Below are 876,329 nucleotides of genomic sequence, written 5' to 3' on the forward strand. Positions count from 1 at the left end.
CGGCAATCACGCCGAGTATGGGTACCGGCATGTGGGGCAGGGTGGGGGTTCGGCCATCCTCCTGATTGGTGGGGGATCGGGTTACTGGTGTGTGGGATGCGGATTACTGCCAGGGGCAGAGTGCTGCCTACTCACCCTGGCCGCCCGAAGGAGGTCATGCAGTTTTTTCCAGCACTACTGACCCGTCCGGACGGTGTTGCCCACGGCCTCGGTCACCTGCGCCCAGGCACAGCGAACAGCAGCAGCTGACAGCCTCCTTCCCGGGCCGAGGTACAAGGTCATCCACCACTCCTCCTCCGAATCCAAGAGGGTCTCCAGCTTGACATCGGTAAACCTCGGGGCTGCTCTTCTCGCTGCCAACTTGATGGCTGGGGTGGTGTGTGTGGTGAGTGAAGTGTGAATATTCGGCTGTAGCTTGTCAGCCTTTGAGTGTGAATCGAGAAACCGGTGAACCATTTCTCATTAGAATTGATTGTGTTCCACGTGGCTATGGTGCCAGCCCCTTAGCAATAGCGGAATCAGTCCAGGTGTGGCGCCAGTTTTTCAGCACTCGGAGGAAACCCATGCAGTCACGGAGAGAATGTGCAGACTCCGCACTGTCAGTGACCCAAGGCGAAAATCGAACCTGGGACCCTGGCACTGTGAAGCAACAATATAGCAGTAGTTCTTTTGCTGTTCAGCATGAGTCATAGTGTCATTGCTGGGCATAAGGAGGCCATTTTGCTCATCAAATCCATGCTTTCTGCTGAGCTATCCAGTCAATCCCATTCCCCCACTCTATCCCTGTGGCCCTGCAGCTTTATTACCTGCAAGGGTCTAAACAATTTATTTCTGAAATCAATTGTCTTCGCTTCCACAACCCTCTTGGGTAGTAAGGTCATCCAACCCCTGTCCGCCCCTCTTTCACGGCTTCATTCGCAGCCAGATGTCCCTGGAGAGGGAGCATGCGGTGTCCATGAGCACACTCGAGGCCTTCCTTGCTCGGTGGGCACCGCAGTGATTGGATTGCTTTATCGATCCCAGTTTTCACATTTGACTTCATTTTTAAAGTTTCCAATCCTCTTTGTTCTTTTCGGGCCATTTGTATTTTAGGAGCGGTCCCTTTTAATTTATCCCTCAGTTAATTTCTGTTCTTCCAATTAGTTGATCAGCCCTAAAATACATCGTGGGTAGCAAGTCCAGGCCATTACTACTTCTTCCTCATTTCTACCCACTATCACTTGCCCGAAACCTAAAATCTGTCTTCTTTAGTTCTTGTATCAGCAGCTAATGGGAACAATTTTTTTTGTCCACCTTATCTAAACCTGACATAATCTTGTCCACGTCTCCAAAGATAATTTTTTGCTTACGCACCTGTAGAGCACCTTGGGAGATGATTTTCTCCACTAAGACTGCCATAATAGCAAGATACTATTGTTGTTTATGCCAGAATTTCCCCAAATCATGTGCCATTTAAAAATGTTTTTGCTCTGATAGTAAATTAAAACATAGTCTCCTCTGAATGGTTGCAATGTAAACAAAACTATAATTAGATTTACTTGCGGAACAAAAACTATTGGGACTGCAGCTCAGACCTCGTGTCTGCAGCTGCCAATACAGAGCCTAAGAAAGCACAAAGGAGAATACAAACAGAGGAAGTTATGTTGCAATTGTACAGAGCCTTGGTCAGCAGCTGCTGAAGTCAGTACTCTGTTCAGTTTTGGGCACTGCACCTCAGGAAGGATATAAGGGCCTTGGAACAGGTTCCGTACTGATTCACTAGAATGATACCAGGACTTAAATTATGAGAAGAGGAGGGATAAATTTGCCTTGTGGTCTCTTAAATTTCGAAGATTGAGGAGTGATCTAATTAAAATATTTAAAATGATTTGTTAAGGTCAATACTGAGATGCTGGTGGTGGATTCCAGGCCAGCGATGGAGAGGGAGCACAATCTTAAACTTGGAGCCAGGCCATTCCTGAGTGAAATCAGGTGGCACTTTTTCAGCCAAAACATAACTGAAACCTGGAATTTTCCCCCAGAATGGTTTTTTAACATGGTCATTTAAAATCTTTTTTAAAAATTAATTTTATGGGATGTGGGCATCGCTGGTTAGGCCAGCATTTATTACCCACCCCTAGTTGCCTTTCAGTGAATGGTGGCCTTCTTGAATCACTGCAGTCCCTGAGGTGCAGATGCAGCCACAGTGCTGTTAGGGAGGGAGTTCCATTACACTCCTGACTTGTGCCTTGTAGATGGTGAACAGGCTGGGGGGGGGGAGTCAGGAGGTGAGCTACTCACCTGAGGATTCCTAGCTTTTGTCCTGCTCTGACAGTCACAGTATTAATATGGCTATTCGAGTTCAGCTTCTGATCAATAGTAACACCCAGGATGATAATTGTGGGGGATTCAGTGATGGTAATGCCATTGAATATCAATGTAGCAATGGTATTACCATTGGACGTTGATGCCAGATCAACTGGCTTCTCTTGGGTAAAAGTACAAAGAGATATGGCTCAATGGGAGTTGATGTATAGATCAGCCATGATTCGACTGAACAGTAGGACATCTGGAGTGATGCATAAGTTGTAATGTTCCACTTGCATTTTTTAACCCTCAAAATGATGCATTAAATTGATTGTCTTTTGTAACACCATCATTCCCAGCCAGAATGGAAATATATAAAGCTTTGGTTAGGCCACAGCTAGAATATTGCGTCCAGTTCTGGTCTCGACTCTTCAGGAAGAATCTGAGGGTCCGTGAGAGGATGAAGAGGAGATCTACCAAATTGATTCCAGGAAGAAGGGATTTTAGCCACATGGTTAGGCTGTAGCCACTGGTGTTTTTCTCCTTTGAGCAAACCCAACCTAAAACCCCAACCTATCGAGGCTGGTTTAGCACAGTGAGCTAAATAGCTGGCTTGTAATGCAGAACAATGACACCAGCGCGGGTTCAATTCCCGTACCAGCCTCACCGAACAGGCGCCGGAATGTGGCGACTAGGGGCTTTTCAAAGTAACTTCATTGAAGCCTACTTGTGTCAATAAGCTATTATTAGTATGAAAAGATTGACATAATTTGCATTCATTTGACATCAATTGCACTCATTTGATATTAATTGCTATCAAGAGCACTCATTTGATATCATTTAACATACATTGCACTCAAAACCAACCATTTAGCTATCAATTAACATCACAGGTACCATAGGTACCTGACATTAGGGCGGCATGGTAGCATAATGGTTTAGCATTGTCACTTCACAGCTCCAGAGTCCCAGGTTTGATTCCAGGCTTGGGTCACTGTCTGTGTGGAGTCTGCACGTTCTCCCTGTGTGTGCGTGGGTTTCCTCCGGGTGCTCCAGTTTCCTCTCACAGTCCAAAGATGTGCAGGTTAGGTGGATTGGCCATGCTAAATTGTCCTTAGTGCCCAAAAGGGTTGAGTGAGGTTGTTGGGTTGCGGGGATGGGGTGGAGGTGTGACCTTATGTGGGGTGCTCTTTCCAAGTGTGGCGCAGATTCAATGGGCCAAATGGCCTCCTTCTGCACTGTGAATTGTATGATTCTATTATCAATGTCTTCAATTATCCCAAACGACATCACTCAAACATTTGCGATTGGCAACATCTCCTCAACATTCGGCCATCAAAAATGATCATAGAATTCATTTTCCACTTACCTGAATTTTGAGAGCTTACAACCTATGACTCATGCAGCACAATCCTGCCCACGCCCCATCAACCCACACCCTCCCCCAGCCAGGCCCAACCAACCCCCTTCCCCCAGATTGCAGCAGTTTTCTCCAGTTGACCCCACCAGAGCAATTTTCTTTCACCCAGCTCAATCTTTCAAAATTCAAACTTTACAGGTGGGGTGAGCCAACAAAAGGCAGTATCAGGTCATATGACCAAAAGCTTGCCAAAGGGACTAAAAATTCAGGGAAAATCACAGAACCCGCCAGACTGCAGAAGGTCTCTTCTACCTACCCCACCCACCTTCTCTCTCTCTCTCTCGCTCTCTCCCTTCCTCTGTCATATGCTCTCCTCCCTTCCCACCATTTCCCTTACTCCCGTCCCCTTTATTCCCCTCCCCCTTTCCCACATTCCCCTCTCCTTTATTACCCTCCCCTTCCACCCGACCCCTCCCACTTCCACACACCTTTCCCTTTTCCCCATCCACTATCCCTTTCCCCTCCCCCTCCTCCTTCCCCTTTTGCCCACCCCCTGCCACCCCATCAACAGAAAATTTCCTTTTACAGGACTGGCTGGAAACTAGAAGTTACAATATCTGGGGTGTCCCTGTACAGATTTGAAATTGGCACAGGGAGCAGGACCGTTGCAACAAGTATTGGGAACGTGGGAGTGAGGGAGAGTTCAGGATGCCTGGAGAGAGTTCAGGTGGCCAAGAGAGATTGTGGGAGGCTCCAAAGCCTGGAAGATTGACAAGGCCCCAAGATCTAGACACTGGAGAGAGGGGAGCGTTGGGAGAGAATTTGCAAGGAGACGGGTAAGAAGTTTGGAGGGAGGGATGGGGCGATGCATGAGGGAGGGGTGGAGAGGTTAGAGAGAAAGCTGGAGAGGAAAGAGGGAAGAGGATAGAGTTTGGAGGGTGCAGGGAGAGAAAGGGAGATGTGGAGACTGGGGAAGGCAGGGGGGAGTGTGGAGACTGGAGAGGGGAAGACTGGAGGGAGAGAGGAGGAGAGTGAAGACTGAAAGAAGGGAGGGGGAAAACTTAGAGACTGGAGAGACAGAGTGTGGTAGTCACCACTGTAGTATATACTGCATCCGAGGGTATTACGGTAAGGCCCCTGTACGACAGGTACGGGGGTAGATCCCTGCCTGCTGGCTCCGCCCAGTAGGCGGAGTATAAATGTGTGGGCTCTCCGAGCTGCAGCCATTTCGGCAGCAGCTGCAGTAAGCTCCACATCTCTGCATAATAAAGCCTCGATTACTCTCTGATGTACCATCAATTCGACTCAAGACACAATTAGGATCCGAACTGTGGCTTTAATCAGCTAGTTGTTAGCCCGGTGGTCGACTACAGAGAATGGCCGACCGCCGAGAACTCTGGGTACTTATCTGAGGCGGGGCCTACATGCCTCTCGACCAATTGGAGAGCAGTCACATGACTAGTCCCAACCAATCGGACGAGAGGCACATGACCAGCCAGAGCCAATGGGAAGCCAGTGCTCTGCACCAATGGCAGTGCTCATATCCATACCACCACATTCACCCCTTGTGGAGAAAGAAGGCGGGGCGGGGTGTAAGTGGGAGAGAGAGAGGGGGGGTCCGAGGACTGGTGGTATGAGCAGCGATCATCGATAAAGATGGGCTGCCCACTGGCTCGTGGCAAAACAATACTACTACTACTACTAACAACAGAGTAACACAAAATGTCCAAAAAAAGTCCCATGGACACATCAGATGGACACGATCAGCCTGTCGGGTGCCCGTGGTGTTCTGGAGGACCTTCGCTGTGGAGCCGGTGACGTCGGGCTGATGGTCGTCCTTGCCTCCGGGAGCGTCGGTCGTAGATGTGTCTCCGTACCCCGGGCCGGTGCTGGAGACGCTGTAATCGGGGAAGAGGGGGGATGTGCGCTGGGTCGTGGGGGCGCGGGGGGGCGCTGGGGGGAATTGGGGTTGGGGGGGAGGTGTTGATGTAGGGGGAGAAGGCCGCACGCCGGCGGGTGCCAGGTCCCGAAGCGAGACCGTATCCTGCCGACCATCGGGATACTCCACGTATACATACTGCGGGTTGGCGTGGAGTAACTGGACTCGCTCAACCAACGGGTCGGACTTGTGCACCCGCACATGCTTCCGGAGAAAGATGGGTCCGGGGGCGGCCAGCCAGGTCGGGAGAGGGGATCCTGAGGATGACTTCCTGGGGAAAACAAGAAGACGTTCATGAGGTGTTTGATTGGTGGTAGTACAGAGGAGAGACCGGATTGAATGGAGGGCGTCGGGGATGACCTCTTGCCAACGGGGAACAGGGAGATCTCTGGACCGTAGGGCCAGCAGGATGGTCTTCCAAATGGTGCCATTCTCCCGCTCGACCTGACCGTTACCCCGGGGGTTATAACTGGTCATCCTGCTAGAGGCTATGCCCCTGCTGAGCAGGAATTGACGCAGTTCTTCGCTCATAAAGGAGGACCCCCGGTCGCTGTGGATGTACGCGGGGTAACCGAACAGGGAGAAGATAGATAGGAGGGCCTTTATGACGGTTGTCGTGGTCATGTTGGGACAGGGAATGGTGAAAGGGAAGCGGGAGTATTCGTCGATAACACTCAAGAAATAAGTGTTACGGTTGGTGGAGGGGAGGGGACCCTTGAAGTCTATACTGAGATGTTCAAAGGGGCGGGATGCCTTGATCAGATGCGCTCGTTCAGGGCGGTAGAAGTGCGGTTTGCACTCGGCGCAGACGTGGCAGTCCCTGGTGACTGTCCTGACTTCCTCGACGGAGTAGGGCAGGTTGCGGGTCTTAATAAAATGGTACAAACGGGTGACCCCTGGATGGCAGAGGTCCATGTGGAGGGTCAATCTGCGCACTGGTGCAGGTACCGCGGGATAGGGCATCGGAAGGCTCGTTGAGCTTCCCAGGACGATACAAGATATCGTAGTTGTACGTGGACAACTCGATCCGCCACCGCAAGATCTTGTCGTTCTTGATCTTGCCCCTCTGTGCATTGTCGAACATGAAAGCTACTGACCATTGGTCTGTGAGGAGTGTAAACCTCCTGCCGGCCAGATAGTGCCTCCAATATCGCACGGCTTTGACTATGGCCTGTGCCTCCTTTTCCACCGAGGAATGGCGGATTTCGGAAGCGTGGAGGGTTCGTGAAAAGAAGGCCACGGGTCTGCCCGCTTGGTTCAGGGTGGCCGCCAGAGCTACGTCAGACGCGTCGCTCTCGACCTGGAATGGGAGGGACTCGTCGATAGCACGCATCGTGGCCTTTGCGATATCCGTTTTGATGCGGCTAAAGGCCTGGCACGCCTCCATCGACAAGGGAAAGGAGGTGGACTGGATGAGGGGGCAGGCTTTGTCTGCGTAGTTGGGGACCCACTGGGCATAGTATGAGAAGAAGCCCAGGCAGCATTTGAGGGATTTGAGGGAGTTGGGGAGAGGGAGTTCCATCAGGGGGCGCATGCGTTCGGGATCGGGGCCTATCACTCCATTACGCACTACGTAGCTGAGGATGGCTAGACGGTCAGTGCTAAACACGCACTTATCCTTATTGTAAGTTAAATTAAGGAGTTTTGCGGTTCGGAGGAATTTTTGGAGGTTGATGTCGTGGTACTGTTGGTCGTGGCCGCAGATGGTGACGTTACCGAGATACGGAAAGGTGGCCCGTAAACCGTGCTTGTCGACCATTCGGTCCATCTCCCGTTGGAAGACCGAGACTCCATTTGTGACACCGAATGGAACCCTGAGGAACCCTGGTGAGCTGGTGGTAGGCGGACTTAAGGTCCACCATGGAGAAGACTTTGTACTTTGCGATCCTGTTAACCAGGTCGGAAATACGGGAGGGAGGATACGCGCCCAGCTACGTAAACCTGTTGATGGTCTGACTGTAATCGATGACCATCTGGTTTTTCTCCCCAGTCCGAACTACCAGCACTTGGGCTCGCCAGGGACTGTTGCTGGCTTCGATCACTCCTTCCTTAAGGAGCCTCTGGACCTCGGACCCGATGAAGGTCCGGTCCTGGGCACTGTAGCGTCTGCTCTGAGTGGCGACAGGTTTACAATCTGGGGTGAGATTAGCAAACAAGGAAGGGGGGTCCACTTTGAGGGACGCGAGGCTGCAAACAGTAAGAGGAGGGATAGGGTCGCCGAATTGAAAGGTCAAGCTCTGCAGGTTGCACTGGAAGTCCAGGCCCAGAAGTGCCGGAGCGCATAGGCGGGGAGAATGAGGAGTTTGAAGTTTTTGAAAACCCTCCCCTGGACCGTGAGGTCCGCTATGCAGCACCCGGTGATTTGGACGGAGTGCGAACCTGAGGCCAATTCAATTTTATGTTTAACTGGATGGATGGGGAGCGCGCAGCGTCTTACCATGTTGGGGTGGACGAAACTTTCCGTGCTCCCGGAGTCCAGCAGGCACCTTGTTTTGTGTCCGTTGAGCTGAACCGTTGTCGTAGTCTTGGCGAGCGTGCGTGGTCGCGACATGTCGAGTTTGATGGAAGCCAGTCGTGGTCAGAGTTCCAGATCATCCTCATTAGCAGAGTAATCGCTTGCAGAGCCTTCCGTGTTGGTCCAAGATGGCGGCGCCCAGGACCCGCACGTGGAGCTGGGGCCCCAAAATGGTGGCGCCCATGGTCTGCACATGGTGTCCGGGACCCAAGATAGGACCCCCGTGGGAGCCTCGTGGCGGCTGGGGGCAGTGTCAGCGGCGTCTGCGGGCCGGTCGGGGCGGCTGGGAGCGAGGGTCGGGAGGACCGTGGGGCCGTTGCGGGGGCTGGGAGGTGGGCTGGAGAGGTCGGTGCGTGGCACGGGGCCCTGGGGGGATCCGGGGGGGGGGGATCCGCGGTCGCAGCGCGCAACAGCAGCGACCGACTTGGTCTGGCAGCCCACCGCGTAGTGGCCCTTCTTCCCGCAGCTCTTACACAGAGCGGAGCGGGCCGGGCAGCGCAGGCGGGGGTGCTTTGAGAGGCCACAGAAATAGCAACGGGGCCCCGCTAGTTTGGCGGAGTGACCCGCGGCACAGGCTTGGGGGGGGGTCGGAGCGACCCGCAGCGCAGGCTTGGGGGGGGTCGGGGTCCACGGAGGACGGGGGTGGCGCGTGCCATAACGTCCAGGGGGTTGCTACGCGGCCGGGGGCGTATGCGCGTGCGTTCAGGTCAGCAACCTCCAGGGAGGTTGCAAGGGTCCGTGCCTCAGCTAGGCTGAGGGCGTTCTTCTCCAGCAATCGTTGGCGGATAGAAGGGGACGGCATGCCAGCAACGTAAGCGTCTCTGATTAAAAGTTCCATGTGCTCAGTCGCCGAAACTTGGAGACATGCGCACGTTCTCCCTAGAGCTGCGAGGGCCTGGTAAAACTCGTCGAGGGACTCACCAGGGAACTGTTGTCTAGTCGTCAGGAGATGCCGTGCGTATACTTCATTGACCGGCCGGAGAAAGTGTCCTTTGAGAATCTCCATGGCCGCATCAAAGTCGCCTTCGTCCTCGATCATTGCGTAGACCAATGTGCCCATGCATGAGTGGAGGATGTGGAGTTCCTGCTCCTTGGTGGGCTTGCTGGCTGCAGTCGTCAGGTAGCTATTAAAACATGCCTGCCAGTGTTTAAAGATTGCAGACGCATTTGCAGCATGCGGGCTGGTGCGGAGGCAGTCAGGCTTGATGCGAAGCTCCATTCCAAACTTCTAGCAGATTAAATTGATGTACCATCAATTCGACTCAAGACACAATTAGGATCCGAACTGTTGCTTTAATCAGCTAGTTGTTTGCCCGTTGGTCGACTACAGAGAATGGCCGACCGCCAAGAACTCTGGGTACTTATACCCCGCCTCGGAGGCGGGGCCTACGTGTCTCTCGCCCAATTGGAGAGCAGTCACATGACTAGTCCCAACCAATCGGACGAGAGGCACATGACCAGGCAGAGCCAATGGAAAGCCAGTGCTCTGCACCAATGGCAGTGCTCATATCCATACCACCACACTCTCTACTCTCGTCTCGTCGTAATTGATAGTGCATCACATAGGTGGGAATGTTTAGACCCTGAGGCTTGAGGGTCAGAGGCAGGAAAGTTTAGGCTCAGAGACTGGTGAGACGGGAGCAGGAGAGTATAACTCCTGAGACTGGAGGGACAGAGCTGCGAGAGTTTAACTGAGACAGGAGGGACAGAGGTGGGAAAGTTTAGACTCTGAGCGAGGAGAGACAGAGGCAGGAGAGTATAATCCCTGAGACTGGAGGGAGAGAGGTGGTAGAGTTTAGCCTCTGTGCTAGGAGAGACAGAGGCAGGAGAGTATAACCCCTGAGACTGGAGGGACAGAGGTGGGAGAGTTTAGCCTCTGTGCTAGGAGAGACAGAGGCAGGAGAGTATAACTCCTGAGACTGGAGGGAGAGAGGTGGGTGGGACCCTGGAGCTGTGAAGCAACTGTGCTTACCACTGTGCTATTTGTCGAACGGACTCACCTTGTAAAATCACCAGAAGGAATCATTCTATTATGAATTGATGAAGAAAGCACATATGAAACTTAACATGGAAAACGACAGGGCCATCAAATTTGGAAAAACTGTGGGCTTGCAATTTACACAGTCTAGGCACGATTGCATTGCGTTAATGAATCCTAATTTTTTTTGTAAAGAAATTAAGGAAGTACTGTTAGCATCAGAGAACAGGAGCCTACAAAACGAAAAGTTGGTTGTATTAAAGTTGCATCGGCAATTTGCCCATCTGCCGTCCCAAAGATTAAAAATTTTGCTTGTGATGCGGGCGTAAGAGATGAAGAATACACCAAACCTATAGAACAGATAAGGAATAGATGTGATATATGTAAGAAATATAGAAGAACACCATTGCAACCCATAGCGAGTATGCTTTTAGTGACAGATTTTAATAAGGTTCTGGCTTAAGGTGTGGGATAAAGAAAAGAACATTTTCACTTTACATTTGGTGGACTTGGCGACAAGGTCAGTCAACGATTATACAAAGTAAAGAAAATAACTGTGGAACAGACAATGGAAAAATGGATAGGGACCACACTGGGGCCACTAGCAAAGTTCCTCACTGATAATTGGGAGGAATCTGCTCAAGATAAATTTTGGGATATATATGAGAACATGATCATAATAGTTGTGAATGCAACTGCAGAAAGTCCATTTAACAATGAGGTGTGCAAGACAAGTCACGCTGTGGTATATGAAGTGCTTCATAAAGTTTTGGCAGATATACCAAATTGTAAATTAACTTCAGCTTCAGCATGGGTCGTCGATGCAAAGAATTTGTGACAGATTGTTGGGGACTACCATCCATATCAGTTAGTTTTCTACCTTTCACTTCATATACCACTGCATGTGGGCAGAAGAGCATTCTTTAAAGAAGCAATCTCAGAAAGAATTTGGAGAGCTTTGAGGCACAATGAACAGCCATTGGAAACTAGTTTCAACAGGGAAACATGGCATACCATAAAAGAATATAGAACAGTACAGCACAGAACAGGCCCTTCGGCCCTCGATGTTGTGCCGAGCAATGATCACCCTACTCAAACCCACGTATCCACCTTATACCCGTAACCCAACAACCCCCCCTTAACCTTACTTTTTTTTAGGACACTACGGGCAATTTAGCATGGCCAATCCACCTAACCCCGCACATCTTTGGACTGTGGGAGGAAACCGGAGCACCCGGAGGAAACCCACGCACACACGGGGAGGACGTGCAGACTCCGCACAGACAGTGACCCAGCCGGGAATCGAACCTGGGACCCTGGAGCTGTGAAGCATTTATGCTAACCACCATGCTACCGTGCTGCCCCTAAGAGAAGGATTGAACGAGTGGAAAGGTCCAGGAAAGGTTATAGGTTATTTATGGTAAAACGATCATTTAGCAGTATGGAAACCAGACTGTTCGGGTACACTTGTCAAGATTGGTGTGGTGCACAGATTACAAGTTTGCAGAGTCAAAAGGAATTATTGAACATGCTGAGGAACCAGGGGCAGGATTCTCTGTCCAGCAACACCGGAATTGCAAAATGCGATTCGGTAGAAAATCGCACGAGGCGAAAATCATGGCCGGCGCCAGGTGCCTGACAGAATGCCATGCTCCGGTGCCTCAACAGCCACGTTAATGCATTCTACTCCACACGTACTGTAAACGCCCTTGGCATATCATTTAAAGGCCTGACCAGATATTCTCCGGGGCCTCCACGATGCTCCGCCTCTGCAAGAAGGAATTACCAACGGTGGGTTTCACTTGTGGTTTGAAAAATCGGGAAATAGATGAAGTGGCTGCTGAGGGAGAGAGAGGAGGGAGGAAATGTTCCCAGAGGGGTGACCATGGGCTGCCAGTCTTGCTGTTGGCATAGCTGGCTGGAGGGGGGTGGGTTTGACATCTGCCAGGGGGTGTAGCGGGGGCTGATGGCGGGGTGAATAGGGGATGAGTCGTTGGGTTGGGGTGATCCCCGAGGACCGGGGTGTGCAGGAATCGACCGCCACTGCCGTAGCTTGCAAGGCAGCCATCTTGCTGCACACCCCACTGACTGCCCACCATGGCCTGTGGTGCACAGAGTAACACCAGCTGTATGGGTGCGCCCACTCCGACCCTCGCACTCCACACCCCCCTCCACCCCATAAACCCAGCCCCCCCCCCCCACAACTGGGCGCCACCCGGCGGCGCCCACAGTAGTGTCCACAGGATAGCACCGGATGGGGGCTGTGGAGCGTACCACTGGCATAGGTAGGGCCAGCCACTTGTATCCCTGCCAGCAGGGATGGGTGCCTGCTAGCAGGGATGGGTGACGGGGCCGAGGGTACTGTGCGGAGGGCAGAGTGCCAGGGGGTACGGCCAGGGGTGGGTTTGGGGATGGGGGAGGAGGCGGGGGGGAGGGGGACATGTGGGGGCAGGGGCTGCAGTGTAACCCTGTAACAATGTGTAACCTTGGTTGGGCACGGGGGTATGTACCATGCTAACATATCTGCCTATCAACCCCCACCGCAGACAATGGACTTCGGAATCCAATCAGGAATAGTGGCCTTCACCCTGGCCGGCGCAGCCCTGGGAATGCACTCAGGCTGTCTGAACAGGAGCTGTTCGGGGACGACCCTGCAGCAGTAAAGCCTGCCGCAGAAGAACAGAGGCCAGCCAGTGAGGATGGAGAGCCGACCGCCCAACAGGCTGAGGGGGAGATGGGAAGAAGGCAACACATTAGACCTTTTGTGTACCGACAGCGCCTGTCAATCGAGGACCTGCCGGACCTGGCATGCCGTCGAAGACTCCGGTTGCGCTCCGGGGAACACTGCAACATAATTGCTGGATCATGGCGCACCTGACATCGCGGGGATATGGGGGAGGACACCTGCTCCTGGTGACCGTCAAGGTGACAGTCACCCTGAATCTTTATGCCACAGGGTCCTTCCAGGCAAGTCGGGACCTGTCCGGAATCTTGCAGACTCAGTGCACCCGTGCCTTCATGGAGGCCGATGTGCCCAGTCGGCATAATACATCAGCCTGAATATGGACCGAGCCCACCAGGATGACCGGGCAGTGGGGTTCATCACCATTGCCGGGATGCCCCAGGTCGAGGGGGTGATTGACGATTTGGTGCCTGGACCGCTCTGGAGGGGCCATACAATATAGTGCGAGAAGTGTGTCCCACACCGTGGTGGACTGCTGCGTACACCACACCATCGCTCAGCAAAAGGGCGACGTGCTGGAGAAGGGGGTTGAATGTCAGGCCTCGTCCGAGGAGGAGGGTACGGGGGAGGGTCAGAATGGGCAAGGCATGGCGCCCAGGCAGGCACAGACGGTTGCACAAAATGTGCACCAGGGCTGGCGAGCATGGGACGCTCCATTTGCCTCCAGGTTCACTGACTAGGGAGCCTGGCTGACGACACGAACATCCCAACCCACCCCCACACACACACTACCCCTTGGCCCCGGCTGACCACCCTCCCATGAGTACCCTCCCTGCATGACCCTCCCTGCACCATCTGCCCTGCCCCCTCAACACCACCACCACCCCCGGCAACCCCGTCTGCAATTCCTACCTGCCTCACTATGGGGTCCTGGGTTGGCAGTAACAGTGGGTCTGGTCCATGGGATAGAGACTGATGATGACCCGCTCTGCAATGAGTTTGGTGCTAAGCTTCATTTGACAATAACTGATTCCTGCCCACGGTACCTCCTCCAGCACCCCCTCCTCCGCCACAAGGTCCCACCGAACCCTTGATGTGGTGGAGTAGGGGACGGAGTGTGGGTGGTGGAGAGGGGGGGGGGGGGTTCGATGCAGGGGGAGGGGTGGGGCAGGGTACCGGGGCGATGTGCGGTGTTCAGTCTCAGAGCCCCAGCCACCTCCAACGGCTGCCCATCTCTCCCCCCCCCCACCAGTGCCCATTCTGCACCCAGCTCAGCCCATCCCTCACACCCATCTGACTGAGCACCAAGGCAGATTGAATCGTTTGTGCACAGGCGTTAAAAGTGAAAAGCTTCAAGTCTGTGCCCTAGCCCCTAACGCTGTCCTATGTGTTGCACTCGTGCCATTTTAACTGGTGTCTACCTTGCCGGCCTTATGGGCTGTAATGCTGTATCTAGGTGGATCCCCAGGCAATACATCAGGGATTGAGGCAGCCTGCTGAGAATTCCACCCTGTGGCATGGGTCCCGTTTGGCGGCCGTCCTTTGGGGTGACCGGACCTGGATGGGCCCAGCAGTTGCTTGGGTGCCCCAAGTGGCGTGGTGTTACCCTATTCCGCCCACTGCCCATCGGATGCACCAGGGACAGCAGGGGGGAGGGTGGAGGGAGTCCAAGGCGCTGTGATGTTCCGGCACCTCCTCTGCAGGAGTTACCGGCACGGGCCCCATAACCTCCTCCTCCCTCAGGGTGCCTGATGGTCCCTGGGCTACTCCATGGGGTTGGGGTGTGGTCAGAGCAAACTCCTGGGGCTCACCCGCCACCTGACGCTGCCAGTCCTGGAGGCCCGCTCTCGTCTCAACCAGGATGCTCCATGCTCATGGCTATAGAGCACAGGGAGCGGGCCACCTCCCTCTGGAACTGTGCCACATTACTCAGTGACAGTACCACGTCTCTCCGGGACTGGCTCAGATGAGCGAGCATCCGGGCAATGCTGCCGACACCCTCAGTCATAACCAAGTTCTGGAGCACTGCTGCAATGTCCATGTGGCCCTGGTACAAAGCTGCCTGGACAGGGCAGCCCTGTCCTGTGCCTTGGCCATTGCCAACACAGATTGCCCCAGACCTTGGACATTTTGGCACATGGCCAATAACTTTACCCCAAAGGCCTCCACTGCGGATGCCACCCTTGCGGTGTTGGCCTCAGTGGCACACATTGTCAGCATCACCTCCTGCCCCTGCAGGCGGTTGGACTCCTTTAACTGCACCTGCAGGCACTGGATGCTCGCTGACAGCCCCTCATGTAGTCCCTGGCTCTGCGACTGCTTCTCTATTATCGATGGGATCATCCTTTCCAGAAGCTCGAGACCCATCTGGACGGCAGCTGGGTCATCCTCCGACTGTCCGCCCCCTCGGGGGTTCCTAACTCCTTCTGATGTACCGCAGCACGTGTATGGTGCACACCAGGTCGTGCCCCAGGAGCCTCTTCACTAACATGCCCAACCGAGTTGAGTGTCTCGGGGATGGTGAAGGGTGTTGGAGACAGCTGATATGGAAAGTCAATGTCATCCCCGGACTGGTGCTCAGGGGTGTCTCGGGCTTGCGTTTGGGAGCTCTCTTCGCTATCTGGTGCATCCTTGTCGCTGGAATCTGTTTGTGGTTGGGTTGGGGACACCAGAAGGGCCCACCTCATCACCAGGCGATCCTGCAACACACAAGACATGAGTTGGGCGGTGGTGGTGGTGGTGGTGGGGGGGGGGAGGTGGCCTGGTCATAACGGCCAGTATGGACTTGATGGAACCATCGATTCACCAGACACGTGTTTCCGATGTGAATCTAGGCTTTAATCGACTTACTTCAGAGCCAGCCTGTTACCTGTCGATGAACTCGTAGTGACCCAGGCTGACTCTGGACACGGATACTTATACAGCTGCACTAGGGGGAGGAGTCACGGGCGGAACCAAGGGTGGAGCCCAGTACAAGTTCCTAAGTGCTCCCAGCGCTACTCCCCCTAGTGGTAGGATGGCGCTACTGCGCTTACAATAAGTATATTAGTATATATACATTCATATATTACATTCACCACATTCACCCCCTGCAAAAAAATCAAGTCCGGCCAGGGTGGTGGTCGAGTCTATAACGTCAGTCTGTCCGGCGGTCGGATTGTCCGCTGAGACCTGCGGAGCACTGGGGTTGCAGCCTCTTGCGGTGGCTGGAAGGGTGTAGTGTGTTGGGGTATGATGGCGGACTCCAGGGAGGGTTGTATTCGAGCTTCATACTCTCCTGGTTCGACCGGGGACTGGGGGCGCTGGGGGCTGGCCGGCGCGGTTGCGCGGGACTGGTGGAGCGAGCTCGTGGGCTCAGGAGCGCAAGGAGGCGGCAGCATGGGGTGTAGGGTGAGAGATCCTTCAGTGGGGGCAGAGGGGGCGCTGGATCTGGCGGGTGCCAGATCCCGGAGGGATACAGTGTCCTGATGGCCGTCAGGGAACTTGGCGAATGCGTACTGGGGGTTGCAGTGGAGCAGGCGCACTTTCTCAACAAGGGGGTCGGTTTTATGCCCCCTGACGTGTTTCCTCAGGAGTACGGGTCCCGCCGTCCTCAGCCATGCCGGAAGTGAGACCCCCGTGGTAGTGCCCCTGGAAAAAATGAAGAGCCTCTCGTGACGGGTCTCGTTGGTCGCCGTACACAAGAGGGACCTAATAGCGTGGAGCACGTCTGGGAGGACGTCCTGCCACTGGGAGACTTGGAGCTTTCTAGACCGGAGGGTCAGTAGGACAGTCTTCCAGACCGTCGCGTTCTCCCTTTCCACCTGCCCGTTCCCCCTGGGGTTGTAGCTGGTAGTCCTGCTCGAGGCAATACCCTTTTAGAGCAGGCAGTGACGCAGCTCGTCGCTCATGAAGGACGAACCCCGGTCACTGTGTATGTAGCTGGGGAAACCAAACAGGGGGAAGATGCTATGCAGGGCCCTAATGACTGTGTGGGAGGTCATGTCGGGGCACGGGATAGCGAATGGAAAGCGGGAGAACTCATCTACGACGTTTAAGAAGTAAATGTTCTTGTTAGTTGAGGGGAGTGGCCCTTTGAAATCAATCGCGAGGCATTCAAAGGGCCTAGAAGCCTTGACCAGGTGGGCCCTGTCTGGTCTATAGAAGTGCGGTTTGCACTCCGCACAGATCGGGCAGTCCCTGGTGACCGCTTTTACCTCCTCGTTGGAGAAAGGCAGGTTTCGGGCCCTGTTGTAGTGGGCGAGCCGGGTGACCCCCGGGTGGCAGAGGTCATTGTGGATACTTTTTAATCAGTTGATCTGCGCGCTGGCTCATGTCCCGCGGGATAGGTCATCCGGAGGCTCTTTGAGCTTCCCGGGTCGATATTTGATATCGTAATTGTAGGTGGAGAGTTCGATCCTGCACCTCATAATTTTATAGTTTTTTATTTTGCCCCTTTGCGAGTTGTCGAACATGAAGGCAACCGATCTTTGGTCGGTGATGAGGTAGTGCCTCCAGTGACGGATAGCCTCCACAATGGCTTGTGCTTCTTTCTCGACTGAGGAGTGTCGGAGTTCTGAAGCGGAGTGGGTACGGGAGAAAAATGCAACGGGTCTCCTGCCTGATTTAACGTGGCTGCAAGAGCTACCTCTGAGGCGTCGCTCTCTAGCTGAAATGGGGTGGATTCATCCACCGCCCGCATGGCCGCTTTGGCGATGTCCTCCTTGATGCCGTCGAAGGCCTGGCGTGCCTCGGCTGACAGGGGAAATCGTGTGGCCTTAAAGAGTGGGCGGGCTTTGTCCGCATATTGAGGGACCCACCGGGCGTAGTAAGAAAATCCCAAGCACCGTTTGAGGGCCTTGGGACAATGAGGGGGAGGGAGTTCTAAGAGGGGGCGCATACGGTTTTGGAAATTTATAAGGAGTTGATGGATTGGGAGGGAGGCCCGAGAGGGGTAGTAAATCATAAGTGGGAGGAAAAGTTGGGGGAGGGAGGTAGAGGTAGAGGAGTTGCAGAGCGGGAGGCGGAATGGTGTGGTGTGGTGTGGTGTGGCAGCACGGTAGCATAGTCATTAGCACAAATGCTTCACAGCTCCAGGGTCCCAGGTTCGATTCCCGGCTGGGTCACTGTCTGTGTGGAGTCTGCACGTTCTCCCAGTGTGTGCGTGGGTTTCCTCCGGGTGCTCCGGTTTCCTCCCGCAGTCCAAAGATGTGCAGGCTAGGTGGATTGGCCATGATAAATTGCCCTTAGTGTCCAAAATTGCCCTTGTGTTGGTTGAGTGGGGTTACTGGGTTATGGGGATCGGGTGGTGTGGGCTTGGGTGGATGCTCTTTCCAAGAGCCGGTGCAGACTCGATGGGTCAAATGGCCTCCTTCTGCACTGTAAATTCTATGTAAATGAAGCTGGTTTGATTATTTGCAGCCCTCTTGGCTTGTTTTGTTTTATGGTTGTGTTTGAGGTGTAAATATATATAAATGCCTCAATAAAATATTTTTCAAAAAAAAAAGAAATATGGTACAGACTAGGAATGTGACAAGGAGCAGAAGCCCATATGATCAAGAGGTCGTAGTAGCTTCCAACAAATTAGATAATAAATGAATAAAAGATGCAAAACACCAAGAACTCCAAAGGTGGAAAGAATACTCAGAGTACGAATTCTATCTGAAAGATGGATATGCAAAGAAAAGGTGCTTCCTGATGGAACTTATTCGACCAAAACTAGGCTGGTGGCACGAGGTTTCGAAGAAAACTTGAGTGACCATGTGTAAGGGTAGATTAATCAATGGCAGTCAAGATTATTTTGGCCCAGTTAGCCACAAATGCTTGGGAATGCAAGTCAATAGATAGTAAAGCTGCTTCTTTCCAGAGACATCGGCTTTTTTGTGAGGGCCATGAAGAATCCAGCACGAGTTGAAGGATAGAAAGAAATAACATTTATTTCAATAACATATATATATATATATATACAGCAGCAGCAGAAAATCCCTTGCTGCTCACTCCTCTATAGCTGGTTCCAAACTGGGCAGCTTTATTTCTGCAGGGAATCTGCTGATGATTTCTCCGTCCCCCCTCATTGGGGAAGCTCATACTCCCAAAGTGTTGTGGGATTTCCATTAGTCCCCAGCTAGCGATAAGCAGGCAGGTTATAACATCCCTCCCCACTGTGGTAAACCACTGTTGCACCTATATTAGGTGATGTATGGTAGGACCTGTACTACAGGTACGTCGGTAGTCCCTGCCTGCTGGCCCCGCCCAGTAGGCGGAGTATAAATGTGTGTGTCCTCCATGCTCAGCCATTTTGACTAGGGGCTTTTCACAGTAACTTCATTTGAAGCCTACTTGTGACAATAAGCGATTTTCATTTCATTTCACCAGCTGCGTGGGAGGCGACACATCTTAGAGCAATAAAGCCTCAGTTGTATCCAACTCTCGTCTTTGTGCAATTGATCGTGCATCAATTTATTGCTCTAAGATTTTCAAAAGATGGACCTCCGTATCAAGCCGGATTGCCTGCAGCTGGATCCCCAATCAAGCGACGCCAGAAGGGACGTCCAGCACTGGCTAGCTTGTTTCGAGGCATACATAAACTCGGCGCCAAGCCCTGTCTCGGAGGCTCAGAAAATACAGATACTGTACTCAAGGTTGAGCTCCAACGTCTTTCCGCTGATCCAGGATGCGCCAAACTACGCCGAAGCCATGACGCATCTCAAAGAAAATTACGCTCAGAAGAGAAATATGCTCTTCGCCAGGCACGTACTCGCCACTCGCTCTCAACTCCCTGGTGAATCTATAGAAGACTTCTAGCGGGCCCTAATCCCACTCGTCCGGGGCTGTGACTGTCAGGCCGTTAAGGCCACGGAACATTCAAACCTCCTTATGCGGGACGCTTTTGTTACGGGGTTTGGGTCGGACCTCATATGCCAGCGACTGTTAGAAGGGGCCACGCTCGATCTCGCAGAGACAAAGAAGCTAGCGCTCTCTATCACGGTCGCCTTGCACAACATTCAGGCCTACACCCCAGCTGCACGGCCCAACCCTCCTATTCATTGTGGACCCCACAGATGACCACCCCAGCTGGGGCCTTACCCAGCCAATATGCCTGCGCCACGCGCCAGGCAGCGAACCCCGGGGGTCCCCAATGTTACTTTTGTGGTCAGCAGAAACACCCCCGCCAACGGTGCCCGGCCCGCACTGCCCTTTGTAAGGCTTGCTAAGAAGGCGCACTTCGCTGTGAAGTGCCAGGCCCGTGCAGTCGCCGCTATTGCCCCCCCCCCCTCTCGTTTATGGACAATGGGCACCGCCATCTTCACCTTCCCAGACCACGTGCGGCCATTGGGCGCCGCCATCTTCTCTCCCTCAGACCACGCGCGGCCAGTGGGTGCCACCATCTTCTCCCCCTCAGACCAAGTGCGGCTAGTGGGCGCCGCCATCCTCTCCTAGTCAGACCACGTGCGGCCAGTGGGCGCCGCCATCTTCTTCCCCTCAGACCAAGGGCCAGTGGGCGCAGCCATCTTCGCCTCCGCACAATACGTCCGGCCCATGGGCGCCGCCATCTTGTTCAACCCCCACCACGTGTGGCCCATGGGCGCCGCCATTTTATTCTCCTCAAGATCTTCAGGCACCTTGTCTTCCCCACGGCACAGCATTCCAGGGCCTGTGCCCCCGGGCTCCCCATCATCCGACACCAGCAACGACCAACCACGACTCGCCTCAGTGACCATCGACCAGTCTCGTCCACACATCCTGGCCACCGTATCGACCGGCGTGAAAATCAACGGACACGTGACCTCTTGCCTCCTGGTCTCCGGGAGCACCGAAAGCTTCATCCACCCGGATACGGTAAGGCGCTGCTCCCTCGTGGTACACCCCGCCAACCAAAGAATCTCCCTGGCGCCCGGATCCCATTCCGTGGCGATCCGGGGGTACTGTACGGTCACACACACGGTCCAGGGCGTAGAATTCAGCGGCTTCCCCCTCTACGTCCTCCCTAACCTCTGCGCAGCCCTACTACTCGGCCTGGACTTCCAGTGCAACCTCCAGAGCCTAACCCTGAAATTCGGCGGGCCCCTACCACCCCTTACTGTATGCGGCCTCGCGACCCTAAAGGTTGATCCGCCTTCCCTCTTTGCAAATCTAACCCCGGATTGCAAACCCGTCGCCACCAGGAGCAGACGGTACAGCACCCAGGACAGGACCTTCATCAGGTCCGAGGTCCAGCAGCTGCTTTGGGAAGGCATCATCGAGGCCAGCAACAGCCCCTGGAGAGCCCAAGTGGTAGTAGTTAAAACTGGGGAGAAACACAGAATGGTCGTGGACTACAGCCAGACCATCAAATGGTACAAGCAGCTCGATGCGTACCCCCTCCCACGCATATCTGATATCGTCAATCAGATTGCAAAGTACCGGGTCTCCTCAACGGTAGACCTCAAATCCGTCTACCACCAGCTCCCCATTCGTAAATCGGACCGTCCATACACTGCCTTCGAGGCAGATGGTCGCCTCTATCACTTCCTCAGGGTTCCTTTCGGCGTCACCAACAGGGTTTCGGTCTTCCAACGGGAGATGGACCGAATGGTCGACCGGTACGGTTTGCGGGCCACTTTTCCGTACCTAGACAACGTCACCATCTGCGGCCATGATTAGCAGGACCACGATGCCAACCTTGCCAAATTTCTCCACACCGCCACTCTCCTAAACCTCACCGACAACAAGGAGAAGTGCGTGTTTGGCACAACCCACTTAGCCATCCTCGGTTATGTGGTCCAGAACGGAGTTCTGGAGCCTGATCCCGACCGCATGCGCCCCCTCATGGAGCTCCCCCTCCCCCACTGCCCCAAGGCCCTCAAACACTGCCTGGGGTTCTTTTCATACTACGCCCAGTGGGTCCCAAACTATGCGGACAAGGCCCGCCCACTCATACAGTTCAACCCATTTTCCCCTGACGGCCGAGGCACAACAGGCCTTCACCCATATCAGAGCCGATATCGCCAAGGCCGGGATGCACGCAGTAGACGAGACACTGCCCTTTCAAGTAGAGAGCGACGCATCAGACATCGCCCTAGCCGCCATCCTCAATCAGGCAGGCAGATCCGTGGCACTCTTTTCCCGCACCCTTCATGGCTCAGAAATTCGGCACTCATCCTTCGAAAAAGAGGCCCAAGCGATCGTTGAAGCTGTGCGGCTTTGGATGCATTACCTGGCCGTCAGGAGATTCACTCTCCTCACTGACCAACGGCTGGTTGCCTTCATGTTCAATAACACACAGCGGGATGTAGAGTAGGGGGGAAGAATAGGCGGGTCTATTTGCGAGAGAGGAACTGTTATTTGCATTAAGCTTTTGTAAATGGTATTTGCACACTAATGTATATTGTTACTGTTTACAATGCCAAAAAATACCTCAATAAAATTGTCTGTTAAAAAAAAAAGCACACAGCGGGGCAAGTTCAAAAATGATAAGATCTTGAGGTGGAGGATCGTGCTCTCCACCTACAATTACGAGATTTTGTATCGCCCCGGCAAGCTCAACGAGCCCCCAGAAGCCCTATCCCGAGGTACATGTGCCAGTGCACAAGTAGACCGACTCCGGGCCCTGCACGACAGCCTGGGAGTCACATGGTTGTACCATTTTATAAAGGCCCGCAATCTGCCCTACTCCGTCGAGGAAGTACAGACAATCACCAGGGACTGCCGGCTGTGCGGAGTGCAAGCCGCACTTCTACCGGCCGGACTGTGCGCGCCTGGTGAAGGCCTCCCGCCCCTTTGAGCGCTTCAGCATGGATTTCAAAGGGCCCCTCCCCCCCACCTACCGTTACATGTACTTTCTCAGTGTGGTCGATGAGTACTCCAGATTCCCCTTCCTCATCCCGTGACCCGACATGACGTCTGCCACCGTCATCAAAGCCCTCAACACAATCTTCGCTCTGTTCGGCTTCCCCGCCTACATCCACAGTGACAGGGGATCCTCATTCATGAGTGATGAGCTACGTCAGTTCCTGCTCAGCAGGGGTATCACCTCCAGCAGATCAACAAGCTATAATCCCCGGGGAAACGGACAGGTAGAGAGGAACGGGACGGTATGGAGGGCCGTCCAACTAGCCCTATGGCCCTCCCGGCCTCCCACTGGCAGGAGGACCTCCCTGATGCACTACACTCCATTCGGTCAGTACTGTGCACCGCCACTAACAACACACCCCATGAATGTCTTTTTGCCTTCCCCAGGAAGTCCACATCCGGGGTGTCGCTCCCGACTTGGCTCACAGCTCCCGGACCCGTCCTGCTCCGTAGGCACGTCTGACTCCACAAAGCGGACCCGTTGGTGGAGAGGGTGCAATTGCTCCATGCCAACCCCCAGTATGCCTATGTGGCGTACCCCGACGGCCGCCAGGATACTGTCTCCCTCAGGGACCTGGCACCAGCAGGTTCCACACACACACACCCCTCCGGCCCGGTGCCACCCTCCCCTCCCCCGGCGCTCCCAGCAGGCACCCCCCCAGGACCATCTGCCCTCTCCCTGCCCATGCCCGAGGATGAAGAGGATTTCAGCACGCTCCCGGAGTCACTGAAGATCAGACCAGCATCGGCATCCCCACCACCACTGCATCGCTCCCAGCAGCACGTCAAGGCCCCGGACCGGTTAAACCTCTAACTGGTCCACTGGCTTTCAAAAGACATTTTTGTTCTCTCCAATATTGTAAATGTATAACTCATTTGTTGTATATAGTTCTCCACTACCCCCGCCGGACTCAATTTTAACAGGGGGTGAATGTGGTGAACCACTGTTGCACCTATATTAGGTGATGTATGTTAGGACCTGTACTACAGGTACGTCGGTAGTCCCTGCCTGCTGGCCCCGCCCAGTAGGCGGAGTATAAATGTGTGTTTCCTCCATGCTGCAGCCATTTCGCCAGCTGCGGTGGGAGTCTACACATCTTAGAGCAATAAAGCCTCAGTTGTATCCAACTCTTGTCTTTGTGCAATTGATCGTGCATCACCCCCAAAGTCCAAGGAATCCACCAAAGACCGGCGAAGGAGGGCGTCGGACTCGTTTTGCCGCAGGCCGGACACCATTTGCACGAGCCACTGGATGGGACGGTGTGTAACGAGACGGAGAACGGCGCTTCTGTGATGAACAGCGTAACCGTTGTACATCCACGGCCTGTGGGCCTGAGGACTCCCCCTCTGAGACGTCCTGTGTCTCTATCTCGGAGTCGGAGTCCACTGGGTCCGTCATCTCGGTGTCTCTATCTCCACGCGGTTCTGCAACGACCTGCGCAGGCATTGAGTGCGGCACCAGAGGAAGATTGTGAGGAATACTCTCCACTGTGTCTGTTCTCTGTGGCTGTAGAAATGAGCTCCGGGGGCGGGGAATCTTTGGAAGAGATGGTCTTCTGGACTGAACGTGGTCTACATGCTTGCGCTGGAGACGACCCTGGGTTTGCACCTGGTAAGAGAAAGGGCCCGTTTGGCGAAAGATAACGCCAGGGACCCACTGGGCACCTCCAGCAAAATTTTGAATGAACACTGGGTCACCGAGCGCAAACTGCCAAATCGGCGCCGATGCCGAGAAAAACAATGTCCCTGTCGTTCTTGTGTGCGGCGTACTTTTGCGCCAATGTCCGGGAAAACCATTGGAGCTACCCCAGTCACTGCATGTGGAGTGGTCCTATATGAAAACAAAAAACAAGCCAGTCTCGTGTCCATAGACCTGGAAGACTGCTTCTTCAGGCCTCGTTTGAATGTCTGCACTGCGCGCTCCACCAACCCGGAAGCCGGGTGGTATGGAACGGTGCGGATAGGGCATATGCCTTTCATCTTCATGAACCTCGCAAACTCCTCACTTGTGAACGGAGTGCCGTTGTCCGTGACCAGCACCTCGGGGAGGCCATGCGTACTGAAAGACAAACGCATCTTCTCCATTGTTGCGCAGGCCGTTGTGCCTACCATCTTATGCATCTCTAACCATTCAGACTGGGTTTCGATTAATTGAAGGAACATGGATCCTTGAAAAGGGCCGGCGAAATCTGCATTTAAGCGCGCCCAAGGCTGCCCTGGCCATTCCCAGTGATTTAGGGGTGCAGCCGGCGGAAGCTTCTGATGCTCCTGACAAATGGAGCAGTTTTGGGCCACCTTCTCAATGTCGGTGTCAAGGCCTGGCCACCAGGCAAACTCCGGGCCAACATTTTCATTTTGGTCACACCTGGATGCCCATTGTGCAAGTCCCTTTGTATCAGCTCCAATCCTTCTTCCGGGTCAATCACACGCGTCCCCCACAAGAGGATACCGTCTTCCACGCTAAATTCTGATAGCTTAGAGGAAAATGCCCACAACTCGCCTGGGAGCTGTCTATGCTGTCCACCATACAGGACTATGTCACGAACCTTTGACAGGACTGGCTCTGCCTGGGTCCACTCATGGATCTCTGATGCCGTGACAGGCAAGGAGTCCATAAAATTTAGGGTTGCAACCATCTCACCGGTCGTGGGGGTTGACATGGGGCCGGTCGATAAAGGCAATCGACTCAGTGCGTCAGCATTCGCTATCTGGGTTCCTGGTTTGTGCTACAGAGAATACTCGTAGGCAGCGAGTAACAAAGCCCGGCACTGGATCCGCGCGGAAGCAATGGGCGGTGTTGGCTTATCCTCTCGGAAAAGTCCCAGCAGAGGCTTATGATCAGTCACGATAGTGAAGTGGTGGCCATACACATACTGATGGAAGAGTTTCACCGCAAAGACCACCGCCAGGCCCTCCTCGATCTGCGCGTACATCTTTTCCGCTGCTGTCAATGTGTGGGAGGCGAAAGCTATCGGCCGCTCGGCCCCTTTCTCCATCTTGTGGGACAAGACCGTCCCAGTACCACATGGGGATGCATCACACGTGATGAGCAAAGGCTTTCCAGGATCATAGTGTGTTAATAACCCAGACGCCGACAATTGTTGTTTTACCTGCCGTAAAGCGGTTTCTTGTGGCTAACCCCAAACCCAGGTGTGATGCTTCTTCAGCAGAAGGTGCAACGGGGCCAGCGTAGTTGCCAGATTGGGGAAGAACTTCCCATAATAGTTTACGAGGCCGGGAAAAGAACGAAGATGCAAAGTGTCAGTCGGGGCAGCCCGTTGAATTGCGCCCACCTTCTCTGCGACGGGGTGCAAACCTTCGCAGTCCACCCGATAACCCAGGTAGACTACTTCCTTCGCCTGAAAGACGCAGTTCGTGCGACGTAAACAGACTCCAGCCTCTGAAAAGGGTCGAAGGAAGGGCAGCACGGTGGCGCAGTGAGTAGCACTGCTGCCTCACGGCGCCGAGGTCCCAGGTTCGATCCCGGCTCTGGGTCACTGTCCGTGTGGACTTTGCACATTCTCCCCGTGTTTGCGTGGGTTTCGCCCCCACAACCCAAAAAGGTGCAAGCTAGGTGGATTGGCCACTCTAAATTGCCCCTTAATTGGAAAAATGATTGGGTACACTAAATTTATAAAAAAAAAAGGGTCGAAGGACAGCCTCCAAATTTTCCAAATGTTCCTGCTCCGACGTCCCTGTAATCAAAATGTGTTTAAGTAGACAGCGACACGCGGTAAACCTCTCAAGATGCCCTCCATGATGTGTTGAAAAATAGTGCAGGCAGAGGATACCCCAAAGGGCAACCGTGTATATTCATACAGGCCCCGGTGTGTATTAATGGTTACATATGGCCGGGTGGCAGGGTCCAGCTCCAACTGTAGGTAGGCGTGACTCATATCTAATTTCATGAACGAGAGTCCGCCTGCAAGCTTCACGAGGCATTGGATATTGGTTGAGCCGGGAAGCCATATTCATTGTAAGTTTATAGGCACTGCACAAGCGAACTGTGGTATCTGGCTTCATTGCAGGTACAATTGCTGCTGCCCCGTCAGCGAAACGGACGGGCCTGATAATACCCAAGGTCTCCAAACGAGTGAGCTCCCCTTCTACTCTCGAGCAAGGAGTAAGGCACCGGGCGCGCATGGAAATAGCGCGGCATGGCTCCTGGTTCGACTTGGATATGGACTATGGCCCCTTTCTTTTTCCCCAAACCGGGCTGGAATACATCTGGGTACCGTCCTAGCACCTCAGTCAACCCTCCAGAACCTGTTTGGAGGATGTGCCGCCACTGCAGCCGCAAATGGGCGCAACCAGTCCCAACCAAACAGGCTGAGCCCGTGGCCACGCACCACGATAAGTGGGAAACGCCCCTCTTGACATCCATAAACAACAGGGGTCATTGTAATTCCTGCAATGTCCAATGGGTCCCCTGTGTAGATAGCCAACCTGGCCTGTGTGTCGGTTAATGTAAGAGTCTGTATACCCTGCTTGATGCGGCTGAATGTCCTCTGGACGATCACGGAGACCGCAGCGCCAGTGTCCAACTCCATCTCAAGTGGGTGACCATTGACCCGTACTGTCACCTTTTTGGGGAGCTGCCACACAATGCAACTGCAGGCAGTCATCCTCCGTATCCACGTCCTTGGGAGTAGTCGCTGCAGGTTCATCCAAATGGAAGGTACTGCACCTGGGCTGGCCCCAGTTTCTGTCGGAACGACGGCGCCTCTGGTGCCCCCAGGACCAGCGTCCGTGACGGGGTCAGCGTCCACAAGTCCGACACGGACATGGCTCCTCATCCATTGGTTCTGGAGAAGGCTCCCTTCGGGGAGGAATGTCCGACGGTCACTGGCATCGATCCAGACGTCGCCTCGTCCAAGGTACCGCAGGGGTGCAGTGAGACGCTTTTGGACGGAAGGGGTTGCGCCTCAAGGCGTGCACCTCCATTCCTTGTGGCTCCTGCACTCCCCATTCTGTGCTCTCTTGGGACAATACTATTTGAATGGCCTGTTGAAAAGTCAATATTGGCTCAGGTAACAACTGTCTCTTGGTGGCCACATTGTTAATACCGCAAACCAAATGGTCACGTAGCATTTCTGACAAAGTCTGACCATAGTCACAGTACTCCGCAATCTTGCGTAGCCTGGATAGAAATTCTGCAAGAGATTCTCCTGTGGTCCTCTCAGCGGTATTAAACCGGTAACGCTGGACAATTGTGGACGGGGTTAGGCTAAAATGTTGCCCCACTAAGTTCACAAGTTAATCAAATGCCTTGGTGTCCGGCGCATCTAGGTACATGAGGCTCCTAATCATCCCAAACAAGCGGGCCGCAGGCGGTGAGCAAAATGACTGCCTGGCGTTCATTTTCAGTGATGTTGTTTGCCCGGAAATAGTAACGCATCCATTGTGCGTACTGGTTCCGACTTTCCAGCGCAGCATCAAAAACATCCAAACGTCCATACAGAGGCATGGTGTCACAGAAAAACATCTTCCAACCTGTATCCAACAAAAATCCAGGGAGGTGGCTTCAGCAGCCATGCCCCCATCCTATCTCCATAACCCTACCTAACCTTTTTGACACTGTGGTGAATGTGATTCACACCGGATTATAACCTGTATATACGTGTGTCTATATTGTAAGTATATTGTAAATGCAGTTGCACTATCTGACCTCCAGGGGGAGTAGCTCTGGGAATGCTTGAGAGTTGTACGGGGCTCCTCCCTTGGCTCTGCCCAGGAATCCTCCCCCGGGAGCTGCTGTACAAAGATCAGTGCCACAGGGTCTGCCGGCCAGTTCACCGAAAGTTCAACGGCTAACAGACTGGCTCTGTTGTAAGTATATTAAAACCGCTATTCTAATCCTACAAGCACGTGTCCGTAGAATTGTTGGTTCCAACAGACACTTAGGGGAAATTTAGCATGACTAATCCATTGAACTTTCACATCTTCGGATTGTGGGTGGAAACCGGAACACTTGGAGGAAACCCAAGCAGACATAGGGAGAACATGCAAACTTCACACAGTTGGATTGGATTGGATTGGATTTGTTTATTGTCACATGTACCGAGGTACAGTGAAAAGTATTTTTCTGCAAGCAGCTCAACAGTTCACCCAAGTCTGGAATTGAACCTGTGTTCCTATGGCATTGTGAGGTAGCAGTGCAAACCACTATGCCATCCTAAATATTGTTCTTTGACATGGGAAACTAAAAAGGTATAAAGGGTGGGAACAAGTATGTTGGTAGCAGAGGCACTTACCTCGTGGAGGTTGTAGATCTGCCATTTTATACATCCAGGATTCTGACTGAAATGTCAAATGGAACGGGGTATTTGGGGACAGTACCTATAGTGTGCCACATAGACAATAAGTCCCTTTGGGTGAATGTCCACTCTTTAAAATGTGTAAATGAAAAGAGACTATGATTGACATAGCGAGCCAAAAACAAATGCTAGAGAACAGGGAGATTCACAAGATCAAGTGGGCAGATAGCAGTTACCAATTATCTGACTGGTTGATCAAAAGGGGGGTTTGCTCGAAGAAGTTATTAGAAATTATTAAAGAGAGGTCTCTTCTCCAATAAGGAAGAGATATGTGAGTGGAAAAACAAGGAATAGGGTTCATTTATTGCAGAAAAAATATATATACATTTGTGTTGTAGTGTATTATATTTTAGGTCAAAATTAATCGTTTTCTTTCTTTAGGGGGGGTGGGGGAATCGTTTAAGAAAGAGTTAATGTTCCCTTGCTTTAAGTTAGAATTGGGATTTTAATTGTTTACTAGATTACATTTATTGTTTAATAGATTGCACCAACATATAAAGGGGTACAGGTGGCACTGTTTTGTTGTGGAGAAATAATCACTACTAACGCAATAAACTTGGAGTCAAAGAAGTCAAGTCTTGCTTCCGGGTTCTTATTATAGATTTACCATTGGAGCTTAACAAGAATGGTGAAAGGCTTGAGGTGAAGTTCCAAGTGATAGTGTAAAAAAGCTTTGGAGGTCCAAGAAGGCAAATCCAAAAGAAGATTAATTCGACAACAAAATAAAGTTTGCAATGCTTTTTACAGTCCCAAGGTCCCAATCAGAACTATTGCTCTCACCAGTCCCTCCACAGGCTGGCTTTAATGAACATAGAACATACAGTGCAGAAGGAGGCCATTTGGCTCATCGAGTCTGCATCAACCCACTTAAGCCCTCACTTCCACCCTATCCCCGTAACCCAATAACCCTTCCTAACCTTTTTGGTCACTTTATCGTGGCCAATCCACCTAACCTGCGCGTCTTTGGACTGAATTTAAGAGCCCCAGCTGATGGGTCTCCACCCACTAGCAGGGGAGCTTGTATTCCACCAGTCCCACAGGGAAATCAATTGGGGTGTCCCTGTGGGTCTCGTGAGGGTTATTACATTCTTCCCCCACCAAAGTCCGAAGGTCCCCTGTCGCCGTTGTTGAAGGGATTTCCTTTGCAATTTTGCATGTGGCTGTGGCTGGGTTGTGGAGCATGCATTATGTCAGGGAGCGCCTTTTTCGAGTCAAATGCCGAGGAGGCCCCGTCAGAGGTCCATCTCTGACCGCAATGTCCTCTGATTGTACATATCAGATGCTGAGTCATCTACACCCTGCTGGCCTGGGCACAGGTCCCCGGCGAGGAGTGCATCTTGGTTCAAGGATGGCAGACTGGGGCGGGGGGTGGGGCAAAGGACCGATTCATCGGGCATGGTACTCTTTGGGCAGGGTCCCTGCCTGTAAGCTGGTCCACGTTGTTTCACACAATTCCTTCTCCAGTCTTTACCATGTAGGAGATTGGCCCCATTTTCTCCACTAAGGTTCCTGGAATCCACTGGTTGCAGTCCCCGAAATTTTGAATGTGGACTACATCCACGGGTTTAAAATCTCTGTCACGCGTTCAATGATGGTGATACCTCTTCTGCAGGTTCTGCTTCTTTTCCACCTCCCCACCAAGGTTCAAGAACGTAAAACTTAGGCGGGTCCGGAGGTGTCGGCCCATCGACATCTCTACCAGCATGCACCTACCTGGTTGTAGCATGTGCCGTAGTCTGGTAAGTAAATAGGAACCGTACCAGATCTGTGTCAACTGACTCTGCAGTCTGTATTTTCTTGTCACGTTTAAATGTCTGGACTGTCCATTCGGGAGGCCATTTGAAGATGGCGGATATGGGGTGGTTCGGATGTGTTTCAGCCCATTAGTGTGCATAAATCCTTGAAATTCCTCACTGGTAAAGGGTGTCCCATTGTCAGTGACAAGGACCTCTGGAACCCCATAGATGCTGACCTTTTCACGGTGGTAGGGTGGCAGAGTACTGCAGTGGTTAGCACTGCTGCCTTATGGAGCTGAGGACCCAGGTTCAATCCCGGCCCCAGGCCACTGGTCGTGTGGAGTTTGCACATTCTCCCCATGTTTGCTTGGGTCTCACCCCCACAACCCAAAGATGTGCCAGCTAGGTGGATTGAGCACAATAAATTGTTCCCTAATTGGGAAAAAAAGAATTGGGTCCTCTAAATTTATTTAAAAAAAACATCTTCATGGTGGCTCGTGAAGTGGTGGAAAACATCTGGTGCACCTCTATCCATTTTGATTGGATGTCGATCAGAAGCAGAAACATTAACCTCAAGAGGGGCCCGGCAAAGTCCGAGTTCAAACGCACTCAGGGGCATCCCAGCCACTCCTGATGGAGGCAGCTTCTGGTGTTCCTGGCAATCTGCACATTATTGCACCATTCACTTGATATCACAGTCGAGCTCTGGACACCATACATAACTTCTAGCGAGCATCATCATCTTTGAAAACCCCGGACTTCCGGTGGCGGCAATGCGGAGCTAAGCCGCACATTCGGCAGCTCCCGCTGGAAACGGACTTTGGGGCTCTTTTCAGGGCCCCCAACGGAACTTTATCGGCAAATCCCGACGTGGGAAGAGGACAGGAGTCGACCCCTACGGTCCTATGGTCCGGACCAGGAGTGGGGTAAGGAGAAAAACGGAGAAAGCACCCCTGTAAAAGCGGGGGAAGAAGGACAAATTGGCGGCTGGCGGAGGCCCGGAGGACTGGAGGCAGTGGGCGCAGGAGCAGCAGGCGACTCTGCTGCGCTGCTTCCAGGAGCTTAAGGTGGAGTCGTTGAAGGTAACCACCAGAGAGCTGATGGAGGCTCAGACAGCCCAGGGGGCCGTGATCCGGGAGCTGCAGAAGCAGGCCTCCGAAAGGGAGGATGAGGCCGTGGCCGTCGCTGGGAAGGTGGAGATGCACGAGGCGCTCCATAAAAGATGGCAGGAGCGGTTCGAGGAGCTGGACAACAGGTCGAGGTGGAAGAATTTGCGGATCCTGGGCCTCACGGAGGGGCTGGAGGGGTCAGACCTGGCGGCCTATGTGGTTGTTATGTTAAACTCGCTGATGGGGACTGGGTCCTTCCAGGGGCCCCTGGAGTTAGAGGGGGCCCACCGAATTCTGGCTAGGAGGCCTGTGGTGATATGAGTTGCATAGCTGTCTGCCATTGGTGCAGAACACCGGCTTACCATTGGCCCTGGTCGGTCATGTGCCTCTCAACCGATTGGTTGAGACCAGTCATGTGACAGCTCTCCGATTGGTCGAGAGGCTGAGTTAACCACGCCTCTATATCGAGGTATAAATAGTCGGAACACCCGGCGGTCGTCCATTTTATTGTAGACAACCGCAGGGCTAAGTTCTAGCTTATTAAAGCCTAACTTTTGTATAGCAACTCGTCTCTCGTGCAATTGATGGCTCATCAAGGCCCAAGCCGAACGAGCCGCCGCGGGCGGTGTTGGTGCGGTTTCATCGGTTCGTGGATCGTGAGTGTGTGCTCCGGTGGGCCAAGAAAGAGCGGAGCAGCAAGTGGGAGAACACGGAGGTGCAGACCTTCCAGGACTGGAGTGCGGAGGTGGCGAAGCGGAGGGCCGGGTTTAACCGGACGAAGGCGGTGCTCCACAGACGGAGTGTGAAGTTCGGCATGTTGCAGCCGGCGCATCTGTGGGTCACCTATAAGGATCGGCACATTTATTTTGAGTCCCCGGAGGAGGCGTGGGCCTTTGTGCAGGCCGAGAAATTGGACTCAAACTGAGGGTCTAAGATGGAGGATGCTGTATAATACTGTACTTGTATTTGCTTGGTTTAATGTAAGATGTGGGTTGGCCTTAGGGTGGGTGGGGTGATGTCGATATGTCTTTTCTGTATGAGTTTTTCTGTATGAGTCTGGTGGACGGGTTCGGACAGGGGGTAAACGGGGAGTTCGGGGAGCTGATGGAGGGGACTGACAATGGGAGTTGCCCTAGAGGAGGCGGGGCTGGGCAGGGTGAAAGCGTGGGCTTTTTTCGGGTTTCCCGCGCTGGCAGATGGTGGGGGGGGGAGTCGGGGCTGAGAAGCGTGGGTCGTTGCTGGCTGTTTTCTTTTCCCGCGCAAGAGCGGGGGTGGGAGGAGGACCCGTTGACGGGCACGATGGAGGAGGGGTAGTCCCACGCGGGGTGGAGTCGGAGGTAGGATGGGAGTCGCCGGGGTCAGCAGAAGTTAGCTGGCTCATGGGAGTGCTATGGAGGGAGGGGCGCGGCTAGGAGGGGTCCTAGCCTGGGGGGGGGGGGTACCAGATTGCTGCTGAAACAGTCAGGAAGGAGCTGGAGGATGCAGGGGGTTCTGGAGGGGGGGAGTTGCCACCGTGGGGAACTGGCAGCGGGGGACGCTGGCCGGTGGTGGGCAAGGGATTGTGGGAGTAGGGGGGGGAGGAGATCCTGGTGGGGAAGAAGGTGTCGTTTGAGGCGTTAAATGTGGTGGCTGACAGTAGCGGGAGATATGTGATGGTGAGTGGTAAGCTGCAGGGGGAGCGGGTGGTGTTGGTGAATGTTTACGCCCCAAATTGGGACGATGCAGGGTTTATGCGGCGTATGTTGGGCCGCATTCCGGACCTGGACGTGGGGGGCCTGATCATGGGGGGGACTTCAACACGGTACTGGATCCCCCATTGGATCGATCCAAGTCCCGGATGGGTAGGAGGCCGGCGGCGGCTAAGGTGTTGAGGGGATTTATGGACCAGATGGGGGGGGTGGATCCCTGGAGGTTTGCGAGGCCAAGGGCCAGGGAGTACTCATTTTTCTCCCACGTATATAAGGCCTATTCGAAGATTGATTTCTTTGTCCTGAGCAGGGGGCTGGTTTCGAGGGTGGAGGATGTGGAATACTCCGCCATTGCCATTTCAGATCATGCCCCGCACTGGGTGGACCTCGGGCTGGGGGAAGGGAGGGACCAATGTCCGCTCTGGCGCTTGGAGGTGGGGCTGCTGGCAGACGAGGAGGTGACCGACAGGGTTCGGGGGTGTATCGAGAGGTACCTTGAGGCCAACGACAATGGGGAGGTCTGAGTGGGGACGGTCTGGGAGGCATTGAAGGCGGTGACTAGAGGGGAATTGATCTCCATCCAAACCCATAGGGAGAGGGGGGAGCAGAGGGAGAGGGAGAGACTGATAGGGGAGATGGATAGGAGATATGCGGAGGCTCCGGAGGAGGGATTGCTGGGGGAGCGGCGTAGCCTTCAGGCCAGGTTCGACCTATTGACTACCAGAAAGGCGGAAGCTCAGTGGAGGAAACCACAGGGGGCAGTGTATGAGTATGGGGAGAAGGTGAGCAGGATGCTGGCACACCAGCTCCGAAAGCGGGACGCGGCCAGGGAGATTGGGGGAGTGACGGATAAAGCTGGGAAGGTGGTGCGGAGGGGGGTAGATGTTAATGGGGTCTTCAGGGACTTCTATGGTGAACTGTACCGGTCGGAACCCCTGGTGGAGGGTGGTGGAATGGGGTGCTTCTTGGACAAGCTGCGATTCCCGAGTGTGGAGGAGGAGCAGGTGGAAGGACTGGGGGTGCCGATCGAGCTGGAGGAGGTGGTTAAAGGGATAGGGAGCATGCAGTCGGGGAAGGCGCCGGGGCCGGATGGGTTTCCAGCGGAATTTTATAAAAGGTATGTGGACCTGCTGGGCCCCCTGTTCGTCCGGACCTTTAACGAGGCAAGGGAGGGGGGGGGGCTTTGCCCCCAACTATGTCACGGGTGCTGATTTCCTTGATCCTGAAGCGGGACAAGGACCCTCTGCAGTGCGGGTCATATAGGCCGATTTCGCTGCTAAATGCCGACGCAAAGCTGCTGGCAAAGATCTTAGCCACAAGAATAGAGGATTGCGTGTCCGGGGTCATACATGAGGACCAGACGGGGTTTGTGAAGGGAAGGCAGTTGAATACGAACGTGCGAAGGCTCCTCAAGGTTATTATGATGCAGGCTGTGGAAGGGGAGGCGGAGATAGTGGTGGCATTGGATGCGGAGAAGGCCTTTGATAGGGTTGAGTGGGAGTATCTGTGGGGGGTGTTGGAGAGGTTTGGGTTTGGGGAGGGGTTTATCCGTTGGGTGAGGCTGCTCTATGAGGCCCCGATGGCGAGTGTAGCCACAAATAGGAGGAGGTCGGAGTACTTTCGGCTGTACCGGGGGACGAGACAGGGGTGCCCCCTGTCCCCCTTGCTCTTCGCGTTGGCGATTGAGCCCCTGGCCATGGCGTTGAGGGAGTCAGGGAACTGGAGGGGCCTGGTGCGGGGTGGGGAGGAGCATCAAGTGACGCTTTATGCGGACGACCTGTTGCTGTATGTGGCGGACCCGGTGGGGGGGATGCCGGAGGTGATGAGGATTCTTAGTGAATTTGGGGGTTTCTCTGGGTGTAAGTTGAACCTGGGCAAGAGTGAGTTGTTTGTGGTGCATCCGGGGGATCAGGAGGAGGGGATTGGTAGGCTCCCACTGAAGCAGGCAGGGAAGAGCTTCAGGTACCTAGGTGTCCAGGTGGCTGGGAGTTGGGGGGCCCTGCACAAGCTCAACCTCAAAAGGTTGGTGGAGCAGATGGAGGAGGAGTTTAAGAGGTGGGATATGTTACCACTGTCACTGGCGGGGAGGGTGCAGTCCGTTAAGATGACGGTGTTCCCGAGGTTTTTGTTCCTGTTCCAGTGCCTCCCCATCCTTACCCCGAAGGCCTTTTTTAGGAGGGTCAACAGGAGTATCACGGGATTTGTGTGGGCGCATGGGACTCCGAGGGTGAGAAGAATGTTCCTGGAACGGGGCAGGGATAGGGGGGGCTGGCGTTGCCCAACCTCTGTGGGTACTATTGGGCTGCCAACGCAGCGATGGTGCGTAAGTGGGTAATGGACGAGGAAGGGGCAGCATGGAAGAGGATGGAGGTGGTGTCATGTGTGGGCACGAGCCTGGAGGCGCTGGTAACGGTGCCGTTGCCGCTCCCTCCAACGAGGTATACCACGAGCCCGGTGGTGGCGGCTACCCTCAAAATTTGGAGGCAATGGAGACGGCATAGGGGAGAAGTGGGGGGCTCCATGGAGGCCCCGTTACGGGGGAACCATCAGTTTGTCCCAAGGAGCATTGATGGCGGATTTCTGGGCTGGCATAGGGTAGGGGTTAGGAGGTTGAGGGACCTGTTTGTGGAGGGGAGGTTCGCGAGCTTGGGGGAGTTAGAGGGGAAGTTTGGGCTCCCCCGGGGAACATGTTTAGGTACATGCAGGTGAGGGCGTTTGCCAAGCAACAGGTGGAGGGGTTCCCCTTGCTGCCCCCACGTGGGGTGCGGGACAGGGTGCTCTCGGGGGTGTGGGTTGGAGGAGGGAGGTTTTCGGACATATACCGGGTGATGCAGGAGGTGGACGAGGCCTCGGTGGAGGAACTGAAGGGTAAATGGGAAGAGGAGCTGGGTGAGGAGATTGAGGAGGGGACGTGGGCGGATGCCCTGGAGAGAGTGAATTCCTCCTCTTCCTGTGCGAGGCTTAGCCTCATGCAGTTCAAGGTGCTGCATAGGGCCCACATGACTGGGACGAGGATGAGTAGGTTTTTCGAAGGCGAAGACAGGTGTGCTAGGTGCTTGGGGAGCCCAGCGAACCACGCCCATATGTTTTGGGCATGCCCAGCGCTGGGGGAGTTTTGGAAGGTGGTAGCAAGGACGGTGTTGACGGTGGTGGGATCCAGGGTCAAGCCAGGCTGGGGACTCGCAATATTTGGGGTTGCAGTGGAGCCGGGAGTGCAGGAGGCGATAGAGGCCGGGGTTCTGGCCTTTACGTCCCTAGTAGCCCGGCGGAGGATCTTGCTCCAATGGAAGGATGCGAGGCCCCCAAGCGTGGAGGCCTGGATCAATGATATGCCGGGGTTCATTAAATTGGAGAAGGTGAAATTTACCCTGAGGGGATCAGTACAAGTGTTCTTTAGGCGGTGGCTGCCTTTCCTGGACTTCCTGGCGGAACGGTAGTGAAATAGGCCGGCAGCAGCAGCAACCCGGGGGGGGGGGGGGGGGGGGGGTCTGGTTCGGTGGGAGGGAGAACTGTGTATATGGGTTTGTGGGATGTGGCGGGTGTTATTTCTTTCCCTTTTGTTGTTTGGGTGTTCTTTTGTTTTTTCTTTTGTTTGTAGTTGCGTTTGAAGATGGGTGGGTGTTGTTCTTGGGTTGTTACCGCGTTAGTTTTGTTAATATAGTTGTGATGTTTATATTTTGTAAACATTTCAATAAAAATTATTTTTAAAAAAAAATCTTTGAAAACCCCTTGTGTCCGCATCTTCATCTTAGAAAACCCCTGGTGTCTGCTATATAAGTCCCGCAAGATGGTTCGAAGACTTGACCATGGGATAACCACATGGGCTCCCCACAGGATGGTGCCATTCACCTTGCTGAGCTCTTGCTGTTTGGTCATGCAGGCCCGCAGTTCCTCTGGGAGCTTCCCTTTAATCGGCGATGCAGGACGAGGTGACGTAGTTTTGCCAATGTAGGGTTCTTTTGAGTCCACATACGGATTTGTGAGTCGGTGACAGGTAATGTGTCCATAAGGTTTAATGCCAAAATGATTTTGTCCACTACTGATGGAGGGGGTTGGGGGGGGGGGGGGGGGGGGGGGGGTGCTTACAGACAGCGGGAGTCGGCTAAGGGGACCAGTGTGCGCAATCTGTGTGCCTGGACGATATTCTAATGTGCATTCATATGCTTCTAGCAGCAAAGCCCACCATTGGATCCAGGGCAAAGCTATCAGCAGGATCATTTTATCCTCCTTGAACATGTAAGGGCTGATGCTCTGTGATTACTGTAAAATGACACCCATAGACATGCGGATGAAATTTCTTAACCGCAAAAATCACAGCCAATCCTTTCTTTTCAATCTGTGCAAAGCAGCTCTCCGTGTTGGCCAGAGTTCTGGCTGTGTAGGCTACCGGCCTTTTGTTTCCATTGTACCACCGATGGGGCAACACTACCCCAATGCCATTTGAGAGGCATCAGATATGAGGCTTTGGCAAGTCGTAATCTATCTACAGTTTTGAAGATAGCAGTGGCACTTCACCCTCATTAATGCTTACACTTGCAATGCTTTCCACGCCCATTTCCTTTTTAGAAGTGCGTGCAGAGGCACCAACACAGGAGCCAAAGAGAAAATGCTGGAAAATCTCAGCAGGTCTGGCATCATCTGTAGGGAGAGAAAAGAGCTAACGTTTCGAGTCCAGATGACCCTTTGTCAAAGCTTTTTTACATTGGATCAGGGTGCACTTTCCATTATTGTTGGCAAGCCCTAGGAATGACCTCAGCTCTGTCGCATTCTCAGGTTTCGGGGCTCCTGAGATGGCTCGGACCCTTCTTCTACCGGGGGCAACCTGCCCTTATTGACGCGGTATCCCAAATATGTGACCTCTTTCACCTGGAAGATACACTTGCCCCTTCTCAGGCAGAAAACTGTCAGAGAACCTCTTCTCGGTTGCCCAGGTGATCCTTCTCAGTGGCTCCTGTAATAAGTAGGGGTGGCACGATAACACATTGGTTAGCACTGTCGTTTCACAGCCCAAGGAACCTGGGTTTGATTCCCAGCTTGGGTCACAGCCTGTGTGGAGTCTGCACATTCTCCTTGTGTCTGCGTGGGTTTCCTCCGGGAGCTCTGGTTTCCTCCCACAGTCCAAAGATGTGCAGATTAGGTGGATTGGCCATGCTAAATTGCCCTTAGTATCCAAAAAAGTTTGGTTGGGGTTACTGGGTTACGGGGATAGGGTGGAGGCATGGGTTTAAGTAGGGTGCTCTTTCCAACTGCTGGTGCAGACTCAATAGGCAAATGGCCTCCTTCTGCACTGTAAATTGTATGATCTATGTACATCATCCAGATAGACGGTCACCCTGGAGATATGCGTGGCTCATGTCCAGCTTTGTGAATGATTGGTCCCCCCAGCTAACATCACGTTTAGGTCCTCTACATGTGACATGGGATACCTGTCCAAGCGGGAGGCCCTATTGACTGTAATTTTGTAATCGCCACACAGGCGAACTGACTCGTCTGGCTTCAGCATTGGGACTACTGGCACTTATCACTCTGCGAACTGAACCGGGCGTATGCTGCCCAAGTTCTCCAGCCAGCTCAGTTCGGCATTTACCTTTGTCAGCTGGGCTTATGGGACCAGACGGATCCAAAAACAGTTGGGCTGCACCTCTGCGTCAAGGTAAATTTTAGCTGTGGCCCCCTTTCTTTCCCAGGCTATCCTGGAAAACATCTGGGTACTTTCTGAGGACTTCGTACAAACTGCCAGTATCCATTTGTAAGATTTGTTGCCAGTCCAGGTGGAGTCTTTGTAACTAAACATGGCTTAGGAGGTTGGGTCCAGGCCTTTGCACCACCACCAGTGGTAGCTGGTCCGACCGCTATCCGAGGGTAACTGGAGTCACTGTGCTGTCAATGATGGTCAATGATCCCCTGGTGTATGTTGCCAGCTGGGCCTTGGCATCTTTCAAGCACAGGTGCTGGATCACCAAACGGAGCTCATGGAACATCTGTTGTCTAACAATTCAAACAGCAGCCCCCATATCGAATTGCATGTCCAAGGGATGACTGTTAACTTGGAACAATTGTTCTTATTGGGCTACTTTGGGGGTTGTGATGCAGTTTAACTGCATGGTGTCATCTTCCTCACCCTGGCTTGGGCGATGCGTACGCTGTCGATTCTGGTGGCCTCGACCACCACGTTTCCTGCGACCTCAAGTGTGGCACAGTTGTGGTACTCCTCGCTGAGTTCTGGGGAGGTCTCCCGTCAGGCTGTGACAGCCCTTGGCCAACATCTCAGGGAGAGATGGGCCAAAATCACAGTGCTCAGCTAAATAGGAAAGGCGCATCAGAATTTTGTTACCGATCCCCAGGGGTTCACCCAGCCACATTGAAGCAGTATCTCTGCATGATTACTGGCAGCTTAGGGTCATAATGATTCACAACAGGTTCTACTAGTTCACTAACAAAAAGAGAAAATAGTGGACAATCTGAGCAGGTCTGGCAGCATCTGTGGAGAGAAAAGGGAGCTAACGTTTTGAGTCTGGATGACTCTTTGTCAAAGCTAGAAAGAACTGGAAACGGGGTCAGATTTATACTGTAGTGGGGGGAGGGGGTGGTGTAGAGTGGGGGGGGGGGGGGCTTTTCTTGGTGCCACACTTGGGCAATGCTGGCCATGCTGTTAAGGGCAGTCACTCTCACCTCACCACTGGAGTTCAGCTCTTTTGTCCATGTTTGAACCAAGGCTGAGCATCAGTGAGCAGGTTATTGTTAAGTGAGTGCTGATTGATAGCACTGTTGATTAACCCTTCATCACTGCATTTGGTGGCAGCATTTGACTGAATATTGCATCAAGGAGCCCTAGCTAAACTGGAGTCAATGGGAATCAGGGCAAAACTCTCCGCTGGTTGGAGTCATACCTGGCACAAAGGAAGATGGTTGCGGTGGTTGAAATGAAATGAAAATTGCTTATTGTCACGAGTAGGCTTCAATGAAGTTACTGTGAAAAGCCCCTAGTTGCCACATTCCAGCGCCTGTTTGGGGAGGCTGGTACACGGGTCAATCATGTCAGCTCCAGGACATCACTGCAGGAGTTCCTTGGGGTATTGTCTAAGGCCCAACCATCTTCAGCTGCTCTCATCAATGATCTCCCTTCCACCAGAAGGTCAGAAGTGGGATGTTTGCAGATGACTGCACAACATTTAGCACCATTAGCGACTCCTCAGATAATGAAGCAGTCCATGTCCAGCAAGACCTGGACAATATCCAGGTTTGGGCAGACAAGTGGCAAGTTATATGCGCTCCACACAAGTGCCAGGCAATGGCCATCTCCTACTAGAGAGGATCTAACCACCTCCCATGACATTCAATGGCATTACCATCACTGAATCCCCCACAATAAACATCCACCTCGGTGACCTTCCTTTCCGCCGGGCCGCCGACCACATCCAGTACCCTCTGCTCGGGCATGATGAGGGGCCGCAAGTCTGGAGGTCCCATTCCGGTCTTCTGCCGTTCCCGGCGGCCTTCTCCTGGGGGGCTGGGGGGGGGGGGGGCAAACACAAACAAAGACACTGTTAGACATTCCGACACATGCAGTCCAGGGGCTGGGTAGATGATGGCATCGTGGCAGGGTGGGGGTTCGCCCGTCCCCTGGGGGTAGGGGTCGGGTTACGGATGTGTGGGGGGGGGGGGAACGGGGTTAGTGCCAGGGGCACAGCACTGCCTACTCACCCTGAGGACATCGTTAAGTTTCTTCTGGCACTGCTGGCCAGTCCGGGTGACGTTGCCCACGGCGCTGACCACTTCTGCCACCTACGCCCAGGTACGGCGAATGGCGGTGCCTGAACTAACCATATTAATACGTGGCTACCAGAGCAGGTCATAGGCTAGGAATCCTATGGCAAGTAATTCACCTCCTGACCCCCCCAAAAGTTGGATTACAGGGGAATATCTCCAACTTTAGGTATTCATCTGAAATTCTCTGTTTTACTTAGTTATTATTACTTGTCATAAGAATGTTGCTTCAAGAAATGTTTGGCTGCTCATGTTCTGCAGTGATGTCAGAGTGTGGGTGGAGCTGAGCTCTGGTTCTGCTTTTTAGTTTCACTTTGAGAAAAGCTTGGGTGTGGCTGTGTCTTTTTGGTTTATTTTTCAGTGTGTTGGAGCTGAAGCCAGCCAAAGCAGCTGCACTGTTGAGCTCACTGCCATGAAAGACTATCTCTAGATCATTTGGTGAATTCAGAATTATAAATGTTCTCAGTCGTGAATGTAAACCCTGATGTGCTTCTGTTTAAAGGTTTGTTAAGTCTTCTGGGTGTTAAAAGGACAGCATAAAGATTACTTAGTGTTGTATTCTTTGGGGGGTGTATTTGATTTACTGGTTGCTAAGATGTTCACTGTTTGTTTTAGAAAGGTTAACTTGAGTTCATAGAATAAATATTGTTTTGCTGTTTTAAAAAATACTTGTCCATTCCTGAAGTACCACACTTGTAGAGTGGGCCCTATGCTCCCCATACCAAATCTATTAAAAGTTGTGGGTCAGTTGAACTCCATGATACACTTTGGGGTTCTCTAAGCCCTGGCCTGTAACATACTTAGACATTTCAAAACACAATTGTCTTGCAAAATTCAGTGTTTGAGGCAAATTATAAAGGTGATTGTTAATTCTCTTTTATTTTGACATAGTATAAAAAATATAATGATTGGAATAGTTAGATTGATATAAAGAAGATTTTTTCAAAGAACAAGGACAATTATATTGTTGTATTGTCCCAATTTGATTGAGGAAATATATTTTAATGGTAGAAGGTCTTGTGGCACAGTGGTAGTGTCCCTACTTCTGGCCAGAAGCTCCAGGTAAAGACCCACTTCAGGACTTGATGGCCATGGAAGATGCATTCACAATGTGGCCAGGTTGATTATCAGTCTGTAAATCCTTCAAATACACCTGATGGTAGGCAATAAGAGTGAGAAAGTCTCTGGGTCAGCCATTTTGCAGAAGGTACTGACAAACTACTGCAGTATTTTGCTAAGCATAATCATGGACCAATCCAATGGAAGTCCATGATTGCAAACATCATCTTAGGGTATGGTACCTGAAGAGGAGGATGTTCTTGGATATGCATACATGAGTACCCAAAGTGCCACATCACCCACTACTGCACTACAATCTGTGTATTGAACTAACAATGTGTCAGTCTGTGACACATGATGTGATCTGACAAATACATCTGATGTAACTCCAGCAATTGAGTTTAAAAGCGTGATATTTCAAACTTCTGGGAACCACAGCACACAACACTCCTACGTTATAGTGTTCAGACAATGATTGCCTTTTTAAAAATTACTTTGTTTTTCCCAGCCTAATATTGTGAATCACCTTATATCACAGAATTGTTACAGCACAGAAGGTGACCATTTGGCCAGTTGGCTGCACCGATTTTCCGAATCAGCAATTCATTTAGCCATTCTTCTGCCTTCTTCCCATAATCCTACATATTCTTCCTTTGCGTCTAAGTGTTCTTTTGAATGCTTTGATTGAACTTGCCCAGCACATTCTCAGGCATACATTCCAAACCTGAACAGCCCGCTGTGTGATCATTTAAAAAAAAATTGCTTTTGCTTCATTGGCCAATTATTTTACTTCAGTGCCATCTTGTTTTCTATCCATTGTTAGGCTACCCCAACGTTTGTTCGGATACCAGACGAGAAACTCAAACAAGTTTTCCATTTGTAAAACTGTGAGGAAAGGATACTTCATCTAGGAATAATGACTCTGACCAATACATATCTTTTATGTTAAAACAAACTTTAATTTAACACAGAATTAACCACTTTAACGTTGTGGTCATATGCCTAGGGGCTATTTCATAGTTGGAAGGTCTGCGACCTCCAACCAGCAGACGGTGGTGCAGACATACCATGCGGTTTCTAGACAAGGTCATGTGACCTGTGACTCTGATATAAAGGGAGACACATCAGGCCGTCTTCAGAAGAAGATTGAGAGGGAAATCAGACATACATATGAATGGTCAGTGCTAGGTGCAAGCTACAGAGGAGTAGTTAGCAGACTCCATGATAATGTGCTTTGTATCAGATTACCACATCTTCCCACACGAGACTCAATAAAAGATTCTGGTTTGGATTAGTCAAAGTGCTTGGTGAGTTCCTTTGTACAAAGGACCGAACACAACAAACGTCAAAGAAATAGCTTTACAATTGTTCGGAAGTTCTGAGAAAAACAAGTTTCAAAGAGGAGCTGAAGGAAATTAATATTGGTAAAGAAATGTTTTTTGGGAAATAAGTGGTATTGAAGGTGGATAAATCTCCAGGGCTTGTTAATCTTCATCTCAGAGTGCTTAAGGGAGTGGCCCTAGAAATAGAAGATCCATTGATGGTCATTTTCCAAAATTCTTTGGCCTCTGGAATGGTTTCTACAGATTGGAGGATAGCTAATAGAACCCCACTATTCAAAAAGGGAGGTAGAGAGAAAACAGAAAACTGAACTATAGATCAGTGAGCCTAACGTCAGCAGTATGGAAGTTGCTAGAGTCCATTAACAAGGATTTCATAGCACAGCATTTGGAAAGTAGAAATATAATCAGACAAAGACAGCATGGATTTATGAAAGGGAAATCATGCTTGACAAATCTACTGGAATTTTTTTAAAGATGTAACTAGTAGAGCTGACCATGTTTGTTATATGTTTGTTATTTACTGGACAGAAGAAGGTTATTCCGGCCATCATGTCCACACCAACTCCCAAAAGAGCAACCTAGCTAGTCCCATTCCCCAGCCCTATCTCCGTAACACTCTAAATTCATCACTTTCAAATATATATCCAGCTCTCTTTTGAAAGCTCCTATGGAATCCACCTCCACCACTCTCCCAGGCAGCGCATTACAAAACCCAAGAAGTCTCTGAGTAAAGCTATTTCTCCGCATCTCACTCCAAACTCTCTTGCTGACCATCTTAAAATTGTGATGCCCTAGTCACTGACATACCAAATATGGAAACATAATATCCTTGTACATCCTGTCAAAATTGTTCATAATTTTGAACACGCCAATAAGGTTGCCTTTTAATCTTCTCTGTTCCAAGGAGAACAAGCCCAATTTCTCCAATTTTTCCTTGTATCTAAAATTCCTCATTCACGTTATCATTCGGGTAAATCTTCTCTCCAGGGCTTTAACATTCTTAGTTCAATAAGGTGCCCAGAACTCAACACAATATGGCAAATGTGATCTGACCACATTTTTTGTCGAGGAGCAGTATCATTTTCTTGCTTTTATACTCTATGCCTCTATTTATAAACCCAAGAATGCTATAAGCGTTCTTTTTTTGAAAATATTTTTATTCTCCTCCATTTTCACATTTTCTCCAAACTTTACACCCAACAATAAACAATAATCAGTAACGAGTGCAATGTCAATCCCCATATCAATAACAATCCCATCTTCATAGCAAACACACCGTCGCAAAAAAAAACCCCCTTAACAGACCCCGAACCCCCCCCGGGTTACTGCTGAGATTGACCCCCCTCTGACCCTCTGCCAGAAAATCGAGAAAGGGCTGCCACCGCCGGAAGAACCCTTGTACCGACCCCCTCAGGGCAAACTTAACATTCTCCAGCCTGATGAACCCGGCCATGTCATTGATCCAGGCCTCCGGGCTTGGGGGCTTCGCGTCCCTCCACTGTAAGAGAATCCTACGCTGGGCTACTAAAGACGCAAAGGCCAGGGTACCGGCCTCTTTCGCCTCCTGCACTCCCGGCTCCGATGCTACCCCAAAGATCGCAAGCCCCCAGCCCGGCTCCACCCTGGAACCGACCACCTTGGACAAAGTCCCCACTACCCCCTTCCAAAACCCCTCCAACACCGGGCATGCCCAGAACATGTGGGTGTGGTTCACCGGGCCTCCCGAACACCTCCCACACCTGTCCTCAACCCCAAAGAACCGGCTCATCCTGGCCCCAGTCATGTGCGCCCTATGCAGCACATTCAGCTGAATTAAGCTGAGCCGTGCGCAAGAAGAGGACGAGTTCACCCTCCCCAGGGCGTCCGCCCACGTCCCATCGTTGATCTCCTCCCCTAGCTCCTCCTCCCACTTCGCTTTCAGCTCTTCCACCGAGGACTCCTCCTCTTCCTGCATCATTTGATAAATTGCCGAGATCCTACCCTCACCGACCCACGTCCCCGAGAGCACCCTATCCTGCACCCCCCAGGAGGCAGTAGCGGGAACTCCGCCACCTGCCGCTTAACAAACGCCCTAATCTGCATATACCTGAAAGCATTCCCAGGGGGGAGGCCCCACTTCCCCTCCAACTCCTCCAAAGTCGCAAACTTCCTATCGAGGAAAAGGTCCCCCATCCGCCTGATGTCTGCCCTATGCCAACTCAAAAACCCACCATCTATTCTCCCTGGTGCAAACTGGTGACTGCCCCGTATCGGGGCCCACACTGAGGCCTTCACTTCCCCCTTATACCGCCTCCACTGCCCCCAAATTTTGAGGGACGCCACCACTACCGGACTCGTAGAGTACCTTTCCCAGGGGAGTGGGAGCGGGGCCGTCACCAATGCCTCCAAACTTGTACGCACACAGGACGCCACCTCCAACCTCTTCCATGCGGCACCCTCCACCTCCATCACCCACCTACGAATCATTGCCACGTTCACAGCCCAGAAATACCCACACAAGTTGGGCAACGCCAAGCCGCCTACCGCCCTTCCTCACTCCAGGAATACCCTCCTAACTCTCGGGGTCTTCCGCGCTCACACGAACCCCAGAATACCCTTATTAACCCTCTTAAAAAAAGCCTTCGGAATCAATATGGGGAGGCACTGGAAAAGAAACAAAAACCTCGGGAGCACCGTCATCTTAACTGACTGGACCCTACCTGCCAAAGAGAGTGGCAGCGCGCCCCACCTCCTGAACTCCTCCTCCATCTGTTCCACCAGCCTCGAAAAGTTTAGCCTGTGCAGGGCCCCCCAGCTCCTAGCTATCTGGATCCCAAGATATCTAAAGCTCCTCTCCGCCCTCTTCAACGGGAGCTCCCTATCTCCCTCTCCTGGTCCCCCAGGTGCAGCACAAAGAGCTCACTCTTCCCCACGTTGAGCATATAGCCCGAAAAATCCCCAAACTCCCCAAGTATCCTCAACACCTCTGGCATTCCCCCCCGCCGGATCCGCGACGTACAACAGTAAATCATCTGCATACAGGGACAACCGGTGCCCCCCCCCCGCACAATCCCCCTCCAGTTCTTCGAATTGAGACTTTCCCCCGGGAAAGCCGAAAGTCCTCCGACCTCCTCCCATTCTTCACCACACACGCTACCGGGGAGCTATACAGCAACCTCACCCAGCTGATGAATCCCTCACCAAACCCAAACCTCCTCAGCACTTCCCACAGATAGCTCCACTCCACCCTGCCAAAAGCTTTCTCCGCATCCATCGATGCTACTATTTCCGCCTCCCCAGCCGCCAATGCCATCATCATAACATTAAGAAGCCGCCATACATTGACATTCAGCTGCCTCCCCTTCACAAACCCCGTTTGGTTCTCATGGATAACCATCGGGACCACATCTTCCACCCTCCTGGACAGTACCTTAGCCAACAACTTTGCACCACATTGAGGAGCGAAATCGGCCTGTAAGACCCACACTGGAGGGGGTCCTTATCCCGCTTCAGGATCAGTGAGATTATTGCTCTAGACATCGTCACCTCATTCAGGGTCCTCACAAGCAGTGGGCCCAGCTGATCTGAAAACTTCTTATAGAACTCCACCGGGAACCCGTCAGGTCCCGGTGCTTTCCCTGTCTGCATGCTCCCCAGCGCCTCCATCAGCTCCTCCAACTCGATTGGGGCCCCCAGACCCTCCACCCGCTTATCCTCTACTCTTGGGAACTCCAGCTTATCCAGAAAGCGGTCCATCCCGCCCACCTCCCTAGGTGGCACCGCCCGGTACAGCCCCTCGTAAAAGGATCTGAACACCCCATTAATGTCCCTGCGACTCCGCACCAAGTTCCCTCCTGCGTCTGTGACTCCCCCTATCTCTCTCGGTGCCTCCCGCTTCCGGAGCTGGTGGCCCAGCATCCGACTTGCCTTCTCCCCATACTCGTATACCGCCCCTTGCGCCCTCCTCCACTGCGCCTCCGCCTTCCGGGTGGTCAGTATATCAAACTCTGCTTGGAGACTGCGACGCTTCCTCAAAAGCCCCTCCTCCGGGACATCCGCATACCTCCTGTCCACCCTTACCATTTCTTCCACCAGCCTCTCCCTCTCAACACTCTCCCCCCTCTCCCTGTGCGCCAGAATGGATATCAGCTCCCCTCTAACCACTGCCTTCAGCGCTTCCCAAACTATCCCAACTTGCACCTCCCCATTATCGTTGGCTTCCAAATACCCCTCTATACCCCTACGGACCCGCCCACATACTTCCTCCTCTGCCAGAAGCCCCACATCTACCTCCACAGCAGGCGCTGATCCTTCCCCTCCCCCAGCTCCAGGTCTACCGAATGCGGAGCATGGTCAGATATGACTATCGCCGAATACTCCGCCCCCACAACTCTCGGGATTAGCGCCCTGCTGAGAACAAAAAAGTCAATCCGGGAATAAGCCTTGTGGACATGGGAGAACTCCCTACCCCCCAGCTTCAAAAACCTCCAAGGGTCTACCCCTCCCATCTGATCCATGAACCCCCTCAGCACCAAGGCCGCCACCGGGCTCTTGCCCGTCCTAGACTTCGAACGATCCAGAGCTGGATCCAACACAGTATTAAAGTCCCCTCCCAAGATCAAACCCCCCGTCTCCAGGTCCGGGATCCGGCTCAACATTCGCCGCATGAAGCCCGCATCGTCCCAGATGGGGTCGTACACATTGACCAGAACCACCCGCTCCCCTTGAAGTCTACCACTCACCATTACGTATCTACCTGCACTGTCTGCCACCACACTCGACGCAACAAACAACAAGAGCCCTTGCCAACTAAGATCGCCACCCCTCGATTCTTCGCATCTAGCCCCGAGTGAAACACCTGCCCCACCCAGCCTCTTCTCAGCCTCACCTGATCCGCCACCTTAAGGTGCGTCTCCTGGAGCATAGCCACGTCTGCTCCCAGCCCCTTCAGGTGCGCCAAGACCCGGGACCGCTTCACCGGTCCATTCAGCCCTCTCACGTTCCATCTGACCAGCTGAATCTGGGGGGTCTTCCCCCTCCCTCTGCGCCGGTCAGCCATAGCTCTCCCTCGGCTCACCACGTGCCCACAGAACCCCCCAGGCCTGTTCACCACGGTGGCAGACCCCCCCAACCTCCCCCTTCACCAGCCGTTCCCCTACGGCCCCTGCAGCAGCAACCCGGTACCCCCCTACTCCCCCCCCCCCCGAGCTAGGGCCCCCCTAGCTGCGTAACCCCTTCCATTGTACTTCCGTAAGTCAGCCGATTTCTGCTGACCCTGGCTGCTCCCGCCATCCCGACGACCTCCCCCAAAGCAACACAACCGCCATTAACCCCTCCCAGTGCTGGCCCCGCCCACTACTCCTCCAGCGCGCTTCCATCCCAAACCCCGCCCCCCCCGATCCAACACGCGAGAAAAAGACGGGCACATGACCCAGTGGGACCGCGAACAGCTCCCCAACCCTCCACCAGTGAAAAAACAAAAAAGCAACCACATAAAAGCGAAAAAGCAGAACAGCAAAAAGGCAACAACAAACACAGCCAATAAAAATGAAAGGATACCAAGGAGGACAGAGCCTCCAGACTATGTACATCATTCCCCAGCCCCCCAGTCCTCAGATCGAGACCAACTTCTCTGCCTGGACAAAAGCCCAGGCCTCCTCTGCAGAATCAAAGTAGAGCTGGCGGGCCTTGTAAGTGACCCAGAGGCGAGCCGGTTGTAGCAGGCCAAACTTCATCCCCTTCCTGTGAAGCACTCCCTTCGCCCGATTGAAACCAGCCCTTCTCTTCGCCACCTCCGCGCTCCAGTCCTGATAGATCCTGATCTCTGCGTTCTCCCACCTGCTGCTCCTTTCCTTCTTCGCCCATCTCAGCACGCACTCACCGTCAACGAAGCGGTGAAAGCGGACCAGCACCGCCCTAGGCGGCTCGTTCGGCCTGGGCTTCCTCAACAGCACTCAATGGGCCCCCTCCAACTCCAAGGGTCCTTGGAACAACCCCGTGCCCATTAACGAGTTCAGCATCACAACCACATTAGGCCCCCAAATCCGAACCTTCCAGTCCCTCCGGGAGGCCCAAAATCCGCAGGTTCTTCCGACGGGAGCGGTTCTCCATCTCCTCCATCCTGGCCAGCCATTTCTTGTGAAGCGCCTCGTGCGACTCCACCTTCACTGCCAGGCCCAGGAGTTCGTCCTCGCTCTCCGAGGCCTTTTGCCGTAGCTCTCGGATCTCCGCACCCTGGGCCGTCTGAGTCGCCATGAGCTTGTCCAGCGAGGCCTTAAATGGTTCCAGAATCTCAGCCTTCAGCTCTCTGAAGTAGCGATGGAGCATCTCCTGCTGTTCCTGCTGCCACGCTGCCGTTTCCCCGCCCGCTGCCATTTTGTTTTCCTGCCTCGCACCTTTCTCTGCTCCAAAGCCGATTTTTTGACCGCTCCGCTCCTGGTCCAGTCCATCCACCGGCAAATAAGCACAGTGGATGTGTTCCCACCCGGGGAAAAGTCCAACCAGCACCGCTGCGGGCCCTTAAAAGAGCCCAAAAGACCAAAAATAGCGGGAGCTACCGAACGTGCGGCTTAGCTCCGCATCACCACAACCGGAAGTCCTTCCAACTTAATATTAAATCGTATTATATTATGATCGCTACTTTCCAATGGCTTCCCCACTCTGACGTTCTCCACTTGCCATGCCCCATTTTCTCAGACCAGGTCCAGCAGAGCTTGCTCCCTTGCAGAACTGGAAATGTAGTGTTCCAGAACGTTCTCCTGCACACACTGCAGGAAGTTCTCCCCTTCCGTGCCCCACACTCAACCCATTTCCCAGTCTACCTTCGGGGAATTGAAATCAGGGCCGGCTCAAGGCACTGGCAACTCGGGCAGTCGCCCGGGGCGCCATGTGCTAGGGGGCGCCAGACTCTGGTCCCGCGCATGCGCAGTTGGACCGGTGCCAACCACGCATGCGCGGTGGCCGCCCTCCCCCAGGGCGGCCCCCCCAGTCCGCCCCCTCGGTCCGCCCCCCACTCGGTCCGCTCCCCCTCGGGTCCGCCCCCCCCCGCCCTCCTCTATTTCCGATTGGCAGTCAGTGACTATTGGGGTACCTTAGGGATCTGAGCTAGGAGCCCAACTGTTCACATTATATATTAATGATTTGGACGAAGGAACTAAATGTATTATCTCTAAATTTGTAAATGATGCAAATTTGGGTGGGAGGGTGAGCTGTGAGGATGATGCAGAGATGCTTCAGTGGGATCTTGACGGGCTGAGTGAGTGGGCATATGCATGGCAGATGCAGTATAATGTGGATAAATGTGAGTTTATCACCTTAGTGGCAAAAATAAGAAATCGGATTATTCTTTGAATGGGTGTACATTCAGAGAGGTGGATACTCAGCAAGATCTTGGGGTCCTCGTGCATCAGTCACTGAAAGTAAGCATGCAGGTACGGCAGGCCATATGTTGGCTTTCATTGCGAGAGGATTTGAGTATAGGAATTGGGATGTTTTATTGCAATTGTATAGGGAATTTGTGAGGTCACACCTGCAGTTTTGATGTCCTTATCTGAGGAAGGATGTACTTGCGATGGAGGGAGTGCAGCAAAGGTTTACCAAGCTGATTCCTAGGATGGCTGGACTGCCATATGAGGAGAAACTAAGTCAGTTAGGATTATATTCACTGGAGTTTAGAAAAGTGGGATACAATCTCATAGAAACTTATAAAATTCTAACAGGATTATAACAAGGTAGATTCAGAAAGGATGTTCCCTATCGTGGGGGAGTCCAGAACTAGGCGCCATAGCTTGAGGATAAGGGGTAAACATTTTAGGACTGAGGTGAGGAGAAATTTGTTCACCCAGAGCATGGTGAATCTGTGGAGTTCACTACCACAGAAAGGAGTTCAAGCCAAAATGTTGTGCAATTTCATGAAGGAATTAGATATAGCTCTTGGGGTTAAAGGAATCAAGGGATATCGGGGGAAGGTGGGATCACGGTGTTAATAATGATGATCAGCCATGATCATAATGAATGGCGGAGCAGGCTCTAAGGGCCAAAGAGCCTCCCCTGCTTCTATTTCTATGTATATTCTCAAACAAAAGGATAAAAACTTGAACGTAATATCTACCCTTGCCACTAATTCCAATTAAACAATACAATACAGTTCAAATGCCACTTATAAATAAAGTTATCAAATCACGTCATTTACTTAGTTGTGCAGAGACATTTGGAGAGTTCCTTTCAAGAGCAGATCCAGTACACGTCTGTCTTGTCTTACAGCAGACTGAAAAACTTACAGACAGACCTTTGTCCTCCCATTAATTACATCATCTGTAGCCCACTAAATTCCATGATGTGCTTAGCTAGGATTAAATACAATCCCTCATAAATTATTGATACTCCAGGGAATCTCCAGCAATAATAATAATATCCCATCAGCCCTTTATCTGCAACCAAGTAAGCGGTTAGAATCTTAGTGGTGGATTTTTGTTTGGAATAATGAGGAGCCAGTCCAGTCATTGCATAAACAATTAATAAAGAATATTTCTTAAAGTAAAACAAAAGCACATCACTCTTTTACAGCTCTTTAATTACAGCTTTTGCAGAAATACTGACTGTATGCATTTTAAACCAGGGTTTTTAATAACATTACTGTCACAAATATGATATAATAAATATCATTTTTTCTATTCATCATACTTTCACAAGTGAGAACAGTTTCTCCCAATCTACTTTGTCCAACCCCTCAAGACATTGAAACAGAAAATGCTGAAAAAGCTCAGCAGGTCTGGCAGGATCTGTGGCAGGAGAAACAGGGTTCATATTTTGAGTCCATATAACTCTTCAGAATTAAAGAGAGAGAGAATGTGATGGATTTTATACTGTTGAATAGAGGTTGTGCAGATGGAGCAAAATAGTAGGTCAGGGATCGGTGGGAGTTCAGGAGAGATTTGACAAAAGTGTTGTGGACATAAGCAAAGGGAATGTTGATGGTAGTGTTAAAAGACTACAGAAGGTGCTGACAGTGCCATTAAGGTAAGATAGCGAAAGGTGTTAATAGCAGAACAAAGGTCAGTGTGTGAAAGCAAACTCTAAGAACAAGTTACTGGTGGGGCTTTGGGGGAGGGGGCTGGGGAACTTATTTTTTTAAATATCAAAATGGAGGAAAAGATCTTAAATTGTTGAACTCAGTGTTAAGTCCAGAAGGCTGTAAAATGCCTAATCAATGTTAATAACTCCACTGGTTTTATCTGTGAGAGTGTATCAAAACCCCCAATGGTAAATTGATACATTTTGCTCTTAATGGTGTATTTTTGTTTGGAATAATGAGTAGCTAGTCCAGTCATTGCGTAACCAATTAATAAAGAATATTTCTTAAAGTAAAACAAAAAACACATGACAAAGACTAATATACACCATGACACTTATGTATATGAATACTAAACACACCGTTTAATCTGAAATTACCTCTTGTTCCCAAAATATACCCACATTCCCTGAACTCACTCGAGGCACCCTCTTTCACAAGCAACATCCAATTTTAGTAACTATAGGTCAAATCTAATTAATAGTTACCACACAATACCACTTAGGTGACCACGTCTGGGAAAACATCTCTTCCTGGTTCAGCGAAGGCACAAAGCTTTGTCTTTCAGAGGAGTATATCTGGAATCTGCCAGGGCTCCAAATGTTAGATGGAACAGGCCTCCATGGTTCAGATCGCATATGAAACTGTGTTTCTGGATGTTAAATGGAGAACTCGCCTCCTTCCCAATGAGGGTGCTAGCTATTATATTGTTCAATCTTTTTGATATGCTACTCTGTGGATTCTGCTGTCTCAAATTCCATGTCTTTAGAAGTTATCATTTGTATAGTCTCACTGATCTTGGGTAAACAATGTTTCTGGTATGGCCATTCACACCTGATTGATTGATTTGATTTTATTGTCACATGTACCGAAGTACAGTGAAAAAAATTTTTCTGCAGCCGAGGGAACGTACACAGTACGTACTTAGTAGACAAAAGAATAGTCAGCAGAGAACATTGACAAATGGTACATCGACAAACAGTGATTGGTTACAGTGCAGACAAGTGCGGGGCCAAACAAAGCAAATATATGAGCAAGAGCAGCAAAAGACATCGTGAATAGTGTTCTTCCAGGGAATAGATCAGTCCGAGGGGGAGTTGTTGATGAGTCTTGTAGCTGTATGGAAGAAGCTGTTCCTATGTCTGGATGTGCGTGTCTTCAGACTTCTGTCCCTTCTGCCTGATAGAAAGATCTGGAAGAAGGCAATGTCTGGATGGGAGGGGTCTCTGATAATGCTGTCTGCTTTCCTGAGAGAGCGGGAGGTGTATACAGAATCAATGTGGGGGTGGCAAGGTTGTGTGATGTGTTGGGCCGAGTTCACCACACTCTGCAGTTTCTTGCGATCTTGGACCGAGCAGTTGCCATATCAGGCTATGATACAGCCGGATAGGATGCTCTCTATCATACATCTGTAGAAGTTTGTGAGAGTTGATGCAGACATGCCAAATTTCTTTAGCTTCCGTAGGAAGTAGAGACGTTGGGCTTTCTTGACAGTTGCATCAACGTGAGTGGACCAGGACAGACTGTTGGTGATGGTGACCCGCAGGAACTCAAAACTATCGACCATCTCCATTTCGGAGCCATTAATGCAGATGGGAGTGTGTGTCATGCTACGCTTCCTGAAGTTGATGACCAGTTTCTTGGTCTTTCCAACATTTAGAGAGAGGTTGTTTTCGGTACAACATACAACTGAGTGATTTATCTCCCTCCTGTAGTCTGATTCGTCGTTGTTTGAGATACGGCCCACCACAGTCGTATCATCCGCAAACTTATAGATTGAGTTGGAGTTAAATTTTGCCACAGTCATGTGTCTATAGTGAATACAGTAGAGGACTGAGCACACATCCTTGCAGGGCTCCGGTGTTGAGGACTATTTTGGAGGAGGTGCCGTTGCCTATCCTGACAGATTGCGGTCTGTTGGTGAGGAAGTCGAGGATCCAGCTGCACAGGGAGGGATCAAGTCCAAGATTGCAGACATCTCAATGTTTCCAGACTCCTGCTCATCTTGTTACTGGGCAAATCGCACCTCAGTATTCCTCTCGGTGCCTGCTTCTGTTGTTACTTTTCTGTTACTTTATTTTCATCTCAAGTTCATTGCGAATCACATTACATTTCCACATGCCTGACATCAGAATATGAGGTTCCTCCAGTTTACATTGGGCTCAGTTGGAACATTGCAGCAGGTCGCATTGTGAGCAGCGTATACAATAGACTCAATTGAAGGAGCTGAAAGTGAATAACTGCTTCAACTAAAATAAGTGTTTGGGGACTTGGGTGGTGAAGATGGAGGAAGCAAACTGCAGGTGTTACACTTTTTGTGCGCCATGGGAAAGGAATGACGAGTTAGGGGTAATAGAGGAGTGAACCAGTGTCTACGGAATGCTCATAATGGGTGAGAGGGAAACATGTAGCATCATGTTGCAGTTGGCGGAAATGATGGAGGATGATCCTTTGAATGTGGATGCTAGTGGGGTGCAAAGTGTGGACAAGGGGGACTCTATCATCGTTCTGAGAGGGGGGTAGGAGGTGAGGATAGAGGTGCAGAAGGTAGGTTGGACACTGTGAACCACAGTAAAGGGCAAACCCAGGCTCAGGAAAAAGGCAATTCAGAAGCGCCATTTTGGTAGATAGCATCATTGGAACAGATGTGACAGATGAGGATGAGCTGGGAAAATGGGATGGTTTCCTTACAGGAAGCAGGGTATGACAGGCTATAGTCAAGGTATCTGGTGTTGGTGGGCTTGCGTTCCCTTTTGATATTCTTGTTAAGATCTTTAGGATCCATGTTTATGCAAATATCACCATTCTTTTTCTTTACTTAAACCATGGAGTCGATCGAGTCTTCTATTTTTCTGATTACCTTTAACTTTGTCATTCTGTCTAGCTCCTTTTTGAGGCGATCCCGAAGTGATGCAGGTATCTCCATGGTGCCTGCATCACAGATTTTGCACCCTCTTCAAGTTGTATCTTGTAGGTGAATGGAAGTGTACCAAAACCTGTGAACGCATCACTGAACTTGTAGATATAAGGCAGGATGATGAGTGGCTTGAGTGGGAGCTTGCAGGTGGTGCCCATGTATCTACTGCCTTTGACCTTCTAGATGGAAGAAGTTATGTGTTTGGACGGTGCTGTCGAAGGAGCCTTAGCAAATTGCTGCAATACATCTTGTCAATGGTGCAGACTGCTGCCATTGTGCATCGGTGGTGAGTGAAAGTGCATTGCAGTGGATGGGGTGCCAATCAAACCGTCTCTTTTGGCCCGTATAAGGATTCTTCCTGCTTATTTCCTTATGTCCCCTTTCCTTATTTTTGCTGTTATCATTTTGATCCATGGATGCTTAATGGACATATGTCTTTAAATCAAGCAGGAGAGAGACAGAGGTATTCAAAGTTGCTACTAGCTTTGGATAGCAAGATCTAGAATTTTCGGCACCCAAGAAATAGGGTGAGAATTGTTTCGATTGATTGGCTGGTGGCCAATGAATTGGCCAAAATGATGTATTCTGCCCGGTAACAGGTGATAATTGGGTCCTGCCCGAGTGGAATGATTTTCAGAGCCCCAATGAGCTCAGTTTGAATCCTGGACGCTCAGGGGAAAGGACTTTCTCTCTCCCTTCAGAAAACCTGTGAGTTGTTGTATCTCAGAAACTGCAGAAACCTGAATGAATCTACAGTGAAGCCATTACAGGCTGAAAACAGAGACCTGGATCTAAAAGCTCACTTTGAAAGAAGGACTGCTGAAAGACAACTATCTGAAAAAAAGGCTAAGTGTTCAGATCACATTTACAGAAGACAGGAGAGTCCACAGAGCAGTTCATCAGTGCTTTAAAGTTAAATGCTAAAACCTGTAATTTTTCTGCGGTGGAATCTCCCATGATTCAGAGCCAGATTGTGTTTGGTGTGAATGAAAATAAGCTGAGGGAATGGTTGCTGAGGGAATCGGAGCTATCTTTGGATCAAACAGTTAAGATTTATCAAGCTTTTAGCCTGATTTAGCAGCACAGCATTCGGAATTGTTTCTCAGTAATCATTGTTTGGTGGTTAACCAGAGAAGGACACAATGTGAGATTGCTTAAAGTTCTCATGAGCATCAGGAGAAATGGGCTGAAGCTCAACAAGCAAAAATGCCAATTTTGAGTAATTGAGGTCACATTCTTCGGTGACAAGTTCTCATCGCATGGCATTGAGCCTGACAAGGATGAAATCCAAGCAATTCGTAACATGCCAAAACCACACAACAAGAAAGCCATCTTAAGAGTGACGGGTATGATCAATTTTATAGGAAAATTAATTCCATACCTGTCAGCAAAAACACATCTACGTGATCTCCTGCAAAAGACAACGGATTTCACTTGGACTGAGCGACTTGAGCAAGAGTGGAAGAAGCTCAAGGCTTCACTAACCACCACCCCAGTTCTCACATTTTTTGACCCAAGTAGATTAAAGTGTCAATAGACGCATCCAAAGATGGTCTGGGAGCAGTTCTGCAACCACAACTTGGTGGTGAGATTACTGAGGATATAGATCTGTATGTGAATCTTATTTCCACACTACTACCAGTACCATATGCGAAACTATGTGAGATCCAAGAAGAGACCAGGAAAGATCAAACTCTTCAAGAGGTGATGAGGAACATCAACTCACACTGGCCCTGGAGTTCTACAATACAAGATCTGAGTTCAGCATCATTAATGGAGTGGTACTTCGTTTGAACAGAAGCAACATACCGCAATCTCTTCACAAGGCTATCCTAAAGAGGATACATGAAGGACATCTTGGGATCGAAAAATGTAAATGGAGAGCTTGTGACTCTGTTTAGTGGCCAGGTATAAACCAGGATATTGAAAGGATGGTCAGTTGTTGTGACACATGCCAAACACATTGTTGCAAGCAGACAGGAAAACCTGTGCAAATATCAGATTTATCTACGGCACCATGGCAGAAAGTAGCTGTTGATCTATTTTACCCATGAGGGAAAGATTATTTAATGATCATACATTCTTTTAAAAACTATCCTGAAATTGCTCTACTGTCAAGCATAATGGCAAGAAGTGTAATACTGCATACCAAGTCAATTTTTGCCCAACACGGAATTCTGCAAGTCGTTGTGAGTGACAACGGTCCTTGTTTTAGTTGGAAAGAGTGGCAACACTTCGCAGTCACATATGATTTCAATCATGTCACGTCAAGTCCGTTGTACCCACAAGGTAATGGAAAAGCTGAAAAAGGTGAACATATCGTTAAGCAATTGTTGAAGAAAGCAATGTACAGCCAATCTGATCCCTATCTAGCATTATTGAGCTACAGAGCATCACCATTGTCATATGGTAGATCGCCAGCAGAGTTACTCATGAATAGAAGGTTGCATACCACACTTCCATACTTGGCAAAGGAGGAGAATGCAGTGGTACTGCAGAAAAAGCAAAAGATTAAAGAGAAACAAAATCAGTTATATGAGTGTCTGGAACTTTACCACCTCAGTGTAGTGATGACATTGTGAGAGTGGAAGATTCAGGCAATTGGTCGAAAAACAGCATTATACTTGAAGTAGTAGCACCTTGTTCCTACAATGTACAGACAGAGGATGGGTTGGTTTTAATAAGAAATTGTCGCACACTCTTGAAAACCGGAGAAGACTTTCACAACAACTTGATGGATGACGAAACTACATCAGAATCAACCCAAACTGCAGTGTCAGATAGTTCAGCAGTTCCTGAGCATGAGAATGTCATAGAGAACATCAAATCTACAAGTTCTTAGCAACAAGGTCAAACTTTGAGAAGATCAACCAGTCAGAAGAAAACCTGATTGACTCAATTTGTTGATTTGGACATACTATGCTTGCAGTTCTTATATATATGTATATTTGCTAAACGGGTTTTTAAAAATAAATGCTGTTCATAGGCTCATGATGTCACATGGAAGTATTCTGATGATAATGTATTCATTTATTCTTTCAAAGAAGAGGATGTGGTGATATTATGGTTGTGTTGTAATTCACTGACTGACCACTAGGAGTTTCATTAGTATATAAGTGAATGTTAGAGTCAGGTGACCTCAGACTGGCTAGAGGAAGTCGGAGAGGTTGCTTATGCATGATTTTACTGTTTTTCATCTGTTGACTTGTATATAGTTTACCCACAGTGAATGTTAGTAAATCATTTATAGCTTTGACTACAAGTTTCTTGCAATAAATCAGGCCATCCGACAAGAATATTACAGCAGCTATGTCCAGTTCAGTCAATAGTGGTGTTCCGGAGACATTCTTGGTGAGCACACTGAAGTTCCCCACCCAGAGTATATTACAGACCTTGCTAGCCTCAGTGCTTTTCAACCTGGAGGAATACTGATTCATCTACTGAGGGGAGGGGATTGTGTTTGTAGGGGTTAACCAGGAGAAGGTTCCCTTGCCCATGTCTGACCTGATGCCATGAGACTAAAGACCATCATCCAGAGATGATGTTGAGGGCTCCCAGGGAAACTGTATACTGCTGTGTTGCCACATCTGGTGGTTCTGCCTTGTCAGTGGGGCAGAACATACCCGGGGGTGGTGATGTCTGGGACATTTTAAGTATTATTTCATCGGTATGACTACATGACTATTTGTGGGATAACTGTCCCAATTTTGGCACATGCCCCCAGATATCAGAGAGGATATCACATGTAAGTATTCTGATGATAAAGGTTGATAGGACAGGGTGTGCTGTTTGTTTTGTTTGTTGTCATTTCCGGTGCCTTGATTAATGTTTGGTGGTCTATTTGGTTTAATTCAATTTGGACATTGTAGCGGCTTGATACAATTGGCTTGCTTGGACATTTCAGAGGGCAGTCAGCCAGACTGCTGTGGGTTTGGATTCACATGTAGGCCAGACCAGGTAAGGTTGGCAGACATGACTGAACTAGATGGATTTTAAAAAAAATAATCGGCAATGATTTAGTGGTCAACATTAATTTAAAAGATATAGGAGAAGAATTAGGCCATTTTGGATTTTGATTTGTTTTATTGTCACTTGGACTGCATACAGTCCAGACAGATTATTCCATACATGAAAAAAAACATACAACATACAGAAATATACAATGTAAATACAGAGACACAGGCATCGGGTGATGCAGAGTGTACTATTCAGGAGAGAAGATGTGTGATCAGATCAGATCATAAGATAGTCATTCAGGAGTATGGTAACAGTGGAGAAGAAGCTGTTTTTGAACCTCTTAGTGCGTGTGCTCATACTTCTGTATCTCCTGCCCGATGGAAGAAGTTGGAAGCGTGAATAACCTGGGTGGGAGGGGTCTTTGATTATGCTGCCCACTTTCCCAAGGCAACGGGAGGTGTAGACAGAGTCAATGGATGGGAGGTGGGTTTGTGTGATGGCCTAGGCTCTGTTCACGACTCTCCATAGTTTCTTATAGTCTTGGGCCGAGCAGTTGCCATACCAGGCCTTGATGCATCCTTGATAGGATGTTTTCTATGGTGCATCTGTAAAAATGTGGACATGTGGGCTGGTTTAGCTCACAAGGCTAAATTGCTGGCTTTTAAAGCAGACCAAGCAGGCCAGCGGCACGGTTCGATTCCCGTACCAGCCTCCCCGGACAGGCACCGGAATGTGGCGACTAGGGGCTTTTCACAGTAACTTCAGTGAAGCCTACTCGTGACAATAAGCGATTTTCATTTTCATTTCATTTTTCATGTTGAATTGCCTTAGTTTCTTGAGACAGTATAGGTACTGTTGTGCTTTCTTGGTCATCGCGTCAATATGGGTGGACCAGGACAGATTGTTGATGATGTGCGCACCGAGGAATTTAAAGCTGTCAACCATTTCCAGCTCAGCACCACTCCACTAGGTTCTCTATCTCCCTCCTGTAGTCTGACTCATCGTTGTTTGAGATCCGACCCACTACGGTTGTGTCATCAGCAAACTTGTAGATGGAGTTGAAGCCAAATTTTGCCACAGTCGTGTATGTATAGGGAGTGTAGTAGGGGGCTAAATACGCAGCCTTGGGGGAATCCAGTATTGAATTGTGGTCTATGGGTCAGGAAATTGACGATCCAGTTGCAGAGGGAAGAGCCAAGTCCTAGGTTTTGGAGGTTTGATGAGCTTGGCTGAGATTATGGTGTTGAAGGCAGAGCTATAGTCAATGAATAGGAGTCTGACGTAGGAGTCCTTGTTGTCGAGATGCTCCAGGGATGAGTGTGAGGCCAGGGAGATGGCGTCTGCAGTGGACCGGTTGTGGCGGTTTGCGAATTGCAGGGGATCAGGCATTTTGGGAGTACGGAGTTGATGTGCCTCAAGACAAACCTCTTGAAGCATTTCATAATGATCGATGTCAAGACCACTGGATGGTAGACTTGAGGCATGAGGCCTGGTTCTTCTTTGACACCAGTATCATGGTGGTCTTCGTGAAGTAGGTGGGAGCCTCGGAACGGAGTATGGAGAGGTTGAAGATATCCGCCAGTTGGTCTGTGCAGGATCTGAGTGCACGACCAAGGACCCCGTCAGGACCCATCGCTTTCCGAGGGTTCACTTTCAAGAAGGCCGATCTGACTTCGGAAGCTGGGACGGTAGGTATGGGTGTGTCCGAATCTGCTGGGGCAGTTGACAACGGTTCAATGGTTTCCTACTCAAACCGAGCACAGAATGCATTGAGTTCATCGGGGAGGGGTGTGTAACTGCCCAAGATTCTATTCAGCTTTGCTTTGTTGTTTAAGCCTTGCCACAACCGACGAGAGTCTGTGATGTTAGTCTGTGACTCTAGCTTTTTAAAAAAAATAAACATTTTATGGAGGTATTTTTGCTATAGTATCAACAAAATAAACAATATACATGAAACCATAAACATAGCGCAAAAGCCGTTTACTTTTTGTACAGGTCCCACCCTCAGTACCCCCCCCCCCCCCCCCCTCCTCTAACCTAAACTACAACCCCCCCCAGTCTGCTGACGATTAATTTTCCGCAAAGAAGTTGACAAACGCTTGCCACCTCCGGGTGAACCCCAACAGTGAACATCTCAAGACGAACTTAATTTTCTCCAAACAAAGAAAGCTAGCCATGTCCGTTAGCCAGGTCTCCGACTTTGGGAGCTTTGAGTCCCTCCATGCCAATAGTATCCGTCTCTGGGCTACCAGGAAAGCAAACGCCAGAACATCTGCCTCTTTCTCCTCCTGGATTCCCGGATCTTCCGACACCCCAAAAATCACCACCACTTGATTCAGCGCCACCCTTGTTTTTAAAACCTTGGACATGACATCCGCAAACCCCTGCCAAAATCCCCCAAGCTTTGGACATGTCCAAACACGTGGACATGGTTTGCTGGTCCTCCCGCGCATCTTTGTGCACCTGTCCTCCACCCCAAAGAATCTGCTCATCCGGGCCACTGTGATTTGAGCCCGGTGAACAACCTTAAATTGTATCAGGCTGAGCCTGGCACATGTTGCAGACGCATTGACTCTACTCAACCCGTCTGCCCATAGATCATCCTCTATCTCACCTCCCAGCTCCTCCTCCCACTTGCGCTTTAGCTCCTCGGTCTGCGTCTCCTTCGACCCCATAAGCTCCTTATAGATGTCTGAAACGCTACCCTCCCCTACCCACCCTCTGGAAATTACCCTGTCCTGAATCCCTCAGCGGTAGGAGCGGGAAGGTTGATACCTGTTTACGAAGGAAGTGACTATCTTTTTTTAATAAATAGTTTTAGCCGAATTTTCCAGTTTTAACAATATAACAATTAGGTATACCAAAGAATGAGACGTTTCCTGTATACAATTTTTGACGTGTCTCTTTCATTGGCCCTTCCCTTGCTCTCCCTACACCCCCCCCCCCCCATTGGTAGTCAGGCTCTATCTTGGCCTCTTCTTTTGCCCTGGGTGTTGTATTGCATTCTATCTTTCTCCTTGTGGCTGTTGCTGTTGTCCCTGTGACTTTGCTGGGGTGGGGGGGGGGGGGGCTCTCTGCCCCTCCCTTGCACTTTTTCCGTGTCCTTTCCGGATACTTCACTGGGTTCCTTCCTTGGACAACCTTGTTCATCCATTTTGTCTACCCTCATTGCTGCCCCTCCCTAATCACTATTGGCTTCAAACAGGTTTTGAAACAGGCTGATTAATAGCCCCATGCTTTGCCCCATCCGACCCTTCGATGGCATAGTGAATCATCTCTAGGTGAAGAGAGCCTGCAGCCAGCCAGTCTGCAGCTGTGGGTGGTGCTGCTGATCACCAGTCGAGCAGGATTCTCCGGCGACAACTAGAGAAGCAAAAGCAAGCGCATTGGCCCCCTTACCCATGTGAAGTTCTGGCTGGTCCGAAACCCCGAAGGCAATCACTCTTGGGACAGCTCCACCCTCACAACTTTCGACATTGCATGAGAAGGCTGTCCAGAACCCGTCAAGTCTGAGGCAAGCCCAGAATATGTGGGCGTGGTTGGCCTGGCTTCCCTGGCACCGTTCACATTTATCCTCCACATCCGGAAAGAACCTGTTCATTCGGGTTCTAGTTAGGTGTGCTCTTTGCACCACTTTAAACTGCATGAGGCTCAGCCTTGCGCAGGAGGAGGTGGAGTTGGCCCTACTTAGTGCCTCGCTCCAGAGTCCTCTCTATCTTCTTCACGTTTCCGTCTTGTTCCGTCTAACTTTGTTCTTGCCCTTTCTAGCAGTCGTCTGTAAATGTCCCCACAATTCCCCTTACAATCATAGAATTTGCAGTGCAGAAGGTTGCCATTCGGCCCATCAAGTCTGCACCGGCTCTTGGAAAGAGCACCCTAATTAAGCCCATGCCTCCACCCTATCTCCGTAACCCAGTAACCTGACCTAACCTTTTGGATACTAAGGGGCAAATTAGCACGGCCAATCCACGTAACCTGCACACCTTTGTACCGTGGGAGGAAACCCACACAGACACGAGGAGAAAATGTAAACCCCACACAGACAGTCACCTGAGACCGGAATTGAACCTGGGACCTTGGAGCGGTGAGGCAGTGGTGCTAACCACTGTGCCACCATGCTGCCCCATACTGTCCATGACCAGCAGTTCCTCCAGCAATCTGTCTCTCGGCGAACCTAGTGTACCTCGTCGTCTCCTTGCGGAGAATGTTTTTGATTTGTAGGAGATGGAGCTCTTGTCTGTTCGGTAGTTCCATTCTTTCAGTTAGCTAATCTGGGGTTACAAATCTGTCCCCCGTGTAAATGTCCCTGACTGCTGGCGTCCCCCTGTCCTGTCTCCACTTCTTAAAGGTGGCGTCTAGCATGGCTGGCAGGAATTTGTGGTTGCCGCAATCCGGGGAGGGGGGGGCCATGGAAGGCATCTCGGTGAAACCGAAAAGTTGTCTAATTTGGCTCGCTGTTCTCAATGTGGCTACCTCTATTGGGCTGGATGTGTATTTTGCCAGGGTATATGGGAGCACTGCCATGGTTAGGGCTCGGAGGGTCATTCCCTTGCAGGGCTCCTCCAGCCTCACCCATTCCGTATTTGTTTCTCTTATCCATCCCCTCACTCTCTCTGCTGTGGCTGCCTATTGGTAGTATTGCAGGTTTGGAAGGGCCAGGCCACCCATGTTTCTTCTCCTCTGCAGTGCAGTCTTGGGGATTCTGGGGTTCTTTCCTCTGGGCCCACACAAATGCCACGATCATTGTCTATCCCTTGGAAATAGGCCTTGGGGATGAAAATCGGTATGTATCTGACCAGGAAGAGGAACCTTGACAGTGCCTTCATCTTGATCGTCTACACTCTCCCCATCAAGTAAAGTGGGAGTGCATCCCATCTCTGTAGGTCCTTTTAACTTCCTCCGCCAGATTAGTCAGATTCCACTTGTGGATCCATGTCCAGTAATGGGCTATCTGGATCCCCAGGTAGCGGAATATGCTTTGGGCTCGTTTGAATGGTAGACCACTCCAGCACTGACCTTGCCCCGTTGGGGTTCACCGGGAATTTCTCATTCTTGCCCGAGTTGAGTCTCTGGCCTGAGAAGGCCCCAGAATCTTTCTGGAGCTCCATAATTAGGTTCAGGCCATTCTACAGATCCAGATGTAGAGCAGCATGTCTTCCACATAGAGTAAAACTCTGTGCTCTCTGCCTCCTCCTCAGATGCCCTTCCAGCGTATCGTCTCTCACAGAGCGATCACAGGGGTTTGATTGCCAAGGCAAACAGAAGTGGGAACAGCGGGCATCCCTGCCTGGTGCCGCTGTGCAGCTGGAAGTATTCAGAGCTGGTGGTGTTCCTCCGCATGCTCGCCTTGGGGGCGTTGTACAGGAGTTTCACCTGCGAGGTGAACCCGCCCCTTGCCCAAACCGCTCCAGTACCTCTATGAGGTACTTCCATTCGACTCTGTCGAACGCCTTTTCTGGGGACGATCACCTCTGGTATTCCATCCCCGGATAGGGTCAGTGTCACATTCAGCAGCTGCCTGATGTTCGCAATTAGCGGTCTACCCTTGACAAAGCCCATCTGGTCCTCTGCGACCACATCTGGTATGCACTTCTCTTATCTCTTAGCCAGGACGTTCGCGTGTATTTTCGCATTTACGTTGAGCAGCAAAATGGGTCTGTATGATCTGGATTCCATCAGGTCTTTTTTTTCCTTGGTTATCAGCGATATCATAGCCTGTGTGAGCACTGGAGACAGGGTGCCTCTCACTATCAAATCTGCAAACATTTCCCGTAGGTCCGGGGCCAGGATTGGTGCACATTTTTTATAGAAGTCCGCAGGCAACCCATTGGTTCCCAGCGCCTTCCCCGCCTACCTGGAGCTGATGTTCTCCATGACCTCTTCCAGTTCTATTGGTGTTTCCAGCTTTTTCCATCTATCGTTCCCCGAGGAACCATTTCATCTGGGCACTTTGTCCAGGGAGCACCCAACATGGCGCCAACTGTGTCACGTGGGTGCGCCCCTGCACTCCGGGGTTTCCCTTTGTCTGGGGCCGCTCTAAAGTGGCTGCTTGCGGCGCCATTTTGTATCCTCAACCTACCCTCTATCTGCCAAAACCGTGGGTGGCACGAGCTCCAGGGTGTCAGGTTCCATTCCGGCTTGGGTCACTGTCTGTGCGGCGTCTGCACGTGCTGCATGGATTTCCTCTGGGTGCTCCGGTCTCCTCTCACAGTCCAAAGATGTGCAGGTTAAGTGGATTGGCCATGAAAAATTGCCCTTAGTGTCCAAAAAAGATTAGGTGGGTTTACGGGGATAGGGTGGAAGTGTGGGCTTAGGTAGGGTGCTCTTTCCAAGGGCTGGTGCAGATTCGATGGGCCTAATGGCCTCCTTTTGCACTGTAAATTCAATGATTCTATGAATCAGAGATCCTTCCCTTTCTTCTCTTCGTGTTCCCTGTGTTCCTTCTCCTCCATCCCCCCTACTACCACCTCCTCCCCATCCCCCCCCTTTATGTTCCCCTTTCCTGTCCGAGTCCTCCCCCCCCCCCCCCAAGCCAGGCGCTCCCTCCCTCCCTGGAGTTGCGCCGCGGCCCCCCCCTTAATATCATACTTCCTGCGCTAGCTTTCCCCACCAGTGTGGTGGCCCCCCTCCCCGAGCTGGTCGACGCCTTCTCCAGTTCGAGGATTGTCTTCCCCTGCGCCTTCACCTTCTGCTGCAGTCCATCATTCACCGTTTGCATGGCAACCAGCGTCTGCGTTACTTGCTACCTGGATTTCCACCTTTATTGCCTCTCTCATCGCGGCCAGTTCCTTCATAAAGAATGTCTTCCATCCATCTTCAGGTAGTGTGGCGCCTTGGGGGGGGGGGGGGGGGGGGCGGGTCATCAGTCTCCCTCTTTTTGGGGTGGTTGGGGCCCCTTCGCTTCGTGGATCCACTGTCTCGTCCGCCTGCTCTTTGTGGCTTTTCCTTTCGACCTCTCGAGCTCCCATTTGCTGGCATGCTGGTTCTGTTCCTTCCCTTTCTTAATTGGGGCTGAATTTTCAGGCTAAATTTGTGTTAAAAATGCTGATTTTGCTATGTTCTGGAGGAGAGCCATCTGATGTGCATGTGCTCAGCATATCACCGTCACCAGAAGTTTCCTATTTGTGACTCTAGCTTCGTCTGGATTCTCTTGGCAACCTTGATGATTTTGCGGAGGTTGTACCTGATTTCTCATATAGGTCAGGATCGCCAGTCTTGAACGTCTCAGGCGTGGCCTTCAGTAGGGAGTGAATCTTCCCATTAAACCATGGTTTCCAGTTGTATGTATGTACTACCTTTTTTGGCACGCAGTCTTCTTCACACTTGTTGATGAAGCCTATGATGGTGGCGGCATACTCGTTTAGGTTGGTTGCTTAGTTCTTGAATATGGACCAGTTCACTGATTCCAAGCAGTCATGTAGGAGTTGAGAAAATGCTGGAAAATCTTAAGACGGTCTGGCAGCATTTGACAAAGAGTCATCGGATTTGAAATGTTAGCTCTTTTCTCTCCCTACAGATGCTGCCAGACCTGCTGAGATTTTCCAGCATTTTCTTTCATTTCAGATTCCAGCATCCGCAGATATTTGCTTTTATTTTAGTCATGTAAGTTCTTCTGTTGCCTCGGACCAGCAGTGCACAACCTTCTTAACTGGATTCTCCGGTTTAAGTTTCTGCTTGTATGCCGGGAAAAGGAGCACCATATTATGGTTTGATTTTGTGAAGTGCAGTCGGGGTTGGATCGGTAGGCACCCTTAATGTTTTTGGAGCAGTGGTCGAGAATGTTGGGGCCTCTGTTGGGACAGGAGATGTGTTGGTGGAATTGTGGCAGTACGCTCTTATGGTTGGCTTGGTTGAAGTCCCCGGCCATGATGAACAAGTCTTGTATTCTGTTTCACTGTTATTTATGGCAGTATACAATTCGCCCAGCACCTTCTTCACTTCCGCCTGGTGTGGGATTTGGCCCATCGAGTCTGCTCCAACATTTGATCACAGCTGATATATTCCTCATCCCCATTCTCCTGTTTCATATTAATCAAGAAATCCCCTTATTGATCATGAACATGATATTTGTGCTTGGGGTGTTGTTACAGTCTAAGAGCTGGATGGTGAAATCAGCCAGAGTAGTTATTTCTTAGAAAACATGAACTAGGAGCACGAGGAGGCAATTTAACCTCTGGAGCCTGCTCCACTGTTCAATACGATAATGGCTGATCTCATTGTGGCTTTAACGCCACCGTCCTGTCTGTTCTCCAGAACTCTTCAACCCATGACCAATTAAAAACATGTCTAGCTCCTCCGTACATTTACTCACTGTCCCGGCAAATTCCACAGATTCACAGCCCTTTGTGAGTAGTTTAGACTATCTAATACCAGATTTATTAATTGAATTGAAATTCCACCAGCCTCCCTGGTGGGATTTAAACCCGTGCACCCAGAGCACTAACCTGGACCTCGATTATGAATCCAGTGATATTATCCCATGCAACCAACTCGCTACATCGATATAACGACAAATGTTTCTCACTCAGGGTGCGGACCCCCGCCCGCGGTTTCCCACTCAGGGTGCGGACCCCCGCCCGCGGTTTCCCACTCAGGCTGCGGACCCCCGCCCGCGGTTTCCCACTCAGGCTGCGGACCCCCGCCCGCGGTTTCTCACTCAGGCTGCGGACCCCCGCCGCGGTTTCCCACTCAGGGTGCGGACCCCCGCCCGCGGTTTCCCACTCAGGCTGCGGACCCCCGCCCGCGGTTTCTCACTCAGGCTGCGGACCCCCGCCCGCGGTTTCACACTCAGGGTGCAGACCCCCGCCCGCGGTTTCACACTCAGGGTGCGGGACAGCTGTGTGGATCCCCGCTCCGCTGTTTTGCCGCCGTTGGTTTTCAAAGGGAGAAAGTTCGCCGCGAGCTCCAGCACGCGAGCGCCGGTGGACCATTGTTACGTCAGCTCGGACCCCTCAGGCGCGCGTGCGTACAGGGCCGCTGCGTGAGTTGGGTTAAGAGGGCGGACGGGGACGGGCCTGTTGCCATAGAGGGGACGTCGAGCTTCGTCACTCGTTGGTGCGATGCGTGCCCTGGTTTATTTATAATTCGTTTTAAGGGCGAATTACGGAGTTGAAGGGAAAACGTTTTTTTATGGGAGGGATTGCATAAATTTTGTGTGAGGGGGCGTTGCTCCGGCTGGAGTTGCTTCAAGAGGAGTGAGGAATCTGGAAGGAGTGAGGATTAAAAAGGCCTGGATCAGGGCGAAGTGCTCGCTCCTTGACCGAGAATCACCAGAGGGCTGGCGGATAAAAACAAAGGGCACCCGCGAATCCTCCTCTTCCCTTTGAGGCTGCAGGAGGTGGACAGTGTGATCGGAAGTTCAGGCAGGTGGTGGAGAAGGAGGCTATCGAGTGTAACTTTGGGAGAAGCCTCCCGGCCCTGACGAGACATGGAGCCTGAATGCAGCTTGGACTATTTCTCGGAGCAAGTGGCGCAAAGGGATGTGAGTCGACGGCTACAGGTCGGCCAGGAGCTGATCGATTACTTGGGCGATCCCAGGAGGTCCCCGGACGTGGATCACGACCCAAAACGGGCGCTGGACGGTATCGTGGGCGAGCTAACGGGATGGGTGAACTCCAGCAACTTCAAGGTAAGAGAAGGCGGAGCCCAGTAACTGCTGAAGCGATCCCTTGTAACCTCGCCGAGTGCTATCATCTGGTCACACCCTCGCCTCCCTCTCATTTTCATGTTGGGCTGGATGACCCTACATCCTTTCTGCCTTTAATGAGCTGCCGAGGGACTAGGCTTGTTTTGTGGCTGTGGGTGGGACCTCGTCTGGGAGCTGCTGTGATTGTCTGATTCATTACCCGCAAGGGTACATTTCGGGAATGACTGCGAATAGCAGGCAGATATTTCCAGAAGCCGGTGGGCAGGTTGCACGGGCTCTGGAGATTCACCGGGGCCTGTGGGCATCACTTTTGATGAATTTGGGACGCTGAAATGGGGTGGTGGTGGTGCAAGATTTTTGTTGATTCATTGCAACATTTGAGTTGGCGAGTTGCAACGTCCCCGAGTTCCTGCAGTATCCAGTAACGTGCAAAATGTTGCGTGGCTTTTGGGATGGTAGAATCTACAAATGTTTGTTTCTCCAGTTGATAGATATATCTTGTGATCTGCAAAGTGTTGTCCTGGCGGAGCGTCAATACTCGATTCTAATTTCATTCCATTACAATGAGGCGTTTTTATTTTAATTCTTGGGAAATGCTAAAATATGTATCTTGGTGAGTTTGCATTTTTTACTCTGGTGTGTGTGGATGAAACATGGTATTGGCAGCTTCAGTGACTGGTCATTACAAATTAAGAGGTTGTTGACTGCCGTGGGATTTTTTTGGCCGGGTAATTGAGTTCATAACAGTGACAGTCTGGGCGATTGAAAATTATGTCTTTGGGCTCCAAATTTAGAGCCGAGGGAGCAGCTAAATCGTAGTTTTCTTTTTTGAAAATCTTTTTATTGGCTTTCCTCATATGCTAAAGCGTAGTTGAGGTCACCTCCGCATTAGCAGTCTCCGACATAACTTTTTTTGAAATGTCACGTTATTTGTTAACGACCTGCTCAAAACAAGTGTTTTATGTTCGACTATTAAATTAACTTTAGAAAACGTCATTTAAAAAAATATTCACCAGAGAAGTAAAAGTCTTCCTTAAAAACTGGTTCTGCAAATTGCTTCTCTTAATGAAAAGTCTTAATATGTACAGTGCATATTTGTATTTGCCATACGTGAATGTGTTAATAAAACATATTTTTGATCATAGCCAGTGGATGGCAGGGGTGGGGGTATCGGGAATGTTGCTGGGGGGGGGGGGGGGGGGGTTGTTCTGCTGACGTGGGAGGGATTTGAAATGGGCATTGGAAAGGAGGTCGATGGTGGAGGCAGCCAAAAGGCGGGCCAAGGATGGCGCGACGCACGGGCCGGGGGCCGGCACGAGAAAGGCTATGGCTGACCGGGGTGGGGGGTTATGCCCCCCATGATCACCTGGAATGTCAGGGGACTGAATGGGCCGGTTAAGAGGGCGCGGGTGTTCGCGCACTTGCGGGCTCTGAGGGCGGACATTATGTTGCAGGAGACACACACCTGAAAGTGTCTGACCAGACTAGGCTCAGGAAGGGCTGGATTAGCCAGGTCTTCCACTCGGACTTGGACTCGAAGTCCAAGGGGGTGGCAATCATGATCAACAAGTGGGTACAATTTGAGGCAGAGGGCATAGCCGCAGACAGGGGGGGGGGGGGGGCAGACACCTGATGGTATGGGGCAGACTGGAGGGGAGAAGAGTGGTGCTGGTGAATATATATGCCCCGAACTGGGATGACGTGGACTTTATTAAAAGAGTGCTGGGGAAGATCCTGGACTCTCGTAGGCTAATAATGGGGGGGGGGGGACGGGACTTTAACATGGTCCTTGATCCGGCTCTGGGTCGGTCGTGTCCCATAACGGGTAGACTCCCAGCAATGGCAAGGGAGCTGAAAGGGTTTATGGAGCAAATGGGGGCAGTGGACCCCTGGAGAGCCAGACAGCCGACAGGAAGGGGCTACTCGTTTTACTCGCACGTCCATAAAGTATATTCTAGGATATACTTCTTTGTACTAAGCAGGGATTGTATAGGGGAGGTAAAGAACACGGAATATTCGCAATCACTATCTCGGACCATGCCCCTCACTGGGTAGACCTGCAGATTGGGGGGGGGGCGAACTACCAACGCCCGCGATGGAGGCTAGACGTGGGTCTGCTGTCGGAGGAGGGGATCTGTGAGAGCCTTCGGAGGTGTATGCAAAATGTACTTGCAGGTGAATGATACGGGGGAGGTCTCAGCGGCAACCCTGTGGGAGTCGCTAAAGGCAGTAGTGCGGGGGGAGTTGATCTCAATTGGGGCCCACAGCGCCAAGGCAGACAGGGCAGAGATGGATAGATTGGTCAGGGAAATGGGTCGGATAGATGAGGAGCACGCAGAGTCCCCGGGGGAGGTTTTACTCAGGGAGAGGCAGAGACTACAGGCGGAACTGGGGGCGCTATCGATGAGTAGGGCCGTGGAACAGGTCAGGAAGGCGAGGGGCGTGGTGTATGAGCATGGGGAAAAGGCTAGCAGACTGTTAGCACAGCAACTCAGGAAGAGGGAGGTGGCCAGGGAAATAAGTAGAGTGATGGATGGGGAAGGGCACAGAGTGGAGGACCCGGCAGGATTGAATAAGGTATTCCAGGACTTCTATCGCAAGCTGTATACTTCGGAGCCGCCGGAAGAACCGGAGGAGATGAAAAAGTTTCTGGACGGGTTAACATTCCCAACAGTAGGTGGGGGGCGAGTGGATGAGCTGGGGGCCCCGATTAGAGTGGAGGAGGTATTGGGGGGCCTAAAGGCCATGTAGTCGGGGAAAGGCCCGGGGCCGGATGGATACCCAGTAGAGTTTTATTGGAAGTTCTCTGAGTTGGTGGGCCCGGTCTTGGCAAGGGTCTTCAATGAGGCAAGGGACAGAGGGACCCTGCCGCCGACGATGTCGCAAGCCACTATATCACTGATTTTGAAGCGGGGTAAAGACCCGGAGGCGTGCGGGTCCTACAGGCCAATCTCCCTGATTAATGTTGATGCCAAGCTCCTGGCAAAGGTACTGGCGGTTAGAATTGAGGACTGCATACCGGAGGTGATTGGGGAGGACCAAACTGGGTTCGTGAAAGGGAGGCAGCTGGCGGCCAACTTGAGAAGATTACTTAATGTGATAATGATGCCCCCGGCGGGCAGGGAGGTGGAGGTAGTGGTGGCGATGGACGCCGAGAAGGCCTTTGACCGGGTGGAGTGGGACTATCTATGGGAGGTGCTCGGATGGTTTGGGTTCGGGGAGGGACTGGTGAATGGGATCAAATTATTATATCAGGCACCAAAGGCCAGCGCCAGGACAAACAGAGAAGTGTCAGAGTACTTTAGGCTGTATCGTGGGACCAGACAGGGCTGCCCGCTCTCCCCGCTGCTGTTTGCACTGGCCATAGAGCTGCTGGCGATTGCGCCGAGAGCCGCAGAGGGATGGAAGGGGATGGTGAGGGGCGGGGTAGAACATAGGGTCTCTCTTTATGCGGACGACCTGCTCCTGTACATGTCGGACCCAGTGGCCAGGATGGGAAGTATACTGGGAATGTTGAGGAAGTTCGGCCAGTTCTCAGGATACAAATTGAATATGGCCAAGAGTGAAATGTTTGTGGTACAGACAAGGGGCCAGGAGAACAGATTGAGAGGGTTACCATTTAGGTTGGTTGAGGAAAATTTCCGGTACTTGGGAATCCAGGTGGCGCAAGACTGGGGCAGGCTGCACAAATTAAATTTGGCCAGGGTGGTGGAGCAAATGAAGGGAGAGTTTCGGAGATGGGATGCACTCCCGCTGTCACTGGCAGGGAGGGTGCAGACTGTAAAGATGACAATCCTCCCTAGATTCCTGTTTATTTTTCAGTGCCTCCCGTTCTTTACCCCTCAGTCCTTCTTCAAAAGGGTTAACAAGATGATCATTAGCTTTGTTTGGGCGGGAAAATCCCCGCGGGTGAAGAAGGCAATGCTGGAGAGGAGCCGCAATGAGGGAGGGCTGGCTTTGCCGAGTCTGACTAATTATTACTGGGCAGCCAACATCGCTATGATAAGGAAGTGGATGGTGGGTACGGGGTCTATCTGGGAGCGGGTGGAGGCGGCAACGTGCAGGGGCTCCAGCTTGGCAGCCCTGGTCACGGCTCCTCTACCACTGCCGCCGGCCAGGTACTCCACCAGCCCGGTAGTGGTGGTGACCCTGCGGATATGGGGCCAGTGGAGGAGGCATGTAGGGGAGATGGGGGCGTCGGTCTGGGCGCCAATCTGCGACAACCATCGGTTTGCCCCCGGGAGTATGGATGGGGGTTTCGAGCATGGCGGCGGGTGGGGGTGGGGAGGGTGGGCGATGTGTTCCTGGAAGGGAGCTTTGCGAGTTTGAGGAGCTTGGAGGAGAAATTTGGTCTGGTAAGGGGAAATGATTTTAGGTACCTACAGTTGCGGGACTTTGTCCGTAGACAGGTCCTATCCTTCCCACGCCTCCCGCCATTGGGGACCCAAGACAGAATAGTCTCTAGGGTGGGGGGAAGAAGGGGAGGGTAGAGTCTCTGATATTTATAAAGTGCTCATGAAGGAGGAAGGATCCCAGACGGAGGAGCTGAAACTCAAATGGGAGGAGGAGCTAGGTGGGGAAATGGAGGACGGGCTGTGGGCTGAAGCCCTTAGTAGGGTAAATTCGACCGCAACATGTGCCAGGCTCGGCCTGATTCAATTTAAAGTCGTTCACGGGCCCACATGACGGTGGCTCGGATGAGCAAATTCTTTGGGGTAGAGGACAAATACGCTAGGTGCGCAGGAGGACCAGCGAACCACGTACACATGTTTTGGGCATGCCCGATGCTTAGGGTTACTGGGAGGGATTTGCGGGGATCATGTCCCGGGTGCTAAAAACAAGGGTGGCGATGGGTCCAGGGGTGGCAATTTTTGGGGTTTCGGAAGACCCGGGAGTCCAGGGTGAGAAAGAGGCTGATGTTTTGGCCTTTGCTTCCCTGATAGCCCGGCAACGAATACTATTGGCATGGAGGGACTCAAAGCCCCCAAAGACTGAGTTGTGGCTTCCGGACATGTCGAGTTTCCTGGGAATGGAAAAAAATTAAGTTCGCTTTGAGGGGATCTGTAAAGGGTTTGCCCGAAGGTAGCAACCATTCATTGACTTCTTTGCTGGAGAGTGAACGTTAGCAGGGGGAGGGGAGGGAGCGGGGGGGAGGGGGGTGTTAGAGTAGAGTACAGTACAGTAGAGTAGAGTAGGAGGGATAAATTGGTGGGTAGTACCAGTGGGAGAGGAGCGGGCTTGTGCAGTAGATTATGTCTGAAGTATTGAATGTACGTGGATGTTTGCACATTTTTGCCTTTTTTGCTTTCTTTCTGTTGATGTCTGTAACTGTTTACAATGCCAAAAACTACCTCAATAAAATTGTTTGTATAAAAAAAAGCTAAAAAAAATAAAACATATTTTTGAACGAGTCAGTGTAACAGATTTTTAATGATTTTTCAATTGATTATTTAAATCTGAAAATCCTGATACTATGTTGACAGTTTTGCAGAGGTTATTCATGAAGGCCCACCTTCGTCTTGAGGTGTGATTCTCCGGTTAAATCACCACCAGTCACCTTACCCCCTCCAAGGGGAAAGCACTATGGTCATCTGGGACTATGGCGACTTTACCGTACCTTTATAACATTGTGAGAATTGAAGTGAAACTGTCTAAATTTGTGAGCCTTTAAATTGTGGTGTTATTATAAAGATCTGTACATCTTGTTTTACTTTGGTTTTAAAAAAATCATTTGCCACTGTAGTGCATTTCAGAATGCACTACTGTCTACAATTCGTGACAAAGCAATAATTTTAATGTGTCATGACGTCGGGGAACTTGTGGGAAATGGGCAAATTCCTTATAGGGAATAAAAGATTCTAATGACCAAAAGTGATCTATAATGACTGGTTGAGCTCACTCGGCTAAATCGCTGGCTTTTAAAGCAGGCCAGCAGCACGGTTCGATTCCCGTACCAGCCTCCCCGGATAGGCACCGGAATGTGGCGACTAGGGGCTTTTCACAGTAACTTCATTGAAGCCTACTCGTGACAATAAGCAATTTTCATTTAATTTAATTTCATGAGATGCTTTCGCTTTCCCATTCTTCCCCGAGGAAGATTTGGATTGGAGGGCGAGAAACAAAAGGAGAAAACGTTTGAGGGAATGGGGAAAAAACATATCCGAATGGAAAAAACCCTTTATTCAAGAAGCTTAGTAAAATTAAATAATGGTTATTTGTTGTAATGAATGTGAGAAATGGTGACCAAGGCCACTGATTTATTACTGAATCAAATTCCATTTGATTGTGTTTTGAGTGCAGAATTGTTACTCATGTTTTAGGATTCACATGCTATGATTCTGCTCACTTTTTCTGTTGAAACTGCATAACTTGTGATCAAGGCTAAATGTCAACCTATGCCCCAAAGTGTTTATTCTTAAGAGTAACTTGAGAAGTCTTGGTTCAAATCTTCTCATCAAGGGTTGGAGCCCTGTTTTTGACGCTGATTTAAAAAAAAAACTTTCCATCTCCCTTACCCACAATTTTTTTTCCTGCCCCGTCTTCTGATGGAGAGTCCTGCTGGACTGTCACAACAGAAAACCTCGGAGGGAGTAGCCATATTCTATTCAATAATAGGTGAATGTGTGGATGAGATAAGAGGGTAGAGTGACATGAGATAAGAGACTAGGGTGGTGAGGTTGGGTCGGGGGACAGGAGAATATTCTGGTTGGGAGCCTCAGGGGATAGTCACAGGGTCGGGGTGGAGGGGGTCGGCCAATCGTCTAGTTACCCAGGAGTTCCACTTCAGTTTTTTGTCTACCCAATTTTCTGGATAACTATCCAGGGAAGTAGGTTTTTTAAAAAAATAATTTTTTTTCAAGTTTTTCAACAACAAATTTTCTCCCCACAGTTAAAGTAGACAAGGTGTGGTTCTACACCGAAACAAGAAAAGAACTACCCCCCCCCCCAACAGAATAATAATAATAACAAACAATACAAGAAAGAAGAAAATAACAAGCCCACCGTCGCAAAAACAAACCCCGTTAACCAGCACCGTACCTCCCCCCCAGGTTGCTGCTGAGACTGACCACCCTCTACCCCTTCGCCAGGAAATCAAGGCTGCCACCGCCGAAAGAACCCCTGTACCGACCCCCTCAGGAAAAACGTAACCTTTTCCAGCTTGATAAACCCAGCCATGTCGTTGATCCAGGCATCCGAACTTGGGGGCCATGTGTCCCTCCACTGTAACAGAATCCTGCGTCGGGCTACTAGAGATGCAAAGGCCAGAATGCCGGCCTCTCTCGCCTCCTGCACTCCCGGCTCCGAAGCTACCCCAAAAATCGCGAGCCCCCAGCCCAGCCTGACCTAGACCCGACCACTTCAGACAAAGTCCCCGCCACCCACTTCCAAAACCCCTCCAAGGCCGGACATGCCCAAAACATATGGGTGTGGTTCGCTGGGCCTCCCGAACACCTCCTGCACCTGTCTTCCCCTCCAAAGAACCGGCTCATCCTTGCCCCTGTCATGTGCGCCCTATGCAGCACCTTCAGCTGAATTAAGCTGAGCCGTGCGCAAGAAGAGGACGAGTTCACCCTCTCCAGGGCATCCGACCACGTTCCATCCTCTATCTCTTCCCCAAGATCTTCCTCCCACTTCGCTTTGAGCTCCTCTACTGAGGCCTCCTCCTCCTCCTGCATCAACTGATAAATTGCCGAGATCTTCCCCTCACTGACCCACGTCCCCGAGAGCACCCTATCCTGCACTCCCCTTGGTGGCAGCCGTGGAAACTCCGCCACCTGCCACTTAACAAATGCCCTGATCTGCATTACCTGAAAGCGTTTCCAGGGGGGAGGTTCCACTTCCCCTCCAGCTCCTCCAGAGTCGCGAACTTCCCATCAAGGAAAAGGTCCCCAATCTGTCTGATGCCTGCCCTGTGCCAACTCCCAAATCCACCATCCATTCTCCCCGGTGCAAAACAGTGATTGCCCCGTATCGTGGCCCAAACTGAGGCCTTCACTGCCCCCAGATTTTGAGGGATGCCACCACTACCGGACTCGTCGAGTACTTTGCTGGGGGGAGTGGATTTGGGGCCGTCACCAAAGCCTCCAGACTCGTACTCACACAGGATGCCACCTCCAATCTCTTCCATGCATCACCCTCCCCCTCCGTCACCCACCTGCGAATCATTGCCACATTCGCCGCCCAGTAATACCCACACAGGTTGGGCAACGCCAAACCTCCTACCTCCCTTCTTTGCTCCAAGAATACCCTCCTTACTCTCGGGGCCTTCCGCGCCCACATGAACCCGAGAATAGACTTATTCACCCTTTTGAAAAAAGCCTTTGGGATCAATATGGGGAGGCACTGGAAAAGAAACAAAAACCTCGGGAGCACCATCATCTTAATCGAGTCACAGTGGTGACATTGTAATTCCAGCCAGTTTTGTGTTGCTGCAAATGTTATCTGTACGTGTCAGACTAAATTGTGAAGAGGAGCTGGAAGCGTTCCTGTGAAATGAAAAAACATTGGCGACTTTTATCACAAGAATCATCCATTAACAAAGTTGTTCGGGGAGGGCAGATTGAAGCCAAAGTTGAAGTGATTGATTTCGAGGAGACTCGGGTGGTGAGATAATTTGCATATAGCTTTGGATCCAAAAAGCAGAGAGGTAAGCCATTGGCCCTTGAGTCTACTAGCCTCCCCCAAAGAAGAGCTGTTCAGCTTAATCCCACTTACCAGACCTTGGTCCATCAAGTTTGTACCACTTGAAATGCTGTTTCTATGCAACAAGGATTTCTACATATGCCAACCGTTCACTCAGTGAGTCTCGGACGCCCACCATGCTCTCTGGCTGAAAGAGCTTTTCTCTTCAACTGCCCTCTGTCAATTATTTAAATCTGTGCCTTCAGTTATTCATCTGTCTGCACAGGGAAATGGACCTTTACTCACCTCTACCAAATTTCCCCTCGACCTCCTTTCCCAAACAAAACAACCCAATCTTTTCTCATAGCTCAAATTTTCCAGTCCTGGTAGCATCCTTGCAAATTCCCTCTTCACCCTCTAGTGTGATCATGTCCTTCTTGTAATGTGATGAACAGAACCAGATGCAACACTTCAGCTGTGGTCATACATAGAAGCAGGAGGAGGCCATTTGGTCCTTTGAACCTGCTTAGCCATTCATTATGATCATGCCTGATCATCAAGCTGAATACGGTAGCCTTGTGGATAGCACAATTGCTTCACAGCTCCAGGGTCCCAGGTTTGATACAGGCTTGGGTCACTGTCTGTGTCGAGTCTGCACATCCTCCCCGTGTGTGCGTGGGTTTCCTCCGGGTGCTCCGTTTCCTCCCACAGTCCAAAGATGTGCAGGTTAGGTGGATTGGCCATGATAAATTGCCCTTAGTGTCCAAAATTGCCCTTAGTGTTGGGTGGGGTTACTGGGTTATGGGGATAAGGTGGAGGTGTTGACCGTGGGTAGGGTGCTCTTTCCAAGAGCTGGTGCAGACTCGATGGGCCGAATGGCCTCCTTCTGCACTGTAAATTCTATGATCTCACCCCCACCCAGATCCCTTTAGCCACAAGAGCTATCTAATTGCTTCTTGAAATTCATGTGTTGGCCTCAACCACTTTCGTGGTAGTAAATTCCACAGATTCACCACTCTCTGGGTGAAGAAATTTCTCCTCGCCTCAGTCCTAAAAGGTTCACCCTTTATTATCAAACTATTACCCCGAGTTCTCGACTTCCCCACCATTGGGAACACCCTGAATCTACCCTGTCTAATCCTGTTAGAATTTTATAAGTTTAAAAAAGTATATTTTATTTAGGCATTTGTATAAGCAACAGATAAGAGCAGAAGTAAAATTGTACAAAATAATAAATAACCAACACCCTTATCCCCCCCCCCCCCCCCCCCCCCACCCCTCCGCTCTGCTGACATCTCAATCCTCCTTAAAGAAGTCAATGAACGGCTCCCACCTCAAAACAAACCCATCGACTGGACCCCCCATCCCCCCCACTTCTGTTTAATAACTCCCATCTGGGCTTCCTCCTAGTTCATCAGCTCCTTGTAGACCTTAGTCACCTTCTCCTCTTTTCCACACCCCCCCCCCGCCTTCAACAACACCTTATCCTGCAGCCCCATGGGTGGCAACCCTGGAAAAAAAGGCACTTCTCTCCTCGCGAAATCCTGGACCTACAAGCACCTAAAGCCATTACCCATGGGCAGCTTATATTCCACCTCCAGGTCCTCTAATTTTGCGAAGCTGCCCTCTATGAACAGGTGCCCAAATTGCTCAATTCCTTGCTGCTGCCACCCCGAAGCCACTGGTCCACCGGTGCAAACCTATGATTATCACAGGTCGGTGCCCACACCGAGGCACCCTCCAGTCTCAAATGCTGCCTCCACTTCCCTCATGCCCTAGGGGCCCACATCACCACTGGTCTTATATGGAGAACCTGGCCGGTGAGAACTGCAGCGGCGCTCGCAACAATGCCGTTAACTTCGATTCCCGACACAAAGCTGTAACCATCCCCCTTCCCCCACTTCCCATTTCCTGACCATTAGTGATATTAGCTGGCCGGTAGTCATTCATTATGTTCAGCAGCGCCAACCCCTCCCCCTCCCCCATTCCAAAGAAACCCTCTTCGCGGGCCTCCCCCTCCCACACAAACCCCAAGATCAATGCATTAACCATCTTAAAAAATGACTTCGGGACAAGGATCGGAAGGTTTTGAAATATAAACAGGAACCTTGGCAGCACCGTCGTCTTGACTGTCCGCACTTGCCCTGCCAATGACAGTGGCAGCACGTCCCACTTCTTAAAATCCCTCTTCATCTAAACCACTAGCCTAGTCAAGTTTAACTTGTGTAACTGTGCCCAGCCCTGTGTCACCTGGACGTATGAGTATCTGAAGCTCATCCCCACCAACTTAAACGGCAGCTCCTCCAACCTTCTCTCCTTGCCTCTAGTCTCAATCGGGAACACTTTGCCCTTTCCCATGTTCAACTTCTACCCAGAGAACCAACCAAAGTCTTCCAAAATTCCCATAATGCTGCCAATGGGTCCAACATATATAACAGCAGATTGTCTGCATACAACAAAACCTTGTGCTTGACGCCCCCCTGCACAATTCCTTTCCAATCTCTCAACGCTCTAAGTGCTATAGCTAATGGCTCTATAGCCAAGGCAAAAAACAATGGGGAGAGAGGGCACCCCTGCCTTGTCCTAAGTTGCAACCCAAAATATCCCAAACTCACCTGGTTCATCTGCACACTTGCGATCGGTGCCTGGTACAGCAACTGGACCAAGTCCACAAATCCCTGCCCAAATCCAAACTGACCCAGCACCTCCCACAGATATTCCCACTCCTCCTGGTCAAAAGCCTTCTCTGCGTCCATCGCCACTTCCACTTCCTGCCCCTCTGGGGGCATCATAATGAAGTTAAGCATCCTCCTCCCATTTGCCGATAACTGTCTCCCTTTCACAACTCCAGTTTGGTCCTCACCTGTCACCCACGGGACAAAGTCCTCAATTCGCGAAGCAAACAAATTAGCATCCACATTCAGCAACAATATTAGATGGTTCGATCCACACTGCTCTGGATCCTTATCTTTTTTCAGTATCGGGGAGATGGATGCTTGCAATAATGTACGGGGGAGTTGCACCCTCTCCCTGGCCTCATTGTATGCCCCCACCAGCAAAGGGCTCAGGTCCTCCCCGAAACGATTTATAAAACTCTGCTGGGAATCTTTGCCTCGTTAATAGCCTGGTTTCCTCCACCCAGTGCCTCGTTGGGACATTTGGAGAAGGCTAAGTACACCATTACAGGGTCAGTAGAAGGGTTCTACCCAAGATGGCAGCCATTCATTTCCTTGTTTAAGGAGTTTGTTTTGGGATTATGTTAATATGTCATTTTGCTTGTTAGTCTTTTATTGTGTAATTCTGGTTAATTGTTTTGTATAGTTTTGGTTATTATGAAATTTAAAAAAAAATCTGACTCTTGGTCAGAGTCAGAATCATTGTTGAAATGTCATATGTTGTGAGGCAGGGAGGTCAATGATTGGTTAATGCAGGTCAACTATTCTGTAAGAGTCAATGATTCGATGAGAGCAGAGTGTTTTGCTGCCACTTTTATTTTTATCTGTCTTCAGGGCGGCACATTGGTGCAGCGGTTAGCACTACTATGGCGCCAAGGACCCGGGTTTGATCCCGGCCCCGGGCCACTGTCTGTGTGGAGTTTGTACATTATCCTCGTGTCTGCATGGGTCTCTCACCCTGTTATAGGCCAGGGTTTAGAAAACACCAAAGTATTTTAAGGAGTTCACCTGACCTATAACTGTTTATTGATTTTGGTTAAGATGAAATGAAAATGAAATGTGAATGAAATGAAATGAAAAAATGAAAATCGCTTATTGTCACGAGTAGGCTTCCATGAAGTTACTGTGAAAAGATGAGCACAAGAGTCTGCCTTTTCAGGTGTTATTCAACAGAGTTCATCGGCGCTTTTAATCAAAAAACAAGCTTTATTCTACGAATTTCATTAACATTTGTATAAACGCACACAGTAAGAATTATTATCAACTACAAACATAAAGATAAGACCCCACATAGCTACAGTAATCTATGTATAACTCTTAATGAATCCTCCATTCCAATTCAATAACAAAATCCAAGTAAAACCAGAAACCCCTTTTGAAAGCCAGCACACGGCATTCTTACTGGTATAAGACTGTTATTGACAGCAGATTCAAACAGCAGATTGGAATTCCTTCCTCTCTTAAGTTACCAATTTAGCAGTCTGGAAACAGCTTTTAAAATGAGGTATTATTGAGGTATTTTCTTTGGCATTTTAACAGCAACAGAATCAACAATATAAATATAAATAACAAGACAAGTATATACATAGTGGAAATTCCACGACCTTCTCCCGTAGGTCTTGCCATTACTTACCACCCCTAACCTACGCTACCCCCCCCCCCCCCCCCCCCCCCCCCCGAATGGTTGCCAATTTTCTCCAGGCAGAGGAAGCCTGCTATGTCTGAAAGCCAGGTCTCCGATTTTGGGCGCTTTGAGTCGAGTCCCTCCACGCCAGCAATATACGCATCCGAACTACCAGGGAAGCAAAGGCCAGAACGTCTGCCTCCTTCTCTTCTGGGATTCCCGGGTCCTGCGATACCCCAAAAATCGCCATCTGCGGACTCATTACCACTCTTGTATTCAATACCGTGGACATAATAAGAACATAAGAACGAGGAGCAGGGGTAGGCCATCTGGCCCCTCAAGCCTGCTCCGCCATTCAATTAGATCATGGCTGATCTTTTGTGGACTCAGCTCCACTTTCCGGCCCGAACACCATACCCCTTAGGCCTTTTCTCATTAGAACGGAGAAGGATGAGGGGCGACTTGATAGAGGTTTATAAGATGATCAGGGGAATAGATAGAGTAGACAGTCAGAGACTTTTTCCCCGGGTGGAACAAACCATTACAAGGGGACATAAATTAAGGTAAATGGTGGAAGATATAGGGGGGATGTCAGAGGTAGGTTCTTTACCCAGAGAGTAGTGGGGGCATGGAATGCACTGCCTGTGGAAGTAGTTGAGTTGGAAACATTAGGGACCTTCAAGCGGCTATTGGATAGGTACATGGATTATGGTAGAATAATGGAGTGTAGATTAATTTGTTCTTAAGAGCAGCACGGTAGCACTGTGGATTGCACAATTGCTTCACAGCTCCAGGGTCCCAGGTCGATTCCTGGCTTGGGTCACTGTCTGTGCGGAGTTTGCACATCCTCCCCGTGTGTGCATGGATTTCCTCCGGGTGCAGGTTAGATGGATTGGCCATGATAAATTGTCCTTAGTGTTGGGTGGGGTTACTGGGTTATGGGGTTAGGGTGGAGGTGTTGACCTCGGGTAGGGTGCTCTTTCCAAGAGCCGGTGCAGACTCGATGTGCCGAGTGGCCTCCTTTTGCACTGTAAATTCTATGATAATCTATGGTGTCGGGGCAAACCCCTGCCAAAATCCCCTCAGTTTTGGACATGTCCAGAACATGTGGACATGGTTCGCTGCTCCCCCCCCCCCCCCCCGCACATCTGTGCTTCACCCCAAAGAATTTACTCATCCGGGCCACTGTCACGTGAGCCCGGTGAACAACCTTAAATTGGATCGGGCTGAGCCTGGCACATGTTGCGGTAGCATTGACCCTAATGCGTCTGCCCAAAGCCCCCCCCCCCCCCCCCCCCCCCCCCCCCCCCCCAAGCTCCTCCTCCCACTTTCGTGTCAGCTCCTTGGTCTGCGTCTCCTCCAAACCCATAAGCTCTCTATATATGTCCGAGACGCTCCCTTCCTCTAGAGACCACCCTGTCCTGGATCCCCCTTAATGGGAAGGCTGGTACCTGCCTCTGCAAAAAGTCCCGTACCTGTAAATACCAGAGTTCATTTCCTCCAGCCAGTGCAAACTTCTCCTCCAGGGCTCTCATACTCGGGAAGCTACTTTCCAAGAACAAGTCCCCCATCCTCTCTATCCCCGCTCTCCGCCAAATACGGAACCCCCCATCCACCCTCCCTGGGGCAAACCTATGATTGTCGCAGATTGGGGACCACACCGATGCCCCCTCTGCTCCCACATGCCACCTCTACTGCCCCCAGACTTTCAGGGCCGCCACCACCACCGGACTGGTGGAGCACCGGACCGTCAGGATCGGCAGGGGCGCCGTCACCAGTGCCCCTAAACTTGTGCCCTTGCACAAAGCCGCCTCCACGCGCACCCATGCCAGCTCCCCCTCCACCAGCCACCTCCTAACCATGGCTATGTTAACCGCCCAGTAGTAATTACTGAAATTCGGCAGCACCAGTCCACCATCTCCCTGATTCCACTTGAGCATTGCCCTCTTCACCCGTGGGGGCTTGCCCCCCCCCCCCCCCAACAAAGCCCACAATAATCTTATTAATCCTCTTAAGAAAGGACCGCGGGATGAAGATGGGGAGGCACTGGAAAACGAGAGACACTTCTTTCAACCTGTACAGTTCAAACCAGTCCAAACTCAAAGCAAAAGTAAAACCCACAGAGCCACAGCCTAGCTCCACCCACACAATGACATCACCTGAAGCCATGTGATAAGACAAAAACATTTCTTAAAGGGACACTCGCATGACAAAACCCACAACCCAAAGATATTGCCCCTTAATTGGAAAATTTTAAAAAGAAAATCTTTTATTTGTCTTTGCAGCATTATATGAAGTGAAAGCAGACCGTGAGAGTGTTCCCAGAATTTTGGCAAAAGTTTGAAAAATGATGATTGAAAGAAATTAGCGGGGTAGTCTGGTGTGGGCATCTACAGAAGGTGAACAGAAGAATTCTTCATCCAGATGCATGTGTGCGCAATATTGTTGTATTGTACTCAGTTAAGTGTCTGATGTACTGAGCAACTTGTGCCTTAAACTATCACCTCTTGGCATTAATATTATGTGCTCTAACACAACTTAATCTATCCCATTAAAGGTGAATAAAACTATTAAGCGCGATTTAATGATAAGTTTCTAAGTGAGCGAGCTTCCTGACAGTCGACCTGGCAAGGCCGTCACCGGTATCAAATGTTAATTAGTCCCCTTAACAAGACCCCACAGGCTTCACGCCACAAATGACTGTCCCGTCAGCTGATTCACCGGGACCACGCTCGCCAACCCCCCTCTGCTAACGAAGGGGAGCAGCATTTAAACTGATCCCACAGAGGTAAGCCCACACAGCATGCTACCAAGGTGACCGGCTCCAAGATTTGGGGATGCCTGACTGTTGGATGCAGTGGTGTCACAACGGGATACCTTGTTTCCCCGAAGGGCTCGGCAGGTAATCCACAGGGCAGTCAGTGCCGCCTGGGAGTAAGGCAGCGGCCGTCAGCGCGAGGAGCATCACCTGGAGGACCACCACACAGTACTGTAAAAAGCTGTTACCTCCACCGGGCCACACGGGTGAGTTGGCAAAGGCCTCGGCACCACCTGCCACCCCTCCCGACAACCATGTGCCTGCCACCGCCCAGCACAGTGCTGCGCCCCACCCACCCATACCCAGTTGTGGTCCTCACCCATGCAACGCAAGCATTGCGTGGCACTGATGCCAACTACGCATCTTGGATTCCTCCTCCTCCATGTGCTGCCAAGCCCGCAATGAAATAGCACAGGTGCTGCACCATGCCCTTGATGAGGCGGAGCCTCCTGCGGCACACGCTGTCTGTCATCTATTTGAACGACCAGTAATGCCTGTGCACTATGGGCCGTCGCCAGCCTCCCTCTCTGGGTCCCTCGTGTTTGTCCCTGTCAGTTCCTTTATTTTCCCCTTTCTTTTATGTTGCTATTACATTTTGATGAAGATTACTGGACCTGTTGCTTTAAGGCAAAGCAGTCTTGAATTAAATCAACAGATTCCAGAGGCTGTGCTGTTTTAGGCTGGTGATTGTCAATTGGCTGACATCAATGCTGACTCGATTTGATTGACTTGCCTGTTGGCCAATGGGTGAGCCAAAGAGGCTGCGTTCTGCCTGGGAACAGGCGATGATTGATTGGATGTTTTATCTCCTGACGTGTTTTTCAGTGCAAAATTTGCTTTTCGTTTCACCTTGGATTCTGAAGCCTGGGTGAAGGAGCTCTAACTTTCTCTCATGAAAGATCTGATGAATTCTCTTTAGAAATCGAGTGTAAGAGTTCTTCTCTATCACTCAAGCAAGTCTGGGCAGGGTTCTCTTGGAATTGCAAAGGCTTGAAGTCAAATCACGGCTGGAAGCCAGGTTTGATGTGAGAAAAAGGATCTCCAAGTAAGAAACAGGCCTGAAAGTGATCCTTAGAGTTGACGGCCCAGTTTAATAAAGGCTAACGTCTCTCCAGAGGAAATCCTTCTGCTTGTTTGTTTTTGCAAGAAGACCATCACTGTACACCAGTGGCTTTGATCAATCAGCGTGCTGAGAGGAAAACCTGTTGCAAAGAACTCGTAATCGAAAGCAAGGACTTTTCACCTTTATTATTTTACCCCTTTCCACTCCGTGTGTGTGTCTGTCTTGTGTGTGTGGGTGTGTGGCCAGAACTCTGGCCTGTGGAGCACATAGTAGCTCAGAGTGTCGTAACATCACTGAAATCACACTTGGATAATGATCTCAATCATCTAGGTCGAGCCTCAAAGGTGCTTCTTGTGTGGCTGTTGAGCTTAAATATTAGAACCAGCACTGGAGTGCTGAACTTGGTGCATTTGAGTGCTATGGTGAGAGTTTGGTGATGAGGGAGTATAAGGGTTCATTTTTACCTAAAGTCTAGTATTTCTTTTGTTTAGTTAATTCACTTAAAAGTTGCTGTTTGGTTTAGAATTTTGAATCGGCTTTAAACAAGGTTCTACTTGTAGGTATTTGCAGCTGGAGCTTGTTTTTTTTTTTTTTTGAAGTTTTTTATTTAACACAAATTTGTAACAGTTACAAAGCGAAAAATGGCCCTGTGCAAAGAGCCTTAACATAGTGAAAACGAACAGTGGGAAAGAATAAACATGTTAATAAATGTTGAAACCAAAAATCCTTCCATACGGCACTTTCCCTGCCAGCTCTGTTTACCCATGCCACACGTGTTCCACTACACTAAGCTAACGTGGCCCTAACCCTCTTCTCCCTCCCCCCCCCCCCCCCCCCCCCCCCCCCCGCCTGGTCTCCCCTACTCCCCCAGGCCTGGCCTGCCAGGTCAGCCCTGCGCTTGGCCCTAGCCCGCCCCGCCCCCCTTCCGATCTCCCTGGTGCCCCCTGACCTACGCTAGTCACACTGACCCCTGCCCTTGGCGCCTACCTGTCTCCCGTCCCAGCGCTCAGGCCCTCCCCCCACCCACCAGGGACCCATTAACCTAATTGTATCCCACCGAGCCCTTTCAAGTCCCGTGACTAGCCCCTAGCCCATCCCCCCATCAGAGGCCCCGATCTCGCACCAGAAGGTACCAAGCACAGCCCCCCCCCCATTGCGATCCCCCCAAAGGACCCTAAACAGTGCGCCCTCCAACCCCCACTCTCTGTCCAGGCTGAAAACAATCTTAGATAAAACATTACAGTACAGGATAGTTTAACAAACCGCCGCCACACAAAATGTCTGAAAGCCCCGAGTCCTTTAGTTCCAGTCCAGCTTCTTTTTCTTAGTAAAAGTCCTAGTCAGAGCAACTTTAAGTTAACAGGCCGCTGTCACTGTACAGCACTGAAAGAACTCAGTGCCCATTAGTTCAAGTCCAGCTTCTTGTCTTTAATAAAGGTCCAAACCTGTTCTGGTGTCTCAAAGTAGTAGTGGAGTTCCTCAAACGTAACCCAAAGCTTTGCAGGATATAGCATTCCAAACCTCACCTCCTTTTTGTAGAGGGCTGCCTTTACCTTGATGAATCCTGCACGCCTCTTGGCCAGCTCCGGTCCCAAGTCCTGGTAAATGCGCACCTCGCAGTTCTCCCATCTGCTGCTCCCCTCCGCCTTGGCCCATCGCAGCACACGTTCCCTGTCAGCAAGCCGGTGAAAGCGGACCACCAAGGCCCTCGGTCGGTCGCCCATCCTGGGCTTCCTTGCGGGGGCTCTATGTGCCCCATCCAACTCCAGGGGTCGAGGGAAGGCCTCCGGTCCCATCAGCGCCTCAAGCATACCCGTCACGTATGCGCCCACATCCGACCCCTCGCAGCCCTCGGGGAGGCCAACGATTCTTAAATTCTGCCTCCTGGCTCTGTTCCCCAGCTCTTCAAGCTGCTCCTGCATCCTTCTCTGACGGGCGTTCAGCTCCTCCACCTCGTGCTCCAGCTCCGTTACCGTGCCCTCCTGACTGGAGAGCTTCGCCTCGACCTCCCTGAGCGCCTTCCCTTGGGCCGCCTGTGTCTCGACCATTCGGTCCATCACTGCTCTCATCGGGTCCAGCGTGTCCCTCCTCAGCTCGGCGAAGCAGTTCTTGAAAAACTCCATCTGCTCCTCCCTTGGCCAGTGAGCCTCCGCTCCTCGGTCCCCGCCGTCCGCCATGCTTGGCCGCCCGGCCTGGGTTCCCCGCTGCTCCCGCTTCGATCCTTGCCGCTCCACTCGACCGCTTCTGGTCCAGCCGCCCATACCCCGGGAAGAAAGCCTCTTCCCTGTCGTCTCCTCGACCGATTCAGGCTGCCCGGTACCTAAAAAGTCCGTAAACAAAGGTCCGTTTGCCCATCTCGGGCGGGAGCGATCCGACCTGCGACCTGCCTCCTCGAGGGCGCCACCGGAAGTCACCGCAGCTGGAGCTTGTTAATTGGTTAATTGGATTAGGCCAGTTTTCAGAGGCTAGATTCACAGTATAAAAAGGATCCAGCTACAGTGCAGACTTTGTTTGCACTGATTGCTGAACTTGGTGCATTTGAGTGCTATAGTGAGAGTTTGGTGACTGAGGGAGTTAGGTGAGGAGGGAGCAAGGTGCTCCTTTCATTTCATTTCCGCAAAGAGCGAGACGGGAGCCAGGAGTTTACAGAGTGCAGCTGACTGGAAGCAGAGTCGGAGGGCGGAGGTTCAGTTGGTCTACAGGGCAGCTATATTCTGTAAAGTAAGAGGAGATGGAGGCTAGGGCAGTTGCATGCTCCTCCTGTAGGATGTGGGTGGTGAGGGATACCACCCGTGTCCCCGCTGACTATACCTGCGGGAAGTGCCCCCAACTCCAGCTCCTCGGAGACCGTGTTAGGGAACTGGAGCTGGATGAACTTCGGATCATCCGGGAGGCAGATGGGGTTATCGAGAAGAGTTACAGGGAGGTAGCCACACCCAAGGTACTGGACAAGAGTAGTTGGGTTACAGACAGGGGAAAGGAAACAAACAAGCAGACAGTGCAGGGATCCCTCGTGGCCGTTCCCCTTCAAAACAAGTGTACCGTTTTGGATGCTGTTGAGGGGGGTGACCTACTGGGGGAAGGCCCTAGCGGCCAGGTCTCTGGCAATGAGTCTGGCTCTGGGGCTCAGAAGGGAAGGAGGAGAATAGAAAAGCAATAGTAATAGGAGATTCAATGGTTAGGGGAATAGATAGGAGATTCTGTGGTCGCGAGCGAGATCCTGCAAGGTATGTTGCCTCCTGGGTGCCAGGGCCAGGGATGTCTCGGATCGTGTCTTCAGGATCCTAAAGGGGGAGGGTGAGCAGCCAGAAGTCGTGGTGCACATTGGTGCCAACGACGTAGGTAGGAAAAGGGGTGTGGAGGTAATAAACAAGTTTAGGAAGTTAGGCTGGAAGTTAAAGGCCAGGCTAGACAGAGTTGTCATCTCTGGTTTGTTGCCGGTGCCACGTGATAGCGAGGCTAGGAATAGGGAGACAGTGCAGTTGAACACGTGGCTGCAGGAATGGTGTAGGAGGGAGGGCTTCAGGTATTTGGATAATTGGAGCGCATTCTGGGGAAGGTGGGACCTGTACAAGCAGGACGGGTTGCATCTGAACCAGAGGGGCACCAATATCCTGGGAGGGAGGTTTTCTAGTAGTCTTCGGGAGGGTTTAAACTAATTTGGCAGGGAAATGGGACTAAAGCAACTAAGGAAGCCGATATTCAGGATGCCAAAGTGTGTAGTGACGCAGTGGGGAAGGTAACACTGACACAGGAGAGTGCTTGCAGGCAAGGGGATGGGTTGAAGTGTGTATACTTCAATGCAAGAAACATCAGGATTATGGTGGGTGAACTTAAGGCATTGATCGGTACTTGGGACTACGATGTGGTGGCCATCACGGAAACTTGGATAGAAGAGCGGCAGAAATGTTTGTTGGAGGTCCCTGGTTATAGATGTTTCAATAAAATTAGGGAGGGTGGTAAAAGAGGTGGGGGGTTGCATTGTTAATTAGAGATAGTATAACAGCTGCAGAAAGGCAGTTCGAGGAGGATCTGCCTACTCGGGTAGTATGGGTTGAAGTCAGAAATAGGAAAGGAGCAGTCACCTTGTTGGGAGATTTTTATAGGCCCCCCAATAGCCGCAGAGATGTGGAGGAACAGATTGGGAAACAGATTTTGGAAAGGTGCAGAAGTCACAGGGTAGTAGTCATGGGTGACTTCAACTTCCCAAACATTGAGTGGAAACTCTTTTTAGATCAAATAGTTTGGATGGGGTGTTGTTTGTGCAGTGTGTCCAGGAAGCTTTTCTAACACAATATGTAGATTGTCCGACCAGAGGGGAGGCCATATTGGATTTGGTACTTGGTAATGAACCAGGGCAGGTGATAGATTTGTTAGTGGGGGAGCATTTTGGAGGTAGTGACCACAATTCTGTGACTTTCACTTTAGTAATCGAGAGGGATAGGTGCGTGCAACAGGGCAAGGTTTACAATTGGGGGAAGGGTAAATACAATGCTGTCAGACAGGGGTTGAAGTGCATAAGTTGGGAACATAGGCTGTCAGGGAAGGACACAAGTGAAATGTGGAACTTGTTCAAGGAACATGTACTGCATGTCTTTGATATGTATGTCCCTGTCAGGCAGGGAAGAGATGGTCGAGTGAGGGAACCATGGTTGACCAGAGAGGTTGAATGTCTTGTTAAGAGGAAGAAGGAGACTTGTGTAAGGCTGAGGAAACGAGGTTCAGACAGGGTGCTGGAGGGATACAAGATAGCCAGGACGGAACTGAAGAAAGGGATTAGGAGAGCTAAGAGAGGGCATGAAAAATCTTTGGCGGGTAGGATCAAGGAAAACCCCAAGACCTTTTACACATATGTGAGAAATATGAGAATAACTAGAGCGAGGGTAGGTCCGATCAAGGACAGTAGCGGGAGATTGTGTATTGAGTCTAAAGAGATCGGAGAGATCTTGAACGAGTACTTTTCTTCAGTATTTACAAACGAGAGGGGCCATATTGTTGGCGAGGACATTGTGAAACAGACTGGTAAGCTTGAGGAGATACTTGTTAGGAAGGAAGATGTGTTGGGCGTTTTGAAAAACCTGAGGATGTTAAGAGGGCGCGGGTGTTCCAGCACTTGCGGGCTCTGAGGGCGGACGTAAAGAACACGGAATACTCGGCAATTACTACCTCAGACCATGCCCCGCACTGGGTAGACCTGCAGATAGGGGGAGCGAGCTACCAACGCCTGCAATGGAGGCTAGACGTGGGTCTGCAGTCGGAGGAGGGGATCTGTGAGAGGCTTCGGAGGTGTATGCAAAATTACTTGCAGGTGAATGACACGGGGGAGGTCTCAGCGTCGACCCTGTGGGAGGCGCTAAAGGCAGTAGTGCGGGGGGAGCTAATTTCAATTGGGGCCCACAGAGCCAAGGCAGACAGGGCAGAGATGGATAGATTGGTCAGGGAAATGGGTCGGATAGATGAAGAGCACGCGGAGTGCCCGGGGGAGGTTTTGCTCAGGGAGAGGCAGAGACTACAGGCGGAACTGGGGGCACTATCCACGAGTAGAGCCGTGGAACAGCTTAGGAAGGCGAGGGGAGCGGTGTACGAGCATGGGGAAAAGGCTAGCAGACTGTTAGCGCAGCAACTCAGGAGGAGGGAGGCGGCCAGGGAAATAGGTAGAGTGAGGGATGGGGAGGGGCGCAAAGTGGAGGACCCGGCAGGATTGAATAAGGTATTCCGGGACTTCTATCGCAAGCTGTATACTTCGGAGCCGCCGGAAGAACCGGAGGAGATGAAAAGGTTTCTGGATGGGTTAACCTTCCCAACAGTAGGTGGGGGGCGAGTGGATGAGCTGGGGGCCCCGATTAGAGTGGAGGAGGTATTGGGGGGCCTAAAGGCCATGCAGTCGGGGAAAGCCCCGGATGGCTGGTAGAGTTCTATAGGAAGTTTTCTGAGCTGGTGGGCCCAGTCTTGGCGAGGGTTTTCAATGAGGCAAGGGACAGAGGGACCCTGCCGCCGACAATGTCGCAAGCCACTATATCACTGATATTGAAGCGGGGTAAAGACCCGGAGGCGTGCGGGTCCTACAGGCCAATCTCCCTGATTAATGTTGACGCCAAGCTCCTGGCAAAGGTACTGGCGGTTAGAATTGAGGACTGCGTACCGGAGGTGATTGGGGAGGACCAAACTGGGTTCGTGAAAGGTAGGCAGCTGGCGGCCAACCTGAGAAGATTACTTAATGTGATAATGATGCCCCCGGCGGGTAGGGAGGTGGAGGTAGTGGTGGCAATGGATGCTGAGAAGGCCTTTGACCGGGTGGAGTGAGACTATCTATGGGAGGTGCTCGGACGGTTTGGGTTCGGGGAGGGATTGGTGGATTGGATCAAATTATTATATCAGGCCCCGAGGGCCAGCGTCAGGACGAACAGAGAAGTGTCGGAGTACTTTAGGTTGTACCGAGGGACCAGACAGGGCTGCCCGCTCTCCCCGCTGCTGTTTGCGCTGGCCATAGAGCCGCTGGCGATTGCACTGAGAGACGCAGAGGGCTGGAAGGGGATGGTAAGGGGCGGGGTAGAATATAGGGTCTCTCTTTACGCAGACGACCTGCTCCTGTACGTGTTGGACCCAGTGGCCGGGATGGGAAGTATACTGGGAATGCTGAGGAAGTTCGGCCAGTTCTCGGGATACAAATTAAATACAGCCAAGAGTGAAATGTTTGTGGTACAGGCAAGGGGCCAGGAGAACAGATTGAGAGGGCTACCGTTTAGGCTGGTTGAGGAAAATTTCCGGTATTTGGGAATCCAGGTGGCACGAGACTGGGGCAGGCTGTACAAGTTAAATTTGGCCAGGGTGGTGGAGCAAATGAAGGGAGAGTTTCGGAGATGGGATGCACTCCCGCTGTCGCTGGCAGGGAGGGTGCAGACTGTAAAGATGACAATCCTCCCTGGATTTCTGTTTGTTTTTCAGTGCATCCCGATCTTTGTTCCACAGTCCTTCTTCAAAAGAGCTAACAGGATGATCATTAGCTTTGTGTGGGCGGGAAAATCCCCACGGGTGAAGAAGGCAATGTTGGAGAGGAACCGCAGTGAGGGAGGGCTGGCTTTGCCGAGTCTGATTAATTATTACTGGGCAGCCAACATCGCTATGATAAGGAAGTGGATGGTGGGTACGGGGTCTATCTGGGAGCGGGTGGAGGCGGCTTCGTGCAGGGGCTCCAGCTTGGCAGCCCTGGTCACGACTCCTCTCCCGCTGCCGCCGGCCAAGTACTCCACCAGCCCGGTAGTGGTGGCGACCCTGCGGATATGGGGCCAGTGGAGGAGGCATGTAGGGGAGACGGAGGCGTCGGTTTGGGCGCCAATCTGCGACAACCATCGGTTTGCCCCCGGGAGTATGGATGGGGGGGGGGTTTCGAGTATGGCGGCGGGCGGGGGTGGGAAGGGTGGGCGATATGTTCCTGGAAGGGAGCTTTGCGAGTTTGAGGAGCTTGGAGGAGAAATTTGGTCTGGTAAGGGGAAATGATTTTAGGTACCTACAGTTGCGGGACTTTGTTCGTAGACAGGTCCCATCTTTCCCACGCCACCCGCCAATGGGGATCCTAGACAGAATAGTCTCTAGGGGGGAAGAAGGGGAGGGTAGAGTCTCGGGTATTTATAAGGTGCTCATGAGGGAGGAAGGGTCCCAGACAGAGGAACTGAAACTTAAATGGGAGGAGGAGCTAGGCGGGGAAATGGAGGACGGGCTGTGGGCAGAGGCCCTGAGTAGGGTAAATTCGACCGCGACATGTGCTAGGCTCGGGCTGATTCAATTTAAGGTCGTCCACCGGGCCCATATGACGATGGCTCGGATGAGCAAATTCTTTGGGATAGAGGACAAATGCGCTAGGTGAGCGGGAGGACCAGCGAACCACGTTCACATGTTTTGGGCATGCCCTAAGCTGAGGGGGTACTGGGAGGGATTTGCGGGGATCATGTCCCGGGTGCTAAAAACAAGGGTGGTGATGAGTCCAGGGGTGGCAATTTTTGGGGTTTCGGAAGACCCGGGAGTCCAGGGGGAGAAAGAGGCCGATGTTTTGGCCTTTGCTTCCCTGATAGCCCGGCGACGAATACTATTGGCATGGAGGGACTCAAAGCCCCCGAAGACTGAGTTGTGGCTTGCGGACATGTCGAGTTTCCTGGGTATGGAAAAAATTAAGTTCGCCTTGAGGGGATCTGTACAGGGGTTCGCCCGGAGGTGGCAACCATTTATTGACTTCTTTGCGGGTGAGTGAGCGTCAGCAGGGGGTGGGTGGGGGGGGGCGGGGTTAGAGTAGAGTAGGAGGGAAAAATGGCGGGTAGTACCAGTGGCAGAGGAGAGGGCTTGTGCAGTATGTTACGATTGAAGTATTGAAAGTACATGGATGTTTGCACATTTTTGCCTTTTTTGCTTTCTTTCTGTTGATGTCTGTAACTGTTTACAAAGCCAAAAACTACCTCAATAAAATTGTTTATTAAAGAAAAACCTGAGGATAGACAAGTCCCCCGGGCCTGACGGGATATATCCAAGGATTCTATGGGAAGCAAGAAATGAAATTGCAGAGCCATTGGCAATGATCTTTTCGTCCTCACTGTCAACAGGGGTGGTACCAGGGGATTGGAGAGTGGCGAATGTCGTGCCCCTGTTCAAAAAAGGGAATAGGGATAACCCTGGGAATTGCAGGCCAGTTAGTCTTACTTCGGTGGTAGGCAAAGTAATGGAAAGGGTACTGAGGGATAGGATTTCTGAGCATCTGGAAAGATACTGCTTGATTAGGGATAGTCAGCACGGATTTGTGAGGGGTAGGTCTTGCCTTACAGGTCTTATTAACTTCTTTGAGGAGGTGACCAAGCAGGTGGATGAAGGTAAAGCAGTGGATGTAGTGTACATGGATTTTAGTAGGGCATTTGATAAGGTTCCCCACGGTAGGCTTATGCAGAAAGTAAGGAGGCATGGGATAGTGGGAAATGTGGCCAGTTAGATAACAAACTGGCTACCCGATAGAAGTCAGAGAGTGGTGGTGGATGGCAAATATTCAGCCTGGAGCCCAGTTACCAATGGCGTATCGTAGGGATCAGTTCTGGGTCTTCTGCTGTTTGTGATTTTCATTAATGATTTGGATGAGGGAGTTGAAGGGTGGGTCAGTAAATTTGCAGATGATACAACGATTGGTGGAGTTGTGGATAGTGAGGAGGACTGTTGTCAGCTGCAAAGAGACATAAATAGGATGCAGAGCTGGGCTGAGAAGTGGCAGATGGAGTTTAACCCTGACCAGTGTGAGGTTGTTCATTTTGGAAGGACAAATATGAATGCGAAATACAGGGTTAACGGTAGGGTTCTTGGCAATATGGAGGAGCAGAGAGATCTTTGAAAGTTGCCACTCAAGTGGATAGAGCTGTGAAGAAGGCCTATGGTGTGCTAGCGTTCATTAGCAGAGGGATTGAATTTAAGAGCCGTGAGGTGATGATGCAGCTGTACAAAACCTTGGTAAGGCCACATTTGGAGTACTGTGTGCAGTTCTGCTCACCTCATTTTAGGAAGGATGTGGAAGCCTTGGAAAAGGTGCAAATGAGATTTACCAGGATGTTGCCTGGAATGGAGAGTAGGTCTGACGAGGAAAGGTTGAGGGTGCTAGGCCTTTTCTCATTAGAACGGAGAAGGATGAGGGGCGACTTGATAGAGGTTTATAAGATGATCAGGGGAATAGATAGACAGTGAGAAACGTTTTCCCCGGGTGGAACAAACCATTACAAGGGGACATAAATTTAAGGTAAATGGTGGAAGATATGGGGGGATGTCAGAGGTAGGTTCTTTACCCAGAGAGTAGTGGGGGCATGGAATGCACTGCCTGTGGAAGAAGTAGTTGAGTCGGAAACATTAGGGACCTTCAAGCGGCTATTGGATAGGCACATGGATTATGGTAGAATAATGGAGTGTAGATTAATTTGTTCTTAAGGGCAGCACGGTAGCACTGTGGATTGCACAATTGCTTCACAGCTCCAGGGTCCCAGGTTTGATTCTGGCTTGGGTCCCTGTCTGTGTGGAATCTGTACATCCTCCCCGTGTGTGCGTGGGTTTCCTCCGGGTGCTCCGGTTTCCTCCCGCAGTCCAAAGATGTGCAGGTTGGGTGGATTGGCCATGATAAACTGCCCTTAGTGTCCAAAATTCTATGATCTATGATTAACCTTGGACAAAAGTTCGGCACAACGCCGTGTGCCGAAGGGCCTGTTCTGTGCTGTATTTCTCTATGTTCTCTGTGTTCTATTTATTGTGTTGCTCTCTCATGTCTCCTGATCTTGTGCAATAAAATTAATTTTGTCAGTTCTTTGGTTAATGTGCTTTAAAGTTAACATCAAAAGCTCCAAAAGTGTACGATGTGGATTGGAAAAAGACCCCTTTTGTTCCGGAAGCAGAATCTCCTAATTGCCATTTATTAAACTGTGTGTGAAGTTAATCTGCACAAAACTGCTCATTGTTTGGTATTAATCTGGAAATTTGGGAAACCCACGCACACACGGGGAGGACGTGCAGACTCCGCACAGACAGTGACCTGTTCGATTCCCGGCTGGGTCACTGTCTGTGCGGAGTCTGCATGTCCTCCCTGTGTGTGCGTGGGTTTCCTCCGGGTGCTCCGGTTTCCTCCCACAGTCCAAAGATGTGCGGGTTAGGTGGATTGGCCATGCTAAATTGCCCGTAGTGTCCCAAAAAGTAAGGTTAAGGGGGGGGTTGTTGGGTTACGGGTATAGGGTGGATATGTGGGTTTGAGTAGGGTGATCATTGCTCGGCACAACATCGAGGGCCGAAGGGCCTGTTCTGTGCTGTACTGTTCTATGAAATCTCTAATACAATTGTACACCCATGAAATACAGAAAACTTTAGTATGGTCGAAATATCTTAATTTTCTTTCTAAATGCATTTTGCGACCTCAGGAGGTCTTCAAGTGCTTCAGAGCCAGTGACTTGCTTTTTGTAAAGTGTAATACTTTGTAATGTAGGGCAACATGGCAACCCACTTGTGCAGGGTCATGCCTACAAACAGTAATGACTTGATCCATTAAGCAATGACAATTGAGGATATAATTGGCTTAAACATCTGGGGAACTGTCATGCTAATTTTTAAGTAACATCATCATGTCTTGCACTGCATCTGAGGGGACAGCCAATGTCTGGTTTTAATATTGCCAGAACCAATATGTTTGAGATCAACGGTTGAACTGAATAGGGGGTTAATATTTTTAACAATTATCAGGATTATTTCTCTATATTTCAAAGGGAGGCTGTTTGCCTTTCTAGTGAAACAGCTTCTTAATTAAGGTTTTAAGAAACTGTCAATACAAGTGTTTTGACATTTTTGATATGAGACATTAACTCTGTTTCTCTGACCACTGGTGGTGCCAGACTTGCCAAGTTTATCCAACATTTTATGATGCATTGCAAATTGGTTCATGTTTTTCAATGTGGAATCAGTTATTGACAGAAATTATGCTTAAGTGTGAGACACAAATGTGCTTTTGTTTGTTTTAGTTGCAATTCGATGCAGCTAATAATAATAATGTTTATTGTCACAAGTAGGCTTACATTAACAGTACAATGAAGTTACTGTGAGGTGCCTGTTCTGGTTCACAAAGGGAGATTCAGAATGTCCAATTCACCTAACAGCACGTCTTTCAGGTCTTGTGGGAGGAAACCGGAGCACCTGGAGGAAACCCTCGCAGATACAGGGAGAATGTGCAGACTCCCCACAGATGGTGACCCAAGCGGGAATTGAACCTGGGACCCAGACGCTTTGAAACAACAGTGCTAATGACTGTGCTACCATGCCGTCCCTAATGCTCATCCACCCATAACCTCCAGTTTAGATCTCCTCAGCCAGCCTTCCATCCCTGTGCCACAGTAGCCCTAACCTAGGCACTTGATCGCCCATGATTGGTCGCCTTTTGAGTTGTTCAATTCCATGGACGACCTTAATTTGGTTCAATTTGTAGCTCTATGATTACAGGCAAAGCATCAATGGCAATATCTTCACTTCCCTCACATTCACCGATGCCTCCCCCGATTCCCTCCTAGTTCCCCAGAAGCATTTTATGCTTTTATTTTATTTTTGCAACACCAACCCAAAGTTTGCTGGAGTGGGGCATCTCTTGGTATTGCCTCTGTATGGCTTACTCATACACCTCTTAGCTCAAAATGTTTGCCCACAAAGTTACTAAAAATATGGCAGATGCGTTGTGGCTGGTGGGGAATAGGATCAACGTGATTTAAGGATTGACAAATAAATTGAAGGATAAGAATGAAGGTGAATTTGTGTGTAATTCAATATCAAAGCAACCATAGAATTAGGAATGGAGATGGAAAGAATTTGAATTCCGAAGGAGAAAAATAAAAACCTTTTCCTTTAAAGACTTTCACATTAAAAAAAAATGAGAGTACCCAATTCATTTTTTCCAATTAAGGGGCAATTTAGCATGGTCAATCCACTTACCTTGCACATCCTTGGGTTGTGGGGGCGAAACTCACACAAACACAGGGAGAATTTGCAAATTCCACATAGACCGTGACCCAGAGCCGGGATCGAACCTGGGACCTCGGTGCCGTGAGACTGCAGAGCTACCACTACGCCACCGTGCTGTCCCAGACTTCCACAATTTGCTACATGAAGGAATGTGTCATGGATAATTATCACATCTTTGAAAGGGTGCAATACTATTAATTACCAGTCTTCGCATTTATTCACCTGTTTACTAGGCAATTAATATATATATATATGATTATGAAACTGACTAGGCGATGCAGAGTCAGATAATGTTTACAAAAAGCCAAAGATGCGGTAAACCACCCAGCCACTTGGGGCTGATCTCTTCTTTAACAAACTTGCTGATTTGCACATTAGTAATGGTGTGTTGTTTTCACCATTATTCCTTTGGGCAAATTCCAGCCCATCATCTGCAGATGTATCAGCTTTTGCATGTATTTTAACCATTCCCATCTGTATCTTTGCCACTTCTTCCAGCTCCATAAACTGTGATGATCGGTGCTTGTCTAGCACCCGATCTTGGATGTGCTGCAGCTTTTTCCACTGGGAAAACTGAAGCTTTCATCCTGGCGCAAATTCTGCTGCTGAAACCTTCCATGCCATTGCCACCCCAGTCCTGACCAGTCTCCCATTCTCCACTCTTCAACCTCAGGATATTCAAAGTTCAGCAGTGTATAGTCTATCAAACACAGAGTGCCAATCACCAGTTACCTTGATTCTTGCTGACTTGCGTTGGGTCTTAATCTGCCAGTGGATCAAAATTAATATTTTCATCTGTGTGTTCAATGCCTTGATTGCCTTCCTCTATTTATAAAATTTACTGTGGCCCTGCAGTCCCTCAACTCTTGGTATCTGTGTCCTGGCCTCACAGTCATGTCTCCACCTGCTTAAACTCTACATTCTCAAATTTATTCTGTCAACTCTTCTACTTCCTTCCCATATTGAATCTTTTTTAAGACCCTCCTTTGGACTCGCTTCCTCAATCAAGCTTTTAGTCCCAACCCCTATTATTTTGCACGTTGACTTAGCATCCATTATTTTTCATGTTAGTTTAGCGTCCATTTGTTCAATTCATTACACCTATCAGAGATGTTCTACTGTACTTGAAAGCAATATAAAGAGAGTAGGTCTGATCATGCACAATCTGTCTCTACTGTAATCAACGCACACACAGTTATTTTTTGGTCTTGCACATCTGTTTCCAGTGGGGGAAACACAAGCCTTGACGGATATAACACAGGAAATTGTATTGCCTTACTGGTACTGAAAGAACCACAGGACAGCTTAGCATGGGCGCAGATTATGCTGCAGATCATCCACCACATCTCCAGTTGCGTTGACTTGGGCGCAGATTATGCTGCAGATCATCCACCACATCTCCAGTTGCGTTGACTTGTCCAGTCACCTGGAACATAATGTGCCAGATAGTGATTACATTCTACTCCTTTCAGTAACCCTATCAATATCGTGCCATGTAGACATTTTAGATTTGAATGACAATTAACCTTTTTACTAACAGTCAATTTTTTAATAGTTTCTCCTAAAGTTCCTCAAAGTGAATTGTCAGTTTTGGTTTAATTTATCTGAAAAAAGTAATATTCTAAACTCACAAAACAAATTTACAAACTGTTTCTTGTGTGTACACCTCAGCAATTCCCTCACACACATCCATATCTGAAATGTACAATCTTAATCAATAAACAGGTAGACCTGTGGAGGTTTGGACGGCCAAGAGCGAAGGAGTTTTCTTTTTTCTCCCATGATCACAGGGTGTACTCCTGGATTGATTTTTTTTTTTCCATTTTGAACAGGACTTCATTGGCGGGGTGGTGGAGGCCGAGTACTCGGCGATTGTTGTGTCGAACCATGCCCCACACAGGGTGGATGTGCGGATGAGCAAGGAGGCGGGTTAGCATCCGCAATGGAGATTGGATGTAGGACTGTTAGCAGATGAGGGGGTGTGCAGGCGTGTGAGGGAGGCCATTCAGAACTATTTGGAGATTAATGATATGGGGGAAGTTTTGGCAGCAACGGTATGGGAAATGCTGAAGGCAGTGGTTAGGGGGAGCTAATTTTGATACGGGCTCATAGGGAGAAGGTGGAGGGGGTAGAAATGGATAGGCTGGTTAGGGAGATGCTCCAGGTGGACAGAAGGTACTCTGAAGCCCCGGAAGCTGGACTGTTGAAGGAGCGGCAGAAGCTACAGATGGAGTTTGGTCTGTAAACCACAGGGAAGGTGGTGGAGCAGTTGAGGAAGGCGAGGGGGGCTGTATACGAGTATGGGGAGAAGGCCAGTCGGATGCTAGCACACCAGCTAATGAAAAGGGAGGTGGCCAGGGAGATAGGCAGAGTGAAGGACAGAGGGGGGAAAATAGCAAATTACTGCGGATGCTGGAATCTGAAATGACAGAGGGGCAAACACGGTCTTGGACCCAGTGGGGGTGAATGGGGTGTTCAAGGAGTTTTATAGTCAGCTGTATGAATCAGAACCCTCACCTGGGGTGGATGGAATGAGGCAGTTTAGGGAACTGTTGGAGTTTCCGAAGGTGGAGGAAGGGTTGGTGGAGTGGTTGGGAGCCCCGATCGGGATTGTAGAAGTAGTAGAGGGATTGGAGGCCATGCTTCCGGGGCTTCAGAGTACCTTCTGTCCACCTGGAGCATCTCCCTAACCAGCCTATCCATTTCTACCCCCTCCACCTGTTCAAAATGGAAAAAAAAAAATCAATCCAGGAGTACACCCTGTGATCATGGGAGAAAAAAGAAAACTCCTTCGCTCTTGGCCGTCCAAACCTCCACAGGTCTACCTGTTTATTGATTAAGATTGTACATTTCAGATATGGATGTGTGTGAGGGAATTGCTGAGGTGTACACACAAGAAACAGTTTGTAAATTTGTTTTGTGAGTTTAGAATATTACTTTTTTCAGATAAATTAAACCAAAACTGACAATCCAGAGACGGATTTTCCTGGCGTGGAAAGACTCGAAGCCCCCAAAATCAGGGGTTTGGTTAGTGAACTGGCTGGGTTTCTTAGACTTGAGAAAATTAAGTTCGACATGAGAGAATCAACGTTGGGGTTCGTTTGGAGGTGGCAGCCATTTATCGACTTCGGAGAAAACGAAACTGTCAGCAGATACAATTCAGTTGGGCTATTTTTTGTTTAGATTAGGCGGGAACAGTGGGAGATGGAGGGATGTGTTACGCACTGAACCATCTTTCTATTTGTATTTGTATCTTTTATTGTTTTAAAGCCATAAATGCCTTAATAAAAAGATTTTAAAAAAAACTTGGCAGTACTGAGACAAATATCTAACTGTCTGAAGTCTTGTCCACTTCTGCCCTGACCCCTTCCAAAACACTGATATAAGGCCCCATTGTCGTCACGTTTTTTCACCCCACCAGATTCCCCATTCAAAATATTGTTCTCTGCCACCCCCCCAACCCCCACTTCTGTCATCCCAGCCTCTACGCAAACACACAAAAGAGAGGCACACACAGAGAACATAGAACATACAGTGGAGAAGGAGGCTATTTGGCCCATCGAGTTTGCATGGACCCATTTAAACCCTCACTTCCACTCTATCCCCATAACCCAATAACCCCATCTAACCTTTTTGGACCCTAAGGGCAATTTAGCATGGCCAATCCACCTAACCTGCACGGCTTTGGACTGTGGGAGGAAACCGGAGCACCCGGAGGAAACCCACGCAGACACTGGGAGAACGTACAGACTCTGCACAGATAGTGACCCAGCATGGAATTGAACCTGTGAACCTTACGCTGTGAAGCCACAGTGCTAGCCACGTGTGCTACTGTGCTGCCCAAAGGGAGGGGTAAAAATAATAGGAATTAAAATGAAATGGAAAATGAGCGTCCTTGCTTCGGATGTTGACGTTGTTGCAGCAGTAGGCTGTCCTTCCAGGACGCGGAGTGATTGAAACCAGTGGTTGGATTGCTAACGAGGAACTTCTGGCAGAGCATTCAGTCAGAACTCCCTAGCTGCAGGATTCCCTCACAGCCTTAGGCCTGTGTAATTCTCATTTGGTTCCAATTCCACAAGAATGACCAACAGCCTTTCTGCGACAAGAACAGAGTTTCCCACACAAGGTTTGAGAAAGGTTTTTAAACTACTAACCCTGCTTTCAGCTGGTGGCTTGTCTGGAGTTTCTTAAGATTTTCTTTGTCTCCCCTCAAACCCAGTTCTCAGCTTGGGGTTTTACTCTTACTTCGTTTTCAGTCTCACTAGACTGTCCTCCAGCTTTACTGAGGCAAAAGTGAGTCTACAACCAGATGTTTTAAAGAGATTTTGTCCTTTCAGGGAGCACGTTCTTCAGCTCTTGAGTTCAAAATGAAACTAAAACAGTCTCGCAGAAGAAGAAACATTTCAGAGAGAACTTGACCAATCATCACACTCCATTGATAAAGCCCCGCAATTCCAAGTAGTCGACTGGCCGACAGACAAGTCCATCAAGATGTATCAGCACTCGGGTCAAACCAAACAGCACATCCTGCTGGAGATTTTCTGTAAAAGTTGAAGTCCATTTTAAAGGTGGACATAAATTTTAGTCAGTGCACAAAAGTTGAAATAGCAGAAAAACAGAAATTAAAAGGTAAAACAAGAGGCAGACGGGCATTAATGGGAGGATCCTTACAAATGCCCGACAAACTCCTTCCAGGTAAAGCAGTGATTTCCTTGCACTTCCTTCAATTTAGCCCACTGCTCGCAATGTGGTCTCTTCTATATATTTTTTATTCATTCAAGGGATGTGGGGGGGTTGGCAGTATGTATTGCCAATCCTGATTTGCTCTTGAGAGGGTGATGGTAAGCTGCCTTTTTGTACCACTGCAGTCCCTGCGATGTACCTACACCCACCGTGCTGTTACCGAGGGAGATCCAGGATTTTGGCCCAGTGACAGCAAAGGAACAGTGATACACTTCCAAGCCAGTATGATGAGTGGCTTGCAAGTGAACTTCCAGCTGGTGATGCTCCTATGTGTCTGCTGCCTTTGTCCTTTTAGATGGTGGTGGTCCTGGGTTTAGAAGATGCAATCTATGGAGATTAAATGCAGTCTGGGTGACTGTTTTGTGGAACACCTTCACTTAATCCACAAGCAAATAATCTTTATTGTCACAAGTAGTCTTACATTAACACTCAAAGTTGCTGTGAAAAGTCCCTAGTCGCCACATTCCGGCGCCTGTTCGGGTACACAAAGGGAGGATTCAGAATTCTCAACTGGTACAGGAATTGAACCCGCGCTGTTGGCTTTGTTCTGCATCACAAGCCAGCTGTCTAGCCCACTGAGCTAAACCAGCCCGTGCATGACACCAACTGCCTGTCGCTTGCCATTTTGATTTACCATCTTGCACTCATGCCCACATTTCTGTCCTCATCCTTCAACAGTGTTTCGGTGAAGCTCAATGCAAACTGAAGGAACAACACCTAGGGCGGGATTCTCCGACCCCCCCCCGCCCCCGGCCCCCCTGCCACGTCGGTGAATCGCCGGGTGGCAGTCTGAATCCCGCCCCCTCTGGCTGCCGACTTCTCCGGCGCTGGAGATTTGGCGGGGGCGGGAATCGCGCCATGCTGGTCGGCGGCCAATCACAGTGCCCCTCCCCCCCCCCGGCGATTCTCCGGCCCGCGATGGACCGAAGTCCCGCCCGTTCTATGCAGGTCCCGTTGGAGTAGATCCCTTACTGGCGGGACCTGGCGGCGTGGGCAGGCTCTGAGGTCTTGTTGGGGGGGTGGGGGGGGGGGGGGGTGCGGGGCGATTTGGCCCTGGGGGATGCGCCAATGGGGGCCTGGGCCACGATCGGGGCCCACCAATCCACGGGTGGGCCTGTGATGTGGGGGCACCCCTTGCGCATGCACAGGGATGACGTCAGCAGCCGCTGACGCTCCCGCGTATGCGTGGACCCGCGCCGGCCGGCGGAGTCCCTTCGGCCCCGGCTGGTGAGGCGCCAAAGGCCTTCCATGCCGGCCGGCGGGCGCAAACCACTCTGGCCTAGCCCCTGAAGGTGCGGAGGATTCCGCTCCTTTGGGGCGGCCCGACGCTGGAGTGGTTCCGGGAAATCTGAAGGACAACAAATTGTTACCAAAAATAGAAATATTGAACATGTCTATTCAAACAAACAGCATCTAATGTATGTTCATCAAATGATGATGCAAGATTTTTGATTAAGAAAGGAACAATTTGTTTGGACAAAAAGATGTACTCTGGAATTTGAAAAAAGAATCAAAAGTATTTGAGTCTGAAAAGTGGAAAATAGAAATACACCTACAGTTGAGCAAGATAACAAACAATTTGACTGTGAAATTAACTTGGGCATTCTTGAAAGTCAATGATCGTCTTTGTTCAAATCTGCATTCAATGATGTTGTGCTTGCTCAGGACAATTTTGTTGTCCACATGCAGACAATAAAAATGAACATGCTGCCAATTCCTATTCCGATCCATCCTGATCGTCATCCCAAGGCCTTCTTCACCAAAGTAAATAAATTAATTATGGCGTTTGAGTGGGCGGGGAAAAAAAACCCAGAATCCGCAAAAGCATCTTCGAAAGAAGGAGGTGTATGGGGAACTTGACGTTGCCACACATTATCGCTGGGCAGCAAAAGCAGAAAGGATGGTTGTGGATGAGTGAGCCAGAGCTGAATGGATGCGGATGGAGGAGACTTTGTGTCTCGGGATATCCCTCTGAGCACGGCCCCACTACCATTTCCCTCAACCAAATACTCAAGAAACCCAGTGGTAGGAGCCACGCTAAGGACCTGTAAGCAGCTCAGGCACCATTTCAATCTTGGTGTATTGTCCAATGCGGTCTCCAACGGCATAAATTCATCCCAGCAAAAATAGACGCCTCTTTCAAAATGTGGAGACCCAGGATAAGGAGGCACTAACAGTACGGGACCTGTATGTAGATGGTAGAGTTGTGGCCTTGGGGAGCTAACAAAAAGCTCCAACTCTTGAAAGGGAACAAACTTTGATATCTACAATTGAGGAATTTCCTCCGCAAGGAGATGGCAACATTAACCCAGCTACCCGGGCATGCCCTAATAGACAGACTGTTGTCAACGTACGAATTGGGGGACTGTGGCCGAGACAATGTTGAGAGGAGTAAGGGATGAGACGAGACACTGGAAAAATTGGAGGAGGAGCTGGACATGAAGATAGGGGAAGGACTCTGGATTGAAGCACAGCATAGGGCGAACTGCAGCTCCTCATGCACAGGGCTGCGCCTAATGCATCTAACGGTAATACACAGGGTGCATTTCGAACATAGAAAATACAGCACAGAACAGGCCCTTCAGCCCACTATGTTGTGCCGAACTTTTGTCCTGGATTAAGAACAAATTAATCTACACCCCATCATTCTACTGTAATCCATGTACCTATCCAATAGCCGCTTGAAGGTCCCGAATGTTTCCGACTCAACTACTACTTCCACAGGCTGTGCATTCCATGCCCCCACTACTCTCTGGGTAAAGAACCTACCTCTAACATCACCCCTATATCTTCCACCATTCACCCAGGAGCAGGTACTTCCCGGAGATAGAGGACCAATGTGAACGATGTTGTGGAGGCCAGGCCAACCACACCCACATGTTCTGATCCTGCCCCAAACTTGTGGGGTACTGGATAGCCTTTTTCGAATCCATATCCAGGGTTGTAAGGGTGGGGCAATGTCTGCTAGTGGTGGTTTTCGGGGTGTCGCAACAGCCAGAACTCTTTATGGGAAGAGGGGCAGACGCCCTAGCCTTTTCCTCCCTGATTGCCCACCGGAGACTTGTACTCAGCTGGAGATCAGCAATGCCACTCTGGGCCATGGATTGGCTGTCCGGCTGAGCAGAATTCTTGAAATTGGAGAAAATAAAATTTGGCATCAGGGGAATGGAAGAATACTTCCACAATACATGGAGGCAATCCTGTTTGTGACCAGCAATTAAGAGGATGCGATTTGGGGGGGGGGGGGGGGGGGGGGGGGGGAAGCGAACTGGATGGAGGGAAAGGAGGAGGAGGGGAAAAATATTTGAGGGGGGGGGGGGGGGGCGATGAATGGAGAAGGGGGCATCACCCAGAATACCGAGGAATCAAACAGCGGTTGAAGGAAAGGGTAAACCTATTTGTGCTGCTATGGTGATCACACCTCTAGTATGTTTTAATACAATGGGGTAGCCTGTAAATAGTTTATGGTAGAGCTGTAACTGACCTTTTGGATTCTACTGTTAATATGACTTTACTGTTAATACTGTTGTCTTCCTGTTAACGTTTCATCTTTTCTCTTTTTGTTATAAATGCAAAAAAAACATGTTGTCCACATACTGCAGTTCATGCCAGTTTATTTTTAATTTGTGATACATTTTCTTTATTTTTACACTAATTTAAGTACAACTGGACAAAAGTTTCAATACTGTCGCAAATTTACACGAGCTTCCACAAGTATCGGAGGTGCTCAATTCCAGCTTGTGTCCAAGTCCCAAATTTTGCTTGTTACATAAGAACATAAGAACTAGGAGCAGGAGTAGGCCATCTGGCCCCTCGAGCCTGCTCCGCCATTCAATGAGATCATGGCTGATCTTTTGTGGACTCAGCTCCACTTTCCGGCCCGAACACCATAACCCTTAATCCCTTTATTCTTCAAAAAACTATCTATCATTACCTTAAAAACATGTAATGAAGGAGCCTCAACTGCTTCACTGGGCAAGGAATTCCATAGATTCACAACCCTTTGGGTGAAGAAGTTCCTCCTAAACTCAGTCCTAAATCTACTTCCCCTTATTTTGAGGCGATGTCCCCTAGTTCTGCTTTCACCCGCCAGTGGAAACAACCTGCCCGCATCTATCCTATCTATTCCCTTCATAATTTTAAATGTTTCTATAAGATCCCCCCTCATCCTTCTAAATTCCAACGAGTACAGTCCCAGTCTACTCAATCTCTCCTCATAATCCAACCCCTTCAACTCTGGGATTAACCTAGTGAATCTCCTCTGCACACCCTCCAGTGCCAGTATGTCCTTTCTCAAGTAAGGAGACCAAAACTGAACACAATACTCCAGGTGTGACCTCACTAACACCTTATACAATTGCAACATAACCTCCCTAGTCTTAAACTCCATCCCTCTAGCAATGAAGGACAAAATTCCATTTGCCTTCTTAATCACCTGTAAACCAACTTTCTGTGACTCATGCACTAGCACACCCAGGTCTCTCTGCACAGCGGCATGCGTTAATATTTTATCGTTTAAATAATAATCCCGTTTGCTGTTATTCCTACCAAAATGGATAACCTCACATTTGTCAACATTGTATTCCATCTGCCAGACCCTAGCCCATTCACTTAACCTATCCAAATCCCTCTGCAGACTTCCAGTATCCTCTGCACTTTTCGCTTTACCACTCATCTTAGTGTCATCTGCAAACTTGGACACATTGCCCTTGGTCCCTTGGTTACAATGCACCGTATTTTGTTCTGGCTCTGAGAGGTCAGCACAGAGTAGTCACAATATCTTAGCAACTCACAGTCTTCAAGGGAGATCAAACAATGTTATCTTGCAGATCAGAAGGTTGATTTGAAATGCTGCCTTTTATTAAGCAACATGCATAGCCAACAATATGTGCTTTGGGGTGGATCAGTTTATTTCAGTTGATTGCATAGTGTAAGGCTGTATGATATTGTGGAATTGTTGCATAAATTATAGGCAGGTTTATCTCGAGCTCTAGTCAAATAGATTATTTTGTGTCTCAGGTGACATGCTATTGCTGGAAATTGAGTTCTTTGTATTTTAGACACTGGTGCCTATTTCAAATGTAAGAGTCAGATGTAAATTTCCCTTTACTGTGCCTCAATGGTTCGCTTCATCCCCAACCTCAAAAAGACCACATTTTACTGGGTCAATGTACTGGTGTCAAATTAGGGACACTTGCATGCTGCCGGTTTGAGTTCACTTGGTACTAAATAGCGTGCGTGTGAACTAAGTCCAGCCAATTGACACATAATTTGACCCTATAATTTAATTTAATAAGGCTTAATTTGAATTTGGATTCTAGAAGTTAAACACAATTGGTTAATGATGTGCAGCATGAAACTGAAATGAGGGAGAGAAAGAACGTCTGAAACTAATGTTGACTTGGATCTTTGTGAAATAATCGTTCAAGTACAATGCGGTCTTCTTTCACTACTGGTGGAATAACGGAGCAAATTAAATGGAAAACACAAACTTTTCTTGAGGAATTTAGAGTTGAAAATTAATTTAATATTATTTTTATGTTGACTGGCTTGAAGCCACCTTGCTGATAAAAGCTTACGTAATAATCTTTATTATTGTCACAAGTAGACTTACATTAACACTGCAGTGAAGTTACTGTGAAAATCCCCTACTCGCCACACTCCGGCGCCTCTTCGGATTCACAGAGGGAAAATTCAGAATGTCCAAATTACCTAACAGCACGTCTTTCAGGACTTGTGGGAGGAAACCAGAGCACCTGGAGGAAACACACGCAGACATGGGGAGAACATGCAGACTCCGCACAGACACTGACCCAAACCTGGGAACCTGGTGCTGTGAAGCAACAGTGCTAACCACTGTGCTACCGTACTGTCCATATTTGCATCAGTTCACTTGATAAGTAAAATGTAAAGTGCAATGTAATAAATTTCATTGCTTTGTTACAAAGAAAAAAGTCTTGGAGCCTTCAACATTTTCTTTTGTAATTCCAGGTTACATTGCTTGCATTGGATGTTATAGGAGCACTTGTGGATCGCATTAAAGATCGTTTTAAGCCCCATTTTGGAACAGGTGAGTAAATTTGTCGCTGGACTTTCCAGTTGTGTTTTTTTTTTCTGAAACATCCCAAGAGAGTTGGTCATGCCAATAAGTCAGCCATTGAGAATGTTGATGAAGGATTTTATTTACCATTGGCACCAAGTGTCTTTTTTCTTAAATTGATTTGTTTTTGAGAGTTGACCAGTGCTGGTCATGCAATTCTTCAACCATCCTGAATTACTCTGAAAAGGCAGCCGACGAGTTATTGCTGTCTTTGTGATTGACGATTGTGCACTGAGAATGGTGTTTTGTTGGAAATTCCAGGTTTCTGCTAAATTGTGTGATGTGCTGTAGAAGAGGTGATCATTTCCGCATAATGTTACTTCTCTCTACTTTCTTGGTGGCCGAGGCCATTGTGCTGGAAGGTACTGAGGTAGTAAAGTTGGGGAGTTATAGAATCATAGAACGGTTACAACACAAAATGAGGTCATTCATCCTTGTTAGTTCCTGCCTTTTTTCCTTTGTTCTGCAATTTAAAAAAAAAGAGCATTAGGTAGTTACTAAATTATCTTATGAACAGATGGAATCTGCCGCACAGCAGCTCAGTCTGTGCATTGAAGGCCTTGTCCACTCTGTGTATAAAAAAAAATAAAATAAAAAAATATTTCTTTCACTTTGGTTATTTCGCCAATTATCTCCTAAATTGGTGTCCTCGGGTTCTCGCCCTTCTGCCATAGGGAACAGTTTCTCATCTGAGACCCATCGTAATTTTGAACACCATAGCAAATCTCCACTCAACCGACTCTACTTTAAAGAGCACAGTAAGAAGTCTTACAACACCAGTTTAAAGTCCAACAGGTTTGTTTCAAACACCAGCTTTCGGAGCACTGCTCCTTCAGGATGTTGTACGACTTCTTACTGTGCTCACCCCAGTCCAACGTGGCATCTCCACATCATTCTTTAAAGAGAACAGTCCGACTTCTCCAATTTATCCACGTATGTGAAGTTATCCCTGCTGTGACCATTCTCATGAAACTTTCCTGCACTCTGCAATGCTTTCACATCCTTCCTAAAGTGTGCTGCCCAGAATCGCGCACACTTGTCCAGTTGAGGCTGAATCAGTGTTTTATACAGGTGGTCATAACTGTTAGATTTTGGACTCTGTCCCTATTTATAAAACCTGTGCATGCTTTATTAACCACTTTCTCTGCCACCGTCAAAGATTTGTGCACTTGTAACCAACCACCTGTTCCCCTTAGAATTTCACTGATTTTTATATTAGCTCTCATTTTTCAATTGAACCACTTCCCAATTTTCTACAGTAAATCTGCCACCTGGTTACCCTTGACCACACTATCTTGTCGTCTTAGGTTTACCACTATCTTTCTTGCAGTTCATAATACTTTGTGGTTTTGTGTTATCTGGGAATTCTGAATACAAAGAAAAGCAGTGGCCCCAACACCCACCCCTGGGGAATTCCACGATAAACCTTGCTCCAGTCCAAAAAACGAGCATTCTTCATGGCTCGTTCTTATGCTATATCTATGCTACTTTTGTCCCTTTTGTTCCACAGGCTCTAACTTTGCTGTGTAACGGTCAAGAGGGGGTTAATTTGAACTCTAATTTCTCCTCTCGTGACCCATCTGCAAGCAGAAAGGTTAATTGATTTGTTGGTCCTCCGTATAAGTGCTGGCGTATTTCCCAATCCCTCGGCTTTGGTGTGATCCATTTCCTATTACTAAGCCGACAGCAAGGTATGATGAGCTCAATGGCTCAATTGCAAATATTCAAAACGTGGGAGGAGGGTCGCAACATTGCCTTCTTCGGCATATAGTAAAGGAGGGATAGAGAAAAAGATTTGAAATGCAGAGACCACTGAGAAAAGAAATGTTGTTTCACTTGGGTTCCAGAGTCCAGAAACAAAGTCCAATAAGGTATTCCTTTACAGAAGTCTCTGAGATGAAAACTGATGCTGGTTAATTTACTTTTCCACTGGTATTGACTTTGCATGATTAAATAGGCATGCAGGGATGATTCATTTTGTAGGTGATGATACAGGTTTTCCAGCAGAAGCAGTATAGATGAGCCAAGTGTTCAACCTGTGCCACAGCTCCTTGTCTGTGATGCTGCTATTTGATTGTAAAATGGCAAACTAACTTTGTCGTACAGAAAGGCACCAGAATCCAGATGTCCATGTCACAAATGATTCCCACCTCTTCACAAAGTCTTTGATAAGCAATGTGGATCTCTCGTCTGGGTTCCTGAGATTGTTGAATGCCTGACCCATTAAGAATTGAAAGGAAGTGTAATGAACTCCAATTGGCTTTATTGGTTGGCCAATTGGAGTATGAGCTCCCTCAATGATAGCTCATTGAGGGGGCCCATATAATCACCTGTGTAGGCTTTGTGAGCAGTCTTAAGTTTACTGGACTGCTAGCAGCACTTTTTGTAGCTGCTCCTGTAATATCGTTATTGTAAATAAATATTGGTGTGGTGACGGAACTCCTGCCTCCCGTGGATTACTACAGGAAGGTTGTGGGACCCTTTGTCTTAGCAAATGAGTTGACTCCCGCTGTCCAGCTTGGGTGATGAAATGCAGATGGCCTTTGTATAGCTCTCTTTGAATGTGTCATTGGTGGCTTTTCCGTGATAATGAGATGCAAGTTCTTCCGATACTACCAAGCATTGAGGGTCAGAGACCGACAAAGATTGAGCCATTTTAGGTCTTTGTCCAATTTTAATTTTTTAGAGCCAGCAAGTAGCATATTTCATCACATTATATAAGAGAAATATACAGGATAAGGTATTAGTCCCTCACAGCTGATAAGCCTGTTATGTGGAACTTTATTAGATACCTTTTAGAAAGTGCTGTACATCACGTGATCCCCATTCGCCCAATTGATTCTTTCAGTTACCTCATCCAAAAACTGAACCCATTTGCCCAAAAACAAATCAATGCTGGCTTTCCTTAATTAGTCCACATTTGTGCCAGTGACTCTCATTTTGTTTGGGTTATTGTTGCTGAAAGTTTTTGCCCCATCAAGGCTAAACTAACTGGCTTATAATGATGGGTTATCCCTTTGCACCCTTTTTGGAATAAGGGTGTAACACTTGCAATCCTGCAATGCTTTGGCACACTGTTGTATCTAAGGAGGATTGGAAAGTGATGGCCATGCATTAACATTTTTACTATCTCCCTCAATGTTATCAGATGCATCTCACCTAGTCCGTTAACATATGAATGAAAAATGAAATGAATGAAAATCGCTTATTGTCACGAGTAGGCTTCAATGAAGTTACTGTGAAAAGCCCCTAGTCGCCACATTCCGGCGCCTGTTCGGGGAGGCTGTTACGGGAATTGAACCGTGCTGCTGGCCTGCCTTGGTCTGCTTTCAAAGCCAGCGATTTAGCCCAGTGTGCTAAACAGCCCCTTTTATATCAACTTTTATTTCCCTACCGTTCCACCAGGAAGTCCAGGAAAGGCTGCCACTGCCTAAAGAACCCTTGTACTGATCCCCTCAGGGCAAATTTCACCTTCTCCAATTTAATGAACCCCGCCATATCATTGATCCAGGCCTCCACGCTTGGGGGCCTCGCATCCTTCCATTGGAGCAAGATCCTCCGCCGGGCTACTAGGGACGCAAAGGCCCGAACACCGGCCTCTTTCGCCTCCTGCACTCCCGGCTCCACTGCAACCCCAAATATTGCGGGTCCCCAGCCTGGCTTGACCCTGGATCCCACCACCCTCGACACCGTCCTTGCTACCCCCTTCCAAAACTCCCACAGCACTGGGCACGCCCAAAACATATGGGCGTGGTTCCCGAGCACCTAGCACACCTGTCTTCGCCCTCGAAAAACCTACTCATCCTCGTCCCAGTCATGTGGGCCCTATGCAGCACCTTGAACTGTATGAGGCTAAACCTCGCATAGGGAGAGGAGGAATTCACTCTCTCCAGGGCATCCGCCCAAGTCCCCTCCTCAATCTCCTCACCCAGCTCCTCTTCCCATTTACCCGTCAGTTCCTCCACCGAGGCCTCGTCTACCTCCTGCATTACCCGGTATGTGTCCGAAATCCTCCTTCCTCCAACCCACACCCCCGAGAGCACCCTGTCCCGCACTCCACGTGGGGGCAGCAAGGGGAACCCCTCCACCTACCGCCTGGCAAATGCCCTCACCTGCATGTACCTAAACATGTTCCCCGGGGGGAGCCCAGACTTCCCCTCTAACTCCCCCAAGCTCGCGAACCTCCCCTCCACAAACAGGTCCCTCAACCTCCTAACCCCTACCCTGTGCTAGCCCAGAAATCCGCCATCAATGCTCCCTGGGACAAACCGATGGTTCCCCCGTATCGGGGCCTCCATCGAGCACCCCACTTCTCCCCTATGCCGTCTCCATTGCCCCAAAATCTTGAGGGTAGCCGCCACCACCGGGCTCGTGGTATACCTCGTTGGAGGGAGCGGCAACGGCACCGTTACCAGCGTCTCCAGGCTCGTGCCCACACAGGACGCCACCTCCATCCTCTTCCATGCTGCCCCTTCCCCGTACATTACCCACTTACGCACCATCGCTGCGTTGGCAGCCCAATAGTACCCACAGAGGTTGGGCAACGCCAGCCCCTCCCTATCCCTGCCTCGTTCCAGGAACACTCTTCTCACCCTCGGAGTCCCATGCGCCCACACAAATCCCGTAATACTCCTGTTGTCCCTCCTAAAAAAGGCCTTCGGGATAAGGATGGGGAGGCACTGGAACAGGAACAAAAACCTCGGGAGCACCGTCATCTTAACGGGCTGCACCCTCCCCGCCAGTGACAGCGGTAACATATCCCACCTCTTGAACTCCTCCCCCATCTGCTCCATCAACCTTGTGAGGTTGAGCTTGTGCAGGGCCCCCCAACTCCCAGCCACCTGGACTCTTGTACCTGAAGCTCTTCCCTGCCTGCTTCAGTGGGAGCCTACCAATCCCCTCCTCCTGATCCCCCGGGTGCACCACGAACAACTCGCTCTTGCCCAGGTTCAGCTTATACCCAGAGAAGCCCCCGAATTCACTAAGAATCCTCATCACCTCCGGCACCCCCCCCCCCCCCCCCCCCCCCCAACCGGGTCCGCCACATACAGCAACAGGTCGTCCGCATAAATCGACACTCGATGCTCCTCCCCACCCCAGGCCCCTCCAGTTCCCTGACTCCCTCAACGCCATGGCCAGGGACTCAATCGCCAACGCGAAGAGCAAGGGGGACAGGGGACACCCCTGTCTCGTCCCCCGGTACAGCCGAAAGTACTCCGACCTCCTCCTATTCATGGCAACACTCGCCATCGGGGCCTCATAGAGCAACCTCACCCAACGGATAATCCCCTGATAAACTTCTCGATGGGAGAAGTGCAAACTCCACACAGTCACCCGAGGTTGCAATCAAGCCCGGGTCCCTGGAGTTGTCAGACAACGGTGCTAACCACTGTCCACGGTGCCGCCCCAAAGTCAGCGCAAGCTATACATATTATTGATTGGTAAGTCGAAGGGCCAGCTTGGACTGGTTCCCCTCCATGTCACTTACCACCCTGACTTGAAAATATATCGCCGTTCCTTCACTGTCATTGGGGCATCATCCTGGAACTCCCTCCCTAACAGTATAGTGGGTGTACCTATACCTCGAGGATTGCAGCGGTTCAAGAAGGCAACACACCACCATCTTCCGAAGAGCATCTAGGGATGGGCAATAAATGCTGGCCTAACCAGCCACTCACATCCCGTCAATTAATTAAAAAAAAATAATAAGGAACAAGAAGGATAAGCTGCTCACTGAAGTGGAGGGTATGGCAGTGAGTACTTTGCTTTGGTCTTTACCAAATTAGAAGATGGTGACAATGGCCCAATTGAAAATATGGGCGTTGAGCAACTGGGCAGTATAGTGATAGATAAAGAAGAAGTGCTAAAAAGGCTGGCAGCACTCCAGGTAGAGAAGTCACCAGGTGCGGATGCATCCCAGATTACTGAGAGAGGCAAGGAAGCATTTTGTGGAGCTGTTGACAGAAATTTTCCAAGATTGTCTGAACACAGAATTACTCTTGGGGGACTGGAGGATTGCAAATGTGATGCCATTGTTTAAGAGAGGGACAAAGTATAATGTGGGAAACTACAGACCTGTCAGCTTGACATCAAGAGTGGGTAAACTGATGGAGGCCATAATACGGGAAGAGCTAAATATACACGGAGAGAAAAATAAGTTAATACTAGACAGTCAACATGGCTTTGTCAAGGGCAGGTCATGTCTGACAAATTTAATTGATGAGGGACGACATCAAGGCTGAAACAAAGACAATAGTCAAAATGACGGAGGCGCTATCCGCCATGCAAATGACTCTCAGCAGTATGGGAAAGCGGCTGGAAGTCCAGGGGAGCTGGTAAAAGCATCAGCGGACCAGAGAGATCGAATCATCGCCCTGGATGAAGAAATCAAGAGGTTGGTGGCGACCCAGGGGAGCCTGAAAGGGAAGGTCGAGCGAGGATCAAGAAAATTGGTCAAGGCGGCAGATCATCAGAGTAGTGGGCCTGCTAGAGGGGATTAAGGACAGGGACCTGACTGACTACGTGGCACAAATGCTGCTCAACCGATTGGGGAGGGACTGCTTCCCCAAGCCACCGGAGATCGACAGGGCCCGGAGGTCGCTCCAACCAAAAGCCAAGGTGGGGGTGCAGCCGTGAGCAGTAATAGCGAAGCTGCTGAAGTTCCAGGATCGGGAAAGAATCCTTCGCTGGGTCAGACAGACGAAGGCATGCAACTGGGAGGGTCATAAAATCAGAGACTACCAAGACAGCAGAGTTTAATCAGACAAAGTCGGCCCTAGATAAAAATAAAATTGGATTCTGGATGCTGTTCCCAGCTAGGCTCTGGGAAACATACCAGGGCAAGGAATATTATTTTACTGCTGTCATGAGAATGTCGCTTTAAGAAATGTTTGGCTGCTCATATTACTGCAGTGAGTGTGGGTGGAGCTGGGCTGTCTGCCAGCTTTTTACTTTCGTTTTGCTGCAGGGTGTGTTTTAGTTTTGTTCTCGGTGTTGGAGCTGAAGCCAGGCAGAGCAGGTGTACTATTGATCTCTCTGCCATGAAAATACTATCTCTTGATCATTTAGTGATATCAGAATTATAAATGTGCTCAGTCGTCAATGTAAACCTAATGTGCTTCTGTTAAAAGGTGTGTCTTGGGTCTTCTGGATGTTGTTTGGGAAGTTATTAAGGATTATTTAGTGTTGTATTCTATGGGGGTTGTATTTGAAATGATGGTTGCTAAGATGTTCACTGTACGTTTTAAAAAGGTTAACTTGAGTTCATAGAATAAACATTGTTTTGCTTTAAAAAAATACTTTTCCATTTCTGCTGTACCACACCTGTAGAGTGGGCTGTGTGCTCCCCATACCACGATCTAGTAAAAGCTGTGGGTCAGGAGAACTCCATGATACACTTTGGGGTTCTCTAAACCCTGGCCCATAACATTGCCCCTGCAGAGGCAGTCGTGTTCGTCCTTAAGAAAGGTTTGGACAGACAGCAAGAGAGGCAGCAGTGAGGAAGGCACATAGAAGGCAGAGGAAATCAATGGACAATTTTGCACGGGACTGCATCGCCCTGCTATGAACAGGGGAACCAGCTTATAGAAAGGAGCAAGTGAGTGTGGGAGAGGATGAGGAAGAGATAGTAGTGACACCAGCAGAGCCGTGATGTGGAGATGCTAGCGTTGGACTGGGGTGAGCACAGTAAGAAGTCTTACAACACCAGGTTAAAGTCCAACATGTTTGTTTCAAAAACTAGTGCTCCGAAAGCTAGTGTTTTAAACAAACATGTTGGACTTTAACCTGGTGTTGTAAGACTTCTTACCAGCAGAGCGACATAGGAGGGGGTCAGATTGACCCTGGGAGGGGGAGCCACCACACTCTGGGGAAGCTAGTTGGAGGAGAGGGAGGGGAGAGCTAGTGGCAGGAGAGGGGGGGGGGGGGAGCTAGTGGCAGGAAGGCCGTGTACAGGATCCACTGACGGACAGATCCAACCCCAAAATGGGGAAAACGGCAGGCTTGACCAGAGAATTGGAAATGTTTATGGAGCAGATGGGAGCAGTGGACTCAGCGGTTCATGCACCCAGGTGAGAAGGAATTCTTGTTTTTCTTGCCAGTACAGAGTCGACACCCACATCGATTTCTTTGTAGTGGGGAAATTGGTGCTTCCAGAAATAGTCAGAGGGGATACTCCATGTTAGTAATCTCCAGCCAAGTTCCACGTTACATGGGTGTGAGGTTGGATGCGGCCCTCTTGGCTGACAAGGTCTTCTGCCTGAAAACATCACTGGTCATAGGCGCGTATGTTACTAACAATCTGAATGGGGAAGTCCTGTCTTCAACGTTCTGGAAGGCACCGAAGACTGTGATTAGAGGAGAAACTATCGTCCATAAGGCATGCAGGGACACGGAAGACCTCCATTCTAGAAGTCGACAGATGATACTCTTGGGGCCCCAACTGTAGAACTTTAGCGGAGAGGAAAAAGCTACAAATGAACTTTAACCGTCTATCCACCAGGAAAGCAGTGCACCAACTCCGCCAGTCATGGGGGACCTTCTATGAACACGGAGACAAGGCCAGCCACCACTAGCTCACCAGCTGAGAAAGCAGGCAGCCACGAGAGAAATAGCACAGTTAAAGAATAGCAGAGGCGGACTGGCAGCCAAACCAAAAAAGGTCAACAAAACTTTTGAGGCCTTCTAATGGGGGATGTACACCTCCGAGCCCCTGACGGGGAGTCGGGGATTAAATAATTCCACTATGGACTGAATATGGCAGTCATTGGGGATGATAGACTGAGTGGTCTGGAAACGCCACCAGGAATGGGCGAGGTCATGGACAGCACTAACTTCATGCAGGTTCCTGGCGGACTTCTACAAAGAATTTGCGACGGCACTGGGGGAGATGTTCTCAGACTCGCTTGCGAGGGGTGCCCTGCCTCCAATGTTAATGCAAGCCACCATATCGCTGATACCCAAAAAGGACCAAGACCCAATGGAATGTGGAACACACTGATCCATTTCAGGTAGACAGCTAACTGCAAACATCAGACGACTGCTGAGCGTGATAATGACCCCACCTGGGAAGCCAGCACCACAAAAGCTCAACAAAACTATTGAGGCCTTCTAACGGGGGTTGCACGCCTCTGAGCCCCCGGCAGAAAAGGCCTTTGACGGAATCAAGTGGAAGGACCTCATTGAGCTCAGGACAGGGCTCACCTCATGGGTGAAACTCCTATGCAACACCCCCATGGCAAGCTTATGGACTGATGCCACCAGCTCTGAACACATCCAACTGCACAGAAGCACAAGGCCCGCTGTCGCCACTCTTATTCGCCCTGGCGATCGCCCTTAGAGCAGCGAGCTTAAAGGGAACCTCCACGCGCAGTGGGTTTGGAGCAAAGCACTGAGCAGGACCAACTCCACCTCCCCATGCAGCTGAAAGTAGTGCACAGAGCACACCTGATAAGAACGTGAATGGGCAGGTTATTCCTGGAGGTGGAGGACATACGTTAACGGTGACAGGGAGGCCTAGCCAACCACGCCCAACAGTGCCAGGGAGGCCTAGCCAACCACGCCCACATGTTCTGGGTTCCCCCAGACTTGAAGGGTTTTGGATAGCCTTCTTCAAGGCCATGTCCAAGATTGTGGGGGTGAGGGTGGAGCTGTGCCCAAGAGTGGCAGTCTTCCAGGTATCGGACCAGCCAGAAATATTCATTGGGAAGAGGGCTGACGCCCTTGCCATTGCTTCCCTCCATCACCGGTCAGAGAATCCTGCTTGGCTGGCAGTCAGCAGCACCACCCACAGCTGCAAACTGGCTGACAGATATATCGGAATTTCTCCACGTGGAGAAGATCAAGTTCGCTATCAGAGGGTCTGAGGATGGCTTCCACAAATCGTGGAAAGAAAGCTGGATACACGTTTCAAAAGGATTAATTTAGAGGGCTACGTAGATGGGGCTGGAGATTAGGACTAGCTGGGTAGCTCTTTTGGCAGCCATGGGGACACGATGGGCTGAGTGGCCTCCTGTGCTGTAAATAAAAATAACAAAACAAAATCACATAAGAGATGATGCGAATCGCGACGATGAGCAGCTGGTCTCCTTGCTTTGCGCTCATTTATGGTAAATGATATTTCAAATAAAAAGATAAATTACACTGAAAGAATTGATACAACAAAGATGTGTCTTAAACAACTACAAGCACCCCATCAATCCCTGCAGTCATGGCATCACGTGTAGTTCCAAGGAATTCCCTCCATGAACCTGCATGCCCCTCTGCTTCACGCCTCTTAATAAAGTCCCATGATGTCTGCTTGTTTGATCTAACTTTTCATCAAATGTTTTAACTTCTTGTCAAATTTTTGTTTGATAATGCTCCAGTGCAGAACCTTGAAAGGGTATACCATGTTGAATCCACGACATAGAGGTTGCTGTTGCTGCTGCTTATTCCCCCACCCCACACCAGAAGTATGTATGTTCGGAGAGTTGTTTCGAATGCTCTCAAAATAAGCACCTCAATCAGATTACCTCTTAATCCTGTGTACTCCAGGGAATACAAGCTAAGTTTATGCAAGCTGTCCTCCTGTTTTAACTCTTATAACCCTGATATAGTTTTGGTAAAACAAAATTGCACTCCTTCCAAATTAAGGAAACCTTTCTTGTGGCGTGGTGCCCAAAATACTGTATTCAAGTTGGGAGTCTGATGCAAAATTCTGTAGAACTGAACCATAAGATATAGGACAGTAAGAAGTCTGACAACACCAGGTTAAAGTCCAACATGTTTGTTTCAAACACTAGCTTTCGGAGCACCGCTCCTTCCTCAGGTGAATGAAGAGGTATGTTCCAGAAACGTGTATATATAGACTCGCCATGGACTACTCTCCAAAATCAGTTGCATTCTTGGACACACTCGTCTGCATCAAGGACGGTCACCTCAGCACTTTGCTTTACCGCAAGCCCACGGATAACCTCACGATGCTCCACTTCTCCAGCTTCCACCCTAAATACATTAAATTCAGTTTCCCGCAGATCCGACCAAGGAGCACATCCACCAACTCAACAGACTGATCAAGACCTTGGATCCAGACCTTCAGAGCACCCTACGTGCTCTCATCACACGTACTCTCCCACATTGGAGATCTCTACTGCCTCCCGAAAATAAACAAGGCCAACACACCAGGCCGTCCTATCGTTTCAGGCAATGGGATCCTGTGTGAGAACCTCTCTGGCTACATCGAGGGCATCTTGAAACCCATCGTACAAAGTACGCCCAGCTTCTGTCACGACACGACGGACTTCCTACAGAAACTCAGCACCCATGGACCAATTGAGCCAGGAACATTCCTCGGCACAATGGACGTCTTAGCACTCTACACCAGCATCCCCCATGACGACGGCATTGCTGCAACAGCCTCAGTACTCAACACCGACAACTACCAATCTCCAGATGCAATTCTGCAACTCATCCGTTTCATTCTGGATCACAACGTCTTCACCTTCGACAACAAGTCCTTCATCCAGATGCACGGAACAGCCATGGGGACCAAATTCGCACTTCATTACGACAACATCTTCATGCACAAGTTTGAACAAGACCTCCTCACCGCACAGGACCTTCAACCGACATTATACATCAGATACATCGATGACATTTTTTTCCTTTAGACCCACGGCAAAGTATCACTGAAATGACTACACAATGACATCAATAAGTTCCATCCCACCATCAGACTCACCATGGACTACTCCAAAATAAGTTGCATTCTTGGATACACTCATCTCCATCAAGGACGGTCACCTCAGCACTTCGCTTTACCGCAAGCCCACAGATAACCTCATGATGCTCCACTTCTCCAGCTTCCACCCTAAACACATTAAAGAAGCCATCCCCTATGGACAAGCCCTCTGTATACACAGGATCTGCTCAGACGAGGAGTAGCGTAACAGACATCTACAGATGCTGAAAGATGCCCTTGTACGAACGGGATATGGCGTTCGACTCATCGATCGACAGTTCCAACGTGCCACAGCAAAAAACCACACCAACCTCCTCCGAAGACAAACACTGGACACAACCGACAAAGTACCCTTCGTCGTCCAGTACTTTCCCAGAGCGGAGAAACTACGACATCTTCTTCGCAGCCTTCAACACATCATCGATGAAGATGAACATCTTGCCAAGGCCATCCCCACACCCCCACTACTTGCCTACAAACAACCTCGCAACCTCAAACAAATCATTGTTGGCAGCAAACTACCCAACCTTCAGAACAGCGACCACGACACCACACAACTCTGCCATGGCAATCTCTGCAAGACGTGCCAGATCATCGACATGGATACCACCAATACACGTGAGAACACCACCCACCAGGTACGCGGTACATACTCGTGCAACTCAGCCAACGTTGTCTACCTCCTATGCTGCAGGAAAGGATGTGCCGAAGCGTGGTACATTGGCGAGACCATGCAGACGCTGCGACAACGAATGAACGGGCATCGCGCGACAATCACCAGGCAGGAATGTTCCCTTCCAGTCGGGGAATACTTCAGCAGTCAAGGGCATTCAGCATCTGATCTCCAGGTAAGCGTTCTCCAAGGCGGCCTTCAGGACGCGCAACAACGCAGAATCGGCAAGCAGAAACTTATAGCCAAGTTCTGCATACATGAGTGCGGCCTCAACCGGGACCTGGGATTCCTGTTGCATTACATTCAACCCCCACCATCTGGCCTGGGTTTGCGAAATCCTACCAACTGTCCTGCCTTGAGACAATTCACACCTCTTTAACCTGGGGTTACCCCTATCTCTGGATCTGTAAAGACTTAATTACGTGCCAATGCTTGCATTCTAAGCATTGTCTGGATTCTTTGAATTTGTCTATATATATGTTTCTGGAATATACCTCTTCATTCACCTGAGAAAGGAGCAGTGCTCCGAAAGCTAGTGTTTGAAACAAACCTGTTGGACTTTAGCTGGTGTTGTAAGACTTCTTACTGTGCTCATCCCAGTCCAACGCCGGCATCTCCACATCATAAGATATAGAAGCAGGATTATGCCATTCAACCCATCGAGTCTGCTCCACCATTCGATCATGGCTGATATGTTCCTCATGCCCATTCTCCTGCCTTCTCCCCTGATCCCCTTATTACAAAACCTATCTATCTCTGTTTTAAGAACACTCAGTGATTTGGCCTCCACAGCCTTCTGCGCCAAAGAGTTCCACAGATTCACCACCCTCTGGCTGAAGAAATTCCTCCTCACATCAGTTTTAAAGGCTAGTCCCTTCAGTCTGAGGCTGTGATCTCGGGTTCTCGTCTCTCCTACTCGTGGAAACATTCTGTAAGTTTCATTTGAGATCCCCCCCCTCATCCTCCTGAACTCGATCGGGTACAGACCCACAGTCCTCAACCGCTCCTTGTATGACAAACCCTTCATTCCCAGGACCATTATTTCAAACCTCCTCTGGACCCCCTCCAAGGCACAGATCCTTCCTTAGATACAGGGCTCAGAATTGCTCACAATATTCCAGATGGAGTCCGACTAGATCCTTGTACAGCCTCACCAGTACATCCTTGCTCTTGTATTCTAGCCCTCTCAAAATGAATGCTAACTGCCAATGAACCTGCATGTTAACCGTGAAAGAATCCTGAACCAGAACTCGTTATTAAGTCCCTCTGTGCTTCAGATCTACGAAGCCTTTCCCCATTTAGAATATAGTCTATGCGTCTATATTTCCTACTGATGTGCATAACCTCACACTTTTCCACATTGTATTTCATCTGCCACTTCGTTGCCCACTCTCCTCGCCTGTCCAAGTCCTCTGCAGCCTCCCTGCTTCCTCCACACTACCTGTCACTCTGAAGAGACCGAGCTACAGAACGCTGTGGAGGCCGAGTCACTTGAGTGTCTTTAAGACAGAGATGGATAGATTCTTGATTAATAAGGGGATCAGATGTTACGGAAGAAGGCAGGAGAATGGGGACAAGAAACCTATCCGGAAGAAGGCAGGAGAATGGGGACAAGAAACCTATCAGCCATGATCGAATGGCAGAGCAGATTTGATGGCATAATTCTGCTCCTATATCTTATGGCTTTACTATTAACATGGCAGCGGTGCCCTCAGTTCCTTCTTCCAGACCGCTAATATACGTTGTGAATACTTGTGGTCCCAACACTGATCCCTGTGGAACACCATTAGTCATTGGCTGCCATCCTGAAAAAGACTATATTTTATCCCCACTCTCTGCTTTCTGCCGGTCAGCCAATCCTCTCTCCATGCTCCTAACGTCATGGGTTCTTAACATATTTAGCAATCTCCTGTACGACACCTTGCCAAAGGCCTTCTGGAAACCAAAATCGATCACTTCCACTGGCTTTCCTTTCTCTAACTTCCTTGTTACCTCAAAGAATTCTGACAGATTTGTTGGGCATAACCTCCCCTATTTTACCATGCACTTCCAAGTACTCCGCAATCTCATTTTTAATAATGGACCCTAAAATCTTACCAACATTCAAAGTCAGGCTAACTGGCCTATAATTTACGACTTCTGCCTCCTTCCCTTCTTAAACAGGGGTGTTGCATTCGCCATTTTCAAGTCCTCTGGGCCCCTCCCTGAATACAGTGATTCCTGAAAGATCACCACCAATGCCTCCATAATCTCCTTCAGAACCCTGGGGTGTTGTCCATCTGGTCTGGGTTATTTATCCACCTTCAGGATTTTCTATTACTTGTTCTTGAAAGTTTACAAACTCTCCTGAGCCCTTGGCCCCTTTAACTAGTTTAAAGTTCTCATCATTCACCTGCGTGCCTACCTTCTCCTTTAATTTCGATTTTCTAATTTTTCCATGCAACTGAACCCTTCCCCCATTATTTAATTGAAAACCCTATCTGTAGCCTAGTTACGAGATTTGACAGGACTTTGGTCCCAGCATGATTTAGGTGAAGACTGTCCCATCAGTCCCTCCTTCCCCAGTACTGGTGCCACTGCCACATGAATTCAAACCCATTTCTCCGACACCAACCTTTTGAGTCATGCATTTACATCTTTAATCTTATTGACCCTGCACCAATTAGCTTGTGGCTCAGGTAGTAATCTGGAGATGATTAGCTATTTGGTTCTGCTTTTTAAATTAGCTCTGAGCTTCTCATTCTTTCAGCAGAACCTCTATCCTTGTTCTATCTATGTCTCACAGCTTCCTGCACTTTGCTCTTCATCAAATTTCTTTTTTCTATACATCCTCCCGTTTTAGTTTTTTTCTGTACTTAGGTGCTCTTCTGCGGTTTCTAGCTTACCCCATTCTGAAAATATATAATTCCTAGACCTTGCACTTTCCCCATGTTGACCTTGAGCTCCCCACTCATTTAATATATCACTGTACTGTTGCAACTTTCTGCTTCCATCTACCTTATTTATGATGGTACTTCATGTCATCAGAAAACTTGAAGATATGAACAAAGAAAAGTATGGCTTTCTGCTTCTTTGTTAAGGCGTGCATAATAAAGTTGAATTGTGGGATGTTGAGCTCCAACGGTATCTCTGTAATAAGAATCAGAAAGCGTTCCCTTCCGGTGGTGGGAATCTGCTGAGCAATCGCTTGAAAAGTCATGAAGCAAACAAAACCACCACCCTCCCACCACCACCCTGAAACAGAAAGCACCCAAAGAAATGCCTGCAAACCAGCAAAGGGGTTGAAAGGACAACAGAAACAGGAAGAGCCAGGAGACGAAGGCCAAGGTCACTGAAGAGCGAGGCAGAGCAGGACCTGGCGGATCAGGAGGAGTCACCGATGCAACTGCTGGCCCTCTCCCCGATAGGGCAGTGGATGGAACTCCTGCTGTGAGAACTCCTAAACGTAGGGACTCCATTAAGGAGGACCTCATAGGAACGGGGGCAGCAGGGGCAGCAGGGTAGCATGGTGGTTAGCATAAATGCTTCACAGCTCCAGGGTCCCAGGTTCGATTCCCGGCTGGGTCACTGTCTGTGTGGAGTCTGCACGTCCTCCCCCTGTGTGCGTGGGTTTCCTCCGGGTGCTCCGGTTTCCTCCCACAGTCCAAAGATGTGCGGGTTAGGTGGATTGGCCATGCTAAATTGCCCGTAGTGTCCTAATAAATGTAAGGTTAAGGGGGGGGGGGGGGGGGGGTTGTTGGGTTACGGGTATAGGGTGGATATGTGGGTTTGAGTAGGGTGATCATGGCTCGGCACAACATTGAGGGCCGAAGGGCCTGTTCTGTGCTGTATTGTTCTATGTTCTATGTTCTAACGGTGAAGTTGCTGGTAGCAGACGCCTTGGAATCCTTCAAGGAGATGCGGGAGAGGATGGAATGGCGACTGGAGATGCAGGAGGGGAAGGTGTGGGAGTCAGAGAAGGTGACCACAGACCACAGTGATTGGTTCATTCACTTGAAACAGAGGTGGTGAGGTTGGTTGCAGCTCAGGGAGCACCCAAAGGGAAGATGAAAGACCAGGAAAACCGGTCTCATCACCAGATGGGGAGTAGGTTGATTTGATCTTAGTTTCAGACTAGTTCGGCACAACATCGTGGGCCAAAGAGCCTGTACTGTGCTGTACAGTTCTATGTTGTATGAAACTTTGGATTGTTGGGCTGCCAGACAGCACAAAGGGTAGAAAACGAATGGACTACAGATGTTAGGATAACTGGTCGGGGGAAGAAAAAGTCCCCAAGCCCCTGGAAGTGGCCAGGGCCCACAGGTTGCTCTGGCAGAGGCCTGAGGCATGGGAACTTCAAGGGAAATTTAACCCCCAGCTCCACCGATTCCAGGACCAGGACTGGATCTTGAACTGGGCAAGGAACACGCGATCCTGCAAGTACGAAGGGCACACTATCTGCATTCATCAAGACATCGGAGCTGACCTGGCCAAGCACCGGGCCGAGTTCAGTGTAGCCAACACAGCTCTACTCCGCATCAAGGTACCCAGCAAGACTTTGGGTATCCTATAAAAATAGGGAACACTATCAGTTGAGGAGGCATTTTAGGGTGGACGGGAAGTCGGTGCTTATGCCATTGTTGGAGAATCATGAGTTTTAGTTGGGGGAATGGATAGTGTATACAGGCGGTGGAGGGAAGTGGGGCTGCTCAAGATGAGGGATCTGTATTTGGATGAAGGGTTGGCCAGTCTGGTGGAGTTAAGAGAGAGGGTAGAGCTGCCGAGGAGGAGTGAGTTCAGGTATCTGCAGGTTAGGGACTTTGCGGGAAACGTCTGGAGGGGGTTCCCTAGGTTGCCGGGCTACACCCTGCTGGAGCGACTGCTGCTCCCGGATGTGGAAGGGGAGGGAAGAATTGGGGATATATACAAGTGGCTATGGGAGCAGGAAGGCGAGATGGGTGATGAAGATCAAGGAGAAATGGGAAGCGGAGTTGGGACGGGAGATCAATTGGGGAGCATGGAGTGAGGCACTGCGTAGGGTAAAAGGGACCGCCTTATGAAAATGAAATGAAATGAAACTCGCTTATTGTCACAAGTAGGCTTCAAATGAAGTTACTGTGAAAAACCCCTAGACACCACATTCCGGCGTCTGTTCGGGGAGGCTGGTACGAGAATTGAACCGTGCTGCTGGACTGCCTTGGTCTGCTTTAAAAGCCAGCTCTTTAGCCCTGTGCTAAACCAGCCCCTATGTGCAAGGATGAGCCTGATGCAGTTGAAGGTGGTGCAAAGGGTGCATATGACTCGGGCGAGAATGAGTGGGTTCTTTCAGGGGGGTAGCAGATGAGTGTGAGAGGTGTGGGTGGGGGCCAGCGAATTATGCGCACCTGTTTTGGGGTTGCAAAATATAAGCAAGGTTCTATGCGGGAGTGTTCGCGGTCTTAGCCAGGATAGTGGAGGAGAAGGTGGACCCGGATCCTTTGGTGGCGATATTTGGGGTCTCCGAGAAGTTGGAGCTCATGGAGAGGAGGAAGGCCAATGTCTTGGCCTTCGCTTCTCTGATTGCACGGCGCCAAATTTTGCTGGAGTGGCGGTCGGCATCGCCACCGAGGGTAGCAGCTTGGTTGGGTGACCTGCACGACTTCCTGCGATTTAGAGAAGATTAAGTATGAGTTAAGGAGCTCTTCAGGATAGAGTTTGAGGAAAGGTGGGGCATGTTTGTGACTGTGGTTGAGGGGCTGTTCTTCACGAGGGGGGGGGGTGAAAAAGGGGAAAAATCTATGCAGACTGTATAGTTGATTGTTGGGGAGCATGTTTCCCGGGGTGTTTGGTCGCTGTAATCTGTTTTGATAGATGTTTGTAATAAAATATATTTTATTACAAAAAACAGGGACCGCTATTTCTCCGCGCCCGGAAAGGCAGATTTCTCCAAGGGCTGGGAAAACAGCTACAGTAATGGATGCACATGGACCAATGACAGTTCCTTCATTTACTAACAACGGCATGCCTTGGGGGTGGGCACAGGGAAGGGAGGAGGTGGAGGGGCTCTAGTGGATCGATCGAGAACTAGGTGGTGGGAGGGGAGGGTAGAATGCCAATTACAACAGGTTGCACATGGAAGCAGCTGGAACAAAAAAGTCAGCGGTGCCATCTTTGATGGCCCCTAAACAAAAGGAAACCCCAGAGTACAGGGGCACATCCACATGGTGAGTATGTCTACACCTGCTGGAGGGGGAGGGAGGGGGTGGTGGCGGGGAGACACAGAAAGACCCCAACAGCACAGTCACCTGGAACCTTGGGGGACTTAACGGCCCGGCGAAATGATCCAGAGTGTTTGCCCACCCGAAAAGCCTGAGTGCTGACATAGCCTTCCTCCAAGAGACGCACCTGAGGGCGAAGGACCGACTGAGGGTAAGAAAAAATTGGATGGGACAGATTTGCCAAGCGTGCTATGGCACAAGGGCCATACTATTTCGTACGAGGACAACGGGGGGATGGTATGGAACGGTCAGCAGTGTCCTGGAAAGGGCACCAGTGTTACTTGTGAATACATATGCCCTGAACTGGAATAATGCAGCATAGTGGGAAAATTGGTGCTTCCAGGGGTAGTAGGGGCGAAATACTCCGAGGTGAGTGAAATGGCTATCACTGAGAAGAAGGATCTGAAGAAACTGAAAATGGATGGATCACCAGGGCCAGATGGACTACACCCCAGGGTTCTGAAGGAAACAGCTGAGGCGTTGTTGATGGTGGTGATCTTTCAAGAATCACTGGAGACAGGAACGATCCCAGAGGACTGGAAAAGTGCTAATGGTAACACCCCTGTTTAAGATGGGAGTGGGGCAGAAGAGTTTAGCCTGACTTTGGTTGTTGGAAAGATTTGGGTCCATTATTAAAGATGCGATTGCGGAGTACTTGGAAGTGCATGATAAAATAGGACTGAATCAGCATGGCTTCCTCAAGGGGAAGTCATGTCTGACAAATCTGTTCGAATTCTTTCAGGAGGTAACAAGGAAGTTAGACAAACAAAAACCAGTGGACGTGATCTACTTAGATTTACAGAAGGCCTTTGACAAGGTGCCACATAGGAGTGTTGCTCGTTGTGTTCTCTCTTTAATTGGCTCTGTTTATGGCGGTTAATATGATCGCCTTCCTTAATTCTAATTACGTTTGCTCAGGAGTCGCCAGGTATCTTTCGATACTGCCACAAGGTTCAAAACCGAAGACTGATCAAAGACTCGATGCACCAGTTAGTAAGTTCGAAATCAATGCTCATTTATTTACACACACCGTCAATTATACTCATGCACAAACTCTACCAACTAAACTATCACTACTACTAAAGCCTATACTTAGCTTTGGGCGCCCACTCAGTCAGAGGAACAATGGACGTTGTCCAGTTCTGAGGCTGCTGGGGTCGAACTGGTACGGAATAGTAGCTAGGAGCGTCTATCTCGTAGCGTGCGTTGACTTTGGACTTGCGTGTTCTGGTGCAGCTGCTAGGCAGGCCTCTCGTCGCTGAGAGCCAAGGCCAAGAAGAACGATTCTCTCTTGGGGGTTTCTTCTTATACCCAAAGGGGGCTTCGGGCACTTTTGGGTGGTCCTTGAACCTGGTCCCAATTAATTGGACCATATCCTGATCATTGGTATTGATTTCCCCCAATAAAGGGGTGGCTGCCCTGATTGCTGGGCGGGCCCTAGGTGGCCGTTGGCCTGCTTTGTTCTAGTCTCCTCTGGCGCCGGGGTGTCTGCTTTAGTATCGTTTACCTAAATGTTTCTCTTTTGTCCCTGGAGATGGCTCATTAGTATGGTAATGGCTTTGCAGTATCGGTCTTGTCTGGGAGCTACAGCTCCAATCAACAGACAAACCTTGCACCTGCGTGCTTTCTTAGCATTGTCCATTTTTCCCTTCATTCTTTGCAAAGTGTCCATTTTGTAATCGGGACGTGGCCATCCCAGGTGGCTACAGGAGGCTGTTAAATAAATTAAGAGCCCTAGGTGTTGGGGTCTGATCCTGGCATAGATAGTGGATTGGCTGACTGTTAGAAGGCAGAGAGTGGGGATAAAGGGGCTTTTTTCTGGATGGCAGCTGGTGACGAGTGGTGTGCCTCAGGGGTCGGGGTTGGGACGGCAACTCGAGTCCTAGTTCAAGATTTTCTTCAGGTTAATGTGCAGGTTCAGTCAGCAGTTAGGGAGGCAAATGCAATGTCAGCATTCATATCGCGAGGTCTGGAATACAAGACCAGGCATGTACTTCTGAGGCTGTATAAGGCTCTGGTCAGACTCCATTTGGAGTATTGTGAGCAGTTTCGGGCCCCGTATCTAAAAGGATGTGCTGGCCTTGGAACATGTCCAGAGAAGGTTCACAAGAATGACCCCTGAAAAGAAGAGCTTGTCATATGAGGAGTTGTTGAGGACTCTGGGTCTGCACTCGTTGGAGTTTAGAGGGATGAGGGGGGATCTTATTGAAACTTAAAGGATACGGAGAGGCCGAAATAGAGTGGATATGGAGAGGATGTTTCCACTAGTAGGAAAAAATAGAACCCGAGGGCACAGCCTCAGACCGAAGGGATGATTGTTTAAAACTGAGATGAGGAGGACTTTCTTCAGCCAGAGGGTGGTGTATCTGTGGAACTCTTTGCTGCAGAAGGCTGTGGAGGCCAAATCACTGAGCATCTTTAAGACTGGGATTGATAGGTTTTTGATCAATAAGGGGACCAGGGGATCAAGGTTTATGGGGAGAAGGCAGGAGAATGGGGATGAGAAACATATCAGCCATGATTGAATGGCAGAGCAGACTCGATGGACCGAGTGGCCTAATTCTGCTCTTATGGTCAGAAGTGTTGGAGAACGCATGTTTTAGTGAGAGAGAGGAACTGAAGGAAATGGCTATTAGTCTGGTGTTGTAACCTTCCCGGATACAATTGGTTGCCCCATGGCGTGTTATTGGGCCAATCAACTAATTAGAAGAACTAAAAGGGGGTTGCTCCGACAAAGAACAACTGGAGCACAGCCCAAAAAAGAACCAAGAGGGTTACTCATAGAACATAGAACATTAGGGGTTGAAAGGACAACAGAAACAGGAAGAGCCAGGAGACGAAGGCCAAGGTCACTGAAGAGCGAGGCAGAGCAGGACCTGGCGGATCAGGAGGAGTCACCGATGCAACTGCTGGCCCTCTCCCCGATAGGGCAGTGGATGGAACTCCTGCTGTGAGAACTCCTAAACGTAGGGACTCCATTAAGGAGGACCTCATAGGAACGGGGGCAGCAGGGGCAGCAGGGTAGCATGGTGGTTAGCATAAATGCTTCACAGCTCCAGGGTCCCAGGTTCGATTCCCGGCTGGGTCACTGTCTGTGTGGAGTCTGCACGTCCTCCCCCTGTGTGCGTGGGTTTCCTCCGGGTGCTCCGGTTTCCTCCCACAGTCCAAAGATGTGCGGGTTAGGTGGATTGGCCATGCCCGTAGTGTCCTAATAAATGTAAGGTTAAGGGGGGGGGGGGGGGGGGGGTTGTTGGGTTACGGGTATAGGGTGGATATGTGGGTTTGAGTAGGGTGATCATGGCTCGGCACAACATTGAGGGCCGAAGGGCCTGTTCTGTGCTGTATTGTTCTATGTTCTATGTTCTAACGGTGAAGTTGCTGGTAGCAGACGCCTTGGAATCCTTCAAGGAGATGCGGGAGAGGATGGAATGGCGACTGGAGATGCAGGAGGGGAAGGTGTGGGAGTCAGAGAAGGTGACCACAGACCACAGTGATTGGTTCATTCACTTGAAACAGAGGTGGTGAGGTTGGTTGCAGCTCAGGGAGCACCCAAAGGGAAGATGAAAGACCAGGAAAACCGGTCTCATCACCAGATGGGGAGTAGGTTGATTTGATCTTAGTTTCAGACTAGTTCGGCACAACATCGTGGGCCAAAGAGCCTGTACTGTGCTGTACAGTTCTATGTTGTATGAAACTTTGGATTGTTGGGCTGCCAGACAGCACAAAGGGTAGAAAACGAATGGACTACAGATGTTAGGATAACTGGTCGGGGGAAGAAAAAGTCCCCAAGCCCCTGGAAGTGGCCAGGGCCCACAGGTTGCTCTGGCAGAGGCCTGAGGCATGGGAACTTCAAGGGAAATTTAACCCCCAGCTCCACCGATTCCAGGACCAGGACTGGATCTTGAACTGGGCAAGGAACACGCGATCCTGCAAGTACGAAGGGCACACTATCTGCATTCATCAAGACATCGGAGCTGACCTGGCCAAGCACCGGGCCGAGTTCAGTGTAGCCAACACAGCTCTACTCCGCATCAAGGTACCCAGCAAGACTTTGGGTATCCTATAAAAATAGGGAACACTATCAGTTGAGGAGGCATTTTAGGGTGGACGGGAAGTCGGTGCTTATGCCATTGTTGGAGAATCATGAGTTTTAGTTGGGGGAATGGATAGTGTATACAGGCGGTGGAGGGAAGTGGGGCTGCTCAAGATGAGGGATCTGTATTTGGATGAAGGGTTGGCCAGTCTGGTGGAGTTAAGAGAGAGGGTAGAGCTGCCGAGGAGGAGTGAGTTCAGGTATCTGCAGGTTAGGGACTTTGCGGGAAACGTCTGGAGGGGGTTCCCTAGGTTGCCGGGCTACACCCTGCTGGAGCGACTGCTGCTCCCGGATGTGGAAGGGGAGGGAAGAATTGGGGATATATACAAGTGGCTATGGGAGCAGGAAGGCGAGATGGGTGATGAAGATCAAGGAGAAATGGGAAGCGGAGTTGGGACGGGAGATCAATTGGGGAGCATGGAGTGAGGCACTGCGTAGGGTAAAAGGGACCGCCTTATGAAAATGAAATGAAATGAAACTCGCTTATTGTCACAAGTAGGCTTCAAATGAAGTTACTGTGAAAAACCCCTAGACACCACATTCCGGCGTCTGTTCGGGGAGGCTGGTACGAGAATTGAACCGTGCTGCTGGACTGCCTTGGTCTGCTTTAAAAGCCAGCTCTTTAGCCCTGTGCTAAACCAGCCCCTATGTGCAAGGATGAGCCTGATGCAGTTGAAGGTGGTGCAAAGGGTGCATATGACTCGGGCGAGAATGAGTGGGTTCTTTCAGGGGGGTAGCAGATGAGTGTGAGAGGTGTGGGTGGGGGCCAGCGAATTATGCGCACCTGTTTTGGGGTTGCAAAATATAAGCAAGGTTCTATGCGGGAGTGTTCGCGGTCTTAGCCAGGATAGTGGAGGAGAAGGTGGACCCGGATCCTTTGGTGGCGATATTTGGGGTCTCCGAGAAGTTGGAGCTCATGGAGAGGAGGAAGGCCAATGTCTTGGCCTTCGCTTCTCTGATTGCACGGCGCCAAATTTTGCTGGAGTGGCGGTCGGCATCGCCACCGAGGGTAGCAGCTTGGTTGGGTGACCTGCACGACTTCCTGCGATTTAGAGAAGATTAAGTATGAGTTAAGGAGCTCTTCAGGATAGAGTTTGAGGAAAGGTGGGGCATGTTTGTGACTGTGGTTGAGGGGCTGTTCTTCACGAGGGGGGGGGGGTGAAAAAGGGGAAAAATCTATGCAGACTGTATAGTTGATTGTTGGGGAGCATGTTTCCCGGGGTGTTTGGTCGCTGTAATCTGTTTTGATAGATGTTTGTAATAAAATATATTTTATTACAAAAAACAGGGACCGCTATTTCTCCGCGCCCGGAAAGGCAGATTTCTCCAAGGGCTGGGAAAACAGCTACAGTAATGGATGCACATGGACCAATGACAGTTCCTTCATTTACTAACAACGGCATGCCTTGGGGGTGGGCACAGGGAAGGGAGGAGGTGGAGGGGCTCTAGTGGATCGATCGAGAACTAGGTGGTGGGAGGGGAGGGTAGAATGCCAATTACAACAGGTTGCACATGGAAGCAGCTGGAACAAAAAAGTCAGCGGTGCCATCTTTGATGGCCCCTAAACAAAAGGAAACCCCAGAGTACAGGGGCACATCCACATGGTGAGTATGTCTACACCTGCTGGAGGGGGAGGGAGGGGGTGGTGGCGGGGAGACACAGAAAGACCCCAACAGCACAGTCACCTGGAACCTTGGGGGACTTAACGGCCCGGCGAAATGATCCAGAGTGTTTGCCCACCCGAAAAGCCTGAGTGCTGACATAGCCTTCCTCCAAGAGACGCACCTGAGGGCGAAGGACCGACTGAGGGTAAGAAAAAATTGGATGGGACAGATTTGCCAAGCGTGCTATGGCACAAGGGCCATACTATTTCGTACGAGGACAACGGGGGGATGGTATGGAACGGTCAGCAGTGTCCTGGAAAGGGCACCAGTGTTACTTGTGAATACATATGCCCTGAACTGGAATAATGCAGCATAGTGGGAAAATTGGTGCTTCCAGGGGTAGTAGGGGCGAAATACTCCGAGGTGAGTGAAATGGCTATCACTGAGAAGAAGGATCTGAAGAAACTGAAAATGGATGGATCACCAGGGCCAGATGGACTACACCCCAGGGTTCTGAAGGAAACAGCTGAGGCGTTGTTGATGGTGGTGATCTTTCAAGAATCACTGGAGACAGGAACGATCCCAGAGGACTGGAAAAGTGCTAATGGTAACACCCCTGTTTAAGATGGGAGTGGGGCAGAAGAGTTTAGCCTGACTTTGGTTGTTGGAAAGATTTGGGTCCATTATTAAAGATGCGATTGCGGAGTACTTGGAAGTGCATGATAAAATAGGACTGAATCAGCATGGCTTCCTCAAGGGGAAGTCATGTCTGACAAATCTGTTCGAATTCTTTCAGGAGGTAACAAGGAAGTTAGACAAACAAAAACCAGTGGACGTGATCTACTTAGATTTACAGAAGGCCTTTGACAAGGTGCCACATAGGAGTGTTGCTCGTTGTGTTCTCTCTTTAATTGGCTCTGTTTATGGCGGTTAATATGATCGCCTTCCTTAATTCTAATTACGTTTGCTCAGGAGTCGCCAGGTATCTTTCGATACTGCCACAAGGTTCAAAACCGAAGACTGATCAAAGACTCGATGCACCAGTTAGTAAGTTCGAAATCAATGCTCATTTATTTACACACACCGTCAATTATACTCATGCACAAACTCTACCAACTAAACTATCACTACTACTAAAGCCTATACTTAGCTTTGGGCGCCCACTCAGTCAGAGGAACAATGGACGTTGTCCAGTTCTGAGGCTGCTGGGGTCGAACTGGTACGGAATAGTAGCTAGGAGCGTCTATCTCGTAGCGTGCGTTGACTTTGGACTTGCGTGTTCTGGTGCAGCTGCTAGGCAGGCCTCTCGTCGCTGAGAGCCAAGGCCAAGAAGAACGATTCTCTCTTGGGGGTTTCTTCTTATACCCAAAGGGGGCTTCGGGCACTTTTGGGTGGTCCTTGAACCTGGTCCCAATTAATTGGACCATATCCTGATCATTGGTATTGATTTCCCCCAATAAAGGGGTGGCTGCCCTGATTGCTGGGCGGGCCCTAGGTGGCCGTTGGCCTGCTTTGTTCTAGTCTCCTCTGGCGCCGGGGTGTCTGCTTTAGTATCGTTTACCTAAATGTTTCTCTTTTGTCCCTGGAGATGGCTCATTAGTATGGTAATGGCTTTGCAGTATCGGTCTTGTCTGGGAGCTACAGCTCCAATCAACAGACAAACCTTGCACCTGCGTGCTTTCTTAGCATTGTCCATTTTTCCCTTCATTCTTTGCAAAGTGTCCATTTTGTAATCGGGACGTGGCCATCCCAGGTGGCTACAGGAGGCTGTTAAATAAATTAAGAGCCCTAGGTGTTGGGGTCTGATCCTGGCATAGATAGTGGATTGGCTGACTGTTAGAAGGCAGAGAGTGGGGATAAAGGGGCTTTTTTCTGGATGGCAGCTGGTGACGAGTGGTGTGCCTCAGGGGTCGGGGTTGGGACGGCAACTCGAGTCCTAGTTCAAGATTTTCTTCAGGTTAATGTGCAGGTTCAGTCAGCAGTTAGGGAGGCAAATGCAATGTCAGCATTCATATCGCGAGGTCTGGAATACAAGACCAGGCATGTACTTCTGAGGCTGTATAAGGCTCTGGTCAGACTCCATTTGGAGTATTGTGAGCAGTTTCGGGCCCCGTATCTAAAAGGATGTGCTGGCCTTGGAACATGTCCAGAGAAGGTTCACAAGAATGACCCCTGAAAAGAAGAGCTTGTCATATGAGGAGTTGTTGAGGACTCTGGGTCTGCACTCGTTGGAGTTTAGAGGGATGAGGGGGGATCTTATTGAAACTTAAAGGATACGGAGAGGCCGAAATAGAGTGGATATGGAGAGGATGTTTCCACTAGTAGGAAAAAATAGAACCCGAGGGCACAGCCTCAGACCGAAGGGATGATTGTTTAAAACTGAGATGAGGAGGACTTTCTTCAGCCAGAGGGTGGTGTATCTGTGGAACTCTTTGCTGCAGAAGGCTGTGGAGGCCAAATCACTGAGCATCTTTAAGACTGGGATTGATAGGTTTTTGATCAATAAGGGGACCAGGGGATCAAGGTTTATGGGGAGAAGGCAGGAGAATGGGGATGAGAAACATATCAGCCATGATTGAATGGCAGAGCAGACTCGATGGACCGAGTGGCCTAATTCTGCTCTTATGGTCAGAAGTGTTGGAGAACGCATGTTTTAGTGAGAGAGAGGAACTGAAGGAAATGGCTATTAGTCTGGTGTTGTAACCTTCCCGGATACAATTGGTTGCCCCATGGCGTGTTATTGGGCCAATCAACTAATTAGAAGAACTAAAAGGGGGTTGCTCCGACAAAGAACAACTGGAGCACAGCCCAAAAAAGAACCAAGAGGGTTACTCATAGAACATAGAACATTATAGCGCAGTACGGGCCCTTCGGCCCTCGATGTTGCGCCGACCCGTGAAACCATCTGAAGCCTATCTGACCTACACTATTCCATTTTCATCCATATGTCTATCCAGTGACCACTTAAATGCCCTTAAAGTTGGCGAGTCTACTACTGTTGCAGGCAGGGCGTTCCACACCCCTACTACTCTCTGAGTAAAGAAACTGCCTCTGACATCTGTCCTATATCTACCACCCCTCAATTTAAAGTTATGTCCCCTCGTGTTGGTGATCACCATCCGAGGAACGAGATTCTTACTGTCCACCCTATCTAACCCTCTGACTATCTTATATGTCTCTATTAAGTCATCTCTCAGCCTTCTCCTCTCTAACGAAAACAACCTCAAATCCCTGAGCCTTTCCTCGTAAGACCTTCCCTCCATACCAGGCAACATCCTAGTAAATCTCTGAACCCTTTCCGAAGCTTCCACATCCTTCCTATAATGTGGTGACCAGAACTGCACGCAGTACTCCAGGAGCGGACGCACCAGAGTTATGTACAGCTGCAGCATGACCTTGTGGTTCCGAAACTCAATCCCCCTGCTGATAAAGGCTAGCACACCATATGCCTTCTTAACAGCCCTATTAACCTGGGTGGCAACTTTCAGGGATTTATGTACCTGGATGCCGAGATCTCTCTGTTCATCTACACTACCAAGAATCTTGCCATTTGCCCAGTACTCTGCATTCCTGTTACTTCTTCCAAAGTGAACCACCTCACACTTTTCCGCATTAAACTCCATCTGCCACCTCTCAGCCCAGCTCTGCAGCTTATCTATGTCCCTCTGTATCCTATAACATCCTTCAGCACTATCCACAACTCCATCGACCTTCGTGTCATCTGCAAATTTACTAACTCATCCTTCTACACCCTCTTCCAGGTCATTTATAAAAATGACAAACAGCAGTGGCCCCAAAACAGATCCTTGCAGTAACTGAACTCCAGGATGAACATTTGCCATCAACCACCACCCTCTGTCTTCTTTCAGCTAGACAATTACTGATCCAAACCGCTAAATCACCTTCAATCCCATACTTCCTTATTTTCTGCAATAGCCTACCATGGGAAACCTTATCAAATGCCTTACTGAAATCCATATACACCACATCAACCGCTTTACCCTTATCCACCTGTTTGGTCACCTTCTCAAAAAACTCAATAAGGTTTGTGAGGCATGACCTACCCTTCACAAAACCGTGTTGACTATCGCTAATCAACTTGTTCTTTTCAAGATGATTATAAACCCTATCTCTTATAACCTTTTCCAACATTTTACCCACAACCGAAGTGAGGCTCACAGGTCTATAATTGCCAGGGTTGTCTCTACTCCCCTTCTTGAACAAGGGGACAACATTTGCTATCCTCCAGTCTTCCGGCACTATTCCTGTCGACAAAGACGACATAAAGATCAAGGACAAAGGCTCTGCAATCTCCTCCCTGGCTTCCCAGAGAATCCTAGGATAAATCCCATCTGGCCCAGGGGACTTATCTATTTTTACATTTTTCAAAATTGCTAACACCTCCTCCTTGTGAACCCCAATTCCATCTAGCCTGGTCGACTGAACCTGAGTATTCTCCTCGACAACATTGTCTTTCTCCAGTGTAAACACTGACGAAAAATATCCATTTAACGCTTCCCCTATCTCCTCTGATTCCACACACAACTTTCCACTACTATCCTTGATTGGCCCTAATCTTACTCGAGTCATTCTTTTGTTCCTGATATACCTATAGAAAGCCTTAGGGTTTTCCTTGATCCTATCCGCCAACGACTTTTCATGTCCTCTCCTCGCTCTTCTTAACTCTCCCTTTAGGTCCTTCCTGGCTAACTTGTAACCCTCAAGTGCCCTAACTGAGCCTTCATGTCTCATCCTAACATAAGCCTTCTTCTTCCTCTTAACAAGTGCTTCAACTTCCTTAGTAAACCACGGCTCCCTTGCTCGACAACTTCCTCCCTGCCTGACAGGTACATACTTATCAAGGACACGCAGTAGCTGTTCCTTGAAAAAGCTCCACATTTCGATTGTACCCATCCCCTGCAGTTTCCTTCCCCATCCTATACATCCTAAATCTTGCCGAATAGCATCATAATTGTCTTTCCCCAGCTATAATTCTTGCCTTGCGGTATATACCTATCCCTGCCCATTGCTAAAGTAAATATAGCCGAATTGTGATCACATCTTGCATCTTGCAAGATTGCATCTTGGGGAATATAGCTCCCCTGAGAGGGGGGAAGCAATCATTGAGTTCTCCCTGATGAGGGGCACGGCAATTGTTAACCTTTCAGCTGTATAAATCGAGCCTGCCAGTGTGGTACCGGCTAGAGGGAGAGCCAGTAGAGAACTATTAGTGCTGAGTAAATATTGTAAATAAAAATTACTTTCTGTTTGAACTCGTGCTGGACTCTTTTTGACCCTCACAGAATCGGGAAACAGTGTTGCCGAAATTGATGGGATTGTAGGCTGATAAATCCCCAGGGTCTGATAATCTACATTACAGAGTACTTAAGGAAATGGCCCAAAAAATAGTGGATGCATTAGTGGTCATCTTCCAAGATTCTATAGACTCTGGAACAGTTCTTACAGATTGGAGGGTAGCTAATATAACTCGACTATTTTAAAAAGGGTGGTCGAGAGAAAACAGTAATTTATAGTCCAGTCAGCCTGAAGTCATTAGTGGGGAAAATTCTCGAGTCCATTACAAAAGATTTAAAAGCAGAGCACTTGGAAAACAGTGGCAGAATCAGCATGGATTTACAAAATGGAAATCATGCTTGACAAATCTATTGGAATTCTTCGAGGATGTAACTTACAGAGTTGACTGGGTGGAGCCAGTGGATGTGGGTTCTTTGGGCTTTCGGAAGTCTTTGGACAAGGTCCCACATAAGGAGTTAGTGTGTAGAATTGAAATGCATGGGATTGGGGGTAGTGTATTGAGATGAATAGAAATTTGCGGAGAAAGTGCAAACTTCATACACCCGAAGCCGGCATTGAACCCGGGACCCTGGAGCTGTGAGGCAGCAGTGCTAACTACCGTGCCGCCCCATAAAGGGAGTGCAGCAAAGGTTTATTTTATAACCTGCCTGGATCCTATTGGCTGGGGGCAATTGATTACCCACATGGTATTTGAGGAATATGAGCTCCCCCAATGAGGAGGGGTAGAGCAATCATAGCAGCACAGCTGTATAAATAGAGCTGGCTAGAGAGGGAACCAGAAGTGAACTACTGGCCCTGTGTACATATTGTTGTCAATAAAGTTACTTTCTGCTTGACTCTACAAACTTGTGCTGGATTTTTCATTGCCTTCACAAAGTTTACCAGACTGATTCCTGGGATGGCGGACTGACATACGAGGAAAGATTGAGTCAGTTTGGATCATATTCACTGGAGTTAAGAAGAATGAGGGGGAATCTCTGAGAAACCTCTAAAATTCTAACAGGGCTAGATAGGGTAGATGCAGGAGGAATGTTCCTTGTTTTTGATGTTTTTGCTTTCAAACAGACCTATTCATTATTTTGCCATTCATACTCGCCTGGAAAAATAGTTTCTTTACATACAATAACAATTGCCATTCTCTTTTCCTTTTGCTCCATGACATTTGTCATTTAATCTCCGCTACCCTATCCCAGACCTTGCCTTTTGTTCTTCCTTTCAATGGCATAAAAACCTATCACATTTCCTTTGGCCCTTTGGGCAGCACGGTAGCGCAAATGGATAGCACTGTGGCTTCACAGCGGCAGGGTCCCAGGTTTGATTCCCCGCTGGGTCACTGTCTGTGCGGAGTCTGCACATTCTCCCCATGTCTGTGTGGGTTTCCTCCGGGTGCTCCGGTTTCCTCCCACAATCCAAAGACGTGCAGGTTAGGTGGATTGGCCATGATAAATTGCCCTTAGTGACCAAAAAGGTTAGATAGGGTTATTGGGTTATGGGGATAGTGTGGAAGTGAGGGCTTAAGTGCAGACTCGATGGGCCAAATGGCCTCCTTCTGCACTGTATGTTCTATGTTCTGAAGAAGAATCGTATTGGGTTCAAAACATTAACTGTGTTTCTCTCTCCACAGTTGCTGCCAGAACTGCTGAATATTTTTAGCACTTTGTTTTTATTTCAGATTTCCAACATTTGCAGTATTTTGCTTTTATTAACAAATAATACAATTTCTATTACAAATTTGTGTCGTTTGCATGTGATTTAGCCTTAATGTCAGTTTAAAAATAGCAAGGTATTGAAAAGTTAAAGGAAATCTGAATAGCAGTAAAATCATTCAGACAGAAAATGGAAAGAGACGTTGAATTAAATGTCTAAAGCACCAGTGAAAATGCCAGAAAAGGCATTTAGTAAAAACTTCTTCAATCACTGTAAATCAAGTAAGAAGTCTTACAACACCAGGTTAAAGTCCAACAGGTTTGTTTCAAACACGAGCTTTCGGAGCACGGCTCCTTCTTCAGGTGAATCTGTCTATATGCGCGATCTTCCTGGAGATCCTCTCCACTTTGAGCCGGCAGTTTGCGGTGTCAATGGTAGCCATGATGTGGAGATGCCGGCGTTGGACTGGGGTGAGCACAGTAAGAAGTCTTACAACACCAGGTTAAAGTCCAACAGGTTTGTTTCAAACACGAGCTTTCGGAGCACGGCTCCTTCTTCAGGTGAATGAAGAAGGAGCCGTGCTCCGAAAGCTCGTGTTTGAAACAAACCTGTTGGACTTTAACCTGGTGTTGTAAGACTTCTTACTGTGCTCACCCCAGTCCAACGCCGGCATCTCCACATCATGACTGTAAATCAATGCCTTGATGTTACTCTTATTGTGGTTAAAAAGCCCACAAAAACTCTCAGCAGTGTCGCCCTAACCACCCTGGCCAATACTTGGAAGAACTGAGCACCATTTCAACAACTATCAATACTTTTAACAGTTAATTGCAAAAGCTTCAACTTTTTTGCTGTTTATCAGTTGAAATTGTGGGCCTTTAAAATCTCAAATTCTTGGATGTTTACCATCAGTTGTGAAAGCACAAACCGAAACGAGAATAGAAATGCAGTATTGGTAACTTCTGCAAAGATTGTTTACTAATGCATACTTTTATTTTCTCCAGTGGTGCCAGCACTTGTAGATCGTTTAGGTGATACCAAAGATCAAGTCAGAGAACAAACACAGAATCTTATTCTCCGAATAATGGATCAGGCTGTGTCACCCCAGGTATGTTAGTTTTTTGGGGTTTCCAACTGCAGTCATATGACTTTTGTCATCTATAACCAGTTGTTCTTTAAACATTGGTGTATTATCTTTGTTTTCAAGTTCCTGACCTGTTTTTATCTTTAGGTTATTAATAGCATAGATTTATTGTCGCCATTCAGTCTCTTGTCTGTAAGAATTGATGAATACTTTTTTTCTTCCATCGTCAAGCAGTCTATTGCTGTACAGTGAGACGTTCAGAGGTTGCATATGTCTTATCCATCTAACTAGTTGCTTATTCACTCGTACACAAATACACTGAGAAGCTTGAGGACCTTTGAACACTTGACAGAATATGGCAGTTCATGCTGGCAAGAGTGTGTGCAGATTTTCTTCACTGTCCTCTGTGAGGATTCTGCGCTGAGCGAGTTGTGCAGGAATCTCACTGGAAGTTGAGCCTTTTCAACAGTTGCAGATAAGTGACAAGTTTCCTGTCTAATCAGAGTCAAGTTTGAACTCTGTAGTTGTTGGACCAAGAACTTGTAATACAACTATGCCCTGTTTTGAAGTACTCCACAGTTTCTAGGCACATGAAGGCATAGCGACCATGATGGAACAATTTAAAATTGGGCATAAAGAAGGGGCGAGAATTGGAGAAGTCCAAAGGTTTGGACAGCTGTGGGACTGAAGGAGGTAACAGAAGTAGGGAGAGGGTGAGGTTGTGGAGTGACTTCAAAACAAGGGTCAGAAATTTAAAATTGAGGCACCGACCATAGAACATAGAACTGTACAGCACAGTACAGGCTTTTCGGCCCACAATGTTGTGCCCAACTAGTCTGAAACTAAGATCAAATCAACCTACTCCCAATCATTCTAGTGCACTCCATATGCCTATCCAATAACCGCTTCAAAGTTCCTAATGTGTCCAACTCCACTACCAAAGCTGGGAGTGTGTTCCACACCCCAACCACTTTCTGAGTAAAGAACCTATCTCTGACATCCCTCCTATATCTTCCACCATGAACCTTCTAGCTATGCCCCCTTGTAACAGCTACATCCACCCGAAGAAAAAGTCACTGAACGTCCACTCTATCTATCCCTCTCATCATCTTATACACCTCAATTAAGTCACCTCTCATTCTCCTTCGCTCCAATGAGAAAAGCCCTAGCTCCCTCAACCTTTCCTCATAAAACCTGCCCTCCAATCGAGGCAGCATCCTGGTAAATCTCCTTTGCACCCTTTCCAATGCTTCCACATCTTTCCGATAATGAGGTGACCAGAACTGCACACAATACTCCAAATGTGGTCTAACCAAGGTCTTGTACAGTTGCAGCATAACCTCACGGCCTCTTAAACTCAATCCCCCTGTTAATAAATGCTAACACACTATAGCTGTCTTCACGGCTCTATCCACTTGGGTGGCAACTTTCAGAGATCTATGGCCATGAACTCCGAGATCTCTCTGCTCCTCCACATTCTTCAGAACCCTGCCGTTAACCCTGTAATCCGCATTCAAATTTGTCCTACCAAAATGAATCGCCTTACACTTATCAGGGTTAAACTCCATCTGCTGCTTTTCAGCCCAGCTCTGCATCCTATCAATGTCTCTTTGCAGCCTACAAGAGCCGTCCACATTATCCACTACTACATCAACCTGGGTGTCATCAGAAAATTTACTAACCCAACCTTCAACTCCATCATCCAAGTCATTGGTAAAAATCACAAATAGCAGAGGACCCAGCGCTGATCTCTGTGGTACACCGCTGGTGACTGGGCTCCAGGATGAAAATTTACCATCTACCACCAGTCTCTGTCTTCTCTGTGATAGCCAATTACTGATCCAATCGGCCAAATTTCCCTCTATGCCATGCCTCCTTACTTTCTGCATGAGTTGACCATAAGGCACCTTGTCAAACGTCTCCTATATCTTCAGAAGCCATGCACACGTTCCCACTACTGTACTTGACCGGCCCTAACTTCACCGTGGTCATTCTTTTATTCCTCACATAAGTGTAAAAAGCCTTGGGGTTTTCCTTGATCCTACCCGCCAAGGACTTCTCATGCCCTCTCCTAGCTCTCCTGAGTCCTTTCTTGAGCTCCTTCCTAGCTATCTTGTATCCCTTAAGTGCCCTAACTGAACCTTGTTTTCACATCCTTACATAAGCCCTCCTCTTCCTCTTGACAAGACATTCAACCTCTTTTGTAAACCATAGTTCCCTCAATCGACCATTTCCTCCCTGCATGATAGGGACAAACATATCAAGAACACGCAGTATTTTCTCCTTGAACAAGCTCCACATCTCAATTGTGCCTGTCCCATACAGTTCCTGTTTCCATCTTGTGCTCCCCAATTCTTGCCTAATCACATCGTAATTACCCTTCCCTCAGTTATAAACCTTGCCCTGCCGTATGTTCCTATCCTTCTGCATTGCTATAGTGAAAGTCACCGAATTGTGGTCACTATCTCCAAAGTGCTGTCCCACAACCAAATCTAACACTTGGCCCGGTTCATTACCCAGTACCAAATCCAATGTAGCCCCGCCTCTTGTCGGTCTAGCCGCATATTGTGTGAGGAAACCCTCCTGCACACACTGGATAAAAACAGCCCCATCCAAACTATTCAAATTATAGTGGTTCCAATCAATATTTGGAAAGTTAAAGTCACCCATGACAACTACCCTGTGACTATCGCACCTATCCAAAATCTGCATTGCAATCTTTTCCTCCACATCTCTGTTACTGTTTGGGGGCCTATATAAAACTCCTAACAAAGTGACCACTTCTTTCCTATTTCTAACTTCAGCCCACACTACCTCAGTGGACAGACCCTCCTCAAACTGCCTTTCTGCAGCTATTATGCTATCCCTGATTAACAATGCTACTCCTCCACCTCTTTTACCACCTTCCCTAATCTTACTGAAACATCTAAACCCCGGAACCTCCAACAACCATTCCTGCCCCTGTTCTATCCACGTCTCTGTAATGGCCACAACATCATTGTTTCAGGTATCAATCCATGCTGCAAGCTCACCAACCTTATTCCTGATGCTCCTTGCATTGAAGTAGACACACTTCAAACCACCTGCAGGTCCACTCTTGTGACCTTGGTACCTTCCTCAGTACTACACTACCCTCAACCTCCTGAACTCCAGCAACGCTATCTCGTGGACTCCAAATCAGTTTCCCGTCCCCCTGCCAAATTAGTTTAAACTCCCCAAAAGAGCTGTCGCAAATTTCCCTCTCAGAATATTGGTGCCCATCTGGTTCAGGTGTAACCCGCCCTGTTTGTACAGGTCCCACCTTCCCCAGAATGTGCTCCAATATCCAAGTAACTGAAACCTTCCCTTCTACACCATGCATGTAGCCACGTGTTTAACTGCACCCTCTCCCTGTTCCTCACCTCGCTAGCACGTGGCACTGGTTGTTGGTCAATGTTGCCAATGTTGGTCAGTGATCACAGATGTGATGGATGAACAGAACATGGTGTGAGTTTGGCAGCAGAATATTGCAAAGAATGAGAGATGGTGTTATTGAAACATAAAAGATTCTGCATGGACTGATATGAGGAAGATGTTTCCACTTGTGGGGGAGACTAGAACTAGGGGGATACAGTTCAAGAATAAGATGTTTACTGTGTAAGACAGGAGAATGTTTTTCTCTCGGAGGGTTGTTAATTTGTAACATTCTCTTCCCCAGAAAGCAGTGGAGGCTGGGTCTTTGAATTTCTTGAAGGCAGAATTGGACAGATTTTTGATTGATAAGTGAGTCCAGGGTTTTTGGTGGAGGTAGGAAGCTGGAGTTCAGACCACAGGCCAATCAATAAGTTTATGCCTGAATGGCAGAGCACGCTCAAAAGGCTGAATTGCTTATTGCTGCTCCTCATTCCTATACTCCTATAAGCTCAGGTTTGTTGGGGAGAAGGCCAGTCAGGAAATTATTGGAGTAGTGTCAGACGTAACCAAGGCAAGCATGAGGGTCTGAGCAGCGGATGAGCTGAGGCAGGTTTGACAGTTAAACAGACCATTCTGGGGACACAGATGGTCAAAGGTCACACAACAAACTTTGGCAAGTCGGATGTATGTATGAAATCAGAAGAGTCTGTTTAACGAGTTGATGTCAACGTTGTGATCTGCTTTGACATAATGACAAGCTCAGAAATGAAGCCTTAAACTGTTGGTATATATTAACTTTTTTTGAAGTGTTAATAAGTTTACCCATCAGAAGATAGGGGCACACATGAGTTTTTTTTTTCATTTCACAACAATAGCATCATTATTATCTCCCCACCCAATTCCAGCTCATCTTATCATAAAATCTGATATTGGTAGGAAAGGTAAACTGATTGTAAAGAGGCTGGTGCTGAAATCGGACACTAATATTTGATAGCAAAGTACTGTGGATGCAGGAAATGTGAAATAAAACTAGAAAATGATGGAAATGCAGATCTAACTGCATAATTTTAACTTTTCAGGTCGATGACCCTCTGTCCAAACTGAAATTGCTCAGATGTAACATATTTTAAGTAACCCAGGGAAAGGCAGTGAGGGGAGGCCTGAAAGAGGTTGGAAGGCAGGAGCGATTAAATGACAAAATGGAAGGTGGTGCAAAGCAAAAGGAGAGGATAATGGACCAAATGTGTCAAGAGGAGGCATAAATGTGAGAAGTGGACGATTGACTGTCATCCTCAAAGAAACAACTGGGGATGGGGTTTATGATGTGGAATTGTAGAACTCATTGAGCTCATGAACTGTAAAGTTGGGACTTTGGTGATGGCCACGAAGGAGTAGGTAGCACATTTGGTGGCTCCCGCTCTGGTCGGACCTTTAGACCTTTTCCCCGATTTTTTTTTCTTGGATTCTACTTGAAAAATAGATAGTGGACGCGACTGTAAGGAGGAGTCCCACACCATTGTATGGATAGGCAGACCAGGAGTGCTCGCAAAGGAAGAAATAGGTGAACAGAGAAGGCCTGGGTTGAAGCTGCAGCGGGAAAAATCATGGCGGACGACCGGAGTCCTGGCTCGACGACCCAGCGGTCGACGGAGCAGTTGACGAAGTTTATTCAAGAGGGCTTCGCCAAGCAGAAACATGAATGCATGGACCCGATTAAGGAATCGATTGCTCGGCTGGAACAGGGATTGGATGCTCAAGAACGGGTGATCCAGAAAGTGGAGAAGGCACTGACCGAGCAGGAGGAACACAAAACAGCAATGGAGGTGGAGGTGGGGCTGCTGAGAGACCAGCAGAAAAGGCTCCAGGAGAAGGTGGAGGATCTAGAGAATGGGTCCTGCCGGCAGAACGTGAGGATCGTTGGTCTCCCGGAGGGGTCCGAAGGAGTGGATGCAGGGGCATGTATAACGGGTATGCTCGAGAAGCTAATGGGGGATGGGACGTTCACCCGACCTTTGGAGGTGGGCAGGGTGCACAGAGCACTAGCGAAGAAACCGCACGTAGGTGACCCCACCCCCCGAGGGCGATAGTGGTGAGATCGCAGAGTTACCTGGATAAGGAGCGTATTCTACGGTGTGCCAAACAGACACGGAGCTGTAAGTTGGAGAACAGTATCCTACGCATTTACCAAAACCTGAGCGCGGACGTAGTCAGGAGAAGAACGGGACTCAACCAAGTGAAGACCCTTTTCAAGAAGAAGGTGAAGTTTGGACTGCTGTATCCGGCCCGTCTTTGGGTCACCTGAGGAACAACACTTCTATTTTGAGTCGCCCGAGGAAGTGATGGACTTCGCCAGAAGGAAAGAGCTGGCAGGGGACTGAGGTGTTTGAATCTTGCTGCAGTGTTCACGTTAAAAATGTTTTTGTTTTTGCACTATATTTGTAATGCCTTCTGTATCGAACCTATAGCTGCTGCGTATTTTTGTAAGTTAAAGTTTGCATTTCTACTGGTGGGGGATGGAGGTGTGAATTTGCGATGTGGGGTTTTTCTTTCCTTTTTGTTTCTTTCAGTTAACTAGGCGGGGAATGTTTTCTCTTGAATATGTGTGTCCGAGCACGTGGGGGGCAATAGGTGGGAAAATGTTTGACGCCATGGGCGGGGGCTACCAAGCTAGCTGGGCGGGCTGGTTCATGGAAGCACAGTGGAGGTTGAGCAGGTATTGTGCTTGTTGAAGGGGGCTATTTTTGCTGGGCTGTTATTGGGGGGGGGGAAGGAGGAATTGCTCTGCTGATGGGGGAGGGACTGTTGCTGGGGGACAAAAGGGAAGTCTGGGACGGAGGCTGCCTGGGGGCAGGCCTGTGGGTGAGCGGGGCACGGGCTGGAGACTGGCCTAAGAAAGGTGATGGCTGATCGGCGGAGGTTGGGGGGGGGGCGAGAAACCCCCCGACCAGACTTATCACGTGGAACATTAGAGGGCTAAATGGGCCTGTTAAGAGGGCATGCGTGTTCACGCATTTGAGGGGATTGAAGGCGGAGGTGGCAATGTTACATCTTGGGGTAATCGATCAAACTAGACTAAGGAAGGGATGGGTCGGACAGGTATTTCCTTCGGGTCTGGACTCTAAGACTAGAGGGATCACGATCCTGATTAATAAGCGAGTGTCATTCGAGGCGGGAAGAATAGTTGCCGATGTGGGAGGTTGGTACATCATGGTTAGTAGGAAGCTGGAAGGGTTGCCGGTGGTACTCTTGAATGTTTCTGCGCCAAACTGGGATGATGGGAGGTTTATAAAGAGGATGTTGGGGAAGATCCTGGACCTCGACTCGCATAAGCTGGTCATTTGGGGGGGGGGGGGGGGGGGGGGGGGGGGGGTGGTGGAGGGGGTGGATTTCAACAGTCTTAGGACAGGCAGCGTGCCAGCAATGCAAAGGAGCTAAAGAGGTTTATGGAGCAGATGAGAGGAGTGGACCCATGAAGGTTTGGGTGGTCGAGAGTGAAGGAGTTCTCTTTCTACTCCCACGTACATAATGTGTACTCCTGGATCGACTTTTTCATCTTGAACAGGGCTTTACTGATGGGGGGTAGTCGACACTGAGTATTCAGCGATCAAGGTCTCGGAGCATGCCCTGCACTGGGTGGACTTGCAGGTGAGCAAGGAGTGTGGCCAGCGTCTGCATTGGAGATTGGATGTTGGACTGTTGGCGGATGAGGAGGTGTGAGGGTGGGTGAGGAAATGCATCCAGAATTATCTGGAAGTTAATGACACGGGCGAAGTCTCAGCAGCAATGGTCTGGGAGGCGCTGAAGGTGGTGGTTCGGGGGTGCTGATTTTGATACAGGCCCACAGGGAGAAGATGGATAGAGAAGAGGTGGATCGATTGATAGGGGAAATACTTCAGGTCGACAGGAGACTCCAAAGGCAGGGATTTAAGGGAACGACGGAGGCTACAAGCAGAGTTTGGCTTGCTAACTACAGGGAAGGCAGTGGAACAGCTGAGGAAGGCGATGGGGACGATATGAGTATGGAGAGAAGGCCAGCAGAATGCTTGCGCAGCAGCTCAGAAAGAGGGAGGCAGCCAGGGAGATTTGGAAAGTGAAGGACCGAGACGGGAACTTGGTTGGTGATTCAGCAGGGGTTAACCGGACGTTCAAGGAGTTTTATAGCAGGCTATACGAGATGGAACCCCCAGCTGGGCCGGAAGGGATGAGGCAATTCTTAGGGGGCGGGGTGAGGTTCCCGAAGGTGGACGAAGGGCTGGTGGAAGGGCTGGGGGCCCTGATTGGGATTGAAGAAATAGCAGAAGGGCTGAAGGCCATGCAGTCGGGTAAAGCCCCGGGACCGGACGGGTACCCAGTGGAGTTTTATAAAAAGTTTTCTGGGATGCTGGGGTCGCTGTTGATGAGGCCATTTAATGAGGCACGGGAGGGAGGGGTGCTTCCCCCGACAATGTCACAGGCCACGATCTCGCTGATCTTGAAGCGGCAGAAGGTCCCGGAGCTATGCAGATCCTACAGACGGATCACCTTATTAAACGTTGACGCCAAACTGTTGGCCAAAATCGTGTCCTCTAGGATCGAAGACTGCATTCCGGATGTGATTGAGGAGGACCAGACGGAATTTGTTAAGGGCAGGCAGTTGGCGGCCAACGTTAGAAGACTGTTGAATGTGATCATGATGTCCCCAGAGGGTAGGGACGTAGCGGTAATGGTTGCAATGGACGCAGAGAAGGCCTTTGATCAGGTGGAATGGACCGATCTGTGGGAGGTGCTGGGGCGGTTTGGATTTGGACGGGTTTCATCGACTGCTGTATCAGGCGCCTGTGGCAAGTGTACAGACGAATATGTTGACATTGGGTATTTTAGGTTGCACCGGGGGATGAGGCAAGGATGCCCCCTCTCCCCACTGCTGTTTGTGCTGGCCATAGAGCCGTCGGCAATCGTGCTGAAAGCCTTGGGCTGGTTCAGGTAGGGGTGGAGCACTGAGTCTCACTCTACGCAGGTGACCTGCTCCTATATGTTTCTGACCCACTAGAGGGGATGGGAGAAATTATGAGGATTCTGGGGGAATTCGGCCGGTTTTCGGGTTATAAATTGTACATGGGGAAAAGTGAGATGTTCGCGATCCAGGCAAGGGGGCAAGAGAGGCGACTGGGGGAGTTGCCGTTTAGAGTGGTAGGGGGAAGCTTTCGGTATCTAGGCATCTAGGTGGCACAGGAATGGGAAGGGCTACATAAGCTAAATTTGACGAGACTGTTGGACCAAATGAAGGAAGATTTCCGATGGTGGGACATGCTCCCGCTATCACTGGCTGGGAGGGTACAGTCAGTGAAAATGACGGTCCTCCCGAGATTCCTGTTTGTTTTTCAGTGTCTCCCCATTTTTACTCGACGTGCCTTTTTTTAAACGGGTAAACAAGGTGATCTCTGGCTTTGAATGGGCGGGCAAGACGCCGTCAGTAAAAAAAGGGGATGCTGGAGCATAGCCAAGGGAGGGCGGGTTGGCACTGCCGAATTTTAGCAATTACTGTTGGGCGGCAAACAGCCATGATTAGGAAGTGGGTGGGGGTGATCGGTGTGGGAGAGAGTAGAGGCGGCATCATGTAAGGGCACGAGTTTGGGGAATTGGTAACGGCGCCTCTGCCGTTCCTGCCAGCACGGTACTCCACCAGCCCTGTGGTGGTAGTGGCCCTGAAAGTCTGGGGGCAATGGAGGAAACATGTGGGAGCAGAGGGAGCATCTGTTTTGGTCTCCAATCTGCAATAATCATTGGTTTGCCCCTGGGAGGCTGAATGGACGGTTTCGGAGATGGCAAGGAGCAGGGGTCGAGAGGATGGGAGATCTGTTCATAGAGGGGAGCTTTCCAAGCCTGAGGGAGTTGGAGGAGAAATTCGAATTGACTGGAGGGAATGAGTTTGGGTACCTGCGGGTGCAGGACTTCCTACGCAGGCAGGTCTCAACCTTCCCACTCCTATCACCAAGGGGAATACAGGATAGGGTAGTTTCCAGAGTATGGGTGGGAGAGGGGAGAGTTTCGGACATCTATAAAGAACTCGTGGGGTGAGAGGAAAGGCAGACCGAGGAGCTGAAACACAAATGGGAAGAGTAGTTAGGAGGAGAGATCTAGGATGGCCTCTGGGCGCATGCGTTGTGTCGAGTTAACTTGATACAATTTAAGGTCGTTCACCGGGCACACATGACAGCGGCCCTGATGAGCAGGTTCCTTCGGATAGAAGACAGGTGTGCAAGGTGTGCGGGAGGACCAGCAAACAATGTTCATATGTTCTGGGCATGCCCGAAGCTTCAGGGATTCTGGCAGGGGTTTGCGGATGTCATGTCCAAGGTATTAAAAACAAGTGTGGCACCGAGTCCCGAGTTGGCGATTTTCGGAGTGTCGGAAGATCCGGGAATCCAGGAGGAGGAAGAGGCAGACGTTCTGGCCTTTGCCTCCCTGTTAGACCGGAGACGGATACTATTAGCTTGGAGGGACTCAAAGCCCCCGAAGTCAGAGACCTGGCTTACTGACATGGCTGGCTTTCTCTGTCTGGAAAAAAAATCAAGTTTGCCCTGAGAGGGTTAATGTCAGGGTTCGTCCAGAGGTAGCAGCTGTTCATTGACATCTTTAGAGAAAATTAATCGTCAGCAGAGAAGGGGGCTGGGGGAGGGGGGGGGGGGGGGGGGTGTTAGTTTAGTTTAGTGTATAAGAAAGGTGGGACCTGTGAGGGAGGAAGATGGCCTTTGCATTATGTTTATATTTGTATGTACACTATTTCTTCTGTTATTCTTACAAAATCACAAATACCTCAATGAAACGTTTACATTAAAAAAAACTGTACAAGTTTCTGGTTGAAAGGTAAGGTACTGTTGCTTGCATTCATTGAGATTTATTGTCTTATGACCAGATGAGAAAGTGTTAACTGGCTCCCGTCTATTCAACCGCCTCGGTTGATCACAACAAAGGTTTAAGTTTCCTTTTCACAAGGATATGCCATTTCCAAGTCCAAAAGTATTTCACTATTTATGTCATGAGCAATATGGAGCCAATGAAACAAGATTTTCTTAGATCAAAGAAAGAACAAATTTCTGCTCTCTTCTTCTTTCCTCCCCCCCTCCAACCCAACACGTACAAATAGGTTAAAGGAATATACAGTTAATTGCCTGTTGATTTTCCATTAGGTATAGATTTTAAACATTGCAGCCGATTGAGATTGGCTGGTTTTTAGATGTGGTCATATGTAGATGATGTTGCTATTATTTGAGTTCTCACTGCGCTAGAGGGTTTCTTCTCAAACCGGGTGGCAAACACTTTTTCCGAAAGGGAGAGATGGAGGGAGTGCAGTTTTTTTCTCTACTGAAGTCTTTGATGCTCAGTGTCCCTTGCAATAATTTTGCAGTTGCCTGTTCTACTTCGCCCACTGTATGTTTTCAAGGGAGTTTTGGGTGGGTCTCTCTGTGCCACTCATTGTTTCGATATCCGGAACTTTGCCTTTTAACGTTTCTTCTTTAGATGGTTTTTTTTTCTTCTTTTTTTAAAATTTAGAATACCCAATTCCATTTTTTCCAATTAAGGGGCAATTAAGCGTGGCCAATTCACTTATCCTGCACATCTTTGGGTTGTGGGGCCAAAAACCACGGAAACACGGGGAGAATGTGCACACACTCCTCACGGACAGTGACCCGGAGAGGGATCGGACCTGGGACCTCGGCGCCGTGAGGCAGCAGCACTAACCCACTGCGCCACTGTGCTGCCCTGATGGTGACGAGTTTTGATGGGATAGGAAATGTTCCTCTCTTCACATTCCCTTGAATGTCTTGTTTTCTTTCTCACCTTTGCTTTGGAAGGGGTCTTCCATTTTAAGTAGCTTGTTTGGTATGGGGACATAGTGGTTAGCACTGCTGCCTCACAGCTCCAGACTCAAAAACAGCTTCTTCACTGCTGTAACCAGACTCCTAAACGACCCTCTTATGGACTAACCTTGGTAGCACTATTCCCCTGTACGCTTCACCTGGTGCCGGTGTTATGTAATTACATTGTGTATCTTGTGTTACCCTATTATGAATTTTATTTATTTCCTTTTCTTTTAATGATCTGTTGAGCTGCTCGCAGAAAAATACTTTTCGCTGTACCTCGGTACACGTGACAATAAACAAAATCTAAATCCAAATTCAGAAGTCCTATTTTCAAAACTAAAGGACCATGGCTGTGTGGTAATTGCAATTACAGTAAAGTTCAGAGTGTGAATCATGCAGACAATTACAATGGCTGGTGACCAGATGCTTGAGGTCATGCTCATGGACTGAATGGAGATGTTCTGCCAAGTGTGACATTTGAGGTTTCTCAGAATTTAATGATTTGGGACTGATCTTTAATTCAAGGTAAAATGAAGGGAGTCATGTGACACTTCTTCAAGCCTAGGTGGGTTGGTTATTAGAGATTAAATGAAATAAAATGAAAATCGCTTATTGTCACGAGTAGGCTTCAATGAAGTTACTGTGAAAAGCCCCTAGTCGCCACATTCCGGCGCTCGTCCGGGGAGGCTGGTACGGGAATCGAACCGTGCTGCTGGTCTGCTTTAAAAGCCAGCGATTTAGCCCAGTGAGCTAAACCAGGAGGCCCAGATTGTTTTACTAGGTGAAGGTGCAATGTGGTTACACCACAATGACAGCAGCCTGTGTACGAGTAATGGACGGACTGTCCGTCTCCAAACTCCCGGAAAAGTGATGTGAATGTTGGGTTGTAAGCATTTATGTTTTAGAATGTCTATTTTAATTCCAAGATGATGAATAATTGGGCTCTGAAGTATACCTAATCAGCATTTCTCCCTGGATATAAGGCCCATGTGATGTTGCCATGGAAATGGCCTTGGAAAGAGGAAGGATTTCTCAGACATCCCTGAAAACGCAGACACAGTTCAACTACCTGGGTCCGAGGCTGAGAGAGATCAACGAGAATCTGAAAATCTTAATAGTTCACTGCACTGTCATGCGCGTGGAATCTCGAGTAACAACAAAAACACAATTCTGAGTAATTAAAGGGATCTTAGAAGATTAACCTAGTTTGTGCTTGAGGGAGGATCTCCATGAATAATCTTGTTGTGAAGGACAGTTCTGGAGTCTCCATTGCAGGCTGAGAAAGTCATCCCTTGGGAGTTAAGAATCACTTTAGACTGATTTTGAGGGAATTGTATACCTGCTTAAATGACAGTGTAATTATATCTATGAAATGTAATGTCTTGGGCATGCTAAAAATAACAAAATGAGTATTCTATTCTGTGGTTGATGTATAAGTTGCGTACTAAGTATTTAGTAAATATTGTTTTTAGTGTTTTGTTACAGTAAACATCAGGGTGGCACAGTGGGTAGCACTGATACGGCAGCAGGGACATGGGTTCATTAGTGCTCTTTCCAAGGGCCGGTGCACGCTCGCTGGGCCGAATGACCTCCTGCACTGTAGTGATTCTGTGAAAACATGATACCTTTTCATGTTAGTCTTACAGCTATTAACAGGAAGTTTTGATTTACTTTTCAAAGTTACGATATCTAGAGATCCAGAACAAAACTGATCACTCTGAGTTTGCTCGCTCCAATGTTGTGAAGATTGTATTGTGAAAAACTAATATTTGATGTGGCTTTTGTATGATATTACAACAAACCTTTTTTTCAGTATGTTTGGGAACGATTATCTTCAGGGTTTAAACACAAGAACTTTCGGACACGTGAAGGAGTCTGCCTGTGCCTGATCACTACACTGAACATGTAAGTCAGAAGTACTTGTTTCACTATTGTGACTTGTTAATGTAACATGTTTGAATTCATTCGACCATTTTACCGTGCAAAATGATTCGCAGTCTACTTCTGGAATAAATATTAAGTTACATGTTAGCAAAAACAATTTTCTTGTAGAGCTCTTTGCCCATTAAAAATGGAGTACCTGATTATGCTTGCTTTCGAGTAGGCTTATTCCAGGCCTAATTTTTCAATGGTAAGTATGATTAAAATCATGTTTCAGTGCCATCCTGATTTTTGAGCGTTTGAAGCAAGTGGTAAATGTTGGACTTTGTGTTTACTTTGTCAATAAATATAGTAACCCATCTGTGACGAAGTAATTTATGGTGAATTTTCCCTGCATTGTCCATATTCAGTGTGCTGACTATCACATTGCAAAATTTTAATTTCTTTCCGCTCTTTACTTCCCTTCATAATTCAGAATTCAAAGTTACTCACAGGAAGAGGCCCTTCAGCTCATCATGCCTGCACCGGCCATCAAGCACCGATTGATTCTAATCCCATTTTTCAGCACTTGGTCAATAGCCTTGTATGCTATAGTGTTTTGAGCGATTATCTGAATCCTGCGTACATGTTATAGTATTTCTGTTTCTGCCACCCTTTCAGGCAGTGAGGTCTAGAATCTCACCGCCCTCTGAGTGAAGACGTTTTTTCTCAAATCCCCTTTAAATCTATGCCCCTGGTTATTGCCTTCTCTTCCAAGGGGAAAGGTTTTTTCCTATCTATGTCCGTCATAATTTTGTGCACTTCAATCGAGTCTCTCCTCCCAGCCTAACCAGCTTCTCTTCATAGCTGAAACGCTCCAGTCTAGGCAACATACTGGTGAATCTTCTCTGCATCCTCTCCACTGCAATCACATCCTTCCTGTAGTGTGACGACCAGAACTGCACAATCTACTCTAGCTGTGGCCTAATGAGTGTTTTATACAGTTCTATCATTACCCCCCTGCTTTTGCATTCTATGCCTCGGCTAAGAAAGGTAAGTATCCATATGCCTTCTTTACCACCTTTTCTACCACTCCCGCTGCCTTCAGGGATCTAGTCACAAAACAATCTTTGACCATCACCGTCTGCTTCCTGCCACTGAGCCAATTTTGGATCCAATTTGTCAAAATGCCCTGGATTCCATTGGCTCTTCCCAACTTGATCAGCCTCCCATGAGGCATCTAGTCAATAACTAAAGTCCATGGAGACAACACCAACTGCACTACTTGCATCTACACGCCTAGTGATATCCTTGAAAATTTTGGTTACATTTGTTAGATATGATCTCCCCCTCAGAATGCAACGCTGAATATCCTTGATTAATCCTTGTCTGTCAAAGTGGAGATTAATTCTGTCCCTCAGAATGTTTTCCAAGAATTTCACTATCACTGATGTTAGACTGGCCTGTAGTTACCTGGTTTTTATTTCCCATCTTGAATAATGGTACCATATTAGCTGTCCTCCTGTCCTTTGGCACCTCTCCTGTAGCTAAAATGGATTTGAAAATGACTGTCCGAGTGCCTGCAATCTCCTCCCTTGCCTCACACAGCAGCCGGGGTACATGTCATCTAGGTCGGGGGATTTATCTACTTTTAAGCCTACTAGAACCTCAAACACCTAGTTTCCTCCTCCCTGATTTCTATACCTATAATCATCCTTCCCAATAGTGAACACAGATGCCTAACTCTTTCCCTGGTTACCCTCTTTGCCTCAATATTCTCATAAAACACCTTGGGATTTTCATTTATTTTGCCCACCATTGTTTTTTCATGCCCTCTTTTTTCTTCTAATTTCCTTTTTGAGCAAGTCCCTGCACTTTCTATGTTCCACTAAGTTTTGAGCTCTAGGGCATCCACCGTTTTGAGCCTGCTGTACTGTATCTACCATAAACCTCCCTTGACATCCAGGGCTCTCCGTACATTTTTGGTCCCACCCTTTACCTTTTTGGGAACATATTATGCACTCTCTGCTTCCTTTTTGAATGACTCCCACTGCTCTGATGTGTATTTTCCTGCAAGTAGCTGCTCCCAGTCCACTTTGGCCAGATTTTGTCTTCTCATATTAAAATCCATTATTTTCAGTCTGTCCTTGTCTTTGTCCATAACTACCCTAAACCTTATTGCGTTATGGTCACTAACACCAAAATGTTCTCCCACTGACAAGTTTTTAAAAATAAGTTTAGTTTAAATTGAGAAATTTTGAGGAATATGTAAGAAGTTCATAATTACTGATGAAAATTCAAGTTTCTTTTAAATGAGTATGCTTAAAATACTTTTGGTTAAAATGCACGTCAGTTTTACCTACTTGGATTGTGTAGCAGAATCCATCATAAAATGGATTGGAGCAGAGGTAATGTGCTATGTGTAATTTTTGTTCTTAATATTGCAATGCAATTAAGTCAACTAAATCTTTTTATTGCAGTTATGGGCCACAACCATTAACATTAAGCAAAATAGTACCACACATATGCAACCTATTCGGGGATCCAAATAGCCAGGTATGTTTATGATTTCTCAAGAGTTCACCATACCAAACAAAACTGGATACGGTGACACAAATCGGCAATATAATAAAGTGTAATTCATTTGTAACAATTTCCGATACACCTTTTGTGACACCCTCTACAAGATGATTTGCTTGTAACTGCACTTTTATGCTGACACCAATCTTGTGTTAAAAATAGTGCTCTGTTTTGTGCATCAAGAATGTGAAATTGAATTAGGTATTGATAATACACTATTGGACGTTATATGTTTGTACCATGCAGGTGAGATGTGGTAACTTGGTATTATATACACTGAAATTATGGCACAATAATGGCGCCATTAATTCTAAATTTATATCCTCAACCAATAATTAAAGTGTACCAAAGCCAACTGCTCAAAGATATTTTGCTAATGATCATGTTTCTTCAAATGGATTTATTTCATGGAGTAAGTATGGAATAGTCTAGTCTAATGCAAATTGACATACAATTTAGGAAAGCTCAGCAATTTGGTCTGTTTTGCATTCTGCATTGAATATCGTATGATACTGACCATGAAAGATGGGAAAATTTATTTTGCATGAAATGCATTTGTTATACTGTATGTGTCACTGTGGTGATGTGCAGCTTGAAAGTCAACCCAATTTTATCACTCCACTATTGGTAGCTGTGCTTTGAGCTTTCAAGGCCCTCAGCCACTGGTGGGAAAACTGTGGCTCATCAGGGTTCTGGATGCGACCCACGAAACATTTTATTCACTGTCGTCCACATGCAGGGTTGCTACATTCTGATGATTCTGTTCTGATGATTTTTTTCCTACCACCATGATTGATGTAATGCGCAGCTTAAAACAAGGGCCAGTGACGTGTCTGCTGATTGCACACACATTGACTGTGAAAGTTGTGCATTCTGCGTCCAAAAATGTAAATATTTCTTTTGGTTTTAACATTTGAAATTGATAGTTACATCAATATATAAATGATTAAGCATTTTCTATAATTCATAAATTTGTATATTAAATGTATGTAAACTTATTCATTGGTTAATGGTCAGTGAACAAGTCTAATTTCAATCTTGTGGCCCACTGAGATGAAGAAGGGCTACTAATATGGCTCACTCAATAGCTTTGGTTGCCTATCACTGCCCTGAGCTCTTGTCATTCCCTCCCTGTGCAGCACTTCCCATATCGTGGCAGCTACCTCTCCCAAGGGGCTACCGTCTATGAGGAAGTCCAGCGCTGAGTCGATTTTCCAGTGCTGCCTCCTTCATGCTGCGCCGACATGCCTTTGACAGTAGGACCGTTGGAAGTCAACAGGGGTCCTGGTTTATTAAGCTATTGCGTTGACCACCTTCCACACATCATCTACTATAGTGAAACCTGGACTGTAGATCAATGCCATGTTAAGATCCTTGAGAGCTTCCATCAGCAGTGCTCGAGTCAAATCCTGGGATCAAATGGGAGGACCACTGGTCCAACAGTTGCATCCTCCATGAACCTATATCTACCAGCACTGATCCCACCTTTTGGGGAACTAACTTTGATGGACGATCCATTGCATCAGGATGTCTGGAACCACTTCCCTCGGCTGGTTCTCTTCTCCTAGCTCTCTGTTGGCAAATGCTCTAGGGGTGGCCAGAGGAAAAGGTAAGGAGATGTTCAAGGCTGCTGTGAAGCATGGAAGTATTAATACCACTGATTAGTAGGAGAAGGGTGTGGACATCTCGACTTGACTCCACCTGGTCCATCAAGGCACAAGTTTTCATAGCGAGAGGATTTTAGTATAGGAATAAGGATGTTTTACTACATTATGGTGTTGGTGAGACCACACGCGAGCATTATTTGCATTTTGGTGTCCTTTATCTAAGGAAGGATGTTCTAGCTATAGAGGGAGTGCAGCGAAGGTTTACCATGTTTATTCCTGCATTGGTGATAATGACATATGGAGAGAGACCAAGTCGGTTAAGGATTATATTCATTGGAGTTTAGAAGAGTGCGAGGGGTTCTCATAGAAACTTACAAAATTCTAACAGGATTAGACAGGGTAGATTCAGAAAGAATGTTACTGATGGTAGGGCAGTCCAGACTTGGGGGTCATAGTTTGAGAATAAGGGTTAAATCTTTTAGGACTGAGCTGAGGAGAACTTTCTTCACGCAGAGTGGTGAATCTGTGGAATGCACTATCACAAAAAGTTTTTGAGGCCACAATGTTGTGTAATTTCAAGAAGGAATTAGATATAGCTCTTGAGGCTAAAGTGATATGGGGGAGGGCGTGATTAGGGTATTGAACCTTATGATCAGTCATGATCAGAATGAGTGGCGGAGCAGCTTGGAAGGGCTGAATAGCCGAATGACCTCCTATTTTCTATGTATGTTTCTAAGCCGTTTCAATGCTCAGCGACTTTAGAGCAAGGCAGAACGGTTATGGTAGAGAAAGGAGAGGAAAGCCTTGTGGCAGAGAAAGGCGAGGGAAACCAATCAGGTGCTGTGAATTCTACTCCCTCATGCAACAGCGTGCCCCCACTGCAGAAGAAATTATGGATACAGGCTCTTGAGTCATCTGAAGACTCAACAAGGCTGACGAATGTCACCCTCTGTTTCCAGGGTCTCTTGATGCCGCCACCAACCTTGTGGCCTGGACACCGGGAGAATTCCCTGTTCTCCTCTGAAATTGTGGTCTATTACCTCCACTTGATCATGAGACTTCTGTTTAATGCCCAAAGTGCTGCAATGAAGCGTCAACCTCGGTAGTGTGCTCAATCCGCAGACTTGACTTGAGGCAGAAGATGGGATATTATGGGCTAGTTAGTCTGACTTCGGCCATTGGTAAGATTTTAGACTCTATTATTAAAGATGAGATCACTGAGTAGTTGGAAGTGCATGATTAAATAGGACTGAGTCAGCACAGCTTTGCCAAGTGGATGTCATGTCTGACAAATCTGTTACAGTTCTTTGAGGAAGTTAGACAAAGGAGCACCAGTGGATGTGATTTATTTAGAATTCCAGAAGGTCTTTGACAAGGTGCCTCGGAGGCTGTTAAATAAGTTAAAAGCCCATGGTGTTAAGGGTAAGATCCTGGCATGGATAGAGGATTGGCTGACTGGCAGAAGGCAGAGAGTGGGGATAAAGGGGTCTTTTTCAGGATGGCAACCGGTGACCAGTGGTGTGCCTCAGGGGTCTGTGCTGGGACTACAACTTTTCACAATATACATTAATGATCTAGAAGAAGAAACTGAAGGCACTGTTGCTAAGTTGGCAGATGATACAAAGCTCTGTAGAGGGGCAGGTAGTATTGAGGAAGAAGGCGGAAAAACAGTCCAAAGATGTGCGGGTTAGGTGGATTGGCCATGCTAAATTGCCCGTAGTGTCCTAAAAAGTAAGGTTAAGGGGGGGTTGTTGGGTTACGGGTATAGGGTGGATACGTGGGTTTGAGTAGGGTGATCATTGCTCGGCACAACATCGAGGGCCAAAGGGCCTGTTCTGTGCTGTACTGTTCTATGTTCTAAGGCAGGCTGCAGAAGGACTTGGACAGGTTTGCCGTGTGTGCAAAGAAGTGGCAGATGGAATACAATGTGGAAAAGTGTGAGGTTTTGAACTTTGGAAGGAGAAATGGGGGCATAGACTCTTTTCTAAATGGGAAGATGCTAAGGAAATCAGAATCACAAAGGGACTTGGGAGTCCTTGTTCACGATTCTCTTAAGGCTAATGTGCAGGTCAAGTCTGCAGTTAGGAACGCAAATGCAGGTTTAGCATTCATTGAGAGGGCTCAAATACAAGACCAGGGATGTACTTCTGAGGCTGTATAAGACTCTGGTCAGACCCCATTTGGAGTACTGTGAGCAGTTTTGGGCCCCGCATCTAAGGAAGGATATGCTGGCCTTGGAAAGGGTCCAGAGGAGGTTCACAGGAATGATCCCTGGAATGAAAAGCTTGTCGTATGATGAATGATTGAGGACTCTGGGTCTGTACTCGTTGGTGTTTGGAAGAATAAGTGGGGACCTTATTGAAACTTACAGGATACTATGAGGCCTGGATAGAGTGGATGTGGAGAAGATGTTTCCACTGCAGGAAAAACTAGAAGCAGAGACACCATCTCAACCTAAAGGGATGATCCTTTAAAACCGAGATAAGGAGGAATTTCTTCAGCCAGAGGGTGGTGAATCTGTGGAGCTCCTTGTCGCAGTAGGCTGTGGAGGCCAAATCTCTTGAGTGTTTTGAAGACAGAGATAGGTTTTTGGTAGACAGAAAACAGAGTAGAAATTAATGTGTCTTTTTCAAATTGGCAGGCAGTGACCAGTGGGGTACCACTGGACCGGTGCTTGGACCCCAGCTATTCACAATATATATTATTGATTTTAGATGAGGGAACAAAATGTAATACCTCCAGATTTGTAGACGGCACCCAAGTTTTTTTTTCTCATGGCATTGTACTGCATCTCCTGAGCACTTTGCATATAGCAGCTGGCTTTCATGACCTCACTATAGCTCTTCTTTGTAGGTATGTCCTGACATTGAGTATTAGTTCGCTTTTCAGCTCACCAACATTACTATATAACCTATTTTGTTCTTTGCAAATGGTTGCATTTGGAACAGCGAATGCTTTGTCATTTAAAAAAAAAAAAAAAATCTGGCCTGAACCAAGGAGGACTGGGGCCAGTTGCCGCATTGTCATTGTACTCCAGTATAAATATCACAACTTAAATGAGTGTGCTGGTAACTTGCTTGGTATTTATTGTTCAAAGTATGCCACTGTGTAGTTTAATGAGTCATATTGCATTCATGTCTGATCACTGACCGCCTTTTCAATTCATCCTACCTCTTTCACCTCAACCCACCCTCACCATGCTGCCATTCCTCTTGGTTGAACATAAAATAATGGATTTCCATTGCATCTCCACAGGTCAGGGATACAGCCATGAATGCTATGGTGGAAATTTATCGTCATGTTGGGGAGAAAGTGCGAGCTGACCTCAACAAAAAGGGAGTCCCGCAGGCACGGTAAATTATTTGAATGAATTAATGATGATCAGTCATTTTAGACTACAAATTGTGCAGGTTGAACACATTTGAAAACTTCAGTTTATGAGTGTGGTAGTCTGTGTAGAGGTATTACGGTACCTAGTAATGCTGGAACACCATTGGTAGATAATGTATGCTTTCCATTGGTCGAACCTGTATGGTAGCTCCGCCCTGCAAGGCGGGTATAAGAGCCCATGCCGCCCCAGCAGCTTCCTTTCTGTACCTGAGCTGCTGGGGGAAACATCTAGCTTATTAAAACCTTCAGTTGTCCTACAACCTCGCTTTAGTAGTCATTGATTGTGCATCAATGTGCTTCAATGATATTTACTGAAGCTGTTCTGTAATATATTGCCCTATAAGTTGTGACAATTTCAAGCTCTGAAACTTAAATGTTTCATCAGTTAATCAGTCGCTGCATATATATTTAAAAATAATGCAAAATGTTGACACCTGATTAAATTGCAATAATTCAAGTATTGAACTGACTTGTTGGAAATACATTAGGCATTATTATAATATATTGACCTTGTTTCTCAAGGTAGTTCAGATAAGTGCATAAATGATATGCTGTAAAGTTGAAGCCCATTGGCATCACAGTGTCCTAGGTTTTGAGCTGAAAAGATATTGATGATAGAAAAATACTGTGATGTCGTAAATAACTTTAACTGCATGCGTTTAAGGAAACCTATGACCTTAAAGTTACATGTAGTGCATTGAAGTAGATCAGTGTAGAAGGTTACCATTAAAACACAAATTGAGCAATTGTAAAATCGTTTCCAAAATTTCAACTGAAATGCTTCATGGTCGTATCTTAGAATCATAGAATTATACAACGCAGGAGGTTGTTTGGCTCATCATGTCTGCACCAGCTCTTGTGAAGAGTAATCCAGTTAGTATTACTTCCCCAGTCTCCCAAAATCCTTGCAATTTCTTCTCCTTCAAATATTTATCCAATTCTCTTTCTGCAAATAAGACATGCATTTTGTGGTATGATTCTTTGACATAACCAGCAGACTACCTGATGAAAGACAAGTAATTTAGCTGAATTACACTAGGAATTCAATCTGTGTACCTTTTTTGCACATGTAATAATGAGCCTTTCCCTCATTCTCAGGAAATTTATGGAATCAGCGAATGGCTACAGCACAAAAGATGGCCATGTTTCTGCTGGCTCTAAGTAAAATCTAGTCCCACTCCCTTGCGCTTTGCCTTGAAGCCTTGCAAATTTTCTCTGGTCAGGTGCTTAACGCTTTCAAATGAAAATTTGCTAATTGAATCTGTCTCCACCATAGTTGCAGAGAATGCATTCCAGTCCTAAACACCTGGTGTAATAATAATTTTCTTCATGTCACTCTTTTTGCTTCAGATTGATGCTTTTTGGTTCTTGACCCTCTAGCCAATGGGATCAGTTTCTACCTGCTCTGCCTAAATACTTTGAACCCTCTATCAAATGGCCTTTTCTGATTCTCCAGATTATTTACTTAACTGAAGTCCTTCATTGTTGTAACCATTAATGTGAATTTCTCTGCCCCTTCTCCAAGTATAGTACACAGAATTGGACACACCATTCCAGTAAGCCTACTTGTGACAATAAAAATTATTATAGTTGAGGCTGCACCAGTGTTTTATAAATGTTCGACATGCTTCCTTTTTTTTAAACCACTTTCTCAACCCTTATCTTCAACAATTTGTGTGCATGTATTTATTCCCAGGTGTCTCTGGACCTGCACCACCTTTAGAATTTTATCCTTTATTTTAAATTGCCTTTCCTCAGCCATTCTATAAAAATGTATCACATCACTAGACCTCTCTGCCCTAAATTGCATATGCTTACTGGATTCACTCACTTTGCTTCTTTACCTTCAATTTGTTGATGGTTACACAAGATCCTTCTGAACCACAAAGTGAAGCGTACTGCAAAATTACATGTTCCACTAATTTCTCATTCTAAAGCTGGTTTAAAAAATCTGTTCAATTCATTTGCGATATCACAAGGATTGTCTGCAGACAAAAAGGGGTAATTTCTCTTTTTAAATGTGCAACCTAACATTTTCTGCATGCACTTGCATGCATCTCGGGTTATATGTCCGAAAACAATTATGCAGTTTGCCTCAAGTCCCATCTTTTGCATTGATTTTCCATTTTGCCTTGATTTATAGTTTATCAAATTTGTCTTGCTGCTCTGCATTAAATACAATTGGTCTTTTCTTTATTATTGCTTTCATTATCACCGATTGAAGTGCAAGTGAATTCTGATTCATAATTAATGGCCAGCAGCGAAGGGGTTCCATTCATACTTTTCATGGAATAATTCAACTGTTGTGGTATATTACAGAGAATGGTACAGGTGATAGATATTTTGGGCCAATTAGCAAGACAGTCTTTTTTCCCTCTTGCCTCTCCATTACTGCCCTGCGAAGCTATTGTGGTCTTGACCTTGAGCAATGGTTAAACGTGATAATTTCATATTGGCATTAAAATTTGCATATTTTAACGCTAGTCCCAACCATTGCAACATAGTTTTCAATGGAATAATGTTGAACCAATTGATTTCATAATTAGAATGGTGCACCATGTCATGTGTGATGCATTAGAAGAAGAAAGTAGAAACTGAAGAAACATATGAAAAATCAGGGGAAAATGCATTTGAAATATTCTGTACTTAATAAGCTTTATCTTATATTTTTCAACCTGGTGCATTTGTGATTGGCAAGAGACTGGGGGCGCAATGTAATGGGAGAAGCACTAAGTGCGGTAGTGGGTGTGATTTGCCGGCTGCTTCTCGACAGCCAAACCGACGAGACTGCGGCAGGTATTTAACATCAATTAGGATTGGAAATGATCCCCCATGGGCTTCACGGCGGAAATGGCTGTCCTGCCAACTGATTCATCTGGACTACGCTGCCAGCTCCTCGCTAACCAGGGGGAGTAGCACATAAACCGCTCCCTCTAAACACAGTCCACGACAGCACACAGCCGTGGTATCACGGAGACTTGCTCCATGTTTCGGAGACACTGACCTAACCATGCTGTTGCACGCCATGGAGTTGAGACGGGACATCCTGTTCCCCCGAGGGGGTCGGAGGATCAGCCGCAGGGCCACTTGTGCCGCCTAAGAGGCAGTGGCAGCAGCTGCCAGTTTGGGCAGCGTGACCAGGAGAACTGCTGTCCAATGTTGGATGGAGACCAATGACCTCCACGGGTAAGTTTAAAAAAAATATAAAAATTTAGAGTATCCAAGTATTTCTTTTTCCAATTCAGGAGCAATTTAGCTTGGCCAATCCACCTAACCTGCACATCTTTGGGTTGTGGGGGTGAAACCCACACAGACACGGGGAGAATTTGCGAACTCAACACCGACAGTGACCCACGGCTGGGATTCGAACCCGGATCCTCAGTACCGTATTTCCAGTGCTAACCACTGTGCCACATGCTGCCCTCGCCGCACAGGTAAGTTGACACTGGTCCCCTGGCATTGGTCCCGCCACCCCTTCTCCCCCCCAGCATGATCCCGCGCCCACACCCTGGCTCCCACCAGCACAACCCACCCATGTACAGCAGTGGTGACCACACATGTCGCCCGCCATAGATACCCCTTGATGAATAACGCTTACGGCTCACAATGCCCTCTCTTTGTCCCTGTAGGGAAAGTTGGCACATAATAGGCGGGAAAGGGTCCAAATGGGTGGTGGGGTGACCGACATCAGCGACCTCACCACCTGGAAAGGGTCCTGGAGGTTGTGAGGATGCCCGAGGATAGAGAGGTCACCGACAACAAAGTTGGCCTGCGCTACGGAGATGGGGATCCACTGCCCCTTTACTCAGGGTAGCCCGATAGCACAGTGATTAGCACAGATGCTTCACCGCTCCAGGGCCCCAGGCTTGATTCCCAGCTTGGGTCACTGTCTGTGCCGAGTTTTCACTTTCTCCGTGTCCGGGTGGGTTTCCTCTCGGTGTTCCGGTTTCCTCCCACAGTCAAAAGATGTGCAGGTTAGGTGGATTGGCCAAATTGTCCAAAAAAGTTTAGCTGGGGCTACTGGGTTACGGAGATGGGGTGGAGGTGTGTTTTTAGGTAGGATGCTCTTTTCGAGGGCTGGTGCAGACTCGATGAGCCAAATGGTCTCCTTCTGCACTGTAAATTCTATAATTCAATAATTCTATGATGACATGTTCCAGTGAGTTGTGCATATCACAAAAAATGGTCCTTCCTGTCCTTTGTCTCGCAAAACCGCCATCAGTTGGATCCGGGCCACGAAGCGGGAGACCCTCTGAGGCGTGTACTGCTGTGCACCACCAGAGTGGCCCAGGCATCAGAGCTGCATTTTGAGAAGTCTGATGTGCCATTCAATTACAGCATGAATGGACCATATTGTAACGGGTCTCTGGCCTCCGTACTGGTGTCATCAGCCAGGACCTCAGCAGGTACCCTTATTCCCCCAAGAGCTAACCCATCATCCTGCAGTGGTCCTCAAAGACGCTGGGGGCCTTTGAATGTGCCAGGATGTAGGTGTCATGCACGCTTCCTGGAAAGTGTGCACACATGTAAGTTCTGAAGGCAGTGGTCGCACACATGTTGAACATTCAATAAGTGGAACTCCTTCCTGTTTCCCCGGTGTATGCACCAGTTACTCCCTGGACCTGGGGCATCCCGACGAGGATGGAGAATCCTGCTGCCTGGGCGTCTCGATTGGCTTGGTCCACCTCCAAGTTTATATAATCAGCTATCTGGGTAAACCGGCATCAGTGACTTTGTGGGTGCATTTGTGGGCTGTAGTTTGGGATATGCCGCACAAGTCCTGAGCCCTGGAATGAACCCATATCAGGGTTGCGGTAACTGTTACGGCCACCAGGAGTGGGTATTCTCCTCCTCCACAGGGTGCCAAGTCCACAAGGATGTGTAGCCTCGAGCCTGTGTTCACGCTGCTGTCACCGCCTTTTCCGGCATCTGGCCGCCTGGACTGCTGCCAGCACCGCAAGGGTTGCCGCTGCGGGGTCTACAATGCCATCCATCTTGTGATATCTGTAAGGAGTTTGAGACGAGAAGAGACCGGCAATCCATTATGGCTTCCACTCCAGGACCTTCAGACCCCCAAACCCTCCCCCACCCTTGTGTATTCCATCTTCCCTCTGTTCTGACTTCTGGGTGAGTGTGCTTAACACTCAATTTGGCTCTGTTTCTGTTCTAAGCTCTGGAGTCGCCAGGTGCCGTTAAGACACCGCCACAAGCTTCAAGGTGAAGTTCAAAGCAATAAAACCGTACACCAATTAGTAAGTCCAAACAACTGAGTTTATTATAATACAATTATAATAACTACCCATGCACACGCTAAAAGGATTAAACTTATTCCTACCGCTAAATAATTAATACTTATCTCGAAGGAACTGCTGGGTCAGGGAACAAGGCCTCTTGCTCTGCTCTGGTCTGCAGACTTCAGGTTGGTATCAATTAAAAAGGGGTCAGGAGTGCCTATCTCTGGTAGCGGTCGTTGGGAGGCACTTACTTGTTGGTGGCTGCTGTCCGAAGGCTGGATCAGGAGACTGAACCATGTGTGGGACCTGCCGTTTATAGGTCCCAGGGGATCCGCGCCCCTTTGGGCGGACTCCTTTACCTGCTTGGAATCGATTGGGTCTCTTCCCAATCGATTATGTTTGAACCCCCCAATCATGGGGCAGTTCCTCGGTCACTGGGGCGGTTCTTGGGACTTATTGTTTTGGGCTTCTCTGGCGCCGAAGGGTCTGGCCTTCCATTGAATTTATCGATCTGTGTTTAACTTGTTTCCATTGTGTCTGGGGATCGCCCGGTATCGCCTCATTAGTATGTCAACTGGTTTCTTTTCACAGTGCTGTCTGGTTTCTGCAACAGTCAAAATTGGTTTCTGCAGTCATCCCAATATACAATCGCTTTGCAAGCTGCTTGCTTTACAACATGTCCATTTTCCCTGCATTCCTTGCAATCTTCCATTTTGTGTTGGGCAGTGGCCACCCCAGGTGGCTACACCTCGAGATGATATCCAATGAGCCGGTTGTTCTGGGTGACCCCACCCTGCACATGCACCCCTGACCACCGCAGGAGCCCTTGGACTCCAGACCCTTGCCGAGAACATTAGGGAGACCGTGCTCAGATATCCCCTACCATCTACATACTCAGCCTCTTGCTGAGGGGTAATCCCTGGTAGGGAAGCCCAGCTCCTGAGTGTTTGGCTGTTGGCTGTTGTCTCTGTGGGGCTGACGCCTCCAGGGTTCAGACAAAGTGACTGGTCTCACAGTTTGATTGGAATGCTCGGTAATAAAACTTGTCCTTGACTTGGCACCTCTACCTACAAAAAGCCACTTGAGAGCTGTGCAGTGCTTACATAACTAACAATGCCAATTCATTATGAGCAATACGTTTTAGCTGTGCAGCCAGACACTGCTCACAGCCAGAGGGAGTTACAGTGACCATCAGTATATACCCATGCACAGGGCACTGTCCTGGAAGTGTTTAGTGGGACAGACAGGGAGCCGCTATAGTTATCTTTGTTATGGACCTCCATCAGTGGCGTGCAGAGGTCTGGTGATGCCCGGGGCAAATCTTGATTGTATGCCCCAAAGCCCCACGTAAATATTTCATTAAATATCACCAAAAAACCTATAGAAAACGTAGTTGCACCCGTTCTAGAGCTATTCACTGACCTCTTTATCTTTAGAACATAGAACGATACAGCGCAGTACAGGCCCTTCGGCCCTCGATGTTGCACCGACATGGAAAAAAACTAAAGGCCATCTAACCTACACTATGCCCTTATCATCCATATGCTTACCCAATAAACTTTTAAATGCCCTCAATGTTGGCGAGTTCACTACTGTTGCAGGTAGGGCATTCCACGGCCTCACCACTCTTTGCGTAAAAAACCCACCTCTGACCTCTGTCCTATATCTATTACCCCTCAATTTAAGGCTATGTCCCCTCGTGCTAGCCACCTCCATCCGCGGGAGAAGGCTCTCGCTGTCCACCCTATCTAACCCTCTGATCATTTTGTATGCCTCTATTAAGTCACCTCTTAACCTTCTTCTCTCTAACGAAAACAACCTCAAGTCCATCAGCCTTTCCTCATAAGATTTTCCCTCCATACCAGGCAACATCCTGGTAAATCTCCTCTGCACCCGTTCCAAAGCTTCCACGTCCTTCCTATAATGAGGCGACCAGAACTGTGCGCAATACTCCAAATGCGGCCGTACTAGAGTTTTGTACAACTGCAACATGACCTCATGGCTCCGGAACTCAATCCCTCTACCAATAAAGGCCAACACACCATAGGCCTTCTTCACAACCCTATCAACCTGGGTGGCAACTTTCAGGGATCTATGTACATGGACACCGAGATCCCTCTGCTCATCCACACTACCAAGAATTTTACCATTAGCCAAATATTCCGCATTCCTATTTTTCTTTCCAAAGTGAATCACCTCATACTTCTCCACATTAAACTCCATTTGCCACCTCTCAGCCCAGCTCTGCAGCTTATCTATGTCCCTCTGTAACCTGCAACATCCTTCCGCACTGTCTACAACTCCACCGACTTTAGTGTCATCTGCAAATTTACTCACCCATCCTTCTGCGCCCTCCTCTAGGTCATTTATAAAAATGACAAACAGCAACGGCCCCAGAACAGATCCTTGTGGTACGCCACTCGTAACTGAACTCCATTCTGAACATTTCCCATCAACTACCACTCTCTGTCTTCTTTCAACTAGCCAATTTCTGATCCACATCTCTAAATCACCCTCAATCCCCAGCCTCCGTATTTTCTGCAATAGCCGACCGTGGGGAACCTTATCAAACGCTTTACTGAAATCCATATACACCACATCAACTGCTCTACCCTCGTCTACCTGTTCAGTCACCTTCTCAAAGAACTCGATAAGGTTTGTGAGGCATGACCTACCCTTCACAAAACCATGCTGACTATCCCTAATCATATTATTCCTATCTAGATGATTATAAATCGTATCTTTTATAATCCTCTCCAAGACTTTACCCACCACAGACGTTAGGCTCACCGGCCTATAGTTACCGGGGTTATCTCTACTCCCCTTCTTGAACAAAGGGACCACATTTGCTATCCTCCAGTCCTCTGGCACTATTCCTGTAGCCAATGATGACCTAAAAATCAAAGCCAAAGGCTCAGCAATCTCTTCCCTGGCTTCCCAGAGAATCCTAGGATAAATCCCATCAGGCCCCGGGGACTTATCTATTTTCACCTTGTCCAGAATTGCCAACACTTCTTCCCTATGCACCTCAATGCCATCTATTCTAATAGCCTGGGTCTCAGCATTCTCCTCCACAATATTATCTTTTTCCTGAGTGAATACTGACGAAAAGTATTCATTTAGTATCTCGCTTATCTCCTCAGCCTCCACACACAACTTCCCACCACTGTCCTTGACTGGCCCTACTCTTACCCTAGTCATTCTTTTATTCCTGACATACCTATAGAAAGCTTTTGGGTTTTCCTTGATCCTACCTGCCAAAGACTTCTCATGTCCCCTCCTTACTCGTCTTAGCTCTCTCTTTAGATCCTTCCTCGCTTCCTTGTAACTATCAAGTGTCCCAACTGAAACTTCACGCCTCATCTTCACATAGGCCTCCTTCTTCCTCTTAACAAGAGATTCCACTTCTTTGGTAAACCACGGTTCCCTCGCTCGACCCCTTCCTCCCTGCCTGACTGGTACGTACTTATCAAGAACATGCAATAGCTGTTCCTTGAACAAGCTCCACATATCCAGTGTGCCCAACCCTTGCAGCCTACTTCTCCAACCTACACATCCTAAGTCATGTCTAATGGCATCATAATTGCCCTTCCCCCAGCTATAACTCTTGCCCTGCGGGGTATACTTATCCCTTTCCATCACTAACGTAAAGGTCACCAAATTGTGGTCACTGTTTCCAAGTGCTCACCTACCTCCAGATCTAACACCTGGCCTGGTTCATTACCCAAAACCAAATCCAATGTGGCCTCGCCTCTTGTTGGCCTGTCAGCATATTGTGTCAGGAAACCCTCCTGCACACATTGTACAAAGACCGACCCATCTAATGTACTCGAACTATATCTTTTCCAGTCAATATTTGGAAAGTTAAAGTCTCCCATAACAACTACCCTGTTACTTTCGCTCTTTTCCAGAATCATCTTCGCCATCCTTTCCTCTACATCCCTAGAACTATTAGGTGGCCTATAGAAAACTCCCAACAGGGTGACCTCTCCTTTCCTGTTTCTAACCTCAGCCCATACTACCTCAGAAGAAGAGTCCCCATCTAGCATCCTTTCCGCCACCGTAATACTGTCCTTGACTAGCAGCGCCACACCTCCCCCTCTTTTGCCCCCTTCTCTGAGCTTACTAAAACACCTAAACCCCGGAACCTGCAACAACCATTCCTGTCCCTGCTCTATCCATGTCTCTGAAATGGCCACAACATCGAAGTCCCAGGTACCAACCCATGCTGCCAGTTCCCCTACCTTATTTCGTATACTCCTGGCATTGAAGTAGACACACTTCAAACCACCTACCTGAACACTGGCACCCTCCTGCGAAGTCAAATCTGTGCTCCTGACCTCTATACTCTCAATCTCCCGTACCCCAAAACTACAATCCAGGTTCCCATGCCCCTGCTGAATTAGTTTAAACCCCCCTAAAGAGCACTAACAAATCTCCCCCCCAGGATATTGGTGCCCCTCAGGTTCAGATGTAGACCATCCTGTCTATAGAGGTCCCACCTTCCCCAGAAAGAGCCCCAGTTATCCAGAAATCTGAATCCCTCCTGCCTGCACCATCCCTGTAGCCACGTGTTTAATTGCTCTCTCTCCCTATTCCTCATCTCACTATCACGTGGCACGGGCAACAACCCAGAGATAACAACTCTGTTTGTTCTCGCTCTGAGCTTCCATCCTAGCTCCCTAAAGGCCTGCCTGACATCCTTGTCTCCTTTCCTACCTATGTCGTTAGTGCCAATGTGGACTACGACTTGGGGCTGCCCCCCCTCCCCCTTAAGGACCCGGAAAACACGATCCGAGACATCACGTACCCTTGCACCTGGGAGGCAACATACCAAACGTGAGTCTCTCTCGCTCCCACAAAATCTCCTATCTGTGCCCCTGACTATTGAGTCCCCAATTACTAATGTTCTACTCCTTTCCCCCCTTCCCTTCTGAGCAACAGGGACAGACTCCGTGCCAGAGGCCCGTACCCCATGGCTTACCCCTGGTAAGTCGTCCCCCCCACAAGTATCCAAAACGGTATACTTGTTACTCAGGGGAACGACCGCAGGGGGTCCCTGCACTGACTGCTTCTTCCCAGTCCCTCTTACAGTTACCCATCTATCTCCAGTCTTTGGTGTAACTACTTCCCTGAAGCTCCTATCTATGACCCCTTCTGCCTCCCGAATGATCCGAAGTTCATCCAGCTCAAGCTCCAGGTCCCTAACACGGTTTTTGAGGAGCTGGAGTTGGGTGCACTTCCCACAGATGAAATCAGCAGGGACACTGACGGTGTCCCTCACCTCAAACATTCTGCAGGAGGAGCATTGTACTGCCTTCCCTGACATCACCTCTAGATTTAAAAAAAAACAAGAAGAAGAAAAAGAAACGAAGAGCTTACCTGATATTCCCTCAAACCCTGCTCCCGGTGAAAGGTAAGCAAATTTAAAGGCACTCACTCACCTTCACGACAGGCCCCAAGCTGCCTCTAGGTCATCTCTAAGGTATAGGACGGCTGCCTGAGGTTAAATTGCGCTGTAAGAGTTAGTCAATTTCCCCTTAGCGCTGGGATTCTAGGGATATTGTTCTCTTCTTCAGTCATTTTGCTTTGCAGCAATGGGTGAGATGTTATGTCTCGAAAGTTGTGCCTCCCTCCTCTGCAACCCCCATGGAGAAGGATAAGAGCAGCAAAGTCATGGAAATACTGTTATGACCCTTGTGGAAACAAACTACAAACAACCCAACTAAGACCAATATACAAGACTTCACTTTTATATTAGCAATCACACCAAAATCAACGTAAATTAAACATGAATTAACAGGAAAATTGCAATAATATGACCGATAAATTACACATAGCAGATACAAAGACATATCTCACACATTTCTCAGTCAGCCCATTCAGCACGTATCGCATTCATTTCAGCCACAATATCCTTCAAAACGTTGAACTTCTTCAAATCAAATTCCATCTTCATTTCTCTAAAGCTTTAGCACCAAGTCTCATCAAACACCGGCATTACTTCACCCAATTTCCACAAATATAATTTTCACAGTCGACACATTTCCAGATCCCTTCTTCTTCACAAAACCCTGGTCATGTGGGGCCTGTTTGTGCACTATGCCAGTGCATAAAGGGTCCCCAAATCCAGATATAAAGCTCTGTTCAAGATCCGAGCTCCAGCAGCTTGCAGTCAAGTAGAACATAGAACATAGACCAATACAGCACAGAACAGGCCCTTCAGCCCTCGATGTTGTGCCGAGCAATGATCACCCTACTCAAACCCACGTATCCACCCTATACCCGTAACCCAACAACCCCACCCCCCCTAACCTTACTTTTTAGGACACTACGGGCAATTTAGCATGGCCAATCCACCTAACCCGCACATCTTTGGACTGTGGGAGGAAACCAGAGCACCCAGAGGAAACCCACGCACACACGGGGAGGACGTGCAGACTCCGCACAGACAGTGACCCAGCCGGGAACCGAACCTGGGACCCTGGAGCTGTGAAGCATTTATGCTAACCACCATGCTACCGTGCTGCCCCTGTCTCTGAGAATCTCCCATTTATAGGACCCTGGGCTTTAAGTATAAAGGGTAAGAGGGCAAAAGTTAAGAGGCCATGATGAATCTTCATAAAATACTGGTTCTGTCCCAAATGGGTGCCCCTGGCCCAAATGTCAAATTCTGGGCACTGACAGTTTAGTAAGTTGACAACTATAGAGAGGGTGCTGAGAAGAGTTTAAAAATGGATCAAAAGATAAAGATTAAGAATAAATAAAACTCACCCATGGTGGCATTGATTTCCGTTGATTCGGGAGAATTCGCGCCCTTTTTGTTCACGCTCCAGCCGCCGAGTGCAAAGCCGCCTCTTCACCAGCGGCGACCGCGGTGCGCAGCCGGGCTCCGGCCAACCGCAGTGCGCAGGCGGGCTCCAGCCGACCGCGGTGCGCAGGCGGGCTCCGGCCGACCGCGGTGCGCAGGCGCGCTCTGGCCGACCGCGGTGCGCGCTCCGTTCTCTTCACGCTGCTGCCCCCATCCAATTGATGCCCGGGGCCAGCGCACCGTCGGTCCCCCCCTCTGCACGCCACTGACCTCCATGATTTTCGGGTTGGCCTCTGGGACCTCCAGGCACTGAGCCCTCTTCCACCCCTCCCGTCTTTCCAGCACTGGGACGGCAGCTCCAGTGCCCCTGGGCTGCATGTCGAAAACTAACACGGCTATTCGCCTCCTCCGATCCCCTCGGCAGCCATTGTGCTTGGTTCCCATTTAAAAAAAGGAGTGTTAATTGGAGCCCGCGTGATCCTTCACCGGAGAACTAGTTAGATCCCGGGAGACTATTAGATAGGGCTGCCATCTCGTTAAGGGAGATTGCCCTTGATTGGTAGTTATCGGTTTCTCTCCACGTTTGGGCAGGATATACAACCTACCAACGGGTACGGGCCGATTTAGATCGCAAACCGCTCGTCGGGGTTCCCAATTTGGGCCCCTCCTGGGATGTAGCCGGCTAGCAAAATGCCCTTAAGTACGGATCCGCGCTGGGAGCAATGCGGCAATTAGATCGTGCCCTGGGATAAAGTGGTGGTGATGTGTTATTTTGAATAGCTTCTGGAGTATAAATGCTCAACAATTTATTGACTTAAGTGCATTCTGCTAACTTCCCCACATGTGAGGCAAGATTTGTCCATTATATCCTGACCTTAGTATTCTTTTTTAAAAAAAACCAAAAGCTATTGCTAACCTCCTCATCTTCCTGACAAATCAGAAATGTGTCTTTTTTGAGAATTTCAGTAGAGTTGGTGATTTACAACACTTGGTGGCAGTGCACTGCTTAATTTGACAAAATGTGACGTAACGAGCTTGATTTTGGTTCTTTTCAGTGATTTTCCTTGAGTGGTTATCTTTTTGCTCTTTTAGTTCCATTCTCTTCTGAATATATGTTTTTATTTCGATTTGCATAAGATTCCTCACATCCTTGTGCTTTGAAAGTCTAAACCTTGGAATTTGTTTATTTGCTCTTGCCATTGCCTCTGCGAGCTATGATGCATCCCTGATATGTTCGTCGGGCAAGAGTAAATTGGTCAAAATATGAAATAAAAATAAAAAAACATTTCTTGAGTGACTGTATGGTTGTTTAGTTATTTATTATGATTTAAATGTTCCCTAGCAAGCAAAAAGGTCAACGAGGATTTGTATGTAATAAATGCTGTAAAGAATTATTGAAAAATGGCTGCTTCAGTGATTTTTAAAAAATAATAATATATGGAGGATTGCAGTGAAATTATCTCAACATGTTCACTTGTACAAATGATATTTCAATTGCATTTCATCTTAAAATGTCCAAAGCAGAACATGGCCTATTGTTTTTTGTAAACAATGTGCAAAGCAGCTGTTTGTTTCACTATTTTCAGCGTTCTACTAAATATTGGGAGTTATTCTGTATATGTAATAATGTCAGTTGAATTGTTTTTAGATTACAAACACTGTTTGGAAAGTTTGATGAAGTGCAGAAGTCTGGGAACATGATTTTGAGTTTCAGCCATGGTAAGTAAATGGAATGCAAGCGCTAATTCTTTGTAGGTTTCATTTTTGTTCGATTATGGTATAATTGTGTCAAAATTGAGCGCATTTTTTTTTAATGTGTCAATTTAGTGCAATTATGCAGAAATTCTGTACCTCTATGCAGTTTTGGATATGCGACCATCTTTCTTTATATCTAAACAACACTGCTGGGATTTTAAAAACAACATTTTGATGAACTTTGCGATGTAGAAAAAAGTTAATCGATCCTTTGTGGAGTTACTCTAGTTTTACACTGCTTGATGCACGACACGTCAACATAAACAAACTGATTTGCAAGTGAGCAGTATTTTCATTTCCTTGCCAGTGGTAGTTTGTATTTTTTAAATAGTATTTTTTAAATAGTATCGTGTTTGGAATATTTCTAAATTCTTCACGCTACTGATTACTTTTGAAATCCAATGATTGTTTTCGAAGCAAAGCATAAAATTAAATTTGAAGTATAATATTTGTATCGCAGCCAGTTAAACTTAAAATTAATGGACCACATTGTAGAAGAAAATAGAGGAGTTCAATTACGCTATGCATCGGTCAAAATGGTAACAAAAATGTGTGGCAGTAGAAAATAAGCATGTAGCTGGGTTTGTGTTGTTTAATGTGTGACCGTGAGAATTGAAGATTAAAGATAATATTGTTCCATTGTGACTGAAATTGTGGGGAAGTTTTTCCAAAAGATGTTATGATTTTATTATGCTAACATTTATTTGCAACACAAGGATTTGGAGATTTGGACCAGATTTCTGTTTGGTCCACTTAGAGGTCAAGATATGCCCGCAGTTTATTTGGAAAGTGCAATTTCTGCAGCCTGTTGAAATGTCATCTGAGGCAGTCTTTCTAGATCAAGGACGACTTGTTTCCTCTCTGGTTCAATGGGTTCTGAGATGGCTAATAAGTCCAATGTGCAATCAATGGTTTGTACCCCAGGCGAGGCAATTTGTGTTTCGAGGGGAAGGTCGATGAGCTGTTTCAAGGTTCATACGCCATCTCCGATTCCTCAACTTCACCTCTGTGTTCTTGACAAATCCATGGTCACTCACAAGAGTTGGCAAGCATGTTTTGACTCTCCAGGGATGATTTGAGGACATTCGTAAAGCATTTCTGCTGTTCTCTTGGAGTCTTCTGCTACATCCAAATTTGAATAAAGAAAGTATTATAGGACAAAAACAGAAAATACTGGACAATCTCATCAGGTCTGACCATATCTGTGGAGAGAAAAGGGAGCTAACATTTTGAGTCTCAGTCACTCTTGGTCAAAGCTTACTTGCAACATATAAGAATTGTTTTGGGAGTCTGATGTTGGGCAGAGCTGGTTTTCAGTGCTGAGCACCTCAATGCTGGGCATGTTGACTTTGGAAAGGATGCTGCTGATGAAACAGCTTCCTGGCAACCAAATTTGGAGCATCCTATGAAGGCACCATTTCTAGTACTTGTCTAGTGCTTAGAGGTGCCTGTCGGTTGTATAGGAGCTTGGGGATCACTGCTGTCTGGTAAATCATGACCTTAGTCTTGGTTTGAGATCCTGGTTCTCAAATACTGTTTCACAGTTGGCTGAAAGCTGAATTGGTACATTGGTGGCGGTGATGAATTTTGTTGTCTGCGCCTGCCTTCATCAGGGTGAGGCTTCCAAGATGTGGAAAATGACCCATGTTTTCCAGGATCTCATTGCATTGGTGGTGGAATAGATTGAACAATTTCCCATTGACTGTCACCACATGTGCGGTAATTGCTGCAAAATGCAATAGTAGTGTAATTCAAGGTTCAAAGCAATGTCATTTTATCCTGTCATTGCCAGACAGGTGGGCATGCTTCAACACTCAGTGCTGCTGTGATTGAACAGTATGACCGAGTGTCATGACTCTGCCTGGAGACAGTTGCAGACAGTATTCAAACAGCCTGAATTGGTATGACTCTCTCCCATTTAAGAAGTATAGAATGGCAGTTTAGATAATCAAGTGTGAATAGTTTATGGAGGAGCAGAACAGCGCTTAGACGATTGGAAAGGTCCCTGAAATATACATATGTTAATGTATAGTCAAGGAAGTTGATGGGGCAGACAGCTCAATACATAATCCAATAACAACAAATAAAGCATAATCCAATAACAACAAAGATTTAATTGCCCAGAATCTGAGAAGCAAGACAGGCAATTAACATTAGCCGTCTCAGAAAGAAGAAAGTTAGGTTCCAGCCACCCAGCCAGAAGGCCAAGTTTACAGCAGACCAGGTTCTCAATCTTAAACCAAGGCAGTGCATAAAACCTTTTTTTAACAGCAATTTTAAAATATCTGCGGGACCAGGGAAAGACTGTTCCCAGATCGAATATCATCCCTGTATCATGTTGTAAGTATAGCTGGTTATTCAATGTGGCTGTTGTTTGGGGAACAGGGGAAGTAGTTTCAGGTATTGTAAGCATATTTGGTAACAAGGGTACGTTCTATATAAATTGTGTTCAGTCATTCATACATAATTGCGAGAGAGTAGACTTTCCCTGTTTGTGTGAATTTGTCTTTTCTTTACTAAGAGGTCTTTAATAATTGTTACCGGACCATTAATGGGGTTTCACTTGTCTTCTCACACCAAAACAAAATGATACACCATCACAAACCAGTGTTACAAGTTGGGATACCCTTGAAGATAACAGCAGTGTGCTTCATGGCACCAAGGAAGGTGCAAACAATACTTTTTTAAAAAGGTACTATGGTAGAATGTAGTTAGCTTTCTGAAGATCCTCTACTATCTAGTGTCCTGAAATTGTAATTAAAGGTGTCTTTGGCTGGCACTTTATCCTCAAATTAGTGAATTGGGTCCCAACTTGGAATTGATGAAATTTCTCCAATTCAGAATGGAAGACCGAAAGGGGAGACCACATTTTTAAGGCCGAAACATTCAATTAAATAAGAAATGTAAAATGAGAAGTTCAAACTCCCAATGGCCTTTCTGTCTCAGTGGTGCGAATGTAGCATGAAGTTAGGGGGGAATTTTCCAATCAGCAAACCATTTGGCGAGAAGGTGCCAAGGCTCTGGTTGTGTGGGGGCATGTGGGGTGAGGGAACACTTAGTTGAAGAAGACTGAATTGCAGGGTTCGATTAATAGAATGGTTTCAGCACAGAAAGAAGCCATTCAACCCAGCAAGTCTGTGCCAGAAGGAGTTTGTCATCACACTACTACCCTTTTCCTATAGTTGCAAGTGTAAGATTTAGAAAGACCTGGGATTGTATGTGCACAAATCATTGAAAGCGCAGGGCAGATTCAGAAAGTGGTTTGGGAGGTATGAGGAATCTTGGGCCTCAGATATAGAGACATAAAATGAAAAAACAAGGGAATTATGATAAATATTTAACAAATGGTGGTATGGCCTAAATTAGAGTGTCCAATTCTGGGCAGCGCAGTTTGGAAAAGATGAGAAGACTTCAGAAAGCATGCATAAAAGATTTATGAGCATGATCCATGATTTACTTGATCCACCTTATTCTCCAGAACAAGATCCAGCAATACCTCCTCCCTTGTTGGGCTGGAAATGTACTGGTAAAGAAAATTTGCTTGAACACGGAAACTCCTCTTTCTGTTGTGTTTTAATTCTCCTCATGGTGCAAAGTCCTCGATTAATAACCCTCCAGAGTTTTTGCACCTTTTCGTAATATCCCTGCAAATTTTTCTCGTTCTTTCACATTAACGTATTGAATGCACCCAGTAGTCTGATGGCACCTCTACTGTTTAACTCGAACTTTATATAGATTTTGTTTGGAATTTCTCCAGGATATCCACTAACTCCAGCACTCAAATATTCTCCTTTTTACTGATGCTTTGGATATTTGGTATGTAGCCATGTTTGCTGTGAGTTAAGTCACTGTTTTCACCACAACACTGATGTCTATGTGTCTACTTGTATCTGTAGCTCACCAACCTTATTTACCATGCCAATATGCCGTGGTTCGAACCACATATTTTTATAAATGTTTTTTATTCAGTTTTCATGTTTTATATTGAACAAATTACAAATTGTTAGAGAGAGAAAAAAAAACACGCAAAAATTAACATATATATTTACAGGTGAGCATCTTCGTAGTAATAACTGTGGCCTCCCCCTCTTTGCCGGCATACATATTTTACATTCCCCAACATGTTTATTGGCATTTATTTAGTTTGGTTTTGGGCCTTAGCTTGCCATCAAACCCCCGTAACGAGCCCGTAGCCCCCCCCCCCCCGCCTCCCTGCCGGCTACCTTCCCCCGACTATTCTTCCTCTTGTACGTTGGCCACAAACAGGTCCCGGAACAATTGCATGAATGGCTCCCACGTTCTGTGGAAGCCGTCGTCCGACCCTCGGATGGCGAATTTGATTTTCTCCATTTGGGGAGAATCCGAGAGGTCGGACAGCCAGTCTGCAGCTCTGGGCGTTGCTGCTGACCGCCGGCCAAACAGGATTCTACGGCGGGCGATCAGGGAGGCAAAGGCAAGGGCGTCCGCCCTCCTCCCCAGGAATAGATCTGGCTGGTCTGAAACCCCGAAGACCGCCACTATCGGGCATGGCTCCACCCTCACCCCCACCACTTTGGACATAGCCTCGAAGAAGGCTGTCCAGTACTCCACAAGTCTGGGGCAAGACCAGAACATGTGGGCGTGGTTGGCCGGGCCTCTTTGGCACCGCTCACATCTGTCCTCCACCTCCGGGAAGAACCTACTCATACGGTTTCTCGTTAAGTGGGCTCTATGTACCACTTTTAGTTGCGTCAGGCTGAGCCTTGCGCACGTGGAGGTGGAGTTGACCCTATGCAGTGCTTCGCTCCAGAGTCCCCACCCTATCTCCATCCCCAGGTCGTCCTCCCATTTCCTTCTTGTTGCGTCCAGTACGGTGTCGTCCTTATCTACCAGTCGGCCATACATGTCACTACAGTTCCCTTTCTCTAGGATACTTGCGTCCAGTAGGTCTTCCAGTAGTGTCTGTCGTGGCGGTTGTGGGTACGTCATTGTCTCCTTTCGTAGGAGGTTTTTGAGCTGCAGGTACCGTAGCTCGTTCCCCCCAGCTAGCTGAAATTTCTCTGTCAGTTCGTCCAGTGTTGCGACCCTGTCGTCCGTGTATAGGTCCCTGACTGTCAGTGTCCCCCCGTCCTGTCTCCACCTTTTGAAGGTGGCGTCAGTCAGTGCTGGTTTGAACCTATGGTTGTTGCAGATGGGAGCCTTGTCCGACATTTTGTTCAGGCCAAATTGCTGCCGCAGTTGGTTCCAGGACTGGAGGGTGGCTGTCACCACTGGGCTGCTGGAGTGTTTTTTGGGTGGGGATGGGAGTGCTGCCGTGGCGAGGGCCCGGAGGGAGGTCCCCATGCAGGAGGCCTCCTCCGTACGCACCCACTCGGCTTCTGGCTCCTGGATCAATCCCCTTACTCGCTCGGCTGTTGCCGCCCAGTGGTAGAATTGTAGATTCGGGAGGGCTAGCCCCCCCCTGGATTTTGTTTTCTGTAGGACCTTCTTTGGGATCCTAGCATTTTTACCCCCCCATACGAACGCCATGATAAGTTTGTCCAGCGCTATGAAGAAGGCCTTGGGGATGTAGATCGGAATGGATATAAACAGGAAGAGGAACCTGGGCAATACGTTCATTTTGATCGTCTGGACTCTTCCTGCGAGGGAGAGTGGGAGTGTGTTCCATCTTTGCAGGTCCTTTTTTACTTCCTCCGCCAGGCTGGTGAGGTTCCATTTGTGGATCCCTTTCCAGTCATGGGCTATTTGGATCCCCAGGTAGCGGAATTTATGTCGGGCTTGTTTGAACGGCAGCCCCTTTAGTGCCCCCCCCTTGCTGGTGTACTGGGAAGATCTCGCTTTTGCTCATGTTGAGTTTGTAGCCCGAGAAGGCTCCAAACTCTTTCAGGAGCGCGATGATTCCGTCCATGCTGCTTTGTGGGTCCGAGATGTAGAGGAGCAGATCGTCTGCATAGAGTGAGACTCTGTGCTCTCTGCCTCCCCTTCGGATCCCCCTCCAATTTTTTGCTGCCCTGAGCGCAATTGCCAGCGGTTCGATTGCTAGTGCGAACAGCAGTGGGGACAGTGGGCATCCTTGTCTGGTGCCCCTGTGCAGCTGGAAGTATTGGGAGTTGGTATTGTTGGTCCGTACACTCGCCATGGGGGCGTTGTATAGGAGTTTTACCCACGCGGTGAACCCTGTTCCAAGCCCGAACCGCTCCAGTACCTCTATGAGGTATTTCCATTCGACTCTGTCGAAGGCCTTTTCTGCGTCCAGGGAGACGATCACCTCTTGTGTTCTCTCCCCGGAGGGGGTCATTATCACGTTCAGCAGGCGCCTGATGTTCGAGGTGAGCTGTCTACCTTTGACGAAGCCCGTCTGGTCCTCTGTGACCACCTCAGGTACACAGTCTTCTAGCCTTTTGGCTAGGATTTTGGCCAGTATTTTGGCGTCTGCGTTCAGCAGAGATATGGGTCTGTATGACCCACATTCCGTTGGGTCTTTGCCTTTCTTAGGTATCAGCGAGATTGAGGCCTGTGCTAACGTGGGTGGCAGTGTACCCCTAGCTAGCGAGTCTGTGAACATCTCCCGCAGGTGCGGGGCCAGCGCTGTCGCAAATTTTTTGTAGAAGTCCGCCGGGAATCCGTACGGTCCCGGCGCCTTCCCCGTCTGCATGGAGCTGATACTGTCCATGATCTCTCCCATGCTAGTGGTGCTTCCAGGTCCCGTTTCCTTCCCTCTCCCACGACTGGTATGACCAGTCCATCAAGGAACCGGTTCATCCCAGCCTTCCCCGTTGGGGGCTCTGAGGTGTACAGCTCTTGGTAGAAGGCCTTGAAGGTTTTGTTAATCCTCTCTGGTTCTGTTTCCAACATGCCTCTGGTACCCCTGATTTGCCCAATTTCTCTGGTGGCTGCCTGCTTTCTCAGCTGGTGTGCCAACAGGCGGCTGGCTTTGTCTCCGTGTTCGTACAGGGCCCCGCGTGCCTGGCGGAGTTGGTGTACTGCTTTCCTGGTGGAGAGCAGGTCAAAGTTCCTTTGTAGTTCTTTTCTCTCCGCCAGGAGCTCTACGGTTGGGGCCTCGGAGTATTTACGGTCTACCTCCAGTATGGAGTCGACCAGCTTCTGCCCAGCCACCCTTTCCTCCCTATCTCTTTGCGCTTTGAAGGCAATGATTTCCCCTCTTATTACGGCCTTAAGCGCTTCCCAGAACGTGGAGGATGATACCTCCCCGTTTTGGTTGTTCTCCGTGTACTCCGCTATGGCCCGCGCTATCCTTTCGCTGAAGGCCTTGTCACCTAGTAAGGCACCGTCCAACCTCCATGTGGGGCGCTGGGCCCTTCCCGTCTCCAGCCGCACGTCCATGTAGTGTGGGGCGTGGTCTGATATCACAATTGCGGAGTATTCCACCTTGTCTATCCCTGGAAGCACCGTTTTCCCCACCACAAAGAAGTCAATTCTGGAGAACACGTTGTGTACTGGGGAGAAGAAGGAGAATTCTTTCTCCCCCGGGTGGGCGAACCTCCAGGGGTCCACAGCTCCCATCTGCTCCATAAAGTGACCGAGTTCCCTTGCCATGTTTGAGGTTTTCCCCGTTTTGGGGTTTGATCTGTCCGTCTTTGGGTCCTGTACACAGTTGAAGTCCCCCCCCATGATTAGTCGATGCGTCGCTATGTCCGGGATTTCTGCCATGGTCTTTTGGATGAAGCTCGTGTCGTCCCAGTTGGGCGCGTACACGTTGACTAGGACTACCGGCGCCCCATCCAGGGCCCCGCTGACCATGACATATCGCCCCCCTGGGTCTGTAACCGTCTTTGTCGCCCTAAACATTGTCCTCTTGCCGATCAGTATCGCCACCCCCCTGGCCCTTGTCCCATAGCAGGAATGGTAGGTTTGTCCCACCCAGCCCTTTCTTACCCGCAGTTGGTCCTGCTCCCTCAGATGCGTCTCTTGGAGGAAGACTATGTCGGCCCTCATATTTCTGAGGTGGGTGAGGACTCTGGATCTCTTCACTGGGCCGTTAAGTCCCCTTACGTTCCAGGTGATTATCCTGGTGGGGGGCTTCTGCCCCCTCGTTCCTGTGGGATTAACCATGTTTGTCTGGTGGACGAGCCCCTGCCCTCCGGGGTTTCCCTTTGTTAGGGGGCCGTCCAGGATGGCCGCTACCACTGCTCTCCCCATGCGTTCGGGTCTCTGCGCTCCGGGGTTTCCCCTTGTCTTGGGGGCACCCGCCATGGCCGTCCACTGTGTGTCCGCCACGCGGGTAGTCCCCTGCACTCTGGGGGGCCCCTTTGCCCACAGACCGTACTGGGTGGGTGCTTGCAGCGGTTCCTTGTTCCGAGCCCTTGGTTGTGGTACTTTGTAGCCCTGTTCCTTTTCTGGCCTCGTTTGTCCCTTTGACCCTACCTTTCCCCTCCCTGTGTGCCCCCCCGGTCTCTCCCTCTACCCTCCTCCCCTGTATACCCCTCCTTTGCTCCTCTATACCCTATTCCTGTCCCCGTTTGCTCTTCCGACTTTGGTGGGTGATCTCCCCCCTCCCCTGCCTGGCGCCTTCCCCCCCTGTTGGGGGTGCGCAGCGGCCCTGCTTTGTTGCGTGCCCCCGGTGCTAGCTTTCCTGCTATTACGGTGGCTCCCCTCTCGGAGGTTGTTGTCTCGCTTCTCCTCTACCTGGCCTCTACGTTTTTCTGCCTGCTCTTCCCCCATCCTACCCATTGGCGTGTCGTTGCTCCTTGCCAGGGGCCTCTCGTCCCTACCCCCCCCTGCTGTTCTTCCAGCCCGTGCTCCTCGACGAATCTATTCGCCTCAGCAGGGGCTGTAAAGAAATATTCCTTGTTTTGGTATGTGACCCAGAGCTTCGCTGGGTACAGCATACCAAAACGCACTTTGTTCCTGTAGAGAGCCGCTTTCGCTCTGTTAAACTCAGCCCGTTTCTTAGATATATCCACTCCAAGGTCTTCATATATTCGGATGGTGTGCCCGTCCCATTTGCTGGCTCTATTTTCCTTGGCCCAGCGCAGGATTGCCTCCCTATCCCGGTACCGGTGCAGTTTGGCTATGACTGCTCTCGGTTGATCCCCTTCCTTGGGCTTCGGGCGCAGCGACCGATGTGCTCTGTCCAGATCCGGTGGGGTGGGGAAAGCTTTCCTGCCCACTAAGTTGCCCAGCATTGCAGCCTCGTATTTTGTGGGGTTTCTACCCTCGGTCCCATATGGCAGGCCCACTATCCTAACATTTTGCCTTCTCAAGCTGTTTTCTTGGTCGTCTACCCTGCCCTTCAGGCTCCCCTGCGTTGCGCCCAGACTCGCCACTTCCCTTTCTAGGGCCGTGACCCGGTCGCTCATGTCTGTCGCTGCTTTCTCTAGCTCCTTAATGGTTGCCTCATGGGCTTCCAGTTTCCCCCTTGAGCTTCCAGTTTCTTCCCTTGAGCTTCCACTTTCTCCTCCAATCTGGTCAGAGCCTGCTGCACCCCTGACATGGCCCTGGCCACTGCTGCCTGTGCTGCGGCCTCTGCGTCTGCTTTCAACTCTGCCTTGATTGCCTGCAGCTGCTCCCTCACCACCTCAGTAAAGGCTTCCTTCCAATTCACGCCCCCCTCTAACCCCAGGGGAGAGGGCACCTGTCTGTCCGGCTCTTTTTGATGCGGCGGTACATCCGTCCCGCTGCTTCGTGTGCTAATCCGCTCGCGTGAGCTGGCTTGCCTTTTGTCCCGCCTGCTTTTGGTGCCCCCTTTCCCTTGGCTCCCTTCTGGCGTTTTTTTCTCCCCCTTCCCTTTCATCTTTTCTTCTCCCCTTGTTTTTCTGTTCCCCCTTTTTCGATGCCCGATTTTTATTTTATTTATTTGTTTATTAATTATTTTCTCCCACCTCCTTTTATGCAACTCCCCTCAGGTGGGCTTGCTTTGATGGGAGTGGGTGTAGAGAAAGAGAAAATAATATATATATTCCTCCCCCTTTCTCTTTAACAGTGTTCTTTTTTTAAAATAAAAGTCCTCTTTTTTTTTTTCTCCCCCCCCTCACTTTTCCCCTACCTCTCTCACGCAGGAGAGAGAGTGAGAGGAGTCTGTCCAGTCCTTTGTTCTTGCCACGTGGTGGCTGCTGCCGGGTTTTTTTTGGGGGGGGGGGGGGTGTGTGTGTGTATGTGGAGACTCCGCTCCGGGCCTGCTGGGGGGGGGGGGGGGGAGACGCCGCTCCGGGCCTGTTTGGGGGGGGGGGGGGGAGACTCCGCTCCGGCCCTTTGGGGGGGGGGGATGTAGACGCCGCTCCGCTCTGCCACCGCCCGGGCCTCTCCTGCCGCTGCTCCTGCTGCCGCCGCCGCCTGGGCCCCTCCCGCCGCTGCTGCTGCCGCCGCTTGGGCCTCTCCCGCTGCCGCCGCTTGGGCCTCTCCCGCCGCCGCCGAGGATCCCTCGGTGACCGGTTTGTTTTGTTGGGGGGGGGGGTGTGCGCGTCCTTTCCCTTCCCTTCCCTGTTCTCCACCGCTACGGGAGCCCCTCACCTCGGTTCGAACCACATATAAAAAAAAATCATCAACCTGTTGCAGTGGCTGTTGCGGCAGCTGGAGGAGTTGGGGTCAACGTGGGAGGATCTCGGGTTGTGGTGAGACAGGCTAAATGGTCGAGAACCCCCGCCATGACAGGTCGGTGCCCACGCAACAGATGCCATTACGGCGCCATGTTGATGGGCACCCACTCTGGGCCGTGGCTGCTGTTGGGGGGGGGGGGGTGTGGCTGGTGGCCCTGGCAGGAGGGAAAGGTGACGGGAGCGGAGGCACCAACGTGGTGGGGGGCATGCGTGGCTGTGGCGAGCGCTGCCAACCGGGGCGACCATGTAGCCCAGGGGTGGGCAAACTTTTCCGTGCAAGGGCCACATTCAGAAATTCACAATTCACAAAGGGCCGCATAGTATATTAAGTAAAATAATTACTTCACCCGGTTATGATTCTGGGCGCCTCATATAGAACATAGAACAGTACAGCACAGAACAGGCCCTTCGGCCCTCGACATTGTGCCGAGCAATGATCACCCTACTCAAGTCAACGTATCCACCCTATACCAGTAAGTAACCCAACAGCCCCCCCCATTAACCTTAAAAAAAAAATTAAAAAAAAAAAAAAAAAATTAAAAAAAAAAAATTTTTTTTTTTTTTTTTTAATGACTTGGTGGGCCGCAGAAATACCTTTGGCGGGCCGCATGCGGCCCGCGGGCCGTAGTTTGCCCACCCCTGATGTAGCCCATGGCACCTGCTCATGGACGGGTGTATACGCCATGATGACATTTTGTGTCCTCTCACCCCATAATGTTTGGGCAATACCCTGCGATGTTGACTGCTGTGGCTGGGCCACTGCCCTACATGCATCCCTGAGCATCTGAGCGCATGCGGCTTGGAGAGGAGGAGGAGGGACAAGATGAGGGGGAGCCACAGGGAAACTATGATGATGAGGAGGAAGGGGAGGAGGAGGTGTTGCCACGGAGGCGCCTGATGCAGTCTCGTGCGTACCGATGCTGCATGTCCTTCCAGGAACCTCCGAACTGGGCATGCAGGAGGAGACTGCGGATGAGCCGGTAAACAGTCACCCATATCTGCCACACGATGGCACACCTGGCACCATATGGACTGGGGTACGACACCCTTCCCGGTGGCCGTCAAGGTGACGGTCGCCCTGAATGTCTATGCAACAGGGTGGTTCCAGTCACCGAGTGGGGAGCTGTCCGGTATCTCGCAGGCATCGATGCAAAGGTGCATCCGTGCCGTCACTGACGCCCTGTATGCCCTTGCGGACCAGCACATACCGCGCCCACCAGGTTGCCCGGGCAGTGGGGTTCGCTGTCGTCGCCAGGATACCCATGGTTCAGGGGGTAATCAAAGGGGTGCATGTCACCCTGTGGCCACCAGCGGACAATAGGCCCGTGTGCATGAATCTTTCATTCTGGCGCAACCATTCACACCCGGCTGCAGGGCTGAGTTGATAGTCTCTGCGATGGTGGAGGGTCTAGGAGATAGCAGTGACGAAAGTCTATGTCATCATCGGACCCTAACTCCTATGGCGTGTTGTGCTGTGTGTTGGATTCCTGTGTGCCCGTCTCCTGTGTCATTGTGTGCTGCGTGTCCGTCCCCTGCGTGTCCGTCCCCTGTGTCGTTGTGTCGTGGCTCGTCTCGGGCGCAAAGGCTGTTGAGACGACTGCCCTCCCGGTCAGTGCTTGCGTCTCTGGGGGAGCGCCAGCCCTGGCACTGGCTGGGAAGCGCAGCTCCATCCTCGTTTGAATTGACTGCTCCTGCAATCATTGTCTCACTGCGACCATTCCACTCACCATTCCTCTCGTCGGTTGTGGCAAGGTTTAAACAACATATCGGGCTACAAAGCAAAGCCGAGTAGAACCTCTGGCAGCAGTGCACCCCTCTCCGGTGAACAATGCATTCCATGCTTGTTTCGAGCAGGGAACCAACAAACCGTTTTCAACTGCCCCAGCAGCCTCAGACACACTGATATCTACTGTCACAGTTTCCAAAGTCACATCAGCCGTCTTGAAAGTAAACCCTCGGAAAGTAATGGGTCCTGATGGAGTTTCCAGTCATGCACTCATATTCTGCGTGGATCAACTGGCGGACATATTCGCGGACATCTTCAACCTCTACATACTCCATTCCAAGTGTTATACTCACAAGACTTGAGCCGGAGTTGTGGTACAATCGGACAAAACTTTATTCAGTCTTCAATGATACAAACTGGTATCACTTCTCTTCAATGCTGACACTTTCACAATTTTTATTATTCCTTTCAGAGGCAGGGCTGTGAGAGTGTCAGTTTATTACAGGAATTGGTTCTAATTTGTCGCAGTGGGACATTACCCCCTTTGATTGGGTTTATCTCCCATTGATTGGGTTTATGTCTTAATCACATACAACCTATTGTGTTTTCTGCGATGTCTGTTACTGAGTAACTAAACTCGTGTTCTTTTCACATATACTTTAACTTAGTTCCACAACATCTGCTGCTGACCGCAGCAGTTGAACACATTAATAACCATCTACTCCTACAATAATAACTATCTACTCCAACACGAGGTTCCTACTTGCTTAAAGAAGACCACCATTATATTGGTTCCAAAGAAGAACCAGGCAATGTGCATCAATGTCTACCGTCTGGTGGCCTTGACATCTATCATTATGAAGTGCTTTGAGACATTGATCAGGAGACACATCTACTCCATACCCCAGAATTCCTTGATCCACTGCAATTCGTATGCTGCCACAACTGGTCCACAGCAGACACCACCTCCCTACACTCAGCCCTGGAGCACTCTCGACAACAAGGACTCCTACGTCAGACCCCTATTCATTGAGTACAAATCTGCCTTCAGCACCACAATCCCAGCCAAGCTCATATCAAAACTCCAAGATTTGGCTCCTCCCTCTGCAACTGGATCCTCCACGTCCTGACCCGTAAACCAGAATCAGTAAGGATAAACAACAATTGCACAATAGTCCTCAATACCGGGCCCCGCAAACTCCCACTATACTCCTTATGCAAACTTTACTGCGTGGCAAAATTTGGCTTCAACTCATCTACGAGTTTGCTGATTACACGCCTGTAGAGGTTCGGATCTCGAACAACAACGAGTCAGACTACAGGAGGGAGATAGGAAACTAGTGGCGTGGTGTAATGACAACAATGCCTCCCTCAATGTCAGCAAAATTAAGGAGCTGGTCGTTGACTTCCGGAAGCAATGTATTGTATACACCCATGTCTGCATCAATGGTGCCAAGGTGGAGATGGCTGACAGCTTCAAATTCCTAGGTGTATACATCACCAACCTTCTGTCCTGGTCCATCCATGTCCACTCTCTGACGAAGAAAGCACAACTGCATCTATTCTTCCTCAGGAAACTCGGCAAATCCACATTGATCTTTTTACAGATGCACCATAGAAAGCATCCTATTTGGCTGTATCACAGCTTAGTAGGAGCAACTGCTCGGTCGAAGACTGTAAGAAACTACAGAGAGTCGTGAACATAGCGCAGCCCATCATGTGCAAATGCCTCCCATCCATTGACTCTGTCTACACCTCCCACTGCCTTGGGAAAACAGGCAGCATAAATCAAAGACCTCTCCCATCCGGGTTATTCTCTCTTCCAACTCCTTGATTTGATTTCTTGTCATGTGTACTGAAATACAGTGAAAGTATTGTTTTGCGTACAGTCCAGACAGATCGTTCTATACATGAAAAAACATAGGACATACGATAAATACACAATGTAAATACATAATCACAGTCATCAGGTGAAGCATGCAGAATGTAGTGCTGCTAAGTAGAGAAGATGTGTGGAGAGATCAGTTCCGTCCATATGAGGGTCATTCAGGAGTCTGGAAATTGCAGGGAAGAAGCTGTAAATGTGTATTCTCAGACTTTTGTAAGCCCTGCCCAAAGGAAGAAGTTGGAAGAGAGAATAATCCGGTGGGAGGGGTCTTTGATTATGCTGCCCATTTTCCCAAGGCACAGGGAGGTGTAGACAGAGTGAATGGACAGGAGGTGGGTTTGCATGATGGACTGGGCTGTGTTCTTGGCTCTCTTACGGTCTTGGACCGAACAGTTGCCATACCAGGCTGTGATGCAGCCAGATAGGATGCTTCCTATGGTGCATTTGTAAAAGTTGCTAAGAATCAATGTGAACATGCTGGATTTCCTTAGTTGCCTGTGGAAGTATAGATGCTGTTGTGCTTTCTTGGCTATCGCGTCGACGTGGGTGGACTAGGACAGATTATTGGTGATGAGCACACCTAAGAATTTGAAGCTATCAACCATCTCCACCTCTGCACCATTGATGCAGATAGGGGCATGTATGATACTGTTTCCTGAAGTCAATTATCAGCTCCTTAGTTTTGCTGACATTGAGGGATTGTTGTCATTGCACCCCTCCACTCGGTTCTCCATCTCCCTCTGTACCATGACTCATCGTTGTTCGAGATCCGACCCACCATGGTCGTGTCATTAGCAAACTTGAAGATGGCGTTGGAGCCAAATTTTGCCACACAGTCATGTGCGTATTGGGAGTACAGTAGGGGGCTAAGACGCAGCCTTGCGGGCCCCAGGATTGAGGACTATCGTGGAGGAGGTGTTGTTTATCCTTACTGATTGTGGTCTATGGGTCAGGAAGTCAAGAATCCAGTTGCAGAGGGAACAGGCAAGTCCTAGCTTTTGGGAGTTTTGATATGAGCTTCGCTGGGCGTGGCATTTTTCAAATTAGAAAGTCTATTAAAGCATCAACCTACAATGACTACTTCTCTTCCACTCGAGCAGTTTTTTGTTTGCTTTAAAGTACATGTTGCCCATCAATATAATTCGCAGAACTTCTGATATTGCCAATTCTGGCTTCCAACTGTTGACAATTTTACAGTTGTTTTGAATTTTTAATTTGTAAAAGATATTGCCAACCGTTGGAAGATGTTTTGCCCTTCAACCTTTGGCACTCTTGGGAATTGGAAATATTTGAGATGTTATTTTGAAAATCTTAGACTTTATTTTCTCAAGGGAAGCCTGGAATAAACAGAAAATTATAGCTGTGTTAGTAAGATAACACAGCCCTTTGTGCTGATTTGAATTCATTTTGTTTCTTTGATTCCTCTGTTCTTGTTCAGCTGTCATTAGTGATGAAGCCTGGATGTTGACTGCTTTGTAATTTTCCATGACAAAAGGCTCATTGCACCTGCGTCTCCAGTCGACTTGTGTCGCTGTCTCGAATAGGACCATTCTATGTAAAATGTGATGTTGCTTCCCCTTACACTGAAGTCTTTGATGGTATTGTTTTCACGTGCTGCTTTTGTAGCTTTATGAAATGAAAGGCTCAAACATTGTCTGATTCAGAGCATCAATTAACATGTTTTGGGGGAAATCTACATATATACAAATTCAGCTTAAATACAAAATATTTAATATTGAGATAAGCTCTGATTTTTTTGGCCCACGTGACCGCTGTCTGATTAGATTGAGCATCTGGAGGGAATACAGATATTCTGATTACTGAGCATGTGTCTTGTGTTGTTGTGGTTCACTTTAAGAGTCTCTGCTCAAAGCCTGTGACCAAATTTATGTGCATTATTTTGATGCACAGTAGGTGGTGCTCTGTGTGCTTGTGTGAAGCCATTTTTCAGAAAGGTAGTAAATCTTCATGCCTGTGCCAAGTGGGTCATCTGGAGCCAATGTAATTTCAGGTATTTGTTTTACAATGACCAGAGACTTTTACATCAAACCCTGCAAGCAGCGAGACTTTTATTCTGAACTCATCCAACAGCTGTTGGCTATTACAGTGCGAAGCTGCAATCTGACTAGGTCACACAGTGTTTTGCTTATCTTTGTGGTGCGTTGAAGATAACGGCACAAGTACCTACAGTTACTCAATCGGTTCAGGATCAGATTGAATACTTCATTCTGCAAGTATCAGCCTTTGTAGAAACATGGCCATGGGTGATGGTGAGTGCCAACAACAAATATAGCTAGAGCATGTAGAGTTGCAATATTTCTAGATGTATTTCGGAGACAAAGCCTGTGCTATCACAATTTTTGCTTCGGAAAATTTGTTAGATACAAGAGGAGGGGGGAAAGCTGGTGGTATTTTATTGCATTTTTCTTAATTAAATGATTTCCCTTGGAATACAGCAATCAACAAAGCTATTTAGAATGTGTGTGCAGTACTTCCAATTATTTGTTGGCAGTGTACATGTTGAAATCCTCTGATCTGCATTGGATGCGTTATGTTTTCTTGTCTGTTCGTCTGAGGGATTCACGGTTGCAGAAGTTATGGATTTTTCTTGATAAATTTAAAACCAAATAACCTTAATTGCCGTGAGTGATGATTTGACCTTGTTGAAATTTATAAAATCAAAAATTTTAAACAAGTATCAAAATTGTTTGTGGAATTTATTTTCTTTGCAACTGAAAAGCCTAATAAATAGACTGATTGTGGTTTTCATTGTGCAGTGAATTGATATTTTGGTCAAATGGGCCTATTTGTCTGCTGAGAACAATGACATTTGCAGAAAGGTTTTCATGGCCAAAATGCTGAAAGTTAATGTTTGAAATGTTACTCAAAACATTGATTTAAAAATAAATGTACTAATTGCCATTTAATTCTGATATTTCTGCGAACGCTTTGAACAACACGCAATACTCCTGTATCTTGTCATTACTGATATAGGCCACTTAGAGCTGAAGGGCACCGGCTTAGATATGTGTTGCCATTTCCTATGTTCTCCCAGAACTGAGTTTGTAGAATTTGCAGTTCTAAATTATGGCTATGGGTCCCGAGAGGGGCCATACATTTTGTGAAAAATCATAATTGATGTCAGGGGAAAAATGCACATTTCGGAGGGTGAGAAAGCTTTTTGAAATGATGCCAGGAATAATTTGTAGCATTGGTGTGCGGTTGAAGTGTATATTAGTATATAGCCATAAGAAACAGATGGCTTGTTTGAGCTGAAGAACATTTAGCTCTTGAATTATTTTGAATATTGTTTTTTTGTTGCCACTGTTTTTTTTCAAATGTTGTTAGGTATGCATAGTTGAACATTTTTGTTATAACTATTTTTCCAACCAAATCTATTAAACAGGGGGAGCAAAGATTAAATGATAACAAGGGAGCAAAGATTAAATGATAAGGTCAAGGCTGATGAAAGAGCATGATACTATTGTGTCTATTTACACTTTTGGTGTTAAATTCAAGTGCTTTCACCTGTCTTTTAAGTGGTAACTTGGCAATGCAAAATAAGATTAGCTAGAAGTAAGTAAATTTTCCAGAGGTCTGGAATTTTATTTACAATAAATTTGTTTATTTATTAATTTATATATTGCTCAGAAGATAGTATAACAGTAGAAGTACACAATGTTCCAGTTATCGATTTGATCTGTGTCCTTCACAACAAATTACATAGTGCGAATTTATGCATTCCAGATTTCTGCCACTTGTCCAAAGACCATAATTTTTTTAATGAATTAACTGGGGTAAGTGGTGTTTTGGAGAGGTAATAATATTTCATTATACTAACTGCTATGGGAGATATATTCTTCTACACCCAGTACCATTTGTGTATCAGTGTACTCTAGGGTTGCCAAGACAAGAAAGTAAATTCCTAGTGATCGTTGCGCTGGTTGTCAACATCCTGGGAATTGCCATTGACCATAAACTACTGGATTAGCTACATAAATGGCTACAACAGCAGGCAAGTGGCTCACCTCCTGCTTTTCCCAAAGGTCTCCACTATTTATAAATTACAAATCAGAGACATGATGGAATACTGCATCGATGGGTGCAAATGAAATGGCGTTCAAGAAATTCTGCACCATCCAGGGCAAAGCGATTTGCTTGATTGCCAGCTGAACCATCACAGCAAACATCCATAATAGTGTACATCACAGGATGGGCTGCAACAAGATTGCTTTGACTTGAGATTCCTCAAACCAGTAACCTCTACCGCCAAACATTTTGATGGCAGAAATGCATGAGAACACCATTATGTCCAAGTTTCTCTGCAGGTCACTCACCATCCTGACTTGGACATATATCACCATTCCTTTATTGCAGCTGGGTCAAAATCACTGAACTCCTCAAGCAAAATAAAGAGTTAACGATTTGAGCTTGCTCGGCGCTCCCATCAGAAATAGAGAGAGGGAGAATGTGTTAGATCTTAAACTCTCGTACCCTGATTCCTGTAAGGACTCCACCCTATTCTCCCAGTTTCTCCATCTCCATCGCATCTGTTCTAATGTCACCTTCTAAAGTGGTGCTTCTGACGTGTCTTTTTTCATTAACTGAGGTTCCTTCCACCTGTGATTGACAGGGTATTCAATTGATTTCGACCAAATTAAAAGTGCAAGTGAAACGCTGCTTAAACTGAAAGGGGTGAAGGCATTTCTGCCCTCACCCCTTCCTCTCCCTCCGAGAACCATGATTGGTTCCCCCTTGTCCTGACTTTTCACCCAACCAACCTCAGCATTCAAAGGATCATTCTCCATCATTGCCACTATCTCCAGCATGATGCTATCACAAAACACATCTTCCCCTCCCCATCCCGTCAGTATTCCGCAATGATCACAACCTCTGTGACACTCTGGTCCACTCGTCGATCATGCCACTCCTCATCCCCTTCCCAAGGCACCTTCCCTTGAATAGTAGAAGGTGCAACAGTTGCCCCATTAGCTCCTCCTTCCCTACCATTCAAGGCCCCAAACACTCCTTTCAGATTAAGCAGCGTTTCACTAGCCCTTTTAATTTGATCGGTTGTATTCGCTGCTCTCAATGTGGTAGTCTATACATTCGGGAGACTAAACCCAGACTGGATGATCACTTTGCAGATCACTTTCGCTTAGTTCGCAAGTATGACCCCAATCTTCCCGTTGCTTACCATTTTAACTCAGCACCTTGTTCTTGGGCCCACATTTACATCCTTGGCCTGCTGGAGTGCTTCAGGGAAGCCCAGCACAAACTGGTGAGCAACATCTCATCTACCAGTTAGGCACAATACAACTTCTTAAGATATAGAAGCAGAATTAGGCCATTTGCCCATCAAATCTGCTCCTCCGTTTGATCATGGCTGATCTCATCCTCGTCTTAACTCCACTGTCCTGCCTGTTCTGGATTGGATTGGATTTGCTTATTGTCATGTGTACTGAGGTACAGTGAAAAGTATTTTTCTGCGAGGAGCTCAACAGATCATTAAGTACATGGGAAGAAAAGGGCATAAAAGAAAATACATAATACGGCAGCACAAGGTATACAATGTAACTTCATAAGCACCTGCATTGGATGAAGCATACAGGGTGTCGTGTTAATGAGGTCAGTCCATAAGAGGGTCATTTAGGAGTCTGGTAAGGACTCATAACCCTTCTCATAACCCTTCAACCCATTCCCAATTTAAAATTTGTCTAACTCTTTAAATTTACTCACTGCCCCAGCATCTACTGCACTTCGGGGTTGCGAATGCCACAGATTCACAACCGTCTGAGGGAAGTAGTTCCTCCTCAACTCCGTTTTAAATTTGCTACCTCATATCCTACCTAATACCCTTCATTCTGGAATGCCTCACAAGAGGAAGCACCGTTCCACGTCTACTTTATCCACATCATGTTACCATCTAGTTAACCTAAATTTTATCCCCCTCATTCTTCTAAACCCTTAGTATATAGGCCTAAACTGTTCAATCTCTCATATGACAAACCTCATGTCTGAAATCAGCCGAGTGAACCTCCTCTGAACTGCCTCTAATGCCACTACATCTTTCCTCAAATAAGGGGGCCAAAGCTGCGCAATACTCCAAGTGTGGTCTCACCAATGTCTTGTATAGTTGCAACAGCATTTAATAATAATAATAGCTTATTGTCACACGTCGGCTTCAATTAAGTTACTGTGAAAAGCCCCCAGTCGCCACATTCCAGCGCCTGTTCGGGGAGGCCGGTACGGGAATTGAACCCGCGCCTCTGGCATTGTCCTGCATTACAAGCCAGCTGCTTAGCCCTCCGTGTTAAACCAGTCCATTTACAGCCCTTGGGACTCAACATTGAGCTGAACAACTTTAGATTATGACCTTTCGCCTCCATCTTAACCCCCTTTTTGAAAAAATATCCAATACATGAATTGCCTGACACCCCACCACCCCCTCCAACACCAGGATACCTGACCGTTGTTATTTAAAGTTGATTCATCTTGTTGCAATTTCTCACAACTACAGTTTAATATCTAACACATTCTCCCTCTTTAATTATGTTGAGGAACTGAACGAGCTCAAAAAGTTAACTTTGCTCTCTCTACAGATGCTGAGTTTTTCCAGCAGCCTCCGTTCTTGTCACTGAACTCCTTACCTGACTTGTGGGAGCGCAGAGTTTCAATTTGGCTAACCACTACTTTTTCAAGGACAATGAGCACTGATGCTTCATAGCGCCAGGGTCCCAGGTTCGATTCCTGGCTTGGACCACTGTCTGTGCAGAGTCTGCATGTTCTCCCCGTGTCTGCGTGGGTTTCCTCCGGTTTCTCGGGTTTCCTCCCACAAGCCCCAAAGACGTGCTTGTTAGGTGTATTGGGCATTCTGAATTCTCCCTTCATGTACCCGAATAGGCACTGGAGTGTGGCGACTAGGAGATTTTCACAGTGACTTCATTGCAGTGTTAATGTAAGCCTACTTCTGACACTAATAAAGTTAATTATTATTAAATGTGATCTTGCCATCAACGCCCACATCTCAAGAACGAATGGAAAAATATAGCCCTCAAAAGTTAAGATCGTGCATGAGGCAACCTGTACAACTTAAAAAGAATACCTATTTTCCTCCCACTCTCCCATTTAAACTGAGCAGTCAGTTATGATTTTAAAAAGTATTGTGAAGTGATTATGTCGATGAAATGGATTAGCCTTTCAAATTGGTGCAAAATACTTGTGAAATTTGGAGTAGATCACTTTGAACCTTTCAAAGAATTATGCACAGGGAAGCACGGTGGCGCAGAGGATAGCACTGCTGCCTCACGCCGCCGAGGTCCCAGGTTTGATCCCGGCCCTGGGTCACTGTCCGTGTGGAGTTTGGACATTCTCCCCATGTTTGGGTTGTGGGGTTTTGCCCCCACAACCCAAAGATGTGCAGGGTAGGTGGATTGGCCACACTAAATTGCCCCTTAATTGGAAAAAATGAATTGGGCACTCTAAATTTATAAAAAAAAGAAATATGCACTTTTGTAGTGCATTTAATGTAATACATCATATGAAGACACTTCATGTTGACGAGAGTGACATTTTTTGAATGATCAGGAGTAGTGACCGAATACTACTGAAAAAAATCCCTTTTGAAGAAGAAGTAAAGAGATCAAACAGTTTTGAATAAATCTAGGTTTGAGGTCAGAGTCGTTTGCAATGGGTTTTAAATTTATTGAGTTGAGAGAGATGGAAGCCAGAGGATAAGGCAGAGGATAGCCCAAAATAAATTGGTTAATTTTTGTTACTCTTATGTTGTGTGCCTTTATTCCTGTGACTGGTTTATTGCTATAACTTTTTGAGACTAAAATATACTATTAATTATGTGCTGTTGTCCATCATTGAGGAGAGAACATAAAACTTTGATTTGCTATCAGTGCTATTTTAGGTAATCTAACTGACCACTTCCTGTGGATTCACTCTTGACTTGAAGCGATCAAAATGGCAGTGTGAACTTCATGAAACATTAAGCTAAACGTGATCAAGCAAGAGCATTATAGTTTTCTCAGCGTTGGTTGATGTGACTATTTTAGGTTGTGTGCCAGAGTTCCAAAAATAATATGGTTTGTCATGTGAGAGTGCCTTTAAGAATTGGATGTTTAAGAAATGTACCTTTAAGAAATGAGCTGATCATATTACTGAAGTGATGTCACGGGGGTGGGGGAGCTGAGCTCACTTCTGCTTTTTGGGAGTTGTAGTTTCAGTTTGAGGAAAGCGGGTGTGGCTGTGAGCTGCATTGTTGGTGATCTCTGCCATGAAGGACTATCTCTTAATCCTTTGGTGAAATCGGAATTGTAAAAAGGTCTCAGTATTGAATATAAATCTAATGTGCTTCTGTTTGAAGGATTTGTCAAGTCTTTTTGATGTGTAAAGGAACAGTTTGCAGGATTGGGTAGTGTTGTATTATTTTCAGGGTTATCTTTGAAGTAAGGGGTGTTAAGAGATCCAATGTTTATTTAAAAGGTTAATTTGAGTTCATGGAATAAACATTGTTTTGTTTTTAAAGCCATGTGTCCATAATTGTAATACTACACCTGGGGAACAAGCCGTGTGCTTCAAAAGCAACAATCCATTAAAGGTGGGGGTTGGTTGAACCCCATGATACATTTTGGGGTTCTGAAAACACCTCTCCCATAATAGGTTTGAAAATATGTTCTTTTAGCAAACTTGCTAAATGCTTTCAACCCTACAAATTGGTGGATTTGTTGCAAATAATCTTGTTTTTTTTTCTTTTCAACTCATTTGTCACTACATCCAAAGGCTCATCTTTCTTTGGAGATGTAGATTATGTTTGAGACATAAGGAGCTGGATTCTCCGCCGGCGGGATGCTCCGTTTTGCTTTGGTTTATTGGCAATGTAAACTTTTTCTGTATGTTTACTCTCACCTGATTAAATTTCTGTTTTATAAATCACAATTTCTCATATGAATTTAATCTAAATGATTTTTGAAGAATAATGTTCTTCTTAAGTGCATAAGAAAGACTCAATTTCTTGGTAGGGTAGAAACATTGTCATGTGAGAGTACCTTTAAGAAATAGGTGTTTATAAATGGGTGTGTATATAAGTATCTGTGGTGAGAATACCTTTAAGAAATGGGTGTTTATTACAGCAGTGATGTCAAAGAGTGGGTGGAGCTGGGCTGTTGTCAGCTTTTTAATTTCGTTTTGGGCTGTTTGCTGCAGGGTGTGTTTTTGTTTCGATATGCAAAGCTGGATAGCTGCAGTCACAGCCAAAAGGTGTATTAGAATCTCCCCATCTGTAATCTAAAGACTGTAAATCAATCCTTTGGGGATTTAAATCTAATAACTGCTCGCAGTAGTGACTTTAACCTGATGTGCTTCTGTTTAAAGGTTTTTTTAAGTCTTCTGGATGTTAAAAGGACACCTTACGGATTACTTAGTGTTGTATTCTTTGGGGTTTTTATTTGAATTAATGGTTGCTAAGATGTTCACTATGTTTTTAAAAAGGTTAACTTGAGTTCATAGAATAAACATTGTTTTGCTTTTAAAAAATACTTATCTATTTCTGCTGTACCACACCTGTAGAGTGGGCCGTGTGCTCCCCATAACACAATCTATTAAAAGTTGTGGGTCAGGTGAACTCCATGATACACTTTGGGGTTCTCTAAACCCTGGCCCATAACAATATGCTATGCAGATGAGTTTTTTTGTGTGTCTTGGAATCTTCTCATGACTTATGGAAATTCTTGTAGACAGTCTCCTGGGATGCATCCCTGTTTACCATGTTAGTGACCTCTCAAAAAATTTAACCAGTCAGACATGATCTTCCCTTCACAAATCCATGCTGATAAACGTACACTTGTACAAGTCCTTAACCACTGTTCTTGATAGATTTCAGCCACTGGGATAGTCAGCACGGATTTGTGAGGGGTAAGTCTTGCCTCACAAGTTGATTTCATTCTTTGAGGAGGTAACTAAGTACATAGATGAAGGTAGAGCAGTTGATGTTGTATCCATTGATTTTAGTAAGGTGTTTGATAAGTTGCCCCATGGTCGGCTCATGCAGAAAGTAAGGAGGCATGGCACAGAGGGAAATTAGGCCGATTGGATCAGTAACTGGCTATCACATATGAAGGTAGAGCAGTTGATGTTGTATCCATTGATTTTAGTAAGGTGTTTGATAAGTTGCCCCATGGTCGGCTCATGCAGAAAGTAAGGAGGCATGGCACAGAGGGAAATTAGGCCGATTGGATCAGTAACTGGCTATCACATATGAAGGTAGAGCAGTTGATGTTGTATCCATTGATTTTAGTAAGGTGTTTGATAAGTTGCCCCATGGTCGGCTCATGCAGAAAGTAAGGAGGCATGGCACAGAGGGAAATTAGGCCGATTGGATCAGTAACTGGCTATCACATAGAAGACAGAGGCTGGTGGTAGATGGTAAATTTTCATCCTGGAGCCCAGTCACTAGTGGTGTACCACAGAGACCAGTGCTGGGTCCTCTGCTATTTGTGATTTTTTTATTAATGACTTGGATGATGGAGTTGAACGTTGTGTTAGTAAATTTGCTGATGACACCAAGATTGGTGGAGTAGTGGATAATGTGGAGGGCTGTTGTAGGCTGCAAAGAGACATTGGTAGGATGCAGAGCTGGGCTGAAAAGTGGCAGATGGAGTTTAACTCTGATAAGTGTGAGGTGATTCATTTTGGTAGGACAAATTTGAATGCAGATTACAGGGTTAACAGCAGGGTTCTGAAGAATGTGGAGGAGCAGAGAGATCTCGGAGTTCATGCCCATAGATCTCTGAAAGTTGCTGCCCAAGTGGATAGAGCTGTGAAGAAAGCCAATAGTGTGTTTGTATTTATTGACAGGGGGATTGAGTTCAAGAGCCGTGAGTTATGCTGCAACTGTACAAGACCTTGGTTAGACCACATTTGGAGTATTGTGTGGAGTTCTGGTCACCTCATTATAGGAAGGATGTGGAAGCATTGGAAAGGGTGCAAAGGAGATTTACCAGGATGCTGCCTGGATTGGAGAGTAGGTTTTATGAGGAAAGGTTGAGGGAGCTAGGGATTTTCTCACTGGAGCGAAGGAGGATGAGAGGTGACTTAATTGAGGTGTATGAGAGGGATAGATAGAGTGGATGTTCAGCGACTTTTTCCTCGGGTGGATGTAGAACAACGTGCAAGGGGGCACAACTATAAGGTTCATGGTGGAAGATATAGGAGGGATGTCAGAGGTAGGTTCTTTACTCAGACATTGGTTGGGGTGTGAATGCACTCCCAGCTATGGTCATGGAGTCGGACACTTTAGGAACTTTGAAGTGGTTATTGGATAGGCATATGGAGTGCACTAGAATGATTGGGAGTCGGTTGATTTGGTCTTGGTTTCAGACTAGTTGGGCACAACATCGTGGGCCGAAAGGCCTGTACTGTGCTATACAGTTCTATGTTCTAGGTTCGAGAGTAGGTGCAGGCTTCTTGCCAGTATGGATTGGTAAAGGGGATGAGTATTCGACTATCATGCTGCTTATTTTGGGTAGATCCAGTTACTGCAATTGTAATGCTGAATCACCTAATATCACACACACAAGATGTGAACTTCCTAGTTTGCGTGCTCTGTAAACACACGAATGAGATGTTAACAAAACTAGTCATATTACAGAATATGAAGAAAAGATAACTTATTTTTCTTTCTCCTACTTCTGCGAAGAGTGTGAGCAAACACCGTTTTACTGAGTTGCTAATTATGAAATGGATGCGTGGGTTTATTGGGAGAGAAACTGAACACATTGTTTATATTCTGAATATAAAAATGTGAAAGATTTGTGCTTCATTAGTTATCACCAGGGGTATTTGTGTTCCTTTCAGTAATGTGGGTGTACGTAAACCAACGGACTGCAGTGGTTCAAGAAGGTGGCTCCATCTTCTCTGGGCAATTGGGGTGAGCAATAAAGGCTGACCCCGTTCACTGTAATTTTGTGTGTGACTGAAAGTCTTATCTGCTTCTGATTTTTCACTAATCAGAAAAGTCAACAATTTTTCCCCGTAAGTTTTTATTGTTACTCTTTTTAAATTAATTTTTATTTTATTCATTTACGGGATGTGGGTGTCACTGGCTAGGCCAACATTTATTGTCCATCCCAGTTGCCTTGTTTTAGCACTGTGGCAATGAAATTAGTAGGCTAAAGATGGACACTTGATCTTAAAATTATTGCAACAAAGTATGTTCAGCATTAGAACAAAGAACAAAGAAAAATTACAGCATAGGAACAGGCCCTTCGGCCCTCCAAGCCTGCGCCGATCCAGATCCTCTATCTAAAGCTGTCACCTATTTTCTAAGGATCTGTATCCCTCTGCTCCCTGCCCATTCATGTATCTGTCTGGATACATCTTAAATGACGCTATTGTGCCTGCCCCTACCACCTGCGCCGGCAATGCATTCCAGGCACCCACCACCTTCTGCGTAAAGAAATTTCCATGCATATCTCCCTTAAACTTTTCCCCTCTCACCTTGAACTCATGACCCCTAGTAATTGAGTCCCTCACTCTGGGGGGAAAAAAGCTTCTTGCTATCCACCCTGTCTATACCTCTCATGATTTTGTACACCTCAATGTGGTCCCCCCTCAACCTCTGTCTTTCTAATGAAAATAATCCTAATCTACTCAACCTCTCTTCATAGCTAGCGCCCTCCATACCAGGCAACATCCTGGTGAACCTCTTCTGCACCTTCTCCAAAGCATCCACATCCTTTTGGTAATGTGGCGACCAGAACTGTACGCAGTATTCCAAATGTGGCCGAACCGAAGTCTCATACAACTGTAACATGACCTGCCAACTCTTGCACTCAATACCCCTTCCGATGAAGGACAGTATGCCGTATGCCTTCTTGACCACTCTATCGACCTGCGCAGCCAACGCCAGGGTACAATGGACCTGAACACCCAGATCTCTCTGTACATCAATTTTCCCCAGGGCTTTTTCATTTACCTTATAGTTCGCTCTTGAATTGGATCTTCCAAAATGCATCACCTTGCATTTGCCCGGATTGAACTCCATCTGCCATTTCTTCGCCCAACTCTCCAAGCTATCTATATTCTGCTGTATTCTTTGACAGTCCCCTTCACTATCTGTTACTCCACCAATCTTAGTGTCATCTGCAAACTTCCAATCAGATCACTTATATCTTCCTCCAGATCATTTATGTAAATCACAAACAACAGTGGTCCCAGCACTGATCCCTGTGAAACACCACTGGTCACAGTTCTCCATTTTGAGAAACTCCCTTCCACTACTACTCTCTGTCTCCTGTTGCCCAGCCAGTTCTTTATCCATCTAGCTAGTACACCTTGGACCCCATGAGACTTCATTTTCTCCGTCAGCCTACAATGGTGAACCTTATCAAATGCCTTACGGAATTCCATGTATATGACATCTACAGCCCTTCCCTCATCAATCAACTTTGTCACTTCCTCAAAGAATTCTATTAAGTTGGTAAGACATGACCTTTCCTATGACTGTTGCCTATCACTGATAAGCCAATTTTCTTCCAAATGGGAATAGATCCTATCCCTCAGTATCTTCTCCAGCAACTTCCCGACCACTGACATCAGGCTCACCGGTCTATAATTACCTGGATTATCCCTGCTACCCTTCTTAAACAAGGGGACAACATTAGCAATTCTCCAGTCCTCTGGTACCTCACCTGTGTTCAAGGATGCTGCAAAGATATCTGTTAAGGCCCCAGCTATTTCCTCTCTCACTTCCCTCAGTAACCAGGGATAGATCCCATCCAGATCTGGGGACTTGTCCACCTTAATGCCTTTTAGAATACCCAGCACATCCTCCCTCCTTATGCTGACTTGACCGAGAGTAATCAAACATCTATCCCTAACCTCAACATCCGTCATGTCCAGCTTTATGTTCATTTTCTGATCAGCGGCAAATTAGGTTTGAATCCGAAGTGTTGGTGATATAATTGGGGAGATCTATAAGCTTGAAGGTGAGCTATTATCAACTGTGTATTTCTCTCATAATCTTCAATGCTGACCTTAACACTTAATCTTGAAACACAGGATTTTAAAAACATTACTAAAATAGATGCAAGTGTAGGAAGGAATATTGATAATTGTTTGCAATTTGGTTGCCTTTAAGACTCCTATTGATACAGATTATTCCTATTTTGAAGGTTAAACAATCTCTTGCTTAAAGATTAAGGGCATTCAGTTTATGGCCTTGCACAGCACTACTGTTAGTTGACTGTTGCAACAAATTTCTTTATGGCTGTTTGACCTTTAACATTCACTGTGTTGTATTCAATGACAATTACAGCATTAGCCAGTCAGAATTGGAAAACGTCCTCTTTTTAATCACGGAACAAATATGTTGTGATTTGCAATACCTTTTCCAGTTTACTGTTGGCATTTAGCACCATCTTGATTTTCTTTAAGTCCTTTGGGACAGCTGCAACACTGATGCCTACCCCTAAGTGTGGAAAATTGTCCAGTTTTGATCCTGTCCACAAAAGACAGGTCCTGTCCACAAAATATAGGACACATCTAATCCAGCCGATTACTGCCCCAACTCGATGATTAGCCAAGTGAGGGGAGTTGTAATTGACAATGATATCAAGTGGCACTTAGTCACAATATCTTGCTCACTGATGCACAATTTGGGTTTCTCCAGGGCCACTTTACTTTAGGTCTTAATACAGCCATCGTCCAAATAATGGCGAAAGAGCTATAATCCAGAGGTGAGTTAAAAGTTGACATCAAAGCAGCATTTGACAGAGTATGGCATCAAGGAGCGCTTGTAAAATTGAAGTCAGTGGGGGGAAGGGGAGAGTCTCCACTAGTTGGAGTTATACTTCGCACAAAGGAAGTTGATAAGGAAGCTGGTTATTGTTGCTGGCGATCCATGGTCTCAGATCCAGAACACTACTTCAGAAATTTCTTAGAATAGTGTTCTAGTCCCCGTCATCTACAACTATTTCATCAATGAGCTTCTCTCCATCACATGGTCAGAAATGGCAATATAATAATCTTTTTATTAGCATCACAAGTAGACTTATATTAACACTGCAGTGAAGTTACTGTGAGAATCCTCGAGTCATCACACTAATTGGATTAATTTAACTCGCCAGTTGTGAAACTCTGAATATGGCTATCATGAAACTGAGGGAGAATTGAGAATGTCCAATTCATCTAACAAGCATGACTTTCGGGACTTGTGGGAGTTAACTGGAGCACCCGGAGGAAACCCATGCAGAACACAAGGAGAACGTGCAGAGTATGCACAGACAATGACCCAAGCTGGGAATCGAAGCTGGGTCCCTGGCGCTATGAAGCAACAGTGCTAACCACTGTGCTACATTCATGGGTTACATGGTGTTCAGTACCATTTGCAATCCTCAGATACTGAAGTCCTAATTGTTCGCATGTAGCAATACCTGGACAACATTCAGGCTTGACTGATAAATGGCAAATAACATTTGCACCACGCAAGTGCTTGGCAATGACCATTTCCATCCAGGGAGTATTTGGGCCCACCCCCACCCCATCCATGATTTCAGTAGCATTACTGTTCCTGAGTACCCCGTCATCAAGTCCTGGGGCCGATTACAACTGAGCAGAAACTGAACTGGCTCAGTTATATAGGAAGTATATTTAAATAAAATGCCTAGTGAAATTATTTTTTCATCATCTGTACTTATTTGGCTGGCCACCTGAAAGCTTACAAACATTGATTTCAAAACCTTAGTTTTCTCGATTCATTTTCACCAGCTATTTGACTTCAAATAGTCATTTTTAAAAATCCTGTTGCCATTTGAAAAGCAAATGACTGCCCGATCTTGCGTGATATTTTTACGAGGCACAAAAAAACCCTTGAATTTCTCATGTGCCATCCAGAAACAAGAGCCACACAACATGAAATACAGCCTTGGATAACCAAAGAATATTTTTGGTTTGATGACCAACTGCTGAGCAGGCATTCCAGTGAGTACTAGGGGTACGGTTCCTGTACCGGCCTCCCCGAACAGACGCTGGAATGTGGCGACTAGGGGCTTTTCACAGTAACTTCATTTGAAGCCTACCTGTGACAAGCTATAATATTATTATTATTATTATTATTATTACATTGTGCAGAGACCTGTGGAGGTTGCATATATGAACCAGGAGGAGAAAGAACTTGTATTTAATAATATGAAACCATTGCTTCTCTTGCATACAGATATTCTATATTTGGCAGAAATGTTGTGCTTAAATACTTAAAGCTAGATCTGTAAATAACTGAACCAGCTGATGATGAGCAAAGTTAGGTAGTGAGGCAGAAACCCAAGTGTCAAAAGTTTGTGAAGATAGTGAAAGGAGTCTGATTGCTGGACAGTGTAGAGGCGAACATCTCATAATCTGAATCAGCATGGTGGCGCAGTGGTTAGCATTGCTCACGGCGCCAAGGACCTGGGTTTGATCCCGGCCCCGGGTCACTGTCTGTGTGGAGTTGCACATTTTCCCCATGTCTGCGTGGGTCTCACCCCCACAGCCCAAACATATGTGCAGGGTAGGTCAATTGGCCCTGCTTAATTGCTCCTTAATTGGAAAAAAAGAATTGGGTGCTCTAAATTTATTGGAAAAAAAAACAATTTTGGTTAAAAACCACCTTGTGTCCCAAGGTGCTACACAGGTGCATTCTGAAGGAAAATTTGAGATAAGGAAATATTAGGGTATAACTTCAAAAGCTTCAGTTTTAAGGAGTGTATTAAAAGAGGAAAGATGGGAAGTTCAAGATATGTAGGAATGAAGCTTTGGGTCTCAGCTGAAGGCATGATCAGCTGTGATGGAATAATTAAAATTAGAGATTCTTAAGAGGACAAAATTAGAACATGTATCTCAGAGGGTTGCAAGGTTTGAAGAATTTACAGAGAGGTATGAGGTTATGAAAGAATTCAAGAACAAGGACAATTTTACAATTGAAGTGATGCTGAAACAGGAACCAATATAGGTGAGTACAGAATTGATGAGTGAACAGGAATTATAGAATCATAGAATCTACAGTGCAGAAGGAGGCCATTCAACCCATCGCGTCTGCACCAGTCCTTGGAAAGAGCACCCTACTTAAGCCCACACCTCCACCCCATCCCCGCAACCCAGTAACCCCACCTAACCTTCTTGGACACGAAGGACAATTTAGCATGGTCAATCCACCTAACCTGCACGTCTTTGGACTGTGGGAAGAAACCGGAGCACCCGGAGGAAACCCACGCAGACACTGGGAGAGCGTGCAGACTCCGTCCGGACAGACAGTAATCTAAGCTGGGAATCGAACCCGAGCCCCTGGCGCTGTGAACATAGAACATACAGTGCAGAAAGAAGCCCATCAAGTCTGCACCGACCCACTTCAGCTCTCACTTCCACCCATACCCGTAATCCAATAACCCCTCCCAAGAGCACTAAGGGCAATTTATCATGGCCATCCACCTAACCTGCACGTCTTTGGACCGTGGGATGAAACCGGAGCACCCGGAGGAAACCCATACAGACACGGGGAGAACGTGCAGACTCCGCACAGACAGTGACCCAGCGGGGAATCGAACGTGGGACCCTGGCACTGTGAAGCCACAGTGCTATCCACTTGTGCTACCGTGCTGTCCACATGAAGCAACGGTGTTAACCACTGTGCTACTGTGCCACCCTTGCTGTGAGTTGGGATCTGGGCAGTTAAAGTTTAGATGACCTGAAGTTTATGAATGGTAGAATATTGGAGGATAGTCAGGAGTGGTTTGAAATTTAAAGGTAACAAAGGCATGGGTGAGGGCAGCAGATAAGTGGAGTTGGTTGAAGGTATGGATGTAGCAATAGGTGTCGATGTTGTTACAGTATTCGGACCAGACCGCAATTTATATTTGAAAACCTGACGAGACCCTAACAATTTTTCAATTTGAAAACTGTGAGGAAAGGATACTTCACTCCAGGAATGATTTCATTGACAACTAGGGATCTTTGATATTATCGGCAACGTTATTATTAGCACAGGATTAACCCCATTATCAGCCAAGCAAAACACAGGTTTTCAATTAACAGTTTAAAAACTCCGTACAAAAATTATAGCTCTTTAAGCTTACTTTCCCATCTACTTCTAGACTTTCAATTAAGCAAAACCCACGCGCCCAGGTCAAAAGCCACTTTATCATACAGTTAACACTTGGTGGCTTTCGGATTTATTGCCAATGTCTTTGGAAGAGAAGCTTTCCGAGATCAGTCTGAGAAACACCCCTCCTTTCCTCCGAATCCAGAGCAGAACTCTGAAAAACTAAAAACAACAGATACAGGGCAGTGTTGAAAATAACTCAAAACCTGACCCAGACCCTCCCATGAGTGGCATTACTGCTTGCAGAGCTGTTAACCCCTTAATCACAGACATGTAACCTGGATACCTTAGCCAAGTTATTTTCGTAACATGACTGCAGTAGACAGACAGTCCAATATATACATAACATTTTTTTTACATTCCTCACACCCCAACTCTTTAAAAAAAAATGAACCAGCAAAATGTAAAGTGGGCTTCATTTTTCCAAAAGCTTCTCAACTGTAAACGCCACCCGTTCTCTATTAAATGCATATAATTATATTTGGGTATGCAAATTTAAAAATGAGCAACGTCCATTTCAGTCTTCTCCAAATTTGAACGGCCATCCTTCTGCAATCCCCCTTTCTCTTCCTGCTACGTGTACAATTTTCAATTCAAATGGTTGTGCTCAGGAAACTCCATCGAAATAGTCTTGCTATTTTTAAACTTCTCCAAATACTTCAATGACGTATGGTCAGAATAAACAATTGTCTTGGATGAATTATTAGCAGCATGTATGTCAAAATGTTGTAACGCCAATACAAAACTCGATATCTCCTTCTCGATGGTCAAATATTTCTTTGGATGATTATTTAGTTTTTTTGGGGAAAAATAGCCAACAGGCCTTAATATCCTGTCATCGTCTTCTTGTGACAGTACAGCACCAACACCCATATGACTCCATGAACTGCCCCCTTAAATTGATTGGCATATTTCAGTGTCGCCAAAACTAGTGCAGTGATTGATACAGTTTTCAGATTGTCAAATACCATCCTGATGTGCAATGGAATTTCTTGTGCTTTTTCAGCAGTTCGATTAGTGGTGCAACCACACGGCTGAAGCGTGGCATGAATTTCCAGGAGAAACCACTCATGCCCAGGAATCTCAGAATTTTTCTTCTTGTTGATGGCATTAGGAACTCCCCAATACCTTTTTGTTTTCACATTCCGTGGTACCATCTGTCCAATAGTATGGCCTCAGAATGTGACTTGGACTTTTGCAAATTCACTTTTAGCCAAGTATACCACTGAGTCAGCCTCCTGCAGTCGATCGAACAATTCCTTTAAATGTTCCAAATGTCCTTTCCACATTTGACAGAATGCCAGCAGATTATGGACACTGCACAATTGAGTCCAGAAATGACCTTGTTGGTTAATCTTTCTAATGTTGAAATGAAAGTCGCTTATTGTCACCAGTAGGCTTCAATTAAGTTATTGTGAAAAGCCCCTAGGTGCCTGTTCGGGGAGGCTGGTACGGGATTCCTGGTGCATTCTTCATTCCAATGGTCATAACTTTAAACTGATACAAATCATTTGGCGTTACAAAAACAAAATTTTCTTCGCCTTTTCTGATAAAGGTACCTGCCAGTATCCCTTAAGTAAGTAAAATTTGCTTGTCCCACCTTTTCAATACCTCATCCAAACGAGGAACAGGATACAAATCTGATTTTCATAACTGCATTGACTTTTCTATAGTCTACACGATCATTGCATTCCATCTGGTTTTGGTACCATCACAGTAGGTGAGCTCCATTCGCAACAACTTAATTCAATGATATAATTCTTAAGCAAGCTTTCAACCTCTTTTTGCACTTGTGCCAACCTTAGTGGACTGAGTCTACAGGGATGTGGCTTAATTGGGATAGAATTTCCTACATTTACATCATGTATAATTATTTCTGTATTTCCTAGTTTATTCACGCAAATAGTTCTCTGTGACTATAATAACTGTTTCAGGTCACTTTGATTTTCCTCCGGAAGGTAACTCAGTATTTTATCCCAATTAACAACGCACAACGCACACATCCTCCTTCTTTCCTTCTCTATCAAAATACCTTTTGAAAATATCAACATGACACTGAGTTTTCCTTCTATCTGGCATTCTTAACAACTAATTCACCTCACTGAATTTCCTTTTTGATTTGATATGGTCCACAAAATCTTGCTTTCATGGTTCACCTGCCACTGGTAGTTATACTCATACTTTTTTCCCACGAACAAAACTATAAATTTTTGATTTCTTATGCGTCTCGTTTTTCATTACATGCTGTGAAAATGTTAACTGCTGTGTAGCCAACTCACCAGCCCTAGTTTACCCCTCTTTACCTCACCCTAACACATTTGTAACCTCCACACGCTCATTCACCAATTTCTCCATAATTATTTTATGGTCCTCTTACTGCTTTAGCACACTGGGCTAAATTGCTGGCTTTTAAAGCAGACCAAGGCAGGCTAGCAGCACGGTTCAATTCCCGTTCCAGCCTCCCCGAACAGGTGCCGGAATGTGGCGACTAGGGGCTTTTCATAGTAACTTCATTGAAGCCTACTCGTGACAATAAGCCATTTTCATTTCATTTCATTTCATTTCAATCATGACCAAAAGTCAATTCGAATGGACTAAATTTAGTTGATTCATGAGGTGAATTACGCAAATAGTGAAAATGGAATACCTTTATCCCAATCCTCTGCATAATCCTGACTACAGGCCCTCAATATGGGCGCGATTCTCTGGGCACATTGTGCTCGAGCTAGAGCACAGCATGGCCGGTAGATCCCGGGGAGGGACCTCCCTCGAGGCGTCAGTATCGTAATTCCGCCCAAAAGGGGCGGGACCAAACAGCACTCACTGAAGTAGGTCTTAACCTACTTCAGGCCCACCTTCCTGGTATCTACTGGCCTCCCCAGCCACGCGCCAGAGCCTCCTGGGCTATTGGATGGTCAATGCAGGGTAGCCCTTTGGCCCTCGCCCTGGAGTGTGGGCACCTTGGGACTGCCAAGCTGGCTGGGGCACTGCCTGGGTGCCAGGGTGGCAATGCAAGGGTGCCTGGGTGCCACTGCCAAATGTCAAGGACAAAGGGGCGGGCCATACCCATGAAAGGAGGTTGGAGGGGGATTCGAAGAGTGTGGATGTGCAGGGCAGGTAAATAAGATTCTCTTGGAGGTTGGGGGGCTGCTGGTAGGGGGTTGCTGTCAAGGGTTTTGGGGATGGGGGGTGGGGGGGATATAAATAAATCTTGAAAGTTTGGTACCACCTTTCTAATGCTCCCTGCAATTCTGGATGATACACAGTGGATTTCGGTAGCTTTTCTCTTAAGCTAGGGGCAGCACGGTAGCATGGTGGTTAGCATAAATGCTTCACAGCTCCAGGGTCCCAGGTTCGGTTCCCGGCTGGGTCACTGTCTGTGCGGAGTCTGCACGTCCTCCCCGTGTGTGCGTGGGTTTCCTCCGGGTGCTCCGGTTTCCTCCCACAGTCCAAAGATGTGCGGGTTAGGTGGATTGGCCATGATAAATTGCCCGTAGTGTCCTTAAAAGTAAGGTTAAGGGGGGGTTGTTGGGTTACAGGTATAGGATGGATACGTGGGTTTGAGTAGGGTGATCATTGCTCGGCACAACATCGAGGGCCGAAGGGCCTGTTCTATGCTGTACTGTTCTATGTTCTATGTTCTATCCGTAACTTCCCTGAATAACTTGAATGTAACATTGTATCCCTGATCTAATTGGATTTATTTTGGCAGCCCGTAAATGTAAAACAAAATTAGTTAACTCCTCTGAAACCCTCTTAGCTGTAATATTTTGTAATGGAATAACTCTGGAAATTTTGTAGACACATCTGTTACGGTCAACAAGTACTGATTCTCACTTTTCGTTTTATGTAGCGTTCCCATGCAACCAATGAGGACTCTCGTAAAAGGTTCCTCAAATGCAGGAATGGGTATTAAGGGTACTAATTTGATTATCGCTTGCGATTTTCCTGTTACCTGATGTGTGACATGTAAGGCAAAATCCAACTACATCCTAATGCAGTCCAGGCCAATAAAAATGTTTTTGTATTTTCATTTGAGTTTTCTTTACTCCTAAGTGACCCCTATTGGAACCTCATGCGCTACCTGCAAAACCTCCTTTCTATAACCCACCGGTAACACCACTTGGGGAACATCTGCCCATTTTTCATCTGCCTGAATCTGTAAAGGTCTCCACTTCCTCATTAAAACATAATTTCTCAAGAAAAATACTCCGATACATGTTCAGATTCTACTTCTGTGTATGTGATCTGCTGCAACTGCTTTATTTCTGAATCCTTCTGTTCTATTCTACCGACTTTCCTGAGCTAAAGATTATCTGCTTCATCCTCCACCTGCTCTTGTTCTTTTTCAACCACCTAGCCAAAGATTGTTCCTAATAATTAAACCTCAGCCTCTGTATCTTTACTTCTTGATTTCTCCTCCTCCTGCCACAAGTGTGGCTTGTGATTTTGTTACCATACAATCTGGAAACAGCCCAGGGTATGCTTCTTGCAACACCTCAGTTATTTGACTTTCCACTGACTTTTCAACTGCAGTACGCATCACTCCCACCCGTGATCCAGCTATATCATTACCCAAGATAAACAGCACCCCTGAAAATGTTAATTTCTTGATTACTCCGACCACCACTTCTCACCTGACTCTCTAATCTTACTGTACAGTGTGGCACACTACTCCTTTCACCGCCAATTCCACACATTATCACTTTTTCTGGCAATGCTCCTTCTGAACTACGTGGGGCAGCACGGTAGCATGGTGGTTAGCATCAATGCTTCACAGCTCCAGAGTCCCAGGTTCGATTCCTGTCTGTGTGGAGTCACTGGTCACTGTCTGTGTGGAGTTCTGCACGTCCTCCCCGTGTGTGCGTGGGTTTCCTCCGGGTGCTCCGGTTTCCTCCCACAGTCCAAAGATGTGCGGGTTAGGTGGATTGGCCAGGCTAAAATTGCTCATAGTGTCCTAAAAAATAAGGTTAATGGGGGTTGTTGGGTTACTGGTATAGGGTGGATACGTGGGCTTGAGCAGGGTGATCATTGCTCGGCACAACATCGAGGGCCGAAGGGCCTGTTCTGTGCTGTACTGTTCTAATTCTAATTCTAATTCTAATTCTAATCTCCTTATCTCTCACCATTAAAGATGGACTTGCTCCTATATCCCTTAATATCTTAACCTCCTTACCTACATGTGTCCAACTTTATTACAATGAAAACATCCACGTTTTCTTATCTCTCTTCCATTATCATACGTTTCCTTTTTTTTAAACTGAGTATCTCCTGAATATCTCCAACTAGACCTCCTTTGCCGTGCCCACCTGTGGATTTCTCATTTCCCCAGTTTCCTATCCTTCACACACTGAAATTGATATTGAAAATCAAACCTTGATTTATAAACTAATTCAAAATCATCTGCTATCTAGCAGTTTTAACCCTTTGCTCTTCCACATGATTTATCATTACTGCAGGAAGTCAATCTTTAATTTTCTCCAAAATAACCATTTCCTTAAGAGCTCCATATGTTTAGTCTGTTTTTAATGCTTTATCCACCTATCGAAACTGTTTTGTTTCATTCTTTCAAATTCTATATATGTCTGACCTGACTCTTTACTTGGATTTCGAAACATCTGCCTGTTGGCTTGTGGCACTATTTTATATGGACTTAGAATGCCTTTTTTCACCTCATCATAATCCCTATTGCTAGGTCCGGTTGGGTTTCTTGTCAATGTTGACCACCCAAATGATCACAAATCATTTGCAGCAAGAAGGAGGTCTTTTAGTCCATTGAATCCATGCCGGCTCTCTCTGGAGAAATCCAATCAGTCCCACTCTCCTGCTTGGTCCTCGTAGTCCCGTAAGTTTATTTTCTTCAAGTGACCACCTAATTTTCTTTTGAAATCGTTGATTATTTTGCATACACCATTTTCGTGGGTGACCAGAACTGGATGCAATACTCTCCTTCCCGGAACTCAAACAGAGTTTCTTTTAGGTTTAGCATAACGTCTCTGGTTTTGTACTCAATGCCTTGATTTTTGAAACAAGTTTTGAAACGTGTTTGAAACAAACCTGTTGGACTTTAACCTGGTGTTGTAAGACTTCTTACTGTGCTCACCCCAGTCCAATGCCGGCATCTCCACATCTTGATTTTTGAAGCCCAAGGTCCCACATGCTTTGTCCTGCTAACTTCAAAGATCCCCGGATACATTAGTTCTTGCACGATTTACTGAATTGTGCCATTAGTCTATATTGCCGTTCCCTATTTCTTCTGCCAAATGCGTCAGCTCCCACTCCTCTATATTAAATTCCATCTGTCGTAAAGTACATGGCTGCTAGACTGGGTCTGTGACTGGTCGTCAGGAACTAACAAAAAAGAAAAACATACTCAACCTCCTCCTCACCGACCTGTCTGTTGTAGATGCATCTGCCCATGAGAGTATCGGTAGGAGTAACCACCGATCAGTGCTTGTGGTGATGTTCTGTCCTCGTATATTGAGGATGTCCTCCATCGTGCTGCACTGTCAACCTGCTAACTGGGATAGATTTCAGACATTTAGACTTGTTCAAGTCTGGGCAACCATGAGGCACAATGGGCCATTAATAGCAGCAGAATTGTACACGGCCACAATTTGTAACCTCCTAGCTCAGCATCTCCTCCACTCTACCCTATTTGGAGGTCAATCAAATACCCAAGTAAACTGAATCAAATAAACTGAGGGACAAATTAAAGGGGCAGCCCTTAAGGGGTATTTTTTATTGAATTCAAATTCCATCATCTGTCATGGTAGGATTGGAACCCAGGTCCCCAGAACATTATCCTAGTTCAGTGGATCACCAGTCCAACGATTGGTATGCCACTGCATTTGGTTCAACGAAGAGTGCAGGAGGGCATGCGAGGAGAAGCACCAAGCTTACCTTAAAATGAGGTGAAGCTGCAACACAGCACTACTTGCATGCCAAGCAGCAAACTGCATAAGCACGGAGCTAAGTGATCCCACAACCAACCGATCAGATTTAAGCTCTGCAGCCCTGTCACATCCAGCAGTGGATAGTTCAACAGCTTCCTGGAGGAGGAGGCTCCACAAATATCCTCATCCTCAATTATGGACGAACCCAGCACATCAGTGCAAAAGATCAGGCTGAAGCATTTGCAACAATCTTCAGCCAGAAGTGCCAAGTGGATGATTCATCTTTGCTGTCTGCAGGCACAACTTGCCAAGCTGATCTGGTACAGTTGCAACATGCATGCACCCGGCAATGTGGAAAATTGCCCAGGTGTGTCCTGTGCACAGGACAAATCAACACTGCCAATTCAACACTGCCAATTACTGCCCCATAAGTCTGCTATTGATCAACAGTAAAGTGTTGGAAGGGGACATCAGCAATGCTATCAAATGGCACTTACTTTGCAGTAACCTGCTCACTGATGATCTATTTGGGTTTTGTCAGGATCACCCCGCTCCTGACCTCATTACAGTCTTGGTTCAAACATGGACAGAAGAACTGAACTCCAGAGGTGAGGGGAGAGTGACTGCCCTTGATATCAAGGCCACATTTGACTGGATAGCATCAAGGACCCTACAGTCCCTGCAGACTCTACAGATGCTTCATCAATGACCTATCTTCCATCTTGGGTCAAAAGTGGAAATGTTTGCTGATGATTGCACAATGGTCAACACCATTCGTTACTCCGGTACTGAAGTAGTTCATAGATTCGTGACATTTACAGCACAGAAAGGGACCCTTCAGGTCATCATGTCTGTGCTGTGCTGGTCATCAAACATCTATAAATTGTAATTCCATTTTCCAGTGCTTGGTCTATTGCCTGGTATGCAATGGCGTTGGAAGTACTCAACTAAATACTGCTTTAATGTTTGAGAGTTCCTTCCTCTACCTCCCTTACAGGCAGTGATTTCTAGATTCCCACCACCCTCTGGGTTATGAGCTTTTCCTCAAATCCTCTCCAAATCTCAATTTTCTCAAATTTGTGCTCCTGGGAGTTGATCCTTCTACGAAGGGGAAACGTTTCTTCCTATCTGCCCTATTTACACCCCTCAATTTTGTACAGCTCAATTACGCCGCCCTTCCCTCCCAACCTTCTCTGCTCTACATCCCAGACCTTATGCAATCACATCCTTCCTTTAATGTAGCGACCAGAACTGCACAGAATACTCCAGTTGTGGCCTAATGAGTGTTTTATACAGCTCCATCATAACCTCCTTGCTCTTGCATTCCACGTCTCAGCTAACAAAGGCAAGTATCCCATAAATCATTTTAACCACCTTATCTACCTGTCCTGCTGTCTTCAGGGATCTTGTCCAAATGCTGCAATACCTGCACAATATCAAGGCTTGGACTGACAAGTGGCAAATAAAACTTGCACCACACAAGTGCGGGGCGATGACCATCCCCAAAAGGAGAATCTAACCATTAAATCAAGAAAAGCTCAATCAGTAATGCATAATACATAAGAAGCAAAAGGATAACTAAGGATACAGTAGGGCTAATTAGAGCCTAAACTGGGTGTGGGAGCACAAGATCGAGTAAGGTTCTTAAATTGATGCTTGGCATCTGTTTTCACGGAAGAGAGGGATTAAGTAGACATTGTAATTGAGACGGAGTGTGAAATATTAGATGGGATAGACATTGAGGGAGGAAATATTATGGTGTTCAGTCTTTGACTCTGGATATTTTCTAAAAATATACTTTGCATATAATTTGAACAAGCACATTCCAAAACATTTCAACTCAAACATTATGAAAAGTTAAGTAAAATTTAGCTCTTCTTCATACAGCCTGTTCCATTCTGAGGTGACTCCATACAATTGCAATACACGTGGCATTCACTATATACATTTTCCTGTCAAACATACAACCCAAAAGGTTCGACACAGTTTCCAAACCTCTGTGTACTATGGCTGCAAGACCTTAAGCAATGGCCTTTCCTCACTGCTCCTTCATGGTAGATGCCTAAGCTTTAGTGCATCCTTCAGCATGTAGTCCTGGACCTTGGAATAGGCCTGTCCGTAACATTCAGTTGTGGGTGACGCTTGGAACTGGAAGACTAATCCATTTTGGGCCTCCAGCAGACGTTTGTTTCTGGCTGGGTCCCATAGAACACAGTCATGGAGCTGCTTGGGATGAACTTCAACGCAAGTCACTATCTTTTTCCAGACGTTCTTTGCAAAGACATGTCCCAGAAGGAGGGTGAGCTTGTTTGCCTCATTGCCAGAACTTCCATTCTGCCCAATAATTATCTATCATCACAGTTGTTCATGTTTCCTGTTGGGAACACTATTTCAAATCAGTTAACATGGTTTTACTTGAATTGTATCTGACAAATGCATTAACTTTTAATGGAGCTCAGTAGTAACAGTTATTGGATAATAAGCTCAGGTGCACTTCGCTCAGTCAAATTTTGCAACCGTTTTCGAATTTTCAATTCCAGATTTTTAGTTGAATTTAAATTTCACCAGCTGCCATGGTGGGATATGAACCTATGACCCCAGAGCATCAGTCTGGGCACATAGACCTGCGATAATAGATAGGTATCATCTGTGCATACACTGTCGAGATAATGGGCATCAGATAGTCATCATACATTTGACTATGTGAGAAGGAAGAGAGATTTCTGTTCCATATGGCACCGTACAAAGTCAGCATCACTGGTGATGTAGAACTCCCTCACTATTGGTAGCTTAGATGATGTCCCCAAATCTTGCAATGGGGTTTGAACTCATGACCATCTGACGTGGAGGCAAGAGTGCAATCATAGTGCTAAATTGCTAACATAATTGGAAACGGAGGGAGGCGCGGGACCAGCGCCCGCTCTGGCGCCTGGATGTGGGGCTGCTGGCTGATGAGGAGGTGTGTAGGAGGGTCCGGGACGTATTGAGGGGTATCTTGATACCAACGACACGGGGGAGGTCCGGGTGGGGATGGTCTGGGAGGCTCTGAAAGCAGTGATCCGGGGGGAGCTGATCTCCATCCGGGCCCATAGGGAAAGGAGGGAGAGGAAGGAGAGGGAGAGACTGGTGGGGGAGCTCCTGGATGTGGACAGGAGATACGCGGAGGCACCGGAGGAGGGGTTGCTGGGGGAACGGCATAGTTTGCAGGCCAAATTTGACTTGTTGACCACCAGAAAGGTGGAGACACAGTGCAGGAGGTCGCAGGGCATGGTATATGAGTATGGGGAGAAGGCGAGCAGGATGTTGGCGCATCAGCTCCGCAGGCGAGATGCGGCTAGGGAAATTGGTGGAGTGACGGATAGGGGTGGGAATGTAGTGCAGAAGGGGACAGAAGTAAATGGGGTCTGTAGGGACTTCTACGAGGAACTGTACCGGTCAGAACCTCCGATGGGGAGAGGGGGAATGGAGAGCTTCATGAACAGGCTATGGTTCCCAAGGGTTCAAGAGGAGCTAGTAGAGGGGCTGGGGGCGCCGATAGAGTTGGAGGAGCTAGTCAGGGGGATTGGACAAATGCAGTCAGGTAAGGCGCTGGGGCCGGACGGGTTCCCGGTGGAATTTTATAAAAAGTATGCGGATCTGGTATGCCACCTGTTGGTGCGAGCCTTCAATGAGGCATGGGAGGGGGGGGCTTTGCCCCCGACGATGTCGCGGGCACTGATCACTCTGATCCTGAAGCGGGATAAGGACCCCTTGCAGTGTGGATCATACAGGCCTATCTCGCTCCTCAATGTTGACGCTAAGTTGCTGGTGAAGATCCTGGCCACCAGGATAGAGGACTGTGTGCCAGGGGTGATACACGAGAATCAGACAGGATTTGTCAAGGGACGACAGCTCAACACGAATGTGCGGAGACTGCTAAATGTTATTATGATGCCGGCAGTGGAGGGGGAGGCGGAGATAGTGGTGGCGCTGGATGCCGAGAAAGCGTTTGATAGAGTTGAGTGGGGGTACCTGTGGGAGGTGCTGGAGCGGTTCGGATTCGGGGAGGGATTCATCAAATGGGTGAGGCTGCTCTACGCGGCTCCGATGGCAAGTGTAGTTACCAATGGAAGGAGATCGGAGTACTTTAGGCTCTACTGTGGGACCAGGCAGGGGTGCCCCCTGTCCCCCTTGCTCTTTGCACTGGCGATTGAACCTTTGGCTATGGCGTTGAGGGAGTCAGGGAGATGGAGGAACATCGTGTATCGCTGTATGTGGACGACCTGCTGTTGTATGTGGCGGATCCAGAAGGGGGAATGCCGGGGGTGATGGAGCTGTTAGCGGAATTTGGGGGCTTCTCGGGCTATAAGTTAAATTTAGGCAAGAGTGAGGTATTTGTAGTACACCCGGGTGATCAGGAGGAGGGAATTGGGAGACTCCCATTTAAGAGGGCAGTGAAGAGTTTCAGATACCTGGGGGTGCAGGTGGCCAGGAGTTGGGGGACTCTCCATAAGCTTAATTTTACCAGGCTGGTGGAACAGATGGAGGAGGAATTTAAAAGGTGGGACATGGTGCCGCTATCGTTGGCGGGTAGAGTGCAGTCCGTCAAAATGAGTTCTCCCGAGGTTCTTGTTCCTTTTTCTGTGTTTGCCCATCTTTATCCCCAGGGCCTTTTTTAGAAGGGTGACTAGCAGCATCATGAGCTTTGTTTAGGCGCATGGGACCCCGAGGGTGAAGAGGGTCTTCTTGGAGCGGGGTAGAGATGGGGGGGGGGGCTGGCGTTACCCAATCTCTCGGGGTATTATTGGGCGGCCAATGTGTCGATGGTGCGCAAGTGGGTGATGGAGGGGGAGGGGGCAGCATGGAAACGGATGGAGAGGGCGCCCTGTGGAGATACAAGCCTGGGGGCCCTGGTAACGGCGCCGTGGCCGCTCCCTCCTACGAGGTATACCATGAGTCCGGTGGTGGCAGCTACCCTCAAGATTTGGGGGCAGTGGAGGCGACATAGGGGAGAAGTGGGGGGCTCAATGGAGGCTCCGTTAAGGGGGAACCATAGGTTCGTCCCGGGGAACATTGATGGGGGATTTCAGGGTTGGCACAGAGCGGGCATCAGACAGCTGAGGGACCTGTTTATTGATGGGAGGTTTGCGAGCCTGGGGGAGATGGAGGAGAAATTTGGGCTCCCCCCGGGGAACATGTTCAGGTATCTGCAGGTAAAGGCATTTGCTAGGCGGCAAGTGGAGGGATTCCCTTCACTTCCCACGAGGGGGGTGAGTGACAGGGTGCTTTCGGTGGTCTGGGTCGGAGAGGGGAAGATATCTGATATCTATAAGGTTATGCAGGAGGCGGAGGAGGCGTCAGTAGAGGAGCTGAAAGCTAAGTGGGAGGGGGAACTGGGGGAACAGATCGAAGACGGAACATGGGCTGATGCCCTGGAGAGGGTTAATTCTTCCTCCTCGTGTGCGCGGTTTAGCCTCATCAAATTCAAGGTGCTGCACCGGGCCCACATGACTGGGACGAGGATGAGTAGGTTCTTTGGGGGTGAAGACAGGTGTGTCAGGTGCTCGGGGAGTCCAGCGAACCATGCCCATATGTTCTGGGCATGCCCGGCACTGGAGGAGTTCTGGAAGGGGGTGACGAGGACGGTGTCAAGGGTGGTGGGATCCAGGGTCAAGCCAGGATGGGGACTCGCGATTTTTGGGGTTGGGGTGGAGCCGGGAGTGCAGGAGGCGAAAGAGGCCGATGTGCTGGCCTTTGCGTCCCTAGTAGCCCGGCGGAGGATCTTGCTACAATGGAAGGATGCGAGGCCCCCAAGCGTGGAGACCTGGATCAATGACATGGCGGGTTTCATTAAGCTAGAGAAGGTCAAATTCGCCCTGAGAGGGTACAAGGGTTCTTTAGGCGGTGGCAACCTTTTCTCGACTTTCTGGCTCAACGATAGGGTACGGGGACAGTAGCAGCAGCAACCCGGGGGGGAGGGGGGGGAAGGGGGAGGGAAAAGGTGAGAGGGGGGGGGAGGGAAAAGGTGAGAGGGGGGGGAGGGAAAAGGTGAGAGGGGGGGGAGGGAAAAGGTGAGAGGGGGGGGAGGGAAAAGGGGAGGGGGGGGGGGAAAAGGTGAGAGGGGGGGGAGGGAAAAGGTGAGGGGGGGGGAGGGAAAAGGTGAGGGGGGGGAAGGAAAAGGTGAGGGAGGGGGAGGGAAAAGGTGAGAGGGGGGGAGGGAAAAGGTGAGAGGGGGGGAGGGAAAAGGTGAGAGGGGGGGAGGGAAAGGTGAGGGGGGGGGAGGGAAAAGGTGAGGGGGGGAGGGAAAAGGTGAGGGGGGGAGGGAAAAGGTGAGGGGGGAGGGAAAAGGTGAGGGGGGGGAGGGAAAAGGTGAGGGGGGGAGGGAAAAGGTGAGGGGGGGAGGGAAAAGGTGAGGGGGGGGAGGGAAAAGGTGAGGGGGGGAGGGAAAAGGTGAGAGGGGGGGAGGGAAAAGGTGAGGGGGGGGGGCGGACGATGACTATGTTTGTTTATTTAATTTAAATTTATTTTTAAGTTCTTTTTTGTTCATTGGGGTTGGGGGGGGGTGGGGGATGGGATACATGCGTCGATACGGTCTGGGGGTGTTACAGTTATTATGGGTTATTTTGTTGCATTTCATTGTTTGTCGTTATGTTTTACATTTTCTGTAAAAAAATTCCAATAAAAATTATATTAAAAAAAAAATAATTGGAAACGGAAATGTTTTGTGTGGTTTGCTTCATCTCCGTAATAAGTCGCTCCAATTTCAAAAGCTGCTTGTTTATAAAGCTGTTTATATTGCTGAGTTAAAAATTGCATTTCTTCTGTTCCAGCATGTCATAGTGTGAATGGTGCAAAATGTGAACTTTTTTTCTCGAGCTGATTCTGTGGGTGTGGTGTCATTTTTTCTCAACAGCCCGACACAGCTAATTTTTTTTAGGACAGTTTGAATCAACTTAACCAAGGATATTGGAAAGGGAGGTCGGAGGATCCAGCCGTTATGAGACATGCTGTGGCAAACAACATTGGGAACAGTTGGCAAGGGATCCTATTTTGAGAGTACTAGCAACTAGGAACTAAATTAAAGAACAGGGCCGGGATTTTCCCCTACCCGGCCGGGTGGGGGGGTCCTGGCATGTTGGAGTGGCGTGAACCACTCCGGCGACGGGCTGCCCCAAAGATGCGGAAGTCTCCACACCTTTAGGGGCCAAGCCCTCACATTAAGGGGCTAGGCCCGCGCCGGAGTGGTTCCTGCTCCGCCAGCTGGCGTGAATAGCCTTTGGCTCCACGCCAGCCGGGGCTGAAAGGACTTCGCCGGCCGGCGTAAGTCCGCGCATGTGCCAGAGCGGCAGCGGCTGCTGACATCATCCCGGCGCATGCGCAGGGGAGGGAGTCTCTTCCGCCTCCGCCGTGGTGAAGACCATGGCGAAGGTGGAAGGAAAAGAGTGCCCCCACGGCACAGACCCGCCCGCCGATCGGTGGGCCAACGTGGGGGCACCCCCTGGGGTCAGATCGCCCCGCGCCCCCCCCAGGACTCCAGCGCCCGCCCGCGCCGCCAATCCCGCCGGTCAGGTAGGTGTTTTGATTCCCGCCGGCGGGAGAGGCTTGACAGCGGCGGAACTTCGGCCCATTGTGGGCCGGAGAATCGCTGGGGGGGGGGGCGGCGCGATTCCCGCCCCCGCCGAATCTCTGTTGGCGGAGAATTCGGGACATGACGGGGGCGGGATTGACGCCGGCCCCGCGCGATTCTCCGACCCGGCGCCTTCAAGGATTATAACCTTTTAAAATTACTATCCATGTCATGTGCAAATCAGCAGAGGGCCAAGCAGATTGGGGATGTGAACATGTGACTGGTGTGAGAAAGAATAGATTTCATGGAAAGCAGTAGATGATTAGGATGGACTCCATCTGAACTGGGCTGGAGCAAGTTCTGAGCAGGAAGGGTAAATAGATTGGTGATATAAACATTAAACTAGTAAAAGGAGATGGTAGAGCTCAGTTCAAACAGGTAGTATTAACAATAGTTCATTGTCAGACTACCCTTGATTTGAGGAAGCCATCTTCTCGGGGTCGTGAGTTTCTGTCTCGGCTTTTAATATGACAGACCAATTCTTGACCTACATATGTTTGGGTACATGGGCAGGTTATTCCATGCAGTAGTGCATGGTGGAATTTGCTTCCTTTTCTTTCCTTCTCTGCCACCTCTCTGCCTCATTATTAAGACAGTGTGATGCAGCTTGATGAATACGTTGTCGCAGTTCCAATCAATCTGCAGAAAGCTGTTGCCAGCCATTAATGTAAAAGCTGCTGCACTTCAACGAGCGCTTTGGTGTGCCATTGAAGCATTTTCTTTGTCCTCTCCTGGAACACTGGCCATTCATTGTGAGTTAAAAAAACAGTCCGGTGGAGGAGATGCTTTTCGGACATGAGGACCAGGTCATTGAAGTTTTCTTTTCAGAGGTTTTGGCTGAGTGCTTGTGGAACTAGCTTCGAGAAGTCCAGCATTTTGTTTCCTATAGTTTTTTATGTTCCCATATTTAATTGTCCTTTTTTAAAATAATAATCTTTAATGTCACAAGTAGACTTGCATTAATACCGCAATGAAGTTACTGTGAAAAGCACCGAGTGGCCACATTCTGGCACCAGTTCGGGTACATGGAGGAAGAATTCAGAATGTCAAAATTACCTAACAGCATGTCTTTCGGGACTTGTGGGAGGAAACCGGAGTACCCAGAGGAAACCCACGCAGACACTGGGAGAACGTGCAGACTCCACGCAGATAATGATCCAAGCTGAGAATCGAACCTGGGACAGTGGCGCTGTGAAGCAACAGTGCTAACCACTATGTTACCGTGCTGCCCTCTCCCATTGAATCCAGAGGATACAGCGGAAGCATTACTTAAGAAATTTCTCTAACACTCTGATGCACCATTGATACGAAGTCTGTATCACTGCAGTACATGCATTGGTGACTGCAACTGCTCCATATATTAGGTCTTTTGTTGACTTGCAGAGGCCTTTGTTCTCAGACACTTGTTTCTGAGTATATAGAAGGCTGAGGGGGGACATAAGAACATAAGAACATAAGAACTAGGAGCAGGAGTAGGCCATCTGGCCCCTCGAGCCTGCTCCGCCATTCAATGAGATCATGGCTGATCTTTTGTGGACTCAGCTCCACTTTCCGGCCCGAACACCATAACCCTTAATCCCTTTATTCTTCAAAAAACTATCTATCTTTACCTTAAAAACATGTAATGAAGGAGCCTCAACTGCTTCACTGGGCAAGGAATTCCATAGATTCACAACCCTTTGGGTGAAGAAGTTCCTCCTAAACTCAGTTCTAAATCTACTTCCCCTTATTTTGAGGCTATGCCCCCTAGTTCTGCTGTCACCCGCCAGTGGAAACAACCTGCCCGCATCTATCCTATCTATTCCCTTCATAATTTTAAATGTTTCTATAAGATCCCCCCTCATCCTTCTAAATTCCAACGAGTACAGTCCCAGTCTACTCAACCTCTCCTCATAATCCAACCCCTTCAGCTCTGGGATTAACCTAGTGAATCTCCTCTGCACACCCTCCAGCGCCAGTACGTCCTTTCTCAAGTAAGGAGACCAAAACTGAACACAATACTCCAGGTGTGGCCGCACTAACACCTTATACAATTGCAACATAACCTCCCTAGTCTTAAACTCCATCCCTCTAGCAATGAAGGACAAAATTCCATTTGCCTTCTTAATCACCTGTTGCACTTGTAAACCAACCTTCTGTGACTCATGCACTAGCACACCCAAGTCTCTCTGAACAGCGGCATGCTTTAATATTTTATCGTTTAAATAATAATCCCGTTTGCTGTTATTCCTACCAAAATGGATAACCTCACAGCTGAGGTTCTGTTGGATCCCCCATTGAAGATTGTCTTTTGAGACGGATGCTGCCAAGGCATGGGAAGTGTTCAAAAAATTTATGGGTCTCACTTCTATATGTATGGGAGGTGGAATATTTGGCTGAACATGTGAGTTGATAAATACATTTTGTTTTGACAGCATTTAAGGACAGGCCAATGTTCTTGTATGCAGAATTGATGAGATCGGGGGTGGCTTGCAAACCTGATCCGTGTGGGCAATGACATTGTAATCTTCGGCAAACTATCAATCATGTCTATCTATGGTGGTCTGTTTAATTCTTCGACAAATAGAAGTCACGAGCTTGAACGATTGTTCCATTTGGATCAGCTTTTCCCAAACTATTTCAGCAACTGAATCCCAAGAGTACTGACTGAACCCCTGAGAAACATTTTTACGATGATGAAGAGTTCATAGAATCACTACACTGCAGAAGGAGGCCATTCAGCCCATCGAGTCTGCATCAACCCGATGAGAGAGCACTCTACTTGGGCTCACTCGGCTCTATCCCCGTAACCCCACCTAACCGTTGGACACACAAAAAAAGGGACCATGGTGTAATTTAGCACCGCCAATCCACCTAACCCTGCACATCGTGGACTGTGGGAGGAAGCCGGAGCACGCGGAGGAAACCCAAGCAGACACTGGGATAAAGTGCAAACTCCATACACAGTTGCCTAAAGTCAGAATCGAACCCAGGCTCCTGGTGCTGTGAGACAGCAGTGCTAACCTGTGCCACCGTGCCGCCACAAAAATTAATTGTTTTCGCACATTAGGTACAAACATACAAAAATCTGATTTGTACAAGCCTTTTCAATTTTTTTATATGTATCTGTTTATTATAAAATACTTTAGTCTGATCTTTTTGTCATTTCAAATTTTTCTTTTTTAAACCCCTATTTGTATTATTTACATTTGACTTGTAACAATGTTGTTACATTAGCGTTTAAACATAGGAGATGCAAGAACAAAGGATCCATTGAAAATGTACCTTGCCCCTCGCCTGAGGTGTGGTGATCCTCCAGTTAAATCCCCACCAGTCAGCTCTCCCCCTCAAAGATGAAAGCAGCCTATTATCATTTGGGACTATGGCATCTTTACCGTTACAGTACAAAACATGATGCAAACTAGGAGTTAACGTACTTTGTTGTAAATAACTGGAGAACATTTATACAGATTTGGGGATGAATTGCTTGAGGCTGCCGGTGATCGGGTGCCCAGCTGCCCTGTTTACTATTTAAAACATACCAGGGACTTGCCTGCAGTTGCCCAGATATGTCTTTCTTCTTGTTTTGGGCATCCTTCCTGGGCTTTCCTCCACTCTTCAGTGCCCTTTTGGTCCCTCTGCCCTGTTTTCCCTGTGTTTTGGGTTGCGTCTTCCCCTCCCTTAATCCTTGATCCCTTTCTCCCTCTCCTACACCCCTCTCTTCTTTTCCTCCTTTTCCTCCTTTGTCTGTTTCATCGAACTGTACAGCACAGTACAGGCCCTTCGGCCCCCGATGTTGTGCCCAACTAGTCTGAAACTAAGATCAAATCAACCTACTCCCAATCATTCTAGTGCACTCCATATTCCTATCCAATAACCGCTTGAAAGTTCCTAAAGTGACCGACTCCATTACCATAGTTGGGAGTGCCATCCTCTGAGTAAAGAACCTACCTCTGACATCCATCCTATATCTTCCACCATGAACCTTCTAGCTATGCCCCCTTGTAACAGCTACATCCACCCGAAGAAAAAGTCACTGAACGTCCACTCAATCTATCCCTCTCATCCTCCTTCGCTCCAATGCGAAAAGCCCTCGCTCCCTCAACCTTTCCTCATAAGACCTATCCTGCAAACCAGGCAGCATCCTGGTAAATCTCCTTTGCACCCTTTCCAATGCTTCTTCATCCTTCCTATAATGAGGTGACCAGAACTGCACACAATACTATAAATGTGGCCTGACCAAGGTCTTGTACAGTTGCAGCATAACCTGACGGCCTCTTAAACCCAATCCCCCTGTTAATAAATGCTAACACACTATACCAGTCTGTTCCCCCCCTTATTGGTTGCTGGTTATGAAGAGGGCCTCGAATACGATGGTGAATTCTTTCCATGTATTGTGGAAGCCCTCTTCTGATCCTCTGGTGAATTTATTTTTTCCAATTTGAGGAAGTCGGCTACGTTGGACAGCCTTCGATGGTGCTGCTGCAGCCGAGCAAGAACCTTCAGCGGGCAATCAGGGAGGCAAAGTCGGGCTGTACGGTGGCCTAGTGGTTAGCACAACCGCCTCACGGCGCTGAGGTCCCAGGTTCGATCCCGGCTCTGGGTCACTGTCCGTGTGGAGTTTGCACAGTCTCCGCGTGTCTGCGTGGGTTTCGCCCCCACAACCCAAAAATGTGCAGAGTAGGTGGATTGGCCACGCTAAATTGCCCCTTAATTGGAAAAAATAATTGGGTAATCTAAATTTTAAAAAAAAGAAAAAAAAAGGGAGGCAAAGTCTAGGGTGTCTGCCGCTCTCTCCGTAAAGAGCTCTGATATCCTGTTCTGATATTCCACAGACTGCCACTTTTCCGCCATTTTTGGGCACGGCTCACCCTCAACGCCCACAACCTTTGACATGGCCGTGGAAAAAGGTGATCCAGTATCCAACAAGTCTGGGACAGGACCAGAACATGTGGGTGTGGTTGGCCGGGCCTCTCTGGCACCGTTCACATTTGCCCTCCACCTTCGGGAAGACCCCGCTCATGTATACTCTGGTCAAGTGCCCCCTGTGTATCACTTTTAGCTGCATTGGGCTCAGTTCTGCACTTGAGGTGGTGGATTTTGCCCTATACAGTGCCCTCCCCTATTTCCATGCCTAGTACCCCCCCTTCCATGCCTAGCACCCCTCCATTTTTCCCTTGCCTATGGTGACCTCATTTCCTCCAGCAGTCATCCATACATACCGATGCAGTTACCGTCCCCTAGTTCGCCTGCCATTAGACGTCTGTCCAGTATGTAGTGTCCTGGTCGTTCGGGGAACATTGCTGTCTCCTTGCGGAGGATGTTCCTCAATTGCATGTATCGCACATCATTCCCTTTTGGGAGCTTTAGCTTGTCCGTCAGTTTCCCCAGTGTCACTGTCCTGTCTTCTATGTATTGGCCCCCTACCGTCAGCATCCCCTCCTCCTGTGTCCAACATTTGAAAGAGGCGTCCCATGTCGCCGGGGTGAATTTATGCTTCTTGCAGATGGGGGCCATGGCGGCCATTACTACTAGTCCATAGTGTTGTCTCAGTTGGTTCCACGCTCTGATTGTGGCTACCACCACTGGGTTTTCTGAGTATTTGGCTGGGATGAATGGGAGTGCGGCCGTGGCCAGCGCTCGGGGGTCCCTGGGCTGCAGCTTTCCTCCATTTTTACCCAATCTTCTCCCCAGTCTTTGGCCCAGCCTCGGACTCTCTCTGCGGTGGCTGCCCAGTGGTAGAGCGGGAAGTTTAGGAAGTCTCATCCTCTCATGTTTCTCCTTTGTCGGATGATTTTGTAGATCTTAAGATTCTTACCCCCACCCTCCCCAACACACACACACAAACGCAATGATTGATGGTGAAGAAGGCCGTGGGGATGAAGATCGGAGGTGCAGGAGGGATCTGAACAGAAAGATGAACCTGGACAGTATGTTGATTTTGATCATCTGTACTTTTCACGCCAGGGTGCATCCCACCTCTGCAGGTGTCTCTTTACCTCCTCCACAGGTTCGACAGGTTCCATTTGTGGCTCCCTGTCCAGTCGTGGGCTATTTGGGTCTCCAGGAATCGGAATTTGGATTGGGCCAACTTGAATAGCATTTTCCCCAGCTCTGGCCCTCCACCCCCACGTGCGCATGGGGGATATGTCGCTTTTGCTCAGATTTGAGTTTGTAGCCAGAGAAGGTTCCAAATTCCCTCAGGAGATCCATTGTTCCTCTCATGCTGGTTCGGTGGTTTGAGACATAATTGAGCACTCTGCCTCCCCTCTGGATGCCTCTCCACCCCTTCGTCGATCAGCAAGGGATAGACAGTGACTCGATTGCTAGGGCAAAGAGCAGCAGGGATAAGGGCATCTTTGCTTCATGTCCCGGTGCAACAAAAGGTACCCAGAGCTGGTGGCATTCCTCCATACACTCGTCATGGGAGCGCTGTAGAGTAGTTTCACACATGAGGTGAATCCTGACCCAGGCCCAAACCCAAACCGTTCTAGTACCTCCATGAGGTACTTCCATTCAACTCTGTTGAAGGCCTTCTCTGCATAAAGGGAGATGATAACTTCTGGTATCTTTTTCTTGGACGGGGTCATGATCATGTTCAGTAGGCTTCTGATGTTGCCTGCTCTTGAAAAGGCCCGTCTGATCTTCCGTGACTCCTCCGGCTTGCAACTCTCCAGTCACTTTTCCAGGGTCTTCGTCAGGACTTTGGCGTCAGTGTTTAGGAATGAGATGGGTCTGTACGATCCGCACTCCATCATTTTAAAGAATCAGCGATATTGAGTACTGTGCCAGCACGGGCGGCAAGCCCCTCTCGATAGAGAGTCATTAAACATTTCCCACAGTTGTGCGGCCACTGCTGGCACCAATTTCTTTACAGAAGTCCATCGGGAATTCGTCCAGACCCCGTGCCTCCCTGATTGCATGGAGTTGATGCCCTCCATGACCTCCCCCAGTGCTAGTGGTGCTTCCAATCCCTGTTTTTTTTGTCCTCCCCTAGGACTGGCATGTCCAGTTCATTGAGGAACTGTTTCACCTTTGAGTCCCCCTCCGGGGATTCGGAGATGTACAGCCCCTGGTCATAGGTCGTGAATGCCTCATTGATCTTGTCGGGGGCTATGGCTAGTCCACTGTTCTTATTTTTCACCTGTGCTATTTCTCTCATGGCTGCCTATTTTGTCAGCTAGTGAGCCAGCAAGTGGCTGGCGTTGTTTGTCCCCATGTTTATACAGTAGCAGGTCCCCTGTGGCTGGAGGGCTGGACAATTCCATTTGCAGTTTCTTCATCTCGGCAAGTAGTTCCACGATCAGGGCTTTTTGTAACTTTTAATGGGAAGAGTACTGGTGCAAAGCTGGATTCTCAAATCGGACATGGGTGCACACACTCAGCTCCTCTCTCTCTCTCTCTCTCTCTCTCTGCAGTAGAAGGTGTATCTTGTTGCTTGTTCTTTCAGTTGCTTCCCTCCAGAAAGTTGGTTCTCAGAGGGCAGCAATGTCAATTTGAGGGCAGCACGGTGGTGCATTGGGTTAGCCCTGCTGCCTCACGTCGCCGAGGTCCCAGGTTCGATCCCGGCTCTGGGTCACTGTCCGTGTGGAGTTTGCACATTCTCCCCATGTTTGTGTGGGTTTCGCCCCCACAACCCAAAGATGTGCAGGGTAGGGGGATCGGCCACGCTAAATTGTCCCTTAATTGGAAAAAATGAATTGTGTACTCTAAAATAAAAAAATGGCAATGCCAATTTGGAGTCCTGATGCTTCATGTGATATGATTACGTTTCTGATTTCTGGGTAATCACTTTTGAGATTATCCACAAGTGTCTTAATATTTCAAGTTCCAAAATGTAGACTTTTTTTGCCCAGGAAGCTGGTGAAACCCCTAGATCTGATTCCCCAGCCAGGAACCAAAATTGGGACAGCCCATTTTAAGGGCTCCTTTTCTGGGCCCTTCCTCATTTGGTGAGAGCAGAGGCTATCCTGAAGACGACTTCTCAGTTACTGATGCTGCTGGCCAAGGATGCCTCTGTCTCAACACAGGTGTTCAGCGACCTTCAGATATCTGTTGCTTCTGTGCAGATTCTTGAGTAGGGACTCCCATCTTCAGAGCCCTGTTGCTGTTGCCTAATCTCGCAATTTTGACTTGACAAGAAACCTGTGCATTACTTTGCATAATGTGGAGATTTTGAAACACTTAGCCACATGTTCTTGACAGGTTGGTGATCAGATTTCAGTGACATGTCAAACCATGACTGGGACCTTGCTGCTGCAATCATCTTCTTTTCACCTTTGCAGCTGGTGAGATTTACAGTTTTCTTTTATCTGTTCTGAAATTGAGGACTGTTTTGGACCACACTTGGTCTGGAACCTCCCCCGACCGTACCACCATGAGTGGCCTTACCAGGAGCAAGAAGCTCCCAAACACATTGCTCAAAGGATCGTTGGAGCACACATGCTTCTCCATCACATCAAGGTGGCGCTCCATTGAGAAGTATTAATAATTCACCAGGTTAATAATAGTTCACAAACAAAGGGGAAGAGAGTAGTCAGAAATTGTGTTTTTGGCGCCACAGTTAAAGGAGAAACGAAATAATATTAAGTAATTGAACCAGGATAGAGAACCAAATGTACGAGTAAAGCGTTCGGCAAAAAGAGAAAGTTTAACAAAAAGTTAAGATGTGTGACCCAAATTAATATTTTTTACATTAACACATGGTGTATAGAGAAAAAATTGAATGAATTTCATGCGCATTTAATTTATTTGATTCTGCCAGACACACGTTCAACTTGGAAGAAATGGCATGGTAGCTGTAACAAAGACATGGGGCGGGATTCTCCGACCCCCCCCTGCTGGGTTGGAAAATCGCCGGGGGCTGGCGTCAATCCCGCCGTGTCCAGAATTCTCCGCCACCAGAGATTCGGCAGGGGCGGGAATCACACCGCGCCGATTGCCCCCCCCCCCCCCCCCCCCCCCCCCCCCCCCCCCCGGCGATTCTCCGGCCCGCGATGGGCCGAAGTCCCGCCACTGTCAACCCTCTCCCGCCAGCGTGGATCAAACCACCTACCTTACCGGCGGGATCAGGCTGCGCGGGTGGGCTCCGGGGTCCTGTGGGGGGGGTGCAGGGCGATCTGGCCCCGGGGAGTGCCCCCACGGTGGCCTGGCCCGCGATCGGGGCCCACCGATCGGCGGGCGGGCCTGTGCCGTGGGGGCACTCTTTTCCTTCCACCTCCCCTGCACATGCGCGGGGATGACGTCAGCAGCCGCTGACGCTCCGGCGCATACGCGGATTTACGCCGGCTGGTGAAGTCCTTTTGGCCCCGGCTGGCGGGGCGCCAAAGGCTGTCCACGGCAGTCGGCGGAGCGCCAACCACTCCGGCGCGGGCCTAGCCCCTCAAGGTGAGGGCTTGGCCCCCCGCACCTTTGGGGCGGCCTGACGCCGGAGTGGTTCACGCCGGGACCACCCGCCCCACCGGGTAGGGGAGAATCCCGGCCATGGTTGCAGGACAGTCAGGCCTGGATAGTAAATATGCCAGATTCTAAGGTCCAAATGGCCTATATTTCTTTGGCTACTGGAATGAGAGCGAAAATGGTAGAGATCAAGGAGCAGCCTTTGTGATTAAGGATGTAATCACTTCAATAATAAGTGAGGCTATAAGAAGAGGTAAGCAGGCAATGGAAGCTTGATGAGTAGAAATCAGAAATAGTGAACTATTTGAGATGAGTGGAAGATGTGCACGGGCCCCCGGTGGCAGCTGTGAAGTGACCGATTGTATAAATGCAAATATGAGACAAGCATGTATTTACCGGCAGAATGATTTTATTGGTGGAGATGGAAGATTCTTAAACATCCCTCTTGGGTTCAGACACCGCAAACTTTGGACACAGTTTCACTTATCTGGAAAACCTGAATTAAATAAGCAATACAAATTTTGCAGCAGTTGCAGAGGACCATAGCTGTTCCTGCCTTTGAGAGGTGACTAGTGGTGATTTTAACTTGAGGCCAACACACCTCTGGGGAGGGGCAAGGTTGAGAAAACAGGGCCTTCATGAATGACCTCAGCAGGTACAGGAATTGAACCCGTGCTGTTGGCATCGCTCCAGATCATGAACCAGCCTTCCAGCCAGCTGAGCTAACCGACTTCCTAACTCCCTTTTTTCATTCACTGAGCAATAGTATATACTTACAACACCAGTTGCTTAGCCAGACGGTAGCACAAGTGGATAGCACAGTGGCTTCACAGTGCCAGGGTCCCAGACTCGATTCCCCGCTGGGTCACTGTCTGTGCGGAGTCTGCACGTTCTCTCCCTATCTGCGTGGGTTTCTTCCGGGTGCTCCGGTTTCCTCCCACAGTCCAAAGACGTGCAAGTTAGGTGGATTGGCCATGATAAATTGCCCTTAGTGCCCTTAGGCGGGGGTTATTGGATTACGGGGATAAGGTGCAAGTAAGGGCTGAAGTGGGTCAGTGCAGACTCGATGGGCCGAATGGCCTCCTTCTGCACTGTACTTTCTATTTATATCTATGTGTAGACCCGCACACATGCGTTTGTTCCTGGCTAATTGGATCTGTTGAATGAATTACTTCACACGACTTCCCAAGTTATGTTGCCCTGGCGACATCAACAAAGGCCTTTACGGCTGTTACCCCTTTCTGATCCCAGTTCCTTGAATTGGGTCATCCAATTGGGTTTCCGTGCCTTATCAATCCCACCATGGCTATGCATGTGGTAATTTCCCACTCTGTCGGATGGGAAGTATCTCCACCTGCATATCAGCAATGGATGTAATACCTTGATGTGGCATCTTTAGAAACATATTCAGAGAAGCCGTTGTTTATAAGAGTTGCTGTGCACGAGATGTCTGGCGGTGTAACTAATTTAGGCTCCCATCGCAATGACATGTCCTTGTGTGTGTGCATGTCTTTGTTTCAATGTGGGCCCCAGTCATGATGTCTTCTGAGTGCCTCTCTTCTTCCTGATATCCTCTGCACTCCATGTTCCTACCGAGCAAGCTCCAGATGCCGCTCCCCACCACAACTGGTTACGTTTTACATACAAACAGAAATACAAGAAGTATCAAGATGCCGGACACATTTAACTTCTTGATCGATTGGGACTAGCACGTGTCAGGAAAATAGACAATTTCTTTTCTGCAGTTCTAGAAACCAAAAGAGGGTAACACGGTACAAGGTTGATCAGTGAGCCAGATTTAATTATCAGACTAATTTGGTCTGCACATTTATCTAATAGCAATCATAATATGATCAAGTTCAGTGCAAACATAAGACAGCTACAGAGATGCTACATTTAGGCAATGCTGACTTCTAACAACTTCAGAGAGAGAGTATCTGCAGTTTTGGTCTCCTAGTTTGAGGAAGGACCTCCCTTGCTATTGAGAATGTCCAGCGAAGGTTCACCAGACTAATTTCTAGGGTGGCAGGACTGACATGAAGAAAGACTGCATCGACTGGGCTTGTACTCACTGGAGTTTAGAGAATGATGGGGGATATCATAGAAACATATAAAATCCTGATGGGACTGGACAGGCTAAATACGGGAACGGGGACGCCCAGAACTGGGGGTCACAGCCTAAGTATAAGGGGTAAGCCATTCAGGACTGAGATGAGGAAGAACTCTCAGAGTGAACTTGTGGAATTCTCTACCGTCAGAAAGCTGTTCATAGAATCATAGAATCCCTATAGTGCAGATGGTGGCCATTCAGCCCATTGAGTCTGCACCGACCCTCTGAAGGTGCACCTGACCTAGGGTCAGGTCCCCACCCTATCCAAACCAACCTTTTGTCACTAAGGGAAATTTAGCATGACCAATCCACCTAACCCACACATCTTTGGACTGTGCGAGGAAACCGGTGCACCCGGAGGAAACCCACACAGACACAGCGAGAACGTGCAAACTCCACACAGTTCCCCACGATCGGAATAGAATCTGAGTCCCTGGCGTTGTGAGGCAGCAGTGCTAACTACTGTGACAAGTAGGTGAGAAAATTGCAGATGCCCTAACTAATGTTCAAAGGCTCTCTCGAATGATTAGGGAATCATTCTTTTTAGATTGGAAAATTGTGCATGTCACAATGCTATTTCAAAAAGGTTAAAGGCAAAACTGGGATGAAGACCAGTTAGCCGAACATTTGTTGGGAATTTTGCTGGCGATTATAACTAAGGTTAGGGTGACTGAACATGTGGAAATTTTCAGCTAAAAGAGAGGGTCAGCATGGATTTGCAAAGGGGAGGTTATGCCTGTCACATGGGATTGATGTTCTTGCTATCGAAGGAGTGCAGTGAAGGTTTACCAGGATGATTTCTGGATGGCTGGACTGTCATATGAGGAGAGGCTAAATCGGTTAGCATTATATTTATTGGAGTTTAGAAGAGTGAGAAGGGATCTCATGGGAAACTTAGAAAATTCTAACAGGATTAGACAGGATAGATTCAGAAAAAATGTTCCCAATGGTGGGGTCGTCCAGAACTAGGGATCATAGTTTGAGGTTAAGGGCTAAACCATTTAGGGGTCAAATGGCCTCCTTTTGCTTCTATTTTCTATGTTTCTATGTTTTCTTGAAGGGGTGACTAATATAGTGGACAGAGGAATGACTGTGCATGTTAGGCGAAAGTTTAAAGTCCATGGAATTGAAGGCTAATTATTAACCTGGTTAGGAAATTGAGTGTCAGGGTTCAGAATAGGGCAATGAACATCTACTCTAATAGGCAGGATTTAACTTGTGAAGTCCCAGAAAGATCTGTATTGGGGCCTCAACCTTTCACTGTACTTATCAGTAAAAAACACATATCCAGAATTGTTATTGACACACATAGATAGCATTATACAATGTAAATGGAGTCAATAAACATACAATGAGCTATTGATAGATTAAGTGGAAGGGAAACCTCAACGTTATCTCCTGAAGCCATCTTGCATCTGCAATTCCAAGTTGCATTCACATTTTCATGACCAACCTTATGTCTGTAACTGTTTGAATCAATTGAACTCTTTTCTAATCTCAAAGTCAGATCATGAGCTCTAAAATTTTGTTGTCATTTTATAAAACTGTTGGGTATTAAATTATGTAACTATGTTGGCAGATATTGTTGTCTGAAGGCATTAATAATTACGGTTACAAAGGCAATTCTGAAACATGCAATTACTGAGCTGATTGGGCAGCACGGTAGCACAAGTGGATAGCACTGTAGCTTCACAGCGCCAGGGTCGCAGGTTCGATTCCCCGCAGGGTCACTGTCTGTGCGGAGTCTGCACATTCTCCCCGTGTCTGCGTGGGTTTCCTCCAGGTGCTCTGGTTTTCACGGTAGCATGGTGGTTAGCATCAATGCTTCACAGCTCCAGGGTCCCAGGTTCGAGTCCCGGCTGGGTCACTGTCTGTGTGGAGTCTGCACGTCCTCCCCGTGTGTGCGTGGGTTTCCTCCGGGTGCTCCGGTTTCCTCCCACAGTCCAAAGATGTGCGGGTTAGGTGGATTGGCCACGCTAAATTGCCCGTAGTGTAAGGTTAATGGGGGGATTGTCGGGTATACGGGTTACGTGGGTTTAAGTAGGGTGATCATTGCTCGGCACAACATCGAGGGCCGAAGGGCCTGTTCTGTGCTGTACTGTTCTATGGAATTTCTATGGAGTCCAAAGACCTGCAGGTTAGTTGGATTGGCCATGATAAATTGCCCTCGGTTCCAAAAAGGTTAGATGGGGTTATTGGGTTATGAAGATATGGTGGAAGTGAGGGCTTAAGTGGGTCCGTGCAGACTCGATGGGCCGAATGGCCTCCTTCTACACTGTACGCTCTATGAATCTATGGATTTAAAAAAACTTGACATTAAGCTGCACGTCTGAGGTCACTGTCAATGAGATTTATATGTGAATAGATTCATTAGCTAGTTGCCAAGTTAACATTGTGAGGGCCCTCCCTATTGATTCCCTTATTTCCTATTTCTTTTATTTTTATCTTTTTGGTCCATGGATCTTTAATGGAGACATATCTTTAAGCAGACAAAGTGAGGAACTTAATAAGGTGCCAAATAGTACATTGTGCTATGGAGTTTTAGATTTTGAACAGAAGAACCAAGACTTTATGGCACCTGAGAGATTGGAGTGATTCAGTTTGAGTGGTTGGTTGGTGTCAAAGAATTGGCCAGAGTCAGTATCCTGCCCAGCAGAAAGGTTCTGGACTCCGAAAGGGGATGCTGTATTTCTCTTTCTCTTGCTCTCTCTCTGTCTCTGTCTCTCTCTCCTCTCTCTTTCTTTCTCCCCCTCCCTCAAAAAAAAGGGACTGGTTTAGCTCACTGGGCTAATTCGCTGGCTTTTAAAGCAGGCCAGCAGCATGGGTCGATTCCCGTACCAGCCTCCCCGGATAGGTGCCGGAATGTGGCGACTAGGGGCTTTTCACAGTAACTTCATTGAAGCCCACTCGTGACAATATGCGATTTTCATTTCATTTTCATTTTCTCTCTCTTTTTTTCTTTCTTTTCTCTCTCACTTCTTTCTCTTTTCTCTCTCTCTCTTTTCTCTCTTTGCTCTGCTCTGCTGCCAGATGTCAATAGGCAGAAGTCTCTCGACTCTTATAAGTCTGCAGTGAGATCCATTGCAGGCTGAAGGGAAAGGTATCATCCAACTGTCTGTCTAGACTGAATAAAAAATGTAATTGGAAGACGTCCATCTGAAACAAAGACTCATATCCTTTAACTTTTAGGATTTTTTTTGTTATACCTCTCTCCCCTATGAGTTTGTTTTTCTTGTGTGTGTGTGTGTGAGTAGAATATGTGGTGAATTAAAGAAGGGTGGGGGGTTAGAAAATAGATAGTCGGTCATCAGTTGTATTTGTTGTCTATATACTACAGAATACCTACAGTGCAGAAGGAGGCCATTCGGCCCATCGAGTCTGCACCGACCCTCTTCACCTCGGCCCACTTCCCCACCCTATGTCAGTAACCTCATAACCCCATTTAACCTGCACATCTTTGGACTGTGGGAGGAAACCGGACCACCCAAGCCTCTAGTCGCCACATTCCGGCACCTGTCCGGGGAGGCTGGTACGGGAAACCCAAACAGGCACTTGGAGAATATGCAAGCTCCATACAACCACTCGAGGTCGGAATCAAACCCAGGTCTCTGCCGCTGTGAGGCAGTCACTGTGCCGCCTTAATAATAAGTAACAGAAAGATGCATAATGCTAATTTGTCAGGTCTTGAAGGGTGCAATTTACCAGATTTGGATGCTTCATGCAGTCCTAGGACCACAAGTTGGCCAACTCTGTGTTGCATCTTGAAAATGATCTTTTTCTTAAATTCTCTGCCTGAAGGCAGGTCTGATACACAGCACTATGAAAGCTAATTTCAACTTTGTTGCGACTCCGGGTCAAGTGGGACTGGAATAGTCTGTCCAGGGTGTCATAACATCTTCAACGATTAAGTATATATTTTATTTAGTATATTTTAAATTTGTAATTAGTTCAGCTTTGCTTATAGTTTCTGGAGTTATTGATTAAGCTTGTGTAAGCTCATTCTTTTGTCCTTTGGAATGCCAGAGTCTTGAATTTCTTATTTGGTGGATATTTTGTTACCAGGGTAGGTCTATCTTGCACATTGGTAGCTATATTTGGAGAAAAGCTAGATAAAATATTGCTTTCCTTTTTCTCAGAGAAACTTGTACATCCAAGTATTACACTTGGGCATCTGGCTACCATTGTTTATTGTTACGATCCCAGCTTGGTAGATTGTAATTTTTATTTTTTGTTTAAGAGATGTGGATGAACAGAATCGCAGGACTGCTGATTGACTTTTAACAAAAGTATGACATTATTAAACAGAAAAACATTAATGCACTATTTCACAAATATATAAAGATTTATAAGGATAGCAAACTTTATCTTGTACTCTAACATTCTCAATAATTACACGGTCCATGTAAACCAATAGGTGAAATCTGATCAGACACGCCACACTTTGAACTCAAGTGACAGATGCCACCCAACCTGTGGATTTCTCATCAAATCCCGCCCCTTCCCAGATGCTTGTCACACTGAGGCAACTGGTCTCATCGGAACCCTTGGCTTTCACTCGAGGGTTTCCAAACTCCACTCTCAAAGAACACGCTTGGAATCTTTCCCCAGACAATGCTTTCTGTTGGATGCTTTCATCGAGAGTTCACCTCCAAGATTCCAAACTCCTTTCACTATTCTCTGCCTTGGATTGCCACATGCAGGCTTCCATACAATCTCTCAATTACCCAGTTATGCTAATAGAACACAACTGCTTCATGGGCTATATTAAAGTGTCACCAAACTTGGTGATTACTTCAGTTGTCTGGCTTCTTCCAGCTTGTCAACATTTCCAGGTCTGCACCTCACAGCTCTCTCTTTAACTGGGCGCCTCTCTCTAGCATTTCTCTTTAACTTCAATGAACAGTACCATATTCAGATTTCAGTTTTTTGTGCCTTTGACTTCAGTCATCCTGGCATTAACTTTTTCACCCTCTGCTTTCTGGGGCTTTCTTTTCTTTACTTTCTGAGACTCGCTGTCTGTCCCTTACTTTATTTTCTTGCCTGTAAAAAAAACATCTTGCTTCGGAGTTACCTGGTTCCATACTGAACTCAAATGCTAATGTTTTTCAGTGTGATCTCTGGTTGCTAAGCAATTGCTTATTTTCAGCCTGGAATTATTTTTATGTTGTAAACCCTTAATTACAATGCAGGCAAAGTTTAAAGTGAAACTAAAAGCCACAGACTGGTAGACACCTGTGTTTAACATGAAGCTTAACATGTAGCTAAATAAACCATTTTTTAGTACAGAAATACAGAAACACAAATTAAACCTAATTAAATGTATTACCCACAAACAATGACAAATTATTTAAGCTGTCTCTATTTCCTCATGATGTGGAGATGCCGGCGTTGGACTGGGGTGAGCACAGTAAGAAGTCTTACAACACCAGGTTAAAGTCCAACAGGTTTGTTTCAAACACGAGCTTTCGGAGCACGGCTCCTTCTTCAGGTCTCCTCCTGAAGAAGGAGCCGTGCTCCGAAAGCTCGTGTTTGAAACAAACCTGTTGGACTTTAACCTGGTGTTGTAAGACTTCTTACTCTATTTCCTCACACCATTAACTTCCTTAAACTTTAGTTACTTGCATTCACACACTTGCTCTTCAGGAAGCTTTAGGATGCTTTTGCACAGATTTTTCATGGTATGTTTGTCTCAAAAAAGATCCTTCGCCGGGCAACCAGAGGCAAAAGACAATGACGTTGGCTCTCCTCCATCAGCTCCGGCATCTCTGATGACCCGAATGTCGCCACAATAGAGTCCAGCCCAACCTCCTCCCTCACAATCTTTGTTAGTGTCGCGAACACATCCGCCCAGTTTTTCTCTATGGAGGATATGCTCAATGTGAAGATAGGACTTGGTCTCCACAAAGACTGTGCAGTGGTCATTCCTATCAATGCTGTCATGGGCAGATGCAGCTGCAGCAGTAGATTGGTGAGGATGGGGTCAAGTCAGTTTTCTCTTCACCACCTGCTGTAGACCGAGTCCAGCAGCTCTATCCTTTAGGACTCGGCCAGCTCAGTCAGCAGTGGTGCTACCGAGCCACACTTGCTGATGATATTGAAGCCTCCCACCCAGAGTACATTCTGCGGCCATGCAATCCCAGTGTTTCTTTCAAGTGGAGTTCCAACATTGCATAGTACTGATTAATGAGCTGGGGGGGGAGGGGCTGAGGGTAGAAGTGCAAGGTTAACCTGCAGAAGGTTTCCTTGCCCATATTTGACCTGATGCCATGAGACATGATGGAGTCCAGAGTCAATGTTGAGAACACGTGGGGCAACTACCTCTTGATTGCATACCACTGTGCCACCACCTCTGGTGGGTCTGTCCTGTTTGTGGCTCAGCACATACTGAAGGATGGTGATGATGGTATCTGGGACATTCTAAGATATGATTCCGTGAGTAAGCTGTTGCTTGAATAGCCTGCTGGATAGCTTTCCAAATTTTGGCACAATCTTCCAGATGTTCACAGGGCTGGGCATGTTGTTCTCGTTTCCAGTGTCTTAGTCGTGCTGAGTGGTCAGTCCGGTTTCATTCCTTTTATTAGACTTTACAGCAGTTTCATTGAACTGAGTGCTTACTCGACCATTTTTGCCTGTATTTATGTGCCAACCACATTACTGTGGATCTGGAGTCGCATGTGGACCAGACGAGGTAAGGACAGCGGGTTCAACAGAATCCCAGAATCTTGCAGTGTAGAAGGAGACCATTTGGCCCATCAAGTTTGCACTGAAAGAGCCACACTTCTCACTCATGCTCCGTTACCTCTGGTCCCTCGAGGATTATTCTTGCAGCACTGCCCACCTACCCTCCATCCTTGTTGCCCCATGGCAACATCATCCAAAAGCACAGCGTAAGCTTTCACATGTAAACTGACAACACCCAACTTCACCTCACCACCATCCCTCTCAACTCCTCCATGACTAAATTATCAGAATGCTGGATTCTCTGATTCTGGGGCTATGTCCCCACGCCAGCGTGGGAATGGTGGTGTTTTACACCAGAAACAATGGGGCGAAATAGCCACCGATTCTCTCTTTTGCTGGGGGCTAGCAGGACGGCAGCGTAGAGCACCCGGCTCTAGCTGCCATTATGCCCCGGAGATTTGCAGGGTCCGTGGCCCCGCATCCGCACGGCGGCGGCCTGCAGCAGGTGTGCCGTGCAACATGGTGCCGGCCGCTCACGGAATGGGCCCGCGAAATAGTCCCCCCTTCGGCCGTTTTGCGCGTCCCGGACCACCCCCCACAGTGCACCCAGCCCCCCCCGAATAATATCCCCCCATGCCCACGGATGGGCCCTCTCCGGACTGTGGCAGCGCTGGGCTGAGTCCGCAGCCGCAACGCCGGGTTCCCAACGGGTGAGCATCGTGAAAGTGGCGCCGCCCCCAATTTGGTCAGGAACTCGGATTCTTGGCCGGTCGCCGAACGCAATTTCGGCGTCAGCGACCGGAGAATCCAGACCCTTATCTAACATTCAGGACTGAATCAGCCGGAATTCCCTTCAATTAAATATCGGTAAGACTGCAGCCTTTCTGTCCAAATTTCTTCCCTAGTTACTGACTCCATCCCTCTCTCTGACAACACTGTTTGTAATATTGGTGTTACATTTGACCCCCGAGATGACCTTCCAATCACCTACTCGCATCTCGCGAAGATCTCCTATTTCCACCTCCTTAACATGATCCAACTTTGCCCATGTCTCAGCTCGCCTGCTGATGAAATCCTTGTTCATACCTTTATCTCTAGAATTAACTATTACCAATCCTTGCTGGTTTCCCATGTTCAGTCCTCCATAAACTTGAGACCATCCAAAACTCTGCTGCCTGTGCGTTTAACTCGCAGCACTCATAGTCCACCATCACCCCTGTGTTTGCTGACCTTCATTATCTCCCAGTCAAGCAACATCTTGATTTTAAAATTCTATCCTTTTCTCAAATTCTTCCATGACCTCTCGTGCCTCCCTGAAATCTTCCCCCGCCTCTCAACTCTCTTGGATATCTGCATCTGCACGCATTTGAAACACTTTAACAGAGACATTTCTAAGTGCCATTTTGGGTGAATTTGGCAGGGTGTTTCTCGCCGGCTTTTTAAGTGAGATCCACGCACTATTTACCCACACTTAAGTCATTTTTGTGGGCCTTTGGTAGTTGCTCCTCAGTCTGGCCGACACTTAGAATTTTTTTTCAGCATTGGGGAGCTGACATTTGAAAAGAATGCCTTGATCTCTAAGTGAACTTGAGGGTCCCTCACAACCCCCAACCATGTGCATTGTCACTCTCTGCATACATGCGGATACCCCACTATGTCGCTGAGGGCCCCTGTTTTCAGGCTCTTTTCCTGATTTGATTTGATTTGATTTATTGCCACATGTACTGAAGTACAGTGAAAAGTATTTTTCTGCAGCCGAGGGAATGTACACAGTACGTACACAGTAGACAACAAGAATAATCAACAGCGTACATTGATAAATAATACATCGACAATCAATGATTGGTTACAGTACGGAACAAAATGAAATGATATGAAAATCGCTTATTGTCACAAGTAGGCTTCAAATGAAGTTACTGTGAAAAGCCCCTAGTTGCCACATTCCGGCGCCTGTTCGGGAAGGCTGGTATGGGAATTGAACCGTGCTGCTTGCCTGCCTTGGTCTGCTTTCAAAGTCAGCGATTTAGTCCTGTACTAAACCAGTTCAAGGGGCCGAACAAAGCAAATACATGAGCAAGAGCAGCAAGGGACGTTGTAAATAGTGTTGTTACAGGGAACAGATCAGTCTGAGGGGGAGTCGTTGAGTCTTGTAGCTGTGGGGAAGAAGCTGTTCCTATGTCTGGATTGTCATAATATACATCTATGTATATAATGGAGTGCAGACAGGCAGTGATTGACACACAGGATGACCAGTAAGCACACAGAACAGAGCAACCAATTACCAGACAGGACACAATCACTATAAAGCCAGAGGGCACCAGTTCTCGCGCTCTCTCGGGACCAAGCCTCTGAGACAGTCAGAGCTCATGAGCTGCCAGTGCAAACACCATGTGGTAGCTAGTAAGTCTGGTCAGGCTAGTGTCAGGTCTCCATTCAAGTCAGCATAGTGTCAACTCACAGTTGAACATGTATAATAGTTTAGATGTTAAATAAAATCATGTTGCATCTCATCAAGTGTTGGAAGTCTCTCTCGCTGCACTGCATCAAGTGCAGTCCACATCGACACAGCCAGCCCAACACATCATGGATGTGCAGGTCCAGATTTCTGTACCTTCTGCCTGATGGAAGGGTCTGGAAGAAGGCAATGCCTGGGTGGTAGGGGTCTGTGATAATGCTGACTGCCTTCCTGAGGTAGTGGGAGATGTATACAGAATCAATGTGAGGGTTGTGTGATGTGTTGGGCAGAGTTCACCACACTCTGCAGTTTCTTGCGATCTTGGACCGAGCATTTGCCATTCCAAACTGTGATGCAGCCGGACAGGATGCTGTCTATTGCACATCTGTAGAAGTTTGTGAGAGTTGACGCAGACATGCCAAATTTCTTTAGCTTCCATAGGAAGTAGAGACGTTGTTTGGGCTTTCTTGACTGTTGCATCAACGTGAGTGGACCAGGACAGACTATTGGTGATGGTGACCCCATGGAACTTAAAGCTATTGACCATGACCCCAGTGGGGTCTACATTGGACTGGGACATCTCTCCGTGTGCTATTACTCCTGGTCCACATTTGTTTGAGCTAGTACTAAATGATGCCCTGGTGAGGTTTGAGGTATGGGCATTAGTTACGGTGCGCTGGGATAATCCGGCACAGACATATTTAAATGTGCCTCATGGCAGATTTAAATGATATATCTTGCTCTCGCTCTCTCGTGAGATTCCGTTAGATCTTGCGAGGCATTCTGAGTGTTGCAAATCTCACTAGAGACCTCGTGCAAGATTTAATGGCTTTATCGTGTCACGGAATCGGGTTCAATCACGGCCATCGTGTTCTGGCCTCTTGAGCCAACTGATTTCAGTGGCTCTGCCTGTCAAGACTGGAAGCTCTGGAATCCCCATCCTGCCCCTCTCTGTTCTGCTAATTTGCTTTCCTTCTTCCAGATCCTTATAATCTACCTCTTTGACCAGGCTGTTGGTCATCTGACCTAATGTCTCTTTATGTGGCTCTGTTTCATAGCATGTTTATTAAACCCCCTGCAAAGTGTCTTCGGATGCTTTCCTACATTAAATGTGCTTTGGAAGGGCGCCATATGCAGGGCGGCCGCAGTGCGAAGAGCTCCCGCCGGTGGCCACGAGTCACGGCGATTTCGTTTTAACGCACCCCCCCGACTATCGTCGGCCTCTGGGGCTGTCGCGAGCAGCCAGTGGGGCCGGTTTAAAAACCGCTGAAGAACCCCGTGCGGGTGTGGGGCGGCGGAGGCTGAGGCGCTGGGTCCACCGCGGCGACGGGGCCAGAGTAGCGGGGGCGGAGCTACGAGGAGGCTGAGGTGGCAGGCCCGAGTCCAGGGCACGATGTAAGTGAGGTGTCCCACATCGGATGGCTCCCACCTAGGAAGAAAGAAGGATGAAGCCTGGTCCCAGGGGAGCTTTGGATGAATGCAGAGGAGAAAGAAAGAAAGAAAATTTGAATATTTAAGGAAGCTTGGTGAAGTTTTTTTTTCTCTTCCCCTTTTTAAAAAAAAAAAGAATAATTCAGATTGATGAAGGACAGAAGGGTGGAAGGGGAGAGAGGAGAAGAGAAATAAAGTAAAAAAACAATAAGTCGCTAAAGGATGCGAAAAGCAGCGTTGAAGAAAGGAGGAAACGCGGGGTCGCCGCTGAAGGAGAAGACGAATAAAAGTGGTGACAGGATGGCGTAAGCCGAACTGCAAAGCGGGGCCGCACCATTTACGGTGGAGAAGATGACCGAGGTGAAAAACAGTTGGCAAGGCACATGGAGGCCTTGAGAAAGGAGACGGTGGTTGCATTGAAGTCACTGGTGGAGGAGGCAATCGCCCCGGTGGAGGTGGCGGTGGCAAAGGCATTGGCCAAGGTGAGAGAGCAGGGCGAGAAGATGAAGGAAGTGGAGGAAACCGTGTCACGACACAGACACCAGGTCACCTCGATGGGGGATGAGCTGCGGAGGGTTGTGGAGGCTAACAGAGGACTCCGAGCAAAGCTTGAGGGCGTGGAAAACCGCTCAAGGCGGCACAATTTGAGAATTATGGGCTTGCCCGAAGGGACAGGGGGCCCAAGGCCAACACAATACTTTGCTAAGAAGTAGGCGGAGCTGATGGGGGGTGGGGGGTGAGAACCCCTCCCGGTACGAGCTAGACCGAGCCCATCGGTCATTAAAGCCGAAGCCCAAAGTGAACGAGCCGCCAAGGGCAGTAATTATCTGCTTCCATAAGTTTTGCATGAAGGAGAAGGTATTAAACTGGGCGAAGCAGAAGTGGGAGGTGCTATGGGATGGTACTGCGTCCGGGTCTACCAGGACTTGACGGTGGAGTTGGCAAAAAGACGAGCGGTGTTTGGGCGAGTGAAGGCGACATTGTACAAGAAGGGGGTGCGATTTGGTATGGTGTACCCAGCGAAGTTGAGGGTAAGAATAACGGCAAAGACTTTTATTTTGAGACAGCGGATGCGCAGCTGAGGCGTTCGTGAAGGCAGAAGGCTTGGGACTGACATGAAGAGCGGAACTGGAAGAGAGACTGTGGACTGTTTTTGAACAGCCGGAAAATGTATAAATGTTATAACTTTCTTTTTACGGATTTGTATTGTAATTTACTTCTCTTTGCATTGTTATAGAGTTCAAGTTAATGGTGGGTTGATTGGCGTTCTGTATTGCGACGGTTAAATGTAATGTTAGTGAATTGTAGGGGTTGGATTGTTGGGTCTGTTTTGTTTCTTTCTCTGGGACTGGGTGGAAGGGGATGATATGTCTTGGCGGGGGGAGCCACCCGCACTAGCTAGTTAAAGTCAGCTAGTGAACGAAGGTGAGGGGAGAGGAGGGCTGCGGATGTTGGAGCCTGGATAGCAGGCTTCAATGGGCCTACGAGGCGAGCGAGAGGGGGGGAAGGGATGGATGTTGGGGGATGTTGTTTCAGGGGAAATGTAGGGGGGGTTCTCGGGAGGGGGGGTAAGGGGTTCGATGTTAACAATGGACAGGGGCGGGTCAGGCTTATGGGGCAGGGCCTGGGGATGTGATGATGGTCGATAAGAAAGGTGGAGGGGTGAGAGACCCCCAGTAAGGATAGTCACGTGGAACGTGAGAGGGCTAGGAGGTCCGGTCAAGGATGCTTGTGCATCTTAAAAGACTGAAAACCGATGTGGCAATGCTGCAGGAGACTTGAGGGTGAAGGACCAGATGAGACTTAAAAAGGGCTGGGTTAGCCAAGTGTTTCACTCTGGATTTGATGGAAGGGCTCGAGGGATAGCGGTGTTGGTCAGCAAAAGGGTACGCTTCCAGATGGAGAAGGTGGTGGCAGATCAGGGGGTAGATATGTGATTGTGGCAGGGGCGCTGGAGGGGAGATTAATGGCGGTGGTAAGTGTATACGGTCCCAATTGGGACGATGTGGGATTCGCAAGAAAGGTGTATGGGGCCATTCCGACTTGGACACACACGAGCTGATTGTGGGGGGGGACTGCAACTTGGTGCAGGAGCCAATCAGGGGGAGCGAAGGTGCTGGCTGGGCTAATGGTGGAAATGGGAGGGGTGGACCCTTGGCGGTTCCTGCACCCAGGGAGATGGGAGTACTCGTTTTTCCAGCAGTCCATAAGGTATACTCGCGGATCGACTTTTTTGTGGTGGGAAAGGCTTTGCTGGCTGGAGTCAAGGGGTCGGAATACTCTGCAATTGCTGTGTCAGATCATGCTCCACATTGGGTGGATATGGTGCTGAAGAAGGGGGTAGCGCAGAGGCCGGGGTGGAAACTGGATGTGGGGCTTTTGGGGAACCAAGTATTCTGTGAGAAAATTGAAAAGGTAATTAAGGAATATGTAGATTCAACTGTACGGGTGAGGTGTCGAAGGCAGTCTTCTGGGAGGCTCTAAAGGCGGTGGTGAGGGGTTGAAGTAATTTCGTTCAAGGCCAGGGTGGACAAAGAGGAGAGGTTGGAGCGGCAGAGGGTAATAGATGAGAAGTTGGAGGTAGATTAGAGTTATGCAGAGGATGGGGACCCAGCGATGCTGGAAAAGAGGAAGAAACTACAGGCGAGCTTCGACCGACTATCCACCAGGAAGGCGGTGCGCCAACTGAGATGAGCAAGGGGTGCAGTTTATGAACATGGAGATAAGGATATGTTAGCAGGTCAGCTCCGGAGGGAGGCAGTGGCAAGAGAAATTCTTCAGGTAAGGGATAGGGCCGGGAAGTTGGTGGTGGCTCCGGAGCTGATTAACAAGATTTTTGAGGAATTTTATGAGAGGTTGTACTGGTCCGAGGCACCCGGGGGAGACCGTGAGATGCTGGAATTTCTAGATGGGTTGGAGTACCCGAGGCTAGGGGAGGGGTACAGGGCTACATTAGAGGGAGCAATACTGGAGCAGGAGATAAAAGATGCGATTGGGAGGATGCAGTCGGGGAAGGTGGCGGCCGGTTGGGTTTCCGGTGAAATATTATAAAAAAATTTAAGGATATGTTGGGGATGTTTGAAGAGGCGATAGGGAAGGGAGTGCTGCCGCAAGCCTTGGGACAGGCATCGATTTCAATGTTGCTTAAAAATGATAAGGATACGATGGAGTGTGGGTCGTATAGGCCCATATCACTTCTGAATGTGGACGCAAAGGTATTGGCGAAGGTACTGGCGGGTAGGCTGGAGGGGTGCCTCCCGAAGATGATAGGTGAGGATCAGACAGGGTTTGTGAAAGGGAGGCAGCTGTTTTCGAATATTAGGAGGGTTTTGAACGTCGTTATGGCACCGGCAGAAGGGAAGGAAACCAAGGTGGTTGTGGCATTGGATACCGAGAAGGCGTTTGATCGGGTAGAATGGGGGTACCTGATGGCAGTGCTGGAGCGGTTTGCGATTGGACCAAGATTTGTGAACTGGGTAAAGTTATTATATAAGGAGCCGAAGGCGAATGACCGCACGAACAATATCAATTTGAGATACTTCTCTCTCCGCCGTGGGACAAGGCAGGGATGTCGTATGTCCCCCCTGCTGTTTGCGCTTGCGATTGAGCCATTGGCCATCGCATTAAGAAGTTCGGGAGCATGGAAAGGAATAGTGCGGGGCGGGGGGGGGGGGGGGGGGGGGGGGGGGATAGGGCATTGGGTGTCGTTGTATGCCGACGACTTGCTGCTGTATGTGTCGGAACCGAGTGCGCCGTTAGGAGGAATATTGGAGTTACTGCGGGTATTTGGGTCTTTCTCGGGGTACAAGCTGAACTTGGACAAGAGTGAGTAGTTTGTGATGTCTCGGCCGGGGGTGGCGGCAAGGGTGGGGGGGCTGCCATTCCGTCGGGCAGGGACCCACTTTAGGTATTTGGGGGTGCAGGTTGCCCGGGAGTGGGGAAAGCTTTTTTCAGGGAGATTGAGGGAAGGATTACCTCGTTCATATGGGGAGGGAAGGTGGCCAGAGTGAGGAAGGTGCTGCTACAGAGGGGAAGATCTCCACCGTGGGACAAGGCAGGGATGTCCTATGTCCCCCCTGCGGTTTGCACTTATGAGTGAGCCGTTGGCCATCGCATTAAGAAGTTCGGGAGCATGGAGAGGAATAGTGCCCGGGTCCCCGGGAAGTCATATTCGGGGTGTCGGACCAGCCAGGGTTGGAAACGGGTGCGGAGGCCGATATCATAGCCTTCGCCTCGTTGACCATGTGCCCTGGCGTGGCGGGGGGACCTGTTTGAATACTTGACCCTTGAGAAGGTTAAGTTCAAACTAAGGGGAAGCTCGGAGGGGTTCTACAAGTCATAGGCACTATTTATTATGCACTTTCAAGAACTGGATAACATTGAACATTAGTTGGGGGGGGGGGATGGGTGGGTGGGTTGGGGGGAGGGGGGCTATGCATGTTAAAGATGGCTTTTTGTCATTTGTTTATGTTAACATGCGGGCTGATGTTTGGGGGTTGGTGGGAGGATGGGGTCGTTGTTATTGTTATGGGGTTTGATACATTTGTTGTTGATTATTGTTTGTCATTGGGGGGTGTAAACACGGGAGAAAAATTGTGGAAAAGGAGAATAAAAAAATATATATTTTTTAACTGTGCTTTGGAAGGATGCATTGTTGTGGCATTACTGCGTTGATCAAGGAGAAACTGATCGGACGCAAGACAACACTGCTTGGCCTCACCCAGTTCATTGACATTCATTAATTAAACTCTGCTTCAACAGCACTGAACCCAAAGCACATGCTTGCATAGTTAAGTCAGCACAGCTGTGCTCTTGGCCAATAAATAATTTTATTTTCGAAGGCACAGACAACAATATTGTACTTTGTATCATGCTATATTCATTAGCTGGTTAAAATCAAAAGCTGTTTCCAGCTTAATGTAAAAAAATGAAAGCTGCCCCACTAATGAAAACTGTTTTATTATTGATTATTTGAGTAACATGAGCTGTGTAAGTCAAGGAGACTAAAGGAAATGGTAGAAAACCATACAGATTCTGTACTTGAAATAAGATATAGCATTCAAATCAGCTGAGCAGGTTGAATCTAGTAGAATCTGCAATAAAGAATAGCATGTGTATGAGAATAGGATTTATATGCATGAGGAATTTTCACCTCCTATCTGGCACTGGCTGTGTAGGATGATGTCATCTTTTAGCTGATTGGCTGCTGAGCACCTAGTGAAGGGAGAAAGGGTAAAGATGCCGGAATAAGCCTCTGTTGTATTCATGGCGAGTATTTTGAGATGGGGACCTGAATTGATTGTTGTTGAAAATTGACTTAACTTGGTCATGTGACCTATTGGGAGCTCCTTGCATGAGAGGAATTGACAGCATTTTTTAAAAAAAGGAATGAGACGGCTGATTTGCAAGAGGATCTGTGCCTGTAAGTTGCAGAATCTGGGTGGAAAAGGCAGAGAGCTAGTGACACAAAGTGGGAGGGTGCGTAGGCTGGAGCACAGACAAAAGCAGCAGAAACAAGGATTTGCTTCACAAATACATTTTGGCATTTAAAATTGAATTTGAAATGTCAATAGAATAGACTGGCATGCAGATTTATTCCAGTTTAGGTTGAAGTGCTTGGTATAAGGGATGTCAAAGGCTAGATTAATGCTACTTTGCCAGGGTGGGTATATTCTTTTCCATTTTCACTTTACTGTCACAATTATCATGGAGAATGGTGATCATAATAGTAATGGAGATTTGTATTTGTTTTTCTTTAACAAGAACTGGAAATAATAACTGATTATTCAAAATTTACTGTAGCTTGAATGTTTTTTGTGCATTTTTTTTAAAGACAAAAGCTTTGATGATGAGGAGTCTGTGGATGGAAACAGACCATCAGCCAGTTCTACATTTAAGGTTTCTACGAAGAAAATGGGAAGTGCAAGCATGGGTGGCAAAAGATCAGCCTCTGCACCCGGATCTAAATCAGGTAATGTGTGACTGATTATTTTTAAAAATCTCATTTAATAATGTGGTTTATCTTCCAGATACAGATTGAATTAGTATGATTACTGAATGGGTAGTTTATATTAAGGCAAATAATCACCTGTTCATCTTATTTTTCTGAAAATTTGTCTCTATTTGATATAGTCAAATAACTAGAGATTACTTTCCCATGGACAGATGTTTGGAAATATTCATTTTTTGGCTCGCTTGTAGCCATGTGTTGAGAAACTGTTCAGTTTACTAACCAGTAGCAAATTTTCTGAACCTTCAGATGTGTTGGCTGCTAAACTGTACTACTTGTACTAAATAAATGAGTATACAATATTAGCTAAAAGAGGAAAAAAGATGCAGGGGCATTATTTGTTTAAAATACTGCCCTTTTATTTCAATGTATATTTTCCTGTTGTTTCTTATGATCCTTGAGTAGTGTTTCCCCCTGTACCAGGCCACATCAATGATTTCAATTCCAGAGAGCATCTTTGTGTGTCTTGAGCGTTTGCACGGTTGGGAATATTACGCTTAACTCCAAACTGTGTGCCCTACCCACTGGAGGCCACTACGCTACAAGTTGGAAAATTTGCATTGTGCCCAGGGTTAGTTGATATCTGGGTGGTTTCATGACAAGGCAAGTGGACCTCGGCTTTAAAGTGACCAGAGAGCCACTTTGGAACCAGTCCACCTTGGTAAAGCATGATTCACTGTACTCATTTGTATGGTTTCCTTGGTCACCAAATCCATGTCCTTCAGCTGATGTGAAGTTTCAGCACTCTTAGTTGCAATGGTGCTGGACAGATATGCTGTCTGTAATGGTCATGATTGAATGTTTTAAGGGGTAGGGGTGTCTTCACCTCGGTTGAAAAATTGCTGTAATTTTGTAAAACAGGTAAATTTCAACGGAGCGCATAATTATCTTCTTGAAAACTGGTCCCCAATCCTGTCCACATCTTGTTCTATCTCTTAAATCAATGCAAGTATGCAAAGTTATTTTCAGTGCCCATTTATGTTGCTGTTATGTTGGTGGAGTTAATGTGTGTGTGTGTGTGTGTGTATAAATATGTATATATATTCACAGATGGATGGATATAAAATAGAAAATGCAGGTGCAGAACATTGTTTTTCATTGTAACTTTCACTGTACAACTCGGATACTTTTTAATGACTACAGAGCTGAATGTGATCACTTTTGACGGAAAATATGCACCATGCTTCCATTTTATTAACTTTTCAAACTAAATTTTAAAAAATTCATTTACGGCTGTGGGCATCGCTGGTTAGGCCAGCGTTTATTGCCTATCCCTAGTTGCCTTTTAGAAGGTGGTGGTAGGTTGCCTTCTTGAACCGCTGCAATGCTTGAGATGGAGGTACACCCACTGTGCTGTTAGGGAGGGAATTCCAGGATGTTGCCCCAGCGACAGTGAAAGAACGGCGATATATTTCTCAAAATCAGGATGGCGAGGGTAACCTCCAGGTGGTGGAGTTCCCAGGTATCTGCTGCTCTTGCCCTTCTAGACGGTAGTAGTCATGGGTTTAGAAGGTGCAGTCTAAGGAACTTTGGTGAGTTACTGCAGTGCATCTTGTAGATGGTGCACACGGCTGCCACTGTTCATTGGTGGTGGAGGGTTTCAATGTTTGTGGAAGGGGGAGCAATCAAGTGGGCTGTGTGACTGTTGATTCACATCATTGTTCACAGTAGCTCTCCGCTACAAATTATTTTGGGGCAGCATGGTAGCACAAGTGGATAGCACCGTGGCTTCAGAGTGCCAGGGTCCCAGGTTTGATTCTCCGCTGGGTCACTGTGAGGATTCTGCACGTTCTCCCCGTGTGTGCGTGGGTTTCCTCTGGGTGCTCCGGTTTCCTCCCACAGTCCAAAGACGTGCAGGTTAGGTGGATTGGATATGCTAAATTGCCCTTAGTGTTCAAAAAGGTTAGGAGGGGTTATTGGAGTACGAGGATAGGGTGGAAGTGAGGGCTCAATGTGGCTCGGTGCAGACTCGATGGGCCGAATGGCCACCTTCTGCACTGTATGTTCTATGTTCAGTGCAGGCCTACTTTATTGTATTTTTGTGACATCACGTGTTGCACTCTCGGCTGTTTTATTTTAAAATTTGGTCCATGCATGATTTCTCTGTTGAATATGATTGATTTATGGGTTTGATAATCAGCAGACATATCATTCCCGGGGGGAACTATTCCTACGACCTTAACCTATGCCTTTTCCTCGAAATTCCACCCAGTATCGGGTAAAGAGAGCTCTTTTTTTTTTCTGTGTCTTCAAGCAGGAGCTGCCCTGTGTGTGGCCACCACCAGAAGTCATTATGATTGATTTATATGATGGATGTGTTGGATGTCTTCCAATGCAGCAACAGTTTGAAATTCTGACTTCTCACTCAATTCTTGGGTTTAGCCTTTCTGAGCTGAGCTGCAGAATTTATTCATCTCTGCAATTTTCCACTTTGTACTGTATCTGATCTAAACTTTGCACATTTAATTTCATATCTTTCCTGTGACGCCACCTTGAAGCCATTGTGTTGAATTTTATTGCTTTATGTTATGTGCCAGGGTTTAGAGAACCCCAACGTGTATCATGGAGTTCTCCTGACCCACAATGTTTAATAGATTGTGGTATGGGGAGCACACGGCCCACTACAGGTGTGGTACAGAAGAAATGGAAAAGTAATTTTTAAAGCAAAACAATGTTTATTCCATGAACTCAAGTTAACCTTTTTAAAACATACAGTGAACATTTGAGCAACCATTAATTCAAATACAACCCCTAAAGACTACAACACTAAGTAGACCGTTAAGCTTTCCTTTTTAACATCCATATGACTTAAAAACAAAACCTTTAACAGAAGCACATCAGGTTAAAGTCATTACTGAAAACGTTTATAATTCTGAATTCACCAAATGATAAAGAGATAGTCTTTTCTTGGCAGAGAGAACAACAGTGTAGCTGCTGTGTCTGGCTTCAGCTCCAACACTGAAAACGAAACTAAAACACATCCTGTAGCAAACAGCCTAAAAAGAAAGTAAAAATCTGACAGACAGCCCAGCTCCACCCACTCTCTGACATCACTGCAGTAATAAACACCCATTTCTTCAAGGTGCTCTCACTACAGATACTTATATATATACCCATTTATCAACACCCATTTCTTAAAGGTACGCTCGCATGTCATTTAGCAAGATAAACACACTTGACCTAAGAATCCAGACATAATAAAGGAGGAAAGGGTAGACCGAGTAATTACAGATCTGCCAACCTAACCTTGGTGGTGGGCAAATTACTGGAACAGCTCAATATATTGTGATTTCAATTCATTACACTTTACTGTCCTTACAATTTGCTGTGGGTAAAATTGCTGCAGCATAACCAACAAGAAAGGAAGAAAGAAGTATATAGCAACATAACAATATATAGTTGTATAGCTACAGTGCTGTATCAAAACCACAGCCAAAGAGAATACAAAAAGAGAAGTAGAGAAACAAGAGTCTTGGGTCTTCATGCTCCCACCCCAGTAAAGGTACATCTGATAACTACGTCTAAATTGGTGATATGCCCATGTCCTTTAGTCCATCCTCTTAAAGGGTATTGATTGTGTATTGAGGAGACATATAGAAGCAAACTGCTAAATATATAGAAGGTAAAATCAAAGTGGAACAAAAGTATAATTGCCAGGACCCTCAGAAGCAAAAGAGGCCAGTTGACATCTATCAGCCTCAGAAACAGACAAGCCAGTTTCCAGCAAGCAGCCTGGAGAAGTTTTAAGTCTTGGAGCCAAGGCAGAGCAGAAACCTTTGTGAAGGAAGTTTAAATATCTTAGTTGGACCAGAAAAATATGTTTCCCAAACTTGATTATCAGCCTTGCATTGTGTGGTAATTATAAGCCAGATTTAACTTGTAGGTCTATTTAATTTGGATGATGTTTTGAGAGCAAGGGAAGTCTTAAAGTGTTTAGGGATTGTGAATGTATTTTGGAACAAGAGGTACGTTCCATAGAAACTGCATGTGATTAGTGCTTCATATATTTAAGTGTCTTAGAGTAGTATAGTCCTGTTCGTGTGTATTTGCCCTCCATTGAATAAATAGTTTTTAATAATTGTTACACTGTATATCAAGCCTTTCAGAACCACAGGACGCCCCAAAGCGCTTTGTAGCCAAAGAGTAGTCAGTGCCACTGTATCTTTTACCTCCATTGAAGTTCTGCGTTTGAAATCTCTGCTAGATTGTTGCATGAAATGCGAGAATAGGATTTGAACTTGTATACTTATGATTCAAAGGTCCTACCAACTGAGACGCAACTCACCGTTTGAGGGGATCAAGACAAAGTGGGAGGAGGGTATGGAGGAGTGGTTGTGGTGTGAGGTGCTCCGGAGGGTGAATGCCTCAACTTTGTGCACAAGATTGGGCTGATACAACTGAAGGTGGTGTATCACGCGCACCTCACAAAGGCGAGGATGAGCCGACTCTTTCGGAGGGTAGAGAATGTTTGTGAGCATTGCAGGAGGCCCTCCTGCAAACCATGTTCATATGTTTTGGTCCTGTCCCAAAGCTGGAAATGTATTGGAGAGAGAATTTCAGGGTAATTTTGACGATGGTACGTGAGACTTGACCCAGGCCCTCTGGAGGCCATAATATGGGTATTTCCTTTTGAGGAGATGTACGAGGCAAGTTTTTTTTTACACGGAGGGTATGGGTAACTGGAACTTGCTGCCGGAGGAGGTGGTGGAAGCAGGGACGATAGTGGCATTTAAGGGGCATCTTGACAAATACATGAATAGGATGGGAATAGAGGGATACGGACCCAGGAAGTGTAGAAGATTTTAGTTTAGATGGGCAGCATGGTCAGCACGGGCTTGGTGGGCCAAAGGGCCTGTTCCTGTGCTGTACTTTTTTTTGTTCTTTGTTCTTTGGACCGGCCGGGATTGGAAGCGGGTGCGGAGGCAGATGTTTTAGCCTTCGCCTCGCTGATCGCCCAAAGGCAGATCCTGTTGGGGTGGAGGTTAGTCTCTCCATCCTGTGCCCAGGCGTGGCGGGTTCTTGTTATGTTCTTGGCGTAGCATAAACTGCTTCCTTGATGTTCACTCTGACAAAGGAAGGTTCAGACGTGGAGATAACTTCAACACGTTTATTAAACTATTTACAATTCTCCTACTCCGATTCGCCTCTACTGTTAATCCTTCTATAGCTACTCAGACTGACGAACCAGTCTGCTACAATCCACGTGGTGGGTGTGATGTTGAATCAACCCTTTGTCTGTACTCACTGAGTGTCTCCACTGGAAAGAGGAAGATCATGTGTGCTGTGTCCTTTTATATGGGTTGGTGTAATGCCCCCCTGTGGTAGTGTCACCTCTGTGTGTATCGCGAATGCTCATTAGTCATGTCCTATCTTACTGACCTATTGGTTGAATGTCTGTGTGTCATGTCTCTGGTGCTCCCTCTAGTGTCTATCTAGTCTACATGTATTTACATTAACCCCTTGTGTATTTACAGTGATGCATATCACCACAGCGGGGGGATCTGTTGGGAGTTTTTAACACTCGAGAAGGTGAAGTTTGAGTTGAGGGGATGGATGGAAGGGATCTACAATTCATGGGCTTTGTTCATTATGCACTTTCAAGAATTGGGTTTGGACTGTCTTTGTTGTTGATGACTATATATGGGTGGATTCATGATTCCTTTTCTTTGATGTTTGTATCTAAAATGCTGGGGGCTGTTTGGGGGTTGGTGGGAGGAGGGGATTGTTAACCAGGGGTTTGACATTGTATTTGTTATCATTAATTGATTGTTTGTTGGTGGGTTTAAATTCGGATGAAAATGTGAAAAAGGAGGAGAATAAAAATATTTTTAAAAAACTGAGCCGCAACTGACAGCTAATATATTTCTATCTCAATGTTATGATCCCCACTGAGACTGATAACTTCAAACGTTTTTTCTTTTTTCATTCGCACCACGTAAGTCCCAGGCAATGACCATCTCTTATAATAAAGGATCTAATCATCGCACCTTGGCATTCAATGGCATTACCGTTGCTGAATCCCCCATAATGAACATCCTGGGGATTGCCATTGATCAGAAATTTAACTGGACTAGCCATATTATTACTGAGGCTGCCAGGGCCACATCTACAAGGCACAAGTCAGGGGTGTAATTGAATACTCTCCACTTGCCTGGACGAGTGCAGCTCCAACAACACTCCAGAAGCTCAACACCATCCAGGACAAAGCCCACTTGATTGCTCCTCCTTCCACAAACATTCAAGCCCTCCACCACCTACTAACAGTAGCAGCCGCGTGTACCATCTACAAGTGCACTGCAGTAACTCACCAAGGTTCCTTCGGCAGCACCTTCCAAACCCACAACCACTATCATCTAGAAGGATAAGAGTAGCAGATAGCTAGGAACCCCACCACCTGGAGATTCTCCTCCAAGTCACTCAGCACCCTGACTTGGAAATATATTTCTGTTTGTTCACTGTCGCTGGGGAAAAATCCTGGAACTCCATCCCTAACTGCACAGTAGGTGTACCTACATGTCAGACTGCAGCGATTCAAGAAGATAACTCAATACCACCTTCCAAAGGGCATCTAGGGATGGCCAATAAATGTTGGCCTAACCAGCGATGCCATCCCATAAATGAATGAGGAATTATTTATTTTATGGGATCCCGGTTTCTCTGGCTAGGCCTGTGCGAAGGTGATGCTGAGCTGCTTTCTTGAACTGCTGCAGTCCATGTAGTGTAGGTATGTCCACTGTGCTGTTGGAGAGGGAGCTCCAGGATTTTGACCCAGTGGCAGTGAAGGAATGACAATATATTTTTAAGTCAGATTGGTGAATGATTTGGAGGGGAACTTCCAGGTGGTGCTGTTTCCATGGATCTGCTTCACTTGTCCTTCTAGATGACGGTGGTTGTGAGTTTGGAAGATGCTGTCTAAGGAGCCTTGGTGAGTTCACACAGTGCATCTTGTAGATGGTACACACGGCTGCCACTGTGTGTCAGTGGTGGAGGGAGTGTATGTTTGTGAAAGGCATACCGATCAAGTGGGCTGCTGTACTCAATGGTGTCATGGATCTTGAGCTGCACTCATCCAGACAACTGGGGAGTATTCCATCGCACTCCTGACTTTTCCCTTGTGGTGGACAGGCTTTGAGGAGTCTGGAGGTGAGTTACTCACCACAGGATTCATAGCCTCTGACCTGCTTTTATAGCCATAGTATTTAGTTTATATAAATTTTGACTACCCAATTGTTTTTTCCAATTAAGGGGCAATTTACCGTGGCCAATCCACCTAACCTGCACATCTTTGGGTTGTGGGGGTGAGACCCACATAGACACAGGGAGAATGTGCAAACTCCACATGGACAGTGACCCTGCACCGGGATTCGAACCCAGGTCTCAGCGCCGTAGTCCCAGTGCTAACCACTGCGCCACATGCCGCCTTTGTAGCCATAGTATTAATATGGCTAGTCCAGTTCAGTTTGTGATCAGTGGTAACCCCCAGGATGTTGATAGTGGGGGAATCAGTGATGGTAATGCTATTGTATGTCAAGGCATGATGGTTTGTTTCTATCTTATTGAAGATGGTCATTGCCATGCACTTGTGTGGTACTAATGTTACTTGCCACTTGGCAGCCTAAGCCTGGATGTTGTCTGGGTCTTGCTGCATTTGCACGTGGGCTTCAGTGTCTGAGTCGCGAAGGGTGTTGAACAGGGTGTCATGATCAACGAACATCCCCACATCTGACCTTGTGTTGTAAGGAAGGGCATTGATGAAGCACCTGAAGATGGTTAGGCCCTGAGGAACTCTTACAGTAATGTCCCAGGACTGAGATGACTGACCACCAACCACCACAAACATCTTCCTTTGTGCTTGGTGTGACTCCAACCAGTGGAGAGTTTTCTCCATGATTCCCATTGATTCCAGTTTTGCGAGGGCTTTGTCATGCCATACTGAATCAAATGCTGCCTTGATGTCGAGGGAATCTCCCACCCCTGGAGTTCAGCTCTTTCATCAATGTTTGAATCTAGGCTGTAATGTGGTCAGGAGCTGATGACCCTGGCGGAACGGAAACTTGAGTGTCAGTGTAAAGGTTATTGCTAAGTAAGTGCCATTGATAGCACTATCGTTGACCCCTTCCATTACTTTAGTGATGATTGCGAGTAGACTGATGGGGCGGTAATTGGCTGGATTTCTCCGGCTTCCTCAAGCCATTCCTGGGCAATTTTCCACATTGCCGTTTTTTTGCCGTTGCCATGTTCTGAGCGGTCGCAAAAATCACGTCTCTTGTCGAGGAACTTCGGTTTAGGCCTTTCAACCCCACAAAATGGGCACCAAAAGGACGAAAGGTTCCCCAAACTAAGCCCCCGCACATTACGGTGCCAGCTAAAATGCTGATGAACCAGCAATTTAGCTGTAAGGCAGTAAAAGCAAGGAGGGAGAGATCTCAACCTCTGGGCAGGAAAGCCCGTGTGCAGCATAGAACTGGCCATGGCTGACCCCAAGGAATCGTCAGCGCAGACCCAGGCAATGATGCTCAGGGTAGCGATGAAGGGAAACCTCTTGGCAGCAGTGGGGTCAGCAGAAGAGACCGCGATGGCCTACCATGAAGGAAGCCCACCATGAATAGGCAAAATGGAGCTGGAGACCCAAAAAACAACGGCGTGGAACCTAGAAAAAGCCACCATGGACCAGGGAGACCGAATCGCAGTGCTCAAAGCTGAGATAACGAGGCAGGTCAAGTCTCAGAAGGTTCTATAAGAAAAGGTTGTTGACCAAGAAAACCGGTCCCGCCGGCAGAACCAGTAGATTATAGGGCTGTCAGTGGGCATGGAGGGGAGGAACCTTACAGAGTATGTAGCAGCGATGCTCGGAAAGCAAAACTCCTGGCAGCGGTCTGCGACTGGGAAACCACCACAGGCAATAATAGTGAGGCTCCATAGGTTCCAGGAAAAACAGCAGCTCCTGAGGTGGGCAAAAAGCATGTGGGCCTGTAAGTGGGAAGGACACATCATCTGCTTGTAGCAAGATATTGGAGCAGATGTGGCCAAACGCAGAGCAGAATTTAATAGCACCAAATCTGCACTGTTCGAGAGCATGGTGATGTTTGGTATGATCTGCCCCACTGGACGATGGAACATTTCTTCCACTCCCCGGAGGAGGCTGACAAGTTTGTTCGGAAGAACTAATGCTAGAAGCATCAGCAAAGGAAATGTAGACATTAAAGATCCAGAGGCGACAGGGGTAACCATTCTTGGGGGGCTTGGTTGGGGGAGGGGGAGGAGGGGGGAGGGGAGGGGAGAATCAGACTGGGTTGTAAAAATTAAAACTGTATCATTAGAGGGAGTTGCTACACTGGTGAACAAGCTGATGTATAAAAGTAAAAAAGAAGGGGGAGACTGCAACGCACCTCCCGGGAGGGGCAAAGGGGGAACAATAACCCACGGGCGATAGGTAAGGGAAAGTGGGGTAGGGAAGGAGTTGGAGACAGAGGAGGAATGGGGAAAAGGGAAAGGGCAATCACAGGGTTAGAGGGGGCCGGGAAGGGAGAAGAGTAGGGTGCTGGTTGCAGCAGGTCACATGTGGAGATGGCGGGAAAAAGGAAGGATTCGGTAACCATCTTAAATGGCCCAAGAACAAGGGTAGGCTGGACATGCAGGACCATGTCCATGGTGAGTATGGTTGACTGCACAGGAAGGGAGGGACCGAACCCCTCAACCATGATGGTCACCTGTAACATGAGGGGCCTTAATGGGCCGGTGAAAGGATCCAGAGTCTTCGTTCATCTCAAAAGCGGGAGAGTAGATGTAGCCTTCCTGCAAGAGACGCACTTGAGAGTGAGGGACCAACTGAGAGTAAGGAATTGCTCTGGAAGAAAAATGTTTCAGATGTCGTTCGACACGAGGGAAAGGGAGGTGGCCATACTAGTTCACAAAAAAAGTAGGGTTCACAGTGGCGAACACTGACGGACCCAGGGGGATGATTCATAATCGTCAGCAGGACCCTGGAAGGGCCCCCTGGTAGTTCTGGTAAATATATAGGCCCCGACTGGAATGACGCAGAGTTCATCAAGAAAACTATGGCTGAAATCCTTGACTTAGACCCCACCAACTCATCATGGTGGGGGTGGGGGGAGAACTTTACCTCTGTGCAAGACCATAGAACATAGAAAAATACAGCACAGAATAGGTCCTTCGGCCCACGATGTTGTGCCGAACCTTTGTCCTAGATTAATCAAAAGATTATCATAGAATTTACAGTGCAGAAGGAGGCCATTCGGCCCATCGAGTCTGCACCAGCTCTTGGAAAGAGCACCCTACCCAAGGTCAACACCTCCACCCTATCCCCATAACCCAGTAACCCCACCCAACACTAAGGGCAATTTTGGACACATAGGGCAATTTATCATGGCCAATCCACCTAACCTGCACATCTTTGGACTGTGGGAGGAAACAGGAGCACCCGGAGGAAACCCACACACACACGGGGAGGATGTGCAGACTCCACACAGACAGTGACCCAAGCCGGAATTGAACCCGGGACCCTGGAGCTGTGAAGCAATTGTGCTATCCCCAATGCTACCGTGCTGCCCAGAAGAAGGACAGATCCAACCCTAGGATGGGGTCCATAGCAGGATGACATGGGAGTTAAACAAACACCTTTATTGAGCAAATGGGATGGTGGGTAGGTTAAATGACCTGAGGGAGAGAAGGAGTTTGCCTTCTCGCACATGCACAAGGCCTAATTATGTATAGACTTCATAGTAGGGAAAACGTTTTTTCCAGGGATAGTCTGAGCCAATTACTCGGTGATGGTGATCTTCGACCACGCTTGACTGGAAGCTGGAGACGGGACGGACCCAGCGCTCCCCATGGAGGCTGGATGTGGCGCGATTCGCTGACTAGGCTTTCTGTGACAGAATATCACAATCCATCGACGGTTATGTAACCTTCAACCAGAATGGCGAGGTCTCGCCCTCCATGTTCTGGGAGGCACTGAAGGCGGCAATCGGGGAGAAATAATAGCCCATAGGGATATATCCACTTAAGGGTAGGAAGGAGAGGCTGCAGCTGATCAACTCCATATTGAGGTGGATCGGCGGTACTCCACCGCCCCAACCGTAGAATTACTGGTGGAGAGGTTAAAAACTACAAATGGTGTTCAACCTGCTCTCCATAGGGAAATCAGTCTATCAGTTCTGCTGGTCACGGGGGTCCTTTTGCGAACATGCAAACAAGGCCAGCTGCCTGCTGGCACACCAACTAAATAAACAGGCTGCCTCAGGGGAAATAGCACAGGTAAAGGACGAGAACGGAAACTTGGTTGTGGCCCTGAACAAGATTAATGGGGCCTTCACAAACTTCTACTGGGAGCTGTACACCTCCAAGCCCTGGGAGGGGGTCTCTGAGATGAAACCATTTCCTCTCAACCGACTGGATATATCAGTTGTGGGGGACAACTGAGTTCCCAAATAGTTTGCGGCATGTCTTCATTGACTCACTGTCGAGGGTGGGTTCATTTCACTCATGAACACTGGCACCAAAGTCCTGGTGAAAGCTCTGGCGAGACGACTGGAGAGTTGCTTGCCAGAAGTGATCGCGGCAGATCAGACCAGGGTTGTCAAGGGCATACAGCTAAGTGAACATCAGACGCCTACTGAAAATAATTATGACCCAACCTGAGGAGAGGACCGGAAGTGGTCGTCTCCCTGTACACTGAGAAAGCCTTCAATCGAGTAGAATGGAGGTACCTCATGGAGGTGCTTGAAAGGTTTGGGTTCGGAGCAGGGTTCACCTCGTGGGTTCACCTCGTACAGTGCTCCTATAGCGGTCGTGTGGACAAATGCCACTAGCTGAGTATTTACGGCTGCACTGAGGCACGAAGCATGATGTCCCTGTCCCTACTGCTGATCATACTGGCAATTGAGCCACTAGCCATCATTCTTAGATAAGCGATGGGGTGGACGGGCATTCGGAGAGGGGGCAGGGAGCACCGAGTTTCACGCTATGTGTGTCAAACCCCCTGGCTACCATGGGTAAGATGACGGAACTCGTGAGGGAGTTTGGAGCCTTCTCGGATTACAAATGCAACCTGGGTAAAAGCAAAATCTTCACGATGAGCCTCCAAGGGACAGTATCAGAGCCGGAGGTGTTACCATTTAAACTGACCCGGACCAAATTCAAGAACTTGTGGATACAGATAGCTCACAACTGGACGAGGCTCCATAAATTGAACCTGTCCAGCCTGGTGGAGGAGGTGAAGCGGGACCTGCAAAGATGGGACTCACTCCCACTATCCCTGACAGGAAGGATGCAGATGATAAACAATAACATACTGCCGACTCCTCTTTTTATTCATAACACTCCTGATCTTTGTCCCCAAATCATTCTTCACCAAGGTTGATAAGCCAATCATGCCTTTGTCTGGGCGGTAAAGAATCCTAGGGTATGGAAAGCCATCCTGCAATGAGGATGACTCATGGGACACACACACTCCTACGACCTTGATAAGCCAATCATGCCTTTGTCTGGGCGGTAAAGAATCCTAGGGTATGGAAAGCCATCCTGCAATGAGGATGACTCATAGGACACACACACTCCTACAACCTTGAGGAAACTATCAGCGAAGGTCCAACTCCCGAAAGGCTGCAGCTGCAGGACTTTCTCCATAAACAGACCAAAAGGTTCCCCCACTTCCCTGGCCACCCCCAACTGGATAGGATGCTAGCACTGGACTGGCTAAGTGACTAGAAGTGACGTATAAAGATGTCTTTTGGAAGAGGTTGGGACCCCACTGGGGAGCTAGGCATGGGGATAGGGGGAGCACTCCGAATCGAGGCGCTGCTCAGGATCAACTCCCAACGCCTCATGTGCAAGGCTGAGCTTAATGTTACTCAAAGTAGTGCACAGAGTGCTCCTAACCAAGACACGTTTGAGTGGATTCTTCCAGGAGGTGGAGGACAGGCGTGAGTGGTGTCAGGGAGGCCTGGCCAACCACACCCACATGTTCTGGTGCTGCCCCAGACTCAGTGAATTCTGGACCCCTGTCTTGCCTCCCTGATCACCGGGCGGAGACTTCTGCTTGGATGGAGGTCGGCAGCACCGCCCAGTGCCTCAGACTGGCTTTCCGACCTCGCCGAGTTCTTGATTGTTCCCCTTTTTCCATGTTCTGTATTTTATGGTTAGATTGTTGTGATGTTTCTCTCTGTTACTCTGATACCATGTTTTTCATCAATGTAAATAATGAAATGCCAATAAAATCACTTTTTAAAAATAAAAATCCACATTGCCGGGTAGATCCTGTGTTGTAGCTGTACTAGAAGCGACATGTTCTGGAGCACAAGTATTATTGCCAGAATATTGTCAGAGCCCATAGCTTTTGCAATATCCAGTGCCTTCAGCCATTTCTTGACACCACGTGGAGTGAATCAAATTGGCTGAAGACTGGCATCTGTGATGCTGGGAATCTCTGGAGGAGACCGAGATAGCTCATCCAATCAACACTTCTGGTTGAAGATCGTTGCGAATGCTTCAGTGTTATCTTTTGCACAGATGTGCTGGGCTTCTCCATCATTGAGGATGGGCATAGGGCTGCCTCCTGTGAGTTGTTTAATTGTTCACTACTATTCACGACGGACGTGGTGGGGCTGCAGAGCTTAGATCTGATTCTTTGGTTCTGGGATCGCTTGGCTCAGTATTGTTTGCTTATGTTGTTCGGCATGCAAGTAGTCCTGTGCTGTAGCTTCACCAAATTCACACCTCATTTTTCGGTATGCCTGATATTGCTCCTAACATGTTCTCCTGCACTTGATTGAATCAGGTTTGGTCCCCTGGCTTGGTGGTAATGGTAGAGTGGGGGTTATGCTGGGCCATGACGTTACTGCTTGTGGCTGAGCACAATTTTGCTGATGCTGATGGCCCACAGTGCTTCATGAATGCCCAGTCTCGAGTTGCTAGATCTGTTCTGCATCTATCCTGTTCAGCATGATGGTAGTGCCACACACACACGATGGACAGTATCCTCAATGTGGAGACTTCATCTCCACAAGGACTGTGATGTGGTCACTCCTACCCACACTGTCATTGTCAGATCATCTGCGGCAAGCAGGTTGGTGAGAATGAGATCTACTACTCTTTTCCCTCTTGTTGGTTCCATCACCATCTGTCACAGACCTAGTCTAGCAGTTATGTCCTTTAGGGCTCGGTCTGTGACGGTACTATCGAGCCACTCTTTGGTGATGGACATTGAAGTCTCCTATGCAGAGTACATTCTGCACCCTTGCCACCCTCGGTGCTTACTCTAAGTGGTGTTCAACATGGAGGAGTACTGATTCATCAGTTGACAGTGGACGGCACATGGCAATAAGCAGGAGATTTCCCTGCCTGGGTTTGACCTGAAGCCATGAGACTTCCTGGGGTCCAGAATCGATGATGAAGACTCCCTGGCAACTCCCTCCTGATGTATACCACTGTACCGGTGGGAGAGGAAATACCCAGGGTTGATGATGTTGAGTGGTGTCAGATGTTATCTGTAAGGTATGAAAGGAATCCCCATGATTCCAACCAAAAGAAAATGACTGAAGATTATATTGAATTTTAAAAGTTTTATTGCAATGAAAAAAATGAAAACTGCTTATTGTCACGAGTAGGCTTCAAATGAAGTTACTGTGAAAAGCCCCTAGTCGCCACGTTCCGGCGCCTGTTCGGGGAGGCTGGTACGGGAAGAGGCACCGGAATGTGGCGACTAGGGGCTTTTCAGAAAGCTTGTAACAAAGCAACTAAAATCAGCATAACTCAAATATCAATTAACAGCAGAAAAAATAAATTTTGCTTCAAACAGTTGAAAAAACTGAGATAAACGTCACATAGTTACAAACACTCAGATTACCGATATGTAATCTTTGCTACGTGCAGGAATTCTCACTTCCCATCCGATTGTTTTGTTTTGTGTCTTGAGTCACATTCACCAAGTGTGTCACTTGGGTGTGATAGTAATGATGACACAGAATCCCTGGATACTTGCTTCTCCGTTCCTTTTAAAAGGTTTGGTGGGCCATGGGGTCATTTCAGGAGCAGCAAAGGACATTGCCTAATCCAGAATTACACGCTCTTCCTGTCTTCAGTGTTCTATCCTTTCCAGCTGTATAAAGCACACGGTAACACAGTCTCTACTGTATTCTCTGAGACCTGCTTCAACACCATGATCTGAAGATTGCCACACAAAAAATTAATCCATCTGGAGAGAGCATGGCTCATTTTCTCTCTCCACAAATTCCTCGTCGTCTGAATTGCCAAACAGGAAAAATAGGCTCAACCCCCCCAACTCGCGTACTGCAATTAGCTTATTATTTTCCTGTTGCTTTTTAGCTGTTCAACCCATGGCCACCCAGGTCACATGGGCATTTCTTTGAACCTAAAGATGTTATAATCTGGAAAATAATAGTCCCTCTTTCAAAATACTATGTGGTACGTTTTATTTAGAAAGAGGCATTGCACAAAAGAGGAAAGGGGCTTTTCCCAGCACATGGTCATCACATGAAATGGAATCAGAATAGTACAAATGAAGCAAGTTTGCATTCTTCCTATCCTGCTTTCATCTTTTGACTCGTGACTCCTTTTTTATGAAATGAACAATTTCCCATGTTGATCTGTGACTTGGCATTGTGGAATGAGGATGCTGATATTCAAAATGGATGCAAATTGCTTGTTATGTAATGTCCATGCCATATCTTTTTTACTATAAGATGAGAATTAATTGAGTACCAATGTCATTAGTCCCTGAAAACTAGGATGATGTCAGCCAGGCTTCATGATTTGTGCGTCCTCAGATGACTCAGCAAGCCAATGCTGGATCCACAGCTGTTTGGGTGGAGGATAAAGTTTGACCCGAGGAAAGGTGATTCTTGAGCTTTCATTGCTTCTCTGCAATGCAGTTCATGCAGTCTGTTTCCGACTGCGCTGTAGTTTGTTGTATGAGGAATCACCACATGGTACAGTTTGCGGCAAGTTCTTCCTATGCATTGGAACATATACACCGAACATACAAATTAGGAGCAGGAGGAAGCCACTTGGCCTTGAACCTACTTCACCATTCAATAAGGTCATGGCCAATGTGATTACGACCTCAACCAACCTTAATTTAATATTCCCACCTACCTCCGATCATCCTTCACCCTCTTGCTAATAAAGAAACTTATCTGCCTCTGCCTTTTTAATATTCCAAGACGCTGTTTCCATCACCTTTTGAATGGGCAGCATGGCAGCATAGTGGTTAGCACAGTTGTTTCACAGCTCCGGGGTCCCAGGTCCCACTGTCTGCGCGGAGTCTGCACGTTCTCCCCGTGTCTGCGTGGGTTTCCTCCAGGTGCTCTGGTTTCCTCCTACAGTCCAGAGATGTGCAGGTTAGGTGGCTTGGCCATGCTAAATTGCCCTTAGTGTTCAAAAGGATTGGGTGGGGGTGTGGGCTTGGGTAGAGTGCTCTTTCCAAGGGCCAGTGCAGACACGATGGGCCGAATGGCTCCTTCTGCACTGTAAATTCTATGAAATTTTCTGAAATACAATGTCAAAGACTCAGAACTCTCACAAAAAACGTTCTCCTCATCTCTGCCCTAAATGGGCAACTCCTTATTTTTAAACTGGGACTCTTCACTCTTGATTCTTCCAGAAGATAAAACATCTTTCCACATTTATCCTGTCAAGACCCTCGGGATTTTGTGTGTTTCAGTCAAGTCACCTCTTACTGTTCTGGACTCCAGCAGATACAAGCCTAGTCTGTCCAACCTTTCCTCATAAGAAAACCCTCTCATTTCAGGAATTAAACCAGCACACCTTCTCTAAACTGCTTCCAAAGCTTGATACCCTTCCTGAAGTAAAGAGACCAATACTGTACACTGTATTTCAGGTGTGGTCTCACCGATGTCTTTTCAATTGAAGCCTACTTTCTACTTTTGTATTCAATTTCTCATGCAATAAACAATGACATTCTATTAACTTAACTAATTACTTGCTCTACCTGTCGACAAAGTTTTTGGATTCGTATACCAGGACACCCAGAGCTCTCTGCGCCTTCAAGCTCTGCTTATCTCTCACCATTTAGATAATGCGCTTTATATTCTTCCTGCCAAAATGGGCAATTTCACATTTTCCCACATTATACTTCATTTGCCAGACCGTTACCCACTCACTTCACCTATCTATACCCTTTTGTAACCTCCTTGTGTCCTTTTCAAATCTTACTTTCCTACCTGTGTTTGTATCATCAGCAAATTTAGAAACTATATTTTCGTCCCATTTATTCAAATCTTCTATATAAATTGTAAAACATTGAGGCCCACCACTGATCCCTGTGGCAAGTCTCTTGTTGCATACTGCCAACCAGAAAATTATCAATTTCTGACTACTATGCTGTCTGTGGGGGGGGGGGGGGGGGTCAACTAACTTATTGGAGCAAGAGACAAATGCAAGAGCTTCACACAATTGAATTTCATTCACAAATCTTAATACATTGAACCTATACTGAACTACTAATCAATTTCCTCCCTATTCATGTACCCATCCAGATGCCTCTTAAATGTTGCTAATGCGCCTGCTTCCTCCACATCCTCTTGCAGCGCGTCCCAGGCACCCATCACTCTCTGCGTAAAAAACTTACCCCGTACATCTTCCTTAAACTTTCCCCCTCTCACCGTGAACCTGTGTCCCCTTGTAATTGACATTTCCACCTTTGGAAAAACCCTCTGATACACCCTGTGTATGCCTCTCATAATTTTATAGACCTTTTACCAGGTCTCCCCTCTGTCTCCATCTTTTGAGTGAAAACGATCCTAGTTTATTCAACCTCTCCTCATAGCCAACATCCTGGTGAACCTTCTTTGCACTCTCTCCAAAACTTCCATGTCCTTCTGATAATGCGGTGAAGAACTGCACGCAATACTCCAAATCCAGCCTAACCAAGGTTTTATATGGCTGCAACATGATTTCCCAATTCCTGTACTCAATGCCCTGTCTGATGAAGGGAAGCATGCCATATCACTTCTTAATCACCGTGGCCATTTGTGTTGCCACTTTTAGGGAATTGTGGACCTGCACACCCAGATCCCCCTCTATATTAATGTTCCTAAGGGTTCTACCATTTACAGTATAATTCAGATCTACATTTGATCCTCCAAAATCCATCACCTCGCATTTGTCCGGATTAAACTCCATCTGCCATTTCTGTGCCCAAGACTCCAATCTATCTATATTTTATATCCTCTGGCAATCCTCAACACTATCAGCCAATCTTTGTGTTATCTGTAAAGCTACTAATCAGACCACCCACATTCAGTTCCCCAACGTCCACAGGACATGTTATTTCTTCAGAGATCCAATTCACAAAACCATGTTGACTCAGTCTGGTTACCTTGATTTACTGTTGTGCCCTTCGATAACGTCTTTAATAATGGCTTCCAACGTTTTCCCATGACAGATGTTAGACTAACTAGCCTGAAGTTTCCTGCTTTGTCTCCCTCCCTTTTTATCCTGAAAGCATTCTATGACACTGTTTTCAATTTGTCCCCATGCTCTTCAGAGTCGTCAAACTTTTTTTCAGTAGGCTTTGAGATTGGATGCCACCCTGAAGTTGTGAAAAGAAGATTTTCTTCAGAAGCTGATTACTTGACATGAAGATTTAGTGTCCAAACCAATGGAACTGATTTTGCATGATCATGGCTGCAATGCAGGCAGAATTAGTTTTGGTGAGGATGTATCCTGCAGAGGCACTGCTCGGGGAAATTCTTGAGCACAAGGAGATGTCTTTCCTTGGTGATGCAATTCCTACTGCCATGTAGAAGATGGTGACAACAACAGCGTTTAAACTAAAGTGTATGTCTCCTTATGGAGATCAGTATGTCACAGACCTGGATGTGCAATTTTTGTAAGACTGCGATGTCGCATCTGATTCTATCCTGAATCTCCTCTTTGATGGTGACATTTTGAAAAAGGTAACTGCTGAGATCTGGGACGTATTCAACAACTTCTGAAGTCTCACCATCAATAACAAGCTGGGGAGATAGGTGCTTTTCTGGGGGGAGGGCTGGTGCATGACTTTGGTCATGCTGGTGTTGAGTTTGAGATCAGAGTTGTAGAGGGTGAGTGTGGTCTGAATATCGCTTACAATGTGGCCCATATCTGCACAGTTTTCGGCATTTTGCAAGTTGGGGATATGCTGAAGTGTGATATCAGTATTGACTCTCAGCCTGTTGAGTTTGAAAGGGCTCCTGTCAAAATCAATCATGATCCTTTGTGGAAGTCAATCACAAATGAGTTCTGTGAGCAACCTGCAGTGAATTGCGCCACCTCTCTTCAGCCTTACTTGATGCTCGTCTGTAAATTAAAGGGCTTGATTTTTGATCCATTGCCATGGATGGTTTCTATTATACCAGGAGTCACAGAATAGTTGAAAAAAAATTGCTGGACATCCAAGGCTCGGGAAGCTTTTCTAAAAGGCTTTGTTATAGATGGAGTCAAAGGCCTTTGACAGATTAATGAAGGCCATGCAGAGCACTTCACGTTTTTCCAGACACTGTTCCTGGATTGGTTGACTGGCGATGATTGTATCTGTGGCTGGAAGCCACATTGAGTTTGCTGACGGGTAGAAGGCAGTGCAGGAGGAAATGTGTGAGAATCTTACAGTGAACAGAAAGGATGAGCCTCTATAGTGCCTGCAAATAACCTTCTTGAAAAGTAAAACAATAATGGCATTGTAAGGATCCTTCTGTTAATCCATCCCTGTCTGTCCCTTATTTATTCTTCTAAATTTCTGCTATTAATTGTCCACTGGAAGCTACTTAGTTTGAATTGCCGGATTCAACTTTTAACCAGTGCAAAATTCCTACTGTGCAATTTAATCTCTGATTGATTTGAATTACTGGACAATTAATGGGACCTATGCCTTTAGAACAAAGAACAAAGAAAATTACAGCACAGGAACAGGCCCTTTGGCCCTCCCAGCCTGCGCCGATCCAGATCCTTTATCTAAACCTGTCTTTAAGATGGACTACACCTTTAATTTCAGTGACTGATGAACTGAAGATTCATCTATGACCTCAGGCATGGCACATTGCAAAGAGCTGTTTAATTTCGGATCAAAGGGCGGCATGGTGGTGCAGTGGTTAGCACTGCTGCCTCACGGCGCTGAGGACCCAAGTTCAATCCTGGCCCCGGGTCACTGCCCATGTGGAGTTTGCAAATTTTCTTCGAGTCTGAGTGGGTCTCACCCCCACAACCCAAAGATGTGTAGGATAGGTAGATTGACCACACTAAATTGCCCCTTAATTGGGGAAAAAAAGAATTGGGTACTATAAATTTATTAAAAGTCAATAAATACATTTTGGATCAGGACTGTGCAGGTCCAACTCCACCTCATGCGCAAGGCTAAGCCTCATGCAGTTGAAAGTGGTGCTCGGAGCACACCTGACAAGTACCCAAATGAGCGGGGGTGGGGATGGGGCAACAACAAAAGGGAGAGGAAGGGAAGAGGAGGCCACTTCCCACATGTAAGTAGTGGACAATTACCCATTGTTCATTGAAGGGCTCAGGAAAGGACCCTGAAACAATGAATGTGGGTGGGGAGGGGGGGGGGGGGCGGCGCAGGAGAAGGGGGATCGGCACAAATAAAAATGACATGTACGTTCTAATCAGCGCAATTATCCTTCTTCTATGGTGTATAATATGTAAAAACTTCAATAAAAACATTTCAAAAAACTAAATTTTGGATCAGCAGATTCAAGGGAGACCAGTGATGACGCACCTTGGTGGACTTGGCAGTCAGTTAATGGACTGCTTTGAATTACCGGGCCTTATGAAAGGTGCCTGCCGACTGTTCGGGGTTTTCTCTGGAATGTTCCTTCCTTGTGTGACTTAGAACATAGAACAGTACAGCACAGAACAGGCCCTTCGGCCCTCAATGTTGTGCCGAGCCATGATCACCCTACTCAAACCCACATATCAACCCTATACCCGTAACCCAACAGCCCCCCCCCCCTTTAACCTTACATTTATTAGGACACTACGGGCAATTTAGCATGGCCAATCCACCTAACCCGCACATCTTTGGACTGTGGGAGGAAACCGGAGCACCCGGAGGAAACCCACGCACACAGGGGGAGGACGTGCAGACTCCACACAGACAGTGACCCAGCCGGGAATCGAACCTGGGACCCTGGAGCTGTGAAGCATTTATGCTAACCACCATGCTACCCTGCTGCCCCGTGTGTTGCTTTTACTTTCATTTTGGTCAGAAGCTGGAGATTCACAGCCCTGATCTCTCTTTCTCATCGAATGGATTCTGTCTGAAGGTTTAACCTCTCTTCACGGCAAGACTGAATTGCAAGGAAATCCAGTCCAAAACCTTGTGTGGGGAACTCTGTTCTTTTCTCAGTGAGGCTGTTGGTCATTATAGTGGAGTTGGAAACAAGTAAGAAATAAACGGCTGAGGCGGATCGTTTGAGTGAGGCCCAGATTAATAAAAGATGTGACCCACCAGAGGGAATTCTACAGCTTGCGAGTTCTGACGGAATGTTACTGCCAGAAGATCCTCGTTAGCAATCCAGCTGGTGGCTTTCATGGTAGAAAGAGGGAAATAGTAGATTAGTTGGACGTTAGTTTGTTACAATTACTGCACGTTTCAATGCTATTTCTGTTATAAATACACAGTGTGTCTAACTTAAAAATCTGGTGCCCTTAAGTCATTTGTGCAGTCAAGATCCAAAGATCTCAGAAATTATACACAAATTATCACCAAGGAGAAGGTTTTGGGCAAACTGAAAGTTCTGAAGTGGATAAATCGTCTGGGTCGGATGGACTACGCCCCAAGGTTCTAAAGGAGATAACTGAGGAGATTGTGGAGGGATGTGGTGATCTTTCAGGAATCACTGAAGACAGGAACGATCCCAGAGGACTGGAAAATGGCTAATGTAACTCCCCTGTTTAAGAAGGGAAGGAGGCAGAAGACGGGAAATTGTAGGCCGGTTAGCCTGACTTCAGTCATTGGTAAGATTTTAGAGTCCGTTATTAAAGATGAAATTGTGGAGAACTTGGAAATGCAAGCTAGAATAGGACTGAGTAAGCATGGCTTGGTCAAGGGGAGGTCGTGTCTGGCAATTCTGTTAGAATTCTTTGAAGGAGGTAACAAGGAAGTTAGACAAAGGAGAACCAGTGGGATTGATCTGTTTAGATTTACAGAACACCTTTCACAAGGTGCCATGTAGAAGGCTGTTAAATAAGTTAAGAGCCCATGATGATAAGGGTACGATCCTGGGATGGATAGTGGATTGGCTGACTGGCAGAGGCTGAGAGTGGGGATAAAAGGGTCTTTTTCAGGATGGCAGCTGGTCACCCGTGGTGTGCCTCAAGGGTCGGTGTTGGGACCACAACTTTTCACAATATATATTCATGATCTGTAAGAAGGAACTGAGAGCACTGTTGCTAAGTTTGCAGATGACACAAAGATATGTAGAGGGACAGGTTGTATTGAGGAAGCAGGGGTCTGTAGAAGAATTTGGACAGGCTAGGAGCATGGGCCAAAATATGGCAGACAGAATACAATGTGGAAAAGTGTGAGGTTATGCACTTTGGTGGGAAGAATGGAAGCATAGACTATCTTCTAAATGGGAAAGGCATGGGAAAGCAGAAGTATAAAGGGACTTGGAAGTCCTAGTTCAAGATTCTCTTGCGTGCAGGTTCAGCCAGCAGTTAGGAAGACAAATGTGATGTTAGCATTCACGCCGAGAGGGCTAGAATGCAAGAGCAGGACTGTACTTCTGAAGCTGCATGAGGTTTTGGTCAGACCCCATTTGGAGTGTTGTGAGCAGTTTTGGGGCCCATATTTAAGGAAGGATGTGCTGGCCTTGGAATGGATCCGGAGGAGGTTCACAAGAACGGATGCTTGAAATGAAGAGCTTGTCATATGAGGATTGGTTGAGAGCTCTGTGTCTGTACTCGTTGGAGTTTAGAAGAATGAGGGGGCATCTTATTGAAACTCACAGGATACTGAGAGGCTTAGATAGAGTGGACGTGGAGAGAATGTTGCCACTAGTAGGAAAAACTAGAACCCGAGGGCACAGCCTCAGACTGAAGGGACGATCCTTTAAAACTAAGATGAGGAGGAATTTCTTCAGCCAGAGGGTGGTGAATCTGTGGAACTCTTTGGCGCAGAAGGCTGTGGATGCCAAATCACTGAGTGTCTTTAAGACCGAGATAGATGGGGAGAAGGCAGGAGAATGGGGATGAGAAACATATCAGCCATGATTGAATGACAGATCAGATTCGCTGGGCAAAATGACCTAATTCTGCTCCTGTGTCTTATGCTCTTATGGTCTTATTCACTTGTATTGGGACTCCTGGGCCGTGAGGCTGGAATTGACCGTGTACTAGCCCAGTGTGTCGTAACAACATTGTGGACGTTGGGAGGTAGTAGCCCTTTCCAGGTTTCGTTATAAGTTAGTTAGACGGCACCATTTGATCACAAACTTACTTGATCACTTTAGGATCACTTTTGGCTCATGTATATCGGCTGGATGTGGTCCACTTTCTGCTCTGGTATTAAATTGATTTCCAGTTTCCTGCAGAAACGAGAAAGACTGTGATTTATCTGGTGCCTTACACGATCACGTAGAATGCAAGAAATATAAGATATAGAGATAGGAGAAGGCCATTTTGTCTCTTGAGCCGACATCATTATTCAATAAGAGTATGGGAATAAGACCTGCCTGTGGTCTCAAGTCCAATTGCCTGCCTTTTCTCTATAACCTTTGGCTCCTTTGTATCTTAAAAGCAGGCCCTGCTCTACCTTAACTTTACAGATTATCTATTATGACTAGAGATGAGAAACCTAGACCGTACTGCTCAGAATAAGCTTTACTATTGGTTGTAAATCTTATATTATGGGCCAGGGTTTAGAGAACCCCAAAGTGTATCATGAGTTCACCTGACCCAGAACTTTTAATACATTTTGGTTATGGGGAGCACAAGGGCCCACTCTACAGGTGTGATGGAATAGAGATCTAAAGCACTTTTAAAACAAAACAATGTTTATTAAATGAATCCAGTTAACATTTTATAAACACACCATAAACATCTTAGCAACTATCAACTCAAATACCCCCCCCCAAGAATACAGTACTCTATAAGTAACCCTTAATCTTTCCCAGCAACACTATAAGACAAATACCCTCTTTAACAAAAACAGCAGATTTAAATTCACTTTTAAATTAGCAAGTGATTTGAAGACATTCTTTTCATGCAGAGAGAGATCAAAATTACACCTTGTTTGGCGGGATGCAGCTCCAATTCTGAAAACGAAACCAAACACACACCGTAGCTGCCAGCTCAAAAATGAAAGTAAAAACAGACAGCTCAGCTCCACGCACACTCTGATGTCACTGCTGCTATTGATAAACACCCATTTCTTAAAGGTACATCCACTACAGCTATTTGATAAATACCCATTTATTAAAGATACTCTCACATGACACTTACTTTACCTGATATTTGAAAGATAAATGAGAAAATACACACAAAGCGGTTTTCCTGTTGCATTGCCTTTTAAGATTGTTCTCAAAGCGTGACTGGTCTGCAGAGTGAGCACCGGCTTGCTCCCCTCTCCTCCTCACTCTGTTTTAAATCTCTCTGCCTCCACTCACTCTTCGCTCCTTTTATAAGTCCTTTTATAAGTCTCCTTTGCTTTGCTCTCTCTTGTTCTTCCAGTTGTTGGAAGCCATTTGGCTCAGTCCCAGGACATTGCTGCAGAAGTTCTGTTGTACCTTTAAAACCTCTGATACACTCGACCAGTTTACTTACTCAAAATTTTACCCAGGGGTCTTCATTTACGAGATGAACAAAGAGTTCACAGTTTAACGCAATTTTATTCACAATTCTATTACTCAAGAAAATATGACTCAAACTCACATCTGAGCTTTGGGCTTTATTGATACTTAGTAAAAGTGGCTGGCAGGCTACGATCACTCGATGTTGACGTCTTTTCTGGGTTTGAAACCCAGGGCTCTTCTTGCGATGGTTGTGCCTGAGCAACTCCCAGCTTCTCTCTCAAGATCAGTTTGATGCTGCTTTCTTAAACTTGCAAGCTTGGATTGAGTTATACGTATATGCCCACCACTGGCCATTGTTTGAGCCAGACCCCAACTTGTTAATGAGAAGGACAGGATACTCCTGTTTATCGATGGTTCAATCAAGACCCATTGTCCTCTGAAACTCCCTTTGTCTGACCAGCCATCAGCTCCTTATGGAGTCCGATGGCTTCTTTTGTCTGTCCTTCGTCCTGCTGCAAAGTTGATCACTTGTGTCTGGAGGTTTGTTACATATTCATAGACTTGAGTGGGTAACCAAAGACCATATCGCGATAACAGGTTTATGCTTTGACTTGAGAACTTTTGCAGCCAGTATAGATTCCAGCCAGGGTTTCATGAGGCAGCCTCTGTTCCTGGTCCATGTGCATCCCTCAGCCAGACTTCGGTACCACAGTTGGTACTCAAACTTGGAAGTAGTAAGGGGAGTGATCTCAGGTCAACTTTCCCATGTGGAATGCGTCTCCTATGTTATATGGAAAACCAGTGATATGTGGCAAAATCTAGGACACTTCACATGCAGGATGAAGATGTGTGTAGGAAGTGTCTCCAGTGGGGTGGCACGATGGCACAATGGTTAGCACTACTGCCTTGCCGCTGAGGACCTGGGTTCGATCCCAACCCTGGGTCACTGTCTGTGTGGAGTTTGCACGTTTTCCCCATGTCTGCGTGGATCTGACCCGCACAACCCCAAAAATGAGCAGGGTCGGTTAATTGGCCGTGTTAATTATCCCCATTATTTGTGAAAAAAGAGAATTGGATACTCTAAATTTATTTTTAAAAAATGAAGTGTCTCAAGCCGCAGCCGCTGTAAATCCGTATATCGGAGCTGGAGCAGCGGCTGAAATCACTCTGGAGCATCTGTGAGGCTGAGAGTTTCATGGATAGTATTCATTGGAGGGGTGGTCACACCCCAGGCTAAATCTGCACAAGCAGAAAGGGAATGGGTGATTGGTAGGCATGTAGTACAGGACTCGCCTCGGGCCATACCCCTCTCAAGCAGATGTGCTGCTTTGCATAGTATTGGAGGATGCATTGAAGGCCAAATCAGTGACATCACTGGTGGCACAACCGCACAGACAGGGAGGAAAGAGGGGTAGGGCTATATTGGTGGGGTATTCAATTGTACAGGGAACAGATGGGCCTTTCTCTGGCCACAAAAATGATTTCACGATGGTATGCTGCCTTCTGGTCCAAAGGTCCAGAATGTCACAGAGCGGCTGTAGAACATGTTGGATGGGGAGGGTGAAGAACCAGTTCTGGTACCCATTGGTACCAATGACATTGGTGTAAATAAAAGGGATGAAGTCCTGAAAGCTGAATTGGAGGCCAAATCACTGAGTGTCTTTAAGACAGAGATAGATAAGTTTTTGATTAATAAGGAGATCAGGGGTTATTATTATTATTGGGAAAGGCTGGAGAATGGGGATGAGAAAAATATCAGCCATGATTAAATGGCAGAGCAGACTCGATGGGCAAGGTGGCGTAATTCTCTGTCTTATGGCCACACGCTGGCAAGAGCGACAATAGGAGGATAGGTGGGATGAATGCTTCACTAGAGGGTTGGTGTAGGAGTATGAGATTCAGATTCCTGAGGCATTGGGACAGTTTCTGGGGAAGGTGGGACCTGTAAATGCTGCTCCTATTATCCCAACTCTATCCTTGCTAATATACTATCCCCAACACTAAGGACTCTTTAAGTAGTCTTTTTTTACAGTAGCTTCGCGAATAATTTATGGAAATCCAAGTGTATTACTTCTGTTGGTTCCCCTTCATCTGTCCTGGCCATTATCGCCTCAAAAAATTTGAATAAGTTGGTCAGGCATGAATTCCCTTTCCTGAAGTCATGCTGACTCTGCATAATTATATTATGTATTTCTAAATGCTTTGCTATTACATCCTTTATCTAACATTTTCCCAATGACCGATGTTAAGCCTATCGTTACCTGCTTTTTTGTTTTGTCTCCCTGCTTTCCTTGTGTAAGGGTGTTGCAATGGCAGTTTTCCAATCCTCTGGGACTTTTCCAAAATTTAAGGATTCTTAGAGGATTACTACCAGTACATCCACTATCTCTGTAGTTCCCTCCTTTAATATGCTGGTGTGCAATACAGCAGGTAGGACTTAACGACCTTTAGCCCCATGACTTTCCCTAGTACTTTTTCTCAAGTGATAGTTATTGTATTCATTTTCCCTCGCACCCTTTTATTCCTTGATTGTTTGGTATTTTGTGAATTATGATTCTTGCCTTCTACTGTGAAGTAGTTATTAATATTTATTTATTTAGGGCAGCACGGTGGCACAGTGGTTAGCATTGCTGCCTATGGCGCTGAGGACCTGGGTTCGAATCCCGGCTCTGGGTCACTGTCTGTGTGGAGTTTGCACGTTCTCCCCGTGTTTGCGTGGGTTTCACCCCCACAACCCAAAGAAGTGCAGGTTAGGTGGATTGGCCACGCTAAATTGCCCCTTAATTGGAAAAAATAATTGGGTACTCTAAATTTAAAAAAAAAATAAAAAATAAAAATATTTATTTATTTAATATGCTAAGTGTTTATTTAACTCCTGTCCAATTTCCTGGTTCCCCTTTATTATTTTCCCAGTCTGATCCTCTGAGTCCTATGTTCACTTCGGCCTCTCTTCCTCTTTATACGTTGGAAGAAGCTCTTACGTCTGTTTTTCTATTACTAGCTAGTTTACTCTCAATAAAGAGGGTAATTTTTTTTGGTCATCTTTTGTCTTTTATTTTAAAATTCCAATCCTTTGTCTCACCACTATTCTATGCCACCTTGTCCATTTTTTCTTTTAGTTTAATACTATCCTTCACTTCCTTGGTTAACCATGGTTGATTTATTCTCTTCCTAGAACCCTTCTTTCTCACTGGAATAGATCTTTGTTATGAGTTATGAACTATTTTTGTAAACATCTGGCATTGCTGATCCACCGTCTTTTCTGCTAAACTCTTTGCCCAATCCACTCCAGCCGACTGTCCTCATTCCTTTGGGATTACTCGTTTTTAAGTTTAGCACAGTTGTTTCTGACCCATGTTTCTCACTCTAAGCAGAGTACTGAACTCTACCATGTTATGGACACTGTTTCCTAGGGGATCTCTTACTCTGAGATTATTTATTAAACCTGCTGCATTACACATTACCAGATCCAAAACAGCCCGACCCCTTGTTGCATCCATAATGCGTTGTTCTAGGAAACTGTCGCGAGTAAACTTATAAATTCTTTCTCATGCCGACCTCTGCCAATTTGATTTTCCAAATCCACAGGAAGATGAAAATCACCCTTGATTAATGTACAGCTTTTTGTTATGCCCTCATTATCTCCTGATTTATTCTTCGTCCAACAGTATAGATACTGTTAGGGGGCCTATAAATGTCTCCCACCATTGTCGTTTTCCCCTTGTTATTTCCTAACTCCACCTATATGGACTCTACATCTTCCGATTCAAGATCATTTCTTGCTGTTGTACATATTCCATCTCATAATAATAAAGCGACCCTACCACCCTTTCCTTGATGCCTGGCCTTAGAAAACTCACATCCTTGAATGTTTAGTTTCCAGTTTTGATCTCCGTGTAACCACATTTCTATAATGGCTATAAGAGTTTATTTTTTAATTTCATTTTTTTGGGATGTGGGTTTTGCTGGCTAGACCAGCATTTGTTGCCCATCCATAATTCACAAGAAGGTGGTGATGATCTCTCTTCTTTAAACGCTGCAGTCCATGTAGTGTCAGAACAGCCACTGAGCTATTAGGGAGGGCGTTGCAGGATTTTGACCCAAAGAAAGTGAAGGAACGTCGATTTATTTCCAAGTCAGGATGGTGAGTGACTTGGGGTGGGGGGGCAACTGCCAAGTGGTGGTGTTCCCATGTATCTGCTGCTATTGTCCTTCTAGATGGTAGTGGTCGTGGGTTTGGAAGGTACTGCCGAAGGAGCCTTGGTGAGATCCTACAGCACATCTTGTATATCAGCACACTGCTGCGACTATGCGTCGGTGGTGGAGGGAGTGAATGTATGTGCAAAGAGTGCTGATCAAGTGGGCTGCTTTGTCGTGAACAATGTTGAGCTTGAATGTATTCATCCTGGCTATTGGAGTTTATTCCATCGCACTCCTGATTTGTACCTTGTTGGTATTGGACGGGATCTGGGGAGTCTGGGGGGGGGGGGGGGGGGGAATTACTTGCTGCAGGATTCCTAGCCTCTGACCTGCTCTTGTCACCACAGTATTATTATGACTCATCCAGAGGGGCAGCACGGTAGCATTGTGGATAGCACAATCGCTTCACAGCTCCAGGGTCCCAGGTTCGATTCCGGCTTGGGTCACTGTCTGTGCGGAGTCTGCACATCCTCCCCGTGTGTGCGTGGGGTTCCTCCGGGTGCTCCAGTTTCCTCCCACAGTCCAAAGATGTGCATGTTAGGTGGATTGGCCATGATAAATTGCCCTTAGTGTCCAAAATTGCCCTTAGTGTTGGGTGGGGTTACTGGGTTATGGGGATAGGGTGGAGGTGTTGACCTTGGGTAGGGTGCTCTTTCCAAGAGCCGGTGCAGACTTGATGGGCCGAATGGCCTCCTTCTGCACTGTAAATTCTATGAAGTTCAGTTTGTGATCAAAGGTAATCCCCAGGATGTTGATAGTGGGAGATTCAGTGATGGTAATGCTACTGAATGTCAAGGAGAGATTTTTTTTATTCTCTCACTGGAGATGGCCAATGCCTGGCACTTGTGTAGCATGAATGTCCAGCCCAAACCTGGATATTGTCTGGGTCTTGTGGAATTTAGACATGGACTGCTTCAGTATCTGAGAAGTTGCGAATAGTACTGAACATTGTGCAATCATCAACAAAATTTCCCACATCTGACCTTGTGTTGGAAGAAAGATCATTGATGAAGCAGCTGAAGATGGTTGAGCACAGGACATGACCCTGAGGAACTCCTGCAATGATGTCCTGGGACTGAGATGACTGACCTCCAACAACCACAACCATCTTCCTTCAGGTACGACTCCAACCAATGGAGAATTTCTCACCCTGATTCTATTGACTCCAGTTTTGTTGGGGCTCTTTGATGCCATACTCGATCAAATGCTGCCAAGATGTTAAGGCAGTCACTCTCAATTCACCTCTGTAGTTCAGCTCTTTTGTCCATGTTTTAACCAAGGGTGTAATGAAGTCAGTAGCTGAGTGACCCTTGTGGAACCCAAATTGAGCATCAATGAGCAGGTTACCACTTGATAGCACTGTTGATGACCCCTGTTACTGACGATTTGAGAGTAGGTCAGATTTGTCCTGCTTCGTCTATACAGGACAAGCGTGGGTAATTTCCAACATTGCTGGGTAGATGCCAGTGTTGTAGCTATACTTGAACAGCTTGGCTCGCGCACGACAAGTTCTGGAGCACAGGTTTTCAGTGCTATTGCTCAACTATTGTCAGGGCCATAGCCTTTGCAGTAAACTGTTTCTATCATGTGAGTTGAATTGAATTGGCTGAAGACTGACACCTGTGATGCTGGGGATCGTTGGAGGAGACCGAGATTGACCATCCACTCAGCAAATGCCTTGTCTTCTGCACAGATGTTCTCTGAGGATGGGGATGGGGATTCCCGGGGATGAGCTTTCTCCTCCAGTGAGTTGTTTAATCATCCATCACCATTCATGACGAAAGTGGCAGGACTGCAGAATTTAGATCTGATGTGTTAGTTGTGTGATCGCTTAGCGCTGTCTATTACTTGCTTATGTTGTTTGGCATGCAAGTAGTCTTGTGTTGTAGCTTCATGAGGTTGACACCTCATTTTTCGGTATGCCTGGTGCTGCTCCCGGCATTCCCTCCTGCACTCTTCATTGAACCAGGGTTGATCCGCTGTATTGGTGGTAATTGTATCAACACTATGATCAGGAGTTAATCATAGAATTTACAGTGCAGAAGGAGGCCATTCGGCCAATTGAAAGAGCACCCTACCAAAGGTCAACACCTCCACCGTATCCCCATAACCCAGTAACCCCACCCAACACTAAGGGCAATTTTGAACACTAAGGGCAATTTATCATGGCCAATCCACCTAACCTGCACATCTTTGGACTGTGGGAGGAAACCGGAGCACACGGAGGAAACCCACGCACACACGGGGAGAATGTGCAGACTCCACACAGACAGTGACCCAGCGGGGAATCGAACCTGGGACCCTGGAGCTGTGAAGCAATTGTGCTATCCACAAGGCTACCATGCTGCCCAAAATCTCCTCTTCCAAAATAGCCCCGCAAACCGCCGACACCACTACCCCCTTCTCTAGTCCCCCTGTCGTCAGCACCTCCTCCAACAATGTGGAAGCCGGCTCTACCGGCAAGCTCTGTATCTCCTTTCTGAAGTCTCGAACCTGCATGTATCTAAATATTTCCCCCTGCTCCAGCCCATACTTCGTTCCTAGCTCCTTCAATCCTGCAAACCAACCCCCAAGAAACAAATCTTTTAGTGTCCTAATTCCTTTCTCCTCCCATCTCCAAAAATTTTCATCCCACTTCCCTGGCTCAAATCTATGGTTCCTCCGAATTGGCATTTCCCTTGACCCTGCCTCCAACCCGAAGTGCTGGCGAAACTGCCTCCAAATTCTCAACGAGGCTATTACAACCGGACTCCGAGTATTCCCCCAGGGCTGTTGGGAGCGGCGCTGTTGCTAGTGCCTTCAATCCCGGCCCCCTACACAAACTCTCCTCCATTCTGACCCACTGGGAGTCAACCCTTCTGAACCAGCTCTGCACCTTCTCCACATTCACCACCCAGTGGTAATATATCCGTTTCAGAAGACCCAAACCCCCTGCCTGCCTTCCTCTCTGTAGTAGCACCTTTCTAACTCTGGCCACCTTCCCTCCCCATATGAACGAGATCATCATCCCTTCAATCTCTCTAATAAATGTCTTTGGCAGGAAAATCGGCAGGCATTGGAAACTAAACAGAAATCGCGGCCCGTCAGTGACAGAGAAAGAGTCCAGAGTCAATGTTGAGGACTCCCAGGGAGACTCCCTCCTACATATCACTGTGCCACCGCCACCTCTGCTGGGTCTGTCTTGCTGGTGGCACAATACATGCGCAAGGATTATGATAGTGGTGTCTGGGACATTACCTGTAAGATTATGCGAGTATGGCAATGTCGTGCTGTTGGATGAATAATCTGTGAGACTGCTCTCCCAATTTTGGCACAAGCTCCCAGATGTTAGTAAGGAAGACATTGCAAGGTCGACAGGGCTGCGTTTGCTGTTGTCGTTTCCGGTGTCTAGGTCAATGCCGGGAGGTCCTTCCGGTTGCTTACCTTCTTTATTGATTTTGTAGCTGTTTGATACAACTATGGTTTGGTAGACTATTACAGAGGGCATTTAAGAGTCAACCACATTGCTGAGGATCTGGACTCGCAGGTAGGCCAGACCAGGTGAGGACTGCAGGTTTCATTCCCAAAAGGACATTAGTGAACCTGCTGGGTTTTTTTTATCAACCGTGTTTTCAGGGTCATCATCAGACATCTTAAATTCCAGATATTTATTGGATTCAATTTCCACCACATGCCGTGGCGGGATTCGAACCTGGGTTCCTGGAACATTAGTCCAGTGGCAATACCACTACACCATTGCCTCCCCGTTAACCATACTCATTAACCTCAATTTATGCTATTAATTCATTTTATTTTGTGCCTATTACTTTGTGCATTGAAGTAAAGATCATTGATTTTGCCTTTTTACTGTATTTTCCCTTTTTAACTCTTTACTGCTGTGCTTTTTTTGTGTTTTTATGCTCTGTCCCTTCCTGTCATGGTCTCGGTATCATTCCCTAAATAGCTGCTTTGCAATGCTGCCATATCATTGCCCTTTGTAAGCCTATGTATCACCTCTGCAGAACCATTCTTCCTTCTATTTAGTTGAAAGCCCTCTCTACTTCCCTAGTTGCAGTTTGCAAGAAAACCGGACCCAGCACAGTTCAGGTGTAGGCTGTCCCAATGATATAGCCTCTACTTTCCCCATCACCGACACCGGTGTCCCACAAGCTGAAACCCATTTCTCCCAGAACAGTCTTTGAGCCATGTATTTATCTCTCTAATTTTATGTACCGTATGCCAATTTGCACATTGCTCAGGTAATAATCCAGAGATTATAACCTTGAAGGTTCTGTTGTTTAATGTAGTGCCGGGGTCCTTATGCAGAGCCTCTTTCCTCCTTCTTCCTATGTTGTTAGTACCTACATAGAGCATGACAATGGGATCCTCCCCCTTCACTGTAAGCTCCTCTCCAGCTTGGAGCAGATGTCCTGAAGCCTGGCACCAGGGCAGGCAACACAGTTGACTGGACTCTTGCTCATTGCTACAGAGATCAGTGTCAACCCCCCTCACTATACTGTCCTCTACTACCACCACATTCTCATGTGCTTTCCTGACTTGAATGACTTCCTGTACCACAGTGCCATGGTCAGTCAGCTCATCCACCCTGCATCCTCCACTCTCATCCATACAAGCTGAGAGAATCTCAAACCTGTTGAACAATTGCAGTGGTTGACACTCTGCATTCTTGTTCTCTGGGTTTCCTTACTTGCTTCAGTTGCAGTCACACACCCCTGTCCCTGACCACTTTCCAAAAGAGGAGATCCTATCCTAAGGAGTGTGTCTGCCTCCTGAAACAAATCATCTCACTATCTCCCTCCCTGGTGTGTTGCAGTGTCTACAGCTCAACCTCCAGCTCAGGGACTCTGCCAAAGTTCCTCAAGCCACAAAAATTTACTGGAGATGTGGTTGCCCTGGATCACAGTGTTATCCAGGAGCTCCCACATGCTGCAGCCTTGATACATGACTTGTCATGCCATCCTTAATGTGTTTTAAATAATTACTTAACTAAATTGTTTACTTATTTATGGTGCTTTTTATATACTTTGTTAAATAACCAGCATGTTGTACACTATTTTAAACTAGGGAAAGAGTACAACCTACACACGTAACAGATTCTCACCAAACAACTAACTTGTTTTCCTGTTATCGAAACTTCAAGCTTGTACTCTGGTTTACTCTGTTTACTTCTCTTACGCTATTTTGTTTTGGACTACTTGTGTCTAACTTTCCCTCATTCCAAACAGAAAATTTCCTTACACTGAGCACTTACTCGCCAATCAAATTACCAGTTTCATATGGTTGTTGTCTTTTTGTTACCCCATTGGGCTGATTTAGCACAGTGGGCCAAACAGCTGGCTTGTAAAGCAGAACAAGTCCAGCAGCGCGAGTTGAATTCCTCTACTAGCCTCCCCGACAGACGCTGGAATGTGGCGACTCGGAGCTTTTCACAGTAACTTCATTTGAAGCCTACTTGTGACAATGTGATTTTCATTTCATTCATTTCACAGCTGCATCACAGCAACCAAAATACTCACCAAATAACTTTCTCTTCTCTTGTAGCAGGGCAAGACTACTTTCTGAAGGGTGAAAAAGTTAGAAAGCAGAAAGGAAAAGAGCATTGCTTTTCCCTCTGCACGAATCACCAAATTCCCTCTGTAATCCAAATTCCCACATATACTCACTGGGATGTGTCTCACCCAGGATGAAGCCTCTCCCACTGCTGGTGCACCACTTATTGATTGTAGATGTTGGTGTCTTCAGTGTACATGTGAAAACTAATGGTGTATTTAGGATGATGTCACCAAGGGATAGTTTGTGAGATTAGTGCTAAATCAGAAGATTAGACAAATTTTAAGAACTTGAAAAGAATGATTTAAAAAGAAAACAAATGGGGAGATACTGGAGTCTGAGAGAAAGCTAACTACAAATGTAAAAACCGATAGTAAGAAATCGTACAAGTATTTAAAGGGATAATGAGTAACTAAAGCATATGTTGGTCTCTTAGAGTATGAGATTGGGGAATTAAGTATGGAAAACAAGGAAATGGCAGAAGCAACCATTGAACAAGTAGTTTCTGCCTGCCTTCACTGCAGAAGACTTGATGAACTTCCAAAAGATACTTGAAAGTAAGTGAAAAGGAAAGAGTGAGGGACTTGAAACGATCACCAAAAGCAGAGAAAACCATTGACCTAAAGGCTGACAAGTCCCCAGGACATGGTGGCCTGCATCCTAGGGTTTAAAAAGAAGTGGTTGTAGAGATATGGAGGCGGAGGTTATAATCTCCCAAAATTCCTTTGGTTCTGGAAAAGTCCCAGCTGATTGGAAAATAGCAAATTTATTCAAGAAAAGAAAGAGACAGAAAGCTTAACACCTATCCTGGGAAAACTGCTAGAATTCATCATTAAGGAGGTTACAGCAGATACTTAGAAAATCATAATAGGATCAGAAAGAGTCAACATGGTTTTGTGAAAGGGATATCGTGTTTTACAAATCGATGGAGTTTTTTTTGAGTTAAAGGTGGATAAAGGGGAACCTGTAGATGTGATGTACTTGGATTTCCAAAAGGCATTGATAAGGTGTCTAAGCTTACAATACAAAATAAGAGCTCATGGTGAAGGGAGTAAGATATTAGCATGGATATTGTTGACAAGTTGCAACTCGTAGAATGCCACAGGGATCAGTATTGGGGTCTCAGGTTTGACAACCAAATAAATGACTTGGATGATAGTTGCTAAATTTGCTGATGATACCAAGTGAGGTCGGAAAGTAACTTGCTAAAAGGAGGTAATGCGCCTAAAGTGATATAGATAGGTAAAGTGAGTAGGCACAAATTTAGAAAATGGACTGTCACGTAATAAATTGTGAACTTCTCCACTTTGACAGGAGGAATAGAAAGTCAATATACTATTAAAATGGAGAGACGTTTAATGGTGCATGGTGCAAAGGGATCTGGTTGGCCTGGTACATTTAATCACAAAAAGTTACTATTCAGCTCCAGCATTTGATTAAGAAGGCAGGTGAAATGTTGTAATCTACTTCAAATGGAATGGAATAAAAGGAGGAGGGCGGTTTTACAGCACCTGAACAGGCATTGTTGAGGCCACATTTGAATTACTGAGAGCAGTTTTAGTCAGTTTTTTGAAAAGGATGTAATTGCTTTAGAAGCAGTTCAGAGAAGTTTACTCAAATACAGGGTGGACATGCAAACGCCTTAAGGTCACTGTGGAAAGGTTGATGAGGTCATGAACACATTGGCCTTGCAGGTTTTTCTGCATTTAGGCCTTTCCTTAGACTCCATGGTCCCACCTCCTGATGTGTGCCATCAATGTATCGGTCAGAGGGAGGTGAGGCACCTTGACCTCCCTCCAGGGGAACCCTCTCTAAGCCCTCAGCCTCCCATCAGATTTCCATCTTCCCTCCTCCTCCACCCCTTTGCAAAGCTTTTCTGCCCCTCGGCCTTCTATCACATCCGTTCTCTCCCCCCAAACCCTTTGCAAAGTCTTCATGCCCCTATGCCCCTGATGTGATTCCAATGAACAGCTTACTTAACTAGCATTCATGAGATGGCAGTGAACGCAACATTCGTCAGCAGGATATCCGACTTGCCATTAACCTGCATCAGGAGAATTACAAAATATTTTTAAGTGGGAGGGTTCCTGATTTTTTTCTCCACTGCTGGCAAACTCTCTGCACCTGCACGCTACAAAACCTGTCACAGGCAGGGTGGGAAAATTCCACCAAAAATATCAATTTAATACCTCAGGAGGCTCATGTGCAAACTCCTTAAAGATCCTTATTTGGCCCTACCTCTTCTCTTATTGCTCTCTTATTATTTATATGCCATTAGAAAACTTTCTTATTCCCTCTCTCTCTACTTTTTCAGTTCCTCTCTGAACTTTAAATATTCAGCCTTGTTCCCACTTGTGTTGGCAATCTGACATGTCATATGACCCGTTTTCTGCTTTATCTTGCCAGATATTTCATCATCCAGAGAGCTCTGACTTTATTGTCCTATCTTTTCTCGTCATGGGATTGTACCTCGGCTGCACCCAAGGTTGCTCTTTAAAGGCAACCCTTCTTCTTTCGTAATAGTTTGATCTGCAAATCGTTGATTCCAGTTTACCTGGGGAGATGTGTCCTCAACCATAGAACATAGAACAGTACAGCACAGAACAGGCCCTTCGGCCCTCGATGTTGTGCCGAGCCATGATCACCCTACTCAAACCCACGTATCCACCCTATACCCGTAACCCCCCACCCCTTAACCTTACTTTTAGGACACTACGGGCAATTTAGCATGGCCAATCCACCTAACCCGCACATCTTTGGACTGTGGGAGGAAACCGGAGCACCCGGAGGAAACCCACGAACACACGGGGAGGACGTGCAGACTCCGCACAGACAGTGACCCAGCCGGGAATCGAACCTGGGACCCTGGAGCTGTGAAGCATTTATGCTAACCACCATGCTACCGTGCTGCCCCAACCAGTGAAATTGGTCCTCATCCAAAGTATTTATTCTCGATTGTCCTTTCCTATCGCTAATCTATGCCTATGATAGCTCCAGGCACGGACTGAAAACATTTTTCCTGAACAGACTTGAGAAACACCCCGTTGCTCTTTAAACTATTGCTAACTCAGTCCCTGAACATCATTGATCTATAATTCTTGTACCTCTGTATTTTCCCTGTAAATTTGCTTTACTATGTCCTTCCCACTTGATGACTTACAGAATGTAGCTGGTAGTATAATGGCAGCTCTATCGTTTCATAACTCTAACCAAATAGATTCTGTCCAAATTGTGAGACACCAAGGATCTATTGAGAGTGAGTAGCTTGGAATAATTTATTTCTCCACTTCTGGTAACTTCCTGGATTATTCAAGGGTCCCCAAACCATGACGTACGCCATGATTTTTGTTCTAGGGTAGGGGAGGAAGCAGGGCCTGAGGCTACCTTGGCCAAAATGGGGATCGAGCCTCATAATGTTGCCATTATTCTGAAACGCGCACTCCCTGTCTACCCACCTGGGCTCCCAATTTCTCCACTACCTTTTCTTTACCAATGTGAATAGGACTAAAGACAACACATTTGAATTTTTGTGGGTATAACTAGCAGGGTGTTTAAGGGAGAACCAGTGGACTTAATCAATGTGGATTTTGAGATGACATTTGATCAGGTGCCATACCATGGCACTTGTAACTGGGAGAGTTTAGATGGGAAGAAATCAGTGGGGCAGGAACAGGTTGAAGCAAGGGAGGACGAGAGAAGCCCTTCCTTGATGTTTGCCTCCATTTCTGGGGATAGGTTATCAATGAATATTCACTACAAGCCAACAGACACCCACAGCTATCTCGAATACGCTTCCTCACCCTCCACATCCTTCATGGACTGTATTACATTTTCCAGTTTCTTTTTCTTCTGCCAATCTTTCAAACTACTGGTGCTTCCCATATTTCTTCCATTTTCCTCAATCAACAGTTATCTCTGTTGCCAACCCCCCTTCCATGGTCGATTCCTATGGCGTCTTTCTGTACAAGCTCAACACTTGCCCTTATACCTCTTCCTATTCTTGCCATCCATGGCCCAAAACACTACCAAGTGTAACAGCAATTTATTTAAATTATTTTCAATTTACTATTCTGTATTCATAGCTTATGATATGGTCTCCTGTGCACTAGGGAGACCAAACATAACCTGAGTTACCACTTTGTTGTGCATCATCACCTTTTATTTTCATTCTCCACCGTTCCCCCTCTTTGACCTGTTTGTCTTGTCCAGCTACCATGTTTCAATGAAGCGCAACACAAGCTAAAGGAGAAAAGCACCTCAACTTTTGAATGGGCCCCCTGCAGCCTTCTAGATTCAACAATTACGCATAACATCTGCCTCAATTTTGTTTTTTACTTAGTTTTTGCAAGTTTTTTTGTTGCTTCTGACTTAATTCTTTTGATTTGCATTTGGGTGGCTGCCATCCAGTCATTCAGAGTCCTCTGGACAGCTCTTCTGTTTCTTTACTTATCCCATTATAATTGCATTTAACTTTCGTGCCATGAAACATTTTGTCATTTAATTTTCCGTGTCCTCACCTACCATAGACCTTTCCTTTTAATCAAAGAAAGAAGCATTTTGTCAAATCTTTTGGTCTGGGCAATCTCAAGAACACCAGTCTAAAGTCAAACAACAAATGAGAAGAGAGTCCTGATTAGTTGGCAAGTGAACTCTGGTAGAGATGTTGCCATAGAGAATGTACCAGTTGAAGGTAACTGACAATTAACTGCAAAACATTGTTTGAAATTTAAATGAGGCAGCTTGACTCTAAAGCATTACCCTGAGGAATGAACAGTGAATGGTTGTCTCTTATTTTGTTTAGCTGAAACAATGCAAGCCTGACAATTGTGTGTACTGGAAGTTACATATATTAATACACAGGGCCCTGTTCTTTGTAGACAGAAAGAACATGTTGGTATGACAACCTGGACTAGAGCGCAGTTAATTCCAACCCCACGTGCCTCATCACAACACAAGTGAAGTAACCAATAATTTTTATGAAAATACCCAATGTCTTTGGCCCTTGGCTGCCCAATAATCACAGTCACCAGGTTTGTAAATATAAACACGATTACTGTTTATTTATATCAAGAACCAACGTATGCAGTGAATACAACTGGTTAACAAGCTAACACCTAATACCCACTTCAACTTGCCTCCACCCTCTATACAGATACACACAGGTGAGACAAAGAGAGGGATGGAAAGGAGTAAAAATCATAAGTGGAGGGAAGAAAGAGTCTTTGTTCCAGGTGATGGTTTTGGCACACTTTTCCTCACAGCAAGTTTGCAGATTACAGTCTTTAGTTTACAGCCTGTCAAGGTCTTCTTTGCAGATTCATTCAATAGGGTTTTCTGTAGTTTAGAAATGCATTACTCTCAGATTTTCCTGGAGAGGCCCCTTGTTTCACATCAGACTTTGCTTTCAGTTCGTGGTTTGTCATCAGACCTATGTTGTCACAGGCCCCCACAGGCTTTCTAGAGAAAGCCCTCACAGCGGCCTTTCTGGATCATTTTGGAGCGAGTTCTCTGAATCCCTTCACAGTGTTGCCAGAACCTAAACTGAAACCAAATTCAAACCCTGAATCTCCGGAAAAACTTCCCAGTAAAATAGGATCCAATTACCAACTGTTACCGGCAAGAGCACAGCCTTGTGGGCTAATCCAATGCCCTCCATTCAATCAACCAGCCAATCAATCAAACCGAATCCCAATACATCACTCAGTCACTGTTGGCGGCCAGTCTGCAACACTAGCTTAAACCAGTGCAGCCGTCTGGATTCTTCCTGCTTGAATTAAAGATACAGGCTTCATGCCTCAAAGTGAAATGTCCATTTATCATCCATGGCTCGAAAATGTAATGACAAAAACAATGAACGTTAAATAAGAGAATAAACAGGGACCCTTACAATGTATACACATTTCACCTGTTTTAGAATTATACTGGTCTAATGAATTTCATTTGCACCATAGATTACAGTGAACTATAGTAAGAATATTGTTCCACAGAATTTGTTCCTGGGGAAGGAAAGAGACACGTCATATATTCCCATGTGCACTGTATAATGGACCTGTATGTTCAAGATAGCTGACTTCCCAAGCAATCATAAGTAAGAAAATGCAAATACTTACACGAGTCTATTTCATATTTCCTACAAATATATTCAATTCATACATAAACATAATTAATAAAAACATTTTGTCTCTTTGAGCAGATCAGATGGCTTGAATTTTATTTAGCTTTCCCCAACTTTTTTCTAACCTGTTCGATTAAAACCAATTCCCTCTGATCTTGCAGTGCAAGATCTTAATCTTACTTTTTATATGTAATGTTGTAAATATCTAATTCAATGGTGCATGTGTCTTAGAATGTACCTTTTAATTTCAGAACTCTGTATGGAGTTTGCATATTCTCTCCTTGTTTGAGTGGGGTTCACCCCCACAACCTAAAGATGTGCAGGGTAGGTGGATTGGCTATGCTAAATTGCCTATTAATTGGAAAAAATGAATTGGGTACTCTAAATGTATATTAAAGAAGGCCTCTACTCCCCTGGACGACCCCCATGAGTTTGTGGGGACCAGTGCTGAGAGGTGCTTGCCCGAGGTCTCTGAGGCGAAGGAGATGAATCGCAAAGCCTTGGGTACCTTGGGAATCTGCACATTAGAGTGAGGCTTACTGCCTCGCTCTAATATGCAGATTTTCCAAAACGTGATCCTGCCCATGGTAGGCAGTATTTACATCACAACTTCTCGCGAGATCATGTTGGATCTCGTGAGGAATGGTGAGCCAGGTAGATCCCGGGAGCGGGGTCTCCTGGCTTTTATCGGCCACGCTGCATTGCACGAGCTGCTTTTCCAGCGCAGCGTGGCCATTGGATTGTGCCCTATGATTCTATGTTTGTTGTGTTTAAGTTCTATATGTGAAATAACGTTTGTATTTTTGTTTAAAATGTGGAAGTAGTATGAACATCGTCAGATTCTTATCTTTTTTTTCTCCCAGTGATATTTGTTTCCATTTGTTGCTTCCGAAATGATTACCAATTAACAACACTCAACCACAATTGCAAATCATTATGGTCTACTTGACCTTCATGTACTTTGAGTAATCTGAAGAGAGCTCATGTACTTTAAGAAATCCCTGTGTCACTTTAACAAACATTTTACCTTTAGATTTACAGAGTAGGGTAGAGTTTAGAATAGTTGCAACATATCTGAGAGACATGTATATATTTTTTAATTGTTTGTCACGAGATGTGGGCATCATTGGCCAGGCCGGCAATTATTCCCTATCCCTAATTGTCCTTGGGAAGGTGGAGATGAGCTACCTCCTTGAATTGCTGTAGTCCATGTGGTGTACATAGCCTACCTTGCTGTTAAGCAGGGAGCTCCAAGTCTTTGACCCAGCGACAGTAAAAGAACAGCGATATAGTTCCAAGTCAAGATGGTGTGTGGCTTGGAGAGGAGCTTGCAGGTGGTGGTGTTCCCATACGTCTGTTTCCAGTTTCTTTCTATGTGTCTGAATCCTGGCTTTGGATGTTGCTGCCCAAAGAGCCTTGGTCTGTTCCTGCATCTTATAGATGGTAAACACTGCTGCTTTGTCCTGGATGATGTCAAGAATCTTGAGTCTAGTTGGAGTTGCATTCATCCAGTCAAGTGGAGACTATTCCATCACACTCCTGACTTGTGCCTTGTAGGTGATGGACAGGCTTTGGGGAGACAGGAGGTGAATTACTCACCACAGAATTCCCTGCCTCTGACCTGCTGTTGAAGCCACAGTATTTAATTTGCTGGTCCAGTTCAGTTTCTGGTCAATAGTAATCGCCAGAATGTTGGTAGTGTTACTATAGTAAACATCCATCTGATAGAGGGAGAAGCTGGGGCGAGTCTGTCTTCAACATGTAAACTCCATGAAACATAAGTACAAACGACATTACCCTTCCACATAGTTCTTCTCCCCGCTCTCTCTCCCCCACCCCGGTGGAATCTGGTTCTTATTTATGTTCCCTAACCATTTCTCAATCAGTATCAAATGCTCTTAATCACAACGAGAGCATGCACTCAATTGTCACAGCATTTGCAACATTAACAGATAGAGATTCATAATAATGTAACACTGTTGCAATCCCCATGGGGCTCTGAAAACCAAAATGACCAAATTTCCCAGAATTCCAGAGCATTTCCTTCAAGGACAAAGTTGATCCTCCACAGGCAGCAGCTTCCAATAAACAGGATTTCACCTTTGCAACCTTGTACGTAATGGCGCAATTACCATGATTTCTTTCTGGAACCCTCTGAGATCTCAACTCTCTCTATTCTTGTGTGCCACGTAGCTTCCCTATTTTTAATTTTCTTCCCATTGGTGCTGCTTCCCGGTCAAAGGTCACCAGGTCACCAAGACCAATATTTCTTATTAACCAAAAATTATAATTGGCCCCTTTACAAGTGATGTAAACTCTTAAACGTCCTTTTCAAACATTTCCAAAAGGTAATTGTAGATTCGCCAAACATTTTGAAGTAATTACAAACGTGGCTTATTCTTAGTGTTTCCAGGTCAAAGACCATCACAGCATGTATGGCATCTCAATTATGTTACAAAAGTGCATCAATTGTGTTGAGTATTGATGTACCATCAATGAACACAAGACGAGTAATGAACAAAACTGAGGCTTTAATAAGGTAAACAGAAAGCCTCAGAAACCAGAGGTCAGCTACCTTTATATAGAGCCCGAGGGGAGGCGGAGCCATCAGGCAGTGGTTTACCACGTACATGTAGTACAGTAACAGTTTACCACAATACAGACAATATACCAACAGTGGTTTACCACATTTGCCCCCTGTTCTAAAAAAAAAAGAGTCCAGCGGGGGTGAAGTGAACTTAAAAGGTCAAGTCTGTCGGGGGCCTTGACCTTCCGCCGTGATCGCCTCAGTCCCGGCTGTGGTGTGGGCACTGGTGTCGAGACCTGCGTGTCCGGGAGCGTGTTGTCCTCTTCTTCACCCAGTAGTGGAGGGAGTGTAGGGGTGGTGGTGATGGTCGCCGGTGGGCCTGCGGGTGCCGAATCTTGAAGTAACTGGGTAGAAGTGGAGGGAGACGGTGTAGGGTCGGGGGTGGTGATGATGGTCGCTGGGGAACCTGCAGGTGCCAAATCCCGGAGGAAGTCTGTGTCTTGCCGCCCGGCATGATGTGCCACGTAGGCATATTGTGTATTGGCATGGAGGAGCAGGACCTTCTCGACGAGGGGACCCGATTCATGACTCCTCCCATGCTTTCAGAGGAGTACGGGCCCTGGGACTGTCAGCCAGGGCGGGAGTGAGACCCCAGAGGTAGACTTCCTAGGGAAGGCAAACATACATTTGTGAGGGGTCTCATTGGTGGCAGTGCACAGGAGCGACCAGATGGAGTGGAGTGCATCGGGGAGGACCTGCCAGCAGGAGACTGGGAGACGTCTAGACCATAGAGCCACAAGGACGGCCTTCCAGACCGTCTAATTCTCCCTCTCCACCTGTCCGTTGCCCTGGGGGTTGTAGCTGGTCGTCCTGCTTGAGGCGATACCCTTGCTAAGCAGGAACTGACACAACTCGTTGCTCATGAAGGAGGAATCCCGATCGCTATGGATGTAGGTGGGGAACCCGAACAAGGTGAAGCAACTATGCAGGGCCTTGATGACGGTGGCAGAGGTCATGTCAGGGCATGGGATGGCAAAGGGGAAACTTGAGTACTCATCAACAACATTGAGGAAGTACACGTTACAGTCAGTGGAGGGGTGGGGCCCTTGAAGTCGATGCTGAGGCACTCAAAGGGGCGGGAGGCCTTTACCAGGTGCGCTCTGTCTGGCCGATAGAAGTGCAGTTTTCACATCCGCGCAGACCTGGCAGTCCCTGGTCACGGTCCTGACCTCCTCAATGGAGTAAGGTAAGTTGCGAGCCTTGATAAAATGAAAAAAAACGGGTGACAGAGGTTATTGTGGAGGGCCTGAAGTTGGTCTACTTGTGCGTTGGCACATGTACTGCGGGAAAGGGCATCTGAGCCTCATTGAGCTTCCCAGGTTGGTACAAGATATCGTAGTTGTAGGTGGAGAGTTCAATCCTCCACCCCAGGATCTTATCGTTCTTGATCTTGCCCCGCTGTGTATTATTAAGCATGAAGGCAACCGACTGTTGGTCAGTGAGGAGAGTGAATCGCCTGCCAGCCAGGTAATGCCTCCAATGTCGCACAGCTTCTACAATGGCTTGGGCTTCCTTTTTGACGGAAGAGTGTCAAATTCCCGAGGCATGGAGGGTACGGGAGAAGAAAGCCACGGGCTGCCCGCCTGGTTGAGGGTAGCAGCCAGAGCAAAGTCCGACGCATCGCTCTCATCCTGGAACGGAATGGACTCGTCCACAGCGTGCATCGTAGCTTTGGCAATATCTGCCTTGGTGCAGTTGAAGGCCAGGCGGGCTTCAGCTGTCAGGGGAAAAATGGTGGATTTAATGAGTGGACGGGCCTTGTCTGCATAATTGGGGACCCACTGGGCATAGTAAGAGAAGAACCCCAGGCATCTCTTCAGGGCCTTGGGGTAGTGGAAGTTCCAGGAGGGGGTGCATGTGGTCGGGGTCGGGCCCTGGGACTCCACAACGTAGGCAAGGATGGCTAGGCAGGTTGTGCGGAAAACGCATTTCTCCTTATTGTATGTGAGGTTAAGGAACTTAGTGGTGTGGAGGAAATGGCAGAGATTTTCGTCATGGTCCTGCTGGTCATGGCTGCAGATGGTGACATTATTTAGGTACGGGAATGTGGCCCACAGCCAGTACTGGTCAACCATTCGGTCCATTTCTCGCTGGAAGACCGAGATCCCATTGGTGACGCCGAAGGGAACCCTGAGGAAGTGGTAGAGGCGGCCATCTGCCTCGAAGGCAGTGGATTGGCGATCCTCCGGACGGATAAGGAGCTGGTGGTACGTGGACTTCAAGTCAACTCGATAATGTGCAATCTGATTGACCATGTCAGATATGCGGGGAGAGGGTACGCATAGAGCTCCGTGTACCGGTTGATGGTCTGACTGTAGTCGATGACCATCCGGTGCTTCTCCCCAGTCTTGACAACCACCACTTAGGCTCTCCAGGGGCTGGTACTAGCCTTAATGATCCCCTCTCGTAGGAGTCGCTGGATCTCCGACCTGATAAAGGCCCTGACCCGGGCACTGTATCGTCTGCTCCTACTGGCAACGAGCTTACAGTCCGGGGTGATGTTAGCGAAGAGTGAGGGTGGGGCGACCTTAAGGGTCGCGAGGCTACAGGTGGTGAGGGGGCAGGGGTCCACCAAACTTTAAGGTAAGGCTTTGGAGGTGGCACTGGAAGTCGAGCCCCAGTAGAAGGGCAGCGCAGAGATGGGGCAGGATGTAGAGCTTAAAGTTAGTGTACTCTACGCCTTGTACCGAAAGGGTCGTGACACAGTACCCCCGGATTTCTACGGAATGTGATCCGGAAGCCAGGGAGATTTTCTGGGTCATGGGTAAAATTGGGAGGGAGCAGCGCCTTACCGTATCTGGGTGGATAAAGCTGTCTGTGCTTCCAGATTCAAAGAGGCAGGCCATCTTGTGCCCATTGATTTGGACAGTCATCGTGGATTTCGTGAGGTGATGAGGTCGAGACTGGTCGAGTGTGATAGAGGCAAGCTTCGGAAGGTGATGGGTGGACCAGTCACAGGTAGCGGTGGCCAGCGTATGACCGGGTGAGCAGGGCTCCCGGGAGGATGCGGAGTGGTCCCAAGGTGGCGGCCCCTATTGGTCGTGTGTGGCGGGTGGCATCGAAGGCGGTGTCAAAGATGGATGTGAAATCAAAGATGGCGGCCCCTGGCAGACTTTGGCCAAGTGGCCCTTCCTCCCCCACCTGTTGCAAATCGCGTTCCGTGCAGGGCAACGTTGTCTGGGATGCTTACCCTGGCTGCAAAAGTAGCACTTCGGGCTTCCGACGTTGGCGGGCTGCTGCGCGGCACAAGCTTGCGCCGCACTCGGGTCGGATGATGGCGGCATCCACGAGGGTGCTGCGTGGTCGGAGGTATAGGCCTCCATGTTCTGGAAAGCCACTTCCAGCGAGTTTGAGAGCTGCACTGTCTCTGGGAGGCCGAGTGTACCCCCTTCTTGCAAGCACGGCGGATGTAATTCAATTTAATGCCTGCGACATAGGCATCCCTGATCAGCAGCTCCGTGTGTTGGACAGCCGATACCGCCTGGCAAGCACAGTTCATGTCGAGTACCCGCAAGGCACACAGGAATTCAGCTTGTGATTCACCGGGGCGTTGTTGCTTCGTGGCAAGGAGGTGCCGAGCATACACCTCGTTTACTGACTTTACATACTGTCCCTTCAGCAGCATCATTGCCTCCGTATACGAAGTAGTGTCTCTGATAAGAAGGAAAATTTGTGGGCTCACCCGTGCGTTGAATATTTGCTGCTTTTGGAGGTCGGTGACGTCTTCGGTAGTGGATCCGAGGTAAGCTTCGAAGCAGCTTAGCCAGTGCTCGAATGTCGCAGTGGCGTCGGTTGCTTGTGCGTCCAACTCCAGGCGATCGGGCTTGAGTGATCAATTCATCTTAAAAGTTTAGCTTATTAAATTGGTGTGCCATCAATGAACACAAGACGAGTAGTGAACAAAACTGAGGCTTTAATAAACTAAACAGAAAGCCTCCTGGCCTGTGATCCCGAACTGGGGCAGGGCCGGAGGTCAGCCACCTTTATACTGAGTCCGAGGGGAGGCTGAGCCATCAGGCAGTGGTTTACCATGATACATGTAGCACAGTAACAGTTTACCACAATACATATAATATACTAACAGTGGTTTACCACAACTATACTGACCTAAATCCAATTTGCAAATTGACCAGGAAACTGAACTATTGAGGGAGAGGAACTAATTTGAATTTGCTGATGCAACCTTGCTCTATATAGTGATAAAAATGAGGTGCAAAGACTATCTGTGTAACCTACCTCTGACTTTCTCTGACAATATTGATTTATTATGCTTATACAAGATATTGGACTTGTTGGGTTGCAATCTTGCAAAAATTAACATGTTCATTTGAACTAGATACATTATTGCAGGTTCAATTATGTCTCATACTTTACTTTCTCAGAGTTGGATTTGCGAAAAAGATTTAGTTCAAAACTGATATGTTTGCATGGGGATTGAATATAAGAAAGTATTTGTCACGTTATAAAAAGCATTTTTAATTACCAAGTTATGACTAACCATCTAAATGTAATGTACTCTGCAGATAGCTTTCTGACATAATGATTCTACTAAGGTCAAAAATGTTAGTTCTTTGAGGTTGGTTGCTGTGAAATAATGAAAAATTATTTTTAAATGATTCAGGGGCATCAAAAGACGGAGCACTGGATGAAGATGATTTCACAAGGGCATTTAACGATGTGCCTACTGTACAGGTATCTGTATTGATATTATTGGATGCCTAATAGAAAACCTTAATCATATAGATAACCAGATTTAGAACATATATTTGTGTTTGTAAAGTAGAGGTTCTTTACCTAAATGTAGAAGACATGCCTAGAGTCGGAATATTTTATGAGATCAAAATTGGCTCGAATTGGATTCATAAATTTTTTTCATTGTAAAGATGCATGTGATGCGTTTGATGGCCCAATTGAAATACGTTCTTTTATCCCAGTTGAGCTAGCTAGAGCTTGATTACAGTAATTGTTTGTTCTAAATGAAATTTTGTATCCTTGGACAATCAAGTTGCGTCGCCAAATTAAGTGTTAAATGCTGTTGCATTTGATAATCTGATCTTTGTTCCGCAGGTAACTGACCACTTTTCTTTATTTTGCTGAGCATAGTTATGTTCTCATTAAGGGGAATACAGCTTTTAAAAAACCCTTGCCAGTTCTAGCCCTCTGCACCTATGCCCCCTCATACATTCCATGTCAATTCCTATCCCTCTCACCATGGATCCATACACTTATAGTCACCTCCTGTCCCCTGCACACTCCACTCTCATACCACTCCATGCCACCTCCATAGCCGCTCACCCAGTATCCACCATAGCAGACATCCGAAGCCATGTGATAATTAAAAAAATGAAATTCTAATGATCTAATATAGCTCTCACTCATACTTGATAGTGAAAGTAGCTCCCATTCATAGATCCCGTTTAAAGCTTTTGAATCTCAAGTGGTATATCTCTTATTAAAGCAAACAAACTTCTATTCCGACAACATCAAAGCTTAATCCTTTTATGGACTCATTAAACTGTCAATTATACTTTGAACTCAGGACACCATGCTGAGATAACCGTACTTCTGAAACTCAGCAAAGCATTTCTGGCCACTATGACAATGACATATTAATAATCCTTGTGGAAATGTCAACAAAGGAATTACCCGACCAAATGCTGCTGCTATTTTCCACCATGCAGCAGATGGTTGTCCAAGCAGTCCATGAGATGGTTTTTTTAAGCATTCAGTGACAGCAGGAGCCTGTTTTCTTCACAAGTTTCCAGGGTGGGGTATTCAGTAAACTTCATATCATACATTTTTATACAGATGTTATCTGTTCTTCAAGTGTTTTTATATCTACTTTTATCATTTGTGACTCTCGTACTGCACGTGGAGGCCTTTGAAACAGCCAAAATGGAATCAGCACTAAGTTCAGATATCCCTGCTAAGTTCAAGTTTCGCTGTCCTATCAATCCTGCTGAGCCCCTTTTCTCTACTGGCAAGAATTGGATCTGTCAGAAATTGGGAGAGGATTTCCGCATACAGTTCCTGCTCGTCATTTTTATTAGTCCATGAATCTTCCCCAGTCTGAAAATTTAGCCTGTTGGAAAATTCTGAAGACATTAACACATTTTTCCTTGGCGTAACGTTTCTAAATTCAGCAATCAAACTTGTACATAGAATGAACAGGGGTTTGGATAACAGTGGCTAGAAATGTTCCACATATATACAAGTTGTGTATGAAGCTTTGATATTGGTCTCTGTTGACTTTATTGATTTGGATGAGGAGTGAATTCTATCCTTCAAACTTTGATTTAAGCATCAACAGCTCACGTGTTACTCCTGGTATAATAAGTTTTGCGGACTGAATGATGCGGGCCACAAAATTAATGGGTCATTTGTGTTTTCATCTGTATTGGCCAACCATTAAAATTGAATATCTGTGCTCCTTTCAGGATCCAAGCTTGCTGTAGAAGCCCTCACACAATTTGTGTTGAACTGAACTAAGAATATCCAGAGCAATGGAATGTTCTGGAACAATATTTTGATGTTCATTAAATTCTGTGGCTTCTTGTGGAAAGTAATCCTGCAAATGATGAAAATCTGATGTAAATACTAGTAATATAGATGGGATTAGAATAGGTGGCTATTTCTTTCCAGTCAATGCAGGTGCAATAGGTTATGGCACATAAGCTATTCAACTGTAGAAAGCACAAAAGAAACCCCAAAATACTTGAAAATCAAGTTGTGAAGAGGAGAGGGAGGGAGGGGCTTAAAACAACACAATCACTAGGAAACATAAAGTACTGGTAAAATTATAAGAACTAAAGGGTGACAAGTCCCTTGAACATGATGACCTGCATCCTCGGGTCTTAAAAGAAGTGGTTGCAGAGGTTGTAGGCTCCTTGGTATATTCGTAAGTATGGAAACCAAAACACAGCACTCGTGTGATCTCACCAAAGCCCTGTACAATAATAGCAAAACTTCTTGATTTGTGTGCTCCAATCGCTTTGCAACAATGGTCAACATTTGCCTTCCGAATTGCTTGCCGTACCTGCATGCTAACTTTCTGTTTTCCTTGTATAAGAAGTCACCCACCCAATCCAAAGCACCTCTAAACATCAGCATTTGACAAGTTTGGCCCCTTTATCCTAAATCTTTGCTTCATGTCTGTTGACCAATCACCTATCCATGCCAAATTATTACCCACTATTTCAAGAGCCCTTATTTTGCTGAAGAACCTTTTTGTGTGGCAGTTTATCAAACGCCTTTCAAAAAAATCAAGTTCACTGTAATTCTGGTTCCTCTTTATCTAGCTGGTTACATCCTCAAAAGACTCCAATAAATTTGTCAAACACAATTTGCCTTTCTTAAAACCAGTTTCACTTTATCTGATCATACTATGATTTTCTAATTGTAATGTTAAGATTTCCTTTATAATAGATTCTAGCGTATTCCAACAATTCCGGTTAGGTTAGCTGACCTGTAATTCCCTGTTTTTTTTCTTTCAATCCCTCCTTTCTTGAATAAGAGTGTTACATTTACTAACTTTAATCTGATGGCGACTATTCTAGACTCTAAGGACTCTGGAAAATCATAGCCAATGCATTCACTTTTGCTACATCTCTTTGAGAACCCCAGGATGTACCTGGCGGCACTGTAGCACAGTAGGTAGCACTGTTGTTTCACAGCCCCAGGTTCGATTCCCGGCTTGGGTTACTGTCTGTGGAGCCTGCACGTTCTCCCTGTGTCTGCGTGGGTTTCCTCCGGGCGCTCAGGTTTCCTCCCACAAGTCCCGAAAGACATTGCTGTTAGGTCATTTGGATATTCTGAATTCTTCCTGTGTACCCGAACAGGCGCCGGAATGTGGCAACTGGGGGCTTTTCACAGTAACTTCATTGCAGTGTAAGCCTACATGTGACAATAAAGATTATTATAAATTATTATTATAACTATAAGGTTCTGGGAATATATTGGATTTTAGTCCATTGAGTTTCTCAACTATTTCTGATTTGTTGTTAATTGCCTTGATATTGTCACTTTTATTAGGTCTTGGGTGTAGCAACAGGAACTCCAGGCGACCATCAATAGATAACAGCAACCAAGTTTATTTAGAGGCAAAAACTATTTACAGGTAGTATACAGGAACATTATAGTATCAGCCAACACCTCCAACACTTCTCCCAGTCTGCACCTGTTCTGCAGGTTTTATAGGCCCCCAGCCTGCTTTAATCACGTGTGCTTTGCCTTGATCGGTCGGAGAGTAACATGGCCTCCAAGGTTTGCACAGGGCTCAGTTGGGGTGGCCACCTGACCCCCTACGTTTGCCGCAGCACCAGTTTAACCTCCATTTTTTATTTCTAACTTGTGTTTTCTACTGTGAATGCAGAAACTAAATCTTTGTTCAATGTCTCTGCCACTCCCTTATTCCTTGTGATAATTTCTCCAGTTTCTGCCTCTAAGGGACCAACATTTACTTCAGCTACTCACTTCCTTTTTATATACTTCAAATCTATTTTTATATTCCTGACTGGTTTACTCTCATCATTCTTTCCCCTTTCATCAAATTTCTGGTGGCCTGTTGCTGTTTTCTAAAAGTGCTCCCAATCCTCAGACTTAGTACCATCCTTGGCAATGTTGTAAGCCTCTTTTTTTAATCTAATGCTATTTTTAACTTCCCCAGTATGCCACTGATGGATCGTTCTTCCTAAGTTTTTGTTTTGTGATGGAATAACAGAATTTACAGAGCAGAAGGAGGCCATTTGGCCCTTCGAGTCTGCACCGGCTCTTGGAAAGAGCACCCTACAGCCTACACCTCCACCCTATCTACCCTCCACCCTAGGGCAGCATGGTCGCATTGTGGATAGCACAATCGCTTCACAGCTCCAGGGTCCCAGGTTCGATTCCAGCTTGGGTCACTGTCTGTGCGGAGTCTGCACATCCTCCCCGTGTGTGCGTGGGTTTCCTCCGGGTGCTCCGGTTTCCTCCCACAGTCCAAAGATGTGCAGGTTAGGTGGATTGGCCATGATAAATTGCCCTACGTGTCCAAAATTGCCCTTAGTTTTGGGTGGGGTTACTGGGTTATGGGGATAGGGGGAGGTATTGACCTTGGGTAGGGTGCTCTTTCCAAGAGCCGGTGCAGACTTGATGGGCCGAATGGCCTCCTTCTGCACTGTAAATTCTATAATTCTATCCCCGTAACCCTACCTAACCTTTTTGGACACTTAAGGGCAATTTAGCATGACCAATGCACCTAACCTGCACATCTTTGGACTATGGGAGGAAACCAGAGCACCCGGAGGAAACCCACGCAGACATGGGGAAAACGTGCAGACTCTGCACAGACATTGACCCAAGCAGGGTCTGTAGTTGTGAAGCATCCGTGCTGACCATTGTGCTACCGTGCCATCCACTTAACTTGAACATTTTGAATTGTCCCTTTAAATGCTTCCCCTGTTTATTTACTGCCATACCTTGTCATCTATTTACCCCACTAACCATATAGAAGATATTGACCCTTTAAATGCTTCCCCTGTTTATTTACTGCCATACCTTGTCATCTATTCACCCCACTAACCTTAGCCAACTCTCCCCTCATTACCTTTAAGCTTAAGGTTAAGAATTCTGGTTGTGTTTTCATTCATTTTTACGGGATGTGGGCTTTGCTGGCTGCCTACGTTTGTTGCCCATTGCTCTGGAGAAGGTGGTGGTGAGCCGCTACAGTCCATGTGACATAGGTATACCCACTGTTCTATTAGGGAGGGAGTCCCAGAATTTTGACCCAGTGACAATGAAGGAACAGCAATATATTGTCAAGTCAGGATGGTGAGGGAATTGATGGATAGTGGTCATGGGTTTGGAAGGTCCTGCATATGGAGTCTTCGTGAGTTCCTGCAGTGCGTTTTGTAGATGGTTCATAGGACTGCTGCAATGCGTCAGTGGTGGAGGGAGTGAATGTTTGTGGAAGGGGTGCCAATCAAACCGGCTGCTTTGTCCTAGATGGTGTTGAGATTCTCGAGTGTTGTTGGATCTGAACTCATCCAGGTAAGTGGAGAGTATTCCATCACACTCCTTACTTGTGCCTTATAAATGATGCACAAGCTTTTGGGGAGTTGGGTGGCGAGTTACTCACTGTATGATTCCTGGCCTCTGACCTGCTCTTGCAGCCACAGTATTTATATGGCTAGTCCAGTTAAGTTTCTGCTCAATTGTAATCCTCCAGGATGTTGATTGTAGGGTTTATTGATGGTAGTGCCAGTGAATAGCAAGGGGTGATGTTTTGATTCTCTCTTCTTGGAGATGGTCATTGCCTGACACTGTTGTGGCACGATTGTTACTTGCTACTTGTCAGCCCAAGCCTGGATATTGTCTGGGTCTTTTTGAATTTGCACATGGACTGCTTCAGTGTCTGAGGAGTTGCGAATTGTGCTGGACATTGTGCAATCATCAGCGAAAGTCCCCACATCTGACCTTGTGTTGCTTGGAAGGTCATTGATGAACCAGCTGAAGACAGTTAGGCTGAGAGCACTACCTTGAGGAACTACTGCAGTGATGTCCAGAGACTGAGAAGACTGATCTCCAACAACCATAACCAACTTTGTGCTGGATATGATTCCAACCAGTGGAGAGTTTTCCCCCGATTCCCATTGACTTCAGTTTTGTGAGGGCTCCTTTATGCCATTCTTAAAGAAGGGAACTTGTGTGTAGATGCAGAGGCTGTGGGAAAGGTTTTAAATGAATATTTTGTCTCCGTGTTTACAAAGGAAATAGATGGTGCAGATATAGTAATCCAGGAGGAATACGGAGATATTGGATGGGATAATCATAAAGACAGAAGGGTTGAAATCCTTGAGAGTTGATAAGTCTCCAGGCCCAGATGTATTGTTTCTGAGGCTACTGAAAGAAGTCAGGGAGGAGATAGCAGATGCACTGAGGATGACTTTCCAATCCTCATTAGATGCAAGGGAAGTACCGGAGGACTGAGAGAAATGCAAACGTTGTTCCATTGTTTAAAAAGGAATTGAACGGAATGCCAAACAATTGTAATCCGGGATAGTCAGCATGGAGTTCCCTCAGAAATTTGATTGAATTCTTTGAGGAAGTGACAAGAAGGGTTGATGAAGCTAGTGCAGTGGATGTTGTGTAAATGGATTTTTAGCAAGGTGTTTGACAAGGTGCCACGTGAAATGAAATGAAATGAAAATGAATGAAATGAAATGAAAATCGCTTATTGTCACGAGTAGGCTTCAATGAAGTTACTGTGAAAAGCCCCTAGTTGCCACAGCCTGTCCGGGGAGGCTGGCACGTGGCAGATTGGTCAAAAAAGTAAAAACCCATGCAATACAGGAAAATGTAGCAAACTGAATAAAAAGTTGGCTTAGTAACAGGAAACAAAGTGTAATGATCAATGGCTGCCCTTGCAAAGAGAAAGTTGTTTCAAGTTGTGTTACACAGGGCTCGGTGTTGGGGCTCTTACTGTCGATTTGGACATGAACATGGGGGGCATGATTGGGAAATTTGCAGGTGACACAAAGATTGGCTGAGTGGTGGACAGTGTAAAGGATAGCTATAGTATCCAAAGTGATATAGATGGATTGGTGGAGTGGGCGATGAAGTGACGGATGGAATTTAAGTACATAGATCCCTAAAGGCAAAATTTCAAGTTGTCAAGGTTGTAAATAAAGTGTATGAATGCTCTCCTTCATTTGCAGAGGCGTAGAATATAAAGTAGGGATATCATTTTGGAATAATTGTATAAAACACTGGTGAGGCCGCACCTAGAGTATTGTATGCAGCTCTGGTCACCACATTACAGGAAGGATGTAATTTCTCTGGAGAGAGTGCAGAAGAGGATTACCAGAATGTTGCGGGGCTAGAAAAGTATAACTATGGGTCAACGGAGTGCTTCAAGTTGCAGTGGGGGTTGTTCATGATGCTATTTGGGGAACTATTCTTCTCGGGGAGCGTGGGGAGGGGATAAAAGGGGACAAATTCTACAAACTGCGCTGTGATTGTACGGAGTCTGTATTTTATATTTTGCTGTTGTTACATGTATTTAGAATAAAATACCTTTTTTTAAAAAGAAAGTGTGGCTATGAGATTGGATGGGTTGGGATTATTTTCCTTGGAATAAAGAAGGCTGAGGGGTTACTTATTAGAGGTATACAAAATTATGAATATAAGAGATAGAATGGACAGGATATAATTGTTTCCCTTGGTGGAGAGTTTTAGAAGCAGAGACACCGATTCAAGATCAGTGGCAGAAGGTAAAGAGCAGACATGAGGAAGAACGTAGTCTGGAATTTGCTGCACGAGTTGGTAATGGAGACAGAGATCCTAACCTCCTGGGGGATCAGCACCTTCAGTGCAGTAAACTACAGGCTAATAGACCAGGTGCAGGAAGTTGGGATTAGCAGGTGTCCCCTGCGGTCATCTCCCTGCAAAACAGATATACTGATTTGGATACTGTTGAGGGAGGTGGCTCACCAGGGGAAGGCAGCAGCAGCCAGGTTCATTGCACCGTGGCTGGCTCTGCTGCGCAGGAGGGCAGGAAGAAGAATGGTAGGGCTATAGTGATAGGGGACTCAATCGTAAGGGGAATAAACAGGCGGTTCTGCGGACGCAATTGAGACTCCAGGATGGTATGTTGCCTCCCTGGTGCAAGAGTCAAGGATGTCTCGGAGCGGCTGCAGGACGTTCCCGGGGGGGGGGGGGGGGGGGGGGGGGTTGAACAGCCAACTGTCGTGGTGCACATGGGCACCAGCGATATAGGTGAAAAACGGGATTAAGTCCTACAAGCTGAATTCAGGGAGTTAGGAGTTAAACTAAAAAAGTAGGACCTCAAAGGTAGTAATCTCAGGATTACTACCAGTGCCACGAGCTAGTCAGAGTAGGAATGTCAGGATAGATGTGTGGCTCGAGAGATGGTGCAATAGGGAGAGATTCAAATTCCTGGGGCATTGGAACTGGTTCTGGGGGAGGTGGGACCAGTACAAACCGGACGGTCTGCACCTGGGCAGGACTGGAACCAATGCCCTGGGGGGGGGAGGGGGGGGGTGTTTGCTAGAGCTATTGGGGAGGGTTTGAACCAATGTGGCAAGGGGATGGGATCCAATGTAGGAAGTCGGAGGGAAGTAAAACGGGGCCAGAAACAAAAAGCAGTCAGGGGAAAGTGTAAGGCAGGGTACAGTGAATTAAGAGAGTGTGAAAAGGGAGGTAGCCAATGCAGGATTGAGGGTGTTGTATCTAAATGCGCGCAGTATACGGAACAAGACAAATGAGCTTGTTGCGCACATTGAAATTGGCTGCTACTATGTTGTGGGCATCACAGGGACGTGGCTGCAAGGGGATCAGGGCTGGGATCTAAATATCCAAGGATATATGCCCTATCGAAAGGGCAGGCAGATGGGAAAAGGGGGAGGGGTTGCATTGTTAGTAAGGAATGAAGTTAAATCAATAGCAAGGAACGACATAGAACCAGAAGGCATTGAATCTCTGTGGGTAGAGTTGAGGAATCGCAAAGGTAAAAACATCCTGATGGGACTTATGTACAGGCCCTCTAGCAGTAGTCCGGATGTGGGGCAGAAAATAAATCAGGAGATAGAAAAGGCATGTAAAAAAGGCAATATTACAATAATCATGGGGGACTTCAATATGCAGGTGGACTGGGAAAATCAGGTTGGCAGTGGATCCCAAGAAAGGAATTTGTGGAATGTCTATGAGATGGTTTTTTTGGAGCAGCTTGTAACAGAGCCTACGAGGGAACAGGCAATTCTGGATTTGGTGATGTGTAATGAGGCAGACTTGATTAGGGAACGTAAGGTGAAGGAACCCTTCAGGAGCAGTGACCACAATGATAGAATGTACCCTGCAGTTTGAGAGGGAGAGGCTGCAATCAGATGTAACAGTATTACAGTTAAATAAGGGTAACTACAAAGACATGAGGGAGCTGGCCAGAGTTGATTGGAGAAGGAGCCTAGCAGGGAAGACAGTGGAACAGCAATGGCAGGAGTTTTTGGGGATTATTAGGGAGGCGCAACAGAAATTCATCCCAAGAAGGAGGAAACATGCTCAGGGGAGGACCAGGCATCCATGGCTGACGTGGGATGTCAAGGCCAGCATAAAGGCTAAGGAAAAAGCATACAAAGTGGCGAGGATTAGTGGGAAACCAGAGGATTGGGAAGCCTTTAAAAGCAAGCAGAGGACAACTAAAAAAGCAATAAGGGGGGAGAAGATGAAGTATGAGTGCAAGCTAGCTAGTAATATAAAGGAAGACAGGAAGAGATTTTTTCAATATATAAAATAAGAGAGAGGCAAAAATAGATATTGGACCACCAGAAAATGTGACTGGAGAAGTAATAATAGGAAACAAAGAAATTGCAGACGAACTGAATAGTTACTTTGCATCAGTCTTCACGGTGGAAGACACCAGTGGGATGCCAGAGCTCAAAGGAGTACCAGGGGGCAGAGGTGAGTGCAGTGACCATTACTAAGGAGAAGGTTCTGGGGAAACTGAAAGGTCTGAAGGTAGATCAGTCACCTGGACCGGATGGACTACACCCCAGGGTCCTAAAAGAGATAGCTGAGGAAATTGTGGAAGCATTAGTGATGATCTTTCCGGAATCACTGGAGGCAGGAGGGGTCCTAGTGGACTGGAAGGTGGCTAATGTAACACCACTGTTTATGTAGAGGTACAAGCCTGGGTGCCATGGTAACGGCACCGTTGCCGCTCTCCCCCAAGAGGGTTACCACGAGCCCGGTGGTGGCGGCGACCCTAAGAATCTGGGGACAGTGGAGACGGCATCGGGGGGAAACAGGGGGCTCGATGGAGGCTCCACTGGGTAGCAACCATCGGTTCATCCCGGGGAACACGGATGGGGGATTCGGGGGATGGCAAAGGGCGGGCATCAGCAAATTGAGGGACCTGTTTATTGGCGGGAGGTTTGCGGGCCTGGGGGAACTGGAAGATAAATTTGGCCTTCCCCAGGGGAACATGTTCAGATACCTGCAGGTAAAGGCGTTTGCTAGGCGACAGGTAGAGGGATTCCCTTTGCTGCCCTCGCAGGGGGCGATGGACAGAGTGCTTTCGGGGGTGTGGGTAGGAGAGGGGAAGGTGTCTGACATCTATAAGGTAATGCAGGAGGTGGAGGAGTCGTCAGTGGAGGAGCTGAAGGCTAAATGGGAGGAGGAACTCGGGGAGCAGATAGAGGACGGGACTTGGGCGGAGGCCTTGGAGAGAGTCAACTCTTCCTCCTCATGTGCGAGGCTTAGTCTCATCCAATTTAAGGTGCTGCACCGGGCCCATATGTCCGGGACTAGGATGAGTAGGTTCTTCGGGGGTGAGGACAGGTGCACCAGACGTTCGGGGAGTCCTGCGAACCACGCCCATATGTTCTGGGCATGCCCAGCACTGGAAGAATTCTGGAAGGGGGTGGCGGGGACGGTGTCGAGGGTGGTTGGATCCAGGGTCAAACCAGGGTGGGGACTCGCGATTTTTGGGGTTGGGGTGGAGCCGGGAGTGCAGGAGGCGAAAGAGGCCGGTGTCCTGGCCTTTGCGTCCCTAGTAGCCCGTCGAAGGATTCTGTTACAATGGAAGGATGCAAGGCCCCCAAGCGTGGAGACCTGGATCAGTGACATGGCGGGATTTATAAAATTGGAAAAAGTCAAATTTGCCCTGAGAGGATCAATACAAGGGTTCTATAAACGATGGCAGCCTTTTCTGGACTTCCTGGCTCAGAGATAGGTAACTGGGTCAATAGCAGCAGCAACCCGGGGGGGGGGGGGGGGGGGGGGGGGGGTGCATTATTGTAGTGTTTATTCTGTAACTTTATAGTGTGTTAATTTGCGTTGTTGTTAAAATGCTGGGTTTTTCATGGGGATGGGGCGAATGTATATGATTGTTAATATTATTGTTATTTTCGGTATTTTACTAAGGTGCGTTATTGTTGTATAAAATCTAAATTTCTCAATAAAAATTATTTAAAAAAAAAAAAAAAAAAATGTAACACCACTGTTTAAGAAGGGAGGGAGTCAGAAGACGGGAAATAATAGGCCGGTTAGCCTGACTTCGGTCATTGGTAAGATTTTAGAGTCTGTTATTAAAGATGAAATCACGAAGCACTTGGAAGTGCATGGTAAATAGGACTGAGTCAGCACGTCTTTGTCAAAGGGAGGTCGTGTCTAACAAATCTGTTACAGTTCTTTCAGGAGGTAACAAGCAAAGTTAAACAAAGGGGAATCAGTGGACGTGGTTTATTTAGATTTCCAGAAGGTGCCGCATGGGAGACTGTTAACTAAGGTAAAAGCCCATGGTGTTAAGGTTAAGATCCTGCAATGGATAGAGGATTGACTGACTGGCAGAAGGCAAAGATTGGGAATAAAGGAGTCTTGTTCAGGATGGCAGCCAGTGACTAGTGGTGTGCCTCAGGGGTCTGTGCTGGGACCACAACTTTTCCCAATATACATTAATGATCTGGAAGAAGGAACTGAAGGCACCGTTGCTAAGTTTGCAGATGATACAAAGCTCTGAAGAGGGACAGGTAGTATTGAGGAAGCAAGGGGGCCGCAGAAGGACTTGGACAAGCTAGGAGAGTGGGCAATGAAGTGGCAAATGAAATACAATGTGGAAAAGTGTGAGGTTATGCACTTTGGAAGGAGGAATCTAGGCACAGACAATTTTCTAAATGGGGAAATGCTTCGGAAAGCAGAAGCACAAAGGGACTTGGGAGTTTTTGTTCACGATTCTCTTAAGGTTAATGTGTAGGTTCAGTTGACAGTTGAGATGGCAAATGCAATGTTAGCATTCATGTCAAGTCCGCTAGAATACAAGACCAGGGATGTACTTCTGAGGCTGTATAAGACTCTGGTCAGACCCCATTTGGAGTATTATGAGCAGTTTTCAGCCCTATATCTAAGGAAAGCTGGCCTTGAACAGGGTCCGGAGGAGGTTCACAAGAGTGATCCCTGTAATGAAGAATTTGTCGTATGAGGAACGTTTGAGGACTCTGGTTCTGTACTCGTTGGAGTTTAGAAGGATGAGAGGGGATCTTATTGAAACGTACAAGATACTGCGAGGCCTGGATAGAGTGGACGTGGAGAGGATGTTTCTATTTGTAGGAAAAACTAGAACCAGAGGACACCATCGCAGATTAAAGGGACGATCCTTTAAAACCGAGATGAGGAGGAATTTCTTCAGCCAGAGGGTGGCAAATCTGTGGAACTCTTTGCCGCAGAAGGCTGTGGAGGCAAAATCACTGAGTGTTTCTAAAATAGAGATAGATAGGTTCTTGATTAATAAGGGGATCAGGGGGTTATGGGGAGAAGGCAGGAGAATGGGGATGAGAAAATATCAGCCATGATTGAATGGCAGAGCAGACTCGATGGTCCAAGTAGCCTAAATCTGCTCCTATGTCTTATGGTCTAAATGACCTCCTTCTGTGCTGTAACTTTTTGATGGTTCAGTCAAATGCTGCCTTGATGTCAAGGGCAGTCACTCAACTCTGAAGTTAAGTTGTTTTATCCACGTTTGAACCAAGGCGGTAATGAGGTCAGGAACTGAGTGACCCTTGTGGAACCCAAACTGAGTGTCCCTGAGTAGGTCATTGCTAAGTGAGTGCCGCTTGGTAGCACTGTTGATGACCCCTTCTATCACTTTACTGATGATGGTAGACTTTTGGGTGGTAATTGGCCGGGTTGGTTTTGTCCTGCTTTTTTAAATATAAGTCATACCTGATCAATTTTCCACCTTGCTGGGTAGATGCCAGTGTTGTAGCTGTACTGGAATAGTTTGGCTGGGGTGAGGCATGTTGTGGAGCACAAATCTTCAGTCCTATTGCCGGAATATTGTCAGGACCCAGAGCTGTTGCAATATCCAGTGCCTTCAGCTGTTTCTTGATATTGCATGGGGTGAGTCGAATTGGCTGAAGACTGGCATCTTGTGATGCTGGGGACTCTGGAGGAGACAGAGTTGAATTATCCACTCGACACTTCTGGCTGAAGATTATTGCAGATGCTTCAGCCTCATCCATTGCAGTGATGTGTTGGTCTCCTCCATCATTAAGGATGGGGATATTTATGGAGCCTCCTCCTCCAGTGAGTTTTTAAATTATCCACCACCTTTCATGGCTGAATGTGGCAGGGCTGAAATGATGAGATCTGATCCGTTGGTTGTGGAATTGCTCAGCTCTGTGTTTTACTTGCTGCTTATGTTGTTTGGTATGCAAATAGTCATGTTTTATCACTTCACCAGGTTGACATGCCATTTTTAAGCATGCCTGGTGTGTTGTTCTTGGTATGCCCATCTGCACATATGGTAGTCAGTTGTTTGTAATCACTTTTTCCCCGAGTGATCTTTTACCATAAGATTAATCCTGCCTCATTCAACAATAATAGATGTAAATTAGCTTTTGTCCTAGTCAGTTCTATAATGCATTGCTCCCAGAAACTGTCATGAAAGCATTCTGCAAACTCATCTTCCAGACCACTGATAGAGTAGAAGATTAAAGTCACCCATGATTATTATTTAATTGCCATAATTTCTTGTTTCATGCCCTGTCCAACGGTATAACATTTGTTTGTGGGCTTACCAGAACTAGGAACAGGATTAGGCAATTCAGCCCCTCTCATCTGTTCCGCCTTTCAGTACGAGCATGGCTCAACTCATTTCGGTCTCAATCTACTTACCTGTCTGTTCTCCAAAACCCTTCAAGCCATTACTAATTAAAAATATGTCTATCTGCTCAAATTTACTCCATGTCCCAGCATCCACCACACTCTGGTGTAGTGAATTCCACTGATTGATGATCCCTTGAGAGAAGTGACTTCTCCTCATCTCAATTTACTCAGACCTCTTATTATAGATTGCCTCACAAGAGGAAACATCAACTCCATGTCTATTTTGCCAATATATATATATATATATTTATATACCTCAATTAGATGATCTTTCATTGGTCTAAACTTGAGAGAGAATATGCTTAAACTGCTCAATCTCTCTTCTTAAAAAAACTCCTCATCTCTGGAGTCAATCTCGTGAACCTCCTTTAAACTACATCTAATCCAACTGCATCCCTGCTGAACTAAGGGGACCAAAACTGTATACAATACTCTAGGTGCCCTCTCGCCAATGCCTTGTAAGTTGCACAGTAAGAAGTCTTACAACACCAGTTTAAGGTCCAACATGTTTCAAACACTAGCTTTCGGAGCACAGCTCCTTCCTCAGGTGAATCACTTGTAAGTTGCAGCAGAACTTTCCAACTTTCATATTCTATTCCTTTAGATATAAATGTCAAAATTCCATTTGCCTTCCTTATGACCTGCTCTACCTGCATACTAGTTTTCTGAGATTCATGCACAAGGACACACAGATCCCTTTGCACCGAAGCACTCTAAAGTTCCATTTTGTATATTTTTCCATGGATAACCTCACACTGATCCATGTCAACTCCTTCTGTGGAAATATAAGCCCCCTCACCTAACCTATCTATCTATTTTTAATTTCCTTATTGCAACTTACAGTTCCATTTATTTTAGTGTCATTTGCAAATTTGGCTATAGCTCCTTCTATCCCTGCATCCAAATCGTTAATATAGATTGTTAATTGTTGGGGCCCAAAGGCCAACCATGTGGCACCCCACTAGTTACATATTGCCAACTAGAAAAAGACCCATTTATCTCTACTCTCTGCCTTCTGTCGGTTAGCTAGTCTTCTATCCAAGCTAATAAATTATCCCTAACCCCATGTGATCTTAACCTTTTTTGCGGCCCGTTATCAAATGCCTTCTGGAAGTCCAGATGTACTACAATCTATAGAATCCGCATTATCCACTTGGCTGGCTACATCTTCGAAGAACTCTCGCAAATTAGTCAAATGTGATTTGCCCATCATAAAACCATGCTGACTCTGATGGATTGAATTTTGACTTTCCAAATGTTCTGTTTTACTTCTTTACTAATGGATTCTAACAATTTCCCAACAACAGATGTTAAACTAACTGGTTTATAGTTTCCTGCTTTCTGCCTTCCTCTTTGAATGTGGCGTTACATTAGCATTTTTCCACTCCGCTGGAACCCTTCCCGCATCCAGGGAATTTTGGAATATTATACCCAATGAATACATTATCTCTGCTGCCACTTCCTGTTAATCCCTCGGATGTATGCCATCAGGCTCTGGGAATTGTCTGCCTTCAATCCTTTATTTAGTAGTTTTACTTTCTATTACTGCTGCATTACCTGTTACTATTGGGATGGTACCAGTGTCGACCACCATGAAAATTGAGGCAAAATTTAGCTTCTCCACCATTTATAATATTTATTATTATTATTGTCACAAGTAGGTTTATATTAACACTGCAATGAAGTTACTCTGAATCTGTCCATTTCTCTGTTCCCCACTATTAACTCCCCGTCCCCAATCTCCTGGGGGGGGGGGGGGGGGGGGCAACATTCACTTTAGCTACTCTCTTCACTTTTATATAATTGTCTAAAAAAAGGATAGCAAAAGCTTCTATATTTTGCATCAGTTTTCTTTCTTAATTGACCTTTACACTTTTTCAATAACCCTTTGTTGATCTATGAAAGTTTTCCAATCTTCCATCCTGCCACTGGCTTTTGCAATATCGTGTGCCTTAGTTTTTGTCTTTCTTATCTTTAACTTCCTTGCTTAGTCATGGATATTTTTCTCCCTTCTTACATTTTTTCCCCCTCTCCGGAATATATTTTAGTTGGGAGGAATTGACTATCTCCTTAAACAACTACCACTACTCATCAACTGTCCTACCTTTTAGTCTTTCTGCCAGACCACGGGGACCAAATCTGTCCTCATGCCTATGTAATTACCTTTTTTAACTCCAGAACACACGTGTGGGATTCGTTTCTTGCCCTCAAACTGAATTTAAGATTCTATCATGCAATGATCACTCTTCCCTCGAGGATCCTTAACTGTGAGGTCATTGATTAATCACTTATTATACAATGCCAAATCCAGAATAACCTGTTCCCTGGTTGGTTCCAGACCAGACTGCTCCAAGGAACAATCTCTAATATAATCAATGAACTCTCCCTTGAGGCTACCCTTTCCAATTTGATAAATCCAGTCTATATGCATATTAAAATCATCCATAGTCATTGCCGTATCTTTCTTACACGCCACCAGTATTTCCTGGTTTATACTGTGCCCCACTGCGGAAGTACTGTTTGAGGGACCTATAGATTATTCCCATGAGGGACTTACTTTCCTTACAATTATATTTCTCCCCAGACTGATTCCACGTCTTGATTTCCAGTGCCAAAAATCATTTCTCACTACAGCACTGATCCTTTCCTTTACTAGCAAAGCCACACCACCTCCTTTTCTTCTCTGTCTATACTTCTGAAGTACTGAGTTCCCTTGGATATTCAGACCTGGTCTCCATGTAACCATGGCTCCGTAATTGCCCCAAATCATACCTCTTTGTCTCTATTTGCACTGTTAATTAATTGATTTTATTCTGATTGCATCATGCATTCAGATACAAAGCCTTTAAGTGTGATCTTTTATCAAATTCCCTGCTCATAATCCCTTAATACAATATGACGTTCACACGTTCTGTCCCTTTTGTTTTCTGATATTCGTCTCATCACTATTCTGCACTTCTTTAACTTTGATTTTCTGATTTTCCATGCTCTTTACCGTTAATCTGAAAGCAATTTAGAATAGGTAATTCAAATTAGCAGTTCCTTACCAAGCAATGAATTTACGTTTTTCCTGTGATCTCACTCTTTGCATTTTCCACTCTGTTTATGGTGGATGGTTCCTTCTCTGTGTACTGTTTCTCACTCTGGAGCTGCACTCCCTCCTCCTGCTGTTTTAACTGGCCAGTCCACCTCTCTCTGCTATTTCTCGCTCTGAAGCTGCTCCCGCTCCCTTCCGCTGTGTCCGTCACTCTCCGCACTGTTTATCAGTCTGAAGCTGTTCTCCCTTCCCCAGCTGTTTTAACACGCTGGATCCACCTCTCTCTTCTGTTTTTCAACCTGAAGCTGTTCTCCCTTCCTCCGCAGCTCCCTTCCCGCTGTTTCCACCTCTCTCTCACTGTTTCTCACTCTGATGCTACTCTCCATCCCCCGCTGTTTTAGCTTGCCCCTTCATATGTGTTGTTTCTTGCTTTGGAGCTGCTGCCCCTTCCCCCGCAGTTTTAACTTGCGGGGTTCGCCTCTCCCCACGCTATGCCTCGTTCTGTAGCCGCTCTCCCTTCCCCTGCTGTTTTAACTCGCTGGGTCTTCTTCTCTCTGCACTGTTTCTTACTCTGAAGCTGCTGTCCTTTCCCTCGCTGTGTAAACTTGCTGGGCCCACCTCTTTCTGCGCTGTTTCTCACTGTCACCAGTGTTTTCTGACTCTTGCTGTTCCTAACCTCCTCCCATACTGATTCTACTTTGTGACCCCCTGAATCAAGATCATTTCTCAGTTGTGTTCTTATTGCCATCCTTAACTATCAGAGCTACCTCCTTTTTCATTCTGCTTTCTCAATGTTGTTTTCAATGTTATTTCCCCACCGTGGCCCCTTTCTAACAGTATCTCTGTAATGGCAATTAGATCTAAATTTAGATCTTGTGTCACGACTTCATCTATTTTATTGCGGATGCTTTGCATATCATGTGAAGAGCCTTTAATTTTATCGTTCATTGCATGGGCCTTATTGACTGATGTCCATTCCTGTTCACTCCACTTGCCCTTCTACCCACATCACTATGCTGTTGTATCATTTTGATTTTTTTCTTTAGATTTCTAAAATTCCCTTCACCTGAACACCACCCCCTCCCACAGCCCCATCAGTTTTAAATCAAACAAGGCCCTAGGCATACAATTTGCCAGGTGACTGATCCCAGTCTGGTTGAAGTGGAGCCCATCCCAAAGGAACATCTCCCTTATTCCTGAGTAGTGTTGCAATGCACCATCAAAACTGCTTCTCACATCACTCTTAGAGCAAACAATTGGAGTTCTAACCATCTTCACCCATGGCGTCCAGCTTCTAGACAAGGAAGGGCTCTAAGCCAAAAGCCTTTTGAAAATAAGTGAAGGAAGTGTAAATGGGTTTCCCCGAGCCTGAATGATGAGTGATCTCTTCTTTAAAAAAAACAGTTTGGTATTGTCAGCCAATTGTTTTGATGCAAGATGATGTACTTTCTGTGAGACAGATATCTCAATAAAGATAAAATCGTCTCGTTAGTTATAACTCTTTGTCTTTCAGATTATTTCCAATAGAGAACTTGAAGAAACGCTGAACAAACTAAGAGAAATACTGTCTGATGATAAGCATGACTGGGACCAGCGAGCCAACGCTGTAAGTTGTGTCAATTTGTGTGTAGGATGACTTTTGTGCTGACATGCAGATATATTTTTTCCCCTGCACAAACTGTTGAAAGGGCAAGATGAAATTCTTGTTTGTGTTAAACTTGGAGTCTGGATATCATAACCTACTTCATCAGTGTAATTTTATTTTGTAATACTATTCATCTTAATGGTCTTTAGATCGCTTACAATTCACCATTAATCAAGCATGCTTTGCTTGTGAATTTAAATTCACTAAAATGTAATTTTATCTATTTTTAAAAAAGGATTGATGTCAGAACTGAGTGGGGCAATGGCATTTTTTCTTTTCGCCTCTCCAGGCTCTTTTAAATCTAACCAAAAATGATAGGATTCAACTTTCTGTTTACTACCTCCTTTTGTTAATGTTTTGAATTTCATTGGAAACTCTTGAAAAGTTGTTTCTGTGAATTTCCTACATCACCCAGTTTTCCACTACTAACTTTGTTGCCGCTTTGCTGGGAGTATTGTTCAAGTATTATTGTGCCAATTACCAACTTGTATTGCCTAAGGTGAATCTGCAAGCGATGGACAGGCTGTTTAGTTGTTACGGCTATTATAGTTGCATGTGGTGATAGCCTCACTTGATGTACACGCATGAGTATTTTTTTTATTCGTTAATGGGATGTGGGCATCACAGGCTGTGCCAGCATTTATTGCCCATCCCTGATTGCCCTTGAGGGGCAATTAAGAGTCAACCACATTGCTGTGGGTCTGGAGTCGCATGTAGGACCAGGTAAGGACGGCAGATCTCCTTCCCTAAAGGACATTAATGAACCAGATGGGTTTTCATGACAATTGACAATGGTTTCATGGTCACCATTAGACTTTTAATTCCAGATTTTTTTATTAATTCAATTTCGCAATCTGCAGTGGCGGGATTTTAACCTGGCTCTGGGTCACTCGTCCAGTGACAGTACCACTGTGCCACCGCCTCCCCGTATTTTTGAATAAATTTGCTTGACATTGATAAGAAAGCAGAACCCAGATTAATTGTTTGTCCCCATACTGACCCAGCAATTCAAAGGCCAATTGTAGCATCCCTCAGCACAATGGAAGTTATGATCAGCTAATTCAGCCAGACCAAGTATTAAATCTGATATCTTTCTGATCTGTTCAATTCGGCTACTTACTGTTAAACACACTTAATCATCAAGAGACCGAGTGCACCTGTATTTGAAAACTTTCCTTTTTTCTCCTAGCTGAAGAAGATTCGATCACTACTGATTGCTGGAGCTACAGAATATGACTGTTTTTTTCAACATTTAAGATTATTGGAAGGAGCTTTTAAATTGTCGGCTAAAGATCTTCGCTCGCAGGTTGTCAGGGAAGCTTGCATTACTGTAGCGTAAGTGTTGGAAGTATACTTTGACCTGTTTACTCTCTGAGAATCACAGAATTGTTATGGTGCAGAAAGAATTCAATTGGCCCATCGTGTCTGCACTAGCTCTCCGAATGAGCGAATCACCTGGTACCATTTCTCCCTACCTTGTCCCCGTGACCCTGCACATTCTTCATTTTCAGATTAGTCTTGTTCCGCTTTGAATGCTTCCATTGAACGTGCCTCCACCATGCTCTTGGGCAGTGCATTCCAACCCTAATCCCTGCATATAAAAGCTTATTCTCCCCTCACTTTTGCTTCTTACACTAATTTCTTTAAATCTGTGCCCTCTTGTTCTTGAACCTTGCAAGTGGTAACAGTTTGTTCCTTATCTTCTCTCATGATTTTGAATATCTCTATCAAATCTCCTTTCAACCTTCTTTTCTCTTCGGAAAACAATTCTACCTCATTGCTGGAATCAGCCTCATGAATCTTTTATGTACCCTCTCCAATGCCTTCATATTAGAGTCACAGACTCGTACATCTATGCCGACCATTAAATACCAATCTATACTATTCCCATTTACCACCTTTTGGTCCATAGCTGACTATGCCTTGGCGATTTAAGTGCTTGTCCAGATGCTTCAATGTTACAGGAGTGCCTGCTTCCACCACCCTCTCAGGCAGCGCGTTCCATCTTTCCACCACCCTCTGGGTAAAGAAAATGTTTCCTCAGATAAGCCACTTACTCCTCACCTTAAACCTATTCCCTCTGGTCCTAGACACCTCTGCCATGGGGAAAGGATTATTGCGATCTACCCTATCTGTGCCTTTCATAATTTTGTATACCTCTATCACAGCCCCCCTCAGCCTCCTCGGCTCCAGGGAAAACAAACCCAGCCTATCCAGTCTCTCCTCATAGCTGAAACTTTCCAAACTTGCAGCTCCTCTGATGAATCTCCTCTGCACCCCCTCCAGTGTAATCACGTCCTTCCAATGATGTGGCGATTAGAACTGCACACAATATTCATCTGTGGCCTAACCAATGTTTTATAAGGTTGTACCAAGATATCCCTACTCCTATATTCTCTGCCCTGGCTAATGAAATCAAACATTCCATGTGCCATCTTCACCACCCTATCTACCAGTGCTGTCACCTTCAGAGATCGGTGTACTTGTACAACAAGGCCCCCTTTGCTCCTCAGTACTCCCTAGGGACCTACCGTTCATTGTGTATATTTAACCCTTACTAGACCTTCCAAAATGCATCACCTCATGCTTATCAGGATTAAATTCCATCTGCCATTGCTCTGCCCAATTTGCCAGCTGATCAGTCTGTAGCTTTAGACTATACTCATCACAGTCAACAACACCACTTTTTGTTTCATCTGCATACTTTGGGCGCGATTCTCCGCTGCCCATGCGGCCTGGGAGAATCGCAGGAGGGCCCCCCGACATTTTTTACGCCCCCTGGCGACCCCCGCGATTTTCTCCCCCACCACGCTCGGAAAAATCGCAGCTCGCCGTTTTTCAAGGCGAACGGCGATTCTCCGAGCCCGATGGGCCGATCGGCCGGCCCTTCACGCCCGTTTCACGACGGCGGCAAACACACGTGGTCGCTGCATTCGTGAAATGGGCGCCAGATGCCCGTTTGGGGCATCTAGGGGCCCGACTGGGACGGGAGCACCACGACTGTGCTCGGGAGGGGACAGGCCCACGATCGGTGCCCACCGATCTTCGGGCCAGCGTGCAAAACGGACGCACTCTTTCCCCTCCACCGCCCAGCAAGATCAAGCCGCCACGTCTTGCCGGGCGGCTGAGGAGAAAGACGGCAACCGCGCATGCGCGGGTTCGTGCCGTCTGCATGATGAAGTCATCCGCGCATGCGCGGGTTGGAACCGGCAACCCGCGCATGCGCGGATGACTTCACTTTCTCGGCGTGATGAGGTTGCTGCCGAGAAAGACGGAGGCCCACTCCTCGCCCCCCGGGTGGGGGTGAATTAGGTGCGGGGAGCGGGCTCCGAGGCCGTCGTGAACCTCGGCCGAGTTCACGACGGCCTTCACGAATTCGGCCCCCTGCGGAGAATTCCGCCCGTAGTACCTTGTAGATTCATGTCCAAGTCGTTGATGTGTCTCATAAACAGCAAGGGACCGGCACCGGTGGTCACCGGCTTCTAATCACAAAAGCAATCCTCGACCATCACCCTTTGCCTCCTATTTGGATCTAATTTGCCAACTTGCCTTAGATCCCATGGGTTCTAACTTATAGGAGCAGCTTTCCACGTGAAAAGCTTTATTTTTTTTAAATTTAGAGTACCCAATTATTTTTCTCTCCAATTAAGGGGCAATTTAGCGTGTCAAACCACTTAACCTGCACATCTTTGGGTTGTGGGGGTGAAACGCACGCAGACATGGGGAGAATGTGCAAACTCCACACGGTGAAAAGCCTTATTGAAGTCCATGTAAACTGCGCTACCCTCATCAATATATTTAGTTACTTTCTTGTAAAACTCAATCAAATTAATTAAACAGGATCTCCCACCAACAAATCTGTGCTATCAATCCCTGCCTTTCTAAGCATTGATTAATCCCGTCCCTCAGAATGTTTTCCAATAATTTCCCTACCACTGGCGTTAGACTAGCTGGCCTGTAATTGTGGAGGGGGTGGTCCGGGAAGTGCGAGCAGGCCGAAGGGGGGGGGGGGGGACTATTTTTACGGTCCATGGGCTGAGTCCACCATGAAGCTCGTCACTTCCGCTGTAGGTCACCACCATGCTCATGCGCGGCCACGGACCCAACAATGCTCCGGGCCGTATCGGCAGTTAGAGTTGGGTGCTCTAAGTTGCCTGGCTGCTCGTCCCACCCCCAGAACAGGGAATCGGTGGGTGTTTTGCACCAGTTTCCTGGCATAAAACACCGTCATTTTCATGCCGGCGTGGGGACTTTTTGTCTCAAATGGAGAATCCAGCCCCATGTCTTTCGCCTTCGTGAATGCAGATAAAAAATATTCATTTATGACTTCGCCCATGTCTACTGGCTCCCTGCACAGATTGCCCCATGGTACCGAATACTTTTTTCCTGGTTATCATCTTGCTTTGAATATACATATGAAATGCCTTGCTGTGTTGCACAGTGGTTAGCACCGTTGCGTTACAATGCCAGCATCTGGGTTTGATTCCCGTCTTGGGTCACATCTGCGGGGTCTACATGTTCTCCCTGTGTCTGCGTGGATTTCCTCCTGAGTGCTCCGGTTTCCTCCCACAAGTCCTGAAAGACGTGCTTGCAGATGAATTGGACATTCTGAATTCTCCCTCTGTGTACCTGAATAGGCGCCGGAGTGTGGCAACTGGGAGATTTTCACAGTCACTTCATTGCAGTGTTGATGTAAGCCTACTTATGACAATACTAAGGATTATTATTCATCATATCTGCAAATGATATTTAGTGGCCCTTTTTCCCTTCTTAATTTCTTTTTTAAGCTCGCCCCTCCACACACTACACTCCTAAATGACCTCCCCCATTTTTAATGGTTCAAATCTACCATATGCTTCCTTTTTTGTTCTTTATCAAACCCTCAATATCCCTTGACGTCCAGGGTCCCCTGGACTTGCCATCCTTGCCCTTCACTTTGAGGAGCACATTGGCCCTGAACTCTCACTATTTCATTTTAAAAGACTCCCACTTTCTAAATGTAGATTTACCTACACGGAGCTACTCCCAGTCTATGTTTACCAGATGCTGTCAAATGATATTGAAATCGGTCTTCAACCAATTCAGACACTTGATTTCTGGACTATCCTTACCCCTTTCCATAATGACTTTGAAACTTGCAGAATTGTGGTCACTATCCCCAAATTGCCTGCCCATTGACACTGACCATTTGCCTGGCTTAATTTCCTCGGATTAGGTTTTGCTCTGCCCCGAGCCGAGTATGACTATCTACGTACTGGCAGTGTGGCGATGGAATATGGTGGATTTAAAGCTGGCTGTAGGAAACAGATGGTGATGACAGGCGGCTGCTTTAGTGACTGGAAGCCAGTGTCCAGTGGCGTAGCACAGGGATCTGTGCTGGGTCCCCTATTATTCAGCATTTATATAAATGACTTTGATGACTATGTGTGGGGTAGGATCAGTAGGTTTGCGGATGAGACAAAGATTGGCCGGGTGGTTAACTGTGAGGTTGAGAGTCTTGGGTTACAGGAAGATATAGACGGGATGGTCAAATGGGCAGAAAAGTGGCAGGTGTTAGACTTTGGAAGGGGCAATTTGGCGAGGAGATATTCAATGAATGGCACCACACTGGGAAGTCCTGAGGAAAAAAGAGACCGTGGCTTGGTGGCAGAAGGGCAGGTTAATGGCGTGGTGAAAAAGGCATACGGTATACTTGCCTTATCAATCGTGGCATAGATTACAAAAGCAAGGAAGTTATACAACATTGGTGAGGCCGCAGCTGGACTACCGTGTGCAATTCTGGTTGCCACATTATAGGAAGGATGCGATTGCACTGGAGCGGCTGCAGAGGTGTTTCACCAGGATGTTGCCCCGGAAGGAACATTAAAATTATGAAGAGAGGTTGGATAGCCTTTTGTTGTTTTTGCTTTAGCAGAGCAGGCTGAGGGCCGAATTGATCGAGGTGTACAAGATTATGAGGGGTATGAACTGGGTGGATAGGGATCAACTGTTCCCCTTAGTTGAAGAGTCGGTTCCAAGGGGCCACAAGTTCAAGATGGGGGGACGGCAGGTTCAGGGGGGATTTGAGGAAAAACCTTTTTATCCAGAGGATGGTGATGGTCTGGAATGCATTGCCTGGGAGGGTGGTAGAGGCGGGTTGCCTCATCCGTTAAAAAGTACCTGGATGAGCACTTGGCACGTCTTAATATTTGAGGTTATGGGCCAAGTGCTGGCATGGAATTACAAATGGCAGATCAGGTGCCTTTCATGCGGTGGTACAGACTCGATGGGCCGAAGGGCCTTTTCTGTACTGTATTTTTCTGCGGTTCTGTGATTCCAGTTAATATTGGCAAAGTTAAAATCCTCTATTGCTATTACACTCTCACCTCTGTGATTTTCCTACATATCATCTATCTCCCTGTGACTGTTGGGAGGCCTATAGCATAATCCCAGCAATGTGATCACCATTTTTTATTTCTAAGCTCCACCCATGTGGCCTCATTTGAAGAACCTTCTAAGATCTCCTCCCTCATGACTGCAGTGATGGTCTATTTTATCAATAATGAAATGTCCCCCCCCCATCCTCTCTTGCATCACCCCCCCCCCCCCCCCCCAATCATGCCTGAAGCTTCCATACCCTGAAATGTAGCCCTTCTTTGAGCCATGTCGCAGTGATTGTAACAATATCATATTTCAATGTGCTGATTAATGCTATAAGTTCATCTGTCTTACCAGACAGGCTCCTTGCATTAAATTGATGCAATTTAGCCTCCCAATCCTCCCTTGTGCTTTATTTTGCCCATGTCTTTTCTGCCTACAGGACTGCCCTAGTTCTCCATCTATATTTCATTGAACCTTGCGCTCCAACTGCCCATCTACTCTGTGTCTCATCCTTTTGCCACATTTGTTTAAAACCTTCCCAACAGCACGAGCAAACGTCCCAGCAAGAATATTGGACCAGTTCCGGTTAAGGTCCAACCCGTCCGCCTTGTTTCTATCTACCCCAGAAACTGTCTCAATGATTCAAAAATCTAAAGCCCTCCCTTCTACACCTTGCCTACATCTGACTTATCATCCTATTCCTATACTCAGTCGTATGTGGCACTGGAAGTAATCTACAGGTAACAGCCTTAGAAATCCTGCTCTTTAATCTACTACTTAACTCCCTAAATTCCTGTTGCAGAGCCTCATCCCTTTGTCTGCCCATGACATTGGTACCAACGTGCACCATGATCACTGGCTGCTCACCCTTCCCCATCAAAATGCCCTGCAACCTCTCTGAAACGTCCTTGACCATGGCACGGGAGAGGCAGCATACCATTTGAGAGTCTTGTTCGCGACCGCAGAAATGCCGGTTGGCTCTAAAACTCTCCCAGTCTTTTTCACCCCTGCTGTTCAGCAGAGCCAACCATGGTACGACAAACATGGTTGTTTCTGTTTGCCCCTGAGAGACCATACACCCCCCCCCCACAAAAAAAGTGTCCAATATGGTATATTTGTTTGAGAGGGGAATGATTAGACTAGACTCCTACCTACGCCTACTCTCTTCCTGGTTGTCACCCAACTCTTTTCCACCAGTGCAGCAGTTGCTCGCAAAACGTGCTATCCCCAATGTCCTTAGTGAGCTTATTCAACTGCAGCTCCAGTTGCACTAAGCAGTCATTCAGGTGCTGTAGCTGGGCACACTTTGGCACACATGGTCCCTGATTTCCCACATATTGCAGGAGGAGTATTGCACAGGGCTGAGCTCTCCTGCCATACCCTTGAATTGAGCTCTTTGTATCTCCCTTAAATTTAGAGTACTGGTTGTGCAGAGGACCTCCTCTACTTTAAAAACTAACTACTCCAAAACCAATGCCCTGAAAGAGTTAAAGGGAAGAAATAACCACCTCTGTGTTACTCACACTTCTCTTTCCCCACACTCAGTCTTAAAGCTTCACCTTATGCCTGTTTCACCTGACTCCCTGTTTTCACCGAACTCTAAAAGCACTCTTATTTAGCCAAGCAGCACTCACAGTTCCTTCAGAACTGGACGCAGTACCCCAGCTGAGGCGGAACTAATAACTTATACAAATTCAACATAACTTCATTACTCTTGTATCATCTGCCCCTATTAATGAAGTCCAGGAAATTGTATGTTTTATTAATTCTGAAAAACGTATGGCCAGTGGCTCTGCAATTTAAAAAAAATATATTTTTATTTAAGTAAGGATATAACATAACAATATACATACAAACAGTCAATCAGTAACAAAATAAGCAAAAGACAATTCTCCTGATTTGAGATTTTTTTCTCTATTTCCATTAAACCCTTTCCTTTTTCCCTTTATTTGCTGGCAACAAACCGATCTGTAAATAGAGACAAAACAGCTTCCACCTCATCCAGAATTTCCCATCTGAGTCCCAAAGGGCAAACTTAATTTTCTCAAGTTCAAGGAATTCTGTAACATCCTCCAACCATGTTGATATTTTTGATGGATCTTCTGACTTCCATTCACCTTTGGGCGATCAACGTGGAAAAGGCTACCACATCAGCCCCTTTCCCTTCTATTAGTGCTGGTACTCCCGACACTCCGAAAATTGCCTCAAGAGGTCCCGATAATACTTCCACCTCCACAATTTTTGATAATGTTTTAAATATCGAGATCCAAAACCCCACTAATCGTGGACGTGGCCAGAACATATGGATGTGCTTTGCTGGTCCTCGTTTACACCTTTCACATTTATCTTCTACCTCTGTGAAGAATCTGATAATTCTTCCCTGTGTCTTGTAGGTTCTATGTACTACCTTAAATTGTATTAAGCTCATCCTAGCACATGAAAATGTAGCATTGAACTTGTGTATTATTTCACTCCATAATTCCCATTCCAATTCCATATCCAACTCTTCCTCCCACTTTTGTTTTATTTCTTCAATTGGTGTTTTCTTTCTGTCCGTCTATAAATATTAGTAATTTTCCTATATTCCAACTCATCTGGCAAGAGCAATTCCCTTTTTGGTCCCTAATTGACCCTAATCAGCTTTTTACTTTTTATATGCTAAAGAAGACTTTGGGATTCCCTTTTAGATTAGCTATCAGACACCTTTTATGCTCCCCCTTCACTTCTGTTATTTGCTTTTTCTCCTCTCCCCTGAACCTTCTGTTTCAGCTTGGTTTTTAAAAGTGTTTTCTGCCTGCCACTTGTCATATGTATACTTTTTCATCTTTATCTTAATTTCTATCTCCTTTGTCATCCAGGGAGTTCCAGATTTGTTTGCCCGATCCTTTCCATTCGAGGGAATATACCTTAACTATGAACACATCTATTCTTTGAAGGTAGCTCATTGGTCAGCAACCATTTTTCCTGCCAACCTTTGACTGCCAATCTATTTGGCTCAGGTCCGTTTTGACCCGACTGAAGTAGGTTTCCCCCCAGTTAATTTTTCCCACTCTGGACTGTTAGAACATAGAACATAGAACAGTACAGCACAGAACAGGCCCTTCGGCCCTCGATGTTGTGCCGAGCAATGATCACCCTACTTAAACCCACGTAACCCATATACCCGTAACCCAACAATCCCCCCATTAACCTTACACTACGGGCAATTTAGCATGGCCAATCCACCTAACCCGCACATCTTTGGACTGTGGGAGGAAACCGGAGCACCCGGAGGAAACCCACGCACACACGGGGAGGACGTGCAGACTCCACACAGACAGTGACCCAGCCGGGAATCGAACCTGGGACCCTGGAGCTGTGAAGCATTGATGCTAACCACCATGCTACCGTGAGGCCCCTATATACTGTTCTTTTGTCCTTTTCCATAGTCGGCCTAATACAATGATTACTATCTCCTAAATGTTCTCCTGACACTTGGTGTACTTAACCCATCTCATTTCTAAGAACCAGGTCTAGTAGTACCACCCACCTCATTGGACCGGAATATTCTAGAAACTCTTCTGACCTGCCCTTTATACTACACTTTACACAGGCCTTCTTTTGTTTCTTGAATTCTAGCCTAATAGATTCTGTTTATGATCCCCCTGGGGACATCCTTTTTTATCCATTGTTCTCCTTTATCAATACCGCTACCCCTCTTTCTTGAACACCGTGAATCCAGGGATATTTAACACCCCCAATCCTTTGAGCCAGGTGTCTGTATAGTCATGTATAGTAACTCTGATTTAGAGTCTATTAACTTTTTAAAAATTCATTCATGGAATGTGGGCAGAGCCAGCGTTTATTATCCATCCCCAATTACCCTTGAATTTCAGAGGGCATTTGTCAACATTGCTGTGGATCTGGAGTCACATGGAGACCAGATCAGGTAGGGATAGCAAATTTCCTTCCCTAAAGGGCATTAGTGAGTCAGGTGAATTTTTATGACAATCAGCAATAGTTTCATGGTCATCATTAGATTTTTAATTCCAGATTTTTATTGAATTCAAATTTCACCATCTGCCGTGGTGGACCTCAAACTCGGGTTCCCAGAGCATTACCTTGGATTACTAGTCCAGTGACAATACCTCTTCACCACCACCTCCCTCCATTTATTCCCTACTCCAGTGCTATATGTCACCCCGAGTATTCTGCACCCCTTGTTAATTCTCTCTAATATTAATGTTAATTATCTCTAATATTATCTCCTGGCTTCTATACCCCTGCCGAGTTAGTTTAAACCCATCCCAATAGAATTAGCAAAACACCCTGCAAGGAACTCTGTCCCAGCACTGTTCAGGTGAAACCCGCATGGCATGTCTAGGTCCCATCTCTGTCAGGGCCAGTCCCAATGTCCCAAGAACCACTCGCTTTCCTGCACCGCATTTCCAGCCACACATTCATCTCTCTTATCCTTCTATTTCTGTACTTCACTTGCGTGTGTGGCACTGGGAGTAACTGAAGATTACAATCTTTGAGGTCCTGCTTGCTAATTTTCTACCTAGTCCCCTAAATTCAGACTGCAATATCACATTATTAATTCTACCTGCCTCATTGGTATTGATGTGGACCAAAACTACTGGTTGTTCACCCTTCCCCCTCATGGTGCTCGACATCAGCCAGTTACACCCTGGAACCTGGCATCAGGGAGGCAATACTCCTTCCTGGATTCACGCCTGCAGTTCTGAAGCACTAATCTATTTTCTAACTACCGAATATATTTTAAAATATTATTGAATTGTTACAGTAAGAATGTGCTACTGTGAAATTCTACTATGGGATTGTACTTTTATATAAAATTATTTCAGAAACATGCTCACAACTCCTTTCTGTTGAGCCTTTCTTTAGCATCCCAGAGTAACAAATGAAATTGTTTATATGAAGAAACATAAATGATTTCTGTGGCGATTAGAACCTGTATAGAAACATTGTCTTGAATGTAAGGCAACTATCAAAATATTGGCTAGGCTAATGGCATAATTTCCACCAACTCACCGCAGAGTAAAGTCTAATCAAGCAGAAGCACTCTTTCAATGATGTGACAAGTGTTAATGACTGTAGGCCTGTCGAGCATCATTACAATGTGGGGTTTCATTTCTTTGTGTTTTGAATTTTGGTGGGAGATTTTAAAAATGTCAGCCTTTTCTGTTTTCTGTCCAATTCATCTTTCTTCAACTCTTTTTCTTTACCTGATTTGACCTTTTTCTCCTTCCTGTTTATTTCTCAGTCCTGAAATTGAATTGATTAAGGAGATACCCTGTTGGTTGCTTTGTTTACTTCGGTCTCAGATGCCCTGTTTACTTTCTTGCATCATTATCAGAATACACTTTCCGCAACTCTGTAGGCAATTTGTTTTGAGCTGAAGGATGGGAGAACAAGTCTAACTCATGGTCGGTGCCGTCGCATGCCTGTTCATGCAAATTCTGGCCCACTGTAAAGATGTGATCTTTAAAGTAGGATAATGCTTACAGAACTCTTGTGCAATTGGCTACTTGGATGTTAAATTAGCTCTACCATTAGAAAGTAAAGTTGTGAAACATGAAAAATAGCTATGTCACAGAGAGAACTCCTTCAGTTACTGTAGAAAGATTAACTGAGAAGAATTGCTTTGTATACTGATTGTACTGAGGTACAAGACCTGGTGAGAAACATGAGGGAGACAAACAGAATTAAGCATCCAGACCAGTTAAGCAATTGGGTGAAGGATTGACAAATCACTGTTAGCGTAGATAAATCTACTATTTTGGGCAGGCAGCCAATCATGAGATTTTTAAAGGCCCATTAACCAAACTGTCTACAAATATACCACTCGCCCCACTATTGTGTAATGTCTGTAATGCAGCAGCAGCTATCAGTTGAATGGTGAAGATGGATGAATATGCTTGTGTTTTGCTTAATTAACTTGAAAATCATGACATTTTTGGTCGAACCCTTACTTAAAGTTCATTTTGGAGATAATTGTCTAATTCCTAATTTTATTTAAAAAATATTGCCCAAGTAGTATTTCTTAAAATTAACATTTAATTAATTTATAAAAGAACAATTTTTACTTCAAGGAATTGGCATTGTCATTCCAGTGGATAAATTAATTGCTATTAAGAAAGATTGTGGCTCTCCCTGTGCCTGCGTGGGTCTCACCTCCACAACCCAAAAAGATGTGCATGGTAGCTCAATTGGCTGCGCTAAATTTTCCCTTAATCGGAAAATAAATAATTGGGTACTCTAAATTTATTTTGAAAAGAGAAAGGTTGTGGCTAAAACCCAAATTTCCCAGAAATGGAACTACTTTTTAAAAAAAAAAACTTTTTATTGGCATTTCTCATATTTATAAACAATTGTATTTATACATCACATTTTTATTACCCGTGTTAATTTACTTTATTGTACAGAGAGGCTTATTTTGTCGTTCATTTAATTGACCCTATCTACATTTCGCCGCCCTCTGGATCGGTCTATAGTCCATGGTCGCCGCCCCCCCCCCCCGGCTTCAGCTGTGATTTGCTTCTATTTTCAGGGAAAGGGGGGGGGGGGGGGGTTTACCTTCCCCCCCACACACCCCCACCCCTGGGTTGCGCAGTCCTTTGGTTCCTCATCTATCTTGTTTTTTTTATTCTTAACTTGCCCCTGGTTGCTGGCCTCAAACAGGTTTTGGAACAGCCAGACAAACTGCCCCCAAGTATCCAGGAAGCCTTCCTCCGACCCTGGGGTGACAAAGAATGGAACTACTCTTAGGTTAAAAAAATTAGGTTACTTTTGTATATTGAAACTGTACAAGCCCAATTATTCCTTTTCTCAGCTAAATCTAGCAGCAAGGTATGTGTTTCTATTGGTCAAAGCCCATTTGTTGAAATTTTGTTACACAGGCACCTGTCAACACATCTAGGCAACAAGTTTGATCATAGTGCTGAAGCCATTGTGCCTACATTATTTAACCTCGTCCCAAACTGTGCAAAAGTGATGGCAACATCTGGAGTAGCAGCAATTAGGTGCATCATTCGTGTGAGTATACTGTTTTATATATATTCTCTTTGGACTTGTCTTAGTGATTATTTAGTCTTTTTTAAATCTTTGATTTGTTCATTCTCCACAGTCAAGGAGGAATTACTGAGGTGTGAGCAATACTGACCGAAAGTAGTCTCAACTTCAACATGTTAGCTTCTCTTACCTGCAGGAAGTATTTGAGATTCACTATTGACAGAATTTGCCATCAGTACAATACAATAAATCAGCCTTTGCTGTAAGGATCTTTACAAAGTGCCTATTGGATTGAAAAGCTTTTTCTTAGGTAGCAAAGAATACAGATCTGGATGACATGGACCTTCCTGCTGCAGAGCCAACATTTGATCAGTTGGAAATGCTGGTGGAATGTGTGGAATCCATGTTCCATTGAGAAAAGTTCCAATTGTGCCCAATCGTAGACTTATTTCTATAAAATAGGTTTGTGACCAGAAAAGGTGTTCATAAGTGCAAATGGAGTTCACACGATCAGTAGCATTATCTAATAATAATAATAATCTCTTATTGTCACAAGTAGGCTTCAATGAAGTTACTGTGAAAAGCCCCTAGTCGCCACTATTCGGGTAGGCCGGTACGGGAATTGAACCCGTGCTGCTAGCCTTGTTCTGCATTACAAGCCAGCTGTTTAGTCCACTGTGCTAAACCAGTCCCGACAGCTCTACATGTCTTGTGGCATAAAAAAGTAAGATATAGGACCAGGTGGAGGCCATAAAATCCCTCATAAAAGCCATTCAGTGATTGTGCAAGAACTCAGCTGCAGTTCTTCCTCATATGATTGTGTCCCTTGATTCCCTTCATGTCCAAAATCTATGGATCTCAGTCTTGAATATGCTCAGCGGTTGAGAATTCCATAGATTCACGACCCCCTGCCTGAATGAATGTACCCTTCTCCTAGTCCTATTTGGCCAATTCACTACCATCAGACTGTGATCCCCAATTTTGGTTCCTCACCCTCAGCCCTGTCAAGACCTTGAAGAATTTTATATGCTTCAACAAAGTCACCCCTCATTCCTCTAAACTCCAGAAAATATAGACCCATTCTACTCTATCTTTCCTCAGAGCACACCACACTCATCCTGGGATTAAATCCAGTAAATCTTTGTTGCGCACTCTGTATCCTAGGTACGGAGATCAACACTGTCTTTGGTGCTCCATGTGTGGTCTTACAAATGCCATATATAATTGCTGCAAGACTCACATATTCTTGCACTCTAACGCTCTTGCAATAAAGTCTAAAATACAGTTTGCCTTGCACCTACTTGTTTTTGTTTCTTTTGTATCGTCATATATATCTTGGGGAATATCTCTTAGGGAATATTGGAGAAATGTTGGATGGGTTAGCAGGTTGATGATCAATTTGTTGAACCAAGGGTAGTCTGTTTGTTGAACCAGGTGGCATCTATGAACTGAGCTTTCGCACACAAGTTGGCTCCCGCTTGGAGACTTGGTTTTTGGCACTTTTTGCCTGGCAAACGGGCGCAGTTTTCGGAAGGACGGTGCAGTAATTGAAGTTCATTGGTTTCTTCTCTGGTGTGGGATGTCTGCAGGTTACTCCATGATACCAAAGTCGAATAAAGGCCCCTCATCAGACCCAGAAGACCCTTGTGGCGAGTGGAAGTGAAAATGGCAGAGCCCTCCGTGTCGTCAATGCCCTTCCAATAGACAATGGAGAAGTTGGTGCAATTCCTTGCGGGGGAATCCCAGAAGCAAAGACTGGTGATGTTGGAGGATCTGTCCAAGGCGCTTTGAGGTTGGGGTGGCATCCATTTGTGTGACTTTGGATAGGGTCCAGCAGCAGTTGGAATCGCAGGGCATGATGATTCGGGAGGTGGAAGAGAGGGTGGGTCACAGACCACAGCGACCGGATTGCCTCTTTCGATGCAAAAGTGCCGTTGTTGGCAGAGGCCCAAAAGGTATTGAAGGCCAAGCTGGACGACCAGGAGAACTGGTCCGGGCGCCAGAATCTGAGGATTGTCAGGCTGCCGGAGGGCATTGAAGATGAGAAGGCCACAGAGTACGTGGCGACGATGTTCAGGAAGTTGGTGATGAAGGAGAGCCTTTGCGAACCCTCCCGAGATGGACCGGGCCCACCAGTCATTGCGACAAAAGCCCAGATCTGGGGATCCACCGTGGGCAATCATAGTCCGCCTTCATTGATATCTGATCAAAGAGTGAATTTTAAAATCGCCGAAGGCCACGCAAGAGAGTAGATGGGAGGGCCATACCATCCAAATTTATCAAGACATCGAGGCAGAACTGGCAAAATGACTCACTGGGTTCAACAAGGCCAAGGCGGCGCTCTATAAGAGTGAGATGCAGTTCAGAGTGGTGTACCGGTTCGGTCGTGGGTCAAGTTCAAGAACGGAGACCATTTTTCCATACACCAGAGGAGGCAAATGACTTAGTGAGGAAAAATTGACTGGGAGAGTACGGATTGTGATTGTTTATAGAGTTTTGAATTTTACATGTCCACATTCATGTCTCTCGCCTTTTTCTGTGTTTTTGTTATTTTCTTTTTTTGTTTTTTGTTTTTTCCTTTCCATGCTACTATAGGGTTGCTTGGGGTAGCTTGTTTAATTGAACGGGGTGGGGGGTGGCAGCGGATTATTTCTTCCCAGCATGTACGATATTTGATGAGGGATCGGGTATGAGGGATGTTTAATTTTTTTTTCCTGTCTGGTTATTGTTTCCTTAGTGGGGGTCACCCTGCTAACAGGTATGCTAGTTGAAGGGCGCGAAGTGGGGGAGAGGCCTGCAGCTGATTATCTTGATGAAGGGGAGGGGGCATTTTGTGGTTATCTGAAGTTCAATGAGTGGTGGGGTGGAGATGGGATAGGGTGGTCGGGTGGGGGGACGAGGGGGTGGGGGAGAGGGTAGAATTCTGGTCTCTTTGTTTATCTGTTCGTGTGAGGGTGGTTACGGTGGTCATTTTGGATGGACTTGGAATCTGTTTAGATTTGGGCCCAGTTGGATCTCCTCACAGGTGAGATATGGCTGATTCTAGGGGGATGTCCAGAGACCCCAGTTCGGATGATTACATGTAACGTGATGGGGTTCAACGGTCAAGTTAAAAGCATTCCAGGTATTTGCCCGTTTGCTGGCGGATGTATTATTTTTGCAGGAGACACATTTGAGTGTTAGGGATCTGACGAGGCTAAGGGAGGGATGAACAGGGCAAGTGTTTCAATCAAAGTTTGATGTGAGGGCAAGGGAATGGCAATGTTGATTAACAGGAGAAAGGCCTTTACGGCAGCCAGTCTTTTGACGTACACTGGTGGGCAATACGTGATATAATGAGTGGGGTGTTGGCGGGCACTCTGATGGATTTAGTGAACATATATGCACCAAATTGGGGTGACACTGGCTTTATTAAGAAGGCGGCCATCCCTGAGTTAGATTTGCACCAATTGATTGAGCGGAAATTTTAAGTTGTGCATTGGACAAAGGATGGATAGGTCAAGACCCAAGTCTTTTGTAACTTTGTGCATGGCAAAGGAGTTGGCAATGTTCATGGAGCATTTGCGCCGGGGGGGGAATTCGTCGAGGTTTAGATATCCGAAGAAGAGGAGTTTTCCTTCTTGCACGTGCACCGCGTCTACTCCCGAGTACAAATTTTGTGGTGGGGAAATCTTGGGAGTGGTGGCTACTCGGCGAATGTAATTTCAGACCATACCCCACATTATGTGGATATACGGCTGGAGGTTGGACGAGCCCAGTGGCCATGTGGGGGTTGGACACTGCATTACTTGCACATCAGGGGTTTTGTGAAAGGGTAGTCCCGACCATTAGGCACTATGTAGGTTTTAACAAGAATGGGGAGGTTTCACCTTCCACCTTCTGGGAAGCATTGAAGGCCGTGGTCAGGGGAGAGATAATTTTATACAAGGCCCATTGGATAAGGTTGGAAGAGCAAAAAGGCAGAGGTTGGTTGACTCCATTCTGGATTTGGACCAGCAATACTGCACGGCCCCACGTCGGACTTGGTAGCGAACAGAAAGAGGCTACAGATAGAGTTCAAGCTGGAATTGATGGGGAAGGCGGTGAGCCAACTTTGTTGCTTTCGATGGGCATTTAATGAGTACGGTGAGAAGGGCAGCCGGTTATTGGCTCACTAGTTGAGGCTGCAGGCGGTCGCATGGGAGATAGCACAGGTTAACGATGAGGGGGGAGGGCTGGTTACCTCTCCGGATAAGATTAATGGGATATTTGAAGCTTTCTACTGGTGGTTTTACAAATCTGTGCCTCCGGAGGATGATTTGGGAATGAAGCAGCTTTTGGGTAGATTGGACTTCCCGCTAGTGGAGAGCGAGAAGAAGGAGGGGTTAGAGGAGATTATGGGACCGTATTGGCTCTATGCAGTCGGGAAAGGCACCAGGGCCAGATGGCTTCCCAGTGGAATCCTACATTCAATGCGGCCTTATTGGTATTGGCTTATTTAGCCATGTCCCATTCCACCTCGATCCGCAGGTTTGTCACCTCTACCTTTTCTCTCCTGGCTCCTGCAGGTTTTACCATCCTTTCAGCCCTTTTGCTGGTTTGAGGGCATCTTTCATCTTTTGTGATGGTTCCGGAGGAGGGTGGGGGTGATTTTAGCTGGTTTAGGGACTGATTTTTGGGCTCAATGTCCCGAATTGCAAATTTCAAAAAGTAGAGCCACCATTCCTGCGTCAGCTCAGCATATCTCCGTCACCACACCAGAGGTCCTACAGCCTAGTTGGCGGCATTCTTATTGGGATGTTTAATGACTCTCTAACTGTCAGCCACATTGGCACAAGTGTCTCTCTCTTTCATCCCGAAGGAGGACAAAGATCCCGTGGACTGTGGGTATTATAGGCCGATCTCACTGTTGAATGGCGATGCAAAGGTATTAGCTCAGGTGCTGATCACGCCACTCGAGGGGAGGTGATCTTTGAGGACCAAGCAGGGTTTGGCAGTGGTCAGCGGTTGTCGGCCAACATCAGGAGACTTTTAAATGTGGTCCTGTCTCCCTCCGTAGGGAAGGTTTCAGAGGTAATCATCTCAATAGATGTAGAGAAGACATTTGATTGGGTTGTGGTGAATACACAAGGGGTTAATGTAAATACACTACAACTAAGTAAACACTAGAGGGAGCACCGGAGATGTCATGACATGCAGACATGCAGCTAATGAACACATAGAATAGGACACGACCAATGGGCAGTCAAGACACCCAGAGGTGACACTACCACAAGGGGGCATTACACGACCCACATATAAAAGGACAGGGAACACATGCTCTTTCTCTTTCCACAGGCGACACTTGAGAAGGACAGGGGCAGATCAGAAACATCACACCCACCACGTGGCTTAGAGCAGACTAGTTAGTCCGACTGAGTTACTATAGCAAGATTATCAGGAGAGTCAAACTCAAGTAGGAGAATTGTTAACTGTTCAATAAATGTGTTAAACCTATCTCCAAGTCTGAACTTTCCTTTGTTAGAGCATATATCAAGGAAGCAGCTTATGCTACATGAAGAAGCATAACACAACACTGGTGTTGAGGTATCTTTTCAAGACTTTAGGAGGATTTGGGTTTGGACCAACATTTATCTCCTGGGTGAGGCTGCTGACATGGCTAGTGTCAACGGAGTGAGTTTGGGGTACTTCCGATTATATACGGGCACAAGGCAGTGATGTCCGCTGACCCAGTTGTCTTTGGCACTGGTCATTGATCCATTGGCCATCGCGTTTAGATTGTCAGGTGGGTGGAGGGGTGTAGAGAGGGGGAGGGGTGTAGGGAGGGGGAAGGAGCAAGGGTGTCGCTTTACGCGGATGACCTGCTGCTGTACGTTTCAGATCACTCTCTAGTGTGGGAAGGATAATAGAGCTGTTGATGTAGTTTGGGTCCTTCTCAGGGTACAGGTTGAATATGAACAAGAGCGAGATCTTTGTGGTGAATCCCTTGGTGATGGAGGTTGATTTGGGAGGCTGCCGATTAGGCTGGCCAAGACGCGGTTTTAGGGATTCGGGTATCTCATGACTGGGCCTTGCTGCATAAATTGAACCTGGCCAGTCTGGTGGAGGGAATGAAGGGGGATTTGAAGAGGTCGGATGTTCTCCCATTGTTCTTGGTGATGAGAGTGCAAACAGTCAAAGTGAACATTCTGCCGAGGTTCTTATCGTGTTCCAGTGTCTCCTGGTCTTCCTCCCTAAATCACCTCCTACTTTTAAAAAGAAAATCAGCTTTTCTGTTCTGCCAACCAAAGTAGAGAACTTAACATCTTGTATCATTATGCTCCATCTGAACCTTTTTGCCCACTCATTTAAATTTTCTGTAGCCCCTTGCAATTTGAGTCCTTCTCACAGTGGGGAAGAGGCAGTGCAGTGATGTAGTGGTGTTGTCACCGGACTAGAAATTCAGAGACCCAGGTTTAAATACCACCATGGCAGCTGGGTGAAATTTGAATTCAGTAAAAATCTGAAATAAAATTTGAAGCAATTGCTCTTAAGGGGAAGTGGGAGGAGGAACTCGGCCTGGGGCTGGAGGGAGGGATGTGAGGTGAGATTTTGCATCTCCTTGTGCCATTCTTATTTGTGACTCCAGATCCACAGTTACATGGTCCAACAAGCCACTCAGTTCAAGGATGGCCCAGCCAGCACACGCACATCCCGTGAATGAATAAAACCTGTCGACCTGAAAATGACTTGTTTATTCCTACTCTCTATTTTAAACCAATCTTAAATCAATGTTACTCTTTTGTAAAGCTATTCATTTAATTGCGAGTGGACAGACTTGCATGTCACCAGCCTTGCGTGTCATCCATTGCCCTAAGGAAACATATTAAGGAGTTGGTGACAGATCAGACACACTATGGTTGTTGCCATGATCTCTGTCCCTCACTAATGCCACTGTTGCAAGACAGGGAGCCATATGGGTCAGATACAAGTCGACTTAGCTTTGTGCAGAATAACTAGCTATAACCCATTTGAAGTTTGTATAAGGTAGGCAGAACATTTCTTCAGGATGTGATGGCTTGGCTAGAGTCCAGAATATCCATGGCAGAACCTGGCATGATCGAGCAAGTTACATTTCAATATTCCAGTGATATCTAGAACTTTCCTTGGGTGTCAAATTTTCTTGCAGAACAAGATCATGAACTCTTAATTGTTGATTGTGTTGTTTTTCAGACTAGTGGTGATTTTGCGCAGTACTTCAGTCTTTCTCATTCAGTAAAAACAAAATCTTCATTGCATGTTACATATATATTGATTTTGGTAATATAACTTAATTTGTTCAGAAAATATACTAACTCATTTTTTTTCATGCAGCACACTCATGTTCCAAGGTTGATCCCCTTAATAACCAGCAATTGCACTTCAAAGTCAGTGGCTGTAAGGAGGTAAGATATTGAAATAAATGATTGAAATATTTTGTTTCCAGTGAAGATTGCAGGTTCTTCTGGATTGTATAGCTGATGGAAGCCCAGAAAAAAAACTGAAAGTAGCAACGTGTTTAATACCTGTTTTCAGTAAACTTTCAAATGTCAAAAATGATGCGGCATTTAACTGGGCCTTTAAGAGTCGAAAGCAAGGCGGGCAAAGGGATTTAGTTAGACTGGAATCTCTGTTCCTAGCTTCAGATTTAGCCAGCAGTGTGCCTGTGACAAAGTGGGCATCATACCATTGGTGGTGGGAACATATTTACCAACACGGTAGCACAATGGTTAGCAGAGTTGCTTCACAGCTCCAGGGTCCTAGGTTCGATTTCTGGCTTGGGTCACTGTCTGTGCGGAGTATGCACGTTCTCCCCGTGTCTGCGTGGGTTTCCTCCAGATGCTCCGGTTTCCTCCCACAGTCCAAAGACGTGCAGGTTAGGTGGATTGGCCATGATAAATTGCCCTTGGTGTACAAAAAGTTGGGGTACTGGGTTACAGGGATAGGGTGGCAGCGTGGGCTTAAGTAGGGTGCTCTTTCCAAGGGCTGATGCAGACTCGATGGGCCGAATGGCCTCCTTCTGCACTGTAAATTCAATGATTCTATGTACATGCCACGAAGAAATGGTGGGAACATATTTACCATGTACATACCACAAATAAGTCAGCAGCACATGGGCAACCCATATCTTCTGTTTCCAAACAGCTTAAAGGAGATGCACACCAGACAAGGTTATTCAATCTTTGGATCGTTGGTTCTTTCTTTGTCTAACTCGGGGGCACGGGGGAGGCCAGCAGGAGAAGCTGCTCAGTACTGAGCAGCAATGACGAAGGAACAGCAATAGAGATGATGATTGGTCCTCAAACGGTACAGCGGTTGGACTGGCCAGTGGGTGCTGGTAGCATCTGAGGACTTGGATGGAAGGCCAGCAAGACACTAGCATGTGTGGGGGCTGACGGGGAGAAGGTGTCCCAAGGAAGTCGGTTTCCATCCAATAAGAGGAGGGATTTGTCAATGCAAAGGTTTGGTTCTGTATGTCCAAGGGAGGTAGCAGTAGTACACATGACAATTTAACAATCAGGAAAGGGGCATCAAGCATGAAGCCAGGCAGGTCCTGCTGGAGGTGGATGCCTCAATGTCTGTGAGGGATGGTTAAAATATATCCATAGCAGATCAGAAAGATGGAAGGAGGCTGCAGGATGACAGCATGAAGGTCAAAGGTGATAGACGGAAAGTTGAGGGTCACTGACTCTTGGTCAAGGATGATGTTTGTTGGCTCCAGGATGATTGGCGGAAGGAGCGGGCAGATGGGAGGGTTAATTGAGATCGGAGGAAGGTCGCGGGTGGCAAAGGAGGGTCGCTATAGATGAGCTGCAGCGTTACTGTGAGTGCTAAGGTTTGAACTCGCAAACCAGGTTGTTTCGGGTGGAGACCACTGGGATGGGAGGAGTCCTGGGTGTGGTCCATGGAAGGGTCATGCATTCCCATTAGTCAAGTGAGCTGTTATGGGAATGAAGACCATATCAATGAACTCACACTTTGACCATGTGGCTTAAACCCATCGATGTTCACCTTCCTCTGTCACCCTTGAGGTTCCTCCCTACTCCCATGACACTTAGTAATTGGATGACTTGCATTTCTTGAACACAGCAGAGATCTTCGTTAAATGGACAAAATGTATGACATGTCTCACATCAAGAAGGAAAATTATCCTATTCAAGGTGGTCGTCACCTTTCAAATTAAACAAGATCTGGAATAAAATCCGAAAATGCCAGCAATACCTTGACTACAGGTCAGGCAGTGTCTTTGGAGAGAGAACTAGAATGAATGGGTGAAATCTAGCTGAGGTGTCTGAGATCTTGCTAGCTGGAGAGCAAGCATGAGATCCAGCCTACTTGTTTTCAGGAAGGCCTGCAAACCACAAACTAATCAGGCAGTGGCGAAGTCAGCGGCATGCCTTCACCTGCAAGCAAATGTTATGGGCCAGGGTTTAGAGAACCCCAAAGTGTATCATGGAGTTCATCTGACCCACAACTTTTAATAGATTGTGGTATGGGGAGCACACGGCCCACTCTACAGATGTAAAACAACAGAAATGGAAAAGTATTTTTTAAAGCAAACAATGCTATTGTATTAACTTAAGTTAACCTGTTTAAAACATACAGTTAACATCTTAGCAACCATCAATTCAAATACAACCCCAAAGAATACAACACTAAGTAATCCTTAAGCTGTCATTTTAACCTCCATAAGACTTTAAAAAGAACTTTTAACAGAAGCTTATCAGGTTAAAGTCACTACTGAGAGCAGTTATTAGTGTAAAATCACCAAAGGATCGATTTACAGTTTTTAGATTACAAAGAGAGAGACTAATACCCCTTCTGGCTGTGACTGCAGCTATCCAGCTCTGAAAACGAAACTAAAATGCACCCTGCTGCAAACAGCCTAAAACGAAAGTAAAAAGCTGACAGACATCCCAGCTCCACCCATACTCTGTAGGTAAAAGTCTTGCCTACTGAGAGCTGCTGGCAATTAGACTGGCACATCTTGAACTTCCGGTGGCGACCATGGAGGAGCATATTTGATAGCTCCCGACAGTGACGGACTTTTGGACCTTTTGCCCCCGTTTTTTCCCGGATTTTATGGGATTAATCGGTGAAGAGTGAGACGGTGAGAAGAAATTACCCCTCCGGTGTATGGAGAATTGGACCAGACGTGGCCTTGTGATAAGACAAAGTCCTATAAGGAAGACGTGAGCAGAGCCAGCAACGCTGGAAAGTATGGCGGAGAGCAAGGGCTGCGGGGAGACGTCACAGTGGTCGACGGGGCAGCTGGTGGAGTTTTTTGAAGATTGCTTCGCCAAGCTGAAGAAGGACACGCTGGACCCGATTAAGGCTTCGATTGATCAAGTTGTGCAGAATTAAGAGACCTACGGGAGAGCGATCCAGGAGGTGGAGAAAAAGGTGTCCGAGCACGAGGAATACATAACCGTGCTCGAGACCAAGGTGGAGATGATGAACGACCGCCTGAAAAGAATGCAGGAGAACCTGGAGAACAGGTCCAAGAGGCATAATAATAGAATTGTCGGCCTCCCTGAAGGCAGTGAGGGATCAGATGCGAGGACTTGTGTGACGGACATGTTGGAGAAGTTGATGGGGGCTGAGGCGTTCCCTCGGCCCCTAGAAGTGGATAGAGCGCACAGAACCCTCGCAAAGAAGCCCCAACCGAACGAGCCGCCGAGGACGATGGTGGTACACTTTCACCGATTCCTGGACAGGAGCACGTTCTGCGGTGGGCCAAGAAGGAACGGAGCAGCGAGTGGGAGAATTGTGAGCTGCGGATTTATCAGGACCTGGGCGTGGATCTGGCCAAGAGGCGAGCTGGGTTTAATCGGGCAAAAACGGCTCTCTAAGAAGGGGCTGAAGTTCGGGATGCTGTACCCAGCCCACCTGTGGGTCACACATGAGGAACGGGACTTCTACTTTGAAACACAAACCAAGTATGGACTTTTTTTAAAGAAAAGAGGCTGGAGGCGAATTAAAAGGCACTGAAACCTTGGAGAAGTACTGTGGCGGCGATTTGTTTCGCTGGGTTGTGTTGTGCTGGGTTGTATAAGTAGTGCAATGTGTAATAAGGGGCTGTTTGGATGGCTAAAGGTAATTTTGTCTTGCAGGGAGCTGGTTAGAGGGGGGGATGGGCTTTGGGGTTGGTTTTGTTTTTTGGGTGTTTTTTTTCCTGATGTTTGTTTAGTGGGGAATGTGATGCTTTTAGTATGTTTGTCCAAGTGGGGGGAAGAGGGAAGAGAACAATGGGGAGACAGACTGCTTGGTGCCTGGGCATGGGTCAGCTGAGTCTCGGAACTGCAGTGGGAGTGAGCAGGTGTTAAGCTGGAGCTTGACTTGGGGGGTTGGGTTTCTAGTGTTGTTGCTAGGGAGGGGGGGGGGGGGCTGCTTTGCTGACAGGGGAGGAACTGTTACTAAGGGACAAATGGGAGGTCGGGAACGGCAAATCCCCGAGGGGGCGCTCGAGGAGGTGGAGGGCTAGAGGCTGGCCTAAAAAGGGTGATGGCTAGTCGGCAGGTGGGGGGGGGGGGGGGGGGGGGGGGGGTACCAGGATGATTACATGGAACGTCAGAGGGCTGAATGGACCAGTCAAGAGGGCTTGCGTGTTTGTGCATTTGAGGGGGCTGAAGGCGGACGTGGCAATGTTAGAAGGGACACACCTAAAGGTTACAGACCAACCGAGATTGTCAGCCACGTATTCCACTCAGGGCTGTACTCAAAAGACCAGGGGGTAGCGATCTTGATCAACAAACGAGTGTCATTCGAGGGAGGGAAAATCGTGTCAGACAAGGGGGATAGGTACATAATGGTGAGTGGGAAGCTGGAGGGGGTGTGAGTGATACTCGTGAATTCGGAATTCGGACGATGTGGAATTTATGAGGCAGGTTTTAGGTAAGATACCAGACTTAAAGGCACATAACCTGATCATGGGAGGAGACTTTAACACAGTCATTGATCCGGAATTGCACCGGTCAAAATCCAGGACTGGGAAGAGGCCGGCTGCGGCAAAGGAATTGAAGAGGTTGATGGAACAGATGTGGGGGAGTAGACCCATGGAGGCTTGCACGGCCAAAGGCGAAGGAGTTTTCCTTTTTTCTCACATGTCCACAAGGTATACTCTCGCATCGATTTTTTTGTTCTGAATAGTTCTACCACCGGAGGTGGTGGATACTGAGTACTCGGCAATCGCAGTGTCGGATCATGCCCCGCATTGGGTGGATCTACGGGTTAGTGTGGAGAGAGGGCAACGCCCGCTGTGGAGACTGAATGTGGGGTCACTAGCGGACGAAGCAATCTGTGGGCGGGTTAACAAGTCCATCCAGAACTACCTGGAAACAAATGATACGGGGGAGGTCTCTGCAGCGATGGTTTGGGAAGCTCTGAAGGCAGTACTCAGAGGGGAATTAATCTCGATACAGGCCCACAGAGAAAAGGTGGATCGGGCTGAGAGGGATAGGGTAGCTGATGAGATACTCCAGGTGGACAGGAGATACTCGGAGCCCCAGGAGGTGGGGCTACTGAGGGAGCAGCAGAAGTTACAGGCGGAGTTTGGGCTGTTGACCACAGGGAAAGCTGTGGGATAGTTGAGGAAGGGGGCGATTTATGAGTACGGGGGAAAGGCAAGCAGAATGTTGGCGCACCAGCTCAGGAAAAGGGAAGCGGCCAGGGAGATAGGTAGAGTAAAGAGTAGAGGCTGGAATACTGTCCTGGGTCCAGTGGGGGTGAACGAGGTGTTTGAGGACTTCTACAGTAAATTATATGAGTCGGAACCCCCGGCTGGGATGGAGGGGATGAGGCAGTTTTTGGATCAGTTGAGGTTTCCGAGGGTAGATGAGGACCTGGTGTAAGGGCTGGGAGTCCCAGTTGGGTTTGGTGAGGGCTTTATTGACTGGGTGCGGTTGCTCTATCAGGCACCAGTAGTGAGTGTGCATACGAACCGGCTGAGGTCGGGGTACTTTAAACTATACTGAGGGACGAGGCAAGGGTATCCCCTCTCCCCGTTACTGTTTGTTCTGGCCATAGAGCCATGGTGTTAAGAGCCTCCAGGAACTAGAAAGGGTCTCGCTTTATACAGGTGACCTGCTCTTGCATATTTCAGACCCGTTGGACGGGATGGGGGAAGTAATGCGAATCCTGGAGGAATTTGGCAACTTTTCGGGGTATAAATTGAACATGGGGGAAAAGCGAGTTGTTCGCGATCCAGGCAAGAGGACAGGAGAAGAGACTGGGAAAGCTGCCGCTTCGAATGGCGCTTTCGGTATCTGGGAATCCAGGTGGCCCGGGAATGGGAGGCACTGCACAAGTTAAACCTATCCCGGCTGGTAGAACAAATGAAAGGGGACTTTAAGAGATGGGACATGCTCCCGCTGTCACAGGCGGGGAGGGTTCAGACCGTGAAAATGACGGTGGTCCTCCTCTGTTTGTCTTTCAGTGCCTCCCCATCTTCATCCCAAAGGCCTTTTTCAAGTGGGTGAATAAGGTTATTTTGCGCTTTGTGTGGGCGGGTAAAACCCCGCAGTGAAGAAAGTGTTGCTGGATTGCAGTCGGGGGGTGGGGGAGGAAGGGTGGGATGGCGCTGCCGAACTTTTGCAATTACTACTGGGTGGCTAATATAGCCATAATTAGGAAGTGGGTAGTGGGAGAGGGGTTGGTGTAGAAGCGGATGGAGGCGACATCATGCAAAGACACAGTTTGGGAGCACTGATAACGGCACCTCTTCCGTTCTCGTTGGCCCGATACTCCACAAGTCTGGTGGTGGCGGCTCTGAAAATCTGAGGGCAATGGAGGAGATATAAGAGAATGGAGGGAGCATCGGTTTGGACCCCAAATTATTATAATCATCGGTTTGTACCGGGTAGGCTAGATGGTGGGTTCCTGAGATGGCAAAGGGCAGGAATTAGAAGGATGAGGGATCTATTTATAGATGGGAGCTTTACCAGCTGGAAAGCCTTGGAGGATAAATTTGTATTGCCAGCAGCGAACGGGTTTAGGTATTTGCAGGTGCGAGACTTCCTGAGAAAACAGGTGCCGGCCTTTCCGCTGCTGCCGCCGGGGCATACAGGATCGAGTAGTGTCCAGTACTTGGGTGGGAGAGGGGAAGGTTTCAGATATTTACCAGGAGCTTTCGGAGGCAGAGGAAACTCTGGTGGAGGAGCTCAAGGGCAAGTGGAAGGACGAGCTAGGAGGAGAGATAGAGGCGGGTCTGTGGGTGGATGCCCTAAGCAGTGCAATACCTCCTCATCATGTGCCAGGCTTAGCCTGATACAATTTAAGATAGTCCACCGGGCACACATGACAGCGGCCCGGATGAGCTAGTTTTTCAGGGTAGAGGATAGGTGTGCAAGGTGCGCGGGAAGCCCAGCAAATCATGTCCATATGTTTTGGGCATGCCCGAAGCTTGGAAGGTTTTGGCAGTGTTTTGCTAAGGCAATGCCCACTGTGCTAAAAACACGGGTGGTGCCGAGTCCAGAGGTAGCGATCTTTGGAGTGTCGGAAGAGCCGGGAGTTCAGGGGCGAATGAGGATGATGTCTTGGCCTTTGCCTCCCTGGTAGCCCGGACTCGAAGCCCCCGAGTGTAGAGACCTGGGTTAGTGACATGGCTGGGTTTCTCAGTCTCAAGAAGATAAAGTTCGCCTTAAGAGGGTCAATGGTCGGGTTCACCCGGAGGTGGCAGCCTTTCGTCGACTTTCTCGGGGAAAATTAAAATGTGTGTTGGTGGGGGGGGGGGGGGGGGGGGGGGGGGTTTGCGATTGTTGTTTTATGGTTGGGGTGTGTGAAGATTGGGATGGGGGGAAATGTTTATTATACCATGTTGATGTCATTGTTAATGTTATTTTTATAACATTTTCAAATACCTTAATAAAAATATTTTTTAAAAAAGACTGGCACATCTTGTGCTCAGAAGTGTCATGGAGAAGGCAGTGACTGCTGCTGGAAAAATGCCGACCAGAATCACAGGATCTTTAAGTAACCCAAGCTACAGGTTACTAACATGGTGATAAGTATGTTCCTCAATAGATGGCGGGGCGAGAACATAAGAACATAAGAACTAGGAGCAGGAGTAGGCCATCTGGCCCCTCGAGCCTGCTCCGCCATTCAATTAGATCATGGCCTGATCTTTTGTGGACTCAGCTCCACTTTCCGGCCCGAACACCATAACCCTTAATCCCTTTATTCTTCAAAAAACTATCTATCTTTACCTTAAAAACATGTAATGAAGGAGCCTCAACTGCTTCACTGGGCAAGGAATTCCATAGATTCACAACCCTTTGGGTGAAGACGTTCCCTCCTAAACTCAGTCCTAAATCTACTTCCCCTTATTTGAGGCTATGCCCCCTAGTTCTGCTGTCACCCGCCAGTGGAAACAACCTGCCCGCATCTATCCTATCTATTCCCTTATAATTTTAAATGTTTCTATAAGATCCCCCCTCATCCTTCTAAATTCCAACGAGTACAGTCCCAGTCTATCAACCTCTCCTCATAATCCAACCCCTTCAGCTCTGGGATTAACCTAGGAATCTCCTCTGCACACCCTACAGTGCCAGTACGTCCTTTCTCAAGTAAGGAGACCAAAACTGAACACAATACTCCAGGTGTGGCCGCACTAACACCTTATACAATTGCAACATAACCTCCCTAGTCTTAAACTCCATCCCTCTAGCAATGAAGGACAAAATTCCATTTGCCTTCTTAATCACCTGTTGCACTTGTAAACCAACCTTCTGTGACTCATGCACTAGCACACCCAAGTCTCTCTGAACAGCGGCATGCTTTAATATTTTATCGTTTAAATAATAATCCCGTTTGCTGTTATTCCTACCAAAATGGATAACCTCACATTTGTCAACATTGTATTCCATCTGCCAGACCCGAGCCCATTCACTTAACCTATCCAAATCCCTCTGCAGACTTCCAGTATCCTCTGCACTTTTCGCTTTACCACTCATCTTAGTGTCATCTGCAAACTTGGACACATTGCCCTTGGCCCCCAACTCCAAATCATCTATGTAAATTGTGAACAATTGTGGGCCCAACACGGATCCCTGAGGGACACCACTAGCTACTGATTGCCAACCAGAGAAACACCCATTTATCCCAACTCTTTGCTTTCTATTAATTAACCAATCCTCTATCCATGCTACTACTTTACCCTTAATGCCATGCATCTTTATCTTATGCAGTGCATCTTTATCTTATGCAGGTTGAGAAGGTTGACCGTAAGTCTTCCCGCCCAGAACTTAATTCTGGCCTTGGTAAGGAGGCAGCTGGATTCCAGTGCACCACCATCCGGCCTAGTTACATGCCTTTCAAGCTTCCAAGCTCGCTACCAGCAAGAACACAAGATCCTTTCTGCCCAGCATTTCAATGATGACCTCTGAGAACTGATGAAAGGGTAGATAACCTGAGTCATAGAATCATAGAATTTACAGTGCAGAAGGAAGTCATTCGGCCCATCAAGTCTGCACCGGCCCTTGGAAAGAACACCCTACTTAAACCCACGCCTCCGCCCTATCCCAGTAACCCCATCTAACCTTTTGGACGCTAAGGGTAATTTTGTATGGCCAATCCACCTAACCTGCACATCTTTGGACTGTGGGAGGAAACCGGAGCACCCGGAGGAAACAACACACAGACATTTAGAGAACATGCAGACTTTGCACAGACCCTTTAACTCTTTCTCTCTCCTCAGTTGCCCCTTGACTTGCTATATATATATTTTTTAAGCATTTTCTGTTTTCATTTGTAGCCATTTTCATTGGTAGTGCATATTGAATTCACCCTTGTCGGAGAATGCTAATGCTAGTACTCAGTTTAACACAGATGTTTCATTTCTAAATTAGGGACAATCGGCAATTAATAAAGTAGACCCATATGAAGGATGAGTTTTCTTAAATTTTAACATGGAGGAGCAATAGGAAATGAATAAAATCTTGCATGAAAACTGTATTTTAGTTATTCGAAGTAAGATTTTCATGTAAAATAAGAATTTATTGCCTTACATTAGCCTTGTTTCACAAGCATGATCATCAATTTGCCATCTGAAACGAGACACAGCATGTGCAAAATCATATTATCCAATTCACACTGGGGAGATCATTATTCTGCCACCAATGAATGAAAATAAAACATAATGGATTTTATTACTATGGTAAATTTATTTTCCATATTGGAAAACATGTCAGAGATCTTCAGGAAGTAACTGAGGACACAGCACCTGAGAGGCCAACAGGGCAGAAAATTGTAACAGTACTACTTTCCGAATATAGCAAACGTTTGGACATTGTACTCAATTTCACCTTTTATTAAGGAAGCTGTAGTTTCTTGGCTGGAATTGAACTGCTGTTGGGTGTATGTGCGATCAGGAAGGAGTGTTCTTGACTTGTATAAACGTTTCATGTTTCTCAGAAAGGAGATTGAAGTTTATTTCTAATTTTGGTAGAACTGAAATATTCAGGGTTCAATTCAACTGAATGGGAAACAAGTCCCATAGAGAGCGCGTTTAGCCGCATGTTTCCTTGTATTGCAGCTAAATAAGGGTCCCCAGCGGAGAACATGCAGGTGAGATCTCTCGCAGCCCCGTTTTCAACACCGAGGATCACCGCTCACCCGAACCCCCCCCCCCCCGCCAATCAAAGATGAGAAAAAGCCAATCTCTGATTTTCAGCTAGCTCAAAACTGGCAATATATTACGGCCCTGTAAGATTTTATTTTTAATCTTGATCGTATGTGATCTATGCCTTCAATAATCTTTCATAACCAGAGCAAACTGCTGTTGAGCTGCAGTGCATAGTAATGACATCAACAGTTTTCTCTTTTTCCCACATGGTTTATCTGTTTGTTAGATTTATTGTTAGACCTAGTCCATATGGTTCAAGTAAAGCAAAAGGACAAAAACAGATTTCAGCTCAAGGCCACTGACAGAGACTGTTGGTGGGTTGTTGTTTGAGAAAATGTTGCTGGATAAACCCCACATGAGAATTTCAATCAATAACTAATAGACTAAGGGTGGAATTCTTCGGCCGTGCCCGCCCGAGGTCGATGCACCTTTTTAAATGGTCCACGACCCACCCGTGGCGATCTTGCGGTGGACGGGGCGGAAGAATCCAGCCCTAAGTCTCTAAGTAATAAGCTAATTTGGGGTTTTCCTTTGCTTCAAGTAACAGAAATCCTAAAATATTTTGCTGTTACCATGTGTGTGTGTTTAGCTAACATATGATAATCCAAGTGTCCAAGAGTAAATTATTTACATTATCTGAATCCATTCACTGAATTATGTCTTGTTAACTTCAAATGCCAATGTCAACTGAGAGTCTGAGCTCAACTTATAAAGTATTAATTTTGTTTCTACAAGATTGACTTTTCCATATTATTATTTGCAGACGCTGTTATGAATTTTTAGATTTGTTGTTGCAGGAATGGCAAACACATTCCTTGGAAAGGTAAGTTCATAAATAAAAAATTAAAAGAATGACAATCTGTTTATTCAAAAGGTTTGGGGTTGGACATGGATGAAAGTGATACTTGTTAACCCCATTTGAGTAAATTATTTTTTCAAAGCTCATTTTATCTTTTATTTGTAAACTTTTCATAATTATTATGAAGCATTACAGAACTGTTACATCATGGAGACCATATGTGTGCTAAATAATTGAAAAAAATGTTAAGTTGATATTTTTGCACCTCGAAATTGATAGTACAGCTACATATAGACCTTGTAGTGCTTACTTGTTAAAAATATTTTCCCTGGATGTAAACCTCACCAACAGGGTCAGCATTTATTTATCATGCATCCCTAATCGCCATTGAGAAGATGGTAGTGAGCCAGCATTTTGGATCTCTGAAACCCATGTTGTGAATGTACCACCCCCCCAATACTGTTGACAATGAAGGAACAGCAATTATTTCCATACCAAGATGGTACATAACTTGCAGACAGTGTGTTCCCTGGAGTCCTCCTCCTCATTGGTGGAAGTGGCAGGGTTAGGAGGTGCTGTAAAGGAGGCTTTGTTGCAATGCATCTTGTAGAAGGTACACTCCGCAGCCATGATGATGGAAATAAACGTTTAAGTTGATTGGTGGGATACCAATCAAGCAGGCTGCTTTGGTTCCAAATGGTGTTGAATTTGAGCATTTTTGGAATGGTACTTATTCAGTCCAGCAAAGAATATTTCATCACAGGGCAGCACGGTGGCACAGTGGGTAGCACTGCAGCCTCATGGTGCCAAGTCCCAGGTTCGATCCTGGCTCTTGGTCACTATCCGTGCACATTCTCCCTGTGTTTGCATGGGTTTTGCCCCCACAACCCAAAGATGTGCAGGGTAGCTGGATTGGCTACGCTAAATTGTCCCTTAATTGGAAAAATGAATTGGGTACACTAAATTTATTAAAAAAAAATATTCCATCACACTTTTGACATGATTTATCGGTGGCAGAAAGGCTTTTTCAGTCATGAGGAGGTGAATTACTCCTAGCAGAACACCCAGCCCCTGACCTGCTTTTGTAGCCATAATATCGAGGTGGCTGGTTCAGTTAAGCTTCTAGTCAGTGGGACCCCTAGGATATTGATGGTGAGAAATGCGACAATGTTAATACCATTGAATGTGTAGAGAGGTGGTTCGACTCTCTCTTCTTGGCAAAATGCATTATCTGGTACTCCTGTGGCTTCAATGTTACTTATTAGCCCAAAACTGATATGCTGTTAAAGTCCTCTTGCATGTGGGCTTGAACTGTTCTATTTTTTGAGAAGTTGCAAATGGAACTGAACACTGCAATAATCAGCAAACCTTCCCTTTTCTGTCCTTATAATGGACGGAAGGTGAAGATCGTTGGGCCTTTGCACACTGTCCAAAGGAATCTATATAGTAATGCCCTGGGGCTCAGTCGATGGGTCTTCAGCAACCACAGCCATCTTCCTCTGTGCTAGGTATGACACCAACCAGTGGAGAGCTTTCCTCTGATTCCATTCACTTCAATTTTATTAAGGCTGCTTGATGTCGAGGACAGTCACTCTCCCCTGACTTCCGAATTCTAACACTTTTGCTCATGTTCATAACTGGATCCTGGAAGCGATCCTGGCAAAATCCAAACAGCACCGATGAGCAGGTTAGAAAAAACATTGAACAATAGAAAATTTACAAACAGAGGTCATTTGGTTCACCTTGTTTGTGATGTCAAAAAGAGCCATCAAGCCTAATTCCAGCTCTTGGTCCATAATCCTGTAAATTATGGCTCTGCAAGTGGATATCCAAGTATTTTTAAATGCCTTGAGGATTCCTGCCGCTACCACTTTGTCAAAAAGTGATTTGATATGGAAGTGCCGCTTGATAACACTGTCAAGACTCCTTCAGTGACTTCGATGATGGGCTACGGGAGTGGCAATTGTGAATTGATTTTACTTGTCCTGCTTTTGTGGACAGGCATACCTGGGTAACTTTCTGCTTTTGCTAGGTAGATGCCTATGTTGTAATCATGCGAGGATAGCTTGGCTAAAAGCGCTTCTCGTTCTGGGGCACCAAATCTTCACTACAGGCTGGTTGTTGCCAGGCCCAAAGTTTTGCAGTGTCCGTGCACACAGCCATTTCCTGATATCATATGGAGTGAATCAAATTGGTTAAAGACTGGCTTCTATGATGGTGGGGACTTCATGAGTGGATGAAGATGGATCACCATAACACTTCTGGCCAAACTTGGTTGCAAAGGTTTCAACATTGTTCTTTTGCAGTGACGTGATGAACTCCGCCATCACTGAGGTTGAGGGTGTTTGTGAATCCTCTTCCTCCCATTGTTTAATTGTCCACCAAGATTCAGGGCAGGATGTGGCAAAAACTGTGGAGCTTTGTGGGTTATGGAATCACATCGCTCTGCCTGTAGCATTCTATGAGAATGAGAGAGAGAGATACTGGTTAGCATGCCTTCAGTCCTATCTTGTCGTTTCACCAAGTCTACACCTCATTTGAAGGTATGCCTTGCGCCCCTGGCTCTCCTCATTGAAAAAGTGTTATCTCGGGCGGCATGGTGGAACAGTGGTTAGCACTGCTGCCTCACGGCGTCGGGCCACTGTCCGTGTGGAGTTTGCACATTCTTCCTGTGCCTCACTCCCATAACCCAAAAATGTGCAGTGTAGGTGAATTGGCCACTCTATTGCTCCTTAATTGGAAAAAAGAATTGGGTGCACTAATTTAAAAAAAAGAATCCACGTACCTTGATGATAATGATAGTGAGGGAACTGCCAGGTCACAAAGTTAGAAATTATAATGGAGTGCAATTCTGCTGTTGATGGCCGGCTGTGCATTTCGTGGATGCTCAGTTTTGAGCTGCAAGATTTGGTCTGAAGATCACTCATTTAGCGTGGTCACAGTGCAGCACAGAATGATGGAAGGTGCTCTTCGTGCAAGAACAGGATTCATCCTCACCAGAACTGCAGTGATCATTCCTTCCAGGACTATTATAGGCAGCTGCATCTGCGACAGTTTGTTGAGGGTGAGGTTATGTAAATTTTTCACTTGACTTGGTTCTCTCTCCACCTTCTCCAAATCTGACAGCCACTGTTGGTAATGGGGCATTGAAGCCCCTGACTGAGAGTTCATTCTGTGCCCTGTTGGTGATGTACTGGCATTTGCAAACACATTTAAACAGAAGTCAAGATTGTGGCAATTTTATGTAACCCAATTGTACTTTGTATATAAGATTAATTGCAGATCATAGTTGTATCCTTGTAGTTGTATATAAAGTTCACCCTGAGTGAATTCCCAAACTAGACCTCTTTTGCAATTTTTATTACAAACAAAACATCATCTCACCTTTCTACCTTATAATATCACTGCTCCCTTATATTGTTTGCACCAATTTACTGAGGGATATAATCGGAAACTAGTCTAAGGTTCTACCACAGTTTGTAACAGTTGGTTAAAACCCAAAAGAAAAATATATATTTGGTAAAATTGAAAGCTAGAAGTTGAAAATTGTAAATATTTCCTTTGTATTTTTAGCAAGATGGCATCAATTTACACTTGGGTTCATGTTTTTAAAAACAATTCACAATCTTTCTGAAGAAATCAACGAATCTGGGTTAATGTATTGTGAACCCTCTGAACCTGAACCATGTTCAGATGCAGCCCATATTAGAAAACCACCTGTCTTGAAAGATTAATTTTTAGAGCGTCTCTTGAGCTCCCCATATCATCTGCATTCCCTCTCATCAAAGTCAATCTAATTCCATATCTTGGTTAGTGCTGTTTTTTGATGAGGCACCAGAAGATATGTGTGCTCATGGTCCATACTGTCTGGCTGTTTCCCTTGTTTCCTCTCTCGCTCTCTCTCTCTCCCTCCCACTCTCCCTCTCTCTCTCTCTTTCTGTCTCTCCTTTCTTTTTTTATCTTTCTCACCCTCCTTTTTTCTCTCCCTTTTCCTCTCTCTCTCTCACGTTCTCTCATTTTCTCTCTCTCTCAATTTCTCTTTCTCTCTCTCTTTCTCTCTCTCTCTCTATCTCACTCACTGAGTCACTTCACTCTTTCTTGATGGATGGTCGGGGATTGAAGAAAAGTAAAAGTTGCTATAATTTGTATGTACGCAGTGTTGGGAAACCAGTTGGCCACAGCAATTGGAATAGATCGATTTTTACTCTTGTGATCATTTGCATCCCTTGGACAAAATGTAGAGGTTTAAGATTAACAGATGCATTTTCTGTTTTTTGCTTAGGCATGTGACTGTCCTGGTGGAGACCATCAAGAAGGGCATTTCGGATGCTGATGCAGAAGCCAGACAGGAAGCAAGAAAGTATGGGACTAATACAGAGCTTTTCAAATTTTAAACAACATTAACTCTGCTCCAGATTAGCATTGACCTTTTATTGAATTAAAAGGCAACAGTTAAAATACGCCTGCCCTTGGAAAGAGCATCCTACTTAAGCCCACACCTCCACCCATTCCCCGTAACCTAGTAACCCCACCTAACCTATTGAACACTATGGGGCAATTTAGCATGGTCAATCCACCTAGCCTGCACATCTTTTGACTGTGGGAGGAAACTGAAGCACCTGGAGGAAACCTTCGCAGACAAGGGGAGAACATGGAAACTCCACACAGACATTCACCCGAGGCCGGAATTTAACCTGGATCCCTGGCCACCATGCCGCCGTGTAGATATGTAATGTACAGAAGAAAACATGAGCTGCAATTGTAACCTATACTTCTTACATCAATTTCAACCTACTTAATTGTGGTAACTTGACCACAAAAAGGTAGTCAGAGCACATTGTTATTAAAATTAAGAAATAAAGTTCTCTTTAATACATAAAAATAACTCCGCTTAAAATACACCATGGACTCAAACGGAAGCAGCTAGCTAAACATTTAAATAACTAACAGAATAGAATTAAATGTAACGACAGTTAAATACGAATATATATAGGTAGCAGCATCGACTAATGACATCATAGCACTGACTAATGACATCGGCAATGGATTTGAACAGGAAGATGCATAATAATAGAACTCTAACACATCTTCCACACCACCCTTCTTTAAATTTGAATCCCCTTCAAAGGCAGAAATGTAATGAAACTAATGCCTTAATAATACTTCAGTCTTTCAGGAGCTTTGCAACTATGCTGTGATCTTCACAATATCACTGGTAACTCCATCAACTCTGGTGATGTTAGACTTAGTTCAACTGAACTTGTGGGCGCAGGAGTAGGTTGAGTATCTGTGCATGAGTGCCCCTCTCCTGAAGTAGAGTCCACTGGAAGTCCTGGTACAACAGGAACCACTTCTTGTTGAACTTCTACAGCCTCATTTCCTTCTGTTGAGTTATCCTGCGAACAATTCTTCCATTGTCCAATTTCACAACCAAAGATACTGGACCACTTCAGTTAAGAATAATTCCAAGTAGTCAACGCTGGTTACTGCCAAAATTCCTGATATCAACTCAATCATTTGCATTAAAACATCTCTACTTAGCATGATAATCATGCCTCTCCTTCGACTTTTCTTGCCCCATCCCACTTTTGCTTTGATATCTGAATGTAGCAGATCCAAGTGAGACTTCGGTTTTCTACCTATCGATAATTCAGCTCGTGAGAGTCCCGTAGTTGTTTGTGATGTGATACAGTATTGAATTTTCCTGAGTCAGTCATGCTCTAGTAGAGTAGGCCCATTCCCTTTTACTTCTAGGAGCCATGCTCTTGTTTCCTGGCTGTTCTATGCAATGTCTGTTCTATGCAATGTCTATCTCTCGCGCTCCAAACAATGGCATGGTCTAGCCACTATGTCTGAAGGTTGATTCCTATCTGATATTTCTACACATCTTCTCCACAGTTCTATTCCATATGCTTCACCCGATGTTGATGCCTAAGCATTTACTTGTATTTATCATATGCCCTACGTTTTCATGCAGAACAATACTTTTCACTTTACCTTGGTACACGTGATAAATGTAAATAAGGGTTGGTTCCTGCTAGAAGATATTCTCACTGATTGCCGATACAGAAGCTCCTCTGTCCACTTCCTTCTTGATTTTCTGTCCATCGACCTCCACTGTGGCATAAATAGGCTCTGCATGCCCCTTACTCAACAGACCATAAGAAATAGGAACAGAAGTAGGCTGTCCGAGTCAATAGGATCATGGCTGATTCCTCATATCCACTTTCTTGCTTTCTTGCCCTTTCCCAGTAACCTTTGATTCCCTTACTGATCTAAAATCTATCTAGGCCTCAAATATACACAGGACTCTGCCTCCGCAGCTTTCTCTGGCAAGTTCCAAAGACTCGCAATCCTCTGAAGGAACAAAATGCTCCTCATATCAGTCTTAAATGAGTATCCCTCTGGTCTGAAACTCTCCCATGAGAGGAAACATCCCCTCAGCATTTCCCTCTCAGGCCTCTTAAGAATCCTATATGTTTTACCTCTCATTCTTCTAAATTTCAATGAGTAAAGTTCCAACATGTTTAACTGTTGCTCATAAGACAACCCCTCCATACTGGGGATCATCCTAGTGCAGCTTCTCTGAACTGCCTCCTATTAAATAATATATTTCCATAAATAAGGGGGTGCAAACTGCTCATAATTCTCTAGATGTGGTCTCACCAGTACCTTGTACAGTTTGAGCAAGACTTCCCTACTCTTGTACTCCAATCCCTTTGAAGGACCAACATTCCATTAGCCTTCTTGATTACCTCCTGCACCTGTGTGTTAGCTTTCTGTGTTTTGTACACGCGTACCCCCAGATCCTTTTGTGTTGCAGCTTTCTGCAATTTTTCTCCATTTAAGTAATCATCTCTCTTTTGTTCTCCCTCCAAAATGAACAACTTTACATTTTCCAACATTATACTCCATTTGCTAACTTTTTGCTGACTTAACCTATCGGTCTCTTTGCAAACTGTCTGTTTACCTCTTGCAGCTTGCCTCTCCACCTGCTACTCCACCTCATTGAACATGTCGTAATAGTGCTCCCCTGCCTGGCCTCAGCTTTCCAAGTGATGTGCCGTCGAATAAGGCTTCCTTGCATTTGAAGTTCCCTACTCAGTCTTCAGCTTTCACTTCACACCCTGGCACTTCTTCGCTAAACGCCCCTTCTTGTTGCACTAGTGAAAAACAGTGTCTATAAACTTAGAATGATTCACATAGTGCGATCCTCCACACACAAAATACTCCACTCTCTTTACCTTTTTACTTGCAGCTTATTTTTCTACTTGATGCAGTGCACCTGCTTGCATGCCGCCATTGGCCTTCTAAATATCTTTCGCATTTGGGCAGCCATTTCCATTCCCTGAGAAATACCTAGGGCCTTCTTAAAAGTAATTGTGGCTTCTCCCTGCAAACAAAGGTAGCTACGGACTCTCCCGTCGTCCGAAAATTACTTTAGAATTTGAACGTTGTACAGTTACTGAAAGCTTAGGATTGTGGTGATTCTGAACGAATGCAGCTAAATCCGTAAATGAAATGCCTCCCAGTTTCCATAGTGTAGCTACATTTCTCACTAGCTTGTTTAAGTCTTCGTGCCGCACACTGAGGATAATTGAGCGCTTCGCTCTTCTGCGAACCCATTAACCAAGAAACAGTGTTTCAACCTTTCCACATATCCAGTCCAGTTCTCATTCTGTTCCACAAACTCACAGATTGACCCTAACATAGCCATGGTGCTGCTGACTTGTGTTCCGTCGGTAAACTTAAAAGTTTGTGTTGAATGCGCTGAAATTCTAATTTTTAAAATTCTTTTAACCAAAAAAAATAACTAAAACATAAAATGTAGTTAAAGCGCATTATTAATGAAATAATAAATAAAGTTAATCTTCATGAATGTATAAAAATAACAAGTTTATGATATTCTGGACTCAAAAATGGGAGCAGCTAGCTCAGGGGTGGGCAAACTACGGCCCGCGGGCCGCATGCGGCCCGCCAAAGGTCTTTATGCGGCCCACCAAGATCAAGTCATAAAAAAAAAATATATACATTTTTTTTAAATTAAGGTTAATAGGGGGTGCTGTTGGGTTACTGGTATAGGGTGGATACGTTGACTTGAGTAGGGTGATCATTGCTCGGCACAACATGTGTTTCATGTGAAGTTTCTACTTTAAAATATTAATTACTAAAAATTAATTGCTTTTTTTTCTTTAAAAATGAGTTACTTTGTTTTTCAAATAAATGTGTTTCATGTAAAGTTTCTACTTTAAAATATTAATTAATAAAAATTAATTGCTTTTTTTTCCTTTAAAAACCTTTTATTTTGGCTATTTTAAATATTAATTATTTTACTCAATATACTATGCGGCCCTTTAAAATTGTGAATTTCTGAATGTGGCCCTTGCACAGAAAAGTTTGCCCACCCCTGAGCTAGCTAAACATCGAAATAACAGCACTTTATGATGACATCAGCAAGGGATTTAAATACAAAGATGCATAATAATAAGACTCTATAAAACTAATTAACTGAAATTCTGCCAATTGAAAACAGTAAATGTTATGTCAGAAGCTACAACAAAACTATTAACCCCTTACTAATTTAGATAATGCTGTTTAGTTCTCTTACTGGCAAAAAAAACTTGCACAAACAGTTCTAAATCCCACAAAACAGGCGACTTGAACTTTACTAATCAATACTGAGGTAGTTCATTTAATTCAGGCAGTAGTTGGGGTACTAAAATTAGCCACATTCCTGAGTTTGAGAGAAGAATATTCAGCCAGGATTTCATTATCCTGGGTGCCCTGCTTAAAGATACTAATGTTTGTTTTGTGGCTCTGCCAAGCTTTCTCACCATAAACAAACAAATTATTGACAATCGCCTTGACTTGTGCATCAAAATAGCAACTTTACTGAAGGACCACAGAGTTGCTAGTGCCTGTGTAGCCATACTTAAAAGAGAGTTAGCATCTTGAGAACAGGAGAAATGGAGGAAGAGGATGTATTAGTTTTTTTGCATGATTTTTCATTCCAGTTTTTAATTGTGATTAAACTAGAAATTGTAAATATTTACTTATTTACTCAACATTAGGAATTATTGTCTGGAGCAATGAATAATATGGGATTTGGATCTATTTATTTTATTACTTTTCTGTTGCTACATAGCTTGTTTTATATTTGAGGAATTCGTACGGTAGAGGCTAACTCATAACATGCGCACAGATGAGTATCTAATATTCCTTTAAAATACTAAAACTTGTGATGCTTAATTTTTTTGCATAGAACTTATTGGAGTCTTCGAAACCACTTTCCTGCAGAAGCTGATGCATTGTACAACTCCCTGGAGCCTTCCTATCAAAAAGGTTTTCAAGCACATCTGAAGAGTTCCACTAGCGCTGCATCACTCCCTCATTCGGATCGGTCCTCTTCCAGCTCACAAGAGAGCCTTAAGTATGAAGGGTTTATTTTTAAAGCTCTTACCTTGAAAGAAAATCACAGCATAACTCTCTAATTATATATAGACTGAAAGTTTTCTCCCAACAGCTTAAGTTATCTAAAGATTATGAGTAATGATTACAAATTGAGCATGTTGAGTCTGTGACTATGTTTTTCATTGCTTGCAAAGTGTGATCAGTAGAACTTTGACACTGGCTGACTCAAACTGTATTTTGTATGGAACTCCAGTAATGGGGAATAATTGTGACTTTGATCAGAACAAAAATCTGTCTTTGATAAACTCCATGTACATTGAGATTGTATCGGGATATTCTGACAATTCTAACTCCTTATTTACAGCACTACAAATTATAGGTCGTTCATACCAAGAATGCTGCTGGATAATAATCTTTATTTCTATCGTGATTGTGAATCCCTTTCTCCAGACCCTAAAGTTTACATTCAATTATTTATTTTATCAAACTGCACATTAACCTTTTGACCATCGATAAATTTGCTCTTTCAGGAATTTTGTAGCTCTGGAGGTTGATTGTATGCACATCTGCATTGCCTATTTTCACTCAATTTGTAAAAAATATGTCCAAGATTTCTCCTCTAATCTTCTTAACATGGACTTTTCATAGCCTGGCACTGTGAGGCTAACCACTGTGCCACCAATGACACTAAATTATTTTAGTTGGGGAGGGAGATGGTGGAATGAAAACAAAAAATGCTGGAAAAATATACCTAGTCTGGTAACATCTGTGGAGAAAAACAGAGCTAATGGGCGGGATTTACCGGCTGTTCAAGCCGGCGGGAAATTCCGGTCCCACGCTGGCACATGGGTTTCCTGGTGACGAGGGGTGCTGTCAGTGGGGAATCCCATTGACAATGGCGGGACCAGGCAATCCCACTGTGGGTCGCCTCCCCTGCCGAAAAACACGTGGCGAAGTGGTTGGTAAATTCCTCCCAATATTTCAGGTTGAGTGACCTTGCATCATTCAGCATTTTTGCTTTTATTTCCGATTTCTCAGCATCTGCCATGTTTTGGTTTTGTATTGAGGAAGATGGTGAGCTGATGGGTGGAATTTAGAAAAGTACTACATTTGGTGGAGGATAGGAAAGATGCATATCTGGGGAACTAGATGTACCCCAATGGGATAATGGTGTTTGGAAACACATTGTAGTAAGAATGGAAGGTTGTGTGATATTAACTGGGAGAATCCAGTGGGCAGGTTAGATAAAATGCTGAAGTGGTAAGTCGGCGAACGATGTGAGGGTAATTATAACTGAGGAGGCCCAATTTCTAAAAGTATTAAGAGATTTGGATAATTCACATTTATCCAAGTTCAATTTTCTTTTGCAAATACCCGTTCCTGACTAAAAACTACATTGCCATTCCTTTGCTGTCACTGGGTCAAAAACCTGGAACCCGCTTCCTAACAGCACAAAGGGTTTGCCCACCAAATGAACTTCAGTGGTTCAAGAAGGCAGCCCACCACTACCTTCAACGACAATTAGGGATGGGCAAGAAATGCTCGTCTTGCCAGTGACACAGGCACATCCAATAACCCCTTCAATCCAGGAATCAATCATTGTCTTCTCTGAGCATCTTTTAATTCAGTTTTATCCTTTTTTTAAATAAGGACACCAAGAGAACACACATTACTCCAGATTACGTCTCACCAAGACCCTGTGCAGCTACAGCTACACCTCCCTACATTTGCAATTAACACCAATACACCATATTCCTCCTACATAATGAGAGCTCTTAGTTTGTGTAGTAACCTTTGATGCAACACCTTAACAAATACCTTTTTGGGAATCCATCTATGCCAGGGGTGGGCAAACTTTTCCGTGCAAGGGCCACATTCAGAAATTCACAATTTTAAAGGGCCGCATAGTATATTAAGTAAAATAATTACTTCACCCGGTTATGATTCTGGGTGCCTCATATAGAACATAGAACAGTACAGCACAGAACAGGCCCTTCGGCCCTCGATGTTGTGCCGAGCAATTATCACCCTACTCAAGTCAACGTATCCACCCTATACCAGTAAGTAACCCAACAGCCCCCCCCCATTAACCTTAAAAAAATAATTAAAAATTAAAAAAAAAAAAAAATTTTAATTTTTTTTTTTAATGACTTGGTGGGCCGCATAAAGACCTTTGGCGGGCCGCATGCGGCCCGCGGGCCGTAGTTTGCCCACCCCTGATCTATGCCATAGCTGTAGATTCCCCTTATCTACTTTGCATTCTGTTGCCCTCCTTTTTCGAAAAGTCTTGTTATATTTGCAATTTTCCAATCAATGGGAACTTTTCAAGAATCTAACAAATTTTGGAAGATCACAACCAATGCACCTATCATCGTTTCAGCCATTTATTATAAGATTCTAGTTTGCAGGTCATCGGGTCCAGAGGAGTTGTCTAACTTCAATTCCTATATCTTTCCCAGTATCTTTTCCCAGGGATTGTGGTTGTTTTAACTTCCTCCCTCCCTTTTACCTCTTGATTTTCAAGTACTCTTGGGATTTTTTTTGTGTCTACTGCAGTGAAGACACATACAAAATAACTGTTCAACACTTTGGCCATTCCCTTCTTTCTATTTATTAATTAAAGTCTCAATTTCTAATGACCAACACTTAGTTACTCTTTTCTTTCAATATCCTTGTAGCAACGTTTATTTGTTTTTATATTTCTAGCTCATTAAAATGCTTTATTTTCTCCATTCTTTGTTGGTTTTTAAAACTTGTGCAACTTTCTGACTTTTAACTAATCTTTGCCGTATTGTACTCTATCTCTTTCAATTTGATACTATACTTAACTTCTTTAGTTAACCATGGATAGTACACCCTTCTCCTACAGTATTACTTGCCCAATGAAATATATCTTTGTAGAAAGTTATGATCTTCTTAAATGTCTACTGTTCTAACTTTTAACCTATTTTCCCAATTTACTTTAGGTAACTCGGGTAAATTCTACGCCAGCAGGATTCTCCGTTCTGCCGGCAGGTCACTCCTGTCCGCAGGTTTCCTGATGGCGTGGAGGTTACAGTGGGAAATCCCATTAGCCAGGCACTAGAATGGAGAATCCTGCCGCCAGCGATGGCGCGCCGCCAAGAAACCCGCAGCTGGGGAGGCGGAGAATTCACCCATCTGTCTTCGTATCTTTGTAATTGCCTTTATTTAATTTTAGTCTTAGACCTACATTTCTCGCCCTCAAACTGAATGTGAAATTCTAATCAGTCACAATCACTTGCTGGGAGGCTGTTTCTAAAAAATTAGCACATTGCCAGGTTTAGAATAACCTGCTCCCTGGTTGGCTCTCGAATTTATAACTCTCAGAAATCATCCTGAATACACTCTTCCGGGCTACATTTGCGAATCTGATTTATTCAGCCTATATAATGATTAAAATCATCCATGATTATTGTAATACCTTCCTTACAAGCTTCCATTATTTCTTTCTGTACACACTACCCATGTACAGAAAGAGTTCAAAAGGGGGTTTCTCCCACAGTTCAAAGATGTGCAGGTTAGGTGGATTGGCCATGCTAAATTACCCTGTAGGGTGGGGTTGCAGGAATAGGACGGGGTATTGGCCGAGGTAGGGGTGGTCTTTTGAAGGGTCAGTGCAGACTTTATGGGCCGAATGGCACTTTAGGGATTCTATGAAACAGCTAATGTTTCAGGTCTATAACCTTTCACCTGATGCTATGTCTGCCTTACTACAAATATTACTTTTAATACTGAGAGTACAGGAGCGTGCCCAATCTGACAAGTGACCGATGTACCAAATTTAACACATTCCAGCACAACCTCACTAGGAGAGAAATTGGAACAGGACGGCTTTGTTTCTTATCGCCATCTGAGGTGTATGTTTTTGTTGGTCATTTGTAATTAGTATCAGAGCAATTTGGCTGCTGTCCTATAAGTCCTGCATATTGCCAGTATTAGTGCTTGGTAAATATTAGTGTTGTACATTATTGAACTCTGGAGTTTTAATGCTGTGCTTTGTTAGACATTAGAGCAGTTTGGTTGCTCTATTGTAAGCACTGCATGTTGCCACTTCTAAAATTAATATTAGTGAATGTTAATGTTGTGCATTATTTGAGCTCTGGGGTGTTGATGCTTTGCCTTGCCTGTGCTCGAAGTGCTAGCATTGTGCTTCAGCAAGTTTCACATGTTTTCAGACAAGGCACATTCGTAATGATTGCGAGTTCAGATAATGCGCAGCAAAGACACACCATTCTGCAGCCTATCCAGGAATGATTTGATCAAATTACACAATCCACGTAGCGTGTTGGCCAGTTACACATTCCCCTCCTGACAGTGTCACTATATCAATTTTATTAACTTTGAACAGCCCCTCCAACTCGATCACAAACATCCCCCACCTTTCCTCAAACCCCCCCTGAAGCGCCCCATAACTCATACTTTATCTTCTCTAACCGCAGGAAGTCGTACAGGTCACCCACCCAAGCGGCTATCCCCGGTGGCGATGCCGACCACCACTCCAGCAAAATTCGTCGGCGTGCAATCAGAGAGGTGATGGCCGAGATATCGGCCTTCCTCCTCTCCAGGAGCTCCGACTTCTCTGAGACCCCAAATATTGCCATCAAAGGTCTGGATCCACCTCCTCCAGTCTCCTGGCTAAGACATCGAACACTCCCGACCAGAATCTTCCCAATTTATTGCAACCCCAAAACATGTGTGCGTGATTCGCTGGCCCCCACCCACACCTCTCACACTCATCTGCTACCCCCTGAAAGAACCCACTCATTCTCATCTGAGTCATGTGCATCCTGTGCACCACCTTGAACTCTATCAAGCTCATCCTTGCACATGAGGCGGTCCTGTTTACCCTACACAGTGCCTCACTCCATGCTCTCCAATTGATCTCCCCTCCCAACTCCGCTTCCCATTTCTCCTTGATCTTCACCACCTGCTCGCCTCCCTGCTCCCCCAGCCACTTGAATATATCCCCAATTCTTCCCTCCCCTTCCACATCCGGGAGCAGCAGTCACTCCAGCAGGGAGCATCCCGGCAACCTAGGGAATCCCCTCCAGACCTTTTGCGCAAAGTCCATAACCTGCAGATACCTGAACTCTCCCCCTCGGCAGCTCTACCCTCTCCCTTAGCTCCTCCAGACTGGTGAACCCTTCCTCCAAATACAGATCCCTCACCTTGACCAGCCCCACTTCCCTCCACCTCCTGTGTACACTATCCACCCCCCCTCCCCTCCCGGCTCAAACTCCTGATTCCCGCACAGCGGCGTTAGCACTGACATCCCTTCCACCCTAAAATGTCTCCTTAACTGATTCCATATCTTCACTGTGGACTGCGCCACCGGGCTCCTTGAATACCTACTTGGAGCCATTGGCAATACTGCCGTCACCATAGCCCTCAAACTAGACCGCTTACAAGATTCCTTCTCCATCCTAACCCACTCTACCCCATCTTCCCACCACCTTGTCCACATTTGTCGCCCAATAATAATGAAGCAAGTTTGACAACGCCAACCCCCCCTGCTGCCTCTGCCTCTGTAGCACAGTCCTGCCCATCCTCGGCACCTTCCCTGCCCATACAAAGTCAGAAATGATCGTGTCCACTTTTTTCCGAAAAAAGGCCTTTGGTATAAAGATTGGGAGAGCTTGAAAGAATAACAAGAACCTCAGCAGAGTTTTCATTTTCTACCACTTGGACCCTCCCTGCCAGCATTCAGTGCAGTGTATCCCACCTCTTAAGATCCTCCCTAGCCTCCTCCACCAGCTTTGTTAAGTTCCACTTATGGAGCCCTGTCCATTCCCTTGCTACCTGAATCCCCAAATACCTAAACCTATCCCTCGCTATTGTAAATGGCATCTCCCCTAAATTAGCCCGCTGTGCCAGCTCATTCATCGGGAATACCTCGCTTTTCCATACATTCATCAATTTTATTAACCTAACGTTGGGTTGATAAACATAACCGTAAATATTTAGGGAATGTTGGGCTCCTGTTTCCTTGAACTTAGAAGGTTGGCGTTGATCTGATCTAGGGGTGTAAATTCACAATAACAGAATCTTTACACTGCACAATGAGGCTATTCAGCCCATTGAGTCTGTACTGGATTGCTGAAGGATTATTTTACATAATCTCACTCCCCTGCCCCTGCCTATCCCTGTAACCTTGCACATACATTCTTTTCAGAAAGCAATCCAGTTCCCTTTTGAATACCTTGATCACAGCTGCCTGCATCATCCTCTCAGGAAGTTTGTTCCAGACTCCGACCAACCACTTTGTAAAAATGTTTTCTCCCACATAAAACTGCTTTTTATCCCTGAATCATTCTTTTGAATTACTTCTGTACTCTCTCAAATGCCTTCACATTCTTTACCCAGAACTGGATTTTCTCCTCCAGATGTGGCCTAACCAGCACCTTATGCAAGGTCTCCTTAGTCTTGTACTCGATGCCCCTTTTAATAAAGCCTGAGATACTGTAGGCTTCATTAACTGCTCACCCAACATGCCCTGCCATCTTCAATGACTTCTGCAAATATACACCAAGGTCCCTTTGTTCTTGCACCATCTGAAGAGTTTCTCTCTCTATTTTGTACTGTCTCTCCATATTCACCTTGCCAAAATGAATTGCCTCATTTTTCTGCATCGAATTTCATTTGCCATTTGTCTCCCCAATCCACTAACAAGTCCATGCCCTTTTGAAGTTCTAGACTATCCTCATCACAGTTGACATCATTTCCAATCTTCTTGTCATCTGCAAATTTTGAAATCATGTGCTGAATACCACAGTTTAGGTTATTAGTATATATCAGGAAATGCAAGGGTGCCAACACCAGGAACAAATGACTTCATTACAAACTTTCTTCTAGTGAAAACAACAATTTATCACTTTCCTTTCACTCAGCTAATTTCTTATCCAAATGCATACTTTCCTTTTTATTCTTCGAGCTAGAATTGTGCCCACAGGCCTGCTGTGTGACACTATCAAATGCCATTTGAAAATTCATATAGGCAACGGCATTACCCATATCAACCTTCTGTTAATTCTTCAAAAAATTCCAGCAAGTTAGTTAAACATGATTCTCTTCATGAATGCATTAGATAAAGGAGCAGAAGTAGACCATTCAGCCCATCAAATCGTCTGTCATTCAATGAGATCATGACTGATCTGATATGATAATCCTCAACTATATTTTCTTGCCTTCTCCCCATAATTCTTGATTCCCTTACTGAATAAAAATGTGTCATCTTGGCCTTGAACATAGTTAACAGCCCAGCTTCTGCAGCCCTCTTCAGCAAAGAATTGCACAGATTCACTGCCCTCTGAGTGAAGAAATTCCTCCTCATCTCTATCTTAGGGGCTTGAAGTTCTGTATATCTTTGCTGGAATGTGAATGGTATTTTGTGTTGAAATGGCAGTTGAACTTACTTGGTACCATTGTTTGAAAGCTTTGTCCTGAAAATTAGGTACAAAAGGCAACAACAGTTCATGAATATACATAGGCCAAGTAGCTGTCACTGTACATTTAAGTACCAATCTCCCTTTTTTCTCCTGAGATTCGTTTCTTTCAGCCACATCTGAATCAGAGCCAGATTCATCACTTCTCTTCAAGAACTTATCCATGGCAAACTGTGCTCAAACACACCACATTAAACAATAAATGTTCTCAAGCATCCACTTACAAGCACGATTTCAGCTCTTTGGCCATGCCGAGCAGAACACTACTGCTCCAAAAGTATATCCTCGCACCCCCCACCCACTAGCACAGTGTTACCAACCTTCAGCTGCCTTCTCAGATCTTCGGGCTTCTTTTGGGGTCTCTTCAACTACTGGGGCTTTTCCCGATCCACTTCACTAAGGTTTCCTCCTGGCAGCCTTTTCTCTAATTGGAGCCTTTTTTTTCCTTTCCTTAACATTTAATGGTTCTTGTTTCTTGCCTCTGTCATCTTCCCTAACTCAGAACTTCATATTTTTTGCTTCTCCCTGTCTTCTCTCCTGTTTTTCACCTTTTCCTGGGTTTTTTGCGCCCTTTTTGAGTTTTCTCTTTTTGCGCAGGCGCATGGGGCCTTCATCTTCAGCTCCGAGGTCAGCTGACCAACGTAAAGAATCCAAACTGCGCATGCGCGGGAGGCTCGAGGTTCTTCGGGACTTGCGAGACGCCGAGCTCAGCTGAAGACCAAGGTTAGTTTTAGTTTACAAAAGCAGACATGAATTAGTAGCTTTGAACCTTATTCGCAGCACACTTGGGCGATGTGCTGCAGCACGTTGGGAACCACTTTTCTGCACTATCTTCCTCACAGTTCACAAGTTTGGTATAATTTGCAAATTTTGAAATTGTTCCCTCTGCTCCCATTTCTAGGTCATTAATATACATCAAGAAAAAAAACACTGACTCCTGGGCAACTCCACTCCAAACCTTCCTCTCGCCTGAAAAATGCCAATTCACCACTACTGTTTCCTGTCCCTCAGCCAATTTTATATCCATGTTACTACTGCCCCTTTTGTTCCAGGAGCTCTAACCTTGCTCACAAACCCATGCATGCGTTCCTTAATTATCTTGCGCTTATCGATATGACGAGTGATTTTGTCCCAAAATATTATTTCTGGAAATTTGACTACCAGGAAATCAAAATGACTGGTCTGTAGTTGCTGGCTTTGTCTTTGTCATAATATACACCAGTATATCATGGTGCAGACACATACTGATGGACACACACAGGGACTAATCAACATGCACAAACATCGCAGCCAATCACCAGTTTGAATACACACACTATAAAGGCAGAGGGCACCACGGTTCCCGCTCATTATGGGTGCTGCTTCCGAGTGTAACAGAAACTCATCCAGCCCAGCACAGACTTGCAACACGTGCTGAGAGAGTCAACTGTTTCGGACAAGGCTTAGGTCTCTAGTTTAAGTTAGCATCATTTAGACCCACAGTCATCGTGTGTTAGTTAGTTAGAAGTAGTTAATAAAATTGAGTTGAACCTTCAACAGTGTTGGAAGTGTCTGTTCATCTCTCAAGTCTACACTAGCCAACACTTCATGATACCAGGAGTTGAGGGATGCTCGCACTTCTGAGACCTACCTTTCAGTGATCGGCCTTCCACCAGTCTCGCGCCATCCTACAGAATGGACTCCGCCCGTCGCCGCCTCTCCGTATTGCAGGGAATCTGGGCTCGAACTGGAAACTTTTCAAACAGCACTTCCAGCTGTACCTCGAAGCCAGGGACCTGGGAGCTGCCTCGGACGCACGGAAGATTGCTGTCTTCCTCTTCACAGTCGGTGACCACGCTCTGCACATTTACAACTCGCTCACCTTCGATGAGGGGGAGGACAAATCGAAGTTCAAGACCATAATTCTGAAGTTCGACAGCCACTGCACGGTCGAGGTCAACGAGAGCTTCGAGAGATACATGGTTCAACAGCGAATTCAGGGTAAGGACGAGCCTTTCCAGTCCTTGATTACCCACCTCCGCGTCCTTGCGCAGTCCTGCAACTACGGGTCCACCTCTGACTCCATGCTCCGTGACCAGATTGTTTTTGGTGTTCAATCTGAGCCACTGCGCCAGCAGCTGCTAAAAGTAAAGCAGCTCACTTTCTCCACAGACATTGAGACCTGTGTACTTCATGAACATGCCTCCACGTGCTACTCCTGCATCCAGGCTGCTGAAATGGCACGGCAAGCCCCTTACAAGGCAGAACGGGTCCAAATGATTAAATCTTTTCAGGCTCTGGATCTGAACGATGGTGGCCATTTTGCGTGCTTTTCGCGGAGTCCTGCGTTTACACGCAGCAAGCGTGCTGATGTCACGGACTGCTTCACGCAGGTGCGCGCTACGCTGAATCACCCCGCGATGCGTGGTGGTGCGACGAATGTCCCGACGCTCCAGCATGCGGCAACTGCGGCTCCGCCCACTTAAAGTGGCAATGTCCCACGAAGTCCCGACGCTGCCTGCAGTGTGGCAAACGAGGCCACTACGCTGCAATGTGCAGATCTTCCATGCCTGCTGTTTTTTCGAAGGGCCACCCGGCCCCACAGAGATGTCAGGGCTATCCAGCCTGCCATCAATGAACCTACTCGAGACCTTGATTCCGACTGTGCCTGCAATGACCCACAGGTCCCATTCCAAATCGGCGTCGTTACTACGAACAGGATGTCCCCCAAGCGTGGCACGTCCACAGCGTCAGCCAGGATGATGAGTGGTGTGCCATCCTTACGGTCAACCGGTCCCCTGTCAGGTTCCGCCTGGACACTGGCGCTTCTGCCGATCTCATTGCGTCGTCTGATTTTCGCAAGCTCTGCGTACAGCCTGCTGTCCTGCCATCTCCGCCAGCAGCTCTTGCCGCCTTGAGGTGACACATCGTGCTCACACAGTCATTCTCCCGTTCGAGATTGTTGCTGCCTCAAAAGCCTCCTTGCTTGGTGCGCTGGCATGCAAGCTGCTCCACTTAGTGCAGAGAGTACACTCTCTCTCTTCAAGCGATGTGTCTGCATCCTCTGACACAGACTTCAGGGTGCAACTCGACTCCATCATCCAGCAATACCATGATGTTTTCGAAGGCATGGGCACGGTCCCCTACCCGCACAAAATCTTACTCAAGCCCAACGCCACGCCTGTCGTTCACGCACCTCGCAGAGTCCCAGCGCCCCTCAGGGACCGCCTCAAGCAACAGCTCTAGGACCTCCAGGACCAAGGAGTAATTTCTAGGGTCACGGAACCCACAGACTGGGTAAGCTCCATGGTCTGCGTCAAGAAGCCGGTGAGCTGCGGATCTGTATTGATCCTAAAGATCTGAATCAGAATATCATGCGGGAGTACTACCCGATTCCGAAACGTGAGGAGCTCACGTCCGAGATGGCCCACAAACTATTCTCAAAACTGGATGCCTCGAAGGGTTTCTGGCAGATCCAACTAGATGAGTCCAGCAGGAAGCTGTGTACGTTCAACACACCCATTGGCAGGTTCTGCTACAACCTGATAACATTCGGCATCATCTCTGCATCCGAAGTTTTCCACCGGATCATGGAGCAGATGATGGAGGGGATCGATGGTGTCCGGGTATATGTCGACGACATTATTATCTGGTCAACCACCCCGCAGGAACACATTGCCCGCCTTCAGCGTGTTTTCAGGCACATCCACGAACACGGCCTTCGCCTCAATAGGGCCAAATGCTCCTTCAGCCAGTCGAGTATCAAGTTTCTGGGGGATTGCAGCAATCACGTCCATGAAGACGCCAGAGGACAAGAAAGTGGTCCTCCGGTCCCTGGGTATGGTGAACTTCCTGGGTATGGTGAGTTTTCCTCTCACACCACGGCCCTCAGAGACCTGATTCGCAAACCACAGATTTCCAATGGGTCCCTGCTCACGAGCGTGAATGGCAGGAGCTGAAGGCCAAGCTTTCAACGGCCTCATTGTTGGCTTTTTTCGACCCGACCAAAGAAACCAAAATCTCTACTGATGCCAGTCAGTCGGGATTGGTGCCGTGCTCCTGCAACGAGACGAGGCCTTGTCATAGGCCCCCGTTGCATATGCGTCGCGGGCGATAACTCCCACAGAGCAGCGCTATGCGCAAATTGAGAAAGAGTGTCTCGGCCTTCCCACTGGAGTCATGAAGTTCCACGACTACGTCTATGGATTTCCGCAGTTCACAGTTGAAACCGACCACCGCCCCCTTGTAAATATTATCAAAAAGGACTTGAATGACATGACGCCTCGCCTCCAGCGTATCCTACTCAAGTTGCGCAGGTACAACTTTCAACTGATCTATACCCTTGGCAAGGACCTTGCCGTTGCCGATACCCTCTCAAGGTCGATCACAATTCCGTGTGATCATGACGGCTTCATTTGCCAAATAGATGCTCACGTTCAGTTTGCAGCCTCCTATTTGCCAGCTACGGATACACGACTGATGCAAATTCGCCGCAAGACAGCGGCTGAACCACTTCTGCAGCGGGTGAAGCGCCTAATGTCAGACGGTTGGCTCAAGGGCCAATGCCCGCAATTTTACAACGTCCGCGATGACCTGGCGGTTGTCGACAGGGTGCTCCTGAAATTGGATTGCATCGTCGTCTCACAAAGCATGCGCCAGCTAGTGTTGGAGCAACTCCATGATGGCCATTTAGTAATCGAGAAGTGCCGCCGCAGGGCCAGAGAAGCCGTCTACTGGCCGGGCATCAATGATGACATCGCCAATGTGGTGCTCAACTGCTCTACCTGCCAGCGTTTTCAGCCCGCCCATCCACGGGAGACCCTGATGCGCAATGAGCTCGTCACATCGCCTTGGACCAAAGTGGGCATTGACTTGTTCCATGCATTGGGCAGGGACTACGTCATTATCATCGACTATTTCTCCAGTTACCGGAGGTCATCAGGCTGCACGATCTCACATCCGCGGCTGTGATCAGGGCTTGTAAGGAGACATTTGCCCAACATGGCATTCCGCTGACGGTCATGTCAGACAATGGCCCCTGTTTCGTGAGCCAGGAATGGGCCGGCTTCGCCCGACACTACAATTCGAGCACGTTACGTCCAGTCCCCTATACCCCCAATCCAATGGGAAGGCGAAAAAGGGGGTCCACATTGTTAAGCGGCTCCTCAGCAAGGCCGCCGACGCCGGCTCAGAGTTCCATCTTGCTTTGCTGGCCTATCGCTCTGCCCCACTCTCCACCGGCCTGTCGACTGCTCAGCTACTAATGAACCGCACCCTCAGAACGACGGTGCCATCAATTCTCGCTCCCAACCTCGATTATGTCCCCGTGCTCCACCGCATGCACATGTCTCAACTGCAGCAGAAAACGTCATACGACTCACGGGCTGCTGACTTTCCCGACATCCATCCACACGACAAGGTTTGCATCCACCTCCCGGATGGGGCTGGTCTGCGCCTGCTTTCATTCTAAGGCAGGTGGCCCCCCGCTCCTTCCTGGTCCGCTTACCGGATGAATCCATTCGGCGCCGCAACAGGCGTGCTCTTCGCCTGGTTCCAGGGTCGTCACGGGATCCTCCAACCAGCTCTGCTACTGATCCCAACATGGGCTGTACGGCGCTTCCGGTCACTCTGCCTGCCCCTGACAGTGCTGCAGCCCTCCCGGCTCCTGAGGCGCCAGCTGTTGCCCCACCCTTGAGGCGGTCACCAGGGTTCGTCGCCCACCTCAGAGACTGAACTTATGAACTCTACACATGTGGACTCTCTGAAATGTTTTTTTCCTATATCCTTTATTGTTGCATTCATTATCCAGTGATTTGTAAATAGATTCGTTGGTTGTTCCAGTTCATGGTAGTCATCTGCACCCGACACCTTCCTCTGTAAATAGTCTTGTTCCCTGTATGTAGCTTTGTACATATGTCTTCGCACCTCACACGTAGCTAGGTACATTCTCCGCACACCCACACTATTTATTAGCACATGCCTAGATCAACATTTTTTTATAAAAGGGGGGATGTCATAATATAGACCAGTATATCATGGTGCAGACACACACAGGGACCAATCAACATGCACAAACACCGCAGCCAATCACCAGTTGGAATACACACACTATAAAGGCAGAGGGCACCACGGTTCCCGCTCATTCAGGGTGCAGCCTCTGAGTGTAACAGGAACTCATTCAGCCCAGCACAGACTTGCAACACGTGCTGAGAGAGTCAACTGGTTCGGACAAGGCTTAGGTCTCTAGTTTAAGTTAGCATCATTTAGACCAGTGGTTCTCAACCGGGGTCCACATGGACCCTGGGGGTCCATGTAATATTACTGGGGGTCCACACAAAAAAAATACCGAATTGGGGGTCCACGGTGATATTTTAGTGGTCCATAGAGCAATTCTACTTCAGAACAATTGTTATTACTGAGAATTAAATTTTTACAGTAATCTACGCCATATTAAAATACTAAAAGTAGAAATATTCATGTAGCTATGAATTGATGAAGATTCAACTCAATTTTATTAACTACTTCTAACTAACTAACACACGATGACTGTGGGTCTAAATTTTAGACCAACAGTCATCGTGTGTTAGTTAGTTAGAAGTAGTTAATAAAATTGAGTTGAATCTTCATCAGTGTTGGAAGTGTCTGTTCATCTCTCAAGTCTACACTAGCCAACACTTCAGTCTTTGCATCCCTTTTTGAACAAGGTTCCCCACGGTAGGCTATTGCAGAAAATACAGAGGCATGGGATTCAGGGTGATTTAGCAGTTTGGATCAGAAATTGGCTAGCTGATGGAAGACAAAGAGTGGTGGTTGATGGGAAATGTTCAGACTGGAGTCCAGTTACTAGTGGTGTGCCACAAGGATCTGTTTTGGGTCCTTTGCTGTTTGTCATTTTTATAAATGACCTGGAGGAGGGCGTAGAAGGATGGGTGAGTAAATTTGCAGATGACACTAAAGTCGGTGGAGTTGTGGATAGTGCAGAAGGATGTTACAAGTTACAGAGGGACATAGATAAGCTGCAGAGCTGGGCTGACGGGTGGCAAATGGAGTTTAATGCAGAAAAGTGTGAGGTGATTCATTTTGGAAGGAATAACAGGAAGGCAGAGTACTGGGCTAATGGTAAGATTCTTGGTAGTGTGGACAAGCAGAGAGATCTCGGTGTCCATGTCCATAGATCCCTGAAAGTTGCCACCCAGGTTGAGAGGGTTGTTAAGAAGGCGTACGGTGTGTTAGCTTTTATTGGTAGGGGAATTGAGTTTCAGAGCCATGAGGTCATGTTGCAGTTGTACAAAACGCTGGTGCGGCCGCATTTGGAGTATTGTGTGCAGTTCTGGTCGCCACATTATAGGAAGGATGTGGAAGCATTGGAAAGGGTACAGAGGAGATTTACAAGAATGTTGCCTGGTATGGAGGGAAGATCATATGAGGAAAGGCTGAAGGACTTGAGGCTGTTTTCGTTAGAGGTTAAGAGGGGACTTAATTGAGGCATACAAGATGATCAGAGGATTAGATAGGGTGGACATCGAGAGCCTTTTTCCTTGGATGGTGATGTCCAGCACGAAGGGACATAGCTTTAAATTGAGGGGAGATAGATATAGGACAGGTGTCAGAGGTAGGTTCTTTACTCGGAGAGTAGTAAGGGTGTGGAATGCCCGGCCTGCAACAGTAGTGGACTCGCCAACACTAAATGCATTCGAATGGTCATTGGATAGGCATATGGACGATAAGGGAATAATGTAGATGGGCTTTAGAAGGGTTTCACAGGACGGTGCAACATCGTGGGCCGAAGGGCCTGTACTGCGCTGTAATGTTCTATGTTCTAAGGGTGTAACATTTGGAATTCTCCAGTCCTCTGGCATCACCCCTTCAATCTGAGGAAGGCTGGAAGATTGCCTATGCAATTTCCACTCCCACTTCCCTCCATTCCCATGTTGAGTTTTTGAGGGCAGGTCTTTGCAGGGGATCAGTGATGGTGAGTGTGCCTTTACCCAATCTTTAGGGGTCGACGGTGGGTATGGTCAGTGGGGACTGGAGGGATATAGGGTAGGTGTAGGCCACCATGCCAGCTGGACAGGCTAGTTAACAGCAGTGAAGTGGGGGTTGCAAGGACGAAGGCATTGGGGGGGGGGGGGGGGGGGGGGGGGCTGGGGTTGGTGGTTTATTGATTGAGCGAGGGGGGAATGAGGTTTTTGACATGGGTGTGGTTGGTGTGGCACAGTTGGGAAGTGATCGATGGCAGTGGACATCCAGGGGCAGACCTGGAGGATCGTGTGACAAGGGCCGGGGACTGGCTCAAAAAAGGATATGGCTGATTGGCAGGGGAAGGAGGCAGGGAGCCCCCGACCAGCCTGGTCACGTGGAACATGAGTGGGTTGAATGGGCGGGTTAAATAGTGGTGTGTGTTCACGCATTTGAGGAGTCTGAAGGCGGATGTGGCATTTTTGCAGGGGACTTGAAGTTGGGGGACCAGACGAGGCTGAGACAGGGATAGGCGGGCCAGGTGTTCCATTCGGGGCTGGATATGAAAATGAGGGGATGGAGGTATTGATTAATCAGTGGGTTGCGTTCCAGTTATTGTGGCCATTCGGGGGGGGGGGGGGGGCGGAGATATGTGATGGTTAGTGGAAAGTTGGAGGGGATACCCATGTTTCTGGTAAACATGGGAATTAGGATGGTGTGGATTTTATGTGGCTGGTGTTAGGGAAGATCCCGGACTTGGACTCACATCGGTTAATTATGGGGGGATGATGTTAAAATGGATCAAAGCTTGGACCGGTCAAGTCCAAGTCGTCGAGGGTGTTGGCAGTGGTGAAGGAGCTGAGGGGGTTTATGGAGCGCTGGCGGAGGTGGCCAACTCTGAGTATTCGCCGATTGTGTTTTCTGACCACGCACCGCACTGGATTTGCAGGTGGCTCCTGGGTGGGGGCGCCTAACGGCCACTGAAGACAGGAGGTGGGTTTTCTGGCAGATGAGGAGGTGTGTGAGTGGGTGAGGGTTGCTAGTGGGGCTATGTGGAGCTGATTTTTATCATTTTCTAACCATTTTGATCAGAAATATATCTATCTCTCTCTTTCTTGAAACCATTTAATGATTCAAACTCCACCACACTATGGGGCAGCGGGTTCGACAAATTTGCCGCCCTCTGTGAGAAGTAGTTCCTCCTCATCTCAGTTTTAAATCTATCGCCTCTCAATCTATGGCCGGGATTCTGCGATATCGCAGCCAAGTGTTGGCGCCGGCGTCAAAACCGGAATGAGTGACGCCGGCGTCAATGGGCCTCCAGGCCCAGTAATTATCCTGTCCTTCGGGGGCTAGAATGGCAGCGGAGTGCTATGCGCTGCTCCGGCGCCGAAAGTTGGCACTGCATGGCACATGCGCGTGGTTGCCGTCTCCACGCTGGCCCCCTCCCAATATGGCAGAGCCCGATAGGGGCCCAGTGCGGAGGAACATAGGCGCCCCCCCCCCCGGAATTAGCGCACCCACTGATCGGTGGCCCCCGATCGCGGGCCTCACCACCGTGGAGGCCCCCTCCCAGAGTCGGATCCGCCCATCCCGTCCCCTCACCAGGACGGCCCCTGCAGCCAGAACGCAGAGGTCCCGCCGGGTGGGACCATATGTAAACCACGTCGGCGGAACTCAGCCCGTCGAGCATGGAGAATCGCCTCGGGGGGCCATGACCAGCGCCGCGCGGGCCGATTCTCCGATCGCCAGAGAATCGGTGGCCCAGCGTTGGAGCGGAGTGGCAGGATTCTCGGGCCCCCCCGGCGAGTCTCCGAACTAGCGCAGGCTGGGAGAATCACGGCCCATATCTTTGACTTCTCGTTCTATATTTCCCCACAAGGGAGAACATTTGGTCTATGTTTATCAATCCCTTTTTAATATTTTATATACCTTGATCAGTTCCCCACTCATTCTTCAAAGCCCAAACTATTTAATCTCTCCTCATACAGGGCTGGTTTAGCTCACTGGGCTAAATCGCTGGCTTTTAAAGCAGGCCAGCAGCACGGTTCGATTCCCGTACCAGCCTCCCCGGACAGGCGCCTGAATGTGGCGACTAGGGGCTTTTCACAGTAACTTCATTGAAGCCTACTCGTGACGATAAGCGATTTTCATTTCATTTCATTTTTCATACATCAACCTTTTCATCCCCGGAATCAATCTGGTGAACCTTCTCAGAACTGCCTCCAATGCCACCACATCCTTCCTCAAATAAGGAGACCAAAACTGGACACAATACTCCAGATGTGGTCTCATCAACACCCTATACAATTGCAACAACACTTCCCTCTTATACTCCAGGCCTTTTGCAACAAACTCTAAAATTCCATTTGCCTTTATAACTACATGCTGTACCTGTATACCAACTTTTTGCGATACCTCTGCCCAGACACATTTTGAATCTGCTTTCCATTTAGATTATCTTTGGCTAAAATGAATAACCTCACAATTATCTACATTAAACTACATCTGCCAAATTTTGGCCGATTCTCCTCGCCCATCCAAATCCATCTGTAAACTCTTTATCTTGTTCTCACTGCTTGCTTTCCCACCTATTTTAGTATCATTGGTAAATTTTGTTATATTACACTCTGTCCCTGCTTGCAGATAATTTATATAGAGTGTAAACAGTTGAGGACCCAGGACTGACCCCTGCGGCACCCCACTAGTTACAGTTTGCCAGCCGGAGAAGAACCATTTATCCTGACACTCTGCTTTCTGTCAGTCAGCCCATCCTCAATCCAATGTGGTACTCAAGTGCCCTGCGATATCACCTTCTGATCACCTTCTGGATACCCTGACATTGCCTGCAATACTTTTCTTTGAAGGTGGCCCATTTTTCGGCCACCGTCTTTTCTGCCAACATTTGATTCCAGCTCACTTGACTCGGATGCATTTTTGTCCCATCGAAGGTGGCTTTACCCAAATTAATTATTTCTGTTCTGGGTTGTTCCTTGTCCTTTTCTTAGGCAACCAAAACCTTATGAAACAAGGATGACAGGCCCCTAAATGCTCTCCCACTCGTATTTGATCCACTTGGGTCAACTCATTCCCCAGAACCAGGTCCAACTGTGTTTGCCCTGTTTTGGACTGGAAACATACTGCTGCATGAAATTATCTTTTCAGGAACTCTCACCCCTCTTCTCCCTTTCCTTTATTTATATTCCAGTCTATATTTGAAAAATTAAAGTCCCCCATTATAATTACTCTATAATTCTTGCCTCTCTGTAATTTCTTGGTAAATTTGTGGTGTTCTATATACCATACCGATCAATGTTATTGAACCTTTTAAATTCCTTTCCCCCAGCCAGCGACATTCTGTCCTTGGTCCCTCAACATATCGCTCTCGCTCTCTCTCTCTCTCTCTCTCTTTCTCCACCCCCTCTCAAATTCTCTGACCTCATCCCTCTTGTGCTGTTTTCAAAGTGCTCTTGTATCTTTTCCATCACACGCTGGTTTTGAAGCAGTCTTGGACCTCTCTCCTCTCGTTTATTTTTAAAAACCTTTGGACCTCTCCTCTCTCCGTGCTGTTTTTGAAGCTCTCTTGGATCTCCTTCCCCTTGCACTGTTTTTGAAGCTCACTCGGACCTCTCTCCTTTCGTGCTGTTTTTGAAGCCCCCTCAGTCACGCTGCTTTTGAAGCGCTCTTGTGCTGTTTTTGAACAATCGGCCCTTTCATCTTTTGTGCTGTTTTTGAAGTTCTTTTGGAGCTCTTCCCCTCTCGCATGGTTTTTGAAATGACTATGGAATTCAGTGAGTCAATACAGAGACAATATTTCCAGTGCAGAGGGAATCCAGAAGAAAAAAGCATAATGTTGAAATTAGTGTCACTCAATTCAGGAGAGAAATCAAGAGACACCTTTTCATGTAAATGGTCATGGAAATCTGGAACACATTTCAAAAGATTATGGATGCTTAATTCATAGCTGTTTTCAAGATTCCAAGAAACAGGTTTTTGTTAGGTAAGGCCGTCAAGTTACATGGAAAGAAGGCAGATAAATGAGTTCAGATGCAGATCAGCCATGATTTGATTGAATGAGAGAGCATGTGTGAGGGGCTAACTGGACTACCATTTCTTTCAAAAGCCTGGAATTTAAATCGCCATTTTATGTCACAGCAAATGGAGGTGGATTTTATTTACAATCATGCAGTTTGTGCACATGTCAGCAGAGATATCCAGCGTACACTTGGATCAGTAGGACCTTAAATGTAGAAAGGTTTCTCTCCTTGCCATGTGAGGATTTGAAGGGACTTATTTTTTTCTATAAAGCTTCGGATGAAATTGCAATATCAATAATTTATTACCTGTATTTATTTAAATTTCATTGGCAAACTGCACTGGCTTCATTGTCGATAGGAAGGAAAACACATTTATAGAATTTATGGAAATTGAATCACTGTTTATTGCTATTTGGTGAGAGATTGCAGAGCTCTGAGATACAGGGGTATCTGGGTGCCTTTGTGCATGAATCACAAAAGGCTTGTATGCAGCAATTAATTAGGAAAGCGAATAAAATGAGGGCAGCATGGTCGCACAGTGGTTAGCACTGCTGCCTCATGGCACTGAGAATCTGGGTTCAATCCTGGCCCCGGGTCACTGTCCGTGTGGAGTTTGCACATTCTCCCCATGTCTGCATGGGTGTGACCCCCACAACCCAAAAGTTGTGCAGGGTAGGTGGATTTGCCGTGCTAAATTGCCCCTTAATTAGAAAAAAAAACAATTGGGTACTCTTTTTAAAAGAAAAAAGGAAGCTAATAAAATAATTTATTGCAAGAGGAATTGAATAGGGAGCAGGGAGGTTAAGCTTCAGTTGTATGAAGCAGTAGTGAGACCTGTTATGGGCCAGGGTTTAGCGAACCCCAAAGTCTATCCTGGAGTTCACCTGACACACACCTTTTAATCGATTGTGGTATGGGGAGCACACGGCCCACTCTACAGGTGTTGGCCAGCAGAAATGGAAAAGTATTTTTTAAAGCAAAACAATGTTTATTCTATGAACTCAAGTTAATCTTTTAAAACATACAGTGAACATCTTGGCAACCATTAATTCATATACAACCCCCAAAGACTACAACACTAAGTAAACCTTTAAGCTTTCCTTTTTAACATCCATACGACTTAAAAACAAAACCTTTATCAGAAGCACATCAGGTTAAAGTCACTACTGAAAACATTTATAATTCTGAATTCACCAAATGATTAAGAGATAGTCTTTTTATGGCAGAGAGAACAGCAGTACACCTGCTTGGTCTGGCTTCAGCTCCAACACTGAAAACAAAACTAAAACGCACCCTGCAGCAAACAGCCTAAAATGAAAGTAAAAAGCTGACAGACAGCCCAGCTCCACCCACTCTCTGACATCACTGCAGTAATAAACACCCATTTCTTAAAGGTACTCTCACATGACAGACCACATCTGGAATACTCTGTACAGTATTGGTCACCTTATTTACAGAAGGATGTAAAAATGCATTCGAAGCAGTTCAGAGAAGGTTTATCAGACTAATAACTGGAATGGCTGGATTGTCATATGAAGAAAGGTTAGACTAGACTAGGCTGGTTTTCAGCTGAAGTTTAGAAGAGAAAGAGACAGTTTGATTGAAGCCTTTAACATCCTGAGTGGTTTTGACCAGGTGGATGTGGAGAGGATGTTTCCTCTTGTGAGAGAATCTAGAACTGAGGGTCACTGTTTAAAAATAAGCTTTCGCCAATTTAAAGCCGAGATGCGGCAAAAAAATATTCTCTAAGGGCTGAGTCTTTAGAACTCTTCCTGAAAAGGCTGTGGAAAAAGAACCTTTGAATATTTTGCAGGCAAGGGTGGATAGATTTTTGATAGGCAAGGTGGTGGTAAGGTATCGGGGGTAGAGGGATGCAGATTTGAGGTTACTATCAGACTTATTAAATGGTGGCACAGGTTCGAGGGACTGAATGTCCTACTTCTCCTTATTTGTATGTTCTATTTAAAATGATGTTTTTCACAGGTATTTTCTGATTCATTTTATAGTTTAAAGAAATGTTTTTTATAAAAATTGAACACTGCCTAATTATTTAATTTTTCTTCTGTTGGTTTTGGTTACTGAAATTTGTTAAAACTGTCTATGTTGATAAATATGCTAACATTGCACTAAATCTTTGGCTTCTTTTCTCCTTATGCATGTGAGTAAAGTACTGGCTGGCTCGCAGTTCCTAGTTTGGCAGCACGGTAGCATTGTGGATAGCACAATGGCTTCACAGCACCAGGGTTCCAGGTTCGATTCCGGCTTGGATCACTGTCTGTGCGGAGTCTGCACATCCTCCCCGTGTGTGCGTGGGTTTCCTCCGCGTGCTCCGGTTTCCTCCCACAGTCCAAAGATGTGCAGGTCAGGTGGATTGGCCATGATAAATTGCCCTTAGTGTCCACAAATTGCCCTTAGTGTCCAAAATTGCTGTCAGTGTGTTGGGCGGGGTCACTGGGTTGTGGGGATAGGGTGGAGGTGTTGACCTTGGGTAGGGTGCTCTTTCCAAGAGCCGGTGCAGACTCGATGGGCCGAATGGCCTCCTTCTGCACTGTAAAGTCTTTGAAAAAGTGATCTATTTCCATCAATTTAAAAATGAACAAAATCTTCATGGTTAAATGCCTTGAAGCAGTAAAATATAGGCAAGAACATGTGAAGAGGACACTCAATGGAGCACATACCGCCTCCAAATTAACTGAACAATATTACATCCATCACAAGCACGATGGGCTGAAGGGCCTCTTTCCATCTATGCTTTAAAACACTTTGGCTCTCTGACAATTGTGCAGCTCTGCCTTGGGGCTTTTACCTGCTTAGTTGGTGCTCTGTAACTTCAAAGCAGAAAATAACTTTTTATTAAGAGCTCCCACCTCATGAAATGAAATGAAAATGAAAATCGCTTATTGTCACAAGTAGGCTTCAAATGAAGTTACTGTGAAAGGCCCCTTGACATTCCAGCGCCTGTTCGGGGAGGCTGGTACGGGAATTGAACCATGCTGCTGGCCTGCCTTGGTCTGCTTTAAAAGCCAATGCACATTCAATAACCTGCTCTGAAAACTGCGAACATCTTGACAGTTGTAATAAATTTCACCACAGAACCTGAGGCTGTCCACAACATGCTTAAACAAAAAGTCAGTTTTCCCTAACCCCCAATGTTAACAAATTCTCAAAAAAAAATTCTGGATCCAGACCTAAATACTTGCCAAAAGCTCTTCCTTGAGCCGTATCCTTCTGTGTACCAAGTTTGTTGGAATCTGCCCGATAGTTTTTGAGTAAGGCTGCCTGTCTGTCTGTCAACAATACAATGAATGAAAATATTACTTCCACCCTAACTAGCAGAGTTTAGGCCCTCAGTATTGAAGTTGTTCAGGAAGTTGTGGATGAGTCAGGGCACAAGCTGATGGAGAAGTAATGGTTGGACCTTTCATTCAAAAGTGACCTGAAGCGGTTTTGTTGCTGATATCCTACTCCCTGTGTTCCCTCTCCCCTTCCCCAACCAGGCTGTTAGAATTTAAATCCCGTTTCTCTCAATTTTGGCAAATTCCTGAAATCCCCTTCACTGCCAGACACTGCCCATCCTCAGTTTTCCGGAACCTCAGGACACCCAAATCGCAGGTTCGGCACCCTTTCTCATTGTGACATGTGCTTTGACCCAATATTCCCTTGTTGTTAAGTTCTGAAGGAGCGATCACACGGGAGCATAAGGGAAAATAACACAAGTTTAATGAGTATGTACATTCATTATACATCCATTCCCAAAGAGACTTCCATACATTGGCCCACACCGGGGTCAGGGTGTTTACATCCGAGTTGATCCCGCCTATTGAGGGAAGCCCTGCTCCTAGCGGGGAAGTTCATACTTTGAGGGTCACGGGGAACCTGATGGGTCTGGTCCCGGGACTCTTGTGCACGTTATAACACTCCCAAGAGACATTCCTCCCCAGTGACTTCCAAATCTCCCAAATTCCCCTCCTAATTATCTTTTGGACCTTCCACTCGACTAGTCCTGGAACCCTGGAATGTCTCCATCCCTCAAAATACCGTTCAACCCTCAGATCCCATCTCAGCATTGCCAGAATGCTGAAGAACACCAATTTGAGATTATTGGGGAGAAATGAACAGTGTCACACAATTCAATCCCTGAAAGTTGGAATTCTGAAATCTGCTGTAATCAAAATGGAATTTCATTTATTCAGCTTTGTGACAATCTAGCAACCATCACAAATCAGTGAAAACAATGGGTTAACAGAGGATAGCACAGTGATTAGCACTGTTGCTTCACAGCGCCAGGGGCGCAGGTTGGATTCTCGGCTTGGCTCACTATCTGTGCGAATTCTGCACGTTCTCCCCGTGTCTGTGTGGCCTTCTTCTGTGTGCTCCGGTTTCCTCCCACAAGTCCCAAAAGACGTGGATGTTCGGTGAATTGGACATTCTGAATTCTCTCTGTGTACCCGAACAGGCGCTGGAGTGTGGTGACTAGGGGTTTTTCACAGTAACTTCATTGCAGTGTTAATGTAAGCCTACTTGTGACAGTAATAAAGATTATAAGCCGAGAGTTTATGATGAAAAAATCATTTTATGCTAATATGTCAAAGATACAGGTCATAAGACATTGGTTAGCTAATGGAAATTATTGTAATTTTATTTTTCAAGGTGTTTAAGAGAATAATGTATTTTGAGGTGCAGGGGACATGAGGCAAACATTATTTTTTTGTGTTCCCTGTCTGGATTGATGTAAGCTATTTTTGTTTCTTTCCAGTCGTGCCTTTCCTGCTAAATGGTCAGTCGTCAGTGGAGGTGCATCAAGAGGTTAGTCTTGTGTTTAAAAATTCAGAAATAAATTTATTGAATGTAGATTGTGAACAGTGTTGAACCCCCAGCCTTATCATTTTTATTTGTGCATATTGTGCAATTTGATCTCTTACATCCTAGCTTGGAGAAGGGGACATTATTGTGTTAGCATAACTTAAATATTTGTTATGTTTGCTTTGTTGATCCACATAACTGTACTTCATTTGCCTCCTTCGGGATAGGGTGGAGGTGTGGGCTTAAATGGGGTGCTATTTCCAAAAGCCGATGTATACTCGATGGCCTCCTTCTGCACTGAAAATTCCATGATTCTATAGCACCATTAATTTACACCAGTGGCCTATTAAAGTAACTGGGGCGGGATTCTCCTCCAGCAATGCTGGATTCATGAAGCATGATCAGGCAAAGAAACGCCCGTCAGCCGAAAATAGAGGCCGGTGCCGGGAATGCTAGTCCGCTGCCTCAAATGCATTCTACATGGCACGTACAGCTTTGGCATATCAATAACTAGCCCAGCCCGGTATTCTCCAGACCTCCCTTCAATGCTCCACCTCCTCCACAAGGAATTCGGCTCACTTGTGGTATTGGGCGGGGGGGTGGGGGGCTGCTGTGGTGCAGGGATGTGGTGCGGAGGGCAGAGTGCCGGGGGTACGGCTGGAGGTGGGGCAGGCCCGCGCTACCGCGTAGCCCATTGGACCTGTTGGGCACCATGTGAATATATCTGCCTTTCAACCCCTACACACAATGCATAGAACATAGAACATAGAACATAGAACAGTACAGCACAGAACAGGCCCTTCGGCCCTCGATGTTGTGCCGAGCAATGATCAACCCACGTAACCCGTAACCCAACAATCCCCCCATTAACCTTACACTACGGGCAATTTAGCATGGCCAATCCACCTAACCTGCACATCTTTGGACTGTGGGAGGAAACCGGAGCACCCGGAGGAAACCCACGCACACACGGGGAGGACGTGCAGACTCCACACAGACAGTGACCCAGCCGGGAATCGAACCTGGGACCCTGGAGCTGTGAAGCATTGATGCTAACCACCATGCTACCGTGAGGCCCGGAATCTTTGAATCCAACCAGGAATGGTTGGCATCTGCCTTGCCACTGCAGCCCTGGGGGATGCATTGTGGCTGTACGAGCAGGGTCTGCTCTGGGATAGCCCTGCAGCAGCGGCGCTTGCCCCATAGAAACAGGAACCAGTTGGTGAGGATGGAAAGCCGGCTACCCAACAGGCACAGGAGGATGGGAAGGAGGTGCCGCATTGGGTCTCGTGTGTACTGGCAGTGCCTGTCCTTTGAGGACCTGCTGGAACAGGCGCATCGTCGAAAGCTCTGAATAGGGATCCGTATGGTCTTTGCCGGATCACGCTGTGCCTGGAACTATGAGGTTATGGGGGAGGACACCGACTCCCGGTGGCCGTCAAGGTGACAGTTGCCTGAACATTTTTGCAACCGGGTCCTTCAAGGTGTCTGGGATCTTGCCAACCTCGGTGCACAGGTGCATCCGCGTCATCACAGAGGCCCTGTATGCCCGCTCGGCACAATAAGTCAACTTCAATGTGGACCAAGCCCACCAGGTTTCCCTGGTCAGCGGGGTGCACCGCCAATGCCAGGATGCCCCAGGTACAGGGGGTGATCGATGGGTCACATGTCCCCCTACGAGCACTGGTGAATGAGGGATGGCCTTTACAAACCGAAAGGGGTTCCACTCCATGAACGCGCAGCTGGTGTGTGACATTATGCATGTCTGAGCCCGATATCCAGGCAGCGTGCCTGATGCCTTCATCCTGTACACGCAACGATTCCTGACACCTTTGACATGTGTCCCCCCTGGGTGAGGGGTAGGCCCTTGGGTGACAGGATGTAGGACCGCTCTGGAGGGGCCCATCAGTATTCCGCTAGGAGAATCTTTCACATCGTGGTGGCCTGCAGCGTCCTACACAACATCGAGCAGCTGAGGGGCGCCATGCTGGAGGAGGGGGATTAATGCAAGGCGTCGTCCGATGAGGATGCAGAGAAGGGCCAGGATGGGCAGGGCATGGGGCCCAGGCATCCGCAAAAGGTCAAACAACGTGTGCGCCATGGATGCCGCACGGGGGCTGATCTCATCGCTTCCTGGTTCACCGACTAGGGGGAACTGCCGACAACAGCTCAAATATACTCCCCACCCGCCACCCTCCCTCAGCTCCTGCGACCCCCCTGCGTGATTCCTACTGCCTTAGTACGGGATGCGGGCCCAGGGTTGCCAGTATCAGTGGGTCTGGTCCACGGGATGGAGGAGGATGAGCTCTGTGATGAGCTCTGGGACTCCACATCGTTCAACAACGTCTGTGACTCCTTCCCCCGATAGCAGTTTCCATCGTCCGAGTGGGGGGGGTACCAGGGCGGTGGAAAGCTCCACCGTCCGGGTGGGGGGTACCAGTGCGGGGGCACCCATCCACAGCAAGCCTAGCACACCCCAGCCCATCCCTCACACCCTTCTGACAGCACCGAGGCAGGCTGGAACGTTTGCGAACAGGGCTGGGATTCTCCCCTACCCGGTGGGGCGGGGGGTCCCAGCGTGTCGGAGTGGCGTGAACCACTCCGGCGTTGGGCCGTCCCAAAGGTGTGGAATTCTCCGCACCTTTAGGGGCCAAGCCCTCACATGAGGGGCTAGGCCCGCGCTGGAGTGGTTCCCACTCCGCCGGCTGGCGTGAACGGTCTTTGGCGCCACACCAGCCGGGGCCCAAAGGACTTTGCCAGCCGGCGTCAGTCCGCGCATGCGCCGGTGTGTCAGCGGCTGTTGACGTTATACCGCCGCATGCGCAGGGGAGGGGGTCTCTTCCGCCTCCGCCATGGTGAAGGCCATGGCAAGGGCGAAAGAAAAAGAGTGCCCCCACGGCACAGGCCCGCCCGCCGATCGGTAGGCCCCGTGGGGGCACCCCCGGGGTCAGATCGCCCCGGGCGCGGCAACCCCCCCCAGGCCCCCGGAGCCCGCCCGCGCCGCCAATCCTGCCGGTAAGAGAGGCGGTTTAAACCACGCCGGCTGGAGAGGCCTGTCAGTGGCGGGACTTCGGCCCATCGTGGGCCGGAGAATCGCCGCAGCAGGCCCGCCGACCGAAGCGGGGGGCCCGCCGTTCGGCGCGGCGCAATTCCCGCCCCCGCCGAATCTCTGGGTGGGGGGGGGATTGACGCCGGCCCCGGGCGATTCTCCGACCCCCCGGGAGGCCGGAGAATTCCTCCCCAGGTGTTAATTGAGCACAGATAAACAAAGGAGAAACATTTGTTGTAATGCTCAAGGGAAAGGTGTTGGATCAAGCTCCAAATACACATATAAATATAGCCCAAAAGTCTGAATGCAGTTTGTTATTCCTGGGCTCCCAAAACCTTCTCCAAATGGGCCTTCTCCAGAACACACATTCAGACAAATGCACAAGATTTAGCATGGACCAAATCCTGATGGACCACGTTATAAATTTCCCAATCAACATAATAATAATAATCGTTTATTGTCACAAGTAGGCTTCAATGAAGTTACTGTGAAAAGTCCCTAGTCACCACATTCCAGCGCCTGTTTGGGGAGGCCAGTATGGGAATTGAATCTGCGCTGCTTTCCTTGTTCTGCATTACAAGCCAGCTGTTTAGCCCACTGTGCTAATCCAGCCCCTCATATGTTGGCAAAACGCAGTGCTAAAATAATCACTGCAGGGTCTTTGCAAAAACTTGTATAGACTGTTTTACTCAGCTCATCTCGTGCAATGAGAAATCTACTATAGAAGAAATTAACTATTTTGTAAAAGTACATTTATGGGATAGGAGTGTCGCTAGCTTGGCCAACATTTATTGCCCGTCCCTAGTTGCTCTTGAGAAGGTGGGGGTGAGCTGCCTTCTTGAAACACTGCAGTTCTGAAGGGGTAGGTATACCCACAGTGCTGTTAAGGAGAAAATTCCAGAATTTTGACCCAGTGACAGTGAAGAAATGACGATCGATTCCAAGTCAAGATGGTAAGTGACTTGGAGGGGAACCTCCAGCTGGCGGTGTTCCCAGGTATCTGCAGCCCTTGTCCTTCTGGCTGCTGGTGGCCATGGGTTTGGAAGGTGTTGCGTAAGGAATCTTGATGAGTTCCTGCAGTGCATCTTCATAGAATTTACAGTGCAGAAGGAGGCCATTCAGCCCATCGAGTCTGCACCGGCTCTTGGAAAGAACACCCTTCCCAATATCAACAACTCCACCCTATCCCCATAACCCAGTAACCCCACCCAACACTAAGGGCAATTTTGGACACGTAGAGCAATTTATCATGGCCAATCCACCTAACCTGCACATCTTTGGACTGTGGGAGGAAACAGGAGCACCTGGAGGAAACCCACGGACACACGGGGAGGATGTGCAAACTCCGCACAGACAGTGACCCAAGCCGGAATCGAACCTGGCACCCTGGAGCTGTGAAGCGATTGTGCTATCCACAATGCTACCGTGCTGCCCCCCTATCTTGTAGATAGTACACACTACTGCCACTGTTGCTCTATGGTGGAGGAATTAAATGTTTGTGGAAGGGATAGTGGTCAAGCAAGCTGCTTTATCCTGGATGGTGTTGAGCTTCTGGAGTGTTGTTGCAGCCGTACTCATCTCGGCAAGTGGAGAGTATTGCATCACTCTCTTGACTTGTGTCTTGGAGGGGGTGGACAGGCTTTGGGGAATCAGAAGGTGAGTTACTCGTCACAGGATTCCTCGCCTCTGACTTGCTCTTGTAGCCACAGTATGTGACTAGTCCAGTTAAGTTTGTAGTCAATGGAGGGGGCAGCACAGTGGCGCAGTGGTTAGCATTGCTGCCTGACGGCACCGAAGTCCCAGGTTCGATCCCTGCCCTGGGTCACTGTCCATGTGGAGTTTGCACATTCTCCTCATGTTTGCATGGGTTTCGCCCCCACAACCCAAAGATGTGCAAGGTAGATGGATTGGCCATGCTAAATTGCCCCTTTAATAGGAAAAATGAATTGGGTACTCTAAATTTTTTTTAAAAGTTTTTAGTCAATAGTAACCCACAGGATGTTGATAGTAGAGGATTCAGCAAAGGTAATGCCATTGAACTTTAAGGGGCGAAGGTTCGATCCTCTCTTGTTGAAGATGGTCATTGCCTAGCACTTGTGTGGCACGAGTGTTACTTGCTGTGAGTCTGTAGATTGTGGGTCACTCGCAAGTCAATTTCTTGGCCAATGAATTGACATGCTATCAAGCTTATGGAACACTCTCATCACATTCACTGGCCATTTTCCAACGTGTTCTGTCCAAAACAAAATTGTAGGCTACAATACTCTACTGAAACAAACATAGGAACAGGAGTTGGCCATTCAGGCCTCCAGCCTGTGCTGGTCCTCGGTGAAAGTACGGCTAACCTGTAGTTTAGCTCCATCCCACCTGCCTTGGCATCATGTTTATTTTTACCCTTTTCAACATAAATCTTTTGATCTCTTACTTAAAATATTAATTGAGCTTAACACTTCTAACACTCTACATGAAGCATATTACCTACCTTCTTTTCTGAATGGCCTGGCTCTGATTTAAGATTAGCTTTTCTTTTTTTTAAAACATTTTATTAAGGTATTTGTAATTTTATAATAATAACAGTAACAACAACAGTAAACAATGCAAATCCAAATGTAAACATATTACATAAATCATCTCCACCCCTAACAAGTCCCTCCTACCTTAAACAGAAAATAACCTAACTTCTCCCGCCCCCACCCTCTCTAAATTTTTTGCCTCTGCTGACAGTTAATTTTCCCCGAAGAAGTCGACAAACGGCTGCCACCTCCAGGCGAACCCTAGTATTGACCCTCTTAGGGCGAACTTGATTTTCTCAAGACTGAGAAACCCAGCCATGTCGCTAACCCAGGTCTCCGATGTTGGGGGTTTTGAGTCCCTCCACACTAGCAGTATCCGTCTCCGGGCTACCAGGGAGGCAAAGGCCAAGACGTCAGCCTCTCTCGCCCTCTGGATGCCCGGATCTTCCGACACTCCAAAAATCGCCACCTCTGGACTCGGCACCACCTGTACTTTTAGTACCATGGACGTGACATCTGCAAAACCCTGCCAGAATCCCCTGAGCTTCGGGCATGCCCAAAACATATGTACATGATTTGCTGGCCCCCTCGCACTCTTGTCCGCTACCCCAAAAAAACTTGCTCATCCGGGCCACTGTCACGTGTGCCCGGTGAACTACCTTAAATTGTATCAGGCTGTGCCTGGCACATGATGAGGACGTATTGACTCTACTCAAGACATTTGCCCACAGACCTGCCTCTATCCCTCCCCCAAACTCATCTTCCCATTTGCCCTTTACCTCCTCTCTTAGAGTTACCTCCGACTCCATGAGTTCTTTATAGATATCCGATACCTTTCCCTCTCCCTCCCCCGTTCTAGAAACTACCCTGTCCTGTATCCCCCATGGCGGTAGGAGCGGAAAGGTCGAAACCTTCGCAAAAAGTCCTGTGCCTGCAGATACCTGAATCTGTTTCCTGCTGGGAATTAAAATTTCTCCTCTAAATCCTTCAAACAGGGGAAGCTCCCATCTATGAATAAATCCCCCATCCTCTCAATCACTGCTCTCTGCCACCTCCGAAACCCCCTCTTCCCCCCCCCCTCCCCCATCGAACCTTCCCGGTACAAACCGATGATTGTTACAAATTGGAGCCCAGACCAATGCTCCCTCCACTCATATGCTTCCTCCACTGCCCCCAGTCTTCTATCCTTGAGGCCAAGATTTTAGCCAACAGTTTAGCATCAACATTCAATCGGGAGATTTGCCTGTATGACCCGCATAACTCTGGGTCCTTCTCCCGCTTTAGGATCAGTGAGATCGTTGGGGAAAGGACACCCCGCTTCCTTGCCTCATTAAATGCCCTCACCAGCAGCGGGCCCAGCATTTCAGAAAACTTCTTGTAAAATTCCACTGGGTAGCCGTCCAGTCCTGGGGTCTTACCCAACTACATAGCCTCCAGCCCCTCTTCTATTTCAATCGGGGCTCTCAACCCTTCCTCCACTTTATGAGACTTCAACTCACCCAGGAACTGCCTCAACCCCAGCTGGGGGTTCCAACTCGTATAATCGGCTATTAAACTCCTTAAACACCCCATTCGCCCCTGCTGGGTCCAAGACCGTGTTCCCTCCTCTGTCCTGCACTCTTCCTATCTCCCTGGCCACCTCCCTTTTCCTCAGCTGGTGTGCAAGCATCCTGCTGGCCTTTTCTCCATACTTGTACATCGCCCCCCTCGCCTTACTCAATTGCTCCACTGCCTTCCCTGTAGATAACAGACCAAACGCCATCTGTAGCCTCTGCCGCTCCTTCAATAACCCTGCCTCCGGGACCTCCAAATATCTCCTGTCGACCTGGAGTATTTCCCCAACCAGCCTATCTATCTTTGCTCACTCCACCTTTTCCCTATGTGCCCGTATTGAGATTAGCTCCACCCTAACCACTGCCTTCAGCTCTTCCCAAATCGTTGCTGCCGAGACTTCCTCTGTGTCATTTATTTCCAGATAGTTCTGGATGGACTCCCTCATCCCCTAACAGCCCCACGCCCAATCTCCATTGCGGGCGCTGACCGCCCTCCTTGCTCACCCGTAAATCCACACAATGTGGGGCATGATCCGACACAACAATCGCCGAGTACTCAGTATCAGCCATTCCCGCCAGAAAAGCCCTGTTCAAAATAAAAAAATCGATCCGGGAGTACACTTTGTGCACATGGGAGAAAAAAGAAAACTCCTTCACTCTTGCCCATCCGAACCTCCATGGCACTACCCCCACCATCTGCTCCATGAACCCCTTTAGTTCCTTCGCCATGGCTGGCACCCTCTCTGTCCTTGACCTCGACCGGTCCAACCTTGGATTAATGACCGTATTAGTCTCCCCCCCCCCCCCCCCCCCCCAAACCCCCAACCCACCCACCCAATGATCAGCTTATGCAAAGCTAGGTCCGGGATCTTCCCTAACACCCGTCATGAATTCCACATCGTCCCAGTTTGGTGCGTATATATTCACAAGCACCACCGGCATCCCCTCCAGCTTCCCACTCACCATGATGTACCTAACACCCCCCCCCCCCCCCCCCCCCCCCCCCCCCGCGTCCACCACTATTGTCCCTGTCTCAAATGCCACCCGTTTGTTGATCAGGATCTCGACTCCCCTAGTCTTAGAGTCCAACCCCGAATGAAACACTTGGCCGACTCACCCGTTCCTCAATCTGGTCTGATCTATTGCCCTCAGGTGTGTCTCCTGCTGCAATGCCAAATCCGCCTACAATCCCTTCAAATGCACGAACATGTGAGCCCTCTTAACCGGCCCATTCAGCCCTCCAGCTCGCGTCCCTCGCCACCGTAGGCCCACCCTCGAGCATCCACCGTCCTACACACATATCAATCCCCAGTAAACACACAGAAGAAAAAAGACCCCTCCCCCACTGGAACAAAGTTAACTTACAGATCTGAGTAACGGCCCAAAAATTGTTACCGAAGGCACTGCATGTACAGTTCAAAACAAAAAGAACTTTTACAGAATTGATGCAGCAATACCCTCCCCCAAGGTTCAGTGTCCTCAAACACCTGCTAGCTTTTTATCTTTGACAAAATCTATCGCCTCATCCGAACATTCTAAGTAATGTTCTTGACCCTCATAGGTAACCCCAAGAGCGCTGGATATAACATTCCAAACTTCACCGCCTTCTTGAAGAGGGCCGATTTTACCCTATTAAATCCAGCTCATCTCTTTGGCCAGTTCCGCACCCAGGTCCTGGTAGATGCGCAACTCACAGTTTTCCCACTTGCAGCTCCATGTCTGCTTGGCCCACCGCAAAATCTGTTCCTTGTCCAGCAACTGATGCATTCACATCACCATCGCCCTCGGCACTTCATTCACTTGCAACTTCTTCGCAAGCGCTCTATGCGCTCAGTCCACTTGCAAGGGTCGAGTAAACCCCAACCCCCCATCAACTTTTCCAGCATACTTATCACATATGCTCTTCCATCCGATCCTACGCTGCCCTCCGGGAGGCCGCTGATTCTCAGGTTCTGTCTCCGTGACCTGTTCTCCAGGTCCTCCACCTTCTCATGCAGCCTTTTCTGGTGGCCCCTCATCAGCCCCACCTCCACCTCCAATGCAGTTAAAAATGGTCCTCGTGCTCGGCCACCTTCTTCTCCACCTTCTGGATTGCCAGTCCGTGGGCTTCCAGCCCCTGTTCCACCCGATAGATCTGGTCTAACTCTTCCTTTTGCTTGACAAAGCTCTCCTGAATGAACTCCACCAGCTGTACCGTTAACCACTGTGCCACCAAACCGGGATCATGCCCCTCCGCAATGCTTTCCCATGCTGCAGGTTCTGCACTCGCCGCCTTTTCTCGACTATTTCTTTTTATGCGACAACTTATGGTCCATTTCTCCATATACTGGTGGGGGATTTCTCCTCACTGTCTCACTCTTCACCAATTTCTCCAATAAAATCCCGAAAAATTCGGGTGAAAAGGTCCAAAAGGTCTGTCACGAGTGGGAGCTACCAAATAGGTGACTTCTCACTCCATGGCCGCCACCGTAAGTCAAGCTTAGGCTTTCTTGTTCTACATTCCCACACAAGCGAAAAATGTTTGTCTACATTTTAAAAATCGTGAAAACATCAATCGAAGCTCCCTTTAACCTTCTATATTCTGGAGAATTCAGTCCTCCTTTATATAATATCTCCTCACCATCTATTCCTTGGAACCCTGGCAACATTAGAACATAGAACATAGAACAGTACAGCACAGAACAGGCCCTTCGGCCCTCAATGTTGTGCCGAGCCATGATCACCCTACTCAAACCCACATATCCACCCTATACCCGTAGCCCAACAACAACCCCCCCCCCCCCCCCCCCCCCCTCCTTAACCTTACATTTATTAGGACACTACGGGCACTACGGGTGATCCATCCATTTTCAGTTTCTTCAGATCCTTCTTCTCAGTGATAGCCATTTCACTCACCTCGGAGTATTTCGCCCCTACTACCCCTGGAAGCACCAATTTTCCCACTATGCTGCATTATTCCAGTTCAGGGCATATGTATTCACAAGTAACACTGGTGCCCTTTCCAGGACACTGCTGACCGTTCCATACCATCCCCCCGTTGTCCTCGTACGAAATAGTATGGCCCTTGTGCCATAGCACGCTTGGCAAATCTGTCCCATCCAATTTTTTCTTACCCTCAGTCGGTCCTTCGCCCTCAGGTGCGTCTCTTGGAGGAAGGCTATGTCAGCACTCAGGCTTTTCGGGTGGGCAAACACTCTGGATCATTTCGCCGGGCCGTTAAGTCCCCCAAGGTTCCAGGTGACTGTGCTGTTGGGGTCTTTCTGTGTCTCCCCGCCACCACCCCCTCCCTCCAGCAGGTGTAGTCATACTCACCATGTGGATGTGCCCCTGTACTCTGGGGTTTCCTTTTGTTTAGGGGCCATCAAAGATGGCACCGCTGACTTTTTTGTTCCAGCTGCTTCCATGTGCAACCTGTTGTAATTGGCATTCTACCCTCCCCTCCCACCACCTAGTTCTCGATCGATCCACTAGAGCCCCTCCACCTCCTCCCTTCCCTGTGCCCACCCCCAAGGCATGCCGTTGTTAGTAAATGAAGGAACTGTCATTGGTCCATGTGCATCCATTACTGTAGCTGTTTTCCCAGCCCTTGGAGAAATCTGCCTTTCCGGGCGCGGAGAAATAGCCGTCCCTGTTTTTTGTAATAAAATATATTTTATTACAAACATCTATCAAAACAGATTACAGCGAACAAACACCCCGGGAAACATGCTCCCCAACAATCAACTATACAGTCTGCATAGATTTTTCCCCTTTTTCACCCCCCCCCCTCGTGAAGAACAGCCCCTCAACCACAGTCACAAACATGCCCCACCTTTCCTCAAACTCTATCCTGAAGAGCTCCTTAACTCATACTTAATCTTCTCTAAATCGCAGGAAGTCGTGCAGGTCACCCAACCAAGCTGCTACCCTCGGTGGCGATGCCGACCGCCACTCCAGCAAAATTTGGCGCCGTGCAATCAGAGAAGCGAAGGCCAAGACATTGGCCTTCCTCCTCTCCATGAGCTCCAACTTCTCGGAGACCCCAAATATCGCCACCAAAGGATCCGGGTCCACCTTCTCCTCCACTATCCTGGCTAAGACCGCGAACACTCCCGCATAGAACCTTGCTTATTTTTTGCAACCCCAAAACAGGTGCGCATAATTCGCTGGCCCCCACCCACACCTCTCACACTCATCTGCTACCCCCTGAAAGAACCCACTCATTCTCGCCCGAGTCATATGCACCCTTTGCACCACCTTCAACTGCATCAGGCTCATCCTTGCACATAGGGGCTGGTTTAGCACAGGGCTAAAGAGCTGGCTTTTAAAGCAGACCAAGGCAGTCCAGCAGCACGGTTCAATTCTCGTACCAGCCTCCCCGAACAGACGCCGGAATGTGGTGTCTAGGGGTTTTTCACAGTAACTTCATTTGAAGCCTACTTGTGACAATAAGCGAGTTTCATTTCATTTCATTTTCATAAGGCGGTCCCTTTTACCCTACGCAGTGCCTCACTCCATGCTCCCCAATTGATCTCCCGTCCCAACTCCGCTTCCCATTTCTCCTTGATCTTCATCACCCATCTCGCCTTCCTGCTCCCATAGCCACTTGTATATATCCCCAATTCTTCCCTCCCCTTCCACATCCGGAAGCAGCAGTCGCTCCAGCAGGGTGTAGCCCGGCAACCTAGGGAACCCCCTCCAGACGTTTCCCGCAAAGTCCCTAACCTGCAGATACCTGAACTCACTCCTCCTCGGCAGCTCTACCCTCTCTCTTAACTCCACCAGACTGGCCAACCCTTCATCCAAATACAGATCCCTCATCTTGAGCAGCCCCACTTCCCTCCACCGCCTGTATACACTATCCATTCCCCCAACTAAAACTCATGATTCTCCAACAATGGCATAAGCACCGACTTCCCGTCCACCCTAAAATGCCTCCTCAACTGATAGTGTTCCCTATTTTTATAGGATACCCAAAGTCTTACTGGGTACCTTGATGCGGAGTAGAGCTGTGTTGGCTACACTGAACTCGGCCCGGTGCTTGGCCAGGTCAGCTCCGATGTCTTGATGAATGCAGATAGTGTGCCCTTCGTACTTGCAGGATCGCGTGTTCCTTGCCCAGTTCAAGATCCAGTCCTGGTCCTGGAATCGGTGGAGCTGGGGGTTAAATTTCCCTTGAAGTTCCCATGCCTCAGGCCTCTGCCAGAGTAACCTGTGGGCCCTGGCCACTTCCAGGGGCTTGGGGACTTTTTCTTCCCCCGACCAGTTATCCTAACATCTGTAGTCCATTCGTTTTCTACCCTTTGTGCTGTCTGGCAGCCCAACAATCCAAAGTTTCATACAACATAGAACTGTACAGCACAGTACAGGCTCTTTGGCCCACGATGTTGTGCCGAACTAGTCTGAAACTAAGATCAAATCAACCTACTCCCCATCTGGTGATGAGACCGGTTTTCCTGGTCTTTCATCTTTCCTTTGGGTGCTCCCTGGGCTGCAACCAACCTCACCACCTCTGTTTCAAGTGAATGAACCAATCACTGTGGTCTGTGGTCACCTTCTCTAACTCCCACACCTTCCCCTCCTGCATCTCCAGTCGCCATTCCATCCTCTCCCGCATCTCCTTGAAGGATTCCAAGGCGTCTGCTACCAGCAACTTCACCGTTAGAACATAGAACATAGAACAATACAGCACAGAACAGGCCCTTCGGCCCTCAATGTTGTGCCGAGCCATGATCACCCTACTCAAACCCACATATCCACCCTATACCCGTAGCCCAACAACCCCCCCCCCCTTAACCTTACATTTATTAGGACACTACGGGCAATTTAGCATGGCCAATCCACCTAACCCGCACATCTTTGGACTGTGGGAGGAAACCGGAGCACCCGGAGGAAACCCACGCACACAGGGGGAGGACGTGCAGACTCCACACAGACAGTGACCCAGCCGGGAATCGAACCTGGGACCCTGGAGCTGTGAAGCATTTATGCTAACCACCATGCTACCCTGCTGCCCCATTCTGGTGAATCTCTGCTGCACACCTTCAAAGACCCATATAACCATATAGGGCTTAACGAAGGCTTTTGTGAAACTGCAGCAAAACATCACACAAAGACTTGTGGACCCCAAAATCTTTTTGGATCTCTATTGTCCTTGCTTCTAACTCATTTGGAAAGCAGCCTGAGTATCCTTTTTTACTCCAGAATGGGTGATCTCATCATAAGCTTTGCTGAAATCCATCTGCCAGAATTTCGGCCCCATAACCTATCAATGTCAATTTGTAATTTTTAGACCCCACCTATACTATGTACCATGTCACTTATTTTTATGTCAACATACTTGAATACATGGTTCTCTTGTGCTATCTAGATTATTAACAAATATAATGAATATTTAAGGCTCTGGCTCAGATCCTTGCAGGATTTCACTCGTCACCTCCGATCAATTGAAGTGCATATCCATTATCCTTAACCTGTCTTCTGCTGGCTAACTAAGTTCCTAACCAGGCCAGTAGATTCCCTTCAATTCCATGAACTTTAACTTCAGCTAACAGTCTATTATGTGAAATGTTATATAATGCCTTCTGGATGTCCACATGAACTACATCACAACATGTGCCATCTGCTGCTCAGTTACTGCCTCAAAAATTGAATTGTTTTTCAGATATGACCTATTCTTTGCAAATCTCTGTACAAGTTTCTTTGATCAGCTCAAAACCTCTCAAGTGCTCCATTACAATGTCCTTAATAATAGATCCCAATAACCCTTCCACAACAGATGTAGACGCATAGGCCTACAATTTCATATTTTTCTCTCACCTTACTTAAGGAGCTGTTTATTCCTTAGATTTGACAACAAGATCTATTACCGCACAATAAATTGCTCCACAATTGTTGATCGCTTTTTGGGTTGCATTTAGACTACATCTAAATGTAAATTTAAATGTCGTTGAAAAGGGTGGCACTGTGACACTGCTGCCTCACTGCACCAGGGACCCGGGTTTGATTCTCGCCTTGAATGACTGTGTGGAGTTTGTACTTTCTCCCTGTGTCTATTTGGGTTTCCTCTGGGTGTCGGGTTTCCTCCCACAGTCCAAAGACGTGCAGGTTCGGTGGGGTTATGGGGATAGGGCAGGGGAGTGGGCCGAGGTAGTGTGCTCTTTCAGAGGGTGGGGGCAGACTTGATGGGCCGAATAACCACCTTCTGCATTGTAGGAATTCTATGATACATCTGCTATTAAAATATCTTTCCGGGCGGCATGTGGCACAGTGGATAGCACTGGGACTGTGGTGCTGAGGACCGGGTTCGAATCCCGGCCCTGGGTCACTGTACATGTGGAGTTTGCACATTCTCCCCATGTGGGTGGGTTTCACCCCTACAATCCAAATATGTGCAGGTTAGGTAGATTGGCCATGCTACATTGCCCCTTAATTGGAGAACAAAATAATTGGGTACTCTAAATTTAAAAAAAAAATCCTTCCATAGCAGAACTATTTTTAAGAGAAAGATGGATCTGAAGTTGTTAAAGCAATACTAGTTGAAAAGATGTACTTCAACAGGAATATCTCTGAAAAGCAGGATTTAAGAGTCCACTCCTTCCTTAGCCAAAAAACTACAAAGTCCAGTTTTGTCTCAGCCGTTTACGTATTTGTGTCCAGCCAAGAGTGTTGCTAGCAAGGCTACGTCAATTGTTCATTCCAAGTTTCCCTGAAAGGACATAATGATTGGAGGACATTTTTCCTGAATAGCTACAGAATTTACAAAGGTGGTTAGGGAGGGAAGCCCAAGTTTTTGATCCATTGACAGTGATGCAACAGTTATGTTTGTCTAAGTCAGGTTGGTATGTGACTTGGAAAGGAGCATGAAGGTTGTGGTCTTCTAATGTGGTCTGCTGCTTAGATCCTTTTGTAGCACCCTAACCACTGACTTGGCTGAAATTATTTGACTCAGCACAGTACGGGCTCTTCAATGTAATTATTCTTCCCACTGCTGTGTAATATGGATTGTTGATTTTGTTTTTCAAATGGGCAGATGGCTATTCCTTTCTGATACAACTATTTAATTATAATTTGAGATCATTCCATTATATTATTATATTTCTGATTGATGTCTACCCTTGATAATTTTATTGTATGATGAATTGTATAATTTTTTTGAGTGCTTTGGAACCAGTATTGCAATTGAACTTTTAGTAACAGTAAATCTCAGAATGGTTCCTTTTCCTTGTTTGTTTCAGGCCCGAGCGCCAAGTCTACAGCTACTCCGGGTGGTTTGCAGCGTTCTAGAAGTGACATAGATGTGAATGCTGCTGCATCTGCAAAATCACGGCATACCACGGGACACACAACAGCGAGCCGCTTAACTGCATCTAACATCCCTGCAGGAGCCTATGCTTCACTTGGTAAGATTTATTCATACAAAGTTTTCTCCAAAGCTTTTTCTTTTTCCCACTGGTAGATAGAAACGTAGAACGCAAAGGTTTATGGCACAGGAGGCCATTTAGTGCATTCTGTCCGAGCCAGTCAAAACAGTCGAACAGCTATCTTGTCTCATCCCACAGTTCTTGGTCTGCAGTCCTATAGGTTCTGGCACCTCAAGTATGTATCCAAATGTGTCTCTGATGCGATGAGGATTTCTACCTCTACCTTTCAGGCAGTGAATTCCAGACCCCAGCTACCCTTTGGGTGAAACAATTACTTCTCAATTCTCTAATCTTTCTACCTAACTGTTCCGTTTGGTGCTGTTCGCCGTTCGGGTCATCGATCTTTCACCCTCCTGGTTCGCCTGCGTCTCTGCCTCGCCTCATGGGGCCGCTGGTCCGTTCGCCCGTTGCTCTTGCCCCTTTCCTTCGCTGCTGCTTCTAACTTCTCGCCGTCCCTCGATCTATTATTCGCAGGCATCCTCTTTTGTGCCTTTTGCGTTCAGGTGGGTTTTAGGAGGCTTTTTGGGCCAAAATCTCCAGTAAATTTACTGTATTGGGTCCAACTGGGAGGAGAGCCACCTGATGTGCGTCCGCTCAGCACATCGCCGCCACCGGAAGTGACTCATGTTAGCCACTATAACTGGGGGGTGAGAATATAGTGAATCGGAAACACGCTGCAACTATACAAAACTGTGGAATGCCTATGTCTCCTGTACTGTTTATTATTAAGAGGCGTATATTGACCTCGAAAAGAGATTCACCAGAATGTTACCAGTACTCCAAAGATAAAATTATGAGGCGAGATTACATAAATTAGGTTTATATTCCCAAGAATTTAGAAGGGGAAGGAGTGACCCGATTGATGTTTTTAGGATTTTGTGAATAATCGATATGGGTAGCTAGAGATAAACATTTGTTCCTGATAGGGAAATCCGGAGTAAAATCTTCATTTAAAAATCATAACTGGTTCATTCAGGAGAGAAATTTGGAAACATGTTTCTTTCATGTAACAGGTGGTAGAAGTGTGGAACTCTATCCCACAAAAAACAGTAGATGCCAACTCAATTTATACATCTGAGGCCAATGTGTTTGTGCTAGACAAAGCTATAAAAGGATATGGAACCAACACAAGTGGAGGGAATTAAGCAGAAAATCAGCTGATCTCATTGAATAGTGGAACAGACTTAAGGGGCTGATTGGCCTATGTATGTTCCTGTGCACAAATGTTTTTTAAAATCCTTTTTTTTTTTTGTTGTTGCTGTTTTTAATTTCTCCCCTTTCCTACTCCCGAGTGCCAGCAGAAAATCATGGGCTGGATTCTCCGTTTTTGGGATGTCCCCACACCGTCGTGAAAACTGTGGTCTTTTACGCCAGAAAAATTGGAGTCAAAAGGCCCTACACTCACAGCTTTGCAGGGGGCTAGCAGGCAGCTGTCGTGGAGCTCGCAGCTCCAGCTGTTGATATTGCCCCCCCCCCCGCACTTCCGGGTCAGTGGCTGCGCATGGCGGCGGCCTCCAGCAGCTGTGCCGTGCTCCATCGTGGACTCAGACCCTGGACTGCGGAAATAGTGCCCCCAATTGGCCGCTCGCCTGACCTGGACCGCCTGCACGAAGAAACCCCAGTCCCAACTGATGCCCTCCCTGCCCTCCGATCGGCTCTCCCCCGACTGTGACGGCCCCGGACTGATTCCGCAGCCGCCACATGGGTATCACAGACGGTGGGACCATGAGTGGTCCACGCCGTCGAGAATGCAGCCTGTCTTGGATGGAGAATAGCGGGGCGGGTGAATAATCGAGGTGGCCGCTTTTCAGGTGGCGGAGAATCGCGGAACTGGAGACGGGCCCGATTTCATGTGGGAAATTGGATTCTCCACCCCGTCGCCGAACACGATTTTGGCGTCCGGGTGCGGAGAATCCAGCCCCATATCGTATCCTGCTGCAACCTCCTGTGCTACCTACTAAGTATGAGAGAACAGCCTAGATTGCTCTGCCCACCATTTTCCTCCTTAGCTTTCTATGATACAACAGTACCTCACCCTTTTTGTACAGCTGATACAGTACATAGAAAATTACAGATCACACGTTTTGATATGGTTTTGGGGTTTCAGTGCATGATGACACATTGCCGTTTTTATTCTTTCTTCAAATTTTGCCAAGAGGGTGAAAAAGTTAATTTATGGCACCAACATAATAGGATGTAATGTAATTAAGAGTATTCAGGCAAAGAAGAACATATTACATTTTTTGAGAAGTTTGAGAAAGCCTGGGAAACATAACCTAATGGATGAATTTGTGAAAGTGTGCCATGATGGACTTGAGTTATCATTGATTTCCAGACTTAGAACCAGCATTAGTCGGCAGAAAAAGCTGAAAATCTATAATTAAAGTCGACTGATGTCATTCATTTAAGTCAAACGGATGAGTGGTGAGCTGCAGAAGTATTAGTACAGCTGATGGACTGTTCAACCTTAATGGTGGTGGGTTTTTTTCGCTGCTGTTTCCAGCTGGTGTACTCTTCCACTGGTGACATCTCGCAGTAGATCGCTACTGCAATATTGGTGGTTCCCACCAGCAGTGATTCTAGAAATGCATGATCCAAACGAGTGACAAGTTTCATTATGTCTCAAGCTTTGTTTCATCTTGTGGCAAGTAATGTACATGCTTCGAACAACACATATAGTCTCTTACTAATAACTTTGATATTCTTGCTTTCATAAAATGGTTACAGCGCAGAAGGATATCATTCAGCCCATCATGTCTGTGCTGATTGTCTGAGGGGCAATTCACTTAGTGCTACACGTCTGCCTTGTATCCATTACCTTGGAAATGTTTCCATTCTAAATAATGATCCAGTTGCCTTTTGAAAGCCTCAATTAATCCTGCCTTCACCACACTCTCAAGCAGTGCAACCAGATCCGAACCACTCGCTGTGCGGAAAGGTTTATCTTTGTGTTGCTTTTACTTCTTTTGGCAAATACCTTAAATCTGTCCGTCCTGGTTCTCAATCCTTCCACCATTGGGAACAATTTTCTCCCTATCTGCTCTGTCCAGACCCCCTCATAATGTTAAATCTCACATAGAACATAGAACATTACAGCGCAGTACGGGCCCTTCGGCCCTCGATGTTGCGCCGACCTGTGAAACCATCTGAAGCCTATCTGACCTACACTATTCCATTTTCATCCATATGTCTATCCAGTGACCACTTAAATGCCCTTAAAGTTGGCGAGTCTACTACTGTTGCAGGCAGGGCGTTCCACACCCCTACTACTCTCTGAGTAAAGAAACTGCCTCTGACATCTGTCCTATATCTACCACCCCTCAATTTAAAGCTATGTCCCCTCGTGTTGGTCATCACCATCCGAGGAAAAAGACTCTCACTGTCCACCCTATCTAACCCTCTGACTATCTTATATGTCTCTATTAAGTCACCTCTCAGCCTTCTCCTCTCTAACGAAAACAACCTCAAGTCCCTGAGCCTTTCCTCGTAAGACCTTCCCTCCATACCAGGCAACATCCTAGTAAATCACCTCTGAACCCTTTCCAAAGCTTCCACATCCTTCCTATAATGTGACCAGAACTGCACGCAGTACTCCAGGAGCGGCCGCACCAGAGTTATGTACAGCTGCAGCATGGCCTTGTGGCTCCGAAACTCAATCCCCCTACTGATAAAGGCTAGTACACCATATGCCTTCTTAACAGCCCTATTAACCTGGGTGGCAACTTTCAGGGATTTATGTACCTGGATGCCGAGATCTCTCTGTTCATCTACACTACCAAGAATCTTGCCATTAGCCCAGTACTCTGCATTCCTGTTACTCCTTCCAAAGTGAACACCTCACACTTTTCCGCATTAAACTCCATCTGCCACCTCTCAGCCCAGCTCTGCAGCTTATCTATGTCCCTCTGTATCCTATAACATCATTCAGCACTATCCACAACTCCACCGACCTTCGTGTCATCTGCAAATTTACTAACCCATCCTTCTACACCCTCTTCCAGGTCATTTATAAAAATGACAAACAGCAGTGGCCCCAAAACAGATCCTTGCGGTACACCACTAGTAACTGAACTCCAGGATGAACATTTGCCATCAACCACCACCCTCTGTCTTCTTTCAGCTAGCCAATTACTGATCCAAACCGCTAAATCACCTTCAATCCCATACTTCCTTATTTTCTGCAATACCCTACCGTGGGGAACCTAATCTCTTCTAAAACTTCTTATCTCCATGGAGAATAGTCCCAAAGCTTCAATATTTCTATGTAACTGAAGTTCCTCATCCCTGAAACCATTCTCTGAATCCTTTCTGCACTCTCTCTAATGCCAGAATGTGGTGCCAGAACTGGACAGAATATTTTGGTTGAAGCAAAATCATGTTTCTTAGTGGTTTACCGTAGCTTGCTTGCTTTCGCACTCTTGAAATGAAAAATGAATGAAAATCGCTTATTGTCACAAGTAGGCTTCAAATGAAGTTACTGTGAAAAGCCCCTAGTCGCCACATTCCAGTGCCTGTTCGGGGAGGCTGGTACGGGAATTGAACCGTGCTGCTGGCCTGCCTTGGTCTGCTTACAAAGCCAGCTCTTTAGCCCTGTGCTTTAACTGCACTCTAAACCTGTCCTGCCACCTTCACTGATTTATGCACATACCTGTTCCTTCACCCCCTTCAGAATTATACCCTTTATTTTATATTGTTTCTTCGGTGCTCTAACAAGCAATATGGATCACTTCATTGCTCTCTGAATTAAATTTTAACTGCCACTTGTCCACCCATTTCACCAACATCTGTCCTTTTGAAGTTCTGCCATATTTTTCATGGTTCACAATACTTCCAATGTTCGTACCATCTGCGGATTTTGAAATTGTGCCTTGTACACCAGCATTCATGACATTAATATTTGTCAGGATGAGCAGAGGTCCCTGGGGATTTCCACCATAAACCTTCCTGTCTGAAAAACAACGATTGACCAATATTCTTTGTTTCCTCTTACTCAGCTAATTTTTTATTCCTGTTGCTATTGTCCCTTATATTCCATGGGCATTAACTTTGCTCACAAGTCTACAAGTCTGTTTTGCGACACTATATAAAATTCCTTTTGGAAGTCCATGTACAGTACATCAAACAGTAAACAAACCCTCATCAACTCTCTCTGTTACCTCTTCAAAAAAAAAACACGCAAGGTAATTAAACATGATTTGCTCTTAACAAATCCACATTCGCTTGCTTAAATATGTTTTGAAATTTTAAAAAAAATAAACTTTTTATATGACTATAAATATTGTGCTGTTAGCTATCCTGTTTCTGAATGCCATAAGTTAATGTTTCACCTCTGGTAATTATTTATTGTACATGAAATATAACATCATAACTCTTTCCTGTTCTTTGCTTGCACTGTTACAAAGATGATGCATCTGACAAGGCAGATGGTAAGAAAATTGCCTACCTGTCTTCCTTTAAAACCCTGTTTTAGAGCTATAACTGACATGTTTTAAAACGCTTTTAGGTTTAAATGCTGGATTTAACATTATATATTGTCATGTCTCTTAATTGGAAATCTGAGGAGTAATCATTTATGTTAGCTTGCTCAAATGTGGAACGCATGGTCAAGTTGCTTTCTTGAAAATTGTCCCATTAGGAGACGTACCAACAAGCTGCTGTATGGTATAATACATTTGTTAAAAATTAGCAATTCAAAATTAACGACTTGCAATTTTCCTAGCGAACTTGTAAATTCCAAATTGTCTCGTACTTACTTTCAATTATTGTTTTCCATATTGCTTACATGTTCACCAATAACCCCTGAAGCAAAATGAAGGCGCATTCATAAATTCATCAAGTAATTGTCAAGAGCTATAATCATAATATTAACTTGTACTAAGATTGTGTACGTTGTCACTTTGGACAGTTTTGCTTTTTAGGAATTGCATCTGAAGATGGTAAGCGCCGAGAAATTGAATTCAGTTTGTTTTTAGTTGGAAAACTGACCACGAAGATATCAAATTATTATTTCTAAAAGAAAAATCATGAATGTCCTTTTAGAAAGGAAACTTGCTTCATTTACCTAGTCTAGCCTATATGCGATTCCAGGCCCACACCAGTGTAACCTAACATGTTACTCGGTTGTAACTAGCAGTTCTAACAAAATATGACTATCTTTGTGAGGTGGAGAGAGGGGAAGGGCATTCTTAGCGTTAAGGAGGTTTATGCATTTCCAAGCATTTTTAACATCACAATAATTTCTCAAATCTGTTACCAATTGAGTTATCGTGACCCAGATGACAAATTTAATTGAACTTGAGAGATTGTGAAAATAAACGTTCCTGAGAAAGCCTTGTGTTCAAAATAAACTTTCAAAGATTTAATCCTGTTTGGAATTATTCTGCTTCTGGATCAGTGGCTATGTGATCAGATAACTTCTGACCACAGTCATGAAGTTGTGCTTAGATAGGCATAGATGTTAAATTTTTAAGTTTCCTTTATTGGGAGCTTTGTGGCCCAATGCACAGCTGTTTCACACCTTTTGGCTCACGTGGTTTTTATTTCTGTTTTTTTATCTTAGTCCTTTTGAAATATTATATTTTTTTTACTAATCAGTTTTGCTTCCTAAATTAGATTTCACTTTAGATTCTCATTCTCTTTCTGTGTTCACATTCATAGTTTATAGATACATTGCCTTCTCTTGTTTTCAAGTTGCTACTGAAGTACAGTGGCAGAATTGTTCAAAGATTGTTCAAGGGGCTGGTTGGTGGGCAAATACGCAGTTTCTGCAAGTGGGGGCTGGCTAGGCCATGCTCTGTGGAAACACAGGTACTCAGACTTGTTCTCTGTCTCTCTAATTGCCACAAGATCTTGTTAGTTTCTTGTGTACACGCTATGTGGATGCTATGGTCACCCATCAACCAGTACTCCCAATTCTTCTGTGCTGTCCTTAAGAATAATGTCATTTGCTCTTATCTTTGCACTGCTTTTCTTTTCCTTAGTCTTGTCACCTTCCACATTAAATCACAATTTTCTCCTATCAACTTATTCCTCAGTCTATCCAAATCTTGTTCGCATTAGTTTGTTGTCTTCAAAAGAATGCAGTCTCAACCTTCTACTCTCCCTCACTGAACTTCACTTTATTTGTGTCCCTCTTCAATCAATTTCTAACCCACTTTATTAATTGATCTCCAACCGTTCATTCCATGTTTTTTAATATGATGAGCTAATGTTTGTGCAAAACTTGATCAAAATATTCTAATTCATGGCATTCCTCAGTTCCTTGGTCTTTTGAAAAGCTCCATTATATTTGTGCATTATCCAGTTAACATTCATTTTTAGTTTCCTGTGTTCACAAATACACCTTTTTAAAGTTTGTCTGTCATTCTTACACTCTTCTCATTTATAATTCTGATTTCAACCTCTACTATATCATGACCAATGGGTTTTAGATTATTCAGTACTATTTTGGTTCAGGTATGCATCCTTTAAAGGTTTGTGTGTTATTGTAAATAAATTGTTTTTGACCAGACTTTATATTTTTTGCACTTTTCCTTTTTTATGTGAATATTCTTCAAAAATTGTTGGAAAAAAAGTTAATTTATTCATGGAGCAACACATCAATTGTGTCAATAGTTTTCCTTTTCCAACTTATTTTTTCTCTTTCAAGGTCGCATTCGTAACAGGCAGCTACTCTCAGGAACGGCCACTGGTGCTAGTGATGCTCCTGATTCAAGAGGGCGAAGTCGTACGAAAGTGGTGTCTCAATCTCAACGTATGTATCTGACGCGTTGCCAAACAGTGTGATGGAACCTATCTCGTTTCATAAGTCAGGGCACAGCAAAGTGTTTATGTGCAGAAAGAATGCATTAGTGTTGAACTTGCCCTTTAAATATTGAATGATCTACTAAGTTTTGAACAACTGTTCTATGCCTCAGGTTTAACATCAACGGAAGATAACAAAGGTATATTTGCTGTTGTTTATATATGTTTGTTTTTCTTGTTTGCATGTTCTGATGATTTTATGTGAAGCTAAGTGTTGTATTAAGTTTGTCAAATTTCTTCCTTAAAGTAGTAGACAGCCATGAGCAGCAAATGTGTCTTAAATATATTGCTGTTATTTTTTAAGATTTACCATGAAACTTTGCAAATGTAAGGAAAGGAAAGCAACACTTGGCTCCTTTTATGCAGGGATTCACCATAAGAGGGTGGTGTTCCATTTCTACCCTTTTGGACATTTCATCTTTGTCTTACAGTATTGTTTTACATTTTACAATCTCAAGATAGCAATAAGGGGAAATGCCTGTTTATGAAGTATGTTTCTTATATGCTCAAAACATTTTCACAAGTAGCGCAGAACATTGAATTATTTATGGATTCTCCATAGTTAACGCTTCAAAAATGGCATTGAAATCTGTGAATGGCATATGACAACTAAGCCATTAAGTCAATTAGAGAGGACTAAAAATACTATTTTGCAAATAGTTGTTGTTTGTGTTAGAATCTTAAACGAAAAATACCCTTGTACAGAGCTATCATAACACTTGCAATATTACGTGTTTGGATTCGAGAGGTTTGTATGTCACAATAAACTTTTTTTTGTGGGTGATATAGTATAATGATACTCTGTGCTTTGTGTATATGACTTCATGCTAACTTCGCTGTTGTTAAGAGAGAAATGTTGAAAAGCTGGTTCCCAATAGAAAGGGAAAACAAAAAATGTCAAATTATCAATGTATTTGTTAGTATTTATAGATTTAATATAATAAAGCATCCCAAGGCACTTCACAGGAGGGTTATTAAGCAAAAATGTAACAGCAATCCACAATGTGATATTAGGGCAGAGCTTGGTTGAAGAGGGAGGTTTTAAGGAGTTGTGATGAATGTAGGAAATTATTATATACTATATTTTGTTGTAGTAGTATTATTAAAAACCCTGGTTCAAATACATACCTAGAGGGGGGTGTTTGCTAGAGCTGTTGGGTTTAAACTAATGTGGCAGGAGGATGGGAACCGATGCAGGAAGTTAGAAGGTAGTAAAACAGGGACAGAAGCAAAAGGAAGTAAGGGGAAAAGTGTAAGGCAGAGAAGCCATAGTCAAAAATCAAAAAGGGCGACAGTACAAGGTACAGTGACTGAGGGGAGCTCAGTGAATAGGTCCAGTAATAATAAAAGGATTAAGCTGGAAGTAAAATCATTAATGGTAAGCGACGCGGCAGGTTGTTACATGAAGATATGGGTTCAACAACAAGGAAAATTAGGAGTAAAGTTAAGAGGAAATATAACTTAGGAGAGGTTACTAATCGAGATGTTAAGATTCAAAACAGAGGTAAAAAAGCCAACATAAATGTACTTTACCTGAATGCTCGTAGTATTCGGAATAAAGTAAATGAGTTGATGGCGCAAATCATCGTGAATGACTATGATTTAGTGGCCATTACTGAAACATGGTTAAAAGATGGTCACGACTGGGAGTTAAATATCCGAGGGTATCAAACTATTCGAAAGGACAGAGTGGATGGTAAGGGAGGTGGTGTAGCTCTGTTATTTAAGGATGACATCCGGGCAATAGTAAAGGATGACATCGGTGCTATGGACGATAAAGTTGAATCCATTTGGGTGGAAATCAGGAATAGTAAGGCGAAAAAGTCACTGATAGGAGTAGTCTGTAGGCCACCAAATAGTAACATTATGGTGGGGCAGGCAATAAATAAAGAAATAACAGATGCATGTAGAAATGGTACAGCAGTTATCATGGGGGATTTTAATCTACATGTCGATTGGTTTAACTCGGTCGGTCAAGACAGCCTTGAGGAGGAGTTTATACAATGTATCCGCGATAGTTTCCTGGAACAGTATGTAATGGAAGCTACGAGGGAACAAGCGGTCCTGGATCTTGTTCTGTGTAATGAGACAGGATTGATTCATGATCTCATAGTTAGGGATCCTCTCGGAAGGAGCGATCACAATATGGTGGAATTTAAAATACAGATGGAGGGTGAGAAGGTAAAATCAAATACTAGTGTTTTGTGCTTAAACAAAGGAGATTACAATGGGATGAGAGAAGAGCTAGTTAAGGTAAACTGGGAACAAAGACTTTATGGAGGAACAGTGGAGAACCTTCCAAGCGATTTTTCACAGTGCTCATTAGACAAGTCTCCTGGCCCTGATGGAATGCATCCCAGAGTGTTAAAAGAGATGGCTCGGGAAATTGCAAATGCACTAGTGATAATTTACCAAAATTCACTAGACTCTGGGGTGGTCCCAGCGGATTGGAAATTAGCAAACGTGACACCACTGTTTAAAAAAGGAGGTAGGCAGAGAGCGGGTAATTATAGGCCAGTGAGCTTAACTTCGGTAGTAGGGAAGATGCTGGAATCTATCATCAAGGAAGAAATAGCGAGGCATCTGGATATAAATTGTCCCATTGGGCAGACGCAGCATGGTTTCATAAAGGGCAGGTCGTGTTTAACTAATTTAGTGGAATTTTTTGAGGACCAGTGCAGTAGATAACGGGGAGTCAATGGATGTGTTATATCTGGATTTCCAGAAAGCCTTTGACAAGGTGCCATACAAAAGGTTGCTGCATAAGATAAAGATGCATGGCATTAAGGGTAAAGTAGTAGCATGGATAGAGGATTGGTTAATTAATAGAAAGCAAAGAGTGGGGATTAATGGGTGTTTCTCTGGTTGGCAATCAGTAGCTAGTGGTGTCCCTCAGGGATCAGTGTTGGGCCCACAATTGTTCACAATTTACATAGATGATTTGGAGTTGGGGACCAAGGGCAATGTGTCCAAGTTTGCAGATGACACTAAGATGAGTGGTAAAGCGAAAAGTGCAGAGGATACTGGAAGTCTGCAGATGGATTTGGATAGGTTAAGTGAATGGGCTAGGGTCTGGCAGATGGAATACAATGTTGACAAATGTAAGGTTATCCATTTTGGTAGGAATAACAGCAAACGGGATTATTATTTAAATGATAAAATATTAAAGCATGCCGCTGTGCAGAGAGACTTGGGTGTGCTAGTGCATGAGTCGCAAAAAAATGGTTTACAGGTGCAACAGATGATTAAGAAGGCAAATGGAATTTTGTCCTTCATTGCTAGAGGAATGGAGTTTAAGACTAGGGAGGTTATGCAGCAATTGTATAAGGTGTTAGTGAGGCCACACCTGGAGTATTGTGTTCAGTTTTGGTCTCCTTACTTGAGAAAGGACGTACTGGCACTGGAGGGTACTCAGAGAAGATTCACTAGGTTAATCCCAGAGCTGAAGGGGTTGGATTACGAGGAGAGGTTGATTAGACTGGGACTGTACTCGTTGGAATTTAGAAGGATGAGGGGGGAACTTATAGAAACATATAAAATTATGAAGGAAATAGATAGGATAGAGGTGGGCAGGTTGTTTCCACTGGTGGGTGAAAACAGAACTTGGGGGCATAGCCTCAAAATAAGGGGAAGTAGATTTAGGACTGAGTTTAGGAGGAACTTCTTCACCCAAAGGGTTATGAATCTATGGAATTCCTTGCCCAGTGAAGCAGTAGAGGCTCCTTCATTGAATGTTTTTAAGATAAAGATAGATAGTTTTTTGAAGAATAAAGGGATTAAAGGTTATGGTGTTCAGGCCGGAAAGTGGAGCTGAGTCCACAAAAGATCAGCCATGATCTCATTGAATGGCGGAGCAGGCTCGAGGGGCCAGATGACCTACTCCTGCTCCTAGTTCTTATGTTCATACAGGCAGTATGGCTGCTAAAGCTGTGATTTAAAGCTCATCGAGGTGAGGTAATCATTTATGTTAACCATTTACTTGTTTACATGGCTAATATTGTTAATGTTCAGGAGGGATTGTTTAGTCTGAGCTAAGTAGGTCATGGGACATATTAGTTGGAGGGGACTGGAGAATACCTGATACCGTTTGCACTAGAGTGCTGAACTTGTGGCATTTGAGTGCGACAGTGAGAGTTTGGTGACTGAGGAAGTTAGGTGAGGAGGGAGTAAGGTGCTCCTGACATTTAATTTCCTATATTTATCAAAGAGCGTGAAGGGAGCTAGGAGTTTAGAGTACAGCTGACTGGAAGCAGAGGTCCAGTTGGTCTACAGGGCAGCTAATTCTGTAAAGTAAGAGGGGATGGAGGCTAGGGCAGTTGCATGCTCCTCCTGTAGGATGTGGGTGGTGAGGGAAACCACTGGTGTCCCCGCTGACTATACCTGCAGGAAGTGCACCCAGCTCCAGCTCCTCAGAGACCGTGTTAAGGTACTGGAGCTGGATGAACTTTGGATCATCCGGGAGGCAGAGGGGGTTATCGAGAAGAGTTACAGGGAGGTAGCCACACCAAAGGTACGGGACAAGAGTAGCTGGGTTACAGTCAGGGGAAAGAAAACTAACAGGCAGACAGTGCAGGGATCCCTCGTGGCCGTTCCCCTTCAAAACAAGTATACCGTTTTGGATGCTGTTGGAGGGGATGACCTACCCGGGGAAGGCCCCAGCGGCCAGGTCTCTGGCACTGAGTCTGGCTCTGGGGCTCAGAAGGGAAGGGGGGAGCATAGAACAGCAATAGTAATAGGAGATTCAATGGTTAGGGGAATAGATAGGAGATTCTGTAGTCACGAGCGAGACTCCCGAAAGGTATGTTGCCTCCCGGGTGCCAGGGCCAGGGATGTCTCGGATCGTGTCTTCAGGATCCTGAAGGGGGAGGGTGAGCAGCCAGAAGTCGTGGTGCACATTGGTACCAACAACGTAGGTAGGAAAAGGGGTGTGGAGGTAATAAACAAGTTTAGGAAGTTAGGCTGGAAGTTAAAGGCCAGGCTAGACAGAGTTGTCATCTCTGGTTTGTTGCCGGTGCCATGTAATAGCGAGGCTAGGAATAGGGAGAGAGTGCAGTTGAACACATGGCTGCAGGAATGGTGTAGGAGGGAGGGCTTCAGGTATTTGGATAATTGGAGCGCATTCTGGGGAAGGTGGGACCTGTACAAGCAGGACGGGTTGCATCTGAACCAGAGGGGCACCAATATCCTGGGGGGGGAGGTTTTCTAGTACTCTTCGGGAGGGTTTAAACTAATTTGGCAGGGGAATGGGAACCGAATTTGTAGTCCAGCAACTAAGGAAGCCGATATTCAGGACGCCGATATTCAGGACGCCAAAGCACGTAGTGATGCAGTGGGGAAGGTAGCACTGACAAAGGAGAGTACTTGCAGGCAAAGAGATGGGTTGAAGTGTGTATACTTTAATGCAAGAAGCATCTGGAATAAGGTGGGTGAACTTAAGGCATGGATCGGTACTTGGGACTACGATGTGGTGGCCATCACAGAAACTTGGATAGAAGAGGGGCAGAAATGGTTGTTGGAGGTCCCTGGTTATAGATGTTTCAACAAGATTAGGGAGGATGGTAAAAGAGGTGGGGGGGGGGGGGGTGGCATTGTTAATTAGAGATAGTATAACAGCTGCAGAAAGGCAGTTCGAGGGGGATCTGCCTACTGAGGTAATATGGGTTGAAGTCAGAAATAGGAAAGGAACAGTCACCTTGTTGGGAGTTTTCTATAGGCCCCCCAATAGCAGCAGAGATGTGGAGGAACAGATTGGGAAACAGATTTTGGAAAGGTGCAGAAGTCACAGGGTAGTAGTCATGGGTGACTTCAACTTCCCAAACATTGAGTGGAAACTCTTTCGATCACATAGTTTGGATGGGGTAGTGTTTGTGCAGTGTGTCCAGGAAGCTTTTCTAACACAGTATGTAGATTGTCCGACCAGAGGGGAGGCCATATTGGATTTAGTACTTGGTAATGAACCAGGGCAGGTGATAGATTTGTTAGTGGGGGAGCATTTTGGAGGTAGTGACCACAATTCTGTGACTTTCACTTTAGATATGGAGAGGGATAGGTGCGTGCAACAGGGCAAGGTTTATAATTGGGGGAAGGGTAAATGCAATGCTGTCAGACAAGAATTGAAGTGTAGAAGTTGGGAACATAGGCTGTCAGGGAAGGACACAAGTGAAATGTGGAACTTGTTCAAGGAACAGGTACTGCGTGTCTTTGATATGTATGTCCCTGTCAGGCAGGGAAGAGATGGTCGAGTGAGGGAACCATGGTTGACAAGAGAGGTTGAATGTCTTGTTAAGAGGAAGAAGGAGACTTATGTAAGGCTGAAGAAACAAGGCTCAGACATGGCATTGGAGGAATACAAGATAGCCAGGAGGGAACTGAAGAAAGGGATTAGGAGAGCTAAGAGAGGGCATGAAAAATCTTTGGCAGGTAGGATCAAGGAAAACCCCAAGGCCTTTTACACATATGTGAGAAATATGAGAATGACTAGAGCGAGGGTAGGTCCGATCAAGGACAGTAGCAGGAGATTGTGTATTGAGTCTGAAGAGATAGGAGAGGTCTTGAACGAGTACTTTTCTTCAGTATTTACAAATGAGAGGGGCCATATTGTTGGAGAGGACAGTGTGAAACAGACTGATAAGCTCGAGGAGATACTTGTCAGGAAGGAAGATGTGTTGCGCGTTTTGAAAAACTTGAGGATAGACAAGTCCCCCGGGCCTGACGGGATATATCCAAGGATTCTATGGGAAGCAAGAAATGAAATTGCAGAACCGTTGGCAATGATCTTTTCGTCCTCGCTGTCAACAGGGGTGGTACCAGAGGATTGGAGAGTGGTGAATGTCGTGCCCCTGTTTAAAAAAGGGAATAGGGATAACCCTGGGAATTACAGGCCAGTTAGTCTTTCTTCGGTGGTAGGCAAAGTAATGGAAAGGGTACTGAGGGATAGGATTTCTGAGCATCAGGAAAGGAACTGCTTGATTAGGGATAGTCAGCACGGATTTGTGAGGGGTAGGTCTTGCCTTACAAGTCTTATTGACTTCTTTGAGGAGGTGACCAAACATGTGGATGAAGGTAAAGCAGTGGATGTAGTGTACATGGATTTTAGTAAGGCATTTGGTAAGGTTCCCCATTGTAGGCTTGTGCAGAAAGTAAGGAGGCATGGGATAGTGGGACATTTGGCCAGTTGGATAACAAACTGGCTAACCGATAGAGGACAGAGAGTGGTGGCGGATGGCAAATATTCAACCTAGAGCCCAGTTATCAGTGGTGTACCGCAGGGATCAGTTCTGGGTCCTCTGCTGTTTGTGATTTTCATTAACGACTTGGATGAGGGAGTTGAAGGGTGGGTCAGTAAATTTGCAGATGATACGAAGATTGGTGGAGTTGTGGATAGTGAGGAGGGCTGTTGTCGGCTTCAAAGAGACATAGATAGAATGCAGAGCTGGGCTGAGAAGTGGCAGATGGAGTTTAACCCTGACAAGTGTGAGGTTGTCCATTTTGGAAAGACAAATATGAATGCGGAATACAGGGTTAACGGTAGGGTTCTTGGCAATGTGGAGGAGCAAAGAGATCTTGGGGTCTATGTTCATAGATCTTTGAAAGTTGCCACTCAAGTGGATAGAGCTGTGAAGAAGGCCTATGGTGCGCTAGCGTTCATTAGCAGAGGGATTGAATTTAAGAGCCGTGAGGTGATGATGCAGCTGTACAAAACCTTGGTCAGGCCACATTTGGAGTACTGTGTGCAGTTCTGGTCACCTCATTTTAGGAAGGATGTGGAAGCTTTGGAAAAGGTGCAAAGGAGATTTACCAGGATGTTGCCTGGAATGGAGAGTAGGTCATACGAGGAAAGGTTGAGGGTGCTAGGCCTTTTCTCATTAGAACGGAGAAGGATGAGGGGCGACTTGATAGAGGTTTATAAGATGATATGGGGAATAGATAGAGTAGACAGTCAGAGACTTTTTCCCCGGGTGGAACACACCATTACAAGAGGACATAAATTTAAGATAAATGGTGGAAGATATAGAGGGGATGTCAGAGGTAGGTTCTTTACCCAGAGAGTAGTGGGGGCATGGAATGCACTGCCTGTGGAAGTAGTTGAGTCGGAAACGTTAGGGACCTTCAAGCGGCTATTGGATAGGTACATGGATTAGAGTAGAATAATGGAGTGTAGGTTAACTTCTTAAGGGCAGCACGGTAGCATTGTGGATAGCACAATTACTTCACAGCCCCAGGGTCCCAAGTTCGATTTCGACTTGGGTCACTGTCTGTGTGGAGTCTGCACATCCTCCCCGTGACTGCGTGGGTTTCCTCCGGGTACTCCGGTTTCCTCCCACAGTCCAAAGATGTGCAGGTTGGGTGGATTGGCCATGAAAAATTGTCCAAAATGCTTTGATTAACCTAGGACAAAAGTTCGGCGCAACATCGTGGGCCGAAGGGCCTGTTCTGTGCTGTATTTCTCTATCTTGGGACACATATTATGTAATTAATGGGAGGAACTAGGCCTGTCTGTAGTTTTGCACTTGGCTATAGGATTTTAGTCTGACAAGACACAAGGATTTTCAGGTTGCTTCTGAAAGCGTCTCTCTCCAAAGGTCCGCACAGAGACGCAAGTAACCCTGATTGTCACTTTATTTATTATTGGCATTTGAACTGTATTGGATTGCTTAATTGGAATATATAGTGGTAGGTGTGCATAGGGAGTTAAAGTTTTCTTTTCTTTTATTTAACAATAATTTTAACTTTCATTGGAAAGCTAATACTGTGCTGTTAATATGATTGATTCTGTGTTTAAATTAAAGTTTGTTTTTACATAAAAGATGCATATTGGTCGATGTTATCACTGCAGTGATTTAGTCTTCTTCCCTCACAGTCTTGCAGATTGTTGAGATTCTCGTATGGGAGTCCTAACAGAGTGTTTTAAATGAGGATCGTGAGATAGCAAAGCGGTGAGGTTTACAGAGGGGGGATTACAGAACTTCGGGCCTTGACAGCTGAAAGCATTGTCACCAGAGGTGGAGCAATTAAAATCGGAGATGCACAGAAGGCTAGAAATAGATAAATGCAATTATTGCGGAGGGCTGTGGGGCTGAAGCAAATTTACAGAGATATGGAGGAGCAAGGCCATAAGGGAGTTGAAAACAATGATGGGAATCTTAAAATTCAAGGCATTACTTGACCAAAAGTCAATGTACGTCACTGGGGCGATGGATGAACGGGACGTGCGCAAATAGGGCACAGGCCTATAGTTTTTGATTGCCTCACCATCATTGAGGACAGCCTGTTGAAGGCCAGCAAGGAATGTGTTGGAATAGTCAAGCCTAGAGATAGCAAAAGCATGGATGATGATTGAATGATGAGTGAGTGTTGATACATCACTGCCATCCTTTATTTTGTGCTGTCTTTGATTGCATAATCTCGGCTGTTGTCACCTATGGGATCACTGATGGTGTCTGTAACCTAGGCTGAAGCATTATTGCATGGAATAAATCGAGGCCCCATCTGCCTGTTTAAGCCCATGTTAAAAATCCCATGGCAATATTCACAATAAAACTGGTAGTTCTCTTGAAGTGCATTGCGCCCTCAACCAGTTCTACAGAAAAATCCGATAATTATTTCATCACTGATTATAGGATGTTGCTGCTACAAGGTGGTTGCTGTGGTTATTGCATAAGTCACTGCACTGCAAATAGTCATTCATTGCGAGAGGTCCTGTGTAATTTTGAGAAAGAACCATACAAATGCAACTATTTGATTAGCTTTTGTCTAATTCTATATAGTTTAAGAGGAGGTAATTTGATTCCTATGGATGCAACTCTTAAGAATGATTTTACCCTTAGCCTGAGCCACTGAAACTGATGCTGATTCCACAACCTATACCATGGTTAAGCTTGGTTCACAGCACAAATCAGAGGTTAAAACGGTGTTTGCTTCTGTGGATTGGCACAAAACTAGGGCATGCAGCAGATATGACCATTGTAATTAGAGGTGTATTCGAACACTAATGTAGTGTTGGAAAATTGAATTTACAAAACCAAGCACATTAGACAAGGTGAGTGGAGAGTCAGGAGGGGATAGAAGCAGGGAATTAGATTAGTGTGACCCTTCAGAGCACCATATTTTATGTAATTTTACAATTCTTGGATAACAACTTAATATTTGATTGAAATGCATGAAAACTGAATTGTGCCACTTAACTCAGAAAATATTGCCTTCCATTTGTTCATATCTGATACTTATGGTAAGAGACCTAAATAGACACAAATTTCCTTGTTGAATTTCTAACTTGAGGTAGTTTTCCTTTACATTCTCTCTTCTCTTACCCAGCCTGATGCAGCTTTTCAGTTCTTTATCCATTATCTCATTGATTATGGCACTTTTAAGTGGCTATTCAATCGTGGTTTTTTTTAAATGAAGACTTTTGCCTCCACCACTCTCGGGAAGTAAGTTCCTGCCCCTTACTATCTTCTGAGTGAAAACATTTCTCAACTTCCCTCTAATCCTTCTGCCAATTACTTTAAAACTATGGTCTTTGGTTATTGTCCCTGGTTTTTGACCTGTCTGTTAAGGGAAATAGATCTTTCCTAACCACTTTTTCTGCAGGCCACTCATAATGTAATGCTCCTCTCCTTGCCTCTCTTCTGTTTCAAAACAAAATGACCCTAGCCTATTCATCTTTCTGAATAACTGAAATTCTCTATTCCTGGCACCTCCTGGTATGTAGCATTAGTGTCTTGTCTCTTCGTGATCATTTTGATATGAAAACTTTCACATGTTATAGCTGTCACACTACATTAAACTTAGAATCCATGAGCATGAATGTTGGAAAGCCATGTTGTGACAAACACCCAAAGTTTTGGAAAGTTATTCAAATGAATGACTCAGCAGATTTCTGTTCAAATTTGCAATTACTCAATTTTTGCTGCAAAGATTCATTCAAATCGGGCAGAAATTAACGCAGTTTCATAACCTTCAGTTGCATAATTTCAGAGTAAAAATATCTAGGGATACAATTTTTTTGGTTAGCTACCATCTCCATTACTCAATACTATATTTGTTAAACCACGAGTAAATACCTAGATTCTTTGCTTGCTACTTCAGCTGCTGACTACTACTTATATCTTTAATTTCTGAATAATTTAAAATCTTTTTTTTGGAATTTGCTCATGTGAGTGCTACAACCTCTAGCCTGTGTAGAAAGCACCTTGGAAAACATAGTTTGATCAGTTGCGATGATGGGGAGGGGGATAAGCATTGCAACATCAGTACACTGATTTTGTTTTGAAGCCATAAAGCTTACCATTTACTGACCATTTCTTCCTCCAGAATACATTTGAAAAAACTGCATTTCATTTAATTTTCTTTATCATGCATGAGTTCTGAGTGGGACTTTATTTGCATTGTTCAACTGGCATAGTTACAGACAACATTACCAGGTATTACGACCTCGGGCATACACTAATCATGTAAAAATCCACCTTTGAACTGTAAAGAAAAAAAACTGACTTCTCACATGACTCGTACAGTTTCATACTTTCTTTGTGTCCATTCAAAAGATGCATTCTGCATAGTCACATGCATGAACTTTAGTATTTTGGTATGCAGTTCTACTGTGCCTACATTTTGATCCATGCTTGTTTTCCTCATGGAGTAGCTGGAGGAAAACAATCCTTTAATTTACTTTTCACTGGCAAAACTAGTGTTATCTTATTCTCCATGTTTGCAAATACACACTGTGGTCGTGGGAATAATCTATTACTCTGAAATAACCTGAAAGTGCAAGAACTGACTAAACTAATTCCAAGTGTGTTTCACACATCTAAGCATGAAGGTGTCCTGAGGCCAGGATTGTGAAGTGGATGTTTGAACTGTTGTTTGAGTTGCCAGTCCATTTGTCATTGCTTGTTAGTTTTGTACCACCATGATCCTGATGTAATAAAATTCTCAGGGCGGAATTCTCCCAACCCACCTGTGGCGGGTTTAGTGGTGGGCACAGAGAATCTGGTGGGAGCCAAAAAGTAGGCGTAAAATTATGTTGCAATTCTCCCAATGGTGGGTCACCGTCTGGTTGGCAGGTGGCGCAAATGCCATTTGCATTCATTTGTAACAATTGCCTGCCTATGTCCTGTCAGGCTTTCCAATCTTGTGTCATGTCAGGGGCGAAATCACGTTGACGTCAAACCTGATTGCTAAAGAGTATGATAAACTAAAGAGGGCAGCACGGTAGCATTGTGGATAGCACAATCGCTTCACAGCTCCAGGGTCCCAGGTTCGATTCAGGCTTGGGTCACTGTCTGTGCGGAGTCTGCACATCCTCCCCGTGTGTGCCTGGGTTTCCTCCGGGTGCTCCGGTTTCCTCCCACAGTCCAAAGATGTGCAGGTTAGGTGGATTGGCCATGATAAATTGCCCTTAGTGTTCAAAATTGCCCTTAGTGTTGGGTGGGGTTACTGGGTTATGGGGATAGGGTGGAGGTGTTGACCTTGGGTAGGGTGCTCTTTCCAAGAGCCAGTGCAGACTCGATGGGCCGAATGGCCTCCTTCTGCACTGTAAATTCTATAAAATTCGATGAAACAAGGCGGTCCTCAGCTGGCCAGATACCTTGAGGTGAGTGCAACACTGCCACAGTGATGTGCTGCTCCTGATGCATTGTTAACCACTCTACAGGGGCACACCGGTTTCTGCCCTCCATCTCCATGCAGAGCTGGTCTTCAGGGGCAGCACCGTACTGCAGGCATGGCATCAGCTCGGTTCGGTATTGCGTCTGGGGTTGGGGAATATAGGGATCGCCCCCCCCCCCCCACACTTCCTGGTGACGCACAGCAGTGTCTATCTGTATTGCGCTGTGATGTGGGACTCATGCAACTAGCGCAATAAAGGTCCGAAGTTTGAACAAGAGTAGAGTGTGAGGGGAGGTGGGTGCGGTTCTGAAGGGAGTACGGGTGAGGGCTTACATTGGCTGGCAGAGGTGCAAGTAGGTGGATGGATGAATAATGGAAGTCAGAGGGAAGAGAGAGGGGAGGGAAGCTGGACTCCCAACAAGGCTGCATGAAAAGCTCACAAACAAGAGGGTCAAAAGAAAACGGCACTGCTTATTGGAAGGGGATGCATGGAAACTTCAGATATGATGGGTCGAAGTCCATGGGCACCCGCAGGTGATAGGCTCGAGCAGAGGATGGTGAAGTTGCTATCCTTTCCCCTCTGGGTTTCTGACATTCTACGCAGTCTGGTGAAGGCAGGTGGGCTGGACAGAGTGATATGCGTATGCTGGACTGGTATTTAAATACGGCACCGTGACCTTTGAATCTGTCAGCTAAGGGCAGGCGGACAAATCAGCTGCCGACCCGCCAGGAGAGATGGAGGGGAACTCACATATGCATAATTAATTAATTAGGTTCCGAGCAGTGATCGCCTGAGTCGCACATCACTGCATCTTGTCTCAAAGTGTGAGAATTCCGCCCTCTCTACGAATTATCATTCACATTTATTGGTTTTTTGGCTTTTATTTCTTGTCTTAAACTTTAAAAAAAAATTATTTTACTGTGTTCTGTCCATAAATGACTATCTGCAGGTTTCTATGTACCTTTACTGGAAATATGAGAAAATCTCATGTTTATTTATTATTTACTTAATTACAGTAGAATAGTGTGCAATGATGCTTGACTTAAAGTGTCACCTGTTCATGCCTCTTAGTTTTATCTGTGTTATGTGTGAGTCACGTTTTGATAGTTCTTCAGCATGCTGGTTTGACAGTTCTTTTGTCTTGTAATGAAATGAGCAAAGCTTTTTTTCCTCAATTTGTCATTTATATAAATCTACTTTGTTCCTTACCTTGTCATGGGCTTCCAAGCCATCAAACACAAAAATTAGTTTTTAAAATCCTAATCATGCCTTTACAATTGTTCAGGATCACAGTCAGCCAACCCAAATGGTGGTAAGATTCTCTGGATTTTAGTTGTGGTGTCTGTGGTATGCTTATCAGTTTCATGCATTTCTGCAGCTAGAAACGTGTGTATGTGTGTGCATTTCTTGTGTGTGCATTTATCTATATAATGTGTTTTTTATACATGTTTCTATCATATAAATATAGAAAATACTGCAAATCTGACGTGAGAACAAAGTGCATGAAAAAAAGTCAGTCCATCACCATCTTTTGGGTTGTGGGAGGGCAAATAAGTATAAAACATGCTTTTCAGATTTTGCAAAGCCGGAAGATAACCAAATTCCTTTATCAGGCTGAGTAAAACAAAGAGGGGAGGGCACTATAGCAGATTGAAACTAAAAATGAACTATGAAGTGACTATTGCCAATAATGTTACACAATTAGAATTTTGCGCACCTTCTTGCAAAATTTTTAAGGCCATTGTTGCGAGCATTCTATTTTGTTTTACTCCTCCATATCTTTGTTTGTTCCCTGGGAAATTGTTTACTGTGTTTCAGTAATCTTGGCCTCCTGTAACTTAGTTCAGGTGTATTGATGTGAATTTTAGTTAATCCATTACTTGAAGACCTTCTACTTCATTTATTTGAACCCTAATGTTAAGCTACAAGTATAAAGTGCATTGTGTTCATTTATTTTGTTGGTTATGAATCTTTTTTTCCCCATAATTTAAATGTTAAGGGTTGCTAACTCTGAAAGTGACATGGTGGACTGGATTCTCCAGTCTCATCCGAATGGAAAATTTGCCATTCCAGCCAAAACTCCATTCACTCTCAGCACTGTAAAACCTCAGTCGCGAACGAAGATGGAGAATTTCAGCCAATGTTTTTATTTCCAACAATCTATAATTTGCAAATGTCGTCTTTGTGTGGCTTTTACTAAGCAAAGCCTGATGCAGTGAAAGTTTGGGAGATTTTTGTATGCAATTACAAAGTTCCGTAAATGACCCAAGTATCTAGTTTTGACAGTCCTTACTTAACTGGCAGTACTGCAACTACACATTACTTGCACAACCAGGTTAGCTTTCCTTAAACTGCACATTTTCATTTGTTCTGCTCATGTCTTCAGCCACCTTATGTGTAATGGTGGCAATGTTAAAGAAACTCTTGAATCACAGCAAAGTATGATCATTTGGATGCATCAACTACATGAACAAACATGGTTCTAGTTACCCAAATGCCAAACACTGTGGTTGCAGGAAATCTGAAATAAAAGCAAAAATGCTGCAAATACTTAGCCGATCTGGACGCATCTGGGAGAAACAGAGTCTAAGTCTCAGGTCTTAACCTTCAGGTCATGACCTGAAATGTTAACTTTGTTTCTCTCTTCACAGATGCTGCCAGCCAGACCTGCTGAGTACACTTCTCAACTTCTCACTTTTTCTGTTTTCATTCAAATTACTTTCCTAAGCAGCACAGCTACTGACTGTTTTCTGCATATTTTTCTTCCAGCTGCCAGTCGCTCTGGTTCTCCTGGAAGAGTATTAAGTAGCACTGCACTTTCAACTGTGAGCATTGGATCTCAGCGGGTCATACCTACAGGAGTTCCAGGGCAGAAGCGCAGTAAAATACCCCGTAGCCAAGGATGCAGCAGAGAAGCAAGCCCATCTCGATTGACTTTAGGTAAGAAATTGTTACTCTTGTCTGTTCAGCCACTTCTGCCATATTCCAATTTTATGTCACCCCCTCCTCTTTCTTAACCACATGCCTCAGTGACATGTAAAAGCTTTTGACATATATGCTGATGGCAGTTGTCTTGTTTCTCCTTTTTGTATTAATTCTAGAAATGCCACTTTGCCATCTGTCTGTCAAAAATTAAGAACTGCTTCAGTTCAACCTGAGAAAATCACCCTTGAATTCAAGTCACTTTTTTTTGTCTAACGCGGCCTTTTCACATCAGCAAAAGGATTCAAATTGCAAGTGATAAGTAAAGGAGGTTGTGGGGAGGAGAGTAGTTGTACTGATCTGGTGATCAAATTAGTTCGCAAGGCAGTCCCACAATTTTGAGTTCAGATAATATTTTGAAATCGTGATGACTTATTGTTGTGATAGTATATGACTTTTTGATGTTTAATACACCTGCAGCACATTTAATTAAGTATCCTATGTAACTAGAATTATCGAACCAAATGTAGTCAATCATTGGGGTTGGTCAAAGCGGAATGTATTACACGGTAGCTCGATATGAATGTATTACACAGTAGCTCGATATGCATGAAGAGGACATTAGTAGCATTGTAATAGTTGCAAATTATAGCTTTTTGTTTATTGTATAACAAAAGCTTTAAGTACATAGAACATAGAACAGTACAGCACAGAACAGGCCCTTCGGCCCTCGATGTTGTGGCGAGCAATGATCACCCTACTCAAGTCAACGTATCCACCCTATACCAGTAACCCAACAACCCCTCCCCCCTCTCCCCCCTCTCCCCCCCTCCCCTCCCCCTCCCCCCCCCCCCCTCCCCTCTCCCCCCCCCGGGACCTGGGACCCTGGAGCTGTGAAGCATTTATGCTAACCACCATGCTACCGTGCTGCCCCACGGTACATTTGGTTCCAGTGGGAAAGTATGATTGACATCAACTGAATAGACTGAAGTCACTGTTCTAAGATATTTAAGGATTTGCATTCAAGGATGATTTACGAATGCCAAATCAAGGAGATCTAGGTATATCAAATCTTTTTTGTAATTCTAATATGTCTTTTGGATTTGAGATGGCAGAAATAGTCAAATTATCGCAATCCTTTCCCCCACTTAAAAAAAAATCTAGTGGTCAATATTGGACCCTTAGGAGTAATCATAACCATAATTTATCCTGCATACAGGTTTTCCATTCATTCGTCCTGTATTCCTTCACTGTAACTTTTATTCCTTGGTGACACTCTATTTTAATTACACACTTTAACATGGGTAAAGCCTCTCGCTAAAGTTGAGTTTCGTTACTTGTGCATTGGTGGGAGTTGTTGGCCTTGGACACAACAGATGGTGATTAGAATTCTTTATTCATTGAAAAATTGACTGAGTGGCTACCCAAGTGGCTTTCAAGATATTTGTTTGGAGGGGCTGGTGAAACGTAAACATTTTTAAGATTCAACAGTCACCTGCTAACTGGATTTCTGCTCTCTAATTTCAAAGTTTGATTTTTTATCTTTTCCTGACCTGAACATTTCACTTAAGTTGTTAGTGGGTGAACTTCTGGTGAACCTAACTTGGTATTAATTACTACTACTCTAGAGGATATGTGTCCTTATTTATGTTTTTCCTCAAATCAGTAGGATTCTTAAACATTGACAGCGGGATTCTCCATCAGCGGGATCCTCCGCTTGGCCGGCAGCGCACTCACGGCCGTGGATTTCCCAATGGCGTGGGGGTGACAGTGGGAAACCCCATTGGCCGGCTGCTAGGTCAGAGGATCCTGCTGTCAGCGGGGGCGCATCGCGCAAGAAAACGGGTGTGGCGGGACGGAGAATCCCGCTCCTGAATGTCAGGTATCTCCGAATGATTAAGTATGCGTCATGGCTAATATCTTAGCATGGCTGTATACTTAAATGATATTACTTAAAATAAAACCTTGAGACTTTGGTCGAGGGACTGAAATGCATCATATTTCCAAGCTCGGTGTACAGGTTGATCAGACATTATGTGTGTATATATTTAAATGCTCACTTTTATTTGTACCTTTTTCTGAATCCCTCTACATGATAATCCACACATTCCTGTATTATATGATTATACAAAAGTTAAACTGTAACCCTCTATCAGTTGAATTTTGATGACGTTCTCCCCTTGTCCCTTGCTAATAAGTCATTTTGTCCTCAGACTATCCAGTGGGCTCTAGGTTTACTACTCGATATTTCAAAGTAATTAATCCGAGAGTAACAACATACCCAAATGATTTTCCGAATGCTATTAATCTTGGTGAGAATTACGGCAAGAACATCATAGAATCCCTACAGTGCAGAAGGAGGACATTCGTCCCATCGAGTCTGCACTGACCCTCCGAAAGGGTACCCTACCTAGGCCCAATCCCCCACCCTATCCCCATAACCCCACCAAACCTTTCAACACTAAGGGGCAATTTAGCATGGCTAATACACCTAACCTGCACATTTTTAAATAATAGGGTAAATGGAGCATCCAATGATAATTCAAGCCCATGTTCTGTTTTTATTTGTTGAATGCCAGGGGACAAGGCCATCTAGAATGTGGCTAAAGCTATGAACTATGAATTTAAAGAAAATAACATTTTATTCTTAAATATGCCCAGAGTCCTGACCTGACCGGGTAATAATCCAACCATGCTCTAATTTTTTTTTTGTTCAGAAGAAGGTTGCAATTGTAGCTTAGTTTTTTTTTGAAGCTTGTGTCACTTTACCTTTTTTCTAAACTGAACATCAGTGAGCTAAATCGCTGGCTTTTAAAGCAGGCCAGCAGCACGGTTCGATTCCTGTACCAGCCTCCCCGGACAGGCGCCGGGATGTGGCGACTAGGGGCTTTTCACAGTAATTTCATTGAACCCTACTCGTGACAATAAGCAATTTTCATTTCATTTCATTTCATTTCAAATTCTGTGTTTTAACCTGGTCATTGTTTTCAGTTAGTAGGAGGTCAAATGTAATGAGTCATTAAATTAACTGTTGGTGGTTATTGCCCACTGCTTAAAAATGCAGGCCAAGAGTATATTAAAATGAACCATGAAGACATCATTTTACATTCATGCTTCATGTTTTTAAATCTTGAAGCTAAAATTTTGACAGTAGATATTTGATGATTGCGGGAAGAATATTTCAGCATCTTTATTTCAAATAATTGTGCTGCTCTATACCCCATTCTGATCGCTGCTAGTTCGAGGCAGCCGTATCCCTCGACCTAGTGTGAGTCAGGGCTGCAGCAGGGATGCCAGCCGTGAAAGCAGCAGGGACACCAGTCCTGTTCGGTCCTTTACTCCGCTTGGTAAGTAGGAGTCATTACTTAATGCATGGCTACCCATTTCTCTTCCATTGCCATCCAACTAGTGATTCTTTTTGCTGCACTGTCCTTTTCCATTTAGTATCTACATTAGAATATCCTCTTTTCATTCACTTCTAGTCATTTAACCTGCTACATTGAGCGTTTTAATTACTTTATGGCTGTGTATCAAGAAGTGTCATTGCGTTTGCCAATTGCTTTGGGGAATTAGTATCTGCTTGTTGAGATGCGCGTTAAATGTCTTCCAGCCAAGAATTTCTCCATTATTTGTATGTGATACTTTTGTCAGACAACTAACTGACAGTCTGACAGCCTCATCGGTTTAGCAGTCATCAAACTGAAAATCTGTGCAATTTTTAAAATATAGCATGCCAGTTTCCAATATTGAATGTTATAAAGTGGAAAATAGAGATCTGTATATAATGAGAAATTAACGCTGTTTAATTACATAAATCTGATCATCAAAGGCTTTAAAAATTGGAAAGATTGTGTATTTACATGTAACTAGCCAGTCTCTTGAGCAAAAACACTCGAGCAAAAACATTGCCATTCCTTCTCTATTCGTTAAAAATTGAAGTAGTTATTCTGCTTTGAAAGATTTTTTTAAGTGCTCATTGTGATCTGTTAATAAAAGCAACCATAAATCGATTATTACTACTGGTATTTGTTTCAGGCAATTGTTTTCATGAGTCGTCAGAATCAATTCCTGATGAACTTATTTGGAATACCAAACTAGCTCTTAATATTTGGAATGGATTTAATTCTGTCTTTATAGAACTGCTGAGTTAATTGAAACAAAATGGTAAATGGGCCTATTTTATTTGACATGGTAAATAAAGTCAATCAAAATAACTTTTCTCAGGAGGCCAGAATTTACTGTGACCATCAAATGAATAGTCCTGTCATTTGTTCAACTTGCTAATGTACATTTCTTGAGCATTTGTGCTGTAAGTTACAGTTTGAAATGGTGTGGCACCCTTGTAGGTCTGGAGACCTGGAGCCTGTGTGAACAGGGCAAGCAACATTGTATCCCCTTAACGAATGGGTTGGAGAACCATTGTAAGCAACACTGAGTCTGAACCAAGAGTGCAAGTTACAATAATTAATTCAGTCAGATCAGGTACAAAAGGTAAAATAAAGAGAAGGAAATAAAGAATTCAGAGAGACAAAAAGAGAGAAAGTAAAAGTTGAAGAGCTGGATTCTCCATTTCAGAGAATAAGTGCTGACGCCGGACTGAATCAGTGGTGGACTACGACCATGGAATTGGCACTGGCCCCATGCAATTCAAGATATTAATAGGCTGGCATCAGTGCCACGTGGAACGAGAGCACTTCCAGTGAAAAGCCGTGTCCGATTCGCTGGGGTAGGGATTGACATTCGAGAGGCTGATGAGCTACAACTGCAGCTGTCTTTAAGCACGCCACTCCCCGACACACTCATTCCAGCGAACAGGATGGCAACACGAAGAGCAGCACCGTGGTTCACAGATCCAGAGCTCGAGACCCTGCTAGATGCTGTGGAGGAGATGTGGGGCACCCTGTTCCTTGGGGTGGGAGGGAGGCTGCCACATGCCACTGTACATCTGGGCGCAGGTGACAAAGGCCATGAGCGCCACAGGCCCCACCACCAGGACCGGCCAGCAGTGTCGCAAGAAGCTGCATGACCTGTTCAGGAAGGCCAGGGTAGGTGGTCCCGGGAGAGGGCAGTCACCGAGGCGGTGATTGGCATTGGGGAACCAAATGAGCTTGCAGACTTGCGGTGTGCTTATGACACACCTGGCAAACCCCACACCACCCCCATATTACCCTCCCTCCCCAAGCCTCCACCGTAAAGGCTGTCTCCAACATCCTTCACCATCATCTTAGTGAAAAGGTTCTTGGGGAGCAATCTGGGGTGCACCTCAGACGTGCAGCGGTACATCAGGTGGAGGTCCGAACCCCCGAGGGGGGCGGGCGGTTGGAGGGCAACCTGACCCCAGGGACTAGCTGCCGTCCAAACGGGTTTTGGGCTTCTGGAAAGGGCAGTTCCATCGATGCTGGAGATGCAGACACAGAGTTGGAGGACTACATGAGGGGTTGTCAGCAACCATCCAGTGTCTGCAGGTGCAGTTGGAGGGGCAGGAAGCGGTGTCGACCATGCGTACCACCCAGGTCAACACCGCATGGGTGGCGTCCGAGGTGGAGACATTGTGGGCAAAGGTAGCGGCCATGGATCAAAATGTCCAAGGCCTGATGTACTTTGTGCAGGCGATGGTTGAGGCGCAGGGAAGGGCTGCCCTGTCACAGGCAGCTGTGTACTAGAGTCACCTGGACATTGCAACGGTGCTCCAGAGCTTGGCCCTTTCTCAGCCGGTCATAGCATTTCCCAGGAACTGGCCTGGGCCAGTCCCAGAGGGAGGTGGCCCAATCCCTGTGCTCCATGGGTATGGGCATTGAGATCCTGGTGGGCCTCTAGGACTGGCAGTGGCAGGGAGCCCCCGGAGCTTGTTCCGTGTCTGCAGCCCGTCCCAAGGGGTAGCCTGGGGGACATCAGGGAACCCGAGAGAGGAGGTGAAGGGGCCCTGCTGGTGACTCCCCCACAGGGGAGGTGCTGGAACATAGCAGCGCCTCGTACCCCCACACTTCCTGTCCCTGGTGCATCTGATGGGCAACGAACAGAACAGGGTGACACCACTTCACTGGGACGCCCAAGAGACTGACTGCCGGGCCCATCCAGGACCAACCATTCCAGAGGATGGCCGCCAAAGGAGACCCAGGTCACAGGCGAGAAGCGCAACAGGCTGCCTCCTGTCAGAAGAGTGTGAGGGCTGGGCTGGCTGGCTGGCTGCAGAGAGGGCGCTGGGGGAAGTGGAGTTGGAGATGGACGGCCGTTGGAGGAGGGCATGGGCTGGGAGTAACAGGTGTGGGGGGAAGGTGGGGGTAGTGTGTGAAGGTGGGACAGGATGTGCATGCTAACGTCAGCCAGGCCCCCTTGTCGGTGAACCTGGAGATGATGAGTGCCCCATGCACGCCGGCCCTGATGCACACGTTGTGCAGCCTTCTGTGCCTATCCCAGCCCCATGTCCTGGCCCTTCCCCGCATCCTCATCAGACGAGGCCTACCGTTCATCCCCCTCCTCCAGCATGTCGCCCCACTGCTGCGCGATGTTATGGAGGACGCCACAGGCCACCATGATGTGGGAGACTCTCATCTGGAAATACTGCTGGGACCCTCCAGAGCGGTCCAGGCACATGAACTGCATTTTCAGGACGCCAATGCACCGCTCAATCATGCCCCTGGTCGCTGTATGGGTGCTGTTGTTGCAGATCTCTGCATCGGTCTGTAGCCTCTGGATAGACGTCATCAGCCAGGAACGCAACGGATAACCCCTGTCACTCGGTAGCCAACCCCTTGGCCGGGGGAGCGCCTTGAAGGTGTCCGGAACTGTTGAGGCATCATGCACGCTGCCCGGGTAACGAGCGCAGATATACATGATCTGCAACTCATGGTCACACACTAGCTGCATGTTAATTGAGTGGGACCCCTTTCGGTTTGTGAAGGCTGGCCTGTCACGATCTGGTGCTTGTAGAGGGACATGTATTCCATCAATCACCCCCTGGACCCCGGGCATCCTTTGAAGCTGATATATTGTGCCAAGTGGACATATAAGGCCTCCGTGATGGTACGATGCACCTGTGCGTCAAAGTCTTTGAGATCCCAGACAGGTCTCCCCTCGGCGCCTGGAAGAACCCCGTGGCAAAGATGCTCAGGGCGGCTGTTACCTTTGAAGGCCACCGGGAGCGAGTGTCGCCCCCTCCCATACCTCTGCAGTTCCAGGTGTGCCATGATCCAGCAGATATGCCGTATGGCCCCTCTGCTCAGCCGGTGTCTTCAACGGTATACCTGGTCTGGTAGGTCTTTGAATGACAGGCCCGACACTAGGCTTAATGCTGTGTCACCTCCTCAGCGTATTGTGCGGTGATTCTCCATCCTCACCTGCTGGCTCCTGTTCTTCTAGGACAAGCTCCACTACTGCAGGGCCCTCCCCGAGCATCTCCTGCTTGTACAGCCTCAGTGCGTGCCCCAAGGCTGGGGCACCTAGGATGATGGCAACTATTCCTGGTTGGACTCTGAAATCCATTGTCTGCAGAGGGTGAAAGGCAGCCATGTTAGCATGGTGCGTACCCCCGTGCCGAGCCAGGTCCAGCCGACTGCATGGTGGCCCTGACCTGCACTGCAGTCTCTGCCCCCGCATATCTCTTTCTCTCTCTCTCTCCCACCCCCCGCCATTACCCTTGGCATTCTGCTCTCTGCACCGCACTCCTAGCCCCCTCGGTGGCTGGCACTACTCATGCCAGAGCTACCATGTGTGGCCCCCCCCCATCCGGTGCCCGGCCTCTCAGGGCTACCGTGTGCATTGCTCTTGGGTGGCCCGTGTGATGCCATGCCGCTGGATGGTGACTGGTTTGGGGGGGGGGAGCGGTTTGATGGGTGTTGGGTGGATCGCCCATACAACCGATGTCATTGTACGGAACCACGACTCACGGTGGCCGGTCAGTGGGGTGCGCAGCACAGTGGCTACCTTGCAAGCCACGGCAATGCCTGGACATCCCGGTCCTGTGTTTTCCCCGCCGCCATTGCCCATCCCTTGGAAACTACCCGCTACTGTCTCCAACCCTGGAAGATGCCACCATCCCCGGCCAGCCATACCACTGGCAGGACCGGCAGCCCACGGTTGCATGTCAGGGAACATGTCCTACCTCTGCTTTCTCCCTCAACAGTCAATCCTTTTTCACATTTTCTCCCAAATTTGCACCCACCAACAATAAACAATATAATGTCAATCCCCATATCAACAACAATTCCATCCTCCCACCAACCCCCAAACAACTGCCCGTGTGTTAACATAAACAGATAACAATAAGGAATCAGGAATCACCCATAGTCACCATTAACACATACAGTCCCCCTCCCCAACCTTCCCAGCCCCCAACCCCCCTAATGTTCGATGTAATCCAGTTCTTGAAAGTGCATAATGAATAACGCCCATGAATTGTAGAAGCTCTCCATCCTTCCCCTCAGTTCAAACTTAACCTTCTCAAGAGTCCAGATTTCTAGCAGGTCCCCCCTGCCACGTCGGGGCACAGTGTGGAGAGGTTGCTCTCCATCCCAACAGGATCCGCCTACGGGCGATCAATGAGGTGAAGGCTACAACACCTGTTTAGAGATTAGCCTAAAAACCTCCTTCCAGTAATCCTCCAGCTTTCGACAGGACCAAAACATATGAACGCGATTTGCGCCCCCCCCCCCCCCCCCCCCCCCCAACCACCACCACCACCACTACCACTCACACGCATCTTCTACCCCCTCAAAGAGCCGGCTCATCCTCGCTCTTTAAGGTGCGCTCTATACACCACCTTCAGCTGTATCAGCCCCAACCTTGTGCGCGAGATGGAGGCGTTCACTCTCTGGAGCACCTCACACCAGAACCCCTCCTCCATTCCCTCTCCCAACTCTTCCCCCCACTTTGCTTTGATCCCTTCCAGTGGTGCCTACTCCTCTTCCAAAATAACCCCGTAAACCGCCAATACTACCCCCTTCTCCAGTCCCCCTTCGTCAGCACCTCCTCCGGCAATTTGGAGGCTGGCTCCACCGGGAAGCTCTGGATTTCCTTTCTGGCAAAATCTCGAACCTAAACATGTATCTAAACATTTCCTCCTGCTCAAGCCCATATTTCGCTCCCAACTCCTTCAATCCTGCAAACTGACCCCCAGGAAACAAATCTTTTAATATCTTAAACACTCCTCCCATTTCCGAAAATTTCCGTCCCACTTCACTGGCTCAAATCTGTGGTTCCCCCGAATCGTCATTTCCCTTGACCCTGCCCCCAACCCAAAGGGTTGGCGAAACTGCCTCCAAATTCTCAATGAAGCTATTATTACCGGACTCAATGAGTATTTCCACGGGGCCATCGGAATTGACGCTGTTGCTAGCGCATTCAATCCCGACCCCCTACACAAACTCTCCATTCTGACCCACTGGGAATCAACCCCTCTGACCTAGCTCCGCACCTTCTCCACATTCGCCGCCCAGGTTTGTAAGACCCAAACCCCCTGCCTGCCTTCCCCTCTTTAGCAGCACCTTTCTAACTCTGGCCACCTTAGCCGCTGCGCTTGTTTCCCGAATTTTAAAACCACAAGTCATTTGAGGAATGCCGGACCGGGCATGCCACCGAAGACTCTGAGAGTGCGAAATATCCACCAGATCATGGCGCACCTGGCACCGCGGGGGAATGGTGGGGAGAGGGATGGGGGTGCAGGCGACACGCTCCGCTGTCCATCAAAGTGTCGGTCGCCACAGGGTCCTTCCAGGCGCGAGTGGGTACCTGTCTGGGACCTCTCAGACCTCGGTGCACAGGTGCATCCATGCTGTCATGGAGGCCCTATATGCCCAGTTGGCACAATACATCCACTTCAATATGGATCGATCCCATCAGGATGCCCGGCAGCGGGATTGCTGCAATTGACGGGATGCCCCGGGTCCAGGGAGTGATCGACGGGATACATGTCCTGTTACGAGCACCTGCAGGTGACAGGCCGCTCTACAAAAACTGAAAGGAGTTCCACTCAATGAACGTGCCGCTGCTATGTGACCATTAGATGCGCATTATGCATGTCTGCACCCGATACCCGGGCAGTGTGCACGACACCTTTATCCGCTGTGGTCGTGGCTAATGGCGCCTATCCGGAGGCCACAGTCTGACGCCATGACCCACTATAACAATGCCCATGCAGCGACCAGAGGTACGATCGAGTGGTGCTTCAGACTCCTGAAGATGCGGTTCAGGTGCCTGGAGCACTCCAGTATGACGCTAAGAGGGTCGCCCGCCTCGTGGCGGCCTGCAGTGTTCTCCAAAACATCGCACAGCAGAGGGGCAATGTGCTGGAGAAAGAGGATGAACACCAGTCTTCGTCTGATGAGGAGGATGCGGGGAGGGCGAAGTTGGGTAGGACGTGGGACCTAGGCAGGCACAGGATGTCTCACTGCGTGTGTGCCAGGGCCAAAGTGAACGGGAAGCTCTGATCGCCTTCAGGTTCACCGTCTAGTGGGAGAGAAAAATTGGCCAGAGACACAAACAATGCACCCCCCCCCCCCTTCTCCAGGCCACCCCCTCGCCTGCAACCCCCTCCGTGATACATACCTGCAGCACTACAGAGTGTGGGCCCTGGGTTGGCAGTAAAACCGGGTCTGGTCCATGTGGTGGAGAATGTTGACAACTCGCTCTGCGATGAACTCTGTTCTCCGCATGGTTTGACAACACTGGAGTCTTAGAATGGTGAATCCAGCCCCATAACTTATCTTTTTTTAAATAAAACGTGGAGGAACAGAGTCACAGGACCGCAAATTAGTTTTAGCAAGAAAAAAACATTTATTAAACATGAAAAAATTGGATTATAATACAAATCTCCTTTACTTCCCCTTTTAGTTGAACAAATGCAAGGAGTTTAAGATTAATACACCTTAAGCTACAATGGTCCCATTATCACAGTCCCATTTAAGCATACTGGCTGTGAACTATTACACACACTCTTCTTCGAACCTAATGTCTGTGATTTTTCCCTCAAAATGATTCTTGCACTGTGAGCCACCTTGTCTCACTGAACTCCAGTTTCCAGACGAGTGATTTCAAGTTCGCTTTCAAAAAGTAAATTTCAAATCTTCTCTTACATTTTGTGTTCCCTCCACTGCTTCCATCAAGGGTTTGCTTTCAGGTTTTACACCTCTCCCTTCAGGTTTCCTTTGTCCTTACAGGGTTTTACACAAACTCCGAGGTCCAGCCACCGATTTCCACATTTATTTGAAATAACCTTTCCCAAACTGTCATACTTTTGCACAATCCTTAGTACTACTGTAAATATCTTTCTGGCCTCTCGCAATCCAATGCCTTTTGAACTCTGTGACTTTACTGAACAATAATCTGTTCTGATTCCTGTTTCCTCTGTTCCACTCACTCCAGACTTCTTCACTTCTCTAGTTTCCTTAACTAGCTGGACTTTAGATTCCAGCATCTGTTTTCTTTGCCATTACTCCATAGTATGGCTTTTCTTCTGCAAAGGCTGGGAGTAATATTCCTCAGGCTTCTAAAACCCAACTGCTAAACTCAACTGATGCTAGCTGAGCTGTGAGAATTGCCTTCTCTCTCACTACCTATCTCCAACTGCAACCAAATTTGGTAAACTAAAACTTTAAAAGCTTCTCCACCTTATATGGCCCCAGTTGCTAAGCAACCGCTGCTAGTTTATTTACTCTGCATGCTGTAGCCCTCTAAGCACAACAGAATCACAGTTGTAATTGAAATCAACCCCACACATGCAAACACTTTTGTCCAACATAAATCTAATTGTAGGATTTACCCAAGCGCAGAAACATTAAATTAAACCCACTTAAACCTATACCTTATTTCTAATGCTTACTAATATAAATATAAATCCCTTAAAATTGCCCTTATTTTCTTTCCAAATTGATTTTAAAAAATCTCTGAGATTTAAAAGCTGAAGGAATGTGATTGCGCACTAGTAAAAGTTGAATTTCAGTGCCACAGAGGTTGCTTGGAAGCAATTAATAATGAATGGAGAAGTCCTAACGTTTTGTGGTACGTTTAGTCATTAACTACCACATAAGTAAGAAACTTCACATTGTTCAATGTATTTGATGATTAATGAGGGGGCATGTGCCACTTTTAGCATGCTCATCAGGGTCTTTTATCAGGGTCTTTTATCAGGGTCATTGCATCTTGGACATCAACTTCTAAATTGCTACATAAATAATGATGTACATTGCTGACCTCATTGATCATTTTTCCACAATAAATTCTATGTTAATCTGTTGCACCTTCGCGGTTATTCTTTTGAAGTTCCATCCTTCCAGCACTATTTCCTCATCATTTAAATAATTAGTGTGTGTTTTTTAATATTGGATCTTTTGGGCTGGAAGGGATTTAACCGGTGTCATTGCAATGTAGCATGGCTTGCAAAGCAGAAGTTTTGTTGATTCATTTTCCAGTACCATTTCCTTACGATTTAATTATTTTGTGTGACGTATTTTGATATTTTGATCTTTTGAGCCGGAAGGGACTTAACCTGTTTCATTGCATTATAGCATGCCTTGTGTAACTGATTTTTATTGGTGATATTTTGAGGGTGTTACACCCCAGCACTTAATAATTGAATGAATATTTGAGCAATGCAGAGCAGCACCGTTGCAGTAACTGGGCTACCTTAAGGTTAGATCAGGGGTGGGCAAACTACGGCCCGCGGGCCGCATGCGGCCCGACAAAGGTTTTTATGCGGCCCGCCAATGAGGTGCCCGGAATCATAACCGGCATTTTTGAAAAGCCGCCGGGGAAAAGCCGCTGAAGTAAATGCGCTTATTCAATAAGCGCATTTACTTCAGCGGCTTTTCAAAAATGCCGGTTATGATTCCGGGCACCTCATTGGCGGGCCGCATAAAAACGCGCGTAGAGGGGTGGATGAGTGGGGCTGTCTCATTGGTCGGTTTAGTTGGGTGTGCGACCAATAGGAGTCCAGGTTACAAACAATAAGCCTTATTATTGTTTGTAACCTGGACTCCTATTGGTCGCACACCCAACTAAACCGACCAATAAGGCAGCCCCACTCATCCACCCCACTACGCGTGTTTTTATCGTTGACTCGGCTAGGCTGTGCTTCTGTCAGAGTTAAGGATCAGCACAAGCAACTTGACACCTGATTTCAACAAACTGGTAAATGACTGCAGTCAGATGCATCATTCTCATTGACATTGTTCTGTTACTTATTGAGTTACTTTGTTTTTCAAATAAATGTGCTTTTTTTTCTTTAAAGACCTTTTATTTTGGCTATTTAAAATATTAATTATTTTACTTAATATACTATGCGGCCCTTTAAAATTGTGAATTTCTGAATGTGGCCCTTTCACGGAAAAGTTTGCCCACCCCTGGGTTAGATGGTCTGCCGGTTCAGTGGCTCTCAAAATCAAACTCATTTTTTGGTGTCATGTCTGTGGAATTATAGAAGCTGTAGCAATATAACAAGGTGGTACAATATTTGTACATAAATTCAATTGGCTTCGCAGAAAACAAGACTTATTTTAATAAATGACATTTTGCAGACAGCTTTTTTTTAATAACATTGAAAATGCTGATTTGTTTTTACGGCTCTGATTATACTTGTGAACAATTGTTCACAAATCTGATGCATTTTTACCTGCATATCAATTTTTTATAATACCATAAATCATTAACCAAATTAGTGGCCGATCAGCTGAGATTCATTGAACAGCAGAATAGGGAGGGCTTGTTGCTTAATAGTTGTCTTGTCTTTACATTAGCACAGGTGATTTCCAAGTTTAAAAAAAATGTTTATGTTTCAGCTTTGCATCTATTAAACAGCTTCAATTTTACATACTGAGATATGACAACTTTAAAGGAGATTAGTCAGAACATATTGTATTGGACCCAAAAGCAGTTAAAATTCCTTCATTGGAAGAAGGAAGGCAAAGTTTTTTTCTTGTTTCATGTCCTACTTTAATAACTGTGCATAGTGTTTTACATATTATCCTATTTGTTATATTACTGTGAATGAATAAGGTGGCGGTCTCGTAAAATCAGCTTCATTTTTCAGACTGAAAACATCCTCTGTGTACTTGCAAATTTATGGGAAATTGATTTTTATTACTTGAAAATTGTTCTCATCATTTTTGACCCACTTTGGAAGTGCACAGAAGGGTCTGACTTTTACACAATGCAACTGGTTTAATCTCTGACCGACTGCTCAGGGCACCCACACAGATTTAGAGGAACATAGCTTCCAAACATGCTCCCATTGATGTTATGAATATATCCTGGTAATTTGTTGGAAATTATTTTTGATATAGAAAAATAGCAAAAACTTCCAAACACCAAAAATTATTACAAATAATAACCAGAGTCTTCACTTGAGAACATGACACACATTTTCATAAAATGCATTAAATATATAATCTTAGTAGAATAAATGTGTTGGGTATTAGTTATTTGATTTAAATAGACTTCTAATATTGCCAAAAAGTTCAGCAAGCCTGGGGATTGGGGAAACTTTGAAATTCAGCAAAGGATCACAAAGAAATTTATCAAGAAAGAGAGAATAGGATATGCGTGTAAACTAGTTGTTACAGATTGTCAAAGCTTTAATAACTATGTAAAAAAGAAAGATTATAGCCAAGTGTAAATCTGGGTCCTTTGGTGGCAAAGCAGGAAAAATTAGAATGGGGGATAAGAAAATGACAGATACATTAAACAAATATTTTGTTAGCATTGTCATGGTAGAACACCTAAAAATGTTCCAGAAGTAATGGGGAATCAAGGGTCTGGTGAAAAAGCAAAACTCAATGATTATTCGTATTAATGGGAAAACATATTCAACATTGATGGGATCAAAAGCATCAAATCCCCTGGACTTGATAATCTACACCCTATTGTTTTAAAAGAGATTTTTACAGAGATGATGGATCCATTTTTTTTTTGATGTTTCAGAATTCTCCAGATTCTGGAATGGTGCCTGGGGTTAGGAAGGTAGCAAATAATGTGGAGGGGAAGGGAAATACGAGAGGAGATGTAAACCCAAGGGAAACAACAAGGTAATAGAGCATGATATCAATTTAGGTCATGATAACCAAAGTGTGACAGGAGGGGACATGTTTGCTATTTTTATCTAAAGCAAATTTTTAATTTCAAATTAACATTTTGCACTTAATGGAAGGCTTACCATTGTAATAGACAGGGTTCTGTCATCCTATACTTACAGCGTCCAGACATCACTCCAGATCAACTGGTGCTCTCTACACCTCAGACACATATTCAGCTACAGGTGAAAAATCGGGTAATAGCATGCCAACATTGTCTGTGTAAACCTTCCAACCTGGCATTTTTTGGTTGGCATATTCCTGAATCTGTAACCATAATGAACAATTTTATCATCCTTATTTTCTCATCAAAGTTAATTATATTTTTGAACATCTTATTTTCTTTACAGTGTAATTTAAATGAGAATAATGCTGCAGAGATTCTTGTACTCTTACGTTGCAAAAAAAAATCAGAAATTTTACCAAAATAACTTTCTTTCCATTATTTGCTTTCTATCTAGGCCTCGTTCACTCCTGCTTTAGCTATCTCTCCTTCATGGATGCACTTTGTCTCCCAAGTACCCCTCAATCCAGCCAACCTTGATTTCCCCCATTGCCTTCACAGTCATTCTGTCCCTTGTTCAGGAAGATGTTTTCCTTGGCTACAATTTGGCTTCACAGTCTCAGAATAAGAAAATAGCCTTGAGGACTGAGATGAAGATAAACGGCTTCAATCAAAGGATTGTAAATCTGAGGAATTAATTGCTGCAGGGATTATGGTTGCTCAGTCATTGATTATATTGAAGAAAGAGACTGATGCATTTTTGGATAGGATCATCTACCCTGCTCCTATTTTTGATATGTTTTTCCTCCGGCTTTTCTTTTTCGCTTGCCTTATTTCAGGACCATATGGTCCTGATGCGGATCTCGGGCATATCTCCTGTGTCTGACAATCCAGGGACTGGGAGAATTAGGTCATTGTCTTTTTAATGGCCCTTTTTGTGTGCATTCCAACCTGTCACAGTCTCCGTATCTGTGCACCTAACTCTCCCTTACTCCCAATAGAATGTACATATTGAGCACAAATTGAAGTCACTCCACTTAAGATAATTGGAATGAAAACAAAAGATAAAAATGTAGTTTTTGCAGAGGTTGCAAATGGAATTTTCTAATTTGCATCAGTGAATTCAAGATTTTAATGGGCAGAGTCAAAAACGAGCTAATTTTTCTGTATCTCCTTGTACAGATTTTTTTCCAAGCAAAACTCTGCAGCATAAATATCATTTAAAATAACACTGTTCTGTGTAAACTTATGGAAGAGGCAGAAACCTTTTTTTTCTGTCTGATGCCTTACTTACATTTATTTAGATCACAAGACATTATGCATGTGACGTTTTATTCTGTTTGAACAATTTTCAGTGATCCTAATGCAACATTTTCATTCCTGAAAGATTCAATAGAAATGTGGTATTTTATTGATAAACATTTAAAGTTACTTCTGTTTCTTACTGATTAAAATAGCAGGGTCCGATCGCTATGGGTTTAATCAGTCCAGTAGATTGTCTGCATCAGTGAGTGCCATGCGAGTTCTCAATACAGGATCTGATGTAGAGGAAGCTGTTGCAGATGCTTTGGTAAGTATAGTTAAATTATATGATCATTTATTTGCGATTAAATCACCTGTATTATGATAGTTTTTCTTTTGATGTTTACTGTTATGATGCATAATGTTCTGTCATTTGTTATGATAACCATGGAGACCAACAAACAAAAAGAATCAAATGTACCAAACAACCCCAACGAGGAAGTCAATGGATAAGATTTCACTTTTTACAGCTGACAATCAACCAAAATTAAGCATAAATTAGCAGGCAATATGCAGTCAATATAAACTATAAATTATACATTAATTATGAAACACAACAAAGATAGATTTCATGAATTTACTTAGCACATATGGCTCCAATTTCAGTCAAAGTCATTCAAAGCTCTGAATTTGCTTAGGTAGAGTTCCAATTACGTTTCTTCGAGCGCTGAACTATTAGTCTTCATCTGAGAGCAATTCCCAACCAACCTGAATTTTCACAGATATGGTTTTCACCCAAATGGTGCACTTTTGTGAAACTACTCCACTCTGCTCATCATGGGACGCAATCTACCGGCCGCATTATGCCCCAAAGGTGGCATGGTGCACACGACTGGTAGATGCCGGGAGATTCCTCCTTCCGGGATCTACCCGGCTATCCTTGCAAGATCAAATGCGATCTTGCGAGTCATCGTGATGTGAATCCTGCCCATTGTGGGCGAATTACGTTTTGGAAAATCTGCATATTAGAGTCAGACCGCTAGTCTTTCTCTAATGTGCACTCGTACGATCTCCCCAAGACGATGGGTCCTAACACCATGGACTTGGAGACCTCGGACAAGCATTGTTCAGTGCTAATCTCCACAGAAGGGGACCAGATGGAACAGCACTCAAGCTGGTCTCCCAGGGAATTTGAAGCCCCCAGGTGTTTGCCCTCTGCGTAGGTTGGCACCCTGGCACTGCTGGTGCCACATGGGCACCTTGGCACTGCTAACCTGACACCCTGGCGGTACCAGCCTGGCACTGCCAAGGTCCCAGGTGGCATTTTCCCTCGTTGCGAATCGGTCCCGGGGATACCCTGTGTGGGTGCTGGATGGGTCTGAGGACCTCCTTGCAGATTAGTTGGGGCTTTGCGGAGGTTCTGGGGTCGTGTCAAGGGGTTGAGAGATTGGGACGCCATTTCAAAATGGCATTCTGCCCTACTTCTGCACTGACTGGTTCCAGCGAGTGGAACTCCTCAGTGCAGAAAATGGAACTAAATGCAGCCTCATCGAGGTGTTCCCCGCTGAGGCACCGTATCTACCCAAATGGGCGTTCAATAGCGTGGTGTTTCTCAATGCTCTGGGCGCCAGGAAATACCTGACTAAACTCGCTGCGGGACATCTGTTCCCATTCCGGTAGATGCGGCCATGGTCTTGATGCCATGCATCTGTCGGAAATAATTGTGTACTGAATCTTCAGTAACAACCCTGTGCACTGTATGGCAGGTGCTGGACAATCAGGTCCTTTGAAACAACCAAAGCAATGACAATAACCTTGTTTTCCTGCTCCTATTGTATTTATTGTCTTTCAACTGTGTCACAATCACTTCTCCAGCACACCAGCTTCGTGGGTCCTGGTGGACAGAGCAGTTCATCTTTCCTTAGGGTCATGAAGGTCATTCTCCCATTTGATGCCAGTTGCTGCCCTGGCCAGACCCCCAAATTGTACAGTCCAGCATATACTAATTATCTTTCACAGACTGGAGACAGTTCAATTGGAAAATAATGGAAACAGCCTTCTTCACTGAACATCTAACACGAGTCTTATGCATTGCCCAATCCAAGCTGTGCTATTTATTGGCCTGAATCTATGATTGCTCCCTTGATTTTTGTTTACTCTCATCAGCAGAACTTAATACATCAAGATGCACTTCATGGTTACTCCCTTTGCTCCTCTTCCACAAAGTTTCAGTGTCCGATGGGCAATTCCCCTGCTCTCTGAGACTCTCTGTGAAAGGCTATGACTCAGCTAGAGTCAGGGACTTTGGACAGTTCCATGGTACCTACCTGAATGCTTATCTAGGAAATTAAAAATCTTTCACCTGGATAACTGTATCACTGACCCTCCAATCGTCCCAACCTGAACCCCTGACCACCCTTACCCGACTACCTCCAAACTATAACCCGAGTTTTCACGGATATGGTTTTCACCCAAATGGTGCACTTTTGTGAAACTACTCCACTCTGCTCGTCATGGGACGCAATCTACTGGCCGCATTATGCCCGAAAGGCATAAGCCCCAAACCAAAACCTGACTACCCCTTGACCTGACTATCTCCACCAATCCAACCCAAACCAAACTGCTTCTTACCTCACTACCTTCTACCTGACCTGGTCTGGTCCAACTACCCCAACCCGACTGTCATAATCACCCCATTTACTCATTCATGCACTCACCATGATGCAACTGGTGCTGTAAAAAGGGAACATGCCCTGTCTTACCGCAACCATACTCTGCTAGGAGGGAAACTGCACTATGGATATATTTGACAACAGGGATCGGAAAATCCAAGAAATGTGCAACAGTGCTGAATCGGGGGAATCTCCGAGCGCAATGGCGATCCACTCGTCATTTCTGATGCTGGGAGGATTTTGATCATTTTTTCAAACTGGAAATCATGAATCTTTTCCTGTGTGAATTCCTCTATATTTTTTGTGTTGCTGTTGACTTCCAACTTTGTCCTTGCAAGGCTGTTCTGTGAAGTTCTTGGTTACAGCACATCTTTTAACAGCTGTTAGTACAGAGCTTAGAAGTACAGAGCTAAGAGCCGAGGTTGCTGAATACACAGTAACCAATAGTGGAGCAATTGAAATTGGAATGAGACCAAAATCAGAGGAGCACAGATAGCTGGGAAGGTTGTGGAGCTGGAGGACTCTCTGGAAATGGAGAAGGATGAGGCTATGGAAGAACTTAAAACTCAAAATGATTTTGAAAGCAATGCATTTGCTTTACCAAAATCCAATATAGGCCAGTGAGCATGGGGTGAATGAGCAGAAGTTTGGGTGATCTCAAGATGATAAAAGGTAGAATGTAGGAGGCCAGCCAGCAATGCACTGGTACAGTCACGTCTTGAAATAATAAAGACATGTACATAGTTTTCAGCATCAGATCAGTTGAGACAAGCAGAGTCGTGCAATGTTATAGAGTTGGAAATTGTGGTGATGCGAGTAGGTATTTGGAAGCTCAACTCAGGGTTAAGTATGTCTGAGGCTGTGAATAGACCGATCAGCCTGAGGCAATTACCAGTGAATGGAATCTGTAACAGGGACGAGAGACTATGCCTTTATCTCAATATTTAATTGGAGGAAATTTCTGCTCGTTTAATACCAACTATGAGATGAGCAGTATTTAAGTTTGGAGACAAGTGAAGGAGTCAAAAGAGGTGGCAGTCAGCTAGATTAAAGCAAAATATTGCAGGGGCTTGAAATCTGAAATAAAAAATGGTTAATTCAGGATAAACTCAACAGTTCTGGCAGCATTCATGGTGGGAGAAACACAGCGAACGTTTTGAGTCCATTCACCCTTCTACAGAACTAAAAGGGATAGAAATGTGATCAATTCTGTATTTGCAGAAGGGGTGGGGAAGAATGGAAAGTCAGTGTTAGGTTGGAGAGATTGTCAAAGTTATCATGGAAATCAGACAAAGAGGCTATTAATGGTGCCGTTAAGGACAGAAGCGTGCTGACAATTACAAGGGTAGGACAGCAGAATGTGTTAATAGGGAAACAAAGGTCAGTGCCTCAGTGGGAGCAAAATTGAACAACTAGGGATGGTGGCCAAGTGGGAGAGTGGCGGGTTATTTTGGGACAAGCCAGGAGAACTGAATACTGAAAACCAAAAGGCGGAGTCAAGATGGAGGAGAAAGTTAACAAGCGAAAGTGTTAAACTCGGGGTTGAGTCCAAAGGCATGCCTAATCGGAAGATGGGTGTCGGATTCTCCGCCTTGCAACGCCGGAAACGCAAATCATGATCGTGTGGAGAGGTAGGCGTCCAGTCGAAATTGGGGTGCATGCAGGGCGCCAAACAGACCACTATGCCCTGGCTTCCTGCAGGCGGTGGGATCGGGGTGGGTCCTGGGATAAGTCTGAATGTTTTATGTGGGTAGCACAGTGGTTAGCACAATTGCTTCACAGCTGTAAGGTCACAGGTTCGATTCCTGACTTGGGTCACTGTCTATTCGAAATCTGCACGTTCTCCCTGTGTCTGCGTGGGTTTCCTCCGGGTGCTCCGGTTTCCCCCCACAATCCAAAGATGTGTGGGTTAGGTGGACTAACCATGCTAAATTGCCCTTAGTGTGCAAAAAAGGAAAATTGGGGTTACTGGGTTCAGAGGATAGGGTGGAGGGGCAGGCTTGAGTAGGGTGCTCTTTGTAAGGGCCAGTGCAGACTCGATGAGCCGAATGGCCTCCTTCTGCACTGTAAATTCTATGATTTGCATCCACTTAGTGAGCTGGGCTGGGCAGCCGAGTCCCCAGGCCCTCGTGATACCCCAGTCTTCTGGGCCTTGAATCACGTGGGCAAGGATCACAACTGGTATTTACCAGCGTGGCCCTGGCATGGTGACCTCTAGGTTGGCCAAGAGATAACTCCTGCCTTTCCCTCCCTTATCACTCCAGGCCAACTCCCCAAGACTCCCAAATGGGGATCTCCCGCCCCCGAGACAGATGAGGAGGCCCCCCGAGGCACCAGATGTGGAGGCCCCTCCCGAGACCCCAGATGGGAGGACGCCCGCCCCCCCCCGAGATCCAGATGCCGAGCGCCCCCCCACCGACCCCCAGATGGGGAGGCCCTCCAGCCGAGACCCCCAGATGGGGAGGCCCTCCAGCCGAGACCACCAGATGGGGAACCCCCCCCTGCCAAGACCCCCAGATCCCAGATGGGGAGGCCTCCCTGCCGAGACCCTGATAGGGAAGCCCTCCCCCACCAAGACCCCCAGATGAGGAGGCCCCCCTACCAAGACCCCCAGATGGGGAGGCCCCCTCCTCCCAGCCCCCCAAATGGGGAGCCCCCCCCTGCTGAGACACCTAGATGGGGAGGCCCCCCCCCCCCCCGCCGAGACCCCCAGATGGGGAGCCCCCCTCCCCGCCCGAGACCCCCAGATGGAAAGGGATAAGTATACCCCGCAGGGCAAGAGTTATAGCTGGGGGAAGGGCAATTATGATGCCATTAGACATGACTTAGGATGTGTTGGTTGGAGAAGTAGGCTGCAAGGGTTGGGCACACTGGATATGTGGAGCTTGTTCAAGGAACAGCTATTGCATGTTCTTGATAAGTACGTACCAGTCAGGCAGGGAGGAAGGGGTCGAGCGAGGGAACCGTGGTTTACCAAAGAAGTGGAATCTCTTGTTAAGAGGAAGAAGGAGGCCTATGTGAAGATGAGGCGTGAAGTTTCAGTTGGGGCGCTTGATATTTACAAGGAAGCGAGGAAGGATCTAAAGAGAGAGCTGAGACGAGCAAGGAGGGGACATGAGAAGTCTTTGGCAGGTAGGATCAAGGAAAACCCAAAAGCTTTCTATAGGTATGTCAGGAATAAAAGAATGACTAGGGTAAGAGTAGGGCCAGTCAAGGACAGTGGTGGGAAGTTGTGTGTGGAGGCTGAGGAGATAAGCGAGATACTAAATTAATACTTTTCGTCAGTATTCACTCAAGAAAAAGATAATATTGTGGAGGAGAATGCTGAGACCCAGGCTATTAGAATAGATGGCATTGAGGTGCGTAGGGAAGAAGTGTTGGCAATTCTGGACAAGGTGAAAATAGATAAGTCCCCGGGGCCGGATGGGATTTATCCTAGGATTCTCTGGGAAGCCAGGGAAGAGATTGCTGAGCCTTTGGCTTTGATTTTTAGGTCATCATTGGCTACAGGAATAGTGCCAGAGGACTGGAGGATAGCAAATGTGGTCCCTTTGTTCAAGAAGGGGAGTAGAGATAACCCCGGTAACTATAGGCCGGTGAGCCTAACGTCTGTGGTGGGTAAAGTCTTGGAGAGGATTATAAAAGATACGATTTATAATCATCTAGATACGAATAATATGATTAGGGACAGTCAGCATGGTTTTGTGAAGGGTAGGTCATGCCTCACAAACCTTATCGAGTTCTTTGAGAAGGTGACTGAACAGGTAGACGAGGGTAGAGCAGTTGATGTGGTGTATATGGATTTCAGTAAAGCGTTTGATAAGGTTCCCCACGGTCGTCTATTGCAGAAAATACGGAGGCTGGGGATTGAGGGTGATTTAGAGATGTGGATCAGAAATTGGCTAGTTGAAAGAAGACAGAGAGTGGTAGTTGATGGGAAATGTTCAGAATGGAGTTCAGTTACGAGTGGCGTACCACAAGGATCTGTTCTGGGGCCGTTGCTGTTTGTCATTTTTATAAATGACCTAGAGGAGGGCGCAGAAGGATGGGTGAGTAAATTTGCAGACGACACTAAAGTCGGTGGAGTTGTAGACAGTGCGGAAGGATGTTGCAGGTTACAGAGGGACATAGATAAGCTGCAGAGCTGGGCTGAGAGGTGGCAAATGGAGTTTAATGTGGAGAAGTGTGAGGTGATTCACTTTGGAAAGAATAATAGAAATGCGGAATATTTGGCTAATGGTAAAATTCTTGGTAGTGTGGATGAGCAGAGGGATCTCGGTGTCCATGTACATAGATCCCTGAAAGTTGCCACCCAGGTTGATAGGGTTGTGAAGAAGGCCTATGGTGTGTTGGCCTTTATTGGTAGAGGGATTGAGTTCCGGAGCCATGAGGTCATGTTGCAGTTGTACAAAACTCTAGTACGGCCGCATTTGGAGTATTGCGTACAGTTCTGGTCGCCTCATTATAGGAAGGACGTGGAAGCTTTGGAACGGGTGCAGAGGAGATTTACCAGGATGTTGCCTGGTATGGAGGGAAAATCTTATGAGGAAAGGCTGATGGACTTGAGGTTGTTTTCGTTAGAGAGAAGAAGGTTAAGAGGTGACTTAATAGAGGCATACAAAATGATCAGAGGGTTAGATAGGGTGGACAGCGAGAGCCTTCTCCCGCGGATGGAGGTGGCTAGCACGAGGGGACATAGCCTTAAATTGAGGGGTAATAGATATAGGACAGAGGTCAGAGGTGGGTTTTTTACGCAAAGAGTGGTGAGGCCGTGGAATGCCCTACCTGCAACAGTAGTGAACATGCCAACATTGAGGGCATTTAAAAATTTATTGGATAAGCATATGGATGATAAGGGCATAGTGTAGGTTAGATGGCCTTTAGATTTTTTCCATGTCGGTGCAACATCGAGGGCCGAAGGGCCTGTACTGTGCTGTATCGTTCTATGTTCTATGTTCTAGATGGGGAGCCCCCCTCCCCACCCGAGACCCCCAGATGGGGAACCCCCCTCCCCACCCGAGACCCCCAGATGGGGAGGCCTCCCCGTCCAAGAGACCCCCAGATGGAGCGACCCCATCCCCCATGACACTTCAGATGGGGGGCCCACCCCCCCCCCCCCCCCCCGCCGAGTCCCAAAATGGGGAGGCCCCTCCCCCCGAGACCCCTTAGATAGGGAGGCTCCCTAACTAAAGGGACCAACACCAGAGACCTCCTAACCGAAGGGAATCCTCCCGAGACTTCTAAGTAAAAGAACCTCCCCACAGACCCGCAAGAAAAGAGACCCCTGCCTGGAAGTTAAAGAGCAGTCCAGACAGCAGCAGTGAAATAAATGCACTGTTGTAACACTCAACTGCGCATACACCTGCTGGCTCTCACAGAGGAAGCCCACATGTCCATTTCTGGAAAGAGAAAAGCATTGACCTGTATTTAAACCCTTCAGATCGTTTAGCTGCAAGCCATTCATTAATTTCTCCTAGTGGGCTGTGATTGACGGCTTCTACAAACACAGATGTCAACCTTGCCCTATTCATCTTCATGGATCAGTAACTCTCAGTGATGTAATCACAATGTTTGCAAACATGTACCACATCAAAGAGAGTTAAGTACATTTCAATCACTCCTATTCACGCTTGAGGTCCCCTGACTGTAACGGTGCTGAGCTTGATGTTGACAGCACTTCATTCTATTTGAAGTGGTTGATGTTTGTAAACACAGTACTTCAGAGTTACTCATGTTTTTGAACGTGGCAGATATTGCAGAGAAACTGATAAAATGGGATGGAATCCTTACTGGGAACTGGTTGTGAAGAGCTGTAGTCGAGGTAGCTGTAGGAGTCTGTAGATTTACAATGAATATTGGTGGTCAGTCTATCGCAGAAATTGAGACAGAGATCAGGGAAGGGAAGTGTCGAAAATAGAACATGTGAAGATGAGAGAGGGGTGGAAATTGGAAGCAGAATCGATTTCCAGGTCCAGACAAGAGCCTGAAGCGGCACCCGATATATTCATAAGAATAATGGAGAAAGAGTTGTGGGAGTGGGTCTGAACAAGACTGGAACAACGAATATTCCACATTCCCCACAAAAAGATGGGCATAACTGGGGCTCATGCGAGTACCCACAGCCACACTTTTTATTTGCAGGAAATTAGACAAATTAAAGGAGAAATTGCTGAGTGAAAGAATGTGTTTAGTTTGGCGGAGGAGAGCAGTGGTGGACAAGGACTGTTCGGGCCACTGTTTAATGAAGAAGCATAGAACCCTCGGACCCTACTAGTGGGGGATGGTGTGGAGGGATTTGATGCCAATAGTGAAGAGGAGGTGGTTGGAGCCGGGAAACTGTAAATTGTTGATGTGACCTAGGGCATCGGAAGAATCACAAATGTAGTGGGAAGGGACTGAGCAAGGTGAGAGAGAAAAGAATCGAGATATGAAGAAATTAGTTCAGTGGGACAGAAGCAAGCTGATACAATGGGCCTACCTGGGCAGTCCTATTTGTGGATTTTGGGAAACGGGTAGAAGCGGGCTGTGCGGTGTTGCGGTCCATGAGGTTGTTAGCTATTACGGGAAGATCTCCAGAGGCGATGAGGTATTGAGTTTTAACTGCATGTCATTGGTGTACATGTGAAAATTGACACTTTTTCGATGATGTCACCAAGTATAGCATTTAATTGAGAAATAGAAAGGATTAGGGAAATTCAGTGGAATAAAAACAGAAAACGTTGGAAAACCTCAGATCAAAATTTGTGGAGCGAGAAACAGAGCTTAAAGTCAATGACATAGAAATATAGAAAAAGAGGCCATTAAGAACTTCAAGCCTGCTCTGCCATTTAATATAATCATGGTTAATCCTCTATCTCAACACCATTCCTCGTTCTCCCCATACCTTTAAAGTCTAGAAATCTATTTTGTCCTTAAATATACTCCAACCTTCTCTGGTAGAGAATTCCACAGTTTCATCCAGCTCTGAGTGAAGAAGTTTCTCATCTCAGTCCTAAAAGGACTACACTGAACCATGACTGTGACCCCTTGTTCTGTACAGCCCTTTCAGAATTTTCTATGTTCAGTTAGGTCCCCTCTCATTCTTCTAAATTCCAATGAATACAGATCCAGTCGACTCAATCTCTCTTTGTATGACAATCCTGCCATCCCAGGAATCAGTCTGGTGAGCCTTCACTGCACTCCCTCGATGTTTCAGGGTCATCGCTAGACTTAATTGCAGAATTTGCTTATTGAGTTCAAATTTCACCATCTGCCATGGTGGGACTCAAACGCAGGACTCACTGGATCACTAGTCCAGTGACAATACCACTATGCCACTGCCTCCCCTTGTTTTTCATTAGCGCTGCCATTGTGTCATTGACCTGAAAGGTTAACTCTGTTTCTCTTTCCACTGTTGCTGCATGATCTGTTGAGTATTTCCAGACTGTAGATGCAAATTCAGAGAAAAATGCGGAGGTCCAATAGCGGAATAAAGTTAATGGAGATAGGGTGAGTTTGTATTGTGCACCAATCAAGTGCTGTGCAAATTCAACAGTAGGTGTTGCAGATGTCCAGAAGCTATTTGAGTATAGATTATCAAAGGATGTGCTGATTGAGGTATTTCCATGGAAATGAAGATCAAAGAGCTGTACAGAAATAGTTGCAGAACAGAAAGAATGATGGCGAAGTTGGAAGTCATTGTAAGGTTGAGAAGCAGCAGACTTCAGTGCAGGTGTGTGAATCTCTGGCCAGGAATAGACTACTAAAACTAAAAATTGTTCAGGACAGGAGAGAGGTTAGTGTGAAAAGCACTAGTTCCTCCTCTCACCACCTGCCTGTAAACAGAAAGGTGGTATGATTTGTTTCCTTTGTTGTAAGCAGTGGCAGATTTCCCAACCCTTCATTTTTTGTGTGATCTAATTTTCTGTTAATAACTGCAACTCCCCCCCCCCCCCCCGATACCTTGAGAGGATGATTTCAACAGGTTAGTTTATTTGCACACCCTCAAAATGCATGAACGGTTCCAATGTTGCCTCATTTGCATTGTATTCAAGAGGGAGAGAGAAAAGAAGGATTTTCAGGGTAAAGACCACAGAGAAAATTATTGTTTCACATCGGTTCCAGAGCCCTGAATGAAAGTACAATGACGTATTCCTTTATGGAGGTTGGTGAGTTGACAACTGATACTGGATAATTCACTTTTCGGTGGTTCTAACTTCCCGCGATGAGATAGGTGTGCAGTGATAAATCACTTCCTTGTGGGCGATGGCACAGACTTTCCAGTAGAAGTAGAGCAGACGGGGCCAGATCCCCTCTCTGGGATGCTGCTCGTTAGCAGGTAAAATGGAAGACTGAGACTTTGCAATACTGCAACGCAATGATATTGGTTGCACAAACCAGAGTTCCCTGTCACATGACTCCCAATTCAGCACATTGTCTTTGAAAAGGGTGTGCACCCCGCATGGGTCCCCAATACTTTTGAATATCTCAACCATTAAGAATTGAAAGAAAGGTTGTGGAGCCCTTTGACTTATCAGATGAACAGACTCCTGTTGGCCAGCCTGGGTTATGAAAATGGAAATGGCTTTTGTATAGCTCTCTTTGAATTTGGTCTGTGTAGCCCACAATGGGTTTATTAGTAGTTCTAAAGGGATAATGAGATGTGAGTTTCTTCAATACTGGCAGGTAGATCCTTTTGTTCAGGTCACAGACATGTCTGTTTTTAGGTCTCAGCCTATTTAGATTTTTTTTAGAAAAAGCAATGAGCATATCTTTATATATTTTCTAAGAGAAATATAACGGGTGAAATGTTAGTCCCTCACAAAAGACAGTTAGAATCTGGAGTCCAGTCACAGGGTCAGCAGGAAATTGACATCCCACAGTTAGATCAGAGGTGGTACTGGCTTTGAAGCACCAGATCTGTAACCGATCACTGTTTGTCGATGTACTCTGTTGATTATTCTTTTTGTCTACTATGTACGTACTGTGTACGTTCCCCTCGGCCACAGAAAAATGCTTTTCACTGTACTTTGGTGCATGTGACAATAAATAAAATAAAATGAGATCAGACTGTAGCTGAGTCTTACAGTGTAGACCAGTGCAGAAGCATAGCTTGGCATCCAGTGAAATCCAGGAAGATTCAGAGCTCACAGAATAGGCATTATCAGTGTAATATTCTTGTTGGATGGCCTAATTTTTATTACAAGAACACTTGCAGCTAAAGCTTTTAACGATTTATTAACATTAACTGTGGGTCAACTATACACAAAACAACAGATGAATAACAGTTTTAACATGCACAAGCAACCTCTTACTCCAGCTTGCTAGTCAGTCTGAGGTAATCTAACATTCACTTATATACTAATTAGACTCTTAGTGGTCAGTCGGTGACTTACAACACAACCATGATATCACCATTTCAGGCAAAAGCAGTATAACCTAGCAATTAACTTGGGTTAAGAAAGGTAGCACAGTGGTTATCACTGCTGCTTCACAGTTCCAGGGACCTGGGTTCAATTCCGGCCTCGGGTGACTCTGTATGAAGTTTGCATGTTCTCCCCGTGTCTGTGTGGGTTTCCTCTGGGTGCTCCGGTTTCCTCCCACAGTCCAAAGATGTGCAGGTTAGGTGGATTGGCCATGCTTAATTGCCACTTAATGTCCAAAAGGTTAGGTGGGGTGACTGGGTTACGGGGATAGGGTGGAGGCATGGGCTAAAAAAAAAACTTGGGTTAAGGTGCACTCACTGTCACAGTCAGGAGATCTAAACAGTGGAAAACATGTGATTGTGGGAGAAATGACAGTGGATAGCCAAGGAAAGAGGTGCACTATGAGCAGCTCCCTCAGGAATTAACTGCCCCGGAGCTGTCTTCAAACTCCCACAGACACCTTCCTCTCTACTGTATCCAATAATTAAATGAATAACTGTGCATATGCCTCATTGCTGTTTTGTGGGCTTTTAGGTGGGCACTGCTTTGCAAAAGTTGAGTACATAACAACAGTCATTGCAGTTGAAAGGAGTATCTGAAAGATAATATGCTGGATTCTCCAAAAATGGGGCTATGTCCCCACGCCAGTGTAGGAACGCTGGCATTTCACTCTTGACTTTCTTTAAGATTCTCAAAACTGCAGGGGGCTGGCAGGGCCCCGGAGTGCTCCTCGCAGCTCTGGCTGCAGATACGAGGCCCCGTACTTTGTGTCAGGAGTCCGCGCATGCGCACGGTGGCGGCCTGCAGCGGCTGCGCGATGGCGGACTCGAGCCGCGGACCATCATCCAAAATCTAGGCCCCCCCCCCCCCCCCCGAGATCGCGCGTACCTGTGGATCCGTGCTGCCCGATCGCTCCCCTGGCCGTTCATAATCAATATTCCCCCCCCCCCCGCCAGGGGGGCCTGGACTGAGTCTTAAATTGAGCATTTTTTTAAGTTCTCCAATTTTCTCTCTTAGAACATAGAACGATACAGCGCAGTACAGGCCCTTCGGCCCTCAATGTTGCACCGACATGGAAAAAAAACTAAAGGCCATCTAACCTACACTATGCCCTTATCATCCATATGCTTATCCAATAAACTTTTAAATGCCCTCATGTCTTTATTGAAAGATTGACTTGTTAAGGTACAGATCTGGTGGCAGATTACCATCCTGTACTTGAGCAACTATTAACATTTCAATTTGACAATTTAAAAAAATTAATTCAGGGGATGAATGCATCACTGGCTGGCCTAGTATTTGTTGTCCATCCCTAATTACCCTTGAACTGAGTTTCAGGGGGCAATTCAGAATCAACCACATTGCTGGGAGCCTGGAGTCACATGTAGGCCAGACCAGGTAAAGATGGCAAATTTTCTTCCCTAACAGACATTAGTGAACCAAATTCTTTTTACGATAATTGACAATGGTTTCATAGTCATCATCAGACTTTCATTCCAGATTTTTATTGAATTCAAATTCAGTGAGTTTGGCAGGACACAAGATGCATAATTTGGCCACTGGTGGAAAGAAAATTGCTATGCGCAATCACTCATTTTTTTTATCTGCTTGTGGTTTCTTTGTCATGCTTCAGATCAGTAACTGAAATAATAAATACTAGCAAAATATCGTCTGACTGTTCTCAATTTTTCTTTCCAAAAATTGCTATCAGCTCCTAGGAGACATACGGAGTAAGGTAGAGATATTCTTCTTTCCAAGACTGTTTTTCCATGAAGGATTGTATGTTGTGCTGTAAGCAACAAGCTGCATTTCTCTAGAATTGAATTCAACAGCATTATGTAATGTCTTCATGAATATATGTAACATATTTGAGATCACGTAATAAGTCCCGATATAGATTTTAAACCTTAATTTAATTGTAACACAATCCTTTCACGATTAAATGGTAAACAAAAACACCAGTACAAGAGGTATTATTCAAGTAAACCTAGCACCCCACTGCAATCAATGTGAGCTAAAGCTGGGCATGAACCTAAAATGTCCGATATTTTCTATATTATTCAGCTGACTTGCTGTTTTCACCATGCAAGCGTTGGAGTCAATCCTGTACTCTGCCAATGGGATATACTATTGCAGTCTGTAAAAGAGACCAGTGTTTCTTGGCCGGTCAAATTCCATTGCCCAAAGCAGTTTGGAACACTTATTGCATTTATTGGCTGTGTATTCAATTACATTTTCTAATGCAATGCTGCAAGTTGACAGATCTTTCAAATCATTCTGCCTGCAGAAAGAAAATTCTGCAAAATTGTGTTGTGGAAGTAATTGATATTTTAAAACTCATAAATTGACAACCATTTGGAAATGCTTTCTATTTTGCATTAGGTGGAAGTGTCACATTTGCATCTGATTGGCTTCTATTGATGAAACGACAATAAATTAGAATTTGCCACTGAGGGAACTTAACAATGAACTAAGAACATATTCCTGCTGCTTTCTTCTGACTTAGAACTTGAGTTTTATGGGGAATAATTATTCTGCAAAATTCTTTCAGGAACATAAGTCACCTTTAATTGATCTCAGGATGTATGTATTTGTATCAGTTAGACTTTGTGACCTTTAAGGGTAAAGCTAGCCACAACACCATAACACCCATTGTATTGTTCTATGTGGTAGAAATTCCTGTTGTGAAACAGTATCTCACCCAGCATATGAAAATTGCTACTGTAGATAGAGTATAACTATTGTAGCAGGATTGAAAACATTTGTGAAATACAGTGGTGTAGAATTTGATTTATTGAAAGATTTGTTTTCAAAAAAAATCTTGTGTTCTACTTAGTCTAATTTCTGAAATAATGCACTAAAATATTTTTTTCTCAAAAATAGTGCATTGAATGCTGTCATTCCAGTGTTGTATCTTTTGATATAAGACTAATTTACAGGCATCTACTTTACTGAATACAATGAAATCTTTGTCACAAAGGGAAGCAAATCTAGACAACAAAGAACTAAATCATTATTGCTTTTAAAATCATGTTATTGCAAAGGGAAGAGTGAAATTCATTCTCAATCATTCATTTCTTCGTTGAAAATCTGATTGAAAAAAAACAAAGAGTGAAGGTGTATCATCAGTCCTGTTGCATTACAGAAAAAGCCAGCAAGGAGAAGGTATGAATCATACGGCATATATTCCGATGATGATGCCAACAGTGATGCATCCAGTGTCTGCTCTGAGCGTTCCTACAGTTCTCGAAATGGCAGCATCCCTACATATATGCGACAGACTGAAGATGTAGCTGAGGTCCTTAACCGCTGTGCAAGCACCAATTTTTCAGAAAGGAAGGAGGGCCTGCTGGGCTTACAGAGCTTACTGAAAAACCAACGGACATTAAGGTAGGGAGATAAATAATTTTACGTTGTGTTTTCAAGCTTTGTAGTATTATTCGTTAATCCATAATTATTCTCTTTTCAACAGTCGTGTTGAATTGAAAAGATTGTGTGAAATCTTCACGCGGATGTTTGCGGATCCTCATAGCAAGGTATGCTGGGGTACTTTTGCTTAAAATCTTTTTAAGTTAGCTTATCAATATCACTGTAATACATTGGAATTTGTTGTATTTTCTGCCAATTCTATTATTTGTAATGGAGTTGTGACTTTTGCAAATGTGATTTTAAAGATATCAGTTGTCAATTATCATTTAATATGCTTGAAGTAAAGTTTTATTGTGTGTGTTTATCCCTCCATTGAGGACATTACCATCCTCCAACTACATTGAGTGTCTTGGCTATTTAATACCATAATTCCATCTTCCATTCCACCATATCCATTTACAGAGAAATTCCAGCCAATATACCACATTCCTGTCAATGCCACCAATTAGTAAGTTTTCTTAACACTAGCAATTTACATTAAACATCTAAACATGGATCTTCAGGTTTAAATTTGTAATTACACATAAAAAGTATTTATGGAATCACAGGACTTGAACATTGCAAAATGTAACCAATTCACTTCTCCATTTTAAGGATAATGAGGTTTAAATGTTGCTGGAATCCACAATTTTAATTTTCATCAACATCAAGGCTGACTTTTAAGTACCAACTAATGTCAATTTCCACAACTTCAGATAATTTAGCAAGTACAATTACAAAAAAAATCACAAAACCAGAATGTTTTGATATAATTTGGGATGGCAATAATTTTTTGACTTGCACTCATCAAAATGTAATGAGTTTCCTAGTGTAATTGATTTTCCTAGCTTAAATCGACTACAGATTCTAAGTAATACATTTCATTTAACAAAGTAAATGGTATTCTTCACCTTTCATAGATATTTAAGGCAAGGAAATTAATTAAACTTTTCAATCTTATTAACCTCTCAAAATATTGTGTGGAGAACACCAACACAACCATCATAATTGAAACTAATCTAGATTTTTAACCAGCAATTACTTTACATCAGAAAGACAGTCTATTATGAGCTGATATAGTAATAAAGGTCAAATGTTATATTCCATTTGGAATGATCATTTCATGTCATTGCTGCATTCCAGTACCCTCTATATATTGCAGGATCAAACTAAGTTGACAAGGAAAATGACAAAATACATAGATCGTTTAAAAGATTTGAACTTATTGACATTGGGAATTTACCCACATCATCTTTCCATTCTGCGTTTCTTATCTGAGTTGCTACATTATTTCTTGGTTGTTAGCTTTGGCTCTGTGATAGTAATCTGATGTCTGAGTCAGAAGTCTCATTCCACACAATTCACATAATCCAGGCCAACAGAGTGCATTATTCAGGAAGCACTGCACTGTTGGCAGTGTCATCTTTTGCATGATTCATTAAATTTATATTCCATCCATCTATCTTCTTACTTTGATGCAAAAGATCCCATGAACAAATTGAAGAAGAGCAGGGGGTGGGACTCTCACTGGTGTCCTGGCTAATATTTATCTTGTCCTGCTAATATTTATCTCAACCTATATCACTAAAATTAAGACTAGCAGTCATTATCTCACTGCTGTTTCTGGAATGTTGCTATGTGGAATTTGGCTGTTTCCTACTTTACAACAGTGACTACAGTTTAAAAAGAGTTTCATTGGCTTTCAAGTGCTTTGGGACATTCCAAGGTCATGGAAGGTGCAATACAGTTTCTTGTTGGCAAGTGGACACTAACTGATTCTTTCTGCATTTAAAGAAGGTCATAATTTTTTAACAGTAAGAAGTCTTACAACACCGGGTTAAAGTCCAACATGTTTGTTTCAAACACTAGCTTTCGGAGCACTGCTCCTTCCTCAGGTGAATGAAGAGGTGTGTTCCAGAAACATATATATATATATATATATATACACACCTCTTCATTCACCTGAGGAAGGAGCAGTGCTCCGAAAGCTAGTGTTTGAAACAGACATTTTGGACTTTAACCTGGTGCTGTAAGACCTCTTACTGTGCACACCCCAGTCGAACGCTGGCATCTCCACATCATCATTTTTTACTGTCTAAGTTGATTCAACAGTTTTATTCCACATGATCGTTCAGTCAAAATTAGGTTTAACCAGTAACCCAATACCATACTATGTATTTCCCTGGCCTCTACCTTGTGAAATTCACACCTTGGCTGTCTCTCACATTTTTTTCAAATATTTTTAAATTTTTATTCAGAGTTTTTCCATTTTTACAAATAATGCAACAAACTGAACTGGTACAGTACAGCATAAATGCTTCTGCGTACATGAATATAGAAAAAGACAGGGGAGCATCAACAAGTTTATACAAGGAAGAACAGTGGGCAGATTCACTAGAGCAGGCATTTTCAAAGTGGGGTTCACGACCCGCGGATGTCGGGAGGCTCGCGGAGCCGTACATTGCGGCCTGCCCGATCGTGGGAATTCACACGCAGCAGCCGGCTTTTAACAATGCCGGCTGTGAACGTTGTGGGAGGGGGAGGGTGGGGGGGTGCACAAACCACGTTCATATGGTTTGATCCTGTCCAAAGCTGAAGGATTACTGGAAGGAGGAGTTTATAGTAATCTCTAAAGTAGTGCACGTGAAACTGGACTCGGGCCCTCGGGAACCCATATTCGGGGTGTCGGATCAGCCGGGGTTGGAAACGGGTGCGGGGGCAGATGTTGTAGCCTTCGCCTCGTTGATCGCCCGAAGGCGGATCCTGTTAGGGTGGCGATCAACCTCTCCACCCTGTGTCCTGGCATGGTGGGGAAGACCTGCTGGAAGTCTTGACGCTTGAAAAGGTCAAATTTTAACTGAAGGAAAGGAAGGAGGATTACTACAATTAATGGGCGTTATTCATTATGCACTTTCGAGAATTGGATCACATCAAACAATAGGCGGGGGGTGCTGGGAGGGTTGGGGAGGGTACTGTACGTGTTAATGGTGACTATGGGTGATTCCTGATTATTTTTTATCATTTGTTTATGTTAACATGAGGGCTTATATCTGGGGTTTGGTGGGAGGATGGGATCGTTGTTATTGATATGGGGATTGACATTACATTCGTTACTGATTATAGTTTATTGTTGGGTGTAAATTTGGGAGAAAATGTGAAAAAGGAAGAGAATAAGAATTTTTTTTTTTAAACAATGGTGACTGCGATCAGCTAAAATAATGCGTGCGCACTGCGCATGTGTGCCCGTTCATCAGTGCGCATGCGGCCCGGGAGTGTTGGGACCTGAACCCTGGCCGAATTTGGCGATCGCGGCATGCCGGCGGCTGACTGTGTGGTGATCACCGATGATGAACAAGGCTATGCTTCGATCTGTTTTGCATCCCTAAACATTACTCAAATGATCTGGAGATAGTATACATTCCTCATGGTTTAATCATGGACAGAACTAAACGTTTAGCAATGGATATAATGAAAGCCATGGGAAATCATAACATCGTCAAACTCTTGTGTATTGAAGGGTGGCTATAAGTTTTTTTTGCTGACCTTTTAGACTACATTAAAGCATTGAATCGAAACAGTGACCAGTCAATCCCAATGACGGTGGACTTTATCCGCTTGAAGAGTTACTGTAATGGTCAGTCAACAGGGGAGCTACTCAGAGTTTACAAACTGAGGTACGAAATCCAGGCTTTTCTCCTCGAGAAACTGTCCTCTCAGGCTGATTTGTTTCTTGATGAAACTTGGATGCTAGCTATGTCTTACCTTGCAGACATCTTTTCAATTTTAAATGAGTTGAACCTCAAATTGCAAGGGAAGGATGATGATTGCTTTCGGCACTGTGAAAAAAATCGCAGCTTTCCAAAATTAATTGAAAGTTTGGCAATTGCGAGTGCAAAGTCAAAATTACTACATGTTCCCCACACTGCTACGACACATCGAAGAAAACAGTATTAGTAAGGAAACTGTAAATGGACTGGCAAGTCTGACTCCAAATGAAGCTGACTGAACTTCTGCGCCTCAGCTTTGACAGCACATTAAAAACACGACACAAGTCAAGACACTGTCAGCATTCTGGAGTAGCGTCCCCAAGGAGTATCCAGAGCTCAGTAAAACAAGCATATTGTTGCTTTTGTCCTTCACAACGACCTACATGTGCAAGGTTGGACTTTCCGTCCTCACAAAGGTGGAAACGGCACAAAGGAACCGGCTGAATCCTGCACCCGATATGTGCTTGGCCCTCTCCTCCTGTGAACCTGATTGGAGTGTGATCGTGAGGACCAAGCATTAAGGTTAAGAGAAAATGATGGGTCGCGAATGTCGGTTGTCATGAGTCGCAAAGGTCGGCCGACGTGGGTCCCGAAGGTTGCCCGGTTGGTAAAAATGAGTCCCCGGAAAAAAAGTTTGAAAATCACTGAGCCACAGAATGGGGGAGAGAAGAATAAAGCCATGAAACCATGGTAATATGGCGCACAACAAGATTGTCGAGCAATATCTCGGATCCATCCAGAGATTCACCAAAGCCCCTACACCTCCATGATGTTGTCGTCCCAAAGACCGGGTAATGGGGAAACCTAAGACTCGGCAGGTGGCGAAGATCCATTGCATTTGGCCACCTCCAACCCTCTGCAGATGCAGTGTGCTTCACCGAACTCTAAACACCCAGCCTTCAAATTCAGATTGTGAACGCACGGCAGCCAGTCCTCAAATTCGGCCAGGAATCATCACCAACTCTCCTTGGGAGACAGGGCAGACAGATACTCTTTCTCTAGCCCCATCTCCTCGAATCAACCAAAATGTTCGATATATCATGCATCAGGATTTTCAAGGACTGAAGGTGAGCCCCCACCAAGGAGACTGTCCTATCGATGTACAAGATTCTCTTCTCCGCTTTATCCATTCTCAGTAGGATGTCTCCCAGGTCACCAATGTAAGCACCAATAGCCTGTGCCAGGGATCTGCGACCGTCATCCAGAACTTCACTCTCAATGGCAGCCATCATCTTGACACCAAACCACATCACCAAGGCAGAGTCCCACTCACCAACGAAACTGCCCTGTGACCTGGACCCCACCCTGGCCGCCTCCGAACGCCTCAATTAAACAAGGATTTTCTTGACGTAACATGGCTCCTCATCACCAAATTTAACCAGGATCTTCCAGAAACATAGCACAAATCATACACACCAGGATCAAATAATTATGGATTGTGCCTCAGGATTTAAAAAATTTTTTTTTAAATGAGTAGCGCCAGAGCTCATGAAAACGCAGATGCTCCTGAGCTTGCATCACATGACTCTCGCAAATAATTTTAAATGTGGCCTAGCAATATTTGTGTTGGTCATGTAATTTTCCCTCATTGAGGTAGTATAGATTCTAACATTGGGCATTCATCCTTCAGAGGAATATGCGCTGTAAAAGTGAGCTGCGAGGTACTGGTTGATGGGTGAGGAAACACTGAACCTGTTCAGTGGAGCTAATTTGTTCCTGATGTGAGTACTGTGCTCGTATAATTGACCAAAATTATTGGCTGGATAAAGTAATTTTTAATTCTATCTGAGAAACACGATCGGTTTATGAAGTCCTTATCTAAACCTTTTTGCACCAACTGTGCTATTTCTTTGAAATCTGTGGCACTAACCACCATGGATGCAGAAGAACAGATATTGCTGCTGATGTATTTTAGCCCATTCTTTCAGAAGACATAGCAACTCGCATTATTGAGAGCTTTCATCCTTTGCACCAAAGAAATATTTTTTAGCAATTGAGGTTGTGTATTTTGCATCAGTATGAACATTTGCATTACATACTGATAGCTCCTTCAGTTGTGGCCAATGTAGGAGATTCCTTTTCAGTCATTTTCACTGTTGGTCAGATTGTCAGCATTCGAGGATAATTCCCATTTCCGCACCGACTTGTTTTCTGAGGTCATTGACAATCCCATTTACAACCACTTTTATTCAAAAGGAGGATACCTTTATATTTGTAAGTTTGCTTAGCTGTAAGATTTATTGAGACATTGTCTTCATTCCAGTGGAATGTGTGAAGTTTGGTTTTCAAGGGCCTGCTTATCTATCCTTGGGTATTAAATCAGAGGAAACCAACTACATCCTTTGTGGAGTTGAAGTACACTATTTGAATCTGAATGAAACAAGGACATTCTTTACTGATATTATTACAAATGTTTTGCGACGGAGGGAGGCAATCCACAATTGGCCAGCAGCAGGATCTTCTAATCTCGCCTCTGTCAAAGGGCTTCACGTCTGGGAAACTCAGGGTGGTGGTTCACCATTGGTGGGACCAGAAAATCCCGCTGGCAAGAACTGCCGGAAAATTCCGGCCTTCATGTCTCGAAGATTGAGCATTTTATTTGGAATGGTAAATAACTGTGACGGTGATCTGGCAGATTATTGATGAATAATTATTTGGAACAGCTAAGCAGGACCAGCTTTATATAGTCCAGTTTCTTCCTCGGAACATTTGGTCTGGTCTCCAAGGGCTGTGACTGCAGCTGTCTTATCACATAATTGTCAATAAACTTATCCAGGAATGAACCCTGTTCTTTTCTCCCTTCCTTGCAAATTCCAAACAATTGCACCCACGAGAAAGATAATTACATGAGTGCTTTAAATATGCAGAGCTGAATTCTTATGTTCGTAGGAGTTTTAGGTTCTAATTTGTCTTTGATAGCTAAGCAGGCGACAATTAACTCTTGACATCTGGTGGGAGATCTTCAATGTATCTTTGTTATTGGTGACCTTGATTACAGATATTTGGTACTCACAAAATTATTATTTATTGGCAAAGGGCTGGTTGCGATCTTGACAGTATCTGAAGTCCCATCACAAGGATTAGACCTAAGATATAACCTAATTCTTGGAAAACAGGGCACCTTGTCTACAAGCCTAAGCATAGATGGCATCAGAAACCCTTCCAAATTTCCTTTTGCAGGATTCTTGAGGTACTCAATCCAAATATATGCTGTTTGTTGGTTCTGCCCCAACTATTCCATACAGCTGCAGACCCATTAAATGCTGAAGTGAGATTAGGAAGCGTAAAGCTTTTACAGGCCATAATGAAAGAGTACCAGTATAGATTTTTGGGTTTGTCTATGCATGGGGCATGTCCACTGACTTCAATAAGGCAACTGTTCATTTGGATACTAATGTCAGCAATATAACAGAACAAGAAGGTGAGAGCCGCCCAGAAATAGTAGACCCTATTCTCTCCTCATGCACAACTGTTCAATCGCTCAATTTGAAGAAATTCAAAATGGTCCCTCTTTTCAAGTCATCCAGCCAATCTGCATCAGATATTTGCTGGATCACTACTTGGTCACCTACAATTTCAGAAATGTTGAAGGTTTGTCAATAGGGAAAGAGCTACCAATGCAAGTTTTTTCCTTTGCAATCTTATTGTTGTCTCTACAATGTTCACAAAATGTCTATTTTTATTTGTCTGACGCAACTCACCTTGCCTTAAAAATTTTCATTGTTCAAGCAGCGCTTCATTTGACAGTGCCTACCTACTGTTATCTCTTAGTCTCTGTTTTAAGCAACCGCACATTCATAGAAACCCTACAGTGCAGAGGGAGGTCAATCGAGTCTGTGCTGACCCTCGAGCACCTTACCCAGGCCCACGCCCTACCCCATCCCAGTAACCCCACCTAACCGTTTGCATACTAAGGGGCAATTTGGCATGGTCAATCCACCTAACCTGCACATCTTTGGACTGTGGGAGGACGGAGCACCTGGTGGAAACCCAAGCAGACACTGGGAGAACGTGCAAAGTCGACAAAGTCTGTCACCCAAGCCTGGAATTATACCCGGGCCTCTGGCACTGTGAGGCAGCACTCTGCTGCTCATTTTTCCCTAATTCATTACCTTGCTTTATTCCTTCAACCTAACAGTCCAGTAGTTAAATTAAATACTGCCAATCACCTATGTATTCACTCCTTCAAACTTGCTTTCACACACAATTCCAGAGTCATGGTGTCCAAAACCGCCTTATTATTTTCAATTTATGACATAAACCCTTCCCTTCCAATTTCTGCACTAAAGCACATTATTTAGAAGCCTTCACACCAGCACTGCGCATCACTGGACCCAATATCTATAGTTTGCTTCCATCTTTACTGCATACATTCCCATCAGATCCCAAGAGGCCTCTTATATCTACAGCAACTCCTCGTTCAACGGTGTGCAGCATACTGCTAGATTGTCAACCGCCAAATCTAACCTTTCTAAGTGGATGAATGGTGGGATTTTTCCATTAAACCATGAGTTGGATGTCACCACTGACATCAGCTGGATCAATCGCTATTTCGTAGTTAATTTCTAACTATGCATTACCACAGTATTTTCTTATCGAATCATTTTTCCACTCATCTATTATCTATTTTTAGAAACGAAGTAAGAAATGGTACATTCAGAAAAATCGATAATGCATTTGCAAAGCTAATTATTTGCGTGACATGGTTTTGGCCTTCGGGTTCCATTCTAGGAGCAGTATGCACACAAATTTGTGAAAAGGTTGTGTTGCTCAAGCAGAAAAAATGTTGAGATGACCATGAACTGACCACATTCTGCATCAGGTAAAATGAAAAAAAGTTTGTTAAATGCAACCTTCTCTAAGCACTTGATATGTAGGATGATTTGGGATATATGGCACAGAAACAGACCATTCAGCCTATATAGCCCATGCCGGTGTTTATGTTCCATACTTACAAACATACGAATTAGGATCAGGAGTAGGCAACTCGCCCTCTTGAGCCTGCTCCGCCATTCAATAAAATTATGGCTGATCTGATTGTAACCTCAACCCCATATTCCTGCCTTTCACCGCCTTAGGAATCTATCTAGCTCTGTCTTAAAAAGAGAATTACAGAGACTTGTGAGAAACAATTTCTCCTCATCGCCACCTCAAATGAGCGACCTCTTAATTTTAAACAATGATCCTCAGTTCTAAATTATCCAACGAAGGAAACATCAGCTCCTCATCCACTCTGTCAATACCCCTCAGGATCTTAAAGGTTTCGATCAAGTTCTTTATTACTCTTGTAAACTCCAGTGGATACAAACCTAACCTATCCAACCTTTCATTATAAGACCATCTACTAATTTCTGGTATTAGTTTAGTAAACTTTCTTTGAACTACACCTTGCCTTAGTAAAAGGGGCCAGGACTGTACTATACTCCAGATGTGGACTCTCCAATGCACTGTACAACTAAAGCATAACTTTCCGTCTTTTGTAATCAATTACCCTCGCAATAAACAATAACATTCTATTAGCTTTGCTAATTACTTGCTGTACCTGTAAACTAGCCTTTTTGTGATTCACGTACAAACACATTATATTCCATTTGCCAGATTTTTGCCCTCTCACTTTATCTATGCCCCTTTGTAGTCTGCGGCCGTCCTCTTCACAATTCACTTGCCTATCTTTGTGTCATCAGCAAATTTAGCAACCATATCTTCTGTCTTTTCATTCAAATCATTTATATAAATTGTAAAAGGCTGAGGCCCCAGTATTGATCCCTGTGCCACACTACTCATCATATTCCAGCCAACCAGAAAAATATAAATTGATGCCAACTCTGTCTCCTGTTAGCTTGTCAATCTTCAATCCATGTCGATATGTTAGCCCCGACACCATAAGTTTTTATTTTCCACGATAAACTTTGATGTGGCACCTTATCAAATGCCTTCTGGAAATCTAAGTACATTACATCTACAGGCTCCCCTTTCCCCACAGCATACATAACTCCTTCAGAGAACTCCAATAAACTGGTTGAACTTGATTTCCCTTTCAGAAAACCATGTTGATTCTGCCTGATTGCCCTGAATTTACCGACGTGCCCTGCCCTAATATGTTCAATTGCTTCTACCATTTTCCCTACGATAGATGTTAGGCTAACTGGCCCTTAGTTTTTGGTTCTCTGTCTCTCTCCATTTTTGAATAAAGGAATTACATTTGTTAACCTCCAATCTAATGGAATCATCCCCGAATCGAGGGAATTTTAGAAAATTAAAACATTGCATCAACCATCTCATTAGCCAGTACTTAAAGACCTTAGGGTGAAGTCCATTTAGACCATGGAATTTGTTGTCCCCCAGACCCAACAATTTTTTTAATTCCACTTCTCTGGTGATTGTAATTTGCCTGAGTTCCTCCCTCCCTTGTATTTCCTGATTTCCAACTGCTTCTGGGATGGTACTTGTATCCTCTGTAGTGACGACTGATGCAAGATACCTGTTTTAATTCATCTGCCATAGCCCCGCTTTCCATTATCAGTTCCTCAGTTGCAATTTCTTGAGGACGAACTCTTGCTTTGTTAACTTCTCTTACTTAAGTATCACTGGAAACTCTTACAATTCCGTTGTTATGACACCCTGGGCTAGGGTGTGGTCAATTCCACTAGGGTGTGGTCAATTCCACCCCCCCTTGACCTGGAGTTGCAACACAATTGAATGAACCAATAATTCTTGGGAAAATACTCAAAGTCTTTGGCCCGTGGCTACCTAATTACTACAATCACCAGGTTTGTAAATTCAAACACGCTTAAGTTTACTTATAACAATAACTACAATTAAATATGCAGAAAATACAACAGGTTAACTATTATCTAATTCCTAACCCCCTGTCAAAATCTCAACTCCGAGTAAGACTCTAACACACGAGCAGTACCGTTAAATTGATAGTTTAATTTTTACTTGTGCACAAGGGGAGCGTGCCCAGACAAAGAATAGGCCAACAACTCCGTAAATCACCAGTAATTACAGCATATCTATATACTCGGGAAAACATAGAACAGTACAGCACAGAACAGGCCCTTCGGCCCTCAATGTTGTGCCGAGCATTGTCCGAAACCAAGATCAAGCTATCCCACTCCCTGTCATTCTGGTTGTGCTCCATATGCATAGAACAAACAAGTTCCATAGATTCACATGTAATGGTTCCTCTTTAATATAATTTTGCAGAGTTCACTATGTGTTCCACACTCCCCCCTTAATATTGTTACTTTCATCTGATTAGCTTATTGTCTGGTATTGGTTATCACGTCCCCATTGTGGTTAAACCTGAAGCTAAGAATACAGATGGCGTCAGTTGCTGCAGGATTATATTTGCGATATGTAGTACAACTACCAATGGTTTGTAAAGTAACCCTCGATAGTTCTTTTCTATATTTCCACATACCCCCGCCCACTTAAACATGCCCTACCCTCCACACCCACGCACAAGACAGACAAACATCAAGGAGAGAAGAGGGGTGTAACATAATAAGGAAAGTAAAAAAGATAAGAGCTTTTATTTCAGATGGTTGCCTTTAGCACACTAGGTTGAGATTTCTGCTTTCCAGTCTGCAATGGTTTTCACTGTAGATTCATTCAGGTCTCTGTAGTTTCAGAAATACAGCAGCTTTTCTGGAGAAAACGAGTGAGAGAGAGAGAGCAGAACCTTTCCCTGGAGTGGCCAGGATTCGAACTCTGCTTTCTTTAGGTCTCAGGAAATTATCCCACTCAGGCAGGATCCATTCACCACCTGTTAACAGGCAGAATACAGGACGCGATTCTCCGAAATGGTGACAAAGTCCCGAAGCCGGAGTGAAAACTGGAGTATTTCATTCCGGCTCCCAGCCCCCTATTCTCCCGCCCCCGAGGGGCTAGGAGCGGCGTTGCGTATTTTACGCACGCTGGACCTTGGCTCCGGGTAAAAAACGGCGCCGCGTAAATGAAGTCATCCGCGCATGCACGATTGCCGTCCTCCCCGAAGCCGCCCCGCAAGAAGATGCGGGGCGGCGGAGGAAAGGAGGTCCTCCTTTAGAGAGGTCGGCCCGCCGATCGGTTGCCCCCAATCGCGGGCCAGACCCCATCGGAGACCCCCCCCCCCCCAGGTGAAGGAAGGAACCCCCCTCTTTCCCCTCCCCCACAGGCCCCCCCCCCCCCCCCCCCCCCCCCCCCCCGCAGCGTTCCCGCACAGTCCCCGCCAAATGGCGGGGGTACTGGAGAATCGCCATTTTGAGTGTCTCGGGCGATTCTCCGGCTGGCGAGCGCAGAACTCGACGGGGCCGTTCTTGCCGGTTGGGAGAATAGCGGGACGGCGTTGGACCGGCGTCGCACGATAAAATGGAGCGGCTGGCGATTCTCCCAACCGGCGTGGCCTCGGAGAATCGCGCCCACAGCCTTTTGCCCAATTCTTGGCCACCAGCCAACCAATAGAACCGGGTCCCATCCCATCTTCTGGGTGCCACAAAGTCCGAGTTCTCCTGGTCGAAAACTAGCAGCACCATATACCATGTTGCAACTTCTTGAATTTTTCATTCTCTCTGCTACTAAAGATACATGTCCATTAAGCAACCATGGATCAAAAATGTTGACAAGAAGAATGAAATGGGTAAAGAGGAAACCAACAGGAAGGGTCCTTACACTGTCTTTCTGTGACTCACTAGCTTTCAATCGGACTCTAGTTTTTCCCTCCCTGCCAACCTTTTTGTCATTCTTTTATGTTCTTTATATTCTCTCCAATTTTCTAACCTGCCACTCGTCTTTGCACAAATATATACTTTTTCTTTCAGCTTAATGCTGTCTTTAACTTTTTTAGTTAACCGTAGATGAATTTTTCTTCCTAATTGAAATATGCCTATTCTGATATCCCTTTAAATATCTGCATCTGAAGCTCTTGTGATCCATCCCTCAAGCACATTTACCTGTTCCCCCTAGCTAGCTCCGCTATCAACAGCCTCATAATTCCCCTTTATTTATTTTTTTATAAATATTTTTTATTGGGTTTTTGAACAAAGTATATTTACCGTTATGTACACAGAATAATATATATATATATATATATATATATAGAGAGAGAGAGAGAAGAGCATACACAAACATACCATAAAAAGAACAAACATGAAATAAAAATAACTGGTAGGGTATTATGCACCAGCTCAACAGCAGCAACTCTGTCCAATGCAATTCCCCTTTATAATAAATATTCTGAAATATCCCTTTAAATTTCTGCTCCGAAAGCTCTAGTGTTCTATCCCTCAAGCACATTTTGAAAAATGTATTTAGAAATTTTTTTTAGCGTACCCTATTAGTTTTTTCTCCAATTAAGGGGCAATTTTAGCGCAGCCAATCCTGCTAACCTGCACATCTTTTGGGTTGTGGGGGTGAAACCACGTAGACATGGGGAGAATGTGTAAACTCCACATGGACAGTGACCCAGGGCCAGGATTCGAACCCAAGTCCTCAGTGCCGCAGTCCCAGTGCTAACCATTGTGCCACATTCCGCCCTCCCTCAAGCACATTTGGCTGTTCCCTCTAGCTATCTCCGCTTTCCCGTAACAGCCTCCCCGAACAGGCGCCGGAATGTGGCGACTAGGGGCTTTTCACAGTAACTTCATTTGAAGCCTACTTGTGACAATAAGCGATTTTCATTTCATAATTCCCCTTATTTACATTTAAATTACAAATTGTGTACACATGTTTCTCTCCCTCAAACTGAATGTACAATTCATCATGTTATGATTTCTGCTACCCAAGGGTGCCTTCATTATGAAATTATCAATTAATCCTATCTCGTTGCACAATACCATGTCTAGTATAGCCTGCCCTCTGACTCAAACTATCTGAAACATTCTATGAACTCCTCCTCTTGTTCATCTGATTTATCCAATCTATATGTAGATTAACATTTCCCATGAGTATCTCCGTACCTTTCTGACAAGCTCCCATTATCTCTTCCTCTTATTCTAATCTACTGCATTGTTACAATTAGGGGGCCTGTACACTCTCCTTGTGTGTACACAAGAGACTCCTTGCCTTTATCATTTCTCATCTCAACCCAAATTATTACTACGTTATGGTTTCCTGAACTCAGATGATCCCTCTCTAATGTGCTAATACCATCATTAATTAATAAAGCAACCCCTCCACCTTTTCTGAACCTCCTATCTTTCCTAAATGTCACATAGATTGAGACCTGAATGTCAGAGGCCATATTTCTATGTTGGCCATCAGATCGTACATATTCATTTCTATTTGTGCTCACAATCCATCTGTGTTTAAATACCAAGGGGGCGATTCTCCGCACTCACGATGGTGCGGAGAATAGCGGGGGTCGTAAATTTTTACGGCCACGCTAGTCTGACGCCCTCCCACTATTCTCCCACCCCCCACCCCTCCCGACATGAATCGCTGCCCACCGTTTTTTTACGGCGAGCAGCGATTCTCAGCTGGCCGAAGTCCAAGCCCTTTACGACCGTTTTTAGGAACGTCAAACACACCTGGTCTGACCGTTCGTAAAAACGGCCGTAAAGTTGCGATCTTGGGAACCATGGCACCGATTGGCACGGCAGTACCACAGCCGTGCCAAGGTTGCCATGGGCACGCGATCGGTGGGCACCGATCGCGGGCAGCGGGTACTTACCCCGCGCACTCTTTGTCCTTCCGCCGCCCCGCTGTATCCATTCGCGGGGCGGCTGAGGGGCATCCCGACCCGGCATGCGCGGGTTTCGCGCAAGTGCGCGATGACGTCATCCGCGCATGTGCGGGTTGGAGTCTTCCAATCCGCGCATGCGCGGCTGACGTCATGTGACGCGTCAGCCGTCACAAACTCTGGCAAGCGGGCTTAACGAAATTCGTTAAGCCCGCGATGCCGGAGTTCACGGCCGCGGCATGCTAGCCCCGACTGGGGACCAGAATCGGTTCCCGGTCGGGGGGGCGGAGGCTGGCGTCAAACCCGCCCGTTTTTGACGCCAGCCTCACGATTTCTCCAGGTTTCGGAGAATCACGCCCCAAGCCTTTAGTTTTGTGCTTTTATTATTTTTGTAGCATCTAGCCTTACCAACTGATTAACTCTTCGATTGCTATTCTTTCCCTGCCTGCCACTCTGTATACCATTTGCCACAATAGTATCCATCTCTCTTGCCTTACCTCTACTCTTTGGTATACCACATATTCTCAATTTAATCCCTTGCCCCCACTATTGAGTTTAAAACTCTTTATTTACTTAGTTACATGGCTCCCTAGAACATCAGCCCCAGCACTGTTCAGGTGTAGACCATCCAACAGTACAGATCCCACTTTCTTGAACCAGAATTCACTACTCCCACTTAGAACCATGCATTCATTTCTCTAATCTTATTTGTCCTGTGCCAATGTGCACATGGATTAGGTAATAATCCAGAAATTATTACTTTTGAGGTTGTGCTTCTTAATTTGGTGCCTAGCAGAACCTCCTTCCTCATCCTGCCAATGTTATCGATACCATGATCACTGAATCCTCCCCCTCCCAGTGGAGGGATAAACCAAAAATTGTCGACCTACAATCCTTCATTTCACTTATTTTCAAATATTATCAGAGAGCAAAATGAGGAGATAACAGCTAATCCAAGGCGATCAGTTGCTTTGGGAGTGACAGATAATGCTTCACCAGTTTATTGGATTTCTTTGAGGAGAAAACAGACTAGCAATTGGGCAAGAGATTGGATGTTATCGATCTCAATTTCAAGATGGCATTTGACACTGTCTCACAGGATGGCATATAGGCAAGAATCTGATTGGCAGTCAGTTACCAGAGGAATGCCACTCGCATCAGTGTTGATGTTACAGTGTATAATTTTTATAAATGAATTAGAGGAAGAAATTTGTGTTGAAGGGTTCAGACTTGCAGATAATACCAAATTGGCCACTGGAATTAATTATGAATATCAATGCGCACAAAGTTGACAACCCAGACGAGCTCCAATCTGCAGATGAAGGAATGACAGATGCATTTTAATGCAGGGATGTAGAAGATTGATTTGGATTATGTGCTTAATTGAAATAAACTTGAGTCAAGAAAGCAACTTCACTATTTTTGTGCAAAGAACTTTCAAGACCCTTCAGAAGTATTGTAAATCAAAATATATTGCTGAGCCACAAGCAGATGTTCGTGCATACAAGCTTAATCAAAGAGGTAATTTTTTTCAGTTGTGCTTTAAAGTACGATAGAGAGATGGAGAGGTTTAGGAAGCAAATCCAGAGCTTCAACTTCAGCAAGTGAAGGCACAGTCTCCAATTCTGGAGCAATTAAGATCTGGGTTCCTGAACAAGCCAGAATTAGAGGACTACAAATTATCTCAGAGGGCTAGTGGGCTGAAGGAGATTAAAGTTAGGGAGGGTTCAGGCTTGGGGGGATTTGAGAACAAGGATCAAAATTTTAAAGTTCAAGGCATTGTTTTACTGGGAGTGAATATTAGGGCAGTGAGCACAGGTGTGATAGATGAACGGTGTATGTTGTAAGGTTTTATTTAATTTTTTTTAATGTATTTTTAGCAAAGAATTGTTAAATTATAACAAGCACAATACACATTATCAACACTGAGAATAGATGCTACAAAATTCAATATTATAAAAACAGAACCAACCATATCAAGTCCACCCAGGAGAGAAACACCCTGTCCCCAACAATGAGAACTAATCCACCCCCCCCCCAATGGTGGTTAATTCTTTAAAATTAATGGCTGCCATCTCAGATAGAACCCGTCGACCGACCCCCATTGATGGTGTACTTGACCTCCTCCAGATGTAAAAATTCCATGAGGTTACCCAACTAGACTGAGGCACTGAGCGGAGCAGAAGATCTCCATCCCAGCAGATCTCGCCTCCGGACTATTAGCGAGGCAGAGAGGAGAACATCTGCCTTCACCTTCGTCTGCAACCCTGGCGAGTCCAATATCCCAAAAAAGGGCCACCGAAGGACAAGGCTCCAGATCAATATTAAGAATCGCTGACATGGTGTTAAAGAAGGAGACCCAAAAGCATGGCTTCTTGGGACACGACCTAAACATATGGGTGTAATTAGCCGGTCCCAAAGAACACCGCTCACACCTGTCTTCCACTCCCGAAAAGAAACCAATCATCCTAGCTTTAGTTAGGTGAGCCCTATGTACTACCTTGAGCTGAATTAGACTGAGTTTTGCACAGGAGGACCTGCAACGTGGAGTCCGCCCTGCAAAGGACCTCTCACGTCCCCATCTTAAATAGGGCCCCAGTTCTTCCTCCCGTTTTACTCACTCCTCATAAAGCAGGGCTACCTCCGTTGATGATATTTGCCCATAGATGCTGGAAATCCTCCCCCCACCAGACATGGCAAGTGATAGGATCCTACTCAATAAGGAGGGTTGCGGCGCCGAGGGGAATGTAGGAAAAGCTTTCCAGACAAAATCACATTCTTGGAGGTAACGGAACAAGTTTGCCCCTAAAGTTGAAACTCTGTCAATTCCACCTTCAAACTAGCAAACCGTCACTCCACAAATAGATGTTGAAAACTCTCCGGGCTCATCCCCTCCCCGTTCCATGACCTAAACAAACTCAAAAGTGCAAATAGGTGGTTACACAGATGGGGACCAGCAGTGAAATGGAACCAATTTCTAATGCTTCCTAAATTGCCTCCATGCTTTAAGAATGAACACCACCACTGGTTTGAGGAGTACTGCATGGGAGAGAAGGGGAGCAAGGTCATTGCTAACGCCCTTAGACTGGAGCCCCTACAAGAGCTTGCCTTCACCTGTCCCCACACGGGGCTCGGCTTCCCAAACCATCCCAGCACCTTCTCTGTGTTGGCCGCCCAATAGTAAACAAGCAAGTTGGGTAATGCCAGACCCGCTGACTGCTGGTCCTCTGAAGGAATGCTCTATGGACTCTTGGGGTTGTACACGCCCAAAAGGAAGAGGCCACTAACCTATTCCTAGGAAAAAAAGGTGAGAAAAATACGGTGACACTGAAGAAGAAATAAAAACCTTGGGCGAATATTCATTTTTATAGTCTGGATCCTGCCCTTCAAGGACAGAGGGAGATTATCCCACGTCTGCAAGTCAGACCTCACCTTGCTCACCAGACTAGTGTAGACCAATTTATGGAGCAATGGCCAATCACAGGCCATCTGGATACTCAGATAACAAAAGCTACCTCTGGCAAGACGTAAAGGTAGCACCCCCAGTTTGTGCCTCCCACCAGGGGTTAACCGGAAAATATGCACTCTAGCTACTGTTTGTATTCTAAAAAGGAGCCAATGTTGTACCCCCACCCCCAAAAGTTAACCGAACATTATTCACTCTTCTCCAGCTTCAATTTGTATCCCAAAAAAGGGGCCAAAGCTCCTAAGCAGCTTCATTATTTCATCCATAGAGGCGACCGGGTCCTTGATATACAGAGGCAGGCCATCGGCATACAAGGACATCTTGTGCAACGTTTACCGGAACTCCTCAGTGTAGCGAGAGATCAGGATGCCATTTAAAGATGGCATCCCGATTTCTGGAGCCCCCAAAGCGATCCTTGACCCTCCCAAGCCCCAACGCACTATGGCAGAGTACCTGGGCCCCCAACACCCGCGCAGGGCATCCCCAGCCCAATCACCACTGTGTACAAACACTAGCTTGGCATCTTGGCAGTGCAAGGCTGACACCCAAGTGGCACTGCCAGGGTGCCAAGATGACATCAGCAATGCCAAGGTACCACCCTGCACAAAAAGCATGCACCTAGGGGCCTCCAATCCCCTGGGAGGCCTCCCCGTATATGCCATTCCATCTGGACCCCGTTTGTTGTGAGACCAGTACTGAACGGCACTCATCCCAGGTGAAGGGAATAGATCCGAATGTCTCAGGTACCGCAAGAAACTGCATATTAAAGTGAGACTAGCTGTCTTGCTTTAATATGCAGATTTGCCACAATATGCAGGAGTTACATCACAACGTCTCGTGAGATCGCGTTAGCTCTCACGCGGTTTTGCAAGCTGGCTGGATCCTGGAAGTGGGGTTTCCCGGCTTCTGTTGGCCTCGCTGCGCCGCGGCGAACTGATTTTGGGGGGCAGCGTGGGCATTGGATAGCAGGGAAAACAAAGCCAGCATAGTATTCGAAGGCTATATTTGCTTTTAAGAATGGTATATTAAGATCTATACCAAGGGGTATAAGATCCAGCCAGATGATTGTAAAACTGTATTTGACCATATTGTAGTACTGGGTACAATTTCAATCATTCGATTTCAAAATATATTCTCACTTAATTGGAGTACAGAGAAGGACTACATGTTTGATTCTAGACTTTAAAGAAATTACATATGAGGAAAGATTGAGTTTTGCTGATTTTCTCTTAAAAAGACAACAAGAAGTTAGAAGTGTTTAAAATTATGAAATGTTTGAACAACTTCGATCCAGATTTTGATTTATTTGGATTTATATCATGTGTACCGGGCTACAGTGAAAAGTATTGTTCTGCGTACAAATAAACTTTCTTCCTGGTTTGTACTTAAGCACAAGGGATCATTCAAATAAAAGGGACAGCAAAATAAAACAGGAAATGCAGGAATTATTTGAATGAAAGAGATGTGAAGTATTTGAAATGGATTGCCAACATAGACAGGAGCCTGTGAAGAAATGAGATTCAATTATGTTTGAAATGCACCCAAGGGAATTCCATGGATCAGTGGGCACCCTGAACCTAATGTAGCCTGCTGGCTAGATCGCAACTACGTCCCTATCATTCCCTCGCTGTTGGAAAATTTCCGATTTCTCCAGTGTCATCCAAGATGCGTAAGAAATCCCAAACTGCTTTTTGCCACCACAATTTCCTCTGATTGCTGTCATCAAAACTTCTGTGAGGCTTTGACAAAGTCCCACGTGGAAGACTTATAATGAAGGCAAATGCACATGGGATACAGGGTAACTTGGTAAGGTGGATTCAAAATTGGCTTAACTGTAGGAGACAGAGGGTGATGACAAACAGCTGCTTTAGTGACTGGAAGCCAGTGGCATACCTCAGGCATCTGTGCTGGGTCCCCTATTGTTTGTCATTCATATAAACAACATAAATGAGTGGGGGGTAGGATCAGTGAGATTTGTGGATGACACAATGATTGACCGGGTGGTTAACAGTGAGGTTGAATGTCTTGGGTTACAGGAAGATATAGACGGGATGGTCAAATGGGCAGAAAAGTAGCAGATGGAATTGAATCCTGAAAAGTTTGAGGTGATACACTTTGGAAGGAGTAATTTGACAAGGAAGTATTCAATGACTGTCTTGACACTGGGAAGTTCCGAGAAACAAAGAGACCTTGGCATATTTGTCCATAGATCTCTGAAGGCAGAAGGGCAGGTTAATAGGTTGGTGAAAAAGGCATATGGGACACTTGCCTTTATCAATCGAGGCATAGATTACAAAAGCAGTTCTGTCATGTTGAGTTGTATAGAACTTTGGTGAGGCCACAGCTGGAGTACTGTGTGCAATTCTGGTCACCACATTATAGGAAGGATGTGATTGCACTGGAGGGGATGCAGAAGCAATTCGCCAGGATGTCGCCTTGGATGGAATATTTAAGTTATGAAGAGAGGTTGGATAGTTGGGTTGTTTTCGCTGGAGCAGAGATGAGGGGTGACCTGATTGAGGTGTATAAGATTATGAGGAGCATGGACATGATGGATAGGGAGCAGCTGTTCCCCTTAATTGACGGGTCAGTCATGAGGGGACATGTAGTAATCCACGGGAGGCAGGAGTTCCGTCACCACACCAATATTTATTTACAATAACGATATTACAGGAGCAGCTACAAACAGTGCTGCTAGCAGTCCAGTCAACTTAAGACTGCTCACAAAGCCTACACAGGTGATTATATGGGCCCCCTCAATGAGCTATCATTGAGGGAGCTCATACTCCAATTGGCCAACTAATAAAGCCAATTGGAGTTCATTACAGGACACAAGTTCAAGGTGAGGGGCAGAAGGTTTAGGGCGTGATTTGAGGAAAAATCTTTTTACCCAGAGTGTGATGACGGTCTGGAATGCACTGCCTGAGAGGGTGGTAGAGTCAGGTTACCTCATATCCTTTAAAAAATATCTGGATGAGCACTTGGCGCAAATCATCGTGGTAACAGAGGGGCTACGGTAAATATTGATCCTTTAGAGGATGAGAAGGGAGTTTTAATAATGGGAGATGAGGAACTGAACAGGTTTTTTAGGTCGGTCTTCACAGTGGAAGACACAAATAACATGCCAGTGACTGATAGAAATGATGCTATGACAGGTGAGGACCTTGAGAGGATTGTTATCACTAAGGAGGTAGTGATGGGCAAGCTAATGGGGCTAAAGGTAAACACGTCTCCTGGCCCTGATGGAATGCATCCCAGAGTGCTAAAAGAGATGGCTAGGGAAATTGCAGATGCACTAGTGATGATTAAGCAAAATTCACTAGACTCTGGGGTGGTCCTGGTGGATTGGAAATTAGCAAACATGACACCACTGTTTTAAAAAGGAGGTAGGCAGAGAGCGGGTAATTATAGGCCGGTGAGCTTAACTTCAGTAGTAGGGAAGGTGCTGGAATCTATCATCAAGGAAGAAATAGCGAGGCATCTGGATAGAAATGTTCCCATTGGGCAGACGCAGCATGGGTTCATAAAGGGCAGGTCGTGCCTAACTAATTTTAGTGGAATTGTTTGAGGACATTACCAGTACAGTGGATAACGGGGAGCCAATGGATGTGGTATATCTGTATTTCCAGAAAGCCTTTGACAAGGTGCCATACAAAAGGTTGCTGCATAAGATAAAGATGCATGGCATTAAGGGTAAAGTAGTAGCATGGATAGAGGATTGGTTAATTAATAGAAAGCAAAGAGTGGGGATTAATGGGTGTTTCTCTGGTTGGCAATCAGTAACTAGTGGTGTCCCTCGGGGATCCGTGTTGGGCCCACAATTGTTCACAATTTACATAGATGATTTGGAGTTGGGGGCCACGGGCAATGTGTCCAAGTTTGCAGATGACCCTAAGATGAGTGGTAAAGCGAAAAGTGCAGAGGATACTGGAAGTCTGCAGAGGGATTTGGATAGGTTAAGTGAATGGGCAAGGGTCTGGCAGATGGAATACAATGTTGACAAATGTGAGGTTATCCATTTTAGTAGGAATAACAGCAAACAGGATTATTATTTAAATGATAAAATATTAAAGCATGCTGCTGTGCAGTGAGACCTGGGTGTGCTGGTGCATGAGTCACAGAAAGTTGGTTTACAGGTGCAACAGGTGATTAAGAAGGCAAATGGAATTTTGTCCTTCATTGCTAGAGGGGTGGAGTTTAAGACTAGGGAGGTTATGCTGCAATTGTATAAGGTGTTAGTGAGGCCGCACCTGGAGTATTGTGTTCAGTTTTGGTCTCCTTACTTGAGAAAGGACGTACTGGCACTGAAGGGTGGCAGAGGAGATTCACTCGGTTAATCCCAGAGCTGAAGGGGTTGGATTACGAGGAGAGGTTGGATAGACTGGGACTGTACTCGTTGGAATTTAGAAGGATGAGGGGGGATCTTATAGAAACATATAAAATTATGAAGGGAATAGATAGGATAGATGTGGGCAGGTTGTTTCCACTGGCGGGTGAAAGCAGAACTAGAGGGCATAGCCTCAAAATAAGGGGAAGTCGATTTAGGACTGAGTTTAGAAGGAACTTCTTCACCCAAAGTGTTGTGAATCTATGGAATTCCTTGCCCAGTGAAGCAGTTGAGGCTCCTTCATTAACTGTTTTTAAGGTAAAGATAGATAGTTTTTTGAAGAATAAAGGGATTAAGGGTTATGATGTTCGGGCCGGAAAGAGGAGCTGAGTCCACAAAAGATCAGCCATGATCTCATTGAATGGTGGAGCAGGCTTGAGGGGTCAGATGGCCTACTCCTGCTCCTAGTTCTTATGTTCTTATAACATTCAATGCTATGGGCCAAGTGCTGGCAAATGGGATTTGGCAGATCAGGTATTTTTCATGCATCGGTACAGACTCAATGGGCCCCAAGGGCCTCTTCTGCACTATTTTCTGTGATTCGGTGAGGAGCCTTCAGTCTTTGTTCCAAAATTGAGATTGCCCATTCAACCGTTGAGGCCTTTTGCATTCTGCAGCCCATATCAGACCTTATTTCTATGATGAAGCTCACCACATGTTCCCTCAAGCTCCTTCCAACCCAGTATCTTAACACTCAACTTTCTCTTCCAATTTTCCTGTTCTCTGAAATGCTTGAATACATTTCCAATTAAATATGTGCCAACCTCTCCCATGGCATCCTGTTCAGGACTGTTTTCCACAGTTTCAAGTCACCTTTGACATCCCATGTGACTGCATGATTTGCTAATCATAAATCTCCAAAACTGTCAAATGCATTGACAATTCCATCACTTTCGTCCATAAACCACCTCTGTTACATCACTTGATCCAACCTTTATTTTGATTCACCTTTTCCCTACTGAAACCATCATCTACGCTTTGACCACCTTGAGAATGCTTTCTTCAATCTTACCACACCCAAACTTTCATAGATTTCTGTTAAGGGACAACCCAAGTCTTTGTTCCCCAAATAATACACGTCCAATTTTCTCATCCCAGCTTATTCCACTTGCTTCCTGTGCCTTGGAAATATCTTTCAAGACCCTCCACATGTTTACCCCATAAAAACTCAATACTGCTATTTGGTTTCCTTTTCCTCATGTACACAAGCCACAATATATACTTGCGTCATTAAAAACATTGTTAAAACTGCAGCCTGTCCGGAGTTTGCAAAGTCTTGAATTTCTAGAGTGTTAGTAGAGCAGGCATTACTTGCACCCAATTTCATACAAGCTGAAAGTTGGCTCCTGGTTAATAAATTGGTATGTTATGCTGTTTGTAAATAGTGGCATCTTTCTGTGATATACATGCAAGACCATAATATTTTTGCTGCAAAAAACTTCTCCAAAACATTCCCTATTGTCAGTAAGGACATTTTTACTCTGACAATTTTGATTGTCCTCTCCCAACTGTTTAACAGCAGTTTTTGTAAGTGGATCTTGTCCCTTGCAATCCAGAGCCTATATCTTTCCTAAACTTCATTCATGCAGAGCTACGTAGACTGGGAAAGCAAGTTATTTCATCTTGAGTAACCCATCAACTGGATTTGTTGTAGCTTTCCATTACACAACCAAGGTGTCTTCAAAATGGTGCCTGGTGAAATAGATTAGTGAATAGTTCCTGCACTAAAGGAACCTTATTATGCCTGTCATGCCCATTCTGGCTCTCGGTCAGAGAAACATGACTGTGCCGTTTTCATACCCTTTCCCCTCCGATAATTATCCAATTTCCTTTTGAAAGCCATGATTGAATTTGCCTCGACCAGTCTCTTCAGCAGTGCATTCCAAACCCTAACCACACGCTATGAAACACTTTTCCTCATGTTGCCTCTAGTTCTTCTGCCAATCACCTTAAATCAGTGCCCTCTGCTTCGGAACTCTTCCACCAATTGGAGCAGTTTCTCATATCCATTCTGTCCAGACCCCTCATGACTTTGAATACCTCTGTGGAATCTTCTCTTAAGCTTTTCAAAGGAGGAAAATCCCCCGTGTCTCCAATATAGACATGGAATTGAAGTCCCATATCCCTGGAACAATTCTCAAAAATCTTTTCTGCAATCTCTCTGACGTCTTCACATCCTTTCTGAAGCATGGTTCCCAGAATTGGGGACACTACTCCAGTGGAGAACAATAAATTATAATGTAAATTGTTTTACGGACTGAACCAATTATTTTAACTAAATATTAATGCAAAATATAAAATAGATCAATTATAAAAGTTATATTTATTTCTGTTGGTCACTTGTCATTTATTACAAGAGTTTGAGATTAAGTTTAAGAATCATTAATTTGATGACTAAATATCTCCTTCCAAACATCAAATTCTATCTCTTAACTACTCGATTTAAACACCATTTTTTTGAAAGCAATGTAGTAATGTCAAACTGTTTGAACACTTGGATATTGGACAGACTTACAGTGATGATGATCTGCCATTTGTGAATACATTAGAATTGAAACAAAGAAGCCCTGCTACTAAATAAATCAAGAAAATGAACCAGCCTGAAATTTTAAGTAAATGAAAGACAAACATTGTTGCTTTGGCTCTAAATCAAAAACGAATTAACTTTTGGCTTTATCTTGCATCTTCCACTTTGAATTGACTTTTTTAAAAATATACTCTGCATTGGTCTCGCCTGAGAGGTGAAAAATCCCTGACCAATATTAAGGAGTGTTCCAAAGGATCTGTAGTTACTTGTTGGTATTTATTCCTTCTTCTTCACCCACTCCCAACCACAATTTTCTGCTGTTCTACTTTCAGCAGACTCGTGCTTGCCATAATTTCCTGACAATCTTCCATTAAGTCACAAGAGCCAATTGGAGATGTGAGCTATCATCTGCAGTGTTATCCAACATTTGCAGTGTTTTCCATTGGGGATTACTTGCCAGTGTGAAATTATATTGATATTTTTGTTTCCTCCCCATCCTAGTCAAGAGACATTAAAGACATGAGAGTGGACCATAGTTATTCTGGCTCAGATTGGTTAACTTGTCCGAATGATAGAATGGATTTGTTTTCTTTTAAATAAATTTAGAGTACCCAATTATTTTTTTCAATTAAGGAGCAATTTAGTGTGGCCAATCCACTTAACCTGCACATCTTTGGTTTGTGGGGGTGAAACCCACGCAGACATGGGGAGAACCGTGCAAACTCCACATGGATAGTGACCCAGGGCAGGATTCAAAACCGGGTCCTCAGTACCACAGTCCCAGTGCTAACCACTGCACCACATGCCGCCCTTGCATTTGTAACCTTCCTGGGATATATGACTTCGTTGTGGCCCACAATGGTGTGCTGAGCTACTCAGTCACTGCAGAATTCGATGTGCACTTGATAAAATGGGAAGTTTTAGCATATGATGTCTTCCAGCTTGGCAAAACTCCATAGCTTTATTAAATGTAATTACTTTATAATTTCAGTTCATTGGATGTACAGATGTTTGTTTGAGACAAAAAAATTCCTCTCTTGAGGTATTAATTAGTCAGTGTTGTGCAGTATATAGAGTGTACTGGAATAAAGAAGCAAGTTTGATAATATATCCTTACTTTGAATAGGAATAACAAATTTACTCCGCTAGATTCGTTATTGATGTTTATGTGTGTGTCTCTATGGTGGGGTTGGGGTGTGTTGTGGAGAACATGAACTTTAAAGCTGATGCACTTTTTACCTAATGGATAGGGAGGGTCATGTGGGTGACAACGTGAACTCTCTGATGTCTTACTGACAATGCCCCTTGTTACTTCACTCAGTTTCTTTGTTACCATGTGGCTGTACAGCTGTAAAAATTGTAATATCTGTAGAATATCTCTTCCATCATACTAAACAACAAGAAAAATGACATTAGATAAGATAAAGAATTACAGGTTTAGAATAATTACTAAGTGACATAGTAGTTCACTCTGTGGACTTCTTTTACAATAGATTTGAATGTCAACAATAACACACAACAGTTTAATAGAAAGACGTGATTGAGCAATTTCAGTCGCTTTTTTCAATCCAACTTGATAGACTCGTATGCTGTTCCCATCACATTGGCCCACTTCATCTTGGACTATTTGAGCTGTAAAAATCCCCATATCATTCATCAATGCAGCTATGCACTTGGGCAATCACTATTAGATCTTTCCCGTTTTTGAGGAAAATGTGGAAAGATACGTTTTGTTCCACTGGTGTTTTATCCAGTGTTTTGATCAAGGCCAAAGTCCCCCAATACAGCTGAGCAATCAGTTGCTGAGGGTAATAATTCTGCCACTACTGGTGCCTTCCTAACAATACCTTGGCTAAAATTGGGAGCTTGTATATGCGTACATCACAGCATATTGTTGCTCTAATATGCTACACCATTTTAATCTGTTTCATTTTAAGTATAGATTTTGGTAGGGTAGATTCACTGAAGTGAAGTGAAAGTGGGACAAAAAGAGAGAAAATCAAACAACTTGCAATAATATAACACCTTTTAATATCAGAAATTGTTCAAAGATACTCCATGTATTGAATAAAAGGCTTCAGATCATATATCAGGATGAGTGACCAAAAGCTTGGGTCGAAAAAGTAGGCTTTAAGGCAGGGAGAGAGGCTGCTAGAGGGAGTCTGGGAGAGATATCCAGAGTATGGACATTTAGGTGGCTTAAAAGAAGAAAATACACAAGAGATAAGGGTCAGGGGAAATGGAATGTTGGATGGGGTTATAGCACCAGTCGAGGCTAACTGGGTAGGCACAAGGCCACTAAGGAATTTCAACACCAGCAAAGAGGATGTTTCTGTTAAGTACGATATGAATTGAATAGATCTTGCATCAATTTGCACATTTTAATATGATAAGAAAAATATTAAATATGCTTTCTTCCCCTTAGGTATTCTTATTGATGGCAACTAATTAGTCTGTTTATCTTTTTTTTTGCATGCAAACCCTTGTGTTGGAACTCTCAATAGAGAGTAAGTGTGTTCAGTATTTGTTGGAAGCCTAACCTTTGCATGATAGAAATTAACCTTTTGCACCCTACTGATCACAATTGTTGTTGTCTGAGGAGTTTGTGTGTTTTATTCAACATCTGTTGCTTAAATGTGAAGTACATTTTACTCTGAAATAGCGTGCACCGTGATCTACTAATGAACTGACATTGCTTGTCGGGTGTTTTACCTAAATTGTCTTTGTATTAGTATGCTTGGCACAGGATAAGAGCAGTTCCTTTTTGACTGGATATTAATATATGTTTGGATTGTATAAAATTGCACAAGAATCTTGAGGTCGAGAAAGGGTCAATCACTTGTTCCCCCCCCCCCCCCCCCCCCGCCCACCCAGCATGCTTCGACTTTGCGTGCATTGTCATACCAGTTGAGAGAAATTAGAAGTCATACCTTTTAAGTAGATTCTTCAGGGCTCCAGACGTTTTACAGTGGATGCACCTATTGTACATTTAACCTGGTTTATCTGAATTATTCTGCACTTACAGGTTGTTAGATATTGCCATGTGTTAAATTTCAAACTTTATAAAACAAGTACAGCAAATGTGACCAAAATCATTTTTCACGACCTTGTTGCAGGAAATAAATCTGTCACATACTAGACGTTACCTAACTAAGTAATTAATTCATAACTTTAGAATTTAATCAACCTTTATATTCATACAGTAAGAAATAAAATCAATGGTAAACCATCTGTAGTGTTTCGTTTAAAATCAGAAAGGAACTTACAAATAAAGATTTTTTTTTTTAATTGTTGGTATTAACAGATGAAAAGTGCTGAATTAAGCTACTGTATCTTCACCTGTGTAAGTACATACCCGATCGTTTTCAAGACCCACTGTGTTTCAGACGCAGAAATTATGTTGTATTAAACAAACCTACAATTGCTTTACAAAATTCAATGGTAAATATTTTGCATTGAAAGTACCTATACCCCTCATTTCCTTAATCCTTGAGTATGTTGGCTTTTTATATATTAAGTAGACTGAGGTCCTTGATAACTTAGATGTAATAGTTCAGTTCAATAAATCAGAATTTCCCTCTTTAAAAGTGAAAGCAAAGCAAGACTTAATTTTCTCATGGGTACATAAGTTGGCCATTTTAAAAACAGTTTGAGCTTTTAACACTTCTGATTATTGTACAATAATATGGCATTCATTTTCTAATTAAATAATTTTTAATAAAGCATCCTCCAGATAGTGCGACACCAGACAACAGTCTCGAAAGGCAAAGTCATGCTGGCATAGTTCTTTTGAAGGTGTTTCTGATGTTTGTGACATTGGGGTGAGATTCTTGTGATATTTCCTTTCTGCGGAATTAAAAAACCATCAGCACGGAGGACCCGGGTTCGATCCCGGCTCCGGGACACTGTCTGTGTGGAATTTGCACGTTCACCCTGTGTCTGCGTGGGCTTCACCCCCACAACCCAAAGATGCGCAGGATAGGTGGATTGGCCACACTAAATTGCCCCTTAATTGGAAAAAAGTAGAATTGGATACTCTTTTTAAAAAAAAAAAAATTTAAAGGAGTTAATGGGTCATTAGCAGTGATCCACTACATTGGTCTAATGACAGCTTTATCTACCAAAGGCTGCTGTGCAATTTTGCAATTCATCCATGGCAATCTTCTCCCTGTTTTACTGATTTAAAAAATTCTCATGTAAAGTTATGTGATGAATTGTTTTTTGTCCAGATAACTAAAAAAATCTCTCTGTGATAAGTATCTGGAATCAATGATTGCTTGAAATTCATTCTCCTTTCAGTTAATATTGAACCATAATTAATGTATCATCTCACTTGTGAGCCTTGAGGAACTTTACTGTCCAATACAATATTATGTGTTCAAAAAAAACATAGATTCAATGTCCACACCTGGCCAAAGCTATTAACATATTTTGTTTGTTTATTCTCGAACCTCAGACCATTTTAACAGTTCAAAGTTATCCCAAATCCTAAGACTATTGTTGAACTGTCAAGATTTAACAATGTTCGTTCTTATTTCTCTAAACTTTCTTCTTTTATGGACAGCAGTTCGCAGGAACCACCCAGACTGCACATTTTGTTTTTTAATTGAAAATATGATTATTCCCTTCAGGTAGATTTCCCCCCCTCAAATATTTAAAACAACAATTCCTGTCAGTTTGTCTTATTACTTCCCATTTTAGATGAGCAGGCATTTTGGGTTTACATTTCAAGACAAAAGTGCTAACAATTGCTTTTTTGGATGTACCTCTCGTATCTCCCCCAGTCAAGCTATCTGTCTCCGAAGGTAGCAATGGTCCTAAGCCTTGTACGACAAAATCCTAAATTCAATCAGTCATCACGCTGTGAACTTTGATGCCGATACTGTAGCTAAGGTGTCACATTCTCCAGATCATCAGATCTCCTGCTGCACCATCAACATCTATGTAGCCCAGAGAACCATGGGCCCCTGTTTAAAAGAAAAGAGAAACCAAGATATCACTGTGCCTCTTCTTAGAGCTCAAGGAGTTAATTTGTCAATTCATAAGGGCATAAAAAAATAGAAGCAGGGGCAAGTCATTTTGCCCGTCAAGCCTACTCTGTTATTCAATAAGATTGTGGCTAACCTGAACTCTATATTCCTGCTTGCTCTGCCATAACCCTTGACTCCCTGTAGATCTAGGGCACGATCTACCCGCTCGAATACAAATGGGTCAGTTAGGTAGCGAGAGAGGCCGAAATTGGGAACCATGCAAGGGGCCGATCGATTTCCGACTGAACCAACCCGCTTCCGTGAGAAACCAATAATCGCCAATTAAGACAAATTGACATCCTATTAACGGAAGGACCCTCTATCGAACGGCCTCCTGTGATCTAATCACCTCCCCAGTGAGCGGTTTCGCGGGTGGCCGTTTAATACACCTATTTAAAAACGCAATATTAGCGCAATGACCGCTGTGGGGATCCGAGGTGGTGAGTCGCCATCTTCAAAATCAGGCAGTCATCCCAGCGGGACCTTTGCCTCTGCCCCAGTGCTCATGGGGGGTGGGGGCACGCAATGTCGGGGTCCTCCTTCCGGAGAACGGTTCTGTCGGGGATATTTTGGGCTGTTATCGTTGGGGGGAGGGATCGACCCTGGGTTGGGGGGTAACGGGCTCAGCGTCCATGGGTCTTCCATGCCCTGCCCCCAAGATCATTTATACCCATAATGGGGTAGCTCCAGCTGCTGCCTGTCTCTCCCAGCAAACAGCCCTGTGACTGCCCCGCCCGTGGTAATATTGTGGAGGTCACTTTAACGGCTGCTGGTCACGCAGCTGAAGGCTATTGGTAATCAGGAATTGCCACTTCTAGTATTGTGAGCACCTCACAGCTCCAAAATGGATCCTCATGGATACGCATGCCATGACACAGGCGGTTGTTGCTGCCTCGCATCCCAATTAGGCTGTGAGGCCTGGACACATCCTGAACATGGGAGGCATCAACACCACAGAGCCAGCAGCCAACATTTGAACACCCAAGAGCAGGACCTCAGCACTGGGGACATCCCGGTGACCAGAGGGTGTGTGTCTGTGGAACCATCTCCGTCTAGGTCTTTTTTCCCCGCGGGTGTCTGGAGTACAGGGTCCGGGGCCATGGGGCCACTGCTGTAGCCCGGGGTACGTGTGCAGGTCATGTTCCTTTCAGATATTACATTATGGATGATATCGTAAATCCTGCCCTCACGGTGGCATTGGCAGGCCAGGCAGTCAGACACCGGAGAAGGTGGCGGCACCAGCATCGACAGAGGTTCGAGGCAGCGGCCCATGTGCAGGGCCCCACCCCACATTTGGAGAACCCGGACCCCATCAGGCCAGGGAGGGACCCTGAGGGGGAGGCTGGCGACGGCCTAAGGTGTACAGGCGACACTAGTTCTCTAAACAGATGACGGGCAAAATGTGCCGCAGGAGGCTCCACCTCAACAAGGAGACTGTGTGGTACCTGTGCCATGTCTTTGCGGGTTTGCACCACGTGGAGGAGGAGGTTACCCACTCCCAATGGCCATCAAGGTCACCGTAGCCCTGATCTTTTACGGCTCGGTATCATTCCAGGGCTCGAGCAGGGACCAGTGTGGCATGTCCCGACCAACAGCCCACAAGCGCATCCGTGAGGTCACGGATGACCTGTTTGCCTGGACAACCGACTACATGAACTTTGACCTGGACCAAGCCCTTCAAGATGTCTGGAAAGCAGGATCCTATGCCATCGCCAGGATGAACCAGGTCCAGGGGGTAATAGATGGCAAGCACGTGGCCTTGCACACACTGGGCCGTCCGGGAGTGACCTTTATCAAGAGGAAGGGGTTCCACTCCATGAATGTTCAGCTTGTACAACCACCATCTGAGGATCATGCATGTCTGTGCATGCTTCCCAGGGAATGTGCATGACCGCTACATCCTGGGGCAGTCTGAGCTCTCTGGCATCTTTGAGGGACACCCCTGGGTGACAGGTTGGCCCTTGGGGGATAAGGGGTACCCACTTAGGACCTAGCTAATAACGCCAGTACAGAGCCAGGAGACCTATGCGGAGACCCAATATAATGAGGCCCATGTGGCCACCTGGGGTGTCATCAAGCAGTGCATTGGACTGCTGAAAATGTGGTTCCGAAGCCTTGATCTCCCCCCTGGTGGTGAAGTGCACACCAGGGTCGCCAGGTTTGTGGTAGTCTGCTGTGCCCACCACAACCTGGTACAGAAGTAGGACAATGTGTTGGAGGAGGAGGAACATGTGGCCATCCCCAAGAAGGAGGAAGAGGAGCAGCCAGACCAGAAGGGGCTGGAAGACGAATATTCCCAGAATACAAGGAAGGCCCTCATCCTTGCCCACTTCACATAGGATGTCCGTTACCTCTCCCCTTCCCACACACGTGCCCCCCCCCCCCCCCCAAACCCGCTCCGCCACTCTCTCTTGCCCCTCTTCCCCGTCCCCTGCCGCAGGCCGCCCTGTTCCACCATCCCAGGGTCTGTCTTACATCACTACAGGGTGATGGGCCTCGGTCGGCACTGTCAGTGGGTCCATATACGGCAGAGGGATGATGACAGCCCGCTGTGAGCTGAGCTGTGATGCTCCTCAATCGGACTCCTGTGACTGCGCACTCACACCCATCACCTGCACGTGGTATACCTTGCGGGTAGGTGGCCAGGTCTAGTAGCAGGGACCGTGGGGGGATGGAGCTGGGTGAGGGCGAAGGGCAACTGGGGTAAGGGGGCGCAGTTGGTTCGCAGTGCACAATAACGTGACCGAGGCGTCACATGTCTCAGGTTTAACATGTTTTAATGTTGTTCAATCGTGACCCAACTACTGTCCCTTGCTCCTGATGGTGCCGTTGCCACCCGCCTCCAGTGCCTTTTTAGTGATCCTCTATCTGCTTATCCCTCCGTGCTCTATCGCTACATCTAGGTGTTTCCTCAGGATGTACATCAGAGGTGGGGGCAGCCTGCTGCTTCCCGCGTCCAGTGGTCTTTCATGTCCGTAGCGGGCGTCTTCTGGAGGGCCTTGGGCCAGAGGACTCCGCCCGACCTGGCAGTGGCACATGCCTTGCCCTGCCATCCTGTTCCGCTCTCTGACACCAAGGTGTCAGGGAGGGTGGATTCGGGAGAGCTGGTGACCATTGTCGTCTCCCTGGAGATAGGCTCCGGGTCAGCCTCCTGCACTCCCTACTCCCGATTGGTGCCCATTGGGGCCTGGAGGTCAGCTTGGGGCAGAGGAGCTGCTGGATTGAACTCTGGATGCCCCTGCGCCATCTGGCTCTGCCAGCTCTGGCGGCTCCCCAATGCTGGCACCAATGTAACTGAATTTAAAAAGTTATGTTCAAAATAAATCTTTGTAGCACTCTTGCAAATTTTAAAAGAATGCAGAACTACATCAGCGACACCAGAATATTCACCGGATTTAAAAAAAGACATGAAAAATAATTCCTGTGAATTGAGTCAGATTATTTCCCTTTCTCTTTCTTTATTCTGTCATATTTAATATATTTACTCTCAAACTAATTTACAATTCCTGGTGATTGCTACTTAATCCCATTTTGAAAAACAGTCAGGAGACGGGTCATTGCAATCAGTCTGCAAAGTTATCCATGGCCATAGAAGCTAGGACATGACTGGAGGACATTTTAACTCCAAGCTAAATCATACTGGACAAAAATGAGGTAGTTATTAAGAATAGCATCCATAGTCACCATACCTGCTGCAGACAACCAAACCATTTACCCTGATAAAGGAAAGAACAGGCTAAGTTGCTATTTTAAAATAATCTTTGGTCCATGAGTCTACTTTTAATTGCCATTTGGACAGATTTAATCCCAGTGCCTTCACCCTATACCCCTACAAAATCTAAAGTGGGTGTTTCACTTTGTAATTTCTTAATTACAAGTGGAGCAGGCTCGAGGGGCCCGATGGCCTACTCCTGCTCCTAGTTCTTATGTTCTTAATCTGGCCACGCAAAGCTACAGGTGGTTCTCACACTCTAAAGCAACCTTAAACTTTTTTATTTTATTTTATTTTTTTCTTTAAATTTAGAGTACCCAATTCGTTTTTTCCAATTAAGGAGCAATTTAGTGTGGCCAATCCACCTACTCTGCTCATCTTTTGAGTGTGGAGGCGAAACCCACGCAAACACGGGAGAATGTGCAAACTCCATGCGGACAGTGACCAAGGGCCGGGATCAAACCTGGGACTTCGGCGCTGTGAGGAAGCTGTGATATCCAGTACGCCACCGTGCTGCCCTAACCTTAAACATTCTAGCTAGTTGATCTGCATTGCTGTTCTCACTGGTCAAGGGATAATTTTGAAAGCAGATCTTGGATATGCAGTAACCAAATTAAGAAAACAGTGCTCTCTAAACATTCGGATTGACATAAAATCAGATCCCTTATCTTTGATTTAAACTGCATAAAGTAATCTCAGCTTTCAGCTGTAATTCAATTAAAACAAAGTCCTCTGTAAAGTTCAAATTGATCTACTACCATAAAGCATGGCGACTGTGACTGGTCATTCTTAAAAATTGATTTTTAATATTTTTATTCAAAAAAGGCATCTGTTTTTCAGTTATACATTTGCCTCTAACTTAAAATGTAAATCACAAAATTTTCCCCAATTCTGGGTGCATACTCTTAAATTGAGCTGGACATCCTCAACAACCAGATTGACACTTTCAGACACTTAAAATATTGCTCCCAGTAATGTGTATGAACTCATAAGCTGCCACGGTTTTCTGCGAGTCCAAGGAGCATTCAGTTCAAAACTAAAAGCATACTCAAACGTATCTTAAAAGTAGTGCATGTGTGTTTACATACACGCAGGTTGGAGTTCTGTTAAATATTTCTACATCAGCAAACTTCCAAACATTCATTCACACTTTCACTGCAGGTACATCCAGGGAATGTTAGATAATCCTCCATCAGTGTCTGCCATGTCATGACAACTCATACAAGTTTCATTACCATCTGCAACTTTCTTGTCTTCAGAAGGTTGTGGTTCTCCTGCACCCTGTATCGGTGATGCTCTTACTGAACAATGTCCACTATCTTGTGGATAAATTAGGTTGGAAGTTAAGGCATGTAACTTCTCTTTCTTTTGCTTTAGGTTTTCCTTCAGGTTCTGTATTCACTTTGAGGACCCCATTGAGGAGCTGATTAACTTGACGTTTTGATTCACATTTTAATTCAACCCTCCTACTCTTTCTCCATGACTTTAGATGTTCCCAATTTTCTGTATTTCCTCGCACCTTTAGCTTGAAGACGATCTGCTGATATGGCTAAAGTTGTAATTTCCTTGTTTTTTTTAACTCTAATTGCATTTCCTTTTTATTTAATATAGTTGTTCTCAATTTACCTGTTTTAGTCTATTTGGCTTATCAAGTTTCGATGCAATCGCTTATCAGCTTCTAATTATTCTTTTAGTTTATAATTTGTAGTCCTTCACAGGGAACAACCTCAGCTTTTGCATGTCCCTATTTTAAATGCTTCTCCTTGGGTAGTGTTTGAACAAACTCTCCTTGCTGTGTATATTATTTGTTCAGTCAAGGGTGCACACCCAAATAATTTGTCAATTTGTGTTGAATCTAGAACATAAATTCTGTGGGTTGAGTAAATCCTGAATATTTCAGGTTGAAATTTAGATAAGTTATTCACTCTTAGATATTTATTACATTTCAACTAATGGATAAATGGCACCATTTTTAAGGGCTTTGTTTTCTGACCACAGTGTTTTGCTTATTGAAGAACTGTATTCATAGGATCCCTATACTGCAGAAGGGCCCCACTCGGCCGGTCAAGTCTACACCAACCTTCTGAAAGAGCACCCCATCTAGGCTCACCCCCCCTCCCCCCCCCCCCCCCCCCCCCCCCCGGGGCCCTATCCCTGCAACCTCATCCAACCTGCACATCCTTGGATGCTAATGGGCAATTTTAGCATGGCCAATTCACCTAACCTGTGGGTCTTTGAACTGTGGGAGGAAACTCCCTCAGGCACTAGGGAATGTGCAAATTCTGTACAGTCACCCAAGGCCGGTATTAAACCTGGGTCCCTGGTACTGTAAGGCAGCAGTGCTAACCACTGTACTGCCGTATTGACAATGTAGGAAAGCGGAAGCTGTAGTTGGAACTCATCCAATGGCCTGTTTGTAATGTGTAATTTAATCCAAACTGGCACTATCCTATTGATGCTGGATATGTTGCTGAGCTCACTTAACACTCCCGAGTTCATACAAAGCACAATTCTGACACTCCCAAGTTCAAACAGTTTAACATGAGGCTTGAGGTATGACCTGAGGAACAAAATGTTCACTTGCATCTCAATTTCTTCTGTTGCAAAGATTGGGACTTCCAGTAGAAAAACTACCAATTCCCAGTTGGAATGATAAGTGAAATGGAGCTCCGCCCATCAGCCACTACAGAAGTGACAGTCCTATCTTCATTGTTGCAGTGCAGATATGGAAATTGAACTGCTTAATGGTTCTGTTGTCATCAATGAAAAGACACTACCAGATTTCTCAGTCAGCAGAGAAGGTGCACTCGCCACTGACTGCAATGTATGCTGCACACTTGTTCTTTTAATCTGGAGCCTTTGGACCTTCCAATGCCAGCTCCATTAGAACATAAGAATTAGGAACAGGAGTAGGCAATTCAGCCCTTCCAGCCTACTCTGCCATTCAGTACGATCATAGTTGATCTCATAGAATAGTAGAATCCCTACAGTGCAGACAGAAGCCATTTGGCACATCCAGTCTGCACCGACCTTCCAAAAGAGCACCCCACCCAAGCCCCATCCCCATAACCCCACCTAACCTTTGGACAATGCGAGGCAATTTAGCACAGCCAATCCAATTAACCTGCACAACTTTGGACTGTGGGAGGGAACTGGAGCACCCGGAGGGACCCACGCAGATACAGGAGGGAAGGCAAACTCCACACTGACAGTCACCTGTGTTGCACGTTTTACTTGAGTGTATTACGCGTTTATTGGAGTGTATTAACACGCCTCCGTTTAAAGGCCGTGTGCTTAACACTACTACAGCTGTGTGTGTGTATTTTCAGCTCGGAGTCGCCAGGTGCCGTATATAGACACCTCACAAGTATTTCAAGGTCAGGTTCAAAGTAATAAAACTATACACCGATTAGTAAGTTCAAACGATTGATATTTATTATACAAATATAATAAATACGCATGCATACGCTAAAGACTAATACCTATTTCTACTATTAAACGACTAAATACTTATCTAAGTAGGAACCAGCAAGGTCAGGGGACAAGGCCTTTGTTCCTTTCTGGGCTGCACCTTCTGTTCACTAATAGTCGAATAATATATAAGTAATGCCGGGTTCACGTAGCGAGCGTTGTTTTGGCACTTACTGAACGATGGCTGGTGCTCAACGGCTGGTGATAGAAGACAGGATCTGGAGTCGGAGTCAAAACAGCAGTCCAAGCCGGAGCACAAAAACAGCAACGGAGCCGGAGCACAACAGACCTGAGCCGGAGTCAACAGCAGTCCAAGCCGGAGCACAAAAACAGCAACGGAGTCGGAGCACAACAGACCTGAGCCGGAGTCAACAGACAGAACCATGTGCGGGGTCTACCTTTATAGGTCCCCCAATGTCCGTGCCTTTTCGGGGCGGGCCTTTACCTGCCATGTATCGATTGGGCCATTTCCCAATCGATATCTTACAAATCCCCCAATCTGAGGGTCTCTTCTCGATGGGTGGGGCGGTCTCTAGGGTCTTTTGTGATGGATACTTCTGGTGCCGTTTCGTCTGGGCGTCCACTCAAAGTATCTATTCAAACCCAAATGTTGCTATTGTGTGTGCCCAGATCTGGATCGCCTCATTACTATGCAAAGCGTTTTGCTATTTACACCTTTGGTTGAGATCTTTCACCTGGCCATAAACTAGTTTCGTTACGTGCAGAATGCTAATTAGTCTTTGCAGACTGCTTGTCCTGGCTAAAACTGTTTTCTCCCTACAGTCTTAGCAGTTCTCCATTTTGTTAGCCCAGTGTCCATCTTAGGTGGCTACACCTGAGGTTGGAATCAAACCTGGGTCACTGGTGCTGTGAGGCAGCAGAGCTAACCGTTGTGCCACCGTGTAGCCCATCTCATCCTCCACTTTCCTGCCTGTTCTCCATAACCCTTCAACTCATTATTAATTAAAGTATGCTGCAGCAGAAAGCAAGGATAAACAGATTTGGGAGACCAAGTGGCAAGTGTAATTGCAGTCCAGTCAACCCTTTTTATTTTGTCATGATCTGAAGGAATGCCACTTAAGATCTCTCTTCAGTTCATTGGCTTCAGCTGTTTTAAATGAAGTTGTCACCCACAGAACCGGACAGTGCCCTGCTCCTTATTCTCCATCCCCGACAGTGCCCGGCTCCTTACCATCCATCCCCGACAGTGCCCGGCTCCTTACCCTCCATCCCCGACAGTGCCCGGCTCCTTACCATCCATCCCCGACAGTGCCCGGCTCCTTACCATCCATCCCCGACAGTGCCCGGCTCCTTACCATCCATCCCCGACAGTGCCTGGCTCCTTACCATCCATCCCCGACAGTGCCAGGCTCCTTACCCTCCATCCCCGACAGTGCCCGGCTCCTTACCCTCCATCACCAACAGTGCCCGGCTCCTTACCATCCATCCCCGACAGTGCCTGGCTCCTTACTATCCATCCCCGACAGTGCCAGGCTCCTTACCCTCCATCCCCGACAGTGCCCGGCTCCTTACCATCCATCCCCGACAGTGCCCGGCTCCTTACCATCCATCCCCGACAGTGCCCGGCTCCTTACCCTTCATCCCCGACAGTGCCCGGCTCCTTACCCTCCATCACCGACAATGCCCGACTCCTTATCCTCCATCCCCGGCCTTGCCCGGCTCCTTACCCTTCATCTCCGGCCTTGCCCGGCTCCTTGCCCTCCATCCCAAATGGTGCCTGGCTCCTTATCCTCCATCCCCAATGGTCCCGGCCCCTTTTCCTCCATCTTCAACAGTGCCTTGCCTGCTCATTTATTGCCCATCACTAATTGCACTTGATATGATGGTGGTGTGCAGCCCTCTTAAACTGAAGTCCATATGGTGTCGGTACGCCCACAACATTTTTAGGAAAGCAATCCCAGCATTTTGAGCCTGTGACAACAAAAGAAAAACAATTTAGTTCCAGGTCAAGATCGTGTGTGACTTGGAGGGGAATTTGTAGGTGTTATTTTTCTCATGAATCTGGTGCTCTTATCCTTCTACTTGGTAGAGGTCGGGGGTTTGGAAGGTGCCGTCGAAGGAGCCTCAGTGAGTTGCTGCAATGCATCTTGTGGATGAGCACACTGCTGCTACTGTGCATCTCTGGTGAAGGGAGTGAATGTTTAATGTGGTGGATTGGGTGCCAATCAAGCAGCCCGCTTGCCCTGAATGGTGTCAAGCCTGTGTTGCTAGCTCTACACTCACACAGGCACTTGGAGAGGATTCCATCACACTCCTGACTTGAGCCTTTGGACGGTAGATAATTTTTGAGGAGTCAGGAAGTGAGCTACTCTCTGCAGAATTCCCAGCCTCTGACCTGCTCTTGTAACCACAGCTTTTACATGGCTGGTCCCGTCCAGTTTCTGGTCGGTGGTAACCCCCCAATATGTTAATAACGGGGGATTGAGCAGTGGTAATGCTATTGAATGTCAAGGAGAGACAATTAGATTCTCTCTTGGTGGAGATGGTCATTACCAAGCACTTGTGTGGTCTGATCTGCAGATGGTGGGGTGAAAAGTGAGGGCAAGAGGGTCCTGATCCTGCTTCTTGGAGGAGCTAAATTGCCCTTGGTGTCCAAAAAGGTTAGGTTGGGTGACAGGGATAGGGTGGAGGTGTGAGCTTAAGTAGGGTGGCTCTTTCCAAGAGCTAGTGCAGACTCGATGGGTCAAATGGCCTCCTTCTGCACTGTAAATTTTATGATTCTATGAAGACCCTCTTGGTGGGTTGGAGGCGTTGAGGGATTGGACATCCATAGTGAAGAGGAGGCGGCTAGTGCCGGGAAACCGGAAATTGTTGATGTGACATAGGACATCAGAGGAATCGTGAATGTAAGTGGGAAGGGACTGAGAATGAAGTCAAGATAGGAAGAAATGTGTTCAGTAGGGCAGCAACAGTCTGATACGATTGGCCAACCATGGTTGTGGTTGGAACCTGTGGAGGGAAGATCTCCAGAGGAGATGAGGTCCGTTACATGGTCCAGGGAGAGATAGCAGGAAATGGCTGAGAGCTGTTGCTCAACCTCTGAGGTAAAGTCAACAAACAGCAACAACAACACCACTCTTGTCAGCATGTTGATAACAAAGTCAGGGTTGGACTTGAGAGAACAGTGTGCAGCAAGTTCAGAAGGAAACAAGTTGGAGTGGGTAAGATGAGCAGAGATAGCCATGGATGTGCTGACACGTCTCAATGGAAAGTCTAGAGCAGGTATGAGATGAGAGGGGAGGGGTCCAGATACAGAGAAGACTGGAGGTGGGTGAAAGGATCCTTTAAACGGGGAGGGGACTTTGGCTTGAGGCTGAGCCCCTACCCTCTTACTGGTTCCCTCACCAGCTGCGGAAAATCCAGCGTAGCACCTGTGTCAAACTCGGTCAGTGGTGGTGCTACTAAGCCACTCTTGGTGATGACATTGAGATCCCCCACCCAGCATACATTCTGTGCCCTTACCAGCCTCATTGCTTCCTTCAAGTGGTATTCAACGTGGAGGAGTACTGGTTCATCTGCTAAGGTGGGGTGACGGTAGCAGCCATATTTGACCTGATGTCATGAGACTTCATGGGCTTCACTGAGCCACCACTTCTATTGGATCTATCCTATTGGTTGGACGGGCCATACCCAGAAATGGTGATGGTGGTGTCCCGAGTATGGTTCCATGAGTATGACTATATGACTACGGCTTTTTCTTGACTAGTCTGGGACAGTGCTCCCAATTTAGGCAACAAACACCCAGAGGTTCATAAGGATGGTCGTCAGGGTTGGGTGTGCCATTGTTTTTCCCAGTGTATAGGTCAGTGTTCATGGTCCGTTCGGTTCAATTCTTCGTTTTAGACTTTGCAGTAGTTTGATACCACTTCGTAATTGCTGGGACATTTTCGAGGGCATTTAAGACAGGCTCACAGCATCACATGTAGGCCAGATCAGGTAAGGACAACACCTTTCCTTCCCAAAAAGACATTGGTGAACCAGATGAGTTTCAATGATTATCGGCAATGGTTTCATGGTCAGCATTTGACCAGATTTTATGTTCCAGATTTATTAATTTAATTTAAATTCCACCAGCTACCATGATGGGATTTGAACCTATGTCCCCAGAACATTAGCCTGGGCCTCTGGATTACTCATCCACTGACATTACCATTATACTATTGCCTCCCATCTTTTTATTTATTTTAGTTTGTTTGAAAAGCATTATATTGAAGGCATTTGAAATATATACATAATTACAACGTCCAACCCATTTACCCCCTCTGGCTCCGAAACCAGAGTGCCCTTCTCATCCCTCACCCTTCCAATCTCTCTCGCCGCCAACTGCTTCCTCAACTGATGCGCAAGTATCCTACTTGCTTTCTCCCCATATTCATAAACCAATTCTCTGGCTCTACACAGTTGTCCCACTGCCTTTCCAGCGGACAGCAGCTCAAAGTTCATCTGGAGCCTCTGTCTCTCCTTTGGTAACGCTTCGGCGGGCGCCACCGAACATCTCCAGTCCACCCTCAGATGTCCTCCACCAATCTCAGCCTGCTCCACGGTATTCCTGTGCCCTCCAATCTTACCTTACGAATCCCCCTTACCACTGCTTTCAGCGCCTCCCACAGCGTGGAGGCAAAACCTCCCCTGTCATTTTCAGCTCCATGTAATTTCAGATGGCCACCTTCACCCTCTCACAGACCCCGTTATCTGACAGTAACCACAGATCCAACCTCTACTGCAGCTGCTGAGCCTCTCCCTGCACCACCCACAAATCCACCCAGTGCAGCACGTGGTCAGAGACCACAATTGGCAAATACTCTGATCCAGCCACCCCCCCCCCCCCCCCCCCCCCCCCCCCCCCGCATATATTCCAAAAATCCCAACAGGTGCGTTTCCTGAAGAAACACGACATCCGCCTTCAAACTCCTTCAGGGGCGGGATTCTCCCATACCCAGCGGGGCGAGCCATACCGGCGCCGAGGAGTGGCATGAACCACTCCGGCGTCGGGCTGCCCGGAAGATGCGGAATCCTCAGCACCTTCAGGGGCTAGGCCGGCACCTGCGGGGTTGGCGCCGCACCAACCGCCGCCGAAGGGCCTCAGTTGGCGCATGTATGGGAGTGCCAGCGTGTGCTGGCGTCATCTCAGCACATACGCAGGGGGGTTCTTCTTCGTGCCGGCCATGGCGGAGATTGACAGCAGCCGGCGCGGAGGGCAAGAGTGCCCCCATGGCACAGGCCCACCCCCGATCGCTGGCCAGGCCACCGTGGCGGCGCCCCCTGGGGCCAGATCCCCCATGCTCCCCACCGCCCGAGAACTCTGGAGGCCGCCCATAAAGCCAGGTACTGCCAGTACGAACCTGGTTTGATTTGCGGCGGTGGGACTGCCGAAAACGGGCGGCCGTTCAGCCCATCGTGGGTCAGAGAATCACCGGGGAGGCCGCTACCAGCGGGGGTGGGCCTGTGCCATGGGGGCACTCTTGCCCTCCGCGCCGGCTGCTGTCAATCTCCGCCATGGCCGGCATGGAGAAGAACCCACCTGCGTATGCGCTGGGATGACTCCAGCACATGCTGGCGCTCCCGTGCATGCGCCAACTCGCGCCGGCCGGCGGAGGCCCTTCGGCGCCGGTTGGTGCGGCGCCAACCCTGTTGGCGCAATTCCCACCCCCCGCCAAAACCCCGGCTCCGGAAAATGCAGCAGCCGGCATCGGGGCGGGACTCCCGCCGCCCCCCCCCCGCCCGGCGATTCTCCGACCCAGCAGGTCGTCGGAGAAAATCCCGCCCCAGATGTGCGAAAAAGCGAAAACTTTTGACCCCCTCACGATCAGCCATAACCTTCTTCAGCCAGCTTCTCCCGGTCCACGCCTCACTCACCCAGATGTCTGCCACTATCTCCTCATCACCAACTGCGGCACATCAACCCCACCCACTTCAGCATTCCCCCTCGCTCCCCCCACCCATAAACAAAGACAAAGAAAACCCAACCAACCCTCTCCTACACACTCCACAGGTAGACCTCTCACTTCCCTCCCGTTAACTATCCAACAAGATAGCATGGTGGTCCCCACTGAAGACCTCCGTCTAGCCCCCTTCCCCACAATAGGGGCTTTTCACAGTAACTTCATTGAAGCCTACTCGTGACAATAAGCGATTTTCATTTTCAATAGCCCTTCACCTGAAAATCCCCAAAACCAGTTGTTTTTAAAAACACACTCACCCACTCCACGTCTGTATTCATCAAATACAACAATTCGCCCATCAAGTAAACCCACATTTCCCATTTTAGCATCTCCAAAGTTGAGTGTCCTCACACACCTCCCAGTCCATGGTTTCTCATAAATTCACTCGCCTCCTCTGGCGTATCAAAAAACTCTTGAATCTGATGTGTGATCTACAGATGAGCAGGATCTCCAAACATCACCCCTTCCTTGCAGAGGGCAACCTTGATCGGATTATAACTGGCCTGCCACTTGGCCAACTCCACACCCAGGTCCCAATAGATCCTCAGCATGTTTCCTTCTGGGTTCACTTTTTTTGTTTGCTTTTCCCACTTCAATACCTTCTCTTTATAAAGAAAACGATGCAGCAGCACCGCTATCGCAATTGGCGGCTCCCCCGCCTTCAGCCTCCTCCTCAGCGCACTTTGTGTCCAATCCACCTTGAGAGGACAGTCAAAATCCCCTCCCCCACCAGGCAGCCCCACGATCTGGAAATTCTGCCTCCTGGAAAGGCTCTCGAGGTCCTCCATCTTCTCCCTCAACCTCTTATGGCTATCTGCCACAAACACCATCTCCGCCTCCAGTGAGGCCGGCCAGTCCTCATGCTCTCCCAACGACGACTCCACCTTCTGGAGTGCCAGGCCCTGCACATCCAACCTCTGCTCCACTCTCTCGATAGCTGCCCTAAGCGGCTCCACCACCTTTGCCAGGTCCTCTGAGGCCTCCCACCTCTGCTGCTGAAACTTTGCGTTCAAAAATTCCACATATTGCTCGGTAGACCACTGGGCGGACAACGATGCCCCAGCACCTCCGCCATCTTTTCCTGTGACGCACTTCAAATGATCTCTCATCCAGGCTGCTGCCTCTTACTTGTTACACTCCTCATCTGGTAAGCCATTAACCAGCCCCACCGATGGAGTACTTCAATTCCTCAGTGCTCATACACTTCACCCCAGCAAACACCCCCTAAATCAGATGGGAAAGATCTAAGAAATTCCACTTCGAGCGGGAGCTACCAAATGTGAAATCACTCACTCCATAGCCGCCACCAGAAGTCTTTTTATTTGTTTTAAGAAAGAATATATTTGTGCTCAATTCACCTTTCATTATACTGAAATCTGGAGATCCTGATATGAAGAACTGCATTCCTGTCTTTGCTGAATGAGCAGATTTATTTGGGAAGAATTTTATGGTCCCTTGCAGGTGGGAAGGGAGCATGGGACCGTAGATTTACCTGAGTGACCTTCTGCCACCTACCCCAGACCTGCCCACAACTTTACATAGGGTACCTGAGGCCTAAGCCCTCAGCCAAACTGAGGCTGGTGGGAGGTGTTTGGGGCAGCCCTCCAGATTACCAATCTTGGGCCTCGGGCAAGAAGGGGACAACCTCTTTCAAGTCCCTTTTCCACATTGGATATTCCCCTATAACCCCTAAGGTCTGCAGCCCCATGGATATAACCCTCCCCCAGTCTCTCCATCAAGATGCCTCTCCTCAGGCCCTCCCCTCTCTACGGGTCTCTCTTCCTTACCCTGCAATGACACCGCCCCCGCCAACCTTTAGCCTTGTCCTGGACTTCGGCGACTTAGAATCTGGGTTCTGCTTGTAGTCCCATCCTGGCCACTGCTGGGATTATGGACCTGCTGGCCAATTAGATTGGCTGACAGCTCTCTGAGGTGGGACCTCCACCAGAGTGAGGGATGGACGTGCCACCTCAAGCCAGTTAACCCTCCTTGGAACATTGATTGACTGTGGAGCTACTGTGATCAGCAGGGATGCATTCCCTGTCAACTCCTCACAAGGCAGTGCAGAAAACCCCACCTCTGAAAAATCCTCCCCTTGGTGAGTATATACTCATGATGATTATATGGCCTGAAAAGCTAATTTTATCCCTAAGTTATAACCAATAGACACCTATGTATCTTTACATTACTCTTAGCTGGAATTTATATTGATAAATATTCCCTAGTTTCATTTATGGACTGAATCTCTGTGACCTGACAATTTGTGTCTTTTGGAACATGTCCTAATTCCAAATAAGGATGAAACTAATGGATGTTTAAAGCATTTTGAACTGTTAACATCGTCAAGGAAGGAATATTTCTACCAAATCCACTGCCTGCACCTTGTTCAAATCTGAAAAAGATTATTTGATAACAGAACCTTATTACTTGACTCACTTCTTTCAACCATTGTCTACACCTTGCAGCAAGAATTTTACCCTGGTTAGAAACATTTCCTTAATGTCCTTAATGTTTTTCAGTATTATAGGCTAAGCTAATGGAAATGAAAGAAGATAAACTATCTGCTTGGTAGGAATGTCTTAATTGTTCTGAAACTTTTATCTCTCCCATTAAGTCCTTGCTTGTTCAGTTGTGAATTGTGAGTATGTAGTTTGGAGGTTGTGTTCAGATTTATAGTTCAAAATCTTTGCACGCAGCCTCCTGAGATGAAAAGTATTTTGTAGGATATATGGCACTGAAACAGGCCATCCTCTGCGGTCTATGTATCAAATGTATGATTTTACCAAACCTTCATTCATCCATTGAATCTCTCGTGTTTAGTTTGTTCTTAGCAAAATATATTTATCCTGTACTCTTGTTGAACAATGTTTTAACTGTTTTGTGTTGTTGTTCTACATTGTTGATGCCAGTATTGTTGTCCATTTTATTTTACTGACTTCTATTCTCAGATTCTCAATATCAGTTTTGTCCAATCTATTAACCTGGTTTTCATCATACCTAGGTCCTTCTCTGTTACTATGTTAGAGCAAATTATATTATGGTCATTAATTCCTAAATGTTCCCCAACTTTTATTTTTCTTATCCGCTCTGGTTCATTCCATATTACTAGATAGTGCATTTTACCTTGTTGTGTTTCCTGCATAGTGGATGAGAAAGGAATACTTTATGCATTCCAGGAATCCATTCTCTTATCCCCTTCACCTTCCTCTTCTGTTCAACTAATATCAGGGTAGTTTAAATTCCCCTTGATTATTCTTTTTTACTAAATTCCCTGATGTATCTGTGTATTTATTCCTCCACTCCCTTCCATTATTGGGTACCCTGGAGACTACATCTATTTGTGGGATCCTTTATTATCTTTTATCTCAGTCCATCTGGTTTCTACTTTTCTCTTGCTGATGAATGTGACCTTGTTTTTTCTAATGCCATTAAGTTATCCCTAATAAGTACAGCATCTAAATATATTGGGCGAGGTTCTCTGGTCTCCCGGCCACATGTTCTTGGCAGCGTGTTATTTGCTGCCAGCGGGATTCTATACTGCCGGCATTTTGCAATGGGATTTCCCATTGAAGCCATCACAAGCTACCAGGAAACCCGTGTGGAGAAGTGTGCTGCCAGAGAAAGAGAATGCCGACGATCAGAGAATTCCGTCCATTATGACTTGCGATTCTTAATTTCCGATCCTAATCTTTCAGTAGCCTCGTCTCAGTACTTCCTACTTTGTCAAGTTCCTACCAACACATGATTTCAGTTTTATAAGACACTGTGCATTGCTTGTACAGATGGTTTAACTCATTTTTGAAAAATGATTTATTATCACATTGTAAATGTGGTGATATGCATCACTGTAAATACACACGGGGTTAATGTAATTGCACGTAGACTAGATAGACACTAGAGGGAGCACCAGAGACATGACACACAGACATTCAACCAATAGGTCAGTAAGATAAGACACGACCAATGGGCATTCACGACACACATGGGTGACACTACCACAGGGGGGCATTACACCAACCCATATAAAAGGACACAGCACACATGATCTTCCTCTTTCCAGTGGAGACACTCAGTGAGTACACAGGGTTGATTTAAAACACATCACACCCACCACCTGGATTGTAGCAGACTGGTTCGTCAGTCTGAGTAGCTATAGCAGGACTAATGGGAGAGCCGAATCCAAGTAGGAGACTTGTTAACAGTTTAATAAATGTGTTAAAGCTATCTCCAAGTCTGAACCTTTCTTTGTCAGTGTGCACATCAAGGAAGCAGCTTATGCTACGTCAGGAGCATAACAAAATAGTAAATACCTAACAATTTCGTGAAAGAATAGGTGAAATTGAAAAACTCAAAAGAACAGGTAGATAATAGTTGGGCATGTAATGTGGTCGCACTAGCACTTTGTCAGATCTATTTGATGGAGCTGAAGTTCAAGTTTCTTCGGACTCTAGCCAGAACCTTTCCTTTTAGTCGACTGAGCTTATGTAAGTAAATGCAATTGAGATATTGAATTCCATGACAGTAGCATACATTGGCTTTGCAATGTTCTGCGTTACTGAATGTTGGATCATTGACAAACACTTAAGGTGGCATTTTGAGACTCCGCCGCGGTGTGTTCTGTAGTGGCGGGAGGCAGCTTGCCAGTGGCCAGCAGTGGGATCTTCTGGTCCTGCCATTGTCATCGGGATTTCCCTTTTGAATGCACCCCGTTTCACGACGGGGATGTGCCGTCAGTGGGACAGTGATATCCCACCAATGTGAATGGCCAGAAAATCCCGCCTTTATTCTCAGTAAACATTCCATCTTAACAATATGGAATGTGGTGGTTTGCGTAGAAAGGATGGTGAAAATCTGAGGACCATTAAGAAAAGGTATTTGCGATTCTTTTGGCCTTAAGGAACTCATGAAGATCCTGACGTTTTATGCTATGAACTTAATGCAGTGGTTGATACATTCTCAGACAAACCATGCATTGGTATTATGACTGTGATTTCTTTATGGTCCATTTTAATAGTTTATGGCGTGCACTGCTTTATATCTTGCACTATTCTTCTGTTTTCTGTTCGATTTACATTTCTTTCCACAGTGTTCATATTTTGAGTATGTTTAAAATTCTAGCAAATGCTCTCCCTGTTGGTGAATAATCAAAATTATTTTAAGCACAACCCAAGTATTTGGATCACCACTGACACAATATTGTATTGGTTCTGTGCTACTGCTATTATTCTGGTAGTAATCATAATTTAAGAAATTCATGCAGTTATTCGATCAACTGTGGGCCTTCTCAAATTTACAAAATAAATCCATACAGACAGCAGTGTGATCACACCTTGCTATTAAAATGTGCATTAAATATAAGCACATAGTTCATATTTATTCCTATATAGTAAAATTAGTGATTAAGTACAAAACTCTACCATGATTGTGCAGATTTGGGGGGAAATTGTTTGTATTTAGTGACAATTGTGCGAACTAATCAACCGGTGTAACAGATTTGTTATAAATGTTTTGCAAAATAATTCACTGACAGCCACGAAAAAGGTTGTACTTTCAGGCTTTTCCATGCAAGAACACACTGTCAAATCTTCTGTTGAGGTGGTGTTAAAATTTAGTGCATGTATAGTGTGATGTGCACTCCACAGACCCAAGTGGACAATAGTTGGGCATGTAATCCAACATAAGGAAGATTTATGCTTCCCAGGTGACTAACTTTCTATGTTACTCTGCAGCAATTGTGAGCTTTGCTTCTCTCATAATTCTAACAAGACATTGTACTAAGTTTTTAATTTGTCTAAACCAAGTTTAACAAGTTTCCAGATCCTCTGGCTTAGACAGTGAGATAAACAGACAATATAAATCCTAGGTTCTCTCCCTGGTCTATACAGAGTTGGATGAACTGGACAAGATTGATAGAATGTGATTAACTTCAGCACTACCAGGATAAGGAGTGGAAAGCAAAAACAGAAAACGCTTGAAAATCGAAGCAAGTCCGACAGCATCTGCAGAGAGAGAACAGTGCTCATGTTTTGAGCGTGGATGACGCTTAGTCAGCGCTAGAGAGGATCTCTCTAGGTCTAATGAAGAGTCATCCAGACTCAAAATGTTAGCTCTGTCCTCTCCCCATAGCTGCTGTTGGACCTGCTGAGATCTTCCAGCATTTACTGTTTTTGTTTCAGATTCCAGCATTCACAGTAATTGCCTTTTATATTAAGGAGTAGGAAGGACTGCTCCTGGATATTATCCAATGACCTCAGCTGGAAATATATGTGGGCTCTGGGCTGTGAAAAAATTGTGGCTACTTGGGAGAGACAGCTGTCAGAACCTGTGTCTGTGAGACCATGCTCTTTATAAGAGAGTGACAAAAACTAGAAAACCAGTTTTTTGCAATTGCAGTAAGCTGACTGGGTATTTTTTAAACTTGGTTTTGCACTGTGCTGTATTTATAATGAATAAACACAAAACCCATGCATGTGAAACTACCTTTTGGAAGTAGTGTCAGATCTGCATGGCTTTCATGCTAAAGTCAGGACTGCAACTCTCAAACCATTTCACATTGTAGTTATTTAATAGCACAAATAAAGGGCAATATTTCCAATTTAAACCAACTTACATTTGGAAACCATTTTCTGAGTATCAGGTAAAATTATAAAGCTTTCTAAATATTGCAGTTGCATGAAAATTTGAGGCTAAGAATCAAAAAAGTAATTTTATACATTATATAGTACAAATGCAAATTTGCCTCGTTTTCTGCTTGCCTGCAAAAATTGGCATTGATAAATTCATTAAAATTACTGCTAAAGTATAAGACTTGCTGCAAGATCATGATCCTTGATATGTCCATATTTTCAGGTTTTCAGTATGTTTTTGGAAACACTGGTTGACTTCATTCATGTCCATAAAGAAGATCTTCAAGACTGGTTGTTTGTTTTATTGACTCAACTATTGAAGAAAATGGGTGCTGATTTGCTTGGTTCTGTACAGGCAAAGGTACAGAAATCACTTGATGTTGCAAGGTCAGCATTATGTGGCAAATGTCACAGTTTTACTCTACATATAATTTATTTCTAAATAAAAATAGACTTATTTATAGTAAATATATGTATTTTCGGAGTTTGCCTTTATTTTCTATTCAACTCTAAAGTAGGAAAAAAATGCCTTTATACACTTTGTGCAGCTGTACATTCATGTTACAATTTAGGTGGTCAGATTGGGGTAAGAAGACGAGGAATTTAACATGAAGCAATGGAAGAATTAAATATTTATTGGACATTTTGGTCAAATGGTAAACACTCGAGTTATTGGAAATTAAACAACAAAAAAGTTGTGGCTTTGGTCATTAGTTTATTTTAGTGTAAATATAAGAGCTTAGTAAAGGCAGCAAATGCTGTTAAAAAGGCAGAAAGACATAAATCTAGAATTTATAGACTGTTTAATCGATTACTGGTAGTGGGGAAAGATAGCATTTAATGACAATCCAAGATTATTTATGTGATGTTCCACTGAAGCCTAAAGAAATGTTTTTCATGGATTTAGGACTGGTCATGCTTCATACTTCCATCTGGATTCTTAGGGAGCGATTCTCCGAGCCCCGTGCCAGGCCGGAGAATCGCCGCAACCGCGCCACGACGCCGGCGCGCGATTCTCCGAGGTGCGTAGAATCGGCACAACACCGGCTGCAGACCGCTGGAATCGGCGGGGCCACAGATTCTCTGGGCCAATGGCCACGCGGATACGACAGAGTCCTGCCGGCGCCGTTCACCCCTGGTCGCTGCCGGCAGGAACTCTGCACGAACGGTCGGGGGGGCGGTCTGTGGGGGGAGGGGGCTCCATCCCCGGGGTGGGGGCCTCCAATGGGGTCTGGCCCACCGATCAGCAGGCCAGCCCCCCCCCACCCAGTCTACTTTCCTGCACGGCCGGCCCCTGAACACTAATGCCATGTTGAGTTGGCGCAGAAGAAGTCCCCCACACATGCACAGGTTGGCGTGGCCCAACTGTGCATGCGCGAGTTGGCACGGTGCCCATTTGGCGCCGGGAAGGGAGGCTGGAGCAGTGTGAACCGCTCCAGCGCCATGCTGACCCCCTATGGGGGACAGAATCCGTCGTACTCGGGCCTGGTTCGCGCAGTCGTGAAACGTGACGGCGTTCACAATGGCGCAAACACTTGGGCTCCATTTGGGAGAATCGCCCCCTTAGAGTTTGTTGTTCAATCGTTATTGGAGGATATCTATTAGATTTGAACTACCTGGATTTTCAGACACTGTATTTTGATGAGCCAAGCCGCTCAGTTTTTAAAGAAGGTTTTGGAATTGATGGAAAATCACCTGGCTGTGAATTGGTGAATCAATGTGGAAAGCTCTATTTTAGGAGGGAATGTACATCCATTGGAGCTCCATAGGGAATTATACAAGTGTATTCAGAAGTAGTATAGGAAGTTTCCGATGTGACAATCCAAATTCCGTGGTGACACCAAATGAGGAAAATGATATACCCCATTTGCCTGGAATTCCTTACTTTTGAACTGCTGTGAGATTTTTCCCAGTTTACACTTTGATTCTCTTCCTTACTTTGTGCGGGTCACGATTCTTATGATTAGTGTGTATGTTTGCGCTTGTCATTTCTACTCTAGTGTGTACTAACTCAATCCAGTGACATCTACTGTCACCTTGGCTGCCTTCTAATCCCTGATGGGGCCTTGCATACAATTGAATAGAAAACATCACCTGATCACTCCATCTAATGGGCCTCTCAAAATGCTTAAAAGTCGTAGTGTCGTTAGGAGTTTACCACCATTGAATAGAAGTATTTATACAGGATGACAATTTGTTGGTTGTGTTTTAATAACATTTAAATAATTCTTTGGCTGGAATAGAATATCTAGCATTGGCTTAGAAATTCAGATATATGGAACGTCATTTTTGAATGCTAAATGGCTTCCAAAGTCTCCAATCTGATTGGTAGGAAGTCAATGAATTTCACAAGTCATTGTCCTGCCATTTTGATAAAGGCCAAATTATCAACATGCCTGTAAAAGCTAAAGCTAAATAGATGTCTGAGAGCCCCACTGTAAGAATGGCTTGCCAAGTCAGGCAACATTGTCAGCATTGTTCACACTCAGAAAAACAGCCATACCAAAAATAGATTTCGCTGAATGCAGAGCCAGCAGGCCTGATACCTTCAAACCCAATCTCTCAATTCCCTCAACCCAGTCTGCCCATCTTCTCGCAGGTTAATTTTAAGTTAAGTTTCACCAACAGCTCTGCACAATTCAATGGGCATGAGGCCTGAGCACCAATAGTATGTGTGATTTGGTGTCATAATGAAATGAAATGAAAATCGCTTATTGTGACAAGTAGGCTTCAAAGGAAGTTCCTGTGAAAAGCTCCTAGTCACCACATTCCGGCACCTGTTCGGGGAGGCTGGTACGGGAATTGAACCCGCGCTGCTGGCCTGCCTCGGTCTGCTTTAATAGCCAGCTATTTAGCCCTGTGCTTAACCAGCCCCATTCAGGCACAGGTACCGATGCACTTAAAATTAGACGGGTCCAAATTTTGAAGCTGGTGTTTCCTGGTTAGGAAATGCAAAACACAGTGCACTGTCTTTTCATTTCTAGGGCCTGTGTTTGGACTCAGCCTAGACTGTTGTCAATAGTCTTTGAGTGGAAGTTTCTTCTTTTGCGCACTCCCCTAATTTTCCTGTCAGTTAAAATAAATAATGAGGAAATTACAAGTTGATTAATTTGCAAACTCAAAACTCTGACCTTTGTCTCTGACATCTATAGCAGTGCTAAATAAATTTGACTCGAGCACTCTCAACTCGGGCTTCTGTTTCAAAATTAGCTTGAAATCATTTAAAATTGATACTCACACTTGGAAAATGTGAGCAGCTTGTTTGACAATTCAAAATGTCACTTTGCTGGAATTAAATCACAATGGATAAGAAGAAACATATCAGCTGTGCTTATTGCCAATATTTCAACATTCCAATCAGTAATATACCTGATCTTGTCTTGTATTGAACTAAAGTCCCCTGTATTTTTGATGGTTAAGAGTTATCAATTTGTCACTTGAATATTGCTGGAAACAGACATGTTGCTGAAGCTTTTCATCTTGCATCTTGCCAAATTTCAAATGCTCACAACAGATTATACCACATGAGAAAAGAGATGCTGATAGATTGTAAAATTGTCAGATTGGACAAGGCATTGCTATGGAAAAAAGCAATTGGGATCTCGAAGCTCCCATGCCTCTAAGCAATTAAAAGAAAGGCACAATGTTACAGTTACTGTCTGTGTGGAGTTTGCACGTTCTTCCCGTGTCTGTGGGTTTCCTCCGGGTGCTCCGGTTTCCTCCCACAGTCCAAAGACGTGCAGGTTAGGTGGATTGGCCATGCTAAATTGCCCTTTGTGACCAAAAAGGTTGGAGGTGGGGGTTGTTGGGTTACGGGGATAGGGTGGATGTGAGGGCTTAAGTGGGTCGGTGCAGGCTCGATAGGCTGGGTGGCCTCCTTCTGCACATAGAACTTTTTGTTTGCAGAGAATAGGTGCCTGTGCATGGATGTAGACTGTACTCAGCCACTGCACACTTGCAAAAATCTAAACAGAACATTTGTTGTTAGATGTGATTTTGCCACCTGCAGCATTTGCTAGACAATCTGGAGTATGCTAATAGCTGCACTAATAACCAATTTAAGACAATCAGTGAAGCTTGTAACATGGCTCATTTACACTTGCTAGAAGTGACACATATTCATATGCAGGGACCACATTCTGAAAACGAAAGGAATATGTTCAAGCTTACATCTTTATTGAATTACCCAGAAGATTAGGGAGCCTATAGTTTCCTGTTTCTTTCTCCATGGCAACATCTAAGCCAATCTAAGTCAACATGCCAACCAATTTCACAACTTTTCCCATATTGTAAATTGTGATCGTTTGAAGTTTGGCATTCTAACGTTTGTCCTGAAGGCAGCACGGTAGCACAGTGGTTAGCACTGCTGCCTCACGGCGCCCAAGACCCAGGTTCGATCCCGGCTGCGGGTCACTGTCCGTGTGGATTTTGCACATTCTCCCTGTGTCTGCGTGGATTTCACCCCAGAACTCAAAGATGAGCAGGTTACATGGATTGGCCATGCAAAATTTCCCCTCAATTTAAAAATAAATCTCTACTTTCAGCAACATGTAACTTATCAATTATCTTTAGTAATGATTTCAAATGGTAGCTCGGTCCCAGTACTCTGCCACTTACAGTGCAACAATTATCAGTTTACGGCTGCTTGACTGGTAGCACAATGGTACATTTTCACAATGAAAAGATTGGGAATTCCATAGGAATATTAAAATTCAACCTTTCATTGGAAAAATATAATGCAATTGAACTATTGTAGCCAAATGCTTGCAGTGCAGCCACAGGAGCTATCAATTCAATGGACCTCCCCAGAAAACACAAGATTATTTTAAGAAAATTGTTTCAGTATGGATTAACAATTAAGTTGGATAAATGTCAATGAGCTAACAGTGCTTTTAAAAATTAATTTGCAGGGAGTCTTTCCCTAACGACCTGCAGTTCAGTATTTTAATGAGATTCACTGTTGATCAGACACAGACTCCAAACTTGAAGGTTAGTTATTTATACATAGAGAATCAATATATTTAGCAACTGTAACCTTAGGACATGTTTTGATTGCTCTGTTGAAAAAGTACTTTTTAGTTTTTCTAGTGTTTTCTGCCTTTCATTTTAATGAACTTTCTCACCCTGACCACTAGCAAAGGGAATGTCACCCTTGGTTTTCAATGTTTTCTTTTACTGTCAATTTCTGACCTCCGACTGATCTTGACAAAGCAAATTGAAAAAAGATTCCTTATTTTGAGCCTTTTCACTCCCAAAATAAAGGATCTGTTTCTTTATCTATTTGTTAATTGTGCCACAATGAAATATCTTAAACCAATTCTGACACAAAATAATAACTGATGTATGTGGCTCCTGCGCTCTTTGAAAAAGTACTAAGACTTGCTTAATCCTGGCAGAGGAATGGGAACGAGGATGCAAAATTGGGAAGAAAAAACAAAGTACGCGGGGAGGAAGTGGTGTACTGGTAATGTAACTGAACTAGTAATCCAGAGGCTCAGGCAAATGCTCTGGGGACAAAAAGTTCAAATTCCATCAGGGCAGCTAGTAGAATTTAAAATCAATAAATCTGGAATTAAAAGTTAATGTCAACCATAAAAACCCTTCTGGTTTACAAATATCCTTAACTTAATCTGACCTACATAAGGATCCAGACCCACAGCAATGTGGCGGACTTAAATGCAGTCTCAAGTGGCCTAGCATTTTAATTCAGTTGTACCAAACCACTACAAAGTCAAAAAGGAACAAAACTGGACAGGCTACCCAGTATCAACCTCGACACTGCAAGCAACAACCACACACCCAACCCTGCAAAGTCTCCCTTATTAACATCTGGGGACTCGTGCCAAAATTGGGAGAACTGTGCCACAAACTAGTCGAGCAACAGTTTGACAGACTATTTACCAAATCGTACCTTACAGACAATGTCCCAGACACCACCACTATCCTGACCCACCGAACAGACCCACCAGAGGTGGCGACCAAGTTGTCTACAGTCAGGAGGGAGTTTCCCTCCAGACTCTGTTGACTCAGGTCCCATGACTCAGTCCCTCATGGCATCCTGGGCAAGGAAACCTCATGCTGATTACCATCTGCCATCCCCCTCAGCTGATAAATCAGTAATTCTCCATATTGAACACCAATTAGAAGAAGCACTGAGGGTGGTAAGAGCACAAAATGTCCTTCGGGGAGAGGAATTTCAATGTTCATCACCAAGGTGCCTCAGTGGTGCCACTGCTATTGAACTTGCTGTGTCCTAAATGACATAGCTGTTTGACTGGGCCTGTGGTCAATTTACCCTGTTTAATTGACTATCTGCTGCTTATGGCTAGGTAGGCTTGCCCACCTGCTTTCTGCATCTGGGAAACTATCCTAGGGTCAGGATGGTACAAGTAAAGAACTTACTATTATCCTTGATATGCTGCAAACCTCAATTTTAAGAGCCAAGTCCCTGGAAATGTTCTTTCCTTCTCACACATCGGCATGGTAGCACAGTGGTTAGCACTGTTGCTCAGCGCCAGGATCCCAGGTTCGATTCCCGCTTGGGTCACTGTCTGTGCGGGGTCCGCATGTTCTCCCTGTGTCTGCGTGGGTTTCCTCCAGGTGCTCCGGTTTCCTCCCACAAGTCCCGAAAGACATGCTGATAGATGAATTGCACATTCTGCATTCTCCCTCTGTGTATCCAAACAGGTGCCGGAATGAGGCGATTAGGGACTTTTCGCAGTAACTTCATTGCAGTGTTAATGTAAGCCTACTTGTGACAATAATAAAGATCATTATTATTACATCCTCCCTTTGCAGAAAAATGGTGAATTCGTGCAGTGCATTCTGCCTTAATGAATCATCTGCAGAGGAATGTGATTGTTGCACATTCGACACTTGATGCTAGGTGAACAAATCAGATTCCAATCATGAGTATAGATTTTAATTTCTACAGCTGAATCTGTTGACAAATAACAAATTTTTATTACATATAGCTATTAAGACATGTGGATCAATGACAGGTAATGGATTTGATGTATGGATTACCCATGATCTTATTGAATGGTGATTTAGGCTCATGGGGCTGAATGCACTGTTCCTAGTCCTCTGCACGAAACTAGAAATTAAGCTTGTACTTTGATTATAATTATTACTCAAGAAAATTTGCTTTTAAAAAAAGTCAAGACATCAGTAAGTGAATACAAATTCATCACTGCCTCAGGAAAGCAGAAGTTCCATGAACGTGGATAGAGTAGAAAAGGGAGAACTAACGATGATAAATTAAATGTCAGAACATCCTAGTTTTAGTCTTATAAGAATCCCTCCTGTTTATTCCCATTTTTCCCCTTTCTTTTATTTTTGCTATTACATTTTTGATCCATGGATGTTTAATGGACTTTAAAGTAAAGCAGCCTGCAAGAAACAGCCTTTAATCCAAACAAGCAGATTCCAGAAGTCTGTACTGTTTTAGACTGGTGATTGGAGATTGGCAGGCCCCAATGAGGTCTTGGTCTGATTGATGTGACTGGTGGCCAATTAATAAACCCAGAAGGCTGTGACCTGCCCAGTAGCAGGTGGTGATTGGTTTTTAATTTTATTCTGAAATATTTCACAGAGCCACACGTTTCCATTTAAGTTTCACTTTTAGTTTTGCTGTTTGGGTGGATGATTTCAACTAAATCCCAAAGAAGCCAGCTAAACTGGCTGGTTTTCATAAGGTCACTGGGGGCTAGTTTTCTCTGCAGTAAGTCTGGTTGCAATTTGCTCGAGATTGCAAAGGTTTGAAATCGAATCGCGAACTGAAGGCAACGTTTGATGTGAGACAGAGTGTCTCAGGAAAGAATAGGCCTGAATGTGAATCTTCGCGTTGAAGAGGTTTGATAAGACCTAAAGTCACTCTGCAGAAGGCCTGCTGCCTGTAAGTCCGTACTGAATTAATGACTCTGCCAAGAAGACCGTCATCAGCTGTAAATAAGAGGCTTTGATTAACCAGCATGATCATCTGAAGCAAGGAGTTTTATTTTTATCTTAATTCTCAATTGTGTTACCCCTTTCCACCCCTCTGTGTTTGTCTTGTGTTTTTGGGTAGATGGTGGGACAGTTAAAGGGGGTAGTAAGTTAGCTTGTCTGTTATCCAGCTGTAATTCTGAACATTTCATCTTTTTTCCAGTTATAAATAAACAGTGATTGTATTTCAACTTACAAACCTGGTGACTGGAATTACCTGGAGTCCAGGGCCAAAGGTTTTGGGAATTTTATATGAATTATTGGTTAATTCACTTGTGTTGTGACTCCAGAGCACCTGGGGCTAGAATTGATGATACACTTGCCTGGGGTGGCATACATATATTGGGGGCTCGTCTGGGATTTTTGGAACAGTAGACGTCAAAGTCTGGGTTACAGTATAAATTAAAAGAGTCACCAAGTAGTGATATAACAGGATGGCTCTGGAAGCTGCTAAGAATTTTCTTGGGGTGGAAGACCTATCTCTGGTTTATTTAAAAGAGCTTCACAAAGACAAGAATTGATAGATAAATTAGGAATAGAGGTACCAGCTAGATCTAGGAATGTGGAGATAATGGAAGCGAATGCTCAACATTTAAAGTTGAAAGAAATGCAAGAAGCACAGCCCGGTACAGGGCAACAATCAGTAGAATTAGCTTAATGAAACAAAATGGAGAGGCAGCAAAAAGAAATGGAGCTGCGGCAGAGAGAAAAAGAAATGGAGCTGAGGTAGAGAGAAAAATAAATGGAGCTGTGGCAGAGAGAAAAATAAATGGAGCTGCGGCAGAGAGAAAAATAAATGGAGCTGCGGCAGAGAGAAAATAAATGGAGCTGTGGCAGAGAGAAAAATAAATGGAGCTGCGGCAGAGAGAAAAATAAATAGCGCTGAGGTAGAGAGAAAAATAAATAGCGCTGAGATAGAGAGAAAAATAAATAGCGCTGAGGCAGAGAGAAAAATAAATAGCGCTGAGGTAGAGAGAAAAATAAATAGCGCTGAGGTAGAGAGAAAAATAAATAGCGCTGAGGTAGAGAGAAAAATAAATAGCGCTGAGGTAGAGAGAAAAATAAATAGCGCTGAGGTAGAGAGAAAAATAAATAGCGCTGAGGTAGAGAGAAAAATAAATAGCGCTGAGGTAGAGAGAAAAATAAATAGCGCTGAGGTAGAGAGAAAAATAAATAGCGCTGAGGTAGAGAGAAAAATAAATAGCGCTGAGGTAGAGAGAAAAATAAATAGCGCTGAGGTAGAGAGAAAAATAAATGGAGCTGCGGCAGAGAGAAAAATAAATAGCGCTGAGGTAGAGAGAAAAATAAATAGCGCTGAGGTAGAGAGAAAAATAAATAGCGCTGAGGCAGAGAGAAAAAGAAATGGAGCTGAGGCAGAGAGAAAAAGAAATGGAGCTGAGGCAGAGAGAAAAAGAAATGGAGCTGAGGCAGAGAGAAAAAGAAATGGAGCTGAGGCGGAGAGAAAAAGAAATGGAGCTGCGGCAGAGAGAAGAAGAAATGGAGCTGCGGCAGAGAGAAGAAGAAATGGAGCTGCGGCAGAGAGAAAAATAAATAAGAGAGGAAAGTGAAAAAGAAGGAGAGGAAAAAAGAAAGAGAAATGGAGGTAGAAATGCAGAACTTGGAATTCGCGAATGACGTCCAGTTTAAGGCACTAGAAATTAGTGGGGAACTGCCAAAAAGTAGAGGGTGCTTAATCCGAGAATGGAATTCAGTGAAGATATGTTTAAATTTATACCGGCCTTCCCACAATTCAATGTGAAGAAGGTAGAAACCGTTTTGGGGTTTTTGAAAAAATAATAATCTGAACGGAGTGGCCAAGAGAAAATTGGACATTACCCATTGAGGAGTAAATTGATGGAAGGGCACCAGATGTTTATGCTTCCCTGAGAGAGTGGCAGTCTAAGGATTATGACGTGGGAAGAAAGGCTATACTGGATGTACATGAATTGGTTCCTGAAGCATATAGGCAAAGGTTTCAGAATTTAAGGAGTCAGCCGTGACAGACTCATGCAGTATTTGAAAGTGTTAAATAGGTGAGTACGAGGATTGGGATTTGAAACTCTCTGAGGCTTTGAGAGAGGTCATTCTCTTAGAGGAATTTAAAAATTCCCTACCTTCTACAGTAAGAGCCTATGTAGAAGGCTAAAGGACAATGGCTGCTAGGCACGCAGCAATTATGGCTAACAAGTTAGGAGTGAATCCACAAATTTAAATATTTGTTCCATCACCCCCATAATTTTGAAAAGATAAGAAGTGGGACAGTGAAAGGAAGTAAGGTAGCCAATGTAAAGAATAAATAGCTGGAATGCTTCGAGATCTCCTCCTCAGGCTAGGAAGGAAGGTACTGAGGGTGGAGATGAGACTTGGAAGCCTAGGTGTTACCATTGTAACAAGGTCGGACACATACATTTAGCATGTTGTAAGTTTCAAGGCAAGCCCATGGGACTTGTGGGGTTCATAAGGAGGATTCTGAAAAGAGAACAAAAGTGGAGAGTACTACAGAGCAGAGTACTTTTTTGAATGGACTTAGAAGACCCGAGGTAAACACTGCTGTGGGAGCGGGCATGAGAAATGAAGTATATGAGAGATATGCCGAGTTTGTGTCCAAGGGGAAGGTCACTCCATTTTCATTAGCTGACAGAGCCAAACCCATAACTATCGTAAAGGGCACAGGTGCTACTCAAACCTTCATACGAGAGAAGGATTTGGTTTTCCTTTCAGAGAGCTCAATGAAAGCTGAAGTGTGAATGAATGGGATAGGTAGCGATTTTATCCAGTTCCATTGTATAAAATACAATTGGAGTGTGATTTAGTGTCAGGTCCAGTAGTCCTCGGAGTGGTTAAGGAATTCCCAGTGGAAGGAGTAGACTTACTATTGGGAAGAATTTAGCAGGAGTGAAGTTTGTAGCTACACCTGTTATTACAGAGAGTCCAAGGGAAGTGCTGCAGATAGCACGTGAGATGCAAACAGTAGGGCAGGTGAGAGTTAGGAAAATTCATTGGGCAGTAAGAAAGAAATGTTCAAAGACACTGATCATACATCAAGTGACAATGGTAGTGAATCTGATTGGGCTGATACTGATTAAATTATTTCTACGGGAATGATTCTTCACGATGTTTGCCAAAGATAAACTCGATCACCAGGGCGGGATTCTCCCGTAATCAGCGTGATCGCCAGAACCCGGCGGCAAAAACGGCGCAGATGACTCCGGCGTCGGGACCCCCCCAAACGGCGCAAATTCTCCGGCCGGAATGGGCTAGTAGTAGCGTGACGCCATTCTCGACGGCGTCGGACGCGTGGCGTCACAGCACAAAAGACGCCCCCCCCCCCCCCCCCACCGGAGACCCGACAAGATGGCTGCCCGCCGCGCAGCTCCGAGGTTCCAGGAACGCACCATCGAGGCGATCCTGGACGCAGTAGAGCAGAGGAGGGAGGCTGAGGGTTTCCCCGCACCTCAGCCGGCACCTGTGGAGGGAGGTGGCAGAGGCCATCAGCGCTGTGGCTGTGACACCAAGGACAGGCGCCCAGTGCCACAAGAAGGTGAATGACCTTGTCAGGGAAGCCAGGGTGAGTACCCCACCCCCCCCCGCACCCGATGTGCGGCACACCCGCAGGGTGCAACTAACCCTAACCCTAATGTGCTGTCAATATACGCACAACCGCTGGCCTGCATGTATAACACTGTTGCCCTTTATCCCTGCCACCCACCAACCCGCCCCCACAGGAGAAGCACGCACACAACTACAGGGAGCGTGAGAGGACTGGAGTGGGCACAGCTGATGAGAGACCACTCACCGTTCATGAGGCGATGGCCCTGGAACTGGACCCGAGGAGCGAGAGGTTGCCGATACAGAGGTCGCACCACCAAGTGAGACCCCCCCACGGCCCGTCCCCCTTCCCCTTCCCCCATATCCCCCCTCCACCCCCACATCCCCCCTCTATCCCCCCCCTCCCCTATATCCCCCAGATCCCCTTTCCCCCATATCCCTCCATCCCTATATCTCCCGATCAACGCGTGTGTGTCTAACCATGCATGCTGTATTGTGTAGTGCAGGACCAAATGTCGAGGCACCCGTCCCCGCAGATACCGTCCGCCCCCAGGGTGGCCACGAGACGGAGAGACCAAGCCCCTCCGGCATGCTACGCCCCCAGGACGCCCCTGCGTGGCCACGAGATAGGGAGAGACCCAGCCCCTCCGACCTGCGACGCCTCCAGGACGCCCACGAGACAGGGAGAGACCCGGCCCCTCTGGCATGCGACGCCCCCAGGACGCCTCAGGGTGGCCACGAGACAGGGACAGGGACAGGCCCGGAGCAACATGGAGACGACGCCCCCATCTCGCGCGAGTGTGGCGACGCAGGCGGGCGACACCCAGTGACGAGGGGAGCAGCCACATGCTCGCGTCGCAGCCGAGCCAGGACACCCCTACCCAGGACACCCCTGCCCGAGACACCGACACACGGGACACCGACACGCAGTGGACGGGTGGACAGGAGCCGCCACCCCAGGGGACCATGGATTCTGGGTCGGACGATGATCACGACACTATGCCACTGCTATCTCCAACAGCCTCCACCATCGCAGAGACACTAACTTCGGTTGTGCACTTAGCGATGAGTTTTCTGGTACACTCACTGGTGCGCACAACACAGCCGTACCGGTACAGCAGGTGGAGGTAGGAGCAACCGAGGTGCCGGGCGGTCGGAGGGCAGGTCGGCCCCAGCAACCAGCTGCCACCCAGACGGGTCCTGGATTCCTGGGGTTACCTCACCCACCCATAGACCCGATGCAGTCACGGAACCAGGGACGATCGAAGGGGGTGACGGCTGGCTTGCTGCAGATGCAGGTGGAGGTGTGCACCAGCATCCAGGAGCTGGGAGTGGTGCCGATCATGCGTTCCACCCAGGCCGAAACCGCAAGGGTGGCGTCCGCGGTGGAGGCAATTGCTGCGACAGTGTCAGACATGGGGAACAGTATGCAACTCCTGGGGCTTTCCGTGTAGGTGGCATCAGTGGCCCAGGATATGGCTGCCCTCTCACAGTGAGCCAGCGGCAGATCGCAGAGCCGCTCCACGCCATGGCCCAGTCTCAGCAGGCAGTGGCCCAGTCTCAGCATGCAGTGGCCCAGTCTCTGTAGGCCATCGCTGGGGGCATCGGCGCCATTGCCCAGGCGCTGGCCGGCTTCGCCCAGACACAGACATGGGTGGCCAACTCCCTGAGCTCCATGCCTGCAAACTTGCAGACCCGTGTCGATACCAGGGCGGGCCTCCAGGACTGGCAGCCAAGTGTTGGTGGGGCGTCGGATGGTCAGTCCGTTCGCACCCCTGACCCACGTAGAGGCCCGAGGTCCATCGGGCACCCCGCGGGAGGAGGATGTGCTGGGGCTCGTTCCGGTTCCCCCTGTAGGGGAGGCCCCGGAACACCGTGACACCTCGAACTCTCCCCCTTCCGTCCCAGGTGCATCTGATGGGCAATGGGCAGGACAGGCTGGCAGGTCGCCATCCCAGTCGCCCGAGCCGCAGCCTGGCCCATCTAGGCTGGGCCGCCCCAGGAAACGGCCGCCAAAGGGATCCCGGGTCACAGGGCAGGAATCACAGGAGTTCACCTCCAATTCTGCTGTACTGTCTGGGGAACCACCTAGACATAGTCAAAGGGCCCGTAAGGTCAAACAATTAGACACTGAGTAAGTTGGCACGGGTGCAGAGCATAGACAAGTTATAGGGGTTAAGGCACGTGTATGGACTGTTCACTTTCACACCTACAGAAGCTGCGTTTGTCCTCTGTCTGAAGCGTGCGGGGGGTGTCGTGTGCGTTGAGTGTGTGTGTGAAAGGTGGTATTACGCTGGCCCCAGGTGAGTGTAACTCCCCCTGGGTCGCCCTCACCAATCCCCCCGGGCAGAGGACGGGATCGTGCACTGCAGTGTCACGGCCGCATGCAGGGATGGTCCGGGTGGAGGGTGGTACTGTGGCCATGCGTCAGACATTGTCCAACGATGTAGAGCCCAGAGCACATCGTCCTCCATGGCCTGCAATTGACACATTCCACCGGCAACCGTGTGAGCCCGGCCCGTTGTGCCGCAGGTAGATGTGCAATGGAGGGGTGGTGTGCATGCGGGTGGGGGGGAGGGGTGGTTGGTGGGGGGGGGGGGGTGAGGGTGTTTGGGGGAGGGGGGTGAGGGTGTTGGTGGTGGGTGGGTGGGGGGGGTGAGGGTGTTGGTGGTGGGTGGGCGGGGGGGGTGAGGGTGGTCGGCTGGTGTCGTGGTGTGCGGTCTGTGCCCATACTCGGCGATTCCCACGGCCCCCCTAGTCAGTGAACCGTGCAGCCTCCCATCCATGTCCAGCCCATCTGTCCTGACCATTGCCCCCATCCTCCTCATCTGGGGAGGACTGCACCTCGTCCTGCTGCTCCTCCACTTCCCCCCTCCTCTGCCTGCGGCACATTGCCCCTCTGCTGGGCTATGCTGTGCAGGATGCAGCACACCACAACGATGCAGCCGACCCAATCTGGCAGGTACTGGTGGGCCCCTCCAAAGCGATCTATGCACATGAAACGCATTTTTAGCAGCCCAAAGGACCTCTCTATCACACTCCTGGTTGCTGCATGGGCATCGTTGTAGCCGCTCTCCGTGTCACTCTGTGGCCTCCTTATAGACGTCATCAGCCACGACCGCAACGGGTAACCCGCAATGTCAACCAGCAACCAGCCCCTCAGTTGGGGAGGGGTCCCTCGAACATGCTGGGGATGTAAGACTGCGCCAATGCGTATAAGTCATGTACCCTGCCCGGGTACCGGGCTCAGACGTGCAGAATCATCATGCGGTGGTCGCAGACCACATGAATGTTCATGGAATAGGTCCCCTTCCTATTAGTGAACACGGCCCTGTTATCTGCAGGTGGCCGAACGGCGACGTGCATCCCATCAGTCGTGCCCTGGACCATGGGATACCCGGCCACGGCAGCGAAGCCCGCTGCCCGGGCATCCTGGCTGGCCCAGTCCATAGGGAACTAGCTGTAGCGGTCTGAAATGGCATATAGGGCGTCTGTCACTGAACGGATGCACCGGTGCACCGATGTCTGTGAAAAGCCGGACAGGTCCCCACTCTGTGCCTGGAATGCCCCCGTGGCATAAAGATTCAGGACTACCGTAACCTTGACAGACACGGGGAGAGGGTGTCCCCCCCCAGTACCACGCAGTGCCAGGTGTTCCATCAGGTGGCGGATGTGTGCCACGGTTTCCCTGCTCATCCGGAGTCTCCTCCTGCATGCCTGGTCCGTGAGGTCCTGGTACGACGAGCGGGGCCGGTACACACGGGGCCTCCTCGGGCGTTTCCGTCGCCGTGGCGTCACCACCTCCTCCTCCTCGTGCTCCTCCTCCTCGTCCTGTCGGCCAGGCGGCCCTCCAGCCTGGGCAGCTGCAACCTGCCCCTCTGCAGCATGCTCCTCTGCGGCAGCCTCCGCCGCCTCCTTAGCACGCTCCTCCTCCTCCCCCAAAGCAACATGTAGAAGTGCCACACCGACTGCGGCCACGCCGTCACTTCTCCTGTGGCCACCCCACGCCATGACCTACCTCCACACTGTCCGGCGCCAACCATCAGCACTGGTTGACACCGTTATATAAGGTGATTTGATTTACACCAGCATGACCCATGGTCACGTCGGCGGGACTTCGGCCCATCCGGACGGGAGAATTTGGGCAGCCCCGGAGTCCATAGCGTCACGCATGTCCCCGCCATTCTCCAAGGCGGGCGGCGTAATTCACGCCTCAGTGACTTTCGGAGGGGTCGGAGAATTCGGAGGCCGGCGGGGGCGGGATCACGCCGCCCCCTGGCGATTCTCCGACCCGGCGGGAGGTCGGAGTATCCTGCCCCAGATTCTGAGAATTCTTAGATTAAAAGTGACCATAGGAAAGAGGAATCCAGATTTAATAGTGATGCTTGTGTTGAAGAGTCAGACGAGAGTTTTGAATTTTATCTTGGTTCTGAATATGAAGTAATGATAAACAGCTGTTAAAGAATTACCTGTCACTAACAGAATTTGAACAAAAGTAATTCATCCCAGGCTAGTAAAAGAGACGGCAAATCAGAAGAAGTGAAATGTTTTTTCCCATAATAATTTATTACAACCTTTTATAGTAAACCAATTGCCATTCACTTCAGGTGCAAATATTTCCCAGAGCATGTCTGCTTTGAAGGAAAATATGAATGATAGCATGGCACCAGTTATTCTGGACGAGGACAGCAAGGACTGTGAAGTCATACCAAGCGAACGGCTGGTTAACCCACATCCTTCTAAAGGTCCACAGTGCCTCTTCAAGGTTAAGTAAGCAATTAGCAAAGGAGATGAAATAATCTATAAACAATTCCTTTTGAAAACTAAGAGGAAGATGGATTGCCACCATATCTGTTAACAACAACCAGAAAGTTCATGGCGCCAATGATGTACCATCCTCTGATTCTGAAAGTAAGGAGGAACAATTGAAATCTACAAAGTATTGTTTCAGTCTGTGTTACCAAATGGGGATATGGACTGTGATTACAAAAACTCCCAATGAAGAGGTAAAAGTTGTCACACAAGGAATAATGGTGCATGTAAAGTCAGTCAAATCAAGAGTATTGAACCCTCAGCTGCACATATGGCTGAAGGTAGCCATCTGCTGAAAAAGAGAGAATGTAAAGTTGGAGTGGTTAAATTGTGCTTATTGGTTAAACATGAACCAAATATTTTCCTCAGCATTGACAATACTGCTTGTGGTCTCGTTGCCGGAGATCCTTGAAATTTAGTTAGATGTACATTGGATAATCAGAACAGACTTAACTTTTACTTAAGGCTGGCACAGTGGTTGCCTCACAGCTCCAGGGACCCGGGTTCAATTCCAATCTCTGGTGACTGTGTGGAGTTTGTACGTTCTCCGCGTGTCTATGTGAGTTTCTTCCAAGTGCTCCAGTTTCCTCCCACAGTGCAAAGATGTTCGGGTTACGTGGATTGGCCATGCTAAATTACCCTTTAATGTCCAAAGATATGCAGGTTAGGTTATGGGATTACTGGAATAGGTAGAGGTAGGCAGAGTGCCCATTCGAAGGACTGAATGGCCTCCTTCTGCACTGTAGGGATTCTATGATTATCTTTTGACCGTAATCCTTATTATTTTTACTCCTTTCTACCCCGATATGTTTGTCTATCTTGTGTGTGTTGGTAGAGGGTGGGACAGTTAAAGGGGTAGTAGGTTACATTCTGAATTCTCCCTTAATGTACCCGAACTGGCGGCGGAGTGTGGTGATGAGGGGATTTTCATTGCAGTGGCAAAAATTTCGGGAATTTTTATAAGAATTATTGGTTAATTCACTTGTGTTGTGACTCAGGGCACTTGTGTTGTGATAGGGCTGGAACTGACCATGCACTTGTCCAGGGTGGCATAACATTCTTATAACTAACTTTGAGTTCCCCATCATAGTTTCTGAATTCATGTTGATTAGTAATAATAGTTGCATATTCCTGCTTTTAATTTTGATTTTATCGTGGACATAAATCCATCATTTACAAAATGCTATCTGTTTCTGCCTGTGCTACAGGTGAAAGTTGCCATTTTGAAATACATCGAAACGTTGACTCTACAGATGGACCCTACAGATTTTGTAAATTCCAGTGAAACACGTCTGGCAGTATCACGGATCATTACATGGACAACTGAGCCAAAAAGCTCTGATGTTAGAAAGGTAACTATTATGACTGTTTTTGTATGTCATTTTGGCTTTGTACAGTTTTTTTGGCTTCTTGATCAGACAAAAATTGAGTTACTTCACCCTGAAAGATAAAAGTTCCATAATCTTTTATGTTTTGATTTACACTCACAGTATCTGTTTGTCACAAGCTTCAGTCACTGGACCAGAGTTTCCAGAAAAACTCTAGAAATGCCACGAAAAGCTCCAACTTAGCTTTCAACTTCCAACAGTCTATTGCCCTGTTTTATGGCAATAGTAACATGTTGGTCTCAATTAATCATATCTATTCTCTAAACTGTGTTTTTTTACTACTCTGAGAAGCTTCTGTGTTTTCATTTCCCCTCATGGTAATTCATGTTGTTCACATCGCTTCTCTTATCTCTCCAGATTTTCTGTGGGTTTGCAAGCAAATGTTTGTTGTCATCCATGTTTTTGTGGGATAATTGTTAACTATCAACCATAATAGCTGCCTCCCTTAAAGTATAAACTGGGACCTGATTCCGAAAGGAAGTGTTTTCAAATTCTTCCAAAGCACCAATCAAGCACCATTTCTTTTTCTCCAGCAAATTCCACAAAAGTCTTAATTCTGCCTCCGGTTTCTAAACTTTTGCCTGTAAGCTTTTGGAACAAAGCACAGCCATCTTAACCGTAACGTAATCTACAAACTCTATCTGAGAGGGTTGAATAAATTTCCAATATTTTCCCTACCAAAACACTCAGAATTGTCCAATTTTTTCTTCACCAGTGTAACTTTGTGGTGGAACCATCAATTCACCAGACACACGTTTCCGATGTGAATCTAGGCTTTAATCGACTTACTTCAGAGCCAGCCTGTTACCTGTCGATGAACTCGTAGTGAACTCAGGCTGACTCTGGACAAGGGTATTTATACAGCTGCACTAGGGGGAGGAGTCGTGGGCGGAGCTAAGGGTGGAGCCCAGTACAAGTTCCTGAGTGCTCCCCGCGCTACTCCCCCTAGTGGTAGGATAGCGCTACTGCGCTTACAAAGACAGTGTGAATTAACATATATATACACATCTATATACATTCACCACATTCACCCCCTGCAAAAAAATCAAGTCCGGCGGGGGTGGTGGTCTAGTCTATAAAGTCAGTCTGTCCGGTGGTCGAATTGTCCGCTGAGATCTGCGGAGCACCGGGGTTGCAGCCTCTTGCGGTGGCTGGATGGATGTAGTGTGCTGGGGTACGATGGCGGACTCCAGGGAGGGTTGTATCCGAGCTTCATACTCTCCTGGTTCGACTGGGGGCTGGCCGGCGCGGGGTCGCGGAACTGGTGGAGTGGGCTCGGGAGCGCAAGGGGCCGGCAGCATGGGGTGTAGAGTGAGAGGTCCTTCAGTGGGGATAGAGGGGGCGCTGGATCTGGCGGGTGCCAGATCCCGGAGGGATACTGTGTCCTGACGGCTGTCAGGGAACTCGACGAATGCGTACTGGGGGTTGGAGTGGAGCAGGTGCACCTTCTCAACAAGGGGGTCGGTTTTGTGCACCCTGACGTGTTTCCTCAGAAGTACGGGGCCCGGCGTCCACAGCCATGCTGGAAGTGAGACCCCCGTGGTAGTGCCCCTGGAAAAAAGGAAGAGCCTCTCGTGAGGGGTCTGGTTGGTCGCCGTGCACAAAAGGGACCTAATAGCGTGGAGCGCGTCTGGGAGGACTTCCTGTCACTGGGAGACTTGGAGCTTTCTAGACCGGAGGGTCAGTAGGACGGTCTTCCAGACCGTCGCATTCTCCCTTTCCACCTGCCCATTCCCCCTGGGGTTGTAGCTGGTAGTCCCGCTCGAGGCGATGCTCTTGTCGAGCAGGTACTGATGCAGCTCGTCGCTCATGAAGGACGAACCCCGGTCGCTGTATACGTAGCTGGGGAAGCCAAACAGGGTGAAGATGCTATGCAGGGCCCTAATGACTGTGTGGGAGGTCAGGTCGGGGCACGGGATAGCGAATGGGAAACGGGAGACCTCGTCTACGACGTTTAAGAAGTAAATGTTCTTGTGGCCTTTGAAATCAATCGCGAGGCGTACAAAGGGCCTAGAAGCCTTGACCAGGTGGGCCCTGTCTGGTCTATAGAAGTGCGGTTTGCACTCCGCACAGATCGGGCAGTCCCTGGTGACCGCTTTTACCTCCTCGTTGGAGAAAGGCAGGTTTCGGGCCCTGATGTAGTGGGCGAGCCGGGTGACTCCTGGGTGGCAGATGTCATTGTGGATGACTTTTAATCGGTCGACCTGCGCGCTGGCACATGGCCCGCGGAATAGGACATCCGGAGGCTCGTTGAGCTTCCCAGGTCGATATTTGATATCGTAATTGTAGGTGGAGAGTTCGATCCTCCACCTCAGAATTTTGGCGTTTTTTATTTTGCCCCTTTGCGAGTTGTCGAACATGAAGGCAACCGATTTTTGGTCGGTGATGAGGGTGAACCTCCTACCTCCGAGGTAGTGCCTCCAGTGACGTATAGCCTCCACAATGGCTTGTGCTTCTTTCTCGACCGAAGAGTGTCAGAGTTCTGAAGCGGAGAGGGTACGGGAGAAAATGCAACTGGTCTCCCTGCCTGATTTAACGTGGCTGCAAGAGCTACCTCTGAGGCGTCGCTCTCTACCTGAAATGGGGTGGATTCATCCACCGCCCACATGGCCGCTTTGGCGATGTCCTCCTTGATGCCGTCAAAGGCCTGGCGTGCCTCGGCTGACAGGGGAAATCGTGTGGTCCTAAAGAGTGGGCGGGCTTTGTCCTCATATTGAGGGACCTACTGGGCGTAGTAGGAAAAAAATCCCAAGCACCGTTTGAGGGCCTTGGGACAATGAGGGGGAGGGAGTTCCCTGCATACGGTTCAGGTTGGGGCCCAGGACTCTGTTTTCCACGACATAGCCGAGGATGGCTAGTCTGGATGTGCAGAAAACGCATTTCTCCTTGTTGTACGTGAGGTTCAGTTTCTGTGCTACCTGGAGAAAATGGTGGAGGTTGGCGTCGTGGTCCTGCTGGTCATAGCCGCAGATAGTGACATTGTCCAAGTACGGAAACGTGGCCCGCAGCCCGTACTGGTCCACCATTCGGTCCATTGCTCGTTGGAACACCGAGACCCCATTAGTAACGCCGAAAGGGACCCGGAGGAAATGGAAGAGGCGGCCATCGGCCTCGAATGCCATGTAGTGGCGGTCCTCTGGGCGGATTGGGACCTGGTGGTATGCAGACTTCAGATCCACCGTGGAAAAGAGCCGGTACTGGGCGATCTGATTTACTATGTCTGCAATCCTGGGGATGGGATACGCGTCGAGGAGCGTAAATCTATTTATCGTCTGACTGTAGTCGACCACCATTCGGAATTTTTCCTCGGTCTTAACGACCACCACCTGAGCTCTCCAGGGACTATTGCTGGCCTCTATAACCCCCTCACTGAGTAGCCTTCGGACCTCTGCTCTGACAAATACCCTATCCTGCAGGCTATACCACCTGTTACGAGTGGCTACGGGTTTACAGTCCTTCGTGAGATTGGCAAAGAGAGGAGGGGGGAGGGAATTCGCAGCGTAGCAAGGCTGCAGATAGTGAGTGGGGGCAGAGGCCCTCCGAAGCTGAGGGTGAGGCTCTTGAGGTTGCATTGGAAGTCTAGGCTTAATAAGAATGGCGCGCAGAGTTCGGGCAAAAGGTAGAGTTTGAATTTCGAGTAACTAGCGCCTCGGATTGTGAGTGTCGCGGCGGTGCGCCCCTGGATCTGGACCGAGTGGGAGCCTGAAGCGAGCGCGATAGTTTGCTGCGCGGGGAAAACGGGGAGTGAACAGCGTCTTACCAGGTCTGGATGTATGAAGCTCTCCGTGCTCCCGGAGTCGAAGAGGCATGGCGTTTTGTACCCGTTGATATGGACCTCTGCCATCGAGTTTCGTAGATTCATTGGTTGGGATTGGTCCAGGGTGACCGCGCTGAGTTGCGGGTAGTCGACGGCTCGATCAGCTGTGCTGGAGTGGCCCCGTGATGACTGCCCTCTGAGTTCATAGTCTAATTCGAATTCCTCCGCTGAGTTGTCCGAGCGCGGAGTTGCCGGTCGGGCCCGTGGATCGCACGTGGCGGGCGCCGAGGAAGATGGCGTCCAAGATGGCGGCCCCCATGAGTCGCACGTGGCCGTCCGCGTGTGGAGGTTTTCCAAGATGGCCACCCCCATGGATCACACGTGGCTGGAGGGGGCGGAATCGGGCATAGGCCGCAGCGTTTCGGGCCCTGCGGGGCTGCGAGTGAGGGGAGCGATTACTGCGAGTCGCTGGGGAGTTGGAAGCTTGGGCCCTTTTTGCGAGGCACACTCTAGCGTAATGCCCTTTTCGCCCGCAGCTGCTGCAGGTCGCGTTGCGGGCCGGGCAGTGCTGCCGCTGGTGCTGATTCTGGCCGCAGAAATGGCAGGCTGGAGCAGCATAGTGGCTGGCTGGAGCAGCATTGTGGCTGGCTGGGGGAGCATGGTGGCTGGCTGGGGCAGCATGGTGGCTGGGCGGCCGCGTAGCACAGGCCTGGGGGAGTCGCTGGTTGTGGGCCCATGATTGGGTCGCGGGGTCCGCGGGGAACGAATTAAGGCTGCGGAAGGAGACCTCCATCGTGGTAGCAGCTTCCACAGTGGTTTCTAAGTTCTGGGCCCCCTTTTCCAGCAGTCGTTGGCGCACATAGTTAGACCTGAGGCCCGCTACAAAAACATCGCGTACCGCCAATTCTCTGTGTTCAGCCGCGGTAACCGCTTGGTAATTACAGTCATTGGACAAATTATTAAGTTCTCTTAGGAATTCGGCAAGTGATTCCGTAGGCCGCTGACGGCGAGTCGTAAACACATGGCGAGCGTAAACTTCATTAATGAGCCTTTTATACATTTTTTTGAGAACTGCTAGCGCCGCAGTATATGAACTGGCCGAGTTTAGTTGCCGAGAGATTCTGTGGCTGACCCTCGTGTGCAGTAGACTTAGCTTCTGATCCTCTAGTTTCGGCTGTGCTCGCTTCGGCCAGGTAGGCCTTGAAGCACCGGATCCAGTGGGAGAAGATTTCATTAGCCTCTGCATTCTGCGGGTTGAGTTCCAGGCGTCCAGGCTTGAGGGCCGATTCCATAATCGATCTTTACTGTTCTTAAGTCGATTAAATTGATGGAACCATCAATTCACCAGACACGTGTTTCCGATGTGAATCTAGGCTTTAATCGACTTACTTCAGAGCCAGCCTGTTACCTGTCGATGAACTCGTAGTGAACTCAGGCTGACTCTGGACAAGGGTATTTATACAGCTGCACTAGGGGGAGGAGTCGTGGGCGGAGCCCAGTACAAGTTCCTGAGTGCTCCCAGCGCTACTCCCCCTAGTGGTAGGATAGCACTACTGCGCTTACAAAGACAGTGTGAATTAACATATATACATCTATATTACATTCACCACACTTTGTTGAATTGTTCTCAAATAAGACAGAATACATTTCAGCCCTTTCCTCACGAAATATAAAAATTCCTAAAATCACTAACTATTCCTTGCCAAATCAAAACCAGGAGTTAAATCTGACCAAAAATCTGCCTGCTACTTCCTGTCCGTATAATTGAGAATGCTTTGTTTCTTTTCTACAATATTACCATTCCCTTTGTCTTTTGTACAATGACATTATTGTCCTTTACCCTATCCCAGACCTTCTCTTTTGTGCTTCCTTCCTCTTTCCCATTTTTTCAACAACAAAAATCATCACATTTCTACCTTCAGTTTAAAAAATAAATATTAGTTCTGTTTCTCCCTCCGCCAGCCCTCTTGAATATTTCTAACACTTCCTATTTTTATATCAGATTTGCAGTATCTTTTTTTTATTTTCACAAATACACAGAATGTAGTCTGTTTTGGGACTTCAATGTCTGTCACTAAGAATTGCTCAGTAGCACCATTACTGACCGAGCTAGCCGAGTCCTGACGAATCTCTGCCAGATTGGGCCTGTGGGAGGAAAATCACCAAGAAAAGAAGACCTACTGGACCTCATCCTATCCAATCTACAGATGCATCTGTTCATGATGAGATTACTAGAAGTGACCACTGCACGGTCCTTGTGGAGTCAGAAATCTCGCCTTCACATTGAGGGCATTCTCCATTGAGTTCTGTGGTATAATGCCATGCTAAACTGGATAGATTCAGAATAGATCTAATAGTTCAAAACTGGGCATCCAGGAGGTACTGTGGATCTCCGCAGCGGCATAAATATATTCAACAACAATCTGTAATCCTCGTGGCCTGGCACAACCTACATCCTACCATTACTATCAAGCCAGGAGTCCAATTGTGATTCCATGAGGAGTGCAGGTGAGCATGCCAGGAACAGCACCAGGTATACATAAAAAAATGAAGTTCCAGTTTGTGAAGCTACAAAACAGGACTACATGCATGCTAAACAGCAGAAACAACATGCAATAGCGCAATGCAATCACGCAACCAGCTGATCGTCTAAAAGCTATGCAATCCTGTCACACCCAATCACAACCTGGTAGACAGTTGAATAACTAACCAGAGGAGGAGGCTTCTCAATCATCCCCATCTACGGTTTTGGACATAAGAACATAACATAAGAACTAGGAGCAGGAGTAGGCCATTTGGCCCCTCGAGCCTGCTCTGCCATTTAATAAGATCATGGCTGATCTTTTTGTGGATTCAGCTGCACTTACCTGTCTGCTCACCATAAACCTTAATTCCTTTACTGTTCAAAAATCTATCTTTCTCTGCCTTACAAACATTCAATGAGGTAGGCTCAACTGCTTGGGAGCGCAGCAAGACAGTACAAAGACTTGGCAAAGCCATTTGGTACCATATTCAGCTAAAAGTCTTGAATGGGTGATTTAGCTCAGTCTTCTGAGGTCCCCAGAATCAAAGAGTCTTCAGTCAATTCAATTCACACCAAGTGATATCAAGGAACAGCTGAAAGCACTGAATGCAGCAAGAACTATGGGCCCTGGCAAAAACCCCACTGTGATACTAATATCTTGTGCTCTCAGATTTAGCTGCACCTCTAGCCCAGTTGTTCCAGTACAGCTGCAACATTAGCATCTACCCAACAATTGGAACATTTCAAAGATATGTCCTGCGCACAAATCAATTCGAATCCAAACAATTGCCACTTCACCGGCCGACTTTCAATCATCAGCAAAGTGAGGGAAGGTATCGGTGGCAATGCCAGAGTAAACAGCACTTAGTCTGCAATAACCTGCTCAATGCTCAATTTGGGTTTGCTAGGATCACCCTGCTCCAGAGCTCATTCTAGCTTTGTTCCAAACATGGACAAAGAGTTAAATTCTAGAAGGGAGGCGAGAGTGATGGACCTTGGCATCAAGACAGCATTTGACTGAGTATGGCATGGAGGAACATACAGTGCAGAAGGAAGCCATTCGGCCCATCAAGTCCGCACCGACCCACTTAAGCCCTCACTTCCACCCTATCCCCATAACCCCTCCTAACCTTTTTGGTCACTAAGGGCAATTTATCATGGCCAATCCACCTAACCTACACGTCTTTGGACTGTGGGCGGAAACCGGAGCACCCGGAGGAAAGCCACACAGACACCGGGGATAATGTGCAGACTCCGCCAGTGACCCAAGCCGGGATTCGAACCTGGGACCCTGGAGCTGTGAAGCAACAGTGCTAACCCAATGTCCTGGCCTTCTCTTCCCTGGTAGCCAGGAGACGGATTTTGCTGGGATGGAGGGGCTCAACGCCTCCAAAGTCAGGCGTATGGGTTAGCGTCATGGCAGGGTTTCTCAGTCTGGAAAAAATTAAGTTGCCTTGAGAGGTTTAACCCAGGGGTTCGCCTAGAGGTGGCAGCCGTTCATCGACTTCTTTAAGGAAAATTGAATGCTAGCGGTAATTGGGGTGGGGGGGGGGGGGGTGGTGGAGGAAAAGAAGAATGGGGGTGGTGGAAAATGGGAGGCATAGGAACTTAATATACGGGTAATCAGGAGATTGGGGGGGGGGGGTGTAGTAGGGTATGTTATTATAATGTTGCTGCGTGTGTCAGCCCGCTCGGTTGTTTAAGAAGTGTTAAATTGTTAAAACTGAAAATTACAAATGCTTCAATAAAATATTTTCTTAAAAAAAGGAAAACTTTCCATTGGCAAGGGTTATCCCTAACACAAAATAAGATGCTTGGAGGCCAATCAGCCCCAGCATTTTGCTGCAGATGTTTCACAGGGTTGTGTCCTTAACCTAACCATCTTCATTTGCTGCATCGATGGCCTCCCTCCAACATAAGGTTCAGTATGATTCGCAGCTCATTAGATAATGAAACAGATCATGCCTGTGTATAGTAACACCTGGACAGCAATCCGGCTGGGTTGATAAGTGGTAAGCAATATTCATGCCAGGCAATGACCATCTACAACAACAGAGAATCTAACCATCTCCCCATGACTTTCAATGGTATTACCGTCACTGAAGCCCCATCGTTCCACTGACGAGAAATCCAACTAGACAAGCCACATAAATACTGTTACAAGTCAGAGGCTGAGATTGCTGCAGCTGGCAACTCATCTCCTGACTGTCCAAAGTCCCTCCATCATCTATAAAGCGCAAGTCAGGAGTGTGATAGAATATTTGCCTGTTTGTGTGCAGCTCCAATAACACACAGGAAGCTTGATACCATCTAGGACAATACAGCCCACTTGATTGGGACCTCATCCATTCATACGACCACTAATGCCTTAAACATTCCCTCCCTTCATCACAAGCACACTGTGACTGCATTGCGTACCATGTGCAAAATGCGCAGCAGCAACTCACCAAAGCTCCTTCTACTGACCTTCCAAATCCACAACCTCTCCCACCTTGAAAAACAAGGACAGCAGGTGCACAGGAACGGATTATCATACATCATATTGACTTGAAATTACATCACTGTTCCTTCACTGTCACTGGGTCAAAATGCTGGACTCCGTTCCTAACAGCACTGTGGGTGTAGCTTCACCACAAGAACTGCAGCAATTCAAGAAGACAACTCGCCACATCTTCTCAAGTGCAATTAAGAATGGGCAGTAACTCCCCATATTCGTACAGCACCTACTTGCTGCAGCTGGTCCACCACCTTGTCCATGGTCGTCAGATTAAACTGCATCTGCAATAGCTTCCTTCTAGCCAATAGCACCAGGGTAGGATCCTCCGCATATTTACTGTCCACCACCAACATTTCCTCCACCAGCCATTGGCCCTGCATCTTATATGCAATTATCTCCCCTCAGACCACTGCCTTCAACGCCTCCTAAAACACAGACGGCGAGACCTCCCAATTTTTATCAAACCCGACATACTTTGCTTTGTTTGGCCCCTTGTTCAGCACTGTAATCAATCACTGTTTGTTGATGTACCATTTGTCAATGTTCTCTGTTGATTATTCTTTTGTCTACTGTGTACGTTCCCTCGGCAGCAGAAAAATACTTTTCATGGTGCTTCAGTACATGTGGCAATAAATAAAATCAATCAATTATCAATTGCCCTCGTCACCTTTACACAGAACCCCATATCTGCCTAGCAGCCTGACATCTAATCTCCAGGCCAGCTGCAGTGACGGCCCCCTCTCCAGGTGCGGGGCATGATCTGAAATTACAATTGCAGATTTTCCCCTCCCCAAACCCCCGGTAACAGAGACTTCCCCATAATAAAGAAATCTATACGTGAATAGACCTTATCTGGAAGATATTAAGGGATATGTATCCCATAACAACTTTAGCTAACAAAAATAAATCAGTCTTAGTCGTAAGTTAGACAAGCATCAATCACTGTTTACGGAGGAGGGTTCCAAAATTCTACCACCATTTACATTTCACCCTGAAAGGCATACCTTTTAGTCTGTGCCCTCGAGTCCTAGATTTCCCAACTAACGGTAATAGTTTCTCCCAATCTAGCTGTCTGTTACCCGGCACAATTTTTTTTTTAATAAACATTTTATTGAGGTATTTTTTGGCATTATAACAACAACATAATAAACAATGTACATGAAACTATAAACATACTGCAATAGCCGTCTCCCTCCCTTACAGATCCCACCTTTATTAACCCCCTACTCTAAGCTAAACTAGCAAAGACTTCAGCAAAGAAGTCGACGAATGGACGAACGGTTGCCACCTCCGGGCAAACCCTGACAGTGACCCTCTCGAGGTGAACTTGATTTTCTCCAAACAGAGAAAGCTCGACATGCCTGATAGCCACGTCTCCGTCTTCGGGGGCTTTGAGTCCCTGCAAGCAAATAGTATCTGCTGTCTCCGGGCCACCAGGGAAGCAAAGGCCAGAACGTCTGCCTCTTTCTTCTCCTGGATTCCTGGGTCTTCCGACACCCCGAAAATCGCCTCCTCTGGACTCAGCGCCATCCTTGTTTTTAACACCGTGGACATTACATCTGCAAACCCCTGCCAAAATCCCATAAGCTTCAGACATGCCCAAAACATGTGGACATAGAACATTACAGCGCAGTACAGGCCCTTCAGCCCTCGATGTTGCGCCGACCTGTGAAACCACTCTAAAGCCCATCTACACTATTCCCTTATCATCCATATGTCTATCCAATGACCATTTGAATGCCCTTAGTGTTGGCGATTCCACTACTGTTAGAGGCAGGGCATTCCACACCCTTGCTACTCTCTGAGTAAAGAACCTACCTCTGACATCTGTCCTACATCTATCTCCCCTTAATTTAAAGCTATGTCCCCTCATGCTAGACATCACCATCCAAGGAAAAAGGCTCTCACTGTCCACCCTATCTAATCCTCTGATCACCTTGTATGCCTCAATTAAGTCACCTCTTAACCTTCTTCTCTCTAACGAAAACAGCCTCGAGTCCCTCAGCCTTCCCTCATAAGATCTTCCCTCCATACCAGGCAACATTCTGGTAAATCTCCTCTGCACCCTTTCCAATACTTCCACATCCTTCCTATAATGCGGCGACCAGAATTGCACGCAATACTCCAAATGCGGCCGAACCAGAATTTTGTACAGCTGCAACATGACCTCATGGCTCCAAAACTCAATCCCTCTACCAATAAAAGCTAACACACCGTACGCCTTCTTAACAACCCTCTCAACCTGGGTGGCAACTTTCAGGGATCTATGTACATGGACACCGAGATCTCTCTGCTCATCCACAATCTTACCAAGAATCTTACCATTAGCCCAGTACTCTGTCTTCCTGTTATTCTTCCAAAATGAATCACCTCACACTTTTAAAGTTTGCTGGTCTTCCCGCACATTTTGCACACCTGTCTTCCACCCCAAAGAATCTGCTCATCCGGGCCACTGTCATGTGAGCCCAGTGAACGACCTTAAATTGTATCAGGCTGAGTCTGGCACATGTTGGCACTCAACGCATCCGCCCATAGACTATCCTCTGGCTCTCCTCCCAGCTCCTCCTCCCACTTGCGCTTCAGCTCCTCGGCCTGCACTCCTCTGACCCCATAAGTTCCATGTAAATGTCTGAGACGCTCCCTTCTCCTACCCACCCTCTGGAAACTACCCTGTCCTGAATTCCCCTTAGCGGTAGGAGTGGGAATGTTGACACCTGTTCATGTAGGAAGTCCCGCACCTGCAGATACCTGACTTTGTTTTTCTCTCGCCAACCCAAACGTCTCCTCCAACGCCCTCATACTCGGAAAGCTCCCCTCTATAAACAAGTCCCACATCCTCTCAATCCCTGCTCTCCGGAACCCCCCATCCATACTTCCCGGGGCAAACCGGTGATTATTACAGATTGGGGACCAGACCGATGCTCCCTCTGCTCCCACATGTCTCCTCCATTGCCCCCAGACTCTCGGGGCCGCCACCACCACGGGGCTGGTGGAGTACCGTGCCGGCGGGAACGGCAGAGGCGCAGTTACCAACGCCCCCAAACTGGTGCCCTTGCATGAAGCCGCCTCCATATGCTCCCATGCCGACCCCTCCCCCACCAGCCACTTCCTGATCATGGTTATATTCACCGCCCAGTAATAGTTACTAAGATTTGGCAGCGCCAGCCTGCCCTCTCCCTGACTCCGCTCAAGCATTACATTCCTTACCCGTGGGGTCTTGCCCGCCCAAACAAAGCCAGAGATCACTTTGTTGACCTGTTTTAAAAAGGTCCATGGAATAAAGATGGGGAGACATTGAAACACAAACAGGAATCTCGGGAGGACCGTCATCTTCACCGTCTGTACCCTCCCAGCTAAAGATAACGGGAGTGCGTCTCATCTCCGAAAATGATCCTTCATTTTGTCTACTAGCCGGGCCAAATTTAATTTATGCAGCCGGTCCCATTCCCACGCCACTTGAATGCCTAGGTACCTAAAGCTTCCCCCTACTAATCTAAATGGCAGCTCCCCCAATCGCCTCGCCTGGACCACAAACATCTCACTTTTCCCCATATTTAGCTTATACCCCGAAAACCGGCCAAATTCCCCATGATCCTCATGATTTCTTCCATCCCCTCTAATGGGTCCGATACATACAGAAGCCGGTCGTCTGCATAGAGCGAGACTCTGTGCTCCACCCAACCGCGGACCAGCCCCTTGAGGCTCTCCGAGCAATTGCCAACGGCTCAATAGCCAGCGCGAGAAACAGTGGGGAGAGGGGGCATCCCTGTCTTGTTCCCCTGTACAGTCTAAAATAGTCCGATGTTGTCCTATTCGTCCATACACTTGCCACATGAGCCTGATACAGCAACCTGACCTAGTCAATAATGCCCCGCCCAAATCCGAACCGTCACAGTACCTCTGATAGATAATCCCATTCTACCTGATCAAAATCCTTTTCTGCATCCATTGCGAACACTACCTTCACCTCCCTACCTTCCGGGGCATCCTGATCACATTTAACAGCCATCTTACATTGGCCACCAACTGCCTACCTTTAACAAACTCCATCTGGTCCTCCCCAATAATGTCCGGAACACAATCTTCAATCCTGGAGGACAAAGCTTTGGCCAGCAGATTGGCATCCACATTCAACAGGGATATTGGCCTGTAGGACCCACACAGCTCCAAATTCTTGTCCCGCTTCAGAATCACCGGAATCGGTGCCTGTGACATCGTCGGGGGCAGCACCCCTCTTTCCTTTGCCTCATTAAACATCCTCATCGACACTGGGCCCAATTCCCAGAGAACATTTTATAAAACTCCACTGGATAGCCATCCAGCGCCGGGACTTTACCCGCCTGCAACCCGATCGGGCCCTAAGCCCTTCTACCAGCTCCCCGTCCACCTTTGGGAAAATCAGCGCCCCCAAGAAGTGTCTCATTCCCTCCGGCCCCGTAGGAGGTTCTAACCTATACAGCCTACCGTAGAAATCCCTAAACGCCTTATTCACACCTGCTGAATCTCCAACAAGGTGGCCATCTCCGTCATTTACTTTCCCTATCTCCCTGACTGCCTCCCTCTTACTAAGCTGCTGTGCAAGCATTCTGCTGGCCTACTCTCCATACTCATAGATCGCCCCCTTCGCCTTTCTTAGCTACTCCACCGCCCTCCCTGTAATTAACAAGCCGAACTCCGCCTGTAGTCTCCGCCGTTCCCTTAAAAGCCCTGCCTTTGGGGTCTCTGCATACCTCCTATCGATCTGTAGTATTTCCTTTACCAGTCGGTCCGTCTGCCCTGTCCTATGGGCCCGTATCAAGATCAGCTCCCCTCTGACCACCGCCTTCAGTACTTCCCATCGCTGCCGAAATTTCCCGTGCCGTTGACCTGCAGGTAGTTCTGAATGCATTTCCTCAGCCGCCGCTCGCACACCCCTTTGTCAGCCAAAAGTCCCACATCTAACCTCCAGTGCGGGCGCTTGTTACTGTCTTTACTAACCTGCAGGTCAACCCAGTGCGGAACGTGGTCTAAGATAGCGATCGTGGAGTACCCCGTGTCCACCACCCCTTCCAGTAAGGCCCTGCTCAAAATGAAGAAATCGATCCAGGAGTACACTTTATGCACATGTGAGTAGAAAGCGAACTCCTTCACCCTTGGCTGCCCAAATCTCCATGGATCCACCCTCCCTCCCCCCATCTGCTCCATGTACCCTCTTAGTTCCTTTGTCATTGCTGGCACCCTGCCCGTTTTTGAGTTTGACCAGTCCAAGCCAGGGTCAATAACTGTGTTGAAGTCCCCTCCCATGACCAACCTGTGCGAGTCCAGGTCCGGTATCTTCCCCAGCATCCTCCTTATAAACTCCACATCATCCCAATTTAGTGCATACACATTTACTAATACCACCTGCACCCCCTCCAGTTTCCCACTGACCATAATGTACCGATCTCCCACATCCAAAACTATTCTACCCGCCTCAAACACCACCCGCTTATTGATCAGGATCGCGACCCCTCTAGTCTTTGAATCCAGTCCCGAATGAAAGACCAGTACCAGGCACAAATTGACTGAGTATTTGAATAAGTGTGAGGTGATCAGGCAGAATCAATACTAATTTTTAAAGAGTAAATCTTCTGACGAATTTAACTGATGGTTGATCAAGGAGTACCTATTGATGGTATCTGTATGAACTTGATACTTTTGGTACGGTGTTGCACATGAGATCATTAACAAACATGAAATTGGTCCTAGCCTTGCAAGATGGGTTGAAATTAGTTGGGAAGCAGGGGACAGAGAGTGAGGTTAAAGGTGGTCGACTTCTTAATGGCAGGATGTGACCAGTGTTATTTCTCAGGGATGTATTATTCGAACTTCAGCTTTTCACCTGTATCATTCGCTGCTGCATTCAGGACAAAGAAGGTATTCAACATCTGAGAAAATCAGCATGACATAATGAAGAGCAAAATTCCTGTAGATATTGCAGGAAACGAAGAAGAAATTACTTCTCAACACACGTTGGAAACTACATTCACTTTCTGTAGTGGTAACATTGTCACACTTGCTTCAGCATGAGGCTAGTCCACTATAGGCATGGGATGTCTGTGTCAGCACAAGATCAGACAATATTTTTAGCAATGGAATGAATTGTATAAGATTATTCAGCAGTAGAAGCTCCTGATGATCAAATTATAATGAATAGAAGATTTTCTCATGAGATAGAGGTGTGGGCATCAAGCTAACAGACTCTACCAACACTCTGACAGTGTGATACACTATTGAGTCAAGCATTTGTCCTCCACAACAACACTATGGTCAACCAGCGATATACAATGCATCTCATTAGTGGGCTCAGTGGGACAAAGATACAAATTCTGCTCTTTGACAGCAAACACAACTGACTTCTGTGAAAAATCAAGAGACTTCAGATGCTTTGGCAGTAGATTCAAATTGTATGCCAAATTGTTTTTAAATCCATTTACGGGATGTGGGCGTTGCTGGTTAGGCCAGCATTTATTGCCCATCCTTAATTGCCTTCAGAAGATGGTGGTGAGTTGCCTTCTGGAACCGCTGCTATCCTTGAGGTGTACATACACCCACAGTGCTGTTAGGGAGGGAGTTTCAGGATTTTGCTCCAGCGACAGTGAAGGGACGGCAGTATATTTCCAAGTTGGGGTGGTGAGTGACTTGGAGGGGAACCTCCAGGTGGTGGGGTTCCCATGAATCTGCTACCCTTGTCCTTCTAGATGGTAATGGTTGGGATTGGAAGGAACCTTAGTGAGTTACTGCAGTGCATCTCGTAGATGGTACACAAGGCTGCCACTGTTCATTGGTGGTGAAGGGTTTGAATGTTTGTGGAAGGAGGAGCAATCAGGGGGGCTGCTTTGTCCTGGATGGTGTTGAGCTCCTTGAGTGTTGTTGGAGATGTACTCATCCATGCACTCATCCAAATAATTGGATTGGATTTGTTCATCCCATGTACCGAGGTATAGTGAAAAGTATTTTTCTGCGAGCAGCTCAACAGACCATTGCATGGAAAGAAAAGGGAATAAAAGAAAATACATGGGGCGGAATTCTCCTCTAACTGGCGGGATGGGCCATACCAGCGCCGAGGAGTGGCCTGAACCACTCAGGCATCGGCCCCCTGGAAGGTGTGGAATCCTCCGTACCTTCAGGGGCTAGGCCGACGGCGGCGGGCCTGGCGCTGTGCCAACCGGCGCCGAAGGGCCTCCACTGGCTGGCGCATGCACGGGACCGCCAGCGTGTGCTGGCGTCATCCCAGCACATGCACAGGGGGGTTCTCTGCGCCGGCCATGGCGGACTGGCTGGCATGGAGGGAAAGAGTGCCCCCACGGATTGGTGGGCCGCGATTGTGGGCCAGGCCACCGTGGGCCCCCCTGGACCCAGAACCCCCCCATTTCCTCCCCCCCCAGAACCCGGCAGGCCACCTGCAGAGCCAGGTCCCGCCGGTACGGACCTGGTGTATTTTACGCTGCCGGGATCTCCCGAAAACGGGCGGCCACTCGGTCCATCGCAGGCTGGAGAATTGCCGGGGGGGGCCGCTGCCAACGGCCCCCGACTGGCGTGGCACAATTCCCGCCCCTGCCGAAAAACCGACACCGGAGAATCGGGCGGCAGGGTGTGATTCATGCCACCCCCGGTGATTCTCCGGCCCGGCGGGGGGTCGGAGAATCCCGCCTATAATAGGAGAGTATTCCATTACACTCCTGATTTTGTGCCTTGCAGATGGTGGACAGGCGTTTGGGGGTTCAAGAGGTGAATTACTCACCATAGGATTCCTACCCTTTGACTTGCCCTAGTAGCCATATTATTACTTTCAGTTCAACGGTAATCCCCAGAATGTTGATTGTGGGGGACTCAGCGATGATAATGCCATTGAATGTCACGGGGCGATGGTTCAATCCTGTCTTGTAGGAGATGGTCATTGCCTGGCATTTGTGTGGAACAAATGTAACTTGCCACTTGTCAGCCCCAGCCTGGATATTGTCCAGTTCTTGCTGCATTTGGACATGGACTGCTTCATTTTCTGAGGAGTCATGAATAGTGCTGAACATTGTGCAGTGATCCGCAAACATCCCCACTTCTGACCTTACGATGGAATGGAAGTCATTGATGAAGCAGCTGAAGATGGTTGGGCCGAGGACACTACCCTGAGGAACTCCTGCAGTAGTGTCTTGGAGCTGAGATGATGTGACCTCCAACCACCACAACCATCTTTCTTTGTGCCTGATGTGACTCCAATCAGCGGAGAGTTTTCCCCCTAATTCTTATTGACTCCAGTTTAGTTCGGTCTCCTTGATGCCATACTCGGTTAAATGCAGCATTGATGTTAAGGGCAGTCACTCTCACCTCACCTCTGTCATTCAGCTCTTTGATCCATGTTTGAACCAAGGCTGTAATGTCAGGAACTGAGTGACTCTGGCGGAACCCAAACTGAGCCCCTGTGAGCAGGTTATTGCCGAGTAAGTGCCGCTTGATAGCACTGTTGATGACTCCTTCCATCACTTTGCTAATGCTGGAGAGTAGACTTATAGGACGGTAATTGACTGGGTTGGAGTTGTCCTGTTTCTTGTCTACAGGACACACCTGGGCAATTTTCCACATTGCCGGGTAGATCCAGTGTTGTCGCTATACTGGAACAGCTTGGCTCTGGGTGCGGCAAGTTCTGGAGCACAAGTCTTCAGTACTATTGCCAGAATGTTATCAGGGCCCATAGCCTTTGCAGTATCCAGTGCCTTCAGCCATTTCTTGATATCACGTGGAGTGAATCGTATTGGCTGAAGACTGACATGTGATCCTGGGGACCTCCGGAGGAGACCGAGATAGATCATCCATTCAGCACATGTGGCTGAAGATTATTGCAAATGCCTCAGCCTTGTCTTTTGCACATATGTGCTGTGCTCCTCCATCATTGAGGATTTGTGGAGCCTCCTCCAGTGAGTTGTCTAATCACTGCTGGATGTGGCAGGACTGCAGAGCTTAGATCTGTATGCATTTGTTGTGGAATCACTTAGCTCTGTCTATTAAGGGCTTTTCACAGTAACTTCATTGAAGCCTACTTGTGAAAATAAGCGATTATTATATTATTATTACTTGCTGCTTATGCTGTTTGGCACACAAGTAGTCCTGTGTTGTAGCTTCACCAGGTTAGCACCTCATTTTTCAGTATGCCTGATGTTGCTTCTGGCATGCTCTGCTGCACTCTTCATTGAACCAGGGCTGATCCTCTGGCTTGGCAGTAATGGTTGAGTGAGGGATATGCCAGGCCCTGAGGTTGCAGATTCTGGTTGAATACAATGGCTGCTGCTGATGGCCCACAATGCCTCATGAAAGCCCAGTCTGGAGTAGCGATGTCTATCCTATTTAACACGGTGGTAGTGCCACCCAACACGATGGAAGATATCCTCAATGTGAAGACGGGACTTTGTCTCCACATGGGACTACCCATACTGTCATGGACAGATGCATCTGCAGCAGACAGATTAGTGAGGATGATGTCGAGTATGTTTTTCCCTCTTGTTGGTTCCCTCTCCACCTGCTGCAGTCCCAGTCTGGCAAGTATATCCTTTAGGACCCAGCCAGCTCGTTTGCGATGGTACTACCAAGCCACTCTTGGTGATGGACATTGAAGTCCCCCAACCAGAGCATATTCTGCGCCCTTGCTACCCTCAGTGCTTGCTCCAACTGGTGTTCAACATGAAGGAATACTGATTCATCAGCTGATAGTGGCCGGTACATGATAATGAGCAGGAGGTTTCCTTACCGATGTTTAACCTGAAGCCACCAAACTTCACGGGGTCCAGAGTTGATATTGAGGACTCCCAGAGAAACTCCCTCCCAACTGTATACCACTGTGCCACCACCTCTGTTGCGTCTGTCCTGCCGGTGAGATAAGACATACACAATGGTGATAGGGCTATCTGGGACATTGTCTGTCTGTAAGGTATGATTCTGTGTGTATGACTACATCAGGCTGTTGCTTAACTAGTCCGTGCGACATCTCTCCCAACTTTGGCACAAGCCCCCAGATGTTAGTAAGGAGGGCTTTGCAAGGTCGACAGGGCTGGATTTGCCATTGTCGTTTCCGGTGCCTGGTTTGATACCGGGTGGTCCGTCCGGTTTCATTCTGTTTTTGTGTTTTCGTAGCGGTTGAATACAACTTGTTGAATACAAGTGACTTGCTAGGCCATTTCAGAGGGCATTTAAGAGTCAACCACATTGCTGTGGGTCAGGAGTCATATATAGGCCAGACCAGGTAAGAATGGCAGATTTCCTTCCCTCAAGAGCATCATGGGTTTTTACAACAATGGTTTTATGGTCATTATTAGACTTTTAATTCCAGATATTTTATTGAGTTTAAATTCCACCACCTGCCGTGGTGGGATTCTAACCCAGGTCCCCAGATCATTATCCTGAATCTCTGGATTACTAGTCCAGCGACAATACCACTATGCCACATCCTCCCCCAATTTCCAAAATCTCATCTTCCAACAGGTGCTGCAACAGTGTCTTTCTCATAATCTTCTTCAAGAAAGAGCCAAGCTATCTCTGGAAGGTCCTCTTGAATATAGTCACCATCTGCTGCAGTGCCTTCTGTCTCTCCATGGCCTATCTTCAAAAATAACTGAGAGATCGATAATCTCAGCCTGTTCCTGGGGTCTAGGAATTAGCCTCACCAGCTGCTGTTGATGGAAAAGTTGTCTTCTCACCTGATATTGAAAATTCTTCTATAAGAGGCATCCAGTTATCCTGATGTAGATCATCTTTTACCTTTTCTAAACTATCCAATTGTACACATACATCTCCATTCATTAAAGCTGTGCTTTAATTGTCTCAAACCATCTGTCGTTCTTGTAACAAAGGGTGGTGGTTATTTGATCGTTTACTTAGATTAATACCTTGCAATTTAATGTTTTATGGAATGATGAGCCAATATCTTAATGCGAGTTCTAGTGTCAATTTTGAAGTCCGTTTTAAAGCCTTTCTTTTCCACACCGAAGGCCTTGCTTATGACTCTTTTCTCCTCCAAGGAACTGTGTAATTTCATGGTTATTATTATTTTCAATTGCTCGAATTGTCTGTATTTTGTAGATGTTTTCTTGCCTCTTCCTTCATTGAGATTTCTTGACATAGAGAACTGTTTGAAGCATCCTGTCATTCCGCACTGGAAACTCTCTTGCAGGCAATCTTGCCTTCAGGACTACTTCATACTACCGCAAAGTAGGAACCTCACGATGGCTGCTGTGGAATTTTTCACAGTTTTGGCAGGCTTTTCAGTGGGTGTGGCTGCTGCACTTGAGCCTATCCAACCAACAGACTCATCCGAAGCTTCGGTATCTCAACAGCATGTAGCCCAAATTAGCTACCTAAGTTTGGCTTGCCTCGGGTATTGAACTGCTTGCTTTAAGTCTTAGGTCGTGTTTCATCTGTAGAAAATCTGGCAGCCTTTAGTCGCAGACTCTGACGACAATGTGGTCACGAATAATTTCATCTTTCAATGAACCATACCCCCAACAGTCGGCTAGCCTATACAGATTGATGAGAAACGATTCAATGGATTTCCCTGGTCTTTGTAATCTCTGATTGAAATTCACTAACATGACTATGAGGTGCCGTTTTGGGCGGAAATGTGCATCAAACACTTTTAGCACAAGTTCCAAAGTCCGCAGAGATCCCTTCTACCACCGTCTCTAAAGGACATTATCTTGTGCTTTTCTTTGGCATGCAAACCCAATGCTACTTTTGATGCCTTCAGAAGGATATTTTCCATAGCCTGCGACCTCTCTGGGCCTCGAGGTTTTTGATTGGCCACAGAAGGGGCACCAAATCACTATTGGATTGGTGTCATCACCATTGCTACCATGACTCCAACCACCTTAGTCCTCTCCCACCCCGCCCCTCTCCCATTGACTTTAATTTTGTGCTAATCACTGTGCTACACTATCACAGCCTTTGTGTTATATATGTGAGGTGGCCACCATTCACAACTGGATATGACAGGACTCCAGAAGTTTTATCTGTTGTGGCATGTAGGCCAGACCATGTAATAAAGGCAGATTTCCTTCTGTACAGGACATACTTGAACCAGAATGTTATTTTCAACAATCTGGTAATTTCAAGGTCACCATTACTTGGACTAGTTTTTTTTAATTCTTGATTTATTAAATAGAATTTATATTGCTCAGCTCTTGTGGTAAAATTTTAACTTGCGTCCCCAGAGCTGAGTTGATCCTAACACAGCAGCAGCACAAGAAATACCATGGATCCCATGTCTTTGTTACCTTTGTGGATAGCTTTTACTTGGTGGCGTGTGCCGGAGGACATCCATCTTGGCAACAGCTGCTAACCTTCTGCGGCACTACCCGACAGAGGAAGAGGAACAAGCACTGGAACTGCTTTCAGAAATGCAAGTTTAGGATTAAATTACTGGTCCAGTAACATTACCACTATTATGCTGCCATTCCCTTGGAATTATACAATACCTTTGATGACCTCATGAGGTCACATGGTGTAATGCAGTCAACAGTGCTTTTTAAATGGAGTCACTGTTGCAATGTAGGCGACATGGCAGCCAATTTCAGTGGCGTGCAGAGGTCTGGTGATGCCCGGGGCAAATCTTGATTGTATGCCCCAAAGACTCAAGTATAAGGCCTAATATACTGAGAAATATTATGAGAAAGGAAAATATTTTGAATATATAAACACAGATGAAACATGAAATAAACGCTTTATTCGATTTTAATATAAATCAATCAAATTTATTAAGTTCTTTTCCCCAAATGATACCTCCTGTCACAAAACACCTGAACTACTTCACTTTTTACATCAGCTGTGAGAAATTCTTTTTCAATGCTTATTAAAGCCAGGTTGGTCAGTCGCTCCTGTGACATAGAAGACCTATGATATGTTTTTATTAATTTCAGTTTTGAAAATGACCTTTCACAGCTTGCGACTGAAAATGCGATTGTAAGCAGTAATCTGTATGAAACACACAGCGTCGGAAAGACATCCCTCCCATACTGCAGTAAAGACTCCAGAGCATCTTTAGGATCAGGAGGAACTCTATTCCCTCCAGCTCGAAGGAGCATCACAAAATCAATAATTTTGTCATATAACTGAATTGCAACCACATCATTGTCATAATAATTTGCAAAGTCTGAACATTCCTTTTTTAATTTCTCTCTTTCTTGTTCATCTTCAATCACTACTGAATTCAAGTTCAGAAGAAAAGAAAATCGGTCACTGAGTCTTTGAAGACGGACACTGCGGTCTTCAATTTCAGTTTTTAATCTGTTCACAATCTCTACCATTACACTATTCATTTCTTCTTGTGCCGTCAGTCCACTATCTCTTGCTGACTATCCAGGCATTATTCTTCTTCTCCTTGTTCGTGCAATTGGTATTCCCCAATTTTCACAATATTCATTGGCTAAATCTATTGCATTGTGGATAATTTTGTCATTCTTCAAATTCAAGATATGAATAAGTCCTCTCAGATCACAAGAAGCTTCATGGAACCCCATTTTCGGATCCTGCAAACGTTTTGAGACTTTCTCCACTGATGATAAAACTGAGTACCAAAAATTTAATAAAGCTATAAACGGGAACTGTTGAATAGAGTTCAGTAGCGATCCTGCATCAGATTTAGTTTTCCTTGAAAATTCTCCTTCCAGCAGGCGTTGAAGGCTTGCAATAACGTTGTCACACTCTTCGTGGATTACTTGCACAGCATCATGGCTGGAACTCCATCTTGTGTCACACTGTCTTTTCACAGTCCGAGTGACAAATGATTTTAACACTTCCCAATGAGAAGTAGATGAAAAAAAAGTAAAGAGTTTTCCTAGAATGCCAAAAAATGTAACAACAACAGGTTGCACCTCACTTGCATGGACACAGGCCAAATTGAGGCTGTTCGCAGTTCACAAACACAGCTTTTGGGTTAACTTCAAGAATTTTTTGTTGAACACCTCCTCTCACTCCAGCCATAACTGCTGTGTTATCATATGCTTGACCACGACAGTCATTCATGGAAATTTTGTCGTCTTCCAATTTTTCCTGAATTTTATTTACCAGGCTGACTGCATCTTTCTTGTTGACTTGAAAAAAATACCAGAAATGTCTCCTTTATTTCTACTTTTCTGTTTTCATCAATATGAACGTAACGCAGAATTTCAGAAACCTGATCTTCATGGGCAACATCTGGAGTTGAATCCAGCATTATGCTAAAATATTTTGCGTCCTTAATTTCGGAAATTATATTTTTCTTGACAGTTTCACCAAGAAGATTGATTATTTCGTTTTGAATTCTGTTGGACAAGTAGGTGACACTTTTTGGTTTCTCTTTCCCTCTCTGCTAAGATGTCATCATATTTGGCCAAAAGTCTGATTGTTGCTAGAAAGTTTCCTGTATTTTCACTGACTGTCTCCCCTGGCTCTGATAACCCAGATATTCCTTCTCCTCGATGTCCACGATAGGCCAGATTCTGTTTTGCCAGAAAGGATATAACCTCGACAATCCGTTCAGTTATAGCTTTCCATCTTTTCTTTTCAGCAGACATTTGCTGTTGAAGTTCAGCATCTATCGTAGTTGAATGATGGAGTCGAACTACGAGGTTCAGGTATTCCCTCATGTGAGCTCTATGAGAAGGGCTTTTCTCATGGTCAGGTATTGTTGGATTTAATTTTCTCCAAGTGGAGAAACCGTCTTCCTTTCCAAAGTTTGACACAGACGACAAATGCTCCTTTGAAAACAAAAAGCAAACAAAACAGTAGCATGCTTTCCGATATGGAGAGTATAACAACCATTTTCTCTCCATAATTTCTCCGTTTGTGGAAACTTTATCAAACCACTGTTTGGAAAATGATCTCCCATCCTTCTCAGCATATGGACCACTTTTATTCTGATATCTTTCAGGGCCATGTTGTAATATTGTCATCTTCAAATGATCTGGAATCGGTTTCTTCAAACAGCCAAAATCGCTTCTTTGCAAAAATATGCTAAAATCTTCTTTATTTTCTTCACATGGATCATCATTCTGACAACGAGACTGAGGAGAGAGAGTATTATGTTCTGACCGAGCTGAATCCGTATCAGAAAAATCCTTCTCTGCACACACATCATCTTTTACTTCTCCAGGTTCTCCTACTTCTTCTTTACTTCTTTTTATCCATGCATCTAATGCCCCTCTTTGATGGGACTCTTCTTCGACTCCAGCACTTTTTTTTTTCCTGTTCTGTGCTCCACTCGGTTGTACACAAAATACTCGTAACATTTCATTTTCTATCTCAAAAACCGTAAGACGCATGAGAAAATGGGAAGAAAATGGTAAACAATCGGTCAGTTGCAGACGGATAAACCATATTTAATTTCTTTGTTCCTTCGTATCAAATTATTTCACACTGATTCTCCACTGATAATTTTGTGCAATTTATATCATAGACTTGCAAATTAGTGGTATCTGTATTCGAATATTAGCATGTTAAGGAATAAATGTCTCCTATTCCGAGATTAAATGCCATAGCAGTCCTCTGATCATCCAAGCTTCACTCTTACTACATCCCACGTAAATATTTCATTAAATATCACCAGAAAACCTATAAAAAACGTAGTTGCACCCGTTCTAGAGCTATTCACTGACCTGAGTAGGTAAAAGAACTAATCTAGATGCACAAAAAGCTGAAGAAAAGATGAGTAATGACTCGAAGAAACGCAGGAATGAACAGCCACGTCTGCTTGTTGCTTTTGATGGTTGCACCACGTACATCATGCGCATGCGTGTGGGGGGATGGGGAGAAGCACCATTTTCTCTAGACAGAAAGGGTACACCATGTTAAAGGAATAAAGGGCTAACAACTGCCTCTGCAGTGTGGTGAGCCTCCAAAAATTGATTTATCACTGCTGAAATTTTAAAATTACTATCTTATTTTCTTCTCTGGGGCAGCACGGTAGCCTAGTGGTTAGCACAACCGCCTCACGGAACTGAGGTCCCAGGTTCGATCCCGGCTCTGGGTCACTGTCTGTGTGGAGTTTGCACATTCTCCCCGTGTCTGCGTGGGTTTCGCCCCCACAACCCAAAAAATGTGCAGAGTAGGTGGAGAGGCCACGCTAAATTGCCCCTTAATTGAAAAAAATAATTGGGTACTCTAAATTCAAAAACAAATAAATAAATAAATTATTTCCTTCTCTGATTGGATGCCCCCATCCAATGGATGCCCGGGGCCAATGCACCGTCGCCCCCCCCCCCCCCCCCCCCCCCCCCTCTGCACGCCACTGGCCAATTTGCACACAGAAAGGACCCACAAACAGCAGTGGACTAAAGGACCTGATAATCTTTGTGTAGTGATGATGTTTGAGGGATCAATGTTAGCCAGAACACCAAGAGATCTCCTGGCAACTAAAAGCTCAGCGTCACGCTTATGGACTAAATAAAGGTGTTCTGCAAAGCAGAAGTTGCCCCTATTTAGAGAAGACCACATCATGAGCAGTGAATGCAAAATATCAAGTTGAAAACAATCGCTGTTTAACACTGATTTTAATTCTCGCCCTATACCAACTCTGACTTTTCCTCCCCTTCCATTTTCCCCTGCTTGGCGATAATATAGAACAAGAACATTAGAACATAGAACATACAGTGCAGAAGGAGGCCATTCGGCCCATCGAGTCTGCACCGACCCACTTAAGCCCTCACTTCCACCCTATCCCCGTAACCCAATAACCCCTCCTAACCTTTTTGGACATTGAGGGCAATTTAGCATGGCCAATCCACCTAACCTGCATGTCTTTGGACTGTGGGTGGAAACCGGAGCACCCGGAGGAAACCCACAAAGACACGGGGAGAATGTGCAGACTCCGCACAGACAGTGACCCAGCAGGGATTTAAACCTGGGGCCCTGGCACTGTGAAGCCACAGTGCTAGCCACTTGTGCTACCGTGCTGCCCATAACACTTTTGCATCTCTAAGCACTCCCAGTTCTGTAGAGCGGTCATTGACCTGAAACTTTAATTAGATTTTTATTTTGACAGATGTTGCCAAAACAGCTGGGTATTTCAGTATTTTTGGTTTTTCCTTTAGATCAGCAGACAGTTTGTATTTGGTGATGTTTGAACAATGAGCATTGTATAGGGTACTCTGGGGAATTTTGTGTTGTACTTTATATAGTCATTCAAAAGATGGCACCTGTAACAGTGCAGCCATATTTTAATGCTGCATTAAATGTCAGCCAGTAAGGAAAACAGACTGTTGAGAAAATCTTCAGGACCTAGGAAACTTATAAATGTCCTTGGCCTATCCTTTTAATGTTTATATTGAGGCAAGGCAAATTTTAACCTCTCCAACTTAATGAGCAACAGTTTACAAAGACAATCCTGAAAATGGCAAATCAAGAGTGTTTTTCCAGATGAAAGTTAAATTTAGTTAACTGGTTAAAATGTGAAAATGGTTGATGGCCATGGTACCTGATTTTTGAGTTCTCATGGCAGTTAAGTACTACTCCTTTCAGCAAAAATATATTGAATTAAGTATTAGTGATTGAATAATGTGGACATGGAGAAACACTGCAGATTATCTTATTGAAGTTATAGGTATAGTGATGGGTGGAACTAATTATTCCACTTGTTTGCTCTACTTTTAGGCAGCTCAAGCAGTTTTGATATGTCTATTCCAACTTAACACTCCAGAATTCAGCATGCTGCTTGGAGCTCTACCAAAAACATTCCAGGATGGAGCCACCAAACTTCTTCAAACCCACCTTCGGAGTTTAGCCAGCACTACCCAGGTATTTTGTATTGCAATTTATCAATTATTGTAACAATTATTGTAAATTCTGAGTTACCAAGCGTTGAACACCGGAGCATCAGGAGAGTCATGAACGGCAAGGTCAAAACTTGAATAATCTTAGCTTGTGCTATCATCTTACCTGCAACTTTAAGCACAGTTCTTTCTAACTGCCTGTGTGTATCCTAGATCATTTGTTAGGAATACACAAACAGAAATAGGCCATTCAGCTCTTTGAGCCTGTGCAGCCATTTAATGAGATTATAACTGGTCTGCGGCCTAACTCTATATACCTGCCTTTGGCCCACATCCCTCAATGTCTTTACTTAACACAAATTTGGGGCTGGATTCTCCGTTTTTGGGACTATGGCCCCACGCAGTTGTGAAAGCTTTGGTCTTTTACGGCAGGAAAACCGGCGTCAAAAGGCCACAGATTCACAGTCTAGCAGGAAGGCAGCTATCGTGGAGCTCACAGCTCCAGCTGCCGAAGCGCCCCCGTACTTCCGGGTCAGAGGCCGCACTGCGCACGGCAGCGGCCTCCAACGGCCGCGCCGTGCTCCATGGTGGACTCAGCCCGTGGACCTGGACCGCTGAAATAGTGCCCCGCATTGGCCACTCGCCCGACCCAGACCGCCCGCACACGTAGCCCCTAGTCCTGAATGAAGCCCGCCTGCCCTCCGATCAGCTCTCCCCCCGACTGTGGCGGCCCCGGACTGAGTCCGCAGCCACCACGCGAGGATCCCAAATGGCAGGACCAGATTAGAACCACGCTGTCAAGAATTTGGCTGGTTGGGGGCGGAGGATAGCAATGGCCTGAGGCACTGGATACTCGGCGCGGTGAACATCCCGAGTACACCGCTTTTCGGGGGGTGGAGAATAGCGGAGCCTGTGCCGGTCCTGATTTCGTGCAGGAAAACGGATTCTCCACCCCATCGCTAAACGCGAATTCGGCGTCGGGTGCAGAGAATCCAGCCCTTATCTCTCTCGGGTTTAAAATGAACAACTGATCTAGCTTCAACAGCTGTTTGAGGGTGAGAGTTCCAAACCTCTACCACCCTTTGAGGGAAGAAGTTCTTACTAACATCTCTCCTGACCGTCTAGCACTAATTGTTAGACTATGCACCCTAGTTTTAGAATGTCCAACCAGTGGAAAGAGTTTATATTTATCCACCCTGTCTTTCCCTGTTAATATGCTTTGATCAGATCAACCCATAACCTTCTAAATTTGAGCGAAAACAGGTCTCATTTTTGTAATCACTCCTCGTAATTTAATCCCTGTAATCCATGTATTATTTTGGTAAACCTACGTTACACTACCCCCCCTAAGGTGTGGTGCCCAGAACTGGTCACAGTATTACAGTGCTCCAAGTGGGGTCTACCAGGGTTTTGTATAGGTGCATGGTAGTACAGTGGTTAGCACTGTTGCTTCACAGTGCCAAGGTCCCGGGTTCAATTCCCGGCTCGGGTCACTGTCCGTGTGGAGTCTGCACGTTGTTCTTGTGTCTGCACGGGTTTCCTCCGGGTGTTCCGGTTTCCTCCCACAAGTCCCAAAAGACGTGCTGTTAGATGAATTAGACATCTGAATTCTCCATCAGTATACCCTAACAGGTGCAGGAATGTGGCGACTAGGGGCTTTTCACAGTAACTTCATTGCAGTGTTAATGTAAGCCCACTTGTGACAATAAAGATTATTATTATACGTTATATTTTTGTACCTTTATACTCCAATTCTCTTAATATAAAGGCTAGCATTCCATTAGCTTTTTTGACTATTTTCTGCACTTGTTCCTCCAAGTCTCCTTGAACATTCACTGTACCTAGCCTTTACCCATTCAGAGAATACTCTGCTCTATCCTTTTTCCCGCTTTCACCCTTCTTATGTGCAATTTTCCAATCCAGAGGTACAACTCCTGAATCTAGCAAACTCTGAAAGATTATAGGTAGGGCATTGCACCGTGTGCTCCCCTACTTCCTTTAACATCCTCTGTTGGAAACCGTCAGGTCCTGGAGATTTGTCACTCTTTAGTTCCATTAATTTCCTAGTTACTGATGCTGTACTTGCATTAATTGTGTTAAGTCCATGTCCTCTGCAAATCCCTAGATTTCTAAGCTGGAGCTGCAGGTGGGCTCACTTGAAGCATCCGCGATGCTGAGGGTGCCGTGTGTAGCACATTTAGCGAGGTGATCCATAGAAGGATCCATAGAATCCTGACAGTGCAGAAAGAGGCACCGATCCTCCAAAAGAGCACTCTACCTAGGCCCACTCTCTGCCCTATCCCTATAAACCCACGCATTGATCATGACCAAACCACTAACCTGCACTTCTTTGGACTGTGGGAAGAAACCGGAGCACCCGGAGGAAACCCACGCCGACACAGGGAGAACGTGACAATGTGAAGCTCTAACTATCCAAGAAGCAAGAACTAAGTGCTGAGGAAGGTATAATCTTGTGGGTATCCTGGGCAGTCGCTCTCCGCTCAGGGCAGAGCCCAATCTTAATGGAACTGCACAATGGCCATCCTGGAGTTTCCAAATGAAGATGCTCGCGAGGAACTACAGTAGATGGCCCAGGTTTGACACCAATACTGTGGACGTGGTATAACAATGTACTTTATGCCAAGAGAACCAGAAGCTCCTCCCTTCACCCACCCACCCACCCCCCTACACCCATGGGAGTGGCCAGGCAGTCCATGTGTGTGGGTATGTGTAGACTTCGTTGGCCTCTTTTAGGCATCTTAGTGGATGGTCATTCCAAATGAATGGAAGTATACCGTATGGCCTCTAAAATATCCCATGCCTCTGAAATTCGCCACTCCTCTGTCGAAAAGGAAGCACAAGCCATTGTGGAAGCTGTGCGACATTGGAGGCATTACCTAGCCAGTAGGAGATCGGTTGCCGTCATGTTTAACAATACACAGCGGGGCAAGATCAAGAAAGACAAGATCTTGAGGTGGAGGATCGAACTCTCCACCTATAACTACGACACCTTGTATTGGCCTGGGAAGCTCAATGAGCCTCCCAATGCCCTATCCCGCAGTACATGTGCCAGTGCACAAGTAGACCGAATTCGGGCCCTCCACAATGATCACTGTCACCTGGGGGTCACCCGGCTCCTCCATTTCATCAAGGCCCGCAACCTGCATTACTCTACCGAGGAGGTCAGGACCATGACCAGGCACTGCCAAGTCTGCGCGGAGTGCAAACCGCACTTCTATCGGCCAGACAGAGCTCACCTGGTGAAAGCCGCCCGCCCCTTTGAACGCCTCAGTATCGATTTCAAAGGGCCCCTCCCCTCCGCTGACCGTAACGTGTACTTCCTCAACATCGTTGACGAGTACTCCCGTTTTCCCTTTGCCATCCCATGCCCTGACATGACCTCTCCCACCATCATCAAGGCTGTGCACAGTCTCTTCACCTTGCTTGGTTTTCCCACCTATGTCCATAGTGATCGGGGCTCCTCTTTTATGAGTGATAAGCTGCGTCAGTTCCTGCTTAGCAAGGGCATCGCCTCAAGCAGGACGACCAGCTACAACCCCCGGGGAAACGGACAGGTGGAGAGGGAGAACACGACGGTCTGGAAGGCCGTCCTTCTGGTCCTATGGTCTAGAAGTCTCCCAGTCTCCTGCTGGCAGGAGGTCCTTCCCGATGCGCTCCACTCCATCCGGTCGCTCCTCTGCACTGCCACCAATGAGACCCCTCACGAACATATGTTTGCCTTCTCCAGGAAGTCCACCTCAGGGGTCTCGCTCCCGTCCCAGGTCCCGTCCTCCACCGGAAGCATGCGAGGAGCCATAAATCAGATCCCCTAGTCGAGGGGGTTCTGCTCCTCATTGCAAACCCACAGTATGCCTACATGGCACACCATGACGGCCGGCAGGACACAGTCTCCCTCAGAGACTTGGCACCTGCAGATTCCCCAGCGACTATCACCAACACGCCCACCCCTACACCATCTACCACCATCACCACCACTCAGCTGCCTCGGGACTTGGCACCGGCAGCCTCCCCAGTGACCATTACCACCACCCCCGCCTCTACACCGTCTCCCTCTCCGTCGGCTCATTGGGATGAAGAAGAAGAAGACGCCACGCTTCCGGAGTCGAAGGTCTCGACACCCGTGCCCACACCACAGCCGGGACTGAGGCGATCACGGTGGAAGGTTAAAGCTCCTGTCAAACTCAATCTGTAAGTCCACTTCACCCCCGCTGGACTACTTTTTTTTAAACAGGGGGTGAATGTGGTGAACCACGTTCCACTGTTACTCACTGTTGTATATATATATATTCACTGTTATTGCTTGTTCCATTGTTACTTACTGCTGTTACTTCTGTTGGCTCTGCCTGTGGCTCCACCACTTGGGCGTTGTATATAATTGGCTGATCTGTGGCCCTGCCCCCAGTGAGTGATCAGCAGCAGGCAGGCACACATCTCAGTGTATTAAAGCCACAATTTAGTTCTATAACTCGCTTTGTCTATTATTGTTGGTCCACCACCTATAAACTACTCCCATCAGTGTTTGCTTTCCCTTGTTATTCCTTACCTCCACCCATATGGATTCTACGGATGGGATTTAACAAAATGGAAACGAAGTCCCATAGTGAGTGTGTTAGCTGCGTGTTTCCCGGCGCTATTTGATCCCTCCTATTTCTGAACTTCTTATTCTAATACTGTATGTTTCTCACAGTCTTTTGTGTGACTTGTGACTTCTCCTCAATGCTAGTTACAATCTTGAACATAGTGGGCGGAATTCTCCGCTCCCGCGAAAAATCGGGAAGGCTGTCGTGAACTCGGCCGAGTTCACGACGGCCTTGGAGGCCGCTCCTCTCACCTTATTCATCCCCACTCAGGGGGCTAGGAGCGGCCCTCCGTAACTCTCAGCTGCCGGGCCTTGACGCTTGCGTCAAGGCGGCGCGCCGAGAATGACGCGGCCGGCGCGCCTAAGTGACGTCAGCCGCGCATGCGCAGGTTGGCCGGCTCCAACCCGCACATGCGCGGCTGACGTCACGACAGCTGACGGCTCAAACCCGCACATGTGCGGTTGCCATCTTCCCCTCCGCTGCCCCGCAAGACGTGGCGGCTTGATCTTGCGGGGCGGCGGAGGAGAAAGAGTGCATCCCTTTGAGACGCCGGCCCGACGGTCGGTGGGCACCGATCGCGGGCCAGTCCCCTCCCAAGCACGGCCGTGGTGCTCACTCCCCTCTCCTAATCATTTTATTGGTATTTTTTGCTTCAGATAAATTCAGAAATTGCTTTACTAAATGTTGATTGCATTTAACTTTTCTTTTAATAAAGCAGGGATCTGGCAACAGTTCTGTAACACGAAGCACACCACGTTCACCTGCAGGTTGGACCAGTCCCCTTACTTCACCAACCAACACATCTCAGAATACTCTACCACCAAGGTAATGTGAATGTAAGAGGCAAAACACTGTTAGTTATTGATAAATAAACTTGTAGACTTGCATTTAAGCATTGTTTCAAATATTTTTTCAGTTCCAGAAATAAGTTCTCATCAAGTATTTGGCCATTGATGCAGCTATATTTAATTAGAAGTATTGATTTAATTAGAAGTATCGATTTAATATATCACATCATAAATGGGTGCACTCGAATTTGTGCTATTTAGGAATCGCCTAAACATCTTCGTGTTGTTTTGTAACATTCCGAGAAACACCTTGGGACATTTTATTACATTAAAGGCACTATATAGAGGACCGGTTGTTGTTGTTGCAGATTTTAATGGGGAATGTAGGAGACCTGAACCTCTGACATTAGCAGGCTTGATAATGAACTCAGCTAACTTTTGATATTGACAAAGTCCATAGCTTCTACCTTGGGCATTTCTGATATTTCAAGCATTCAAGATAGAAATTGCAGCCTTCATATTACTATTACATTTAACGATAACAATTCGAAGGAGACTAAATGCAGCAGCGTAAACTGGCTCTCCTTGTATCTAACACTCGTTGCTAAAACTAGTATTCGCTGGTAAAACTAGTATCCAAGAAAAAGCCACTTGCTGTTTCTGTATGTGATGAGAATTTGTTTCATTCGTGCAGGAGCGGAATTAAAACTAGAGGCAACATGTGAGACAGCAGTGCAGAAAATTAAGTCTACCTTTAGCATTATTGAAGACAGTACAACACACGTGTAATAATTGATCAAGATAATGAGCATCTCTGGTTTGAAGGTAGATTAGAATCTTAGGAATTTTAAAATCTTTCTTTCCCACCCCCTCCCCCCAAGTTTAGTGTTACAATTTAGGACCTCTCCCAACACTTACAACTGATATTCACAATCAAAAAACAATTTCCACAGCAGACTAAGTGTTGCAATCCCTATCGAGATTGATCAGTTTTACAAAAAGATATTCAAATTCCCTATAACTAATTCCAACTATCACATAACATTACTTCAAATAAAAGAATTTTACTGAAACAAAGAAATTAAAAGCAACACAACTAAACATTACATAGCAGGCAACTAATATTCTAAAGTACAGAAAAGGTAGCATCCAATAACCTCACCTCATGCAGATACATCACAACACACTCTCAACAGGATTAAATTCTTTGTAGGTAACTATCCACTACCACTCCCATCTTCCCAATGGATTCGTTTCTCAGTTTCATCGAGTCACTGCGAATGCTGACCCTTGGTCTTTGAAGAATTCCCAAGCTGATTATCAGCAATAAAGTAGAATATGGTGATTTTTATTTTCCTCCTGGCATCACCAGGACAAATTATTAAGAGCCTTAAGATTGCCATGGTATGAGACTGTCCTCCCTCCCACGTTCTGCCTGACAGCTTGCCAACGTCTCATAGCCGCTTTCTCTCTACTGGCCATACCAACTGCAGTTTTTGTCTCTGATCTATCTATGTATCTCTCTCTCTCTCTCTCTCTCTCTTTTAAATAAATATTTGCAACTCATGGGCCCTACTTTTCCTTTAGTTATCCTCTTGCTTTTTGTATTTCTTAAAAAACCTTTGGGTTTTCCTTGATTTTACTTGCCAGTATTTTCTCTTACTCTTTGGCTTTCCTAAGTTTTTTTTAACCTCACTTCATCCCCAACTTCTTTATACTTCTCTAGGTTTTCTGAAGTATCGAGCCCTCGATATCTGCCCTGCGCTTTCCATGTTTTCTTTAAGCTTCTTGATATCTAAGGGTCTCCGTATATGTTAGCCCCTCTTCCATAGGCTGGGATTTTCCAACTCTCATCGCGTGACATGCTGCAAAGACTTCAACAAACCAGCCAAAAGTCCATTGACACATTTAAGGGCTGGATAATCCCAATGGCTACAGATCAAGTGCTGGAAAATGAGATTAAAATAGGGGTAGAACGGGGGGAAAAGAAAGAGAGAGAATTTTAATACGGCCTGGATCCTAAATTGGACCAGTCGTGCCCTCAGTCCCTGAAAGTTTTGGCCATGGCAAAGGAGATGCTGGGTTTTATGAAATGCATGGTGGGACAGAACCGTGGCAGTTTGGGAGGACAAGGGCAAAGAAGTTTTATTATTTTTCACACGTGCACCGGGGTCTACTCCTGGATTGATTTCTTTGTCTTGGATAAGGCACGTTGGCGGGGGTGGCTGAATCAGGCAGCGGTGGTGTCAGACCAGTTGGATGGACTTGCGGGTGACAGAGGGGGATGCCCAGCGGCCGCAGTGGAGGTTGGGTGTAGGGCTATTGGCGGATAAGGGGGTTTGTAAAAGGGTGAGGGTGGCCACCCGGAACTATGTGGAGCTGAATAAGGTGAGGGAGGTTTCCACCTCCATGCTGTGGGAGGTGTTGAAGGCGGCGGTAAGGGGGCAACTTATCTCGATTCAGGTGCATAGGGAGTGGATAGATTGGACTGAGAAGTTGAGGTTGGTGGAGGCCATTCTGAGGGTGGACCGGAGGTTATTGGTCTGAAATCTTCACTAAAACCCACCTCAGAAATTCCACAACGTTTCAATTTGAAGCATATGCATTCACTAGTACGGAAGGCGTCCCGTCCAACTTCCCACTCAATTACAAACCTACCCACTGAGTCAGTCACAATGCTCCCCACCTCAAAAGCCATTCTCTTATTGATCAACACCGCAACCCCCTCAGCTTCATATCTAAACCCCACATGGAATACTTGCTGCTCCCAGCTCTTCCTCAGCCTCGTCTGGTTCCCCCAACATCAGACGCATCTCCTGAAGAAACACAATGTCCGCATTCAAACCCCTTAAATGCACAAAAACAAGACTCGTCTGGTCCATGCCTCGCTCACCCTCTGGGCCCTCGCCAAGATGGTTTTTGCCATCTCCCCTGAACCAACCATGCCACACCAACTCCACCCACGTCAGCATTCCGCCCCCGCCATAACAAAAAAATGAAACCCAGCCATCCCAACTCCCCTCCACTTCACTCCTGTTAACTAGCCAACCAGCTAAAATGGTGACCCCCACCAACTTCTCTGCTCTGATTATTTGACAAGACCTCTGGATTATCCATCCAATAACATAACCACAACGTTACCGTACTCTTAAAAATTGCCCACCCACCAACTCTCCTTTGAATAGAGAGTTGAATAAGCTTGTTCTGCCATTCAATACAATCATGGCCGATCTTTGGCTTCAACTCCATTTTCCCACCCACCTCCTATATCCCTCAATTTCTTGAGAGACCAAATATCTTAGCCTTAAACGTATTCAATGGTGGAATATCCTCAACCCTGTTGAATTCCAAAGATTCACTGCCCTCTGAATGAATTATCTGAAAATGAAAAATGTGCAAGATTATACAGAAAAGGCAGAATAGTGGCACTTAGATGAGGTTCTCCTGCAGAGAGCTGGCACAGACACAATGAGTCAAATGGCATCCTTCTGTGCTGTAACCATTCGACAAAGCAATTTCTTCTGATCTCAATCCTAAACGATCAATTCCTTATTCTGAGGCTCTGTTGCCTTTTGTTCAAGATTCCCCAGCTGAGGAAACAACCTGGCAGGGTCTCCTTTGTTCAGCCCTTCAGAATCTTCCATGTATCAATGAGATAAGCTCTCATTCTTATAGTCCACAGGATAAAGGCTCAATTTTCTCAATCTCTCATCATAAGACATTTCAAAAACCAATCTAATAAACCTTTGCCAGACTGTCTCCAAGCCTCCTTAAATATAGAGATTAAAACTGCACAATATTCCAGGTGTGGTTTTCGTATTACCCTGTTCGATCCTTATTCTTATATTGATGTATCTTTGCAATAGATGTCAACATATAATTTGCCTTCTTAATTGTAAGCTGTTCCTGCATGCAAACCTTCAGCCAGTAAATCCCGCCCAATATCTTTTGAGAATCGAAGTATACCAAAACTATTGGTTCTGCTTTATCTACCCTACTGGTTACATCCTCAAAAATGACTACTAAATTTCTCTACCGTAAAACCGTGTTGACTTTGTCTGACTACTGTGATTTTCTACGTGTAATGAGGGTGTACAGAGAGAGGTTGAAAGAAAATGTATGAATATGATTTTGGTTTTCCTTAAATCTGAAGCAGATGCTACCAATCATTAGCACATACTGAAGCCAATGACATGATTCCAAAGATGGCTGTAGTCAACCACACCTTCTGCAGGTAGCCATTCTTCATGACATTAGCTAAATGGTGTAGGTCGGACGATACACCCATGAAGGAGAGAAGTGACAGCAGTACTGTCAAATCCGATCCTATCTGCAAATGTTATCCTCTGGTGCACAATGCAGCAGGCACATGCAGCAAGTTGAGGCTTGAACCCTGCTTAATGTTTTATTCTTTTAAATTAGAAATACTGGCTATTCTTAGTTCTTCGAGCTGTTCCCTCACTGAGATCCGTTCACTCACTAAAAGCGGGATAACTCTGCTAGCCTGCAATATATGTAGTCTTGTGTTTGAAAAAAAACTGCCCATTCCCTGTTCTAAGTACCTGAACCAAGGAAATGGGCTTAGAAAAGCAAACATATGAAGTGGATAATGTCAATTTGTGCCAAAATATATTTCTTTCTCAAGCATGGTTGTTCATGGGTATATTGGCTGTGATAGAACTGATGCCTCTAAGTTAGATGGTAAATTCAAGTCCCACTCCAGAAACTTGAGCACAAAATCAAAAGTGCATAAGTGGGAAATATTGCACAAAATTCTATCTTTCAGATGAATCATTAGGTCAAGGCCTCATCTGCCCTTTGGACATACAAGATCACATATGACACTATCTCGAAGAACAGTAGGGATGCTTTTTCCCCCCAGAGTCCTGGCCAATATTTATCCCTCAACCAGCATCACTGAAACAGATTATCTGGTCAATCCCACATTGCTATTTGTTGAAGCAATTTGGCTGCCGTGTTTCTGATGTTACACATTTGATCACACTTTGAAAGTGCTTCATTTGTTGTAAAACACTCTGGGGAATCGTGAGGTCGTAAAAAGGCATTATACAGTATAAATGCAGGTCCTTTTACTTTTGTTCCTTAGTAAAATAAAATAATTCACTCATTCCTATTTCTTAGGTTCTTCCTTTCGGACTCTCAAAATCTGCCATTTGTACGTTTTGGCCATCAGTTCTAATGTCACTTGTCCTACTCTCCTGCCGCTTCCCCTAGCCCAATAATTTTTTTCCCCTTTGTTTACTTATACAATTCCAATTTGAAGCTATCAACTGAATCTGCCACCACCAACCCTTCTTGAAATGTGTCTCAGACCACTAACCTCACAGACACAGATCACTTGTGTCCTCTGACCTTCTGCCAATGGGTACAGTTTCTCCCTATCCTGTCCTGACCCGATATAATTTTGAACATCTCTATGAAATCTATTCTCAACCTTCTCTAATCTATCCATGTAACTAAATTCTCTCATTCCTGGAACCATTCTCAGAAATCTCTTCAGCATCATCTTTAAGTGAGCCTTCCTAAAGTGCAGTTCCCAGAATAGGATACAGTATTCCAAATGTGGCCAAACCAGTATTTAATCAACCAAAACCTCTGCAGTAAAACTTTGACAATGCACACTTTTTGTTCGTGAACAGTGCATTTAACTATGACGCAGAGAACATGAATTCGGAAGAAATATACTGCTCTCTTCGAGGAATGACTGAAGCAATCCAGAACTTTAGTCTCCTTAGTCAAGAAGAAATGAATGAACCTTTGCGAAGGGATGCTGCAAAAGATGAGGATGGGGAACTGGTGAGTATTTTAAACATTTCTATGAAAGCTATTTCAGCTTAGTTGATGCCAATTGGAAGCCATGAAAAGAATATGTAAAGCTTGTTCCTTTTACTTGTTTCTCCCTTAAAATGGCTGTAAATATCATGATTCATTGGGGCATGAGGTCAATTCCCACCTGTCTATTAAGTTACTTGGGCTGTATCAGTTTCTAAAATACTACTGTTGGCATCAGCACTACCACTAAGGAGCAAAAAAATCATCCAGAGTTCTCACTCCTGAAATCCAACCAGTGACAAATGTGGACTTCAGGTGAGGTTAGCATCAGGCTTTTTTATAAAACTTTCCAAGTTGAAATAGCCTTGCTTGAATTTTCATTGCAGTAGTTTTTTTTACCACAGGCATCCAAATATGTATTGCTTTAGAATTGCTTTCCAGTACTTGTATAGTTTTGCTGGAAATAACATTTACAAGATAATGCGTGAGTGATCCCGAATCCTTCCAAAGTTCTATTTCCTACCCTTTGCTACAGGATGCTTAAATTGCTTTGCAACTTAACTTCATTAAAATATATTGCACATAATTTAGCTCTTAATTAGTCCTTTTAAATGCTGTTCATGTTTCTTTACAATACTTACGTAGTCGATCAGCAAATTGAATAATCACTGAAGTTCACTCTGTTTCAAAGCAATTTAAACTGTGGTCTGTGAGCCTAACAAGTTTTAAAACCCCATTATCCATCTGAGAAACACAAGTGAATTTTGATATTGTGCGCATTCCTGAAATAGTTTGCAAATTAGAAACATAGAACATAGAGTGCAGAAGGAGGCCATTCGGCCCATCGAGTCTGCAGCGACCCACTTAAGCCATCACTTCCACCCTATCCCCGTAACCCAATAACCCCTCCTAACCTTTTTTGGTCCCTAAGGCCAATTTATCATGGCCAATCCACCTAACCTGCACATCTTTGGACTGTGGGAGGAAACCGGAGTAAACCCACGCAGACACAGGGTTTGGAGATGGGGGAATATTTTTGAACTGCCTAAACTTGATTAATCTTAAGTCTAGAGTTGGGCTTACAAAATAATTCTTTTGCACATGTACCTTAATTTGTATGATTATGTAGCATGATGTGCAGTTAAGTAGCCTACTTAAACAATGGCTGATGGCCTTTGGTGAATATCATTCATGAATGATATGAATTGTAGATCCGCTGTTTTTGCTGGCAAGGTCTTCAAAGCTTATTTTCTTCAATAAGGAGCTGCTTGTAAATCTATTTACAATTGCAAAATAAGCCAGATTTAGCCCACAGCCTGGGGATTTGACAATCTCCAAACTAAATGAGAAGTACTGTATCTACATGACAATGAACATCATCTCGGTGAAGATGATATGATGCTACCACAAAGTGCATAGTGCCAAGCATTTTTCAAGTTTTTTATATAATCCAACAAAAACTATGGGTGCAATTTAATGGCCGTATTGCGCTTAAGATAGAGTCCGTCGAGGCTGCTAAAACAGGGGAGAGGCCAGAATAGAGAACCCCACCAGGCGCCAATCTGTTTGCGTTCGAACCAGCCCGCTCCCATTGGCAAAATCAAGATATCATCTGAGCATGGTGAGAAACCAATGATTTCCACTAAAGCCAAATCTCCATACAATTAACGGGAGCGATCCCCTATCTAACAACCTCCCATGATCTGCCGCCATTGGGGGGGAAGAGGGGGCAGTTGCAGAGCAGGGGGCATGGCCACACATGACCTGGGCTGGGCTGAGCTCAGGGGCGATGGGTTTCGCGGGTCCGTGATACCAGCCCATTGTGAACAACCGACGACCCATCACTCCCATTAACGTGGAGGCCTCCGGCCACGCGGCTGAATGCTATTATTAATTGGGAATTGTAGTTACATAGAACATAGAACAGTACAGCACAGAACAGGCCCTTCAGCCCTCGATGTTGTGCCGAGCCATGATCACCCTACTCAAACCCACGTATCCACCCTATACCCTTAACCCAACAAACCGCCCCCCAACCTTACTTTTTAGGACACTACGGGCAATTTAGCATGGCCAATCCACCTAACCCGCACATCTTTGGACTGTGGGAGGAAACCGGAGCACCCGGAGGAAACCCACGCACACACGGGGAGGACGTGCAGACTCCACACAGACAGTGACCCAGCCGGGAATCGAACCTGGGACCCTGGAGCTGTGAAGCATTTATGCTAACCACCATGCTACCGTGCTGCTTCACGTAACGCAGTTACGTGAGAGCTTCACATATCCCAAGTGGATCCCTGTGGATAGACTTGCCACATAGCATGTGGCAGTTATTGCATAGCATCTCAATCAAACCATGATGCCTGGGCACTGTGCCTGAACACTGCGGGAGGCAACACCATGGATACAATGACCAATATCTGAACAACTAGGGGTTGGCCCCCAACACTGGGGGCATTTGCATTACCAGAGGGTGGTTGAGTGCACCAGGGAGGGAACCAGCACCCGGTCCAAGTAACATTACATGCGTGTATATGGGGTACAGGGTCTGGGGTCCGGTGAGCAGGGGGCCCCGCTATGGCTGTGGGTAGGGCGGGCTGGAGGGAGGGTGCGGAACAATAGGAGGACTGGACGGTCCTGGAGTGGAAGACATCGCTGGTTGTCAGTCTCTCAACCTCTCTCAATTCCGTACAGATATCACACAGGATGGACGATATCTTGGACCCCACTGAAGTTGCCCTAGTGGTGCTGCTGGCAGACTGGGCAGCCAGACAATGGAGAAGGAGGTGGTAGCAGCGTCAACAGAGACTCGAGTCAGCGGCCCATGTATACCCCACACCCTGAGGACCCAGCTGCCCATCAGGCCAGGGAGGGATCCAGTGGTGGAAGCCCGTGACAGCTTAAGGTGTACAGGCGTCACTGGTCTTTCGAACAGATGATGAACAGTATGTGCTGCAGGAGGCTCTGCCTCAACAAGGAGACAGTGCAGCATCTGTGCCATGTCCTCGCAGATGTGGCACCATGTGGAGGAGGGGGACACTCCGTCCCGGTGGCCATCAAGGTCACCGCAGCCCTGAACATTTACGCTGCAGGATCATTCCAGGGCTCGAGTGGATACTTGTGACATCTCACAAGCTACAGCCCACAAGTGCATCTGTGAAGTCACGGATGGCTGTTTCCCCGGGCAGAGAGATAAAAACACTTTGGCATGGACCAAGCCCAACATGATGCCCGGGCAGCAGGATCCTCCGCCATCGGCAAATGCCCTCGGTCCAGGGATTAGTGGATGGCACGCATGTTGCCTTGCGCTCACTGGGCCGACTGAGAGTGCCGTATGTCAACAGGAAGGGGTTCCACTCCCTGAATACCCAGCTTGTGTGCATTCACCACATGAAGATCATGCATGCGTGCACACTTCCCACGGGGGTCAGGTGTCCGGTGCATATTCACTAAAGCGTGGGGTTGGACTCCGTGCAGCATGGCTGCGAGCAGAGTGCGATTGCCTGTGAAGAAGCGGTTTAAGTGCCTCTGTCACTTGTTGCAAGGGGCTGGCCTAGCGCAGTTCCGGCAAACCATGATTTGTGGCATGAATCCCTTGAGGCTCGTTACGTGAACCAATTAACAGTTTATCACGGTGATGGCCTCGTCGGGGAGCTCGCCAAAGTTCCCGCTCGCTACCAGACTGGGAAACCTTTTAGTTAAATCGCACCCTATATAAATACATGTTGGTATATCTTGTGTTTTGTTTTACTGGATATAACAAGGAATTATAATCAAGATACTTTTCTCTGCACCCAGTTGATCTCAGGCTTGAAGGCTGCTAAAAGTATTCAGTGGAGTCGATACAGAGAAGCTATTTCTTCTGTTGGGGAATCCAGCACAAGGGGCAGAATGTTAAAATTAGAACTAGAGCATTTAAGAGTGAAATCCAGTCACACTTTTTCAAGTTAAGACCAATGGATGTTTGGAACTCTCCCACCCATTAAAGTTGTGGATGTTGGGTCATTTCAAATTTTCCAGACTGAGATCCATGGATTTTTATTAATTTAGGGTATTGGGATCTTGAGCACAAATTAGTTAAATACAGCTGAAGTATAGATTAGAAATGATGTGATTGAATAAGCTTGAGGTGCTGAATGACCTCCTCATATATCTATGATTTCTTGATCGAGAAACTGAACACTTCATTACGTTCACTGCCTGTTCCAGCTCTTGAGACTTAATAGATAGTGCAAGTGCTCAACTTCTATCTGTTTGTAATTTACAGTAGTATCATGTTAAATTGCTATCTTGTGCTCCTCGCCAAATTCTACCTTTTGTTCAATTACACCAGTGCATTAATTATACTGGGTGGTCAAAAATAAGCTAAAACGCAAAAATGAAGTTACCATCTTCTCAAACTATGCAACAAAAGCCGTTTCCAAACACTGAATTATGGCACAAGTACATTGATAAGCTTATGTTCCTTGTTATATTGATTCTTCCCCTCAGAAGATTCAAGCATTTGAAATAAATTGCTCAATCCCAGTAACATTGAAAGATACCTAAATGCAGATGCATTCAACTATACCTCTAACCTAACGAATTAAATATAGCAACAAAATGTTATAGAACTAACTAAGTAATCCTAGAACAATGTGTTGTGGAACCAATGAGGGTTGAGAACAACCTATTCATGTCCAAAGCAAAAATCCTAATCTTAAACAAAGCCAATTGCATAGGCATGAGTTTACCAATGGCTAAAGTAAGTTGGGTAAATATACTGAAAGATATGGCACATTTCAAGAAATGATTCAACATTTTGAACAAAATTAGATTCTATTAAAAATGCAAGAAAGTTGCATCCATCACTTATGGAAATTAAGGATAGTATTAAATTAAAGCGAGGTGTGTTATGTTTCACAGAATATCGGTAAAGCTGGGGATTGAGAGAGTTTTAGGAACCAGAAACGGGTCTTTGAAAAGTTGAAGAAAGGGAAAAGCAGAATATGTCAGTAAACTAGACAAGAATATAAAAAGATTGTATGAACTTTAAAAACATATATGTAAAAAGGAGAGTAGCTGAAGTAAGCATTGGCCCCTTCAAGGTAGGACCAGGAGAAATTAACATGGGGAATGAAAAAATGGCCAAGGCATGGATCAAATATTTTTGTGTTACCTTCACAGTGGAAGACACAGATTGCACATCAGAAATAGACTGTAATCAAAGGGCTAATGAAAGTGAGGAAATTAAAGCAATTAATATCAGCAGAGGAAAGGCATTAGAGTTTCCTCTGGGTGCTCCGGTTTCCTCCCACATTCCAAAGATGTACAGGTTAGGTGGATTGGCCATGCTAAATTGCCCCTTAGTGTCCAAAAAGGTTAGGTGGGGTTACGGGGATAGGGTGGAGGTGTGGGGCTCAAGTGGGATCTTTCCAAGGGAAAGCAGACTTGATGGACCGAATGGCCTCCTTCAGCACTGTAAATTCTATGTTCTAATAACCTCAGCTCCTGACCTCATTACAACCTTGGACAAAACATGGACAAAAGAACCGTTCACCAGAGGTGAGCTGAGAATGACTGCCCTTGACATCAAGGTAGCATTTGACCAAGTATGGCATCAAGGAGCCCTAGCAAAGGTGGAATCCTTGGGAATCAGGAGGAAAATTCGTCACTGCTTAGAGTCCTTTTTTTTTAAATTTAGAGTACCCAATTCTTTTTTTTTCAATTAAGGAGCAATTTAGCGTGCCCAATCCACCTACCCTGGAGTGTTGAATTTGTGTGCATTAGAGTGCTACAGTGAGAGTTTGGTGACTGAGGGATATTAAGGGTTCAGTTTTATCTAAAGTCTAATCTTTTATTTAGTAAATTAACTTTAAAAGTTACTGTTTGGGTTAGAAGAAGGTGAGTTTTAAACCAGCTTTAAACAGAGTTCACTCAGACTCTACTTGCAGCTGCAGCTTGTTAATTAGTTAATTGGATTAAGCCAGTTTTCAAAGGCTAGCGTTAAGTGAGAAACTGCTGTGTGCTCTGCTTCACCGAGACATGGCTCACTCCAGCCACACCAGATTGTGCCATCCAACCGGAACGTTTTCCAATCCACCGAATGGACCGCACAAAGGCCTGTGGTGTCCCTAGCGTGCCATTGCTCCCCAGACCTAGAATACCTAATCGTGAAGTGTCACCCCGTCGACCTCTCACGTGAATTCACCTCTGTACTTATCACAGCAGTCTACCTCCCACCCCAGGTGGAAGTGAAGAAATCACTTGACAAACCACATTCCACCATCAAAACCAAGAAACAAATCACCCCGAAGCCCTGACAATTGTGGCTGGAGACTTCAACCAGGCCAACCTCAGGAAGGGCCTACCCAAACTCCATCAACATATCTCCTGCTCCACCAGAGGTGCAAACACCCTGGACCACTGCTACACGAGCATCAAAGGAGCCTACCTCTCCATTCCCTGACCACAAGTCGGTATTCCTACTTCCGGCTTACAAACAGCAACTCAAGCGTTATGAGCCAGTCAAGAAAACCGTGCAGTGCTGGCCCAAGGAATCTGAGGACATCCTCCGTGACTGCTTGGAGACTGTGGACTGGCTCATATTCAAGGCCGCGGCAGCTAACCTGGACGAGTACGCAACCACTGTCACAGACTTCATCAGTAAGTGTGTCAAGGACTGTGTACCAAAGAAGACAATACGGGTTTTCCCCAATCAGAAACCCTGGCTCAACCAAAGGGTTCACTCCCTGCTGAAGTTCCGGACAGAGGCGTTCAAGTCTGACGTACGGAAAGCCATCAGGGATGCAAAAAGACAATACCGCATCAAACTAGAGTCCCAGGCCAACAACAACAACACTAACCCACGACGACTATGGCAGAGCCTGCACAAGATCACAGGCTATAAAGCAAGGCCAGGGGGAATATCTGGGGCTGCAGCATCCCTACCCGATGATCTGAACAAGTTCTATGCCCGCTTTGAGCAGTCAGCCAATGTATCAGTGCCACCTGCCCCAACAGCACTGGATGCACCCATACCCACTATTACAGCCTCAGAGGTGAGAGCTGCCTTCTTGAAAGTGAATCCACGGAAAGTGACGGGCCCCCAACAAAGTCCCTGGGCGAGCACTCCGAGCCTGCGCCGACCAGCTGGCGCATGTATTCGCAGATATCTTCACCACTTCACTTCTCCGCTCTCAGGTCCCCATCTCCTTCAAGAAGACCACCATAATACCAGTGACATAATATACATCTATGTATGTAATGGAGTGCAGACAGGCAGTGATTGACACACAGGATGACCAGTAAGCACACAGAACAGAGCAGCCAATCACCAGACAGGACACTACTACTATAAAGCCATAGGGCACTAGGTTTCCCGCTCTCTCAGGACCCAGCCACTGAGACAGAGTTCGTGAGCTAGCCAGTGCAAACACCATGCGGTAGCTAGTAAGTCTGGTCAGGCGAGTACTAGGTCTCCAGTCAAGTCAATATAGTGTCAACCCACAGTTGAACATGTATAGTAGTTAAGACGTTAAATAAAATCGTGTTGCATCTTATCAAGTGTTAGAGCTCTGTCTCTCGCTACACTGCATCAAGTGCAGTCCACGTCGACCCAGCCTGCCTAACACATCAACCAGTACCAAAGAAGAACAAGGTAGCCTGTCTCAACGACGACTAACCGGTGGCCCTAACATCTGTTATCATGAAATGCTTCGAGCAGCTAGTCATGAAATGGATCACTACCAGCCTCCCAGACGGTCTCGATCCACTGCAGTTTGCCTATCACCGCAACCGATCCACAGCAGACACTATCTCACTGGCTCTGCAATCAACACTCGAACACCTCGACAACATGGACACCTATGTAAGACTGCTGTTGATAGACTACAGCTCTGCCTTCAACAACATTATCCCAACAAGACCAATAACCAAACTCCGCAATCTTGGACTTGACCCCTCCCTGTGCAGCTGGATCCTCGACTTCCTCACCAACAGACCGCAGTCTATCAGGATAGGCAACAGCACCTCCACAATAGTCTTCAACACCGGAGCCCCGCAAGGATGTGTGCTCAGTCCACTACTGTACTCCCTATACACACATGACTGTGTGGCAAGATTTAACTCCTACTCAATCTAGAAGTTTGGAGATGATACGACTGTAGTGGGTCGCATCTCAAACAATGACGAATCAGACTACAGGAGGGAGATAAATCACTTTGTTGCCTGGTGCACTGAAAACAACCTCTCTCTAAATGTTGGAAAGACCAAGGAACTGATCATCAACTTCAGGAAGCGCAGCACGACACACACTCCCGTCTGCATCAATGGCTCTGTAGTGGAGATGGTCGATAGCTTTATGTTCCTGGGGGTCTACGGAAGCTAAAGAAATTGGGCATGTCTGCATCGACTCTCTCAAACTTCTACAGATGTGTGATAATGTTGCCAATTTGCACTGGAGACGCCAGTAATGTTGCTCTTTTTAATGAGTGCAATACTATCCCACTAGCGTCACCAATAATGTTGCCAAATTAACTAGATATGGCAGTTATTAATGATAATATTGCTTTTCAGAGTCGCCAGGTATCAAATGATACCACAAGGATTTACCAGATATCGATCAAAGGACCACACAACCAGTTAGTCAGTTCAAGTTTAAAGATAGTTTATTTACACACGAGGATTACTTCGACATGCAACACAAAACACTACAAGTTAAACTACACTTAACAACTGCAATAACCTATACTTCAGGGCAACCGACTCTATGCAGATGGACACGGCCTTTGTCCGGATCTTGCGTGGCTGGGTGGAAGAAGTGGCTTGTTTCTGCTGGGCTCATCCGTCTGGTAGCAACCGTTGGTCTTGAACTTGTTTGTCTGGTCGTTCTGCTCCACTTGGGTTGGCATAGGCCAGATCCAAGAGAGACAGAAATCATGGCTGCATTATCTTTTAACTGGCTTGAGTTTTCCCTGCCCCTTTTGTGGGCAGTTTCTATCAATTAATTCCTCAGGGCTCCACCCTCTGATTGGTCACATCCAATTAGGGGCTGCCACATCACTTTTGGGGCGGGCATCGGTCACCAATCCTGGGAGGGCTCCGAGCAGGACCTCGGTGCAGCCTAGCCTGGAAGATGATACGATGGATCTGATGGTCCCATTGTTATTTTAATCGCCTTGAATGGCCCATTTGCAGGTGTGAATTCTTGCATACTTCTGGGCTGCCGTTTGCAAAGATACAAGATGAAGCTTGTCTATCCCAAACCTGGCCATAATTCCCATCATTCTTTGCAGGTGGCCATATTTCCCGGGATCCTTTGTAAGTGGCCATCCCAGATGGCTACAATAGAGAGCATCCTATCCTGCTGCATCACAGCCTGGTATGGCAACTGCTCGGTCCAAGATCACAACAAACTGCAGACTGTGGTGAACTCAGCCCAACGCATCACACAAACTTGCCACCCCCATATTGATTCTGTATACACCTCTCGCTGCCTCAAGAAGGCAGACAGCATTAACAGAAACCCCTCCCACCCAGGCATTGCCTTCTTCTAGACTCTTCCATCAAGCAGAAGATACAGATGTCTGAAGACTTGCAGATCCAGACATAGGAATAGCTTCTTCCCCACAGCTACAAGACTCCTCAACGACTCCACCTCCGATCTGTTCGCTGTAAGAACACTATTCACAACCCCTATGCTGCTCTTGCTCATGCATTTGCTTTGTTTGACCCCTTGTTCCGCACTGTAACTAATCACTGTTTTGTCGATGTACCATTTGTCAATGTTCTCTGTTGATTATTCTTGTGTCTACTATGTATGTACTGTGTACGTTCCTCGGCCGCCGAAAAATACTTTTCACTGTACTTCGGTACATGTGACAATAAATCAATCAATCAAAGACAGTATAAAAGTGAGCCATCTTAAAGTGGTGACTTTGTTTGCACTGACTTCTGAATTTGGGTGCATTTGAGTGCTATAGTGAGAATTTGGTGACTGAGGGAGTTTGTTAAGGAGGGAGCAAGGTGTTCCTTTCATTTCATTTCCTACATTTCCTCAAAGAGCGAGAAGGGAGCCAGGAGTTTACAGAGAGAGCAGCTGACTGGGAGTAGAGTCAGAGGGCGGAATTCCAGTTGGTTCACAGGGCAGCTACATTCTGTGAGGTAAGAGTTGTTTGTTTGGTTTTTTTGTTCTGTTTTTTGGGGGCAGCAAGTTATATTTGTATCATTTAGCAGAATCACTAATTTTAGAGGGTTCACTTGAGAGTAGCAGCAGTGTAATTTTTTTTTCAAGGGCATAACGGGCATTTAATCTTTTTTTTACTTTTAAATCTCTTTGGGAATTCAGATCGGAGGGGATGGAGGCTAGGACAGTTGCATGCTCCTCCTGTAGGATGTAGGTGGTGAGGGACACCACTGGTGTCCCCCCTGACTACAACCCGCTGCGGGAAGTGCACCCGACTCCAGCTCCTCAGAGACCGCGTTGGGGAACTGGAGCTGGATGAACTTCGGATCATCCGGGAGGCTGAGGGGGTGATAGAGAGGAGTTACATGGAGGTAGCCACTCCCAAGGTGCAGGACAAGAGTAGCTGGGTTACAGTCGGGAGAAGAAAAAGAAACAGGCAGACAGTGCAGGGATCCTCCGTGGCCATTCCCCTTCAAAACAAGTACACCGTTTGGATGCTGTTGGGGGGATTACCTACCAGGGGAAGGCCCTAGCGGCCAGGTCTCTGGCACTGAGCCTGGCTCTGTGGCTCAGAAGGGAAAGGGGAGAATAGAAAAGCAATAGTGATAGGAGACTCCATGGGAAGGGGAACGGATAGGAGATTCTGTGGTCGCGAATAAGACTCCCAGAAGGTATGTTGCTTCCCGGGTGCCAGGGGCAGGGATGTCTCAGATCGAGTTTACAGGATTCGTAAGTGGGAGGGGGAGCAACCAGAAGTCGTGGTACACACAGGCACCAACGACATAGTGAAGAAAAGGGATGAGGATCTAAAAAGTGATTTTAGGGAGTCAGGTTGGAAGCTAAAGAGCAGGACCAGCAGAGTAGTAATCTCGGGATTGCTACCAGTGCCATGTGCAAGTAAGGAACAGCGAGCGAGGGGAGCTGACACGTTGCTACAGGGATGGTGCGGGAGGGTAGGCTTCAGATATGTGGATCATTGGGATACCTTCTGGGGAACGTGGGACCTAAACATGAAGGACAGATTGCGCCTAAACTGAAGGGGCACCAATATCCTGGGTGGGAGGTTTGTTAGAGCTCTTCGGGAGGGTTTGAACTAGTTTGGCAGGGGGATGGGAATCCGAGCTATGGATCAGAGGATAGGTAGCTGTTGAATAGGCAGAAATAGTATGCAGCGGGTCTGAGAGGAAGGATAGACAGTTGCACGCAGTGGAATGGGTTAAAGTGTGTCTGTTTCAATGCAAGGAGTGTCAGGAATAAGGGAGATGAACTTAGAACATGGATAAGTACTTGGAACTTTGATGTTGTGGCCATTACGGAGACATGGATTTCACAGAGACAGGAATGGCTGTTCGATGTTCTGGGGTTTAGATATTTTAAGAAGAATAGGGAGGGAGGTAAAAGAGGAGGGGGAGTGACACTGTTAATTAGGGAGTGCATCACAGCTGCAGAAAAGGAGGTAGTTGAGGAGGGTTTGTCTACTGAGTCAGTATGGATGGAAGTCAGAAACAAGAAAGGAGAAGTCACTTTATTAGGAGTTTTCTATAAAACCCCCATTAGCAGCAGAGAGATAGAGGAACAGATTAGGTGGCAGATCTTGGAAAGGTGCAGAAGTAACAGAGTTGTTGTGATGGGTGATTTCAACTTCCCTAATATTGACTGGAACCTCCTTACTGCAAATGGTTTGGATGGAGCAGATTTTGCCAGGTGTGTACCGGAAGGATTCCTGACTCAAGATGTAGATAGGCCGACTACGGGGGAGGCCATATTGGATTTGCTGCTTGGTAACGAGCCAGGCCAGGTGTCAGATGTCTCGGTGGGAGACATTTCGGTGACGGTGACCACAACTCCTTGACCGTTACCATAGTCATGGAGAGGGATAGGAACAGACAGTATGGGAATGCATTTATTTGGGGGAGGGGAAATTATACTGCTATTAGACAGGAGCTGAGGAGCATAATGTGAGAACAGTTATTCTTGTGGAAATACACAACAGTAGTATGGGGGTTGTTTAAGGAGCACTTGCTGCGAGTGCTGGATAGTTTTGTCCCACTGAAATGAGGAAGGAATAGTGAAAGAGCCTTGGATGACGAGAGAATTGGAGCTTCTAGTCAAGAGGAAGAAGGAAGCTTACGTAAGGTTGAGGAAGCAAGGATCTGACATGGCTCTAGAGGGTTACAAGGTAGCCAGGAAGGAACTCAAAAATGGACTGAGAAGGGGGCAAGCCCTTGGGAAGGATTAGGAAAAACCCCAAGGCATTCTACACTTATGTGAGAAATAAGAGGATGATCAGAGTGAGAGTAGGGCCGATCAGGAATAATGGAGGGAACTTGTACCTCGAGTCTGAGGAGATAGGGGAGGCCTTAAATGAATATTTTGCTTCAGTATTCACAAGAGGGACCTGTTGCTCATGAGAACAGCGTGAACCAGGTTAATAGACTCAAACGGGTTGATATTAAGAAGGCGGATGTGCTGGAAATTTGAAAAACATCAGGATAGATAAGTCCCCTGATGGGGTATACCCAAGGTTACTACGGGAAGCGAGGGAGGAGATTGCTGCGCCGTTGGCGTTGATCTTTGCGTCTTCGCTCTCCACTGGAATAGTACCGGATGATTGGAGGGAAGTGAATGTTGTTCCCCTGTTCAAGAAAGGGAAATCCCTGGGAATTACAGACCAGTCAGTCTTGCGTCTGTGGTGAGCAAAATATTGGAAAGGATTCTGAGAGATAGGATTGATGATTATTTAGAAAAACCTAGTTTGTTTAAAAATAGTCAGCATAGCTTTGTGAGGGGCAGGCCATGCCTCATTGAAATCTTTGAGGATGTGACAAGACACATTGATGAAGGTTGGGCAGTGGATGTGGTGTATATGGATTTCAGTTAGGCATTTGATAAGGTTCCCCATGGTAGGCTCATTCAGAAAGTTAGGGGCATGGGATACAGGGAAGTCTGGCTGTCTTGATACAGAATTGGCTGGCCAAAAGAAGACAGTGAGTGGTAATGGATGGAAGGTATTCCCCCTGGAGGTCGGTGACCAGTGTCTCCCGCAGGGATCTTTTCTGGGACCTCTGCTCTTTGTGGTTTTTATAAATTGTATGGATGAGGAAGTGGAAGGGTGGGTTAGCAAGTTTGCCGATGACACAAAGGTTGGTGGAGTTGTAGATAGTGTTGAGGGCTGTTGCAGGTTACAAAGGACATTAACAGGGTGCAAAGCTGGGCTGAGAAGTGACAGAGATGGAGTTCAACCTAGATAAATGTGATTCATTTTGGAAGGTCAAATTTGAATGCTGAATACAGGGTAAAAGGCAGGATTCTTGGAAGTGTGCAGGAACAGAGGGATCTTGGGGTCCACGTACATAGATCCTCAAAGTTGCCACCCAGGTTGATAGGGTTGTTAAGAAGGCGTATGGTGTGTTGGCTTTCATTAACAGGGGGATTGTGTTTAAGAGCCGCGAGGTTTTGCTGCAGCTTTATAAAACCCTGGTTAGACCACACTTGGAATATTGTATCCAGTTCTGGTCGCCTCATTTATAGCAAGGATCTGGATGCTTTGGAGAGGATACAGAGGAGATTTACCAGGATGCTGCCTGGACTGGAGGGCATGTCTTATGAAGAAAGGTTGAGGGAGCTAGGGCTTTTCTCACTGGAGTGAAGAAGGGAGAGAGGTGACTTGATAAGAGGTGAACAAGGTGATGAGAGGCATGGATAGAGTGGAGAGCCAGAGACTTTTCCCCAGGGCGGAAATGGCTGTCACGAGGGGACATAATTTTAAGATGATTGGAAGAAGGTATAGGGGATATGTCAGAGGTCGGTTCTTTACACAGAGAGTGGTGGGTGCTTGGAATGCACTGCCAGAAGAGGTGGTGGAGTCAGAGTCATTAGGGACATTTAAGCGACTCTTGGACAGGCAAATGGACAGCAGTAAATTGAAGGGGTGTAGGTCAGGTTGATTTTAGATTTGGATAAATGGTCGGCAAAACTTTGTGGGCCGAAGGGCCTGTACTGTGCTGTACTGTTCTATTTCCTATGTTCTATCTTTGGGTTGTGGGGGTGAGACCCGTGCAGACACTGGGAGAATGTGCAATCTCCACACAGACAGTGACCTGGGGCTGGGATAGAACCGGGTCCTTGGCGTTGCGGGCAGCAGTGCAAACCACTGCACCACCATGCCTTCCTTTTGGATTCATAACTGGCACAGAGGAAGATAGGTGTGGTGGTTGGAGGTCAATCATCTCAGCTCCAGGTCAACACTACAGGAGTTCCTCAGGATAGTGTCCAAGGCCCAACCATTTTCAACTGTTTCATCAGTGACCCACCCTCCTTCCACCATGAGGTCAGACCATAAGGTCAGAAATGTGAATATTTGTTAATGGTTACACATTGTTCAGCAGCATTTGCTATTCCTGAGATTTTGAAGCAGCCCATATCTAAATGCAGCAAGACTTGGGATGACAAGTGGCAAGTAAAATTTGTGCCACACAAGTGCCCCTCTACATTCAATGGTATTACTGTCACTGAATCCCCCACAATCAACATCCTGGAGGTTACCATTGACCTGAAATAACTGGACTAGCCATATTAATACTGTGGCAACCAGGGCAGGTCAAAGCTAGGAATCCTGTGTGACTAACTCACCTCCTCCTGACTCCCCAAAGCCTGCCACCCTTCTACAAGGTGCAAGTCAAGAGTGTGATGGAGTACTCTCCTTTCCTGGATGAGTGCAGCTCCAAGAACACTCCAGAAGCTTGACAGCATCCAGGCCAAAGCAGCCTGCTAGATTGCAACCCCTTCCAAGACATTCACTCCCTTCACCACCAATGAACAGTGACAGAAGGGTATATCATCTACAAGTTACACTGCAGGAACTCACCAAGATTCTTTGGGCAGCACCTTCCAAATCCACGGCCACTACCATCTAGAAGGACAAGATCAGCAGATTCTTGGGAACGGCACCACCTGCAGGTTCCCCTCCAAGTCACTCGCCATCCTGACTTGGGAATATATCATCGTTCCATCACTGTAGCTGGGCCAAAATCCTGGCACTCTCTCCTAACAGCACAGTGGGTGTACCTGCACCGCAGGGACTGTGGCAGTTCAAGAAGCCAACTCGCCACCTTCTGAAGGGCAACTAATGGTGGGCAATAAATGCTGGCTTAGCCAGTGACAACTATATCCTGTAATTTTCTTTTTAAATTACAAAGACTGCCTGTGTCCACCTCTTTAACATTGTTCATCTCTGCCGTGCCTCAGCTTGTTTGCTACTGAAACCCTGTTCTTTGAAAGCAAATGCAGCTTGTATTGTAAAGAATCAGAGTATTCATTTTTATAATGTGAAAAATATAGGATCACGTTTTCTGTTTGAAATTGTAAATAAAGAACTCTGGATAGTATCTACATCACATGGAATGCAGCGGTTCAAGGCGGCAGCTCACCATCACCTTCTCAAAGGCAATTAGAGATGGGCAATTATTGGTGGTCTAGCAGCAATGCTCACATCCTGTAAATGAATTTGAAAAAACAGTGCCAGCGATATCTAAAGGAGATTGGCGCTGAGAGGTTGGCTCCTGAATGCGGTACCATAGAAAACACGGCAAATGACATGACTGATACAGTACTGCTCATTCAGCCACAAGGTCCTTAATAAAGCAGACTGTCAGCCTCCTAAAAATGCGATTCGATGTTTGGACCAGTCAGACAGGGTTCTCCAATACTCATTTTTTTTTTCATGTTTTTAGTAGAGATTTTACATAATAATCTTTATTGTCACAAGTAGGCTTACATTAACACTGCAATGAAGCTACCGTGAAAAGCCCCTAGTCGCCACATTCTAGCACCTGTTCTAGTACACAGAGGGAGAATTCAGAATGTCCAAATTATCTAACTTTTAAGTAGAACGTACAGACTCCACACAGACAGTGGCCCAAACCGGGAATCGAACCTGGGACCACTGGTGCTGTGAAGCAACAGTGTTAACCACTGTGCTATCGTACTGCCCAACACACAAGAGAATAAAAGAATGCAGGAAATCACAAGCAAATATAAAAGTAAAAAGCCAACACACAATTAGCTTAAATACTCAAACTAAACTAAACCCCTTAACAGCTGGCGGTGACTAAATCCTAAAACAGGAAATAAATGGTTGCTATCTTAAATGCAACCTCTCAATGACCCCCTGATGGTGAATTTGATTTTCTCCACGTTTAGGAATGGTATTAAGTCACCCAATCAAGCAGAGGCACTGGGCGGAGGGGGAAACCTCCAACCAAGCAATATTTTGCCTCCGGGCTTTCAGGGAGGCAAAGGCGACAACATCTGCCTCTACCCCAGATTGACTCACTGGTGAAGCAGACACCCCAAATATTGTGATGAGTGAACATGAGCCCAGATCCAAATGGAGTATCTCCGACATGGTGATAAGGAAGGAAGGTTACGAGCTTGGGACAGGACCAGAACATGTATGTGGTTAGCAGAGCCAGGAGCACAGCGTTCATACATATCTTCAACATTTAGGAAAAACCCACTTATCCTTGCCCTAGTCAGGTGGGTCCTGTGTAACACCTTCAACAGAATTAGGCTCAACCAAGCGCATGAGTACATGGAGTTGACCCTGTGAAGTGCCCTCCCTCCAAACCTCACTAATGAGTATAGGGCCCAGTTCACTTTCCCATTTCGACCTCACCCCACCTAGCGGGGAGGGATCCGGAAAATGTATATGGCCATATAGGCCATATGAAATAGACCCCGAGCCAGAGACACAAATCCTCTTCAACAGGAGGAAAGTGGCGCCAAAGGAAAGGAAGCAAAAGCCGTACAGTAGAAGTTGCAAACTTGAAAATAACGAAAAAGGCTTGAGATGGGTAGCTGAAATTTATCAGCTAACTCCCTAAAACTAGCAAACCTAGGTCCCCAAAACGCACCACGCCCTTCACCTTCCAAGATTTACGGTTGAGTCCAAACCAAAAGGCAGAAAAGGGTGATTATTACAATTAGGGGCTAGCGAAGATGGAGAAGGGAGCCTCGAGTGCTGTCTAAACCGTTTCCAAATCCTAAGAGAGGTAACCACCACTGGCTTTAAGGAAAATTTAGCGGGGGAAAAGGGCAATGGTGCTGTGACTATGGCAAGAAGAGTAGACGTGATGCAGGAGCAAGCCTCCATTTATCGGCAAATAGAATCAGGGTCACTGAACCACACAGAATTTTTTGGATGTTAGCAGCCCAGTAATAAAACAATAAATTGGGGAGGGCAAATCCCCCCCCCCCCCCCCCCCCCCCCCCCCCGGACTTTTGCCCACCCAATCAATTTGTTAACCTTGATAAAAACGGATTTGAGCAAAAAAATGGAGAGAACAAAAAACCTCGGCAGCGCGTTTATTTTAGTTGTTTTAATTCTACCTGTCAAAGATAGAACAAGGTTGTTCCACCTCTGTAAATTCATTTTAACACTGTTAGCAGGCTTGTGAATTCAACTTATGAAGTCAGGCTCACTTGTGGGTCACCTGGATTCCCAGATAACAAAAGCTTGTATTAGAGAGGCAGAAAGGTAATATCCCCAATTGTGTGCACCCAGCAGTGGAGTTAACCGGGAAACATTCACTCTTGCCCAAGTTCAGTTTATATCCAGAGTAGGAGTTAACGGTGTTAAGCAATTTCATTATGCAGTCGATGGAGGGAGTTGGGTATGTAATATACAGAAGTAGATCTTCCACCTTGAGAGATACCCCATGCTCCACCCCATCTCGACTGATACCCCTCCATTAACTAAAGGACCTCAACGCCATAGAGAGCGGCTCTCTCGCCAGGGTGAACAAGAGTAGAGAAAGTGGGAAACCCTGTGTAGCGCCCCTATTTAAGTGAAAATAATCATAGAGTATAAAGCGTTTGTATAAACAGAGGCTGTAGGGGAATTATATAACAGGCAATTCCAAGAAGCAAATTTATGACCAAATCCAAATCTCCCTTAAATACTCCTATTCCACTCAATCAGCACCCAGAGATACTATCACCTCCAGTTTGGGTACTGGGAGGGGGAAAGGATGACATGTAGCAGGTGACTTATATTGGCTGACAATTGTCAGTCCTTCACAAAGCCGGTCTGATCCTCCAGAATTATACTTGGGAGACGAGGCTCCAACCAGAGTGCCAGAACCATAGCAAGCAGCTTGATGTCTGCATTCAAAAGCGGGATAGGACTGTATGAACTACATTCTATCGGGTCCTTGTTCCTCATTAGGAGCAAGGAAATAGAGGCTTGAATAAGGGTCGGAGGTGGAGACCTCTGGGATAGGGAATCGGTGAATAGGTCCAATAACAAAGGTACAAGCTGTTCCAAGAACTTCTTGTGAAATTCAATCGGAAAGCCATCTGGCCCAGGGGCTTTATCAGACTGCATCAGCCCAATACATTTTAAACACTCGTCACAGTGTAACGAGGAGTCCAATTCACTGCTCTTATCCACCTTGCCAGTTGGGATGGGTAGATATCCAGAAAGTCATACATGGCAAATTTATCTGCAGGGGGTTCTAACCTATAAAGATGGCTTTTATTTTATAAATGTTTTTTATTGGGTTTTTGAACGAAGTATATTTACCGTTATGTACACAGAGAAGAGTACACACAAACATACCAAAAAATAAATCAAATAAAATAACTGGCAGGGTATTATGCACCAGCTCAACAGCAGCAACTGTACAATTGGCAATATTATTTTTAACACATAAGTAGGCTTTTGTTTGTGGAGGGGACTGGGGAGGAAGATAAACATACACATTTGGGTGCCAGAGAAACAATTACAGGGAGCAATACGCAAATGGGTCTGGTGTTGCTCTTGTCACTTGCTGGCGTTGCTATCAGTGTCCCTCCGTCCTGACCCCACTTTTTAAAGGAGGCGTCTGTCAGCGCTGGTGTGAACCTATGGTTGTTGCAGATGGGAGCTTTGTCCACATTTTGATCAGGCCAAATTGCTGCCATAGTTGGTTCCAGGACTGGAGGGTGATTATCACCACCGGGCTGCTGGAGTGTTTTTTGGGTGGGGATGGGAGTGCCGCCGTGGTGAGGGCCCAGAGGGAGGTTCCCATGCAGGAGGCCTCTTCCGCGTGCACCCACTCAGCTCTGGTTCCTTGATCCATCCCCTTATTCGCTCAGCCATCGGCGCCCAGTGGTAGAATTGCAGGTTTGGTAGGGCAACCCCCCCCCCCCCCCCCCCCCCCTCCCCCCGTGTTTCTTGTAGGTCCTTCTTTGGGATTCCCCCCCCCCCCATACAAACGCCATGATTAGTTTATCTAGTACTTTGAAAATGGCCTTGGGGCTGTAGTTCGGGATCTAAGTAGGAAGATCTAATGTGCCTCTGGTGTCCCTGATTTATGCAATTTCTCTGGTGGCTGCCTGCTTTCTCAGCTGATGTGCCAACAGGCAGCTGGCTTTGTCTCTGTGTTCGCGGAGGGTCCCATGTGCCTGGCGAAGTTGGTGCACTGCTTTCCTGGCGGAGAGCAGATCAAAGTTCCTTTGTAGCTCTTTCCTCTCCGCCAGGAGCTCTACGGTCGGTGCCTCGGAGTATTTACGGTCTACCTCCAATATGGAGTCAACCAGCTGCTGCCTAGCCGCCCTTTCCTCCCTATGTCTTTGCTCTTTGAAAGTGATCATTTCCCCTCTTGATATGGCCTTTAGCACTTCCCAGAGCATGGAGGGCGAGACCTCCCCATTCTGGTTGTTCTCCGTGTACTCTGCTATGGCTTGCGATATCTTTTCATTGAAGGCCTTGTCAGCTAGTAGGGCAATGTCCAACATCCATGATGGGCAATAAAAGGATTTAAAAGCCACATTGACCCGGGAGGCTAATGGGGAAGTTAATATAATTCATATCGTCCATTTGGGGGCATAAACGGTAACCATGACTACTGGGGTGTTCGACAGGGAGCCACTAACAATAACATATCGACTATTGGGGTCGACTATAATCTGAGAGGAGAAAAACTAAACTCTTGTATTAATTAAAATCGCTGTACCCCTGGCCCTGCTATCAAAACCAGAATGAAAAACCTGTCCAACCCACCCTTGCGCAACGTGGTGTGATCCCTGATACGTAAGTGGATTTCCTGCAAGAAAGCAACATCAAAGTTTAAACTCTTAAAATGGGCAAATGTCCTCGACCGTTTTGCTGGGCCATTCAAACCTCTGACATTCCATGTGACCAAACGAATTGGAGGTCTCCCTTATTCCCTTTCTACAGTGTCGACCATTTCAACCAAGAGAAATCTGACACTGAACAAAGGAAAATGAGCAGACTAACTCCCCCCTCTCCATCCCAAAAATGCCCACCCACTCAAAAGCAAATGAACCATGGCGAACAAAAATTTATTCTAAAACTAAAACCGACATACAGCAGAACCACACTAAATAAGCTCATTTTCTAAAACTATTGTGATGAGCTGCAGCGAACCCTCTAAAAACACCCCCATTAACTAACTCCCTGGTTAGCAGGGAGACCTCACCTGGAGAAGAATCATTTTTTAAAAAACCAATTATGCAATGCCCCACTAGCGACTAAATGTCGCGCCAAATAACAACATAAAAAACAGAATGGAAACAACGTATTAATGTAAAAAAAAACAAGTGTTAGAGAACGTCAAATCTAATCAAAAGCATTAAGAACACAATCAGGAACAAGAAAAAACAAGTCAGGCTCTCCAGTACTCACCGCAGAGGGTGTCCCTCATAATTGTTGCACAACCTGGAACTGCAAAGGGGAGGTGTGACACCACAAGAGACATGGAGGAGTTAGTAATCTCCTTAGATGAGGAGGACTTGGAACGGAATTAATCTAATAAGGGCGAGTGATCGGGGGGCCACATAAGGATGCCATTGCACAGGCACCATGTGGCAGATGTGCCCAATCCTCATAGCTACAAGATGTCCAGAGGAATAGGTGAATACAAGTTCTCCTGATTGATATTCTCTTAAAGCGTTGATACAGGGGACACAAAAACCCTCATTTGCAGCTTCAACATATCACAAAAGGTCATCAATCTCAAAATTGTAACAGAGGAAACATAAGTCACCTTCAACCCTACCAATGGGGTCATCTTTGGAAAACACAGTAGGCTAGGGAAACATGTGGCCGCTATGTAATTGGATAAGCACTCCACTAACGGACCTTCTTAAGCAGCTACACATAGTGCAGCTTTTCCATCATAGCATCAACAAGCCAGTGACCAAGGCATCCTTCAAGAGGCTGAAATGCTATTGCACACTTGATGGCACTCATGCCAGCATGGCAACAGATTTGCAAATTGGCGCCAACAGAAAAAATATTCATCAGTAGTTAGCACTTGATGTACTATCCATCCAGGCGCTAATTCTCAGGCATGAATAATGCAGAGGCCTCACTTTAATACTGAGCCGCAAGATGCCATCAGGCATCAGGACACATTTATATGTTACCTGACAGCATGCAATCAACACTGCAAGTTATGTTAGTGTTGTCCTCACAGGGAGTGGTTCAGCAGGACTATTATTTGATTATTAACGAACACTCATTCAGCGAAAACCTCCCAGGTCTTTGTCCTGCATTACCTTGGCATCTGGAAAAGACATAGTCCAGACAGTGATGACACAGCCAATGATGACAACTTCCTCTTTTCATAGATCCTGTTGAGTACTCGAGAGGTGCCAGAGCACCACTTTCACAACATTGCAGTCCTCGATATTGTCTATCTCACAGGGGCCACACCTTTTATCAACCCTCAGTCAATGAGTTTTTATAAAAACTAAACTTAACTTGGTGTTGAGAGTGGAGGTCGGGAATGTCAACCTGCGACAGACCTCTGAGCTTTTGCACATGCACAGACTGGCATTTTTGCATTAATTCGGCCCAGTGTGTTTTTGCATTTAGAAAAATAGTGTAAAAACCCAGGTTATATATCCAGGAGTGGGATGCCATGGAAGACTAGAGTTCAAGAGGGAACAGGGAGAGGTACTAAACAGGGAATAGGAGAAGCAAACAAGGAGAGATCCCAAAAGAAGAGTCTGAGAGAGGAGACAGGAAGAGTTTCCAGTTAAAAAGAGAGGAGAGGGAGAAAAAGGCTCAAAATAGGAAAAGAGCTGCAAGTGGCAAACTTTAAATGAAGAGCACATAAAAAGATCTCTGGTAATTGAAGTGGGCTCAGAAGAAGCCCTGGATATCCAAGAAGGCAACTATTCTATCTGTCCAATTCAGATACTTTCGACCAGTTCACTGACTCAAAGGTGTTAACTAGGTGTTTTTAGTAACAAAGGACAAACCCGAATATAAATTCAACAATCTTTATTAAACAAAGTTAGCCCATAAATTAAACTAAATATATGTAAATGAAAGGGAGGTGGCATAGTGGTATTGTCACTTGACTAGTAATCCAGTGACCCAGGTTCAAATCCCGCCACGGCATATGGTGGAATTTGAATTCAATAAAATGTCTGGAATTAAAAGGCTAACGATGACCATGAAACCATTAAGGAAATCTGCCATCCTTACCTGGTCTGGCCTACATGTGACTCCAGACCTACTGCAGCGTGGTTGACTCTTAACTGTCCTCTCAAGGGCAATTGGGGATGAGCAATAAATGCTGGCACATGCTGCGACATCCATGTCCCATGAACGAATAAATAGCACCCAATATTCGGTTATACTACCCGCAAAGATGGTCTGGTTGAAGAGTAGGTCTGATTCCTGAGTCCTTCTTGGCCGTCGTCATGAAGGTGGATCTCGCTGGCAGCTTCTTTCTTTGGTCAGTCTTCGGATGGTGTCGAGTCTTCGCTTTCGATATGCCCCAGGTGTCTATTTTTATCCCCTTTTCCTTCGCGCTCTTCTCTTGGCTTCCTGCCAATGAGGCCTCAGGAAGATATCTCAGCAGCCAATGGTCCGGTTAATGGCCCATTGACAGGACACCTGGGCCTGCCCCATGTGTGTCCATTTTTGATCATACGTTCTGCATGTACTCCTTGCCAAGTCAGATAACGATGGGAACTTGGGACGCCCAGGAGTCTTGCTCCATCTAGGCTGAGGACAATAGACCGGTGCATATCAATAGGGTGCGATGATCTCTTGATGGGCGATTAACAGGGCAGGTCCAGACATGCCCAGGCAGACTATCTGAGTTCTGTATATTCGAACTTGGCCAAGTCCAAATTCCCAGCAGGCCAGTTGCTGGAGCAGACTGTAGTTTAATTTAAAGTGCCCAATTCTTTAATTCAGGATTTCCAATTGTATTCGGAGTCAAAACTAGACCTGCTAGGTCACCACACAACTGAAGGTTGATGACCCCGTGCTGTGCGCCGTTGGGCAACAGTATTCCTTTGGAGCAGCAGTGTTATGCTTGGCGTGGCCGAAGAGCTGAAATTGTGCTTTTGAGTTGGTGTTTGAGTTCACACTCGGAAATACAGGGGGGGGGCGGAATGTCAGGAGACGGGATTGAAACCCTGAGAAGTGGACCAATTTTGATGCCGTCCAAGATGGAGAAACCTTTGGAGAAAATTCAAAGGTTTGACCTTTCCAGGTGAAAACTGGTATCACCTCATAAGAGAGACGGTTTCAGTGAGATTGGTTGACTCAGTGTTATTGATGTCTGGTGCATTGTTGAGGAATCCAATGTACTCTGCCTTGGCTGCATCTGTCATTTATTGCGCCGTGTGGATTGTTGGACCATCGTTTGTCAAGTCACATGTTTCTTATATTGACCCTGGATGTTAGAGTACAAGATAGATATTATAAATTGTTTTATATTTTCTGACCTTGTGTAGTAAAGTTTACATTTGTTTGTTCAAAACCCTGGTATCTGGTGGTTTTATTAACTGAGCAGGCTACGGAGATCTCAAACTTTGTTTACTTAAAAAAAAATGTTATTGGTCAGCCTCTAACCAAATCTTACCAAACCTTGGAGGTCTGGTCAAGGATCATAAAGAATATAGAGATGCAATGAATTCCGTAATGATTTGAGTACTGTGACCTTTGCAGAAAGATTCCGTAAAGCACTGCTAGGCAGATATTCAGTAGCCAAGTACGATCCTCACAGGTAAGTCGATGGCTTCATGAGGGTGAGCACACACCTCTGACTTCACACACACACACATGCACTCCCTTCTACCAGCCATTTCCAGCGTACGTAAGTCGAATCAATTTCCGTCATTTAGCATCATGCATGGGGAGAATGGGAACTAAGAAAGGAATAATGTTTAGCCTTAAACACAGAGACAAAAACATGCTGCTCGGAGGCATGGAAGGCTGTGGCACTTGACGAGGAATACTACTTTCCTAAAACTCTCATTATAAAATAAATGCCACTAAAAAGTACACTTTGGATAAAAGACTCTAATGTTGGTTGCAGCAAATACTTGTGACATCGATGGGGGGTGGGTTTCACTTGGTACCCTTGAATGAATGCAGTACTTTGCATTATATTCATTAACCACTCAATACCTGAGACTTAGAGATAGGTAAATGCAAAATATATTTACAATAGTGCAGATTTTATACACTGATTAGCCGTGCCAGCATTATGCATTCAAATCTACTTCATGTTTCCTACCTTACCACTGCATCTAGGTGCACCCCCTACATCTGTTAGGTGTGCTGAGTCTACCCCAGTAATGAATTAAGATGCTGTTTATGCACAATCTTTCATGAGATGGTGCCAAGTGATATTTAGTGCTGATGTTGAATCTGTTGGTCGTGTGTGACATCCCTATATGGCGAGGCAATGGCATAATAGTATTGTCACAGGACAGAGACCCAGGGTAACGCTCTCGGGACCCAGGTTCAAATCCTGCCACTGCAGATGGTGAAATTCGAAATCAATTAAAATCTGGAATTAAAAGTCTAATGATGACCATGAAACCATGGCCGATTGTTGTAAAACCCCATCTGGTTCACTAATTCCCTTTAGGGAAGGAAATCTGACTTCCTCATCTAGTTTGCCCTACATGTGACTCCAGATCCCAGCATGTGGTTGACTTTTAATTGCCCCCTCAAGGGCAATTAGGGATGGGTAATAACTGCTGGCTCACCCTGTGATTCCCTCTTACCATGAATGCATAAAAATAATTAAATCCCTGTGAGTTCTAACTCTTAGGCTGCCTGATGCCCTTACAAGAGTGTTAGTTGCACTGAATAGGTTTCACTTTGGCAAAGTACATCAGATCATTCATTATTTTTCTGCAGGGTAGTATTTTTCTGTTGGCCGCAGGTGCTGACTTCCCTAACGACCTCCTCCCAGGCCGATGTGGTCAGCTGGGAGAACCTCCTGCTGCCATCCCTCGGGAAGAGGACCACCCGCCTTTCCTGGGTGACCTGAAAGAGAATCCCAGGGGGGTCTTACTCAACCACAGAGAAGAAGGTTTGTGTGTTTGGCCACCATGGTGAAGCAGAAGCTTACACCACACTTTACCAGCATCACATGAATGGGCGACCCACACTTTACCAGCATTGAGTGAATGTCTGAGCAGGTGCCATTTAAACCTTACACCAGGACCTTCAACCCCATGAGGTTCGGTGGAGTGGACGAATCCCTGCTGTCCTGCCACACAATTCAACTAACTCCTCGATGCATAATTAATAGCTGAGAAGCCGAAAATCAGACAGACAAATCTGACTTGCCACCCAGTGGGCATCACACCCGACTTTCATGCCTGCCACTATACTTAATCTCTATAATGGAAGATCCCAGCCTGAGTGAGTGCCAGGAGGAGGTACGAACAAGCTGACACTATAAGTGAATATATATTCAAAACAAGTGATCCTTTATAGGACATGAAGAGAAAATATTGTGGGGAGAAAGGGGCAGGTATACTTTTTCTGTAATTCCTCAAACCATAGTTTTACTAATAACTTTTCCATCTCTGTACATTAGGCCACTGGTGGAATTATCGATATGCGAGGAGGTGGTGATGCCACCGACTTAGGACGAACTGCCCTGGACAATAAAACTTCACTGTTGAACACCATACCCCAACGCAGCAGCTCACGATCACGCGATTATAATCCTTACAATCACTCTGATAGCTCTGCTGTCAATAAATCAGCTTTAAAGGAAGCAATGTTTGATGATGATGCTGAACAGTTTCCTGACGGTAAGTAGCAAACATACTTCAGGGTTAAGTGCCTTAATTTGGGGTAGCACAGCATTCTCAGAAACTCATTATTTGGTGCTTTACTGTTACATAGTTCTGTCAGTATTTTTTAATTCCTGACAGGTCATTTAAACATTGACAACTTATTCTGAATATAATGGAAAAATGTTTCATATAAGTGCACAGAAGGCTGTGGTGCCAAAATCACTGAATATGTATAAGAAGGAAATAGATTTCTAGATTCAAAAGACACCAAGAGGTGTTGGGACAGCATGGCATTGCGATGCCATCCTCTATGTTTCTATCTTGACCCAGATTAAGCTTTTAGTCACCACTATACCTGATAATTTGGATAGGATATCTCAAAAACCAAGTTGACTTAAACACTGTACATTGTTCTACATAGGACCATATCTAAAAATCATTACACTGCTTAATAGCCCTGTCCTCTTACTTTTGTGGCCATCTCCAGCCTTATGCCACATTTTGACACAGTACACAGTCCTCGTACTGACGGCTTGAGATTTCTTCTCTCCACGCGGACACCATGTACTAAATTGTGGTTTTGTCACTCTAGAATATTGCTGTTTTTCTCTCAGAAAACTTATGAAAATCAGCATGAATCCGACTGCAAACAAACTTTCTCCCAGATTCATTAAGACCTTCTGTCTATAGTGCATATTCCAATCCCTTTTGTAATCTCCATGTAGATGGGCTATTACTAAAGCCTGGTGGATGTATTTTATTCAAAATATATATAAAAAGTTACAACACATAAACAATCCAAGGAAACAAGCTTCCCACCAAATAACTAAACAACTATACATTTTGTACAAATTTTCCCCCTTATTCAACCCCCCCCCCCCCCCCCCCCCCCCCCGAACAACTCCTCAGATATGGCCACAAACGTCTTCCACCTCACCTCAAAACCTTCCGCTGAACCCCATAACTCGTATTTGATCTTTTCCAGACGAATAAAATCATATAAGTCCCCCAGCCAGGCCGCTACCCCCGATGGAGTTGCTGACCACCATTCCAATAAAATTTGTCGCCGGGCGATTAGAGAGGCGAAGGCCACAACATCGGCCCTCCCCTCAGCTGCGGCTTCTCCGATATCCCAAATATCACCACCAAAGGGTCTGGCCTAACCGCCTCCCCCACTATCCTTGCTTGCACTGCAAACACACCCACCCAGAATCTCACCCAACTTTTCACAGCCCCAGGACGTATGTGCATGATTCGCTGGTCCCCACCCACACTTCTCACACTCATCTGCCACCCCCTGAACTCACTCATTCTTGCCCGAGTCATTTGTGCCCTATGTATGACTTTGAACTGCATCAGGCTCATCCTTGCTCACGAGGAGGTCGCACTTACCCTTCATACTGCCTCACTTCATACTCCCCAGTTTATCTCCCCTTCCAGCACCCTTCCCATTTTTCCGTAATCTTCACCACCCCCTCACCGTCCCTGTTCTCCCAGTCACCTGTATATGTCTCCGATCTTACCCTCCCCTTTCACACCAGGAACCAACAGTCGCTCCAGCAGGGTGTACCTCGGCAACCTTGGGAACGCCTTCCAGCACAATTGCAGTCAGATTCATGCCTCCATTCATGTCTCCAGCCTCACATCCATATAATGTGGAGCGTGGCCGGAGATAACTATCGCGGAGTAGTCTGTTCCCACGATCCCTGGAAGCACCGATTTCCCCACTGCAAAGAAGTCGATACGGGTGTATACCTTGTGTACCTGCGAAAAGAACGAGAACTCCTTTTCTCTTGGGTGCAAGAACCTCCATGAGTCCACTACCCCCATCTGTTCCATGACGGCTCCAAGCTCCCTAGCCATGCCAGACTTTTCCCCCGTTCTGGGGTTTGATCGGTCAGTCAGTGGGTCCAGTACGCAGTTAAAGTCACGCCCCCATAATCAGTCGGTATGTTTCAAGGTCGGGGATTTCTGCCATGGTCTTTATGAATTCTGTGTCGTCCCAGTTGGGAGCGTACACATTTACCAGTACGACCGGTGCCCCTTCCAGGGCACCACTGACCATGACAGACAGTCCCCCTGGGTCTAAGACTGTCTTGGTTTCTGTAAACCTCGTCCTTTTGTTAATGTTTTTTTGGTACCCAATCATTTTTTTTTCCAATTAAAGGGTCATTTAACATGGCCAATCCACCTACACTGCACATCTTTTGGGTTGTGGGGGCGAAACCCATGCAAACACGGGAAGAGTGTGCAAACTTCACACGGACAGTAACCCAGAGCCAGGATCAAACCTGGGACCTCGGTGCCGTGAGGCAGCAATGCTAACCACTACACCACCGTGCTGCCCTTCGTTTTGTCAATTAATATTGCCACCCCCCTCGCTCTCATCCCGTAGCATGAATGGTACGTCTGTCCCACCCAGCCCTTCCTTACTAGCAATCGGTCCTTCTCCCTCAGGTGCGTCTCTTGTCGGTAGATTTTAGGTTTCTTAGGTGGGCGAAGACTCTGGATCTTTTCACTGGGCCGTTGAGTCCCCTTACATTCCAGGTAACAATCCTGGTGGGGGGTTTCTGACTCCCTGGTCCTGCAGGATCACCCATACTTACCTGGTGGATGCGCCCCTGCTCTCCAGGCTTTCCCTTTCCTAAGGGGCCGTCCAAAATGGCTAGGGTCGCCGTTCTCACCATGGGGTCGGGCCCCAGCGGTCTGGGGTTTCCCTTTGTCCAGGGGGCACCAATGTGGCCAACAGCTGTGTGTACGCCATGTGGGTGCGCCCCTGCACTCTCCGGCTCCTCTCGCACTTTTTTTTTAAAAATCCTCCGGCTCCTCTCTCACTCCTTTAGAAAGAGCTGCCCCATGCACGTCTTCCCCCTACAGAGCTCCACCGGAAGTCAGTTTGATCCTTATTTTAACGCACTGGTGGATCACTCTGTGTACAAACTGGGCAGGATTCTCCGGTTTCCCAGTTGCATGTTCCTCGGCGGGAGAGGCGGCGCGCTGTTTGCTGGTGGCGTGAGATTCTCTGATCCCACCGCTCTCAATGACAATATCCATTGAAGCCAACCATGCCTCCGGGAAACTTGTGGGAGGGGTGTACTGCCGGTGGAACCAGCAAATGGCGCCAGCATGAACGGCCAGAGATTTTCGACCATCCTATCACTAGAATGGGAACCTTTTGAGATTTTTGAACTGTTTTGTTGATGCTTGTGGATTGGTCATTACTAATCTCTTCCAAGAGTGTGATGTACAGGAAGAGATTAAGATAATGAATAAAAAGTCGAAAAGAAAAATCTGGGGCGAAATTCTCCGACCCCCAACAGGATCGGAGAATCGCCTGGGGGCGCCTAAAATCCCGCCCCCACCGTGGCAGAGATTCTCCGCCACCTGGGAAGTGGCGGGGGCAGGAATCTCACCCTGCCGATCGGAGAGGCCCCTGCGGCAATTCTCGGCCCGGATGGGCCGAGGTCCCGCCGCTGGGAGGCCTCTCCCGCCGCCGAGGTTTAAACCACCTTTGGAATGGCGGGCACAGCGGCGCGAGCAGGCCCCTGGGGGGGCGGGGGCGATCGGACCCCGGGGGGTGCCCCCACGGTGGCCTGGCCCGCGATCAGGGCCTCCCGCTCAGGGGCCGGGCCAGTGCCCCGGGTGCACTATGTTCCTCCGCGACCGCCACGGCCTCCGCCATGGCGGAAGCGGAAGGGAACACCACATCGCGCATGCGCCAGCAGTGACGTCAGCGGCCAGCTCCCGCTGACGTCACTGCCAGCGCATGCGCCAACCGGCGAAAGCCTTTCGGCCAGCCCCGCTGCCGGGGGCGCCGGGTGTTTGTGCCAGTCTTCTGGTGCAAACCGCTCCGGCGCGGGGCTGGCCCCCAAAGGTGGGGAGAATTCCCCACCTTTGGGGAGGCGCGACCCCTGAGTGGTTGGCGCCACTCCCCTACTCCGGCACCCTCCGTCACGCCGGGTAGGGGAGAATGCCGCCCCTGATTCTGTTTCCCCTCTCCTGGTTCTGATCACCACACTGAGCATAGACTTTTCCTGGGTAGCTGTTCAGCTAAGAAAGTCGGAACATCTAAAGTCTCCTATTCAAATCAGAGTATCCAATGGTTCCCAATGCAGGGTGATTGTCAATTGAAAGTTTAAACTTTCTAGGCAATTGCCGTGCAGTCCTTGCATGGGATTTCCAGGACGACCCCCGGCACATCTTTGGGGTATCCCTGAGGTATGTTCCCTGGAGATTGGAAGTTCTGGGCCAATATTGATTCGTCCCTGAAATGTTTCTTCTTTAAAATGACAAACTAAAGACTTTTCAACCCTTTGCTTTCAGAAATGTTTTTATTAAATTAATTTTCTGTGCCTACATTTATTCCAAAGCAATGTTTTTGAAATATTATTGCAAGTATCCTGTGAAAGATGATGATGCAGATATTGGACTTGCTACTCAATGTCCTGCCATTGGAATAAGTGATTGTCAATGACTATTAACATCCATGAATCTGGAAGAACAGTTATAATAAATTGAGAGATTACATTCATAAATTGATTGTCTTGATGTTCCGGAAGATTGCTTGAAGTGTGTAGTTGTAGCCTGTATCAAGGTGACTAACGGAAATATTTTTCTACTGCTTCTATAGATTGATGAATGCTGAGGACACATTGAAAATAAATATTTAGAATAATAAATTAGTACTTCATTGGTTTGCCTTCATGAATGCCAGGAAAGATACTTTGTGTTGTACAATTACAGAAATCTAGTGCTGACCAGGTTCATTCCAAGGTCATAAGAATTAAAATTATGTCACCATATGAAAGTGCTATACCTGTATTTGATATGTTATGTTGACATGTTAGTACCACAAACATTGAATCGGGTAATACTTTGTTGACAAAACATTTTATCTAGCAGATGCAATTTTTTTAATGTGACAACAGCACAAGTTAATACAATTCTGCCCATACTTGGTGTTCTATGGAACTCCTGAACAGGATTGTTCAATGATCTTGCATTTCTGGAAGACGCTAGTGGCAGATACTTGCGCTTGCACCATTCTGAAAGACTGTATTCATGCCTCAGTGATTTTATTTTCATGGCCCTTTGTGCCTGCCCTATTATAGAATTGAAGGATTGCATAAAGTTAACTTGTTTCTAGTAGATTTCGGCATTTTTCTATATTATTGTAATCTTATTACCCCTATTGCATTTTCGCCTCAGTCTTAACAACAATCTATAAAATATGATAGCTGCTGTATAAGTCATCACTTGCAAAATAACTGTATGATTGGAACAAAGCATCTCCCCAAAAGTTTGAAAAATTATTAGTTCCATTGAACCATTTGTTTCCTTCTTTATAATTAGTCCAGATTAGTTGCAGCAAAGAGTAGTTAGCAAGGCTGATATGTGTCTTTCACTTTCTTGTACCATTTATAAAGCAGTGGTAAAACTAACTTGCACTTTCTCATGCTAGTGTTGTGGAAATCAAATGCTCAGTGCTACAAAGTGAAAGATGCAGATTCAAACTTGCCATTCCATTCACGTCTGAATCTGAGTTGCACTGAACTGATGAGCATCATATTCAATCTGATGCTTCTCTTCACTAATGTAACCCTTGTTTTTAGCCTAAACTTTCACATCAGAAATGACTGCTCCAGTTTTCATTATCATTGCAAATTGTCTCCAGCATAATAAATACTGGTTCATGCTGACATTTCCTAACATGCTTAAAAAGTTCTGCAAAAATGCTTTTAAAGCTCTGCAGTCGTGATAAAAGCTTTTTGTGATCTTTTGGTTAAAAAAGAAGTGGTGTAAGGATCCTATTGTTTAAATCCCGTTTGTTACCTGTTTTCCTTTCTTTTTTTTGCTATTACAATTTTTAACCATGGATGATTATTGGGCCTGTGACTTTAATGCAGGCTTTGCCTTTAATTCAAGCAGGAGAGATCAGTTATGATTCAGTTTGACTGGCAGCCAACACGCTATCTCAAAATGCTGAGCTTTGCGATAATCAGTGGTGATTGGTTCTGATTTCTCTGGAATGTTCTCTCTCCCAGTAACACTGGGTTGTTTTAGTTTTGCTTTCGATTCAGAGGCTGGAAGAAGCATTTCTGATTTTCTCTCTCAATAAGGATTGAGATTAAAACTTGGGCAGGAAGCTGGGTTTGATATGAGACAAAGGGCCTTTGAGTTGAAGATGCAATTTAATAAAAGCTAAAGTTTTTTTAAATTAATTTACAGGATGTAGGCGTTGCTGGTTAAGCCAGTATTTATTGCCCATCCAACTTGCCCTTCAGAAGGTGATGGTGAGTTGCCTTCTTGAACTGCTGCAGTCCTTGAGGTGTACATAAACCCACAGTACTGATAGGGAGGGAGTTCCAGGATTTTGCCCCAGCGACTTTGAGGAATGGCAATATATTTCCAAGTCAGGGTGGGGAGTGACCTGGAACCTCCAGATGGTGGAGTTCCCAGGTATCTGCTGTCTTGTCCGAGATGGTAATGGAAGAGGGCTTGGAAGGTGCTGCCTAAGGAACTTTGAGGTGTGTTCCTGCAGTGTATCATGTAGATGGTACATACGGTTGCCACTGTTCGTCGGTGGAGGGAGTGAATGTTTCTGGAAGGAGGAGCAATCAAGCGGGCTACTTTGTCATGGATGGTGTTGAGCTTCTCGAGCGTTGTTGAAGCTGCACTCATCCAGGCAAGTGGAGAGTATTCCATTACACTCCTGATTTGTGCCTTGTAGATGGTGGGGACAGGCTTTGGGGAGGTCAGGAAATGAGTTACTCATTGTAGAATTCCTAGCCTTTGACCTGCCTTGGTAGCCACAGTATTAATATGGCTAGTCCAGTTCAGTTTCCGATCAATGGTCATCCCCAGGATGTTGATTGTGGGGGATTCAGTGATGGTAATGCCATTGAATGTCACGGGACAATGGTTAGATCTTCTCCTGTAGGAGATGGTCATTGCCTGGTACTTGTGTGGCTCAAATATAACTTGCCACTTTTCAGCCCATTGTCTGGATCTTGCAAAATTTGGACACGGACTGCTTCGTTATCTGAGGAGTTGCAAGTGGTGCTGAACATTGTGCAGTCATCCACAAACATCCCCATTTTTGACCTTATGATGGAAGGGAGGCCATTGATGAAACAGTTGAAGATGGTTGGGCCTAGGACACTACCCTGGGGAACTCCTGCAGTGATGTCCTGGAGCTGAGATGATTGACCGCCAACTACCAGGTATGACTCCAACCAGTGGCAAGTTTTCCCCCGATTCCCATTGACTTCAGTTTAGCTAGCGCTCCTTGATGCCATACTTGGTCAAATGCTGCCTTGATGTCACGGGCAGTCACTCTCCCCTCACCTCTGGCATTCAGCTCTTATGTCCATGTTTGAACTAAACCTGTAATCAGGTCAGGAGCTGAGTGACCCTGCAAAACCCAAACTGAGTGTCTGTGAGCAGGTTATTGATGAGTAAGTGCCACTTGTAAGCACTGTTGATGACTCTTTCCATCACTTTGCTGATGATGGAGAGTAGACTGCTTGGGTGGTAATTGGCTGGGTTGGATTTGTCCTGTTTCTTGTGTACAGGACACACCTGGGCAATTTTCTACATTGGCAGGTAGATGCCAGTGTTGTAGCTATACTGGAACAGCTTGGCTAGTGGTGCAAAAAGTTCTGGAGCGCAGACTTCAGTACTATTGCCGGAATGTTGCCAGGGCCCGAAGCCTTTGCAGTAGCCGTTGCCTTCAGCCGTTTCCTGATATCACGTGGAGTGAATCATATTGGCTAAAGACTGACATCTATGATGCTGGGAACCTCCGTGGGAGACCGAGAAGGATCATGCACTCGGCACTTCTGGCTGAAGGTTGTTGAAAATGCCTCAGCCTCATCTTTTGCACATGTGTACTGGGCTCCTCCTTCTTTGAGGATGGGGATCTTTGGGGAGCCCCCTCCTCCAGACAGTTGTTTAACTGTCCACCACCATTTACGGCTGGATGTGGCAACACTGCAGATCTTAGATCTGATGATTTTGTTGTGGAATCGCTCAGCTCTTGTCTATTACTTATTGCTTATGCTGTTTGGCACACAAGTCGACCTGGATCTCTCCAGAATAAATCCTGCTGCCTGTGAGTACTTAATTATTGTTTCTGCTAGAAGACGATCACCAACTATACACCGGCGGCTTCGATCCATCAGCGTGCTGGGAGGACAGCAAAGAATCAAACATCGAAAGCAAGGCCTTTTTTCTTAACCTTAATCCTTATTATTTTTACCCCTTTCCATCACTCTGTGTTTGTCTGTTGTGTGTGTGGGTAGTGGGTGGGACAGTAAAAAGGGGTAGTAGGTTAGCTTGCCGTTATTGCACTTTGTTACTGCATATTTCATCTTTATTTCTGTTATAAATAAACGGTAATTGTGTTTCAGCTTGCAAACCTAGTGACTGTAAACTATTAGACAGCCAAGTGCCAAAAATTTCAGAAATGCTTGTACAAATTTTTGGTTAATTCACTTGTGTTAGGACTTTGGTGCCTGTGGGGCAGTAATCGACCGCGCACAAGCTCAGGGTGTCATAACAGTGGAGAATCTGTTGCTTTATTTTATTCATACATCAATAATGGGCTGGAAAGTTATTTCTCGATTAGTTCAGTGCCAACAGGCCATTTGTTTATGATGAACTAGTTGGAGCTCTCTCAAAAACTAATATTTATCTAGAGCCTTTAACAGAATAAAATGTCCCAAGATATTTTGAAGGAGCATTTATAAAGCAACATTTAACAATGAACTACCTAAGTGTATATAATTATGAGGATAAAGTGGATGGGAAGGGCCTATTTCCCTCAGAGAGATCACTAATCAGGGAGCATAGAGATAAAATAATTGGTAGAAGGATTAGAGGGGTGTTAAGAGAATTCTGCCCTGGTAAAAGCAGAAAACCGCATCACATTAATAAAAGCTTGGGTGTACACTTGAATTGGACAAGAGCTAGAAAGTCTGATTAGGTCCGATTGTTCTTTTTCAGCCAGGCACAAACTCAGTGGGGCTAAATGGCCTGCTTCTGTGCCATAAATTTCATACATTTCTGGAAGGAGATATTCGAGACGATGATCAAAGATTTGGTCAAAAATACAGATTTTCGACGTGGGAGGGACTTGAAATAGGCACTGGAAAGGAGGTCAAGGGTGGAGGCAGCCAACAGGCGGGCCAGGAATGGCGCGACGCACGGGCCGGGGGGCGGCCCGAGAAAGGCTATGGCTGACCAGCGTTGTTGGGGGGGGGGGGGGGCTATGCCCCCGACCAGGCTGATCACCTGGAACGTCAGGGGACTGAATGTGATTCACCTGAGGAAGAAGCAGTGCTCTGAAAGCTCATGTTTGAAACAAACCTGTTGGACTTTAACCTGATGTTGTAAGACTTCTTACAAAGAAACTTGAAGCTGCATGTACATAGACCATTGAAATGTCATCAACAAGTACAGAAAATAATCAGAAATGCTGGCCTTTATATTTAGAGGTCTAGACCACAAGGGGAGGAGAAGCCATGCTTCAGCTTTACAAAGTCCTGAAGCAATATAAACAGTTTTGGGCACTACAATCTAGGAAGGATATGTTGGCCATGGACGAGGTGGTGGTGTATCATAATACCTGGACTTGAGGTGCACGGTAGCACAGTGCTTGACAGCGCCACCGACCCAGGTTCGATTCCCGGCTTGGGTCACTGTGCAGAGTCTGCACATTCTCCCTGTGTCTGCATGGGTTTCCTCCGGGCACTCCGGTTTCCTCCCACAAGTCCCAAAACACATTCCCGTTGGGTGAATTGGACACTGTGAATTCTCTCTCAGTGTATCTGAACAGGTACCGGACGTGTGGCAACTCGGGGATTTTCACAGTAACTTCATTGCAGTGTTAATGTAAGCCTACCTGTGACACTAATAAAGATTATTATTGTGTCTTTCCTGTTAAATGTTGAACTGAACTGTACACAGTACTCTAGATGAGGATGAACAAATGCCACGTATCTAAATAACATTGAGTAATTTGTGTTCAATTCAGGAATTGACCATCTTAAGAACCGCTTGCTTTATTTACTGCTACCACATGCTGTCCTCAAAATCCCAAATTATTTTCCTATGCTGCATTCTGCGGATAAACACTGTGTTTAGGTTCTAGTTCTCCTTCCCTAGTCTCATTATTTCACATTTATCAACATGATATTCCAATATAATATGAGCACAATACTGCAGATGCTGGAAATCTGAAATAAAAATAGAACATGCTGACAAACTCAGCAGGTCAGGCAGCATCTGGGGAGAGAGAAACGCATAACATTTTGAGTCACTATGACACTTCTACAGAATATTCCAATTGACCTGATGAGGCTGCTCTTTGTTGATTAATTGCCTAAACGATTGATGGCACTATGATATTTGGAATTCAGAAATCTGGTGGGAAAATATTTTTTACAACTGATATTCGAACTGGCTGAAATTGAGCATGAAATGTTGTTGGAGTGATTTTTTATATTCGATTGCACTTTTGAACATTTTGAAACAGAAAATGTTGTTCTTTTTGATTTTGTACAAGTAGCTTCAGAAACGTAGAATATTCTTTGGGAACTACATGCCCATTTTTAAATTTTGTGGTTTTTAAAAAATAAATTGAGAGTACCCAATTCATTTTTCCCCAATTGAGGGGCAATTTAATGCGGCCAATCTACCTACCCTGCACATCTTTGGGTTGTGGGAGTGAGAGCCACGCAGACACTGGGAGAATGTGCAAATTCCACATGGACAGTGACCCGGAGTTGGGATTGAACCAGGGTCCTTGGTGCCGTGAGGCAGCAGTGCTAACCACTGCGCCACCATGTCACCCTAATTTTTTTGTTTTAACAAATCATTTGAAGTTTCTCTGATTTCAAAATACCAATTTTGTTCAAGAACTATACATTTTATGCATTAATAGTTACTTAACTTTCGTAAACAGATCCTTCTTTGGACCAGTCTGATTTGGTTGCAGAGCTGCTAAAGGAACTTTCCAATCACAATGAGAGAATAGAAGAACGTAAAGCAGCAATGTATGAACTTCTTAAGTCAATTCAAGAAGAGTCTTCAGGAGTATGGGATGAACACTTCAAAACTGTTTTGCTGCTGCTTCTTGAGACACTTGGAGACAGAGAGGTTAGTTAAATTTTTTAAATCATATTAACCAGTTCAGTGTATTTCCCTGTGTGTTGTGTTTATATTTGTGCATGCACTTTTGTGTTTTTAGTTCTCCCATTTGCTCAGGTTATACACCTGGCCCAGAGGAGAAACAGCAAATACAGTTATCCTGTAGGTTTGGACTTTGCACTTGAGGTGTGCAGAATAGCCTTGTTATGCTTGTCAACTATTTTTCCTGCCTGAGGAAAACACCTAGCTTCTAGTTTATATCAGAACCTCACTTTATAGTGAGTCATGTGCAAAAATCCATACTGTTCTGTGTGGAGTAGTGTAGCTTTAATGCAATTTGGTGCAGCAACCTAGTCCAAAATACTTTTTGTTTTTATCCGGTTTAGTTCCTCTTGACTTTTTAATTTAAATGGATTTTACCATTTAACTTCATGTTTTCATGAATAACCTCAGCTGGTACGGGAATTGAACCTGCACTGCAGGCCTCATTCTGCAACATGAACCAGCTGTCTAGCCAACTGAGCTACACTGGCCCCTCTCAAACTCACTGACACCAAGACATAGCAGAATTTTGTCAGTACATTGTACTTGACATAATGAGGGTAATTGTATTGCCATAGAGATACTTTGAGAGGCATTTGAGATTACTGTTGGAAGGCTTCATTTCAATCATAAGGAAAATCAGGAGAAAGGGCCAATAAGTAAACAAGCTGGTCCCTCCAATACTTCACCCTTGCCAAGGAGTCAAATACATTTTGAACTCCTCTTAGGTTTTTTGATTTCACTATCTTACTTACTAGATTATCACTCTTGAGCATGAATGTTTTTAAAGTCTACTTTTCAACAGAATTTTGATGTATTCAAATTCTGTCATCAATTTCCATTTGGGCACTCAACCAGATAGAACTAGGTTGGTTAAAACGACATATTATTAGCCATGCCTGATTACTCATGTAATTTCATCATTTAAGATGTCGACATCTTTATGTACTATGGAAGTCAGTAGAGGTCATTGACAAGAAAAACCTTACATTCACCAAGCACCTTTTATATCTTCAGGGTGCCCCAAATTGCTTGATGTTCAATGAAGATGGCTTTAAAAATAGAGGCATAGAATGCGAAAGCAAAGATTTATGTTAAATCTTTACAAATCGTAAGTTGGTCCTCAGCTGGAGTGTTGCACTTCACTTTATGAAGGGTGTCAACACCTTGGGAAGGGTGTGGAGGAGATTTAGTAAAATGGTACCGGTTTCAGGGACTTGACTTGTCTTGCAACTGGAGAAACTAGAACTATTGGATGGAATTTAATGCACCCCTGAAGTGGGCTGGGAAATGAGGCCGTTTAATGGCACAGCTACCTGCAGGGTGGGCAAGCTGTAGCCTTTCCAACTCCCTGCCAATTGAGTCTCAAATGGGAATGGGCAGTGTTGGCCTTCCTGCCTAACTAAGGCCTTTAAGTGACCATTTAATAGCAGCAAAGGACTTGGAAGTAGGAGTGACCATTCATCCCTTCAGTAAGATCATGGCTACTTTGATTGTGATCTCAACTCCAGGTTTCTGCCTGCTCCCCCATGACTTTGACTCCCTTGTCGCCCAAAAATCTATCTAACTCAGCATTAAATCAATTCAATGACCCAACCTGCTTTGTTTTGGGGGAAAAGAGTTCCACAAACTAGTCACTCTCTTCATCTCAGTCTGGCAAAAAAGACCTCGGGCAAGATCTACCGGCTGCGTTGCACCTGAACAGCAGCGCGGCACAGCTGGTAGATACTGGGAGATCCCACTTCTAGGATCTAACTAGCTCGCCGTGCCTCGCGAGATGTCGCAATGCCACTTAGTGGCAAATCTGCATGTTAGAGCGAGACAACTAGTTTCACTCTAATATCCATTCCCGATATCTAACGACGGTGCAGGTCTCCACAAACGAGGGCCAGCCGGAATGCCACTCATGGGGGTCTCCCAGGAGATTGGAAACCCCCAGGTGCTTGCCCTTTGGGCAGGGTGGCACCCTGACACTGCTGTTGCCAGCCTGGCACCCTGATGGTGCCACGTGGATGCCAGCTTGACACTGCCAAGCTGGCATATCCCACATGGAGGTGTTCAGGCCGAGGGGGTGGCCTGAGGGGTGAGGGGCCGAGGACCCTCTTATCTCTGAGTTGGGGCTTGGGAGGATATTCAGCGGTTTCATCAGGGGCTCGGGAGATCTTTACACCATTTAAAAATGCTGTCCCACTCACTCTTAGTCATGCAATCCCCAGTGAGGCTCCCGATCACGCCCCTCTTATTTTTAAATGTTACGACACCCTGGGCTAGGGCACGGTCAATTCCAGTCCATCTTGACCCAGAGTCACAACATAAGTGAATTAATCAATAATTCGTATTATATTTTCAAGATCTTTGGCCCTAGACTGCTCTAATGACTTACAGGCACCAGATTTGTAAGTAAAACACAAAAACTGTTTATTAAAACACGAAAAGAGTTAAATATGCAACAATTAAATTGGAATAACAGCCAGTTATTCGATTACTTTCCTCTTTGACCGTCCCACCCTCTACCTAAACATACACAAGACAGACACACACAGAGGAAGGGAAAGGGATAAAATGATAGGGGATTAAAATATGGAAGATTTTTGTTGCTGATGTTGAAGTCTTCGTAATCGGCTATTTTCTCAGGACACGGTGTGTTAAAAACCACCAGTTGGATTGGATGGTCTGGTATGTATATTCAGTCAGAAGTCACAATTATTAGCCTCACTGAGGTAACTAGCTGTGGAGAAAGTGAGAAGGATAGAAGAAGAAAAAACACAGACAGACAGACAAACAAAGGCTTCTTTCCAGAGAGAGAGAAATGAGAGCTGTGGCTCTCCATTCCTCTTAATAAAAAAGTGAACTTCACTCTACAAATGGAGCCTGCCTGAATTTGACAGAAAATTCCGGAACACCAGCACTAATCATCATCAAGAGTCAGTCAAGTCCCGGGAAATCAAAGTAGCCGATTGGCTGCCAGCCAAGTCCATTAACATATGTCATCACTGAGCCAGACCAAATAACACTAGTACTGGGGGTGTCCTGAGGTCAGACCAAATAGCACCTCTGCCGGGGGGTATCCCGTTTTGTTTAAAAATTAAAAGTGCATTCCAGATACAAAAGTTATATCAGCCAAGATAATAAAATTTAAAAGTAATACACAAGGGAATCAGGTTTAAATAGGAGGATCTTTACACTAGTCTTTCCCACAAGAGGAAACATGCTCTCAGTATCCACCCTACCAAGTCCCCTCACAATCTTACATGTTTCAGTTAACTCACCTCTCATTCTTCTGAACTCCAGTGGATAAATGGCTAATCTGTTCAAACTTTCTTCATAAGAGCCATTTTTCATCCCAGGAATGAATTGAGTGAATTAGATTAGCTCTTGAGACTAAAGAGATCAAGGGATATATGAGGAAGGCAGGATCACGGTATTGAACTTGATGATCAGCCATGATCATAATGAATGGCAGAGCAGGCTCAAAGGGCCTCCTTCAGCTTCTATTTTCTATGTTTCTCAGGACTGCTTCGAACGCAACTTTACCCTTTTTCAAATGAGACCAAAACTATACACAGTACTCTAGATGTGGCCTCACTAAAGTGCTGTGCAGCTTCTGTAAAACATCCCTACTTTTATATTCCATTCCCCTTGCAATAAATGACACCATTTGCCTTCCCAAACACTTGCTGTACAATACGTATTAACACTCTACGTGAGCAGAACACCCAAATCTCTCTGTACCCCTGATATCTCCAATATCTTCATTTAAATAGCATAGTGCTTTTCTAGCCTTACTGTCAAAATGGACAAGTTCATATTTTATATGTTATAGTCATCTGCAAAATTTTTGCCCTCTCGCTTAGCCTATCTATATCCCTTTGTAGAGTCTCCACCTGCTCTTGACAACTTTCTTTTCTGCCCAACTTGGTGTCGTTGGCAAGCATAGCTACCATACATTTTGTCCCTTTATCCAACTCATTGCTATAGATTGTAAACATTAATGGCCTCAGCTTGCCAACATATACTGGTGCGGGGATGCGTTATGCTCATGAACATAATCCCTGGCTGGCCTGCCTGTGGCCTGGAAGGTGGAAATGTCCCTCCTGCATGGACAGCCTGTGCCCAAAGGAAGAACCTGTTGGTAACAAGGCCCGCTCCTCCCACTTACCTGTGTTACAGTGCCTCCACCAATGCTCCTCTTCCTGGGCCCCCTGCAATCCTGACAGTGGCTTTGCCAGTACTGAACAGCTACCAGTCTCTGATTAGCCAGCAACACTCTGAGGTGCAACATTTCTGATTTAGGCCCGGGGACACCGGTGAAAATAAAAAAGCTGCTTGATTAGCTTTGTATCGCATCAGGGTGCCTGGGAATCGCCATGGTGGGGTTACCACCAGCAGTAGATGGTCCGCTCTCACAGCCATTAAATACAGCCCATTCTCTTTGGAGTAGAGAAGGTTGAATGGAGGTTTAATAGAGGGGCTTTAATCAAATAAATATGAGCAAACAGTTTTAACTAGCAGGAGAACTAGTGGGCGGCACGGTAGCACAGTGGTTAGCACTGTTGCTTCACAGCGCCAGGGTCCCAGGTTTGATTCCCGGCTTGGGTCAGTCTGTGCGGAGTCTGCACAGTCTCCCTGTGTGCGTGGGTTTCCTCCGGTGTCCTCCCACAAGTCCCGATAGACGTGCTTGTTAGGTCATTTGGAATTCTGAATTCTCCCTCCATGTACTCGAACAGGTGCCGGAATGTGGCGACTTGGGACTTTTCACAGTAACTTCATTGCAGTGTAAATATAAGCCTATTTGTGACAATAAAAGATTATTATTAATTGATAACTAAGACACGGATTTAAGGTAACTGACAAAAGAGACAGAAGGGAGATGACAATTTTTTGGATGCTGCAAGTTGTTATGATCCGGAATGCATTGTTTGAAAGAAAACCGATTTAGTCATAACTTTCAGAATGGAATCAGATATATTTTTTGAAAAGAACAATTTGGATGGCTACAGGGAAAGAATAGAGAAGTGGAACTAACTGAATAGTTCTTGAAAAGAACCAGGATAGGCACAATGGTCTGAATGACTGCCTTGTGTGCTGTATGATTCTAAGTATTTTAGATGTGTAATGATGCTTATGTAATCAAATCCAGCAGTTAATTTGCATTATGCCCACAAGCAACGTTGGGATAAATGACTATTTAGTCTGTTTTGAAAGCATTGAAGGATAAATGTTAAACTGAACTGGGAGACCTACCCTTTCTTCGAATATTGCCATAGGGTCTTTTATGTCCACCTGATAAGATGTGAGGGGCCTTGGTTTCATGTCTCTTCTGAGAGGCAACGCCTCTGACATTGCAGTAATCTCCAATTGCTGGGTTTTAATGTGTGCTTCACTCCTTGAGCTTGTGACTTTATGACTTGGAGGTGTGAGGACTAACCACCACAAATCCAAGCTCTTGCAATATACAGAAAGTGCAGTAAGTAATAAAAAAAAAAGCCAGCAGAAGGTTTGCCCAATAGAATACAAGTCTACATTTGTTACATTAGTGACTGCACAATCACAGGGGCCTTATGTTCAATCCTTAGTCACATCAGGGATAAAGAATTGGTGTGGGTACAGAAAGATAGCGGTCTGTTGTCGAACTTAACATGGAAGACCTAAAACAAATGTTAGAACATAGAACAGTACAGCAATAAACAGGCCCTTAGGCCCTCGATGTTGTACCGAGCATTGTCCAAAACCAAGATCAAGCTATCCCACTCCCTGTCATTCTGGTGTGCTCCATGTGCCTATCCAATAACCGCTTGAAAGTTCCTAAAGTGTCCGACTCCACTATCACAGCAGGCAGTCCATTCCACACCCTAACCACTCTCTGAGTAAAGGACCTACCTCGGACATCCCTCCTATATCTCCCACCCTGAATCTTACAGTTATGCCCCCTTGTAACAGCTACATCCACCCGAGGAAATAGTCTCTGAACGTCCACTCTATCTATCCCCCTCATCATCTTATAAACCTCTATTAAGTCGCCTCTCATCCTCCGCTGCTCCAAAGAGAAAAGCCCTAGCTCCCTCAACCTTTCCTCATAAGACCTATCCTGCAAACCAGGCAACATCCTGGTAAATCTCCTTTGCACCCTTTCCAGTGCTTCCACATCCTTTCTATAATGAGGTGACCAGAACTGCACACAATATTCCAAATGTGGTCTTACCAGTGTCATGTACAGTTGCAGCATAACCCTGCGGTTCTTAAACTCAAGCCCCCTGTTAATAAACGCTAACACACTATAAGCCTATCCACTTGAGTGGCAACCTTCAGAGATCTGTGAACATGAACCCCAAGATCTTTCTGTTCCTCCACATTCCTCAGAACCCTGCTGTTGACCCTGTAATCTGCATTCAAATTTTTTCTACCAAAATGAATCACCTCGCACTTATCAGGGTTAAACTCCATCTGCCATTTTTCGGCCCAGCTCTGCCATCCTATCAATGTCTCTTTTCAGCCTACAACAGCCCTCCACCTCATCCACTACTCCACCAATCTTGGTGTCATCAGCAAATGTACTGACCCACCCTTCAGCACCCTCCTCCAAGTCATTGATAAAAATCACAAATAGCAGAGGACCCAGCACTGATCCCTGTGGTACACCGCTGGTAACTGGTCTCCAGTCTGAAAATGTTCCATCCACCACCACCCTCTGTCATCTATGTGATAGCCAGTTACTTATCCAATTGGCCAAATTTCCCTCTATCCCACGCCTCCTTACTTTCTTCATGAGCCAACCATGGGGAACCTTATCAAACGCCTTACTAAAATCCATGTATACAACATCAACTGCTCTACCTTCATCTACACACTTAGTTACCTCCTCAAAGAATTCAATCAAATTTGTGAGGCAAGACTTACCCTTCACGAATCCGTGTTGACTATCCCGGATTAAGCTGCATCTTTCCAAATGGTCATAAATCCTATCCTTCAGGACCTTTTCCATTAACTTACCAACCACCGAAGTAAGACTAACTGGCCTATAATTACCAGGATCATTCCTATTCCCTTTCTTGAACAGAGGAACAACATTCGCCACTCTCCAGTCCTCCGGCATTATCCCCGTGGACAGTGAGGACCCAAAGATCAAAGCCAAAGGCTCTGCAATCTCATCCCTCGCCTCCCAAAGAATCCTTGGATATATCCCATCTGGCCCAGGGGACATGTCGACCTTCAGGTTTTTCAAACTTGCCAATACCTCCTTCCTCAGAACATCTACCTCCTCCAGCTTACCCGCCTGTATCACTCTCGCATCCTCAAAAACATGGCCCCTCTCCTTGGTGAACACTGAAGAAAAGTATTCATTCAACGCCTCTCATATTTCTTCTGACTTCATGCTCAATTTCCCAGTACTGTCCTTGACCGGCCCTACCCTCACCCTGGTCATTCTTTTATTTCTCACATAAGAGTAAAAGGCCTTGGGGGTTTTCCTTGATCCGACCCGCCAAGGACTTCCCATGCCCCCTTCTAGCTCTCCTTAGCCCTTTTTTTAGGTCATTCCTTGCTATCTTGTAACCCTCAAGCGACCCAACTGAACCTTGTTTTCTCATCCTTACATACTCTTCCTTTTTCCTCTTGACAAGACATTCAACCTCTTTTGTGAACCATGGTTCCCTCACACGGCCATTTCCTCCCTGCCTGACAGAGACATACCTATCAAGGACACGCAGTATGTGTTCCTTGAACAAGCTCCACTTTTCATTTGTGTCTTTCCCTGACAGTTTCTGTTCCCATCTTATGCTCCCTAATTCTTGCCTTATCGCATCATAATTACCCCTCCCCAATTATAAACCTTGCATTGCCGTATGGCCCTATCCCTCTCCGTTGCAGATGTTATTCAAGGTTAAATTCTGCTCTCAAGTAGATAAATGGTTCAGAGTGGCCTCATGGAAGTATACAAAAGATTAAATGGTATAGTTAAAAAAAAGCCAAGAAAGACTAACCCAAATTCAAGGTGTCACGAATAATGGACCAGAAAACAGAAGGGAAATTTGTGGAAAGCAATTTTCGAGTAGGTAGTAGTAACAATGCTATTCACAGTGATAAATGTTTGAGAACAATCTACCAACCAAGATAATAGGCAAAAACGGGGTTATTGAAGAAGTAGTTGAGTTGCAATAAAAGATACTGGAATTCTACAATTCTGCAGGAACTTACCAAGGCTCCTTAAGGCAGCACCTTCCAAACCCACGACCACTACCATCTAGAAGAACAAGGGCAATAGATACATCGGAATACGCGACCTGGAGGTTCCCCTCTCAGTCACTCATCACCCCGACTTGGAAATATATCGCAATCCTTCACTGTCGCTGAGTCTAAATCATGGAACTCCCTCCCTAACAGCATAGTAGGTGTACATACACCACATGGACTGCAGCGGTTCAAGAAGGCAGATCACCACCACTTGCTCAAGGGCAATTAGGGGTGGGCAACAAATGCTGACCTAGCCAGCGAAGCCTGCATCCCGTGAAAAAATAATTAAAATAAATAATTCCATGAATTAAACTGCCTTGTCTCGGTGCTAATTGTTTTAAAAATGTATCATGCGCATGTTATCACTGTGTGCAATGCCTTGGGAGTGCATATCAGCTAATTGTGCCTGATGTAAACATACAAGATATTTTGGATTTTCTCCTCTCTTTTTTATTCATCCTTTCCCTCTTAAGAGAATGACATACATCATGAACATAACCTGGGCAGGTTCTGTGATCCTGAGGCTAGGTGTTGATGCTGTCGCGTTTCTCGACGGCATCAACACGGCCTCAGGATCAGCAATTCGGGCCCCTGCAGGGGGCCAGCACGGCACTGGAGCGGTTCAAGCCACTCCAGCTGCTGATCCCGGCGCGAACTGGGCACTGTGGGATCCGCGCAAGAGCAGTTGCACCAGTGCCAACGCGCACATGTGCAGTGGCTTCCTTCAATGCGCAGGCCCCGATGCAACATTGAGCAGGACTTCAGGGGCCGGCATGGAAGAAAGGAGGCCGCCAACCAGAGAGGCCGGTCCGCCGATCGCTGGGCCCCGATCGCGGGCCAGGCCACATCGGAGGCCCCCCCCCCGGACCCTTCCATGCCGAGTTCCCGCCGGCTGAGAGGAGGTATGGACGGCGCCGGCGGGACTCGGCGTTTTTATGGCAGCCGCTCAGCCCATTGTGGGCTGAGAATCGGTGGGGGGGCAGGTGGCCGCGTAGAGCACCCCCCGACCGGCAGTGCGCCAACCACGCCGGCATTAATGGCACCAATTCTCTGCCCTGCAGAGAATCCGTGTCGGGGTGGCGTGGCGCGATTCGCGTCAGTCGCAGGGATTCTCCAGCCTGGCCCCGGGCTGAAAGAATCCCTTCCCCTCTCCTTCAAATAACCATAACAGGGGAATGAGTGTTTGCCGTCTGTTGGAAGTTCATGTTCTGAAAACTTTCACCTTTTTGTAGTTGTCGTCAAAGTTTATGTAATGATAAATTTGTTAGCTTTGAGTTTCTTTTTTCTTGGTATTACAGCATACAATCAGAGCATTGGCACTGCGAGTTTTAAAAGAGATTTTAAAACACCAGCCAGAAAGATTCAAAAATTATGCAGAACTCACTATCATCAGGACATTGGAAGCCCACAAGGATCCCCAAAAAGAGGTTGGTTGTTCACTGTTCCTTTTTTGGAAATGAACAAATTGCAAATTTTATTTGTTTTACTGCGTTGCTGTAAGTATTTCTCATTAACTGATTGTCAAACCAAAGAAATTGTTTACATGTTTGATCATCTGTAATCTTTATAAGACGTTCTCTGGCACGGCAGACCAAGTTATAGTAAAGTTGTTGGACAATGTTTTCTTTATTAATCCAAACAAAAAGCAGTCCTTCAGCACATGTGTGGAAACCTTGGGCTGGATTCTCTGCCTCACCACGCTGCATTTCTGTTTCACCCTGCCGGCAGGATGCTCCATTACGCCGGCCGGTCAATGGGATTTCCCATTGTAGGGCAGCCCCATGCCATACGGAGCATCCTGCCAATGGAGAATCGAGCCCCTTGAATCTGACAGCAATTTTTAATGTACAGAAAATGTAAAGGTTGTTTACAGAAGAGACTTTCTACAATATCCATTCTGGAGCTATTTTCAATTCCGCCTGAAATAATCGAGTGCTAAGAGTACCCATTGGCCTTTGTATATTTCAAAATAGTGGAAAGTTGTGCATTTATGGAAAATAGTGGTACAGCAGTAGGACATGCAGAAAACTGCACCGTACCACTGTGCTAATCTTATACCTTCTACTCTCCTTTCCCCAGACGGTTCTGTCGTTCATGCTTTTCTTTTTCTCTCCGCTTGTAGAGAACAATATGGCTGTTTGAAGCACTGACAGTATCACAGAGTGAAAGGCTGTTTATGGTAGTATCAAGGATAGCAATCAGGAGGAACCCTGGGCTGGATTCTCCGCTGTTGGGATTCTCTGTTTCATAGATCATAGAATTTACAGTGCAGAAGGAGGCCATTCGGCCCATCGAGTCTGCACCAGCTCTTTGAAGGAGCACCCTACCCAAGGTCAACACCTCCACCCTATCCCCATAACCCAGTAACCCCACCCAACAGTGAGGGCAATTTTGGACATTAAGGGCAATTTATCATGGCCAATCCACCTAACCTGCATTTCTTTGGACTGTGGGAGGAAAACCACACACACACGGGGAGGATGTGCAGACTCCGCACAGACAGTGACCCAAGCCGGAATCGAACCTGGGACCCTGGAACTGTGAAGCAATTGCGCTATCCACAATGCTACCGTGCTGCCCAAACCCGGGGATTTCCTGACGGCGTGGGGCTATCCCACAATAGAAATCCCGTTGGCCAGCTGGCGAGACGGAGAATCGCGCCCCATGTCTTTTAGTGGCTGGATTAGAGTCAGAATCTGAACCTCCGAGATGAGTCAACTAAACCAATTCATGTACATCCATTCTCAATCCCTTTATTCTATTTAAATGTTTGATTACTGTGATTTCTATTTGTTCCAAACTGCAGCCCATGTCCTTACCCGTACTAAGTCCTGTTCACCCGTTACCTGTGTTCACTGACTTAGTTTGTCAGCTTTGACAACGAGAAATCCAGACTCAAAACGCTAGCTCCCTTCTCTCTCCACAGATGCTGTCAGACCTTACTGAGATTGTCCAGTATTTTCTGTTTTGGTACATTGTCTCTCAGTTAAGTGATGCCTGGATTTTAAATTTTTCATCCTTGCTTTAAAATTCCTCCATGACTTCACCCTTCCCTATCTCTGGAACCTCTTTCAGCCTCTCAATCCCCTGAGATATCTACGCTCTTCCAATTATAGCCTCTTGAACATCGTCAATGTTAATTGCTCCACCATTGATGGGTATGCCTTCAAGACCCTTATCTCAGAAATTTCTTCTCTAAACTGCTCCACTTCTCTGTCCCTCCTTCCTTTAAGAAGCTCCTTAAAAGCTAATTTTTTAATCAAGCTGTAATCATCTGCCTGAATATGGCTGTAGCTCAGTGTCAAGTTTTGCTTTATAAGCTCCTGTGAAGCATTTTGGGATGTTTTATTGTGTTAAAGGTGCTACATAAATACAAGTTGTTGTTTCCAACTACTCACATAATTAAGACTTGTAACCATTCTTTGGCGTGGGATGCACAAGAGCAGAATCCGCTCTGAAGAGTGAGTAATTTCCACTTGCACAGCTATATTGTTTGGGTTTCCTCACACTGTCAACAAAGCAGTTTTCTATTCTGTAGCATTAGATTTTTAAACCTATATTGTTGACAGCAGTCGGATCTGTTAGCTATACATATGAGAATGAATTAATTTGTTTTCCTTCCCCCATTTCCATTGCTTTTCTACACAGCAAAATAGTGCAGTTCTGAAAATAGTACATCTTAAAAATGTAAAATAATTTAGATGAAAATTCAATAAAATTTTAGATTAGTCAATGTAAAATTGTCATTTTCCAATACTGTACACGCTTGCATGTTTTGTATCTCAATGTCCGTTCAGCAGTTGATTCAGTTCTTCTCAGCTTAGCTTGCATTTCTATTTCTGGTTTCAAGCTTTTTTTAAAAACATTTTTATTAGATTTTTCAATTTTTTACAAATATTACAACAAAACATTTTCAATGCAAAACAGGTACAGTACAGAACAAAAATTATTGCAAATATGAGAACAAACAAAATAGGATTAATTTAGAATAACCAACTTTATGAACTAGTACCTCCAGTTTTAATACCAGTTCAATCAGAATGAGGGGTGAAAGGATAAGGCCATATAAATAAGATAGGATAACATTTCAGGCCACACACTGTTATGTATTGCGAGATCAAGACTTACAATATGGTTCAAGAGAAACCTAACAGGAGTAGGTTGGATAAGGCGGATCCGATAAATTTGAGATAGGGGTCCCACATTTTACAGAATGCATCGGACTTGGAATGGATCACAGATATTAGGAATTCCATAGGAATACATTCCACGACTATTTTATGCCATTTTTGATTAGAAGGATACTTATCACTGATCCGAGAGCAGAAGATATTTTTACAAGCTGCAAAAGTTAGGATCTTGTACAGCCTTTTTTCATTATTGTCAATAATTCTCCCATCTGAAAGACGCAGAATTAGGAACAAAGGCTTAAGCTATAAAGCTCTGTCAAATGTCTTCTGAAGCTCCCTAACTACACCAGACCAATAGGATTGAATCTTAACACAGGTCCATACACAGGGACTACCAGGTACTTTAGACACATCAGGGATCTAGCAGATTCAAACCCGATCTCAGACTAGGCGTGATATGCAAACGGTACAATATCTTAAACTGAGTCTCCCTCATTCTAATGCAAACCAAAATTTTATTGGCATAATTCTATATATTACCAGTGGACTTCCGGTAGCAGCCATGTCCAAAAAGGTCGCACACACGGCAGCTCCCGCCAGGATCGGAGTTTCGGGCCTTTAAATGGAGCGGCAATGGTACTTTGGCTGTGATTCCCGGTGTGGCAAAGGACGCTGGAGAGGTTCCCCCACTGCTGCATGGAGGGAACCAGGAGCAGGGCCGTTAAAAGAGCGATTGCGGGGCAGCGAGCGGAGTGGGTCCGGGAGGACAAAATGGCGGACGGCGCGGACCAAGCAGCGTGGGCCCAGTGGTCAAGAGAGCAGCAAGAGTTTTTGAGAAGCTGCTTCGCAGAGCTGAAGACGGAGATGGCGGCCCCTATGAAGGCCTCCATGGAAAAGTTGGTGGAGACTCGGAAGGTGCAGGAGAAGGTGATTAAAGAGGTGGAGAGGAACGTATCTGATAATGAGGATGAGATCCTGGGCCTGGCGGTCAGAGTGGAGGCACACGAGGCCCTACACAAGAGATGGCAGGAGAGACTGGATGACCTAGAGTATAGGTCTAGGAGTCACAACTTGCGGATTCTGGGCCTCCCTGAAGGTGCGGAGGGGGCGGATACGAGCACGTATGTGACTACAATGCTGGGGACGCTGATGGGTGCGGGGGCCTTCCCGCGGCCCTTGGAACTGGATGGGGCGCATAGAGTCCTCGCGAGGATGCCTAGGGCGAACGAACCACCGAGGGCGATGGTGACAAGGTTCCACCGCTTCACAGACAGTGAGCGTGTTTTGAGTTGGGCAAAGATGGAGCGGAGCAGTAAGTGGGAGAACTGCGAGATTCGCATATACCAGGACTTGGGAGCTGAACTGGCTAAGCGGCGTGCGGGTTTCAACCGGGCTAAGGTTGTCCACCTTGGCAAAGGGGTTAAGTTCGGGCTCCTGCATTTGGCGAGGCTTTGGGTAACGCACCAGGACAGGCACCATTACTTTGAAACGCTGGACGAGGCGTGGACATTTATTAAGCACGAAAAGCTGGACTCAAATTAAGGGGCAGCTGCACGTGGGTGATGCTTTTGTGCAGTAGGTATACAGGTGGCTAGGAACTGGGATGCCCTACACAGGCTCAATCTATCTCGGCTTGTAGAGCAGATGGAGGGAGACTTTAAAAGGTGGGACATGCTCCCGTTTTCCTGGCGGGAAGGGTGCAGACTGTGAAGATGCCGGTTGTCCCTGGATTCCTGTTTGTTTTTCAGTACCTTCCCATCTTCATCCCCATATCCTTCTTCAAGCGGGTGAACAGGATTATCATGGGATTTGTGTGGACAAACAAGACCCCGCGGGTAAAAGACTGTTTTTGAAGCGCAGTCGGGGGGGGGGGGGGGGGGGGGGGGGGTGGCACTGCCGAACTTCTGTAGCTGCTATTGGGCGGCTAACGTGGCCATGATTAGGAAATGGGTAATGGAGGAGGGGTCGGCGTGGGGCGGCTAGAGGTGGCGTCATGCAAAGGCACCAGCCTAGGGGCACTAGTAACGGCACCGCTGTCGTTGTTGCCGGCACCATACACCACAAGCCCGGTGGTGACAGCGACACTGGGGGTCTGGGGTCAGTGGAGAAGGCACAGGAAGGAGGAGGGGGCCTCAGTTTGGACCCCGATACGGAACAACCATAGATTTGCTCCAGGCAGGATAGACCAAGGCTGGCATAGGGCAGGCATTAGAAGGATGGGAGACCTGTTTATAGATTGGACTTTCCCTAGCTTGAAGGCGCTGGAGGAGAAGTTCAGCCTACCCTCAGGAAATGCCTTCAGATACCTCCAAGTCCGCGACTTTCTCAAAAAACAGGTGGGGACATTTCCGTTGCTACCCCCTCGAAGGATACAGGACAGGGTGATGTCTGGCATCTGGGTAGGAGAGGGGAAGATGTCGGACATCTACCAAGAGCTGCAGGAGGCGGAGGAAGCCTCGGTGGAGGAACTGAAGGGCAAGTGGGAGGAGGAGCTAGGTGAGGAGCTAGATGAGGGCCTGTGGACTGATGCCCTGGGCAGGGTGAATTCTTCCTCATCATGTGCCAGGCTCAGTTTAATTCAGTTTAAGGTGGTACACCGGGCTCACATGACGACGGTGAGAATGAGCAAGTTCTTAGGGGTGGAGGACAGGTGTGCGAGGTGTTCAGGGAGTCCGACGAACAATGTCCATATGTTCTGGGCATGCCCGGCGCTTAAATAATTCTGGCAGGGCTTTGCGAGGGCTATGTCCAGGATTTTGGACACGCGGGTGAAGCCGAGTCCAACAATAGCGATCTTTGGGGTGTCAGAGGATCCGGGAGTGCAGGAAGTGAAAGAGGCCGAGGTGCTGGCCTTTGCCTCCCTTGTTAATGTGGATCTTGTTAATGTGGAGAGACTCGAAACCCCCGAGTGTGGAGACTTGGGTTAGTGACATGGCTGGGTTTCTCAACCTGTAGCGAATAATGTTTGCCTTGAGAGGTACTCCCGGCGATGGGGTTCTCCCGGCGATGGCAAGCTTTTCTTGACTTCCTCGGGGAGCAGGAAAATGTCAGCAGCAGCAGCAATCGGGGGGGGGGGGGGGGGGCTCAGGTGGGGTAACTGTCTATTTAATGTATATTTTCTGTTTGTATAATGATAACAGCCACCTAGTTTTGTTAAATATTTTTTGTTTATTTTTCTGTTATTAGTAATGTAAAAATTCTTTTTGAAAAAATCTTTAATAAAAACAATTTTTTTTAAAATTCTATATATTACCCCATGTCTTCGCATCAATATTAATTGCCAAGTCTTTTTTCCAAGCTGCAAGGTACCCAATGTACTAACACAGCATCTAGAACACCTCCAATTCAATCCGACTGCACCCTTTTATCTCTGAATTTCTTCACATTTTTCTGCATTTTCTCTCCAATGCTTATCTAATAATAATAATAACCTTTTATTGTCACAAGTATGAAGTTACTGTGAAAAACCCCTAATCGCCACATTCCGCCTGTTCCAGGGACGTACTTCCAAGTATTAACTCTCAGATTAGGCGACCGAATGCCGGTCAAACAGGATAAAAGACAAATTATAAAGTGGGTGGTGCCAGAGCCTGTGGAAAAGCAGCTTTTCCCACACCCGCATCACATTGTCCCTCCCTGGTTTCAACTTTGATATCACATGTTATGGATCTTTCCCACCAGTTAATAACCATAATCCCCCTATTCATTGGTTTTTGATATTATGCAAGTTCAGGAAATTCAATAATCACTTCAAAGTCAAAGTAGACTGGAAAGAGTTACTTGTGGGGAAGTCTATAGAAGAGCAGTTGGGGGGCGTTCAAAAAGGAAATGGGAGAGTACAGGTCCAACATGTTCCTTCCAGGGTAATAGGAAGGAGTAACAAGCCCAGAGAACCATGGATTGCCAGAGATATTCAGGATACGATGAGAAGAAAAGATAGGCTTTTAGCAAATACAAGGGGAGAAAATCAACTGAGGCATTAGTGGAGTACTGAAAGTGCAGGATGGAGCTTAAGAAAGCAATTAAGAGAGCAAAGAGGGGATGTGAGAAAGCTTTGGCTGGCAAAAGTAGGGCAAATCCCAAGATATTCGATAAGCATATCAATGGGAAGAGGATAACCAGGGAAAGAGTTGGGACCAATGGGGAAATCTGTGGGTGAAGCCAGAGGAGATTCGTAGAGTGTTGAACAAAAACTTCATATCTGCCTTCACCTCAGAGAATGAGGAGGTACATATAGAACTCGGGCAGAGAGACTGTGAGATTCTTGAGCAAATTGTCATACGGAGTGACAAGGTATTGGAGGTGTTGGCACAAATTTCCTGGTCCAAATGAATTGTGTCCCAGGTTGCTGTGGGAAGCGAAGGGGGAAATTGCATGGGCTCTGAGTGAAATTTTTAATTCCTCTCTGGCCAGAGGGAGAGGTGGGGAGCTGCTAGAGGACTGGAGAACAGTTAATTTGGTCCCACTTTTAAGAAAGAGATGCCAGAAAACTACAGACTAGTAAGTCACACGTCAGTGGTAGGGAAACTTTTGGAGGAAATTCTGAAGGAGAAGCTATCTCCACTTGGAGAGGCAAGGTTTGATCAGGGATAATGAGCATGACTGTCAGAGGGAGGTCATGCCTAACAATTTGATTACATTTTTTGAGCATATGACCAGGGGCGGGATTCTCCCGACTCCCCGCCGGGTTGGAAAATCGCCGGGGGGCAGCGGGAATTGCGCCGCGCCGTTCGGCAGCCGCTGGCAGCAGCCCCCCGGCGATTCTCTGGCCCACAGGTCCCGCCGGCGTAAAATGGACTTGATCCCTTACCAGCGGGTGGGTTCCGGGGTCCTGGGGGTCCTGGCGCGATCTGGGCCCGGGGGGTGCCCCCACGGTGGCCTGGCCTGCGATCGGGGCCCACCGATCCACAGGTAGGTCTGTGCCATGGGGGCACTCTATTCCTACGCGCCGGCCATGTAAGCCTCCGCGATGACTGCGCGAAGGGTGAACACCCCCCCCCCCCCCCCGCCCTGCGCATGCGTGGGGATGACATCAGCAGCCGTTGACGCTCCCGCGCATGCGCGGACCCGCCCCAGCCGGCGGAGTCCCTTCAGCCCCGGCCTGCACGGCACCAACAGCCTTCTACGCCGGCCGGCGGGGCGCAAACCACTCCAGCGCCGACCTAGTAGTTCACGCCACTCCGTCCCACCGGGTACAGGAGATTTCCGCCCCAGGTGTGTAGATGAGGGTAGTGTAATTGATGTAGTTTGCATGGATTTCAGCAAAGCCTTTGACAAGGTCCCACATGGGAGACTAATAAAGAAGGCAACTACACATGGGATACAGGGTAACTTGATACGGTAGATTCAGAATTGGCGTCGCTGTAGGAGACGGAGGGTAAAGACACACATCTGCTTTAGTGACTGGAAGCCAGTGTCCAATGGCATACCACAGGGATCTGTACTGGATCCCCTATTGTTTATCATTTATATTAATGACATAAATGACTATGTAGGGGGTAGGATCAATAAGTTTGCGGATGACACAAAGATTGGCTGGGTGGTTAACAGTGAGATTGAGTGTCTTGAGTTGCAGGAAGATATCGATGGCATGGTCAAATGGGCTGAAAAGTGGCAGATGGAATTTAACCCTGTCAAGTGTGAAGTGATACACTTTGGAAGGAATAATGTGACAAGGAAGTATTCAATGAATGGCCTGACACTGGGAAGTTCTAAGGAACAAAGGGACCTTGGTGTATCTTTGAAGGCAGATACTTACCTTTATCAATCAAGGCATAATCTATAAAAGCAGAGAAATTGTACAGAACTTTGATGAGGCCACAGCTGGAGTACTGTGTGCAATTCTGGTCTCCACGTTAAATTGAGTGCAATTTAATGGTGAGGCGATTCACCAGACTGTTACCTGGCATGGAACATAATTATGAAGAGAGGTTGGATAGGTTTGGGTTGTTTTCACTGGAGAAGAGACAATTGAGGGGCAACCTGATTGAGGGGTATGGACAGGGTGGATAGGGAGCAACTATTCCCCTTAGCTGATGGGTTAGTTATGAGGGGACACATTTTCGAAGTGAGGGGCAGGAGGTTTAGGGGGATTTGGGCATTTCCCGTTATTTAACCAACGCGCCCAAATCCGCACGGCCGCAACTCAGTTGTTAAATTACGCCCTTAGTCTTGATCCAGATTATAAACAATTATTGCATACTCACAGTGAGCTTTTCACACGAGCAGTGGGAGAAAGGCCACATCTAGAGTTAAGCCACAGGCAGAGGGAGCTTTAAACTTGGGAATTTGAAGCAGAGTGGGGATTTAGTGCAGAGCGCAAAGAGTTGCTCTTTGGTTTTTTTCTTTGCTTTGTAACTTTTAAATCTTCAGAGAGTGGTCTTGCTGTGCTGCAGCTGAAGCTACAAGGGAGAGAGTTGATTGGTAAGTAGTGGGCTAGGTTGGTACGTCTTTACAACTTTCATCAATTTTAGTTTGAAAATAATCTGGACAGGCGAGGAAGGGCCAAAGAGAATTGGTTTTAATCTAATATCTAGCATCTTCTAAAGCTTTAATTTAAAAGGGTAAGTCATGCAGGAGAACTCAAAGCCTTGATTTGTTCCTCTTGCTGCATGTGGGAGGCCGGGAACGTTTCCAGTGCCCAGGGCCAGCATGTGTGCAGGAAGTATTAATAATCTTTATTATTGTCACAAGTAGGCTTGCATTAACACTGCAATGGAGTTACTGTGAAAAGCCCCTAGTAGCCACATTCTGGCGCCTGTTCGAGTACACAAAGGGAAAATTCAGAATGTCCAATTCACCTAACAAGCACGTCTTTCGGGACTTGTGGGAGGAAACCGTAGCACCGGGAGGAAACCCACGCAGACACGGGGAGAACGTGCAGACTCCCCACAGAAGCAGGAATCGAACCTGGGACCCTGCCGCTGTGAAGCAACAGTGCTAACCACTATGCTACCATGCCATCCAGCTACAGCTCCTGGAAACCCACATTTCGGAGCTGGAACGGCGGCTGGGGACATTGTGAAGCATCCGTGATGCGGAGAATGTCGTGAGTAGCATGTATTGAGAGGTGGTCACGCTACATGCACAGACTCCACAGGCAGGAAGGGAATGGGTGACCACCAGAGGAAGAGAGCTAGGCACGCAGTGCAGGAATCTTTGTGGTCATTCCCTTGCAAAACAGATATACCATTTTGGATACAGTTGAGGGAAATTACCTCTCAGGGGAAAACAGCAACGGCCAAATTCGTTGAACCACGTTTGGTTCTGTTGCAGAGAGGAGGAGTAAAAAGTGTGAGAATGCAATAGTTATAGGGCATTTGATTCTAAAAGGAATAGATATACATTTCTGTGGCCGCAAATGAGACTCCAGGATGGTATTTTGTCTCCCTGGTGCTATGGTCAAGATTGTCTCCGAGCGGTTACAGGACATTCTGGAAGGAGGGGGTGAACAGCCAGTGATTGTGGTGCACATCAATACCAATGACATAGGTAAAAAAAGGGATGAGATCCTGGAAGCAGAATATAGGGAGTTAGGAAGAAAGTTGAGAAGTGAAACCTCAATGGTAGTGGTATCAGGATTACAACCAGCACCACATGCTAGTCAGAGTAGAAATAGTAGTATGTATTGGATGAATACGTGGCTGAAGAATACGTGGCCGGTTCTGAGGGAGGTGGACATTTGCAAATTTGATGGGTTACACCTGGGCAGGGCTGGGACTTATGTCCTTGGGTGGACTACTTGCTAGAGCGTTTGGGGAGGGTTTAAGCTAATATAGCAGAGGGATGGGAACCAATGTAAGGATCCAGAGCAGGAGGAATCAAAAACAAAAGAAATAGACAGAAAGGAGAATAAGAAAAGTGATAGGCAGGGGAATCAAGGGCCTTTATCAGATAATAACACTGTAAAAAATAGTAGGGACGGGATAAGCTGCGTTAAAAAGACTGATCTTGACTTCCGGTGACGGCGGGCGGGAGGCAGCCGCACATTGGAGGGCTCCCCCTCGGGAACGCCATTTTTGGGGTCTAACGCTCGGTCCCAGGGGTAACAGAGGCGGCAAAAGCAGGGAGAAGGCACAGTGAAGGGAGATGTCGAGAACAAGTAAAAAAACGGCCGTGAAAAAAACAGCTGAAAGTCTGGCAGGGAGTGGAAAGGTCACCGCGGGGACAGCAAGGAAAATGGAGGCTGGGGCACCAGGGGAGGCCGCATTGCCCACGGCTGAAGAAATGACTACGGTGATGGCCGCGGAACTCGAAAGGCAGTTCACAAAACACATGGAGGCGATGAGGAAGGAGATGGGGGCAGTATTGAAAGTGCTGGTGGAGGAGGCGATTGCCCCGGTGAGGGCGGTGGTATTGAACGCAGTGGCAGAGGTACGGGAGCAAGATGAGGCGCTGAAGGAAGTGGAAGAGACATTGTTACAGCACAGCGATCAACTTACCTCGATGGGGAAGGTGATAGAGATCAATGAGGGTCTGCGAGCCAAAATGGACAACTTGAAAAACAGATCCAGGCGACAGAATCTGAGGGTTGTGAGTCTTCCCGAAGGAGTGGAAGGCCCGAGGCCGACTGAGTATTTTGCCACGATGTTGGCGAAGCTATTGGGGGAGGGTGATGATCCCTCCTGATATGAACTGGATCGGACTCATCAGTCATGGAGGCCTGTACCAAAGGAGTGAGCCGCCAAGAGTAGTGACTCTGTGTTTTCATAGGTACAGTGTGAAGGAGAAGGTCCTGTGCTGGGCAAAGCAGAAGCGGGTGGTGCAGTAGGCTGGAGCTGATATGAGCATATATCAGGACTTTACGGTGGAGCTGGAGAGGAGGCGGCTGCCTTCAGCCGGGTGAAGAAGGCGCTGTACATCAGTAAGGTGCGGTGCGGCATAGTATACCCAGCTAAGTTGAGGGTGACTTACAAATCCAAGGACTTTGATTTCGGGACAGCAGAAGCAGTGGAGGAGTTTGCGAAGGCAGAAGGACTGTGGCTGAATTGAGAAGTGGTCATGTACCGATGTAACCTCATGTAACTGTATTTTTTCACTGCAGCGGGTGTATGTGCTGAAATGAGCCAACATTGTATATACTTGGACAAGGGAAGAAAGGGGACTTTCACTTGCAATGAGGGTTCTTTGGAGCTTGGGTGTGTATGCGGGGTTTGTGTGCTAAAGGGGATTTCTTGGTTTTCCTGGGGGCGGGCAAGGGGGAAAGAGACCCGGACGGGGGCCTCCAGGCTGGCCGGTTTAAGCCGGCCAGTGAACAGGAGTGAGGTGGGGGGAGGGGCTGCGGCCATCAGAGTCTGGCAGAATAGGGCCCGATGAGTCTAGCCGGGGTGGAAAGATGGGGGGAAGGTAAGGAAGTTTGGGGAGGATTTTTGAAAGAGGGAGTAGAGGGGAGGAGCCGGGGCTTGCAATGCATGGGTGTCATCTACAATATTCTTTCGGGGATTGGATGGCATTGAATGTTAGGGGTAAGGGGATGGTGGGAGGGACTCTATAGGCTAATGGTGACCATAGGCGATTCCTAATTCCTTTCTCTTTTATTTCTCCTTTGTTTGTCCCACCGTGGGAGACTTTGTTCTATTTGATGTTTATATTGTCAGGGGGTCGTTGCTTGGGGTGGTGGGATGATGGGATCATTATTGTTGATAAAGAAATTGACTTTGTATTTGTTACTATTTACTGCTTGTGGGTGGGGTGTGAATTCTGGAGAAAATGTGAAAATGGAGAATAAAAATATTTTCCAAAAAAAAAAGACTGATCTTTTTGTACCTGAACATGCAGGGAATTCGAAATAAAATGGATGAATTAACATAGACATAGAACATACAGTGCAGAAGGAGGCCATTCGGCCCATCAAGTCTGCACTGACCCACTTAAGCCCTCACTTCCACCCTATCCCCGTAACCCAATAACCCCTCCTAACCTTTTTGGTTACTAAGGGCAATTTATCATGGCCAATCCACCTAACATGCACGTCTTTGGACTGTGGGAGGAAACCAGAGCACCCAGAGGAAACCCACGCAGACACGGGGAGAACGTGCAGACTCCGCACAGACAGTGACCCAGCGGGGAATTGAACCTGGGACCCTGGTGCTGTGAAGCCACAGTGCTATCCACTTATGCTACCATGCTGCGGGATAGATGTAAAGGGACGATATAGTTGGGACTACGGAGAAATGGCGCCAAGGTGACCACGGATGGGGACTAACCATTGATACCATGATAGAAAGGAAAAGGTGGTGGAGTTGTATTTTTTTTTTAAATAATTTTTATTGAAATTTTTCGATACAAACATTTACCCCTACTACATTTTAAATTATAACACAACAAATCCCCCCTGGAAAAATCCTCCCCACGCCTCCCCCGCGCGCACCCCCCCACCCTCCCTCCCTTCCCCCCCCCCCCCCGCGCTATCAGTCTAGCAACCAAACCGCTTTTCCCTTTCTGCCGATGGCCTCGGGCAGTCATTGCCCGCGACCCCCCGCTGGCGTGCTCCCTTCGTTGCTACCCCCCCCCCCCCCCCCCCCTCCCCCCCCCCCCCCCCCCCCCCCCCCCTTCCTCCCCGGATTGCTGCTGTTTCGGCCTCCAGTTCCTATCTCTGATCCAGAAAGTCAAGGAAGGGCTGCCACCGCCGGAAGAACCCCTGTACCGACCCTCTCAGGGCGAATTTGATTCTTTCCAATTGGATGAAGCTTGCCATGTCGTTTAACCAGGTGTTAACACTTGGTGGCCTTGTGTCCCTCCACTGAATCAAGATCCTTCTCCGAGCTACCAAGGACGCAAAGGCCAATATTCCGGCCTCCCTTGCCTCCTGTACTCCTGGCTCCACCCCAACCCCAAAAATCGCTAGCCCCCACCCTGGTTTGACCCTGGTTCCCACCACTCTCGATACCGTCCCCGCCACCCCCTCCCAGAACTCTTCCAGTGCCGGACACATCCAGAACATATGTACATGGTTCGCAGGGCTTCCCGAACACCTAACACACCTGTCCTCACCCCCGAAGAACCGACTCATCCTAGTCCCCGTCATATGGGCTCTGTGCAGCACCTTAAATTGGATGAGGCCCAACCTTGCGCACGACGACGACGAATTGACCCTCTCTAGGGCATCCGCCCATGTCCCATCTTCTATCTGCTCTCCCAGCTCCGCTTCCCACTTGTCTTTCAGCTCCTCTATCGGTACCTCCTCCACCTCCTGCATTATTTTGTAGATGTCCGAGACCTTCCCTTCTCCGACCCAGACCCCTGACAGCACCCTATCACTCGCCCCTCTATCGGGAAGCAAGGGAAATCCTTCCACCTGTCGTCTGGCAAATGCCTTCACCTGCAGGTATCTAAACGTGTTCCCCGGGGGGAGCTCAAATTTCTCCTCCAGCTCTCCCAGGCTCGCAAACCTCCCCTCTATGAACATGTCCCTCAGTTGCCTGATGCCCGCCCTGTGCCAGCTCTGGAATCCCCCGCCAGTGTTCCCCGGGACAAATCTGTGGTTCCCTCTCAGTGGCGCCGCCATCAGACCCCCCACTTCCCCCCTGTGTCGCCTCCACTGCCCCCAGATTTTAAGGGTGGCCGCCACTACCGGACTCGTGGTATACCTTGTGGGGGGGAGCGGCCATGGTGCCGTTACTAGCGCCCCCAGGCTTGTATTGCCGCAGGACGCCCTCTCCATACGTTTCCAAGCTGCCCCCTCCCCCTCCAACACCCACTTGCGCACCATCGATGCGTTCGCCGCCCAGTAGTATCCGGAAAGATTGGGTAGCGCTAATCCTCCACTGTCCCTACTCCGTTCCAAGAAAATCCTTCTCACTCTAGGGGTGCCATGTGCCCACACATAGCCCATAATGCTGCTAGTTACCTTCTTGAAGAAGGCCCTGGGGAGGAAGATGGGCAAGCACTGGAACAGAAACAAGAACCTCGGGAGGACCGTCATTTTGACTGACTGCACCCTCCCTGCTAGCGACAGCGGTACCATGTCCCACCTCTTGAACTCCTCCTCCATCTGCTCCACCAGCCTTGAAAAGTTCAGCTTGTGGAGGGTCCCCCAGTTCCTTGCCACCTGCACCCCCAAGTACCTGAAGCTCTTTACTGCTCTCTTAAAGGGGAGCCGCCCAATTCCCTCCCCCTGATCTCCCGGGTGTATCACAAAGACCTCACTTTTACCCACATTTAATTTATATCCCGAAAAGTCCCCAAACTCCGCTAGTATTTCCATTACCTCCGGCATTCCCCCTTCCGGGTCCGCCACATATAACAACAAATCATCCGCATAGAGTGATACCCGATGTTCCTCCCCTCCCCTTGTCAGTCCTCTCCACCCCCCTGAACCCCTCAGTGCCATCGCCAACGGTTCGATCGCTAATGCAAATAGTAAGGGGGATAGGGGGCATCCCTGCCTGGTACCTCGATGGAGCCCAAAATACTCCGACCTCCTCCCGTTTGTAACCACACTCGCCATCGGGGCCGAATACAGCAGCTTCACCCACTTGATAAATCCCTCCCCAAACCCAAACCGTTCCAGCGTCTCCCACAGGTATTCCCACTCCACCCTATCGAATGCCTTCTCCGCATCCAGTGCTACCACTATCTCAGCCTCCCCCTCCACTGCTGGCATCATAATCACATTCAACAGTCTCCGGACATTTGTGTTAAGTTGGCGTCCCTTCACGAACCCCGTCTGGTCCTCATGGATTACCCCTGGCACACAATCCTCTATTCTGGTTGCCAGGACCTTTGCCAACAGTTTGGCATCTACATTCAAGAGGGAGATAGGCCTGTAGGACCCGCACTGTACAGGGTCTTTGTCCCGCTTCAGGATCAAGGAGATCAGGGCCTGTGACATTGTCGGGGGCAGAGCCCCCCCTCTCGCGCCTCATTGAAGGCTCGCACCAGCACTGGACCCACCAAGTCCACATACTTCTTATAAAATTCCACCGGGAACCCATCCGGCCCCGGCGCCTTCCCCGCCTGCATCTGGCCTATCCCTTTAACTAGTTCCTGCAGCTCTATCGGCGCCCCCAGCCCCTCCACCCGTTCCTCCTGGACCTTTGGGAACCTCAATCTATCGAGGAAGTTCTCCATTCCCCCCCTCCTCCTGGGCGGCTCAGACCGGTACAATTCCCTGTAGAAATCCCTGAAGACCCCGTTCACCTCTTGCCCCTTCTGCACTACGTTCCCTCCCTTCTCACTCACTCCCCCAATCTCTCTGGCTGCATCTCGCTTGCGCAGCTGGTGTGCTAGCATCCTGCTCGCCTTTTCCCCGTACTCATAGACCGCGCCCTGTGCCCTTCTCCATTGCGTCTCCGCCTTCCTAGTGGTCAGTAGGTCAAACTGGGCCTGTAAACTGCGCCGCTCCCTCAACAGCCCCTCCTCTGGTGTCTCCGCATATCTCCTGTCCACTTCTATAAGTTCCCCCACCAGTCTCTCCCTCTCCTGCCTCTCCTTCCTTTCTCTGTGTGCCCTTATGGAGATCAGCTCTCCTCTGATCACTGCTTTCAGGGCCTCCCAGACTACCCCCACCTTCACCTCGCCCGTGTCGTTCGTGCCCAGATATCTCTCAATGCCCTTCCGGACCCTTCCGCACACCTCATCGTCCGCCAGCAGCCCCACATCCAGGCGCCACAACGGGCGCTGGTCCCGTGCTTCCCCCAGTTCTACCTCTACCCAGTGTGGTGCATGGTCCGAAATCACAATGGCCGAGTACTCCGTGTCCTGCACTCTCGAAATCAGCCCCCTGCTCAGTACAAAAAAGTCTATTCTGGAGTACACCCTGTGGACGTGGGAGAAAAAAGAATACTCCCTCGCCCTTGGCCTGCCAAATCTCCAAGGGTCTACCCCCCCCATCTGCTCCATGAACCCCCTTAGCACCTCTGCCGCTGCCGGCCTCCTATTCGTCCTGGAACTCGATCTGTCCAGCCCAGGGTCGAGCACTGTGTTGAAGTCCCCCCCCATGATCAGGCCTCCTGCCTCCAGACCCGGAATGAGGCCCAACAGGCGCCTCATAAAACCCGCGTCATCCCAATTCGGGGCATATACATTTACCAGCACCACATTCTCTCCCTGCAGCCTACCCTTCACCATCACGTACCTACCCTCCTTATCTGCTACCACCTGCGCCGCCACGAACGACACCCTCTTTCCCACCAAAATCGCCACCCCCCGGTTCTTTGCGTCCAAGCCTGAGTGGAACACCTGTCCCACCCACCCCCTTCTCAGGCGCACCTGGTCTACTACTCTCAAGTGAGTCTCCTGCAACATTGCCACATCCGCCTGCAGTCCCTTTAGGTGTGAAAAAACCCTTGATCTCTTGACCGGTCCGTTCAGCCCCCTCACATTCCAAGTAATCAACCGGGTCGCAGAGCGACCCGTCCCTTTCCCCTGTCTATTAGCCATGTCCTGTCCCCTGTTCGCTCCGGGTCGACCCTCCCCTTCTGACCCGTTCCCCATGGCGATGGCCCCCCCCCCCCTCTCTCCTCCCGTTCTTCCCTTCCCGTCCTCGGCCTTTCCAGCAGCAACCCGGTATCCCCCCCTAACCCCCCTTCTCCCCCCCCCCCCCCCCCCCCCCCCCCCGGCTAGGACCCCTCCTAGCCGCGGTGTATCCACCATCGTACTCCCGAGAGTCAGCTGGTTTTCGCTGACCCGGCTGCCCCTGCCACACTCCGACTCCTCCCGATGTGGGGGGGGGGAGGGGCCTCCCCCCCCCCCCCCTTGCCATCCCTCTCTGACCCCGCTTCAGCGCGGGAAAAGCCGCCATTGCTGGCCACACCCCACTCTTCTCTCCTCCCCCTTCCTCCGTCCCGCGCGCGGGAAACAGGGGAAAGCCCGCGCTTTCGCCCGGCCACACCCTACCCCGCCATCTTCAATTCCACCCCCGTCCCCATCCACGCCGATAAAAAAGCCCCCTTAAAACGAGAGGAAGAAAAAAGAGAAAAAGAAAACACGCATAACCAACTTGCTCCCCCCCCGTCCCGCCTCCCCAACTTAACAATATAACAATATAAATAACAAATCGCAAATAAATACATAAATACATAACTATGCCTGCATAACTAAATAACTACCCAATAATAACGTACTTAACCATCACCCTCCATCGAACAGAACAGTAACCATAACCCTTAAAGAACAGATCAAAAAACAGTAAAAAAGCCCCCCCTACCACAACAATAATTAAGGGAAGTTGGCAACGGGAAGAGACACACAAAAAGGAACAAAGAAACCCCCCATAACACAAGTTTCAAAGAAACCAAACGATCCATCAACTTTAACCAAGTTCCGACCTGGCCTAAGAAAGACATGGGCCACTTGATCAGTCAAGGGTACTCGGGCGGCCTCGACCGCCGGCGTTCCCAAGTTCTAGTTCAGGTCCAGCTTTTCCTCCCGAACAAAAGTCCATGCCTCCTCTGGGGTCTCAAAGTAATGGTGCTGGTCCTTGTAGGTGACCCACAAGCGCGCTGGCTGCAGCATTCCGAACTTGATCCTCTTTGCGTGCAGCACCGCCTTCGTCCGGTTAAACCGGGCCCGCCGCTTTGCCACCTCCGCACTCCAGTCCTGATATATCCGCACCGTCGAATTCTCCCATTTGCTGCTTTTCTCCCTCTTGGCCCACCTCAGCACTTTCTCCCGATCACAGAGACGCTGGAACCGCACCAGCACCGCCCTCGGGGGCTCGTTCGCCCTGGGCCGCCTAGCCATGACCCGGTATGCTTCTTCCAGCTCCAGGGGCGATGGACCGGCCCCCTCTCCCATCAGGGAGCTCAGCATCTCCGCTACATATTTCGGGAGATCAGGCCCCTCCAGGCCTTCTGCTAGGCCCAGGATCCTCAAGTTCTTCCGCCTCATTCGCGTGTCCAGCTCCTCAAAGCGGCTCTGCCATTTCAGGTGGAGTGCCTCGTGCACCTCCACCTTTCCCACGAGGACCGTGGCCTCCTCCTCCCTTGCAATCATCTCCTGCTGCAGCTCTCTTATCGACGCCTCTTGGGTCGCCTGGGCCCCCATCAGCCTTGTGGTCGTCGCGTTCATGGACTCTAAGAGTTCCACTTTCAGCTCCGTAAAACACCGGAGGAGAGCGGCCTGCTGCTCCTCCGCCCATTTTCTCCAATCTTCTAGTGCGCCACCGGCCGCCATTTTGGTCCTCTTCCCCCGCTTTTTTTGGGGAGCTGCTGCCGCTTTTTTTGTCGCCCCACTCCGAGTACCGACCATAAAGTTGGTCTCACTCTCCTCAGGGAGCCTTCCCCCACCGGGATTCGTCTTTACAGTACCGTCGGGGCCCTCCAATCGGCCCTTAAACACCTTTGTCGCAGGAGCTGCCAAATGTGCGACTTAGCTGGTCATAGCCGCAACCGGAAGTCCGTGGTGGAGTTGTATTGCTGATTAAAGAAGATATTGATACAATATTGAGGAAAGATATTAGTACAGATGATGTGGAGTCTGTCTGGGTCGAGTTAAGAAACATCTAGGGGCAAAAAACATTTGTAGGGGTGGTATACAGACCACCAAACTGCAGTGGTAATGTTGTGAATAGCATTGGACACAAAAACAGAGACACATGTGATAAAGGATCATCTGTGATTATGGGTGACTTTAGTCTCCATATATTTCGGGTGACTCAAATTAGTCACAGTACAATAGAGGAGGAATTTCTGGGGTGTATACGGGATGGTTTTTTGGACTAGTATGTTGAGGAACAACAAGGGAACATGCCATTTTGGAATGTGTGTTGTGCAATGAGAAAGGATTAGTACGCAATCTAGTTGTGAGAGAACCCTTGGGGATCTATGGTAGAATTCTTTATCAAGGTGAATAGTGAGGTAGTTGATTCTGAGACCAAGGTCCTGAATCTTAATAACGATAACTATGATAGTATGAGGCATGAGCTGGCTGTGACGGTCTGGGAAACATTACTGAAAGGAAGGACAGAGGACAAGCAATGGCAGGCGTTCGAGGAACGAATAGGTGAACTCCTAAAGTTGTTTATTCCTATTTGGTGCAAGAGTAGAAAGCGAACTGTGGCCAAACCATAGCTTACAAGGGAAATTAGAGACAGTATTAGATTCAAAGAAAAGGAATTCAAATTAGCAAGAAAAAGCAATAGACTGAGGATTGGGAGTAGTTTTAAATTCAGCAAAGGCAGACAATGGGATTGATTGTGAAGGGGAAGATACAATTTGGAAGTAAAATAGCGGGGAACATAAAAAACTGACTGTAAAAGTGTCTATGAGTATGTAAAGTGAAAAAGATTAATAAAAACTAATGTAGGCTCTTTACAGTCAGAAAGGGATGAATTTATAACAGGGAACAAAGAATTGGCTGAGGCACTAAATTTGTAATTTGCTTCTGTCTTCACAAAGGAAGACATGAATAACGTACCCGAGGTTCTGAGAAACACGAGTTTTAGTGAGGAGCTGAAGGAAATTAGTATTAGTAAAGAAATGGTTTGGGGGAAATTAATAGGATTGAAGGCGGACAAGTCTTCAGAGCCTGATAATCTTCATCCCAGAGTATTTAAGGAAGTGGCCCTAGAAATAGTAGATCCATTGGTGGTCATTTTCTAAAATTCTTTGAACTCTGAAATGGTTCCTACAGATTTGAGGGTAGTGAATGTAACCCCGCTATTCAAAAAGGGAGGTCGAGAGAAAACGGAATTCTAGATCAATGAGCCTAACGTCAACTAGAATTCTTTAAAGATGTAACTAGTAGAGCTGTCCAGGAAGTACCGGTATATGTGGTTTAGTTAGACTTTCACATAGCGGATTAATATGTAAAGTTAAGGTGCATGGGATTACAGGTAGTGTTTTGAGATGGATAGAAAGCTGGTTAACAGACAGGAAGGAAAAAGTTGGAATAAATGGATCGTTTTCTGATTGGCAGGCAATGACTAGTGGATACCTCGGGGATCTGCGCTTGGACCCCCAATTGTTCACATTATATATTAGTGATTTGGACGAGGGAACTAAATGTATTATCTCCCAAATTTACAGATGATACAAAGTTGGGGGAAGGGTGAGCTGTGAGGGGGATTCAGAGATGCTTCAGCGGGATTTGAACTGGCTGAGTGAGTGGGTACATGCATGGCAAATGCAGTATAAGGTGGATGAATGTGAGCTTAACAAAAAGAGGAAGGCAGATCATTATTATATGAATTGTTCTAAATTGAGAGAGGTGGATACTCAGCGAGTCCATGGTCTCCTCGTGCATCAGTCGCTGAAGGTAAGCACACAGGTACAGCAGGCAGTGAAAAAGGAAAATGGTATGTTGGCTTTCATAGCGAGGGTATTTGAGTATGGGAATAGTGAGGTTTTGCTGCAATTGTATAGGACATTGGTGAGGCCACACCTAGAGTATTTTGTGCAGTTTTAGTGTCCTTATCTGAGGAAGGATGTTCTTGCTATGGAGGGAGTGCAGCGAAGGTTTACCAGGCTGATTCCTGGAATAGCAGGACTGTCACATGAGGAGAGACTAAATTGGTTATACTTAGATTCTTTGGAGTCGAGAAGAGTGAGAGGGGATCTCATAGAAACTTTGAAAATTCTAACAGGATTAGACAGGGTAGATTCAGAAAGAATGTACCCGATGGTGGGGGATTGCAGAATAAGGGTCATAGTTTGAGGATAAGGGGTAAATGTTTTAGGACTGAGGTGAGGAGAAATTTCTTCACCCAGAGAGTGGTGAATCTATAGAATTCGCTACCACAGGAAATAGTTGAGGCCAAAACGTTATGTAATTTCAAGAAGGTATTAGATATAGCTCTTGGGGTTAAAGGGATCAAGGGGTGTGGGGGAAGGCGCGATTAGGGTTTTGAACTTTGATGATCAGCCATGATCATAATGAATGGCTTGAAAGGGCTGAATGCCCTTCTCCTGCTTCTATTTTCTATGTTTGTATTGAAACTTTTGATTTAACCATTTACTGCATCCAGTTCCATCTAACTCAGCACAGGTTTAAAATTCCTGCTGCAGTGTTGAACATCAATAATTGTTTTTGGGTGACAGACCATCTTAACAATTCACAAATGGTCGATGAAGCATCATTTTGGATCTATCTGCTGCTTATTCTGCAATGTCAGCAATTCTCTTGCGACCGAAGCTAATCACCATTTTATGTGAGAAGCAAAACAGAAATGTATGTTTTTACAGGACATTCAGAAAGATTGGAAATTAATTTTCGTTAAAATGTAGAGCTTCTTTTAGTCAGATAGCTAAGATTGTACATTCCCCATTGTTGAGTATTTTGGTGTTAGGTATTTGTGGTGCTTAATACAAATAAGACATTTTTAAGAAACTGGAAGGGATTCTTTATTCCCCCATCTCTGCACTTTTAACTCTGATGGAAATGATTTTTGAGGTCCAATGAGGATAGGACAAGAGGCTAGTGGGTTGGGAATTTCCTATCAGCTTGCCAGTTTGCTGGCACTATCCCGCCTCGTCAGTTTTGAGAAGGCTGGGTTCAAGACAATAACGGCCATGTCATGATTACAGCCAGGCGGTTTTGGGCATCTTTAACTTAAACTTTGTTACCTGGTCTTCAGCTGGTATTTCCACCTTGCAGCGCTATCTCTCTGTATCGGCCGGAAATTCCTACCTCCATCGTGGGAGTGCTGAGCTGGCATTTCCATCTTGCAGTGCTATCTCTGTATTGGCTGTAAATTCCTCCCTCCGTTGTAGGGCTGCTGATGTGTAGAGAGCCTCCTATTTACTATTCTGTTTCAGGAGCATATATACGACCATTATGGGTCTGGATTAGAACCCAACTATTTGCATTTGGGGAAACTGAGTAAATGTTACTGCACCACAGGAGTGATAACACTGACCAGTAGACAGCTTTTATATTAAAACAAACTTTAGTTTGAGCACAGAATTAAACATATTAGCAACAACAAAATAGCTTTATAATTAACAGGTACAACATCTTAAATTGCTTCCTGAAACCAGCCTCTACATTCCAATGAGGAAAACCCATATATTTCAAATACCACTTGTGTGTACAGTTTACAATCAGGCTTTACTTGCTTATCTTGGTGAAGAGTTCTTGGAGAGAAAACCTGTTTTTAGGACCTACTGAAAACCTTCTGTTCAGTTTAGAGCCCTAGAAACAACTCCTTTGCCCAGACATACCTGGCCCCTCCCGTGGTGTACACCAGCTGAACTCAAAGCACACTGCATTCTTTTGTTTCTTGTTACAAGATGTGCTCAAACTGTTACAACATTCAATTAGCTTTCTATCTGCAAACAGGTCAAATGGCTTTTACTATCTATTAGCAAAACATTTCCCCTGCAAAAATTACTGATTACCTCACTTTTGATCTTAGCTCTAGCAAACATATTATATGTATGCATTCTAACCTAGGTTTTAATAATATTACTGCAAAAAATACAAACTATAAACTGTGACAATTTCCTTGTATTCATCACAACCCTTATTGGTCTATCCTGCAAAAATCATTGTTGAGTGACTATTCCCAACACTGTGTTAGTTTGGGCATACACATTTGATCTCAGCACCGGGGTCCAACCTCAAATGGAAAATCCTGCCCTACATGCCCAGTCATCTAAATAATGAGACCCCTGCCACTGACGAGAAATGCATCAGGAATGGTTGCTTATGTGTGTTCAGCCATCACTGCAGCAGCCGGTACATGCACAGTTGTTCCTGATGCCTTTCCAGTTGGCAGCAGGAGCATCAGTGAAGCTTAAAAACTCTCCACGGTGTTGGTGTTAATGCCCAGACAAATTATAATTTCTGGGATGTGGAGAGGAGGGACAAGAGTTTAAAATGTTTTGTGTTAAAACCAATCTGCAGAGTACAACATTTAGAAATATGAAACAATTAAATATATGTCTAAATTAGATGAGTGCTGCCTCCTTAAGAGGGATCACTTTTGGACTTGAATTCAAGTTGTAAAAGCTTGATGCAGAGTTTGCCTACACAACCTGGTTAGATCATTTCAGATATTATGGGACTCTTCATCCCAGAGTCATGGTCCAGAGCTCCTCATTGGGTCATGATTTTTTCTTAACGTATTTTATTCAAAATACTTTTTATTGAATTTGATGGTGAAACTCCACAGTAAAGAGCCTATAGTTTTTTTTCCCAAGGTTGACTCTCGTCCAAACTACCTGGTTGCTGGGGAAAGAAACATCTATTTTTGTTATTACAAAAACCCATGATTGCTGTCTGAATAGTTGCAATTTTTTTTTCTATTCACTGATTTTGTTCTAAAAAGTGAGTTTGAAGATTGTAGCTTGCAAATAAAAACATGAATAATTCAAATGACGGAAAGCAGAGCTGCACTTAAAAACATTTCTCATTTAAGACAGCCTGACACTGCACCTGCACATGTGTAGGAAGTGCTCCCTCTACCATTGCAGCACAAATTAATGCAACCTAATCTAAATGGGAGGGAGAGCATGGGCAGGATTCTCCGTTTTGCCGGTGCCGGGGGATTCCCGATGGCATGGGGCTGCCCCACAATGGGAAACCCCATTGACCGGCCGGCGTAACAGAGAATCAGGGCAGAAAAGTGGCGTGGCGGGGCGGAAAATCCAGCCCCATATTCTGGTCAATTTCATCTGTACCATTGGAGAGCTGAAGTGTGCAGGTGTGTATCTGCTCACAATTGGGGCAGACAAAACCATTTAAGCAATGCCTTGATAATTAATGCTGAGATCATAAAAAATCTGAGTAGCCCATGCATCCTATTGAGCCTCCTCTGCCATTCAACAAGATCATTCATAGCTGATATGATTATCACCTTAACGCCACTTTCCTGCCTGCACCCCCCTCCAGTTATTCTCAACTCCCTGTCAATCCAAAATCCATCTACACATGACTCCTGACAACAACAATGTGGTTGATCTTTAATTCCCTCTGAAATGGCTGAGCAAATCACTCAGTTCTACCAAACAGGTGCAAAGTCGAAAAGTAATCAAATCACTTAGCATCAATCCAGGCACCAAAAACAACAGTGCACAACACAGCCCTATTGATCCTGCAGTGTCCTCCTTATGATTCACCTGAAGAAGGAGCCGTGCTCCGAAAGCTCGTGTTTGAAACAAACCTGTTGGACTTTAACCTGGTGTTGTAAGACTTCTTACTGTGCTCACCCCAGTCCAACGCCGGCATCTCCACATCATGGCTCCTTATGAACACCTGGGGCTTGTGCCAAAATTGGGAAAGCAGTTCCACAGATGGTCACACTCACTGCAGACAATGTTCCAGACATCATCACTGGGTGGCCTGTCGTTCATTTTATTTTTTAATGACTTGGGTGATGGAATATAAAGCCACATAAACATAATTATGAAGTTTATCTAATTGTTATATTTTGGCGCTGTAGCTTCAAATTTAGGGTAAATGAAGGGGGTCATGTGAGCTGTTCTGCAATCTCCCTGACAGTCATTGGCATCTACCTGGCAATGTGGAAAATTACCCAGTGTGTCCTGTACCCAAGAAACAGGACAAATCTAACCCAGCCAATTATCACCATATCAGTCTACCCTCCATCATCAGCAAAGCGATAGAAGGAGTCATCAACAGTGCTATCAAGCGGCACTTACTCAGCAATAACCTGCTCACGGACGCTCAGTCTGGGTTCTGCCAGGGTCACTTAGCTCCCGTCCTCATTACAGTCTTGGTTCAAACATGGATGAAAGAGCTGAATGCCAGAGGTGAGCGAGACTGACTACCCTTGACATCAAGGCAGCATTTGACAGAGTATGGCACCAAGGAACCCTAGCTAAACTGGAGTCAATGGGCATCAGGGGGGAAACTTTCCACTCGTTGAAGTCATACCTGCCACAAAGGAAGATGGTTATGGTGGTTGACGGTCAATCAGCTCAACTCCAGGACATCACTGAAGGAGTTACTCAGGGTAGTGTCTTCGGCCCAACCATCTTCAGCTGCTTTATCAATGATCTCTCTTCCATCATAAGGTCAGAAGTAGGGATGTTTGCGGATTACTGCACAATGTTCCGCACCATTCGCGATTCCTCGGATAATGAAGCAGTCCATGTCCAAATGCAGCAAGACAATCTCCGGGCTTGGGCTGACAAGTGGCAAGTTACATCCGTGCCACACAAGTGCCGGGCAATAACCATCTCCTACAAGAGAGGATTTAACCACCACCCCTTGACATTCAGTGGAATGACCATCGCTGAATCTCCCACAGTCAACATCCTGCGGGTTACCGTTGATCAGAAACTGAACTGGACTAGCTATATTAATACTGTGGCTACCAAGGCAGATAGGAATCCTACGGCGAGTAACTCACCTCCTGACCCCCCAAAGCATGTCCGCCATCTACAAGGCACAAGTTAGGAGTGTAATGGAATACTCTCCATCTGCCTGAATGAATGCAGCTTCAACATTCAAGAAGCTCAACACCATCCAGGACATCTTAGCCACGAGGATAGAAGATTGTGTGCCGCAGGTTATCCACGAGGATCAAATGGGGTTTGTGAAGGGGAGGCAGCTGAACACTAATATATGGAGGCCCTTGAACGTTATTATGATGCCAGCGATGGAAGGGGAGGCGGAGATAGTGGTGGCGCTAGATGCGGAGAAGGCCTTTGATAGGGTCGAGTGGGGGTACTTGTGGGAGGTGCTGGAAAGGTTCGGGTTTGGGGAGGGGTTTGTCAGTTGGGTGAGGCTGTTGTATGAGGCCCCGATGGCGAGTGTGGCCACGAATAAGAGGAGGTCGGAGTATTTTCGGATATACCGAGGGACGAGGCAGGGGTGTCCCCTGTCCCCCCTACTTTTTGCGCTGGCAATTGAACCCCTGGCTATAGCGCTGAGGGAGTCGGGGGATTGGAGGGGACTGGTCCGGGGTGGGGAGGAGCACCGAGTGTCGCTCTATGCGGATGACCTATTGTTGTATGTGGCGGCCCCGGTGGGGGTAATGCTGGTGGTGATGTGGATTCTCCGGGAATTTGGGGATTTCTCAGGATATAAGCTTAACTTTGGGAAAAGCGAGCTGTTTGTGGTGCACCCGGGGGACCAGGAGGAGGGATTGGGAGGCTCCCACTGAAAAGGGCGGAGAGGAGCTTCAGGTACTTGGGGGTTCAGGTGGCCAGGAGCTGGGGGGCCTTGCATAAGCTAAACCTCACAAGGCTGGTGGAGCAAATGGAGGAGGAGTTTAAGAGGTGGGACATGTTGCCGCTGTCTTTGGCGGGTAGGGTGCAGTCAGTCAAGATGACGTGCTCCTGAGGTTTCTGTTCCTGTTCCAGTGCCTCCCCATCCTTATCCCGAAGGCCTTTTTCAGGCAGGTTAACAGGAGCATTACGGGGTTTGTGTGGGCACACGGGACTCCAAGGGTGAGACGGGTGTTCATGGAGCGGGGCAGGGATGGGGGGGCGGGCTGGCATTGCCCAACCTCTGTGGGTATTATTGGGCTGCCAACGCAGCGATGGTGCGTAGGTGGGTAATGGACGGGGAGGGGGCGGCATGGAAGAGGCTGGAGATGGCATCCTGTGTGGGTACGAGCCTGGAAGCGCTTGCAACGGCGCCGCTGCTGCTCCCTCCGACGAGGTATACCACGAGCCCAGTGGTGGCAGCTACTCTCAAGCACAGGGGGGAGGTGGGGGCCTCGATGGGGTCCCCGATACGGGGGAACCACCGGTTTGTGCCGGGGAGAATTGATGGCGGGTTCCTGAGTTGGCACAGGGTAGGTGTCAGGAGGCTGGGGGACCTGTTCATAGACGGGACGTTTGCGAGCCTGGGTGAGCTGGAAGGGAAGTTCAAGCTCCCCCCGGGGAACACCTTTAGGTACATGCAAGTAAGGGCGTTTGTCAGGCGGCAGGTGGCGGGGTTCCCCCTGCTGCCGCCGCGTGGGGTCCAGGACAGGGTGCTCTCGGGGGTATGGGTTGAGAGGGGAGGATCTCGGAAGTGTACCAGATGATGCAGGAGGTAGACGAGACCTCGGTGGAGGAGCTGAAAGATAAATGGGAGGAGGAGCTCGGTGAGGAGATTGAGGAGGGGACGTGAGCAGATGCCCTAGAAAGGGTGAACTCCTCCTCTTCGTGTGCGAGGCTTAGCCTCATACGGTTTAAGGTACTGCACAGGGCTCATATGACAGGGACAAGGATGAGCCAGTTTTTTGGGACCGAGGACAGGTGTATTAGGTGCTCAGGGAGCCCAGCAAACCATGTCCACATGTTCTGGGCATGCCCAGCGCTGGGGGAATTTTGGAAGGGTGTAGCAAGGACGGTATCGAGGGTGGTAGGATCCAGGGTCAATCCAGGCTGGGGACTCGCAATATTTGGGTTTGCAGTGGAGCCGGGAGTGCAGGAGGCGAAAGAGGCCGGTGTTCTGGCCTTTGCGTCCCTAGTAGCCCGGCGGAGGATTCTCCTTCAGTGGAAGGATGCAAGGCCCCCAAGCGTGGAGGCCTGGGTCAACGATATGGCGGGGTTTATTAAATTGGAGAGGGTGAAATTTGCCCTAAGGGGGTCAGTGCAGGGATTTTTCAGGAGTTGGTAACCATTCCTAGATCTCCTGGCAGAATGGTAAAAACAAAAGGTCAGCAGCAGCAGCAGCAACCCGGGTGGGGGGTTGTCTCTTTGTTTTTGTTTTGGGTTGAATATCTGTTTTTTGCCAACGACGGGCGTTAATTTATTGTTTCTCTTTTGTATTTACGGCGGCGGGGGGGGGTTCTGTTTTTCTTTGTTCTTAGAATTTTCTGTTATTGTTTTCTTTTTTGTGAAAATTTGAAAAAAAAATTTTTTTTTTTTAAAAACCCGTCCAGGGCAAAGCAGTCCACTTGATTGCTCCCCCTTCCACAAACATTCAAATCCTCCACCACAAACAAATAATGGCAGCCATGTGTACCATCTATAAGATGCACTGCAGTAACTCCACCAAGATTCCTTAGATAGCACCTTCCAAATCCACGACCACTACCATCTAGAAAGGCAAGAGCGGCAGATACCTGAGAACCCCACCTCCTGGTGGTTCCCCCCCAGGTCACTCACCACCCTGACTTCACTGTCGCTGGAGCTCCCTCCCTAACAGGTGTACTTACACCTCAATGACGGTTCAAGAAGGCAACTCACCACCACCTTCTGAAAGACAACATGGGATGGGCAATAAATGTTGACATAGCCAGCGATGCCCACATCCCGTAAAATTAATTTTTTAAAAACATTTTAAAAGGCCACCTGGGTAGTTTGATTGTCAGAAATCAACAGAAAGCTTAGATCGTTTTCCTGAGTAGGTACAAGGCAACAGTCCTTGAATTTAGCATGAATAGACTACGATTCTATCAAAGTAAGAGAAAGGTGTTGTTGGTATCAGGTTATAAACAGTTATGCTGTAAACTATCCATATGCTTCTAAGATAAAAGAGAGTTGAAGTTAAAGATAACCAATTGGCATTTCTTCCTGGATACAGGGCTAATCTGTTTCACATTGCCATTGGGAAAAGGGTCAAGATCAGGTTCTAGGTTTCCAGACAAACCAATAAATATCTCCAATAGATAGCGGTTCTTTGTGGTCAGCAGAATAAGGAGACTGCTTGGTTTTGAGTTGCCACAGTTGATAACGGAGGCAGATGGTCTCTATCGAAGAGACATATCCTGCAGCCAACTGAGGATTCCAGGAGGTTAGTCCTGGCTGGTTGGGGGAAGAAGAATGATCAGAACAGGCTTTACTGGATTTAAGAAAACCTCCAAAAATTGACTAGAACACCTGGAGTTGATCACTCAAAGTTGCTACTTGGCAAAGTGGAACCCTTTGGAAGTTGGGAGGAACTGTGGGCTGTTTGATGAAAGTACTGTAATTCTGTTGGGTTTCAATTGAATATGAAACATTATAGCCAATTTAAAACTGGCACAATAGGCTAAAATACAGTTTGCTGACCACATCCGAATGAGTTCCATAGCTGATGCTCAATGTGCTCACGATCACTATGTTCTCCGGGTCAAATAGACAAACAGATGGCATAAGCTTTCAATCCAAGAAGGAATGGGTGTATAGTTTGCATCTTTCATCTTTGACATTTGCCCTGCCCCCTCTTTGTCTCTTATCCATGCACTCTGTCTGTTTACTGCCTCTATTGCTACGCCTTACTCTCCCTCCACCCTGTTCACCCTTAGCTTTACGTGTGCTCCCTACCTCTCACACTTTCCCACCTCTCCTGCCTTGCATGCTGTATTGTTCCCTCTGCCCTTGGCACTCACTCTCTGCCCTGGAACCTTGCTCTTGCTCCTCCCTGCCTGCCCCGGGAACTCGCCCCTTTGCCCAAGGCACTGGCCCCTTGCCCGTCGCTTACAGCCCTGAGCAATCACCCATGGATTCTTTGCCCCAGGATCTTGCCCAGAGCACTTGCCCCTCCCTAGCTCATAGCTCGTCCCCCTACCCGGGCACTCGTCCATGTCCTATCCTACCTGTCACATAAGCCCCCTCACATCCTTTGCAATGCTTGTGTACTACACCTCCACCCCGTGTCCTTCCCAATCCCCTGCTACTAAGTGCATACCCTCCTTGGCATCTACACGTTCCCTGCCCTTCCTCCCGTCCCTGAGTGCTGTGCATCACCGCTCAAGCTGGTATTTCTCCCTCATGCACACACCCCCCTCCCAACCAAAGCTACTACGCTTGTTTTATTGCGCAATATTATTTACTTTCAAAGATCATCATATTATGAATTCAATACAATTCTGTTCACACTGGTGATTTTCTATTTTACTTCAGTCCCGGTTATATATACTGTTACCTAAATGTATGCATCTAAAAACATATGAACAGCTTATTTCAGCAATATTGTTTTGAAAATGTTACCTAGTCTTCAGTATAGAAAAATATAAAAGCTGTAAGGGGTAAATGTAAGGGAATCAGGGGTTATGGGGAGATGGTAGGAGAATAGGGATGATAAAAATATCAGCCATGATTGAGTGGCAAAGCAGACTCAGTGGACCGTGTGGCCTAATCTGCTCCCTCTTATTTTGAGGCTATGCCCCCTAGTTCTAGTTTCGCCCACTAGAGATCTTATGGTCTTATGTACAGTGTCACAATCCGCATAGGAGAACCGTAAACTAAATTACCAAATTGACAGAAGAACCCCCAAATGAAGAAATTACCAATACAGTTCCACTTCTTGTAGTTTTTACTTTAAAAAGAATCAGAATCCAGGTAAATTACATTTAATATAACAGACGTATTATGGTTGGTGTCAACTATAAATTACACATTGAATAGCAAATCAAACGAGATTACAAATTTGTGCATCACACACTGCACACATGTGACACATACAATTTCACAGTCTTTCCAACTCGGATTCCAGAAAGTATGATCTCTCACTTTTCTCATTCCTCTAGTCATAAGAACTAGGAGCAGGAGTAGGCCATCTGGCCCTCGAGACAGCTCCGCCATTCAATAAGATCATGATGTGGAGATGCCGGCGTTGGACTGGGGTGAGCACAGTAAGAAGTCTTACAACACCAGGTTAAAGTCCAACAGGTTTGTTTCAAACACGAGCTTTCGGAGCACGGCTCCTTCTTCAGGTGAATGGAAAGCCTTTCCATTCACCTGAAGAAGGAGCCGTGCTCCGAAAGCTCGTGTTTGAAACAAACCTGTTGGACTTTAACCTGGTGTTGTAAGACTTCTTACAATAAGATCATGGCTGATCTTTTTGTGGACTCAGCTCTATTTAACCCACCCGCTCACCATAACCCTTAATTCCTTTACTGTTCAAAAATCGATCTATCTTTGCCTTAAAACATCCAACGAGGTAGCCTCAGCTGCTTCACTGGGCAGGGAATTCCACAGATTTACATCCCTTTGAGTGAGGAAGTTCCTTCTCAACTCAGTCCCAAATCTGCTCCCCCTTATTTTGAGGCTATGCCCCCTAGTTCTAGTTTCACCCACTAGAGGAAACCACCTCCCTTCTTCTATCTTAACTTTTCCCTTCATAATTTTATATGTTTCCATCAGATCCTCCCTCAATTTTCTAAATTCCAGTGAGTATAGTCCCAGTATACTCCAGTGCCAGTATATCCTTTCTCAAGGAAGGAGCCCAAAACTGTATACTGTACACCAGGTGTGGCCTCACAATACCCGATAGAGCTGCAACATAACCTCCCTGTTTTTAAACTCCATCCCTCCAGCAATGAAGGTCTCCCAAATGCAATTAGGGATGGACAATAAATGCTGGCCCAGTTAGTAATGCCCACATCCCATAAATGAATAATTTTTTAAAAGCTTCTCAAAGAACAAAACAAAGAACAAAGAGAAGTACAGCACAGGAACAGGCCCTTTGGCCCTCCAAGCCTGCGCCAACCATGCTGCCCATCTAAACTAAAATCTTCTACACTTCCTGGGTCCGTATCCCTCTATACCCATCCTATTCATGCATTTGTCAAGATGCCCCTTAAATGTCACTATCGTCCCTGTTTCCACCACCTCCTCCGCAGCGAGTTCCAGGCACCCACTACCCTCAGTATTAAAAAACCTGCCTCGTACATCTCCTCTAAATCTAGCCCCTCGCACCTTAACCCTATGCCCCCTAGTAATTGACCCCTCTACCCTGGGAAAAAGCCTCTGACTATCCACTCTGTCTATGCCCTCATAATTTTGTAGACCTCTATCAGGTCACCCCTTAACCTCCGTCGTTCCAGTGAGAACAAACCGAGTTTATTCAACCGCTCCTCATAGCTAATGCCCTCCATATCAGGCAACATCCTGGTAAATCTCTTCTGCACCCTCTCTAAAGCCTCCACACCCTTCTGGCAGTGTTGGGACCAGAATTGAACACTATACTCCAAGTGTGGCCAAACTAAGGTCCTATACAGCTGTAACATGACTTGCCAATTTTTATACTCAATGCCCCGGCCAATGAAGGCAAGCATGCCGTATGCCTTCTTGACTACCTTCTCCACCTGTGTTGCCCCTTTCAGTGACCTGTGGACCTGTACACCTAGATCTCTCTGACTTTCAATACTCTTGAGGGTTCTACCATTCACTGTATATTCCCTTCCTGCATTTGACCTTCCAAAATGCATTACCTCACATTTGTCCGGATTAAACTCCATCTGCCATCTCTCGGCAAACTTACTAATCAGACCAGTTATATTTTCCTCCAGATCGTTTATATATACTTCGAACAGCAAAGATCCCTCAGCATCTACCTTTGTCAAGCCTTCTTAAATTTTACGGCCTGGACTTTTGCTGGGCCCTTTAAAAATGGTGGGTTGCACCCACTTCCGGCATTCTCATCTGCATTCCCATTTCTGGCAATTTTCACTGGCGCAGGAGAAGTTCGCTAGCAGTCAGCCCACACGCAGCACTCCCACCTTGCCTGCTCCATTGCAGGGGTTTCCAGTTAAAACCATAGCAATTTTAGTGGAGTCGGGCACGTTCTAGAAGTAGACATGGTTCATTGCTTCTGAGAGGAGCTGTGAACTATGGGAGAACTCCAATCCCAAGTGGGGATGAAAAATAAACCAGCCTTGTGCTTCTGCTTTGAAGTGCAAAAAAGTTATTTGATGTTCAGTAGTTAAATGCTACATTGTAAGTTAGATGTGCTTTTACTGCAGTTATTAATTATCCGGTAAATTGACCATTACATTGATCAGTATTATGTAAATGTTGAATACCTTTGAATCTTTGGGTAAAATGTCTAAAGAAGTGCAGGTTAGGTGGATTGGCCATGCTAAATTTCCCCTTAGTGTCCAAAAGATTAGATGGGGTTACAGGGATAGGGTGGTGGTGTGGGCTTAAGTAAGGCTTGGGTAGGGTGCTCTTTCCAAGGGCCGGTGCAGGGTAGAGAAGGGAGAATCTAGAGGCAAAATAAATAGTTATCATACCGCAAGAATAATGAAAACAGCTCAGTCACCTTGTGAAATGAAATGAAAATCGCTTATTGTCACGAGTAGGCTTCAATGAAGTTACTGTGAAAAGCCCCTAGTCGCCACATTCCGGCGCCTGTCCGGGGAGGCTGGTATGGGAATCGAACCGTGCTGCTGGCCTGCTTGGTCTGCTTTCAAAGCCAGCGATTTAGCTGAGTGAGCTAAACCAGGGCCTAGCACAGGAGACATCTGTGCAAGCATGGAAGCAGCACGCTGTCCAATAACAGTAATAGTAAGTGAGAAGAAGTGAATTAGGGTCACTGAGCTATACTTTAATCATTCTCAATATTCTTAAGACCTTTTATAAGTCTTTGATTACTTTCCACTTCTGTACAAGTAAAATCAATATTGTGCTTGCTAAAAAGAATCATGGAATTCTAACATTTGTGTATTATTCATTAGGTGGTAAGAGCTGCCGAAGAAGCTGCTACAGCCCTGGCTACGTCCATCAACCCTGAGCAGTGTATTAAAGTGCTTTGTCCTATTATCCAGACTGCAGAATGCCCCATCAACCTAGCAGCCATCAAAATGCAAACCAAGATCATAGAGCGAGTCCATAAAGAGATTCTAAACCAGTTGTTGCCTGAAATTATTCCTGGTCTCTTAATGGTATGTAGCTACCATTTGAGTTGCAAATGTTAATAAGTTTGTACATTTTAACTTAAATCACAAAATTAATCAATTATAGTTGAACGGTGGTTAAAGAAACTGACTCCAGTGACAGTGTGTAAAATAATCAGAACATTTAGATGACTAGTAGACTGAGTGAATGTAAACTGCGATTTGGACAATTTGAGAAAAATATGTTTGATGTGTGATGCAACTTAATCCAACGGTATTATCTCCATTATATATTAAAATTAATGGATTCCCCCCCCCCCCCCCCCCCAACCTTTTTCCACTTGTACCTTACACTTCCCGCACCTTGGTCTCAATGTTCCCATGCTCTAACCTAGCCTGAATTGAAGGCAGCAACTGGTATTCACTACTCGGGCGATGCTATAGATTAGTGGTTTTCAAAATTGTTCTGGTTGAAGGATTTCTCAGAAAATAAATTAGCAATCATGAACTCCCAATCTAAATTATAGTACAATTATAATGCTCATAATATGAAAATGCTGAATGAAAGAGTTTTTTTTTAATCGCTTATTGTCACGAGTAGGCTTCAATGAAGTTGCTGTGAAAATCCCCTAGTCGCCACATTCCGGCGCCTGTCCAGGGAGGCTAGTATGGGAATCGAACCGTGCTGCTGGCCTGCTTGGTCTGCTTTAAAAGCCAGCGATTTAGCCAAGTGAGCTAAACCAGCCCCTTTTCCTAATGCTTTTAGTGAAACTGGTCAATTACTTGGAGTAACAATATCTTAAACAATTTGAGAACCATTTCACTGATTGAGACAACGATCTGATGGAAAAGACAAACTGGAGACATTTGCATGCGGTAGAAAGTCAACACAGCTGGCTAAAGGCCACTGATATTTCCCTCTATGTTATAAATCATCCAAAAAAGTTAAGGTAACTTTTCACAGTTGCAGTAGAATATAGCGATCTGTTTAACACAACCATGATTTCTTTCAGGGCTATGATAATACGGAGAGCAGTGTTCGCAAAGCAAGTGTATTCTGCCTTGTAGCCATCTATTCTGTTATTGGTGAAGATCTTAAACCCCATCTTGGTCAACTCACTGGCAGTAAGGTAATCTAAATGTATTTTTTTTAGGTAATTTGTGCGAAATATATATTTTTTTTAATGAATTTTATTACAAACATGTATCAAAACAGATTACCACGAACAAACACCCCGGGAAACATACTTCCCAACAATGAACTATCCAGTCTGCACAGATTTTGTCCCTTTTTCACAAACACACACACACACACACCCCCCCCCCCCCCCCCCCCGCGACGAACAGCCCCTCAAACATGGTCACAAACATCCCCCACCTTTCCTCAAACCCCCCTGACGAGTCCCTTAACTCATACTTTATTTTCTCTAATCGCAGGATGTCGTACAGGTCACCCAACCAAGCCGCTACCCCCGGTGGCGATGCCAACCGCCACTCCAGCAAAATTCGTCGTCATGCAATTAGAGAGGCGAAGGCCAAGCCATCGGCCTTCCTCCTCTCCATGAGCTCCAGCTTCTCTGAAACCCCAAATATCACTACCAAAGAGTCCGTGTCCACCTCCTCCTCCACTATCCTGCCTAAGACTGCGAACACTCCCACCCAGAATGTTCCCAATTTTTCGCAACCCCAAAACGTGCGTGTGATTCGTTGGCCCCCACCCACAGCTCTCACACTCATCTGCTACCCCCTGAAAGAACCCACTCATTCTTATGCACCCTGTGCACCACCTTAAACTGTATCAGGCTAATCCTTGCACAAGAGGAGGTCCCGTTTACCTTACACAGTACCTCACTCCATGCTCCCCAATTGATCTCCCATCCCAACTCCACCTCCCATTTCTCCTTGATCTTCACCACCCACTCGCCTCCCTGCTCCCCCAGCACTTGTACATATCCCCAGTTTTTCCCTCCTCTTCCACATCCGGAAGCAGCAGTCGCTCCAGCAGGGTTAATCCCGGCAACCTAAGGAACCCACTCCAGACATTTCACGCAAAATCCCTAACCTGTAGATACCTGAACTCACTCCCCCTCGGCAGCTCTACCTCTCGCTTAGTTCCTGAAGACTGGTGAACCCTTCCTCCAAATACAGATACCTCACCTTGACCAGTCCCACTTCCCTCCACATCCTGTATGCACTAACCAGCGCACCCCCCCCCCCCTCCTCCGAATACCTACTTGGAGCCATTGGCAATGCTGCCGTCACCAAAGCCCCCAAACTAGACCCCTTACAAGATTCCTCCTCCATCCTACCCCACTCTACCCCTTCTTCCCACCACCGCCGCACCTTGTCCGCATTCGCCGCCCAATAATAATGAAGCAATTTTGGCAACACCAATCCCCCCCCCCCCCCCCCCCCCTCCTGCCTCTGTAGCAGGTCCTCCCCACCCTCGGCACCTTCCCTGCCCATACAAAGTCAGAAATGATCATGTCAACTTTCCGAAAAATGGCCTTTGGTATAAAGGTCGGGAGAGCTTGAAAGACGAACAAGAACCTCGGCAGAATATTAATTTTCTACCACTTGGACCCTTCCCACCAGTATTAAGTGCAGTGTATCCCACCTCTTAAGATCCTCCCTAGCCTCCTCCACCAGCTTCGTTAAATTCCACTCATGGAGCCCCGTACATTCCCTCACTACCTGAATCCCCAAATACCTAAACCTATCCCTCGCTACCGTAAATGGCATCGCCCATAAATTAGCCCGCTGTGCCAGCTCAATCACCGGGAATACCTAGCTTTTCCCTACATTTAGCTTGGACACAGAGAACCCTCCAAACCTCCCCAATAGGCCCATGATCCTTCTCATACTCTCTAGCGGATCCGAAACATACAGCAAGAAGTCATCGGCATAGAGCGACATCCAATGCTCCTTCTGTCCCTTCATTATCCCCTGCCACTCCGCCGGCCTCCTGAAAGCCATCGCCAACGGCTCAATGGCCAGCGCAAACAGCAGCGGTGATAGCGGGCACCCCGCCTCGTACTTCTGTGTAAGTCAAAGCTTTGTGAGCTCATAACATTCGTCCTCGCCCTCACTCTTGGCGACACATACAGCAACCGCACCCATGCCACAAATCTTGGCCCAAACCTTCCTAAAACTTCGAACAAGTACCGCCACCCCACCCAATCAAATGCCTTCTCCACGTCCATGAACACCACCACCTCCGGTACCAGAGCCCCCGACGGGTTCATCACCACATTCAACAGCCATCTTAACTTATATTACTCACAGCTGCCTGCCCTTAACGAAGCCTGTTTGATCTTCTGCAACCACCTCCGGGACACAATCCTCCATCCTACCCGCCAACAACTTAGCCAATACTTTCACATCTGTGTTCAAAAGTGATATGGGCCTACACGACCCACATTCCACCGGGTCCTTCCCCTTTTTCGGAACTAGTGTGATTACTGCCTGCGTCGTCGTCTCCGGCAACTCCCCCTTCTCCAGTGCTTCATTAAATGCCCCCAACAGATGTGGTGCCAGGTCCGTTGCAAAATCCTTATAGAATTCCGCCGGGTACCCATCCGGCCCAGGGGCCTTCCCCAACTTCATATCCCTGATGCTATCCAGCACCTTCCTCAGCTCCAGGGGCTCCTCCAATGCCTGCCCCTTTGCTTCCTCCACCTAGGGAAATTCCAGCTCGTCCAGAAACCACCCCTTTTTCCCACCTCTCCTCCCTGGTCCGCCTCATAACGTTCCTGGTAGTATTCCCTAAATGCCACATTTATCTTCCATGGCTCTGACACCACATCCCCAGCCCCAGTCCGTATCTTCAATATTTCCCTGGACGCAGCCTGCCTCCGCAGCTGGTGTGCCAGCATGCGGCTCGCCTTCTCCCTGTACTCATATTGCACCCCCCCCCCCCCCCCCCCCCCCCTCCCTTGCCCTACGCAGTTGCCCTACAGCCTGTCAAACTGCCCCTGCAACTTTTTCCTCCTCACCAATCCCTCCACAGTGGGCACCCTTGAATATTCCATGTCCACCTCCACTATCTCGCTCACTAGACAGTCATGTTCCTCCTTCCTTTCCCTATCTGCAAGGGCCTTAAACAAAATAATTTCCCCTCCAGACCACTGACTTCATTGCTTCCCAAAAAATGGCTGCCGACACCTCCCCATTCTGATTCAACTCCACATACTCCGCAAGCATCTTATCACAAAAACCTCCATCCGCCAACAACCCCGAGTCAAACCTCCACCCCGGCCTCTGCTCTCATCCTAATCTAAACCGAATCTCCAGCTAGTGGGGTGCATGGTCTGGGATAACTATCCCTGCATACTCTGCCCCTTCCACCCCAACCAAAATCTCCCAACTCACTACAAAGTAATCAATCCTCGAATACACATAGAACGTGTGAAAAGAAGGAATGCTCCCTTCCCCCTGGGTTCTGAAAGCGCCATGGATCCACCATACCCATCCTCTCCATAAACCCCCCAGCTCCCTCGCCATTTGTATCCTACCCATCGACCTGGGGCTCGACCTAGCAAATTAAATAACAATCAAAGATATATTTATAAATGCAAAAAGAGAAATAGAATAACTAAAGAAAGAGCAGTTATTAGGGATCATAAGGGCAGCAGATGTTTGCAGGCAGGGGATGTAGGTTTGGCTCTAACTGGAAATTTATGTCTGTTTTCACAAAAGAGGGACAATACAAACATTGCAATCAGAGGAGTGTGAAATTTTAGGTTAAATTAATAAACTGACAGAGGAATGAGATAGAGAATCTGGTGAACTGGTGCGACGACAATAATCTCTCCCTCAATGTCAATAAAACGAAGGAGATTGTCACCAACTTCAGGAAGCGTAGTGGAATACATGCCCCTGTCTACATCAATGGGAACGAAGTAGAAAGGGTCGAGAGCTTCAAGTTTTTAGGTGTACGGATCACCAACAGCTGTCCTGGTCCCCCCATGCCGACACTATAGTTAAGAAAGCCCACCAACTATTCTACTTTCTCAGAAGACTAAGGAAATTTGGCATCTCAGCTATGACCCTCACCAACTTCTACAGATGCACCATAGAAAGCATTCTTTCTGGTTGTATCACAGCTTGGTATGGAGCCTGCTCTGCCCAAGACCACAGGAAACTACAAAAGGTCATGAATGTAGCCCAGTCCATCACGCAAACCAGCCTCCCATCCATTGGCTCTGTCTATAATTCCCGCTGCCTCGGAAAGGCAACCAGCATAAATAAGGACCCCACACACCCCGGACATACTCTCTTCCACCTTCTCCGTCAGGAAAAAGATACCAAAGTTTGAGGTCACGTACCAACCGACTCAAGAACAGCTTCTTCCCTACTGTCATCAGACTTTTGAATGGACATACCTCGTTTTAAGTTGATCTTTTCTCTCCACCTTGCTATAACTGTAACATTATATTCTGCAGTCTCTTCTTCCTTCCCTATGTACGGTATGCATTGTTTGTACAGCATGCAAGAAACAATACTTTTCACTGTATACTAATACATGTGACAATAATAAATCAAATCAAAGTATTAAGGGGTTTCATATTTTTGAAAGTAGATAAATTCCTAGGCCCAGATGGAATGTATCCTCAGCTGCTATGGGTAAGGAAGAGAAGAGAGATTCTGATTATTATTTTCAAATCCTCTCTGGTTACAGGCATTGTGCCAGAAGACTGTCAATTTGTATGATTGCTTAAAAATTAAGAAAAGAATAGACCGAGTCATTACAAGTCAGTCGGTGGTGGGAAAAGTATTGGAAAAATTCTGAAGGACAGGAAAAATCTTCATTTAGAAACACTGGGCCAGAACTTTGGGAAGCAGCAATCGGAGTTGGATTGCAACCCCGCTCATTTTTACTTACCCACGTCAGGAGCTAAACATTTCTCTCCCGCTCTTCCATCCCAGGCCGGATAAGAAATGTGCAACATACCTGGTTCCTGAGGCCTTCCAGTGCAGGGCAGCATCATGGGGAAGTGATACTACAGATCCCTAAAGATGCCTCAACGGGTAGATAAAGTGGTCAAGAGGACATGCAGGATACATGGCTTTATAAGCCAAGCAGGGAGGTCATGTTGGAACAACATAAAAACTGGTCAGGCTATAGCTGGAGTACTGTTTGCAGTTCTGTTCACCACGCTTTCGAAAATATGCACCAGCGAGGTACAGATTTACAAACATGGGCCGGGATTCTCCCATCCCGCGGCCAAATTCTGACGCAAAAGCGGCGCAAGTCATTCTGGTGTCAATGGGCCTCCAGGCCCAGGTATTCACCCCGTCCCAGGGGGCTAGTACGGCGCCAGATTGGTGTCCGGCTGGCACGCCACGGCTGGCGCGAGTTTGCGCATGCGAGTGGGTTCCTGTCTCCGCGCCGGCCCCCGGGCAATGTGGCGGAGCCCCACAGGGGCCTGGCGCAGAGGAACATAGGCCCCCCCAAGGAAATAGCCCGCCCGCCGATCAGTAGGCCCCGATTGTGGGCCAGGCCATCCCCGGAGTCTGATCCTCTCGCCCTCCTCCCCCACCACCACCAGGACGGCCCCCGCAGCCGATAATTTTAGTTATGAGGAATGATTGAATAGACTTTAGTTGTTTCCTCTAGAACAGAGGAGGCTGAGTGGAGACCTAATTGAAGTGTAGAAAACCATGAAGGGTCTATATAAAGTGGATAGGGAAGCCCTATTCATTCCCCTTGGTTGAGTGGCAGAGATTTGGGGAAAGAGGTATGAGGTTTACAGAAAATTCAAGGGAGGTCTGGAACTCTATCTGAAACCATGCTGCAGATAGAAACTCCAACAGTTCTTGGATATGTTTTTGATATGCCGTAACCTAGAAGTCTGCAGACGGAAAGCCAGGAAGTGGGATTAGGCTGAATGATTCTTCGTTGACATGATGGGCCAAAAGGCCTCCTTCCATGCTGTAAATTTGTATAATTCCAGCACTGCCGAAAGTAATCTAAAATTGCAAATGGACAAAATAGGACTTCAACCAACTACACTGGAGGAAAGCTGAAAAGCATCATACCCTTTCGGGAAACCCACTTTATTTTTCCATTTACTTTATTCTGGTCCTGATTAATACAATGTCATGATTCGTGATTCTATTGTCCAATTTAACATCTCAAAGATAGTTAATTAGATTTCACCATTTTTAAGTTGTAAAATTGAATTTAAAAATAATTGTAGGCTGACACCTGTAAAGAATATTATATTTGTCATGGAAGGGATTCCTGCACCCCTACATGGACTGGCCTCCATGTTACCCAAGTCCCTTATTAACAATTGACTTCATGCCATTCTGAAGTTTCCTGACAAACTACTGAATTAGGAGTATAGTCCCTCTAGCTCTATCCCTCCCCCATTCGGATTCACAAGGAATGCCTGGCTCTTGCCCAGGTTGGGTTTGTAGCCCAAAAAGGCCCTGAAATCATCCAGGAGCGTCATGATTATTCTCAGGCCATTCTGTGGGTCCAAGATATAGTGGTGTAGAGGAGCAGGTCATCTGCATAGAGTACTCTCAGGGCTCTCTGCCTCCTCTTTGGATGCCCTTCCAACCTTTTGCATCTCACAGCGTGATCACCATGGGATTGCCAGGGCGAACAAGAGCAGGGACAGTGGGCATATTTTCAAGTTTGTGACTTTTCTCGTAAGGTTTCCTTCCTTTCCTTTAGCTCCACCTTCCTCCTTGCTGAAGAGGATTTTACCCTTGGCTCAGCCTGGCAAGGGGTCTGTTACAGACCAATATGCCTGTATTCTCTTGTTGGATCTCGCCCCACTGAATGGGGTGAGGGCAAGTTGGGAGAGTGAGCTGGGTCCAGTACTTACTAGTGAGACTTGGAAGGAGGCCCTTTACTACACGTCCTCTGGTGGCCAGTTGAGCCTTATTCAGTTCAAGGGTGTCACACAGGACGCACTTGACCAAGACAAGGATGTGGGTTTTTTCCAAACATAGAACAGTACAGAACAGAACAGGCCCTTCGGCCCTCGATGTTGTGCCGAGCAATGATCACCCTACTCAAACCCACGTATCCACCCTATACCCGTAACCCAACAACCCCACCCCCCTTAACCTTACTTTTTAGGACACTACGGGCAATTTAGCATGGCCAATCTACCTAACCCGCACATCTTTGGACTGTGGGAGGAAACCGGAGCACCCGGAGGAAACCCACGCACACACGGGGAGGACGTGCAGACTCCGCACAGACAGTGACCCAGCCGGGAACTGAACCTGGGACCCTGGAGCTGTGAAGCATTTATGCTAACCACCATGCTACCGTGCTGCCCTGGAGGAAAGATGTGATCGCTGTTCACTTGCCCCAGCTAACCATACGCATATGTTTTGGTCCTGCCCCAAACTTGCAAGCTTCAGGGCTTCCTTATTTAGCACTATATCGGAGATCGTCCATGTAGATTTAAATCCATGTCCATTGGTAGCCATATTTGTGGTTTCAGATTCACTGGCGTTTCACTCTGGGGTAGGGGCAGTGATTGTTAGCTTTGCCTCACTGATAGCCCGGAGGTGAATATTGCTGAGTTGGAGGTCTCCCATTCCGCCCAGTGCATCTGCTTGGATGGACGATTTAATGTAATTCCTACACAGGGGTTCAGTAGGGAAATTCTAACTGAGATGGCATCCATTCATTTCCTTTTTTAAGGATATAGACACCGTCGGCTGTTAGGGGTTTAGTTATCGTATTTAAGTTTAATTGTGTTTTTGTTTCATATTTGCTTGTAATTTTTATTATTGCACTTTTGCGTTTTCGTTGGTTGATTGTTATTATGTTTAAAAAGATTTGAATAATGTTAGCATTGTAATACTTTGATAAACAGTTAATTTATAGCTTTGCATGTCACTCAAACGGGGGAATAACTGTTAATACTGTGCCATCAGAAGTATCTGATTTGTGTATGAGATTAAATCTTTTGAGACAGACGTATCTTTCTGAAATAATTTGAATGTTTATATTCGTAACAGTCTCTATCCTCCTTGTGTGAATTCCATTTCTTACATTTATTCTTGTCTTTAACAACATTTGGAACAAATTGCACAATGTGAAATATTTATAATGTTGCGCAAATACCTAAAAGCCTCAATCTGCTGTTGACTGTGATACAGGGACCTCCTCATCAAATTGCCTGTGTTTCCAGTTATGATTTATTGGCCTTATGTTCTTTCCTCAGAGTTCATTATTTTTGCTGTTAGATCCTGTAGTGTTTTCAGCCCTGTTTAAATACCATACATTGAAAAAGTAACACATTTCTTAACTTGTTATGTGTTTCAGATGAAATTGTTGAACTTGTACATTAAACGTGCACAAACTGGTTCCAGCACAAGTGGCTCAGCGACAGACCTCACTGGTCAAAGCTAGAGATGGCAGCTATTTTAAAATGGGTCTTCTGGGGACAAAACAACCAGTTTTTCAAGATCAGACTCTTCTTTGGAACTTGATTCATCACAGCTGTATACAACAAATGGCTCCCCTCAGCCTGCATGTGACTGTTGCACCAGAATTTATTCCAGATCAGAGGAAACAGTATTAGTCAATCCAGATAAAACTCAAATCAATTCTCACTCGGACTCCTCTGTGTTTCTTCTAATTAATGTTTACCAGTGTTACAGTTATATGAATAAAATGCTAATTATGATTAAAAAGGAATGCTTTAAGCTTCATAAAGATTTTTTGCTTTTATCCAGCAGCATTACAATTTCCTTTTACTTCATAATTTACTTCTGGTTAGATTTTACAAATCATCAGTAAAGGATAAGCCTCCAGTAATTCAGACCAGAACTAGATTGAAGCAGTAACAAACTGCCTTGTTTTAGGTGCATGCTGCCATAACAAAACTTTAGGGATTGTAACTTAATGTTGTGCAAGGCCTGGGGCTGGAATTGTCTGGTTTTGCCAGTGCTACTTGTCTATTCACCAATTTGCTCTGTTGTTCCCTCAATAAAAGTAATGTAAACTAAACGGAAGAAAGCTAGAAGAGCTGAGCATTCCTCAGCACCAGCGAGTCATCTCCATGTCCTATTTCTCAGTAGTAGGTTTAAGTGGAGAGGTGCAAGTTTCATGAGACTTGTACCATTACCAAATGGAGACATGTCATCATCCCTTCTTCAAGCAGGGTGCATCGGAGTGGAGTGCTCTACACAAGCACACTCAGTATGTAACTTGTTTAAATTTAGTATGTGTTTCTAAAGTTCTAGTAAAATGCACACGTTTATCAGGTAGGAAAGCCTATGTGGCAGCTTTAAACTCAGCAGTAACTTTAAATAAGTAGAGAACAATTGTGGTGATGACGCTATTGACCTACTTATCTGTGATGGCTTGTTTAAATGTTCCAGGAAGTTTAACATCAATAGCTACTATATGTATGCAGTACAATGTGAAGGTCATAAGATATTGACAGTGTCCATTGGGAAAGCAAATAGATGGATCATTGTGGAGATGTCAGCACGTTGCATTTGTGTTCTCTCTACCTCTTTTGCAGACAGGTATTCTTTCAGCCTACTAACATAATTTACACTTTTTTTAAAAATCAAGTCTACTACCTTTACCTGGTTGCGTAATGACTAACATTTGTCCTAAGTCGATATGGAAAAAGTTTTGTTCCCAATTGTTCTGTGATGGTGATGCTCGTGGAACTGGACATGTGAAGTCCAAAACTAAAGTGAGTGCATCTGGTAAAATTGAATCTCACTGGGAAAGCAAAACACAATCAGGCTGTTGTTTTGCTGCTGTTAGGGAGTTGCCGTTTTTTGTTTAATGAGAAATTTGTAGAAATGTATTTAAAGATTTTAAGCGAGTCTTTTATCTGTTACTGGCTTTTTTTAGCACCTGCATCAAGGATATAGTGTCACGTGAATGTTTATTTGGTTTACACTGTATTATTTGATGTATTTATAGTTATGTGCTCACAAATGTGCATACACTGGCAATAAACTGTATATAACATTATTAACTTGTTCTCGAGTCACTGAAGTTGATTCTTTTGTCACTGCTTTTGTGGAGTTTTGATAAAGACTACAACCAGAGTTAAACTAAGAAATCCTAAGTGGCCCATGTGAAACATGATGCCACTAATGTCCTGTTAACATGATGGACGAAATGTGTACTTTGTGGCATATTGGTTTTACCATCAATGTTCTTCTACCTGATGTCCTTTTAAATTACTTCAGTTGGTTCTTTGGTTCAGTTGACTGTACTTTAGCTTTGATGCAGGTCTGAGTCATTTAAACATACAGTCACTTGGTAGTACAGTCACTTAGTAGTACGGAGCTTGAATATTGTTGAAAAGAGAGACAGCTCGTTGAAACTTTTTATCTTGCACTCATCAAAAATGCCATATTTCAACTGATTGTAACTTATACTGTAAGAGAAAAGGGATGCTAATTGGTTGGCAAGTCAAATCTGGCCAAGAAATTGTCATGGAAAAAGAAAGGGGGATCTCTAGTTCCCTATGTTTTCAGGCAATTCAAAAAAGATGCAAGCTTTGAACATATTCTTTTTTCCTGCAGAGAATGGGCCCCTGCATGTGAATGTTGTTTTGAACAAGTGTAAATGAGCTGTGGCATGAGCTCGACTGAATCTCTTAAATTAGTTGTTGGTGTCGCTGTTAACCAACTCCGGATTGTCAACAAGTGCTACCCAATTGTGGAACCACATCTAACTGTAAACGTTTTATTAATAACCGAAATAACATGTTAGATTCAATCAACCAGTTATTGGGACATATGGCAATGCACTTGCATCGCACTGGCACCATGATTCACACACCACGTTCAATTATGTGGTAGGCAGAACCTCTTTTTGGACTGACAACAGTATCCAGTTTGTGGAAAATGGCTCACGCATCATCACAGAATAATAGCAATGTGAAACAACTTCTTAACCTGTTCCGCCTACCATGCAACTGATCGAATCAGATAACATGTTCTTACTTTTGCTGTTCATAATAGGCAGAGTCCCCACCATACTCAACCAGCCCGAGCTTACAAAACCTAAAACAAAATAACTGTTGGAAGGAATTCTGCAATTGGGTAGCACTTGCTGAAAAACAAATTTAAGATTATCAGTCAAGCTCAATGTGGCTCATTTACGCTTGCTACGTAGCCTCACCAATGACCTGCACAGTTGTATCAAATATTCTGTGCTTATATACTCCATCCCCTTTGCAGTAAAGATTAATATTCCATTGGTTCTTCTAATTATTGCTGTACCTACATTTTTTAAAAATAAATTTCGAGTACCCAATTCATTTTTTCCAATTAAGGGGCAATTTAGCATGATCAATCCGCCTACCCTGCACATCTTTGGGCTGTGGGGGCGTAACCCACGCAAACACGGGGAGAATGTGTAAACTCTACACAGACAGTGACTCAGAGCTGAGATCAAACCTGGGACCTCGGTGCCGTGAGGCAGCAGTGCTAATCCACTGCACCACCGTGCTGCTGTACCTACATGGTAACATTTTGTGATTCATGTACAAAGACTCCCAGGTCTGTGTAGTCTCTCTCTACTTAAATAATATTCAGTTTTTCTTTCCTCCCAGCAAAGTGGACATTCTCACATTTTCCCACATGATACTCCATCTATCAAATTGTTGCCCACTCGCTGAACCTATCTATATCCCTTTGCACTATTTGTATCCTATAAATAGTGGGATACAATTTTCCCACCTATCTTTTGTATCATCAGGCAATTTAGCTATTGTTACGACCCTTTTGTGCTCCATACGATTCCCCTCCTTATATAGCTGAGTATGAACTCCCCCGATAATTGAGGGTGTGATTTCCCCTTAATAAGGGTAAACCACTCAGCATACAAAACCCTGACCTGGGTGCAGGATAGAGAGGGTGGCCCTTCAGTGAGAGGAGTTGTAGTTTCATTATTTGTGTATACCGTAATAAGCCTGGTGTTCATTTCTACCCTACCATGCATTCCTGTTGTGTCTCCGTCAAATTCTACAGCTATGATATACTCAGTCTCTTCATCCAAGTCATTAATGCAGATTGTAAATAGTTGAGCCCCTAGCAGTGATCCCTGTGACAATCCTGTTAGCCAATTGTCTCTCTATACATGCTAATATATATATTTTTTTGAAATAATTTTTATTGAAAAATTTTGAATTTATACAACAATAACGCACCATAGTAAAATACCAAATAATATTAACAATCATAAACATTCGCCCAACCTCCATGAACAACACAGCATTTTAACAACAACAGCCAGGGCCTCTTATGTGGCACCTTATTGAATGCCCTTTGAAAATCCAAATCCACTACATTTACTGATTCATCTTTATCCATCCTACTTGTTACATTCTCAAAGGACTAGAGGGCATAGGCTTCAGGTGAGAGGGAAAAGATGCAAAAGGGTCCAGAGGGGCAATTTTTTCACACAAGAGCGTGGTGAGTGTCTGGAACGAGCTGCCAGAGGCAGTAGTAGAGGCAGGTACAATTTAAATTTTGTCTATTAAAAAGCATTTAGACAGTAATATGGAAAAGCTGGGTACAGAGGGCTTTGGGCTAAATACGGGCAATTGGGGCCAGCTTAGTAAAAGTGCTTAGGAGAAACTGGGCGGCATAGACAAGTTGGGCCGAAGGGCCTGTTTTCATGCTGTACACCTCTGACTCTATAAATAAATTTGTCAGACACAATTTCCCTTTCATGAAACCACTGACTCTGCTTGACTGTATAATGATTTTTTTAATGTCCTGCTGCAACTTCTACTCCAGGTAACATGCTTGATTATTTGAGAGTCGCCAAATCCCAGCTTTGTTCCTGGACAGAATGAGAAGGCAGGCCCCCAAGTCTACCTCAGTGGAATGGGTATAAAACCATGCTAATTTGGCATTGTTCTTTTTTTTTTAACAAACAATTTTATTGAGGTATTTTTTGGCATTGTAAACAGTTACAGGTAACAGAAATGTGCAAACATCAACATAAAACCAATACTTCAATCAAACCATACTGCACATGCCCGCTCCTCTCCCATAGACATTACCCGCATATTTATCCCTCCTACTCTACTCTAATCTCCCCCCTCCCCCCCTGCTGACGTTCACTCTCCCGCGAAGAAGTCGATGAATGGTTGCCACCTTCTGGTGAACTTAATTTTTTCCATGCCCAGAAAACTTGACATGTCCGAAAGCCATAATTCGGTCTTCGGGGTTTTTGAGTCCCTCCATGCCAGCAGTATTCGCCGCCGGCCTATTAGGGAAGCAAAGGCCAGAACATCTGCCTCTTTATCCCCCTGGACTCCCGGGTCTTCCGAAACCCCGAAAATTGCTACCCCTGGACTCATCACCACCCTTGTTTTCAGCACCCGGGACATGATCCCCGCAAATCCCTCCCAGTACCCCCTAAGCTTAGGACATGCCCAAAACATGTGAATGTGGTTCGCTGGTCCTCCCAAGCATGTAGCCCACTTGTCCTCTACCCCAAAGAATTTGCTCATCCGAGCTACCATCATGTGGGCCTGGTGAACGACCTTAAATTGAATCAGGCCAAGCCTGGCACATGTTGCAGTTCAGTTTACCCTACTCAGGGCTTCCGCCCACAGCCCGTCCTCCATCTCCCCGCCAAGCTCCCCCTCCCATTTGAATTTCAGTTCTTCCGTCTGGGACTCTTCCCCCTTCATGAGCACCTTGTAAATATCCGAGACTCTACCCTCTCCTCCTTCTCTAGAAACTATTCTGTCCTAAATCCCTATTGGCAGGAGACGTACAAAGCCCCGCATCTGTAAGTACCTAAAGTAATTTCCCCTTAGCAGCCCAAATTTCTCCTCCAAGCCCCTCAAACTCGCAAAGCTCCCCTCCAGGAACATATCGCTCACCTCCGCCCGCTGCCATGTTCGAAACCCTCCATCCATGTTCCCGGGGGCGAATCGATGGTTATCACATATTGGAGCCCAGACAGACGCACCTACCTCCACTACACGCATCCTCCACTGGCCCCATATCCGCAGGGCCGCCCCCACTACCAGGCTGGTGGAGTACCTGGTCAGCAACAGCGGTATGGGAGCCGTGACCAGGGCTGCCAAACTGGTGCCCCTGCACGAAGCCGCCTCCACTCGTTCCCAGACAGACCCCGTACCCACCATCCATTTCCTTATCATGGCTATGTTAGCCGCCCAGTAGTAGTTGATCAGACTCGGCAATGCCAGTCCTCCCTCGCTGCGGCTCCTTTCAAGCATCGCCTTCTTCACCTGCGGGGAAATTCCCGCCCAGACAAAGCTCATGTTGATTTTGCCAGTCCTTTTGAAGAAGGACCGTGGGATAAAGATCGGGAGGCACTGGAAGATGAACAGGAATCTAGGGAGGATTGTCATCTTTACAGTCTGCACCCTCCCCACCAGTGACCGCGGGAGTGCATCCCATCTCCGAAACTCCCTCTTCATTTGTTCCACCACTCTAGTCAAATTTAACTTATGCAACCTGTCCAAGTCTCGTGCCACCTGTATCCCCAAGTAACAGCCTAAATGGCAGCTCCTTCAGTCTATTCTCCTGGCCCCTTGCCTGCACCACAAACATCTCACTCTTGGCCATATTTAATTTGTACCCTGAAAACCGGCCGAACTTCCTCAATGTTTCCAGTATATTTTCCATTCCGGCCAGTGGGTCATACACGTACAGGAGCAGGTAGTCTGCATAGAGAGAGACATTATGTTCCACCCCCCCCCCCCCCCCCCCCAGTCATTCCCTTCACCCCTTCGCAGCTCTCAATGCAATCGCCAACGGCTCTATGGCCAGCGCGAACAGCAACGGGGAGAGTGGGCATCCTTGTCTGATCCCGCAATGTAGTCTGAAATAATCTGACATTATCCTGTTTGTCCTAACGCTAGCTTTTGGGGCCTGGTACAATAGTCTGACCCAATTAACCAGTCTCTCCCCGAACCCAAACCGTCCAAGCACCTCCTACAAATAGCCCCACTCCACCCGGTCGAAGGCCTTCTCAGCATCCATTGCCACCATTACCTCCACCTCCTTGCCCGTCGGGGGCATCATGTTCACATTAAGCAATCTTCTCAAGTTTAGCTGTCAGCTGCCTGCCTTTCACAAACCCTGTTTGATCGTCCTCCGGTACGCAGTCCTCAATTCTAATCGCCAGAACCTTGGCCAGGAACTTGGCATCCACATTGATCAGGGAGATTGGCCTGTATGACCCGCAGGATTCCAGGTCCTTGTCCCGCTTCGGTATCAGCGAGATGGTGGCTTGCGACATCGGCGGCGGCAGGGTCCCTCTGTCCCTTGCCTCATTAAAAACCCTAGTCAGGACCGGTCCCACTATCTCCGAGAACGTATTGTAAAACTCTACTGGGTATCCATCCGGCCTCTGGACTGCATGGCCTTTAGACCCCCCAATACCTCCTCCGCTCTAATCGGGGGCCCCAGCCCGTCCACTAGTCCCCCGCCTACTTTTGGGAAGGTGAAATGAAATGAAAATGAAATGAAATGAAAATCGTTTATTGTCACGAGTAGGCTTCAAATGAAGTTACTGTGAAAAGCCCCTAGTCGCCACATTCCGGCGCCTGTTCGGGGAGGCTGTTACGGGAATCGAACCGTGCTGCTGGCTTGCTTGGTCTACTTTCAAAGCCAGCGAATTAGCCCTGTGCTAACAGGTTAGTCCGTCCAGGAACCTTTTCATCTCCTCCGGCTCTTCCGGGGGTTCTGAAGTGTACAGCTTACTATAGAAGTCCCGAAATACCTTATTCAGTCCTGCAGGGTCCTCCACTCTGCTCCCCTCCCCATCAACCACTCTACTTATTTCCCTGGCCGCCTCCCTCTTCTTGAGTTGCTGCGCTAGCAATCTGCTGGCCTTCTCCCCATGCTCATACACCACTCCCCTTGCCTTCCTAAGTTGTTCCACGACCCTACTCGTCGATAGCACCCCCAGTTCCGCCTGCAGTCTCTGTCTCTCCCTGTGTAGGTCCTCCCCCCGGAGACCCCGCATGCTACTCGTCTATCCAGTAAATTTCCCTAACCAATCTGTCCATTTCTGCTCTGTCCGCCCTGACCCTGTGAGCCCGAATTGAGATCAGCTCCCCCCTCACTACTGCCTTCAACGCCTTCCACAGGGTCGCTGCTGAAACCTCCCCCGTATCGTTCACCTGCAAGTAATTTTGCATACACTTCCGAAGTCTCTCACATATCCCCTCCTCCGACAACAATCCTACGTCTAACCTCCATTGCGGGCGTTGGTAATTCCCCCCCCCCCCCCCCCCCCCCCCCCGACCTGCAGGTCCACCCAGTGATTGCCGAGTATTCCGTATTCTTTACCTCCCCTACACAGTCCCTGCTCAAGATAAAAAAATTAATCCTAGAATATACTTTATGAACATGCGAGTAAAGCGAGTAACCCCTTCCCGTCGGCTGTCTGGCTCTCCATGGGTCCACTGCCCCTATTTGCTCCATGAACCCTTTCAGCTCCCTTGCCATTGCGATGAGTCTACCCGTTCTAGGACATGACTGGTCCAGCCCCGGGTCAAGGACCGTATTAAAGTCCCCCCCCCCCATTATCAATTAATGTGAATCTAGGTCCGGGATCTCCCCAGCACTCTTCTGATAAAGTCAACGTCGTCCCAGTTCGGAGCATATATGTTCACCAGCACCACTCTTCTCTCCTCCAGCTTGCCCCTCACCATAAGGAATCTGCCCCCGCCGTCTGCGACTGTGCCCTCCGCCTCAAATTGAACCCACTTATTGATCATAATTGCTACCCTCCTGGATTTAGAATCCAAGTCCAGGTGGAAGACCTGGCTAATCCAGCCCTTCCTTAACCTAATCTGGTCAGACACTTTCAGATGTGTCTCCTGCAACATAATTACGTCCGCCTTCAGAGCCCGCAAATGCGCGAACACACGTGCCCTTTTAACTGGCCCATTCAGTCCCCTGACATTCCAGGTGATCAGCCTGGTTGGGGGGCACAACCCCCCCCCCCCCCCCCAACGCTGGTCAGTCATAACCTTTCTTGGGCCCGCTTCCGGCCCATGCGCCGCGCCATCCTTGGCTCGCCTCTTGGCAGCCTCCACCCCCGACCTCCTTTCCATTACCGACTTCAGATTCTCCCCCCCCCCCCCCCCCCCCCACGTCAGCAGAATAACTCCCCCCCCCCCCCCCCCCCTCCAGAAACATCCCCCAGTAATCCCACCCCTGCCATCCATTGGCTGTATTCTCCCCCCCCCCCCCCACCTGACTCCCTTGACTAGCCAATCTGCTAGCCCGGTGACTCATCGCTTCGGCGCCCACTTGTCTCACTCCCATTGTTTCCCCGACCTCATCTCCCCACTCCCCAGCATACCATCCCCCACTCCAACCCACTGGAGCAATCTCACTAAAATGGGATAGATCAAACAAGATGTAAACATCAAACAGAACGGCGAGGCTGCTCAAGGTACAATACAGTTCCAGCTGGGTACACAGAAAAGTGTTAACCCACGTCCCTTTCTGAGCATTAATAACACCGCAATAACCCAGTACTCGTACATCACCCAACCGAAACAAACATAAAAACCATTGACATAAATGAAACGAAAGCCCCCAACCTTTAATCCCCATTGCTGACTGGCTACCCTTTTGTTACAATACAGGCTCCAGCACACTCAGAGAGCCCAACAAAAGGTACCCACCACAGCAGAAAAAGAGAGAAAAAAAAAGCAACAAAAACAGGAAAAAGACCATATGAGAAGGGGGGGGGAATGCGAAGAACACTGTTATTCCACGTGCTGCTCTTAGCGCTCTTTGCCCACTACAGCACCCGCTCCTTCTCCACAAACCTGTGGAACCTAATCACCATCGGACGGTGGGGGTGACCCCCCCGGCCGCCCCTGCCTCGCCTGCACTCTGTATGCCCCCTCCAGCTCCAGCGGTCGCGGAAAGGCTTCAGCCCCCATCAGCTGCATCTACAGGTCTGCCACAAACGCTGTGGCATCAGCTCCCTCAGCCCCCTCCGAGAGGCTGATGACCCTCAGATTTTGTCTACGGGCTCTATTTTCCAGCTCCTCTACTCTGTCCAGCCATCTTCTCTGTCTCTGCTGCAACCCGTTGGCTTCTAGCGCAGCAATCGTCTGCGCGTCCGCCTGCTCCTCCACCGCCTCTCCCAGCTCCTTAACTTTTTCGTCCTGGGCATCTAGTCTCTGGTTTAGCTGATCCACTGCCTTCTGAAGTGGGTCCAAGTTATCCCGCTTCAATGACTCAAAACTGTTTGTAATCACCTGCAGCATGTTTTCCAGCGCTTGCTGGATTGCCTGGTCCGAGGTCCGTAGGTCCACCATCTTTGCTCCCGGGTCAGCTTCCCCTGCACCTTGCCTTTGTCCCTTCCTCTCCTGTTTTCGCTGCTTTCTGCTCTCCCACGATTCCATGCAGCTCTGCTCGCTCCTCAGCACCTCTGTGGCCGTCCTTTCAGCGCTCCACAGTCCCGCAAAACCGGGGAACCAGGTCCTCCAATCCCGCTGGAGTGAGAGCCCCCGAATGTGCGGCTCACTCACTCATTGCCGCCACCGGAAGTTTAATTTGGCATTGTTCTTAACCATACATTCGTCAGCTGAGGTAAAGCCGACCCATCCCTCTTCTGCTACTGCTTCCTTAACAATGGATTCCAGCATTTTCTCAGTGACAAATTTTAGGCAACTGGCCAATATTTCCTGCTTTCTGTCTCCCTCCTTTCTTGAATCGAGGTGTTACTCTCGGGTTTCTCCAAGATCAAGAAAATTTTGGAAGATTGCAAGCAATTATTGACAATATATTCCCGTACCAGCCTCCCCGGACAGGTGCCGGAATGTGGCGACTAGGGGCTTTTCACAGTAACTTCATTGAAGCTTACTCGTGACAATAAGCAATTTTCATTTTCATTTCACTATGTCTGCAGCCACTTCTTGTGACACCCTAGAATGCAGGTCAAGGGGACCTGTCAGTCTTCATTCCTGTTCATTTTCCCATTACTTTTTCCTCTAATCATAGAATCTTAGAATCATAGAATTTACAGTGCAGAAGGAGGCCAATACTCACTTTAGATCCTTAGATGCTCTCCATCTGTTTATTTAGAAGAAACTTCCTGTCTTTTTACATTTTTCTTGCTAGTTGGCGCTCATATTTTACTGGTAATTTCTCCAGCTTTATTGTTTTTTTAAAGTCATTATAACTGGTAATTTCTCCCTCTATGCAGCTCTTTTAGTTATCCTTTGCTGGTTCCCAATCTTCTGGCCTCTCTCTAATCTTTGTAGCATTGTGTGCCTTTTCTTTCAATTTGATACCATCCTTAACTTCCTTTGTTAGCCACATATGATGCAAGAATCTTTCTTAATGGATTATATCTTTGTTGAGGCTCATGAAATAACTCCTTAAATGTCTGTCATTGCTACTGTACCATCCTACCTACTTTCCCAGTCCATTGTAACCAACTCTGTCTTCATTATTTTTTAATTCCCTTTGTTTAAATTTATGATACTAGTTTCAGATACATGTTTCTCACCCTCAAACTGAATGTGAAATTCTATCACGTTGTGATCACTCTTGCCGAGAGGATCCTTTATTATGTGATCATTAATTCCGTCTCATTACATATTACCCAGTCTGAAATGGGTTGTTCTCTGGTGTGTTCCAAAACATATTGTTCTAAGAAACTGTCCTGAATACACTCTATGAATTAATTCTTAAGGTATCTTTGTCAATAAAATCACCCATAATTATTGTAGTATCTTTTGTACAAACACCATTTTTTATTTACTTATACCATGTCCTACAGTGTAGTTACTGTTAGAGGCCGATAAACTACTTCCGCTAGGACTTCTTTCCCTTGCTATTTATTTCCACCCAAATTGATTCTACATCTTGATATTGCAAACAAAGATTATTTTTCATTGTTGTATCGATCTCATCCTTTATTAGCAAAGCTACCCCACCTTTATTTCCTTTTTTCCGATCTTATCAAAATGTCAAATAGCTTTGAATATTCAGCTCTCAGCCTTGAGCACCTTGCAAACAAACTTTTGGAATGATTAACTTACCTGGCTATTTCAATTTGTGCTGTCAATTTATCCATTCTGTTCTGAATGCTACATGCATTTAAATGTAAATCCCTTTTGTCTTTTTACAATTTTTCCCTACTCTGACCCTACTTGTTGGTGCACTATTACGCATGTACACTCTGGCCCTTCCTGTCATACTCTGGTTATTATTTTCCATATCACAACCGAGGCAATTGCCTTTTCCTTTCTTCTTCCTCACCTCACATGAGCCATCCCCCAACTATTCAGCCTTAGTTATTTGGTTCACTAGGACACTGATTCCAGTAAGGTTCAAGTGAAGGCCATCCCAAGTACAGCTTCCTCCTTCCCCAGTACTGTTGCTAGTGTCCCATGAATCCCACGCCAGTCTTTTGAGCCACAAATTAAATTCTTTGATCTTAATCACCCAATGCCAATTTGCTTGTGGTTCAGATAGTAATTTTTCGTTCTGGAAACTAAGTACGGTCTTGAGTAGGAAATTCGACATGATTCTCACTGGCTGGTGAGGTGGTTTTCGTGCCTGATCTTCCACTTTTGAGTTCATTAATTATGCATCAACGAGAAGATCACAGAATCTCATGGCAGGGAGGGCAGTGACTTGTCCTCTCCATTGTTATCTCACATTGAAGGCTGCACGCACACACACATTCACTCACTGTAGGCCATGTGTTGTGGCGAGTAAAGCAATGGCCCCCAAAAAGAAACAACCCTCTGTACCATGCTTCAGCAAGGCCACCTTGGGGATTCTCCTCCAGGTCATACAGGCCGCCAGGGAGGTCAGTGCTTGTGGCCAACTAAAAAGGACCCCCTGCAGTAAAATGATGAATAATCTGTTGCTTCCTGCCAGGGTAAGTGAACCTTCTCCTCACTCCAAACTCTCACTCTCATAAGGGCATCAGGCAATCTGAGAGTGAAGAGTCCACAGGGATGTCACACATGATCAGCAGATGGGACATCAGTACTCAATGCCTGCCAACCACTTCAAGATCCCCATCTCATCTTAGATCCTGTGCAAACAATGTCTTCATCCCTTACTGGGAAGGCTCAGTACACTCAGCAAACATGCATGCTTCTGAACTGTTCTTTCATCCACAGTGCTCACAGTCAATCTATCTGTCCTTATGCAGGACATGTACACCCGTAATTGGCATAAAGACGCCAATACTGAAGGGGGTACCCCAAAGCTGAGGGCACTCACCCCCCATGAGGAGCAGGCCGAAGAGCTGGCTGGTAGATTGTTCCTGCATGGAAGGCAAGATCAGACTTCCCACAACAAGCTTGTTAGGCTCCATATAGTATTCGTCAACAACTTGCAGATGAGTGTGAGTGACCTATCGTACAGGCGCCTGCCTAGTCAATCATTAATTATATATTTTCTCAATATCAGCCACCAGCAAGAGAAGGTGGAGGAAGGCCTCCAGCAAGTGCCCCAGACCACTTCAAATGATGACCCTGAAGACCCATCGGATGATGCCCTGCCCCTTGCACCAGCACACATACATGAACCTTGGTGGCGTTTCCAGGGGGCAGGCTGAATTTCTCCTCCAGTGCCTTCAAGCTAGGGAAACTCCCATCTATGAACAGGTCTCCCATCCTTCTAATGCCTGCCCTGTGCCAGCTTTTTTTTTTTTTTTAATTTTTTTTTATTGAGAAATTTTGATTTTATACAACAATAACGCACCTTAGTAAAATACCGAAAATAACAATAATATTAACAATCATATACATTCGCCCCATCCCCATGAACAACCCAGCATTTTAACAACAACGCAAATTAACACACTATAAAGTTACAGAATAAACACTACAATAATGCACCCCCCGCCCCCCCCCCCCCCGGGTTGCTGCTGCTATTGACCCAGTTACCTATCTCTGAGCCAGGAAGTCCAGAAAAGGCTGCCATCGTTTATAGAACCCTTGTGTTGATCCTCTCAGGGCAAATTTGACCTTTTCCAATTTTATAAATCCCGCCATGTCACTGATCCAGGTCTCCATGCTTGGGGGCCTCGCATCCTTCCACTGTAGCAGAATCCTTCGACGGGCTACTAGGGACGCAAAGGCCAGGACCCCGGCCTCTTTCGCCTCCTGCACTCCCGGCTCCACCCCAACCCCAAAAATCGCGAGTCCCCACCCTGGCTTGACCCTGGATCCAACCACCCTCGACACCGTCCCCGCCACCCCCTTCCAGAATTCTTCCAGTGCTGGGCATGCCCAGAACATATGGGCGTGGTTCGCAGGACTCCCCGAACATCTGGTGCACCTGTCCTCACCCCGAAGAACCTACTCATCCTAGTCCCGGACATGTGGGCCCGGTGCAGCACCTTAAATTGGATGAGACTAAGCCTCGCACATGAGGAGGAAGAGTTGACTCTCTCCAAGGCCTCCGCCCAAGTCCCGTCCTCTATCTGCTCCCCGAGTTCCTCCTCCCATTTAGCCTTCAGCTCCTCCACTGACGACTCCTCCACCTCCTGCATTACCTTATAGATGTCAGACACATTCCCCTCTCCTACCCACACCCCCGAAAGCACTCTGTCCATCGTCCCCTGCGAGGGCAGCAAAGGGAATCCCTCTACCTGTCGCCTAGCAAACGCCTTTACCTGCAGGTATCTGAACATGTTCCCCTGGGGAAGGCCAAATTTATCTTCCAGTTCCCCCAGGCCCGCAAACCTCCCGCCAATAAACAGGTCCCTCAATTTGCTGATGCCCGCCCTTTGCCATCCCCTGAATCCGCCATCCGTGTTCCCCGGGATGAACCGATGGTTGCCACCCAGTGGAGCCTCCATCGAGCCCCCTGTTTCCCCCCGATGCCGTCTCCACTGTCCCCAGATTCTTAGGGTCGCCGCCACCACCGGGCTCGTGGTAACCCTCTTGGGGGAGAGCGGCAACGGTGCCGTTACCATGGCACCCAGGCTCGTACCTCTACATGACGCCATCTCCATTCTTTTCCACGCTGCCCCTCCCCCCTCCATCACCCATTCACGCACCATTGACACATTGGCTGCCCAATAGTACCCCAGAAGGTTGGGCAGCGCCAGCCCGCCTCTATCCCTTCCTCGCTCCAGGAACACCCTCCTCACTCTCGGAGTCCCATGTGCCCACACAAAGCTCAGAATACTGCCGGTCACTCTCCTAAAGAAGGCCCTGGGGATAAATATGGGCAGGCACTGAAAAAGGAACAAGAACCTCGGAAGCACTGTCATTTTGACGGACTGCACCCTCCCCGCCAACGACAATGGCAGCATGTCCCACCTCCTGAACTCCTCCTCCATCTGATCTACCAGTCTGGTAAAGTTATGCTTGGGGAGAGTCCCCCAGTCCCTGGCCACTTGCGCCCCCAGGTACCTAAAGCTCTCCCCTGCCCTCCTAAGCGGGAGCCTACCAATTCCTTCCTCCTGGTCTCCAGGGTGCACCACAAACACCTCGCTCTTGCCTAAGTTTAATTTATAACCTGAGAAGGTCCCAAACTCGGCTAGTAACTCCATCACTCCCGGCATCCCTCCCACCGGGTCCGCCACATACAGTAACAGGTCGTCGGCATACAACGACACCCTATGTTCCTCTCCACCTCGCACCAAGCCTCTCCACCTCTCTGAATCTCTCAATGCCATCGCCAGCGGCTCGATTGCCAGTGCAAATAACAAGGGGGACAAGGGGCAACCCTGCCTGGTCCCTCGGTAAAGCCGGAAGTACTCCGACCTCCTCCTATTCGTGGCCACGCACGCCATCGGGGCCTCATATAGCAGCCTTACCCATCTAATGAACCCTTCACCAAATCCAAACCTCCCCAACACCTCCCATAGGTACCCCCACTCCACTCTATCGAAGGCCTTCTCCGCATCCAGCGCCACCACTATCTCTGCCTCCCCCTCAATCGCCGGCATCATAATGACATTCAGCAATCTCCGCACATTCGTGTTCAGCTGCCTTCCCTTCACAAAACCTGTCTGGTCCTCATGCACAACCCCTGGCACACAGGATTTTTGCCAGCACCTTAGCATCCACGTTGAGGAGAGATATGGGCCTGTATGAACCACACTGCTGGGGGTCCTTGTCCTTCTTTAAAATTAACGAGATCAGTGCCCGTGACATCGTCGGGGGAAAAGTCCCCCCTTCCCACGCTTCGTTGAGTGTCCGCACCAGCAAGGGGCCCACTAGGTCCACAAACTTTTTATAAAATTCCACCGGGAACCCATCCGGCCCCGGTGCCTTCCCTGACTGCATCTGCCCGATCCCCTTAACTAGCTCCTCCAGCTCAATCGGCGCACCCAACCCCTCCACCTTCTCCTCCTGCACCTTCGGGAAAGAAAGCCCGTCGAGGAACCTCTTCATTCCCCTCCTCTCCCCCGTTGGCTCCGACCGGTACAGTTCCCCGTAAAAGTCCTTGAAGACCTCATTCACCTCTACCCCCTTCCGCACCACATTCCCACTCTTGTCTCTCACTCCAGAAATCTCCTTAGCCGCATCCCGCTTACGGAGCTGATGAGCCAGCATCCTACTCGCCTTTTCACCATGTTCGTACACTGCCCCTTGTGCCTTCCTCCACTGTGCCTCCGCCTTTCTAGTGGTCAGCAAATCAAATTTAGCCTGCAGGCTGCGCCTCTCCCCCAACAGTCCCTCCTCTGGTGCCTCTGCATACCTCCTGTCCACCTCCAGCATCTTTCCCACCAGTCTATCCCTCTCACTCCTCTCGCTCCTCTCCCTGTGTGCCCGGATGGATATCAGCTCCCCACGAATTACTGCCTTCAGGGCTTCCCAGACCATCCCCACCTGAACCTCCCCCGTATCATTCACCTCAAGGTACCCCTCAATACTTGCCCGGACCCTCCTACACACCTCCTCCTCCGCCAACAACCCCACATCCAACCGCCACAATGGACGTTGGTCTCGCACCTCCCCCATCTCCAACTCCATCCAATGCGGAGCGTGGTCGGAGATTGCAATGGCCGAATACTCGGCCTCCTCCACTCTCGGAATCAGTCCCCTACTCACCACGAAGAAATCTATCCGAGAGTAGACCCTATGTACGTGGGAGAAGAAAGAGTACTCGCGTGCCCTCGGCCTCACAAACCTCCATGGATCCACTCCACCCATCTGATCCATAAACCCTCTCAGTACCTTGGCCGCCGCCGGCCTCCTACCCGTCCTAGAGCTGGACCGATCCAGTGAAGGATCCAACACCGTATTAAAGTCCCCCCCTATGATCAGACCTCCCGCCTCCAGATCCGGGATCCGTCCCAACATACACCTCATAAAGCCCGCATCGTCCCAATTTGGGGCATACACACTAGCCAGTACCACCTTCTCTCCTTGCAGCCTGCCCCTAACCATCACATACCTACCCCACTTATCCGCCACCACCTCCGATGCCTCAAACAACACATTTTTCCCCACCAGAATCGCCACTCCCCGGTTCCTCACATCCAACCCCGAGTGGAAAACCTGCCCCACCCATCCCTTCCTCAGGCGGACCTGGTCCGCCACCCTCAGGTGGGTCTCCTGCAGCATTGCCACATCCGCCTTTAGCCCCTTCAGGTGAGCCAGTACCCTTGACCGCTTCACCGGCCCATTCAACCCTCTCACATTCCAGGTGACCAACCGGATCAGAGGGCGTCCCGCCCCCCTCCCCCGTCGGCTAGCCATAGCCCATTGACTGCCCGCCCCAGGCCAGCATCCCCTGCTCGACCCCGTCCCCATAGCGACAACCCCTCACCTCTGTCCCCCCAACCCCCACCAGCTCCTTCTTGCCCCTACCAGCAGCAACCCGGTATTCCCCTTTCCCCCCCTCCCTTCCCCCCCAGGCTAGGAACCCTCCCAGCCGCAAACCGTCCTCCATTGTACTTCCGTGGGTCAGCTAACTTCTGCTGACCCCGGAAACTCCCGCCAATAGCCCGACCCCTCCCGAAGTGGGATCATCCCCCATCCTATCCCTCCTCCTGGCACCGCTCCAGCGCGTGGAAGAACCAGTTAAGGCCCCACCTCCCCCATCACCGTCTCCGCCCCCCAGCCCCGCAGTGCGGGAAACCAGAGGAAAGCCTGCGCTTTCGCCCTGCCCCACCACACCCTTCTGACGCAGCTCCCAAATATCAGCCCCCCTCCATACCCCCACTCCGGCATAGAATACAACATACCCCCCCGACCCTCCCCGCAAGATACACAGCCCAAACAATGCCCCAAGCACAAAAACAAAAACATAGCAGAACAACCCCTCCGTAAATAACCATATCAAAATTGCAAAAGTACTAAAACAAGACGAAAAAAACCGAAGAAAAAGAGAACACAGCAACAGCCGAATCCAGCACTAATATCTTACAGCCGACCTCGCAACCCCCAACCCCTAGTTCAAGTCCAGTTTCTCCGTCCGCACGAAGGCCCACGCCTCCTCCGGGGAATCGAAATAATGGTGCCGGTCCAAATAAGTTACCCACAGGCGCGCGGGCTGCAACATTCCGAACTTTATCTTTTTTCTATAAAGCACCTCTTTCGTCCGATTAAATCCGGACCGCCGCTTAGCCACCTCCGCACTCCAGTCCTGGTAGATCCGCACTACCCCATTCTCCCAATTGCTGCTCTTCACCTTCTTGGCCCAGCGCAGCACGCAGTCCCGATCACTGAACCGGTGGAACCTCACCAGCACCGCACGCGGGGGTTCATTCTCCTTAGGCCTCCTGGCCAGTACTCTGTGTGCTCCCTCCAGCTCCAGGGGCAGATGGAGAGACCCGGTCCCCACTAGCGAATTCAGCATTACAGCCGCATAGGCTGTCAGGTCCGATCCCTCCAGCCCCTCTGCAAGGCCCAAGATCCGCAGGTTTTTCCGCCTCATGCGGTGATCCAGCTCCTCGAAGCGTTCCTGCCACTTCCTGTGGAGTGCTTCGTGCCCCTCCACCTTACTCACGAGGACCACGGCATCCTCCTCTCGTTCAATGGCCTGCGTCTGCAACTTCTTGATGGCAGCACCCTGGGTGGACTGAATCTCTGACAGCCTTCTGTTTGTTTCCTGCAGAGAGCTCAGTACTTCATCCTTGAATTCTTTAAAGCAGCGCAGGAGATCAGTTTGCTGTTTCTGGGCCCAGAGTCTCCACTCCTCTGGAGCTCTGTCGGTGGCCATCTTGGATCCCTTCCCCCGTTTTTTCTGAGGAGCTGCTGCTGTTTTTTCCACCTTTCCACTCCGAGTTCGAGTCATGGACTGCAGGGAAAATCGTTCAGCACACCTTCCCCCACCGGGAGACGTCGAAAAATTTCCGTTTTGGGCTCTCAAAAGAGCCGAAAAATCTCTTTAAAACGGGAGCTCCCACATGTGTGGCTTACTGCTGCATAACTGCCACTGGAAGTCCCCGCCCTGTGCCAGCTTTGAAACCCCCCCCCGTCTATCTTGCCCGGAACAAATCTATGGTTGTTCCATATCGGGGTCCAAACTGAGGCCCCCCTCCTCCTTCCTGTGCCTTCTCCACTGACCCCCAGACCCTCAGTGCTGCCGTCACCGCCGGGCTTGTGGTGTATGGTGCCGGCAACAACGACAGCGGTGCCGTTACTAGTGCCCCTAGGCTGGTGCTTTTGCATGACGCCACCTCTAGCCGACCCCACGCCGACCCCTCCTCCATTACCCATTTCCTAATCATGACTACATTTGCCGCCCAGTAGTCGCTACAGAAGTTCGGAAGCGCCAACCCCCCCCCCCGGACTGCGCTCCAAAAACAGTCTTTTAACTTGCGGCGTCTTGTTGGCCCACACAAATCCCGTGATCACCCACTTGAAGAAGGATTTGGGAATAAAGATGGGAAGGCACTGGAAAACGAACAGGAATCTGGGGAGGACTGTCATTTTCACGGTCTGCACCCTTCCCGCCAGGGAAAGCGGGAGCATGTCCCACCTTTTAAAGTCTCCCTCCATCTGCTCTACAAGCCGAGATAGATTGAGCCTGTGTAGGCATCCCAGTTCCTAGCCACCAGTATACCTAGATAACAAAAGCTCCTCTCCACCATCTTGAGCGGGAGCTCTCCCAGTCTCTCCTCCTGACCCCTATCGTGGATTACAAACAGCTCACTTTTCCCCACGTTCAACGTTTACCCCGAGAAGCTCCCAAAGTCCCTTAGGATCTGCATGACCTCCCCCATCCCCTCTTGCGGGTCTGAAATATACAATAGCAGGTCGCGTGCGTAGAGTGACACCCGATGCTCTTTCCCCCCCCCCCCCCCCCCCACCCTCCGGACTAGCCCCCTCCAGTTCCATGAACATAGAACATAGAACATTACAGCACAGTACAGGCCCTTCGGCCCTTGATGTTGCGCCGACCTGTGAAACCCCTTCTACACTATTCCCTTATCGTCCATATGTCTATCCAATGACCATTTGAATGCCCTTAGTGTTGGCGAGTCCACTACTGTTGCAAACAGGGCATTCCACGCCCCTACTAATCTCTGAGTAAAGAACCTACCTCTGACATCTGTCCTATATCTATCTCCCCTCAATTTAAAGCTATGTCCCCTCGTGCTAGCCTTCACCATCCGAGGAAAAAGGCTCTCACTGTCTACCCTATCTAATCCTCTGATCATCTTGTATGTCTCAATTAAGTCACCACTTAACCTTCTTCTCTCTAATGAAAACAGCCTTAAGCCCCTCAGCCTTTCCTCATAAGATCTTCCCTCCACACCAGGCAATGTCCTGGTAAATCTCCTTTGCACCCTTTCGAATGCTTCCACATCCTTCCTATGATACGCCGACCAGAACTGCACGCAATACTCCAAATGCGGCTGCACCAGAGTTTTGTACAACTGCAACATGACCTCATGGCTCCGAAACTCAATCCCTCTACCAATAAAAGCTAACACACCGTACACTTTCTTAACAACCCTCTCAACCTGGGTGGCAACTTTCAGGGATCTATGTACATGGACAGTGATATCTCTCTGCTCATCCACACTATCAAGAATCTTACCATTAGCCCAGTACTCTGTCTTCCTGTTATTCCTTCCAAAATGAATCACCTCACACTTTTCTGCATTAAACTCCATTTGCCACCTGTCAGCCCAGCTCTGCAGCTTATCTATGTCCCTCTGTAACTTGTAGCATCCTTCCGCACTGTCCACAACTCCACCGACTTTAGTGTCATCTGCAAATTTATTCACCCATCCTTCTACGCCCTCCTCCAGGTCATTTATAAAAATGACAAACAGCAGTGGCCCCAAAACAGATCCTTGTGGTACACCACTAGTAACTGGACTCCAGTCTGAACATTTCCCATCAACCATCACTCTTTGTCTTCTTCCAGCTAGCCAATTTCTGATCCAAACTGCTAAATCACCCTGAATCCCATGCCTCCGTATTTGCTGCAATTGCCTACCATGGGGAATCTTATCAAACACTTTACTGAAATCCATATACACCACATCAACTGCTTTACCCTCATCCACCTGTTTGGTCACCTTCTCAAGGAACTCAATAAGGTTTGTGAGGCACGACCTACCCTTCACAAAACCATGTTGACTATCTCTAATCAAATTATTCCTTTCCAGATGATTATACAGCCTATCTCTTATAAACCTTTCCAATACTTTGCCCACAACAGAATTAAGGCTCACTGGTCTATAGTTACCGGGGTTGTCTCTACTCCCCTTCTTCAACAAGGGGACAACATTTGCTATCCTCCAGTCTTCTGGAACTATTCATGTAGACAAAGATGACTTAAAGATCAAAGCCAAAGGCTCAGCAATCTCCTCCCTAGCTTCCCAAAGAATCCTAGGATAAATCCCACCCGACCCAGGGGACATATCTATTTTAACACTTTCCAGAATCGCTAACATCTCCTCCTTATGAACCTCAAGCCCTTCTAGTCTAGTAGCCTGTATCTCAGTATTCTCCTCGATAACATTGTCCTTTTTCCTGTGTGAATACTGACGAAAAATATTCATTTAGCACCTCTCCTATCTCCTCGGGCTCCATGCACAACGTCCCACTACTGTCCTTGACTGGCCCTACTCTTACCCTAGTCATTCTTTTATTCCTGACATATCTATAGAAAGCTTTAGGGTTATCCTTGATCCTATCTGCCAAAGACTTCTCATGTCCCCTCCTGGCTCTTCTTAGCTCTCTCTTTAGATCCTTCCTCGCTAACTTGTAACTCTCGAGCGCCCTAACTGAACCTTCATGTCTCATCTTTACATAAGCCTCCTTCTTCCTCTTGACAAGTATTTCAATTGCTTTAGTAAACAACGGTTCCCTCACTCGACCACTTCCTCTCTGCCTGACAGGTACATACTTATCAAGGACACGCAGTAGCAGTTCCTTGAACATGCTCCACATTTCCATTGTGCCCATCCCCTGCAGTTTTCCTCTTCATCCGATGCATCCTAAGTCTTGCCTCATCGTATCATAATTGCTTTCCCCCCAGATATAACTCTTGCCCTGCGGTATATACCTATCCCTTTCCATCACTAAAGTAAACGTAATCGAATTGTGGTCACTATCACCAAAGTGCTCACCTACCTCCAAATCTAACACCTGTCCTGGTTCATTACCCAGTACCAAATCCAATACGGCCTCGCCTCTCGTTGGCCTATCTACATACTGTGTCAGGAAACGCTCCTGCACACATTGGACAAAAACGGACCCATCTAAAGTACTCGAACTATCGTGTTTCCAGTCAATATTTGGAAAGTTAAAGTCCCCCATAACAACTACCCTGTTACTTTCGCTCCTATCCAGAACCATCTTTGCAATCCTTTCCTCTACATCTCTGGAACTTTTCAGAGGCCTATAGAAAACCCCTAACAGGGTGAACTCTCCTTTCCTGTTTCTAACCTCAGCACATACTACCTCAGTAGACGAGTCCTCATCAAACGTCCTTTCTGCCACCGTAATACTGTCCTTGACTAACATTGCCACCCCTCCCCCTCTTTTACCACTTTCCCTGAGTTTACTGAAATATCTAAACCCCGGCACCTGCAACAACCATTCCTGTCCCTGCTCTATCCATGTCTCCGAAATGGCCACAACATCGAAGTCCCAGGTACCAACCCATGGCGCAAGTTCACCCAACTTATTCCGGATGCTCCTGGCATTGAAATAGATGCACTGAAGTCCTCAGTGCTGTGGCCAACGGCTCAATTGCCAGGGCAAATAGTAGCGGGGATAGGGGGCACCCCTGCTTCGTCGTCCCTCGGTGCAGCCTAAAATACTCTGACCTCAGCCGGTTCATAGATACACTTGCTAAGGGGGCCTGATACAGTAGTTTGACCCACCCCATGAATCCCTCACCAAATCCAAACCTACCTAACGCTTCCCACAGGTACTCCCATTCCACCCTGTCAAAGGCTTTCTCTGTATCCATTGCAGCCACTACCTCTGCGTCCCCTCCTTCTGAGGGCATCATGATAATGTTTTAAAGCCTCCTAACATTTGTGTTCAATTGCCTGCCCTTGACGAAACCTGTCTGATCCTCATCAATCACTTCCGGGACACAGTCCTCTATTCTAGTAGCCAGAATTTTAGCCTGCAGTTTGGCATCCACATTCAGGTGCGATATCGGCCTGTAGGACCCGTATTGAAGCGGATCCTTCTCCCTCTTCAAGATGAGTGAGATCGAAGCCTGCGACATCGTCGGGGGGAGGGTTCCTCTCTCCTTAGCCTCGTTAAAGGTTCTTAGCAGGAGTGGGTTCAGCAGCTCCGAGAATTTCTTATAGAATTCTACAGGGAAGCCGTCCGGTCCCGGGGCCTTGCCCGACTGCATACTTTCTAGGCCCTTAACTATCTCCTCCAATTCAATCGGGGGCCCCGGTCCCTCCACCAGATCCTCGTCCACCCTTGGGAACCTCAATTGGTCCATAAATGGCTTCAACCCTTCCCCTCCCACTGGGGCTCTGACTCGTAGTTTACAATAAAACTTCTTGAAGACTTTGGTGATCTTCTCTAGGCCCAAGACTGTGTTACCTGCCTTATCCCTCACTCCCCCAATTTCCCTGGCCGCCTCTCTCCTGTGAAGTTGGTGCGCCAGCATCCTACTTGCTTTCTTCCCATACTCGTAGACTGCCCCTTTCACCTTCCTCAGCTGTGCCTCCACCTTCCCCATGGTCAGCAGGTCAAACTCCGCCTGCAGTCTCCGGCGCTCCTTTAGCAGCCCCTCCTCGGGGGCTTCCGTGTATTTCCTGTCTGCTCTAAGTATCTCTCCCACCAGCCTCTCTCTCTCCGCCCTCTCACTCTTCTCTCTATGGGACCTAATAGAAATGAGCTCTCCTTGAATAACCGCCTTCATAGCCTCCCAAACCGTTGTTGCTGTTACCTGCCCTGTGTCATTTGTTGTCACATAGTTTTGGATGCTCCTCCTTATCCACCCACACACCTCTTCATCCGCCAGCAGTCCCACATCCAGTCTCCAGAGAGGGCGCTGCCCTCGCTCCGCCCCTAGTCACAAGTTCACCCAGTGCGGGGCATGGTCTGAGACTGCAATGGCTGAATACTCGACTCCCTCCACCCTCGGGTTTGTCTCCTCTAGAATGGCCACGTCCGCCAAAGCCTCGCCGAATGCAGGAGCCCGAACTTCACCCCTTTGTTGTGGAGGACCGCCTTAGCCCGGTTGAATCCCGCACGCCGTTTAGCCAGTTCAGCTCCCAAGTTCTGGTATATGCGAATCTCGCAGTTCTCCCACTTACTGCTCGGCTCCTTCTTTGCCCAACGCAGGACACGCTCCCTGTCTGTGAAGCGGTGGAACCTTGTCACCATCGCCCTCGGTAGTTCGTTTGCCCTCGGCTTCCTCGCGAGGACTCTATGCGCCCCGTCCAGTTCCAAGGGCCGCGGGAAGGCCCCCGCACCCATCAGCGTCCCCAGCATTGTAGTCACATACGTGCTCGTATCCGCCCCCTCCGCACCTTCAGGGAGGCCCAGAATCCGCAGATTTTGTCTCCTAGACCTCGAAGTCATCCAGTCTCTCCTGCCATCTCTTGTGTAGGGCCTCGTGTGCCTCCACCCTGACCGCCAGGCCCAGGATCTCATCCTCGTTGTCAGATACCTTTCTCTCCACCTCTTTGATCGCCTTCTCCTGTACCTTCTGAGTCTCCACCATCCTTTCCATAGAGGCCTTCATAGGGGCCAGCATCTCCATCTTCAGCTCTGCGAAGCAGCTTCTTAGGAACTCTAGCTGCTCTCTCGACCACTGGGCCCACGCTGCTTGGTCCGCGCCGGCCGCCATTTTGTCTTCTCGGACCCGTTCCGTTCGCTTCCTCGCAATCGCTCTCTTGACGGCCCCACTCCTGGTTCCCTCCATGCAGCAGTGAGGGGAACCTCTCCAGCGTCTCTTGCCACGCTGGGAATCACCGCCGAAGTGCCGCTACAGCTCCGTTAAAGGGCCCAAATGTCCGATCTCGGCGGGAGCTGCCGTGTGCGCAACCTATTCAGACATGGCCGCTACCGGAAGTCCTAGCCCAAGCTTTTATGATGGCTTAATTACACCTTTGGCTCCAAAATTTAGTTGCCTTTCAAACTCAGGCTTTTAACCCTGACTACCAAATACCTATAATATAATATATCTTAAATTCCTACATTCATCGCATCTCCTCCCCTTAAAAAATGAATCAGCAAAATTAAAAAGTGGCTTCATTTTCCCAAAGCCTTTTAACTCTCAACATTTCTCATTACTAAACATATCATATCATGTTACATTTGAATGTGCGAACTTAAACACGAGTATAGTCCATTTCAGTCTTTCTTTTCCACTTTCAAACGTTCCAGTTTTCTCACATTTAAAAGTCATTATGAAGCATTGACAATCACGTTTTCACTTCCTGCTAAATGTATTATTTTTAAGTTAAATGGTTGTAACAATAAACTTCATCTAAACAGTCCTGCATTTCGCTCCTTAAACTCTTCCAAAATCTTTAATGAATTATGGTCTTTATATTCTGACGTCCACTGAAATTTCCTGTGCTTTTTCAGAAGTTCAATCAGTGGAGCTACAATTTGGGACATATTTCCATTAGAAACCACTCATGCTCAGAAATCTCAGAACTTCTCTCCTCATTGATCATAGAATCGCTATAGTGAAGAGGCCATTCAGCCCATCGAGTCGGCACTGACCCTTTGAAAGACCACTCAAGTCTTAACCCCACAACCCATAACCCCGCCTAATGTATTGGACACTAAGAGGCAATTTAGCATGGCCAATCCACCTAACCTGCACATCTTTGGACTGGGGGAAACCAGAGCACTCGGAAGAAACACAAGGAGAATGTGCAAACTCCACACAGTCACCCAAAGCCGGAATTGAACCCAGGTCCCTGGCACTGTGAGACAGCAGTGCTAACCACTCTGACACCATTGGAAACTCCCAAATAGCTTTCGTTTTCACATTCCATGGGGCTACCACCACCAAATCATGAAAGTACAATGCAAATTGTTTCGTTCAGAAATTACCTTGTTGGTTAATCTTTGGAATCATAGAATTTACAGTGCAGAAGGAGGCCATTCAGCCCATCGAGTCTGCACCAGTCCTTGGAAAGAGCACCCTACCCAAGCCCACACCTCCACCCTATCCCCGTAACCCAGTAACCCCACCCAACCTTTTTGGACACGAAGGGCAATTTAGCATATCGAATCCACCTAACCTGCGTATCCTTGGACTGTGGGAGGAAACCGGAGCACCCGGAGGAAACCCACGCAGACACAGGGAGAATGTGCAGACTCCGCACAGACAGTGACCCAGGCCGGGAATCGAACCTGGGACCCTGGAGCTGTGAAGCAACTGTGCTAACCACTATACTACCATGGAGGAGGAGTTCTTCATTCCGAACAGCATAACTTTAAAATGATATAGACACAAAAGCCAAAACTTCCTTCGTCCTGTCTGATAAAGGTACCTGCTAGTGTCCAAGTAAGTCAAGTTTGGTAATAAAGTTTGCCTGTCCCACCTTTTCAATACAGTCTTCCACATGAGAATAGGATACAAATCTGACTTCATATTTGCATTGCCTTTTCTATGGTCCGCACAACATTGTTGGTTCCATCAGGTTTCTATCTAGGTGAGCTCCAATCGCTGCAACTCACTTCGATGATATCACACTTACGCATGCTGTCAATCTCGTGCTAACTTTAGGTGATTGAGCCTGTATGGATGTTGCTTAATTGGAGTAGCATTTCTTACTTCTCCATCATCTATAATTACTTTTGTATTAACTTTTGTAATTGTAATTACTTTTGTAATTACATATTAACATGACACACTCTGTGAGTTTTCCTTCCATTTGCCGTTCTTGTCAAATAATTCACCTCAATTTCCTTTCAATTTGATAAGGCCCACTAAATCTTGCTTTTAATGATTCACCTTCCATTGGTAATTATACTAATACTTAATTCCACTGAAAACACTACGAATTTTTGATTTCTTATCAGTCTGTGTGGAGTTTGCACTTTCTCCCCGTGTCTGCGTAGGTTTCCTCCGTGATGGAACCATCAATTCACTAGACACGTGCTTTAAGATATGAACAGTGGTTTTAATCTACTTACAACAGAGCCAGCCTGTTCCACGTTGAACTCTCAATGAACTGAACGACTGGCTCTTGTAGCCATGCTGGCCACGCAAAATGGACACTGAGCCAAACTAAAATGGAAGGCTGCTGGGAAACAGACAGTTCAGCCAGAACAGCAGTCTGCAAAGAGCAGTTTGCATTCTGCAGCAGCAGAAACCAGTTTGGGCTCAGGTGAAAAGACCTTAGCTAGGTGCAAATGGCAAAACGCTTTGCATGCTAATGAGGCCATCAGACTTGAACACCCACACAATAGATACATTTGGTTCTGAATGGACACATTCTAATCAAGACCCAGACATCGAGGCACCAGAAACCTCCAAACAAAAGGACATAAGAAACGCCCCCTCCATCACGGAGACCCCCTCGCATTGGGGAATTAATCCAGTATCGATAAGAAATTGATCCAATAGGTAGAGCCCGCCCGAGAAGAGGGAAGGACAACGGAACCCCTATAAAAGATAGGGACCTCGTGTTGTCCGGTCTGTTAAACCCGTGCTCCGGCCCTGACTGACATCGCGCATCCTGACTCCAGCCGTTGAGCACCAGCCGCCGAAACCGTAAGTTCAACGCTCGCTACGCGATCCAAGCCCACTAGACTCCCAAGTACCAGAACGCTTGCTGAAGGCTGCAGACAAAACCAGGACGAAGGCCTCGTTCTCTGACCTTGCCTGTTCCTGTTAGATAAGTATTCTGTTTGCTTAAGTTTAGTTATAGCTTAGTCTCTTAGTGTGCATGAGTATTTATTATAACTGTATAATAAATATTGATCGTTTGAACTTTACTAATCGGTGTATCGTCTTTATTACTTTGAACTTGACCTTGGAATACTTGTGACGTTGCCTATACGGCAACTGGCGACTCCAGAGCTAAATAATTACATAGAACAGAGCCTAGCAGTGTTAAGCACACGTCGAACTCGGAGGCGTGTTAATACACTCCAATAAACGCGTTTTACGCCCATAGTAAAACGTGCAACACTCTGAGCATTGGTATTTATACAGCAGTCCAGAGGGAGGAGTCGTGGGCGGAGCCAGGGGTGGAGCTCTGTACAAACTCCTAAGCATTCCCAGCGCTACTCCTACTAGTGGTCGGGCAACGCAACTGCGCTTATCAATGCATGGTCTCATGTATATACAATACAGTGTGAATTACGGAGTTACATTCACCACACTCCGGGTGCTCTAGTTTCTTCCCACAGTCCAAAGGTGTGCAGGTCAGGTAGATTGGCCATGCTAAATTGCCCTTAGAGTCCAAAAGGTTAGGTGGGGTTACGGGGATAGGGTGGAGGCGTAGGTTTAAACAGGGTGCTCTTTCCAAGGGCCGGTGCAGACTCGAAGGGCTGAATGGCCTCCTGCACTGTGAATTCTATAATACCTCTTTTTTCATCAGATTCTGTGACAATTTTAAATACTTTCTAGCCAACTCACCAGTTCTAGTTAATCCCTCCCTAATGTCTGACACATAGTCCAACAACATAGTCTCCGTAAGCTGATTGACCAATTTTTCTTTGATGAATATAAGTGGTCCTCTTGTCTCATGACCAAAAATCAATTCAAATGGACTGTATTAAGTTGATTCATTAGGTGCATCCCTAACTACAAATAGTACAAATGGAATTTTGTTGTCCCAATCCTCTGGATAATCTTGACTACAGGCCCTCAACATGTTCTTTAAATTTTAATGCCATGTCTCTAACGCTCCCTGTGATTCTGAATGATAAGCTGTGGATTTAAATTACTTTACTCCTAAACTATTCATAAGTTACTTGAATCACCCAGACATAAAATTGGATCCTTGGGCAGTGTGGGTTGTACCACCTGATATCGTTATTGAATGTAGATGCCAAAATATTGGGGAAGTTGCTTGCATCGTGGATCAAGGACTGTGTGCTGGGGTTAATAGGCGAGGGTCAGATGGACTTTGTGAAGGGAAGGCAGTTGTCAGCGAACGTGCAGAGGCTACTCAATGTAATTATGATGCCTTCGGTGGGGCAGGAGGCAGAGGTAGTGGCGGCAATGGACGGCGAGAAGGCGTGGCGAGATCGGGTGGAGTGGGCATATTTGATGGAGGTGCTGTATAATGCGCCGGTGCTGAGCATGCGGGTGAACTGAATGGGATACTTTGAGCTACACCGTGGCACAAGGCCCGGTACTCTCCCCATTGCTTTTTGCCATGGTGATAGAACCATTGGCAATGCCACTAAATCGTTGAGGGATTGAATGGGGGGGTGGGGGTGGGGGGGTTTGCCAAGCATAGGGTCTCGCTATATGCGGACAACCTGTTATTATATATCTCGGATCTGGTGGGCAGCACTGGAGGATAATAGAAATTTTGGGAGTATTCGGACAGTTTTCAGGATATAAATTGAACATGAGTACGAGCGAGGTGTTCCCAATTAATGGCAGAGGGCAGGAAAGGAGATTAGTGGAGTTGCTGTTTATGGTGGTGGGGACGAGCTTCAGGTTTCTGGGTATAAAAGTGCACAAACGTAAACTGAACTTGGCTCGATTGGTGGAGGGGGATGATGGCGGATTTTAAGAGGTGGGACGTGTTGCCGCTGTCATTGGCAGACAGTGAAAATATCGGTGCTGCCTAGGATTTTGTTTGTGTTTTAGAACCTCCCTGTCTTTTTCCCAAGTCGTTCTTTAGGAAAGTCACTGGACTGGTTTGTGTTGGCGGGGTGGGATTTTTTGGAACTGGTGTGGGAGGGGTGGCAGCGGTTGGGGGGGGGGGGGATGGCGGGCATTGCCGAATATGATAAGTTAATACTGGCCGGCAAATATTGGGAGAAGTGGGCTGTGGAAGAGGGGTCACTTTAGGGGCAGGTAGAGGCGGCGGCGTGTTTGAGGGCTTTGTTGTTGGCGCCCTTACCATTCTCGCCGGCCAGGTACTCCGTTACCCTGGTGGTGGTGTCGGCCTTGAGGGTGTGGGGGCAGTGTAGGCAGCTTTGGGGCTAGAGTTTAGGTCAGTGTGTGTACCGATCTGCGACAACCATAGGTGTGCATCGGTGGTGGGCTGAATGCGAGGTTCAGCGGGTGGTGGAAGGCAGGGATTGAGAGGTTCAGGAACTTGTTTATAGGGACAAATTTGCAGAGCTGGAGGGTTTTAAGGAAGTGTATGAGTTGCCCAGGGGGAATGGCTCAGGTTCCTGCAGATTTTGTGAGGAGGCACTCCGAGGTTGCAGGACAAGTTGTTGTCGAAGGATCAAATAGGGGAAGGGAACATGTCGGATATTTATAAGGAATTCTGAAGGGCAACTAGGGATAGGCAATAAATGCTGGCCTAACCAGTGACTCCCACATCCCGTAAATTAATTTTTAAAAATTGATGTAGTGGGAGGGAGCCCTGGTAGGGGATATTAAGGGGCAGTGGGAGGAAGAGCTGGGAGGGGAGGTGGGGGCTGGGGCGTGGATGGAGGCCTTGCGGAGGGTGAACGCAGCCTTGTTGCGTGCAAGGGTGAACCTCGTTCTGTTTAAGGTGTGTGGTGAATGTAACTCCGTAAGCACGGTACAGCACGGTAGCATGGTGGTTAGCATAAATGCTTCACAGCTCCAGGGTCCCAGGTTCGATTCCCGGCTGGGTCACTGTCTGTGCGGAGTCTGCACGTCCTCCCCGTGTGTGCGTGGGTTTCCTCCGGGTGCTCCGGTTTCCTCCCACAGTCCAAAGATGTGCGGGTTAGGTGGATTGGCCATGCTAAATTGCCCGTAGTGTCCTAAAAAGTAAGGTTAAGGGGGGGTTGTTGGGTTACGGATATAGGGTGGATACATGGGTTTGAGTAGGGTGATCATTGCTCGGCACAACATTGAGGGCCGAAGGGCCTGTTCTGTGCTGTACTGTGCTATGTTCTATGTAATTCACATTGTATTGTATATACATGAGACCATGCATTTGTAAGCGCAGTTGCGTTTCCTGACCACTAGGGGGAGTAGCACTGGGAATGCTTAGGAGTTTGTACAGGACTGCTGTATAAATACCAATGATCAGAGCCAGTCGTTCAGTTCATCGAGAGTTCAACGCGGAACAGGCTGGCTCTGTTGTAAATAGATTAAAACCACTGTTCATATCTTAAAGCACGTGTCTAGTGAATTGATGGTTCCATCAAGGTGGTGCATAGGGCCCACATGACGGTGGCGAGAATGAGTAGGTTTTTTGCGGGGGTAGAGGATAGGTGTGGGCGGCCCGTGAATCACGTCCACATGTTCTGGCCATGTCCAAGACTGAAGGGGTTTTCAGACGTGATGTCCGAGGCGTTGGTTGTGGGAGTGGCTCCGAGCCCGAAGATGATGATATTTGGGATGTCTAAAGACCCAGGAATCCAAGGGGTGAGAGAGGCCGACGTCTTGGGCTTTGCCTCCCTGATAGCCTGGAGACGGATTTTGCTGGGGTGGCAGGGCTTTGAGCCAACAAAAGCGCCTTATGCCTGTCTGACCAAAAATATTCTACAATTCTGGGGTCCGTATCCCTCTATTCCCATGCCATATGGGTGGCACGGTAGCACAGTGGTTAGCACTGTTTCTTCATAGCGCCAGGGTCCCAGGTTCAATTCCCGGCTTGGGTCACTGTCTGTGTGGAATCTGCACGTTCTCCCCGTGTCTGCGTGGGTTTCCTCCGGGTGCACCGATTTCCTCCTACAAGTCTCGAAAGATGTGCTTGTTAGGTGAATTGGACATTCTGAATTCTCCTCAGTGAACCCAAACAGACACCAGAGTGTGGCGACTGGGGGATTTTCACAGCAACATCATTGCAGTGTTAATGCAAGCCTACTTCTGACAATAATAAAGATTATTATTATTATTTCAGCGATTTCTTTAAGGAAAATTGAGAGGTCAACAAGGGAGGGGGTTCGGTGGGGGAGGGCGAGGAGATTAAAATGAGGTACGGCAGGACGTGGTGGGGTGTTGATGTTAGGAGGGCAAGAGGGCTCTGGTTGCTAACTGAGTTTGTGTGTTTTTCTTCTGATATTTTGTGCATACATGTGAAAATGTCTTGAATACAAATATTTTTTAAAAATTGGATCCTTGATCTGATTGGTTTTTTTATAGTCCATAAAAAAATTTTTGGTAAAAAAAAATTTAGTTAACTCCTCTGTAACCCTTTTAGCTGTATAATCTAGTAGACGCACCCGTTATGGTCAACAAATACTGTACTGATTCCCACTTTTCGTTTCAGGGAGGGTTGCTCACAACCAATGAGGAGTCCAGTAAAATGTTCCTCAAATGCCAGAATGGGTTTTAAAGGTGCCGGTTTGATTTTCCTTACTCCTAAATGACCCCCTACTGGAACCTCCTGCGCTACCCACAAAACCGCTTTTCTCTAACCCATCAGTACTACCACTTGATGAACTTCTGCCCATTTATCATCTGCCTGATCCTAGGTGGAATGGTCATGCTAAATTGCCCCTTAGTGTTCAAAAGGTTAGATGGGGTTACGGGGATAAGGTGGAGGCATGGGCTTATGTAGGGTGCTCTTTCCAAGGGCCTGTGCAGACTCAGTGGGCTGAATGGCCTCCTTCTGCATCCTAAATCCCATGATTCTATGATAACCCTTCGGTATACACTGAGATTCTGCTTCTGTACATGCTTTCGGATACAACTGTATCTCTGAATCCATATGTTGTAATTCGACTAGCTTTCCTGAACTAAATATATCCGCTTAATCCTCCAACTGCTCTTGTTCTTTATCAACTATGTGGTCAAAAATAGTTTCTGATACAGCCTCTGTATCTGTACTCCTTGATTTCGCCCTGTGTCTGCGTGGGTTTCCTCTGGGTGCTCTGGTTTCCTTCCACAAGCCCTGAAAGACGTGCTTGTTAGGTGAATTAGACATTCTGAATTCTCCCTCCGTGTAACTGAACAGGTGCCATAGTGTGGCGACTAGGGGATTTTCACAGTAACTTCATTGCAGTGTTAATGTAAGCCCCTTGTGACACGGTAAGATTATTATACATGGCACCTGAACTGGTTCCAGGTCTTCTGTATGGCCACTACCACTGGGCTTCTGGAGTGTGTGCAAGGGGGCCAGGAGTGAGATGTTGACCAGCACTGGAGGGGTGTCCCCATGTAGGAGGCTCCCTCCATTCGGACCCAGTTTGCCTACTCCTTCACCCACCCCCTCACCCTCTCCGTGTTTTCCGCCCAGTGGTGGAATAGGAGGTTCGGTAGGGCAGCCTCTCACGTGCTGCCTCGCTGTAAGGTGGTCTTGCGTATCCTCGGGATTCTTCCCCTCCCAAACAAAGGCCATAATTAGTTTGTCGAAGCTGGTGAAGAAGGTTTTGGGGATAAACAACGGGAGCGATCTGAATACGAAACGGAACCTCGGCAGCACGTTCATTTTCACCATCTGTACTTTTCCTGCATGCGAAAGAGGGAGTGAGTCCCATCTTTGCAGGTCCCTCTTCACCTCCTCCACCAGGCTGGACAGGTTCCATTTGTGGTGCCTCGTCCAATTGTGGGCAACTTGTATCCCCAGGTACCTGAACTTGGTTTGGGTCACTTTAAACGGAAGTCCTTCCAGCTCCACTCATCCCTCTCGGGGGTTCACCAGGAAGATTTTGCTCTTCTCCAGGTTGAGGTTTTACCCGGAGAAGGCACTGAACTCCCTGAGGAGTCCTGTTATCTTTCCCATCCTGGCCAGGGCATTGGAAATATAGAGGAGCAGGTCATCTGCACAGAGCAGGCACCCCTGCCTCATTCCCCTGTGCAGCCGAAAGTACTTGCAGCTGGCAGCATTCGTATGTACGCTCGAAATAGGACCACTGGACAGGAACACTGTGTGGACGGCCCTTCTCCAACCTCACGTCCATGTAATGTGGTGCATGGGCGGAGATTACAATCGCTGAGTATTCCACCTTTGTTACACCAACGACAAAAAAGTCTATTCACGAGTAGGCCTTGTGCAGATGGGAAAAGAAGGAGAATTCTTTATCTCTTGGGTAGTAGAATCTTCCCCCCCCCCCCCCCCCCCCCCTCCGCTCCATGAAGGTGTTCAGCTCTCGAACCATTCCTGTAGTGGCTCTACCCTGGGGTTGGACCTGTCCACTGTCATGTCCTGTGCGCAGTTAAAGTCGTCCCCCCATGATGATTTATTAGGTGTCTAGGTCAGGGACTTCGGCCATTTCTTTTGACAAGCTCTGTGCCGTCCCAGTTTGGGGTGTATATGTTTACCAAGGTTCCCAATTCCCCTTCCAGGGTCCCGCTGCCATAATGAATCCCCCACTTACGGGTCCATCACTCTGCTCGTCGCCATGAATGAAACTAGTATGGCCACCCACCTTGTCCTAATGTTAAAGTACATGTGAAATACTTATCCCACCCAGCCCTTCCTTACGCGTGGTTAGTCCCTCTCCCTTAGGTGTGTCTCCTGTAAAAAGGTTATGTCCACTCTCAGACACTTGAGATGGCCGAGGACTCTGGATCATTTCACCGGCCCGTTGAGGCCTCTCACATTCCATGTTACTATCTGGATGGAGGGGCTTGTTCATGGGCCATTCAAGATGGCTGGTGAGTACTTCCTCTTTTTCGCTGTCTCCACGGGCGACCTGTTGCAACCAGTCTTTTACTCTTCCCCCTCTCCCTCCCCTACCCTCCCTTTGCTTCTTTCACGTACCCGCCTACCCATGTGCCCCACTCCTTGTCACCCCCCTCTGCCCTTGGTTTTGCCCCCATCTCTACTCTTATCCCCCCCCCCCCCCCACTTCTCACCCTTTGTTTCCCCTGAAATTCTGTTTTTCCTCCTTGCTCCTGCTAGGCACTCCCTCAGGGGAAGTGCCGGAGCCTCCTCCCTCATTGTCCCTCCGTATCCGTACACCAGGGTAGAGCATGCCAAACCACACCCCATTTCTGTATAGCGCCGATTTGCCCCTGTGAATTCTGCCCAGCGCTTGGCCAGGTCTGCACCAATGTCCTGGTACAAGTGGATGAAATGTCCTTCCTACTTGCCCGCTTCATGCTTTTCGCCCACGTCAGGATCTGGTCTTTATCCTGGCATCTGTGGAGCTTTATGATTATTGCCCGCAGTGGTTCCCCAGCCCTGGGCCATTGACAGAGTGACCCAGGAGCGCGGTCTACCTCCGGGGGCTTGGGGAAGCCCTCCTTGCTGACCAGCTTCCCGAGCATCTCTGCAATGTATTCTGTGGGGTTTCTCCCCATCGTTCCCTCCAGCAGCCCCACGTTCCTCAGGTTTTGTCGATGTGACTGGTTTTCTTGTTCGTGGACTTTGTCCTTCAACCCTTTTTGGGTCTTGGCGAGCCTCGCCACTTTGGCCTCGAGTGTCGCAATCTGGTCGCCTTGGTCTGTGGCGGCTTTCTCGAGGTCCTGTGTCATTGACTTCTGGGCCTCTAGCCTCCATTCCATTTGGTCCGTTGCCTCCCTCCTGGGGGCCATTGCGACCTTCACTGCCGCCTCAATGGCCACCAACATGTCTTTTTTCATCTCCTCCCTGTGTCTCTGGAGCTCGGAGGTTACAAAGCTCTTCATTTGTTCCATCAGATCCCGGGTCTGCACTGGGAAACCTGCGGGGTCGACCGTCTGCTCCGAGGCTGAGGTGTCCTTCCCTCGTCACTACTGGCTTTTCAGCTGGGAGGATGGTTCTTTCCCATCTTAGATGGCAGTGCTGTCGATGGGGGTTAATTTGGAGGATTTTCTATGCTTTTGTTGCCTGTTTGTTGGGGTTAAAGGGCCTTAGTCGATGTTCTTAGATAAGCGCCATCTTTTGTGTGACTGCTCAGCTCATGGCCGCCAGCGGAAGTCTCCTCATTTGGCTTTCCATTGGGGTTAATGAAAAAGAATAGCAGATAGACAGTGATATGAGCTGCTGATTTACTATTGCCCATTTTCTGCTATCATCTAAGATCAATTTCATCCTTGGATCTTCTTTCACTTCATCCTAAGCGATTTCAATATCGTTCTTTGGGCAGGTGAATATCCTACATACAATCTGCGCCTGCATTGCATGGCACCATATTGGTAAAGGTGATGTTATGGATGGGAAGAGTTGTAGGATAATTTTCTCTTTTCCTCAACTTTTGGCTGACTGCAACACAAAGTATTTTAATAATTAAGATTATATTATTATTATTTTGAGAAAGAGTGCTTTTTTTCCCTTTTTAGCGCCGTGACTTTAAAGAACAGACACGAAACAGGCTTTCTTGTAAGTTTAAATTAAAAGAAAGGATAAACATATATTTTTCACAACACCCAAAATGTCAATGCAGTAACACTCGCTTCTCAAGCACACCGATGCACACACAGGAGGGATGATTTCTAAAGGGACATTAAATTACTTGAAAGGTTAAAAAAAGTCACTTCTTTACATCGTCCTTATGAAGGTTGTTGAAATGTTGCAGGCCCCTTAGTTCGCTGAAGACAAGGAAGGTTGGAAGTTTCTGGCTTTCCAGTCGAAGTTGCCTCTGTAATGAGAAATATATAATCTTGCAGATAAAATGAATAAGCTCCAGTTCTCTGCCTAAGATGACCTTTGAGACCTGTGTCATTGTACCTCAGACTGATTTGCCAGACTGCCCTTGTGAAATAAGATAGAATTGGTTATGGCCTTTTTATGTACCATAATTACTTCTACGCTTTAGCACCTGCCAAAAAAAAAATCACTTTTTCTTAACAAATAATTTCAAACAGCATTACATTGTAGCGCTCCAACCCCACCCCCAACGGCACTTAAAATTGACCCCCCATTGCCACCCTACCCCATATCCCTGCATTTATCTTTGTGGTGACATTCACCTTTATAAAACAAGTGAGCCTCTTGCGGATGTGCAACAGGCATTTTGCCCAAATAATGTTAATAAGGCCAAAGGCCCGATTTCAGGCCAGCCTTGGGCTTCCAGATTTGAGTCTGTGGCATCCAATTCAGGCCTGAGAATGGACCTTGTAGAATTTCCACCCCATTTGCTTTACTTTAATAATAAATATAATCTTTATTATTGTCACAAGTAGGCTTACATTAACACTGCAATGAAGTTACTGTGAAAAGCCCCTGGTCGCCCCATTCCGGCGCTTGTTCGGGTACACAGAGGGAGAATTCAGAATGTCCAAATTACCTAACAGCACGTCTTTCGGGACTTGTAGGAGGAAACCGGAGCACTCGGAGGAAATCCACGCAGACATGGGGAGAACATGCAGACTCCGCTTTGGATTGTGGTTGTTTCATCTGAGCTTGTTAGTTTTCATTTGAATTCGAGGGCTGGAGGGAACTTCACCTGCCCGCAATCGGATATCAGACACTTTGTTTTTGAAGAAATATTTACAGTTGAACCAATTCAAACGTATTGTACATAACATGCACCTCATAAAAATAGGCTGAGGCAGATGTATCTGTTGTTACATACACAGTGCAATCCAAAACAATTAACATTAACTGTGGCCTACCAAAGAGCAGCTGATTTAAAGCACAGAATGATAGGCACTGAATTTCCTCAAGTCTGGCTTAAGTGGAATGGATGTACAGTGCAGGTTTAGAAGTCTTGTGGAGCAATAGTAGCCTCCTTACCTCTAAACAGAAGCTCGCGTTCAAGTCATATTCCAGGATTTGCTCACCAAGGAAGGTGCTTTATAAAGCGATCAAAAAGATTGTGTATTGTTCCATGTATCAGGAGAGCAGTCTTCATCTGTGTATTTAGTGAGAGGTCTTTATTGAACTGATCTTAAGATGGCTGCCTGCAGAGGCAACCTCATTGCATAGTCATATAACTATGGAAAGCCAAAGGTGTCAATCAGATTGGTTACATTACAAAACCCAAGCATCTCTCTTTTCCCAGACTAACAGAAGACACATTAGCATGCACAATCCTGTATGGCTAGAAGTCACCCAAGTTACCCACTACTCAAATGCATTATCTTTTTTTTAATAAACATTTTATTGAAGTATTTTTTGGCATTGTAACAGCAGCAATATAAACAATGTACATGAAAATATAAACATAGTGCAAATACCACCTCCCTCCCCAACAGGTCCCACCATTAATTAACACCCTAATCTACGCTAACCTAACACCAACCCCCCCCCCCCCCCCCCCGGCGATTAATTCTCTGTGAAGATTTTGATGAATGGTTGCCACCTGCGGGCGAACCCTAACAGTGACCCTCTCAAGGCGAACTTAATTTTCTCCAGACAGAGAAAGCTAGCCATGTCCGATAGCCTGGTCTCCAACTTCGGGGGCTTTGAGTCCCTCCATGCTAGTAATATCCGCCTCCGGGCTACCAGGGAAGCAAAGGCCAGAACATCTGCCTCTTTCTCCTCCTGGATTCCCGAAAATTTCCACCTTTGGACTCAATGCCACCCTTGTTTTTAATACCTTGGACATGACGTCAGCAAACACCTGCCAAAATCCCCTCAGCTTTGGACATACCCAGAACATGTGGACATGGATCTCTGGTCCTCCCGCACATTTTTCACACTTATCTTCCATCCCAAAGAATCTGCTTATCCGGGCCACTGTCATGTGAGCCCGTTGAACGACCTTGAATTGAATCAGGCAGGCTGAGTCTGGCACAAGTTGCGGTCGTGTTGACTCTACTCAACGCGTCCGCCCAAAAGCCCTCCTCTATCTCTCCCCCCAGCTCCTCCTCCGACTTTCACTTCAGCTCCTCAGTCTGCATCTCCTCTGATCCCATAAGTTCCTTATAAATGTCAGAAATGCTCCCCTTACCTATCCATCCTCTGGAAACTACCCTGTCCTGAATCCCTCTTAGCGGCAGGAGTGGGTAGGTTGGTACCTGTCTATGCAGAAAGTCCCGCACCTGCAGATATCGAAATTAATTTCTCCCCGCCAATGCAAACTTCTCCTCCAGCGCCCTCATATTCGGAAAGCTCCTCTCTATAAGCAAGTCCCCCATCCTCTCAAACCCCGCTATCCGCCACATGTGGAACCCGCCGTCCATCCTCCCCGGGGCAAACCGGTGATTATCGCAGATTGGGGACCAGACCGATGCTCCGGCGGGAACGGCAGAGGCGCAGTTACCAGCTCCCCCAAACTTGTGCCCTTGCAAGAAGTAACCTCCATCCGCACGCATGCCGACCCCCCCCCCCCCCCCCCACCAGCCACCTCCTAATCATGGGTATGTTAGCCGCCCAGTAATAATTGCTAAAGCTCGGCAATGCCAGCCCTCCCTCTCCCCGACTCCGCTCCAGCATTACCCTCCTCACTCGCGAGGACTTGCCTCCTCCCCCCCCCCCCCATACAAAGCTTGCTATAACTTTATTGACCCGCTTAAAAAAGGACCGCGGAATGAAGATGGGGAGACATTGAAATACAAACAGGAATCGCGGGAGGACCGCCATTTTCACCATTTGGACTCTACCAGCTTGAGACAACGGGAGCGCATCCCATCTCCGGAAATCATCTTTCATCTGATCCACCAACCGGGCCAAGTTCAATTTATGTAGCCGGTCCCAATCCCACACCACTTGGATACTCAAATGTATTATCAAAGGTTGTTCTACTAGTCGGCCTCCTCACATGCTTTGCACAGCACACACAGGACGGGATTTCTTACGCACACAGCATGTTTTACTTTACAGTGGCGGAAGTGGCTCACCATTGGCCGGCAGAGGGACTGTCCAGTCCCACCACTGTCAGCCGGTTTTATCGTTGTTACCAACATTCCTGGATGGGGAATACAGTGGCGGGGGTTGGGGGGGGGGGGGGGGGGGGGGCAGCGCGACCGCAAGATCCTGCCGGTGGCAATGACCAGGAAATTTTGGCCATAATCTTTAAACCGTGCAAGTCTCTTAATGGAATGCCTGCACTTTGACATTGGCTGTCTGTCTGGATGATGTTCCGTGTCCGGAGAATGTCGTTCCTGTAGTTCTTGGTGCCTTGGTGACTTTTATCAGTCCATTGTGATTGTTGGTGGCTCATGGACCTCTGAGAATTATGGTAGTTCTGTACTCAATACAGCTGGTGAGATCCTTTCTCCCTGATCAGCCGATTGCTGTGAAGAGACAGATTCTTTGTTGTTGGGATATACGTGCAATTGCGCTGGTTGTTCATTTCCATGATCAAGATGACAATTTCTCTGTGCATGTGACAAGTTTCCACATGGACTCACTCCTGTTGAGAGCATTAAACGTTTGCATCCTGACTGGCTCTCCAATGCTCAGCTCTGGTAATGGTCTGGCATTCTTGTCAAGCTGAAATTTGGCTCTCTGTCATTTCAATTTGATCTTTTCACTCACACCTGTCGATACAGCTGGTTTCAGTAGCCTGTGTGCAGCATGACATTAGTTTCTGGACAGGAATACTTTCCGTGCCTTCAGTCAGCATGTTTCTCCACTCAAGGATTGCCTTGTATACATCTATGCTAGATTTGCTTGATTTCTCGCTGAGTCTTTGGCTATTTTCACTGCCACGTCAGCCTTTCCATTTGCCTTGTACAAAGTTGGTGTGTAGTTCTGAATTTCCCAATCCTTTGTGAACCATCTAAATTCTTCATTTATGAACTGAGGACCATTGTCACTCATCACAATGCCTGGAATGCCTTACTGACTGAGATGTACATTCAGGCACTCTACTATTTCTCCTGTCATAGCTGAAGTCAGCTGATCTAACTTCCAGTAGTCATAATAATGGTCTACAGTGACAAGGTGATCAGTTCCAATGTGCTATGTGCTGCCCAGTGATGTACATCTGTTTTTCTTGTTTGTATGTCCCGTCCTGATGATATATTTTAAAAGAAGTAACATTCTTTGCAGTCACTCTGGAGCAGGTAGTCGCGGCTTGCAAAAAAGGATTTGAAGGGGCTTGTGGTCGGACTCCGCTGTTATTCTGTCTCTCCAAAGCAGGTACTGATAAAAATTCTCTCAAGCAAAAACAATTGCCTGGCACTCTTTCCCAATTTGAGCATAATGTTGTTCTAGAACATAGAACAGTACAGCACAGAACAGGCCCTTCAGCCCTCAATGTTGTGCCGAGCCATGATCACCCTACTCAAACCCACATATCCACCCTATACTCGTAACCCAACAACCCCCCCCTTAACCTTACTTTTATTAGGACACTACGGGCAATTTAGCATGGCCAATCCACCTAACCCGCACATCTTTGGACTGTGGGAGGAAACCGGAGCACCCGGAGGAAACCCACGCACACAGGGGGAGGGCGTGCAGACTCCACACAGACAGTGACCCAGCCGGGAATCGAACCTGGGACCCTGGAGCTGTGAAGCTTTTATGCTAACCACCATGCTATCCTGCTGCCCTTCTGTTTGCGTTAGTGCCCTGGATGCAGTTGCAATTGGTTGTCCTTGTCTGCGTGAAGATTGCTCCAAGACCTGTCTCACTGGGATGACACTACAAGTTGACTTCATCATTGACATCATAGTACTTTGGCACTGACATTCCTGTCACTAGTTGTTTGATTTTAGTGAACACTGTTTCCTGGTGTGTTCCCCAACACCACAGCACCACCTTGGATCACATTCCATTGACTAATTAGGAAAGAATTTGCTGACTACTTCACAGATCTAACAAAATTGTTGCAATGCTTAAAAGCTCACTTAACTCTGTTGATGACAGATCTAACCAGCACCCAGGGTCTACTGGCCTCACCAAGGGACCCCAATCAGGCGCCATGTCACACTGGTCCCCACAAATGGGGACAAGGCGGAACAGCACTTGCAGCGTCTCCCAGATGATTGGAGGCCCTAAGGTGGCTGATATCTGGGCAGGATGGCACTGCTGATGCCACCTGGACACCTTGACACTGCCAGCCTGGCACCCTGGCAGTGCTACCTGGGCAGCCTGGCAGTTCTAGCTTGGTGCCAAGGTGCACAGGTGACATTTTGCCCACGTCGGGAATTGGGCCCAGGAGTGAGGTATTGGGGGAGGGGGTGCTGGGAACCCACCAACAGGTGAGTTGGGGCATTGGGGAGCCAGATTGGGGTATCAAGGGATGGGGACGCCATTTTTAAATGGCGCCCCAAACTCTTCCAACACTGACAAACGGAGCTCCTTGTGCAGGAAATGCGATTGAGTGCGGCCTTGGCAGGCCTGAAAAAAAGCAGAGTGCCGTTAGATAGCAGGGTTGTTCAATTCCACTCATAATAAATTGCCCCTTAGCGTCCACACGAGTCAGAATACAGGAGGGAGATAGAGGACCTAGTGGAGTGGTGTAATGACAACAATCTATCCCTCAATGTCAGCAAAACTAAAGAACTGGTCATTGACTTCAGGAAGCAAAGTATTGTACACACTCCTGCCAGCATCAATGGAGATGGTTGACAGCTTCAAATTCCTAGGTGTGCACATCACCAAAAGTCTGTCCTGGTCCACCCGCGTCGGCGCTACGACCAAGAAAGCACAATAGCACCTATACTTCATCAGAAAACTAAGGAAATTCGGCATGTCCACATTGACTCTTCCCAACTTTTACAGATGTACTATAGAAAGCATCCTATCGGGCTGCATCACAGCCTGGTATGGCAACTGCTCGGCCCAGGACCGCAAGAAACTTCAGAGAGTCGTGAACACAGCCCAGTCCATCACACGAACCTGCCTCCCATCCATTGACTCCATCTACATCTCCCGCTGCCTGGGGAAAGCGGGCAGCATAATCAAAGACCTTCCCACCCGACAGATCCAAAAACAACTTTTTCCCCGCTATTATCAGACTCCGAAATAACCCGCTTATGGACTCATCTGATTAATTCTACACTCCTGTGTACTTCATCCGATGCCGGTGTCTATGTATTTACATTGTGAACCTTGTGTTGCTCTATTACGTGCTTGAGTGATTGGAAGGCATTCTCTTTTCATGTACTAAATGATCTGTTTGAACTGCACACAGAAAAACACTTTTCACTGTACCTCGGTACATGTGACAATAAACAAATCCAAATCCTACAGGGACCTTTGTAATAAGGGGACCCTCAAAGGGACCCCCTGCCTAAAGGAACCCCCTCCACATCTTCGAGGCCTACCTCGCGTCCTTCAACGAAGACTTCACGGATCTCCAGAAGAAGCTGGTCCTCCACGCACAGGTGAGTCCAAAAGTCTTTAACCTCATCAGGGATGCCCCATCGTACATAGAGGCGATAACGCTGCTCAAAGGACATTGCGTTAAATCCGTTAACCAGGTATATGCCAGGCACCTCCTCGCCACGAGACGCCGACGCCCTGGGGAAATCACTCCTGGGCGATATCGGCTACCTAGCACGCGGAGCTGCTGATCAGAGATGTGTCGCGGGCATGCACTTGAACTATATCCGCCAGCGCTTATTAGAAGGGGGAACACCTGTACATCTTTCGGCTGTGGGAGGAAATTGCAGCACCCGGAGGAAATCCACGCTGACACGGGGAGAAAGTGCAAACTCCACACAGACAGTCACCCGAGGCCAGAATTGAACCCGGGTCCCTGGCGCTATGAGGTAGTAATGCTCACCATGCCACCCTTGAGCCATGTCATGCCGACATGAGCCATTCGTACCTGCAGTTGATCCTGGACCTCGCCTCCAGGTGGTCCACCACCATTGGCACCCACAGGGGGTTAGACGAATGCACCCAGCTGCCGTTTGGAGTTTCGTCAGCGTGCGTGATTTTCCAACAGGTGATGAAGAACATTAAGTGGTGGTTTCCAAGAGTGGCCGTCCACCTTGACGATGTTGTCATTACCGGTTCATCCAAACAGGAACATTTTGAGTACCTGACCAACGTCCTCCAGCCTTTCAATAAGGCCGGTGTCCGTCTCTGTTGGGAGAAATGAGTTTTCGGCACTCCTGAGGTTACATAATTGTGTTATAGGGTTTACTGCCATGGCTTACAGCACGTGGAAGACAAGGGGCTAGATTCTTCATTTCTGCGACTAAGTGTTGACATCGACGGAGAATTTGTGGACTTTCATGACAGGAAAATTGGTGCCACACCAACATCGATTCGATTCCGTTACCAGTGAGGTGCTAGCACCCGTACTGCGTGGAGCACCATCGATTCCCATGAAAAATGATGCGGGATTCGCTGGGTCCATAATGAACACTCGCAGGGCTGACAAGCTGCAGCCACACATAAAAAATACACCTCACATACACACACTGATCAAAGCTGAAAAGATGGGGCAGATTGTGCTGGAACGTCCATACAGCTGATAGGTCGACTAGGGCCAGAGGCCTGGGGGGTGCCCTGGGGTGGCGGGGGGGGGGGGGGCAGATTGAACAATTGTTGACACACAAGGGCTGCGCCGTCAGGAACTCAGCCCACTGGAGGTGGAGAATCGCGGGTGGGCGCACTAATGATATGCAAACGGTGTTTAAAGTACACACGCCGTGTATTGATGCTGTTTTCGAGCTGACGGAGGAATGCGGTTTGGCGTCAAACCAGCGCCTCTCGTGATTTTGGTGTTGGAAGTTATTTTCCGCCCAATCACTCGCCCCAATTTTTGAGCGGCTAACAGAGAATCCTGCCCAGGGTATCAAGCAGGCCCCTGTCCCTAGAGGACATTAGGAGTTGCGTTCCTTCCTGGGCCTAGTTAACTATTATGGGATGTTAATTCCCAATCTGGCTGCTCACCAGTTGTTGAAGAAGGAACACCCTTGGGAATGGGCCCCGGCACAACAAGAGGCATTCTCTGTGGTGAAGCAGCATGTGTCCTCCGCCAAACTGCTCAACCCTATCGACCCCGCCAAGCTGCTCCTCTTGACTTGCATGCATTGCCCCACCAGGTGGGGGCCGTTTTCGCCCACCGCATGGCTGACACCTTAGGACAGCCCATAGCGTTCACATCCAGAACGCTCACCTACGCAAAGCAAAATTAAACACAAATTGAGAAATAGGGACTGGCGTCATTTATGGTATAAAGAAATGTCACCAATATGTCTATGGGCACGCATTTATGGTCTACACCGACCACAAACCATTGCTGCGTCTATTTAAAAAGATTGAGCGATTTCCCTGATTGCTGCTGGGGCGTACAAGTATATTTTGGAAGGCTGGCCAGGGACAATGGTGCCAATTGGATTGCAGGCATTGTATTGTGCCAGATGGGGCTGGTCTCAGAGTCAGATTACCACGTGAAACAACATCCGCAGGCGCATCCTGGAGCAGCCAGAGCCTTTCCAGATACCACAATCCCACTTATCCTGCAGCCACCTTTGCTGGCACAACCGCCAGCTCTGCCGGCAGTCAATGTTCAGGAGGGCGAGATGACTAATGCTGACCATTCAGATTCCCGCTCCGATATGGACATCGAGCAACAATCAGACCGACGCACTGGCGCCCGTGCTCACATCACCCACGCTGATCCAGCCCAGATGCTCTGCGCAGAAACGCCGGTCCCCAGTGGGGTATACGCACCCCCACGGCCCTGATCAGTTGACGCAGGAACGTCGCCCTCAAGCTAAATGGACCAGGGGTCCTTCGCTACAGCCAATGGACATCGACATTTCTCCATACTTGTGGGGGAGGGGGTTGTGGTGTTATGACCCCCTCAGAGGTCACGGGGTGTGCACCATCCCGTTCTCCGTGACCACCTCAGAATTCAAACTTCCCCAGTAAACGGGGCAAGGGAGAACCTCTCAATATAAAAAGCCCGACCTGGGTGCAGGTCAGGGAGGGAAGCCCTTCGAGGAAGGAGTTTACTGCGTGAGAAATAAACCTGTAGTCGTTTTGTATCCAACTGTGCGTTCCTGTGTGGTCACTTTGTCGGATTCTCTTTTTTAAAAAATTCGGAGTACCCAATTAATTTTTTCCAATTAAGGGGCAATTTAGCGTGGCCAATCCACCTGCCGTGCACATCTTTGGGTTGTGGGGGAGAAACCCACGCAAACACGGGGAGAATGTGCAAACTCCACACGGGCAGCGACTCAGAGCAGGGATCGAACCTGAGACCTCGGCGCCATGAGGCAGCAATGCTAACCACTGTGCCGCCCCGCTTTGTCGGATTCTACAGAGTGGTTGCAGTTGGAGTTGGAGTAGTTCTCTAAAGAAGCATTTGATTTTATCTTGGGGAATGATTTGACTGGTTCAAAAATATCAGCCTCACAGAGGGTGTTGGAATAGCTAGTGGAAGTGAAAACATGGAGGTGCTACTGGAGGAACATCCTGGATTGTCCCCTGACTGTGCCGTAACTGGATCTCAGGCCCATAAAATCAGACCGGAAGAGAAAGGGAGCTGACATAGAAATTCAGTTATCTTGCACTATTTCTGAAAACTCAAGTAAAAGGGATGAAGGTAAAGCAGCACGGTAGCACAAGTGATTAGCACTGTGGCTTCACAGCGCCAGGGTCCCAGGTTCGATCCACTGCTGGGTCACTGTCTGTGCGAAGTCTGCACGTTCCCACTGTGTCTGCGTGGGTTTACTCCGGGTGCTCCGGTTTCCTCCCACAGTCCAAAGATGTGCAGGTTAGGTGGATTGGCCATGATAAATTGCCCTTCGTGACCAAAACAGGTTAGGAGGGGTTATTGGGTTACGTGGGTAGGGTGGAAATGAGGGCTTAAGTGGGTCGGTGCAGGCTCGATGGGCCAAATGGCCTCCTTCTGCACTGTAGGTTCTATGTTTGGGCAGAACGGTGGCACAGTGGTTAGCATTGCTGCCTACGGCGCTGAGGACCTGGGTTCGAATCCCGGCCCTGGGTCACTGTCCATGTGGAGTTTGCACATTCTCCCCGTGTCTGCGTGGGTTTCACCCACACAACCCAAAGATGTGCAGGATAGGTGGATTGGCCATGCTAAATTGTCCCTTAATTGGAAAAAAATAATAGGGTACTCTAAAAAATTTTGGGCCTCACAGTAGCATGGTGGTTAGCATCAATGCTTCACAGCTCCAGGGTCCCAGGTTCGATTCCCGGCTGGGTCACTGTCTGTGTGGAGTCTGCACGTCCTCCCTGTGTGTGCGTGGGTTTCTTCCGGGTGCTCCGGTTTCCTCCCACAGTCCAAAGATGTGTGGGTTAGGTGGATTGGCCATGCTAAATTGCCCGTAGTGTAAGGTTAATGGGGGGATTGTTGGGTTACGGGTATACGGGTTACGTGGGTTTAAAGTAGGGTGACCATTGCTCGGCACAACATCGAGGGCCGAAGGGCCTGTTCTGTGCTGTACTGTTCTATGTTATCTATGTAAAGCGAATGAGGCTGACATGTTTAGCCCATCCTCTTCAGTAGAAATGCAACAGGCTGATCCTGAGTTGAAAGAGCTGTGTCAAACAGCCTATGCAGAGATTGAATCAGAATCAATCCCTGAGTGTGATTATTTAAAAGACATAGTGCTGATGAGGAAATGGGGACCACCTCAAATACCAGCCGATGAGGAGTAGTTTATCAGGTGATATTTAATCTGGATGTTGCAATGCAATGGCAGGTCACTTAGGTATTAGGAAAATGCAAATTAAGACACTGAAACATTTTTACCAGCCAGGATTGCATAAAGATGTGGTTAAATTCTGCCAGAGATGTCACGGCGGGATTCTCTGTCCCGCCATCAGCGGGATTCTCCGATCCGCCAGCAGGCCAATGGGGTTTCCCATTGTGGGCAGCCCCACGCCATCGGAAAAACCCCGGGCGTGGGTGAGATGCCGGCGCATCAGAGAATCCCACCAGTGGCGAATCCAGCTTCATATATTTCAGGTCACGGGGAAACCTCAATCATCAACTTAGCCTATACCTTTAATTTCGATACCAACTTTCGAAGAACCATTTAGCAGGGTCTTAATGTACCTAAAACCAGAAGTGGGAATTAATGGGGTGAATTCTCCGCCTCCCCAGTCGCCTGTTCCTTAGTGGCGCATCGTCGCTGGCAGCGGGATTCTCTGTTCCTGCCACCGGCCAATGGGATTTTCCATTGTTGCCACCCCACACCGCCAGGAAACCGTGGGCAGGGTTGCACTGCAGGCGCAACAGAGAATCCCGCCAGTGGAAAATTCACCCCAACATCTTTTAACAATTATGGATGTTTCAACAACTTTTCCTAAGATGGTGCATCTGGGAAACAATATGGGAAAAATAGCAGCCGAAACGTTAGTTCATTTCTTTACAAGATATGTGTTACCCAAGGAAATCAAGGGTCAAATTTCATGTCACAAATATTTAAAGAAATAATGAATAGTTTGGGATAAAACTATTTAAATCTTTAGCTTATCATCCACAATTGCAAGGAGCATTAGAAAGATGGCATCAAACTTTAAAGACCACAAAGCCCATTATCAGGAATGTCCTAATGTTTGGGATAAACTATTTCCATTTTTCCTGTTGCCCATTAGAGATTCCCCATTAATGAGTCCTCAGGATTCACTCCTTTGGAATTGATATACGGGCTTGAGGTGAGCGGACCCCTTAAATTAATTAAAGAAAAATTAATCAAAGCTCAGAGACTGCACTTTTGACCTGTGTGTCAAATTCCTGGGAAGGATTCATCAAAGTTGGCCAAAGGGCATTTGAAAATCACTCAACAATGAAAGCTGGAGCAGATAAAGATGCTGAAGCTTGAAACGTTGTTGCTGGAGGCAAGGCTTTAGTATCTGGTGAACCGTTAAAAGTAACTCAAAAAGAAACTCAATCATGTCAATTATATAGTGAGTGGAGGAAAAATCAGTGAGTGTGTCATGCTAATATGTTCAAACGATATTATAACAAGGAAGGTACTCAGGGGATGAGTGGTTTTGCTGTAGTAAAAGAAGCAGGGAATGAAATAAAAATATCAGGGTCATTCAAGAATGAATCAGTTGACCCTCCAGTATCAGATTTGAAAACATTGATGTGCTTAAAAATGTGGATGTAACATTATACCTCCTTCCCGGAAATTATTGAGGTGACTTACGAAAACTACTACAAACTCATAAATCAATTTGTGCAGATAGATCAGGGAAAATGTCTTTGGTCATACATGATGTTAATGTGGGAGATGCATTATCCATAAAACAACATCCTCACAGACTCAATCCGAAGATGTTAGCCCAAGTGAGGGAAGAGATTAAGTTCACAAAGGAAAATTACATTATTGAACCGAGTCACAGTAACTCGAGCTTACCTGTTGTCATGCTACCAAAACCAGATGGGTCACAACCATTATGTGTAGATTGTCACAAAGTCAATGTGGTGACAAAGGCAGATTCATCTCCAATTCCACGGTTAGAAGATCTGGACAAGCAACGTTCATTACAAAAGTCGATTGATTGAAGAAATATTAGAAAAGTCTATTGACTGATACGGCCAAAGAGATATCAGCTTTCATCGCCCCAGATGGACTTTATCAATGTAAAGCTATGCCTTTCAGAATGAAGAATGCACCAGCAACTTTTCAAAGATTAATCAACAAGATCATTGAAGGATAATGTAACTGTGTTGTATATATTGATGATTTTGTTGTGTTTAGCCAAACCTGGAATTAACATTTACAACACTAGAACAAATTGTTTGATCGCTTACAAAGAGCCAATTTGTTCCTAAACATGGAGAAAGGTGAATTTGCCAAAGTGAAAGTAACTTATTTGTGGGTGGGACAAGGCCATTTAGCACCTAGAAAAGCAGAAACGTGTTGATGCTGGGGCAGGATGAGTGGACCTCTTCCACAGCAAAACTGGTACCGCACTTGGACCAATTCACCAACCATTAAGGGGCTAGCACTGGTGCCTCGTGGAATACTGTCAATTCCAATGAGAAACAGTGGCAGATTTGACGGATTCGGGATCGGCACTCAGGAGGCTGACAAGCTGCAGCCACATTTTAACACTGCATTCCCCACTCCCGTCCCTGCTGCCAGGGGTACCATTGGCTGGCACTGCCCATGCCTCCATGGCTCTTAGCCAGCACCCCCCCCCCCCCCATAGTGGCTACTGTGAACGTTGACCTTGGGTGGCTGCGTGAAGCCCAGTCGCTGGGTGATGGCCGGTAGGGAGGGGTATGGCGAAGGGTGGGGTGCAGGGGTGGGGGCACCCATATGGCTGGTGCCACTCTGCAGAATCATGGATCAATGTGGGTGGCCAGTGGGGTGCACAGCAAGATGGCTATCTTGCAGGCTGCAGCAATGGCGTACTGTGCCTGGACATTCCGGTTACGTGGGGGGGGGGTCACCCCAGCCCCATGGCCTGTCCCTTGGTCACTCCCTGACACCCCCCTGTCACCCACCCCCAAGCCAGCCTGGCCAGTGTCAGGACCAGCAACCCATGATTGCGCCTCTGCGTGTCCTACCTCCTCTTTCTCCATCATCAGCCACGGCCCTACCTCGCTGATGAGAATTCCCCCCGGCAGAGGCGGAGCATCTCGGAGGCCCAGGTGAACACCGGGTCAGGCCCGCTAATGAAATGCAAACAGCATGTACTGTGTGTGCAGAGTGGAATGCATTGACGCCACTGTCAAAGCTTTGGAGAATTGCGATTTGGTGTGAACCCTGCACCAGCCACGATTTTGGCATCAAGACCGATTCTCTTTCCCCATTTCAGTGTCGGCCAACGGAGAATTCCGCCTGGGGTATCTTGGATTTCCCAGTGCCCAGGACAAAACAAGAGATTTTATAACAAACAGTTTTATTGAGGTAGTTTTTCGGCATTGTAAACAGTTACAGACATCAACAAAAAGAAAGCAAAAAAGTTCAAACATCCACGTTCAATCAATACTTCAATCGTACCATACTGCACAAGCCCTACTCCTCTCCCATCGGCACTACCCACCAATTTATCCCTCCTACTCTACTCTACTCTAAACCCCCGTCCTCCCCTTTGCTGACGTTCACTCTCCCGCAAAGAAGTCGATGAATGGTTGCCACCTTCGGGCGAACCCCTGTACAGATCCCCTCAAGGCGAACTTAATTTTTTCCATACCCAGAAAACTCAACATGTCCGAAAGCCACAACTCAGTCTTCGGGGGCTTTGAGTCCCTCCATGCTGCCAATAAAATTTGTCGCTGGGCTATCAGGGAAGCAAAGGCCAAAACATCTGCCTCTTTCTTACCCTGGACTCCCGGGTCTTCCGAAACCCCAAAAATTGCCACCCTGGACCCATCGCCACCCTTGTTTTTAGCACCCGGGACATGATCCCCGCAAATCCCTCCCAGTACCCCTAAGCATCGGACATGCCCAAAACATGTGTACGTGGTTCGCTGGTCCTCCTGCGCACCTAGCGCATTTGTCCTCTACCCCAAAGAATTTGCTCATCCGAGCCACCGTCATGTGGGCCCGGTGAATGACCTTAAATTGAATCAGGCCGAGCCTGGCACATGTTGCGGTCGAATTTACCCTACTCAGGGCTTCTGCCCACAGCCCGTCCTCCATTTCCCCACCTAGCACCTCCTCCCATTTGAGTTTCAGTTCCTCCGTTTGGGACCCTTCCCCCTTCATGAGCACCTTATAAATATCAGAGACTCTACCCTCCCCTCTAGAGACTATTCTGTCTTGGATCCCCATTGGTGGAAGGCGTAGGAACGATGGGACCTGTCTACAGATAAAGTCCCGCAACTGTAGGTACCTGAAATAATTTCCCCTTACCAGACCAAATTTCTCCTCCAAGCTCCTCAGACTTGCAAAGCTCCCCTCCAGGAACATATCAAAAACAAGAGATTTTGTACGATGTAGGGATGAGTGTATTTGATTGTTCTGAATATCAGCACTGTAGTGACTCCTCTGACAAGCTTGTTCATGAAAGTCAAGAAATTTGAATGGACAGCGGAGTGTCAAAATGCCTTTGACAGCTTGAAAGCTGTATCGGCTCCCCCACTGGCTTTATTAGTACCAAGTCATGTTAATCCATTTAAACTGGCTGTCGATGTGAGTGACAGAGGCTTTGATACAGGAGTATGAGATGGGGATCACGCGGCCAGTCAGTTATTCATCTCGAAAGTTAAATTCTTGTCAGCAGAAATACTTAACAATGGAGAAAGAGTCTTCGGTCCAGATTCTCTAATTCTGAGGCGAAGTGCAGAGAACGCGTGGCATTTTACATGGAAAGAAATCGGTGGCGCCCTCTCATTGATGCTGTGACCGGTGAGGGGCTAGCAACCGCGCCACATAAAACTCCTGGCCTCCATGAAATAAACGGCCGGAGAATGTCCGGGTCTGTGGCCGCGTATGCGAACGGCAACGACCTGCAGCGGTTGTGCATTCAGCATGGAGATGGCCATGCGTGGACCCGACCTGCCAGATAGTGCCCCCCCCCTAGACACCCCCTCGCCTTCCCCAGGCCACCTGCCACCAGTCCCCCCGGCCCTCGTGGAAGCCTACCCAGCCAGCAGCACGACTCCTGCCCAACTGTGGTGGCGCTGGACACAGTCCGCTGCTGCCAAGCTGGGTTCCCGCACGGCTGGGATCACGCATCCCCCGTGCTGTCGTGAACTCAGTCCATCGGGGGTGGAGCATCGGTGAAGGGCCTTCAGGTGATGTCCCAATGGAGAGACAATATCACAGCAGGTGATTTATCCAAAGTGAATATAAAGGAACAAGAATGTAATGTTCATAATGGACTATCCTAAAAAAAATTTTTTACGGAAAAGTCCATTTGTGTTTGATATATTGTTCCTGGTTGAGTAAAGTCTGTATAAGTAAAATAGAGTTAGTGATAAAAGGAGATTGTGATAGGAAATGAGAATGCCTCTTAAGATACCTTTTCCTTTTTTTCTGTGGGGAGGTGTTAGGAACAATGTATAGCTTTAAGTATAATTTATATTTTCAGTTGAGTGTTGAGAAAGGTGAAACCTGGGCCAGAATTTTAAGTTGTTTGAATGTGTGCACACCAGACCAGAAAGCGTGTGAAAGCATGCGAAAAGAGATAGGCCATGCACCTGGACACCTTAGTGCACTCGTGCAATATTTTGGTTGGCGAGCACACTTCCATCTCTCATGCACATTCATCAACAATCAAGCAGGAAATTTAGCCGATTAATTGGCCAATTGAATGTAATTTTCCCTGGCCCAATTTCTTTTATGGCTAGTGGGTGGGCTAATTGGCCAGGCGACCTTTACATTTTAGCTTCAAACGTGATCCAGGGTAGAATGAACTGTCTGAGGTACAATAAAATTAAAAAGGTGTGTGGAGACTGAGTTTTGTGTTTCAATGTGCTGCCTCAACACTCTTTGCATAGTTTTTCCAGCGCAAATTTTTTTTCTTCAGATCTGAGACAGCTCCACAATAGCTGTTCCCCTGAGGGAGTACATGAGAAGCTCCAGCCCGCACACTCCTTTTACTCAGCACCCAGTCTCTTCCCACCTTCCCCAGCAGTGCTGAACCTTTACCAGCGGCAATACATGCTGGCTTCCCATTAATCGTTCCAGGGACGGCTCCAGCTGGAAGAGTGTTTCACACCCGCTTCCAAGCCCATCGAGTGCATGCGCACGGTGGACAAAAAATTCAGGCCCTGGGCACTGGTTTTAGTTTCATTGAGTGAGTTGTGCCAAGAAGTATTGAGGTACTATGGTTAGACTTTCAAGAGCTAGGCAGGAAGTTAAAGAGTAGGACTTCAACGGATGTAATCTCTGGATTAATCCCTTGCTTGGAAGTTTATCAATAGGAAGGATCAATACATGGCTTGAAGAATGGTGCAGTGGGGAGAACTTCACGTTTTTGGATATTTGGCACCAGTTCAGGGGGCACCCATTGAAAATGATTGGTTGCATCTCAACTGGACTAGGACCTCATGGAGAGGTTTGCTCCTATGACTGGCAATAGATTAATTTAAACTGGCAGGACTGGGCAACAATGGGTGGCATAATGGCACAGTGGTTAGCACTTCTGTCTCACAGTGCTGAGGACCCTGGTTCGATCCTGGCCCCGGGTCACTGTCCGTGTGGAGTTCGAACATTCTCCCCGTGTCTGCGTGGGTCTCACCCTCACAACCCAAAGATGTGCAGGGTAGGTGGATCGGCCACGCTACATTGCCCCTTCATTGGAAAAAAATATATATATATACTTTTTAAAAAGGAGTGGGCAACAACATACAGAAGTAGAAAAGGTTAATAGGGTGCATAGAGAAACAAGTGCATTGGATAGTATTAGATAATGAAGTAGTACCATACTAGAAATCAGCAAATTAAAAAGGACCATGAGGATTACAAGAACGTGTTTAGAATGTATGTCTGTAAATGCACAAAATGTGGTGAATAAGGTTGATGGGTATCAAGCACATATGAGTGTTAGAATCTGCCCAAATCTTATTGGTGAGGACAATTGGTTATCCCATGACTCTTGGGGAGTATGAGATCCCCAATAAGGGGAGCGGGGCAATCACTAGTAGCTGCAGCTATATAAATAGAGTTGGCCAGTGTGGTACCAGCTACAGAAGGAAGCAGTGGTGAACTACCGCTGCTGTGTACATCTTGTTGTCAATAAAGTTACTTTCTGTTTGTTTCTACAAACTCGTGCTGGTTTCTTCGTGGTCCTCAGGAAAATAACCATGAGGGAATATGACGTATTAGTCAGAATGGAAGAATGGCTTAAAAGATCTCAGACTTACCCAAGTTGCAGACAGGGGTCTGTTCTTGCCTTCGCTTCCTTAATCCCGAAGGTGTCTTTTGTTTGGTTGGATGTCTTCAGCTGCACAGTGCCGCTGCGTGGTTAAGTGAGCAAATGGATTTTTTTGTCCTGGAAAAATTCTAGTATGTAATGAGAGGGTCGGCTGAAAGGTTCTACTTAAGGTGGCAACCGTTTATTTCCTATTTCAGGGAATTGCTCACTGCCAGATGTAATGGTGGTATAAAGGATTGGTTGTTGACAGATCATGAATATTTGTACATATATGGTTGTACAGATGTTGTATTGGAAAATTTGTTAATAAAAAAATTAATTAAAAAAAAATTGTTTTCTTTATTTTATATTGCCTTTCATCAATCCCCCTACCAAAATGTAACGCTCACATTGCTCTGCATTAAGTTTAATTTGCCACTTGAACCTATTCCACTAGCATGTCTATGTCCTCTCAAAGTCTATCTCCCACAATATTTCCAAGATTGCTGTCATCGGCAAATTGTGTCCAGTACAGTGCAACCAAGTCTAAGTCATCATATATATCAAGAAACGCAGTGATCCTAGAGCAAACCGTTGGGGAACATTGCTGTTTACTTTCCTCTCATTGAAAAAACAACCATTTACCATTACTCGCTGTGTTCTGCCGGCTCAGCTATCTTCATATGTCTCCATTGTCCTTCTTACTTCATCTGCTCATCTGCTGACAAGTCTTTAATGTGGCATTTTAGCAATGCCTTTTGGAAGGCCATGTACACTACATTAATCTCATTACCGTTAGCAACCTTCTCTGTTACCTCATCAAAAAAATCAATCACGTTAGTTAAACACGATTTGTTTTTAACAAATCCATGCTGGATTTTCTTAATTAATTGTAAGGATCCTCCCGTTTAATTCCTGTCTGTTCCCTTTCCCTCCTTTTATTATGTTGTGTTACTATTTCAATTTTTGTACCTGGACAATAAATGAGATCTATGCCTTTAAGATGGCTGCATGTTTAATTCGAGTGGTTGGTAAACTGAAGTAAACCTGTGTTCTCAAGTCTAGGCAGGCTTCAGGAGGTATTTACATTTCAAAACAACAGATTCAAGGGATATCAGTGCTGATACAGATTGATGGACTTAGCTGTTGGCCAATGGACTATTTTGAATGGACATGATTCTTATCAATGGACCGTGCTGATTGGTCTGGTTTTTCTCTGGAATGTTCCTTCCTCTGTGAGATTGTTTCCAGTTTAATTTTGTTTTGAACTCAGAGCTGAAGGAGGCTCTTTGAGTTTCTCTTTTCTCTCTCAAACACCTGACTGGAGACTCTGTTTTTTCCTCAGTAAAGCTGGAGGACATTCTAGTGAAACTGGAAACCAAGTAAGATTAAAACTCAGGGGGCGGCACCATGGCACAGTGGTTTGCACTGCTGCATCATGGTGCCAAGTACCCTGTTTCAATCCCGGCCCTGGGTCACTTCCATGTGGAGTTTGCACATTTATCACGTGTTTGCATGGGTCACACCCCCACAACCTGAAGATGAGCAGGCCAGGTGGATTGGCCGAGCTATATTGCCCCTTAATTGGAAAACAAAATTGGGTATTCTAAATGTATAAAAAAAGATTAAAACTCAGGCTGAGAATTGTGTTTGAGGAGAGACAGACAAAATCTTAAAGAAATCCAGACAAGCCACTGGCTAATGCTGGGCAAGTTGTTTAAAACCCTTTTTATATCTTGTGTGGGGATCTCTGTTCTTATCTCAGTGAAGCTGTTAGTCAGTCTGATGGAGTTGGAAACCAAAATGAATCAAGAAGGCCTGAGGCGGATATTTTGAGTAAGGGCTAGGTTAATAAAAGTTAAAGTGACTCACCAAAGGGAATCCCACAGCCTGGGAGTTCTGACTGAATGTTTTCCGCCAGACGATTCTCATTCGCAATCCAGTCGGTGGCTTCGATTCTTAATCATCCTGGAAGGATAGCCTGCTGCAACAACCTTGACATTGGAAGGATCTTTCATTTCATATTTTAATTCCTATTATTTTTTTACCGTTTCCCCTCCCTCTGTGTCGCCTGCCGAAACAGTCCAAAATGTTCAATGCTATGATGATCCGGCGGGCATGCCAGATTCGTTGGAAGTGGGAGCCAGCTCAATGCATCAGCATTCAAAATCTGTGTACCTGGCCTATGCTGAAAGATGTAGTCAGAGCCCATCAGCAACAAGGCCCACCGTCGTACTCTGGCAGGGGCAATTGGTGGTATTGATCATTCTTCATGAAGGAGCTCCAGTAGGGACTTGTGGTCAGCTATTATGTGAAATGTTGCCCGTAGACATGCTGGTGAAATTTCTTGATGCCGTATATTACGGTGTGGCCTTCCTTCTCAATTTGCGCACATTTTTGCTCAGCATCAGAGTGTGTTCTTGAGGCAAAGGCAATTGTCTATTCTGAGCCATCCTTCATTGTAGTTGGACAGCCCTAGTACCGCCGTTATGAAAAGCTGGCTGCTGCGCAGGAATTTGCGGGATTGGGAGCGCCGCAGACAACGGCTCCTTGGCTCTCCCGACATCCGCGGGTCACACCCCCGAATTTGAAGAACACTGCCCTATCCCATATGGCAATGCATTGCAGGTCAGAATGGGGGTTTTGTTCAGGTCAGAATGAACCAGTAGGTCCGATGGCGTGCAGATGGTGAAACTTGAATTCAAAAAACAAATCTGGAATTAAAAATCTAATGATGACCATGAAACCATTGCCGATTGTCGTAAAAACCCGTCTGGTTCACTGTTATCCTTTAGGGAAGGAAATCTGTCATCCTTACCTGGACTGGTCTGTATGTGACCTCCTGCCCCACAGCAATGTGGTTGACTCTCAACTGCCCCCTCAAGGGCAATTAGGGATGGGCAATAAATGCTGGCACAGCCTGCGATGGCCACATCCCAAGGACAAATAAAAAAAAGACTTGCTTAACATGTTTGGAAGGCTTGCTCCTGTGGTTCCTTCCAATGCCAACATTGGTGTTTTCCCAAGGGGATGTGTAATGGCACCAATATCATTGCTAGGTAGGGAATAAAACAACCGTAATAAGACATAGAAGCAGAATTAGGCTTCAATCATGGCTGATATTTTTCTCATCCCAGTTCTCTTGCCTTCTCCCTATAACCTAATCCCCTTATTAATCAAGTACCTATCTATCTCTGTCTTAAAAGCACTCAGTGGTTTGACCTCCACAGCCTTCTGCAGCAAAGAATTCCACAGATTCACCACCATCTGGCTGAAGAAATTCCTCCTCATCTCTGTTTTAAAGGATTGCCCCTTTAGTTGACCATCCCTAAGAAAGACTTTAATTCTGCCACATTCTCAGGTGTTGGGTCTTCTCTTATGGCTCTCTCCTTGTCTTGAAATGGGTGCAGGTCTTTTGAGTCCACTTTGAACCCTAGGCACGTGAACTCACTAGCCTGGAATGTGCAGTTCTCATGTTTGAGTCGGATTCCCAGATCTCAGAATCCTCTGAACTCCTCATCTAAACTTGCTAGGCGCTCCTCATGTGATGTTCCTGTTATTAGGGTGCCATGCAGGTAGGCCGTAACCTTCAGGATGCCTTGGAGGAGATTCTCCATTGTGCGCTGGAATATTGCACAGGCTGAGGAGATGCCAAAAGATAATCTGGTGTTTTATGCGCGTGAATCATCATAACGTTCCGGGAGTCCTAGTTGCAAGTGAGCATCACTGAGGTCGAGCTTTGTGTCTGTGCATAAACGTCTTCAGTTTGTGGAATTGAGTAATTATCCACTTGGGCTGTCAAGTTTATTGTAAGCTTGTAATCCCTGCATCTCCTAATGGAGTAGTCTGACTTCAAATTAGGGACGATGGGGGAATGCCCATTCTGAAAACTTTACGGGTCTGATAATTCCCAGCTCTTCCAGGCATTTAAGTTCGGCTTCTACTTTTTGGTGCAATGCTTGCTCTGAAAAACGTTGGTGTTGATTCTGGGTTGACAGAAATCTTGGCCTTTTCATCCCTTTATGTGACCCAACTCATTCTGGAACACATCCTTTCATTTTACAAACTTCCTGAAAGACGCTGCCCAAGATTTAAAACATTTCCAACCAGTTCAACTTGATTTGGCTCAGCCAATTCCATCCCATCAGGCTCGGTCAATATCCCTCGACAATGATCATAGGTAGCTTGGACTCTTATTGCTGATATGACACTGGATTCACAGTTGTTCCCAAAATATTTAGGGTCTCCCCCGTCTGTGTCACCAACTTGGCTTAAGTCCAAAGTCTGAACACCTCCTCGAAGATATTTAAATGTTTGTTCAGCCACAATTGTGGCCGACACCCTAGTTTTAACTTCTATCTTAATTGGTCTTCCATTTGCTCAGAGGACTGTCTCAATTGGAGCTGTTTTGCACACTTCCCACCACATTTTATTTGCATGTTTCAGGTTCTTCATCTGAATTCTCCTTTTTGTTCACTGGTGCTATGGTTTGCTGCTTTATTTTTTAATTGGTGCGTTCTGATGGGCACTGTAGCCACCTGGGGTGGCCACGTCCCAATTTCAAAATGGACACTCATGAGGAGTGTAGGGAAAATTGGCCAGCTACAGGGAACACAAGCAGGTGCAAGGTTTCCTGTGTATTAAGATTTGCAGAACCCAGACAGAACCGAAACCAATAGCCATCTACATACTAATGAGCGATCCCCAGAAACATTGAATCAATCGGGACCAAACCAGACTCCCCGGCGCCAGTGGGAGCTAGGACAAAGGCAGGCCAACGGACACATAGGGCCCGACCAACGATCAGGGAATAACTCCAGTATTGGAGAAAATCGATGAGAACGATTGAGACCTGATCCAATTAATTGGGACCAAGTCCAGGTCCGCCCAAAAGGGCGTGAAACCCCTGGGACCTATAAGATAGCGTCCCCAAGTTCAGTTCGCTTTCTTGGCAGCTCTCAAAGAACTCTTGACCGTGACTCTCAGCGAGGAGAGACCTGCCTATCAGCTGCATCAACCAAGTAAGTCCCAAGTCAACGCACGCCACGAGATAGACGCTCCTAGCTACTATTCCGTACCAGTTTGAAGCCAGCAGATTCAGAACCGGACGAAGGCCATTGTTCCTCTGACCTGGTGGGTCATTCGAAAGCTAAGTATAGGCCTTTAGTAGCAGTGATAGTTTAGTAAGTAGAGTTTATGCATGAGTAGTGATTGACTGTGTGTATAATAGATGTGTATTGATTTGAAACTTACTAACTGGTGTATTGAGTTATTGATCAGCACTTGACTTTGAACCTCGTGGTGGTATCAGAAAGATACCTGGCCACTCTAGAGCAAAGGTTATTAAAACAGAGCAATTAAAGAGAAAGCATAACGAGCAACAGCACAGCAACATGTCTGGGTATGGCCCTTCCTATTGCACTGAAAGCAAGTAACCTCCCTGCAGTGGCACAATTCACACACTGAAAACAGTCATTTTGACTCCTGGGCTGATCACTGACGATCCTGTTCATGGAATTGTGGCTGTACTTCCTATGCCTGTTGACCTGTCTACGAGACTTGCAACCTTACCACCCCACAACTGGTTCACCTCGCCCTCTTGCATGCTTTGAAGTTCTTCTTAAAAAAAATATTTTTATTCTCCTCCTTTTTCACATTTTCTCCCAAATTTACACCCACCAACAATAAACAATAATCAGCAACAAATATGTCAATCCCCATAATGACAACGATCCCATCCTCTCACCAAACCCCAACATGCTTTGAAGTTCTGACGCGCCCCCTCTCAGCACACTCGGTTGCCTGGGCGATCTCAATCGCCCTGAGTAGGATAATCTTCATTTCAGTCAGAAGCTTCTTTTGCATACTAATGTTTTAATATCGCATATTAAACGTGGCACGCAACATTGCACCAAACCCGTAATGCTCGGCCATTTGCCTGAGTTTGGCCAACAAAGGTGGAGGTAGTTTGTCCTGGGTCCCTGGCAGATGAGTTGAACTTGTATCACTGTATAAGGATTGAGGTTCTGGGGCTGAAATGCTCCCTGAACAGCTTCACCAACTGGTCAAATTACATCATGTCATGACGAAGCCTCCGGGGACGTCAAACGTCTTATAAGGTTGTAGGTTGTTGGCCCAAAAACTGTTAATAGGATAACTTTCTGTTTATCCTGCCCCTGTTATTTCATTTGCTGTGAAGAAATAATGGAGCTGGCCAATATGGTGGATCTAGTCTTTGGCCCCCTGATCGAATGTCCAACTTCCCAATAGAGAGTTTTTTTCACTCACTGTTCTCTGGTACCATTGACTCTTTCCGACTATGGGTTCGCCTTGGAGGCTTTTCCTTCCCCCTTTGAATTCAACAGCTGCAGCTTGCGAGCAATCCAGTTTATACTGATCATCAATGTGGTGGCTCAAGGAGAAACAGGGAGCTAGTAGCAATGAAGAACAAATTGTTTATTGGCAATTGACAAGAGTAACCAATGTACTGGCATAGAGTCTCTACACATGTGTTCACACTCTGGTTCCTGGATTCACTCTGACTCCGTGGGCCCCGCTCTTTGTCCTCATTGGTCAGAGTTTGTGCACTCCTGCACAATGGGCCCCAAGCCAGTCACATGGGCCATGAAAGTCATTAAAGGGACCGCACTACCGCAGAAACACACGTGGGGTTTTGGGGGGAAAAGGAAGGAGAATGTCACTAAGTCATAATGTTCATTCAGACAGCCAGTATGGACATGATGGGCTGAATTACCTCCTTCTGTGCCGTAACAATTCAGTGATTCTGTGAAAATGGATCTTGTCGGCAGGGACACCATGTATAAATCTCTGCAAAAAAGGGGCAAAAAAAACCCAATGTTGCCTTCACCCTGATTGCCAGCTTTGTAGGTAGCTGTATCAAGCTGTACAAAAGACCCTCAGTACTCAAACACCAAGAACTGGATTTTCCTGTTGGAGGCTTAAATCGAGTGGTGCATTTGATTCCGGGTCATGACCACAGTTCCGTCTCCAACGTACCATGAAGTGCAATTTTCACAAGAACAGGGTCTAGGGTCTTAGTAATCCTAGAGCCGGCTCTGCCATCCATTTAGTAGCGATGGAGGCTATGTGGGGGAGGGGGAAACAGCAGGGGAGTGGGCCATGTTCTGGCCTGAATTGGCATTCATTGCTGTGGCTGCTGTCTGTGTGTGGTCTTCAAGAAATGAGAGAGTCTTCTATATGGCCAAGGCAAATGGAAAGCTGAGTCCTGGGATGGGGTAGGGAAAGGTTGGTTCGTAAAATGTTATTAATGTTCAGTAGTTTATTGTTCAAATTTTCACTTTATTGTGTTACATAAATCTGTTTTGGTGCTGCCTTCACAGAGGTAGTCTTCACAGAGCTCCAAAAGGCTGACCCACCACCCACGGAAACCTCACAATGTCAGAAGGTGAGCTCTTAACTAGCTACCTAATGACCTTAATCCATCCTATTGCCAAAGTGGACAATTTGACTTTCCCGTGTACCCTAGCTCTCTGCTGACCTGGGGAAAGACATCAGAGTTGGGATTGAGGCAACAGACCGACATGCAGGCTGCCAGCGCCATTTTACTTTGCCATCCTGCCTCGGTTCTATCCCAATTTGGGATGGGAAGATACAGTTTCAAGTGCCATTGCATGCAGAGATTCTATCTGTCCCCCCCCCCCCCCCCCCCCCCCGTTGCAAAGCAGGGGTCTGGCCTCTTTGAATTGGAACAAAGCATTCAGTTGGACCGTGCCGTACCACTTGTCCCTCTGCTGATGTCTTGTTTACAGGGCCGGCATCTGCTTTGAAACTTCTGAAACCACGTGTTATTGTAGTGGCAAATTCCTACCCACAGCTGGTGTCACCATTTTCACAGAACCTCAGCAAAAGTTTCCCACTTATCATTGTAGTGATATGTATATATAGAGACATGTGAAGGGTTAATGATTACATCTCAGTGTAACACAACCACTAGAGGGCAACACTATAAATATGAGAACTCAAAGGATCTTGAGTCTCTTCCAACCAGGAGTGCCTAGACAGCAGAGTGTTAGAGAGATAGATCACAGCATAGTTAGCACATGTAGTTTGAATTAGTTAAATACTTTAAAATAGATTACTTGATTACTAGTTATAGTTCTGTAGTGTGTAAACTCAATAATCAATTCATTAATCAATAAATCCGTTTTGTTTTAAGTTGAAGATTGGTGGCTTCTTCAGAATCACACCATCAGACCATTCTGGATATATAAAGCAAAGAGTAATAATATAATACCAAAGAGTAATATAACAGTCATGATTGATGTGGAGAGGTTTCTTGTCTCTTTTGACAGCATCCTTGAATCAGAACTTTGGGCATCCTGCTGGACTCTTGGCATGAGTTATCTTCCCACTTCACAAATCTTCAGGGATGCAGCCACCTTATTCCTGTGGACATGCCCAAGCCAGCAAAACCTTCTTTGCTTGATTAGCATTAGCATGCATGACAGGATTGCCCTTGAAAGGATTGCATCACTGATGACTTTAGGCAGAATCTTGTGCCTTCCCTGTGGCAGGTTTGGTGGTTGAGTCATATTTAATCAGGCAGGTGAGAATCTTGGCACCTTCCTGCCTCCACCCCAATTAAGTTGATGGTGGGGTTGATGTGATTGTGGCCCTAATTCCCCTGCACTGCCAAACCCCTACAATTGTTTTTTTGTAGATCAATAATCTGTCTATCTCAGCCTTGAATATGTTTTAATGACTCAGTCTACATTTCTCTCAGGAAGAGAATTGCAAAGACTGACAACCAACTGGGAGAAGAAATTCATCCACATCATCTTAAATGGATGAATTCCCATGTTTAAACCATGCCCCGCAGCTCCAGATTCCCCCCACCAGGGAAAGCATCCTCTGAACATCTACAATGTCAAGCCCACTCAAGAAGATTACCTCTCATTCTTCCAAACTCCAGTGTGTATTGGCCCAACCTGCTCAATCTTTCCTCATAAGGCAAACACCTTCAGCCCAGGAACCAACCTGGTGAGCTATCTCTAAACTACTTTCAATACAAGTAAGACCAAAACTGTACACAGTACTCTAGATGTGGTCTCACTAATGCCTTGAACATTATAGCAAGACCACCCTATTTTTATACTCCATCCACTTTGCAATGAAGGCCAATATTACATGTGCCGCTGTACCTATATTAAGATCCCAGAGCAGACCCCTACATTTGTTAAGATACCGGGCCTGAACACCAAATATTTCTAATTTTATATTAAAACAAATTTTATTCTTAATACAGGGTTGAATGCATTAACATCACATAAAATAGCTTTTACAATTAACAATTAAACAATTCTGGATAATCCCTTTACCAGCAAATGACATTAATCATGGGGTCTCCATCACCACCATACACCCCATACTACAGCCAGGCACCAAAATAAAGTGATGCCAACCTCCAACCACCTGCTTTCTCCCTTAGTCTTCTCTTCAGTCGGCACCTCAATCCATTAACTCACGGAAGACTGATCAACTTCATCAAACATTATTATTGTTTGAAAATTAATTGAATGAGAAAATAAACAGATAACTTCACCCAGGTGACCCATCAAACGCAACTAATGATGTGTCACCTTGCGAACACGCCCACTCCAATGAGGTGCTCCTCTCTGTGGCTGACAATGAGGTGGAGACAACCTGGTCCATTTAGTACAGATGCCTATGGTTCTACCCTTGTCTTGGATTTGCCCGAGAGGTCTCCTCCGCAGGTTCCTGAGCCTACGCTCTTGCAGGGGCAACCTATATTACAGGGCGTTCATCATGGATGTTGGAGAGGCTGAGGAGGCAAGGGATGACGCATGTGACCCCGCTCATCAGTCTCTGACTGCTTTAACCCATTAATGACATTCTTCAATCCTGAACGAGGCCACCAGCTGCAACAAAGTTGCATCCACTCCTCACATCTCTGCACCACCAGCGACACTGAGCGGGCAGTGCAACAGCGAGTACCACACGCTGCTTCTGTACTCATTAGGAGTGGTGCTGCATATCGGTGGCCATACTCTCGACAGAGGAGCTCCTGTGCTCAAATGCCTGGGACTTGACAGAGCACATGCACTTCATGCACTCCTCCATTGACATCCCATGCTTTGCAATGCCTCAGAGATCTCTGACAATAGGGATCTCATCTGTGTCTGATGCTGCAGGAAGTACTCCTTGTATGTGAGACCTGAGGACCAGTATCTTCACCCTACAAAGCACAGCTGTGTGTCTCCTCCATTCTCTGAAGCGGACTTCCCACATCTGCCCCTGCCTCCTCCTCGCTCATGATGTGCTGCTCACCTTGTGCTCCTTGCTCTCAGCAAGATGATGGCCCCATGAGGTGAAAATGTTTCTGCTGGTGGTTGGTGCAGAGGTAGGATGTGATGGTGCATGCTTTGTGCACGAGGCTGGCAACATCTGTGCTATTGCGCTCTCTGGGTTGCCGGCTGCAGGCTCTGCAGGGGTAATAAGAACATAGGAATTAGGAGCAAAAGTAGGAAATTCAGCCCCTCGAGCCTGCTCCGCCATTCAATCAGATGATAGGTGATCGCTTCCTAGGCCAGTATTTATTACCCAACCCTACTTGCCCTCGAGGAGGTGGTGGCGAGCCACCTTCTTAAACCACTGTAGTCCATGTGTTGTCGGAACACCCACAGTGCTGTTAGGAAGGGGGCTCCAGGATGTGACTAGGTACTGGCTCTGACAATGTTAGGGAACACTATGGGCATGGAGTCTGTTGAGTTTGTGTACATGCTGCTGTGCACAGCGTTAAAAGCCAATCACCTAGTGCAGCTTTCTATCACCTTCCCAAATCTTATGAGGTCACTGAAGTGCTTGTCACACTGGACTAACATCCTCCTTAACATGACATGATTGCTGATCTCCTCCACCGCCTCCAGCCATTCCCTTTTGATCATCTGGGAGGATAGTGGGGAGTTTTGACTGGAAAAAGGATATCCTGTCTCTAGGCCATTGACTTAGTGAGAACTTCTAGTGAGGTATTTGGAAATTTTGGGGCCATCTGTACTTATCTGCTCCTTCCAGGGGGCCCTGACCCTATTTGGATCTGTGTTTAGACATTACGACAGTAAGCAGCAAGCCTAGTTATGGCTGCCATTCGACCTTTCAAAGACCTCTCCATTAGTATTTCCTGATGTGAAGATGCCGGCGTTGGAATGGGGTGAGCACAGTAAGAAGTCTTACAACACCAGGTTAAAGTCCAACAGGTTTATTTGGAATCACTAGCTTTTGGAGCGCTGCTCCTTCAGCGCAGATGAAAGAACTGCGCTCCGAAAGCGAGTGATTCCAAAGAAACCTGTTGGACTTTAACCTGGTGTTGTAAGACTTCTTCGTATTTCCTGCCTTCAGGCTGCTCCCTGTAATGCCAATTAGGCACAGGACGACCCTCGGATTAGGGTTAGGGTTAGGCACAGGACGACCCTCGGGACCAACAATTCACCTACATTTAAAAATTGTGTTGCGTAAGTGATGCTGATGCATCACTGGGAATGCTGTAGTAGACCGGTTCCTGATTGAGGAATGAAAATGAAGTCTTAGGGTTTCACTGCCACCTACACTGTCCTCGAGGCAGCTGCATTAGGGATGAGACTGCCATCCACCACCTCATGGAATGTGACTTTGAAAGAAAGAGATGCAGTGGTTTCTGTTGATGTTTATCACAAATAGCTTTATAACAAAGGGCCGTGTGTGCTATGGGCTGCTCCCAATGATGCACACTGAGACAAACAACAACTGCAACTGGGGGACAATTAAAGATGCTCTTTGGTCTGCCTGAAATTTATTGGTCTTCCAGCGCAAAGAGCTGTCCACACAGAGCATTGCACACACTGTGGTGGAGGCTCAAAATGGGAGGCCCCTGCCTAAGGTCCTTCTGTCATTGTAAACGGATCCAGAACCAGCGTAAAATCCCATGAGCTGTATGTTTGGCTTGAAATATTTACTGTACATATAATCTGTAATCATATATGTAGTGAACTACCTCAGCCCACCACATACTGAATTGAAATAAACTGAGCTTCATGTAATGTCATATTTGACCTTTTATGTCATGTGCTTTTCCAAGTTTTATTAACATGGTATATTTTAGGAAAAAAGTGGTTGTTGAAACAGTATATTTCCACTCACTTGATGACGCAAGCAATTTCAAGAGTTGTTAATATTTCCATAACATAGATTTTCCAAAAAGGACCCCTTGCAGCTGAAGAACTCTGAATGGGATGTAAGGTCATTTGTTTAATTTTTTACAAGTAAAATGTTATTTAATATTGAACTACAAACTACAATGTTGCAGATTAAATATATGTTGATATATATTGCACGTAAGGTATTATTATAAAATATAGTCAAGCATTCCAATTAACACTATTTATATTTCCTACATTCCCCTTCTGGTTGACCCAACAAATAAAAAACATCACTAAATAAAGTTACAGTTTGTAATTTCTGCATCAACCATACTGAAAATTTGTTTCACTTATTTTATAGCAGGATGAAAGTGAACAAAGTTGTATAAATTAGAGTACATTTTAAAGGACTGCTCTCTCTGTACAGGAATGTACTTATGGTGAAGAAATAAAAAAGCAAATAAGCCCAACTGGAAGAAGTGCCGAAATTGACCAGTTGGCGACAGCAGTGTGTTGATAACTCGTGCTCAGTATTCGGGTCTTTTTCCATTTGCACAGACAGCGCCCTCTGTTGTCCATTCAGCAGGAAACCTGCAGCCCTGTCACAGCAAGTTCCCAGCAAAAATAACACCAGATTTTGCCAGAACATTAATAGAGACCTGACTCAAAGGAAATAAAGATTTGGTACTTAATATTCCTGGCGACAAGACATTCAGGAAAGATAGGGCAGAAAAAATTAGGTGGGGGGGGGGGGGGGGGGGGGGGCGGGCAGTTGGTAATATTGGTTAAAGGAACTATGACAAAAAAAATCTGGCATTTGTCTTGTCCTTTTCATTCCCAGTGGACACTTCGGTCTTAAAGTACATTATAACCAGTGAAGTACCTTTGATGTGTAGTCACTATTGAAATATTGGATTCTGGAGCACATTTGTACACAGCAAGGCTCCACAAACAGCTAAGGCCAGACAATCTTATGTTGTGTGATTTTTAAAAAATGTTTTTATTCTCCATTTTCACATTTTCCTTCAAAATTTACACCCCACCCACAGACAGTCCACGGTAACAAATACAAAATCAATCCCCTTAACAATAACAACGATCCCATCCTCCCACCACCCCCAAACAACGGCCCATCTATCAATATATGCATCCAATAAAACAAGCCCTCCCAAGGTGGAAACAAAAAACAAAGGAGAAAAAGAAAAAGGAGTCCGGGACCGCCCATGGTCACCATTAACCTATAGAGTCCACTACCCCCCCCCCCCCCCCCTACACTCAATGCCATCTGAAAGAGTACCGTACATGATACCCAAGAGTTGTAAACACCCCACCCCCCCTCCAACTCCTCCCCTCCACTGCCTCTTGTAAAACTCCTCCTCCCAACCTCGGTTCCTTCCCCCCAACTTTCCACCCTGGCTAGGCCCCTCGGACCGTGTCCTGCCAGGCTCCGATGGCCGCAGCCCCTCCCCCCATCTCACTCCCGTTCACTGGCCAGCTTAAACCGGCCAGCATGGAGGCCCCCGCTCGGGTCCCTTTCCCGGCCCTAGGAAAGCCCAGAAATCCCCTTTTAGCACACAAACCCCGCATATCCACCTACACCCCAAAGAGCTCTCATTTTGAGTGAAAGTCCCATCACTTCCCTTGTCCCAATATAAACAACCGTGGCTCCTTTAGCCCATACACCCGCACGCAGTGAAACAAAAAAGAAGAAAATACAGTCATGAGGTTACATCGGCACATGGCCATTTCTAAATTTCTCAGTTCTGCCTTCGCAAACTCCTCCGCTGCTTCCTGTTCCAAAGTAAAAGTCCTTGAGCTTGTAAGTCACCCTCAGCTTCGCTGGATATACAATGTCGCACTGCACCTTGCTAATGTACAGTGCCCTCTTCACCCGGTTGAAGGCAGCCCGCCTCCTCGCCAGCTCCACTGTAAAGTCCTGATATACATGTATACCAGCTCCAGCCCACTGCACCACCCGCTTCTGCTTGACCCATCACAGGACCTTCTCCTTCACACTGTACCTACGGAAGCACAGAGTCACTACCTTTGGCAGCTCATTCGCCTTTGGTACAGGCCTCCACGACCAGTGAGCCCGATCCAGTTCTTATCGGGAGGGATCCTCCCCCTCCCCCAATAGTTTCGGCAGCATCGTGGCAAACTACTCTAGTCGGCCTCGGCCCTTCAACTCCTTCGGGCAACCCCACAATCCTCAAATTCTGTCGCCTGGATCTGTTTTCCAGGTCTTCCATTTTTCCTAGAAGATCCTTGTTAATCTCCATCACCTTCCGCATCTCCTTCCCCATCGAGATAAGTTGATCACCGTGCTGCAATAATGTCTCCTCCACTTCCTTCGGCGCCACCCCTTGCTCCCGCACCTCCGCCACTGTGCTCGCCACCGCAGTCGTCACCGGGGAAATCGCCTCCTCCACCAGCACACTCAATCTCCTTCCTCATTGTCTCCATGTATTTTGTAAACTGCCTTTCGACATCTGCAGCCATTACCTTAGTCATTTCTTCAGCTGTAAGCAATGCGGCCTCCCCTGGTGCTCCAGCCTCCATTTTCCTTGGTGACCCCGCGGTGACCTTTCCACTCCCTGACGGACCTTCAGCTGTTTTTTTTACGGCCGTTTATTTGCTCACCCTCGACATTTTCCTTCACCGTGTCTTCACTGTGCCTTCTCCCTGCTTTTGCCACCTCCGTGGAGCGGGCTTAAAGCCCCGAAAATGCAGTTCCCGAATGGGAGCCCTCCATTGTGCGGCTGCCTCCCGCCCGCCGTCACCAGAAGTCCCATCTTGTGTGATATTGATTGAGTTATAAACATTGGGCAGGGTACCAGGGATAACACCCCAGCTCTTCTTCGAAATAATATGAGATCTTTTATATGCGGTTGAGAGGTCAGATGGGTCATAATTTAGCGCCTCATCCAAACGACAGCACCTCCAACAGTGCAGATTTCCTGCAGCGCTGTACTGGAGTGTCAACCTTTATTTTTATACTTAAGTTAGGGCGCCACAGTAATACAGTGGATTAGCACTGTTGCTTTACAGCTCCAGGGTCCCAGGTTCAATTCCCGGCTTAGGTCACTGTCTGTGCGGAGTCTGCACATTATCCCCGGTGTCTGTGTGGGTTTCCTCCGGGTGCTCCGGTTTTCTCCCACAGTCCAAAGATGTGCAGATTAGGTGGATTGGCCATGCTAAATTGCCCTTAGTGTCAAAAAAGGTTAGGTGGGGTTACTGGGTTACGGGCATAGGGTGAAGGTGTGTGGTTAAGTAGGGTGCTCTTTCCAAAGGCGGTGCAGGCTCAATGGGCCAAATGGCCTCTTTCTGCACTGTAAATTCTATGATTTTATAAGTCCTGGAATTAAACTTAGAATTTTCTTATATATCACTTGCAAAGGATAATATAGTTGACGAGCCAAGGACAGACTCCATTTGATTGGAATTAAGGAACAATTGAGGGGCAATTATAATACTGGGCATATATTATTACCCATTAAATTGTGACAAAGAGATAGAGGAATACATTTTCAGGAAAATCATCAAAAGATGCAAGAACTACAGAATAGTGGAAATAGGAGATTTCTCTTATCATAAAATATTACCTATGATAGAAAAAGTGTGTACAAGAAAAAAGCAGGAGGATTTACTGAAATATGGACAAGATAACTTTTTTGATCAGAGTGTTTCCAGCCAATGAGGAAGGAAAGGAAGCTGCATTGGATCAAGTTCTGGGGAATGAATTGTGGCATGTGGAATATGCTGGAAAAGTAATGGAAAAGGACAAGGTGCATTACTATTTTGCATAGTAATCTTTGATCTGGTACTAACCTCTGATATAGTCAAATGCCTTCTGGAAATCCAAGTACAGCACATCCACAGGTTCCCCTTTATCCACAGGGTTAACAGGGCTCTCAACCATGTCCGACCCATCTCCCACATCTCTGCTCTCACCCCCTCCCCTCCCTCCCAGAACCAGGATAGGTTCCCGTGTCCTCACTTTTCCCCCCACCAGCCTCCCCATTCAAAGAATCATCCTCAGCCAGTTCCGTCAAGTCCAGCATGATGCCACCATCAAACACATCATCCCCTCATTCCCCATTAGCATTTTGCAGGGATAACCTGGTCCACTCCTCCATCACCCCCGACAGCTCACCTTCTTCCCACGGCACCTTCGCGTGCAATCGCAAAAGGTGTAATACCTGCCCCTTTACCTCCTCCCTGCTCACCATCCCGGGGTCTAAACACTCTTTTCAGGTGAGGCAGCGTTTCATGGGCATCTCCTCTAATCTTGTCTATTGCATTTGCTGCTCCAAATGCGGTTTACTCTACATTGGAGAGATTAAATGCAAATTGGGTATCCGCTTTGCAGAACATCTTCAGTCCATCCGCAAGCAGGACCCAGAGCTTCCTGTCGCTCGCCATTTCAACTCACCGTCCTGCTCTCACATCCACATGTCCGTCCTTGGCCTATTGCAATGTTCCAGTCAAGCCCAACACAAACTGGAGGAACAGCACCTCATCTTCCGATTAGGCACGTTACAGCCTTCTGGACACTGAGTTCAACAACTTCAGACTGTGAACTCTCTCCTTCACCTTCACCCAATTTTTATTTCAATCAATTTATTTTCATTTCTCCCATTGATCCGATTTTCCCTCACATTTGTCCCCCCATACCCCACTTGTGCCATCTGTTCCCTGTCCCTAGTTGCCATTAGGCACATTTCTCTGTCATTAACACACTGTAATCTGTTTATGTGCCACTATCAGCACCTTACTTGGCTTAATCACTCCCATTCACATTCCCTTTGTATTTCTGTCCATGACCTCTTTGTCAATCTCCACCTATCGTTGGCCCTCCATCCAGCCCCACTGCTCCACACCCTCCCACAACAATATAAATCTGACCCTATTTCCAATTCGCTCCAGCTTTGACAAAGAGTCACCCACATCCGAAAAGTAAGCTCCCTTCTCTCGCCACAGATGCCATCAAACCTGCTACAATTGTCTGGTATTTTCTGTTGTTGTCCCCATTATCTATGTTGCTTGTTACTTCCTCAAAGTACTTGGACAAATTAGTCAAACATGATGTTCCTTTCACAAACCCATGTTGACTGCCTGATTGCAATGCAATTTTCTAAGTTTCGCACTCTAGCCTCCTTAATAATACATTCCAGCATCTTCCCTATGCCCTGTAGTTTCCAGCTTTCCATCTCCCTCCTTTCTTGAATAGAGATCACATTTTCTATTTTCAAATCGGATAGGACCTTTCCAGAATTTAGGGAATGTTAGAAAATTAAAACAATGGATCTACTATTTCAGTAGCCCCTTCTTTTCAGACACTGGGATGACTTGGGAAGTGTCTGTGTTTAGTTCTAATAATTTTCTCAGTGCCCTTTCCCTGGTGATCGTAATAGTTTTAAGTTCTGCCCCCGCTATCAATTTTGATTCACAGTTATTTCTGGGACATTATTTGTATCCTTTATAATGAATACAGATGCAAAATATCTGTTCAATTCATCTGCCATTTCCTTACTTTCAATGATTAACTCCCCAGCCTCACTCTCTAGAGGACTGATGCTCATTTATTCTCTTCTTTTTAAAATACTTGGAGAAACTCTGTTTTTATATTGCCAGCTAGTTTCTTTTCTTATACTCAAATCCCCCCCCCCCCCACCTTATTCATCTTTTAGTCTTTGCTGCTCTTTATATTTGATTCAAACAAATGATTTGCCACTCATCTTTGTGGATTTAAACATGTTTTCTTTCAATTCAATAATATCCTTAGTTTAAGGTGTGCTTTTCCTTTGAGTCCTTCTTACTCACTGGAATATATATTTTCTGAGTATTCTGAAATAGCTCCTTAAATATCTGCCTCTGCATGACCTGGTCCTTCATTTGATTTCCCAGTTCACTTTAGCCAATTCTATTGTTCTGATGTCATAATTGTCCTTATTCAGCTTTAAAACACTAGTCTTATATCCACTCCTCTCTCCCACAAACTGAATGTGAAATTCAATGATAATTATGATCACTGTAACCTAGGGGCATCTTCACTTTGAGGTAATTAATTAATCCTGTCTCATTGCATGTTCTAGTGCATGATCTAGAGCGTGCTCTCTAGTTGGTGCTGGAATAAACTGTTCCAAAAACACTCCTCTGAACTTATCATACTATTCACGAAGAGTCAAATGGCCTCCTTCTGTTCTGTAAAACTCTATGACATACATGCTACCCTTTCCAATTTGATTTGTCCACTATATGTAGATTCAAATTACCCACAATTATCCCTATACCTTTCTCAGAAACCCTATTTTGTCGTGTGTACCCCATCCCACTGTCCTTCCTATATGTGACGTAGCCTTGAAGAGTCAGGCTTTTTCATCCTAAAGCCATGTCTTTGTAATGACTATCAGGTTGCGTTCCCCAGTACAGATACCAATGTTGCACCTTCTTTATCTAAACCACAGTGTGGTTAACCCATATACGATGGACAAATGATCACACAAGTTGTTTAGTACAATAACTGTTTATTAACATTTGCACGGTTAATTACTTAGTTAATCACACATTCATGCACATTGGACTATAAACGAATACACTTAAAAATAATAATAATAATCACTTATTGTCACAAGTAGGCTTTAATGAAGTTACTGTGAAAAGACCCAGTCGCCACATTCCGGCGCTTGTTCGAGGAGGCCGGTATGGGAATTGAACCCATGCTGCTTGGCATTACATACCACCTGTTTAGCCCGCTGTGCTAAAACAGCCCCTCATTAAATTAACTTAACTTCCAGGTGACTGGCAAGTACAGAGCAGATATGGCCTTATCTGAGATCTGGTAGTGCTGGAGTTCTTGTTGCTTGGTCGTCAGTGTCCTCTGTTCTGGTCCCTCTGTGGATGGCATGGATGGTGCTCTTCTTGGCTGGTGATGGATTCACTGTTGTTGTTGGCTGTCGAAGTTGCAGTCGCAAGCTGAAGGAGAGAGAGAGCTGCTTATGTGGTGCAGCGCCCTTTAACCTGCTTGGATTTTCATGCCCCTTTTGTGGGTGGTCTCTGGGTCATTGTCAATCAATTGATCAGGGCTCCATCACCCTGATCAATCAAGTCCAATCGGGGACTGCCACATTGATTTTGGGGTGGGCACTCAGTGGCCATGCCTGGAAGTGTTGGGAGCAGTGGCTTGGGTGCCGCTGGTTCTGGTAAACAATGTGATTGACAGGATAGTTCTATTGTTCCTGGGATGCCTGGAGATGACCGTTTTCCTGGGCTGTTAAAAACGTCTGAGCTGCAACTTTGTATATTTGCAGGCTGCAGCCTGTTTGTGTTCAGGCTTGACCAAATTTTTCATCGATCTTTGCAGGTGGCCATTTTAGATGGCCACACCAGTGCCCCATGAATTAAACCCATTTCTCCCACACCAATCTTTGAGTCCTGCATTTAGCTCTAATTTTATTTATTCTACACTAAATTTGCTGGTGGCTCAGGCAGTAATCAAGAGATTATTACTTTTGAGGTTCTGCTTTTTAATTTTGTCCTAACCTCAAATACTCCCTCAGCTGCACCTCTTTCCTACCTCCATGTTATTGCTACCTACATAGACCATGACCACTGAATCCGCCCATTACAAGTTTCTCTCCAACCCAGACACCCCCCAGGCATTGAGCAAGTAGCATAACCACCGAGACGTACCCGTTCTTGTATGGACAGAGCTCTATCTATGGCCTGACTGTACAGACCCCTACTACACAACATTCCTGTTACCTCCCCCCACTTGAATGGCTTCCTGTACCATGATCAGTCTTCTTATCTGCCCTGCAACCACCACTTTCATCCATATAGGTTGCAAGAACCTTGATCCTGTTGGACAATTGCATAGGCTGAGGCTTTCCTGCCTCACTCACAGTTATACCCTCCTGTCCCTGACCATGGACGAAATCAGAAGACCCTATCCTAAGGGATGTGACTGCCTCCTCATACAAAGTGTCCAGATACCAATCCTCCTCCCTGATGCATTCCAGTGCTTGTAGCTTGGCATCAATCTCAATGACACCTCAAGCTGCAGACACTATACCGTATTTGCCGTGGATCATGCTGGTGTCCAGACGTGCCCACATTCTGCAGTCACAAGACCATCATCTCATTGAAACCATCAATGGGACTCTCTCTCATAAACCTCAGTTGAAGCTAGATCCATAGTTAATTTTAAATCTGAGATAGATATATTTTTGTTTAGCAAAAATATTAAGGGATGTGGGCCAAAAACAGGTCTATGGAGTTAGATTACAGATCAGTCATGATCTCATTGAATGGCAGGGCAGGCTCAAAAGGCTGAATGATCTCTTCCTGTTCCTATCAGCCCTGCCATCTTTATTGTGTGTTAAATCATTTATTCTTCTTAATTAATTTATAATTAATAAACACTGTTGCTCTGAAAAGCCTTTACTTGTGCCAGTAAACTTTAATCCAACTAATAAAACTTTATAATTACTAATAAATTGTGAGTTTTGAATATAAACAAGCAAAATATTAACTATTTTCCTGTAATGTCTCACATGTAAGTATGCAAATTTTTGAGGTGACGGGAGTAGTTGAGAAAATTGTTTAAAAGTATTGTTAAAATGTATATAGGGTCAGTTAATTCGCTAATAGAGGCATAGAGTCCAAAGGCAAAGATGTTTTGCTAAAGGAAAACTGGCCAGGCCTCAGCTAGAATGTTGTGTTCCATTCTGGGCACCACACTGGAAAAAGGAGGTTAAAGCTCTGGAGAAGCTGGAAATAAATTTACTAGAATGGTATAAGGAATGGGGGATTTCAGCAACATGAAAAGGTTTAGATAGTTTTCCTTGCAGCAAAGATATTTAAGAGCAGATTTTGTTCGGAGCTTTTCAATAACATGAATGGTTTTGATGGAGCAAACAATGTTTTCAGTGACAGAAAGGGGTCAGAGAACAGAAGTTTAAGGTGAATGGCAACAGAAGTAGAGGAGACACGAAAGAACATTTTTAACACAAGTTAAATGATCTGGAAAATTTTGCATGAAAGGATGATGATGGAAGCAGATTCAATATCAATATTAAAATGAGAAATGTATAAGTACAGAGCTATGGGGAAAGTGGTCTGGTATTAACTAGAGAACTCCACCCACAGGCATGATTGACCAAATGGCCTGTTTCTGCACTGTATCATTCTAGGATTGTAAAGGGCGATCCCATGAGACAAACACACATCACCAATAAGAGGTTTGTTTGGAACAGCTTTACATCACAGTTGCTGTATCGTTTGAAAGCTGCAGTGCACTATTCTGATCAGTGAAATGTGGCAAATCTAAAGGATACAGAATGTGTAATCATTTAAGTTAAAATAATAATGATCTTTATTAGTGTCACAAGTAGGCTTACATTAATACTGTAATGAAATTACTGTGAAAAGCCTCTAGTCGCAACACTCGGGTACACACAGGGAGAATTCAGAATGTCCAATTCACCTAACAAGCACGTCTTTTGGGACTTGTGGGACGATGCCGGAGCACCTGGAAGAAACCCACGCAGACACGGGGAGAATGTGCAGACTCTGCATAAACAGTGACCCAAGCGGTAATCGAACCTGGGACCCTGGCGCTGTGAAGCAACAGTGCTAACCACTGTGCTACCGTGCCACTCGTAAAAGAAATTAAAATTTCAAATAAACATGAAACTAACTAGGAAAGTGAACATTAAGTGTGGTACATTGATGAAACAGTATACCCGCCACAGTAGATGATGAAAATTGAATAAAAATCTGGAATTAAAAGTCCAATGATGATCATGAAACAAAAAACACTAACCCCTGCCTCCTCCCCCCAAAACTGTCCCCCACCCCTTGACGGCAACCACCTCCCCAAAGTGTAAGGTAAATAAACACCATCTCTTGTGGAACTCCTCAACTGCCTTCTCAGAGCAGATTTCACTTCCTCCAAGTACAGGAACTCCATTAGATTCCCCAGCTACGCTAGCACAGGAGAGAAACTGACCTCCACCCCAATAGGACCTGCCTTGAGCGATCAACAGGGTGATGGCTAAGAAGTCTGTTCCCCCCTTCCGTCTGCAACACCGGCACCTCTGCCACCCTGAATATGGCCTTCAGGGGACCATGCTCCAAATCCACGTGTAGGACCTCTGACATGGTGCTAAACAACGAACCCCAAAATTTGTCCAACTTTGGGCAGGACCAGAACATATGAACATGATTAGCTGGGCCCCTCCCACATCGGTCACAGCTGTCCTCCACCCCCTCAAACAGCTGGCTCATCCTCGCCTTCATTAATTGCGCCCTATGCACCACATTTGATTGAGTCAACCCCAGCCTCATGCACGGGGTTGAGACATTAACCCTTCGCAGCACCTCGAACCACAATCCCTCCTCCAACTCCATCCACAGCTCCTCTTGCCACTTGGCCTTAATCCCTTCCATAGATACCTTATCGTCCTCCTTGTTCTTACCGTAAATTGCCAAAATGATCCCACCTGTATCACATCACTGACAGCACCTCTTTTAACAACGAAGAGGACCATGCCACCGGAAAGCTTGGGAAGACCTCTCGCGAAGTTCGCACCTGCATGTATCAGAAGCCCTCCTCAAGCTGGAGCCCAAACTCCCCCCCCCCCCCCCCCCAACCAATTCCTCCAAGCTTGCACACCACCAACCCCCACCCCCCAAAAAAAAAAATCCCCCATCTCCTTCACTCTGTCTCCTCCCATCCCTGGAACCTCGCAACCATCTTCCCCGGCTTAAACCCATGGTTCCCTCTTATCTGCATCACGCTCCAGCCGGCCCTCAACTTAAAAAGTGCTGCTGGAATTGCCTCCAAATCTTCAGCGTGGCAACCACCACAGGACTCCCCAAATACTTCCCTGGGGCAAACGGTAGCAGTGCCCACAACCCCGACCCCTTACAGGAACCCACCTCCATCGGCACTCATAAGGCCTCTGTCTTCCTACTCCAGCTCCACACCTTCTCCGCATTCACAGCCCAGTAATAGTATAGTAAGTTCGGAAGGGCCAAAGGGACTGCTGCCTGCTTTGGAGCAGCGCGTTCCTTATCCTAGCCACCTTCCCTGCCCACACAAACGACGAGATCAGCCTATCCACCGCCTTCAAAAATGAAATTAAACCATTGTTGATTGTCGTAAAAATCCAATGTCCTTTAGGGAAGGAATTCTGCCGTCCTTACCTGGTCTGGTCTATATGTGACTCTCGATCCACAGCAATGTAGTTGACTGAAATAAAAGCAAATTACTACGGACACGGGAATCTGAAACAAAAATAGAAATTACTGGGCAACCTCAGCAGGTATGACAGTTGACTTAAAATACTCCCTTCAACAGCAATTAGGGATGGGCAATAAATGCTGGCCCAGTCAGCTACACCCACATCCCGTGAAATAATGTTTTAAAACCGCGCAATATCACTTTGATAAGTTTAGAAATCTATATATATGTGTGGGGTTTGAAGATATCTACATATAGGTATTTGTGCATATGTCTTTATAGCACACTCCTCAGTGACTGATTCCTCTTTGGATTTGTGATTGGGCAGTTTTTCCTTCCTAGCCCTATGAGAAATGCCTGCTGTAACTGACGTCAGGTTAAAGTGATAAGATAAAAGGTAAACGTTGTCTGTTCGCAATCTCAATAGCTTTCTCATTATTCTCTTGTTTCAGTGACCACTCGGTTGAACACTCTGCATCGCATCACAAGATGCTCTTCTGGCACTCACAACCTGAACAATATCATCAATATCCCAGCAGCAATAGCTACCTCCGGTAAGAATTTCCTTCTTTATATTTGTATCACTCACCTTGTTGGACAGAGCTTAACTAAATAGAACATTCTGAACAGAACAATTCAATGACTAGAACAACGCAAATGAACACTATCTTTCTAACAGAAGCACTATTTAACTTGGGAACGCTAGTGTGTATTTTCTCTCTCTCCCTCGCTGGCAATCTGGATCAGGAATGCCACACCTGTTGGCATGTTCTGTTACATTTTCACACTCCCCTTTCATCCCCCCTCCCCCCTACTAACCTAACCTTTCAGCAAAATACCATAAATGTTTTGCAAACAGGTTCAAGTGATGTTGATTGAAAGGAAAAATTGGGAGAGGCTAGGAAGAAAATATACCCCCCCCCCCCAAAAAAAATCCACTGGAGACACAGAGCAGTTCTGTGGACAGAGCCGATCTACAAATCCAACTGTAACGGGTCTGATGGAGGAATTTGCAGGGGGAAAGCCGACATTGACGATTATTTATACGTCTAATGGGGGGGGGGGGGGGGGGGGGGGGGGGGGGGGGGGGGGGCGAGAGACAGAGTGGGCAATACATTCCAGTTCCTCCCAAGGTTCAGTAATATTAACGAGCTTCAATCTCTCCCATATCGGTCATTGTTGCACCTTTGCAAGGCACAGTAGCCCATCAGACAGAGTCAGTGCTGGACCCATAACTTACTTAGGGTTCAAAACGACAACCTTTCAACATCTGTGAACCATTGGGCAAACTCATTCATATAACAAGGCCTCTTAAATTTTCCGAATCCGCTTGCAGTTTCGACTGGGCCAGCACTTTCCATTTTCAATCTATTTGGAACACCCATTGAGACTTCAAGTTTTTATGCACTGTTGAGTGTATGGGATTTTGTTTAATGCAGTTCTTTACTGCTTCGAACAAGTAATTTTATGAAGTTGCTGAGCTGTCTAATGTAGTTATTGGCAGAACAATTTTCTAACAAGTTAACTTCACCGAGACTACAATCAGATCTTAATGCTAATCTTTTTGTATGTAATGCTCAGCTCTCTAAAAAAGCTTTTCATATGGTTAACTGTATATGGGTGCACTGAAAGAAATTCCTTGACCCAAATGTTCCTGTTTGGAACTCTCATAGATAGCACTTCAGGAGCCCTCGCGAATTCATTACACTTTCCAGGAGAGCCTCCAAGTTGGAATGACAATCGCTGGTCTTGTTCAAAATCTGAAGTTTTTAGAGTATCGCGGATCAACGTTGAAGGAAATAATCCAGCTGCTGCGCATTTCCAGTTTTATTTCAGATGTTCATCATGCCCGCCCACTTAAGCATACATAACTGTTTATAGGAATGTAGGAACAAGGGTTTAGCTCCTTGAACCTATTCGCCATTCAATCTTTGGCTATCTGATCTTCATCTTGGTTCCTAACCCTAAAACCAATAGCTAACAAATATACACATATTCATTAATCTCGGTTTTGACATTTTCAATTTACAAAAACCTAGCTTTTTTTTAGGGGAACACTTCCAGACTTTCATGTAACTAAATAGGCTTGCAACCTATTTAATTCGAGTTGAGGTTACAGCGTTGTCTGGTCACCCGTGACTTGCACAGTTCAGGTATGCCGACTCGCAAAGGTTTTACAGCCAAATCCAGCCTCACTCAATCTCGAAAGAGAGCTGTGCAATCTCACGATTTTCCTGCTGGCATTTGCTCAAGGAGTGACACTTGGATCAGGTTCCTGAATTTCTGTCTACTGACTGAGTAAGAGGGGCAGTTCTGCGAGGGCCCAAATCTATGGCTGGCTATTTCCTTCAATAGCTAAATATTGCACAGAGAAAAAGCTGGAGATGGTGAGCTGGTGGTTGGGAGTTGATATAAATTTTTCACCTATTTATCAAATTCTTGCCAGCCTTCTCAAATCTTCTACCAACCAAGGTTATCTTTTTTCACAGTAAGCAGTCTTACAACACCAGGTTAAAGTCTAATAGGTTTGTTTAGAATGACTAGCTTTCGGAGCGCAGTTCCTTCCTCAACCTGAAACAAACATGTTGCACTTTAACCTGTTCTAAGACTTCTTACTGTGCCCACCCCAGTTCAACACCGGCATCTCCGCATCATCTTTTTTCACATCAGTATTGATGATCCCTCACTTAGCCACTGCAATCCTTCCCATCTCTATTCAATTCTCTTTTCCCTCTGCTTTTAAAACAGCACCCTAAAACACTTTTTGTAGCACTGAGCTGGAATATTGCTGAAAAAAGACATTTTGTCAAAGCTTTTTGTCTTGCACTCATCAGGACAATTGCAAGAATACCAATACAAGTTTGCAGCAAACTACCCAGCCTTCAGAACAGTGACCACGACACCACACAACCCTGTCATGGCAATGTCTGCAAGACGTGCCAGATCATCGAAATGGGTACCACCATTACACGCGAGAACACCACACACCAGGTACGCGGTACATACGCGTGCAACTCGGCTAATGTTGTCTACCTCGTACACTGTAGGAAAGGATGTCCCGAAGCTGGGACATTGGCGAGACCATGTAGACGCTGCGACAACGTATGAATGGACATCGCGCGCCAATCGCCAGGAAGGAATATTCCCTTCCAGTCGGGGAACACTTCAGCAGTCAAGGGCATTCAGCCTCTGATCTTCGGTAAGCGTTCTCCAAGGCAGCGACACGCTTCAACATGCGACAACACTGTAGGACACGCGACAACGCAGAATCGCCGAGCAGAAACTTATAGCCAAGTTTCGCACACATGAGTACGGCCTAAAACGGGACCTTGGATTCATGTCCCCCCCCCCCCCCCCCCACCACCACCACCACCACCTGGCTGGGCTTGCGAAATCCTACCAACTGTCCTGGCTTGAGACAATTCACATCTCTTTAACCTGGGATTACCCGTCTCTCTGGATCTGTAAAGACTTAATTACCTGCAAATGCTCGCATTCAAAGTATCGTCTTGCATCTTTGACTTTGTCTACATATACGTTTCTGGAACATACCTCTTCATTTACCTGAGGAAGGAGCAGTGCTCCAAAGGCTAATGATTTGAAACAAACCTATTGGACTTTAACCTGGTGTTGTAAGACTTCTTACTGTGCCCACCCCAGTCCAACACCAGCATCTCCACATCATGACCAATATAAGAGTAAAACAACTTTATACCTCAGCTTCTTCTCATACAGTACAACTTTGTTGTTTCCCCTGACATAGAACATACAGTGCAGGAGGCCATTCGGCCCATTGAGTCTGCACCGACCCACTTAAGCCCTCACTTCCACCCTAACCCCATAACCCCTCCTAACCGTTTTGGACACCAAGGACAATTTAAGGGCAGCACGGTAGCATTGCGGATAGCACAATTGCTTCACAGCTCCAGGGTCCCAGGTTCGATTCCGGCTTGGGTCACTGTCTGTGCGGAGTCTGCACATCCTCCCTGTGTGTGCGTGGGTTTCCTCCGGGTGCTCCGGTTTCCTCCCACAGTCCAAAGATGTGGTTAGGTGGATTGGCCATGATAAATTGCCCTTAGTGTCCAAAATTTCCCTTAGTGTTGGGTGGGGTTACTGGGTTATGGGGATAGGGTGGAGGTGTTGACCTTGGGTAGGGTGCTCTTTCCAAGAGTCGGTGCGGACTTGATGGGCCAAATGGCCTCCTTCTGCACTGTAAATTCTATGATAATCTATGAAACATGGCCAATTCATCTAACCTGCACGTCTTTGGACTGTGGGAGGAAACCCACGCAGACAGGGGGGGGGAGAACGTGCAGACTCCTCACAGTGACCCAGCGGGGAATCAAACCTGGAATCTTGGCGCTGTGAAGACACAGTGCTAGCCACTTGTGCTACCGTGCTGACATTAGGTACTCTTGCAGTTGTCCTGAGTGTAAGACGAAAAGCTTCGACGAATTGCTCCTAGGTGGGACTTTGGAGATAACGCGGGGGTGTTCTGTGTAGGGTGCTCTTTCAGAGGGTGGGTGGTCTCGATAGGCTGAATGGCCTCCTGCTGCACTGCAGGAATTCTATGCTATCGCCAGCGCTCTATCCAGCCCCACTACACTCTTCCCCCTCCCCCACAACAAACAGTATAAATCTGACCCTATTCTCAGTTCTCCAGCTTTGACAAAGTCGTCAAGACTTGAAATGTCAGCTGCCTTCTCTGTACGTGCTCAGATGTCTGAGCGGCCGCCACCTTGAGAGAGGCAATGTGTAGTCGTGCTGATGACTGTCCCCGGAATTGCGAATATTACAGCTTCGGCAGCAAACGTGGGAGGGTTTCTTTATCTCAATTTGACTTCCTTAACTTTTAGTCTCGTCTCTTTCCCCATTCTTTTGGTCATCAGCTGTCTTCCAATAAGCCATCTCGTCATACAGCATATCTCTGGAAGGGGTGATGTGTAATCAAGTCCCGCATTCCATGATTTGCCTGCCCTTAAATGTCCTGAGTTGGGGGAAACGAGTGGCAAAATTGCGGCCTGTCACCGGCATGCCCCCAAAACTGCCTGAGGAGCTTCCGACGCAGCAAGGTGTCTCCTACATATGACGACGTCGGGTTCTACGCATGCCCAGACTGGTAATCGGCAGGAGACTGAACTGCGCATGCCCAGATTGGTCAGCAGGACTGAAACGCGCATGCTCAGATTGGTGTCAGCAGGAGACGGAACTGCGCATGCCCAGACTGGTGTCAGCAGGAGACTGAACTGCGCATGCCCAGACTGGTGTCAGCAGGAGACTGAACTGCGCATGCCCAGACTGGTGTCAGCAGGAGACGGAATTGCGCATGCCCAGACTGGTGTCAGCAGGAGACTGAACTGCGCATGCCCAGACTGGTGTCAGCAGGAGATTGAGCTGCGCATGCTCAGACTGGTGTCAGCAGGCGGTTCTTCCCCAACTGGCCCGTGCAGCACTTCGGTCAACGTCTCAATGCAGCAGAATCGCGCGCGTGCTGTAGAGCTAGGCGGAACCTCTACTCCACTTGATTGGTGGAGGACGCTGTCAATTAGAGCGCGCCCCACCTCCCCGGCGCGTGCGGGCGGGTGTGCGCGCAGTGACGCGGCGGTTCGGCCAGTTCACCGGAGGTGAGAGTGAACGAGACGGGCGGCCATGTTTGTGCCGGAATTGGTGAGAGAGCGGAGTGGAGGAGGTAGCATCGGTCTCAGCAATTGGCCGGGCCGTGCTTGAGTGAGTTTGTTTCTGGCCAAGCGACAGTTTCGCTCCCGCCTTCGTTATTGTGACCGAGAGGAAGAGACGGCAGCGGCTGTATCTGGGTCTGAAGTGTTGCCATGGCCCTGTGAGTCGAATCGGGGGAGAGCGTGACAGCGAGAGCGAGGACAGGCGGCCGCCTCCTAGCAACCGGTCCGGGGGGTGGGGAGAGAGTGTGCGCACCGCTGCCGTCTGCAAGCGCCCACTCACTCCCCTTACCCCCAGTAGCAAGGCCTGGGCCACTCCGGTCTTTGCCATCTTCACTGACCATGGCCTGGGTGCTGAAGATGGACGAGGCCATCGAGTCCGGGCTTGTGCACGATTTCGACTCCAGTTTGTCCGGGATCGGCCAGGAGCTCGGCTCTGGTGCCTATAGCATGAGGTGAGAGGTGAAGGGCCCAGAGGATTGAGATGCAGGGGCTTCGTGCAGAATGGAGATATCTCCTGGACCTCCATGTCTTTTGTTCCGTAGCAAGAATAAGGTTACCACTGGGATCGGGAAATATGAGCTGCCTTTACCACGACGTCTGCTTTTCAGCAACGTCAGTGGTGCACATATGTTGGGGCTGTTCCTTGTATTTTGATATCTTGGATTGCTCGTTGTTTCATGGGCCATTTTCATGTTGATGTTTTCCAGGAAGTCAGGTTTGATCTTAATATTCACATGATGTAGGTTGTTAAATAGGGTTTAAGATAAGGAGTTAGACTGTAAATGTATTGGAAATACAAATCATCTCTGCCCTTGAAAAAGGATTGTTTTTAAAATAACGAAACTGCTGGTAGTACACAACAGATCAATCGACATCTGTAGAAGCGAAAATAAAATAAGGGTTCTTGAGAACTGAAACTGATTTCCAAAATGTGTTTGATTTTGACAATGCCAGTTTCTAACTTGTGCCTAATTCTCCCTGCCTTTGTATTTGCAACACAGCTCTAATTTCAATAGGTGTATGATATTGCCTCTAGGATTTCAGTGAAGTGCAACAAACTTGACATTTTAATATTTAATGATTATACTGCAGGATTTTGCTATTCTGTGTATCTATTGGGAGCATTTTAAACTGTAAGTAGAGGATAGTACAAGGCTAACGGTAGGTGTGATAGAAAACTAGTAGTGGTGGAATCAGTTTAGGTTATGCTTTTAACGTAGAATAATGTCCCAAGGCATTTCACAGGCTGAATAAGGAAGATGCAGGCATAATATGGCATTTAAGTATAGTTTGTTGACACCAGTTAGAATGTAATGACAACAAAACATATTTAAACAATTTATTATTGCTTTAGAATGTGAAGTTGTGAAAATAGGTGGCAGATCATTTTCTAGCAGATTTGGAATTGTCTTTTTCTTCATTTGCCTTTTGATTTGTTTAAAAAGTATGATTTCTGAGGAAGAAAAACATTTCCAAGGATTGGCCACAAAGTTAGCTGGAAGTTGTGAAGCAGATGAGTTTGTATTGGGCCATTAAACAATCCCCAATTAAATATTAGGAACACAGGAGCTGTTTGTTTTTGGTTCCAGTCACCACTCTGCTCCTTTGCCAAATATCCCATGAACATGACTTTATGTTCTTGGTTTTATATTTGACTTCGAAGTGAGGTTCCATCCACACCTGCACCGTCTCTAAATTTGCCCTTAAGTTTGCCGAGGAGGACTTCGACCTTGCCTCAGATTATCTACTACTGGAATCCTCATCATGCCTTTACTACATCTAGTTTGATTATTCAAAGACACCCCAGGCTCATTTCTTCACGTTCTGCCCTCCACAAGCTTGAGGTAATTCAAAACTCTGCTTGTGCCCTAAATTCCACCAAGACCTACACATGGATCTCCCCTGTGCTTAGGGCGGCATGGTGGCACAGCTGTCTCACCGGTCCAGGGACCCGTGTTCAATCCTGGGCTTGGGTCACTGTCTGTGTGGAGTTTGCACTTTCTCCCATTTCTGCGTGAGTTTCCTCCAGGTGCTCCGGTTTCCTCCCACAGTCCAAAGATGTACAGGTTGGGTGAATTGGCCACACTATTGCCCTTTAGTGTCCAAAAAATGCGTGGATTAGGTGGGATCATGGAGATAGGTTGGGGGAGTGGACCAAGGTAGGGAGCTCTTTCAGAGGGCTAGTGTAGACTCGATGGGCAGAATGGCCTCCTTCTATAGCAAATCTGACATCCGATCAAGAAAAGCCTCGATATACAAATTCTCAACCTGTTTTCAAATCATTCTTGGCCTCTTCTCCCTATCTCTAGTTTCCTTCAGCTCTGCAATCCCTCTAGCTTTATTTGTTCCACAAAATCTCACATTTTCAGTATTGCTGAATTTAATCACTCTACCATTGGAGATTGTGGCTTCAACTGCCAAGGCCCTAAGCTCTGGAATTTTCTCCCTATATCTCTGTGTCTTCTTTCTTCCTTGAGCGGCTCCTTAAAATCTACCTCTTTGTCTAACCGTTTTGATGTGGAGATGCTGGCGTTGGACTGGGGTGAGCACAGTAAGAAGTCTTAAAACACCAGGTTTGTTTCGAATCACTAGCTTTCGGAGCACAGCTCTTTCCTCACCTGAGGAAGGAGCTGTGCTCCGAAAACTAGTGATTTGAAACAAACCTGTTGGACTTTAACCTGGTTTTGTAAGACATTTCTCTAATCTTTTCGTCATCTGGCCTGGTGTATCCTTGTGTGGCATAGTATCATACTTTGTTCCACAATGTTAAGCCCGCATGGTGGCACAGGGGAGATCCATATACAGGTCTTGGTGGAATTTAGGGCACAAGCAGAGTTTTGAATTATCTCAAGTTCTTTGGGACATTTTGTTATGTTAAAAATTCTTATATAGATGTAAGTTGTTATCATAGGTATAGGATCCTCCTTTTTAGCTGGAATGTAAAATCTAGCTGGGTGATATCAATTCAGAAGTTCTGTTGAAAGATCACAGCCTGAATCATTAACTCTGTTTCTCTCCCCACAGATGCTGCCTGACCTGAGTATTTCCAGAATTTTCTGTTTTTATTTCCAATGCCCAGCATCTGCAGTATTTTGCTTTTGTCAGAGGACATTGGGTTTGTTATCATCGATATGAGATTATGAAGATCATGATGATTGCATCAGATTTGGGTTTCTCAGGGGCAGCATGGTGGCGCAGTGGTTAGCACTGCTACCTCACGGCGCCGAGGTCCCAGGTTCGATCCCAACCCTGGGTCACTGTCCGTGTGGAGTTTGCACATTCTCCCCATGTTTGCGTGGGTTTTGCCCCACAACCCAAAAGATGTGTAGGGTAGATGGATTGGCCATGCTAAATTGCTCCTTAATTGGAAAAAATGAATTGGGCACTCTAAATTTATGAAACAAAAATTGGGTTTATCTGAACATATTTGATAATTAACTTGATATATATTTTGTCTTTTAAATGGTCCAATATGGAAGTGATTATAATTGAAAACTTAGTTGAAATCTTTACATTCAGGGTAATTGAGGAAACTTTGGGTTATTTTAAAGTTAACTAAATTTTCTGCAGCATTTGAAGTAAAAAAATATACCATCAGTGAAAATTTGTATTCAGTAATATAGGCATGAAACACAGTGAAGTAATCTTAGATTGCGGCAGCTCCTTTCACCGGACTTGGGGTATTTACCAGTCTGTCAGATTTTAGAGAAACACTTGTTAAAGAAAAACTAAATGCTGAAAATTGGAAGTATGTTTTGGGAATACAGTGAGGTTGTCAGCATCTCTGCGGCGAACGACAACAATTTACAACTTAAGGAGGTGGGCATTCAGTACATTGTGTGCACAAAATTTTGCTAAAGTCATCCAAAACTAATCCCCTTTGTTGGAATCTCACTTTTCTTGAGTTTCAGAATATTTTGTCCTCCAACCACTTGCTGTTACAAAGCATTCCACATTTCAACAGTCCTTTGAAAATTAAACTTCTTTTCTCTCTCCTCATTTGAAATGACTATTTTAAATTCATGAGCTCTTGTCGGAGTCGCCTGTATTTACTGTCAAAAGCTTTGATAATTTCAGAAACGGCAATAAAAATCTCTACTTGGCTTTCTATTCTCTATTGGAAATGTCTTGAGTGTCCTCTCATAATTATACTCCATATATCTGGCATCCTATTGGTAGACCAACCTTTCATGTTTTCCATAGCTTTAGTGCTCTCAGGGCACTTAAAACCTACTCTGAATATCTTGAACAGATTTGTAGTTTATTTACTCTTGTACTCAATGCCCATGTGTAAAACCCAAAATAACGTGACTTTTAAGGTTTCATCTACCAACATATGCACATCTGTAATAAATTTCATCTGTTGCCTATTTGTCCATCCTACTAACCTGTTTGCCAAAACTAATACTTTCATTACATCAGTAAATGTATACTGAGGATAAAGAATTTACCTATGCATACTGAGGATAAAGAAAGAGCAAGTATTGACCCTTAAGTACACTACTTTCTTTCAATGTTGTGGACCACACTGATAATTTGTGTGTGAAGCCGTGGACGTAGGTAGGATTCTAAATGAATACTTTGCGTCGGTGGTCACTAGTGAAGGGCCGGTGTGGGAGAAGGACTGTGATAAACTTAAAGAAATTAATATAGACAGAGAGGAGGTTCTGAGGGCTCATTCAGACAAATCTCCAGGGCCAATAAAATGTATCCCAGACTGTTGAGTAAGGCAAGGGAGGAAATAGCAGGGAGGCTGGCAATAATTTTCAATTCCTCCCTGGATGCCGAAGGTGCTGGAGGATAGCCAATGCAGTACCATTATTCAACGAGGGAGGAAGGGATAAACCAGGAGATTACAGGCCAGTCAGTCTAACATCAGTGGTGGGGAAACTATTGGAAGAAGTTCTGAGAGATCAAATTGATTGCATATGGAGAGGCAGGGATTAATCAAGAACAGTCAGCAGAGTTCTGTTAAAGAGAGGACATGTCTGACCAACTCGATTAAATTTTATGAAGAGGTGACCAGGTGTGTAGATGAGAGCAATGCATTTGACGTAGTCAACTTTGACTTGAGCGAGGCTTTTGATTAGGTCCCGTATGGGAGATTGATAGCGAAGACAAGAGCCCATGGGATCCAAGGAAATTTGGCAGGAAGCAGAGGGTGATGGTTGAGAAGTGTTTTTCTGACTGGAAGCTTGTTTCAAGTGGAGTCGCTCAGGGATCAGTGTTGGGACCCTTGCTATTTGTGGTTTATATAAATGATTTAAACATGAATGTTGGAGGATTGATCAGTAAATTCGCGGATGATACAAAAATTGGTGAGGAGGATAGCCTTAGATTGCAGGAGGACATAGATGGGCTGAAACGAAAGGGAAATGCTGGAAAATCTCAGCAAGTCTGGCAGCATCTGTAGGGAGAGAAAAGAGCTAACGTTTCCAGTCAGATGACTCTTTGTCAATCGATGGGCTTATCAGTGGCAAATGGAATTCAATCCCGATAAGTGTGAGGTGATGCACTTGGGCAGAACAAGTAAAGCAAGGGAATGCATGATAAATGGCAGGACCCTGAGAAGCACCAAGGATCAGAGGGACCTTGGTGTGCATATACATTAGTCCCTTAAGGTAGCCGGGAAGATGCAGTGGTTAAAAAGGCATATGGTATACTTTACTTTATTAGCCGAGACACAAAGTTTAAGAGCAGGGAGGTTATGCTGGAACTGTATAAAACATTGGTTGGGCCACAGCTAGAGTATTGTGTGCAATTCTGGAATCCATATTATAGGAAGGGATGTGATAGCACTGGAAAGAGTGCAGAGGAGATTTACCAAGATGTTGCCTGGGCTGAGGTTTTAGCTATACAGAGAGACTGGGGTTTTCCTTGGAGGAGAAGAGGCTGTGGTGGGGACATGAGTGAGATGTATAAAATTTATGAGATAGATAGAGTCAATAGGAACAAACCTTTTCCCTTGGTGGATGGATCAATGACCAGGGGGCATAGATTAGGGGGAAGGGCATGGGATTTAGAGGGGATGTGAGGAAAACCCTTTTAATCCAGAGTCTGGAGCGCACTGCCTGAAAGGGCGGTGGAGGCACTTGCGACACCAAGGCTATGGGCCAAGAACTGGAAAATGGGATTAGAATACGTGGGTAGTTTTTTGCCCAGCGCAGACGCTATTGGCTGAAGGACCTTTTCTGTGCTGTGATCCTCTATGACTCTAACTGAAGCAGCAACCGTTTATCCTAATTTTTTTTCCAATTAGGGGGCAATTTGTGTGGCCAATCCACCTACCCTGCGCATCTTTGGGTTATGGGGGTGAGACCCATGCAGACATGGGGAGAATGTGAAAACTCCACACGGACAGTGACCCGGGGCTGGGATCGATCCTGGGTCCTCGTTGCTGTAAGGCAGCAATGCTAGCCACAGTGTCGCCCACGTTTATTCTAAATTTGCGCTTATCTGCCAACCAACTTCCTGTCTGCAGCAGTTATATTTCCTTTTAGAACTGATGAAGTGTTACATGCCTGGAATGGCATATTCTGTCATTTACTTTACAAATCTTGTGTATTTCTCAAGATATTAAGTTTTAGTGGAGTTACAATTATTTGTGTATATTTATATACTAACTTTGTTGATTGTAGACCTGAATCTATAATTAAAAGCTTTTCTGCATAAGAACATAAGAACTAGGAGCAGGAGTAGGCCATCTGGCCCCTCGAGCCTGCTCCACCATTCAATGAGATCATGGCTGATCTTTTGTGGACTCAGCTCCACTTTCCTGCCCAAACACCATAACCCTTAATCCCTTTATTCTTCAAAAAACTATCTATCTTTACCTTAAAAACATTTAATGCGGAGCCTCAACTGCTTCACGGGGCAAAGAATTCCATAGATTCACAACCCTTTGGGTGAAGAAGTTCCTCCTAAACTCAGTCCTAAATCTACTTCCCCTTATTTTGAGGCTATGCCCCCTAGTTCTGCTTTCACCTGCCAGTGGAAACAACCTGCCCGCATCTATCCTATCCCCTTCATAATTTTATATGTTTCTATAAGATCCCCCCTCATTCTTCTAAATTCCAACGAGTACAGTCCCAGTCTACTCAACCTCTCCTCGTAATCCAACCCCTTCAGCTCTGGGATTAATTTAGTGAATCCCCTCTGCACACCCTCCAGTGCCAGTACGTCGTTTCTCAAGTAAGGAGACCAAAACTGAACACAATACTCCAGGTGTGGCCTCACTAACACCTTATACAATTTCAACTTTCTGTGACTCGTGCACTAGCACACCCAGGTCTCTGCACAGCAGCATGTTTTATTGTTTAAATAATAATCCTGTTTGCTGTTATTCTTACCAAAATGGATAACCTCACATTTGTCAACATTGTATTCCATCTGCCAGACCCTAGCCCATTCACTTAACCTATCCAAATCCCTCTGCAGACTTCCAGTACCCTCTGCACTTTTCTCTTTACCACTCATCTTAGTGTCATTTGCAAACTTGGACACATTGCCCTTAGTCCCCAACTCCAAATCATCTATGTAAATTGTGAACAATATCTCTTCTTAAGAACAGTAGAGGCAGCTTGAGGTTGAAGCAGTGAATAAACATGTGGGCATTATTTCTACATTCTAGGATAGAGTGCACATAAGCTCGATAAGCATAGCATCCAGTTATAATGGCTCCGCTGTTTCCACAGCTGAAGTCAACTATCACAGACCCAAGACTGAATCTGTGATCCTTTGGTGTGTGTGTGGCATGTTTGTAGTTTTTTTTTCTGCATTTGTTTTGGGATTCTGTCTTCCCTGGCCATTTCTAATTTGATGTAGGTCTCCGTTTGCAACCACTCCCACAATAAAAAATTGATTTTGAATTTGAATTCTAAACTTAAACTGAAATCTATTTTAGACAATGCTCCTTTTTACAGCAATCCATCACGTTTCTAATATTTAATCCATAATGAACAGCTGACATATTTTAATTTGCATTTCAGGAACCTGTATTGTACCTTTAAAATCTCTAATATGTTCGACCAGTTTACGTACTCAAAAGTTTTAGTCTGGTGCCCTTATTTGCGAGAAGAACAAAGGACAAAACAGGTTCACAGTTTAATGCAATTTTATTCACAATTCTATTACTCCAGAAAATATGACTCAGACTCACGGCTAAGCTTTGGCTTTTACCCACACTTAGTAAAGGGGGCTGACAGGCTATGATCCCTCGATGTTGATGTCTTTTCTGGGTTTGAAACCCAAGGTCCTTTTTCTTGTGATGGTTGTGCCTGGGGAGCTCCCAGGTTATTGCTCAAGATCTGCTCGATGATGCTTTCTTTATACTGGGAAGCTTGGATTAAGTCATATGTATACGGCTACCATTGGCCATTGTCCGAGCCAGACCCCAACTTGTTAATGAGAAGGACAGGATACTCCTGTTTATCCGTGGTGGTTCAATCAAGACCCATTGTCCTCTGAAACTCCCCTTGTCTGACCAGCCATCAGCTCATTAAGGAGTCTGATGGCTTGTTCTGTCTGTCCTTAGTTCTGCTGCAAAGTCGATCACTTGTGTCTGGAAGTTTGTTACATATTCATGGGCTTGGGAGTGGGTAATCAGAAAATCCATTTTGCAATAACCGATTTATACCTTGACGTGGGTGCTGTTGCAAATGGCCAGTATCGATTCCAGGCAGGTTCACATGAGACAGTTTCTGTTCCTGGCCTGTGTGCATATTCTCAGCCTGTTTCAGTACCATACCTGTTATCTTGTTGCCTGATGGCAGTTTGTTTGGGTTGAATGATAGTGTAAATAGACATAAGAACAATATAAAAGCGGCTGGTGTACCATCGGTTTGCCCCCGGGAGTATGGATGGGGGGTTCCGAGTATGGCGGCGGGCGGGGGTCGGAAGGGTGGGTGATATGTTCCTGGAAGGGAGCTTTGCGAGTTTGAGGAGCTTGGAGGAGAAATTTGGGTTGGTAAGGGGAAATGATTTTAGTTACCTACAGTTGCAGGACTTTGTTCGTAGACAGGTCCCATCTTTCCCACGCCTCCTGCCAATGGGGATCCTAGACAGAATAGTGTCTAGGGGGAAGAAGGGGAGGGTAGAGTCTCGGGTATTTATAAGGTGCTCATGAGGGAGGAAGGGTCCCAGACAGAGGAACTGAAACTTAAATGGGAGGAGGAGCTAGGCGGGGAAATGGAGGACGGGCTGTGGGCAGAGGCCCTGAGTAGGGTAAATTCGACCGCAACATGTGCTAGGCTCGGGCTGATTCAATTTAAGGTCGTTCACCGGGCCCATATGACGGTGGCTCGGATGAGCAAATTCTTTGGGATAGAGGACAAATGCGCTAGGTGCGCGGGAGGACCAGCGAACCACGTTCACATGTTTTGGGCATGCCCTAAGCTGAGGGGGTACTGGGAGGGATTTGCAGGGATCATGTCCCGGGTGCTAAAAACAAGGGTGGTGATGAGTCCAGGGGTGGCAATTTTTGGGGTTTCGGAAGATCCGGGAGTTCAGGGGGAGAAAGAGGCCGATGTTTTGGCCTTTGCTTCCCTGATAGCCCGGCGACGAATACTATTGGTGTGGAGGGACTCAAAGCCCCCGAAGACTGAGTTGTGGCTTGCGGACATGTCGAGTTTCCTGGGTATGGAAAAAATTAAGTTCGCCTTGAGGGGATCTGTACAGGGGTTCGCCCGGAGGTGGCAACCATTTATTGACTTCTTTGCGGGAGAGTGAGCGTCAGCAGGGGGGGTAGAGTAGAGTAGAGTAGGAGGGAAAAAATGGCGGGTAGTACCGGTGGGAGAGGAGCGGGCTTGTGCAGTATGTTACGATTGAAGTATTGAAAGTACATGGATGTTTGCACATTTTTGCCTTTTTTGCTTTCTTTCTGTTGATGTCTGTAACTGTTTACAAAGCCAAAAACTACCTCAATAAAATTGTTTATTAAAAAAAAAGCAGCTGGTGTAATTAATAGAGGCCTGCATTTCAAGGTGAAATCTAAGAACACAAACAAACTGGTTACAATTAGCATCTAGCCTGCTGCAGACGAGATGTACAAATGCAGGGTGAGATTATTAGGAGTAAAGCCATTTACTATATCTGGATGAATTGAAGGGATACAACAAGTCTCCATTTTCATAATAGAAACCGGAAATATTTAGCGTACCTGTCAGAACCTGTGGAAAGAAACTGAGTAAATACTTTCGGTAAACACCTTTCATCAGAACTTACTCAGCGCTCTGACGAAAGATTATTGATCTGAAGTGTTAATTCTCTTTGTTTCCCTCTCCATCGATGCTGCCAGGCCTGTTAAGCATATTCTGTTTTTAGCTCCGATTTCCTGCACCTGCAGTATTTTGCTTTCCCATTTTAGTTCTTTGCTGGCACTTTCATTGATATTGCTGATTGCAAATGATGGAGTTTAACCCGTGTTTACTGAACCAGCAGCCCTAATCTAATAGCATGTTCCTGGAACGAAAAGAGAAAATGCTGGAAAATCTCAGCAGGTCTGGCAGCATCTGTGGGGAGCGAAATGAGCTAACGTTTTGAGTCCACCTTTGTCAAAGGTGGTCATCTGGACTCAAAACGTTAGCTCTTTTCTCTCCCTACATGTGCTGCTAGACCTGAGATTTTCCAGCATTTTCTCTTTTGGTTTTAGATTCCAGCATCCTCAGTAATTTGCTTTTATAGCATGTTCCTGGATCTGCATGAAGTTGATTGCCAAATGTTGATTCGTGTAAACTATAATCTGCAACTGACTGAGACGGCACTGCAACTTTGAACGTTATGATATTATGAACCGTCCAATTTGCCATTTTATTAGTTTCTATTTTCATGACATGAGTAAGTGTTCATATGTCCTTGATTTTGCGCTCTTCCCCCCCACCCCATTTCATTCTTGAATGTGTTCAGTAGCACGTCACTCCTTTTTAGAGAGAATAGAAGATTTTGATAGTTTAATCTGTAGAAATATGTAATAATCTGAATTTGATGTTTGAAACTATTGTAGACAGCATTGTGCATCAGGTATAAACTACAATTTTTGGCTCTAATGTTTTGAAAAGAATATTAAAAGGTAGTTAGAAATTATTTTATTAAGTTATTCATTCTGCTGAACAGAAATTTATTCTTTTTAGTGCTGTTTTCATGTAGACAAAATTGATACTGACATTCTTGTTTTGCAGTGATGTGTTGGCACTACCAATTTTCAAGCAAGAAGATTCTAACCTTCCTCCAGAGAATGAAACTAAGCATCCACCATTCCAGTATGTGCTCTATTCAGCCACATCCCCTGCTGTTAAACTACATGATGAAACTCTCACCTACTTGAATCAAGGTATATCTAATACTTTGAAGAGGCTTAACTCCATGTTGTCTCTTCATGCTTGCAAACAGTGCGGTCAGTGGGGCAAGGACTGGAGGAACAGAACCGTGGCTTTCAATTAGGCACGTTCGAGCTTTCCACTCTCAACATTGAGTTCAGCTATTTCAGACCGTAACGTCTTCTCCATTTTGTTTTCTTTATCTTTGCATGTTTTAATTTTACTCTTGTTTTTTCTCATGTTTTTGTTTTCAGACAGCGCTTGTTCATCATTCAGCCAATCACATTTCTCCTCAGCGCCCCTCTTGTTTCTTGTCTTATTTTGTCACTGCCTTTGGACGCCAGCTCTTTTGTCATTTAATCGATCCTGGCCTCTACCCTATCGCAGATCTTTGTTTTTGTTCCTTTTCTACTCTTTCCCCCTTCCACTTGCTTAAAACCTATTATTAATTAACTCTCCCAGTTCTGATCAAAGATCATCAACCTGGACTGTTACCTTTGTTTTTTCTCTCCATGGATCCTGCTGAATATTTCCAGTGTTTTCTGTTTTTATTTTTCCATCTTTTCCTTTCCTTTGGCACCAATCAGCATCAAACTATTTTTGAGAAATGTCCCACTTGGTGCTTTTGAATAAGCAGAGTTTGTTGCAGCTCTGATGGATGAATTCAGGTGATGAGCAGCACAAAGATGGAAGCCTACAACTATTACCTTTTGTGTGAAATAATAGTTAGAGGTGATTGAAGTCATCATTCATGTCTGTAAATACCATGATCCATGGGGGCTAATTCTACAAACAAGGAAGACCTTAAAGCAAAAGTTGCCTTCAAGATGATATAAACTCAATATTGTGTTCTTGTCCATTGTATATTTATATGCTGATTTAAATCATTTTGAAAGAACGTGAACCTACTCGTAACAAATGCCTCCGAGATTTCATATGCAATATTGCTGTTCAGTAGGAGATTGAGATGTAGATTTCCAATGTTAATATATGAAGTTCAGTCCTTCATACCTGTGCCTGCTCTTTGAAAGAGCTGTCCAATTAGTCCCATCCCCACTTTTTCCTTACGACTGTGTACATGTTTACTTTTGATATTTATGCCCAATTCCTTTTTGAACATCACTATTAAATCTGCTTCTGCAACGTGTTCGGCAGTGCATTCTGGATCATGACTTGCGTAGAAATTCTGTCATTTAGCCTGTTGTCTAAACCCGTGCTTTTTGGTTACTGACACTCGAGCCAGTGGAAATCCTTCTTCCTTACTTTATCAAATTGCTCTCTGGAGGGCATTATTACTTTCTTACCAGCTTCTGAAGCTCCTGTGTAGGCCATTTGCAGGCAGAATCTGGAATAAGTGGCAATCAGCCAGATCAAATATATTTGAATACTACCTGCTTAGGCTGCATGAGCTACTGCTCTAAACTCTTTTTGTAAGTGTGACTCTCTTAGAAAATTTATCTCAACAGAGAGCATTAATCTTGAGGAATTTTGGCTTTTGAACATTACTTTGAAGAATGAATCAAAGTATCAATTTTTGCTTGAAAGATTCTACTAAATTCACAATTGGTTGCTGTCCAGGACAAAACTTTATTTTTCCCCCTTTAGTTCTGTAAATGTACTTTGTTACTAGCACTGTAAAACATTAGATCAGAGAAAGTTCTGGTAATGGCTACAAAAGCAAAATACTGCAGATGCTGGAAATGGAAATAAAAGCAAAAAATCCTGAAAATGCTCAAAAGGTCAGGCAACTCTGAAGAGAGAAACTGAGTTTAACTTTTCAGGTTGATGATCTTTCATCACTCTCGTGGACTAAACAGAGGTACATAATCACCCATTCTGGATTTGGTCTCCCCAGTGTGGACAAGACCGCATCTTGAGCATGCGTGAAATACAGTATTCTAAATTTAAGGTACAAGTAAATCACTGTTTCAGCTGGAAAGAGTGTTTGGGGCCCTGGATGGTAGGAAGCAAGGAAGTAATTAGGACAGGGATTGCATTTTCTGTGTTTGCTAGGTAGGTGCCATGTTTTGATGAAATGTTAATTTACCTGTCCACCCATGCCCCCCCTGAAGTGAGTATTTCTATATTTTCACTTCTGGTAATGAGTGATTATTATCCATCTGACAGTGACTTCAGCATAGGCTGCAATATGAGAATCTGTTTGACAAACCAGGTTATTCACAGGACGTGTATATAACGTAGTAGTTTCTACTGTTTTATTTTGCTGCTTGCGAGTGGTTGATGCAATACATTTATATGGTCTTCACACTGATGAAGCATGCAAACAATTTCCAGCAGAATAAAAGCAAAATAATGTGGCTGTTGGAAATTTGAAATAAAAGCAAATGGTGGAGATGCTCAGCAGGTTATGCAGCATCTTTGGGGAGAGAAACATGATGAACTTTTCAGATCAATGACCAGAACTGGGAACAGTTTGAGATGTAACAGGTTTCAAGCAAGGACAGAGGCAATGAAAGAGGAAAGAATGAGAGGGGAGGTCTGTAATGGGGAGAAGGCCAGAGAGATTAAATGACAAAAATGATGGTGGATGACAAAAGTGCTTGGTAATGGGACAAATGAAGAAACACGATGGGTCTCGAGAAAAGATGAGCAGAATCATTTTATGGAAATAAATAGTGATTATGATCTCATCTGAATTTGTTTTGCCTAATGTTGAGTCTGGAAGCCTGAAGTGACAATTTGAAAGATGAGATGCTGTTTCCCCAAGCTTCCATTGAACTTCGATAGTACAGTGCAGGAGACCAAGTCAGTGACGTGAAGAATTTAAATTACAAGCGATTGGATGCTTAGGGTCACACTTGTGGTCTTCTACCCCAACAGCCTTTTATTTTTGCCATTATTGACTGTTATCCCCTCCCCTTTCAGCACTCCGAAGAAACTGTTCCCTCGGTGGAGTATTAGTCTACTTTAATTAATCTCCAACACCCATTCTCTGTCTCACAGCACCCACCTGTGCAAGCATAGATCCCTGCCCATTATAAATCCTTGCTTCCCTCCAATCAATGGGGCTGTTTAGCACAGGGCTAAACCGCTGGCTTTGAAAGCAGGCCAGCACGGTTCGATTCCTGCAACAGCCTCCCCGAACAGGCGCCGGAATGTGGCGACTAGGGGCTTTTCACAGTAACTTCATTTGAAGCTTACTCGTGACAATAAGCAATTTTCATATCATTTCATATCAATCAGGTGACAAAGGCAGGGGCACTGTCAGGGTGCTAGGCTGGCAGTGGCAAAATTTAATCTGTAGAAATATGATTATGCCCAATTTTAAGCCACTTCTGGACTGATGAACCTAAAATGTTCAAAGGTGCCAGCAGAGTAAATTGTAAACCTAAATCAGTGGTAAATTATTTATTCTAAGAGTACAACAGGGGGATAATTGCAACATCTGTGGTGGAGCTTAAACAAATGATGACCTGGTGCTCAATATACCTTCACTTAAATGTGCTGGGAGCCAGGGTTGTGGGAGTTGTCTGCTGCAGTAAAGAACCCAAAATCAAGTGCAGTGTGTTTGTCAGTTAGTTTTTAACCCAGCCACTGCATTTGTATCTGGATTCTCGACCAATTAGCATAATGGATTTGATGATGCATGATTGATTTTACTGCACTATTAAAGATGACAGTTGATGGAATGTGGAGGTGGAAAAGCAAAAGAAGAAAGTGTCATAGTGGAATTTCAATGTGTCAGGTCTGCACTTCGCTTCACTGGTTTTAATGATGTAATGGACCACAAGCAGATACTCTTCCCTACAAGTGGAAGAAAGAAACTGAACACAAGAAGACATGGGCTGAAGGCTATTCAGGAGGTGAGCAGCAGGAATGCAGAGGCACACTCCTGAATTGACTGCTGAAAGTGGTTTAATCATGAAAATGGGATGGGAAAGAAATGGAGCTATGGCATATAAGGAGGCCATGTTGACTGCAAACACTACCCTGTCTAATCCCATATTTCAGCTCTTGATCTATACACTAGATTATGGCACCTCAAGTGCATATCTTAAGTGTTATTTAAATGCATTAAAAGCAATGGCTTCTCTCAACCCACACCATCCTCTGAGTGGAAAAAGTTAATGTGAAGCTCCCTCTATTCCTTCCACCAGTTGCTTTAAATATATGCTCCCCATTAGTGATCTCCCTGCTAATGGAAATAGGTTTTTCCTGTTCACACTGGATCCTCAATTGAATCTTCCCTCAGCCTCATTTGTTCTAAAGAATGCAAATCTATTAAATCTTTCTTCAGCTAAAATGTTCCATTCCTGCACCATCCTTGTACCCCCTCTAGCATGATCCCAAGTTCCTAGATAAGGGGGAAAGTTCAGAGAATTGTGGAGTGGCAAATGTCTTTTATCCTGTGTGAGGACATTCCTTGTAACTAAAGTCAGTCTGTTTAACATCAATGGCGGGTAAAATTTTAGAACCAATCAGGGAAAACAATTAAAGGCACTGTACTAGGGAGGTGGTGGTGTAGTGGTAATGTTGCCAGACAAGTAATCCTGAGGCCAAGGCTGAAGCTCATGGGTTTAAATCCCAACATGGTAGCTGGTGGAATTTAAATTTAAATGAATAAACCTGGAATTAAAAAGCTAGTCTCAGCAAAATTGATCATTATCGATTGCCATAAAAGCCTGGTTCACTAATGTCCTTGGGAGAAGGAAATCTTGTATCCTTACCTGGTCTGGCCTACATGTGACTTCAGAAACACAACATGGTGTGACCCTTAAATCCCTAATGAAATGGCTTAATGAGCCACTGGGTTTTTGTCAAACCACTACCAAGTTTACAAAAAATTATTAAATCAGACGTAAACACCAGCAATGACAGCAGCAGGCTTGGCCCTCTCACCCCTGCAAAGGCATAGAATCCCTGCAGTGTAGAAGGAGGCACCCTACTTAGGGCCCAACCCCCCAACCTATCCCCATAACCCAATAACCCCACCCAACCTTTTGGACTCTACAGGGGAATTTAGCATGGCCAATTCACTTAAACGGCACATCTTTGGACTGTGGGAGGAAGTGCAAACTCCACAGACAGTCACCCATGGCTGGAATTAAACCCTGGTCCCTGATGCTGCGAGACAGCAGTGATCACCACTATGCCACCGTGCTGCCCATAAAGCCCTCCTTGCTTGTGCCAAAATTGGGGGAGTTGTCCCACAGACTAATCAAGAAACAGTCTGATATAATCATACTCATGTATCCTGTCTTAACAGAGGTGGTGTCACAGTGACATACGTCGGGGGGGGAGCTGCCCTTGAAGTTCACAAGATCGGCTTGACCCCATGAATTCTAATGGCATCAGGTCAAACATGGGCAAGGAAACCTGCTTCCCCCCCCCTGACAAGTCAACACTTCTCCATGTTGAATATCATTTCGAGGAAGCACTGAGGATGGCAAGGCGACATTGATATCCAGTACTAAAAGTGACTTGGTAGCACCACCGCTGACTGAATGGACCAAGTCCTCGGGGACATAACTGCTAGATTGGCTCTGTGGCAGTTGGTGAGGGAACCAACAAGAGGGAAACACCTGTATGACCTCATCCTCACCAATCTAACTGTCACTGATGCATCATCCCATGACAGTATTGGTAGGAGTGACCACTGCCTAGTCCATTTGGAGACAAAGTTCATGAGGCACTGTGGGCCATCAGCAGCAGAACCACAAGCCGTAACCTCATGCTCAGCATTTCTCCTGCTCTGCCATTGCTATCAAGCCAAGGGACAACCCTGGCTCAATGAAGATTGCAAAAGGGCATGCCAGGAGCAGGACCAGGTATACCTAGAAATGAGGTGTCAACCTGGTGAAGCTGCAACTTGCATGCCAAATGGTGAAAGCAACATATGATGGAGTTAAGAGATCTGACACCAATGGAGCAGATGTAAGCTCTGCAGTCCTACTACATCATTAGTGAATGGTGGTGGACAGTTAAACAACTAATTCGAAGAGGAGCATCCACAAATATCCCCATCCTAGATAATGCGAGAGTCCAGCACATCAGTGCAAAAGGCAAGACTGAAGCATTCACAATAATCTTCAGTCAGAAGTGCCGAGCGAATGGCCCCCTGAGGATCCCAGCATCACAGATGCCAGCCTTCAGCCAATTTGAATCACTCCACGTGATATCAAAGAACACCCGATACGGCAAAGGTTCTGGGCCCTGAGAACATTGAGCACTTAAGACTTGTGCTTCCGAACTAGCTTCCTCCCCTTAGCCAAGCTGTTCAGTACAACTACAACATTTGGCATCTAACTGTCAATGTGGAAAATTGCCCAGGAATGTCCTGTCCACAAAAAGCAGGACACATCCAATTTTGCTAGTTACCACTCCATCGGTCTACTCTCAGTCATTAGTAGAGTGATGGAATGGGGCATCGACAGTGCTGTTAAGTGGCACTTAGTCAGAAATAACCTGCTCATTGATGCTCTTTTTTTTTTTTGAGGACCACTGAGCTCCTGACCTCTGCAGCCTTCGTCCAAACATGGACAAAAGAGCTGAACTCCAAAAGGGTGAGTGACTGCCCTTGACGGTGTGAACGAGTAGTTGGAATGGGGAGGGGGTGTGGTGGGTAAGAAGGAGGATGAGGAAACTCTACACTGATTGGAGTCATACCCAGCAGAAAGATAGATGGTTGTGTTTGTTGGAGGTCAATCAGTTCAGTCGCAGGGCATCACTGCATGAGTTTCTCAGGGTAGTATCCTAGGCACAACCATCTTCAATTGATTTATTCGTGGCTATCTCTCCATCATAAGGTCGGAAATGGGGATGTCTGCTAATGATTGTTCAATGTTCAGCACCAGTCGTGACTCTTCAGATACTGATGCAGTCCATATACATAGGCAGCAAGACCTGGACAACATTCAGGCTTAGGGTGATTCGCATCTCACAAGTGGCACAAGTTTCACATCATCTCCAATAAGAGTGAATCTCCCCGTGGCATTGTGGCAGTACAAGCACAGAATCCCCCACTATGAACATTCCGGGGTTGCCATTGACCAGAAATTGAACAGGATCAACCATATAAATGTAATGGCTATAAGGGCAGGTCGGAAGCTGGGAATTCTGTGGAGATTAACTCCCTCTCCAAAGCCTATCCACTAGCTACAAGGCACAAATCAGGAGTGGGATGGAATGCATTCCACTTGCCTGGATGAGTGCAGCTCCAACAACACAAGAAACCTGACACCGGGACAAAATAGCTCACTTGGTACGCATTCCATTTACCACCTTTAATAACCACTATAAGAAGGGAAGGAAAGAGAATCCAGGGAATTACAGACCTGTTGGCTATACATCTGTAATAGGGAAAATGCTAGAATGTATTATAAAGGATGTGATAAATGGACACCTGGCCAATCATGATCTGATTGGGCATAGTCAACATGGATTTACGAATGGGAAGTCATGTTTGATGAACATGTTGGAGTTTATGAGGATGTTACTAACAAAATTGACAAGGGTGAGTTGATGGATATTTGGATTTTCAGATGGCTTTTGATAAAATTCCCCACAGGAGGATGATTAGCAAAATAAAAGCACATGGGATAGGAGGCAGTATACTGGCATGGATTGGGATTAGCAAACAGGCAGAAAACAGTAGGAATAAATGGGTTATTTGAGTGTTGGCAGGCTGTGACTAATGGAGTACTGCAAGGATCTGTACTTGGGTCCCAGCTGTTTACAATATGTATGATTTGTATGTGGGGATCAAATGTAATATTTCCAAGAGCGCGGGCGATCAAAGCTAGCCCGGAATGTGTGTTGTGAGGAAGGTGTAAAGCAGCTACAGGAGAATTTGGACAGACTTAGTGAGTGGCCAAGAACCATCTGCGTGGAAATCTAATGTAGGAAAATGTGAGGTAGTCCACTTTGTTAGAAGGAACAGATGTGCTGAGTATTTCCTAAATAGTAAGAAATTAGGAAGTGTAGATGTACAAATGGACCTGGGTGTCCTTAAGTCACTGAAGGCTTACATGCAGGTGCAATGATTAGGAAGGCTAATGGAATTTTTGCCTTTATCGTAAGAGGATTTGAGTACAGGAGTGGTGAGGTTTTGCTCCAATTTTGCAGAAACTTGGTTATATTGCAGCTGGAGTACTCTGTGCAGTTTTGGTCCCCTTACCTCAGAAAGGATATTGTCATAGAGGGAGTGCAGCGAAGATTCACCAGACTTGTTCCTGGGATGAGGGACTGTTTTATGAGGAGCGATTGAGCTTCTATTCTCTCGGGTTTCATTGAAACCTAGAAAATTATAAAGGAATAGACAGCGCAGCTGCAGGTAAGATGTTTCCCTTTGGTTGGGAAGTCTGGAACCAGGGGGCACAATTTCAAAATAAGGGGGATGCCACGTAGGACTGAGATATAAAGAAATTTCTTTACGCAGAGGGTTCTGAATCTTTGAGATGATCTACCCAGTGGGCTTTGGAGGCCCAGTTATTGAGTATGTTTAAGATAGATTTCTGCTGAACAATAACTTAAAGGTTTATGGGTATAGTGTGAGTAAAAGGCATTGAAGTGTTTAGTCAGCCATGATTGTATTGGATGGTGGAGCAGGCTCGATGGGCTGAATGGTCTACTCCTGTTCTTATGTTCCCTTTGTTCTTCCATCACCGCCATACAGTGGCATCATTGTGCACCACCTAAAAGATGCTTTGCAGCAACTTGCCAAAGCTCCTTCAACAGCACCTTCTAAATCCACAACATCTACCACTAGAAGGCCAAGGGCAACAGATGCATGAGAACACCACCACCTGCATGTTTCCCTCCAAGTTACGTACCATCCTAATTTGGAATAATAACTGAATTCCTTAGCTGTTGCTGGATAGAAATAATGGAAGTCTCCCTAACAGTGCTGCGGTGTACCTAATGCCACATGGACTAAGTGGCTCAAGAAGGTGGCTCATCACTGTCTCAAGGTAATTGGGGATGGGCAATAAAAATGCCGGCCGAGCCAGCACTGTACATACCTTGTGAAAGAAATTTAAAAAAATACTCATGGCTTTGTGGTTCTGCTTTTTAAATTAGTGGCTAGCTGCCCAAACTCCCTCAACAAAAACGCTTATTCCTACCTATGTCATTGATACCCACAGATACCATGACAATTGGATCTTTCCCACTCCCGAAGTTGCTCTCCAGCCCTGAGGAGATGTCCTTAACTTGCCCTGTTCAAGAAACACAGCTTGAGGACTCATACTTGCAATTGCAGAGAACAGTATCCATACCCTACACTATGATAGCAAAACCTGTCTACTTTTGTAGAGAGCTGATGACTCTTGCCCAAGTTGCAACTACTAAGTTAGCTTCCTACTGCAGTGATTAACACCTCCTTTCAAAGCAGACTGGGTGACTGCTTTGTGATGCACCTTCGCTCAGTCCACAAGTATCACCAAACCTTCCTGCAGCACAGTTCTAAAGAGTGCAAGAACAGAGGGTTGTGTGGCAGCACGTACATAGAGGATTCGAGGTGGCAGAACATTGAATTGACAAAGCCTATGGGATCTATGCTTCTTAAATTGAGATGTTGAGTACATAAACAGGAAAGTTATGCTCAGCCTGAGACTAAGAATATGAGTCCAGGTCTGGTCACTACATTTGAATGTGAAGGGAAGATTTTCCAGAATGGTTCCAACGATGAGGAATTTTATCTATGAGATTGGCGAAGCTAGAGTTTTGTCCTTGAGCAAAGGAGATTGAAGTGAAATTTGATAGAGATATACAAAATAAGGTTTTGATAATAGTAGACAAAGAAAAATTGTTTGTAATATAATAATATTTTATTGTCGCAAGTATGCTTACATTAACACTGCAATGAAGTTACTGCGAAAAGCCCCTAGTCGCCACATTCTGGCGCCTGTTCGGGTACACACAGGGAGAATTCAGAATGTTCAGTTCACCTAACCAGCACGTCTTTCGGGACTTGTGGGGGGAAACTGGAGCACCGGGAGGAAACCCACGCAGACACAAGGAGAATGTGCAGACTCCGTACAGGCAGTGATCCAAGCCGGGAATTGAACCTGGCACCCTGGCGCAGTGAAGCAAAAATGCTAACCATTGTGCTACTGTGCTTTGTGCAAGGACTAGGGAACCAAGATTTAACGGGTCAGATCTTCCATTACTCACAATAGCGAATTTTGAGGCGTACACAACTGTTGCACTTTAGAATCCATTGGATTCCCTGACGTGCACAGATGAGGTAATTACTTAGAAGCTTAAGCTTCCGATTTGAACTACCAGAGACACTGAGCCCAAGGTTGGAAATGTGGGCTAGATATGTGATACGTAGCTGGATAATTGTCTCAAATTTCTAAACTGTAGTATAGTTAACTGCCCTCTCACCTGTCACATAGCCCCTCCCCTTGATCCGACTGACATTGCTCCCCTGGACTACCTGAATCATCTATCCACCCAAACTGATCTGGCTAACCGCCTCCGGCTGTTCTCCCTAGACTACCTTTGATCCAATGACCTGTAACTCCTCTCCCACTTGCTCACCCATTGTAAGCTTTTGAGAACTTTGAACAGTTATTTGAATATGGAAACTGATGCCATAAAGAGCGGGCATATCTCTGCACTGTTCTTCTTCCCAGTGTTCCCCCGCACATCACTGCTGCAGCCAGGACAGGAGGATCAGTGTGTCGGGACGCAACGATTTTCACAGTCCGTTGTGATCACCTCAACATAACCACTGACTGGAACACCTAGACCAGGGTGGATGAGAGAACAAACCCTTTTATCCAGTGGGTGTTGATGACCAGTAACTCGCTGTAAACAAGGTTGATGGGAGCAGTGATGATGATTGATTTCATAAGGAAATTGGGCACTTAAGGGAAATAAATTTGCAGAAAAATGGGGATAAACTAGGGGAATGGGACTGACAGGATTGCTCTACAGAGAGCCTATTTTGAGATGATGGGCCAAATGGCCTCTCTCTGGTCACAATGACCCTGATTCTATCTCTCTATATCCTTCTTGGAATGAGGTGACCAGAACTGTACCTGCTTTTCTACCTGCTGCCTAACTAATGTTTTATTTAGTCTACCATAACTTTCCTGCCCTTCACATGGCCTCAGCCAATAAAGCATGCTTGACCCACTGATCTACCTGTCCTGTAATCTTCAGGGATCTGTGCTCATACACTAAAGTCTCTGTTCCTGTTTTTCAGAATAATAATCTTTATTAGTGGCACAAGTAGGCTTATGTATTTTCACTGCAAAGAAGTTACTGTGAAAATCCCCTAGTTGCCACATTCCGGCACCTGTTCGGGTACGCTGAGGGAGAATTCAGAATGTCCATTTCACCGTGGGCTAATGCCCAGTCAATTCCAGCCCCACAGGCCCTTGAGCCCCAATTTAAGGGAATTAACCAATAATTTTTATGATATCCCTGATATCTTTTATTCTCAACTGCTCCAATGATTTACAGGCACCAGATTTGGAGGTAAAACATAAAAATACTTTATTTAAACAGGAGAAGAGATAAACATGTAATGGCAGCAAATAGAACAACAGTCTACTATAATGGCAGCAAATAGAACAACGGCCTACTGATCTAATTATTCGCCTAACCCCATCCTACCCTCCACCCAGACACACACACAAGACAGATTCACGGCGGGGGAGGCAGGAAAGGTTCAAAATAACCAGGATTAACTAGGGATGAGAGATGGATACCTTCGCTTTTGAAGTTGTGGTCTTTGTATGTGATCTTCTCCGAGCATGAGGTGTTGCAAACTATTGGTTGGTTTGGATTGTTTAGGATCCACCTTCAGTTATAACTCTCAGGCAGCAAGACTTCCTCTGGGAAGTTACTTCACTTCCACTGACTTCGGCTTTCAGAGAAGATTCCACTCAGGTCTGTGTAATTCGAGCTTGTGTAATTAGAAAAGAACCCTGGATCATACCAGGATTTAAAAGAGGTAAAATTGGCTTTTTCCCAATACTTTTATTCTTCATGTATTACGATCCCGGATCAGACCCCAACAGTGGCTAGGATACTAGACCAATATTTAATTTTAATTTTACAAGACTGAGTAAAGGATATCCCACTGTAGGAACGATCTCATGCAAAATAGGGATATGGTATATTAAACTAAACACTGCGGCACAGTGGTTAGCACTGCTGCCTCACAGCGCCAGGATCCAATTCCAGCCTCGGGTAACTGTCTGTGTGGAGTTTGCACTCTCCCCGTGTCTGCGTGGGTTTTTTCCAGGTGCTCGGGTTTCCTACCACAGTCCAATGATGTGCAGATTAGGAGGATTGGTCATGATCAATTGTCCCTTAGTGTCCAGGGATGTGTAGGTTAGGTGAAAGGGTTATAGGAATAGGGTGGGGAAGTGGGCTTGGGTGGAGTACAGGGTTGGCACAGACTCGATGGGCCAAATGGCCTCCTGCACTGTAGGAATTCTATAATTAACACTGTATTAAAATGTCTTTAACATCACACAAGAAAATATCTTGCAATTACCCCTTAAACGGTGCTAATTAATATAGTGACACAATAATCCTTAACTGCTATCCTTATTTCCACTCAAAGAACAAAATAATCTCTGGTCCCAATCCACTTTTAAGTACAGTTAGCACTCCGGAATACTTGCTGTACATAGATGTCTTGGAAACGCCACTTTGAGAAAGAGAGATCTTTTCAGAATGCTTGAAAAAAGTGATCTGACACTTTTGTCAGGATAATGCAGAATCTCTGGCTCTATTTCATCAGAAGCCTTCTCAGCTCACCTTCCAGCCGAAAACTAACCAGAAAAACCTCAACACCTGACTGCTTCGACCTTGGCTCCTCCCATTAATTACATCATCTCCTCAAGCTGAACAGTCATGTAAGTGTCCCTTTAAGAAAGGTTTTGTTTGACTATATGGCTTGTAGCAGGGCTTCAGTGATGTCATTTTGTGGGTGGAGTTGGACTGTGGTTGTCAGGTGAGAGGGGCTTTAGAGTTTTGGGTTTCAGTTTCGGTTTGTTGCTTTGGACTGCAGAAGAAAAAAGCAGTATTTCCCTGTTTCTCTGTTTTCATTTTAAAGCTATTCCAGTGAACTGAAAGCACATTGGGTTGGCAAACTGCCTTGGTAACTTTAAAGGTAGAGTTACTTTCCGGAAGAGTTGAATCTACTGGTTGGAGGCTGGACCAGAATCTCGGGGAAAGGACCAGTCCCATTCAAGTGAGCTTAGTGTGCTGGGCCGTGCCCTTGAAATGAGTTTTGTTTTACTGGATTTTGTATTGAATTGGAACAGCTACTAAGGGGGATTCATTTTTTTTAAAATTTAGAGTACTCTATTCATTTTTCTAATTAAGGGGCAATTTAGCGTAGCCAATCCACCTAGCCTGCACATCTTTGGGTTGTGGGACAAAACCCACACAAACATGCGGAGAATGTGCAAACTCCACACGGACAGTGACCCAGAGCCGGGATCGAACCTGGGACCTCGGCGCCGTGAGGCAGCAGGGCTAACCCACTGCGCTACCGTGCTGCCCTTAAGGGGGATTTATTAAGAGTTATATACATAGACTTCTGGTTGTGGCTGTGCCTAGTGTTGCTCGTTCTGGGTGAGTGTGCTTTGCACTCGATTGGCTCTATTTTATTCCTTAGCTCTAGAGTCGCCAGGTATCCTTATGATACCGCCAGAAGATTAAAGTTCAAGTTCAGATCAATGACTCAATACACCAGTTAGTAAGTTCAAACAAGAAACGTTTATTATTACACAGTTATTTGCTACTCATGCATATAAACCAAGACTAAACTGTTCCTACCACTACTTAGGCCAATACTTATCTGAAATAAGGGAACTGCCGGATCAGGGAACAATGGCCTCTTGCTTTGTCCTGGATCCGCAGGCTTCCAGTTGGTGTGGACTAAAAGGGTCAGGAGTGTCTACTCTCGTAGCATGCGTTGTATGACACTTATTTGTCGGTGTAGCAATTGGCCAGGCCTCTCCTCACGTTCACGGTCCTGGAGAGCTGCTGCAAAGGTGTTCTGCTGGGAGGGCCGGCTAAGAGAGAGAGCTGGGGTCGGGGTCTCTGTCTTATACTGTTGGGTTTCGCGCCCATCTGGGCGGACCCTCTATAAACTTGCAATCGATTGGGTCTCTTCCCAATCGATTGATTTGAATTTCCCAATAACGGGGCTGTTCCTCGATCACTGGGCGGTTCTTTCCACCTTATTTGTGTTCTTTTGTTTCAGACTCCACTGGCGCCGGGATGTCTGACCTGCTATAGAATGTTTCAATCTCTTCTAATTGTTGTGTCCATTGTGACTGGGAATCACCGGGAATCGCTCGATTAATATGCGCAGCTTGTTAGTTTCTGTGCTGTCTGGTTTCTTCACAGACAGAATCCACAGAGACGTTCTGCAACCTGCTTGCCTCTGTCATTGTCCAATTTTCCTTGCATTCAACTCAATGTTCCATTTTATGTCGGGAAGTGGCCAGCTTCGGTGGCTACACTAGGTAGGTCGCACGGTCGGCAGCCCCCCGCCGATAACGGACTTTTGGCCCTTTTAAGGAGCTCCAGCGGCACTTTGACGACAATTCCCGATGTGGGAAGGAAACAGTGAGGGTCCCCCAGCGCTGTGTGGAGTGGACCAGGAGTGGGGCGGTCAAAAAAGCGACTTTGGAGAAGAGAGGAGAACGGGCACGAAAAAGCAAGATGGCGGCTAGCGAGGACCAGGCAGCGTGGGCCCAGTGGTCACGGGAGCCCCAGGAGTTTTTAAGAAGCTGCTTTGCGGATTTAAAGGCTGAGATGTTGGCCCCTATGAAGGCGTCGATTGAAAGGTTGGTGGAGACCCAGAAGATGCAGGGGACGGTGATCAAAGAGGTGCAGCAGAAGGCCTCTGATAATGAGGACGAGATTCTGGGCCTGGCGGTTAGAGTGGAGGCTCACGGGGCGCAGCACAAGAAATGGCAGGTGAAGCTGGAGGACCTGGAGAATAGGTGAAGGAGGCAGAACCTGTGGATTCTGGGTCTCGCTGAAGGTGTGGAGGGATCGGATGCTGGGGGGGTATGTGACCACGGTGCTGGGTACACTGATGGGCGCGGGGCTTTCCCGCGGCCGCTGGAGCTGGATGGGGCGCACAGAGTCCTAGCAAGGAGGCCGAGGGCGAACGAGCAGCTGAGAGCTATGATGGTAAGGTTCCACCGTTTCACCGTCCCCCGACCAGGCTGATCACGTGGAATGTGAGAGGCCTGAATGGGCCGGTCAAGAGGGCCCGTGTGTTTTTGCACTTAAAGGGGCTAAAGGCAGACGTAGCCATGCTACAAGAAACGCACCTGAAGATCGCGGATGGGTGGGGCAGGTTTTCCACTCAGGGCTGGATTCGAAGAACAGGGGGTCGCAATTTTGGTGAGCAAGCGGGTGGCATTTGAGCGGCGGGTATTGTGGTGGATAAAGGGGGTCGATATGTTATGTTGAGTTGCAGGGGGCCCGGGTGGTGCTAGTGAATGTGTATGCTCCGAACTGGGACGATGCAGGGTTCATGAAGCGGATGTTGAATCGGATTCCGGATCTGGAGACATGCAGTTTGGTAATGGGGGTGAGGGGGGGGGGGGGGGGGGGGGGGGGACTTTAACACGGTCCTGGAACAGGCACTGGATCGGTCTAGGTCGAGATGGGGTAATTGTCCGGCAGCGGCCAAGGTCCTGATGGGGGAGGGGATCCATGGAGATTTGCCAGGCCAAGTGCGAAGGAGTTTTCCTTCTTCTCCCATGTGCACAAGGCGTACTCGCGGATTGATTTATTTTGTGGTAAGTAGGGTGCTAATCCCGAGAGCGGAGGGGGTGGAGTATTCGGACCATGCCCTGCACTGGGTGGAGTTGGGGCTGAGGGAGGAGAGAGGTCAACGCCCTCTGTGGAGAATGGACGTGGGACTACTGGCGGACGAGGGAGTCTGTGGGTAGGTTCGGAGGTGTATCCAAAGCTATGTGGAGACCAATGATAATGGGGAGGTTTCGGTGAGTGTGGTCTGGGAGGCGCTGAAGGCAGTTGTCAGAGGGGAGCTAATTTCAGTCAGAGTCCACAGAGAGAAGAGGGATAGGATGGAGAGGGAGAGATTGGTGGGGGCGATACTTAGGGTGGACAGGAGGTATGCGGAATCCCCCGAGGAGGGGTTGTTGAAGGAGTGCCGGAGCCTGGAGGTGGAGTTTGACTTGCTTACCATGGGGAAGGCTGAGGCTCAGTTGAGGAAGGTACAGGGAGCAGTGTACGAGTATGGGGAGAAGGCAAGTAGGATGCTGGCGCATCAGCTGCGGAAGAGAGAGGCGGCCAGGGATATTGGGGGAATTAGAGATGGGGAGGTAACACGGTGCTGAGCTCGGCAAGGATTAACGAGGTCTTCAAGGACTTTTATGGCAAATTGTACGAGTCAGAACCCCCGGGGGGGGGGGGGGGGGGGGGGATGAGGCAGTTCCTGGACCAACTGAGGTTTCCACAGGTGGAGGAGGGGCGAGTAGAGGGATTGGGGGCCCCGATTGAGATGGAGGAACTGGTTAAGGGGTTAGGGGGCATGCAGGCGGGCAAGGCCCCGGGACTAGATGGGTATCCCATAGAGTTTTATAGGAGATTCTCGGAACTGCTGGGTCCGCTGTTTTTGAGGACTTTCAATGAGGCTAAGGAAAGGGGAACCCTTCCCCTGACTATGTCGCAGGCTCTGATCTCGCTTATCCTCAAGCAAGATAAGGACCCGTTGCTATAGGGCGATTTCGCTCCTTAATGTGGATGCCAAGCTGTTGGCCAAGATTTTGGCCACTAGGATTGAGGACTGTGTCCCGGGAGTGATCAGAGGATCAGACGGGGTTTGTGAAGGGCAGGCAGTTGAATACGATTGTGCGGAGGCTCCTGAATGTGATCATGAATGTGCCCTTGGGAGGGGGGGGGGGGATTGTAGCTGCAGTGGATGCTGAGTAGGCCTTCCATCGGGTGGTGTGGGAGTACCTGTGGGAAGTGTTAGGCAGATTTGGGTTTGGAGAGGAATTTATAGGGTGGGTCAAGTTGTTGTATCAGGCCTCGGTAGCGAGTGTGTCGACGAACCGGCTGCGGTCGTGGTACTTTAGATTACATAGAGGGACGAGGCAGGGGTGCCCCCTGTCCCCCCTGCTGTTTGCCCTGGCGATCGAGCTGCTGGCCATGGCGTTGAGGGAGTCCAGAAACTGGAGGGGGTTGGTTCGGTGGGGGGGAGGAAGGAGCATCGTGTTTCACTGTATGCGGATGACCTGCTCCTGTACATTGCGGATCCGGTGGAGGGGATGGGGGAGGTCATGCAGATTCTTAGGGATTTTGGAGACTTTTCGGGGTATAAGCTGAATGTTAGAAAAAGCGAGCTTTTTGTGATACATGCGAGGGGCCAGGAAAAGTGTCTGGGAGAGCTACCGCTTAAGATGGTGGAGAGGAGCTTTCGCTTACTTGGGCATTCAGATGGCTAAGAGCTGGGGTGTCCTGCACAAGTTCAATTTAGCGCGGCTGGTGGATCAGATGGAGGAGGACTTTAAGAGGTGGGACATGCTGCCGCTTTCCCTGGCAGGTAGGGTGCAGTCCGTAAAGATGACGGTCCTCCCCAGGTTCTTGTTCGTCTTCCAGTGCCTTCCCATTCTCATCCCAAGTCCTTTGTCAAGCGGGTAAATCGGATTATTACGGGATTTGTGTGGGCAAACAGGACCCCGCGTGTTAAGAGACTGTTCTTGGAGCACAGTGGGTGGGGTGGGTGGGGGTTGGCACTGCCGAACCTTTGCAGCTATTACTGGGCAGCGAATATATCCATGATTCGGAAATGGGTAATGGAGGGAGAGGAGGTGGAGTGGAAACGGTTGGAAGCGGCGTCTTGTAAAGATACTAGCTTGGGGGCACTGATAACGGCACCGTTGCCGCTTCCGCCGACGCGGTATACCACGAGCCCGGTGGTGGCGGCGACATTGAGGATCTGGGGGCAGTGGAGACGGCACAGGGGGGAGGCAAGGGCTTCAGTCTGGGCCCCGATAGGGAACAATCACAGGTTTGTTCTGGGTAGAATAGACGGGGGGTTCCTAAGTTGGCACAGGGCGGGTATCAAAAGGATGGGGGACTTGTTCATTGATGGGACTTTTGCTAGTCCGAGGGCGTTGGAGGAGAAATTTGGGCTACTCCCAGGGAGTACCTTTAGGTACATGCAGGTTCGGGCGTTTGTGAAAAAGCAGGTGGGGGAATTCATGCTGCTGCTGCCCGGAGGATACAGGACGGCAAGATATCGGAAATATATCAGGAGCTGCAGGAGGCGGAGGAGGCCTCGGTGGAGGAGCTGAAGGGCAAGTGGGAGGAGGAGCTGGATGAGGGCCTGTGGACTGACGTCCTGGGCAGGGTCAATTCCTTAGCCTGATTCAGTTTAAGGTGGTGCATCGGGCGCACATGACAGTGGTGAGAATGAGTAAGTTCTTTGGGGTGGAGGACAGGTGTGTGAGGTGCTCAGGGAGCCCAGAAAATCATGTACATATGTTCTGGGCATGCCCGGCACTTACAGGATTTTGGAAAGGCTTCGCAAATGCTATATCCAAGGTCTTGGACATTCGGGTAAAACCGAGCTGGGGGATAGCGATATTTGGGGTATCAGACGATCCAGGAGTGCAGAGTCGAAAGAGGCCGGAGTTCCGGCCTTTGCCTCCTTGGTAGTCCAGAGAAGGCTCTTGTTAATGTGGAGGGACGCAAAACCCCCAAGCGTAGAGGCTTGGGTCAGTGACAAGGTGGGATTTCTCAGGTTGGAGAGGATAAAGTTTGCCTTGCGAGGGTCCTTGCAGGGGTTCTCCAGGCTGTGGCAACCGTTCCTTGACTTTCTCGCGGAACGTTAGGTGGAGGTCAGCAGCAGCAGCAAACCGGGGGGTGGGGGGTGGTTTGGGTGGTGGATGGATTTCATTTGTAAAGGGCAGCTACCCCACCTTGTTTTGTTAAATGGTTAAGTTGTTTTCTGTTTTATTGCTGTGTTTTCTTTTCGTTGTTTTTCTTTTCGTAGTGAAAAATTTTGAATAAGACAAATTTAAAAACATTTTTTAAAATAAGAGTTATATACATAGATTACTGTGTTTTTTCATGTTTATAATTGAGAACAAATTCTTGATAAACGTTTTATACTTTTTTTTTAGAAAATATTTTAATGAGGAATTTATAATTTCAACATTTTAAACAGAGATCCAATATACACACAAATCCCACAATCGCGTTTTATATATGTTAACTACATTCTTGTAATAAACTTCTGTTTTGATAAAAGCGCCTAGGAAGTCTAATAAATCACACTTGAAGTGAAGGCTCCTGTGCTCATCCTAGCCAAATTCAACATAAAAGTTATAGGTCAGGTGAGCTAAGTGGAGTCTCTAAGCTCTGGCCCATTACACAGACTGTCAATCATCATCACCCAGGGAATCCTCTTAATATGAAATTATTAGCCCAAGCTTTTACAATGATTCAATTACACCTCTGGCTTCAAAAAGCTTAGTTATCTTTCAAACCAGGATTTTTAAAAGCATGACCGCAGCAGACATCTACTAGCCCAAACTTTTAACCCCTACTCCACTAAATACATATAATACAATATATATCTGAAATTCCTACATTCATCACACTTGAGTTGATTAAATTTAACTGAATTTTGATCATTATCACTAAAATGCTCTTGCACTGATACATCTGCCAAGATTCATTTCCCATATCTAGCTGCCTCTTCAACAACTTCCTGTGGTAATGAATTCCACAGGCTCACCACTCTTTGGGTGAAGAAATGTCTCCTTATTTCTGTCTTAAATAGTCTACCCCGAATCCTCAGACTGTGACCCCTGGTTCTGGACACATCCACCATTGGGAAAACCCTCCCTGCACCCACCCTATCTAGTCCTGTTAGAATTTTCTAAGTTTCTATGAGATCCCCGCTCATTTGTTTGAACTCCAACGAAAACAATCCAAACCTAGTTAATCTTTCCTCCTAAATTGGTCCCACAATCCCTGGAATCAGCCTGGTAAACCTTCGCTGCGCACCCTCGAGAACAAGAACACCCTTCCTCAGAAAAGGAGACCAAAACTGCACCACTATTCTAGGTGTGGCCTCACCAAGGCCCTGTATAATTGCAACAACGCACCCCTGCTCCTGTACTCTAAACCTCTCGCAATGAACGCCAACATACCATTTGCCTTCTTTACCGCCTGCTGCACCTGCATGCTTACCTTCAACAGCTGGTGCACAAGGACAACCAGGTCGCGCTGCACACTCCGCTCTCCCAATCTGCAGCCATTCAGGTAGTAATCTGCCTTCTTGATTTTGCTTCTAAAATGAATAGCCTCACATTTATCCAAATTATACTGCAATTATTCATTGATTTTCCCGCTCACCCAAAAGGGCAAATGAAAGGGTTAGAAACATAGAAAATAGAAGCAGCTGGAGGCCATTAGGTTCTTCGAGCCTGCTCCGCCATTTATTATGATCATGGCTGATCATCAAGTTCAGTGCTCTGATCTTGCCTTCCCCTCCCATATCCCTCGATCCCTTTAGCCCCAAGAGCGTTATCTAATTCCTTCTTGAAATTACACAATGTTTTGGCCTCAACTACTTTGTGGTAGCGAATTCCACAGATTCACCACTCTGAAGAAATTTCTCCTCATCTCAGTCCTAAAAGATTTTCCTCTTATCCTCAAACTATGACACCTAGTTCTGGACTCCCCCATCATTTGGAACATTCTTTCTGAATGTACCCTCTCTAACCCTGTTAGAATTTTGTAAGTTTCTATGAGATCTGCTCTCACTCTTCTAAACTCTAATAATTATAATCCTAACCAATTTAATCTCCTCATATGACAGTCCCGTCATCCCAGGAATCAGGCTGGTAAATCTTCACTGCATTCCCTCATAGAACATCCTTCCTCAGATAAGGACACCAAAACTTTGCACACCACTCCAGATGTAGCCTCACCAATGCCCTATACAATTGCAGTAAAACATCTCCATTCTTATACTCTAATCCTGTCTCTATGAAGGCCATCATACCATTTGCCTTTACTGCCTGCTGTACCAGCACGTTTACTTTCAGCGACTGATGTACGAGAACACCAAGGTTCGCTGAGTATCCACCGTCTCAATTTACAGCCATTCAAATAATAATCTGCCTTCCTATTTTTGCTACTGAAGCAGATAAACTCATATTTATCCACATTATACTGAGTGTGCCCACAGCCTGTCCAAGTTCCACTGAAACATCTCTGCATCCTCCTCATGGCTCACCCTCCCACCCAATTTTGTTGACATATGAGGTGAGATTAAACAGTTTGGGTTTATACTCACTAGAGTGTAGAAGGATGATAGGGGATCTAACCAAAGTGTATAAAATGCTAAATGGGATTGATAAGGTGAACGTAGACCAAATGTTCCCCCTTGTGGGGAAATCTCTAAAGAGGTCATGGGTATAGGTTGAGAGGTGGTAGATTTAGAACTGAGATGAGGAAGAACTACTCGCAGCAGGTGGTGCATTTGTGGAACTCGCTGCCCCATAGTGCGGTTGAATCCGAGTCATTAAATGGTTTCAAGAAAGATAGATATATTTCTGATAAAAAAACGGGTTAAACAGATATGGGCAACAGATGGGGAGGTGGATTTGAGACCAGGAAGAGAGAGCAGCCATGATCTGACTGAATGGTGGAGCAGGCTCAAAGGGCTGAATTTCCTACTTCCAATTCCGATGATCCTGTGTCATACTCACTTGCTAATTTCCTGCCTTCTATTTTCAGCTTTGGTTTTCTTCCTTCTGAATCTACTCAGGTTCCCAACCCTCCTGCAAGCTAGCATAAATCCTCCCCATCAATAATAGTCTAGCAATCCATCTGGTTTGTACAAGGGCCCACCTCCCCAAATGTAGCCTCAGATATCTAAAGTTGTTCCTTCTGTACAATCTTTCCAGCCATGCTTTCAGCTACTCTATCTTCCTAAAAGTGAGTACAGTGGCACAGTCACCTACATGATGTGTATATCACCCCCAAATCCTTCAGTCTATTTTCTAAAGCCTATTCCAGCAGATCTCACATCAGCCTGCCTTATATTTCTGTCAGAGGCTTCACAGGATTCAAGTAAACCAAGCATCGGCCTCAGATATTTGCACTGAGAGGTTTGGCTGGAAAGTTGAAATAGTCTTGTGCTTCACAGACAGTCTTTTGCAGCATGCAGGCGGGAGAGGGGCAAGCTGTAAGGCCCCAGATACAGGAACTGATGACTTTTATCAAGGAGGAATTCCATAAACAGAGGAAAGAAATGCATGAGGATCATGTAAAGGCCATTACAGAAGCTGTAGCACCCCTGAAGAGTAATTTGGAGCGGATGAAGAGGTTTTTGGAGGTGCAGGAGTCACAGATTCGGGAGATTGAAGGAGTGATCTCGGACCACAGCGATTGTGTGATGGCTCTGGAGGCGGAGGTGGGGCTCCTAGGAGACCTTTGTAAAATGCTCAGGACAAAGGTTGAGGAGCAGGAGAATACCTCGAAGACAGAACCTGCGAGTAGTGGGCCTGTCTGAAGGAGTGGAGGATGTGAGTGCCACGAGGTACGTCTCGAGGATGCTGGCGGGACTGGTGGCAGTAGGGGTGCTGGATAAGGCAACCGAAGTGGACTGAGCGCATAAGTCTTTGAGGCAAAAGCCTAGAGCTGGGGAGCTGCCGCGGGCAGTGCTCGTGAGACTCCATAAATTTGTGGAGAAAGAGAAAATTCTACGGTGGGCCGGGAAGTGGGAGGGAAATAACGTCCAGATTTATCGGGACATCAGAGTCGAGTTGCTGAAACGGCAGGCAGGTTTCAACAAGGCCAAGGTGGTGCTGTACCGGCGGCAGATCAGGTTTGGGGTGCTGTACCCAGTGAAATTATGGGTGACATTTGGAGGCCAGGAGTATTATTTTGAGACCTCCTAAGCGGCCGAAGACTTCATTAAGGAACATTAAACTGGGGGAGAACTGAGTGGACAATGCTTGGGAACCGAGGTGCTGGCACTATGTAATGGTCAGGAGCATGTTTGAAGTGGATGCAGGGATTGGGGGATTTTTGCCTTTTTTTGTGCAGGGGGTGGTTTCTGTTCAATGTTGCGATTGTAAGGAGTTGTAGGGGTGAAAGGTTTATGTGGGGCTGGATGTTCCCGTCCCCCTCCTGTTTTATGGGACTGTTTGTGTTTAACATTTGTTTGCTTTTGGAGAAGGCTACCTGGAGTTCAGGAGAAGTCTTTGTTTGGGTGCGGGAGGGCAAGGCCAGCAGGAGGCCTTCTTCTTTGAACTGGGGGGGGGGGGGGGGGGGGGGAGAGAGGAGGGAGAGGAGGGGGGGGGGGGGAGAAGAGAGGGGGGGGGAGAAGAGAGGGGGGGGGGAGAAGAGAGGGGGGGAGTGGGAGGTCATTAGGATGTGCCTTTGGGCAGGGGCAGCCGCGCTAGCAGGTTATGCTGGTGAATGGAAGTGAGGTGGTGGGGGAGAAGGCCAAGAAGGGGGGCAGGGGGAAAGGGGAAGTGGGGGGGGGGGAAAAGCAGGGGGTGTTTCTGCGACATGGAAGGGGGTGAGAGATGACATGGTCAAGCGCAAAGAAAGGACCCATCTGGGATGGGCTCGGTACAGAGTGGAATTAAAGGCGCAGGAGTTAAGTGGGGAAGATGACGGATGGTAGAGGGGATTGGAGGCGCAAGCCTCCGGTAAGGTTGGTAATGTGGAACGTCCGGAGACCGAATGGGCCGGTTAAAAGGTCGCGGGTGTTCGTGCACCTCAGGTGCTTGAAAGCGGGGGTTGTCTTCTTACAGGAAACACACCTCCAAGGACCAGGTTAGGTTAAGGAAGGGGTGGGTCGGGCAGGTTTTTCACTCTGGGTTTGATTTGAAATCGAGGAGTGTGGCAATTTTAATGAGCAAAAAAAAGGGATTCGTGAGTGCGAAGGAGGTGAGGGATCCAGGTGGGAGATATGTGATTGTAGTGTTGGTAAATGTGTCTGCCCCAAATTGGGATAATGTGGGTTTTATGAGGGGGTTGCTGGCAGCAATCCCGGATTTGGCCACGTACCAGTTGATCATGGGAGGAGATTTTAACTGTGCTCTGGAACTGAGGGTGGATAGATCGAGGCCCGGGTGATAAATCGAGCCCCAAGTCGATGGGTAGAGTACGAATGTCAAGGGAGCTGGGGAGGATTATGGAGAGGATGGGTATGGTGGATCCATGGTGCTTTCAGAACCCAGGGGGAAGGGAGTATTCCTTCTTTTCAGACGTCTATAAGGTGTATTCGAGGATTGATTACTTTGTAGAGTGTCGGGAGATTTAGGTTGGGGTGGAGGGGGCAGAGTATGCGGGAATAGTTACCTCGGACCATGCACTCCACTGGCTGAATATTTGGTTCAGTACGGGACGAGAGCAGAGGCCAGGGTGGAGGTTTGACTCGGGGTTGTTGGCATTTTTGGGAAGCACTGAAGGCAGTGGTCCGGGGAGAAATTATCCTGTGATCTAATCCTATGATCATAGAAATGATCTAAATCCTGCTGTATCCTATGACAGTCCTCATCGCTATCCGCAATTCCACCAACCTTTGTGTCATCCGCAAACTTACTAATCAGACCAGTTACATTTTCCTCCAAATCATTTATATATACTACGAACAACAAAGGTCCCAGCACTGATCCTTGCAAGGTCTTTTGTTACTTGGAACTTTTCAGTGCCAGGCCATTCATTGAGCACTTACTTGTCACATTACTCCTTTGAAAATTTATCACCTCACACTTTTCAGGGTTAAATTCCATCTGCCACTTTTCTGTCCTTTTGACCATGCCGTCTGTATCTTCCTGTTAACCATCCGGCCAATTTTTGTGTCATCCGCAAACTTACTGATCCTACCCTCCACATAGTCATCTATGTTGTTTATATGAATGACAAACAATAGGGGACCCAGCACAGATCCCTGTGGTACGCCACTGGACACTGGCTTCCAGTCATAAAGCAGCTGCCTGTCTTCACCCTCTGTCTCCTACAAGCTAAGCCAATTTTGAATCCACTGTATCCAGTTAACCTGTATCCCATGTGTATTCGCCTTCTTGTAAACCTCCCATGTGGGACCTTGCCAAAGGCTTTGCTGAACTCCAAGTAAACTACATCAACTGCATGACCCACATCTACACACCTGATCTTATGCTCAAATAATTCAATCAAATATGTTCGGCATGGCCTCCCTCTGACTATAGCCATGCTGACTATTCCTGACCAAATCTTGCCTCTCCAAGTGAAGATAGATTCTCTCCTGCAGAGTTTTCCAACAGTTTACCTACCACTGACGTGAGACTCGCTGGTATGTAATTCCCTGGCTTATCTCTATAAGCTTTCTTAAATAGTGGGACCACATTAGCTGTTCTCCAGTCCTCTGGCACCTTCCCTGAGGCTAGTGAGGAATTAAAAATCTGGGTCAGAGCCTCTGCCATCTTCTCCCTCCCTTCTTACAGCAGCCTGGGACACAATTCATCCGGACCTGGAGATTTGTCCACTTTTAAACCTCTACTCTAGGAATTTAACATTTCCCCTATTATTTCCAATATCTGGGTGAACTCTGTCAACCTTTCGTTAGGCAGTCCATCGAAAACTGAGGTGATATGCTTGCCTTTGAAATAATTTAATTTTAAGTGCATTTTATATACATATAGTCAGGCAGAAGCAGTAATCAAATTAAACTGGTTGAATTAGATTAGTAAATTTAAAAAAAATGTAGGGATTCTTGATATTAAACAGGACAGACTTCCAATCTGTCGGAGTTTGTTTTGTGTAGAGCCCCTGTTAATGCTGGGGCACAATTTGAAGAACGGAATTATTTGCCAGTCATTACTGTTATGTCCTCCCTCGATCAGTACCAAAATAGAACTCATTCTTTAATTTCTGACAGTCGGACGTTGCTTCTGCAAAATGGCTACTGTGTTTCAATGCTAAATAAGAGTCCAACATAGTGGAGAGTATTTTATCACACCTTTGTACCTTGTGGCTGGCAGACAGGCTTTAGGATGGGATTGCTGGAGTAGAGTGGTCGGTGGTGTGTTATTTGCTACAAGGCTGGTTTAGCACAGTGGACTAAACAGCTGGCTTGTAATGCAGAACAAGGTCAGCAGCGCGGGTTCAATTCCCGTACCGGCCTTCCTGAATAGGCGCCGGAATGTGGAGTCTAGGGGCTTTGCACAGCAACTTCATTGAAGCCTACTTGTGACAATAGCTATTGTTGTTGTTGCTGTCGTCGTCATCGTGGAGTATGGATTTGAAAATTGATTGTGTTTACAATGCTGTTATTAGATCAAGTGCTTCTCATTATGCAAGCTCAATATGAGGAGCTGGCCCAATGTACTTGCATTTTTGTCCTATGAAGCAGCAGATGTGTTTACAGACACCTGCACTGCATGACTACTGTTAACTGGTGAGGTGAGTGCTTGGGGTTTGTTTCCCTTTCATTCCCTTTGCCAATGCTGATGTGGGCCAAACCCAAGCAACAAATTGTTATTTAGATTGTGACTATGATTCAATATCCCTCCTTCACTTCTTGGAACCTTTGAAACAGGTATCCATGCCATCCTCATTCAATGTCCTTCATTCATTTTTCAACTCTGGTATTGATTGCTCTTGCCTGGTTCCTACCCAATTGCAGTGAAAACATCTCCGGAATGAATTACCTTTCCACTCCTATTATCAGATCTGGAGTCTCCGAGGAACCAGCCCCTGAAGGGCCTCTCTTCTCAGCTATATTCTGCTTAGCAGCAATACCCAAAATTATGGGATAGGCTTCCACATGTATGCTTCTGATACTCATCTATAACTCTTTACGATTTTCTTCAATGATACCACTTGCTCTGCAAAACAGTTTGTCCAATATTCATTTTTGGATAAGCTACAGCTTCTTCAAGTTAAACTTTGGCAGTATTGAAGCTAATTTCGATTCCACCCAAAGTCCGCACCAATTTCATCCCTGACATCAGGCTGAACCAGTCTCTGTAATCTCAGCAATCTTTCAAATTTGCGCCATTATTCGCTTAGAGACCACTTATTACTTAAAATCAATGTTCCCATTTAAAAAGTAAGCATTTTGTATAAAATATGCAGAAATAGGACGAAGACTTGTGATGTAATTGTGAGGTCCTTATATGATCAATTGTAACTTTTATCAAGAATGGGCACAACTCGCAATATGAATGGCATATTAATTCAAAGGGATTAGTCAGCCAGAAAAAAGCAACGTACCTTCCCTGAAGAAACCTAAAAAAATTATCCTTGCACCTATTCACCACAAATATTGGTTTGTATTGTGAAGGATAAAGGACAGGTCTACAGCTATTGGCAGGGGAGGACACTTTAGAGTGTGAAAATGATATGCATATCTTTGAAGATGCAAGCAGCTTGGATAATGCCTCAGCAAGTTGCTAGACATAAAGAGTCATACGACCTTGAAACGTTAATGCTGTTTCTCTCCACAAACCTGAGTTTTTCAGGCACTATTGTTTTTTATTTTAGATTTCTAGCATCTGCAGTATTTTGCTTTTATTATATTTCCAGAAACTAATGATGTTTTGTCTAGATGGACTGGTTTCAATACCCTGCTTCGGAGACTTGCATCAGGAAAAGATTTGCAGATGTCGGTCTTCAGGACATCATCATTGAAACTAAACTGGTTGCAGCAGGTTCTATCAATGGTCATGTAAGCATCTTCTCATTACAACAGGAATGTTTGAACTCTCAAGATTGTGTATGAAGCTGTACAGAAATTAAGATGCCATGCTTACATCGACAGTACCGGATGATCATGAGCAAGACCTGAATTCAATCCAGCTGTTGAATTTCAAGCTGCCTTCCCCAATGATGATTTTAATGACATCCTCAAATCTGAGCGATTCCACATACCCTTTAATTGTGACAACAACTTCAAAAACAGCATTGCTTTTTAGTTCTTGAGCAGTTACATTAATATGGTAGATGAGTTGCTGCTGTTTATTGGAGGTAGCCAGCTTGAATCTGGATAATGGAAAACCTGCAAGAGTCATGGAAATTTCCAAAAAGGCCCAAAATCATTGAAAAGTCATGTAATTTTGTAAAGAGAGGGAAGAGGCCTTTCTGGCTTTGTGTGGAATTCCAACATTTTTCAGTGATTTTTCTAGTGCTTGCGCTATGCGGCCATGATTCTTTGCCTATGATAGTTTATTTGCCTATCTTGCAGCATACTGGCGTGATGTGGAGCTTGAAAGAAAGTTATCCTGATATTTATGCAGAGTTACAAGCAGGACAGTTTGTTGCCAGTGGCAACAGTGACATCTGACTGAATATGATAAAGTTACTGAACAGGCGGCCAACTGTGACTCCAAACCAAGGGAGATTTGACAGAATTTACTCTGAATAAAGGAGCCGTACATTGATGACCCTTGTCACCGCATGAGAGGGGCTGCTATAAGCAAAAAGGGGCCACCAGTCACAGAACATAAGTGAGATCTCACATTATCTTTGAAAAAATAAGAAAGGAACATGACGAAAAGGATGTGAGGAATGTCATGGATACCATTCAAAATATGGTTAATCTTTTGATCTTTCCTTGGATACAGATCAGATGTATTGAATCACATGAGGCTAAGTTACACCAGTATGTGTAGTCAAGGACCTTCGAGGTGAGGAAAATTCATGACTTTCTGTCGGTGGCGATTGCAGCACCCAAGATGTCAGCTTTCCTGATTCTGTCAAGAAGCAGAAACTGGAGACTTTTGAGGGTCCAGGAAAATGTATGGTAATCAAAGTAAACAATGGGGACAGTGCTCTGAAAGGGTATCAATTCTTATTTGCCAGCCTATTAGTTATTGAAGCAGTGAGAAAAGTGGACACCAATGAAATGCTAAGTCATACATTGGGAACCCTTGCTAGGTTGCCTTGGTAATGGAAAACCTGCAAGAGTCATGGAAATTTCCAAAAAGGCCCAAATTCATTGAAAAGTCATGTAATTTTGTAAAGAGAGGGAAGAGACCTTTCTGGCTTTGTGTGGAATTCCAACATTTTTCAGTGATTTTTTTTCCAATGTCCACTTTCCCTTCTCCATGATTGTTTATTTTGTTTTGCATGTTCAGAATCCATTGGCGATTTTGTTGTCATCCTGTTTGATCCTGCCCATTGCCACCATTGGCTGTTTTGAGACTACTAGAGCAGTCATTAGCTAAATAGCCTTCAATTGGTAAACACAGCAAAGCAGAGCATGGACTAAAATGACAGCCTATGCCTACAATCGAGACCGCTTTCTCTGATCTTTCACATGAGACCCACTGAAAACACTTCTTAAAGGTGCAAAAATCCTGCCCTTGCTTCGAGTTAATCGCGATGGATCCCTCATCAAGACTAACAAAGCAAAGTTCTTAAATTTTCTTGAGGGGTCAATTAACTCACCCCCTTGATGTGATCCCAAGTGGTGCAACGTGGGCATGGGATGTTATAGCATTGATTCAAGTCATGAAACCACAATCAACATTTGGACAGTTTGCAGATCACGTACTGGGAGTTCTTGTGAGACTAGTGAAGATGGATAGTTGAGAATGATCTACATTATTCCGTACAGATACACGAGCAACAGGAAGAAGAGTGGTGAAAGAGGACCGAGATTAATTGGAGGAATGCTGATCACCAAAATTTTCTCTCATGACCAGAAAATCCCAAAGCAGTGGACAAAAATTCTGTCTTGCAGTGCCAACAAGGAGAGTCAGCTCCAGTTCCTCTACGAAAGATGGTGCAAGTCTGAAAGAAAGACCATTAATGACATAACACTCTTTGCCGGACATGGAAATCAGTGCCATGCCCATCTTCAGAATGTCATCATCACAGATATGGAGGTGGTACCAAGCTCAGCAGTATTCTCTTCCAAGAAGTCGACACACGACTATTGCGTCATGATGCATATGCAGGCATTTCCAGTGAGCATATTGTCTTAAACAGTCCTGATATTGATGTCTTTGTACTGTTCTTGGCATTCTGCAAAGACATTGATGCTAAGCTCTACTTTTGCACAGAAAGAGGAAACAGCATGCTGACAATTGATAAAAGCAAATTACTGCGGATGCTGAAATCCGAAACCCAAACAGAAAATGCTGGATAATCTCAGCAGGTCTGACATCATCTGTGGAGAGGGAACGGAGCTAACGTTTCAAGCCTGGATGGCTCTTTGTTAGAGCTCAAACCTCTTTGACAAAGAGTCATCCAAACTTGAAACATAAGCTCCGTTCTCCACAGATGTTGTCAGACCTGCTAAGATTGTCCAGCATTTCTGTTTTGTTGACTATAATTGATGGTCATCTTATCTTTGATCACTTTGGTTGTTTTTCATGATGCAATTCAGTGAATGCTCTATATGGAATGGGGAAGGTGAAATCAGCGAAGTCCTGATTGTCAGTAAAGAGCACTATGCAGCATTTTGAGAAGTTGGGGACACCATTTGCTGTTTGCCAATCTCCATGAAGAACTAAAGGCATATGCGTGTGAACTCTGTGTGGAGGTTTGATGTAGACAGGTGAATAAGACCAGATAGAAAATCTTCAGGTTTTGCAGAGAAGTGCTTGCCTCCAAATAAAGATTCATTGTACAAGCATATACAGCATCCAAATCACATTTCTGCAATACACAAGTATGTCTTCAGAACATGCCAGAAATCCCATCTTGAAAGGATCATGGGTGGAAACTAAAAAATTATGTACTTTTCATCGCATGGATGACTCTTCCTCCAAGACAGGCAAATTTACTGGAGCTTGGGCAATGGTCAGGAAAAATACAGTGTGCACAAGGATGGTGTTCTTGTCTTCTCAGCAAATGACCTTGCACTGACATTTGCTCATGTGAGAATCTTTGAAACCCCTTGGGCGCAAAGTCGATGTCCTTGTTTTAGATGGTAATGTTTCACAGAGCTGCAAATGTAAGGCAAAATAAGTAAATAACTAATAATGAATAAGGAAAAGTGATTATAGGTGAAAACATGTCCCCACCTCCACATAGGCTACTAATCTCTACATCCCTCCCCTCTTATTACCTAAGGACCAATTACAGCTAAATGGGTGAATATGGGTATGTTGGATGTCAAATGAGTGCAGTTGTCTCTCTGAAGTTTAAATAATCTTGGATAGAATAAATGGTTGCTATAGTAGATATTTTTTCCTCAGCAGTTGACATGAAAATTAATTTTGATTTATGTATAAGTGCACCATAAGATTATTCCACATCTCAGATGCTCTCCATGATACTTTTTTTCACTATTGCTTACACTAGCCATGTTCATAATTTACCAGGAATGGTGGTATGTCACATTTGCTAGCAAAAAGTCTGTAGGATTATTATCTTTTTCACTGTTTGTTGCAATTTCCTATGGTAATATTCAATTTTCAGACTTGGGAACCTGCATTTTTTGCTTCAGATACATATTTCTCACATTTTTACCCTGTTTCTAGGTACTTTTAGTCTCGCTACCACTGATGCGCAGTGGCAGCAGTGTTTATCATCTACAAGATTTACTGCAGTGCCTTCCAAACCCACAACTACAATCTAGAAGGACAAGGAGTGCAGACACATGGGAACACCACTTGCAGGTTCCCCTCCAAGCCACACACCATCTTGATGTAGAACTATATTTCCGTTTCTTCACTGTCACTGGCTCAAAATCCTGGAACTGTCTTCCTAACAGCACGGTGGGTTTACCTATGCCACATGGACTGCTGTGGTGTATGAAGGTGGCTCACCACCACCTTCTCGTGGGCAATTAGGAATGGATAATAAATGCTGACCCAGTCAGTGACAACCCCACCCTGAAAAAGAATAGCAAGGATATTAGGTTTGATTTTCTTCAGGGCGCTGCTGATTAATTCCATTGAATCATCCAGCTCATTTTTAAACTCACAGTAAAATAGGTTCAATTTCTGATCTGTATCACAATTACAGGCGTCATTCAATAACATGAAGTAGATAGTTATTTTCAAGTATCTCTGTCTTCCAAAGAAAGTGCCAAAGGTTGAGTAAAAACTGATTGAGGTGTGAGGGAAGTTTACAGGCTACTGTTAGGAAGCGAGAAGGTCGCAAGAGGGGCTGTTGTAAAATTCTGAGCAGAAAGTTCTGATTGTATCAAAATGCGCAGGCCATTAGCATGGTGCTGGCTTTGAGAGCAAAGCATGAAATGGATTACCAGAGAGTCATGGCTTTGAATGACTCCCTTTCACAGCCTGCTACCCAAAGACACTTAGTAACAGCTGTGTTTCAGTACATTTTTCGCTTTGTGAAAGACATTACCGCACAAATTGTGGATTGCTCTGCAGCCATTGTTGCTATTTGGCAGTCTCAGAATCAAAAAGGAAAGATTAAAATATTTAATTTCAAAGAGACAAGTTGTAGATATAGTTCAGAGATGGAACCTTCTCAAAGTAACTGGATCCAATCATCTCCCAGGATCAAGTGTGCTCACTAAAAAAAGAGAAATCAAACGAAATAATTCAACAATAAATATAACGTGAGGGTCTAATACATGTAACTGATTTTATTTGAGTTCATGGGAAATAAACATCTTAATGAAGGGTTGCGGCCCCATTTTAGGGGATCTCCATAATGGTTAACCCAGGGTATCTAAAATGAAAGTGCTGGCCCGCAGCTACGTATGGTGGCCAGGCATCGACACCAAAATCTAGAAACTCGCCCAGCAGTGCGGCCTGTACCAGGAATACCAGAAGCTTCCTCCAGCAGCACCCCTCCACTCTTGGGAATGGCCAGGGTGACCTCGGGCTCAGTTTCACATCGATTTTGCCGGCCCTTTCCAGTGATCAATGTTTCTGATCTTGGTCGACACCCACTCAAAATGGATGGACGTTTACCAAATCTTTCGACAACCTCCAAGGCCACAATCGAAAAGCTCCGACAGAGATTTAGCATACACGGCATTCTGGAGATCCAAGTCTTGGATAATGGGATGGTGTTCACCAGCACAGAATTTGAGAACCGTTTACAGACAAACAGGATTTTCCACATCCGCACCGTACCACCCAGATCAAACGAGTAATCCGAGTGGGCGGTCCAGACATTTAAGTCGGGGATGCGAAAACAGACTAAGGGTTCCCTCGAGATGCGCTGGCCTGTTTCTTCTTCTGTTACAGCACCACGCCGCATGCCACCGAGGGTGGCACCATCAGAGCTGCTCATGGGGTGGCGCCTACATACACGCCTAGGCCTTGTGTTGCTGGACATTGGTGGGAAAGTCTGCAGCGTGCAGGAATGGCCAGAATTGGACTCCAGCAGGCATGAGCCCTTCAGCGTTTTTTGCCCAGTGAAGTGATGCATGTCCGAAATTTCGGAACGGAGTAATGTGGGTTCTGGGCATCGTAATTAAGCACACGGGGCCAGGGTCATATACGGTACGGGGGCAGGGTCGAGAATCGAATCGCACGTAGATCACCTCCGCAGCTGCGCTCCAGCATTGGTCGACCCTCATCGGATGAACCGGCACCATTGCTGTCATCACCACCATGTTGGCACCTGTACCGCCACTATGGGTTCAAGAACCCCAGAATGCTGAGATGTTGTATGCAGAGGACTCGGATTCCGATATGGAGACGCAACCATCTGCAAATCTAATTTTCAATTTGAATCCAATTTCCTTTGAAAGTTATTATTAAATCTGTCTGTCCCACACTTAGATCATCATAACTCGGTGTGTAAAATAAGCTCTTCTGAATGCAGGTTCTTTTTTTTTCAGAAAATATTTTATTGAAGCATTTGTAATTTTTACAGTTTAACACTTGAACATTCCTTAAACAACCCGCGGGCCGATGCACGCAAAAAGCCTGAAAACAACATCCCCTACTCAATGCAGATTCTTAATATTTGCAGTATTTTGTATTTTCTTTTCCTGATAATGGTCATTGCTTTTATGTATGAGAAGATGTTGCTACCAGTGGAAGTGAGAATAAGGAGCAAACTCAAGGTTGCGGACAGTTTTTTAAAAAAACAGCCTGAACTACAGCCACATTGGCCAAATCTGAGAGATTCTTGAACTGGTTTACAAATAAGTCAGATGTTTTGACAGAAATTGGTGTGGAATAGACTTAAAAACGTTATGAGGCTCTCTGTGCTGTTGGCAGGAAGTAAACAACAAACGTACAGATTTATTCAAATTTATAGGACCTTGCCGCACCTACAAGTTTTGATCATGTGTATTTCAATTTCACTTTTTGCTATCTTAACGTTCCTGTAGAATCTGCTGTACTGCTCCAAAAACGTTCCTTAATTTGCACTGGTAGATTATTTTCAACCAGTGAATGAATTTTAATAAAAGTACGACATGGTCATTACCTTGTAATTGCCTCACACTCAACCATCTTACTGGAATAGATCATTACCTCTAGTTGATTTGAACTGAGACTTAAACTAACCTCTGCACTTCAACAGGTCAATCTTATGAAGTTCGAATGCTAGATAACCGAAAAATAGGAGATTTACCAGAAATAAGTGGAAAAATGGTTAAGGTGGGTCACCTTTTCATCAAATGACATATTGTTTAGTAAATAACTATCAGTGTAAATCAAAGACTAAAGCACATTGACATATACTTAATTGTAATAATTTGAATGTGATTGCTTTCCTTGGCGTACAACTTTAATCTAGACAATCGGTAAGAAGCTTTTGGCTGGTTAGGTAATTCCCACTAAAGCAGCTGCAAGAAAGTTGGATCTGATATTGTGGCAAGTGTTCTGTTTGCCACAGTTGGTGTATATCAGAACTATTCATCCAGGTTGATCCAGTGGATTTTTCTTTCGTACAGACCTGTAGGGGATCACAATAAAGATTAGGAATTCCAATGTGCTGCTAATAATAATAATAATCTTTATTATTTTCACAAGTAGGCTTACATTAACACTGCAATGAAGTTACTGTGAAAATCCCCTAGTCGCCACACTCTGACGCCTGTTCGGGTACACAGAAGGAGAATTAAGAATGTCCAATTCACCCAACAGCGTGTCTTTCGGGACTTGTGGGAGGAAACCAGAACACCCACGCAGACACGGAGAATATCTCCCTCTGAATGTCCTCACCTCTCCCTATTGTCTCCATTAGCTCTGGGTATACCTCTTCCATGGGCTCAGCATCAGGCTGGGGCCCAGCTCTATCCTGGGATCCGGCAGACCTCCGACTACTGTCTCGCCTGAGGGTTCCTGCCTCCACCTGATAGACATCAGCAGCTGTGTGGTGCTTACCCCAGATTGTACCCCAGAAGCCTGACCACTAACATTTTCTACCGAGGTGTGTGTATCTGCACTGGTGGAGGGTGGGGATGACAGCTGTGATGCCTCAATCGTGTCTTCCTTGGAGCTCTCCTCCAAAGTAGTCTCCAGGGAGGCTGGAGAGGGGTCCACCCGGGATGGGCTGCGCCGTCGGCTGGAGGACCTGCGGGAGAATGGACATGTGGGGCAGGATTCTCCGACCCCTGCCGGGTCGGAGAATCGCCGGGGTCCAGCGTGAATCCCGTCCCCGCTGGCCGCCGAATTCCCCGGCACCGGCGATTCGGCAGGGGTGGGAATCACGCCGGTCGTAGCGGCCCCCCTGGCAATTCTCCAACCCGCGATGGGCCGAAATGCCGCCCGTTCTTTGCCAGTCCCGCCGGCGTAAATTAGACTAGGTCCCTTACCAGTGGGACCTGGCGACGCGGGCGGACTCCGGAGTCCTGTGGGGGGGGGGGGTCCGCGGGGCGATCTGGCCCCAGGGGGTGCCCCTACGGTGGCCTGGCCCGCGATCTGGGCCCACCGATCTGCAGGCGGGCCTGTGCCGTGGGGGCACTCTTTTCCTACGCGCCAGCTGTGTCAGCCTCCGTGATGGCTGATGCGTAGGTGAACCCCCCCCTGCGCATGCGTGGCGATGACGGACCCGCGCCGGCTGGCAGAGTCCCCAGCTGGCGCAGCGCCGAAGGCCTTCCACGGCAGCCAGCGGGGCGCAAACTACTCCGGCGCCAGCCTAGCCCCTGACGGTGCGGAGGATTCCGCACCTTTGGGGCGGGCCGACGCCGGAGTGGTTCCCGCCACCCCGTCCTGCCGGGACTCCCTGCCCCGCCGGGTATGGGAGAATCCCGCCCGTGGTCAGTGGGATGGATGGTTCAGTCAGCAAGGCAAGAACAACTTGCGTTTGACAGGTCCTCCGGGTGTAACTAGGTGGTTCTTCACCTCTGCGGCATCCACCAACCTCTGTGTGGGTGGCCGCGCTGTCCTCAACCACCCCAGTCACCTCCAAGGCCCGCTCCTCAAAGGAGGTGAGGATTCTAAAGTCTGGCACCCCGCCGCAAGCCTGGGCCCTCTCCCGGCGATTGTGGGAGAGCTTTTCTTGAGGAGACACAGAGAGGGCATTGTTAGCCACACGTGAAGGAAGAGGTGGGAGGGCTGAAGGGGGAGGGTTGGCGATCGCATGGAGATTTGGGGGGATGGGGGGGTGGATGCCCGAGGGGGGGGGGGCGAAAGGTCTCAGAAGGGGGGTGCTAGGGGGAGAGGCATTGGTGTCTACTCAGCATGTTGCCCAGTGTAGGCCGTTGACCTTTTTTCGGCACTGGAGGACGGTCCTGCTGGTCACACTCCCGTAGCTTACTGCTACCGCTACCTCAGCCCAGACAGCACCTGGCTGCCCTGTGGCTGACCCTCCGGGATCCTCGGAGGAAACAGGACCTTTCCTCTCCTCCACTGCTTCTCGGAGCCTCCCCAGATCTGCATCCCTGAATCTTGGGGCCGGTCTCCTGGGCACCATTGTTGCTAGCTGGCTGGCATTGGCTGAGCAAGCGCTGCTTACGTGCTGCTCGACCTTGTTAGGGGGCGTGGCTGGCGAGCCCGGTGCCGGCAAATTGGATGGCGAGCCTTCATTTGCGGTGAGAGGCCCATGGGGCCTCGTTAACTGGACCAATTACCATTGAATAGCATTGTCGACCTTGTTGGGCCGAGCGCCCTCGCGGCAGTTCCCGCTCGCTACCACACTTAGAAATCTTTCCGAAGAATCATGGCCACTATGTCTTAGCATTGGTATCCATGATGTGGAGATGCCGGCGTTGGACTGGGGTGAGCACAGTAAGAAATCTTACAACACTAGGTTAAAGTCCAACAGGTTTGTTTCAAATCACTAGCTTTCGGAGCACTGCTCCTTCCTCGGGTGAATAAAGAGGTGAAAATTACATTTAGAGTCACCAGAGTAGATTTAGATTTGGGTGCAGTTCCACTGCCTAACAATGTGGTCAAGTTTGGCAAAAGTTCCTTGATTCATTGCCTTTTTATGCAGAAAATAAGTACGATTGTACCTTTTCAATCCTAGAGTATTGTGCGAGTTGTATTTCATGACCGTAGACTCCAATACAGCGAGCATCAGCAACTGGAAGGTTGGAAATGGAACCGGCCAGGAGATAGACTCCTTGATTTAGGTATGTTTTTTTGCAATAGACTGGTTTGCTTTTGTCATGTTTCCACTTCTCAAAGACAGATAATGTCATATTTTTATGGTACAATAAATAAGGTTGATGAACTTCAGGCACAAGTTGACACATGAACTAAGCATTGTTGACAAAGAGAGAACTGCCTCAAAGAAGGGAAGAATTAGGAACTTGATATTCCGAGCTACAAGATAGTCTGGAAACATAGGGCACAAACAAAATTAGGTTCTGATGTCCGTATTGATCAAAAAAGCTATTACAACACTGCAAAGGGATGATGTCGTTGGTTAGAATTAAGGAACGCCAGAGGAGCTGTTAATCTACTGAGCACATGTAACCTACTGGTGTGTATTATGGGCCACCAAGTAGTGGAAAGGAGATAGGGGAGCATATTAGCAGGCTGGAAAGGTGCATGAATTGCAAAGTAGTGATACTTACGGATTTTAGTTATCCTAATGTAAACTGGGTTTGCAATAGTGTAAACAGCAAAGAGGGTGATGAATTTCTGAAATTTGCATGTGTTTCAAATGCGATCAGCCTGTTTCCAGACCAACAAGAAAGGAAGCTGTCCTGGATTTACTTCTCGGGAATTAGTGAGGCAAGTAGAGCATGACTCCGTGAGAAAGCATTTGGAAGCAGAAATCATATAATCAGATTTAGAATATTTATGGAAAAGGGCAAGGTACACTGGAAACTACTAGAGGAGGACTAATGTCAGTGAGTTGGAAAGGGTTCCGGCTTGTTTGGATTGGGAACAATGATTGAGCAATGGGAGGCCTTCAGATTGGAGATGATTTGGCTATAGAGTAGACACAGATCTATGATGAGGAAAGGAAATGTTTCCCTTGATGAATAAAGAGCTAGATGTTAAATTGAAGCAAGAAAGGACAATTGTAAGGTTTATTTTGGGGAAAACCAAGCTGAATATGGAAAGTACAGAGACGATCATACAATGCTGAAGGAGGCCATTCGGGCCATCGAGTCTGCACTGATCCTCCAAAAGAGCACCCTACCTCAGCTCAATCCCCGTGACCCCACCTAACGTGTTTAGACACTAAGGGGCAATTTAGCATGGCCAATCCACATAACCCGATCATCTTTGGACTGTGGGAGGAAATCAGACCACTGTGCCACCGTACCGCCCGATCTTAACAAAAGAGAGAACCAGAAGGACAAAGAATATGTACGAGTATAAATTAATGACCAATGTTGAAGGGACCACAAAAGTCTTCAGTAATTACACAAATAGTAAAAATATAGTCAGAGGGGAGGTGGGGCCAATTAGACATCAGACATCTCGTGGAGACAATGCATGACAAAGTTACCAAGTGGGTAATTAACATGTTTTCACGTGGGAAGAGGATTCTACCAATGTAACAGTAAAGGAGAAGGCAATAATAATGGTGGATAGGATAAAAATGGATAAGAGGGTGTACTTCAATGGTTAGCAATCCTCAAAAATCACCTGTATTGAAGGGATACATCCTAGGTTATCAGGGATATAAGGGTGAAAATAGTGGAACCTTTAGCCACAATCTTCCAATCCTTAGATGTAAGTCCCAGAGGATTGGATAATAATAATCTTTATTGTCACAAGTAGGTTTTACATTAACACTGCAATGAAGTTACTGTGAAAAGCCCCTAGTCGCCACATTCTGGTGCCTGTTCAGGTGCACAGGGAGAATTCAGAATGTCCAATCCATCTAACAGTACGTCTTTCGGGACTTGTGGGAGGAAACCAGAGCACCTGGAGGAAACCCACGCAGACACAGGGAGAACGTGCAGTCTCTGCACAGTGACCCAAGCCAGGAATCGGACCTGGGACCCTGGTGCTGTGAAGCAACAGTGCTAACCACTGTGCTACCATGCCGCCCATATAATTCTAATTGTTCTGCACTTGTTTTAAAGAAATGGATAAACCCAGCAATTACAGGTGAATCAGCGTCATGTCAGTGGTGGGGAAACTTTTGGTGGCAATAACCCAGGAGACATTTTATACTGACATTCAGAAAAGCATGAGCTCTCAAATAAAAGTCAACACAGATTTGTTAAAGGCAAATTGTGTTTGACTGACGATACAGTTATTTGAAGTAACGGAGGGAGTTGATGAGGGTAGTGCAGTTGGTGTCGAAGCTTTTTGAAGTCCAAAGACAAAACAAGATACCACGTGATACACTTGTGATACAAGGGACAACAGACTCAAAATTAGTTAATGGACAGAAGTCAGTAAGTGATAATAAACGAGTTGTTTTTCAGACTGAGGGGAAGTGCAATGGAGTTCCCTAAGGTTTAGCATTTGGACCACTGGTCCTTTTGATATACTGTATTAACGATAAGGATTTGTTGTGAATAATTTCTAAATTTGCAGTGATAAACTGGGAACCAATTAGGTGGGAAAATTATTCGCTATATTCTGCAGGTACAGGCATCGTTTCATTACATAATTTTAATATTATTGAACTTTAACTTTTATTGAATTCCGAAAATGATTAAAGCTCCAGGAGGGTTTGAGAAAATGGGCAGATACACAACATGAAATTTTATGCAGAGAACAACAGTGATACATTTTGGTAGAAGAAAGAGAAAGTGGAAAGTGAACTAAATAATATCATTTTAAATGGGGTGCTAGGAAGTTATACTAAATGTTTGTGAAATATTGGTTAGGCCTCAGTTGGAATATAGTGTTCGGTTCTGGCCTGAATTCAGGAAGGATGTCGAGATCTTGGCGAGAGTGTAGAAGCAATTTACTAAAAGGTACTAAGAATGAGTTGTTCCCCTTAGACAGCATAAGATGAGAGGAGATTTGGTAGAGAAGTTAAAATCATGACTGATTTTGATAGAGTAAATAAGGAAAACCTCTTTCCAGTGCAGAGGGTTGGTAACCAGTGCACACAAATGTAAGGCAATTGACAAAAAAAAACAGAGGGGACGAGATTTTTCTTTTTACATTATACATTAAAGTTGTGATCTGGGTGCTCTACCTGATGGGACAAACAGATGAAAGGAAAAAACAGTACAGGCTTTTAAGGAAAGAACGGAATGGTATTATTTGGAGAGCTCCATCAAACAGCCGGAAAGGGCACAATATGCCAGAAGTAACGGCATGTATCACAAGTGTATCACGTGGTACCTTGTTTTGTCTTTGGACTTCAAAAAGCTTCGACACCAACTGCACTACCCTCATCAACTCCCTCCGTTACTTCAAATAGCTGTATCGTCAGTCAAACAAAAACCCTTCTGTTTTGTATCATTCTGCAATTCTACGTTAATGCTGAAAGTGGAATCATTTTACTGCTCTTACCCTCAATCTTGAGATCAAGCAAGTTTCTGCCTCAGTGAAAAGCTGTTGCTCCAGAAGAACAGCCCCACTTTCATGGTAGTAGAATTTTCTAAAGCAGCCATACTGAACGTATGTCAATATTAAACCGTGGAGTTGTGCTTAGTTTGGGGAAAAAATTATAAACCAAACTAAAGCAAAATTAAACTGTGCTATGAAGAGCAAAATTAATCACCCTAATCACAAGACTTTCCCAACACCCAGAAGTTGGTCATTCTGAAATAATCTGCATGATCAGAATCATTCAGGTGAAATATTAGCCTGGATTTTGTGGTCCGTGGGGAATAAATTATGTCAGGTATTCATTCCATTTGTCCTCGCCCACATACTTTATGGGCTTATGCACTCGTATTACCTCGTACTTAATACCTCTTGTTAAGTTGATCTTTTCTCTACACCCTAGCTATGACTGTAACATATAATGCAGTCTCTCCTTCCTTCCCTAGGTACGGTATGTATTGTCTGTATAGCATGCAAGAAACAATACTTTTCACTGTATACTAATACATGTGACAATAATAAATCAAATCAAATACCTGCTCAACCAAAAATCTCCACTAAGGCGCAGGGCTAAATATTTGTTTGCCCCATTTTTGAGTTCAGGCAGCATAATTTGTGACTTGCCACGTGCTTGATCCTTTGGGAGTGAACAGCACTCAAACTTGGTGCTCCCATCTCATTTACCAATTTTAGCGCAGAGCAGAGCTGGCTGCTGGCATCCTCTTTGTGCTGCTGGCTGCCACTGCCTCTGGAAGATTAATGGTCAGGATGACAAATGAGAGAAAAGTCTCCCTCGTACATGGGAGAGACAGAATCTGTGAGGAGCTGCTCTGCTGATCTCAAAATATCTCTCTCTGTCCCACATTCGTTGCTCCTGCTCCTCCAATCACAGATTCCCTCTTTCCCCATCTTGATGCTCTTCAGGAGACAGTCTATGATTGAAGAAACATAGACAGGATAGAGGGGACATGTGTTTGGAGGAGCTGGCGCAGTTATTCTGACTGGTCTTGCTGTGACCATTACCTATCACTTTGACAGGGAGGGAGGCAAGACACGGCTCCTGCTGTGTTAGGCTTAGATAACCTAAACACATTAGGGTACGGTTTGTGGCACTGGGGGAAGTTGGAATGAATTTGCTCCCTGCGTACAGTGCAGGCAGACCATCCTAGATTGGAAGCTTTGGAGGTGGGGGGATTAATGGCCATGGGTGTTTTTTGCAGTTTTCACTTGCCCAGGGCTGCAAAGTGGCCTCTCCTCAACCAGTGCCTCAGAGATGTTCCAGACGTCTCTGTGGGTAAATATGCGCATAGCCAAAGATTCACATTTAACTCTGCCTTGGCCAGTGACTCCACCTTGCTGGAAGTCTCCATCAATGACCTGATGCTGAGTGTACTCCCTGATGAGGGAGAGCAGGATAGCAATCCACAGTGGGAGGCCTCACTAAGCAATGCTTGTCCAAGCTCAGCAGCTTTAGTGCTTGGGTTAGGGCCAGGGCCTGACTCCAGCCCAGGGGATTGGGGATGCAGGTGGGGGGGAAAAAGCAGCAGAGGGAAGAAGAGGCACAGGCCCATAAGTTGGAGAAATGTTGGGACATTCACCTGAATGAATTCCACTATTTGGCTCTCAGATTCTTGGTCTGCAGAGATACTCGAGAACTATTGATTTTAACCCCCTCTGCAGCGTGGAGCCGAGTACAGCCATATTCGGACATAGAGGTGTTTGGAAAATGTTCTGCCCCAGCAGAGGCTAGTGGTTCAAACAAGAGCCAATCTTAAGGGAGTTATGGCTGTCTGATGAATCTATGGTTGTGCTGTTAGCTGCACTGTTGCTGATGTAATTTTGCTTGATCTTTCTTTTTACTTCTTTGTATTTTACTTAAAATTATTATAAAACTTACCTTCATTCAGCCTGTGGCTGCGACGGGAGTTGGGCTTTAACAAATCGTTAATAATAAAGGTTTGGATGGGATCTGGAGGAGAGGGATTGGGAGGGAAGGGGTTGAGAGGAGGGGGTGGGGAATGGTTGGTGATGAGAGTATTTTTCTGGATAGGAGTAGGAGAGGATGGAGAGGGCGGACATCTTGTGTGGGACAGAACGAGTGAGTGAAATGTACTAAATAGTAATGGCAGTCTCTAGGGGAGGGGGAGAACAAATTCTCCCAGTGAGAATAGTAATGAGGAATGTGCATGGACTGAATGGTCCAGTTAAAAGATCACGAGTGTCAGCTCATCTAAGAAGTTTGAAGGCAGATATGGTCTTCCTGCAGGAACCCCATCTGCGAGTAAACGATCAGATGCAATTGAGTAAAGGATGGGTGGGACAATCGTTCCATTCGAGCTTTGATTCTAAGACAAGAGAAGTGGCAATCCTGCTTAGTAAAACAATAACATTTGCGATGAGCAGGAAGGTACGAGACCCTGGGGGGGGAGAGAAGGTTTATGATGATAAGCGGAGTGTTGGCATGAACACCGGTGGTTTTAGTTGACGTATAGGCACCCAGTTGGGACAATGCAGACTTGTAAAAATGATGCTGCTGTCCATTCCGATTTACACTCTCATCAATTAATAATGCGAGGAGATTTTAACTATGTATTGGATCCAAAGGTGGGTAGGTCTAATCCCAAATGAATGACTAAATCGGGGATGGCAAAAGAAATATTTATGGAACAGATGGGGAGACTGATCCGGGGAAGTTAAACACCCAAGAAAGAGGGGGTTTTCCTCCTCCCATATACATAAGGTATACTCCCACATTGATTTTTTTGTTGTGGGAAAGTCCATGTCCTCAGGATTAGTGGGACCAGAATATACAGGGATTGTAATCTTTGACCACGCACCACACTATTTAGATATAAAGTTTGACTTAAATTGAGCCCAAAGGCCAGTGTGGGGGTTAGACTCTGGCGTCCTGGCAGAGAAGGAGTTCTGTACAAAAATGCCCTGGGTGATTAAAGGCTATGTGAACCGTTAAAATTTTTTTTTTTTTAGAGTACCCAATTCATTTTTTCCAATTAAGGGCAATTTAGCGTGGCCAATCCACCTACCTTGCACATCTTTGGATTGTGGGGGCGAAACCCACGCAAACACAGGGAGAATGTGCAAACTCCACACGGACAGTGACCCAGAGCTGGGATCGAACCTGCAACCTCGGCGCCGTGAGGCAGCAACTGTGCCACCGTGCTGCCCAGGCTATGTGAACCTGAACCAAAATGGTTAACCAAAAATGCCTCAACTTTTTGGGAAGCTCGAAAAGTTCGGGGAGAAATTATCTCCTATAAGACCCATGGGGATAAACTAGAAAAAGTAAAAAGACAGGTTGGTGGATGCTATCATAGAAGTAGGTCAACGATATGTGGTTACCCCAACTAAGGGGTTATTGGCGGAGCAGAAGGAACTTCAGGGCAGTGTTTATCTTACGACTGGGAAGGCGGTGATGCAACTTCGCCATACAAGAGGGGTTCAGTATGGGAATATGGGAAAAGGCTAGTTGATTACTAGCCCAATAGTTGAGACAACATGCTGCCACATGGTAAATTGCACGAATAACAGAAACATTGGGAGGGTTGGTAATAACACCAGAAGAAATAAATAAAATATTTGAAGATTTCTACCGGGGATTTTACAGATCCGAGCCCATAGGCGAGGAAGAAGAGATGGGACGGTTCTTAGATGGGTTTATGTTTCCAGAGGTAGATGAGGGGAAGAAACCAGGATTTGAAGAGTCACTAGGGTACAAGAAATAATGGGGGTAAGGTTGATGCAATCCGGGAAAGCACCAAGGCTGGATGGATTCACGGATGAGTTTTTCTAACAGTTTTTGCCAGAACTAGCGCCCCATCTCCTGGTTATGTATGATGCATCAGTGGCGCAGGGTAAATTGCTGTCCACGCTTGTACAGGCCTCTATTTCGTTGATACCGAAAAAGAATAAAGAGCCGACAGAATGTGGATCTTATAGACCCATCTCCATGCCAAATACAGATGTTAAGATCTTGGTCACGGTACTAGCAAGACATTTAGAATGGTGTGTACCGGAGGTAGGCTCAGAGGACCAAACTGGGTTCATTAAGGGGTGGCAATGGGCCAATAATATTAGCCAAATATTGTAATGACTCTGTCAAGAGCGAAAGAACCAGAGGTTATAACAACAATGGATGCAGAAAAGACTGTTGACCAGATAGAATGGAGGTACCTATTTGAGATCCTAAACAGGTTTGGATTTCGATGATTATTTATACTATGGATACGGTTATTATGTACCACACCCACAGCAAGGGTGACGACAAATGGGATGGCTCAGGGTATTTTGGGTTACATAAGGGAATGTGCCAAGCATGCCCATTGTCACCATTGTTATTTGCACAAGCTATGAACCCCTTGCCATTGCATTGAAACAGTCTAGAGAGTGGAGGGGTATTGTTAGGGGAGACAGAGAGCATAAAATGTTGCTCTATACTGACGACCTACAGTTATGCATATCAAACCCGCTGGGGGCTACAGACAAAATAATGGATCTATTAGGAAAATTTGTGAAATTCTCCTGATATAAGCTAAATTTATCGATGAGCGAGTGAGGTATTTCCGGTTAATACCCAGGGAATGAGTACAAATCTGGAAGTTTTACCGTTCAAACTGGCCAAAACTGGCCAAACTGGGCAGCACGGTAGCATAGTGGTTAGCATAAATGCTTCACAGCTCCAGGGTCCCAGGTTCGATTCCCGGCTGGGTCACTGTCTGTGCGGAGTCTGCACGTCCTCCCCGTATGTGCGTGGGTTTTCTCCGGGTGCTCCGGTTTCCTCCCACAGTCCAAAGATGTGCGGGTTAGGTGGATTAACCCTAATTGCCCGTAGTGTCCTAAAAAGTAAGGTTAAGGGGGGGGTTGTTGGGTTACGGGTATAGGGTGGATACGTGGGCTTGAGTAGGGTGATCATTGCTCGGCACAACATTGAGGGCCGAAGGGCCTGTTCTGTGCTGTACTGTTTTATGTTCTATGTTCTAAAACAAAATTTAGATACTTGGGTATACAAATAACACATGACGATGCTGAAATGAAACTTGTCTAGTTTGGTTGAGGTTGTGAAAGGGGATCTGAAGAGGTGGAATTCCCTGCCATTGTCATTGGTGGGAAGAATACAAACAATTAAGATGAACATACTACCAAGATTCTTATTCGTCTTCCAAACCCTTCGAATATTCCTCTCAAAAGCATTCTTTCGTAGGCTGGACAGATTCATTTTGGAATTTGTATGGGCATGTAAAACTCACAGAATTCGGAAGATCTTTTTGCAAAGCGGGAGGAAGGTTGGCACTCGCAAACTTATTACACTACTGTTAGGCGACAAATATAGAGAAGATGGGTTGTTGGTGGGAAGAAGAGAAATCCGAATGGGTTCGGGTAGAGGAGGCTTCCTGTATGAGGTCAAGTTTGAAAGCCTTGACAATGGCCCCACTCCTGTTCTCTCTGGGCAGGTACACTAGGAATCAGTGATTGCAGCTTCACTCAAAATATGGAACCAATTGAGATGACACTTTTGGGCTAAGAGGCATGTCAACATTGGCCTCATTATGTAGGACTCATTGGTTTATGCTGGGAAAGTTGAATTCAATGTATGGTAGTTGGTACAGGGAAGGGGTAGAACGGGTGAGGGGGTCTATTTATTAAAGGAAAATTTGTAAAACTGGAAGAATTACATGGGAAATTTGAATTGCCTCTAGGGAGTGAATTTAGATACATTCAGGGCAAAAACTTTGCATGCAATGAACCACTCTCGTTTCCTCATCTGCCAGAAGTTACGCTACTGGAACAATTATTAACTCGGGACGACCTGGGAAAAGGGAAAACTGGAGACATTTATGAGTGGCTATTGGAAACGGATAAGGCGCCAATAAGAATAAATAAGGAAGAAGTGGCAGGAGGAGTTGGGAATTAAGCTTGGAGGGGGGATCTGTAGTGAGATCATGCACCAAATTATCTTTTGCTAGGATGAGCTTAATTCAGTTCAAGGGAGTGCACAGGACTCCTGACGAGGGTCTGGATGAGCAGGTTTTCCCCCAAAGAAGTGGGCAGCACTGTAGCATTGTGGGGTGGGCAGCACGGTAGCATTGTGGAGTGGGCAGCACGGTAGCATTGTGGATAGCACAATCGCTTCACAGCTCCAGTGTCCCTGGTTCGATTCTGGCTTGGGCCACTGTGTGTGGAGTCTGCACATCCTCCCTGTGTGTGCATGGGTTTCCTCCGGGTGCTCCGGTTTCCTCCCACAGTCCAAAGATGTGAAGGTTAGGTGGATTGGCCATGATAAATTGCCCTTAGTGTCCAAAATTGGCCTTAGTGTTGGCTGGAGTTACTGGGTTATGGGGATAGGGTGGAGGTGTTGACCTTGGGTAGGGTGCTCTTTCCAAGAACCGGTGCAGACTCGATGGGCTGAATGGCCTCCTTCTGCACGGTAAATTCTATGTAAGATGAATGTGAAAAGTGTGGGAGGGGATCGGCAAAACATTCATATCTGTTCTGGGAAGGGATTTCTGGACTGCAGTATTTTATACAACATCAAAGTGAGTGCGGGTCAAATTGGCACTGTGCCCTTTGGTGGGGGCTGACGTAGTCGCCTTTGCCCCACTAATTGCAAGACAACAAAATCCTATTAAGTTGGAGATCTGTGGTGCCAGCAGAGGTTTCGGCATGGCTGGGAGATCTGGTTGAAGTTTTGAAATTAGATAAAATTAAATTTGCACTCGGGATCAGAAGAAAAGTTCTTTGTGAAATGGAAGCTCTTTCTATCCTTGTTTCAAGAAACTTTTGTCACCAAAGGGTAAGGGGAGAGGGGAAGGTTTAGGAATAGGACAGGGAAATAAGGGACTATTTTGGGGAGGGGGAATAAAAGGGGAGAACAATGTGTTCAAACTGTTTGTAACCTGTTGCATGTTAGTTATTGTTTGTGAATTTAACTGTGTTTGGAATAAAATATATTTAAAAAATGAAGGTTAGCAGCAACGTGTGAAAATGTGGATAAATATTTGAAGGGACCATGGGGAGGAAGTAGACAGGAGTGGGGACTAATTTGATAGCTCTCTCTGAGTCAACACAGGCAGTGGGTAAACCACCTCTGTAAAGTGATGTGTGTTTTTAATATAGCTAGGGTGCATCTCTATCTAGGGTGTTCAATCAATGTCTCATTAAAGCATGAATGATCACACGAGGAGGTGCATTAGCTTGAGAGAAAAAAATAACTAAATATGAAGTCCATGTGAATTAAACCATTTGTTATCTGATGGTTAACTTGGTACTGGAGAATTCTTGAGGGCAATTGGGGATGGGCAATAAAAAAATGATGGCCTAGCTAGTAATGTCCACGCCTCGTGAAATAATTTTTTAAAAAGTGTGTTCATTCCCCTTACTGCGCAGTCAGTCGTACCTTTGAAAGTCTGTATCCTGATGTATTTGTCAGAACCCGCTTTACATAGAAGTATCGAGGGGAAAGAAACATGAAATTGGCAGAACAAAGCTGAAGAAGGCTGTGTTCATTGCTTGCAATTTATTTAAAAGGGGCTGCAGATGTGAGATTCATTCCCCAATAGGTTATCTTGTACCAAGTAGGTAGAATTTTCATTTTGAAAAGGGGATATGAGAGATTTATTTATAAGAAATTAACAAATCTAAGTTAAAAGATTTGGAAATCTCCTAAATACAATTAGCACAAATACAGAAGGTGATGTATATTTCTAAGTGCAAGAAAAAAATAGGAAGTTTCCAGAAAGCTGAGTGAGTTGATCAGCATACCACATGATACAATAGTGAGTTATATAAACCGGGAAGTTTCAGTCCTAAGGTTATTCTGTATCTCTTTTCACGTTATCAGCATTTACACATCATGGACTATTTCTCTCACATTAGCTCTGATCATTTGGAAGAAGAGTAGAGAGCTGGATGGTGTAGTTGGCATTAAAATAAATAATTAAATATTCACATTGGTTATTTTGACTTTGCTTTTATTAAGTTCCTGTACTGCAGATGTAACAGAGTTATATTTATATTTTTAAACTACAGATGTTCCAATGTCTGTTGGAATCATTGACCCCAGGACTAATCCAGCACAACTGAATACTATTGAATTTCTATGGGACCCAGCAAAACGCACTTCTGCTTTTATTCAGGTTGGTAGAGATGCTTGTTCTTTGTGAAACTAGAGGTGTTATGGTGTAAATAATGGCATAACCGCTAATCAGATAACAACCTACTAAATAGCTAACTGGGGTGCCACTGGGTATAATCAGAAATGGCCACCTGAAGTTAGAAGTGCAAGTTCTATATGTTTGGATGTGGGTTTATGTATACAGTGAACAAAATGCTTCTCTGCCTAGCTTTGAAAGCCTAGAGAATTGTTGATTTTTGAAATAATCATTGAGTTTGCATCACAGAATTAAAAGGCACAAGCCACAAAAATACACAAATTGACCACTGCTTAACTGTGTTAGTGCTTTTTAAACTTGTAAAAAAAAAAGCCTGTATAAATATTTGCTGAATTGAAATCCTCTTGTCAAAATGCCAGTAAAGATGGCCAACATTGTGACGTGTGTCTTGAGGCGAGCAAATGTGAAACTTGCTGATGAGCAATGAAATGAAAAAATCAGCCATTGACATCACTGCAGCACAGGCTACTGCAGCATAGAATGTGCCAGTCCAGTGCAGGAGAAAATACTCCAATCAACATGATGCATATGCTGTCATTCAGTATATTTCACAGAGTTTCATTCAGTTTCAGAAGTTAACTTTCTCTCTCAAAATCACAGAAGTTATTGCCATAAGCTCAGGTGAATGGAGTGTCCAGTAAGTCGACTTCCAATAACAGTGGCTTTGTCTGCAGAATTTTGTTCTTTGCCCTAAAAGAGACTTTCTGACGGCCAGTCTGGAGAGCAATGGTGGTTAGAACTATCAGCATGTGATCAGCTGCAACCATTGTATCAGACCAGCAATGGTTCATTTTGAAAAACAGCATTTAAGAATAAGGAAGACAGACACTTTACATGTTTGAGCTTCATCCCTGTTGGCGTGGCAGATTAGATGTCTTTTTTCCGTTGCATTTTCTTCACAAAATCATCAATAACAACAATATAGGTAAAATTTTGTAAAGACGCACTTTCAGTCGTCAATATTACTGAATTATCAAATGTTCCTGACTCATCCGTACTTAAATAATTCAACTCTTTGAAAAAGAACACCAGAAGCATTTGTGACACATAGTGTTAAAAATATTTTTGAAATGGTTTCCACATTTGAAAAGGTTGCCTGCAAACCATCACGTACAAGCCAGCTGGTCATCTTGAAGCACAGAGCTTATCATTATCGATGAAGTGCATGAATTGTTTCACTTCATCTTCAAAAAGATTTGTGTCTATGCCCTCCCAGTAGAATTCACTTAATTTCTTACTGCAGTGGCTTTTAGCATTCTCATCCAAACCTCTGTCGAGGCTAACTGAGGCTAACAATTGTGCAGCATTCAATAAAGTTGTATCAACATGTTGCAGGGATTTGCTGATAGTATTAATTCTGTCATGTGCGAGTACCTTTAAGAATTGGATGTTTAAGCAATGTACCTTTAAGAAATGGAGCAGCTCATATTACTGAAGTGATGTCAGAGGGTGGGGGTAGCTGAGTTGAGCTCACTTCTGCTTTTTGGGGAGTTTTTTTAGTTTCAGTTTGAGAGAGAGCAGCTGAAAAGTGCCTGGCTGGTTTGCTGTGAGCTGTTTGAAAGGAAAAGCCAGTTTTGAGGAAAAGTGCTTGGGTGTCTGTGTTTGCAGTGAGCTGGATCTGCCGTGAACTCTGCCGTGAAAGACTATCTCTGAATCATTTGGGTGATTTAAACTCATAATAGTAATGTCTTTAACCTGATGTGTTTCTGTTTAAAGGTGTTAAGTCTTTTGGAGGTTTGAAGGAACATTTTGAGGGATTATTTAGTGTTGTATTATTTTCAGGGTTATCTTTGAAGAAAGGGGTGTTAAGGGATCCAATGTTTATTTAAAAAGGTTACGTTGAATTCATGGAATAAACATTGTTTTGTGTTTAAAAACCCACGTGTCCATAATTGTAATACCACACCTGGAGACCAAGCCGTGTGCTTCAAAAGCAACAATACATTAAAGGGAGAGGTTGGTTGAACTCCATGATACATTTTGGGGTTCTGAAAACGCCTCTCCCATAACAATTCTTTGAAGTCAACATTTTCACACAACAGTAAAAATAGCAATCCTGTACTTTTCAAGCTTCTCTGCTAAGGATTTTGCTTCAGTTTTCACGTGGTTCTGAATTTGACGTGGCTATGTCTAATAAGGTTTCCTTTATCAGCAAAGTTCATTTTCAAAAACAAAACAGCATCTGCACGAGTGGACCACCTGGTGTCACAAATTCTTTTTACATTCAAATGTTTTCCATTTTCCTGCTCCAAGCATGATCACTACATATTCCACCGATGTGTCGAAAAAAGGTATACACGTCTTGAACAAAGTCAAAAAAATGTACAGTTTTCTCACAGGATTCAGCTGCAGCGTTGCATTTAATAATTCAAGGAGTGACTGGAACATGGCATGAATAATGCACAGGGGCTTGAATTGTTCAGTCTTGCTTGTACCATCAATCATAGAATCCGTACAAGGCAGTAGGAAGCCATTTGGCCCATCAAGTCTGTACCAACCCTCCGGAAGAGCACCTTATTTAGGCCCACTCTCCTGCCCTATCTCTGTTACCCCACCTAACATCTGCATCTTTGGACTATGGGAGGAAACCAGGGCACACAAAGGAAACCTGTGCATTGAACACAGGTCACTGGTGCTAACAAATGTGCCACCATGCTGTCCTTGTAGACCTGAATATTTTCCTGCCACATTTGCAGCATTATCGAAGCTCTGTCCACGATAATGTTTGATGTCAAAACCTAAATTTGTGCTCTACGAGGCCCCGATGGCAAGTGTAGCCACGAATAGGAGGAGGTCGGAGTACTTTCGGCTGCATCGGGGGACGAGCCAGGGGTGCCCCCTGTCCCCCTTGCTCTTCCAGTTGGCGATTGAGCCCCTGGCCATGGCACTGAGGGAGTCAGGGAACTGGAGAGGCCTGGTGCGGGGTGGGGAGGAGCATCAGGTGTCGCTGTACGCAGACGACTTGTTGCTGTATGTGGCGGACCCGGTGGGGGGGGATGCCGGAGGTGAATAGGATTCTTAGGGAATTCGGGGGTTTCTCGGGGTATAAGCTGAACCTGGGCAAAAGTGAGGTGTTTGTGGTGCATCCGGGGGAGCAAGAGGAGGGGATTGGCAGGCTCCCATTGAAGCAGGCAGGGAAGAGTTTCAGGTACCTAGGGGTCCAGGTGGCGGGGAGCTGGGGGGCCCTGCACAGGCTCAACCTCACAAGATTGGTGGAGCAGATGGAGGAGGAGTTTAAGAGATGGGATATGTTACCGCTGTCACTGGCGGGGAGGGTGCAATCCGTCAAGGTGACGGTGCTCCCGAGGTTTTTGTTCCTGAACCAGTGCCTCCCCATCCTTATCCCAAAGGCCTTCTTCAGGAGGGTCAACAGCAGTATCACGGGATTTGTGTGGGCGCATGGGACTCCGAGGGTTCCTGGAGCGAGGCAGGGATAGGGGGGGGCTGGCGTTGCCCAACCTCTGTGGGTACTACTGGGCGGCCAACGCAGCGATGGTGTGTAAGTGGGTAACGGACGAGGAGGGGGCAGCGTGGAGGAGGATGGAGGTGGCGTCTTGTGTGGCACGAGCCTGGAAGCGCTAGTAACGGCGCCGTTGCCGCTCCCTCCAACGAGGTATACCACGAGCCCGGTGGTGGCGGCTACCCTCAAAATTTGGGGGCAATGGAGTCGGCACAGGGGAGAAATGGGGGGCTCGATGGAGGCCCCGATACGGGGGAACCATCGGTTCGTCCCAGGGCGCATTGATGGTGGATTTCTGAGCTGGCACAGGGCAGGGGTTAGGAGGTTGAGGGACCTGTTTGTGGAGGGGAGGTTCGCGAGCTTGGGGGAGTTGGAGGGGAAGTTTGGGCTCCCCCGGGGAGCATGTTTAGGTACATCCAGGTGAGGGCGTTTGCCAGGCAGCAGGTGGAGGGATTCCCCTTGCTGCCCCCACGAAGGGTGCGGGATAGGGTGCTCTCGGGGGTGTGGGTCGGAGGAGGGAGGATCTCGGACATATACCGGTTAATGCAGGAGGTAGACGAGGCCTCGGTGGAGGAACTGAAGGGGAAGTGGGAAGAGGAGATTGAGGAGGGGACATGGGCGGATGCCCTGGAGAGAGTGAATTCCTCCTCTTCCTGTGCGAGGCTTAGCCTCATACAGTTCAAGGTGCTGCATAGGGCCCACATGACTGGGTCGAGGATGAGCAGGTTTTTCGGGGGAGAGGACAGGTGTGCTAGGTGCTTGGGGAGCCCAGCGAACCACGCCCATATGATTTGGGCGTGCCCAGCGTTGGGGGAGTTTTGGGAGGGGGTAGCAAAGACGGTGTCAAGGGTGGTGGGATCCAGGGTCGAGCCAGGCTGGGGACTCGCAATTTTTGGGGTTGCGGTGGAGCCGGGAGTGCAGGAGGCGATAGAGGCCGGGGTTCTGGCCTTTACGTCCCTAGTAGCCCAGCGGAGGATCTTGCTCCAATGGAAGGATGCGAGGCCCCCAAGTGTGGAGGCCTGGATCTCGGATATGGCGGGGTTCATTAAATTGGAGAGGGTGAAATTTGCCCTGAGGGGATCAGTACAAGGGTTTTTCAGGCGGTGGCAACCTTTTCTAGACTTCTTGGCGGAACGGTAGGGAAATAGGCCGCCAGCAGCAGCAACCCGGGGGGGGGGGGGGGGGGGGGGGGGGAAGGATTGGGGGGGGAGGATTGGGGGGGGGAAGGATTGGGGGGAGGGAGAACTGTGCACATGGGTTTGTGGAGGGTGCTATCTCTCTCTTTTTTTTCCTCTTTTGTTTTTCTCTTTTTTCCCCTTTGTTTTTGTTCTTTCCTTTTGTTTGAAGTTGCTCTTGAAGCTGGTGGGGGGTACTGTTCATGGGGGGTTACCGTGGTTGTATGTTAACAAAGTTAAGATGTTTATATTTTGTATTTTGTAAAAATTTCAATAAAAATTATTTATAAAAAAAAAAACAAAACCTAAATTTGAAATGATTTCCAAAGCAGTTGTTTCCAGACACAGATGAATGGGAATGTAGCTGGACAAAACAGAAATCGCTCTACAACTTCACCATCGCTGGTCACATATCTTAAAATTAATGTTAATTGGTCCACATGACTCACACCTGGTATTGAATCAACTATTATGGAATAGTATTTGACACACTTTACTTCATTGGTGAACTTATTTCTGAGCTGCAATGAGTGTTGAAATCATTCTAGATTATGTACGTTAAAAAGTTGGTCTTCCCTGAGCCACAATATTGATAACTTTTCAAATGCTCTTCGAGAATCTCATCAAATTCACTGAGATATTCAGGCAGGCTAAAAAATGACCTCTTCGATTTGACAGTGATTATTCAGGCGGCACGCTGGCACAGTGGTTAGCACTACTACCTCACAGCCCCAGGGATCCGAATTTAATTCTGACCTCTGGTGACTGTCTGTGGAGTTTGCATTTTCTTCCCTATTCTGTGTGGGTTTCCTAAGGGTGATCTGGTTTCCTCCCACAGTCCAAAGATGTGCAGGTTAGGTGGATTGGATATGTGAAATTGACCCTCGGTGGAGTTACAGAGCTAGATGGGGGATTGGGCCTAGGTTGGGGTGCTCTTTCAGATGGTCGGTGCAGTCTCGTTGGGCTGAATGGCCTGCTTCTGCACTGTAGGGATTCTATGACTCATCGTGTCCTCTTAGAGGTAGTCCCAAAGAAGACAGCAGTTTGACTGTGACAACAACACATTTCTGCACTTTTCTCTAATAAAAACACTCCTTTTTTTAAAAATTTAGAGTACCCAATTCATTTTTTCCAATCAAGGTGCAATTTTGTGTGGCCAATCCACATACCCTGCACATCTTTGGGTTGTGGGGGTGAAACCCACGCAAACACGGGGAGAATGTGAAAACTCCACATAGACAGTGACCCAGGGCTGGGATTAAACCTGGGACCATGGCACTGTGAGGCAGCAGTGCTAACCACTAGGCCACCGTGCTGCCAGGTAAATGGCACTTATGAAGTCTTCTAACCTGCTTTCGGCCTCCAACCTTAAACTCTTTTCTCAAAATTTCCATATTACCTTTATTTCTGGTTTATTTAGTACAGAATATTCTATTATATCCAGTGGAATAGATTTTAGCTATCAGCCAATGTCTTCAGGGTTGGTTTCTTCCCTCCCTTCAAAAGAAGAAATATCTCGCAGTTCTATTGCCATTTCAGATTCCAATTTTTGTTCAACATTTTCAGGCGATGTGGATTCTCCGGAAATCAGCATGTCTGATTCGTTAGATAATTCACCCAACTTTTGGTGGATGAGGATTAATGTGCAGTTTGCGCACTGTTCAGATCTACAAACTTTTTAAAGTAAAATGACAAATTTGTCTTTTTGCCAAACTTTGTTCTCTTGCCTTGCCTTCAATTTTCTGTGTTTTTGACTGCCAGATTGACAGTGTCGCTTCATATTAACTGATCTTTCCTGGCTTTAATGAATATGAATTTTCTGAAAGAGCAGGCTTTTTTTGACCTCCTCAGCCCTGGGGGTCGAGTCGCCCCTTTCCCCTTGTCGACCTCGCCTTGTTGCTGGCTCAGGCTGCCAGGCTATGGCCTTGTCTGCCCAGCCCTCCTCAGCCCTAGCCTTGAGTCGAGTCGCCCCGCTGCTCCTCTCGACGACAGGCACCTCACCTCGTTCGACTAGCCCACCTCGGTCCCTGGCTATGGCCTGCCCTCCTCTGCTGTGGGTCGAAATTGAGAAACTTGTTGCTTTATTTTGCATCAGTGCAGGAAATCTTTGCCTAGATGGCTGCCTGTCCCTCCTAGTCACCTTGTCACCTGAAAGACTTTGGACCAGTGTTTTCCTGCTCAAAGGAAACTTCTAAGGAAGAAATTTGATGGCTCTCTGCATTGCCTGCTGATAGGCGAGTCTATGAGTAGGCTATGCAGAGCTATCGGACTTTGATGGGTGCCCAAGAAATACCCACAGACACCGGACACCTCTATCTACTGTAAAGTCCAGAAATGTTATTGTGCAGTTTGTTGCAGCTTAACTATTTTTAATGTATTACATTTTAATCCCAGGAACTTCACATTTTTCTTGCAGGTACATTGCATTAGCACAGAATTTACTCCCAGAAAACATGGGGGTGAGAAGGGGGTTCCATTCAGGATTCAGATAGATACGTTCAAGCAAAATGAAACCGGAGAGTATACAGACCATCTTCATTCAGCCAGCTGCCAAATTAAAGTTTTCAAGGTACTGTGTGACGCATTTTTGTTTAATGTGACACTACCGCACTGCATCTTGAAGATATTACAACTGGTGATTTAATATTCTGGCAAACCTCTATGGATAGTGAGTATATTTGTCAAATGGTGGTAGTTGCAAAAATAAATATTTGAAAATCTGGAGCACCCAGAATTGAGAAGCTATCCTACCATTACTTGAAACTTGCATCAAGAGAAAAACATTTAGATTTTTTATTTTTTGAATTCCTGATATGCCTCAGCATGTCTGCTATGGAAATATGTCTTCAAAGTTCCCACCGGCAGTGTTTCATGCATTTGCTTTGGTCAGATGGTGTTTCAAATCCTGATTTTGGGTCCTGACTATATATAATATATACATTTGAAATGGAAGCTTAATCAATTTGTAAATCTTTCAGTGCCCAAGACGTCATTTTTATTTTGTTTCCTTTCGTCTTCATGATGCTGACATTTGCACAGATAATCTTCTCCAAGATAGGAATCTGTCCCTAATGGCCTTCAGTTCTGTGGTAAAGGTTTCAGTAAATTGGAACCTTGTATATTGCTGTGTAGCTTTTTATATAGGACTGTCATTTTGTGGATCCTGTGATGTGAAACTTTTCAATAGTTTGGCAATTTTCCATTTTTTCCTGTCTGCCTAAAGTGTTGTGTGAGGTGATTTAATGGGAAATGGTACATTGGCACTCCTCTAAAATGCTGCTTTTGATGGGCGAGTCCAGAGTGAATTTTGGCAGACTGTTCAATTGTGGCGAGGGGTACATAAAGCTAAGAAAATATCTTTCAAAAGATGTGCTTTAAGGATCAGTGATTTTTTTAAAATTCAGGAGGCAAATCTTGGCTGCTTTATTTCCCTTCCTAGAACTTGGGTAAGTTATTGTGTCCCCGTCACCTCCACTGAGATCAGGTAATTCAACACAAACTAGTGTTTAAATTTGGCACCAACTTTGTACCACCATGTATGTCTTGCTGTATTTGCTCATTGAGTCAATCTTGAGTTTAAGCTTCGGTTTTAATGCATTCTATTTACACTAGCTCTCTACCATAATTTTGAGTTATAGGATTTCAGTATTCCTCTGTTTTTCTAGCCCAAAGGTGCAGACAGAAAACAGAAAACCGATAGAGAGAAAATGGAGAAGCGAACAGCTCAAGAAAAAGAAAAGTATCAACCGTCATATGAAACAACTATCTTAACAGAGGTAAAATACAGGTTAAGGGAAAAGAACAGTAAGAATGCAGGTAGCACAGCAGCAATTTTTCTCAAATCTCAAATGCACCGGAAAAATTAGTCTAAAATTGCACTGACAATCTGATTTATATTATATGTAGCCCACAATTATTGGGCGCAATCCACCGGCTGCGTTGCGCTCTTGCTCAAGCGCGGTACGGCCGATGAATGCTGGGAGAGGTTTCCTGGCAGATTTCACTCCTTGCAGGATCTACCCAAGTCCCACGAGGCATTGGAGTCAGAACCCCACCCAAAAGGGGTGGGACCCGCGCCAAAGTCAATTTTAAAACGAACTTCGGCGAACTTACCCGGGATCTACTGGCCTTCACCAAGGGGGGGCGTAACCGGGCCCCGTTCAGCATTGGTCCACACAAATGTGGAACAGGTAGAACGACGCACGGGGTGGGGTGGGGGGGGGGGGGGCCTCTCCTGGGCTATTGGAGACCCCTGGGTGGTTGGGGTCAGTGCAGGGTGGGGCCCTGGCCATCCCCCTGGAAAGCGAGCACCATGGCACTGCCCAGCTGGCACCTTGGCACTGCCATCCTGGCACCACCCGGGTGCCATTGCCAAGCTGGCAGGATCACTGCCAGGGTGGCATTGCCAAGACTAGGGGCTGAGGGGGCCCATGCCCATGAAAGGAGGGTGGGGGGGGGGGGGGGGGGGTTGAAGGGTGGGGTGTGCATGGCAGATAAGTAGGGGCCTCTGGGAAGTTGGGGTGTGGTAAGGGTGGGGGTCCTGGAAGGGGAGATCTTTCCGTTGAATCGTACCCATTGTCTTTCATGCAAGCTGACAAATTTTGAACAAAAAAAATGCAGTGGAGTTCCAATGTTGCTTTTTGTTTTACTCCACTTTTTTCATTTTCTATTTTTTTTTTCCAGTTCGGTAAATGTTCTTTTCTCCTTCCCATGCTCCACTGATTGCAACAAATCCTGTCCTGGAGTGAGAATGTAATTGATTAAAGTAGGGAGGACATAAAAGCTACAAAGCAATTCAGACCTGCATTTTTCATTGATCATATTCAGTTTACCCTTTAGTGAACTCTGTACTGGAGGATACGTTGGTCCAATTTCTTAAAATAATTATGCAAGGGCAGCACGGTTGCGCAGTGGGTTAGCCCTGCTGCCTCACGCCGCCGAGGTCCCAGGTTCGATCCCGGCTCTGGCTCACTGTCCGTGTGCCGTTTGCACATTCTCCCTGTGTTTGCGTGGGTTTCTCCCCCACAACCCAAAGATGTGCACGCTAGGTGGATTGGCCACGCTAAATTGCCCCTTAATTGGAAAAAATGAATTGGGTACTCTAAATTTCAATAAAATAAATAAATGTGCAAAATTGAATATATTTTAATCGCGCACACACACACACATTCTTCACAATATGGCCCATTAATCTTTTGTGTAGGATCATTGTGCTACATAGAAGCAGTTGATTATTTTTATCTGGCACTTAGATGTTTTTCCATCCAATTTCTAACATTTATCTGAATAATTGACTTTTAAGTTGTGTTGGAGATTTTTCTGGAACTCTGCACCACATTAACAATATTAGCAATATTCTCCTTTTTTAAAAAAAAAATCGCTTTTGAAGCTTTTAATCTTGTAATTATTTTCAGTCTTCAGTGCATGCCTTTGTTTTTAGTATTTTGTTTTAGCATTTTAAATATCTAAGTCACACCACTTATCGATTATTTTGTCTCATGAAAACAAGTTATTTTCTGAGAGCCGTTTTAAAGTCATTTTTCACCCTCTTCAGCAGGTGCGAATCAATAGCGAATAAATTCTTGGCTACTGGCAACCGGTTGTACCTTTCCCTACTGGCTGTTCTTCCGTGCCTCCGTCCATCATGGAGGCCATTGCTGCTGCATCTGATTCTGTACATATGCTTCCCAGCAGATATTCACAATACAATGGAATTCCCCCTTCCTGCCAGCCTATAAACACTGAGGCTTCAATTGTTACCCAGAACAGCTATTTTTAGCCCATTCAAAATCAAACAAGGCAGGAATCTTTTTTTAAAGTGCGTTGTGCATGAAGTGGGTCCATTCATATATTTGCAAATTTAAAAAAAAAAATTAACAACTAACATTCTGGGCCAGGCTATTTGATGCAATGCAGGCTCAATTTAACATTGGATTTTTATCAATATAGCATAGTACTGGGTGTAAGTCTTTTAATCCATATAATTGTCCTTGTTCTTATCTGAACTCTTTATCAGTACATCAGTTTTTTTTTTTTGCAAGATCAGGTTCCCACATCTGGGATGTACTATACTTGATATGTTACTGTTGAGTTGTACAGGATTAAAATAATTTGCTTTGACTCACAGATAAATGTCCAGAGCTGCAGCCTACTGCTTGGTTAACCAGGGTGATAACAGCTTCATGTTGACAGGATGCTTGAATGTTCAGTCAATAATGACACTCAAATCCCTCTCCTTTCCTACCTTGCTGAATGGACCTTCATTAATTGTGTACTTTTATTTCTTGTTCCAACATCTATTACTGTACATTTATATGGGCATTAAAAACCATTCACCATAGCTTTGCCACCTGCTGAATGCTGTTAATCTCCCCTATGGTCACATAACTTTGTGTCATTAGTGCATTTGTAATCGTACTAAATTATAGTGTACTGACTTGTTATATCTTTTGCCATTTTATTTTAGAGCCTGGTTTTGAAAAATACATACTTAAAACTCAATTGGCATCATGTTTTTGATTGAGTGAATATTTTAGACAAATTTCATCCGTTGATTTATCTTTCATTTGTACTCATTGACAATTATTATTTTGACCTGACCATTTGATTTAAGATATGTTCCATTTCCTATCTTTGTCATGTTCACTGTAATTATGCCATAATACTTTTTACTTTATTTTTCTTATTTTAAATCTATTAAAATCTCCTGCAGTGCAAAATAGTCTTGAAAATGCTTTGTTATAATAGGCAGTTTTGGAGTAGGAAAGTCAGACTTGTGACAATTGAAAATTATTTTGTGACAATTAATTGTACTAAAAGATGGCTGACCTGCATTGCTACAAATATGCATCAACTCCTCTGTGACTGCATCTAATATCCATCAGTTTTAACAGGGCGCACAACTCCTGCAGGGGTTTTGGAAGGAATTTTTACTGTAATGTTAATAACAGCGGCCAGGAAGAAGCAATATGTCTTTCCAGCATTGAACGAATCTTGGCTCATTTTTATATTTGTTTGTAAAGGAAGTTCCTGAAATACACTGAAGTTTACTTTCTTCATTTTATCAGTCATTGCCTTGGATTTGGAGGGATGGCTAGTTTGTCGAAGCTGCTGGAGAGGGAGAAGCTGTTGAAGTTTTTGAGCACAAGTTACTTGTGCGCACCCAGGTCATGTGAGTGACCTTACTGTGCATGCAATGTGACATACTGGAAATGGCTTAAAAAGGATGACACAACTTCCTAATCGATAATTTGGTTAAATGCTTGCACTTGGGTTGAGATGGCAGTTAATAAAGGAACCAGTAGGTGAAGAAAGGCACTCTAGTGGTTGTTGATATAATGTTAAGTATGAGAGAATTCTTATTGCTTTATCCTTGGGTTAGTTGAGAATTGGTTTATTGTTAGCATTGAATCTTCATGTTGAATTTGGAGATAAAAAAGCTGTGATTATTATGCTATAGTAATTGTTTCAAGATTACTCAAAATGAAGAGTCTTGTAAAGATGTGATTTTAAAACTAAAGATTCTGAAACTTTGAGAATATTCTAGCTACCATATCTAATTTGCAGGAGTTCACTATTGGTTTTAAGGTTCCAAAGTATTACTAATGCTCTATCTCCACTTGTGACTTCACCTACTTTGAAAAAGTATATTCCAGTATCTTATGGATGTTTATTTGAAATCATTGTTACTTTGAAGAAGCAAGTAAATGAGGACCAAATGATGGATACATAAAGAAATGCGCTACTAGACTGCTAATGTGTTAGAACAGGTTGAATAATTTGTAGGTTTGATATTCAGTACCTTTTATAATAGCCTTCCTAAGGCTTTGACATTTGGCTTCCACACTTCCACTTTACATTTTCAATACTAACTTGCAGTTATGTTAACTATTGTTTTCACTGTGTTCCACTACATATCTAGCCAAATTGAGAAAAGTACGTTTGCAGAAACAATACTGTCTAAAAGAAGTGGAAATTCTCATTGTCGAGTCACTGGGTAACTCGGGAGTCAACAAAACTTGGACTTTATCTTAGACAGATATGTATTTAAGCCTGAGAGCTCTGGCCTAGACCTCGATGCATCAAAACCTGTTGATTAGTTGGGCCTGAGATGGATTGAATGGAAGAGAAGTGCTTTTAGGAAAGAAAAATAACCTGATACTTCACTAATTGCTGTTTCAACTATGCCTGCTTGTGGGCTACACTTCAGGTATCAACAGCCATTTAAAACATTACAAGGCTTGGACTTTTCCCTACTTGGCCAGATGATGATTTGTAGTGGACAATGATCTGGAAGAGTTTACAACCAACTTAAACCCAAGAGTGGAGGCAATTCTAATTCAAATATAGAACAATCAAGAGTTTAATTATGGTGGTGTGTCAACGAAGATGGACTGAACTCCATCAGTGGAACATGGAGAAAATATGCTTTTCATCACTGATTTGTGAAGTTATTCTATTATCCTGGCAATTCAAAATATTCTTAATGCAGGCAAAAAAGATTTTGAACTCTAACTCAAAATGAACTCTGCTTTACCTAATTTCTTTCTAATGCTTTTAGAATCCAGACATCAAACATTTTAAATTAAAAATCTAAACTTAGACACGAATGCCGACATGCGCTGAAGTGAATGCTTGGGATGTTCTCATTTTTTTTTGACGTATTTTTATGTTGAACTATGCCAAAATCAAACCAGATGCAAAAAAGGCATATCTTTTGTCGATGCTAGACTTCTGAGTCAGTTATATCTCTGAGTTAAGGGAGGACGGCTAAATACTCATATGGGTGATGGCTTCTGAAGAGTAAATTGAAGGTCCTAATGGATTGTCTTTTCCACATTAAAGTTGAATTTCTAGAAAAATGGTTAATGTTAAAGAAATGCTTACACTGCTAGGTGTTGTGCTCATGATTTCATGATCTACTGTATAAATTGATCCTAGTCTTTGGTGTCTGTCCAGATGAGGCTTGAGCCTATTATTGAAGATGCACTTGAACATGAGCAGAAAAAGTCCACCAAGCGGACTTTGCCAGCAGACTGCGGTGATTCTCTGGCAAAGCGAGGCAGTGTAAGGACTTCTGCTTACCTTTTCGTTGTACAAGACCGCTTGTGCAAGAATAAAATCAAAGTGTTAGATATAGGATTAGCTTTTAAAACATGTAACACTATGAAAGGACTTGGTTTGGACTTTTTTGCAATACCTTCAACGCTTTCAGGCTTCAATCCTCCTAAATCTAACACTTGATACAGAAGCTCTTAATTCCTCAAAGGCCACAAAAATGTATCTGTCTAGTACATTGCTTTTTAATCCAAGTCATCTTAATTTTCATATTTTACATACTCTAATTGGCAGGCACAAAAGCAGTTTGAGATGGATTGTTCAAGGGAAAAGTACTGTTGTGAGGTCTCAAAGTTGTTCATGAATTGTTTAATATAGTACAAATGTTTTGCTGGAAAAATAACTAACACTATATCCCTGTGATTCATATATTTATATTATATATATTTGTATGTATGTGTATATATGATATATATATTATATACACATATATACATATAATATACACACATACATGGGTTTTTGTGGCCTAAAATAGTGAGACATTTTGCATAATATAATGAGTGGATAGTAGACTAATTCAAGTTTGTATTTCATTTTGAACACTGTGATCTACTTGGCCTATGCCTCTTCCTTTTGCTTTAGAATTTTGTTCTTTTGTCAACTTGCTTTTCTCCCCCCTCACCTTTCAAATGCTGTCAGCTGTTTGCACTGTTAATCCTTTTCTACCTCAGACTAGCTAAAATGTTCTTTGAGCAGGTTTTTAAAGTTTTTTTTTTGACGCATTTTTGAAAGGGTGCTCTTTAATTTATTATGTTTGTATGTAACTTGTTCAGTGCTGTCTTTTCATGGAGAATTCAGAGCTCACTGGAACACAAACTCCAGGTTTGAAACAGCTGTATTTAACACACAAAGCATTACTCTAATATCTTGTTTTGAGCAATAACTAACTTTTGTTCTGCCTTTGTTATTTCAAACAAAAAATAAATGAAGGTTCAGGGTGGTGGGAATGATAGCAGCTTGATGGTTTTGGTACTGGACTAGCGCCAGGTCATGAGTTAAGATTCCAACATAGAGAAACTGAGTTCAACTAAGCTGGCACCAAAAAATGACTGTGGAAACTGCTGGCTAACCATTAAATCCAGTTGGTTCACCAAAGTCCTTCAGGGAAGGAACCTTTCATGCATATGACGCCAGTCTCAAAACAATGTGGTCTAGCCTTAATGTTCTCCAGGTAACTAGGAATGGGTACCGTCCAGCTTTCAAGAACAAGTAATAATAAATACAAGTTTTCACTTAACCTCCAGTCGTTACTGAATTCGGAAGAGATAGCTTTTTAAAGCCTTGAACACACTGCTAGCTTATCCTGGCTAACATGCTTGGGAAACCAAACAATGTGTACTGAATTTGATTCAAATTCAGAGATTTAATTGGTGTGAGATCTTTATAGGATATTTTAATGGATTTTTCAAAACTTCAAATAGGACTTCAAGAATAGCTGCTTAAAGGGGAAAGTAGTTTGTACAGAATAAAATAATAACCTCTCCTTCAATGTATTTGCCTTTTTTCAGAACTCTGTTTACCTTTCAGCTTGCAGAACCTTGAAGTATCTGGTCTTGCAAGTTTGCTTCAGTAAAGTTGAGGGTTTGCTTCAGAGCTCCCCAAGTCCACAAAATGCTGGACCAGTGTTTGCTGATGCAAGGTGTCCCAATTATATGTGCTGTTAGTTAGACTTGACCTTTCACCCTTCAATGTTTTTGCCCACAAAGTTTCTCAAAGTGAAAGCTGATGATGGCACCATAAGGGAAAAGGTACATATGGGACATGTGCACAGGGCACATAACGGTATCTCCTTAACATTGAGATTTACGGATTTTGAAATAAACCAGGAAGAACTGAGAAGAAGGATGAATTAAAAGGGCTAAATTCAACGCCAAATCACATACAAAAAGGAAAAATAAAGCAAGAGAAAGAAAGCTTGGATTTAGGTTTGGGGGTGGGGGGTGGGGGGCATGCTGGAAGAGAGAGACAAGGGAAAACTATGAAAACAACATTTTTAAAATAGCTCTGAAAAATACAAAACCTGAAAGAATGAACTTACACACTTGTAATAATTTTTAGTGTCAGAGGGGTTGATTGGCAGTCATTTGAAAGGGTACAGTTTGCAATGACGAGATTCAACTTCTGTGGGTAGTTTTATTGGAAAATGCAGCATGCTCAATTTAAAATGAAATAGGTGAAGTCAAGGGCAGAGTGCCATTCTTACAGACAGCAGCAGAATGGTGCAATCTTTGGGGCATTTGTTACTCATCCAAAGTTGGATGTACCATTTGCCTATAAATACTGCCAAGCGCCATTAGCGAAGCTGTTTCTTTGCAAGTTTTGATTTGGTAGTCCAAATCATGCTGGAGCAGAGCATATCGTTCCCTTTTCGGGCTAGCATGGTTGATTGGCATTGCATTTACAGTGTCATGTTGCTAAAAGGGTACTTGCACAGTAAAGTATGTCCAGTAACACTTTGCAGCAGGTTAAATAGTTAATTCATGTGAAAATGCAGCAAGTTCATGATTGGGAGGACGAGGCCAATTGAGTGGTGTAAATTGGCAATTTACAGCTCATGGCATATCTCTTGGCTGAACTTGCTGGTGGACTTGTGCATTAATGATGGCGTGTTATACAAACTCACCATTGTTTTTATGGCAAGATTTGGGCCATTGTATTCGATGAGGAGCATGATTCTGTGTGACTCTTACAATCTTTCAGGCCAGCTTTAAGTGACTGTTTGAAATGGAATTGCTTTGGCATGCTTGATTTAATTGATGTCCTGAAGACACGTACATGAAGATCTTTATGTAGGAGGAACATTTCCATTTTGCTAAAATGTCAAATTTGGATGGGTTTAATAATTTTTCTTTATTTAAAATAAATTTCAAGTACTTTCATAGTCACCCTTCCTTTTACGCTGCATTATCTTACCTTTCAATTTTTAATTTAGAATGAAGATGCAATGAAAACCAATGAGAATCTGCACAGAATAGTTCATACCATAATTGAAGAAGCATTTCTCCAGATGTTTTTTGTGTGCCATTATTATAGTCTTGCAATAATTTTAATTGTAATTTATTTTGGAGCTGAAAATGAATGCAACATTTGGCTACCAATTACAAAGAGAATGATCTTTAGGGTTTCACAATCTAGGATTACATGCGTCTTTTGTTAGCTTAAAGCTGAAAAGAAAAAAATGTGGTAACATTAATTTTTCCATCATTGACAGATAATGGGAGATCTTTGTTACTCATGGATCCGATAGTGTATTGGGGAAAAATAGGAAGGCTCCGGAGCAAAGGAAAAACCAGAGAGAAACAATTAACTCTCTCACCATCCTCCTGTAGTTAATAACTTCTAAGAACAAATTGGAGCAGAGCTTATAATGGGGCGGCACGGTGGCACAGTGCTTAGCACTGCTGCCTCCGCTCCAGGGACCCGAGTCAATTCCGATCTCGGGTGATTGTGTGGAGTTTGCACATTCTCCCCGTGTCCGCATGGGTTTCCTCCGGTTTCCTCCCACAGTCCAAAGATGAGCAGGTTGGGTGGATTGGCTATGCTAAATTACCCATCGGGAAGGCAGTTATGGGCATAGGGTGGAGTTGGGCCTAGGTAGGGTGGTCTTTTTTGAAGAAGATCAGTGCACACTCCATGGGTCGAATGGCCTCCTGCATGGTAGGGATTCAATGATTCTATATTGCTTACCTTTTCTTGAAAAGTTGCTTTGTACAATGCTGCATAATGTTTTCTCTGGCTGAAGTGACTTGTGGAAGTATAGAGTCTTTTATGTTCACCTCGGCGGAGGAGGGGAGGGGTTGGCTTAGTGGGTGGGGGGCGGAAGAGAGGTAGGGGAGGTTCTCAGATTTTCCTGTTTTGTCTCCATTGGTAGCTATTTTCTCTTTGTCACATGGTTGAGAGTTCCACTCCCACTCCAGGACCCGTGCTCATTGCTAAAGTTTGACACAATAGTCCTACAAGAGGGAGTACTATATTTTCTGAGGCGCCACTTGTGCCAAACAGTCGACCTGTTCAGGCAGATCCTCAAGGAAGAGCAGGGAGTTCTCCCATCCTGGCCAATAGTCATCCTTCAATACTACAAAAATAAAACCGATTAATTGGCTGTTAAATATTTTTTGCCATCTGCAAATCTTGGTGCCATTTGTCCATACATGCCTGTGAGGTAATTGAAAAATAATTCTCTGGTTTTGAAGTGGTTTTGAGAGTGTGATTTGGTTTTATGTAAATACAATTTTTTTCTTTGTTTACACACCTAAACTTTCAGTGTAGTCCAAATCATTGATTTAGATTTGAAGTTTTGTACTCAAAGGAAGTGCTGCAGAGCTGATCATTTTTCTTTTTTGACTTCTAGGTTAGATCCAAAATATAGAGCCTATTCTGTGTTTGAATAATTTCCTTTAATTCCAATTTTAGAATGGTTGTTCTTGTAGTTTCTGATCAATATTACAATTTTGTGCTAAGTTATATGTAGTTTTGTGGAATTGGACGGATGGAATGTCTTTAAATTGGGCAAGTGGAACTAACTTCCAACTTGATTCCTGGTAGCGAAAGGTAACATGCCATTCCCAGAACAGTCTTGGTCATCTTTCTTTGTAAATTGAGACCTTAGTCTCAACTAATTTTCAATTTCTAAGTGATCATACTGCCTAGTTTGTTTTAATCATTAATTTAGTTGGATCTGTGGATCCATATCATTTCACTGCTGTTTGTTCTGCATTGAAGTCAAGATACATTTTTCCTTTCTAAACAAAAAGTCATATTTCTATTCAAGTTGAGTTTTGTGGATCTACTTCCTCTATTTTACACGAATATCAACATTATCTGTCTAATCCAAAATCTGTAGAAATTGAGGAAAATAAGTGTGATGAAAACAACTTATTACTTAACATGGCTTAACTAGGAGTTATATTTATAGTATTTACCCTGTGGCGTGCAAGAGAATTAATTAAAGTAATCGTTCTGTGTTAAATTATATTGAAATCATATCATCCGGAAACTAAACTACCAAATAGTGTTTTCATTACCTCTTGAGGTTTGTTTCTATGTTTCAACTAATATCCTCTGATTGAAATTAAGATAATGCAGCAAGACTATTGCGAGCATGTTACTAAATGTACAATATTCTTCACAGCACATTAGTTTTGTTAATACATGCTTCATTTAAAATTTTCTGATTTATGCAGCAAATCAGGCATTTTAATCTATTGATCTATTTATTTGGCTATCCGTGGCAATTTATCACTTGCAGATAGTAATATGTTCAATTCTCAGTTATGCTTTACACCCTCGTCTCGTGCATAAATCCACAAATCAATTTTATCTGGTAGGGATTGCTTTTCCCATGCTCTTATAAAGAACTTGAAACCCTAATCTTTTCTCTCTCTTAAATTACTACAGTGCTCTCCTTGGCCAGATAATGCATACGTAAACAGCAGTCCTTCTACCACTCCAACATTTACTTCTGGACAAGTCAGTACTTACAGTGTTCCTGACAGGTACAGTGATGTTGATGCAGTTTAATGTATTTGCATTAAAACTTGATTAATTTAAGCATTTGTCCTGATTGTTTAATGCTTAAGTCAAGAATCGTATTCAGGACTTAAGCAGTACAGATTTATATTAGTAAGATCTTTTTCCTTATTTAAAAATGCGTGAAGTTGGAACTGCACCTCATAAATGCTGTTGTTTTGCAGTAACTCTTCTTCACCAAATCATCAAGGAGAAGGGACAACACAGTTTGTAGTGGAGGTATGTGTCTCCCCACAGCAGTAAAGCTAGAGGATTACTTCTGGTGGGCAATGCACAGTTTACCTTTATCAAAAAGTAATATTATTGATTTTGGTTATGGGAACTATATCCAATCCTGTTTTGAGGCATTAAAAACTATTCAGCTCTGCATAGCATGAAATAGATGTCCTGCAAAATACTGTTGAACTGAATATAAGAATGTTGACATTTAGAATATTCAACTCGACACAAATGAAGTATCTTAAGAGTGGAACAGTATTAGATTTTTAAATGTTTATTCTGAGAATGTAGGAATTAGGAAAGTTCAATGTTCTCCAAATCAGCATTTCAGTTTTTCATTGTTTTCCCAGGAATTCTAAATACAATTAATGTTGGGTGCCTTATCACTGTTCCCCAGTTAGATATCATATTGGTTTAATTAACAGACCTACATTAATTAAATTGATTGGTAACTGTTTTACATAATATATATCTAATAGGCCCCAGGTTTGTGCTTTATTTAAAAGTGATTTGGTTGAAAGAGAACATAACATGCCTTTTTAAAACGTCTCAATTTCTGACTTCCCAACCCCATTCCTGTAGTTTCCAATTTTCAGGACTGCGGGCTAGTTTGGATCACGAGTACACACCCAGCACTCCATTTCTGGTTGGCTGAGTTCTGGGGATAGGCATGCCCTAGTACTCTGCAATTTTCATGGATTCAGCCAGCTTTTTAAAAACGTTGCGGTTCACTGCCCCTCAGACATGTCCTGAACCATAGTCTATATAAGAAAACCTTTTGAAAGGTTTTCCCGAGTGACTAGGTGTGCACCTGGCATCATTAAAGATGACCAAAATAAAATGAACTCTCTTGAGTGCAGTGGAAATAAGTTACAATCTTGCGTAGATCAATATAGAAAAGATACTGCACCAAAGGGGACCATTTGGCCCACCTTGTCCATGCCGACATAAAGGCACCCAGGTGCCCTCTTTAATCTCATCTTCCTGCACATGGCCCATAGCTCTGCAGCTTACAGCATTTACGGTGCAGATCCAGGTGCTTTTTAAAAGAGTTTAGGGTCTCTGCCTCCACCACCAACTCAGGCAGCAAATTCCAGACATGGACCACCCTCTGCGTAAAAACGTTTTCCCTCAAGTCTCCTCTAATCCTCCTGCCACTTAGCTTGAATCTATGACCGCTGGTTTTTGAACTCTGTGCCAAGGGAAACCGGTTCCTCCTGTCTACTCTATCTCTAACCCTCACAATTCTATATACCTTATTCATGTCACCCCTCAATCTACTCTGTGCAAGGAGAGCAACTCCAATCTCTCCTTGTAGCCACAATTCTCCAGGCCTGGCAACATTCTAGTCAATCCTCTCTACACTCTCTCCAGAGAAATTGTGACTTCCTGTATTGTGGTGACCAGAACTGTACACATGTGGGCGGCATGCGACGCAGTGGTTAACACTGGGACTGTGGCTTTGAGGACCCGGGTTTGAATCCCGGCCCTGGGTCACTGCCATGTGGAGTTTGCGTATTCTCCCTGTGACTGCGTGGTTTCACCCCCACAACCCAAAAATGTGCTGGTTAGGTGGATTGACCTCACTAAATTGCCCCTTAATTGGAAAAATAAATAATTGGCTACTTTAAAATTAAAACAAAACTGTACACATTACTCCAGTTGTAGCCTCACAGGTCTCCTATACAGTCCCATCATTGTAGCCCTACTTTTATATTCTACATATCTGCCAGTAAAGAAGAGAATTTCATATACTTCTTTACAACTTATCTACCTGAACTGCTAACTTTAAGGGACCTGTGCACTTGCACTCCAAGATCTCTGACTTCATTGACACCTTTCAGTATATTCTTGTTTATTGTGTATTCCCTTTTACTGTTTGGCCTCCCTAAATGCATTACCTCGCACTTATCTGAGTTGAACTCAATCTGCCACTTTACTGCCCACTCCACCAACCCATCTATATTATTTTGGAGCTTACAGCTATCCTCTCCACGGCCAATTTCGTGTTGTCTACTAATTTCCTAATCTTGCCCCCCACATTCAAATCTTAATGGTTAATATATAAAACAAACAGCAGGCTTCCCAACACCAAGCACTGTGGAACACCACTTGAAATAGCTTCCCATTCGCAAGGGCAACCATTGACCCGTTGTTTCCTGTTACTAAGCCGACTTTGGATCCCATCTGCCTCGGGGCAGCACGGTAGCATGGTGGTTAGCATAAATGCTTCACAGCTCCAGGGTACCAGGTTCAGTTCCCGGCTGGGTCGCTGTCTGCACGTCCTCCCCGTGTGTGCGTGGGTTTCCTCCGGGTGCTCCGGTTTCCTCCCACAGTCCAAAGATGTGCGGGTTAGGTAGATTGGCCATGCTAAATTGCCCGTAGTGTCCTAAAAAGTAAGGTTAAGGGGGGTTGGGTTACGGGTATAGGGTGGATACATGGGTTTGAGTAGGGTGATCATTGCTCGGCACAACATCGAGGGCCGAAGGGCCTGTTCTGTGCTGTATTGTTCTATGTTCTATGTTACCCTGTATCCTATGGGCGTTTACATTTTTGACCAGGCTGCCATCTGGGACCTTGTCAAATGCCTTAATAAAATCCATACAGACGACACCCATTGCACTACCCTCATTGATCCTGCTTGTCACTTCCTCAAAGAATTCAGTGAAATTTGTACAAAGCCATCCTGACTATCGCTGACTAGTCCATGTCTTTCTTAGTGAGTTCATCCGATCTCTCGGGATTGATTCTAACAATTTTCCCACCACCGATGTAAGACTAACTGGCCGTTAATTGACCTTTCCTTCCTGTACAATAAAACTTTAAACAACTGAACCACATTTACATTCCTCCTGTCCTCTGCCACCTCCCCTGTGTTGAATGAAGATTGGAAAATAAATCTCAGAGCATCTGCTATTTCCTCCCTGACCACCTTCAACATCCTAGGAAACAATCCATCCGACCCTGATGGCGTATCAACTTTCAAGGATTCCAACTCCTCAAACATTTCCTCTCTTCTTAGAATTATTTTATCCAATATTTCACACTGCTCCTCTTGGACTACTATATCCCCATCTCCCTTTCCTTTGTGAATATGAAGACAAAAAATTTGTTTAAAACTCCATATCCTCTGCATCTTCACACAAGTTTCTGCCTATCTACTCCATGCCCCTCATGATTTTGAATACCTCTATCCTCTCAACCGTCTCTTAAGAACAGCCCTAACTTCCCCAATTTGTCCATGTAACTGAAGTCTTTCATCCCCATAACTATTCTGGTGAATCTTTTTTTGCAGTCTCCAATGTCTTCAAGTCCTTTCTAAAGTGTTGTTACTGATGTGAAGGCGTTGTGGGATTGAGTTATTATTACTGTTCCCCACTTCTGCCAGTGACAGTGATAGTTTTAATTACTAATTTCATTTGTTTCCCTTGGTATCCTTACCCTTGTTGAAATGGGCCATGGTATGTTTCCAAAACCCCAGTTTGAGGTCCAATGTTAAAAATAACCCCACAGAAGCTTCTTTAAGGTGAAACAAAACTATAATTTATTAACACATTCGAACGAAAGGGCTGGATTGTGATACATTCACACTCGTGACCATACAAGGTAGAAAAAGTTACAAATTGTGAGTTTCTTTAAAAAAAAATCTCGGGTGTGTTGGCATTAATTCATGCAAGTCAAGTTTAGTAAGACAGCGTCCAATGAAGATTTTTTTCAGATTGTTTTGTCTGGCAGAATTCCTGATTTTTGTCCTAAGAGCTTGGTTGAGGCAGTTGAAGTTGCAGCAGAGAATTCTTGTATTCTGGGAATTAGTTCACACTGTTTGTGAAATCTAGGATTCTTTTTGGAGATCTGACTTTTGAGAAAAATAGTCAGAGTCAGGCTGCTAGCCTGGAGTCAGGTTTTCTCCTCTTGAGGTTAAACTGCGACTGAAGGCTGTCGAGGACCTGGGTTTGATCCTGACCCCTGGGTCACTGTCTGTGTGGAGTTTGCACATTCTTCCCGTGGGTCTCACCCCCCCCAACCTAGGTGGATTGGCCATGCTAAATGGTCCCATTAATTGGAATTTCTTTTTTAAACTGCAAACTGAGGCAGAATTCAAAAATTGTATAATTTAAAGCAATTCGGGCAACTCAAGTCTTGGTCATGTGACAGGGTAGTTTCGGGTTGAGCCCTTCAGTCCTTTCAGGACCTTCATTAAAACCTATTGTATTCTGAACAGATAACTGTGGAACCATTAGCACACCCTTGGAGGTGAGGAACTCTAGTAACTTTGCCTTTGTCCAGAGCTGCACGATGCCTTTTACTCCTTTGTGTTGGCTTGCTGGAATGTTCATACAATACAAGTCATGTTCCAGAAGGTTGATCGTTAGTCTTTTGCCAATGACATGGCGTAGAATCTTCCAGAACTACCAGCATGCGAGCAGCTGCAGCCATTTTATCAGCCCCAGCAATTATCCATTTCAAAAAAAAGTTACGCACAGAATATGAAAGAGAAACACATTTTTAAGATTGTTCTTCTTGCCTTTTAAGTATGGAGTGCAGAATGGGCCACAGTACCCCAGTAGAGGTCAAGCACTTTTTTTTTTGTGGGGTAACTTCCTAGGTCTATAATCAACCTTACTTCACCCATTATTTGTATCCCTTTTACAATTTACACAATTGAGGACTGGGTTCAAAATAGAAGGGGAAATTTTTTAAAAATTCTCTTTTATGTTAGCTACACACTCTTCTCTTCTCTTATCTTGATTCACCGGAGGAAGGAGCAGTGCTCTGAAAACTAGTGATTTGAAATAAACCTGTTAGACCTTAACCTGGTGTTGTAAGATTTCTTACTGTATCCCAATCTATATTAGGATAATTAAAGTCTCCGATTATAACTATTCTATTTGTTCTTGCACCTTTGTGTAACTTCCTTGCAAATTGGTTCCTCTATACGTTTCTCACTAGTTGGTGGCCCGTAGAATGCACCCAGCAATGTAATGGTATCTTTTTTGTTTCTTTGCTCTACCAAATAGAGGATCCCCAAATCCCTCTATGCTGCAGCTTTCTGAAGTCTTTCTCCATTTAAATAATGTTCAGCTGCTTTATTTTTCCTACCAGAGTGCATAAAGTCAAATTTTCCTACATTTATGTTCCATCTGCCAGATTTTTGCCCACTCACTTAACCTCTCCACATCCCTCTCTTGACTCATTGTGTCATCTTCACCTTCTCACCTATTTTTGTGTCATCCGCAAACTTGCCCATAGTACATTCACTTCCATCATCCAAGCCATTAATATTTATTGTGAATAATTGTGGCCCCAGCACTGATCACTGTGGCACTCCACTCCCTATTGCCATCCTGAAAATGCCCCTCTTATCCCAACTCGCTACTTCTATCAGTAAGCCAGTCCTCTATCCATCCCAATATACTATCCCCAACACCATGCCCTGCCGTGCCTCTGTTTATTGACTGTTAAACTTGCCCGTCAATTTTAAACCCTAGATTATAATCTGGAAAAAAAATGAAATTTCTTTAGTTTTACAATCTCCACCAATTTAATTTTAACTTTATCCCCATAATCTGATTGATTAATTGAGCACAGATTTTAATTATATGAAAAATGATTAAACCAGCTTTAGTTTTTATACTAATGAATTAATTCTGATTAATCTAAAACATTGCCCATTATATTCACTCTGGCTGCTTTTCTATTTCTGTATTCACTCTGTTGATTAGATTGGTATTTTAATGTCACTTGTTATTCGCTCTGTTGATTGGAGTGGCATTTTGATGTCACTTGTTATGTTTTCCCCCTGTGTTTGATTTGGCTCCTGGTGCAGAATCTCCACTCTGTTCCCGCTCCTTTAATCCGGCCTCTGATTTCTTGGTATATGTTTGGCACATCTGCAATGGTTCCTTTACAACTGGGAGGGGAGATGATTGTTATCTGATGCATAGCGGTTGGGATTAAATAATGTATGTGTGAAATCTTCAAATTAATTGGGACAATAGAGTTTTTGATGAGCTAGATTGGAGTGGATTTGAGGGGCTGAATAAGTGTGCTCTATACTTGCTTCCAAGTTTCCCATTCATTTTAAAAAGTCACTTGGCTGCATTTGTTCCTTAAATCGATAAAGTCACTTTAGTATATCAAGTTTAGCTATGTTATATAGAGAGTCTTCATCCACAGTTGTGGAATCAGCTTGATAAAATTTCTCACTGTTCCAAAATCATTTACTAGCCATTTCTTTACACCTAGGTGGGTACAGCAGTGTAGTACTTTTGTTACTAGATCAGTAATCCTGATGCCTACACGAATAATCTCTAGAACATGACTTCACACCTCATTGTGGCAGTTTGACAATTTGAATTCTATTTTACTAGAAAAGAAATTGAGAAACTAAAATGCTAACATAGGTTAAAGTGATCCAAAAGCTGTCTGATTGATATAAAAATCGGACAGGTTGACTGCATTTTGTCAGGGAAGGAAATCTGTTGTCCTGACCCAGTCTGGTCTGTATGTGGCTCCAGACACACAGGAATGTGGTTGATCCTGAACTACCCTCTGAAATGGCCTAGCAAACCATTCAGTTGTGTGAAACTACTAAGAAAAGTCAAATAAGAATAAAATTGGACAGACCATCCAGCATCATCCTAGGCATGGGAAAAGCAGCAAAGTCTTCCTCATTAACATCTGGGTGCGTACTAAAATTGGGAGAGCGGTCCTACAGACTAGTCAAGTAAAAGCCTGGCATGTTACACCCATCATACCTTACAGTTATTATAATCCCAAACTAGACCCCAACAGTGGCTAGGATGTTGGACAGAAACCCCAATATTTTATTTTAATTTTGTTAGACTGTGAGGAAAAGATACCTCGCTCAAGGAGTGATTTTATGTAAAATAGGGATATGGTATATTAAAACAAACTTTATTACTAACACAGTATTAAAATATCTTTAACATCACACAAGAGAAATAGCTTACAGTTACCCCTTAAACAATGCTAATCAATGCTATGACACAAAAACCCTTAATTGCTATCTTTATTCCCACTCAAGCATCAAAACCATCTTGGCTCTCAATCCACTTTTAAATACATGTAGCACTTGGGAATACCTGGGGCGGAATTCTCCGCTCCCGTGCGGCATCGGGAAGGCCGTCGTAAACTCGGCCGAGTTTCACAATGGCCTCGGAGGCCGCTCCTCGCACCCTATTCCCCCCCCCCCCCCCCCCCCCCCCTCAAAAGGGGGCTAGGAGCGGCGCTCTGTAAATCTCGGCCGCCGGGCCTTGACGCTTGCGTCAAGGCGGCGTGCCGAGAATGACGCGACGGCGGCGCCTAAGTGACGTCAGCCGCGCATGCGCAGGTTGGCCGGCTCCAACCCGCGCATGCGTGGCTGACATCACGACGGCTGTGGGCTCCAACCTGTGCATGCGCGGTTGCCGTCTTCCCCTCCGCTGCCCCGCAAGACGTGGCGGCTTGATCTTGCGGGGCGGCGGAGGGGAAAGAGTGCGTCGCTTGGAGACGCCAGCCCGACGATCGGTGGGCACCAATCGTGGGCCAGTCCCCTCCCGAGCACGGCCGTGGTGCTCACTGCCCTCTCCGCCCCCCACAGGCCACAAACGAAGATTTGGCACCATGTTCACGACGGCAGCGACCAGGTGTGGTTGCCGCCAGCGTGAACACGTCGGGAACGTCAGGCCGCTCGGCCCATCCGGGCCGGAGAATCGCCGGTCGCCGTGAAAAACGGCGAGCGGCTATTCTGCGAGCGGGGGAGGGGGGTGGGAGAATCGCGGGGGGTGCCAGGGCGGCGTGTCGTGAGTCGCCCGGTATGGGGAGCGGAGAATTCCTCCCTTGATGTACAGAGATGTCTGGATACTCTACTTTGAGAAAGAGAGATGTTTTGACTGTGCTTTAAAGAAAGAGACCTGACCCTATCAGAACAATCCATGATCTTTAGTTGAAATGTCAAAAACTGTCTTCACAGTTTGACTTCCAACTCTAGAATTAAAATTAAACTGTATCTCTGCAAAATGCCAGGTACCTTAGCTCCTCCAATTAGTGCAGCACGGTAGCACAGTGGTTAGCACTGTGGCTCCACGGCACCAGGGTTCCAGGTTCGATTCCTGGCTTGTGTCTCTGTGCGGATACTGCACATTCTTCCCATGTCTGCGTGAATTTCCTCTGGATGCTCCAGTTTGCTCCCACAAGTCCCAAAAGGCGTGCTGTTAGGTAATTTGGACATTCTGAATTCTCCCTCTGTGTACCCGAACAGGCGCCGCCGGATTGTGGCGACTCGGGGTTTATCACAGTAACTTCATTGCAGTGTTAATGTAAGCCTACTTGTGACAATAAAGATTATTATTATTAATTGCACTACCATATCAAGCTGAAGCACAAAGGGCGGAATTCTCCCACAACTGGCTGGTGACCTGACGCCAAGAGCGGCGCGAACCACTCCAGCGTCGGGCCGACCGGAAGGTGAGGTATCCTCCACACCTCCGGGGGCTAGGCCTGCGCCAGAGGGGTTGGCGCCGCTCTTGGCGCCGAAGGGCCGGCGCGAGTTGGCGCATGCGCAGGACCGCCAGCGTGGTTCCGTGCATGCGCAGACTGGCTGGAGTGTTTCCTGTACATGCGCAGGGGAGTTCTTCTCTGCATTGGCCTTGGCGGAGCCTTACAGAGGCTGGCACGGAGAGTGCACCCACGGCACAGGCCCACCTGCAGATCGATGGGCCCCGATCGCGAGCCACCGTGGGGTTCCCCCCCCCCAGGACCCTGCTAGACGGCCGACAAGCCAGGTCCCACCGTGATGGACCATGTCCATTGCATGCTAGCGGGACTGGCCAGCAAATGACGGCAGCTCAGCCCATCGGGGCTCGGAGAATTGCCGGGGAGGGAAGAGGAGGCGCTGCCAACGGCCCCCAACCGGCGCGGCGTGATCCTCGCCCCCGCCCGAAAACCGGTGCTGGAGAATTCGGCAGCTGGTGTCGGAGGGGCGGGGCGGGATCCATGCCCCCCCCCCCCCCCCCCCCCCCCCCCAAGCGATTGGCGGGGGACAGAGAATCCAGTCCAATGTATCTAATTATCCCACAGGGAACCCCCCTTAATCCAAACAAAACTCCATTAGTCCAAGCTTTTACAAAGCCGTACTTGTTCCTCTGGCTCCCAATGCCATTCAAAGCAGTGTTCTTTAAAAACACTGCTGCAGCAGCCATATACACACAAACCCAGGTTTTTAACCCTTACTGCACAAAATGCCCATAATGCAATATATCTGACATTCCTACATTCATCACACAACTGTTGATCTAGACTCAACAATGTCATTCCTCGAGATGTCCAACAGTGTCATTCCTCGAGATGTCCATGTCCATCTACAAAACCAGAGATGGCAGTCGGTACAGTAGTATACTGGGAGACCTCCAGCTTGATGCCAGGCCTTATTAAGTTTCATGGCATTAGGTCAAACGTGCGTTAGAAAACCTCCTGCTGTTTACCACCTACTGCCGTCCCTCATTTGATGAATCTGTGTTCCTCCATGTTGAACACCACTTGGAACAAGCACTGCGGGTAGCAAGGACACAAAATGTTCTCCAGCTAGCAACTTCAATGTTGATCACCTATTGTGCTTTAGTAGCACCACTACTGATCAAGCTGGCGGCATCCTGAAGGACATATCTGCCAGACAGGACTTGTGGCGGGTTGCAGAGCCATAAGAACAAAAAATCTACCTGATTTCATCCTCGCCAGTCTACCTGTTGTGGATGCATCTGTCTATAAAAGTATTGGCAGGAGTGAAAACACTACACAGTCCTTGGGGAGAGAAAGTCCCATCTTCACACTGGGGATGTCCTCCAATGTGCGTGGTGCTGTCATCGTACTAGATGATATAGACTCCGAACGTAACTAGCAGCTAACAGCTGAGCATCCATGAGATGCTGTGGGCCTTCAGCAGCTGAAAGGTATTCAAACACACTCTGTAAACTCATGGCCCAGCATATTTCTCACTCTGCCATTATCATCAAGGTAGGGAGGAACCCAACCCTATTTCAATAAGGAGCATGCAAAGAGCAGCGTCAGGCGTACCTTTGAAAAGAAAATGCTGACCTGGTGAAGCTACAATACAGGACTAAATGCATGCCCAACAGCAGAAGCAGCATGCTATAGACTAAACACTCCCACAGCCAACTGATCAGATCTAACTCTCTATTCTTGCGATATCCAGTTGTGAATGATGGTGAACGATTAATATGGGGAGGCAGCGGCAAAGAAAATCCCCATCCTCAATGGCAGCGGAGCCTAGAAAATCTGTGCAAATGCAAGGCCTATGATTCTTCAACCAGAAGTGCTGAGTGGATGATCTGTCTCTGCCTCCTCCTGAAGTCTCATCATCACAGGTGACAGTCTTCAGCCAATGTGATTCACTCCACATGTTATCAAGGCTAAACACCAAAGACTATGGTCCCTGACGACATCCTGATGGCAGCATTGAAGACTTGTGCTATAGAACTAGCAATGCCCTTAGCCAAGCTATTCCAGTATGGCTATATCACTGGCATCAAATCCAATCTGACCAGTTAACACCCCATTAGTCAGCTCTCAATCATCAGCAAAGTGATGGAAGGTATTGCCGAGTAATGCTATCAAGTGACACTTAATCAGTAACCATTTGGTCAATGATGCTGAGTTGAATTTTGCCAGAACCAACCGGCTCCAACCCTCATACATCTTGTTCCAAAAAGTGAACAACAAGATCTGTGTTCCAGAGGTGAGATGAGAGTGACATTGACCCAAGGCAGCATTTGACTGAGATTGGCATCAAGGTGCCCTGGCAAATTGAAGTCGGTTAAAATCAGAAAACATTCCACTGGCTTGAGTCACATCTGTCTTGGAGGCCAATCATCTCGGCCAAGGACAATACAATTCTTCTGGGCAGTGTCTTTAGCCAAACCATATTCCGCTGTATCATCAATAATCTTCCTAGCAATATATGGTCAGAAGTGGAGATATTTGCTAATGATTGCGTGGTCTTCAGTATAATTTGCAGCTCTTCAGGTACTGAATGTCCACATGTAGTAAGACTGGAACAATATTTGGACTTGGACTGATGCATAGCAAGTAACATTTGTGTCACACAAGTGTCAAACAGTGACTTATCTCCTGCAAGAGAGAAGGGAACCATTCCCCTTGATATTCAATGGCATTACAATTGCTGAATCCCCCATTGTGAAGATTCTGGGGGTTACCATAGACCCGAAACTTAACTGGCCCAGCCATATAAGGAGTGCGGCTATGACAATAGGTCAGAGGCTTGGAATTTTGAGAGAACTTGCCTGACTCCCAAAGCTGTCTACCATCTACAAGGCAAGAGATAGGTGCATGGTGAATTGAGTGCAACGATTCAAAGATAAAGCAGTATCCTTGATTGGCACCTCATCCACCACCCTAAATATTCACCCTGTCCACAGCCTGTGCGGCAATACGTACCATCTACAAGTTGCACTGCAGTATCTTGCCACGGTTCCTTTGACAGTAACTTCCAAACCCGTGACCTCTACCACTTAGAAGGACAAAGACCAGTAAATGGATTGGAACACCACCACCACCTGCAAGTTTCCCTCCAAGCCACACATCACACTTTTAACTTTCCAAATATTGACTGGAAACGCTATAGTTCGAGTACTTCAGATGGGTCAGTTTTTGTCCAATGTGTGCAGGAGGGTTTCCTGACATAGTATGTAGATAGGCCAACAAGAGGCGAGGCCACATTGGAATTGGTACTGGGTAATGAACCAGGCCAGGTTTTAGATTTGGAGGTCGGTGAGCACTTTGGTGATAGTGACCACAATTCTGTTGTGTTTACTTTAGCGATGGAAAGGGTTAAGTGTATGCCGCAAGGCAAAGGTTATAGCTGGGGGAAAGGCAACTATGATGCATTTGGCAAGACTTAGGATGCATAGGACAGGGAAGGAAATTGCAGGGGATGGGCACAATTGAAATGTGGAGCTTGTTCAAGGAACAGCTACTGCGTGTCCTTGATAAGTATGTACCTATCAGGTAGGGAGGAAGTGGTCGAGCGAGGGAACCGTGGTTTACTAAAGTAGTTGACTCACTTGTCAAGAGGAAGAAGGAGGCTTATGTAAAGATGAGACTTGAAGGTTCAGTTAGGCACCTGAGAGTTGCAAGTTAGCTAGGAAGGACCTAAAGAGAGAGCTAAGAAGAGCCAGGAGGGGACATGAGAAGTCTTTGGCAGGTAGGATCAAGGATAACCCTAAAGCTTTCTATAGGTCTGTCAGATATAAAAGAATGACTCGGGTAAGAGTAGGGCCAGTCAAGGACAGTAGTGGGAAGTTGTGCATGGAGTCCGAAGAGATAGGAGAGGCGCTAAATGAATACAGGAAAAAGACAGCATTGTCGAGGAGAATACTGAGATACAGGCTACTAGACTAGAAGGGCTTGAGGTTCATAAGGAGGAGGTATTAGCAATTATGGAAAGTGTGAAAATAGATAAGTCCCCTGGGCCGGATGGGATTTATCCTAGGATTCTCTGGGAAGCGAGAGAGGAGATTGCAGAGCCTTTGACTTAGATCTTTATGTCGCCATTGTCTACAGGAATAGTGCCAGAAGACTCCCCTTGTTCAAGAAGGGGAGTAGAGACAACCCTGGTAACTATAGACCAGTGAGCCTTACTTCTGTTGTGGGCAAAGCCTTGGAAAGGATTTATAATGATCTAGAAAGGAATAATTTGATTAGGGATAGTCAACACGGTTTTGTGAAGGGTAGGTCATGCCTCACAAATCCTATTGAGTCCTTTGAGAAGGTGACCAAACAGGTAGACGAGGGTAAAGTAGTTGATGTGGTGTATATGGATTTCAGTAAAGTGTTTGATAAGGTTCCCCATTGTAGGCTATTGCAGAAAATACGGAGGCATGGGATTGAGGGTGATTTAGCGGTTTGGATCAGAAATTGGCTAGCTGTAAGAAGACAGAGTGGTGGTTGATGGGAAATGTTCAGCCTGGAGTTCAGTTACTAGTGGTGTACCACTAGTAAGGATCTGGTTTGGGGCCACTGCTGTTTGTCATTTTTATAAATGACCTGGAGAAGGGCGTAGAAGGATGGGTGAGTAAATTTGCGGATGACACTAAAGTTGGTGGAGTTGTGGACAGTGCGGAAGGATATTACAGGTTACAGAGAGATATAGATAAGCTGCAGAGCTGGGCTGAGAGGTGGCAAATGGAGTTTAATGCAGAAAAGTATGAGGTGATTCATTTTGGAAGGAGTAACAGGAATACAGAGTACTGGGTTAATGGTAAGATTCTTGGTAGTGTGGATGAGCAGAGAGATCTCGGCGTCCATGTACTTTGATTCCCGAAAGTTGCCACCCAGGTTGATAGGGTTGTTAAGAAGGCATACGGTGTGTTAGCTTTTATTGGTAGAGGGATTGAGTTTCGGAGCCATCAGGTCATGTTGCAGCTGTACAAAACTCTGGTGCGGCTGCATTTGGAGTATTGCGTGCAGTTCTGGTCGCTGCATTATAGGAAGGATGTGGAAGCATTGGAAAGGGTGCAGAGGAGATTTACCAAGATGTCGCCTGGTATGGAGGGAAGATCATATGAGGAAAGGCTGAGGGACTTGAGGCTGTTTTCGTTAGAGCGAAGAAGGTTAAGAGGTGACTTAATAGAGGCATACAAATGATCAGAGGATTAGATAGGGTGGACAGTGAAAGCCTTTTTCCTCGGATGGTGATGGCTAGCACGAGGGGACATAGCTTTAAATTGAGGGGAGATAGATATAGGACAGATGTCAGAGGTAGGTTCTTTACTCAGAGAGTAGTAGGGGCGTGGAATTCCCTGCCTGCAACAGTACTGGACTCGCCAACACTAAGGGCATTTAAATGATCATTGGATAAACATATGGATGATAATGGAATAGTGTAGATGGGCTTTAGATTGGTTTCACAGGTCGGCGCAACATCGAGGGCCGAAGGGCCTGTACTGCGCAGTAATGTTCTATGATTCTAATCTAATCATAGAATTTACAGTGCAGAAGGAGGCCATTCGGCCCATCGAATCTGCGCCGGCTCTTGGAAAGAGCACCCTACCCAAGCCCACACCTCCACCCTATCCCCATAACCCAGTAACCCCACCCAACACTAAGGGCAATTTGGACACTAAGGGCAATTGATCATGGCCAATCCACCTAACCTGCACATCTTTGGACTGTGGGAGGAAGCCGGAGCACCCGGAGGAAACCCACGCACACACGGGGAGAACGTTCAGACTCCACACAGATAGTGACCCAAGCCGGGAATTGAACCTGGGACCCTGGAGCTGTGAAGCAATTGTGCTAACCACAATGCTACCATGCTGCCCATTCATCATGACTTGGAATTATATTGCTGTTCCTTTACTGTTGCTGGGTCAAAATTCTGAAACTGTCTCCTTAACAACACTGAGAGTGTACCTGTGCCACATGGACTACAGTAGTTCAAAAAGACGCCCCACCAGTTTTTAATGCTATTTGGTGATGAACAGTAAATGCTGGCCTTGCCCCACACACTTATTCCAAATAAAACACCTTTAAATATTGTATTGAAATGAATAACGCGTGTTCTAAATTTGAATTTTGCCAGCTAACACCAATTTTCTGACCCCTGTTGGTTTACAGATTGGTGACCTATATGCATATCATATCTTGAAATGAAATGAAATGAAAATCGCTTATTGTCACAAGTAGGCTTCAAATTAAGTTACTGTGAAAAGCCCCTAGTGGCCACATTCCGGTGCCTGTTTTGGGAAGGCTGATACGGGAATTGAACCCGCGCTGCTGGCCTGCCAGGGTCTGCTTTAAAAGCCAGCTATTTAGCCCTGTGCTAAACCTTGCATCACTTTGTCCCTTTCAGATTTCTAGCTCTGTTGTGATCTGCTCTTTAATCAGACACCGTTGTAAAACTATGAATCTGACCTCTTGTACTTTGCTCAGCTTGTACATTTCAAGTACTTAAAAATGCCAGAATTGCCAATCTCCTAATTTAGGGAACACCAAGTTATTGCTGTTTAGCATGACATATATGTAATTCTCCTGGTGTTTATATTATTCTGGTGTGTTTCAGTAACGCCGTCAGTTGGTTACATCATCAGATGTTCATAGCTCTATGAACAGACTCGATTATGCATTTTTGTACGGTTAAATTCCAATTTGAAATGGGGGAAATTAGGAATGCTTCTTAAATTTCGATCAGTAGGAGACAGTGTTGTACATGTTGGCCCTTCAAATGGGAATAGCCACCCATTTAGTTTGCTGTTGCTGGGCAAAAGCTGAGCTGAGACAGCCCTCAAGAGGTTACATCAGGTAACATTTTTTTTAAGTTTAAAAAATCAGAAAATTCTTAACAAATGGCACTCTCTATATATTTTTAAATATGGAAAGGATATTTTAAAAATATTAATATGTTCTCTAATGCAGGAGAAATTTGTTCCAGAAATTATCCTTGTGGTGCTGCAGAATTGTTGGAGCCTTGACTGTAAATTTTAATAAAATGCAACCCTTTATACATGTAAACTTTTCCCCCTTCTCCAGCAACTGTGTCCAACAGCTACAATACAGGAGGCCCAGCAATGGTTGCACAAGAATAGATTCTCGACCTATGCGAGATTATTTTCAAACTTCTCAGGTACTGATTGCTCTTCTTTTCCATTTCAATAAATGTAGTTTGCCAATATAAAATGATACTCCGTAGTGGAGCTAATCTGTTAAATAGGATTTTATGACAATTTTGGAATAATAGAAGGAATGCAAAATCAGTTTCCATTCCTAACAGTGATGCTTTCGAAATGCAGAATGGACATTCTTCCTCCCAGCAGGAGGGAGGGGGGCAGGGGGTTGTTGATCAAGAAAGCTGCTTGAATTCTGGCAGTTGGCTGTGTTGCGGAGAGCAGTTTGCCTGACTGTACCTACCACCCCGCCACCAAAATCAGTGAAAAACAGACAAAAAATATGTTTTTATTACTCGACACAGACACACTATACTGTGTGTGGCATTAAGGCATTAGATGAAAGGTTAAAGAAGAAAGTGGCAAGAACCAATTCTGTTATGACCAAAAAGTATAATATCCAGGAAGCTCCAAATAGATTATTCATGTACAAGCCAAATCATTGAAGTACATGCTGTGATTACTGTATGTATTCTGGTAATAATTGATCTTGTGTATAAGTCGACCCCCAACGTTTGGCTAAAAAATCCAAACTCCTAGATGCTCCCCGCTCACCACTGAAGTCAAATTTGTCCTGGTGCAAACCTAGAGATTTGAAGGCAGATGTTTAGCTCCTTGTGTCTGTGCAGACTAATGCAAATATACTTTGTGGCTGTTTTTGCTGGTTTTGGTGGTGTGGTTGATGGGAACAATCTCTGACGTGGCAACTCTGCAATCAGCTGATGTACCACCGTAAACAGTTAGGTGGTGAGATGATGGGTGAGGTGGATTTCATTCCTTTGAAAATATTGCCCATGTATAAATCGATTCGTTACCTTTTTGTTAAAAAATTGTTCTCAGAAACTCAACTTGTATATGAGTATGTATGGTCCCTTGGGTTGTGCTGGATTTCTTGGGTTAGAGTCATAGAGTTTTTACATCAAGGAAAGAGGCCCTTCGGTCCATCATGTCCACACCACCATCAAGCACATATTCCGTAAAAATAATTTTTTTAAAACTACTCCAGCTATAGCCTAACCAGCGTTTTATACAGCTCCATCATAACCTCTCTCTATTATACTCAGTGCCTCGGTTAATAAAGGCAAGTGTCCCATATGCCTTAACCAACTTATCTACCGCCCCTGCTGTCTTCAGGGATCTATGGATATTCACACCAAGTCCCTCTGATCCTCTGTATTTCCTTGGGTCCTACCATTCATTGTATATTCTCCTGCGTTGTTAGTCCTCCCAAAATGCATTACCTCACAATGCATTGTGGGCAGCTCAGTGGTTAGCACAATTGCTTTGCAGCTCCGGGATCCCAGGTTCAATTCCCACCTTGGCTAACTGTCTGTGCAGAGTCTGCACATTCTCCTGTGTTTGCGCGGTTTCCTTCGGATACTCCAGTTTCCTCCCACAGTCTAAAGATGTGCAGGTTAGGTGGATTGGCCATGCTAAATTGCCCTCCGTGTCCAAAAAATGTTGGTGGTTGTGGGTTACGGAGATAGAGTGGAGGCATGAGCTTAAGTATGGTGCTCTTTCTTAGGGCCGTTGCAGACTCGGTGGGCTGAATGGCCTCCTTCTGCACTGTGAATTCTATAATTCTCACACTTATCAGGGTTAGATTCTATTTGCTACTGTTCTGCCCATCGAACCAGCCTGTCTGTATCGTACTGTATCTTTCCTCCTCACTATTTACCACACTACCAGCTTTTGTGTCATCTGCAAACTTGCAGATCAAACCTCCTACATTCACTTCCAGTTTACTAATGTACACTACAAACAGCAAGCGAGTCAGCACTAATCCCTGTGGAACATCACTGGACACAAGGTTCCAGTCACAAAACCAACTTTCAACCATCACCCTCTGCCTCCTGCCACTAAGCCAACTTTTGATCCAGTTTGCCAAATTGTCCTCTACCCCAGGGGCTCTTTCCTTCTTGACCAGTCTCCCATGCAAGACCTAGTCAAAAGCCTTTCTGAGGTCCATGTAGACTACGTCAACTGCACTAGCCCAATCCACACACCTCGTTACCCCCTTAAAAAATTCAATCAAATTTGTAAGACACTATTTCCCTTGACAAAGCCATGCAGATTATCCAACACAACACTGCCTGATTCTTTTCTGACTGGTGGTCACCCTTTCACTCTCTGACTGCACTTCCTTAAATTGCGGGGTGACCACGTCTAAAAACCCGCTATCCATGTAACGTGCAGCTTCGCGGATGCACATTAGTGCCTCCATCCAACTCTCAAGCTCTGAAACCCGGAGCTCAAGTTGGTCAAACCGGTGGCACCTCCCGCACACATGTTATAGCATGATTCCGTTTCCTTCTGTCGGTTAAGAATAGCTCATTTGTTTGTCCCCAGTGAAGGCTTCATAATTATTTAGTATTTATGATTGATGCTTTCACAGGTTCTGATTTACTAAAGTTGACACGAGATGATCTTGTCCAGATCTGTGGCTCAGCTGATGGGATTAGATTGTTCAATGCACTTAAAGCAAGGTAACGTTTCAGAAGCCAAATAAAATGGCTCACTCATACTTTGTTTGCATCACAGGTATCAAACTCAATTTATATGGTGGACCTGACATCTTGATACTTGGAGAGAGTCACATTCAGCAACGGTTATTTGGGAACACGGGGGTAGAAATTGGGATGAATTTTGCCTGCTTTTTGGGCAGAAAACGTGCAATGATATAAACCTCTCGTAGTTTGGTCCCGTACCTGATATATACCTGTGCATGGCATGGCCACTACTATATTGGTCTTCACTGTTTTCAGGCATACCTGGCAGGCTGCCTGAAATGAGTGGTGGATTAATTTAAATCTAAAGAAGGATCCTGCACTTTTTTCAGGAGCCTTCTGCATCATGCTGAAAAATTAGATGGAATGTGCATCATACAAGCTGTGAGTAGACTCTCTGGTTGTGCAATGGTCATTAAAGGAATCACTGAAGAAATGCTATCACAAACATCTGTTGAACATAGAGAAGGAAGGATACTCTTTTCATTTCTGCTGTACCCGTATGGCCCCTGCCAACCTGTAACACCTGCCACTTTTTACTTCTGCCTTACTGGAGTTTTTGATTGGTCATATGGCTCCCCATGCAAAGTGAGAATTCTCAGTCTCTGTACCTTGTTGTTGACTTGCCCACCAGTAAAAACAGTCTTTCATTATTAAGCTACAGAAATGTCCTCCGGTTTCTCGCACCTCTTTACTGGCGACTCCCCTCTTGGCACCACTCTCATTAACCGTTTCTGATCTCTTCCCTCTGCGGAAAATGTCGAACCCCACACTCAGCACATTTCCGATTCCACACTCCTCCAGGCTCCGATGTCCCAACCTCCATTCCCTAGACTCCCAGCTCGCTCCCTCTTATTCAGCCTCCCCTTTCCATCTCCTGAGTTCTGAGCTCCCTTCTCTTTGCCCTGACCGGTTTCTCTCTTCCCTTCACTAGTTGGTTCTATTTCCAATCACCACTGACTGTTCACATTGTCGTTGAGTGGGAGGGACACTAATGTGACATGAATTTTAAACGGCACAATTTTTTTGGGCTGTTACATGTTCTGCCTGGGCAATTCAGAATCCCTAAGCCAGGCACACTGTCAGCTGGACGAAACCGTGCTGAGGGATATATATGCCTACTGATAGCTTAAATGACGCCCTTTTTAGCTTAGGAGGTGTCATAGGGCAGCACGGTAGCACAAGTGGATAGCACTGTGGCTTCACAACGCCAGGGTCCCAGGTTCCATTCCCCGCTGGGTCACTGTCTGTACAGAATCTGCACGTTCTCCCCGTGTCTGCGTGGGTTTCCTCCGGGTGCTCTGGTTTCCTCCCACAGTCCAAAGACGTGCAGGTTAGGTGGATTGGCCATGATAAATTGCACTTAGTGACCAAAAAGGTTAGGAGGGGTTATTGTGTTGCGGGTATAGGGTGGAGGTGAGGGCTTGGTTGGGTTAGTGCAGACTCAATGGGCTGAATGGTCTTCTTCTGTACTCTATGTTCCATAGCCTCTTACTCTATTCCAGTTGCTGAAGAAGCAGCTTGTGTGTTCACATTGAAAGAGCTGCTGATTCTAGTTAACTGTGTTCCAAGGTAAGCCTATTTAGTAGTAGCTGAAATTTACTGTTTTCTGGAGCATGTATGGGTGCTAATCTTTGTTCTAAGGATTGTTAAGTATATTTTGAAACAGTAAATTTTTAATTAGTTGCTGGGTAGTACAAAACTTGAGGTCTGCTGATAAAAAGGGACCTTCTGTCAAAACTTTTGCATTGCACTTGTTAGGCAGACTCACAAGGTAGCAAATATAAAAAGGAACAACAATTTACACTGCATGAGAAGAGGCTGCTGATTGTTTGGCAAGTGGACTCTGGAATTGTTAGTTCTGAGGGTATGCAGCACTGTTGGAGAATGCTGTCTTTCAGATGAGGTGAAACCAAGGCAACCTCTGCCTGCTTGGGTGGATGTAAAAGATCCTATGCCACTATTCTGAAGAGAAGGGAGTTATCACCTGTGTCCTAGACAATCTTTATCCCTCAATCAACAAAGCAGATTGTGACCTAGAATCTGTAGACCGATGCTGCCAGAGCAGCTGAGTATTTTAAGTAGTCTGTTTTTATAATCTGTGGGAGCTTGCGATACATTTCTTATGCTTTCTATATTACAACAGTGACTACACTTCAAAAAGCTTTTCATTACCTGTTTAGTACTTGGACGTCTGGTAGTCATGAAAACACTAAATTCATGGGCCTTTTTTCCACTTTTCTTCCAACTTTGATCGTGATCTGTAAATGCCCTTCGATTGTTAATTGACCAACAATATTGTCCCCATTGAGTTTTCCTGGTCCTGATATCCTGTCCATCCGCACAAGGCGTTTTGAGTTTACCTCACCATATAGCTTTGTATATATTTGGTCATGTCCACAATAAATACCTCTTTACTGGTTTCACATTTAGACCTTTACTTACATTATCATAATTCTAAATAGTTTTTGTACACCAGAAATGTTAAATTAAGTTTCTAGAATAAAAAGGCATCAGAAGTTTCTTTTAGTGAAATTCAGCTTTAAAAAACTTTGAATTATCAGGAGTAGACAGTATTGACATTCTTGGTCTCAGTCGCTCATCTGGAGCACCACAGTTGGTAAAACTGCTTCCAATTTGTGACTTAGGTGAATTGGATATTCTGAATTCTCTCAGTGTACTCGAATGAGCGGCAGAGTGTGGCAACTAGGGGATTTTCACAGTAACATCATTGCAGTGTTATTGTAAGCCTACTTGTGACAATAATAAAGATTATTATTAATTATTATTATTATTACAAGTGCTTTTCTGCTCAGCACTTGACTTTTAGAAAGGACACATTTGTCCCAACTGTGATCATCATTCCCATATTGCGATGGGTGAACACTTGCTCTGAGGCAATATACAAGAAAAAACTCATCACTTAATAGGCTGGAGGCTAGAGATGAGGGGCATCTATCCTTGTTTTATCAATACCGCAGTGTCAGTGCTCTTCTAAATTTCTCTGTTCAAAAATCATTGAACTGCTTCCTATTTCAACTTCCTTTTCCAGGATCTAAAAATTGAGTTCTTTTGAATAATTAAAAGAAAAAAAATTTAGAGTACCCAATTCTTTTTTCCATTTAAGGGGCGATTTAGCATGGCCAATCCACCGAGCCTGCAAATCTTTGGGTTGTGGGGGTGTGACCCACGCAAACACTGGGAGAATGTGCAAACTCCACACAGTGACTCGGGACTGGGTTCGAACCTGGGTCCTCAGCGATGCGAGGCAGCAGTGCTAACCACTGCACCACCGTGCCGCCACAAAAATGGAGTTCTTTAGCATCCTTGGTTTTTATATTCCTCTGCAATCCCTATGCTTTTAGAACTGTTTTTCTACCTCCTGGTTGCTGCTACTTTATCCACATATCTATACTTTCTTTATTTTTGATATCCCTTTCCCTAACTCTTTGAATCCAATCAAGTAGTTATGACTAAGCATTTGTAACATTGAACCTCTCCACACACATTGTAATAATGAGGGCAATGATTTGATTCCATCTTGAGGCTTAATTGCAGCAGTCACATTATGAACAGTGGATTCTATGCACCATCTCCATAGTTAAAAAAGTAAAAGGATAGTTATCTGGTTGCGTTTACATGTCTCTTAATATTTGTTGCACATTGAATAAAGGTGTTAGCTACAGAAATTGTATAACCTAATAAAAGTGAAATTAGCTTATTCCTTTTTTTAATATGATGTTCCTCAGACCAGTAATTGAAAATCACATATGAAGCCACACTCCATCAATTTTACAGAGGACTGATTTACCATGTCTTCACATAACATCCTGTCTGGTGACTTAAGGCTAATACCATCTTCTTACCGAATGCAGATCCGTTAGACCGAGGTTAACTATCTATGTTTGCCAAGAATCACAACATGCAAGAGGTATTCCACAGCTGGCTAGCTTGCAAGATAATGAAAATGGAGAGGGAGACAGTCGTGCAATATATGGTAAGTTTTTTTTGTTAAATTTTCTGCAAAAATAGATTACTTCGCTAAATTCCTTTTCCTTTACTGTAGATCTGTACATGTAGTGGACTTTGCCTACAGTGGACTTGACATTATTGATAGCAAACGGTAAACTAATTGTCACTTTAGGAGCCAGTTTCCATTTTCCAGGATTAAATCTGTTAGCTCTCAATAGAGTCACTTAACTCAGCGCTACAGTTGCTCTTGTATTTGCTCATTTTCAGGCAAGAGTGGAACAGGTTCAGTGAGCCTACTTATCCAACTTCTCACATTATCTTGATATATTTCAAAGGAGCCCGAATGTTCTTCACTTGCAGGAGCTGGTCCAGTCCTGTTTTGAACCCTGTTATTGTCTCGTGTTCCCAGAGTTTTCAACTAATATAGGGCGCGATCTACCGGCCGTGTCCTGTCGTAAGGAGAAGCCTCCCTAGGACTCCCAACGGTCATTAGGCCTGGATCTCGGGAGACGTGGGTGGGACCCATCTCGCATATCTAAGTGAGTTTAAGATCCCTTTTAACCACGCTCGCTCTGGATCTACCGGCCACCCGGCAGCTATTGGCCTCGCTGAGGAAACCCCAGCCAGGTCACGTTCAGTACTGGTCCCCATAAGCAGGGACCAGGCGGAATAATATATGGGGCAATCTCCCAGGTGATCGGAGGCCCCTGGGTGATTGGCCTCCAGGCAGGGTGGCATCCTGGTTCTGCTGGGGTCAACCAGGCACCTTGGCACTGCCAGCCCTGGTAATCCGACGCCCCCAGCATTTCAGCCTCTAGGCAGGGTAGCACTCTGACACTGCTGGTGCCACCGAGGCACCTTGGCACTGCCAGCCGTGGTGATCGGACGCACCTTGGCAGTGCCGGCCCTGGTGATCGGAGGCACCTGTGTGGTCGGCTTCTGGACAGAGTAGTACCCTGGCACAGCTGGTACCACCTGGGCACCTTGGCACTGCCAGCCTGGCAATCTGGCAGTGTCACCTGGGCACTATGGCAGTGCCACCAGGGTGCCAGCCATGCATTTTTCCCGTGCCAGGATTTGGTCCGGGGTACTCTGGCCCATATGAGGTGGAGGAGGGGAAGGGGTGCTCGATAACTCCCTTATAAGTGAGTTGGGGCATTGAGGGACAGCACCAGGGACCTGGGTTCAATTCTGACCTTGAAGTTTGCACGTTCTCCCATGTCTTTGTGGGTTTCCTCCGGGTGCTCCAGTTTCCTCCCACACCTAAATTTCCTCTTTGTGCCAAAAGGTTAGTTGAGGTTACGGGGATGATGCGGGGGCTTGGGACTGGTAGGGTGCTCTTTCAGAGGGTCGGTGCAGATTCGATGGGCTGAATGGCCGCCTTCTGCACGGTAGGGATTCTATGAAATATCTCTTATAATTTTACATACCCCAATTAGATCTCCTTTCAGTCTTCTAAACTCGAGTGAGTATAGGCCTAAACTACTCAATCTCTCTTCATATGACAAACCCCTCATGGCTGGAATCAATCTAGTGAACCTCCTCTGAGCTGCCTTTAATGCAACTACATCCCTCCTCAAATAAGGGGACCAAAACTGTACACAGTACTCCAGGTGTACTCTTACCGATGCGTTGTACAGTTGCAGCTATAAAGGCCAAAATTCCATTTGCCTTCCTTATTACCTGCTGTACCTGCATACTTGTTTTCTGAGATTCGTGCACGAGAACCATCGGATCCTTCTGCACCAAAGCACTCTAACTTTTCTCTCCATTTAGATAATAAGTTGCCTTTCAATTTTTCCTACCTTGTGTACTCGGCTATTGTGCGGCACCTTAAATACCTTCTGGAAGTCCAGGTATACTACATCTACAGAATGTCCGTTATCCACTTGGCTTGTTACATCTGTGACTGTGACATCCTTCGGCTCTCAACTGCCTAAAAACAACTGCACTCAGGATCAAGAAAAAACTTGATTAATAAACTAGACGGTTCAACATGCCATGCTGCTACCACACCACCCTCTGAACCTCAGCACTCGTGCTCAGTAGCAGAATGCTGCACCTCCGTTTAGAGTTAACATCCAGCTGAATGCTACCATGCATAGCACCACTGGAACACTGCGCTCAACACCACTCCTTTGGTTCCCTGTCCTGTCAAGCATCTCTCCGCCAAATACCCGCTGACTTGCAGCAATCCACAAAATGACAGAAATAAGTTTGTAATGCCCCCCCTCATCTGCCACTTCTTGCATTCAGTTCACGCAGGGTACGACTCCCATCAAGAAGGCTAATCTTGAAAAACCCTCCCACACAAGACTTCAATGCAAATTCCGCCTGGGCAAATGAATGGGAATCATTGGACATGAAAGACAAGTACCTGGTCTCAAATCCAACCCAACAACTCTCAGCTTTTAACCCTGCAAGGAAAGAGTGGTCCAGCCTTAACTGTTTGAGGACCAGCCATGGTCAACCTCCACAGATGGGACATTAGTGTCAGCTCCCTGTGTGCCTGTGGGGGAAAGCAAACTATGCATCATACAACAAAAGAAAATCCAAACACAGACTGGGTGGAGGCCTATCTGCAGTCAACACAGCAGGACCGGAAGAAACTGCTTGGTTTAGGGACTTTGCATTCGAATAAAATAAATACAGATGTTTCGGTCCGCGGTCTTGATCATGATAGAACATAAATTGCCAATTAATGTTTCTCCCCACTTAAAGCCAAATAATTCCACCCATTCGAAATGACCTAGAACAGAGGCGTCCAACCTTTTGAGAATGAAAAATCGCTTATTGTCACAAGTAGGCTTCAAATGAAGTTACTGTGAAAAGCCTCTAGTCGTCACATTCCGGTGCCTGTTCGGGGAGGCTGGTACGGGAATTGAACCAGCGCTGCTGGCCTGCCTTGGTCTGCTTTACCAGCCAGCTATTTAGCCCATTGTGCTAAACCAGCCCCATTTCATGTGACGGGCCATGTTTCATATTTATTCTCTTACAGGGCTGGTGAACATATTTTGGACAGATAAGACATTGACCCTGGCCCACGGACTGTATGTTGGACAACCCCATTATAAACTATTTGCATTACCCTTCAGTTCTGATGAAGGGTGTCCGTGTAGAACATCAACATGACTTGTTGAGTGCAGTATTGTGCCTAGAACCCCTTGGGTTACTCGATACAGGAGTTTAATCAGTGAATGCACACTTGCTGACCATGAAAATCTTGGTATGATCCATCAGGGTTGCAGTTTGTTACAGAATTGTAAGGATACTCTGCAAGGCACTCACCCTGGCTTCTTTAAACAGCTGAAGGATGTCAGTCTGTGGAGGCAAATACAGTCATGGTCTCCAGAAACAGTTTTTAAAAAAATTTAAGAGTACCCAATTCTTTTTTTTCCAATTAAGGGGCAATTTAGCATGGCCAGTCCACCTACCCTGCACATCTTTTGGGGTTGTGGGGGTGAGATCCACGCAGACATGGGGAGAATGTGCAAGTCCACATGGATAGTGGGGATCGAACCTGGCACCACCATGCTGCCCCATCCGGAAACAGTTTAGTTGTTGCCAGCCAGTCCACGAGTTGGATAAAAACCTTCCACGGCCAAATATTGTAAAACCCTGATGTGGAAGTATTTGCATTTCACTACAGGGCATAAAAAGTGATATAATTGCTACTCATCCCTGATTTGTGGCTGCATGCAGATAATGCTATCCATTTGTGTACCAAGAGGGACACAGTTCTATGAATACATTACTAGTCTGCAGCCATAAGAACTGAAAAACAAGTTGAATACTCTTTACCTTGGATATATTTTGGTTTCTTCATTTGTCAGTAGTCCATGCTGAATCACTTATTTGAAGGTGCATGGAGGTTCGATTGAGGGTATGTGTTGAAACTGTGGCATGTGGAATCCACTGCAAAAACCCAAAGACAAGGGTCAAAGAGTTTGTATAGTGCACACTTCGACCAGGACCTTAGTGGGGGGGGGGGGGGGGGGGGGGGGGGGGGAACACATCATTAGTATCAAGCAGGCACAATTTGAGTACCTGGATACATTTTTAATTCTACACTGCATTCCATCCAAAGTTTTTACAGCTTATTATTTCTTGAATAATATTGCCTCACAGAGGCATAGCTTTGCAGCAAACAGAAGGCAAAATCCGGTAGCAACCAGGAGCAGATGACTTTCAAAGCTAAAAACCAACACTCAATGCCTGAAACATCAGTGCGCAAGTTACTTGAACTTAGACTCAATATCCTTGCCAAATAAAGCATTATCCCCACTAACTGTCCATCATGAACCCGACCGCATTCCTCCCCAAATATTTGAATCTAGCTCATAACAAAAGCATTCTCATAACTCCAGTATGTCATTCCATCTTAGCAACTCTTTGCCGGTGCAGTTGTGTTCAATGGGTTGCTCCAATGGGCTCAATGTTGCTCCAGTGATTCTATGTCTTAAAAATGTTTTCCAATTCCAGATACTCTTCTCAGGAGGAGGAAGTGAGATAGCTTGATGTCAGTGTCTGCCTTTGAAATGAAATGAAATGAAAATTGCTTATTGTCATGAGTAGGCTTCAATGAAGTTACTGTGAAAAGCCCCTAGTCGCCACATTCCGGCGCCTGTTCGGGGAGGCTGGTACGGGAAGGCTGGCCTGCCTTGGTCTGCTTTAAAAGCCAGTGATTTAGCCCAGTATGCTAAACCAGCCCCTAACCAGCCCCTTTGTTTTGGACTCTCACACCAGAGGAAATAATTTTGTTCAGTCCACCCTATCAAATACTTTTATCAGCTTAAGCAATTATATTTTCCATATTAGAGAGAATATGAGCTGCATCAATGTAACCTGTCCTCTCAACTCACAGAATCATAGCAACTTAGGCTCAATTGTCTCCATCTTTTCTATATAATATCTGTATCAGCTTTTGCAAAAACACCCGTACTTAGTCCCAAATCCCCATTTTTGTCCGTAAACCTGTTGTTCATCATCTTCAAGAAGCCGTCCAAAGGGCGGAACTGTGGTTAGCACTGCCGTCTCACGGCACTGAGGTCCCAGGTTCGATCCCACCTCTGGGTCACTGTCCGTGTGGAGTTTGCACATTCTCCCCGTGTTTACGTGGGTTTCGTCCCACAGCCCAAAGATGTGCAGGCTAGGTGGATTGGCCACACTAAATCGCCCCTTAATTGGAAAAAATGAATTGGGTACTCTAAATTTATTTTTTTTTAATTTTAAACGGAAGCTGTCCAACATCCTTTTTTAAGACTTATTTCTGGAATCACCTTGCGCTATCTGTGCGTTTGGACTACTTCATTCCAACTTGGACAAGGGAGATGGGGGGAGAAAGATCCTCTTCCTTGGTTTTCAATGTGTGACCTCCAATTGTTAACTCATTTCACAGAGGAAATAACTTTTCTCTTTCTATCAAAACCCCTCATCCTCCTGCAAACCGTTGTCATTTTCACCTCTTAACTTCCTCTGCTCCAAGATGAACATGCTAACTTTTCCAGCCTCTCCTGGTAAATTTCCGCTATCCTATGATCAGTGAGCAGATCTAAGAAATGTCTATTTGAAAGAGGATGCCATTAAGAATTTTAACATTGGGGACTTCTGGTTGCGGCCATGGTGGAGTAGGTCGCACATTTAATAGCTCCTGCCTGTGAAGGACTTTGGACCTTTCTCCCCGGTTTTTTCTGGATTTTATGGGATAAATCGGTGAAGAGTGAGACAGTGAGGAGAAATCCCCTCCAGTGTATGGAGAATTGGACCAGAAGTGGCTGTATGAGAAGACAAAGTCCTATAAGGAAGACGTGAGCAGAGCCGGCAATGTGGGAAAGCTTAGCGGAGAGCAAGGGCCGCGGGGAAACGACACAGTGGTCGACGGAACAGCTGGTGAAGTTTTTCGAAGATTGCTTCGCCAAGCTGAAGAAGGGCATGCTGGACTCGATTAAGGCTTCGATTGATCGAGTTGTGCAGAATCAAGAGACCCACAGAAGAGCGATCCAGGGGGAGGAGAAAAAGGTGACCGAGCACGAGTAATACATAACCGTGCTGGAGACCAAGGTGGAGATGATGAACGACCACCAGAAAAGAATGCAGGAGAAGCTGGAGGACCTGGAGAACAGGTCCAGGAGGCAGAATCTTAGAATTTTCGGCCTCCCTGGAGTCAGTGAGGGATTGGATGCGAGGGCCTATGTGACGAACATGCTGGAGAAGCTGATGGGGGCTGAGGCGTTTCCTCGACCCCTTGGAAGTGGATAGAGCGCACAGAGCCCTCGCGAAGAAGTCCCGAGCGAACGGGCTGCCGAGGGTGATGGTGGTACGTTTTCACCGATTTCTGGACAAAGAACACGTTCTGCGGTGGGCCAAGAAAGAACGGAGCAGCAAGTGGGAGAATTGTGAGCTGCGCATTTATCAGGACCTGGGCGCGGATTTGGCCAAGAGCTGAGCTGTGTTTAATCGGGCCAAAACGGCCCTCTTTAAGAAGGGGGTGAAGTTCAGGATGTTGTACCCAGCCCGTATGTGGGTCACATGAGAAACGGGACTTCTACTTCGAATCACCAGACGAAGTATGAACTTTTATTAAAGAAAAAAGGCTGGAGGCGAACTAAAAAACATTGAAGCCTTGGAGAGTACTGTGGTGGCGATTTGCTGTGCTGGGCTGTATAAGTAGCGTTATGTGAAATAATGGGCTGTTTTGATGGCTAAAAACTTTGTCTTGCAGGGAGCTGGTTAGGGACTCGTCCTGTTTTTGGGTGTTTTTTTCCGAAAGTGGCTGTTTCTTCACTGTTTTTTTCTGATGTTTGTTTACTGGGGAATGTGATGCTTTTAACATGTTTGTTCAAGTGGGGGGAGAAGGGAGAGAACAATGGGGAGACAGACTGCTTGGTGCCTGGGCGGGCGCCATCAAGTCAGCATGAGTCAGCTGACTCACGGAAGCACAGTGGGGGGGCGAGCAGGTGTTAAGCTGGAGCTTGACTTTGGGGGGTTGGGTTTCTAGTGCTGTTGCTAGGGGGGGGGGGGGGAGGGGGCTTTGCTGACAGGGAGGAACTGTTACCAGGGGACACATGGGAGGTCGGGAATGGCGAATGCCCGAGGGTGGGAGGGGTGCTCGGGGAGGCGCAAGGTAGAGGCTGGCCTAGAAAAGGGTAATGGCGTGGTGGTGGTGGTTTGGGGGGGGTGGGGGTGGAAGAGGAGAGGAGAAGCCCCTCCGACCAGGCTGATTACATGGAATGTCAGAGGGTTGAATGGGCCGGTCAAGAGGGCTTGCGTGTTTGCGCATTAGAGGGTAGGTACATGATGGTGAGTGGGAAGCTGGAGGGGGTGGGGGTGGGGGTGGTACTCGTGAACATGTATGCTCCGAATTGGAACGATGTGGAATTTGAGGTGGGTGTTGGGTAAGATCCCAGACTTAGAGGCACATAACCTGATTATGGGAGGAGATTTTAACACAGTCTGTCCAGGACAGGGAGGAGGTCGGCCACGGCAAAGCAACTGAAGGGGTTGGTGGAACAGATGGGGGGGGGGGGGGGGGGGTGGAGTAGACCCATGGAGGTTTGCACGGCCAAGGGGTAAGGAGTTTTCTTTCTTCTCGCATGTCCACAAGGTAGAATCTCGCATCGAAGTTTTTTGTTCTGAGCAGGGCGCTAATACCGGGGGTGGTGGATACTGAGTACTCGGCAATCGCAGTGTCAGTTCATGCCCCACATTGGGTGGATCTACGGGTTAGTGTGGAGAGAGTGCAACACCTGTTGTGGAGATTGGATATGAGGTTGCTCGTGGACGAAGCAACCTGTGGGCGGGTTAACAAGTCCATCCAGAACTACGTGGAAACAAATGATACAGGGGTGGTACTCGTGTTCACGAGGAGCACGGGTCTCTCTTTACGCCGATGACCTGCTCTTGTATATTTCAGACCCGTTAGAGGGGCTGGGGGAAGTCATGCGAATCCTGGAGGAATTTGGCAGTTTTCCGGGGTATAAATTGAACATGGGGGAAAAGCGAGATGTTCGCGATCAAGCCAAGAGGACAGGAGAAGAGACTGGGAGAGCTGCCGCTTAGAATGGTAGGAAAGATCTTTCGGTGTCTGGGAATCTAGGTGGCCCGGGAATGAGAAGCACTGCACAAGTTAAACCTAGAACAAATGATAGGGGACTTTAAGAGATGGGACATGCTCCTGCTATAACTGGCGGAGAGGGTAAAGACCGTGAAAATGACAGTCCTCCCCAGATTTCAGTTTGTCTTTCAGTGCCTCCCCATCTTCATCCCAAAAGATGACCTTTTTCAAGCGGAAAATGTTATTTTGGGCTTTGTGTGGGCGGGTAAAACCCCACGAGTGAAAAGTGTTGTTGGAGCGTAGTCGGAGGGAGGGTGGGTTGGCGTTGCCGAACGTCTGCACTTACTAATATAGCCATGATTAGGAAGTGGGGTGGGGGATTGGTGTGGGAGCGGATGGCGGCGGCGTCATGCGAAGACACAAGTTTGGGAGCACTGATAATGGCACCTCTTCCATTCTCGCCGGCCCGATACTCCACAAGTCCGGTGGTGGTGGCGGCTCTGAGAATCTGGGGGCAATGGAGGAGATATAAGAGAGTGGAGGGAGCATCGGTTTGGACCCTGATTTATTATAATCATTTTGTACCGGGTAGGTTAGATGGTGGGTTCCGGCCCTGAGTCCCAGCCAAGCTCATATCAAAGCTCCAAAACCTAGGACTTGGCTCCTCACTCTGCAACAGGATCCTAGACTTTCTGACCCATTGACCACAATCAGTAAGGATAAACAACACCTCCTCCACAATAGTCCTCAATACCGGGACCCCGCAAGGCTGCGTACTTAGCCCCCTACTATATTCCCTATACACACGACTGCGTGGCAAAATTTGGCTCCAACTCCATCTGCAAGTTTGCTGACAAACATGTCAGAATACAGGAGGGAGATAGAGAAGCTAGTGGAGTGGTGTAACAACTGCATCAACGGGGCTGAGGTGGAAATGGTTGACAGCTTCAAATTCCTATGTGTGCACATCACCAAAAATCTGCCCTGGTCCACCCACGTCGACACTACGGCCAAGAAAGCACAACAGCGCCTATGTATCGTTGAGAAACAAAGGAAATTCAGCATGTCCACATTGACTCTTGTCAACCTTTACAGGTTCATCATCAAAAGCATCCTATCTGGCAAGAATAACACACTGGTATGGCAACTGCTCGGCCCTTAACCGTAAGAAACTACAGAGAGTCGTGAACACCGCCCAGTCCATCTCACACACGCGTCTCCCATCCATTGACTTTGTCTACACCTCCCGCTGCCTTGGGGAAAGTAGGCAGCATTATCAAAGACCCCTTCCCGGTTTACTCACTTTTACAACTTCTTCCATTGGACAGGAGATACAGAAGTCTGAGAACACGCACTTAGCAGATTCAAAACCACTTCTTCCCCACTGTTACCAGACTCTTAAATGACCCTCTTATGGACTGACCTGATCTCTTCACAAATCTTCTCCACTGAGTAGTACAACACTCCTGTATGCTTCACCCGATGCCTGTGTCTATGTATTTACATTGTGCTTTTTATGTTTGCCCTATTATGTATTTTCTTATCCTGTACAGAATGATCTGTCTGAGCTGCACGCAGAACAATACTTTTCACTGTACCTCTGTACATGTGACCATAAACAAATGCAATCCAATCCAATCTAGCTCATGACAAGAGGAGGATTCCTTTTCTAATGGATCATTTGAGATTTTGGATCAATAGATGGCTTTACTGGTACTAACTTTTTGTTCTTAATTTATTTAATTAACTGAATTCACATTTACACGACCACAGCAGGATTTGAACTCCAGACCCCTGAATTACTGGGGCAGTAATGTAACCATTGTACTCCCTACTGTTAAATATTAGCATTTATGTTATAACAAAATGTATTTGGTATTGAAATTCATTAGAAGGAATTAGTAGACTGCACATATGTTTTGGATCATTTTATAATCATTCTTTTCTTTCCTAGTGTACCATGCTATCTATCTGGAAGAACTGACAACAGCAGAACTTGCCAAAAAGATCGCTACTATCTTTAATATATCCCACAATCAAATAAACCAGGTGTACAGACAGGGTCCTACAGGTATTCATGTTCTCGTCAGTGATCAGGTAAGTAGGAATTTTGGTGCCGAGATGTTTGAGAACCATCTGCGCTGACTTCAGCAACTGCTGCCATGGTCATGCCTCCAAAAGAGCTGGACTGGGACTTTTCTGAACTCTGAGCATTAGTTACATTCCTTCACCCCGTGAGAATGTGGGTGTCAGCATTGGTTCAGTAGCAGCACTTTCAACCCTGAGTCAAAAGGTCTCGAGTGTCACTGTCTGTGTGGAGTCTGCACGTTCTCCACGTGTCTGCATGGGTTTCCTCCCACAGTCCAAAGACGAGCAGGTTAGGTGGATTGGCCATGCTAAATTTCCCTTGGTGTCCAAAATGGTTAGGAGGGGTTATTGGGTTACGGGGATAGGGTGGAAGTGAGGGCTTGGGTAGGTCGGTGTAGAATCGAAGGCCGAATGGCCTCCGTCTGCACTGTATGTTCTATGTTCAAACTCCACCAAAGAGACAAGAGTGTATATTCCAGGGTGTCACTTTTCAGTGCCATATAGAGGGAATGCTGTAGTGTCAGAGGTGCCATCTTTCAGACAATGCATTAAACAGAGTCATCCTTTATCCTCTGGTGGATATAAGCAGGGATGAAAAATTTCTGACTTTTGGCAGAATTCTGACTTTTTAATTCTGAAATTTTGCCCGTTGAAATTTTTTTCCAACCTCTGCCTCTGCAGAGCTGCATTTGAAATGTATTCTGCTTTAAACATTTAAAAAAGAATACAGTGTGACTCTGAGCTTCCTCTCACAACAAAAGAAGGGGAACAAATTTTTAATTGATTCTGGCTTTTATTTGCCATTCCCCCAGCCAATGGCACCTGCTTTCCTGGTCAAGCCTGCGCTAGACAAACTTATTTTGCTCCCTTTCCAATAACCCCAGACTCCCAGTAGACAATAACTGTTCATCTTTTCACACTGTTGTACGCCCTCTGCCTAAAGGCCACTCTCTCTCTCACAGACAAGTATGTGTGAGTTTCGGAGTGAGGGACAGTTTTGGTGAACTAGTGTGTACCAAACTTGTTTTCTTGATTATAAAGCACATTTTCTTCACTACTGTCCAATTTCTCTATTCTCTAAAGCTGCTTAACTTAGCTCACCAGCACTGAATGTTGAAAATGGCTGCATTAGCATGAACAATTGCGTTGATAGGAGGTGCAGCATGTTCAATTTGTAATTTTGTTTCGCAAACCCAGCAAAACGAAGCAAAAATATGAATTTTAGGGGTAGTGCAGTGGTTAGCACTTCTGTCTCTTGGCGCCGAGGACCCAGGTTTGATCCCGGCCCTGGGTCACTGTCCATGTGGAGTTTGCACATTCTCCCCGTGTTTGTGTGGGTTTCACCCCCTCAACCCAAAGATGTGTAGGGTAGGTGAATTGGCCACACTAAATTATCCCTTAATTGGAAAAAAAGAACTGGGTACTCTAAATTTATAAGAGAAAAAAAATGAATTTTCGAAACGTAGCTTAAATTAGTTTAGAGATTGTGGCTGCCACTTAGCGGAAATTAGTTAGTGGTTCAAAGTTCTTGTGTACAGAACAGCCATTTGTATTTATAAAGGGGCTTTAATGTAATGACTCTAGGTGCTTCACACACGACCATTATAAAACGAGTATGACACTAAGCCACAGGAAGAAACTTGCGGTCCCGTGATCACAAACTTGTCAAAGAGGTAGGTTTTAAGCATCACTTAAAAGAGAATGGAGGTAGAGAAGCAGAGACGTTTAGGGAGGGAATTACAGAGATTGGAGCCTTGGCAGCTGACGGCTCCAATAGTGAAGCGATTAAGATCAGGATTGCTAAGGTACTGGAATTTAAGTTCAGATAACTTGAAGGGTTGGTGATCTGGCGAAGATTATGGAGATGGGGAGAAGTGAGACCATGGATGTATTTGAAAACCAGTTTGAGAATTTTAAGCATTGCTTAACCAGGAGCCAATATAGGTCAGCAAGCATGGGGTGATAGTTGAACAGGATATGGTATGAGTATGGATGTGAGTAGCAGGTTTTTGGATGACCTCCAGTTTACAGAGACTAAGATATGGGAAGCCAGTTAGGTGTGCATTAGAACTGTCAAATCTAGAGGTAACAAAGAAGTGGATGAGATTTCAGCAGCAGATGAACAATGTTGTAGAAATAGATGGGGCGAGATTCTCCGCAAATGCGGAGAATCGTAAAGGCTGCCGTGGGACAGGCCGTGACCCACGGCAGCCTTCATGCCCACTTCCGGGGCCGATTCTCCCCCCCCCCCCCCCCCCCCGGGGCTGGGCTAGGAGCGCGGCCCCGCGCGTCACAGCCTTTACGACCATCGTCAAGGCCGCACGTCAGGCGTCACGCCGGCTGACGTGGACAATGACGTCAGCCGTGCATGCGCATGTTGGACAACGCCAACCCGCGCATGCGCAGCTGGCGACTTTTCCCTCAGCCGCCCCACAAGACGTGGCGGCTTGATCTTGCCGGGTGGCGGAGGGAAAAGAGTGCGTCCGTTATGGACGCACGGCCCGCGATCGGTGGGCACCGATCGCGGGACAATGCTCCCCTTGGCACAGCCGTGATACTGCCGTGCCAATTGGGCCCCCAGATGCCCCAAACGGGCACCTGGCGCCCGTTTCACGACGGCAGCGAGCAGGTGTGTTTGCTGCCGTGTTGAAACGGGCGTGAAGGCCCGGCCGCTCGGGCCCATCGGCCTCGGAGAATTGCAACTCGCCGCAAAAAACGCCGAGCGGCGATTCGTGGCGTGGGTCGGGCGTGGGGGGTGGAGGGGAGAATAGCGGGAGGGCGTGAAAAATGTCGGGAGGCCCTCCCGCTATTCTCCCACCCAGCGTGGGGGGGCGGAGAATCGCGTCCATGGTCTTTGTTCTAACCACGAGGTGAGCTTCAAAACACATATCTGTGTCATCATTGTCTAGTTCAGGCTGTCGAAAACTTCGACCTCCAAGTAAGATTTTAGACTGAATATGTAACAGGTACCAACACAGTTAAGTTTATTAAGTTTTACTTGCGCAAGGAGAGTGACCACTACAATTAAAGGTCATAGCCAAGCACACTCTGACACACAAAAGGGAAGTAAAGATCTTTATACAGTAAACAAAGCATCCCCCCCCACCCCCCCACAAACAGGTATAGACATCACTAATTTATCAGCCTTTCTGTTGGCTTAGACAAAGTCAAAGGTATAATTTTGATACAAAGGAGAGGTGGTCAGATAACGTCAATGCATTCTGCAGTAATTCTACAGAGATAGGTATATTAGCAATACAAAAGTCGAGGTGATCAATTGATGTCATTGCCCTCCGTGGTACTGCTATAGACCAAGTGTGTGTGTCACAATACAAAGAGGAAAATGATCTCCTCAGGAAACTGATCAGTTTCCAGACAGTGTAATCAACTTACAAGGAGCCACTTGCCTGCTGACTGAGGTAGCTGCAGCAATTTCTTTGGGACACTTTAAATCTTTATGTCAGGTGTCCCACCATGCCCAGTTGGTCATTTTAGGTTTCCACAAACCTCAGAAAGGGATAAAATCGGTGTCTAGGGAACGGAGTATATCACGGGGATCGAAGACAATGGCTTTGGTCTTCCAAGTATTTAATTAGAGGACATTTCTGTTCATCCAGGACCGGATATCGAACAAGCAGTCTGTGAATTTAGAGACTTGAAGGGTTGAGAGAGATATTGATGAGATACAGTTGGGTATTGTCGATGTACATGTGGAAACTGACATGTTTATAATACATTAGAATTGATATAAAGCCTCATTTAAACAAACAATTTACAACATCTACCTTTGGAACTGCAGTATGTTCAGCTGTCTAACTTGAGCACAAAGTAGATCAAATTCAGTATGTTAGATCTTGGTGTGGAGTTGTCTTCATGGACACAATTGGGAAGTTAGAATCAAAAATGCCTCGAATATTGGCACCCATTTTACCGAAAGCAAGTTATTCCCAAGTATCTTACCAACCTTATTAGACTACACCAAATTTAAAATAAAGATAAGTCGGGTTAAACAATTGGAATGCAAGAAAAGCACCAAACCCACACCATTTATTTCTGTTTTAATTGTAAACATTTAAATTTCAAGTTCTTTAACCGTTATGCATGCAATAGATGAACAGATAGAAATAGGTCATGTTCTTGTTTTAATAACGTAGGTTGTGCTGTATAAGTTGATCTAGTATTTAAGATGACCCTATTTTTTGACCCCAAAAAGTGGTCAGCCTCAATTTTTCACCTCATTAATGGATGTTTAAAAATCATTTCAAGGGATGGGAACATTGCTGGCAAGGCCAGCATTTGTTGCCCATCCTAATTGCTCTTGAACTGAGGGCTTGTTCGGCCATTCCAGAGGGCATTTAAGAGTCAACCACATTGCTGTGGGTCTGGAGTCACATGCAGGCCAGGCCAGTAAGGACAGTAGATTTCCTTCCCTAAAGGACATAAGTGAACCAGATGGGTTTTTGCAACAATCAACAATGGTTTCATGGTCACTATTAGACTTTTAATTCCAGATTTTTATTAAATTCAATTTGAACCCGGATTCCCAAAACATTACACTGGGCCAAAACACTACACTGGGCCTTTGGATTACTTGTCCAGTGATAATACCATCATCTTCCTTTACAACGGGGTGCAAGATGGTACGGGTTGTGTTATGAAGATGAGCAGGAGTTAGCGGCATGTCCTGCTACAATTATAAAGTTCATACGGTTAATATGTTTCTTACACATCACAAACAGAAATTAGGTAAATAATCTTTGTTTGGTGTTGGGGTTGATGTTCACTGCGACCTTGGGAGAAATACAAAATTCACATCACAGAAACAGGCCATTTGAGCCACCCTGTCTGTGTTAATGTTTGCCCTCGACATGAGCAAATAGTGCTAATCATGTATAGCCATTCTGTTCCTTAAATCTCTTAATCCTTTTCACTCTTCTATAGTGCCAAATGACCTTCACTATCCACCTGAATAGGCAGAGCAGACATTAATCACATCCAATTTACCATCTTTCTAATTGCAGTGTGGTGTCAATTTTTATGCTCAAAAGTGCTGGAGTGGACTGTGACTGAGTGGATTGAAATGAGCATTCTACCTTCTAAGCCAAAAGTATTTGGTAAAAAACCATCTTGACCCCCCGCCCCCCAGAAAGGATTATAATTGAGGAAACCTGTGTTGAATTTGAAAGAGAAAGCCTCCAGTGCTTCTTGGGAGCTGGATTTATTTTAAGCCTGTAGGTGCTAGTCTCTGGAACAAATTTGGCATCTCAATTAATTTGTTGAAACTTGTAAATGTAAATGAATTGAAACACCTGGGTCGTTGGGGTACTCTTAGATTAGCAGAAAGAATAGATAATTTTTGTTCTTCACATAGTCCTAAAATAGCTGTTCACTTTCTGAAAATGTATTTTGCAGATGGTTCACAACTTCCAAGATGAAAGTTGCTTTGTCATCAGCACAGTGAAAGGTATGTATTTTTCTTTATAAGCAATTTGTACAAGCCAACCCAATGTTAAGCAGATCTGTCACAAGTATTTTTTTTTATTTTACAGCGGAAAATACTGAAGGCTACCATGTCATTTTGAAGTAACCTGCCCCATTTAGCAGTTAAGCTGGACTACATATTTGCGTATAGAAGATATCTTTATTATGACAAAGGACATTGAGCAAATGTAAATGTTAGAATCTGACTTCACTGTACAAATGTTTCATATTGAAAACACAGCTTGACTGTTCAGTTACCTTACTGTGAGTTTGAAACTTCTGGAAATATCACTGCCATCAATCAGCACCTTCTCTGCACCTGTAGGATGCAGCAAGCTTGAGGGTAGGCCTGAAAGTCCAGAAATTATGGTTCAAAGTGGTCTTCGTAAATATGACAAGAGGAGGAAAATGGCCAGTATATCCAGAGTTGCACAATAATCGTCTCATTTAGAAGCATTTATGCTTCAACTTACCTGTCTAGTTTCTTGATTATTGGTTTTGAGATTGATGTTTGAGATATGCCATGTTATTTTAAAAATGTTTGCCTTTTACTTTGTGCCGTAATACATTTGACTGCCTTGACAAGATACCAGTTTCCCTTGATCGAACTGTATCTGTAAGATCATAGAGTACAGTTGCTAATCTACATTCTAAGGAGAAAAAGAAAGACAATATAAAAATATTGTGATTTCAATTCCTGTCTCACATCAGGATATTTGTTTAATTTAAAGTTGCAGCTTGCACATTCTTAAGCTATATTTTCCCTGCTTCTTTTAAGGTCACATGGCTTTTTACATAAAACTAACAGCTTCATTGTGGAGGCTGATCTTATTTCTGTTTTTGAACATTTAGTGCATTTTATTGTTTTGAGTTCGATGTCAAACCTTTTACCCGTGGATAAACAGCAGTTGTGAATAAAGCAAGGAGCTTCTCAGTTTTGTTTGTAGCCCACAATTGCTGTCAGATCAAAGAGGAAAGGTGTTATGTACTTAAAAAAAAATACAATAAATTTGTAAATGTCCATTAATCAAATCCTATGCTTTTGAAACCTGTATTTAAAAAATGTAGTTGTGTCCTATAATTCTCCAAGTCATAATTGTGCCTCTGTGACCAAATCTCACTGCACTGATATGTTAATAAAATGAAGATTTTTTGCTTACTTTTCAAACGTTTTCATGGGATTATAATTATAGAGATGTTTTAGGTCAAGCACTATGTATACGTTCCCCACCAAAGGAGAAAACAAAGTTGTTGCCATAGCTGTCCGCTTCAGCTTGTCCGCTGTCACAATAGCTTTAATATATGCTGGAACAAAATAGCTGATTTTGACACGGAATTTCGGATTGCATTCCATAATAAATATGCTGGTGAGAGCCATAGGAATACGTCCCCTTTGTTAAGTTTCACAATTTCCCATTAGAATAAGCACCAGCAACTTTATTACTCTTGGTTTAGAGATCTTAATTATGAGATGTGCATTTATTTATATATTCACATTGCCTCCGGAATAAAGTTTTCAAATCATTTTTGCAAATGCCTCCTTAAGCTGTGTGTGAATGCAAAAATTAATGTAATATAATCAATGGTATTTGCTGACCACTATTATATACCAGTGTGAAATATTGGAATTTAATGTACACGGGTCTTCTTTTGTTTCTACAATTACTGGGCTGTAACTACCTGTGATTTCAGTTCGCGCTGAGGATAAAGGTTAACAGAATATTTCTTGCTAAATCACTGCTAAAACTGAAAGATGTGGATATCTGTGCACAGAAAACGCTTCAAAGTAGACCCCTACACAAGCACAAGTTGGTTGCATTGTTTCCAGATGCTTGCCGATGTGTTTCTCGTCTCCAGTTTTTTGAGATTTTCAGTTTTCTAATTTACATTATTCCTAAAGCTTCAGTCTTTAAACTGTGACAGATGTTTTGTATAGGAAACCGAATGGTATTTTGTGGTCCACCCAAATGTATTAAGTCTGTAAGTAGTGTGTGAAGAGGACCCAGACCTTCACAAGCACTCGCCAGCATAAATCATAAGATGTTTTGATATTGCACGCGTGTAGCTGGGCTCCCAAGCATAAACAAAGCAGTTGGCTGCAGGCCAAATGTAAAGCAACGGGTATTGTGAAAGCCAGTAACCTAGAAGCGTTTTTAAAAACTGGATTTCCCAGCAACTGGTATTACTGAATCTTGGCAATTTTATGCTGCACAGCACCCACACTTAAGGTACCTGGAGACAGAAATGGAGTTTGTAACAAAATAAAAGCTTTCCCGGAAGGAGGCTAGGTAGCCTATTGTGTTTGTGTTGTTGCTTCAATTGGAGCTATCTACAATAACCCACTTTCCCCATTTCATTTATTATTCTTCCTTATCTAAATGTTACAACCACTGTTTCAATAGTTGCTTATGGTAAAGCACTCCCATGTTTTAGTAAGTATGTGCGTGCACACTTCTAAATTCCCCCTTCATTGTTTTTGAGTTTAAGCCTCTTGTATCTTTGAGGAGTAGCTTCAGAGATGATCACAGAAAATACCGTACAGAAGAGGCCCATCAAGTCTGCACTGATACGGTCTTGCGGTGGCGGCCATGGTGTGAGTGGTCGCACATTTGGTGGCTCCTGCTCGTGGTGGACTTTTTGGAACTCATTCCCAGCTAACGGCAGAACAGGTGCGGGAGGGGTGGAAGAAGAGTATCCCACTGGTGTAAAGATTTGTGGACCGGAAATGGTCAAAAAAGTAGGGAACAATTGCTGAAAGCTGGTGTAGAGCTTGTGACACAGGTGAAGATGGGGGAGGGTCAGGATCCGAGCTTGCCGGTCCAGTGGGCAATGGATCAGCTAGTGAGCTTCCTCCACGAGAAGTTGCCCAGCAGAGGAGGGAGAACTTGAGGACCTGGCCAGGGTGGTGGATCCGATAAAGGTGGGGATCAACCACATGGAGATGAGGTTAGAGACCTAGGGCCAAGTGATTCAGAAGTTGGAGGAAGCAGTGAGGGAGCACAAGGAGTTGCTTGCCTCGGTGGGGTTGATGAGAGATCAACAGAGGAGGCTGCAGGAGAAGGTGGAGGACCTGGAAAACAGATCGCGCAGGCAGAACTTGGAGGATCGTGGGCCTGCCGGAGGGCAGTGAGGGAGCAGATGCCGGTTCACATGTGGTGCGGATGTTTGAGAAGCTGCTGGGTGAAGGAACGTTTGCTCGGCATTTGGAGGTGGACAGGGCACTTATGAGGAAGCCGCAAGGGAACAGGCCACGAGGGCGATGGTGGTGCGACTGCACGGTTCCTGGATAAGGAACGGATTTTGAGGTGGGCCAGGCAGACGAAGCCCTGTACTTGGGAAGGCAGTGGTCTGCGTGTCTATCAGGACCTGAGTCTAGAGCAGGCCAAAAGGAGGCGAAGCTTCAATAAGGTGAAGTCGGCCCTCTTCAAGAAGGGGGTGAAGTTCGGCATGTTATACCCAGCGTGTTTGTGGGTAACATATGAAGGCATAGAACTCTACTTTGGGTCAACGGAGGAGGCGATGCTTCAATAAGGTGAAGTCGGCCCTCTTCAAGAAGGGGGTGAAGTTCGGCATGTTATACCCAGCGTGTTTGTGGGTAACATATGAAGGCCTGGAACTCTACTTTGTGTCAACGGAAGAGGCGATGGAGTTTATTAGAGACAATGGCCTGGCAGGAAAAGGGGGACATAGAACTCTGGAGGAGATGTTCCTATTTTGGGTTTCTTCTGGCTTGTATGAACTACACTTGCACTGTATTTGGGGCTGTTGCTTTGTTTTTGTTTGTTTTGTTCTTGATGGAGGACGGTGGGTACCCGAGGGCAGGCCTCAGGAGGTGCGGTACGTGGGCTGGAGGCTGGCCCAGGAAGGGCTATGATTGATCGGTTTGGGGGGGGGACTGCCCTGGCCTGGCTGATCACATGGAAAGGTGAGCAGGTTCTTTGAAGGGGTGGAGGATAGGTGTGGGCGATGTGCAGCAGGAGGGCCTGCAAATCATGTCCACATGTTTTGGGCACGTCCGAGGCTTTAGGGGGTTTTGGCAGGGATTTGCCGATGTCATGTCAACAGTATGGAAAGCACGGGTGGTTCCGGGTCCAGTGGCGATTTTTGATGTGTCAGATAACCTGAGAGTCAATGGAGCGAGAGAGGCTGCTGTTTTGGACTTTGCCTCCCTGGTAGCCCAGAGACCGATCTTATTGGCATGGAGGGACTCGGAACCCCCGAAATTGGGAGTATGGGTCAGTGACATGACTGGGTTTCTCGAGCTTGAGAAGATCAAGTTCGCCCTGAGATGATCGAAGCTAAGGTTTGCGCAGAGGTGACAGCCGTTTATTGACTTCGTTGGGGAAAATTAAGCTGTCAGCAGATATAAGGGATGGGGCGGGGGGGTGGGTAATAAAAGGAAAGTGGGAGTGGTGGGAAAAAGGGGGACTGGGGAACTGTGGGCGGGATTCTCCGGTCTCCAACACCAAAATGGTGATCGGCAGGAGAATCCACATTGGCGCCGGAATCGGGGGCAAAGCGCCACCCCCTCCAAAACGGGGGGGGGGGGGGGGGGGGGGGGATTTTGTTTGAGGTCGGGTCCGTGTGCGGCCAATGCCATGTTGCACAGCGCCGTGTGCATGCATGGACCCGGTAATTCTCCGGTCATATCGGCAGCTAGAGCCGAGTGCTCTGTGCTACATGCCTTCTAGCCCCCCCCCCCCCCCCCCCCTCCAACAAACTGGGGACCGGTGGCTGTTTTGCGCTGTTTTTTCAGTTGTAAAAGGCCACCGTTCCTACGCCGGCGTCGGCACTTAGTCTCAGAATCGGAGAATCCAGTCCTGTGTGTGTAAGCCACGTTGGCTGGGGGTGGTTGTTGGGTGGGTGGGTGTTACATATTCTGTTGTTTTTTCCTCTTAAAGTGATAAAATTATATCTGCCTTAATCAAAGTATTTATAAAACACCGACACGTGCCTATCTAATCCCATTTGCCAGCACTTGGCCCCTAACCTTGAATGTTATGACATGTCAAATGCTTATCTAGGTACTTTTTAAAGGATGTGAGGCAACCCACCTCTACCACCCTCCCAGGCAATGTATCCCAGACCGTCTCCACGCTCTGGGTAAATAGGTTTTTCCTCAAATACCCACTAAACCCCTTTGAACTTGTGTCCCCTTGTAACTAATCTTTCAACTAAGGGGAGCAACTGCTTCCTATCCACCCTGTCCATGCCACTCATAATCTTGTACGCCTTGATCAGGTCACCCCTTAGTCTTCTCTGCTCCAGCAAAAACAACCCAAGCCTTTGCAACCTCTCTTCAGAACTTAAATGTTCCATCCCAGGCAACATCCTCATGCAATCATATCCTTCCTATAATGTGGCGACCAGAATTGCACACTCGATTCCAGCTGTGGCCTCACCACAAGTTCTATACGACTCCAGTATAATCTCTCTGCTTTTGTAATCTATGCCTCAATTAATAAAGGCAAGTGGCCCAAATGCCTTTTTCACCAGCCCATTAACCTGCCCTTCTGCCTTCAGAGATCGATGGACAAGCTCGCCACGGTTCCTTTATTCCACAGAACTTCCCAGTGTCAGGGTATTCATTGAATACTTCTTTGTCAAATTATCCCCTTCGAAAGTAATTCCACCTCACACTTTCCAGGGTTAAATTTCACCTGTGCATTTGACCATGCCGTCTACATTTTCCTGTAACAACACCTTACTGTTTTTTTTTTAAAAATAAAATTTTTATTAAGATTTTCACAAAATATAAACAAAACAATATTAACAGAATAACCATTGTAACAACCCAAGACCAACACCCACCCCCCCTACAAAAACAACTACTAACTCGAAATTAAAAAAAGCAAACAACAGAAAGGAAAGAGATAACACCCGCCACATCCCACAAACCCAGGTACACACTTCTCTTTCCCCCCCCCCCCCCCCCCAAAACCCAATCCCCCCAACAAACCCACTCCCGGCTTATTTCCCTACCGTTCCGCTAGGAAGTCCAGGAAAGGCTGCCACTGCCTAATGAACCCCTGTACTGACCCCCTTAGGGCAAATTTCATCATCTCCACTTTGATAAACCCCACCATATCATTGATCCAGGCCTCCACGCTTGGGGGCCTCGCATCCTTCCACTGAAGAAGAATCCTCCGCCGGGCTACTAGGGATGCAAAGGCCAGGACACCGGCCTCTTTCGCCTCCTGCACTCCCTGCTCCACTGCAACCCCAAAAATTGCGAGTCCCCAGCCTGGCTTGACCCTGGATCGCACCGCCCTTCCAAAACTCCCCCAGTGCTGGGAAACGCCCAAAACATATGGCCGTGGTTCGCTGGGCTCCCCGAGCACCTAGCACACCTGTCTTCGCCGCCGAAAAACCTACTTATCCTCGTCCCAGTCAAGTGGGCCCTATGCAGCATCTTGAACTGTCTGAGGCTAAGCCTCGCACAGGAAGAGGAGGAATTCACTCTCTCCAGGGCATCCGCCCACGTCCCCTCTTCAATCTCCTCACCCAGCTCCTCTTCCCATTTACCCTTCGAGATGATCCACCGAGGCCTCGTCTACCTTCTGCATCACCCGGTATATGTCCGAAATCCTCCCTCTTCCAACCCACACCCCTGAGAGCACCCTGTCCTGTACCCCACGTGGGGGCAACAAGGGGAACCCCTCCACCTGCCGCCTGGCAAACGCCCTAACCTGCATGTACCTAAACATGTTCCCCGGGGGGAGCCCAAACCTCCCCTCTAACTCCCCCAAGCTCGCGAACCTCCCTTCCACAAACAGGTCCCTCAATCTCCTAACCCCTACCCTGTGCCAGCCCAGAAATCCTCCATCAATGTTCCCTGGGACAAACCGATGGTTCCCCCGTATCGGGGCCTCCATCGAGCCCCCCACCTCTCCCCTATGCCGTCTCCATTGCCCCCAAATTTTGAGGGTAGCCGCCACCACCGGGCTCGTGGTATACCTCGTTGGAGGGAGCGGCAACGGCACCGTTACCAGCGCCTCCAGGCTCGTGCCCACACAGGACGCCATCTCCATCCTCTTCCATGCTGCCCCTTCCCCGTCCATTACCCACTTACGCATCATCGCTGCGTTGGAAGCCCAATAGTACCCGCAGAGGTTGGGCAGCGCCAGCCCCCCCCCCTATCCCTGCCCCGTTCCAAGAACACCCTTCGAGTCCCATGCGCCCACACAATTCCCATAATACTCCTGTTGATCCTCCTAAATAAGGACTTTGGGATAAGGATGGGGAGGCACTGGAACAGGAACAAAAACCTCGGGAGCACCGTCATCTTAACGGACTGCACCCTCCCCGCCAGTGACAGCGGTAACATATTCCACCTTTTGAACTCCTCCTCCATCTGCTCCACCAACCTTGTGAGGTTGAGCTTGTGCAGGCCCCCCAACGCCCAGCCACCTGGACACCTAGGTACCTGAAGCTCTACCAATCCCCTCCTCCTAATCCCCCGGATGCACCACAAACAACTCACTCTTGCCCAGGTTCAACATATACCCAGAGAAACCCCCGAATTCACTAAGAATCCTCATCACCTCCGGCATCCCCCCCACCGGGCCCGACACATACAGCAACAGGTCGTCCGCATAAAGCGACACTCGATGCTCCTCCCCACCCCGCACCAGGCCCCTCCAGTTCCCTGACTCCCTCAACACCATGGCCAGGGGCTCAATTGCCAACGTAAAGAGCAAGGGGGACAGGGGACATCCCTGTCTCGTCCCCCGGTACAGCCGGAAGTACTCCGACCTCCTCCTATTCGTGGCTACACTCGCCATCGGGGCCTCATAAAGCAACCTCACCCAACGGACAAACCCCTCCCCAAACCCAAACCTTTCCAACACCTCCCACAGATACCCCATTCAACCCTATCAAAGGCCTTCTCCGCATCTGATGCCACCACTATCTCCGCCTCCCCTTCCACAGCCGGCATCATAATAACATTGCGGAGCCTTCGTATGTTGGTATTCAACTACCTTCCCTTCACAAACCCCGTCTGGTCCTCGTGAATGACCCCTGGCACACAATCCTCTTCTTGTGGCTAAGGTCTTTGCCAGCAGCTTGGTGTCTACATTTAGCAGCGAGATCGGCCTATATGACCCACACTGCAGAGGGTCCATGTCCCGCTTAAGGATCAAGGAAATCAGCGCCCGTGACATAGTTGGGGGCAAAGCCCCCCCCCCCCCTTGCCTCGTTAAAGGTCCGGATCAACAGGGGGCCCAACAGGTCCGCATACATTTTATAAAATTCGGCCGGAAACCCATCTGGCCCCGGCGCCTTCCCCGACTGCATGCTCCCTAGCCCTTTAACCAGCTCCTCCAGCTCAATCGGCACCCCCAGTCCCTTCACCTGCCCCTCCTCCACCCTCGGAAATTGCAGCTTGTCCAAGAAGCGCCCCATTCCCCCCCCCCCCCCCCCCCCCCCCCCCCCCCCCCCCCCCTCCACCGGGGGTTCAGACCGGTACATCAGTTCTCCATAAAAGTCCCTAAAGACCCCATTAACATCTACCCCCCTCCGCACCACCTTCCCAACTCTATCCATCACTCCCCCAATCTCCCTGGCCGCGTCTCGCTTTCGGACCTGGTGTGCCAGCATCCTGCTCACCTTCTCCCCATATTCATACACCGCCCCCTGTGCTTTCCTCCACTGAGCTTCCGCCTTTCTGATCTAGAACCTGGCCTGAAGGCTACGCCGCTCCCCCAGCAATCCCTCCTCCGGAGCCTCCGCATATATCCTATCCACCCTCACCATCTCCCCTATCAATCTCTCCCTCTGCTCCCCCCTCTCCCTATGGGTTCGGATGGAAATCAACTCCCCTCTAATCACCACCTTCAATGCCTCCCAGACCGTCCCCACTCGGACCTCCCCGTTGTCGTTGGGCTCAAGGTACCTCTCGATACACCCCCGAACCCTCTTGGCCACCTCCTCATCTGCCAGTAGCCCCACCTCCAAGCGCCAGAGCGGACGCTGGTCCCTCTCCTCCCCCAGCCCGAGGTCCACCCAGTGCGGGGCATGATCTGAAATGGCTATGGCAGAGATTCAACATCCTCCACCCTCGAAACCAGCCCCCTGCTCAGGACAAAAAAAATCAATCCTCGAATAGGCCTTATGCAATTGGGAGAAAAACGAGTACTCCCTGGCCCTTGTCCTCGCAAACCTCCAGGGATCCACCCCTCCCATCTGATCCATAAACCCCCTCAACACCTTAGCCACCGCTGGCCTCCTACCCGTCCAGGACTTGGATCGATCCAATGGGGGATCCAGCACCGTGTTGAAGTCCCCCCCCCCCCATGATCAGGCCCCCCACCTCCAGGTCCGGAATGCAGCCCAACATGCGCTGCATAAACCCCGCATCGTCCCAATTTGGGGCGTACACATTCACCAACACCACCCTCTCCCCCTGCAGCTTACCGCTCGCCATCACATACCTCCCGCCACTGTCAGCCACCACATTTAACGCCTCAAACGTCACCCTCTTTCCCACCAGGATCGCCACCCCCCGATTCTTCTCATCCAGCCCTGAATGAAATACTTGGCCCAGCCATCCCTTCCTCAGTTGAACCTGGTCCGCCACCTTCAGGTGCGTCTCTTGGAGCATAGCCACATCCGCCTTCAGCCCCTTCAAGTGTGCAAACACCCGGGCCCGTTTGACCGGTCCATTGAGCCCCCTCACATTCCAGGTTATCTGCCGGATCAGAGGGCTCCCTGCCCCCTTCCTCTGCCGATTAGCCATAACCCATCCCCTGCCCGCCACTGGCCAGCGTCCCCCGCTCGGCCTGTTCCCCATGGCGGCAACCCCCCCCCCCCCCCCCCCCAATACTCCAGCTCCTTCCTGGCCATTTCAGCAGCAACCCGGTACCCCCCCCCCCCCCCACCCCCAGGCTAGGACCCCTCCTAGCCACGCCCTCCCCTCTGCAGCACTCCCGTGAGCCAGCTAACTTCTGCTGACCCCGGCGACTCCTGCCACACCTCTGACCCCTCCCCACGTGGGACTACTCCTCCTCCTTCGTGCCCATCAGCAGGCCCTCCTCTCCCCCCGCTCTTGCGTGGGAAAGGCCAGCAAAGGCCCGCGCTTCTCAGCCCCGACCCCGCCCCCCATCATCCCACAGCGAGGGAAACCAGTGAAAAGCATGGGCTTTCACCCTGCCCAACCCCGCCTCCTCTAGGGCAACTCCCATTGCCAGTCCCCACCACCAGCTCCCCGCACTCCCAGTTTACCTCCCTGCCCGAACCCATCCACCAGACCCATACAAAGAGACCTAACAACATTGCCCCACCCACCCTAAAGCCAACACACATCTTGCATTAAACAGAGAACCCCCCTCCAGAGCAAAAATTAAACACAGTTACATTTTCATACATACAAAAATCCCCATCTTTGACCCTCAGTTTGAGTCTAGTTTCTCGGCCCGCACAAAGGCCCACGCCTCCTCCGGGGACTCAAAATAATGGTGCCGGTCCTTGTAGGTGACCCACAGACGCGCCGGCTGCAACATGCCAAACTTCACACTCCGTCTGTGGAGCACCGCCTTCGTCCGGTTGAACCCGGCCCTCCGCTTAGCCACCTCCGCACTCCAGTCCTGGAAGATCCGCACCTCCGTGTTCTCCCACTTGCTGCTCCGCTCCTTCTTGGCCCACCGGAGCACGCACTCTCGATCAACGAATCGGTGAAACCACACCAACACCGCCCGCGGCGTCTCATTCGGCTTGGGTCTCCTAGCCAGAATTCTGTGGGCCCCCTCCAACTCCAGGGGACCCTGGAAGGACCCAGCTCCCATCAACGAGTTCAGCATAACGACCACATATGCCGCCAGGTCCGACCCCTCCAGCCCCTCCGTGAGGCCCAGGATCCGTAAGTTCTTCCACTTCGACCGGTTGTCCAGCTCCTCGTTCCGCTCCTGCCACCTTTTATGGAGCGCCTCGTGCATCTCCACCTTCCCCGCGAGGGCCACGGCCTCATCCTCCCTTTCGGAGGCCTGCTGCTGCAGCTCCTGGATCGCAGCCCCCTGGGCTGTCTGAGTCTCCATCAGCTCTCTGGTGGGAGCCTTCAGCGACTCCAGCAGCTCCACCTTAAGCTCCTGGAAGCAGCGCAGAAGAGTCTCCTGCTGCTCCTGCGCCCGCTGCCTCAGCTCCTCGAGGGCTCCGCCGGCTGCCATTTTGTTTCCCTTCCCCCGCTTTTCCAGGGGCGCTTCCACTGCTTTACTGCTCACCCCACTCCTGGTCCGGACCATAGGACCCTGGGGATCTTAACCTCACTCTTAACCATCTGGCCACTCTGTCACCCACAAACTTACTGATCCTGCCCCTCACATAGTTATCTATGTCATTTATATAAATGACAAATAGAGCCCAGTACACATCCCTGTGGTAAGCCACTGGACACTGGCTTCCAGTCACTAAAACAGCCAAATGTCACCACCCTCTGTCTCCCACAACTAAGCCAATATTGAATCCACCTTCAAAGTTACCCTATATCCCATGAACATTTGCCTTTTTTATAAGTCTCTCCGTGGGAACTAACCACGTGACCCGATCCAATCTTATCAAGACAACCCTGCCAGCGACCCAAACCTGGTCTAAACACCAGCGAACACCCGAACACGCCAAATGTAGACCCGTCCTTACAGAACCCCGGGGCCTGACTGGATTGCGAGCATGTGTTCACCACCCCCCCCCCCCCCCCCCAACCACCCATCTGGTGACCCCCAAAACCGTGACCAGGACCCCTCCAGACACAGCCACTTACCTTCCACAAGATCAGACATCTCTCGTCGGATCCTGGGACCAGTTTGCCTCTTCATTAAACTACTCCTGGTGCACCCTGGCGAACTACTGCTCCCCGGACCTGGAATACCGACTGTGAAGTGCCGCCCATACTACTTTCCACAGGAGTTCACTTCTGCCATCATCACGGCGGACTTCATTTCCCCTTAGACGGAGGTGAAGTAGGCGCTTGATGAATTGTACACTTATAAATAGTAGTGAAACAGATTACCCGGAAGCCTTCTTCATCAATGCCGGAGACATCAACCAGGCCAAACGCCAAGAGTGTTTTGCCAAAATTCCACCAACACATCTGCCCCACCAGCCGCCCCAACATCCTTGACCACTGCTACACAAACATTAAAGGTGCCTACCGATCCGCTGCCTTGGAAAAGCGGGCAGCATAATCAAAGACACCCTCCATTCCGGGTTATTCTCTCTTCCAACCACTTCTATTAGGCAGAAGAATCAGAAGTCTGAGAACACACACCAACATTCAAAAACAGCTTCCTCCCCATGGTTATCAGACTCCTGAATGGACCTCTTATGGGCTGAACTGATCTCTCCACGCACCTCTCTACTGTTGTAGCATTATACTCCGTGTGCTTTACCTGATGTCTACTCATTTACATTGTGTATTTATCATATATCCTGGATGGGATGCTCATTGGCCGATGCCAAAATCGGGAATGACGATTGGGCGGGTAATAGCGTCCGATGCCAAAATCAAGGCAGGCACAGATTTGCCGTGTGTAGTTTAAACACCATTTGCATTGCCCACCTACGATTCTCCGCCTCCGATGTGCCGAGTTCCCAACGGCGCAGTCCATGTGTGCTTATAAATATCGTGAACCTGGCATGGTGGCTGCTGAGAGAGGAGTTAGCATAGAATGCCCCAGGCCTTGGACACGCTGATCCATGGCCCCCGTCACCCCCAAGGCCTCCACCGCGGACACCACCATGTTGGCCTGGGTGGCATGCATGGTCGGCACCACCTCCTGCATGTGGTTAGACTCCTCCACCTGCAGGTGCAGGATGCTCGCTGACATCCCCTCATGTAGTCCCTGGCTCTGTGACTGCATCTCTAATATAGTTGGGACTGTATGTTCTGGAAGTCTAAAACGCGTCACGACGACAGCTATTTCCTGTGGTTGACCTGCCCCCGACCGTCCACCCCCTCGGTGTTCCTTTTTAAAAAAAAATAATTTTTATTCAAATTTTCACATTTTCACAAAAGAAAACAGCAACAGAAAATTCTAAGCACAAAAAGACAACCCCCCCCCCCCCCCCCCCGGGTTGCTGCTGCTGCTGACCTTTTGTTTTTACCGTTCTGCCAGCAGATCTAGGAATGGTTGCCATCTCCTGAAAAACCCCTGCACTGACCCCCTTAGGGCAAATTTCACCCTCTCCAATTTAATAAACCCTGTCATATCGTTGATCCAGGCCTCCATGCTTGGGGGCCTCGCATCCTTCCACTGAAGAAGAATCCTCCGCCAGGCTACTAGGGACGCAAAGGCCAGAACACCGGCCTCTTTCGCCTCCTGCACTCCCGGCTCCACTGCAACCCCAAATATTGCGAGTCCCCAGCCTGGATTGACCCTGGATCCTACCACCCTCAACACTGTCCTTGCTACACCCTTCCAAAACTCCCCCAGCGCTGGGCATGCCCAGAACATGTGGACATGGTTTGCTGGGCCCCCAGAGCACCTAATACACCTGTCCTCGGTCCCAAAAAACCGGCTCATCCTTGTCCCGGTCATATGAGCCCTGTGCAGTACCTTAAACTGTATGAGGCTAAGTCTCGCACAAGAAGAGGAGTTCACCCTTTCCAGGGCATCCGCCCACGTCCCCTCCTCAATCTCCTCACCCAGCTCCTCCTCCCATTTACCTTTCAGCTCCTCCACCGAGGCCTCGACGACCTCCTGCATCACCTGGTACGCTTCCGAGATCCTCCCCTCTTCAACCCACACCCCCGAGAGCATCCTGTCCTGAACCCCACGCGGCAGCAGCAGAGGGAACCCCGCCACCTGCCGCCTGACAAATGCCCTTACTTGCATGTACCTAAAGGTGTTCCCCGGGGGGAGCCTGAACTTCCCTTCCAGCTCACCCAGGCTCGCGAACTTCCCGTCTATGAACAGGTCCCCCAGCCTCCTGACACCTGCCCTGTGCCAACTCAGGAACCCGCCATCAATTCTCCCCTGGAACAAACCGGTGGTTCCCCCGTATCGGGGACCCCATCGAGGCCCCCACCTCTCCCCTGTGCGGTCTCCATTGCCCCCAAATCTTGAGGGTAGCTGCCACCACCGGGCTCGTGGTATACCTCATTGGAGGGAGCGGCAGCTGCATCGTTACCAGCGCTTCCAGGCTCGTGTCCACACAGGATGCCATCTCCATCCTCTTCCATGCTGCCCCCTCCCCGTCCATTACCCACTTACGCATCATCACTACGTTGGCAGCCCAATAATACCCACAGAGGTTGGGCAATGCCAGACCCCCCCCATCCCTGCCCCGCTCCAAGAACACCCGTCTCACCCTTGGAGTCCCGTGTGCCCACACAAACCCCGTAATTCTCCTGTTAACCCGCCTAAAAAAGGCCTTCGGGATAAGGATGGGGAGGCACTGGAACAGGAACAGAAACCTCGGGAGCACCGTCATCTTGACTGCACCCTACCCGCCAGAGACAGCGCCAGCATGTCCCACCTCTTATTTGCTCCACCAGCCTTGTGAGGTTAAGCTTATGCAAGGCCCCCCGCTCCTGGCCACCTGAACCCCCAAGTACCTGAAGCTCCTCTCCGCCCTTTTCAGTGGGAGCCTCCCAATCCCCCCCTTCTTGTCCCCCGGGTGTACCACAAACAGCTCGCTTTTCCCAAAGTTAAGCTTATACGCTGAGAAATCCCCAAATTCCCGGAGAATCCCCATCACTACCGGCATTCCCTGCATCGGGTCCGCCACATACAACAATAGGTCATCCGCGTAGAGCGACACTCCGTGCTCCTCCCCACCCCGGACCAGCCCCTCCAATCCCCCGATTCCCTCAGCGCCATAGCCAGGGGTTCAATTGCCAGCGCAAAAAAGTAGGGGGGACAGGGGACACCCCTGCCTCGTCCCTCGATATAATCGAAAATACTCCGACCTCCTCTTATTTGGGGCAGCACGGTAGCATTGTGGATAGCACAATCGTTTCACAGCTCCAGGGTCCCAGGTTCGATTCCAGCTTGGGTCACTGTCTGTGCGGAGTCTGCACATCCTCCCCATGTGTGCGTGGGTTTCCTCCGGGTGCTCCGGTTTCCTCCCACAGTCCAAAGATGTGCAGGTTAGGTCGATTGGCCATGATAAATTGCCCTTGGTGTCCAAAATTGCTCTTAGTGTCCAAAATTGCCCTTAGTGTTGGGTGGGGTTACTGGGTTATGGGGATAGGGTGGAGGTGTTGACCTTGGGTAGGGTGCTCTTTCCAAGAGCCGGTGCAGACTCGATGGGCCGAATGTCCTCCTTCTGCACTGTAAATTCTATGATAATTATTCGTGGCCACACTCGCCATCGGGGCCTCATACAACAGCCTCACCCAACTGACAAACCCCTCCCCAAACCCGAACCTTTCCAGCACCTCCCACAAATACCCCCACTCGACCCTATCAAAGGCCTTCTCCGCATCTAGCGCCACCACTATCTCCGCCTCCCCTTCCACCGCCGGCATCATTATAACGTTCAAGAGCCTCCGTATATTAGTGTTCAGCTGCCTCCCCTTCACAAACCTCGTTTGATCCTCGTGGATAACCTGCGGCACACAGTCCTCTATCCTCGTGGCTAAGATCTTTGCCAACAACTTGGTGTCCACATTCAGGAGTGAGATCGGCCTGTATGACCCACACTGCAGGGGATCCTTGTCTCGCTTAAGAATCAAGGAGATCAGCGCCCGAGACATCGTCGGGGGCAAAGCCCCCCCCTCCCTTGCCTCGTTGAAGGTCCTAACCAACAGGGGGCCCAGCAGGTCTGCATACGTCTTGTAAAATTCAACCGGGAACCCATCAGGCCCCGGCACCTTCCCCGACTGCATGTTCCCTATCCCTTTAACCAGCTCCTCAAGCTCAACTGGCGCCCCCAGACCCTCCACCCACCCCTCCTCACCCTCGGAAATCTCAGCCGGTCCAAAAAGCGCCCCATCCCGCCCTCCTCCGCCGGAGGTTCGGACCGATATAATCCCTCATAAAAGTCCCTGAATACCCCATTAATGTCTACCCCCCTCCGCACCACATTTCCTCCCTGATCCTTAACACCACCAATCTCCCTAGCCGCATCCCGCTTACGGAGCTGGTGTGCCAGCATCCTGCTCGCCTTCTCCCCATAATCGTACACTGCACCCTGAGCCTTTCTCATTGAGCCTCCACCTTCCTGGTGGTCAACAAGTCGAACTCAGCCCGAAGGCTACGCCGCTCCCTCAGCAATCCCTCCTCCGGGGCCTCCGCGTACCTCCTGTCCACCCTCACCATCTCCCCCACCAATCTCTCCCTTTCTCTCTGCTCCCTTCTCTCCATGTGGGCCCGATTGGAGATCAAATCCCCCCAAACCACCGCCTTCAGCACCTCCCATACTGTCCCCACTCGGACCTCCCCATTATCGTTGGCCTCTAGATAACTCTCGATACATCCTCTAACCCGCCCCCTCACCACCTCGTCGGCCAGCAGCCCCCCCCCTCCAAGCGCCACAACGGGCGTTGTGACCTCTCCTCCCCCAGCTCGAGGTCCACCCAATGTGGAGCACGGTTCGAAATGGCTATCTCTGAGTACTCAGCGTCTACTACCCTCGCAATCAGCGCCCTACTCAAAATGAAAAAATCTATCCGGGAGTAGGCCTTATGCACATGGGAGAAGTATGAAAATTCCCTGGCCCTCGGCCTCGCGAACCTCCATGGATCCACCCCTCCCATCTGGACCATAAACCCCCTCAGCACCTTAGTAGGGGCAGGCCTCTTACTCGTCCTGGAACTGGATCGATCCAGTGGCGGATCCAGCACCGTGATGAAACTCCCCCCCCCATTATCAGGCCACCCCCCGCCTCCAAATCTGGAATCCGGCCCAACATGCACCGCATGAAACCCGCATCATCCCAATTGACCATTGACCAGCACCACCCGCTCCCCTTGTAGCTTGCCGCTCACCATCACGTACCTCCCGCCGTTGTCTGCCACCACACTCGACGCCTCAAACGACGCCCTCTTCCCCACCAGGATTGCCACCCCCCGGTTTTTTGCATCCAGCCCCGAATGAAACACTTGGCCCACCCACCCTTTCCTCAACCTGACCTGATCCGCCACCTTCATGTGCGTCTCCTGAAGCATAGCCACATCCGCCTTCAGCCCCCTCAGGTGCGCGAACACGCGGGACCGTTTGTCCGGCCCATTCAGTCCCCTCACATTCCAGGTGATCAGCCGGATCGGAGGGCCACCTGCCCCCCTCCCCCGTCGACTAGCCATCACCCTTCCGTAATCCGCCACGTGCACGCACCCCCCGCTCAGCCCGTCCCACACAGCGACAGACCCCCATCCCAACCCCCTCTGCACGCTCCAGCTCCTTCTTGGCCATTCCAGCAGCAACCCGGTATCCCCCCCCTCCTAACCTCCCTACCCCCCCTCCTAACCTCCCCACCCCCCCTCCTAACCTCCCCATCCCAAGCTACGGCCCCCCTAGCTGCGTAACTCCAGTCATTGTACTTCTGTAAGTCAGCCAACTCCTGCTGACCCCGGCTGCTCCCGCCACCCCAATTACCCTCCCCAGCAGCGCCGGCCCTAGGGTTGCTGGCGCCCCGGGCAAGCTGAACTTCGGCGCCCTTGGGGGGCCGGGGGGCGGGGCCGGGGCCGGTGGGGGACGGGGCCGGGGGGGGGCGGGGCCGGGGGGGGGGCGGGGCCGGGGGGGGCCGGGGGCCGGGGGGGGCCGGGGGCCGGGGGGGGGGGGGCCGGGGCCGAGAGGGGGCGGACCCGGAGGGGGCGGACCCGAGGGGGGGGGGCGGGGGGGCGGACCCGAGGGGGGAAGCGGGGGGGCGGACCCGAGGGGGGGGGCGGGGCGGGGCGGGCGGACCCGAGGGGGGGGGCGGGGGGACGGACCCGAGGCGGGGGGGGGGGGGGGGAGCGGACCGAGCGGGCGAGCGGACCGAGCGGGGGGGCGGACCGAGGGGACGGACCGGGGGGGGGGGGGCGGCCACCCTGGGGGAGTGCGGCCACCCTGGGGGAGTGCGGCCACCGCGCATGCGCTGGTTGGCGCCGGCCCAACTGCGCATGCGCGGGACCCGAGTCTGGCGCCCCCTAGCACATGGCGCCCCGGGCAACAGCCCGAGTTGCCGGTGCCTTGAGCCGGCCCTGCTCCCCATTGTCACACACCCATTCCCCCCATTCCAAGCCCCACCCTCCCCGACCCAAAACGCGGGAAGACAGGCACATGACCCAACAGGGCCGCAAACTCCACCCAAACCCGCAGCCAGTGAAATAATAAAAATCCCAACATGATATGATAAAACACCCAAGTAAACAGATAACAGTCCCGGAAAGCAGAAAAGAAAAAAACAGAACAGCAAAAAAAATCGTCCAATAGAACCAAAAAACGCGAAAGGATATCAAGGAGGACAAAGCCTCCGGGCTGCAAACAACGTTCCCCAGCCCCCAGTTCAAGTCCAGCTTCTCTGCCTGGACAAAAGTCCAGGCCTCCTCCGGGGAGTCAAAATAAAGTTGGTGGTCTTTATAAGTGACCCACAGGCGTGCCGGCTGCAACAGGCCAAACTTGACCCCCCTCTTGTGGAGCACTGCCTTCGCCCTGGTTAAACCCAGCCCTTCTCTTCGCCACCTCCGCACTCCAGTCCTGGTAGATCCTGATCTCCGTATTCTCCCACTTGCTACTCCTCTCCCTCCTCGCCCAGCGAAGCACACACTCACGGTCGACCAAGCGTTGAAAGTGGACCAGCACCGCCCTGGGTGGCTCGTTCGGCCTAGGCTTCCGCAGCAGCACCTGATGGGCACCCTCCAGCTCCAGGGATCCCCGGAACAACCCCGCACCCATCTGCGAGTTCAGCATCAGGACCACGTAGGCCCCCAAATCCGAACCTTCCAGCCCCTCCGGGAGGCCCAAAATCCGCAGATTCTTCCGGCGGGAGCGATTCTCCATCTCCTCCATCCTTGCCAACCATTTCTTGTGAATCGCCTCGTGTGACTCCACCTTCACCGCCAGGCCCAGGAGTTCGTCCTCGTTCTCAGAAGCCTTCTGCTGCAGCTCCCGAATCTCCGCAGCCTGAGCCGTCTGAGTCGCCCCGAGCCTGTCCAGCGATGCCCTCAACGGCTCCAGGATCTCAGCCTTTAGTTCCTGGAAGGAGTGCAGCAGCAGCTCCTGCTGCTCCCTCGCCCACTGCTGCCACGCTGCTGGTTCCCAGTCCGCCGCCATCTTGTCCTTACTGCCTCGCACCTTCTTCTGCTGCAAAGTTGATTTTCTGGTCGCTCCACTTCAAGTCCAGCCCACCCACCGGCTGCCAAGCATAGAGGCTGCATTCCCACCCGGGGAAAAGTCAAAACAGCGCCATTGCGGGCCCTTAAAAGAGCCCGAAAGTCCAAAAATAGCGGGAGCCACCGAACGTGCGGCTTAGCACTGCATCGCCGCAACCGGAATTCCCCCTCGGGTGTTCCTACCTCCACCTGCCGTACCGGATCAGCTGTGTGGTGCTCAGCAGATAGTGTCCCAGGAGCCTCTTCACTAAAGTGCCCAATCGAGGCGAGTGTCTCTGGGATGGTGGAGGGCGTTGGAGATAGCTGTGATGGAAATTCACTGTCAACCTCTGACCCGAGCTCCGGGGTGTCCTGAGTCTCGGGCGGAGGGCTGGTATCTGATCTGCTCTCCTCAAGGGGCTGATTTAGCAGACGGCTAAATGATGGCTTTTAAAGCAGACCAAGGCAGGCCAGCAGCGCGGGTTCAATTCCCGTACCAGCCTCCCCAAACCGGCGCTGGAATGTGGCGACGAGAGGCTTTTCACAGTAACTTCATGTGAAGCCTACTTGTGACAATCAGCGATTTTCATTTCATTTTTCATTTTGTCGCTGCTCGGCTCGCTGGGAGCGGGGCTCCGGCTATCCCACTGACTGTGGGCGCTGGGCGCCAAATGGAGCTGCCCCCATCTCTGGCAGGTCCTGCAAGACACAAGACAAAATGTATTATTAGCCCACAGGCCGCCGGGGGGGGGGGGGGGGGGGAGGTGGTGTCGGGTGAGGGTGGTGTGGGGTGAACGTGAGTTATCGACACATGTGTCGAGGGGAACCGGAATTCAGCGGGGTCTCACTGACTCGTTCATGGCTGTATTCCACCTCTGCGACCTCCCGTTCCTCTGGGTCGCTGGCCACGTCCAGAGACCTTTGGTCTGCCATGGTGAGGGGTCGCAAGTCTGGTGGTCCCCCGCCGGTCTTCTCCTGCTCCCAGAGGTTATGTGCTGCCTTCTCCTGGCGGAGTTAGTGCCAATGGTACACTGCTGCCTACTCAACCTGGCCGCCCTGAGGTAGTGGCACCGCATGCCAGTCCAGATGATCTTGCCCATGGCGCTCACCAACTTTGCCACCTGCATCCAGGCACGACGAATAGCAGCGGCTAGCAGCCTCCTTCCTGGCCGAGGTACAAGGTCATCTGCCGCTCCTCCACCGCGTCCAGGAGGGTCTTCAGTTCCGCGTGTGAATCGTGGAGCTGCTCTCCATACAGTTATCTTGTTGGCTGGGATGGTGTGCGTGGGTGGACAAGTTTATGTGCGGCTGCAGCTTGTCAGCCTCCGGAGTTCAACCATGGACCCGGCAAATCCCACACCGTTTTTCATTAGAATGAATTGTGTTCCGCGTGGCATCGGTACTAACCCATTAATAGTAACGGAATCAGTGCAGGTGTGGCGCCGATTTCTCTGTTGTGGAAGTCCACGGATTCTCCTTTGGTGTCAACATCTCAGAAACAGAGAATCCAGCCCCCTATGTTTTTCATGTATGGAATAATCTGCCTGGACTGCATGCAGAATACTTTTCACTGTACCTCGGTACACATGACAATAAATCGAAATATAAATTACATCAACTGCACTACCCTCATTTACACACCTGGTCACATGCTCAAAAAATTCAATCAAATTTGTCAGGCATCACCTCCCTCTGACCAAACCATGCTGACTGTTCTTGATGAGCTCTTTTGCAGGTACATATCTATTGTTAATGTCCTGACAAATAACTAGGTAGGTTCTTTCTTTCTACACCCCATGACCGGGATTCTCTGAGCCTCTGCACCGCAATTGCGACCGACTGGAGAATCTCCGCCAGTCGCGCGGTCGGCGCAGCGCTGGTCGCTAGGCATTGAAAGAGGCCCCCGCGGCGATTCTCCGCGGACGACCGGTCGAGTTCCCGCCGGCGGGAGCACGGAGTCGTGGCTGCGGTGGTCGTCCTGGTGGGGGAGGCAGGGGGGGATCAGTCAGCGGGAAAGGGGCCTCCACGATGGCCAGGCCCGCGATTGGAGGCCACCAATCGGCGGGCGCGCGCGATCCTGGGGGGGGGCTACTTCTTCGGCGCCGGCCGGCTGTGTGGGTCCGCAAAACATAATACTCTAAATTCATAAATAGAAACTCCAGAAATTATCTAGTGATACTGGTGAACCAACGATGAGCTGCATGATTGAATTGTTGCACAAGAATATTTGCATAAGGACTGCTACTTTCCTGGTAGGTTACTTGGCACATGCTTTGCATCTTGACATTGTTGGATGAAAGGAAGCACTGCTTTCAGGGCACAAGCTTGGTAAGTGACAATACCTTGCTGGAAACATTCTGGAACAGCAGAATGCTAACCAGGTCTTTACGAGTGATAATTTTGTCCACTTCAGTAGAATAGTTCTTTACCCTGCATGCATAGCACACAACTCACTATCCCTGGGATACCATGCAATAATTCAGTTCCTAAGATTGACTGTGCATGCTGGAATTATGAACTCTCCATGTCTACTCTTAACAGAAGCTTTCATACTTTTAAAGATCTCTATTAGGTACCCCTCAACTTCCTGTTTTCTAGGAAAATGAAGCCCAGCCTCTTCATCCTCTCCTGATTGATCTCATCCTTGTAAATCTTTTATGTATGCTCTCCATTGCCTCTATATATTTAATTATATAGTACACCAGATATTTTCTAATTAAGGTTCAATTCTATTGTCAATTCTGTTCCACTAGAAATAAATACCAGTGCTTGTTTTTTTTAATAATGGAATAATTCCAGATTCCAAATAAGGGGTCACCCACTTAAGACAGAGATGAGATTTGTTATTCTCAAATGTTGAGACTGTGGAGTTCCCTGCCAATGACAGGGTCTTCTGTGCGAATATATGTAGTTTTTAGCATGCACACGTGAGCCACAGGGATGAGCCCCTTTGATAATCTCAGTAAAACCAGGATTGTTTAACAAGTGTGTCCAATTGTAGTGTCCAACCTTCATTGTGATTCCACGTTGTGAGTTTTGCAAGCATAGGCTGGTTGGATAGTTGGTACATAGCAGTCCCTCATCTGTTCGAACCAGGCAATGCTATATGATCCGTTAGTTGATGGGATGGAAGGCCTACACACCTGGCATCACACCAGCACTGAAATTAATATACCACTTTACTCAATACCACTTGCGTTGCTATTGCATAGTAGCAGCGCCAAACAGCTAGCTTCGCCTGTTTTGAGACACCTTCCCTTTCGAGAGTAACTGGAGGTAGATGGCACTTTTCAGGGCCAAAAGTGGCAGTATCATGCACGTGAGTTTGCACACTATGCAGCAAGCAAATGGCATGGGCCCTATTTACAAGGATGCTGATAAAGCCAGTGGTGGTGTTGTACCTCTTAGGTCCAGCTCCTGCAAACATCTTTTGTCAATTTCCATGAGAAATTATGAGGAATGCATGTTTGGTGGAACGACACCCTTGCATAATTCAGATACGTTTGCTACATTTGAATCTGCAGCTGCATGTGAGAATATCCTTTTTTACCTTAATGGGCTCCATTTTGTGCTCAAATTCACCTTTGAAATGGAAATCCCTGATGTGCTGGTTGAAAAATCTGCCAGTGAGTTCTCTGCTACTGTCTATTGCAAACCCACTTTCACTGGTCATTATACACATTGGGATACCTGCAGTTCCACACACATATGCTTGGCTTTATCAGCAACTTTGTCAATAGGACAGGAGCCATTTACTCACTGTCAACTTGCTGAAATAGGACACATCAATGTCTCCTACAGGATAATGGCTACTCTAATCAGATCATTGTTTGCTGCATATTACACAAACTCATGAATGGGCCGAACCACCATTTTCAGCCCTGAAAAATATCCAGTTTACCTCAGACTACCCTGGAAGGATACGATGTCTTAAAAATTTGGGCAACAGGTGAAGGCAGCCATTTCACACTGCTACTATGCAGGAGCACAAGTAGTGTTCTCCATTAACAGGATTCTGCTCTCAAGTCAAGAAGACTTTATGCCTATCTCACAAATGAGGAATGTTTTATATGAATTTCAGTGTTGATTTCAATTTCAATTTCAAGGCCAGTTATGCCTTGAATCCCAACCACTCGTGGATCATACCAAATAGCTTGTCCCTTCGATTGTTTGCAACAGCCAAAATACTGACCAGATCCAACCAGCCCGAAACATAGTGTCCACAGATTCCATGATTGGGCAGCACTTGCTAAACAATCGTGACTGTGCTAAGAATTACACTGCTAACTGATTTAAATTCACCGTTGAAATGGAAATCGGCTGGTTGGGTTCTCTGCTATTGCAAACCTACCTTCACTGGTCAATATACACATCGTCAAGCTCACAGTGTGCGTCATTTGTGTGCTAGAAGCCAAATACATTAATACACAATGCCCTGTCCTTTGCAGACTGAAGGAGCATGTCAATGTATTGTGACTTTTTCAACTAAACAAAAGTTTGGGGGACAGCCATTACCTGTTTCATTCCTAATGCAATGTCTTGACCAGAGTTGACCTGCCTGATTTGAACTTAGACAAAAACTTAGCAGTTAACTGTTCCCTGGTGCACTCTCCATGGCAACGACTCTACCAGAGTCCATTTGCCAATCAATCAGCACTCTCTTCTCATGCATTATAAATTGTTGTTACCTTTACTATTGGTATGCTTGCAAACCTGTCTTGTGGAGATGAAAAGCTTTGACAGTATGTTTCTTTTTTCAGCAATAAATTAAGTAGTGGGTTCAAGGTAGGTTTTCAAGGCTTCCAAAATTTCCCCAAGACTGGCTCTTCTTTTTGTCAGTGAGGTCTAGGTTGCAATACAACTTGTAGCACTTCTTCCCCAGCAATGATAATCAGCAATGTTTGTTCAGGTTTCTTGTTGAACTCAGGCAATTTCATTACATTGCCATTGAGACTGGAAGAATTTCCAATTTATTTCCAAATCTGCTCTCATCTCCATAGGAGACGATACTGGGATATTCAAAGCCATATTTACTCAGTGAAAAATGTCCTGTAAAAAGTTGCAATTTAGTTTTAATTATTCTCTGCTGTTTTTTTTTTTTACAAATACCGGCCCTCTTACAGCTATCAAAATCCACCCAGGTTCAGCTATTACTCCTGACACCATATTCCCATTGATGGATGAAATGGTTTCTGCTCTCAAGCCTTCAGGTATCAAGGATGACATCAGAGATTAATGACTAATGCCAGCCTATGGCAAGCCACATTGTACAAACACAGGTTCCACTGTTCTTTGATGCTGCTGCTTTCAACAGGATTCTAAAGATATCTTACTCTTTTCTGTACCTTTTGGCAGGCCATTTTGTTTTTGTAAAATATGTAGGAGCCATAGTTTATTTCATTTAGAGTTGTGTTTCTAATGTCGTAAGAGGGTAAAGGAATTTCTCACATTACAATTAACAGGCAGAAAAGCTCCAGAAGTGGAAAAATTAGTCTCTATGTCCATCTGGAAGTCCAAATTATCTTCAGCAAAGGGCAGAGACCACGACACCACACAATCCTGCCATGGCAATCTCTGCAAGACGTGCCAGATCATTGACATGGGTACCACCATTACATGTGAGAACACCACCCACCAGGTACACGGTACATACTTGTGCGACTCGGCCAATGTTGTCTACCTCATACGCTGCAGGAAAGGATGTCCCGAAGCGTGATACATTGGAGAGACCATGCAGCCGCTTCGACAACGAATGAACGGACATCGCGCGACAATCACCAGGCAGGAATGTTCCCTTCCAGTCGGGGAACACTTCAGCAGTCAAGGGCATTCGGCCTCTGATCTCCGGGTAAGTGTTCTCCAAGGCGGCCTTCAGGACGTGCGACAACACAGAATGGCTGAGCAGAAACGTATAGCCAAGTTCCGCACACGAGTGCAGCCTCAACTGGGACCTGGGATTCATGTTGCATTGCATTCATCCCCCACCATCTGGCCTGGACTTGCGAAGTCCTACCAACTGTTCTGGCTTGTGACAATTCACACCTCTTTAACCTGGGATTACCCCTCTCTCTGCATCTGCAAAGATTTAATTACTTGCAAATGCTCGCATTCTAAGCATTGTCTGGCATCTTTGACTTTGTCTATATATATATGTTTCTGGGACATACCTCTCCATTGACCTGAGGAAGGAGCAGTGCTCCAAAAGCTGGTGTTTGAAACAAACCTGTTGGACTTTAACCTGGTGTTGTAAGACTTCTTATTGTACCATTCTCAAGGCATAGATAAACTGATGCAGGCATTTGCCACAATAACCTTTAACCTGCACAGTGGTTAACACTGCTGCCTTATAGCACCTGGAACCTGGGTTCAATTCCGACCTCGGGTGACTGTCTGTAAGAATGTCAAAATATCACAGAAAACAAAGGTAATTTATGGTTTACATTGAGAAGACATGCACTAATATGGTTAGGAAGAGAGGATGTGTTGTATTGACTTGCAGGCTGACCAAGTGTTCTGCTTCAGGTGTCAAAATTAAATGCGAACAATGCTGAATATTCTGAGAGTTTGGATTGGTCAGATCATGTGTTCCACTATAATAATACAATAATCTTTATTATCACAAGTAGGCTTACATTAACACTGTCATGAAG

At 46.5% G+C, this 876,329-nt stretch overlaps 2 protein-coding genes across 41 annotated transcripts; both read left to right on the plus strand.

Annotated features, from left to right (window-relative positions):
• Positions 1–68,498: 68,498 nt before the first annotated feature.
• Positions 68,499–650,869, plus strand: clasp2 (cytoplasmic linker associated protein 2). Of its 36 annotated transcripts, none has more exons than XM_038809903.1 (43): positions 68,499–69,141; positions 109,197–109,275; positions 141,598–141,701; positions 154,728–154,819; positions 157,255–157,330; positions 162,217–162,314; positions 176,045–176,115; positions 250,830–250,967; positions 298,865–298,935; positions 317,448–317,540; positions 318,769–318,914; positions 330,842–330,977; positions 338,286–338,356; positions 349,334–349,393; positions 353,652–353,729; positions 358,632–358,799; positions 382,975–383,024; positions 398,353–398,517; positions 403,941–403,964; positions 406,187–406,291; positions 406,455–406,481; positions 420,234–420,260; positions 421,718–421,888; positions 425,110–425,217; positions 437,052–437,114; positions 438,391–438,503; positions 451,963–451,986; positions 453,397–453,641; positions 453,724–453,787; positions 480,974–480,976; positions 481,774–481,812; positions 503,495–503,658; positions 508,182–508,260; positions 520,827–520,970; positions 547,410–547,553; positions 552,848–552,954; positions 558,578–558,734; positions 584,751–584,970; positions 595,922–596,115; positions 605,676–605,804; positions 639,736–639,942; positions 640,908–641,024; positions 649,196–650,869. In XM_038809903.1, the coding sequence occupies exons 1-43, from the start codon at positions 68,941–68,943 to the stop codon at positions 649,280–649,282; spliced, it is 4,659 nt and encodes a 1,552-aa protein (XP_038665831.1). In that variant the 5' UTR covers positions 68,499–68,940; the 3' UTR covers positions 649,283–650,869. The 36 variants fall into 36 exon arrangements, with proteins under 36 accessions (XP_038665831.1, XP_038665833.1, XP_038665835.1 ...); XM_038809905.1 differs by having other exon boundaries at positions 438,394–438,503; XM_038809871.1 differs by having other exon boundaries at positions 68,500–69,141; positions 437,052–437,126; positions 552,845–552,954.
• A 76,796-nt stretch (positions 650,870–727,665) lies between these two features.
• On the plus strand, positions 727,666–851,619 carry LOC119972714 (upstream-binding protein 1-like). Of its 5 annotated transcripts, XM_038809914.1 has the most exons (17): positions 744,063–744,214; positions 756,928–757,042; positions 771,757–771,876; positions 778,617–778,693; positions 781,509–781,614; positions 793,004–793,110; positions 800,198–800,350; positions 801,447–801,557; positions 806,740–806,847; positions 812,299–812,396; positions 812,595–812,649; positions 828,217–828,310; positions 830,746–830,836; positions 834,733–834,854; positions 844,837–844,979; positions 850,383–850,434; positions 850,520–851,619. In XM_038809914.1, exons 4-17 carry the CDS (start codon positions 778,637–778,639, stop codon positions 850,555–850,557), a joined length of 1,335 nt encoding a protein of 444 aa, XP_038665842.1. In that variant the 5' UTR covers positions 744,063–744,214; positions 756,928–757,042; positions 771,757–771,876; positions 778,617–778,636; the 3' UTR covers positions 850,558–851,619. The 5 variants fall into 5 exon arrangements, with proteins under 5 accessions (XP_038665839.1, XP_038665838.1, XP_038665840.1 ...); XM_038809911.1 differs by lacking the exons at positions 756,928–757,042; positions 771,757–771,876 and adding an exon at positions 727,666–727,764; XM_038809910.1 differs by lacking the exons at positions 756,928–757,042; positions 771,757–771,876 and adding an exon at positions 732,720–733,340.
• Positions 851,620–876,329: the final 24,710 nt, after the last annotated feature.

Source organism: Scyliorhinus canicula, chromosome 10, assembly GCF_902713615.1.
Source record: "Scyliorhinus canicula chromosome 10, sScyCan1.1, whole genome shotgun sequence".
Classification (NCBI taxonomy): Eukaryota; Metazoa; Chordata; class Chondrichthyes; order Carcharhiniformes; family Scyliorhinidae; genus Scyliorhinus; species Scyliorhinus canicula.

Coding starts and splice junctions, on each gene's coding strand:
- clasp2 (XM_038809871.1), top strand. CDS start 68,941: ATGGAGCCTGAATGCAGCTTGGACTATTTCTCGGAGCAAGTGGCGCAA. Junction 437,127..438,390: donor AGCTACAGGTGAAAAATCGG/GTAATAGCATGC, acceptor TGATTAAAATAG/CAGGGTCCGATCGCTATGGG. Junction 438,504..451,962: donor AAGCTGTTGCAGATGCTTTG/GTAAGTATAGTT, acceptor AATTGCTATCAG/CTCCTAGGAGACATACGGAG.
- LOC119972714 (XM_038809910.1), top strand. CDS start 733,228: ATGGCCTGGGTGCTGAAGATGGACGAGGCCATCGAGTCCGGGCTTGTG. Junction 812,650..828,216: donor CAACACAGTTTGTAGTGGAG/GTATGTGTCTCC, acceptor CCCCTTCTCCAG/CAACTGTGTCCAACAGCTAC. Junction 830,837..834,732: donor TTCAATGCACTTAAAGCAAG/GTAACGTTTCAG, acceptor TACCGAATGCAG/ATCCGTTAGACCGAGGTTAA.